Source organism: Puma concolor, chromosome A3, assembly GCF_028749965.1.
Source record: "Puma concolor isolate L17-30 chromosome A3, mPumCon1.1.hap2, whole genome shotgun sequence".
In the NCBI taxonomy this organism is placed as follows: domain Eukaryota; kingdom Metazoa; phylum Chordata; class Mammalia; order Carnivora; family Felidae; genus Puma; species Puma concolor.
In genome coordinates, this window is record NC_141669.1 from 76,349,210 (window position 1) to 77,465,979 (window position 1,116,770).

Sequence of the window (1,116,770 nt, forward strand, 5' to 3'; positions counted from 1 at the left end):
GCTCAGGAGGACGAATCATCGCTTCCTGTAGGAAGTGGGCACCCGGTTCTCCTCCTGGCCCCACCACGAGCACCTCCTTTACCTCTCTCCTCTCCTATTCTTTGCTTGTCTCCCACCCATGCCTTCCAACACCAGTTCTTCCTCATACACCCTCCGTTTCCTCTCCTAGGTTCTGGGTCTGGAAGCCATGGATGTGACTTTGCCCTGATGGAGACCCCAAGAGGTGCTGCTGAGCCGGTGTCCTAATACAGAAGACAGCAGAGGGAGCACGGGGAGAAGAAGGGAGGCAGAACCAGAGTCAGCAAAGCGTCTTCAGTGTTGGAAAATAAGCTTGTGAATCTCATCTCATGTAGATTTTCCTTAATTTGATTAGGATAATAATGCTATCTTTATGCAACTCCAATCACAGAGATCAATGTATCTATCAACCACATATTGAGCTGTTGACAATGCTTGTCTAAAAGGCTCTTAAAACTATCGGGGCGCCTGGGTGGCGCAGTCGGTTAAGCGTCCGACTTCAGCCAGGTCACGATCTCACGGTCCGTGAGTTCGAGCCCCGCGTCAGGCTCTGGGCTGATGGCTCAGAGCCTGGAGCCTGTTTCTGATTCTGTGTCTCCCTCTCTCTCTGCCCCTCCCCCATTCGTGCTCTGTCTCTCTCTGTCCCAAAAAATAAATAAACGTTGAAAAAAAAATTTTTAAAAAAAAGGCTCTTAAAACTACCAAGTAATGCATCTCTAAAGGTGAAATTCCAGGCACAGAGACAGGCCAGTGAGAGTGATAGGGTAGAAGAGCTATTCTAGCCGCTCTCCAGTTACACCAAATGGGCAACCATCTAGTCCGATTACGTAATAGGCAGCCCGCGTCAATTTTCATTTGAATGCATTTACTTGTAAACTAAAATGACTTCTGGTGAGTTATCCTCTCCAACCAAGAGGTATAGGGCCTTCAGGTTTACACTGGTGATCCATTTTTTTTAAATTGTGCATTGCTTCAGCACCAGGTAAACCCTTAAGCCCCTCAGGGTCCCTCTATGGGAATGAGTTGTCTGGGTGACTTGGCTCCATGAGCAGGGGGGTAGAGTAGCATTCATTCATTCATTCATTTATGTAACAAATATTTAATAAGGGAGGGGAAGGAAGAAAGGCAGGGAGGAAAGGGGAACTAAGACTTTTCTAGGGGTGTTACCAGCTTCACAGTCCAGACTGAGCCTCCTTAGCCAGCAGGACCAGAATCTTTGAAAGAGGACTCTCTGCCTCAGAGCCAAGAATTAACCCCCAGAAAGGGAGAAGAGGAAAAGGAGGAGGGGAGTCCACGAGTCTACAGTGTCGGCTTATTTCTCCGAACAGTACATCCACAACATCTCCCTTCCTGGCTGTGCCTTCTAGAATTAGGCAGAAAAGAGGCCTTGGAAGCTCTTTGCATGAGCACGACTCATTTCTCTGTCAAGCAGGTCAAGTGGGAGCTGTCTGCTCTGAGGTCAGCTTGGAAGAGAGTCAGAAAGGCCCTCCCAGGCTCTCCCACCAGGCTCCCTCCGAGGCTGGCTTACTCGTCTGGTATAAGTGCGGGGTCCTGAAACACAAACCCCACCGAGGTAAGTAAGGATTAAGTCTTGAGCGATCATTAACCCTGGGTAGGGCAGGGCTGAGAAAGCAGCCACCAGTAAAGGAAAGGGTACCAGGTATTTGGCACAGGAAGACGGGGATTCAAATCCTACCACTTCTTAGTGCATGATCCCTTAACCTGTGTGAGAGGCAGCCATTTATTTCCTTCATCTCTGGTTGAAACAGAATAATATCGCAGGCTGATGTGAGAGTTAAGAGGGAATATTTGCTGAATGTGTTTTTTGGGTAGAGCATTCAATAATGTCAGTCGTTCAGTCATTATTATTCAATTTTATCAGATCTTTTTGGGAGTGACTGCTAGCTGGCAGGAAGTTTAACAAGAGGCCTCAGAGGATGGATGGGGAGGAGGAGGGAGAAGAGGGGCAGAGCTCCCCGGTGGAATGTGGTCTAAGGCACTGGGACCGTGGCTTTTGGAGAAAAACTTGGGGTTTCCTCACTGCCGTTCTCCAGGCCATGGCAAAACTCTGTCCTGTGCCTTGCCATGGGCCAGAGAAGTCCCCAGGCCCTGCTTTGGGGCCAGAGAGCAGGAGACCATAGGCGCTCAGCTTGAGACATTCGGAACAGGTGCTTTGCCCACCTACTGGGAATCTACACACCAGGGTGCGGTGGGCCACAGGACCCTCATTTAGCTCACAGCTGATTAAGAAACCACTTTTAATGGAGACCAATCTTCTGATTGTACGACCTCAGACTTCGCAGTTTATTTGGTTTTGCCCAGGGAAACACATCCGGTTGCGTGGAGAGGAGGGAGGACCGGGAAAAATCACTTTAAATTAACTTTAGACTCCTTCTTGTAGCAGGGGAGCTCTGTAGGCCCCAACTATGCTAATGCAGCCTTGAGGTTTGCAGGGCAAATCCCCCCAAACACCAGCACAGCCGCAGTAACCACCCTCAGAGCCCGCTCCTGGGCCGTGAGGCTCTTACCACATTGTAAACTATACATTTGCAAATCTCACAGCTAATCCGCAGTACAGCCCGCGTGCAATCTAATATGGGTCTGAGAGCCCCGGAGGCAGCCTCGTGGCACAGGCAGACCCTGTCTTAAGCCCCACACTGAAAAGTACAACTGGTTAGCCAGACTGCAAAATATGTAACTTGAAGTCCCCTTGCCATGAGAACCACGTCTCTGGAATTTCCTGGCTTCGGGAGGGGTGGCGTTCGATTTCTAACCTTTGCTTTATGTTGGTCGAGCTCTTGCATTTTATTCCTGGGGTCAGTTGCGTATTTGGTAGGGAGGTGAGGGGGCAGGGAGGAAAGAATGAAAGAACTTCAATAGCAAAATGAGGAGCCCGAGGCCGTCAAGAGCCCTCCGTGGAGCCCCACCTGGGCCCGGCGCAGCGGGCGCGCCAACCAGGCCGTACAGACGGAGGCCGTGGAAACGCACCTTCTGCCCCGTTCCCAAGCACGCATTGCTACGGGGTTTCCCAGAGCCCCCTGATCATGGCCAAGTGAAAACAGCTGTCATATCAGGCAGGCACACTGGACCTGGGGCCGGAAAACCTCTCTTCCAGCTCCAGCCCTGCCTTTACCACTTGCTCACGGAGGGGCCTTTGACAAGTCTTTCTACCTGAGTCTTGGCTTCCTTCTTTGTAAATGGGATAAGGGTGCCTCGCAGAAAACGGTAAGGATTAGGTGAAGGAAATGGAGGGGGGAGAGACAGAGGGCACCCGGAAGACTGTCCGGGGAGCTCGTTGGAATATCTGGGTTCAGAAACGTCTCTTCTGCAGCTTAGCACCGGAACAAATAGAATACGGGGTGGGCAGCTCTGTGTGTTGGCTCCCTTGCCTGGCCGTCCCGGCAAGGTAAGCCAGGCCACCACGAGCCACCACGGGCCACCATCAAGTGCTGAGGACAAGCCCTCAAAAGGTGATGAACATGATGAGGCCTCTTTTGCTAAGAATCAATAAATGTTGAAAAGAGCTCAGAGTAGAGAAGAATGAGCCCGAAAGAATGGACCATAGAGTCTTTTGGGGGGTGGCGCTTTAGAATGCTTCATCCCGTTCTCTTTGGCACCCAGGAATATTTCTTGCCCCAAGAAAGTCTGGCCGAATGTGCCCAAGTTCAGTCACAGGATCCTTAATGTAGCTCCACCTAAGCGATTTGAGTAAACATTTCTAGATTAGATTGGCTTCGGGGAGAGCCAGCGTCTTTTGCCTGACAATTTTGTCTCTTCTGTCCCAAGTCCGTAGGCCCTGACACCATCCGGAATAGGTCAAGGTACCGCCGAGGGATGTACCATCTCTAGGATGCTAGAGTTCTGGATGTGCTGCTTTAAAAAAAAAAAAAAAAAAATTATCGAATGTCATCATATGATTGCATTTCTTGGCTCCTGCCTAAAAAAGCCCGAGACCTCCTCGGAGGGAATTTCTTGTTGATAGCTGAGACCCTCGGACTGGAACCAAGCCACACGTCCCGTCTCCTCTGCGGCCCTAGGGTTCAAGCTGCAGCCACCGGGGAGGGTTTGAGTTACAACTTAAAGAGCGCAGATGACATTTAAAAAATATCCGAGCACTACTGTCATTGCCTGAAAAACTTCTCTGGGCATTTCCCTGTGTGACTATTATACGACAAGGGCCCCTTCCAATCTCGGCCATTTCTGAAGGTCACACTAAGTCTGGAGTTCAGATGAAACTGCATGAACAGCGAGCTTGCTGTGCCCACAAGCCGGGCGTGGCACTTCTGTGGAAAGTTAGGTTATTCCACAGTAAAGCAACACCAGGATACATATGGAGGGAAACAGACCAACAGAGGCAAAAGCCTATAACGAAATACAGCCACGTATTCTCAGTGTCTGTACTTGTGAAAATGGTATGATGGTGATGTCTATCTTTTTTCTTCATGCATCTCTTCAGTAAAAATTGATAATTAGAAAAAAGATAATTAGAAATTGGTCATTGGAAAATTGTCCAATAATTATTTAAATTAATAAATTTTTCTAATTAGAAAAACCTCCAATCATTACTAATCTAAAAACAAAACAAACATACGAATGCTCTTATTTTAATGTTTGTTAAAACATTAATACAGCGTGAGCAGTGAGCAGGGGAGGGACAGGGAGAGAGGGAGACACAGGATCCAGGTGATCTGCCCTCACCTCTTGGAACCATGCATATATATGTGGAATGAGGAGTGGGTACCATTCCTCCCGGATAGCAAAGGGGGAACAGTTCAAGCAGGCTCAGGCGGGACCAGAGAGAGCTCGGTGGTCCTGAGCACAATGAGCATGAGGTCTGTTGTTCCCCAACAGGGAGAGCCCAAGCATGCCGAGGTGCGAAATATCTTCCTGCCACGTGAGAGTACGTGGTGGTGCCTTTGGGTGCGTCACGTGTTGCCTTGGCTACATGTGTTCGCTCTTTCTGGTAAGAACAATAGCCATGTCTCCCTAACAGGGAGGTTGAACGGGAAGTGGAGGATCCACATTGACCCTGATAAGAGCAGAGCACCAGCCACCGTTTGGAGTGTGTGCGGCAAGCCAAAGAAAGCCTCTGTGAGCATCTGACCAAGTTTTGCAAAGGAACAAGGTACTAAGAGGCAGAATTGCCTCCCCTTGTTGGGGGGGGGGGGCGGGTGCTATGGAAGGAAGAAGAGAGACAGCTGACTTAGAAACTTCGAGAAGATTGTGGCAGAGACCGCTCAGCAGTCCTCAATATCCATCTCTCCTTCTTGCTTTACTAACAGATCTCTGAATTTTAACGGGACACATGGGTGCCCAGAATAAAGACACAATTCCCAGCCTTCCGAGTGTAGCCATGTGACTAGGTTTTGGCCAATAGGATGTGTGTGACTTCCGGATGGTGTCCCTGGAACGAAAGAACGTGGCCTCTTCTTCTCTCTTGATTCCTCCTCGTGCTGGCTAGACTGTAGACGTGATGGTGAGGAGATGGGATGGCTTTCTAGATCACAAAAGGGAAGGTGTGTGTTGAGGCCAGCAGAGCAACACGACAGGAGTGGGTTTCACACACTGGAAAACCATCACAACAGCCAGGGACTACTCATGCTCAGACCGTTAGAGAAAAATAAACTCCTGTCTTGCTCAAGCCACTATTATTTTGGTTTTTATTAGAGGAGCCAGACCCGCATTCTACTTAGTAATGCAGGGAACAAAAAGAATAGAAGACAAGAAACTGGGTTTAGAAGAGAAAAGTCAGGAGGGCGAGAATGTCCGTGGAAGACGTTCTTTCAAGCCTAAGCCTGCAGGCGCCCTTGGTCTGGCCTAAGGAACTGACTGAACCATTTGGAGAGAGTCAACCTTTGCCCCTCCCCTACTTTGTATTATTCACCAAAAGCTGTTCAACCTCAGGGAAGAGTGTTATTATGGCTGGGTGTTTGGTCTGCTGGGATTTTGTAGGACAAGTCGGCCTGAGGAAGTAGAAGGCTCTTAAATAAAGCTGTACTCCTCAAAGTCTGGGCCACAAACTAGTGCCAGCCCCTGAACTATTTGCAACCAGCCTCCATGAGATGAATACAAAAATTCAGCCTAAGCGTTTGGCACCCTTTCTAGCCATTTGACATTGCTACAACATCTGAGCATGTGGTTATTTTTCTGACACTTTACTTTTTTGACATTTGAGAAAAAGATTATTCTGCATATATACTGATTCTTTACCACAGGCAGTTTGAGAAAGGGGAAGGCGGGCTAAAAATGCATTGAGAAGGCACTCCAGGTATGAGAATGTTCTATGATTCCCTTACTGAGGTATGACAGCTGAAAGAGAAAACAAGAAAGACTGTCATTTTTCTTACCACTTGTTAAGCTCAGTATCTGCCATCGCTATTGGGCAGAAGGTGAAGTAGGATTCATTCTGTGTGTGTGTGTGTGTGTGTGTGTGTGTGTGTGTGTGTGTTCTTTTATTTTGACATAATTAAAAACCTGCAGAAAAAGTAGACAGAACAGTTCAGAGAGCTTTTTCATTCTGAACCATTTGAGCAAGTAGCTGATAAGATGAGCTATACGCACCAGATTCTTTAGTCTAACTCCCAAAAAGTTCCGCGTCTGTTTTCTGCAAATAAGTACAATTTTCTGCATAGCCACAGTAATCCCATTGAAGCCAGAAAATTAACACTGATACCTGCCGCCATCTAAATCACAGAGGCCATTCAAATTTTGCCACTTGTCCCAGTAATGTTCCTTATAGTCAAAAGAATTTAATCCAAGATCACACGTTGCACTTAGCTAGCTGTTATCTCTGTTATCCTTTAATCAGGAACTTTTCCTTGGCCTCTTTTCTACTTTTTGACTTTGACAATTTTCTCAAGATAGTTTATAAAATGTCTCTGAATTTGGATTTATCTAATATATTTGTTTTCCTTTTTCTTTTTCTTCTTCTTCTTCTTCGTCTTCTTCTTCTTCTTCGATTTCAGGAATAGAATTTAGTGATTCATCCGCTATGTATAACACCCAGTGCTCATCCCAACAAGTGCCCTCCTTCATGCCCATCCTCCATTTAGCCCATCCCCCCACCCAGCACCCCGCTAGCAGCCCTGTTTGTTCTCTGTATTTAAGAGTCTCTTATGGTTTGTCTCCCTCTCTGTTTTTATAGTATTTTTGTTTCCCTTCCCTTATGTTCATCTGTTCAGTATCTTAAATTCCACATAGGAGTAAAATCATATGATATTTGTCCCTCAGCATAATTCATTCTTAAATACCCTTAGCTAGCCAAGCACACCGAAGCTATGCTACACCCTAATTTTCAAAAAGGTAAAAGCATGATCTTCATACAAATACAAAATGAACAATTGGCAAGGATTTTATTTAACTCATGAAATGAATCAACAAGCTGTTAAAACCAATTCATAGAGAATGTACAGAATGGGCATGCAGGTATATAGGAAGTCAGAAATCAGACTTGAGTTTGCTAATTATTTACAAAGCCAGCTGATATCCTATAACACAACAAAGTGTAGTGTTTAGGATGTTTCCTCCACAGAGTTGAGATAATTGTATCTCAACTGGACAAAATGTATTTGACCCCTAGAGAGCAGAGTCGTTTGCATCTGTACATTTTCTACCACTGAACTTCTGCCCCTACAGAGCTGTTTATTAGCTTAGCTAATAGATGATCAAAGGTGCCTCCCCTTTTGAGCGAGATAACCCCTCGAGGGTCCACCAGGTAACACATACTGCCCCACTGAAAGTAAACCCACTAAAGCACCAACACCCCTTCTTTTTCAGGTTGAGCTGTCCCTCCGGGTCTGAGGCAGGGTGGAAACTCAGATGAACCTCTGCCGATTCAGCCTGTCTCCCAGCCCTTCAATAGATCACTGAGGATCCACTAAGATCAGCAGGTCCTTTAATCAAACCATCACCGTGAATTCTCTTCACTTTAACCCTCTGGGCCCTAATCCATGGGTCCTGCAGCCTCTCCCCAGCCTCTGATGAATGTGATCAGTCTTTCTTTTATTTTCATCTCATTCCATTCTGAGTAGGCTGGGGCCTTTAGCTCTGAGAGGTGGGACATTGGCAAGACAACCTAAGCATCGTTTTGCAGAGCGCTCTAATTATCAAACTCCCTGAGTTGCATTATCAAATACCCTTTTCACAGTGTGTGCCAGGTCCCAGGGTTGGGATGGATGGAAACAGTGTATGGAAAGTCTACGGGAGCACAATGTTTGCCTGTCACCTAGAAGCATTTAGCCCGCTGGGAGGCTAAAATTCTTTTTATTCTCTCTCCAGGCAGGCAATGCTGTGCGGGTGGGAGGCGCTGAAGCCGATGCAGTTAGGCAGGGTAGAAGACTGGGAACAGCTAGACCTGATGGACTAAACCAGGCTTAGCCACTTTTTACTTGAGTAGTTTTCTTGCAAGTCACTTAAGACTTCTTGGGACCTCAATTTCCTCACGGTATCAACGTGCAACAGTATCAACGTGCAAGGGGTGTTGCAAGGATGAACAAAAACAAGTGTGACTTCTCTGGCCCATCCTGCATGCTCCGCACATGGGAATTACTCCTATTATAAGAAGAGAGAGGTCACTGAGGGCTGGATAGTCTTATAAGAGATGGGACTTGAGGGGCACCTGGGTGGCTCAGTTGGTTAAGCATCCCACTCTTGATTTCAGCTCAGGTCATAGTCTCACAGTCCTGGGATTGAGCCCTGTGTCAGGCTCTGCACTAGGCATAGAGCCTGCTTGAGATTCTCTCTCTCTCCCTCTCTCTCTCTCTCTCTTTCCCTCTGTGCCTCCCCTCCTTGAGCTTGCTCACTCTTTCTCAAAAAAAAAAAAAAAAGAGAGACAGAGAATGAGAGAGTGAGGGGACTTGAATTAGGCAGTGAAGAATAGGGGAGTGATATAGAAGGAAAATGGGAGGAGGGGGCACACCAGAGGTGGGCACTCCGAGAGCCAAGGTGGGGAAATAGAAATGAACACGCATATTTCAGAGGACAGCTCTAAAGAGAGGAAACTGATGGGTTTGGGAAACAAGTGGGACCAAAGGTGGGGCAGAGAGGCTAGAAAGCTGATATGACGAACTTGCACTTAGGGCAGCATGGAAGGGACCTGTGGAAGGTTCTGGAGGTCATGCAGGTCTGCATTCTACAATTGTGTTTCTCTACCACAGCACAACGGAAATGCCAATGTCCATAACTGCCTCCCTGGCGTTGCTCTCACTTCCCCGTCAACGGGACGGGGCTTCACTCAAGATCTGAGGCACTTTGGGGTCGAGCTCCCCTCCAGCTGCTGGACCCCCTGCAACTTTTCTAGGGGAATTTAGGTCACAGTCTTATTTCATGGTATTCCTGAGAAGACGTGTGAAGGCCAACCAACCGGTTTATCATCCAAATGGGGCTTCTTTCACCAAACTGTGAATGTTCGAGTCCAAGCTGTCACCATAATTACTGCTGTGTGACACAAACTTACAAGGACACTCTGTTACAGTCTTCAGAACATGCCTAATGGAAGTAACCTCCAGGAAGACTGAAAGGCACAAAATTATTATTTTTGACCACGAAATTGGCATTTGCATGGACATTGGATAATTGCTCAGCCACAGGGAGAGCTTTTTTTAAAATTTTTTTTAATGTTTATTTATTCTTGAGACAGAGACAGCGTGTGAATGGGGGAGGAGCAGAGAGAGAGAGGGAGACACAGAATCTGAAACAGGCTCCAGGCTCTGAGCTGTCAGCACAGAGCCCGATGTGGGGGCTCGAGCCCATGAACTGTGAGATCATGACCTGAGCCAAAGTCGGACGCTTGACCGACTGAGCCACCCAGGCGCCCCATCCACAGGTAGAATTTAAAAAAACATGAAGGTACCTGTGATGGGATCTCTAGCTGTCAGGTGAAGATTATTAACCTGATGGTAATAAATTCTTAAAGAGGTAAATTGCTTTCATGTTCCAAATCAGTCACAAGCAACAGTGTATGTGTTCTACAGGCTTTAAAGGTGAGTTCTTATTGCTGAGAAATATTTTATGTCCCAGAGTTTTCCAAAACAACCCCAGAGTATGTGGCTTTCAAAGAGATAATGTCGACTTCTAAGCGGATTCACGGTGGGGAGAAAAGGAGTCATGTTCTATGTTTCATTTTTCTTTGGTTCTCAACCGTATGGAAATGTCTGGTGGAAAACCGATAATCTAAGCAAATCTTGCAGAAATTTTTGCAATTTGCGTTTAGTTTATACTATAGTACTTTACACACGAGCCCAAAGTGCTGGGCAGAAATTCTCAATTTGTATTTGTAGGCATATTTCTTTCTGTCAATTAAATTACGATTTCACCAAAGGAAATAAAGACATTTTATGTTTCTTTTGAATTTCCCACTATTACCTGATCCAGAGTTCCTCATCTATTATGTGTATTGTTAATTATTATGCTATTAGTTGCAAGGGACCCTCTCAGCAGCTCCTAACAAAAATTAGAAGCGGCTTGAACAACGTACATTCGTTAGCTCACATAGCGAGAAGTTGAAAGACAGAAGGGCGGGGCGCCTGGGTGGCGCAGTCGGTTAAGCGTCCGACTTCAGCCAGGTCACGATCTCGCGGTCCGGGAGTTCGAACCCCGTGTCGGGCTCTGGGCTGATGGCTCAGAGCCTGGAGCCTGTTTCCGATTCTGTGTCTCCCTCTCTCTCTGCCCCTCCCCCGTTCATGCTCTGTCTCTCTCTGTCCCAAAAATAAATAAACGTTGAAAAAAAAATTTTTTTTAAAAAAAGAAAGACAGAAGGGCAAGAGGAGGATTGGTCAACGTGGAGACTCATCCATGACAACAAGACCCAGGCTTTTTTCATTTTCCTGCTCCATCAACACCCACACGTAGATTTTCTTATTCACCACACTCAAGAGCCACACGCAGGAGTTGCCATTTCTCTTCGCTCTTCTCTAGAGAAGAAGAATCTTTCCCAGAAGCCTCAGGCCAACTTCCCCTTAGGTCCCATTCGTCAGGATGGGGGTCACATGACCAGACCTAAGCAGCTGTTTTGGATTTGTAGGGGGGATTGCAACTGTTAATCAGGAAGCAATAGGAGGTTGATATTTGAGAGGCCACTGTGAAGCTGTCACTTTGTGTGTAAAGGAGGTCTCTAAAGTGAGGTGAATGGTAACAGGGGAAAAAAACCAAGTTTCAGAAATTGTGTGGTAGGGAGAGGTGTAAGATGGGAATCATAGATACCATGCCTAGTTTGAAGAAAATTTTCCAATTCTTGGGGTGACTGGGTGGTTTCATTGGTTGGGTGTGGGACTCTTGATTTAGGTTCAGGTCATGAGATCATGGTTGTGAGATCGAGCCCCGCATTGGGCTCATGCTGGCCATGGAGCTGGCTTAAGATTTTCGCTCCTTCTCCCTCTGCCCCTCCCCCACTCGTGCATAGAAGCACTCTTCCTCTCTCTCTCTCCCTCTCTCTCTAAAAAAAAAAAAAATTCTCAATTCTTCCAGGCCTGAAAACTTGTAAGCAAAGTCACTATGGAAAGCACCATTGTGTTGGCCCTGTAGTAAGTTCTGTTTACTACTCGGTTCTGTAAATTGGCTGAAACAATTGGAAAAGGCTGTGATCATCATGGTCGCCCTTGAGATACTGGGTGCTGTACCTATGTGTTCCATCACCTGCCCAACTTCACAAAAACATGAAGTAGTTTGCGGCCAATCTTGCTTGTAAGGAAAATGTGCATTAGTAGATTATTTGCAAAGATACAGAGCAAATGATAATTTGTTGATGCATGGCAGGTGTGATTGTATCACATTATAAAAAGACAGAAAGGCTGGTGGTCTGACAAAGCCACTAGCCGAATCAGCCTCTCTCTTCAGCGGACGCAGGTGACGTGATCAAGTATCTAGATCAATTAGAATGGAAGGATCTGGGGATTTGGAAATCTGAGAAAAATGAGTCCTAAATTCTCTTTCATTGAATTCAACAGAATATGCAATATGCTGATATATAATATTTATAATTATATAAAATATACAATATGAACACATAATACATAACATGTATGACTTTATAATATATACAACATATATACTAAATAGAAGAAAGTAGTAATATTTTAATTTATAAGAAATTACTTTCCTTTTATTTCTCTTTTATATTAGCTATACCAGCTCATGTTACTAAGATAAAAGATAAACCCTGTGCAATCTTCTTAATAATGCAGGTTGCTAGGTTTGACATATAGGAATCGTGGCAGAGGCAATGTATTGCCACCAATGTAAAGAGAGCAGAAGTATCTGAGTGAAGCAAAAGGACGATATATTTGCTAGGCTCCCGCAGACAGAAGGCTCATCTGCCTGGTATTATCTGGCTTTTCTGGAACATCACTCTCTAAAGCAGAGTTTTCTTAGGTGTTACGCCCTCACGACAGGCTAAATCCTTAGGAAAACGCGGGTGCGTCTGCAGGGAACTTCACAAAGCTGTTAAGTGTTCATCGCTCTTAAAGTATTTGCCAAAAGTCAACACTTGAATTCCAGGCAGCTCGTCTGCCTTGAAGGGCTGAGGGTGAGATGGCTCTCAGGAAGAACAGAGCCGCCTCACCCCTCTATCCCGCCCTACCTCTAGCGCAACTCATAATGCCCAACGCCGGACGCACTCAGCATGTGAGCAAGACTTCCCGGCTGCCCTCGCACCTGCCTCCTCCGCTCCGTAAACCAAGCTCTTACGTGTAGGAACTCAAGCACCGAGCCCTCAGAGATGAAAGAGAGGGTATGGATGCTGTTCTCATCTGAAAGAGCCCAGAGAAGATGGAAAAGCACTCGGGAGCTAAAAATGGTGGGGGGCAAACTGAGCTGAGTGTAACTATCCTCTTCCCCACCTCATCCTTGGCCAGAGTAAAAGTTTGAAGGCCCTGGCTTGCACCCCATTCTTGACCCAAACCAGAACACGCTCTCAGTGGGCACAGGAAGTGCTCACAAGGGTGGAGCTCCGGGGAAAAAATCACCACCCTCCTCTGAATCTGGAGCTCCCCAGGGCAACAGTGATGTAAATATGGTCAGAGAGGGGCCGTACCCCTTCCCGGCGTGGCCAGCGTAGAATTGCAGACAGGCCTTAGTCATGCTACATGACAACGGGGTGAGATAAACACAGAGACTCTGTGTTTAACATTTCCGTCCGTGGGGCTGCCGGGGCCTCTTCTGAGGGCACAGCGTGCTAATCTTGCCGGCAGTCTTTTTTTTCCCGTCGCGACTCTCCGCCAGGGGTGTCTGGCTCCTGTCTCCCTGACCCCAAAGTCCCGAGCTCGCTGAGTTTGGAGGGGGTGAGTTAACGTACCACGCCCAGGCCGGGCAGAGCTCCCGGGTGGGCTGCGGGGCCAGCTCCGTGGGCACGAGCCCTGTGGGGACAGGGCCCCACCCCTTCGATGGGCCCACGCCTGGTTTAAAGCTCTGCTGCCCGGGTCTTAAAATTCTCGATAATTTTTGAACAAAGAGCCTCACATTTTTATCTTGCACCGGGCCTTGCAAATTATGCAGCCAGTCCCGTCTGCCAGATGGTCTTTAGAGGGCCCTTCACCCTCACGTTGTCTAGAGAGTACGGCTCCCCCACTTCCAACTTTCATGTTCGTCGAAGCCTGAAGTCACCCAAGACACGCTCCCAGCAGACCCTGCGGGAGGCGGTAAACTCTGTCCCGACTGCCAGTTATGGGGATAAAAGTGACACGGACGCGTGCAGCCCTCACCCGCCCCTTCAGGCCATTCCCAGCCCCAGAGGTTCATCCTACCCCCCAGAGAGGTCCCTCCTCTCGGTCAGCAGGTGCTTCCTCCTCCCAGCTATGGAACGCTCCCTGTGTGAGCGGAGAGACTGGAAAGGACACACTTTCCCCTCAGGGGAGGTACCACGCACCTGCATGGACAACAGTTGTTAGGGTTGTGGTATATGCTGAGTGCCAAAGAGGCCTCCTGCTAACAGACTGGAGAAGGAAGGGCTCAGCGGGGGCCGGGGCGCTCAGAACGTAAAGGCCAAGGCCACGCCCTTACCTTATCTCCTTCTCTTCCCACAGACCCACCCTTAACCCTAGCCAGCCCTCTCACAGAGACATGCCACTGATATGGGGCAGGGGGGCAGCAGGGCTGGTAGAGGATCTGAATGCCCTTCACCTCTAGAAAATAAAACAATTGCCACTGTAGTCCCTGTCGGTGAAGATAGATGAAGGAAGTCTCCTTCTCATTGTAAGTAAGGAACTCACGAGCATCTCATTCAGAGGCCAGCTGATTCCGGTATGGAGTCGGTGACAGCCCATGAGATGAGTGACACTCCGAAGTCCCTCCTGGACCACAGAGGCCTGCTTATCAATAATCAGCTTGATGCTCACTTCGTTTACACCAGCACCACGAATTCCCTGTATCACACAACTCAGGATAGAATTAATTTATTTGGATAATGCTAAAAACCTGATGCTCTGGAACTTTCTGCATAAAAGTGAATCTCCTAAGTTTTTTTTTCTTTTAACTAATTGCTTTCTAAGAAGACATTTATAGAGCAGTGAGTAAATGCCAGAGACTGTGCAGAGGGCTTTTTCCGGATGATCACTTATAGAGGTCACATCTGTAGAAGTAGATCCTGTTTGTTATGGACTGAATGTTTGTGTCTCCCCGCCCCAAATTCATATGCTGAAGCCCAACCCCCAGTGTGATAGTATTTGGAGGTGGGGCCTTTGGGAAGTGATTGGGTTATGTGGGTGGAGCCCTTGTGATGCGATTAATGCCCTTATAAAAGAGCTCCCAGAGAGCCCCCTCACCCCTTCCTGCCATGTGAGGACACAGCAAGAAAATAGCTGTCTGTGAACCGGGAGACAGGCTCTCACCAGACACTGAACCTTCTAGCGCCTGAATCTGGGACTTTCTCAACTTCCAGAACTGTGAGAAATAAATAGTTGCTGTTTAATTTTTTTTTTTAACGTTTATTTATTTTTGAGACAGAGAGAGACAGAGCATGAACGGGGGAGGGGCAGAGAGAGAGGGAGACACAGAATCGGAAGCAGGCTCCAGGCTCCGAGCCATCAGCCCAGAGCCCGACGCGGGGCTCAAACTCGCTGACCGCGAGATCGTGACCTGAGCCGAAGTCGGACGCTTAACCGACTGAGCCACTCAGGCGCCCCAATACTTGCTGTTTAAACCACCCTATCTATGGTATTTTTGTTATAGCAGCCTGAACCAAGATACTACCGTTATCTTTAATTGACAAATGAAGAAACCAAGCGATGGAGAGGCAAAGTCCTGTTACACAACTGTAGACCCAAGATTTGAACCCTGGCGGTTTGGCACCGAGGTGGTCTTCTAAATTATCTGCAGCTCTTGCCTTCCCATCCCCCACCCCTCCATTGTGCCTGGAGCTGAGCATAAACGAAGCGTTTTGGGGCGCCTGGGTGGCTCAGTCGGTTAAGCGTCTGCCTTCAGGTCGTGATCTCATAGCTCATGGGCTCCAGTCTCACATCGGGCTCTGTGCTGACAGCTCAAAGCGTAGAGCCTGCTTCAGATTCTGTGTCTCCCTCTCTCTCTGCCCCTTCCCCGCTCACGCTTTGTGTGTGTGTGTGTGTGTGTGTGTGTGTGTGTGTGTCTCTCAAAAATAAATAAACATTAAAAAAAAATTTTAACTGTCAATCAAGAGAAGTTTAAACAGTGTTTGCCTTCTCATCATGAAATGGATGCTCGAGAATGAGTCAGCATCTTTGCTAGGCCCGACCAAAGTGTCCGACTTCCTTCCAAGTGTGGATTGGCTTCCAACGCTATGTTTTTGTGCGTTTCAACGTCCTGAAGTGTCTCTCTGAGGTCCTTTCATGGCACGTGTCTTGCTGGTGTCACCACCTCTGGGACACCTTTGTCCTTTTTGTTGTCACCACTTTCCTCACTTAAGTCGCGAAGTTTGCCTCCGCTAAGACTCTCAGCTGCACACGGGGAGTGTCTAGGAAAGCGCGTTCCCCCGGGGCCAGCCATTCTTCCGTCACTCCGCTTGGGCTGGGTCGGAAATTCACTTCCGGCTTTGTCTCTTTGCTACGCTTCCATCTCGGTGGGCCCGCTCCCCCCTTTGATTATCACACGGGCACGTCACGGGTTCGCGCTTTGCCGTCCGTGCGTGAACCGAGTAGCAGACGAGCGGTGACCGGTCACCGGCGGGCCTTGAGAGAGGCCCTGATCACGACGTGCCTCTACTGTTGGGCCGGCTGCAGACTGTCTCTACGTTATGCCGTTTAATTCCCACAGTAGCTTTATGAAGGATGCAGGTAAGGCCACTGTTGTACCCGCTTACAGAGGAAGGGGCGTAGGGGGGCCCCCTAACTCAGGCCCCTGAGCACATGGCAAGGCAGTGATGGAGAGGGTTTCGGGAGCCTGCCCTCCCCACCACTACACCGCAGGCCTTGATCTGGAAGGAGGGGGGCGGGGGTGCCTGTCTCTGGAGGCCGCCTTATCACACAAAAGGCTTCTGCCTCATCACACTTCTTGCATTTGGTCTACAGGGGATCTTTGACCCAGGCTGATTTAAACTTCCCCAGTGGTTCCTACATTGCTGCCGGTGGCTTGGCTTATCACCCACTGAAGCAGGTAAGAGAAGGATTACTGTGTCCACTCGAAGTGGGAAGAGATAGAGTCCGGGGGAAGGGTTGAGACTAGCCCACACGGCCCAGCAGGCTGCCAGGGCACCTTCTGCAGCCATACAGCATGTGGTGGATACAGCTGGAGCCTGGGCAGGGGCTGGCCTTGAAACTGGGGTGACCAGGGCTGAGGAGATGGCTACCGCCCTGTCCTGCACCCTCCCCACCCCGCACTGGCCACACCGTTGGGGGTCCCCCGCCCTCTCCCGCACCCTCCCCACCCCGCACTGGCCACACTGTTGGGGTCCTCCCTGCCCCCATCCCAACAGCAGAAAAGCCTGCTCTTACTCAACCTGGCCCAGCCCAGATAGGAAGGATGTTTCTCATTAATAGGATCAGAAAAGGCATCTCTCGCAGAATGAAAGAAAACGTGGCTTTCTTTGCCAAGGTCGCTCCCCTCGAAAGCCCTCCAGAAAGCATACAAAATTGTTAAATTATCAAAACATTAATTAGATTGTTAAATAAGACCTACGCTAATCCTCAAAGCATGTGGGGCAGGCCCTTTGGTGGATCTGGCCTAATAGCTTTCGGGTCCGGCTGGCAGGTCCTTTCCAGAAAGTTGAAGCCTTGGAAAAAAAGAGCTAAGAAAGAAAGAAAGAAAGAAAGAAAGAAAGAAAGAAAGAAAGAAAGAAGTAGTTGATTATGTAGAGACACCATGTGCCCCAGCAGAGTCACCTTGGCAGGGCAGGCTGGGGGCTCCTCTGTGACAGACACCACAGAGACCACCCCGCCCCCAGCCTCCCCTGCTCCCGGTGTCTGTACCTGCTATCCTGCCATTCGAAACCCTTGACTGTATCCTGTGACTTCGCGGATATAACTCACAGATCCACGTGTTTAAATCTGGTCCCTTCAAATACGTTGTAAGCGTCTTGAAGGCAGGAACCAACTATTACGTGCTCTATTCTCAACAGTACCGACATTAAAAATTATTACGTTAAAAAGAAATCTTTTATTTCCGTAACGTATTCTCTCCGCTCCCCGTCCAGCCAAGCTGATGTAAAAGAAAATGTGACCTTGGGCGCCTGGGTGGCGCAGTCGGTTAGGCGTCCGACTTCAGCCAGGTCACGATCTCGCGGTCTGTGGGTTCGAGCCCCGCGTCAGGCTCTGGGCTGATGGCTCAGAGCCTGGAGCCTGTTTCCGATTCTGTGTCTCCCTCTCTCTCTGCCCCTCCCCCGTTCATGCTCTGTCTCTCTCTGTCCCAAAAAAAAAAATAAAGAAAGGGTGAAAAAAAAAAAATTAAAAAAAAAAAAAGAAAATGTGACCTGGAAATCCGCCTCACCTGCCAGTCTGAATCCTGGGACGTCATGCCCAGATTCAGCCCCGGCATCAAATACATGGTCTGCCGTGAGGAATTTCCGCATTGCAGATGCAGGAGAGGAGGGGCTATCAGGCTGTGCTGCGGTGACCCAAGGGAGGTGAAGGAAAGTAGCCTTCCTGATTTCCTGCTCCCCAAATTTCTTCTTCTATTTTTTGGATTAAAATTCCAGAGATTGTTTGGACCTGTTTAAATAAGACTGATGGGAAAAACAAAACCTTTAACCGGGCAATTTGGATGAACTAATCTAAGAAATCCTTTATGGGATGCCCGTTAAGTGTCAGCCATTGGGACAGGAGTTTAAAATCTGAAGTGCAATTCTCATTCTGTAAAGGAGGAAACAGGCTCGGAGAAGTTGTGTAATTTCTCCAAGTTGAACTAGTAAGTGCAAGGAGGGGAACCTGAAGCAGTTCTATCTCTTTCACCCGAGCTCTGTTAGCTGTGAACATCATCAATCTGTAACCCCTTTGCCGCATGTGCACATTTCTCAGTGCGTAGAGGCCTTTTGTCCCCTCCACTCTAATTCCCACTCAGCCTTCAGACTCTGTTCAAACCTTCCACCCCCCCCCCATTCTGATTTACCTCCCTCACCTCACTTCCCCCTGGTACTCTCTGCCTAGTTCTGTGACAGCGCGTAGAACATTGGCTTCTAAGATGAGAAGTCTTAGTCTGCACTTAGTCTGTGAACAACTTGAGCTCAGGAACTAGTCCTTATTCATCTAATGCCCTCAGTGCATACTGTAGGACCTGTCCCTTAGCAGGACTAGGTTAGGAAAGGATATACAGTTTCTTCCTCCCATCTCCTCCCTGGTCTCACTTCTCAACACCAGCCCTAGACCCGGCCATCACACTGTGAGATGTTCTGGCCACGGCCCCAGCTGAGGCCCCCAGTTGAAGCTACTGGAATAAATCAGATGAAGGATAATGGTGACTTGGACCTTGGTGGTAGTCTTTGGCTACCAAAGTCATCTTTGGACATGTGAAGTTTGAGTTCCATATCCAAGCACAGATACTTACTGTGTTTGCAGCTGGATATGTGAGTCTAGAGTGTAAGGGGCCAAAGAGAGAAATTTGAGATAATCAGCATGTAAATGATAATTAAAGCCATGAGAGGATGAGATCACCAAGAGAGTGAGTGTAGATAGAGAAGAGATGAGGCCAAAGAATATGTGGGGCCATGTCAGTGTTCAGAATTTGAGGAGATAAGAAAAAAAACCAGCTTAAAGCTGGAAGAAACAAAGCAGAAGGAACCTACAAGAGTCTGAAAGGTAGTGGCCAATCCGCAAAGGGAGACACAACAGAGGAGAGTCCTGGAAGCCAAGGAAAGAGTTTTAAGAACGAGAGGGTGGTCATCTGTGTCAAAAGCTGCTGTGGGTCAGGTAAGATGAGAACCGAGAGAGAATTCACCAATGGATTTAGCAACATGGTGGTCACTGGTGATCTTGACAAGAAGGTTTTGGTGGAGCGGTGAGGGCCAGAGCCTGACAGGAGTGAGATTCAAGACGAATGAGGAACAGGCAGCAGGTATAACCCCCTCTTGAGAGATTTGCTATGGGCGGCAGAGAAATGGCGTAGCAGCTGAAGGAGGCTGTAAACTCAAGAGAGAGTTTTTGAAATATAGAAGATATTACGGCATGTTGATATGCCAATATAAGTGATCCAGCAGAGGGAGAAAAGAGTTGACAATGCGGGAGAGCGAGGACTACTACAGAAAGCCCTTGTATGGTGAAAGGTCAGGTGTCTGATGTACCAGTGGAGGGGGTTGGCTCCAGAGAAGAGTAGAAACAGCTCACGCGCAGTATGGGAGGGAAGGCAGAGAACAGGAGACAGACACAAATGAGTGGATACGGTGGTGGGAGCATGTGGCAGGTCCCCTCTGATTGTGTTCTCGCAGAGAAATGGGGAGCAGGGCTCTCACTGGGTGTAGACAACCAGATTGACAACCAAGGAGCTGGGGGGGCACCAGGCACACCTAGGGGTCCACTTGATGTTAATGCTCATGAACGTGAGCATGAACTGGGTTTGTTTTACTCTAGTCGTATTCGGCCGCATGGTGCAGGCATGAAAGATTCAATATTTAAGGGATGGGTATTTTGCTGGGGATACAATGAAGGAGGTAAGGGGCCAGAGAGATGAGAGGAGGGAATATAATGATAGAACATGGAAATTAAGCTGGGAAAGGAAGAAAGGTCATGAGAGGCATTGACAAAGTAGTCAAAGCAATGTGTTATAGATCCCAGTGGGGCTAAATCAGATCTGGCCCTAGTTCATGGAGCATCTTCAAGGAATTAGTTAAACCCTTACCCCTCTGGGTGATACAGCCCCACAATTGTGCAACAAAAAAGCTGCTTCTTCCTTTGGATAAATAATGCCATGAGTCAGGGTACACAGTGTCATTCCTGGAGCTTGGGCTGGATTTCAGGGTTCACTTGATCCGTTGGACAAGGACTTTTGTGCAGTCCACAAAATGCACAACTGTACATGGCAGCCCTGGGTCAAAGGATTGTTGGGACTGAGTACTAGAAGGATGGGTATGAGTCAGCGGGTGGTGGTCCCAGAGTGGGAAGATGAAATTGAGATTGTGGGAGGGTGGCAGTCATTGGCAATAAGAAGGTTAGAAGGTGTGAATGTCCATGATAGGGTGGAGGACAAGGTATTGAAAGGTATCACCAAAAATGATACCTAAAGCATGTGGGAATCAGTGAGCCAGGGCTCTGGAGATGGCTGCAGGAGACTATTGCAAACTCTCTAGGCCGATGGCATGTGCTTCAAAGCAAGTGTTTTAGAGAGGAGGAAGGAACGGTGGTCCCCAAGTGGTACTTGGGATCAGGGCATGACCAGTGGCATGAGGGGTGGAGGGGAGGAAGCAGCCGCCACTTGAAGGGGTGCAGAGGAATGTCCTGGGTGGAAAGCCAGAAGTTGCTTAGAGCAAGAGGGTGAAGAGTGCATTCAGGGAGAAACAGAGGATGCAGGGCATTTTGCTTATGGTGGACCTTGAGGCCCAGAGGCTTGGGGAGGTGGGGGAGTGAGAGATAGACTAAGATCAGGGGCTTCGTGGAGATGCCTGGAGGTAAGAGTTAGGGCACAGAGTATGATCTGGGAGTCCTGGGCTTCTCAGGGCGATTGACACCAACAGGAATCAAAGGCATGACGGAATAAGTCCCAGGGGTCTGCAAGGCAGACTGTAGTCATGAGGCTGTGCTTGTTGGGGATGGGGGAATCTTGCAAGAGCACCCTAAACTCTGGGCCCCCTCCTTCCTCTTCACTGATGGCGAGGTAAGGTGGCCAGGGGAGAAACTGTATTAACCTTGGTCTGCATCCAATTACCTTATCAGAAAAATAAAGCCTTCTGATTAGCCCAATTTTGGTGTTCCTTCAACCCCGGGTGTCTCTATCTTAATGACACATGTAATTCATTCTCTAGGACTGAACGTAATGAGCCTGTGATGCCCCGGAGGGCCAGGCCTCCACCGGCCGAAACTTCTGGAATCCTCATCTATGCAGCTGCTCCCAACTCAGAATTCCAAGTAGAACGTCCAGCCCGATAGGCCCTCTGAGGGCCCTTGTCCTCGCCGCCTTCTAATGTACTGGCCAGGGCCGTTCTGTAAACTGTGGAGGCCATCGTCAGCTCACTCTAAACCGGAAGGACTAGATGTATATCAGGAGAAACGAAAACACTGTTTGATTAATCGCCATCTTGCAAGCTGGAGAGTGATGGCTGGGCACAAAATGTGGTCGTTATCTAAATGGAGTGCCGGTCTGTCCCTGGGATCCTGAACAAATGGACTCCCCTCTATTTATAAACAACCCTGAGGGATGAGCAGCTCGGTTTACGTTGAGAAGGGGCCATCGTTCATTTTTATCCATCGTACTTGCTTTTAGTGATATTACACACACACCCTGCTCGGGCTAGAATCTCAACAACCCAAGAGGTTTATGTGCTTTTAACACCAATTTTGAGGGTCTCTGTGTACATTTCATCATCGAGGGGTAGTGGTGGGCCCGAAACACAGTGTGTGAGCTGATCCCTTCCTTGGGGCTTCATGCAAGGTTCACGATGCAGATGACAGCGGGCCCCAATTTTGGCCCCGAGGCTGTGTTTGTGACCACAGGTGATTACGGAGGTGAGCGGGCATGAGCCACTGAGCCAACCCGGATTCTCCTGACAGGAAGGGGGATGGGGTGCGGCCAGGTAAGCAAGACCCTCTGTGATGTCCAGCCCGGGCCTGAGGCAGGAATTCGGCATTTAGCATTTGCTAACTAGACAGGAGAGGGAAGGAAGTGCTGGAAAGAGCAGGGTACTTCCACTCTGCGAGTACAAATCATCTAATACTAGAACCCCACTTCCATTGCTTCCAGATCTCCACGGATGTTGATTCTTCTCTTTCAGGGAGCCCTGAGAGGAGGGCCCTGCCCGTGATGCTCACGTGACAGATGGGGAATCTGAAGCCCAGAGCGGTGAGGCGGCTTGCTTAAAGCCACCCCCTGTTAACAAGAAGGCAGGGCAAAGTCCCAGTTTTCCAATTGCCGGCTCAGGAGTCATTCCATTCATCCCTCAGCGTGTCCCTGTTGCCTGCCGGGCTCTGCAGAAAATGCCCAAAGCCTCTTCCTTCCACCTCCACCCCACGAAGGAAGAAAGCACCGGGTTACGCGAGACAACCAGAGATGAGGCAAAGAGGCCGTCTAGTCCTGGCGTAGACAGAGCTGCTAGAGAGAGGACAGATCAGGGTGCCCCTGAGGGTATAGGGCTGGACATCCTTACAACAGCGTCATCCCACGATAATACAACGTGAGCCACGTGTGTTATTTTACATGTTTTAGTAGCCGCAAAACAGGTGAAAATAAATGTAGCAATTCAGTGAACACCATGCATCTAAAATATCATCAACATGTGTTCAGTGTAGAAACAATATATCAAATTATTAATAAGATATTTGTTCTGCATTAAAGTTTCAAGGTCCCACATGGATTTTATCCTTCTCTTTCAAGTTTCATGGAGGTATATAATTGATATTCAACAAGGTGCACATATTTAATGAATACATTTAGATGAGCTTGGACACATACGCAAACCCACAAAAGCTCCATGACCCATGTATATTTCAAATCCCTATTCAAATCCTACGTTTTCATCAGTAATACTTCAGCTGTGCTTAGATTTCAGAAAATATTCAGTTGAAAAAGTGGATTCACATATGCAGGCTGCTCCGCGCCGACTTAAAGTCTTCTGATAACTTAAGTATCCATTTTTTAATTAAAATCTAAGTGAACTAAAATTAAATTATGTTTCATTATAATTAATATATTTAAACCACAGTTCCTCAGTCATGTTAGCCACGTTTCAAATGCTCAGCAGTCACACACAGCTCACGGTTACCATATTGGATGGCTCAGCCATAGAGAAATCACAAAAACCACGATAGCAGAAGTGGGGCTCTTTAGAGTCTCTACATCCGGGCAGTGGGCCAGACTTGCTCTTTCCCATCACGTACCTGTCTGGCGTCTTCTTTCCATTTGTGACCCTGTTCAGCGTGACCGCTAACGAGAGGACAAGACCTCAGTTATGACCCACCCGTTAAGGTACAAACAACTTCAGGAGGTGGTGAGCATGGGTGGATTTGGCAGTCCAGCCTGCCTACTTGGACAAGGAATCTGGGGAGACCGCCAGATAGCACACAGCGCACCAGTGCCCACTCAAACCCAAAGGGGGTAGATAGTGACCCTTCTCCATGGCTATCAACACACACACACACACACACACACACACACACACACACACATGCATATACCCCCAACACACACACACACACACCCCCAACACACACACACACACACACACACACACACATGCATATACCCCCAACACACACACACACACACACACACACACACACACACCCAAAACACACACACATACATACATACCCCCCAACACACACACACACACACACACACACATGCATATACCCCCAACACACACACACACATACACACATACCCCCCAACACACACACACACACACACACACACACACACACACACACCCCTATTCTTCTAAGGTCTGCGACATAGAATGAAGAGCAGGAGCTATCTTACATTGTGGACCCTCAAAAATTAATTTCTGAATGGTAGGGCTTAAGCACTGAGCTAGGAGTTAGGAGACCTATGATCTATTCCTTGTTCTGTGGCCACTGACCCATGTGTAACCTCGACCAAGTGCAGTTTTTATAAAATGAGAGGTTAGGCCCTTCCCAGCTCTGACATTCTAGTCCAAGCATTGGCAAACTACCGCGAAGGGTCACTCCCATTCATCTACATGTTGTCTGTGGCCGCGTTCACCTACGACTGCAGAATTTAAGGCTTGGGCCAGAGACCCACAAAGCTGAGAATATTTACTCTGCGGCCTTTTATGGAAAACGTTTGCTGACACTGTTCTCGTCGATGGTTCCAGCTCATTTTAATCCTTTCTTAACTGATTTTGTTCCTTCAACAAATATTCATTGGTCAGCATTATTGTGCAAAGTGTTATGAAAATCGCTGAAATGCGATGGTGACCAATATAGACATAGTCTTTCCCCGCAGCAATTTTAACACTCGTGCTCAGAGCAGAGGCTGCTGACCTCCAGTGTGATAGAGCCTGCTCTTGCCCCACAATGGCCATCTATACTTCTTTCATACTATGATGGTTAATTTATGTACCTACATGGCCCAGCCGGCCATGGAGTGTCACATATTTGATCAAACGCTATGCCGGGTGTTTCTGTGAGGGCGTTTTTGGATGAGATGAAGTCAGCGTGCTTTAAGGAGAGCAGATTGCCTTCATGATGTGGGTGGGCCGCATCCAATCAACTGAAGGCCTGAGTTAGAGCAGAAAGACTGGCGACAACGAATTCTCCAGCCTGCCAGCCCTCCACCGGGAAGTGCAGCATCAGGTTTCCTGGGCCTCCAGCCTGCCAGCCACCTTGCAGATTTTGGACTCGCTAGCCTCATAATCGCATGAGCCAATTCCTTAGCACAAAGCTCTTTATCTATATGAACACATCCTATCGGTTCTGTTTTTCTGGAGAACCCTAATACGCATAACATACATTCGAATGTTACCTGCTAAAGGGCCATCTGGAACAAAGACTGCATTTCCCAGCCCTCTTGTAGCGAGGTCTGGCCATGTGACCAGAACAGAAACAGAAGGTCGTGGCAGATTCTCAGGACCTTCCTTAAGAGGTAGCTGGTGGATGCCCTTTGCTGCCTCCCTCCCTCTTCCTCCTTCTGGCTGCCAGAAAGGTGTGACAGGAAGTGCTCCCTCCTGGACCACAGGAGGAGGAGAACCAACCTGTGAATTGGGATGTCCCAAACTGTGAGAACCCGGAACGAATCTGGGTTCCTGAGGCTTTTGTAAAGCAAAACCACTATGTTGTTCTGAACTTTTACTTGAGGGAAAAAATGAACTTCTTTGTCCGATCCACTGCCGGTGGATGTCTGCTACCAGCAGGAAAATCTAATCCTACATGACATAGCCGCCCTTTCCTGCCCCTGCTCTGCTCTGAGCACAATATCTGCTGGAGCCGAGAGGGCCTGCCAGAGTCCACAGTATGCTGAAGGCACGCACGCAGGTTATGGCTGCATTGGTTCGTCCCGGGGGATGGTGGGGACAGAGTACGTTTATCTTCCCATGAAGTTGAGTTTCAAAAGAAATGGGAATTGTAACATTTACAAGTCCTCCTCTCTCCCTTGCATAGATGAAATTTGGATTGAAAAACAAACATTTTGGGGGGGCACCTGGGTGGCTCAATCAATTACACATCCGACTTCAGCTCAGGTCATGATCTCACGGTTTGTGAGTTCGAGCCCCACATCGGACTTTGTGCTGACAGCTCAGGGCCTGGAGCTTGCTTCGGGGTCTGGGTCTCCCTCTCTGCCCCTCCCCCGCTCGCTCGCGCGCGCGCGCGCTCTCTCTCTCTCTCTCTCTCTCTCTCTCAAAAATAAATAAACATTTAAAAAAATTTAAAGGAAGCATTTTTTAAAAAAATACTCGGAGTCAACTAAATAGGTGGATAGTTTTTCTTTGTTTCTTTTTTTTCCCAACATGACACCAAAGAGTTGGAGTTAGCTGTTTCTACCCTTTAACAGATTATTTGGATATTATTAGATACAAATGCACCTATGTATCTTAGACTATATCACAGTCATATGGTATTCATAGCCAGGTTTTTCCTGCCCATAAAAATATTTTTTTACATGTAAAACAAATGTTGGCTGAACTGATAAAAGCTATGGATGCCACAGCCTTCCCCACCAGTGCTGTTCAGAATGACTATTGTATCAGAGGTGACAATCATCGCCTGCTCTGTCCCCACCCCAACTCATAACCTCTGCTTCTAAGTGACACGTTGCCCACCCCTCAGCTGACTGTGCTCTGGGTAGGTGTCCAGCACAAGGACAGCTGAGTGCCCAGGGCCCTAGGCCCTGCCTCTCAAAAATAACAGATGCTCGGGGCACCTGGGTGGCCAGTCGGTTAAGCGTCCGACTTTGGCTCAGGTCACAATCTCACAGTTCGTGGATTTGAGCCCCGTGTCGGGCTCTGGGCTGACAGCTCAGAGCCTGGAGCCTGCTTCGGATTCTGTGTCTCCCTCTCTCTCTGCCCCTCCCCTGCTCACGCTCTCTCTCTCTCCCCACTTCTCAAAAATGAATAAACATTGAAAAAATTAAAAAGAGAATAATAGAGGCCAGTTGGGCCAGTTCTATTTCTTTTAGGACACAGAGAAACAGCCAGTTAGCATTGAGGACAGAAGCCAGACGTTGTATAGAGAATTGCCACAAATGAAAGGAGCTGGCAGTCACGATGGGCCATATGCAAAGTGAAGTAACAGAAACTATGAGTAAGCAGAGGGGGGACTGGGACACACAGGCATACAGAACAAGAACTGTTGAGAGAGAGGGCTGGTCTCCAGAGCTGCCTTGGTTCCTTCTAGCTTTCCTGTTGCCTATCCATTTCCAGCTGCAGTCCGCGTGTCCCCTATGACGTGCCTCTTCATGCTCTATCCTTTGCCCCTGTGCACCTTGGAGCCCAGTTCTGATGGGGCCAGGTGATGCATGAATGCATCATGGCCAGGCTGGCAAAATCCATTCTTCTCTGAGAGATTTTTCACGCAAGTACTCCTAAGGATGTCAAAGAGAAGAGAAAAGGGCAACTTTCTGGAAGGGCAGACATAAAACACGAAGAAACAAAATCTGTCCCCTTGCTGCTTGGAGAAGTTTCTCCAGGAGCTATCTGTTGTGCTCTGGCCGTCTTCAGAGTTAGGGGTTGTCTCTGACGGGAACCCCAGGAAAGAGCCAAAGGTGGAGAGCAATTACCTTCCCCTGAAGTCAATCGTAGGAGGTGGGGATCACACTGAACATCCCAACTTCTCTTCTCTTCCTTTGACTAAGACCAAACCTGTTGGTTGGTCAGAGCTGAACAAGGCAGCTCCCTGCCGCCCCAGGGACCGAAAGACCCGTAAGTGTAGGTCTGTGTGTAGAAACTAGTTTTGGGTCTCTCACTGAAACCCAACCCCCAGCCCAGCCACAGCATGAGCTCATTCCACCCCAACCGGGAGAATGAGAAAATGGTCTGTGAATTTCGCTTCCACTCTGTCAAAATAAGAACAGAAAAAATACACCTCTGCAAAAGTGTTTTCTTTCAGCTTTTATTTGCACACATTCTGTATAATTATGGTCAGCAAGAGGGTATTTTCCATCGCCACACTGGCAGTATTTTCCACACAAAGGTTTATGCTGGCGGGCAGCCTGCCCTTGAGCTATTTACTTGTGTGGTGGATAGAAAACCATCGGACCTATGGCCAGTTAGACCCCAGCAAAATGTTTTCACTTGGACCTCTCCTGTAACAAGGCACATTATTTTAATTTCCCTCTACCCCTCGTCCTCTTCCCTAGGTAAAGTGATTCAATATGGTACAGCCACCTTCTCACAATCAACTCTGTGGCAGACCTTCCACTTAACTACTAATGTTCACATTTTAAAATGCTTCTTCCTAGCTTCCAGATCTTAGAAGTTTCTTGTCCATGGTTATCCTGCATGACTGCATCTCATGCCCTCTCTAGGCAGTGAAGCCTTTTGCTTCGCTGGCCCCTCGTGCACCAAGCCCATTTCCTTCTTCAGGTGATTTCTTACACTATACCTCACCATCCTATCCAGAATGACTGTATCCTTCCTTTAGCTTCTCTGAATCCTGTCCACTGCCTCTCAGTGAAGTCCTCACTGACCCCAATTCCTCTTTCCTTCCGTGTATGGGCTGGTCGCTAGCTGCCCATTCTGAGTCAGACAACTAGACAACTTGATCAAAATGTTGACACTTGTTTATGCACAGAGCCATAGCATAAATCAGATAATTCAGTTAGCAAGTACTTACTGAACACCTGCCTTATGGTCAGCCCCGTGGGGAACATGCTACGTCAGAAAACATGTGGGGACTCATAAGACCTGTCTCTGTTCTTGAGCAATTTGCAGAGACCTTTGGGAAAACAAGCTATCCACACGAAGGAACAGTCCCAGAACCGGAGGCCAAAGCATGATGGTTTTTCAAGGCAACATGAGGTACGCAAGAAGTGGAGAAGGAGCAGACATGAATCACTGGAGTGGGGCAAGGATTGGGAGGCAGTTTCGGCTGAGAGCAAAGTCAACTTTCCACTGTTCACTGGATGGATGGATGGATGGATGGATGAAAGGAAGGAAGTAGAGATGAATCAACAGATGGATGGTCCAGAAGGCATCCATCCACCCATTTATTTGAGAAATATTTATTGAACACTTACATGTACCAGTCATAGGAGATACTTAGATGGAGAAGATAGGCTTCAGTGAGATTGAAGTCTAGTCTGGTGACATAGCAGTGCAGTCATAAGTCAACCAACAGTGGCTTTAAAAGTCCAAAGAGAAGTGGGGCGCCTGGGTGGCGCAGTCGGTTAAGCGTCCGACTTCAGCCAGGTCACGATCTCGCGGTCCGTGAGTTCGAGCCCCGCATCGGCCTCTGGGCTGATGGCTCGGAGCCTGGAGCCTGTTTCCGATTCTGTGTCTCCCTCTCTCTCTGCCCCTCCCCCATTCATGCTCTGTCTCTCTCTGTCCCAAAAATAAATAAAAAACGTTGAAAAAAAAATTAAAAAAAAAAAAAAAGTCCAAAGAGAAGTAATGATAGTTACCATTATTTAAGCACCAGTGATATGTTAGGTTCTTTTCAAACAGAATTGCTACGGTTCACACTCTGGGGTACTGCAGCAAACTCATAGGGGCACTGTCAGTTGTTTGAAATTTTGGGGGAAGCATAATGACATTCAACGTCTGCTAGACACTGTGTTAACTACAAGCTCGAGGTAGTTCACAGTTTTGCCGTGAGATCATGCCACATTCCTTTTGATGACGTCACATCTTGTGGAGCTGGGGCTTTGGTGGCTGCTGCAATAAATAAACAAGAACCATATGAAAATCAACACGGAACAGGAGATGAGGGCAACGGGGTCCAGTCAGATTCCAGGGTTTGAAAAGTTGTGCAGTGCCCAAGAGGAGCATACGTCTCATTAATAAGTACTTGTTGCTACTTAAGAATGAAATAAGGGGCACGTGGGTGGCTCAGTTGGTTGAGCGTCTGACTTCGGCTCAGGTCATGATCTCACGTTTGTGAGTTCGAGCCCCACGTCGGGCTCTGTGCTGACAGCTCAGAGCCTGGAGCCTGTTTCGGATTCTGTGTCTCGCTCTCTCTCTACCCCTCCTCTGCTCATACTGTCTCTCTCTCTCTCCCTCAAAATAAATAAACATTAAAAAAAAGAATGAAATAAAGCTATTACTCTTTTCTTTCAATGTATATGTATTACTTTGTCTGGACATAAATACGGATTAAGTTATTTGGTCTTAACTTCTTAATAAATGGGACTTTAGGTGTTTCTTAAAGCCTGGAAACACTATGAAAAAAATCACTGTTGTACTAACTCATGAGTATATTAACTGAGCAAGTTCAAGATCCTCTGTGTTATTGCCAACCCTCCCAGGTTATCGATTTGCCAAAGATGACACAGGTAGTAAGTTCCTGAGCAGGCATTCAAACCAGAATCTCTTCTAGCAGTCCCTAAAACGATATCACTCTTTGTTTATAATAATGACGGGCACTCGGTGGGCTCATGAGGAGATGCAGAGGTAGGCTGCTGGGGCAGAAGTTGAGGAAGTGGGGTGGGGCCGACAGGTGATGGAAAGGAGTCTTGAGGGCTCACCACACGGCCACCCTACACTTTGTCTCCCTCTGTGTGCTGAGTTCCCACAAGATCTTGTCTGGTGGGAGGAAGAAAGAACAACCCCTAAGAGGTATACAGCAACAAATCCTGTGATTTTTCTCAGTATGGTCAAAAGAGGGGGAGGTGGGCTGGAGACCATGGAGAAGTGTGAGAAATGGGGGCCGAATCTGCACATGCTTGAGCCGTCAGATAAATTTCCTTGCAGCCTGCTGACTCTTGAAATCTTGAATGGCTGCTGTCATGGTAACATCCCCAAACCGACTGGCCTTCTGTCATTTCAGGTGGGCAGAGTCCTGCCAAGATCGTGGGGAGAGTGGGGGCAAGTTCCCCTGAAAGAGAAGCCCTCTGGAATTGGGAAAAATTTAGGTCAACCTCATTTGAACCTTGCCCTCCTGCTCTTTCGTCCTCTGACAGACATTTCCTTGATCTCCAGAAATTCCTCTGCCTCAAGGGAAGACTCCCCCAACCCCCAGAGGTCTCCAAAGTGGACTAGGAACAGATTTAGGGCAGGACCCCAGAAAAGCATGGAAGGCCTTGGGAGGGTGGACAGTGCGGAGAGGCATCTCTGCAAAGATCTTCAAAGGCAAAGCCCAAGGCGGTGGGCACCCCAGGAGGGCACGCTCTATGACCAGAGCCTGCAGCCCGAGAGGGGGCCTGGCCAGAGAGACCCCCTACTGTGGCAGCGAGCCTGCTTCTAGGAGCCCTGAGAAGCCTAATTCAATTACCCTTATCAGAATGCCTCTGAACTTAACAAAGCAGATAATCAGTTCCAGAGACAGATACTGTGTGGGGGGTCAAAATTATTTTGCTTCCCAAAATTGGAGGCTGAAATCAGAGATGTTTGGGTAATGGAAAACATAATCCCTCCCCGGGCCCAAGCCCCCTCCCACTACCCACACCTGAGACACCCCTACCTTTCGATCCAAGGAGGCTGGGATTCAACATCCGCACCCATCTTCTTAAGACACGTGGCTGTGAACTTGACCTCTTTCCCTCACCCTCTTTGTGCCACAGCCAGAAAGAAGCTCAGTAGAGGCTGGAAGCAAGAGGGGAAGGGATTAACATTTATTGAGCCTCCCTGGATGTGTAAGGTTCATCATACACATTATTTAATTTAAATCGCCCATTTAAAATTAAATAAATCAGGGGCGCCTGGGTGGCGCAGTCGGTTGAGCGTCCGACTTCAGCCAGGTCACGATCTCGCGGTCCGGGAGTTCGAGCCCCGCGTCAGGCTCTGGGCTGATGGCTCAGAGCCTGGAGCCTGTTTCTGATTCTGTGTCTCCCTCTCTCTCTGTCTCCCCCGTTCATGCTCTGTCTCTCTCTGTCCCAAAAATAAATAAACGTTGAAAAAAAAAAATTTAAAAAAAAAAAATAAAATAAAATAAAATAAAATTAAATAAATCATTTTTGAATCACGATTAAAATTAAATCACCCATTTTTGAAGAAAAATGTTAATAACCACCACATTACAGAAGGTAATGGAGATTTGGGAACAGTGAAATCACTGCCTGAGGACCCACTGCCCAACTCACTGTGCCACACAGGCTCTCTGCCCAACATCAGAAAGCAAATACAACTCACTTATTCAAGGATCCACAGCAACCCTCCAAGGTAGGGTTGTCTCCTTTATGGGTAAGGAAACAGACTCAGAGAGGCTAAGTAACTTTCTTAGCGTCACACAGGTGCTGGAAGTCTTAGTTGGGATTTGAGGCCAATGAGCTTGGAGGCAAAGCCAAGGTTCTCACTGCTATCTCACAGCTGCCACCCAAATTGTTTCCTAGAATCTTCCTAGAGCCCTAACTGCAGAAACCATTTCTTTTCATCTTCCCCATTGGGCCTAGTGCGGGTCTGGATCTGGACAGAAGCAACATGGGCTGATTTCTCTTTCCTAACCCGTATGCTGGATTGCCATGATGACTACTGAATGTTCAGATGCTTTCTGAAGGAGAGCTCTCAGCCTCTGTTTACCTGAGCTCTCAGCCTCTGTTTACCTTAGAATTGTACACCATACAAGTTTAGCTCGGAAACTCTCGCATCAGTGGGTCGCACCCTTTATTTATTTGTTTAAACTTGCTGTTTTTATTAGATAACATTTGACATGTACAGAATAACATCTACGTAAATTATTTATAAAGCACAGTAATCGTACAGCCTGTGAATTCACCACTCTGCCTTATGACTAGGTGGTTACAATGCTTGCCCCTCCCTGTCTTTTCTCTGCCTCCCCCACAGTAATAACCACTATCCAGAATTCTGTGTTTATCGCTCTGATTATTTTTTATAGTTTTTCAGTTACATTTCAACCTACCCTTTGTGTGGTAGGTTGCATTATTGTTCTGGGTTCTTTAGGTATCCTTTGACTTATGACCTTGCAGTTCCTCCCATTAGAGTTGAAATAAATTTCCCTGCCCAGCGATGGTAGATTTGCCAGTTCAATGTTGTCGGCAGTGACGGATGCCAGTTCTGAGCCTGGACTTTAAGAGGCATCACATATTTCCACGTTCCCCTCTTGTATTTCTGCTTCTGCCATGAAAAGAAAGGGCTCCAGGGCACCTGCCAGTCCCAGGAGGATGAGAGACATGTGGAACAGAGCCGGACTCCATCTGAACTCTGAACCAAACCCCGTTGAGTCCAAACTAGACTGGTCAACCCCCGGCCAATCCACAGATACCTGAGTAGAAATATGCAAATGTGTGTGAGCCACTGAGTTTGTTATGCAACGGGTTGATAATATATGATGCATCTCTGAACAGCACATTCTATTTTTGCTTGTTTTTAAGCTTTGAAAGATGATAATTCATATGGAACACCATGGCTCCACGATTCTTTCCTACACAACATTAGGCTTCTGCGATTTATCCCGTGGAATATAACACAGCCAAAGTACTACAACAATAGAGATGGGAAAAGGTGGAAGGCCCACAGAGCTCAAGAAGGACCGAGCGGGTGGGAAGCCCGTGTCTCACTCCCATAGCAAATATGGATTGAACATAAGAAGACCACTTCCCCCACTGCCGGAAATATAAAGGTGAGCCGGACCCTAAGGTTGTTGCATTCGAGGGCTTTGTGTTATGGAAAGAAGTGGCAAAGACCATCGGTGCCTCCTATCACGTCATGGAGAGGCTTCCTTAGGGCCCCTGCCCTGCTAGCGATCCCCCTCATTCCCTTCACCAACTTCTTCTGCCCCTGGAGGCAGAGAGCATAATTAAGGCAGTATGTGGGGGAGAGCAGGCAGAGACTATGGAGGGGATGCCTCCGCTGGCAGACTGAGTTCCAAGGGAAAAGGCCAAAGTATCTGGGAAACTCGGGCTCGAGGATCGATCACTTTGGGGAGGCAGGTTTGCATGTCTGCAGATGACCTGTGTCTGTAGAGAACGGCAATTGTCCGGCCAGAGTGGGCCCTGCGATGAGCTCAGCAGCCCCCCAGACTCGGCTCCTGGGGTGACCACAGTCATCAGTAGGACATGCTTGGAAGGCAAGGAAAGGCCGAGCACTGCTCCTGCCCCTTGAGGATATTGCAGGCAAACGAGGGAAACAGGGCGCGTGGTAAAAGCAGGGCCGCAGACCCTTTCCACGGACACGAACATCATCGTGTAACCAAAGCCGAGCAGACCCGCATGGATCACCGTGGATGTGCGCATGTCCAGAAGCAGCTCAACCGACCAGGACACGCTGCCATCCGGTAGACAGGTGTCTTTTGTTTCCCCGCAACATTTAGGTAGTCCCCACGGGAGTTGCCTTTTATTCCACGCTTTGGGAAAACACAGTGAGAACCGCTTCGCATGAAAACTAGACCGAGCACAACCGCATACTCCCTCGGTGAGTCAGAAAGCATTCCTGGATGCCTCAGGGCCTTGGGGACGTCATTAGGAAAATCAGTTACCATAGAGGAGTGGCAGAAATATCATCCTAATGATATGAGGTTTCACGGTGATTGGGTCCTGGATAAAGAAATGATTTTTGGTAAGGAAGGACTCGCAGCACCCACCTGATAGGGAAATGGCAAGACCGAGGTGAGCCCTGGGCCGCTCTCAGCACCAGCACTCAGATCATCTGGACTCCCACCACCTCCCCTGATACACCTGCAGTGATGCCCTTAGGCGGCTGCCCAGACACCCCCACCCTCCTGAGCCTTCCCTGCCCTGGGTAAGAGTCGGGAAGCTCTGTCAACGCGCTCTCCCGGGTCTCACTGTTGGCTCTCTTCCGGTCAGAGGTTGCTCAGACGGCAGCCGCAGCTCTGGGGTGATCTCTCCTGGAGCTGGGGAAGAAGGGTCAGCAAGGTCTAAGTTTAGACGGGAGGGGCCCCCGCTTTAGGAGATGAGCACTGTTTTACCCGTCTCTCCACCCAGGTGCCATTTGAACACTCCCATTGCTCCGGTTTACTGTTTTGGCTTTTATTTATTTATTTATTTATTTTACTCCAAAAATAATGTTTTCAAATACAGTGTTTTCCGCCCCGTGGTTATGTGTGAGGACCCCCCACTCTCCCCACCCAGGGAAGGAAAGCAAGGAAGGAAAGGTGCGGCTTGCAATGTGGTGGGTGAGGAGCCAGGACCCACATCTTAACACACGGTGAATGACTGCCAGCTCGGAGGGCAGCAGACTGAATTGGAAAGATCTGGAAGCCCTGAGGTCAGGTCCCAGCCCTGCCACTTTTTAAAGACAAAGTCTGTAGCACAAGTCTCCTCACCTCCTCAGCCCTGGTTGTCCCATCTGTCAGCAGGCTGAGAGGACAGTGGCTTCTTTTGTTTCTTTTTTTTTCCTAATATTTATTTGACAGAAGACAGACACAGCACGAGTGGGGGTGGGGCAGAGAGAGAGAGGGAGACACAGTGGGGGTGGGGCAGAGAGAGAGGGAGACACAGAATCCAAAACAGGCTCCAGGCTCTGAGTAGTCAGCACAGAGCCTGACACGGAGCTCGAACTCACAAACCACAAGACCCTGAACTGAGCTGAAGTCAGACGTTTAACTGACTGAGCCACCCAGGCGCCCAGAGGACAGTGGCTTCTAACTGTAGACATTCTCTACCTTCAAGAGCCTATGCAAAAACCAAATGCTTCCGTATAGGTGGCAAAAAGAAAGGAAGAAAATGACCAAATTTATTTGGGCCAAAGTTGAGACAATACTAAGTGGCTCTTACCGTCTATTTCGCGAAGTGTGGTATATTTTCTTTCTGTCATGTATTTAATCCTGTGATACATGTGTGTGTTTTTATTTCCCCAATTAGATTACATGTTTCTTAGGAGCAAAAACAACTTTCACAGAACTCACTAAATTCCAAAACCAATTTCATTATTTTCTTAAAAGTTGTAAAATTAGAAATTACATTAATCTCTAGTAGATTAGAATAAATATCTCTTGGGGCACCTGGGTGGCTCAGTCGGTTAAGCATCTGACTTTGGCTCAGGTCACGATCTCACAGTTCGTGGGTTCAAGCCCCATGTCAGGCTCTGTGCTGACAGCTCAAAGGCTGGAGCCTGCTTCAGCTTCTGTGTGTCTCTCTCTTTCTGCCCTTCCCCTGCTCATGCTTTCTCTCTCTCTCTCTCTCAAAAATTAATAAACATTAAAAAATTTTTTAAAGAATAAATGTCTCTCAATTAACTGGATAGCATTATAGATAATCCCATTTATTTCTCACATCGACATTGTTAGATGGATTGTTTCTGTGCCCATTTTAAAGATAAGGAAACTGAGGACAAGAGAGATTAGAAGACTTGCTAAGTCCACATAAATAGTAAAGGGTAGCGCTGGGACTTGAACCAAAGTCCTTCAGCTTAAACCTCTAGACTCTTCAGAAGTCATATTGATCTCTTCTTTACCTCACGCGGCACTGCTCACAAGGCAGGTCCACGGGAAGCGATCAATACGTCGTTGTGGGTTGATGGCTACCACATAATTATCAATTGCTGGCTTAAAGGCTAGGGTGGATTCACACGGCCTTTCGTGATTTTTTTTTTCTCACTCGGGAATACCCTTGGGCCCCTTCGAGCGCCCCGTGCTCCAGGAGCCAGGGCTCCAGAGGGACCTCCGGGACCTGTTGGCCCGCAGTTCCAGTCATGTGGCTGGCCAGGCGCCTGTGGTTCTCCTTTCTCATATGAGAAGCTGGCAGGCACGGCCCAGACTGGAAGCCCCCTTCACAAACATTCCAGTTTGCGTTCACTCCTGGCCAACAGACAGGGCCCTATAAACCGCCCGGCAAAACCAGCCAGGAAAAAGCCCTCAGTTCTGGCCACAGGAACTTCACCAACGCGTCAGCCTGAGTCTGAGGCGCCAGCTCTGCCCACAGGACACCCAAAGGCAGCAACCTTGGCCAGGCCAGGTCTCATGGACTCGCTGAGTTTAATTCGCCCATCAGGGGACTGGAGCATCCCTTTCAACCACCCTCTTCTGTCCACAAACCTTCAGAGGCTCCCCGGCTCTCCCTGTAACAGATTTGGACCTGGACGCCCCTTGTAGCTCTTGTAAACGCCTTCCCTAGGCCCCACCGGCCATCCCTCCTTCTCCCCACGCACACCTCTGCCTTCCTAGACTGGGCTCCCTGTTGTCCCAACACACAGTACACTCAGTCTGGCCTCATGGCCTTTCTTGGCGCTGATCTCCTCACCGGGAAGGCCCTGCCCTGTGTCCTGTCCTGTCTCGACCCTCCCATCCTGCAAGACCGGCTTCTGGAGGAACCCTTCCCTGCTGGCAGGGACCGCTCTCCTCTCTGAAACCCATAGCCCTTAGCCAGATCCTGTCTTGAACTGTTATTAGGCAGTTTCACGATTGCCATGTGAATAAATATACTACACAGTAAATAGATTCCTCTCTCAGACCTATCGGCCAGCGTTCCTGCCCATTAGAAGGCCCCACTTCGGCGCCCTCCAGCCCACCTTTCCCCACGGGGGGGGGGGTGGTTCTGTGGGACCAAGGGAATATTCCCATCTTCAGTCTGCCTCCTTTCTACTTCCACTGTTAGACCATGCTCCTGACAGCCAGGACCCCGAAATTCTGGGCCCAAACAGGCCTGAATCTATTTCCAGGACCCGGGGAGCCTCTTCCCCAGATCAGTGGACAAGGGGTTGCCAAGGAGAGGCTGTTTGCCGGAAAGTGGGTTTGTGGATGGAACTTGGGCCCGTGGGCTGGAGTGTCGGCCTGCATATGCGTAAGCCCTTTGGTGGGAAGAGAAGTGGATGGGCCTCCGCACGCTTGAGTCCCCCGGTGGCCCATTAGTCCACCTGCTGGAGGATGATGCCAATATAGAGGGAAGTAGGGTGAGGTTCAGACAGAGACGGATCTGGCACAGGTGACATTGTGGAAACTCGATCCAGCCTGTGCCCAGAATTTTCTGTTAACTAAACTAGTTTCCTCCTGGGCTTAAATTCATTTGACACAGGCTTCGGTTACTTGCGGCTAAAAGTGACGAGTACAGTGGTGGTGAGGATGAGGACGAGGGTGGTGCCGGCTCCGGTGGAGGTGGTGGCGAATGTTTATTCGTCCACCTGCACGCTCCAGGCACGCCGCTTCACCTGTGTTAGCTCATTTATTCCTCCACCTACTTCTTGCGCGGGTTGCTATTATCATCCCAGTTCTGCAGGTGAGGAAACAGAAATTCAGAGAAGCCAAGTAACTTGCCCAAGGCCACACAGTATTCAGACCCAAGGCTGTCTCACTCCTGTGCTCTTAACCTGCTCGACTGGTTTGTATTGGTCGCCAGGAGTGCAAGCTGAACCACACAAAAGGCACGGGGCTCACAGTGTGTAGTTAGCCACCGTGGGACAGCCAAGGCTCTGAAAGAGGGGGAAAGGGCAAAGGTCAAGGTCGGGATGCACAGGATACAGCTTGCTCAACCAGAAGCCCAGCAATCCTTGTTGATGGAGGAGGAGAGGAGAAAATGATCCTTCTCTAAAATGCATTCCTCTAAACCTCTCTTCCTCTCCCCCTCATCTCAGGCCTCCCCAGCAGAGCTTTGGGAGGAAGGTCAAAATTGTGAGTCTGGCGGCACGCCTTTAATGCCTCTGCAGGGCTCACTTAAGTTACGCTTTTCAGCAAAAACACGGAGTAACTTAGACATATTGCCATTGGGTTAAATCCTAATAATGAGCAGAGGCCTGTCACAGCACAGACGGTTGAGGCTGGCCAAGTCCAAGTGTTTGTCACCCCCCAGTCCTGAGGTCATATAGGATATCCCAGATGTGGTCTGTGCAGGAGCCCAGTGCACACCCAGTGAGTGACCGGGACTCTGTAACTCAAACCTGCTCTCTACAAGGGGCGGAGGGAAACGGCAAAGCTGGAGAGGGCTCTGGCTCCTCTTAGGACCACATGCCTGGTTGGGACATCAGTTCCCCTTCGTGTCCCTCCTTTAGGGAGAACAGAATGAGATCGAAATTAGCACAGGAAGGTATATGGGGTGTGCAAGATAGCAGGACTGTCGTAAAAGGTTTATTGCTGCAAGCGTCAGGGAGCTGCACGAGGCAGCCGCGGCTCTGTCGCACGTGAGAAATGCTCTCATCCGTATTGTCACTGCCATAAAATCTTTATAGAAGAGAGTGCAGACCTCCCCGCTGCCAAGTGCTCAGTGTCACTCAGCAAACACTCACGAGGCATGAAGGGCCTTCCCGTTTGCAGGTGTGGGTTTTCAAAATCTTCCAGGAAGGTCAACAGTCATGGCAGAGTAATCTCTGTGGTGCCTCTCGGAAGGAGCACTCGCTCAAGTTCAGGCTCCAAGGCTAAATACGTTTTCTTCCCTACCTTTCTTTAGTGGGAAACGTGCAGAGTAAACCACTGCATTTTCTACTGAGAGCCATTATTTCCAAAAGTAACACCCATACTTTTCAGGCTCTCTGAAATCTATCTTACCACTTAACCATAAATTCATCAATATTTTTGAACAAAGGGTTAGACAGATGAATAGAGCATACCGTCATGGAAATAACATTGAAGGATGGGAAACAGGGGCACAAAATGATGCCCGTGCATTCAGTTACATTTCAGTTCATACGATTACACTTATATTAGTCCCATTTCAACGAACACAGTTAGGGTAAGTCACAAAGGACACTTGCCGGGCTATGAGAGCACGGAAAGGGGGAGAGAGAGAGGTGCTTAGGGCTAATGCTCAGGGATTGGGGAAGGTTTCTTCCATTTTGATAGAGACTCGATAACGGAGTCGAAATTAAGCAGGTAAAGAAGTGGGGAAGGACATGCCAACAGAGAACAATCAAGGAGGGTTGATGCAGGACTCCCTCTCTCTGAAATCCTCTCTTCCACTGACTTCACAGCACCACAGTTTTGCTTCACCCTATATCTATCTGCTGGCTACCCAGTCTCCTTCACAGGCTTGTTTCCCTTTACACAGCCTTTAAAACTTGACAGCCTCAACCACAGCCCCGAACCTGTTCTTTCTCTATGCTCTCCCTGCGCAATCTCTCCTGCTCCCGTGGCTCATATGTGTTTGAGGTCCCCGTGAACCCCAAAGCTTATCTCTTTCCCAAATCCCTCCTCTGAGTTCCTGTCCACTGAAAGTGCTTCCATGCCTGTTCCTCTTCGTACTAAGTTTTGCAGAGGCAGGGTCCTGTGTGAGGAGGCTGCCATGGTTGGTTCTGCTTATGAACGTTCTATCTGTCTGCATCTGCGGTTCAGTGTTGGGAAATCACCTGGCACTATGCAACGAAGCCACATTTTCCGGTGCTGACAGTTTATCGGTCATAAAGCGGACACTGAAATCTTCGTCCATATCAACCTGACATCCTAGAATATCAGCCCGAGCAGAGGAAGAGGACTGGTGTTTGCCGAACTTCCTCAACACCAGCGAGGCGTTAAGGAAAAGCAAGCCCCATTGCTATTTCAAACTCAGTGGCTCTTGGTGCCATTTGATGAAGCGGCAACGCCGAAGGAAGACCAGGCTTTGGCGGTGAAGGGGAATGTGAAATTTGAGCCTCGGTCATGGTGACTTAGAAGTGCTTCTGAAACTTCCAAGTGGGCAAGTCAGAGGAATGCAGAGGAGGGGTGGTCCAGGACAGAGATATACACTTGAGGTTGACAGGTTCCTCAACTGATATTATAGCCATAGCTGTTGAAGAGCTCGCTTAGAGAGAGTAGAGAAAAGAACAGGATTTAGGACCAGGGCTTGAGCTCGTCCACTGGTTTTTCTAATACATAACAGCTTTATTGAGGCATAATTAATATACCTAAAATTAAACCTTAAAAAGCTTTTTTAAATTAATTTATTTATTTTAAGTGAGAGAACACGAATGGGGGAGAGACAGAATCCTAAGCAGACTCTGCACCATCAACACAGAGCCAGACACGGGGGTCAAACTCACCAACCATGAGATCATGACCTGAGCCGAGATCAAGAGTCTGATGCTTAACCGACTGAGCCAACATTTTAAAATTCAACACTTTAAAGTGCTTACAGTTCAGAATTTTAATATATTCACAGAGTTGTGCCACCATCACTACTATGTAATTCTAGGACACTTTTGTCACTGCAATAAGAAGTCCTGTCCCTATTAGCAGTCACTTTCCATTTCTACCCCACGCACATGTGCGGACAGCACCCATCTACTTTGTGTCCCTATGGATTTGCCTACTCTGAACATTTCATTCGTGTCTGGCTTCTTTCACTTAGCATAACGACTTTGAGGTTTTTCCATGTTGTAGCATGTATCTGTGCTTTATTCCTTTTACGGCTGCATAATATTCCATTGTATGGATGTACCACATTTTGCTCATCCATTCGTCAATTAGCGGACATGGGGGTTGGTGCCATTTTTTAGCTATGATGCATAAGAATAAGAGTGCTATGAATAAGTTTTTGTGTGAACATGTTTTCAATTCTCTTATATATCTCGAAGTCGTGTGACATTCCTGGGTCACGTGGTAACTCTTTGTTTCACTTGTTGACAAACAGCCAAAAGGTTTTTATGAAGAAAATGATACAGCTGCATCATTTTATATTTCACCAGCAATGTATGAAAGGTAATCTCTCCACATCCTCACTGACACCAGTGACTTTCTGTCTTTTTTTTTTTAATGTTTATTTATTTTTGAGAGAGAGAGGGACAGAGAGAGACAGAGCGTGAGTAGGGGAGGGGCAGAGAGAGAGGGAGACACAGAAGCCGAAGCAGGCTCCAGGCTCTGAGCTGTCAGCACAGAACCTTATGCGGGGCTCGAACCCACGAACTGTGAGATCATGGCCTGAGCCAAAGTTGGACACTTAACCGATTGAGCCACCCAGGCGCTTCCTGTCTTTTTTTATTGTAACCAACCTAGGAGTGTGAAGTGACATCTCATTTTGGTTTTGATTTGTGTTTGTCTGATGAGGTTGTTCGTTCTTCCATGTGCTCATTTACTATTTGTAGATCTTCTTTGGAGGAATGGCAGTTCAAATATTTTGCCCAATTTTAAGTTGGGTTGTCTTTTTATTATCGCGTTGTACACTTTTCTTTTATTCTGGATAGATGTCCCTCATCAGACATGATGTGCAAACATTTTCTCCTATTCTGTATGGATTGCCCTTTCCCTTTATTGATGATGTTTTTTGAAGCATAAATGTTTTTTAATTTTGATGAGGTTCAACTTGACTACTTGTTCTTTTGTAATTTGTGGTTCGGGTGTCATATCTGAGAAACCATTGCCATGTAGATCTCCGATCCATTTTAGTAAGCTTTTGTATATGCTTTGAAGGTAGGGGGTCCAAATTCATTCCTTTATATGTGAATATCCAGCTGTCTCCATGCCATTCATTGAAAAGACTATATTCCCCCACTGAATTGTCTTGACACTCTTATCAAAACTCAATTGACCCAAAACGTAAGGGTTATTTTTGGGTTCTCATTTCTCGTCCATTGATCTGTATGTCTATCTTTAAGCCAATACTACACAGTCTTGATTAGTGTAGCTTTGTAGCAAGTTTAAAACCAGAAGGTGTGAGTCTTCCAACTTTGTTCTTTTTCAAGATTTGTGTGTGTGTGTGTGTGTGTGTGTGTGTGTGTGTGTGGTATTCTGGATCCCTTGAATTTCCACATGGGTTTTTAAGATAAACTCATTAATATCTCCAAAGAAGCACCTGGGATTTTTGGTAAGGATTGCGCTGACTTTGTAGATCAATTTGGAGAGTATTGCCATCTTCACAATACTAATTGTTGCAATCCGTGAGAATGGGATGGCTTTCCATTTATTTAAGTCTTCTTAAATTTTTTTCAGCAATGTTTTGTACTTTTCAGTGCTCGCCTTGCACTTGTTTTGTTCATTTTGTTCCTAATTATTTTATTCTTTTTGATGCTGTTATAATGGAGTTGTTAAAAGTACAGCATAGGGAATACAGTCACTAGGATTATAATCATTTGTATGGTGACAGATGGTAATTACACCTATCACGGTGAGCGCTGTGCAATGTACAGAATTATCTAATCACTGTTGTACACCTGAGACTAATTAACATTGTATGTCAGCTACTTCAATAAAAAAAATAAGAATTTTTTTCTTAATTTTATTTTCTGATTGTTCATTGCCAGTGTTATAAGCAATACAATCGATTTGTGCATATTGATTTTGTATCCTGCAACCATGCTGAGCCATTTATTTGTTCCAAGTTTGTTTTGTTTTGTTGTTCTAAATTTTTCTAATGGATTCCTTAGGATCTTCTGTATAACAAATTATTTCAGATGTCAATAAATCTAGTTTTACTTTTTCTGTTCCGGTCTTGATGCCTTTTGTTTCTTTTTCCTGCCTAGTTTCCACTGGGCTAGAACCTCCAGTACAATGTTGACTAGAAGTGACACGAATAAGTGTCCTTGCCTTGTTCTTGACCTTAAGGAGAGAGCATTCAAACTTGCACCATTAAGTTGATGTTGGCTGTGGGTCTTTTGTAAATGGCTGTATTCATTTTATAGGGCTGCTATAACTAATCATGACAAACTTGAGGGCTTAAAACAACACAAATATATTATCTGCCAGGTGTTTTTTGCTTGTTTGTTTTTGTTCTTTGTTTTGTTTTGTTTGAGAGAGAGAGAGAGAGAGAGAGAGTACACATGCAAGCAGGGAGGAGTAGAGGTAGAGTGAGAGAAAGAATCTCAAGCAGGTTCCACACCCAGCATGGAGTCTGACACGGGGCTTGATTTTACAACTGTGAGATCATGACCTGAGCTAAAATCGAGAGTCAGATGCTTAATCAAGAGATAGACACCCCTATCTGTCAGTTTTGTATTTTAGAAGTCCACCACAGGCTTCGCTGGGCTAAAAGCAAGGTGTCAGAGTGGTCCTTTCTGGAGATTCTAGGCAAGGCTTCCTTGCCTTTTCCAGCTTCTAGCGATTTCTTGGCTCGTGGCCCCTTCTTCTATTTTCAAAGCCAGCAACGTGGCATCTCTCACCTTTTTTCCATAGTCATATCTTCCTCTGGCGAACTGCAATAGCAAAGGCTCTCTATTTTAAAGATTCGAGTGATTGATTATACCAGTCCCATCTAAAGGTCCTAAACAGTCACTTTACCACATAAGGCACCATTTTCACACATTCCACTAGTTGGGATGTGGATATCTTGGGATGCCGTTATTTTGCCCACCATATTCTCCATTTGACCTCCCAAAATTCACATCTGTCCTATATGCAGAATACATTCACTCCATCCTAAGATTCCCTAAATTCTCTACCCCTAACAGCATCAACAAGTCCAAAATCTCACCTATATCTCATCAGTTCAAAAGTTCCAAATGCCACCATCTAAATCAACAGTATAAGTATGGGCAAGACTCAGTATAATCTATCCTGGAGCACAGTTCCTCTCCATGTGGACCAATGAAGCCAAGGAAACAAGTTACACTGGGGAGCCTGGGTGGCTCAGTTAGTTAAGTGTCTGACTCGATTTCAGCTCAGGTCATGATCTCATGGTTCATGAGACTGAGCCCCACTTTGGGCTCTGCCTGACAGCTTGGAGCCTGCTTGGGATTCTCTCTCTCCCTCTCTCTCTCTCTCTCTCTCTGCCCTTCCCTCACTCATGCCCTCTCGTCTCTCTCTCTCTCTCTCTCAAAATAAATAAGTAAATAAACTTAATTAAAAAAAAAAAAAACAAGTTACATGCTCCTCAGATATAAAGATAAGACAGACATAGACACTCTGGTCCAAAAAGAGAGAAAATGGAAAGGAAGAAGAACCACTGATCTCCCAAAATATAGAGATCTAGCCAGGTAAACTCCACTGGGTTTCGAGGTCTGGAAATCATCTCCTGAGGGCCTCAGTTTCAACTTCCGGCTCATGGCTCCACTGTCTGGGCCTGGCCCACCCTTCCTTTCTCATCAAAGGTGACATGTGTTTGCTGCTCAGGGGTTTGCTTCCTCAGCCTGTTTTGTGCCTGCAGATTTTCAGGGAGTCCCACAGCTTCCTTGCATTTTGTTTTCTCTCTGTCCCTTTGGTCCAAGCTGGTGGTGTTTCTGCTGCTGTAAAATGATCAAGAATCTATCATTCTCCCATTAAACAAGCAGTCCCTCCACAGATTCTTCTTAAATAATCCCATCTCTGTCTTTGGCTTCTGTTGGGATGGCAGGGGGGGTGGGGAATCTATGTATCATACATGGAATGTCTAACAGCCTTGTATGTGACTGAACACTCCATTTTATTTCCTGAGATATTCACTTTTTCCCTATAATACACTTCCTGGATAGTGCATCTCCTGATTTTAAAGTCTTTTGCAGTCTTACGGATAAGCAGAGGGTTTCCCAAGCCGTTAAGTCCTGGATCCTTTCTCAAAAAAAAAAAAAAAAAAAAATCGCCCTTCCATTCATCTCTTTTCTCTGCATTGTATTATAAACAGCAAGAAAAATCTAGGTCACACCTCCAACACTTTGCTTGGCAATTTCAGCTCAGTTTCGAATTTCCTCATTTACCAGTTCTGCCTTCCACATCCCTGCAGGACAAAAGCCTGCTAAGCTTTCTGCTCCTATCTAGCAAGAATCCCTTTCACCCAGTTTGCAAATAACATGTTCCTCATTTCCTTCTGAGCCTTCAACAGTGGGTCCTTTTAACACCCATATACTTGTTTGTGATGATTTAGGTATCATCTAAGGTAAATTGTTGTCTCTGCTCTTTGGCATTTCCTCTCTGGTCCTCATGAGCAGCCCTATCACCGTCTGTATTCTCCTGTCTAGTCCGGGCAGTCTAGGCTGTTCTATCACTCCTCAACATTCTCCCAGCCTCTGTCCGTTGCCTGACTCCAAAGTCACTTCTTCATTTCAGGTGTTTGCCACAGCCGCACCCTACCTCCAGGCACCAAAATCTGTGTTTGTTTTCTGTTAGTATTTTACCGGGCCAGGGAAGTTGCCTTCTGTTCCTAGCCTGTTGAGTGTCTTTACCTCGAGAGGGGGTTGGATTTTGTCAAATGCTTTCTCCGTACCTCTTGAGGTGTTTATGTGGGTTTTGTTCTGTCGATTGTAAAAGACTGTGGAGAGAGAAAGAAACCCGCAAAGGGGACAGAAGTCGCCAGCCACGGAAGGGAAACCAAAGCAATGGTGGTGTTACCAAAGCCAACAGGAGAGAGGGTTTCAAGGAGAGACTGGCCGAGACTATCAGTGCCGTTGAGGGCTATGGTAACAGGGTCGCTGGAACGCGCTCCTTGTGATCGGTTTTACGGAAGTTGTTTCTGACCTTGGGGACAGCTGTTGTAGTGGGACTACGGGAGGCACGGGACTATTCAGAGCGGGAGGTCATTCCCTAGATTTCAGGGACTCTAGGAAAAAGCTAGAGAGCAGTGGTTACATTCAAGTAATTAGTTAACATCTGGAGACCTTACTGAGACTTTATACCATACATTTGGGGCACATTTGGGCTGAAGCAGAGAGGGCTAGAAGCGTGTCCTCAGTCTCCGCGTCTGTGATTCTGGAATAAGATTCTCAGCTTTTGCCGGAGTCAAGAGTGGACGTTTCCAGAGCCCAGCTTGGGAAACCAGCCCCCCTGCCCTTTCTGAAGGCAAAGTGGGACCGGCACCTGCCTCACCCCATGAAAGAAACCAGCTGGGCTGTGAGTGGCTGTCCCATCTTGGTAACACACCCAGGCTTGGCCCCACAGCCAAAGACGGGATGAAACCCACATATGGTGTCTAATTTTTTGATGACTCTTTAAAATGTGACGCTTTTTTTGTGGGAAGGGATGGATTCCTGGCCTCAGGGAGAGACATTTCCAGTCAGACGCAGCATTATCTTCCACCCTGAGGGGGAAGCCAGCTCCAGCTGGTTCTCTGGGCTCAGCCTTCCCACATTCTTGGATGGGACTCCCACTTGACTGAGCCCAGGAGACCCCAGCACTCCGCTGCAAAGCTCATTTCCCTCTACCTGGCAACCTTGTTTGATTGAACATTTCCCTGGGATATTTATGTGGAAACCAAAGAAAATACTCCCGGGTCATTTTTAATAAGTGCCAATCCCTCCTAGCTATCTGCAGCCATAAACATTTATGTCTAATATCCCAAAGAAAATGTTGATGCAGTCTGATGTGGGGGTGACGGCACACAGATTAGTCTAAACAAAAACATGAGGGTGACAGTTAGCTTTTTCCTGCATGAAGCTGCGTTCACTCATTTTTGACATAAAAGTGCAATTTGCATATTCTTTCAAGTCTGTTTAGCTGCAAACACATGTGTGTTTGGGGCACAGAAATTTAAAATTTGTAAATTATTCAGAAACTACTGCCAAATTGTAATCAAGTGGTAGGAAAAACATTCTCCATGAATAGTTGTATATTCAGAGGGGAGCCTTTCTCAGGGAAAGGAAACCGTTTTAAATATACTGGTGCTTAATCAACTCAGAAAAAAAACAGCGGGAGAAATGTTTACTTTGTTAGTAACAATTTAATATAGATGTTGGGGTTTTTTTTTTCTGTTTATTGAACACTGCAGAATGGAATGATTTTAGTATTGTGACATTAAATAAATAAGGTGCCTTCCGAGAGAAAACTAAACACAGTGATTAAGCTAAAGTAGGAATTTCTAATGCCTCTCTAAAAACCATTGTAAGCCCAGAACCATAATTACTAGAAAGCAATCCAATGTAATTTAATGTATGTGCACTGTACCTTGCAGATTGTAACATTCGGTATGTATTAGTTGCATCTTTGATGTCTACCCCCGCCCTACACATCTTTTATCTCGTGCATCTAGCAAATATTGTTCCGAGGGTCCACTTTCTGCAAAGCACTGAGGGTCCAGGGAAATTGTCTATGGAGAGGGACAAGTACGTGAGTAAGTGAGTGAACTATTTGTGGGAGAGGTGAGGGGCTGGTAGACGCTGCCAGGTGTATTGAGTGTGGATCGAGGGTGGAAGCGCTTGTCTGAAGATCGACGGAGAAGAGCGGCCACTGTCACTTCCCTGCCAGTGCTGCCAGATGGTGGGTTGAAGCTCATTAAGGCTGGACAACCCTTACGGCATCTTCCATGACCTTAACTATATATAGGGTGTACACACAGATCGATGCAAGCAAATTCAGCTTTTAAAAAAAAGTCAAGGGGCCCCTGGGTGGCTCAGCCGCTTGAGCGTCCGACTTCAGCTCAGGCCATGAACTCACCATTGGTGAGTCAAGCCCCACATCAGGCTCTGTGCTGCCAGCTCAGAGTCTGGAGCCTGCTTCAGATTCTGTGTGTCCCTCTCTCTCTGCCCCTCCCCTGCAAAATAAAAATAAAAATAAAGATTTCTCTCTTTCAAAAATAAAAATAAAGACCAAAAAAAGCCTTTTTTAAGTCAAGTTCGGTCCAACATCCACTTCTCCTACTTTACCTTTTGACTGTTACCACTAGCAACCTCTGAGAAGTGGGATTGAATTGTGGTGGGAAGAGAGATTCTTGTGGCCATCTTTGAAAACAGTCCACTACGGATGGAATATTCCTTTAGCGGAACCAAGTTGTAAGCGGAAAACCAGATTATTTGAACATCAAACAAAATAGCAAATAAATTCAAAGTTCAACAGGATGTATTGTCCAAGATAACTGAGAGTGGAGCTGACTTCTCTCATCCCTAATTCCACTCATTCACTCTTTTATTTATTCATCCCGTCACTTATTCATGGAATGTGGATGGAACACCTAAGTGCCAAAGTACAGACTAGGAACAGAAGACAGAAATCCTGCCCTTCTCTTGTGTGTCCTTTGGTGGATAAATACAGAGAAAATTGCTTTCCGAAAAGTCCCAAAAGATCAAGAGGTAAAGTTTGACATAAGCAAGGTTTATTTTGAGACCTCTATGTTCAAGCTCTTGAACATTTTGTGATGATTTAACCAAAAACGTTCCTTTGGACAAGATTTTCTTGCACTTTCTGTGCCTGCTTCACCACGTGGCTGCTGATGTGCATATTTACCAGACATGGGCGGTATATACACTTTGTGCGCCTAAACATTTCATGTAAATGGGGGCACGCAGTGAGAAATCACATTCACGTCGCTGCTTCCATTACATTAGCCATTAGTTAAGGCTTCCTTGTCCTGCTAATGAGTCATACGGCTCATTGGAGCCGTATGACTGGAATTAAGACCATCAGTCTACAGAGAGATCCTTTGGAAGTCCTTTCAGAAAGAAAAACAGATAAACATCCACAAAAAGGGGAAGGAAAAGAAGTACGACTCTTCATTTGCCGCTATTCTGCATACTTGTCTACGTAGAAATTCCAAATCTACAACAATTAGAAGTAATAAGTGAACTAAGGGAAAGCCAATATATAAAATTGTACTTTTTTTTAAGTTTTTTTTAAATTTATTTTTTTTTTTAATTTTTTATTTTTTTCAACGTTTATTTATTTTTGGGACAGAGAGAGACAGAGCATGAATGGGGGAGGGGCAGAGAGAGAGGGAGACACAGAATCGGAAACAGGCTCCAGGCTCCGAGCCATCAGCCCAGAGCCTGACGCGGGGCTCGAACTCACGGACCGCGAGATCGTGACCTGGCTGAAGTCGGACGCTTAACCGACTGCGCCACCCAGGCGCCCCTTAAATTTATTTTTAAGAGAGAGAAAAACAGCATGAGCAGGGGAGGGACAGTGAGAGAGGGAGACACAGAATCTGAAGCAGGTGCCACGCTCCCAGCTGTCAGCACAGAGCACGATGCGGGGCTCGAACTCATGAATCACGAGATCATGACCTGAGCCAAAGTCAGACACTTAACCGACTGAGCCGCCCAGGTGCCCCTAAAATTGTATTTTCTATAGAAGAGCCACAAAAAATTGGAAAATGAAAACCTCAAAATCCAATAGTATGACAATAGCATTAAAGCTATGAGATATTTGGTGACACATTTAACAAAATATGTGTAAGACTTGTACGCTGAAAGCACAGAAGATTGCTGGGAGAAATGTGAAAGGGGCTAAATTAATGGCACACACATTGATTGAAGGAGTCAGTATTGTTAAGGTATTAACTCTTCCTGGACTGATACATAAATGCAAGGAAATCCCCTTCAAACTCCCAAAAAGTTACCCGTTGTTGAAATTGACAGTTTGGTTGTATGTTTTACAAGGAAACGCAAGAAATCCAGAAGAGCTAAGATGACCTTGAAGAACTTACTCTACAGATATCAAGTCCTACAAAGATGGAAAGCCATCGTCATTAAGACAGAGTAGAGTAGCACTGGTGACAGGATGGATCAATAGACCAATATTACAAAATTAAGCACAGGAATAGACCTTCTTACATGTTCACCTGATTCACAAGGAAAGCACCCATGCGATTTGCTGGGGGAAAGAATGATCTTTTCAACAAGTAGTGCTGAAACTTTGGAGAGCCATAATGGCGAAAAAAAAAGCAGTGTGACCCCCTACCTCACACATGGCACAGAAATTAATTTGAGATGAATCACAGACCTAAGTATGAAAGGTAAAACACCAAAGTTCTAGAAGCAAACGTAGGAGAAATATCTTCGTGCCCTTGGGGTAAACAGATTATTTCTTAAGCAGAACACAAGGCAGTAGCCCTCAGTGAAAAATAACTGATTAACTGAAATTCACTAAAATTGAAGATTTCTGATCATCAAAAAAAAAAAATCGTTAAGAAAATAAAAAGGCAAGCCCCAGACAAATATCTTTGAACACAAGAGACAGGACTCATACCTGGGATATATGAAAAAACTCCTACAAATCAATTAAAAAAATTCAAACAACACAAATTAAAAATGGTACATTATTTATTTTTTTAATTTTTTTTTTTATTTTTGAGAGAGAGAATGTGAGCGGAGGAGGGGCAGAGAGAGAGGGAGAAAGAGAATCCAAAGCAGGCTCCGCGGTGTCAGTGCAGAGCCAGATGTGAGGTTCGAATTCATGAACCGAGAGATCATGACCTGAGCTGAAGTCGGACGCTTAATTGACTGAGCCACCCAGGTGCCCCAAAAATGGTACTTTATTTTTTTAATTTTTTTAAAATTTAAATCCAAGTTAGTTAACATATAGTGCCCCCAAAAATGGTACTTTAAAAAAGAGAATATCCAAATGGCCAATAAGCATAAGAAAAAGTGCTGAGCATTTTCACTTATCAAGTAAATGCAAATTAAAACCATAATGAAAGACCACTACATACCCACCAGAATGACTACAATTTTAAAAATTGACAATGCTGAGACACCTGGATGTCTCAGTCGGTTAAGTGTCCAACTTCAGCTCAGGTCACGATCTCACGGTTCGTGAGTTCAAGCCCCGTGTCAGGCTCTGTGCTGACAGCTCGGAGCCTGGAGCCTGCTTTGGATTCTGTGTCTCCCTCTCTCTCTGCCCCTCTCCTGCTCACACTCTGTCTCTTTGTCTCTCAGAAATAAATATTGAAAAAAAATCAGAAAAATAAAAATTAATAAAAGATTTACAGTACCAAATGTTAGCGAGGATATAAAAAAACTGGACCCCTTAAACACTAATGATGGGAATGTAAAATGGCATAGCCACTTTTGAATATTATTTTATAGTGTCTATTAAAATAAACGTGTATATGCCCTATGACTCAGCAAATCCACATCCAGGTGTGCACCCAACAGGAACGTGTACATATGTTCACAAAAAGACAGGTACAAGAATGTTCATAATAGCTTTATTCACAATAACCAAAACCTGAAAACAACCCAAAGACCCATCAACAGGAGAATGGAGAAATAAATTGCGGTATGTAAGTGTAGATACATAAAGATTTGTGTATATGTGTACACACACGTAGATAGATATGTACACACACAGGCGCATTCATATACAATCGAATGCTCCAAAGCAATTAAAAAGAACAAACTGCTGATGAGTACAAGAAAGTGTTGAGCCTCAAGATAGTTATGTTGAGTGGAAGAATCCAGACACTAAAAAAAGTGTATACTGCATGATTTCATTTATAATGAGTTTGCAAGCAGCCTAAACTATTCTCTGTTGATAGAAATCTGAGCAGTAGTTACTTCAGGGGTTTTTGTAGATGGAGAAGGAACATGAGGGAATCTTTTGGGGTAATGGAAAAACTCCGTATTTTGACCTGGGTCTATGTATACACATATACAAATTCATCAAGATGAACACTTACATTAGTACACTTGCATATTTTATTGCATGTATGTTATACATCAATAAAGATTTGAAAGAAAGATGGATGGAAAGAAAGAAAGAAAGAAGAAAAGAAAAGAGAAAGGAGAGGAGAGGAGAAGAAAGGAAAGGAAAAGAAAGAGGGAGGGAGGGAGGGAGAGAGGAAGGGAGGAAGGGAGGAGGGAAGGAAGGAAGGAAAGAAGGGAGAAAGAAAGAGGAAGAGGGGTGGTTCAGTCGGTTGAGCACCAGACTCTTGATTTCATGATTTTAGCTCAGGTCATGATCCCAAGGCTGTGGGATAGAGCCCCACTTCAGGCTTCATGCTGAGAGTGGAGCCTGCTTAGGATTCTCTCTCTCTCCCTCTGCCCTTCTCCCTGGCTTGTACTCTCTCTCTGTCTCTCTCTAAAATAAAATTTTAAAAAAGAAAGAAAAGAAAAAGAATGTGAACAGCAAACTTTTTAAAAGAAAATCGTTCTTTTTAACACTTTATTTCATTAAACACAGGGTTAGGACAAAAACAACCGTAAATGTATGCAAATATATACGATACAAAGATCTCATTCACTACAGCAAAACAAGTTATTAAATGTGAGTGGAAGAATAGCCTTATGACAAAATGTACAAAATCCATACAAAGGAAATTATAAAACTTTACTTAGAGATATTAATGTCTTGAATAGTGGGAAAACACGTCACGTTTCTGGGTGGGAAAATCTAATACCACTCCGATAACAATTCTTCCCCTAATTTGTGTTACATCTTTAACATTATCCCAAGTAAAATCCAAAACAAGTATTTAAACTTGATAAAATGATCCTACATTTCATATAAATAGAACAGTTCAGATGTTTTAAAATAAAGGTGGTGATAGAAGCCTTCGACGACCAGACCATTACAACTGAAATAATGTAAAGCAGAAATAATTTTAAGACTATACCACCTGGTACAGAAACAGATAACCATGGTACCAGAACAGAAATTCAGTGACGCAGCCAAATGCGTAAAAATAATGTAGACTGTGACCAACGTACTTTTCATATCAGTGGAGGACAGCTGAATTATTTAATAAATGAGGGCAACGGATTAATAATAGGTTTCTTTGCATGTAATTTTATTTTATTTTTAGTAAACCCTGTACCCAACATGGTACATGAACTCACGACCCTGAGGTCAGGAGTCGCACACTCTACTCGGATTAATAATAATTTTTAAACTAAAGTTAGAAATGTATCTATTAACTTAAAATAAACTCAGGATGGATTAACTCTTTGCATTTTAAAAATAAGCTGCCCACTTAAAGGACTGAACTGTTCTGGGAAGCCCCCAGATTCCCTACCTTATTTCTGAACTGCTGAGTGAAATAGAATTCATACCTGGCCTGTCTCAAAAATAAGAAAAGGAAACCCACAAGTACCAGAAAATAGACAAAGAAAGTTAAAATCAGAGCAGTGGAAGGGAGTAAGAAACCAAATGGCCCACAGTGTTATTAGAACCAGATACACGCCCAAGGCATTCAGGTTTTGATTGAGGTGCTCAGCCTATTTGCATTTAGATAATTATTGATAAGTAACTGTCTTAGTTTAGGTTACATCTACCGCCTTGCCATTTCTTTCTATTTGTTCATTTCCCCCCTTTTCCCCGACTTAGTAAAAATTATGTTTCAGTCGTCCATTTTCTCTCCTTCAGTGGACTTCTGGTTATACCTGTTTCATTTTTCATTCTTACTCTAGTGATTGCCATATGTAACTTTAACTTTTTACAGACTGCAATTTATTAATATCCTGCTACTTCACATGTAGTAAAACCACTGTTCCATCTATTCGCACGTAGCTCCTTCTGTGCGATGTGCTATTATCGTCATATATTTTACTTCTGTGTATGTTTTAACCCCCATGACATATTGTAGTTACTCTTTTTGCTACAAACTATCGATTGAACTCTAAAGCAATTTTAAAAAAGATAAAAAAAAAGGTCTTTACCCACATCCTTGCATCTCTGGAGCTCTTTATTTCTTCCTGTTCATTTGGGTTTCTCTCTGGCGCTGTCTCGCTGTTTCCCTTTGGCATAAACAACTTCCTTCAGTCCTTCTTGTACTGAGGGGCTGCTGGCCATAAATTCAACTTTTGCTTATCTGATAATGTCTTTATTTTGCCTTAATTTTTGAAGAATAGATCATTTCACTAGCTCTAGGATTTCAGGTGGAAGAGTTGGCTTTTTTTTTTTTTTCCTTTCTGCACTTTAAAGACGGTGTTCCATGGTCTTCCGGCTTGCATTGTTTCTAATTTTTAAAAAATCATATCCATGTTACCTTGTGTGCAATCTTTCTTTTTCGCCATGCCTTCTTTTAATATTTTCTCCTTATCTTTTTGAGCAAGTTTACCATGATGTGTCTAGGTGTCAATATTTCTTCCATCTGAAGTTTGTTCAATTTCTTGGATCTGCATAGTGACGTTTTTCACCAAATTTGAGCAATTTTGGCCATGGTTTCTTTAAAGCTCTCTCTCATAGTCTCTCTTCTGATGACTCCAATACATATGTTAGACTTCTTGATATTATTCCATACGTCACTGATGATTTGTTTTACTAGTTTTTAGAAATATTTTTTTTCTCACTCTGTTTTGGTTTGATTGAGAATCCCAGCTCCAAGTTCATGACTCCTTCAGCCTCCAATACCCTAATGTCTCATCTGCTTTTAATCCTATCCAATGAAGTGATTGCAGAAAATTTATTTCAGTTCTAGAATTTTTATTGGGTTCTCTATTAGGGCTTCCATTTCTTTTCTGAAATACCCCTAATATAATTCTTTGCTCATCATATCCATCTTTTCCTATAAAATCTTCAACGTATTTACATAATAGTTATTCCTTGTCTGATCCCAAATTGCCAGCAGGCTACAAATTGCTGGATAGGACTCTTCAAAGTGTCAAGATCATGAAAAGAAAAAAATGTGAAGAAGTGTCCCAGAATGGAGAACACTAAGGAGAGAGGACACCTAACTGTAATGTGTGATCTTGTACCCTTTTTAGTCCCAGGTGTATATGCTAGCCTAGCCCCACAACCTCAGGTCAGTGGAGCCATGAGCCTTCCAGCTCATCTGCCAATAAAGAGTCGCTTCCACCAACAACGTCATTGGGGGCGGGGGGGCGGGGCTTCACCCACAGCTCCAAATCCTACCAGGGCAAGGAAGCTGCTAGTATTCCTGATCTGCCCCGGCTGGGAACCTCACTTAAACTGAGCTGCAGGAAGGGAACAGCCCCAGCCTAGAATGCCACAGATTTCCACTGCCCTTACCCTAAATCCAGCAGTTCTTCTAGCAAAATAGCTTCTCAGATTGTTAGGCCTTTGCTCAGTTTCCAGGGGGCCGAAACAGTTATTTTTGTCAATTTTGTCTGGCTTCATAGTTGTTTTGGGGGAGGAGAATTTGCCAATCTCCACATGAGTCCAGAGCCAGAAGTCCTGCTTTAATATTTTTTCATGAGTAACTGGAAAGACAGGTATTTTTAAAGATAAATATGTCAGCAATATTACCATAGATGAATGGAAGAGAAGTAATTTGGAATTAATGTATTTTAAGATCCTAATCTTGGAAGATAAACTTTGTTAAGTTAAATAAGCATATTAAAAACTTGAGAGCACCTGTTAAAAACAGAACATAGAACTTCAAACTAACCAAGGAAACCAAAGGAAGAATAAGGAAAATTTAATAGATCCAATAGAGGAATTAAAGATGGGAAGGGAAAGAGGAAAAGAGATAGGTAGTAAATTAAAAAATGTAAAGTAATATGTCAGGGAAAATTAGTATGATTCCTAATATAGTAATCATAATAAATGTAAACAAATTAAGTTTTCTTATAATGGTACGAAGTATATTGGAATGAATTAAAAGCCCAAATCTAGACATACACTGTTCACAAGAGGCATTCTAAAATAAAGACACAGAAAGATTAAGATTAAGGAATGGAAAAAATATATACTATACCATTACTAACCAAAAAACAAACAAAAAAAATGATTCAGCCATATTAATAAGAATTAGATGGGGCGCCTGGGTGGCTCAGTCAGTTAAACATCCAATTCTTGATTTCGGCTCAGGTCATGATCTCACAGTGAGATGCAGCCCTGTGTGGGGCTCTGTGCTGAGTGTGGAGCCTGGTTGGGATTCTCTCTCTCCCTCTCTCTCTCTCTTTCTCTGCCCCTCTCCTGCTCACAAAGTCTCTCTCTCTCTTTCTCTCAAAGAAAGAAAGAAAGAGAGAGAGAGAGAGAAAGAAAAGGAAGGCAGAAAGAAAAAGAAAGAAAGAAAGAGAAGGAAGGAAGAGAGAGAAAGAAAGAAAGAAAGAAAGAAAGAAAGAAAGAAAGAAAGAAAAGAAAGAAAGAGAAAGAACTTAATGGTAAATCCAACAAGAAAACATAGCTATTTTAACACTCAGGGATTGTAAATCACTACAAACTCTCTGGAAAATGATTTCTCAGTATGTATCAAAGGCCTTAAAAAGAATTTTTAAATCATTCAATTCCATTTCTTGGAATTTACTGTAAAGAAACAGTTGGACGGATGAGCAAAGGTAATATCAAAATGATGTGCAGGCAGAGTAGTTGTTAGAACCAGAGGCTCTGGAGGCTGGGCGCAAACCATGTCTATACCTTGCTTTTCTGGTCTAGAACATCGGGATGATAACAGTACCTACTTTATAGGGATGTTATAAATATTAAATGAGGACATACACGTGCTTAAAAGAGGAGATGACACACAAATGATAAAAGCTAATGCTGTCATGTTCTATAGAACATAGAAATACTTTGTTCTAAGTGACCTGGTCCTTTTAACTCCCTTGATTTTTATGGACTCTCTTCTGGGATAGGTGCTATTGCTGCCCTCATTTTATTTAACCGATTTACTTTTGTCATCCTCACTCTAGAGATGAGGAAACTAAGGCCCAGGGAGGCTAGGTAACCTGCCAAGACTATACATTTAGCAACTGCTGGGGCCCGGATTGGAGCCTGGGTAATTTAGCTCCTGAGTCGGTGCCCTTCACCACCAGGCTGTTATTACTGAGCTGTGGCACTGGTAACAACCCACTCGGAGATTTGGATAAATAATTTATCCCTGAAATGAAATACCGTCTATCTGTCTTAAATGCCAATATAAAAGTCGATGATAAAAACGGCTACATTTTATTAGGTGCTCTACTATGTAAAAGACACTATTAAAAGTATTTTATATAGATTTTGCCAATTAACCACCATAAAAACTGAGGAAGGAATTATTATTTCCTTCCCGACGAGGAAGTGAGGCACAGAGAGTAGGAAACGTGCCCTGTGTCCCTTAGCTGACCTGGCAGAGACAAGACTCAACCTTGGACACCACTCTTAACCCTACACATGCCCCTGCACAGAATCTCCATCCAGCCTGGCTCTGCATGTTTTCTTGCCAGACGTCCCCCACACCTTACTATTATTCGCAGCCCACAATACGTCCCAGGTCAAAACGTGGGAATCATTCTTAAAATCTTCCCCTTTCTCTGGTCTCCCACACCCAATCCATCATGGAGTCTTATTAAATCTACCTCTAAAATGCATCTTAAATCTGCACGCACTTGTCCACCCTCCCCACACCACTCACGTCTTCTTGAGGGGACGGACAGGTGGCCATCTTATTTACACACCTCTGCTGCCAGGAGATCCTTCAAAATGTAAAGAGATTCTGAAAAACCACTTTATTCGTCTGCTTAAAATCACTGGAAGCTTTGGCACTGCCGGTTTACATACATTCCACACCCTTCACCAGATCCTACAAGGTTCCCCACGACTGGCCACCTCTGCCCAAGGCTTCCTTCTGTGTTCGCTTCTCTGCAAACGCTCTTCCACTCCCTCTGTCTGGACGGCTCCTCCCCGCACAGCTCACGGATCCTCAAGGATCAGTAGAAATGTCGGCTCTGAGAAACTGTCCCTGATCCCCAGGCCAGTTCATTAACTGTTAGCACCGGCGCTCTCCCTGCATCATTCCTCCAATCCTATTCTTCATAATACTTCATTCTTACAGTCAACAAATATTTATTGAGCACCTACTATGTGTCAGGCACTATTCTAGGTGAAGGGAACACAGTAGTGAACCAGACAAGGCTCGCCACTGCTTGAAACTATATTTCAATTTATTTATGCAGTGGGGTCATTCCTTTACAGATGAGTTTTTATCCCCATGGATACAGACACCCCAAGAAGGAAAACATGATTTCCCTCCCCACCGGTTCTCAAAGCAACTTAACCTTTGTGGTCGAGTGTCCGGACTCTTCCTGGGAGGGTCACGTCTCCCAGGTATTGGTGGGTTTCTGAGGAGGCAACTGGCACTGGGCGAGGGAAGGAAGGAATGGAAGCCAGCGTTTTGAAAAGGCAGAGGGGACTGCACCCGGAAACTGAGTAAACTCCCAGGGGCAGAATGCAGTGGGGGCGAAGATTTCCTCTGAGGTTGGAAAGCCGGTGCCTCAACTCTGAAGCAACCGGGGCTGGTGGGAATCCACACGGGGGTTGCTGGGAACAGCGCTGGGAGCAGGCAGAACAGGATACCCACAGGGACTGCGACGGCGGGCTGGCCATTCGGGAGCCGCCTCCGATTTTCTGGCCACAAAAACCCCAGGATTTTGGTACAATTCATGGGAAAGGAAATGACCCCAACAACTAATGGTGAACTTAGTGCAGACCTTGGCACGGGTGGAGCTGAGAGCCAGATTTGATGGGATTTGGGGGGAATCTTTCTTTCACACCCAAGTGTCAGGGAGCAATTCATACCAGTTGCTCAGCCCATGTGTACACCCACACCCCCCCGCCCCCGCCCCCTCCGCTTTCTAAGCCGGTTTTGTTCAGTGTTGTATGTCCAGTGCCTAACAAAACAGTTAGCCCCTAGGGGCCCAGTAAATGCTTGTTCAATGAGCGACTCTGGAAAATTAGACATAAAAATGTTAGCATGACTAACACTGGAGAAGGGATTAGAGGTGATTTTAAACTGAAAGTTTAATCCATCAAAGTTGCCAATGCCCATATCTTTTGACCTTAAACTTCCATTTCTAAGAATTTATCCCGCGGATATACAAGCATATGTGAGAAATTATGCATATACAAGGCGCTCCTTTCCAGCCTTTTTGCAACAGCAACAGATTGGAAGCAATCCAACTATCTATCTGCAGGGGACTTGCTGAATAAATTGGGGTGAAATACTATACAGCTGAAAAAAAGAACAAGAGAAGTCTTTCTATAATGAAAAAGAATGACCTCTAAGATATATTGCTAAATGAAAAAACAGTAGATAGAAACTATGATACCTAAAAAGGGGGAAAGTAATAGGCAGGTGTGTGTTTATGAGTAACATAGCTCTGGAAGGGAAACACACACAAAAGAAACCTGATTAATGCTGGTTGCCTCTGGGCAGGAAAACAGGGCAGCTGGCGTGGGGTAAGAGGGAAGGTTTTTGCTAATTATCTTTGTGTTCCTTTAAAATCTGTAATCATATTGATGTGTTTCCTATTGTTGACAATAGTTAAATATACCCATAAAATCATTTGCCTTTTGGCTTCTCTTTTTTTTTTTTTTTAATTGTATCGTAAATGGAGACCACTCACATTATTTTCTTAATTTTTAAAAAGGAAGAGAAAGGTAACAGGGGAGCCCCATTGACAGAAAGTAGGGTCTAATTGAGAAGGAAAAAAGTCTACATCATTCCTCATCTGGAAATGTGTTTTGAGGTGCCCCTTTGTATTAAGGATGTTAAACCAAATGTGGTTGAACCTTTTCATCAATGGAGCTAGTAATAGGAATCATGTAGGGGGCTATATTTTTTAAAACATGTCCTGTAAATTCCTCTAAGTAGAAGTGATTTAAAAATCCACTTATATTGCAGTCTTCTCTTCAGACTTTATTGTCATCAACATCTGTTTTTTAAAAGAAAACAGCTTTCATCCCGGGGATACCACTGAGCTCTGTCAAAGCTACTTATAGGAACCACAAGTGTCTGCAGTCTGGGGGAGCAAACTGCAGCCCGCAGGTACGCCAGAGGCCCGGCCGGGCTGGTGCGGGAGCCCAGCCACGGAGGGAAGGGCCCGGCCACGGACTCCATAGAAGTAAAATCAGAGTGTCGGCAGTGGGTGGGAAGCCAGCTTTAGGAACTCGGTGCTTTTAAGGCATCGTGCTGTTAGTTTGCTGGCCAGGAAAGGGACACCCAGACTGGCTATCACAGCCCGAGCACCCTCAAAACCCACCTCCTTGTAGCGCTCTTAAGCCACCTGCCCTAATCGTCGCCCCCAATGTTGGGTTATACGGTCCTTTCTGTTGCCCTCGCTTGATAACACAAGAATGAATCCTGTGCAAGACTCCCGTGACACAGGCACATTCATCACCCCCATTTTGTAGCTGGTTAATACACTTGCCAAAGATCACACAGCCGGCGACGGTGAACCAGGCTGCCCATTACCGAAGCGCAGGTCCTTGAGCCCTCGGTCACCCCAGGCTTCCCACCGGTGTCAAGCTCGCTGGGTTGTTACAGCAGTGAAATGCCATGATACGTGTGAAATGTTTGGCACGGTGCTCGGCGCATGGTAAGTGATCCATGAATGTTAGTGATACTCTCCACTATTACAGCCATTATCATTAATTTTCTCGATAGCAAAAATCATTCCATAGGTGAATAAAGACTTAATTGAGGGAGTAAGGCCTTTCAATTTGTCAAATCAGATCAGCAGAAAGAGGAGCCCAGTATCAGAGAACTCATTTGAGGCAGCTTCCAGGGCAATTAATTTTCCCATAAATATTTCAGAAGTGGCCTGCGTTATGTAAGACCCGAGAGTGGACACGGCTGACCCTGGGTGGATACATTATTGCCTGGGCAGAGTGGGTTCCCAGGCTTTATAGAACTCCTGGCCAGAACATCAGTCCATCAGCAGGCATTTCCTGACCACCTCCTGTGTGCCTAGGTGCTGGAGGGAGACAGGAAGGGGAGGGCGAAATGAGAGCTGTGTAGGACTCACAGAAGCATGACAGACAGCCCCGCTCTCAGGGCCACTGTGGGACAAAGCATGAACTTGAGACGTCAAATACCGCTGCCTGGCCGGTCTGCAGCCCCAAGCTAACCACCGAAAGTGGTTATAGACGGTAAGAGCTACAACTGTAGGGAAAAGGAGATTCCCCCCACCGGCTGGAAGGTAGCTGGGAGAAGGAACACCTTGAAGACAGGTAGGATCTGGGTAGGTACTAAACAATACAAATGAGGTCATTCCAGGAAGGGAAATCAGCAAAGATCCAGAGCCAAAATATGTCGTAAGGCTTATGCTGAGGACAGTGAAAAGGTGGGTGTGGGAGAAGGTGGGGAGGTGAGCAGGGGACAGGGAAAAGCCAATGGTGCACTGGGCAGGGGGAGGCCACAGCCTCCCCACACAGCGAGAGGCAATAGGGAGCTGGAAGTCCCAATCAACCGAACGATTCTGGTCGCCCCATTATGCTACATCCTGTGCGTTAAGGGCACAGTGCCTGGCTCACAGCCAATGCTCCCCGGCCATGGTATCAAAATACAACTTCAGTCAGATCACTGAGCGAGGCTGGTGGCAGGGGGTGGGGGTGGGGGTGGGGACATTTCGGAGCCCCCTCCCTCTTGGAAGCCCCCTCCCCCTTGGAAGTTAGAGGCAGCTAGGGACAGGAAGATGGCAGAACGATCCCTCTACTTAACCCCACCCTCTATCATTGCCTGTGACCCCTCCAAATATGGGGGGCATGGGGAAGGGAGGATGCTCAGTGTGGTGTCAACTCCCATGTCCTTGGGACAATTGGCCTGTGTTTCCAGACTGTTCTCCTTGGAGTCTATCTAGAGGGACCTTTTGTCTAACTGGCAAGCCTTTGCCACTCTCCAGGGTTCACCCAGAGGTGGACAGAGCCAGTAGACAGAGCCAGACAGAAGCTTGGAGTGTCCCGGGCAGGTCCATCACTGAGCACCCCTTGGAACTGGTAGCCCTTAACATTCATTAAACACGTGGAGGAAACTGTAAGAGCGGTGGGTGATGGGCACAAGAAGACAGCCCGGCCTTGCCCCCCATTCACAAGGCAAAGGTTCAACAGGGACCCCCATGCCGCCCACTGCTCACCTCCTTCATCTCTCCCAGGAGACAGGTTGTGCTGGGGCACGCAACCCCTGTGGCTTAGCAAAGTGTTCCTCTGTTTCCAGAGCTCTCCTTGAGACCCTTGCCTTCATTCACAAATATTTACCGAGTGCTTGCTAGAGGCTGGAGATACTGCCGTGAATCAAATCCACCAGGAGTCCTTTAGAAAGATTGTATTTACGTGACAAAGATCATACGACAGGTATTGTTCTAAGTGCTCTGCAAGGCTCTCTTATTTTTCCCTTATTGACAGCCTTTGAGGTAGGTACTGTTATTATTCTGTTTTACAGGTGAAGAAACTGAGGAACAGAGTTAACTAACTTTATAACTTAAGTGGCAAAGCAGGACTTAGACCCGGGCCGTCTGGCCCCTTACTCTACATGCTTACCTCCCAAAGACAAAGGTGGTTTCCTTCAGTCCATCGGTTGCTTCCGGTGGATTGGTACCCCCTTAACCCAGGATGTCTTCAGGGCTGGGCCTGGCTCTCAGTTGTCCTCTAAAGGAGCAGACAAAAGGGATGAAGACCCCCCCCCACCTCCTCGCAGATAGGCGAGCAAACATGAAGCAATCGAGACCATTTCAAACCTTGTGGTCTCAGTTCTCACTGGGAATAACTTTGAACTTGGGGCTAGCATGAGGCATCTGAAATTCTGGGCACACACTTGAGACATATTTCATTCCCACGAATCTAACGTGACTAGGTCCCCACTCCACACCCTGGCGGGCTCCAGCCCTCAGGTGGCAGAGGTCCCCGAGAGGAAGAAGCTTCTCCCCACCTGGTCTCATAGGAGGTTTTTCCTCCCTTCCCCCACCCCCAGCCTCTCCTCCTGGGTCACCTTCTAGCTCCTTCTACCGCCCCAGGCCGGGGTGAGCTAGTCAGGGCTAGATATGGAAGCCCTCAGGGTTTGAACCTCTCCCTCATCTCCTGGGACTGCTCAGAGACATGCCTCTGGAGTCTCACCCTACATGCTATAGCTTCACTCCAGTCCCACCCCTGCTGCCACTGCTGACCTTGACCCCCAAACCATAGACTGTTCTGGCCTGGTGTAATATCCCTTTACACATTCGAAACAGCTCTCATGTGTCTTCCTTCCAGAACCCTCTGTCCCTGGGTAGAACACATCTGGCTAGGTTCCCCAAACTCCAACTTTAGTTTATCCTATGAAATGTGTCATTATTTTTTTTTCTTTTGATAAATTATCCCTCAAGTGCATCAAACGAAATAACAGAGATGGTTTAATTTATTAACAAAATATTGAGGCACCTGGGTGGCTCGGTCAGTTGACCGTCTGACTCTTGATTTTGGCTCAGGTCGTGATCCCAGGGTCATAAGATCAAGTCCTGAGTCAGGCTCCACACTCAGTGCTCAGCGTGGACCCTGCTTGAAATTCTTTCTCTCTCTCCCTCTGCCCCTCTCCCCTGCTTGTTCTCTCTCTCTCTCTAAAATGAAATTTTAAATTTTTTAAGAAGCTGCTTGTTAAAATATTAAACTAATACCACACTGTCCTCAAGTAACACATTTCCCTACTTTGAACTAGTCTGACAATAAAATAATAAAATAATACCTCATCCTGCTTGCATTAAACAGTCTTTTACTTTTCGTGGTGTTTTCTTATATATTATCTCACTTAATCTGCACAACAGCCCCATGAGCTGGCTAGTACAAACATCGCCAAGCCCTTTCAATAGATAAATAAACTGAGGCCCAGAGAGGCAGGTTGACTTGCTTAGAGTCACACAGCCTATTCGGGATCCAACTAGCTATGAACCCAGGCCTCTCAACTTCCAGCCTTGCCGTGTGTTCACTGAGTCAGCTCGTACCCGTGTGGCCTCTTCCCAAATTAACCCTCCCACCCCAGTCAGAGAGACAGAAGGAAGCCTTTGTGGTCCACACTCCGGAGGAAAGGCCAGGCCTCAAGTCAGTGGGGAAACTGGAGCCAGACATCTTGAAAGCAAAGGGACAGTGGTCTTGCCTGGCGTGGAGACCCCACCTGGCCAGTGGGATATGTGAAGGGGCACCAGTTATAGAAACCCCCGGGCAGTTGGAGCATTAAGTGATCTGCTTAGGATTGTATACAGAGAAGCTGCGGTCCTGGCCGACATTGTGCCCCCTTCACTCATTTATTCCACAAGTAAATTGTCGTGTGCTCTACTGATGAGGTCCCGCTCACCGTCTCTGGCACCAAAGGCAGCACCTGGTGAATGGTGGGTACTGGTAGGCAATGGCTCTCGAAGGAGTAAACGGAATCCCCGGGACTCCCATGTCCTCACCCCACCCTACCACCTCCCCGCACCTCTAAGAACAAGCTTGGGATGTCACGGGGTCTCCGTTCTGGTTAGGTTCCTTGTGCCTTCGAGCTTAATTCCTCCCCGCAGCAACGTCTAGATCTGTGCTGTCCCATGCAGCAGCCACATGCAGCTACAGGGCGACAGCCTCCTGAGCGCCTGAAAAGGGACCAATGCATCTGAAAAATGAATGTTTATTTCATTTTAATGGATTACAGTTTAACAACTGATACTGGATTCAGTCACTGGGAAATGAACCATGTTGTTTGGAAGAATGTGGGCGTGTGGAGCTATGTGTTCAACCGGCAGCTCATGGAAATCTAAACACGGTCAAGTACTCTAGATGACAGTCTAGTGCCTGACGTGAGATGTGCTGTAAAGGTAACACACACACTAGATTTAGAAGATTAGTATGCAAAAAGAGGTAAAATGCCTCATGCAATTTTTCGTATTGATTACATTGGACGGGATAATAGTTTGGATGTACTGGGTTAAACAAAATATACCTACATTTTTAAATGCTTATTTACTTATTTTGGGAGAGAGCATGAGCCGGGGAGGGACAGAGAGAGAGGGGGAGGGAGAGAGAGAATCCTAAGCTGGGTCCTAAGGTGGCGCTTGATCCCACGAACCGTGCGATCATGACCTGAGCCGAAATCAAGAGTGAGACACTTAACTGACTGAGCTACCCAGACACCCGGGTTAAAGGAAATATATTAGCAAAATCAATTTAACCTGGTTTTTTTGTTGTTTTGTTTTTAGCGTGGCCTCCAGAAATTTTTGAATTTCATATGTTTCTTGTTTTATATTTTTATTGGACAGGGGTGGCCTAGGAGGGGGAAGGATTTTGGAGACCAGTGGAAAGAACTCAGGAACTCTAGAGAAAGATCCTGACAGGTTCTAGGAAGGACATAATGCTGACCTTTATTCAATCATAACCGAAGCTGATACTTAGATGTGCTGGGCACTGTTGTATGAACTCAATCATCACAACAATCCCATGCAGGAAGTGCTTTATTAAGGAAACTGGGGCAGAGAGAGGTTAAGTAACTTTCCCAAGGTCACTCAGCTGTTAAGCGGCAGGTTCGGTTTTAAACCCAGTTACAGCAGGAGCTCTGAACTCCCACGACAGACTGCTTCTAATTTTAGATTTTGCTATCAATCCAATCCTCCTGTGTATCAGTGTCGGGTTGGATTCCACTCTCCCCCTCGACTAAATATTCATGGCTTCACTTCCCTCTGCCACGTCTCCTGTGCATCTCACATTCCTCATCTCAGGGCTGACTAGGTGCCCAGGTTCTCCCGCCTGCCCAGCCGCCCCCACCTTCCTGGCTCTGGCAGCGTGCAAGAGTGCTCACAACATCCAGGAAAGAACATTCTGAAGAGGGACAATGGGACTTTTTCTGAATGCCACACACACACACAAAAATACGGTTTTAAAAAAAGTACAGCTATGACAAGTAACATTTCGGTTAGGGCAATGCGCGAGGGGAGATAACGGGAACACGGGAGAGAGATTCTTTGCTCCTTACAAAGCGTTGCCGAGTCGGGGATTGAGAGCTTGTCCATTTAACAAATGAAGCAGAGGTGGAAACAAGTGACAGAGGAGAGTTTGTGAGCTCTGGGCTACGGCATGGGGCATTCCAGATGAGAGATTCGAGGTGGGGTCTGTAATTCGGTAAAATGGAGACGGTGCTGGGGACGTAACTCGTTCAGGCTTATCACTTGCAGGAGAGGCAGTCGGCGGTCTCTGCTCACTCAAATGTCTGCTCCTGGGCGTCTGGGTCCCTGCCACTCCCTTCTTGCCAGGGCCCCACACCCAAGTTTTGCCACCTGTGTCTTCAGAGAACAAAACAGGCACACACGATACCCCCCACTGCAGGAGAGTCAGATAAGGCCAAGGGCTTGCTCTCCAGCAGGTAGTTTGTGAAAACATCTAATTGGATGGGCAAGAGGCTGGCTGAGGCCCATTCTCACTTGGGTTCTCCTTTTCCTGCTAAGGGCAGAGGGAGGGAGCTGCCTGACAGGTGCACCCTGGCATGGCCGAGTCACCACGAGAAAGGGGCCAGACAGACCCTCTAAACAGCACTTAGCCTGGTTGGGACCAGCTCAGGCCTCCAAACAGGGAAGGTGTCAATTTGGAGAAGCTTCTACAGAAACTTGAGCTCCAGCTTCTTGTCCTAAGGGTGGCTTAGAACCAAGTTAGCAGTTGCCGGTTCCTTTCCCAGAAGCATTCCCAGGTGTTTGTTGAGCCACAAAGCCCTGAAGCCTTTAGTGACGGTCAGCAGTGACCATCAGGGAGACAACAGATATGGTGGCCAGACGCACTTCCCAGCTAATGGGCAGTGGAGCCAGGGACCAAGGAGTAAGTTTGGAAGATGAAATGCAATTGAATAAACATGGATTCAGCACATACTATGCACCAAGTTTTCTGACCCGGAGCAAGATGTCCCATCGTGCAGGGCAGAGCCTGGGACACATGATCCTGAAAGGCACAACACGAAGGAGGGAAAACCCGAGACTGACGAGCTAGGATGCCCATGTGCTGGGTGGCACTTGAACTGGGTTCTCGGGATGGTTTCCACAGATGGAATTGCACCTCCCCCCCCCCCCCCCCCCCCGCCCTGCCTCGTCGCAAAGCAATGGCAGAACATTGGGAAAATCGGGGAAAACATTCAGGGAACATGGGGCATCAAAGGTTTCCGGACAGGGGACTGTTTAAATTGGTGGCCAAGGACCTTGTGCAGAAAGGTAGATGGGAGGTAGAGGAAGAAACAAAGAAGGGAGTGAGGTCCCCACTGACTTTCATACCTATTATCCCTCACTCAACGCTTTGGAGTTTTAAATGGCACGGTGTGTCCTTTGGTATTCTCCGTGTGACCTCTGCAAAAGTTCAGGGTAGCATGGAGCAGGATTTGGGGGCTTTCACAGGAAAGCTAGGATGGACTTCATCCCGAAGCAGGACCCACGCGTCCTGCCGGGCAGGTGACTGCTGGCACTAACATTCATATCCACCGCTTCTCCATCAGCAGCATCCAGTTCCCCCCAAGCCCCACGCTACCCGCCTCTGCCAGTTCTGATGGCACAGTTTTGCCATGTGAAAGCCAAATATGACCTATTACAAATGAAGAAGGAAAACGGCATGACCAGAAGACGAACAGGTAATGTGGGGTGCTCAGCTGGCTTTGTAACAAACACTCTGGTAGGCAAAAAACATCCGTTCCCAAAAAGGAATCAAACGATTTCCTGGTTTTATTTTGTGTTCTTTATTCACGTACTTACTCTAGGGAACCAAAAGTGAGGTAGATGCTGTCTTCCCTCAACTCCTTGCTCATTTGCTTAAGGAATACTTAAGAATTTCTAGATTCTTTGGGGGGAACAGAATTCTGCAGTTCGGTTGAGCTGAAACTCCCCTAGAATGGGGAGGTTTCTTCCTCATTGCACTCTCCAAGCCCAGCTGCAGGCCTGGGAGGGGACCACAAAGCATTTGGGCATATCTTCTCTTCCCCACCAGCCAGAGGCCAGGGTCCCCCCCACACACACCCCCTTGCCCCCCTTTCGGTTCCGTTCACCGTGAATGGCAGATTCCTCCGTCCGGGTCGGGTTTCCAATCACCATAGAAACAAACTCGAGGCAGTTTCATTAATCATTTAGAGCACGAGAAGTCTAGGTCAGTCTGATTGCAGCATATAGGGTATCATCTCCGGGCCACATGGGACTCAGTCGATTTGAATTAAAAAAGATTAAGCTGCCCTGGGCTGCCTGGCCCCATCAGTTTAAGTTCTCATGTAACCGTGGTCTCTGGAGCCATATGGATTAGTGAGTGAAGCTATGCATTTATGTGGCAGGGTTCAGTGAAACATTAGATGGTTGCAGGTGTCTGAGGGGAAAGAGGACAGGATCACATACAGTTTTTTTTTTTTTTTTTTATACTTGTTGCTGTTCTTTTGAAACTGGAAACAATAACTCAGTTTTATTTCTCCAGTGACAGTTACCACTCTTGCTGACCATGAAATGGTACATTTGTTACTGGGGTTTATGGTTCACGACGACCAGGACGACGAGATGGGCTGGGAGGACCCGGGAACAGCCGAGTCCCATGCCTGCTCCAGGGTGGCGGGTGAGAATGCTGACGTGGTTTTTTGTTTTTTTTTTTTCTTCTTCCTTTCCTATGGAGTGGTAAGAAATGCATCAAATAAATATTGATGACATTTTAGTTTTGCTCGAATCAAGATTTATGAACCCCAGGAAATTGACTTAGAGGCGGCTACAAATCAACGTGACTCTGAAAGAGTCGTATAGGGATCCCTCAAAATGAATGCCCGCTTCCAAAGTACCCACCTTATTTATGGGCCTCTCCGGGACTTCAAAGAAGTTCAGTAACTTAGGCCAGACTGTTTTATTGCTTCATGGAGCTAAGATGTTTCGGGGAGAAGATGCAGGTTACAGCGTATTAGGAAGCCTCTCTCGGGCGGTGGGCAAGAACTTTCTGCATATTGAACCGTTGATCTAAAGCTTATTACACTCTGGCTTCCTACAGAATTGCTCCTAAATCTTATCAGTCCACTCGGCATTGTCTGCAGTCCCAGGTGTTAAGCCTCAAACAGAAAGCACTTCTACACTCTCTTTTCCCCACCACCCACCCACCCCCGGTTCGGGGGCAGTCGCCTTGGACTAGCAAGGAGGCAGCCGGGCCTGGTGGAAATCAGCTCCAGAGTTCTGCGGGGTGTTTCCATGGGCCCGCTGTTCCCAATCAGGTGTTTTGTTCCTCTCTCAGTGGTGACAGAGGCAGCCCCAAGTGCATTGCCGAGAATGTAGCAAAGCAGGGTGGGAACCCTGAGGACGGGAAGATGGGGCTGCCCGGCGCTGGGTCACATCAAATGCATCAGAGGGGCCTTGAGAATCAGCCCCGGTCGAGCGGGGCCTTCCAGACTGGTTCTGCTCACACCCGGGGGCAAGCGCTCGGCAGGAAAGAGAGGACCAAGGCTAGCTCAGGCCCCGGAGCCTCACTCTGCTCTGAGCACACTGGCATTCTGGATGCTTCCCCCGGAGCCCAGTAGTACATAACCAGAGAAGCCCAGCAGAGGAGGTCAGATTTCTGGGAAGGATGGGGCATGAAAGTGCAGAGAATACGCCGGATGTCAGGCCACATGCCCACCTGGCCAGACGTGCCAGGGTCAGTGAGAAAGGCCAAGCATTCTGGGGGCTTGGGCAGTGGTTTTTATTACCACCCGTACTATTGAAAGCTGTCCAGGGTCAGGCGGGGCAAGCACCGACCCACCTTCCCCCACAAATCATCCCTTCTCCTCCTCACCTGTCCCTCACACTCCCGACCCCTGCTCCCAGCACCCACAGCCACCCAGGGGTGGGGGCCCAGTGCCATCCCCGAGGCCTCCTCTCCCTGAGACCTTGCCCTCCTGGCCTTCAGTCCTCCCCTCAGGAAGAAAAACAGTGCTGCGTATGGGGCAGAATAAGGGAAGTGTCTTCCCCATAGGTTGAACTCGAGGGCAGTGGGGAGAACAGAGCAGAGAGAGGGGAGGGGGCTAGAGAAGGAGGCTCGGCTGGAGGAGGGAGCCGAAGCTGGCACCGAGTTCTCAGCAAATCCCTCCACGCCTGAGAGCACTCAGAGATCTCTTGAAACACAGGGTAAAAGTGTATTTCACGAAATATAAACTTCGGAGGGCTACTGGGGCTTTTTCTGTCCACAGCACACGCTGCTTCGTAGTCCGCTCCTCCCGCAGACAAGCCACTCGGTTCTCCCTCGGCTCCCCCACCCAGAACAGCATCCAGACTTCCGGGTTCACTGCGGACGGTTTCCCCCTGAGTCTGTCTTACTCCCAGAGCAGGGTCACGCCTTCTCTTCATGCCTCACCCCTTCAAACACACACTCACACGTGTCCACGTGTGTCCACACATGCCCACGTGCCCGTGCATGTGCCAGGCCGGATACACGCTTATCAGGCAATAAAGGGAGTTGATTGATTCGCGGTCACCAGGATCCATACCAGTGAGCACAGCTTGAATTTCCCATTCCCACGTCCTTCCCAAAGGTCGGGACACTGCCTGGAAAACTAAGTGGGCTCTTAAGGTCTCATTCGGGTGACAGGTCCACACACCCACCCCACCACACATGCCTCTCGGCCCTCCTCGGCCCAAGTCTACCAGATGCACAGCAATGGCTCAGGAGGCCACAGAAGGCAAGAAGGGACACGGTCTCCCCACCTCGAGGCCTTCCCTGCAGGACAACGTGGTTACTGAGTTAGCATGACCTTTCTCTAGCATGTTCGGTTTCACCACCCAAGCGCACCCTGGGACCCCATGTGGGAAATGTTGGAAAACTTGATCTTGGGCTCCAAGACCTATAGCACATGGATCACCCGTGCTTCAGTGACAGAGAAAGCGAGGAGGGGTGGCTGTGGTCTGTACTCTTTTAGGGAAATCTGCGGGAGTGTCTGGACAGGACACCCAATCTCCCAGAGGGGGACCTCGGGCAGTTCCAACTGCTGTGACAGAGTCCCACAGACCCGGAGGCTTAGGCAACAGAAGTTTGTCTCTCACAGTTCTGGAGGCTGGAGGTCCAAGATGCGGGTGCCGGCATGGTGGGGCTCTTGGAGAGGGCCCTCTTCCAGAATGCAGGCAGCTGTTTTCTTGACTCCCATAAAGTAGAGAAGGTGGGTGGGGGCGGCAAACTCTCCCAGGACTCCTATAAGGACACTAATCCCACTATGAGGTCCTCACCCTCAGGGACTCGGTGAGCTCTAATCACCTCCCAAAGGCCCCCTCCCCTCATACCATCCCATTTGGTGGGGAGAGTTTCAACATATGAATTTGGGGGGACACAAACATTTAGTCCATAATAAGGGCAGAAGAGCAGTTCCCACGCTTCTGGATTCTCTGCCCAGTCACCTGGCCAGGGAGAGCCCCAGATTCCATTCCTCACAGACTGAGGATTGGAGATTGCCGGAGGTCACCCCAGCATGAAGCCCCCTCTCCGGTGTCCAAGGAAGCTGCTTCCCAGCTCATTCCTGACTACTTCCAGGGACACAGGCGTCCTCCCTGCCCAGCAGATGTCAGAAAGCCCTTCTTCAGGGCGTCTGGGTGTCTCTGTCTGTTAAGCCTCAGACTCCTGATTTTGGCTCAAGTCGTGATCTCGTGAGATTGAGCCCGTGCTGTTATCGTGGAGGCTGCTTGGGATTCTCTCCCTCTCTCTCTCCCTCTCTCTCTCTGCCCCTCCCCCCCACCTCAAAATAAATAAATAAACTTAAAAAAAAAAATAGAATGCCTTCTTCCAGTCAGCCACAGTCCACCTCCCTGTCCCCCACCTCCCCTCTTCTGAGGACACAGTGGGCACAGCTGAGCTGTCTTCCACACAACACACCCCCAGCCTCTCTCCCTAGGACATGGTTTCAGTTTGGCCCCGATTCCCCCGTGTCAGGACCCTCCAGGCAGCCTCAGAAATTGCGAGCTCTAACAGCTTCATAGGAAGAAAGATGGGGAAGTTACTTCACTTCTGTGCCTCTGTTTCCACATATAGAGTGGGGAATAAGAGAAGAGCCTAGCTCCTCAGATGGGTGTGAAGACTGAATGAGAGAGCACACGGGAGGCCCAGAGCGCAATGCGGGGCACAGTGGAAGGAACCTGTACTTGTCAGCTACCATTTTCATACATGTATGTTTGGACAACATTTTTTAATTTTTTAATTTATACGAGAGAGAGAGAGAGAGGCAGAGTGTAAGCAAGAGAGGGCCAGAGAGAGAGCAAGCAGAGGAGAGACAGAGAGAGAGGGAGACACAGAATCCAAAGGAGGCTCCAGGTTCTGAGCTGTCAGCACAGAGCCTGACGCGGGGCTTGAACTCACAGACCGTGAGATCCCAACCTGAGCCGAAGTTAGACACTTAACTGACTAAGCCATCCAGGTGCCCCGGGACAACGTTTTCTAATAAAATCATATCATACATTATCTTTTGTAACTTGTTTTTTGGTTTTTTTTTTTCACTCATTGCGTATGAACATTTCCCTATGCCATTAAGTATTTTTCAAAGCATTTTTAATGGCTGTCATATTTCAGTGCAGGGGTTCTGGTGATTTATTTAATCATTCTCGGTGGGGTTACTTCTGTAAACTTTTTTTTTTTTTAACCCAGGCTCCCAGGTTGGAGCCACCAGGGCGGAGGGGTGGGGGCACCGTCTGAGCCACCGACCCTCGCCCCCCACTTTCCCAGCATCCATTCCCCGCAGCCTGTGCCTGTTGCCCTCGTTCCTCAGCTGGAATCAATCGCCTTCCCTTCCGGCCCATCCCTCCAGCCTCATAACATCAATCAACCAATGAGCCACCGCTGGGTGCCCAGCTCAGTGCCAGCATCAGTGCCAACACGGGCTGCCTGAGAGAAGAGGGGTTGACCTGTCTTCAAGGACCCTGTTCTCCATCCGGGGAGGTAAGCTGTACACAGCAAGGACGGGGGAGGCGGCCCACTGAGGGAGGGTGGCTCAGAAAGACAGAGAGGAGGGGTAGGTGGGAACTGTGTTCCCTGGGAACGCTGAGAACAAAGACAGGAGCACACTGTAGGGGAGGCATCCGTGGGGGCAAGGTGCACCCTGACACTCTGGGCACAAGGAGTCTCTGCGGGTGAGTGGAGGGGGCTGGTTGGAGAGGACAGTTCGGCAGGACCACAGCTGGGAGCCTTTGCAGGGTCGCAGTCCTGCTGTGCTGGGGTCTGAGCCGGTGGAGCTGTCCTCCTCTCCGCCCCTTGCCTTGGGCCAAATTGCCCCCCCCCCCCCCCCCCCCCCCGGCTTGGAACTAATGCCCCCAGTGGCCAGGGGCAATCATTTCGAAATGAAGGTAATGACCCAATTAGTGGTTATCCATCAAGTTCAGTTATCTTTCCTTGGGCTGGGGAGCAGAGAAGCTGAGTAAACACGTGCCTTGGACTGTGACATAAAACCAGCCCCCCTCATGCTGCAAAATGAGTTCAAGATGCGGGCTTGAGCTGCCTCTCAGGGCCTGCAGGATAGCATCTCTGTGGCCCAAGGAGGCTAGGGGAAGCATCGAGCTTGCCAGGGGCAGGGTCTCTGAGATGGCAGTTCCCGACCTTGGCCAGTTGCCCCACTGGGAGAATGGGGAGAGGCTCCAGCAGCCATGGGTCTGGGAAAGAACTTCACACCCACAGCCGGTGTCTGACCAGCATGCCAGGCAGAGGGCTTTGGTTTAGCTCAGTGCTGGCCCCAAGCCCCCGGCTCTGAGCTTCCCCAGGCATTAACCGGCTGCCAGAGCCCACCCCTCCTCCCCACCTTCATCGTCCAGGCAGCTCCTTTCCACACTGGCGGGTTCTGTCTGGGCCTCCTTATTTAGACTCTAAGTTCCTTGAAGACAAGAACTTTTAGAGTCTTCTCATCAAAGGACAGGCTTTATAGCACAATGGGGGTCATCTACTCTAAGAGTCTCATTTTAAAACGAGGAAGGACCGCCTGGGTGGCTCAGTCCGTTAAGCGTCCGACTCTTGATTTTGGCTCAGGTCACGAACTCACGGTTCGTGAGAGCCAGCCCTGAGTCGGGCTCTGTGCTGACAGTGTGAAGGCTGCTTGGGATTCTCTTTCTCTCTCTCTGTCTGCCCCTTCCCACTGCTTTTGAGCATGTGCACTCACTCTCTCTCTAGAGAACTCTTATTCTCTCTCTCTCTCTCTCTCTCACTTTCTCTCAAAGTAAATAAACTTTGAAAAAATAAATAAAAATAAAATAAAAAATGAGGAAACTGAAGCCCAGGGATGGGACATCCTGAATGTGAGAACCTGCATTCACCACGTATCCTCTCAAGTCTTTTCACTGCAAGGTGAGCCTTTTTACCCTCATCTTCCCCAAAGAAGGACACCAGCCATCACTTCAAGCAACCATCCAAAAGTGGCGGGCCATTCGTGAGCCTGTCCTTCACTCTGCTGCATCATCCAGAAACCCTGAAATTCTGTCAACACTGGGTTTGCAGTTGGCCTCCAACTTCCCACTCCCTCATCTCACTTCTCCCTGACTGCTCAGACCACTGGAGAAAAGCATTACGGGGTTGTCCTGCTCAGTAGGTTCCCACTCAGAGTCTCACACTGCCATCTGCCCCCTACCCCCCATGTTCACAGCTGCCTCCAGAAATTATTTACAGAATGCAATCCATACCACCTGCTGACTCGGCTCAGCCTGGCCTGGTCACGGCAACTCACCCTTGCTCCTCTTTGTAGCTTTACAGGGACCATTGAAGGATACACCCGTGTCCCCCAACACAGAGAGGCCGGAGAATGACATTGCTAAAACTGAAACACCACCCACCCTTCTGCACTTTATTCTCTACGAGAAACCATTAAGCAGAGGGACCCTTCTTCCCATCATAAAACCTACCCATCCAGACATCGTCCATCCTCCAAGCTCTCCTGAGGACATAGCACATGAGCCCGACACCGAGGCCTGCCCCTTTCTATGGCAAGATTGCAGGAGCCGCGGCACAGGGATCCCCAGTGTGCTGAAGTTTCCCTGTGGATTCAGCGCTTCTTTCTTTTGGCCAGGTAAGTGCTCAGTGACCTCAGGTGGCTCTCTCTGCTCTGAGATGCAGGGGTCTGCTTTCAAATGACCCAGTTTTCCTCGTGTGCTCATCTTACACTGACCTCATGTGTGGACCATCTGCATATTAACTGCAATATGTTTTAAGGAGTTATCCAATCTCCTTTTCCTGGGGTCTCTTCGGCCCCCTCCCCTCTATTTCTACCTATGATGGGTATAAGGTCTGTGTTTAGATTCATGCTTTTCCATGCGGATGTCCAGTTGTTCCAACACAACTGGACATTTGCTTTTCTATCTTTGCTTTTTGTCTTTGCATTTTTGTCAGAGATCCGCTGACTAGATTTATGTGGGTCTATTTCTAGCTCTCTATTCTTTTCACTGATCCGTTTGTCTATTCTTTCACCAAGACCACATTGTCTCAGTTACTGTAGCCTTATAGTAAGTCTTGGCCTCAGGGAGTGTCAGTCTTCAATTTTGATCCCTTTCAATATTGTGTTGGCTATTCTGGGTCTTTTGCCTCTTTATGTAAACTTAGTTTGTCGATATCCACAAAACAACTTGGTGGGATTTTGATTAGGAATGCATTAAATCTATAGATGAAGCTGGGAAGAATTGACATCTTGCCAATATTGTGTTTTCCTTCCATGAACGTGGAATCTCCTCATTTATTTAATGGAGATATCTTTCATCATGGTTTAACATCTTTGATACCTTTTATCAGAATCCCGTAGTTTTCTTTGTATAGATCTCACACATACTTTGTTAGATTTATACCTAAATATTTCATTCGGGGGAATGCTAATAGGGGCCACCTCTCTCCTGTCTCTATTTCTGTCTATGAAAATCCCACCAACCATGGGCTTCAGAGGGGAATCCCAGCTCTGCCACCTGTATGCTAGGTGTTCCTGGGCAATTGATTTAACTCCTTTGAGCCTCAGTTTCCTCATCAGTAAGATGGTTAAAATAACAAGTATCTTTAAGTATCACCTCTTCCATGATGCCACTTCTTATGACTTCATCCAAAACCTGTTTTACCCATTGCATTTTCCTTATAGAACTTCTTTCATGGCAACGGTAAATGAGGGAGATAAGAGAATAGGGAAGGTGGGAAAATAAAAAATTTTAGGTGTACAAAAGTGGATGTTATTCCACAATAGTTTGATGGTTGAATGGGTAAACCCAGGAGGCAAATGGGTTTCATTTCATGTGGTCACATGATTTGGGAAGGTATTGTTCAGAGCACAGAAGAATGGTGCTGTAATTAATTAATAGCGTCTGCCATGGGCAGTGGACCCTAAGTAATGTATTTGCCAATGATGGAATAAACTGTACATCTATAGGGTATCATTAACTGGACATGGCTGCCAGAATTCTTTGTTTCATAGGTGAAGAAACCATAGTATATACTCAGATACACAGTTGTGTAAAATTTCTCTTTCTTTCTTTCTTTCTTTCTTTCTTTCTTTCTTTCTTCTTTCTTTACATCACCTATTTCTTTAAATACATATAGCTCAGATACACAGTTGTGTAAAATTTCTCTTTCTTTCTTTCTTTCTTCCTTTCTTCTTTCTTTACATCACCTATTTCTTTAAATACATGTAGCTGTGTCCCATAGGAATTTGGATATTGTAAGTTATATAGTTCTAAACCTCAGTTTCTTTCTGGCCTAGCTGTTTCCTCCTCAAGTGAGACCTCAGAACATTATAGAAACTTGGAAGAAGAAACACTTTGTTCCATGACACAATGAGTGCTTACAATATACTCAAGAAGGACAAAATAATATATAAAACAAATAAATAAAGCATATGTATCACTTCTACAGAAGAAGGATGAGAGGAGAAATTAGAAGAGAGAAGGAACCCCTGGCCCATAAGAATCAAAAGGCTGACAGCCTTATAGCTGGGAAAAGTCTGATGTCTGGGTGCTTCACCAAGAGAGGACTCAGTATCCATGACGACGGTTGATCAAAGGGTAGGGGATGCAGGATACCAGTCGGTGGCTTTTTTGTCCTGAGATATGGTTTCCTTGAAAGTTCAAGAGCTTCCGGAGGAGAGATTGTGCTGCAAGTGAGATCATTCCCACATTGCCTCTCCACATGGAATAACAATCTATGCAACACTCGCCTACTGTCTATGCAAGCACTTTACCTACGTTAGCATTTGGCCATCCCAGCAACCTTTTGCGGTAGACAATATCATTTCTATTTTACCGGTAAGGGCTGAGATTTAGTCAAGTGAATTGTCCAGGACAGCACAGACAGTGGCAAAGCCAAGACTTGCGTCCAGGGATTGTGACTCCAAATCTTTACCCTATTCCACACTGTTTGCTGGTCTAAGTGGCCCCATACATGGTGTGGAGTGGTTTGAACAAAGTCTTGCTTCAAATCTGAGCATGGAATAGTTGTCCTCGCGAACTCTGACCCTGTTTGATCCTGCTGGATTTCCACAGCTGCTTAGGTCGGGTCTCTGAAAAGAATACCCCTACTGGGACTGTTCCTGATTATCACTCTGGAGAGGTCCCTGCTTCCTGAAGGAGATACACCCAAGGAAGATGAAAACCTTGAAGCCTCATTTTTTGGCAGGCCCTCCATGGCTCTGGGCTGCGTGCTGTCCATGAGGAGGGAGCACTGTGGTGCCTCTAGGCAGCCAGCTCTTACTTGTTGTGTTTCTGTTGGTATGCATCCTCTGTGGGATCCAACCATATTAAATTGCTTCAAGCAGCCTATAAAATAAAGACAACTGCAAGGCCATAAGGAATAGCATATCCCCAACCATAAATAAATTAGGGCTCTAATTCCATCAAGGCATGTGGGTGACATCACACACCATGAGAGCCGGGCTTAGAAGGGCTGCTCACAGCTCCACAAATCTGAGATGGAATTACCATCTTAATTTATTTACATCTTCTGGTGGCGAGGTTGCTGTGACAGATGATTTCTGAGAAGTCTGGTCCCTCCAGATTTTGACCTTGTGTTCTGCTCTTCCCCTCCTCCTCCCCCACTTGCCCTCCCCCACGCCCCGAGGCACCCCCACGCCCCTTATTGTATTTTATTTTCTCTGTGGTCTTGGTAAAGAACAGGAAGGAGGGAAGCACCTAGCACTGAGTGGAGATGGCAAATTCCAGACACAGAGGAGAGGCCTCCCACAAGTGGGGGAGGCACAGAAAGAATGAATCTCTCCTGCAGCCATGATTTGTTGCATTGCCCCGGGGCCATTTATCCATGACCTCTCTGGGGACATATAGCCTTTCCTTGCTTAAAATTTCGATTTAATTAAATCCACTAGGTGTGTTCTTGGATGTCAACCATGTCCTAGGCAACGTAAAGCAGTCAGAACCATATGGAACCGAGGAATTTTGGAGGCAGACAGGCTTTCAGCAGTCTCTGAGTTAGTTTAACTCCTCGTTTTACAAACGAGGGACCCAAGGCCCAGAGAAATAAAGTGATTTTTTTCCAAGATCATGTGGCTAATTAATGGCAGAGCCAAGTCTAGACTGCAGAAAAAGTGGGAACGTCCGCCAGGGCCTCACAGCCTAGTCGGAGAAGTAAGACAGACATCTTCAAAAGAGTTAGCTAATAACATGAGAGAGTACATAAGCAGAGCCAAACCGAGGATTATAAAAACTGAATTCAAGGAAGGAAGGAAGGAAGGAAGGAAGGAAGGAAGGAATACTGACTGGCAAGTTGGGGACAAATGTCACGGAGGAAGCAGCAGTTGAGTTGGATGCTAAAGGGTAAGAAGGATCTTGCTCAGCAGAGATCACAAGAGAGGGCAGTATAGGCAGAGAAATAATCTGAACAAAGACCTGAGGGCTGGAATAAGCATTGCCTGGACAAAACTCAGTGGGACCTGAGTGGGAGAAAGGGGTCAGTATCTGAGTGTCAGCACTTGGAAGACCAGAAGACTTGGAACTCAACCCTGAGATCAGCTGAGAGTACAGGAAATTCTCAAAGATGAAGTGACACATGACTACCTTTCAGCCCTGCTCCTCAAAATGTGGTCTGGGAGCCATGAACTGAGCTTTGCTCCACCTGGGAGCTTTTCTAGAAAAGCCCAAGCTTGGCCCCATCCCACACCTTCTGAATTGGACCTGCATTTCAGCTAGACCCCCAGGTGACTCACGGGCACATTAACATTCGAGAAGTTCTTCTTTAAGAAACCTGGCATAAAAGCATAAGAGACTCTTAAAAACTGAGAACAAACTGAGGGTTGATGGGGGGTGGGAGGGAGGGGAGGGTGGGTGATGGGTATTGAGGAGGGCACCTGTTGGGATGAGCACTGGGTGTTGTATGGAAACCAATTTGACAATAAATTTCACATATTGAAAAAAAGAAAAGAAAAGAAACCTGGCATAGTGTGAATGCCACCTCTCGGCTGTTCCAGAGTAGTTCCCTGGTGCTGCCCACTCGTTTCCTGACCCAGGATGGCTGAGCAAACATTATTGTGCTCAGAAATTCTTGCAAAGTGAGGGAAGCTAACAACTAACGAGCTGTTTTCAACTAAAGTGAAATGTTCCTGAATGCTAAGCTTAGCAATTAACAAAAGATGGTAACGCTAGATTTTCGTGAACACAAAACATTTTACTCTTTTCCATTTCGCCATTCTCTTTTTTGGATTTTGGAGCCCAGGGACATTCTTCCAAAGATAAGACATTTTCCCAAGCCCTGGAAAAGTACCTGATGTATGAAAACGGTTGTGGTGGGTCTTGCAAGGACAGGGACTCCCCACACAACTCAGGGCAGCTTCCTGGGGAGTTAGTAAGACCCCAGCAGGGAAGATGAGAGAATCTAAGATGCCTGCCCCGCCCAGTGTCGCCAGACCTCAGGGGAACACTCCAGGCCAGAGTTTGATTCATCAAACCCCGGACGCCCTTCCGACTCCAGGTACCACATAAACCCCGATCCTAACGCTGCCCAGGCCCACGAAGTAGACAGAGCCAGCAACGACTGAATTTTCTACCAGCCCACCAGATGGGAGCTTGGAGTCGGAATTCAGTTGATTTAAAGAAAATATAGAGTGATGTGTGTGTGTGTGCGCGTGCGCGCACGCCTTGGTCTTACAGACCAAGATGAATACTTGCTATATTTTCTTTAAAAAAAAAAAAAAAAAGAATTCTCCCAAGGCCTCCTCCAAAGGGAGGAGAGAGTGTGCATGTGCTTGAGGTAAGCCACAAGCGAAAGCGCAAAGAGTCAAGGGAGTCTTTCAACTCTTCAACTTTAGACTGACGTTGACGTGGAGTGCAGTGCCCCCCTCCCACCAAACCACAAAATATGCGCCAAGTCTGGGTCGTAGCTTCCTCTCCCAGTGACCATCTTGAAGTGCTTGGCGCGTGCTTTTCCAGGCAGAAATTCCACCTGGGCCTCCTTGGTGGTAGCTGACATTGCTTTGGTCTTCTGGGAACTGTTGCCCCTCGGGGAATAGCCCAGGGACTCGTCTGCCTCTCTCCACAAGCAGTCTGTGCTGGGCACCTGCCTGGTGAACCTGCTTCTTATATGGGCCCCAGTCAGGCCCCTCAGCGGGCTGCTTTCTCTGAAGCTCCGGGTCCCTATGTCTTCCCTTCCACTCAGGGAGACTTCAAGGAAGAGGGAATCTTCCATGGCAATGGGAATCTTACCGGGAGCCTCCTCCCTTCATTCTTTTCTCAACTGAGATTTAATTCACATACCACAAACTCCACCCTTTTACAACGTACCATTCAGGGGCGCCGGGATGACTCACTTGGTGAAGCGTCTGACTTTGGCTTAGGTTATGATCTCACAGGCATCGGGCTCTGCCCTGACGGTGGCGAGCCTGCTTGGGATTCTCTGTCCCCTCCCCACTTGTGAGCTCTCTCTCTCTCTCTCTATCTCTCAAAATAAATAAATAACTTAAAAAAAAAATAAAATGTGCTATCCGGTGATTTTTAGTATATTCACAAGACTGTGTAATCATCACTATCTAATTCTAGAACATTTGTATCACCTCAAAAGGAAGCCCCACACTCATTAGCAACCACTCCTCATTTGCCCCTCCCCGCCAGCCCCCTGCAAATGCTAATCTGTTTTCTGTCTCTATGGATTGGCCTATTCCGGACATTTGATGCATATGGAATCTTACAATACGTGGCCGTTGGTGTCTTGCTTCTCCTCCTTCTTATCTTGCTGCAAGTGGGCTTGTCTCAGTCATTTCTTACAAAGGCCTAGAAGTTGCCAGTCTGAGGAAGATGGTAATGTTCCTGGAGCAAATTCTGCTGAGACTCAGCTTTACTGAAAGGACAGGTCAGCGCACAGGAACACATTTAGGCTGAGGGCCGTGGATCCAGCCCTCTGTTTACACTCCAGAGCAAGGGCTGGCCACCACCACGGAAACCAGCTTTGCTCGAACAGATCCTGCCTGGCCACGGCCATTTCATATCAAATATTTGAGTGGCCCTTCACAGTATAAAAAACTTCCTCCTATGGAAACAAAGGGTAAAAGACTTGCCCAAGGTCACACAGGTCGGAAATGGCAGAGACAGCGTTGAAATTCGGGACCTCTGTTCCAGTGCTTTCCCAAGAGCTGCCTCCACGTTAATGACTCAGGCTGCATGCGTAGGAGACTACCCTATCATCCTTCTCTTCCCCTCAAAGATCCCTTCTCCCCCCCCACCCCCCCACCAAAAACCCTCCTGGGGGTAACAGGGTCAGCTGTGAGCTGACAAGCAGACTCTTCCTTTTCTTCCTCCCCCAACCCCCTCGCTGAGTTTCTCTCTTGCCACATCCTGAGACTGCCCAAGTGATCCACTAACGTTGCTAATGATCTTCTAGCAATGAGGCCAGGTGCTTTCTTTTCCAACTTTCTGACTGTGATCTCTGGAAAGCGATTGAACCACTTGTGCCTCAGTTTCTTCATTTTACAAATGAGGATACTACTAGTCCTGACCTTTTAAGGCTATTGAGAGGATTGAAAAAAAATTTTTTTAATGTTGATTTATTCTTTTGAGAGACAAACAGACAGAGCATGAGCAGGGGAGGAGCAGAGAGAGAGGGAGACACAGAACTCAGCATAGAGCCCGACACAGGGCTCAAACTCACAGACCGTGAGACCGTGACCTGAGCCAAAGTTGGACGCTCCACCGACTGAGCCATGCAGGAGCCCCAAGGCTACTGAGAGGATTAATTGAAATGCGTAAAGACCTGAGAACAGTACCAGACACACAGTAAGCACGTGATACATGAGAGATGTTTTTTGTATTGTACGTGTTTGTTATTTCTCATGCTGTCGAGCACAAAAACTCTATTGAACATACTATGTCTTGCACAAAAGAGATGCACATAAATGTTGGAGGAAGAAAGGAAAGAGGGATTGAAGGAAGGAAAAGAAAAGAGGTATAAAAAGGAATTTACAGTAGCTTCTAGATATAGAACAAAGACTGATCTGTAGCTAAGTTTTCTTTGTTCTTTTAAAACATCTTCATAAACACACCAAGAGAAAAATTCCGGCAGTGCAGAAAAGACCAATCCATTGGGAACTTATGAAATTCACCTCAAGTTGCAAACAGAATGGCTAGGATGTGTCCTCTTTGTTGACCAACCCCATTCTAGTGTTGGAGAATCAATACTTAATCCTTTCAAATCCGTTCTCACATCTAAACGCGCAGTTACTCTTGATTACGTCAATTGCCATTTTATTAGATTCTCATTTCAGCATCCTGAAGGCCTGGCTTATTTCATCCTCCGCATTGGCTGGGTATCAAGTTCTCTGTTGGGTTTATCTTCTTTCTGTTTCCTCGTGACCTTCCTAGCGAAGGTGGATGTTCACAGCCTCTCCTCGCATTAGTGTGAGGACTGTTTGGTTCGCTGTTTTCCTTCTGGCTTGTGCCCCTGATGCAGCTCACATCAGGAAATGCTCTGTGTCTAGTGAGGGAGTGTGTCGGGAGAAGGTGATGTGAGTGAGGTGGGGTTCCAGACAACTAGGAGGTTCTTCCTTCTGACCCTTCCTATATTCACCTGGGTTCCTGATCCCCAGGGCAGCAGCTGGAGACTGCACCGGATAGCATCCCTACCTTGGACAGACCCAACCTCGGAAGGCTGCCGCACGCTCAGTGCTGTTCTGAGAGAAGGTATCTGTGTTATGGGTAGGCTCTGAGCAGTCGTATTCGGGCCTTAATGACCACCCTTCTCACCTTTCTAGCACTGGAAGAGCTGATTGGACCAGGGGCAGGCATCTAGATCAAGGGCGGCCAATCCGGAAGATGAGCTACGCCCATCAACTCTCTAAGGCATTTGAACCAAGAAATGCAAAGTGAAGGGTGTAATTAGCAATAAAGCTAAAACAGAAGGTCTGCCATGTAAGAAGAAACCAGAGAAGCCATGATAATCTAGTGTGAGCCAAAGTTACATGGGAATAGAAATTATAAGTAACAGAAGCCAGACGCAAAGAGTTATCAGGAGGGGAATGGAAAAGACACACCCGACAGGGCAGAAACACAGGCCGCTAATGGGAGAGGACCCTGGTCCGGCTCCCTCAGTTCGAGACCACATTCTGGTCCAGGCTAGGAGTATCCTTCAGATAAATCTCTTCTCTTGAGGTAACTTGAACAAGTCTCTGTTTCTTACAACCACTGGAACCTAACTATTGCCTCTGTGCTCCTCAGGCTTCTCCTGATTGGGCATCAGGACTAATGGGGGGCCCCGGACCATCAGCAAGAGCAGGCCCCGGACTTTTAACTCAAGTCGTTGCCCTGCACTTGGAGTCTGGGATCCAAGGTAATCCAACAAGCACATACACTGAGCACCTGGGAGGCCCTGTGCAAGACCTGGCAGAGCTGAAGATGAGTAAGAAAGTCCTTGCCTGGAAGGAGCTTGTGACCTAAATAGGGTGGGAGGGTGTGAGAAACACACAGGACTAAGTCCGTACAAAACACAACAGATCAGTGTGTCAGGGAAGGAAAACAACGCTTTGGAGTTTCGGGGGGAGTTGTGGTCACCTTAGGATGTGGGGTTCAGGAAAGCCTGCCCCACTTTGCTGGGGATGCGCACGAGGAGTGTAAGATATATGCAGATTGCTGTTGCAGAGCTTGGCAACTGAGGGGATACGAGGGGTGAGGAAGGCAGAGGGTGACGCTGAGATTCCAAGTGACATTGTCAGCTTAAGAGGGAAGACGTGGGTGATGGGTTCGGGACACCCTACCTCAAAACATGGCACCTTGGCATATCGGGTATCTTCAGCTGAAGGAGTTTAAAGGAAAATAGCAGAAGCAGGAAGGTCACTCCGACCTCCCCCACCTCGTCCTTCTTCCCTGAAACATGTCACAAAACCCCCATGTGAACAGGTCCCCTCCCTGCACCAGGAGGAAGACATTCTTACCACTGGAGACAGAGAGCTTGAGGCCCAAGAAATCTGTTCGGACAAATCGGGTTAAACCAACCCTTATCTTCCTAGTAACTTCACCGCCCCCAGCAAACCCCTCTGCCTCGTGGATTCTTCACAAGTGTGTTGTTTCTTTGTCTACAAGGCGTGAAATCTTCCCGCTCTGGCTGCTTCCTCATTCTCCTATAAAGGCGCCGGTGCACATGTAAAACTTTAAGAACATTTGTGTGCCTCTCCCCCTGTTAATCTGTCGCTGTCAGTTCAATTTTCAGACCCACCAGGGACTCCAGGAGGGTGGAGGAAAGCATTCGCCTCCCCTGCACTGGGGAGTGGGAAGAGCTGATGAGACATTTGGCGTGTGGAATGCGTGATTTCAACCAGCAGACGACAGGGCAGAGGGGAGATCCACCCGACAACGAGAAAGGTGGGTCCGGGATTTAGGACAGAGTAGATTTAGGAATCTGGAGGAAGGATTTATGTCCCTCTGCAGGGACATAAAACTGAGGAAGAAAATGGGAATGCTGTGTGGCTGAAGAGACCTGACCCGGAAGAAGGGAGGAAAGGAAAACGAAAGGAGGGGGAGCCACGGGACCGCGTGGACAGCCTCGGGGAAGGGACAGCATCTCAATGAGAAGGGGTGTCTTCACCCTTCCAGGAGCCCCTGCTGGAGGGGTGGGAAGGAGGGGAGGGGGAAGGGCAGTCGTTTGAGGAAGATATGAGCAGACGAGTTGCAAGGAGCCAGGACAGAGGAAGGAGGGAAGGTGCAAGGAGGCACCTGTATAGTGAAGGTCAAGCAACTGAACTCCGGGGGGGCAGCAAGCGCGTACCTACAGACTTCGTCCTCCACCATGTGGGTTTGGAGCAGGGTGGGGGGGGAAGAGAGGATGAGACCCAAAGAACAGCTCCTGAGCAGGACGGAGTATGCATGTCATAGGCCGGGAGCCAGTTTCCCACCAAGATGTCACATTCTCTAAATTCATCTCATTGCAGCCCCCGTAAGCTTTCCTTTAAAAATTATTTGTGGGTTTTCTCGGGTGCCTGGGCGGCTCAGTCGGTGAAGCATCCAACTCTTGATCTCAGGGTCGTGAGTTCAAGCCCTGCATTGGGTTCCACTCTGTGTGTGGAGCCTACTCACAAGAAAGTGTTAAAAATTATTTGTGGATTTTCCACTTTTATAAACAGTTCCTTGTTTGTTTGTTTGTTTGTTTGTTTGCTTAAGGACTCAAGGGGTGGCTCAGTTGGTTGAGCATCTCACTTGGGCTCAGGTCATGATCTCTGGATTCAGGAGTTCGAGCCCCACATCAGGCTTGCTGCTGTCAGCTCAGAGCCTGCTTTAGATCCTCTGTCTCCCTCTCTCTCTACTCCTCCTCTGCTCACGCTCTCTCTCAAAAATAAATGAACTAAAAAAGAAAAAAAAAAAAGGATTCAAATAAGACAAGAAGAAAAGTGTGCCATAAACCCTCCCTCCTCAAAGATGAACACTACATGTTTTTTCCACAACAGTCAACACACACAGAAACACCTCTCGAAAAAAAAAAAAAAAAAAGATCAAAATATACACACTAATGGACAATTTTTTTTTAATTGAGCATATTGTGGAGCTTTTCCCAGATGAGTACACATAGATCCACCTCATCTTGTAATAATCACACCATGTTCCATTGTGTAGATTACTGGACCACCCTAGTTTATTTAACTAATTCCCTATTGATGGACAGTTAGGGGGCTCCAACGGTATGCTACTGGGAATCGTGTAATGGATATATCTATTCCTTCCACAGTTGTGTGAGTATTGCCATAGGATAAATTCCTTATATGTGGAACTTCTGGTTGAAAGGGTAAGGACATTCTAAGTTTTATGGATAATGCCAAATTGCTCTCTAAAAACATGCCAGTTTACTCTTCTGTCCCCAGCCTGGAAGTTTCCATTGTCCCCACACCCTTGCCAAACGGGGGTTTAGCAGCATCTGTCGTCTTTCCTACTCTGATAGGAAAATGTAAAAACTGCCGTTGTTTTCATTTGCCGTATTCATAATTGGAGAGACTGAACACCTTTTCATAAGATTTGAACATTTGTAATTTACCTTCTATTCGGGGAATTTCTGTAAATATTCTTTTCCCATTTTTGTAATGAGTTGCTGGATGTTTTTCCCTACTCCCAGGAAGACAATATTTTAAGAGAGGTACACAGAGGTCTGTACCAGGAAACATTTTTTTTAATTTTTTTAAACATTTATTCATTTTTGAAAGACAGAGAGAGACGGAGTGTGAGCAGGGGAGGGGCAGAGAGAGAGGGAGACACAGAATCCGAAGCAGGCTCCAGGCTCCAAGCTGTCAGCACAGAGCCTGACACGGGGCTTGAACTCACGGACTGCGAGATCATGACCTGAGCTGAAGCCAGACGCTTAACTGACTGAGCCACCCAGGAGCCCCATGTGCTAGGAAATGTTTTTAAACCGTTTTGTGTATCCAGAGAGCCATACTACCTTCAACAGTGAGTACTTCGTGGATACTCATAGCGGCAAGGAAGATAGCTCATGCAATAGAAACACACATAATATTGTCTAAAAGACTGAACTTGAACATTAGAGATATCGGTGTTAGCAACAGAGATGTGCAAGTTTGGAAATGATGTATTACCTCAGATTCAAGGAAGGTGAAGTTTGACGTGGACACCAGCTGGTGACACAGAAGCAGATTGGAGGGTGACACAAAACCAGGACAGATTGCTGCCTGGAACCCCCTCCCTGAGAGTTATAGCAATTCCAAGCTTGGAGGAAGTGGTATTAACCATCAGAGCACGGCTGCCATCGTGCATGCCCATGATGTGCCGTTGACTGTTGCTGCTAATGTGCTTGGGTTAGAAGTTTAAGAAACTGCATATTAGTTTATTCCTTTGTGTGAGTTCTGGTGTCTCAATCCTTTGTGGTCCTTATAAAGTCCCAAGTACCCTTTCATGTTTTATCAAGGGCTGAAACCTGAACTCGGGCAAAAATGCATGTGTGCGATGCAGGAATAGCAATGGCCAACAGTTTTTGTCACCACACTGATGCCCAGAGTAGACAGGAAAGACACTCAGATGGTTCCAGAGCAGTGCCTGTTCCCATGCGAGTGTACCCCCCATTTTTACAAATGAGAAAAGGGGCCATTGTCTGACCCCCGTGGTACCCTGGACCACATACCCAATAAATATATTTGTTAATTAAATTGAAATCTTGATGTGGTATACACCCCCAAGGAATCAAGAAGCCATAAAAGTTTAAAACTAGACCTAACACTTGAATTGCTAAAGTCAAGGACACAGGTTCATTCTATTTTGTTCCTGGACATCATTTCTCCCTAGGAGACAGTTTTTCTTCTACCCATTTCCTTTTTTCTTTTAATTTTTTTAAACATTTATTTATTTATGAGAGGCAGAGAGAGACAGAGCATGAGTAGGGGAGTGGCAGAGAGGGAGGGAACACAGAATCCGAAGTGGGCTCCAGGATATGAGCTGTCAGCATAGAGCCCGATGCGGGGCTTGAAGCCACAAACCGTGAGATCATGACCTGAGCCAAAGTCAGCTGCCTAACCGGCTGAGCCACCCAAGCGTCCCTCTTCTACCAATTTTCAATCGCTTCCTCACCCAACGCACCCTTATTCCCTCCCTTCTGGAGTTGAGACCAAAGAAAGGCGCTCCCTGCGGCTCTTCAGTTTGGCTGTGATTGACCAGCCGGTCCTTCCAAAGTGCTGGCTGGTCGGGGGACTCTCTCTGGCAGCTGATGAGTCCACATGCGCTGCCTGATTCTGCTGCTTTCTCCAAAGCGAGTGACCGAAAACATGCCTTTTCCAACAAGGAAACTATGTACGATTCGGTTCCCAAGTCATGTTTCATGTTTACAACGGTCTTCTCATCATCGTTAGTTGGATTAAATTTAGTGATTACAAAGATTTTTGTTTTTATCAATAATACCCTTGATCTTGAAAAACAAGAGCAATTTAAACAGACCCAGATGCTCTAAACTCCACCACATGTTTGTTGTATTTTTTTTTTAATCGCATTGTATTTGAGGCTGTCATTTAAATCAATTAAAGATGAACGTTATTCCTATGGCCACGTTTCCCTGGCTTCTCACACTAAACCTTTCCTGTTTCTAGTTATTCAGTGGCAGAAGCCTCGAAGAAAAACGTTTAATGTTAATTATTATGTGGTCCCCCCCAAACTCTTGTGAACGGGTAGGTTCCCCTACCAAAGCCCATGAGAGGTAATCCCAGGGGGAAATTACCGTGGCCCTGCCAAGTCATTGGATTTTAAGTCACTGCTCTGTTTATCTCCTTTCAGCAAACGTTCCCCCCCTCCCTTTAAAATGGATCATTTAGTTTCATTATTATCACTACGATTATCAACAACTCTTTCTGTCAATGTAATTCAACCAAGACTTACCGAGTGTCCCCTGACTTTCTGTAAACATTTCCTCCATCTGTAAATCGAAGCAGCTCCAGTGACTTTGGTCATGCGGCAGTGAATTCTGGGAGCTGGATGGGGGGGTGGGGGTGGGGGAAGGCATGCAACAATAAAGCAGCAGGCTGTGTGTATAATGTAAAGAGAAGGTGGCTTGGCATCAGGGGACGTGAGTTGAATCCTGACCTTGGCATCCATCGGTGACCCTTGGGCATGTGATCTGACCTCGTTTGAGTTTTCGTTTTCTCACCTGTGGAAAAAAACACATACGTAAAAGACTTCTTGACAAAACACTCCTCCAGACACGTGGGTGGGTAGCAGTTGTGTACAGGGTCCTGCAACAGTGGGCCAGCACGGGGCCAGAGCTGTGTCCTGTTTGGGCAAGATGGGTCCTTCTCTGAGGAACGAGGGTCCCCCTGGGGGCCTCAGGTCTGGCCAATAAAGGGAGCCTGAGGAGCTCTGGCCAGAGCTGGGGGGAGCAAAGACATGTGAGAGCGCCCTTGCGGGTGGAGATGGGGATCTGGTGCTAAAGAAAGCCAGCAAGGGGCCTGCAGAGGTTTCCTGACCCTTGGGATGAGGATGAAGAAATAAATCTCTCCTTGGGATCCTCCTGGGAATGACAGAGGACCCTTGGCCCCTTTCCTCTCCAAGCCAGCCAGGTTTCTTTTATTTTCTGGGCTTCTTTCCCTTTTGTCCTTCCTTAAGATTTACAGAATCCTTTTGAGAAATTCCAGGTGTCACCACTAAGGGCAGTTCAGAGAAAGGGTTTGTGCCCCCACTGGGCTGGGTCGTTCAAACAGCAGCCCCTGCTCCTGGGCCCAACAAGGCAGGAAGAGTGGGGATCAGGTTGGGAGAGCCCAGGGATGACTCACGCAGACAGACCAGGGCCTCGTGCTCCCAACTGCTCCTCCCACCTGGAGAGGTGAATCCGTCTGGAGTTTTATTTTTGCTCATTTTTTAAAAATGTTTATTTCTGGGGCGCCTGGGTGGCGCAGTCGGTTAAGCGTCCGACTTCAGCCAGGTCACGATCTCGCGGTCCGTGAGTTCGAGCCCCGCGTCGGGCTCTGGGCTGATGGCTCAGAGCCTGGAGCCTGTTTCCGATTCTGTGTCTCCCTCTCTCTCTGCCCCTCCCCCGTTCATGCTCTGTCTCTCTCTGTCCCAAAAATAAATAAACGTTGAAAAAAAAAATTAAAAAAAAAAATGTTTATTTCTTTATCTTGGAGTTCTATTTTATTACAAGAGGCAGAACTCTCTCACCCTCTTTCCCAGTCTCACTTCCCAGATACCCCAGTCCCCGACACCCAAGTCAGCTAACAGCCCCGGTTCCACGCTCGGCTGGGGCCAGACACTCTGAACTGTTTCCAGCAGTGGGGAAGGGTTGCCTGGAGCCATCGGCACTCTTTCCCAGGCCACAGGATGACCCAGTGCACACGCTGGTTGGCTAAAGTGAGACTGGAGCCTGTGGCCTGGAAAAACACTTCTCTGGCTTGTAGGCTCAAAGGTCGGTCTCACCTTTGATCTCTCAGATTGGGCTCCAATCAACGGAGTGAACCAGCCCCTTTGTGATGTAATCACTCCCCCCACCTTTTTAAAAATTTCTTTTAAAGTGTATTTACCTATTTTGAGAGAGGAGACACAGAGAGAGAGCACGTGAAAGAGGGGCAGAGAGAGAGAGGGAGAGAGAGAATCCCAAGCAGGCTCTGTGCTGTTGTTGCAGAGCCTGACGCAGGGCTCGATCTCACGACCCCTGAGATCACGTCCTGAGCCGAAATCAAGAGTTGGAGGCTTAACCGACAGAGCCCCTAATCACTCCCCTTTGTGATGTAAAGGGCTGGATAAAAGTGAACTAAACACGGAGGCTGGGGCCGTGTTCCAGAAATCAATTTGCTGCTAGGGGTCAAGTGCCTTCCACTGAATGTCAAAAGGCCACTTAAAGATCAGCAGAAACCCCCTTGTCATCTGTGTTTGTTTTCTCTGTGCTGCGAGGAGCCTGGTCGGTAGGAACTCTCATGGTTGCAGGCAGCCGGCTTCCAACTCCTTAAGCCTGAATTGTAATAATCACAGCAGCTAACAGCCTTTGTTTTTCTCCAGAACATAATGTATGCCAGACACAGATGATCTCCTAAAATCCTCGCAATCAACCCATGCATTTGGTCTTCTTTTCATCGTTTTGATAAGGAAACTGAGATTTAGAGAAGGTGATCCGCCCAAAGTCACACAGTGGGGGGTGGCGGGGGGGGGGCGAAGGCAAGATGCAGGGGAGGCCCTGGCCTCCTCGTCACTACCCACACTTCAACCGTGGCTGGTGTGAGTTACGTCTCCTGTGGTCACTGGTACCAGACACAAACAGTGGCCGGTTAAATAAAGAAGTAAACAAATAAATACAGGAGTAAGGAGAGGGCTTAGCCTTTACTGGAAGATCTCTAGAAGGCTCTCAGAATCCAGTGGAGAGCTGCACCCCCAGGCAGGGAGGAAGCAGGGCAGCTGGCGGCCTGAGCAGGGTCGGTGACCCTTCTGTCCACAGCACTTGGTGCCAACTCTCATCTTCAGTGGTTCAAAGCTTCGAAACCTCTAGAAATAGAAGTCAGAGATCCCCACTCGGTCAGGTGTACATCCTGGACCAATCAGCTTTTGCCCACAGGCCAGGGGCAGGAGCAGACACAAGGATGCCAGGAAGGGGTAGGACAAGAAGTTCCTACAGAGAGAGGGTCATTGTGAGCCAAGAAAGTCAATGATGGTATCAGAAAAGGTGACCGAGAGGGACCATGAAATCTTCCTACACATAGGGAGTCAGCAAACACAGAAATCTAACCTGACTGCTGGCGGGCATTTGGGCCCCCGTGAGGTAGACCTGTCTGACCCCATCCACCCTTACCGGGTAGGTTCCCTCTGCCCCCAGTCTCTCTATCACCTTTATAAGGCTACCTTGTCAGTGCATTTGCTCAGTTGGTGCCCCCACGCCTAATGTATCCTCCCTCCTCTCCAGCAACCCAAACCTTCCTCTTCCTTCAAGGGAGGTCCCCATCCTCCAAGAAGCCTTTCTTGGCCCTTCTGCTCCTTGCCCCCCCACCACTGTCCTGCCTCCTATAAACACCTAGACCATCTAATCTGTACCTTACATCTTACTATTTAGCCCTGTTCTATATTACTTATTGTTCTTATCTATGTCTTGGTCTTCTCTCTGCCCATTTGAATAGACCCTTTGAGAGAAGAGACCTTATTTTCTCCATTTTTATATTGTCTCTGTATAATCTAGTGTAGGACTGAACACCATAATAAAAATAACCACAAAAATAATAGCTCTCTTTTTTTTATTTTTCTTTTAAATGTTTATTTATTTTTGAGAGCAAGAGGGAGGAGCATAGAAGGGCAGAGAGAATGGGAGAGAGAGGATCCAAAGCAGACTCTGTGCTGACCACAGAGAGCCCGACGCAGGGCTCGAACTCATGAACCATGAGATCACGACCTGAGCTGAAATCGGCACTTAACCAACTGAGCCACCCAGGTGCCCCAATAGCTCCCTTTATACAGCCTTTCAGAGGCTTTTTTTTTTTTTTTTTTTTTGTATATTATTTCATTTGCTCATCCCAACAAGTCTGCAAATTAGGAAATGAAAATAATGTACTCCTGACTCAGCCACATGATGCCTGGGGCCTCAGCCGGAGGCTAAAATCATCTGGTGGCTGGTGCTGGCTGCCGGCTGAGATTCCACTGAGGCTGTCGGTTAGAACACCCCCCACGTGCCCTCTCCATGTGACCTGGGCTTCTTCATGACATGGCAGCCTCAGGGTAGTTAGACTTCTTACACGGTGGCCCAGGGCTCCAAACGTGAGTGTCCCAGAAGAACTAAGGAAATGGTGTGGACTTTTCTGATCTAGTCTCCAAGGTCATGCAAGGTCACTTTCTACTGCATTCTACTGGTCACAAGTGAGTCACTAAGGTTGGCCCAGATTCAAGGCAAAGGCACATAGACCCTCGCTTCTCAATGACAGGAGTGTTTTAAAATTGCCTCAATTTCCCATTGGACAGATAGAAAAACTAAGGCCCAGGAAGGGTAAGTGAGCTTGCATAACCCTATGCAGCTGACTGGAAAACAGCAGAGTCAAAGGCATCCCAGCTGCGTCAGCAAGTGTCATTCTCCTGTCTGCACCTGGCAGGTGATATATTAATGGAGAATCTAGGGCAAGTGGCAGCAAGGTCAAGAAGGACGGGGAGGGGGGGCACCCGGGTGGCTCAGTCAGTTGAGTGTCCGACTCTTGATTTCCACTCAGGTCATGATCTCACGGTTCATGAGATCAAGCCATGCATCAGGCTTTGCACAGACAGTGCAGAGCCTGCTTGGGATCCTCTCTCTCCCTCTCTGTCTGGTAAATAAATAAATTAAAAAAAAAAAAAAAAAAAGGAGGAGGAGGGGGAGGGCCCAGTGGTCTTCTCTGCTCCAGGGGGCTCCTTGGATCCCTCTGACCATTTTGAACTCTAACCCGTGTGAGAGGTGCCCACTTTCTTGGTGCTGAGAAACAACTCTCTTAGATAACTAGGAAATAAATAAAATGAGAAGCTCACCGCCAGATGTGCATGCTGTATATTGAGGAACATAAAGAGAATAGATCTGTCTGTGGCCTATTTCAGGGTCCGGGGAGACAATCATGCAAAAGAGACTGGGGCTGAAGCCTGAGCTGGAGGCTGGAGGCTGGGGACTGGGCTGCAGCTGGAGGTTAAGTGCTGGGGGGCTGAGGTTGGGGAGTAAGACTCGGCACTGGAGGCTGGGACCCAGGAGTGGAGGTCTCTGGCTGCTTCACTTTTCCAATCTGGTCTGACACTCAACCCACGGTCTGCATGCTTATTCACACATCTGCTCAGCACTTGCCTGCAATCACTTAAGTTTTATTATTGGACTTGTCACCATATTAATGTAGCTGTACGCTTAAATTGATGGTAATTGTAAGTTTCCTGAAAAACCTTGGGTTTTTTGCAAGTATTAATTAACTGATTCACTTACATTAAAAACAATTATGTAACCGCAGACCTGCCTCCCTAGCTCTTCATGTCAAAGATGGGGGTTTCACGTAATGCATAAAATATGTCGATCAAAATTTCACAATTAAGGTCAATTTTCGTTTGGAAAGTAAAGATAATTAACCGACTCGCACCTGTAATCTCCTGACATGTTTCAATTAAGAAAATAATTCTTTATAAACTTTGCAATCTGGACACTCAGAGAACATGTTAATACAGCTACTGATAAATATAATCATTAACAAAATAAATCAGGACCCCTGGCTGCAAATCTGAGGGGGCATCTGTTTTCATGGTAAGCCAATGAGGCTAGAATTTGGGAATGCTTGTACAAAGGCCCAGCTGGGTCCTTAAGCAGCTGAGGAAAAAAACACCAGTGGCATTCTCTGGCCTGCCCCCGCGGTGAAGCCCTTCCCACAGAAGCTGAACGTGTAAAGGTTTTTCACTCTTCCTCTGTTGCTTCCTAGCTGTGTGACTCTGGGCAAGAGACTCGATCTCTCTGAGTCTCTGTTGCCTCATTTATTACCTGAAAAGAAATGGTATCAATCTCATATTGCTGCTGGAATTGTACATGAACTGATATCTAGGCAACATGCTCAGCACTATGGCCAGTGGTAGAACTCAGTAAAAAGGAGATGCTTTGGGTTCGTTGAGCCCAGGAGGGGAGGCGAGGAGAGGGAGGTGGGAATCTCTAGCTATAGAAACCTGGGCAAGTCCTGTCTCCGCCCCTACGGATGTGGAAGTCCCATCTGTAGATGTCCTTCCGGGTGGCCCTCTGTGACCTCTCCCCCAGTGTGATAGGGTGAGATGCCAGCTCCCCAGCCCCATGCTCCCTCACACATGCTGGGAACTCACCTAAGGCCTCACACCCGCCAAGGTAAGGGACGGAGGCTCTGAGAGTCAAGGGTCTCGATCCATTTACTAGCTCTGTCCAAGGTCGTGGCAAAAGAGCAAGTAAATCCCCCAGCCCACAGCTACCTTTGTGACAAGGCTCTGCTTTCATTCCTGTCTGAGAAACCTTCTCCAGAAACACTAGAGATTCCCTGTTTTGCGGCTCCTAAGCCCCCCATGGCCAGTTGAACCCCCCAAACGATAGACCTGACTCCTTGAGACCCATCTGCAGAGTCGTCTAAAAACATTAACTTCTAGATGTGTGCAGGTGGCAAGATACGGGGAAGAGAACCTGCCCAGCTCAGGCCCACCCCCCACCAAATCTCCCCAAGTCTCTAAATGAACTTGGCCCAGCCCAGCCTCCCAGCCTTTGATTCTTCATCAGGAAATGGGGCTGATTAGAGGAACTCCAAGGTCCCTTGTGCTCCCCAGTTATATATACTTTTGTTTTCCTTCTTACCTCCTTCAGAATCTATTTTATTGTTTTTTACAAAGCCGAAGACTCAACAGAGGTGTTTGACATTCTTTTTTCAAAAAAAAGACATTTGGCCCCTTGGACTGGGGCTTTGATATGTCTCCAGTAATGGGGCGGGCTTTTTCCCCTGACCCAGTCACCCCACATGACCATGAATTTGTCTGGGAAATGATCTCTCATAGAGGTTCAGTGCCCAGTGAGGTCTCATGGGGTAGGTGGGGATCCAGACAAGGAGCCTGGGGGCAGGGATCAGCCCTCCCCCTGTGAGGTTGCCAGGCCAGCAGACTCGAAAGCAAGAGTTGGGAAGGGCCTTTCCCCACGGACCCTCAGTGAGTGGTGAGCCGCAGAGAGGAGGGAGGTGCTCTGCCACACTGGATTAATCCAGTTCAACATCTCTTTCTAGGACTCCTTTGCCTCTATACTCCCAGCAGAAGGCATCGCCATTAGGAGAAAGCAACTGTGGTCGACTAAGTTCTCATCGTCGCAAAGAAAGCCCCCTCTGCACACTAGTCACACTATTCTCCCCCTCCTGGGAGTCTGTCCACTCGCTCTCCTGCCTGACACCAGCAGCTGCCGAACCCAGCAGGATGGCAGGAGTGGTAGGATTTAAGGTCAAAACTCCCGGAACCCACCCTGAACCCACCCTTACTATTGATTCTCAAGCGGTCCCCCAAAGGCAGCTGTTGCGTAAATCCCCTGGCTCCGAGGAGGCTGTGGGGCAGCAAAGAAGGCTGCAGGGAGAAGAGCTTCTGACTGAAAGCCATGAGCCCCGGATTCTTTTGTCCATCTATTCAACAAAAGCTAGTGAGAGTCGACCAAGTGCCAGGCACTTTTCTAGACACTGAGGTTATAGAGGTGAGCAAAACAACTACGAACCCCACCATCACGGAGCTTACATTCTAGTAGTAGTCTGGCAGAGGCCATAAAAAAAACAAGTAAATAAAGCAGAGAATATGGAGAAAAATAAAACAGAGAAGATCCCCAGGGATGGGAGGTGTGCCTTTCCTTTTTAAATTTTTTTCACATTTATTAATTTTTGAGAGACAGAGCTCGAGCAGGGGAGAGAGAGAGAGAGAGAGAGAGAGAGAGAGACAGAATCTGAAGCAGTCTCCAGGCTCTGAGCCATCAGCACAGATCCCAACGTGGGGCTCGAACCGTGAGATCATGACCTCAGCCGAAGTTGGACTCAACCTACAGAGCCATCCAGGAGCCCCAGGAGTATGCCGTTTTTAATAAGTGATCCGGGACCATCTCTTTGAGAAAGTAACATTGGAGCAAAGACCTGACATAGGTGAACTTCAGTCTTTTTTTTTTTTTTTTTTTAATGTTTATTTATTTTTGACAAGGAGAGAGAGGCAGAGCATGAGTGGGGGAGGGGCAGAGAGAGAGGGAGACACAGAATCCAAAACAGGCTCCAGGCTCCGAGCTGTCAGCACGGAGCCAGACGTGGGGTTTGAACTCACAGACCACAAGATCATGACCTGAACTGAAGTCGGACGCTTAACCCACTGAGCCACCCAGGCGCCCCAGATGAACTTCACTCTCGACTCTCATCAGTGGATCCGTGGGGAGGTGGGAAAATCACTTTCCTCCTGGGTTTTCCTGGAAAATAATCAAACAAACGGGCTAACCTTAAATCAGTAACTTGCAGACATTTTTCCCCCTGTAGCAGGCACCTTTAGGGAAACGAAGAATTTACCCAAAGCCCTATAGATTAGGATAAAAGACAATGAGGACAGATCACCCAGTTAAATATGAATTTCCAGGAAACAATGAATCTTTTTTTTTTTTTTTTTTTTTTTTGGTATATCCCAAATATTGCATGGGACGTCTTCACACCAAAAAGTATTTATTATTTATCTGAAATTCAAATTTAACTGGGCATTTTGTCTTTTTGTTTGCTAAATCCCGCACCGTGGGAGCAGGGGAATCACTTCTCAGCGCTCTGGAGCTCCGCTGCCCAGCAGCCTCCCTGAGCCTCAGTTTCTCCGTGGGCAAGGCTTGGAAGGTATCGCAGAGAGAGAGTGATGGATCTTCAAGGGAAGAATGAGTGATCACCACATTCCAGAGCTCAGCCTGATGTAAATCCCAGGCCAGGAGCCCTCGGGTCTGAAAAAGGTTTCACTAAAATACCCAATGAGAAAGCTTCCGGCCCAACGCCTGGTGGCAGCGGGTGCCCAGAAACTGTTTTGTTTGGGTCTTGTTTTCTGGAAAATCGCCTTGCCTTCTCCCGGGCCAGGCTTTCTGAAGGCCAACTTCCGGTCCATTTATCCCAGATGGCCCCTTAGCTCCACAGGGCCAGGAAAGGGTTGACAGAACATGTTACTGAGTCTGGGAAAGAACCCAGCAGAGTTTGGTGGTTTTCTCTCTTCCCGGAAGTTTGCTCATTCCTGGACCGGTGGCTGAGCTAGGTTTGGCCCTTTCACCTTCATTTGTCTTGGAAGGGCTGGCCTTGGACTATCCCACCCAGTGAGCACTAAATTGGAAAAAACGGTGACATTTTTTAATGAAATGCAAAAACCCCTCAAGGCTAGATAAAGAGCAGAAATGCGAACTGCAAAACATCCGATGGTTCCCGGCAGGTCCTGGAAATGGTCTCTTAATGGCATGAAGGAGAAGCAAGGCTTCTCCAGAGCCCGCAGCTTCAGAACATGCTGGAAGCAGCTGGGACTTCTCAGCTGGCAGCAAGCGCTTGTTTTGTCCCTGGGGTAAAATCAGTAGCCAAGGCGGTCTGCTCTCAATTACCTGCCCTGTGGCTTATCTGCGGTGGGATAACATCAGCATGAGGGAGAGGAGAATTGGGGACAGAGGGGAAGGGGTGACGGTGGCCCTGACCTAGCACATGACACCAGGACATGGACTGGCTCTGGCTTTCTCGAGCTGTGTGTCTTTGGGCAAGTAACCGGCCTTCTCTGGGCACTGGTTTCCTCAACTTAAAATGGAGACACTTGGATGAAATCACTTGACGTTTCCTCTCACCTCCAAATGAAGAAATAGAACATGTTATGGGAGCCCGTCACAGAGCTCGGGCCTCTCTCTCAAAAGGCAAAGAGATAAGAGTCCCAGGGCCGTTCTCAGTACAACTAGAGGTACTAAGTTACCTGTCACCAATCCTCCCACTTTCTGTAGCAACAAAATCCACGTGGCTAATCGGTATGTCCAATTCAGGGGACACTACACGTCCCTTCACGACTGCATGTGTGAGTGCTTGTGCATGTGTGTCTGTGCGTGCATGTATGTGCCTGTGGGGTGTAAATGTCAGGCAAGCGTCCCACTATGCATTGTTTCTGCTCAAGAAAAGACTGCCAAATGGGTAGTTTATCCTGGAAACAGCCCGGAATATCTCACTAGTTCCCCAACTATGTGTTGTGTGGCCTTTTAATTTAGCCCTCATTCCAAATGCATGACACATCCTTTTGACACCTTAAAGAAATGTTTCTCAGATGGCAGGCAGGGCACAGCAGCTCCAGGCTGCAAAAGGAAAACACACGGCCCTGAAAATTAAAAGTGATTTAGGTCCTCTCCGGAAATGCCTTCCTTCAGGCTACTTGATGTGGTCATTTATTAAGTGACTTAATCAGGAACGTAACGCAATCTCAGAGCGATTAAGGCCCTTTCTGGGCACTCCTGGATCCTCCCAATTATGGGGGGGGGGGTCATGCATTCATAAAAGGACTATCAGAAGAGAATCGTTTCCTAGGGCTAAGGAATGGTTAGCTGCTCAGCTAGAAAAGCCCTGTGTTGCTGAGAAATATAGTTAAATCACTAACTCCGGGGAAACGTCCCTCTGATTGAATTTAAGCAGTTGTTAACATGGTTTCACTTGCCCCACACCTGCCTCGTCACTTGCGACGAGTTAAAGTTAGAGAACCACAGCCCATCAGAGTATAAGGAATTCTTGAAGCTCTCCTTGTCCACGCTTGCCATCACTCCGCCAAGGAAGCACAGAGAATGACAGTGCTTAAGGCCATGTACCTTGTCTTTGCAGATCTGGGACCAGCACCCAGTCTCCCTTCTTGCATGTCAAGTCACGTGGCTACACTAAAGGGGAAAGGGACTCTCAGAGACTCTGTTGGAACGGTGAGGGGACACTGTGGACTCCAAATAACCGGATGCGGCTCTGGAGATGAGGAGGGACAAATGGACTCAATATTCCAGAGGAAGCATCCTGAGCAAGTGTAAATGGCTAAATGAATGCTCAGGGGAGGAATATGTTCAAAAATACTTACTGAGGGCCCACTATGTACCCAGAACTATGCTAGAAACCAGAAAAACAGCAGAGAGCACAGCCTCAAGCCTAGTGAGGGAGCTTACACTGGAGGAGGTGAGGAGGTAGGCAGAGAGGATAAGGGAACAAGCAGATGGATGGATGGATGGATGGATGGATAGATGGATGCATGGCTGCCACATTTAGAAAGCTAGGAGAGCAATAATGTAGGGGTAAGTTGGGGCCTGGAGTCCAGCCCCTCCCTGCAAGCGTGCAGCCCAACCAGAAACACCTCTCTGGCTCAAAACAACTTCAAGGGTCACCCAGTCCTCTATAATCAATACCCTATTTCCCATAGCCAGCGCTCCAATACTTGCCTTTCACCTCCGTCCTGGCTGATGTCATCACAGAGCCCCCTCACCACCACTGATGAAAACCCCACCTGCTCCTGGCCTGGAGCAGACACCGCTTCCCAGAATGGCCTCCCCCCTGCCCTCTGCTTCTTGGCCAAATCCCTTCCCCTCTAGCACCTCTGCTCACTCCAGGCCTCTCCTCCTGCCCTACCTGTGCCACACGCCTGAGCTCTTCTGGGAGGTGTGCCACATCTGGTGAGCTGGCCTTGTCTTCCCCAGCCCCCGGCTAAATTGTCAGGTCACCAAGGGCAGCAGCTGTCCTCCCCCTCAGAGTCTCCACAGAGTGGAGCATGTGGCTGGCCACACAAGAGATGATCAATAAGAGACTTTAGGAATAACACCCGCTCTGGACAAAGTAAATGGAAGGAGAGCCCAGGGCAAGTCCCTAGGAAAGTCTGAAACCTGGGCTTTCCTCCTAGAACCTGTTTCACGCAGCCCCCTTCCCTCCACCCCTGCGGTGCTTTCCTGGAGGCTTCTCCTCGAAATCAGAGTTGGGTTGAGGCCTACCATGCTGGGCAGGGTTAGGGGAGGGGCCTCTTGGGCTGTTTTACAACAAGAACTACTCTTCTGAGCTGGCCAGTGACTCAGCATCTTGGATCTCAAATGAAAAAAAGCTGTTTTCATCCTGGCACGCAGGAAGCACAGAGGGTCCAGCTGACTTTGCGAAGCCACCATGCCAGGCCCAGCCCCCAGCCGTGTCAGATCCCGGCACCTGAGGCATGTACTGTTCTGCCAGACTCCTAACCAGTCAGGAATGGGGAAACAGCACCTCCTATTGATGGGCTCAGTCATCCCATTTCATAGATGGAAAAGTTGAGATCTAAACATACCAAAACCTCCTAGGGCTCCCCAGGTTGTTCCTCTTTCCCCCTGATGCCTGGCTGGGGGTTCCTCTGACCAGGTGAAAGATGAAGAGTTAACTCTTATTCAAAACAGCTGCAACTCTGCACTGGAGGAAGAACCCCTAAATACACAGCGATTTCATGGGGGTCCTTAAACAGTTTTCGTTGCCTTTGGCATCTGGTGAATCTGCCTAGGCACCCCTTCTCAGAATAATATTTTCTAATGCAGGGGCGCCTGGGTGGCTCAGTCGGTTAAGCGTCCGACTTCAGCTCAGGTCACGATCTTACGGTCCGTGAGTTCAAGCCCCACGGTGGGCTCTGGGCTGATGGCTCGGAGCCTGGAGCCTGCTTCCGATTCTGTGTCTCCCTCTCTCTCTGCCCCTCCCCCGTTCATGCTCTATCTCTCTCTGTCTCAAAAATAAATAAACGTTAAAAAAAAATTTAAAAAAATTTTTTTTCTAATGCATAAAATATGATTGCAAAGAAAACAAATTATGTTGAAATAAAGTTACAAGAATAATTTTTTAAGTTTATTTATTTTGAGAGAAAGAGAGAGAACGAGCATGCTCACACCCGAGCACAAGCGGGGGAGGGGCAGAGAGAGAGGGAGAGAGAATCCCAAGCAGGCTGTGTACTGTCAGTACAATACCGAACATGGGGCTTGATCTCACGAACCGTGAGATCACGACCTGAGCCAAGATCAAGAGTCCGAGGCTTCACTGACTGAGCCACCCAGGTGCCCCAAGTTATAAAAATGATTTTTTAAACGGATATAGTAACACATGCACTTCTTGATTAACATGTTAAGTTGTAAGATCTAGCAGCAGGTCTGATTGGTACTGTAATTTCCAAGTAGTGGTGAGCATAAGCATTTCAACGTGTCCGCCTCGACTTTAACGTGATACGAAAATTCCTGTGTTTTCTGCTGGTGGGGAATGCCATAGATACTGCCCAACACTGCTATGGTTAAAGCCTACATTCTTTTTTTTTTTTTAACATTTCATTTATTTTCAAGAGACAGAGGGACACAGTGTGAGGGGGGAGGTGCAGAGAGAGAGGAAGACAGAATCCGAAGCAGGCTCCAGGCTCTGAGCTGTCAGCCCATAGCCCCCGATGTGGGGCTCGAACCCACCAACACGGAGATCGTGACCCGAGCCGAAGTCTGACTCTTAGCCGACTGAGCCACCCAGGCACCCCAAAGCCTACATGCTTAAAAAAGCAACTAGATTCCAGTTAGGGGTTGGTGACGATAAAGATGAAATTTTTTTCCCATCCAAGTTCACGGATAATTTGACTGCTGTCCACTGGACTCCTTAGGCAGCACTGTCACTGAGTGACTACTTAAAGGTGGCCTCATAGGCAAAAGCCTGACGTCCTCCTATCCTAGACTTAGGACCGAGCTCACTTGGAGACACTGAAGAAAGCATGTGCTGAATTGAATCAAATACTTCTCGGCTCCCACCGTGGGCGAGGCATGGATAACACACTATGCCCACGTCCCTGTCCAGCTCACTCTTGAAAGTTCGGGGCTTTTCATAGAGGGGCTTTATTTTCATGAATATATATTTGGAAGCAGAGGGAGGTGTTAGATAACAGACCCTGCGCCTGCTAACGGGAGACCTGTGCAGTGGCAGGAAACGTTCAAGAACAGTTCATCCTTATGAAAATATCCTCCCTCTGACACCAGCCAGCCTGGGAGACGCGGGAGGGGGCAGTCGGAAATGAATCTCCGTTTGAGAATGAGCCAATTATTTCAGTGAGGCGGTTTCACTCCTGCCCCCGCCATGGCTGAAATAAAACACCGGTGAGGTGTTGTTGCACGGGCTTGTCCTCACATCCCAGCTCAGGTTGCCCCCCAGGGCTGGTCCGGAGGGGGCGGAGGGTCCCGGATTGGGAGCAGCGCTCGGTCGCACAGACGCCTATTAGCCCGCCTGGCACCTGGGCAGTCTTCAGGACCCCCTGCCCCGCTTTGCCCCTGCCAAATCGTGCCCGATGTACTCAACATTAACTGAACAGTCATATTGCTCAGAGGAGCAAGACAGGATAGTGGTTACAGGCTCAGACTTTGCCAGCAGACCTCAATTCAACTCCTTCCTCTGCCACTTCAGTCATTCAACCTCTGTGCACCACGGAGTACCCACTTTACCGTCTATAAGATGGGCCTAATAATAGTATCCACACTGGGGAGTTGTCGGGGAAATCAGTGAGATCCTGATTCTAAAGCCCCTTGCTCAGTAGTAAACATGCAATGAAGGACAGCTGTTATTTACAAATGAACAAAAACCTGTTTTTGAGCTCCTGCTGGAGCAAGGCACCTGTGGGATTCTGGGCCATTTCCATGTTCAACAATGGGCAAGGGTTGGAAGGAAGAAATTACTCAACTGGTTAATTATTTAAAGTGTATTTGCTTATTTTGAGAGAGAGAATGGGAGAGGGGCAGAGGGAGAGAGAGAGAATTCCAAGCGGGCTCTGCACCGTCAGCACAGAGCCCTACATGGGGTTTGAACTCAAGAACCGCGAGAAAGGCTCAGTCCGTGACCCCAGAAGGGTGCTAGAAACTCCAGGGAAGCACCAGGCCTCCAGCGTTTGGCCGTGCCCCAGCTGCCTTCCAGCTGCCCACACCACAGACCCGGGGGGGGGGGGGTGCAGGGCTGGGGGCTGGCGTTTGTGAGTTTCTGCAGTAGAATGCCATACAGATGAGCATTTTATTGGGAAGAGGACTTTCCTCACCATTTCCAATGGGATCTCAGAGCCCTGTAGGTAGGAATCACTGCTCTTCAGATTAGCAGGGTTTTCAGACTACTCTGCAAATACCAGTCCCTTGTCTGCAATAAGACTGCATTTGCCACCCGTGGCTGTCACCAGAGGGGGCCGGAATCAATGGGCATTGGTGGATTCTGAATATTCCTACATATTTTGGCTTTTCCCAGAAATCTCACTGTCTCACCTGGGGGAGCTGGAGGGAGAGATGCTGAACACAAAGCCTCAGAGGCCTTCCCAAGCACAGCTGAGGCAGGTAAGGAAGGCTCAGCCAGACTTCATTCTGTCTCGCTGATGTCTTGCCCTCTATCCTAATTCTCCCTGTTGTACAAACCCCACATCAAGACCACCTTTTCAAAGGAGGCTTCCTTGCCCCCCAGACACACAATATTTCCTCTCTCTCAACCTATGTGCCCCGTTTTGTTTTGTTTTCTATAGCTTCACACAGCTTGGTTCTGTTGCCCAACTAGCCCATTAACTCCTAGATGACAGAATGGTGTCCTCCTCTCTTCTTCCCCCAACAGAGCCTGGCACAGAGTCAGACATAGGGTAGAAGTGCCTTAAATACACCTTAGACTGATACTTTGGGAAAATAAGTGTATTTGTTTCATTGACCAGAATGGGATGAGATCGAATTGAGTTGAATTGCTGGTGGGCATCGTCAGTATTGTCAATGTCTCAGATTAAATACGAGCTGGAAAAAAAATCTAGTAGAAACTACAGATTCCTTAAGAACGGCCCTATCCCCAGCCACATCCCAAATAGCCACAAAATCTGTAACACGTTGAGCATCCAAATTTTCCCAATGAGGAGCACACCTGTTATTCAGAAGGAGAAAAGCTCAGTAATTGAATGTATTTACATTTTCTTAGTTTTAGCTTCTACCTCTTACCAGATGAGTCTCCTTCCCCCAAACCCCCAAAGTTATGACTAAACTCGTGGGGAGAACAGGCTTGGGATGACCCAGAGGTATATTCACCAACCCATTGAGGGTGAAATGGCCCCCATGACTTCAGGAGTAATTTTCTCATGTGAGTACAAATGTGTGTATTCATCATTCCCTATGAATATAAGTACACAGGTCTTTGTGTGTATCCTCATGTGTATGTGTGGGGACAGGTATTTGCCTATATATACATTTATTTATATGTGTGTGTGTATACATTCCTGTTTGTTTCCGTGTGTGTGTGTGTGTGTGTGTGTGTGTGTCTCCACATACCCTTGGAACAAGACCCTAAATTAAAGTCTTTCTAAGACTCCAAAATGGATCACTCAATAATCTTGTGGGCTTAATTTAAGACTTCCCCATGAGGAAATCTCATTTTATGAAATGCTCATGGATTTCACGGTCTGAATCTGTTCTTCATCTGTGCTAGTCTCTTCATGGTGCCTTTTCCCCGGGTCTGCCCTCATCCCGGCTCTGGCTCCAGCCCTCCTCCTCTTTGCGACAGTCTCAGCTTAAGACAAGGAACCCTTACCCACCCGTATCACACTTTGCATCCATGTTAGACTATTTTTGTTCACTCTTCAGTGCTAACTTATTGCTGAAAACGACATATTTTTATTGTATGCCCTATGTAGTGAGTGCACGTCCTTTGAGGAGGAATGTGTTTGCTGGTAGTGCAATCTGCTGAGAATCAAGTGTCCTCATAGGCCTCTGTAAGTATTTATCAAATGCCAGAAGTATGAGGGAAGAGGAGGCTTGAGTCTCACAGCCATAGGTGGAGACGATTGTGTTCATAGCTCATCGCAGACCCACTCAGAGAAGAACCTGAACTTCCGGGGTCAATGCTGGATCAATGTGCCCGGTATGGCTGGGAATATATACTCAATAGTATGTGATTTCTTCCCTGGATGTGTACATATGTCTGTGTGTGGGGCGCGGGGTATGTGTGTGATGGGCAACACCCCATGATGTCTGGGTTTTCAAATACTCCCAGGGTCTGGATATTGACTTTGGCCAACATGGATTAAATGTGGAGCAAATTCAGCTTATGGACTCTAAAATAGTGAGTCCTATGTGGTCAGAAGCTCAAAAGAGCACTTTCAAAAGCCCAGATCATGCCGGCTCCCGTGGGGGATCCAGCATTTATTTCCAGCCACCTGCTGGGACAGGGTGAAGGGTCTTTGGGATGCTGTACATGATAGGCTAGATATTAAAAAGGGAGGGGTGTGGCAGAAGTGGAGGAGAGGATGACTCAGAAAGATTCGTTTGCAACTATAGCCCTTACGTCCATTTTGCAAGCTCCTCTTAGGCAGCATTAATTCTGGCTGAACAACCTTGTGACAACACTGAGAGTTTACCAAATGGTTCATGGATAGAGTTACATTTAGCCTTCACAATAACCTCATGAGGCAGCTGTTCATATGAACCCATTTGCAGAAGAAGAATGAAATATTGTCCTAATTTAGGCAGTCCCAAGGAAGCCTTGAGCCACCATGGCATGGACCAGGGAAAGGAATGCAGCTCCCTTAAGGGTGGGGAATTGTCCCAGCTGGGTTGTGGCCCATGGTGGACAGCATGTAGGCAATGTCTGAGGTACAGTGGGGACTGGGGCACTTAGGGTGGATTCCCCACGAGTATGTGAGCCGAGGAGCTCTAGTCTAGGGGGTGGCAGGAATTGGGGAAAGTACTATCCAAAGCCAGATAGAGGGCAGCTCAGAGTTCCAGAGGCTAAGATCTATCAGAGTTACTCCAGCCAGTGGCTGTGGATGTGGGCACAGTGTCTGCCTGCCCCCCTTAAGGTGAGAACGCAGATATTAAGGGCCAAGGCAGGGAGGCTGGGGTTTAGGACAGGTATTCAGATCCAAGAGAAAATTGGATTGCTAAGAGGAAAGCCAAATGATCAATTATCAATTGCTGTGTAGCAGTCACTCCAAAACTTAGTGGCTTAAAACAACAGCAATCATTTATTTTACTCATGAATCTGCAACTGGGACAGGGCTTGGCAGGGATGGCTCATCTCTGCTCCTTGTGTATCATCCGGGACAATTTGACTAGAGTTGGAAGATCCACTTTCAAGATGGCGCACTGGCATGTTGGCAAATGAGTGCTGGTTGCTGCTTGGAGCTTAGCCAGATCTGAGGCAGGGCAGTGGGGGAGGACTCAGCTCTTTTCCACAGCGGCCTCTCAACAGGGCTTCCTTACAGCTTGGTGGCTTGTTCCAAGAGCTAGTGTCCCAAGATAATAGGGCAAAAGCTGTATTGCCTTTCCCGACCTGGCCTCAGAAGTCATATAGACGTCATTTCTGCCATTATTACAAGCCTATTACAGATTTAAGGGGAATAAACATAGACCATCACCCTCTTCATACACACACATACACACACACGCACACACACACGCCTCAACAAGAAGATTATCAAAGACACAGTAAAAGAAGGGTACATGGGATTGAGATATTGCTGTCGCATTCTTTAGAAAATCAAATCTGCCACACAAAGGTAAATTACTCATACTACTGCCATCATCCCTTTTCAACAAGTATTTTTTTGAGAACTTACCATCTGCTAACCGAACCAGAGGACCCAGTCCCTGCTTTCAAGGAGCTCACAGACTGATAGGTAAGATATAAAGGGGTTATCAAGAAAGCAGGGATAGAAGGAACATACTTCAACATCACAAAGACCATATATGAAAGACCCACAGCTAATATCATCCTCAATGAGGAAAAACAGTTTTTCTCCTAAGGTCAGGAACACTACAGAGATATCCACTCTCACCTCTGTTGTTCAACATAGTACTAGGAGTCCTAGTCTCAGCAATCAGACAACAAAAAGAAATAAAATCCATACAAATTGGCAAGGAAAAAGTCAAACTTTCACTGTTCGCCGATGACACGATACTCTACGTGGAAAACCAAAAAAAAAAAAAAACTCCACCAAAAAATTGCTAGAACTGAAACATGAATTCAGCAGAGTCGCAAGATATAAAATCAACATGCAGAAATCTGTTGCATTTCAATACACCAATAATGAAGCAACAGAAAAAGAAATCAAGGAATCGATACCATTTACAATTGCACCAAAAACCATGAGATACCCAGGAATAAACCTAACCAAAAAGGTAAAAGATCTCTATGTTGAAAACCATAGATCGCTAATGAAAGAAATTGAAGAAGACACAAAGAAATGGAAGAATATTCCATGCTTATGGATTGGAAGAACAAATATTGTTAAAATGTCGACACTACCCAAAGTAATCTACAGATTCAGTGCAATCCCTACCAAAATAGCACCAGCATTCTTCACAGAGCTAGAACAAACAATTCTAAAATTTGTATGGAACCAGAAAAGACTCCAACTAGCCAGGGTAATACTGAAAAAGAAAACCAAAGCTCGAGGTTTCACAATTCTGGACTTCAAGCTGTATTAGAAAGCTGTAATCATCAGGCAGCATGGTACTGGCACAAAAACAGACACATAGATCAATGCAACAGTATAGAGAACCCACAAATGGACCCACAAATGTATGGCCAACTAATCTTTGACAAAGCTGGAAAAAACATCCAACGGAAAAAAAGACAGCCTCTTCAGCAAATGGTATTGAGAAAACTGGACAGAGACATGCAGAAGAATGAGTCTGGACTACTTTCTTACACCATACACACACACACACACACACACACACACACACACACAAAATCAAAATGGATGAAAGACCTAAATGTGAGACAGGAAACCATCAAAATCCTAGAGGAAAACACAGGCAGCAACCTCTTTGACCTCAGCCACAGCAACTTCTTACTAGACATGTCTCCAGAGGCAAGGGACACAAAAGGAAAAATGAACTATTGGGACCTCATCAAGATAAAAAGCTTCTGTACAGTGAAGGAAACAATCAGCAAAACTAAAAGGCAACTAATGGGATGGGAGAAGATATTTGCAAACGACCTATCTTTTACATGGCTAGTATCCAAAATCTATAAAAAACTTCTCAGACTCAACACCTCAAAAACAAATAATCCAGTGAAGAAATGGGCAAAAGACATGAATAGCCACTTTTCCAAAGAAGACATCCAGATGGCCAACCGACACATGAAAAAATGCTCAACATCCCTCATCATCAGGGAGATACAAATCAAAACCACAATGAGATACCACCTCACACCTGCCAGAATGGCTGACATTAACAACTCAGGCAACAACAGATTTTGGAGAGGATGCAGAGAGAGAGGATCCCTTTTGCAATGCTGGTGGGAATGCAAACTGGTGAGCCACTCTGGAAAACAGTATGGAGGTTCCTCAAAAAATTAAAAATAGAACTACCCTACGACCCACAATTGCACTACTAGGTATTTATCCAAGGGATACAGGTATGCTGTTTCGAAGGAACGTAGACACCCCAATGTTTATAGCAGCACTATCAACAATAGCCAAAGTACGAAAAGATCCCAAATATCCATTGACTGATGAACGGATTAAGAAGATGCGTTATGTATATACAATGGAATACCACCTGGTGACGAAAAAGAATAAAATCTTGCCATTTGCGACCACGTGGATGAAACTAGAGTGTATTAGGCTAAGTGAAATAAGTCAGTCAGAGAAAGACAAATACCATATAATTTCTCTCATGTGGAATTTAAGAAACAAAACAGATGAACATAGGGGAAGGGAAGGAAAAATAAAATAAGATAAAAACAGAGAGGGAGGCAAACCATAAGAAACTCTTCAATATAGGGGACAAACTGAGGGTTGCTGGAGGGGTGGTGGGTGCGTGGGGGCATGAGCTAAACGGGGGATGGGCATTAAGGAAGGCACTTGTTGGGATGAGCACTGGGTGTTATATGTAAGTGAGGAATCACTGGATTCTACTCCTAAAGCCAATACTACACTGTATGTTAACTAACTTGAATCCAAATAAAAATTAAAAAAAAAAGAAAGAAATCAAGGGGTTATGGTACCATGAGATGGTGTAACGGTGGGAATGAGTATAGGAAGGTGACGTGGGGACTGGAACAGGGCCGCAGCCCCAACCTGGGGGAGGAAGAGTGTCAGGAAAGTTTTCCAGAGAAAGTAACATCTCATCTGAGTCCTGAAAAATAAGGGGTTTGGGAATGAGGGAGAGGTTTCCAGGGAGAGGCAATAGCACATACAAAGATCCGCAGGAGGGAAAGATACCCCTCAGCTTTGCTGCAGTGACAAACAACCCCCAAATCTCAGAGGTTTACAGCCATGCACATTATTTCTCGCTCATGTTAAATGCAGGCTGCAGGCCAGCTGTGACTGTGCTTTGAGCTGGGGCTCCGCTCCATCTTCTCTTTCATCCTGTAACACAAGCTGGAGTGACACCTGTCTGGGGGTATGAGAGCAAAAGAAGAAAGAGTCCTGGTGGCAACGTACAATGTCTCTAAAAGCTTCTGTTCATCCACTCGCATTTATTAGTCGACCCTGTCATGTGGCCAAGTCCAGGGCCAACGAGGCAGGGACGTAGGCTTCTCCCATAAAGGAATAAGTAGGTGGTGATAGATATGTATGACCGGAGTGGAAGAGCCCATGGAGATCACTCAGGATGGCTGAAGCCTTGAAGAAGCGATGGGCATCTGGATATATGCACAAAGTCCGATGACAAAGGACCTCAGAAACCATGCTAAAGCGTCTAAATTTCATCCTGAGGTTAACAGGTGCCATTAGAGGAATGTAAACACGGAGTGGCACAATCATATCTGTGCTCTAAATTGGTGGCTCTGGCTGATTCTTGATAGAAGGGTTAGAAAAGGCATCACACTGGGGAGTGGGGAGAAAGGAAACAATATTTGTTTAGTGCCTTTTATGTGCCGGGCACCAAACCTCCACATTCCATAGAAGACTAGAATAGTAGCCCACCCGTCACCTCATTCTTCCATGTCTGGACGCACAGTCTCTGCAGATCAGGCACTGGGCCATACAGTCCCTCCCCGCCCTCCCCCACGCAACATCATCGACTGGAGTGGGAATCACCTGACCAAAGATGAGCCCAAGATTCTCCACCCCCCCTCCATCCCTCTGTCTTCCTCTTCCTCTCCTCCTGTCCTTTCCCTCTCCCTCCCTCTATCCCTGAATTCTGAACGGGTTGTGGGGGGGGGCAGAGATTTCAGAGTGCCTCCCGAGTGGCTGAACGAGGGACTCAATGAAAAACGAGGGAAGTATTAAAAGGAGTAGCAACAGGGAAAGCTTCTCTTCAGAGAGAAAACAAGCATGCTCAGATGGGAGCGGAGGAGAGATGACTCTGCCATCGGGAGGGAGGAAAAGCTTTGATTTCTAACTACTGTCCAGTTTCTGGTTCCATCCCTGTTAAGGACAATGGGGTTCCCTGCCCTTGAATCCATGTGCTACCCCTGAATCCTTACAATAAGTTTATTCTTTTGTTTATTCTATTAGTCCGAGTGGATTTCTGTGATTTGCACCTCAAAGTACCTTGACTAAGATATTTTAATTCTCTGAGTCCCCCTAAGTTCACCCCAGGCATAATGGGGCCATGAATCCATCCAGACTTTACCAGCTTGGGACCACGGCTGCTGTACGGCCTGCCCTGGTCGCAGTGGGCTCCTGCCCGGCAGGGGCTCACATAGACCGAAGGTCACGAGCCCCAGGGCCCGGTGGTTGAAACCTCAGGAGGGCAGAGATGGCTTTTCCTAGAACCTAGAGCCGTCTTCCTGACACCTGCAACGAACTCTCAACCACTGGGAGCTGGAAGTGCCCAGGGAGCGGAACTTGGAGTGGAAAGGACTGGGGGTAGGTGGGGAGAGCTTACTGGTAAAGCTGCCCCAGTGAAGTGGGTCAAAGCCAAATGGCGGGAGGAAAGAACTCAGGTTTTCCATAGCTGCTGGACTTGTACTTAACCTCTCAGAGCCTCAGGGTCACCACCTGTAAAATGGAGCTGTAGGTGGGCCTCGTGCATGGAAGAATCATGAGATTATGTGAGATATCACGGTGCCCGGCCTATAATAGCCATTCAGCAAATTCTTCCTATTATTATTATCCTATTATCTTGCTATTATAGAGGAACTAAGGGCAGTAAGGCTTATGGTTTATAGTATGGGTTTTGGCATCAAGGACTGAAACTTCAGAGGCTTTTTTTTACCAGCTGCATGGCTGCATTGGTCGAGTTGCTTAACCTCTGAGCCTGTCTCCTCCTCTGTAAATGCTGATAATACCCATTTTATAGGGTTATTGGGAACCAGAGGTTGCATTACCTTTATCCCTAATCCCAAATGCAACTGTATTCAATTCAACAAGAATTTGTTGAATGCTTATTGTGTGCCAAGCACCGGGTCATTATTCTCAATTTACAAATGAGCAAAATAGGCTCCAAGACTGAGTAATTTACTGAGGTGGTGGGTCTGGATCAAGGGCTCAGGCCTGTCTGATGACAAAGGCCATGCCCACTGCCCTACTCACCCTACTTTCCCCAAATGTAAGCATTTACTAACAGCGCAACTATACTAGAACGATTGGAACAGAGATGGCAACTGCCAAAGGGCCCACCACACCTGTCATCACAAACCCGAATGCCACAGTGCTACCAGAGGACATCTATTTGAGGCTGACATTGACCTGGTCCCTCTGCAGCAGCCTCGCGCACAGGTTGTGTCCTAAGCTACGTGCCCTCCCCAGCAGGGCTGTATCTTGTTTCTACCTACTTTAGTAGAGCATTTGCACAGCACTGTGCATAAATTAATTAGCACACATGCTTCTATAAGAAACAGCCCCTGGATTTTAGCCTTAATTCACAGAGACAACAAAATAAAGTATTGGATTTCCAAGTGAAGAACAATCTGACTTTTTTCAGGTTCCCTTTCAAGAAATGCAGAACTTGATGGAAAACCCTGTGTGACTGCTTTCAATGGCTGGGTGAGAGTGCCCTCTTGCTCAGGCGCTACCCAAATCAGGAGAGCCAAGAGCAGGCACCAGCCAGGGGGAGGGGCTATCACTGATGAGCGGGACTGATGCATTGTAATTAATGCTAATAAAAATAGATACTACAGGAGAGAGTAGTGCCAAGCCAGGAATCCCTACTCCCGGATAGAATTTCTCACAGGTAATGGAAAGAAGAAGAAGGAAAAAAAAAAAAAAAAGTCACTTCTTATAGGAAACCTGATCTACACGTTGCCTACAGAGGATTTTTGTAAAGTAACTAAGGAAATGCAACTAAAGACAGCAGCCCCAGAAAAATTAGACTAACTCTGCGTTGAAAACTTTCTTTCCTGCAACCCAAGGGAACCTGGTAACGCCATAGGCAGTCAGATACACTCAGAATTTCTAAGAGCAGCGCGTTCAGTCTGCAGCTTCTATGCAGCCCTTAAGGGGACTCCAACACCCAGTGCTTCTGGTTGGAGGAAGCCGACACAACGCTGAGACTTCCCCTACGACGAAGAGAGCTAGGAGGGAAGAACGGGAGAGAGGGGGAGGAAAGGGGCCATTTTCCTATTGGCCTGGTACTTCGCAGTTGCTGCTGTCAGTCAAATCCCACTGGTCATTCTGCCGTCCATTCAAACATTCCCCGGGCGCCCACGGTGTGCAAGGCAGATCCAGATTCTCCGGGAGGGGGCGACGGGATAAGAGGGTGAAACGCTGGTGCCTGTGCCCCAGGGATGGTGTGATCAGACCATGGCAACCTAGTGCGCCTCCGAGGGAGCGCGCCCCACTTCTAGTGGCCTCTCTGGCAGCGCAAACGTCCGGTTAGTCCTGGGGGAAGTGGGTAGGGAGGAACCAGCGGGCCTTCCCGGCGCCCTCTGGCTGGTCCACTAGAGGCCTGGGGGGAACTGCGACTCACCCAAAGACCTGGACTCTGAGACCTGCCGCTTGGGGGCGCTCGCGGGCAGACCCTGCCGAAGGCACGTTTAGGGACGAAAAGGACCTCTGAGGCTCCTACGAAAAGAAAAATACCAAAAAGAAAAACCGGGCGGCGGATTCAGGCGGCTTCCTGAACCCAAAGCCGAGAGTCTGGCCGCCTCCCCCGGATGCCCGGCCCGCCGTGCCCGCGCCCCAACCTCTCCCCAGGCAAAGGGGCCCGGCGTCCCCTGCCAGCCCGGGAGGGAGCGTGGCGCAAGAAGGAAGGGACCCCAGCACTGAGCCGTGACCGCGGGCGGGGACAGAAGGCCGCGAGCCAGGCCGGGCGTCGTCGGACCGCGGGCAGCGCCCCTGGCGTGGGTACCCGCCTCGGGTCCCGCTTGGTCCCCGCTCGGTCCCGGCACCTCCTCGGGCCGAGTCACCGGTTTACCGACCTCCAAACCGGCCCCGAGCCCTAGTTCTCGCTCTTTTCGTTTGAACAGGAGCCCCTGTGAGCCTGTGCGACCTCCAACCCGTTGTCTCCGGAGGGCCCTCTAGACTGCCCCGTGGGTCCTGAGCAAAAGCCCCAGAGAAGGACGGTGCTACTCCGGCCTTTGTGGGCCTGTGACCGTGCAGGCATGTGCGGCGCCGGCGACGCCCGGAGTCGCGTCGTTACGGGAGGGCTGCGGCCGGGAGCCCAGTGCCCGAAACCTTGCCCGGGGCTGGGGGCGCCGTGGGGGCCACTTTCTGAAATGGAGATTCACGTGAGCGGAATGCCTGCGCCTTGACTGCCCCCAAACGCTGGGCAACACAGACCGCCATGGGGTGCTGGGTTTTGCCAATACCCCCTCGGGTCCGCGAGGCAGCCACGCAGCCTGAGAGGGCGAAGGGCCCGGCGGCTGTGGCGGCGGGGAGGCGCCCGGAGTCTCAGCGCACACCAGCCCTGCTCCGCTAGCCCGCTTTCAACGAAACTGCCCTCCGAGGCCCGAGCCGGAGGCCGGGTCTCTCAGCGACTTTGCTGCGGGAACAGCGGGCTCTGGGATTGCGGACGCCCGCTACAGTCCCCCAGCCACCCCGGGGCGGCGACGCCCCAGAACCCAACCCGGTGCGAGCTGCGGGGAGGGCCTGAGGCGGCAGGGCCAGGGCCAAACTCTGCCCAGGGGATTCCTGCAGCCTTTAAAGCCTGGGAAAAAATAAATAAATAAAGATTTAAAAAAAAAAAAAAAAAAAAGCTTCTGGTCTTCTGGTTTGGCATAGAGCCCCCCCCCCCACCCCGCACCGTCCCCTCCTCTGCTGGTGGAAATAGCCTACAAGCAGCTGCTCCTTAGATCACCCTCTTCTTTCCAAACTGGCCTCAACCCAAAGTCAGAGAAGCCCTTTGGGGGCTGGTGCGGCTGCTTTCTCCCTTTCCCAAAAGTTCTGCTAGTGGGTAATGTACTGGCCCTGGGCTGGGTCATCTGTGGGGGCCCAAGGGCTTTGTGCTGGGGAGCTTCCAGCCCAACTCCAGACATAAAGGCCCCAGACTGTCCCTGACCAAGAGTCAGGGGCAAAGGCATTCTGTCAGAGTGAGCTCATTGGAGCACACCCATCCACCTGTGCTGCTGCCTTCCAGAAAGTCCCATCCCAGGGGACTGCCAGCACACTTTGGAGGTCAAAGGAGACATTTCAGTGAGTCCCAAATTTCCACGTGTCTGCTAAAGTTTTCTCCTTCCCAGCCATGGAGCTTCTCCTATTTGTGCTTGAAGAGATGGCAAATGCAGGCCTCCCCAGCCTGTCTCAGGGAAAGAAAGAATATGGGATTGGGTAGATTGGGATAGGTTAGACCCAAGGCTTCTCCAGCAGCTGCTTTGAGCACTGGCAGCGGGGGCTAGGATTGCCTTAAGGTCAGGCTGGCAAATCCTCCCCCAGTCAGCTCCCCCATGCTCTGTCCTGTGGCAAAGCCTTCCAGGGAGGGGGCTGGACAAGAAGGGGCTTCAGATTGTGAAGAGAGCCCAGCTAAGCTTGGAACCCTTTTAGGGCAGGCCCTCAGCTGTCCCTGCCGGCAAGAGGTTCTAGCTCAGACCTGTGAGAACTGGGTTTCTGCAAACATGGGAGGAAGGGGACAGTTGGTGGCATGGACACACACCCATACATTGGGTGATGGTGTTCCAGGTTTTCTGTGCTTGCTCTGTGATGGCTCTTCACATGGCACCCATGATATTATCCAGATCAGCATCTGTTCTCTCAGGGGTGACTCTTGGGTTTGGCAGCCAGGGGCCCCAAAGAGGACAAAGCTGGAAAGAACAGTGAGTCTGAAGTTCCAGAAAATCTGCCTTAGCTGAACACGGCAGGACCCAGTCCTGGAGAAAGTTCAGTCTTGAAGCTCCAAGAGTCCAGGGAGGGGGACATTCATAGTGGAAGCTGCGGCTGAGGATGCTAAGGTTACCCACTTTTTCAAAGTTAGGATTCTCAGACCCGCCCCCAGCTCAGAATCAGCGGGGATGTGAAAGATCACGCAAGCCCCATCTAAGAGTGGGAGAAGGTGAGGTAGAGCAGACCATAAGCTGGTCCGAAGCCTTACACCAGGAACTTACTGTCCAGTCCCACTCACTGGCCCCAGACCATGGTGCTCCCCCACAGCCCCAGCCTGTCCTTGCCAAGAGGTAGGATGGCCATGGTGAGAGCTGGGACCAGCCTGCTGTCATTAACCTTGTGGCTGAAGATGAGGTCTTAGAAAGAGTAGGTTGCCCATTCTTGGGGGTCAGCAAGGTAGACTCTGAACGTTAGTGAGGCCAGGGGTAAATATTTCCCCCATGTCTCCCAGAGTCCTCTAAGACCGACTCTTGCATGAACCTTGTGTGGCAGCACGCAGGACTCTGCATAGGGTGGCCTGGATGCAGCAGGCCCCCTCCCAGACAACAGACACGGCTTCTGAAGATGCCACCTGGATTTCTGCAGGGAACTGTCCCTGGCACTGGCTTGGAACCTACTTTGACAGCCCCGGTCTCAACACACACAGGAGGAGGCGGGAGAGGCCTCCAAAAACAGGACTTAGGGCGAGTCCCCCCAGGGTTCCACTTTTTCATGTCTGCAACTCCCCCGGAAGATTTCTAGAATACTAGAGCAGGAGGAAACTTTTGGAAATCTTGCTAAGGAAATGAACACTTACAGAAATAAACACAAGCTTTTCTCATAGACACCAAGCAAAGCAAAAACTTGAACCCAGGGTTCTACCATCTCCCACCCGGTGCTCCTAACACAAACTGCAGAGAAAATGTAAAAGGGTGGGAAGGAAAAGAGATGTGGCCTAGACACCAGTTCCACAGTTCCAAGCTGAGGGCAGAGCCCAGGCTCGGTACTGGCTTGGGTCCTGGAACTGGGAGCAGGGTTGACTCCAGCCTCCAACAGCTCAGAGCAAAGAAGGGAAACGGAAGTGGAAAGGACCAGTCCGGGAAGAAGCTAAGCCCCGGGCTTTTTCAAAACCGTAGTAACAGCAGTAACACCGCCCCCCTTCTACCCCCAGATCCTCCATCTACTCCCCCTGCCCTCCTCCCAGAGAACCAGCACCACGTGTTCCCACACGCGCCCTTGCAAAGACGCACACACACACAAAAACAGGATCCCCCTTTTATCACCCTTATTCCGGAGCTCAGTGATCTTGTTCCCAGGCTGGAAGTGCCCGGAGCCGAGTCTGAGCTCAGAGGCCGGAGAAGGGGTGGGTCTTACTCCCACTCCGTCTTCCCCGACCACCCACGGGGTTAGCGCCACCATCGGCCTAGACTCCTTGCCCTCGCCTCCCCGTGGGCCGACTGCCCGAGCTGCAGATACGAGTCAATTTCCGTAGAGGCCCCATGATAGTGCCTGGCGCTTCCCGTGGGGCCGTGGGACCCGTGGGGTTAAGTGTGAGTCCCCGCCTGGCGAAGAGCAGAGAGCGCCGAGCTGGGGCGGTACCGACCTCGGGGCAGCCGGCCGGGTTAGGAGAGAGAGTGGGAAGGCGGGATCCTCCAAGAAGTTGATTCTCAGGCGTCCGCCTGCGGCCACTGCCAAATCTTCTCCACTTCTGTCTCCTACTCCCTCCCCCTTTCCCTCGAAGACCGCCCAGGTCCGGAGTTCCTAGGATGGGGGCGGGGCGCTGTCCGCAGGAAAAGCCAAATCTTTGAGAGGCGCCCAAGCACGTCCAAACTCTCCCATCCTACTGGCCCGATCCTGGGCAGAATCTATCCCCAACACTGCGGCCCCGGGAGGACGCTGAAGACCCGGAGTGGGGGTAGGGTAGCCGGTAGGGCCTCATGAAAGCTGCTCAAAATTTCTTCCCCCTCGAGGTACCCTCCACCCCCTTCCTCCCCTTCCTCCCGGCACCCTCTTAAACAGTCCCCCGCCTTCTGCTCTCCCCTCTTCCCTCCCCACCCGGTTCCTCCCCTTTTCTTCTCAGCGCGTCTCCACTCCGCCCTCCGCCCCCCCCCCCCCGCCCCGCGTCGGTCCCCTCCCTAGCTCTTTGGGCGTCCGCCCCGTCAATCACCACCGCCGCCGGCCTCTGCCCGGTCCTCTCCGCCTCCCAGGTTCTTGGAGCGCCTCCCGATCCCGTCTCGGGCCGCCCTCCGCTTTGCGCGGAGCCGGGCGATCTGTCAGCGGAGCCGGTCGGGGGGAGCCGCCCGACCCGCCGGGGCTCGGGTTACCAGTGACTGACAGCGTCTCCATGGCGAATAATTTGACTCCGACTATTGTCTGGCGCGGGCAGGCCCCGGGTCAGATAACCAGACCAATCAGGGCGCGGGCCGCCGCGCCTCATGCCCGCTTAGAATAATATTATTAAAAAAGCAGCGAGCGAGCTAGACGGGAGGGAGAGCGAGCGAGAAACGAGCGAGGGAGCGGCGGGCGGGCGCGGAGCATGCGGAGCGGCGCCCCGGGCGGCCCCCGGGCTTGGACGAGGGCGCGGGCGAGGCGCGCAGGCGGCCGGGGCGCAGAGGAGCGCGGGAGCCGCGGCGGGCGCGAGGACGTACTGCAGTGACTCGGAGTTCGCCCGGAGCCAGCGCGGGGCCAGGGGGCCCGCCCCGCCCGCCTCTCGGCCCCGGACGGCCCGGCGGGGAGGCGCCCATGCGGGACGGCGCCGCGCGGTGAGGGCGCGCGCGGGCGGGCGGGGGCACAGCCGGCACCATGTCCATGCTGCCCACCTTCGGCTTCACGCAGGAGCAAGTGGCGTGCGTGTGCGAGGTGCTGCAGCAGGGCGGCAACATCGAGCGGCTGGGCCGCTTCCTGTGGTCGCTGCCCGCCTGCGAGCACCTCCACAAGAATGAAAGCGTGCTCAAAGCCAAGGCGGTGGTGGCCTTCCACCGCGGCAACTTCCGGGAGCTCTACAAGATCCTGGAGAGCCACCAGTTCTCGCCGCACAACCACGCCAAGCTGCAGCAGCTGTGGCTCAAAGCGCACTACATCGAGGCGGAGAAGCTGCGCGGCCGGCCCCTGGGCGCTGTGGGCAAATACCGCGTGCGCCGCAAGTTTCCGCTGCCGCGCTCCATCTGGGACGGCGAGGAGACCAGCTACTGCTTCAAGGAAAAGAGTCGCAGCGTGCTGCGCGAGTGGTACGCGCATAACCCCTACCCCTCACCGCGCGAGAAGCGCGAGCTGGCGGAGGCCACGGGCCTCACCACCACGCAGGTCAGCAACTGGTTTAAGAACCGGCGGCAGCGCGACCGGGCAGCCGAGGCCAAAGAAAGGTACGAGTAAGTAGAACTTCGGCGCCGGCTCCCCGGGACTCGAGGGAGGGGGTCGCCGGGCGTGTGCTCGCCCCCAGGAGAGGCCTAAGCCGGGTGCCCGGTCCCTGCCACGGCCCAGCCGCAGCCTTGTCTGACCCCGCCAGCGCTCAGGTCTTCCGGGAGACCAGGAGGTCAGAACTTTGTCCAAAGCGGGCAAAGCGATCGGGAAAGTTGTCAACTAACTCCCTGGTCGCTCGTGAACAGAGTGGAGAAGCAGCGAACTTGGGGGGCAAGGCAAGACGGTGGACCTGGACTCCGTGAAAGGGGGGAGCACAGCAGGCAGGGCCTGGTGGTCTTCAGAAGGACAGAGGGGTCTAGACTCGGGACTTTCAGAGTTGCGGATTTCGGGCTGCCTGTGCGAATTTACCAGCACTTCCCCGAACTTCCTGTTGGTCTTACTCAGCTCTAGGCCAAAGTGTGATTAGGGGTCAGGACTGGGAGTGATACTTTCCTGGTGTGACCTGGATGTGCAGGGGCCTGGGCAAGAATATTACTTGTCTGGATATGGAAGTTGATAGGGAGACTGTTTTATGCCGCGTATAAAGAAGCAAGAGGAGAAGGACGGAAGTGTCCGCTGTAGGAGAGCAGAAGAGAAACGCATGTCCCTTTTCCTGCCTTGTTGGACCCAGCAGCCCTTCGCTGGCCTGCCAGGCTCTTCGCTCCTCTCCCCACAGGCCCTACCGTCTTTGCGTGGTAGGTCGGTAGGTCTGGGGTGAACTGAGAGCAACAGAAGGGCTGAGAGTTGCTTGTCCTCAAGGAAACCAGGACTTCCTGAACTAGCCTAACAGTTGACCATTAGGCCCTTGTGGCCGCCAGTCCGTGGCTCCTCTGAACCCCAAATATGGTGAGGGAAACGGGAGAGAAACCGATTGTGGGCACAAAAATCCAGCCTGCGTGTAGCCGCATAAGACACCTGGGGTCAGTGGTGCGGGGTGTGCGTAGCCCAGAGTAAGTGACTGGGGGAGGGGGCGGGCAGGGATGCTAAACAGTGGAACCAAATATCTGGAAGTGGATGGGGGGGCTTCAGGCTGACCGTGGCCTCCCAGACAATGAGGTTGGCGTATCCACAGTTGCAAGTTCTCAGCTGCCAGCCCTGTGGGAAGTTCCCTTCCAGGAAAACAGAAAGAAAAGGTCTTGGGAAGCCAGTGAAGAGAGAATCTACCCAAGATTTCAAGTCTCCAAATCTGGTTGGGGCTGTCAGTCAAAGGCAGAGCAGAAGGTGGGTTCTCCCTGCTGGGGTCCCCCTCTATCCAGCCTGGCATGCATCCAGACTCCTGAAGAACTGGGTTCTGAGGCCAGGCCCCAGGTAAGGGTTGCAGAATCCTTCAGTTTCTGTATGGTGGACAAGTCTAGGCCAGGATTAGCAATTCCTTCCATTCTTTTCCCAAGGGCTGCGCCCCAGGCCCCAAGCTTCCAGCCTCCCAGCTGAAGTTTGCACTGTGCCACCAGGGAAAGGGAGTCCTGCATCCTTAAGGCCTTGTCCTTAGGTCCAGCAAGGACAGCCCTCACAAGACCTCCCAGTGTGGAGCTAGAAAGAAAGGACCCTTAGCTCCAGGAACCTGACCCTCAGCCAGATTTCCCTCAAGCAGAGAAAAGCAATGGGAGGTGAAGGCCTGTGAGATTCCTAACTTCAAATGGGGGCCCTCAGCCTAGGATCTCGGGTCCCTCATTCTCCTTGCCCCCCTTCTACCCAGCAAACCTTGGCTCCAGGAGCCAAGACTCTGAAAATCCGGGCATCTCCTTGTTCCCCTCTCTCCCAACCCCCCTGAGCTCTGCTCCCGGGACCCCTCTCCTCTGGGGGAAAAAAATTGTTAGCAACTCAGTGATGGGGGGGTGGGTGGGCAGAACCTACAGAGAACAGAGAAGATATTCAAGAGGTTAAGAACAGGGGAGGTGGGGAGATAGAGACGATAGAGGAAAGGACTAGAGAGAAATCGGGTTTTGAGAGATTAAGAGAACTGGCCAAAAGAACGAAAGCCCCAGGCCAGGCGGGGAAAATGATAGAAACCGAAAACACCCGCGGGCAGCGCCTGGCGGCTCTGGCTCCGGGTGACACGGCGCAGAGCGGCCTCGGTTTCCCCCCTGACCTGGCTGCTTTGCTCCTGCACTTGCAGGGAGAACAGCGAGAACGCCAACTCCAACAGCCACAACCCGCTGGCTGCGACGCTGAACGGCAGCGGCAAGTCGGTGCTAGGCAGCTCGGAGGACGAGAAAACGCCGTCGGGGACGCCAGACCACTCGTCGTCCAGCCCCGCGCTGCTGCTCAGCCCGCCGCCGCCCCCCGGGCTGCCGTCCCTGCACAGCCTGGGCCACCCTCCGGGCCCCAGCGCGGTGCCGGTGCCCGTGCCGGGCGGAGGCGGCGCGGACCCGCTGCAGCACCACCATGGCCTGCAGGACTCCATCCTCAACCCCATGTCGGCCAACCTCGTGGACCTGGGGTCCTAGAGCCCCGCCTGCCTCGACGTGCTCGCCTCGCCGGCTTGGCGCCGGGGACCTGAGAGACGGTGTCAGAGGGCGCCCTGCGGCCGGCGGGCCCCACGGGGTACTGAAAGACCCGCGCGCTGAGCGGGCAGAACCGCCGGCCCAGGCAGGGTGGATGGCTCTTTGGTTTGGCCTTTGTCCGGGATTTATTTTCAACAAGTTGCTTCGGAGGTCGTTTGGAGGCCTGGGACCCGGCCTTGAACCAGGGAAGGGAATAAATTATACACCATGCTCACACTCTCTCCCTACCTTCTCACCGCTTCCTTGCTCTTCCCTTCCCTTCCCTTCCTTGCTCTTATTTCCAGGTCCTTTTCCTTCCCTCTCTCTGGTCCTTTCCCCCTTTCCCTGCCCCTCTCTCTATATTTCTGGCTTGTCAATTCTCGCTAAGTTTCCGTTTCTCTTTTTCTCCGTTTTTCCGGTTCTCCTCTCGCCAGCCTCTCGCACTCCTGGCCCCTGGGTGCGTATCCCTCAGCTTCTCTCCTCCTGCCTGGACGTCTGTTTGCGCCCTCCTCCCCCACTGCCCTGGCCTGGAAGTAGGAGGGGGAAGAGCAGAGGAACCCGGCCTTCTCCGGAGGCCCTCCGCGGGGTTCGGCGTGTCGCAGGTGTCCGCTGTGCGCCTAGTAACTTAAGTGAAAGAGAAAGGACCACGGCGCGGAGGCCTCTGCACGCGCCCTTGCCGCTTGCCTCTCTCTCTCTCTCTCTCTCACTCACTCTCTCTCTCCCCCTCCCTCCCTCTCTCTCCCCCTCCCCATGAGGCCCGCCACCCTCTCCCCTCTTCCTCCCGGACTGTGGCCACAGTGCCCCCGGCAGAGTGCGCCTCCCGAGCCGCGGACTTGCCGTCTCCCTGTTACGCCCTCATGTGAATGTTCTTCGGGAAATATTTCTGCTTTTATTTTATAATAAAATTAGAAATCATAAATATATATATGGATCTATACCATGAGGCCCACGAGCCGGGAGTGCAGCAGTGTCTGATTTCCCTACAGGGACTGGACACCCTGGGGGGACCGCTCTGGGCAGCGGTGTCCCATGAGCCCCAGGAACCGGGAGCCGCCTTCCCACATACACGATGTGTATCAGCCCTCAGGTGAAGGGACTGAAAACTCGAAACCCGCGTCCCCCGCCCCCAAAGCTCACTGTCCCTCCTCTGGTCCGGAAGGCTCCCTGTAAAAGCGGGGAGGGGGTGGCCTGCTCCTCTTGGGGTCTCTTCTCCTTCCGCCAGCGGAGCAGGGCCCTCACCCTCCTTTTTCTTCATTTTGGGGATGGGAGTAAAAAAAGAGAAGCTGTTTGCCGAACGGCGCGTTGTTGGTGTGTTTGGAGACGCCAACGCTGGGGAACAAATCAGGCCACGGAGGTTTCCTTCCTTAGTGGTAGTCACAGTCCCCAGAACCTGGTGGGACGCCCTGGGCAGATTCCCTGGCCCCAAGGGCAGCCGCTGAGCCAGCCGCAAAGCCCACGTCGTGCGTGTGGACGTGGAGCAAAGGTCTCCACGCTTAGAAATCTGTCGTTTGGAAAAGGCGATGAAAGGATAGGGGAGAAGGGAGGCCCGAGGAGACTCGGGGAGGCCGGCCCGCGGGCGCATGTTCTACATCGGAGCAAGGGGGCGCCAGGGCTTGGCCGGTGAGACCGAGGGGGCGCCTCTGCGCCGTGCACAGTAGTACGTGCCTCGGTAGCGGTAAATTAACCTGCAGCACCCTCTCCCTTCTTGGGGATCCAGTCCCACCTCTCCCCCCAAATTAAGCGACCCGTCTAAGCCTATCCAGGCAGATCCGAAGCATGCTGGACTCCTCCAGGAGGCAGTTGTGGCTTTTCCATCTCAAGTCGGGGCGGCTGTGATTACCGAACACGTTCCTCCTCCACTACCAGACCCCGCCACCCGGACCCCAAGGGAAACAGGGAATAAGGCGCTCTTCCGACGACGAGATCCTAGAGTGTGGCGACCTCTCTGGGGACTTTCCTTTCTGATGAAATGAGCGCTCAAGGACCCTTTCTCGCGGAGTTTCTAAGTACGGAGGATTCCTTCCCGGCCGAGACTCGCGCAGACGCGGACATCTGGGCAGGCTCACTGGGGTGCGCACGCACTGGGGTGCGTGCGGAGGCTACACCTTGGCCTTTGCCCTGTAAGGGCCTGAAGGTCAAAGGAATCGCCAGCAGGCTAAGACTGCTTTTCAGGGCCCAGCCCCGAACCCCAAGAGGAACTCCAGCCCTGGCAGATCCTTCAGCCTCTCCTGGAGGCTCTACTCTAGGGGACAACTCAGGTCCCCTCTGGCCCTGATCTGTGCCTATAAGGGCCCCAGCGGCCTGACCTTCGCTGACTGGTGGAGTGTAGAGGCAGCTATGGCCTTGGGGACCAGAGCCATTCAAGCGACCTGAGAAGCCACCTTGAGCCAGCAGAGCTGACCCACCAGCCACCCACCCCCCTCTTACTTCTGGGAAGGGAGAAAACACCGTAGCCCCTGGAGGCCACATCACCCCTACCTGCCTCCTATTTTCCAGACTTACACTCCCAGGAAAACAGGCTTTATACAAACTTTCACAAGGACACCAACATACACACTCATTGTTCGATTCACTCGGATTGAAAGCCTGTTATGTGCCAGGCGCCGTGGAAGGCACCAGAAACACCCCCCCTTTCAAACAGTTGCCACACTGGGAAACACACTGACCCTGTCATACATGTGTTCACACACACAGAGAAGCAAACACACACACTCTCCATCCACACAAACACGTGTGCTTGGGCAAAACCAGAACACTCTCCTGCCCCGGGCATGTGAGACATGTACACAAAAGAGTCTCTCCAGCTTACATGAACTCACACACACACATGCAAATATACACGGTGTTTCTCCCCAGTAGCACGCAAACCCACACTCACAACTGGTGCCCCTGCCAGCAGCCAGTCCTCGTCCACTGGGCCTGGGGAACCGCCTTGCAGCACAGCTTGCTTTGAAGGTCTCAGTGGCTGTCTCCCAGCGAAAGCGATGATCTTGGCCAGAGGGGGCAGAGGGTCAGGGATCCCACCTGCCGCACCTTCTCTCCGGCCCCAAGTGGGATCCCTGGGGTTTGCCGGGAGCTCTCCCTGGCCGGTAGGAGGCAGCATGCCTGTCCTGGAGCTTTATTCCAGCATAGCCCCGTTATAACTTCCCTCTTTCCCTCCCCCTTGGAAAGCTAACCCCGAAAATATTTACTTAAACGGGAAACTATGCAGAAGTTCTGAAAATAAACCGGAGCAGCTACTCACCCACTGCATAAAACCTCTAACAAGCCAGTCGTCCATTCCACACTCCACTAGACCCAGTGAGAGGCTGCGGCCCCCACCAGAGTGCACACTGGACATATAACCTTTGCGCAGATAATGCCAGATGAATATAACCGCTTCTCTGTTAGGCGTCCACCAAACACGGTTCCTAATGGCTTGTCACCCCTTCCCCCGAGGCAGCCGGAAGCCAAGAGTTTTGCTCAAGCGACCCTAAAGGACACAGCGCACTGGGAGGGGGAATCTCCCTCCCTTTCTGTTCCCCTGACCATGTTTGCCTTGTCTTTGTTCCCAGCGAGTTTCCATACCCATTCAAGCCTCAAAGGTGAAAACGAATGAAGGTAGAATCCAGCCCTTGTGGGCACCTGGCGGACTCACCTGCTTGGGGACACAAAGGTCGAGCGCAGAGGGGAGAGGGGGGAGGAGCCGGGGTATTGCTATGCCTCCAGGGTAGTCTCCTCCTCTCACCCTGAACTCAGCAGCCCACACCCGGACTCAGACTCGGGCCTTGCCCCCACCCTGTTGTTCCCACCCCCAAAGCATGTCTTGATGGTGTGCCACACAAGAAAACGTTAAACAGAGCCAGGGAGATCTGAGGAGGGAACACGGGGCTCTCTAGTCCTGGGTTTTCCATAGTCCTCTAGTTCTCGTAGGAAACGCCATTTTGGCGCCTGAGAAAGCAGGGACCAGCCAAGTGGGGCCGCGGGAGTCAGGACGCAAGGAATTTGCCTCCACCACTCCACAGGTCCCCACCTCTGGCCAGGGTACCATTGGGGTTCCAGGAGATGTGTGGATGTTTTTGTGTTGGGGGGCAAGTGGAGAAGGATGGAGGAGGGCCTGGGCTCTTGACAGAGTCCCCTCTTTTTTTCGTGTTGCCCATCCCAACATTCCAGCTTCCATACCCTCCGTGCTCAAAGCTGCCTAGGGCATCTGGAAAGGGCGTGAGGATGTACGGGGGAAATGTGAGAAGTTCCGAGAGAGTGTGTAGGCGCGATTGGGTGAAAAAACTCATAGATGGGGTGCGGACTGTGTGTCCTGGGAGAGTGGCTGTTGTCATGTACATAGGTGGGCGGGTGAACCAGTGCGTGCCCAGAGCTCTCCCGGGAGCCAGCAAATTCAGGCTATGCCTTGGCGTTCCCCACTTGCAAGAGAAGGTGCCCGGGGCTGGAGAAGGACCAGCCTCTCCTCTCGAGATGCCAGAACGCAATAGGGCGGGCACAGGTTAGTCCTGATTCCTGAAGCCAACGCTGACCGTGGCGGGGTGGGCCAGGAAGGAAGAAGGATCTCAGTGTCGATGCTGCCAGGGGCAGGGCAGTGGAGCCTGAGCCCAAGAAAGATCTCCAATCCTGGTGTCAGGGTCAAGGTCTTGAGCTCCGCCTGGCAGGAGTCTCTTTTCGAAGCTCCGTGAGCCCGTGTGACTGGAACTCGGGAATGGCTTCTTCCGAGGTTGCGGGGTAGAATCGGAGGGCAGAGGGTCAGATTGTCCTACAATGGGGTGGGTTTTGCAGTTTCCCCACAATCTCAGCCTCAGGGCTGCTCCCCCACCCAGCGGATGCCTGCACCTGGCCGCTCAGCTGTGGAGAGAGTCTAAGAAACACGCTGTGGATGTGCCTGAGGAAAGCCACCCTCGCCAGGCTCGACAGGCGTCCCTAACTGCCCCAAAGTCTCCCTTTCTTGGAGGACCCTTAAACCCAACAGGCTGGCACAAGGGCGGACACGGAGCGGAGCCCTTCTTTAGGATGCTAGTAGCCCTGGCTCTTGCCAAGGATGAGTGCACAACTACCAGCAGCCCAGCCCACCCGGAGAGCCTACAGCCTCCGCACTAGCTGAGCAGTGTGCACCCGAGGGGCTCTGGCGGCCTGCAGGGAGGAATCCCGCCGCTCCTTCTGCCCCCAGGCTTCCTCAGTCCCACCAGCGCGCTGGGTGCCAGGCCCTGCGGGGCCGGCTTTCCGGGCCAGTAGCCTTCGGTCTGCTCAGGGGCCTGAGGGCAGGGCAGCCGCGGACCGCGAAGCTGGACAGCCCTGTTCCTCCGGCCCTTTCAGCCGCCGGTCAGGCATAAGGCAGAGGCCTGGGAGCCTGGACCTTTGGGACACGCCGCGGGCGACAAAACCATCCACAAGTGTGCCTTCCTCAGTAGCCATCCTGGTGCAGGGGCTCCACCTCTGCCCGTCCAGGGCACCCAGGCCCGACCGGCTCACATCCGGGCTTCTATGGCCTGGGTGTCAGACCAGAGCCGCCTGAGGTCCTATAGAGAGAGTGACAGATCAGACAGGAAGGCAAGAGCAGCAGCGGGATGATCCTTGCAGATCTGCCGGCCCTCCATCCCTTCCTTCGGGGCTTTCCCAAGGGCCTATGTCGCTCTCCGGCCAGGCGCTCTCCCTAGTTCGAAAGATCATCGCCGGCAGAACTACCTAGGTAACTTGCCCTGGGCCGTGGAGACAGATGCAGGTCTACGGTGACTCGGTGGTCTCCAGAGTCGCAGGTCATTATTGCCGTTTCTTGAACGCTTACTACGCGTCAGGCACTTTACACACCAGCTATCTGTTTAATTCTCACAACGGCCACACAAAGAAGCTATTATGACTGGTGGATGAAACTGAGACGCCGTGTTCGGGAACTTGCCCAGAGTCGCGCACATTACAGCGGCGGGGCTAGGCATCTGAGCCTGCTCTCCGCGAGTCTGCAGCGCACGGTCTTCCCAGGGCAGAGGCTGCAGGCGAGCGCGGGGCCGGGGCGGCCGAGGCGGGCTCAAATGACTCCCGCGGGGATCCGGGCAGTGCCAGGGCGCGGCGAAAATCTCCGACAAGGACCGGTTCCGGACCCCGCCGCGGAGCGCGCCGCTTCACTCGGGTGAGAGAGTTCATCTCCGCAAAAATTCGCGTGTACTCAGTTGCCTCGCTTGCCCTCTACTACGTAGGCAGGGCGCACTGCATGCATACCACGGAGGGAGTGGTGCAGGTTACTCCAGAGTAAAAATGGAACCTTGGACGCTACGATCAGCCTGCTGCTACTTCCCTCTTCGTCCTCCCGAGACTTTGGCCTCGTCTCTGCCATTCCGCTTGGGAAGATGAAGCCCTCTGGGGGACCCTGAGGGCTGAGACAGGGGTCTTGGGTGGGACGCCCTTCTCTTTCCCTATCCCCCACTGGTTCCGCGCTGCGGACAGAGCTCTCCCTGGAGGGGGGCCGGGATGCGTATTAAGGCGTCATTTCATTAACATGGATTTACCGCAGGGATGGGAAGCGGTCGGAAATGGACGGAGAACCCAGACCCTGCTCTGGGATGGAGAAGCCAAAGAGCGGAACTTACCACGCCCATCCCGACCTGCCCCCAAATTAGGCCCACGGAAGCCCCCATCCCCTTCTGCGTCCGCAGAGATGTTGATTCCACCTGAGCTAGGTGATTCTGTCAGTTTCAAGATAGGGCATATGACATACCCTATTGTTGTGAGGCCCTGGAAAGCCACCCAGAGACACCTGAAGAGGGGAGTTCACCGGTCCAAGCCCAGGGAAGTGAGCCAGCGCGGAGAGCCTGGGGCGTAGCCTAACAAAGGAGGCCAACCCGGAAGTGGGAGTCACTTCTCCCTTTTCCTCCAGACGGAAGAGCGCAGTAGGGTGGGGTAGGGGGCTGAGGGGATTAGAAAAGGTGACCCTGAGTGGTTTCTAAAAGGGAAATAGTCTAGGATTCCTAGCATGTATGCGGTACTCTGCAGGGCGTTAGTGGTTTCACCAACTGCCTACCGTTTAATATGCACAATTACATAGGGTAGGCGGAAAAGTAATTCTTATTCCCATTAGACAGATGAGGACGCAAAACTAAGGAAGGTGTTCTGTGTGGCTTTCCTGGCGTCCCAGGGTTGGTAGAGGCTCTTTCCTCTACACTCCATTGTTGAGGTGACCTGTCTAGTTTGGGGGAAATAGCAGGTGCCCAACCAGCCCAAAGAGTAAAGATTATTCCCTGGGGGTTGGGGGAAGGATGCAGAGAGGTATCAGCCATCCTGGATCATGGAGATCTACATGCTGCTACAGACTTCAGGCAAGAGTTCTTCAAAATCAGAACAACCTATCTCTGCAATCACTAAAAGGAATACCTGAAACAGGCCTCTGCGGAAAAGATGCTTACATACATGAGGAGACTGAGAAAGTGAGCAGCGCTGAGAACTAGAGCTTTGCTTTCTCATTGGGCTCAGGGCCTTTCAGTTAAGGCTCCCAGCAAATGAGTTGGCAGATAATGTTACATAGGAAGAAATGAGGAGGGGGGTTAGAGACAAAACATACGTAAAGACAAGACGTACAGGCACGAGACTGTGGCTCAGTCGGCTAAGCGTGGGACTCTTGCTTTCAAGTCAGATCATGATTTCACGGTTTGTGGGCTCCAGCCTGGGGTTGGGCTCTGTGGTGACAGCAAGGAGCCTGCTTGTGAATCTCTCTCTTCCTCTCTCTCTGTCCCTCCCCCACTCACGTGCTCTCGCTCTTTCTCTCAAAATAAATAAATAAACTAAAAACAAAAAACAAAAAAGGACAAGACTTCAGGGAAAGGACGGAAGTCCAGAATGGCTGGAGCCAGAGCACAGTCTCAGGGGTTACGCAGGGCAGCCGGCAGTGCCTCTGTCCCTAATGAGCAGGAACCAGGAGGGCACAAGGAGGCACACACAGGTAGTGCCACATCACCCGGAAGCAGCTGGGATGTGTTGGGCACCAGACTTGAGACCAGAAAAGACCGAAAATCCCACCATACCTGAAAGCTGTGTCAACAAAAGTCTGTCTGACGCCCAAAATCTACTGAACACGGGTAGCTGTGCCCCCAGATAGATCTGAGACAAACAGCAGGACAAGAGACTGTATTATGTGTGTGTGTAACTAATACATTCAAAACATGAACTTGTTTCTCACCCACATAACAGTCCGATGGGCTGTTTCTGGACAGCACGTGGCTTCCCGTGAGGTGATTCATAGACCCGAGCTTCCTCATCAGCTGGCTCCACCCTCACCTAGAACCTCACAGTCCTTTGCATTCTGTTGCTGGAGGGGTTAGGAGCACGGAGGAGAGGCACCGGAGGTGGGGGCTGGGGTCAGGTTTGGAGTGCGGGCATCACTTCCACTCATATTCCATTGGCTGGAACAACGCGACCAACCCAACTGCACGAGAAACCGGGGAACGGAGCTACCTGTGTGACCAGAAAGAAATCCAAGGAAAAAGATTTACTGGGTCTGTATGAAGAGTTAGTCAATCCTCAGTGATTTTAGAACAGAGAAATCTGTGTTCTGTAAATCTTTCTTTTTCTAAGAACCTGTACATATTATTGTTGTTGTATTTTACTATTATGGGTTTGTTTTTTTTTTTTTTTTGTCTTGCTTATCTCAGCTTTTCTTTTTTTTTCTTTTTTTAAAGTTTTTTTAATGTTTATTTTTTTGGGGGGAGAGAGAGAGAGACAGAGCACGAGCTGGGGACGGGCAGAGAGAGAGATGGAAACACACAATGTGAAGCAGGCTTTAGGCTCTGAGCTGTCAGCACACAGCCGGATGTGGGGCTCGAACCCGTGAACTGTGAGATCATGACATAAGTCGAAGTTGGACGCTTGACTGACTGAGCCACCCAGATGCCCCTCAGCTTTTCTGTAGTGAAGAAAACAGGTGGATGCCATGAAGATACCACTCCCACATTATAGACCACAGGTCAGTTCACTTCTCTGGGACTTGGTTTCCTCATCTGTTGCACAGTGAATTAATTAAGGTAAGGTTTGGTTGGACGTGATTAAAAAAAGCAAATATAAGTGGCTTAAGCATAATGGAAGATTATTTCTCTCACACATCAACATCCAGGTGGGCAATCTAGGACTGGTGCAAGTCAAACCCCTCCTACTTTGTTGCTTCACCGTGCGTGACCCCAAATTCATGCCCAAGATGGCAGCAGTATAAAGGAAGGAATGAAGAAGACGGTACAAGCCATATGCCCACTGTCTCTTAAGAAAGATTGCTAGAAGTGCTATACGGCATCAATTTGGCCATAACCTAGTTACATGATCACACTGCACTGCCAGGAAAGATATGAAATGTAGATTCTATTCGGAACAACCATGTGCAACAAAAATGTGGCGATTCTATGGCTGAGGAAGAATGGGAGAATGGATATTAAGGGACACCGCATCTGAACTCACAGGGGATTGGACATGGTAATCTCCAAGGTCCCTTACTGAGGTTCTGTGTTTCTATAACAGCAGTAACAAGCAAAACAAAACAAAACAAAACAAAACAAAAAACACAGCAAAGTATAAGCAAAAAAGTTGTTAAAAAAAACTAAAAAAATTTGTTATCAAAAACTCGTAACTAATTCATTTTGATTTTTTTAACGTTTATTTTTGAGAGAGACAGACAGAGTGTGAGCAGGGAAGGGGCAGAGAGAGAGAGGGAGATACAGGATCCAAAGCAGGCTCCAGGCTCTGAGCTGCAAGCACAGAGCTGGACGTGGCGCCTGAACCTACGAGCTGTGAGATCATGACCTGAGCCAAAATCGGATGCTCAACCGACTGAGCCATCAGGCGCCCTGTGACTAATTCATTTTAAAGTTAAAACTCACACCAATAACCGTTATCTCCATCCCCTCTCCCCACAAATATATAATGTGGTTTCTGAATTTTATTGACTGAGTTTCTTACAATGAGCCATTTATTTTTTATGTTTATTTATTTTGACAGAGAGAGAGAGAGAGAGAGAGAGACAGCTCATGTGGGAAAGAAGCAAAGAGAGACTCCCAGGTAGGCTCCACCCTGTCAGAGCAGATCTCAACATGGAGCTTGATCTCACAAACTGTGAGATCATGACCTGAGCCAAAATTGAGGGTCTGATACGTAACCGACTAAGCCATCTAGGTGCTCTTATAATGGGCCATTTAAAATTATTTCCCCATGCATTCATATCGAGATGCTTTCTGGGAGTGTGGAAAAACACTGGGACATCTCTAACCTCTTCCACTACTAATAGGATACTGGAGGCTGCAAAAACATATCTCTAACCATGTAGTAAAAGAATTACTTCACTCCTTCCTTCATTTATTTATCCATTCACTCATTCATCTATCCCAATTCAGTAAATATTTCCTGAGTACCCCTATCTGCTGAGTGTTACATGTAGGGATATAAATAGTGTTTTTACCTATCTTCACTAATAACAGAACTACAGCCGGACATATGACTGACCAACTACATGACGTTTCTCAGCCTTTTTTGTTAGGTTTGGCCTTGTGACCAGGTTCTCCCCAAAGGGGTGTAAATAGATATGATATGGGCCACTTGTAGGGCTGGCTGGCTGGCTTGTAAAATCTCCCACATGTTCTTCCCCGTTCCTCCTTCCACACACTAGAATGACAATACCTAGAGTCACCTTGGAAGTCATGTACCGAAGATGGCAGTTACCACTAGCCTTGGTCCCTAAGTAGCTACGTGGAGTAGAGCACTGCGCGCACGCACACACACACATACGTGCCCTAATTTGGAACAAATGCCTTGGATTAAATAAGAGATAAATAAGTGTGTGTGTGTGTGTGTGTGTGTGTGTGTGTGTGTGTGTGTTTGAGCCAACACGGTATCTATTTGTTACAGCATGTTAGTCTAACTCAGTTCTAGAGCATCACCCACCCTGATTAGCACCATTCCTCCTGTACTCTAGGTGCTCCTGGAACACAACAGCCTAATTAATAAACCAGATAAATGTGAAGTGCGTGCTAGAGAGGGCATCTCCAATGTAGACAGAGGTCTGGATCTGTGTTCTCAGGTGTGAAGTGAAAGGATCTCCTCTTCAAATCCAATCTGTGTTTCTCTGGGACGTATCAGAGCAGGCAGCAGAGAACTCTAAAAGAGTGGACTTTTCTGGAACCAATGTTTTGGGGGAAAATGTTTACTCCCTGGAAGCCAGGGAGAGCAGCAGCCTATTCACGAGCCCTAAGAAACGCTTTCCTCATGAGGTGTGGGAATGGAGCAATGGGCAGAGAAAGGGAGAGTACGGACAGATCAACTGACGCCAACACTTAACCATAATGGAGAAAATGAGATCTGGCTTCACCCACAAAGAGCGACCTGCACACATACTGCTAGTTTTATCCCATGGAGGGGACACTAGGTGGGGACACAGGAGATCTGGCGTTTTACCTCTATCCTTGCATTCCTGTGCAATCTTGAACAAGTCAGCAAGACTCCCTGAACATCAGTTCCCCTGACAATAAAGGGAGAGAGGACTCTTTATAGCCTCTCATTCTATAGACGTGACAGAGGAAATCTGATCAGTGTGAACAACAGCTTAAAATCTTTGGAAGCAAGACATTTGGAAGGAAGGTATGGGTAAGAGCATTATTCCTTTAGGAGGCAATTGATCTTTGACAGCGTTCACGCTATTCCACTAAACACGGGGTTAGAGGACAATTAATTGAACCTACTGTCTTATGAGCTGCTGTGCTGGGATTTTCAAATGGAGCTTTAGGAGGGAAAAAAAGTCTCCAGAGAAAATGGCAGAGCCAGGAGCTCCAAAAGCCCACCCCCTCCATAAAAGCAACAACATTAAAAATTGGCAGAAACTGTCCGCAGCAATTTTTTTTAGAACTCTGGAGACTAACTAGAAGCTTGAAGCAACCCAGAGAGACCTCATTTGAGAATACGGCTGAATCTTAGTAAGAACATCAAGCTTTGTGGCATTTTCCTTACTCTTCCATTCCTCACTCCTCAGCTCCTCAGGAGCCTTAAAAAGAACAGTCTGCATTCCCAGTGCCGAGAAGGGGCAGAATGGACCCCAGTTATGAAAGGGCCGGCCTACGCCAGCCGACTCCATCTTGTTCTGTGTCCTTCACCTTGACCACACCTCCTCCCCTTGAGTAACCCCCCCCTCACCTGCCTAACAGGACTCGACCCTTCCCCAGGACCCTTCCCCAGCCAATCGGCTGAGGCCATAGCCATTACCTCACCAACTGCCCCCAGGCCCCAATAAAACCTTTGTCCTTTTGAAACTCGCTCTCTTTCCCTGGTATCTCACCGCTGCGTCGGTGTAGGTAGGGGATTGAGCTCGAGCTAGCTCGAATAAAGGCTCTTTGCTTTTGCATCGGACTCGGCTCCTTAGTGGTCTTTGGGGATCACGAATTCTGGGCATAACAGTTACAAACTGATCTTAGTTCATCTGTATGGCGGCTCCCTGGAAAATCTACTCAAACATTTGCCTTCATCTTGACTGCCTAACTGGAACTCACCTTCTGCTACAGCCACCAACCAAGGAACCTTTTTCAAAAACATTTATAGGCAAATGTTTCCATTTCTGCTGCCCGAGGCAATGCATAACAGTCGGGCAAAGAATAGATCACTCCAAAAGCTTATAAGAAAGGCTGGGGAGTAAGGTATTTTGGGGAAAAGGGCTTTGAGAAGCTCCAATATATTCCTGGGATTCTAGAAGGACACACCCATGCTGAGAGCTATGTGCACAAAAGGCCCTACACTTTTGCCTCTGGCTGTCCTGAGACTGCACAAGACATGCACACTGAATCTCTCCATAAAGACTGGGAGATTTTTTTTTTTTTTAAGTAATCTACACACCCAAACAGGGGCTCAAACTCATGATCCCAAGACCAACGGTTGCATGCTCTACCGACTAAGGCAGCCAGGTGCCCCAAGACTAGGAGATTTTTCTTTGTCTATTCTGGGTTTTTAGACCAATCCCTGTCCAGGGCGCCTGGGTGTCTCAGTCGGTTAAGGGGCTGACTTCCGCTCAGGTCATGATCTCACAAGGTTGGAGAGTTTGGGCCCTGCATCTGGCTCTGTGCTGACAGCTCAGAGCCTGGAGCCTGCTTCATATTCTGTGTCTCTCTGCCCCTCCCCAGCTCACACTCTGTCCCTCTCTCTCAAAAATAAATAAACATTTAAAGAAATTTTAATAAAAAATAAATAAAGTGCAAAATGAGGAAATGAGTGCATTTGAGTATAATGATGCAGCAGCTGTGGAAAACAGTTTGACGGTTCCTCAAACAATTAAACATAGAATTACCATGTGATACAGCAATTCCACTCCTAAATATATACCCAAAGGAAGTTAAAGTAGGAGCTCAAACAGATACTTTCACACCAATATTCACAGCAGCATTACTCACAATAGACAAAAGGTGGAAACAACCCAAGTGTCCATCAACAGATGAAAAGATAAACAAAATGTGGTTTATGCATACAATGGAGTATTCATTCAAAAAGCCTGTAAAAGGGAATGAAATTCTTATACATGCCACAGCATGGATGAACCTTGAAGACATTATATTAAGTGAAACAAAAGGACAAATACTGTATGATTTCACTTATGTGAAGTATCTAGAATAGGCAAATTTATAAGCAACAGGAGGTAGAAGGGAGGTCGCTTTCTACTAGACTGAAGAAAAGGGATATGAGGAGTTATCATTTAATCATAATGAGGGTACAGAGTTTCTGTTTGGGAGGATGAGAAAACCTGGTAATGGACAGTGGCGATGGTTACATAACATTGTCAATGTTCTTAATGCCCCTGAACTGTTCACTTCAAAATGATTAAAATTATAAATTTTATGTATATCATACCACAATAAAAAAAATATAAAAAGAAAAAACTACAAGGTACACAAAGAAGCAAGAAATGGTAGCCTGGACACAGAAAAAAATAGGCAATTAATACAACCTGCCCCTGAAATCCTAGACATTGATTTTACTAGAAGACTCTAAATCACCTATTTTAAATATGATCAAGGTGGTAAAGGAAGCCATCTGTAAAGAACTAAAGAGGGGCGCCTGTCTGGCTCAGTCAGTAGAGCACACAACTCTTGATCTTGGGGTGGTGAGTTCAAGCACCACATTGGACTTAAAAAAATAATAAATTAAATACATACATTTATTTAAAAAAAAAAAAAGAACTAAAGAAAAGCATGAGAACAACATCTCACCAGACAGAGAGTATCAATAAAGAAATTGGAACCATATAAAGTAACCAGATAGAAATTCTCAAGTTGAAAATGACAAAAACTGAAGTGTAAAAATCACCATCGGGACTCAACATTCCTTTTGAGCTGGCAGAAGAAAGCATCAGCCAACTTGAAGGTAGGTTAATTGGAGTTATCCAGTCTAAGGAAGAGAAAGAAGAATGAAGAAAAATGAACAGAGCCCATGAGCCAGAAGATGGTATGATGACATATTCAAAGGACTGAAAGAAAAAACTGTCAACCATGATTCTATATCCAGCAAACCATTTCCTCAAAACTGTGCCCAGAGGAATTGAAAACTTAGGTCCACACAAAAACCTGCACACAGATGTTTATAACAGCTTTGTTCATAATTGTCAGAATAAGTTATTCCTAAACCTGGAAGCAACCAAGATGCTCTTCAGTGGGTGAATGAGTAAGTAGGGGGATGCATAACAATGGATACATATCTTTATAAACTTGTCCAAGACCATATAATGTACAATGTCAAGTGTGTACCCTAAAGGAAACCGTGGACTTTTGTGATTATGATGTGGCAATGTAGGTCCATCCTTGTAACAAAAGTACAACTCTGGGGATAGAGAATGCATAGGAAATCTCTGTACAATCTTCCCAATTTTGCTATGAACCTAAAACTGCTCTAAAATAATAAAATCTTCTTAAAAAGAAAGTCAAAGCAAGGGGGAGAAATTAAGACGTTTCCTGACAGAGTGAGTTTTGCTTTCTGACAATATCCTTAAGTACCACCTAAAGACCCTCAGCTTTGCAGTGAATACCAGGTTATGAAACCATGGCCCTCCTACCAGGGTGGAAAGAGACTCTGGGCCTCGGTTTCATCATTGCCTTGTGCTACCAGTTAACACTCCGCGCTCCTCACTATGAAAACCAGTGCCTGGGTGGCTCAGTCGGTTAAGCTTCTGACTTTGGCTCACGTCATGATCTCGCACTCTGTGAGTTTGAGCCCCGCATCAGGGTCTGTGCTGACAGCTCAGAGCCTGGAACCTACTTCAGATTCTGTGTGTCCCTCTCTTTCTGTCCCTCCCCTGCTCATACTGTCTCTCTCTCTCTCTCTCTAAAAAATCAATAAACATTTTTTAAAAATTTAGAGAAAAGCATATTATCTATCTCTCCTTTTTCACAGTCGAGAGAAAGTTTTCAGACGGTTGTGCAATGGACTGTCTTCCTTCATCTTCTGTTCCGGTGTGATGACTGACATTTGAAGCTAGAGGTTAGGAGGAGGAAGAGTTAGGGCTTTGAAGGAAAAGTATGAGCTAAAAGGTGGAAGTGCTCATTACACTGGGGAAGCAAATGAGTAAAATGTCAGAGAGAAGAAAAAAAACTTCTAAGGTAAAGGACAAATTATTGCATCTGGCCCCTTCTACAACCAGAGGGAGGCATACCATCTATGGAGCCTCTTTGAATTTTAGGCAACATATTCGTCATTTGGGTCTGTGATCTGGCCCATTTACTGAGTGTCTCGAAAAGGAGCTAGTTTTGAGTGGGGGTCACAACAGAAGAGGGCTCTGCAATAGGTCCAAGCTGCTGTGTAAGCTGCTCTGACACGGGCTTTGTGATCCAAAAGATCTAATGGTGCACAAAGTGTCGAGGGCAGACGAGGATGCCGTTTGGAAACTTTGGCGAGCTCCTTTAGGACAAGCGCAGCACAGGCCTTTAGGCATCTGGAGCGAAGCCCTGTCATCCTCTGCAGATAACTACTCTCCTTTTAAGAAACAGCTTTTGGCCTGCTACTGGGCCCTAGCTGAGACCCAACACTTAACCATGGGTGAAATCAAGTTCCCATGTGATCTGAGCTGCTGGTCATGACCTGGGTGTTACCTGACCCACCACGCCATAAAGATGGGCATACACTGCAGCATTCCATCATCAAATGGAGGTGGTATTATGACACGGGACCCGAACACATCCTGAAGGCGCAAGTAAGTTCCATGAAGAGGCAGCCCAAATGCCCACAGTCGCTACCCCTGCCACACTATCGGCTCTCTCCCAGCCCGCACCTACAGCTTCACGGGGAGTTCCCTCCAATCAGACGACGGAGAAAGAACTCAAGCTTAGCTCACAGATGGTTCTGCATGACGTGCAGGCACCACCTGAAAGCAGACAGCTGCGGCACTACAGCTCCTTTCTGAGCATCCCTGAAAGACGGAGGTAAGGGGAATCCTCCTTGCGGGCAGACCTTTGAGCGGTTCACCAGGTTGTTCCTTTTGCTTGGAAGGAAAAATGGCCAGACGTGTGATTAAATATCAATTCACAGGCTGTGGTCGATGGTTTGGCTAGACGGGATGACTTGGAAGGAACACAACTGGAAAACTGGTGACAGGGAAGTCTGGGAAAGAAGTATGTGGACAGACCTTTCAGCATGGGTGAAAACATCATGTGTCTCATGTCAAGGCCCCTGGAGGAGTGACCTCAACCAAGGAGGACCTGAATAATCAAGTGGATAGGATGACCTGTTCTGTGGATACCAGTCAGCCTCTCTTCTCAGCCATCTCTGTTCCCAATGGAACAGCCATCTCTGTTCCCTCCAATGGGCTCATGAACAAAGTGGCTGGGGCGGAGGAGGAAGGTTATGCATGGGTTCAGCAACATGGACTTCAACTCACCAAGGCAAGCCTGGCTACCGCCACCACTGAGTGTCCAATATGCCAGAAGCAGAGACCAAAACTGAATCTCTGATAGGGCACCATTCCCAGGGAATGGTTGATTACACTGGACCACTTCCATCATGGAAGGGGCAGGGTTCTTACTGGAATAGACACTCACTCTGGATATGGATTTGTCTTCCTTCAATGAAATCCTTTTGCCAAAACCACCATCCACAGACTTGTAGAATGCCTTATCTACTATCATAGTATTCCATATAGCATTGCTTCTGACCAAGAAACTCACCCCATGGCAAAAGAAGTGTAGCAATATGCCCATGCTCAAAGAATTCACTGATCTTATCAGATCCCCCACCATCCTGAAGCACCTGACTTGATAGAAAAATGGAATGGGCCTTTGAAGATTTAAAGCACCAGTTAGGTGGCAACACCTTGCAAGGCTGGGGCAAGGTTCTCCAGAAAGCTGTATATGCTCTGGATTAGCATCCAACATACAGCACTGTTTCTCCCGTAGCCAGAATTCAAAGGCCCGGGAAGCAAGAGGTAGGATGGGAGTGGCACCAGTCCCTATTATTATCCCTAGTGACCCACCAGCAAACATTTTGCTTCCTGTTCCCATGACAATATGCTCTGCTGGCCTAGAGGTCTCAGTTCCAGAAGGAGAAAGGTTCCCACTAGGAATCACAGCGATGATCCCGTTGAACTGGAAGTTGAGACTGCCACCTGCCCACTGTGGGCTTCTCATGCCTCTGAATCCACAGGCAAGGAGGACATTACTGTGCTGGCTGGGTGATTGGTCCTGACTACCGAGAGGAAATGGGACTGTACTCCACAGGGGAGGTAAGCTTGAGTGTGTCTGGAAAACAGGAAATCCCTTAGGGCATCTCTTAGCATTACCATGACCTGTGATTAAGGTCAGTGGAAAGCTACAGCAACCCAAATAAGGCAGGACTACTAATGGTCCAGACCCTTCAAGAACCACTGCCCCAGGTAAAGAAATACAACCAGCTGAGGTGCTTGCTGAAGGCAAAGGGAATCCAGAATGGATGGTGAAAGAAGGTAATTAAATACCAGCTACAGCCCTGTGATCAGTTACAGAAATTAAGACTATAATTATCAAGAGTATTTCCTCCTCATTTTGTTATGAATATATTTGTGGGTGTATATGTATACATTTTAAGTAAATATCTTTGGGTTTTTCCCTCTCTTATTCCCTAATTATGTAACATAAGATGTATTGACTTTATATCATAGTATTTAAGGATTGTTCATTTTACATCATCGTATTTAAGTTATGGGAAATCAAGAAGAGTAAACACCACTCAAGGGCTTTATCGCTCTTCTGGGGAAGGGGTTGCTGCATTTTCAGTGGTACTCTTGATAGGTCTATCATGTTTGGAGCTATGACCTTGTTATTGTTTTCATTTGTGGGGTAAGTTCAGTTGAAAGAGATGCAGGTTGACAAGGGGTGGACTCATGATGATCGATTTTATGTATCAACTCGACCAGGCCACGAGGTGGGCCGATACCTCATTAAACATTAGTTCTGGGTGTGTCTGTGATCGGCATTTGGGTCAGTAGACCAAATAAAGCATGCTGTCCTCTCCGATGTGAGTGGACATCATCCAATCTGTTCAGGGACCGAACGGAACAAAATGGAGAATAAACAGAGAATTCTCTCTCTCTCTATTGCATGAGCTGGGACACTGGTCTTCTGCCTTTGGCCTGGACTTATGCCATCAGCCTGGTTCTCAGGTCTCTGGACTTATTCTGGAGCTTACTATCAGTCCTCTGGCTGTAGACCTTTAGATGTGAACCAGAACATACACCATTGATTCTCCTGGTTCTCTGGCCTTCAGACTTGGGCTGGAACTATAACCACTGACTTCCCTGGGTCTCCAACTTACAGACAACAGATTGTGGAACTTCTCAGCCTCCATTATCATGAGTCAGTTTCTCATAATAAATTTCTTCATTATAAGGCCTCCCTTGCTTCTGTTTCTCTGGAGAACCCTGACTAATACACCTCCTACTGCCTCCCTAAGGTGAGCCCAATATAGGCTGAGTAGATGATCCAAGGGGGAAAATAAATAAGGAAAGAATTATTTTTCACACTTGTTAGTACTTTGTATGCTTGACAGGCTACTAGTATTTTCTTTCTGGTAATGGACTCTGCCATCCCACCTCAGCACATAGGACTAGTGGCTGCCCTCTTTATTCTGTCTCCACGTCTTTTTTTTTTTTTTTAATGTTTTTATTATTTATTTTTGAGAGAGAGAGACAGAGCATGAGTGGGGGAAGGCAGAGAGAGAAGGAGACTCAGAGTCTCAAGCATGCTCCAGGCTCTGAGCTGTCAGCGCAGACCCCCACAAAGAAGAGTAAATACCACCCACGAACTGTGAGATCATGAAGTCGGACACTTAACAGACGGGGCTACCCAGGCGCTCCCCCCCCTTTTATTTTTTTGAGAGAGAGAAAGAACAAGTAGGGATGGGGAGGGGGGCAGAGGGGGAGAGAGAGAGAGAGAGAGAGAGAGAGAGAGAGAAAGAGAGAGAGAATCTCAAGCAGGATCCACGCTCAGTGTGGAGCCCGACGCGGGACTCCATTCCACGACCTTGGGTTCATGACCTGAGCCAAAATCAAGAGTCAGACGCTCAACTGACTGAGTCACCCAGGTGCCCCCTCTACATCTTTCTTAATAATAGAAACTGAAATTCGTGGCTGGGCACACGGCTGCCCAGAATAAAGACTTGTGTTTTCCAGCCTCCCTTGCAGATAGGTGTACCGTGTAACTAAGCTTTGACTAATGAATGCAATTGGAAGTGTTGTATGCAAATTTCTGGAAGTGTTCTTAAAGGAAAAGGATTCCTTCCTTTTCCCTTCCTCCTTCCTGCTGACAGGAATATAGACATGATGGTGGAGCTGCTACGGCCACCTTGGACCGTGAGGCAGCATACTAAAGTTGGTGGAAAAGCCAGGCAAAAGAAGTCTGAATTTTATGACTTTGGAGTAGCTATTCCAGCCCTAGACTTTCTTTTCCTCACTGCCCTAATGTAAAAGAAAAATAAGCCCCCATTTTATTTAAAGCCCTTGGGTTTTCTGGCACATGCAGTTGTATCTAACGAATGTTAATTACCTTTTTAAATTCGGAGTATAATCTTCCTGCCTGGAACCTACCCTGTGGCCCTTTTATGTACGTGATTTGCATTTATTCTTTCAATATTTCTCTGACGTGTAGTATTAAGTCTGACCATTCCTAGTTCACAAAGGTATGGTAAACTTGCACACTTCCATTTAAAGTACTGCCTAAGGCAATGAACTCAGCGTAGCTGAGAAGTTGTACCTCCTCGTTCCCCAGCGCATGCTGTCCCCACCAGAGGGTACCGTGCAGAGGTAAGTTACAGCATAGCCCAGGCCCCCGCCCCTCCCCCGAGAGAAGCAAGTTCCCTGTGCTTGCTTCCCTTCGGCAGCGCATATGCTAAAATGGAAACAGTGCAGAGCAAGTCCTCAGCCACTCAGATCCCTAGATACATTTGCCCGGACTCAGGAAGCTACCAGAGATGTTTCCACTTTTAGTCAGGCTGGCACTCTCAGGAAGAGTCCAGAGGCAGACAGAGAGAGGAAAAACTCTGTAGGTGTTTCTTAATAGCTGTGCAGGATAATGAGCTATTGGAAGCCAGAGAGAATGGACTTTATCCCCTTCCCAGCCTATGGGATCAGTACCCAAACTATTTTACCTCATGGCTCACCTGGGCTACTTAGGCGGTTCAGCATCCAACTTCTGCTCAGGTCATGATCTTGTGGTTCCTGAGTTCGAGCCCCAGACTGGGCTTGTTGCTCTCAGCCTGTCAGCTCAGAGCCCGCTTTGGATCCTCTGTTCCCCTGTGTCTGCCCCTCCCCCACTTGTGTTCTCTCAAAAATAAATATACGTGTGTGTGTGTGTGTGTGTGTGTGTGTGTGTGTGTGTATGAACTATTTTACCTTGTGTAAATGCTCTGGAAGATCATGGTGAAATCTCTAGATGACACGCTGCTCTCCTAGAGGGTGAAGGACTTGAGAAGATGAGAACAAGTCCAGGAAGACCTCGCAAAGACACATGAGTGGGCAGAGCAGTGACAGGTAAACTGAGGCAAGCAGCTGGCAGCCCGGAGCCAAATAGCCTACATTTGTGGGCTGGGGAGCTGAAGGTGAAGGCACAGGGTTTATTGTTAATTGCTCTTCAACGACATTAACCAATGAGCTGGTGTAGTCAGGGTCAGTGCGATTCAGCTGCCCACTATCAATCAAGAGTCTAGGTTGTGTCAGGCATCATACCCAGAGCTAGTTTGCAAATACATGCAAGATGCACGCCCTGTTTTCATGGGGTACGTGGTCCAGATGCCGCCAGGAAGGGGTCTTGAAATATTCTCCTTCCTCGCTTTCTGGTACATTGTTCTGCTTGGATTATTTGTTTAGTTTTGCAATCTAAAGATTGTTTGCAAATCCTTTGGAGCTTCTTGACCATTTGGGGATGGGCAAATTTTTGAAACTAGATATGATCATCCCGGCACTCAAACATTTCTGTTATACAAGGAATACAAATGCTTGAGGGTGTTGATGACAATTCTTTTGGGGCACATCCAATGTTCTCTTGCAGTTTCTTGAATACAGCAGGTAACGTATTTCCACCTGGAACTTGACCTGAAGATGGGTACCAGCCTCAATTTATATATGAAATGTTAGTAACACTTTATTTCAAATTTTATAAATAAAATTAAAACATGAAAGTTATTTTCTTGTCTCACCTCCAAAGGGTCATTTCGTGGATGGGGTCCTAGATCCAAGGTATTTCGGAAGGCGGTCTTGAAATTTGAAAAAAGGGTTTTGAGTAGAGAAGGAAGGACTAGATTTAGTCAGCACAGAGTGCGAGGCAGATCTAGAGAAGCTAATGTCAATTCCATAAGTGTGGTGGTTTCAAAACACTGGCAACTTTTTTTACGCCTCTTCCAATGAGAGACAGAATTTATCTCCCTTCCCCTAGAAACCCGGGCAAGTCTCTGGCTACTTTGATCAACCAGATATGGTAGAAAGGGCATTATGTGGGGCGTCTGAGTGGCTCAGTCGATTAAGCAACCAACTTCCACTCGGGTCATGATCTCACAGTCCATGGGTTCAAGCCCCGCATCCGGCTCTGTGTTGACAGCTCAGAGCCGGGAACCTGCTTCGGATTCTGTGTCTCTCTCTCTCTCTACCCCTTCCCCACTTGTGCTCTGTCTCTGTCTCCCTCTGTCAAAGTAAATAAATATTAAATAAACAAATAAATAAATAAATAAATAAATAAATAAATAAATTTTTAAAAAGAAAAAAAGAAAAGGCATTATGTGATTTCCAAGATTAGGTGACACAAGGCCATGAAGCTTCCACCTTGATCACTGAACATGCACTTCTGGAGCCCTGGGCCTTCAGATCAGAAACCCTGAGGCCATGGGCTGGAGCACAAGGAGACGCTCTGCTTGGCAGGCCCAGCCCAGCCTTCCGGCCTTCCTGCTAAGGAGCCAGACACCCAAGAGAAACTCAGACCCTCCAGATCAGCTCATCGGCCAGCTCACTGCCACTGCCACTGTGTGACCTCTGAACAGAAGAATCAGCCAGACAAGGGAATTCCTGACACACAAAGTTGTGAGATACAAGAACTTGGAAATATGGTTGCTTTATTTATTTTTTAATGTTTATTTATTTTGAGAGAGAGAGAGAGCATGAAAGGGGGAGAGGCAGAGAGAGAGGGAGACACAGAATCCAAAGCAGGCTCCAGGCTCTGAGCTGTCGGCACAGGGCCCAATGTGGGGCTCAAACCCACAAACTATGAGACCATTACCTGAGCTGAAGTCGGACGCCCAACCGACTGAGCCACCCAGGTGCCCTGAAATATGGTTGTTTTAAATCACTAAACATGGGGGTAGTTGTTATGCCGCAGAGGATAACCAGACAATAAGGAAAGAGTTTCTCAAAAAGCAGAGTTCTGGAACAGTGGGACAGACTGCCTTGGGAGGGAGTGATGGCAGGTAGTATTTGATAAGAGCTGGACAGGTGTTAGCCAACGGTGGGTGGGAGGTGGCTATGCTGTCATGGAAGATGCTGAAGTCAGGTGACACAACTAGGTCCTACCCCTAAGTAGCTGTGAGTCTTTGGGCAAATCACTTTACTGTGCATCTCACGGGCCTGTACCGAGCATTGAAATGGATGCAAACACCACCTGCAAACTGCAAGGGACCCTGCTTCCCTCCGGTTGTCACATTGCAGAAGGGAATCCTGCACTGGGTGAACAATTGGATTAGGTGAATTAACCTTGAGATTCTAGAAAAAGGGAGGCAGTCCTACTTCACGGAGTAGTGTCACTTATAGGTCAGGATTTCATCTTTCCAAAGACTGCTCAGAATTAAATGCAGGGTTCTCCCTGCTGCTTCCCCAGCCTCTGCGATGTGAGTGGCAGCCGGGCAAGAGATCTATTTATTAGGTTGAAAATATAAGCAAATTTTAGAAGCCCTAGATACGGATGGCAAATCTCTATAGAAGGAGGCCGGGGGTGTTTGGGAAAAGCCCCAGAATCTGAGGGCGATAGACAGCATAATTATGATTTGCCCAAATTCCTTCAGTGCCCCTGGTCTAGAAGGCCAATCGCCAAGTGTTTCTGACAAGTGTGTTTATGATGTTCAGTTAAAGAAACAGAAATAGCGCGGGTCCTGGGAGGTATTCTCAAATACTGAGAAGGGGAGTCCCAGGTGGTGACGCACATCCCTAGACTGCAAACTCAGAAACTGCCCGCCCCGGCGCGCCGGAATCTCCGAAGGTAAAGTTATGGCGCCACCTGCTGGAGAAACAGAGACGGGATTCCCTCCCGTCGTTTTCTCCCTAACATTTAGCCCTACAGCTCAATCTTTAAGCTCCGCCCTAAAGACCCAAGACCTGGCGGGAACCACCTCCCAGCCAGATGGGAAACCACTATCCTGCTTATCAATAGGTCTTCAGCTTTTCAAAGCCTGTGCTTTGGGGATTGGAGAATCGGAATGTGATAAGCCTAGCAGTCTTTCCCAAAGGAGGCTGGGAGAGTCTGTATAGGGCCAGAGGAGAGGTGGGGGGCCCTGAGATTGCTCTGCCTGCAGATCAGCAGCCCTCCCTGACCCCACCCCCACCCCCACCCCCACCCCCACTCCCCCACCCCCGTCGTCCCCTGCCAGCTCACCATGGTGAGAGGCCTCTTCCCAGAGCTTTCTGGAAGAGCGCTGCTGTACCTCTGAGGGAAGAGGCACGGACAGGTAAGAGATGGCACACAAGTGAGCCTACAGAGATCCAAACACTGATGAATTTGCCCGTACCCCATTCTGTGTGGACTGACTCTAAAAGGCTCTGTAATGACCCAATAATGGCCAGGAGATGCTGTGAAAATGGCTCCCTCCTCCAGGGATCATTAGAAAGCTATTAAGGGTGTCTAATTATTTCCTAGTGCTAATAAAGGTGCTAATAAGCCAGGCAAGTTTTCCCACTTTTATGGAGATAATTAGAAGGCAATTACTTTTTATGTACAAAAAGGACTGAAACCTTAGCTACTGTCTCTGCAGCTGGATTTTGTTCTGCACCCGTGACAGAAGCTGGTCTGTAGCACTTCAACATGCATTAACAAGAGTCTTGGGTTTTTAAACTCCATACTACCAGTCTACCTCAATAAAAGGTTAGTCTGAAGGAAGCAGAGAGAGAAAATAGAGGTAATCTATCATCCTCTAGGACTTTGGGGTAAGGGGCCATCTTGGTTGTACATTCTACTTCAGGAATTGTGTCCCAACTAGCTCTCAGACAGTGGTTCTCAAATTTGGGCACACATCCGAACCGTCTGGAAGCTTGCTCAAACATTGCTGGGTCCCACCCTAGAGTTTCTGACTCGCCAAACCTGGGGAAGGGGGTGAGAATTTACATTTCTTTTCTTTTTTCATTTTTATTTATTTTGAGAGAGAGAGAGAGAGTCCCAAGCAGGCTCTGTAGTGTCCAAGCAGAGCCTGACCCTGGGCTCGAACCCACGAACCATGAGATCACGACCTGAGCGGAAACCAAGAGTTGGCCACTTAACGGACTGAGCCACCCAGGCGCCCGGAGAATTTACCTTTCTAATAGATTCCCAGGTGAAAAACACTGCTCTACAACAAGTGTTTCTGACTTGGAGTCCTCAGATACCCCCTCTGACTCCCTCCCTGCCAAGAGATTAATGGGTAGGATTCAAAAGTATACTTGACTTTGCAGGGGGGGTGGGGTGGGGAATGACATCTTTATCTTCACTAACTTCCAACTGAAATTCAGCTTTTTCTTAAGTTATGAATGCAGGCCTTCAACCACAGCAGTATTAGCAGTGATAACAGACATTTTCCAATCCTGTTACATCTATAACAGGTATCTTCCAGAATCATCTGTGCACATCACTCCTTCAAAACTCCAATGGTTATTAGTCCTGTCAGTAGATTTTATTATGTAATCCAGAATTGGAAAAGCACATACATTACTATATCACTACTTTCAAAAATATTTTGATAACTGTATTTCAAAATGATTGGTTTCCTTTGAGGGCCTCTGTACTTTCTTTTATGCATCTGTTAATGTTACTCAGGCTGCCCAGGGAGGAGAGGGAAGGGAGGTGGGGCCCATAGCACACACACACAAAGGTAAAAACTTTGTTCTTAGGAGGTGAAATTAATCCTCAAGGAGAATTCAGAGGCTGCTTCAAGGGAAAAATCTGAAAGGAGTGATGTTAGTGCTTGTATGGGCAAGGAGGAGGGTGGACAGGGAGGTGTCCTAGAGGCAGAGGAATGGATAAGATGGCAGGTTGTCAGCTGGCAAAGTGAAACTTCGCGTAGCAAATCGTCCCTAGAATTCAAGTCTTCCTAGATTGTTTCTTAGCCAGAAGGTGTCTGGGACTTGCTTTGCTTTTTTTTATCTCTTCCCCTCTCCGTTGTATGTTGAGACAAATCTCCCAACTGTGGCTTTGAGTACAACCCCCGTGCCTCTCTGCATCATCCCTCTTCTCAAACCACGCACCCTTTCTGACTCCAGAGAAACACACTGAAGCTTTGTTTAAGAACATGCATATCTCGATGTCCTGCACTCAGGTGCTTGACTCCTTTTTATTTGCTCTGTGTCCTTAGGCAAAGTCTCCTATCCTTTCTGGGCTCAGGATCAACCCATCTAGTAGTCAGAAGGCTATTTCCATTTTCCTGAGTGCTCCAGGTGGGGAGGATGGGGAGTTCTCTTAAAGTCTGAGAAGAGGATGGCTCCTGCCATGCCCAAGATTCACAGAGCTCTGACGCAGCCTCTTTCTCATCCATCCGCCCATCCTTGATGCCTGCCTTAGAAACAGAGGACATGACCCCTCGGCCTTGAGGACGGGAGAGACAGACTTCTACAAAAAATGACAGCATGTCGAGGTAAGTGCTGTCCGGGACGTCTGCAAAAACACTCCAGGTGCAGGTAAGCAAGTGACTAATTCTCCCTGGAGCGGGGCAGCTGGGCTGAGACATGGGTTGCACCCTGGCTGCACATGGCGGGCTGAAGGAAAGGAGGATGGGGGTGACATTTTGGGGGTGATCTTCCATTAACCAAACTGGGGCATTTAGGAGGGAAGCAGGTTTGCAACAAAGGATAAAAGGAAGAATAAAATAAAATAAAATAAAATTAAATTAAATTAAATTAAATTAGATAAAATAAAATAAATAAGATAAAATAAAATAAATAAATAAAATAAATAAAATAAAATAAAATAAATAAGATAAAATAAAATAAATAAATTAAATAAATAAAATAAATAAAATAAAATAAATAAAATAAAATAAAATAAATAAGATAAAATAAAATTAATAAAATAAAATAAAATAAATAAGACAAAATAAATAAAATTAAATAAAATTAAATAAATAAGGTAAAATAAAATAAATAAAATAAAATAAAATAAATTAAATTAATAAAATTAAAAAATAAAATAAAATAAAATAAAAATGCACTCCAGGTATCAGAAATCAGAAGTCAGAGCTAGAAAGCCACAGCCCACAGGTACCTGAACCCCAGGCCCCCCCAAGGCATTCCTGGGGAAAGAATGTGCCGGAGGATAATGAGAAACAAGGCAACAATTATGATTGTTATTTATTGAGCACCTTTGAAGTGCTAAGAGCTTGCTCAGTGTTTTGCTTTGTTATTTAGTCCTCATGACAAACCCATGAGGTTTGCTCTCATCTTACAGAGAGGACACTGAGGCTCAGAAGGCGTGTGCACCCAGCCCCCAGTCACCTCCACAATGTGCCCAAGCCCTGCTGTGGTGCCCTATGAGCACCCGTGGGACCCCTCAGGAGATCCCTGCAGCTCCAGCTACTGGCCGCAGGGCCAAAAACCGCCATGAGCTAAATGGCCCCTTTGCTATCTCCTCCCAAACTGGCTTCAACCTCAGCAGCTGCATCAGTGAGAAAAAGGCCACCTAGTCAGAAAGAACCAGAAGCAGCAGTACAAGAGTCTCAGCCTGGGAACCAGGGTGGGCACCCAGCAGGCCCAGGCTGTAGGCCCACACCCACCTCAGCTGGCCAGCGGGGTGGAAGCCGCCAACAAGCAGGGCAGGGGGGCAGGGGGGCAGGGCGGCAGCCAGAGAGAGGAGGCCTCCTGCCCACTGGAGCCAACCTGGCAAGTCTGACCCCAATTCAACTTATTCAGACCCTCTTCTTACTCAACTGTGGAATCACATGTCCTTGCCAGGACCCCGACTCACCAGTGAGGGGGGTGGGAAGGAAGCGGAGGGCAGAGGAGCAGAGAGGAACCTCAACATCCTCTCTTTCTGCCTTTCTCCTGTTGACTTGGTGGGTTCAGTAGCCAATCCCAAGACGCCAACATCCACCCCACCTCCACACCCAGGCAGGAATCTTCCGGGGCGTGTGCAGGACTTATCTCTGACTTCCTCTGAGCTTTCCTGGCCCCACACCAGGTCAGAGGGACAAGCCCCAGACATGCCAAACACAGAGCTGAACGCCAGGCATCAAACAGGTCAGCTGGTTCCAGGGTCCCTGAGGGGCCAGACTGAGGGGCTCTAGCCCCACCCAGCCTGGAGACAAGCTAAGCCAGAGCTGAAGGCTGCCGAGGGGCACATGATCCAGGTCCCCACAGCCAGTAGCTTCTCTCTGGCTTCCCGCACTCTGGCTCAGAGTGCCCGTTCTCTGGGCAAACCTGAGAACCTAAGGACTGCCCTCTCTCTCCCCCCTGCCTCTTCCCCTCGGTTGGGGGAACATTCTAGAAGTGAGATGGCAGCAGCTCGTGCTCACCCCAGGCTTTCATCAGAAGTTCTAACACCTTGACTTCCCCTGACCTCAGTCTCCCCATCTGTGAAGTGGAACTAAGGTCAAATGGGTTAATTCCCAGAAAGAGTCCAGCATAGGGGCGCCTGGGTGGCTCAATCTGTTAAGCAGCTTCGGCTCAGGTCATGATATCACGGTTCGTGGGCTCAAGCCCCGCATTGGGTCTGTGCTGATAGCTCGGCAGAGCCTGGAGCCTGCTTCAGATTCTGTGTCTCCATCTCGTTCTCCCCTCCCCTGCTCGTGCTCTGTCTCCCTCTGTCTCTCAAAGATAAATAAACATTTAAAAAATTAAAAAAAAAAAGAGAGTCCAGCATAGATGGAGCTGACTCAACAGTAGCTGGCACTGGTGTCTTTCTCGTCCTCCCCACACCCTCCCTCAGCACCGCATCTGCCCTTGGGACTAGGAGCAGAGCTCTGAGCAAACCAGGCAAACCTGTAGCTGCTGTGAGGCTGGGAGCTCATGTTCAGGTCTGGGCACAGGCGTTCTAGAACAAGTTTCAAAAGCCTGGATGTTCACCCTCAGGGTGACTGGATACTGGCCTCCAATATATAAAGGGCACCGCCCTGGGAGAAAAGGGAGCCGCCCCATCCTGAGGACCCCCAAGGGTTAGCTAATGGACCCCCCCTGGAGGGTGCTATGGGGAGAGAGTCTTGATTCAGGAAGGAAGAGTTCTTCAGAGGCAAATCCAGGGAAGCTGCGGGCTGGCTTCCGTGGTGATGTGTTCTCAGTCATCTAGGTGTTCAAGCAGAGAGGCTGGTGACTCCAAGAGGGTTTGGGACTGGAAGAGGGAATAGAGTAAGTGACCTTACACCTCCTCTAATGTGGAGCTGCCGGGTCTGTTAAAATAGGTGACTGCTGAGGCGAATGGTACGAGAGGGGCTTTTCACCCCAAATCTGTGTCCATTGCTGATGCCTGCCATCCTTCACTGCAGATTCCTCACTTGGGGCTAAGACACTCTCCTTTACAAACTGCCAGGCTCTCTAGCTGGCATCCCAGTGATTCCTCAGGTCCTGGTGAAGTTCTGATAGGGGGGTAGGGGGGTGCGGAGAGGACAGGGCACATTTGTGTTATGTCAACTTTTCTAAGGAGTCAAAAGAAAACCCTTCCGTGGTTTTAAAGAATATCAAGTATAAGCCCACTACTAGAGTGGATACCACACGTTTTCTTTCCCATTTTATTCAGTTTTATTGATTCATGCAGTTAAAAACAAGGCACATTAAACATACCGTCTTATTGCTCTATACATGCCTGCAGCTCCTTCTATATATTAGGAGTAATAAATAATGGTTCTGAAACACCAAGGCAGTTGTACAAATGACAGCCCAGGGGTGCCTGGGTGGCTCAATCGGTTAGGCGTCTGACTTTGGCTCACATCATGATCTCGTGGTTCATGGGTTCAAGCCCCGTGTGGGGCTCTGTGCTGACAGCTTGGAGCCTGGAGCCGGCTTTGGGTTCTGTGCCTCCCTCTCTCTGTGCCCCTCCCCTGATGGCACTCTCTTTCTCTCTCTCAAAAATAAATAAGGGGTGCCTGGGTGGCTCAGTCGGTTGAGCGTCCGACTTCAGCTCAGGTCACAATCTCACAGTCCGTGGGTTCGAGCCCCGCGTCGGGCTCTGTGCTGACAGCTCAGAGCCTGGAGCCTGCTTCAGATTCTGTGTCTCCCTCTCTCTCTGCCCCTCCCCTGCTCATGCTCTGTCTCTCTCTGTCTCAAAAATAAATTTTAAAACATTTAAAAAAATTTTTTTAAATAAATAAATAAAAGCGGGGCGCCTGGGTGGCGCAGTCGGTTAAGCGTCCGACTTCAGCCAGGTCACGATCTCGCGGTCCGTGAGTTCGAGCCCTGCGTCAGGCTCTGGGCTGATGGCTCGGAGCCTGGAGCCTGTTTCCGATTCTGTGTCTCCCTCTCTCTCTGCCCCTCCCCCGTTCATGCTCTGTCTCTCTCTGTCCCCCAAAAAATAAATAAACGTTGAAAAAAAAATTAAAAAAAAAATAATAAATAAATAAAAGCATTAAAAATTAAAAAAAAAAAAAATGACAGCCCAGCCTCAAACATAGTATTTAACAGTCCAATCTAGAACAATAACCCAACAAAATACATGGAAATGCCACCTATGAAAACGTGCAGTGTGCACATCCACTCCAGCACTGGCCTCATACTGGATAGTCTTTAAAAACACAATAGGGCGTTTTAACTCCCTATAGAGGGTTGACATAATACAAAACAGTGCAGATTATGGTGTCATTAGAGACCCAAGTTCCCACGGTGCCCTGGAGCAGTTCTCCATTTGATAGAAACACAGTGCGTGTTGTGGGGGCAGAGGGAGAAGCCATTTGGGCAACATGTAAATACACACTCTGGACCCAAACCCATGCTCATAGCAGGATTATTCACAGCAGCCAAAAGATGGAGATGACCCAAGTGTTCATCGATGGATGACCGGATAAACAAAACATGGCGTATGCATACAATGGAATATTGTTCAGCCTTAAAAAAGAATGAAATTCTGATACAGGCTACACCATGGATGAAACCTGAACACATCATGCTCAGTGAAATAAGACAGACACAAAAGAACAAATATTGTCTGATTCCACTCACACAGGATCCCTACAATAGCCAGACTCACGGAGACACAATGTAGGATGTTGGTTGCTGAGGGATTGAAGGAGGGAGGAATAGGGAGTTTATTTAATTATTTAATGGGTACAGAGATTCATTGGGGGCATGAGAAAGTTCTGGAGATGGATGGTGATGATGTACTCTGAATGTGCTTAATGCCACTGAACTGTAGGTCTAAAAATGATGAAAATGGTAAATCACATCTTATTATATTTTACCACAGTAAACACACACACACACACACACACACACACACACTGGAGGTTAGGGTTCAGAGTGACTCCGTGAAGAAGGCTGTGGGTCCTGTTTCCAAAGACACAGCCTGCTAACCCTTTGCCATCAACAAGTGTCTGTCCACTGCCTCCCAATGCCTTGGGGTGGTGGCTGGGACCCAGGCTTTGTGCTGATGGGAAAAGAGATACTAGTAGGCCTGAGGGTAACCCAGCAAGAGATCCAGGATAAGCACTTGGCATGCCAGGGGCTGTGAGGAAATAGCCAGCAGCCCCACTCAGTACCATGCCCAGGGACGTGGAGTGATACCAGCCTGGCAGCAGTGATGGCTGACTGGAACATGCAGTTGACAGGTGCCCGTGGGGACAGCACAGGAAGCTGGAGAAGGGGCAACAATCCCAAAGTACCCTCCCACTAGGGAAGGGCCTTCAGTGTCCAAAGAAGCATCTTGTGGACAATGCAAGGTGCAGAAGTCCCATGGAGGTGGGGCTGAGAGGACACACTCTTCCGGGCCTTCGATAGTAGGATTATCCGGCACCCCATCACCCCTTCACTGAGCAGCAGGCTTTGCCCCACGACCCAGGAGGACAGAGCAGGGAGGCTGCTTCTGAATCAGTACGAGGAAGAAATGTCTAGAACCTTGGGAGGTGATGAGTTCCCTATTATCAGAGGTGTTCTGAGATAAGCTGTCCTCTGCAGACTCGTAGCCCTCTGTACCCTGAACTTCTCGGTTAATAAAGGGGGCAGGAGCTCCCCAGAAGAGGAGGTTTTGTCTGAAGCAGTGGCTGTGGCTTTTTCAGAGAAGCCACTAATCCTCGCGGGGAGCCTATCTGGCCCAGGGCACTGGATAATCCCAAACTGCCATTCTGGGGTTTGCTTTCATCCTGGAGCCTGGCACAAGGGGCAGGGCAGTACAGCCGTTTCAACACTTCCTGGCAACGGTGCCGGGCAGAGGCAGACAGTCTGGCTCCCTGTGCCTTTGCCCTTAATTCCAGCGGGGGGAGGGAGGGCGGCAGGAGGATGGCACAGGGGAGGAGATGTCACCCTCACCCTCTTAAGGACCGCTTCAGAGCTGTGGGGGGAAGGAGAGGACTTGGCTCCCAGGATATGGCAGATATGGAGGTACAGCCCATGACACAGGTGGATGGTCCTGGGCCGCATGCGATGACATTCTTTGCTTTTGGCAGCCTCTAACCTTTGGAAAGAGGGATGAACTCTACAGAGAGAGCTACATTTTTAGGAAATTTTTGAGAGGACAATGCAGAGCGGAAGACTTGGACGATACCCCACGGTGAGATTTAAGATGGGATTGGCAAAGGAATCTTTTCGAGCAGAGGGAATTTTCTGGCATTTTTCTGTCCCAGCCCTCTGCCTGTCCCTCCTGGGAGCCCATCTGGCCTACAGCACAAGCACCAGACAGCACTTCCTGGGTGGAAGGTGTGTGTATCGTTGAGGGTCCAAATCGAGCCACACTCACATCAGAACCACCTCCAGGGCATGTTGAAAATTCTGACTTACCTGTCAAGATGCCGCTGAGAATTGTCTCTAGTAAAGACACAGGATTCCATAACAAATGGATGAACTCAGGAACAAGAGCCAGGAAGGGAAATCACTGTCCTGGCTGGAGTTTTTGGTCTACAGGGTTAACGGTCCGGTGGCAGTGAAAGGACTCTATGTACCAGGTTCATGGGCATCCCACATGGGACAGGTAGTGTGCCCTGTGCCAGCTGCTGAGGAGATATGGATGAGAGAGTGTGGCACACAGCTTCATGAAACAGTCCGCAAACCGTCTGATGATTTATCGAATTGTCTGGGTCCTCAAAATGGCCCTGTGAGCCACCACTCCCGGGCCCAGCATACAACCACGCACCAGCCAAACTCCAGGAGTGGCCTCGGTGGGGAATCAGTGACTCCAGGGACCCTTCTCCATCCTCCCCCAGAAACTTAGCCCTGCATTCTTTCAGCAGCTCCTCTGTGTCCACACCAATAGGGTCATCTGCGGCTGGGTTATGCCCCAAGCTGCTGAGTGTTTAGAGAACCCAGCAGGGGCTGTCTCCTCCTAGCGACAGGCTGACAGGTGGATAGGAGCAGGGAGCTCGTGAGATGTCACATCAGAGGATGTGCAGGTCTGTTTTGTTCACATCTCTGGGGCAGGCTTGCCAGAGAACCCGATCCCCAGGTCAGAGATGAAGGTCAAAAGGGGTCCAAGGGGGAGCCTGGGTGGGTGGCTCAGTCCGTTGAGTGTGTGACTTCAGCTCAGGTCATGATCTTGCAGTTCCGTGAGCTCGAGCCCCATATCAGGCTCTCAGCATGGAGCCCGCTTTGGATTCTCTGTCTTCCTCTCTCTGCCTTTCCCCCGCTCACATATGTGCATGTTCGTTCTCTCTCTCTCTCTGTCTCTCTCTCTCTTTCTCTCTCAATCTCTCTCTCTCTCACACACACACACACATACACACACACATACACACAAGTAAATATTTTTTAAAAATTTTTAAAGAGGTTCAAGAAGTCATTTTGAGACCTCACGCATGAGCAGGATTGTGTCCTCCTCCCACAGTGGGGAGCGCTCGAGGGTTGGAGCCAATGGAAGGGTCCCCCCCCCACTAAACCTGGGGTCCTTTCCCCAGAATAGTTTTAATCTGGTAGTTGTGTATCAACAACCCCTCGCCATCAGATTCTGATTGACTGTAGATTCTTCTTAATGACGATCTGATTAACCAAGGGCTCATTTCTCTACCTGGCCTTCCATTTTCCTCCTCTCCCCCAGTGCTCACATACTACTGCTCATCCAATAATTCAGGTATCTATCATTTGCTGAGTTCTTACTATGTGCCAACCTCTGCTAAACCCTGCACATGTGTTACTTGACTTTCATCCCGACACCTTTCTTCACAGATACACTTCTTTGACTTCCAGGACAACCCCCTGTTGGTTTTCTTCCTATCTCCCTGCTCACTCCTTCTCAGCCTCTTTGGTTCTTCCTCTTCTCCCTGACCCATAACAGTTGGAGTGCTCGGGGCATCTTGTTTCTTTCCTTTTCTCCATCTACTCTCTTCCTTGGTGAGGTCATCCCACCCCATGGCCTTAAACATCCGTATAGAAAATGCCAACTCCAACCCACCCAGACCATCCTTGGATTCCTACCTGTATATCCTACTGCCTGCTCAACCTCTTTACCTGGAAGGTTCATAGACACTAAGACTCAACATGTCTAAACCAAGTTCTTGATCACCTCCCTCCACACCCCGAATATGCCCCACCTTTAGCCTTCCCAGTCTCCGTGAATGGGACCTCTCACCTTCTAGTTACTCAGAACCCTCCTAGGGCTCCCACTGCCCTCGAGTACAAGCCAGCTCTCTACAGCAGCTGTATGGCCTGCCAGGGCCAGCACTGCCCCCAGCACCACTTCTGTGACCACCTCTCCAAATGCTCCCCACTCAAATCACACTGGCCTCCTTGCTGTCCTTCATACAAGGCAGACCTCTGGGCCTCAACCTTGGCTGTTCTCTCTTCCTGGAACACATTTCTTCCAGATGTTTACCTGACTCACCTCCTACAAGCCAGCCCACTTCTCACTTTCTCACTGAAGTCTAGGCTGACAACCTTCTTTTTTGCCATGCCTTGCCCCTACCCCATTCTTTCTGGCTCTCTTCCCTTGTCTTACTCTTTTTGTTCCTATAGCCATGTCACCTTCAAACACACTATATGTTTACTAATTTATAATATTTATTTATTTTGGTCCATCTCCCTTAACACGAGGACAAAGACCCTTGACTATCTTTGTCCACTGATACAGCCCAAGTTCCTAGAACAATACCTGCCACGCAGTCGATGTTCAATAAACACTGTTGAATAATTGCTATAAGCTGAATCTCCTCCAGGCCAGTTTGAAAAGCTTCACAAGCTGCATATCAAACACAATGATAAGTATGTCCATAATGTTACCAGTCTCACATTATTTCTTGCTTAAAATTTTTTGCCTATAGAAATTAATAAATTAACACATTTATTTATTTATTTATTTATTTATTTATTTATTTTTATTTATGCTCATTTATGTTGGAGAGAAAGAGAGAGAGAGAGGGACAGAGTACAAGTGGGAGAGGGGCAGAGAGAGAAGGCAACACAGAATCTGAAGCGGGCTTCAGGCTCTGAGCTGTCAGCACAGAGCCTGACATGGGGCTCGAACTCATGGACCATGAGATCATGACCTGAGCTGAAGTTGGACACCCAATGACTAAGCCACCCAGGCACCCCAAAATTAATGCATTTAATTTATAATTATCTTCAATGTCTCCATCATTGGGCATACTTGGAAAATCTTAGGAAGTATGAGACTGCAGTCTAAAATTTAGTCTCAGGGCACCGAGGTGATTCAGTCGGTTAGGCATCCACGATCTCACAGTTCCTGGGTTCGAGCCCCATGTCGGGCTCTGTGCTGACAGTTCAGAGCCTGGAACCTGCTTCAGATTCCGTGCCTCCCTCTCTCTCTCTGCCCCTCCCCCACTTGTGCTCTGTCTCTCTCTGTCTTTCAAAAATAAATATTTTTAAAAATTTAAGTTAAATAAATAAATAAATAAATAAAATTTGGTGTCAAGCCATGTAACCTTGACTCTAGAGAACCTGAAATCCTGAACAACCTTCTGATATCCAAATAGCTCACTCTTCAGTCTCTGTGAGGCCTTCCAGGCAGCTCTCCTTGGGTTCTCAGAGGCCCAGACTCACAATTAAGACTCTTATCATGTTCATTTCCACATGCATTTGCTCTGCAAGCACTGGTTTCTGATGAGAGCTCATGACTCTCTACTCTGAGTCAAAAGAACCCCACCAACCCTTTCTCCAAGCTCCAGTTCCCATTTTCTCTGTACTTTCTGCAGACTGGGTTGCTGGGTGGACCCTGGAATCCCTCATTACCTCTGACTGGAGATCCCTTCGGTCGCAGTATATGCACACAAAAATGTGTTCTACCACAGCCAGTATGAAGCTCTGCAAAGTTACAGTTTAAATGTTTATTTATTTTTGAGACAGAGAGGGAGGGAGGCAGAGGATCTGAAGTGGGCTTTGCACTGACAGCAGAGAGCCCAATGCAGGGCTCAAACTCATGAACCATGAGATCATGACCTGAGCTGAAATTGGATACTTAACTGAAAGAGCCACCCAGGCACCCCTGCAAAGTTGCAGTTTAAAGAATCTTTGTTTTGAGGGCACCTGGCTGGCTCAGTCAGTAAAGCATGTGACTCTTGATCTTGGGGTTGTGAGTTCGAGTGCCATGTTGGGTGTAGAGATTACTTTTAAAAAATGAAATCTTTATTCAAAACAAAACAAAACAAAAAGAATCTTTGCGTTTATTTGTGCTCCTGATTGTAAATAGCTTAGCATCCTAACAGCATTAGCCTGTCTCATGAAGTTAAGAAAGTTGCTTCCACCAACCCTTACCTTGTGTTCTGGCCCCCTTTCAGTGCTGCCTACACACAAACATGCTGAGCCCCGGGCATGCTGGCGACCCACCAGCCCCCCATGATGGTGTTTTGGTTTGGCCTCTGAGCTTGCACATTTAATTTCAGGCTCACCTGCACTCACTCTGCAGCTGTCCTTACCCTCATGGGAGTCCTCCTGGTTTCTTGTCATTTCTTCTGCAATTCCAGATTCACAGGGCTGTGGACCAGCCACATCTCAGTAACTTTGCAGGCACAATTTTCTTACACCATGATGCCTCTTTCCCTCTGGTTTCCAGGAAGCCCTGTCCTGCCTTCTCTCTGCTCCTTTTCTCTACCCCTAACCCTTGACATTGAAGCTACATGCAACATGTAGCATAAAAAGAAAAGCATGAACCTTGGAAGTGTACAAATTCAGGTTCCAATTTTGAATGTGCCACTCAAAAGGTCTCAGTGACCTTGTGTGTGTCATCTGACATGCCATTTAACTTCTCTGACCTTCATTTTTTTTTCATTAGTCAGATAAGTTTAATAATATTTATATCTCAGAGACTTTGTGAGAAATAATTGATTTTAAAAGTACCTTGGACAGCGCCCCATGCAGAGTAAGTGCTCACTTAAGGGGAGTCTTCCCCTGGCCTTGCCTTTCTGCCTTCTGTCTAATATTTGTAAGTGCTTTTCTTTTTCTTCCTTTCTTCTTTCTTTCTTTCTTTCTTTCTTTCTTTCTTTCTTTCTCTTTCTTTCTCTTTCTCTTTCTGTCTTTCTGTCTTTCTTTGCTTCTTTCTTTCAAGAAAGAGGTCTTGGCTTCATTAAGTCTTAATTCTTCCAACTCAGGCTCACATATGTTGTCCACAGCCAATGCACTGATTCCCTCTGCCTTCTGTCTCTCACCAGTCCTTCTTAAGAGTCTTGCCTAGCTCTTCACTGGGACCAATGTATATAAGGATGCTGGGGGTGGACCCTTCCTAGACCAGGGTTCACCATGACCCTGCTCTGGGCTTGCTTCACAAATCTTCAGAAGTGCCTCCTCTCTCTCTCCCTTACCAGCCCCATCTTCTATGGTCAAGGGATGAAGACATGAGGGGCTGTGTCTTTCCCACATTTGACATTAATTGGGTCTTACAGACAGTGAGTTTAAAAATCACTCTGGCTTGACAGAAGTAAACACATTACATTTTTCTATTTACAAATAGGTCTACCTCTCTATACTACTCAGCCAGCCCCCCTCCCCTCTGCCCAAGATCCCTGCAGGGCCAAGCACTTTGCTGGCTCCCCACTGGACTCACACAGGCCAGAAGTGTCAGCAATGGCCTTGGCCTCTGCCTCATCGGATATCAGATTTCTGACATGACTTTACGATGCCATTTAGCACTTCCATATTTGTTTCAGATGCGACTGGGTACTTCCCCTCCACTGTCCCCCCCACCCCCCGCCCCATCCTGACTGAGGGAGAGGATCCCACTTCTGAAGCTGCCCCACCTCCAACTGGCTTGGGATGTGGGCAGCCTTGTCTGCAAGCAGAGGTATAGATAAAATTGATGGGTTCTCTGGCTTTTGCAGCCCGTAAGCCCCTGTGATAGACACGGGCCTCCAATGTCCACCTGCTGCTGCCAGGGTGGAAATCTCTTTCCCACCTGGCAAGTTACCATCGGCCTGGCTGCCAGCAAGGAAGCCACAGTGAAGATCTTAAGTTATTCTTCAGTAGGTGCCCTAAGGTTTGAGACCAGTCCACATGACCTCCTTAGCAGAGTGAGTCCTGGGGGCTGCAGGTTCTGGGCCCACCTCTTACCCCAATGGCCTTTCCCACTCCATCCCTAGTTCTCTGTAGATGGATCAAATTAAGTAGAACAGCCTCAAAAGAAGAAGTTGCAAAAACACACTGTGAGGGACAATGGGAGGCAGTAGTCCCTCATCTGTTTTAGGGCTGGGGGCAAAAAGGTCAAGGGTTCCATGCTTCCAATCCCTGAACTCTGTGAATCTCAGAACTCTTGGGGTCTCGCTGGTGGAGATTTCCCAGGGGCTCTTGTGGGAGCCACTAACTCTGAGCTGACTGGTCTCAGGGTCCATGACAACCACCTCGGCTTTCTGCACCCTAGTAACTTCTCAAATCCTTTGAGACAATAGAACACTAAGAGTTTTCAGGGTTCTTTCCTGACAATAAATTCTGTTTCATTCCAGGGACAGTGGGGGCATAATAAAAACGCTTTATTGTTTACTGTATTTATGCAGCAGTTATACACCTGCTATGGTCTGTGCATTTCTTTTCATGTCTAACCACTGTCCCTGGGTCTCCCAGCAGGAGGAACGGTCTGCAGGCACTGAGCCAAGCCAGTGCAGGAGATGGAAATGATGTCCTCTGACACCAAAAGAGACAACTCACATTTGACCCGGCTTTTCCCTGTCAATCAATGGGTGAAGCACATTTTAACGAGAGGGGTATCGCTCTTGGATGCTTTGAGTTGACAGCACCTCTGCTCTACCAACAAACCCGACACCTCGTCAACACCAAGCTCCTTAGAGTTTGCCCACGAGGTATGAATACTGGGGGCCAAGTAATAAGAGAGGTAAAGGAGAAACTGAGGCAGGGGCAGAGGCCCGGGCCAGTGGGTATCGCTGCTTCTGAGGCAGCTGGGGAGGAGGTATTCCATTTCCTGAGCTGTGCTTGTCCCATTTCAGTTTGAACAGATGGAAATATAGTTCAATGTTTCAACATCATTTGCCTTTCTCGTGCTAAAATATTGATAAGTGCTGCCCAGCCTGATGCCCCCGCAGTTCTGAGCAGTAACTGGAGCATGATGTGTACTGAAGTGAGACACGGCAAAGCCTTTAACGAGTGTTTAAAATTCCTGGAATAATGCTCAGTGCTGGCTTAGCGCATTCGGCCCCTGAACACCTCCCCCCCTGGGCCGCCTCCTCAGCGACAGGAGGAGTGTGAGCCCGGCCCAGACCCCCTGCTGGTGGCAATTAGTGCGGCAGCTGCTCGTCTTCAGGACGGGGAAACAAAGCAGGAGATGCCTGCATCTGCCGAGGAAGCAGGCAGGGGGCAGACACGCTGGGGGGAGGATGGGGACGCGGGGTGCTGGCTCTCCCGCTGCAGGGGCCTGTCACTGGGAGCTCGGGGGCCCCAGAAGGAGGGGGCACCGGGCAGGGCTCTTGAGAAAGGCTGGAGAGGGAAGGGCACGAAAAGGGGAAAGAGGAAGAGGAGAGGAGAAGAAAAGAAGGAGAAAGAGGGAGGAAGAAGGAGGACACTGGCAGGAATGCCCTGGGAAAAGCTTCCAGTTCCTGAAAGGAGAATTCAACGTGTGCCCTGAGGAAAAGGAAAAGGGTCTCTGCTGGTGGCACCCCAGGCCCGGGGCACCCCTCTTCAAATCACAGCCGTGACAAAGGCGCCCAGACCTACAAGCATACCCCGCATGCCACTCCCAAGGTCTGGTACACTATCGGTTACTCAGATGAAGGCCACTCTGGATCTCAGGCACCCCCCATGGACACAACTTGGTCTAATTGTGGAGGTCCCCGCCACGTTAAATATCTCCCACACATTAAGCTTCTGGATTTCAGGTTCATGATCTTTATAGATTTTTGTGGGACTGCTCAGAAAAGTGTTTTCCAAGAGGACTGCTTGAATCAGACCCCAGGGAGAGGATGTCTGCCTTCTTCAGGAGTGACCGTGTTAAAGCACCCATGTGGGAGAGGGCAGCGCTGTGTTCCAGAAAGCTGTGGGTTACCTCCACCCCTGGAAGGAATTCCGAGGTGGTTGTTGCATGTGACTTAAATCGGGATAACTCGATGCCACCGAGTGAAAACTTACGGAAATGATTGTAGGATGAATGATATTTACAGCCAGGGAGACAGAATAGGAAATCTACAATGAGTTGGAAAGCAGGGTCTGACAATTACGCTCAACCTCCGCCTTCAATAAAACAAGACTCAACAAAGTCCTGTAAATATAACGGTCCTGTCTTCTGAGATAAAAAAAAGGAACATGTGATTGACACACAAGGCGGGGGGGGGGGGGGACATTTGTGGGAACAAATAGGATGGAATTTAAAACCGAAGGGCAGGAAAGGAAAACGTAGGCCACGCAGCTATTGTGAATAGAGAGACTGGGGCACACTGAGGGGCTCCAGAGACCCAGCCGTTCTGCTGGACAAATCTTAATAGAGGAGAAGCTGTCTGGAGCCAGGAAATGCCACGGACTCTGGGGAGATTGGCAGCATCCCCACTGTCCTTCCAGAAGTAAGCCCCACTGGCTGGGGACTACCTTGTCTGACGGCACAACACATCTGCTCTGGGCACCTTCCCTCCCCGCTGTGCTGTTCCAGCTACCCTCCAGCTCTAGGCACCGCAAAAACCCAGCCCATCACCCGAGCCAACTTCCATATGGGCTTTTCCTGGGGCCAGTGCCGTTGCTCTAGGCTTAGGCCCTGCCAGTGGGTCTGTCCCTCTGGGGCAGAATGTCTGTGATTGTTGTCCCAGTCCCACTGCAGTGTATGTGCCCATCCGGTGATGGGTGCCTCTGGTTTCCATGGCCACAGGTGGGGTGGGGGGAGGGCTGTGGGCATGGCCAAGTGGATGACCACCCTCCTCAGGCTGACCACGTCCTCCAGGGGCTTATGTGCTTCGGCAGGATGGGAAGGCCAGTGCCAAGGAGAAGGCAGACAGAATGTGGAGTCCTAGGTGCCCCAGTGAAAGGAGCAGCAGCAGGGCAAGGGCCAGACAATATCTGTAAACTTTGTGAGACGCTTCCAGCTCGGCATCTAACCCGATCATCACGACCTCTGGAAGATATTGTTACCACCCACACACGGAGGAGGAAGCCAAGAGCCCAGACTGGTGCAATGACATGACGAAGATCCCAAGGCCCAGATTGTCCCCCTACACAATGTTACCTCCTTGAGGAATTGCAAACCCAGAGGGTGCCTCCGTGGATAGAAATCACCTGAGGGTCTTGTGAATTGCATGTTGGCTTTGAACCTAGGACTGCAGACCCCAGAAGTCCCCAGGTGAGGCCAATGCTGTGCAGACCTCACACACATGCGCTTTGAGGGGTGAGGTCCTGGTGCGGTGATTTCCCATCTTGCTTGTCCCTCAGGAATCACCTGGAGAACATGGGGATTTGGATTCGCTAAGGACTCGGGATTGTGACTGTTTGACAAGAGCCTCAGGTGCCCCAAATGGACAGGACAGTTTGGGAAATGCTGCCACAGAAGTGTGGGAGGGATGTGGCCACAGCTGGGAGGCTTTGGCAGGGCACCAGAGGCGGGGACTTCTCTGCGGGACGCCCATGTTTACCAGGTGCCCTCTCTACAGCAGGAGAATGCCTGCCCTTGGCCTTGACATTGCTTTGGTGTTCGGTCTTGGGCAAGCTCCTTCCTGTCTATAATATGGGAACACATGGCTGAAGGCCGGGACACGTGGCAGATGCAATGGAGGGAAGCACCCATGGAAGGGAGATGTTGGAGAAGCAGCCAGGTAAGACGTGGCGTCCATCTTGCAAGGGGGGAGAGGTGGGTGGAGAGGAAAAACAGTAGGAAGAGAAAGGAGAAAATGCCGTTGTTATGCTGGCTTCAGAAGAGCACAGGTGGGCTGGGTACTTCAGTGAGACATCACCTCCAGACCACTGACCTCCCCAGCCCCCACTGCACTCACTCACACAAGACTTGTTTTGCCACCAGCCAGTGGGGGGGGGAAGGGAGGGGAGGGGATGCCCGCCCCTCTTTCTCTTGCCCCTCTTGCTCCCTACTTGCAAGATCCCTGGTTGCTTCCCTTACCTGTGACTCCAGAGAATCCTCCTGTGGGCCCCAGGCTATCCTGCCCTGCCCAGGCAATCCTCACCTCCACTCTTTTGGGGGTGTCTCTCCAGGTTCGGCATGTCCTACCTGGTCACCTATTGGTTTCTCTAGGCAAATTCTGTGGCCCTCTGGTAGTGCCTGGGTTGTTGGTCCACGGCCCCGAGCTGGTGCTTACCGCTCATTCACACATCGATTCAACAGATACGTGCCAGGCTTTGTGTTAGGTGCTGTGGGCAATCCAAAGGGGCCCGGTAGAGCCCTCCCTGCCCCTAATCTAGTTGGGGGACTGAGCCATGCACCCAAATCCCTGTAAGGCCAAGGGGAGTGTGGCTGTGGCTCTTTGGTGGCCAAGGTATCTCAGTGAGGGCGCCGTGTCCGTCTAGCACTTTCTGGACCACGCGTCACTCCACAGCCTAAGTCCCTCCTGCTGCTATTTGGACAATGCCTCTGCTCTGGGCACAGCCTGACTCAGGGCTCAGGTTACCACCCCACCCTGTCTCCGAGCTGTTCTCCTGTGACTCAGACGCCCAGATGTTCCAGGAGAGTGCAGTTCCAGACTCCTATCGCCCAAGTGTTAATGTTATAATACCTTAAACAAATATTGCAAACAACACAGCCCAAGTTCTCACAGAGTGCCAGGGCCAAGGGGTGAGATCTGTCCCAGACAGAGGAACTGAACCACCACAGAAGGAGACCGAGCTATGTTAGAGAGGGAGCAGCCTTCCCTGGAGGGACAAGGGGGTGTGTCTTCATTCTATTTGTCTCTGATGGAGCCTCTGGGAGAGGAGCACCACAGGATTATCCTTAAGCCGGGCCTTCAGGGAGCGACCCCCTCCCTGCAGAACTCAGGGCCCCCGGCCACTTCCTCACAATGGATACCACCCCCACCCACCCCCCACCATCAGGCTCTGAAGAAGGACGAGAGGAGTGTCTGTGATCGAAATCCTCACCCTCTTGCAAGGTGACTTCAGACAATGGAGGAGAGACTGGCAGGCACTCTACAGTTCTCCCAGCCCCTCTATGTCCTCAGCTGTGAAATGGGGAAAAAATTGCTGAGGGCCCAGGATGCTGAGAAGCTTAAAAGAAAAGAAAGAACCCAGGGCACATCCTGCTGCCTAACGAACAGTCAACCCAGGCTCTTTTCTTCCTCCCTTGGCACCGTGTCTCCTGTAAAGGGTTAAAGCTTCAGGCACATGGCTGTGGCCTTATGGTGGAAATGGACTGTGTCCCGGGCCACCCGGGCGTGAGACTAGTGGGCATCTGGCTGTCCCCAACCTGACCTGGAGGGTGGAGTCCAGCATGTCCCTGGGTCTGGGGAAAGAGGGAAGGCTGGCACCAAGGGCAGAGTCCCACTCTTGGTGGGAAATGGCAATTAAAAATGAGAGCTGCGGGGCGCCTGGGTGGCTCAGCTGATTGAGCGTCTAGCTTCAGCTTAGGTAATGATCTCTCGGTTTGTGAGTTCCGTCCCCACATTGGGCTCTCTGCTGTCAGCACAGAGCCTGTTTCAGATCCTCTGTCCCCCTTTCTCTCTCTGCCCCTCCCCTGCTTGCTCGCTTTCTCTCAAAAAATAAATAAAACAATAAAAAATGGATAAAAATAAATTTTTACAAAAGGGGAGTTGAAAGTCCTCGTTCCAAGAAAAAAAATTGTGACTATGCATGGGAACGGATGTTAAGTAGACGCATTGTGGTCATTTCGCAATGTATACAAATATTGAATCGTGATGTTGTACACCTGAAACTAATATAACGTTATTTGTCAGTTACACTTCAGTAAAAAATACTGATGAGAGCTGGCCCCAGCCAAGGGGTCAGTTTTGCAGCTGAGTTAGGGATCTAATCTCTGCGGAATTACAGTCATCCTTGAAAAAGACCTTTACTGATTTTTGAAGTTTGGAGCTTCTTGAAGCAAGCCCCTTCTTTCCACTGAAGACGAAGCTTGCAATTTCCCCTTGGCCACGCAGTGAATGAAAGAGGGGGCGGGCACAGAGAGCAGGGGTGCAGAAACCTGCAGGGAGTGGGGAGGACGTCCCGCTGCCTGCTCTCATCCCAGGCTGGCCCTCCAGCCTTCCACACCTTCACCAGTACCCTGGCTCCAAGCTCCCTCAGATACCCTGTCTCTTGTCCTAGCACGATTCGGGCCCCATTTCTTCTTTTCATCCAGGATCAAGTTCGAACGGTTCTAAACAAACATATTGGGAAATAATAGGGCCGTGCGGGGTGTGTGTTGGGGAGGAGGACCCTGAAAACGACAACAGCCAAGTATACTCAGCCCAGATGACTTCTCTCTCTAAAGCTAAAATACAAGCCACTGGCAGGCTGGGTGGCCCCATGCATGGGGGTGGGAGGCACTCCGCCTTTACCTGAATCCTCCCTGGGGAAGGCGTTAAGGCCCCCCTTTCATCAACTGATAAATAAACAAAGTGCGGTATGTCCACAGACAGGATATTTTTCAGCCATAAAAAAGAATGAAATATGTCACATGCTATAAAATGGATGAATGTTGAAAGTTTTGTGCCAAGTGAAAGATGCCACATACAAAAGGCCATGTACAGTGTGATTCCTATTATAGAGAATGTCCAGGATAGACACATCCACAGAGACAGAATGTTCTAGAACTAGGCAGTGGTGATGGCTGCACACTATGAATGTACTAAATGCCAATGAGCTGTACACTTTAAAATGGTTAAAATGGTGAATTTTACGTTGTATGTCCTTTGCCACGTTTTCTTCAAAAGCAAAACCTTCTGAGTATTTCCTTGAGTATTTCCTCCTCCAGTTTCCATCCTTCTGACACTTCCCCCAACTCAAGGAGAAGAGCCCACTCAAGTGAAAACGGAAAATTTATATTTCCATTAGGGTTAGGGGGGGCTGTCCACTGGCCACAGGATGGCCCCCCAGGGCCTTGACTGAGACTGTGTTACTCTCACACCTACCATCTTGGAAGGATGAGAAGAAAGACCCAGACTCTTGTCCATGCCAGGCCTTCATCCTCACCCACCTCCCTGCCCAGCCCACCGGCTGTTTCGCCAGCACTGAGCTTCTCAGGTGGTCCCCAGCCAGGGCACAGAGGAGGCTGACCCACCCTGTCTTAAGTCCATTTTTGTCCCGATATTCTGGTTCCTGTCACAGAAGAGCAGGCAGGAGCCCAGGCTCATGGAATCCCACAACTGTATGGAGGTTCACCTATAAGAACGTGCCACAGGGCTGGTCTGGACATAACCCAGCCCCCTTCATGCCGACAGGTCCTGCTGCTGGAATTGGTACAGATGACCACAGGGGACCTGGATCTCCTCCCTCCTTGAGGATAACCTGGAACTCCATGAGATACCACACTCAGTTTGTGGTGGACCAAACGTGGTCTGGGAGCCAGCCAGCCCAAACCACCATGACATGTCCAGTAGAAGCCTACACAGTGTGTGGACGTGCCAGGGAGGAGAAATGGTGTTTGGAGACGGGGGCCTAGTCCTGGGCCTGGGCAGTCCTCCAGCTGGATGGCAGGAAAACATCTAGAAAGATAAATTTTCCCAGGAGGCTCTGTGGCTCCTCTTGCCCCAAGATTTCTCTGCCTTCTCCAGCTTGTGTAGAAATCAAGACGCTAGTCCCTGAGGCTGTCCAGGATGCCACCAGCTTTGCCGGGCTGGCCCTGTGACTCTGTTCACCTTTCGTGGTTTACCCACTTCCATGATTCACATTCCAACTCTTCCACCTTCCGCTCCTACCATGAGCTTCTTTATCCTTAGAATATACACGCTCGGGGCGCCTGGGTGGCTCAGTCGGTTAAGCGTCCGACTTGGGCCAGGTCACGATCTCACAGTTTGTGAGTTTGAGCCCCGCTCAGAGCCTGGAGCCCGCTTCCGATTCCGTGTCTCCCTCTCTCTCCGCCCCTCTCCCACTCATGCTCTGTCTCTCTCTGTCTCAGAAATAAAAACATTCTTAAAAAAGGAATATACATGCTCAACCCAGTGAACCACATTCTCTTTCCCAAAACCTTTGGGGGTAAGATATGTTTGGGAATTCAGGATTTTGGAGGTTTCAGGAAGGTATATTCAAATGGTGCATGTATCATATGTTACAACATACCAACCTCGGGGGTACAAAGCAGTACCTGTAATCAAGCACATTAATATTTCCACAGTGAAACATCTGATATCTGGGCCAAGTGGGATAAATGAGGGCTATAAATAGCCTCACATCAGTTTAGCTCAGGTTTCGCTGCCAAATAGTTTTGGCAGGAAATATAACAAACAAACAAGCCTAAACAAAGCTTTCAGAATTCTGGATTTGTAGAGAAGAGACTGAGGATCGGTATTTACGCTGCATAAGAGAGAACAAGGCAAGCAAACCAGCCTTAAGAAAATAAAAGGAAGAGGCTCCTCCTGTCCACTCCCTACCACCAACCTCCCCTCTGAGATTGCCTGGCATCGGAGCCTCCTGTAAGCAGTGTTTGGGACTCTGTAGAGTTATGGGCCACTTAACTAGCTGTGTGCTTAAGGCCCGAGACTAAGCCACCCTAAAAGTCTTACTTTCCTGATCTCTTTAAATGGGAAAGAGATTCCAAAGGCTCCTTTTACCTCTGACATTTTACCATTCTACTCAATATGTTAGCCCAAGCTGGTCATACTGTTCAGAGAGAGGCAGTGTCTTCACCACCCAGAGCATCATAAGGACCATCCTCCAAAAAACAGCTCAGCACCCAGCGCCTCTCCCCCACGAGTAGAGGGGGGAAGTGGGTGCTAGGTAGGGATGGCGTCCTGCCAGGCAGACTGTCGTCGTGGAAGCAGAGCCCCACACTTCACCTGGAAGAGACCCGGAAGCATGTGCAGGAGAAAGAAAGCCCTAGCAGCAGACGCATATTGCAAGTTCAGGTGGACAGCTCCAGGATCAAACCGTTAAGCAAAAGACAGGAGCTAGAAAGGTTAACCCAAACCGCACAGGTCAAGGTGGAGACTCCTTACAGACGCAAGACTGTGGATTTTGGTATAAAACAGGGCTTGATTCATCGCAGACCCCTTTAAGAGTAGCAAACGGCTACCCTGGGGTAAGAGGTGCTGGGAAAAAACAAGCAGCGCGAAGCCCTCTCGCATGCGGCCTGCCCAGGCAGAGCCCGCGGCTGGCGCAGAGGACTAGGCGGCTGCGCGCCGCCGCCGCAAGGTGGCAGCAAAAACCCGCCAATGGCTCGCGGCGCGCTGCCTCCCGCCTCGGACATGGTTTTACTTTTTGCTTGGGTTTGCACCGCTAGAGCAGAAGGGGTAACCCTTCAGATGGGGTGGAGGGCTGAGAGCCCCGGCCAGGCTCTCCCGGAGCTTTCTTTGGGTGTCATAAAGGCTCCTAACGTGGTGTCTGGAAACGTCTTGAGAGACTGGTGGAACGCAGACGCCCTGACCCACTCCCCCATGCCTTACCGCCCTGGGCGTGGCGGGGGCTGGGGAGGAGAGGGGGGAGGTTGGATCCAGTTCTCCCTCCCCCATCCCTGCTCTCTCTGCAGACAGGGTCAAGCCCAGGAATAGAGCTTTCCCACTCACAGCTCAGGCGGGAACGTGAGAGCGAGTCTGGAAGCTGAGGCTTCCGAGTCTCGCTCCCTGACACCTGTCACGCCCAGCCACCCACCCTCAGCAGACACGTGCGGGCGCCGACACCCACTCGCACAGACTCGCCCTGGTCACGAGGAGCAGACTGAGAGGCCGCAAGGTGCAACGGAAGAATAGAAGGACTCGGCGCGGAGAAACCTGAGTTGGACTCTGATTCATTCCATTTTTCTGGGGCTCTAAACCCGGGTTGGCGTCCAGTAACGAGACGCTAAGCTGCTTGGAAGCACCTCCTCCGCGTCGAAGCGCCGCGGCAGCCTGGAAAGCCTTCCTTGATGTCCCGGTGGCTCAAACGGAAGACCCCGGCGCCGGGCTGAGCGCCTCCCCGGAGCCCGCCAGGAGGACCACGCGCGGAAACGGTGCGCAGGACGGTGCGCGCGTGGAAATTGCGCGGGGCCCGTGGTGCTAAGACGAAGACTCTTCGGGCACGGAGAGGCGCGAGTCCTGGGTGCCCTGCTTCATCTCCAACCCTCGGGGACCCCTCGCGCAGGTCCCACTCCCACGCACCTAGGGTGCTGGGTCTTCTCTGGTCACTCCAGCTACTCCTCGAGGACTGCTTGAGGGGCCTGCGACTCAAGCTGTCCCCCTTCCTCCTGTCCCCTAGCGCCCACTCGGAGAGGGTGTTACTGCGCAGCGGAACTAAAGCAGAAAGTGGTGGGCATGGGAGGAGACCTGGCCATACTGGGTGGGCGGTGGGTTTCCCAACAAGGTGCCCCACACTAATTGGCCCTTGGCATCCACCGACAGACCCTTCTAAGGAACATTGTGAACCATATGCGAGGCTAAAGGGCATGATGCTTCTGGAGAAATTGGGGGTCAGAGGATGAGATCTAGGATCAAGTCATAGACCCATTAAAAAAAGGGCAAGCACTGAAATCATGTCATCAGGGAGCCCATAGGTCTCCAACTGATCAAATCCTCCCCCATTTCTCCTTTTGAATGTCTGTAACTGGTTCTGCAGCTCAAGCCCCCTCACTTTTTGCCTGCTCATCAGAAATAGCCTCCTAATCCGCCTTCCAGTCACAGCCTCACTCCCTCCAGCCAAATTTCTGAAGCAGAGCTCTGGGTGGGACCACTTTAGCTCTCTACAAAGCTGCCTTTGGCTCCCCAGTGCCCATGGGATCAAGGCCACACAACTTGTGTGACCTTGTAGCTGACCCCCCACTCACCCTTCTCTCAGATTTGATTACAAGTCTACTTATGCACCCAGGCACCAGCCACATCACCCTGCTCTAGAACGCGAACCTTCTCATTGCCTTGGCCCCCTCTGTTCCACCCTGGCCTTCCCTCCAAGCTATCCAATCCATCTTTCTGGTCACAGCCACCTCTTTGAGGAGCCCATCCTGTTTCTATCCCCAAAGTTGTGATTAATCCCGAAGCCTCCACTCTCCAGGGCACTATAGGCAACTACACTGGGTTTGTTTGTTTTTCAGTGATAACTTTAACCATCCACTGGACTGTGAGTAACTTGAAAGCCAAGCTTCACTGTGCTTGCCCCTGCATCCCCGGGTCTTATTTTTGGACGAAGTTGGATGTATTCACACCCATAAGCACACGTCTGTCTGGACACTGTCCCCTCCCCCTCAGGCATGTCTGCAGGTAGATGTGTCCAGAGGTCACGAAATAAACATTTCTCTTGCATCTCATGGGAATCTGCACAGCAGTCTCACCGAACACTCAACAAAGTTCACACATGCACACACTTCACACTCAAATACACACCACGGACTCCCATGCACTGTGACGCGTTGGTGGTTCAAAGTGGAGCTCAGTCCCATCTGGGAGAGGAGCCCGCTGAAATCTCTGCTCATCCTCTGAGCTTCAGAGGCCAGTCCCTGTAAGAGGTGCGGTTTGGTTGGGGCTACATCCCTGCAAAGTCCAAGGGCAGGGGCGAGTGGGAGAGTGCGCCCAGACAGGCAGAGCCTGAGGTGGCCGCGCCCCTTCCCACTGACTTTGCCTCATCTTGCGCTCTCAAAAAAGGATCTTAAGAAAGTATTTCCTCTCCTACCGGCAGCCCACGGGCCAAAAAGGTTGATTGGAAGGGGACACCGGACGCACAGGTATGGCGGAGCATATGAAGGTAGGGGCTGGCTGTGTGACAGCGGCCAAGTCATGGCCCTCTCTGAGCTTCACTTCTCGTGTAATCAGAGCCTCCAACAACAGCTCAGAGACGTCACTGCTGGCCGTGGTCTGGATTCCATACGCCCACCTGTGTACTCGTGTCTGTCGGTCCGTCCTTCCTCCCAGCCCGGCCTGGCCAGGCGGAGCCAGCGCGTCCTGGACGAGGTGGGGACTGGGGACGGGCAGGAGGCAGAGGCCCGGTCAGGCTGCAGAGCCAGAGGCGCGCGCGCCCGTAATTAGCGGAGCGTTCAGTCATTAAGAGGCCCTGCTAAGAATTTCTGTTTAATAATGGTCGCAAATTAGTTATAATGGTAAATAGTCATCTCAAAATCCAGCAAACTAAAGCCAGTGCCGTCCTGGAAGGGCTCCAGGCCGCCCCCAGGCGCGGGCCGGGCTATTGCCCGGGTCGGCCCAGCACCACGGGGATCCCGGTGCGGAAAGGCAACGCGGCCTGAGGAGCTGAGAGTCGGGCCGGGGGAGGGGGGTTTCGGCCGCAGCGCCTCCCAGCGGCCCGAAAGAAGAAAGACGGAGTCCGAGCCTGCGACGCGGGGACAAAGGCCCGGCGCGAGAGCGCCGCGGAGGCCGGGGGGGGAGGGGGGGGCGGAGCGGGGAGTCGGGGAGCGCACACCCGCAGAGCGGAGTCTGCCTCCTCCCAGACCCCCGCCCCAGGGGCCTGCCTCCCACACACACAGCCCGGCTCTCGCTCACCTCTGGGCCTCGCCACTGCCCCTCAAACACGTTTATTAGGTTCTGGACCGCACGCACTCTCCTGCCTTCACCTCCAGGGGTCCAAGAACCCATCCCTGGCCCCGAGCCTCACCTCTTCCAAGGGGAGAAGAGCAGCCGGTGTTTCCTGATCTGCAGCGACCCCAGCCCCACGGCCACATCCATCCTCCCGCAGAGAGGCTCTCCGCCCTGGGCGGGGCAAGCCCAGCCTGAGGAGATACCAGCCGAGGTGGCTTTCCCTGTGCTTTTCTTTCTTGCCAGCACCTTTCTGTAAAGTCCTCAGTGTCTGAAGGGTTACACTCCTGCGGGCTAAGGCCCTTTCCTTTCCCAAAAAAGAGTGTGGGCAGATCGGTGAGAGTCATGAGCTTATTTGTAAAAAGTGGAGAGAGCTGGCAGACGCGGCCCTGTTCTGTGCAGGGGGAGGTGGAACCAGTGTCTACTCTGGGAGGCAGTTTGTGCGGGAGGGGGGGGGTGCTGTGTGTGTCATGTGAGTGCAGTCGCCTGTGGGGGTCTCCGAGAGTGCAGTGGGAGGGGGGAGGCTGCTGCTGAATGCAGAGAGGGCACCTTAAGGGCTAGCCTCTTCTGGGCAGAGGAAGCTGCCTGTACCCCCCAGCCCCCAGCCCCCAGCCCACCAGGGGAAGGGGTATGTGCCCCCCACCTCATAACACTCGCAGCGCTCAGCTCACTTCCCAGGTCCCACCTGCCCTGAGTCCTCGTGCTCCCCGGGCACTTGGTGGAGACTGAATTGTTCCTGTGCTCACAGCCACACCCTCTCCCCAAACACGCCTGGTCCTCCCCCTGCTTGAACCCAGGAAGTAGTTGCTCCCCGGTTTCCCTCTCCCTTCCTGTTCCTGACTTCCCCACTTTTGCTCTCAACCTTGTTCTCGTTTCTCTCTCTTCTCCTTTTTCTCCCTTCTCTACAATTTCTCTCCCTCTTCAATAGTCTCCCTTCCCTTCTTGCTCGGTAAAACAAATGCCCCTGAGCATTTGGTGGGGGGTTATAAAACGAAGACCCCCCCTTTCCCTGGCCATTCCCAAGATCAGCCAGGTTTCTCTGACAGCGTTTATCGAGTTCTCTACCTATCTTTGGGGAGGCTCCAGCCTCCTGGGGTGTGTGTGTGTGTGTGTGTGTGTGTGTGTGTGTGTTGGGAGTGGGTGAGGTTGGGCACATGGGAGGCCTCTCAGTGTCTAGAGTCAGGCAATGTGGTTTGGGGGTTGAAGTGCCTCTGGGGGGCATTTCTTTTATGTCTTTGGGTTGGCTCATGCATGTTGTGTGTCTGAAGTCTTCCTCTTATCCTCTGTGTGTTTGTTTTGGTGGATGGGGAGAGGCTGTGTTCTCCGACTGTATTTATTGCTCATCTGCCCCTTTTCTTATACGGGAACTTTTGGCCCCAGCCATTATACATAGCAGGCGGCACACCAAATGTATAGTGGTGCTAATGCCGTTTTATGCAGACATGTTTCTTTTGTGGTGTGGATAGCTCTGTAGAGGGTGCGGTTGTGAGACGGGGAATGTTTGTGTGTGCATCTGTGCAATTTGGAGCGCGTGTGCCCTAGAGGGCGTGCCTGCAGGAGAGAGGGAGGATGGTGGGCAGCCCTGTGTTGTGTAGGGAAGGAGGTCTATGGGGGCCGGAAAAGGTTGTTCTGGGGGCAGGTGGGTGTATAAGGAAAGGACTATATTGGGTTTGTGATGACACGGCTTGGGGCTGAGGTGTGTGCATAACACGTGAGTTGAGGGGTATATTTGTGTCGATAATTGAGTGTGTGTGTGCCTGTGTGGTGTAGCCCGTCCTCCTGGCTGTGCCAGCCTGCTCCTGTGGAGCCCCGCCCGACACTGCAGAGCTCAATCAGCCACTGCATGAATACACTCGAATGGAAACTTGTGCTCAGCTGACCGGAGAAATCGGAGCCGGCTAGCACCGCTCCCCTCCTCCCTGGCTCCCTCCTGTCCTTCCTTGGGCTAGGCCTACGCACCAGGGCAGAGGAGGCTAACTCAGCTGGGACTGAAAGGGGCCAAGGTGGTGGGTAGCCGGGCGGACCTGAGCTCAGGGAGCTGGGGGCATGGCACGCACCCCAGGGGGCTGGGCATCTCATCCTCGGTGCTTGGGCATGCAGGGGATAGGTGAGGGCCAGGGAAAGCCTCCGAGGCAGCAGCGGATGCTCCAGGTGACGGCCACACAAAGACCTAGGCAGGGACCTAGGTGGCCACGGAGGCGCAGAAAGACAGGGAGAGGGACAAGAGACTGGGTCATCCCCGCTCAGGGAGGCCAAGTGCATCCAGTGTGCCACAGGTCTGAGCTCCAGCAACTCTAGTGATGGACTAGGTCCTGAGTGTGCCAGGCTAGTCAGTCCTCTTTTCAAAAGAAGCTGAGAGAGCTACTCTGTTGCCACAGCCCACGGTAAGGTGCATGTTCCACCCGTTTGGCCCATCTAGGCTTGGGCCTGGCCCTCTCATCGCATCACTGGAGCCCTCCCTACATCCAAAGTCCAGCCAGCCCTGGCTGGTCCCACCACCTCCAACCTGAGGCCCAGCCTGAACCAGCCAGGCTCCTATGCCTCCAATTCCACTATCGATCAGCATCCCCACCCCACGCCGTGGCAGCTTCCAGGTCATTTCATTTTAATCAGCTGTACGTCTCACTTGGGATGATCAGCTGTGTTGGCGCTGGGCAGTCAATTCTGCGGGATTGGAGGAGGGCAAGGAGAGGGGCGGGGTGGGGTCTCAGGACCAGAGCCCGGGGAGGGGGGCAAAGAGGAAGCGGTGAGCAGGCTGGAAGAGGTAGACTGGCCTCTCTAACCTCAGGCAGGCAGCTTTTAGAGGCCAGGGACTGGTACAGATTTTTTCCAGTTTTGCTTCCCATTCTGCAGCTGGATTGCCATTGTTTTTCTTTGAGGGAGGCAGGAATGAAGAGAATAGCCCCAGGTTGGCGGTTATTCTTCAAGCCCCTTATCCTTAGGGTAGGCGACCCAGGTACACAGAGGCCAACGCGCACAGGGAAGGCTCAAGTGCCCTGGCCGGGGCACCGGGCAGAAGTGTGCTGTGTGCAGAGCAGGGTGCACACAGGGTGTGTATGCCCGTGCTCAAGCCCACCCATGGGCTGTCCTGGGGCCAGACAGACAGGAGGGATGGTTAATGTTGAGGCCTGCCTTCCCAGGCTGACAAGGCTCATGGGAGGGCACACAGCGGCACATACACTGTCCCCAAGGCACAGTCCACAGGGTTCCCAGGCCGTGGGGGGCTGTGCACAGTGGCTGAGCTGGCTTTTCCACCAGCAGGGCTTCAGTCGGGCCCCACCCTCGAGCTCTGCCCTGGCTGCCCCTAGGATGTTGACCGCCTTGGCCATGGCTTTGAGGGACCCTGAAAGAGAATGGGCAGGCAGCCCATAAAAGGAGAGATCTGGCTGGAAATGGGGCCTCTTTTCTCTCACTCTCATATTTAAAGGGGCAGGGGCCAAATCCAATGTAACGTCGGTAGCAATCAGGGTAAAAGGGCAGACTGGGGAAGCCAAAGAGCCCAACTCCCCCTCTGCCCTCTGGTCAGAGTATGCCAGTTATGACCCCTGCCCCATTCCTTAAACGCAGAGGAAGGTCAGCTAGGGGTGGGTAGCCTGGGAGTCATATCCGTGGGTTGACTAGAACAAGGGAATCCACCAGAATGGAGACCCACGAGACACGAGTCCACTGCACCGAAAGGCTCTGCATACACAGCCTCCTCTAGTTGTACCCGAGAGCCACTTCTTGCAGAACTAGGTAAACAGAAACTGCCCAAGCTACACACAAATATCTACAACATAGGCGACATAAAAGAAAACACATGCTGGACACATTGATGCACTATGATGCACTGTGATATACACACATGTATATCAAACACGCATGCGTGCACACGCGCACACACACACACACACACACACACACTCCCCTTTATATGCAGACCTTGATTGCACGGTGGAAGGCCAGCATTCAGCATTGCATACATCTTCACTACTCACAACAAGCACTCATACCTCTCCTGCAGAGAATCTGTAGGTAAGGTCAGAAAGTGCACAGTAGAGTATTGGTGTTTGTACAGACCTGAGTAGAAACACAGGATGTGAGAGAGAGTGATGGATGCTAGATAGGAAGACAGACAGGTAGCAGGTGACACCCAACAGAGCCTAGGCCTTCAAAGCTGAAGGTTGCTATGGAGTCTGATCGCCTGTTTTCTGCAGTAGAGAGAGAGAGAAATGGGTACTGGACACTCCAAACTCGCTTTCTTTCTCTGGTATGTTGAGACAAGGAGGCATTTTAACTCCACGAGTTTGTCCTCTGTCCCCAGACAAAAAGGAGTCCGCTCCCTGGTTCACCAATCAAAGCCCCTCCAGAAGTCACTCTCCATCAGTCTCCATCAGCCACCCTCTCCTTCCACCCATCAGTTCTGGTTAGTGGTTAGGTTCCATCCACAGCCTCTATACTGTCTGAGGCAGCCCCTTCTCTGGATTTCAGGTCCAAGTTCTGGGTCAAGTATGTGCCAGTACATTTTAAAATGCAGGTCTGGGATAGGGCCAGTTATCTCAGGCATTGTGCTGTGTACCAGAACAGAGTCTCAAGCTGGGTAGAATGCAGCAGCTCTTCCCCAAAGTCCTGCCACCTAGGTCAATAGTGCCTGAAGTGTGGCATCATGAGGAATGTTTCCCAGAGCAGTGAATGCATGCAGAGATTCTGACACTGCGTGCCAGACCTCAGAACTTGGAAGCTCTCGAGGTCATCTGGATGCCCTGGATCTAAGTAAGGACACACACAGAAACCTTCCCCTGCAGGCAAGCTTGCCCTGGGTGCACAAGGCCCCCCTTACGCACACAGGGCACCTCTGGGCCTGGCGGCCTTTCTGTCCAGCCAGGCCCTGTGTAAACCCCATGGCGAGACTGGGGATGGGGACAAAAGGAAATCGGAAGTCAAAATTAGTTTGGAACCGGGCGCGAAATTCCAGGCACGTTTCTCCCTAATCCTCCTCGCTTTGGAAATTAGACTTTCAAGTGAAGGCAAGTTTTCTGAAATTACCTCTTTGGCTCCTCGGGCGCAGGCTGCCCTGGCCCAGAGCGGCAGAGGCTCAGTGAGCCACCCCATCATAGGGAACTGTGGGGCCGGCGCAGGGCGGGGAGGCCTGGGGCAGGTGGGAACCCGGTTAGCAAAAGGCAGTGAGTTTTTTGGTTTTCCTTTTAAAGTGTAAACCAACTGAAGTGTCTTAGGGGCTGGAGAGAGATTCCACTCGATCCCAAAAGACGGGAAGGAATTTCAAGGAGACAGATGGAGATCCGTAAGGCAAGTCAATACAGTCACACGAGTGGCGAGGAGAAGGTCGGTCCCTAAACTCCTCACACTACCTTCTCCTCTGCTCTCTCTACCCTCTGCACCCTGGCTACCGCTGCCCCCCACTCCACCCCACAAAAAGAGGATAAAACCTGTCAGCTCTGCTCTGGATGGGTGAATGGTTGGTTTGGTGACCTTGTGTGTTTACCCTTAAACAACAACAACAACAACCACAACCACAACAACCACAACCACAAGATGCCAAATACACCCCCAAAGACCCACAAGGGCCGCAGGAGGCTATAATTCCTGCGGACCACGGCCTGGCATCTTTGCTGAAGAAACCTGCCTGAGCCCCCTACCCCCTGCGCCCTCTGGGCCTTTCCTTCAGTATTTGGCTTTGGTTCTTTTCCGAAAGGCCTGCCCCCATCTTCCCCCCAACCCCCACCCCCACCTCCAGGAAAAAGCTCACCCCCAGCCTTAAAATTCTGCCCCAGTTCTAGTATCATAGTCGGAGCGGAAGTGAAGGCCGGGCGCTGCACCCCCCCAGGCTGCGCACAGGGGCGGACAAAAACACCAGTCTCCGAGAGTGATAAGAAAATGGAGAATACTGTATTTGCTTTAGAAAGTTTTTACATATAGATAAACACGCAGTTAAGATAACAGTAAAAGCGCCCTACGGGGAGTGAGAGATATCTCCAAAGCAGCTAAGAAATACTTGGAATAGCTTTTGCATAAGAATACTACGGTCTCACTCTCCGCTTCTGCTAGCGACGGGGTCCCTCTGCCTAACCCAGCCCGCCATGCCACGCCTTGACTGCCAAGTCGACGCCAGGAACACCGAGTGGGAGGGGAACCCCAAAAAGGAAAGAGACAGGTGAGCGGGGAGGGCAGAGGAAGGGGGGGGGGGGAGAGAATGAAAAGGGAAGAGGAGAAAAAGCAATATCATATACAGGCAATTTCTACACATATATTACAAACTGGGAAAATGACCGATCATTAAGATATACATAATTCATATAAAATTTTGAAATAAAAATAAAAATCTGTTACAGTCATAACTATTCTTTTTCCACATTTATAACCAGTACCCACACAGGCAGTGACAGAGTAGAGAGAAAAAGGTGCTTACGAAGAAAATGATTGTCTGCTGAACAAAAAACAGAAGATTGCATCTTGTTTGACCAATACTTGGACTTAAAAACAGAGAAAGAAAGAGAGCGAGAGAGGAAAGAAGAGAGAGCGAGCAACAAAAGGCGAGAAACATTTGCTATTTCCCTCTCGAGGAGTTCTTTTTTTTTTTTTTAAACAAATTCCGAACGGAGATGGCGGTTTTATTTTTATTTTTCTCTTTTTGTCTGTTTTGCTTTTGTCGTCTTGTCGTCGTGGTGGTGGTCGGTTTTTGTATAGTCGACTCTTTTTAAATCGTTTTAAACTAGAGAGAATATTTTCCCAGATACAAATAAATCGTCATGCAGGTGGGGTGCCGGGTCCGTGGGAACCGAAAGGAGAAGCCGTGCTTGTCCTAGAAAGTATACAATTGTCACCTCTTTTATGTTTTCTGCCCGCAACATCAGCGTTTGTGACTGTCTGTCGGCGTCGCGGTCCTTTGGGGTGGCCGTGGCGGTAGATGGTGGTCGGGGTTGCTGATAGTTTGCGTTTCGTTTGTTATTTTTCTTGGTTTTTATATATTTTTGGCTGGGGTAGAAGTGTGTGTGTGTACGTGTGTGTGTGCGTGTGTGTGTGTGTGTGTGTGTGTGTGTGTGTATGATTGTGTATCCTGATTTCGGTTGGTTCTGGGGCTGGAGGAGGAAGAAGAGGAAGAGGAGGAGGGCGAGAAGGAGGAGGAGGGGAAGGAGGGGGAGGGGGAGGAGGGCGGCCTTGGCTATCATACATCACATTCCGAGTCGCTGGAGGTTACCGAGAGGATGGAGGTGCCGGTGTCCGCGCGTTCCGTCAGGCTGGACACGCTGGTGGTGGGGCTGGCCGCCGTAGACGGCGACTCTGCCGAGCCGTGCGTGGGGCAGCCGGGCTCGGCCAGCGAACGCATGCCGCTCGGTCCGATGGCCTGGTGTTGGAGCCTGCGGGAGACAGAGAGCGGCACCAGCCCTTGACACAGCGGCCCCGCCACAGAGCTCCGTCAAGCAGCCTCCCCGCGCCGGCGGCCGCCGATGCTCCCCAACCTCCCCAACCCCGCGCCCCTCGCCACCACCCCTGACTCTGCTCTCTGCACTCATTACTTCTCTCTACCCCCCCCCCCCCCCCCCCCCCCGCCTCCAAGCACCGGGCTGCAGAGCCCCCCAGCGCCGGTCTCGGCTGTCTTCTCTCCTTCCCGGGGCTCGCTGGAGCTTCCCAAAGCTTCCCAGTTCGGAGCCGGCCTCAGAGGAGAGGTAGAACCCGAGGCCGGGCGCCTGGGGAGGCCTCCGGATGCAGCGTCCCGAAGGAGCAAAAGTCTGAGAGGGACAGGGTGCTTCTTCCTCCCCAGCCCCTGCGACTCTTCAGACTGACCGGCTGCCGGGAGCGGTCAGTCCCCGCAGCGCCTCCTGTCCCAGCTCCCCCAAACACACCCAGAGCTGCGGGGTGATCGTCCGCAGCCTCTCCCAGGCAGGACACGCTGGCTTTGCTCTCTGAATCCCTGCGCTGAGCGCAGGAGCAGGGGAAGAGAGAACCGAGAAGCCGGAAGCGGAAAAAGTGGGGAAGAGGAGCAAGAGAGAAAGCAGAGAAGAAGGCAGGAGCGGGTGCAGAGCAGTCTCCATCTGTCCCTTTCGCACCAGGCAGCTGCTGCCCAAGCCTAGAGTCTCTGAGTTCCTACCAGGAGGCCTTCCCCTGGTCCCCGGGGAACTCCCCCTCTCAGGCGAAAACCTGGCTCTACAGGCAAGGGTGAGAGAGCGAGGGGCTCAGGCCTGGGCCACGTAAACGCAAACACACTCGCTCACTCCGGGAACTCACACCGGGCCTCAAGCCCCCCGCAACTGTCAGCAACTGGGGCTCCGCTCCCTGCGGTACTTCAGGCCCAGAGCCTTTGCAGGCTAGGTAGGGACACAGGCTCCTTACCAGGGCTTTTTTACCCAACTTCCTCCCATCCCCCTTCCCTCCCATTCCGTGCCCTTTCCTCCTCCTCTTTCTTCTAGTTCTTTTTCTCCTGACTTCCCCCAGGCCCAAGTCTGCTGACTGGCCAAGCCCAGTCAACTTTGTGACTTTGTGGCCAACTTGCTGGTAGTGGGGTTGCTCCTATTCCTGGTGGCTTCCCAAGTTAATGTACCAAGGGGATGCTCCTTGACTGAGGCTTGAGGGCTAGCACCTGCATGCGTGTACACACACACACACACACACACACACACACACACACACACACGGCCTTTCTACTCCCAGCCTGATTTTCCTGCTTCCCGTCAGGCAATTTGCAATGAAGGCCTGCTCAAAGGTGGCCACCGACCTTTTTCATTTTGTGGCAGAGACCCAGGTTCAGTTTCCTTTCCATGACATTGTGGATTCCTCCTGGGTTTTTGCAATGCATGGAAATAAGAACCAGATGGCAAGGACTGCTTTCCTTCCTTCCCTGTCTGTAGGCTCCAGAGGAGTGCTGAGCTGTGGAAGGGCTGAGCAGGTAGCAAGGTGCAGCAGGGCTAAGCTGCCCAGGGCTGGGACCAGGGGCCGTGGGCACTCAGGATCTCTCCCTCTCTCTCTCCCTCTCTCTCTCCACCCGCCGAAAGCCCCTCTCCGACAAAGCAGCCAATAATCCCGCTGACCGTCCCTCTTCTGTGCGTCTGGGCAAGCAGAAACTTTTCTCCAACTGGCCAGGGGGTCGCGGCTTCTCGAGTGCTCATCAGCCATTGGCACCCTGCCCCATCCGCTCCCATTTCAACCCCTCTCTCCCTCCCCAGCCCGGGAGAAGGTAGCCAGGCCGCGGGCCCGCCACTGACCTGTTCTTGGCCGCCGCGGCGCGGTCGCGCTGCCTCCGGTTCTTAAACCAGTTGCCTACTTGTGTGGGAGTGAGGCCGGTGGCCTGCGCCAGTTCGCGTTTCTTGCTGGGGTTGGGGTAGGGGTCCTGCAGGTACCACTCCCGCAGCAGGCTCCGAGTCCGCTCCTTGAAGCAATGCGTCTTCTGCTCGCCGTCCCAGATGGTGCGCGGCAGCGGGAACTTCTTGCGCACGCGGTACTTGTCCACCGGGCCGAGCGGGCGGCCGCGCAGCTTCTCGGCCTCCTGGTAGTGCGCCTCGAGCCACATGGCCTGCAGCTTGCCGTGAGACTCCTTGGTGAACTTGTGGTTCTCCAGGATGTGGTAGAGGTCGCGGAAGTTGCCCGTGTGGAAGGCGACCACGGCGCGCGCGCGCAGGATCGACTCGTGCTTGTTGATGGCCTCGCACGCCCCGGGGGCCACGGGCAGCGACCAGAGGAAGCGGCCCAGCCGCTCGATGTCGCCCGTCTCCTCCAGCGTCTCGCAGACGCTGGCCACCTGCTCCGGCGAGAAGTTGAGGGTGGGCAGCTGGAACATGGACAACTCTTCCGGGGGGGCCCTGGAGCCGCCGCCGCTGCCGCCGCCGCCTGCTCCGCCAGCACCGCCGCCTCCCGCACCGTTCCCGCCGCCGCTACTCGCCAGAAGTAGGGAGCGGTGATGAGGATCGGCGAAGTTTGGCAACAAGAAGTGGGAGGAATAGAGGTCTAGGGGGGAGCGGAATACCATGGACTGACCTGAGAGGAGAGGAGAAAATTCAGGGAGAGGAAGAGAGAGGGGAGGAAGAGGAGGAGAGGGGCGATGAGGACCAGGAGGAGGGAGAGGAGAGGGGGGAGGAGGAGAAGGAAAGGAGGGGGGAGCAGGAGGAGGAGGAGGGGGAGGAGGAAGGGCGTAAGGGACACCCACACCCCACACACATCCACACACACACACACCCGCGCAGCCACATAGAGAGGGAGGAAGGAGAGCGGCCCGGTGCGCGCGCGCAGAGAACCCGAGACAGAGAGGGAGAGGAGAGGGAGAGGGAGAGAGAGAGAGAGAGAGAGAGAGAGTGAGCGAGAGAGAGAGAGAGAGAGAGAGAGAGAGAGCCAACCACCGCCGAGTCAAGATTCAGCGATTCCACAGCAATCGCCCTAATGACAACAGCCTCATAATATCTCCCCTAAATCCACAGTGAGTGCAGCATTGAAACATTTTGTTTCGCTTTTCTATTGGTCTGCGGCGTGTCGTTGTGGCGTTGCCACGGCAACCGCTGCCAATCACTGTCAGCCCTGCCAATCAATACCGAGAACGTAAGGACGGTTTTACCACTTAGCCAGAGTTGGGGGGGGGGAGGGGGAGAGGAGGGAAAGAGGGAGAAGGGGGAGAAAGAGATTTTTTTTTAATCTTTGCAACTCTTAATCTTGCCACTTCTCTCCCTCTCTCTCTCTCTCTCAGCTCCCTTCTTCCCTCTTCCCCAAAGAAGTTGATCCAGAAATTCAAAATGCCGTGGGCATAGAGTTGTTGAATGGGATGAGCAATTAAAGGGATTTTTGTCGGGAAGTGAGAGGCTCCCCATGCCGCCTGAAGGCCGAAGGCCAGCCCTCAAGTAGAGCCCGAGGGCCGGCCGAGCAGGCACGGTTTGCACACGGTGTGCACGTCGGGCTGTCTCTTTCTGCCTATGTGAGCACTAATACTGGTGAGGAAGAAAGAAGAGATGAGATCATGGGGCCCACCGCACGCTGACCCTAGCTGCTGCGGCGGGGTTCCCGGATTTCGGGGGGCACCTGGCGCCTGAGAGGCTGAGCTCAGGCCCCAGGGTGTTGGAAGCCGCTCTGGCCTCCCCCGTCCTGGTTCATCGGCCACGTTTACCTCGATTTCATCTGCATTGGATTCCACCCGCTTCTCTTTCCTCAGCTCCGGGTCAAGGAGCCTTGATTTCCCTTATTGCCCTGTATTTTAAAATACCAGCATAAATAACACTACACTTCTTTTTATCTTGAAAGGCAAGCCACGTCTTTGTTTCCCCCTAGACTTCAGCTGTGTCCCCTGGGAGCTGAGAAGTCTGGAACCCTCTGGAGCCCCCTGAAATGCCTGCTACCTCTACTCCTCCAAGGAGCTCTGGACTTGCCTACCAGCCCCAGAAGGACAGTCAAACTTTGGAGGCTTCCCCAAAGAAGCGGATAGGCCTGAACATTGCATGTTTGCTCATATTGTAAAGGAAAAAAAAAAATAATACAACTAATTTACCTAAGCAAAGTAACATTACAAGCCTAAAACAGACCCCAAAAAGCCCATAGGATACAGAGAGCCCTTCCTCCCTCTGGCCACGGCAACCCCCCCTCCCCTACTCCCAGGGGCCGGTAGGGGTATTTATTCTAAGGTATGTTGCTTTTAAGAAGATGTAATCAGCATCTTTAGTGGGGTCTCCCTTTGTGAGGCCTCTGTAACTATGGAAGTGTGATTTACGCAGATTTGTCGGGGTCAGAGACGTCTTTCCCCTGAGCACTGTGTATATTTAGACAGGACTCGGTTTGGTGTTAAAAAGTGTATATTTTGAATGAGTTCACACACAGTAGCCAACAATGCCCACATTGTCGGCCCGTGTACAACGCGTATTGAAACGCAGCGTCCAGACTTCAACTAATCTGCCCTCAATAAAGCTGAAATAATTATCCTAAGCTGCCTTTCCAGAAGAAAAATCATTGAGGAATTCAAAACTCTTTTAAAAAAAAAAAAAAAAAAAGATCTTTTCTACATTCCGATGCAGATCGGGGGGGCGAGGCACAGAGTCCACACCACTTTGGAGATCTCAATGAGGGAGGAGAGAAAGAGATTGAGCGAGAATTTAAATGGGAAACCTAACGTGACTAGGGCTGTGAGTGTCCCACCCCGAAACCCTGAGCTCGGGCCCTGCTTAGGCCCAGACTCCCGCAGAGCCAGGCCTCCTGGAAAGAGAAGTGCAAGTTGCCGTTGGAGTCTCTCCTTTGGCAGGGAGGGTCTGGACTGGGCATGGGGGACGATACCCGCCGCTCAGGCCCAGGCAGCTGGGGCTTGCGGGTCCTAAACCCCACGACAGCGACAGAGAAATATTCGCTCAAAGGGAAGACCCGCCAAGTCCCACTTCGGCTGATCTCTCCCTTCCAACTATCTTGCTTCCAACCGCGAGGACTTCTCCGTTCAGCTTCGAAGCTCTGGGCGGTCGTTCACGGCGGGCCCAGAAAGAGCCCTAAGGTTGGGACACAAAAACAGACGCTTCATCTTTTCTTCCCGATCCCTTTCTCTTGTAGGGGAAGGATTATAGGCTGAGGGGTGGGAGGGGGAAGGGGCAGGAGGAGGAAGCGGGGGAGGAAGGAATGAAAAAGGGGAGGGGAGTGGGTATTGTGCCGCGTGTGGGGGGAGAATTCCTACGGGTGGGTTTCCGAATATTGTGTTCAACTTTTTGAAAGCAGCTCGTGACCCCGAAACTGCATCCCCTGGAGCCGAGGACCCAGGCGCCGGGCGGGCGGGTGAACCCAACCAGTCCCCTCCCCGTCCTCACAACCCCCGCCTCCGGGTGGGGGCGACCCGGCCTCTCCCCGTCGCAGCCCGGCCAGCCCTGGAGGGAGGCTGGGCAGGTGCCGCGGGCTCTGCCGAAAAGTGCTGAAATCAAAAACCGTCGCCACTCAAGGAGAATTGAGGCAAACGGGGCCGAGGCTCCGCTCGGCGACACCCCGGCCCCCAGCCTCGGCCCGGGGCGCCTGCAGACGCGCCGCACCTCGCCTGCTGGGGTGGCGACCGCGACTCGGGAGTGCAAAGCCTGGCGGAGGGCGGCTGCGAGGCGCGCAGCTTTGTGCGCCGGGACAGAGCCGGCGCGGCGGGGCCGGCGGCCAGCCCCGGGCTGTCAGACTCCCCGCAGAAGCGAGCTCCGCGCCGCCCAGGGAGCCAGCCTCGCGGCCCCGCTGCCGCCAGCGCCTCTCCCCTCTGGCCCGAAGCACGATGTCCGCCTCCGGGAGCCTGTAAGTTGAGAGTCCAGAGAGCTGGGTGTTGGGGGGAGGCGGGGCGGCGGGTCTTCCGCGCGGGTGACTGGACCTGCTCCCGCTGGAGCTGGGAGCGCAGGCTCCATAGGGTCCGGGTCTAGTAGGTCCCCCTGGCCGTGTGGGGGAGGGGACTGTGGAGCACCCGAGCTTCCCCTCCCAAATTCCCAGGCGCTGGGCGTTGGAGAGGGGGCGTAGGAGCAGAAGGACCTCGGGTTCCGGGGCCCGGGCGCCTTTCACGCCGCTCTGGGGGCCCGAGACATTGAGCAGAGCGAGGGAAGGGAGCTGAGCCTGAGGGACATCTGGAAGGGGTGGCGCGCAGGGGGGCGCCAGCACCCTGGGTCTCTCAGAGCGTGGAGATCCGGATGAATGGGTCAGCCCGCGGGGCCCATACTTCTCCCCTGCCCTCTGGCCGCTCAGACTCCCGGATCTGGGACTTGGAGCCCATACAGGCCGAGGTCACAAAACTGCCACCATCGTCTCTGCTTTAATCTTGGGCCAGGCAACCGGCAGGACTGCGTACAGGTGGTGCGGGGAGAAAGGGCGTTTGAGCTGGAGAGTGTCTTTCTATTACTAGGACCTGCGGGGCATTTATTTACAAAATCAGCCCCGACCCCAGCAGTCTCAACTCCACCGGGAGAGGTGTCTGAGGACTCACTTCGTGTTTGGCGTTACCGGGAAAGCCCAGAGGTCTGCAAGCCTCCCGGCTGGAGCAGCTGCACCCATTAGGCCCTGCTCAGCTCTGTAAGGCCGGTTCGTTCCGGGGGGCAACGGCCCTTCCGGCCCCCAGGACATCGGGAGGCGAGGGCTGTTTGGGCCTCCCCGCAAGCTGCAAACTGAGGCGCTAGGCGCTGGCGGCGGAGGAGGGCGCAGGGGAGCGCAGCACGTAGGCGGGGAGGCCGAGAAGCCCTTCAAGGACCCCGATTACTTTCCTTTGAATGAAAAACAACAACAACAACAACAACTGCTCCCTCCCAGCGCCTCCGCCCCCCCCCCCCCCCCCCCCCCCCCCGCGCCTTAGCCTCCGGGGACCCGCGCTCCGAGCAATTGTCGCTCGGGACAGTAAACACAGCTCAGTTGCCTCAACTTTCTCCGCACATAAAAGTTCCTGGCGTGCGGGGAAATTTGAATATTTGATCAGCCCCTTTGAGTGACCCTCATTAGCTTGGCGCCCTGCTAAGGCTCCGGCATTGCAAGAAAGCTGCTGGGCCCGGCATTTGTATGCCTTGTTAGCGCTGCTTAATGAAGCTGCCCCGACCGCTCAAAGGCGGCCTCCGGGGCCGGCGCTGCGCACCTCTCGGCACCCCACTCTGCCTAATGAGCCCCACCGCCCGCTGAAGGCCTCCTCGCCCCCCACATCCTCAAACAAGAGAAGTTTGGCTCAGTCTTGGGCCACCGCACCTCCCACTGCCAGGCCCAGGAGAGTGGGCCCAAGCTGGGTCCCAGCTGGCTGTAGTGACCCAGCCGGAAGAGGGAGAGAGGTGGGAGACTTTGGGGTTGTGAGTCTTTTGGGCTGGGGAGGAGGGTTGTGGCCTCAGGTTCCAGTCCAGGGAGTGCACTGCCACCCTCTCCCAAGAGACCAATTTCCAACCATTTACCCGGGTTCCTTTAAGATGCACTGGACTAATGTTGGGGTGGCAGAGGGCAGATGTCCAGGGGAGGGTCCGTTTTCCACCCTCCTCCCACACCACGTTCCTTTGGGCTCCACTGCCCGGGAGGCTGCCTATGTCTTTGCAGGGATCTCTTTAGGAGAGCCAGAACGGATGTGCTGGGGAGTGAATTTGAGCAGGGGTGGGCGCGCTCCTCTTCAAACCATCATTGCCCCTCCACCACAGACCCCAAACAATCAAACACAGTCGGCACTGGCAACTACAGCACTACAGCCTACCTTGAACCAGCCCCCCTTCCCCCAGAGAACCATGCCTTCTCTGGTCTCTCTTTACTCATGCTTCCAGTCCTTAGGAAGCCTAAAGAAAGCACTTGAAGCAGGGCCCCCCTGTACAGGACCACCTTGCTGCTAGGGCAAGATGGGACGAAAACAAGCCCGAAGAGGAGGAAGAAAGGGGGTACTTTGGAAGGAAGGGGGACCAAAGCCACCATCTACTTCCCCTTGCCTCAGTGGGGCAAGTGACAAGCCAGCGACTCTAAGGAGGCCCAGGACAAGTTGTGTTTCAGTCCTCTGAAAAGGGAGTAGACTCCCTCTCTGCCCCTTCCCATGCCCTTTTGCCTGGACGGTTGTCACTAAAGGTCCCTTCTTGCGCACCCAGTTCTTGGACTTTGGAGGGCTTGGGGAAGAGGCTTCTCGCAGACGCACGTTCTTGGGACTTCTAGAGGTGCCCCCCACCACATGCCCACAATCCCTCAGATACACAGCAGGCTAACCAGGTTGGTAGCCTCAGGACCCTATCCCAGGGTGGCCACCTCTAGGAATGAGTGGCACCCAGCCAGTCCTCACCCTCTGCCGACAGGCCAGCAAGGCCCTGGGATAGCAGAGCCTCTAAGTCCATCTGCTCTGCTCCTCTTTCTTTCCCCCAGCTCAGCTGGCATGCCCCGCCCCATTTCCCATCCCACGACCCCCTAATTTAAGCCCAAACTGACGATCTTTAGGGATCATCTGTGCACTGGGCAAGATGGTGCCCGGGCCTTGATCCATCCAAAGGGCAAGGGTAGGAGCGGGCAAGCGAGGAATGAACGATGTTGGAGAGAAAGGGGACCTAAAGCGGGGTAAAGCCTAAGGCCAGGCCCACCAACTGCTCAGGGGAGGAGGTGAAGGGAGGGGGCTAAGAGTCCGCAGGCTTCGGTCGGGGCAGCAGGGACCTAAGGCGTCGGCGTGGGGGGCTAGATCCAGAGGAGAGGGGCGGGGAGGCGGGGGTCGGGGGAGCGCGCAGGACGGAGGGGGGGGGGGTGCGGCTCTTTAAGAGCCACACCACTGGCAGGAGAAGCGCGCGGCCCGGTGCTGGTAGCGCATTGACCCCGAAGGGGATTTAGCGGGAAGGGAGCGGCCGGGCTCCGGTGGCTTTGTCCGGGGGCGACCAGAGAGGCCGAGGCACAAGAATAAGGAGCGACCGCGTCATGAAAGGCCGCGCCGAGGCGGCGGCGCTGCTGCTCTTGACTTCTGAGCAGGGCTTAGAAAGCTTGTCCTGGCTTAAGCCGAACTGCGAGCGCTGGGCCCTGAGCGCCGAGTCCGCGGGCTCCGAGACCCCCGGCCTCGGAGCCATGGGATGAACGGAACTGGGGTGGCAAGGGTGCTTTTGGCTCTGCAGCTCCCTGACCCTAGCGCAGAGCTGCTAGCCTGACTGGCCCCTCCAGGGCAAGGCCAGAGAAAGAATTTTCTTTTTCCAACTTCGGCTTTTGGTTTTGTGTGTCCACTTGGAGCAGCTCCGGAACTGGCCGACCCCAAATGGATTCCCAACAGGTGGCCGGGTAAGTCCATTTAAAAATTCTGGTCATACTATCAGCTCCTCCACGGCCTCCTTCCTTTTTCCCTCCCAGGTCCCCCCCACCCCACCCCCGGGCCTCTCCGAAATCCCCGTGCTCCTTTCCGGGGTGAGGGCAGGGAGGGTGGTGGTAGTGGCGATGCGAGGCACCCTCTCCCTGGGGGTCCTTGGTCCCCCGGTTCCAGCTCAGGATTGTTGGCTGGAGGGCCCCGCGAGGCTCCACCCAGTACCCCCAGGTCCCAATCACTCTTAGCTCCGTTGTGGGCCCTGATACCCCAAGGTGTGTGTGTGTGGCAGGGGGGGGGAGAGGTCGAGTATGGGAGGACACGCAGCAGCATTTCGCCAGCGGAGACGACAGGAAGGGGGCGGGGGACCCCGTGGCCCGGCGGCCTTTGTGTGTGGGGTTAAGGCAGAAACCCAACTACACACCCTCTTTTCTTCCAGACCCGGGATCCGGCCCGGGGGAGCCCGCGCCGGCTGTACAATAGCCCGCAGAAGGGGTTCTTGGCAGCCGGGGGTGGGGACAGGGTGGGGGAGGTGGAGGGGGCGAGCGGAGGGAGGAGGGGGAAGCTGAGAAAGGCAAAGGCAAGAAATCCCCGGCGTCCGAGTGAAAAGTCGGAAAATGTCCTCGGAGCGCGCGGGAAACAGAGGCGCGCGCGCGCGCTCGCGGGCTCACATCCTCTCTGTCACCCACTCTTACACACGCATTCACACCCACTCCACACAGGTAACCCACGCACGCGGACCTTGCAAGTGCTGGGTCGCGAGCCTCCGCGCCCAAGCCGAGCCGCGAGCAGAGCCACCCTCCTACTTCCCCAGCTCCCCGGCTGTCAAGAGCCCTGCTGCCTGGCCACCGGTGCCCGGAGAAGGACGGGGGGAGCTGGGAGAGCCCCCAGGGCTGGGGCTCTGGGAGGATCTTACCTGCGGAAAGGTAAGGGAAGCCGGGAGCAGGAAGCAGCGGCGGATAAATATTCATTAGGAAGTGTAAGTGTCTCCTTTTAAACCGCGCGGCGCGCGCTCTCGCTCCTCTCTCTCTTTCCCTCCCTCCCTCTGTCCTCTTCTGAGGCTCTCTCCCCCTCTCACTCAGCCTCCCCCCCCTTTCCTGCGAAATGCCGAGTGGATCCCCGTCTAGCTAACCTGTTGGGAAGCCTGAGCCCTGGGCAGCGCCTCCACAGCTGTTTGCCTTCGCTCTTGGGGAGCGCGTTCCCCATCCACCCTCCCTTCTCTCGCCCAGCCCCTCACCCCTCCTAAATTACTACATCATTAGCTTTATTTTCCGGCGTGGAGGGGGGGGGGGTTGGTAACGGCACAGCCCGATGCACCTCCTCAAAGCAGGGCGAAAAGCCGGCGCTGAGTCTGCCCCACAGCCACATCCCCACCCCACATCACATCCCCACCCAGTCATCTTTCCTCCCCCCCCCCCCCCTCCTGCCATCTCCACCTCCATCCTGAATCAGCCTAACTCCCTATCCCTCCTTCCCTTGCCGCCAACAATCCGATCCCCGGCTGGGTCAGCCATGAGATGCCAGGTCTGCAGGTTCAACGCGCGCCTTGATTGGAACTTCACCCTGCATTGGGTGCGGGGGTAGCTCTCTGAGTCCCCCTTTCCCACGTAGGTTTTATAGCTTCACCCTGGGCACCTGGGCATCTTAGGTCTTATGATCAAAACACGGGGCGCACTCTCAGGCCCTCGCCTCGCCAGGCCTCAGGGTCCCCGGGCCACAGCCTTATGGCCGGACTTGGAAGGCTGCGTGGAAGGCGGGGGAGAGGTGGCCTCACTTTATGCGATTGCGCAGTAGAGACAGACCTACCGACTGACTGACAATGGCCTTTTACAACAAACTGACCTGAAGTTAGACGCAAGTCCGCATCTTTCTCCCTCACGCTCATGAGAAAACACATCCACGGGATTCCAGGACCGCACAAGTCCCCGCAGGATCCCTCTGAGCATCGCTTGCAGCAGCAGGCGAGCAAGCACTCACACACCCCATCCCCACCCCCGCACTTCCCAGGCCAACCCTCCAGCGGCCCCGGAGACTAGAAGGCAGGCGGGCTGGCAAAGCGGCTCCCAGCAGAGGTATGCAACGCAAGACTGCTACCGGACGACCTTGGCCACCTTTCTCCCCACTCCAGCCCCCTAGACCCACTCCAAGGGCTTTAAGAGACGGCGTGGTCCCAGGTGCTTGGGGGTGGCTGGACCCCGAGCTCCCGCTGCCTGCTGAGCTCAGAGCTCCGAGGTGGGGGCGGGAGGAGGGGCCGAGGGGGCGGGCCCAGACAAGTTCCCAGTTACAAATACCGCTGCTCTCACGAGGCCTAGGAGGAGAGCTTCGCCCCCAAAGACTCGTAACGCTGGCCGAGAGGCACCGTCACGTCCACTCTTGGGTCCTGCACCTTCCCCAGTATCCTGGGGCTCTTTCGGCCATTTGGTGGCCCGGGGATGGAGTGGGGTCTCGAGCCTCTAGGAGACCTAGAGAACCCGCTTCCCCCCCCCCCCCCACCATTTGACCCCGCCAAAATCCACCAAGACCAGTCCCAGCGGCTGTTTCGACCCTTCCAGAAGGGAGTGGGAGGCAGGATCCTTGGAGGGTCTGCCTCTTCTTGGAAAGTTGAGAAGTTGGGCACATGAAGATGTAAGAGAGGCCTAGAGGGTCCCGGGGCTAGGAAACCCTATTAACCTCTCATTCCACCCTAAGGCCCAAGTTTGCACTTGCACACCTTCCTCCCCAAGCAGACCCAGCAGGTCGCACGTCAGGCTTGAGCAGAGTCACCTGACAGTAAGTACATGGAACGTACGTGCAATTGTAACCGAGTACACGCGGTGGAATTAGAGGAACACTAAAAACAGAATTTGAGGAAAAAAAAGAAACGTCCACAGACATTTCCAGTGCGTGGTCCGGTTGTCCAGATGCAGACAAAAGCCACAATGCCCGCGTGGAGTGACCCCGGCCGCAGCGGGAGAATGGACCGAGTGAGGATGCAGGCTGTGAAGCCAAGGGCTTCCTGCTAGAGGGACGTTGGTTCCCGAGGGAAAAAACTTTGTTGAGCCGACTGCGTGAAAGGTTTCAGGTCAAGTCCAGGAGACTACCTACAAAGAGCACCTCCTCCACCCCAAAGCTGGCCCTTTCCCCTTGCTCTGGGTCAGAGACACCCAGAAGAGGGCAATCCAGGAAAGATCCGTCTGGATCAGCATCATTTATTTGTTGTTATATTATTGGTTTGGGAGATTGCATTCTGAAGGAGGATGAGGTGAAGAGCAGAGGCGCACTTCAATGCCAGGAGATTCCTAATACCTAATGGGAACTTTGGGCTCTAATCAGGTTGGAGAATCCGGAGGGTCCCTTCCACTCCTCTTATGCTAAATTTAGTCTTTAAAAAAGAACATTAGCTCATCTCCACGTCTTCCTGCCTTTTCCCTTCCATCCCAGTCCCCTTTGTGTAAAATAAGTCTGCAAAAGAGCACTCCAAAGAAAATTGAATTATTTGGTTTATTAGACTACATTTCTTTGTGAGATATTGAGAAGTTCTCCCTCACCTACTCCCCTGTCCCAGGAGAAAGTCCTCGTCCAGGCCATTGGGGGTGGAGGATTGAAGAGGAGGGATTGATTCGCAGAGTAGCTTTCCTGGAAAGGCCCAAGCAAGTGCACAGCCTAGTTTTTGGTTTCAGCTCTGTTTGCCTGCCCCATCCTGGTGAACCTTCCAGACAGTAGCCATCGTGGTTTCCCTGCAGAAGAGGCAGGCACACTGGATGCAATGATGCCCTCCCCTCCCCAACTGTCTCTCTGAAAGTAGAGGGTAAGTTTGGAAAGATTCTTTCAGACAAAACAAGAGAAAAAAAAAAAAGAGGACGCTCTGGGCCAGCAAGTCGGATGACCACCCTCCAAGGGGGCAGAGGAAGGTCCGTCTCCTGAAGAAGAGATGAACCATCTGGAAAACACTGCAGGAGGACACTTTTAAACAAATGTGGTTACCCTAGAAATGGAGGGGGGCTGGGAGTATGAGTAGGGAAGGATTTCTTCCCTTTGGGGGACAAACACTGTGTCCTTTCAATTTTTCCCAAAGATACATTTAATTCCTGGAAATTGTAGTGTTTGTTCTTGTAGATGTTCTAAACAATAAAGAGTGAAAATCATTTTAGACTCAATCTTCCTTGGAAGGGCATTTTCTTCCAAGACCTTTTTCTTTCTCCAGGTTTGTTCTTCCTTATTCCCTAATAAGAGTCCACCTGCTGATATGCTTCAGGAAGAGACTATGACAGAGAGCGAAATGAGTAAGGAGACCATCACTCCCAAGCCGGGAGTCACTGCCATTCCCCATAGCTGAGACTCGGGACACAAAGAAGCAAACTCCTTTACCTTGAGGGCATTTCTCCCCTTTGAGTAGTTTATTCAGAGCCTTTCCAATAATACATAACCACCAGCATTTTAGAGTTAAAGATGTTTGTTACTACTTACCAATTAATTCTACAAGATTCTTCAAACTCTGCTTGTATGATTTAGAAAACCGCACGTAGGTAGCTAAAGTCGTTGTAACATTCATCACTCAAGCAGAAAAGCAGTTCAGTCTCTCATAGCCCTAAGTGCCCCATGCACGGTCGCTGGAGAGAATTTATTTTTCTCTGTGTTTCCTAAAAGCCCTTATCACCTCTGCCGGAGCCACAGGACTCAGGGCAAAACCGGAGAGGTTTGCGACCTCTTGAGTGGAGCGCACTGTGTTAGGGTTTTTTTGTTGTAAGGAATTCTTAGTGATAGTGTGAGGCTCTCTCCGTGTCTCTCTCTCTCTCTCTCTCTCTCCCTCTCCCTCTCCCTTTCTCCCTCTCTCTCTCCCCCCTCTCCCCCCTCCCCAGATGAGTCCGCCCGGCTGCCCGCCTCTTCCTCCGAAGAATGCTTCTTCCTAGGTAGACGCTATCCATTTCCGCTGCCCGGGGCAAAGGGCTGAACGTTGTCCGGTCCTAAGCTGGGGAGGGAAAGGAAGGGCGGTGTGTGCGGGTTGGGGAGGGGACAACCATCACCTTCGACAATAAAATAAAATAACCAGATACCCCATTTAATCCCTTCCATTAACAGTGTCAGTGCGCTAGAGGGGCCGTCTCACCTCCAAAGGTGTCTTCACCCCCGGAGGGCCCAGGCTTCCCGTCGCGGCCCAACACTGGGCCCGCGCGCCCAAGAGGAGGTGCTCCGACGGCAAAAATCCCATACATTTTTAACTACAGTGATTACTAAATTAATAGCAGGCACTAAGACAGATGTCAAAACGTCTTGAAAATGTTTATCTGTGAATAATTGAGAAGGTGGTGGGACGCATTATCTGATTGTGTAATGAAATATGTATGAGGAACAGCTGTTTGCGACAGTCCCCTCCCGCCGCCTCCTCAGCCGGGGGCCCTTCCCCTAGAAGCAGGAGCCTCGGCGAATTTGGTGGCCCACTTGGGAGCCCTCTCAGCCCCTCCGGGGTTGCTGGCAGAGCTGTGGCTTTAGCGGCTCCAGAGTCACCCTGTTTCCTTGCGGAGGACCTCCGCATGGGCCACCCCTCCAGCCTCGCTCTTTTGGCTTTGGTGGCGGGATGAGGCTTAGCCGCCGGCCGAGCCACCTTTCAAGCCCTCGGGCGGGCCGCGGGCTCGGCAGGCGAGACCCAAGGAGAGCCCGGGCTCGGGCGGCGGAGGCCCGGAGGCCGGGGGCCTGGCGTGCGGCGGCGGAGCGGCAAGGCCTGCTCGGAGGCTAGGGCCCGGGGCTCGGCGGCTCAGCGGGGCGGGCCCGGGGTCACCGCGGGGTGACGGGGCTCCCGTGAGGGCTTTGTTCGGCGCTCTTGCCACACTGCGCACTTCCTTCCAGCCCCCAGCCGGTCGCCCCCCAGCCTCCGCGCCCGCCCTGTTTGTTTTTCCAGCCCCGCGCCCTCGGCCGGGACTTGCAAACAGCCCTCTGGGCTGCGTCAGCCGCCCGAGGCCGTGGCCCAAAGCAGGCCCGAGCCCTGCTGGGGCCCTCGCGCCGAGCTCTGCCCCCACCCCCCCCCCATCCCCAGGAAGTAGAGCGAGGGGCGAAGGAGCTCGGGGGCATTTCTGGAGCTCCAGGGCAGGGGTCGGCCGGGCCGGGGACGTGGACTAGTGGGGCGCACGGCCTCGGCGGGCGGCCCAGGCCCAAGTCCTGGGCTCCGAAGCGGCCGGCGGGTCCTGGCCCCTAGCCCCACAGGAGAGCGGCGGCTGTGTGGGGTCTGGACGAGCACGCAGGAAGGGGCCCCAACAGGCCTGGACCTTGAATGAAGGGTCAGCCACACCGATAAACCCGCTGACCCCCGCGTGGGCGTGCTGTCCCCGTCGCTGCACTCTGGCCGCTTCGCACGGCGGTGGAACCTGGTCCCGGGCGCGGCGCTGCCCGCGGCCCCTGGCCCGGCCGTAGGCCTCCCCGCGCCTCCGCGGCCTCCCGGCCCCTAGCCTCCCCGAGCCCGGGGGCCCCGTCCCTAGTCCCTGGCGCCCAGGAAGCGTCACCCCGAAGCCTCCGGCCGCGCTGGCCCTTCCGGCACTGCCGCCCCCGACCGCTCTGGGGCCGGGAGAGGACGAGCGGGCTCCAGCTCGGCGAGCCTCCGCGCGCGGACACAGAGCGTCTACGCGGTTTCCCCCGCCGGCTGGTCGAGATGCGCTCGGGCGTTCTTTCTCGAGCGTCCCCCCTTTTACCTAATCCCTTATGCTTTTATTCTAATCCTGCACATTACAGTTAATCTGTAATGATACCGCTTCGGAGGAACCTGTTGCATACGAGGCACGGTAATTTGTAACCTTGGAAACAGTTTTAAATAAAGATTATAACAGTGATGTCAACTGTGTTTATTCTCCGCGCGGGAGGTGGGTTGGGGGCCCGGCAGCCCCTCGGCGGAGAGGACGGAGTTTCGGAGAGAAAGAAGGGAGCGAGGTGCGTGGGGCAGAGCGGAGCGGTCAGGGGGCCGGGAGGCGCAGAAGCAGCCAGCGCCCGCTCCAGTCCCGCTCCGGGCCCGCTCGGGTCCCGCGCCTGGGGTCTTCTGAGTTTTTCCTTTTTGGAAATCGTGTGGTCTTAAGCCGGGAGGCTTGGAGATACAGCAAGGGTTTGCAAAATTGAGGAAAACTTGATGAACTTGAGCCACTGTGTGTCGCGAATTGGCGTGCGGCCGGGCCCTGCGCCCCTGGGAGGCCGAAGCCGCCGAGGGTGGAGAAAGGGCGGCTTGCAGGACCCTTCCGCTGCAGGAAGGCAGAGCCGCTTCTGTGCCGATCACTGCGCCCTGAGCTCCCTCCTCTGTTAAATACACCCGCGGCAGCAGCAGCAGCAACCAAAAATTGTTCGCATACCGAAAGCAAAATTAAACATAATTGCTTTTATTTATCTATTGCTTTTATATCGTTAAAATATTTTTAGTCACTTTGTACAAAATAGCATCCGCTCTGATTATTACCTGCCATATCTGTTGATCTGCTCCCTGTGTGTTCAGCACAGCAACATTAACAATTAAGGAAAAAGCACATCTTATATATTGTATCTGTCAAGATATGTTACAATTTCCATTAACAAAAAACCATTATTCTTGTTGAAGAAGCTATGAAGCATATCTTTCATGAGAACTTTATTAGTAATCATAGTTGTCAAAAAGAATTAGATATGCATAGATTGTAGATGCAAAGGAAATATTAGATGCACAGAATAAAATATACAGTGGGATTGAGGCACAACTATTTTTCTTTTTAAAATAAATTTTTACCGAGGTGAAAAAAAAAAAAAAAACCAAGCTATTAAGCTTACTTAAAAGATGGCTTTGTTGGTTTAATTATACTGTAGTTATTTTATAAATATGTTTCAAAGGAAGCTTGCCATATTGCATGTCAATGAGGACTGTAAAGAAAAGCTCACAAAAGCTAATGCATACCAAATACCAAATTTTAGTCATTAGCATTCCTATTTATTACAAACTAAAGGAACCTATTAACAGACAAGAATTTCTATTTAGCTAGCATTACAATGTTTAGCCATTAAAATAAAAAGGGCAAAGTATATACGTATTTTTTTCCCTTGGAACTATACGTTCTTTTTGCCTAGAACCTCGTGGAGAGATTGGGAGATGTTTCTGATTGGGGACACATGATTCTACAGTGGGAATAGGCCAGAGGGCCCAGAACCACTATTTTTAGTTATCGAGCTTAATGCTATTCATTTGGAAGCAAGAACAGTGCTGGGGCGGTGCAGCTTGCTGAGGGCTGCGTGGTAACCACAGTCAGTGAGGGGCCCTTTGTCTTTAATTTGTGTCAGGAGCATATGCAAATTATTAATTGTTTTTCCTCTAGGGGAGGGAGTGGATAGCAATGGTAATACCGCTTTTGTTTGGATATTAAAATTTCTTTAAATGCTCCCTAGACGGGCTACATCCCCCAATGCGGATTCCCCTGGAAGGAAATCCCACCACGACAATGAACACAAGCGTCTTAATTCTAAAAATACGCACACATAGATCTGTGTCATTTCAAAGACCTTTTCCTTTGAGCAAAAGCGGCAATTCTGCTCTCACACCAGACGTAAATGAATATACAAATATATTTTTCCGAATGCCGATTTGAGAGGGAAAAAAACTTTTTAACCATTCTTACATTTAGAAACTTTAAAGATCTTTTTCTTCTTAAAATCGAGGCAGAATTTTTTTTTCCCTAACTGGGTAGGGAAACAAGTAAGTCTTACAGGCACTGAAATGAAACATTTGGCATGGTAAGAAAGGTTATTTCGAAGTATGCTAGGTGAGTTTTTTTTTTTTTTTAAGTGCTCAACATGGAAAAAAATAACAGTTACACGAGATTGTTAAACTCTGTGCACTTACCAAGCGACTGGATGCCCAGCTTTTTATGGCCTGACTTTCTGCTCGGATGTGATGCGTTCTGCCCGCTTTGGGGGGACTTTTTGCATTAAAAAGGTAGAAAAATTTTAAGAAAGGTGCTTCCCTGAAAGGCCTACATGAAAACCTTCCAACAGGTGTTGGAAGGTTGGAAGGAAGGAAGCAAGGGCATTTTTGAATTCTTGATTTAAAAAAGAAAATCTCTTCATCAAAAGTTATTAACATTCACAAACCCCACTCAAAATCTTAGTTTTCAACAGTAAACTTGGCCGCATTGTGTTGAGGGAAGTGGTGGGTATTTTCTCCCCTGTGAGTACTTGAGCACAGATAAAGGAAGGAGAGTGTAAGTTCCTAGACTGCAAACTTTTCCTTCTGGGAAATAACGAAAGTCGGTGTACTAAGAAGCTTGGGTGCCCCACTGCTGGCAGTTCTAGAAAAGAAAATGTGAACTCTCCCCATTTCTTTCCCATTATGCCAAGATAAGGAGTCAACCCCCAAGTTCCTGAAGTCTATTTGATACAGAGGTGGGGAAAACTGCTATAAATACCCAAGTGTATCAAAAAGGGTGACACCTGCCAGCAAAGACCAGATTTATACAATTATTTAGATAATCCACCTTCTTTTACTGACCGCAAATTAACCAGTCTGATTTTGCCTCCACTGCTGAGAGGGCGCATATTATCTAGACAGGACACACTCTTACCCTCATCTGCATACTTCCCCCTCACTGAATGCTGAATACTACCAGTAGCCAAGGAGGAGAAGGCTGTTTCTCATATATTTAAACCAAGATGGCTTAAGTCTCAAGTGGGTGAAAGATAACCCACTTTCAGTTGCTTTATTTATTTTTTTAAATGTGTATTTATTTTTGAGAGAGAGAGACAGAGTGTGAGCGGGGGAGGAGCAGAGAGGGAGACACAGAATCCAAAGCAGGCTCCAGGCTCTGAGCTGTTGGCACAGAGACCGACTTGGAGCTCGAACCCACGAACTGTGAGATCATGACCTGAGCCAAAGTAGGATACTTAACTGACTGAGCCACCCAAGCGCCCCTGCTTTCAGTTGCTTTAAATCCCATTTCCAAGAGCATATTAGGGAAGACCATCTCAGAGATAAGTAAGACTGAGGCCCTTTTCTCAGGGGGCTGATACTTGTTGGGGGAGAAGAACATACACAGGACACAGGTCAATAGCACAGAACAATGCTGTTCTGTGGATGCCCTGGCTGGGAACACATAGGAGAGAAGCATGGGAGAAATCTCAGAAGGCTTCCTGGAAGAGGTGGGGTTTGAGCTGAGGCTTGAAAGTTGAGTTATGATTCGAGATGGTGAGGAGAATGACATACAAGCAAAACTGGTATCCAGTTAAGGTATAGTGACAAGTCTGACACAGCACAGGCATTTAAAAGTGCTTGCTTAAATGCAATGAATGAATAGAATTATTTAGAAGTCTGATAATAAATTCCTCTAAACATTTCTTTTTAGGCTGGCCTGTCTGCTCTGTTAACCTGAACCTCTCTTTATTTCTTTCCTCCATTGATGTTGTACCTTTTCCTCAATTAGGCTGAGGGAGCAAAGTCTGAAATTTTGATGATGTCAAGGGCTGACAAAGTGATGCTTGTTGATAGGAGGGGGAGAGGGTTCGTACTCAGGGGATACTTCTCTAAGGGCCAAGTGTTCCCTCTAGTCCTATTCACATTCTTGCAAGAATGAGGGGATTACTGAAATTCTAAGAGGTTTCCTATTTTTAACAAATCTTTCTCTTATGGTACCAATTTAATGTTTTGTTCAAAACATCCTGGAATGCAGAATGGTGAAAGGGGGCTTGTTAGGTTTTTATATACAGAGCAGAGAAGAGTCCACTGAAAATGGCCCGTGGATTAGAAACAAGGAAAGCTGGTGGTGCTGATAATTAGTGGGGGGTTAAAGTGGCTCACCCAACCCAGCTTCACTTTTTCTCATTTGAGAGACGGAGACAATATCAGCCACCCTTGTCTATGTGACAAGACTTTTGGCCTTGTTCTTTAAAGGCACAACAAGAAGGTGGGTTTTCACAGCTCTGGCCTCTAGCAATGGCAGGATTTGGGTGATATTAATCGAGTATGAACGGTTTTGTTTTGTTTTGTTTTGTTTTCTCTCCTGGAAGCAGATGCTGATTAGTTTGAACGTTATATAAATTTTGGTTTTTTAAATTACTTTTTAAAATATGTTTAAAACATTTTTTTTTTAATTAATTTATTTAGGGGGAGAGAGAGCACAAGCAGGGGAAGGGCACAGAGAGAGGGAGAGAGAGAATCCCAAACAGGCTCCGCACTGTTAACGCAGAGCCCAGCGTGGAGCTGGAACCCACGAACCGCAAGATCCTGACCCAACCTGAAATCAAGAGTCAGTCGCTTAACCGACAGAGCCATCCGGGTGCCCTAAGATACAAGTTGTAAATGACAACAACTGGAAAATAAATCTTGGCGAGATGAGAAATCTACATGCATATTGTCTTTTCTACAGAATGCGTTTTAAAAAAATTTTTTTTTAACATTTATTTATTTTTTTGAGACAGCATGAATGGGGGAGGGGCAGAGAGAGAGGGAGACACAGAATCGGAAGCAGGCTCCAGGCTCTGAGCCATCAGCCCAGAGCCTGACGCGGGGCTCGAACTCACGGACCGCGAGATCGTGACCTGGCTGAAGTCGGACGCTCAACCGACTGAACCACCCAGGCGCCCCTCTACAGAATGCGTTTTTATGCTTCATTAGGTCTTTGGGCCTGGACATGTGCTTCACATTAGGGCACAGCACTGACTGGTTCTTCAGAAAGTAGCTTCGCTGAGCACAGCAGTGTGGGGCTCTACTACAGATCTCGCCTCGAGCAAGACACCTTCCATCTCCATTCTCCTCCCCTTTGCCCTCACCTCCACTTCTGCTCCAGAAATCTGGCTTTCTTCTGGTGCCTCTTTTCTTTTACTTTTTTCTTTTTTCTTTTTCTAAGCAAGCCACTGTTTCTTCTTAAACTAAGCATGGAAGCCAACGGGTTGAGGGCAATTCCGTTTCTACAGTAAACAGATGACTTTTGCGATCCCAAGACCTAAGTAAAGGCCCTTCCCCCGGAAGCACCTAACTCAAAAGGAGGAAACACTAAGGATTATGGAGCATTCTGCAATGAGTGTGGCTGAAGAGGGGTCTACCTTCCACCCCACATCCATGTGCTGTCTCTCCAAATTCGTCCGAGGGAAGCTTGCTTTCCCAAGAGCCCCTTTTTGTCCCGGGTGTAGAATGTATTCAGCCGCACCATACACAAGCTGAACATACGGCAGAATGGTGTGAAGCAAGAAGTGCATCCATTGGCACATCGAAGGGCAGAAGCTGGGATGCACGTTCAATAAAGGGCTCCCCGGTGCGACTGGGTGGCTCAGTCAGTTAGGCACCCGACTCTCGGTTTCGGCTCAGGCCATGATCGCGCAGTTTCCTGAGTTCGAGCCCCACGTCAGGCTCCATGCTGGCAGCACGGAAGCTTGCTTAGGATTCTCTCTCTCCCTCTCTCTCCCTGCTGCCCCACCTCCCACTCGCTCTATCTCTCTCTCCAAATAAATAAACTTTAAAACATTCTAATACGGGGCTTCTAAAACATTCTAATACCGCAGGATCTCTCTAGTGAAAGCTGAACTGACCTCAATCTGTGTGGGCAATGCGCTTGTGCGTGTGTGTGTGTATTTACAAGGCCGGAAAAATTCCAGCTACTCGGTAAGACTCTTGGTATAAAGGAGGAAAAAAGTATTGGATGACCTTGTGTGTCTGTGTTAAGGAGGAGGAGCCCCCGGAGATTAAAAACTGAACAGGGGCTGGAATTTTGTTTTAATTAGTCTCACATTTCCCTGGAGGGCTTTTCTGAGAATATGATCTCCTTTCCCATTTGCCTCTCTGCAGTAAAGTATGGAGACTCACCAAGCCCAGGAGGAAGAGGGGACCATCTCCACCCCAGCCTAATTCCGAAGAAAACTTGGCCTTGGCTTTCAGAAATCCTAAATCACATGTAGGCAAAGTATTAGACCCCATTACCAAGAATAAAACAGAAGCTGGCTCCATTACTCCCATTTTCAGACTGACCAGAGGACGCACCGAAAAGCCTTTTCTTGAGGGAGAGATGGAAAATCTGGTTCAAGGGTAGTACATTGGGTCTCCTCTTGATGGGGCGTGTGAGGGCTGCACCCTCGAGTCCTGATACCCAGATCAGATCTTCAACGACTCCCAGATCACGCGCAAGGGAGAGTAGATCGGAAGCAGGGGAGGGGTCCGCAGAGTCAGCGAGAGCAGCAAGAGGAGGGGACAGGAAAAACCGAGCCGACCCAGCAGGTCTAGGAGACAGCAAGTCTGTCTGCACACAAAAGGAAGGCACCCACCTGGGACAGAAGGGGTTATTAGGTCCTTCCCTGAGCCACGGTGCTGATGTCCTCACAAGGTCTCCAACCCTCAGTAGCAATCTATAGCGTGCGTCAGTATGGGTGCGAAAGCTTCTTCTATCAAGTTTAACAACTTTCTGGTGTAACTTCTGAGAGGGCCGATTGCTTATTCATGCGGAAGCAAGACGCCCAGTTCATTTTGCCTGTTTTTGCTACTCTTTGTTGGGTTTGGGAGGCTGTTATGGTAGCTGCAAATGGCTTCTCAAGTGACATTTGCTGACATTCAGTGAAGTACATTTATCAGTATTCGCCAGCTCACCTCTACACATGCAATCCATTTTGTTTTGTTCTTCATAGCAACCTCCTTTCCGACACCCGTGCCCTGAAAATGATAAATGGCAAGGTGGCATATTTCTCAAGCTGCACTCAAATGTCACTGTGAAAAATCTTTAATGGACTAAGTGTAGCTCTTCACGTTACAACTTGTCAGGTACTGAGAAATTCTAGAGTTTCTCCTTAATCCACAAGTCTTTGGAACCACACATCTGCAAGCAGAGACTAATTATAAGCTGTACCAGTCAGACCTGGGCAAGCAGAAACCGAGGAGAAAACATCTGATATCAGCTAATTCTTTTTTATTCTTACTCTTGTTCCATTTTCGCTACTTCCTTTCCTACTCAAAGAATATGCCAGGTATGAGCAATTTGTTACTCTAAGTGGGGGATGGTCTCCCCCCTCAGCCCCTCCCCCCACCCCAAGCAGGCCTGTAATCCAGTTATACAATCAGCTTTCTCCATAATAGCTTTTTCTCTTCTCCTCCAAGACTCAACATCTCTAGGACTTCTCCCCTCTCCCCCGCCAACCTCGCCCCTCAAATATACTCCACCTGATTTTGAATCGTAAATCCTGGCTCCTAAATGTTGGCTGTGATGGGGCGGTTCAGAGGCGTCTGAGACATCTGGCTGGAAGGGTCCTCTCTCCTGCCTCCTTAGCCATCCCTTTTCAGCGTATTTGGTCATCCTTCAGATCTCCACTACCACCATGCCGCTTTCGCAGGGAGCAGCCCACAGACACTCACTCATCCCTGAATATGGCTCAGTTGCTCAGGTGCTACCTTTTCCTAGTCCCTGGAGTGTGCTCCAAGGAGGAATCAGCCCTTGCCCACTGTCGTCAGGGGAGAATTTGGTTTGCGTGTGTTTGGGATGTGTTCCAATGAGGGCATCATCGTCAATTCACACTGATTTTACAATCAGTGTTTGAAGGCCAAAGGAATTGAGAAAGGGGTAACTGAAGCCAAGGAAAAGAAGTGGTACCACCCACAACTGTACCGGCCAAGTTCATCTTTGGCCAGATGCTAGATTGGGATGTTCTTGGTTTTACACCTGTCCCTTAAAGCCCCACCCAAACTCTAACTTTGATATTTGCTTCTAGATTCCTTGGTTTGGGCATTTCCTGGGCTCTCCTGTTTTTTCTCTAATATCATCCTTGGCTTTTCTTCTCCCTTAGGCTTAGCCTCCAGTCTCTTGGGCTGAATAAGTGTCTTATCTGTCTCTTAGACCTCAAGGACCCTTCCAACAAGTAAAGAAAGGTCTTTGGCCACATAGAGGCTCAAGAATCTAATAGTCTAACAGTCTAAAATCTGTAATGTAGCAATCTCCATTTCTACATTTGTGTGAATTGACATCACTTGTTGTTTTCACACACACACACACACACACACACACACACACACACAAAATCACTGGGCACCTCTGTAGTAACCCAGCTCTGCCAGGAGCTCCGAGAATGTTCTGGTAAGAGAAGTGAGAGAAACCCAGTCAAGCTAGCATCACTAAAATGATGGGGGAGTCTCAGTCAAGGATACAACGGTATCTCAGGGCCAAATAGCAGAAGGAGTATTTGCTTCAGACAGGTCTGGGACCAGAAGTAGATGAGGCACCAGAAGAGAGGTGGCCATTCTCACGCTCACTGAGTCTTGCCTCTGCTTAGTTCAAGCCTCTCTACTGGTTGACATTCTCTGCTTCTTTGTGTGCATGGTGGACCAAGACCCCTTCAGTTCTAGAACTTATATTTCTATAATATAAGTCTCACCCCTCCCCTCCCCTCATCCCAAGCAGGCTTGTAATCCAGTTATACCATCAGCTTTCTCCATAATAGCTTTTACTCTTCTCCTGCAAGACTCAACATCTCTAGGACTTCTCCCCCTCACTTCAGGTGACCAGCAGCAACCCCTGCCCCTTCAGTTTTCTATTGGTCAACTCCAAACTTCCTAAAGAGAGCATTTTTGTGGTCTATTTGGGTTAGAAGTTGACCCAGAGGACTGATTCCTTATGTGGGTGGGACTTGTCCTCAGAAGAGAATGTTGTGGGTTCGACTGTCTATAACAAATTAGGATCTAAGAGCTCACATTGGGGTATGGAATCTTTAGCGTAAATCTTCTATGGGGTGGAGGCAGCAGCTCTTATTAGTTGGGGCCACCTGTAAGTGAATGAGATTATCAAAGTTTTCCTTGAGGTCTCAGGGAAATTTGGAAATAACTAGGAAAGCATTGAGCGCTCCAGGGATGGTAAAGAGGATGCTGTGAGTGTTGAAAAGATTGCACTATCCTTCTCAGGGCTCCATGAGACACGTAGACAGGCAGAAGCAAGGGATTTGGGAAGCTGTGTCATGAGAGCCATTTGAACTTGAGGTTAGAAGAACATAAACTCCTTGAGTGACTAAATCCAGATGGCTTGGTACTTTTAGTTGCTTAGTTCATAGGAGAATTTAACCGGATTAAGGACAGAGGCACCCTCTCTAGAAGCCTGTTCCTCATGGCCCTGGGAGATTCCCTTGTTTATCTGTTTGAAAACTTATGGGCACTGTTTGTCTTTCCCTTCTTCTCATTTCCTAGAAGGTCAGCAGGCCAGGCCGGGGGGATCAAGGCAGTGGAGAGTACTTCATTCGGATCTAGTCAACCCGTCTCTACAGATCTGCAATCAGAAGTTTTGAGAACCAGGACTGGGTTTTTTTTGTTTTTTGTTTTTTGTTTTTGTTTTTGTTTTTGTTTTGTTTTGTTTTGGTCTGGCTTCATAGGATCCAGTAATTTAATCTAAAGGACTCACCTTTGTAGCATTCTCTGCTTAGAAATCCCCCTTTTCACAGTGCCTGGGTAGCTTGATCATTTGAGCGTGTGACTCTTGATTTCAGCTCAGGTCATGAGACCAGGTCGTGGGATTGAGCCCCGTGTCAGGCTCCATGTGGAGAGTAGAGCCTACTTAAGATTCTTTCTCTCTGTCTCTGTCTCTCTCTCTGTCTGTCTTTCTCTCTCCCTCTGCCTTTCTCCTGCACTCGCACTTGTGCTTTCTCTCTGAAAGAAGAAGACGAAGAAAAAAGAAATCCCCTTTTTCATAAATCCAATCTCAATTCATTCTCCCCATTTACTAGCTGACCAGAAGTTATTGGCCAGGGAATCGAACACCCAGACAAGGGTTCTGGTGCTGCCTCAGACAATGTTAGGGTCTTTGAAAGTGACAGAAACAATCCCCTGTGGGGTTTGGGCCCTATCATCCACCAGGCTAGAGACAGGGGAGCCAGGTTATCCCTGGTTTAGGAGCAAGGCTGTGGGAGGAGGACTGCCACCCCCATAAGGGCCAGGACACAGGAATATAATGTTGCAATCCCTAGTCCTTGCCCTTCTCACAAAGCAAAAACCAGGAAGGAGTTCCTCCCCAGGTTCCCCTTCTTCCTCAGAGCCAGAGAGGCACTGAGGGAGTAACATAGAACATAGACTTTGTTTCTAGCTCTAGCTCCTCCATTCCATGGTTCATTCATTCAGCAAATATTCACCGAGTGCTTATCACACTGGACTAAACCCAGAGGATGTGCAGTGAGTGAAGCAGACACAGTCTGTGCCATGAGCACAAGCTCGGGTTCTTCCCGGGCCTCAGTTTCCTCATCTGTAGAATGAGATGTTAGACTAAATCAGCGGTCTTAAAGTTCAGCCTGTGTCTTAATCACCTGGAGGGCTTGTTAAAATGTAGTTTTCTCAGCCTTACCCCCCGAATTCCTGACTCAAAAGGCTTGAGAATTTGCCTTTCTGGCATATTCCCAGGTGATGTTGGTGCTGCTCATCCCGGGACACACTTTGAGAACCACTCATTACTAGATGAGCTCTCAGTCCCCTTCTGGCTGTGACAATCTGTGATATGGATTGGTTGGTGGTCACTGGAATATCCCAAGCAGAAAGAGATTGTGGAGAGCCAGCCTGGAAATGGAAAAGTCCCGTAAGTTTCTTGAGCTTAGGGGTAAATGGATCAGAGATAAACCTTAACAGAGCCACTAAAGCCTTTGCCTCATTATTTTTTTAAAAAATGATTAAAAAGTAATTCCCTAACATGAAAGTTCAATCAGATGCTGGAGAAATTATTTCAACTTTCCATAGGGAAACAAGGGCTCCACTAAAAAGCTACAAGGGTATTGATGTCTATTAAATATTTGCTTTTCTCTCTAGCCCACACTAGACTGAGTAATTTGTATTTGGCAGAAACCAGCTGCAATTACATTAGTCAATCCAAAAGCCCAACTTGCTCATACAAAATGCAAACAAATTAGTTAAAATGGCCTAATTAGTAGACTGTAAAAATACAAACTGAGGCTGGCAGCCTGATGTGTGTTAGTCAAGAACGCTGTCTTCCCACCCAGGGAGGCCTGGAGCTAAGCAGACCATTGGACTCAGCTCCCAGCTGGTTAAGGGTCTTCTCTTGGGACTCCGACAGCCAGTGACCCAGCCAAACCCCAGTGGTTCTGCCTTAGCACATCCTCTCATGGCCCAGGACATGGCTTCATCTTTGGCCAAATCAGTATAATGGAAAGAATGTGGTGTTTGAATCTAGACCGAATGTGAGTGTGAATCTCTCACCCAGCTATTGCTTTAGACAAGTTGCTTAACTTCCCTGAGCCTCTTGTTTCCTTTCTTAAAATGGAAATAATGCAGCCTGTACTGAAAAGAGGTTGTGAGAATTAGCAATTACGTATGTACGTGCCTGGTACAGAGTAGTTGTTCCGTTATTAGTGTAGGTCTGGGTTTCCTCTGCCTTCACATATCAGAATGACCCTACAGGCCAGTCTTCTGATTCAGATGTGGAGCACCAGTGGGCAGTTTTGTGGATGTGAGATGAGGTAATGACCCTCAGAGGATTGACCAAGGTCAAGGATTGTATTCAGAGTATTGTGGTGTGATTCAGACAACTCACCTGTGCTGAATCCCAAGGGGCCACAGGCTGCAGCCTTGTACATGCCTGGGTCACAGAATCAGAGAACTGGAAAGGACTGCAGACATCATCTGGTATGGGAGTTCAAATCCTCACTGTGCCTCAGAATCTCTTATAACAATGCTAGAGCCAAGACTCTGCTTCCAGAGATTCTAATTCAACCAGCTTGAAAGGGACCTATGCATCAGTGTATTTAATGCCTCCCCAGTGATTCTAAATGAAGTCAAGGTTGAGAATCCTTCCTCTAGCACATGCACCCCAGTGTATATAACAGCGTTATCAACAACAGTCAAATTATGGAAAGAGCCCAAGTGTCCATCAACTGATGCACGGATTAAGAAGATGTGGTACACACACACACACACACAAACGCACACACACACACATACACACACACTGGAATACTAGTCAGTGATAAAAAAGAATGAAATCTTGCCATTTGTAAGAATGTGGATGGAACTGGAAGGTATTATGCTAAATGACATAAGTCAGTCAGAGAAAGACAGAAATCACATGATTTCACTCATATGTGGAATTTAAGAAACTTGACAGATGATCATAGGGGAAGGGAAGGAAAAATAAGATAAAAACAGAGAGGGAGGCAAACCATAAGGGATTCATAAATACAGAGAACAAACTGAGGGTTGATGGGGGTGAGGAAAGTAGGTGATGGGCATTAAGGAGGGCACAGGATGTTATATGTAAGTGATGAATGGATAATTAATTAATTAACTAATTAATTAAAAGAATCCTTCTCCTAATCCAAACTCTTTATTCACTGGAGAAAAACAAAACGGGCAGACATGCAATAAAAATTTTAAACACACACACAAATAAACAAAACTGTGACAACTCAGAGACTCAGAGGGGTGTGAATTATCTAAGGTCACACAGAATTCAGTTTTCCTAAGTTGACTTCTTACTCAAATTGTTGGATCAGACCATTGGCTTCCATGGGAAGGAATGTTTTCAGGATGCCTATAGAGAAACAGGCCTTTCACTAGACTCCTAAAGGAAGCTAGACTTTGGTGACAATCAACATCTTGCATTTTATAACACCTTCTCACCAAAGCACGTTCCCAGCTCAGTTTTGGTCCCATCATCAGCTAGATTAAGACCGGAAGTCTCAGGGAAGTTACACGGTCAGTGACAGGCACAAGTCTTCAATGTCCGGGGTTGCGTATTGGACAAATAAGGAGCCCCTGCTAACTCTGGCCACCAGACTTTGTGAATCATGTCAGATTCACTAGTGGGTTCCACTAGTGGATTCCATCTAAAGGCAGAAAGCAAAGTTACATACTTATTTGGAGAGGACCAGAGATATGAGCTTTCCTGAGTGAGTGGAAAGATGTTTCGTTTCCTTTGTGTGCAATGCCTACCTCCAAAAGACAATCTAACTTTTCAGAGGCTGTGTCTCATTTGTTTTTGCCCCCTGCATTTAGTAAGTGCTTTTCTGAATCCTGCCTCTGTACTTCTGGGCCTCTGTCGGCTTGAGAAGAGTGGGACGCCTGGGCTTAAAGAGGCCAGAACACAAGCAGAAACTAAAGGCTCCCCACCCTGAGGGAAAGAGTAACAACAGATGTTCTGATCCTGCCCCATTCTCCAACTCCAGGCTATATCCTTACCGTCCCAACTCCCAGAACCAAAATCTCAGGGAACAGGAAAAGACACTATCATTTCTGACTGTGTGGCATTCGATAATTTCATCACTACTTATGTTTGGGTCTCTCTGAAGGCTCTTAGGTACAACTCACGTTGACGTAGTTCTCTCAGACTGTGGCAACGCAGCAGGTTAAAGTGGGATCCCTAGCCTTGGGTAAGTTCCCAAGTCAGATGCTTAGCTCCTTAATTTTTTATTTCCCCATCTCTAGCATCATTATCTAAGGTTAAACATTTTCTTCTAAGAACTACTTTAGCCGATTTCCACAATTTTTGGAATTGTACCATTTTATCTTTCAGTATTTGCTACTTTTCCTTAGTGTGGACCTGTTAGTAAAAAAATTCGTTTGTCTGAAAATGCTTTGAAAGGTATTTTTTCCCCTAAGTATAGGGCTTTAGGTTGCTAAGTATTTTCTTTCAATACATTGAAGATTGTTTTCCCAATATCTTCTGGCACCAATTGTTACTGGGAAGCCAGTTGCTATTTCAATGATCATCCTTTGGAAAATGATGTTTCTTCTCTGACTGCCTTTAAGATTTTCTCTTTGTCTTTTGTGTTCTGTGATTGCAGTGTGATATGCATGGGTATATATGCATGACCATGTATTGATCTGTATTGATAAACATTAGCAGTAGGTTCAGATTGATAAAGAAATCAGATACAGGCTTGGATAATTCAGAAGATGTTTAGTTACCTAAAAAATATGGATGGGGGGGCGCCTGGGTGGCTCAGTCGACTGGGCATCCGACTTTGACTCAGGTTATGATCTCACAGTTTGTGGGTTCAAGCCCCGTGCCAGGCTCTGTGCTGACAGCTCAGAGCCTGGAGCCTGCTTCAGATTCTGTGACTTCCTCTCTCTCTCTCTGCTCCTCCCCCACTCATGCTGTCTCTCTCTGTCTCTCAAAAATAAATAAAACATTAAAAATCATTTTTGAATAAATAAAAAAAATATATGAATGGAAGTCAGTGCAGTGAGAATACACAGCAGAGAGAGACAGAGGTGTAAGCTTCTGGACCCTAGTTTTCATGAGAGTATCTTGTCGTAGATGGCAGTTTTAAGTGAGAGAGAGTCACGTCAGACTCTTTGGAACAATATCTTCCCTTTCCAAGCTCAATCTCATGTACAATGTTGGTGTTATACATACAATATACGGTATGACCACAAAGTTCAGTACAGTATAATATAGTATGCTTGTGTATGAAGATAATCCTTACTAGTCACTCCCAGCTTGGTTTTAAACCTGTGATATGAACCTAGAACAAATGTCAGGGACCCAAATATCTCTGCAAGTTATACTACGTATTGGGCCCTTCACTGCCACTTAATATTATCTTTTATTTATCTTTCTTAGCATTTGGGGGGCTCAGAATCTATGGAAAATTCTTATCTTTTCAAATATTACCTCTGCCCTATTCTTCTCCTCCTCCTCTATAAATTGTCTTGAGATATGTGTAAACATATTCACTCAATCCTATATGAAGCTACATTTCTTTGACATCATCCTTCTTTTTGTCTTCCTGAGCTGCATTCTGGATCTTTTTTTTTTTCAGATCTATATTCTAGTTGTCTAGTAGCATATTTAGTGTGTCTAATCTTCTGTTGAATCCATCTATTGATATTTTAATTTCAACAATTTTATTTATTTACTTATTTATTTAGATAAAAGTCCTGTTGGAATTCTTTTCCAGTCTGCTTGGGCATTTTTATAGCCTCTTACTTCTGGTCATGCTTTTAATCCTTTCCTTTATTCCTTTAAATGCATTAAACATAATGTTTTATATTTATATTTGGTCATTTCCACATCTGACGTCTTCGTGGGTTCAATTTTGTTGTTTGCTGACTCTTGCTAATGGTACTTTGCTTCCTTGAACGCTTAATGATTTTTGACTGTGAGTTTCTTGCTTTCAAATTTTATCTATGGGAATTCTTTGAGGTTTGGATTAAAATTCCTCCAGAGAGGTAGCATCTTACCATTGATAATTCAGATTCACTTCCTCCAAATTTTAACTTGAGGCTTTTTGGGCCACCCAGGGAGTGGGAATTCAATGTGCAAGCCTACAAAAAGCTGGATATGGTTATAAATTTTCAGAATAATTCTTCCCTCTGTTTAGGGTCAAAATTTGATGTATGTAATTTTCTTTGTAGTTCCCATAGTAGAAATAAAGTATAGGTAACTTTTCATTTATCTTTACACATGAAGCATAATTTGGGGGTCTCAGATTTATGCACAGGGATCTTTACTATATCCCCCACCTTAGATAAGCCCTAGACTTTTTCTTCTTTCCCCCTTGCTCTGTGAGGCTGTGAAAACTGAAACCAAATTTTACGTGATTTGGCAAATGCCTTCAAGGTCAAAGCCAACATCAGTACTTAAGTTATTTCTCTGAATTTTTACTTTCATCTGGTTTTTGGCTTGAATATTCTTTAATTTCTTTCCACCTCATTAGTACATTTAAAATTTTCTTTTTATTTTATCCAGAACGTATAGCTGTTCTCATTGGGAAGGTTGATCAGAGGGTCTAGTCCACTGTCTTGTAAGAAATGGACATGGCCACCTACTATCTTTCTGATCTTGGGCAAACAAACGATTTCTCCAGACCTCAGTCTCCTCATCTATAAAATCACATATTTCCTAGGGCTATTGGAGGATCAATTGAGATATTGTACAAGAAACATCTTTTCTTTTTTTATTTAAAAATTTTTTTTTAACGTTTATTTATTTTTTTGAGAGAGAGAGAGAGAGACAGAGCATGAACAGGGGAGCGTCAGAGAGAGGGAGACACAGAATCTGAAACAGGCTCCAGGCTCCAAGCTGTCGGCACAGAGCCTGACGCGGGGCTCGAACCCACAGACTGCGAGATCATGACCTGAGCCGAAGTCGGATGCTCAACCGACTGAGCCACCCAGGCGCCCCAAGAAACATCTTTTAAACTATAAAGTAAAGCAATACCCCACTATATTAGAGCACCTCATGAATCTGTATCTGATAAGAATGATTTCTTTTTCATTAAGATCAGTGATGAAAGCTAGCACAGGTTATTTATAATCTAGGTCAATATTCATGTATTCATTCAACAAGTATTTGCCAAGCACCTTCTATATGGCACTGTCCTAGTCTGAGGTTTACTTGATTCAGTTATTTCTACAGGGGTTGAATCCAAGACAAAATTGTGGTTTATTTAAGAATTAAAACAAGGTGTGCCTGGGTGGCTCAGTTAGTTAGGCTTCCAACTTGGGCTCAGGTCATGATGTCACGGCTGATGAGTTCAAGCCCCCTGTCGGGCTCTCTGCTGTCAGTGCAGAACCCACTTTGGATCCTCTGCCTCCCTCTCTCTCTGCTTCTCCCCTATTCATCCTCTCTTTCTCCCTCAAAAATAAATAAAAACATTTTTAAAAAACTTAAAGAAAAGAAAAGAATTAAAACAAAACCCAGAAAACTTGTGCTGTTTGCTTGTATCTTCCCCCCCCCGCCCTCTTCTAAATGACAGACACAAAACTGAGATGTCATTTCTGGCACATCTCCGTGTCCTTTGCTGGCCAAAAAAGCATTTTGGTTTTTTTGTTTGTTTGTTTGTTTTTTTGTTTTTGTTTTTTAAGAGAGAGAGAGAGACAGAGCACAACTGGCAGAGGGGCAGAAAGAGAGGGAGACAGAGAATCCAAAGCAGGTTCCAAGCTCCAAGCTGTCAGCGCAGAGCCTGATGCGGGGCTTGAACTCACAAACCGTGAGATCATGACCTGAGCCCAAGTTGGACGCTTAACTGACTGAGCCACCCAAGTGCCCCAAAAGCATTTGCTTCTTTAAAAGCACTTTAAAAGTCCTGATACCTTCTGGGAGTTTTTCTCAAGCACTGTTTTTAACTCCCGTTATTTGTGCACAGCCAGAGTCAGCCCTGGGAGGGACTACAATATAAGTCTGGATGGGGAGTGAGAAAACCAGAATTCTCATTCCCCTGTTCACTACTTGACTGTTTGAACCTGGGAAAATCACACCCTCAGTTCTCAAGACCACAGTCCCATTCCTATTAAAAAAAAAAAAGAAGAAAGAAAGAAAGATTAACCACAACAGGGTTGTGAGTGTCAGGGGAAGTAATGTATGTGAAAATACCCTGGATGTTCTGAAACTTTCTACAATTTATGCGAAAGGAATCATTATTGCCCAGCATTAGAAAAGATTGGTTGTCCTACCCCTCCCCCCTCCCCCCCACCCCGCCACAACTAATAATATGTCAGGCCAGAAAGAATTGGCAGGGAACATTCTCTCAGAACCCAGAACCTGAGAATGGTCAAAACTGTGTGCAATGGACACACTGTGCGGCTGCAGGCCTGTGGCTCCAGGGAAGGGCTGTGTTCCCACTGGCCTTGGCTGCCGCAGCACCTGTATCCTTGCCCCTCCCCAGCTGCCTGCCTCGCTGGGGGCTTCAGCTCCCCCCAGAGAGGAGAGCAGACCCCCTTACAGCCGGCGGGGCCAGACCTGCCTCCTCTGTGCCGGGCGCGGAGTGCCAGAAGCGGCTGATCTGCAAAGGGCTGTGGTATCAGGGGTCAGTGTCAGGACGTGCTGACTGTGGAGGACACGGTGACAGGCTGAGCTGGGGCAGTAATTAGACAGTGAGAGCTTCCTGCAGCAAGCTGCAATCAATAGGTCCGCTTACAGAGGGAAAAAAAGATTAAAGTAAAGCAGATGGCGGAAGATAATAACGTCTCCCACTTAACTCGTGTTTTCTCTGGTCAGAGCACTTTCACCACAGATTTCTCATTTGGTCCACAATACCTCCATCCCCGGGTCCTCCGTTGGGTTTTATAGCCAAGAAAGCTAAGGTACCGAGAGAGCAGCTGACCAGCCTAGCTCTGAGAGTTGAGACATTTCCATTCTCCTGTGCTAGCCTTCCCATCACCAGTATCTCAGAGAGAATGCAAACATATTGATTAATTCAACACATTTTTATTGAGCACCTGCTACGTACCAAACAGTGTTTCAGGCATAATGGATAGAGTCACTACTGAGACCAAATCCTATTTTCATGGAGGTTCCATTTTAGCACGAGAAGAAGACAATGCACAAATGAATGATCAGGAGAATTGCTACGAAGCCCAGAAAATAGGTGCTATGACGACCATAAAAGAAAATTTAATAGAGAGGAACCAGCACGTCTAATCGAGCCTGGTCACTCTGGGCAGGTGACCTCTGAGCTGAGACCTCAATATCAAGAAGTTGCTTGAATGTCAGGAAGAGGCAGGATAGTGAAGAAAGACGGAAGAACAAACGCAAATTAATAGTGAATTAATAGTGCAAAGGGCCTGCGGTCTGTCCAGATTGAAAAAGGAAACTGAGGAAGAGGAAGTTCTGTAAAGCCCGGGGATGCTGCCCTGGAAAGTTAGAAGAACTTCCCTCTGGAGCTGTCTTCTCAGGCTATCAACTTTTCTTTATTCCTTGCCTCAGATTGCTCATCTGTGAAATGGGCACAATGGTGTCAGACACTGTTTTAGACGCTTTCAACTGGAGGCCGCAGTGAAGAGTTACGCAGCATTAGCCACATGCCAGACACCAGCAAGGGGCTGCAAATTCTTTAGACACTCAGTGAATGCTAAATATTTCCTCTTTTAAATAATGTTACCAGCACAGCTCTAGGGGTGCCTGGCTGGCTCAGTTGGTGGAGTATATGACTCTTGATCTCAGGGTTGTGAGTTCAAGCCCTATTTTGGGTGTAGAGATTACTTAAAAAAAAAAAAAAGATAAGCCACTCTATTCTACTGACTTGGATTCAATTCAGTTGGTCTGGTTGAACATAATGACATCAGCTTCTGAAGGCTTCCTTTCAATGACACCACTACGTCTTAACTTTATATAGTATACTTCACCGTACAGAGCCCTTTGATAGCTCTTACTCGGTATCTACTAGATTATAAGCCCCTTGAAGGCAAGGACCTTGTCTTACTCATCTTTGCCCACATAGTAAGGATACAATCAATGTTTGTGAAATTAACATATGAGCGACACAGCTTTGTCCCCATCACAACCCTTTTCTCTTTTCCCCGTCCCCCACCTCCATGTATCAGGTGAGGAAACTGAGGCACAGAGACCTGCAGTCTCCACATAGACTCAGCTGACTTGATTAGAAATTTCTCTTGGTACCTCTAACCACAGCAGCGGCAGCAGAAACATTAGTGAAGTTTTCGGAGACAGAACCAAAGGTAGAGATTTCTCTCTGCTTAAAAAGTCCTGAGGCAGGAATGTCAAATCCTGGGATCTTAAGTGGAATTGCTTAAAGAGAACTTACAGACCCAGAACTCAGAAGTCCTTCTTAGGAAGGGACTGATAAGATTATTTAGCCTCAGTCTTCAGATGGATAACCAGACCAGGGTTACCTGAGCTTGTCAAGGTCATCTAGGTAGCTAAATACATATTTTTAGTGCAGCCTCACCTCTCTTTACAAAATGTCCCCAGTGGTAGGGCCTTGGGGTCATGTCATTTGCATTTGGAAAGCCTCAGATGTCAATCAGTCCAAGCCACCTACCAAGAAACTTGCAAGCCTAAGAGTTTCTTTAAGAAGGGAGAAAGGAAGTGATAAAAACAAGTTTAGCTGTTTTATAAATTTTTTTTTTCAACATTTATTTATTTTTGGGACAGAGAGAGACAGAGCATGAACGGGGGAGGGGCAGAGAGAGAGGGAGACACAGAATCGGAAACAGGCTCCAGGCTCTGAGCCATCAGCCCAGAGCCCGACGCGGGGCTCGAACTCACGGAGCGCGAGATCGTGACCTGGCTGAAGTCGGACGCTTAACCGACTGCGCCACCCAGGCGCCCCACAAGTTTAGCTGTTTTAATGAGACTGCAGAAAATGTAGACAGTAGAGTCAGATAGATTCACAACACATTTGGACGTCATTCATTTTACCAAAACGTGGACTCCTTTTGAGGCTTTTCAGGTAGTTCAGGCTGCTGAACAGACACAGCCAAAGGAGCCCAACCTTAAGAGCTCCCTGAAGTCATTTCTCCTTATGCATTGGTTTTCACCCTTCGTTGCACATTGGAATCATCTAGAAAACTCTAAAAAGCGCTATGGCCTAGGTCCTATTCCCAGAGCTTTTGATTCAAGTGTTCTTTGATGTGGCCTGGACACCGAGATATTTTAAATCTCTGCAGATGATTCTATGCTATAGCTAAGATTGAGAACAGTGATCTATAAGGGGCCATTCCGGGTGAGCAAAGGAGGAGGACCGTAGTATAAGGAAGAAGAGAATGTGTCATTTCTCAATAGCTTGCACTCTCTGTGCTGGGACGGTCGTTTCCTTGAAGGGGACCAACCATCCACTTTGTGGTCCTAGTTTTAGTACTGAAAGTCCTGCCCCTCAGGAAACCCCTCAGATCCAGCCAAACCAGGAAGGTTGATCACTCTATTACCTGTTCCCCCACCCCAATGCAGGTTGGCTCAATTCTGCATAAGGAAAGGAGGGGAACTGGGGGGTGGGAAGAAGCAACGGAGCGAAGAAGCAAGCTGGTGGAGGGCTCAGACCTGCGATCTCCCCGAGTACAACTTCATGACCCTCTGATTTCATGAAAACCCACCAATTCAAAAATACTTGATATGGGGCGCCTGGGTGGCTCAGTGGGTTAAGCGTCGGACTTGGGCTCAGGTCAGGATCTCACGGCTCATGAGTTCAGGCCCCGCGTCGGGCTCTGAGCTGACAGCTCAGAACCTGGAGCCTGCTTCAAATTCTGTGTTTCCTTCTCTCTCTGCCCCTCCCTCCCACCATGCTCTGTCTCTCCCTCTCAAAAATAAATAACCATTTAAAAAATTGCTTGATATGAACAACTTTTTCTTTATAAACTGAAACGGTGGCCGAGTTTCATTCTAGGGTTGACATATGGGACGCAGGCAAGACTCTGAATTTGAAGTCGCCTCGATAAGCACCCACTCCAAGAATCTGCACACATTTTGTAGGGGCGCCTGGGTGGCTCAGTCAGTTAAGCGTCCGACTCTGGCTCGGGTCATGATCTTGCGGTCCGTGAGTTCAAGCCTCGCATAGGGCTCTGTGCTGACAGCTCAGAGCCTGGAGCCTGCTTTGGATTCTGTGTCCCAGCCTCTCTCTGCCCCTCCCCCACTCATGCTCTGTCTCGCTCTGTCTCTCAAAACTAAATAAATGTTAAAAATAAAAATAAAGGAATCTGCACACATTTTGTGAGAGGACTTGTGACTTGGAATCGGTGTGGCTTCATGCCTTTTGTACCCAGATCTTGGAGCAAGGGGCTTCCAGGGGACATCAGAGTCCAACTGGCATCTATCATACACTAAACCTTTTACTGAACACCGTTCACTTGCCAGATACTGTGCCCGGGCTCATACCCAAGGTGAATGAAGGTGGTGGGTAAGGGCACTATTAAGGGGTTTTTTGCGGTGGGACTGGGTGGGGGGGGGGGCAAGACAAGCCCAGCTCGGGTATCTGGAGAAGGGAACACAGCTTAGCCAGCTTCACAGAGAGTGGGACCCTGTTTTATTTATCATATTATAAATGACAAATCACGCCAGCTTGAAAAGTGGCCATTGGCCAGGAATCGGACAGAATTAAATGTGCAGAAACCGCTTACGAAATGACCTCACAGGCCCCAATCATCCCCGAAGTTGACCGGGCAAGCGCTTGGAAACGGACAGTTTTATTTTCTTTTTGCTCGGGCCTCCACTCCACCTCACCCTGGCTCTCCCTAAGGAACTGGATTTGAAAAGTTTCCGATTGGCCTTTGGTGCTCTGATTTTTTAGTGGGAAGGAAAACACCTATTAAAAATGTTCGTTCCGGGCGGATGGCTGCTTCAAGCAGCCTCCGGTGCCAGAGTAATGAATCTAGAATCCTCGGTCCTTGCCCAAATCTCAATGGCTGGTAATTAAATTTCCACTAACAGTTTGTTTTATCACCTCAGTTAGCTTGTTGACATATAATAGGTGCTGCTGAGAGGTACAGCGAGTTAATGATTTTCTTTTACATATTGATATTAGTACCTGGAGTGGGAATATCTCCTCTTCAGAATATGATTACTATTTTGAAATCTTAAGCACAGGAGGGAAAGCCGTGTCTATAAATTAAACAAGAAGTTCTGAGAACTTATATCTTCAGCTCCCATCCAGGCACTAATGCATCTCATTTACTTTGTGCTGTTCCCCGAGTTATCTGTGTCATGCAGGCAACTCTTGCATGACACATAAACTATCTGGTGAAAAAAGGCTCCAAGTGTGCTGGTGCCCGTGCCCTGAGCCAGGATACAAGGTAGGGAGCAGAACAGAGAACATTTTTCCCTGTTACATTTCAAGTTGCTTGGATGTTTTCATTCGAGGAGGAAAGGACCCATGTCAGCTAAAGAGGGAGCTATAATTAAACAGATATGGCATTCACAACTGCCTCCAAACCCGCGCCCGTTGTCTTTTGTTTCTTTTCCTCATCCTCAAAGTACGGGCCACCAATGGTCTCCGCAAACCGGTGGTGAGGGTTCTATGCCAGCCACTTCCTCTTGAAGCGAATACACTTTTTTGGAATTCGTCGCTGATGCGAACAACTCTTCTGATGGAAAGCCCGGTCCGATTCTCTCGGGGAAGGTTCCGGAAGGCACCCGCCCTGGCCTCTGTCTCTGGTGCCCAGGGCAAGGTCTTTCTGTTACCGATGCCGGCGTGGGGAAGGAGGGCAGAGTACAAAGCCCACTTCATCTCCAGAGTGGCCTCCCCTTAACGTGTGTGGCTTTACACATGCTGACAAACATGTTCCCAGCATACCCCAGAGTGACAGCTACAGGGCGCGCGGGGGACAGATGTCCCGGTCTGAAAATACCTCTCGTGTGTGGAGGAAGCCAGCCACCTGGAGCGGTGATAGGCACCGGTGTGTACAGGATCTGAAGTGGAGTTGATGTGATGTCATTTTGGCTCTCTGATAACCTGGTTATCTCTCGCCAAGACTTCACGTCTGATTAGCCCGCTTGGAGGGGACAGTGGACTTTATCGGCCTCACTTCCCGACGCTCCCGTCAACTTCAGAAACTCGGTGAAGGCATTTCAGATGAGGTGTCACCTCTTCCCATCAAATGCTTTTGCGAGCCACCCCTGAGCCCGGCGCCTCCTGTGGAAAGCATTAACAAAGGGGGGAAGGAAGTTTCGGCTGGCTTCAACCTGGGGATGCGTTCCTCACTCCCATCTTCCTGGGTTAGCGTCTCCCGGGTGGCTCTGGGCTGTCTCCCGTGAGCTCTCTCTGTCAGCTGTGCTGGGGGGGGGGGGGGCGGGCAGGACAGCGGTGCCCAGGGCAAACACCGCTGGTCTGCAGTTCGCAGGAAGGGTCAGGCCCGCTGGAGACAGGCGAGCCTGCTCCGGTTGATATCCTCGTCTAAGCATGGGGAAATCATCCAGTAAACCGCTGACAAAGTAAATCCTCCCTAGCCGTCTCCTCTCTACCTAGTCAGGGAATTCTGCCGCTGTAGCTCCAGGGTCTCTGGCAAAGCCCAGACCACACAGGGTGTTTTAGGGCCCCGATCCTGCCAAGTTTCCTGGCAAAGGAAGGAGGCCGGTTGCTGTGCCAGTTTCACTCTCAGATCCACCCCTCACCCCTCTGGCTGCAGTGGTTGTTCCTACCGCAGATCTGTGACCTTCTCCCACCCTGAAGGGAAGAGATGTGTGACAGCAGGGGTGGTCATTAGAAACATTATATGGTGTCCAAGAAATATCACCGGCATCGGTTGCCTCTTCCCCTGGCAAGTGCCTTCTCAGACTCATCCCCCACTCCCCACCCTGTGGGCATCAAGTGCCTCCGTGATGCCACGTGCCTCCTTTATTCCCCCCATAAATTAAGTCTATCCCCAAGGTGGGGCTTGAACTGATGACCCTGAAATTAAGAATTGCACGCTGTACTGACTGAGCCAGCCAGGCCCCCCGATGATGCCACATCCCTTTTATCGGGAGTCAAACTATAAACTCATTTATAGTGGCACGTCAGGAACTCCATGTATGGCCCTCAATCCTAGATAATCTGATTTCGAAAGAAGAACCAGTAAAGACCAGTGTTTAATCCGGGAGAAATGAGTCTCTAATGGTGGAATTGCAGCCTTTGGAAGATCTGACATTTTGGAACACTGGTGAACTATTTATCAGGGTCTGTTGGATCACACTCTCTGAACATTGGGAAAATGGGGATTATAATATCAGGCTTGCTTCTTACTCTCGTCAGAGCGACAGGATGTGATGATATGCAGAGAGTGCTACACAGGCAGCAAACTGCATGACATAGTGACTCTATTTTGTGTAAGAGGATGGAGTCTCGCTCAGTGAGTACAATCTAGACCTTCAACGATTTAGTCCAAGAAGGAGAACCGGCCAGCTGACCTCGCAACACGAATTCTGTCCCACTAAATTCCATGTGGGCTCCAAGGAGTGCTTCTGCCCTTCGATGCCCTGTCCTCAGCAGGAACAGTATGTTCGCCTTCGTTGCCCGTGTCAGACAGAGCTGAGATGTGGGAGACATAAGCCCCCTTGCAGATTTTAAGCAGGGAGGTATTGCGCACAGGGCTAAATACGAGGCCACTAGAAGGGCTGCAGGAGCCACCGGTTCTGGCTGGCTCCAGGAACTCCGAGAACATCATCCCAGCACTGACCTTCTAGGGAGCAGCTGCTCCTGCCACTACCCAAGAGGAGGGGATGGGGAGACTAGCACTGGAATCAGTCCAAGGACACACGATTGAGGTACAAGCCAGGAATCAGGGAGCCCCCTCTGACACATCTGCCTCTCACCTCCGCATGGGACAGGGGGGATCTGTGCCGAGAAGCCCAATATTTCTCTGACTGTGCTCGCCAGGAGCAACAGCCAAAGGAAGGAAGATGCATCGCTCCCCGCTTCACCTGCCAGATCTCGCGAGAGGGCACGTAATTGGCAGGGTGTGAATGACCCTCAGAATCCCAGCTGCAAAGAGGTCTATACTGTTTGGATTTTCAGCCTCTCCAGTTTGTCAAGAAAGAAACAGAAATGGATGCGGAGGGCAATTCACCATATAGCTTCGCGCTCTACCCCTTGGCAGAGCCGAGATAGGTGGGAGCCCAAAGACTTCCATAAATGTGAAAGAAGACAATGGGCGCCTGGGCGGCTCGGTCCGTTAAGCATCCTACTTTGGCTCAGGTCGTGATCTCACGGTCCCTGAGGTCGAGCCCCGCGTGGGGCTCTGTGCTGACAGCTCAGAGCCTGGAGCCTGCTTTGGATTCTGTGTCTCCCTCTCTCTCTGCCCCTTCCCTGCTCGCTCTCGCGCACGCTCTCTCTCTCAAAAATAAGTAAACATTAAAAAAAATTAAAAGGAAAATAAAGAGGACAAAAGGGCAACAAACATAAAAAGTGTGTGGAATTCAAGCAGCCGACACAGCTATTTGTTCACTCCTGCCAGAGTGGTGAGGAAAATTCACCCTGTCTGCAAAGATTAGCGCCTCTTCACAGATGTCTTGCCTAGGTTCCCTGCACCTGGCTTCTTGGACCATCCCAGGTGACAGAGGACTGCCTACAACTGCCTTCTTTTCAGTTCATAGTAATAAAAAGAGGGAGTCCCTGTCCCTCCTATGAGAGCCTGTCCTTTTTTACCCATTTTCCCATATAGTAGCTGTGAACTGGAAATGACTCATCCTTCAGATGGAACCCACTTACTATGCAAAGTGGAAAGGATAGTATAGAGAGGAGAGCAGGGGTATATTGGCTAGGATGCTTTGGGTTGCAAGCAGAAAACATAAACCTATCAAACCAGCTGAAAAATGACTTGGATTTATTGTTTCATATAAAGCCCAGAGAAGGTGGGCTTTGATGCAGTTTCATCAGGGCATCAACTGTATTTCTCTGCACTTCTCTTGGCTTTACCTTCCTCTGTGTGTCGGCACAGGCCGACTTCCCTCATGGCCACAAGATGGCTGCAGAAGCAATGAAGGCAATATATTCTTCATTCACTCCAGGGAAGAGGGAGGATATTTCCTAAAATCACCACTCAAACATCCTGAGTTTCTGTCTGATTGAATCACCTGCAAACCAGTCATCAGGGCCTGGTCTATGTCTGCTGCTTTCTGAAACTCTTGTGTTACGGAGGAAATCAATTCTGCCCAATTGATTTGCTTGCTACAATCTGGGGAGGGATGGATTGGGCTGGAGTGCAACCCAGTGTCTACTTGGAGAGACAGTGGCTGGTTTTCATCCTGCAGACCTGGGAGCCAAGCTGTGCACTGACCACATGTTGAGTCTAAGATATGAACAACTGGAGACATGTGCATGGGCACCAGGGGTAGGACTACCCATTTGGTGATTATGGATGAGGCTGGTGCTGGGGAGAGGGGCACACCAACATCAAATTTTAGGGGGCGCCTGGGTGGCTCAGTTGGTTAAGTGTCCGACTTCAGCTCAGGTCATAATCTCGCAGTCAATTAGTTCGAGCCCCGCATCAGGTTTTGTGCCGAAAGCTCAGAGCCTGGAGCCTGCTTCAGAGTCTGTGTCTCCCTCTCTCTCTGCCTCTCCCCCATTCATGCTGTGTCTCTCTCTGACTCTCAAAAAGTGAATAAATGTTAAAAAAAAAATTTTTTTTTTTAAATTGAGCTCACGGGGCTCCTGAACAGCCTGTGCCCTGGCCGCCATCTCCCTGGCTGAAACACCCATGACTTCGGAGCACAGCGAAATAGGTTTCTACTCGTATCCCAGCTGCAAACTTGAGATCCCTTGCCTTTCCATCCAGGGAACACCTACAGAAAACAGCACAGAGGAGGTCTGTGTTTGGGGTGAGGTAGACCAAGATTCAACCTTGGCTGTGCCACGTATCAACCACTTACCAGGTCAGATAACTACTTTCCTGAGCCTCAGCCTCCTTACCTACAAATGGGCATCATGATACCTCCTAGTTCTAGGATTGTTGTGAGAAACGAACAAATAATGTTAGCAGCGTCTGGCATATTGGTGTTTCTTCACTATCTTTTCCCCCTCAACTCCCAAGAAATCAAAAGGAGAACCCACCTGGTAGATATTGTTGTCTGGGTGCCTCTAATGCACCAGTTACGCTCCTTAGAAGCCCAGGACATCGGCTATTATTTGGAAGAATGTGCACATCAAGCAACCAGTCAATGTTGAAAGCTTATGATGTTTGTGCCTAGTACTATTTAAGGTGCTGTGGCGTGGGCAAAAGAATGTCAAATTGGTGGCCTTTGCTTTTAAGGAAATTGACATGGTTGGCTTAATAAGATTTATGCCAGTGAGGATCCAGGAAATCATGTCTTTGGGTCTCTCTGGCCTCCTATGATCTTCTGGATCAATGTCAAAGTTGGAATTGTACTGTCCTTGTAACTGCCGAGAATAGTCACAGTCATGTGACAGTGTACCCTCTGAAATGCTTCTGTCACTCTGGACAAAACTGTAAAGTTGGCCAGTTTGACCACAGGGCCTCTGAGCTTCGCTGTCCTCACCTGACCTCCCAGAGACTTCTCTCTCATCTCTTTCCCTCCAGCCTCGTTCCCAGGAACATTATCTGAGCAGCAAATTCCTGGGCTAAGGTTATTAGATGTCAAATGCTTAAGGTGTCTTTTTTTGCCCGTGATGTTAGGTTGTTAATAAAGGACTCTTAAAGACTCAAATTCCAGCTGGTGACTAACTTCATTACCTCTGAGTTGGGAGACACTCTGGAGCATATGACCCAGATCTGGCCAAGGAAATGATAATGAGCATGATGACAAGATTACTAAAAATAATGGTTAATATGTTTTAAATACTTGCTATGTACTAGGCAGTGTTCTAAGACCTTTGTATGTATTGACTCAGTCAATCCTCAGAGATAAGCACTGTTACCGTTATGATTGTATGGGCGTTGAAATAGAGACACAGAACTTTCCCAGACTCACATAGGTAGGAAGTGGAAGAAGCCTGTGTGTGAGCTCAGAGCCTGAGACCTTCTATGGTGGGAAATCTGCTGGGGTTTCTAAGGGAAAATTTTCTCCATGACAAAAGAGCAGCACAAGGAAAAAAAACATTTGCCCCCTTTTATCTTTCCTTGCATGTTCTTGATCTAAGGACCAATGGCAGTAATCCTGCAACCATGAGACAAGAAGCTTGAGGACGAAAGCCAAGAAGTTCAAGACAGTGGGATGAGAATGCAAACAGCCTGGTCCCCTGATGACCGTACTGAGTTGCTAAACCAAACTTGGGACCACTAATCTCTAAATAAACAATTATCCTTATCAGTGAACTACAGTTAGTCAGATCTTCTGTTACTTGAATCCAAAAGCTTCCTAATTGACATGAAAGTTGCCCACGTTGCACCTTTGAAAAGCCTCTCCACAGAGGTAGCCATATACCCTGCATCTTGCCAATAAAATATTCCAACCCTATTTTGGCCATTAGGTTACTGGTACCAGTTAAGTTCCATTATTTTAGCAAACAAGAATATTATCTTCAGGAGTAAGAGTTGGAAAAATACATTATGGTCACGATCCGTGATACAAATGTAACTTTCCCAAATAAACTTGAACCCAGTTTCTTCAATGGACCAGCAGGGACTCACAGGGAGATGGTGATGGTGGGGCAGGATGCAAAGCTGGATCTTAGAGCCCCACCAAAGCACTCTTCTTGGGGACGACCATCAGCATTTTCTCTGAGGTTCTGAGTCATTATCCAGGAGAGCAAGGCCAGAGAGAGTCCTCAAGAGCCGTTGGAAGCTGGCAATTCTTTGAATTTCATGATTCTCGGTTGAAGGCCCATCCCCCACCTTGGGTTGAAGTTGAAATCAGGACTATCTACCTGCTTTACACCCACACTGAGGACAATTATGAATTCAGCACAATTCAGCCAAATCCACTATTTGGCTGAACCCAAATATTCAATACCCACACTATTCAATACAGCACAGTGTAATACAGCACAATGAACCCAACGACCAAGACTGGAGCAGGTGTGTGTGTGCATGCACACGTGTGTGTGTCCGCGCACATGCACGCGAATGAAGCTTCTCTTAACGGCGTGCTCCTTCCTGGGTCATTTTTGCCATGGGAAGATTGCCACCTTCCTCATCAGCAGCTCTTTCCTCCAGGGTACTAGGAAGAAGTTGCAATCAACAGGGGAAAGGCGTGTCCTCTCACAGTGGGCTTTGCCACAGTCTGAGGTCCAGGGGCTTCTCAGCTTGAATGTCACCAGGCTTTTCTCTCCTTTTTTTAAGCTGATCACTTATACCTCTGTATAGACATTTTAAAAACACTTGATTTTTTACAATACAACACATCATTCAACCCCTTTTTTTCCCATTAAGACGTTATTCTGTAACGTCTCTTTGCTATTTTTAGGACCATTGATTTCTTTTTGAATCATTCTGCCTGCGTTATTCGTGATGTCCTCAGACAATACTTTTGGTCTGACTCTTCTATCGACACCTAGCAGAGGCATCCTGCCGATCAGTTAGCAGACACGGCAGGAGGGAGGGGGCTAGGGAAGGAACCTCAGCTCCCCGGCCCCTCCTCTTCTTCCCCTGCAGAAATAATCATGGTAACAATAACAACACCACCGCCCTGCATTTACACGGAACATTGTGCTTTTCAAAGAGGGTGCACCTTTCAATGAACAACACATAATATCTTTCAAAGGATGAGAACAGAACAGTATGCCAGAGGAACAATTTTTGATTGGGGCAGGTAAGGGTGGGTGACAGTACTTGTACCCTGGGCTTGTTTTCTTAGAAGTTTTGCATCTCTCTCTTGAAGAAGGGAAATCTAGTCTGTTGATCACCTCATTTATTCCCAGGTCTAGTCCTGTGGTTATGCCACTGCTCTGGCCTCCTTGGCCCAAGTGGGGGTACAACTGCCTGCCAGCCTTCAACACACCTGAGAGCCTAGAGTTTTCTAAAGCACCATACTCTAGGGGCGCCTCGGGGGCTCAGTCGGTTGGGGGTCTGACATGGGCTCAGGTCACGATCTTGCAGTTTGTGGGTTCGAGCCTCGCACCGGGCTCTGTGTTGACAGCTCAGAGCCTGGAGCCTGCTTTGGATTCTGTGTCTCCCTCTTTCTGCCCTCCCCCGCTCATGCTCTGTCTCTCTCCGTATCTCAAAAGTAAAGAAACATTAAAAAAGTTAAAAAAAATAAATAAAAGCACTGTACTCTGAAGGAAGCAATCTCTCTCCTGTCTCTCTAGGTAATTTGGATTGCCATCAGATGAAACAAGACTTGCTCTAAGGACTGGGGGAGAGGGCTTCCATTGGAAGGTAGCTGTGGTAGGGTGGAAAGAGAACAGACTTGGTGTCAGGCAGGCTGAGTTCAAATCTTGGCTCTGCCACTAATGAGCTGTGTGGCACTGGTGAGGGGACATGGCAATGCCCAGTTCTGCTCATAATGAAAACTAAATGACTTAAATGCACGCAGAAGTACTTGGCCCACTGGAAAGTGACACAGGAGCACAAGGGTGCAACATGAGGTAGAGGAGCGAACTTGAGATTTGCAGCCAGGCTCTCCTGGCTCTGAACCCCGGCATTGCAAATTCCCAACAGGTCCATCCTGGGCACATTACTTAGCCTTTCTGAGCCTTAGTTTTCACATTTGTAAAATGGGGTAACGGACTAGCGATGAACAATGTGATTCACGCAGTGCGCAATGACCCGTGCTCAGTGAGTGAGAGCTGCTTTCTCTACCGCTGTTCCCCATCGCTCAAACCTTGGTCCAAATTCCCTGGTCACTAGAAGAGAAGAGCACAATGACATGTCTGTCATTAATAATTAAAGATTTTCCACATCAACTCACGCTGGGTACTGCACACAAGATAACACAGGAGCATTAAGCCGCCTGTGAGCCCCCTGCCCTTGGGAAGCTGTTTAGGACAGTGGCCACGACGAGTTCAAGTAATAATGATAAAACGTAAAAGATAAGGGCAGATCTGCAAGTGAAAATGAGAGCCTTGCTTCAGAAGGGTAGACGTTTTCACCTTTGCTCCCTGGGCTCTCCACCTGCATCAACGTAGTAAGGGTTTGTTCAGATTTGACCTCTTTTGTGTGCTCAGAGTTTGGCAGGTCCCATTCTAAAGTTAGTTTTGCCAGGCTGGTTGGGTCTTGAAGGGAAATGTGACGTTTGCTGTGATTTTTAAACTGCTCTGAGTTTAACGTAGCACACAGACTCACAGTTCTGCATATGACCACATGATGTAGTGTGAGCTTTTCCTGAGTGTATGCTGGGTGCAATTACCTCTAAGGAAGGTGGGTTATGGTTTCAGATATGTAGAATAGAACATAAGACAGTGTGGAAAGTCTTGAGAGAATAGCTGCTTCACTGCTTATCACAAAACTAGTGGAATCGGAAGACGTTTACTTTCAATTAGGAATGCAGGCTTTGCTTGAATCAAGTGCCCACAAAGACCCATTTCAATTTGGTAAAATTATGACTGAGTAAATACCTAACAGCAATTAGTATTTATGATACTGAAATAGACATTTAAAAGCATATCTATCACCCAGCAATTGCACTACTAGGAATTTATCCAAAGAATACAGGAGTGCTGATTAGAAGGGGCACATGTACCCCAATGTTTACAGCAGCATGATCAATAATAGCCAAAGTATGGAAAGAGCCCCAATGTCTACTGACTGATGAATGGACAAAGAAGGTGTGGTATATATATATATATATATATATATATATATATATATATAAAACAGCAACATGGATGGAACTGGAGGGTATTTGGCTAAGTGAAATAAGCCAGTCAGAGAAAGACAGATTTCACTCATACGTGGAATTTGAGAAACTTAACAGATGAACACAGGGGAAGGGAAGGAAAAATATGATAAAAACAGAGAGGGAGGCAAACCACAAGAGACTCTTAAATACAGAGAACAAACTGAGTGTTGATGGGGGTGGGGAAAATGGGTGATGGGCACTTGTTGGGATGAGTATTGGATGTCATATGTAAGTGATGAATCACTGGGTTCTACTCCGGAAGCCAAGACTATATACCGTATACTAACTAACTTAAGAATGAATTTTAAAAAATAAAATAAAGATATTTTTCTAATGTAAAAAAAGAACAAAAGAATATCTATAGCAACTTTCCTCATAATAGTCCCCAAATGGCAACAACTTAGATGTCCATCAGCAGTAGAATGGATAAAGAAATTGTGGTATATTCGTGCAATGGAATATCGCACAGCAACGAAAAAGAAAAAACTGCATAGTGTTGAGCGAAAGAAGCCAGATGCACTATTTAACTTGTGTGAAGATCAGGAACAGGCTAAATGCATCTTTGGTGACAGAGGTGTCACCAAATGGTGGCAAGGGAAGTGCAGACCGGCAGGGTACATGAGGGAAGCTTGTGTGGTACCGATTCATAAATATTATCGCCTTTCTGAAAAGTGATTTGGAAATGGGATACATTTAAAGTAGCCAAACAGTTTTTCTAAGTCTGTGCTTTCACATTTCAAAAAGATTTCACTGTGGTCACATGAACACAAATTCTTCTTCTTTTTTTTTAAATTTTTTTTAATGTTTATTTTTGAGAGAGAGAAAGAGACAGAGTGTGAGCAGGGGAGGGGCAGAGAGAGAGGGAGACACAGAATCCGAAGCAGGCTCCAGGCTCTGAGCTGTCAGCACAGAGTCCGACACGGGGCTTGAACCCATAGATTGTGAGATCATGACCTGAGCTGAAGTCAGATGCTTAACCGACTGAGCCACTCAGGCGCCCCCACATGAACACAAATTCTGAAAGAAGCCCAACATTTGTACTAATTTCTGTTCAGTTATTAGCCTCTAGAATTCTGTAGTATGTAAGAATCATTTATAGCTAGTTGAGTGCTTTTCAACTATTTATATAGGTTTATACTGAAATGAGCCATTTGCTGGCAGGCACTACTTTGTGATTTGGTTGACCCTGAGTCAACCAAAATATTAGTGGTGCAGATTCAATAGGTGAGGTCCAACCAAAGCCTCCAAGCGAGGGTGTCTGGGAGACTCAGAGACCCAGGGCCTGACCATATGAGCATTCAAGACCTTGGCTCTTGACTCCCGTTGAACTTAATCTGCTCTTTGGACTTGAGGCCTTTGAACTAAAACGTGCCCTTGCAAGATTTCCCGGCTTCCTTGTTTGGACTGGTGAGAAATGAGAAACACCATTCTTCTGGTATTTCAGGATCTTGTCTTCCTGTCCAGGCCCTTAAGGAGGAAGTTCAGAAAGAGGCAAGGGGTTCACACCAGTCCCACCATTTATAGGCCATCCGGCCACCTCTTTGCCCTGAGCACGTCTCTCCTGAGAGTTCATTCCCTCGCCAAGCTGAGACCCCTTCACATTGTTTTTATAATGCTAGCCAGAGCTTTTTTATTTCTTAAAAAAAGAAAGCAAAAAACAACATCCAGAAGGAGTTTTCTATTCTGTCTGGAAATTTTATCATTTGTTTTAGTACAAATAGTTATCACAGTAATAAAAACCTGGTGACTATAGCTGATAACACTGTGTTGTATAATTAAAATTTGCTAAGAGAGTGAGACTGAAATGTTCTCACCAGAAAAGGGTAAATATGTGAGCTGATGGATGCATTAATTAACTTGATGGGGGGATCCTTTCACAATATATACGTATATCAAATAGTCACATTGTACACTGCATTTTTTATGTTTATTTTTTTAAGTTTATTTATTTTGAGAGAGAGAGAGCTTGCACACATGTGCAAGCAAAGGAGAGGGGGAGAGAGAGAGAGAGAGGGAGAGAGAGAGAGAGGATCCCAACCAGGCTCTGCACTGTCACCATGGAGCCCGAAGTGGGGCTCAGTGTCACAAACCGTGAGATTGTGACCTGAGCCGAGACCAAGAGTTGGACACTTAACTGACTGAGCCTCCCAGGCACCCCATCGTAGGGTATACTTTAAATATCTTACGTTTTATTTGTCAATTATACCTCAGTAAGGATGAAAACATAAAAAAAATGAAAAAATAAAACAAAAAACTTGGGCACCTGGGTGGCTCAGCTGTTAAGCATCCAGCTTTGGCTCAGGTCATGATCTCTTGGTTCGTGAGTTCAAGCCCCATGTTGAGCCCCACGTCGGGCTCTGCACTGACAGTGAAGAGCCTGCTTCGGATTCTCTGTCTCTTTCTCTCTCTCTCTCTCTCTGCCCCTCCCCATCCCCTCTCAAAAATAAATAAATAGGCTTTTTTTTTTTAAAGTGCAAAACAGGAGCTCCGGGAGGTTAATAGACTCACCCAAGGTCCTGCGGTGGGACTGCCGAGGGACTGAGGCTGGAATGGGGCGTTCTCATTGTGAGCCTGTTCGTGCCTACTCCTTGGCCCCCTCCATCTGTCTGTCAGCTCCTAGCCTCTGACTCTCACTGCCCACTTTGGAGGTGGAGACTTGCTTTGGGAGCAAGAAAGCCCCAAGTGACCGGAAGCCAGGGCTCCTCAGTAAATGGGCGTCAGAGTGAACCGGTGGTGCTGTAAGCTTAGTACTCCTGAGCTTCTAGCAAGGGGTGAAACCATAGAGCGGGAGGACGGATTAGAGACTCTGGAGCCTGCCTGGCATTCTCTAATAATAACAATTGCTATTGTTATTATTCATTGACAGCTTACCGTGTGCCAGAAACTTTAAAATTTTTACATGGGTTATCTCAGTAATACAATGATTTTGTGAAATGGGTAATTTTTATCACAGTGTTACAGGTGTGGAAACCGGGGCTCAGATAAATGGCTTGCCCGAGGTTATTCAGGCAGAATGCGGGGGTCAGGAGTCAAACTCACGCAGTCCAAGTCCAGAGACCATGCTCTTAGCCTCCAAGCAGGTCCCCCCACAGAGAACCTATCAAAAGGCCAAGGGGATTTTCAGAAGCCTGAGGCTTCCTGAACAGATACCCTGGCTCCCTCAACACGTTCACCTCCTTAGTGTTCAGACGTTCCTTCCATTCCCTGCCCCTTCCACTCCTCACTTGCTTATTTGATGATCTCATCCTCCTTATTTCCCTTGTTTTGGATCTGCTTGTATTTTCCTTCCTCTCCTCTCCAGTCCTAGCTTTTTCTCTCACCTCTCCTCCTTTTCTTCTTGCCTATGCCTCCCCCTGCCAGCTCTCTCTCCTGCAGCAACATTGGCATGACCACAAGTTATAGTAGAAAATCATCTGGAGGTGAGCTGAGGTGCCCCCAGAGCCATCAGGGCCTTCTCCCACGCAGGATGAGTCAACCAGCCTGGGAGGTCACCTGTTCCTATGTCCTGGGCACACAGTGGGGAGGAAAAGCAGACTTTAACTAAACACCCACACTGCGAATGTAAAATACAACTGGATTAGGACAATGGAGTCACACTGGCACCTGAGCTGGCCTGGAAACAGCCACAGCTGGCGAAATCTTCAGGAGGACTTGGTGCTGTACGTGGGGTCCTTGTCTCAGCTTGTTCCATATTCACCACGATCCTCAGAGGTGGGTGCCAGCACATGAGGAAACTGTAGCATAACGAAGTCATATGATTTGCTCAAGGTCCCAAAGCTAGTAAGTAGCAGGCTCAGAATTCAAACCCTGACAGTGCGTCCCAGAGCCTATACTCTCAAGCCCTGTGGCATGTTGCCGAGAAGTCATGGCAGGCTTCCTTGGGGAGGTGACAAAGAGGTGAGATTGAAGGATAAGTAGAGCTGCTTTCAGGCTGCTGTAACGAAGTACCATAGACTGGAGGGCTTGTAAACCACAAAACTTTATTTCTCACAGTTCTGGAGTCTGGGAAGTCCAAGATCAAGACACTGGCAGATTTGGTTTCTGCTGAGAGCCAGCTTCCTAGATGGTTGTCTTCTCTCTGTTGGCTGAAGGGGCAAGGGACCTCTCTGGGAGCTCTTTGATAAGAGCACTAATTTTGTTCGTGAAGGTCCTCCTCTCGTGACCTAATCACATCACAAAGGCCTCAACACCACGTTGGTAATTAGGTTTCAACATATGAAGTTTGGTGAGATGCAAACATTCAGTCTAAGCAAGCTGGATTATCAAATATGCAACAAAATGTTGCTCTTCCCTTATGCCAGCGTCAATGGCAGACATCCACTAATTGATTACAGCACCCTTTTTCTTAGCTAGGGACTCAACTTCAGATTCTTTTTTTTTTTTTTTAATTTTTTTTTCAACGTTTTTTATTTATTTTTGGGACAGAGAGAGACAGAGCATGAACAGGGGAGGGGCAGAGAGAGGGAGACATAGAATCGGAAACAGGCTCCAGGCTCTGAGCCATCAGCCCAGAGCCTGACGCGGGGCTCGAACTCACGGACCGCGAGATCGTGACCTGGCTGAAGCCGGACGCTTAACCGACTGCGCCACCCAGGCGCCCCTCAACTTCAGATTCTTTAAGAAGGTGCTCCAAGAAGTCCCCTACCCTGGATTCATCAGAATCAGAACCAGAATTGAAATGTATTTGCCTAGGTTTTGCTAATCCTAAGCCAGCAGGCCTCCTAAAACCACTTTGATGTAACTTTGAAGTGCCTTCTCCGTGATCCTGAGGCAACCTCATTGATTAGGCACTTACTGTATACAGTAGTTTTGTTTTCCCAACACGGCAGTTGCTTGAGCTACCTAGAACCGGTCTCCATTTTCTGGGAACAGAGTGACAGGGAAGGTCAGAGGACATGGAAGTCCTGCGAACTCTGAGAAGAGTTGTTTGGGGAGTGAAAATCACCTTGCATCAAGCAGAGGACTGCTGTGTGATTCATAGTCTGTAGAGTGCTTCATTGTTGGACCGACTCAAGTTCCATCGCGGGACCTCTGAGTCCTCATTGACTCACAGCCAAACAGAAATTATGCCTAGAATGGCAGTCATGGCTGGTTCTAAACATCAGCTTCGGAGCAGAGAATTCAAAACATCTGCTCAAGTGCTGACCTCCACACAACATCCCTCCTCGCATTCCCGCCCTGCCCAGCTGTTTGTCAACAGAGCCCAGCTCCCTGTGTAAACCCAGAGCAGAGGACACCGTGTGATGGGGCGGGTGGGGGGTGGGGGGTGGGAGGTTTCTGTAGCGGCCCAAACAGGGCCCCTTGAATCCCTTACACCTTAGACGAATTTTACTCAAGTCCTGCCATTGTTTCAAGCACTCACGTTACATATTGTCTTAAAAAAAAAAAAATGTATACATTGAATGTGGTTATACTTGTATGAATAGATCAGTATGATATAAGTGATATTTAGTAACCGATAATTACTGTGTGTTAGCCATCTGCTATTCCTGAGGGTTTCTCCAAACCCTTTCATAAAAGCAAAATGATACTCCGCAGCCAAATTATATAACATTAACAGAATATTTTATATGCGAAAGGCTGTATTTCTTTACTTTTCATTCAACTAAAAATGTACACAGTCAGTAACAAGCCATTTCAGCTGCATATTTATCCAAAACATTTCATAGGCAAAAAAAAAGTCAAGTGAGAAAAATAACAGTTCAGCCACATGAGGGCTAGAAAAACACATTAGAAAAGGGATCCTCATTACAATAATAAACGAGAGCCCAATTAAGGCTGCCACATGCAGGGCGGGTCCATACTTGGCAGGGAAAGCCAGTGCTGAGGAGGTTTTGCCCTTGACTTTGAGAGTGTCCCCAGCACCCTAACCAGCATTCCCAAACTGGGGGGCTGCTGCAGCTGCAATGAACCAAACGTCAACAACTCCTGCCACTTTTCAGCCTCACATTCTGGAAAGTGCTTCTTCAGTGTAGCTTTCCAGGCACATCTGGGCCCCCACCCTTATCGCCCTATCATCCTCACTCTTCTGGAAGTTGCCACAGGCAAGTGCGTGAGCAGCAGCAGGGCAGAGGGATGCCGCGCTCTGTGTCCCATGACAGGTCCCACGACAGACACATCTCAACACCCATGAGCCTGGTTTCCAACCCCCCCGATGGGGAGGCACAGTGCATCAGTGTTAGTGGCATTTGCCAGGTAAGTGTGACAGGTAGAGCCCTGGGTGGAAGGGAGGGAAGACTCGCCGGGGCTCCCACAGAGGCCACAGCCTGCAGAGGGGTGCAAGCTGGGTATAGTGCTCACGCAGTACTCACCTTCTCTAAGCCTCAGTTTCTTCATATGCAAAATGGGAACATAATACTTACCTTTGGGGTGGTCCGAGGACCAAATGCTAAGCTAGGTGTCTGGCCCCTAAGAGTCACTTAATAAACGTCTGCTATTAATATTTTAAAGCGATGTTCTAGATAAAGTATAACCACATGAAATAGTAGAGAATAACAGAACAACATGGCAGTGAGTGCAAAACACTCAAGTATGGACTAAATTTGAGGTGTTGAAAGGTTGGCAGAGGGAGGAGGTGAGCAGAGGGCAGTTGGGGCGGAGCAGGGAAGGCTGCCTGGAAGAGGCAGATCTCACATGAGAATTTCTCTATTTCAGATCCTAGAGGATGCCAGTCACTGCAGTCCCTGGCAAGGGTGGTGAGGCCTCCGGAGGCCGATTTCTTCCTCAGGCCTCGTGCTTATGCCCAGGGCTCCTGCAGTCAGGTCCACAGCGGGGTCTGTTGATGGTAACTCGGGCCCAGTAGAACAGACCTTCTTCTAAGGCAGATCATTGAGAAAGGCAGAGAATTCACCGAGGCACTGAACGTCCTGTGTCAACCATTTACTTCCAATTCACCTTCTCGGAATTCCCTATCCATGCTTGCAAGAGCAAGCAATGTTTACCTCCCAACTTTTTAAAGGAGCCAAGGCCGGGGTGCCTGGGTGGCTCAGTCGGTTGAGTGTCCGACTTCAGCTCAGGTCACGATCTCACAGTTTGTGAGTTCGAGCCCCACGTCGGGCTCTGGGCTGATGGCTCAGAGCCTGGAGCCTGCTTCTGATTCTGTGTCTCCCTCTCTCTCTGCCCCTCCCCTGTTCATGCTCTGTCTCTCTCTGTCTCAAAAATAAATAAACTTAAAAAAAAACTTTAATAAATAAATAAATAAATAAATAAATAAATAAATAAAGGAACCAGGGCCCTTTTCATGCAAACACTCAAGAGCCTTCCAGATGATAGAAATGTCTATTTCTTTAAGACTGATTTTTACTAAACACGAGAACGTGTTTCTTTCTTGGCCTGTTTGGAGATCAAACCCGCGATGTTGGTGTTGTTAGTGTCATGTTCTACCCAACGAGCTACCCAACCACCTGTAGAAAGTCTATTTTTAACACTGTTACATGACTATGTCCCCTCTCCCATACAGGTGCACTCAGAGTGGGAGAGGGGGACTGGGGTGGGCGATATGAGGAGGAGAAGACGGGTTGAGAGGAGAGACCTGGATGACCGATGGCCAGGCGAGGAAGGCAGTGGGCAGCATTCTGGCCTGAGCATTGATGGTGGCAGTGGCAGGGTTAGCAGGACAGCGTCCCTGATGAGCGGGACAGGATGCTGACCCAGCCGCCCCCCTCCTCCCTACGTCCCACCTCCCACCTTTTTACCTGGAAATCTGGCTCCCAAAGCTGTCGGATCTACCTACCCACACCTGTCTGCCCCTTCATTCAGCCAGCCTGGGTTTGGTGATGGCTCATCAATGAACGTTCAGATTCAGGGGCAAATCGGCTGGGCTATCGGCTCCTTCAGAGGTCCATTTTGTTTGTAAGGCAAGTGAAACACAAGAGGGCCTTATTCTCTGCAGTTTTGACCCGTGGCTGAAAAGTTCAGTTGGAATTCCGGGTTAAAATCAATCTTTGCATAAATATAGTAGCTATTTAAAGGAGCCCCGTGGTTTAGAATGAATAATTCGTGTTAGCTTCTCTGGCTCAGGAAGTTGGCATAGTAGAGTTTCTTAAAGCGGGAAACCTATGTATTGTGTACATTGTGAACACAGTCAATGAAAACGAGTGAGAGACCAAGGCTTGTACCAGAGATTTTGTGGCAAATACTGGAGCAAAGCTAGAGCCAAGCAGATGGCCTTGGTACTTACTGAGCATTTACTGTGTATCCACCCAGGGCAGGAAGTCGTGGGGAATACAGACGAAAACATATTCCACCTCTGCAGGCTTCTGTTTCCTCGTCCATAAAACGAAGCGTTGGAAGAAATGAGGTCTGTCGCGACTTCCAGCCCTAGGGGTTCTGCGACTGGCGGTGTGATCTATGTCCCAAGGGGCCTCCGAATCTCTCCGAGAAAAAGCACAACACCCACTTTCCCGTGAAATAACAATACTGCAGTACCTAGAGGTCAGGGAGAGGCTGTTGGGGTTGGAGAAAATGTAAAAGTCTCTTCTCCAGTCCATGGGACAGGCACGACCTTCTAAGATGGAGACAAATCTCCAGGGGACCAGTGGAGGTTGAGTCAAGTTGAAGGAAACAAGCCTAGTGATGGCAGGGGGCCAAGAGGAGCCCTGCTTAACAGGGTTGTTGGAAGATTAAATGAGATAATACGTGAAGAGCTAGCATAGTGCCGGGTGCACAGCAAGCGCTAATTACATGTCCCAACACAACCGCTAGGGGGTGACGGACGCATTGGGTTATCTTCTGTTCAAACCACGTGGATGTAACCCGGATGAGGAAGGAACCCCAGAGGAGAAGCTGGAGAGGGCTGCAGAGGGAACCAGCGGGGTGGCTGTGCTGAAGGAGGACTCTCTCTCGGACATTGGGAAGAGACAGACCCGGCCCCGAGATCCTCTCCACTGAGTTGTTTTTGCACAAAAATTGCTTGCCAGCCCACGTACACAGCAGAGATCTTGGAGAGCTCTTCAGGCAAAATTTGAGTTAAACTGACATCTTGGCATGATCCGGAAGAATGTCACTTTTGAAGGGAAATGAGTTCTGCACGTTTGTCTTTATTATTTTTTTTTTTTAAATTTTTTTTTCAACGTTTATTTATTTTTGGGACAGAGAGAGACAGAGCATGAACGGGGGAGGGGCAAAGAGAAAGGGAGACACAGAATCGGAAACAGGCTCCAGGCTCTGAGCCATCAGCCCAGAGCCTGACGCGGGGCTCGAACTCACGGACCGCGAGATCGTGACCTGGCTGAAGTCGGACGCTTAACCGACTGCGCCACCCAGGCGCCCCTGTCTTTATTATTTTTAACCAGGGCACAAAGTTGCTTATGGTGCTGTCTGTGCCCTTCCTGCTGGTCCTGAGACGTCGGTGGGTCCAGCAAACCCTGACTTTCTGAAGATGTCGCCAAACCAAAATGCCAACAATTTGGTTTCTCGTTAAAGAATTTGTCTGGCCTTCTGTGATCAGCTCTCCTGGTGCCCTGCGACTCTGAGTAGTAGATTTCCAGCCAAGTGTATTCACACTGATAGCTCTCTTCTTTGAGTTCCAATTAATATTATTATTAACTGTCACTATCCTTTATTGAACCTTTACTATGATCCAGGTACGTACATAGCTTATTAAGGCAAATCATAAAATACATCTTATGAGACAGGTAGAAACTATGATCCGGAGAGGCTAAGTAACTTGCCCAAGGTCACACAGTAGGCAATAGCAGAGCTAGGACAAAAATCCAAGTCTGTCTGACTTTAATTCTTTTTTAGCATTTATTCTTTTTTTTGAAAGGCAGAGAGAGACAGAGTGTGAATGGGGGAGGGGCAGAGAAAGAGGGAGACACAGAAACGGAAGCAGGCTCCACAGAGCCCGATGCGGGGCTCGAACTCACGGACGGCGAGATCATGACCTGAGCTAAAGTCGGCCGCTTAACCGACTGAGCCACCCAGGCGCCCCTGATTCTGATTCCGATTCTTAATAACGACTCTCCTGCCTCCTCGATGATGAGGGAATTGGGGATTAGGAATATAAAGGGCATGTGAAGCAGATGGGTCAGAAGAAAAAAATAGAAGGATTTCAGTGCTGCCTTGGAGAAGATGAAGGAAGATAAGAGGAGCAAACAGAGCCGTAGAACAGGAGTCCCTTGGCTTGGGGGCAGGAGGCGCCCGGGTCAGAGGAGCTGATGCCACATGCTTTGGCAAGACGTGTACCCAGGGACAGAGCCCACACCCCACAGTCCTAAGTATTTATGAGCCAGACGGGATTGAGAAATACCTGAACACAGGGCACCCCCAGCCTTTGCAGTCTCAACCATCCGGATTCATTGGGGGCTTGGGGGGGAGGAAGGGGAATCCCCATTCTGGGGAGGCTGAGACCCCCCAAGGAGGAGTGGCAGCTGCCACTGGGATGTCATAGAATGGACAAAGCATTGGACATTTGGAAGGAGGAGAGATACAGAAAGTAAAACCCCTCTTAGGTGTGCATTATTGGCGACAAAGCAAAGCAAATTTACAAGCGTATCATGGAAACTGCGGGAGAGGGAAGGGAAATCATAGGAAGTTTCTAGTGAGCAAGGAAATTGGAAATGGAAATTGGAATCTCCTGGTACAGTGCCGATTATTATTAATTTGAACTGTGTAAAATGTTACTGATAGTGTCTGTTAGTGTCTTTCCGCCGTACCTTACTGAACACACAAATATTCGAAAAGGCTCATTCTCAACCTCCTTGTCCCAATCCCGTTTTTCCTTGAACGCCTTACATTTCTTAAACCCCGATCCTCCTCCACTGGAAATTCTCTTCATGCCTGGAGACAGCCTACTGCATACGTGATGTGATCATGGTGGGCCGAAACTGTGCTTTCCCATCTCTGGAATCACTACCAGGCTAAGCCTGGGATGGGCAAACAGTAAGTGCTCAATAAATACCTGCTGTGTGATGAACACGTCTCAGTTTTGCCTCTCCCAGTTGGACGACAGTTCGGAGACTCACACTGGAAGGCAGCAGGAGAGGGCAGTGGGGTCCCAGTTTCTGCCAGGATGGGGCTCTGAGCAGAGGCCTGTCTCAGCACGCGTGTGAGTGGGAGCAGACGGTCATCTACAGGCTGGGGAAGAGCCTGCCGCGTTTGCCTGACGTCTCTGCGTTTTCCCTGAGTTGGAGGTGGATGGAGGTAGGGGTGGGGGAAGCCCGCCACGCCGGGACAATGAAAATAAAAAGCAAGCTTGCACATCCTGGACCAGGCTGACCCCCTGTGAGACACAAAGATGGCTCGGGGCCGGCCTGGAAACAATTCGCTCGGCGTGGACCCCAAACTCGGAGGCAAATTGAAGAGCCAGAACAATTTCCCATTCATGAAGAAAATGAGGAGGCCGGGTATCTTGCAACGAGTCAGCTGTAGGCAAAGGGATTTATTTATAATATTATTATTGGGTAGAAAAGAACTTAACTATGGCCGAATGTAAAAAGTATTTTTTTGATAAGTTAAAGAGATTAAGAAAAATCGGGCCGATTTGGACAGAGAATGGTGTGTAAACGAGAGGTGTTATCAGTGAGAATCTGGCACCGGCTCCATTTTGTTATGGTGAAAAATATCAGTATTATTTACTAAGAAGATTAGGGTTGAATTGGAAGAGAGGCTGGTTGTTGTGTGCAGATGGAGATAAGATAAGGATTTTACCTTCTCTGCACAGCCAAATGCAGCGTGCACGGCGGTGTTATCTCGAGGCTGGCAAGCAGGGGGATATTAAGATGTACGTTGTAATTACCAGTGGCAGGAGCAAATTTCATAGCGACTATTTTAAACCCTAATAAAATGCCGGCCTTTAATTATACAGCTTTGAAATATTTTTCTCAGTTAATTGCAACGGGGGAAAATAAAATCAACCTCATATTTGAAACTGAACCTCACAGGGAAAGCCCTCGGCCTGGCGGTTCCTACTGCCTCTGAGAGACACGTCACAGGGAGGGCGAGGGCTGCCTTGCTCCTGGGTTTCCAGGCTCCATCGACCCCCTCCCTCCCTGGCTACCCCCCAGCCTCGTATGGGGAGGCAGAAGAAGAAAGGGTGAAGCCTCTCCGAGTAGAATTAGATATCACCGCCACCGTCCCCCTGTATACCGCCCCCCAACCCCTGCCCGCCCCGCAACGCCCCAGGAAGCCGCATGCTCATTCTCTCTGGGGATGAAGCCTGATTTCTAGAAGCTGGAGGCAGGTGGGTACAGGAGAGAAGAAAGGAGGGCCCCCGCAGGCCAGGAGGGGCTTCTTCTCTGCAGAGGTACCTCCTGAGGACTCCCGCCTGTAGATCTCAAGGCCATGTGGGCTCCCCACAGAGTGCGGTTAGGCTGGGTCCTTCTTGGTCTACACCTCTCCTGCTTTCAAGTCAGAGATGGGAGTCTGGCATTTTCAAGTCTTCCACCTTTCCCTCGGGCCACCAAGCCTCACCCATGACGGTCCTCTGTGACCTGGACTCCCCGTCCCCATCACCTTCTGAGCCCTGCACCTGCGCCTTTGCTCAGAAATGGCAAAGACCCCTCATTGCCTGTAAGATGATAATCCAACATGACCCCTGCCCCCAGGCCCCTCCACAGTCTCGTCTCGATTACCTTTCCTCACTCACCATCCACTTCTTCTTTCCTTCCGGTCCCAGAGGTTTGATCTACTGCTCACTGGCTGCTGAAAGGAACATACCCCTCTCCCCACCTGGAACCCCCTCGAAGCTTCTCCCTCCACTCAGCTGCTCCTCAAGGTGCAGTTCAAACTCGTCTTCTGAAGCCAGACCCCTCCCGGCCACCACGCAAGTCCCTCTGTGCACCTTCATGCCCGTGTCTGACCCTTTTCCAGCACTTGCTGTCTTTGCATCATTTAGAACAGAAGCTCCTGAAGGCAGGAGGTGGCTCTGCTTTGCTGCCTAGTCTCACCCCCCGCCCCCCCTTCTCTGAGGCTCTAATACTATTTGCTGAGTAATAACTGTCAGTTACCCTTTTGAATGTGTGTTCTATTTTGCCCAGTGGATTGTAAACTCCCTGATGGCAAGAACAGTATATGGATTCCTTTTACAACCCCAGCCCAGACTCGCCAGAGCAGCCTTGATGGGAAAGGGGCTGGCTTTGTACCTGAATCTCCCATGGTGGAAAAACCTGTGGGCAAGGGGCCAAGAGATAGCACAGCCTTAACTCATCTGTGTCACCTTCCATCAACTGACCCTGATCTCCTCCTATGTGAAATGGGACCAGTGACATCCATTCTATAGAGTGTGGGGCATCTGGATAGCTGGATCCAATGACTGTACAGAGCAAGAAAGCCTTGGTCGGGAAGTACACAAACATGGCATGTTGGTAAATTACCTCCTTCTCCCGGGGCTGCCAGACCCTTTAAAGTCCATTTTTTTGGACTGGCACCAAAAAGAAATTCGCTCACCTTCCACCGTGGGATCTCTGGGCCTTGGCCACACAATGTGCTCTGGGCAGGCAAGAGGATACTACGCTACGGATGCGAGGGCGATCTGGCTGCCGCAGCTGTCACCCCATTGATCACCAGCGCTGACTTGGCTGCTCCGGCTGGCTGAGCAGGTGTCCCCTTCCTCCCTCACTGCTCCATGTGTGTCCCTCCTGAAGCTGTTCACTGGGCGGAAGAGGAGGACATTCTTCAGTCAAGAGTATACGAGTAGCTGTGCTCCCCTTCTAGAACCTCCAAACAAGCTCTCAAGGTCCATTGGTAGAGGAATGTTGGGTAGCCAAGCTTCCAAGACTCCAGACACACCCAAATGAGGTGCCACATACCTGTGACAGTCTGTTTTTCTTTAAAAAAAAAGGGGGGGGGGTATTGGATGGGCCATTCCAGAATTTTCCCTGGGACTGGTGTGAGACAAGGAGAGTGGGGTGCCAAGGGCCTTTCTCCAGAGGAAAAAGCCCAGTCAGATACTCGGTTGTTTGGACTATTTCCCACTGGGGCCAGGGGTGGAGGCAGGCCACTCCATCCAGGAAGGTCACCAACTTCACAGGAGAGGGAGGATTGATCAAAGCCACCTAAGGGACCCATGAGTATGCTTTCTTTTTTAATTCTTTTTTTTTTTAAATTATTTATTTTGAGAGAGAGAGAGAGAGAGAGAGAGAAAGAGAGGGAGTGCCTGCAAGTGAGGGAGGGGCAGAGAGAGGGGGACAGATGATCCCAAGGGGGCTCTGCACTGTCAGCGTGGAGCCCGATGTGGGGCTTGAACCCACGAACTATGAGATCATGACTTGAGCCCAAGTCGAATGCTTAACCAACTGAGCCACCCAGGAGCCCCTAGCATGCTTTTTGTTGCAGGCCTAGTGTTTATGGGAGAAAGTTGCTTTCTCGGCTGGAGCTCAAGACACCTGGATCTCCTGTGTTCTTACAGTCTCTCTCATCACCTCCCTGGCATTCTCCTCAAGCCGGGCACAAAACGAATTTTTATAAAGCAATCCTTCTTCTCCACGCAGTTATACCTTATCTTCTCAGAGATAATTTAATTTCTTTTTTTAAAAAAAAAATTTTTTTTTCAACGTTTATTTATTTTTGGGACAGAGAGAGACAGAGCATGAACGGGGGAGGGGCAGAGAGAGAGGGAGACACAGAATCGGAAACAGGCTCCAGGCTCTGAGCCATCAGCCCAGCGCCTGACGCGGGGCTCGAACTCACGGACCGCGAGATCGTGACCTGGCTGAAGTCGGACGCTTAACCGACTGCGCCACCCAGGCGCCCCAGAGATAATTTAATTTCTTATGGAACCTCTCTGTGTCTTACAGTTCCAATCTTCCTGTCAGATACTTAGTGATCCGCAAATAGATACTTAACTAAACTGGGAGTCCCCTCCTCCCAGAAAGACTCTTTCCTACGGAAGGGAAGAATTCTTCGGTCCACAATGATTGTCACCTTCAGTACAAACATTTATCAAGTACTGACTAAACGTACCCATTTATAATTTTCAATTTTTTATTATTGGTGACAATAGCTAACACCAGTGGGATTTTTTTTTTTTTTTTAATAAGCAAAGCACTGGGTTAGCTCTCTTCACGTGTGGCTTCACGTCATCCTGATAAAACCCTCTGAGGTGGGTACTGTTATCATCCCCATTTTATTGAAGAGAAAATCGGGGTTCAGAGAAATTAAGTAATTGGCAACTGAACGCTGAATCCAGTCTCTTGCTGTAACACCGCGCTTTCAACCGCTACGTTGTACGATGTCACACGTACAGGGCCCAGCCTGCATGAGGTACGTGTCCACGACAAGGACTATTGGATTACATGTATTTAGTGCACACTTGTATGTGTGTGGGTGTGTTCGCTGAATCCCGCGTGTCCCACTCTTGCTGCTCCCTGGCCTCTGGACGGCAATGAACAGGGCCTTGTGATTCCTTGGTCTGGGGAGGTCAGGGCCCATCGGCCACTGTGCTTGGCGACAGCCCCTTAGCCAAATAGCAGGAGCCATCCGGAACGTGCTCTCGGTCACAGAACTTGGAGATTGAATCCCGAGCCGGCGTCTGTCATGGGCGGCTGCAGCTGGCCCTGGGGTTGCAGCCTTTGTGGGTGCTGGCTGGTGCTGGGGCTCTCACTGTTCCAGAAATGATTAATACTCTGATACTATCTTGATAGCTTTAGGAGACACCCCTCTGTGGACTGGGATGCTACTGGTTGATATAAAATGATATATTTTTTCCAATCTATTTCATGGTGGTAGTAATTCAGACAAGGAAATGTCTTTGCCTTCTGCTGGAGCTTTATGCTGCTTAGAAAGGAAAAAAAAATATCACAGAAAATGATGAAGAGAATTTTTCAGAGAACTTAATACATTAGTAACTGGGAGCTTAGAAAATGAAACACTCTCTAAATTTCTGATACTGAACAAATGGCTTTCCCTCCCTCTTGAAACAATAATGGTTATCTCCCCCTCTTCCAAAAACCAGGCAGCCCAAGAGAAGTATGGTGAGATATAACACAGCCAAGGGAAGGTCTGGAAATAATTAGTGTTCTTCTTTCTTTTTCTTTTTTCTTTTTTAAAATGTTTTTTATTTATTTTTGAGAGACAGCAGCGAGTCGGGGAGGGGATGAGCGAGAGGGGGCCAGAGCATCCGAAGCAGGCTCCAGGCTCCCAGCTGTCAGCACGGAGCCCGACGCGGGGCTCGAACTCCATGAACCGTGAGATCGTGACCTGAGCGGAAGTCGGACGCTCAACCGACTGAGCCACGCAGGCGCCCCTACAGTGTTTTTCGTATTTTTTACTCCAAAGCAGCTCTGTTTAATGGTTTCCTTGAGCAATCACTCATTCCTTTTGCAGCCTGCTACAAAGGGGTGGAAGACATAATTCGAAACCATAAACAAAAACTAATTTTTCGATCATGTTACGTCATTGTTCCCCCCACATTTACGATGTTCTTCAGTTGTTTGTCCCCGGCGAGAGCATCCCACAACCAAAGCAGCTCTTTAGGGGACCCGCTACCTACCACGGTGGCCTTCCTCCATGCCCTGTTTGCTTTCCCTTGGCCACACGAGGCAAGCTGAAGCCATTAGTAATAGTCATATTTTCAGAAATTCCCAGTGCTTCCTATTTTGCAGCGAACATAGAATCCAACAAAATCTGCACCACCCATTTGCCAGCGGGACCCAGTAGCAGTAGTTAGAAGGGTCTGAGACTGAGGGCACTGGGTGACAGGAAAACTGTGAACAGAGGACAAAGCTTGAGCACTTATTATAAACCCTCATAAAATATCATTTTTACCAAAGTTATACAGGTACATAGTTTAAAAGAAAAAATGTAATCCAGCAAGGCTTCCTTCCAATTTCCTTCTCCCCCCTCCTCAAAGGCCGTGACTTCCAATCTCTGAGCAGCCTCTTCTATTATTTAGTTCCACGTGTCTAAATACCATGCTTATGTGGTTACTTCTATGTTTTCTGATTTTAGCCCTTGTCCACTAACTTCTGACTGAGGAGGATGAGATTTGGGCTCTCTTACATCTCTTCCCCCCAACCCCATTCACACATGCTCCCTCCCACCAACCCTTTCTCTGCCCCCATGCTCACAACATCATTATTTCCCAATTTTTGATAGGGTCAGTGCTTAGTGTTTACATTACTATGATTATGAAAATAATTATTTGCTGTGGAGCTCTACGTATTCTATGGTTACACTTCCTCTCCTATACTTAACTTTCCTTGTTTCCCTTGGCTTACTGTATACTTATCACTAATTCATCCCTACATATTTGAAATCTTTTCTCAATGTGTTTAGAATATTATCCATTTTATTTTTTTCCCTAGAGACTTTCATCTCAAAGCTCTCTATCCTCCTGCTTCAATCTGGACTGGACATTCCTGAGGCTATTGTGGAGTTAGTATCTTAGATCTTTCTTATTACTATCTTGATGATCCCCTCAGCTTCTAGCTTCTCTCTCTCTCTCTCTCTCTCTCTCTCTCTTTGTTTATTTTAGAGACAGAGCTCACAAGCAGGGGAGAGAAGGAAAGTGGCAGAGGGAGAGAGAGAGAATCTTGAACCCCGACATGGGGCTTGATCCCACGTCCATGAGACCCTGACTTGAGCTGAAATCAAGAGTCAGGTGTTCAACCGACTGAGCCACCAGGCACCACATGCTTCCCTCTTACATTACATTCTCTGATTTTTGTGTCCTTGTCTTCCCTTTGTTGGTTTACTTCCTCAGAAGCTTCATAGTAAAAATATAAGTAAAAAAAGGGGGAGGTGACTTTTTGAGCTCTTATAAGCAAAAATGTCATTATTCTGCTCTTATGCTTGACTGATAGTTTGGCTAGGTATAGAATTCTAGGGTGCAAATAATTTCTCTCCAGCTTTGTAAAGCACTTCTATACCTCCTGGGATTGCATGCTGATTCTAAAAATATTAAACCAACTTGACACTATCAGTGACTATCACAGTGATAACCTACTAGTGGATTTTTGAGAACTGGAGAAAAGTTGAAGGGCAAGAGATCACCCTTTAGCAGGTGTATATTGATTATGGTATAGTAATGGTGGCATTAATTTTTCTTAGAACTCCCTTCCTTGCTTAATGACCCTTAGTGTTTCTCACACTCCCCTGACTATAGAATCAGGTTCAGTCTTCTCTAACCAGCCTTCCAAGCTCCTCTCCACATCCTGCCTTTCTCACATGCCTTCTATAGTCCAGTCCAGAGAAGATATTCTTATTACCCCCTGCCCAATTTTCCTCTTCACCAGCCAGGAATTCTTTTCCCTGAAAATTTCCTTCTTAAAACAAATCCTATACATTTTCAAGGCCAGTTTCAAAGCTCATCATCTGCATATACCAAATACTCTAGATTTGCTCACTCAACTTCCCTTTGCAGTTGGAGAGGTTAGAAAGATTAAAACGACATCTCTGAAATTTTCTTGCAGCTAGAGTTCTGGATTTGAATTAGGTTCTACCTAACTAAATACACTCATGCAAGGTTTGGAATTGAATTGAATTGATTTGGAGTTTGGAATTGAATTATTCACCACAACATATGAGGAAAAAGAAAATGAATGAGGTCTAAAATAGAAGAAAAGAGTTTCTCTCCAAGCTTATCCTCAAAGGATTAGTTTGTCACCCTCAAGCTTGACTATTTGTGTGAACCAGGGTCTGCCTATTTCATTCATTAGTCACTCAGTGCATGTTTGCCGAATGAAGAAAGGATTAATGATCTCTAGAAAGCTACTAGAGATTTCACGGACTGAGGTACTCATTAATCCTTATCCCCAAAGAAAAAGAAAAAGAAATAAAAAGGAAAAGGGGAAGAATATTTCAGTAAACAAATACTGTCCTGGAAAGTTCAGAGTCATCACGTACAATGGTGGCCAAGGGGTTGATGGAAGATGGAGGGGTGAATGCTTAATTAACCCTGCACATCTCATCTACAGAGTCTCCTCCCAGTTCTGCCTGGCTAGGGGCATTTTTGTTTTTTATTCCTTTTGGAAGCAAGTTTCTCTCTCCTCAAGCACCCTTCACTTCATCTACTGTCCAGTTCATTTCCCACTTGCAAGTGTCACGGGAAAATCACTCTCTAACAACAACACTTGTGTATTCTCCCAAATTGAGCTCTGTGAAGTCCCTCATTGTTCTCCAGGGAACTCATGCATGTCCGCCATTATGTCACTTCTGACACAGAGAAGAAAAAGAGGACTCTGTTGAGAGCGGTTGACAAGGCTGGGACAATGTATTCCCAAGTCAGACAAGTCAATCTTACAGCTGTTCACAAGGAGCTCTTTGGAAAATGGCATAAATCTAAATACCATCTCAAAAGCTATATGTAGGGAGGCAACAAATATACGATCAAATATATAAATAAATGTGTCAAATGATCACTTACTAACATCAGTTAATGAAACGACTACTGACTGTGTTCACTAAAAATCATGGGGAACCAGAAAGGATGGACAAGAGCAGGAGAACCAGAGTCAGAAGCAATAACTAAGTTAAAACATGCGAATATGAGTGAACATCTGCTGTTTTCAAGCACATTATCTCATTTAATCCATACCTTGTGGGTTATATATTATCAACCCCATTTGGCAAATGATGAAACTTAAGAGTCAGAGGAGTTAAGTAACTTGTCCAAGGGCATACAGCTTGTATCTGAATTAGGATTTGAACCCAAGCCAGAGTACAGATGATCAAAAGCCCCAAATAATGATATAAGCTATAAATACTATATTGTATATATTTGAGTAAATAGAATGGTTAAATGGAAAATTTTATTATACATATATATTTTTTAAACATACACATATACACACACTGTAAGTGGGAACATAAATCCTTCATGGGAACTGAGATAGAAATTTTTAGTAGACACCAAACTGGACCTGATTTCAAGTCATGGTCTCAGTTTCAGTCTTTGTGCAATTATATTCTCACCAGAATATGACAGATGGTGAGAACCAGAGAAGGAGTTGGAAGAGACACAATGTCCATTAATGGGTTTAAGATGAGTGTTGAGGGGAAAGGTAAATGGATAAGCATTGTTTACCCTGGGAAACGGAATATCTTATGACTTGTTATCATACTCTTTACTACAAGGACGCAGATGAAAGTTAGACAAGCAGAAGGCTCCATTAGCCAGGAATGGTCATGTGTATTTCTCAGAAGCCTTTGATCCTGGGAGAAATGCTTTTCTGTCTAGAGCTTTCTGGGAAGCTTCCAGAAACTTGAAGGCAGAGGGGAGCATTAGTTCTTTTACCACAGCTCACCCAGAACACCTCCATTGTAATCAGTTAGGAACATTGGTTTTCCCCATAAAAAATAGTTTGAAAACCAGTATGGCGCTGCAGAGCTTGGAATCAGGTGTCTCATCAAGATTTCTGTCATTCACTCATTTAATGTAACAAATACCAATTTTGCTTTTGTAGTTTTCTCTTAGAATCAAGAGGCAATAAATACATTTTATACATGATTGTTGAAAAGAAACCATGTAGACCCTTGGATTGTACTCAGGCGCCCATGGACGAAAATGAGCTGGGGGCCCCTGGGTGGCTCAGTTGGTTAAGCGTCCAACTTCAGCTCAGGTCATGATCTTGTGGTTCGTGAGTTCGAGGCAGCATCGGGCTCTGTGCTGTCAGTACAGAGCCCCCTCTGGATCCTCTGTCTCCCTCTCTCTGCCCCTTCCCCGCACACACACACACACTCTCCTTCTCTCTCCAAAATAAATAAATGGACATTTAAAAAAATGACCTGGACTTGGTACAGAGAATGAAAGTAGGAGCAAAGTGCTAAATGTCTATCCTATGAAGTGGAAGGCGTCTTCTACTCATTTTTGCTTCCTCCATGGAGAATCACACAAAACATAAAGAGCACAAATATACAGGTATTGGTTTCCATCAGAATTGGTCCTTAACCACATGTTCTTGGAATTATTCAGGTGTGGTGAAACTCAGAGGCAAGGGAATGGACTTCGTGGCCACTGGGGAGCCCTGTAAAGATCGGGTGCCCATAAGTGAGGACACCACTGAAGTATATAATGCACACTGCTTGAGTGTTACCAAACAGCCTCTGGTTTCTTGCAAAGTGTTTGGGGACCCTTCGCCCCACACTGGTCCGTCAACTCTCCACCAGTCTTGGGACACACAAATCAAACTAAAATCTTCTAAACACCAAATTTCAGATGCACATCCGTAGCGCTCACCAGCTGCAATATTTTATCTGTAAAACGTATCACCTTTCCATCTTGGAATTCTGTCCAGAATGAATGCCTCTTACTAATCTCCGCATACTCTCAGGAAGACATCATAGCAGAGGCATATGGCGATGTCATAGGAAGCATGTCATCAGGAAGCATACGGCAGATTCTCACATCCCTTCCACTTAACATGGGCAGGGACACAGAGAGAGGGAGAAAGTGGGCTCGGCCCCTGACATTCAAGGCTGCTGCGTGGGCCAGGCTGAGCTGGGTTTGTGGGCAGGAAGCAGGATTTAGGAGGGGAATATAGGGTATGGTTTTACCCTGAGGGGGGCTGTATTTAGTTGGGGAGACACATACAGTGATGGAACACAAGCACCAAGAGGTAGAAGGGAGTCCTGGATTGTGTGACAGCCACAGCAATTCAGAGAGGGGAGGGATGGAGTCTCCAAGGAAAATTATGGTGATTGAACCAGGCAGGGCTTGCCCCCTCTCCAGTGTGCTTGAGGCTGTTTATCTACCCTGTCGAATCGCTCAGCTTTCCCAGGTTCCTATCTCGTTAAAGATGCTTTCCTCTCTTCCCACTCCCAGAAATATTGGCAAGCTTTTGCCATTTGTGTTTCTTCACATTATCAAGGCCAGAGGTATATCTTCTCTGATAGATAATGGCCCTCAGTTAAGACTAGCAAAAGCTATTTTGTTTGATGTATTAGCGCCCTATTTTAGAATAATCCTATTCCCTTGATTCTTTAGTATTTACAATTTTTGTAAGTACCGATTATATTTTCTAAGTCAAAGTGGGATAAAATTAGTGCATTGTGTCCTGTTGTCGCCGCTTTCTGGAGTAGTCGGTCTGACATATTTGAACAATACCACCCTGGTGTAATTTTAAAAGGTAAGAGCTCGATTCTGTAAAAAAAAACACTTAGACGGGCAGTGTGAGCTCTCGCTGAGGATCCTCACATTAGGAGTGTTTTACATATATCACACAAAAGGAAAATGCGTTCTGAGGGGATCGAGGCTCATCCGAGCTGAGAGCTGAGCCCGCTGAATTGTGACAGATGGGCCCTTTTCTGCCAGCTACATACTGTCAGCTGGGTAACATTGGAGGCTATGTTCTGTTAATGGGCTTGGGGTTTGAGGAGGGACTGGTGGGGGTGTATGAAGTCCCTGTCAACTTCGTAGGGGCCCTCGTGGGCTTTGGACCTGACTGCTCTGGGTTATCAAAAACTCCTGAAATGAAGAGTTAGTGATACACAGTGAGCAGCAGCTTTAGGGGCTCTGATGGTTGAACAGAGGGAGAGGTGATTGTTAGCTGGAATAGTCTGGGAAGGCTTCCCGGAGGAGTGGGACTTCAGCACAGCCTGGAAAGGTCACCAGGATGTAGATGGGCAGAGCGGAGGACAGAGACAAAACCTGACCATGTGCTCTGATCGCAAGCATGGCCTTCCCTTGGCTGTGAGAGACTATCCCTTTGGAAACGTCTTAGCTGCCAGCTCCTTGACTGTTACACCGGACTGATCACTTTGCCAAGTGTTCATCTATGGCCATAGGCTCAGCTCTGCCCTCTTTTTGAAATCTTAAATTAAAATAGTAAGTACATGCATAGAGGAAGATATAACGAATGCCCACATCGTCCCAAACAGGAAAATATTCGATCCTATTTATTCGGATCTTTTTATAACGAAATAACTTTTCCAGACAACATATTCCCCTACGTCCCTCTCCAATCCCATCCTTCCCACCAGCAACTACTAACATAAATTCAGTTTATATCCAGGTTGTGTTTTTATACTTTTCAAGTGCATGTGTGTTTTGTTGGCCTGCTCAAAGAGTGTTTATTTATTTCCCTTTACTTTTTTTTAATCAGGAAGTAGGTGCTTCAAGTATCAGACACTACAATGTGGAGTTGGGAACACCTGGACGGCAGAGTCAGTAGAACATGAGACTCTTGATTTCAGAGTCGTGAGTTCAAGCCCCACGTTGGGCATGGAGCCTACTTGCAAAAAAAAAAAAAAAAAAGAAGAAGAAGAAGAAGAAGACTGCATGCAAAAATAAAATCAAATAAATAATAAAATGGGGAATTGGCTAAGTGGAGGTTGGAGGACAGAAGAGGCTGGGAAGCTGGGGACAAGTAACCCCAGTGTTCCTTGGGACATAGACCATTTGCCTACTAAAGCTGTAGTATTAAGAAGTTCAGGATCTTGGTGTGTTAACTCTATCTTACTGCTTTTGGTAATATCCTACGGGGAAGATATGACTAAAGGCATCCTAAGGCAGAGAAAAGAGGGAGATTGAGCAAGAGAAATGTCCGTGTCTTGCCATCCCCTAGGTCCTCGCCTGATAATCTGGACCTTTGCAGTCAGGATGGTTTAGAATTGTTTAAGACAGAGGCCAGGACACTGGAGGACAGGGCCTGGGGCTTCTGTTATTTGCATTCAAATGATTTAATTGAGAGGGTATCCATAAATAACTGTATTTTATTACATGTAGGTAGCCATAAACAATATATTGCTTCCTGCTCTTTTAAATTCAATTAAATGAAATCCTACAGTTTGTAGGATTGTAGTTACATACTTCTTTTTTCTTCTACATTGTTTCTAGATCTATCCATGTTGATACCTTTAAGTACAGTCCATCCATTTTAACCCCTTGATAGTAGTTTGTAGAATAAACATAGCATACATAATTTATTTATTCCTTTTTTTTTAAAAAAATTTTTGTTAGTGCGTATTTATTTTTGAGAGACAGAGACAAACAGAGTGCAAGCGGGGAAGAGAGAGAGGCAGACACAGAATCCGAAGCAGGCTCCAGGCTTTGAGCTGTCAGCACAGAGCCCGAGGCAGGGCTCGAACTCAAGAGCTGTGAGATGATGACCTGAGCCAAAGTCTGACACCCAACTGACTGAGCCACCCAGGCTCCCCATTCCTTTTTCTAATGGACACTTAGATTGTTTCCGATTTCAGGCTGTTCCAATGCTGGAATGAACATTCGTGTAACATCTCCTTGAATACATGTGGAAATGTTTCTCTACAGTATTTAAAGTCGGATCTACCAGGGCATAGAATATGCACATTTCACATTTTGCTGGATATTGCCAGGTCGATCTCCAAAACGGTTGTACCAATTTGCATTCCAACCGGCATTGTGTGAGAGTTCTTATTCCCCCATATCCTTTCAACAATCAGAATTTATTTTCTGCTAATCTGATGTGTGTGACATGATCTCTCATTGTGATTTTAATTAGCACTCCTTGATTATACTTCGGCTGAACCTTTTAAAATGTGTTTTAGGCTATTCAGGTTTCTTCTTACACGAATCACGCATTTTTCTATTTGGTTGTTTGTAGTCTTTTTATTCTAAATAGTAATCTTCTGATTGCTATATATGATGTAAATATCTTCTCCCAGTATACTGCTTGGCTATTCACTTTGTTCATGGTGTCTTTTGTTCCACAAAGTTTTCCACTTGGATGTCACATGTTTTCAGCCTTTTCCTTTACGATTTCTCTGTGTATATGTTCTGTGTGTATGTGCCTTTAAGAAACATTATTCCTTACCTTGTGGTCAAAAATGTGTTTGCCTATATTTTCTCCAAATAGATTTAAAGTTTTACTTTTACTTTTTAATTAAACAACTTCTTCTTTTTTTTTAAGGTTTTATTTGTAAGTAATCTTTACACCCAATGTGGGGCATGAACTTACCACCCTAAGCTCAAGAGTCACGTGCTCTACCGATTGAGCCAGCCAGGTGCCCCAGTCAAGTTCAATTTTAAGAGCAGTTTTAGGTTCACAGCAAAATTGAGCAGAAAGCATGCTGAGTTTCCATATACTCCTTGTCGGGCACATGCACAACCTCCCCCACTATCAATTTCCAGCACCAGAGTGGTATGTTTGTTACAAATAATAAACCTATCGTTATCATGCAAAGTCCGTAGTTTACATTAGGGTTCACGCTTAGCATTGTCCATTTTATGGGTTTTGTCAAATGTATGATGAATGTATCCACCACTGCAGTATTGTGCAGAATATTTTCCCTGCGCTAAAAATCCTCTGTGCTGTGCCTCTTCATACCTGTCTCCTGATAACCTCTGGCAACTGCTGATCTCACTCACTGTCACCAGTTTTGCCTTTTCCAGAATGTCATATAGTTGGAATCAAACAGTATGTAGCCTTTTCAAATTGGCTTCTTTCACCTAGTAATTTGCATTTAAGGTTCCTCCGCGTCTTTTCAGGGCTTGATAGCTCATTTCTTTTTAGTGCGAAATATTTCATTGTTTGGATGTACCAGTTTATTTATCCACTCGTCAACTGAAGGACATGTTGGTTGCTTCCAGTTTGGGCAATTATGAATAAAGCTGCTATAAACACCCTTGTACAGGATTTTGAATAGACATAAATTTTCAGTTCATTTGGGCAAATACTAAGGAGCACGACTGCTAGATCACATGGTTAAAATATATTAGTTTTGTAACAAAATGCCAAACTGTCTTCCCAAGTAGCTGTAACATTTTTGCATTCCCACCAGCAATGAATGAGAATTCCAGTTGCTCTATATTCTTGCCACCATTTGGTGTTACCAGTGTTTTGGATTTTAGCCATTCTACTAGATATGTAGTGATATCTCATTGTTGTTTTAATTTGTAATTGTGATTTAGTGACATATGACATATTTTCATATGCTTTCTTGCCATCACATTTTTTGGCGTGAGGTGTTTGTTCAGGTCTTTTGCCCATTTTTAATTGGACTGCTTATTTTTTTATTGCTGAGTTTTAGGAATCCTTTTATATGTTGCATAACAGTCCTTTACCGGATGTATATTTTGCAAATATTTTCTCCTGAGCTGTGGCTTGTCTTCTCATTCTTTTGACAAGTCTTTCACAGAGCAAAAGCTGTTAACTTCCATGAAGTTTATTGTAGTAATTATTTCTTTCACAGATCATGCCTTTTGTGTTATATCTAAAAGGTCATTGCCAACCCAAGACCATCTAGTTTTTCTCCTATGTTTCTTCTAGGGGTCTTACAGTTTTGCATTTTACATTTAGGCCTGCCATCCATTTTGAGTTCATTTTTGTGAAGGGTGTAAGGTCTGTGTCGAGATTTATTATTTTGCGTGTGGATGTCCAGCTGTTCCAGCAACATTTATTAAAAAACTATCTTTGCTCCATTGTTTTGGTCTTTGCTCCTTCGTCTAAGATTAGTTAACTATATTTATGTGAGTCTATTTCTGAACTCTCTGTCCTGTTCCACTGATTTTTTTTTGTCTATTCTTTTGCCAATACCACACTGTCTTGATTACTGTACCTCTATAGTAAGTCTTAAAGTTGGTTAGTGTCACTCCTTTGACTTTGTTCTTGTACTAAAATACCGTGTTGGCTTTTCTGGATCTTTCACCTCTCTATGTAAACTTTAGAATCATCTTGTCAACATCCACACAATAACTTGGAACTTTGTTTGGAATTACACTGTATATTAAGTTCTTGACCAATAGGTTATTATTAGTGTCTAGAAGTGTTAATACTTTACGTATGTTGGGACTAAACCCAGCAGCCTTGTTGAATACTCTGATTAGGTCTAAGAGCTTGGTTTTTGGATTTTCTCTGTAGATAATTATGTTATCTGTAAATGATAATTTTTTTCTTGTGTTGTTGTAAATAAATAAAGTTTTCCTATCGTTATTACATTCTCTATAACCTCCAGGATAATTTCGCATAAGAGGAGCAGAAGAGGGCATCCATGTCTTATGACATCAAAGGAAATTAAAACTACACTTCAAACATTAACTAAGATATTATTATAGATTTTTGGATGATATTCTGTATCTGATTAAAATTGCCCCTTCTATTTCCAGTTAAATAAATATTTCCTTTTTTTTAGTTATTAAAGAGTATTTACTTTTGTCAAATATTTTCTGCATCTACTGAAATGATCTTTCAATCTGATAAGTGGTCACTTACATTGATATATCTTTTGCTATTGACTAACACATTCCTAAGATAAATCCTGCTTGATCAGGACATATTTTTACTTTTAAACCTTTCTGAAGTTGATTGATTTAGTATTTTCCATCTGTGTTCATGAGTAACATTGCCATATGAGTCTTTTATCTTTCAGTCAGCACAGAGCCTGACTTAGGGCTTAAACTCATGAACTGTGAAATCATGACCTGAATCAAAACCAAGAGTTGAACACTTAACCCACTGAGCCACCCAGGTGGCCCTGAGCCACCTACTCTTGATTTCAGTTCGGGTAGTGACCCCAGGGTCATGGAATCCAGCCCTGCATCAAGCTCCATGCTGGGCATGGACCCTCCTTGGGATTCTCTCTCTCTCTCTCTCTCTCTCTCTCTCTCTCTCTTTTTCTCTCTCTCCCTCTGCCCCTCTCCCACTCACAAGCATGAAATCTCTCTTTAAAAATAAAAATAAAAAAACTTTTTTCCTTGTAATTATGTCAGTTTTTACTTTATATATTTTGAGACTATCTCTTATTAAGCATATACAATTTCATGATTATTATACCTTATTTATGAATTGTTTTTTCCATTATGAAATATTCCACTTTATCTCTATTTATGTGTGTGCCTTAAGTTATATTACATCTGATATGAATAATTATTTTGATTAGTATTTGCATTGTATACCTTTGCCATTCATTTGGCTTCAATATTTCGATTATTTTGATTTGAGGTGTACTTGTAGACAGTACATATTTGGATTTAAAACATATAATTTAAAAAAATCTAAAATCTGAGTGATAAGTTCAGGGTTTTTGTAGTTGAGTTTAGCCCATTTATATATATGATGATTACTGACATATGGAATTATTTCTGGCATCTTCTTTTTATTTCCTTTTTTTCCATGTTTTTCCTTGACTTCTTTTTCTGCTCCTTTTGTATTGTTAGATTGAGGATGTTTGCTTTATCCCCACTCTTTTTGTTTTTTCTGCTAATTTGGAAACTGCATATATTTTTTATTTTGTTTCAAAGATTTATTTTTTATTAAACATTTTTTTAATATTTATTTTTGAGAGAGAAACAGCACGAGCAGGGGAGGGGCAGAGAGAGAGGGAGACACAGCATCCGAAGCAGGCTCCAGACTCTGAGCTGTCAGCACAGAACCCGACGCAGGGCTCGAACTCACAAACCGCGAGATCATGACCTGAGCCGAAGTCAGATGCCTAACCGACTGAGTTACCCAGGCGCCCCAAAGATTTTTTTTTTTAATTTTTAAGTAATCCCTTTAACCAACTTGGGGCTTGAACTCACAACCCTAAGATCAAGAGTTATATGTTCCAACTGAGCCATCCAGGTGCCCCTATTTTTTATTATTTTAATGGTTATCCATAGTTTAAAATTTTTTACTATGAAATATTTAAAATATATAGACAGTTGCACCAAATAATAGTACATTCATCAGTGTACTTACTATTCAGCTTCATAGGCCATGTTTGGTTCAGATTTTTGTAAAGAAATAAAACATTACAGAGCAGTTGAAAACTCTGTGTACTCCTCCTTAATCCCACCTCCTTCTTTCTCTCCAGAGGCAACCACTAATCTGAATTTGGCAATTATCATTTCCATCCATGTGATACATTTATGTGTTCATGTCCAATATAGAGTGTTGCTTTGCAATTTAAAAAACTTACGTAAGTGATATCTTGCCGTATACATAATTCTACAACTTTTGTTTTATTATATGAATGTATTATCATCTATTATTGTTTTGAGATTTATTTATTATAGCACATGTGGCTTTAGTTCATATCTTTAATATTACTAGAGAGTATCTATTGAAAAAAATACGTCACAATCCATTCTCCTGTTGATGGATATTTGGGCTGTTTGCAGTTTTTCACTGTCACAAAAGCTGTTGGAATAAACTTTATTGTAGTTTAGTTCCTTGGGCAAATGTGTAAGAGTTTCTTTAGATTATTTACTTTGAAGTAGAGTTTCTTTGTCCTAGGGTAGGTTCAATGTCAACTTTACTAGATACTGCAAAATCGCTCTGCACGGTGGTAACACAAATTTACTTTCCCAGACTCCTTTGCACCTAGCATTCCAGATATGATCCAGTTCTGCAAACAGAACGAACTCACGAAAAACCCAGAACGGGGAGTAAGCCACGCTCTGCTGCATCCAGAAGCAAGCACAGGTGGGGAGCCATTTTATCTTTCTGTAGTGGCATTAGTGGGGGTCCGAGGGCCTGGTCCCCAGTCTCAAGGGGATGGAGAACAGGGTGCAGGATAGCCATTGTGTTAGTGCAGATCATAGCAGGAGCTTCCTGATCGTGGTGCTTCAAGATCATATAAGGGGCAGCCACCATCTTGTTGGCCCAATTAGTTTGAGAATTGGTGGCCTGGACAACTGTTTCTGAAAACTGAAGCTAGAGTCCGTTTCTTTGGTGGAATGATTCTGTGAGCTATTTAACATCCTGTCAGAAACTCCTTTCTATTGAACTTTCTAGAGATTCAGTGTTCCCTGCAGTACCCCAGCCAACAGATTAATTGTTTTTATGGTTACTTTTTCCCTAGAGTCTAGGTGCATTATGTTTTCAGTTCTGTTTCTGTAAAAGTCCATTTAAAAATTTTAACCTATCTTGAGTATGATCATCATTTTAAAGCGGAGTCAATGCTTGAGACATGTTTTAAAGGTAACACATGCACCTGTCAAACATTCGAAAAGCACTAACAGGTTCTCAGTGAAAAGTACGTCTTCCCTCCTCGGTCCCTTCCCTCTCTGGCCTCAAGCAGCTCAGTTCCCCAGAGGCAAATAGCGCTAACAGTTTTGTGCCAATCCTTTCAGAGTTATTTTTATGCAGAGACAAGGGCATATATGCATCTTATTTTTTTTTTTAATTTTTTTTTCAACATTTATTTATTTTTGGGACAGAGAGAGACAGAGCATGAACGGGGGAGGGGCAGAGAGAGAGGGAGACACAGAATTGGAAACAGGCTCCAGGCTCTGAGCCATCAGCCCAGAGCCCGACGCGGGGCTCGAACTCACGGAGCGCGAGATCGTGACCTGGCTGAAGTTGGACGCTTAACCGACTGCGCCACCCCGGCGCCCCTATGCATCTTATTTTTGAAAATAAATAGTATCATACAATGCACATAGTTCTGCACTCGCTTTTGTGGAAGAAAAGTTGTTGCGGGAAAGAACACGCACATAGGAAAGCAAAGAACATCTATGTGGAGTTACGATAAAAGCGTACACCTGTGTAACCACCACTCAGCTCAAGACACAGAGCAGTGTCAACACTCCAGAGCCTCTTCTTAATATCCGTTCCCTCCCTCCCTGTAGAGGGAACCGTTATCTTGACTTTTGTGATCGTCCCTCCGTTGCTTTTCTGCACAGTTTTGCCTCCTCTGAATTGTATCTCTAAACAATAGAGTTTAGCTTTGCCTGTTTCTAAACTTTATATTAGTGGAATCATATCATATATATTCCTTTGTGTCTTTGCTTTTTATTGCCTAATATTATATTTTTAAGACATGTTGTTGAATGTAATGCACTTTTCTTTTTCCGCTTACAAATGCATCTTGGAGATCGTTCCATTGCACCTCACGTAAGAGCAATAATTCATCCATCCGGTGGCGTAGTGAGGGACATTTAGGTTGTTTCTCATTGTTTGCTGTTACAGGTATGCTTCTGTAAATATTCTTGTATGTGCCCGTGCAAATAAATAAGTTGAATAAATTCCTAGATGCTAAATCCCTGAGTAAAAGATGATGTTCATTTGTATGCTTTTTTTAAGTTTATGTATTTATTTTGACAGACAGAGAGAGAGCAAATGGGGATGGGGCAGAGACAGAGGGAGAGAGAGAGAGAATCCCAGGCAGGCTCTGCACTGACAGACAGAGCCCCTGTGTGGGGCTCGAACCCATGAACCATGGGCCGAAGTCAGATGCTTAACTGACTGAACCACCCAGGGGCCCCCATTTGTACCCTTGATAGACATTGTTCTTTATAAACATGATATTAGTATTTACTCTGATCATCAGTATAGATTTCCTTTTTCCCTACACATTCTCCAAGACATTTAAATCTTTTTCCTATATGATAAGTAAAATATGGTACTTCATTGTCGTTTTAGCTCTTCTTGTATTAGGAGACAGGTTAGGCCCCTATTCATTCTTGAACTTTAAAAACAATTTATAGGGGCGCCTGGGTGGCGCAGTCGGTTAAGCGTCCGACTTCAGCCAGGTCACGATCTTGCAGTCCGTGAGTTCGAGCCCCGCGTCAGGCTCTGGGCTGATAGCTCGGAGCCTGGAGTCTGTTTCCGATTATGTGTCTCCCTCTCTCTCTGCCCCTCCCGCATTCATGCTCTGTCTCTCTCTGTCCCAAAAATAAATAAACGTTGAAAAAAAAATTAAAAAAAAAAAAAAAACAATTTATATATCCTTTTCTGTTAGTTGGTCTTTTTATCATTGACGTTTAGAAACGTTTCATATTAATATTTTTCCTTTTTTAGGTGTTATGAGTTGCAAGTATTTTTCCCCAGCTTTTCCTTTTTTGTTTGTTTTTTCCATTCTTTATGATGTTTTCTCCCATGAATAAACTTTGGTTTTTATACAATTAAGTTTTCCAAATTTTTTTCTTGTTCCCAGCTCTTATGGCATAACTACAGATGATTTTCTCAGTCTGGACCCATTAAAAATACTCTGGGAGAGGCTGGGTGGTTCAGTAGGTTGTGTCCGACTTCGCCTCAGGTCATGATCTCACAGTTCGTGGGTTTGAGCCCTGTGTCAGGCTCTGAGCTGTCAGCATCTGAGCCTGCATCAGATTCCGTGTCTTCCTCTCTCTCTGCCCCTCCCCTCCTCGCACCCTGTCTTTCTTTCAAAATAAATAAACATTACAAAAATAATATAAATAAATAAATAATAAAAATACTCTCCCATATTCCTTCTTGCTCTTTTAAAGTTCACTTGTAATTATTTATATCTTTGAACCCCCTGGAGTCTCTTTAGGTAGAAGATCTGAGATAGGTATACAAATTATTTTTATTCGTAGTTCTATTTTTTTAATGTTTGTTTATTTTTATTTTTATTTTTTTTTCAACCTTTTTTATTTATTTTTGGGACAGAGAGAGACAGAGCATGAACGGGGGAGGGGCAGAGAGAGAGGGAGACACAGAATCGGAAACAGGCTCCAGGCTCCGAGCCATCAGCCCAGAGCCCGACGCGGGGCTCGAACTCACGGACCGCGAGATCGTGACCTGGCTGAAGTCGGACGCTTAACCGACTGCGCCACCCAGGCGCCCCAATGTTTGTTTATTTTTAAAAGAGAGACAGGCAGACAGAGTGCCAGTGGGGGAGGGACAGAAAGAGCGGGAGACGCAGAATCTGAAGCAGTCTCCAGGCTCTGATCGGTTAGCACAGAACCCGACGTGGGGCTCGAACCCATGAACTGTGAGATCATGACCTGAGCCAAAGTCAGACGTTCAACTGGCTGAGCCACCCAGGCGTCCCTATTCATAGTTGTATCGATCTGTCTATTCATGTGCCAGTATCAGACTGCTTCAATTTTATAGCTTTATAATATAATTGAATATCTGGATGAGCCAGTTCCTTTCATCACATCTCAGTTTTGAAGTTTTTATGGCAATTTTTGGCTTGTTTTTCCATGTGAAATGTAGTATCAGCTTGTCTGATTCGCCTTCTACCAAAAAAAATGTACTGGGACTTATAGATTAATTTAGAGACTATTAGCATCTTTATGATGTTGACCCTTTCTGTAGAAGAATATCCTTTGTCCAGATCTTTTTTGGTCCATATTGTTGCTCATTAACATTTGAAAGAATCCATCATTTGGACATTACCTGCTCGATTTCTCCCTAAGTATGGTTTCTTCCTTTATCTCTTGTAACATGTTCCCGCTTTCTTTACAAGGGCTATATATTACTTTATATTAATTTCATACTCAGTCATGCCACTGAATTATAAGAGTTTTTCATTTGAGTCTCCTACTGTTTTTTTTCCCTTGGTAAGTGATCACCTCGTACACGAAGAATCATCACTTTGTTTCTTCTCCCTGCTGCATTTTGTGGGCCCGTGCTTCTAGGACAATATTCAATAACAGTGTTCCACAAGAACATTGCAGATTTGTTTTTCACTTTTATGCATCTGCTTCTACTGTTCTATTGAGCCAATGGAAGTTTTGCTCCAATAAGTTGGAGAAAGCTGGGGCCACGGGGAAAAGATGGTGGCAAAGTTCATGACCCTCACAGAAAGCCCATGGCTCTGTCTCATTGGCTGGGCTGGGTTGCAGGGATGCTTCTGTTTTGCCCAGTTGACCACCTTACCCTTCCTCAGGGCAAGGGCAAGGAGAAGTCCTATGAAAGATGGAAACCAGGTGATGGGAGTGGGGGTGGGGGGTTTCAGGGAATCCTCTGGATTCCTCTCCAGGGCCAACGCTGACCGTGGATAGTTACAGCCCTGGAGGCATCGGCTGTTGCTCCTCCTTTAGCATCCCCTCTGTAGTGTGTCCCCTTTCCACTCCACGGGAAGACTGGGAAGCTGCTTGACTCGTGGAGATGGGAGAGATGAAGAGGACAGAGAACACTTACTTGCCTTTCCTCCTAGTGCAATGTAAGTTTGGAATATCCTTGTTTCTTTCCCGTTAATAACATAACAACTTATTTACATTCATCACCACCTCTCCTATATTACAGAACTCCCTTCCCTTCCCCCCTGGTCATCGCGGGAACATTAGAGTAATACTCTTTTCTCAGTTAACCTTTCCTTCCAGGATAGTTTATTTTCAAGAGGAAACATTTGATAAAGCTCAGAGTAATTTTAAATACATGATTTGCCATGTTAACACTTGTCACTTATCATATGCACTTCAGTCTGACCTCCCTGCCATTCTGTTAACCTTCAGAGGCACCGTTAAAGCAAGCCATTTGCAGTTGCCCTGTGAAAACTCTGCATTTAAATTGCTTTTCCTCCCTTCCCCAAATTTTCCATAACTATAAATAAATTTAATTACCATTCCAAGAAGTGTAAGCAAATCTTCTATTACATTTTTTAATCTTTTATCTCCTCCCTGTCCCTCCACCAAATATACAGTTTATCAGGCAGCCTCCCTGCCTCTGGTGGCACTTGCCCCTCTCTGCTCCTCTCCCAGTAATACAAATCTCAGTCTGTGTCCCTTCTGTCCAAGTGGGTTTCCTGAGACTCTCAGTCTAACGCTGCACTCCGGGGCCTACTTGGAGACCCGAGCAATTCTGTAAAGGGGTTGGTGGGGAGTCAGTATGTAGGGCTCCTCAAATGCCTTTTCGGACCTCTCTTCGCTGGCATCTAAACACGGCATGTCCAAGGTTGTGTCCTTTTTGCACCAGAAGAACACATTTCCTTTTGTCATCATGAGGTTGGACCCAAATGTCATCTTATAAAGGCACACCAATAACAATTTACCTTGAAGGCTTTACTCTTTAGAAAGTACTTTTTTTTAAAAATAAGTATTTTTTTAATGCTTATTTTGAAAGAGAGAGAGAGAGTGAGGGGAGAGAGAGAGATTCCTAAGCAGGCTCGACACCACCAGCACACAGCTCAACGTGGGGCTCAGACCCACAAACCATGAGATCATGACCTGAGCTGAAACAAAGAGTTGGACGCTCAACCCACTGAGCCACCCAGGCGCCCCTCAACATACTTTGTAATGCATTATTTCCTTTGTTCCTTATTTCCCAATTATATAATACAGTGATATCAGCTGTATATTTCATTCGTTGTTGACAAGCTCTTCACAAGGCAAGAATGGGGAAATTGATGCAGATGGGGAAATTAAGACACATCGCACGCGCGCCCTCGTGCGCGCACACACACACACACACACAACACACACACACACACACGCACACACCTGTCTCTGTCTCCAGAATTGCTTCATTGACTTCTACCTTCTGTTCTTTCAGGTGATCTTCCTCTCTCTTCCTTCCCTAAGCACATCAAAAGCTCCTTACAGAGACAGCCATGGGGCTTACAGCAGGGGTTGCTGGACACTCCCTCAACACCGCTGAAGGCAAAGCACCCGTGTCTGGGTCTATGTCCTGGACTCTGGAGCTTTCTGTGCCTGCTGGTCCCTCCCTCAGTTTAGCCCTCGGATCATCGCTGCACCTCTCTCCTCAGATTCCCACACGGTGAACCCAGGGCTAAGCTCACTTTACTCTTTTCCCTCCATCCGTGTTATCCAGAGTTAACACACCACTTCTCAAGTGCCTCCCTCCTTGAGCTCAGGACTCCTGCAGGGGTGACTTTGCTGCCTAACAGCCCACTCCTGGTCTTCTGGCCGACAGCACCAGATGCCTCTGGGCCTTTAGGTCCTGGGATCCTGGAGCTGGTCTTGCTAGAACTGAGCAGAGAACAAGGGGAAGGTGGACACATCACTCAGATGGGAGCAGGAAGACCCAAGGCAAGAAAAATATTGAGAAAGACTGGAAAGGACCCAGGACCTTCATTCCAAACAGACCAACAATCGTGGGTGAGGGGAACCATTCCAGATCTTCTATCGTCTAGTGGCCAGGCGAGTGTAGAGTAAACTCATGCATGGCATTCAGGGGAAGCTGTCGAAACTGCTGCCTGCTCATAGCCAAGAATAACAGTGAGAGTGATGATAAGAATTGCAGTGTCCCAGGGATCCTTTAAGCGCCTTATATGTAATAACTCATTTAAGCTTCCAGCAGTCCTAAGCAGGAGGTAATATTATTATACACATTTAACAGCTGAGAAAATCGAAGCATAGAGAGGCAAGCAAATTTTCTGAGCTCACACAACTAGTAAATGATAGAGTGAGAATTTAAAATCAGGGATTTGGGGGTGCCTGGGTGGCTCAGTTGGTTGAGCGTCCGACTTCGGCTCAGGTCATGAGCTCACAGTCTGTGAGTTCGAGCCCCGTGGTGGGCTTGGTGCTGAGAGCACAGAGCCTGGAGCCTGCTTCGGATTCTGTGTCTCCCTCTCTCTGCCCCTCCCATGCTCATGTTCAGTCTTTGTCTCTCTCAAAAATAAATAAACATTAAAAAAAGTAAATTTAAAATCAGGGATTTGGGTTCTAGAGTCCATGTTCTTAACCACTACACTTGAGAATCAATGAGGGCAAGAAAAATTTTAAATCTTGGTTTAATGGGTTTATAACTTGGAATGCCTACCACTGCAAATATCGGAAACTCCTTCCCCAGATTACTTACACACGCATCGTGAAAGAGCCTTGAGGACATTATGCTGAGTGAAATAAGCCAGTCACCAAAAGACAAATACTGTTAGAATGGCTATTATAAGAAAGGCAAGAAATAACAAGTGTTGGAGAGAAAAGGGAACCCTTCTACACTGTTGGTGGGAATGCAAACTGGTGCAGCCACTATGGAAAACAGTATGGGGGTTCCTCAAAAAATTAAAAATAGAAACACCATATGATCCAGCAATTCCACTTCTGGGTATTTATCTGAAGAAAATGAAAACATGAACTCAAAAAGACATCTGCACCCCCATATTCATTGCAGCGTCACTGACACTAGCTAAGATATGGAAACAATCTGTCTGTCAGCGGGTCAATGGATAAAGAACATGTGGTATATGGAAACACAATGGAATATTATTCATCCATAAAGAGAAGGAAATCTTACTATTTGTGACAACATCGATGGACTCTGAGGGCATTATGTTAAGGGAAATAAGTCAGACAGAGAAAGACAAACACCATATGATCTCACTTAAATGTGGAATCTAAAGCATACAAACAAAAAAACACAAGCGCGTAAATACAGAGAACACGATCCACATATGAGTGAAAACATATGGTATCTGTCTTTCTCTGTCTGACTTATTTCACCTAGCATAACACTCTCCAGTTCCATCCACGTTGCTACAAAAGGCCAGATTTCATTCTTTCTCATTGCCAAGTAGTACTCCATTGTATATATAAACCACATCTTCTTTATCCATTCATCAGTTGATGGACATTTAGGCTGTTTCCATAATTTGGCTATTGTTGAAAGTGCTGCTACAAACATTGGGGTACAAGTGCCCCTATGCATCAGCACTCCTGTGTCCCTTGGGATGAGCACTGGGTGTTGCATGGGAAACAATTTGACAATTAATTAGATTTAATATAAAAAAATAAATGAAAATAAACATTACACATAAATAAATAAATAAATAAATAACAAATTGGTGGTTGCCTGAGGCAGGGGATGGGGGGAGGTGGGCAAAATGGGTGAAGGGGAGTCAAAAAGTGAAAAACTTTCCATTATAAAATAAAGAAGTCATGGAGATGTAATGTACAGCATGGTGATGACAGTTAATAACACAGTATTGCATACTTGAAAGTCGCCGAAAGAGTAGATCTTAAAAATTCTCACAAGAAAAAAAATTTGTCACTGTGTATGGTGATGGATATTAACTAGGCTTAGTGTAGTGATCATTCACAGTGTATAGAAATGTCGAATCCTTATGTTGTACACCTGAGACTAGTATAATACTATAGGTGAACTATACCTCAATTAAAAAAAAAAGAGGACTGGGGCGCCTGGGTGGCTCAGTCGGTTGAGCGGCCGACTTTGGCTCAGGTCACTATCTCGCGGTCCGTGAGTTCGAGCCCCGCGTGGGGCTCTGTGCCGACTGCTCAGAGCCTGGAGCCTGTTTCAGATTCTGTGTCTCCCTCTCTCTCTGACCCTCCCCCGTTCATGCTCTGTCTCTCTGTCTCAAAAATAAATAAACGTTAAAAAAATTAAAAAAAAAAAAAAAGAGGACAAATACTATATGATTCTACTTGCAAGAGGCCCTGGAACAATCTTATTCATAGAGCCAGAAAGTAGAACGGTGGTTTCAAGGGGCTGGAGGACGGCGGAGAATGGGGAGTTAATATTTAACAGGTACTGAGTTTCATTTTGGAAGGACGAAAGCTCTCGAGATGGATGGTGGTGATGGCTGTACAAGAATGTGAATGTATTTAATGCCACAGAATTGTACACTTAAAAATGGCGAAAATGGTAAATTTTCTGTTATTTACATTATAGAAATATAAATAACATGGTCATGCCACAGCTGTTTATAAAAGCTGTTTATAAAAGACGAAAAGTGATTTACAATAAAAAAAATAATAAAAGAATTTAAATAATTTAAATAATTTAAATTAAATAATTTAAATAATAAAAGAAATTTATTTTTTTTTTTTAATTTTTTTTTCAACGTTTATTTATTTTTGGGACAGAGAGAGACAGAGCATGAACGGGGGAGGGGCAGAGAGAGAGGGAGACACAGAATCAGAAACAGGCTCCAGGCTCTGAGCCATCAGCCCAGAGCCTGACGCAGGGCTCGAACTCACGGACCGCGAGATCGTGATCTGGCTGAAGTCGGACGCTTAACCGACTGCGCCACCCAGGCGCCCCAATAAAAGAAATTTAAAATGATCACACAGCACACAAAGCCCAGAGGTAGAGCAACTCTACAGCATGTGATCAGTGGCTCGGACACATCGTGGAGGACGCAGGGCCATTCCATCTTTCTGCCCTGTCATTTCTGGATGTGTACCTGGCTCTTCTCATGGTCACAGTTGGACACATGACATCCAGACATGATAAATTATACAGAGACCATTTATTCTTAGGGAGAAAGGGGTTTCCTTAGGAGAGAGGAAACATTTCCCACATCTAGCCCCATTTCACCGACCAGAGCTACATCACACCCTACCCCGTGCCTCTAAGGGATGACCATAATGGCCATCTCAGACCCATCAGGATCTGCCCTTTGGAGCTGGGACCAGAGCCAGCTTTCCTTGAAGCAGAAGGCCACGTGGAGTAGGGTGGAACCTGAACAAAATAGGTTCTGTGAGGACAGTAGGGGTGGTGGAAATGATGCTGAAAGCCACCCAACTGTGTCTGCTGCAACTTTGTAAAATAGCACTTAATAAGGCCATTTATTAGTCACGCTCACCGTGACCCTGTCGCCCTCACTAAAACGTGTGTCATGAATACCTGTTAAATTAAGCTGTTTTAAGTTAAAAAAAAAAAAAAAAACACACACACACAAAACCGTATACAGGGGCACCTGGGTGGCCCGGGTGGTTAAGCAACCGACTTCAGCTCAGGTCACGATCTCGTGGTTTGCAAGTTCGAGCCCCGCATTAGGCTCTGTGCTGACAGCATGGAGCCTGCTTCAGATCCTCTGTCCCCCTCTCTCTCTGCCCCTCCCCTGTGCTCTGTCTCCCTCTCGAAAATAAGTAAACATTTTAAAATGTGTATATATTGCAACAACATCTCTTCCATAGCTCATTTTGTACAGTCACCTTCTCGTAACAGCTTAGAAATACAGAAGTGGCTGGGGTCACCACTGCAATTTTGGTAACACATCTGTCAACTTCTTTTTCATTGGAAAAGTTTAGGGAAAGGGAAGAAGGGGGGAGATCTCCAGAGGAGGTGAACCTAGATTAAAGCGTCTGGAAGGGGTCCTTTGCTGCCCCCACCCCCGACCCGCACACACAGAGGGTCGCGGTGGGTGGGTGGCTCAGGCCATAAGACACGCAAGGGGTTGTTGTGAGGAGCTGAGGTAATCCCAGACGCTTCCCTTTCCCTCGCCACCACATCCCTTCAGGATAATCAGCCCTTCCTTCCCTTCGGCGCCCTGCACCGCCTCCCCGGCCCTGGTCTTGCTCCAATAGTTCCCTAACCCGCTTCAGGTCTTTGATCTTCAGCCACCCTCCCTCCCTGATTCATTCACCCTGCAACTCTAAGAGAGACCTTTCAGAGACACACATCTGATCCCGCTGTGGCTCCGTCGTGCACAGGATAATGCATGGGCCCTGGACCCGGGACTGTCAGGCTTCCTGGTCACGCCCCTCTGACCTGCTCCCAGCCCCAGCTGTCCCTGCGCCCCCTGGATGTGCCTGTGCCCTCGTTTATATGTCTCCCTTCACCTGAAACGCCGTTCTCTGGCCCGACAGTCAAATGCATCGTCCTTTTCAGTGGAGTTTGGAGTCAGTTGGGTCTGAATTCTAACCTCAGCTAGCCAGCTAGCCAGCTGTGAGACCTGGGGCGAGTAGCCTTACCTGTCCCAGTCTCAAGTCCGCGATGGGTCTGGTGGGTCCTACAGGGTAGTGAGAATCAGACAACAGGCAAGGAGAGTGCCCAGGATGGGGCCCTGCTCTGGTCAGTTCCTCCAAAGGACAGCTGCTATTCTTAGCAGCCCATATGTCCCAGCTCAAGTATGGCTTCCTCTGGAAGATTTTCCAGGCCCCTGGGCTAGAAGAGTCCCTTCTTCATTTCTGCCCAGAACCCCTTCTCCCGGCCTGCTCTAGCGTCCACGACACGTTCCGAGATGAGTTGAGTTCCAGGTCTTCCTGTATCCTCACCTCACTGGACTATAAGCTCCTGGAGGGCAGGAACTCGTTTATTCATTTTGGGATCCTCAGCCTCTGGTCCAGGGTGCTTCACAGGGCTGTTGCTTTACCTAAGTGCTGTACCCACCCTGTAACAACCCATCAACAGCTTTCGTGCCCAGCCCGTCAGGCCAGGCCCTGATGCCAACTTCTCCAGGGAGACCTCAGAATCGGGGCTAGATGTGGAGGTAAAAGCCCGTTAAGTATAACAACCCTGACTTCCATCTGTCCGTGTCTACTGGGTAACCTACTTGTGTCCCCCCTCATGCCTTGGTGACCCCCTTGTCCTCCCTGCCTACCACTGTCCAAGACTGGAGGTGAACTTATTTAAGTACCCACATAGTCTCCCAAATGGCTTTTCCCTCTCTCCTCTCCCCTGGTGAACAGAAAGTAGCATTCCTGGGCCATCGTGCGTCCAAGATATCTCCCGAGTCAGTTTATCAGTCTCGTTTTCAGATGAGGCAAGTACTGCCCCACATGAGCAGACCTACAGAGAAGTCTCCGGGAAGGAGGGGCCTGAGGCCCTGGCCACCATGCGTAGGGGTCAGATTGTTGGATGGGTTCCTGAAAATAGTCTTCATGTCCACAACTTTGTTTTTGTTTTTGTTTGTTTTTGTTTTTTTCTGAGCCTGTGGACAAGGCCAGGCTGAAAGTCTGGTTTACCTCTGCTCCTCCCCCCAAACCCACTCCATTTTTATATTGCTCCGAGGTTAATAGCCATGTCGTGTGGGGTCATAGAAGACATCTGTGTCTCAGATAATATGCTTACGGTGATTACCACACATAATTGACTGACCTTCCCTCATTCTTTCCCTGCTGCAGGCCGCGGCTGATAGGATGAAGCAAGCCACAAGAGTTTATTTTCCATCACACACCATTGTGCTGCTGAGCAAATATTTTAGCAAGCTTTGAATGAACCACCTTTTCAAGCCCTAGGTTTTCAGAGTTAAAATAGGAAGCCATGACCAACCTAATAATAGTTGAGTTTAAATCAGCTTTGGGCCACCCAACTTAGAGCACTATTGTGAGTCTCCTGGAAAACCAGGTTGGGGGCACGAGCATCGCAGGACCCTCTTCCCTTCAACCTTATCCTTCTTCACGTTGCCTTTGCAGGGAGTGGGGAACCTTGGTACTCCTCATGGCAGTGTCTGGGTCTTTAGAGGGAAAGGAAAATTCGCCTTTGGGTGCCCAGCCAACCAGGTCCCAGAAGGGTAACTGGAGTTCAGCCTTTCGAAGTCACCTCATCTCATCATATCACTGGCCACCCGAGGCCCAGCCACCAGCTCCTGCCTCCACCCACCGTCACAGGGCCACCTGGATGTTCTTAACAAAGAACATCGTGAGCTCTCAGCAAATGGATCCCTCCTTCTGCAAAGACAACTAAGACTCCTGATCCCGGAGAGAATGGAAAAAGTAGGAGACTGCAATGAAAAAATTCCCCAAAGCAAATTTCAAAATGTTGCATTAAGATTTTAAAACTTCTTAATAATGTTTTACCTGAGCTCGATTCCATCTATCTAGCAATTAATCCATCAGCCTTCACATAATACACACCTACAGGAAACGCGATTCCGCGTCTCTGGGCTGGATTCCACTGTGAATTACTAATGTGTTAACACTCGGGAATGCCTAGCTCCCTTGATTTTCAGCACCCCCTCTCCCCGCCGCAGCCCTCCCGACTAAGTTCCTATGTGTCACAGAGGACAAGGCCGGGGCTCGGTGACTCCACCAGGGTTTGGTCCCAGCCTCAGAGAAGCAACCAGGGTCTAACTCTCAATGGCACCACCTCACCCAGATGGAAAGATCTCAGTGTTTGCACTCTGAAACCCACATCAACTCCCCAGACCTCTACAGTGCTGCAGTTCAGGAGGATTACCCGGAAAGCAAGTGTCAACAAGAAAGTTTCCTGCCACAGTTTATCACACGAGCACGGCTTCAAAGTCATTTTAATTTGTGCAGTAACCTAAGTTGGGTTCTAGTTGCCACTTAGAGAAATGCACCTGGAATCAGCAGTTCACCATTTCACGTAAGTCATCCCTATCTTCTGTTGGCAGGGGAGGGACCAAGGAGTCAAGCTGGGGGTGGGGGAGAGATCGAAACTGCTTAACAGAAAAATTATACATATTCTAAACATATGGGTGATCTTTAGAAAAATCTCAGCATCACTTCATAATTATATACTACAAGTTTTAATTAACTAAAGCTCTGCAAATCATAATGCCTTATTAAAATGCAATTAATCCTTTGATTAGAAAACAAAAAGCACAAGTATTTACAACAAAAACACAAGTAGAATAATTACAAATATCATGTACCCATTTCTTTTATTTGGGTGTCACTTATGATGTTGCCTGCTCCCTTCATTAATTCAAACACACACATTATCTCGCATCCACAGCAGCGTGAGTGACAGTGGCCACCAAACACACAGCACTATATCCTATTGATTTCGGCAAATCCCGAACAATGCCATTTGCATGCTTGTTTCTGTAATAATAAAGATATGCCATTCAGAATTAAAGCCCGGCCAGGCTAGTGGCAACTAATTGTGTTGTATGTAATGAGTGCAATTTCAATTTGATATCACCCTCAGCTTTTCTTGCCGCCCTCGCTAAGTACTTTCAAGTCTTTGTGGGGAAATAATTGATTTTTTTGTGCCGTGGGCACAAGAAAATTATTATGATCTTTTGAATAATGCCAAAGAAAAGACCATGAATGATTTAAATTGGTATATGAAGAAGGCTTCGCCGTGGACTGCGGCTTGACTGACATCCCACTAATGCAGTATCTAGATTAGCAGTTTTTAAGGAGGCAGCTAATAGGAAACTAGTAAAACAGAAAAGGTTGCTACCGGGATTGGGTGGTGGCGGGGTGGCAGGGTGGCGGGGTGGCGGGGCGGCGGGGAGGGGTGTGGGTAGTGAGGGTTGTTGTTCCATTTTATTTGTTATCCATGAAGGACCAACAATTCGGGGATTTGAGGCACGACACACGATTACATAATTGCCTGGCCCTCACCACCGAGGGTATGTTTCCACTGATAAATTACACATTTGAAATGGGCAGATAGGAGAGGGCTGAGCGGGATTGTTTAGCGGGGCCACAGTTCAGTTGGGGAGACCCACCTGCGGTGGGCAGATCCCGGTGCCTGGAACATGAAAGTTAGTTAGTATCTTTTTCTGACATTCAACTCCAGGAAGAAATTGGGAGCAGGGTGATGAAGGAGCTACTTTATTTATTCCTTAATCTTCCCATTAGGAGCTGCAGCTCTCTCCCACTGCGAGCATGGCTTGGGTCTAGCAGAAGAGCTAGCTAAGTCCCCTTTTAACCTGGGGTAATAACAGGGAAGGAAATCCAAACCTAAGTCAGGTTTCCTTTGTGCCCAGGAAACCTCGGATCTGCAAACCCAACTGGGACAACCGACTGGTCTCCCTCCCTCTCTCCCCAGCCTCCAGCTGAACTCCATCCCCACTGTGGCAGCCTGGACTATAACAGGCGAGGAAATAAGCACCTTAGAAAGATGGATCGCCAATTCAAAACACAATTCCACCTTAAAATGCATCCACCTTCCAAATCTCATTCTTCAGAGGAGGGAGTGTTGTTAATTTAGTTGGTCATAACTAAATAGTTTCTAATCTGGAGCAGGAGGCTGCTGGGAATATTGGACAGTTTAAAGGTTAATCACCATCGCCTGGTTACACAAGTGAGGCAGAACTAATTCCTCCAAAGGCAAATGGCTTGCAGTTTTATCAGCAGTGCAGATTAGAAGTGTTAATATACAGAACAGAATGGACGCTTAAGGGCCGGTTTTCCCCTTATCGGCAAACTTTGCAACAGAACTCAGCTCCCGCACAACCTCTGCACTTCTATAATAAGGCCCCTTATTTTGCCTCTCGAGCAGAACTATCAAACAATCCTGTCCAAACCACTGCCACCAAAATCAGGGTATTACAGACCACGGCTAATTGGAAGATCACTATAATGAAGGAAAAGATAAAATACTTTGGCTGTTGGCCTAAAATGTGGATCAACACAACATAGGAAGCTATCTTGCTATGTCACATTCTGAGAGATTTACATAAACAATAAACTCAATCCAACTGCCCCCCCCAAATACATCTTTGTTTACAGTAAATGCAACCTAAAGCCAGACTAGAGGAGGCGGGAGAGGTACTTTACATAGGCAATATGATTAGGCCAGCAGTTTTGCAACTGTGCAGGGGAGCAGGGACTGTGTAGATTTCCTCTCTTGGAATCAGCAGGGAGAAAATGGTTTTTAATGTTCTCCACGCTTCCTATATCATAGATATTTAAATATTTGGACCACTCAGTATGCTAAAACGCTTGTACCAGCCGCACAAATTGACGACCATATTTCTACTAGGGCTGCAGGTGCCCTTCTTGGGGAGGGAGGGGCAGGGCAGGGAAGGCGAGGCTGCTACAGGCTGGTACCCAAGTGCTTTGGTGGGTTTTCCTTTGGTGACTGGAGGAGGAAGTGGATGCAGCTGGGAGAGGGTGGTATTTTAAGAGAGCAAAATCAGAGACAGCCCGCCTAACTGGGCAAGGAATGATGCTTCCTTGAAGGGAAATCTTTTATTATAACAAGACCAAATATTCCAAACGCACAAGGAAGAGACTTCTGGGGCAGTAGGGGGCTGGTGTGCACCGAAGGCAGGTCCATCCAGGTGATAGGTTCTGGAGTCAGATTTATCTTTTCCCCAGGTATACCCAGCAGCCCGGATGGGTCGATCTCCCAAGTATTATTCACTGACTTTTCCACCCTGGCTGCTGGCTCTCTCCTGGACTCCAAATCTTGCCTGAGCCCTGAGATGGTTGAAAAAGAGGGATTCTTATCTACTGGCAATAGGCTTCTGTAGTCCTGTTATTCAATATCCCATTCCTTTATTGTGCAAGCTCCTACCAGAAGGAGCCGTGTCTTTTGTCTGAATGGCCCACAGCACATGGAAGAGTGTTCCCTTAGGTATTTCGTAATTTATACCAACTGACTAATATAGTTATTGAACGTTGTAGAGCATACAGGCTGTCTACAGGGAACTCGCAAGCTTACGGGGCAAAGCCAAGACTATCACCCGAGGGTTAGCGCACCCCAGGAGATAAATGGCTATGTGATAAAAGGGAAAATGTGACATGAAATTGTGGTTAAGTGTCAGCCACCTAGAGCTTTGGGAGCTGAGGAGGGTGGGACATATGTGGTTAAAGTGCTCAGGAATTTTGAACTGGGTCCATCGTTCATTCATTCAGTGTTTTAGTCATTTGTTCACTCAACGAACACTTTCTCTGCTCCTGCCACGTGCCTCGCTATTTTCTAGACACCAGCCGTGCAAAGATGAGTAGAGCAGGGTTCCGCCATCAGGATGCTCCCAGTGGGAGGTGGGGAAGAGGGACAGATACACGACCAAATGACCCCAATACATCAGGTCCTTGACACTCCCAGATCCAGCATGTGAAACTTGGACTCATGTCAGGAATCAGCATTCGGGCCCGTAACATGCAGCCATGAGCGCTGAATGGTGACTGCCAAGGCCTGTATATGGAGGGACACACTTGGCTAATGATAGGACTTGGCCAACTGGCAGTTTAGCAAGCAGAGAAATGGCGCAGCAACTGAGGGGAACGTGAGGCCCAGGGAGGATTTTTAAAAGGGAGACAAATTCACAGCATGTTTATGTGCTGATAAGACCCATTCCGAAGAGACAGAAAAAAATGGTGGTGCAGGAGAGGAACACAAGTATGGGACCAGCGTCCCCGATTCTATGAGGAGGAAGAATCCAGGGCACCGTGGGAGGTGGGGAGGGGGGCGAGAGCAACTCATCCCGGTTTGCCCAAGACTTGCCTGTTGTTTGTACCAAAAGGCCCACCTCCCAGGAAAATCCTCAGATCCAAGCAACCTGAGATGGTTGGTCACCCTAGAGGAGGGGGTGAGGGGGCAGGGGAGGCAGAGAAGGTGACGCAGATGTGGGTGGATTGGTTGATTGGTGACAGGACAAAAAGGTGGTTCTCTTTTGATGCTTCTATTTTTTTTTTTTTCAGTGAAATAAAGAGTATTGTATTAGCTGAGAGTAATGAGAGCAAGAGGAGGGGGTTGAAGGTTTGAGGGGAGAGGAGAAGGGGGCAATAGTCGTCCGGAAGAGGAGAGCACAATAGTCTGGAGAGAGGTTAGGACTTCTAGACAGTGCTGAGTGCCCACTATAAATTTGCAGCAATAAATTGAAAGCGAGACCAGTCAGTGTGGCCCATCTGCTTTTCTCTAGCCACGTTCAACTGTCGAGGAGCAGGGACCATGTAGGAGGGAGATTGCATGTATCCAGAGCATTCGATCCTGGGTGGGGAAACTGAGGACTGACAGTTAAGTGAATTTCATGCAGGAGCTGAGGCAAGGCCTGGTGAACCTGCCTCCCAACGCAGTCCTTTCCGTTTGCCAGGAATCAGCACTCAGGTCTCACCGGTCTCTTGGCCAAAGGTATTTCCACGATCTTCAGAAAACCTGCCTCCCCATGCCTCTAGGGCCCAGCGTGGGTGAGCTGATAGGCTGTGGGCAGCAGGGAGGAGGAAGGCAGTCCAGGATACGGGAATGACCAATTGGCAGCCAGGGACCACAGGCAGGAGTACCTCGGGGACGTGTCCCTGTTGATCGGAACAGTGGTCCGCCAAGGAATTTAATCTCATGTGCCTGTGGAAGCATCCAAATATACAATTACAGCATTTCACTCCTCAAACTGGAGCAGAGCTGATGAGACAGCAGTCTGCCCCATCTCTCCTGTATCCCAGCCCCGCCACCACTTTCCTTGGATTCTTTCTCTGAACGCTCTAGCAGAGGCGTGGTCATTTCTTAATATCTCTTGTTGGGGGAAAGGGCTCAGAGACCCCAGCGGGCGTCAGAAGAAGAGCCTTGGACAAGAGAATTTTATGCTTCACCACAGGGAGCCATGGTAGTTGACTAGGACACATGTAAGGAGTCTACCAGTATTGACTGAGCCCCTTGTGAGTACGTGGCTCTGTGCTGGGGACCACAGGAGACACAAAGAAGAACAGAAGTTGACAGCCCACCATACCATATGGTGTGGGGCTGGGATATACCAGGGGCTGGGCTGGCCAAGGAGGATTGTCTGGGTCTGTTGAGAACAGAGCGCAAGAGAGAGGCCGGAAGCCACTTCACCTGGGCTGGGCGAGTCATGGTCAAAACCCCCCAGCAGCGGCTCCCTGTGTTCACCTGTGCCTATATTGCTGCCATGAGCACCGGTGAATTCAGACATTGATTTTAGTTACTCTCCACCTGAGGTTTCCAAAGGGGCCGATGAAACTCTTAGCAATGGGCATGCCAAAGTATTTCAATATTTTAAAAGTCGAAATCATAGATTTAACCACCATAAGCAGAGTAAATTTCAAGTGTCTTTACCTTTGGCTCGTGTAGAGCAACTCCACATGGCATTTCTTGGCAGGGAGAAACTTGATGGGCAGTTCTGTGTCTCTAATCACCATGAGACAGTAGTTACTTAAGATGCCATTTGTTTGATGGGCAGTATCTCTTCAAGTATCATGCCCAGGGGGTAATCTAATAAAAAGAAGGAGACAGAAAGTTAGGAAAGCAAGGATCTGTCTACATGGCTTGCCGTCTAAGCTATTTTTTTGACCCGTTACAACTAGAAGGTTTGGTGCCATGTTAACGAAGCAACTTTTATGTAAGTAAGTGCAATTTACACACGTGCATCTGCTTCCATTTCCAGCTCAGACACCTCCCTGACTCCTCACCAGCTCAGCTGATCATCTGGGACCTAGAACTTGGCTTCCCATGCTGTGAGTAGCCATGGATGCTCTTCCACTAAAAGTTGATGGTTACCTGTGCTCGCCTGTCCACAGTGATGAATGCTTCCAGGCCCTGCCTGGTGTTCACTCCTGTCTCCTTGGCTGAATTCCTTTCTGCAAGCTCAGCCTCAGAGAGGACCCAGTCTGATCATAGCGGGCAAACTTGGAGAGAGTCAGAGAAAGTCCACACTTTGTATTCGCCCACTACAGACTCTTGGAACTGGGTTTCTTCCCTGATTCTATGATTCTTTCATCAGATATTTATTGAGTGACTATTAGATGCCAGGCACTGTGCTAGGTGCTATGGCTACAAAAATTAATAAGTAATTATCCTCTCTTCCCCCAAAGAGCTCTCACTCCTCACACGTAAACAATGATACCACCATTGTGGTAATGGTTCTAAGACACAAAAAGGCTGTGACAGGCCTTCTGGAGACAATATGTGTATTAGAGAAGCTTTATTCAGGTATGAGTTATAGTGCTGTTGGTCTTGAGTCCAAGGTTAATGAATCACCCATATATATCGAATAAGGTATCTTTAAACAGAAATACATATAAAACGAGGTTATGCATTGACCCATTCATGAAAATGTGGCCAGAGGTTTGTAGGAAAGTAACCTGGTATTTGCCCTGGATGTAATGGTTCTGTATTTGCTAATTCAGTGATCAGGTGACTTTACAGATCATAGCTACTGCCAATAACAAGAATTGACTGTAAACAGGACAAGGGATCTGTGGAGTTAAAGGGAGGTCCCAGGCACTCTGGAGCTGGAGTCCTCCAAAGCTTGCAGGAAGTGGTCTGGCAATAACTACCCCTTTCAATAAAGACTCAAATTGTGTGGGGCTTTTGGAAATACTTACAAAGACATTCTTTATTGTTTTTTTTTTTTTTTTTTGGAAAGATGTTATTTTCTTGTCTTTAAAGGAAAAGCGCAAGATCTTGGCCCATCCTGGCCCTCAGTTCTGATTATAGGATCCTTCTGGGTGAGTCTCTGTCCAGGATTTCCAGAACAAGAATCCTGCTCTGACTCAATCATTTCCCTCTCCCTTCCTTCCCTTTCTTGTCTCTTAGCCCAGGGATCCGTTTCTCTGCCCGTTTTCTGTCCAGATGCCAATTGCTTGTCTGCCCAAGCTCTCATGGGTAACCTGCCCCTGATTTCATGTTCCCCCAAGTGTTGGTTCCACTCAACAGGGCATATCCACCGGCAGACTCTAGCCCTCTCCTGCCACCATGGCTAGGGTCATAGGTTGAATCAAAGCTCATTGGCTACAAGAAACATAAATGTTACTTAAAGAAAAGGATGATTGCTAAAAGGTGTGGAAGTATCTTCTAGAAATAAAGTAAATTCAGACCTCTTAGGAACTGAAACTGGCAACGAGAGGGCACGGGCAGCCAGAAAGATTCCCGGTCCCCTCTGGCTTGCTTTCTGTCTCCATGCACCTATCTTTCCTTCTTTCCATTCTCCTTCCCTTCTTTCCCACTTTTTCTCATTCCTGGTTTATCTCTCCTGCTCTGTCTCATTCTCTTTGCAGACCATTTTGCTCTGCTCCCTCTGACCACTCCTCCCCTCCAATTCTGGCTCACATGAAGCTTGGCTTTGCCTTGCCATTAATTCCAGAGCCAACTCTACATGGTTATCTCCAATGCCTGCTCCCAAATACAATTAGTTTGCATACAGAAGGGAGGATCTGACTGGCTGAGCTCCCTAGCTAATACAGGCTCCTCTTACGTCAGATACCCACCCCTGGCTCACTTAGCTGCAGCTGGAGAGGGAAAAGAACATCAGACGAGTCATGGCCATCTATACCTGCTCCTTTTTAGAGGGTAGGCAGTCCTGTGGGCAGAACTCAGTTCCCAGAAAAGGGAACAGAACCCCAAAATATGTTACCTATAGTCATTTCATCACTCAGACCATATTCTGATGTATGAGAAAATGTTCCGGTGGATATTAGGAATTCTTATTTAATCTTTCATGTGGCCTCATTGTCTAATGGAGAGAGTTGGCAAGTCATTTATGACACTTAATCCTGTGGTTTAGGACTGTGTTCTGGGAACAGAAATTTAGTCCTCTGGCTCAACCCCTCTTCTTCTGTCTGATCTCCCCACTGTCTTTCTTCAGCACTTTAGGAGGACAGACAGAACTGTCAACCAAGGACCACTGTCTCCTTCAGGGAGGGCTCAAGTGGGCTGAGGGTTTCCCAGGGAGCAGTTTCAGAGCCCCTGTTGCACAGCAGGGTCAAGGTAGGGATATGGAGGGACAAGGCTGTGCTGATCTACAGGTAGCAAGAGGACTTTCCAAAGGTTCTCCAAGTGAAGGCACATGAATCTCAGAGATCAGAGATGGTCTGACTCAAGGTGGGGATGGATGAGGTCATGTTTCTAGGCCAGCTTTCAGTTCTTCCTTTCTATTGGGCACTGCCTTGTTGGGGAGGAAAGAAACTTCTCCTCTGCCCTCTCCCGCCATGTTTCTGCTTCTCTCTGTGGAGAGGACAGAACATGGCACAGTCCTCTTTCCCACCCTGGTGGGTGTTGGGGGAACATCCACACTCCCCTTTATAGATTCTGTCCCCATGGGAGGAGGGAGGAATCTGAGAGCCTAAGGGTCACCGTACATAAAAAAGTTCGTGAACATTTTGCCCACGTCCTCTTTTATTTCCTGCTCCACATCAACACGGCCCCCGGGGTCTCACAACCCAGACAGCTATTCACTTGGGCACTGGAGACACTGACACATTCACTATTTTGTCCTGCTCTTTTATCTACAAACAAGCTTCAAATTGGCCTTTCGTAGCACTGCATCCTTAGGTTCTGGGGCTAAACGAGGCAGATTTGGGATAGTGGAACTGTTGCCACTTTGACCTGAAGCCTGAGCCATCTTCCCCAGCCCTGCTTTTCTCAGAGCCCTGCTTTGGGGTTATACAGTATTGGCCCGGAGACTCTTTAAAGCTGTGTTTTGTTTCACAATTGGCTACTGATCTTTGAGCTGCTACTCAATCCATCAGAACCTCCGAGAAGGCCAGGTAGAGAAAGACAAATACCGTATGATCTCACTCACATGTAGCGAGTAAATCCTAAAAGTTCTCATCTCACACAAACACACACACACACATGCACACACACTTGTAACTATGTGAGGTGATGGATGTTAACTAAACTTACTTGTAGTGATCGTTTTGCAATGTAAACATATATCAAATCATTATGGTGTCCACCTGACACTAAAACAATGTTATGTGTCAATTATATCTCAATAAAATTGGAAGGAAAAAAAATCTTGGAGAAGGGAGGAGGCATTTACTCCAATATGCTTAGGAGACCCAGAATCTAAAAGTAACTTAATTTGTTTCACCAATGATTTTATCCTTCATGCTACTTAAATTTCTACAGGTTAAAAGGTGGGATGCCTTAGAGACTTCTGTCTTCCTCCATCATGGAAGAATGAGAAAGTTAAGAGACAGGCACTGGGGTAAAAAGGTGTTGTTTTTGTGATTAAAATTTTTTATTTAAAAAAATTTTTTTTAACATTTATTATTGAGAGACAGAGACAGAGCATGAACATGGGGGGGGGAGAGAGAGGGGGAGACACAGAATCTGAAGCAGGCTCCAGGCTCTGAGCTGTCAGCACAGAGCCCAACTTGAACTCACAAACTACAAGATCATGACCTGAGCCAAAGTCAGACGCTCCACCGCCTGAGACACCCAAGCGCCCCTGTGATTAAAATTTTTTTAATGTTTGTTGACTTCATCAGAAGATTTTCTCTGCTGTGACATCAGACAAATTTGGGTTATGTAGTTTATTCTCTTTTACCCACCTACTGTCCTCACATTACCTGGGCAGCTTGAGGACCCAAGAGGGCCTCCTCTGAAGGCAGTGGGGCAAATGATTTCAGAGCCTCTGCCCTGGTGGGCCTTTCCCTTTCTAGGGGAAAAAGCAGGGGGCCTCTGAGACCCTGAAGATATCCGTAGGGCCTTCTAGAATTGGGTTAGAGCCTCTGCCTGAGCTGCCCGTGCTATGTTAGGAGACTGTGTCTCCCGGTGATCTTGCAGGTAAGTGGAACAATGAGAAATAGCCCATCTAGAACTTGACCATTAGCAGACCCATCCTTGGCTCACCTGCGGCCATACACCCGGTTTCCCCCACCTGGCCCTTCAAAAAATCTGCACAAGTGTATACTATGAATTATATAAAATTTAGAATACAAATAAACAAAAAGAAAACCACCACCTGAAACCCCACATGCTGGGTGGACCCTGGCAACACTTTGATGTATATTCTTTCAGATTATTTTCATGCACATGTGTGATGTTTAGCTACAAAAAAAGGGAGCCGTATTATGTAATGCTCATTTGTAATCTGCCATTTAAAATCTAACAATACCGGGGCTCCTGGGAAGGCTCAGTTGGCTAAGCGTCCGACTCTTGGTTTTGGCTCAGGTCATGATCTCACGGTTGGTGGGACTGAGTCCCACATCGGGCTCTGAGCTGACAGTGCAGAGCCCGCTTGAGATTCTCTCTCTCCCTCTCTCTGCCCCATCCCTGCTCGTGCGCATGCTCTCTCTCTGTCTCTCTCAAAATAAGTAAACTTAAAAATGTTAAAAAATAAAAAAAAATCTAACGATACAGTGTGACTGTATGTTCATGGTGCCATCCAAGGGTCGACAGCATCGTTTTGAGTGGTTGTACCCTCCTCCGAGGCAAGGCTGTACCTTCATTTATTAACCAAGCCCATCGGTGGCTGGTTAGGGTTTCTCCAGTGTTCCAATGCTGTTGTAAACAACAGCGCAGTAAGCATCCTTGTTCATTCCCCTTTGAACACTGTTTGGTTATTTCCTGTGAACGCATTCTCGGACATGTAATTGCCACGATAAAGAGCATGTACTGTTTAAAGCTTCTTTTGCATATTGCCAGATTAAGTGCCCCCGCCTCCCCGCAAAGGTAACCAACTGACACCTCTACAGCAGTGAATGGGAGGGCCCATTTCTGCCTACCCATGGCAACATTTGACGTCATATCTGCTCCTTCAGAGCAGTGGTTGAAGAATCACGTGTGTATGTGTAAGCCTCTTTCGTCAAAGCATCTGATGGGCACAATAACCAGCAAGTCTTTCGGCAGCGTGGGCCTGGGACCGTGGGCCTCCCCGGACGTGATCTGGCCCACTCCGAGGGGTTTTGCTCCTAACAATGAGCAGGTCTCGGGCCATTACTCTTACTGCCCACCCAGGTGGCACCCCCATCTCCGTCCTCTGGCCAAAGGCCCATCGCCCTGTAGGCTAAGTCAGGGCTGGGCCTGCTGTAGCAGGAAACACTGGAAGGTGAGAATGTCAAACACATGAGTCTTAGCTTCTCCCGGGAGCTGTGCTTTCACAAACAGCCTTGAGGCCCCCTCCATGGGTCCCAGCTGGCTTTCTGTGCAGGTTGATTGAAAGCTTGGAGCTTCTTCATCAGTAGGTGTAGAAGAAAATCTGTTCCGTCACTCAGCAAGCCACGGAGCTCATCAGAGACCACAGAACCTGGAGGAAGCTGAGCGAGCCAGAAGAGCAAAATGGCACCCACTCTTCTGCTGGTCCATGTCTTCCTTTATGCTGTTCTTTGTTGTCTAGCTCCACAAAAGCTGCAGCTCCCTCCAGCTCGTGAGGAGGCTAGCTTTCCCCGCAATCTGCATATTGTGGTCCAAGCAGACTCGAGTCTCCATGGGGAAGGCGGTTGATTTATGGGGGCCATCCCCCATATCTTCGATCAGCTTCATTCTCGCTTCTGAGGCTCTCCAGCCACTCGCGTTTGGTTCTTAATTCATTAATCTCCCCACTTCCTCACACTTGCCTGATCCGATTACTTTTACATAGAACACGTTACTGTGTTCCTTTATGTAGCGCTGACTACTCATGTGATAATATGTGCCCCTGCACCTCGTACTAGAAGATGTGAAGTGGCTGATACGGGTCCTTCTCTCCATCCCGGGGACACCGGGACAGAGCAGAAGAAAGAGAAGTGACAGTAGGGGAGAGGCTCACCAGGGTAAGGAACCTTCTCATCTTTCGGTTCTTTCTTCATTATAGAGAAGTTTTAAAAACGTCTGCATCTTCAGAAAACATGTAGCATTAGCAGCATCTCTGGGGTCTCTGTTCTTCTGCAGGATAATGTGGAAGGTCCGCCAAGGGGACCGGACTTATCTATAGAAAATTCACACTTCGCTTAGGGCAGGATGGCTGAGAGCTTCGCCAGAGCACTGGGCTGGCATTCAGCATGTTTGAAAGGAGATATGCTAAATTTTAGAGCTAGAGAGGACTCAAAGATGATTCTTCTCAAACTGCCTCATTTTTTTCCTATTTTTTCCCTATTTTTTTTCCTCCCTCCCTTCCCTCCTCCCTTCCATTCTTTTTTTCATAGGCATCCAGGGAAGTGAGTAGCTCGGTGAAAAAATACTGGGCTTGCACACAGAACCCAGGGGCTTAGGCACTACCATGGGAGTGTGCCAACTGGGTCAGGGAAGAAGGTGAGAAGGCCCCAGGTGGGCTTGCAGAACCCAGGCGTGCAGGACCCTATCTCATACTGGGGTCCCCAAGTGTGACTGTCTCCAGGGCTCAGATTTTAATGGCAAGGCGGGATGTGGGTTGCCATTTAGAAGGTCCCAGTGAGGCTCTGCTGACTCACAGCAGCCCAGAGTTCTTACCCTGGAGAAAGTGGCCAGGCCTAAGCAGGAGTCCCAACTCTATGAGCCCCCACCTTTGCCCCAACCCTCGTGTTCACTTTACCCTCCCCTGTGCTTTCTCTCCCCAGCACCTCATCAGTCTGGCCAGTCTCCTTTACCTCTCACATTCATCATGCTCTGCCCTGCCCTGGTGCCTTCTCACAGGTGGCAGGTGCGTGGAAGGCCACATTAGGCCATGAATCCCACCTCCTCCATGAAGACTTCTCTGATCGCTTCAGACTACACAGCACTCAACGGGCAGCACTGAGGGACTCATTAATTATGTTACCGGAGTCTCTCAAGAGTCCACTCTGGAGGGGCCCTTGCCTCTCCCTCACTCGTAGGCTGAGTGCCACATGCTCTGAGCCTAGAGAGACACAGAGCTTCTCTGGAGCCCAAGGGGGTTTTGTGTCCACCTTCCCTCCGCCTGTCAGCTCCTTTGGGCCAGGCCTTTGCGTTTTTCTTCTTTGAGCCTCTAGCATTTAGCACTGTGCCCGGCACTGATTAATTAAACAGATACAGATCAGGGTCAGGGAAAGAGTAAAGAGGGGAAAAGCTACAAAGTTAAAAGAAGCTTCTGTCATCTTACAACGGTTATTTCCAGTGTTCACGAAAACAACAGTTCTCAAAGTGTGGTTTGGAGCCCCCTGGGGTCCCCAAGACCCCTTCAGGGGACTCTGAGGTCAAAATTATTTTCAAAACAATATCGAGATATTATTTGCCTTTTCCCCTCCCGTTGTCTCACATGGTACACTGGTGTTTTCCAGAAGCTACACAGTGTGTGATCTCACAAAAGACTGAAGGCAGGAGCAGATACAAGCATCCAGCTGTCCTCTACTAAGCCAGACACTGAAGGGATTTGCAAAAATGCAAAGCAATGCTACCTTTTTCATTGATTTTTGTTCTTTGAAAAATATAGCTATTGTCATAAAAATATGCTATATGTGCTAACATGTAATGGGCTTGTATGGTGACTTCAAAAGTCACCATAAATATATAATTAATATTAATAATATTAATAGTCTTAAATATTAATAAATATTTTTATATTTATTAATAAATAAATATTTTAAGCATTGATAAATTAATAAATATTAATAAATATTTTAAGCATTTCTTAGTTTTAATTTCTAACGCAGTTAACAGCAACAGCTATATTATAATTATAATATTATAATATTATACTATTAATAAATATTAATAAATATTTTAAGCATTTCTTAGTTTTAATTTCTAACACACTTAACAGCAACAGCTATAAGCCACATAAACAAAAGTTCTTTGGGATCCCCAATAATTTTTAAGACCAAAAAGAGGCTTAAGACCAAAGAGTTTCAGGATCTTTGCACAAGAACATGAGTATTAATTGCTTGTCTGGTAGTCAGTACCCCTTCCCCCTTATACACTCCCAGTTTCCATCTCTCGTTTATTCCTGGAGCCTGTGACTGTGGATTTTGGGATTACTCTTTGCTCTGGAAAATCCACAAAGTGTGGCTCCCAGTGGCCCTCAGTGGTGGCATGCTAATGAGGACAGGCCAGCTGTGTGAGGAAGGGGGCTTAGCGAGGGTCCCTGGGCCCTCTCCCCCACCCCACGCAATGGCCAGCGGGCCTTCCCCCCCTCCCCCCACTCTATAGAAGCCCATCAGTCTCTCTCATCACCTCATAAATGACTTGTTTCATTCCCCACAACTTGACCAATCCAACAACCAGCCCTCCTCAGCTCACAAGCCCTTTTCCCAAAGCAAGAGCTGAGAGAGCGCTTCTCAAGACCTATCCTTCAGGATTAGCTGAGCCCCAATTTTCACTCTCCCTTGGAGATGCCAGGGGGAGCAGGGGGAGCGAGGAAGAAGGGCACGTCCTTTCCAGAAGGCAGCTGCAGGGCTGGGGTTCCTGGTGTTGTTACCGCTAAACCGACACACGCCACAGAATCCTCAGAACCATCTGACATGGGAAACTCGTCTAGAGGCCCAGACTGAAGCGTGATACGTGCAAGCTGCTGTTGCCGTGAAAAGATGGAACAGCTCGCTGCTCAGGATCCAATCAATGAAAGCATTTCGAGCATTGGAGGCTCACGTCACAAAGGAATGGAGATTTGTCTGCAGGATAAAGGGCAGGGGCAGAATTTAAGGGTAGAAATGCCGCCACCACCCACATAAATAGTGATAATAGTAACTAACGCTTACAGTTAGCGCAAGCACCCTGATGTACTTCCCGACGACAACCCAGTGAAGCAAGTGCGTTGTTAATATTTTCTCCACTTTGCAGGTGAGGAAGCTGAAGCTCAGCAAGTTGAAGTAATGTGCCACCTACTAAGTGGTGGGGCTCGATTCTGGCTGCAGAAGTCTTGCTCCAAAGCACGGCTGGTGAGGGAGTAAGAGGCCTGAACAGGCAGTTGGTTCTCTTGGCTAATTATTGCCCCGAGGAAAGGAAAGAGAGCAAGCCACATTAACTGATCGTAAAACACCTGCTTCACACTTCATGCGGTGGTGGTGACGTCATTTCTCAAGCAGTGCATCCAGGGGACACGCCAGGAAGTGTGGGCAGGCTAGGCAAACATTCTTGAATTCCTTCTTGGCAGGTTGGCAGAGGCTGGATATCTGGTGACACCTGCTTTAGACATTTTTCAGGCTAGACCATTGGGCACACCGCCTGGAGGGGACCCTGGACACCTGTACCACTCTGTGTGTGTGTGTGTGTGTGTGCACGCGCGTGCGTTGGAGCCAATTCCAAATGCTTTCTGAGGAGATACCGGGCAGAGCAATGAGTCCCCCTGGGCTCACCTCCAGAGGAGGTGGGACGGCTGCCTAGGGAGGGGAGTCCCCAATGTCTGCAGCTTCTGTAAGGGGACAGCCAAGCCTGCTCCCAGCTGGCTGCCATTGCCCCACAAAGACAAGACCCTGATGGTTCTGCCAGGCCCCTGCCAGTGGCACAAACCCTATCTCACCTCCCTGTATTCTGCCAAGAGCACGAATCATTTGCTCTAAGGACATCTTTGCTTGAAGGACACATGGTCCCTTTACGCCTCCAGGGGCTTGGAAGCCCACCCCTGGGCCAGGCCAGGTTGGCAGAGAGCGGGGCCTACCCTGCAGCCGTGGGGCTCCTGCGGAACTACATTATGAATGGGCCTTGCTGTGATGCCAATCACAAAAAGCAAAAACAAAAACAAAAACAAAAACTACTCACTGGCTCGTGGCAAGGCTGTCGTGAGGAGGCCGTTCATCACGTCCCATGGCAGGACCAGGGGTGGCCCCCACCTGTCCCATTCTTGCAGACAAGTTTAGGTAAAGAAGTACATAAATGTAGATTCCTAACAAATAGCTTTCTCCCCCAACCAGACGCACACACGTGCACACACACATGCACACCTGTGCACACATACGCCTGCAGGCTCCTGGATCCCTACAGACACTCTGGAGCCACCATTGCTTCTGGGGTTTCTAGTATCAGCTTCTGGGCTTCTCCAAAGCCCAGATAGGTTTTCACCTGGGGACAGTCATGACACCATGAATTATATAACTGACCCGGCACCTTTCTTTGTATCGGCCTTTAGAAAGTTTAGAGATAAATTTGTGGCTCCCTAGAGCAAGTAAATACAGCCTCGAGGTATTCTACCAAATCTTTTTCTGCTTCTTTCCCTTTTTTAAAAACTTGAGGAACTTTGAAAATTCTGAAAAGCGCACACAGTAATACTATATCTGATATTGACATACAAAATTGACAAGCGTTACTATTTTGTTATATTTGCTTTAAGTCTGTGAAACATTACACACAAAGTTGAAGTGCCTGTTGTCCCTCTCTAGGACTGTTCCCTGCTCCCAGTCAGAGCATAACTAATATCTTAAATTTAATTCAGATCTGGTTTTTTTTGAAATTGCAATAAACATTTATATGTGTTCATAGAAATTTGCAGGCAGACCTATTTTTTATGAAGTTTATAAATGGCTCACAGAGTATGCATTATTCTACAGTGTGCTTTTTTCATTTAACAGTATGTGGTGATGATTCCTTCTGACCCTTTCTGTGTTCTTGACTGTATTTTATGGTTCCTTCCTGGCCATCATGTATCCTTTTAGAAACAAGGCAGTGTTTGGGGCGCCTGGTTGGCTCAGTCGGTTGAGTGTCCGACTTCGGCTCAGGTCATGATCTCATGGTGCGGAAGTTTGAGCCCCGCGTCGGGTTCTGTGCTGACAGCTCAGAGCCTGGAGCCTGTTTCAGCTTCTGTGTCTCCCTCTCTCTCTGACCCACCCCCCGCCCTTGTGCTCTGTCTCTCTCTCTCAAAAATAAATAAATTAAAAAAAATTTTTTTTTAAAGAAACAAGGCAGTGTTCAAACGACAAAGGGATTAATAAAATAATGATATTCCTGTATCATAGGTATTATCCTAAGTAAGAGCTGGTCGTCCGCTATCTGTCTTCACGGACACCTACAACAATGGAAAACGAATCAATGTTGCCCAAGGAGACACTTGAGCTGGATGTCAGGAAGCTTCCCCTACGCTCAAAGAGGCATTCTCGAGAAGTTTTCTCTAACGTGGTTTTGCTTCTTTTTTACGTGGAGACAAAGAAATGGATGAAATGAAATGACCCATTGAATTTTCAATCAACTGACAGGTCTTGGGAGGGAGCTAGTGGGCCAGCTATCAGGCTAAATGCTAGGGAAGATAAAAGTGCCTGTGCCTTCCAGGGCTCTATAATCTTGGTGGAAGATAAGTCAGGCCACATCAAGATGGCGTGGGCGTACGTGGGGCAGTGTGCGGGAGAGGGTAAGAGCAGGGAACCCAGCTGCCTGGGTTTAAGTCCCTGCTCTGCACTACATAGCTCTATGGATTTACTGTACCTTCTTTTTGCCCCACTTCCTCATCTGTAAAATGGGAACAATAAGGTTGAGTGAGAATTAAATGTACTAATATAGGTATAGCTATGAATACAGTACCTGACGCTTAGCAAGCACTATATATGTATTTGTTGAATAAAAATAAGTGTTTCAATGGCACAGACCATGAGCTATAATGGTCCAGAGATGGCTTTGAGCAGGGGGGTGGGGGGAGGTTATGTGAAATGGCTTCCCAAGGTGGATATCAGAAAGAGTGTGACCAAAGGCCTGAGCAATTCAGATCTCTTAACCAGAAGACCTTCTTCACTAAAACAAGGTATGTGTGGGCCCAATAAGGAGAGAGGTCGGGCGGGACCGTGGGAGCACGTGAAGAGAATCCTGATATCTAGAATGCATGGGGAGAGGGGAAGGGCTCATGTCAGGACCAGAAGTTCGAGATTTATCCTGTAAGGAATAGGAAGCCCATACAGGTTCCATAGAGCGGTGACATACTGTAAGGACATATATCAGGACACGCTGGCACCCCCCTACTTCTCAGTGGCGGACAACAAAGTTTATATGCCCTCTGCCAGTCACCTGAGCCTCTGTCCCACATGGGCTTCACGTTGAGACCAGACCAAGGACAGACTCGTCTAGAACACTTCAGGGTTGATGCAAAGGACCAAAAAAAAAAAAAGGAAGCGCAAACTGCTGGCTCTTAAAACTTCCACTGGGAAGTGACACAGGTGTCATTGGCCCAAGCAAGTCATACAGCCAGGCCTGCTGCCAGTGGAGCTGGGACACAGGTCTTCCCAGGAAGCGGCAGCAAATATTTGTGAACCATAATATACCCCCGCCACAGGGAGTTTTAAGACCCTTCCTAATATTATCAGACAGGCTCGTGCCCTGCTATCCCCTCCTTCCCAGCAACATTGCGATCATGCGTTGTTAGGAATTTTTCTTTTACCAAGATGTTTTAGAATTTGCCTTGAAATCAATGTGGACCTCACCCCCACCTCAGGATGCCCCATTAGCTGATTAAAAAGAAACCATTCCTCTAAGAATCGTTTTCCCCCCAAGCCTGAGAAGTGAATATAATATTTCTGCCTTTGAGTTACTCAGGCATCTTGGTTGAGGTGAGCCTGTGTGTTCTCCAGTTTGCCTGGTCTTATAATTTTGTAGCCTGCTGCGATTTCTGGCCTATTGATTAATGGGTCTCTCTCTCTCTCCACCACAAGCGACCTTAATCTTTTCTTAATTGCTTTAATGGCTGTTCGGCTCCCCTCTTGTGCCTTCCCCCACAATGTTGTTGTTGCAAAGCTTTTGTGTCTTAACTTGGTTCCCCAACCGAGGACTTTGCAGGAGCATGAAAGGTGAATTCTCTCTTTGTTTACCCTCTTTTCCTCGTTTTTCTCTTTTGCTTTATTTCTTCTTCAGCTGTTTTCACATTATGTAGCCAGTGTGGGGCATTGTTTGAGGTTCCTGGGCACAAATAGAAAAATAAACACAAATATCATAAGGAAAGCCGATGCCAAGGCTCCCCTCCCCCACAGCGACCCCTGCACCCACTTGGTCGGCATTCTGTCTGGACACTGCCTCTCCCTCTCTGTCTCCTGCCCAGCAAGGCCCGTAGCAGGCAGGCCACCCCTCCCCTATGCCCAGGGAGTCTGAAAGCCAGACTAAGGTGGAAGGGTAGGGCCAGCTCTCACCTGACCTGTTTTGTGGTTCTCTCCCTCCTTAGGAACAGAATTCCAGGAATTTTTTCAAATGTACTTCACTCATTCATTAGTTTATTCACAAACACTTATTAAATGCCTAGTGTGTACCTGACACTGTGCTAGGTATCATGGGAAAGTACAAATAAGGCATAGACCCTGAGCTCCAATCACTCACATTTCAAACTAACTGAGGTAAAAGGGTAACTAACAAAGAAACACCTCAGAAACCCGTGAGGTACTGGATGACGAATACTGTGGGGGTTTAGAGGTGAGAGGCCATGGCAGGCTGGAACAGACTGCCTGGAAGAGGAGGTGAGAGAAACATAGGAGTTGGGGAAAGGGAAGCATAAAAGTGGCAACTCTGACTCCTTTGCACCCCAGGCTGCCATGGCCTGGGAGGTCAGGTGTGGTGAGGGAACACTTCACTGTGTGCACCAATGCTCGCGTCTGCTTGCATCTGTGGGAGACCCCTTTCTCCTTTGATTCCCCATTATTATGAGGAGAGAAGGATGACAGAAATGGTTAATGGGTGCGATTTTGAAGGGAACAGAAAGAGACAAAGAATATTCTCATTCAACAAGGATTCAGAAAACAAAATTTCTGGAACCTTCTTAGGTGGCCCTACAAAGTCTGAAAGGATTCCCATGGAGCCTGTGCCCTCCATAGGACCCCAGACCCTGGTCTTCATACCAAGCCTGTTGGGATGTTAAGGCTACATTTCAGCATCTCACCATGTCCCAGTTGGTCGCCAGGCATCTTGAACTGCTTCCTGGCAGACTCCCCAGGTGTCAGTGAACCCCTGGGGAGAAGCCAGGGTCCTCTCCTGTAAAAGAATAGACAAGACCCGGGAGCCTGATAAGGCAGCCGATCCAAACTGCTTGGCACCATTCGTGCCAAGGGAGTCACCTCTACTCTTGCTTATAAACCCTTAGAGGAGGCAGAAAGAGAAAGACCATTTACTGAGCATTTATGTCAGTAAGTTAAGGGAGGCATAGTATGTGGTTAAGAGTTTAGTCTCTGGGATCAGACAGACCGAGTTCAAATCCAAACTCTTCATGTCTGCCTCTTCCCAGCTGGGTGACCTTGACTGAGTTATTTAATCTCACTTTTCTTTTCCCAAAATGTCTTAATTTAATTACAATATATCTCAAATATAAAACAAGCACTTATAGGGGCGCCTGGGTAGCTTAGTCAGTTAAGCATCAGACTTGGGCTCCAGTTGGGATCTCGTGGTTTGGGAGTTGGGGGCCCCGCGTCAGGCTCCGTGCTGACAGCTCAGAGCCTGGAGCCTACTTTGGATTCTGTGTGTGTCTTTCTCTCTCTGTGCCCCTCCCCTGCTCGCACTCTGTCTCTCTGTGTCTCAAAAATGAATAAACATTAAAACAAAACAAGCACTTATATATAATCTTTACATTTATATGTAACAGGTACCCATATATTCATCACTAACATTAAAGACATAAACATTGTATCATATTTACTCCATATCATCCTTTTTAAAAGAAGAAATGGAATGTTAACAATTAGTTAAAACTATCTTCTCATTGTTCCCCTTCTTTCCTCTACTAGGGTGACAAGTGTCCTGAAGCTGTTTATTATTCCAGCGCATTTTTTTAAAAACGTTCACTACCTACATAAGTAACTGTGAAACATATATGCCGTAATAACACCTGCTGCTTAAAATTTTACGTGATAGGTACCATATTTTATGGATTCTTTTGAAAATTCCTTTTTCTCTGCATTCGACATTGCATTCTGGGACTGACTTTGGCCGATGCTTGTGTGATGGCTGTGTGGTATTCTTTTTTTTTTTTTTTAATATTTTTTAAAATCTTTTTTTTTTTTTCTTGACAGAGAGAGCCCACGGGTATATTTGTGCACAGCAGAGGAGGGGTAGAGAGAGAGGGAGACACAGAATCCGAAGCAGGCTCCAGGCTCTGAGCTGTCAGCACAGAGCCCAATACAGGGCTCAAACTCATGGACCTAGAGCTCATGACCTGAGCAGAAGTCAGACGCTTTTAAAGGACAGAGCCACCCAGACACCCCCTATGGTATTCTGCTCTTGAGAGTGCGCCACTGTTTTATTTCTCCACTCCTAGAACAGGGACCAGCGATCTTCCTCTGTAAAGGGCCAGAGAGTAAGTCTTTCAGGCCATATGGTCTCTTCCATGATTTAACTCTACCACTGGAGAGGGAACACAGCCATAGACAGTATGAGTTTGGCTGTGCTCCAATAAAAAATTTATTTCAAATAATTTTTTAAAATAAGATGTTATTTTTTGGAGCAGTGTAAAGTTCACAGCAAAACTGAGGGGAAGGTACAGAGATTTCCCGTATATTCCCATACGTCCCCCCCACACACGCACAGCCTCCTCCATTACCGACCTCCCCCAACAGAGTGGTCCATTTGTGACAACTGGTAAACCTACATTGACATGTCATGATCACCCAGAATCCATAGTGTACATTAGGGCTTACTCCCGGTACTCTACATTCGATGGGTTTGGACAAACGTATAATGACATGTATCCACCATTATGGTCCCATACGAAGTAGTTTCGCTGTCCCCCAAATCCTCTGAGCTCTGCCTCTGTGCCCTCCCTGCTCCCTATACCCCACCCCTGGCACCACTGAGCTTTTTACTGTCTCCACTGTTTTGCCTTTTCCAGAATGCCACACAGTTGGGATCCTATAGTATGTAGCCTTTTCAGACTCACTTCTTTCACTTGGTATATGCACTTAGGCTTCCTCTCTGTCTTTCCGTGGCTTGGTAGCTCGTCTATTTTTAGCGCTGAGTGGTATTCCACTGTCTGGGTGTACTACAGTTTATTTATCCATGAACCCCTGCAAGACGTCTTGGCTGCTTTCACGTTTTGACAATTATGAATAAAGCTGCTAGGAACATCCATGTGCAGGTTTTTGCATGGACATGTTTCGATGATACTTTTCATGTGTCACAAAATATTCTTCTTTTTATTTTCTTCAACCATTTGCACTCTTGGCTCGCAGGTGGCAGGCCAGGTTCGGCCTAGAGACGGGCGAGCCGTTTCCACTCTTCTCCTGTGACAAACGATGCTGCCATGTTCATTCCTGCGAACACTTCCCCGAGGACCTTACGAGCACTTCTCCAAACGGGACACTGAGGGGTCAAACTGCTGTGGCGCGGGGTGTGCATTTACGTCACCGGATACTGCCCGATTGCAGCAGAGTCGTCAGACCCGTTTACATTCCTACGGGCACCACCTCCGTCTCCTCCCATTCTCACCAACGCTTAGTGTTGTCAGACTTTAACTGTTTGGCCAAACCCATGAATGCGATGCGTGGTATCTAATTCTTGCTTTAATTTGCAATTTCCGGAGAGGTGGGGAGGGGGGCGGTCTCCAAATGTTTATTGTCCAGGTTGCTTCCATCCTGAATTGCCCCTTAACACCTGTTGCCCATTTTTCCATTGGATGGTTTATCATTTCCTGGTTAATTTATAGGGGTTCTTTACCTGTTCTGGACGATTACTTAAACCTTCGTAGCCCCAGTTCCCTCATCGGTGAGTGGGAACGCTAACAGCACCTACAGCGTGGAGCTGCTGGAAGGATTAATGTACATGAGTATCATATAAATGGTCTTTGGCCTTATCACAAAGAGTAAGGACAAGCAGGACATCGTGGTCCCCAGAATCCCTCCTGGGGAGAGCCCTATATCTGCTTGGAGAAAATGTTATGCTAAACAACACAGAAAGGAGGGTAAAGCAGGAAAGGAATATTCAAGAGCAATGGAGTGTGTAGCTAATTGGCTACATAGGACAAAGTGCCAGATTTGCTTGATCACCGAGAGGGAGGGAAAGAGAGGCTGCAGTAGGTCAAGGGGACCACAGGGGCTGGGGGAGGGGGTGGCGGCGGGTTTGGGGGGGGAGGTAACAAAGAAACCTCACAGAGAGACATTGGAGGAGGATAAAATCTCAGACGTCTTTTTCGACTGGCTGGGAAGTGTGTGGTTTAACTTCCCTCTCGTGTTTCTCCTGCGGAAAGTCTCCGATGCTCACAAACGATGTTTGTAAGGGGACTCTTTCGCGCCCAGAAGAGGTACCAGTGTGTGCACTGGGTTTGGTATGGGGGTGGGAACTGCTGGCATGGGGGCACCTCAACAACTGAATCTGGGGGGAGGGCTGACAGACAGCTCAGAAGTTGTTTGCCAGTTTTATGATGTCAGGTGCTGTACTTGGTCCTTTCCATACATTACCTCATTCAATCCTGGCAGCGGGATCACACAGCCTTGATATCATTCCATCTTTAAAAAAAAATTTTTTTTTAATCTTTATTTTTGAGAGGGGGGTGGGAGGGGCAGAGAGAGAGGGAGACACAGAATCCGAAGCGGGCTCCAGCCTCTGAGCCGTCAGCACAGAGCCCGACGCGGGGCCTGAACTCAGGAACCAAGAGACCATGACCTGAGCTGAAGTCGGATGCCTAACTGACTGAGCCACCCAGGTGCCCTGATATCATTCCATCTTACTTGAGGAACCTGAAGTTCACAGACGTAGAGTTACTTGCCCAGGCCCATGCAGTCAGCAGGTAGTGGGACAGGATTGCATCCAGGTATGTCTGACTCTAAAATGGCCGTTCTTAAAGAGAGATAGAGTTGGGAGAAGGATAGAAAAGAGGAGGGGAAAGAGGAGGAGAGCGAAAGAGAGAGGGGGAGACGGAAAGAGAGAGCAACCATCGTTGATCCTTCTGGAAGCCCCATGTGGAAGGAAGGGAAGGCAGGGCCCACCTGGGAATCCCAGCCGCTCACAACAGGTGGGATTGCCAAATTCAGCCACGAACGATATGGGACACCCAGTTCAATTTGAATTTCAGACCAACAATGAATAATCACAATTATGTCCCCATGAGCTATATGGGACATACTTATACTAAATAATCATCTGTTGCTCTTCTGAAATCCAAGTTTCACTGGTGTCTGTGTGTAATCTGACAACCTCCCATGCACGGCATCTGGGTCCGGAGCCCGGAGAGACAATCGGCAGCATCTGGAAAAAAGCACCAGAGCAGTGTTTCCCTTCACCTCCTGATGCCCGGGATCTTCAAACAAACATGCCCCATGTAGCAGCCGCCTCCTTTCAGAGCACCTGCTTCGCAACCATCTGAGCTAGGAAGCCTTCCAGCATGGCGGGAGCCAGCAGAGGTAGGGGTTGGTGGGAACAGCCGTCAGCGCAGCATCCCAGCTGCCCATCAAGCCCTGTCGGGAGCATGGACAAATTGGACGGGTGGACAAGTTTGCCTTTGGGGCATCCCACCTCCCGTGTTCTCCCTTTTCCGGGCATGCCTTTACTAACCCAGGCTCCCCGAGGCGCCGAGCCTCCTGCCAAAGCATTCGATAAACGAGTCCACACTGAGGTGGCAGGGACTGCACATGGGACCCCTTCCTAGGAGAACCTGCAATGGAAAGAAAGAGCTCGAGGAGGATATGCTCGAGCCAAGGGCAGGAGACTCAAATGGCAGGATGCCAGGCCTTGTGACAAGTGTTGGAAGGAGACTGGGAACAGAAGCGCCCTTTGGTAGTCCCCAAAATATACCAACTGTGTGACCACCTCTTCTGCCAACTCTGCCTGAAGGAATGGGTACCGAAACACGAGCACGTAGTATCACACCTAACACGAAGTTCCAGCCTGAACCAGAACTCTCTGGGGCTCGTCCTGCTTTGGGCAGCTTCCTCCACGCCGAGGAGCAACAGGGGCCGAAAGGCCTTCTTCACACAGGCATCACCGGCCCTGAGCGCTGAAGTCTCTAGTTGCTCTCGCTCTTGCTTGGCCTCCATCCTCTCCTTGGAGGGTCTCCACCCGGAAGGCAGACGGTGCTGAGCCATGGTCACAGACCAGCTCACAGAGAAGGCGCTGAGCCTCCCGAACCCCAGGGCCAGACTCTCAAGCACATACCTGTCCTTGGCTCGTTGTTGCTCTCTCCTAGAAAGAGTACCAGGCCTCCCACCCTGGCCTTCCCACCTCTAAACAGCCTTCGAGTGCTGTTTCCATGACAACCAGAGGCCTTGCTGTAGTTTCACACCTATAACACGGATCTCCTTCCCTCCCAACATTTTGCCCCTCTGCCCAGGATTCTTGTCAAGACCCTCTATGGTCTCCCCGGGTACCTGCATGCTCTGCCTAACAGACTCCCACTTCCGTCAGCTTCCAAGAATTTTACCCCCATGTTTACTCAAACACATCAGTGGAGGCCTTCCCTTTGAATACGGAAGGTTTTTTTTTTGTTTTGTTTTGTTTTGTTTTGTTTTGTTTTGTGTGGTAAGTTAAAAATGTAACAAACAGGGTGTGGACCATTTACAAAAACCTTTGGTACAGCCGAGACTATGATAAGAGCTTCAGCGATGTGAGGGGAGAACTTGGCCCAAAGGCCTGTATGTGGAGATGTGATTATTCTTCAAGTAGGAGTTAATGGGGAGGCAGATCTCCAAATATTTCATACAGGGATTACAGCCAATTATCGGATTATACAAGAGGCCAGCATGCGGGCTCCCCTCTGGCCATCCCCACATTGTCAACACACAAATGGCGAGGAAGAAGGGGACCCAGGAGAGACGCCTGGGTGGAGTGTAGCGAGGAGTAGAACCCTCCGGGGCCCGTCCACTCCCTCTGCTCAGCCTCCTGGCCCCAGCTCTGATTCTGCTGTCGGTAGTTTTTGGAGCTCCCCACCTCATTCAGTTGGCTCCCTCAACCACAGGCTTGGTTTGTTTATAGTCCCTCTCCCCACCCAATGCTAGTCCAACTCATTCTGCCACATATGTCATTGGCAAAGCATCATTCCCAGCAAACCCACCCATCAGACCAACTTGGAAGGCATATAACTTTCCATAAGGGAAGAGAATGGAGAATTATAAAACCATATCATCTGATTTTTTTAGACCTTTGCAAAATAATCATATTTTGTTGATCGTGGCTGAGAGGGTCCTGCCGGGAGGGGATGCCCAGATCCAGGAAGGGGACAGTCTTTTAGATTCAAGTTTCTAGATGCCTGGGATGTGGAACATTCTCTGGTCCTTCCTGAGGGTTCAGAAGTCTCTACATGGTTTTTCTGTGCCCACCAGGAGGCCCTTCTGATAGGGTCAATCTCCACAAACGCTGACCTGCCATCTCCCCGCCAGACTCCCACCCTCAGCCCCTTCCTTGTTGACTGGGTGGCCAGAGGACAACTCACATGTCGTCTATATAATCCCTTAAGTGGCAGTAATCAGACAATGAAATCTCCATGGACCTCCTCTCCAGTATCTCCTGAAAGCAAAATTCTAAAATACAACCTAAGGTTACTTTGTCCCCATGTAACTCCTTCCTTCGTAGATGGGACAGGATGTGGCATCAGGTGATGAGATCTCCACGGGGTGTTCTGTTTCAGCCTAAACCCTAATGCTTGGGAAGTTTGGGGGATTTTGTGACAAGTCCCACAGGGTAGGCTGATTTCCCCAGAACCGCCTGGCCCCATGTCACAAGGTCCCTTCAAGTGAGTGACAGCCAATGCAAACCTGGGATTTTAGGTTATAAGGCCAATTCCATTTCCTATTCCAGAGGGGAGCAGACTTTTCAAAGAATAACTCAGCAGTGCACATTCCGGTCTCCCCAGCCCAAAATGTCTCAGCAAGGGTGTCCTCTGCCCTGTTCACTCTGGATCTATTCCAGCTTGACTTTGGACAACATCTGTCTTCCTAGGAATACAAAGTGCTAGACCCTCAGTTTCTCTAGTCTCCCCTGCCGGCCAGCTGGTGACAGAGGTTAGCCTCTACTCTCTACTCTCTGAGCGTGAGTGAAACTGAGGACCTGGAAGGACACAGACCTTTCAACCCCTTAGCCCAAGAACTTCCCAAGTTCAAGATGCCCAGTTTGGAGGTAAAGGAACTCAGACATCTCTGGATTGTGCAACCTCTCTGCGTTCCTCCCACCCTGCCCTTGTCTGGGGGAGACCCCAAACTTCTGAAAGTGCCTTTGAGCTGGTCTGCAGCCCCAGTCTCCACTGTATGTCTGCTTAAAAATTCTCCAAATCAGAAGACGCATAAGTAACAGCATCCTAAGGTTCCACTAAGTGAGTCAGAGAAGCAGCAAGGAGTGTGATAATTCAGTACTTAGGGGGCTGACCACAGAAGGAAACAGCAAATGAAAGATTCTCATGTCTTCTCTTGGCCCTTTCCTGCAGCCCCCCACCTTCACCTCAGTTTGGTCTCAGCCTCCAGTTCCCCAGCCCCAGCAGATACCATCCTGATCAACGAGGCAGGGACTCTGCTCCCCACTGGATCCCCTGCCCCTCCCTCACTCTAGGAAGTCTGAGGTACATCTGGTAAAGAGAACTGATCCCAGGACTCTCGGGTGAACTTGGATGGACCCTCTGGGACATTAGGGAGTGACTTCTGCCAGTGCCACAGTTAAAAACAGGCCTTTGCGGGGGGGGGGGGGGGGGGGGGGGGGGGCGGCGCCTGGGTGGCTCAGTCGGTTGAGTGACCGGCTTTCTCGCGGTTTGTGAGTTTGAGCCCCACATCGGGCTCTCTGCTGTCAGCGCAGAGCCCGCTTTGGATTCTCTTGTCTCCCTCTCTCTGCCCCTCCCCTGCTCACGTGCAGCCCTGGGCTGCATGCTCTCTTTCTCTCTCTCTCAAAAGTAAACTTAAAAAAAAACAAAAACTGGGGCGCCTGGGTGGCGCAGTCGGTTAGGTGTCCGACTTCAGCCAGGTCACGATCTCGCGGTCCGTGAGTTCGAGCCCCGCGTCGGGCTCTGGGCTGAGCGTGTTTCCGATTCTGTGTCTCCCTCTCTCTCTGCCCCTCCCCCGTTCATACTCTGTCTCTCTCTGTCCCAAAAAAAAAAAAAAAAAAAAAAAAAAAAAAAAAAAAGATTAAAAAAAAAAACAAAAACAAAAATGGGCTTATGGGGAAACCAAGTCAAGTCTCCAATTAAGACTCAGGCAGGAAGTTCTGGATTATAGGACAGTCAAACCCGAAAGAACCTTCAGAAATATGAGTGTAATAAATTGCAAACATCAGGATAGTTAGCCTGCCAGGGAGTGAGACCCTTAGATGTCAGCCTTCGGGGAATGTCTCAAATGACTACAGGCACATACATCTCCAGAGGGAATGGCTTGGGTGCCAGGGTTAGCCAAAGCCAGAGTAGACACTAGAAATACTTTGACAACAGAGCAGAGCTATCTGAGAGGACGCAGAAGCTACGATTTCAAATGGGAATAAAATTGCTGCCGGTGTAGGATTGTCTCCATTCTAGAAAAAAACGCACCCGTTTACACTTTTAAGACTAAAAGATAATTAGCAATTCAGCTCTGGAAAACCTGTTTCCTACTCTCTCCTTAGCATGTCTGAGGAGGTTGGTGATATGACAGTATGTGGGAAGAAGTACTTAGTGATGAGTGTTGCCAAAAATACAGGACGCCCGGTTCAATGTCAACTTCAGATATCCAACGAATACTTTTTTAGTATGAGCATGTAGTACATTAAAGAAAAGTGTTCATCGTTTATCTGAAATTCAAATTTAACTGGGCATCCTGTATTCTATCCGACCACCCTCCCATCCCTGCATGAGTGAGGGAAAAAGGAGCAAATTCCTGAGGCCCTTTCATTGCAAAATTCATTCAGTCTATAATTATATACCAAGCACCTGTGCTCTGTGCCTGGCACTGTGTTCCATGCCACCAGGGGTCACATGGTCACCACCAGTACAGAAACCTCAGCTCTGCTGCATGTCTGGGGCAAAACACGAAGGCCCTCTTGGCCCTTTCTCTTTTCACCAAGAACCCATTCATTCATTTATCCATTTAACTGACGTTTATTGAGAGCCTATCATGTACCAGACCTTGCGTATACTAGAGACACAAAAATAACCAGGACATAGCACCCTTGAGGTTGACAGGCTGGGAGTCAAGAAACATGACTCAAGGCTCATTTTCGCTGTGGGGATAAAGCAACGAGGGACCACTGAGGTGTGGCCCACAGCATCAGAAAGTCTATGGGCACCCCAGTCACACGATTTTGTTCTGGGGCCAAAGTCCCCATCGATGTGTTGAGTGACCCTGATCAAGTCACTGAACCTCTCTGAACTTCATCTTCTGGAATTGAATAAAGGTGATGTTCATAACAGTGTCTGTCTCCTTGCTCTGAGAAGCTAATAAAACAGCCAGCATTTGGTCAACCATAAATGTGTCACATAAATGTGTCATAAAAGTGACTTTTGGTTGACAAGTTCTCAAAGGTTAAACATAAAATTACCATCTATGATCCAGCAATTCTATATCTAGCTACATACCTAGAGAAATGAAAGCAGGGACTCAAAGAGACACTCATACACCCGTGTTCATAGCGGCATTATTCACAGTAGCCAAAAGGTGGAAACAACCCAAATGTCCGCCATAGAAAGATGGACAAACAAATGTGATACATGCATACAGTGGAATATTATTCGGCCTCAAAAAGGAATGAGATTCTGATACAACACGAATGAACCTTGAAAGCATTATGCTCAGTGAAATAAGCCAGGATGATTCCACTTATCTGAGGTATCGAAGGTAGTCAAATTTATAAAGACCCAAAGTGAGTTAGAGCCTCCAAGGGGCAAGGGGAAGAGAGAACATTCTTGTTGAAGGGATACAGGGTTTCTCTGGGGGATGACAAAATAGTTCTAGACATGGATGGTGGTGATGGCTGCAAAGCATTGTGAATATACTTCATGCCACTGGACTGTACACATAATAAATAGTTTAAATGGTAAGTTTTATGTTATACGTTTTTGCAGTTAAAAAAAAAAAAAAAAGTCATTCTCCAGAGAAGGCTGGGAAGTCAAAGAGGGCATGAGACAGGAGGTATTCCTTGGGCAGAATTGGACTGAGAGAGATGGAGGAAGAACCTTTAAGCAGGACAGACAGAAACTACAGGAAAGGCAGGGAGGGCTCTCTAGGAACTTCCTAGGCCCAGCGGCTCCTGTAGGAGAAGTCCAGTCCTAAGGTTGAGATGCTTCAATGCCACCTGCTATGGAGTTGTCCTGCAGGCCAAGGAAGAAAGCATCGATGATACACAGAGTGGTGCCAGGGCAAAGGCTCATCTGGGAAGTGGGTGGAATGTGTCTGCTGTGGAGCTGCTACCCCAGAAATCAAATCACTGGAGACGGTGTATCTAGAGGATCGGGAGCTCAAAGAGCCTGAGGAGCAGGTCATAGACAGCTGGGGAGGAGGAGCCAGAAGGTAACCAATGGCTGGGGGGGGGGGGGGTTAGAAGCTGACCAATGGCTGAGGAGGAGGAGGAGCCAGAAGCTGACCAATGGATGGGAAGGAGGAGTCAGAAGCTGTGTGTTAGGGTCAAGCTGTGGTTAGGGTCAAGGTGGCTAGAGATGGGGGGAAAGGGGCCTTATGCAGGAGATATCCCTCAAGCCCAAGTCATTTGGGAAGGTAGGTTGGGCAAGTAACCCAGTGAGGATGGGCTGAATCCAATCTAAGACCACGTCCACACCAAGCAGAGACTTTCGTGGTTATTCAGAGTCCTTTCCAAGGAACCTGAGTGCAGACCCTGGAATCTGCTCTTGTACCTTAACAGAGACTGGTCTTGTACTTACTTATACTCTGGACAAGAAAGCAGAGATATCATTTCCTAAGATTAAAAATTCAGACTCTCCTTCCCTCCTCCACACTCCTTGGAAGTCCCTCTGATTCATGGTCATTTTCAGCAAAATTATAAATTCAGTGAGGATAATTTCCTTCCTCCCATCCACCCTCAGAAAAGGGCTGGGGTATCAAGCATTTTGCACCTTTTTGTGAATCCGAACTCGAGTGTTCCTTTTCCCCCCAAAGCATTTGCATTTTAGCCAGATCTAAAAGATTTTAAACATCAGGGACCAGGCTGGCAAGATTTAGAGACAGGGAGGTCTTTCCAGCTCTCTCGTGCAATCTCTCCTTCAACTATAAGAGACATTCTCCTGATGAAAGGGTCACCTCTCCTCACCTCTAGCAGATTGTCACCTCTCCCTTAAGTCAGCAGCAGCCATTGGCTAAACAGCAGGGTTTTCATTTAATAATAAAATGTCCTAACAGCAAATAGAAAATCCTCTATAAATAGAGATCATGTAAAATGACAGTGGATTAACATTTTAATTAAACATGGCAATTCCAATCATTTTTATCATTATAGAGATACCCAACATTTTGACACATTTCAGGTGTAAATTGATAGTTCCAGTCCGATGGCAAATTGAAATAATTTTTCAGGTGATATTTGTAAGCTTTCCGTGGCAGCAAGAGATGGTATTCAACAGTCAAAGCCACAGATTCTAGACATTCCCATTCAAAATACTAATCCTGAAGCCTCCCTCCCTCCAGAGAGAGCTTTCAAAATTATCTCCCCAGACATCACACACACAATCATACACTAAATTGATGCTTGATGACTTGCAAAACTCACACCAAAGGGTACTTTGTTTTCCCTGGTAGAATGTCAGACTCCGTTCTTGGGCTGAAAGGCATGGCAAGCAGGACTGACGTGTGTATTTGTCTTGGCAATTAATGATTTACTGAGCACGGAGGATGTGATTTAACATCACACCACTGCTGATCCTCCCAGGGGACCGTGCGAGACTATTGTGGTGGCTGCTGCAGAAAGAATTTAGGTTCAGAGCAGAGAAGTGACTTGCTAAAAGGCACACAGCGAGAAAGTGGCCGGACCGACACTGGAACCCCCAACAATTAAGCTCTAAACACCGGACCCTTTGACTGCCATCTTTCTTCCTCTTAAGGAAACTTGGTACCGCCTTGGCTGAAAGGGAGCTCCGTAAATGGTTGTTGATTTGTCATACTTCTCCTACATTCTATGCCAAAGAAAACATTCCAAAGCTGGTAACCTAACCTTAAGGAGACACTTTCTTTGTCACGTTTCCTCTGAGCTGACTCTCACCAAACCATCACCACCACTACCACGGCAAACTACAGGTTGTATTTGAAGGAGAAATATTTTTTCAAGAAAACGAGAAACATTTTAACAGATGGATCATGGTTTTTCTATACTAAGCAATTTCAATCTTTAAAATCTAGGTTAGGCTCCATGCGTTCTTGGTTTCGTGACCTTTATTGTTACCCACAGCGGGCTGAGCCATTGGCCTTAGTTTACAGTCACCATTTGCCTTCAAGGCCCCCTGAGAAACACACAGGGCTTTGCCAGCGAGGGGAAGCAATTGATATGCCTGTGGAGCCTTCTCCAGAAACTTCCATCGCTGCCCAGGCTGCAGTGTGCTGAAACACTACACAGAGAATTTCACATTGAAATGATAGACCCACTCAGGGTAAACGTTCCTCTAAGTGAACATGCTGAACAAAATATTTCTGGTTTTGGAACCTTTGGAACATGTCAGAGAAAATGAATCACTCTGAGAAAAATTGTATAGTAACTAGTCTCTGCCTCTTATAGTTTGATGAGCAACTCTTGATGATTTAGGATGCTAAAACTCTGTGGGGCAGAATAAAGTTTATTAATAAAATCAGTAAATATTCCCTGACTACCGTTGTGGGTGCCAGCAGCACATCTTCAATGATTTTTTAAAACAAATGTCTCGAGGGCATGACTGTTCCTTTTCATCTTTGTAACCCACAACAGGGCTTAGCCTGGCACCACTCTTGGAAAAATCTGTTCCACAAATGTTTGTTGAGTGAATATCGATATTTAATAAGTCTTCTCCAAAGACTTGTCGCTGATTCTACAACTGGGAGAAACTATAACTAAAAAACGAACTACAGACACAACATTGTGAATGCCCGAAATGCCACTGCACTGTCCACTTCGAAGTGGTTGATTTGGGGTTATGGAAATTCCGCCTGAATAACAATAACACTAACGGCAGAAACCAGGGAATAGCAACCTGACAGCTTTCCCTAAAATGCAACACGGTATACTCTCATATTTTCATAACAACTATAAAGTATTTGCAACAAATAAAAAGAGCCCATAAATATTTCTTACGAGTAGGAAGTATAAAAAATCACTATTAAATAGATACAGTTTAAAAGTTCCAACAGAATTTCCAGAAATTGTGATGCAAATAGCCTGAAATATTTGAAGCACTCAGGGCTTGGGGGGGAGGATCTAGAGGGTTTTACAGCATCCTCCCTGGCTGTTCCTGTTTGTGGAACTCATGGCCCCCAGCACGCTGGAAAGGGCAGGGTGAAGAAGCCCCGAGTTTCTTCCCCATTTGAGAAATTTTCCAAGTTCGTAGAGAAATGAGGCCCCATCCCGACACGCCTGTCCTTTCGCCAACTTTAACCTCAGTTCCAAATTCAGGGTGATCCTTCTGAGAACCTCAAACATACAAATCATTTCAAAAATGAGGCTTCCCTTCTTAGATGACAATGTGACAAGCTTCTTTTTTTAAGCAGTAAAGAAAAAGCCTCTCATTTAAAAGGTTTTAGTAATCTCGATTCAGTAGGGCTGCAAATACAAATGCAGCTTCCACTAGTTTAGGAAGCAATATTTTCTGATCATAGACAAAACAGTTTTTCTTTTCCGTTACAGGGCCGTTTATGGAGATAAATGCTTCAGTTCCGAGGACATCGCATGAGGTTTGCAAGCTGTATCTTTTTTGTAAAAGGCCCATGATTGCACACTTGTTTTCAAAAAGTTAACACATTTCGAGTAAGCCGCAGCTTCGAATCTTGTCTGTATCAAATTTTCCCTTCTGCTTTCTGATAAATCACAATGTGACAGCCTGCGAGCCTTCCTCCCTCATCCGTTTGGCTTGCTCATTAGGTCTTTAAAAGAAAATGCAAATCCTCATCTCTTCATTAACCCATCTTAGAAAATAACTCAGATGTTCCTAATTTCTCGTCTGATTTATCAGACCGCTCTCTGATAACTTTTGAAAGAAGTCCATTCAACATTCTCAAGGACAAAGGACACTTTATAGAAATAAATAAAAAGGAACCCTGACATAAGCACAGAGGAGAAAACCGCCAAGACGTTTGGGACGTGTTGCTTGCTTGTTTCAGAATTATTTCTAGTTCTGTCCGAACCAATAAACACCTTACACTGAGAATGTTTTATTCAAAAACTTCTCTGATATGATATACGAAAATAACTAAAAGACTCTCCATTTCACTCCACGTTACAGATGCCTGGAAGCCTGAAGGAAATCAACACTCTACTGTAACCTTTCCTTTAAAGGAAAATAACAATAAATACAGCAACATGATGGAGCCTGAAGGAATCAAAACATGTTTATTCTTAACTCCTGAAAAATCTTTTCACCATGTGATGTGTGTGCGTATGTGTGTATGTGTGTGTGTGTGTGTGTTAAAACCTCTCTAAAATTAAGTCTTTTTTCACACACCAACACTAAACTAAATCCTAGGGTCTTCTCAGAATATCTCCCCATGATCAGGTGGCTTTAAAAAGAATTCTATTTACCAAAATCATTATGACCTGTTTATTTTCCTTGGGGGGGGGGGGGGCTGGAGGGAGGGCAGGAAGGGAAAGGAAAGAAAGCTGGTGAGTTTTTGTAGAATAAGTGACCCTATCATGCAAATAAACAAGCGCTCCACTTTCAAGATATCTGTTATCAAAGACATCTCCAAGTCTGACAGCATTTCTCGGCTCCTCAGCAGAAACAGAATTACTGACCCCACCAAAAGTAAAGAAGATCTTTCTCCTTATCCCAAGACACGGGGAAAGGAAGGCAGGGAGGCTTGTGGGGGAATGATTTTTTTGAGCAGTGCACCAGACACATTCTCAGCCATTTGACCACACTCTGGGTACCTCCCCGTCCACCTTCTTCCCCTCAAACAAATCGCACGGGTGGACCCCATGCTCACAAGAATTCCACCATGCTGCTTTACAGTGTTTTCTTCTTCAAGTTCTCTGTATTTATGGGTCTCCAAGTTAGGGAAGGGGCAGGGAGGAGCTCTTCCTCACAAAGACAAACACGGTTTGCAGTAACAAAGCAGAGAACGTATCTGTGTGTGTGTGTGTGTGTGTGTGAGTGTGTGTGTGTGTGTGTGTGTGAGTGTGTGTGTGTGTGAGTGTGTGTGTGTGTGTGTGTGTGTGTGTGTGTAGTGGGGGGTGGGGGGAGTCATGCTTGGTTTTGTTTTGCTTTTCCCCCCAGAAGAAGGAATTGAAAGGCCACCCAGAGTTCCAAAGTAGTCAGTTTCTGAGGAGGTAACTGGGGAAGGAAAGCGTTTGATAAAGTCACTGACTGGAAACTCATTCACCAGATTCCAGAGAGAGAGTCCAACACCTTCTTTAAAAGGGGCATCCATTGTGTTCTTCTGCACCAACACCTCCTGTCAGTTCCACAAAGACCCAAAGACACACCTCAGCTGGGAGAGCATTGTCCCCTCCACCCATCCAGGGCGGGCTGGTCCCGTCAGGTGGGTACAGGGACAGAAGGGAACTTAGACGTGGGGACGTGCAGCGGAGGCAGAGGAGGGCCCACGGGACTGGATCTTTCTTTTCCGGAGACTGCCTTCTCTTCTCTTCTCTTCCACCTGCTTCCCGGCAGGGAGTCCGGTCTCTCCGCTGGTGGGGGCCTGTTGACTAACGAAACAGCGAAAGCCTAGGTCAGCCATCAGACAAATAATAAACATATTTGTGTTGCACATCTGTTAAGCCTGTTTAATGGGTCGTCCCTCCATGTAAATGGGCTTCCTACCCCAGCCCCCATCGCTCCACCTGTATCAACAACAATGCCTCCGCACAATTATCTTACCTTAATGAACTTAATCTTTAATTTCCCAGCTTGGCCCTGGGACTCAGCCTCCTAACAAAGGAAGTGGAACTGTTTGAGTCCCCGTGAGCCGCCTTCCTCCAACAGCTAGGGAAACTTTACCCACGACAAGGATTTTTGCCCCTTGTGGAACTGTCAAAAGCAATAAATATTTTTCTTTTTATTCCATCATTAGACCCTCCTAAGAATGCCTCCCCATTGTCCACTGTAATTCCCAGAGCTCTCTGGGCAGGGGCGTCATTGTGGAAAATGAATCCTGAAGTGTTAACAATCCTGCCAAAGCGGCTACACTTTTTTTTTTTCCGAGGGCGTAACCGTTAGGAATGTGTCGCCTCACCATAGCCTGCTCGGCGAAAAGAGCACTTGTGTTTTTTAACACTGGGCTTTGAGAAGGATGCTCAAGTTAAAGCATTGTGGCCACTGTAAATAGATGCACTCAGCAGAATAGAGCTTCTTCATTCCTAATTAGGGAAGTAACTCTAGAAAGACAGAATGTCACTTGCTAGGCTGTGCGTATTGTTGAGTTTGTACTCGCCTCCACAATGTGAGGTAATTGGAGTTGTACCTTTTAGAAAGCTGCTAATTTCACATAGGAAGTGCTAACAAGACCTTTCTGGGCCATGTTTTCCTTCTTCCTTTTTAAGGAAGTTACAGACCTTCAGTAGTGGGAATGGCTGAGCCCTGGCCTGGCGGAGGAAACAGCAGTAATGAACCACTTCAGCCCGCGGTTAGAAAAAGGAGGCCTCATTTTGGAGTCCTGAGAATACTAAGCACAACAAAAGGTTCTGTTTAAGCTTGTTATCCAGGACATTCTTACAGGCTACACAGCTTTCCCTGCAATGACCCTCTCCAAACAAGTGCATCAAGTTTGAGCAAATAGAAACACCCAACTTTCAAGGCTCAGAGTTATAGTTTTCTTTACAAAGCCATTTATATAATGTAAGCTGCAATTAGCATGGGACAGAGCGAGGAGATTTAGGCTGGAAAGTTCTTTTAACAAAAGATAGAAATTAGTGGAATAAGTAACAGTTAAATATCGGCTTCAGATAACTAGTTGAAAAGGCCTTTTAAATCATTTACTAATAAAATAAAATAAAATAAAATGATTTTGCCTCAGACCTTGTTCCAACCAAAGTGTGGTCTTTTAAATCACTGAACTGATTAATCTACTAATTTTAAATTATCCAGCAAGAATGGATCCAAGCAAAAAAAAAAAAAAAAAAAAAAAGTCCACACACCCCCAAATGAAAAGCACTACAGCTTTTAAGCCTGACAATTTCATCAAAATGTCCATAGGAATTACATAAAAAATTCAAACCGTAATGAAATAAATTGCTACTTACATTATGAAAAGTCTGCAAAAGCTTTTTATAGACTTCAAATGCAGAAGTTATATAAACTGCACACTAAAAAGAATTAGAAATTGACCTTTACAGATCAAGGGCTAAAATTAACAGTCTTCAGGGGAAAAAAAAATTCCCAGTTCACAGTGGCTTTTAATGCCATTTTTTCCCCCTACACTCATTTATCTAATAACCATGGCAAGGTTAGGATAAACAATGAACAGTATGTTTTCACATTTTCCACCTTTTGTGTCCTCCATATGAATTTCTAAAACACTTAGGAGAATAGATACATAAACCTGTGACCTTCAAATGAGCTTTCTGATACTCTCAACATTTTGAATAAAAAGATCAGAAAATGGAACCACTTTTACATAGTAATGAATTCCATTCTGTTGGGTAAACAAAGCTAAATTTTAAAACAGAGACCTGACATTTGTATAGCTCAAGAAGCTGTTCTGTTCTTTTGGGGGTAGGCAGAGGGAGGGAGGGGACTTTGTCCGTATGACCAAATGTACAATTCGCATAAAAAGGAGACGAATCCATTTGGCCCTGTTCAACAGACAGCCACCGTTTCCAAGACAAGGACAACAAAAATGCCCAATTTTTATGACAATGTCCCCCCCCCCCACCCCACCCCATGAACAATCGATCCATCCCACAGAAAAGGGGGGTTGCTGGGGGAGGCCCATGCCGCCATTATGGAGCGGGCGCTTATTGACGGGAGCTTACAAGGGCCTCCAAAAGTTACTCCAATTTCCGTCGAGCTTTTGTGCGTCCCTTGTCCTGTCTGAAAGGCTCAGTTAGGTATTGTTGCAAAAAAAGTCTGCATCCACATTTGTTCCCCTCTAATTCATACTCGGCATTGTGAAGTTTTGCTATTCAGAGGCTGATTGGACAACAGCCCTGACAATGGCCAAGCGATTAGTCCCTCAGCATGGGCTGGGGTTGTGGGTATAAACCTAGGGATGGGGCTGGAATTCACTGGGGCATTCAGCTTCCTCTCGGGGCCTTCCCGAGAGGCCGTGCCTCCTTTGCTGCAGGTAATGCATTCCTTCAGACCCGGGAAACAGAATCCTTGTAATTAGCGTGTCCAGAACGGGGCAGGCCGCCCCCTCCCAGCAAGTCGGCCCTCAGGGGCCCTGAAGCTTTCTAAGGAGCTCAGCCCCTGAAATGCTCCAGCCTCGTCGAATTGAAAACTTTCTCGGGCGACTCGGCGGGCCTGAAAATCGGCGCACGGGGAGGGGAGCCAGGGGAGGCGGCGATCGGCGCCACTTAACCCTTGGCGCGCCGAGCCGCGCGGCCCCTTCCCCTGCTCTGGGAAGGCACCGCCGCGCTCCGCGCTGCGCCCCGGCGGCTGAGCGCGCCGCTGAGTGTACAGATGTCAGTCTGGTGTTTTACATGTCAGTAACTGGAATTAATTTACATTTATTTTCCTATTGTTTTATATCACTTTATGACAATGTGCTGCATAATATAATTTAAATCTTTAATGTACAACTAATTCTCTACCATTAATTTGTCAACATGATTACTGGATATGCCACCCGGAAAAGCAGGCTGCCTTGAAATATGTGTAAGACGTTCCTGTGTTTTTTTACGAAGGTTTATATTGGAAATGACAAAGATTTACGGAGGGTTTTTCCTTGGACTGTCTATAATCTTGTGAAAACGGCAATTTCAATGGAATTCCCGCTTAGACGGTGGAATTCTGGATATCAGTGTGGGAATAATGCACGCGCGCAGCCCCCTTCTTGGAGAAATTAATTTAGGCAGCGCAGGGTTCTCGCAGCAGCGGCCGGAAATGAGCGGTGGCCCAGCCCTCGGGAGGAGAGGGATCCCCCAAGACGCCGCTGGGGCCGCGTGCGCGCGCGGGGTGGTCGGGCCTCGCCAGGAGCACTGCCCCGGGTGCTCCGGGAGGTGGGAGAGCAACAAAGAGGGCGCGGGGCCCGGGCCGCGTTCCCGGGGCGCCTGCGGGCACCGACGGCGTTGGGAACAGAAAGGTGGAAAGGGCGTGCCTGTGGGCGAAGCGTTTCTGGGCTGCCCTGACTTGGAGACGCCCCCCGCCCCGAAATTTCCCCCCCAACCCCAGCGTCCTTCTTTCTCAGGCTGTCGGAGCCCAGCTTGAAAAAAAACAACAAAAAACAAAAACAACTTGGTCCTTCCCTCCACGGCCCAGGAGGACACGCGCCCTACAGCCACCAGCCGAGTGATAACACCCAAACGTCTGCACCATTAAAATTAAAAAAGAAGAAGCACCCCAAACCTTATTAAACATTCAAATAGAAAAATTAAGATATTCTGGGCAAAAGAAGTGTTTAGACAAAGGCTGTCTGCTTCAATTTCCCCCGTTAAGCGGGGAGCTGGCTGCTCAGAGAGAGAGAGAGTGACGGTGAATTCCATAAATTAACTGAAAATCCCTCTTCTCCGGAGCCCAAGTTATCTCTCCGTTGCCTGCAGCTCTGATTTAGAATGGGAGCCGGCTTGTTTACCGGTTTAATTAATGCTCCTTTTCAAGCAGGGAGGAGGGGAAGGGAAATGAAGTGACTCCGCGATAAACAGGTGTAGCCCGGCCTTGTAGCACAGCTCACGGGGGCCTGTGGCAGCCTCATCAGGCTTGACTGGGCCTGACCCCGCCAAGCGAAAAAGGTAGATGGCCCAGTTGGAAACGCAGTAGGTGAGCATTATTTTAACCGCGAGCCTGTGATTGGAATGGCTTAAAGGGACAATCAGCGCTTGGGGTTTTTCTTCTTCCTCCAGAATGCGTTCTGATTCTTTCCTGTTGCTGAGAGCAGAAGAGACAGACCTTGAAGATATAGGTCATAGGCCTTTCTCCTCCTCTTCCTCCTCCTTTTCCTCAGCCTGCACCTCCAAATGTAAAGGAAGAAGCTCCTAAGGAGGAAACCTGGCTCCCTCAGGTCGCCGAGGACCGGCTTTCTGCTCTGAAAAATCCCTGGGCATTCTCTCTTTATTTACTTATTTCGGCTTTTAATTCCAAGAGCCTAATATCTGGGATTGGACTGTCCGTGGCCTACGTGTTTCTGTGACCTTACAGATAACAGGGAAGCTTGGATGGAAAATGAAATTCAAGCGCCAGCTAATTTTAAAAACATAACTAAAAACTCATTCCCGAGGGGGAAATGGCAGTTTCAGTAAGCACAGGCTGAACATGTTTTTAAATTAATAACTAGCCCTGGTATTTGCTAAATGATGGCTGTATGGGGGTGTGTGGGGGGGGTTAGTCATTAAAAACAGCGGGTGCTGAAGGTGAGAATATATGTTTCATGACTTGAAGTCACCTGTCTGCTTTGCCTGCTGCCTTTCTTCGAGCCAGCGTCCCGGAGAATCAGAAGTGAAACCAGAAGCTGGGACTGTCAGCCATGCTGGCCTTTTGGAGAAGAAGAAAAAAAAAAAAGGCTTTTTCTTCTTTCTTTTTTTTTTAAAATTGCCATCTATCCAATGCCTATTTGATGCCTCCGCATATTAGTGCCAATTCTTACAGCTTCCTTATGAGGCGGTTATGCTCATCCCCATTTTTGAGACGGTTTTAGAGAATTTTAAGTGATTTTCCCAGGACCATCAAACTAGTTAAGTGCCAGAGTAGGGATGAGGACTGGGGTCTCTCTGACCCTAGGGCCCTCACTTCTTCCACTCTCTGTGAGGTAGCAGTGATCCTCGATACCCACTTTCATGTGCACACTGGGATTCCATTCTAGACGGGGACCGGTTATGTCCTTGGTTATAGAAGAAAGATGTTTGCCGCCTGGAGAATTCCACTCCAAGTTCCGGTTCAGGTCTATGGGGGCCCAACACATGTATAAGCACAAAGTACTTTGCAGAATACAGATTTCTTTCCGGAAAGATCTCTAAACTGGGATCAGGATCTTTCAATTTCATTGCTCGTTCTACTACCCGTGAATGTGTGATCTGGAGCAGGTCACCTTGGCTGAGTGAAAGTCCCTCGTCTCTGATTGGCATCGCCTGCCTCACAGTGGGGCCAAAATGCGTGACATGACTTCAAATGCATTGATCGCGGTGAGCGGCTGTTCAAATGTACTTTCATGACCAGTTTTGCAGAGTTACCAGGTACTAATTATGACCATAGGGGCGCCTGGGTGGCTCCGTCAGTTAAGCGTGCGACTCTTGATTTCCCCTCAGGTGATGATCTCACAGTTCTGAAACTGAGCCCTGAGTCATGCTCACAGGGTGGAGCCTTCTTGGGATTCTCTCTCTCACCCTTTGCCCCCCTCCCCCACTTGCGCGCTCTCTCTCTCTCAAAAGTAAACAAATAAACTTAAACAAAATCTTTTGAAGGACCCTATGTGCATGTGCTTTGAAAGAAGTGAATTACTGTACAAGAGGGGAGACTTTTTTTCTCCTTATGAAAGACAAGAGCCCGCACCTCCTAATTTCTAAACGTGAAAATCCCGGCTATGTTAACAACAGTTCTAAAAGTTCTAATGCATCCTAAAATAATATAATTTTGATGGAAGAGACCATTAATAATAATTTAAAATCACACGAATGATGACTGATGTTGCTGTATGCCAGCAGGACATGAAATACTCGACCTGTACCAATGAGTTCTCATCATAACTCTGTGAGATAGACACTGGTATCATCACACCCATTTCAGAGATAAGGAGACTGAGACAGAGGTGATTCGGTCACATGATTTCACAAATGACAGAACATTTGAGTCCACACACTTCATCACTGTGTTGTACAGCTTCTCATAAGAGACTGTCTGTACTGTCCCTACCTCTCCAAACCACACGTTTAATATGGCAAAAGTGAAGCTCAGGGAGGCTAAATGACCCCAATTACCACACATCTGTTTCAAAAGGAGAGCTTCTATCTCCTAATGTCCGGTTGCGGTTCTAGTCCTAACCTGATTGCTACTCACTTCACCCAGCCTTCGGTGCTCTCTGCAGAGACCGGCCGACTGGTTTGAACATTAGCTCTGCCACCCCAGGCAAGCTCTGTAACCTCTCTGAACCTAAGATAATAATGCCCACCTCACTGTTAGGCAGATTCAATGAAATAACACACAGAGATATTTAGCATAGATCCTGGCATGTAGTAAATGCTCAATAAAGCCTTCTCAAAGGTAAAAATGTGGGATCCAGGAAGAGAAGCATGAAGAGTGGGGAGGCCCTGACTTGGAGGCGGTTGTTGCTGTCAGTGAATTGGCCCAAGCTAAGTTTGAAGGAAGAGACTAGCAAGGCTGGGAGGAGGTGCAGAGCCCATCAGTTTGGAGGAAACCTGAGGCCAGCCCTTCAGACATTAGAAGATCTTCTGAAGTGAGTCCTGAGGACATGGGACATTGAAATCATTGGCCAGCCTGAAGGACAAAGGGGAGGTACTGACTCGAGAAAACAGGAAGGAGAAAAGGAACAATCAAAAGGGATGCAAAAAGCAAGTTAGGGAAGGCTGGAATAAGAAAAATGGCTGCCTCAGCACTCAGTCATCATGGATGGGTCCGCGGCACAGCGTTGAACCCCAGAGACTTTGGCAATAGTGTTTCCCTCCATGGGGAGAAGAAAGGATGGGTTGACAGGAGATTGAATGCTGAGGAGGAGCTACAAAAATGCCTGGCTGACAGAAACATCCTCTCTCCATGTCAAGGCCTCCGTGGACCTTTGTCTTTTTCTGTTTCCTCACCTCATCAGCAAAATTTCCCAACTGCCCAACTCGGGTATTGAAGAGATCAAAAGAGTTATTTGATGTAAATGAAAACCAGACGTGTCAAATAAGTCTAAGCTATTGTTACCTTGTCTGTAGAGAGAGCAAGGGATATTAAGTGAGGAATTTTATTATTGAAAATTTCAAACATATACTGAAGTAGAAGAGTACGATGAACTCCCATGAGCCCATCATCCAGCTCCAACCATTATCAATTTATAGCCAATATTGTTTCATCCTTCCCCACCCTCCGCCCAGCCCACATTGGACTATACTGAAGCAAATCCCACATATCATGTAATTTCATCTGTAAATATTTCAGAATACATTTTTTAAAGTTTATTTATTTATTTTGTGGGAGAGAGAGCATGAGCAGGGGAGGGGCAGAGAGAGGGAGAGAGAGAACCCCAAGCAGGCTCTGCACTGCCAGTGCAGGGCTCTACTCCGGGCTTGAACTCACGAACCATGAGATGGTCACCTGAGCCAAAATCGGACGCTTAACTGAGCCACCCAGGTGCCCCTCAGAATACATCTCTAAAAGATAAAGACTCTTTAAAAAAACATAACCAGGGGCGCCTGGGTGGCTCAGTCGGTTGGGCGTCCGACTTCAGCTCAGGTCACCATCTCACAGTCCGTGAGTTCGAGCCCCACATCAGGCTCTGGGCTGACGGCTCAGGGCCTGGAGCCTGCTTCCGATTCTGTGTCTCCCTCTCTCTCTGCCCCTCCCCCGTTCATGCTCTGTCTCTCTCTGTCTCAAAAATAAATAAATGTTAAAAAAAAAATTAAAAAAAACATAACCATAATTACATTATCACATAAAAGGATTGATAGTATTTCCTTAACATCATCAAATACTGAGCCTAGGTTAAAATCTCATTTGTCTTACAAATGGACTTTTACAGATGTTGTCGCAAAGCAGGGTCCAAACAAGATCAACACCTTGCATTTGGTTGATCCAGGGAAGGGACTTTTCCTGAGGGTTACCCTTGTCCTCTCAGCCCGCCAAGGCTAGGGGACCTCTGGGTAGGGTTTGCCTAGACCTGACACGAACAGTGGTTCCTAATCATCGTTTGACCGTCGATTCGTCCTTTTGAAGGGGTTCTTGGACATTTAACTATGGATTGAGTCGCCCTTCTGAAGTTTGGGAAGGCCCAGAAAAAAGGAAGCATCTTGGGGTACGCTGAAAGTGTTGGGGGCAGACATCTGCTCCTTTGCCAAGGTGCAGTTTAAAACAGAGACTTTACGGGGCGCCTGGGTGGCTCAGTCTGGTAAGCGGCCGACTTCGGCTCAGGTCAAGATCTCGCACTCCGTGAGTTCGAGCCCCGCATCAGGCTCTGTGCTGACAGCTCAGAGCCTGGAGCCTGTTTCAGATTCTGTGTCTCCCTCTCTCTGACCCTCCCCTGTTCATGCTCTGTCTCTCCCTGTCTCAAAAATAAATAAAACGTTAAAAAAAAATTAAAAAAAATATTAAACAGAGACTTTACGTAATGGAATTTAAATAAAAATTTGAAGAAGAAAAACCCAGAGACTTTGTTTTATTTTTATTCTTATTTTTTCTTTCCTTTGTTTATTGAAGTATAGTTAACATACAATATTATGTTAGTTTCAGGTGTGCAACATAGCGATTCAACATTCATATGCATCATGAAATCACCTTGATAAGTCTAGTTACCATCTGTCCCTACCTTATTACAGTATTATCGACTATATTCCTTATGCTGTACTTTATGTCCCTATGATGTATTTCTTTCATAACTGGAAATTTGTACCTCTTAATTTCCTTCACATAGTTTGCCCATCCTCCCTCTCCCAGTCTTCCCCTCTAGTAACCACCAGATTGTTCTCCATATTTACAAGTCTGTTTCTGTCTTTTGTTCATTCATTTTTTAGATTCAACATATTAGTGAGATCACATAGTATTTATCTTTTTCTGTCTGGCTTATTTCAATTAGCATAATACCCTCTAGGTCCATCCATGTTATCATAAATGGCAAGATCTCATTCTTTTTTTATGGCCAAGTAATATTCTATTGTGTGTGTGTGTGTGTGTGTATATATATATATATATATATATATATATATATACACCACATCTCTATCCATCCATCTATCAACGAACACTGAGGTTGCTTCCATATCTTGGCTATCATAAATAATGCTGCAATGAACATAGGGGTGCACATATCTTTTTAGATTAGTGTTTTTGTTTTCTTCTGATAAATACCCAGAAGTGGAATTGCCAGATCCTGTGGTCATTTTATGTTTAATTTTTGAGGAACCTCCGTAGTGTTTTCACAGTGGCTGCACCAGTTTACATTCCCACCAACGGTGCACAAGGGTTGCCTTTTCTCCACATCCCTGTGAACAGTGGTTATTTCTTGCCTTTTTGAAATAAGCCCTTCCGACAGGTGTGGGGTGACATCTCATGGTGGTAAAACAGAGATTTTAAAAGCAGACACTGGAATTCCTGCTTCTTCCTTTCTCCAAATCCCACTTCCTCCTTCAAGTCACACCTCCATCACCAACCCTGCCTTGCCCTCACTCTGGTCCCTCAGCTGAGCCCCTGTAGCATTTAGCAACTACAACTTTTTTTTTTTTTTTTTAATCATTTGGCTTCTAGGAGTGGAAGCCAATCTCTCTTAGAGGATTTGCTTTCTGTGCACAATATATATCTTGCCTTTTCAATTGAATTCCAAACTCCTAGAGCTCAGGGACCCATAGCATCTGGCACAAAGTTGGTCCAAGTGCGCAAGACCTGTAGGTGTCTGACAGGTTTACGATACGAATATCTACACTATTTACAATATGAATATCTCAGACAAGTATTCCTTACATACCTGCTTAAAACTTATGCAGTAGGGTAGGACAATACTGATTTGCTATTAATAAAATTATCTGCCTTTTCCTGGATACTCAGAGTAAGGGATTGATTTACTACATGCACCAAACACATTTGAGACATCTTTGCTCCTATCAAAATAATACACACATATACTTGCAGATCAAATAAGGAGCACATGCACGCTTGTGAGTAAAAATGCTACAGCTCCAGGGCGCCTGAGTTGTTCAGTCCGTCGAGCGTCGGACTTCGGCTCAGGTCAGGATCTCACGGTTCTTGGGTTCGAGCCCCACATAGGGCTTGCTGCTGTCAGCGCAGAGCCTGCTTCGGATCCTCTGTCTCCCTCTCTCTCTCTGCCCCTCCCCTGCTTATGCTCTCTCAAACAGAAATAACATTAAAAAAAAAATGCTACATCTTCTCCCACCATCAGCCCACTGTTCTGAAGCAACCTCTTTGATCTGTTGGATTTTTAGTTCTTCCAGTGGATCCAGGGTTGCCGAGTTTAGGGAGGAAAAGTACAGGACGCCTTGTAAAACTTGAATTTCAGACAAACAGCGAATATGTCCAAAATACTCCAAGATACTGTATTTTATCTATTTCATTAGATCCCTCATCTAATGTATAGATTTGTATACAGTATGCCTCTAATGTATTTCTGTCTTCATTTCTTCATTTACCAACTTGTTAGTATCCGTGGAATCAGAAGTGTGAAAATTTTTAATAGTTATATTATATCCATTTTTCTGTTTGCCTTTGTAACTTTAACAGAATGTTTAAACCTGTATTTATTGATCCGTCAACTTTCAGCATTGCCTCTTGGCTGTCTTCTTCATAAGTTGAGTCATTACCGATATCCTCTCCTTCCTTCTATATTTTTCTTTCCCTTTCCATGTCTCACCTTCTGCTACTATACTTGTACTTTTACGTTCACAAGGTTGTTAAAACTTATATTCTGGGGTGCCTGGGTGGCTCAGTCGGTTAAGCGTCCGACTTCAGCTCAGGTCATGATCTCATGGTCCGTGAGTTCGAGCCCTGCGTCGGGCTCTGGGCTGATGGCTCAGAGCCTGGAGCCTGCTTCCGATTCTGTGTCTCCCTCTCTCTCTGCCCCTCCCCCGTTCATGCTCTGTCTCTGTCTCAAAAATAAATAAACATTAAAAAAAAAATTAAAAAAAAAAAACTTATATTCTGTTCTGATACACACCCTCGTCTTCCCAGCTTTGTCTAACGGTTGACTCTTACAATGAGAAATGGATCATATGTTTTGTTATTATTGTGGAATTTGTATTTAATAGTAGTTATCATGTTAGGTTTACACACCCTGCCTCTCCAAGGGATGTTTCTGGCACCAGCTCACGTGGATTCTCGTTCCTTACACTTTATCTTTAGCTTAATATCACGTCACTTTTAGCTAGCGTCATATTCAGATCTTGAATCGAATTGAATATCAAATCAGTTTTCCTCCAGTGTTTCCAGTTGCCTTTCCTTTCTCTTGCATTACTTGTTACTATCATATGCTTATTGCAGGATCTACCCGTTATCTAATCTATTGAGAACAACCTTCTCCTCTTCCTCGGAGGCCTCTGTCCATCCTGCTCCAGTGTGGGCAAGTTGCTCCCCAGGCTGGTGGGCAACAGTCATCTGGAGACTTGTCTTTACTGCTCTCCCAGGTGTGAGCCCAGATTTTCTTCTTTCTACCACCTTATGTCCTAGTTTTCCTGAAGTATGGCCTCGTGTAATTTCGTAAGAAAGAGTGCGCTGGAGACAGATTTTCCGTGCTCCCACTTGCCCGAAAATTTTTCTGTCGTCTTTCATTTGGCTGATAGTTTGTGTATAGAATTCTAAACTGAAAATAACTTTCCCTCAGAATTTTAAAGACATTACTCCATTGTCTTCTGGCATCTAGTGTTGAGGAGAAGTCTGACACCACTCTTACTGCTATTTGTTTGTAGGAGATCTGAACTTTCTCTTTGGAACCTTTCACAATCAACTCTTTATGTGCAGTGAGTTGATATTTGGCCAGGATGCATCTGGTTGTGGGTCTTTTTCCTACACAAGTGGTCCTTCCAGTATTAGGACTAGTCTTTCGTAAGCCCTGGGGAATTATCTTCTTTACTTTCTTTGAGAATTCTCTCCCCTTTAATTCCTGGTGGTTTCTTTCAAAGATTTCTATTAGTGAGAGATTGGATTATGCCAGGGTGTCTTTTCTCTTATATTTTCTCTCTCTCTGTGTCTTTCTGCTCAATGCTTTCTGAGATCTCATCTACTTTTTAGTGCTTCTGCTGAACGTTTTTTTTTCACCACTTGCATTTTCAACTTCCAAGAGCTCGTTCTTGTTCTCAAAATCCCATTTTAGAATGCATTTTCTTCCCAGCCCCAATCGAAAATTCTAAAAAATATTTAAAGTGATTTCCTGTTTCTTGTGTTTCCTTGGGGTGATAGTTTTCAGCTCGCTTATTTTTATGTATTTATTTCATGTGAATGGTTCTCATCCTGCACATATGCCTCCTTGATTATCCTTTGATGATGAATGTGGAAGAACTCGGGATGGTGGGGATTCACTGTGCAATCGTGCACATCTCCTGCCTGAATAGGCTTCCCTGAACCTTTGTGAGGTTCTCTGAGTGAACTGGCTCCTATCTCCTCTGCTGCCTCTCAAAGAGCATTTTATGCGTGGTTTCCTTCAGCCCTTTCCTCTAACAACGGCTCCCATATACGTGACATGTTGCAGAAATTTGGCTCACATCTCTTATCTGTTGGTGGCCTCCTCCCCCTCTCTTTAATGTTACAGGTGTATATCATTTTGGAATTCTAAAAATTGATTTCAATGAGACTTTGGGAAAGATGGGAGGCAAATGTGTATCCTGGGTTCACCATCTCGAACTATAAAAAGACTCTGAAATTTGTGTGTTTTTAGTTTTGTTTTTTGTTTTTACACTTTTGATGGCTTCACCTTCCAGCAGCTTGGTACCCCTAAGCCAGGAGGTCCACCTGAGGTTTAGGGGCTCCCCAGGAAATTGTTGTTCACAGATGCTTAGCATCTCGTGGCCCTCACTCTTACAATGGTACACATAAACTAGGGCTTGGTTTTCCCCAACTTCTTCCTGCACAGGCGTGGGGGCCCCAGGAGGTAGAGTGAGGGTAGCCTTCCTTTGCAGTCACCATCCTTTTCTTCACCACAGGGTCCAAGAGCCTCTACAACACCCAGCAGGCTCCCCTTTGTCCTTTATTCCATCTGTTCCCATCCCCAACCTAGCTTAGCCCTTATGTGCCCTTCAGACCCCAGATCCAGCACCATTTCCTCAGAAAAGTCTTCCCTGTCCCTCTTGACTCAGCCAAGTTCCTCCATAGTATAATCTCTCGCTGTTTTTGCTTTTGGTGTCAGATTCAAAAAATCATCTCCATGACCTATGCCAAGGAGCTTACCACCTATGTTTTCTTCCAGGACAAGGACGTTCAAGTATTTAATCCATTTTGAGTTAATTTTTGTGTATGGTGTAAGACCATGGTCCAGTTTTCCCAACACCATTTATTGAAGAGACTGTCCTTTCCCCATTATCTATCCTTGGCTCCTTTGTTGTAAATTCATTGAGAATATATTTGTGGGTTTATTTCTGGGCTCTCTGTTCTATTGATCTATGTGTCTGTTTTTAAGCTCATGCTACACTGTTATAATTACTACAGATTTGTAATACAGCGTAAAATCAGGAAGCAGGATGCCTCAAGCTTTGCTCTTCTTTTTCTAGATTGCTTTGTCTATTTGTGGTATGTGTGTGTGTGTGTGTGTGTGTGTGTGTGTGTGATTCCACACAAATTTTAGGATTATTTATTTCTTCGAAAAGCTCCACTAGAATTTTGATAGGGATTGCATGGGATATGTAGATTATTTTGGGTAGTGTGGACATTTTAACAGTACTGATTCTTCCAATCTAGGAGCTCAGATTGTTCCGTTTATTGGTGTCTCCTTCAATTCCTCTCATTAAATCTCTTGGAATTTCCAACATACAGATTTCTCACTCGCTTGGTTCATTTATTCCTTGGTATTTTAGTTTTTTTGATGCAGTTGTCAATGTTCTTGATTTCTCTTTCTGATTGTTATTGAAACTAACTTTCATGTTTCATGGAATAACTTTCATGGTTCATGTTTCATGTTACTAAGTAACATGCAACAGATTTTTGTGAATTTATTTTGTATCCTGCCATTTCTGAATGTATTAGTTCTTAAAAAAAAAATACAAAATTTTTTTAACGTTTATTTATTTTTGAGAGACAGAGACAGAGAGTGAGCAGGGAAGGGGCAGAGAGAGAGGGAGACACAGAATCTGAAGCAGGCTCCAGGCTCTGCGATGTCAACATAGAGCCCGAAGCGGGGCTCGAACCTTCGAGCCGTGAGATCATGACCCGAGCTGAAGCTGGATGCTTAACTGACGGAGGCACCTAGGTGCCCCTGAATTTATTCGTTCTAACAGTATTTTGATGGCGTCTTTAGAGTTTTCTATATATAACCTCATGTCATCTGCAAAGAATGAAAGTTTAACTTCTTTGTTTCCAATTTGGATGCCTTTTATTTCTTCTTTCTCTTGCCTAATTGCTCTGGCTAGAACTTCCAATACTATGTTAAATAGACATGGTGAGAGTGGGCATTGCTGTCTTGTTCCTGATCTTATGGGAAGGCTTTCCACTTTTCACTGCTGAGTAGGTTAGCTGTGGCTTGTCATATATGGCCTTACCAAAAGCAAAAGCAACAAAAGCAAAAATAAACAAGTGGGACTATATCAAACTAAAAATCTCCTGCACAGCAAAGAAAACCATCAACAAAATGAAAAAGCAACCTACTGAATAGGAGAAAATATTTGCAAATCATGTATCTGATAAGGGGTTAGTGTCCAAAATATACAAAGAACTCCTATAACTCAATAGCAAAAAAAGAAACAATCTGATTAAAAATGGGCAGAAGGAGGGGCGTCTGGGTGGCGCAGTCGGTTAAGTGTCCGACTTCGGCTCAGGTCATGATCTCACGGTCTGACAGCTCAGAGCCTGGAGCCTGCTTCAGATTCTGTGTCTCCCTCTCTCTGACCCTTCCCCGTTCATGCTCTGTCTCTCTCTGCCTCAAAAATAAATAAACATTAAAAAAAATTTTTTTTTAAATGGGCAGAAGGGGCTCCTGGCTGGCCCAATCGGTGACTCTTGATCTCAGGGTTGTGAGCTTGAGCCCCACACTGGGTGTAGATGTCACTTAAATGAATAAATAAGAATTTTTTAAAATGGAAGAATATCTGAACAGACATTTTTCCAAAGAAGACATACAGATGGCCAACAGACACATGGAAAGATGCTCAGCACCACTCATCACCAGGGAAATACAGTGCTCGCTTTGGCAGCCCTTATAGTAAAATTGGAACAATCATCAGGGAAATGCAAATCAAAACCACAATAAGATAGCACCTAACACCTGTTAGAATGGCTATTATTGAAAAGATAAGAAATAACAAGTACTGGTGAGAATGTGGAGAAAAGAGAACCCTCGTGCACTGTTGGTGGGAAGGTAAATTGGTGTAGTCACTGTGAAAAACAGTATGGAGATTCCTAAAAAAATTAAAAATAGAATTACCATATGATCCAGAAATTCCACTTTTGGGTATTTATGCAAGGAAAATGAAAATACTAACTCAAAAAGACATATGCAACCCCGTGTTCATTGCAGCATTATTTACAATAGTCAAGATATGGAAGCAACCTAAGTTTCCATCACAGATGAATGTATATAGAAGATGTGGCCCATATCTAGGATGGAATATGATTCAGCCATAAAAAAAAAAAAAAAGAATGAAATCTTGCAACAATATAACCATGGATAGATATCGAGGGCATCGTGTGTGAAATAAGCCAAACAGAGAAAGACAGATACCAAGATGATCTCTCTCACATGTGGAATCTAAACAGGAAAAAAAAAAAAAAAAGATACAGAGAACAGATTGATGATTGTCAGAGGCAGGGGATAGGAGAAGTGGGTAAAAGGGGTCAAAGGGTAAAAAAAAAAAAGAAAAGAAAAAATAACGCTAAGATAAAACGTGACAATAACAGCAAAAATATATATAAATTTATTATATGAATTGTATGTTTCTATTATAAAACTTTAAATATTTGAGACTGGCCATGTGCCTCTGGAAATTTACTTGAAATTATAGATCTTAGTTTCCTTATTTATAGAATGGGATAATGATATCAAGCCTTCCTTGTGAAGGATTAAGTGAGATAATATACATAAAGTGCCCAGCACAGTGCCTGACCCATGGTAGGTTCTCAACAAAAGACTTACTGTGTTTGAGAAGTTTGGGATGGCAGTGTGTCTCGGGCCACAGGGCAAGGAACATGTGAGGAGGGAGAGGTTTTATACATTTGTTCAAATGCCATTTGGATGTAAGAACCGAGGAGAGGACATGGAAAGTAAGATCAGAAGAACTGGCAGGAGTCAAATAAAGGTGGTTCTTACCAAAAATTCTGGAAATGTGGACATGGGCACACCTATTTATTAAGTACCTAGATTTCATGGGTCCATGGAGAAAGATTACAATAAACTATATGGACAGGGCATTAGGAGGAAAAAAAAAAAAAAAGACTTACCAGGGAGATGGTAAAGGGCCAAATCTCAGGTAAGCTGAAAGGGAGCATCCATATTTTCCTTGGAGTCCTACATTTGCATAAATTCCCACAGTCCCCCAAATGTCCCACTGTCATGCAAAGAGACTCTCCCAAGCACCTCAATTTAATTTTGATTGTACGTTGTGTTTTCAAGCCCCCCTTGGTCAATTCATCATGTTTCCTCGGCATATGACCAAGCATTGGTGTGGACCACTTAAACAGCTCACCGTAAGCGGACAAAGATTTACGGTAGGCTTTGACAAAATGCCAGTGGGACAGGTGCTACTTAGGGAGTTCTTTTAGAGAAAAGCGTACAGTATCCTTTATTTGGTCCCCAAGAGATGACAATGAAGATGGTCCTCTGGCCTTCGAGAAATAAACCAAATCGATTTCTTGGCACTATGTGAATTATCTTTTTCTCTTCATTCACAGAACTTAAGAGGCATCCCCCTAGAAAGAAAAAAAGAAAAAGAAAAAGAAAAAGAAAAGAAAAAACATAGTATGGCCTCATGGAACAATTTTTCCTCTCCTTTACAGCCCTTAACTCCATCTGTAGGAGTTATTTGTAGAGTGAGACCACGTCTGTTTTCTGTTCACTGTGATGTCCGAGGCACTTGAGGACAGAGCTGGAGCATAGCAGGTGCTCACTAAGTATCTCTTGAGTCAATGAATGATCACGAAGGTGGCCACAAAAGAAACATGCCTTCAGCCACCCATAGTTTGAGAAATAGCTCACATGGGCCCAAAGTAAATACCACATATACATATCAGACGCCTGATATCTGACTAGGCATAGACATCCAGGTTTTCATCAGCACTGCCCAAAGCCTGAATCACAGTTTTCCCATGGCCTCTTGTCTGAAGCCTCAGCTCTGCCCATGGTGAGCCCCATGGTCAAGAAGGTGGGTTCTGGTGCAGCCCACAGCAGTTGAGGCTTCTATGGCCTTCTGACCACCCAAGCATTCTGCAGAGACTCTGTTCAGAACGGACAGAGTTGTGACTCATCTCAGACAAGGCCCTTGAAGCCTGGAACGAGGGAAAATAGCCAACTCACCCAAGAGAACAGGAGGAACTTTTCAGCCGGGGCCACAGAACCCCCAGGGGGTGGTCCAGGGGCTGCCCAGCACCAGTGGCGATATCCCCAGTTGGGAACAATGGGGCTCCACACCTCAGCTACCTTTCTGACGCTGGCTTCCCAGTGGTGAGGCTTTTATTAAATTTGGGATTACCATGTGTAAAGCACAGTCTGAATTTTGTTTGCTCTGCCATGTAACTTGCCTTTCCAAACACTCAGCCAGAGCTGTAGTTAATCTACTGACCACAGGCTTAATCGGCAGGTGGCCACGAGGCCCCACCAAATTCCTCCTGACCCTTTGTTACCTGGCCTGGAAGGCAGAGACCCCTTGTTTGGGAAGTGTTTCTCCTCCCCCCGAACATTTTCAGTATTAGGAGTCTTTTGTCACCATAAATCTGAAGCAGGGGATTATGACGGGCAGGCTGTCACCCAGATTGTTTCTTGCAGGGGATAATGGGACAAGTTTGCGGGCCGGCCTAATGAAACCTTTATTCAGGGGACAATACCATTTCCATTAAGCTTAAAGCTCAAGCCTTAACAATGCCTCAGAACAAACCCAATTTGAATATTTAATTTGGGATGGAAGGGACTGAGTAAACACCCTCTCTCCCCTCAGCCCCTTTCTGGAGACCCCTTGCAGCAAAATCTGAGGAAGATTCCCGAGTTGTTAATGCCAGCTTAGCAGCTGTTGCTGCCAGACTCAAATGTAGAAAAATCTAAATCTTTAATATTCAATTGATATCAAAGAATGTCCTTCAGTCCTCACCCCCCATTCCCTCCCCTCCTCCCACAAAAAATCAGGAAGGGAATGCTAATCATATAAGTGACCAACTAAAGCTGTCTGTTCTGAGCCTTACAGACTTTTGGGTGAGAGCTCTCCCCACCCCAAGTGCCCACAACCCACGACCAAGCCCCAAGGTCCTCTGAGTAATCGTGCCCTGCCTCAAACCCTGCCCAATTCCTCCTTCTTTGCTTCTTCAAAGAGAATCTCTAGGAGGAAGAAACACCTAAATATGCTTGATCATTTTTTTAAATGGCTATACTGGCGTCAAATACACGGTAAGAGAGTGGAATTTTCTGTGTCTTCCTCCTCTACCTGGCAACCAGGCAGCGAGGCAACAGGCACTTGAGAGATGGGGTTGTGTGTGGGCTCCCTGTGCTGAGAGGAGAATACCCAAGAATAATTTCTCTGTGGGATCGCTGGTAGCTTTCCTGTCCCCACCCATGGCACGTCCGTGGATCCTTGGTCTCCTTTTCGCCTCTTGCTTCCTGGGGGAGACACCTTTTGTTCTAGCCAGTTGAGGCGTTGGCTCTATTTCCTCAGCTCTTCTGTTTTCCTCAATTTTCATAGTCTCTACCTATAGCAGAGGTGATGAGAAGCCACTGAATCACACTGTGAGGGGTGAATCATCACTCTGACACAGTTGATTTCTCCGTCAAAAACGTGGCTTCTGGGGCGCCTGGGTGGCGCAGTCGGTTAAGCGTGCGACTTCACCCAGGTCACGATCTCGCGGTCCGTGAGTTCGAGCCCCGCGTCGGGCTCTGGGCTGATGGCTCGGAGCCTGGAGCCTGTTTCCGATTCTGTGTCTCCCTCTCTCTCTGCCCCTCCCCTGTTCATGCTCTGTCTCTCTCTGTCCCAAAAATAATAAATAAACGTTAAAAAAACAAAACAAACAAACAAACAAAAAACGTGGCTTCTGCCTTGCCCGTGACGAACAAAAGGGAACACAGAGAAGGAATGTCTCTGGCACTGCTGACCCGGTGGCTTCTGAGCCTAGTCTCGGCCCAGGTGAGCAGGCCACAAGTGACTTCACGTGGGAGCAACCGCTGTGGCCACAGTGTTGGACGTCGTCTGAAAAATTCGAACCGAGTTGCCAACATCCATTCCGGGCGATAGCAGTCAAATCCCTAGACAAAGAACGCATCTCAGACCGGCCACCGGGACCAACTAGCCATGGGCTACCACTTGGAGTCCTGGGAGGCCAGAGTCCAAAGAAACTTCCTTTGCAGGCAGGTTGTGCGTGTGCGTGTGTGTGTGCGCGTGTGCGTGTGTGTGAATGAAGGCTTGGCTCCCGACTTTTGAGAGGTGGCTAACCTCTAATCTGTCTGTGGTTTGGGCCCTCATCTGGCCAAATCATGTGCTTCACAGCCCCTGCAGGGCTCCTTGCTCAGACCTGGCTCTCCGATGTCGATTCACTTCAACAACTCCGTCAGTCTAACAACCAGGCACCGGTGACACCACTCTTCCTTTCCTCTGCCTTCGGATTAACCGCTAAACCTTCTTCCTAGGTGAGCCTTTCCTCTGGACAACGGTCTCACAGGCCGAACGGCCAGGGTTCATCTGGGCCCATCATTCCCGCAGCAGAAATGGGACCAGGCCAGAGATGGTCGGTCATTTCACCTGTCTGAGCCTCAATCTCCTCGTCTACAACAAGGGGGATAATAACAACAAGGTCAGAGGAATGCTGTGAAGATAAAATGTGGCAACAACGCAGAGCACTTAGCACAATGCCTGGCACTCGGTAAGTGCTCAGTGAATGTGAGCGGCTGCTACCGTTTCCCTTGGGTCTTCAAATCCTCGATGGAGGTTTTCTTTCCTTTAAATAGTCCCATGGGGGCACCTGGGTGGCTCAGTTGCTTGAGCGTCTGACTTTGGCTCAGGTCATGATCTCACGGCCCGTGAGTTCGAGCCCCACGTCGGGCTCTGTGCTGACAGCTCAGATCCTGGAGCCTGCCTCAGATTCTGTGTCTCCCTCTCTCTCTGCAACCTCCCCAGCTCACACTATCTCAAAAATAAATAAATGTAAAAAAAAAAAAAGTCCCATGGCTGTAGGGCATGTGATCGCGGACGACAACTGTTAGAGGTTTCTGTTGGGAAGTTTGTGACATTTCTGCCAATTCCTGAATGTAGCCGAGCAAAGAGGGTGGAGTTGGGGCCAGAGATGTCCTGGGCCGGTTCTTGTCCAGCCGCCTTCCTCCAGCCTTCCCGTCCATCAACTACTACCTGCCCGATGCTGGGATGCCTCAGTGAATGAGACACCGCTCCCTGCTCGCATGGGTCAGTGCACTGGCCCTGGGGCTCTCAGGGGCCGGGCTAAGGTCCTGCGGTCGTCCCACGCCAAAGACAGACCTGGGGCTCTGCTTCCATGTCTGCGACCCGCAGCGCAGGAATATTTTCACTCGGGCTCCTTACAAAAGTCACACCAGGTCAGCAGTCTTGATGGTCTCCCACTGCTCCCAGCTGGAGTCCAGCCCTCTTGGCCAGATGGATTCTCTCTGCTGACTCTCCAGGCCTCAGCCGGCTCCCTGTTTTCACCCCTCACCTGTCACCTCCTTCCCGAATGACTATAACAGCTTCTCCTGGTACCTTCCACTTCCCCTCTCACACCCCCCTCTTCGCCTCGCAGCAGCAACAGAGAAATCAAGATCATGTCACTCTTTCAGATCCAGCAGTAGCTTCCCACTGAGATAAAATCCAGCTTCTCCTCCGTGGCCTACAAAGTCCCATACGTTCCTTGCCTCACACCATGCACTTCACTTGTGCCCTGAGCTCCATCCGCCCTGGCTCTGCAGATTTGCTCCTGCCTCAGGGCCTTTGTACTTGTTGTTGCCTCTGCCTGGAATCCTCTTCCTCTCAATCTCCAAAGCTTGGCTCTTTCTTGTCATTTAGGTTTCAACTAAAATGATGCCTCCTTCAAGAGAGCTTCCTTGACCTTGTATCTAAAGGAGGCCCAGTCACTTTCTAAAATAGCAACTCATCTTCTTGTCTTCACCAGACCTGTCCTGATTTGAGCCAGTCTTATTTGTGTGCCTGTAGATTGCCTTTCTCCCCCCCACAGGAATGCTGCTCCACGAGAGCAGGGGATTTGTCGGTCTGGTTTGCAATTCTCCCTTGAGTGCCTGGCCCCTGTTAGGCTTTGATGAGCCTCAGGCACCGCTCCCTGCTGGATGGGATGAGCGAATCTGTATACCTCAGTCAACCCCACGATCCTGCCCAGTCAAACGTTTTCCGAAATCTTCCGCTGGGCCTTAGCTCATGAGCTGCCCTCCCTGGCAGGGCCTCCCCTTCCACCGCCACCACCTCGAGGCCTGCCGCGAACCTGGCCTCCTCTTGCATGGCGCTCCTGCTCCCCCCTTTGGTCTCTAGTAACCCTTATGCCAGTCCTTTCCCGTGCATCTGCATTATTTGAGGACAGGCTCCATCTCCCTACGAGTTTCTAAGTGCTCCGTGGGCCTCATTCTCTTACTCCTGTGCACACACAGTCAGGTGTCCACACTGTCGAGTCAGGCCAGCCCTCCTGGCCCCAGGTAACATCGTGAAGCTGACGAGTGGATCCTCCCATTTCGGTTCCTCCCCCAGGTCTCGGGGCCCCTTTCCTTCCCCTAGGTTCCCAGGGTCCTCTCCTCGCCCACCTCACCCATTTCACTTCCCCATCCCCACTAAGGCCTGTTCTCAGATATTTCACACCAAGGACCATGAGAGTGTCCACTCTGCCCAGAGAAGCCTCATTTTAACAGCACCCCCTGCCTTGAGCTAAGGGGGAGATGTTCTGTTGGTGGAATTTCAGTATCAATGACTCGTTTCTTTCCCACCCAAGAGCTTTGCCGGGCTCTTTAAATCTTGCCACATAGGGGATTACTTGTTCTGCCTGTGTTGAGCTCAGTGGGGCCTTATGATCAGGACAGAGGCTAGTCTCTGACCTCCTTGGGTTTTCCCCTTAGTACCCCCAAGTGCTGGATGCCTAGAAAACAGTATGAATGAATGAACTCTTCTATCCTGGGAGTTATGTCCACAGAAAGGATACAAATGAGCTCCTAGTCCTATAGCCTCATCCTGTCTGGTCACTGCCACCTCGGACTCTGAGCATATCAGAGGATGTTAGGCAGGTCCACCTGGGGGGCCAAGGAGGCATCAGGATGTGAAGACCCCTGTTCCCAGGTTCTTGCAGATCATGAAGCTGGGGGTGGAGTGTGTGGAGGTCCCATCCCATCCATGGTCTGTCCTCCCACACCGCCACATATCCCCAGCCAAGTGCGGCAAAGGGGCTTATACATTCCCAACGCAGTGGGTTCAGACTTTTAGGCTGACCAACCATATCCTCACCCGAAATCAGGCTACTTGCAGGTCAAGCACAGACTTTGAATTGGTTTGTTCCTCCTTCCTCATGGTCACTTGTGTCCCCGGTCCACACTGCCGTTTCCGTCCCCCAAGACCACAGCGTGACAGAAGCCTCCTGACTGGAATCTCCACTTCCTCCCAACTGTCCTCCGTCCAGCATCCGGGGTGAGCTTTCAAAAATATACATCTGATTATGTCATTCTCACTACCCCAAACCATTCAGCGGCTGCTCATCAGACTCCAGATAAAATCCAAACTCACGAAGTCCTGCACAGTCTGGCCCTCACACATCCCATGACCTTCCTCCCAAGGCCCCAGCTCCACTGGCCTCCCTTTCGCTCTTCAGAGGCCACAGCTCCAGCCTACCTTGGGGCCTGCCTTCCACATTCCCTCCCTCTGAGCTCCTCGGCCCCACCATCACTGCTTTGCAGGAATGTCCCTTCTCACAATTGAGACCCTCGGGGGTTTCTCCCATCCATCCTATCTGAAGTAAGTCTCTCTATGATTCTCTACCAATAGGACCCTATCTGGTTTTCATAGAATTTATCGCAATTCGTAATTATTCCATAAATGCACTGGCACCTTTACTGTTTAGAATGCAAGCTATGTGTGGACAGCAGTTCTGTCTTTCTCACTAGACCCCAGCATAGAATGGGGTCTTTTTGTTCACTATTAGATCCCCAGCACCTAACAGGGTGACCAGTACCCAGTAAGCATTTATAGATAAATGGATAAAAATGAAGGCTCAAGGGTTCCCATTGCTCCTTTCTTTCCCCCCAGATTCAGCCTGCAACAGAGCAAGGCAGGATCCTGGGGTTATTCCAGAGCCCCACCAGGCTAAGTCTACTTAGTAGTACTAAGTATTCTCAGGGTGTTTGGGTGGCTCGGTAGGTTAAGCATCTGACTTCGATTCAGGTCATGATCTCATGGTTCACGAGTTCCAGCCCCATGTCGGGCTCTGTGCTAACAGCCCAGGACCTGGAACCTGCTTCCAATTCTGTGTCTCCCTCTCTCTCTGCCCCTCGCCTGCTCCCGCTCTTTCTCTCTCAAAAATAAACGTCAAAAAAAATTTCCTCTCTCTCTCAAAAATAAATAAAAACACTAAAAAAAGTTAAGAACGACTAAATATTCTCTAGGACCAAGCTAATGCGGAACAAGTTTTTCTTGGCAACATCAGAGAATTCCAATTCCCTGAGGTGATGAACATCTCTGACCCTGATTGATAATGGAATGTTTTTATCTTGAATCCTTCAGAATTTAGTGTAAAATGGGAAATTAAATGATCTTGTTCAGAGAGGAGGAAAGTGATGCCCAGGGAGTGGGTAGCTTGCCTAAAATCACCAGTTTGTTACTGGTAGAGCCTGGGCCAGCATCTAGTTATTCTAATCCTGACTCCATCGTTCTTTCTCCCATAGCTTATTTTCTCTTGTGTCTTCTCCTAGGAGCCTGAGAGTGGTTTGCCTATGGCACTTGCTGGCCTTCTGATGGGTGAGTGAGGCCTGTATCCTCTTTTAGTATTTTCAAAATGCTAGTCACCATGTGACTCAACACATTTTAGCCAAAACATTATCTCAAAAGTTTTGGTACCTCGAGGTACACTTAAGAAAAGTACTTCAGGGGCGCCTGGGTGGCTCGGTCGGTTAGGCGGCCGACTTCGGCTCAGGTCATGATCTCGCGGTCCGTCAGTTCGAGCCCTGCGTCGGGCTCTGTGCTGACAGCTCAGAGCCTGGAGCCTGCTTCAGATTCTGTGTCTCCCTCTCGCTGACCCTCCCCCGTTCATGCTCTGTCTCTCTCTGTCTCAAAAATAAATAAAAGTTAAAAAAAAAAAAAGAGGGGCGCCTGGGTGGCGCAGTCGGTTAAGCGTCCGACTTCAGCCAGGTCACGATCTCACGGCCCGTGAGTTCGAGCCCCGCGTCGGGCTCTGGGCTGATGGCTCAGAGCCTGGAGCCTGTTTCCGATTCTGTGTCTCCCTCTCTCTCTGCCCCTCCCCCGTTCATGCTCTGTCTCTCTCTGTCCCAAAAATAAATAAACGTTGAAAAAAAAAAATTAAAAAAAAAAAAAAAGAAAAGAAAAAAAAGAAAAGAAAAGTACTTCAGGGAGGGGTGCCTGGGTGGCTCAGTTACTTAAGTGTCTGACTTCAGCTCAGGGCATGATCTCATGGTTCATGGGTTCAAGCCCCACATCGAGCTTAGTACTAACAGTGCAGAGCCTGCTTGGGATTCTCTCTCTGCCCCTCCCCCACTCCCCTGCTCTCTCTCTCTCTCTCCCAAAATAAATAAATAAATAAACTTAAAAACAAAAAAAGAAAAGTGCTTCAGAGAGAAAAGACCAAAGATTATATCTGTTATCCCTTGCTGTGTAGCAAACTGCCGTAAACTTTAGTTGCTTAAAACCACCATTTAGGGGGTGCCTGGGTGGCTCAGTCGGTTAAGTGTCTGACTCTCGTGTTCAGCTCGGGTCATAGTCTCATGGTTTCTGGGATGGAGCTCTGCATTGGGCTCTGCACTGCCTTCTCGGGGTTCTCTCTCCCCGTCTCTCTCTCTGCCCCTCCCCTGCTCGTACCCTCACTCTCAAAATAAATAAATAAACTTGAAAAAGAAAATCCCAGCATTTATTAGCTCATGATTCTCTGAGTAAGAATTGGGGGCTGGTCTCTGCTGGGCAGTTTCTCCGCTGGCTTACCTCGTTCACCCAATGCAGTTATTGTCAGCAGCTAGCCTTTTAGGGGCTGTTTAGTCCTGGACGCCTTCACTCGCGTGGCTGGAATAATAGGGTGAAGAAGTTCCATGTGTCCAGGGTGTTAGCAGGATAGCCCAGGCTTTTCCCCATGGTAGCTGGGTTCCAAAAGTAGCAAGAGAGAGCAAACGGCATTGCGCCGGTGATTTTCAAAACTTTGTTTATACTCACCTCTGTTAATACTCTGTTTATACTTAACCAAAGTGAGAATCAAGGGTGGAGAAACAGATTCTATTTCTTGATGAGCAAGGCTGGAACATATTGTTTTTTGTGCTTTTCCCAACCTACTACAAGGGCAGAGCCCGATCAACCCCTTCAGTATCACATTCATATTTGACAATATTGGAACCATCCTATGGTTTGTCTAGTCTGGCGGGAGGGGGGGAGGGGGGCGGCGCAGAAAAGGAAGCTGAGGCTAGACATAGACCCCCAGCTGTGAGGTGGGGGGGGGGGACATTAAAAGCCAGGTGGCGTCCCGAGGCCTCTGTCCTGCAGCCCAGGGGGTCCTACTGAAATGGACTGACTCAGAGTATCTGAGAAGCGAGGAAACACCTCAGACAACTTGTGAGCTGTGAGCTGCCTCCTTCTGGTTAGCTCTTGGCATCAGGAGATGCCACTTATATAAATGGTTTGGCCAAGAAAGAGACAGAGAGGGTGCATTCCACTCAAAGCACAGGCCGGTCAGGGCTGTGCCCTCTGCTCCTAAAAATAAAGCCTATAAAGGAAAATGAAGGCTAATGTACCTGGAGATGAAACCATAGGTCAGGTGGGCAAAGCTTTTAAAAGTCGTGTTTTCTGGGCTGGGAACAGCATGGTGACATTTCCCCCCCCTCCCCCCCAAGCTCAAGGAGAGCCGGCCCACAGGAGGCAGATGCCACATCAAGTGATGAACTGAGCTCACTTTCCAACCCTGACAGACACGTGCTAAGCTTCCAAATTTCTCACATTGCCGGGCTGCAAACAAACAAACAAACAAACACAAAAAATCAGAATTCAATTTAAAAAGCGGTGTGCCTATTCGAGGTTGAGCAGGCGGTTTTCCCTCCCAGTGTTTGCACATCCCTCCGCCAAGCCTCCCCTGCGGACCTGGCCTAGGATGGCGAGGTGACAGCGCCCACCCCGAAGGCACAGGGGCTTCCAAACGAGGTGAGGGAGGGACGCTGCTCTGAGGCCTTTTTCTTGTATTTCCAGACAAATTAAAAACCTCCTTAGCAGCCATTCATTCCGAGGAGGCCTCTTCCTTCCTCCACAGGGGGGCTGCTGTGTTGGAAGGAGATCGGATTCTGGGAGGCTGGGCCTCCCGGGGCTCTCGAGGAGGGGGAGCCCGCAAGAATGGAAAGAGGGAGGCCCTAACCCTGAAGAGATTGGCAGGCAGGGAGTGGGGGCAAAGTGCGGCCCAGGTCACTGGGAAAAAAGAAATCTCAGAGTAAGGGAGTGGGGGAAAGTTCCACTTCCAGCCTAATTATGAAAGAAGCCTGGGTAGAGAGGGGCGGGAGAGCCCCAAGGAGCGAGAAAGGGGAAGTGAGACGTTGCGGAGAGCAGAAAAGAAATTCTCAGGGGGCACCGGCTATTGAAGGAGCACAGGCAGGGAAAGGTGTCGCCTCTTCAAACAGGGGCCGGTTAATAACTGATTTCGAGAGACCTGGAAACACATTTGCCTGGGACTCCCAAAGAGGGAGGGCAAAATGCCCTATTAAGGGTGGGACGAATTGATTTGCCAAAGAACAGCACCATTTCCTCCAAATGCCCTCTGCAGTCCTCCTTAATCTGCCTTGGAGGCGGCAGGTGACCTCTGCACAGGCTCCTGGAGGCGCCTTTGTTCTGGGGCATTCTGCAGCGGCTCCGCCCCCACCCCTTGCACCTGGGCAGCAGACTCAAAATGCACTTGTCCACCCTGGGCTGGCTGGCTCGAGGGGAGGGATGGGCGGATGCCTTTGTATGTGAAACGCCACGAGTCCTCCAACTCTTGTTTTCTCTTCAGCTTGACACATTCGCTGATGGTTTTCCTGTTCCCTCTGACAGCCACAGAGACCTACTGGGGGAAGGGAGGGGGAGGAGCTTCGCCTGCCATACCGTATCTGGTTAGGACAAGTTTGTGATGGGGACTACCCAAACAGGCAGACCCTCGCTATTCTCGGCGAGAGCCCCGCCGTTCAGAAACTCGGCTCTGCCCCAGAGTCCCAGGTGTTCCCCGCGGAGTCCTAATCCCATCCCTCGGAGGTTTGCTAATTGAATTGTGTAATGGTCCACACCCGAGACATTCCCTTAACTATCTTTAGGACAGTACTTAGCTTAAAAGAAGGACTAATAAGAGAACTAAGACGGGGACTTAGACATTGAAAGCTTTTGTCGTGTCTAAAACATCTGAGTCAAGCAGAAGCAAACCGGAGGGGGTGGGGGAAGACCTCCAAGTTAGAAAAAGCAACAAGAAGTAATTAAAGTTCTTGCTAAGTGAGTCTGAAATATGTATCGAGCCCTTGTAAATTAAATGCCCTGGGTTTTTAAAGAGCGATTTCCCCAAACATCTATTATTCACATCAGTAGGACAGACGGTAAGCCACTGTAAGATTTATAGAAACTAAAAGACTTCCTATGCTAAAGGTTAACGAAAGTGTAATCGGAATCATGAAATCTTTATGTGTCGCTTCAGTTTACACCGAGGGCTCATTAAGGATGCGTTTGGGTCGGCAGGTGACGTCACAGCGGGTATTTACATGGGCGGGGCCAGGCTGCCCGGCATGTAATTCTTTAAAAATATAAAAACCTCCCTTTCCCTCTGTGTCTCCAGCTGTAACAACTTCACTGACTGTCTTGGTTCCACCCCGAGGATTTCGTGGATAGAACACGTTAGAGGGAATCAGGAAGCAGAGAAAAGGTCACGAATAAGCACCTCAGGAACAATGAAAGCTTTTCTCTATGCAGCAGTGGGAGAGTTGCTAGAAAAACTGGAAAGGTATTAATCAGAAGTGGCTATAAATCCTCTGGAGTTTTGCTCTTATAAAACTCCTCAGAGAAAGTCTTGAAGGAAATGCAGGTCAAAGCCCAAAAAAGCTCTTGATCAGAGATTGCTGGAGGAAAATCTTCCCAGACGCCTTTAATAGGCAGCAATCACCCCAGGAGTGGGGAAGCCAAGTACGCTTGAAACATGGTTGCAATTCCTAATAGGTCTTGTCACACTTAAGGCACCGCGAGCTCCATCCAACGAACAGCTGAAGCTAGCTGGCGATTCATAAAGCCAACAGTTTAAAGTTTATTATGATGAAAGCACTTAATGACAGCCATCGCTAGGGGCCCATCATTTATAAAGCTGTACCGAGTATTAGGCATGTAGCATGACCACCAATTTTATGTCACAATTGCTACCATAAAATGACCTTTGGTGATTTTTGCTGCATGTGGTGGACAGCTCTTCCTTCACATTAGTGCTCTGTGGCTTTCTTTGCAGACTATTATGCTGTCTGAAGCTTATTTGGCACTGTCGTGAGCCTCAACCCTTGTTATTACCCCGAAGGCCTGTCTAAAAAAAAAAAAAAAAAAACCAAAAAAACCCCACAAAACAACAACAAAAAAACCTTCATGCTCTATTACTCCACTCCAGTAATTTACAGTTCTTACCAGCCTTGGTTGGTGTAATATTTTAATGCAAATATGCTATACCGTTGCATTTTATTTAAAAAGAAAAAACAAGTTCCCATGCTTGTGGCTAGGGCAATATCCATATGATAGGAATTCACTGAAATCAGCCTCTGATTTCCTGGTCAAGTCTCACTGAACGGGCACTCTTTTCCTGGTGGGTTAGAACCCCTCCAAAGGAAGAAAAAAAAAAAAGGTTAATTAAACTTTACTTGAGATTTTTTTTTTAAAAAAAGGTCCCATGTGTGATAAACCCACCTAAGGCAGAAACACCAATTCTTATTTCCTTACATCCCATCCCATTGCAAATTTACATCTGAGTAACATTATTTAATTAGGATTCCATTTTCCAACCTGCTTTGTGTAGTTCGAAAGTGTTTGAATACACGGCCACTTTACTGCTCTGATGTAAAACGCTGCTGAAAAAGTGGTCTGTCCATGCTACACCACCTTTAAATTGTATATATAATTTTATAAATGATATAAAATCTGCTTCTAGTCCCTGAAAACACACACACGCACGCACACGCACGCACACACACACACACACACACAAGCATGGCACACTGCAATTTTGGAAAGATTTAAAATATGTGATTTCTGCTGGTACCTACTGTATTGGGTTTTATATAAAGCTTTTTTCAATAAGGTAAATTGTTACATGACAAACTCATCTTCCACCATTATCATCTGCTGTTTGTGTTTAACAACAGGAGTGCCGCTCTAACAAAACTGTTGTAATGGCTGTACAAATTACTCAGCTGAAAGCTTTTCACCAAACAAAACAGTATTAATCAGCAGTTCTTATGAAGGTGCTAATTAAAAACAATTTTCTTCCTCAGTTTGCAATACTAAAGCCATCTTCACTTGCACAGTTTCCAATATACAGCTACTGTATTTGCTCACACTTCAGGCCCTCTATTAACTATTGAATCTCCTATTAGCCATTTTATTACATTTCTGTTTACAAGCTTGTTGACATTTTAAAAGTCACAGTATGATCTGTTTTATCTATTTAAAAAATGTATTAATTGAAAAGTCAGGGAGACCAAAAAAAAAAAAAAAAAAAAAGGCAAAATATAGACTCCAAATGCAGACTTCCAGGGCAGTGAGCACAGTGAGCTTTTAACCACAGCCTAGGCAGTCAGCTTCCTGGGTAAAACAAAGTCTGAGAATTAAAAGTGGCATTTTGGGCTTAATGGTTTGTTAAACACCAACAAGCTCCTTCCTAATTTGGAAACAGTCCACTCAGGAAAACATATTTGCCCTGTCTAAATTCAGTTTCTAAGGAGACTGACTTTCAAATCAATCTTTCTAATCTATGAGATACACTCTGCATAATTATGACATTGCGGGCTGTCTGAACTCAGGAGATTTTGATCTGGTGTGAGGAGCAGATCTGGAATCTGGGAACTGGAGCCCCAATCTAGGGTCTAAATAGCCTCATCTTCCTTCTAAGTGTGTGTGTGTGTGTGTGTGTGTGTGTGTGTGTGTGTGTGTGTGTGTACCCACGTGCGGGCACGGGCACACCTACATCTACTTTCATTCCCTCCCTCATGTGGGTGTCCTCCCTCCTCCACTACCAGAATCCAATGAAAGGGTCCTGCTGGACGATGCCACCAAATTGTTTGGCACAGATTGGAAACAAGTCGAATGCTAAGACAAACTCCATGGAAGCTGGGTTTAGGGAAGGGGATGGTCTATTCCTATTAAACAAGGGAAAGTCTAACCCTTAGGAGAAGGTATGCTCCACTTTGGCAGTGGGAAGAAGGAAACCACCACAACAACCACAACAAACCCACCACCACAACAGCCTCCTGCCTATGCTATTAAAATCAGCTTCTTCAAGTGTCAAAAGCAGTTAACTAGTTCAGGACAGACACCTGGCTGTTGAAATAGGGCTCCGGAGGGCCACTAATCCTTCCATTCACTCGGTTAACTGCTGGATCCCCCAAATTGATTCAACAGGTATGCTGTGGTAAATTCAGCCCATACTGAAGCCAAAGGGAAAATCAGCAAGGGGTGGGCAGCTCTTCTCTGAAAACACCCGAGGAACCAGCCAGAAAAGCTTTTATGGCCCCGACAAGTTTTCTGCTGAATACTGAGCACCTAAATTACTCTTCCCTAATGGAAGTTACATTTTCATGCTCAGTCAAAAAGCCAACAAAATACACAATTTATACAAAATAGCATCAACCTCTTAGGTACTCTTTGCTAGCACTTTCATCCCAATTCACAGCCTATGTCTTGCTATAAAATAAAATATATTTCTTATAACCAAGTTGTATGTAGCTGTTCATACCACCGCATCAGGACTGACCACGGGTGATGTGGAAAACATTCTTACGTCCAACCCAATCTACTTAGTATGATAAAGGGAAATCATGAGTTTTATCAGGAGATACAGGTACACGGAGAAGAGGAATATCATAATAATCCTACTGATTTCTTAAGTGGACAGGCCTCCTTTTGAAACAAACACATATATAATTACCTAATAGACAATTATGGAAGGGGCATTTCAACTGCAATTATACAACCCAACAATGATGCATACAAATCGTTCTTAATCATAAAGTTCAAAAGAAATGAAAATGGTAACCTTTCTAAAGCAGCTATATATTTTTTTCCTTCTCAATATTGGCATTTCATTACAATTTCAGGAAATAAAAACACCTTAAAATTATTCAATACCACACAACGTGAGTTCCTCACCAACCTCCCAAGAGCCTGAACTAGAGACATCTCCAGGTGAGGAGCCCATAAAGATCAGCTCTATGAAGCCTTTAACATTTTACAGGAGACCCTCTGGGTTTTAATCACCATAAGCTTATTTCTTTACCAGGCATCTCTTGTCAAGAAAAGCCCAATTCTTACACCCCATCTCAAGCTTGGGAACCTATACATACCATTCTCAGATACATTTTTTTAAAGAATACATCACTAGTCCCCTTTTAAAGTAAAATTTCTCCCAAAGAAATAAACAGTGGATGTCTACACCCACAACACACAAATGCAAATGGAATTCTTGCCGATCCATGTCTTCTCATGGGAAAAAAAAAAAATGACAATATTCTCTACGTTTTAAAGAAAAAAGAAAAAGGAGAGCCCATCTCAGATGCCACTGTAGGGATGGGCTTTCTTTGTCTGGCTGATTTAGTTGCAGGTTTAATGGAAGAAATAATTCCGGCTGTTTTTCCACCCGTATAAATGGAACTACCTGTGTTGCCTTTTAAAACATTCCAAATTCTAATTTTTAAACAAGAAAATGTGAAGCCAGTGTGCAATCTATACAGTCGCCAAAGGAGAGCTGCCACTAGCTGAACTACTCGGCTAAATGGCTGGTTTGCATTGCCCTGGTCTTTATCTAGCACTGAGAATAGACTGCTGTTTTATCCAAAGAGGAATAAATTGCTGTTATTGTGATGTTAGCCCATCGCTTGGCATTGCAATTCAAGTTTTTGTGAGAAAGAAATGTATGATCTAACTGCGACTTGACCTATGCCTTCCAAGATCCATCTAGGTGCTCTAATGGAGCAGAAAAAGTGGTGAATACAAGGACATGCAAACTGATGGTGAAAAATTTGTTTGATGATAGAAGTGAGCAGAGGAGACATGTGAGAGTGGCTGTTTTTATGACAGCTAAGTTTGTTTAACATGCAAAAGGATTTGCCCCCCAGTCTCCCACCTAGCACTTTAATTGTATCACACGAGATACATGCTTTGCCTCCACTGAAGATATGAGCATATATAGCTAACCTGCTAATGACATTACTGCTAACGTGGGCACAGATGATTCCTTACAGATAAACATCTGAATTTCCACAAAAGGCATTAAAGCTTCTCGCGGATGCACCAGGCAAGGATACGCTTGGGTTCCCCGCAGAAAAGTCATTCTTTCTTAATCCTAGGTAGCACCTATGAAATGTTTATTACACACTTGAATCCCAGCACACAACAAGATGTACTTACTTTAAATAAGATAATTGTGTGATTGAGTTTTTAAAAACTCCCCCCTGGTCGCAATCCAGTTTAGCAACCATTTATTCAAAATTTCTCTGGAAAGGACCTATTTTGAAAGAGGCCTATTTTGAAAGCGGCAGTTAGATGTGAGCCCCGATAAAGGCTCACTTTTCATTCATAGTCAGAGCCTAAATGTGCTCTTCTTGTACCTAAACAGATAATAAGCACTCAGCACACTCCTCCTCCTTGACACAACACATTGAGACTAATCACACATAATTGGAGAGGAGGAGCAGAGGGCTGGCCACGCTATTGTGTCCAGAGGACAAACGGTCAGTTTATGAGGCTTTGGGCTGATGTAGTCATTTCTTATACATCTACAGGGAAAAAAACATCCTGTTGAAAAGGGAAAAGGAGAACGAGAGAGAGAGACAGAAAAAAAAAAAAAAAAGATGGCAGATTGAATACAATTAATTTGAGGGAGGTGAGAAAGATATGCCTTTATTTCTTTCTTTTCCCAACCAGGAAAGAATCATGATGTTAGCTGTTTACAGGTTAAAAACTACCACCACAAAGTAAAACAAAGACCAAGATATTTTCTAAAAGGGCTGGCGGGGGTGGGAATCAACCAAAAGAAATTCTGTCTCAAAAGGAAAAATATTTAGGATTCTCATAAGTCCAATTCAAATCGCAGGCTGTTTATAGATATTTGAAGACAAACAAAGGTTTGGCACAAGAAGAGCAGACGATAAAAGGAGGAGTCCAGCAAGGCTGGAAATGACGTGAGTGAGGACAGGTGGACTCCAAAACCCACATGTGGAATGTTGCAAAGGTGGTGGTGGGGGGGGGGGGGCTCACAAATCTCAGGGGGCCTCAGGGAGCCTCCTCAGGGAGGATTTAAAAAAAATCCCATCCCGGACTTCTGTTTTTGTGAAAATATTCCCTGTGCACTTGGTGTTTTCTTCGTCTTTTGAACATCTTAATCTTCTATCCATTTTTGGTTAAAATAAGCAGAAGCGGGTAATGAAGGTTTTCTTCATATACATCCTGGTTTTCCTTTTTCAACTGAAAACAATAACAGAACAAAAAAGGTAAGGAGACTCAGATTAGGAATTTTGACCAGTAGTTTGTTTTTCTTTTTTTTTAATATAATTTATTGTCAAGTTGGCTAACATACAGTGTATACAGTGTGCTCTTGGCTTCGGGGTAGATTCCCATGATTCATCGCTTGCATACAACACCCAGTGCTCATCCCAACAAGTGCCTCCTCAGTGCCCATCACCCATTTCCCCCTCTCCCCTGCCTCTCCCCCATTAACCCTCAGTTTGTTCTCTGTATTCAAGAGTCTCTTATGGGTTTTCCAGTAGTTTTTCATGCCGAATGCAACGAAGACTTCTTACCCGAATATATTGTTCTGGAAAATAAATCAAAAAAAGCAACTCAAAGTAGTTTCAGTGGCATTGGCATGATAGTACCATGCACCAGGCTGGGATGTTTCCTGGGAGGGTGGGAGGGGTGGGGGGGGGCAGGGTAAGGAGGAAAGGAGGAGAGCAGGGTGGTTTTTTTTCATAAATGACAGTATTTGTGACCTCTATGAACTGTGAGGCACTTCAGTGAAGGGAAAGCTGGAGGCTCAGTCATCTGCACCTGACCAGCCATTTGGCATCGAAGTTTCTGCTCTTGGTCTACTGTGTCCCACACCTGAGCCCCAGGAGCAAGGAGGCCAGGCATTTCAGATCTCTTGGAGACTGGCAGCACCTGGGCACAAGGGACAGGTTTCCAGGCGTAAGACATTTCAAAGGCTCTCCAGCTGCTCCTTAGGGGGGGGTTAATATTAATGATAATCCAAAAACTCTTTTCTCTGAGGAGGAAAACAGAGTCCAACAATAGAGCAGCAAGCTTCGATACCATTCAGGTGAAGTTCTGAGGGCCTTTCCGTGGTAGTTTTAAAAATCCAATCAGGGTTCTCAAATCTAGAGTACTCTTTTCCTCATTCGGCCAGAAGACTTTGATGGTCATATTTATATGTCTCCTGGCAAAAAATAATTTGCTATTTATAAAGACAAAAATTAGTATTTTGACATCGGCGTTTCTGAGCCAATTGTTAATTCAGTCTTTAAGTGATAAGGATCAGAAATGAATATTTCTTTTAATGATACACGGAACCAATTCTTTTATTGTTTTGAATCAGATTACCCCCCCCCCCCCCAACTACATGAATGGCTCCAACATGACACTTTCCTGGATTAGTATAGGTCTGGGGCATATTAACTTGAATTTTTTCATGTTTCTTCTAAATCATATTCCCAAACTGTGACACACCCTCACCGGTAAGGACCAGGAGCAACGGGCCGGCTTTACCTCCCTCACTGGGGAACAGAAAGCCAACCTCGCCTGTACTCTCTAATCCATTTTCACAAGAAAAGATGGTGGTGCAGTCACTGAGGTAAGTAACTTCCTTCTGTTTTCTTAGACGGGACTTTGCTTTGTTTACAGATGATTAGTTGCCTACTTAGAAAGATCCCCTGGAATTTTGTTACCGCCAAAGTAGTGACAGTGTTAATCCCCAACACACGGTCCCTTAACATCACTCTTAAAAAAAAAAAAAAAAAGGCCAAGAAAATGGCTTCACAAACTTCCCAATCCAACCCCACTACCTAGGGCCTGCCAGCTGTAAATACCTTTGTTGCCAGCCGCCCCAGTGATAGGAGCTCGCTGACATACATTACAGAGGGAAGAGGGGGTCAGGCTAGCTCGGTTCTTCCTCAGGGATTGGGGATGGAGGAAAGTTGATTACTCAGCGTGAGTCAGCTGACCTACTCACTCACAATGCACTAATATACAGAGACTCAAATGAGCTCTTTATATAGTCCCCGAGGTAATATGTGGGATAAATAATTCTTCTGTAAATATGGGTTAGAAATCACTTTTAACTTGGATTCTGTGCTGACCTCTGGAGGCCAAAGCAGAGGCTTCCTTGCTAGAAGGGGCCAGGGGCCAGCCCCCGCACTGACTGTGAGCCCTTCCTGCCACGGGGAAGAACCAACGCCCCTCAAAGGCATCACCACACCCCCAGCACCAGATCATTTCTGAACCAAGTCTGTCATGTCAGGGCACCTGAACACACACAAGGCTGTTGGGAAACACTTGCTGTCGACGAGGGAATGTGATGTGGTCTAAGAGTAATTCCATTTGCCCAGGCTGTACTTCTCTGCTCAATTGATAATTACAATTTTAAGAAATGAAAACCACCTTGAAAAAAAATGAACAAAAAGCAAATTGCGAATAAAACAATTTTTCAATTTCATCGGTTAAAACAGGGTCTTTGAGGACCCAACTAAATTACATAGCGGCTATTAGTAACATTATGCTTTACTTCATAATTGGATGTAACACGCTCAGCCTCGCCACGGCGCTGAGCGAGCAGCAGCACTAGGGACAGAGTTCAGACTGTTTACCCTTTACAGTATCCACAATTATCAACAGCACACCACACAGATTATAAGCACCAGCCACTTGTAAAGTGGCATTTTGAATAGATAAGCAGAAGTGCAATACGGCCATGCTTTTAACACAATGTACCGACTTCACAAATGAGCCCAAGGCTGTTTTCACCGTGGAGTCTACAAAATACAGAAAATAAACACACCGGTGGTTTTGCAAAAGTTAAAAAAACAAAAACAGAAACAAACCCCAAAACCTGTGGCATGTAGATTTCAAAGACTGTCTGCATGAATGAGAGTATTTTCATCAACTGATTTCAAGCCAGCGGTAAGCTCCAAGTGAGGTCTCCACCTTGAGAAACAATTTGCTTATCTTAACATCCTAAAGGTTTTGAGACACGGGCAAGGCACGGGATTCCTAGCCTGGAGGAGACCAAGAGGTTGGGAAGGAGGGAAGTGTTCTATTTTTCTTCCCCGTCGCCTGGAGGAACAGAAAGGCAATATTTTTTAAAACACCACACCTTCGGCCGCCTGGTTCCTGAGCACGCTGGCTGCATGGTGTGGGCACAATTTAACAAAAGCACTGGCAGAAAAGTGCAGAATGGCACCGTTTTGATTACAGGCTTGCTTTTTAACGGAAATAAAATTTCACAGTTAACAATGAGAGGTGAAAAGTTTAAGAGGCAAAGCTGTTCCTCCTGATCACTGACTGTTAATCAGCTTCATGGGTGGTTGCCTAAATCTGTAGATTTTTTTTTTTTTTTACCTTCCACTACTGCCAAGATTGTAACTAATTTTTTCCCCTGTTGTAAGAGGAGGGGTGGAAAACTCAGCATAGAAGCCAGCTGTGTATGAGTGACGTGAGGCACTAATGCAGAGGGCGAAATTAAAATTCATGAATCTCTTCACAACCATTTGTGTAACAAGATTAAGACGGGACAGCGGAAAAGAGCGGCATTATCAGGCGTCTTACAGTCCTCCAGCTGGTTACGCTCTATTCCAACACAGTAGGGCTAAGAGGATAACACGCAGCCCGAAGGAAAACGCTGCTCCTCCGTTTGCGAGCAGGCTCGGCCCAGGGACCGTGGGGCTTTGGCCAGAGACGGAGAGGAAAGCTGATTGCCGCGCAAGATGGAAAACTTTTAAGCCCTGGCTATTAGCACGCGGCAAACAAAAGCGGCCAGGGTGGAGGTTCCCGGCGGCCGCGCGGTCCCCAGCGCGTCCCCGGAGCCCCGGGGCGGGCGGCGGGCAGGGGCCCGAGGGGGCGCCCCGGAGAAGAGCACCGGGGCTCGGCGCGGAGCAGGGGCGCTCCCCGCTCCCTCCGCCTTGGCCCGCGGCCCTGTCTGGGCGGCCTTCGGTTGCAAAGGAGACCTCCACGTGCGAGCCGGAGCCGGGTGGCGCCGCCCCGACACACCCGCCAGGCGGCACACGGTTATCAGCGCCGCCGCCCGAAGCAGGAGGGCAGGGCATTCTGTGCTTCCGGGGCAGAAGGGACCAGAGGCGCTCTTTTGCTAGAACACCAGACCAGCTGCAACTGCCCCCCACCCCCACCATCCTTAAAAAATACACATCTTGGGTACGCGTTGGTACCGCGTAGTCAGGGGCGCCCCAACCCTGCAGAATATTCCCCTGGCGGCTCCACTTGCTGAGAGCCACACGCAACTCTTAACTCCTCATAAGCTGAGGCGGAGGGAAACTGTTTCTTAGCCCAGGGTCAGCAAAGTGGAGAGTTTTAACTTTTGAGCAATCATGAAGAGATGAAAACTAAGGCCGCCTGGTTATTTGTGGAAATTTACTTCCGTGGGACCAATCAGTCCATGGTTATTTACGGAGTACTACCTACCTGTGGGTACGTGACACAATATAAATACAAGAGGCGTGTCTAGCGATTTATGGACCGTGCTATGCTTAGCAGGGTAGTGTACAGCATTGAAAATAGAGGCAGCTGCTGTCCGCTAGCCGCTGACAATCTAAAGTTCTAGACAAAGGAGACGTGGCCACGAAGGACTCACGTGGCCCAGCACACTTCCAATCTTGCAGGGAGGACACGGAGGGTATCAGGCACAACGCTGACCGTCTCCGCTGGTGGACAAACCCTTGCCTTTGCTCTCCTGATCTGTGACTGAGAAACTGAAAGCATTTGTTGTTCTAGGGGGAAGGTGAATGACAAGGCATTTAAGCAGCCATAGGCTGATCCCTGTAGCTCTAGCCCGATCCAGGAGAGAAGGCTGTTTTTGTCCCTTTGGGTAGAGGAGAGACCCTTCCCCTACCCGGTAAAGCCCTCAGAGGCTTTCCTTTTATTCTGGGGAGGGGTTGCAAAAGGGAAAAATCTCATTCTGGAGAAGCAGGTCAGATTTGAATAACACGCCATTCTCTTTTTATTTTCTGACTGTAAGCAAAGGGCAGTCCCACCAGGCAGAGGAGGTGATTTAACCCTTTCAGTTCACAAAGCATGGTTGTTTCCTCCCCCACCCCCACCCCCAGGGGGGCTAAATGAAACCTTAGACACCCAAAAGAGTGAACCCATCTCCACAGAGTAAGGATTTTCTTCCTCGTGCCTGAAGATCAGATCCACTTTGCATATAATTTTTCAAAAGTTAACATACTTCGACATTATATCATAGTCCTGGATAATAAAGAATGCTCTTCCCATTTTCTCAGGAGAAAATTAAGGTCAGGGCTTAACTTTTCTGCGTTCACAACTTGCAAAATCATGACAAGTTCAAAGTCTCTTGCCAAGGTCAGACTAGCTCAGAGAAGGGAGATTTCTGTAAGGCACAAAATTACAGAAGTAATACATGTTAGACTAGCAAGTGTGATATGTATTAGCAAAGGTGAGATTCCTAAAAAGTTTTCAGTGGAACGCTCGCCTCTCAGTGTCCTATACTGCTCTATACTTATAAATAATAAAAAGGCTGATAACATTGCTTTATGTAAGCAAGCTTAGAAATCACTCTCAGATAAGTGCTTTTGACCTAAATCTTGTAGCTCCTCGATCTGACATATAACCTCACAACTGTGAAATTCTGTATGAGATTTAACAGTCTCAAACTGCCAACTGACCCAGCCATAAAGCAAGCAGAGATAAAGATTTACAGTCCAACATGATACAATTAGACATTCACCTTCTATTTATTTCAGTGCAGCTGAGCATTTAACCTACTTAAAAGCCGAAGGTTTTTCATTAAAATATAAATGCTTGTTTATCATTCATTCTCTGCCACCTCCCCTGCATCCTACAAATTAGTCCATTATGAATGAAAAGATTAGTTTGTTTCAGAGAAAGGAGTAAACAGGAATGGTTTCTGTAAAATCCTTCTAGACATGCAAAGATAAAAGATGGCTTTACCACACAAAAATAATCAGATACAAATAGCTGTTCAGAAGCAGCACACCTAAGGAGTGCTTTAATCAAATATTTAGGTTACCTGCCAAAAAGACCATGATCTCTTCAAAATGCAATGCGGATTAAAGTGTTATCTAACATAAGCAGAAAACTAACCTTGGAGTGGAAGTTTGAAATGTGTTCATCATAATTTTCATGTCTTTGGATAGAGAAATCAGCTTTTTCAGCTAGATTGCAAAACTGGTTTAAAGTATTCCCTCGGCGTGGGGCGAATACCATTGCTTTCCCCTAGAACATTAAAAAGGAAATTCACACATTTTAAACCTGGAAGGCAACCAAGCACAACAAACATTGGGTAAAGCATTTAACGTACTGCTCTCAGGTAGAAAACACAGTTGTTCTTGGAGACATCCACACAGGATGGGCATTCACAGCGAGAATAATTTCGAGGACAGATATACATCGAGCAAGAAAAAATACGTGTATTTCGCATTCAAATGTTGCTGTCTTTCCCTTTTCAACTAACGCATCTGATAAATAAAATGTGGCCCAGAGTCGGTATTCTGTACGACACACACCTCTCTTGGGTCCAGTGGTTCAAACCATCAACTAGATGTTAGAGTAACTGGTCCACGGCAGTGCTACCCACCTTGCGACTCCTTAGCAGCTACCAGCTTGTCCACAACACAGCTCCAGTGTGTGTGGCAACGGACGCCTAGGGACGTTAGTTTATTACTGTGCCCTGAGAACTCAGTTCCAAGAAATTCTCCACAGGGACAGCTAAGTGCAATCTCTATTGGAGAATTTTGCTCTTTGCTACCACCAGCCTTCTCCGGGACCATGCTGTCAGAGACAAGGCTACCAGATCTTGGTTTCCAACTTCATCGAATCCTTCATGATAGTCATCATTAGAGCAAAGCAGCTCCTTGCGGTACTCAAATGATTGCTTTCCAAAGAAAGTGGTATAATGAGGGTCGCCGGGCTTTTCCAAATAAACTGCACAACCTCATGATCTTGTTGCCGTGGAAAGGATGGAGGGACTTGAGTAAAATCTACACTGGATTTCAGAAGGCCATTGGACATGAGACTCCACGATGTCCGCTTGCCGACCCTTGGCTGCAAGCGGACTTTTCCGCGCCCTCTGAGACGTGCACAGAAGAGCTCAACTTCCAAATCCTTTCTTTTCGTTCAAAAGATGACCGTACGCTTCTGTTAACTTCAAGGTTATACTTCACCTCTGTGAAATGCTTCTTCAGGTTTTGAGGGGGTCATGAAAATATTTCTTATGAAAGGTGGTTTCTCATTTATTACTGCCACCTATTTATGGAGCGTCTGGGATAGGCGCTCCATTGGCCTCATTTGCTCTTCACGCCACCCGGTAATGGAGGTGTTATCAGCTCCATTTTTACAGCATGCTCCCAATGGTTGAATAATTGGCCAAGATGACACAACCGGCAAAAGACTGGAAATTTACCAGACTCCAGGGCTGATGCTCGCTCCACGACACTACACTGCCTCCTTATTAGTAATAGCGATGGCGATAATAATAATAATAGCTACCAGTGTGTTTGGTGCTTCACCAACCTTCCCTTCCATCCCATCAACGGTACCCTCAATGACCTTGTGTGGTAGACATTACATTTCACACATGATTAAACATGCAGTGAAGGCCTTGAAGAAGACGAGGAGGAATTGCGTGGCAGAAAACGTTCTGGGCTTAAGAGTCTCGACCATGACACAGCTGTCACCTCAGGAAAATTAGAAGAAGGAAAAAAAAAAAAAAGCCGTAGAACTGTTGAACAAGAAGGGACCTTGGGGATGACGTAATCCAGTCTCCTCAGTCATCCCAGCCGACCCACCAAGGTTTCTCACTCACCAAACGGGAAGAACGAAGCCGCAACCCCCGCCCCTGCCCCAACTCCAGTAAGTTGTGAGGATCGAATGAGATGACGAATGTGAAAATAATCTGAAAGTCAAGGTTATGTCAATGTAAGACTAGAGACATCTACACCACTTAACAGTGCCAGAGGGATTCTATCAGTTCTTTCTCCCTCTCTTTCCCTCATCCACCTGCAAGAAAATACACTGATATAGTGTCCTGGACATCAAGTGTGTTTTCATACTGTGTTTACACAGACATGTGCACACTCAGGCACATAATTATATCAGCACCAGTCACGCCACCACACTTCAGGTCCTGTCAGCTTTTCCAATATTACGCTATTTTCAGCGTTTTTCAAACTTAGCAGCAAAAATTCATTTTGATGTGAAACTGGATATAATACATGGTCTCGGCAGGGGAGCAAAAGTCTCCATAAAAAAAAAAAAAAAAAAAAGGAATACTAGTGGGTCATTTTAGTCATTTCTAAGAGCTGGTTGCCAGTCTGGATCTGTGAATAATGGAAGTTGCTTTATTTTCCTTTTTTAAAAAAAATTTTTTAACGTTTATTTATTTTTGAGACAGAGAGAGACAGAGCATGAACGGGGTGGGGGTGGGGGGGTGGTCAGAGAGAAGGAGACACAGAATCCGAAACAGGCTCCAGGCTCCGAGCTGTCAGCACAGAACCCGACGCGGGGCTTGAACTCACGGACGGTGAGATCATGACCTGAGCCGAAGTCGGCCGCTCAACCGACTGAGCCACCCAGGCGCCCCGGAAGTTGCTTTATTTTCAAGTCACCTGCAAAAATTGTCTCACAGTTAAAATTGAAGAGTTGATTTTTTTTTTTCAAGATTTTATTTATTTATTTTTTAAAGTAATCTCTACAACCATCGTGGGGCTTGAACTTACAACCCTGATATCAAGAGTCGCATGCTCCATCAACCGCGCCAGCCCGGAGCCCCTGAAGAGTTGATTTTTAACAGTTATTACCTGAGCTACATATAATAATGTTTACAGGGCTACAGGGCTCTTGGCTGGGTTGGTGTTTACATTTATAAGCACATGCTCCCCACCCCCACCCCTTGCTGGTCAGGGTGAGCTGTAGGGGGACCCAGCTAAGCATATGGCATTCCTCTCTGCCCAGACATCTCTCCCTCTCTGGGTCCCAGCTTATCTGTCCTTCCCTAACCACCCTCTAGAACAGCAGCTGCTTCCCCATCACCCTCCCCTCCCCTCCCCCCTTCACTTTTGTTCTTAGCGCTCATCACCGCTAACACACATTATATCCCTGTTTGTTACTGCCAGTCACCTTCGGCTAGAACGGACGCTCATGACAACGGGATCTTCTAATGTTTTATTCACTGCATTTTCTCAGTGCCTAGCATATAGTAGACTCTCAGTCAATACTTGTCGAGAGAATAAACGAAATCCAGATGTTGAGCAATCTGAGAAATGCAAGTCTTAGGGAATTCGAAGGCCACATTCTATTGCTTATTCTTGAAAAATGATCTTCCCCAGGAAGCTTTTACAGAGTCCGTAGCTCTGATGGGATTTCAGAGGGCAGCCTTCTGTGCACAATACTGTGCCCACAACAAAGAGAAAGGGTGAGCAGTAGTTTTAATCTCTAATTACTCAGTTTTGAGTTTTAAAATGCTTTCTTTTTCACTTTATTGAATACGGACAGACACCTTTGAGGTGTGAATCAGTATTTAGGAGGGACAACAGTACATCATCCATTCATTCAATAAACAGCTGCTGAGTGCCAGCATCCACCCCATAAGGAATGATTTTAGAATTCCCCTGTCCCCAGTGGAGCAGGACACTGGTACAATCAGAGGAATATGCCTTACAATTTAGGCTGCAAAAATCAAAACAAGAAAAAGAGATATAGATTTCAAATTAGCCCATCACTTTAGAGAAATTACTTTCAATTTACCAAAGCCCAACTTTCTAGGCATTTGAAGTCCTAGAATCATCTTAAACTCAGAATGAACACTTAATTGAACGTAAAATTTTGACTGATGGGCAGAAATTTGCGAGAATTCATTTATCCCTGGAGAGGAGAGAGGAGTAGTTCCACTAAACAACAATGATATTGTTTACATCGTGAGCTCAGTTGTTGTTATTTTGCTACACTAATCTATACTCATATATTAAAGGGTGTGTGCTTCTGGAAAAAATAAGTATGCTTCAGATTTCTTTTAAAAGGAATACGCTATGCCGGTGAAATGCCTTTATTCCTGTTTCATTTCCAGGCAACCAACTATTAAATACCGATTACATGTTTAAGCTTATGTTTATTTTTTTCTTTACCTGGCTTCTGAGATGCTGCCTTTGCCTGCTTCCTCCCCTCCATCTCTCTCAACCCCCTTCCCTGGCTTCTCCACCTGCCCCTTGGTCTCCAGGGATCTGCCTACTTTTTCTTCCTGTTGTGCTCGATTCTAGGCAATTGTATGGAAGTCCACGACTTCAGCTCTTACTGATACATCAACACTTCCAAATATTTATCTAGAGCATTCATCCAGGGCCCACCCATGTTTTCAGGTGCCTACTAGGTCTCTCCAGGAGGATGTTCTGAAAATACTTTTTTTTTTTTTTTTTAAGTAGGTTCCATCTGGAGCCCAACTCGGGGCTTGAATTCACGACACTAAGATCAAGACCTGAGCTGAGATCAAGAGCTTAACTGACTGAGCTACCCAGGCGCCCCATGATAAAGGAGTTGATTTTTGTTTTGTTTTGTTTTGTTTTTTTTAAGTAGGCTCCATGCTCAATACGGGCTTGAACTCACGACCCTGAGATCGAGTCATGTGCTCTACCAACTGAGCCAGCCAGGGGCCTTTTGAAAGTACTTTTAACCTATTCTGTCTACAATGGAACTCGTACCCTTGGCCACAAACCCCTTCCCACCCCCATCCTCCCACCCAAACACACTGAGTACCTACTAGGCCCCAAGCATTTCCGTACCCTTCACCTTCAAAATGAAGTTGGAAACCAGGGAATTGTGGCATTGCCTGTAAAACCCTCCAATGCCACACCTGCATCAGTGTCATTTGCTGTATATGATTTTCAGACTGTGTTTGAGTTGTGTCCAGGGTGACATGGGAGGGTGAAAATGAGACCAAGAGCAGAAGTGCTAATGTTCTCACATCCAATCTAACCACAGCTGCTTCACTTTTATCTGTCTTACAATTGGGGTGATGGCTAAAAACGTTTTGACCGAAGGCTTCTCCCATTTAAAAAGAGTTTGAAGACCATGACATGGGTCCCACCTTTCTGGGAAGGCAGGCAAAGTCTAGCATGACCCGACGCATGCCTCTATCTTCAGCCCCGGCTCTAGCCCCTCCCCCCTACCCACTTGGAGCTCCGATCAGGCCAAACTCGTCGTAGTCCCCCGATTTGCCCTTTCACGGACCCCATGTGTCTTCAAACTTGCAAACATTCCCTTGGCTGAAATGCTTCTCTTACCCCCAGTTCTTTGGCTGCCTGGTAAACCCTACTCCTCCTTCAGCACCCAGATCAGACACCCTGTCCCTGGGATGTCTTTGCTGCCCATCCCTGGCGGCAATGCTGTGCCTCCTCCCTGTTAGCCACTTTTGCCCTCTGCTCCCTCACCCACACCTCTGCTATATCCTTAACACACCATCAGGTAATAGCTTGCTTGTTTGCCTCTAACACTAGACTGGGATCTCGTTCAGGGCAAGATTCCATTGTACCGTATTCTATCCCCAGGTCCTAGCACAGCATCTCAGCATCTGGCATCTGAGAGGTCCTCTGTAAATGTCTGCTGAATAATTCCTCAGTAAATATATCCACTCAATTCTCTCTTTTCCATCTTCAGATCTTCTTTAGCTCCTAACTATTCAATCTCATGTACAAGTTGGTCCACGATGGTGACCTGAGGAGATTTGCTGCTTTCCCGCTCTCTCATACTCCACTACAGCCTCTATGCGGCCCAGTCGATCTTTCTAGAACCCACATCTGACCACCCCACTGCTCAAACACTTTCAGTGGCTCTCTATGGCCCATATAATAAAGCCCAGTTTCTTCTCATAGTGTCCTCAGCCTTTCATAAAATGGCACCCCAAACTAACTCTTTAACCTCATCTTCCGCCCCTCCCAGCGCTAACCCCAAAACCACACAGATTCTCACACTCCAGACAGAGCAAACTTTCTGTTGACCCCAGAATGCAACATGCTGTTTCATGCCCTGTACCTGGGAGCATCGTTCCTTCCACCGGGGATGTGGGATGCTTCCTTTCAGTCCCCTTCCCTTGAAGCTTAGGATGCTTTACTATTAAAGACCAGAGTCAAATGCCACTCCCTCTACAGAAACCTTCCTCAGGCAGTCAGTCACTCTTTCTGGTGTACCTCCTCCCCAGTACCCATCACACTGCACTGTAATTCCTGGTGGCTCAGGCACTCATCTGCTAAACTGAGATTCTCAGAGTGCTCATGATACATATTGACACCCCTACCCCACATTCCCAGCAGAGTGCTGGGTAGTTCGTAGTTGCTTAACAAATGTTTATTGCATCAAGACAGAGTCCAAATCTTGACTATCACGTTCTAATGAAGGTGTAAATTAGAAAGACTGTCAAAGCAAATAAACTCAGCATCACATCATATATGACCAAAGGCTGGGCTCTTGTAGGCCATTTTTCACTGTCCACTGGGGTTCCACCTGTGAGTGTGGTACATCTCCACGACCAGATTATAAATTCTTTGGGGGCAGAGACTCAGTACTACATGTGCTGAACAAGCACCTGGGTAGACTTCAGGAAAGAACTTCTAGAGCCAGCCTCCTACTCTGAGGGTCTTAAAACAATCTGGAGATTCTCTATTCCTACAACTGGGAGAGGCAGGTATGGCTGAACCCGGTTTCTCACCAAGAACAAGGGAGGATTTGTTGGGTCTCTGACCCAGCTGGCAGACAGGAAAATAAGGGCCCTTCAGCATCAGCTCAGTTCATTGCCCTGAACCCACACTCACAAGGCATTTCCCCGAGATAAGCAAAAACAGAGGTTTGTACAGATGTATGCAGAGATGTTGGATTTAAAAAAAAAAAAAAAAAAAAAAGGAGGAGGAGGAAATCTCTGCTCTTCAAAAACCATGTCCGTGATTTACATGCATAGCACTCTTGGCATACAAGCAGGGCTCCAGGAATTTGGTGGTTTAGTTAGGGCCAGTTTTAAAGGTTAAATGAATCCCAAGATGGCATTTCTGAATTCCCGACAACTGGTTAGTGGCAACGAGCTGGAGAGCGGTCAACATGGCATCCCCATCCATCTCTTTGCGCTTCTGAGTAAATTCAGACCGTCTAGCTGGCTTGGTGTCCCTCCCTGCACTGAAAGCCATTTCAGAGAAATATTAGTAGATGCCATTTGTGGCTTGTCATTTCCAGGCTAAAGTTCAACTTGCAGGTTGCTGTGGCTGTATTTTAAATTACATTCTGGTCCTCTGATATCAGACATTGCTGATGTTCTTTGAAGAACACAACAACGGGGGGTCACCTATCAATCAGCAGCAACAAGAAGCCACTCATGGAAGGGAAACAGATGGGGAGGGGACGCTTTGGAGCAACATTGCTTCTTAGAATAAGTACATTTTGCCAATTTCATTCCTTTTTAGTATCCGTTCTTTTCTTTTCACCTTTTAAGCTTGCTAGAGAGTTCCCTGTACATTCTGGCAGGATGCCAGCGTTCTATAGCTTCTCTCAACCAGCAGGTTGAGGAAAGTTCCCATTTGGGCCGGCGAAAAACATTTTCTGCTGAAATTTGGGGCTTCGTGTAATGACTCTGCAACTACAGGTGCCCATCTGGCTGAGGATCTAAGCTCAGCTCTGGGATTTGACATTGGCACTGTGCCATGCCGGGAGCGCACCTTGGTGGCTCAGCTCTCTCCGGGGTCTGTTCTTCTCACTCATGACCACACTACAAAATCTGAAAAGCAGGGGTGCCTGGGTGGCTCAGTCGGTTAAGCGTCCGGCTTCAGCTCAGGTCACGATCTCACAGTCCGGGAGCTCGAGCCCCGCGTCGGGCTCTGGGCTGATGGCTCAGAGCCTGGAGCCTGCTTCCGATTCTGTGTCTCCCTCTCTCTCTGCCCCTCCCCGGTTCATGCTCTGTCTCTCTCTGTCTCAAAAATAAATAAACGCTAAGAAAAAAAAAAAATTCAAAATCTGAAAAGCAGGGAAACTCCTCTTCTCCATCTACCTTTTTTTGCTTCTGGATCGTGTGACTCCAGACAGCTGATTTGCCTTAGCTAGAAATCAAGGAACATACCCGCAAATGGCAGAGTTCATTTCTTCCCGCAGCTCACCCCTTGAAACCTCACATGACAATTCCTCCGTTATTGCCATCTAGCACTGATCTCTCTCCTCTCACTCTATCTGTAGCAAAAAGTGTCATCTTCATCCATGCGGACAGTCCTCCTGGGACCGAGGGGCCCGCTGCCAGGCATGCAGGACCTGGGTGCAGGGGAGACGCTGTATGTCCAGGTATGTGCAGAAATCACCAAAGTTTGGGTCAAGAGAATGGTGTATTCCCCTCCCACCGGCATATCTGCAAGGAAATATTCTGTCCTCACCACAGTCAGAAAGTCTCTCTGGATCTTCTTTAAGAGCTAAAATATATTCAGAGCCAGTGGTGTGTGTGTGCTAAAGCTTTCTGATGCGTTGGCTTGTTCCCTCCCCATTTTACACACGGGGGAAACTGAGGCTTCATGAGATGAACCCAGTAAGTGGCCACATCTGAACCTTAAACTTTCAGACTACAGAGAACAAGCATACCTTCCCTCCAGAAGAAGGACTTGGTGAGAGAGATTGAGTTCCAGAGCCCGCTAGTGTGAACTCGGTCCTAGATTCACGTCCCACACCACCCTCCATCGGCCAGGTCAAATGTCCCTTTGGACAAGTGTTTCATGGGTATTAACCCTGACAAGCTAATAGAGCAATAACAAACAGCCAGTTTTCATCCTGGAGCACATCCCATGCACCAGGCACTGGGCTGGGCATTTACATATGCAAATATTTTACATCAGCCGGAGGCAAGACTTACTCCTCCCTCACCCGGAGGTGATGAAACTCTGGGCTCAGAGAGCCTTGATAGTAAGAGCAGACTTGGGTTTTGTATGCAGAGATTTGTGACTTCACCCTCTAGCTTTACCTGCTTTCCCAGCAGAAACTGGGGCCCTCCTGGGCATTTGGAAGCATTTGGCTGAAATAGTTTTCACAGAGCACCCTGAGAACTTGGCTTTTATCTCCCACTGAATTTGCTGAGCCTTGAATCACCCAGAACTTGGGATCCACTAATGGAGCCCCCCAAGTTGTTTCTTTGTGGGCCTCTTGTGACACCTTTTTAACACCAGGGCCACAAAACCATGGAGAAGTTGTCTGGGCTCAAGAGAACGTTAAAAGCAGCTCTAATTGTAATGGAATAAACCTCTCGTGTTCTCTTAGTCTTACTTAGATAGTGATTTCCGCAGGAGGAGAGCCTATGGCAGAGAACAGCCAGTCCTGAGACGTAAGAGGGGAAGGGGTCAGTTTTTGCTCTGGTTACCTCCCCCCCCCCCCCCCCGCTTCGGGTAACCAGCCCACTGGTACGAGATACGGAGCTCCTGGTGGCCACTGCCAAGTCTATGTGATCCTTCTACCACCCACCTGATGGAGGCCCAGGAAGTGCAAGTGCCTTGCTTCCAACGGGGAGGAGATTCCTGGGCGGTAATTTGGTCATATCCGTGCGCCACCCACAGCTTGGATTTCCCCTCTCATGGCGGGTCTCTGACACCTTGCGAGAACACCCAGCAGCCTTGGGCATCAACCATCCCATGAGGGGCCTAAGCCAGGCTCCCTACTCCCATTTCGAATGCTACAATTCAGGGCAGGCCTCTCTGAGTTGGCCTTCCTGCTCCTCACGTAGAATGGGCAAGTACCACCTACTCCAGGGTCCTGCCTCGTCCTTCTCGAGCTAGCGGTGAGTATCGGCTGTCACTAGGAGGGCTGCTCCGTGGAGCCACACTTCAGGCAAGGTTCAGGGTTTACTGAAGGGTGTAGAAGGAGCTGCTAGAGATTCCGGCCCAATCCGCATTTAGGACTATCCACAGCCTGGACGGTTTTCCATTGGAAATCATTCGAAAGATTTACAATAGATCCTAGGTAAATCATGCAAATCTCTGACAAATGGAGCATTTGCCACAAATAGGCTTTGAAGGGTGTTGGTGAAGTCCTGTCTGTGCAGTGTGAGATCCAAGAGTCCTTGAAAGCATTGTATTTATGTATGATACATTTTCACAGAGGCCTTTACATCCAAGAATCTCCATGCCCTCTCTGAAAATCCTGACCTTGCAAGTGCTCACAAGAATCACCCAAGGCTAATGGTGGGGGTGGGGGGGATGAGGAGGCTCCCAATTCCTTCTTCTACCCTCAACTTGGGCTGCTCACTCAACCATGGCAGCAGCCATCAACAGCTTGGAGCATGCCCCTTCCTTGCCTCAAGACCTACTACCCACCTCACAGGGGGAATTGAGAAGACCAATTTAATTTAATTGATTACCACTTACCAAGCTGTGGTTACTCCTCTGAGAGGCCTATTTAAAGTTTCTGAGCTACACAGAGATAACAAAATAAAAAGCAACAGCATAAGGCAAAGGACGATTATCAAATTGCTCTGGGAACCTTCAATGTGAATAAGATATAAAAGAAAGATTGAAAGGTATTAGTCCATAAGTCTCATCGAGGTCAGAGAACTAGAGCAAACCTTCTTAAAAAGACTTTTGAAACAAAACTTTAGAAAATACTTTTACACACACACACACACACACACACACACACATGCTGCAGTCCTTTCTCAGACAAATATGAGTACCTGTCTTAGAACTGCATTAACATTGTTAACCTATTTTAAATTCCTAGGGCACAGCAAGAGTCTTACATACTTATAAGATTTTTTTTTTAATGCATGAGCTTTAAACTTGTTTTCTTACTTTAAATAGATGTATATTAACTCTCCGGTTAGGCTGTAGGACCTCCTAGCTTAGTGGAACAGCCCAACAAAATAAGAATGGCTACAAACTCTGTAATTTACTCACAGGCATAAATGGATATATAAATGTAAAAATGTGCACACTATTTTATGCCATGCTTGGCTTCATTGTGACCTAATGTTTATAATATGTAAATAATGGCTTCCTTTTAAAGCAAAGAACTTTTAATATACAGATTCATCTGAAGTCCTATTTTTTTGATATAAACAGAAATAAAAAGAAAAAATATTCTTTTGCAATAAATAAATACCCAATGACAAAGGTTACCATTGAAGGGATTTAAAATGACAGAAGTCAACAGAAAACTTTCAATATCATACTTCTACTTTAATATGAAGATATTGTTATCAAAGGAAAAGACTCAAGAAATTCTTTGATAAAAATAATCTCACACTATCTTTGAAGCGGTTTCATTTATTTTACTACCCACTGTGTTCCTTATCAGAAGGCCAAGGGTAAGAAGTTTCCTAGTTGTGATTAGGAAAGAATCTGATAGATCAGAAGACCCAATTGAAGTTGGACATAATAAGTATTAAAGTATTACATGACATTAATCCTGCCATTCCATTACTCTCTCCATCTTTGTGCACAGACTAATTATTCTGAAGCCAGTGTTCAGGAGAAAATAGAAACATACTTACTCTGGGCTGGAGTAATCTCTTTATTGCATCAACAAGGCTGGCTCTGTACTGGTCCAGAAACAGGCTGACATTGAGAAGAGAGCAGAATCCAGATTAAACTGGGTTCCAAGTCTAATGATACTAATGGAGATAAGTACAAGACTAATTACACATGTTTACTCAACACTAAAAAAGGAGAAATTGTTTCCTTCCATTCAAGTGTCTCACTGGAACAAAAAAAGATATTGTGGTTGGTGTTATCCACCCGAAGCCAAGTCATCAACATGCAACTGGCCAGGATTCACACATGACTGGGTCATGTGTGAGTGATAAAGGGACAATTTCTAAGCTGCCATTTGGGGGGATCATCTGGTTGAGAGGTAACACTTCCTGTCATGAGAGCCTAGTTTCTATAGACCTGGGCCATCAGCCCACGGAGGGCACTATGAGGCCACCCTCCAGAAACAAACACCAGCCCTCTGATGCCCAAACCACAGAACAGATCTCAGGTGGTGATGGGTTTTAGTGACTAAGAGCAGCACTGAGGTCAGACTCAACCACTGACCTAAGAGTAAACAGTTCCAGAAACAAAGACCAGGTTTAGGCAAGGTATCACACAGGGTTTTTCTCCTTTGACCTCCATGTTGATTTTTTTCGAGTTCACTGTGATTTTTCATTTTTCTTCTCTTTTGAGAATTTCTTTTTTTTTTAATGGTTATTTATTTTTGAGAGAGAGGGAGAGAGCATGAGCAGGGGAGGGGCAGAGAGAGAGGGAGACATAGAATCTGAAGCAGGCTTCAGGCTTTTCACTGTCAGCACAGAGCCCAACGTGGGGCTCAAGCTCATGAACCATGAGATCATGACCTGAGCTTAACTGACTTGAGCCACCCAGACGCCCCCTCTTTTGAGAATTTCCATTTGTTGCTCTGTCACCCCTTTGGTTGGGTCAGGCTAAGCCTTCTTTACCAGGCCTGATCTTGGAAACCTGGGGCAGATTTGTCTTATCTGGGACTTGAGGGCTAAAGCACTGAGCAGCCTTGTGCATCAGCCACCTCATAAGGGGCCTAAGTGGAGCCTCGTCCTCCCGTTTCTAATGCTGCAGTTTGGTGTGGGTCCCTCTGATTTGGCCTCCCTGCTCCTCACATAGCATGAGTAAGCACCACAGATTCGAGGGCCCTGCCTCATCCTCCTCCTCTGAACTCAGCGTGACTACCAGCTCTCAGTAGGAGGGCTGCTGTGCCGAGTCAAACTGCAGGCAAGTGGGCAGTCCAGTGCAGGGTTTAATAGAGTTCTGGCTCTGAACTTTCTACTATGTGTGGCTACGTCGCTTCCCACGAGGCCTCGGTTTCCTGGTCAATAAACGCCCACCTACGTGGCTGTGGTGGGCATCAAATGAATAATATATATTAGTTGACAAATATTTGCTGATCATCTACTACATACTAGGGGCTGTTTTAGGCATTGGAGACATGCTGTGAATAAAACAAAGTTCCCATCCTCAAGGAGCTCCCGGTCTCTCTTCATTTACACACTACAAGTTCTAGCACAACCAGCATACGCACCCAGAAGGTACTCTCTGTAAGTATCTGCTTACTGCCTGACTGGTAGAGAAACATAGTTCTTGAAATCGAGCAACTTACGTACGGTGTTGGTTTCAATGACCCTCAAACAGGCTGTCCGCACTTCTTTACGGGTATTGTTAAGGAATTGTTAAGGAAGAACCAACACTTGGGTAGAAAGTTCCACCAGTTAGGTTGGTTCTCTTCTAAGTCTCTCATTTGAGAAAGGAGTGGGGGAGAGCAGTGTATGAAAAATTGCCAGGAAGTCAGTGCTTGGGTTTCACCATGACGTGTACAGTAGAAGGTTCTTCTACAAAAGGATGCTTTGAGCATCGGAGAAAGAATCCTTTCAAGATGAGCTAAAATCATATCTAGAGTGGGAACCTTATCCCGCTCCATCCATCAATCAGGACAACCTGAGGGTGAGCCAGGGGAAAATGTTCCTATCATTCCATTAAAAAAAAACACGAAAAACCACTAAATCTTAGAGCTTAGAGTGTGTCTAATTCAAATGCTACAAAAACTTGCCCATAAGTCATATTAATCAGTGATTAATAATCATTAAGGGTTGATAAGAAAGGAATCAAATTTGGGGCACCTGGGTGGCTCAGTTGATTGAGCGTCCGACTTCGGCTCAGGTAGTGATCTTGCAGTTTGTGGGTTCGAGCCCCGCGTCAGGCTCTGTGCTGACAGCTCGGAGCCTGGAGCCTGCTTCGGATTCTGTGTCTCCCTCTCTCTCTGCCCCTTCCCCGCTCATGCTGTGTCTTTCTCTGTCTCTCAAAAATGAATAAACGTTAAAAAAATTAAAAAAAAAAAAAAAAGAAAGGAATCAAATTCTATCTTGGTCTTTTTTAAAGTTTTCTCTTCGGGACTGTATACCCTATTCTTTAGTGAGGTAATAATATCTTAATTTTGTTTTAATTTCATTTATTTATTTATTTATTTATTTATTTATTTATTTTTAGAGAGAGAGAGAGAGAGAGACAGAGAGTGAGCAGGAGAAGGGCAGAGACAGAGCGAGACACAGAATCCAAAGCAGGCTCCAGGCTCTGAGCTGTCAACACAGAGCCTGAAGTGGGGCTTGAACTCACGAACTGTGAGGTCATGACCTGAGCCAAAGTCAGATGCTCAACAGATGGAGCCACCCAGGCGCCCCAATAACATCTTAAATGTTAATAATCAAGCACCCTGGTTTTATTTTTTAAAATGACTATCATTGTGGGACAGTATCTCTGTCAGTTACTCAGGCCCGTAGGAGAGCTGGCTGGTTATGATACGCAACATTAAGCAAAAGACCACTCTTCAGTTTGTACCTGGGCATCCTATGAACTGGTAAGACTGTCAGAAATAATCAGCACCTTAAAAACTGAGCTTAAAACATAACCTTATGAAGCCCTGTTTCCACTCAACGTTGGTGATATGACAAAGATATTAATATTGCAGCCTACTGGAAAATGCACCTTAACACCCAAGCACCCATTCCACACAGGTATTTGAATGGCAGTGTTGTCTACTCCATCCTCCCAAGTCAAATTTCCCAAAAGTAATTCTTACAGTTCTCTAATAAGTCTTGATTCCAAGCAAGCTCACCTTTCTACTTAGCTCTGAGGCAGAATGTATAATGCTTTGTAGGATACGTCATATGAGCAATTTCAATGTGCTTTAGTGGGAGTGATGTATAATCTCCTGAAAATTCACCCCTTAAATAAGTCCTAATGGGCTCTGAGAACAACAGCAGCTTAAGTGGATCTATTTAAAAAAGGCTGAGTGGGTCACTGATTGGAATGGAGATACCATTTCAACTCTCCCTTCTGTTACTGATCAAAATACATGGACAGTTGCACTAGTTTGGCTATTAAAATACACACACACACACACACACACACACACACATACACACACAGCCCTCTATATAATGCACTTGTGGAATCAACACTTGCTTTGTTCCATTGATCTGGTCTGATTTCAGGACAAAGGAAAGGTGCTAGGCCATTTTCACGGCCACCCTTAGAATCAGAGTTTTAGGCAGAGCACAGAGCACCCAACCCTCCACTCATAGACAAATTAATTAATGAGTGCAGTGGACAAGGAGACATTTCTCGGTCAGTATCCACAGAAAGGAAGGTCTCTATGCAATCTTTAAGATGACATGTGCTAAGTTAAAGATTTAACTTTCAGAAGAATGGCCTCTATCAATATTTATCAACTGATTGCTGTGCAGCCAGGGTTGATGGGGGGTCTGATTGCCCGTGGGGCTACCCCTTAGGGTGCCAGATCTTTGACAATTTGTTTATCTTCTTTGGGACTGAGTTTTAGGTATGGCTGAGTTTAGGTAAAAGGGCTGGCCGCATTTGGGTTAAAGAGTTTTTCAGGTGGGAAGGCTGCAATTTAGAACTATCCACGAGCACAGCATCTGGAAGAAAACAAAGATATTCTAGAGCTTGTTTTGAGAAAAAAAATTTTTTTTTTGTTGCCACAAACACACCTTAAAAATCAAACTTTTTTCATCATTTAGAATAATAGAAAATAGGAACAACCCACCATACATAGTGTAAAAATGCTAAGAGAGCCAGTGGGGTGGTGTAACCTTCCCCCATTTCTCCACAAAGTCTCAGATGGCGCTTGCAGGCACGGTGCTGACTGTCCTGCGGACCTAGCGCGATGCATCAGGCTATGGGTGGCATTTTAGACTTCCTTTCCAAGCCTTTAGAGAATCCAAACATACAGAATCATTTTTATTTATTACAGAGCTACAATAAACTGGACAGCCATCGAACACTGAATGAAAGCGTTCATTGGGTGAAAAAAAAAAAAAATCTTACTTCCAGACTCTGAGATTATTGTGACTGAACAGGAGTCTGGAAAGGCAGGCTGAAAATTAACAATCACGTGCTAATCTAAACTCAGCAAGGACCAGGCTGGACTGCATTCGGGTAGAAAGGAACTCTTACATTAAATTCGATGTTAAACAAGTCAACCGAGGAACTTAACAGGCAGGTTTTTCTTCTACACCTGTGGTTAAATATTCTAATATTGTGATGTTTGTCAACAGCATCCTTTCGCAGGTGTACCTCAATTTTTTTCCTCTTGTTTATTTCAAAGTTGACATTTTACAAGTTATTTAGAAACTGTTGAACCATGAAACTATATTTCATTGTCAAAAATGCTGAATGGTGAAATACTGGCTCGCTTTCGCAGCTTGCCTCTTTATTTTAGAATCTGGGGAGCTCCTAAATTTAGACGTGAGCGAAGGAGACCGTCTCTTCTGGGAAAGAAGTCATTTCCCCCACAGCCCACAGGTTTATGAATGTTTGAATGTAAATATATGAATATATGAATGATTTAAAAACATAAACATATCACCCGCTCGTTGTAATCATGTGCATTTTCCTTGAACCGCAACGGTGGGTTTGGAATAGGTTTGTGAATGGGGTTTGTTTTCATGTAAATGGGATCAAGCAGTCCCACTGGTTAGCTATTCAGAGAATCAGACAATGCCACCCTTGCTGGAAATGCTTCAGTAAGGATTTAATCCATGAACCTAATATTGGAACTCCAACTCTTGCTTCATATTCCTATGGCCTAATCCAGATCTCACGGATAATAACTAAAGGACGGGGTGCGGCAGTGTGATCTGTTTATGCGTGGCACCTATTTCTGCCACTGCGTATTTCAAGTTTCATCTTGGAGGTGGTGTCTAAAGAGAGTTGTTTTTTCTTTTCCCCTCCTCTGTAACATTGTGGGGAAAAAAAAATGCAGCATGGTCTGCCTGCCCGTCCCCAGAAGCATCACCCACGCCAATCACTGACAGAGCAACACCAAACCGTCAGGACATAAAGAGCTCACGGAGCCTTTGCTTCACTGCTATGTGTACAACATGCATATTAAAAATATCACTGTGCTTTCTAAGTTTCTAAGCAGCTTACCCATCCCTGTGAATATGAAGAGAGACCATTACCAAAGCATTTCTTCTGGAAATCATATCGGCATTGCAGTGAGACTAGCTTAATGTTTCACATTTACAAATGGGAAATTATAAACAGGCTGACATTCTGGCACTTACGACACCAGGGGGAAAAAAAAACTTAACAACTCACGCATAGAAAAGCCATTTGTAAAATAAAACTTGGTATATTTAGTTCATTTGAATCCGTAAATACTCACATAGCTCCTGGATGTGTGTGTGTCTGTGTGTGTGTGTGTATACATCTAACATTGTGCTATGTTATGTATTTGCAATGAAAGCCTCAACTGAATATGCATTATGTATATCGGTTGTACGTGACCCTGTTGTTCGCTAGGGGAAAAAAAAGACTATTTCTCAAACATGCTGTGTGGCTATTTTTAACCTAACTGAGAACATTAATCAGAAAAGAGCTTATATCTTACTTCCGCTGCTTGTCTCTCTGGTACAAATAGGATGACATGGTGTGAGTGTCCATAGCACAAGGTCTGACAAAGCCAGGCTGTTCTGATATTTGTGTAAGGGACACATTTAACTCTAAATCTCCCAGCCAGACCTGACTTTCTCCACATATCAGAGCCCACGCCTGCGACCCTGTCTAAACCTCCAAGAAGATGCCTCCCTGCTTCCCTCTTCCTGCTGCTCTCTGATCTTTCATGCTTAATCTCATCTAATCCTGCCAGCATTATCTTCACCTGTGCAATGAAACCTGGAGGATCCTTTCTCATATTTGGTGAGGAGAGGCAGTTACTAAATTACTTGCTCAAATCGTATGGTGAAGTTTTAGTGCCTTGGTTTTGATCAGATGAGGGATATAACATTAGGCACCATACCAACGATTAGTCCAAAATCTGTTTCTCCCTCTTTTGGAACAAGGTTTTCTGAAATTGGGTGCAAAGACACTAAAAGGCCATGGAAAACTAGAAATAGAACAAATTCCTTCTTTTCCCTTGAGAAGTATTTTTCAGAAGAAAAAAGAAAGCAAATCTAATTCCAGTGACTTACGTAGAAGAGTTACCTATTGAAAATCTTACTTAGAATAATAATAATAATAATGACGGCCCGAAAATTTCATCCCATTTCTCTCTGGGGAAAGTTTTCTCCAGGTTCCGGATCTCGTAATTGGGTCGATTGATACAACAGAACTTCTTCAAAATCCGAACTTGTGTTTTCAAATCTAAAGTGTCATAAAACCATGATAAAACGACAAATAACATCTTACTCTTACCAGGGAAAGAAATACTTTCGAACTGTCAATGTTCCCCGTATGGTGAAATAATTCTTATTTGACGTGCATGAAGAAAATACCTAAGATTATTTGAAATAATTATTAAGGTTTGATACATATTTATCCTGCAACTTGGGATCAGACTCTCATTAACAATGAGTAGATTGAGCTAAAAGAAAAGACAAAATATCTAATGTAAATTATTTTTAAAACACAGGCACCTGACAGAGATTTTAATGTTATTTGCATAACAATAAAATGTAATTTTATAATTCCTGTTTTGTGTATAATTAAATATCATAATTGAATACATTGAAAATTTAGATAACAAACATACATTTTAAGAAAAGATATTTCCCCGAAGATATTCCACAAATACGTTTATTTGTAGGAGCATATACGTGCGTGTACACACATGTACCTATATTCCCTTATCTCAATAGTCAGATCTCTCCTAAGAAGTAAGCTAATTGAGCTGTTTGTGTTGATAAACTCCTTTTTCTCCAGACTATTCCTCTCCGAGCCATAATTATTTGCAATTTGCCTAAGTCGTCCATTTACTGATACGTCAAGCATGAAACAGAGGCAATTCCAGAAAATGGAAATGCTTCTCAAAATCAATCTTTGGGAAATAATGTGGTAGAAGTTACTGTGTGATAGAAGACTACCTTATAACTGTCACATGGAGATGAATATTAATTTGTTGAGGTTAAGGTGGCTTTGTGCTTCATTTGTTGACTTGGCTTAGCCGTCAGCAAAGCAGCACAGCCCAATTACTCCAGCAAAGCTATTTTTTCTAACAGGAGTTTTATGATTTTTATGTACTTACCAGTCAGCACACATAACAATGTCAAAATGTCCTTCCAGTTGAGAGACATCTGTCTCATTATCCCATCGTAAAACGCTTGAGGAGAAAAAGATTTTAAAAATTATACTTAGGGTTTTTTTTTTTTAACTTTTGATTTTGAGCTATTAACATTATTTTTTGTGGCACTTGAAATTATTTAAAAGGTATATACAAATTATTTCAAAAGGTATAATAAAAAAATTAAGGATGTAACTGTCTGTTCTGTATTTTACTTAGTCTTCAAATCTAGAAGAGGAAGAATTCTCTATTTAGATACAATAGTTAAGCTTGTGCTAGTTTTTATAGTTTTTTTTTTTGTAGATGAACCAGGGAAAAACATCTTATTTTTACCATAGTCATTACAATGAGTCCAGACTCTTAACATCAATGAGGTACATATTGAGATCAAAGTATTCCCCGTCTGACTGGAATACAAATTTATAAAAATAAATGATGTGAAACTTAGTGTGTATCTATCTTGCCTGGCATGTCAGTTGCCTTTCTGATTGAGGGAATGAGCAATTTGGCAGGATGGAAGAAGAGCCAACTTTCATTTTTGGTAGTTCTAGTTTTTAGGCACATTTTAAAATTCACCCATCCTACCACTTAGTCTCCCTAAGAGGATCAGGTTTTAAACCTCATATTAGCAACAATAATTAATAGCACATATTTAAAAATTCTAGTTGTGCTTATGAAGCCAACCAAAGATTTTAAGTTACTTTTAATTAATAATGGGGATAATCAGCATTTTACCACATTAAAGTACTTAATGATTCCTCTTTCCACATCAAAAGTGATTTGCAGTGCTATTTTTCAAAGGAAAATTGTGCTCCTATCTTCTACTTTGATTGCTATTTAAAACCAAACTGAGTGAGCACATTCAACCCTGTCCAGGTATATTTGGTTTTCCTGGTGGGTTCTTTATTTCTTTTCCATCTTCCCTGGGTGAAAAGCCATATATTTGAATTAAAAAAACAAGTCTTATGTCGGTAAGTCCAAAAGTTCTTCCCCTATACACTAATATACACAAGTGGTAGTGAATTTCTTAACGCAGAAAAGATTAAACACATCACTACGAAAATATCTATACAGACTGAGCATCAGTTCCCCATTCACTCATCAACTCGTTGTTACTGAGCACCCACTGTGTCGCAGGCCCTGCGCTGTGCCACAGGCTGTATCTTCATGATGGCAGCCTAGCAGGACATGCAGATACATAAACCTATAATTCTGATGCTGTGTCCTATGTGTTGTGTAAGCATACAGACATAATAGAGCTCCAGGGAGGGCTTTCCAGAAGAACGTGTCATGCCATGACACTTGGGCAAGCTTTCTAAATTAACTCTACTGTTGTACTTACTTGGGCCTACTGGAGAGCCAAGGAATGGAAAAACCAGGGAAGCTCTAAGAGATTAAGGCTTACTTTGTTTTTAGATTAATTCCTCAGAAACTCCATGCACCTGAGGAGAGTGGGACACAACCGATATCAACTTTTATGGAAATGCTGAGGCCTCCACTGCAGCTGGAACTCCAGCTCCCTGGGAAACTGGGCCCATTGAGCCCTCATCAGAGACCTAAGAGTCCTAAAAAGTTACTACATGAAGAAGCTAGTTGAAAGTATAGATCTATGCTTGACCTTTTCAAATCATAAAAATAACGTACCCATCGCACAAATTTTAGGAAAAAGAGAGAACTGTGAAAATTACTCATAATCTTACCATTCCGTAAACCGTTATTTAGAAAGTGGTTCTAACACATAAGTAGTTACTAAAGCACATGAACAGAAAATGTAGGAAATCCTGTGGTGGGTACTGCATGTTGGATTCCTGAGGTGCTTCACCCTTTGATTCAACAAAGACAAATTGGAGAGACAGGGGCCTAGATAGCAATTGGCTGTGGATTACCACAGCAGATGTAACGAGTGATTCTAAAAGAAACTGAAATGCTTGGCTTGGCCACATGGACCACAACACATTCCCAAAAGGCATTTGTCTTAGTTCTCATGAGGCTTATGGCCATGCTATCCCCATAACTGTAAGCATGTGACAAAAGAGTGGTGTATAGACAGAGTTCAGCTTTGGGGTGACAGGCACACCTAGGTTCAAATTTTGGTTCCTTCCTTGACTGGCTATGTGAACTTAGAGTTTGCCTTCTCAGCTGTAAAATGGAGAGAACAATGGCCACCTTCTTGAGAACACCATTCACACTGTATTCTGGAGTTACGGTGTTCACGTAGCATACGATGAGAAGGGTGCCCGCTGGAGCTATGCAATCAGGAGACCTTCCATCTTGGAAGGAAATTGACGATGGTGACGTCAATATTCAAGAAGCTGGGCCTTCCTATTCTTCTCTTCCAATGACCTTGCCCTCCACCCTTCTCAGATAACTCACAGGATGGTCATGTACACTAGAGCAGTATTTTAGCTGTGGGGAAGGAACAGATTTTGTTGTTATGGTTTTTAGACCCAATCTGTTGCAGACTAACCCTTTTATCAAATACAATATAAATTAATAGACAGATGAGATTTTAAAAGCCAAGACATTCTAAATAGAAGTCCACCGATCATATGCTTGGATAGCACAGTAGTGTTCCTAAACGTTTACTTTCAGTTTCTGAACTTACCTCATTGCAGATGAGTAGCATGCAGTTCACATATTGGCTCCAGCGTATGGCCTATTTGTTGAGCAACACTGTTCAAGACCTTGTCTTTATGAATAACTACAATCCTGACCTACTCTCTGACCAGCCCTTTCACAGCTAACTCCTTCCAGAAGGTATTCTAATCTCAACCATTCTTCATTCTTCTACTCGCTTTTCCCTTTCTTACTCCCTCCTGTTTGTTAAATCCAGCCCTCCGCCTGCTCTGAGACTGCACCTGTGCACCTGAGTGTGATTGGAGAAAGCACAAAAGCATCCTGACTGGCTTTGCTTTAAATTCATAACCATGAACCCCAAGTGGACTCTTGGCGATGTCTAACAGTTATACTTAGACTTCCCTTGTCCACTTACTCCCCCAGTCTCCCAGGTTGTTATTTTGCACTACCTTCTCTTTTCAAAATGCTAAGACTTCCTCTCTCACCCTCACTCTCAGCTGATCACCTTGCTTCCTACTTTACTGTCAAAATTGCAGGTATCAGATGAGAACTTCCACATACTCTCACCACCACACTTATGCTCCTAACAGCATCTGTTCCCATATACCCTGCCTTCCTGCCTGTTATCATAGATGAATTAAAGATGCCATACCCTGGGGTGCCTGGGTGGCTCAGTCAGTTGAGCATCCAACTCTTGACTTCGGCTCAGGTCATGATCCCAGGGTCGTGGGACTGAGCCTCATGTCAGGCTCCATGCTGGGCATAGAGTCTGATTGAGATTCTCTCTCTCTCTCTCTCTCTCTCTCTCTCTCCCCTCTATCCCTTTCCCTCACTCACATGCTCTCTCTCTCTCCCTCTCTAAAATAAAATAAAAAATTTAAAAAGATGCCATACCCCTATCTAAATCTAGTACCTCTTCTTATATAATAGGTGCAGCCTCTTTCATCTTTTCTAGGATATGGCTCTAGCAATTCTCCCTTCTCTATCCTGTAGTACCACCTCTGTTCTGGATCATTTCTATCACTATTCAAACGTAGTTATTTTCTCTCTCCTAAAATATCTTAACTCTACTTACCCTCCAGTTTTAACTCTATTGCCCAATTCCTCCTCTGCAGGAAAAATCCATGAAAAAATTGTTTAAACTCTTTATTTTCAATTCAACCTCATAGTTTACAGGGTACTGGGTACAGTCCTCAGATGGGTCTTGTCTCGGTAGGGGAGAATATTTAGTCCTAGACTGAATGCTACTCTGGTTCTGCCTAATAAATATTAAAAGCAAGACCCAAAAGTTATTTCAAAATAACTGTGACCCAGAACAAAATTCAGAAACATTTACTGGACTACAACAACGTTCGATTCCAACAAGATAAAATATAAAATACCTGGCATACAATCAAAGATTACCAGGCATGCAAGGAATTGAAATAACACAACCAATAATGAGGCAACTGGTTTCAAACAACTGAAACCAGTCTAAACCTGCCACAGATGTTAAAATTAACAGACAAGAGCATTAAAATAGTTATTATAATGATATTCATTGTATTTAAAGAAATGAATAGAAACAAGAAAGATATTTTCAAAGTCCCAAATCAAACTTCTAAAGACGAAAACTACAATGTCTGAGAGGAAAAAAATACATCAGATGTAATTAATAGCAGATTAGACATTTCAGAAGAAAAGATAAGTGAATTTGAAAACAAAGCAATAGAAACTGTCCAAAATGAAATATAGATAGAAACAAAGAATAGAAATGAATTAAAAGAGGTTAGTGAGTGAGCTGTAGGGCAAATTTAAATGACCTCAAATATGTGTAACTTGAGTTTCCAAAGGACAGAAGCGAGGGAGGAGCGTGCATGGAAATTATTTGAAGAAATAATGGCTGAAATGTTTCCAAATTTAATGAGAACTATTAACCCACAGATCAAGAGATTGCACCAACTCCAAGCACAAGAAACATGAAGAAAACTATAAGGCACAAATAATCAAATTGCCCAAATGCAGTGATAAAGAGAAAATCTGAAAAGCACCCAAAGGAAAAAAAGACACATTTTATATATAAATAAAGGTAAGAATGACAGGATATTTCTTGTGAGTAATGGGCAAGTCCGAAGACAGTGGACTGACATCCTTAAAGACTGAATGGGAAAAAAAATCTGTCAACCTAGAATTATATAGCCAGTTAAAATATATTTTCCCCCAAAATGTAAAATAGGTATTTTCAGACATACAAAGCCTCGAAGAATTAATCATCAGTAGATCTATAGTACAAGAAATGTAAAGGAAGTCATTCAGGCAGAAGAATGATCATAGCAGACGAAAATATGAATCAACAGAAAAAAATGATGAGAACCAAAAATTGTAACTATATGGGCAAATATGTAAGATTTTTTAAATTATTTACCTCTTTGAAATATAATGGACTAGCTAAACAAATAACAAGTACTGTGGAGTTTATAACATATACCTCAGTAAAATATAAGGCAATAGCATAAATACTGGGAGGGCAGTAATAGAAGTATACTATGATAAGGTTTTTATAGTGTAGATGAAGTGGTCCATCACTTGAAGATAGACTGTGATAAGCTAAAGATGCATACTGTAAATCTTAAAAAAATTTCTTTTTTAACATTTATTTATTTTCGAGAGACAGAGAGAGACAGAGCATGAGTGGGGGAGGGACAGACAGAGAGAGAGACACAGAATCCAAAGCAGGTTCCAGGCTCTGAACTGTCAGCACAGAGCCCAATGCAGAACTCGAATTCACACACCGTGAGATCATGACCTGAGCTGAAGTCGGACGCTTAACCGACTGAGCCACCCAGGAGCCCCTAAAGATGTGTATTATAAAACCTAAAGTAACCACTAAAACAGCTAAACAAAATTATAGCTAATAAGTCAACAAAGGAGATAAAATAGAATGGAAGGAGAAAAAGATGAAAAGAGGAAGAAAAAGATGGAACAAATGGAAAATAAAAAGCAAAATGACAGATTTAAATCTAGCCACATTAGTACTTGTATTCAGTGAAAATGGTATAAATGCCCCCAAATGAAAGGCACAGTGTCAAGTTGGATTAAGATACTGCATTCTCTCTCTCTCTCTCTCAAAAAAATAAAAAGTAAAAAAAATAAATAAAATGCTAGATGCAAGTATATGCGGTTTACAGTGAATCTATTTTTTTTTTTTTTTTTTTTTAGAGAGAGAGGGAAAGCATGTGAGCCGGGGGAGGGGCACAGGGGGAAAGAGAGAGCGAGAGAGAGAGAGAGAGAGAGAGAGAGAGAGAGAATCTTAAGCAGGCTCCACACTCAGCACAGAGCCCGATGTGGGGCTCAATCTCATGATCCTGGGATCATGACCTGAGCAAAAATCAAGATTCAGATACTAAACCGACTGAGCCACGCAGGCACCCCAATAAGTGTATTTTAAATGTGAAGCACAAGTGGGTTAAACGTAAAAAGACATACCAAGAAACACTAGTCAGAAGAATTCCAGATTGCCTATATGAATGCCAGACAGTAGATTTCAGAGCAAAGAATATTACTGGATATAAAACGGATCACATTATAATGTTAAAGGGCCAATTCAAGAAGGAGACATAACACTTCTAAATGTATATGAACTTAATAACAGAGCTTCTAATTTGAAGCCCAAATGGGTATTACTGCAAGAAAACATAGACAAAACCACAATTATAATGAGTGATTTCAATACTCCTTCTTCAATAATTAATTGAAGTAGACAGAAAATAACCAAGGTTACAGATGACTTTAACAATGCTATTGAGCAACATGACTTAATTGATATTTATAGAACACTCCACCCAATAATAGCAGAATAAACTTTTTTTTTTTTTCAAATAGATATGGAGCATTTGCCAAAATATATCCATTCTGGTTCTTAAAAATTTTTTTTTAATATTTATTTTCGAAAGAGAGAAAGAGATAGCGAGCATGAGCAGGGGAGAAGCACAGAGAGAAGGGGACAGAAGATCTGATGTGGCTCTGTGCTGACAACAGAGAGCCCAAAATGGGGCTCAAACTCACAAACTGTGAGATCATGACCCCAGCCCAAGTCAGATGCTCAACCAACTGAGCCACCCAGGCACCCCTACCCATTCTGGATCTTATTTTAACTTTCAACAAAGTTAAAAGATTTCCAGTCATATAAAAATATGTTCCCTGCCCATCATGGAATTAAATTAAAAATCAATATTCTCTATAAATAATCTCCAATATTTAGAAAATAAATAATATGTTTGTAAATAACCTAGCATCCAAAGAAGAAATCAAAACAGAAACTGAAAAATATTTTTAATTGAATGAAAATGAAAATACAACATATAAAATTTGTGGGATGATATCAAAGCAGTACATGGAGGGAATTAATAGCACTAAAATGCCTATATCAGAAAAGAAAGGTCTCAAGTCAATAGACTCCACTCCAAACAAAAGAAACAAACAAAAAAGCACCCCCTCACACACAAGAAGTTAAACTCAACATAACCAGAAGAAAGGAAGTAAAGATTAGAACAAAAATAAATGAAATAGAAAACAAAAACATAATAGAAAAATCAAAATAGGAATAGATTTCAAAATAGAAAATTTCAAAATAGAAAACCAGTGAAACCAAACACTGGTTCTTTGAGAAGAGCAATAAAATTAATAAACTTCTAGTCAGACTGACTAGAAAAACAGGGAGAAGACATAAATCACCAATATCATGAATGAGTGAAGTGGCATCACTACAGATTCTACAGATAGTAAGAGGATAATAAGAATATAACAGGTATTCATAAAATATATTAATAAATATATATATTCTCTACGGGTATATATAGATATAGATGTCATGATCAAGTGAGGTTTGTCCTAGGGATACAAGAAGGTTGCTTTAACGTTTAAAAATTGATCAATATAATAAATCACCATATTAATGAACTAGAAAAGAAAAAAAATATCATCTCAATAAGTACAGAAAATGCATTGACTGACAAAGTCTAATATCTATGCCTGATAAAAATTCTCAGCAACCTAAGAACAGAAGGGAACTTCCTCAACCTGAAAAAAGTCATCTGGGAAAACCTACAGCCAGTATCATATTTAATGGTGAAAGACTAGATTTTTTTTTTTCTTAAATATCAGAACAAGGAAAGGATGCTTCCTCTCACTATTGAACATTGCACTGGAGGTTCTAGACAGTCTAATAAGGCAAGAAAAAAAAAGGTCATCAAGACTGGGAAGGAACAAGTAAAACTGTCTTTATTAGCAGGCAACCCTATCGTCTATGTAGAATATCCAATAGAATATACAAAAACACAAGCAGAACTAATAAGTGAGTTTAGGAAGCTTATGGAATATAAGACCAATATACAAAAATCGGTTGCATTTCTTTATACAAGCAACACATAATTGGAAATTGTAATTTCCAATTCCATACCATTCACAATAACATTAAACAATCCATACCATTAGTAGAATAAAAATATGAAATACTTGGAGATAATTCTGACAAAAGATGAGAGAAATTAAATAAGACCTAAATAAATGGAGGTAATTCAGTGGATAAAGGAGAGTATTTTCTTTCTTTTTTTTTAAAATTTTTTAATGTTTATTTATTTTTGAGACAGAGACAGACAGAGCATGAACAGGGGAGGGTCAGAGAGAGAAGGAGGCACAGAATCTGAAACAGGCTCCTGGCTCTGAGCTGTCAGCACAGAGCCCGACGCGGGACTCAAACTCATAGACGGTGAGATCATGACCTGAGCTGAAGTCAGCCGCTTAACCGACTGAGCCACCCAGGCGCCCTGAGAGTATTTTCAACAAATAGTGTTTTAGCATTTGGATATCCACATCAAAAAAAAAAAAAAAAAAAAAAAAAATATATATATATATATATATATATATATATATATATATATATATATCTCCAACACATATCTTGTACCATATTAAAAAATTAACTCCAAATGGGTCATAAAATTAAATGTAAAACCTAACACTATAAAACTTGTAGATGAAAGTACAGGAGAAAATCTTTGTAACTTTGGATTGAGCAAAGATTTCTTAAATATGACAAAAGATACGTGATCCATAAGAGAACAAATTGGTAAATTAGACTTCATTAAAATGAAAACTTCTGTAGTTTGAAAGATGCTATGAGGTGAATGGAAAGAGAAGCCACAGGCTGGGTGGAAATATTTGCAAATCATATATCTGATAAAAGGTTATATCATGTAAGCTTACATATAAACATATAAAAAATATGTAATGAACTCTCAGAGTATGTTAATAAGAAAACAAGCAACCCCCCCCCCAAAAAAAAAAGTAGGTAAAGCATTTGAGCAGATGCTTTTCCAAAGATATGTAAGTGGCAAATAAGCACATGGAAAGATACCCAACATCATTAGTAATTAGGGAAATTCAAATTAAAACCCTAATGGGATAGTACTATACACCTATTAGAAAGGCTATAATTTAAAAAATATTTTTAATGTTTATTTATTTTTGAGATATATATATATATATATATATATATATATATATATATAGAGAGAGAGAGAGAGAGAGAGAGAGAGAGTGTTAGCAGGCGAGGGGCAGAGAGAAAGGGAGACACAGAATCCGAAGCAGGTTCCAGGCTCTGAGCTGTCAGCACAGAACCCAACACAGGACTCGAACTCGCAAACCACGAGATCATGACCTGAGCCAAAGTTGGACGCTGAACTGACTGAGCCACCCAGGTGCCCTAGAAAGGCTGTCATTTAAAAGACTGACCATGTCGAGTGTTGAAGAGGCTGCGGACAAAACAGAACTCTCTGACAGCACTGATGGGAATATAAAATAGTAGAACCAGTTTGGAAAAGTTTGTTGGGTTCCTTAAAACATTACATATGTGTCTCTATATGATTTAGCTGTTCCACTCGTAAGTGGTTTACACTAGAGAAGTGAAGGCACATATCCATACAAAGAATATATCCACATATCCATATGTGTACATAAATATTCCTAACAGTTTCATTCGTAACAGCCCCAAAGTGGCAACAGCCGAAAAGTTCATCGATGAGTGAAAACAGAAATAAATTGTGGTGTATCCACACAATGGCACACTACTCAAGAATAAAAAGGAAAGAACTATTTAAAAAAAAAATTTTTTTTAACATTTATTTATTTTTGAGACAGAGAGAGACAGAGCATGAACGGGGGAGGGGCAGAGACAGAGGGAGACACAGAATCCAAAGCAGGCTCCAGGCTCCCAGCCATCAGCCCAGAGACTGACGCAGGGCTCGAACTCACGGACCGCGAGATGGTGACCTGAGCCGAAGTCGGACGCTCAATCGACTGAGCCACCCAGGCGCCCCAAAAGGAAAGAACTATTGATCCATGCAACAACACAGATGAATCTCAAAATATTCTTACTGACTGAAAGAACACTGACTTTCTAAAAAAAAAAAAAAAGCACGTACTGAATGATTCCATTTATTTAAATCTCTAGAAAATATAAACTCATATAAGGGGAGGGAAAACAAAGCAGTGGTTTTCTGGGGAGGGAAGAACCTTCAAGAAGCAAAAAGGAGAGATTATTAAAGGGCAAGAGAAAACTTTTGGGGGTGAGAGATATTTTCAGTATTTGGATTGTGGTGATGGCTTCAAGGGTATACACAAATTCCAAAACTTACAAAATTGTACATACAGTTTACTGGATGCCAATTTACCTCAATACGACTGTTAAGGAAAAGCTAAAAGGGAAATGCTTTTTGAGACAGCAGGGTGTATGCATAAATACTCCTAGCCCCTGGACCTATATGGACTTTACACAATCTAAGGCATAACATTCAGATGCAAAGACAAGTAAAAGATCGTTCTTCCAAATCCCCAAATCATGCCAATGTGTTACCTAGAATTACACCGACACTGAAGAAAAATTTATGTTGTCACCATTTGACCACAATGTCAAAATCTTATTTGTTTGAAATTCATTACGAAGCAGAGTACAATTTTACAGATAGAAATATAAAGCCAATCATCATTACAGAACTCCCCATTGTTTAGAAAAATTTGAATACCTATAGGCATATCAAACCCAGTAAGTTTAACAGGTACAGCATAGCAGAAAGAATGCTGGGCTTGTAGCTAGGAAGCTCTGAGTTCAAATACCAGCTCTGCCACTCACAGGCCAGTGGGGCTGAGAGAGTATCACGGCCCTCATCTGTAACAGACGTTAGCTGCCTTGCACAGCAATAAAGAATCGAATGAGCTAGAATATATGAAAGATGCATTATCGGTGCTCAATATCAGTTTCCCTTCCCTTATTCTTGCACTAACTTAGATTTTTTTTTTTTTTTTTTTTCATTCTGGCTTTGACTTTGGAGTTTCAACCTGAAATGCAAAGCCAAGTCAATTTCTGATAGGACTCCTACCTTGTGATTTAAAACTCACACTAAAAAAAAAAAAAGAAAAAAAAATTCTCAAACAGAAAGTCTGCTTTAAGTTTATAATAAAACCTAATGTCAAACATGCTTAATCTCATTTGTATTTCATTCTGGTGTTCACAGATAACCTTCCCTCTACAGATTTAAGGTATTTCTTTTCTCACATTCGCACAGTTAATATTTGTTTACCGTTATATTTGTAGATTCCTTGTTGAGAAGCAAGTCACAGTTTTTAATTCTGCTGTTAAAACTGTTGTCCCTTGTGTGTTTGCAATAGTGTACTGATATAATTCTTTAAAAAAAATTTTTTTTAATGTTTTTATTTATTTTTGAAGGAGAGAGACAGAGCATGAGCGGGGGGAGGGGCAGAGAGAGAGGGAGACACAGAATCCGAAGCAGGCTCCAGGCTCCGAGCTGTCAGCCCAGAGCCCAATGCGGGGCTCGAACTCACGAACCGTGAGATCATGACCTGAGCTGAAGTCGGACGCTTAACCGACTGAGCCACCCAGGCGCCCCATACTGATACAATTCTTGATGATGTTTGCCAAATGTAATGAACTTAGACTTATTAAACAAAACAAAACAAAACAAAACACAAGCTGTCCTACCAGCAGTGGGGAAGGCAGTGGTTTTCTTCACATGGATATTACACCCATTCTTCCTTGCAACAGACTCCAGGAACCCTTCCACGGTTTCTTACATCTTACTTCTCAAAGACTGTCTGGGCTTAGCTCCCCCTTATGGAGGGTCCATTCAAGTCATTCATAGTATTAACCTACACTGGGGAATCATTTCTCTTCTTTCAAACCATTCCCTATCACTTGGCCCTCCATTTCTCCCGATCTTTTATAGAGTTTCAAAATGCCGTATGCTAGAAGCTTCTCTAATGGTGCCTTAGACACTTGGAGGAAGGAATCCAAATCTAGAACAGAAACCGAGAATGAGGAGGGACACCAATCTGTTGATTTCCTAACTTGTGCGCCGGTCCATCCACAGGGTTATTCAGCACTTGTCTGGAGGCTGTGAACGGTAGGGCAAGGAGGACCTGTTTCTAAGTAACAAAATTAGAACAGTCAAAGGAAACATATAGTCTTATCTGGAAATGAAACAAAAGAATTACAGAGGGCCATGTTGTGGAAAGTAGGCTAAAGAAGGTAGAAGGTGGAATGTGATGTTAAAGTCAGGTTTTGGACAGGAAAGAGAAAGAGGAATTATATCTTAGACAAAGTGTAAGGCAAGGGTTTGGAGGCTGGATGTACACATCTGTGTTTTTAGCTCCCCAACATTCCAGGTCTTTGTTCTCGAAGATGACCTTATCTCAAGCCTGGGGCTCTCTGATATCTTTCCCCTCTTCTTCATCTTTTCTCTTTGCCTCTTATCTAAAAGGAAGTAGTCCTTCCTTTCAAAGTCTGTCCTTTCCACCTATGCGCAGGGTTAAGCCACTCCCTCTTTCCTCTAGCTCGGTGTTTTTCAAACTTGAGCATGCATCAGAATGCTCAGAAAGTTTGTTAAAATACAGATTGCTGGGCTTCAGTCTCAGAGTTTCCGATTCAGTAGGTCTGGGGTGGTGGCAGCAAATCCACATTTCTAACAAATTTCCACGTGGTGCTGATGCTGCTGGTCTGGGGACCATACTTTGAGAAGCACCGCTTTGCATCCTTGCTCCATCAAATCCACCCCCCCCCCCCCCCCCCCCGCTCCGCCTCACTTCATATATTACTTATTTCTTCTTCCTTGGCTGTCCTCAACTCTGCTTCTCCTTGACATACATACTACTTGTCTCTTTCCCTTTGCCATCAACAGTTTGGCAGGAGGAGTCTACTCCCTTTGATTCACCTGCCCTTGCAATATGACCTCTCCCCCAGCAGACACCAGCGCTGCTCTGCAATTTGCCAGACCTTCAGCGATCTGCAGCAGCTGACCCTGCTCCCGTCAAGGAGCGGTTTTACGCCACGCCACCCTGCATCAGCCTTCCTATCTCCAGCTCCTTCTCTGTGTCCCTGACTGACTCCTATTACTCTGCCTCCAAAACAGCCATTTTCCAAGATTCTGTCATTGGCCATCTTCTTTTACCTTCCAGTTTCCATAGTTCTGCTCTTATCTCTTCATGTTGATCTCCATATCTTCTGGCACATTTCCTGAGATTTGAACGCTCCTGCTTAACCGCTTGCTAGGTATTGTCACATATAGAACACACATTTATGTTCTATGACCACATGAATGTATCATGTCCCAAACTGCTCTCTCACTCCATCTATTTTCTTTAGTGCCCACATACAGTCAATTCTCTGGAATGGCCTCCATATTTGCTTGCCAGGTTGCACTCTTATTCAGGCCTGATTACTTCTTTCCCTTTCTCTGGAACCACTGAGATGGCTTTGAAACAAGCAAAACAAAAACAAAAACAAAAAACAACATAAAACAAGAACCAAACAACAACAAAAACCAACCCTTTTTACTATAGAATAAAACAGTGAAACAGAAAACTATGTGAAGCAAATGTGCATCTTAATTAGTTATGAGGCTAAAAAACTCGGGACCACCACCCAGATCAAGAAATGGAACTTTGCCTGATCCCTCAGAAGTCCCTTTACGTGCTCTATCATTCACCTTCAACCTTCATCTCAATGCAATGACTTTCTAACTGGTCATCGGCCTCTAGCCTGCCACCATTCATCACACCAAAGAACTAAATTTGCCTGGACACATCTTTTCTACCTCTATGCCTTTGATGATTTCCTCCCTGCTTATCATATCTAGAATGCACTCTTCAACTGCTTTTCTTCTCTTGCTTTCAAGGGCCACCTCCTTTATGACCCTTTCTCAGATCCCTCTTCCTTGGATTGGCTGATCTTTTTCTACTTACAAAACACGAGTAACCCAACTAGAGCAGACTCAGTCTTGTGTTTTGGTAGTTGAGCAAGTATCTTATGTCTCATGTGGGTATCTTGAAACCTCACCTTACTCATATTTAGGGGTTACTCATGGTAACCCCTAAAGGCCTCACCATAGTGCTTTTACATGGAGCAGACTCTAAATTACATTTTATTACCTTGAACTGAATGACACAAGTTGAACTAGAATAGCAGCTAATTTAGTGAAACATTTTAGGTAAAAATGTTATTCACTAACAAACTTAATTAAAGAAGAGTGTATGTAAGACAGATATAGCAATTCAAAAAAAAAAAAAAAGTCCAGAAAATAAGCAATGCTATAAAAGTGATCCAAGGTTAATTTCTGGATCTCCATTTTTCTCAACTAGTATAGGATTCGTGTTTCTCAACTGGGGTAGTATTGGCATTTGGGACAGGACAACGCTGAAATGTAGTCCCTGGTACTGTAGGATGTTTACTCTCTCTGCTCCCTTCGGTTCTAGTAACAACCCTTAGTCATTGTGACAACCAAACAGAAATACCCCACATAATTACAAACAGGTGCAGAGGTGGGCACACAGTCCACCTCTGGTTGAGAACAGCTGGTGGATTATCTCAAAGGACTCTTGCACCTCTGATGTGTGCTTCTTGTTGGATCCCCGTAATGAAAGGCTGTGATGCAGACAAGAAACTAATCAGAACTCTCCCTTCTCTGTACAACTTTCCCCCTCCCACTGCCATTTACATAGATGCCACCATAGAAATCCAGAGTCCAACATGAGGAATAAAGCCCTCACATGGAAGGTAAAAACAAAACAAAACAAAACAAAAAACAAAACAAAACACCTCTCCTAAGGACAAATAGCGGGATATCCATCCAATAGATTCGCCTTTATGCTTTCAGTTGGTATGCTAAACGGAACAGCAATGTAGGGATAAAACAAGTTGATCAAAGTGTGATCTGTGATCCAAATACATTACAATCACCGTGGGAGATTGTTAAAATGTGAGATTCATGAACCACAACCCTGGGGAGTCCAGTTCAGTATGGAACTTTTGTTTGTTTGTTTGTTTTAATTTTTTTTCAACGTTTTTTTAAAATTTATTTTTGGGACAGAGAGAGACAGAGCATGAACGGGGGAAGGGCAGAGAGAGACGGAGACGCAGAATCGGAAACAGGCTCCAGGCTCCGAGCCATCAGCCCAGAGCCTGACGCGGGGCTCGAACTCACGGACCGCGAGATCGTGACCTGGCTGAAGTCGGACGCTTAACTGACTGCGCCACCCAGGCGCCCCTGAACTTTTGTTTTTAAAATAAGCACCACAAGGTAATTCCTATGAAAATGGGTCATGCATCATTTTGAGAAACCTGTTCCAGAAGATCTTTACCAGTATAGATATGCATTTAGAATACTCTTTAGCCAAAGGTCTAGACTTTTAGTTCCACGTGTCAAATGTCTTTATTTTCAAAAGAGTGATTTTAAAAAGGGTGCCGTTCCAGAGAAGTAATAGTGGCCCTAAAAACAGAATTAAGAGCACTCCACACTATATAAAGAACTTACATAACTCAACACAACAACATCATCATCACCATCACCACAATAATAATGATCCCATTGAAAAATGGGCAGAGGACCTGTCCCAAGAAGACATGCAGATGTCCACCGGACACATGAAAAGATGCTCGACATCACTAATCATCAGGGAAATGCAAATCAAAGCCACAATGAGATATCACCTCACACCTGTCAGAATGCTAGAATCAAAAAGACAAGAAATAACAAGTGCTGGCAAGAATGTAGAGAAAGAGAAACCCACGTGCACTGTTGGTGGGAATGGAAATTGATGCAGCCAATTTGGAAAACAGTAGGAAGGTTCCTCAGAAAATTAACAATAGAAATATCCTACGATCCAATAATTCCACTACTGAGTATTTACTCAAAGAAAACAAAAACACTAATTTGAAAAGATATCTGCACTGTTATGTTTATTGCAACATTATTTACAATGGCCAAGATATGGCCAAGTGTTCCTCAATAGAAGAATGGATAAAGAAGATGTGGTATATATGTGTGCAATGGAATATTACTCAGCCATAAAAAAGAATGGTGTCTTGCCATTTGGGATAACATGGATGGATCCATAGGGTATTATGCTAAGTGAAATAAGGCAGACAAAGACCATACGATTTCACTTACATGTAGAATCTAAATGACAAAGCAAATGAATAAACAGACAAAAAGCAGAAATAGACCCATAAATGCGGAGAACAAACATGGTTGCCAGAGTGGAAAAACGTGAAGGGATGGGCAAAATGGGTGAAGGAACTGGGATACAGGCTTCCAGCTGTGGAATGAACAAATCATGGGATAAAAGGTACAGCATAGGGAATAGTCAATGGTGTTGTAATAGTGTGTGGTGACAGAGGGTAGCTACACTCGTGGTGAGTATAGCATAATGTAGAGACTTGCGGAATCACTACGCTGTACATCTGAAACTAACATAACATTGTGTGTCAACTATACTTCAATTAAAACAAAAGAAAACAACAACAACAAACCCCACTCCCCCCTGGATCACTAAGGGAAGGAAGCAACATCACAGATGAACCAAAACAGGATTTCATTTATATAAATTCCTTGAAACAGATGACCTGACCAACTTTTTGATTTCGATCCTGAAGTGAACTAATTCACATTTCCAGACTAAGAAAGAAGGCTTGGAGAAAGGTGAAAGGGAAGTAAAATGAGGTCTCAATGAAAATTTTACTTTAGAGGATCTACAAGATTGATTAATTACAGACAATTAAGAGTTGCCAGGATGTCAGATCTTGTACTTTCTTTGTCAATACATGGTATCTATAAAATAAACATGGGAGTAAGGTGGATAGAGCTGGTTTTAATGAATGAAAATTGGGACAACTTTAAAGCAATGAAACACTATAGAATTTAATGAGAAACGCTCAGAGAGACCGCAAGTTCAGTGGTTCTCAAGTGAGGTCTCCAGACCAGCAGCAGCAGGGTTACCTGGGAACCTGCTCAAAATGCAAGCTCTTAGGCCCCCACCCCAGTCTCTCAGGGGATAAGGCCCAACAATCTCTGTGTCACAAGTTCTACAAATGATTCTGATACTAAAGTTTGAGAGCTATGGCTCTAGCTTGTTGTATATTTCTGGACTGGCTTTAAAACTGACCCCACTCTCTGGATCTGTGTTTTTGTCTGTAATTCAGCTGAAATAAACTTACTTCAGAGTCCAAAAGGAAGACAGATTTACTTAACATTTGGACTTCCTAAGTTGTTGACCAGTATATTCCACACTGGTTAAGGAGGACTGGTAAAGGGTTTTGAAACCTTGGAATGAAAGGTACTAATTATTTTACTAATTATATTTCCCATTTCAAGTATCTTTGATTCCATAATTATGACAGCTGATTAACTTACATAAGAGCAAAACAAAGTGATGATAAAAAATTAGAATTAGCTCTTATTTCATATCAAATTACAATTATGTGGCATTAGATGTGAAATCACAAATTGATTATTGTTTTTTCATGTTTTCATTTCTTTTTTCTTTTCAAACTTATGAACTTTCAAGCATAATGCAATTTTAATACAAGAATTTCACTATTTGTTGCCAACTTCAAGTCATAGCTTCCAAAATAATGGGGTAAAAATTGCTTTGATCTAGCATTATGGTAGCAACTTAGGGTGACCCAGATTAGGTGGTTCAAAAGATAAGAAAAGCTTCCAAATTCTTTTAAGAAGCCATCATACCAGTGATATTAAAATCTAATAAAGATTGTGAAATAAAATTGTGGACCATAATATCAGTGCAAAAAGCTCGGATAACATATACACTGCTGGTGGGAATATAAAATGGTCCAGCCAACTTAGAAAACAGTCTGGCAGTTCCTCAAAAGGTTAAACATAGAGTTAGTATATGATTATATACACCCAACAGAAATGAAATTTGTCACAAGAACTTGTACACAAATGTTCATAGCAGCACTATTCATAATAGCCCAAAAATGGCAACCACCCAAATGTCAATGGTGAATGGATAAATAAAATTGTAGTCTATCCATCCACCAAAAAACTATTAGAACTGATGAATGAATTCAATAAGTTGGTAGGATACAAAATCAACATACAGAAGTTTGTGGCATTTCTGTACACTAATAATGAAGTAGTACAAAGAAAAACTAAGAAAACAATCCCATTTACAACTGCACCAAAAATAATAAAATACCTAGGAATAAACTTAACCAAGGAGGTGAAAGACCTATATTTTGAAACCTATAAAACACCGATGAAAGAAATTGAAGACGACACAAATAAATGGAAAGACATTTCCATGCTCAGGGATTGGAAGAACCAATATTGTTAAAATGTCCACACTACCCAAAGCAAACTACACACTTAATGCAATCCCTATCTAAATACCAGCAGCATTTTTCACAGAACTGGAGCAAACAATCCTGAAATTTGTATGGGACCACAAAGACTCCGAATAGCCAAAGCAATCTTGAAAAAGAAAAACAGACCTGGGAGTATCACAATTCTACACTTCAAGCTATATTACAAAGCTGTAGTAATCAAAATAGTATGGTACCGGCACAAAAACAGACATATAGATCAATAGAACAGAAAAGAAAGCCCAGAAATAACCCCACAATTATATGGTCAATTAGTCTTTGACAAAGGAGGTAAGAATATGCAATGGGAAAAAAGTCTCTTCAACAAATGGTGCTGGGAAAACTGAACAGCTACATGTAACAGAAAGAAACTGGGCCACTTTCTTATATCATACATAAAAGTAAACTCAAAATGGATTAAAGACCTAAATGTGAGATCTGAAACCATAAAAATCCTGGAAGAGAGCACAGGCAGTAACTTCTCTGACATTGAGAAACAACCCACAAAACTAAAAGATAACCTACTGAATGGAAGGAGATAATTGCAAATGACATATCCGATAAAGAGTCAGTATCCAATATGTATAACAAATTTATACAACTCAACACCAAAAAAACCCTCAAATAATCCAATTAAAAAATGGGCAGGCGACATGAATAGACATGTCTCCAAAAAGGGCCTACAAATGGCCAACAGACACATGAAAAGATGCTCAACATCACTCATCATCAGGGAAATGCAAATTGAAGCCACAATGATATATCACCTCTCACCTGTCAGAATGTCTCAAATCAAAACCAAGAAACAACAAGTGTTAGCAAGGATGTGAAGAAAAAGGAACCCTCATGCACTATTGGTGGGAATGCAAACTGGTACAGCCACTGTGGAAGACAGTATGGAGGTTCCTCAAAAATTTCAAACAGAACTACCCTATGATCCAGTAATTGCTCTCCTGGGTATTTGTCCAAAGAATATGAAAACACTGGGGCGCCTGGGTGGCTCAGTTAGTTAGGCGTCCGACTTTGGCTCAGGTCATGATCTCACGGTTCGTGGGTTTGAACCCCGCGTCGGGCTCTGTGCTGTCAGCTCAGAGCCTGGAGCCTGTTTCAGATTCTGTGTCTCCCTCTCTCTCTGCCCATCCCCTGTTCACGCTCTGTCTCAAAAATAAATAAACATTAAAAAAATTATTTAAAAAATATGAAAACACTAATTTAAGGGATATACGCACCCCTATATTTACTGCAGCATTATTCATAATAGTCAAATTATGGAAGCAGCCTAAGTGTCCATCAGTAGATGAATGAATAAGGAAAATGTAGTGTATATATATATATATATATATATATATATATATATATGATTGAATATTATTCAGCTACGAACAGAATGAAATCTTGCCATTTGCAACAACGTGGATGGATATAGAGAGTATAATGCTAAGCGCAATAAGCCAGACAGAGAAAGATAGATGCTACATGATTTCATTCACATGTGGAATTTGAGAAACAAAACAGAGGGAAAAAGTGAGACAAACCAAAAAACAGACTCTTAACTACAGAGAACAAACTGATGGTTACCAGGGGGTAGATGGATTGGGGGACGGGTAGAATAGATGAAGGGGATTAAGGCTACACTTATCTTTATGAGCACTGAGTAATGTATGGAATTGTTGAATCGATACACCTGAAACTAATACAATATTGTATGTTATCCATGTTGGAATTAAAATAAAATAAAGTAAATGTGGTCTATCCATAGAGTGGAGTATTATTCAGCCATAAAAATGAATGACATCCTGGTATGTGCTAAAACATGGATGAACGCCAAAACATTATGTTAGGTTAAAGAAACCAGATATGAAGGACCACAGGTTGTATGATTCCATTTAGGTGAAATGTCTAGAATAAGCAAATCCATAGAGACAGAAAGTAGATTAGTGGCCCCCTAGCGCTAGGACGGAGAAAGTGTGGGGGGGCAATGGGGAGTGACTGCTAATGGGTCACTTTATTATTTAGAATTTAGAACATTTGTATCACTTTTTATATTTTAGAACATAAAAATGTCCTCAAATTGATCATGATGGTTGCACAACTCTGTGAATATACTAAAAACCATTGAGTTGTACACTTTAAGTGGGTGAATTGTATGGCATGTGGATTGTATCTCAACAAACTTGTTATAAAAATAATTCCAGATATCACGTTAGAATACAGCAGCATGTTAAAGGACAAATTAAGACTCCATGACCAAGTGACTAGAAATGCAGAGATGCTTTAATATTAGGAAACTGGTTAATAGGACTTGTCATAATTACAGGTGAAATTAAAAAAAACAATTTGCTCAGCTCCGTTCATGCAAAAAAGGCACCTGCTGAAGTTCCAAATTTATTTATAATAAAATCTCTTGAAAACTAGGAACCAATAACAATTTCCTTAACAAGATAAAAAATATCATATATATTTCCACTCAAAAGCTAATGCATAGCTAATGGTGAAATATTAGAGGAGTCCCAACAAAATCATATTCAAAAATGCCTATCATTTAATATCATCCTGGAAATTTTTATCCAATAAAAGTATACAAGGGATACAAAAGAAGAGGTATAAGAATTGGAAAGAAGTCAAAATCGTCATCGTTTGCAGATGATGTGATTGTTTATTTGGAAAATTCAAGAAAATAAACTGACAAACTTCAGAAACAATAACTCATAGAGATGACTAAACATTTACTATACAAAACCCTGTAGCTTCCTTTATAAACATACATATAACAACCAGTTAGAAAATATATGAAAGAAAAGAGCTCATTTACAAGAGAAACAAAACTAATTTCCAAAAATAAACTTAACAAGAGACATGAAGAAAGATTTTAAGTGCCAGTGAAACATCTGGAAAAACTTGAATAAAAAGAAAACGCCCTGTTCTTGAATAGGAAGACTCAGTCATAAAGACGTCAAGGCTTAGTAAATTATATTTCTTTCAATCACAATGAAAATGCCAGTGTAATAAAAATACCAACATAATTTTAGAAAATTGTAAAAAGAAAGCATAATGACAAGGGACTAGTCTTAACAGATAGGAAAATATATTACTAAGAGGTAGTAATTTACCCTTTGGTAGAGCCATATGAATAGACAAAGTTCACTTCTGAAAGTCTGTTGTGTAGATATACTTGCAAATATACAGTCTACGTACAGATGTGTTCACTGCAGCACTGTTTGTAATGGCAAAATACTGAAAACAGACTATTATTAAAGTTAAAAAACAATTAGTTTTTAGCAATGGATTATGATGTGGCCATTCTCTAAAAAAATATTTTAAGATTGCCCCTTGTCCATTTTAAAGTGAAGAAATCCTTTGAAAATGAAGACGTTTCGGGCACCTGGGTGGCTCAGTCAGTTGAGCTTCTGACTCCTGATTTCAGCTCAGGTCATGATCTCAGGGTTGTGGGATTGAGCCCCGGGTGGGGCTCCGTGCTGAGCACGGAGCCTGCTTAAGATTCTTTCTCTCTCCCTCTGCCCACTCCCCCACTTACACATGCTCTCTCCCTCTCTCTAAAAAAAAAAAAAAAAAAAAGAGAGAGAGAGAGGCGCCTGGGTGGCTCAGTCAGTTAAGCATGTGACTTTGGCTCAGGTCATGATCTCACAGCTGGTGGGTTCCAGCCCTGCATCAGGCTCTGTGTTGACAGTTCAGAGCCTGGAACCTGCTTCCGATTCTGTGTCTCCCTCTTTCTCTCTCTCCTCCTCCCCCACTCGCGCTCTGACTCTCAAAAATACATAAAAATGTTAAAAAAAATTTTTTTTTCTAAAAAATAAAAAATAAAGAAAATGAAGATGTTTTTATTTGATATGTAACTTCGGTGATACACATTTCCATAAAGGAGTGATTTTTCTCTTAAAACTAGAAGGCATTTTTGCAGAGGATGCAGTAGTCTGACATGCACACCTGGCTATCAATATTGAACTTGGCCAAATTTGGATAGTGAGATTTTGATCTTGGTGAGGAGTAGGAAACCGCATGTCCAAAGAGTTAATATAATGTTTTTTTTAGAATAAGAGGCCTTAATTTTTAATTTACTGCAGTTTAAGAGGATGCCTTAAAAAATACAATGTCCCCAACTGTTAAAATCTGGCTCATTTTAATACAAAAAGGAGAACTCTATCAAAATAATCAAAAACTGGATAATATGCCTGTGGGAGCTGGTTTCTTCAGGGCAAAACACTGAAGAGTAGGGGACATGGATCCTTCTTTAAATTTGTCAGGCAAACAAAAAATGTTCGTAATAGAAAGTACATGTAGTAATTTCCTTCCCCCACATCCAAGATAGCAATGGAAGGAAACAGGACTGTGGCATCTCTAGAATTGTCAGCAGTTCTCAAGATTCTGTTACATAATTCTAGCAAAACTCACTAACAGGTATAGTTTATCAGAAAATTTCCCAAAGACAGCCTTCAGCCTCTTTATCTCAGTTACCTTCTTCTAACCTTCCTCTTCAACCTGACAAAGGACAGATAAATGCCTACTTACAATGTCAGTTTGTCTATAGACACGGCATAGGCATTCCTGAGAAGAAGCCTATCCTGAAATGAAAGTCAGCTATCTGATGTATAAACTGATGTCTGAGTCTCCAGAGCTTGACTTTCCTCCTACTAAAAATTATTTGGTTCCATAAGCCTTATGGATTCATGTCTTTCAAAATGTGCCCCAACTACAAATCTTAAAAACCTTTATCTATGGCAGGGATAAAGCGTACTAATTGCTTCAGGGAATATAAAAACATATTAAGCAGAATCTTTGCCTTCAAGAAAATTATCCGTCTCCCCCGCTAGAGTGTGAAGTCCAAGAAGGCATGGGCTTTCTCAGTCTTGTTCATCACTACATCTCTGGCACCTAGAACAGTACTTGGTGTGTAGAAAGTGACAGAAATATTTGTCAAGAAATGAATGAACCTCAGCAAAACTAAAAGGCAACCAAAGGAATGGGAGAAGATATTTGCAAATGACATATCAGATAAAGGGTTAGTATACAAAATCTATAAAGAACTTATCAAACTCAACACCCAAAAAACAAATAATCCAGTGGAGAAATGGGCAAAAGACATGAATAGACACTTCTCCAAAGAAGACATCCAGATGCCCAACCGACACATGGAAAAATGCTCCACATCCCTCATCATCAGGGAAATACAAATCAAAACCACAATGAGATACCACTTTACACCTGTCAGAATGGCTAACATTAACAACTCAGGCAACAACAGATGTTGGCGAGGATGCAGAGACAGAGGATCTCTTTTGCACTGTTGGTGGGAATGCAAACTGGTGCAGCCGCCCTGGAAAACAGTATGGAGGTTCCTCAAAAAATTAAAAATAGAACTACCCTATGACCCAGTAATTGCACTACTAGGTATTTATCCAAATGATACAGGTTTGCTGTTTCGAAGGGGCACATGCACCCCAATGTTTATAGCAGCACTATCAACAATAGCCAAAGTATGGAAAGAGCCCAAATGTCCATCGATGGATGAATGGATAAAGAAGATGTGGTATATATATACAATGGAGTATTACTCAGCAATCAAAAAGAATGAAATCTTGCCATTTGCAACTACATGGATGGAACTAGAGGGTATTATGCTAAGTGAAATTAGTCAGAGAAAGACAAATATCATATGACTTCACTCATATGAGGACTTCAAGATACAAAACAGATGAACACAAGGGAAGGGAAGCAAAATTAATATAAAAACAGGGAGGGGGACAAAAACATAAGACATTCTTAAATATGGAGAACAAACAGGGTTACTGGAGGGGTTGTGTGGCGGGGGGAATGGGGTAAATGGGTAAGGGGCATTAAGGAATCTACTCCTGAAATCATTTTTGCACTATATGCTAACTTAGATGTAAATTAAAAAAATAAATTACATACATTTTTAAAAAAAGAAATGAATCAAAAGACAAAGTCAACATGCTTTGAGCAATAAGAGAATATGGCACTTTTAACTGTGGGATCAGTCTAAGGCCAATGGAAGTTAAAAGGATGACAAGATTAAGGGAGGATAAATGATAATTAGGCCATCCTACAAGGAAGAATTTAGAAGGACGAGGGGGAAGGGAATAGGACTGGCTAAGGCCAGTGATGGGAAAGACCAAATGTGTCCAGAGAGTGCAGAGGCCTGGGTGGCCATGGGAGAAGGCCACAGGAGAAGGCCACAGGAGGAGAAGGCCACAGGAGGGCCAAGGGAGAAGGCATATGCTGGGGAAGCAGAGGGAGCTAGACTGAATGAGGAGAGTGAAGGAAGTGAGGGCAGGCTGCAGAAGGCCTAGAAAAATCAGCAACTGGATCCCACTTGGTGGACATTTACACTTTTAGAATCATTTTTCACACCCTTGATTTAACCTTTAAAAGGAAATGAGCCTCAGAAAAGACATAAATCTTAAAAAGCAGTAGGGCAATGGGGCCAATAGCCAGTCCTGGGGGCCCACATAAAGGTGAAATTTGGGTTACAAAGAAGTCTTAAATGTTATAATAAGTTCCATAGTTTACTAAAATTAATGGTTTATCAAAGAATAATACAAGTCACAGGCCTAAATTCGCCAGCAATTTTCACACAAAGATAAACTCTTTTCTTCGGTAGAAACTTACTTTTAATATCACCGCAGGGTATACTGTAACTGTTAACTAATATTAACCAGAGAATGACGCCATTCCCTAATTCTAGAACACCCAGAAATACGTAGACGTCAAAAGCTCCAAATGCTTTTTTATGAGACAGTCAAGGTTTTGAAGACAGCTTCAGATAAACCTAACAATTGAGAAGCCGTAAATATCCTTGCTCTTTCCACCACTCTCCGGCTATATTTAGCAGCACAATTTCCTTTGTTCACAAGTTACTCTCGCTAACTCCATATTTATATTCTCAAAGGCAGAATGCCTTGGACCTATCGGTTAAATGAGTGGATGGCTACATGGATGGACAAACACGTGAACCATCAAATGACTGCATTAAGATCTGTGAGATGAAATGGATATAACGCTTCATCAATGGGCATCCTAGATCTTCCTTCACCGGGGCTAAAGCTCCCGGGCCTCCAAAGATATGTCTGTCTCACTATGCAACAATTAGACTGGGATTAGAATGGAACAGGGGGAGTGAGAAAGTCTGTTGTTAAAGGAAGGGCGTTATTCTAGGCAAGGGTGGTAATGTTTAGGAGAGCAGGGGTGGGTTCGTTGTGAAGCTAGTGGAGCTTAAGTATCTGGGTCCCTTACTTGCACAGGCTCCTTCCAAGCACATGAGGCGCCCCAGTGATGTGTCCCTATGGTCAAATGCTTCTGTAAAATTTGCCAAAGTAAGATGTCAGCAAATTCATTCTCCTGAAGAGAGCCCTCAAAATGTGGGGCCCCACAGGCACCCGGGTCTGTCCTGGCTGAGAGGCAAGAGGAGGCTGATGGTCACTGAGCATGCTGTTGGAGCAGCGGGAAGGGGAGCTTGGGATGCCGTTGCCATTTCTGGGCAGTTTCCCGCTCCTTTCTAAAAACACACCATTTCCTAGGCCCCGTGTCCTCATACCCTGATACACCTTTCTGCTGTTACATCTCCTTTGCGAATGAAGTCACAGGAAACTCTCGGCTGTTCCAAACTTCACGTCAAGCTTTGAAGTGCTTTTCAATAGCAGAAATATTGGGCTCACAGGTGGGCTTTGTAGCTATGGTAAATACTTCTTAGTTATCTGTCGCTACTGTTATCCCACACCTCCAATTTGGAGGAGAAATTCTGCATAGGCATTGAGGCAATAAAAAAGAACATTGAACTATATCTTAGCTCTTTTGTGAACAGTTTCCTTTTATTTCTTCTCGCATGGAACTAATGTGCTCATCATATTGTACTGGTTATGGGTGGGAAAGCAGTGGAGAGAAGGGAAATGCTGATTACTACATCACTGGTTGGCAGTTCCCTCTTAGCTTCTGGAAGGTTAAGTGGTCAAGTAGCTTCTTAATATGAGATCAAGGCATTTCAAGGTCTGACTCATCCGCCGGTTATCTGGCAAAGTGTTTTTAGTAGACTTTGGACAAAATGCCTGCAGAGGTCAGAAGAGAAAAAACTGACCACAATGAATAGAAGATAAAGACAAAAAACCCAAATCTCTCACCTTGGGAGGTTCCTATAAGACTATTGCCATGTTATATGTCCAGGTACATATCAGAACAACATATTTAGAGATCGCATTTTTAATAACAGGTAAATAGAAACAAAGGCCATTTTGGATACGTCCTGTGTTGGATAACGACATTTTGCTTCTTTCTGTAACAATTATTTTATGAAAAGATGACAGCAAATTCTGTTGCACTCCATAAGTTAAACACTTGACATTTTTATTCCTCAAAATGGCACATTTTAGAAATGTAGATATGTTTATTAATTAGTGATTATTAACACCCAGTAAACAACATTATGTCTTGTAAAAACACAATCTCACTTCACAGCATGATGCTGAAATCTATTATTCCCTGATTCCATATGCTGAAATACACTCAAATGGTCACAAATGACCTTAAGCATTAAATAAATGTAAATGAGGACAACATAGAAAATGTGCTTTTGATTGATAACTAAAAGACCAGGTTGCAAATCACGTCCCTAAAGAAGGCCTCCCCAGAAGGGTAGGGCAGTCTACACCGCGGAGGGAAGGCTGTCCTAAGAATGAAGGATACACAGGTAACAGATTGCTCTTTATCCTGACCTGCCTGAGGCTTTCTGGGAAACAGAAAGGGTTTGTTATTTATATGAGGAACACAGAGCACATTGTCCCCTGTGCCACCAGCCCACTCTGACATTCTACTGCGAAATTTCAAAACACATACGTGGACACTCCATTATCTTCACCAGCTGACAGGAGAGAAAAATAATTATTGCTATTCCATGGCCTCGTCCCAATGTGTTGACCACTGTAGGTTTTAAGCGTTGTTGCTGTTCATTCATCTCCCTCCCACACCCCCAAACTGAGCAGTTTGGGTGGGAAAGCATCTTCAACACAGAGAAAACTCAAAATATCAAAGGGTGACAGGTTAAGAGTAATAAATAAATTAAATAGTTAGTTAAAAATCAGACTGTTCTTCTAATGTCTGGGGTTTGACCTATGCATGAAAAATGCACAAATACAGACATTTCATGGGAAAAGTACTGAACGATGATTACTCACTCTTCTGGTTCCTATCATCAGGGCAAAAGGAAATGTAACATCACAGAAAGCACTATTGTTTTGGTTGAGGGGAGGCATTTCTCTAAGTTTGAATAGGAATCAACAGAATCTGAAAGGGAAAGGACACCTAGCCCATTTTACAATCATGAATGGAGCGAGGTTTCTCAAAGGGGCCCGTCTTGTGCATTGCAGGATGTTTAACAGCATCCCTGGCCTCTGTCTACCAGATGTCAGTAGCAATCCTCTCCCCAGGTCAGGACAATGAAAAAGTCCCTGGTAGCAAGGCTGCCCCTAGTAACAGAGCCTTCATAAGGAGGTCTCACGAGGGACCTCCCCAGCCTCATCCTGTACACTCTCAACCCTTAAATCATTCCCAACCCAGGGTTCAATACACTTCAGTTTTCCTCATTTATTAATTGAAGATAATGAAAATGTCCGTCTGCCTCATTACAAGTTCTTTTCAACATTAAATGAGATACTTTTAAAGTGCTTAGAACAGGGCCTGACCCACAGTAAATGCTCAGCAAATGTTAGCTATTATTTTTTAAATAATCATCCCTAGTAGTGAGAAAACCAGAGTGTTTTAATGCAGAAGGGTATCTTACCCGCTTGATATTTTCCGAGTTTTAAACACACCAGCCTTCTGATTCCTTGTGATGATGTCTCTCACGTCTGAAGGACACAGTTAAGAAAGCTTCTGCAGAGACTGTCAACTGACTCAAAACAAAACAAAACCAAAAGGTCCACAAATACGATGATCTTCTTACTGTACACGGAATGAGCATGGTGAAAAGAGAAGAGTTGTAGGAGAAGAAGGGTCTAGCCCTGGCTCTCCTACCACTCTTCACCACCAATGTTGAACTGCTGGCCACAGGCAAGCTCTCTGGACTTGCTGGGCTGCAGTTTTGTCACCCGTGAAATGGACATTCAGGGAGCATGCTGGCCAGGCCCAGGGCTATGAGTGCTGGTGGGTGTAGATGACTCCTGCGTGGGCACCATGCCCCACTTGCTTAAACGAGCTACAAGCCCCAAGGCAAGCCTCTTTCGGTCAGTGGGGAGGGCAAAGGCAGTTTTCGGAGACTCTCCAGGTTGAAGAATTTCCAATCTCGTAAACGTTAGCAGAGAGTATGGGGATGAGCAGCAGGGAAGGGCTTGGCAGGAAGTGGGAGGCGAAAGACAGAAAAGCTTGGAGAGCCTTTGAGAGAAAACAAATTACTAAAGAAGAAAGTCAGTCCAGGGAAAGGCCCCTTGAAGAACTGGCTTTACAGACTCATGCCGCGGCCTTTGGCCATCTGCTGGCACATAAGGGCTTGTACGAGAAAAGCCATATTTCTCGAAGAGATGTTTTGAGGAGCTAGTCCATTACATCACACAGCGCCATCTTGATGAGGGCCCGTGGGAAAACTCATGTCACATTCCAACACCAGGGCAAGGCTAGACTTGAGATCAACCCTTTTTGCTTCAACTTCCAGGCACTATAAATCTTACAACTGTCCTCGTTTCTCTTCTTGCTCTGGTCCCTGTGCAATCCAGAGCCAAACGGATGACCAAACTCTATCAACCACAAGAGCTCTTATGGTATGTGTTTTCTGTACTGACCTCTCATCCTGGCTTCATCATATTTTCCTGGCTTTCTGATTTCAATAATCCTCACTTTCTCATTTATTTCATATGGTATATCCTATGCGTCACTGTAAAAAGCCTCCAAGTCCCTCTTTCGGATCAAGGCAGGTTTAAATAAGCAAGAAATAAAATAATTCCACTGAAGGCTGCAAGCTGAACTAAATTGGGCCCATGGGGAGGACACCAAGCAGACAAGCGATGTTCCCCTATTGCTCAGAAAAACAGATTTCCTTTTTTTTTTTTTATTTTTATTATAGAAAAACAGATTTCCTGAATGCTCCAAACAAGCATTGGCCAAGATCTCCCCGTAAGAACAGAGCCACAGGACTTTTTAACCCAAATCTCTGCTTGAAACATCAGGCACACCCATTTCTTCTCTGAGTGAATAAGCAGGTACTGTGATAGCTTTCTCCCCCCCAGGAGTGGGTAGGAAAAATCAATTAGGTCTCCTAATGAAGGGCTTTGTGGAGGTTTACAAAAGTGCATTATATGGAGACTTTTTTTTTTTTTTCTGGGTGAACTTTCCTGTATGCAAATTAAATACCGTTAAATTACATTCATTAAAAAAATAAAAGAGACTAATTTGCCTACTTGTTTTGATTAACTAAAATGACACATCGGCCTACAGTTCTGTCTATTTCAGGAAGAAAGTATTTCAGGCAAGTCTTCTAAACGAATTGTCTTGTAAGAAAGGACAGCTGACATCTTTATTCTGAGAAGACCAAAATTAGTGAAGAATCAACTGACAACTGTTTTTTGGTTATGCTCCCCCACACGCCGGCCACACCCTTCTCGATGTTTCCATGACATCCCACCGCATGCAACAATGTGCCTGGTTCACCTGTAGCGTTGTATGAGTACATGACTAATCTATCAAGCCAAACATATTATTTTGTTAGTGGAGGTAATACTTCTTATAAAATAGTCACAGGGAAGTTAAATTACATAAGCATGAAAACCTATTAATAATTTTTAGTAAACATCTTAACGCTCTATGCTTTTATACAATTTATAAACCTGTGGCACTGGGTGGTCAGGTTGAAGCAAGTGTACGTATTTGTAATTCTGGAGGTGCTTTTTTTTTTTATATATAATGAAAAAAATTCACAGCAGTATTTGGGCTGCTTTATTTTTAGAACTGGGAAGGAAATATGTTTTATGGTTTAGGAGGTGTTTTTATTTTTATTTTAAAAAAAATTTTTTTAACGCTTATTTATTTTTGAGACAGAGAGAGATAGAGCATGAACAGGGGAGGGTCAGAGAGAGAGGGAGACAGAATCTGAAACAGGCTCCAGGCTCTGAGCTGTCAGCACAGAGCCCAACGCGGGGCTCAAACCCACGAACTGTGAGATCGTGACCTGAGCTGAAGTCTGACGCTTAGCCGACTGAGCCACCCAGGCGCCCCTAGGAGGTGTTTTTATATTAAAACAAGTCCAAAGAGAAAAACAAATGGCAGTAGTGTATTTAAATATCTTAAGAGATACATTCTGATATTCTGCTCCCCCCAACCTTCACTTTAGGTCAGATTTTGAGGTGGTTCCTCTGGTTGGCATGTATCTAATAACAAATTTTATCATTTTTTAGTGTCACTTCAGAGTAACAAAGGAAATCCAATCCATATATATATATAGATATATGTATATATAAGAGCCTGGGTGGCTCAGTCAGTTAAGCGTCCAACTCTTGATCTCAGTTCAGGTCCTCGCCTTAGGGTTGTGAGTTCAAGCCCCATGTTGGGCCCCACACTGGCTGTAAAGCCTACTTAAAAAAATAACATAAAATAATAAAACAAACGTTGTGATTCAGAAAGCATTACTTTCTGAGTTTATGTTACCTTTATTTTCACTGGACCATCCAAGGTGAGGGTCGAAAACCATGAAGTTATAAATCCTGTTCATTTTGATCACTGGTTTTTAAAAATGCTTGATGTGGCAATATTTGCCAGTTTAAAGGCTGCAAAACATTCTTAAATGTGGTTGTTATCAAAGGAATTGAGAGGATGACAGGAGATGCTTTGAACTCTGTTAGCAGTGTCAACTGTTATGTTTTTGGATGAGAGGCCTTTTCTTACTGAGGGTGCTGAGGAAAATGTAAGATGACACTCAGCAAACCATTCTAGGTTTTGGTGAAACAGAATGGTTTAATGGGGGCGGGGGGAGGGAAGCTTTGAAGGCAAATGAACCTGGCTGGCTTCTAAGCTGATGTTGATACTTAACGGCTGTGTGAACTTCGGTAAGTTAGCCTCTCTGAGCGCCACCTCAAAAATAGGAATAATGATTCTGCTAATAAATAATAAATTAATTTATTTAATTTTATAGGCTTCATGGAGTACTCCATAGGATGAGCCTGACACATTGCCTAATTCATGCCAATTCATTATCTTTTTCAAGAGTTCAGGCAAAAGCTTTGGAAGGACGAAGAGGCTGGTGAGTAACTAAAATGAGGTTTGGCAGTTAGGCTTTATTTTCTCTCCCTGCCACTCAGAACTAATTAGGTTAACGTTTATATTGTAGAATTTAGTATTTAAAAAAATTTTTTTAATGTTGATTATAATTAGCAGGGGGCGCCTGGGTGGCTCAGTTGGTTAAGCGTTCGGCTAGGGCCCAGGTCATGATATCGCGGTTCACGAGTTCAAGCCCCACATTGGGCTCTGTGCTGACAGCTCAGAGCCTGGAGCCTGCTTCGGGTTCTGCGTCTCCCTCTCTCTCTGCCCCTCACTTGCTCACGCTTTGTGTCTCTGTCTCTCAAAAATAAACAAACATTTAAAATTTTTATTTATTTATTTATTTATTTATTTATTTATTTATTTATTTAGATTTAATATTTATTTATATTTATTTTCTCATAATATATTATACATTATAAATATTAATTTATAAATATTAATTATAAATATTAATTTATTTCTACAATTATTGTTTATTTTATTTTTGAGAGAGACAGAGACAGAGAGACAGAGCACGAGCTGGGGGGTGGGGCAGGGAGGGAGTGAGACACAGAATCTGACACAGGCTCCAGGCTCTGAGCTGTCAACCCAGAGCCGGACGTGGGGCTTGAACTCGTGAACCGTGAGATCATGACCTAAGCCGAAGTAGGATGCTTTACCGACAGAGCTACCCTGAAGCCCCTATATTGTAGAATTTAAATAACTGGGAGGAATCAAAGAATTTCTGCCCTGCAGATTTTCAATGTCTTTCCTATGTGTAAATGTGCTCCAGCCAAGGCACAGTCCGAGTCCCATAAGAATACGCACTTGGTTCGTCTTGTCCACTGCTATGTCTTTAGCACCTGAAATGGCGTGCAATTAATAGTGGTTGGGTTAGTTTTAATTAATTACTTAGATTAATTTATTACTTAATTTAAATTGAATTTCCAAAGCCATTTATTGAGCTCCTACCCGGTATGAGGCACATGGAATCCATTAATGACTCAGCCACCAAACAGAAGTGCAGTTGGCACAGCTATTAGAGGAAGAGACCTGAACACAGGACGATGGCGTGGCATTCCCAAGGTCTCAGCCATCCACAGCACAGGCTGCGCAGTCTACATGAAGCTGAATTTATTAATTCCTCAAGTCAGGGATTCTGCTAATAAATAATGTTAAGCCAGGGGTGGCGCCTTTAAAATGCACAGGAGATTTACCAATTTTTGGTGGACCCTGAGCTCGAGATCATGGTCCGGACTGTGCATGCTGGGGGAATAAGACGCCTGAGTCAGGAGCACAAGAAATGGGTCAACAAGCACTTCCACAGTCCGCAGATAATACACTTGATGTTTCCTAAGGGTGGATCAAGGCAGGGTGCTTGTGTTGGGGGAGTTAGTGAGTATACCAGAGAGGGCTCCTCACTTCTGGGTGTTGCACTTTTATTCTTGATGACTTGGAAGAGGCTTAGCATTGACAGTAATTCAGTATATCACTTCCCTCCCCTATTCTTCTGTCATTGTCATCACCAGCTATGAACTTTAGTGAGTAATTATTATCTGTAGGCACCGAGAGATTTCTTTCTTTATTACACCAAAAGGGCCACGCCAAAGCAGAGGGAACGCATTTCAAACTATTTTAGGTAAATTTGAGAAGTGGACGAACCAAAGGATCCCATTTCTAATTTATCTCTTGTTCTCTTTGGGTGCAGATACACATGGCATCTGTAAGGAGAGGGAGCTCTCAGGTAGAGGGGCTCTGGGTTAGACCCAGCAATGCAGTTTAAGGACCAAGGAGAACCTGAGGGGCACGTACCCACGAGTCTAAGAAAATATTTAGGACTTACAACATTCACTTATACCTCAAGTCTTAATCTCTTTTCAGATATCTCTGTTCAGTAGATCTCAAATCAACATCTAGCTTTCCAGGGTCAAGGGAAAGAGCTCTGAAAGACATAGCCAATCCATTTGATACATCTTAGGGAAGATTATAAATAACCTCACAACTGGTTGACATGCTTCTATGAAATAAAGATTCAGAAGTCATCCATTCATTACATGTTAAAAAACAGAAGTAACAGAAGATAAAAAGGAAATATCAAAACATGCTGTTTTTTTTTTAAAAAAAAAAAAAAAGGTAAAAACTAGAACCTTATAAGCCTAAGAGACTAGAAAGTAAGATTCAGTTGGATTCATTAAATTCAGATGCCAAGAACAACAAAAATAATTTTTAAAATGATGAGAATAATATACAGGCCAATACTCAGATGTGATGTGCGATTGCCAGGTCGATTTTCAATTACATTTCACTGATGTATTCATTTGTTTCTTAATGTGCTCATCTTGCCCATTAAGAATAATTAGCAGCTTTGCTTAGAGATTTCCTGGCTTCTGGCAATGTTTCTCCCCCCCCTTTTTTTTGTTGACATCCACTTTTACTTTTTAGAAAGTAATTTTTGGATAATATCCTACAACTGGTATATAATTTAGGCTTCCTAAAATTTTAAAGGAAAGATGTAAACAGTAATTTTTAAATGAATTTGTTTCGATCTATATGCATCAACAGTATGTGATGCAGTAAATTAGTTATTCTCACAGAAAGTGGGCACACAAATAGAAAAAAAAAATTCATTCATATTAACCCTATTCAGGAAAACAGCTTACAACGAATGCCAATTGTAAGCTCTGTTAGCAAATCGAGAATAACATCGGTATTAAAAGCAGGAGAAACACATTGCCAATTTTTAAGGCTTTATGCATGCTTTTTTCTCTTAATTAAAAAAAAATTAGATCTAGTTACAAAAGAAAAAGGCACACACACAGAACAGCTGCATGATAAAAACTGAACTCCATCAGGAAAGTCCTGAGAGATGAAATAAAACACACTACGAGTTTTGGTCTGCATCCTGAAAGGACCTACTTTATCTACATTGTAAAGTTCTTCCCCTCCTGCCCTTTGGCACCCCGCTATATTAAACCCATTGTAAAACCCAGCACAATAAAGCACTCTCAGGGCTGAGCTTCTGAGGACCAAATGTTAAAAATCCATTTTCTTGGGAGGGGGCTGTACCAATCATTTCCTTGAAAGGCCAGCAGAGTGAATACAGAATCTAAGATTTTTCCTCTCCGGTTTCAAGAGCTGGCATGGCATCTTTGCTGTTTAAAGCAAAGGTGTGTTAATTAATGACATTAGCATTGCTTCCCTTCTTTGGAAGCTCTGTACTTTAGCTCTATAATAATTTTAGCACGATTAAATTTACATGCTGACTACAGATGTTCCTATAGTTTGATAAAAGTTCGAATTTGTTTCTGACGCTATTAAATGAGGCACCTGCTGACTTGGGAGGAAAACCTTGGGTTGCTGGGCCCAACCTGAAAGTTTCTGTGGCTAAATTGACCCTCTCTTGTCCAATAATCCTCCTTTCCCCACCCCCACCCCCAAGGGGGGTGGGGGAACATCCACTGGGGCTGAGCCAGCATACCTGACTTCATCTCACTGTCTGTGTTCCCTGACATGCGAAGGAGGAGCACAGTGAAATGATACAGTGCAAGGCATAACTCAGAATAAAGCAGAGTGAATGAAACAGCACAGGCTCATCTCCGGGGATATTTTGAGAAACTTGCGACAGTCTGAAGATCATGATTAAAATCCTGCATCTTAAAAAAGGAAGCACCTTTTGTGATCTCTTTCCCTTGTGTGAAAGGCCAAGATTGTGATTGGCTGTTTTTCCTTCCCGAATTTTTTTTTTTTTTAAGTCTGTCAAGCAATTAGCTGGGTGGGGCTCTGTAGAGCACAGAAGGTGCTGCGGAACAATATTAGCTACTGTGCTTCTTACATCCCCTTTCTCCTGTTCGAGCAGCCTGATAGAGCTGCTGCAAGTTTTGTTTAAAAAAAAAAAAAAATTACATAGCAGGGGTAGAAAAAGAAAATCGAAAACAGGCTTTATGTAAGAGGCCACAAAAATCAAAAGTGCTTTGGCATTTTAGGGGTCTAGAATTCACGTAAGTAGATTGCCTCCTTCATGATGCAAATGTAAGGCACACCAAAAAAATCCAAAGCAAATACACCTTCCACTTCGCCTCTCAATTTCTAACGGCTGTTAACTGCTCCTGAACAAGTCAGCTCGATTGCTAAAGTAGCCACAAATTATGCTTGCTTTCTTAGTTAAAGTACAGTTCAATTTTCACGAACTCTGTGTACATATTGGTAAAGCATAATCTAATATAATGGGGTTTGAACTGTAACAGCATAGCAGAAAAAAAAAAAGATAGCTTTTATAATCCTAAATAAGAGGAAATAATGAAAGACTGATAGCTGTTTCCAGTGGGGAGATACAGGTAACCCCTTAGCAATGAGAGTAGGTACCGTGCTACTTAGCACATAACGTTCAGTATCAAACGCAAGAAAGGTCATAATGAACATGAAGCTGGATGTTAATTTTTGCAAGCAATATCCAATATAATAAATATTCAGTTGTTTCTTTTATCCTGGGAAACTTCCGTGGAAATAAAAGGACAAGAATGCCTGGAAATTATTATGAAACAAATGCTCTTATTGCCTCGAGAGGTCCACAAATCATAGGCTCCTTTAACAAGAAGTGACTGTAAAAATCTATCGAGATAAAAGAAAAAAAAAACAGTCGTATCCAATGAATCCCATATATCTCTACTTTTTCTTAATTACTTATCATGTGTGTGGGGGGAATTCTCTTTTAATACCCCATGCTGTCTTTCTTTATATCAATTGTTACTCAGCCGGGAAAAGGGAATGAGCACAACAAACCCGTTTTCTATCTGAATAAGGATACTTCTGATGGCCTTTTCATTCCCATCAGTTAACAGAACTTCTTTGACATCTGCAGAAATAGCAACCTGAAAAAAAAAAAAAGGAGCACAGCAAACAATGAGCAAATATGCTTGTCTGTGTGGAAGTGAAGACAGGAATGACAAGCCTTCAGTATCATGCTTCCTCACCTATTCCTCTGTAACAATCTTCAATCTTTTTCCATTTTATGTCTGCATTATTTTAATCATTCAATCAAATCAGTCAATACTTTTATCATTCCATTTGCGGGAGCCTCTATCTTGCTATCATTCTGTTCGGTAATTGCATTGTGACAGCGGATGATGGTATTCTGAGAGGCTTTCATTTGTGGGCTTCTGTTTATCTAGTAGAGCCATCATACAAGGCTGTCTGTCACTCTGCCTTTCAGCTCGCTTCTGTCTGACTGCCTGATGCCCTTCATATAACTTTGCATTGCAGGCAGATGGCTTTGTGAGGGTAATTTTTTTGTGAGCTTTGACATGCTCGCACATTGGGCTGTAACCTCGACACATTGTGTAAGAGCGACAGGTTTGTCAAATGCCAATCAGTGTAACAATATGCTTTTATTTGTAGAGACATAAAAACTTGTCTAATGCACTGTGCTGCTACATAATATCTCCTGAATACATGACTCAGAACCCAGAGAATGGGGAACGACGTTCCTGAATGGCCAATCTAATTCAAAAGAATCTAATTACTGAGCGCTCTGGATCATGTTTGTTGGTGTAATAATGCAGGCAAAACATTAGCAGCTATATCATGGTGCTCCAACTGTGATTCGCCGGGCTATTCCTGTATCTTAGCAAATGGGACTATAATCTGAAAAAAAAAAAAAAAATGCTTTCGCTATGGCAAAGAAAGACTGCGCGAGGCCTGGAATGTCACAACAAGCGATATTGACTACACTGAGGTAAAATGTTTCTGCTCATCGAGGCAACCATAAAATCAATATGATCCGAAAGTAAGTCAATCTAGAAGGTCTCTCAAGACCCGGCAGCTTGACCGCAGCTGATGCTGTTGACGGTTCTCTGACCCAGCAGTTGGAGGCCCTGGAACATTTTTCCTTTTGTTCCTCCCTCTGAATGGGATTGGAATTGAGAAAAGACCTACCATGAGCCCAGCCAAGCATGTCATGCCACCCCCTAGCTCACACACAGCAAGGTCCCTGAAAGAGAGAAAAGAAATGGTAGAACCCATACAAATTAGATGAAAATGGTCAGAGAGATATATATGTTACAAGAACAAATTGCCATCTGCAGTAAGAACGGCACTACCAGGAAGTTGTAGAGACATGACTAGGCTACCTCATGTTGCTTTGCGTTTTAAAAATAATTATGAAATAGAAAAGTCACAAAGCAGGCAAATCAGTGGGGGTTCCCTCATTAGTGTTCACTGCAACATTACCACCGCTGAGCTGAAAAATCTGAGAAGGTTCCCTTTTTTTCCCTTGTCAATGGCGCTGTCTTTTAGAACTAAACTAGCTAGAGTAGCGAAAGATAATTGTTAGGAAAGGATAACACTGTTAATCCACATTCATTCCTTCAAAAACAGTTAGACAAGTAAATGAAGAACATATATGAGTGTGTATATACCTATGTTATAGTCACACACACACAACACACACACAAATAAATGCAATCTGGAATTAAAAAAAAAAAAAATGGAAACCAAACTGAAACATTTTGGAAAGCCGAACCGCCCCCATAAAGAACAATTACACAAAGAGCATTTAGCAATTAACACTTAAATCACAACTGACCCCAACACAACACAGTGAATAAACAATGCAGGGGCATAATATGGTTAAGCCAGCGAACCCGGGCTAAAGTAATGACCGGGCTCTGACTTCGCCGCTCCAAAGTAAAGCGGTTCAGAGTTAAAGCGGACAGTCTAGGGTGGCACTCGGCACTCACCTTCCCCTTTGTGCCTACATATTAGCCCTCAACGTGTGACATTCTTGCCCTGGCCCACAGCTCGATGATTGGAGCTCCAGTCAAGCTTAAGCACGGCGAGAAGAGCCAAATGCCGGACTCCCAGGGCAGCTTTGTGGCCCAAATTCAATACTGCCCTGCTGTTATTTTATATGCTTAAACCCTTAAGATTGTTGCATCTTCCCAGGTTGGGAAGTTTATCACCTCCACAGGGGAAAAGAAAAAGAGAGAGAGAGAGAGAACTGAAAGGGAGGGAGAGGTGCAAAGAGGGGGAAGAGGAAGAGAAGAGGCCAAACGAGGATGTTCATATTCCGAAATGCACTTAATGGGCATTTAGTTGTTCAAAGCAATTATAGACTGGTTGGTAAATATGGGCCACAGAGCTTCAAAAAATACATATTATTGACCCAATCTTGTAAGTACATATTGTTAAAACACACACCATGATCTCTAGTGACTTGTCTGGAATCATAATGGGCTATTCAGGGAGTATATATTAGATGACTTTCATTAAATGAGAATTAAAATGAAAAACCTGTATTTTCTGGGTCTACCAAACATCTTTAGAATTTTTAAATAAAAGGAGGTTTTTCCCCCCTCTTTCCTAAATCCCATCCATGGGTTTAATCTATAATGCACACTGACAATTGAAAACAGTTATTTCCGTAGCATGAGTCTGTAATAGTAATTTATATTTTACAAATACATATTGTTAGGTATATAAAATACCTTTAAAACCAGGGGTGGGATGGCATCTTTAAATAAGAGCTGTGGGGTATATATTTATCAAATATTCTGCAATGATTTCCCTAGCAGAAGTTTAAAGAATGTCCTTATTGTGGTTTGTTTTTTTTTCTTTCTTTTCTTTTTTTTTTTTTTTTTTGACCTTCACAATCAGTAAGGATTGATTGGAGCTTCACTTTTGTTTCCCCAAAATCAAAGTGAAATAAAATGCCTTGAGTGGAAATCAAAAGCCTTTGACATATAGCAAAAAGCTTGCTGTGCAATATTAGTACCCAAAGGCAATTCAGATTTCTTTTTCAGAAGCAACATGTTTTCACCATGAACTTTTTTTCCTTTCTTTTTATTTTTCTTTCTTTCTTCCTTCCTTCCTTCCTTCCTTCCTTCCTTCCTTCCTTCCTTCCTTCCTTCCTTCCTTCCTTTTTCTTTTTCTTTCTTTCTTTCTTTTTTCTTTCTTCCTTCCTTCTTTCTTTCTTTCTTTCTTTCTTTCTTTCTTTCTTTCTTTCTTTCTTTCTTTTTCTTTTTCCTTCCTTCCTTCCTTCCTTCCTTCCTTCCTTCCTTCCTTCCTTCCCTCCCTCCCTCCTTCCTTTTTTTCCTCTTTCCTTCCTTTCTCTCTTTCTTTTTTATATGTTTCTAACAACTTAATTTGAAGAATGCAATCATGGCAATCGTTAACATGCAGATACAATATTCACAAGGGGCTAAAAAATATCTTTTTAAGTGCAGCTTTGTACCTGAATATATGACTGTGCTTGAGGCAGTAGTAAGCCAAAACCTCTTCAGATGGCCAGATGCCTGGAAAACACAAGAGGATACACTTTTTGATTATAGGAGTCTGTTCTATAATCATTCTCGTAAGAAATTGCTTTTAAAAATAATGTTCAGCACAAGGTATTTCCACCTGAACCAAACTTAACATAATTATTACTTGTAATATGTCATATCACATGGGTTTCTTTTGTTGTTGATTATAGCTCCCTTCCCAGATAAACAGTAAAATATCCTAAATAGATTTTACTACATTTCAATCACAATAAGAGAGCAAAAACAATAACAATCAAATTACAAATATTAAAAGTTCAGTTTTAATGGGATTTCAGGTAGATAATCTTGTACACATGAACATTCTTCTCAGCCAATCCATAAGCATCAGTTGAATACCTACTGTTTATGCAGCCCATACGAGGCAAAAATAAATGAAAAAATCACTTGCAAGGAGCAAAGAAAAACCCCAGAGGTCATTATACTTTTTTCTTTGATTCCATCCTAATCTTTTCAAACATGCACAATGATTTCCTTTCTGCAATTAGAAATATCAAACTGGAGATTAAAATTAAGAACTTTAAATTTCACCAACTTTTGGCACATCTTTACATTTAACAATAATCCTCCCCACTAAAGTCCATGTATGGGCATTTTCTAAAATCATCTCTTAGAAGTCATTTATTTTGACGACTTATATAGTCTTCATGAATGAATGTGAATTCCTTAAAAATAAAAAGACAAGCATGGAAATGACAGTGTCTAGTGGTTATCACAGGATGGCAGGGTTGCAAGTGCTTTCAATGTGTTTCCTTCACACTTTTTTATATTTTCCAAAGATTTTCACAACGAATGTGAATCTCCCCTATGATCAGAATTAACCATGGTCTTATGTTTTCCCCAAGGGGCCAGACTCAAAGCTCAGGCAGGCAGGGCACCAGCATCTCGCTCTGCCTGAGGTTGAGAAGGCTCTGCCTTCCCGAGGAAGAGCAGTGAATGTTCACCGCCTTAGCACTGAACGCTCTTCTAATGGGTCTGGATGCAAAGCTGAAACACCTAATGAGCATTAAATTTTTTTTCTCTCCCAGCTGCATCTCCAGCTTCAAAGAGTGGGAAATCCGAACATTTCAGAAAAGAGGATGGCAAAGAAATGGTAAGTAAAAGCCTAAGGGAATCAATGGGTAAATATAGGGACAGCAAAGACAGTGACCCCACAGAAGCATGTGCTGCAGGAGAGTCCAGTCAAGTGTGCTCAACAAGTTCAGCCTCCATGGTATTTCTAGTAGAAACAACAGTTTGGGAGAGAACAAGGTCCCCAGCAAGAGGCGTTGGAGTCGTATTTATGAGGAAAGTCAGAAAGGCAGTGGAGTAGGGCAGTTAAGACCACAGGTGCTTTGGAACCAGACTCGTTGGGCTCCACTCCCAGCATGTTGGACTGCATGCCCTAGCTGAGTAACCTTGGGTAGTTTACTTAACCTCTCTGTGCCTCAGGTTCCTCATCTGTAAAATAATGTAATTGTAGTATCAATTTCACAGAATTGCTGTGAGGATTAAATACATAAAATACACGATATGTATGTAGAACAGTTCCTAACTTATAATGTGCTCCAAGAAAAATTCATCGTCAAATGTGACTCTCCTGGGGCACCCAAGCGGCTCAGTCGGTTAAGCATCCAACTTCGGCTCAGGTCATGATCTCACGGCTCTTGGGTTCGAGCCCCGCATCAGGCTCTCTGCTGTCAGTGCAGAGCCGGCTTTGGATCCTCTGTCTCCCTCTCTCTCTCTCTGCCCCTCCCCCGCTTGCTTGCACGCATGTATGAGCTCTCTCTCTCAAAAATAAATAAAACATTGGGGCGCCTGGGTGGCGCAGTCGGTTAAGCGTCCGACTTCAGCCAGGTCACGATCTCGCGGTCCCTGAGTTCGAGCCCTGCATCGGGCTCTGGGCTGATGGCTCGGAGCCTGGACCCTGTTTCCGATTCTGTGTCTCCCTCTCTCTCTGCCCCTCCCCCGTTCATGCTCTGTCTCTCTGTCCCAAAAATAAATAAACGTTGAAAACAATAAATAAATAAATAAATAAATAAATAAATAAATAAATAAAACATTAAAAAAATAATGTTATTCTCCTGAGAAGGGGGACAAAAGAGTAGAAGAGAGAATATGTGGACCCCAGACAATTATCCCAATGACAGAACAGATGGAGAACATTTTTGTCCTGCTCCTGCCCGTGAATGTTGCCACACCCCAAAGTCCTTAATACCTGGCATACCTCCACATAAAAAGAACTCCATAAAGACTAAAGCACATAATAAAATTTTCCAAAGGAAGAGCCCAAGACAGTATTCTACACCATGTGCATATAATCACCAGAATAATAAATTTCTTTATGCCTTTAGTAGATGGTTTTGAGGTTTTAAAAAATAATGATAGGGGAAGGGTATTTAACTAAAATTCAAGCTTTGATTAAATACAAAAATGTGACTTCTAAAATGCATAGTCTTGCAAGAGAGTTTTATAATTTTCTCAAAAAATTATAGAGGTTGATTTTTAACTAAATTAAATACAAAAATATGTAGAACAAAGTTAATAAAATCACCTAAAATTCCACCACTGCTATATAACCCCTAGTATCATTTTGGACATCATTCCATAAAAAGCTCTCCAAGCAGGGGCGCCTGGGTGGCTCAGTCGGTTGGGCATCCGACTTCACCTCAGGTCATGATCTCATGGCTCGTGAGTTCGAGCCCCGCATCAGGCTCTGTGCTGACAGCTCAGAGCCTGGAGCCTGCTTCAGATTCTGTGTCTCCTTCTCTCTCTGCCCCTCCCCAACTTGTGCTCTGTCTCTCTCTGTCTATCAAAAATAGATAAATGTTGGGGCGCCTGGGTGGCGCAGTCGGTTAAGCGTCCGACTTCAGCCAGGTCACGATCTCGCGGTCCGTGAGCTCGAGCCCCGCGTCGGGCTCTGGGCTGATGGCTCAGAGCCTGAAGCCTGCTTCCGATTCTGTGTCTCCCTCTCTCTCTGCCCCTCCCCCGTTCATGCTCTGTCTCTCTCTGTCCCAAAAATAAATAAACGTTGAAAAAAAAATTAAAAAAAAAATAGATAAATGTAAAAAAAAAAATTAAAAAAAAAAAAAGCTCTCCAAGCACAAAGATATTTTACACAAATGGCATCTTATCGTGCAGGTATTTGGCAATCTGATTCTGCCCCACTCAATATGTGATGGACAACTTCTCATGACAATAAAAATCTACTTGCATCATAATTAAAAAAAAAATTTGGGGGCATCTAGGTGACTCAGTCAGTTAAGTGTCTGACTTCAGCTCAGGTCATGATCTCACGGCTGGTAGGTTCAAGCCCCCTGTCAGGCTCTGTGCTGACAGCTCAGAGCCTGGAGCCTGCTTCAGATTCTGTGTCTCCCTGTTTCTCAGCCCCTCCCCTGCTTGTGTTCTGTCTCTCTCTGTCTCTCAAAAATACATGTTAAAAAAAATTAAAAAAAATTTTTTTTAATGTTTATTTTTGAGAGGGAGTGCGCACCAATGGGGAGGGGCAGATAGAGAGGGAGACAGAAAATCCGAAGCAGGCTCCGTGCTGTCAGCACAAAGCTAGACGCGGGGCTGGAATTCACGAACTGTGAGATCATGATCTAAGCTGAAGTTGGAGGCTCAACTGACTGAGCTGCCCAGGCACCCCACATCACTATGTTTAAAGGCTTCCTAGGGATTTTTATGTCTGCATCATAATTTATTTAGCTAGTTTCCTCTTGATAGAAGTTATTTTGAGTTCTTGATATAATGAGATTATAAACCGTGGTACAACGAAGACACTTTTTTTTCCCCAAATGTGGTTTTTCTCCATAGGTCAAATGCCCAGAAATGGGAAATCTGGTCAAAAGCTAAGTACATATCACCTTGTGATATATCAAACTGTCCTCCCCTAAATTTGTACCAAAATATACCTCCAAATAAGAGTGTTTACTTCCTCAAAGCCTTGCCGATGAGATTTTGACAACGTATTTTATCTTTGCGAATGTATTAAGTTTTTGAAAGTGATCTCAGTGCACATCAAAACCACAATGAGATACCACATCACACCTTCTAGGATGGCTATAACCAAAAAGTCAGACGATAGCAAATGTTGGCGAAGATGAGGAGAAATTATGTAAAATGGTAAAGCCACTTTGGAAAACAGTCTAGCAGCTCACCAAAAACTTAAATATAGAATTAACATATGGCCCAATAATTTCATTCCTAGGAATGGACTCAAGAGAATAGAAAATAGGTCCACACAAAAATCTGTACTCATGTACATGTAGCAGCATTCTTCCTAATAGCCAAAAAGCAGAAGCAACTCAAACGCCTATCAACTAATAAGCACATAAGTAAAATGTGCTATGGCCATGCAATGGACTATTACTTGGCAATTAAGACATAAATTATTGATTCATGCTACTACAACACAGATGGAACATGAAAACATTGTGCTAAGTGAAAGAATCCCAAAGCAAAGAACCATGTGCCTACATGTTTCCATTTACATGAAATGCCTAGAATAGGCAAATTCATAGACACAGTATAGAGTGGTGATTGTCTAGGGCTGGGATGGTTGAGAGTAAATGTGGAGTGACCTTTCACCAGTGATGAAATATTCTAGAATTCATTGTGGTGATGGTTCCACAACTCTGTGAATATACTAAAAACCACTGAGTGAACTGTGTGGTAATGTGAATTATATCTCAATAATGTCATTATTTAAGAAAGTTTTCTCATTCATATTTGTGGAAACAGTGGTCTCCTTTTTAAAGAAATTTTTTAAGTTTATTTATTTTGCTAAAAAAAAATTTTTTTAAACGTTTATTCATTTTTGAGAGACAGAGAGAGACAGAGCATGAGCAGGGAAGGGGCAGAGAGAGAGAGACACAGAATCCGAAGCAGGCTCCAGGCTCTGAGCTGTCAGCACAGAGCCCGACGCGGGGCTCGAACTCATGAACTGTGAGATCATGACCTGAGCCGAAGTTGGACGCTCAACCGACTAAGCTACCCAGACACCCCTCTTTATTTTGGGAGAGAGGGTGGGGGAGAGTGAGCAGGGGAGAGGCAGAGAGAGAGGGAGAGAGAGAATCCCAAGCAGGCTCTGCGCTTACAGCGGGGCTCGAATCACGAAACATGAGATCATGACCTGAGCCAAAACCAAGAGTCAGGACACTTAACTGACTGAGCCATCCAGGTGCCCCTAAAGGATTTTATTTTTAAAGAACTTATCCAGAGTTTAAAGAGCCATTGAGTTCCATGAGAATGATCAAGACAAACAGCAGGACCCATCCCCTCTGACCCAGTCTTTCTCCTTTCTCAGAAACTAGTACTTCTAATTCTTTAAAAAAATTTTTTTTTTTTTAACGTTTATTTTATTTTTGGGACAGAGAGAGACAGAGCATGAACGGGGGAGGGGCAGAGAGAGAGGGAGACACAGAATCGGAAACAGGCTCCAGGCTCCGAGCCATCCGCCCAGAGCCCGACGCGGGGCTCGAACTCACGGACCGCGAGATCGTGACCTGGCTGAAGTCGGACGCTTAACCGACTGCGCCACCCAGGCGCCCCTCTAATTCTTTTAGTTGATGCTTCTGGCAATTACTTCCATATTTCTACATATGTGTGTATTGTTACTTCTTGATTTTTCAGTTTCAGGCAAAATCTATTGACCCCCACTATGGAAGATAAGCATTTTTCACTTTCATCTATACGCCTCTCCCCATGCCACACACACCATGCTCCTTATCCACCCACTATCACCGTCTTCCTATCATAGATGTGTTATAATTTTGGGAAGATCACTACTCTTTGTCAATTCCCTTATGGCCATGAAATAATACTGAGCCATGTAGTAAACTATGATTGCTTTTCCTCTCATGTACAATTTTCTTTCCTGTGGAGTTTATAATTGTCCATTTTTTTTCTCATTTGCTAAGATTTTTATTCAATCTCAAAATCCAGTTGTCAATTTCCCCTCTCAGTACATTCATTCACATCAGGTATTCTTATTTTTTTTAAGTTTATTTATTTATTGGGGGGGGGGGAGAGAGAGAAGGCACAAGCACACAAGCAGGGGAAGGGCAGAGAGAGAGAGAAGGAGAAAGAAAGCTCCAAGCAGGTTCCGCACTGTCAATGCAGAGCCTGACATGGGGCTGGATCCCATGAAGCATGAGATCATGACCTGAGCCAATATCAAAAGTTGGACACTCACTGAGCCATCCAGGTGCCCTCACATCAGGTATTTTATCAACGTCATGAGGAAATCTCGCCTGGTGCCTTCTGATCTGCCTTTGTCTGGAACAAATGCGCCCTATGCATGGTGCACAGCTGATCCCCTAGAATCAGTCTTCACTATCATTCCAGGCTCTCTTTTGCCCTTTTGCTGTATCTCATCTCTTGTTTCTCTATCCTTTGTCTTCTTCTCTTGGTTTACTTCCTCATTTTAATGCAACATATCCTCCAGTAGTTTCTTTGAAAAAGTGTGTGGGAAGTAAATGTTTGGGAATTTTTCAGGATTCAGTGGGTAATTTCAACCTGGAAACTTGATGTTCTCAGATCCTCTAAAGTTTTTTGGGAAGTTCCGTTGATGATTTCCTGACCTCCATTTTTACCTGTCCTCTGGAACTCTTGCTATTTGGATGTTGAATCTCCTGAACTCATCCTCTAATTTTCTTTTTTTTTTTTTTTTATTTAAAAAAAAATTTTTTTTTTCAACGTTTATTTATTTTTGGGACAGAGAGAGACAGAGCATGAACGGGGGAGGGGCAGAGAGAGAGGGAGACACAGAATCGGAAACAGGCTCCAGGCTCTGAGCCATCAGCCCAGAGCCCGACGCGGGGCTCGAACTCACAGACCGCGAGATCGTGACCTGGCTGAAGTCAGACGCTTAACTGACTGCGCCACCCAGGCGCCCCCTAATTTTCTTATCTATTCTTCCCTGCTTTCTAGTTCTCATTGTTTTCTACTTTCTTGGAAATTTCCTCAACTTTATCTCCCAACCCTTTTATTGTTCTTTTCATTTATGCTATTGTTGTTGGTAGTTCTCTGAATATTTCTTTTTTAGAACATCTTAGTCTTGTTTCAAGAATGCAATCTTTTAAAAAATTATTTGACAGTATTAATTAGTTTCTTTTAGGTTTTCTGATCCTTACATAGTCTGTTTTCTTCATGCTGTTGGTTTTGTTTGTGTGTTTGTTTTTGCTGATGTTCATTGATTTGGGTACCTGTCACATTAAAAGGTTTCCTCAGATAGCTGGTAATTCTTTGTTGTTTGCTTAAACATAACCATAGGAAGATAAAAAGCTGGTTGGAGATGAAGACGGCTGAATGGGTGGGCACAGAGTGGAGTGTGGTTGGCTCTGTGTATGCTCACCCAATCCTTCCAGCCTGCTTTTGGTACTCTCTCTGATTTCAACTGTGCCTGGTGTTCCTTAATCTAAAACCCTTCAGGTTAACCCTCTCCAGAGAACAAATCTCTTCCGCTGGGGGTACAGAAGAGGAAGTTACTCAGCAGACTGGAATAGGGATGTAACTGCTTTATAAACAGCTTTCAATCAGTCTTCCTTATTTTAGCCCCCTTCAACTCCTACTTTTACAATTGCCCCAATTTCTGAGCCTTTCAAAGTTTCAGATGTATGAATTGGTTTGCTTCTCAGCTTTCTCAACTGCTGGCTTTCTCAAATCTGCTAAGTCAGTGACTTCTCACCCACCTGCTTCCCAGGTTCCAAAATTATGTTGTTATATGCCCCCTCATTCTATCATCCTTGTGTGTTTAGGTCTTTTTTTTAAAATTTTTTTTTTTTCAACGTTTATTTATTTTTGGGACAGAGAGAGACAGAGCATGAACGGGGGAGGGCCAGAGACAGAGGGAGACACAGAATCAGAAACAGGCTCCAGGCTCTGAGCCATCAGCCCAGAGCCCGACGCGGGGCTCGAACTCACGGAGCGCGAGATCGTGACCTGGCTGAAGTCGGACGCTCAACCGACTGCGCCACCCAGGCGCCCCTGTGTTTAGGTCTTAAAAACATCTCTCTATAGTGGTTTACTACAGTTTCTCAAAGGAAGTGATTTTAATGCATTGTTCAACCCCCATGTTTACCTGAAATCCAGAAATGTCTGGTCTTTTGAAAGTAACTGTTTGTGGGATAATTCTGGAACCCAAGACATATAGTAACGGTTCTTATCTCTCATAAGGTACATTTTAGTATAAATGCTTTAAGGTCTGAGTGGTGGGGTTTCAGTATGCATCCCAGGAGAACAGTGACTAGAAGGACTTCATGCAACAGAGAGAAACTCATTGGAAAAGTGATGAGGACAAATTAAAAAAAATTTTTTTTAATGTTTATTTATTTACTTTGAGAGAGAAAGAGACAGGGGCAGAGAGAGAGGGAGAAAGTTAAAGAGTCCCAAGCAGGCTCTGCACCACCAGTGCAGAGCTAGATGCAGGGCTTGAACCCATGAACCACGAGACCATGACCTTAGCCTAAATCAACAGTCATATGCTTAACTGACTGAGCCACCCAGGCACCCCTAAATTTTAGGAGGACATACAAGCCAATGACATGAATGGGGAGGTTTTTCTTATGCTCAAGATTTTTATAGTCCATTAATAATACTGTAGGACTCTATCAATCAATTACAGGCATTTCTGCTATATTCTTGACATCACCCATTGAGACAGAGAAGAATGACCAAAGTGGCATTTAGAGTAGCTAAAACATTGATCCCCCAAAAAGCATCACAAAATATTTTAATTAATGACTTATTCTAGATAACCTGTTTCCTAAACACATGTCATGAATTAGGATACTTCCTTAAAAGTTATTTGAAGGCATATAGTTCTCTACGCCTTAGTGCTTTCTATATAAATTGAATTCATTTAACTCATAGGAGAAAAGTCTTCCTTCATCCACTGGGCCTCCATAAAAGCATTAGTTAAACAAGAGCTCTGTTTGGAAGAAAAAAAAAAGAATACTATATTATACTTGGGTTTCCATGGTCATTTGATTTCATTCCATTTTCTTTCAAACAAAGGATTGGTTCCCTGCAGATGCTTCTGTCAGAACGGGGCCTGCTGGATATGACAAACTTCAGAAAGCTGTAGCCAGCCAACACTAAAATAAGAAAAACTAGCTATCCATGTAGCAATAATGAGGGGGGAAATTGCCAATGCGATCTATTTTATGTATGCAATCACTTTTTTGTTGTGGGTTAAGTAGCTAGTTTAGAATTATTTTAAATGCCAACTTTTATAGTTAGTCTGGAAACAAACAATAAATCCGTTATTAACCTGAGGGCTGAACAAATCTTGAAACAAACTATGTGGATGATAAGAGATAGGAGTCTCTAACTGAGCGTGGGTCCTCCTAGATCACTTGCATCTGAGAGCTTTTTGCTTCCCCAGAGTTCACGTTAAAGGAAAGTCCTAAGACTCTGCCAGATGGCACTGGACCCACAGCACTGCTGACTCTTGCTTCTCACTCTAACAGCTTGTACTTGGCCCATGGGGACAACACACCCAGCTCGTGAAGCAGAGAGATGGCTTTCCTCTGATCAGCTGATAAGGCACCCAGGCAGCAGCTTTCTTTACCCTCCTCAAATGAAAGGGTCACGTCTATTACACAGGAGTCAGAAGTAAAGCCTCTCTCAAATCTGAGAGGAGGCCAGCACACCCTTAGCTAAGCTGTTGACTCTTCTGGAAGAAGAAGCACACTGGCAGGTGTTACGAAAATGAAAATCAGCTAATGTGGAATGGGTAGGTAAATCTCTTGGACTGTTTTCGGTGTTTATACTCTGACTCCTCTTCCTTAAACATTTCTGCTTTGTCACTAATATTTCGACCCAGAGTGGAAATCCAAAAGAGGACTACAGAATGCTCCATCAATATTTCGGGGGCACCTCCTACATCTCAGGCCCTGTGGATCGGCAGAGAATGAGACAGCCTGGTAACTGGAGCTTCCGTCTAGGTAGAGGAGATACTGAATAAATAATTACACAATTAATGTGCCTAAGTATAATTATAATAAAGGCTATGTTGGAAAAATAGAGGGTACTTCTGAAAACATATCATAGGAGACCTGACTTGGCTGGAAGGGAGGTTGGGAGGAGTCCATCAGGGAACACTTCCCTGCAGAGATGGCACGAAAAGCCAAGTAGGGCAGGAAGAAGGGGACAGATGAAGGGAATGGTCCATAGTAAGGAAGCCCCGCGAGCTAAAGCTTTGAAGAGGAGAACAGTTCGATATTCTAGGAATGGAAACAGGGTCAGCAGAGCTGCGGAATATATGAGAAAGGAAGACAGCAGTACCAGGCGAGATTGGAAGTGTGGTTGGGGGCCAGATGCCACAGGCTCAAAGCCACATTAAGATTTGCAAATTGCGCCTTAATATAAATAATACATTAAAAAAAATTTTTTTTTAATGTTTATTTATTTTGAGACAGAGAGAGACAGAGCATGAATGGGGGAGGATCACAGAGAGAGGGAGAGACAGAATCGGAAGCAGGCTCCAGGCTCCGAGCCATCAGCCCAGAGCCCGACGCGGGGCTCGAACCCACGGACCGTGAGATCGTGACCTGAGCCGAAGTCGGACGCCTAACCGACTGAGCCACCCAGGCGCCCCTAAACAACACATTTTAAGCAGCAGAGCAGTATGATCAGACTTACGTCTTAGAAGATTTTAGATTCCTCTAAAGAAAACATATTGAAGAGGGGCAAGAGGAGGCAGCGAGAAACTGGGTAGGAGGCTACCACAATGACCTAGGTGAGCACTGACAGTGGCCTGGGTGATGGTTAGCAGAGATGAAGAAAAGTGAGAAGATATGAGCTGTATTCAGAAAGTACACTGACAAGACTTAGTAGTTAATTAGATGGAGGGGATGGTAAGAGAGAGGAAAGTGTGAGATATGACTTAGGTTTGTGTCATGGATTAGTAAGTAGGTGGGTGATGCACAGCAAATGCATATAGGATTTTCTTTCAATTTCATATGAACCGAGGAGGCCGGGTTCATGGTACAAAAACACCAGCTAGTGGTTTGGAGTCTGATTCTGGCTCTGGCACTGATAAGCTATGTGATATTGGGAAGTGATTTAGCCTTTCTGAACTTCAGTATCCTCATCCCCAAGAATCTAGGCTTGGGCCAGATTATGCCTAGGAGGACTTCAAGCTATAAAAAGTTGTAATAAAAAACCAGATTTCATGCTCCAGACTTAAGAGTCCAGTTTGAGGACTGGCTCTGACGGTTGCGTGACCTTGGGCAAGCTTCTTAAACTTTCTAAGCCTCCATGGAGGAGGGCACTTGTTGGGATGAGCACTGGGTGTTGTATGGAAACAAATTTGACAATAAATTATATTAAAAAAAAAAAACAACCCGGGGCACCTGGGTGGCTCAGTCGGTTGAGTGACTGACTTGGGCTCGGGCCATGATCTCACGGTTTGTGAGTTCGAGCCCCGCGACCGGCTCTGTGCTGACAGCTCAGAGCCTGGAGCCTGCTTCAGATTCTGTGTCTCCCTCTCTCTCTCTCTCTCTCTGCTCCTCCCCTGCTCGTGCTCTTTCTCGCTCTCAAAAATAATCATTAAAGAAATTAAAATAAATTTTAATTGTCTTCCTGCTCTGACCCATTAACACACTTGTTCTGAACAATAAATTACAAGTGCAGGCCTCCCTGTTTTGTGGAGCCAGGTCGCAGAGAACACGGGTCCATCTGGATGAAAGGGAATGTCTGCGTAGTCGGGTACAGCGAGCTGGTGGACGCCTGCCCCGTGACATTCCAACATTTATCGAATGCTAAGTATCCTCGTATACTAAGCGGTATACGAGGAAATCAAGGGACGGAGAGGTTATGAAAGCCTTCCCCCCAAATCAGACAGATATTCTGTCATGAAGTTAGAATTTGAACGCAGGTAATCTGACTCTAACGAATGCTGTTAGTGTTAGTTTTTATTACCATTAATTAGCAGCATCACTAATTGGACACTCACTGCTTCACAAACACTGGGCTATTTGCTTTATATAGATTATCTCATTTAATCCTTAAAACAGCCCCGTAAGGTATGTACTATCATTACGGCCAGCTAAGGGGCACAGTGAGGTTTGCTGACGCACACAGAGCTGAAGTGGCTTCGCTCAACCTCCAGGGCCCGGTTTCTTAATCCCTACCCTGCATTGCTCGAACCCTCGTGGTTGGTCCTGAAATCCAGGGAACTAGTTTCTAGTTCTCATGGCTGTCAATAACTAATTTTAGGACTTTGGACAAATCATATTTGGGCTCTAGCTTCAAGAATAAAATGGAAGGGTCAAATTGATTTCTGAGGCTTCTTCCAACTCTTAAATCCAGTGGCTATAGATCATTGTATTTGTGCGTTTCCAAATGAAACCTGTAAAATGGTCATTGGGCTCTAGCCCACAACATTTTAAAGAAATTCGATCAGTTTAAATATTTTATTTGTACTATAGGATCAAATCTAAAGGAAATATTTTAGTTAGGATTCAAAATGGTCTCAGAAGTCAAACCTCCATCACCTATTTTAATTGAATTAGCACTGCCTTTGTTAACTCAACCTCATAGCTTCAGAAGAGACTGCTCTATCATTGTATTCTGGTGGCAATAGCTTTTTTTTTTAATTTAGTTAATCCAGCATATTAATAACAACCTCCTCGAGTAGAATTTTTCCTCTCCAATACTGAGCATGGTTCTCAGATAAATACCGTATTTTTTCCTCCTATTTTCTCCTTGTCTGGGTACCAACCACCCTTGGGGCAGAAGAAATGTTCCCGAAGTCTCAAAGCACAAGTAGGACAGTATCTCCCAGTGCAATCTTTCTGGGCTTAAGACCAGAAAACGCTCCATCCCCATTGGTCAGAGAGGATGTCGGAAAGTGAGAACAGTCATGTCTGGCAAAGGAGCACCCAGAGAGCTCCTAGCAAGAGAAGAAGCATGGCCTGTGTTCCCCTAGAAACAGCACATTCTCCTCATAGTTAAAGAGAGAGAGAGAGAGAGAGAGACAGAGAAGACAAAGAAAGACACAAAGAAAAAGAAAGAGAAATAAAACAGGGAGATTTTCATTGCCAGTTTTACTTTAAGTAACACCCCCCACCAAGACCTTGCTGTGCTCAGTGTCCTCAGAGTGGAGCGATCAGGCTATCATTTTAAGGAGAGCACCCTTTTTCCTTTTTTTTTTTTTTTTTTTATTTATTTTTGAGACAGAGAGAGACAGAGCATGAACGGGGGAGGGGCAGAGAGAGAGGGAGACACAGAATTGGAAACAGGCTCCAGGCTCTGAGCCATCAGCCCAGAGCCTGACGCGGGGCTCGAACTCACGGACCGCGAGATCGTGACCTGGCTGAAGCCGGACGCTTAACCGACTGCGCCACCCAGGCGCCCCCCTTTTTCCTTTTAATATAGGACTGTGTTGTGTCTTGAAGTCATGTGAAAGCAACAAGGTGTCAAAGTAGAACAAAGAAGAAAGTATTAGGGGGTGCCTGGCTGGCTCAGTCAGTTAAGCATCCAGCTCTTGATTTTGGCTCAGGTCATGATCTCATGGCTCATGAGTTCGAGCCCCGTATCAGACTCCGTGCTGACAGTGCAGAGCCTGCTGGGGATTCATTCTCTCTCTCTCAAACTAAAAAAAAAAAAAAAAAAAGATTAAAAAAATGGTTTAAGTATTAGAAATAATTGTTATTTTTCCTTATCTTAGGCACTGAGTCACTTCACCAGCTCAGACGCACACTTCTTACGTGGCACACCAAAGAAAAGTAGAGAGTGAGACCCCCCCCGGCACCCCCCTACCCCGTCTTAGTCACGTATGATTTGTGAACTTGATTTCTGAAGCAGCTTTCTACCTTGGGGTCCGGCTTTATCTCACTTCTAGGTGAATGCTAAGACTGAATTCCAAACAAACGGAAAGCCTTGTGCTCCAGGCAGACTACATGCTCTGCGCATTTATGAAAGCCTCCCTGGAGAGAAAATGGTATTCAGGGGGTGCGTGTCACAGGTGCCAAAGCAAAGTGCATCTATTAAACGGCCCTGGTATTAGGCATTTTAGGCAGAACTTCTTTATCGAGCAGTGTGGTTTGCAAGGTGCACATCGTGGTGTTTCAAAACTGCCTTCGTTCCAAGTTCCTCCTCTTAGGCCTGCGAGGGGGTGGGGGAAAGAGAAAGCCCGCCTCCCCCTTCTTACGGCAGGAATTGCCATTAGCAAGTTCCAAAAGGAAAAACATCATTAGGCAAATTGACGCGGTAGATATGGCAACACCTCTGTGTGCTGAGGGTGTTGAGGTTCGGTCTCAACCCACTTTAAACAAACCGCTCTCTGCCATTCTATCTGAAAGTAAACGTGTGGTGTTCAGTGTTCAGATGGCATATATATATATATGTGTATATATATACATATATATATATATGTGTATATATATATGTGTATATATATATGTGTATATATATACATATATATATATATATATATGAGTTGGCAGACAATCTCAGCTGTGCAAAATGGCCTGGGTCTTTCCTTCCGGGCTCCCTGCTCATCCTCATTCATTGATACAAAGGAAACATGACGGTCTGCTCTCCAGAAATTTCTGCTGCTGTCCAAACTCGGGCAGCTCACTGCAACTAATGTGGAAATAGAGTGCGAAGCACGTCCTGGCTGTAAACACAGCGGTCTTGCTCTGTCAGGGCCATCTACAAATGGCTCCAACCAACTTGTACGATTGTCTTTAACACCTTTGTGTATTTTTTAAAGAAATGAATTTGATTTCATTTTCCTTCCCCAGTTTTCAAATAGTCATTAAAAATTAAACAACACCGGGAAAGGCTTTTGTGATTATAGCCTTCATTCTCCTGCAACAAACTGGATCTATAAATTTACGTACCATTGTAGATGTAAATTACAAAATTTATATTCAACTATATTAAAACATCTATTCCAAAAATGATTACCAGTTGTGAAAAGCAGACAGGCTTATCACTTGCTGTCAGTTGTTCATGTCTAGTTAAGCAATAACGTGCTAAAACTGCTCTTTTGTTTTGTGTAAGAATTTTGGCAATAGAAGAAATGAACGCTCAGTTAATAAAAACTCAGGCTGCTTTTTGCTTTGATGGAGGAAGCAGCTGCCTGTTTTCATTTGCTGCAGAGCAGCAAAACCCATCAATATAATAAGCAGCTTAGATGCACCCATCCACAGCATCTGTAAGGATATAGGGCTATTCGCTCAAAACCAATCCCTGGTTTAATTTTAACAAAGATGTGTCTGACATATTTGAAAATGCATTATAATAGGTTTTGAAACATGAACAATTTCCCTTTCTTTTAAATACTTTTTCCGGATTTGAAAGGTTAGTATACATAGCTGAATGATAGCAACGATAAAAACCTGTCCAAACGGTGAGGCCATCCTAAAACAAGGGTAGTAAAGGGAGCAAGTCAAGAGGCAGCTATTTGGTCCCCTTCAGAATGGGAATCATTCATTTGAATGTGATTTCACTCATTTATTCATTCCGACAAATATTTACTGAATCCTTACTGCGTACTGAATTGGGCTGGATACTGAGGCCACCTTTCTTACTCTCAGTGAGTTCACCCTTCAGGGGAAAAGATGGGCACAAAAAAAAAACATAAAGTGAAACAACGCCGCAGGCACAGTGATGTTAGATGTGCACCTTCTGCTACCTCTGTTTTTTTTTTTTTTTTTTTAAATCAAATGGGTAGAGAACACAGAGGGAACGAACATGAAAAAATTAAAAATCAAATACTGTCTCCTCTATTACACAGTCACACACTTCATTAGACATTCCTTTAAGGAAACTGAATTATGTTTAAACACATGTCAAACTGTTTACGAGTGTAGCCAAGAATTACCACACTTTGGATAAAAGTTTTATGATTTTAAGTTTCGTTTGGACAGCCTCTAGTTTTACAGTAACCACAAGATACCTTTACATGATCGCGAGTATACCACACGGCAAGCCTAGTAGAAAACACAAACTTTCAAATAACTTAAAATGAGATACAGTATACTTTGGCTAATGAATGTGCTATAGGGATTTATTTTATTTTATTTTATTTTATTTTATTTTATTTTATTTTATTTTATTTTATTCATTTCATTTCATTTCATTTCATTTCAGTGCTGGGGGCATTCCAAAAAGTCAGATAATTCTAAATCCTCCTCTTCTAATTCAATATCAGATAAGCGGGCATTTGCCCAGGATCGGCTAGGGACCCGTTTGATGGTATACATAAGTGTAGGGTTAGCCATCAGCTTCTCAGGATACAAAATTTAAATGAGCAGAAACATTGAGGAAATGCTCCCATAAATGAGAGCTAAGGGTGTTCTCATTCAAACGTGCGCATTGTGAAACACACATACCTGGGTTTTAAAAACAGAGTTTTAATTTTGAAACAATGTCAGATTTACAGAAAAGTAAAAAGTTGCTGAAACAGTACAGAGAGTTGCTGGATACACTTCATCTGGTTTCTCTCATTATCAACATCTTAACATCGATCAAAACTAAGAAACTGACACTGGTACGTTCATATTACACTATATCCATGGGTTCGTTTTTAATGGGAGGGTAACTATTCAAGTGGAGAGCTAGGCAGGTGTCTGTCAGAAAGCCAAAATTTAAGCCTAAACGACAATACTAGCATCTATCGTATGTTTCCTTCCCTTAATTTTCTTCCTTCTTCTCAAGTTACTCTAAAGAAATTCGTATCTGATTTAAGAATTAAAGCAGGGCACAAAATGCATATAACTCAGGGTTAAAAAAAAAAAAATCTGACCCCATCAAGGGAACTGTGTAGCCCAGCTTCCCCACTACATTATTGAATGGGGAGAATATTACTTCTAAGTCATTATTCACATAGAAATTCTGATTGCCCCTATTCAATTAATACTTTCATATCACAGTGTGATATGGACCTTATAACCAATCTTGTGGCAGCATGAGTTAAGAACCACAAAGAAGTCAGAGGTCATTATTTTTCAGCCATTCAGAATGTTTATAAAGCATTCACTACGCACCCTCTCCTCTCTGTGCGTGCTTTCTTACCCCCTCTGCTCCACTGCTTAATGGCTGGGCACAATGCTTCCAGAATCCTGCAAAGATTCATGGGCTCCATACTGGTTAATAGTAGTCTCTCCAACAGCAAGTTGGAAAAGACGCCTTTGGGGAGATACCCTGTAGCTACAAAGAGTGGTTGCCGTAGACCACGAGAAGGAAATGTCTGTTGTTAAAGCCACCCAGTCTATGGCATTTTGTTAGGGCAACACACATTGGCTGAGACAGTGGTCAATGGTTCGTGCCTGATATTTGAGTGAACACTCCCTCTCTAGCTCCAGTGCATTCTAAGCTGAAAGAACTCCCTCCCTAAAACATACACAGGACCCACAGCACAGACAGAGCACAGCCATGGCCCCAGGAGAGCCCTTCACTCGGCCTAGTCCTTTCTGCCCTCCCTTGATTCCTTCAGTGTCCTCTCTATCCCTCCCATCATCTCTCCTACTTCTCACTTCAATCTCGACTACAGTTTTAGCCTCCGCTTTCCAGTTAAAAGAATTCACAATAGAAAAGCAAACATTAATCACACTCTGATAAAGACATTTTGCTGGTACCGCCTTCAAGGTTTTATAAAAACATTTTAATCTGCTTCTTTGTTATCTTCAAACAGAAACTCCTTGAGGGCAGGGAGCTCATTGCTTCTCTTACCCCTCTGTGGCATGTTTACATGATGCATGTGAAGGCATGCTGAAACTGTGTACAGCAGTAGCCAAATGTTCTAAAGCTGGAAATCACAACAATAAAAAAAAAAAATGAATCCCTTTTTCTTCTGCAAAATCTAATGTTGAGCTTTATATGATGGATCTCCTCAGGACCTGAGTCTAGCTGTAAATGCAATCATGGGTCAATTCTTGTGTGGATAAGTTTCTAATTGCACTCAATCCACTTTCACTGGCTTTCTTATCTATATCCACAATCTGCAGGGCTGGCAGGACAATTATCACCAGAAGACAGGACAGATGCTCTGGGGAGCAAGGCTGTCCTGGGCCTGAAAGGTACATGCTTACAAGGTTCCAGGCCAGCAACAAAGAATCCACATTCAATAGGCCATCTTTCTTTAAATCAATCCTTTTGCCTCATTCAGCAGAGCACGTGTCATGAGTGCTCATATCTGGGGTTTATCTGTGGATATCTACAAACAGGCAGGTCTCTAATCATAGTAGCCTGGAATGAGTCCCAGAATGGGCCCTTTAAGTGACTTGAGATAGAGAAAATGGTTCTCTTTTCTTTTCTTTCTTTCCCTCCTCCTTATTTTATTTTGACCTCCCCCCCCTTTTTTTTGGCTTTGATGAAATTTATAACCTTAACCCACAGAGCAAAGTGTTTTCTCCGAGAATCACAACTCTTGGAGAAGGGCCTTCGAAATAAACTATTTGAACTGAACTATTGCTCTAAAGTTGACACCACAATCATCTTTCTGTTGGGAAAAAACAAAATTCTGGAGCCGTTATATTTGTCACTGGCCCTCTCACACCAGGACAAACAGGTGCATTTAAGTTGAGATCAAAGTGCACGGGCTGAGTTGCTGGGAGTGGAGAAGTCATCATGGTCTCTCTGGACTCACGCTGGACTTCTCACGACAGAAAGCAGATTTCCTTCTCTCTCCAGCAGCAAAGAGTTCATGTTATCGTGAACCCCATCTATTCCTCCTCCTAGGCCCCACCCACAACACATGATTGAAAAAGGGACTTCAAATCCAGACCATTTCATTTAGACTGGCAAATGTTTTTCATTTGTTCATGTTGCCCAAGCGCTGAAGAGATTTTGGCTGACCAAATGCTATAATCGAGGTCTAAATTCATGCCACAATTGACACGGGAAACAACCTTTTGGGAGAATATAAACCAGTGTTGACCTACCGTGAGACTACTTAGCTACTACTTTTCCTGGGAGCTTCAGAGAAATCTCGATTTATGAAGTAAGGCCCAGAGAATTAAGGGACTTGCTTGTTAGCCTTGGCTAGTCAGTGGCTCAGCTTCGGTTAGAACCTCAGTTCCCTAATTCCTCTCCTTGGTTCTCTTTGCAGAGGAAGAACTGGGGCAGCAGAGCAGGAAAGACATCGTCGGTTGCATTTGCATTTTGTGGAAGGATGTTACCTTCCAGGTGGAAATCGGTATTTGAAGAGATGAATCTTACTCCTTCCAATTTCAACATATTCGCAGACTCTCAGGAATCAAATATGAGTCTTGTTGGTTTGTATTTCTCAACGAACAGTTTTGTGGAAATACGCACTCTCTCCAAACCATACCGTGACATCCTGGCTGGAGGAAGAGGCTATAGTAACATTCAGCTGCAGCCCACCTAATAGTGGAACCTCTGAACTGAGGCTAGGAAGCAATGAATAATCTTCGGAAATAGTGACCCCTTTCTCCAGAATTACAATGATTATGTGCCTTGTTTTATAAAATTGGGCTTCTGTTTGTTTTCAGGAAATTTATTATCCACGCAGTCATTATTCCCGCTTACTCAAATGTCCCCCATGCAATTTGCCTTGCAATTAAGAGTTTGCAGCAGATCCCAGCTATTTTTTGATTCCCAGCATTCCAATCATAACAATCATAACAATTTTATTTTATTTTGTTGTGTCTCAGGAGGGGAAATCATGTAATGTATACAATCTTCACACACACTACCGTGTTGAGAAATGTAATTTTCTGCGTATTCTCTTCTAAGAATATTTTCCACGTTCCTGGATTGTCTCTGCACTCAGAAACGGGATTGAAATCTCCACTTTGGTATTTATCTGAGGCTGTGATAGCTCAGTCGTCTGCCGCCGAATGCCAAGGTAGAGGGAATCTCATCATCCAGAGACCAGCTGCATGATGGGCAGTTAATAGATATATCAAACCTTAGGATATATGCTAAGCTGAAGAGATGATTGGTTGGTTGATACACTGATTGATTAGCATAGGGAGAATGGGTTTCTTCTTGACAACCTAAGATTATGCTTCAACTAAGCTCAAATTGCTTACACCTCTTCTATTGGGTTTAAAATTACAGTCCTGTCATCTGAAATCTCTCTTCAATGAAATTTTTACCATATATAAAAATTAAAGGGGAAAAGAAAGTAGGAGCACTGGATAAGAGTAAATGGAGTAGATACATTTCATGCTACCGTTGTTGATTCCACTAGGAAAAGTTGATATGTAAATCCCCTCAAAAAAATGTTACACGTCTCATAAACGATTACTTGAATATTATACAATAATTCAGGGGGAAAAGTTCAGTATGCTCATGTTAGCGAACACCGTATTTTCCAACACGTTAAAGGTAGATCTCCTCTATGTAAATATGTGAATCAAAACAAAGCCCCCTGTTGATCAGGTTTACGTTCAAGGGCACACAGACTCTATCCTCGGACTTTTAATATTTTTAACTGCTGGCATGCCTTCCAGGGGGCAGGGGGAGATCGGGCAGACTTACAGAGCCTACGGATTAGCTTTGTTTTTGAAGCAGCTTAACGCAAGTAGTAACTTCTTTAATTAGCACTAATGATCCTGAAGATAGTCACATGGACATCCTGAAATATGTGAATATTGTGCCTGTTTCCCACGCATGTGGCGTCGGCCAGGCTTTACGACGAAACAAAACCACTTGAACGAAGGAAACACAGCCTTGTTCTACCAAACTCTAAACTGATGTGTAAGCAGTACTGAATAAAAATCATCAAGATGTCTTGCACAAAAGGCCTGCATTTTGGAGCTCTATAAACGTCTGATATTCTTAGTTAACAATAAACTCATTAAGCATAAGCTTGGTTTACGATGTCCTGGGTAAAGACTCAATCTCATTGTACTCCGAATTATCAGAGACCGGCTGACGAAAAGGCCTTGCTCTGTCTCTCCCCTTCCCCCCTGCCCCTCCCCGTCCAAAAAAAAAAAAAAAAAAAAAAAGCTGGTAAGCTTTAATTCAGCACTTTGAAGAACACCCCCTCCTCTGCCTGAGCAAATAAGGATTTGGTTGCCGAATCACACTGGATAAGTGGTTCATTGAGAATGTTAAAATCTGCATTAATAAATAGGACTGGGCTTCTCGGATTTTCCCCCTTCCTATCAGCTATGAGCGGTAGGGGATCAGCTGCGACCGAAATCCCCAGCTGAACAACCCACATACAACTCAGTGAGCAGACTTAAAACAAGGCCATTTATTGGTGACTGTTATGCAAACAAAGCGTCCAAGTCTTAGAAACAGATGTCAACTGAAGCATATGCTTACTGTAAACTGGAGTTTGATTCTCTTTATAAAAATAGACATAAATGGGCCTTCAGAAAGTAGACTGCCTCTTGTTGTCTACCACTGCCTAACTCGATTCAGCCTAAAGCTTTTGAAGAGATGAATGGACTGATATGGGAGGGCAAAGGAATAAAACTTAAAAAAAAAAAAAATTAAATTGGAAATAAATGATAACACGCTGGAGCAGTTCCCAGAAGCAATTTTACAGATTCTTCTCTAAAAACACAAGACGGGAAGTTAAAAGCCTAGTACGGGTCACCGTGGCATGTCGAGTTACCATTCCCTACCACTTAGGGTGGAAAAGAAACCGCGCTTTCGGGTGGCAAGTTTCGCGGCGCGGACTTTTTACCCTCCTCTCCCTTTCTTTTTCTCTCCCTTACCTCTTCTCACATCTTGATGTCTTTTAAATGTCACTTATTTTACATGAGGCAGTTGGTGGAGACATGAGTCAACAGCAATCAGAACCATTATCCCCTGCAGCGAGTGCTGTTCTTAATGCATTGTGACACCTTTGCTGGCCAGCCACCGATTTACCTTTCTGCTTCTTAGGGAATTAAGTGGCATCATGTGAAAATGGTTGTGATATGAACAGCATGGGCATAACTGGTATTAAATTTACCTCTCAGCCTAAGTGAATTTTCCTCACATGTGACTAATCAAAATGAAAGCTCGTGGACCCAGGCTGAGCCGGCCGGCACTTCCCCACCCCTGGGACCAGGGCTATTTTGTTTTATCTCTTTGTACACGCTGGCAGAAGTTTAAAGTGAAGGGGATAATCCAGTGCTGGTGTCTTTATGAAATAACATCCTTACATGAAGAGGCTTTTAACTGTCTGTCGCCGTCCTCTCAAAAAAAAAAAAGAGTGTGACAATCTCATTTTGCTGAGCACCCTCCCATGAAAAGGGAAAATAATAGCCGTGGCCGCCATGGCTAGTACTGACCTTACATGATCCATTATCCACTAAACACTTTAAAAGTCAGTTTTACATACACTGTGGGGGGAAATGAGGGAACTACCACAATCATCTTCACTTTAGTGAATTTGCCATCCATTTGAAGTCAGTCACTTGATATCCCAACACATCCAGCCGGTGTCACAGTAGAACGCGGCAGAAAGCACAGTTGATTAACAGATGCCAGGCAGGGACGCAGTGGCACCCTACTATTTAAGACACGCGAGGAGTAACGGCCGCAGTGCAACGGCTTTGCGTGAACTTTCCTCAAACTTAAGCGTGAGGAAAAGAACAATCAAAAAAACTCAGTCCTTCACATTTTCAGAAGTGCTTGACATTCCTACAAAAATGTTTTACTAACCACTTAGCAGAGATCAGTAGGTGCCAAAGGAAGTGCAGGCAGAGCAATTATCTTCCTGCACAGTCAGCCTGATGCTTATTCACAGACAAGAGTGGCTTGCATTCCGCCATGAACCAACTGTGCATGTTGCTGATAATAGAGCAGAGGTATTGCTAAATTGGTACTGAAATAGCACACCTCGTTTACTTCCAGCAACTTATTTGTGGAAGGCAATGAAGGCTGGAATATTTTCTCATCGCTACAAGAATACTCACCTCATTGTTAACATTAAAATTAGTTTTCTGACATGGCTCATGCTATGCATTTACTTTTCCTTAAATAGGAACTTCCGTGCCTGGAGTAAAAACACTAATGGCATTTCTTGCCCCTTGTGGATAATGCATTGCTTCATTAATAAACCATCTGGAAGCCTGACTGGTAATCAGAGTCTTGGCCACTTTACAGTTCTTCACTCTGAAGTTCATAGACTGTTGCCCTTCATTTTGGGAACACATTTATTCTTGAACCCTCCTGCTCCGAGGCGAGGCAGGCAGGCAGAGCGGAAAGAAATAGTGGGGAGGAAATGGCTGAGAGTGTGGCAGCCGTCCAATATCAAACATGGTAACTGCCAGATCTTGAGCCACATTTATAAAATTTTATTTTACTATGTCAGGGTGCTGCGGCAGGAGCAGAAGAGAACAGCCAGATATATGGTTACAATATTCATGAAGAGTTGATTCCCCTACCCAACCCCCAAAAACTGGAGTTTGAGTTTTCTGAGCGTAACCTTTCATTCTGAACCCCACGCCCCAACTCTACCAGCCAGCCTAGGGGAGACCACGATGGCTATTCAAAAGAGTTTGAGGAATCTTACTCACACAGGAATGGAAGGAGGACTCTGTTAAGGTTCTGCTGGGACCAAACCAACTTAAAATCCAGTCTGCTACTGATTTCCTGGAGACTTTCAACTCGGCGTGGAGTCAAAAGAACCAAAATTCTCAAGGACAATGAGTGAAAAATGGGATTTGTGGCAAGACAGTTGTGGGAAAAGACAAGTGAGTAGTGGAGTCTGCCATTTTCATAAACCATGAACAGAAAATTCCAGAGACTGCATTCTTAGAGTTCATAAGAGAAAATCTAAGAAGAGATGGGAAGGGAGGCTACCGGAAGAAAAAGAGAAGACAATGTATGAGCATTCACACTTAAAAATCTTACTCATGAGAAAAAAAAAATACAACACAAAACATCAGAAGGTAGGCTTGTGAGCTGCTATTATCCACTAAAGGGTGCAGTCTGCTTTGGTTGAGTAAAACCTGCTGTGCAAAAGAAAAATAAAAACACCCAAGCAATTGGTTTTTAGAATTTGATTACATGCTTCAGGAATGAGACAGGAGTAATGAACCCAACCCAAGCATTTGGATAGATTGGCGATCTTAGACACGTCTGAACCATTAGCTTGAAACTAGAGTGCCGTACCAGGGGTGGCCGTGCCGTTCACGGATGACCGAGCAGCACTGTAGCCTCTGCAGCAATCTCAGGGAAGAGCGAGTTAAGTTTAGAGAACTACACTCCTGGCTATACCTGAAGGTCTAATACATGATGGGGAACTAACACCATTCCCACTTTCACTACCTACTTTTTCACCATTCCAAAACATCAAAGGAAAATAGCAACCTGAAGTCTAATTTTCCAATGCCTCCTTATTAAAATCTTTCTCCAAACTACTCATAAGAGTTGTTTGGAAGTTTTGTGGCTGCTGTTAATGGGTTTTCAGAGACCCAGCAATCTAGCTGGGTAAAGAACACTGTCCGTTCAGGATCCATATGTGGAATTCCTATTTTCAATGCAGCTGGACGTGGCCCGGCTACTCTGGACAGCTCCCTGGAGTGCAGATTGCTGATGAGGAAGTTGGGATTTAATATGCCTGTGTACCCTTCTTCCACGAACTGAAGACAGTCTCCTACCCAGGTGTGTCTTCTGCTGAAAATGTGCAAGTTTGCCTGTTTTCCTGCCAAATTGTATTTTGGCGTATGTGTGTAGGGGGTGATATTCGTTGATTCCACTTATCCTAGTTAAAACTCTTGGCACGCTCAAAATAAAGTTATGTATAAGATCATGCTGCCCCTCCATCATTCCCTCCAACGGAGGGATTGGGTTCTCTCCAATCATGGAAATCTCACTTTACTGACTTTGTAGCAATCTTCTAAAAAATGAGACTGGGCTCAATAAATCTTGCAGGTTGTAACTGTTTTGTGTAAAACAATTTTGATGAGGCAGTCTACGAGATGGAAATCCCCTCCAAGATTGTTTTAGGAATTCTAAATGTCACATCAAATCCCAAACACAAATATGAAGGATCAACCCTGAGCACAATCACTGTCCTCTGATTGCTATACTGAATCAAGGACATTGTAAAATGAAACATAATGCTAAAATGCAGTGGTTTGTTTCCTTCAAGTCACTAAATATTGGGAGAGAAAAATCTTTATAAGAGAAGAAGGCTAGTAAACTAGAAGTAGGAAGATAGGATTAACAGAAGAATTACCATTTACCTAGCTTCTGCCAAACACTGGGCACCGTGCTGGGCTATTTATAAATATTATCATATTTAATGATAAAAATGCCTTGCAAATTGGGCTTTCTTCTGCAGATAAGGAAATTGGGGCTCAGTGAGGTCAGGTGACTAGCCCAGCATCCTCTCTCCTTTCCAAGCCAGGGAGTGGCCAAGCTGGAGTTTGAATCTAACCCAAGCCCTTAGATCCACCTGACTAAGAACCTCTTCTACAAGGACAGAGAGGCGAGGATGGGTATGAAAAGGATCAGGAGGCAAAAGTGACAGGACTTTATGGCAGTGAATTTGGGGGATGCAGGAGAAAAAGGCTCAAGAATGACTCGGAGTTTTAGGGTCCAGGTGACTGGGGAATTTGTGGCATCATTACAACATAGGGGTGTCAGAATGACAAGCTTATTTTGAGGATCAAACAATGATTGCCTTATTTTTTTTGCATGGTGACTCAAAGGCAACAGAGATCCCAGGTTCTGTTGGATGTACTGGATATCTGGAACTAGATTCAGCACCAAGATTACATTTAGGATATACGTTTTGAGAAACATCCATATGGAGATTATAATTTAAAATGTAGGATAAGATCAGCAAAGATGGGAGGGAGGGGGAGAGGGAGGGAGAGAGAAGAAACAAGACTAAGGATAGAATTTAGAAGAATGCTTTCCCACGGGGAAAAGCTGTGTAGCTTTGATCGGTTATTGTCTGAGCCACATTTTCACCATTATAAAATGGGGATCATCAATGGAAGGATGGATAAACATTCTTCAAAATTCATAAAAATGTGACATATACATACAATGGAATATTACCCAGCCTTTAAAGTGCAGGAAATTCTGACACATGCTGCAATATGGACGTACCACAAAGACACGCTAAGTGAAATAAGTCACAAAAGAAGTAAGTCACAAAAAGACAAAAACTGTGAGTGTATTTATATAAGATGCCTAGAGTAGTCAAATTCATAGACACAAAAAGGAGAAGCGTGGTTGTCAGGGGCTGGGGGTAATGGGAGAATGGAGAGTCAATGTTTAATGGATCCAGAATTTCAGTTCTGCAAGATGAAAGTTCTGGAGATGGACGGTGGGGATGGTTGCACAACAACGTGAATGTACTTAATGCCACTGAACGGTATACTTAACAATGGTTACTATGGTGAATTTTATATTATGTGTACTTTACCACAATTATAATGAATGAATGAATGAATGAATAAAATTTTAAATAGGAATAATATTTGTATCTTAGGATTGATGTGAGGACAAAAGGAGATGTTTGAAAATCTGGCACAATACCTGGCATATAATTCGTTTTAAATGTTGATAAATACTAGTTTCTTTTTTTTCTCTCTCTTACCAGGAATGAAGAAAGGAAGGAGGGAAGGAAGGAAGGGGAGAAGGGAGGGAAGAGGAGAGGAAGAGAAGAGAATAAGGGGAGGGAGAAGAAAACCACAAAGGTAACCTGTCATGGAAGTCACGTACGGGCACATTTTGGAAAAGGGGCGGGTCGGGGTGCCCAGGTGGCTCAGTCGGTTAAGTGTCCAACTCTTGATTTTGGCTCAGGTCATGATCTCAGTTTGTGAGTTCGAGCCCCGAGTCAAGCTCTGCTCTGACAGTGCTGAGCCTGCTTGGGATTCTCTCTCTCTTCCTGTGTCTCGGCCCCTCCCCTGCTCGAGCATTCTCTCTCTCTCTCTCTTTCTCTCAAAATAAATAAACTTAGAAAAAAAAAGAAGAGAGGCAGGTCAACAATGTGAAATGCTGCAGACATCAAGAAAACTTAAGAATGTGGAATCTGACGATCCAGAATATATCGATAACTTTCGAAAGAGCTTCATCAGAGTGCTGACACCAGGAGATCTTAAGGGAGTAAGAAGCAATCGGCAATCAAGCTGAGGCTACAAGGAATGCGGGTCCCCTTTAGGAAGCTTAGGGAGATGTAGGGGCGAAAGATGGTGGAGGCTTCCGGGTTGCAGCATAAGAGAAGATTCCTGCACTCATATTTGCTGGCTCGCTTTAAAAAAACAAAAACAAAAACAAAAACAAAAAAACCTTAAGGATGGTAACCCCTGGACATGTTTGTGACAGAAGAGAAGAAACTAGTGGAGGGGGAGAGGTAAAAGATGTAGAGCTAGAAGAGAGAGGAGAGAAGGATCAAGGCCACGGGTGGAGGGCTGAGCTTGGGGAAGGAAAGAGTTGTCTTAGGAAGGGAGAGAAGAAGTGGAGAAGATTGATGGTTGGGTTCCCCCCCCCCCACCTTGTGGGGGAGAAATCATTACATGCCAAGAATGAGAGGCTATTAGCAGGGTAGAGAAACAACAAAGCTGTATAATCAACTCTTAATTATCAGCATTTTAGTTTATCAGCTTCAAATCTTGCTTTCAAGCAAGTTAGCACTTACTCAGCTTAATTACTTGCTTTGTTAGCATTTCAAACTCAGTGTAATATAACTTTGTATGCGGCCTGCAGCCCAGCGGGGTAGCGTTTTGACACCTGAACACTTAACCACTTCCGTTGTTCTGGGGAGAGATTTACAGTAGGGCACTTGGGTTGAGGTTGGGGGCTTCGCGGCAGTCTGAGAGGCAAGCGGTTAAGCTTTCCAGGTGTTACTATGTTTTCCCTGTGCGGAGGGAGGCATTACTTTGTTTGCAGCGATTTCTCAGATCAGATATATCTATTTCTTCAATTATTTATTCAACTAACATTAAACCCCAGCTCCATGCCTGAGACTGTGCTCTGGGTTTTGGATACTAATATGATCCCTGCAGTCAAGACACTGATAGTCTCGCAGAGAAGACAGATGTAAACAGATCATTATAATACAAAGGGGTAAGTGCACAATATCAAAATACAAATGCAAATAATCAAGCGTAAATCCCAGTGGGATGCATCACCATCTTGGCTTATCAACCTTTCCTCTCATCCTAAACAGTTCATATAATAATGAAGTGACTACCCCCTCGCTGCCTCTTATGTACTGCAGAGCACAGTAGAGAAATGAGGCATCCCGATAAATCCGACAGAAACATCAAATTTAGTGAGCCCTGTCAGACAATGCATGATTCCACATCGACTTCCTTTATGGGAAAAAATGCAGTTAACTTCTTTTTTCTTTAGGTAACACTTAAGGTCTCAGTGCGTGAAAAACAGACGCGATGCAAACTCTTCTTCATTCATCATGAAGGGGGTTCACCATGAAGATCAGTTACTGTGCTGGAGTGGAATGAGGTGAAGAGCTCCAGGGGGACTGGAACCTACCATGCACTGGGCTGTCTCACTCTGCGAGCCCGGTGCCCTCAGGGGTAGGTGTCCCAAAAGGCTGCTCAGCTAGGTTAGGCTGTTTACCCCTACCTGTGTCAATTTCTGTAACTGATGCTCTCCTTTCCTCACACCAGTGTTTAAATCTGTTTCTCTTTCCAGTGACCTCCACTGTCCCCCAGTCTCCCTTCATGTTCTTTCTTCTTCCCCCTTTCCTTTGTTTTCGTGTTGCCTGACTCCTTTGTCTGGCATTCTCCAGTGTTTCTAGGTTTTTGCAGCAAGTCCCTTGGTTTGTACAGCTACCAGCACCAAATCAGAACCCTTCTTTTTTGATCCGCAAACCAACCAATCATGCTGGCCAGTTCTAATCTTTAGGTCTTTAGCTATTCATTTTAACCATTCACTGCCCCGAGTGAATGTTTGCCTGTTAGTGCCAAATTTTTTTAATCAAACAAGATCATATACGTAGAGGGGCTTTGTCATCTCCCATGAGACACACAATTTATTTATTTACTTATTTTTAATTTATTTTTGTTTATCTATTTTTGAGAGAGAGAGAGAGCGGGGGAGGGGCAGAGAGAGAGGGAGACACAGAATCTGAAGCAGGCTCCAGGCTCTGAGCTGTCAGCACACAGCCCAATGAGGGCCTTGAACCCACAAACCGTGAGATCATGACCTGAGCAGAAGTCAGACGCTTAACCGACTGAGCCACCCAGGCGCCCCCGAGACACACAATTAATTAAGGTTATTACTCCCTGTTTCGGCACTGTTCTGGTGTCTAAGGTTGCTTTAAAAAAAAGTACAGATAACGGAGGCATGGATTTATTTTTATTAGATAGTTATGAAATACCTAATTACAAGAATCGCTACTTTTCAAGTACATAGCTACAAATAGCATTTGCCTGGCTCACAAACGATACAAAAACTTTATTGTTTAGTCTCTCTCTCTCTTTTTTTTTTTTTTTTTTTTTTTTGATGACTCATAAGGTACTTACAGATCTTATAATGCTTCGGAGTTGTTATTATCTCAATTAACACAAAACTATAAATGTATAAAAGTGCCCAGTAACCCAGAGCTTGGTTGATAGTCTGGCAAATAAAGCAAGTCTGAGCTTCTGGAGTTGGGAAACATAGACACAATGCCCTCTACATTCCCAAGGCATATTCTCCAGCTGTGTCATAGGGTTCCCTTTGAATGAATAGACACTGTGCTCGTGTCAAAAGAGGCTAAATTGGAGAAGGTCCCTAAACCCAACTAAAAAAGAGAAGTGGCCTCACGGTACAAATGGTTGTCTTGTTTTGCAAAAGTAAATCAAGATGGTTCAGCCAACGTCAAACTATGAGCAACAGAAAAAAAAAATCCCACAAAATTATTTACTGTTTTAGCTGCAGAAACCAGAAAAGTGGCGTTTCAAACCGAAATCACAAAGAGCTCTATGCACTCCGCTGGCGAAGCTGCATTCAGTTTGGGCAGGTTGTTCTGAGAGCGGAATGCACTCTTTCCAAGTATGTATTGCTGCCATTCACCAGACCTCCTTGCTAGCCTGCAAGCAACTATCTCCCCATTATACATCCAAAGAGTAATCAGGGTGAAAAGGACAGTCAGTGTAAGAAGAAATAATTGCAGCTTAAACTACTCTTACTCATTAAGAAGCAAGACTATTTGGGGAGCGTGGGGGTTGGGGGTGGGGGTCGGGGAGAATGGTACTGAGTTTTCATCATCCTGTCAGGGCAGGTCAAGTTTGAGCTCTAGCAATTTTGGCATGATTTTCTATAATCGCATTACAGTTAAAAGTATATTAATCACAGTAGCTATCACCATCCTACGGTGAGATTAATACTTGCAGGAAGGACAGGAAAAAAAATCTGAAGTCTGTCCTGGGGTCTGCCTCTGTGTTTGGTGGGAGCTGCCTTTTGTCTTGGGGAAATGTGGTCGAGGATCAGTGAGAGAACAATTATGAAAATATAACCCTCTCCTTTCGCTGTGGACAAAAGAGAAATATACAATAGGAGAGAAATGGAACAGGTTAAAGACGTTTGGGTTGAAATGTTAAGGCTCCAACCGGCGGACAGTATTTCACGAGAAAACCCACCAGAAGTTAAGCATGAGATGTCTCTAAGTTAGCGGTTTGCAGCCAGAGGAAATTTTGCCCTCAGGGGACATTTGGCAATGCCCGTAGACATTTTTGGGTGTCACACGGGGTACGAATGGGCTGCAACTGGCATCTTGAGTAGAGGCCACTGATGCTGCCCAACACGGGCGGCCCCACACAGCAAAGACTTACCCAGCCCCAAAAGTTAATGGTGTCACTGTTCAGAAAGCTTGCTCTAGGGGTGCTGGGTGGCTCAGTCAGTTAAGCGTCTGACTCTTGGTTTCGGCTCATGATCTCACAGTTACGTGAGTTCTAGCCCCGCATCGGGCTCTGCGCTGACAATCTGCTTGAGATTCTCTTTCTCCCTTTCTTCTACCCCTCCCCCAATTGTGCTGTTCCAGTCTCTCTCAGGATAAATAAACTTTAAAAAGAAAAAAAAGAAAGCTTGCTCTAAATAAACTTGAAGGACGACTTAAATATTTGTTGTTAATCTTTACTCAGTATTCTGTTGCCCATCTGAGGCTTTATTATTAAAATGTTTGATATTATTATGCATGTCCTAGAAAAACTCATGGGTGTCACAAATGGGGCTGGAGATGTGGGGTGACTAACTCACGATAGGAAAGGGTAGGCATTTTAAGTGAAATTTGGAGGGAAAAAAAGGAGGGTTTTGCAGAAGGAGACTTGGTACCAGAGCATGACAAGACAGTGAGTTTGATTCATGATTTAATATTGTATCATCACACAATATACTCCTTCATCACACAATATACTCCTAAAGGAGGTGGCAAAGTCAGTTAATCAATAGTCCTGGGACATATTAAAAGCTGTATGTTAACTTTGAACAAAATGGCATTTATTTAACATGGCAAGCACTGCCTAGGCTGCTATCTGCACCCAGGACTGGTAAGACCCACTAATGTCAACTGAGGCAACCCTCAGCTGGGAAAAGATTGACAGGTCCTTGGCGAAAAGGACACTGTGCTGAGCAGGAGAGATGGGCTATGTGTTAGGCACAGGGTGTGATCTCTAAGAAACCGTGGAGGGAGAATTGGCTAAAGGTAAGAGTGAGAAGACAGAATGGGCTGAGGCAGACTTTCTCACGGTGCGCTTCCTGGATCAGCAGCATCACTTTGGGAACTTACGAGAACGCAAAGTCTCACCTACCACTTGAGAGAGGTACTGAATCAGAAACTCTGCAAATGAGGCCCAGCACTGTGTTCTCATAAGCTCCTCAGGAACTGTATGGAATTGTGGAATCATCACCTATCAGCGATTTCTTACAGTTGAACCGATTCCATTAACATTAAGAATTTCGCTCATTAAATCTTCATAACAATGGTAGAAGGGCAAGCTGAAAACTGGGAGCCGATAATATATGCCTGACGAAGGATTCGTAACCACAATACATAAGGAATTCTTGCAAATCAAGAAAAAGACAGTCCAGCAAAACAAAAGGTCGGGGGGGCGGGGGGCGGGGAGGAGAGGAGAAGGCCCAAATACGAATAGGCATTTTAAGGAAGAAGAAACCCGAAAGTCTATAATCATTGAAAAGGAGCCGATTAGTAAATAGGGAAATTCAGATTCAAACCATAATGAGATGGCATTAATTAACTACCAGACTAGCAAAAATTTTAAAAGTCAGATGGTACCAAGTTTTGGCAAGGACATGGAGGAACAGGAACTTCCATTTAGTGTGTATAGTAGAAATTGATTTAAAAAAAAAACACATTAGAAAACAACTTGGGACTATCTAGTAAAATTGACCCAGTAATTCCACTCCTCAGTATATACCCTATGGAAATTCTTGCACCTGCACACATCAGGAGCCCAGGACCAGAATGTCCATAGTAGCATTGCTAGAGATAGCAAAAGATCCAGAAACGACCCAAGTGTCCATCAACAGTAAACTAGAAAAATATATTGTAATATGGTTATAGAGTACAATACTATGCTGCAATGAAAATGAATGAACTACACACAATTAGGATAGTATTTTTAAAAAGCCTAAGTTGGGGGGGGGGGGCGCACCTTGGTGGCTCAGTCAGTTGGGCATCTGACTTTGGCTCAGGTCATGATCTTGCCCTTCGTGGATTCAAGCTCTGCGTCAGGCTCTGTGCTGACTGCTCAGAGCCCGGAGCCTGCTTCAGGTTCTGTGTTTCCCTCTCCCTCTTCCCCTCCCCTGCTCGCACTCTGTTTCTCTCTCTCTCTCTCTCTCTCTCTCAAAAATCAACAAACATTTAAAAAAATTTTTTTTAAGCCTAAAGGGGAGTGGCAAAGCAAGTGATCAAAGTATGTAACTCTATCTAGGTAGAGTTCAAAAACAGGCAAAACAAAAATGTATTACTTAGGGATACATACACATATGGTAAACTTGTAAAGAGAAACAAGAGTGATGACAAAAATTCGTGACAGTGGTTACCTCAGCAGTGCAGGGAGGGGAACACACTTGAGGAAGGACATACACAGGAGGAGTTCAGGTGGTAGAGACACAGGTATTACCTTTATTTCCTTTTAAAAGAAACCTGCACATCATACATGCTCTCGTCTATATGTATTTCACACACAAAAAAGTAATGAAGAACAAGAGTGAACTGGAGGTGATGGAGTTGACCGATAAAGACAACTCTTTCGAGGCATTTTGCCGTGAAGGGGAACAGAGAAACAAAGTAGGTAGAGGTGCTACGGTCAACAGAGGCCTTTCCTGTCCTTTCCTTTCCTTGAGATGCGCGCTCGTGCCACATGCTTCTGTAGTGATGGGGGTTCATCAGCAGTGAGGGAAATTTGCTAATGAGGGAAAGAGGGAATCATTACAGACCGAAATACTGAAGCTAATGAAGAGAACTGGTACCCAGAACAAAAGTGGGGAGGGCTAGCCTCAGCAAGGAGCGGGGTAGTTCATCACTACTCCTGAAGGGAAGGTAGAGACATGGTACACAGGGGTGGGGGCAGGAGGATGTGTGATGAGAACCAGCAGCAGATCTAGAGTAATTGCTTCTATTCTCTCAGCCAAACATCCGCCAAGTCATCGGCTGAGAAGGACGGGAGAGGAGAAGCTGGAGATCCGTGATGAGCAAATCTTCCAGGGGAATGAACGCAGCAGGATTTCTCAAACGCTGATCTGAGATCTGGGATCATGGATTCAAAGCAAGGCCAGTGAGCCTGGCTGATTGCCATGGTCAGCTGCTCGGGTGCAGGCCCCGAGTGTAACGGGGGGGCCGGGTGAGTTTCCTGAAGTGAGCGAGAAGGAGGAGTGTGGAGGATGTGTATCAAGGATGCCTTATACGGTGATGAGTGTGCCACATAAACAGGTAAGAAGAGAAATGAGAGCCTGAGGTTGGGGGGGGGGGAGGGGTGCAGGAAGGAGGGGTGACAGGCAATGAAAACTATAGAGGGTCAATGGAGTGGAGGTCCAAAACAGTTCCACTGTGCTGTTGGGATGGAGTTCTCCCGGTAGCTGGGCTGCAGAAACAGAAAGTGAGGGGGCGCCTGGGTGGCGCAGTCGGTTAAGCGTCCGACTTCAGCCAGGTCACGATCTCGCGGTCCGTGAGTTCGAGCCCCGCGTCAGGCTCTGGGCTGGTGGCTCGGAGCCTGGAGCCTGTTTCCGATTCTGTGTCTCCCTCTCTCTCTGCCCCTCCCCCGTTCATGCTCTGTCTCTCTCTGTCCCAAAAATAAATTAAAAAAAAAAAAAAAAAAAAAAAAAAACGTTGAGAAAAAAAAAAGAAAGTGAGGATGCTACACACGGAGACTTCAGAGGTGGTGCAGTTCCTGGTGATGACAACAAGGTCTAGGCTATGTACTAGGACTATAGGGATGACTAAGATGGCGTGGAGGAAAACTAGTGTGAGAGATGAGGGTGAGGAATGAAGAAACCAGGGTTAGATCTTCTATCTACATGGACATTGGTGACTTTGAGAATAGTGACAAAGAAGAGAGTGAGGCAGTTTCTAAAATCTTCAACAGAGGCGCACCTGGGTGGCTCAGTCAGTTGAGAGTCTGACTTCGGCTCAGGTCATGGTCTGATGGTTCAAGAGTTCGAGCCCTGCCTCAGGCTCTGTGCTGCCAGTGCAGAGCCTGCTTGGGATTCTCTCTCTCTCCCTCCCTCCCTCCCTCTTCGCTTTCTGCCCCTCCCCTACTTGTGCTTTTTCTCTCTCAAAATAAATAAATAAACTCTAAAATCTTCACCAGAGTGGACAGTGTCTCCAATCAGCAGGTAATAGCAACATGAGCTTCAAAGGAGCTACAGACTTTGAGAGAGAAGGAAGGAGAAATGTGTGGAGGTGGCAACGTGGAGCAGTGGTAGGAGGAGGAAAGAGAAGCAACCTCCAGCTTCTGAGAGAGCTGCGGAGGGTGGGGGGCATCTCTTGCCTATTTTTTTCCCCTTAGACTTATCATCACCTGACTTCCTGGAAATTTATTTATCTTACTTATTGATCTCCTTGCCTCACTATAATATAAACTCCATAAGGCAAGGATATTTGCCTGTTTCGCTCATTGCTGTATCCCTGTCACCTAAGAGCACTGCCTGTCATGTAGAAGATGATCAATATATATTTGTTATATAAATGAATGGAAAGATTCACAAAGAAGATGCTACCTGGAGAAATCAATAGAGTTTGGATGGCTCAAGGGGGTGAATGAGAAGACATTATAGAGAAGCAAAACCCCATGAGTAGAGGCATGGGGACGTGACAGATAGACTGTGGCTCGGGGCAAGTAGAGAGACTGTGCTAATGGTCATGCTATGTCTGAAGGAAGAAGAAAGGCTCACTGAACACAAGGCTTATGAAAACGGTCCAGAGTGGAGAGAGGTTGAGAACCTTTAGAAAGTTGTCGCTTCCAATGCCTACATTGAAAGGTCCACAGTCAAAATGCTAAACAAGGTTAAATGGAAGGGGAAAGCTCAAAACTGAGCAGATTTCGTAATTTATTTTATTTTTTTACTTGAAGATGATAGCTGAGTGTTTGCTGAATCAGTGATATGGAAACTGTGGACAAAGACCTCAGGAGTCTTCACAGATATCCAACTTCTGAAGCATAAAGAACACTGCTTTTAAGGTGGAGAAGTCAGCAGGCACCTGAGTGAAATGCATGATACTGGATTGGATCCTGGAATCCCTCCATCCCTCCCCAAAAAGCTATAAAGGACTATATGGGGATAATTGGTGAAATGTGAGTATGGACCATAGATTATATAATAGCATTATATCAATGTTAAATTTTCTGATTTGTAACTATATTGTGGCTATTCAAGAAAATGTCCTTATTTGTGGTAAATATAAACTGAAATACTTAAAGAGGCACATCTGCCACTTATTCTGAAGTTGCTCACAAAAAAATTAATATACAACTATTTATATTTCTGTGTAATGTACATCAATCTATCTAGAGAATGATAAAGCAAATGGGTGAATCTAGGTAAGTGATACACGGTAATCCTTTGAGATATTCTTGAAGTCTTTCTGTAGATTTAAAATTGCATTAAAATAAAAAGTTATCCCCCCTGTCAAAAACTAAAAAACAAGAAAGAACACCTTTCCTTCAAACTTTAACGGGCTGAGTTTTGAATATGCACGTTCAATATATAAATGCAAGAGAAAATATAGCTTAGTAGTGTTGGTGTGGCTCAGATATACTTTCCATTGATAGTAAGCACAGGGCAAGTCCATGCGATACAACTGTCAAAGAAGCTAGAAGATCTTCAGATCCATTAGCAAGTAATGGCAATAAGGCCCCACTCAACCCTATAATGGTCACTCAGCATCAAGAGTATGGAGTGTCATTCTGGGTATGAGACTTCTAAGACAGATGCCGAAAACTAGAGCAGCCCAACCGGAGAGAGAAGAAGGGTAAGCCCAACCGGAGAGAGAAGTAGGCGTGACTAGGTGGCTCAGTCGGTTAAGGGTCCTTTTGATTTCAGCTCAGGTCATGATCTCACGGTTTGTGAGATCGAGCCCTGAGTCGGGCTCTGCACTGACAGCTTGGGATTCTCCCTCTCCTTCTCTCTCTGCCCCTCTTCCACTTGCACTCTCTCTCTCTCAAAATAAATAAAAACATTAAAACATTTTTCCTTCTTAACCTATCTGACTTAGTTCTGAAAATCCTTGGGCAAGTGTCAGATAATACATATAGTGATAGATATATACACATACAGCCAAGCTATTTTTTTTAGGTGAAGGCATGATCTGATTTTCTATGAAAGGCGCAAGGACGGGATTGGGCCGAGCTGTATGAAGGTATGGCTGAAGGTGGTAATTAACACTCCTCCACCATGTTTATTTTATTACCCATCTGAAACCTGAAGGGTATGTGTCCCATAAGCAGAAAACTCTGTTTATCACCGCTGCTACTTCAAAGTTATCCAAACCAGACTCTGTTGCCACTGTTGGGCAGGTCAAGCACTGGTAGCCTCTGTTCTGTCCAGTGGAGCTATTTGAAAGTTCAAGACTATTTTCCCATGGAAGGAGAAACGGAGAACCCAGGTAATTACTGGAACCAGCACCACCATACTGCAATGGAAATTCCATCACACTGAAGGCAGAGCTGGGATCCTTAGAGGATCCTTAGAGCAATACGTAAGCTTAAAGTCTTGCTCGCGACCATGATTGCTATCACCTAAATGACGAAAAAGACATAAAATACAGTAAAATAAATGTGTTGTTCTTCTGTACTAACTTATTCTGAACCTAATGCCACTCTGTAAACAAGGCAAGCCATCTCCCTTTCATCATGAGCTACCTCACAGCAGGAATAAGACAAATCAATTTGCTCCACTCCAGTTATAGAACGGTATAAAGATGATATAACAAGGAACACATACAAATAAAAATAATGGCTTAATAAAACTAGTTTTACTATTATCGATCGGAAGGATAAAAAAGCTAAGCCTTCCTATATACCACAACTAAAAGGATGATCACTGTTCAATATTTTTCAAAAAGTCTTGCCAAAAACATAACACTGATTTCATATATCGCTAGTGGCTTTCAAAATACGTTGTCTAGATCTTGAAGGAAAAATCTAAGCATTCCCATCAACAATAGTTTGACCTTAATGTTTCTACGAACTTTGGGAGAAGGCTTAGAGGCGTATTTTCAAAACCTTAACAGCTCACTGAAACCATGAAAAAGTAAAATGTGGGCAAAACATTAATTTCGATTTCTTATATTGCTATTTTCATCGGCTACGTTCTACAGCAGCAGCTCTCAAAGTGTGGTCTGGGGCCCTGAGCATCCCTAAGACCGTTTCGGGGGTCCTTAAAATCCAAGCAATTTTAATAGTAGTAGTAGTAATATATATTTGCCTTTTTCACTTCCATCTACCCACTAGGCTACAAGATGTATGATATTGCAACAGAGTGAATGCAGAAGCAGATCTAAGAATCTAGCTGTCTTCCATTAAGACAAACAATAAGATGTTGGGGTGCCTGGGTGGCTCAGTCGGTGAAGTGTCCAACTTCGGCTCAGGTCATGATCTCGTAGTCTGTGAGTTCGAGCCCCACGTCGGGCTCTGTGCTGACAGCTCAGACCCTGGAGTCTGCTTGGGATTGTGTCTCCCTCTCTCTCTGCCCCTCCCCCAATTCATGTTTGGTCTCTCTCTCTCTCTCTTTCTCTCTCGCTCTCTCTCTCTCTCCCTCTCAAAAATAAATAAACTTAAAAAAAAAAGATGTTAACTACACTTGTGTTGATCATTCCACAATATACACACATCTTGAATTGCTATGTTGTACAGTTGAAACTAATATAATGTTATATGTCAATTATAGTTCAATTAAAAAAATAGCACACAAGCAAATATTACATAGGTTTACAAAAACAATACCACTACTTTCTCTAAAATGTTCTGTTGCTATTGTTTTGGAAATTATTGTTCACATAAATTTATGTTAATGCATAGTGGATTTGATATATAATGAGCTAATACATAATGAGTATATATTTTATTTATTTTTTCCAATATATGAAATTTATTGTCAAACTGGTTTCCATACAACACCCAGTGCAATGAGTATCTTTTTTAAATGAATTTGTAAGTCAACAGTTTTTAAATTTCTCAGTTTTAATATAGACATTGAGAGATAATAGCTCACATAAACAAAAGCTCTTTGGGTCTTCAACAATTTTTAAATAATTTTTTTAATATATATATTTTTTAATGTTTATTTATTTTTGAGACAGAGAGAGACAGAGTATGAACGGGGGAGGGTCAGAGAGAGAGGGAGACACAGAATCGGAAGCAGGCTCCAGGCTCTGAGCTGTCAGCACAGAGGCTGACGCGGGGCTCGAACTCACGGACTGTGAGATCATGACCTGAGCCGAAGTCGGATGCTTAACCGACTGAGCCACCCAGGTGCCCCTTAAATAATTTTTAAAAATATTTATTTTTGAGAGAGAAAGAGCACGAGTGGGGGAGGGGCAGAGAGAGAGGGAGACACAGAATCTGAAGCAGGCTCCAGGCTCTGAGCTGTCAGCACAGAGGCTGACGCGGGGCTCGAACTCACGGACTGTGAGATCATGACCTGAGCCGAAGTCGGATGCTTAACCGACTGAGCCACCCAGGTGCCCCTCAAATAATTTTTAAAAATATTTATTTTTGAGAGAGAAAGAGCACGAGTGGGGGAGGGGCAGAGAGAGAGGGAGACACAGAATCTGAAGCAGGCTCCAGGCTCTGAGCTGTCAGCACAGAGCCCGATGTGGGGCTCAAACTCACAGACCATGAGACCTGAACCAAAGTCGGACACTTAACCGAATGAGCCACCCAGGTGCCCCGGTCTTCAAAAATTTTTTAAAGTGCAAAGGGGTCCTGACCAAAAAAACTTGAGAACCATTGTTCTATAGTAACATGATGAGGTACAGGAATGCATATTATTCTTTTGATTTTTGCTGGGAAAATAGAATTAAATGATTTACATTGAGCTAACTCTGTAGATGGGTATTTTGGGTAAAACATCAGCTTAGGACTGTCATATTTTCCCAAGTAAGTGATACAATAACGATCTAATACTATCATTAACAAACAGTATAAATTAAGGGGAGAATAGAAACTTTGCCACCTATAGAAATAAGCACTATGAAGTACCATAAAGAAAATGCAGACTTATTATTTCATTCTTACTTTATTTATTTATTTTCCACCTACTTTCAAAAGGATTTGAGACAACGTCCAATAAAAGCACCAGAACAATAAGACCAACAACTAACAACGCAGGATGAGAGGCCAACATTTAGAAGGGAGGGGGGAAGGGAGGAGGGAGTGGAGTGGAGGCGAACAATATTAAGCCCTATTTGCAGAAAGCCACAGCAATTAAGCCTGAGTACTAGCTCCGTGTTTGCTACTAGTCAAAGTAAAGGGGAAAATGGCTCCCACTGTCTAGAAGGAAATAGACTAGCTCTTTCGAAGACATAATCTTCCTTGGGGACCTGAACTCTGGAGACATTTAAAGTAATCTGTCACACGACTCTTTTCACTGAGAGTGAGGAGGAGGGTGAAAGCAATGGTACCCTTCTTGAAGGAATTTCATACATTCCATTATTTAACAATTTAGGAAATGGAGTCTACCAGAGGGTAAAAAGATTGCCCAGGGCAATCAGCTCTAAGTATCAAATAAAGCCAAGATGTAAATTCAAGTCTGTTTGACTTCGAAGTATGTGTCTTAACCACTTTGCTAATCCGTCAAGGTTTTCACGTTAAATCACATTTTTCTTAAAAAAAAAAAAAAAAGACAAAAAAAATCTTCTTCCAGTATTCTTCGGTCCCCATCCCTGGCCAACAGTTTCTCCTAATAGTGTGAGAATAAAAAAAATATCCCCACAAATTTTAAACGGCACCCTTTAAGAACCACTGGCTGAGAACCTTGTAATAGGCCTCCCACAGTTGTGAATTAGACCACCATGGGTATCCTCTCCAGGCCTAGCATGATACAGGGGAGCACGTGATCAATTTTAAAAATCAAAACTGGATTACTTCGGAAAAATGGAACTTGCTTCACGAGAACCCCTCTTCTGGGAGCCTCGCCAATTCTAGAGCCACCTCTGACTACCCATGTGTGTGACAGTTCAACTTAACAGTGATAAAGCTTGGACGATCAGAGGGGGCAGAAAGCAAATACATGTTTGGGTTCCTGTATGTCAGGCTGGCGTACACTCCAGGAATGTGTACATTCCATAGGGGTACACAGTGTTGTGCCAAGGTTACACAGCACCGCAGAGTCAAACAGAACACGTGGGAACCAAATTTATCAATGACTGGGGGGTGCAGGGGAGACACATCACTATTTCATATTAAAACACAGTATGGAGAAGAATACAACACTTACATGAAGTTCGAAACTAAAACCGAAGATCTTAAATGTTGAGTCTGCTATGCTATTTTGGACTCTGACTCTACAGTACAAGTTCCTTCTTTCTTTGGTGTGTAGAAATGCTTGAGAATCCAACTTTGTCAGTTATTCTTATATGTGACTGAAATAAGATTTTTTTTTCCCCCTAAGAGTCCACAAAATAATACGCATGTAGCTGGAAAAGATATATTTTGAACAACAGAATTGTCTGGCTTTCTTGCTCAAAGAAGTGGTGACCCACCTTCAGGAGGGGGCCTCAGAAACGCCTGTAGCTCGAGGTACGGTTTGTTCAGGAAAAGCTCCATGTTCATCTACTCATGTGCTTATGGACTCAGTTTAGTTCCAAACGTATGCACCATAAATCATGGAAGGCATGACACTGGCCAGAAATGGCTCAGTGACACATGTAACCAAGTTTCTGATGGGCTAGATCCTTTCACGGGAAGGATGGAGAGGTTAGTTCTGGTCTAGACTTCAGATATGTGACACTCACAAGGAGCCACATGGTTAAGGCTTAAAGCTCTCTCCAAATGAGTTGGGTGGGATGTGCAGTCATCGCATTTGGGTGTGTGTGTTTATATCATTGATCAGTTACATGTAAACACGGAAGATAAATCAATAATTGTTGCAACCCTGTTTTGGCATCTATTCAGTTCTTTCCTGTGCTTAAAGCCTCAAAATGTAAAAGGCGTCTGGATCTTGCCCTACACTGTACTCTGAGAGATCCCGACCTCTGGCCTCATGTGGCTCTCACACATGTTGGATTTGGGGCGGGACTACACCCTGAATAAGGACATGAGAACAAATTAGAAATTGCCTATATCCTCCGATATCTTAGAGTTAACTTTTAAATACATGAACGGTAGCCATCTGGATGTGAAAATGTCTCCGTGAAAAATCAATCATCTTAGCTTTGTGGTTCTTTCTGACAACAACTAGCCAACAGTGTCGGTTGCTTCTCGAGAGCATTTGTGGCATTAGGATATAAGAAGAGGAAGCCTGCTTACCCTCCTGCTTGCTGGGACAAAGTATTAACCCAGGACATGTGAAAGCTATCAACGTGTTGGAATATACATTGAAGTGTGTTGTATCATTTGAAATGGGAATTTTCTCTTATTTTGGGGGTAATAGTGAGAGGAAAAAGAAGGAGTGTTAGTGGCCAAAAAAAAAAAAAAAAACCCAAAACCCAAAAAACCAAGGCTTCTTCTGGAGGCCTTCTTTAGTGTTAGAATTAAAGGACATAATAGGTTTCAGAGAGTTGGTGACACTCAGAGTGACAGTCACAGCGGAACGGATGGAGAAATGCTTACCTGGGTTTCAACAGCTCTTTGTGTTTCTGTAATTCATTTCACTGCAGTACGAAAGCCATGGGCAACAATGCCCCAGAATTCACATTTCTTATCCACTCTTATTATTACATACAGCACAGGCCTTCTAGAGACCCCTAAAGAGGGACTATTGCTTTTTCTTTTTTTAGCTTCTTTTTTTTTTTCCAGAAGCAAAAAATATTTTTGAGAAAATTATCATCTAAATCCAAGTATATCTAAATAAATCTAAACATATCTCAGAGTGTAATTCATTATTCTCTTTTGGTGACAAGCTAGGGCCTTCCAAACATACTCTTAGATGTACCGTTATTTTGGCTCAGGTTTGAGTTTAGTTTAGTTTTTTAAGAAAATAACTAATAATTCTTTTTGAGAGAAATTTCTTATAGGACATAAATTTATTGTCTAATGAACGATGAATAATTTAGCAAAGCACATACTCACCTCTCCCATCACGGCCTCACAGAAAGATAAATGAAAATATTTCAAATAAGTACCATTCCCTTACTTTAAGCAAAAACCACTGGTAGGCAACTTGAAATCGTTTTTGTAATTATACTTCTCTGATGCTTTGGAAAGAACTCATTTCATAAAACATAATCTTCAGTGTTCTCATTGTGCTCTAATCTCTGTTTGCTTGTTATAGATTATTTTCTCCATAATATCACTTAAAAGAAACGAATGTTTTGCCTGTCCTCCCCCCTCCCGCATCCACTTAAATCAACAAAACTGAAATGAAGAGCCTTCTGACCTATTTTTAATTCCATGTCTCTTTTAGTTAGCACAAAAAAAATCGTACCAGAAGAGGCTGATATTTGCCACATGATAACTGAGGCCTGCTGGCATCTCCAGATTCCAAGGCCATTAAATTAAATATAAAAAGATAAAGGTTACTGCAGACTTTATCATGAAAATCATAATGCCATCAAGTTGAACAAGCTCAGTAAGCATAGCCTCTCTCCCCTCTTGTCTCCTTTCGTCCTAATTGGATAGCGCTGCTCTTACATCCCATTGTGTGCAAAACTGGGGAAGCCTCCAGTGTTCCTTACTTTAAATACTCCTCTAAAGTGGCCTTGCCTGAATGTTTATGTTCTCTTGTGGGTATAGATAGTACAAGACCTATTTAGGAGATAAGTTCAGATTGCTGGAAAGCACCTGTAATGTGTCACTTTCACTTAATTAAAAAGGCAACACCTTATTGTTTATATAATCAGCCTGGAAATGGGTAAATCAGAGGGGAAAAAAGATTAGTGCATGGTCCAATGACATTTTGCCTCCAGCAAGAAACCGCCTCATGTCAACCAGCTAAACAAAGCATCCAGGCTTTGAAAATAATGAGGGGAAACCGATCAGCATAATTTAATATTATTATTCCTAAGAGAAGACCGTCATTTAAAGCATTGAAATATCTTAAAACCATCTACAACAATGTGTTTGGAAGATCATCATTTGTCAAATACAATTGTATCAATGCAAAATAAAAAAATGTGTTTCTTGCGAAGAAGCAAAATTAAGTACTAAGTCCTAAAAACATCTTAAGTCTCGGAGGCAATTTCAAAGTCTACAGGAAGATAATTTCATTGACACCTAAAAACTCATTTCCCACCCTACAACTGAATATATTTCAAATTCAGCAATCATACTCCTCAGAACCTATTCTAAGAATAAAAGTGAATATGTGAGTCAAGATGTATAAATAAGGAAGTTCACCAAGGCATTGTCTATAATGGCAAAAAATGGGAAATAATCTAAACATCCAAAACCAGGAGATTAGTTAAACAAATTATGGTACTTGTACATAATGGAATACTATGCAACCATTAAGAATGATTTCTAGAAATATTCACAAGATAAGAAAAAGCTCAGTTTTAAAACAGTGTGTAACTGATGAATGGATAAAGAAATTGTGGTTTATATACACAATGGAATACTACGTGGCAATGAGAAAGAATGGAATATGGCCATTTGTAGCAACGTGGATGGAACTGGAGAGTGTGATGCTAAGTGAAATAAGTCATACAGCGAAAGACAGATACCATATGTTTTCACTCCTATGTGGATCCTGAGAAACTTAACAGAAGACCATGGGGGAGGGGAAGGAAAAAAAAAAGGTTAGAGAGGGAGGGAGCCAAAACATAAGAGACTCTTAAAAACTGGGAACAAACTGAGGGTTTATGGGGGGGTGGGAGGGAGGGGAGGGTGGGTGAGGGGTATTGAGGAGGGCACCTGTTGGGATGAGCACTGGGTGTTGTATGGAAACCAATCTGACGATAAATTTCATATTAAAAAATAAAAATAAAAATAAAACAGTGTGTAGTGTATGGCCCCATGAATATGCATAGAATAAAGGTCTACAAGGGTACACAACCAATAGTTAACGGTTAATCTTTGGCTCCTGGAGTTAACACTGGTTTTATTCTTCCTTGTGATTACCGATATTTTCTAATTTTTCTAAAATGAACATGTATTATTTGAGTAATGTATAAAACTTTTATTTTATTTATTTATTTTTAAATTTTTTTTTTTAACGTTTATTTATTTTTGAGACAGAGAGAGACAGAGCATGAATGGGGGAGGGGCAGAGAGAGAGGGAGACACAGAATCGGAAGCAGGCTCCAGGCTCTGAGCCATCAGCCCAGAGCCGGATGTGGGGCTCGAACTCACTGACCGTGAGATCGTGACCTGAGCTGAAGTCGGACACTTAACCGACTGAGCCACCCAGGCACCCCTGTATAAAACTTTTAAAGACAGCATTATAAATTACTTTTGCCCTCATGCAAAGGTTCATGGGTTATAGAACTATAAACCTAAATATATTCTCTAAAATTACACAAAGCCCTCCCCGCGCACCTGGAATTGGAAACGCAATCTGATGTTTGAGATTCACCTTAAAAATTCACGTCAGTCATACCCAAGATGTTCAGGCTAAGATTATAAAATGTTCAATGGGCATTTCATTTGTAAGTGACAGGGTACTAGTTTTCTCTGGTAATTTATGACATTCACACACAGGTATTTCAGTTCATTGTAATTTGTGGCTGAACTACCTGTCGAGAGTCAATTAAAATACATGGCAAAACCAAGAAACTTGATTCAAAGAAGACTAATATTTTTCATAAGCGGACTTGATAATTCTGGAACTAAATAATACTCCTAGTCCTTAGAAAATGAGAAAGTTTTGGTTTCACTCTTTCACTCAGCAAATTTTAATTGATTGCCACCATGTCAGGTTTGTTGTAGGCACTTGGATGAGACCTTTGCAATTCTTACTTTAGGTCAGTCTTTATTTTTTTATTTATTTATTTATTTTTTTATTATTTTTTTTTTTTAATTTTTTTTTTTTTCAACGTTTATTTATTTTTGGGACAGAGAGAGACAGAGCATGAACGGGGGAGGGGCAGAGAGAGAGGGAGACACAGAATCGGAAACAGGCTCCAGGCCCTGAGCCGTCAGCCCAGAGCCCGACGCGGGGCTCGAACTCACGGACCGCGAGATCGTGACCTGGCTGAAGTCGGACGCTTAACCGACTGTGCCACCCAGGCGCCCCACTTTAGGTCAGTCTTTAAAACAAATAAAAATAACTCCAAAAAAATTACTATTTTCCTATGATATCTATAACTCCAAAAGATCTGTGTACACAAAAGAGGGATAACATTTTTCTTCTTCCCAGCAGTATAATCTAAGCCATTCTTTTTGCATACCTTCTGCGTAACTCCTTTTATATGATCCTTGGAAACCTGAAACATAACAGAAATGGCTCTAGAGATCTGAGTTCTAGTCCTGACTCTGCTACAAATGTTCTGGGCAATCAAAGACAAGTTACCTTACTCCTTTGAGCCCAAGTTTCCCTGTCAACAAGATAAAAATATCTCTAATGCTTCTTCCAATTCTGAAAGTCTAGAGTTTTCTGTCAGTTTCTTTTTTTATAAAAATGGCATGTCTGCTCACTGTTCCTTACTGTTGTGACTTTCTCATGACTTGCCTGGGCTCAGGTCATGATCTCACCGCTCGTAAGTTCGAGTCCTGTGTGGGGCTCCATGCTGATGGTACGTAGCCTGCTTGGGATTCTCTCTCTCTCTCTCTCTCTCTCTCTCTCTCTCCTTCTCTCCCTGCCCCTCCCACCTTCAAAATAAATAAATAAACTTAAAACAAAAATGAAAAGCAGAGGAGATCTCTTTATTTTGAAAGTACTCCCTAGCTACCTGAAAAGATAAACAAAACATCCAAGAGATGACCACTAAAGGACTTACGAGGCAAGGATCAACAAGCACAAGATTATGCGTTAGAAACTAACCAATGTGTCTTGTGAGGAATCCAAATATACCAAGAGACCAGATTTGATCAAAATCACTGCACTAAATCAGCCAAAAGAGAGGGTTTGATACAGGTAATAGAAATGGGTTGGCAGAAATGGACTGAGGTATTTTGAGTATTTCCCCTGTTAGGAAGAAGGGAAGCAGGCAACCAGCCAGATGGCAAAGGAGGAGAAGCATATGGCTTGGATAATCCACACTTTGGATGATCGGCCCCTGAATGACCAAGGGCAGGCTGCGTTTCAGTAGGGAGCCAGTAGATGTCCATTGTCCAGCACTGCTTTGCATGGATCCCCATTGTCTAGTCTTTACTTTGGAGACAGGGATTAACTCCTTTCCATCATCACTTCCACACCCACCCACCAGACTCCTTCTTTTCTCCTAAAGGATATAAATTGGTTATTTGGCATTAAGCCTATATACACAAGTGTGAGTGTGGGTGTACGCATGCCTCTGTGTGTGTGTGCGTGTGTATTATCTTGGGAGACAGTGAGATGCACTACCACTAACTTTAATCTTCAGGTAGTGAATTCAGACTAGTGAATTCAAAGACTAGTCAACCAGAGATTCATAATCTAATCAGGCCTGTGCAGTGGACAAGCCCAAAGGGGTTGTCATCCCTGGTTATTTCTCACACCCCCAAAGAGAGCTGGCCGCCTGTGTTCCCTCGGGGACAGTGGGCAGTCCAGCAAGCCTGGGGAATACACCAGGTACATCTCACCAGGAACAAGGAGCGGGGCAAATAATCATGCTTTTATACTTCTTATAAACTCTACCTTTGAGAAGGGAGGAGCAAAATTTCTTTATAAGAATGCAAATAAAGAGACTGCTAAAAATAGTGTTCACTGCATTGATCACCTGGCATTAAGCCTGTGCTATTTAGTCCTAACTACAAAGTCAGAGGAGATCATTTGTCATGATGGAAGTAAAACTATTTCTCTCTAGCCTATGGGCAAGTTATTTTCTTCGGAAGTATGGCTTTTAGGGACTCTGGGTTGGCTCAGCTGGTTAAACGTCTGACTTTAGCTCAGGTCATGATCTCGTGGGTCGTGAGTTTGAGCCCTGTGTGGGGACTCTGTGCTGACACCTCGGAGCCCGGAGCTTGCTTCGGATTTTGTGTCTCCCTCTCTTTCTGCACCTCCCCTCACTCGTGTTCTAGCTCTCTCTCCCTCAAAAATAAATAAACATTAAAAAAAAATTTTTTTAAGAAAGTATGGCTTTTAAATCTCAGTCACAAAACCCATACTAAAGTGAATGACAAGACAGGATTAAAAGAATTACTTCACCAGTCAAAAACATGGCCATTCATCATACAATGCACATATACCATATTAAAATGCTTTCTTCAAGTGTCACTTTTTCATATCAGAATAATCCGACCACTTAGTACAAGACTTATTTATGACAGAAAAACATCTGGTGTGATTTACACTACTACTGTGAGCAAAAAAATTTTTCCCAGAAAGCTCATTAAAGTCTCCTTACCTCCTAATGATTTCATCAATATGCAAGCAGTACAGGAGGATTTTAAACCAAATAGTAAGCTGAATATGCTTAAACAGTTTTTAAATTATAAGAAAGTTTGGAAGATGATAGAAAAATGGCTCCCGATCATATCACCTTAATACAACTCCATGCTCCTGGACACCTTCTGTACACTCCACCATCTCATTTGTTGCGTACACAACTTAGAAAAACCACGTAACCTTAAAACAAGTCTTTCTTCATGTTGTCATGGGACTTCACTGTTACGCCTTTGGATGGCTGCGTTTCCAACAGAAGGATGCATCATAGTTCACCCACCTGCTCCTCTACTGTCAGACAAGTAAGACTGCTCCCAAGTTTTCACTGTTACCAGTGATTCTGCAATTCATAACTGCATGAACACAGGTTTTTTTCTTCTTCTTCTTCAGGTCTATTTAGTGAGGTTAGATTTCCAGAAATATTAATTGTGGGAACGTTTTGATGACACTGGATGTATTTGCCAAATGCTTTACAAAGGGACTGCAGCAACTGCTATTACCCTTGGCAATGTAATTATTTATCAGTTACACTGCGATTTAAATTGCACTTTTTAACAATTATTAAATGCCTTCCCACGTGTTTGCATAACAAAAATGAATGGTGTTTTTACACATTGTCTGGTCACATCCTTTGACTACCCATTGGGGTCTTAACAGTTATATGTAATATACTGTTTATGTTTACTGTCTGATACGGCATAACATTTCCTAATCGATCATCTCCCCATTGAGTTTTTCTTGCACAAAAAACTTAACATTTTTATACAGTTAGAGCTCAGGGACCTTTTCTTTTATTATTTCTACTATTTCTTACAATCTTACAGTTCTTACAATTTAGTTTTTACAATTCTTACAGTCACGCAAATATTCAAGAGACCAGATTCTTTGTTTTATCTACAGTTCTATGAAATACTTAACCCTTCAACCTATTCGCACATTTTGGGGGGCATATGGTGCAGGTATGAATTTTAAAATTATTATTATATTTTTTTTTAATTTTTTTTTGAACGTTTTTATTTATTTATGGGACAGACAGAGACAGAGCATGAACGGGGGAGGGCAGAGAGAGAGGGAGACACAGAATCGGAAACAGGCTCCAGGCTCCGAGCCATCAGCCCAGAGCCTGACGCGGGGCTCGAACTCATGGACCGTGAGATCGTGACCTGGCTGAAGTCGGACGCTTAACCGACTGCGCCACCCAGGCGCCCCTAAAATTATTTTTCCTAAAGGTATAACCAGTTACTTGAATACTGTTTATCTTTCATACCAATACACTTCAAACAAATAGGAACTATTTTAGGAATACTTCGGAATTACTCTTAATTATTTCCTAAACTACTTTAGGAAAATTATGAATTATTTTAACTAAAAAACTGGAATAAACTAGAAATAAAATAAATAAACAAAATTGGAATGTAAGTAAGAATAAAAATAAAGCTTTTAAAAATCTGTTACAGGGGCACCTGGGAACTCAGTTGAGCATCTGACTTCAGCTCAGGTCATGATCTCCTGATTTGTGAGTTCGAGCCCCACACTGGGCTCTCTCTGCTGGCAGCACAGAGCCTGTTTTGGATCTGCCTTCTTCCTTTCTCTCTGCCCCTCCCTCATTCGCACCCTCTTTCTTTCTCTCTCAAGAATAAACATTAAAAAAATAAAAGTTTATTACAAAACCTAGGTATGAAGAAACATAATTTGGAAAGAGAGCATTTCTCATTTATATACCAAGGGCAAAGAAATGGTGGTATGGATTGAATTATATCCATCCCTCCTCCTTCCAAAAGGTAATTCTTAAGTCCTAACTCCCAGTACCTCAAGTATGACCTTCTTTGGAAACAAGGTCATTGCAGACATACTTTGTTAGCTGAAGATGAGGGAGTGGAGTGGGCCCTTATTCCAACATGACTGGCCACGTGAAGACAGAGACACAGGAGGGCATCATGTGAGGCCAAAGGCAGAGACTGGGCTTCCCCAGCTAAGCAAGACCAAAAAACACCAGCCACTGCCCACAGACCAGCAGAAGCTAGGAAGAGGCGAGGAAGCGATCCCCTCCGGATTTCGAAGGAGCAGGGCTCTGCTGACACCTAGTTTTTTGACTTGTAGCCTCCAGAACGGTGAGACGATACATTTCTGTGGTTTAAAGCCACCCAGCTTGTGGTACCTGTTACCACCGGCACCAGGAAAGTAACATACAAATGGCAACAGCTACAAAGTAAGACCAAACCATGACGACTGATGAAAAAGTTACATCTCTACCTCTGGGAGACACTACAGGTTGGCCAAGGTCATTCACAGTCTCCTTTGGCCTCACCTTCCTCCTCCAGAAAAATTGTTCAGCCTCCCTCGCCGTTCACAGTGGCCCGTGTGGCCCCTTCCTGTCCAATGAAAGATCCTGTCCACTGGAAGATCGGGGGGAAGGACATTCCTTCCTGGGAGAAATACAAAGCCTCACAACTGAAGGTACAGTTGCCCTTTTGACCCTGGGGATGAAAGCCGCGTGGCAAGGATAGTGGAGTGGGAAGGCAGCTGAAGCCTCTACCATGAGCTACTACATCTCTAATTTATTTATAAATTTTTTTTTCAACGTTTTTTATTTATTTTTGGGACAGAGAGAGACGGAGCATGAACGGGGGAGGGGCAGAGAGAGAGGGAGACACAGAATTGGAAACAGGCTCCAGGCTCTGAGCCATCAGCCCAGAGCCCGACGCGGGGCTCGAACTCACGGACCGCGAGATCGTGACCTGGCTGAAGTCGGCCGCTTAACCGACTGCGCCACCCAGGCGCCCCTCTAATTTATTTAAATAGTACTTGTTGGATTTTCTGTCAGGACAGAAAAGAGGAATCAAACGGATTGTCATTTCAATTTTATTTTTTAATATATTTTAAACCTTTTGTAAGTTTATTTCTTTATTTGAGAGAGAGAGAGAGGGAGAGAGAGAGAGAGAGAGAGAGAGAGAGAGAGAGAGAATCCCAAGCAGGCTCTGCACTGTCAGCGTGGAGCCCTATACAGGGCTTGAACTTATGAACCGTGAGATCATGACTGCAGTTGATATCAAGAATTGGATGCTTAACCGACTGGGCCACCCAGGCACCCCTATCATTTCAGTTTTATAAACAGGCATGGAAAACTTCACACCAAACGTCAAGCAGTATCTCCAAACATCCAGCCTGTGATAGAGGATTTCTACCTAACAGACTCCTGTCTTCCCTTCAGGCTCCAGTTCAGGTGTTTCCTCTCTTATGAAGCTTTCTCGGACTCCTCACGCAGACTTCAGTATACTTGTCTGCTTTCTCCGTCAATATCACTTACACGCCTTTATTTTTTAACCCTAATCACATCATGTTGCAAGGATCCGAACTTCTTTCTCCTTCTGACCAGGGGCACCGAGCCCCTACTTTCTCATCGTAGTACTACCAGCACCTGGGATTGAACCTGGAACTCAGAAGGTACTCAATAAACGATTGTGGAATGAACAAAGGAATAAGAAAAGTCATTGAACTTCAAGGACAGGAAAACTGAAAGGAAACGAGGTCCAAGAGCATCAAGAGTGTGCCAGGCTTTTAATCATCAAATCATTTTTTTTTTCCATTCACTGAAAGGAAAACCTGACAGCTGTACCCCCAGAATCTTGAAAATGTCATCTCACTTATAATAACATTATGATTTAGTGGGATCCATGTGTATGTATAATTTTTACTTCCTTGAATAGTTACTCTGTGCTAGGCATTGTGCTAAATGTCTTAATCATCTCATTGAATTCCCTCAACAACCTTCTCAGGCAGTGGTGGTGCTCTCTTTTTACAAGGAGAGGGTTTAGAGTTAGTAATCTGGTTGGAAGTGGATGACTAAAGTACTTGTCTGAAAGCTCTATTAACCGAGCTGGCCCACGGTTTTTTCAGTTGGGCTGTATATTTATTTGAGGTGGTCCAGGGGAGCAAGTAGATGGAGACCGTAGAGGAGGAAGATGTGATGCAACTCTAACTCCATCTTGAAGATGCGTCTGCTCTCAAAGATGCTATTAGTTTAGGGGCGCCTGGGTGGCTCAGTCGGTCAAGCGGCCGACTTCGGCTCACGGTTCCTGAGTTCGAGCCTCGCATCGGGCTCCGTGCTGTCAGCTCAGAGCCTGGATCCTGCTTCGGATTCTGTGTCTCCCTCTCTCTCTGTCCTCCCCTGCTCATGCTCTGTCTCTCTCAAAAATAAACAGTTTAAAAAAGATACTATTAGTTTGATTACTGCCTTTCACACATACGAAAATGGAGACCTAGAAAGGTTAAGGAACATACCCAAGGTTAGTAAGTGATGGTGCAGGGGTGGACCCGGAGCCTTGCCTTGAACTCCTACACATACTGCCTGAAGCGGATCCTCACAGGTGAGGCAGAAAGATCCACTCCCAGCAAAGAGGCTGAGCAGGACCAGAACAGCACCATAGATAGTACAGTTATGAACAGCCTTCTAAAACCTGATGACATCTAAAACGTCCGGTCTTTAGAAGTATTTTTTTTAACTTTTTATAGTTTCAAACATGTATCTCTTTATTACACCCACGGGCCCTATTTCTCCAGGGATCCCTCAGAACGAATCTAATCTTCCAGGGGTAACCCTTTACATGTTTCAAGGATGCCATTATGTTCTCCTTGAGACAGGCTCTGTACAAGCCAAATATCTTAAATTATTCCTCGTGTGAGGTTTTAAAATTCTGTACACTTGGTGAAAATTAACAAAAGAATTGTGCCTTTGTTGACCAAAAAATTAAAATGACACAGGGGTGCAAGAGCACAATACGAAAGTCTTCCCAGCCCCAAGCCCCAGTCTCCAATTCCTATTGCTTAAGAGTAACAGTTGCTGACGATTTGGTGGGCTTTCCAGAGATTTTTCTGTCAAATATAACTAGATATAGAAATACATATGTGTAATGTGTGCATGTGTCTGTATGTGCCTGCATGTGTATATTCACATTTCCTTTTTATATACATGGGATTATACTATATGGTGTTCCCCTCTTTAAAATATAATTTATTGTCAAGTTGGCTAACATACAGTGTATACAGTGTGCTCTTGGCTTCGGGGGTAGATTCCCATGATTCATCGCTTGCATACAACACCCAGTGCTCATCCCAACAAGTGCCCTCCTCAGTGCCCATCACCCATTTCCCTCTTTCCTTTGCCCCTCCCCATCAACCCTCAGTTTGTTCTCTGTATTTAAGAGTCTCTTATGGTTTGTCTCCCTGTCTGAAACTATTTTTTCCCCTTCCCTTCCCCCATGGTCCTCTGTTAATATACTATATGGTGTTCTAAAGCTTCTTTCACTCAATAATGTATCATGGACACCCTTCTGTGTTAATACATAGCAGATTTACCTCACTCTTTTTGATAGCTGCACAGTATGAATGTACTAACTTTTATTTAACTAGCTCTTCTTTCGGGTTGTTGGTCTCTATTTGTTCCCATTACAGACAACGGTGTGTCGAACATTCTTGTGCAGGCAGTCTTTGCTATTCTCTGACAAGAGGTGGGTTCACCGTGAAGATCATGACGCTCAAGTTGCGTGGCCCTCCACATGTATAGGCCTCTTCGAAGGCCGTGGGAGAGGGGCAATGCAGCTAAGCTTGCATGAGCTGTCGAAAATTGAGAAGCCATTTGCCCACTTTCTGGGTTAGGGCACCTCTTATGCTCCATGGTATATTACAGATTTTTATTTTTTTTTATGTTTATTTATTTTTGAGAGACAGAGAGACAGAGCATGAGCAGGGGAGGGACAGGGAGAGATGGAAACACAGAATCCGAAGCAGACTCCAGGCTCCACGCTGTCAGCACAGAGCCCAAGGTGGGGCTGGAACTCACGAACTGTGAGATCATGACCTGAGCTGAGGTAGGACGCGTAAAGGAAGGGGCCACCCAGGTGCCCCCAAGGTTTCTAAAAGATGATTCACATAGGCTCAGCTAACATGCTGCTGTCTGCGCTTCCTAATTCACTCAAAGAAATGCTTTCTACCTTCATCTCTGCATTAAACACCTCTTCCTAAGGTCATCAGTGGCTTCCCAGTTCCCAAATGCAATGACCACTTTTCAGTCTATTTCTTCTTGAAGTACTTGCAGCATTTGACATTGCTCTATATTCTTCCTCACTTAAAATTCTCTCCCTCCTTTGCTTCAGAAATAATTCTGATTCTCCTCTTAACTTAGGTGTTACCACGTCAGTCTCCTTCCCTTTCTCTGCTGGCCCTCTAGGTGTGCTTCCCAGGACCCCAACTTTCACTCTATATCCTTTCTCTGAGTAAGGACATCCTTTACCAAAGATGTGACTATGATTCATTTATCAGTGAGGGCTAAAGCTGTCTCTAGTCCCAGACCAAGAGCTTCCAAGTATTTATAATCAGTTCCACCAGTATATCCTGAACTCCTCATATCTAACTGGTCCAGAATGGAGCTCACCTTCCCTTCCCAGCCTCTTATCCTCTCTTTTATAAGCTAATGGCATCACTATCCACCAAACTGCTGTCATCTATGATGCCCACCTCCTTCTCATCCAACCATACCTAGGCAGTCACCAAGTTCTACAGGTTCTGCCTCTGAGACATTCACCCATCCACTCTCTCCTTTCCAGTCTCATCACTCCTGCTTCAGGTGAGGCCTCAGCCTCCCTTATGGAGTAGGGTAAATGGCTCCTTACTAGCATCCCTCACCAGATGACAACTTCCTTACCATCTATCTGTCCCCCATACGGCTAATGGAAGGAGATTTCCAAGTGTAGATTTGATTATGTCACTTCACTGAAAACCCAAGGCATCCAAGGCCCACACATCACTTCTCAGACTCATTTTAGCTCCTCCTCTACCCAGACAGTATGCTTCACCCCCAACTGAACTGATGTTTCCTAAGTCTGTACCAATGCCTGGCATGCCTCTCTTCCCTTTTCCATCTGTTCACTCCCTAAAACCCAGCCTGTACATCATCTCAAGGAGTCTCCCCCGGTTTCCCAAACAAAGGACACTGCACCCTCCTTTATGTTCATCTGGCTCTTTGTAGGCTGCTGGGTTACAGCACTTTTCACACTGTATTGTGAGTACCTAAGGGACTGGATTATGTGTTCTTTCCCATGTCTGGAGTCTGGTACAGTGTTTGGCACTGAGTAGGTGCTCAATAATGCCTGTGGGATGAAGGGAAAGGAAGAAAGGAAGTCACTGTCTTTTGAGTCAGACAGTGTGTTAGATATATATATATGGCATTCAGTTTAAAACTCTGACATTTTGGGTTTGTATTATTTTCTCCTTTGGATGGATGAGGACTGTAAGGCTCTGAGAGATTAAGTGTCTGTTCAAGGTCAGATTTGCTTGTGAAATGCAGCTCTAAGACTCAAACTCAGGTTTGCCTGACCCCAAAGCTCAGGCTCTTGATGGAAAGCAAAAGCTGTGATAATCCTCCTGACCTAAAATCCAATGGCAAATGCCATTTACTTTTACAGTAACGGGCATGAAGACGTAATCTGATACGTATAGATGCAATTCCATTGCAATTAAGTATATGAGACCTCAAGGAATGTTTTTAATATCCCATTTATATGAAAAGTAACCAGGAAAGATCCTTTCCCTAATAGTCTGCTTGTGACTCTCAACTCCCCGCTGGAGAGCAGCACAGGCCCATTGGTTTTTACCCTTCTTTCATCTAAATCATTAACCAGCCTGCATAGTTTGCCAATGAGAGACAATGCGCTCTCTTTAATGCTCTTTAAAAGGCACAACTGTACCTTTCTTGACAATCTAGTATCTATGAAGTCTCTGGCTTCTTACTGAGGAAGCCTGGGGCTTGGTGGTGGTTCTCTTCAAAGCAAGTTGAATAAAATGTGTCCGAATTACACTAAATGTAAGGTTACTGAAATTCCACAGCTTTAGAAAAAAAGGTGGAAATTTTGTCGCAGGCATATGCTCTAGGCTAGCTTCCAAAGCAGACAGGAAAAAATGTTTATCTCAGTATGGAGTGCAGAGACTTGAGGGAGGCAGGCAGGCCGGGACTTCACCCGTCTCAACAGTGAAGATTTCAAGTTATCTCCTGGGCTTTATTGCAGTTGGTCCCGGGTCAGCTAAATCACTAGCTGAACTAGCTGAACTAGTGAACTAGTGATGCTTCTCTTTCCTTGAGCCCCTCATTTTTCTGTAAGCTCGTAAGGCAGGTGAAGTAGTCACTCTACTGGGATAACCTTTGGAACATCACAAATTTCGTATTAATTAAAAACGAAAACAAACCAAAAAACAAAACAAAACCTAAAAAAACCAAACGTCTAGCAATGCCTAACTCTGTACAGTTATAGGCACACAGAACACAAAGCTGAAATCCATGATACTGCTATTCGTCTCTAACCTGAGCCAAACTATTATCCCCTTTGGTAGATGGAATCCATAACCCTCACACAAACAGGAAATGCTAGACTGTTAACATCTTTGCCACGATCTGTTTTTTGCTCTGATGCCTCCTATGATTTCATCATAATTTAGGCAGAGTATAATATCACAATTGATGTTCCCCGGCACGAAGCCCCTCTAACTGTTTTACGATCCGTTTCCTTCTCAGTCTGGTTCTCGATCTCTTTTTAAAGTAGAAAATTCTTAAACATGCGATGGGAGCACATGTAGAGTTGTAACAGTCATAAGTTGTTGCTACAATGTTTACAATGCCATCTAACAGGATAGTCCGACCCTAAGCAAAGATCATTTTTTTCTTATTGTTTTTAAATGTTTACTTATTTTGAGAGAGAGAGAGCGAGAGAGTGTGTGTGTGTGCACGCACATGAGCAGGGGAGGGGCACAGAGAGAGAATCCCAAGCAGGTTCCCTGCTGTCAGTGTGGAGCTCGATGTGGGACACGATCTCATGAACCACAAGATCATGACCTGATCCGACATCAGGAGTCGGATAGTTAACCAACTGAGCCACCCAGGTGTCCCAAAGATCATTTCTTATCCTGGCTCTTCGGTAAGACACTCCTCTTTGTCACAGTCAGACTTTCTACTCTTTGGAAGAGAGGATTAGTAAGGAGTGCAGAATTTTGTTATCTTTTCTATTCATTCTCTGCTTAACTCTTTTCAGTTTTCATTTGTTTGTTTGTTTTGCTAGTGGACTTTCCCCATTCCCTTTTGGTTTGGGTTAACACTTCCTTTTTGGTCCAGCCATTTTTTTCCCCTGAAGTATGCTTCACATCCAGCACAGAGCCCAACTCGGGGGCTTAAACTCATGACCCTGAGATCAAGACCTAAGCTGAGATCAAGAGTCGGCCCAGTCATTCTAAACCCTCTCCTAAACTTCCTGGAGCCCAGACCTATGCTACTTTTTCCCTTCTCCTTGTGCCCACCTTTCCACTGACCCTTGCCCCATGCCTCCCTTCTGTGGCTGCTCTGTGGCCGGACTATGCCACTGGCTGGTTTTTTGAGAAGAAGTCATCCTGGAGCAGATCTATCACCATAAAGCTTCTCTCCCTGCGATGCAACTCCATGAGACAGGACTGGGGGTAAAAGTTCATTTTTGGCTAATGCGTATGTCGGTGTTTTTCCCCCAGTCTCCTAATTACCACCACCTTCCATCCCAACCCCTAGCCTTCCAGTTTCTACCAAATCAAATGTGGGCCAAGCTCGGGTTGTTTGCTTGGACTCAACTAGACCAGTGTGATCTGGGATGGTAAAAGGTGCAAAAAATAGCATTAACATTCAGACATGAACTACTTTTATCGATGGGGAAAGAATGTTAGAGCAAAGCAAGCTTTCCTATAATCTTTCAATACAAGTCTGTGTGAGAGAACGACAGAATTCTTGCTTCTCCAACACAGGGCTGAGCTGGTAATTACATATTTCAGAAGAATACCACCTACAATTAAAAAAAAATCATAAAAAACCTACCAGCATAAAAATGACATGACAGGAAGCTCAATATAAAGTTGTTCAATGCACATACAGTAATTGCACCAATTCCATTTAAAATATTTATTTGCTTACCAAAAACCCCAAGATGTAAAAGGCTAATTATCAAAAATGACACCAGTGAATGGTTCACCCAGCCTAACCAAAAACAGAATAATATTAATAGCGCAAAGAAATGAAAAGAAACTTCAGTTTACATGTTGAATTAAAATGTCAGCTAAATAAAACGGCAAATCCATCCGCCTTGTTGTTCACATACATGGCTTCGACATTTGAAGAAAACACAAAAAGCCTTTTCAGCTTAGATAATCACTTTGACTCTTTGGAATTGATTGAGAAAAGGAACTACGTCAAAACTTCCATGTGCTAAGATAGGTTAAATTCAATGCATAATTTGAAAACGTGTGATACTTCTTTAAAGAACGCATGAGCCTAGTTAACGGCTCCTACTCTCAGTGCCTTGATGGAATCAACTTACAGACTGAAGTGTTGCAGTGCCCATGTTTTATTTCCAAACGCTACATGAAGCGTATGACACAGGATAGTTCTTTTTGGCGTATTTTACACAGTGTTCCTTTCGGAGTTTCTCAGGCCTAAAATTAAAGAATTCTACGTGGTGACAGTCAAGGGGCGATTTACTGAAATGAATGACATTCTCTACATTCTCTGCTCAAGATTGGATTCAGATTCCTCTGTGCCAGTACAACGCGATCCCTATGAATAATTAAATAATGGGGCATAGATGATCGCAGTCATGTTAGTGAAAAACAACTCTGCCCACGTTTATGCTTTGACTTCAAATGAAGAAAAGCGAAGATCCTGTCTTTTGTCACAAGAGGTAATCACTATGTGAGAGTAGTGCTTCCTTCTCCTGAAAGGGGCAGAGGGAATGTTTAAGAGGTGCCACCATCTCAATGCTTTGTCACTGTCTCTAGTTAGTCTACTTTATCATGAAGTGTTAATGCTGATCATAGCTACACGATATGGAAATGTTAACTGATCTCAGGTACCATCTAGTGTCTTCTCTTTCTGGGTTCATGGGGAAAAGGTGTAACTACAGAATCACGGTGAGGTTCAAATACAGAAGCATTTCCAAATCATACCAGGAAGGTGAAAGGTTACTTTTAAATAGGAGGATATTTCATTTTTTCCTGAGAAAAATACAGAAAATTTCTACAATTTTAAAATTTCTAAATTCCTTTAGAAATATTTTACTCCTTCTTACCATTAGCGGTTACAACTACGAATGACTGTGGCTTCCTAAAACCTTTAAAAACAATTTTGCAAGTTCATTATTATTTCCTTTAGCTGGAAAACTCTCTCATCTCATTTTTACCATTTAGCTCCTGCCCATCTTTTTAAGAACTAAGTGAAGCTTTTTTTTTTCCCCTCCACCAAGCCCTCCCTCATTTTTTCAGCCTGTAACAATATTCCTCTCCTTTGAATAGATCCAAAATAGTCCATTCCTTATAGTAGTGTCCATTGTATTATAAGGTCCTTTCCTTATATTAGATATATTCTATATCTTCTATCATTTGTTAACTCTTTTACGACGTGCCTTTGCTTTTCCAGTAACTTGAGTAGTTTGAGCTCCCTCATTTCCTACCCTCTCCATGCCTTTATACAGTGCCCCCAGATCTACTGGACTGATGGAAACAGCTTATTTTCAGTAGGGTTTCCTAAGGAATATTAAATAGCCTAAATCTCGCAAATTAAATAGAGAGCCACCTTCGATATACTCATGGGGAATAATTTAACTGAAAGTTTTTTGAAAACTAAACAAAAACAAGGTAGCAAGACACATTGTTGACTGATACCTCCATGGTCATTTATATCCATAGGGTTCTACGTGTTTTTTCTGCCAGTCTGTCTCCCCTGCCCATTTTACGGTCAGTCCTTTCAGACTAAGAATTAGGTGTTCTTATCTGATGACCCATTAGGCTTACGCCCATGCCCTGAACACAGCAGATGCTCGACATGAGCCTTTGCTTGAGAGTCATCCATGGGTAATTGTATGTTCTGTTTATTCAGACAAAGAAAAGTTAACTGTTTCATGCACTGGATGAAATCCTTCACCAAACCTCCTCCAAGCTTCAATGCAGCTGGGTCCCAGAGTGTCATTTCATTTCATGTTCCAGGAAGACTGGACCCAAGGGCACTCCGTTCCTCTGCCCCCGCTGCCCGCCCCCTTCCCCACAGTCCTCCTCCAGAGTAGCTTAGACACATCCACCAGGCTTGCCAACACCTGGGGGCAATAAGGGCACACCTTATTTCACAAACAAGAGAATCTGTGTAAAGAGGAGGCCAGAGACTTCTCACAAAGTCACATACATAATCACAGACACACAATGCCGGGAAGCAGAAGGAATGCTTCTTGAAGATCAGCCTTCTTTTCAAAGACCTAGATCACACTCATTCCCTACATTATAATAAATGTGTATGAAAGACCAGTACCCTTTTCAGTCTCAAGAAACAGTGGAAATCAGGAAGACACTCAGCTTAGACTCAACACAGCTGCCTCATGCCACCAGTGCCACTAGGAAGCACTTGAGACAATTCAAAGGCCACTTGATTCCTTTCCACCAGATGAGCCTGTCTTTCCTCTACAGCCTTATTTTCTCTCTGCCCATTCTTTGCTTACCCTTTGAGTTCATTCTCATCTGTTCCTGAGGCCTGCCTATACCACCTAGCACATTATTCAGGCTGGCACTCAAGGTGATTTTTAGCAAACAAAAGTAAAACTGTCTTCCCTTATTTTTTCCATTAATTATTTTTATATAGGAGGCAGGAAAAAAATACAAATACCACAGCATTACCCTTACGCTATGTCTTTACGATTAAAGCACGAGGTCTGGAGACAACATAAGCCTTTCAGAATAGTAGGCCTGAGAGGCACCTCGGTGGCTCAGTCGGTTAAGCGTCCGACTTTGGCCCAGGTCATGATCTCACGGTTGGTGAGTTCAAGCCCCACGTCAGGCACTGTGCTGACAGCTCAGAGCCTGGAGCCTGCTTTGGATTCTGTGTCTCCCTCTCTCTCTGCCTCTTGCTCTGCCACTCCCTGACTCACGCTCTGTCTCTCTTTCTCAAAAATAAAAAAACACTAAAAAAAAAAAAAAAAAAAAAAAAAAAAGCAGGCCTGAGAAGTCTTTTGCCCAAATGTCAGGATACTAGATGGCAAGATAGGTAAGGATAGCTCAGTAGATGCATGCATAGCTAACATTGCTAACAACGATGGTATTTCTCTTCTAAAGCCCTGATTCATGTCTGGGATCAGACAAAATATAAGATTACAAAAGTTCAGAACAATGGAACTTGACCCTATAACATGAACAGCCAGATGCATGTGTTTGAGTCTAGTGGTTCACGTCTGGGGTTGTTTTTGCAAGATTAGGCTATCCTCTCACCTGAGAAAACTGTTCATCCTGACACATGGAAAATCATATTTGCCCCAGGAAGGGACCAGACTGAAGGGGTTCTTGAGATCATCTTCCTCTGTAATTCTTTGAGAGGAGCTTAAAAAGATCAATGTTAGAAAAAGAAAAGAGGCAGGCATGAATTAATTATGTTAGAATCTAGAAAAATTAGCAGTGATGATAGAGAAATAACTACTGCTTTGCTCTTGAATGTAATCTTAGTGAGGGAAAAGCTGACATTAACAAGATATTTATATTTTCATACTATTATTTGAAAGATTCTTTAGGTTGAGAAGATAATGTGTGAGATGAAGGAGGCTATTGAGATTTACAAAAATCACTATCGGGGGATCTGAAGAAGATCAGAAGGGATATATCCACCTGATCTATAACACAAAAAGGAGGGAGGCCCCACTTCCTGAAGCAAGTAGCCTTGGTCGCTCCATGTCCGGTTTACATAGCACAAAATAGGCTCATGGCACTCGTGACTCCAGGAAATGGCATTAGCTGGACATGTTTGGAAGTGCAGGAAGGCTTCGGGAAACTTCATGGCTGACAGATTAACATTGGGATATTAAAGGAAGCTTGTAAATACAATTGACCAGAGACCACCATGGGTTTGAACTACAAGGGTCCACTTGTACGTGGATTTTTTCCGATTAATACAGCACAGTACTAAGTGTTTCTCTTCCTTATGATTTTCTTAGTAAAGTTTTCTTTTCTCTAGTTGCCTTTATTATAAGAATCCAGTGGATAAATACATATGACATACAAAATATGTGTTAACCGACAGTTTACGTTATCGTTAAGGCTTCTGGTCAACAATAGGCTATGGGTAGTTAAGTTTTTGGGTAGTCAGAAGTTATATGGGGAATCTCAACCGCACAGGGGTGGATGGCCCTAACTCCTGCATTGTTCAAGAGTCAACTGTATCTCTAATCTTTTCAAGATTAATATCACACTAGCTTTTACTAAGATGCCGGCACTGTATGGTGTGCTTTACTTATATTATGAAGCCATTTAATTCTCCATCACGGCCATGGGGATGATTTCTCCACCATGTAAATGAGGAAACTGAGGTCTACAGAGGTTAGGTAATTTGCCCAAGCCAGAGCTAGTGAATGGCAAAGCTAGGATATTAAGCCAGGCAGTGTAACTCCAAAGCTCATGCTCTTAAATTATGTGCAACCCAGTGCGTATTTACATTTTTCAGAGGAATTCAAACTCTGAAACACTCAAAACAAAACTCTACATAAAAGGGGAATGAAATCAGAGAAGATATTTCTTTGTATTATGTTGTTATAAAAGGTGTTTTAAAACTATTAAGAACCACTGATCATTTCACTTATGATGGTTCTATTTAAAGTACTATTTCTATTCCCTTTTACCAAAAGTCATATTATTGATACTCATATAGTCATATTGTCTGTTTGATGACACATCAATAGTAAAATGACTTTTAAATTGTCTGTTGCTTAATGTGAATATTCAAAACCTATGTATTTAGTGGAGGGATGTGTGTTCCACAAGGAAAACTCATTTTTCAAACAGGAGGGAAATGGGTGCTCACTGGGTCCTTGGTAGATGTCCCCCTTTCCTCCCCCCAACCCCCGCCCAGGGCAAAAAGCCAAGACTGGAATAAAATCACATACAATCCCTGGGTCAACCAAGTTGGGTTGTATAGCTTGTTTGGTTGTATAGCTTACCACCTGGTAGCTGCTCAGACAGTCCAAAACGTGAATCAATCCTAAAGATTTACAAATGCATTAGAAGCTTTTAAGTTACCCTAGTGTCCTTAGGTAATTTAACCTAATCACAAAATTAACTTGTATTCCCAGAAAACCCAATCAGCTTCTAGTAAATGGGGTGCCCTCAGAAACAGGTTGAATAGGGCAAAATAGCCCAGAATTGAAATACCTCCATGGATAGTCCTCAAAATGAGTGATCGTCACTTGGTGATTGAGCATTGACTGACTACAAATGAAAAAACTAAACTTACGAAGCATAATAGACTCTTACAAACGGAGAACAAACTGAGGGTTGATGGGGGGTGGGAGGGAGGGGAGGGTGGGTGACGGGTATTGAGGAGGGCACCTTTTGGGATGAGCATTGGGTGTTGTATGGAAACCAATCTGACAATAAACTTCATATATTGAAAAAAAAAAAAAAAAACTAAACTTAACATTCGGGTGACCGGCCTTCGCCACATAGGATTAACCTAACAGAGTGGAACTGAACACAGGGCTTTGGGATATCATCAGTATCCAAACATCCAGCCACAGAAGACAGGAGCTGGTGTCGAAAATTATTGTGACCACACATATGTCATCCAGAAACTATACTGCTGCTTCAGCCATACTTGTCTAGTGCTTTCTGTATAGCAGGCTTTATTCCAAGGGCTTTTATATTTATCAAGTCACTTCCTACAACCCATGACAACATTATGAAGTAGGCACCATTATCAGTGCCATTTTATGGATGACGAAACTGAAATTCGGACATTAAGGAATTTGCCCATTCATCTGACTAGGGAGTGGCAGAGTTGCAACTGAGATCCGCACGGTCTAGGTCCAGCATCTGTGCTCTCAACCACTAAGTAAACTGTCCACAAGAACTGAAATAACATAACACCCCCTGGGAAGTCTGAAAGATGGTGCTGCTGCCTGAGCAACAGGCAAACCATGATCCAGTTGTATCTACTACCTTGCCAAAGACACCCTGGAGACTCAAATGAACACAATAAACTAAGAGCTCGCTCACCCATTAGGAGTTTCGGTCAAGTATCCTGACCTGAATTAGCTTTGTTAATGTTCCACGTTGGCTTTGTTAATATACCCAGTCTACCTAGTTTTGATTGGAACGTTTCTTAAATATCAAAGACCAGTCTTGATTTGCTTTCTTGTATCTTGTTTTCTCCATGTCAAAAAGCCAAAGGAAATAAGCGTAACTCAGGATATCACGAAAAGATCACACCCGCTGTGGAACAAGCCATTTGGGAAGCTAACTGGGCAGTTCAGACAACCCAGAGATAATCTTCTCCACCACTTGAGGGCTTGGGCTTGCCAGCGACTACAAATGAGTTCTTTCTATCTATCCCTCTGCCAGCTAAGAAGGCAAAACTGGCTAACTAAGGCTTGTGCCACTGACCACGAGTGCTGGAGCAGGCAAAGGTCAGGAAAGGGCAGGGGCAATTAGTCACGTGTATCGGAAAGAGTAGAACATATCTCCTGCTTGTGTATTTTCTTGATGTCATGCCAATTTTTTATAAAAGAAACAAAACCCAGAAATTATATTGCATCCTACAATTTTACTTTAGAGGGGTATTTCCTTTCTCTTGAGAGGCCTTGGCTCCATCAGAAAGATAATAAGACATTCTATCTATGAGGAATTAGAAGAAGCACAGTGTTTTGCTTTGGATTCTCATTAGGAAAGATTTCATACGAAGCAGATGGCAGGATTTTAGACTTCTCAGCAATCTCTCATGACACACTGAAGGAACTTTAGTTCCTTTCCTCCTGTTTTTAATCTCTAATAACGACTCAAGTAGAAGAAAGGTAGCCTTTTAGATTTCACGGGGGGAAGGGAGGGGAGTTCTGAGTATTCTCCTCGAATCTTGGGGAAAAAAACTGCCTATTCCAAATAGAAATCGAACAATATTGACCGACACCCTAACTTTCACAGCACTGCCTTGAATGCTGAAAGACACAGGAAAGAAAGAAATATCTGTGGAAGATGCAGTTTCTCTCTCAGGAGATAAAACCATAGTACACACACAAAAAGTTAGTACAGTTTCACCTACAAACACATAAATGCATATGTGAATTTAAGAATACTTTAATATCCTGGCTTCTCAAAAAAGAAACTGTAAATAAATGGGAGGTTTATTATTATTTTGAGTAACCACTGTCATTCTGGGTTTAAGATTATCAACAGGCTCCTTACCACTGCAGTCCAACCTGAAGGAGGAAGAGGTCCACCTTTTCCAATACACTGCCTTAAAGTAAAGGGATCAGGGGCGCCTGGGTGGCTCAGGCCGTTAAGTGTCTGACTTTGGCTCAGGTCATGATCTCACAGTTCGTGGGTTCAAGCCCCGCACCAGGCTCTGTGCTGACAGTTCAGAGCCTGGAGCCCGCTTCGGATTCTGTGTCTTCCTCTCCCTCTGCCCCTCCTCCACTCATGCTCAGTCTCTCTCTGTCTCAAAAATAAATAAAAACATTAAAAAAAAAAAAAGTAAAAGGGTCCATTGGGTACCTCAGAAAACTATTTAAAATGGCTTATATATATTTTAAAAATATAAAAGGGCAACTTGCTATTTTTAGGCTGAAGTTAACACAGTGGTGGGGGTGGAGTAGAGAAAAGACCAGTTTCCTATTAAAAATGGAGACCTCAATGATTTCCTTAAAACTAAACTCACATTAAGAAAATCCTGATTTGAAAAAAATTGGATAATAAAAAACCAAAAAGCATTCAGTGAAAAAAAAAATTCTTCTGACAGACTAATAAGGACTTTAATATGATAATCTGGTGTTTATCGGCGCTTGGCTTGGGCAATTGCTGTTTTCTCGGCTATTATGCAAGAGCTGTAAAATGAAGAATACCTAATTGCCTCCTGGAGAAAAGTATTACTGCCGAAGTGACTTAAGCAAACACATTCTGAACTAACAAAGTATTTTAAAATAATTTGAGCTGAAAAGTGAATGACAGGTAAATGACTGCCATTAACTGTTCTACAGGTGCCCCTGGCTCTGGCCCATTTTTTTAGCGAACACCCACCAGCCTCAGGACAGCTACAGCAGCGGTGTGTCACATACGTTTGTAACTCGGTGCTCCCCTCTTACCTGCCACAATGCCTGTCCGCTTGAAGCCCTACTCTATCTACTGCTGGGTGAATTCACGACAGGGGATAGTCTCGGCTTCTGTTTTTAGAGTGATGTGATGTTACCGCAGGTAGAGGTGTCAGGTAAAACGGAGCAAGAGGTAGGCATGGTGGCCCCAACGACTCTCCAGGCAAGAAACAAAATCGAAGCTGGAGGAAAGTTGGAAGAGGCAAATGGAACCCTGTCCTACCCGACAGGAGTAAGTTTTCTGGACGTGGTTTTCCAATTTGCAAAAGAAGTTGATAGGCCTTTGCTCTCAAACTGCATAGAAAGTATAGTATAGAAGGACGTGGTTGATACACTGTCACGTAACTTAGGAAGCGCTCCCTTTGTTCTGGGAGATAATATTTTTTAAAACTATAAATAGAATTGTTGAAAGTTCAGAAATAATAGAAGTGCTTCAACCAGTGGGTACATGTGGGGCATACAGACTATTCCCAAACCATCTTTCTTTCCGCCTCCATCGCCCACTCCAGGTAGGTTCTCTGCTCTGCCCTGGCAGCCTGCCTCACTGGAAGCCCAGAGACTCTGCTGAGCCGAAGCCGCCTCTTCATCATTCAGGTTTTCCTCGGGGCTGGTTCTTTGCATCCATTCGCCAAGCTCTTGCAGACCTCCTGGGCCCTAACTCTGGTAATTCTGTTTTCTTAGTTTGGAGGCACGTCATCCTAATTCTGGTAATTCTGTCTTTCTCGTTACTTCCTTCTCAAATACCTGGCTTCTCACTGTGCCTGATGTCTTCAGCTGCCTGAACTCTGGCTGGCCTCCCAGCCCATACCATTGATTTCTGGGACCTTCAATTCTACCTGGTTTTGTTTCGATGGTCCAACTTCTTGCTTAGTGTGCCCAGTCTGGATCTGTTCCATTTTCGGACATAATACAGGTGAATCAAAAAGTGATTTGCCAAAGTTTGAAATGTCAAGTGTAGAGTGAAGGCCTGCGGGTGGCAACACAGGTTTTCATCGCAGGGAACGGCGACTCCCAGTTAGACACTCCACTGCTTCAAGTCACAAGTCAATACACTGGTCTAGTGTATTACGTCTTGATGATGCGACAAATAACCACTCCAGGTTAGATTTCTATCCTCTTCTAAGGAGCAGCCCCAGCTATACAATCTTGGGACTGGAAGGAATCATATTTAGTCCAGCCTCTCCTCTGCTTTAAAAGCCATTACTCAGAATCAAAGTCACGTTCAGAACCTTTTTAAAACCGAATTCTGATCAATTTCATTGCCTGCAGAAGAATCTTCAAAGATCCCCACTATCTACTGGTCTACAAAGTGAGGGTTATGAACCTAGGGTGTGCAAGACGAAGCATGGAATGCAGGAAAAGAGGACTGCAATGTTGATTTGCGTTTATATTATCCCACCTACATTTTCTTTCTTTTTGGTATATTTTTTAGTGTATATCTCAACATAGTAGTACATATATATAGTTTATTAATAAATGTGTATACCTATGTTGGGGGTAGTATGCAGAAATCTTTTGCAGATGGGAAGTGCAATAAAAAATGTTTGGAGGACAGTGGCCTTCAGGACAGTGACTAGCCCCTTACAGCAGCAATTAAAGTAGCTTAAAATCTCCCTTCAACCTGCCATCCCTGTCACCTCACCCACAAATATTACCTCCACCTGGGCACCCTACACTTCCTCCACACTGAGTTGCTAGACTGTAAGCTCTATGAAGGCAGGAATTATGAACATCTTACTCACCCCTTGGATGCCCAACCCTTGGTACATTGCATAGCATCTAACGGATACTAAAGACAGATTTACTAAATGAATGATTACTTAATTAAACTAGTTTTATATGCACATTGTGCTATTTCATCTGTCTGAACCTTTCCATTTATTGCTCTCTCTTTGGAATATCCTTTCTGCCAGCTCTCGACCCGGGCAACACCTGTGAAACTAGGACTAATTTCTTCATCAATACCTCTGCCCCTACCCTGCAGCTACTTATGCCTTCTTTTTAGCCTCCCACATACCTTTCTAATTGTTTATAATACATGTTTGTCTTCTCTGACGTTCCTTTGTATCCTCAAATCCTGGCATGGTACTTAGCAGATTGCAGGCGCTCAATAAATCAGTGTAACGGGGTGTATAAGTGAATTTCTAAGCAATTACTTATTAATCTTTAAAAGGCATTAGAATGCTTCTGCTTCTAGTGAGGACTGAAAACGAGTAGCAGACTTGACCTCCAACTGCAAACAACTGGACTAAATATATGAAACCACTGCTTTCAGCTACTGGACAACAGGCAGCATAGGACTGTGATCTCCAGGAGAAGGGAAATAAATGAGGTGAGCCTGAAGATCACTCCAGGCAGAAGATGGATGATTTGCTGAGTTGAGGAGATTAAGCCTGAATTAGGGGAAGCTGAGGTAGCTGGAATTGACAGAGCAGAATATCAGAGAGGAGGGAGCTATGCACAAGTAGAACTTCAAAAACGTGAATAGGTTCTTTCTTGAACCTTTGCCTAAGCATTAAGCTCTGCTTCCACAGAGTGACTTCTTGAAGCTGGGCAAAGAACGCCAGGCTGGATGGTGTTCCAGTTCAGCTAGCCAATACTGGAAGGATATCATTACATAATGGAAGCATTCAGTGAAGAGCCCGAAAGGATCCCAAAAGATCCCCTTTGGTAGTAGGGCTAAACTAGCCAGAAAGTAAAGGCTACTCTAGACACATCCCAGCAGATTTTAAAAACAAAACATAAGCAAGACTTCAACGACACAAGCTGATCCACGAGCAGCTTAATTGACTACCAAGAGAAAACAAAATTCAGACCTTTAACAATGTAATGTTCACATCTTGCATCCTGAAAAACTTACCAGACTTACAAAGAAGAAAAAAAGTGATCAAAAGAGAAGAAAATTTGCCCAATAGAAATAGACCCAGAAGTGACAAGATGATGGATTTAGGAGCTATAAAAAGATGTTACAAACATATTCAAGGGGGCGCCTGGGTGGCTCAGTCGGTTAAGCGTCTGACTCCTGATCTCAGCTCAGGTCATGATCTCAGAGGTTCATGAGATTGAGCCCCGCGTCAGGCTCTGCACTTCAGTATAGAGCTTGCTTGGGATTCTGTCTCTCCTTGTCTCTGCCTCTCTCTCTCTCTCCCTCTCAAAATAAATAAATAAACATAAAGAAAAACATTTGAGAATTAAAGGAAAACATGAACACAATGAACAGAGAAATGGGAACTATTAAAAAAAACAGGAATCAAGTACACTTTTAGAGCCAAAAATATACAATGTCTGCGATTAAAAATTCACAAGATGGGGTTTAATGTCAGATAAATCTATGGGTGAAAAGACTGGTGATAGTGACAGCTAAGCAAATTGAAGGAAAGACAGAAAAAAGGATGAAGAAAATGAACAGAGCTTCAGTGACATATGGGACAATATCAGTTTAAAACATACATATAACTAAACCTTTACAAAGGACTGGGGAGGGAGATACACTCAAAGAAACAAGCCCAAAACTTGATGAAAATTATCAACCCAAAGATCCATGTGACCAGCAAACCCCAGGCAGAATAATTACAAAGAAAGTCACATTAAGGCACCTCATAATCAAATTACTGAAAACCAGAAATAAAGAGAAAAATCTTAAACCAGTGTCTCCCCTCCAAAGATACATAGTGTATTCAGAAGAAAAAAGATAAGAATTATCACTGATTTCTCACCAGAAATATACAAGCCAGAGAACAATGAAATGATATCTTTAAAGTGTTAAAGAAAAAAAAAAAAAACCTGTGAAACTAAAAGTCCTATCCAGGGGCGCCTGGGTGGCGCAGTCGGTTAAGTGTCCGACTTCAGCCAGGTCACGATCTCGCGCTCCGTGAGTTCGAGCCCCGCGTCGGGCTCTGGGCTGATGGCTCAGAGCCTGGAGCCTGTTTCCGATTCTGTGTCTCCCTCTCTCTCTGCCCCTCCCCCGTTCATGCTCTGTCTCTCTCTGTCCCAAAAATAAATAAATGTTGAAAAAAAAAATTTTTTTTTTAAATAAATAAATAAAAGTCCTATCCAGAAAAGAGTGTTAAAGAAAAAAAATGCCATAAGCCTAAAATTCTATGTCCAGTGGAAAGAAACTTTAATAATGAGGGAAAAATAAAACCTTTTCCTGACAAACAAAAGATGACAGAAGGCATTGCTGGCCAACCTGAATATAAGAAATGATTAACAAAGATCTTCAAGCAAAAGGAAATGACACCACATTTACAGTGAGATTTACATAACAAATGAAGAGCACTGGAAATGGTAAATATGTGGGTAGTATACATATTTTCTTCTTGTTTTTAAGTTGTGTTAAAAGATAATTAACTGCTGGGGCGCTTGGGTGGTTCAGTTGGTTAAGCGTCCAACTTCAGCTCAGGTCATGATCTCATGGTCTGTGAATTCGAGCCCCGCATTGGGCTCTGTAATGACAGCTCAGAGCCTGGAGCCTGCTTCGGATTCTGTGACTGTGTCTCTCTCTGCCCCTCCCCTGGTCTCTCTCTGTCTCTCAAAAATGAATAAATGCTAAAAAAAATTTTTCTTTAAAAGATAAGGAACTGTTTAGGCAAAAATAAAAACAATGTGTGGTGAGGTTTATGACATATGTAGAAGTAAAATGCTTGATACCAATAGCATAGAGGAGAGAATGTAAAGAGTGAAAGTATATTCTTGATGGTTCTAATATTACATGTGAAGCAGTATATAATAGTACTCCTTTATCCATGTGGATACATTCCAAGACCCCTGGTGGGCACCTGACAGTGGTGGATAGTACCAAACCTTACATATGCTATGTTTTTTCCTTTTTTTTTTTTTAAATGTTTTATTTATTTTTGAGATAGAAGGAGACAGAGCATGAGCAGGGGAGGGGCAGAGAGAAAGGGAGACACAGAATCTGAAGCAGGCTCCACGCTCTGAGCTGTCAGCACAGAGCCCGACGCGGGGCTCGAACTCACAGACTGTGAGAACATGACCTGAGCCGAAGTCGGATACTTAACGGACTGAGCCACCCAGGCGCCCCTGCTATGTTTTTTCCTATACATACACACCTATGATAAGGTTTAATCTCTAAATCAGGTACAGTAAGAGATTAACAACAATAACTAACAATTAAATAGAACAATGATCACAATATACTGTAATAAAAATTATGTGAATGTGGTCTCTCTCTCTCTCAAAGTATCTTTTTTTAAATTAATTTATTTTTTTCTCTCAAAGTATCTTATTGTACTCTACTCATCCTTCTTCTTGTGATGAAATGATAAAATGCCTATGTGATGAGATGAAGTGAGGTGAATGATGTAGGCACTGTGACATAGCATTAGGATCCTCTTTCCTTCTACATCAGAAGGAAGATTGTCTGTTTCCAAAAAGAGATTGGCCATGGGTAACTGAAACCATGAAAAGTGAAACCATAAATAAGGGGTGGGGGGGGGGGAACTTCTGAAATACCATTTGAAGGTAGATCAGTTAGTTATAAAGTTTAAACCTTACAGAAGCCACTAACGTTTTTTTAAAAGTTCATTTATTTATTTTGAGAGAGACAGAGACAGTGCAAGTGAGGGAGGGGCAGAGAGAGCAGGAGAGAGAGAATTCCAAAGAGGCTCTACAATGACAGTATGCAGCCCGATGTGGGGCTTGAACCCATGAACCACGAGATCATAACCTGAGCTGAAATCAAGAGCTGGACGCTCAACCAACTAAGCCACCCAGGCGCCCCAGCAACCTCTAACTTTAAACAGAGGTATAGTAACTGAGCCAATAGCCGAGAAAAATGGAACGCTAAGAAATAATTCATACAAAAGAAGACAATAAAGAAGAAAAAAAGAAAAATAACAAATGGGACAAATAAAAAACAAATACCAAGATATTAAACTCAAACACAGCTATATCAATAATTAAATTGAGTCCAATTAAAAGCAAAGTTTGCCAGTAGGCTCAAAATCCAAGACTCCACTATATGGCTGTCCACAAGAAATATACACAAAATATGAAGAAACAGATACGTTAAACATAAATGGATGGAAAAAGATATACCATGCAAATACTAATCATAAGAAAGCTAGAGTAGTTATATTAATATCAGACAAAATAGACTCTATACAAAGAATATTACCAAGGATAAAAAGGGACATTTCATAACTATAAAGGAATCAGCAAAATATGAAAACAGGTAGCAATAATTAATATATATGCATCAAATACAAGGGCTTTAAAATATATGATGTAAAAACTGACAAAAGAAAAGAAAAATAGACAAATACATAATTATAGTAGGAGATTTCGTCACTCCTTTCTCAGCAATTGATAGAATAAGTAGACAGAAAATCAGTAAGGATACAGAAGACAAGAGTAATACTACCAGAAAACTTGATTTAACTGACATATATAGAACAATATATCAAACAATGGCAGAATACATATTTTTTTCAAATGCATATGGAACATTCATCAAGTGAAAACATATGAAGGGCCATGAAACCAGTCTCCATGATTTAAGATTAAGTTCTACAGAATCCATTCTCTGACCAAACTAAAATTAAGTTATAAATCAATAACATACAGATGTCTTAAAAATCTCCAAATACTTGGCAATCAAACAACATACTGCCAAATTATCCATACATTACATAAATCACAAGAAAAAATTTTAAATATTTTAAACTAGTAGTATTTTGAATACTAATTAAAATATATTGAAATCTGTTGGGTGTGTAGTGTGCTTAGGAGGGAAATTTGCAGCATCGAATGCTTACATTAGGCAAAAAGAAAGGTTTAGAATCAACGACTTCAGCGTTCATATTTATTTGGAAGCTAGAAAAAGAAGAGCACATTAAAACCAAAACAATTAGAAATCAGGAAATAAAAAAGATAAAAGGACAAAGCAGTGAAATAGGAAAGGGACAAACAACAGCGGAAATCAATGAAATCAAAAGCCAGTTCTTTGAAAAGATCAATAAAGTTGATAAACCTCTAAGTAGACAGCTTAAGGAAGAAAAAAGATATGAAACACAAATGTTGGGAATGAAATAGGGGACACTGCTACAGATCCTATGAACACGAAAAGGACAAGAACGGGATATTATAAACAACTTTACGCTCATAAATTTGAAAAATTACAGGAAATATACAAATTCCTCAAAAATTGTCAAAACTGACACAGAAGAAATAAACAATTGGAAGCACCCTCTGTATTTAGTTGACAATGTAAATAAGAACTTTCCCTTTACAAAGAATGCTCTACTTGCTTCCGATTCTGTGTCTCCCTCTCTCTCTGCCCCTCCCCCGTTCATGCTGTGTCTGTCTCAAAAATAAATAAAATTAAAAAAAAAAAAAACGTTAAAAAAAAAAAAGAATGCTCTAGGCCAGATGACTTCATTGGTTAAGTCTGTCAAACATTTAGGGAAGAATTACTATCAATCTTATACAAAGTCTTTCAGAAAAGGCAAGAGCAAAAAATAGCTACCAATTTATTTTATGAGTTCAGCAATAACCGGACAAAGAAACTACAAACAAACTTGAAGAAAAATACAAACCATGATGGCTGGTATGGACATAGATGACATAATCCTTAACAAAATAATAGCAAATCAAATAGAGTCATATCCAAATATCTAAATATCTTATGACAAAATGCTGTTGATTCCAAGAATAAAAGGTTGGATCAACATGGAAAATCAAACGTAATCAAGTGTATTTACCATATTTAAAATAAATAAGAAAAACTATACAACACTTTCAAAAGATGCAGAGAGATAACTTGACAAAATACATATTCATGACAAGATTTCTCAACAAACCAGAAATAGAGAGACACTTCCTCATTTTAATAAAGGGCATCTACAAAAAACCCTATACGTAGCATCATAATTAATGGTAAAATACCAAATACTTTTCCCTAAGATCAGAAACAAGAGAATAATACCCACTCTCAACACTTCTTTAAAAAAATTTTTTTTTTAGTGTTTTTATTTATTTTTGAGACAGAGAGAGACAGAGCATGAGCAGGGGAGGGGCAAAGACAGAGGGAGACACAGAATCTGAAGCAGGCTCCAGGGTCTGAGCTGTCAGCACAGAGCCCGACACGGGGCTTGAACTCACAGACTGTGAGATCATGACCTGAGCTGAAGTCAGACGCTTAACCGACTGAGCCACCCAGGCGCCCCCTACTCTCAACACTTCTATTCAGAGTTGGACTGGAAGACCTGTTTCCAGATTATATAAAGAACTACAATTCAATAAAAAGAAGCATACAATTCAATTAAAAACAACGCAAAAAATTTAAGTGGAATCATCCAACTTCACAAAAGAAGACATACAAATGGCCAACAAACACATGAAAGATATTCAACACCAGTAATCATGAGGGAAATGCAAACTGAAATCATAATGAGATAGCAGTATATAGTCGCTATAATGGCGGAAAAATTAAAAAGACTGACTCTACCAAGTGTTAGTGAGGATGTGAAGCAGCTGAAACTCATACATTGCCCATGGAAATATAAAATGGTCAAACCACTTTGGAAAACTTTGGCAGTTTCTGAAAAAGTTAAATATACACCATACGACCCAGCCATCTGACAACTAGGTATTTATCCAAGAAAAATGAAAATGTACGTCCATAAAAAAACCTACCACAAATGTTTCTAATAGTTTCATTCACAATAGCCTCAAACCGGAAGCAATCCAACTGTTAATCAACAGATGAATGGATGAACAAATAGGGGTAGCATACTAATACAATGGAATACTACTCCAAAATAAAGGAGACTGAATTGCTGATATACAACAATGTGGATGACTCTCAAAAAACAAAAACAAAAACAAAAACAAACAAAAAAACAAAAAAAGCCCACAAAGATTTGAGGGGAAAAGATACCCACAAAAGATTATATACTATATAATTCCATTTATATAGAATTCTACAACAAGCTAAACTAATCCCTAGTGACAATACACAGATCTGCAGTTTCCTGGATTTGGGGCTGGGGCTGGAGCTGGGAGTTCATCACAAAGGAAATGAGGGCACTTTTCCAAGGGCTAGAAACATTTTATAACTTGACTGGCATAGTGGTTACACATGAGTTGTTAAAACTCATTGAGATATACCTTTAAAATGGGTGCATTTATTGTATGTAAATTGGAACTTTTATAAAATTGATTTTTAATTTATTTTATTAAATTTTTTTTAATGTTTTTATTTGTTTTTGAGAGAGAGAGAGAGACCGAGTGCAAACAGGGGAGGGGCAGAGAGAGAGGGAGACGCAGAGTCCGAAGCAGGCTCCAGGATCTGAGCCATCACCACAGAGCCTGATGCGGGGCTTGACTTGAGATCATGACCATGAGATCATGACCTGAGCCGAAGTCGGACGCTTAACCGACTGAGCTACCCAGGTGCCCCATAAAGTTGATTTTTAAAAGTTAAAAAAGACTCTAGACACAAATAAGTAGAAGTTTTCCTTGCTAGCTACTGTACTATGAGAAATGAGAAACCAAGGCCATTTTGAGATCAAAATGAATAACTTTGTAGTTTGAATTATTCCTTACTCTTACTTTACCTTTGTCTGTCTGGAGATTGTGGACTGCTAGAGAATGACTTATATAAATAACCTCATCATCCACCCTATTGTTCAAGCCAGTAACTTAGCAGTCCTAACTCGATGCTTACCTTTCCTTCACCATCCCCCCACAACCAGTACATAACCATGTCCTGATTTCTATTTCCAAACTACATCTTAAATTCATCTATTTCACACCATTACTACTGCCGTGACCACAATCCAAATGACTATTATTTCTCAATTAGAATAATGCAATAATCTTTTATACACCTTTCCTCAGTCCACTCCTGCCCCTCTAACAAATCTATTCTCCATGAAGCAAAAAGAGCAATCTTCACAAGATACAAATTAGATCATGTTCTTCCTCTGGCCCAAACTCTCCCCTGGCCTCCCATCACACTTAGAATAAAACCCATACCCTTTATGTGGCCCACCAGGCTGCTCTGTGGTGCTGGCCCCAGCCATCTCACCAAGTTCATCTTGAGCCATTCTCACCCTTCCTTCCACACTTCAGCCTTAATTACTGTCCCTTCATTCCTCAAACAGACCAAACAATTTCCTTTTTTCAAGGCCTTTGCACTAGTGTGCCCTGCCTAGAATAAGTCTTCTCAGCTTTTCACTTGACTGGCCCATGCTCATGCGTTACATCTCAGCTTGTATGTCACTTCCTCAGAGAGGCCTTCCCAGACCACCTTAGGTAAAGAACCTTCCTCCTGCTCATTTCCTTATGCTACTTAGAACAGTCAGGAACGCAGGTAGTGCTTTGGAAAGGTAACAGTAACGATAATAAGTATTACATGTATTGTGTATGATCTCTTATGTGCCAGGCCCTGTCCTTAGAACTTTATACATATTAAGTCACTTAATCCTCTTGGCAACCCTAAAGGCAAGAACTATTATAATTCTCACCTTACAGATGAAGAAACAGATGAAGAAACACAGAGGAATTGACTAACTTTCTCAAGGACACATAGCCAAGAAAGGGTGAAGCCTGAATTCTAAACTAGGCAGTCTGGTTTCAGAGTCCATGGTCTTAAACATTAATCTTGTTGGAAAAAGGAACCTTCTTTTGAGAAAAAGCATAGGAACGAAGGGTGAATATCCAAGTCATCTATTACGCCTGAAGATACTGGCTAGAGACAAGGTTGGGGAATGGAGAAAAGTGTGGATTGAAAATAGCTCCTGTGGGGAATGGGTAAAACGGCCACCAGGTGGTACCAAGGGGCCACTTAAAGCTGGAAATCACACTTGTGTAATGGTGCCATCAACAGTCACACATTTTTCTTCAACAGCATTTAGCAGAGATTAACGGGAGCAGAGAAAAACAACTGTTAGCTTTATATGTAGTTGGTGATTGAATGAGTAAGCATAAAAGAGGGCCAAGGGATGAAAGCTTTCAAGGGACAGATGACAGTGCTACTGAAATGCTCAACTTGGCTGGGTGGGATGAGAAGGAGTCAAAAACAGGCATCAAAGGACAACATGAAAATAGCTTTGAGGAGAAACGCGTGTGTTTAGAAAAAAGGAAAGAAATGTATCAAAATTTCAAACACTGGTCATCCTGGATAACAATAACAAATAACATCTGACTCTACCTTTGATAATATTAAGGAATTATTGTTGAATCTGCTGTGTTAATGGTATGATAGTAATGTCACCTTTTAGATACGGAAATATTTTATGGATGAAATTATATGGTTATCTTGGATTTGCTTCGAAATAATACAAGACAAGGGGTGAATGGGGTTTTTGACGAACAATACTGGCCAGGGATCGTTGCCTGTTGGGACTGAGCAATGGTTACATGGGGTTCTGACCAAACACGGCCATCTTAAAAAATAATCCATTTGAAAACATGATCTGATGTTGAAGGATTTATTCCCCACATATTATCATTGCTTTCCAGAGCAATGTGTACATACGAAACCATAGGGTTAGATTTCCAAATCCAGCATTAAATACATACACCAAAGATCCCCTGTTTCTAAATCAAGGTCTACAAAAAGGACTTAACCACTATAAGTTGCCAAGGTGTTAGTGACAAAATTTTAGTTTTGTATCTCAGCAGAAGAGTACTGTCTAATAGTCTGAAAGAACTTACACATGCAAAATACTTTCATTTGCACCCTTTTCAGGGGTCAGTAATTACCAAGTAATGGCACCAGAATGTAATTGTAGAAATTACAGAACTTTGTCATGAAACATAAATTACAAATAGAAATACACAAAGAAGTGCACATGTGTTTGCAGCTGCATATGTATACACCCACACAAATACAATCAGCTAGCATCATTCTTGCTTTTAAACATGTAAGCGTTAGGTACAACAACTTGCAAACTATAGCAAATGATTTATATGCCTGGTAAGCCTATCAAATACCAGAAAGTCGAAGTTAGAAATGTCAGTTATCTACATAATGCAAAAGTCCACATCATACTAGTTTACTGATGTTAGTAGATGTTAAGGCTGTTCAGCAAATCTTTAAGTACAAATGCAGACTTGATAACAGTAATAGTCTTTCATCACCTCAAACAAGTATCCTGTATAACTTTATCCAGGTCAAAAATGAAGCTTCCCAAAGATACCCAGTTTCCATCTGGATGAGACTGGTTGCGTTAGTACTACATCTGTGTTTCCATCCCTTCCACTCAAAGCTGCCCCAGTCTTTTTGGATAAAAGGTCATGGAGCGAAAACAATGGCGTCCTTCCCAATCCCCATGGTTCCCAAGCCACCCTGAGAAGTAAGTAGAGCTGAATTTACAGTAGTCTAGGAGAGAAGGAAGATGTCACAAAGGCTCTTTAACTTTATCATAAATGAAGTGATCAATAACTACATGCAATATTGTCATCAATTATATATGAAACAGAATAAAAGGTAGTCATGCAAAATAACTGCTTAGGGAAGCAAAAATAAAATAAAATAACAAGGAGGTAGAAGCACTGAGAGCCTTACTGCTGAACTCTGCAGAAGGCGCCTTCAAATAAATATTTCAAGCCTTCATATGAATATTTTAAGCATGACAACCACACATAAACACACAGCCAAAGTGCTCAAATCCACTCAAGAAAGACTATTAAGTCATCAACTTGCTCCTGACAGGATCCACTGAATATGGCAACAGTGAGAAGTCAGGAGACAGTTGGAATCATTTCAAGACTGCTAATTTAACTTGTCTTAAAACCAACCAATGCTCAACGTGTCATCATCAATGTCATCTCATCGCAGTCTGAAAAGCCTTCGACCTAAAGCAAAAAGGTCCCCAAGTGCCACCCTTCTTGTCTACTGGTTGAAAATCTAATTGGTTCTGCTGACAGGCTTGGGAATTGGTAGGAAGGCTGTTCAGTTAATCTCCAAGGGCCAGCAAAGAGCTCAGTATCCATCTCTGAGCTTTGCTCCCTGGCTGTCGTAAAATGACTCTGATGGCAGTGCGAGCTCTTATGCTTCAGCTGTCTTCTGACTTCTGTTAAGTCAAATTCAATAAAGTTTGTCACTCAATAATCTGAGAGCTACCCAACAAAACCTCTTTGATCAATAACAGCTTGCCTGCTTGCACTTGGGAAGGTGACCTATTAAAGATTAAAAACACACCTGCTGCTTGAAGCAGAGAACGTCTTTTACTTTTAAATGAAAATCCAGCCATTAAAAGCAGTTTAACTATTAAAAGTGTATACAGAGCGATGCACGGGGGAAACAGGAGGGAGATAAAAAGAACAGCTCGGATAGTTTCTTCTGAATAAAGAAAAGTTTGATATCTGTATGCTTCTGCTGTATTTGGTTCCTATATAGGCCACCTTTATCCCATTTTTGCATTTCAGAATCACACATTATTTATTTGTTGCCTGCATACGGACAAAGAATGTACTGTAACATTAATTCAATCCTCAATCAAAACAAAGTAATCTGTTGTCCCATGTCATCTGCCTTTCTGCGAAAAATCATGAGTGTGCATTCTGGGAAAATGCACTGTACTCTTCAAAGTCACAATGTTCTTTTTATTTAAGTGGTTTTCTTCACCCACCTACATACCTTCGGTGAGGCTGTGATGAGGGATAACCCCAGGTGACTTCAAAATGAAGACAGATTGTTCAGTGAGCCCAGGGAGCAATGTGTAAATTAGTGGGAAAAGTAGAGAAACGTGTATGTTTACATCCCACACTCAAGTTTCCCATCTGGATGGTTAAAACTATTGCAGAATGAAAAAAATAACTTCATAAAAAAAATTTATGAAGAATGTAAAAAGAATTCAAAATTTAACCAAGGGTATTTTGTTTTAAGAAAGAGAAAACTGTAGAACTCTTTTCCAAGAGCAGAGAACAGTCTGGTTTAGGCCTTTTCTCCTATCTAAGGAGTGTATGTTTAGGATGCATTCTGTTTGCAATCCAACAATAATAATTGATGGGGCGCCTGGGTGGGTCAGTTGGTTAGGCAATCGACTTTGGCTTGCTGCTTGTGGGTTCGAGCCCTGCACTGGGCTCTGTGGTGACAGCTCAGAGCTTGGGGCCTGTTTCAGATTCTGTGTCTCCCTCTCTCTCTCTCTCTCTCTGCCCCTCCCCCGCTGATGCACGCACGTTCTCCCTCTCTCAAAAATAAATGAACATTAAAAAAATAATAGAGACGCATTACCATTATACAAAGAACATTATATAAATAGAATAAGATAAAAAAAACTTCCACAGAGACACAATTATGGCTCAATATTAGTAAAAGGTTCTGCTAGAATGTGACCCCTGATTGTCAGCTGCACTCACTGTGAGGCAGATGAATTTTCCTGTAAGACGAACGTGTCCATCTCTGAAATGTATGTATATCAGTCTCTCGTGTGGGTATTCTTCACAAAGTTTAAACATGTTTATTCTGTAAGGCATTAATTTTCTCCCATGACATTCACGGTACTATCACATAGGACATATGTGACAGGGAGATATGGATTACATCTCCAACAGCCCCTAATAATTTCATCATAAGTCTCTTTGAACTCTGCAGCTTTTTCCTGATCTGAATTAATCACTTCTCCCCTTCGCTGGCTATTATCTCCTTAGTTTTGTGCTTCTGGTTTTCCAGTTTCTATTTGAAACGTCTTCATCAAAGCAGCTGCATACAGAAACATGAGTTCATTTCTGCTTTCATCTGCTTTCTCCTGATTTGTGTGATATGCATAGATCAAGGTGTTTAACTCCTGTATGTCACAACACATAAAGTCCAGAAAGGCCAACCTAATCTAATTAAGGTTTTCTAACTAAAATAAGATAATTCTTCATGTCAGTTGAACCCTGGGATGAGGTGACTCATTTCTGAGGATATCTTAGTTTGCTCAAATGTATAGTTATAATGAGGTTGAGCTGAGGACAAGAAACATTACTGCTTGTGATCAAGAAAGGATCACCTTTTCTGGTGAATCAAAAAAAAAAAAAATAGTGTTGAAGGTTGTTCTATTAGTATACATATGTCTTGTGATGGAAAAGCTTTTAAGTCATCTAAATCAAATGACAATAGTAAAAAAAAAAGTGAGTTCTAGAATATGAGAATTAGAGACAATAAAGGAACAAGCAATCAACAGAGCTCTTCTTCCGTGGGGAACAATTGCTTGGCAGATAAAGGCAATTTTTCTTTTTGTTTTTTTACAGTCTAAAGTTAGTCAGTATGTGACTGGGCATCTTAGGGTAGGTTTGTAAAAAATATATTGCTGCAGTTTAAAACACCAACAAGAACCAGAGTGGGCGACATTATCATCTTGAATCTGTATGCGATATCTCGTCCAGACCATGCCTGATGCCTCTCAAATGTAACACGCCCCAAACCATTTTCATCATCTCGCCTAAATGCCTCCGAAAACTTTATCTTTCTCAGTGAATGGCATCATCAGCCGCTCAGCTACCCAATAACACAGAAACCTGGGAATTACCTGGAGTCTTCGTTCCCCTTTGGTTACCACATCTAAGCAATCACCAAGTTCTGGTGATTCTTTTCCTTCTAAATCTCTGCATCTGTGTACTTTTCTCCATTCCCTTGGCCAGCGGCAGCACTAGCTCAGGTGCTCATCATATCTTACTTTGATTTCTGCTCCTTGATTACTGATCAAACGGTCTCTATGACTTTGGGATTGTATCTCTCCAACTCATTCTCTGTATGATGGCCAGATCTGTCACTACCGTGCTTAAAGTTCAATGGTTCCCCACTGCAATCAAGATGAAATCAAACTCCTCGCAACGATTTGCAAGGCCTTTTTATGATCTGGTCTCTGCATCCTTTCCAGAATCACGTCTCAGTATGACTCCACATACACCAACAATATCCCCTTCTCTCTTTGACATCATCAATCTGCTACAACTGTCCCCTTGCTCGCTGCAACCAGCCATTTGGTGTCCTTGCTGTCCAAGAACATGCCAGTGATTTTTCATTGGGTATTCTTTCTGCCTGGAATATTCTTTCTCTGTAGAGAGTCACAGGGCTTGTTCCCTTCTTGGCTTTCAGCATTTTATTCAAATATCTCCCTGAAGCTGTTCCAGACCTCCCTATTTAAAACTGCAGGCTATGAAAAAAAAAAAAATTAAAAAAAAAAAAAAATACCCGGGGCGCCTGGGTGGCGCAGTCGGTTAAGCGTCCGACTTCAGCCAGGTCACGATCTCGCGGTCCATGAGTTCGAGCCCCGCGTCGGGCTCTGGGCTGATGGCTCAGAGCCTGGAGCCTGTTTCCGATTCTGTGTCTCCCTCTCTCTCTGACCCTCCCCCGTTCATGCTCTGTCTCTGTCTCTGTCCCAAAAATAAATAAAAAACGTTGAAAAAAAAAATTAAAAAAAAAAAAAAAACTGCAGGCTATGTCTCCCAGCTCCAGCAGACCCCACCACTTCCCCTGCTTTGTTTTTTCCTACTGCACTTTTCACCATGTTATGCTCTATGTTTTACAAATCTTCCGTCTATCTTGCTCATAAGAATACAGGCTGTATGAAGGCAGGGAGTCTGACCCACTTTATTCTCTAGTGTATCTCCAGCGTCTTGAATGTGCCTGGAAGGTGGACACCAATTAGAACACCATGCATCTTTCCATGCTCTTTCTTTCAGGCGTCAGACTGCATGCCATGCGTTAGGGCCCCACCACTCACAGTTTGCATGAGCTTGGAAAAATGACTTCATCCCTCTATGCCTCAGCTTTCTCATCCGTAAGACAAGGAAAATAAACTCCTAGGGATATTATGAGGGCTAATGAGATGAAACATGAAACATGCTTAGAACAGTGCCTAGGCGTCTAGTAAGTGCCATCAGCTGCTGTTCCAATTATTGCTGCTGACACATCTGTGAGCTCCTTGACACTAGGAGATGCGACTTCTTATTCCCTGGTGAGTTAAGCACAGTGGTCTGCATATAACCAGAGATGATTTAAACATTAAATATCTTCACAGCCACACTAGGTTAGGGTCCTGAAGACTCTCTGCTGTGCCTTTCATTTTCCTTTTATTTGCTGGATCATAGGGAGATATAGAGGTTTCTGGAAGAGAGCCTGGGTCTTCCAGAGCATGGAGGCAGAGCATGGCTCCGAGGGCAGTGCTATCTCCTAATTAATATAAAAATAATTCAACATTTTAACAGAAGGTACGTTTGTTCTGCTGTGTAATGCAGATCACACTGTATATAGCAGACACCCAAACACTAATTATACAAATAAAAGACAATGTATGAGTTAAAATTTTATGTCAGTAACACTGTTATGTTACCAAAATAATGCCAAATACAGAAATCTTATATTGCTCCCAAAATGATTCATTGAAGTCTCATGTAAATTTAAAAGAAGAACCATGGATTCTTTATTTAAAAAAAAATTTTTTTTTTGAGGGGCGCCTGGGTGGCTCAGTCGGCTAAGTATCCGACTTCGGCTCAGGTCACGATCCAGGGTTTGCTGGTTTGAGCCCCGTGTCGGGGCTCTGTGCTGACAGCTCAGAGCCTGGAGCCTGCTTCAGATTCTGTGTCTCCCTTTCTCTCTGCCAGTCTCTGTCTCAAAAATAAATAAAATATTAAAAAAATATTTTTAGATAAAAAATAAATTAAAATGTTTTGAACCGTGGATTTTTTTTATAGCCTTATTCCCATCCATCTTTCCCTTTTCACCACTATCCCCACTGCCACATAATGTATATGGAAGAAATGTATATGCAGGCAGCAAAGTAGATTGGCAAAGATCTGTTCACATTTAAAGAAATCTTGATTTACTCTTTAAAAGCCACTGATAGTAATGAGTGAGTGGGGTGAGGGGAGAAAGTGGAGAGAGGGAAAAAAGAGAGGGAGAGACTGAAAAGTAAGCTCAACAGTAATTTAAATAGTCTTACTAGTTATCACTCCAACGAGTTTTAATATCACCTTGGAGGCCCTGTCGTAATTGCAATAAACATGCTCCTTAATTAATTTTGAATTTAAACTCCCGAGTCAACCTTTCGTTCACCCTTGGTCAATGTTGTTACTGGTTTTTTTGGTGGGCCGGTCTAGTTGCAAGTCAGACATTTTCCATCCATGCTCTTTATTATCATAGGAATTAATAATGTATTCTGCTGTACTTCTGTGCAACTACTAAAAAACTATTTGATCCTAAGAATACGAATATATCTCTATTTGTGATGCCTTTCAGAGTGAGAGGAAATTATTGCTGCTAAAATTCCACAGTGAGTACTCCCTCAAAGTTAACTCTCCTCTTTGCTTTTTTTAAAGTACTGCCTTTAGTCAGTAAATAACATCATTTCTGACAACTAAAGTGATGAATGTGATGCTATCTTTATTGATTGGCAGGGAGATATTAGAAATTTTCTGGAAACTTTGAACTATCAATAGTTGACAGCTATCCCCCTTCAAAGCAGCAATGTATGCTGCCTATTCTATTTCCTGAATGATCGTTCCATGAATTAACTTTCTTTTTTGTGAAACATGTGCAAAATTCTGTATGTAAATGTAAGTAATTTTCAAGAGAAAGGGCTCTATAGCTTTCATCAGTTTTCCATAGACTCAACACAAACGTTAGGAACTGTTTGTTTCCACCCGCACTTAAATAACAGAACACAATTGAGGCTTACCACTCATATCTTATTTTTACTTCGGGATGTTTCATTTATTTTTAGCAAATAGGTTGCAAGGGTAGCTTGCCAGTTTCATTGAAAGGGTTACATTATTTTGGTTGTGCTGACAGTGTTTGTTCACTGGCACTGTAGATTTTGGTAATTTGGGTAATTTTCTTATGTGAACCACAAATATGGAGGAAACTTAAGAGCTTTTGGAGAATTGTCATCAACTCACTTCACATGATAAAATCAGTACCTCCCAAAGAAGCCCCAGTTTTTCGAAGAGGCCCAAATTCCTTCAGAAATCCTTTGGCACTTGTTCTCGGTTTCATTCTGCTTCCTGGGCTTTTTTTTTTTATTTTTATTTTTATTTTTTTTAACGTTTATTTATTTTTGAGACAGAGAGAGACAGAGCATGAACGGGGGAGGGGCAGAGAGAGAGAGGGAGACACAGAATCTGAAACAGGCTCCAGGCTCTGAGCGGTCAGCACAGAGCCCGACGTGGGGCTCGAACTCACAGACCGCAAGATCGTGACCTGAGCCGAAGTCCGCCACTTAACCGACTGAGCCACCCAGGCGCCCCTGGGCTTTTTTTTTTTTTTTTAAATCCCAAATCCTAAAGCTTAATTAAATATTACCTTTCATTTTTATTTAACTCTTTCATGTCTGTGTGCCTTCTCTGTTTTATTATTATTATTATTATTATTATTATTATTTGAGTGTAATTGACACACAATGTTACATTAGTTTCAGGCGTACTATACTGCGTAGTAGTGATCGACAAGTCTACACATTATACTATGCTCACCGCAAGTGTAGCTACCCTCTGTCCGCACCCACTGCTATTACAATAGTGATGTGGAAATGTTGGGGTTCAGAGCTGATGGCCGAGAAAGAATTCTTAAGACATCTTCGATGCAAAAAGGTGGTTTTACTAAAGCACAGGGTCAGGACCCATGGGCAGAATGAGCTGTACTGCGGTGGTGAGGTGCGGCCAATGATCTACTTTCAGGTTGGGAGGGGGTCAGGAACAGCAGGAGCCTCCAAAGAATTTTGGAAACAAGGTTTCCAGGGCTCCGAGGGGGCTAGCTATAGTTAGGAAAAGGTCATTTATTAGTTTAGTAAAAGCTCAGTCATGAGACCCTTCAGATGTATATCCATGGGCCATACGTTTGGAGTATGTTTGCCAGCATACATCCAGGGCGGGCAGAGATAAAGAAAGTTTCCAAAGGAATTCCTATATGTTTAAAGTAGACTCACAGGATCCTGGGGGGTCGGGCTAATGTTAAACTAAGATTGCCTTTTGCCCTTAGCAAAGTGTCATCATCCAGGCAGTTGAGTTCTCAAGGAATGTCACTCTGCCTGTATCAAGGACTCGTCAGGGGCTGTAAGTAGTAAGGAAATTTAATTTTTTCTTTTGTCTTTGTTTCCCACATCAATACTGTTGACTATGCTCCTTTATGGGCCTTTTCTCTTCAACCAAACTAAAAGCTCTCGGGGGCAAGGGGCACTTAAAATTTTTATTTTCTTTCTCCCTCAGAGATTTGCACCGGGCAATAGTAAGTAGACACTGGGTAAACCCCCACTAAATGAATACGCTCATTTCTCTAGTCAGAAATGTATCCTCCTCCGTAATCTAGTCTAGGTACGTGAAATGAGCCTTCTTCCTTAGTGCAGAAAGAAAAGTCACGATACTCTCTGACCTCTGTTTTCTTAATAGTCAACGTCCTAGGGTAAGATGACTTTGAAAGTCAACGAGGCGCACTGCAACTTTATACAGCAACTTTCTCATGAGGGTCTTACACAGATAGACGGTGGTTTTCAACCTCTCTTCCATCCCCAGCACATCTGACAGATATCTGATGATTCCATCAATAGTAGTGGTGATGATTGAACACTACATGGGAGTGTTCAATTCAGTAGGGATAAGGCGGAGGCAGGGAGGGGAAGATCAGGGGGCATTCAAAACCTTAAGGATAATTCCCAATCCATCCTTCTGGAAATGAGCCCATTCTCTCTCCTTCCTCCCCAGCAAGCCGAGAAACACTAAATTAGAACATTTTGGAAAAGAAGAGAATTAGCCCATTGGAACAAAATTTGTAATTTCAGAAACTGAATTCCATAAAATTACAGTGGTTAACAAGCACTTGGTAATGAAGAATTTATGGCCATATTAGGAGTCACTTACAAAGACTCTTACCTAAAGGGCTTAAAATGGCCTTTGTACACCTCAGTGGAACTCTCTCCACCCACAAGTAAGAATGAGCTAAAATTTTAAGTTGATTAATCTCTCTTTTCAAGGTCTAGGAACAAGTGGGAAAGCAGTCTTTTTATATGTAATTTTCTCTTTAAAATACCTGCAAATGTGGCAACAACGTGGAAGGAACTAGAGTGTACTACGCTAAGCAAAATAATTTAGTCAGAAAAAGACAAATATCATATGATTTCACTCATATGTGGAATTTAAGAAACAAAACATAAACACAGGGGAAGGGAAGGAAAAATAAAATAGGATACAAACAGAGAGGGAGGCAAACCATAAGAGACCCTTAAATACAGAGAACAAACAGGGCTGCTGGAGAGGTGGTGGGGGAGGGGATGGGCTAAATGGGCATTAAGGAGGGCGCTTGTTGGGATGAGCACTGAGTCATATCTAAGTGATAAATCACTAAATTCTATACCTAAAACCAACACTACACTATATGTTAACTAACTTGAATTTAAATTTTAAAAGAAAACATAAAAAGGGGCGCCTGGGTGGCTCAGTAGTTGGGCGTCTGACCTCAGCTCAGGTCATGATCTCACCATTCCTGAGTTTAAGCCCTGCATTGGGCTCTGTGCTGACAGCTCAGAGCCTGGAGCCTGTTTCAGATTCTATGTCTCCCACTCTCTCTGCCTCTCCCCCACTCACACTCTGTCTCTCTCTCTCTCTCAAAAATAAATAAACATTACAAAAATTTTTTTTAAACATAAAAAAAAAAAACCCTGCCAATGTGATTGACTGGTATGGCAAGAATAAGTTAGACTTGGGGACTGGACTTCCTTGAATAAATAAATACAGTACTTTACTTGAATGAAGTAGAGAAATGAAGACATGTTGAGATTTACATTCCCAGCAAAAGATGAAAGATGATATTAAAATAAAATATGAAGGGGCACCTGGGTGGCTCAGTTGATTAAGCATCTGACTCTTGATTTCAGCTCAGGTCATGATCTCACAGTTCATGAGATGGAGCTCTCTCTCTCTCTCTCTCCCTCCCTCTCTGCCCCTCCCCTGTTCATGCTCATGCACTCTCTCTCTCAATACCCCCAAGGAGGTACTATCCAAATAATCCAGAAGATGGGGAATTCTACACGACGAATGACCTAGTTTGTTTCATAAATGATTGGCAAGAGAATTTTTTTTTAAGTTTAATTATTTATTTTGAGAGAGAGAGAGAGAGAGCAGGGAAGGGGCAGAGAGAGACAGAGAGAGAATCCCAAGCAGGCTCCGCCCTGTCAGGACAGAGCCGGATGCAGGGCTCAAGCTCATGAGCTGTGAGATCAAGACATGAGCTGAAACCAAGAATCGGAGGCTTAACCAACTGAGTCACCCCGGTGCCCCAAGAGAATTTTTACAAAGGAGAAGGAGGAAACCTCAGTTTAAGAGATTCAGGAAAAGTATTAGCCAAATAAAATATGTGGACTCTAGTTTGATCCAGATTCAAACAAACTGTAAACATGTATATATGATGAGATAATCAAGAGGAAAGAAAACTTGAACTCTTTGAATATTTGATGGTATTAAAGAAAACATTTTAGATGCATTCTTGGTGTACAATTTATGGATTAAAGTTCTTCAGGATGAATGATGTCTGGTATTTTATTTGAGATAATCTCATGGAGACAGAGTGGTGCAAGGAGATATAAATGAAACTAGATCTGCAAGCTTTGATTATTAAAGTAGTGATGGGTATACTGGGCTCATTATATTATTATCTTTACTCTTGCAAATGTTTAAAATTTTTCATAATAAAATATTTTTTAACAAGAAACCCATATACACTGCTAGAATTTGGAGGATAGAGGATAAAAAATCAGAAAGTTTTGAATTATAATTACTTCCATATGCACAAATACAGACTTCATTGAAAATGCCAATTAGGGGGCGCCTGGGTGGCTCAGTCGGTTGAGCGCCGACTTCGGCTCAGGTCATGATCTCACCGTCCGTGAGTTTGAGCCCTGCGTCGGGCTCTGTGCTGACAGCTCGGAGCCTGGAGCCTGTTTCAGATTCTGTGTCTCCCTCTCTCTGACCCTCCCCCATTCATGCTCTGTCTCTCTCTGTCTCAAAAATAAATAAACGTTGAAAAAAAAGTTTAAAAAAAATGCCAATTAGGCATCTAATTATATCAATTATAGATCTCTGCTCTTAAATCACTACAGCCAAGGGTTTACTTATTTTGGGCCTCATGATGGCACATAAAACACCACATTTCACGAGAAAACGTATCAAGAATTCAGAGTATCTCCTGTTCTTCCAATACATGATAGGTAGAATTGACAATAAGCAGAAAATATCTTTTTTGTGTAACTCACTGGAGCTTTTATGTTCACTGCTAGAACCCACATGTATGCAAATGTGACACAGGCAAGAGCAATTTGGTGTTCAGTTAAGAAATAAACACAGGTACTGCTAATTTTTAAAATATTTTTAAAGCTTCATGTATCAACCTCCTTTCCCCAAATTAGCTTCCCAAAGAGAAAAGAAGAGATTTCGCTACCATTTCCGCTGTGAGTTAAACCTTTTATGTTATTGGAGATGATGGAAAACATGAAGAAAATGTTCTTAAGAGTCAGAATGATCTCATCAGCATTACTGGGGCATTCTGAATGTAATCAAAGAGGTAAATGGGAATAAAAAATATTCTTTGACAGATGAGCCTACCATGTCATGGGAATTTGCAGCCTGTCTGCACAGAATGAATTTCCTATTGAGGCAAAATGTTCCCTCTGATGATAAAGGAACTGCTACCAAAATAACTTTAAAATCACAGAACTGTTATAAGAACAGTAAGAGGTGCTGCGTGACACATCACAATTACGAGCTACTAATACTGACAAACAATTCAGGATCTATATAAGCAGGCTGGGCTTCAGTGAAGGCTTCAGGATGGTCATGAAAATGGAGGGGAAAAAAGTACTGCCTAGAGACTGCTGCAATAATCTGCTGAATATTAACTATAGAAGACGAGTCTAGCAGAGTGATTTGGGGGACGTGGGGTGTGTGTGTCGGGCAGGGGTCATATTAAAAATCTTCTCAGTAATCTATTCAACTTTGGTTAAATACTGAAATTCTACACGAGGCACTTTATTTATATTCTGGAAGGGTAGATAATTGAACTGGATAACCTCTAATACAGTGGTGCCCAGATTTTTGTAATTTCCTGAATGGTACAATTTGTTTTTAAAGTTCGGGGCCCCCGACTTTGCTGAGGAAGATCATTATGAAAACGAATAATAACAGCAAGAACTAAAAATAAACAATAACAGCAAAGATCTATTATTACAGTCATTTCGAAAATGATATTTCAATGGTAAGCCGGGTATATTTAGCTCTATGACAAGTTCACCCCATCATCTACCTCCTCCTCACTGCACTACTGAGGCTAACGTGCTGTCATAGACTGCTTGTCACAGGCTGGTGGACCGGCTGTGGGTGCCATTACTCTACGGTCTCTTCCAACACTGAGTGAGAATCATGGAGTCTAAGATCTTCAGACTCCCGAGATGGTAAAGAGGCTGATCTTTGAGGGTATTTAAATGGAGAAGGATATTTGTCATTTTGAAAGGCAATTTTTCAGCCACTTTGTTTCTCCGGATGATCAAGTATTGTCTCATTTCCTCACCTGTTTTCCTTTCCAAATCACTTTACAAAACAGGTATTTTAGACACATTGTTTATTATAGCAGTGGGGATCCCTTTTGGCTAATACTTTAGGAGTTAGTTTGAAAGTCCTGATTTTGGGGGGTGCCTGGGTGGTTCAGTCAGTTAAGAGTCCGACTTTTGGTTTCATCTCAGGTCATGATCTCCCAGTTCGTGAGTTCGAGTCCCACATTGGGCTCGGCACTGGCAATGGGAGCCTGCCTGGGATTCTCTCTCTGACCCTGCCCTGCTTGTGCTCTCTCTCTCTCTCTCTCTCTCAAAATAAATAAATAAACTTTTAAAAAAAGTCCTGATTTTGGAAAGTAGTATAGACAGCTGATTTTATAATATGCTTGAAAAGGCAGCTCCAAACCCTCATAAAACACAAAAACAGGTAACTGGTTCCTGGAGTAGTTCATTTTGAACGATACTTATGTGAAGTGTTCAGTTGAGGGTAGCCTCAAGTTCTTCCAATGATCACGGGCAATATAGAAATCTTCTTTCCTTTTATATATTTCCAATTAAAAAGGAAATTTACCAATCGATTATTCTTCAATAGTTTGGAGCTGTTAAGAATATTTGAAAGGGGTTGAAAAAAAGGATATTTTAAAGAAGTTAGAAAGAAAGAAAGAAAGAAAGAAAGAAAGAAAGAAAGAAAGAAAGAAAGAGGCTGCTTTCTATCATTAACATCAAAATTTCTTAAGAACCTCAACGTACAAGATTCTACTCCATCAGAACTCACTTTTGTGTTGGGGAATTCGGACGAACAAGACGTGCATTCACAGAAGAAGAAGAGCTCTGAATCACTGACCATGGGACTTCAGAGGAGTCATTTCATCTTTCTGTGCCTTCGTTTCCTCAGGGTATTAAAATAAATGCCCACTAAGCCTCTTTCAGTGCCGACCTTTTGCTTCTTAAAATTCTAAAGTGGTGTGCTTAACCAAACACAACAACAGCAACAGCCACCTGTGGAAACTACTTTTTCTACACATATCTTAATTAGTCTCATTGCTTTATATACGTGTGATTGTACACTTGTGTGTGTATGGAAAGGTGCTGTGTGTAAACACATGTTACCCAGTGTGATTCCTTCCGGTGAAATCACCCATATTGATTGCAAATAACCTGTATCTGCTTCTAAAACAAAACCCACCTCTCAAGAAAGAAGATTTGCCACCACCAAGTATATTCAAGACAACATGCAAGGGTTTGAAAAGATCCTAACAAAAATGCTGGGAGCAACAGCAGCAGAGATAGGTTAAGATAACAAGTGTGAAGGAGGCAACACTTCTGTGTAGGCTAAGTATGGATATGTGCTCTAATGGGATGATCGTTTCTTAACTTTGAGTTCCCCTGAGGTGAAATTCACTTTCAATTATGGCTCTTTTTTACCCTCAGGAGTTTTGGATTCCCTATTCCACAAATAATTAAGAAAAAAGGAATTGAGGGATAGAAAAATAAGGGGAAGGGGCGCCTGGGTGGCGCAGTCGGTTAAGCGTCCGACTTCAGCCAGGTCACGATCTCGCGGTCCGTGAGTTCGAGCCCCGCGTCGGGCTCTGGGCTGATGGCTCAGAGCCTGGAGCCTGTTTCCGATTCTGTGTCTCCCTCTCTCTCTGCCCCTCCCCCGTTCATGCTCTGTCTCTCTCTGTCCCAAAAATAAATAAACGTGGAAAAAATTTAAAAAAAAAAAAAAAAAAAAAAAGAAAAATAAGGGGAAATAAAGTAGAGGAGAAGAGAGGTATTACCATGAATGTCTTGGAGAGGGAGAGGGTGAGGGACAGGAAGCTGAGGGAAAGTATACGAAGGCCTTGGAAAGCTACATTTATCAGGGACTGAAAGCACTTAGTCTGGAACTAAGGCAATGTTAACACTCCTACTGAAATGGGGGCAAAGGCACACTCATTCAGGCTGTTGGAAAAAAATGAGCCACAAACAGCTTACAAGTCCAGTTTTCTCCATCTCTGGGACCACGGTGGGAATTAGACAATGGAAGTCAACTCCGTATCATAAAATTTGCTGGAGGATCAACACTTACACTCAGGGGAAAAGACACCAAACTGTTAGTATAAGCACGTGCTGCAACAAGCACAAATTGAAGTTGTAAGCATAGGGTTGAAAATCAAGGATGATGGAGAACCTGAAAAGCTTATGGCTTTAATTCTTCAGCATCTCATTATAACTATTTGAATATGTGTATTCAGTTGCTGAAATTAGTATTTTATTTTAGTGAATGTAAAAAAAAAAAAAAATTAGATGAGCTTTCATAGGTTTGCTTCTGCCCACAAAATCCCTCAAACATATTTACATGAATTCTACTAGGTGGGGTTTGCAGAAAAGAAAGGGTTTCTGAATTTGGGGAAATTGGTTGTTTCCCTTCTAGTCACACTTAGTATTATAAAGGATGGTCAGAAATTTAAAGATGGTAGTGAAATAAGCACTTCAGCAATCCCTGTTGTGAGCTCAGTGGCAAATGTTTCAGCAGATAGTTTTGTGTTCGTGATAAAGAAGGTAAATTTCTAACCATAATTTTTTTTGAACAGTATAAAATAAAATAAAATAAAATGAAATAAAATGATTCTATACATGAATCTATACACTCTTCCCTAGTCTATCTAAATTATACCTCTAATCCAAGACCGAAATGAAGTCCTACCTCCTTAACAAAATCCCCAGTCTACAGAACTTTAATTTAGCCCCTTTCTGAAATACAATGGTAGTTACTAAGTATTTACTGAATGCTTACTAGATGTTAAGTAGTTAACCCAGTCTAGAGAAGGGAAAGAAGTAAGCAATTTGACAACTATGCAAGTTCTTATAATTCAATTTGACTATTTTGTAAGTGTTGGTGTTCCCAACTAGATTATGACTTCCTGAAAAACAGACGATGTCTTATATTTCTTTCTTTTGTATTGTTCTTAATGTCTAACTCAATATATTGATTAAAATGAATCCAGCCAGCATCTCAAAAAGTTATTCTGAACTAAAATGACTTTGAATTTAAAAAATGCAAAGAGAACCTAAGGGAAGAAAAACATTTTAAATAATTAATAAGGATAATTTGGCTATGGGTATGTATAACTTTATATAATCGAACTCCAATTCTAGGGATTCATCAAGTGAGAATATCTTGCTCCAGAAGACTCAGCAAAGCTGACACATGATTGTGGTGGCAGGAATAATCCCCACTGTGACCAGCAGAAAAATTGCCCAGCTGAGCTCAGCCTATACTGTTGACCCATACAACCATGAGCAAATAAAGCGTTGGTAAGCCACTAAGCTTTGAGGTATTTTGTTATGCAGCAACAGAAAGCTGATTCAATTACACTAATGAGTACATTATTTTTTCCAATAGATTGGAAAACAACTTAAATGTAAAACAATTTTTGTTTTTTTAAATACAGGTTCAGGAGTTTCCTCAAAAAGTTAAAAATAGAACTATCACACAATTCAGTAATTGTACTACGGGGTATTTGTGCAAAAAATATAAAAACACTAATTCAAAGGGATACATGTACTATTGTTTAAAAAAAAAATTTAACGTTTATTTACTTTTGAGAGAGACAGAGAGAGAGAGAGGCAGAGGGAGAGAGAGACACAGGATCCAAAGCAGGCTCCAGGCCCTGAGCTGTCAGCACAGAGCCCGATTCAGGGTTCAAACCCATGAACTGCGAGATCGTGACTTGAGCCAAAGTCGGACGCTTAACTGACTGAGCCACCCAGGCACCCCCATGCCCTATTGTTTAATGTAGCATTATTTACAATAACCAAGATACAGAAGCAGCCCAAGTGTCCATTGATAGATGAATGGATAAAAAAAGATGTGCTATATTTATACAGTGGAATATTATTCAGCCATAAAAAAGAATGAAATCCTGCTGTTTACAACAACCTGGATGGATACAGAGACTATAATGCTAAGTGAAATAAGTCAAAGATAAATGCTATATGATTCCACTCATATATGTAATTTAAGAAACAAAACAAAGAGGGAAAAAAAAAAGAGAGACAAACCAAGAAGCAGACTCTTAACTATAGAGAACATACGCATGGTTGACAGAGGTGAGTTGAGCGGGGGGAATGGGTGAAATAGGTTATGGGGAGTAGGGAATACACTTATTGTGATGAGCACTGAAGTACTTGAAGGGGGAGGAGTATAAAAGTATACTGAAATACATAAAAAATACAAGATGTCTTGATAGGTAGAGAGAGGGCTAGTTCAACTGATATGTGATAAAGCAACTATAATAAAATGTTAGTTGTAAAAGCTAAGTGGTGCGTATGTGTGTGTTCACTGTAAAATTATTTCAACATTTCCATAGTCTGTTTTCTTAATACAATTGCTGGGAAAACAGGTTGGGAGGTTGGGTCATGTGGTGCATTCAAAAAATAGAATGCTAGGTACTCATTAAAAATAAGAGGGTGGAAGAATGTTTATCATCATAACTGAGTGACAGATCTTGGAAAATCAAGCTACAAAATAGTATGTGCAGTATATCATTTTTGCAAAACACAAATATTAAAAGAAACAAAAGACATACACTAATATCTAAGTTATTACCTCTGGACATGGGACTATTTTTTTTTTCTTTTTTCCTTTGTATGTTTTCCAAATTGTCTACTTAATTAGGAAAAACTAAAAAGTAATTAAGAGAATGGGGAAACTGTTTAATAATAAGTTTTAAAGCAGAGATTTCAAAAAGAAAATTTAAAACTAAAGTGTTCAATATTTTAAAATGGAAGAAAATGAAATGTGAGGAATGGAGTTTAGAGAACAGTAAGAAAGAGTTTGTTTCTTACTATATTTGAAATGTCTGATGATAACAGTAACTACATCCTAGAACAGAGACTAGATTTTCCTCTTTCTGGAAACATAGTCCCTAAGAGAGGAAACTACATAAGTGACCTCTTGAGGTTTCTTCCAGTTTTATGACTTTTTTTTAAAGCATGGCTGATATTTATAGGCAGTCTAAGGGTGTCAAAATAGAGCCAGATGTTATAATTAACTTGGAGATGTATATTATTCCTTCCTTAAACTTAGGCTATGACAGAAACCCAGCAATTAGAGGAAAAGACAGTATCAACAGAAGGAGGCTGAGGGACTCTAATCTCCAGAGGTAGCTCAATTGTTAGCCAAACCTCACGTAAATTCATGAGTCTAAACACTGGGCAGTTTCAATCCCCATGTGACCAAAAAACCCCCAAAAACAAAAAAGAAAAGCAAAGAATAATTTCCCAGAAGTCACCATGACGCTCTCCACGGAAATTTTAAAAATTAATTTTAACACCAAGAAACCTTGGGAATAACAAATCAATTTCATCCTACAACTCAGGGAGAGTTTGCCAACATGCACGGGCACGCATATGTGTGTGTGTTAACTGAACAATGGGGACAATAACTTGCCCAAGCTAAAGTACCTAAACACGAAAGTGGAAAACACTAGGGGAAAGGTTTCTGTCAAAAACTTGGTATTATGGTGATGGGGATGTGTATGAAATGGTGAGCTGGGGACAGGGTATTGTGAATACAGTTTTAAACTCCGAATCTGGAGGGAAAAAAAAGGCTTTTTTCATTTCGATTCGATTATAAATGTAAATTTCAGAATGTGGAAATACTAACAGCATTTCTAACAAAACTTTTCAGCCAACATGGGTTTTTCATGAAGTAAAACCTTGGTTAAAATGAGAACACTAGACACGTCTATGAGCTTATTCATAAATCGCAAAATAAGGTATTTAAAAACCAAAGTCCATAGAGTAAGGAAAATTCATAAAATTCCCATACTGGAATGAACCTCTTCTTAGCTTCTTAAAGCAAACAATAAGAGAAACATACAAATTGTTTTATTGGCCTTGCTGGGGTAATTAATGTCACTGTTAATATAAACTCTTTCTCAGGAATACTATCAGCCCAACCTGAGCTGGGTTATTAGACTAGACATGTTAGAACCCAGGCTGAAAAATAAGACCTAACACATGTTTGAAATCTAAGCCCTAGATTCCCATTTCTGAGATTTTTAATGAGTGTGTTTGAGAGTCTTTAAAGAAAAAAATCTAGGGTTTCTTTTATTTAAAAAAATTTACATAGACTAATCTTTAAAATTTTAGAAGTGATTCTGACAAATTACTTTTCATTTCCACAGAAGATAATGGCCCTATTAAACGAAATAATAATAGGGCATGGATTAAATGGGCTCTAAAAGGATATGATATTGATGTACCTACATTTTCCAGCTCATTCCTTGAAAGGATTAGCTGTAACTAGTGCAGTAGCTGTAAAGGTTGAGAGAGAAGGGTTCTGAAGAACTGCCAGATGGTCAGAAGAAAATATCTTACAATGGTGTGACTGGAGCCCTTCACACAAGGACAGATAGAATCTAGCTTTGAAAGCTGCCAGGTACCATGAAGTGTTGCTTTCCACTTGTAAATAAACGATGAGTTATTGTCACAATGTTGGAGAAATGGAGAAAAACAGAAATTTCTGACCAAGTCCCAAAGCTTCTCATAGCGAGGCAATTCTTGCCAGTTTTAAGTATGCTTCCATGTCACCTTAAATGTTAAAGCTAACTGTTGAGTAAACAATGATCAAGAACCCCCATGTGCCAGGGTCCACGCAAGTGGAGAACTTTACATTGCTAGCAGATTTTTAGTTGATCAAAATTTAAAAGACATGATAAAGGGGTGAACCCTACTCAGACAAAATGCATACATTTTTCTTAGGTAATTATGGCTTTTTACCAACATGTGCAATTACTCAATTTAATCACGCAATGCCAGTTAGCGACTTGCAAATATGATGTTTGGCATATCTACTGAACACCTGTAATAGGATGTAATTCTTCTGAGCCTCATATTTTGCAAACAGGACTTTATTTGTTCCTTCTTTTTGTTCTGTTATATCCTCCCTCACCATCATCTTACCACCCAGAGCCTTCAACAAGTTTCTAAACTGAGTGAGACCCAAAGAACTTCTGATTTTAAGGGTCCCAAGCTTGCAGCCTTTAGGTTCTTCTAAGCTGGGATTTCATTATGGTATATAATTCTCTCCTTTATATCATTATATTTCTATTTTGTGCTAACATTCTAAATAGGTTTCACAGATTAAAAGTGCTGTATGATTAAGTCATACTTGTCAGGCTGTTCATTAGTGGTTCATTGAAAAGGACAATGCTAATTCCAGCAGGAAGTAATGGAACGTAAAAAAAAACAATGTATATCAAAATGTTGAATACCAATTCAACCAATTCCACAAGAAAAATGGACCTTCGTTTTTTTCTCTCATATTCCTTCATAATTTATTTTTTGCATAACTTGTTTTTCGCGATTCGAATTTTCATTAAAAATGAACAGAAAGTAAGCAGGGTTTCTTAGGATTCATGGAGTGAATTCAGGGGTCCATGAGCTTGGAAGGAAAAAAATATCCATTTTTTACTAAACTCTTGAAATTTTAGCATTTTCTTCAGTTACAAAGGTAGGCTATGAACAGCGATATTTTCATTGACATTATAGTTGTTGCAGTTATTTCCAAATGCCAAGTAGTAGCTCATTCTTTTTTTTTTTTTTTTAATTTTTTTTTTCAACGTTTTTATTTATTTTTGGGACAGAGAGAGACGGAGCATGAACGGGGGAGGGGCAGAGAGAGAGGGAGACACAGAATCGGAAACAGGCTCCAGGCTCTGAGCCATCCGCCCAGAGCCCGACGCGGGGCTCGAACTCCCGGACCGCGAGATCGTGACCTGGCTGAAGTCGGACGCTTAACCGACTACGCCACCCAGGCGCCCCAGTAGCTCATTCTTAATGACAAATTACAATAGTTATTATAGCTGCAACTAGAGCTTATTATTTTATTGCATGAATAAGGAAGCACATATATTACTACACCACAATTGTGTTTTAAACATATTTTGATAACTGTATTTCAGTGTAATTGGTTTCTTTTGTATTCCTATAATTTTATTAATACATTTGCAACATTATTTTGAGAAAGGATCTATAAGTATCATCTAATATCAAAGGGGCCCATGGAATAAAAAGGGTTAAGAACTTCTGAGGGATTGTAATATATACACTTAAACACCATCTACCAAATAATATCACGTTTCCACTCCTTACTGGAACATAAATTAAAATTTAAAAAGAGCTCAGATACCCAAAGAATACAAAAATACTAATCCAAAGACATACATGCCCCCCGATGTTTATAGCAACATTATCTATGATAGACATATTATGGAAACGGCCCAAGTGTCCATTGACTATGAATGGATAAAGATGTGATATGTGTGTGTGTGTGTGTGTGTGTGTGTATACACATATACACACAATAGAATATTAATCAGCTATAAAAATGAATGAAATCTTGCCATTTGCAATGACATAGATGGAGCTCGAGTATTATGCTAAGCAAAATAAGTCACTCCAAAAGACAAATGCCATATGATGTCACTCATACACGGAATTTAAGAAACAAAACAAGAAAAGGCTGGGGGAAAGAGACAGGCAAACCAAAAAACAGACTCTTAACTATAGAGAACAAACTGATGGTTACCAAAGGGGGCAGGGGAGGGGATGGGTTAAATAAATGATGGGGATTAAGGAGGGCACTTGTGGTGAGTACAGGGTATTGTAAGGAAGTGCTGAATCACTATACTGTACACCTGAAACAGATATTACACTTTATGGTAACTAACTGGAATTTAAATAAAAACTTAAAAAAAAAAGAAAGAGCCCAGAAAGTGTCATGCTTCCTACATAAAGTGGTGATATCACTGGCTGGTGAATATCATTGGTTATAGATTCACTACAAGGAATTATGGACATTAGATTTTTTTGATGATTCTATATTTAGTCAAACAAAATGTTTGTATGTAAGTACACAGTCAGTGGAAACCTATTATTCACAAATTGGTACCACCTTCCTAGAATCAGAACTTAGTTACAATGATAGTTAACTAGTCTCTGTGAAAGTTGAACCTTTGTGAAAACAGTAACATCACAGTTCATCAAATCTGGTACAGATAAATCAACCAGTCAATTAACAGGCACTTAGGGAATTGCAATGACACCCTTAGAGAGCTGTTCTCTGGGAGAGAAAACAACTAACTTGAATTTATTATGTAATAAACACCCTCTAAGGTGACTTTTATCAGTAGAAATTTCACAATTACTGATAAGGATTTTAATCTTTACAAACTTTAACAGAGCAAAGATCTAATCAATAACATGGAACAACTTATTTTCCTTATAAAAACATAACTTTAAAAAGTTTGATTTCATGGCAGATTGGAGCAAATGTCCAATTGTCTATTGGCTATGAAATAGGAATCTATATGCATATTCCTAATTACCAAGTAAATTTTAGACTTGTTACAATTCTTACAATTCTGCCAGAATGACTTCCTGACAGAGTTTTCTGCATGGAATTTTCTGGGAGAGAAAGTTCTACAGTTTAGTGATGCAGGTCTGTGATGACACAAACATAGTTTGAAGCTGAGACTCACAGGTTGATCATGACCCTGTTACCTCTTGAGAACCGCCACTTCCCTGGCTGCTTGATGATTGGATGGGCCTTTAAGAAATCACATTTGATCCAATCAGAATCAGATGGGAAGCTTGTTACAAACAAATTTCTAAGCTCACCCACAGAGCTGAGATTTACTAGGCCCAGCTGGCTTCACTGGTGCATTCTACCAAATAGCAAAGGAGACAATAATACCAATTCTTCTCAAATTCTTTCAGAAAATTGAAAAGGAAGGGTACTGTCCAACTCATTTTATGAGGACACTACCCTGATACAAAAACCAGACAAAGACATTATGAGAAAATTCACAAGCCCAATATCTCTCACAAATACATATATCCCCTGTTGTAACTTCTATTTAACACTATAGTATAAGTTCTAGTCAGTTGAAGAATGACAAGAAAAGGAAATAAAAGATATCCAGATGGGAAAGGAATAAGTAAAACTGTCATTATTAGCATGTAATATGATTGTCTATGCAAAACATTCTATGGAATCTACCAAAAAAAAAAAAAAGCTAATATTTAGTTAGGTTGCAGGATATAAGGTCAATTCACAAAGCAGCTGTATTTCTACATAATAGCAACAAGGTATTGGAAATTTAAAATTTTTAAATAAAATTTACAATAGCATTTAAAAATACAAAGCACTTAGAGATAAATCTGACAAAAGATACACAAGACTGGTACAATGAAAATCACAAAACATTGCTGACAGAAACTTAAATTTTAAATTAATGGAGAGATATACCATGTTCATGGGTTTGAAGACTTAATGATGTTAAGATGCCTATTCTCTCCCAACTGATCTATTGATTCAATGCAATCTCAGTGAAGATCCTGGCAGTCAAGTAAAAATTAACAAGATGATACTAAAATTCATATGGAATGCAAAGACCTAGAATAATCAAAATGTTTTTGAAAAGAAGATCTAAGTTGAAAGACTAAGATTACCTGATTTTAAGACTTACTATAATGATCAAGCAACCAAAATAGCATGGTTTCAGGGTAAAGTTGGACAAGTGTGAAGTTGTGATTTACAGTAAGAAATACATATTTGATCTTCATCCCAGTTTCTGGCACAGAGCTTCTAAAACCCTTGGAATCAAATCTCCCAAGTGGTGAGAGAGACTGGGGTGTCTTTTGTTGGGTCAGTGAGGTGACTTTGTCACCTAAGGATGGAGGCTGGTTGCCAGGGGAACCAGCCAAGTGACAGGTGGGTTGGAACTTTCAATCCCACTCCTCTACCTCTGGGAAGAGGAAAGGGGCTGGAGATTCAATCAATCACCATTGGCCAATGATTTGAACAATCATGCCTGTGTAATGAAGTCTCCATAAACACCCAAAAGGACGGGTCTAGAGAGCTTCTATGGTGGTGAAGGTGTAGAGATTTGGGGAGAGTGACCCACTCAGGGAGCATGGAAGCTCTGAGCCCTTTCCCCATACTTTGCTCTATACATCTCTTTCATCTGGATGTTCATCTTTATCCTTTATCATATCCTTTTATAATAAACCGGTAATCCAAAGAGTAAATGGGTTTCCTGAGTTCTGTAAGCCACTCTAGCAAATTAACTGGACCCAAGGAGGGGGTTGTGGATTTCTAGCCAGTCAGCCAGAAGGTAACAACCTTGGCTTGCAACTGGCATCTGAAGTAGAAGCTGGCCTTGTGATGCAGAGTCCTCAGCCTGTGGAATTCGGGGAGCATCAGCATCGAGGTGAATTATAGAATGTCCAACTGGCCTCCTGAGCATTGCTTAGAATGCTCACACATACATTGGAAAATGGATCTCAGAACACTCTAACAAGTAAACCAACGCAACTGATTTGGGAATCCAGAAATAGACCCAAACATATATAGACAAATGATTTTTGACACAAGTTCAATGACAATTCAGTGGGAAAAGGCAGTCTTTTCAACAAATTATGCAGGAACAACTAGGTATCCATATATAAAATAAAAACATTGATCCATACCTTGTACCATATATCAAAAAATTATTCAAAATGGATCATGGACCTAACTATAAAACTTAAACTATAAAACTTCTTTAAGAAACCTAAGAGAAAATATTGGTGATCAAAGAGTTTCTAGGGGTGCCTGGGTGGCTCAGTCAGTTGTGTTCCACTCTTGATTTCAGCTCAGGTCATGATCTCACAGTTTGTGAGTTTGAGCCCTGCACTGGACTCCACACTGACAGTGCAGAGCTGCTTGAGATTCTCTCTCTCTCTCTCTCTCTCTCTCTCTCTCTCAAAATAAGTAAACTAAAAAAAAAGTTTGTAGACATGAACAAAAAGCATGATCTGAAAAAAAAAAACCACACCAACAAAAGGATGAATTGGACTTCAACAAAATGAAAAACATCTTCCTTTGAAAGACACTGTTAAGAGAATGAAAAGGCAAACTACAGACTGGGAGAAGATATTTGAAATCATATATCTGCTAAAGGACCTGTATTCAGAATACATAAAGAGCTCTCAAAACTCAAAAATAAAACAAATGCCCAAATTAAAAAATGGGCAAAAAAACTGAAGAGACACTTCTCCAAAGAAGATACTCAGATGTCAAATTAGCACATGAAAAGATGCTCAACATCTCTGGTCATTGGGTCAGTTTAGATTAAAACTGTAATGAGATACCACTATACACCCATTAGAATGTCTAAAATTAAAGACATTCACTCATCATCAAGTGTTGGCAGAACTCACCGACAAGTGCTGATGGGAGTGTAAAATGGAACCACCACTTTGTAAATGGAAAATAATTTGGCAGTTTCCCCCAAAGTCAAATATATACCTACCATAATGATCCAAACATTCTACTCCTAAGTATTTACCCTAGGAAAATGAGAGCTTATGTCTATACAAAAGCTTGTACATAAATCTTCACAACAGCTTTATTTGTAATAATAAAAAAACTGGAAACAACCCACATGTCCATCAAAGGAAAAATACATCAACAAACTGTATATCTCCATACAATGGAATACAATACAAAGAGGAATGAACTACTGAAATACATTATAGCATGGATAAAACTCAAAATCAACCTGCTAAGTGAAAGAAGCAACATGAAAAAAAGTACAAATCATTGGATTCTACTTACATAAAATTTGAGAAAATGCAATTTTATAGTGTCGGAAAACAGACAATGTTTGTCTAGAAAGGTCTGGGAAGAAGAACTACAAGGGGGCATGGGAAAACTCTTGGAAATAACGAGTATATTTGTTATCTTGAGTGTGGTAATAGATTCATGGGTATATATTTAAGTCAAAACTTATCCAGTTATATACTTGAAATACATGCAATGTATAGTAGGTCAGTTACACTTCAAGAAAACTATTTTACAAAAAAATTCTATCCAAGTGATCCTGACACTGTCAGATTTTGGAACCATTGGACTAAACCAGAGCCTTCAACACCTATGCTACGTTAGGCAGAAGGCTGTCTATTCTGTTTTCAGCTTACAAGAAAAAAAATATTTCAGATACCCTCTGATAACATGTTTTAGCGTTTAATGAACTCAATAGGAAAAGAGTTCTTCCTTTACCTACCCACACTCTTGCCACATTTAAGCTGATTTGTTTTATATACTGCCCCTGTAAAAACAAAACAAAACACTTGCTCCAGAAACTGACATGAAATAACTTGACAATCTGACATATATATCTGCTACTCAACAAATGACTATAAAATTTGAAGAGTGGTCGCTCTTCTCTAGTCTGAACTTTAAAGAAATATCCACTCATCATCTTACATATTTAGAAGGTTTTTTCTCTGGACCATCTAGCTTCCCTGCAGTGTAAAATTAGAGTAGTCTGAGAATTGTGATTAAAACAGACTACTGTAGAGTAATGACTTCTGGGTGCCCCGTGCTTGCAAATCATATTCCTTTTTACACGGTCTAAAATTATGTGTTACTTATAAATAATAACACAGAATTGTTCAGCGATACATGGATCGGGTTCCACCATTGACTACCAAGTCTTTCTTTGCCATATTTATGGCCAAGCACTCCCACTTTGTATCTGTCTTTGGTATTGTTCATCATCACCACAGCATGTTATTATGAACTTGGTCCTATTGCCCTTTGCAGAGTACATAATGGTTCATTTGTATGGTTTAAGATCATGTCATTTAAACCATAACAATCTCCCCAAGTCCTTGTATCAGAGCTTTCCTCAGCCAACACGTGAGTTTTTTTCTTTTGTTTTTTAATGTTTATTTATTTTTCGGAGAAAGAGAGAGAGGGGGCAGAGGAAGGGCAAAGAGAGAGGGAGACAGAGAATCCTAAGCAGGCTCCATACTGTCAGTGCAAAACCTGATGTGGGGCTTGAACCCACGAACTGTGGGATCATGGCCTGGGCCAAAGCCAGATGCTCAACTGACTGAGGCACCCAGGCACCCCAATGTGAGTTTATTTTCAATTATTTATCTATGACACAGATAGACACTCAGAATAGAACTCCAGCATTAGATTATGCATTTATAGGAGAGGGTTCATTATTGACACCAAGCTCTCAGTAAGCATTTTCAATTGTGACTTGTCAGAGAGGTGGGCCCCTTCCTACAGGAGGAATATGGTCTGGACTGGATCATATTCTTTGAGTTAGTGCTAAAATGGCACATGTGACTTCATCAAAATCCTTTCTGAAGTTTAGATAAATTACATGCCCTGCTTCCTAAATGTCTGTATAAACTGTCAATCTCTTGAAGAAGAAAATTAAATCGACTTGGTACAATTTGCTCTTTGCAAAGCCAAGACAGTGACTACTCAGTACTTCATGCTCTCCTATGTGGTGACTAATTGATTGTTCAATGATTTCATCTAGCACAGAATCTTTAAAGGTATCAAAATTAACCTGAGTGGCTTATAAGAGATGTAATTTGTTCCGGTTTTAAAAACCTGGGCACTATGGCCCAAAAACAGACACTCAGATCAGTGGAACAGAATAGAGAACCCAGAAATGGACCCACAAACGTATGACCAACTAATCTTTGACAGAGCAGGAAAGAATATCCAGTGGAATAAAGACAGTCTCTTTAGCAAGTGGTGCTGGGAAAACTGGACCACAACATGCAGAAGAATGAACCTGGGCCACTTTTTTTTTTTTTTTTTTTTTAACCTGGGCCACTTTCTTACACCATACACAAAAATAAACTCAAAATGGATGAAAGACCTAAACATAAGACAGGAAGCCATCAAAATCCTAGAGGAGAATGCAGGCAAAACCTCTTTGACATCAGTCACAGTAACTTCTTATTCAACATATCTCCAGAGGAAAGGGAAACAAAAGCAAAAACAAACTATTGGGACTTCATCAAAATAAAAAGCTTCTGCACAGCGAAGGAAACAATCAGCAAAACTAAAAGGCAACCAACAGAATGGGAGAATATATTTGCAAACGACATACCAGATAAAGGGCTAATATCCAAAATCTATAAAGAACTTATCAAATTCAACACCCAGAAAACAAATAATCCAGTGAAGAAATGGGCAAAAGACATGAATAGACACTTCTCCAAAGAAGACATCCAGATGGCCAACTGACACATGACAAAATGCTCATCATCAGGGAAATACAAATCAAAACCACAATGAGATATCACCTCACACCTGTCAGAATGGCTAACATTAACAACTCAGGCAACAACAGATGTTGGCGAGGATGCAGAGAAAGAGGATCTCTTTTGCATTGCTGGTGGGAATGCAAGCTGATGCAGCCACTCTAGAAAACAGTATGGAGGTTCCTCAAAAAATTAAAAATAGAACTACCCTAAGATCCAGCAATTGCACTACTAGGTATTTACCCAAGGGATACAGGTATGCTGTTTCGAAGGGACACATGCACCCCAATGTTTATAGCAGCACTATCAACAATAGCTAAGTTATGGAAAGAGCCCAAATGTCCATCGATGGATGAATGCATAAAGAAGATATAGTGTATGTATAGAATGGAGTATTACTCAACAATCAAAAAGAATGAAATCTTGCCATTTGCAACTACATGGATGGAACTGGAAGGTATTATGCTAAGCGAAATTAGTCAGAGAAAGACAAATATCATGTGACTTCACTCATATGAGGACTTTAAGACACAGAACAGATGAACATAAGGGAAGGGAAGCAAAAATAATATAAAAACAGGGAGGGGGACAAAACATAAGAGACTCTTAAATATGGAGAACAAACAGAGGGTTACTGGAGGAGGGGTGGGAGGGGGGATGGGCTAAATGGCTAAGGGCACTAAGGAATCTACTCCTGAAATCATTGTTGCACTATACGCTAACTAATTTGGATGTAAATTTAAGAAGTAAAATTTAAAAAATAAAACTAAAAAGCTGGGTACTAAAACTGCTTTGGTCTAATCAACAAGCCTTTTTACTATTTTTTATCATTTGATGCAGATCCCCAATTTCCAAGTTTTAGACCACAGGACCTCTAGGGAAGGAACACCATCTTGCTTATCTTCTATTACTTTATAGAACCGAATACTATGCTTTGTGTATAGCAGACATAAATATTTATTGAATTTTAATTCTAAACATTATTGTTGAGTTCCATAAGTACCCCACAATGAATGGTATTGGGTTAATTTGATTTTAGTGTCTCACACTTCAGCATTCTACTCAACAACTTAGAGAGCATGTAGTATTATCCATAAATTATCAGTGAAACTGTGTTTCTGTAGGTAGGATTTGTCTTTATAACAGACTTTCATTGGGGGATAAAAATGATTTCAATGTAGGCCAACTTTATTTATATATGGTGAATACCACATAACATCCCAGGTCATTCCCATAGTTCACAGCTAAAACTAAGCCATTACTTTCATCTTATCCTTTGGGGGACAGGTTAAGGAGTGATCCATAATCTCATTGGATGAGGTTCTATTTTACAAAATATCCAAGTAAGATTTAAACATCACTGAGGATACTTTAGGCAATAAACTGAGGTCAGCTTAATAAGCCATTTTATAAACTACTCATAAAAATAATAATAATAATAGCTCTTTTTTATTGAGAATTTTTGTGCCAAGCATATTGCTAAAACTCTTTATCACCATGAGCTCTTTTAACCCTCACAACAACTCTGTGATGTAAGGCGATATAATTATCCCCATTCTACAGATAAGGAAACTGAGGTTTAAGGTAATTAAATAACAGGTAACAAAGCTGGCTAATTAGCAGAGCAGGGATTTAAATCCTTGTCTGTCTTACTACAGAGGCTAAGCTCTTCTTCATCCTATTTAGTCATTCTGTGGGCCTTCTATGTGCCAAGCTTGGCTCTAGATACGAAGAGGAAAAGACAAATTAGACATAGTCCCAGTTCTCAAGGATCTTACATTTGTGGGAAGAGAAAGATGGCCCATTGCAATGGTTTTTGCTGTCATTTTGTCCCTCTATAAGGTGGCTTTCTTATCTGGCATCCATAATGAGTACTCTAGGGATTCCTGCCCAACTCATGGGAGTCTCTCTAAAAACTTGCCCATGGGAAGATAGTTCCTCAGGGATCCTCAATCTCAATTTCTCTTTTCTTTAGCCTTCATCTCTCACTTAACCTAAATGTCGTCCTTTTCAATATGCATATCTGAGTTTCTAATTAAGCAATGCTGTCTGTCCCAAGAATTGTTGCTAAGAGGTCTGAAATTCTTAATTTAAAAAATACAGGAATTTCCAGGACTTTTGGCAGTGAGTTTACCCAAAGATAAGAACAAGATATTAGGAAAGTGTTAATAAGGTGTAATAGGCCAACTTTCTTTCCTCCACAAGTTTTTTTTTTGTTTTTTTTTTTTCTGCTGCTCTCTGGGAGCCAGTGTTGATTAGGCAACTGAAAAACAAGTTTACTTTCTCTTTCTCCATTTCTCTTTGGAATATTCCACTCTCACTGACACTTTATGGTATAGCTGATTCCTGCCATACTCAGGCCACAGTACCTCAGGAAGGCAGAAATCTGACAGACAAGAATTTGAACAAGGACAATGGTCTCTGTGTTTCTTACTGTTCATCGTAAAAGAAAAGTTTCTAAATTTTAATCCGTTGACTACTACTTTTTTTTCCCTATTAATTTCTCAAACTGAAAGGCAAGGTTAAAATCTGTTTTTCAGAAATGTGTCTCTTTATGTTCTGTACTTACCCTCTCAAATTTATTCCCTAATATAAAGATTGGCGAGGACTGGGTGCCTGTGTGGCTCAGTCGGTTAACTGTCCAACTTCAGCTCAGGTCATGATCTTGCAGTTCGTGACTTCAAGTCCCACATTGGGCTCCTCACTGACAGTGCAGAGCCTGTTTGGGATTCTCTCTCTCTCTCTCTCTCTCTCTCTCTCTCAAAATAAATAAATCAAATAAGTAAACAAAACAAAAAGACTGGTGAAGACTTTACAATGGTCTGAACCAACTTCAGTTTGGGACAGTATGAGAATCAGAGTATGATGTTTTCTAGGCCAAAAGGAGACAATTCTAGGGGAGAAATGTTACTTGAAAAACATTTCACAGGTTATGTGAAAAGACACAGGGGCAAAACAGCGTGTGTAGCTGCGGTTTTTAAGATAGCAGACCTAACCAGAAGAGACAGGACTTATGTTGGAACACTGGAAAATATAAGAATTTAGCTTGAAGGGTAGAATGCAGATGGGGGGTATGACCCAAGGGAAGGGAGAAGATTCTGTAAGGCTTTGAAGACCAGAAATGTTGGGACTTAAAGTCGCTGACCAATGGGACTCTTTGTAGGTTTTTGCAGAAAGGTACAGAAGGAAACCTATGGACTCCAGAATCAGATAGAACTAGGCACAAATTCCAGCTCTATTACTGTTGGGAGTTTAGTTTTTGTTGACTACAAAGTGAGGTTAATGAGGCTTGCTTCACAGAATAAAATGAAATAGTGTGTGATAAGATAAGATAAGATAAGATAAGATAAGATAAGATAAGTCAAGATAATTCCAAGATTTCTAGCTTAGGCACTGAAAGAATGGTGATGGAAACAGACTTGACTGAGGGTGAACAGACATGGTGACTCTGGGTGTTTCCATTTCTGATATGTTGGGGTGGAGGTAAAGTTAGAGGATCTAAGAGATTATGCCAAGAGGTGTTTGGGAATATATAGAATAAGTAAGAGAGGAAACCTGGAACTTCCTAAGTCATTGACCCAAAGAAGATGGATGCAGTCAATAGACTCCTTGAATTTCTAAGGAATAGAGAAAAAGAAAACAAAAGCTATGGGTTTAGAGCCATGAAGATTAGCGCTCCCCTCCCCCTGACTGTACACATAGAAACAACCATATGCTCATCAGGATCATCCTTGTAAAACATAAATCTAAAACATGAACCTGATGTTGACACTCTCCTTATTAAAAACAGCCTCATTTACCTTTCAAGTTCAACAGTATAACAGTAATACCCAAATCTTCACAAATACAACCCTGGCCTCCTTCCATATCACACCTCTCCCTGTGTGCTCTCTCTGTCTCTCCGTCTTTCTCTCTCTCTGTCTCTCTCTCTACTTCCTCTCCCTCTACCAACCACCCATAAAAACTCTTTACCTTACTCAGAACAAAATAGCTTCTGGGTCTCTATATGCTATTCCCTGGGTGAGCAGAGGAATGAAATAATATGTTAAGAAGATTATTTTTGCAAGGACAAGAAGGGGATTGCAGTTTACTTTTCCCCACTTCTACTTCTGACTTCAATAGGATACTACTACACTTCCCATACTGAGTGCTGGCAAAGACATAATAGAGCAGTTGGAACCCTCAAGCACTGCCTGTGGCAATGGAAAAGAGAAAACCATTTTGTTAAACAATCTGACAGTTTTTCATATAGTTAAGTATACACTTCCCCTATGAGCCATCCCGGGATTCCACTCCTTATTTTCTCAAGAAAAATGAAAAGACTTCTACATTAATGTTTATAGTACCTATATTCATAATTGCTCTAAACTGGAAAAATATCTCAAATGTCAATCAACAGGTAAATGGATAAACAAATTATAGTATCTATTAGTATTCTATTTTATGTATATGTATATATATATAATCAGCAACAATAAGGAAAACACTGATATACACAAAAACATGAGTGAATCTCAGGAACATCAGGCTGAGCAAAGAAACCAGACACAAAGAGTGTATGCTGTATGGCATCATTTATCTAAAACAAATCTGAGGTCCTGGGGAAAGTTGTGGGTTGTACTGGGAAAGAGCACAAAGGTACCTCTTTTGGGGTATTATAAATATCCTAAATCTTTTTTAATTTTTTGATTTTTTTCAACGTTTATTTATTTTTGAGAGAGCGAAAGACAGAGTGCGAGCAGGGCAAGGGGCAGAGAGAGAGAGAGGGAGACACAGAATCCGAAGCAGGCTCCAGGTCCCGAGCTATCAGCACAGAGCCGGACACAGGACCCAAACTCAAACCGTGAGATCATAACCTGAGATCATAACCAGATGCCCAACCGACTGAACCACCCAGCCGCTCCCCTAAATCTTTCTTTTTAAGTTTAATTATTTATATTGAGAGAGAGGTAGAGAGAGCGTGCAAGTGGAGGAGGGGCAGAGAGAGAGACGGAGAGAGAGAATCCCAAGCAGGCTCCACACTGCCAATGTAGTGTGGGGCTGGAACTCATGAAATTGTGAGATCACAACCTGAGCCAAAACCAAGAGTCGGCCGCTTAACCAACTGAGCCACCCAGGCACCCCTAAATATCCTAAAGCTTGATTAAGGTGATGATTATAAGGGTGTATATGTGTGTGCATACATATATGCCTGTATATGTATATATACTCATATATACATACATATACACTTAGATATGCATATACTTAGATGTATACTTACATACGGGTATGTGTAAACACTTGTACAAACTCATCAAAATATACACTTGAATGTATGCATTTTTAGAAAGTGAAATCAAATTTTAAAGGTTGATTTCTATTTTTTTTAATGTTTTATTCATTTTTGAGACAAAGAGAGACAGAGCATGAGCAGGGGAGGGACAGAGAGAGAGCCAGACACAGAATCCGAAACAGGCTCCAGGCTCTGAGCCATCAGCACAGAGCCTGACGCGGGGCCCAAACTCACAAACCACAAGATCATGACCTGAGCCAAAGTCAGACGCTCAGCCGACCGAGCCACACAGGCGCCCCTTAAAGTTGATTTTTAAAGATCCCTGTCTTGGAGAACAATAAAAATGATCTGATTTATTTTTTTAATTTTTAATTTTTTTTAAAGTTTATTTTGTGAGAGAGAGGGTGTGTGTGCGTGCATGTGAGCAGGGAAGGGGCAGAGGGTGGGGTGGGGGAGAGAAGCCGAAGCAGGCTTTGCACTGTCAGCTCAGGGCCCAATTCAGGGCTTGAACTCAAACCATGAGATCATGACCTGAGCCAAAACCAAGAGCTGCCCCTTAACCGACTGAGCCACCCAGGTGCTCCTGATCTGATTTCTTTCTTATTTTTAAGTTTATTTATTTATTTTGAGAGAGAGAGAGATACAGTGCAAGCAGGGGAGGGGCAGAGACAGAGGGAGAGGGAGAATCCCAAGCAGGCTCTGTGCTAATAGCACATAGCCGGATGCGGGGCTCAAACTCACAAACCATGAGATCATGACCTGAGCCGAAACCAAGAGTCAGTAGCTGAACAGACTGAGCCACCCAGGCGACCTTGATCTGATTGTTATTAGAAAAACCTCTAGCATCTTGAAGTTTGTTTAGGTATACAGTATTAAAGTGAAAAACTGCATTAATTATGTAATTAGTTGTCTAACATCTGTCTCACTGCCTTCCTCACTGCTTTGAAGAGCAGAGACTGTGTGTGTCTTGTTCATTGACTGCTGTATCTGATGCCCCCCTACGTTAGGTAAGAAAAGTGTTAGAGGAATATACAAACAGCTATTTTCTTTGGTCCTCACAGACACATCAAGCGCTAAATATCTCAACTCCGAGCGACTTCTGCGTGTAACTTTCATGCCTTTCACCCATTGTCTTCTGAAATACTTTAAGCAAGAGATCAGTCATTTGGTCTTTTAAAACTAGGAATATAAAATAGTTGTCAGAAAGGAAAAAAATCATTGCTCAATCGTGATTCAAGAGCTGCAAGATTTAAGACCAAACGGGAATGTGGTACTGCTGCACTTGGCTTATGGGACTACTTGCTGTGAGTTTGCCTTTAAAACACAATGAGTAGGTAACCACTGACCTTTAGAATACAATGGAGGAGTAGTTGTCAGCAAGAAAGGATGAAACAGCTAATTACTAGGCACAACGAAGAACATTTAGAGATGTAGAACTATGTGTAAATGTCCCTTCCTCTCGAATACCAATTGGAGAATCCGACTATCAGTTCCAAAACGTTAATATCTTTATAGTATTTCACTGTTAGTAAAGTGCGCCCTTTTTACACCTCTTCCTTTTCAGAGAGAAGGGTGAACATGCCATTGTGAACACTGTCGGGTTTTAAATAAACATATGTATGGGGTGACTTGAATATCAAAATAGGCTTCTGTGTAGTGTCAGAAAGGTCCAGTCCAGGCATCAAGGTATGATGCCACGCTACGGTTATCTGTGAAGGCTAGAATGGTTCCAAAATGCAAGAGGAGTCAGACTGAGGAAGGTAAGAAATGGCAGAAGAAATAACCTTAAAGAATTTTCCCACATAAGCAAAACATTCTGTAAGAAACATCTAGATTTTAAGGAGCCGCCAGCTATAAAATTCATATTGCTCTTTATATAAAATGACTGTCTTTTAAAATATAAATCCCCTGCTAGACTTTGGTCTTTCAAATGCTGTAAATATTTAATGCCCCAGATAGTCTCAAAAGTTACCCAACGCAACAATTTATTTAAATAACATCAAGGTCTTTTTTTTTTATGTTTATTTTTGAGAGAGACAGAGACAGAGACAGAGACAGAGACAGAGACAGAGACAGAGCATAAGCGGGGATGGGCAGAGAGAGAGGGAGACACAGAATCCAAAGCAGGCTCCAGGCTCTGAGCTGTCAGTGCAGAGCCCGACGCAGGGCTCGAACCCACCAACTGTGAGATCATGACCTGAGCCAAAGTCAGACGCTCAACAGACTGAGCCACCCAGGTGCCCCCCTCCCTTTTTTTCTTAATGAACCTGAATGAAACATTAGATCTTTCAGGACATTTTTTTTTTTTTTAAATTTTTTTTTTTTTTCAACGTTTATTTATTTTTGGGACAGAGAGAGACAGAGCATGAACGGGGGAGGGGCAGAGAGAGAGGGAGACACAGAATTGGAAACAGGCTCCAGGCTCTGAGCCATCAGCCCAGAGCCCGACGCGGGGCTCGAACTCACGGACCGCGAGATCGTGACCTGGCTGAAGTCGGACGCTTAACCGACTGCGCCACCCAGGCGCCCCAATTCAGGACATTTTTAATGGTCAGACTGGATAACTTAATAAGGGAGAACAACAAGACAAACTCGACTTATATTCAGAGGAAATCAAATTCATGCCTAGGCCTCAGTGTTCTTACTGACAAAACAAGAATATTAACTTACACATCACAGCCTTTAGACATGAGAAAGCACTATATCCATGTAAGGTCTCATTATTATCATCAGCTAGATACACAGAGGCTGGTATCATTACAGACGGCCCCTGATTTACAATGCAGCAGCTTAAGGATTTTTTGACTTTACAATGCTGCGAAAGTGATCTGCATTAAGTAGAAACCATCCTTCAAATTTTGGATTCTGATCCTTCCTGAGGCTAGTGATACACAGCACTCTCTTTGCAACGGGGGGTAGGGGCAGTGGCCCCAGCCCCCAGTCAGCCCCGCCATCACAAGGGCAAACAATCGATACACTGACAACCATTCTGTCTCTCACTTTCAGTACAGTACTCAATAAGTTACATGAGATAGTCAACACTTTCTTATAAAAGAGGCTTTGTGTTAGATGATTTTGCCCAACTGTGGGCTCATGTAAGTGTTGTGAGTGCACGTTAAGATGGGCTGGGCTAAGTAACGATGTTTGCTGGCTTAGGTGGATTAAACGCATTTTCGAATTAGGGTATTTTCAATTTAAAATAGGTTTATCGGGACATAACCCCGTCAAAAGTCCAGGAAGATCTGTATATTCATATGGAGGGACAAATACAGAAAAGGTAAAGTCTTTGAAAATTTCTCTTTGTAACCTCATCTGGAACACGCTTGTTCCGCCTAGTTTTCATATTAGCTATAGTCTGACATTTGTGTAGTCAACCACAGCCACGGCGAGCAGGATGGCATTTATCTTTTATAATAATACAGAATGCTCTGCTGTAAAGTAGGGTCACTGAAATGAGTAATAATCCCACCCGCATCTAAGGTACAACCAGCAGGGTCCAGGTCAACAGGCAAGCAGCCGATAATTTGCCCCACAACACTGAATTTCATCTGCCCACAGCCTCTATCTACTGATTATACAATCAATACACCTCAGATGAGAAGAGCTAACAACTGACCGGGGCAGATCAATGCTAGCAAATAAGCGCTTCATGACAAAAAGTTTGATAATTACCATTCTGAAGCCGTGTAAATGTTGTTTCTATTGTAACAACATTCATGATGATACTGCTATGATTGCACTGTTATTATAGGTTTAATGTTAGGCAATCAAGCTACAGTGGTCTAGATATCAACAAACAGCATCAAAAGAAAACATCAAATTGTCCCTATTCTTTTGACACTGTAGCTGAGAAATTTTTCTATGTTAGTGGCCCTAAATGAACAATAATAAGTGACAATTTAGTGGAAAACACTATTTTCACATCTTACAAAAGTCATGCAATATAGATTGATACAAGTATGATTATTTCTAGGGCCACTTGAACCAGGGGATTAAAATAAATTCAGTCCTGTGACCATGGTTTTCTTTCTTTCCTTTTTCTCACATACATCATTTAAAGAGGATTTATGTAAATTTTCTCTGTACTCCTAATTTTTCAAGCATTAGTGCAGTCATAAGTATAGGGCACCTTGGCTTGATTTAATTATTACTGTTCCTAATACGGCACACTTTATTTTATTTTATTTTATTTTATTTTTGAGCCCTGATTGCTAGTTCATTCTCGATCATTAACATTGAGAAGAACTAGTCATTACTGGTTTTCAATAGCTGCTTGGGTTCCTATAAGCACTAAGAGTCTTAAAACACAGAAATGGAAAACAGACATTTCAAAGGTTGGGTTCGAGAAACCCTGGGTGTGTGGGCACTGAAGCACACAAACTCTTCACTTTTCCATTTGCCTTTTAAAAACCACAAGGAATTGGGTCTAAAAAAAACTAGGACACCTCATTTCTGTAAGACGCTTGCTCATATAGAAAAGTGGGAACCGATTCCAAAATGAAAGTCTTTTCAAAAGAATGGCAGTCACTTTGGGCCATAATAACCATTTCTACAAGGATATGTCTGACTTTCGATTTGTGCGACACACGTTTTTAATTGTCCCTTCCATAAATACATCCTCCAGCTGCACCCAGACGGCAATAAAGTTACCTGTCTAAAACTTGGTCTCCACATCCTGAGTGGCCAAATCTCTGTCTGGAGTCAATCAGCCGCCTTTCCATGTAGATAAGAGACACGGGGGGGAAGTGGGGAGCACCGCTAAAGAGTTTGTCAATAGCTCGGGAGAGAAAGGGCACACCAAAAACCTTTTGTGAGCAGCAGTGCGAGCAAGATTTTCAGCATGCTCAGGGGTTGCTACTAAATGTCTTTTTCAACCGCATTCTCTTTCTTTCCATGCAGCTTCTACCTCGCAACAGAGTCAAAGAATGTGATGTATATTAAAATGCTTTGCCTCTCAGATGGGGTTCATTTTTATTCAGGGACAATTTTGCTGACTGACAGGTAAGCGCTCGGTGCTGAAATTGGACCTGTACGAGAGCTTTGCATTTCATTTGCTCCATTACACCAGTGCATGAATTACTGGGCTTCCACGTTGGCATCTTTCCATTACTTTCAAATATCTGACATGAGCAAAATGACTCATCTGACATTTCACGTAACAAATTTGTTCCAAAAAGAATAGAACATTATTATACTATTTGATATACGTGGGTACTACAACCTTCTACCCTAATCTGACCAGAAATTGTAAGTGTATAAATAGTAGTTGGTATCAGTTTAAGAAAACACACTGCCAGTGACAGCTGTAAAATATCGCGGCAAGAAAGAGTTCTGCTTTTCCGTGTTGCCCACTGTCACTGCACCCTACTTCCTGAAATGTTAACAAACTTTATCAAAGGCATAGCTTTGTATTTTGGTGTCCTTGCCACCCCTGAGTAAACCTGGAGGCATTATTGATTCCAGTGCACCAATGTGTCAACTTTTTCACTTTTAATCCGTTGCTTTAACATGTGTTCATTTTCCCTTACAGAAGCATACTTCTTGGAACAGTACAAATACCTAATAGAGTCAAGGAGTTACAAGGCCTGTATCAAATAGTCACTCATAATTGTAACACTGCTATTTGCTGACCAGAACAGAATTATCTGGTCTTCAAATCCTTCTAGCTCTCACTTTTCCTTTGAATGCCTTTTCTTTTTTCTAGAGTGACAATTATACAGACCATGACGCACAGCCTTAAGATTACTTCTCAGCTCAAACCTAACATCACACCCACTTATCCAGTTTGCCCTGTAGAATTAGGAAGGTGCTTTAATTCTTTGCTAAAGGCCAGTGTTATCCTACAGAGCCTTGCTCCAGGTAGAAGATTAGAGAAGAAAGAAAGAATCCTCGGCTTTATGACTCAGCCAGGAGTTTTTCCCACCTCTTCACTTAAAAATACCTCAGTGACACATTACAATCTGCCATCTAAAGCTGAAGATCACAGAACTACACTCAAAGAAGGGTTTTTCTAGGTGACAGTATAACATTTCAGAAAGTAGGAGCATAATTATGTGACAGCAAAATTTAAAATATCATGTTCACTGTTAGTATGAATACATCAAATTAATACAGTATTATTTCCATATGAAATTATTAGCCTCTTTATTATATAATGGTATTTTCTTTAATAAACGGCCTCCTTACATTATAAATGTTAAAGTACTTTATACTACGGTATATCCTTCTTACCAATGTTAATTTACCTTCAGGCGTTATTCATATGTTGAATTTATGGAAAGCTACGATAAAAGAAAATGAGACATTCAAAAAGTCTCATTACTTTTGTCGTTATAACCATCTGTATTAAAAAAGCATCTGGGAATTCACGGCATTTCCCTGGTATACCAGCACCAAAACGATCTGCCCACTCTGGGGAAACATTTAACTAGAATGCTTATAGAAGATACTGCATATTTGAATAACATATACCTTTAAAGAAATGGTATTAATAAATGGTCCAAGAAAGTAAATCTTTTAGAAATAAACTCCTTGAAAATAGCTCTGGTACTGAACACAAGCGTTCTGTCCACAGAAACTGAATGAATGAAATTCTTTGCAAAATTTTTATCTTGGTTATGAGCAGTGGCGCTATTTAAGTGTCCGTGATGATCTTCTGAGTCGCATTTTTAAATTGTGCAAGGAGGCCATTTCTGAGCAAATCGTAAGCATTCTCTAGCTTCAACAGTGCTGTTACCATTATTCTTGATATCCCTCTCTCACTAATCCTAATCTGCTAGCCCTCAGAACCGGGAATTTCACCAACCATTCTCCCCACCTGCTCCTACGCTTGCTGACTGCCATCGGGGCAAGGCATAAAGTCACATTCACTTGGATCACTGACCACATTCATGTTGGGCTGCTGGGTAATCCAACAAGCTTTCTATTTCTCTCACAAGATATATCCTCCTCCATTCAAACTTGCCCCTGACCCTTCATTTTCAGCAGACGATTGCTTCTTCCCAAGTTACCGAATATATCAAAGCCACTGAGCCCCACATCCCAGAACTTCTGTGCCCTTTGCTTCAGATCTGTGGCTTCTTTTGCTTCGGCCTCTCCCCTCTCCTACCTGTGTTTTTGATCTCATCTGTTCTTATCTTCTCTGAGACATATTCTACCATGTGCCTTCCCTCTATGCAACATCTCCACAGCAGTGCTCAGATCTCCCAGATCTGGATATAGCAGGTCCCCAGGAAAGGGGATGCCTGGTGGGTACCTGCGAGTCTGATGCACACTTTATAAGTAGATAGACAGCAAATATTTGCTGGGAAAATAAATGAATGATTGTGAGGGGGAGCAAAAAACGGGACCCCAAAATACTCTACTTTGGCATGTGGATTATGTTGAGCTGAAGGCAATCAAGACCCAGCAGACTTAAGAAACAATTTTACCTCTCCCTTAACTACCTAAAAGAATTTGTACAGGGGGCCTGGCCCAGAAGGAGCTATTACCAGAGATAACTTTTTACCTGAAAGACCTATCTGTAGGTCAGGGCAAACGTCTAATTACCAAGTATTTGCTCTTCCTATTGTCCTGTGAATTACCCTCTTCCTGTTTGAAGCCCTAAGCCCCTATCCCATTCCTTACTCAGGATGGTGTATAACCCGCAATTGCCCAACTTGTCCTTGGGTCTCCTATTTTTTATGGGGCTTCCATGCGTATGTAATTAAATTTGTTTTTCTCTTATGAATCTGTCTTCTTTCAGCTTGATTAATAGACCAGCCAAAAGAACTTAGAAGGGTAAAGGAAATATTTTTCCTCCCCTACAATCAAATCTTGAATAAGATCCTATAAAGGCTGAATGCTATGTGAAGCCACAGGCAAACAGGAACGGCAACAAAAATTATAAGGATATTTATGTTTGGTTTATTGGTCCTAAGTCTCTTCAAACATTGCCACTGTGCTCTGAATCTAAGGACTCTCACTCCAGATGATCTAGCCTTTAGCTCAAGATATTTTTTTATTTTAATTTTTTGTACCAATAAGTGCCTCCTATCTAATAGTACAACAGGACTAAAATATGGCAGGCTGTCTTTTGAAATTAAAACATGCAACGAACACTCTGATACTCTACCAGTGTCTGATGAACTTCTGCACACAGGGTCCCCAAACTTGCACTTTTATAAGCAAAGTGGAATCGGGGCGCCTGGGTGGCTCAGTCGGTCGTGCGTCTGACTTTGGCTCAGGTCATGATCTCGCGGTCTGTGGGTTCAAGCCCCGCGTCGGGCTCTGTGCTGACAGCTCAGAGCCTGGAGCCTGCTTCAGATTGTATGTCTCCCTTTCTGCCCCTCTCTAGCTTGCACTCTGTCTCTCTCTCTCTCTCTTTCAAAAACGAATAGATGTTTAAAAAAAAATTATAAGCAAAGTGGAACCATGTTATACGGTAGTACAGATAATTTTCAGTCTGTGGCTGGTTTTTGTTGGTCCTACAGGCTTCTAAAAAGTAGAATTATTCACACCAAACTATCTAAAAATTAGGCAACTTTGATCAGATTTGAAGAAACAGAAGCAGATAAGAATAGCTACCAGCATTATAGTAGTTTCCTTGTGAGACTGTTCCTGCTGCGTATCAATAACAACAAACATTTATTTAGTTCTGACTGCAGATAAGGAACTGTCTTCCCCCATGTAAATGAATAGATATATCTCCATTATGAGGAGACTCAGATAACGGTATTTTGTTAAATTCCTGGAATGCAGTTGTTTGAAAGAAGATGATAAATCTATTCCTCTAACAGATTTAGCATTGCCACAGGGATTTCATCATAGTTCAGTCATAAATTAATTGCATAGTAGATTTATTCATCTACCATTCTCCTATAACAAGTCTGATCGTGATTGCTTTGCATGTCTCCATTTGGCACACTGGAGTTTTATTCATTTAACAGGATTATTTATTAATCAGGCATTTATTGAATACGGTTTAAAGGAACTCAATGGGTCTGATACAGAGTGCATTAGATCTCTCATTAGGATTATTTTTATTTCAGGTATTCCTTTAAATGGGCCTCATTGTATTTGGGGGAAGTATTACTCATAAGATGAATATTTGCTCTTAAATACATTTAATCTAGCTTTATGAAATACCTGATATGGGGCTAATCCAGTTAAAAACAAAAAAATTAACTATGTAGCATCTCTATGATTTTGGTATTTAGAGGGGGAAAAAAACCACCTCTAAATTAATATCCGATAAAGGAATAATCCTAGTTAAGAAATAAAATCCTCCCTGATCCAAATGGCAACTTAAAAAAAAAGAAAAGAAAAGAAAAGAAAAAAAAATATCACCAACAACTATAAAAACTCCCCACACAAATAAAACCTGCCAGTTGCTATCAAATTCACATTATCAGGCTGATACGCCATTTTGCCTTATACCAGAGAAAAATTGCCATTGCAACAAAGAGCATTTTATTTGAGGGCTAAATGAGTAATGACTGCACTTGAAGCTAATGCACAGAGAAGATTGAGGAAAGATCGGTCAGGACTAGGGCCCAAGCTTCCCTTGATAACTACACTCCTTGAATATTCTAACTCACACCTCTCCAGCCAGCCACTACCTTCACAAAGAGAGAGCGATGGGAAACTGAGCGAAAGGATGGGATGAGAGATAAGAAGGCAGGAAAATCAGGGAATTTGAGAGTTGGAAGAGATTTTACAGAACTACCGAGGGACAGTAATAATAGAGATTCAGAATGAGGTTCTTTTCTTTTTTTTTTTTTTAACGTTTATTTATTTTTGAGAGAGAGAGAGACATACACAGAACCCAAAGCAGATTCCAGGATCTGAGCTGTCAGCACAGAGCCCAACGCGGGGCACGAACTCGTGAGCTGAGAGATCATGACCTGAGCCGAGGTTGGACACTTGACTGACTGAGCCACCCAGGAGCCCCAGGGAATGTGAAGTTCCTAACTAAACAAAACTCATTTTTAAAATGGGGGAGAAAAAAAAATGCCAATGACTCAGAATCATTTCGATGAATACATTCCATCGGATTACATATGCAAATTTAGCGAAATACCTCCAAGAAAATCGCCATTCCTATAATAAGCTGTAAGAAGCCTATGATATTTGCATCTTGATGTATAGACCTTTACCATGTAAGCAGACACACTGCAAGTAACTGAACTTAGAACTTTTGAAAATGAAAAACATTTATTTTGAAGCAGTGAGATGATATTATCACCAGTTATTAATGGTTTTCCTATTGAGTTGTCTCTAGGTACAATTGTTCCATGAATAAAAATCACAGGCGCGTGATTTGAGTGTGATTTTTATTCATGAGGCACAGTCTCAGAACACATACTTAGTTTGGGGCTCTAACTGTCTCGCATTAATCTAAGCAATCCAGAAACTGAGGTAAGATGGCCAGAGCACTCAGATGAAATTCTAGGACTGGCCTTTCAACCACCATCATTGCGTCGTTGGAAAATTTCTGTTCCTCTATTACATCATCCAATAATTCCATACCGAGACCAGTAGATTTGAGACTCTTTACAAATACACACAGGAATCTTTTGATCAACTGGTAACACAGAAGCAGAATTTACTTCTGGAATACTGGTTCCTATGGTACCTGTTCTCCCTCAAGCATCTGACTTTGGCTATTTAATGACACTCCAATGCTGCTTTCCACTACCACTAGTTTTTTGTTTTGTTTTGTTTTTTAATGTTTATTTATTTTTGAGTTATTTTTGAGAGAGAGACAGTGCAAGTGGGGGAGGGACAGAGAGAGAGAGAGAGAGAGACAGACAGACAGACAGACAGAGAGAATCCAAAGCAGACTCCAGGCTCCAAGCTATCAGCACAGAGCCTGTCATGGGGCTCGAACCCATGAACCACGAGATCATGACCTGAGCCAAAGTCAGACACCTAACCAACTGAGCCATCTAGGTGCCCCTCCACCACCACCACTGGGTTTCTAATCCTAGAATCTTGTCTCCCTGAGAAATACTTACAGATCAGGGCCCAGTTCTTAAGTACACATTTACATGAATCCTTGTTAAAGGCACAAGAGACCGCGCCAACTGAGATGTTTTCAACATGTACGTTTTCCATTTATCTTAAAATTTTTTAATGAAAAGCATCCTTTAGCTGGTTATTCTTACACAATCCCTCAAACCGCATCCACTCATAAAATGTCGAGTGGGGTTCTCAGACTGCCAGCTGAAAAGCCTCGATTTGTTTTGATTCTGCCACAACTTCTTAACCTCCTTTCCTGTGGCTGATTAGAAAGAAAGAAAGAAAGAAAGAAAGAAAGAAAGAAAGAAAGAAAGAAAGAAAGAAGAATGTTAAACGTCATATTTCACGGCTGTGGCGAAGAGGTCTGCTTGATCCTTCCACCATCAACTAGAAGCCCCGACAGCGGCCTTGTGGTTCATAGGCCTTTAAGACTGCCCCTCTGTGAGTCAAACAATAGCTCACATAGGATCCAGCCGCCAGACTGAAAAGAAATTCCAAATTCTGCCCCAAAGGACTAATTGAACTTAGCAATTTGTTCTTTTTCATAAAAAAATACTTGTAGTACCTTTTTGTAATACAACAATAAGCTACCATGTGGATTTCTGCAGAATTCTGGAACAAAGCCAGAGCAACAATAGCTCTTTTTCCTTAGGAATAAGACCCATATGTCAAAATTTATCTAGAAACTCAATTTGGCTTGCTGCTTCATCATGCTAGGAGAATAACTACAAAATTATATTACTGTTCATTATGTCCAGGGGGACCCCAATTTATGATGATTTGTGCCAGAGTAAGTACAGTAGCCCTAGCAATGGCTATTGCTGTGTGGAGATGTGCCAGTCTCATAATGGTTATGAGTGGATCATAATACTATCCTTGGTTTTTGCAAATGTTTAATTGACATGAAATATTCAACAGCCGGTAGAGATAATTTGTAATCCTCAATTCCTTTTTAGCCCCATCTAATTTACTCAACAGATTTACAGGCTACATACACCCACGCTTGCACTCACACACAAATACGTGTTGCTGTATGACAAAACGATATTGTGAGGCAAACTACCTCTCTGTGAAACCAGCATCATCAACTTTCGAGAATCCAGCCTTCCTATTTATTTTTGTAAGCCAAACAGTAACACCTGTGGCATGACCAAGACTCGATCACTTGTCATTAAGACAACGGGGAAACCGCTTGAAAACGGTGTCTTTGGCTGAACGAAGAATCACTTGGGAAGTTTTGAGGTTTTTGTTTTTGTTTTGTTTTGTTTTGTTTAATTCCTGACCCGGGCCACACTCTATCTCACTTAAATCAGATGATCTGGGGTAAGATCCAGACATCAGGTCTTCCTCCAAAGCTCCCCAGGTGATTCCGATGTGCAGCCAAATTTTAGAAAAACTGCTTTAGAATCTGTTTATTTCCAAGTCTTCTTTTTCTCTTCCTCTAAAGTAACAAGCTATAGCAATAGTAAATTACAGAATCCTCACATGTCCGTTCTGGAAACAATCTGAAATAATCATCTGATGTGATGTCTTCATTTTCAAGAAGGAAGATAGAGACCCAGAGGAGTCAAGTGACTTCCCCAAGTTCTCTAAGCAAGTTGGTGGCAAATTTTACAGCTACATCTTCCTGCTCCAATCTACTGTTCTCCCCAAGATACCACACTGCCTGAGTACTGACTTTCTTTTGTTTTTAATTTCTATTTCTTTTTCTGAGCATCCCTGACCCAATTTATGAATCAAAAAAGTGTTTGGAGCCATTACCATTAAGCCACCTCTGCCATGTTAGGTGAATATAAAAGTTAAACCATTTGGAGGGGTCCTCTTGACCTACACTCTGCTAGGAAATGCAATGCGTGAAGATGAGAAAGATGATGCCCTCTCCAAAGAATCTACAGTCTAGTAGGAAAAATTAAGATAAGAACACACATGACTCTGGCATCGGGCAGACCAAGTGAGGAAGCAATGGATAGTCCTGGGACAGCTTTTTGGACTATGATTCCATCTCACACAACTCTAATAGCAACGCTACTACAAGGTCCAATGAAAAATTAAAGTATTATCAGCTTGATAAATAATAGAAATGTAGGCCTTTATTCGTCCTGAATTAAGTTCTAGTCAACTAATGTGCTTTGCACCTCAACCTTACTGATACTATGAAACTACTACTTAAAATTATTACCCTTACTATTTTTCCACTATGAGACAGTATCAGAGCACAAAGGGTAATATTCATTCACATGAGGAAAAACAATACAACTATTAAAATAAAATTGTAGAAGAATATTTAATCACACTGAAATGTTCAAAATGTATTTTTAAGTTTAAAAAAGGCAGATTAGGAAAAAGACGCTTCAACAAATGGTACTGGGAAAACTGGTCAGCTCCATGGAAAAGAATGAAACTGTACCACTTTCTGACACAATACACAAAAATAAACTCAAAGTGGATTAAAGACCTAAATGTGAGGCATGAAACCATAAAAATCCGAGAAGACAGCTCTGGCAATAATGTATCTGACATCAGCTGTAGCAACATTTTCTAGATATGTCTCCCGAGGCAAGGGAAATAAAAGCAAAAATAAATTATTGGGACTACATCAAAATAAAAACCTTCTGCACAGAGGAGGAAACAATCAACGAAACTAAAAGGCAATCTACTGAACAGGAGAAAATATCTGCAAATTACATATCCGATAAAGTGTTAGTATCTAAAATATACAAACTCATAAACTTAAATATATATAAAAATATGTTATAGAACCCAACACCAAAAAAACAACTAATCCAATTTTAAAATGGGCACAAGACATAAACAGACCTTTCTCCAAAAAAGACATCTAGATGGCCAACAGACACACGGAAAAGACGCTCAGTGTCACTCATCATCAAGGAAATGCAAATCAAAACCACAATGAGATATCATCTCACACCTGTCAGGATGGCTAAAATCAAAAATACAACAAACAACAGGTCTGGTCAGGATGTGGAGAAAGGGAACCCTCTTGCACTGTTGGTGGGAATCCAAAGTGGTGCACCCACTGTGGAAAACAGCATAGAGGTTCCTCAAAAAGTTAAAAATAGAACTACCACAGGATTCAGTTAATTGCACTACTGAGTGTTTACCCCCAAAACACAAAAACACTAATTCAAAAAGACATAGGCACTCATGCATTTATTGCAGCATTATTTACAATAGCCAAATTATGCAAGCAGCCCAAGTGTCCACCACTGGATGAATGGATAAAGAAGGTGTGTTATATATATGCACAATGGAGTATTACTCAGACACAAAAAAGAATGAAATCTTGCCATTTGCAACAACGTGGATGGAGCTAGAGAGTGTGATGCTAAGCAAAATAAGTCACCCAGAGAAAAACAAACACCATATGATTTCACTTATATGTGGAATTTAAGAAACAAAACAAACGATCAAAGGGAAAAAAAGAGACAAGCCAAGAAACAGACTTTTAACTATAAAGAACGAATTGATGGTTTGCAGGGGCTGGGAGGGACAAGGGAACTAAGTGATGGGGATTAAGGAATACACTTATCATGATGAGCACTGAGTAATGTACGGAATTGTTGAATCACTATATTGTATACCGGAAACTAATACAACACTCTATATGTACTACACTGGAATTACAATAAAGTAATTAAAAAGTTAGGTTATAAAAAAGTACATGCTGTATAATCCTGGGTTTTTTTTAAAGAAATAACTAATTTTTCTATACACTTATGGGAAATGTATCCAGATAAAAAGTAAATACCTCTAAGTAGTGGGATTATAGGATTATTTTTATAATAAGAAAAAATATTGTAAAAATTCCATGAAGGTAGACTTGGTATGATTTAATTCATCACAACTTTATTTTTCTCTTCTGTAAAATAGGAATAATAGTTACAGCAGGATTGCCGTTTAGATCAAACGGTGTAACGTCTGTTTATTTTATTTTTTTATTTTTTTTTCAATATATGAAATGTATTGTCAAATTGGTTTCCATACAACACCCAGTGCTCATCCCAAAAGGTGCCTTCCTCAATACCCATCACCCACCCTCCCCTCCCTCCCACCCCCATCAACCCTCAGTTTGTTCTCAGTTTTTAAGAGTCAGTTTTTAAGAGTCTCTTATGCTTTGGCTCTCTCCCACTCTAACCTCTTTTTTTTTTTTCCTTCCCTCCCCCATGGGTTTCTGTTAAGTTTCTCAGGATCCACATAAGAGTGAAAACATATGGTATCTGTCTTTCTCTGTATGGCTTATTTCACTTAGCATCACACTCTCCAGTTCCATCCACGTTGCTACAAAGGGCCATATTTCGTTCTTTCTCATTGCCCTGTAGTACTCCATTGTGTATATAAACCACAATTTCTTTATCCATTCATCAGTTGATGGACATTTAGGCTCTTTCCATAATTTGGCTATTGTTGAGAGTGCTGCTATGAACATTGGGGTACAAGTGCCCCTATGCATCAGTACTCCTGTATCCCTTGGGTAAATTCCTAGCAATGCTATTGCTGGGTCATAGGGTAGGTCTATTTTTTTTTTTATTTTTTTTTTAATGTTTATTTATTTTTGAGACAGAGAGAGACAGAGCATGAACGGGGGAGGGGCAGAGAGAGAGGGAGACACAGAATCGGAAGCAGGCTCCAGGCTCTGAGCCATCAGCCCAGAGCCTGACGCGGGGCTTGAACTCACGGGCTGTGAGATCGTGACCTGAGCTGAAGTCGGACGCTTAGCCAACTGAGCCACCCAGGCGCCCCAGGGTAGGTCTATTTTTAATTTTCTTAGGAACCTCCACACTGTTTTCCAGAGTGGCTACACCAATTTGCATTCCCACCAACAGTGGAAGAGGGTTCCCGTTTCTCCACATCCTCTCCAGCATCTATAGTCTCCTGATTTGTTCATTTTGGCCACTCTGACTGGCGTGAGGTGATATCTGAGTGTGGTTTTGATTTGTATTTCCCTGATGAGGAGTGAAGTTGAGCATCTTTTCATGTGCCTGTTGGCCATCCGGATGTCTTCTTTAGAGAAGTGTCTATTCATGTTTTCTGCCCATTTCTTCACTGGGTTATTTGTTTTTCGGGTGTGGAGTTTGGTGAGCTCTTTATACATTTTGGATACTAGCCCTTTGTCCGATATGTCATTTGCAAATATCTTTTCCCATTCCGTTGGCTGCCTTTTAGTTTTGTTGGTTGTTTCCTTTGCTGTGCAGAAGCTTTTTATCTTCATAAGGTCCCAGTAATTCATTTTTGCTTTTAATTCCCTTGCCTTTGGGGATGTGTCGAGTAAGAGATTGCTACGGCTGAGGTCAGAGAGGTCTTTTCCTGCTTTCTTCTCTAGGGTTTTGATGGTTTCCTGTCTCACATTCAGGTCCTTTATCCATTTTGAGTTTATTTTTGTGAATGGTGTGAGAAAGTGGTCTAGTTTCAACCTTCTGCATGTTGCCGTCCAGTTCTCCCAGCACCATTTGTTAAAGAGACTGTCTTTTTTCCATTGGATGTTCTTTCCTGCTTTGTCAAAGATTAGTTGGCCATATGTTTATGGGTCTAGTTCTGGGGTTTCTATTCTATTCCATTGGTCTATGTGTCTGTTTTTGTGCCAATACCATTGTAACGTCTGTTTAAAAATGTTTTAAATCTCTGGGGCGCCGCGGTGGCTCAGTCTGTTAGCGACCGACTCTTGATCTCAGCTCAGGTTACGATCTCATGGTTTGTGGGTTCAAGCCCTGTGTCAGGCTCTGTGCTGACAGAGCAGAGCCTGCTTGGAATTCTCTCTCTCTCTCTCTCTGTCTCTCTCTGCCCCTACCCCACTTGTGCTCTCTCTCTCGTTCTCTCAAAATAAATAAACTTAAAAAAAATTTTTTTTTTAAATAAAACAAACTTAAAAATGTTTTAGGTCTTTGTATATTATGAGATGCATACTTATCACTCTATCTTTACACCCCACTTCCACCTCTACCATCAGTACTGCCGGATGCAGAGCCCCTTATGCAGGCCAGGCAGGTGGGGCTATGATATGTTAAGAGTTTGGCTTTGGAGGCAGATCCAAATCCTGGCTTACCAGCTGTATGACCCTGGACCAGTTACCTTGCTATAATAAAACCTACCCCACAGGGCCATCTTGAGGATTAAATGATTTAATACGTGTATTGGGCATGTAACAGAAGCTCATAAGAAGCTCAAAAGTGAGCTTTTATTGTTGTTAATAGCTGGCGTGACTATTATAACAGTTATAATTATACTACGAAGTAAATGCATAAGAAGAGAAAGGAGACATCACAGAGGCCTGACAACGTCAAGAAAAACACGCCTAGTTTGTTGTGAAACTGCTCAGGGTCTAAAGGGCTGAGGTTCAATCCAGGATGGCGCGGGAAGGGGTAGAGGGCAGTCAGCCCCTCTTGCTAGCTCAACATGTCAGAGGAACCCGGACTCAAAGTAGCAGCTAGGTGGGATATCACAAAGCCCTCAGCAGAATACCCTAATAAATTTCCTACCCACTTGATCTTGGATCTTCATTCTGTACACGCTCATTACCAGCAAAAGCAACTCTACCACCACGGCTACTTGCCCCCCACCCCCAAGCCCCACCCCATCACAGCCACCACCACTCTGAATGGAGGCTAGTTTTTTCTCCTACTTACACTCTCCTGCCTTATCTAGGGCTCACTTCCCTACTTGGCCACTGCCTGGTGATTTCCCAGACCTTTCCTAACCAATCCCTGTCCTGAGGCTTTGCACCGCACAATTCCACGCCCCTGTTGATTTAGCAGCATCAGATTTACTTCACCTTCTGTCACAAGTGAGTGAGGGGCCCCAACGTGACCAGATCTTCAGGCACATCATTAATGCCTTAGTTGCCACCTGTCCTAGACCCATATGTTGCTTCCTGTCTATCTACAGTTTAACCTAGCAGATTGAAAAACCCTTCAAGAAGAATCCCACTCACCTCCTAAAAAGAAGGAAGAACGTGTTTGACAAAACCTGGCTGAAGCGACTGAGGAATATTCCTAAAAAGACCTATAGGTAAGACTTTTCCCCGTATAATTGGGAAAGGTCACCAGGTCATCTCAGGAGAAAACAAGAGGGAAAACAAAGTGAAATGCCTATTTTGCCCATTATGATGGTTAATTTTATGTGTCAACTTTAACTAGGCCATGGATCCCCAGATTGAACATTATTTCTTGGTACATCTGTGAGGGTGTTTCTGGATGAGATTAGCATTTGAATGGGTGGACTCAATAAGTAGATGGTTCTCCCAAATGTGGGTGGGCATCATCCAATCCCGTAATGGTCTGAATGGAAGAAAAAGAGGGAGAAAGAAGGATTCTTGTCCTGCCTGCCTGCCCACTGCACTGTGACACCAGTCTTCTACTGCCATTGAACTGGGATTTATACCATTAACTCCTCTGGTTCTCAGGCCTTCAGATTCGTACTGGAATCACACTACCTACTTTCTGGTGTCTCCACCTGGGAGCTGGCAAATCATGGGACTTGTTCAGCCTCCGTCATCATGTGAGTCAGTTCCTCCTAATCAATCTCCTTATGTAAAGATAGAGATAAAGAGGTAGAGAGACTGGTTCTGTTTTTCTCGAGAACCTTAACTAATATGCCTATATACCAATGCATAGAGATGAGTAATGATTAAATTGTATGTAAAATCGTATTTATCTACATAAAAATATAATACAAAGAATAAAGTAGAGACTAAGAAAGGAAAACAGCAATGGTAGTCCTATGAGAATACATATATTAGAAACCACCATCAAGATGGAGAATTAAGATGATCCATGTCTAAATCTAGATACGAACTTGACATTTTCCTAAGATGTAGTAGTGATAAGGAGCTTCACCTTGCCAGACTTCTGCTGTAAAGTTGATAGGAGCTTATAAAACATAGTGTTGGAAAGGCCAAATTCCAGAATGCTAAGGTTTGCAAGAAGAAAGAAAAAAAAGGGTTAAGATTAGAAAAGGTTGTTTGGAACAAGAAGATAAACAAGAATGTTATAGAACAAGTGTCCAGGGTGTGCAATGTAATAATAAAGGATGACAAGAAGAAGGCAGTACTTATCAATTCCTTTTTTTTTTTTTTTGCTCTGATTTAAATTGCTCTCTGGGAAGGGTAGAAAAAGTTAAAAAGGACTCAAAGCCTCATGTAAGATGTAGAATAGTAAAAAAAAAAAAAAAAAAAAAAAATTGCATGAAGTTACTTTGAGTGAATTCAAGTTTACATGAGTAGACCATCTACATCCCAGGATACTGAAAGAATTTAAGGGTGAGTGTGCAGAATCAGTATTAGGAGCTTCAAGACATCCTGAAGAACAGGGGAGGTGCCAGGAGAATGAAGATAAGTATAGGCTTTGTTCATATTTTTTTTAAAGGTAAAAGATTAGGTAAAGCTATAGCCCAAAGAGTATAACTATAATACCTCCTTTCCTCAAACTGTAGATATTAATAAATGAAAGTATGCTAAGCTCATCTCATAGTCTTTTTTCCCCTTTTTTGACAGAACAATCAGGCTGTCATTAGAAGAATGTCACAGAGTATCTCTTCATTTCAAGAAGGCATTTAAACCTCAGGAAGATCCTTACGGACATATTCAAGAAAAACCAGCCAAGTTAGTTGATGGATGTCAACCTGTCTTAGGAGAAACTCCCAGAATGGTGTGTTTAGATCTACCCCATTCAAAAATTTTTATTAACAACTTGGAAAGATGTCAAAGACAAACTTTTTGGGTATTTTTCCAATAGCCAAAGCAGGAAGTTTAGTTGATAAACTGGATGATAAATGAAAATTTTCAGTGGATTTTGATTGACGTAAAAATGAGTTTCAAACCAGTATTATTCAAATTCAAATGAAATCCAGCAGGTAGAAATATAAAGAATATTTATCTTAAGACAAACAAAAGCCAAATATACAGGTTAGAGAAGACCCTGGTTGCTAACAGTTCAAATGAAAAGGAAGGTGATTTTCAATAGTCATAAAATGCTTTATCATGAACCAATCACATAATTCTAATTCAATCAACTGTTTCAGGCACTATACGACATTCTTTTACCTATTTCTTAATTAGGCTTCAGTAAGTAGTAGGCCCAGATGCACAGATGTAATAGTCTGCTATACTGGACCCTGTGTGAGATGTGTCTTTCAAAGGGACGACAGATTTAGAACAGAAGAGGGTGAAAAGTCTGAAGACCCTGTTAAAAAAAAAATAAGTGGTTATACAAAATAGAAATTCATAGTCTGAAGAAATGAAGACTTTAAAAAGCCATGAGAGGGGGTGCCTGCATGGCTCAGTCGGTTAAGCATCCAACTTCGGATCAGGCCTTGATCCCCCAGTTCATGGGTTCAAGCTCTGTGCTGGGCTCTGTGTTGACGGCTCGGAGCCTGGACCCTGCTTTGGACCCTCCCTCTCTCTCTGCCACTCCCCTGCTCATGCTCTGTCTCTCTCTCTCAAAAATAAAATAAACATTAAAAAAATGTTTAATAAAAAAAAAATAAAGCCATTAGAGTTGTCCTCAAAAATTTGAAGGAGTCTCATGAAAATAGGGTAGTGCTTCAGAGAGAGGACAAAGAGTGTATGTTACAACATAAAGATAGATTTAGGCTCATTCTGGGGTACCCTTCCTCACACACGGTTAAACAATGGTCTAACTATGTTCTACCCTCAAAAGGAGTGTACTTCCTAGGAGTAAATATGCTCACAAGCCTGTCAAGATGCTTATTGGAGGGGTTCCTGCATTGGGGGGAATAGATGGAAGAGAAGACTGTATATCCCCTTGCAACACTATTGTTCCATAGCAAACGCTATTGTTCCAGGGCAAATATTGTGTCCTGATTAAAACAACGCCATCACTAGGTTCTGCTTTTAATCCAACAGCTCTCAAGTTGGATGCATCTAGTGGGTCTAAACCTTTAAAGAAGCATCTGTTACAGGTACTGAGAATTAATTAATGAGTCCCTCTGAACCTTGTCTGTTTAAGATGGACTTTTGCCTTGAGAAACATCCTTTGAGGCTAAAACAGAAGGTATGAGCATTCCTTATATCCTTTCATATATGTAAACTGGTCTAAACTTAGCAAGCACCGAGGAATTTGTGACAGTGAGAAAGAGCTTTAAAAAAAACTGACAATACTACCACAGTTGCTAATCTCAAGGAGAGACTTATCACATACATTTTCCTTTAATGCCAGGTAGGGTCCTGCTCACAGATATTTTAAATTGACTGACATGAGGGGCGCCTGGGTGGCTCAGTTGGTTAGGTGGCCGACTTCGGCTCAGGTCGTGATCTTGCGGTCCGTGAGTTCTAGCCCCGTGTCGGGCTCTGTGCTGACAGCTCAGAGCCTGGAGCCTGTTTCAGATTCTGTGTCTCCCTCTCTCTGACCCTCCCCCGTTCATGCTCTGTCTCTCTCTGTCTCAAAAATAAACGTTAAGAAAATTAAAAAAAAAATTGACTGACATGAGACAGAAGGAGGGCAACTTAAATTGATAGAAGGCAGAGTAATGGCTAATCTAATTCTTAAACTGCCTCCTATCTCTTAATATGTTATTATTCTCCCTTAATATATTATTATATATTACAAATTAAACACAAGGAACATTTGTCTATCAACATGGAATGGAAACATCCAGAAAATAATTAAAAGTGCCTTTAAAAAATCATCTCTCCACATAAAGTGGTCACCTGCTGCTACAAGCAAATGGACAATGACTCAAAAATATGGTACAAACCATCCTTTTAATTACTTAGAAATTTTTTTCCCAAGCCTTTCCTAAAGATATTATTACTACTATTACTGTTTTTATTTTACACATGGAAGGGGGAGGGAGATACAGTGAGTTGTTCAAGGTATTCCAGCATGTCAACTCCAGATCAGAAACAATACCATCAGACCATCCCACTAGTATTCCTCCTCTTCAAAAACAGATTGCCAAACAAACAAAAGGATTGCCCTCAGAGAACTACAAAATTAAGTGCCTTATTAAACACGGTTTAGTATTGCTTCCTATTTATTTCATGTGTGAGTCTTATTTCCTCAAATGATGGAATGTACTAGCATTTAAGTACAGCCCTACCCCCAAAACAGAAACAAGACAGAAAATATTCCAATTGCTTCCTTTTAGTGCTGTGCTCCGGCAGAGCTGTGAACATGATTGAAGCAATGCCAAAAAGAGGACTAAACAGCAGTTATTACCATTATATTTCTACTGGACATTTCTGTGACAAATACTGCTTATAAAACACATTACCATTAATTATGAATAAATCTTATGTCTAGGTAAATTAATAAAGAAGACATCTCATCTGTGAGAAGAGACAAAGCAAACCACATAAGGGGAGAGTTAAAAAGACAAATTCTTAGCATACTGTTGCATTCATGGGGGTGGGGTGGGGTGGATATTTTCTATACATTTTCTCCCTGAAATAAAATTACATCCTTCAAATACACACACACACACACACACACACACACACACACACACACACACATTTAATAACCTTTCACTTTGAAATGGAGATGCCACTTACACAGGCAGGTATGCCCCTACACTCTCCTTTCTGCTGCTCCTCACATCTGGATTTCCTTTATTTTATTATTTTTTTTTTCAACGTTTATTTTTTTTGGGACAGAGAGAGACAGAGCATGAACGGGGGAGGGGCAGAGAGAGAGGGAGACACAGAATCGGAAACAGGCTCCAGGCTCTGAGCCATCAGCCCAGAGCCCGACGCGGGGCTCGAACTCACGGACCGCGAGATCGTGACCTGGCTGAAGTCGGACGCCCAACCGACTGCGCCACCCAGGTGCCCCTGGATTTCCTTTATAGACAAGCCAGACTTCCTCACCTCCCATTCACTCCTCAACCCACTGCAATCTGGCTGCCATTCCTTATTACCCGCTGGAAGCCTCTCTGGCCAAAATCAATAATGACCTCTTTGTTGCTAAATTCAATGGATACTTTTCTGTCCTCATCTTACTGTCTCTGCAGGATTTGACATGGTTGACCACTTTTTCCCTCTTGAAAGTTTCTCCTCCCTTGGTTTCTATGACAACACCTTCTCCTGGGTTTCCTCCTCTCTGGGCATTAGTTTTCAGTCTATTTCCCATGGTTTTGTTTGCTGCTATCCACCCTTCAAATCTGTGATCACCAGGAATCTATCCTAAACTCTATTCTATTCTTTCTTTATTCCTCTTCTTCATGTTATGCCATCATGGCTTCAACTCACATGCACTTGAAGAAGACTCCCGAATCCATTTCTCCAGCTGAGACCTCTCTGCTGATCCCTAGACCTCTGAACAGCTGAAGGCCTAATGGGACAACTCTTCTCGTTGTCCCACAGATTCTGCACACTCAAAATACCTAAAATGAAACTCACCTTCCTGCCCCAGCTCTTACCCTAATTTGTTCTTCTTCTTGTGATCCTTGCTTCAGCATTACCCGTTTCACAAGCCAGAGGCCTGAGAGTCACAAATGATTCCCCCTCATCCCTTATCCCACACATTCAACTAGTCACCAAATCCTAGTAACTCTACTTTGTTTCCAGCTCTCTAAACACTTCCATGCTCTCCCATTCCCACTATCAATACCCTTAGTTTAAGGCCTCAATGATTTTTTTTTTTTAATTTGAACAATGTCAACAAACCTTTGGTCTCCCTGTGTCTGCATTAACCCCCCTTCCAATCTATCTTCCATGAAAATACTGTAAAAATCTGAATCTCAAAATGCAAATCATGCCCATGCTTTTATACAAGACTATCTGACATGGCTCCTGCTTCTCTCTCCAGTTTCTTCTCTCAATGCTGTCTAACCCCCTTTCCACTCTCTTTGGCAGTTCCAAGACTACTCTTGTCAAGTCCTTATAGATATGCAGTTTCCTCTGCTGGAACTTCCCTATCTCCCCCTATTCCCATTCCAACCAAAACGACCTCCATCTCGTTAAAGTCTACTCATCTGTTCAGTTTTACTTATAATACTGCACTTACTATGTACCAGATGCTGTTCTAAAGGCCTAATAAATATTAACCGATTTTTTATTATGCTCATTTTACAGAAGAAAAAAGGAAGTACAAAAAAGGCCAGGTAACTTGTCCAGGAGCACACAGTTAACAGGATTCAAACCCAAGTGATCTTGGTCCAGCTTCCATTTACTTAACTACTAGGAAGACTTTTGTGTTCTTACGCAACTGAATGCATCCCTCTGTCACAATGCTTAACTAACCATTGGATTTTCCTACTCTCTTGTCTATCTCCTTCATGAAACAATTTCTTGGAGGCAGAAACTATATCTTACTGATCTTTGAAGGTCTAGTGGTTATCCTAGTAATTGCTATTGAATATACAGATACTAGATACTTGTTCAATGAATGAATAAGGTAGCAAAAATGGTCACAATGGGTAAGTACGCTTAGTATTTCTAAAACCTAAACAGGTATCCATTTCTTAAGATTCTCCATACTTTTTTATTTGCAAGTCACTTAGACTCTAATACTTAGAGCCTCTTTTTTTAAAGTTTGTGTTTTATAGAACCAGAGGACCCAACCAAACAATAAAGGTAACCAATTAAATGAACAACACTTTGTAAGAGGAATGTCTTAAATTTTAAACCCATTAAAATGTCTTCCTTTGGTAAATTATTTTTATTTCAGTGTAAAATTATAATTCAAAACTCTATCTGAGCTGTGTGAATCATTGTACCATTCGCTAGACTAGAGCAAAGTATCATTCATTAGAATAAAGCAAAAAAGGGTACAACTGTGGAATATTTTACCATCTAACTCTGGTAGGCCACAAGAGGGGAATACCGTTCTTTCAGCACAAAAAGAAAAAAAGAACAAAAGCAAAAATAAAAATGTGTGTCACTCCTGGACAAAAGGATGCCATGTCCTTTTAATGGATAAAACAATACAGGTTAAAAAGTCAACTTGTCTTGGGGTACCTGGGTGGCTCAGTGGGGTAAGCCTCCGACTTCGGCTCAGGTCATGATCTCACAGTTTGTGAGATCGAGCCCCACGTCGGGCTCTGTGCTGACGGCTCGGAGCCTGGAGCCTGCTTCAGATACTCTGTCTCCCTTTCTCTCTGCCCCTTCCCCGCTCATATCCTGTCTGTCTGTCTCTCAAAAGTAAACATTAAAAAAAATTTTAAAAAAAAGTCAACTTGTCTTTTCTTAGGAGTACTTATACATAGTTACCCCAGAATGACAGCCCTTGTATGAGAGTATAAAATGAAGAACGTTCACATGCTATCTACACATGTGAGTTTCTGGCTCAATGGTCAACAAGAGTGGCAGTAGTAATACTGTGTTGGTCAATAAGAGATATTTGGATACCATCCGCTACTTGCTAAAGGTGTTCCTGATTTTAAACAAAAGACTTTCATGTGCCATGAAACTTTAAATCACAGCACGTGTCTGGTACTTAATTTCTGTGACAAAGGAGCATTCTGACCTTGTCTTTGGCTAAGCATCATTTTACCTTGTGCAAAATTCATGCCAAGGGGAATCTGGCATGTGGGCATTGCCCCACAAGTGTTTGCCATGCGGATTTATAAATTTTCACGAGTCCAAAAGAGAATTGTATATTTCAGGCTAAATATTTGAAAACCTCTGCCCTGTCAACTAGAATAAGAACCACAAACCTCTCCTCCTAAGCCCAGTGAAACTATATAGGCTCGTGTGCATGGGACAGTCCTACTCCATGCAATTACTGGAGCACAGTTATTAACTGCACCCCCTTTCGTCCTCAAAAGTGTCCCTATTTGTATGATAAATTATATGGCCATCTTAAAAATGCCTGTTTAAAAAATTTTTTAAATGTTTATTTATTTTTGAGACAGAGAGAGACAGAGCATGAAGGGGGAAGGTCAGAGACAGAGGGAGACACAGAATCCAAAGCAGGCTCCAGGCTCCGTGCCGTCAGCACAGAGCCGGATGCAGGGCTTGCACTCACGGACCGTGAGATCATGACCTGAGCCAAAGTCCGACGCTCAACCGACTGAGCCACCCAGGCGCCCCAAAATGCTTTGTCTATTAGATGCACAGAGATGGATGTAACACACCAGGCAAATCACACTCAGTATATCGAGAGGAATAATAAAGAATGGAAAATCATTCTCAATCATACACAGGCAAATAAATCTGAAGAGTTATGGTAGGTATGACAACAATTTCAGCTCAGTATTAATATTAATGTCAGACGACACATTAATATTCCTTGTGCTAGGTGAGGAAGATGTAGACTAAAAGGGGAACTCTTCTCTTATTTTCTTTCCAACTTTCCTATTCCCTCCCTCCAAAATAGTTTTTTCTTCTAAAATCACTGCAGATTTGTCTAATGACCATCAGGGAGAAACGTCCTACCTAAACCATATAAATTTACTCTACCCCTGAAGCAGAAGAACAGGAGGCAGTAGTCCAATGGTTAAGAGGTGGGCTTTGTGGCCAAACAGACTAGTTTTCACGTCGCTGCTTTCGCACCACATACTGTGTGACTCTGGACAAGTCACTGAGCTTCTGTGCATCTCAGTTTCCTCACTTGTAGAGTGGGAACAATATTAGTGGGACAGTTGTGAAGATTAAACACGATGATGTCTGTAAACTGCTCAGCATGGCTCCTGAAACATAATAAATAGGTGCTGAATAAATGGAAAATATGAGGGTGAGTAGTGGTGTCAGTCCTCATACCAGATTCTGAGCACAGCTACAGTACTGGGTGTGGAAGGACTCCAACTGTGTAAAATTCCAGAAGTTTAGAGTTGTTATGGTAAGATCCTCCATTTCTAGAGAAGAATGTCAAGCCCTAGACGGGTCAGTGACTTGGCTCAGTTGGCACAGCTTGCTAATGAGAAAGCCAGAAGTAAAATGGAGTTTTTATATTTTTCTCTTCTGAATTCGATTAAAGATTCAGAAGTAGCAATGACTGTAGACAAAATATCAGTGGATGTCACCGTGAATGCTTATCTATCCTATATGCTAGAAACCGTGGTGCACTTTGCCCAGAGTAATTTACATTGGCTCTGATACAAATGCCAACATACCATTAAGGAAAGTTCTCCATAGCTTTTCAGAGGCAGACTGTGTATGGGCCTCAGTTTTCTCTTATGTAAAGTGGGAGTAAGGTCATGTGATTCCCAGTGCTGTTACCAAGATCAAAGGAAATAACATGCAAAAGCACTTAGCACAGTGCCTCACTGTGATGTCCCCAAGTTTACTGCGCTGATAATGATCTCTACTCTTCCACACAAATTCATCTATAGTGACATAAAATTTCAACAAATCTTTTCCATTGCTGCCATTTAAAAAGCATTCTTTGGTTTAAAGCCCAGCCCAGGATGTTTTGAAGAAAGCATGGCCTCAATGCTAATGGACTGGCTGTGTTCCAGCATCTTTTTGTTGGAAACTCTCTCTTGCAACTGAATGTTAAATACAGATCACAGGTGACCCTGATAAAACTACGCAAGTAAGCAAATTCGACACCTTTCTTTCTTATGCATAAAACTCCAGGGAGCTTCAAGGCCCATCAGTAATGGCCAGAGGAATATAAAGGGCAACTTGCACAATTCCCTCCAGAACTTGCAACCCTTCCAACACTATGCATAAGCCATCTGCTTAGAGTCACCTGGACAATGGGAATTTGAGGTCTCCGCGCTCAGATATCTAAAGTAAATTTATGAATTCAATTAATGTGACATCTAAGGCATGCCCAACTACTGTGTGACACTTGGTGAAGTCCCACAACAGTTCTTTGTCTGGGCAATCTAAGAGCGAGAATAAAGATCTTGTGGATGTGGGTTTCTGCCCCAAGTTAAATAGTACTATGTAATCTTGTGATTAGATTACTGGGGCGTAATCTGTCTGGAACTTTGGAACACCACCTGGAATTGTGTGGCTTGAGGGAATGGATAGCTTTTTTTCCAAACAAAACACTGGAGAAACTGCTTTAAAATTAACCGACTTTTAGGCCTTGCAAGATGTCCTACTTTATGTACAGGAATTTAGGTAGGTGGGCATTCACTGAACAGGGAGTTTAAAATTTTGGTCCCAAGCCCCATTCTTAGCAGTCCCTGTGAAGATACACAAAGAATATATAAAACATCCACAGTTCCCTTCATATCTTGCAATGTATGAGGCAATACATCATTGGCTTAATCCCCAAATACAAGACAAGTGGAAAAGAGGGAAACACAGAATATAACTCATCCGGACACTGCAAGCTTCTAGAGCACTCCTTTGGTTTAGAAGATAGTGAATCAGGTATCATTTGGTTACTGACTTCTTCCCATATCCACCACATGGGAATAGAAAAACAGATATGAGGAGCCTATAAATCCCCTGTATTCACTGTCTCCCCAGAGCCTTGTTTAATGTTAACCTTCCAGTAGACATTTCATAATTGATTTAAATCATTTACTATCCCAGGGGCACCTGGGTGGCTCAGTCAGCTAAGTGCATAACTCTTGATTTTGGCTCAGGTCATGATCTCATGGTTTGTGGCATCGAGCCCCACCTAGGGCTCTGTGTTGACAGAATGGAACCTGCTGGGGATTCTCTGTCTCCCTCTCTCTCTGCTCCTCCCACTCCCTCTCTCTCTCCCTCCCTCAAAAATAAATAATAAACATTAAAAAAATCATTTACTATCCCACATGTGGAATTTTCATATATGTGTTTTATATGTAAATACACTCTAATACGGTTGTCAGTTTAAAAAAAAAATATATATATATATATGCTGATGTTCTTTGTGCTGACACTGTCTCGTTAGCAAGACATTTCTGTAAATACGACTCCCTAAACACACTTCCCTTCCCCATTCTCTGCCCACCTTTTAATGTTACTTCCAATTCTGACAGACCAAAGTGAATCTCTCCTATTTTAAAAATCCTAGAATCTAAAGCTAGTAAGAACTACACACTAAGCAAGGGAAGGCTGGAGTAAAGATGCTTGCCACACAGCACCATGACTTTGAACATGACAGAGCTGGATCTGGAAACAAAATGTATGGCCAAAGTTCAACAAGTTCAAGAAGACCCATTCTGTCCTTCTAAGATGAAAGCCCAGCAGTGGGTGGGGTTGGAGGACATCACAGAGGACATAGGTTAACTGGGACTTGAGGCTTCGGGGTCCTTAAGGTAAGCTGGTAAACAAAAGGATAATGGTTCTCTGTCAAGAAATGTCTTTAAAATACATGAGTAGCTCAAGAGGTTGTGGCAGGTGGCTTGACAGGAAAAAATGGAGTCTTCCTGCTGTGAGCGAAGGATTCTTCTCTTCCCTTGGGGTGAATTATGTTTGCCACTCGATGTACATTTTCCGTGTTTGGGGGATTATAGAACTACAATCATAGTACTCTGGCGGGGAATCCCCCCCGGGGGTGCCTGAGTGATCAGTCACCAAAGAGAGCCCAAAGAAGTGGACAGAGCTGGTAAACTAAAGAAAGCCTTAGTCATTCTCTAGCTTCAGAACATCACAACCATCTCTTTCTACAAATGAACCGGGAACATTTTCCTCCAGCTGAAAGAAGAACTTAATGGATGTGAAAATAGAAAAAGGATATCATGCTTTCCTCTGGCCTAGGAGGAAACTAATATGGAAAAGGCAAGAATCAAAGAGAGATGACACCTTCGTTTTCTATTACTATGTAACAAATTACCACAAACTTAGCAGCTTAAAACAGTACCCACTGATTAGTTCATCATCTTGTAGGTCAGAAGTCTGGCATGGCATGGGTGGGCCCTCTGCTCAGGGTATCACAGGCTGAAATTGAGGCATCAATGAGACTTTCTCATCTGGAGGCTCTGGGGAAAAATCCACTACCAAGCTCATTCGTGTTGGTAGAATTCAGCTTCTTGTGTTGGAGAGACAGAGGTCCCCTGTTTCTTGCTGTTGTCACCCAGTGGCCACTCTTTGCTCTAGAGACTACCAGCATTCCTTGAAGTGTGGCTCCTTTTGTCTTCAAGTCAGTTAAGCCCTTCTCATGCTTCCAACGTCTGACTTCCCGTTTCTGACCTCTAGCCTCAGATTTAAAGGGCTCACGTGATTAGGTCAAGTCTACCCAGATAAACTCCCTGCCTTAAGGTCAACTGATTTGGGGCCTGAATTGTGACGGCAAAACCCTACCCCAGCCAATACCTAGATTAGCATTTGACCGAATACATGGGAGAAGGTGTGTGCACACCAAGGGCCAAGGGTCCTGAGGGCCATTTTAGAATTCTCCTTACCGCAGGAGACACCTGTTACGGAGGCTTGAGGTGTCATGTGAGACTATGACCTCCTAGTTTAGAACCAGTGAAAGCCAAAGCAGGTACAGAGAACAATGGTCTTAGACAACGGAAGAGCTTCCAAGGCTTTGGATTCACAGAAAACTCTAGACTGGGACTAGAAGTGACCTGTACTTGTCTAACATTCATTCTGTGATATCCAACAGAAGTCAGGACTGAGACAGGAAGGGACCTGGAGCTGGCTGTGCCTGTAAACTATGCTAACACGTATAGGAAGCACAGAGTAGGGTGCTAAGTAAATATTTGTTAATTAAAAGAACTAAGCCCATTTGGGGGCAAACATTAATTCATGTTGGAATCACACACCTAAACCCAGCATATGTCTATGCTTGTCTTTCTTCCATTTCCCTAAATTTGTAGGAAAATGTTCTAAACTGAGGCTCTTTCCCACTCCTCCAACAGGATAGTGAGAGTGGCTAGTGTGCCTCTGATAGGCAAGTATGCCAATGTCAGGACAATGCTGCGGGAGGGACAGCCGGGGACAGACAGCTGTGGGGATGCTCTCTTTCCACCTGAATTTCAGTTTAATCCTGTCCTCCACACTGCATTATAATTAACTAAATTTAGCCCTTTATGGATAAGAAGGGGGAGTAATACCATTTACTACGTGCCAGACACTTTTATATAAGCCCTTACTTACTTCTCATAATAACCCCATGAAATGGACATTATTTCTAATGAAGAAATTAAGGTAGAGGGATGGGATCTGAAACCTGGGGCTTTCTGATTCTAAGCTCCAACCACTGTGCCCAATCTCATTCCATGTATTGCTAACCGTCAACTTGTAATGATTTCATTCACTGTCTTTCAAGTTTTAGGTTAATCTTTCATCTACCATTTCCTGACTCACTCTTCTTACTTGAACCCTGAATTCCCAGCTTGATCAATCCTGCTGAGACACCGTCCTCCCAAACCATCAGCCTAGACCAGATTTTATTCTTGCTTCTGCTGGGCGAATTTCCAAGAGGCTGCCTAAAGGTTGAACAAGACTACCAGTAATGGAGTGGAGGTTTCTGAACCTGGATCACGTTCTCTGGATTCTAGTACATTCACAGTTTCTTTGGGGATCAGAGAGAGACATTCGCGCCTGAGCTCCTTCTGTCCAGTCAGGTTCTTTTCTCCACCCACAAGACCCCTCAACAAACAACACATTTCTGCAGAGCCGGCCAAGCCAAGCCAAGAGATTTATCCTTATTTACCCTTGGGGATTTACAGTCTATATTTTAAAGTGGCAAATCCCACTAAAAAGGCACATTTACAGAGGCAGAAATGAAAGGAACACCAAGTCATGTGTCATTTCGTGTTGTATGGTCAGTCTCCATGCACACTGCACTATATCAGCATTAGGGAAAATTAAGTGAGAAAAACATTACAACAGCCCAGGGACACTTCTACCTAAATTTTGTGATTACATTTTAAGTGCTCTCTGTCACAGATATCATAAACTGATTAAATCATTTCATGCCTGACCCCTACTGACTATGCTAAGTGAAAAGAGAGGGCTATTAATAACTACCCATTTCTGACAGCTGCCCAGGGGCAATGCTGCCTTTTGCAGCAGTGAAATGACTCCCCAGCTCACTTACTGAATGCTGAATATTGATTCATATTATGAGTGTTGTCAAACACAGAGTGCAGGGCTGCAGATCCGTGGTGGCAGGTCATCAGGAAGAGCATTAGCAAATGTCAGGTCAGGAATCAAAGGCCTGCTGGACTCTTTAGGGATGAGATTTATCGATTCCATAAAACGTGAAACAGATCAAGTACTTGTGATGATGGAAATGGTCATGGCAGAATGAGGCTGAGCCTACTCTGATGTAGACCTCAGGACAGATGCAGCACACAAGTGACCACTGAAGAAAATGCTAAAAGTTGGAGTGTCTGGGACAAGGACAACGGCAGCTTTGGGCTAAGGAGATTTTAGGGCTAAATGTCAGATCTCAGATGTGAAATTGGTCAAAGGTGTGTGTGTGTGTGTGTGTCTCTCCTACCAGTCTAAGGTATTTCCAAGAGCCAAATCCAAAAGAATATGATCAGATGCCAGAAGGAATGTTACAAACAAAAGGCAACTGTCTATGTAAAAGGTGAAATTTGTTATCTTATTGACATCTCTTTTTGAAGGCACTTAAAATATAACTGGCTTCTGGATTTCCATCACTAGAATTAATTTTTTTGAATCAAATCCTCCCATGCTATTACGCCATTCTCGTATTAGTCCACAAGGTGTCCTTTAACACTGTAATTTTTGTAATTCCCTTCTCTCCTCTGGTGGCTTCATCTTGATATAGGAAGGAAGGAAAGAAGGAAGGAAGGAAGGAAGGAAGGAAGGAAGGAAGGAAGGAAGGAAGGAAGGAAGGAAGGGAGGGAGGGAGAGAGGGAGGGAAGAGGCTCTAGACTAGAAGTCAGAATCCTAGATTTTTTTAATTCCATTTATCTTGTTACCTTAGGCAAGTCACAACCTCCTGTATCTCAATTTTGTCACCCACAAAAACATAAAAACCAACACAAACAAAAAGTATAGGTGTACTAGCTCCGCAAAAAGGTTTTAGGTAGAGGATCAATAACAGATCACAAGTTCCATAATGGAGAGCAGGGTACATGTGGTATTATTACCCATCTTGATGTTCTCAATACCTAGGAAAATGACCGGCTCGCTAACTGATCACTAATCACTAATTAGTGATTGGCTTACTGATAATTTACTTTTAAGTTTCACTAAATTAAAGATGGATATGCTTTGAGAAAAGTTTACTAAGTTATTCTTATTGCCTTTATTATTATATATGTGTTTGCTAAGTATGTAGTAGTTGGTCTAGTATCACTGGAAATGTTTTGAAACTTGCATTGCTTAATGGAAGTTTGCAGAAGCCATACTTTGTTTTCACCTCTCCTAAAAGCAGACCACAATGACTTCTTCAATTTTGCCCCATACTGTGATGGAGCCTTGAGCTCTCCATAAAGGGAAAGCTAGCAGCTGCGAAGTTCTAATTGTTTATTATATTTGACTAGGTAAATGTACATTTGTTATTTACAGCTCAAGAGTTTTCTGCTTTTTGAAGAAAATTTGCTCCTTTGACCACGGTAGTATGTCTTCATTGATTAACTTTTATCTACAAAATGCATTTCAGAAAATTAAACAAAACTATCCTTTTCAAAAATTATTTATAATAGCCTAGACATCATTGGATTACATCAGCTTAGCCCACCTTTGAAATAATTTTTAAGAGAAATTTACATGTGGTTTATTTTTTTCTTTTCTTCGTTCTTGCTTAAATTCTAAATTTCCCTCTGATAAGAAAAGAAAAAGGAAGAAAAGGAATGAGGATCTTTTAGCCTGCCCATCAAAGGATCGCTCTAGTCTAGTTTTAAATCGGTTGATGAGAGAAATTGAACAGGTGCTACAGGTTACTCAGCTGTTCTAAAATTAAAGATTGATATTTTTCCTCTTGTTCTATTAGCAGACCTTTAGTGACATGTTAGCACTGGATAATGGTTGCAGCAGTGTAAGCCTCATGCTGTGATTTTTAACAGAAAGCCCAGCTACAGCAGCAAACAATGACATCTCCCCGTAGCCAGTAACCTAATAAGGAAGCAGTTGCAGCCTTAGGCAGTTTGACTAAACAGCAAGAGAAATCTGACTTCCAATGTACTAACTCCACTTTAAAGACAATGGCCTGGCTTAATTAACACTGTATTCATTTGTAACTCAATCAATTTAGAATTTTTGTCCTTTAGCCATTGACTCTGCCAGCTTAAAAAGAAAAAGAAAAAGAAGGCTCACGCTGCTGAAAATCCCTCTTGATGAGTATAAACAGAAATTTCTGAACCAGCACTAGAATAAATAATCCTGAACTTTAATTGCTAAATTTCCCAAATGGCTAGGTAATCATAAAACTATCATTTAATAAAAGAATTTCATTGACTATTTTGGGAATAAATTGGGAATGTACTTAATGTAATAGAAATTTAAAATTATTTGAAACCATACTCCTCTTTCAGGGGGCACTAAATTTAAATACCAAATCCTGTGAAAAACATGTATTTTGAATTATGATCACCAACAGTAGCCTAGCAGATTTTGTCTAGCACACTTATGGGATCTCATGAACTTCATCTGGCCTATCTTGGCCCCTTGGCTTTGGTTTGACCAATATATACCACCCTCTGAACAGAAATTAAAATAAATGCTAACTCAGATTGTTCATAGATGTTGATTTTCATTTTAAAACACATCAGTCAACAAATCAAGTTAATTATGTAAGACTCTAGACCAAATCAGTAGTCTGAATTCTCATAAGTAAAGATACAATTTTAAGAGAAATAAATCACATAATTACTGCATGGATCAACTAAATTGTGTAAACACTTGATAAATATTAGAATTTGCAGCCTTATAAAACCAACCACATAATCTTTCCTGACAATTTTTGCATTCTGTAAAATTATGTGCTAAAAAATAATAGAGCTTGGGTGTCTGGTTCAGTTGGTTAAGCATCCAACTCTTGGTTTTGGCTTAGGTCATGATCTCATGGTTTGTGAGATCAAGCCCCGCGTTAGGCTCTGTGTGGACAGCCCAGAGCCTGCTTGGGATTCTCTCTCTTACTCTCTCTCTCTCTGCCCCCCCCCCCAAATAAATAAACATATTTTAAAAATATATTTATTTATTTTTCAGAGAGAGAGAGACAGAGCATGAACGGGGCAGAGGCAGAGAGAGAGGGAGACACAGAATCCGAAGCAGGCTTCAGGCTCTGAGAAGTCAGCACAGAACCTGATGCGGGGCTCGAACCCACAAACCATGAGATCATGACCTGAGCTGAAGTCGGACGCTCAACCGACTGAGCCACCCAGGCGCCCCATAAATAAATATGTTTTTAAAATAATAATAATAGAGCTTATGAGGGTTAACTCAAAACATGTTAACCAGAGCATAAATGAAAGTAGTAACGATCCAATTAAAAACACCAGCATGGTTCATCTCTGCTGATATTTACACTTAGTTTGGCAACCTCTGCAGCCTTAAACCTTGAGGCTCGTGCTTCCTCCTACCTACAGGTCTTGGTGGGCATTTGATTTTAAAGAGACTATTTTCATGAAAACAAAACGTATGGACAAGCCACAGCATAGCGTTCTTCACTAATTCATGTTTTTAACGAGGGAAATGTCTTGTTGCCTTCTGGCCTCCACTTGCCTCCATCTTCACAGACGGCTTAGCACCATGGAAGGAGCAGAGATTCTTAAAGCCACTACGTGACCCACTACTTGCACTAAAGGAAGGCACTTCTGCAGACTGTCAGCTTCTCTCTTGAGGTCTTCAGAAAATGCTAAAGTTTTCTCTTCAATTGAAAGAAAGCTTGCCCTGATGGCTTTAAAACATAAATCAAAATCAAAATAAAAAAAAATAAAAAATAAAAAATAAATAAATAAATAAATAAATACCAACACAATTTCCACATCATCTCCTACTTCGTTCCCCTATTTACCAACTCACAAGAGATAATCTGCATGAAAGAAACTGTTTAGTAGATAAACCATATTCTCTATTATAATAAGAAAAAAAGTATGGCTTTTGAAAGCTACCGAGGGTGAGGAATGGAGGCTAAGGAGAAAGAGGGTCTCAGCTTTCTAACCTGGTACCCTGAGCCTCCCACCATCTGACCATTATTCTGGAGTTCCAGTTTCATCTCCCAGACACAGCTCACCAGATGAAGCCATGCTGGAATGATCTTTAATTTGGTCCTTACCTTACGCTTTCCATAACTGCTATCCTGAACACCATGCCTGTTTCTGGGCCTGGCACTGATCCTACCTCTTCCATGAGCCTTCCCCTGCCTCCCTCCTGAACCTACTTGTTTAGTTCTTTCTATGTAATGCCTCCTTGACCTCAACCAAGTTTTTACATAGATATACACACGTCTGTGCACATGTGTGCACATATGTATATGTATAGCTATGTCTACGTATAAAAAAAAGAGAGTCTTTTTTTTTTGAGACAGAGAGAATGAGAGAGAGCGAGCACAAATGGGGCACAGTGGCGGGGGGGAGAGAGAGAGAGAGAGAGAGAGAGAGAGAGAGAGAGAGAGAGAGAATCCCAAGCAAGTTTCATGCTCAGTGAGGAACCTGACACAGGGCTCAATCCCATGGTGCTGGGATCACGACCTGAGCCGAAATCAAGGGTCGGACACTCAATTGACTGAGCCACCCAGGAGCCTTGAGAGAAAGTGAAACTTATCTCCTTGGATATGAAGCAAGTTGAGTAGAGGTCTTAGTTATTATCTTCCTCTTTTTTTCTGGTAACCCCCAAATGCCTAGCAGTGTTTATGCATGGCAATAGCTCTCTAAGTATTTATTCTGGATTTTTTGGGCTGAGGGCCTTATATGGAATTGTATACTAACCGCTCTACATTTGATAAATATATTCAAAAGAGTTGAAAGAAGTTATGAACCAAACAGTATCTGAAAATAATTTATACACATAAACTCAGATTTGAGTTGATTACATCCACAAAGATATGGCTACTTTTAAGGATTCACCCTAAAGAAACACTTGAACATTGCAAAAAAATACATATACACAAGGTTATTCCTTGCAGCATTTTTTTTTTTTTAATTTTTTTTTTCAACGTTTATTTATTTTGGGGACAGAGAGAGACAGAGCATGAACGGGGGAGGGGCAGAGAGAGAGGGAGACACAGAATCGGAAACAGGCTCCAGGCTCTGAGCCATCAGCCCAGAGCCCGACGCGGGGCTCGAACTCACGGACCGCGAGATCGTGACCTGGCTGAAGTCGGACGCTTAACCGACTGCGCCACCCAGGCGCCCCTCCTTGCAGCATTTTTTGTTAAATTTAAAATATTTTGAGGGGTGCCTGGGTAGCTCAGTTGGTTAAGTGTCCCACTTCAGCTCAGGTCATGATCTCACTGCTCGTGAGTTCAAGCCCCACGCTGGGCTCTGTGCTGACAGCTCAGAGCCTGGAGCCTGCTTTGGATTCTGTGTTTTCCTCTCTCTCTTACCTCCCCCACTCATGCTCTGTCTCTCTCTCTCTCTCTCTCTCTCTCAAAAATAAATAAACATTAAAAAATTTTTTTTTCAATAAAATATTTTGAAACGGGCACCTGGGTGGCTCAGTCAGTTGAGCGTCTGACTCTTGATTTTGGTTCAGGTCATGATCTCATGGTTGTGGGATCAAGCCCCACATCCAGCTCTGCGCTGAGGCAGAATCTGTTTGGGATTCTCTCTCTCTCTCTCTCTCTCTCTCTCTCTCTCTCTCTCTCCCCCCCTTCCCCTTCCCCACTCATTCTCTCTCTCAAAATAAAGAAATAAACTTTTAAAAAATGAAATAAAATATTTCGAAACAATCTAAAGGTCTATGAACAATAAATAGAGTGGCTAAATAAACTATGGTACATCAACACAGTGCAGTAATTAGTAGCTACAAAAAAAATGTTGGTGAGGATGTACAGAAAGGGGAACCCTTTTGCATTGTTGGTGGGAATGCAAACTGGTACAGCCACTCTGGAAAACAGTATGAAGGTTCCTCAAAAAATGAAGGTTCCTCAAAAAATTAAAAATAAAACTATCCTATGACCCAGCAATTGCACTACTAGGTATTTATCCAGAATATACAAAAATAGTGATTCAAAGGGACACATGCACCCTACTGTTTATAGCAGTGCTATCAACAATAGCCAAATTACGGAAAGAGCCCAAATGTCCATCGACTGACAAAGGGATAAAGATGTTACACACACACACACACACACACACACACACACACACACACTGGAATATTACTTGGAGATCAAAAAGAAAGAAATGTAGCCATTTGCAACAATGTGTTAGATAGATAGAACAAGAGTGTATTATGCTAAGCGAAATAAGTTAGAGAAAGACAAATATCATATGATTTCACTCACATGTGGAATTTAAGAAATAAAACAGATGAACATATGGGAAGGGAAGGAAAAAAAAGATAAAAACCATAAGAGACTCATAAATACAGAGAACAAACTGAGGGTTGCTGGAGGGGTGGTAGGGGGAGAAATGGGCTAAATGGGTGATGGGCATTAAGGAGGGCACTTGCTGGATAAGCACTGGGTGTTATATGTAAGGGATGAATCACTGGGTTCCACTCTTGAAAGCAATACCACACCATATATTAAATGACTGGAATTCAAATAAATAAATTCTTTTAAAAATTAAAAACAAAAGAGGGGCGCCCAGGTGGCTCAGTCGGTTAAGCGTCCAACTTCAGCTCAGATCATGATCTCACGGCTCATGAGTTAGGGCCCTGCGTCAGGCTCTACGCTGGTGGCTGGGAGCCTGGAGCCTGCTTCAGATTCTGTCTCTCCCTCTTTCTCTGCCCCTCCCTCACTCGCACTCTGTCTCTCAAAAATAAACATTAAAAAACATTTTTTTAATTGAAAACAAAGAATGGAAAGATCTCTATAAATCAATACAGTGATTCACAGTATATATTAAAGTGCAGTAGTATATATGGAAAGGTATCTTTTGTATAAGAAAAAAGATAAAATAAGAAAATATATACTCTGCATTTCTTTGGCAAAAGAAATCAAGAAAGGATAAATCAGAGATTAAGGAATATTTCTTAGAGGAAGCAGGTAAGAATGGGTGGAAGAGTGGTCAAGTGGGGAGGGAGCAAAAAGACAGTTCTTTGAGTGATACACTTTTGGGGCCATGGTAATACTTTACATATTAAAAAGATAAAATAGCACAAAGCCAACAAGGATGAGAGGGTAACCTTAAAATGCAGTACGAGTAAATACAAGTGAACAGAACTTTATATTTCAATTAAATAATATAACTACACTGAAGGTGGAAGAGGTTGGAAGGGGCAGGTGGGGATTCATTTTACACCTCACTCTAAAGACAGAAAGAACTATAAACAAATACCGAACTCTAGTAAATAGGTTTGTTTTTTGCAGTATTTATGGGTTAGCAGTTCTGAAACTATTTTCTGTATATTCTAGGATTCAGCAAATACCTAAATATAATGAGGATAATGGGAACCAGATTTTTCATTGATAAAGGAGAGGGTTACAAATATGGTGTTGAAATAGGATTGAAGATATCAGTATTGTGTGTGTGTGTGTGTGTGTGTGTGTGTGTATAATTTTTATAGTTTTGTTCCCTGTGAGGGCCTAAAGGCAATAACATCCCAATAATAATGAGCGCACCTAAAACCCACTTCTGGGTTTTTAAATCACATTTTCTACTAAAAAGAACCAGTGTTCCTTGGAGAATTGGTTGGTGCCATGGGTGGACCAAGAAAGTATACAATGAGCCTAGAATATCTAGTTGTATCAGAAAGTAAAAAAGAATACAAAAAAACATAGGGCCATGTCAAAGAGACAAAGGGGTCAGCTTGAAGGGGCTTCCACTGACCAAACCTGGGGCAATTTGAGCACCAGAATAAATAATGAAAACAAAGTATTTTAATCTATTGACTAAAACAAGAACCCATGAGTCCATACTAAAATGCATACATGCATAAGAAAGGGGAAATGGAAAGTTCTTCTTTACGATAGAATGTCAACTAATAAATGCAGAAGTAATTATTTATACAATAATAATTGATTCAAGCATGATTCATCAGTGAATGCTAAAATCAGCAGGTGAGCATTTGACTGGGGAACAATATATTTGAATAGTCTCAAAGTTTCTCTCCCGATTACTTATTGATTACAGAAGGAAAAATGGTAACTGTACAACGGAAAATCTAGAAGTCATCAGCTTTGTCATCACCAAGTGTTTGAGACAGTATCACCCAGAATGGAACAAACCAATATGATGTTATCCCCTGATATCATGCACTGATAAAGACATCATCGCTCTGTGATATGCCTGCCAAAAAGGTATAACCTGAATTTGATCATGAGGGAACAAGAAGACAAACCCAGATTGAAGGACATTCAACAAAGTAATTGGCCTTTATACTTCAAAAATGTCAAGATCAAATGAGACAAAGGGAGGCTGAGGAACTGCTATGGATTAAAGGAGACTAAAGAGACATGACAAGTATATTAAACGCATGATCCTGAATTGGATACTGGTATGGGAAAAACAGCTACAAAGAATATCAAGATAACTGATAAAATCTGCATATGGATTGTGGGTTAGATAACAGCTTTGTATAAACGTTAAATTCCCTGATTTTGACAATTGTTCTGTGGTTAGGGAAGAGAGTATAGATATAAGAAGGCATATACAAAGAAGTATTATATACATGACATAAAGATTATTGAGATAGATGGATGGATTGAAAAAATGTTAAATGGGGCAAAATGTAAATAATGTATTCAAGTAAAAAGTACAGAAGCTTGAGTTCTGTAAGTGCGAAGTATTTAAAGTGTGTGTCTACATAAATATATAATTTGCACGTGTGTTTGAGTGTGTAAGAACATGGCCCACAAAGTACTTCCTTGGGAGGGTGTCACAGACAGTGATCACTTCCCCCTGAGAAACTCAGGGTCAGTTAGAGGATAAGTTTGAAGGAAAGACCAAGCTATCCCCAATGAAAGGAGAGCCATCAGAAAATACTGAATATGTTGGTCACTTTAGTGGGAAAAAAACAAAACAAAACAAAACGAAAAAGAAAAAGAAAAGAAAGCCAGCGAGAACCCAGGAGACCAAATGGCCTATGTTCAGTCATCCATATGGAGTCCCTCTGAAAACAAGTTATCAATAAGAGAAGAAAATATTCATAGGAACTCTAAGATGGCAAAATAATGAGTAATAAATTTTGCTTTGTCCCAGACATCCCAATTTATGCCTGTGTTCCTGACATGTGATTCATAAGCCCCAAAAGTGTTCAAGTTGGGATGACAAATTATAAAATCATTTTACAGAAAATTAACTATATGGCTTTCATCTTTGTAACCACTGTTATCATTTCTTCTTCCTCTTTTTCTGAAATTTCCCAAGTCACGTTTCATTTCCTTCAGATGAATCAGCATATCTTCTCTGATTCCATATCTCCCTAATTCTGGTCTTATTTTACAGAAGCAACTATTTCATCAAGTTTTTGTTTGTTTTGTTACTATCCTTCCTTCCTATCTTTCTACCTTTTCATCTATCTTAAATTATGACCAAATATGTTATTGCCTCTACTCTATTTCAACACTTTTCTGGTAAGTTTGTCACTTTTTTTTTTTTTCTATTTCTTTTCTTCTTTTTCCTTATGATATTTCTGTATTGATCCTGCCGACTCCTTTTTTTGTTGTTTTTTTTAATTATTAGTCATCTTTGAACAAGGTGAGTTTTTCCAAGGCCAACTATTTGCATAAGGTTCATGTTGGGGAGGCCCAGAGCCACACTCCAGGCTATTAGTCGATTGGGATTTCTTCTCTTTTCTTTTTTTTTAAATTTTTTTTAAACGTTTATTTATTTTTGAGACAGAGAGAGACAAAGCATGAACGGGGGAGGGGCAGAGAGAGAGGGAGACACAGAATCGGAAGCAGGTTCTGGGCTCTGAGCCATCAGCCCAGAGCCCGATGCGGGGCTCGAACTCGCGGACCGCAAGATTGCGAGACCGTGACCTGAGCTGAAGTCGGACGCTCAACCGACTGAGCCACCCAGGCGCCCCATCTTTTTTTTTAATTTTTAAATTAAGTTTATTTATTTTGAGAGAGAGAGAGAGAGAGAGAGAGAAAGGGAGAGAGGTGGAGAGGGGCAGAGAGAGAGGGAGAAGAAAGAATCGGGCTATTGGGATTTCTAATAGGACATAAGACTGAATAAATTCTCTGAGCCTTTCCTTCCCCTGAGCCAAATGAAGTTAACACTCCAGGGCTGTTCATAATATAGTTTCTCTTTCCTCAACTCCACCTTCCTGAAAGCCTACTTCCTTTAACTTGCTTTACCCTACTTGTTTCTCCAAGACTTTATGCCAAGATTTTCAGGGAAGCTCTCAGTGTCAGTCTATGCATCCATCTATTTCCATGATTTTAAAAAATGAGATTTTTTATTTCCCCGTCAGAGTAAATGTGGAGATAACTACCATCTTTATTCTGCCTCTTCAAAACTGTATCTCTAACACAAAAATGTGATCTGTCAACCTGTGAAAAAAATCTTCAGTGGCGTGCAATTAGGGTAAGAGTAAAATTCTTTTTTTTTTTTTTTTCAACGTTTATTTATCTTTGGGACAGAGAGAGACAGAGCATGAACGGGGGAGGGGCAGAGAGAGAGGGAGACACAGAATCGGAAACAGGCTCCAGGCTCCGAGCCATCAGCCCAGAGCCCGACGCGGGGCTCGAACTCACAGACCGCGAGATCGTGACCTGGCTGAAGTCGGACGCTTAACCGACTGCGCCACCCAGGCGCCCCAAGAGTAAAATTCTTTAATATGACTTACAAAGTCCTCATAAATTTTTTTCAGCTTTAATACTTGAATTTTCTGCCTGCCCAACTAGAGTACGTTAATAGTGATGCCTTCCCTGGCTCCCACAGAAAAAATGAATTTGCCCCTTTTTGTGTTCCCATTGGAAAGTAGGTATCCTATTATATATACTATGCATTACCACTATTTATTTGCATGCCAAGTTTCCCCAATATACTTCAAGCTCCATGACGGCAGGCAAATTGTCAAATTCATCTCATGCATCAGATACAGAATGTGACATGTCGTGGGAGCTCGATAAATGTTTGTGGCACAAGTCAGAATACAATGCGAAGTGCCATTGCATGCAAGCTGATATTTAAACTTCTGGATTTCTGGATTCTTTCCTATTTTATTACCTATTTTCTTTTTGCATATCAACAGGTCATCTTCCCTTTTCAATTTATATGCCCATGTATTTGTCAACATAATCTATATGTGATATTAATAACTGTGATTTCTTAGACACTTGTACATTGTAACTGTTTAAAAAAATTTTTTTTAATGTTTATTCTTGAAGGAGAGAGAGAGAGACAGAGCGTGAGCTGGGGAGGGGCAGAGAGAGAGAGGGAGACACAGAATCTGAAGCAGGTTCTAGGCTCTAAGCTGTCAGCACAGAGCCTGACATGGGGCTCAAACTCATGAGCCGTGAGATCATGACCTGAGCCAAAGTCAGACGCTTAAATGACTGAGCCACCCAGGCACCCCTGTACACTGTAACTTTGATCAACAAAACATCTTACTGTTCCAACATATTGACACTTCAAAAGCAAGTAGCTACCCTCTCTCTATGCTGTAGGTACCATTTTTTTAAATACTTAATTGATTAAAATATTGATAAAAAATGATGCCGGCTCAACATGAAACCAGATTTGGAAAATGCATGTACATACACATGCACTATACATCGGACTAGAGGAAAGCACTATAGGGAATACAATCAAGAGTCCTAACTCTCAGTTACTATGACATACATTTAAGTTAGCTGAATAGCCTCTAAAAATACCCTTTCCTGCCTTTTATTTTCTAATGCTTAAACTCCTGTAGAAGATGACTTAGAATGATGGCATCACACTGTAAAATTGTGATAAGACCAAAAGAAAAAAAAAAAGAGAAGAAGAGAAAAGAAAATGCAGAAACGATGCTCTTTTAAATATACTCAAAAACATTTGGCTTCCTTTTCTTAGGGGAACGTGTGTGTAACTGAAAAAATACAAGTACGGTATCATGAGATTCAAAGGTTTATCAAAATTGCTATGACATAGACAAACCTCAAGTAAAACAGACGCCGATATGTACCAGAGAGATCTGTAGTGCTACTATTTATTTTACATAAAATAGATATACATGATGTGAATGAATAGTAATCAGAAAGTAGGAAGCCCAGTGGAAAAAGGTATATGTGACTGGAACCGAAGCACTAACTCCTGTGACTACTAATGCTCTGGCCTCTGATAAAACTGTGAATCTCATGTCAGATGTCTTTCTTATTCAAATGAGATTTCTTGTATCCACATCAGCACAGCAGTTGTGGGCTGTCAGCCAGGACACTTAAAGAACCTTAAAACAGCTGGATCTTACAAAGAAATCCTTCATCATGGGGTTGTGCAGTCTCAAATTATACCATGGTATATTAAACAGCGCAATTCTCACAAGGAAAACCATATAAAACATTGTTAAGGAGAGCCATGTATTTCCAGGATTTGAAGTCCATGTAACTCTGTATTGGCTCCATTATTGAAAGAGAGATCCACTGGGTTGGACTTAATGCTTTTTTTTTTTCAAAATTTTTAATGTTTATTTATTCTTGAGAGAGAGAGACAGAGACAGAGACAGAGAGTGAGCAGGGGATGGGCAGACAGACAGAATCTGAAGCAGGCTCCAGGCTCCGAGCTGTCAGCACAGAGCCTGACGTGGGGCTCAAACTCATGAACTTGAGATCATGACCCGAGCCGAAGTCGAAGGCTTAACCAACCGAGCCACCCTAGGCGCCCCTGAACTTAATTCTCAACCTTAAAAACAGAGTGGAACAGAACTATTACAATTCCTTAGAACAATCTTTAAAAAAAAATAGGTTTGCTAACTACCCTAACAGTATAATCCAGAAAGGGAAAAATTTATCTTCAGTTTATCTTGCGATTAGAAAATGAGATTTTTCATAAGTCATACATTTTTAAAAGTCAGTCTCTGTTCTTTATAAGATACCGCACTCCTAGCAAGTTCACATGCACAACGGGGAATGTCCTTGTCATCATCTCTTGTTTCTTCTAAGGCCACTACACTATTAAACCATTAATAATATTTTTTACAAAAAACATATACCTACGGGCGCCTGGGTGGCTCAGTCGGTTAAGCGGCCGACTTCACCTCACGTCATGATCTCGCGGTCCGTGAGTTCGAGCCCCGCGTCGGGCTCTGTGCTGACAGCTTGGAGCCTGGAGCCTGTTTCGGATTCTGTGTCTCCCTCTCTCTGACCCTCCCCCATTCATGCTCTGTCTCTCTCTGTCCCAAAAATAAATAAACGTTAAAAAAAAAAAATTAAAAAAAAAAACATACACCTGCAAGTACCGTGATACTGTTTGAGGCTATTAAACAAATGGTGGATATTTTAAAAACTTTCTACACATTAACATTTCAGAATGACTTTTTAAAATTAGAATTTAAATAATGTCTTAAAATATGTCACATACCCACTCTTTTCCTTTTCTCTAATATGTAAGACAGGAGCGCTGAAGAGGCACGTCACTTATGACCATCAAAAATATTAAATCATTCATCAAGTGAAATGTGTCTTGTTTTAGTAATAGTGAGACCGCATGTGCTTTGGCCCTTTAAGAACCTTAAAGGTATTCAGTTGGAGAAAATACACTGACTGAACATTGACAAAGTACAGTACTGTTAGAATCATTCACATCAAACACATCATCGGTGATTTTCTAGAGAAGAATGCCAACAGTGTGGCTAATCTTTTTGGTTAAACAATGCTTTTAGAAGTGCGTTAAGAACAAAAATGAATATCTAAAAATTCTTTCAAATGCTATAAGGCCATTAGTAGACGAACACATTTGTCAACAATTTAATGAAATATTTTTAAGTCATCTCAAAGTCACGTAGTGGTCGTTTTTTTTGTTTTCAAAGCATCACACTTGTTATTGATACGCTACATGACAAATAATACATTCTGAATTTTTCTTTGTTTATTAACAAGCCCTTGTAATTAACTTGCTTTTAAATCATAAGTATGATACTATTTTAATTTCCCTCACATTCTCTACCCTATCATTTGAAATCACATTAAGCTGACTCTTAGAAGGCCACCTGGTGTAATACTGTGACATTGAAGGAGCTGTTCTGGTATGTGGGAAACACTGACAGTCTTCTGTGCTAAAATCCATTTCTCTAACTGATGACAGAACTAGGGGAAATTAATTTTTGCTATTCATAAATACCTGACAGGTTTAATGTAAATGTTTTGAAAAAGACCTCAGCATATGCAGCACATACATTATATATGCAGCACTGCACTGGAATATTGTATGTGAAACCCATTCAATTTCTAGATCACTACTGCTGAAACCACTGAAATTTCTCAAATTACTCACAGATTGCAATTTTCTCCATATACATGTAAATAACAACAGAAATCCCCATGAAACCTTTCAGTCACTGGAAAAATCAGCAATTTGACACTTAGGACAAATTTCTTTGATAGGAATACCATGAAAATGCAGGTAAACCTGACAAATGGCTGAGCATTAGCCTAGCTTCCCTCCTGTGGTCAGAGCCAAAGAACTTACGGGGAGGAGGCTGTGGGGAGGAGGCTGTGTTTGTTTTTAATGCCCTGAAGAGCCATTGCAGAATGCCTGCCACCTCAGAAACAATGCTGGCCCAAAGCAGAGGAGTTGGGATCTTTCTGATAAAGGCAAACACGTAGTCATTCTTTAGGATACCATACACAGTCCCCGAGATCCATGGAAACACTTTCGTTCAAGTGTATATGCCCAGTAAAGGCCCCCGTGCAGGTTTGACCCACTTTGTGTATTAGATATATTCCCGAAAAATCAAGTGTAACAACACAGGGAAGCTTTTTCTTTAAATAAATTCAATGAAGGAAAGCCATTTGTAATGCAATCACCCTTTACTGATCTAATTTTCAAATTTTATATGCATTTTCAGGTTTGAGAATCAATAGAATAAAAACTGTAGTGGATTGAAACACATCAAATAGGTTAAAAATCTGTGAGTTCATAATGATACTAGAAAAACAAGCCAGGGGTGCCTGGTTGGCTCAGTCAGTTAAGCGTCCGATTTCAGCTCACGTCATGATCCCGTGGTTCGTGAGTTCGAGCCCCATGTTGGGCTCTGTGCTGACAGTTCAGAGCCTAGAGCCTGCTTCAGATTCTGTGTCTCCCTCTCTCTCTGCCCCTCCCCTGCTCACACTCTGTCTGTCTGTCTCTCTCTCTCTCTCTCTCTCAAAAATATATAAACATTTTAAAAAGTTAAAAAAAGAAAGAAAGAAAAGAAAAACAAGCCAAATACAACCTGGCTGGTCTCCTTCGGAGCATGCTAAGGACCAAATTCATTATTCTGAAAACTGGTAGATAAAAGGAAAGAAATCAAGCATTTAATCTGCCTTTCCTATAAGAACTGTACCTCAGGTTATTGATAAGAGAAATTTTCTCTTAATAGAACTATTCCAGCTAATAAAGGAAGAAAGATAAACATATTAGAACATCACCACTTTGGAAGCCTCTAATGAAATAATGGCCACTAACATCAAAAAACAATCAGATACTTGGTTGAAATAAAAATGCAGAGTACGACCAATGAAGTATTCTTGTCGCCCCCCTCCCACCCCAAAAAGGCTTCTTAAGCTAACTATCAGTTTATAGGAGACAAATGTATTAGACGATGCCACAGAGATGCAATGAGCAAATCCTGAATGTGAGAAACAACAGGAAGAAGGACCCAATTTCTTGAACAAATAAAGAAGGGAGAGGAAACTATAGATTAAAATGCAATGGGTGGGGTGCCTGGGTGGCTCAATCTGTTAAGCGTCCAACTTCAGCTCAGGTCATGATCTCACTGTGAGTTCGAGCCCCATGACGGGCTCTGTGCTGACAGCTTGGAGCCTGGAGCCTGCTTTGGATTCTGGGTCTCCCCTTCTCTCTGCCCTTCCCCAGCTTGCGCTCTGTCTCTCAAGAATCAAAATTTAAAAAAAAAAAAATTTTTTTTAATGCAATGGGTGATGCTGTTTTGCTCCCAATTTAAACAAACTGACAGTTAAGAAAAAAAAGATGGGAAATTTGGGAAAATTTGAGCAATGGTTAGATGTTTGATGATTTTAAGGGATTGTTGATCATTTTTAAGGTATGATAATAGTACTGTGTTAATTTTTTTCTTAAAGTCTGTATCTTTTAAAATACATATTAAAGTATGTATGGATGAAATTAGTGATGTCTGTTAATCAGAAATGATTCAGTTGGTAGGAGGTGGCACTGGATAGAAGGACAGATAAAAAAGACTGACCAAAAAAAAAAAAAAAAAGACTGACCATGTATTGTTAACTGTGCTCTCTCTCTATATCTATATCATATATATATATACACATACATATATATATAATATTATATATGTTATGCTCTCTACTATTGTGTATTTTTGAAATGTCCTATTGTAAAAAATGCTTTATTGCACATAATATAAAAACTAAGGAAATATGTTTCTTGTTAAATTCTAAAATTTATTGCCTGACTAACTATAAACTGGGAAGTTAGGAAGGGGCAGAAGCTACAAAAAAAGAAGAAAATTCTACCTGTGACACTCAACAAGAAAGGAAAGAATAAATTCAGCTGAAGAGACAGAATTCTTACTAGATCCTTCCCAACTGGTTGGTTGAACTAAATAATCTCTAAATCCCTTTGCACTATGAATTTCTATAATTCGACGGCTTTAAAAAGAACTATACGGGATTAAAAGGCAGAGCACAGAGGATTTTTAGGGCAGTGAAACTACTTTGTATAATACTGTAATGGCGGATACATATGTCACTATGCATTTGTCACAACCGAGAGGATGTGTAACACCAAGAGTGAGTCCCAATGTAAACCTTTATGGACTTCTGGGCGACAATATCATATTGTTGCAGGTTCATCAAGTGTAACAAATGTACCACTCTGATGCGGGATGTGGGTAGTGGGGGAGACTGTACATATGTGAGGGCAGATGGAATATGAGAAATCTCTGTACATTTCTGCTTAATTTTGCCATGAAAAAATACTCTAAAAAATAATCTATTTCAAAGAAAAAAGAGGAACTATAAGACACTCATCAACAGGCTGTACAAACTCAGAATACTGCTGCTCTTACACATGTATGATTGCCTCTAAGTACAAATAATCGTAAACTATCTTAGGACGTTAAAAATGAATTGGGGAGCTGGCCTAGAGATAGGTGGATTGGGAGGAAATGAGAAGTGACTGCTAATGGGTAGAGGGTTTCTTTTGGGGTGATGAAAATGTTCTCAAATTGGTTGCGGGTGTGGTTATACAACCTTGCGGATATACTAAAAACTATTGAATAATACAATTTAAAGGGTAAATTGTAAAATATGTCAATTATACCCTCATAAAGTTCTTATTTAAAATTTTGAGGGGTTTTGTATCCACATGTAGAAAAAAAATTGAAAATTATCTGTGAATGTCCTAGCGTTATGCATTTTCTAAGGCAGTAGCCATTAATGTCATAAGATTATCAGCATATGTATTCAATTTATTGGCACAAAATTTCAGTGTGAAATATTGGGGAAGAAGCATATTGCTTAACACGACCGGTTTGAGATCTGACAGACCCAGGTTGGAGCCCAGGCTCTGCTACTTATTAGCTGTCGACCTCAGACAAATGAATTATCCTCTCTCAGCCTCAGTTTCTTATCAGTAGAATGATTTTTACCTAATAAGATTATGATAAGGACTGCATGACATAAGATGCTAGAAAGCGGCTAGCGCTCAAAAAATAGAATTATAATTTTCCTGTGAAAATGTGCAGTGAAATTTTTGAAGGAGATAATATCTTTCTAATATTTATTGGGACAATTTTTCTAATGGTTGTAATTGGATTTTAGCCATCAACAAGCTAAACATGGACAGTTTTTAATAGCAGTAATATAATTTAATATACATCTGTATCATCTAGCCCGAGACGTTTGTATAAACGCCTAAAAATATTTCCAGTACTATTACTATTAGTATAATTACTCATATATGCTGGACATCTTAATCCCACCTATTCTCATATAAAATAAAGGGTTTTAAATGAATATTTGATGAAAATAATACAAAGCGTTGCTTAACAAGCTACATTGGTTATCTTATTATGATACTTTGCACTCGTGTTGAGGCTCTTAAACTGTTCAAAGTAAAAAGAAAAGATCTTTGGAAGCATACTGGCTATCGTTTAGAAGAAAAGCAGAAAAGGAAAATCATTCATTCAGTTAATCATTCTACAAACATTTGCTGGATTCTACCCATCATGCCAGACCTGGTGGATTAATGAAGACTTTTGCCCACCAGGAGTTCCCAACCTATTGTCACACACAGGTTTAAGTAAGCAAATAATTCCAATAGAATAAAATAAATGCTAACAAGAGGGATATACAAAGTATTTTTGGAGCATAAGGTAAGGCGTGGCTGACTGCAAAAATAAGGACTCCAAGATTTCTCCAGCCCTATTGTTTAGTTCATTTATTCACCAAATATTCACCAAATATGTACAGGTGTTGAGGATACAGAGGAAAACAAGGTAGACCTACCATTCCCCCAAGAAGCTTCTAGTCTAACAGGGAAAGTAGACAATGTAAATAATTACATTAATGTCTTCAAAGCAGTAGAGTGGGGCACATAATGGGTGTTAAGAGTAATGTCAAGAATGCCATTTCTCTTAATGTCAAGGCAATAAGTTTATGTTAACATTTTTAATTGTTGTGGAGGTTTGTGAGACAAGCTATTTGAGTTACAAGAAATGATATTTTAAAATTCCTGCTTAATTTCACATGAGCCATTCTGACTCACCTAGTTCACTTCCAATTTTTTAAATTTCTCCTACTTTGTGCAAAGACATTGTCCACTTAGTGGATTACCGACTTAAACAGTTTACTGATTACCTACCTGCTGTTGAGATGAGTCCCTAGTTTACGTCTTACCATACATATTGGGACAACCTCAAATAACTGGAAGTAAGCAACCCTAACCTAATGATATTTGAGTATCAGTATCATTCTACTCCTCCGTTAGCAGGCATGTCTGACAAGTGACTTTATTAAGAGCTCAGGAAATTCATATCCTAAACATGTTTTTCTATATTCATGAAATACTCACAGATTCTTCTGGCCAATTCACTTCCCCCAATTCCATTCCCATTTTAAGTGATTTGCACTGACAGGGCAAGGAGTTCTGTACAAGGTTAGCAATTTCATTCTCTCATTTGTACCAAAAATATTGTGTACTGGCCACCCTTGGGGAACTAGAGAGTCCAAATGGCTTCTCGTACTTTATCTCCCTGGAAGTTCAAACAAGAGACTCTACTTTATTTTACAAGAATTTCCTTCAACTTTACTCCTTACTGATACAGTGTGCTCACAGGATGAAAATGCTCTCCAACATTCATTCTACCTTTTTATTCTATTTATTTTCTCCATTGTGCTCTTGTCCTCTTTTCAAATTTTACAGCTTGAGATATTTTAAAGATTTCAGATTGTCCTTAAAGCTAACAACCTCCCCTCCCCCCCACCAAAAAAACCCCCAAGAACAACAACCAAATGAAAACAGATACTAAGGGATGTCTGGTGTACATCACTCGATGATGAAGATGATGATGAGGGAGAAGTAGGGAGGAAGAGAAGTCGGAGAAGGAAGAGGAGGGAAAGAAAGGCACAGAAGAAGGAGGAGGAACAGAAAAGAACAAAGAAGAGGATGATGAAAAATATAAATAGGATTAGAACATTAGCAAAAGAGAGGCAATAAAAACACCATCTTTGGACAGAAACACTTCCATCTTCAATAAAATAGTATCCTTTTTAAAAAAATTTTCAAAGTAATCTCTATGCCCAAACTGGGGCTAGAACTCATGACCCAGAGATCAAGAGTCACATGCACTGGGGCGCCTGGGTGGCGCAGTCGGTTAAGCGTCCGACTTCAGCCAGGTCACGATCTTGCGGTCCGTGAGTTCGAGCCCTGCGTCGGGCTCTGGGCTGATGGCTCAGAGCCTGGAGCCTGTTTCCGATTCTGTGTCTCCCACTCTCTCTGCCCCTCCCCCGTTCATGCTCTGTCTCTGTCCCAAAAATAAATAAACGTTAAAAAAAAAAAAAAAAAAAAAGAGTCACATGCACTATCGACAGAGCCAGCCAAGTACCCCAGTAAATAATATCTTGAGGGGCACCAGGGTGGCTCAGTCGGTTGAGGGTCCAACTTCGGCTCAGGACATGATCTTATAGCTCATGAGTTGGAGCCCTGCGTCGGGCTCTGTGCTGACAGCTCGGAGCCTGGACTCTGCTTTGGACTCTGTGTCTCCCTGTCTCTCTGCCCCTCCCCCACTCATGCTCTATCTCTCTTTCAAAAATAAATAAACATTAAAAAAATTTTTTTAAATAATATCTTGAAACCTCCCATCTGACTAGTAGGAGAAATTCCTCGATGAGGAATGGGGGGATTAGAGACAGGTTACTGGGCCATGGAGTCAAACTGTATTACCTGCCCCCTGAATTTTACCATCCTTGTGGCAGTTTTAAGACATGAACCCAGGGGCGCCTGGGTGGCTCAGTCAGTTGAGCGTCCGACTTCGGCTCAGGTCATGATCTCACGGTCTGTGGGCTTGAGCCCCGCGTCAGGTTCTGGGCTGATGGCTCAGAGCCTGAAGCCTGCTTCGGATTCTGTGTCTTCGTCTCTCTCTGCCCCTCCCCCACTCTCACTTTATCTCACTCTGTCTCTCAAAAATAAATAAATGTAAAAAAAATTAAAAAAAAAAAGACATGAACCCAAAATTCTTTGATACTTTCCCCATTAAGCAGTGAATTCTATGTCCCCTTCCCTTGAATCTGGGCAGACTTGTGACTGCTTCAGCCCATAGAATTCACTGGAAGGGATGCTATGTGACTTCTGAAGCTAAGTAAGGAAGAGTATACAACCTGGGCCTGATCCTTGCTCTTGGAATGCTTGGAGCCCCCCTCACAGAACACCCTCTCAGAACCTAGCACAAGCTACAAAAAGCCCAAGCCACATAGAGAGGCCATACCACAATAATCTAATCAACAATACCAATTAAGCCAGCCTTTTAATCATCCCAACTCAGGTACCAGACATGTGAGCAAAGAAACCATCTTAGAAATGGATCCTCCAGCTCTCAGCCATTCCAGTTTTACCAGTGGAGTCCCAGACATCATGGAGTGGAGAAGAGCCATTCCCAGATTCTTGATTCATCAAATTTATGAGCATTATAAAACAGCTGTGGTTTTACACCACTAGCATTAAGATTGGTTTGATTTTTTAATGTAACGAAGATAACCAGGGCAGATTTGGTTACTGGAAGCGTGATGCTGCTATACCAAAATCTACAACACATGGTCTTAGTTTCGGAACAGGACTCTAGAGGCTAAAAGTGAGGGCTTAAAGGATGAAAGATGTTACTGGAACCTGGAGGAAAACAGGCCCTTGTTGCACAGTGGCTTAAAATGTGGCAATACCTAGGCTGCAGAGGCATGGGAAATAGGAAACATAATTCATTTGGTGATCTAGCTAGGGAGATTGGGAAAAGAACACTACAAGTATTACCTGCCTTCTTCTTGTTGCCTATGATAAAATGGGAAAGCAGAGAGATGAACTGTTTGGTTTTTAGGCAAAATTTACAGGAGCCATAAAGCAGCCAGGACTTGGTGGGGTTGACAGACCCAATTTGTTTCTTATTCCCAGTCTCACAGCAAACACTTCTCAAATTAAGAAACACCTTCAGGGGGCGCCTGGGTGACTCAGTAGGTTAAGTGTCCCGCTCCTGATTTTGCCTCTGGTCATGATCTTACAGTTCATGAGATGGAGCTGGAGTAAGCCAGAGCCTGCTCGAGATTCTTTCTCTCCCTCTCTCTTTGCCCCTCCTCCACGTGTGTGTGTATGTGTGTGTGTGAGCACACACACAGGCAGGCACTCTCTCTCTTTCTCTCTCTCTCTCTCTCTCTCAAAATAACTAAATAAACATTAAAAAAAAATGTCTTCAGGGTAAAGATCAAATCTAGGGTGATGTGAAGAAAACACCACAGACTGTGAATGACTGTAAAACCCATTGTTAAGCCCTTTGTTAAGTGGCCCCTGGCTGGTTCAGTCGGTGGAGCATGCATTTCTTAATCTCAGGGTTATGAGTTCAAGCCCCACAGTGGGTATAGAGATTACCCTATAATAAAAAAAGAAGAAAAAGGACCTTTGTTAAGGTGATATATCATAAGCCCTTTTGGACAGATTAAAGAACTTCTAAATCTCCTAAGATCACACTTAAGATGAAGACTTTCTCTGATAAATAACAGAGCTTCTAAGCATCTTAAAGGTGTTATTCTACAGCAGCCTCACAGGGAGTCCAAGGGAGAGAAGGACTGATTAGTAAGTATGGCTTTTGTCTAATGTAAGGGGTTATAAATGATTATACAGTAAGTTGACAAAGTGTTTAAAGGAATTGTATTAGTTTACGTTGAAAGGGCAGATATCGAGTACAAAATGAAAAGAAGCTTTTGGACCGCTAAGTTTTTACGAAGAGGAAGCAAGAGAATAAGACTACTCAGTTGTAAACAGGCCATTTCTTACAGGAAAGAAAGGATGACTCAGAACCTAGAACCTAGAACCTTCAGAGCAGAGCCAAGAGTCACAAAGAACATAGAACATGCAACATGTGCCAGGATGTATAGCTATGGGTCAGTCATTATCACGTGTCCTATTCCTCCTCTTTCTGAGTAGGAATATGCTCAGCAGTTACCCAGTGCCTATCCCACCACTGTGTGTGGCCATGCATGGGGGACAGATAGCATCTCTCTGGTTCATAGGACTAGAGAAGAGAAACCATATTCAAGGAGTCGTATAGCTGAGGACCTCATGAACTTGATTTGGATGACAAGTTCCTAGACTTCCAGTTGTCATGATGGGAAGATAGGAGAACATAGGGGAGCATTATAAGTCTATTTTAATTTAAAGGGGGACTGTAAATAATTTCTGCCTCCAGCTCAGCCGAGGATAAGACACCTCTCCAGTGATTCTCTCCAGTGGTGTTCTTCTAAGGACTGAGATTCAAGATCTCCTCCAGAACACAAAGAAGGCCCATAGAATTTTACTAACTTCTAAAGTTTCTCAAATCCACTAAGGATCATTGGCCTTGACCAGCTGAGAAGACTCCTACTGCAGGGTTCACTGACTTTGGCTTTTCTCCCTTCTGTTTCTTTCCTGGGCACCTTCTTTTTTTCCCTCAAAAGAAGCAGTCCCACATTACTTCAGCCACTCATGTGAATAATGAGAGCTATTCCTAAACAACTTAGCTTTATAGAAGGCTACATAAAAAGTAGTTGAGAGCACGAACTCTGGAGACAGATCACTAAATTCAAATCAAGTGGCTCTGCCACTTAGTAGCTTTGTAATCCTAGGAAAGTTGCCTAACTTCTCCATGCTTCAGGATCATCATCTATTAAGTTGGAATCGTGACAGCACCGACCATGTAAGACTGTTGTGGAGAATAAGACATAAAGTATAAAATGCTTTTAATAGTACCTACTATGTGGGGCGAGCAGTCCATAAATGTAATAAAGTTTACCACAAAGCAAATTCACCTACCTTCTGTCATTTTCAGTTTGGTCCTTCCAACAAGCCTGTGGAGATAGATTGCACTGATATCATTATCCCCACATTACATACTAAGGAAACAAGAGAGACTGGGTGAATAAATCCAGAGTCATACAGCTAATAACTACTAGAGTTAGTCTTTGAATCCATATTTTATGACTCTAAATCTGCTTTTTCCGTGGTACCAGGTTGACTTTGAAATAAGAGGGACAGGTACTAAAACCAACACTTAATAGGTAAAGAAATTGCTCCCCCCAAAATAATTCACCTATGATGAAATGGGTTGATGAATGGAAGAGAAATGGGTAGACGACATGAATAGACACTTTTCCAAGGAAGACATCCAGGTGGTGAACAGACACATAAAAAGATGCTCAACATCACTCATCATCAGAAAAATACAAATCAAAAACACAATGAGATACCACCTCACACCTGTCAGAATGGCTTAAAATTAATAACTGAGGAAACAACAGATGTTGGCAAGGATGCAGAGAAAGGGGAACGCTTTTGCATTGTCGGTGGAAATGCAAACTGATGTGGCCACTCTGGAAAACAGTATGGAGGTTCCTCAAAAAATTAAAAATAGAACTACCCTATGACCCAGCAATTGCACTACTAGGTATTTATCCAAAGGACACAAAAATAGTGATTCGAAGGGGCACATACACCCCAATATACCAACATAGCAACACTATCAACAATAGCCAAAGTATGGAAACAGCCCAAATGTCCATCGACTGACAAATGGATAAAGAAGATGTAGTATGTGTGTGTATGTGTATATGTGTGTGTGTGTGTGTGTGTGTGTGTGTGTGTGTGTATATATATATATATATATATATATATATACACTTTAAATACAGAATATATATGTATATATACTTTAAATATATATATATTTATATATATATTTAAATACATATATATGTATTTAAATATATATATATGTACTTTAAATACAGAAAACAAACTGAGAGTTGCTGCAGGAGAGGTGGGTGGGGGGGTGGGCTAAACAGGGGATGGGCATTAAGGAGGGCACTTGTTGGGATGAGCACTGGGTGTTGTATGTAAGTGATGAATCACTGGATTCTACTCCTAAAGCCAATACTACACCGTATGTTAACTAACTTGAATTTAAATAAATAAATTTTTTAAAAATGCTTTGGGGGGCGCCTGGGTGGCGCAGTCGGTTAACCGTCCGACTTCAGCCAGGTCACGATCTCGCGGTCCGTGAGTTCGAGCCCCGCGTCGGGCTCTGGGCTGATGGCCCGGAGCCTGGAGCCTGTTTCCGATTCTGTGTCTCCCTCTCTCTCTGCCCCTCCCCCGTTCATGCTCTGTCTCTCTCTGTCCCAAAAATAAGTAAATGTTGAAAAAAAAATTAAAAAAATAAAAAAATAAAAAATAAATAAAAATGCTTTGGTTTCCTCATGTACAAAATGAAGGCAATCACTACCTCACTGGGTTGTTGGAAACAAATGAGATAATGTGTCTTGAGTTCTAAGCACGGTGCCCAGCACATAGTATAAGTATTTAGTAAATACACATCTCCTATGCCCTGTGTCACAGATTTTTTTTTTTTTTTTTTTTAACCAAACTGTGCTGACTCAAGTCTGTCATTTCATTTCTTAAGTCTTTGTGGTAAAAGAAAGTCACTCGAGGCTTGTGGTTAATTATCTTTCATAAATTATACTTGACACTTTGTTATGCATGTAGTAAGGTGGAGAGGGAAAAGTACTTAATAAAGTGTTTATTTTAAATGAATATAAAATGTTTTCACTTATTAGATGGCCTTTCAGTTCACAGGAGGAGAAAAACATGATAAAATTATACAGGTTCAAAATTACAAACTGGAAACCAGCTGTATTGAAAAAAGAAATATTTAATAATATACATAATACTCTCTATAAACATACATCTCTGCATATACATAATACTCTCTATAAACATACATCCCTGCTTCAAAGTATATTCCGAAGGAAGGGTTTATGTCCCAGCTTATTTAAAAACACATGTACGGGGGGGGGGGGGGGGGGGAGTTCAATTTCCATCAGTGGAAGGAAGCGATCTGTTTCACCATGGGTCTGGAACGGTTTTAACAAGTCTGAGATATACAACAGCGGCAATTTCAACTCTTCCTAGCATTCTAGTATGCTGAAGCATCTCATGGTATTTTGTGACAGCATTAAAAGTTTATCCATCCCGGAGGATTAATAGTTAAAAATCAGCTCCATATCACTTTCATCACATTTGGCCCTAAAACAGCTCAGAAAAGTGGAGGCATCTGTTTTACTTTGTAGGTGCCATTATAAAATAAGAAGGTAACCAGGAAAGAAGTATCACATGGGAGGTATGTCCTGGACTATTTTTCTCCCCGAAAGCTGGAGCCTACCTTTCAGTATTCAACTGGCAACACTTCAGCGTTGTCTCTTCAGGATGACATGTTCTAAGACATTCTTCCCACTCACATTTGTCATGAACATGCACTCTCACTTTGATTTCATCTGGGCACGTCTACCTGGCTAAGCTCCATCTGTCAGAAATATACATCGTAATCAGACGGTTCAGGACACTCGTACTCTGGAGAATACCCGTGGATCATTTACCTTGATGTCCTACAGGTTCAAGTGGGAGAGAAGGAGCTATCCCAGACATCTTTGGGTTTAAAAAAAAAAACAAAACAAAAACCCTCTTTGCTAAAGTAAATAGATTAAGGAAGGGGGTTGAGGTTTGTACAGGGGCAATTATAGTAAATCATTTAATGGAGTTGACTAATTTTTCAAAAGTCTATTTCTATTTTCAAGAACACAGAGTAGGTTCATGTTTTCTATTGTCACATTGGATATTCCACCTGCTTCAGCAGCTGTTTGAAATTTTTTTTTAACCTTTATTTATTTTTGAGGCAGAGAGAGACAGAGCATGAACGGGGGAGGGGCAGACAGAGAGGGAGACACAGAATCCGAAGCAGGCTGCAGGCTCTGAGCTGTCAGCCCAGAGCCCGACGCGGGGCTCGAACTCACAGACCGCGAGATCGTGACCTGAGCCGAAGTCGGACGCTTAACCGACTGAGCCACCCAGGCGCCCCACATAACAGCTGTTTTAGAAGTGACCTTCACGTGTTTTATTTTCAAAAATAGCTCTACAGATATCACATTAATATACAACATATCTTGAAGGTGTGCAGAAAACAATAAGATCAGTAACATACAAGGTACAGTGCAACCAGACATGTCACATGACACCGTGACAACACATAATGGTCCCTTGACGATCCCCCATGACTCCAGTGACCAGAGACAACACTCATGTTTTGGTCTAACAACAGCAAAAAAGCACTACATTTTCTCCAAAAGAAAAAAAGAGAAAAAAGGTGTTTTCTTTTTCCTTTTCCATATTCCTCCAGGGTCTCTCATTTAAAACTGAACAGCAGAAGAGGCACCTGGGTAGTTCAGTTGGTTAAGTAGGAGTCTGACTCTTGATTTCAACTCAGGTCATGACCTCATGTTTTGTGAGTTGGAGCTCTGCATCAGGCTCCACACTGACAGTGGGAACGGAGCCTGCCTGGGATTCTCTCTCTCCCTCTCTCTCTGCCCCCCACCCCCCACTCTGTCTCTCTCTCAAAATAAACTTAAAAAAAAAAAAAAAAACTGAATAGCAGAAGATCTGTAACACCTCCCTAATTTTCTAAACCCTAGCCCCACCCCCAAGCCCTACCAAACACTAGCCAGACCCAAGATGGGTAGGTAATTTATTAAGTGAAAAGGAAAACTAAGTGGTTTCCTGAGAAAAGCAAAAGAAAAAAATTCAAGTGTATGGAGATGGCGTATTGAAAAATCACAGTGTAAAACATCATTCACTTTAGGAAACAAATTAATTAAACTGTTAAATGTCAAACAAGACCCCTTATTATTCATGTCAGCGAAATTTCAACTCAGTAATAGGTGTGATAGAGATGTCACCTAATTGTTGATGATCTTTCTAGCTAAATTGTTCTCACACAGTAGCACCGGGGCCTTGGGAGATGAAGTATTTATGGCTGTCAAAATCTTTCTCTTGGGGTTACCCATTTGGCCTGTAACTTGGGATACCGCCGTTTTCCACTTTGTTCCCCATTACACCTTTCAATACTTTCTGACTACCTGGGGACGGCAGAAAGGCTGGATCGTGCTCACAATAGGCTGTACGTTAAAACGAAGAGCACCACTTTCCCTGTTGAGACAGTGTATGGAGTTATTACAGAGCTCTGTGCAAAAAGAAAACTGTCTTTTGGGGTTTTCTTTCCTCCAGAAGAAAATCCCATCCTTCAAGAGTCTGTTGAGCAGTGCAGCATTAGAAAATTATTGCTGTAATTTATCTAACTCCACATTTCATTAATTCTTAAGGTACTCAGAAAGTAATTTTCAATTAATCAAAACTGAAGACTTCCCTCTAGACACAGAGTATTTCCAGACAATGCATCTTCTGTGATGCATTTTTGTAAATTGTTTATTCCAAAAAAATATTTTTATATTAGCTGCAATCTCTTTAGCAACTCCTTTTAGTTATTCAAAGAATGTGGTTATAGTTTTTTCAACGAATTTTATTAATCAGAAACTTGATTAACAAACACTTATGTACATTTATGCTGTAATAATAATTTTTTTGAGTTTTATTTCAAAATACTTGGCATACATACAGAGAAAGACAGATACCATATGGTTTCATCCATATGTGGATCCTGAGAAACGTAACAGAAACCCATGGGGGAGAGGAAGGAAAAAAAAAAAAGAGGTAAGAGAGGGAGAGAGCCAAAGCATAAGAGACTCTTAAAAACTGAGAACAAACTGAGGGTTGATGGGGGGTAGGAGGGAGGGGAGGGTGGGTGATGGGTAGTGAGGAGGGCACCTTTTGGGATGAGCACTGGGTGTTGTATGGAAACCAATTTGACAATAAACTTCATATATTGAAAAAATAAAAAATAAAATAAAATAAAATAAAATAAAATAAAATAATAAAATAAAATAAAATAAAATAAAATAAAATAAAATAAAATAAAATAAAATAAAATAAAGTAAAATACTTGGCATACATTGGGGCATCTGGGTGGCTCAGTCGGTTAAGTGTCCAACTTCGGCTCAGGTCATGATCTCATGGTTTGTGGGTTTAAGCCCCACGTCAGGCTCTGTGCTGACAGCTCAGAGCCTGGAGCCTGCTTCAGTTTCTGTGTCCCCCTCTCTCTCTGTCCCTCCCCTGCTCATGCTCTCTCTCTCTCTTAAAAATAAATAAAAATTAAAAATAAAATAAAATACTTGGCATACATCAATGTATACATTTAAGGCATACAGCATGATGTCACGATTTATATATACTATTAAGTGATTACCACAATAGGTTCAGCTAACATCAGTCTTTTCATTTCGATACACTAAAAAGGAAAAAAAAAGAAAAACAGGAAAAACTTTCCTCCTGGTGATGAGAACTCTTAGGATTTACTGTCTTAACAACTTCCCTATATACTACACAGCAGTGTTAACTAGAGTCGTCATGCTGGATATTATATCCCTAGCACTTACTTACCTTATAACTGAAGTCTGGACCTTTGATCACCTTCCTCCAATTTCTCCTCCTCCTTCACCTTCTGACCCCAGTAACCACAAGTCTGATCTCTTCTTCTATGAGTTTTGTTTGGTGTTAGATTCCACATATAAGTGAGATGATATGGTATTTGTCCTTCTCTGCCTGACTTATTTCACTTAGTGTAATGCCTTCAAGATCCATCCATGTTGTGGCAAGTGGTAGGATATAAATATACCACACCATCTTTATCCATTCATCCACTGATGGACACGTGGGTTGTTTCCGTGTCTTGGTGTTGTAAGTCATTGCTGCAGTGGACACGGGGAAGCAGAGATCTTTTGGAATCAGTACTGTTGTTTCTTTTTGGATATATTTCCAGAAATGGAATTGTCGAATCATATGGTAGTCTATTTTTAATCTTTTGAGGATCCTCCACACTATAAATTGCACCAATTTACAATCCCCCCAACAGTGCAAAGGGCTCCCCTTTCTCCATATCTACACCAGCATTTGTTCTCTCTTGTCTTTTTGATACTAGCCATTCTAACAGGTGTGAGGTGATTTCTCCTTATGGTTTTAATTTGCATTTCCCTAATAACTAGTGATGTTGAGCATCTTTCCACACACCTGTTGGCCTTTTGTTGCTATAATACTAATTTAATTATCGTAATGATTCAAAGCCCTTCAAGATCCCCAAAAGCTTTCTTACTTATAAAGATTGAGCTGCATTTAAAATAATTCCATTGGGGGCACCTGGGTGGCTCAGTCGGTTAAGTGGCTGACTTCGGCTCAGGTCATGATCTCGCAGTCTGTGAGTTCGAGCCCCACGTCGGGCTCTGTGCTGACAGCTCAGAGCCTGGAGCCTGTTTCAGATTCTGTGTCTCCCTCTCTCTGACCCTCCCCCATTCATGCTCTGTCTCTCTCTGTCTCAAAAATAAATAAACGTTAAAAAAAAATTTAAAATAATTTCATTGGTAACTATGTTTATTTTTTTAAATAGTACATAATAATACTTTTCTTGAAAAGCTATATAGTTAAAATTAAGCAAAGAGAATTTTTTTCAAATATTCAAGGGTAATGAGTTAATAGTATGTCTCTTCAGCTGTCGCAAATACAGCCATTTCAATACAGAGGCATTCTTACCAAATTAAATTTTTTGACCTTTGAGAAAGATGCTTTGCTTGGTCATGTGTACTGGACATTAAACCCAAATCTCTCCCTCACTCTGTCCTCTGAACCACACCAGCTGGCTAAGACTCAAGCCCACATCAAAAGAAACCAACAAAAATTAAACTAGGAATGCATGCTAAAAATAATTCAATAGCAGGGTTCCCCTCTAACCTAACACCATGGCATTTACTTCATTAAGTGTTTCTAAAAAACTCCCAGTGGGAAAGGTACTTAATTTATTTACTGCATGAGTCTAACGAGACTAGGAAAGAAATTTTAAGTAAACCGTCATGGTTTGCAGCAGGATTACTGAAACAGTTGGTTTTCTATATGAGGCTTTCTTTTTCACCCATCAGTCACCCTGGTGCGTTTCAACACAAGCAATGAGATGTTCTTCTTTGGCATTGAGCATGTATTTCCTGATAGACCTCGATAACAGTTAAGTTCTCAAGGAAAAAAAAAATGGCAAAGAAAACTGCTTATCTGTGAATCTTGTTCTTTAGATTCTCACTCTAATAAATAGAAGTCACTGCTTTGTGTTTTCAACATGTCATTAGCGATGTCCTAATGCTGTTAGACTACACATAGGCAAAGGACCTAACACCTATCACGGCAACAGGCTAAATGTGGTATCTGCGGTTCATTGCTTTCCGGGGGCGGGGCGGGGGTGGGGTGGGGGGAGGAGTTGAACAAAAAGCAAATGATCCGTAACTTGATTCTCCCCTAAGCTTTCCCTCTGTTCTTCCCAGCTCTCTACCACAAATTTCAACATGCCGTGCTGTCATTTCCCACTCAGAATTTCTAAAACCAAAATGATGATCCTTCCACCCAATCCAGTTTCTACTTCCAAATTCCCTGACCCATTCACTGATGACATTATTCCCCCAATTTTTCAAGTCACATCTCTGATTCACGTACCACAGTAGATTCCTCAATTTCAGATATTCCTTAGAAGTAAGACCTCTGTAACTGACAGGTGAATGAACTGCCTGTTCCATTGGTCATCTTCTCCCCTAAACGCCCCTGTGTTTTAGGATATTCTGTAGATATTGTAGAGATCCCTCACCAGAGCCTGAAGGGCTATTTTTGTCAGGCTCTGAGCATTTTGACCCAGTGTCATAAGTCTCTTTGTACCCAACCCAAATTTCCTCTAACCCCCTCCCCATCCCCCTGAAAAGCCTCTATTAGTGACTAGAGCCACTCTCCCAAAAAGCTTTTCAGACACCAAAGCCAGCATCTGAAGAATGGTCTAGCGGTAGATCAAAGCTCCTCTTCAACAGAAATTCGAATCACAAGTGAGGCCACGTTCACTTCTAGGTATAATCTTTGTAGATGATCATATGATGTTAAACCCCAAATCCTCTGCCTTTCCCTGGCCACTCCCTTCTCGATCCCTTATATTATACAGACATTAAGACATAAAAGTATATTGGGCCAGCTCTATTTGTCACTTGACCTCGTGCAGATAAGAAAGTGGTCTACACAGACTACCCAACTTCTCAGAGGCTGTGCAGGCCTCATATCCAATAGCATCCTCCCTTGTGAATATACTAAACCATCTCTTGCCCCATTCCATAAATCACAGCAACTATATCCTATGATTACCTAACATATTCCTTCAATATTAACTTAATTATCTTAACGTATTTGGGATGGATATTAGGAGAAATCCAGGCACGGCTATCATTGATAGAGCAATAACCCTTACATAAAATCGACCTTGCATTTAATCTGTCAGAAGTTTCTCCTGTTAATACAATCATTCAAAACTATTTACTGAGCATCTGCCATATGTCAGGCCCTCGTCTAAGAGCTGAAAATAGAGCAACGAATAAGACAGACAAGGTCCCTGCTCCCATGGCATTTATAATCTCATTAGCTCTTCCTCTGCCTTTCTTATCATCGTGGCATCCCTTGCTTTGGAATTAGACACCCTTGATTAATCTGCACAGCACCTCCCTCTTTTGACCTTCTACCTAGTACAGACTAGCAACTCCCACAGACCAGTGTCACCTGCTCTCAGAGCAAGCTAGCTCTAGGCTCGCTTAGTCCTCAGAGAGGAGAGACTTTTGATCGATTTGGACATTCAGGGCCATCTATGGCATGCTACCCTAAAAAAGCTTCATCTCAGCAAGTTTGCCCTTCTACCAACCTCTCCATCTAGCCAGTCACCAAGGTCTGGCCAAAGGTATTTTTAGTACCTTGCCTGGCACAAACATTAAGTAAACTTTGTCTTACTCCTAAATACATTTGCCTTTCTTGGATACAGGTTCTAACCCTGGACAACTAATTCAGCTTCTTCATTCCTCTTATGGTGCTTTTCATGCTGGTCTCTACATAACCATTCATGTTCTGCTTTCTTTAAGCGCTGATTTTCTTTTCAACCTTTCTTCCTCTGTCTTCGAAGCGGGGCGGGGAGGGGGGTGAGGAATGTCTGCCCTATCTTGCACGGTGCTCTCTTCTATACCGTCGGAATAAATCAAAGTCCACAGTAACCAGAGTGTGTCCCTTCCAGTGCCCCTACCCAAGAAGGGAGGGAGGAGGGAGCACTACAGGCTGCCATGAGAGGAAGCCATGATAGGAACCGGCCCAGAGTCCCAAGAGGACCTCCCCTTGCATGTGCACCATGCACTTGACACCAGTCTTTCTTAAGCACCCTAGTCCAAATATGGGAGGTCGCTTATAATATTAAGGCATCCTGCTTTACCAAAAATTTTTAAATAATTGGGAGTAAACATACGATGTATCAGACACCTTGCCTAGTTGCTACAACTGAATAATAAATTTAGCCCTGACATTTCTAGCAGTCACGGGGAACATGGAAACATCGTGCCTATATCATCTGTGCATTCATTAATTCGATAACAATTATTGGGTCACTACTATGTACTAGTCATACTCCTATGCTCTGGATCCCTCTCCTCTGGCCCCCATCTAACTCTGTGAAAAACAGAGGGGGGTGGGTGCATAGTGGGGTGAGCTGGCTGTCTGCGGTGAACCACAAAGAAGAGCTGCCTGAGAGCATTTCTCCCTCTGCAGGGCTTGGAAATTACAAGCACCACTAGTACTGACCATGAAAATAAACACATATAAAAAGTTATTAAAACTCTCATCAGAATGTGTTTTAATTCCATGAAAATGCATGGCATCTTGTGAATAGTATTAACACCAATGTAATTACACAGGATTTTTTTTTTTTTTTTTTTTCTGTACTGGCTCCACATACATAGATGCGGGACAGCATGTATCATACCATTGCAAGTCCCTCTGGAGACCCCAGGAATACTGACATTCATTTTATTATCTGCTTCGAGAAAGGAAGTTTGCTTACATTTATCTTAAGAAAAAACAAAAATAGAAATCAAATGAAAATTCAACTTTAAGCAAGTATGATAAAAACATTTTAAGTTAGCTTTACATCACGCCTTTCAAAATTTTATACAGGCACAGATTTAGGTTTTTATATGTTTTATGTTACCTTTGGCCAATTGGCCTTCCAATATACAAAAATCACTAGCCTATTTTATTATAATTCACATACATCATAGTCCAGGAATTGAGAGTGCAAAAAAGGTAGGGGACCCTTGAAAGGCTAGCAATAATGAAAGGGTAGGAAGAATGTTCTTTAAATTTAAGTACATATAGGTCAGAAGAAGAAGTATACTGTCAAAATGAGGTAAATGAAAGTACAATTTTGTTCCACATTTAAAACGCATCCATAAAAGTTAGATAATAATGATAATAGCTGCCATTCATTGAATGCTTACAACGTGCCAGGTGCCAAGCTAAGTGCTTTATGTGTGTTTTCTTATTGCATCCCTACAGGAAACCTGTGCTTTATTAGCCTCCATTTATTTTTATTAAAAAAACGAGACACAGAAGGGTGAAATTATTTGCCCAAAGTCAAAATGTGGGTTAAGAGAGGAGCTAATAACTTTATGCTGTGTTTTTAACCACTACACTACTGCCTCTTCAAAGAGGAAACACACACACATGCACACGCACACGCACACACACACAATAGAGGGAGAAATTTTGTTTGTAGTGTGACTTTTTTTTTAAGTTTTCAAAAAAAAAAATAGTAATCTCTATACCCAACGTGGGGCTCAAACTCACAACCCCGAGATCGAGTCGCATGCTCTTCCAACTGAGCCAGCCAGGGACCCCTAGAGCATAACTTTCTTGATGAAAGAAGAAGGAAGTTGACTTAATTCTGGTATAAACTCCTAATTTCATTGCAGACTGGTACTCTGACCAGCACTGCTCTACACTTCATCAATAAAAGGCAGGTAACAAAAATACCTATCGCAAAGGGATATTAAACATGAGGCTTAATGTAATCTACGTAAAGTGCTTATCAAATGCATTAAATAAATATAAATTATGATGATAATTATTACTATTATCAGAACAGAAGAGGAGATCAGGGCAAAGAGCATAAGAAAAAAATGGGAAAAGGCATACCACCTGTTATGGTATACTAATTAAAGGTAGCCTGCAGATTTGGTTCAGTGGGTTTTTGTAGTCAATACAAAGAAGAAAATGCTGTGTTACATGATTCATAATGTCCATCAGATTTTTGGTTTTTTTTTAAGGAGCTACAAAGAAGTACCACCAGTCCTTGTTCTGCATGAAGGTCACTGAAGATTTAAGGTCTGAATTTCAAAATTGAAATGAAGACTACTTTGCCTTTTGCCTTCAATTTGTAATGACAAAAAGAATTTACTGAAGCAAGCTAGAAGTTTTAACAGACTTGCTATAGAGGAAAATTTAGCCATTAATCTGTCATTTCAGTCAAAGCTAAGCTCATTAATAACTTCTATTCAGCTTCAAACTGCCTTCAATTTTTCTATTCCTTTCTGATGATAAGGACCTACATATTCAAATTTCTCCAAAAAAAAGTGAACAAATTTTATGAATTCAAAAATGAACAGGTAAATAATATTGAAGATAATACTTTTCTTGTAGGCACTACCTTTCTAAATGCCTTGTGAGCTTTTAAAATTAAAATATTTTAAAGAGTATGTTTGCCATTCTGTCACATAGTCATTTTTATAAACATTTCAAATGTGAAGATTTTTTGATCAGCATAAATTTGCAAGATAAAAATGATACCTTGATTATTTAAAGTAATATTAGCTAACACATTTTGAAATATGACAAAAAGCAAGAATGGTTTAAACAGAGTTAATTTTGGAGGAAAATTAGTCAGTAGACTTATTACAGAAATTCAATTTGGTGTAAGGTGACGGATTTCTTGAACTATATTGATACCATAAGAAATACTTTGTGTTATTAGTCATTATCAGCACTAAAATTCTGGGATTGTGGGTATCTGTATTTATAGAGCCCTCTGCAATGAGATGTAAGGTTTAATTCTGACCAGATTATAATCAGGATTTTAACATAATTTCAACTCCAACAAATAAAGAATAAATTACATAAATATTGACAAAAACCAACCATTATTATCCCCGAGTGTCAAAAATCAATTATAATCAGGAAAGAGTAAGAAAAATAATTTACTATGTTTAAATAAAAAATCTCTGAAAACTGTCTCATATACCAGAAAGAGAATCATCCCTTTATATTACAAAATCCTTAAGGAATGAGAAAATTTCTTAAATAGAAATAAATACATTTTGCAGAAGGGATAAGCTCTTTCTCCTTGAATTTCAACTTTCCTTACTTATTTAGTTATCTTGCTTTGATAACCCGATCGCTCAGCAACTAGTCATTTTCCGCTCTGTCTTTGCCTTGAAGCAAACACACATTAAAACTGTTTCTCCTTAACTGAGACAAACTGGCATTTTTATTTTTATTTTTTTATTATTTTTTTAATGTTCATTTTTGAAAGAGAGACAGAGTGTGAGCGGGGAGGGGCAGAGAGAGAGACACAGACTCTGAAACAGGCTCCAGGCTCTGAGCTGTCAGCACAGGGCCGGACGCGGGGCTGGAACTTATGAGCCCTGAGATCATGACCTAAGCCGAAGTTGGAAGCTTAACTGACTGAGCCACCCAGGTGCCCCCAAACTGGCATTTTAAAACAACATTCATTAGCAACAAAAACAAAAAAGAATCTCAACTAAAACTTCACACAATATACAAAAGTCAACTCAAAATGGAATATGGACTTAATTTAATGTAAGACGTAGAACTATAAAATTTAGACAAAAACATAGAAGAAAAATTTTCAGGATCAGGATCCTGGAAAACAACTCAGATGTCCTCCAACTGGTGAATGGTTAAGCCACCTGTGGTACGTTCATACCACGAACACCAGACAGCAATAAAGAAGAACAAAACTTTTGGTACATGGAAAAATTTTCAGGATCAGGATCCTGGAAAACAACTCAGATGTCCTCCAACTGGTGAATGGTTAAGCCACCTGTGGTACGTTCATACCACGAACACCAGACAGCAATAAAGAAGAACAAAACTTTTGGTACATGCAGCAATGTGGATGAAACTTAAGGGAATTATGCTGGTTGCCGGGGATTAAGGATGAGAAAAGGTAGATATGGTTATGAAAGGGCAACAATGAGGGATCCTTGAGGTGATGGACCTGTTCTGTCTCTTGCCTGTGGTGGTGGATACACATACCTACATGATAAAATTGCATAGAACTAAACACATACACGCGTGCACACACATATACACACACAACTGAACACATGGGAAACTAGAAAATCTGAGTGAGGTTAGTGAATTGTATCAATGTCAACTTCCTGGTTGTAATATGATACTATTATTTTGCAAGTGTTACCATTAGAAGAAACACTAGGTAGGGGCACCTGGGTGGCTCAGTCAGTTAACCGTCCGGCTTTGGCTCAGGTTATGATCTCATGGTTCGTGAGTTCAAGCCCCATTTCGGGCTCTGTGCTGCCAGCTCAGAGCCTGGAGCCCACTTCGTATTCTGTGTCTCCTTCTCTCACTGCCCCTCCCCTGCTCACTCTCTGTCAGTATCTCTCAAAAATAAACATTAAATATATATATATATATATATATATATATATATATATATATATATTTAGAAGAAACACTAGATAAATGGTACACTGGATATCTCTGTATTATTCCTTATTGCATGTGAATCTAAAACTATTTTAAAAGTTAAATAAAATAAGTGAAAAGAAAAAGGATATCAGTTAAAACAATGTTCAAAATAGTTGAAATAACAACATAATTATTTCTGATTTAATAATTCCAATAAAAGTAGCATACAAACAAAATAATACCTTACCACGCTATTTTATGACAGGGCTACCCTTCTAAAACTATCGCCATAAATTGGCCGATGCAGCACATTAAAGGTGGCCTTGAATTCTTTGCTAATGGTCCCACTGAGAAGTAAGGTCTATTTCTTTTTACCTTGAATCTGGACAGGCTCTGTGATTCCTCTGACCAATAGAATATGGTGGAAATGACACTTTACCTGTTTCTGAACCCAGTCCCTAGCATACTGGCAACTTCTACTTCCTGTCTCTTGAAACACTCACTATTGTAAGCCAACTGCCATGAAAGAAATGTGACTACCCAGAAAAAATGATAAAGCCACGTGGGGACATCCTGGAAGATGACAACACATGTGGACACAGACTGGACAAAGAGCACCAAGGCATTTGACATGTGAGCAAACAGCCATCATCATTGATCAGCTGAGCCTTGCCAAATTCTTAACCCACGAAATCATGAGCAAAATAAAATGGTTGCTTTAATCCATTAAGTTTTAGAGCAATTTGTTATGTAGGCAACAGGTGGCCAAAATAGCTGACAGGGCCCATAGGCACTTTGCCTAGATGTCTTCCCTCAGTAGGTTGGCCTCCAGAGGAATGGAACCATCTTCTTTCCTGATATCCACATGGCTTCTACCAAAATATTCATTTCCTCCTCTTCTTTTCTGTTTCTAACTTTAGTCTCTTTCTCCTGGAGTGCTCTGTCACTCAGCTCCAGGTTTTAGTCTGAGGGATGCATCTAGTTATAAGTTAAAAGCAGTGTTAACCTAAACCCTTGAATCTCAGCAAGATGTCCAGTCTAGTGTTTTTAAACCTCTTTTCAGCGATGATCCACAGCAAAAAACGTGTTTTATATAAACACACACACACACACACACACACACACACACACACACACACACCTGTAATTGAAAGACAAGTTTCAACAATCCTTACCCTTACTATATGTGATTGATTCCAATATATTCTATCCTATCACAGTAGTCCATTCTATTCATTGTAGTCTTTACTAGAACCCAATCTTTCAGCCACTAGGCCAGAGCTTTGCCTTTTCTTTTTCTCCCCTTACACAAATGAGGGTATCATAGCGATTACACTATGGAAAGAAAAAATTCCCTATATCTTCTTATTGATAACCTTCGTGAAAATTATGCACTTCAACCTCTTCTATAAGGGAAGAAGAATAGATATTAGCGATCTAAAATGCTGACCCTTATGGGGGCGCCTGGGTGGCTCAGTAGGTTAAGTGTCCAACTTTTGCTCAGACCATGATCTCATGGTTTGTGAGTTTGGGCTCTGCAGAGGGCTCCGTGCTGACAGCTCGGGGCCTGGAGCCTGCCTCGGATTCTGTGTCTCCCTCTCTCTCTGCCTCTCCCCTGCTCTCCTCTTCTGTCTTTCTCTGTCTCTCAAAAATAAATAAATGTTAAAAAAAAATTTTTTAATGTTGACCCTTACAAAACAAACAAAACTGATGCACAAGTCACTTTCCATTGTCTAAACAGAGAAGAACATGCTGACATTTTGGTAGGGAGATCATTCATCTCTGCCTCCTTTTCTGTCTGTTCACAAAGCTCTTTCTGACATAATAAGAAGCTTTGCAGGAAAACTGGAGGTAAAAAAAAAAAGAAAAAAAAAATTAAATTTGGGAGAAAAAAAACTTCCAGAGATGCCCTCATAGGCCAAATGGAAAGAAGTACCACAACTTCTCATTTGGACATAGGAATGGTCTGGAGACATTAATGGTGTGCCTATTGGAATATTCTCACATTTCTTAAAATTTATTAAAGTCTCTCCTTAGGTGGGCCTTTCCATTGATACAGCTGACTGCCCACTGCTTCTTGAAACTCATTACTTTATGGATAAGACAGAGACTGTTAGTACTCTTGGAGTCCTCTGTACTTCCCAGCCTCCCTTGCATTTAGGCTGGGCCCATTTGACTACTCGGGTTCAAGTAGTTCAGATCAAGGCAGCAAAGAACTGGTGTCCCCCCCTTCATCTCATTTTCCTCCTGCCAATGACAAACTCATAGCCCACAAGTTCCACCAAGTGTTAAAGCAAGGAGGTGAGGGCTAGACCTGCATAGGACTCTGCATGAGAAGAAATCAACCTTTGCGTGTGGCCATTTCACTGTTACTTGTTTGTGGTTTTTGTTGTTACTGTAGCTTAGCACTGTACCCTCAGAAGAGTACTTGGCTGCTATGACAATACTCTCCGCTAATTGTCTCCTCCCTCTCTGCTCCCTTCTTGGGCTTATCCTTCCTGCACACTCCTTAGCATTGTTCACCAAGTCTCTGTCCTGCTCCCTGTTCACTTCTCTCCACTTTTTACCCTGTCCCAACACAATCTCATCCATGTTCGTGGCTTTAATAACCACGTGTATGCTCATGATTCCCAGTCTATAATAGGACTGGGAATCCACCTAAGCTAGGCATGTCACTTTGGCTGTCCCAGAAGCACCAGCAATTCAAAATTTTCCAACCTAATGTCATAAGCTCTGAGTACACCATACAAGGCTCTCCCATGACTTGGCCCCATCTAATTCTTCAATCCTGTTACTTGACAAATGGCTCTTGACCCTTTTGTGAAGGCACACTTCTAGCAGTTGTCCGCCACCACTCAGCTCCAAAGTGTCACTGCTCATGCCGCCCCTTGTAGCTTCTCAGCTTCTCATTTTGCTTCATTTGGTTCATGCTTTATCCTTCCTTCAGCTCCTCCAGAAAGCCTTCCTTGAACCTCCCAAATTGGCTAAGTGCTCCTCCCCTGTGCTTCAGAGAACCCTATGCATTACCTTGATCTTGGCGTTTATCAACACACTGAAATTATCCCTTATGACTCTGTCTCCTTAGCTACACTATCAATGCCTCACACATCATATCCATTGTGTAGCCCCATCACCTAGCACAGAGGTTGGAAAACTAAAGCCCACAGTCTGGATGCTTATTCTTGGAAATAAAGTCACACTGATTGGTTTGCATAGTGTTTATGGCTACTCTGTCTTATAGGCAGAGTTGAGTAGTTATGAAAAGACCCTATGACCCACAAAGCCTAAAATATTTGCTATCTGCTCCTTTAAGAAAAGTTCAGAAACCCCTGACCTAGCGTAATACTTTGCACATAATACGTGCACAATACAAATTTGGGGGAGATTAAGGGTATATAAAGGTTCTTTAAAAATATGTATTCAGTAATAATTATAACAAGTTCACAGCAAGTGCTTTTATGCCCTTGTAAGTACAGGGACAACACATTGTACAAACTCCTAGGTCAGAAATCAGAAAGAAGCCTCTAACAGGCATCTGTTAAGTAGTTGTTAAATAATTAAACAAACCACATTTATGTCAAGCCAAATATTCACTTTTATGGAGTTATAAGGTGACCCAATTTCTCCAAAAAGCTAATTTTGAGAGAACAGTTAAGGGGTAAGCTGGCTGGCTCAGTCGGTAGAGCACACAACTCTTGATCTCAGGGTTGTGAGTTCCAGCTCCATGTTGGGTGTAGAAATTACTGAAAAATCTCTAAAAAAAAAAAAAAGAAAAGAAAACAGTTGAACATGAATCTAAAAGCATTTATAAATATTTGAAGTCAGCGTTAGAACAACCATAAAAACGTAAAGGGAAGGCCCTGAACCAAATCTGGACTAAGTCTTTGCTGTGCATCTTATCTCCCAGGGTGTTGAAGGAAGACAGGGAGTCAAAGCAGAGATGGGGCTGTACATAGCATATATGAGTTATGGGAAGTGCATGAACTGAATGTTAGTGACCCCCAAAATTCATGTTGAATCACTAAAACCTCAAAGTGATGGTAGTTGGAGCTGGGACCTTTGAGAGGTAATTGGGTTTGGATGAGATCATGAGGGTGTTGCCCTCATGATAGGATTAGTGTCCTTATAAAAAGGGAAAGTCTGTTATAAGATTAACAAGGTCTGAGGATCTTATGTGTAACCTCGTGACTACAGTTGATAACACTGCATGGTATAACTGAAATTTGCTAAGAGAATAGAACTTAAGTGTTCTCACCCCCAAAAAAGAAAGGTAAATATGTGAGGTGAGGATGTGTTAATTAACTCAACTGTGGAAACCTTACACAACGTATATGTGTATCAAATCATCACATCATGTAAAGATATTACAACTTTGTCAATTACACCTCAATAAAGCCAAAGAGAGAGGGAGAGAGACCTGAAATCTCTCTCCCTTCACATGCAAGCACTATAGAAAAGCCACATGAGAACATAACAAGAAGATGGCCTCCATGAACTAGGAAGTGGGCCCTCATGAGAGACTGAATCTGGCAGCACCTTGACCTTGGACTTGTCAGCCTCCAGAACAGTAAGAAATAAATTTCGTTGGTTCAAACTTCCCAATCTATGTTGTAATAGCAGCCAGAGCTGACCAGCACCAGGTATTTGGAAATAGGAGGGGCCAGCCCAGTGGGTTTAGACAGGCTTCCTGTGGACCAATGAGGAAACTTGGAAGTTAATAATCTTTTTTGCTCTTTTCCTTAGTTTGGTACATGTACCACCTTTGGGGCTCAGAATTCTACAGGAGCGTTTTAACATTTCCATCTCAAAGGTCCTTTTCACCTGTCCAAAGTTCAGCTTAAAACTTCTCTGGCATCTCAAGCTTGTTGTAATTTCTCTTTCCTCTCTGATGCCTGATAATGTTAACTTTATCACATATCTTAGAACTAGAAATTACCCTGGCTTGCTAATAGGTTGCTTCATATGGAGTAATCTGATTTCTTAATAGACCATAAATGTCTTATGAAAAAGAACTCTATCTTATATTATATTCTCTTTATTCTTGCTTTCCTTCACACTCCTACAAGTATAGACTTGGAAATGCAGAGATTCTACCAAGGGTAGACCAGAAGTACTTCAGTTGCTTGCTCTTGGATGAAATCTGAATGACACAAGCAAGGGAGGGGTTAAATAAATACCTGGGGGAAAAGGTTTGATCATTACACTAACAAAAAGAAGTATAGAACCTAAGAAAGGGATTTTTTTTTTAAGCTTTTATTTAATTATTTTGAGAAACAGAGAGAGAACGAACAGGGAAGGGGCAGAAAGAGGGGGGCGGTGGGGACAGAGGATCTGAAGCAGGCTCTGTGCTGACACCAGAAAGCCGGATGTGGGGCTGGGACTCACAAACCATGAGATCATGACCTGAGCTGAAGTCAGATGCTTAGCCCACTGAACCACCCAGGTACCCCGAGAAAGGGATTTTTTTAATGATGACATAATCTTTCTATGAATAGACTTTAGTTTGTTCTTTGTTGCAGTTTTTTGTCAAGAAAAATAACATGAACATAATAAAAATGCCCCCTTCATAGTTTAACAAATGAGAGTTTACCTATAATAAATACTAAACAACTCTAACAGAGAATTATAAAACAGGGCAAATCAGCAGTCATCATCACAAAGATTAAAAATAGATGATTAAAAAAGGAAATGCTTTCCATCTTCCAAATTGTGTGTCCTGTTAATATAAAATATTTTCATTTCAATATTTTCATTTAATTGGCTAAGAGTATGCAACTAGAGGGTATTTTATTATGGATCATAATTGTTGAATAAAGTTTTGCCTTCTCTCTTCTAAAATCAGCTTTCCTTAAGGAACAGTCACAGTCTTATACTTAAATTAACAAATCTTGAAAGCAGATATGCATTGATAGTCTATCAGTGTTCTTTTTCCTTCCAAATAAATACCTAAACAAACCAGCTTGAAACAGTGTCGAAACCATCAAAGTCCAGCCAGCAAGGGGGTGTACCCTGAAGGGTTCTTCACCAAAAACTGAGTAAGTTACAATTTTTCGTTACCATGGCAAACTAGAAAAAGCTATCACATCATCAACTACTACCAATTAAACAATGATTGGTGCACAGAACTAATTCCTAGGTCAATGGAATACAGAGGGACTGAAATACAGGCTTGGCAATGTTTGAAGGAAGTCTGACCGAAGGGCATGGGACATGGGAAGGCTGGTAATGCAGAAAGGGAACAGGGGCACAGGCTGTGGCAAAGGATCCTTATCAGAGGGTGCATGAGAGCACCGGGAAGAGTTTATGAAAGGAAAAAGACTATTCATTTGATGAGGTATGGCTGGTAAGTTTAGAAACATCAAAGATAAACGCGATTCTACTTGATGATTTTTGCCAGAAGTAAGCCTTCTATCACCTTTATATTTTCTAACGTATGATCTAATTCAGACATTTGAACTGTGCCTTAAAACTATTCCCTGAGTAGAACCAGTGTTTAAATTTATCCAAGTCTTGGTTGAGCTAGAGCTTATGAAGTAGTTATTCTATCAGTTGGAGAAAGTATCAAGAAAGACAGACTAGGATGTGCCATACGCACGGAGCAATAGAAAACGTAAACTATACAAGTCCCTTTCCTTACTCCTGCTCCAAATTACAGTGCTAGATTTTACAGAAATATGTAGCACTTTCAATAGACCCTTCAAAAGTGTGATGGAACATTTCTCTTTTGTTCTTATATATTCTCTGGTGTACACATGCATAACACAGTTAGTGGTTCTACCTCACCCACAGAAAGTGTCTAGTAGTAAAAGAGTGTCAATGCTTTCTCAAAAGAAAGATAGACACATGGTTATAAACAAAGAGAAATAAACTACTAACTAACAAATTACCCAGGCTTAGACTGGGGTGTGGGGGGTGGGGGTGGGAGTGGGGTGAAAAGACTACCTTTGCATAAAGAAAAGAAATAACATTGTCATATATTTGTATACAAAGATTAAGACTTGTCATAAATATATATATAATATTTACATCACATATATTAATGTATATTATACAAATTGAAAGTTAGTGCTAGGTATAATCCCCAGAAAACATAATTTTTTTTTAAAAAAAGCTAAGAAAATGCTAACAAAATTCAGCATTCTTTCTTAATAAAGACCCTCGAGAAAGTCGGGATAGAAGAAACATACTTAAACATCATAAAAGCCATTTATGAAAAGCCCACAGCTAACATCATCCTCAATGGGGATAAACTGAGAGCTTTCCCCCTGAGATCAGGAACGTGACAGTGATGTCCACTCTCACCGCTGTTGTTTAACATAGTGTTGGAAGTTCTAGCATCAGCAATCAGACAACAAAAGGAAATCAAAGGCATCAAAATTGGCAAAGATGAAGTCAAGCTTTCACTTTTTACAGATGACATGATACTGTACATGGGAAACCTGACAGACTCCACCAAAAGTCTGCTAGAACTGATACATGAATTCAGCAAAGTTGCAGGATACAAAATCAATGTACAGAAATCAGCTGCATTTTTATACACCAATAATGAAGAAACAGAAAGACAAATAAAGAAACTGATCCCATTCACAATTGCGCCAAGAAGCATAAAATACCTAGGAATAAACCTAACCAAAGATGTAAAAGATCTGTATGCTGAAAACTATAGAAAGCTTATGAAGGAAATTGAAGAAGATATAAAGAAATGGAAAAACATTTCATGCTCATGGATTGGAAGAATATTGTTAAAATGTCAATACTACCCAAAGCAATCTACACATTCAGTGCAATCCCAATCAAAATTGCAGCAGCATTCTTCTCGAAGCTAGAACAAGCAATCCTAAAATTTGTATGGAATCACAAAAGGCCCCGAATAGCCAAAGTAATTTTGAAGAAGACCGAAGCGGGAGGCATCACAATCCCAGACTTTAGCCTCTACCAGAAAGCTGCAATCATCAAGACAGCATGGTATTGGCACAAAAACAGACACATACACCAATGGAATAGAATAGAGACTCCAGAATTGGACCCACAAACATATGGCCAACTAATCTTTGACAAAGCAGGAAAGAGTATCCAGTAGAAAAAAGACAGTCTCTTTAACAAATGGTGCTGGGAGAGCTGGACAGCAACACGCAGAAGAATGAAACTAGACCACTTTCTTACACCATTCACAAAAATTAACTCAAAATGGATAAAGGCCTGAATGTGAGACAGGAAACCATCAAAATCCTAGAGGAGAAAGCAGGAAAAAACCTCTCTGACCTCAGCTGCAGCAATTTCTTACTTGACACATCCCCAAAGGCAAGGGAATTAAAAGCAAAATGAACTATTGGGACCTCATCAAGATAAAAAGCTTCTGTACTGTAAAGGAAACAATCAACAAAACTAAAAGGCAACCAACGGAATGGGAAAAGATATTTGCAAATGACATATCAGACAAAGGGCTAGTATTCAAAATCTATAAAGAACTCACCAAACTCCACACCCAAAAAACAAATAATCCAGTGAAGAAATGGGCAGAAAACATGAATAGACACTTCTCTAAAGAAGACATCCGGATGGCCAACAGGCACATGAAAAGATGCTCAACGTTGCTCCTCATCAGGGAAATACAAACCAAAACCACACTCAGATACCACCTCATGCCAGTCAGAGTGGCTAAAATGAAAAAATCATGAGACTATAGATGCTGGAGAGGATGTAGAGAAACAGGAACCTTCTTGCACTGTTGGTGGGAATGCAAACTGATGCAGCCACTCTGGAAAACAGTATGGAGGTTCCTCAAAAAATTAAAAATAGATCTACCCTATGACCCAGCAATAGCACTCCTAGGAATTTACCCAAGGGATACAGGAGTGCTGATGCATAGGGGCACTTGTACCCCAATATTTATAGCAGCACTTTCAACAATAGCCAAAGTATGGAAAGAGCCTAAATGTCCATCAACTGATGAATGGATAAAGAAATTGTGGTTTATATACACAATGGAATACTATGTGGCAATGAGAAAGAATGAAATATGGCCTTTTGCAGCAACGTGGATGGAACTGAAGAGTGTTATGCTAAGTGAAATAAATCATACAGAGAAAGACAGATACCATATGTTTTCACTCCTATGTGGATCCTGAGAAGCTTAACAGAAGACCATGGGGGGAGGAGAAGGGAAAAAAAAAAGGGCTAGAAAGGGAGGGAGCCAAAACATAAGAGACTCTTAAAAACTGAGAACAAACTGAGGGTTGATGGGGGGTGGGAGGGAGTGGAGGGTGGGTGAGGGGTATTGAGGAGGGCACCTGTTGGGATGAGCACTGGGTGTTGTATGGAAACCAATTTGACAATAAATTTCATATTTAAAAAAATAAAAAATTAAAATAAAAAAAAGGTAAGAAAATGCTAACAAAATATTCTCTACATCTTTGATCTTTAATGAATTTAAGAAAATGGTAAAATGCTATATTTTGGTTGGAAAACGGAATCAAATATTATGTGACAAAACAAACTAATAGATTGACAATTATAATAGACATATGCCATAACTTGGGTCAGGCTCTTTTTTTTTAAATGTTTATTTACTTTTGAGAAACAGAAAGAGACAGAGTACAAGCAGGGGAGGGGCAGAGGGACAGGGAGACACAGAATCTGAAGCAGGCTCTAGGCTCTGAGCTATCATCACAGAGTCTGAAGGAGGAGGAGTTGGGGCCAGGGCAGAGGGGTTGTTTCGAGCTCAGGAACCATGAGTTCATGACCTAAGCAGAAGAAGTCAGATGCTTAACCAACTGAGCCACCCAGGCACCCCTTGGGTCAAGTTTTTATAATCTAATCAACACAAAGTATCAATTCTCTTTGTACAATCTTAGGAAAATTTATTTTTTCATATAATAATCTGAAAAAGTAACTTGTTAAGATAAATGACTAAAACAATATCTTTATAATTTTATAAATATTATGAAATTAAAAAATAAAGCACAGGGGCACCTGGATGGCTCAGTCAGTTAAGTGTCCAACTCGTGACTTCGGCTCAGGTCATGATCTCACAGTTGGTGAAGTCGAGTCCTGCATCTGGCTCTGTGCTGACAGTGTGGAGTCCTCTCTCTCTCTCCCTCTCTCTCTACACCTCCTCTGCTCTCTCTGTCTCTGTCTCTCAAAATAAATAAACTTAAAAAAAAAAAGAAAAAGAAAGCACAAAATGCTTTTTAAAGAATAATGTCTGATAGTTCATACTTCAACATAATTTAAATAAGACATAAGCTCAAAGGTTCCTTAAAAGGAGGCCAATTCAAAATGTATCATGGATTTAATTGTGTAATTATATTTGCAGCCTTAGATGGAAGAACTTCAGTAGATGCTGCAAAACCCACAGGTGAGAACTAGATTAATGACGTTGAAGGCACATGTGTGGACAGCAACCACTTTGAACCTATATTCTGTGGCTTTGTGCTTATGTTTTAGTCAACAGCGTTGCAGGCTATTGTCCCTGTTTCATGTATTTTAATACTTTCATCAAGTGAATCTTATTTGTATTTACTTCTTGAAGAGTAAAATGAAGAGTGAAATTCTGAATGTCTAGAATAGATAATAAATATGTACATAAAATCCAACTCAAGGATTGTTCCAATACATAGTGCAAGCTTTTCATATTCAATTCAACCCAAGGTGTAAAACCAATGTCATCCCCATGAATGAAACATGGAAAGACTAATCCTGAGTAAGAACTATAGCCATCCAAAAGGATCACAAAACAGATTGACTCAGCACTGTTGTGCCAAAAGCCTTTCATGTGAGAGTCTGAAAATCCACATGGTTCCACAGCATAAAAATCACAATCTCATTTCAGAACTTCACATTCACTTGGCTAGAAGACCTGGGACGCTCTGAGTGATCTTAGAAGCATCTCGTCAATGCTCACCAGGCTTAGAGAGGACAAGTACAGTGAATTCCCATTTTGTTGTAAAGACATGAGATAATGTGAGATTTCTATTATCCACAATAAGTATTTAAAAAGACATACAATAAAATTATAAAGACAAACTCCCATTTTGTAAGAATTGTACTGATTTCTCAGTATGTCCTTCACACCAGAGGAGAACAATCATGAAGTATGATAGGAACACACCAGAATTTAGCCTGACTATATTCAAGGCTTCAATTAATTTTAAATGATCAAATAACTGCACTGCCGAGACACAAGAAACCATAGGTCTTTTTCATGATCCTACCAAGTAACAGGCAGAAAGAGGTCACTCTCTAAGGTCAACATATGCACCACTAGATACATTCAAGAAAAGAACTTCACATAAATGGCTGCAGACACTTCCGAAGACAGTCCTTGTTGGCATAATTACTCAAATAGTACTTACAAGTTTCTCCTCAGATCTACCCATTCTTAAGGATAAATAACTGATTAGATGTATTTTCTTAGACATCAAAGAATTCAATTAAAAAAAGACCGAGCAGAGGTCATTAATCTCATAACTGCAACTAGTCTTAAGTAACAAGATCTCTTACAATGCAGGAGATTTTGCAAAAATGACACGGTGACCTGTATCTTTATCACCACCACCACCCTGAACATATTACCTTCACTCTGCCAACCCAAATGGGAGATTTCTGATTATAAACTTGAGAGAAATTCTTTCCCCACCACCCCCCCCCACCCCCCCATCATCCACACCAAATTCAAGACTTGAAAGTGCTCTGGATAATTTGGTTATTTCCAACAATCAAAAGAGACCAATCTCATATGGGAATATTGGCCAATAATTAAGGAGATATCAGTTGCCCTAGCAACAGATTCCTTCTCAAATAAGCACTGTTTTCATTCAGCAGCCTTTAGCCAAAAGGGGAATTAAATCACTGAAATCAACAATTCCTTTGTTTAGCAAACAGAACAGCTTTCCAGGTCTCAAGAAAACAGAGCCCTCACAGTTGGTCCAGCATTGCCCAAGGTAGCAGTTTAGTTGAATAAGCCAACCTCTTGAATTGCAGGATTTTATCATCAAAACCACCGCTAACAGAACTGCTAGCTTTTGCCAAAGAAACATGACAAAAGAGAGCATCTCCTAAGTGATACTAATGAATATATTTAGCTTTCTAGATTTTAAGCTGACATAGAGAATGTATTATGTATGTACTTCTGTCTATATATATTGATGTAATTCCAGATGTCTAGCATAGCTATTAATCAACCCACCCCATTAGCTAACAAATAGCTCCTTTTTTTTTTTTTTTTATTTTTTAATGTTTATTTATTTTTGAGAGAGAGACAGAGCACGAGTTGGGGAGGGGCAGTGAGAGAGGGAGACACAAAATCTGAAGCAGACTTCAGGCTCTGAGGTGTCAGCAAAGCCCAATGCAGGGCTTGAACTTAAGAACCACAATATCATGGCCCAAGCTGAAGTGGGAGGCTTAACCCATTGAGCCACCAGGCACCCCATAAATAGCTTCTTATACTTCAATTTATAGATGTAAGAGTCTGACCCCGTGTTAGACAATTTAAAAAATATTTTACATGTGTCATTATCAAAACTGAGAAAAATGAATAGCTTCATTCCTGAATGTTGATATAACCTGACCAACTGAAGTCATGTCATTGCATTAAGGTTGTCTGGAGAGGGCAACTATCATTCATTTTCTGATAAATAAAAATAAAATAAGGGGCAACTGGGTGGCTCAGTCGGTTAAGTGTCCGACTTCGGCTCAGGCCATGATCTCGCAGTTCATGGGTTCGAGACCCGTGTCGGCTCTGTGCTGACAGCTTGGAGCCTGGAGCCTCTTCGGATTCTGGGTCTCCCTCTTTCTCTGCTCCTCCCTGCTGTGCTCTATCACATTCTCTCAAAAATAAATAAACATTAAAAAATAAAAATAAAAATAATAAAATTAGTAAAGGCTCACTATGACTGATCTCACTCAATAGAGACACATACCTAAACTCCCAGTGGCTCCCCAGGTTAACACTCTTGCCACAAAATGCTTATATCCTAGCTACACTCCAGGATCACTGATTTCATTATTTCAAGCTATCTCCATAAACAGTCCCCTCACCTTCCCAATCTTTCTCCAGTCCTATTCCCACTCCACACAGGCTCCCAGTTGGCCACCACTGGCCTGGGTTGCAGATTTCTCTTTTGGCAAGAAGACTCCATCAGCCAGCAAGTATCTGAATTGACCTGTGTCATGACCAGGTTCTAGTGACCACAATCTTCACCCCTCTTGCCATCCTCTGACTTCCTAAGGCCCTTTGCATTTTCTCTGTCTCTGTGTGTCTCTTTCTCTTTTTGCTTATTTCATAATTTTTTTTAATTATAGGAATAATACATGTTATTCAAAGTAAACTGCAGTACTATGGAGGTATATAAAATAAAAAACAGAAAAGGCCCTCTGGTTAGAGGCTTGTTCCCCAGGGGCAGTCATGGTTAATAATTTTGGTGTGCAACTTTCGGGTATATTTTTTCTACACCGATATAAAATTTCTTTTTTCACAAAGAGGGGTCTTTGTTACTCTCACTTTCTCCTACCCTTTGTCATGCCTACACGGAGAAACTTGAGTTAAAAAAATCAAATATGAAAGAATGGGTTCCCTGAATCCATCCCATCCCACACCTTGAGCTGTACACACCCACTTTGCACTTCTTACCTCAAGTACTTTGTTCCCCCCATGTGCAATACTATACCATTTCCTTTTCTATTTATGAAAAATAAAGTGTCCAATTCTATGCTATTTATTTTTATGATTATGAAAAATAGAGACAAGGCATCCCCAATGAAACAGAAATGTCTAGTTATTTGTCAATATCCCCCCATATTAACTGAGGTGAAATACTCAATCAGCTAATAAAATTTAAAATCATGATTTCTCTATGAAGATATATGAAACTAGCATTCTAATTTACTTTGGAGCCTTTAAAACTGTACTTGGTTTTAATTCACATTGTCTCATTTTTAACAAAGGAATCATAACAAATGTACTGCATCTATGAATAATAAATGAGGATATCCTCCCTTTTCCAATTTAAAAAAAAAAAACAACTCATACCTGAAAATGGCTAAGGTTCTTTGGCTAGCAAATAATTCCAGCCAAAGACTGACACTTAACTTCTAAATCCACCGTCACACTAATAAATGCAACATATGATGCCAACAAATATGACTGCCAGGAGCAACGAAGCAAATGAATATATCAGAGTCCCTAGGTGCCTATACTTTAGACTCAGATGGCCAGTAGAACCAAGCATTTACATGACTATAGGTTGCCATTACTCATTTAAATGTCATTCCCCAAGTCCCTAACTGGGAAACCGCTTTTGTGACCTTACAAATTTATCCATGATGAAGAGAGGTAATTCAAAGTCCTATTCTCTTTGGAATGTAGAAGACCACCAGACATTAATTAACTCTACCTAGAAGGCTTGGTTATCTCACATGCAGTACTGAAAAGCAGGGATATTCAACTCTCATCAGCAGCTAATATTTAATGAGTGCCTGCAGGGTATATGGCAATATACAAGTCACCTACAAGGGCGGGCTCTAAAGGCTGTATTAGTCAACAGTGGAAAATGCTGTTGTAACTCTATGAAATATACATGAAAGCTGACCGTATTTTCTACTGAGCTCTACTTATGCGTACATAATAAAGTAGGGTGCCTGTTTCTTTCAATCTGTAGGGAGTGTTCACCTTTCAGCCTTCACTCACCAGACAACAGCTGTTCTTGTCTTCAAGTATTGACAATACTGTGCAATAGTGTCTGGAAAATAGGACTACTGAATACTCTTTATTGTTATAGGACAGTAAGGGATCAATTTATTTAAAGAGCTTTGGTTTATGTTAGGGGAAAAGTGTAATAGTGCTTGTTAAATTAATAGTCAAATCTTTAGATCAGTCAATATAAAGGATAGTGTAAAATTGTCCTGAGGACTTTACCACAGAAATCTGAAAAACTTCAAATGCCTTGACGTTTTGAAAATTACAAACTTGGTTATGGCCCAGTGCAACCATAGCTTTCTTCTGCAAGCAAGAGGGGGAAAACTTTGCTGAATTTAAGGTATAGAATTATTTACGGCTCTTTACTTGGAAATTCTAGATTTCATAAGAAAGTAAGAGATCCTGCCAAAAAAGTGATTAGAGATGGGAGGAATCTAATTTAATTGTTAATAAAAATGAAACTCAACAACAGCCCAACAGAACGATAGCAAAACTTTTGGCTGATCCATGTTCACTGGACGCATTCTTTGTGGCCTCCTGATGGGGAACGAGAAGTGTGTGCACCCTGTGACCACTGTTAAAGAAGGGTGCCTGACTAGACATTTCAGCTTCAGCTTGGGTCCAAATCTGGTTCACATCATTGGCCAACAACTAGCAGTAAGAAAGAACTGCTTTTTTTTTTCTTTTAAGTTAGATACTTTATTTTATTTGCTTATTTTTTAATGTAATTTATTGTCAAGTTGATTAACATACAGTGTATACAGTGTGCTCTTGGTTTTTGGGGGTAGATTCCCATGATTCATCACTTACATGCAACACCCAGTGCTCACCCCAACAAGTGCCCTCCTCAATGCCCATCACCCATTTTCCCGTCTCCGCTGCCTCAAGAATCACTTTCGATTGACATCCTTGGCCACCAGTAAAGGATAGTATTGAAATTAACACTACAAAGGATTATTTTTTGAGAGAGAGAGAGAGAGGGAGAGAGAAAATCTAAAGCAGGCTCCACACTCAGCATGGAGCCCGACAAGAGGCTGGATCCCATGAACCCAACTGACAATCGATCCCACAAGCCCAACCTGGTCCCATCCCACGAGCTCGGATGGCAGAGCCATCCAGTGCCCCTACAAAGGCTTTTCAAAACCCCAAAGCAGTCAAGTTACCAAAATCAAGTGATGATATTTTTGGCAATATATTTTTACCAACTTTTACATATACATAATTTTTAATCGTCAGTCCTCAAAAAATAATAAATATGAACTCTTCTGGAAGACTGCAGAGACATTTGTTTCTTAATGAAAAGGCAATGAGAGTATTTTCGAACCCACACATGCAGCTTATTTTGATGGAAGGATGTAGACGCAATTAGGGTCTGTCCAGCATCTCTCTACACCTGATACTCATTCAACAGATATTTCCTGAGCAACTACTGTGTGACATGGGTGAGACACGAAGCCAAATAAGATACAGTCCTTGCCTTTAAGGAGCTTTCTGACTAGTGATGATGTGCTAGGCATGAGGTATGTCTCACACAGAGAAAACGAGACGAGTATTGCTTACAAGAGCTTCACAGAGGTGTACCTGACCCAACACGTGCAGGAGATGAGATAGGTCAGAGAACGCTTCCAGAGGATGTTTTCATTTTTAATTTACTAGTTATAAATTTTATGTAAACCTTATCTGTTGTGAAAGAGTCTCTCTCCCCTATATTAGTTGATATGTTTTAGGTAACTGTAATCCACATTCTTTAAAAGAAACCATATTCTCTTGTTACAATTTAAAGTGGTAAAGAAAAGCAACTAAAAATAATTCTTTTTTTTCTTTTTTTTTTTTTTTTTTTTGCAGGAAGGGATTCCTTTTCTAACCTCCCAGCATACTATTGTCTTAGAACCACAGTAAAGCTCCAGGAGAGCTGTTTTCTATTATTCTTCTATATCTCATCCTGTGATACTCTTTAACCATTTTAAATACAGAAGACAGACAAATAGGCAGTATGGGGAGTCAACTGACGAACTGAGCACTTAGGTTACAGAACACCTCACACCCTTTCCAGACAAAGATCTTGCCAAACAATCTCCTGCAAAACACCGGTGAAAATTTGAATCACTCTTCAACAAACTGTTCAAGTTTTAGGAAACTGTTCGGTTTACAGAAACTGATGTAAAATGCATGTAGTGGGTACACCCGTCCATAGAACAGCTCTGCTGTTTTTTCCTTCAGTTTATAAGGGATGTAAAGGGGTGGGGGGAGGTGAACTTCCATAGTATCAATTATTTTTAATAACTCCCTTGCCCCCAATATTTTTATGCTACCCAAAGAGGCTAAATCTGGGGCAGTCCTTCCTATGCACTTCATCCCTCCCGGCACCTGAGATTACCACACCATCCTGTAGTGCGTCTACTAGTCTTTGGTGTCATACCAGAATTGAAACTCTCAAAGGGAGAGACTGGGCCCCCGTGGCTCAGCAAATAAAATGACTCGCCCACAGTCACACAGCTAATTAGAACCAAAACAGGTATGGGTATCTACACCTGCCAATTTCTCTATTCCTTAGAATTCTCAACCAAAAAACTGCCTCCCGTTCCTAAACGTAAGAAGAAGAACACAACAAAATCGATTTGCTCTGCATTTCTCTAATATCCGTTTCACTTCATCAAATTTAAGACAATCTAACACTTGGAACTGCATCTTACCATTGAAAACGTTTCCATTTTTATGTCTTAGTCTTTGATGTTATTAACATTTCACATTCTGTATGCATTACCCCGTGGCAACACACGTCTTAAAAATTTGAACCAAATCCTAGAGAATGAGAGCATCTGGATTTTTTATATCAACAGAGGGAAGGAAAAAAAAAAAAAAAACTGATGTGGCATCTCTCTCTTGCCCACCTAAACACAAAAGAAATGTATTAAAATACCACTCACAGAATTTCAAGAGGACACAATTCAAAGGATAATAATAAATGCAGGTCACCAAGAGTTGACATTTCCATGACCTAAGCTTGTTGTATACTGTACCTCCCGCTCCATGTCTGCTGACATCCAGGAGTAAACCCTAAGGGAGTTGTTTTGAGTGAGGGTTTCTGTATGTCTCTTTGAATAGGAATACAAAGTGACAGAAAAATAACTCAAAATTGCTATAAAATGAATGGTATTTCCAAATGCGCAAGCAAACAACATGCACTTTAATGTAACACATTTCTTCTTATTTGGCAGTAAGTTAAAACATATGTTGTTTGAAGTTTATATAAAATGGATGAAAAGGTGTTATTTGTGTTAAAAATGAAACCAAATTACTAAGTGGTTTAAAATCTATGGCTTTTATTATCCAAATGTAGCCATTTAAAAGTAATGTCACTTGAAGAGTAAAAATAAATTAGGGTTAACAGTTACTGGTTTGCTTGTTTTTTTTTTTGTTTTGTTTTGTTTTGTTTCTTGATGAAGGAAATAAAGTAAAAACCTTCAAAAATATGCACTCAGTCATTACAGTTTCACAATTTTAACACAATTCCAAAAAAAACAAACAACAAAGAAATTCAGTTACCCCTTAAAATCAAGTACAAATATTTTTTTCCTTAAGGCTTTTTCTTCTATCAATTACCAAAGAAAGAGCTGTCAAAAGCTTAGTCTCACTTCAAAAAGGAAAAGTCAATGGCAGCAAGTAAAAATCCGGTGGTCAAAATGTCCTCATCGGCTGGCCCTGGGAAAAATCTCATCAAGAACAACATCAACAAAAAGCAAAAATCATTACTATTAAATAAATTATTTTTACCAGCAAGAGTTTGATTAGCGCTTTGCAAAGCAAATAGAAACAAGAAAGCGTACATACTCTTGAGTTGTTTAGAGACAGAAAGAACAGGTTTTCAAAACAGGACTGGAAGATTAGAAGTTCAGAGCCAAAACTTGAAATTTTGTTGCTTGGTTTTTAAATATAAAGTATATCCAAAAGCATTTGTTTCTTAGCCCTAAGGTCCCTTGCATAGGTGACTTTCTTGTCATGTTCTTTTCTATAACCTATTTAGGATTCAAAGTGCTTTTCTCTTCTGTTGACCATTGCTTAATACAGCCAAAATAAGATTTAGTATATCTACAAAAGATCACATCATTTAGCTCTAATAAATACAATCAGAGAAGCATGTTTGGTTACAGTAAATCCTTAAAGTAGGTACGAGTGCCTTAAAAGATAAAGCTTTTATCTTCAAGTACTATGTAAGGAATTGTAGCCCATTTTGAACACCGATAAATTTTTTTAGATTTATTTATATACATGATCTCCACAACGTGGGGCTTGAACTCACAACCGCGCTATCAAAAATCGCATGTGCTTCCAACTAAGCCAGCCACACACCCCAAACACTGATGAAAATATTTTGTCACGCATTACATCATCATTGTCACCGGCTGGCAATAAAAATGGACCAAATGGTGAAGAGGAGCTGACCCACAAACCAACATCATCAGTGACGTGGGCTCCAAGGAAAATGTGTCAAGAAATGTGTCAAGGAAAATGGGATCATCATACTCAATTGCCGCTTTTGCACAGCAGTATACATCCAGATGCAAAACACATTACATCATGTTATATTACATTTCTTACCGTTATCAATTTTTTTTAACCTTTATTTATTTTTGAGACAGAGAGAGACAGAGCATGAATGGGGGAGGGGCAGAGAGAGAGGGAGACACAGAATCGGAAGCAGGCTCCAGGCTCTGAGCCGTCAGCCCAGAGCCCCCCACGCGGGGCTCGAACTCAGGGACCGCGAGATCGTGACCTGAGCCGAAGTCGGACGCTCAACCGACTGAGCCACCCAGGCGCCCCTCAATTTTTTTAATTTATCTTTTTAAGTTTACTTATTTATTTTGAGAGAGAGAGTGCAAACGGGGGGGGGGGGGGGGCAGAGAGAGGGAAAGACAGCATCCCAGGCAGGCTCCACGCTGTCAGTGCAGAGTCCGACACAGGGCTCAGTCTAACAAACCGTGAGATCATAACCTGAGCTGAGATCAAGAGTTGGATGCTTAACAGACTGAGCCACCCAGGCGCCCCTAATTTTTTAAAAATTTCTGAAACACATTACATTTGCATTCTTATCTAGAAATAAGAGGAGTTAAGAAATTCAGAGCACTTTAGAAACTTTCAGTTTAATATTGTCCATGTTGGGGAGAAGCAGTGACTGACCATCAAAAAAATTTTTTTAAATACAAGGTAAAAAAAAAGTTTATGTAAGCTGATAATAATTTTAGGAGGCAATAAACTCTTAACCATAGACTAACCTTCCTTTGCAGACATGATCTGCTTCTGTCAACATTTCAAATAAATGTTGAGTATTAGTGAATATCCTCCTTTATTCTCACATGCCAGCATTCTGTAGACAAATGAAAACCAAAATGCTTTATAAGAGACACAAGTTCATTAATCTTCATATAGTCTCTGTGAGGTTTATATTTAATCCCTACCTGTTTTCTTCTGTCCCTCAAAATCAAATAAGTAATAAAATCATAATTGAGATCTAGATAACAGTATCTGCAGTACTCAAACTAACTAGTGTATCACATTTCAAAGAGTTGGTCAGCTGGAATCTGGATTTCAGATGAATCAATTATATGTCAGTTATATCTCAGTAAAGCTGGCGGGGTGGGGGGAGGCGGAGATGAACCAATAATGTTACTAAAACTAAGTATGGATATTTAATTTATTTAAAAAAGAAAGCAGTCCTGTTCCAGTGTAGGTAGTGATTGAGTTGCCATGGCAATGCAGTAGGGAGGTACCTGGTTCATGCACTACGGGTGAAAGTGGGGCTTAACATAAATAAATAAAATAAAATAAAATAAATGAGAAAGAAAGAAATAAGAAGGAAGGAAGGAAGGAAGGAAGGAAGGAAGGAAGGAAGGAAGGAAAGAAAGAAAGAAAGAAAGAAAGAAAGAAAGAAAGAAAGAAAGAGAAAGAGAAAGAAAGCCTTTTCTGAATTTCATGCTTTCCAAGATTTTTCTATAAATTTGTTGGTGTCCCAAATAATGTTTATTCTCCAGGTACTTTTAAGGCAATTAGTTACCAATTAAACAAGGCCCATTCTAGTTGGGGGGTGGGGGGGTGTAATGGGTAAAGGAAGAGCAGTAAGAAAAGTATATGTTCCAGTCCTCACAGTGACAAAGAACATCAAAAGGAGGTCATATATATAGTCATAAGAGATACAGTGACAGAGATGCACCTGGGTGGCTCAATCAGTGAGTATCTGACTCTTGATTTCAGCTCAGATTATTATCCCAGGACCCTGGGATCAAGGCCCACATCTGGCTCCACATTAAGGGTGGTGCCTGCTTAAGATACTCTCTCTCTCTGCCCTCTGCCACTCTCCCCTGCTTGTGCATATGCTCTCTCTCAAATAAAAAATAAATAAATTGAATGTTTCTTGTTCTTCATACAATAATCCAGTTTTTCTATTATGTTACCATTATTTTTCCCATTCTGTTATAAAGTTGTCTTTTCTTTTCTTTTTTTTTTTTGAGAGAGAACATGAGAAGGGGAGAAGGGTAGAGGGTGAGAGAGAAGGAGAATCTTAAGCAGGTTCCACCCTCAGTGCGGAGCCCAAAGCAGGGTTCAACACAGGGTTTGACCTCACAACCCTGGGATCATGACCTGAGCCAAAATCAAGAGTTGGAGACTCGACTGAACCACCCAGGTACCCCTTATAAAGTTTTCAGAGCCTAAGAATCACAATTTTTACTTCTCACAGCAATTAGTTTGCAAAGTTTTTGTTTATTTTTCCATAATTTTAATCCAAGTATTGCAATCCACTATTATAGCTCATGAATACATTGTGAAGTTCTGCCATGACATCATACTGTAGAAAGTATTCCATGGATAAATAGATCTGGAAATCTTTAAGCTAAAGGAAGAGTGATAAACTTCCAAAATTAAATAGTACAGCCAAATAAAACAACACTGCCTAGTGAAATCAACTCAAATTTAGAAAAATAAATCAAAATTAGAGACATTAATAAAAATGTTAAACATATATAATAAAACAAAGGCTTTTTCTAATGTATAATAACTATCTTTGAGCTTAAAATATATCCTGACTCCATATTTTATAGAAACACAATTGAATATAACTTTATAAGTAAGTTATTAAAATAATAGTAAAATATTACAGGATTATATACAGGTAAATTTACACATTTCATAGCCCTAAAGCTAGACAACAGATACATATTAAAAACAAAAAACAAAAAACAAAACAAAAAAAACACACGGTTTTTGGAGACCTAATGCCATTAATGTTGGTATGAGATGTGTATTTCATTCCATTCCTTTACAGGTTGAAAATATTTCTCATACAATTACAGATAAGACACCTGAATTTTAGAGTTCTCTTATCTACAACAGAAAGCTTTACAAAGCTACCACGAATATAAGGCAGAAACCACGCAAAAGCCGACTGTGCCATGATATAAAGAAAATACCAAAGAGCATTTGGAGTCTAGCCTATAGGTCATAAATATGAAAATCTACCTGCTGAAGCAGAATTACTTCACTGAAGAAGACATGATGTCAAAGCCCTTAGAAAAGGTGACAACCGAAACCACAGGTGAGCCACTGTATTGAGAACTGTGGGAATTTCTAAATTAAAGGGCCTCATGGTCTTCTGTCTATCCATTTGAATGCACAAAATGATGAAATTCAAGGACTTGCATCCATTTCACATACCACATCCCAGGACACAGATTGTGTCTATGATTGCCTTCACACAACAACCAACAAATACAAAAGGGAGAATTTCATTTGTCTTCACTCTAGTTAGCTGCTTTTGGCATTGTCATTAAATCAAACAGTTTCTATTTGTGGTATGACATAGACATCCGTTCCTATGACTCCAATGTGAAAATTACACTTGTTAAAAACACAGTTAATTTGAGAGAAAGCATACCAATGGCTAAAATATGAAATTCAAGCCTGGCTTCACTACTTGATTATAATTATGACTATAGTCCATATTTCGACTTCGTACAATTAAAAAAAAAGAAAACTCCAAACTCAAAACATTTGAGAAACTCTCATCTATAATAACTCTGCTATCAGGTTGTTTTTTAGTTGTGATTCAAGAGCAATTTGAAAATATCACTAAACTCCATGTTATCAGGAAAAAGAAATGATTTCACATCTTCATAAAGTAAGCAGAGACTTTCAAGAAGGTCACGCTGTTGCTTTGAGAAAAATGCTATTTTAGAACCGGGAATACCAGACTTTTTCAAGCTTCTACTTTCTTGTAAAACTTAACTGTAACGACCAAAGGCAGGTGCCTAAAAGAGTCCCAAATTCTTCATCCTAATATTTAGTGCTCACAAGAATTATGTATTTCGAACTGATCAAATCTATCTACAAAACAGTTAAACACAGGGGCGCTGGGTGGCTCAGTCAGTTAAGCGTCCGACTCTTGATTTCAGCTCAGGTCATGATCTCACAGGATGTGAAATTGAGCCCCGTGTGCAGCCCTGCACTGACAATGTGGAGCCTGCTTGGAATTCTCTCTCTCTCTCTCTCTCTCTCTCTCTCTCTGCCCCTCCCCCGCTCATGCTCTTTCTTTCTCTCAAAATACATAAACTTAAAAAATCTAAAAATAAGAGAATAGAATAAAATAGTTAAACAGACACCCATCCCGTTATGAACTGCTGACTTCCAGTCATTCATGTAATGGTTGAGTACCAGCCATTATGTAAGGCACTGGGATTTAAAACAAGACAAAGTTACTCCCTTTTTTTGTTGTTGTTTTTAATGTTTTTATTTATTTTTGAAGGAGAGAGAGAGCATGAGAGGGGGAGGAGCAAAGTGAGAGGGAGACACAGAATTTGAAGCAGGCTCCAGGCTCTAAGCTGTCAGCACAGAGCCCCATGTGGGGCTCCAACTCACGAACTGTGAGATCATGACCTGAGCTCAAGTTGGACGCTTAACCGAGCCACCCAGGCGCCCCGACAAAGTTACTCCCTTAAGAAGCTTACAGTGTCTGGGGAGCAGGGACGTGGGGTACACAAGGACTGGTACTGTGGGTGCATAAAGAAGGGTGCCTGGCCCAAACTGACAAGTCAGGAAAGGTTTTTAGGGGGAAATTGTATCTCAGCTGAGCAATGTACGCTCAGGGCTCAACAGCTTTAAGTTCTACGACTAAGACCCCTAGCCTTGGACAGCATTCAAGTACTTTATAAACACTATCCTATATAGGTTAAGAAACACAGCACACAGGGGTGCCTGAGTGGCTCAGTAGGTTCAGCATCTGACTTTGGCTCAGGCCATGATCTCAGGGTTTGTGAGTTTGAGCCCCACAGCAGGCTATGTGCTGACAGCTCAGAGTCCTGGAGCCTGCTTCGGATTCCGTGTCTCCCTCTCTTTCTTACCTCCCCCACTCATGCTCTGTCTCTCCCTCTCAAAAATAAATAAATTAAAAAATTAAAAAAAAAAAAAAAGAACCACAGAATACAGAATGCTACAGCACTGTTGTTTTATGAACAACATCAACACACACTATGAGTTTTTGGCTCAGTGAATGACACTGATTTATCTCATCTGTGAGCCACCTCCCCCAAACCAGAAAAAGAACATCCAGAGCTCCTTCTCCACTCCCTGGCCTGTTTCTCCTCTGCTCTCTACTTTAAAAACCTGCAAAAATACTCCCGTCACCTCTCTTTTTTGTTAAACGTGTTTGTTGAAGTACAACCTACATACAGAAACATGAAAAAACAATAAAATCATTGATGAAAAAATCCTCACAAGTTGAACACACCCACATAATCATCACCCAGTTTAAGAAATGGAATATTCCCCACACCCTTTAAGCTTCCCTTGTGCCCTTTCTCTCCTCCCCAGATGTAACCAGCACTCTGATCTCAACATTACAGTTTTGCCGTCCTTTGAATTTTCTATAAGTGGAATCACACAGTGGGCATGACTCTGAGTCTGGCATCGTTTGCTCCACAGTATGTTTGTGACAGTCATTGAGGATGTTGTGTGTGGAAGTAGCTGATTCATTTTCTTTGCTTTTATAATAAAGTATTCCATTGCACGAATGAACCACCATATGTATTCAGTGTTGATGGGCATTTGTGTTATTTCCAGTGTTTTGCTATATTAATAATGTTACGAACATACTTCTATATGTCTTTTGGTGCACATATACACACATTTCTGTACGGTCTATTATCCTTAAGAGGGAAATTGACAGGTAACGGGATGCTTATAGGTTCAACTTTAGTAAATAGAGTTTCCAGATGGTTTTTGCCACTTCTATCAGTTGTATGAGTTTTGTGCGCTTTGCGTCCTTATCAGTACTTGCTTTTGTCAGTTTTCAAAAAAATTTTGGCCATTCTCTTGGGAGTGGTGTACTGCTATCTTATTATGGTTTTAATTTGCATTTCCCTGGTGACTATTCAGGTTTAGTATCTTTTTCTGTGTTTATTGGCCATTGGATATCCCGTTTGTGAAGTGCCTGACCACATCTTCTGCATTTGTGAAATTAGGTTTTCTTTTTCCATTGATTTGTAAGAATCTGTTATATATTCTGAAAACAAGTCCTTAGTAAGCTATATGTATTGCAAATATTCTCTCCTATTCTATAACTTACCTCTTCCCTTTCTGAACAGTGTTCATCAGTGAGAGAAGCTCCTAATTATCATGTAGACCAATTTATCAATCTTTTTCTATGTGGTTGTTTTCATCCTGTTTAAGAATTCTTGGCCTACCTCAGGGTCATGAAGATACTCTTACATATTTTTGTTATCAGCATTATTGTTTTATGCTTCACATTTAGACCTTTAATCCACTTGGAATTGATATTTGTAGATGATGTGAGGTAAGGGATCATGATTTTTTTTTCCTCTAAGGCTATCCTGCTAGCTCAGAATGCTTGATTGATTGTTTCCTTATTGATTGCTCAAGCATAGAATGTTTTACTGAAAATTCCACCTATCTCTATTGTTCTGTAGTGACACCTATGTCATAAATCAAGCTTCCAGATACATATGGGTCTGTTTTTGGACCCCACACTATTCCATTAGACTTCTTCGTCTTAGACATCGTCAACATTTAAGCAACACCACACTTTCTTTTTTTTTTTTTTTTTTTTTTTATTTAAAAAAAAATTTTTTTTTCAATGTTTATTTATTTTGGGGACAGAGAGAGACAGAGCGTGAATGGGGGAGGGGCAGAGAGAGAGGGAGACACAGAATCGGAAACAGGCTCCAGGCTCTGAGCCATCAGCCCAGAGCCCGACGCGGGGCTCGAACTCATGGAGCGCGAGATCGTGACCTGGCTGAAGTCGGACACTTAACCGACTGCGCCACCCAGGCGCCCCAGCAACACCACACTTTCTTAATTCCTATAGCTCCTGGGCAATCCCTATTGCCCAGACCACTTTCTCCTCGTGAGGACTCGGTGTAATAAGGAGTACTAAGTTCTGCAGAGAAGGCATGAGGTACTAGTATGAGGGGTTTCAGACTGGAGGTTCATGGCACAGGCTGAGGAGCAAGCCCTTACTTCTTAGAAATGTGCTTGTGTCCCATAGAGATTTTTTTAAAGAGAGAGCTATCCAGACTTCTCTCGAAATACACTTTTATGATAATTGCCAGTATCACGTATTTTCTAAAGTCTCAGGGTATATTCAGAAGTTCCAATTATATCACCCTTTAAAAACAAGGGGAATCACCAAGTTCTTAGAATTTTAGAAGGCAAAGGGTTTTCTGGGATTACTCCTCTTTTGATTAAATCCAGTTTTACTTGAATATCAGATTTTAAAGTGAAATTCTCACGTAACCATTATTGTTTTATATTGTTATAAGAACTGCAACAGCATTATTTTCCCTTAGAACTTCGACTGAATAATGACTTTCATATGTTCTGACAGCTTTGGGGGGGGTGGTTTATTTATTTTTTTTAGTAATCTCTACAATCAAGACTCTGACTCAAGACTCTACGGACTGAACCGGCCAGGTACCTCTGTTCTTATAGCTTTGAATTCTCAATGCCCAACTTACAAGCAAACTTTAGAAGTACAAACAGTCTAAAACTAGAAGTCAAGAATTTAGGATTCCGGTTTGAGCTATGCCATCAAGTGTTTATAACTACTCAGATTTTCTATATATGACAGAACAACTGTATTGCCTGTGTTTCATCTATTATATTAACTGGGTGATGATTTTAAGGCTAGCACAATCCATTAGACTACAAAGGACTTCAGGAAAGGGACAGTTGAATCCCTACACAGTAAAAATAGTAAAACATAATAATTGTGGTTGAATTCATGAGCAGTTAATTTTATCTCATCAATGTTTTTCTGAAAGAACATGTGAGACTAAGAAAAATACTTAAACTGAATGGGAACTGTCTTAAAATGTCAAGTAGGGAAACTAAATTTCACACTGGGTTTTGTTCTCCCCATGGTTGACGGGTGGTATATCCATTTAGATGAGTGAGTAGATGGGGCTGGTCAGTCAGGCCTGAAGGGGAAAATGTCAGTTGCACGGTTCTTTGCTCTATCTTCATCCAGTGTAAGCATGTCCTGCCCATGGTGTCTGTGCTATGTACACGTTGATTTGATGTGAGAGCATTCAAACCTAGAGCGCAATTATCGTAATTCTTTACAATATCGGTGGTACATTTTAAAATGTGACTTTTAGGGGTGCCTGGGTGGCTCAGTTGGTTAGGCGTCTGACTCTTGATTTTGGCTCAGGTTATGATCCCATGGTTTGTGAGTTCAAGCCCCGTGTCAGGCTCTGCACTGACAGTGCGGAGCCTTCTTGGGATTCTCTCTCTCCATCTCTCTCTGCCCCTCCCCCACTTGCTTGCACGCGTGCTCAAAATTAATACATAAACATTAAAAAGAAAAAAAACTGAAATATGAACTTTAAGCAGAGCCTGATCTATATGCCCATGGGTTGGAAATGGCCCTTTTGTGGGCCGTGGGACCAGATACATATGGAGACAATGTGCCATCCATGAAGGGAGAGAAGAATTCCCCCAAATACTGGAATATCTGGCATGTTTATGGTACTAATTGACCTTTCCAACCATCATTCTACCATATACAGAAAAAAAAAAAAATGTCCATTAGTAATACCCAAGGTGAATTCTATGGAGTGTCAGACCTGTGAAAGAACAAGGCTCTCCTAGAGTAAATAATAAAACCATTTTTGAGGGTCCAGGAATTTGTAGGAAGCCACTCAGAGAAAAAATTTCTTGAGGTCCTACTCTTCTAAATTATATGACTCAGAAAATAACTATGCTTACATAATATTTTAGCTAAATGTTGATAATAAATACCCTTACTTAAATTTACAGAATTGATATTAACAAACTCTCATTTGTCTGTAACCCAAGCAATCAGAAAGTGCAATCATGATCAAATTCTTTCCCCATAAAACAAGATGCTAAAATAGCAACAGATGCTCAGGACGGTAATCAATGAGACTAAAGATCACAATAGGCCTCCTGAGTAATTTTTTTAGAAGCAATTACTTTTAGTATATGTTAAAGTTAAGTTTCTCTGATTATATTCTAATGCTTATAAAGCTGGTCACATGCATAGTCTATACACATGGATAATTGGCTAAACAGAACAATTCAATTGATGAGAAGTTCCACTCACCATCCATTACACAGAATCAAGGGTTTAATGTACCTGCTGCTTTCTCAAAGTCAGACTATCAGTTGTTGTGCTTCCTCCCTTAAAAATCTTTCCCTATCAGTGTAGTACATTATTCTGTAAGCCCTAAAATTGCCCTCAAAATATGTGAGTTAATCTTATCCTGTCCTTTCAAACCTTAAGTAGTTTCTATGAACATCTTTTTTAGGTGATATTTTATTAACATTAAAGTTCACTATCATTGAATATGGGAAAATAAAATACAAATTAATTTTGAAATAAATTGGCACGATTTTTAATTATAAGGAAGTAAAAAGAAATGCTAATACGTGGGTTTAAATGAGTCTAAATCAGTCAAGCTTAACCAAATAGCTCATTTTCCACTTTTATGATGCCTAAAATATTTTTGCTATATTTTTAAAGCCTACATACATTTTAAATGCTGAAAACAACTCCAAGAATTCATAATATCGCACTCATAGAAAGCTTTGTTATTCGCCAAAATAACTTTACTTTCAAAAAGTAAAATCAATGTTAAATATCTTGTTAAGTAGCAATATAAATTCATTAAAATACTTCATAAAATTTATGAACTAGAGCAAAGTGATCAGCTTTACATGTTCACTATATGAGAAACTAACAAATTGGGATTGATTTTAACTAAGTTTCTAAATAAGAATTGTCCAAAATATGGAATTTATGTTATAATATCTTGGTGTATATCTGGCTGAAATATTTTTGGAGAGGACATAGTGCTTCCAGATAACCGAGAGAGCCCTGTCTTAAGTGATGGATCATTGTTATGCAGCCAGCTGGTTTAAATATGCTAAAAACAACAAGGACAAAAGAGATATATTTGCACATAATTAAATTGCTATGCCACCAAAATCAGCTTTATATGAGCACATATTAAAAGTATTCAAAAATAAATTGACTTGTATTTTTGCTCCTAGGAGCTGCTTTAAAAACAACTTAGGTTTGTTACGTAGCAGACAATGCACACACAATGTAACTATTCATATCATGGAAGATTCCTAGCAAACTTTTTGCTTTTACCATTGTTTCCTTTCATAACCCATCAAATGGGATATGTAGGTATATATAACACTCATCATTCTTTATGAAAAACACCACTCTGAACATACAGATAAATAAATGTTTTGATATATGGATGAACATTATAGGCATATATCTCTTGTATGATCCAAATATTCCATAGCTCATAAAGCTACATTTCCTTTATCTACAAGAAACGCACATATGCATGTCTGTGTATATGTACAATGCCTATAGATCCGTATGTTCTAATTTAAGAGTTCAATAATCTATTTACCTAACAGAAGCAGATTAATTCCAAAAACTAAGATTCAACAGAGTTAAAAGGTATCTAATTAATAAAAATAGATGAGCTCCAATATCCAAGAATAAGTTTAACCTATTCCCTTCAAAATATATTTGGATACTTATATAGTACAGTTAATTTACTATTCTGTTATCTCAAATGATAAATACAGAGAACTTAGTCTTTCCTAAATTAAAAAGAAGATAGGATTCCCAGACTTTGATGTTAATTTGAATAAATTATCCTTTTTAATTATTTTAAATATTTAAATATTTAAATATTTTTAATTAATTATTCTGGAATAACTAATTTGAACAATAAGAAAAAGGTTGCCAAATTTCTCAACAAACATTTCAGAGGCAGGCTTAAGTCTATTTTAACTTGAACCAAAAACTAGTTTCATTTAAGATTGTGTGAGATAAGTGTGAATTAAACAAAAAAACAGTCAGGGAAAATTGTTTTTAAATAATCTCTTTGGCCATTAAAATTAAATGAATAACAATCTTTCTACCGAATATGGGGTTTATTTGGGACAGGTGGAGGGGCGTGTGTGTGTGTGTGAGTGTGTGTGTGACCAGCCACACTAATAATGACTGCTTCTTCTCAGACACAAGAGGTGACTGAATTGCTCGAAGAGTACTTAGTTGCTGAGTTCTCAGTCAACTAATAGGAAACTACAGTATTATTCAAAACTCCTTTTATTAAAGACAGTTACAAAATCACTCTTTTATAGGTGCTACAATTTGGTTCAAAGCCTCCTAGAAGCTGAATGGCAATGTTAAACCATTAACCACTCAGCTCCTGAACGTGAGGAAAATCACGCTTGTATAGCAAGTAAGATTTCCCTCCCAAGATTGCAGGGGCAGTAAAAATTAACAATGAATTATTCTTGTATGCGGGGGGGGGGGGGGGGGGTGGAGCAGTGGAAGGAAAAGGGAAAAATAGTTTCTATCATGTCTTTCCGTCAGATTACCTAAAGATTTATACTTCATAATGTAACACCATAAAATTAAGGCTGTGGACACATGTTTGGGGACACAATTTAAAATATAAAATGGAACTTAGAAGAAAGATAAGCTACTTAAATCTTAAAAGAGAAACTAAAAACTAATGGTAATTTTCTGATGTATCACATTTCAAAGAAGAGCCCTTACAGTACAAGGATCCCATGAGTTCATGACAGCTTTATTCTTAGACCCACAAATCAAGCCATTGTTCTGCTCTGAATCTGCGGGAACTGCTGCCACCTATAGGCTCTAACGATAATGGCAGTGTTTTACTCAGCAGTACCCTCTATTGGGGACAGAAATGTGCTGAATGTGTAAGCACTTTTCTTAACAGCAGGTGGCCTCACTTTTGCTACAGATTTACCTCAAAGACGTTGGTTTAAAAGCTTTTTCGTGTTTTGTAAAATAAACTCCAACTTCTGCCTGAATCTAAAGTTGCCAGGTGATTTGAGAAGGAAAAAACACAGTCTTGAACTCTGCAAATTCACATCCATAAACAGCTTTACAAAGTCGTTCTCCAGTTGCTAATCTGATGTCACTTAGTGCCACGCTGTACCAACAAGGCCACAAAAGAGAGAGACTCTCTGCTGAGAGTCACTGCAAAGGGGTGAGATGAAAGAAAGTGTTTTTAGAGTGTAGAATGCCAGTTATCAGAGTTAGTCCCATCTTCCTGGAATTTATTAAACAGGTACTCTGTAATGAAATAACCAGAAAGCTGACAGCTTCTTGTGAAATTCTTAGGTGATTTACAGCAGGGTATACATTTTAAAAGTCATTTACTGTTAAGGACTCCAAAACTCAAACCCTTATGGGTAGTACTGTGTACCAAGGAGGGCCTGCATAATTTTTCTTAGAAAAGCAAATTAACTTTTCTGTGCTTTTACTGTAATCATCGAAGGACAAAACAAAAAGTTTCCCTTTGTTTTTATTTTGTCCATATTAATTAAAATAGCCAATGCTGTTATTAATGTTAAAGATTTGGGAGCATTTTTAAATGTTCAAAAATAAAAGGTATTATAACCAAGGGCAGAGGTGAAGGATGTCAGCATGTTCAGAAGCCAAGGTAAAATAAGCTTATATATGAAAATCTTGTAACAGAAAACATTCAGAGTCAAGTAGCACTCGTGCTATGAAAATATTGCCCCACATACCGCCGTAGACATGCTATGAACTGACAAGTTGAATTCAACAGCAAGTTACCACAACTGCTAAACTCTAAACCTCCCATTGTGATCCCCACAAATAGCAAGAAAAAAAAGTAGACTCAAGACAAAACAAGGAAACAAAACAATACTCAATCTGGGGCTACGAAAAAGCAAATAAAATGATCATCAAAATATGGACTATTCCTGAAATATGAGATGGGTGAATACTGACAAATATCACCACCTGTCCAGATGTTCATCATGTTTCTATAGAAAAAAACTTGGGATCTGTTTTTGAGTATCATTCGGATCTTTGGTCACAGAATCACAGATTCCTAAAATATACTTAATATACACTGCTCTTAATTTTACACACTAAATCTATGGTACAGAATATAGATATTCTTTGAGGCCACTGACATAAATTTTCACTGTGGCCTCACATACATGGCATTTGCCATGTAGACCTGTATACAGAAGTATTATCCCTCCCTGTGGGTGAGGTAGCTTGTTAATAAGCCCATGAGTTCTCACATTACCATCCTTCACCTGTGATGAGGCTTAGCCCATACCTCCACCATTGTGAATATGCTGATAGTCCTGAATTGAGGCCTATCACCTCATTTTTTTCTTTGCATGTCTAACCTGCCACCACCTTCTTCAAGTGACTTTTGTGCTGCTGACAGAAACTCTCACGGACTTTCAATCCCTTTCATAGTTGAAAAATGGCAGCTAGGCAAAGTGGAGAAATAGGAAAAGCTTAAGTGCTCAATCAAAAATGTACTGGCACCTAAGAATTCTAGATACTGGGCTTTACATCTGTATTTTCAAGTTTTTACAAGTTTTTTTTTTCCCCCAGCTACCTACACAAGCCATTTTAAATTGCTTATGTAATCATTATAGTTTCAACTTTAATTTTCTTTCAATTTCCAAATTGAAATTGAATTTCCAGTTGCTTTATTAGATCAAAACTCCAAGTTCCTATTAACTCAATAATGAACTGTTTCAAACTGGACTTTTACCATGTAATTTTTAAAAGGTGATTCGATATATGGACAGATATAATTATATGTGGAAATATATTTTTCAAAGTTTTCTTCAAATTTTATTTGCATATTCTTTTTTATTTTCCTCAATTCTCTATGTCCTCACTATAATCCTTTCTCAGAGTCTGTGTCCCAGAACTATCTTTGATGTAATTATGTGAAAACTTCTTTTATTACTTCAGTAATAAGCCACTTGGATAATAACAATAGCTGTGATATAGTTTGTATCCACCGTTTGTCCTGTATTAGGAACTTTTTAGTCATCAACATTGATCCTTAAACCATCACTGTGAGATATTATCCCCATTTCACAGATGAAGAAACTGAAGGACAGGAAAATTACATGACTTGCCCAAGGCCACCAGGCCTATGAATTACAAATTAAGTGCTCTTTGCATTAAGCAACTGTGGATGTAATTTAATTCAACCCAAAGAAAATTATTGAACAACTGCTACATGGAACACGCGATGGAAACACATTTTTTTTATAAGATAATTTATTTTACAAAATTGGGTCACTCAAAATTCTCAAAGATGCATAAAGTATTATAAAAACCTGAACATGACAAGATTTAAAATTTTACTGTTTTCTTGACATATATTATCACACAATGAAACGAACACATCTCACAGCAAAAAAAAAAAAAAAAAAAAAAAAGGATTCAGCAGCTGGAAAGCGTCAATAGCTGATGCTGTAAAGTCATCATCTACCCCATTTTTAAGAACACATTGCAATATGCAAACCCATAAAGGGACCCCATATCGATAATGAGTGGGATCATCTGAATTTACAATATTCGTGGTCTTTAAGGAATTAATAATCCCGTAGCTCATTTTTTTCAACAACATACTTTTACCACTTTTGTAGTGTCTTCATTCTGAAAGCACTTGGGAGAAACAGTTTAAAAACTGTAATTTTCTTTGTAGGTGCGGTATTAAATGCAGTATCGACTCAAGCACCAAAGAACTACAGTGCTAGTCTGAGGATAAAAGGCATTTTAGATGTCTTAAATGTATTAAGAAGAAACCTGTTCTTTAAGTCATCAAGTAAAGTCACCTCATTTTTTAAGACAGTGATTTAATCTTGTTTTACACAAAAATTCAAATGCAGTTAACATCAGTCCCCACACATTACATAGCGAGAAACAAAGGAAAAGGTTTAGAAGGATATCCTAACGCTTCGGTTCTGAGGGACATAGGTAGGTGAGCAGATGGTGCAGTCACAGACTATTTCCCCTTCACAAATTCCTAAACGATGATGCACTTTGATTTGGAGGGTACTGTTGATATGCCCACCATATGCCTCTAGTAAATCGGGATGAAAATGAGATCATGCATGAGGCTCTCTGAATGAAATTTCCCCTTAAAATAGTGGGCCATCCCCCTCTCTTAACAGTCCTCCTCCCGGTGGGGGCTATCTTTGCAATGCACACCGGATGCTGCTGGCGCTGCTTTGGGCACACCAGTTGATTCTTTCCAAAATTTCCACCTACTCTTAACTATGTTTATAAACCCCTACTTTTCAAGTAAAACCCAGTCTTCTATTCCTCATTCAATATAACAAGTTCCTACCATTATTAAGACTCCTTTTTTGTTTTTACTACTTTAAATTTTAAATTGGATATTAATAACATTTATTAAATGCTTAAGAGAAGGGCCATCTGGCTGGTTCGGTCAGAGGAGCGTGTGACTCCTGATCTCGGGGGAGTGAGTTCGAGGCCCACACTGGGTGGAGAGATTACTTAAATAAATGAATAAACTTTAAAAAAAATGCTCAAGGGGATACAAAAGAAATATAGAACATAACGAATACTAAACTAATGCCACATGCCATAGAAAGATTACATTATGGGTCTTTTCAACTATGTAGACACATATTTTGGTAAATAATTAGAATCAAGTTTGTTCAGATAATAATATACCTGAATCATGTCTATCAGTATGCCTCAGGTCTTATCACTGTTATTCCTAGCCAGTATTTCACACTGAGTGTCTATGTTGTTGATTGTAAGTATTTGGATCACTCAGCCTTCAGTTAACTTAGAGCCGTGTACCAGGTACTGAATAAGGCAGAGTTACTAGTTTGAGGAGCTTGTCTGTTAGCAATGTAAGAGAAAACGTGGAAATACAACATTTCAATTGGGAGTGTTTCAATGCATCTATAGTGGTGTTGATGCAATTGATAGAAATAACACACAATGCTGTCTGGAACACAGAGGAGGAGCACTTGGCCTAATGAGGAGAGGCAGATGAGGAAAGAAACCCAGCTCAGTTGTCTGCTGAACTTGAATCTGAGGTATTCACTGCCTTAAAGATTTGAGATCTCGTTCGGTTGACAGACATACAGGAATTAAACAGTAACAGAACATGTTAACCGGGTTATATTTTTTCCAAAAAAATTACCGTAGCATATGACTAGTTCTTTCTTTCTCTCTCTTTCTAAATGCTTACGTTCTTGTTGTACTCTAAATTTCTATTCAGTTGAGGGGGTATTTCATAGTTCCAATGGACTATGATGTTTATTAAGGTGTCCATCTACCATGCATCGCGCGATGAGATTGATGGAGTTGTAAAACATCGTTCTTTTTGCCCTGTGCTGCAAGTATACAGAAAACCTGTTACAGAATTCAGGTAATTGCTGCCGGATTGTATTTGATTTAGATGGTGCCTCACAGATAATCTCTAAAGAGAACAGTTGGTCCAGTTTGCTAGATAAAAGGCAGTTGTAAAAGGAGGACACTAATAAATGATGGGGACCCCATTAACCAAAACTCAGCTGCAAAGGACTATGGTCCTAGCAAGTCTACCACCTCCCTGGGTAGTTGGGTTTTCTCTTCATGAATTCTTTTAGCTTTTGCCATTTGGGTTTCTACTGTACAGTTTACTTATTCCACTTTAAACTGTAAATTCCAGGGGTACCCGGGTGGCTCAGTGAGTTGAGCCTCTGACTTGATTCAGGTCATGATCTCAGTCAGGGCTCCTGGGTTTGAGCCTCCAGTCGGGCTCTGTGCTGACAGCTCGGAGCCGGGAGCCTGCTTGCCATTCAGCCTCCATCTCTCTCTGCCCTCCCCTGCTCGCACTCTCTCTCTTTCTCTCTCTCAAATATAAATATATTTCTTTAATTAAATTAAAAAAAAAAACTAAATTCCATAAGAGACTCTTAAATATAGGGAACAAACTGAGGGTTGATAGAGGTGGGGGGGGTGGGTTAAATGGGTGATGAACAGTAAGAAGGGCACCTTTTGGGATGAGCATTGGGTGTCATATGTAAGAGATGAGTCACTGGGTTCCACTCCTGAAGCCAAGACTACACTGCATGTTAACGAACTTGAGAATAAAAAACCAAACAAACAAACAAACAAGCAAACTGTAAATTCCCCAAGGATAGAGCATTCTTTTTATAGTTTGTAACCTCAGAGTATCCACTCAAAAACTCTACACAGAGAACAATCATGGGATGTAAATGTTTCACTGTCTGAAAGTGGGATCTTCCATTTGAGATGCAATTTATTGTATATAACTTAAATTTTCTCTAGACAATTTCTCTCTCTAAATCACATTTTTAAATTCAAACTGTATTGTTAAATTATTTCTGAAATGTGCTCTTTAAAAAAAAAGCTCTAGTGTGTCAGTGGTAATCCACCACTGTCGGTCCTTCTCCAACAAGGAGATAAATAATGGAATTATTTATTTAGCTCTGATTTGTTAGTGGTTCAATGTTTAACTTTTCAAACACAGCTTACTAGCATTTTGGTAAATAAAAGGTAAAATCTACTAATGAGGTTTCAATTATATAAACTATTTGGTTTCTTAAATACAAGGCATATAATTTTTCATAAAGCAAAACAAAGGAAACATGCACAAAACCACATATACTTTGGCCAGGAACAATCCATATCTCTGGTTTTCTTTTTAGTAATAATTGATAGTAGAACATACAACATGGCAGGCAGTACCACTATCTGACCAACGGAAGCATTCCTTCTGCCTCCTCCCCCAAATTCAGGAGGAACTAAAAAAAACATCATGATAGAGCTATCCATTTAGATATACTATACTGGAAGAGTGAGCGAATGTCCTGTCAGCTGCCCTCCCCCCCACCTTTCCTCTCTTCACGTTTATCCCTCGTGACGATAACTGAAATGGGCTGCTTGCACATCAATCTCAGAAGTAGGAAAGAAATGTGCACAGATTGCAAGCCAGCTGGGAAAAGTACAACCTGATGATTACATAGGGAAGTATTAAATGTATATAAATAAGTATACTTTGATTATTTGACTCCAACACTCAATCTCATCAACACATAACCTTTGTTTCATCTGGAGAATCAAAGTCTGTTAAAAACCAGGTTCCAAAATGCTGTTCTCTGGCTTGTGTAATTTCCAGAAGGCAGTCTCTTCTAACAACTGCCTGCCTTCTCTACCAACTATGGCTCCTACATGACATCAACCATGTCTCACTTTTGCATTACCTCAGGGCCTAGTTTATATTGCATCATCTATAAATACGTGTTAAAACGAAAGAGGAGATATCGAATATCTGTACGATGAATTTTTTAAGTAGCATATTTTAGTACAGAGTGGTTTTTGAAGGCTGATACACAAGTTCAAATCTTAGACAAGTTATCAGATTAAGCCTCACAACAGCAGTCAGTAGTAATAGCTACCATTTATTAAATGACTACTATGGTATCTACTTTAATAAACATTATCATATTTAAACTTCACAAAAAGAAATAATAACCACTCAAATGAACTTCAAAAGCAAATTTTCATGCACAGGTTAAAATAGGATTGTTTATGTTCTTCTTTTAGGAAAAATCATAAATAACTCTTTTGAAAATCTACACAACATCCCCTTGAAGTAAAAGGTGCTATTTTTATCTCCTTTTTCCATGAGACAGTCAAGACTCTGAGAGGAGCAATCTGACCAAAGTCCCACAGCTAGCCAGTGGTTAAGTTTACTCCAAAGTCCATGTTCTTTGTAATAAGCCAATTCACTTTCCCAATGCCTATAAAATGGGAATAATAATATCTACCACACAGAGTTGTTGTAAAGCTTACTTTTAAAAAATATGTGAAAACATGATGGCTGCCCACAGAGTAAACATTCTATATATATTAGCTTTCTTCCTTCATCACCCACCTGATTCTATTGCTTCATGGATCTATAATACCTAACAAATACCCAAATATCTATTTTATGTATTATATATGTAATATGTATATATAATATATAATACATATATATGCATATATGTACCTACATCCCTTATTTATTTAAGTCTATATTATTCTTACCTGCTGTTTATTAGCTCTTAGACACACAGATACACATAAATGTATGTGTATGTATGTATGGGTATATGTATATGTGTGCCTATGTGTGTGTGTGTGTGTGTGTGTGTGTGTACATAAATGTGTATCAGTTAAACTAAATTTCATTTACTTTACCAACCTATTCTATATTCTATACCTTAAGCATTATTCATGTGTACCATCCATAACACCTCAGTTTCTGAGTTAATCTTGTAATTATTTAACTTAATTAAATTAAATTATTTAGGATATTTAATTGTTCCTGGTTATATTGCTCATTATCTTTAAATTTATACATGACTTGGGGAGCTTGGGTGGCTGAGTTGGTTAAGTGTCTGACACTTGGTTTCAGCTCAGGTCATGTGATCTCACGGTTTCATGGGTTTGAGCCCTCATAGGGCTCTGCACTGACAGTGTGGAGCCTGCTTGGGATTCTCTGTCTCCTTCTCTCTCTCTCTGCCCTTTCCCCACTCACACTGTCTCTGTCTCTCTCAAATAAATAAACTTCAAAAAATTTTAATAAAAAGGTAAATAACATCACTCATCATCAGGGAAATACAAATCAAAACCACAATGAGATACCACCTTACACCTGTCACAATGGCTAACATTAACAACTCAAGCAACAACAGATGTTGGCGAGGATGCAGAGAAAGAAAGTTTAAAACAACTTTGCATTGTTGGTGGGAATGCAAGCTGGTGCAGCCACTCTGGAAAACAGTATGGAGGTTCCTCAAAAAACTAAAAATAGAGCTACCCTACAACCCAGCAATTGCACTACCAGGCATTTATCCAAGGGATACAGGTGTGCTGTTTCGAAGGGACACATGCACCCCCATATTTATAGCAGCACTATCAACAATAGCCAAAGTATGGAAAGAGCCCAAATGTCCATCGATGGATGAATGGATAAAGAAGATGTGGTATATAAATACAATGGAGTATTACTCGGCAATCAAAAGGAATGAAATCTCGCCATTTGCAACTACGTGGATGGAACTGGAGGATATTATGCTAAGTGAAATTAGTCAGAGAAAGACAAATATCATAGGACTTCACTCATATGAGGACTTTTAAGAGACAAAACAGATGAACATAAGGGAAGGGAAACAAAAATAATATAAAAACAGGGAGGGGGACAAAACAGAAGAGACTCATAGAGAACAAACAGGGTTACTGGAGGGGTTGGGGGAGGGGGCATGGGCTAAATGGGTAAGGGGCACTAAGGAATCTACTCCTGAAATCATTGTTGCACTATATGCTAACTAATTTGGATGTAAATTTAAATAAACAAACAAACAAACAAACAAACAAACAAACAAACAAAATAAGGCACACCCTGTATCTAATCTTTGGATATCAGACAAATAGCTAAGTCATTTACAAAAGAAATAAAATCAAATTGTTGTCAGATTTCAAAAAAAAAGGTTTTATGCCATAATGCAATGAGCAACATAGTTTTAAAACAATTAACAGGAAAAAAATGAGCCAATAATTTTCTATCTAGCCAAAATAACTTTCAAATGCAAAGAATTCAAACTGTTGCAGACGTGAAAGAACTCAGGATTTCCATAAATTCTTCTTGAGGAAACTACTAGAAAATAAGTTCTAGGCAACAGAGGCCAACTGAGTTTTAGTGAAATGGTATCCTCCACTCTACATGCTCTTCTTACAATGTAACCTTGACCCTCCTCCACTGAGGTAGAAATGCAGTCCCCCTGAATCTGGGCTAGCCTTCTGACTCTTCATAACCAACAGAAAGAAGCACAAGTGATATTGTGAGATTCCTGAGGCTAAGTTAGAAACGACCACAGAGTTTCTACCCAGTTTTGTTAGATGTCTGTTCTTGGGGATGTTACCCATCATGGAAGATTGATGACTGACCTGAGAACTATCATGTGAAAAAAAACGACATGTAGGCACTGAGGATAACAGCCTCAGATGAATTCAACCTTCTAGCCAAGCCCAACCAAACACAAGACACCGGAACAAAGGCATAGGAGTCTTGGCTCCTCTAGACCACTCTACCCACCAGCTGAATGACCTCAGTCAATACCAGGAGGAGCAGAATACCTGAGCCATGCCTGAATACAAGAACTGCAGAATTGATGAAATATATAAAACCTGTTGCTGTGATAAGCCTTTGTTACATATAAAATTAACTGTCTTAGCCATTATTGTGTACAGTACAGTAGTGTTAACTTTATGCATATTATTGTACAACAGATCTCTGAATTTTCCCATCTTGCAAAAGTGAAATTCTCTACCCAACAACTCCCCATTTCCCTTTCCCCCTAGGGCCTGGAAACCACCATGTTACTTTCTATTTCTAAGATTTGACTACTCTGGATATCTCATGTAAGTGGAATCTTGCAGTATTTGCTCTTCTGTGACTGGCTTATTTCAATTTAGCATAATGTCCTCAAGATTCATCCATATTGTAGCAAATGACAGAATTCCCTTCTTTATTAGGGCTGAAAAATGTTCCATTGTATGAATATATCATGTTTTCTTTATCCATTCACCTATTGAGGGACATTTAGGTTGCTTCTACCTCTTTGCTACTGTGAATAATGCAGCAATGAACACGAGTATGCAAATATATCTTCAAAACTCTGCTTTCAATTGTTCTGTATATATACTCAGAACTCGGATTGGTGGATAATATGGTAATTCTATTTTTTGTTTTTTAAGAGCCCTCTATAAATGGTTTTCCATAGCGTTGGCACCATTTTACACTCCCACCAACAGCACACAAGGGTTCCAATTTCTCCACATCCTCACCAACGTTTATTGTTTTCTATTTTTTTGATATTGGCCATCCTAATGGGTGTGAGGTGATATCTCATGGTGGTTTTGATTTGCAATGTTCTAATGATTAGTGATGCTTAGTAGCTTTTCATCAGCTTGTTGCCCACTTGTATATCTTCATTTGGAGAAATTCTATTCAATTCTATTAAAGTCCTTTGCCCATTTTTTAAAGCTTTATTTATTTTTGAGACAGAGACAGAAAGAGAAAGAGAGAGAGAGAGAGAGAGAGAGAGAGAGAGAGAGAGAGAGTATGAGTGGGGGAAGGGCAGAAAGGGAGGCAGAGGATCCAAAGCAGGCTCTGCGCTGACAGCAGAGAGCCTGACGCAGGGCTAAAACTCATGAACCATGAGATCATGACCTGAGCTGAAATCAGATGCTTAGCCCACTGGGCCACCCAGGCACCCCTCCTTTGCCTACTTTTAACTGGATTGTATTTTTGTTGTTGAGTACAGAAACTCTTTATATATTCTGGATACTGATCCCTTATCAGATATACAGTTTGAAAATCCCATTCCATAGATTGCTTTTTCACTCTCCTGATTGTTTCATTGCTGCACACAAGTCTTGAAGTTTGATATAGTCCCATTTGTCTGTTTTTGCCTTCACTGCCTGTACTTTTGTTATCACATCCAAGAAATCATTCCTAAATCCAATATAATGAAGATGTTCCCTTATGTATTCTTCTAAGAGTTTTACAGTTTTAGGTCTCACATGTAAATCTTTAACCCATTTTGAATGAAGTTTTGTACATGGTGTAAGGTAAGGGTCCAACATCATTCTTTTGCATGTGGATATCCAGTTTTCCCACCACCATTTGTTGAAGGTTCCATCCTGTCCCCATTGTGTAGCCTTGGAAACATTGCCAGTTATCATTTTGACCATTTATGTGAGGGTTTGTTCTGGGATGGCACGCAAGAACTCTCTCTGCTCTTCCATTCATTTTTGTATCTGTCTTTATGCTAGGACCATACAGTTTTGATTACTGTAGCTTGTAATGTTTCAAAACCAGAAAGTGTGGGACTTCTAGCTTTATTTCCCTTTCTTAAGGTTGTTTTGGCTATTTGAGGTCCTTTGAAATTTCATATAAATTAGGATTTTTTTTCTTAAAAAAATTCCATTGGAATTTTGATAGAGATTGCATTGAATTTGTACATCATGTTGGATAGTATGGACATTTTAACAATATTAATTCTTCCAATCCATAAACACAGGATATTTTTCCATTTATTTTGTCTTTAAATTTTTCTTTCAGGGCACCCAGGTGACTCAGAGAGTTAAATGTCCAACTGATTTTGGCTCAGGTCATGATTTCAAGGTTTGTGAGATCGAGCCCCACATCAAGCTCTGCATTGACAGCACAGAGCCTACTTGGGATTCTCTCTCCCTCTCTCTTTCTCTGCCCCTTTGCTCTCTTTTTCTCTCAAAATAAACATTTTTTAAATAAGAAAATAAAATTTATTTCAACAATATTTTATAGCCTTCAGTGTGTAAGTCTTTCCCTTCCTTAAGTTTATTTGTAATTATATTAGTATTTTGATGCTATTGTATATAGGATTATTTTCTAAATTTTATTTTCATATTGCTCATTGTTAGTGTATAGAACCACAAATTATGTTTGCGTGTTGATTCTGTGTCTTAAAGTCTGCTCAATTTCTTTGTTAGTTCTATTTGTAGAATCTTTAGGGTTTTCTACACATAAGATCATGCCATTTTTGAACAGAGATCATTTTACTTCTTCCTTTCTGATTGGGATGCCTTTTATTTTCCTTGCTTGATTGCTCTAGGACTTCCAGTAGTATGCTGGGTAGAAGTGGGAAGAGTGGGCATCTTTGCCTTCGTCCTGATCTTACAGGGAAAGGTTTCAGTTTTTTCCCCATTGAGTATGATGTTAGATGTGGGCTTTACATATGTGGCCTTTATTGTGTGGAGATACTTTCCTTATATTCCTAGATTGTTGAGTGTTTTTATCATAAAAGACTGTTGAATTTTGTCAAATGCTTTTTCTATGTCAATTGAGATGGTCATGTCATTTTTGTCCTTCATTCTGTTAGTGTGGTATATTGCACTTATTTTTGCATGTTAAACCATCCTTGAACTCCAGGGATAAATCCTACTTGGTCATGATGTACAATCCTTTTAATACGCAGTTGAATTCAGTTCACTAGTATTTTGTTGAGAATTTTTTGCATCAATATTCATCAGGATATTAGCCTGCAGTTTTCCTGTCTCACAGTGTCTTCTGTCTGATTTAGATATCAGGGTAATGCTGGTCTTACAGAATAAGTTCAGAAGTGTTCCCCTCCTCTTCAAATTTGGAAGAGTTTAAAAAGAATTGGTGCTAATTCTTTAAATGTCTGGTAGAATTCTTTGGTGAAGCTATCTGGTCCTAGGCTTTTCCTTGTTGGGAAGCTTTAGATTACTGATTCAATCTCTTTGCTAGTTATAGGCCTATCCAGATTTTTATTTCTTCATGATTCATTCTTGGTACAATATGTTTCTAGAAATTTATCCATTACTTCTAGTGTCCAATTGGTCGATAGTGTTGTTCAAGTCTCTGTTTCCTTATTGATCTTCTGCCTGGATGATCTATGCCTTACTGAAAGTAAGGTATTGAAATCTACTATTGTGTTACTCTCTGTTTCTCTATTTGGTTCTGTCAATATCCACTTCATATATTTGGGTGCTCTCCTGTTAAGTGCATATATATTTATAATTATTATATCTTTCTGGCGAGTTGAACAACTTTTATCATTATGTAATGTTTTACTGTGTCTCTTTGACAGTTTTAGACTTAAAATCTATTTTGTCTAATATATGTATAGTCACACCTACTCTCTTTTGCTTACTATTTGCATAGAAAATCTTTCTCCATCCTTTCACTTTCAATCTAAAATGACTTTCATAGGGGCACCTGGGTGGCTCAGTTGGTTAAGCAACAGACTTCAGCTCAGGTCATGATTTCACGGTTTGTGAGTTCGAGGCCCACATCAGGCTCTGTGCTGACAGCTCAGAGCCTGGAGCCTGTTTTGGATTCTGTGTCTCCCTCTCTTTCTGTCCCTCTCCCACTCATGCTCTGTCTCTCTTTCCTTCAAAAATAAATAAACATTACAAAAATTTAATAAAAAATAAAAAATGAAATGACTTTCATATCTATTTCTACATTATAGATATTTCATATCTAAAGTGAGTCTTCTATAGACAGTATATAGTTGGATTGTCTTTTTCATCCATTCAGCCACAGTATGTCTTTGAATTGGGGAGTTTATCCATTTAAAGTAATTAATGATAAGAAAAGACTAGTGCCATTTTGTTAACTGTTTTCTGTATGTCTCATACTTGTCTCTCTTTTCAGTTCTTGGTGCCTTTCTTTGTATTTCAGTGATTTTTTTGTGTGTGTGGTGACATGCTTTTATTCATTTCTCATTTTCTTTTGTGCATCTTCTGTAAGTATTTTCTTTGTCATTACCATGGGGATTACATAAAACATCTTTTTTTTTTTCTTTTTCTTGAGACACAGCATTAGTGGGGAGGAGTAGAGAGAGAGCAAGAGAGACAGAATCCAAACCAGGCTCTAATCCCTGAGCTGTCAGCACAGAGCCCGGCGTGGGGCTCAGACTCATGAATCATGAGATCATGACCTGAGCCGAAGTCAGATGCTTAACTGACTGAGCTGCCCAGGGGCCTCCATAAAACATCTCATAGTTATAACAATCTATTTTAAACTGATATCTTCAATCACATACAAAAACACTACTCCTCCTTTGTATCTCCCACATGTTATGTTATTGATGTCACAAATTATATATGTTATATTTTATATTCAGTAACAAAGTGTTATATTTTTATGCTTTTATCTTCAAATTCTACACTTAAAAGTGATTTACATACCCCATTATAATATTATAGGATTCTGTATCTGTCTACATATTTACCTTTATCAGAGGGCTTTATATTTTCATACGCTTTGGTGTTGCTGTCTAGTGTCCTTTTGTTTCAACTTGAAAGACTCCCTTGAGCAATTCTGCAAGACAGATCCAGCGGTGATGAACAACCTCAGCTTTTGTTTATCTCCATTATTTTGGAAGAACAGTTTTGCCTGATATATTATTCTTGGTTGACAATTTTTTTTCCTTCAGCACTTTGAATATACTATCCTACTCCCTTCTAGTGTGTAAGATTTCTACTGAGATATTTGTTGATAATCTTATGGGAGCTCCCTTGTACATGACAAGTTGCTTTTCTCTTGCTGCTTTTAAGATTCTGTCTTTTGATAGTTTGGTTATAATGTGTCTTGGCTGTTAACCTCTTTGAGTTTATCTGAATTGGAGTCCCTTCAGCTTCTTCAATTTAGGTGTCCATTTTCTTCCTCAGCCTTGGGAAGTTTTCAGCCATTATTTCTTCAAATAAACTCTCTGACCCAGTCTCTCCTCCTTCTAGGAGAAGATAATGCAAATACTGGTCTATGTAATGCTGTCTCCTAAGTCCCTCAAGTTTTCTTCACTTCTCTTCATTTTTCCCCCTCTCATTTGATAATTCCAAATGACTTGTATTCAAGTTCACTGGTTCTTTCTCCTGCTTGATCAAGTCTGATATTGATCCCTGTCTAGTGAAATTATCAATTCAGTTATTGTATTCTTGAGCTCCAAAATTTGTTTGGTTCTTTATTCTATAGTTTGTATCATTTGGTTGGTATTCTCATTTTGTTCATGCATTGTTTTCTTGATTTCATTTAGATCTCTGTGTTCTCTTGTAGCATACTGAACTTAGAATGATTATTTTGAATTCTTTGTGAGGTAATTCATAGATCACCGTTTCTTTTTTTAAGTTTATTTATTTATTTTTGAGAGAGAGACAAAGCAGGAGAGGGGCAGAGACAGAGAAGGAGAGAGAGAATCCCAAGCAGGCTCCACTGCCAGCCCAGAGCCCAATGCAAGGGTTCAAGCCCAAGAACCATGAGATCATGACCTGAGCTCAAACCAAGAGCTGAACACTTAACCCAATGAGCCACCCAGGCAGCACCCCAAATCTCCATTTCCCTAGAGTCAATTTCTAGAGATTTATATTTTCCCTTTGATTCTAGCCATATGGACCATGTTTCTGTTTCTTCCTGTGCTTTGTTTTTTGTGTTGTGACTTATGCATTTGAAATCACAGCCACCTTTTCCAGGAAGGAAGGAAGGAAGGCCCAAAACACTCAAGCCTCTAGTTCTATCAATTTACAGGGAATACAGAAGACAGAAGCTCATGTTAAATGACAATCTGGACAGGTAATTGGCAAAATTCAGATTCTCTAAGAAAATCTACAGGACAAAAATATCAGTGTCCATGACAAACTGTAAGGGGAAAATGTAAAAAAAAAATAAGGAAACCTATAGAGTAAGAGATTAAGAAGCATTTTTTAAAAAATACTTGATACCTAAGTTTTATATATATATATATATATATATATATATATATATATATACACATATATATATGTTATATATATATATGTTATATATATGTTTTATATATATATATATATATATATATATATATATATATATATATACACATACATATTAATGTTTGTTTATTTTTGAGAGAGAGAGAGAGAGAGACGAGCATGAGCAGGGAAGGGGCAGAGAGAGACAGAGACACAGAATTTGAAGCAGGCTCCAGGCCCTGAGCTGTCACCATAGAGCCCGATGTGAGGCTCAAACTCACAGGCTGTGAGATCATGACCTGAGCTGAAATTGGATGCCCAACCAACTGAGCCACCCAGGTGCCCCTACCTAAGTTATATTTCTGTTCTCTCATATTATGTTACTCTTGCACACAAATGCTCCCTCAGTAGTAAACTAAGGACTTTATACAATGACACACAAAAGAAAATCTTTCATCCAGCAACAATTTGTGTGTGTGTGTGTGTGTGTGTGTGTGTATGTGTGTGTGTGTGAACTTCAATTTTTTTGGAATACCAAAAATAAGAAAGGAAGGAATTTAGGTTTATTCTTAGGAAGTCAATTAAAGAATGATAAATCCAAACAGAATGTTAAGAAGTCATTAAAAGTAATAATGATGTTCATATAATGTTTGTTGCCATGAAAACAATCCAAAACTATTAAGGGAAAAAAATGCAGGTTATCCAGTGACATGTAAAATATAAATTCATTTATTTAAAATAATGCATAAGTGCCTAAATATATATAGCTCTCTGGAAGGATAATAACCAAAATATTAATAGAGAATTACCAGCTTTAAGTGATGGGAATATGAACTATTCTGAGTTGTGAGAATATGATTTATTTTTACTTTATTAGTTATCCTTGTCTGTATTGTTCAAAATTCAACATGAATGTGTATGTGTACTATATTTTTAGAAATTGTGTTTTATTTTTATCTTCTAAAAGAAACCATAGAATAGAATCCTCCATTCACATACTCATTTAATATCAATTTGATACTTTAAAAATATTATTGTCTTCTCCAAAGACACAGTAAGAAAGGAAATAAATTGAAGGTGAAGATATGCATGCCTCTTCTATTCCATTTTACTCAAAACATTTGGAAGCCAGATTACATTCTACTTATTAGTTAATTCACTTCCAGAAGAAAGCTGCTCATATTTTAGAAAAGAATTAACCCATTCAGAACACAATATAGGAAGTATTATGCAAGGATACAAGATGAGTTCATTCTCATGTGATCCACAGAGAAATCCACATACCTAGGGTAGACAGGGTATGAAACCAAACAAGGTCAGGGAACTCTGGCTCTACCCTTATCTCATCATTAATAAGTGGCCATGTTGCCATTCTAACTGGTGCTACAATTATACACACAAGGCAGATACTTAGAACACCAGCAAAGCAGAAGTAAAGTAAATTTTTAAAAGACTTTGATACTGAATATTACTTTGGATATAAACTTAATACTCATTTACATTCATTCATTCAACAAATATTTATTGGGCACTGTCTATAGCCCAGGTTGCTAGATGATAAGTGCAAGAATAGAGATGAACAAGACAGTGGGATTCCCTGCCACACTGGAACTTGCATTTTAATATAGCAACACATTTTCAGCCACATAAATTTCTTCTGGTTGCCATAGAGCAATTGTGATTAAGAACACTGACTCTGGAGCCAAACTATCCCACCTCACCCATTTACTAGCTATACAATTCTGGGCAAGTTATTTATCATGTTTTGCCTCGGTTTCCTCAGTTGGGAATAATAATATCTCTTCTTAGAGGTTTTTTTTTTTTTTTTCAATTCATTCTTATTCTTTGAGAAAGAGAGCGTGCACGAGCAAGCAGGGGAGGGGCAAAGGGAGAGGGAGAGAGAGAATCCTAAGTAGGCTGCATGCACAGTGCAGATCAACACAGGGCTTGATCTCTGGACCATAAGATCTTGACCTGAGCCAAAATCAAGAGTTGGATGCTCAACCGACTGAGTTACCCAGGCACCCCAGAGTTTTTTAAATAAGTTAATAAATGACTAAAGTGCTTAGAAGAACCGACACATCCAATAAGCACTATGGGGGAAAAATCATACATATAGAATTTTATTAGGTGTTTCATAGAAATACCAGCCTGGATTACCACTAGGTACACAAATGCACTTAACTTTTCTTTAACAAAATATACTTATTTTCCTTATATTCAAAAATTTTTGAGACAGTCTGAAAACGAGGGGTTGAAAAAATAGCATCATATTTGATATGTGGGTCTATTTGGCAGAAACATACTCCCAGATGGAAAAGGCTCTCCTTAAGAACCTATCATTCTCTGAAATGATCTCTTTGTTTACTTATTGTAATTCTCATGAAAGAAAGAAAGAAAGAAAGAAAGAAAGAAAGAAAGAAAGAGAAAGAAAGGAAGGAAGGAAGGAAGGAAGGAAGGAAGGAAGGAAGGAAGGAAGGAAGGAAGGAAGAAACATGGAAAGGAAAAAAGAAAAGTTAAGCTCCGAGAGGACAACTCTACTACTAGTGCCCAAGACAATGCCTGAAATAAATGGGTGCTCAATGTTTTCTAAATGAATGACAGAAGAGAGTCCTCATATCACAAAAATGGGAACCTAATAGAATTTTGAGGTAAGTGTTTTTGACAAGTTTGCAGAGCCAATATCCTCAAATAAAAAGTACTGAACTTGATTTTATATGAAAGTAATCATTAGTTAAAAATAGGATTGTTTGCCATTGTTGTGGTATTTTAGATACAAAATTAAGTAAGGGATTAAAAAGAATAAAGAGTGGTATATGTGAGTGGAAGATGCTCTTCGTTCTTATACCAGAGTCCTCTTAGCATTTGTGCTTCATAAAACTAAATAGTATTTCTGGATTCTTTCCATTCTGGTGCTGTTCATTATAATTTTTGCCGTGAAACAAATTAATTCATTTTCTCTTCTTTGAGAGAAAACGAGATGATCAACTTCCCTGTCGCTTTGGTCACAGTATTAATTTATATCTATTTCAAAGCTCACATGTTAAAAGAAATCTGACTTACCACAGGCAGCAAAGTTTTTGTGCTTGAATCAAATCACTAAAAAGACATTTTTTTAAAAAACTTTTTTACATTTCAGAGCCCCAAGATCCTCATTACCTAACCTGCATAACTGTGCTTACAGTTTAATTCCAAAGAAATAACTCGTCAAATCTTTCAATTATACTCTTTTCTTTTGAAACAAGTTATTTACATTTTTATGGAAATTATTTGCTATGATTGAAGATTAACAACATAATACAAGTAGTCACAGCTGTTTTTTTTCCCCCTGTTATGTTATCTATAGGCGGAAAAAATGAGAAGCTTTGATTATGCAAATGAAAACAGAATCTATTATCTCCTTCCTGATCTATGTCCTGATCCTGGAGGGTTTTTAAGCAATGTTAGTTTCCCACATTAGGAATCACAGTCAGTTAACTACTGCTGCTAACCGATGGGCTATATTTGCAGACTCTATCAGTTTGACCCAGCTTCCAGAGCTTAATGGTCCTCCAGGCTAAAAGAGAAAGCTGATCCATCAGGCTTACATTAGCATAGAATCACACTCGAAGCTTATTGATGTGTGTTCAGCGTAACTACCACCCCCAGAACCCAGCTCAGTCCATTATTTTCATTTTATCTCAAGTCATTTGTATGGTTGTCTGCCCCAGTTAAAGCTCCAGCAAGACTGGTACTTAAATGAATTTGTGAGAAAGGAGACAAATGCCCCCTGAACTTTCAGCACTTTGCTATCAAGGCTTGCTAACATAAAATACTCTAGTACTCTTAGGTCCACTTAGTGAGCGTATCAAGAATAGCCTATTGCAGGGGGGGAAAAGTCACTTAGTACCCTATTAGCCAACAAGGAGTGTAATGATTAAATGATTTTTTTAACTGTAATTTTAAAGCACTGCTCTGATTTCTGCTAAAAGCTATTTATAAAAAATAAATTTCATAACAGCTATGTCTTTCCTGCTTAAATACCTTTCTTTTTTAAAATACAGAACACACACTAAAATAAATGTTCCCAGTAATAATACATTTCATCACCTAGGGAAATGTTACATTTAACGGAAACAAGAAAAACAACAATCTATAACAACCAGGCATTTAATGTGCACAAAACCCCATAATAAGAAGGGATTTAATGTGTGCATAAACCCTGTAATGGGTTTGTATATAATCAGGCATTTGAGGTATACATAAAATCACTTTAATTGTAAATCTTTAAAATGAAAATAAAGTGCTTCTGTAGCTGTTTTGAATATACAATAACTATTGAAATTCTAAAGCTGGTCTTCAAAACTATTTTTTATGAATTTACATAGTGCTTACAGCTATAATTCCAAGGGAATCTGAAAAGGGTACTGCTTCCAAACCTTTTTTTTTTTTTAAGAAGGAATCTAAGGGCTACAAAGGTGAAGTGACTAGCCTAGATCCCATAGTGAGTTATAACTAAAACCAAAAAGTAGATGGTGAATTTTCAATTTATCTGTCACTTAAAATTCAACCGTATTTTTGCCTCACTGTTTGTTTTATTGCCATATGGGAAGTCAAAACCTAATCTGAGAGTCTTTCTACCACAGCTGGTTTTCCTCTTTGTGTCCATCACTATAGCCTTTGGAAACTTCATAGTACTCCAACTAGGGCAAAAAGGAAAAAACTAAACACTTTAAATAAATAATTTAATCTATCAAATATTGCCATAGATGTCTTCATCTGTAATCTCTTTTCATTCATTCCTCTCATCTCCCTCAAAGAGAGACTAGACAGAACAGAAAGTTAACTTTTGCAAATTGTTAAAGCACAACACAAGGGCTAGTTTGTAGATTTAAAAAAGTTCTGACACTCACAATATGAATGATCACCTAAAAACTTCTTCCTAAATGCCGTTTTCAATTTGGAGAAACACCATCAGACTGAACCCTGCAACACACTGAAAGTAGGATTAAATATCATGGAGGACTGGTTAAAGAAAGAAGCTAACATTTATTGAGTACCTACTTTGTGTCTGACATTATTCCACTGAAATCATCTCATTTAATCCTCTGAAACACACCAGAAGATTTGATTACTCCCAATTTACAATCTCAGGAGGTGACTCAGGCACTGACTAAAAGTCACAAAGCTACCAGATCCTCATGCTGGTCTCTGAACCCCGATAAATCTGACCAAAATGGGGCATGTTCCTGGGTTATACCTTTGGGCATGCTGTTTCATGCTTTCAAGGGAATCTTGGGGCTTACTGTGAGTTTTCAGAGACCACGTTATCCTTCAGCAAGTCATGGAGGAACTACCTATCTCAGCTTTGTCAAATCTGGAATTTTTGTCCTGAGAAGAGAATTTTCAAGAGGAAACCAATTACTGAGACTTTCTAATCTTTCTTTGGTTTCTCTCCTTATTTATCTCCATTTTCAAAGACTCTTACACACTAGGCACTTTTAAGATATATGACTTAAGGCAAGTTGGCACTCTCAGAAGGAGCTCTTGACCTTCCTTGGCTCTCATCTTTTGGCTAGAAAGTGGTACATTTGCAAAAGGAGAGTCACTTCCATTTTTAAGTATACAAAAATGCATCTAACCATATATGGTTTTGCTTGTATGTAGAAAATGACTCTGGAAGTATACAAAAAAAAAAAAAAAAACAACAAAAAAAAACTGGTCACTGTGGTTGCTTCCAAGGGAGGTGAACTGAACTAATGAAGGGCCAGGAATGGGAAGGAAACTTTTCGCAGTATATGCTCTTGTGAACTTTGAATCATAGGAGTGTACTACCTACTCAAAACACATACATCTACATAAAAACATATGTAAATCACATTCAACTGTCTTTACGATGAATGTTGATTAGTATCACTGCAGCTGCAAGCTAAAGCAATAATTATTTTATGAATCCTGTACTTTACTAAGCATTTTAAATAGAATTTATTCTAACAATACAGCATAGAAACCTATTTGAATGAGTTAGAGATAGCATCCCAGACACTAGCTTTGTATAAAACACTCTTGAGCTGGGGAAAGAGGAATCTTAAAATAGGAAAATAGGATAATTGATTACTGACCTTCCAGAGAAGAAAAATATTTAGCATGAGGATTTCTGCTCCAATTAGAGTCAAGATCATGAAGGCAAGGACAGGTAGAGTGCCTCAACCAAAATATTTTTTCTTATGAGCTCCTTCTTCCTAACCATATTTACCGGTAAAATAAAAAAGAAGAGAGTTATTGGTGGTGATTTCTTTACTTTTCACCTAGTTCATTTCTTCCAAAAGAGAGAGAGATGACATGTAGAAAAGAAAGTTGGCTGTAGTTAAACCTTTTCATTCTGAGACAGTGTTGCTTCTTTTACAAGCATGTACAAATTTTTATAACAAATTTGAGAATTAGAGAGAGGGTTAAGAGGTCTAAAGAGGTCAAGAAAGACCCAAATATTCTTCTACAGCAAATAAAGAGCTAAATATCCACTAACAACCTATTCTTTACAACTGTGAAGATTCTGTTATTTCTCTTAATAAAAGAACTAGAATGTTTTCCCAACCCTATAATCAGGATGCGGCCAGTTATATCTAACTTAACACTTCTGTTATAAATTTAAGTCCTCCATCACTAGTGAAAATAGCAAACACTTTCACACATATACCACAAAGATATAAATATTTTTTTCATTCAAGTTCCATTTTTCAAGAGTCTAATGAGTACTAGCAATAGATTAGGATTCATGTTGATCTGACTTTCATAGAACAAATATTTGAATTATACAAGGTACAATTTAGGTTACAAAGATAGGCAATATACAGCATGTCCCCTACTATCATGGAGTTTACTAAAAGGGTAAAAGCCATGATTTCAACCTTTTATAAATCTGATCCCATGCTACTTAATATTTATGATTGATAAATGTCGTCAAATCAATCTGAGTACTCACTTTGACTTTCTCTTCTCAGTTAGGATAACCAATAACTTTAACCTTTCAATTAAACACTCAGATCTTTAAGAGCATTCCAGCTATAATGGATTTTGAAATTATTTCTTTTTAATTAGAAAAATGTAAATAGAAATAGAAAATGAATTTTGAAACAACAAAAATAAGAGATTACTTGTATCAAGCTCTTTCTAAATGCCAAGCATTGTTCTGAGAACTTTATTTTTGAGAGACAGCGCGCACATGCATATGGAGCGGGGGAGGGGCAGAGGGCAAGGGAGACAGAATCTTAAGCAGGCTCCAGGCCTAGCATGGAGTTCAAGGTCAGGTTCCATCTCACAACTGTGAGATCATGACCTGAGGAGAAATCAGAAGTCTGGCGCTTAACCGACTGAGCCACCCAAGTGCCCCTGTCCTAAGAACTTTAAATGTTTAACTCATTTGATCCTTATATATAAAACCCAGAAGGTAGATGTGGTTTTTATTAGTTTATAGATAAGGGAACTGTGGCACAAAGAAGTTAAATAACTTGGGCAAAGTTATACAGCTAGTAAGCGATGAGGCTCAAACCAGGGAGTCAGTCTCCAGATAAAATATTTCTTAACTACTACACAACATTGACTCTCAAGACACTAGAGTTTACTTTGAGAACTTTTCAATGGGTGTGTTTCATTGTCCCACATCCCATTAAATTCTTCCAGCTGCAATGGATGATAATTGGGTTGGAAACCTTCTCAGTATCTTGCAAACCACTGCCATATCATATTTTCCTCAAGCCGTCCACAGTGTATCATGGCAACACAATTTCTTCTCCTTTTCCCGCACTGCTCAGACTTGAAAGTATAGTTTAAAGGGAGAGGGGACAGAAAGGATTAAGCCAGATAATACAGAAAGCACTTACTAGAATCACTGGTGACTTCCTTCATCCTGCCCGTCTTTAGCACTAAGCCTCCTAAAAAACATCTCTCTAGGCTTGGCTTTGACATCACTAGTCCTGCTTTCATTTTGCCACTAGTTTCCTCCCCAAGAATAACATCACCAAATGTGACAAATTATTTATTTTTTTAATGTTTATTTATTTTTGAGAGGGGGGGAGGGGCAGAGAGAGACGGAGACACAGAATCCAAAGCAAGCTCCAGGCTACAAGCTGTCAGCACAGAGCCCCACATGGGGCTCAAACCCACGAACCACGAGATCATGACCTGAGCTGAATGAAGTTGAATGCTTACCCAACTGGGCCACCCCGGCGCCCCAAATGTGACAAATTATTTTATTAATTCAGCACCTGAGTACCATGGGTACCTTCTCAAATTATTCCTCCATCAAGAAAAATATCCTTCAGGTACTTGGGTTAGTACCCCAGGTTGCCATAGAGAAGCAGGGCTAATATGATAATGCCCTTCTGCCTCATACAACATCTCCTATCCACAAGTAAACCAAGATTTCGAGAGGATCACTTCACAACAAAATCAAGAGCTCAAAGTTCAGGCTACAAACTGATGTCAGTTGCTAGAAATAAGCTGGATCCTGTTAGATGAACAATAAATATCCTCTCTAGCTTTAAATAAAATGTTTATTGAGGTGCACCAATTCTTTCATGTCAGGAAATTCCTTTGATTCACTGATATAATACAATTCTAAACGAGAGTACAGTAGTGACCTAACATGAAAGCCTCTCCAAAAATGATTGACTTGTACATAGATTGACTTGTACAAAGATTGACTTGTACATTATGTTCAGGGACATCATGTCTTTCAAGAGAGAAGTAAAATAGAGAAACATATGGGGAGTGAAAGTCTACTGACTATTAAAGATGATCTGCAGGGCACCTAGGTGGCTTGGTGGGTTAAGCATCTGGCTCTTGGTTTTGGCTTAGGTCATGATCTCACGGTTCACGGGTTCAAACCCCAGTCTCCAGGCTGATAGCACAGAGCCTGTTTGAGATTCTCTCCCTCCCTCTCTCTCTGCCCCTCCCCCACTAACTCTGTCTCTCTCTCTCAAAATAAATAAACTTAAAAAGAAAAAAAGATGATTTGCTTTATTTTCCTATTTTAAGGCATAGTCCCTAAGCAAGGCTAGCACTCAGGCACTAGCCCTTTGGGGACCCAGAGGAGGTGCCCTGGAAGCAGGGAAGGGCAATGAAGACCCATGAATGGAGGTTCCTGGCAATGTATTTGGAAGGGGATGACTCTGACGTTTGTAAATTTCCATCACTGCTATGGACATAGGTTCTTTTATGGGTTGGAACATGATCGGATAAAAGGAGAAGTATTCAATTTACTTACTTAACTCACCCAATTTTTGAATAATGTATTGCTGCTTTATTCAGATTACATTTAACACAAATCCTCAATGTTGAACCTAAAGTTTCTATCTTAAAAGCCCTAATAATTAGCTGCACTTAGAAAAAACAGCAATTAAATTTCTCAGGCAAGTTTTGCTATAAACAGGAAAAAAAAGAAATAATTTACTGTGATTTACTCTATTATTTTGATGAGTTTTTAAATATACCTATTTTATTTAAGAATTGCAGAACAAACATCTCCAACTCTTCTGAGTTGCCAAAATCAGATGTTACCATCCCCTCAAAAGAATTTCTCCAAAATATACAGTCCGGCAGGTATTTTCCTTCTTTCCTTCCATGCTATTCTAATTGTTAATTCCATTAAGACAACACTGCCTTAAGCTTTATGTCCATTTCCAAAGACTCTCTTATTTCTAAAAAGCTACTTCTTTTAAACTCTGAAAGACTAAAAAGCAGCAATGAAAAACACATTTTATGGTAACTCTTAAAGTCATTTTACTAGACTGACTCTTTCACCCATGGCAGAGGAAAAAAAAAAAGAGGAAATGTGATTTTAAACTGAGGTCCTAGAGATGATGTCTAAGTAATTCATTAAAATATGCATTAGAGTATGATCCTATACTCTAACAGTGATATCAGTCCCCCAGAATGGTCAAATTTACTTTTAATAAAAATGTGTGCTTTATAAACTACAGGATACAAATTTCCTTAAACTAAACTGAATCCACGCTCTATCCTAAAGATGACAAAAATTATCCCACTAGCTGAATTTCATTGCCAAGCTGTCAACTTGAATTTCTTCTGTTTAAAAATAGCTGTTCATTACATTCAGTAATGGGCTGTCAAAGCAGTACAGCACTGAACCTGTATCATACATCGAAGCAATTGGGCAATGTGCATTATTATGTTTAGATTATTTGCATTCTTTACGAGGCCCCTGGGCTAATTTTAAATGAGATGGTTCACTTGAACTAAATCAAAATCTATTTTATTTTACCTTAAAGCCAATACCTATTTTCCATTTATGACTCACCAGTGTAAGCACGTTTAAGACAAAAACCTCATTGAATATATTAGTGTAAGTAAACATGCACATACATGTGTTTATGGGTTTGTGTGTGGTTTTGCTCCCTGTAGTCATATCTATTTTTAATAATAGATGATTGAATTACAACACCAGGCACACCAAATTAGATAATATTGCCAACATGTGAGCAAACATTGTCGCCTCCATGAATACATGATAGGTTGTTAACTGGAAGCGTCACTCCTAAAGCATATAGTCTTTGATATTTTAGCATAGTGAATCAATTAGACATCTTTCTAACTAGTTAATGCATAATAATTCACCATATAATTTAGTATGGGGTATTGTGAACAACTCTAAAAAAGCACATGAAATCCACAGCTGGACCATTCTTCCACAGCATGATATCATAACCCCAAAGGCATGCAATAACAGCTACAAGATATCAAATAGATGGCAACTCCACGGGCCACAAATGACTTGCAAATACCTCTAATGAATGCAAGGACCAGGTTAATATATTTTTTTATTTTTTTATTTTCATGTCTTTATTTTCATTAATCCACAGATGCTACTGGGAGAGTCATATGAGAAGAGATTACAATAGTCATGATATTAAAAAAATAAATCTTACCTTTAAAAAAATCATCTCCAGATTCCTACCACGAAATACCAAAGGTATAATGATTTGCAAACTCATAAACCCCATTGTTGGAGAAAGTAAAACATTAGCAATTTAGCAGGATTAAATTCTGTAAGCCAAATCTGCCCCCCCCCCCCCAAAAAATATTTTAGGACAGGAACAATAACGTTTCTTTGTTAAACAAACAAACAAAAAAGTATGTTTAAGAAAAGGGGGGTAGGCATACACACATTACATTTCAACGTTGCTTCTGTGAGCCACCAATACATTGGGCACATGTGTGGCGAGCAGGTGAATATAAACAACACGAAAAAAACCCAAAAGATGCAGCTATTGCATTTATTTACTTTAAGGACAAAATATTCTGACTAAAATCTGAGATAATCAGAACTATGCCTACTTAGAAGCCTGATAAGCATGATTTATTGACATCAATGCTCTTCACACTCCAAGATACAGTGGAAATAAGAAAATTTATTCTATTTTAAACTAACTCAGGTCCTCATACACATCCACATTTTATTCCTAAAGCTCTCCAAACATTTCATTTCATCATGGCCCCTTTAACAACACGGAAGATGATTCTGGGTTAAAAATCCATTTTTGATGTAACTGCTCTATTTCAGTTAAAAATGCCTAAAATAGCTTTTTCAACCACCAAACAAATATGAATGGGGTATAGTGAGCAGATTTATAATTAAGAATCAGTTTCATGGGATGAGCACTGGGGGTTATACATAGGGGATGAATCACTGGAATCCACTCTTGAAATCATTATCGCACCATATGCTAACTAACTTGGATGTAAAAAACAAAAAAAAACAAAAAAACAAAAAAAAAAGAATCAGTTTCATGTTTTGCTGGTCAAATATGTGATAATGCCAATACATAAATTATATTGTGTCTGCAATGCTTTGCTTAAACATGAGAAAACTAAAATATTTATGTTCTTTTCAAATATGAAGTTATTTTCACCAGTTGGCTATGCCATTCAGTCAAAATAGAAAACCTCTCTTTAAAACTTTATTATGAAAAGTTTTGAATATATAGCAATGTGAAAGAATTTTACAGATAAGACCCATATACCCACCACCTAGAAACTACCATTAACATTTTACTATGCTTGTATTATTACAGATCTATCTGTCTGAAAAAGTAATTTTTAATAAAAGATAAACATGTTTCATAAGAATAAAATAAAGAGTAGCAAAAAGAGTACAAATGCTTTACTGAATAATGAACCTCTGAGGTTAACAGTTACTGTTTGTGACTGCAGCCAGATTCTCATAAATTGTCAGCTCTCTTTTAAAAACTATGGTATCACTTGGTCTTAAGAAAAGGCAAACACGTTCTATGGTCACTAAATTCTAAATCTAAATTCTACATTAGATTCTGATTACCATATCTTAATTTGACGGGCAAACTATGACAGTAAGGGGGAACACATTTCATCACTTGGAAAGAATATGGACCAAAAAACAAAATATCATGTCAGTTTCTTTTTTAATTACAAACCAAGAATTGGGATGATTTTTTTTTTTCTAATCATCAGTATATCAGAAGCCAGAACTATTCTAAAATTTAACATTATGTCTGTATAATATGCGTACATTATGAAAAACTTCAAATCTCTACTTTGTCAAAAGAATACCATCCAAGGTACTCTCTCTAGGAGCCAAATGTGTTTCTGTTACTACAATAAAATTATTTTTTTATTAACATCTAAAATTCTATCAGATTTGGGGAGTTTATATCCCTCTGCTTTTTGCTTATTTTATTTAGGTGGGAAAGGAGTTTTAAAATTTGAGTCACAAACAAGAATACCAGTTTAGCTTCTAACTTTCATTTTCGCAGAGGAACATTTGCAAAGAATGTGCAATACTGTTTCCTCCAATCCTTTGACTGGGCACTTCCTGCAAAACTTCAACAGGTCAGAGAGCACAGGGATTGAAAAGCAATAAGTAAAGCACATTTTTAATGCTCAAATAATCTATTATACATTAAAGCCTTCAGTGGCAGAAAAATTCCTAAATCTCAAAGGCCACTATGAGTTAAATAATTTTTAACCAGTTAATTTTTAACTAAAACTAGAACACTGATTTTTGTCTTATGGAAATATTTTTCATACCCCAAATTATTCTGACTCCACACAGGTATAGTGAATTGCACTATTTATTTCCCCTGCTTTCAAATGATTAAAAAAAAAAAGTGTAAGCTAATTAGAAGTGAATAAGTTTTTAATATTTTTCTCCAAAGTTGAAAATGACTTTAATTTGAATATTTGGTTTTGAAACTATACATGAACATGCATGGGTAAAAATGTATTTGAAAATATGCTAGTGTACACAAGAAATTCTTAATCACCATAAACTATGTTTAAGCAAGTTTGGAATGTTTCATACCGCCTTTTACCGCTTTTATTTGTTGATGAACCAACAATGTTTGGCATAATTAACGCTAAGATCTTCAAAACTCAATGGCTGAAAATAATTGCTTCTCTTTTCTTTCCTGAGTACTCTGAAGCCCAACCTAAAGATTTAGAGCTGACTGGACAAATATAAAGGATGTCAAAAACAGTGACCGCTGACATGCCATTCAAGGCACATGGAAGAGAGTTCAGGCTTGAATGCTTCTAAACTGCTCATTGGTAAGATCAGCTATCAGTGAGACGCAGTATAAGTCAGCATTATTCACTGAGCCTGCTATGACCTTAAAATCATTGCTCCTGGGGCATGTTCATCCACCAATTAGTTTATATGCTCACTAGAAATCCACTGCTCAGTAAATGCACTGGTCTCTCATTCCACAGTGTTGATGAAGTGTGTGTGATGGCTTTCTCTTCACAACTTGACCCCAAAAGCTGACCTATCTCAAGCTGGAGCATTCAAGTCACTTGAGCACCCCTTGGTTATCATGGATTTTGATACTTTACTTAAAAACAACCACAGTTTAACTGATTGGACAAACACAAATGTTACCGTGACTATGAAATGCCATATGCAGAACAAAATAAAAATTGGAACTGAATTTTCCAGTTGTAGTCACAAAGTGTAAAGTCAAACACTCGCTAATACTTTTGACAGAAGAAACATCTTTGCTGTTTTTAAACAATTATAATTAGCACAACTCTGCCAAATCCTACCTTTTCTAAAATTTTGAAAATATTCACCTTTCGGGCAGGGTAAAATCCAATGAATAAAAGGAGACATATTTGAAAAATACTTTTAAGATGATAAGACAGGATAAAAGATTAGATCTAAAAATGAGAAAAAAGAAAAAGAAAAAATCTCCAAGTTTTCTAAATATCAACATACAAAAACTGAGGGTACAGGAAAAAATTAGATATTTAAGAAGGGAACTAACTAGTGGTGGGTAACACATGTAAAAATGTCCTGAACATAATTATAAACATTTAAACAAAAGATCTGGGATGGGAGTTCTATGAGCACAGAGGCTGTTAGCTGAATAACATGTATGGGTTTCTTTTCAAATAACTTGACGATAGAGCTTGGGGACAAAACTGTCCTGATTCTTCCCCTTTGGGTTCCCACAGGAGAAGGAAATGTTCCCCTATTCTTTCCACAAAGGAAGCAAGAAACTAAGGGGTCAGCCTTGAACTCACTTCCAACCTGCTTCTTGGAAAATGATCCAATTGAGGTGTTTGGTCTTTTTTTTTTTTTTTTTTTTTTTTTAGCAGCTCTATTTAGGTATAATTTACAGGTCACAAAATTTCATCTATTTGAAATGTACAACTCAATGGTTTATCATGAATACATGATTTACAGAGTTGTCCATCTGTTGACACAGTCAATTTTAGAATGTTTTCATGACTCCAAAAAGAAACCCTGTGTTGTTTAGCATTCATTCCCTGGTCCCTGCTAGAGGCAACTCCTAATCTACTTTCTGTCTCTATAGATTTACCTGTTCTGCATAGTTCACATAAATGGCATCATGTAATACGTAGGCTTTTGTGCTGGCTTCTTACACTCAGCAAAAGGTTTTCAAGGTTCATTCATACTATACCATGTATCAATAATTTGCTCCCTTTTATTGTTGAAAAATATTGCATTTAATATTTATGGCACAATTTGTTTATGCATTTGCAACTAGGTCTTAGGGGCGCCTGGAAGGCTCAGTCGGTTAAGCGTCTGACCGGCTCAGGTCATGATCTCACAGCTCCTGAGTTTGAGCCTCGCATCGGGCTTTGTGCTGACAGATCTGAGCCTGGAGCCTGCTTTGGATTCTGTCTCCATCTCTCTTTGCCCCTTCCCTGCTCATGCTCTGTCTCTCTCTCTCTCTCTCTCTCAAAAATAAATAAACACTAAAAACATTCATAAAAACAATTGGGTCTTATAGCAACGTTAAACAACGCCTGAGAACAATAGTTTGTAACATATGCTTATAGATAATTAGTGAAAAATCACCTTACAGATGTGAATTACGTGTTAGTTATATGTGCATTTTCAGTTGGGTGAAGTTGATTGACTTGCAGAATTAGCAACATCGATTTTATAAGATATAAACCATGAAATTGCTAAACTTCAATAACACCAAAAATTAATCACTCTGAAAAGGTGGTGAAAATATTCAGAGAATAATATTTAATCACTTAAATTAAATATAGGCATGCCTCATGACCCAGCAATCCTACTCCTGAGTATAGAGCCCAAAGAAATTCTCACACAGCATCATTGACTGTGGTAGAGAATTGCAGGCAATCTAGGGAGTGGACAGGCAAAACGTGGTAGATGCTTATCATGAAATACCATGTATTTACCAGAGGCAACAAGCTGGATGAATATGTAGCAATGAGCAATAATGTTAAATGAAAATAATTGAGAAACAAAATATAATCTCGAGCATAATACCCATTATATAAATTCACAATACACAACCCAATCAACAGAATGTGTCTTATAAGAATACACTGAAACAAACATGAATAAAAAAAAAAGAAAACGGCCATGCAGGACCCATGATGACAGTGTGTCACAAACTGAAAAGTGTCAGTTACTCAACACTTTGTATCTAGGGTCACAGTAAAAAAAATTGGGGGTATTATTTTTCAAAAATATTTGCTGTCCCTACCTGGTAAAGATTATACTTTTCCACACTATTAACAACAAGCTTGGCTATATAAATCGCTCTAGGCAATAAGTTGTGAAAACAAGTGTCTGAGGCCCAGCACAGCATTCATTGTGTCTCTTTTCTATCTCCGACAATTGTTCTGGAATTTGCTTCATCATCCTAGGTCCCAGATTGAAGGCAATATGGACCAGAGCCACAATAAACCCAAGATAAACATGCACACGAAAGAAACTTTGGTGTTTTAAGCCACTGAAATTAGGTAATAGGCTATTTGTTATTCCAGCACAACCCATCCCATTATGACTGATACATTCACATATATCTACATGATCATTACATCTCGTCTAAGCTTATTTATCCAAAATCACTGCATGGTGCTAATGTTATGGATATAGGTTGGAGGGACAGAAATACAGCCCTTACCTCTAGAGGTTTTAGAAAAGAGATAAAACAAGAGGAGAATAAGAGAAATCAATTACTCTAGTGAAAAGCACACTCTATGAGTTATAAAATGTGGGTTTTAATCCTACTCTTCCCATGTATTATTCAAATGCCTTAAGCCAAATCTCTTAACCTCTCTGAATCTCAGTTTCCTTATATGAAAATTAAGGAAGGGTGTATTCTAACCCCCAAGGTTTTTCTAATTCTGAGGCTCCATGTTTCTGTAATAAAGCAATATTTTAGATGGGTCATATATCCACTAAATAAAAACAGAACTTTACATGAAGGTAAATTAAAATTCTTTACTCTTGTCTTAAATGGTATGCCACACCAAAATTTTATTCACTTGTCAGGAATATGAGTTACACTAAAGAAAGAACATTTGGGTAACCAAGTATAGACACTGCCTTCATAAATGCTAAAATGAAAAAGGAATAAGCAGAGGCCCAGATGTGGGAATTATTAATATGCATGACAATAAAAGCAAAGACACAGGTGTGGCCATAATTCCTTGCGTTATAATGAAGAATGGCAGAAGATAAGCCTTAGGGCAAAGACTGATTGATGAAAGGTCTCGATCTGGACCAAAAGCATGCAGGGTACACAAGAGGTGGAAAACAGAGGTGGAAGGAGGCCACTGGGTCTGAACTTAGGTTGTTGAAATAAATGAGAATATTAGGGAAAGAACAAATCCAGGAGACTCTGAGAATAAATCACCACTGAACCTGACATAATTGACATTCGAAAAATATTCGTTGACTGGATACAGATCCTGCAACTTCCAGCGAAGAAATTTTAGGGGCACCTGGGTGGCTCAGGTGGTTAAGCATCCGACTCTTGATTTCGGCTCATGTCATGATCTTGCGATTCATGCGTTCAAGCCCCGCACAGGGCCTGCGCTGGAAGTTTGGGATTCTCTGTCTCCCTCTCTCCCTGCCCCTCCCCTGCTCACACTCTCTCCCTCTCAAAAATAAATAAACATTAAAAAAAAAAAAAAAAGAAAAAGAAATTTTACTTTTCCGAAATATGTCCACACCAAACACAATGACCAATTTATTTGATGAATCATATTACCAAGGCCCTTTCTCTTCCAGTAAACATCACCTCCCATAAGATTAAGACCCCAAATAAATCATTTCGGGATTTTTCTACCACCAGACGAAGAACAGAGTGTGTGAGAAACAAGCTACTTAATGCCTCATGTGCCTTATCATGCCTGCCTACCCATGTCTCACGCCATCCCTAACCCTAGCCCATAACTATCATGCTAATTACACACCAAGCTTAGCAGCCTCGTAACACACTTACATGTATAGCTTCTTGGGAATAAGGGAGAAATTCTGCTTAAAGGAAAAGCAATCTATGCATGTTAAGCTCTTATTCACAGTTCAGCAAATGAATTCTGGCCTCAAAATTAACATGTAATAATGGGCACTCTGTTATCATTTCTTTCTTTAGTGTCTTTATCATCATCCAGGTATCTCTGGCTTTAGGGTTAGTCATGTTTCAATCAGTCTACTCTTACCACGATGCTGTGTCCTTCCCTGCCTCTAGCCATTACTGATTTCTCTCATTCCTAACATATGTAGCCTTTGTTTGGAAGATTTTACATTTGATGGTCATCAGTTTAGCATTCAATATTTTTTGTTTGTTTGTTTTAGGTTAAATAGTGAGTATACAATGGCTACTTGGGCACATGGAGGGCAAGGGATGTCTTTCTCAGACAGATTACAGAAGTTCTACGAAAGAACACAAGTTATAGGAGTGAGAGAGGATTCAGAGTATCCTAACACTTCAAAAAGAAAAGAAATCAGTGAATGGGACTAATAACATAGACTTAGTTCTAATCAGCATCTTTAAATTCATAGTAGCATTTGACCTATAATAGTGCTCTGCGTATTTTACCTTTGCCTTCCTGGGGCAGATATTATTAATTTTGTTGATGTTATTGTTATTATTATTATTAGGCAAGAGAACATAGGGGTTAAAAGATCCTCTAAGTCACACCTTCAGAGATAACTGCAGGCCCACCTGACATCTTGATTTCAATCTCTGATACCCTTGGCCACACAGTTTAGCTCTCTTGAATTACTGACCCCCAAAATTTGTGAGATAATACATTTTTATTTTTGTTTTAAGCCACTGGATTTTGAGGTAATTTGTCATGCAGCATCAGCTAATTAATATCCTGCACCCCACAATGTACCCTTCTTTCTCACTGGCCAGAATCTATCACAAGGTCACCCACCCAAGGGAGTACAGATAGTATTTTCACTGGGCACATTCCTGCCCTAAAAAAAAAAAAAAAAAAAAAATCTAAGTTCCCAGGGCACCTGGGTGGCTCAGCTGGTTAAGCATCCAACTCTAGATTTCATAATGATCTTATGGTTCAAGAGTTAGAGCCCCACATCAAGCTCTGCACTGACAGTGTAGAGCCTACTTGGGATTCATTCTCTCTCTCTCTCTCTCTCTCTCTTCCCCCCCCCCCCCCCACTTTCCCCTCGCTCTCTCAAAATAAATAAACTTAAAAAAAATCCTGAAAAAAAATCTAAGTTCTGGTTCTGTTATTAAGGAAGAAACTAAAGGCAATGGACAATAGGCAGGCAGCGGTTCACCTTCTACTTCAATTCAGTCTTCTCCTGGAAGAAAAAAAATCAGTCTTCAGAAAGGAAGGGAAAGATGAGCAACATAAAAAAGAAAACACAGGCCAGAATAGGTGAGGAAACAACAGAATATCTAGTAGCTGCCTTAGGAGGGTTTGAATCTCCAGAAAAAGCAATCTATATTTCACCATACTAAGTAAGTTTAAAACTGGTATCTATAATCTGCTGTCAGGAATCACACTGAGGAATCATGACAAATGACTGAAAAGAAGGAAACGGGAATGGATGTGCTGTTTTGATTTCCTGGGAAAGATAAATAAGTACACATAAAAAAATAAGTACACAAACTTGAACAGTAGTTTGACATCCATGGTAAAATTCTGTAACTGACTTAACTAAGTAGTTTATATATGTTTAGAAAATGACGCCATGTTCAAGAGTAGACCAAAACACATGCTAAGAACAAGTGTGGGAGTGTCAGAATGCTCTTTCTTGCCCCCAAGCTTGCCCTTGACTTTTCAATATTTTTAGCAGCGACTTAAGACACAAAAGGGATGCCTATCAAATGCTCATGTGACACATCTGGGAATGATACATATAATAACAGAATCAAAATTTTAAATGATCCTGACAGCTTATAATACTGTCATTCATACATCCAACAATTCTAAGAAGTTATTTCACGGATTTCATTTTCGTCTCCTCAAAAAAGATACTAAATTCGTCGGGGGCAGGATTGAATCACACACTTTTTTCAAAACCTCCTATGGTATCCATCACAGTGTTGGGAACACAGAAGGTATTTCATTGATGTTTAGGGACTTGAGTTGAACTGTACCAAGTACAAATGTAGAAAAGTTTAGAATAAATCTGTCATCTGGGCAACATAACATCCTCTTGTTTTTCCCTCACACCACATCACTTATCTCCTTCACAAAGACCTCTTCAAAATCAAATTTTTCCAGCACACCCTTCCTGAGCCGCCTTCAGCCCTTTAAAGAAAGACTGCACTGGAAAAAAACTTCGGGGCTATTTCAAAGCCTTGTTACTTTTTTCTTTCTTTATTATTTGTTTCAGTATTATACCCGGTCTGTGCCGTTAGACTTCAAGCTAGACTTCAAGCTGCTTCCATAGTGTTTTAAAGCCTTTCCCGTACATATGGAGTGAGAATAGACGCACACCCCCTTTGCAGAGCAGCACAACATAACATTTTCTTGTTACAATTCAATATCATTGCAGCAAGATAAGCACACCCCATAGTCTCATTTAACAGACATGAAGAAGTCAAGCTCTATTGTTCAATGTCACAGCCAGCCAGCCCTGCATGATCAACCTTTATTCTTTTCTGGCTTCATTATGAGGATGATGCCTTTCAACTGTGGTGACTAAATCTGTTAAACTACAAAGCAAGAAATTTATAGAACCTTTATACGAGTAATACTGAACAGCTTAAATGTAAAACCTACAATTAAATTCCAAAACTAAGCACTTCACCCCCAAGAAAATGCTAAGTAGTTCTTCAGCAACATTCCTGATTTACATACCCCCAAGATGACAGCAGTTATATACATACATGCTGCAGCGATATTAATAGTAATTTTTTCAAGTAATGTTCAATATAAAACATGGTAATATTAACCCATGCGTTACAAAACTAATAAATTGCCCCCTGGCATACCAGGGACGGGAACTGTGCTTTTTCATTTTCGAAAAGCTTCCTTTTGTCAGATGAAAAGCCCCAAGAGTAAAATATTTCAGTATAGTTCTGTGATAACAATGGATATGCCATTAGATTACCATACAAGTGAATAAAGCACCAAATGATAGCGAACATTTTTTCACACTTTAGATTTTGATGGGAAATGAGTCTAATTATTTATTCATAGACTTTTCCTCTAAGGAATTCAAGGCACTATATTTTAAACCTTCCAACACAAATTTCCTAAGCGCTAAAATCTAGCAGGTAGGACAGAAGAACACGTGGCACGGAAGAAGATACAGAAAAGCAGCACAAAAGAAAAGGGAGTTGGAAGAACTCAAGCATGTCTGAAACCTGAGGTGGTAGATTTTACTCATTCTTCTCTTCTTTCAGTCATTCAGACATTTATTGAGCACCTATTTTAAGTCTAGGTCTGTGCTAAACGTTAAGGATATAACCTTACCCCGCCCCAGCTACAGACGCTCTCCAGACAGAGGCATGACACACACACAGTGATAATGACAATGGGCGCTAAGTCCTGGGACAGAAGGATGAAGTAAGTACTGTCGACGTACAAGGGAAGGAACCCCTGGCCTGAAGGAATTTGGAAAGGCAAGTAGGCAGCATTTCAACTGTACCTAGAAAAGAGTAGTAAAGTCTGTCAGCAAATTGAGAAGAGCATCGTCAAGGCAGAGGTAATATCACACTGAAACACAAGCTGTCATCAAAAAGTGTGGCCCTCATCAGAAAGTTGAGAAATACAACATGGCTTATAGGCAAGAGATGACCTGGAGATGTCATTTCTAGATGTGCCTAGAAATCACAGGCTTCAACTCTGTACTAGGAATAGACTATAAGAACGCCGTAATCGTGAAAACCTTGGCGCTAATCAAAGAAAAGTGAACTGATCTAAACCACACATATATATAGTTATACATTATGTTAAAATACATGATTTTATTACATACATATTTATATGTGTATATGTATTATATGTATTGGTTATATATGTGCGTGTCATATATAGTTTTAAGTATATATTTGTTTTATATATATAGACCCAATGTGTGTATACACACACACACACACACACACACACACACACACACACACACGTAACAAATATATGCATTCATATACACACACGCATACATGCAGCTCTATGGGAATTATAACCTATGCTATTGGGCTTCCGATCCATGCTCCGCTAGGGTCGCTGAAGCTATTGTAAGGCAATTGGGAGAGCTGGGTCACATACACCTTATCCCTCATTCACCTCATCTACACAGCTCCTTCTTCTCTTAAATTCAAGTGAAGATGAATATCCAGGCCAGACTCTGCTGACGTTCTTTATCCCCAAGCTGCTACCAGCATGTCCATCCAGAAACAAGGACACTACCTGCTTCCCAAGGGCCAGCTTTGAAGGCCAGCCCAACATCTTTTCTTTAAAGTGCTATGGGGCGGCCTCTTTTGCTTCCTCATCAATCCTATATATATATATATATATATATATATATATATATATATATATATATATATATATAGTTGCCCACAGAAGGTGCTCAAAGGGGGAAAAAAACAACTGTCTTAGAGGTCTACATAAAGAGAATACTTTCCTTCCCTTTATATCATTTCAAATATAAAGACTCCCATATCAAAATGCACAGAAAACAGTGGCATATAGAATAGACATAAAAAGGCAAGAATGAGGTGCAGCTGTCACCTTCTGCAGTAAAACTAGTTGGTATAAGGAAATATATACGTACAGAGTTATAAGGCAGAAGGCCTAGCACTAAATTTGAGTTATCTCTATAACAATTCACTAAAATTAAAAGGTATACAAAGGCATTATATTGCTCACTCTGTGTTGGGTTAAAGGCACAAAAAGAGAGAGAGAGAGAGAGAGAGAGAGAAGAAGAAGAAGAAGAAGAAGAAGAAGAAGAAGAAGAAGAAGAAGAAAGCACAAGAAATGGGTTAACCAGACAACTTGCCTTTTTTATACAGTTAATCATCTATATTTACTGAACACACAAAATGACACCTACCATGGGGGAAAGCAAAGACAGAGTTTTAGTTCTCAAGAGTTTTCCAAAATCTTTTTTTTTAATTTTATTTATTTTGAGAGAGAGAGAGAGAGAGAGAAAGAGAGAGACGAGTGGGGCAGGGGCAGGGAGAGAGAGAATCCCAAGACCCAGTGGGGAGCTCAAACTCACAAACTGTGAGATCATGACCTGGGCTGAAGTCATGACGATGCTTAACCTACTGGGCCACCCAAGCGGCCCTCAAGACTTTTCTATTTGCAAGCTTAATGATACGGGCTGAGGATTAAGACCTCATTGTCATCATTGTGATCTAGCCTGGATCTTATCACCCAACAGCACTGATTTAGGTAAATTATTAGTCATAATTTAAAGGCCAAAGAATTGTCTGATCCTGAAAACTCATGATACAGAGAAAGAGTAACCCCTTGTTTTCCAGCAAGCCAAATCAAAAGGCCTGAACCTCAAGTATCCAGAAATCTCAGATCGAAAAAGAGACTTGAATATAAACATGCAAAGAGACACAACACAAGAAAAGTGTCCTGATATGTAACAGGGAATAAACAAGCAAGGGAAAAAATCCTAACAAAGCAGGACCAAAGCACTACTTCAAAGGAGAGGACATGACCTAACAGATGAATCCCTGAGGTGCTGGCCAGGTAAGAACAAAGTGTAATGCTAATATTCATCTCATGACGTGGAATTCAAATTAGTGGAACGGGCAAGACTAAAGTAAAATCGGCCATTTTGAGAACACAAGGGTGGGCTAAAAGATGTATAGATGTATACCCCCAACAAAAGAGAGATTCTGTGAAAAATAATGCCAAGATATTCAAAACGGACAATGAGAAAAAAATCAGAGAACAAAGGTTCTACGATTAGAATCAACACAAGTAGTATCAAATTGTCAGAATATGAGATTCTTCTGTGAAAAACGAATGTCTTGGAAACAAGTGCTGCTTACCAGATCCTTCTGATAGACATGTATGATCCCTGCCCAATATAGTAGTCATTAGCCACATATGGCACTGAGCAAACGAAATGTGGCTAGTGGACTGAGGAAATGAATTTTTAATTTAAGGTTTTAAATTTTTAATTAAGCTTAATTTTAAAAAGCTACGGGGTTAGTGGCTACCACACTGGGTAGTGCAATTTAAGACTTAAAGAGTTGGGGGATGCCTGGGTGGTTCAGTCTGTTAAGCGTCCAACTCTTGATTGTGGCTCAGGTCATGGTTTCACGGTTCATGAGTTTGAGCCCCACACTGGGCTCTGTGCTGACAGTGCAAAGCCTGTTGGGATTCTCTCTCTCTCTCTCTCTCTCTCTCTCTCTCTCTCTCTCCTCTCTCTCTCTCTCTGCCCATCCCCACTCTCTCTCTCTCTCCCTCTCTCTCTCTCTGCCCATCCCCTTCCTCTCTCTCTCTCTCTCTCTCTCTCAAAATAAATCAATAAACTTAAAAAAAAAAAAAAAAAAGACTTAAAGGAGTTTGTTGGTCCACCTGGCTGGCTCGGCTGGTAGAACATGTAACTCTTGATCTCAGGGTCATGAATACAAGCCCCACAGGGGGCGGAAAAGATTACTTAAAAAAAAAAAAAAGAGTATTGTTACAGATGTAACAGTGGAACAAGTACATGCTTTGAAATCAGACCTGGGTTTCAAATCCCAGCATTAATATTTACTAGCATTTACTAGCATTGTATCATGGGGCAATCTGAATGTCAGGTTCTTAATTCCAAAAAATAAGAATAATACTGTATTTTCTATTACTGCTACCAACACCCTCTCTATGACATCTTCCCTGAGACCTTTAGATAATTTAGAAAAGGACAGCACAGGGGCACCTGGGTGGCTCAGTCGGTCGGGCGGCTGACTTCAGCTCAGGTCATAATCTCGCGGTCCGTGGGTTCGAGCCCCGCGTCGGGCTCTGTGCTAACAGCTCAGAGCCTGGAGCCTGTTTCAGATTCTGTGTCTCCCTCTCTCTGACCCTCCCTCGTTCATGCTCTGTCTCTCTCTGTCTCAAAAATAAGTAAACGTTAAAAAAAAATTTTTAGAAAAGGATAGCATAGTCTAGCTTTCAGAATCTTAAGATTTCCTTAAGGAAATCAGAAGCTGAACTATATACATGGGACCAGAGGATACACCATCCTAAGCCCTAGCTGAAACAAGTACATTTTGATGAGACCTATATAAGCCAAAAAACGTTTTCCATTCCCTCCCACATCAGCCCCTTCATCTCCAACCAGCCCCGCCCTGTACCATAAGAAGCCCTATCCCATGACATGGAGACATTATCAGAAAAAATGAGAATCTTGAACCTTGAACCTGCCAATAAGAACTTTGCCTCCAATCAAAAAATGTTTATTTCAGGGTTTTTATTCAGTAACTTCGTTGTTGATGCCTGACACCCCCTGACCTACAGTATTTAGGAAGACTGGAAAAGTTTTCAGACGGACCCAGTATGCTGACACCTCTTAAATCCAGACCAGCAGAGAGGGGGAACAACTAGAACCTATTCTACCAAGAAGTTTTTCTGTGACAAGGAACCAAAAAGGAGGTGGGTGCCAGGGGACTAGAACAGTCGCTAGGATGGAAATCAGGTCAAGAGGGAATTATTTTTAACAAGGGAGGTACGATGGCATGTTTGTGTGCTGATGAGAATGATTCTATAGAGAAGGAGAAATAAGGATGTGGGAGAGAGATTAATTGCAGGATAAAGTCATTGGGATGATAAGAGGAGAAAGATCTAGGCATGCAAGAAAGAATGTACTCCAGCAAACTGTGCCCCAAAACGAGAGTTTTTAATGCTTTGATGACAGCTGATGGTGGTTTCAACTGGAGGCTCCAAAAGGCAGTTGGGAGAAAAAGATTGTGGCTTCAAGAACATGAACCAATTGGGCCAAACAAGTATACCTTTAACTATAGTTGTTTATTCAGCTCCTACCCCTTTGCTCGAGTTATCAGACCAATGGAAAATAGCTACAACAACTTTAAAAAATTTGTTTTAATGTTTATTTTTGAGAGAGAGTGAGAGACAGAGCATGAACGGGGGAGGGGCAGAGAGAGAGGGAGACACAGAATCTGAAGCAGGCTCCAGGCTCTGAGCTGTCAGCACAGGGCCCCATGCAGGACTCGAACCCATGAGCTGTGAGATCATGACCTGAGCTGAAGTTGGATGCTCAACCGACTGAGCCACCCAGGTGCCCCTAGCTACAACAACTTTAAAACAATCTGTTGAATGAAACAATAGAAGGCTGCAACAGAACATTGTGAAGTTACAAAAACAAGGGCACCAACCAAGTTTAGGGAGGCACTGAGGGGATGTTGTTCAGTCTTCCTAGAAGTGGTAGTATCTGATCTGAGTTAGACAGGAGGTTTAGCTGGGGAGAAATAAGAAACAATCCCATGTAAAGGCAACAAATGAGGCAAAAAAAAAAAAAAAAAAAAAAAAAATTGCATCTGAGTGGAATTTAATATGCCAGAAGTATAAAGTATAAAGCTAGATGTAAGAAATAAAACTGAAAACACAGGTAAGGTACATACCTTTAATACCATATTAGAAACCTAACTTTATGTCACAGTGTTTCTTAAACACAATTATTCTTTAAAAATAAAAAAAAACTTTAAAAATTTTGAGGGGCGCCTGAGTGGCTCAGTCAGTTAAACATCTAACTTCAGCCCAGGTCATGATCTCACGGTTTGTGAGTTCAAGCCCCGTATCGGACTCTTTGCTGACAGCTTAGAGCCTGGAGCCTGCTTTGGATCCTGCGTCTCCCTCTCCCTCTCTGCCCTACCCCACTTGTGCTCACACGTGCACACACACTCTATGAGATAAGCATTAAAAAAAATTTTTTTTTAAAGAAAAGATTTGAAGATTACTCTAATTGTTCACTAAATTATTTTTGTAATTTTAATTATATATGTACAGACATAAATATTTATATTTATATTTATATTTATATTTATAGCTTTTATATAATCACAAAACCAAAACAAATTTACAAATTCAAGTTCAAGGCCATGTAATTTAAACTGAAGTCATCCATTTATTGTGATGGATAATGTTTTACTGAAACCAGATTTAATAGTAGGAAGATGTAAATCTAGTGTTATCTTTAATTTGAAACAATGTACAAATGAATGGTTACAAGGACAAACTTTGAAGCCAGGCTGCCTACATACAAATCTCAGCCTGCCATTTATTAGCTGAGTGGCCATGGACAAATTATTAAACCTGTCTATGCCTCAGTTTCCTCATGGGGCTAAAAGTACCTTCCTCATGGAGTTACTGCCAAGATAGTGTGAATTAATACATGTAAAAAACTTAGAACAAGGTAACAGTAAGCACTTAAATTTTAGCTATCGATATTTTTTACTTGAATAAAACCAGATATTGGTGGATATCTGGACCAGATGACATGAAAAAAAAAAAAAAAAAAAAGACCCAGAAGTCCACAAAACCAGAAATTTGGAGAAGGCAGTAGTTCTCTGAATCCTATTTGGTTACGCCTCCTAACTGTATCAACTAACAATGATAAAGTAGATGAATCCGAAATACAATTTCAAGTAGGTCTTTTTTTTTTTTTTTTAATGTTTATTATATTTGAGAGACAGAGTGTGAATGGGGGAGGGGCAGACACACACACACACACACACACACACACACACACACACACACACAGAATCCGAAGCAGGCTCCAAGCTCTGAGCTGTCAACACGGAGCCCGACACAGGGCTCAAACTCACGAACAATGAGATCATGACCTGAGCTGAAGTCAGATGCTTAACCGACTGAACCACCCAGGCGCCCCAGGGTAGGTCAGTCTTTTAAAGTTTGATATGATGTACCGGGCTATACACTGCCATGAGTTGCACATGAACCACTATGTTGTCAAGTCCCAGAAAAACAAAACACAAAGAAAGATAAATGAGCTTTAAAAATTCTAGAGGTTTGCTTTAATAAACACTACCAAATATCACCATCACTCTGCCGCAACAACCTTGCATTTTGGATTTTGGATTTAGTTTTAATACAAAAACATGTGTACACACACACACACACACACACACACACGCACACACACTTATATACATATTTGGTTGGGGAAATTTAAAGAGAAAGCATAACTTTAACCGCAAGTAATACCACTATTATCAAGGGCCATATTTTAAAACTTCATCCCATAAAAAATAATTACATAATGGTATTTGAAATACTAAACTAACAAAGTCTGTATCTTGAATTTTAGAAACACTGGCTCGTAAAAGCGTTGGACCTAAAAAATGCCCCAACGAATTAAAATATTGTTTTCCTAGAATCTGTGTGAACGAGTAGTACGATACAAAACTGGAAACAAACGACAGCTAATGACTTGGGTAGAAAAGCAGTTTTAGAGACGAAACCATTACAACCTTTTGCTGACATCTCATCTTTAACTAAACTCCTACTAATTTCTATATATTTTTTCCATTCTCCTTTTTCAGTTCTATTGTTCCTTTATAACAAGTTGCCAAGATGCCATCTGTAACTGCTCCGTCTTCCCTTTCTCCCCACGTCTGGTTTCCTCTTTCACCAATTCTGTCACCTGTACTTTCTCAATCTCTGGAATCCACCCACGCATTTCTCCCCATGGCCACATCACCAGCCTCCTAATTGTTCTCCCTGCTTGCTCTCCTCCAGCCCATTCTTCATGCTGCAGCAAGAGTGAAAAATGTTTCTAAAGCACAGATTTGATCACACCACTCCGTTAGCTCCCTATTGCCTTCAGGATCAAGTTCATTCTCGTTGGCATTGGGTACAAAAGGCCTTTCACCATCTGGGTTTTCTCCTCTCTCCAGCCTCACCTTGTTTCTTCCCCAGAACTCATGAACTGTGAGATCATGACCTGAGCCGAAGTCAGACGCTTAATTGACTGAGCCACCCAGGTGCCCCAAACTCAGTTTGCTCTTAAAGTGGCTGTGAAGACTGAATGAGATGATGAATGTAAAGCATTTGGGATAGAACCTGGTACACGGTAAGTGCTCAGTAAACATCAGTTGAAAATCACCTGTATGTCAGACTTTGGCAGTTTAGTTTAGTGATTGAACTAGTCAAATCATTTAATATCCCCACTACTGTAAGACTGTATGTTTGGTCAATTGGATATTACTTTTTTTTAAAAAGGAAGGGCAATTTACAATAGCCAAATTATGGAAGCAGCCAAAGTGTCCATTGACTGATGAATGGATAAAGAAGATGTGGTATATGTGTGTGTGTGTGTGTGTGTGTGTGTGTGTGTGTGTGTGTGTGTGTGTATAATGGAATATTTACTCAGTCATAAAAAAAGAATGAAATCTTGCCATTTGCAATGACGTGGATGGAGCTAGAGAGTATAATGCTAAGCAAAATAAGTCAGTCAGAGAAAGACAAACACCATTTGATTTCACTCGTATGTGGAATTTAAGAAACAAAACAAATGAACAAATGGGGAAAAAAGAGAGACACAACTAAGAAACAGTCTTAGCTATAGAGAACAAACTGATGGTTACTGGGGGGAGGTGGGTGGGAATGGGTGAAAAAGGTGATGGGTATTAAAGAGTTCACTTATTGTGATGACCACGGGGTAATATAAAGAATTGTTGAATCACTGTATTATACGCCTGAAACTAATAGAACACTGTATGTTAATTATACTGGAGTTAAAATACAAAACAATAAAATTTTAAAAAATAAAAAGGACAGGAAAATAGGAACAAAAAGCCAGCCTCACTACCTAAATAATGACTCAAAATTCTTGTCTCTATAATTTGATACTGTGTGTGTGTGTGTGTGTGTGTGTGTGTGTGTGTGTGTGTGTGTATCTTTTGTAAAGTCATTTAGGAGGATCTGTGGGAGTGGTTTTGTCCTGGTAGCCATCTGAGGGCTAGAGGAAAAGCTCTGAGAAGGCTACCCTCTAAAACGGAAGGACTAGAAGCCCACCGAGGCTACTGTGCTTAGCAGCACTCTTGCCTCCTAGGCATCTATGACCTAGTCTGCTAAAAGATACAAATATCTCTTTCCCTTCACCATTTGACCAAAATAATACTAAATTTTTCAAAAGCAACATTACTGATGGCTTGAATAAAAACAAAGAAATTAGGAAAATATGGATACCAGGGAGTTGATTAAAACAAGTTTCCAAACAAAGGTTTGACAGCCCCAGGTCTACCGCCACTCCCCATGCCCCATCAGGAGGACAACTGTCCCCCAGGGACCCTGCCTAGGGCTTCTTTAAGGAAGGGCTTGGAGTCTGTGTCCCCTAAGCCAGTTGAAACTAGAACATAAATTAAAAAGTTGAAGAAAGACACATTCACATCTAGGTAAACATTAACCTACCAACAAAAATCTGAGATGCCCGGCACCCACAATTAAAAGATGCTTTTCCTTAAGTAAAGGGGTGTCCGGCTGGCTCAGTTGGAGGAGCATGTGACTTTTGATCTTGGGGTCATGAGTTTGAGCCCCACATTGGGTATCTCTCTCAAAAATAAACAATTTTAAAAAATTAATAAAAACAAAAACAAATATACAAAATGCGTGCTGTGAGAAAAGGGAACGAGTTGTCTGCAATTTCAAAAATATAGGGACCAGGGCACCTAGGTGGCTCAGCCGGTTGAGCATCTGACTCTTGATTTCGGCTCTGGTCATGATCTCAGGGTTGTAGGATCAAGCCCCGCATTTGGCTCTGTGCTGAGGGTGGAATCTGCTTAAGATTCCCTCTCTCTCCCCCTGCTCCTTATCCCTTGTTCATGCTCTATTTCTAAAAATAAAAAAATATATAAATACAGGACAGAATAGTAAGCACTCAAATATCAAGGTGAGGTTCTTTTAATAAACAATTAAGGATGAAATTAAAATGGTATGTTATAAATTATCTGTCCAAATATACTTGTAATATAATTTTTCATTTTTTTGTTTTAAAATGAATAGCTTCAAAAAGTTTAATCTTCCAGATAGCTAAATATACCACTATAAATACCAGAACTTTAATTTGATTTCTTTGATAAAATCTAAGATGTTGTGCTTTCATGCCTTCTTAAATAAGACATTGAGAACATAATTTGTCCATTCTGTTGACGTTTAAGTCATTGTTATAAATTATTTTATTGCTGACTATAATTACAGAGTAATCACATAAGGGCTGAGAGAATATATAGGGCTTAGTGACACTGTCCTGAATCAGAGATTGGCAAATTAAGGACATTTGGTCAAATCTGGCCCTCGGCCTCTCTCTAGATGACACTCGAGCTAAGAATTATTTTTACATTTTTAAAAGTTTGTAAAAAAAAAAAAAATTAAAATGAGAATATGTGATAAAGAATACCTAAAATATTTACTATCTGACCCGCTACAGAAAAAGTTTGTCAACCCCTGCCCAAAGTGATCCCCACCTCGTGGGCCTGGTTAAGTTATCTTGTCCTCTTTCTCTCCTCTATCTGAGGGACCAGAGGCTCTGGAGTGAGAACTGTGTTTGAGTCCCAGATTAATCACATGCTACGTGTATGCCTTTGGGCACTATTCAACCTCTGTGCCTTTGTTCAATCATCTGCAAAATGGGAATAAACATAACTTCACAAGACTTTTAGAGGAATGAATGAGGTACAATGGTAGACATTCAATAAATGAAAGCTATTCTAATTGTGCTTCATTGTACAAAGACTACCTCCAAACGGAGGACAACTTTGTAAATGAACTAAAAAGGCAGAATTCGATAAACTTGGTTTTAAATTTTCTTGAAAATGTCCTTCTTCTAGATAAATTCACACATCATGAACTTTCTTTAACCTTAATATTAAACATTCTCAGTTCTTAAGGAGTAAATTTGACTAAAAGCTAAAGACATACAAAATAATAGCCATGACAGTCAAGCAACTTCTGAATTCAGAAACATAGTGATTAAGTCACTACTGGAAAGCCAGAATCTATTTTTGATTCACTTGGATCACCTTTATTTCATTATACATTTTATAACATCAAAGCAAAACATGGCATAATTTCAGGCACTGAATCATCATCAAACTGAGCTGCAATTAAGGATAAGAACATCATTAAGTTTTAGGTAATGCTTGCAATTGTAAGTAAGCAGTGCCTTTCTATTCTTCTGGAAAATGTCATTTAGGAGGCTTCAACAATTCTCCTAAACCCAGACTGTAAGTGCCATGCTTGAATTTTTTTTGGATGCGTGCCCAACAATAAATGATCCACAATGATCTGAGGACAGCACTCCCATCCAAGAACTTAATCAGATTAATGATGTATTTGTTTTATAAAAATGAAGTACATTAAGCCTGAGAATACCTAATTTACATACTAAATGGTTGCTAGGGACCGAAAATACTAGTGGTTTTTACAAAACTGAGGTTACAAAATTGTCTATTGTCTTGAAATCTGTTAGTAAATAGCAGTGAAATGCAAAATAATAAACAAATGTTAATGAGTAGTATTTATATATGTAAATTCATGAGATGGTGTACAGTTGTTCAAAGGGACCTAACGATGTTCATATTCCAAAACATACGCGATGCCAACGCGATGCCATTATACGAAGTCGGAAAGAACAACAAACTTACTTAGGATGTTTTCTAATTGGTTTGACTTCAAATTGTGATTAACATTCTACTCTAATTTTTTCATTTGGGGTCCTAGTTTAATATATGCAAACGTAAACAGTAAATTAGCAGTCTAGGTTTCTGCCATTTTTGTCGGAAGCCTATTAGCAACCTTTCTCTAAAAAGGGGAGGAGAGCTTTCACAAAACAGCTGAATTTTATCAAATCTTTAAAGGTGTATTAAAGGCAGGCGCCTGGGTGGCCCAGTCCATTGAGCATCTGACTCTTGATTTCAGCTCAGGTCATGTTCCCAGGGTCATAGGATCAAGCCCTATGTCAGGCTTCATGCTGAGTGGGGAGACTGCTTAAGATTCTCTCTTTCTCCCTCTGCCCCATTTTCACACTGTGTCTCTCTATCTATTAAAAAAAAAAAAAAAAAGAAAGAAAAAAAAAAGGTTCATTAACAGCATTTCTGGATGTCCCGTAATGGATTCTCTCCCTCCCTCCCTCCCTCTCTCTCTCTCTCTCTCTCTCTCTCTCTGTCACACACACACACACACACACACACACACACACACACACACACACACACACACACACTACTTCATTCAATAAACTTGTGTTTACTGAGCTTAGGAGGCAAAATAAGACAAAGCCACTGCCCTGTCTGCTGAACAGATAGCAGGTAAACAGCTAATTATAATGTAACAGGACAAGTACTACAATTAAGGTACAAACAGAGAGCTCTGGGCACAAAAAGAAGCCAGCCACCAACTCTGCTAGGGCACAAGGGATACGCCACACACACAGGTAACAGTTCCCAGTTCCTGTCACCTGAGAGGACAGAACAACTCCTGCAGGAAACAGTGAGAGTAGAGAATGGGGCAGAGGTGAAGTCCACGGGCCTGTATCTATATATTCCTCCACTTTAAAAAAAAAAAACAAAACTCAAATTTCATTTAAATCATGTGAGACTTGGGGCACCTGGGTGGCTGCATCAGTTAAGTGTCCGACTTCAGCTCAGGTCATGGTCTCATGGTTCATGAATTCCAGCCCCGCATCAGGTTCTGTGCTGACAGCTCAGAGCCTGGAGCCTACTTCAGATTCTGTGTCTCCCTCTCTCTCTCTGCCCCTCCCCCACTCATGCTCTATCTGTCTGTCTGTCTGTCTCTCTCTCTCTCTCTCTCTCTCAAAAATAAATAAAAACCTTAAAGAAAATGAAAAAATCATGCAAGACTTACAAAAATTGAGGCTACATTGAATTAACTATTTTTTATTAGAAGCTTAATGTTAATAACTTACATTTGTATTCAGTAAATACTAGATAAGGAAAGACAGGGGGTAAAAAGCAAAAACTGAATTATAAAAACACCTGAATGAAAACTTGATTAAACACGGAACTTCAAATTTAAACAATTAGTTGAATCCAGGGCTCCTGAGTGGCTCAGTTGGTTAAGTGTCCAACTTTTTGCTCAGGTCATGATCTCGTGGTCTGTGAGTTCAAGCCCTGCATCAGGCTCTGTGCTGACAACTCAGAGCCTGGAGCCTGCTTCAGATTCTACATCCCCTTCTCTCTCTGCCCTTCCCCCACACTCTCTCTCTCTCTCTCTCAAAAAGTAAATGAACATTAAAAAAAAATTTTAATTAGTTGAACCCAGATTCAAATATCAATTTTTATAAGACTTAAAAATATATATGCTAGAAAAGTAAGAAATTTTGGATGCCTAGAGGTAAACTTGGAATGAATACTGATGCATCATATAGAAGAATTAAACCATATTTTTGCTTTAAAATTTTTGGAGATATTAAGATAAGAGTGATAGAAGAAACAAAAACTTAGGAAATTAGAGTATACATTAAAAAGCTGAAGGGCGCCTGGATGGCTCAGTTAAGCAATCAACTCTCGATTCTGGCTCAGGTCATGATCTCATGGTCTTGAGATCAAGCCCTGCATTGGGCTTCGTGCTGAGCGTGGAGTCAGCTTGGGATTCTCTCTCTACCCCTCTCTCTGTTCCTCCCCCATTCACTCACACATATGCACACACTCTCTCTCTCAAAATAAATAAACTTTTTAAAAAAGTTTATTCATTTATTTTGAGAGAGGAAGAGCGTGCACAGGAGGGGGGAAGGGCAGAGAGAGAGAGAGAGAGAGAGAGAGAGAGAGAGAGAGAGCGTCTGAAGTAGGCACTGCACCAGCAGTGTGAAGCCCAGTGTGGGGCTCAAACTCACAAACCATGAGATCATAACCTGAGCCAAAACCAAGAATTGGACACTTAACTGACTGAGTCACGCCCCAACATTTTTGTTTTAAGTTGATATGAGGGCACCTGGCTGTCTCAGTCAGAGGAGTCTGTGACTCAATCTTGGGGTCGTGAGTTTGAGCCCCATGTTGGATGTGGGGATTACTTAAATAAAAACTTAAAAATTTTTTTTATATAAAAGTCTTACAGAAGCAAGAACTAGAGAAATAGGGATTAAAATGATCATATACAATTACATCACCATCAAAATAGCAAACAGCATTTACTGACCACACATGTCTGAGTACACGGAATGCTGTGGAAAGTGCCTGCAATTGGTTCAATGTTTGAAATGTTGGCCAGCCAGCTTGTAACCATCATATTTAGCTGACAGACTGCTGCCCAGCTGCCAGGGCCAAAAACTTTGTTGGGGCGCCTGGGTTGCTCAAACGGTGAAGTATCCTACTCTTAGCATCAGCTCAGGTCATGATCACACGGTTCTTGAGCTCTGACCCTGTGTCAGGCTCTGCACTGACAGCATGGAGCCTGTTTGGGATTCTCTGTCTCCCTCTCTCTCTGCCCGTCTCCTGCTCATGAGTGCATACTCTCTCTCTCTCTCTCTCTCTCTCTCTCTCTCTCTCAAAAATTATAAATAAACATTTAAAACAGAAAAAAAAAAAGCACCTTCGTTCAGAGAAAAAGGATGTTCCCTCTAAAAACTTACCAGCTGGGCTTTGGACGAGTACCCATTTCCATGAAAGATGGTTCTGGTCCCAGCCCAGACGAACATATTATCCCATTTGCCCCTAAACATCCATACATATGCTACCTTCTTACTTATCCTGGATAATTCACTCCCTCAATGTAGTATTCATGGATGTATGTTGTTCTATTCATCTCTGTCTCTTATATATATGATTATTTTGTACCTATTCACCATCTTAACTAAAAACACTATACTTAAAAAGGTTTACAGAAAGAAAAGGACGAAGGGCATCATTAAGGACCTTACAGCATACTCCACAAGAAAGAAAAAAGTTCAAGAGCTGTAGAAAAGTTAAATAAAGGAAACACTGTAAGCTGAGTTGTATACACAATAATACAGAGTTGCCTATGTGTCATAATCTTTTTTATAAGTAATCCATGTCGATTTGCTATAACTGCAATCACAGAGACAGAGGGTAAATATTTACAACCTTAAGACCTGGCAAAATCCTGGGCACTTAATGTTTCCGAATAATAATTCTGGTAGAGAAAAAAAAATATCAAACATGTCAAAGGTGGAACTTGAGTAAGGCAAGGAAGCTGACGATTCAGAGTAACCAGGCAAGGTTCAGTCCATTGATGAGAGACACGGAGATCATATTGCCAGGGAGAACATTATTTTAGAAGGAAAACAAACCTCCAATGTCCTCAAATGTGCAAATATTGAAAAACGAAGATTTGCTACTTTTAGAAGCAACAGATTCCTTCAGAAGGGTAAATCTATTGCTGAGCCATCTGTTATTTGCAAAACACATAATAAATTCAATAGATGGGTGCACCCCCAGTGCTTCCTATAAACAGATGGTTTTTTTAAGGTCTAAAATATCCTACCAGTGGAGACCACAACACCCCCGCCCCCACCACAAAGAAAAAAACAAACAAACAAATCCCTCCCAACTACACGGCCCACAGTCAAATACTTGGTTTCTTTTCATTCAGCACACACATAATAAAGATAGCAGTGCAAACCCTAGCCTGCCATCCTTCTGTTACCATGAGAGCAACATCTTTTCTTTGTGAAACACATGTGGAGACAAAGGAAGACTGTTCAGTTGAACTGGTTAAAGATCTTTTGTTTGTACCTGGAATGACGATCTATCCGGTCGGCAAGCAGAAGCAGGGTGGCCAATAAATAGCTCACCTACTTCATTTACTTACAAAACACACACAAACACAGCACACAGACAACCACCACACCAGTGAATGCATTCGGTGTGTAAAAAGACATACCAGGGTCCTATTACAGCAAGATATCTAATCCCAATGTATTTCTCTTAAATTTATGAGAAAATAATACTTTTGAATGAAACACCGATGCCTGAAAACTTTTTAAAAATCTACTCAAAAGCACTTATTTACATAACTGTATTCAAGCATGTTTTCAAAAGTTCATCAAATGTTAGCATTTATGCCATAACCAAGTCATTCATCCAACATTCATAGGCACAGCAGTTATTTTTTGGAGAACAGTGTGGGGGGTCAGCCAACAGAAATTATTTCATACAGAACAAAGGCAAAGATGAAACTTCAGACAGTTTTTCTCTATCCAGGCTTAACGTAAAGTGTTGTATCAGACACTTCCATTTTTCTCATAAGAAACATTCTGCCTATGAAACATCGTTTAGTAGAAGAGCTTCTGAAAGTCTCAGATCACCAAACATTTCTCATATCACTGACAACTTTGAGTTGAAAAACGTATGTTTACAATTTACGCACGTTAAAATAATAAAAGCTCCACTATATTCATTACTCGTTCTTTTAATGTGTCTTAATTTCTCTTACACCTGTCATGAATGTCCAGATGTTGGCCAACCTGAATCACTCATTTGCTTGAAATCAATCAATTACAGACATATATACAGGGTGTACCCTGGAAAGGGACAGGAAATATAAATGTATTTCAAGTCCATTGTATTTAGGTACTCTCAACTATTTTAAACTGAATTAAAATTAATAATAAGACGTAAACCAAAAGACCAGCTCTAACATGACATAAATACAGAAGAAAATCAGCAGGGTGGCAGAATCTTCCCCGCTAATTTGACCAAAACATTAGCAAGCACACAAGAAAATACCTCTTAAGTTTACTGACAACTACATCATGTTTCAATATAGCTGATACTCACTACAGGCCAGGTAGTTGAGAACTTTTACTTTTCATCATTTAGCTCATGTGAGTCTCACTATAGCCCCAGAAATTCACACTATCATCCTAGTAAAAGTATAAAATGCTGCTTTGAAAGCACAAGAAAGCCTATAGGGAAAAGGCAGCCCAGACACAGTCTCTCTCACCACCAAAGTTTACGGAATCATGTCACCGAGGGAGCGTTAACATGTTAAAATTGAAGGCAGACTTGCTATATTAATCTAAATGAAGACTTAGTCTGACTTCTATCTAAAGTATCAAACAAAGTTTCAGAGAGCCATAAAATAATACACATCAATTAATCATCATCATCTGCTGAGTCAAACATTGGAAAATAACGTCAAGAAGTTACCCTGTAATTACTTTGTGGCTCCTTGAAAACCCATTTGACATAATCACTCTCTGACAGCTGCAAGAGGGAAAATGTTCTATTTCTTCTCCCACCAGTACCCTCTTCTGAGAGCCAGGGGCATCGCTTTTCAGCACTTCCTGATCTGCCAAATGTTTACGAGGGAAGTGTGTGGGGTGCCTCCAGTAATCAGTGCTCCTGAGGCCAGTCAGGGGTTGAGAGTTTCCAATCAAAGCTGCGGATTCAGGAGAGTCACAGTCAGGGGACCGGCACCGGGCTTATTATTACCAGCCCACAGGGAGGAAAATTACTCAAGTACAAGAGTATCTGGTTTTATCTAAAAGATCACTGGAATACTTCCCTTTCTTCTTTCTTCAATGACATTACATTTCCATTTACACTCAGTAGCCACCACATCATGTTAAACATTCTTATTTCCCAGTCTGTGGGTCAAGAGTTATTTTAAACTGTGACTCCTTCATGTAAACTAGGTGAGAAGTTAAGTCATCCTGAAGCCAAGTGACAAAGCCTGTACTTCCCACTAAAGGTTCCTGCACCTTGGGCCACAACAGGGTTTTCTGCCTACACCTAATCTGATAGAGGCTAACTAAAACACCCTCTCCAAGTGAAGGCCAGCCTCTCTGACAGCACACTTCCAACCTGTGGCTATGGTGCTCCGTCTTTTCTCTGAACTTTGAGCTGCCACCTGAGGCCATTTCTCCACCTTCCAGGGAAGTGTTTTCTAGTTTTCTATTAGAACTACTGCTGGTTTTCCGTCAGGGCCACCCTCCAGAAGAAAGATCTGTTTCTTTCCCTTTCTTTCTCTTCCTTCCTTCCTTCCTTCCTTCCTTCCTTCCTTCCTTCCTTTCTTTTCTTTCTTTCTCTTTCTTTCCTTCCTTTTCTTTTTTCTTTCTTTCTCTCTCTCTCTCTCCTTTTAAGACCTAACTTTCTGATAGCACAACATGATTAGCATAAAACCCCAGCACCTCAGCAGCAGCTGAATATGAAAGGAGCCTAGACAAAAAATTCCTGCCAAACAATCCTATTGTGAGGAACTGAAGCTGTAAAAATACTGTGCTGAGAATACCCGTGTTCTTATCGTCGATTTTTCATATTTTTCATCAGAAGAGATACGAGTTAGGCTTGTGACACGGCAAGATTTAGAAGGTCTAGAGCATTAATGAAAATGTCATCGTATCTTATACCTCTATAGTAAAAACGGGAAAAATAAAGGCAAGGAAAAGAAGAAAGCAATGAAAGAACTAACCAGGCAACACCATGATAAATATTACCCTCTGGCAGGCCCTTTTATCCAGCTCACAAGGGCAACAACGGGAAAAGTCATTTACACGGTTTGGCACTTAAAATGGAACTGGGAAGTGCTAATGCTAGTTTTCTAATTTCCCTAAGCTTCCGAGCTCTTCCTCAGAAGTCAACACATTATAGATGCTACTACATTATAGATTAATACATTAAGATAATTTATCCCACTTCTCAAAAATGAAAACTTGAAAAAATAGTTTACAAAAAAAATGTTATTTACAGTATCTTCAGGTTAAAAACAAAACTTATGCAATAAGAAAAAAAAATCTTTCATTAAAAAGGAATAGGTTAATTGTGCCCATCTAATTTAAGTCAATATAATTCTCGCTTTTGTCCCCAACAATGTCACTTGCATATTTATGAGTAAGAGAATTCTGGACGGCTAAGAGTGAATTTACAGAGCTGAATTTCAGAGCTCTGAATTTCAGAGCTGGCATTTTAAAGTAAATTTTTAATAATCTTTATTATGTGCTACAACAATGATAATTTTACTTATCAGAGCCTTATTTATTTACAATGTCGGTATCTCTTAGAGTACTCTTGCAAATCTTTACTAATTTAACATTACAACTTCATATCTTTTCCTAATCTCATGTAATTTACCCTACTTAATTCCTTGCTTCTGGATATGCTACATTTGCCACCCAATGAGTTTATTTCACTGGTCATTTACTTTTAACAGGAAAGCCAAACTATTTGAAGGGAATAATCTCCCTGCAAATCCAACATAGGGAAAAAAAGAGTCTTATTTATCCAGCATTTTTGTGCCATGAATCGAAGCTTTATTGCAAAGAGTAAGCAATAAACAAAAACACCTCAGGGGCCTGGGAGGAGCAATGTAACCAATTACATTTAATTAAATCAAAGGATGGGAGCCCCAGGGTTGAATGAGCTGAAGAACAAATTTGCATTAACACCTAGCAGCCAAACAAGTAGCTCGGGGTCTGGTCTGCAAGTACAATTGTTGCCATCTATTCTCTGCACTGAAGGGGGGCCATTAGCTAAATTCTTAGGCATTGTTTGTCCACTGATGAGAGGCTGCCTTCTCAACATTTCACTTCATCACACATGAAAATTGCCTACTAAAATAAACAGCTTCCTCTGAAAGCTCAGAAACAAACATTACCTGACTCCAGTTTGCAATTTGGTGAAAACTCTTCAGGGCTGCTAAAGGAGAAAAAAAAAGAAAATGAAAGGTGTGTTTCCAAGCCCTAACGTTACATGTGATGGAGATCCTATGTTTGAGCAGATTCTTCTGTTAACATCAGAGACTACAAGGCAGGGTATTCCTCAGGCCCCACCAAGAGTGTCTTTGTTCTAAATGGAACACTTTGACTTGATCTCACAACATGAAAATTTCAAACATTCGGAGCTGAAAGCCCACTCGGTTATTCAGGTCAGAATTCCGAAACGACTCTCACTTTATGGACAGTTTCTCCCTTGGTAAATTACTGTGTTGATTATTTAGGGAATTTTGTCTTAATATATTTATATACACACATAATACATCTATCTGTATCTATCACAAACTCTATTTAACCCTACTTAATGAAAGCCTACCTAATCATAGTAAGTTAACCTAACTCTGGTAGGTTTTATTTTGTTTGACATATTCCTTTTACACTCATTAAAATACTATACTCTCAAAAACAGAACAAAGCAAAACAAAACAAAACCCAAACCCTGGAAGGAAACTCAGTAAGTCATTAGTACCCCCCCCATAGAAGATGCGGAAGGAAATATGATAAAATAGGGACCAAGAGGCAAAGATACGGGCTAAGACTACTTCAGACTGAACAACCATCCAAAACTATAGTTGGAATATGATAAATATCTAGAAATATTAGTTTGAACTAATAATCTATGAGAATTCTATATCTATAATAATTGAAAATTTCTTTTAATATATTAAAGTTACCAAGACACCAAGATAACACATTACACATTGCTTCAACATCAGCTGCACAGCTTGGAGGATGGGGATTCCAGCTTGAGTCTGAGTCGGAAGCAAACATTTCTGGGCTGATAAGATGAGCCTGTGAAAATTAATAAAGGGAAACCTCACAACAATTGAGCTGAGAGGCCAGAAGGAGGAGCTCTAACTCCCAACCACTCCTAGAAAATTGCATGCCCCAACAGTAAGAGCAGTACCTTGCAAGTAGATACTACTTGACAACCGCAGGGGGGGTTGGGGGAGGTGGAAGAATGGTTTTCTCCTTCCGCGGAAACAGCCTACCAATGAGAGACTCAGAAATCTGCCAATCAAAAGCCACTATACTTCTAACTCTCAGTTTACTGCAATGTTCTTTTTATTTAGAATAGTCCCTTCCAACTCACTCCTTGCCCTATAAGAGTGGTTCTCTCCTTTGTTTTCCACACTTACTTATGGTTTTGCTGTAACGTGCAAGTCCCAGATTGCAATTCTCTGCTATTCCCAAATAAAGCCATTTTTTGCTGGTAAAGCAACTTAACAGTTTCCGTTTTAAGGTTAACAAACCCATCTGACAAGACCTGTTGTGGTCAAGGGCTCAAAGGCTCCTATAAAAAAGAGCTAGGCTCTTTGATTTGACCTTAAGTTCAAGATGGCCGCAACAAAGATTCTCACAACCAATCTTTCAAATCTCTTCCTTAGACTCGAAGCATTCTTAAAGCCCCAGTAGTTGGAGAAAAGACAGGAAAAGGCAAAATAACCTCCTCTCCTACAGTGCCCGGGTTCAGACTGTCACAACAGCAGACAGTGCACACTGCACAGGACCAAATGCCTGCTGCCCCTGCTTTGAGATCCTCGAAAGTCTACAAGAGTTTTACAAACTCACAGAGTCATGACCAACTTGCATCTGGAGTCGTAGCCGCCAAATTTCTGGCTCCCTTACACAAACTAAAGCCATTAAATTCTTTCTAAGGAAAACAAAACAAAAACAAAACTAATACAAATAACAAGGTTACTTGTCAGGCTGACACCACGGTAGTTAATGGAGCCTCATGGGAAAGAACACACATTCTGCCAGCTGCTGGCATGGCTAGTACATTAGCGGGTAGAAGCCAACAAAGTGTCAGGGGCAAGGTGGGGAGATGAGGGTCGGTCACTGAGTAAACTTCTAAGAAATCTGTCCTAAATAGATAAACACAAAGTAGTGGAAAGTGGAAACTAGACACACTGATGTGACCCTGAAGGGTTGCTGGACAGGACAAGAGCTTGTTGAGCACCCTCTGTGGGACTCGTGAAAAAAAAATGGAAGAATCATTTCTGTACAAGACAGACATAAGCAGCACTGTTTTGTTTTTTTCAACAAAAATTTTTAATGCTTATTATTTATTCTTTTTTTTTTTTAATATTTACTTATTTTTAAGAGAGAGACAGAGTGTGAGCAGGGGAGGGGCACAGAGAGAGGGAGACACAGAATCTGAAGTAGGCTCCAGACTCTGAGCTGTCAGCACAGAGCCCGATGCAGGGTTCGAACTCACAAACTGCGAGACCATGACCCCAGCCGAAGTGGGATGCTTAACCGACTGAACCACCCAGGCGCCCCTTGTTATTTATTCTTGAGAGAGTTAGAGAGACAGAGTGTGAGCAGGGGAGGGGCAGAGAGAGAGGGAGACACAGAATCCAAAGCAGGCTCCAGGCTCTGAGCTGTCAGCACACAGCCCAACATGGGGCTCTAACTCACGAACCATGAGATCATGACCTGAGCTGAAGTCGGACAATCAACCGACTGGGCCACCCAGGCGCCCCAACAGCACTGTTTTAGAATAATGAAGAGAAATACCAAAGGGAGAAGTTCTTGCTCCTCTGTTTCACCACTAATCACTCCATGTTCTACACCGCCATGGTATACTCCTCAGGATACTGCCCAGAAAGGGTAGGGCAAGAGACCACACTACTAGAAGAGCACTAGATATACCTAGATAATTCCCGACAGGCATAGGAATATCATATGAAAGACGCCTTGTGTGTGAGCACTTGTGATACTCTTGGGGACTTTCAGGAATATTTCAGGGCACATTAGCTGAGGTCCTTCAATAGGAGTAGTTATAAGAGCCAGTGGAATTTGAGTTATTATGTGACTCCATACCTCTAAACTGGTGTGAAGAAAATTAGGTACACACACACAAGAATTCTGGAAAAATCTTGTACTGTGTTTACCAAAAGAAATAGCTACAATCTACAAATGCTTACATATTTTTATCAAAAAGTTAAATATACAGTCTCTTTTGGGTCACATATTCATTACAACATGAATCTAGTATATGTTCTGGTGGCTCTTGGCATCTTGGGGCTCCATGTTAATTTATGTTTGAAGCCTAGCTGTTAATGTTTTGCAGTCAATATTTTTATGCCAAAGGGCTATGAAGAATCTCATTTTGGTGTGTGTGGTGGCATTCTGACTAACCTGAACCACGAGTACTCCTCAGTCTCACCAAACTACTAACCTTTAGAACATATTTGATTATAATCTGTACTAACATAAACTCTTCACATTTTTCTCCACAATGAATGTTTTCCCAGATACTCTTAATCACTATGTATTGAGATTTTCTTAGTGGCCAGGAAGTCATTCTCAATGGTACAACTACAAATTTCTACTGGTACAGACATTCAAATATTAATTTTTCTTAGAGCCAAGCAACCCCTCCACTAAGTAAATTTTCCTTTTAACAGTTATGTTGAGTTGCCCTTGCCTTAACTTAGTTCTGTTTTATACAAACACTAAAATTATTTTTCAAAAAATTTTTAAACTATGCTTTAGAATTGGCATAATTTCAAATTATTCTTGCAAAGCAAATTACTTGGTAAAATGATTTTCATTTTTTTTTTTAAGTCATGGACAAAGCTATTAAGTTTTTTGCTTAATGGATTTAATCCTAGATAGACTCAGAGAGAGAATTAAATCAGTCTCCCTGAAATCGTCTCTATTTTACACATATGGCTTTTGATTTAACAGTTCTTTTGCCCTTTCAAAATTGTAACCTCATTTACTCATTGTATGTTACCAAAAAAAATTAGTAATTGAAGGGTCAATCTCATAAATCTGTAAATTTTCTTGGAGATGTATGAATGTAAAGATGAGTCATAGCCTCTTCTGTAATCAAAATAGTTCATATCAAACGTCATTGTTTTTTGATTGCTCTATTAACTATCAAAGAGTCTATAATGACCTCATCTTTATATCTTTATGATAATTTGCAGTCACTGGTCTCTTCTTTTAGTCATGATATTCTTCTTCTCACAATGTCAGTAAATCCTCTCCATCAAAATGGGTGTTATAACAACGGTTAACAGATGCTGGATAGGCAGATCATTAGTCTCAGCTAGATTTGAAATATTGCTGTCTTTTGTTAAGATGAGTTGTATTCATTTGAAAACCTGGCCACAATCTATACTTAAGTAGCTTTCTTTTATTTTTAATTAGTCTTTATAACTAATATGAATGAAGTCATTATAAAAATATCAGCATCATTTTCTTTATCAACTTTAGATTGAATCCCTTTTTATGAGACCAAGTACAGAGGCATATGTAATCCTGATGACATATCCTAGCATTACTACTATGACTGTTATTTTATTAAGGGGACTGAAGAAAAGAGAGTAAATGAATACAGTTAGAAAGGAGGTCAAATCAGAGTCAAAAACTGTAATAAAGGAATGAGGATGAAAGATTCTCCAAGCAAATTATTTTTTGATATTCATTTTTAAAAGGATTCCTGCTTCTAGAAGGCAGCCAAAATTTTGTTTTTACTTTTTTTTTAAATTTAAATCCAAGTTAGTTAACATACAGCGTAACAATGATTTCAAGGATAGAATTTAGTGATCCGTCACTTACATATAACATCCAGTGCTCATCCCAACAAGTGCCCTCTTTAATGCCCATCGAGAAGGCAGCCAAAATTAAAAATAAAAATACTATTTCAGTTATGGTAGACAAAGGTCCAAAATAAGTGAATCAATACATAAAGTAGGTTTTCTCTAAGTCTTATATAGCACAGAAGCAAATTTAATAGACGATATATAGGATAACTAATAGTTTTCTTGAATTCATTAAAAACTTGACCTATTAAGTATCCTTACTTTTATAATCCTATATCATTTGCTTAGAAATATTGTTCAAAAATTGCCTTGAAATGTGTGCTGAATTTTTCTCATGAGATGAAATTAAACATTTACTTTTTTTAAGTTTTTATTCAATTAAGTTCTACACCCAATATGGGGCTCCAATTCACAACCCCGAAATCAAGAGTCTCATGCTCCTCAAACTGAACCAGCCAGGTGCCCCTAAACATTTGCTTCTTTTTTTTTTTTTTTTTTTTAAATTTTTTTTTTTAACGTTTATTTATTTTGGGGACAGAGAGAGACAGAGCATGAATGGGGGAGGGGCAGAGAGAGAGGGAGACACAGAATCGGAAACAGGCTCCAGGCTCTGAGCCATCAGCCCAGAGCCCGACGCGGGGCTCGAACTCACGGACTGCGAGATCGTGACCTGGCTGAAGTCGGACGCTTAACCGACTGCGCCACCCAGGCGCCCCAACATTTGCTTCTTTAAAGAAGCAAAGGTTACAATATATGATGCAGTCTTTAAATTAGCAACTCTCAGGGCACTTGGGTGGCTCCGTCGGTTAAGCAACTGACTTCAGCTCAGGTCTTAATCTCATGGTTCGTGGGTTTGAGCCCCACATCGGGGTCTGTGCTGACAGCTCAGAGCCTAGAGCCTGCCTTGGACCTGTGTCTCACTCTCTCTCTGCTCCTTCCCCACTCACGCTCTCTCTCTCTCTCTCTCAAAAATGAATAAATATTAAAAAAAATTGTTTTTAACTAGCAACTCTCTGGGGCGCTGAGGTGGCTCAGTCAGTTAAGCATCCAGCTCTTGATTTTGGTTCAAGTCATGATCTCACAGTCATGTGGGTCTATGCTCTTGGTGGGAAGTCTGTTTGCGATTCTCTCTCTCCCTCTCCCTCTGCCCCTCCCCTGCATGCACATGCATGTGCATGCTCTCTCTCTAAAATAAATGAATGAATGGATGGATGGATGAACAGATTAGCAATGCTCTAAGCATAGGATGAAATGGTAGTAGGAAGTAGATCCTGTATCAAAGTCTCTAAAAGAGTCTGTGCAGTTTGAAAACAAAGCAATACTTTGTCCCTTAAATCGGGAGTCATGACGTTGAATGTGTTCTAATTTTGAAAAATATTAAAGGAGGGTGCGAGATTTTACCATTTTACCAAAGGGGGTAATTTTTTTTAGATTAAAAGTCTCGTGTAGTGTTCTAGATCACATAATTTAAAAAACCAAATCCCTAAAGGTTTAGTTTAGTTCCTATCCTGTTCTCAGTTTTCTAAGCAGAGCTGGCTGGCTCGCACAAGCTGCAAAGCTTACAAAGCAGCAGCAGGTCAAGAGCAGAACTCGGAACATCGAAAAGCACACACTTATCTCTTCTTCCTCTAGAAGCTCCACTAAAATGACAACAGAGCACAAACCCGACAACAACAAAGAGAAGGACAGAAGTTGCATGATAGGGAAAAAGACTGGCCCCATTATGTTCCTATGGAAGATGGAAAGCAAATGGAACAGTAGCAATTAGTGAAGCAGGGCAGACAAACCCAAACATGGAGAAGGGAAACAAGTTACCATCAGAATCCTAGAGACCTTCCAGGCTTGGAAGCACCAGATAGAAAGCGAGAGATGTAAGAGCAGAGCTAAACCCTGAGGCACTAACAGAAAGTCAGTCTACAGGGTAGTTGATCCCCGCCCCCCCCCCCCCCCCGGCAGCCATTTTTGTCTACCCAGTTGAAAACGAAATTGAACTGCCCACAGAGAAGAGACTCTGGCAGTCACACATTAGTGGGAGTTCTCCGCTTGGTCATTCTAAAACAAACCTCTACTCATATGTATGCACGGAACTCTCAACTGGTTTCTGGTGTCTCATTCTTACATATGACTGAACAACTGAGGCTCAACAATTGAGAGAAAGCTAAAATGTAAGAGAAGACCGTGGCAAATGAAACGAAACAATGAGCTACAGAAGACAGAAGTAATTTGGGAAACAGATTGGAAAAAAAATATTCTGAAAGCCTCAGAGAAATTGGAAGAAGATACTGCATATATAAAATAAGAACTTGGGGCGCCTGGGTGGCGCAGTCGGTTAAGCGTCCGACTTCAGCCAGGTCACGATCTCGCGGTCTGGGAGTTCGAGCCCCGCGTCAGGCTCTGGGCTGATGGCTCAGAGCCTGGAGCCTGTTTCCGATTCTGTGTCTCCCTCTCTCTCTGCCCCTCCCCCATTCATGCTCTGTCTCTCTCTGTCCCAAAAATAAATAAACGTTGAAAAAAAAAATTTAAAAAAAAAATAAATAAATAAATAAAAAATAAAATAAGAACTGGATGCGTGAAAAAGAAAACAATTACAAAACATTAAAGAGTTCCTAGAAATAATATGCTTAACAGGGTAGGTGATAAAAAGAAGAAATTAACACAAAAGGTTAAAAAGGGGGGGGGCGAGAAATGACTGCATATGTGTATTAGGTAATATTAGGGGGTATCACCATCAGGCCCAAGAGTGTATAAGAGCTCAAATACATGGAAATTCATTTCTGTTCCTGATAGGCTGCTTTCTTTCAAGCAATAATTTACAGGTTCAGGATCCTTCTATCTGTGGTCGTACCATTCCCCTAGAGACTTTGTTATTTTCTGCATCTTCCCAGTGGGAGGGGAAAAGAGAAGACCTAAACACTCCTTAAAAGCCTTAATCCTGAAATGGCATACATCACTTCTACTCATATTCTATTGGCTGGAACTTAGTCACGTGATTGCATCTCACTGCTAGGGAAGTTGGAAACTTATAGTTCACCTGCGGTCCCAGAAAGAAGAAAACAAGTGTTCTGGTGTATAATCTCTGCCACAATATGCATGGAATACCTCTAGAAAGATCAGAGGGGGAAATAAACTGGTAATGTAGGGTTACCTCAGGGAACCAGGACATATAGCAGCAGAGGTGCAAGTTTACTTTTCACGGTGAACCCTTTTATATTATTTTAATTTTTAAGTAATAATTATATAGAAGACAGAGAAAAATAAAAGATTAAGGTAGGAGTTCCAAACTAGAGAAGAGAGGAAATGAAAATGAGGAAATGATCACGGAAATCATACAAAGAATTTCTCAGACTGAAGGATATGGGTCTTCAGATTCAAAGGACCTGTCCACAAGCAGAAAACACATATCTCTTTTTTACAAAAAGACATCTATCTAGGTTTTTCTTTGAGAAATTTCAGAAGACTAAGGACAAAAAGAAATCCTAAAAGTTTTTCACAGAAGGAATAACAGACTTTATATTAGCCACACTGGCTGCTAGAAGGCAACAGCCAAGACCCTGATGTTGTTAAAGGCAATTATTTTCTGACTAGAATTTACACTCAATCAATGAAACAACAAAGTGTGATGGTAAAATAATTCTTCCCATATACATGGGCTCAGAAAAATCCCCTTCCTTTCTTAGGAGGTTACACGAAGATATGTTTCCCCAAAACAAAAAAAAAGTATACCAAGAAGGAAGTCACAGATCAAAAACACAAGAGATTCAGCCTAGACAGTAAAAGAAAGTACTCGTTGCCAGCTACGCTGTGAGCTTAAAAGACTAACGCAGGAAGACAATGGGGAGACAACTGATGGAGGACTGGAAAAAAAATTAAATATACACAGTACAGAAGCAGTAGAAAAGCTGTACAAGAAAGGAAATATAATTATAGAAAGGAAATTATGCAAAAGGATAAGGGAGAAAAAAATGTATGAGAGACAATATAATTAAAGACTCCAACGTGGCTCTATATTGAATATTATTTACACAGTTAAAATAATGTACATGCTGATTATTCATAAAACCAAAAATTATTGATCCGTATCTCATAATGGTGGAGGGCAGTCAATAAGCTGTGCAAAACTGATGAATCAAGAAATATTAGGATAAGTATATTTTTTTAAAAAAATCTTTAATATTTATTTATTTTTGGGAGAGAAAGAGCGTGAGCAGGGGAGGAGCAAAGAGAGAGGGAGACACAGAATCCAAAGCAGGCTCCAGGCTCTTAGCGGTCAGCCCAGAGCCCCACATGGCGCTCGAATCGGACCATGAGATCATGACCTGAAGCTGGATGTTTAACCAACTGAGCCAACCAAACGCCCCAGGATAAGTATCTTTTTAAAGAAATACAGAAATAGCTAACAGAAAAAATACTTAGAAAAGTTAAAAGTGTTGGCCTCAAGAAGCAGGACAGGGGGAAGACAGGGTAGGAAAAGGGACTGTTGATTTTCATCATTAAGCTCTCCTGAGTGGTATCAAATATAGCATCAAACTGAATACAAAATATTTGATTCTAACCATAGGTATATATCACTTTGATTTTTAAAAACTGAGCCCTTACTGTATCCCAAACATAATGTTAGGTACAGAAAACAAATCTGAAATAAAATAAATTTGAAACAAATGTTAAAAATAAATGTAAATAAATAAAAATAAATAAATAAATAAATAAATAAATAAATAAATGTTAAGTAAATGTAAGCCTGTTTCTTGTTCTCCAGGATTTCATAGTCCATGGGGAAGATGAGATATATATTTAATTAAACTTCAGAGTGATAACTGTGCTTATAGAATATTTACAAGATGGCATCTCTGCAGCACAGGAACGCAGAGGAAGGCAAGAGATGGGGAACTCATATGGGAAATCCTGGGTTTTTGAACTGTCTTATTATTTTGAGAGAGAGCCCGAGTGCATGGGCAGGGGAAGGGGAGAGAGAGAGGGAGACAGAGAATCACAAGCAAGAGCCATGCTGTCAGCACAGAGCCTAACATGAGGCTCAATCCTAGGAACCATGACACCATGACCTGAGCTGAAATCAAGAGTCAGATGCTTAACAGACTGAGTCACCCAGACACCCTGTGCGAAATGCTATTGGAGCTAAGAGCTTTTCGTGGAGTCTGAACCGGAGCATACGATCACTCATCCTCTCATCTAGGTTCACTCCTGGGATGAGTCGTTAAAGCCAGGACAGCCCGTGGAAAAAAATACTGTTGCTCTTGAAAAGTCCATTAAAAATCATTTATGATACTGTTATGACTAGAGAGAAGAGGAGGAGGAAAGAAACGCTGAGACCGAAGGTGTTATGGATGTGTGTTACACAGCAGTGATTCTGAAAACAGGAGCCCCCTTGACGGCGACAACAGTAAAGCCAGGGGCTGACAACCCAGAGAATTCACTGTTCCTATGCATATCTTTTCATCAAAAAGCAGCTCACCTCTTAGAAAACTGAAAACTTATCCTCTGGGTTGGTTGGGGCAGAGGGGACTGGACCCAGCCTGCCCTGTTTCCTGCTCAAGCCCCGAGCCCCACTTTCCAGACTTTAACACAGGTTCTAGGAACTGCCCAACATCCAATAAATTTTATTTCTACTCAAGTTAGTCAGTATCAGTTATTTTGCAAGCAGAAACTAGATACGGCACAAAAACAATGAAAAGTCAGAGAAATTAAAGGATTCCTAAGTCTAAGATATTCTTAACCATCGTTGCTCTAAAAACTATAACGGAGTCATGTGCTTTAAATTTTCTGTTTTTGATTTAGTAGGAAAAAGAGAATGCTTTCAAAACAAAGGAAATATTTCACCTGAGTAATTAAGAAGTCTACAAGCCTGTTATGAATATTAAACTAGCAAACTTTAATTACAAAAAGCAAGATAATTTTTCATTTATCTCCAACATCCTGGGTCTGTTACAATTGTTTTCATTTTGTATTGTGAGTAGGAATGTCACCTTTTAATATTTTTCAGTGACACATTACTAAAAAATTTGAAGATGTGTTTATTTCTTAGAGGATAATTGCATTTATATATTCGAAAAAGTTATTCTTAGCTGAGAGAGCATATTCAATAACTTTAACTTTCACAGTTTTTTATCTTTGAAAGAAAGGCCCATGGATGTTTTTATCAAACATGTAAATATATTCATATGAAAAAGTATAGGGACGCCTGAGTGGCTCACTCAATTAAGTGCCCAACTCTTGATTTCGGCTCAGGTCATGAATCTCACAGTTGTGAGAACGAGCCCCTTATTGGGTCCTACACCAGGCATGGAACCTGCTTAAGATTCTCTCTCTCTCCTTCTGCCATTCCCCCACACTCACACACTCTCTCGCTCTCTCTCAAAAAAAAAAAAAAAAAAAAAGGATAAACCTAGACTCCTATCTTATACCATTCCCAAAACTTAACTTGAAATAGATTAAAGACTTAAACATAAGACCTGAAACCATATATCTCCTAGAAGAAAACATAGGGAAAGGCTCCTTGACATTGAGTCCTGGCAATCATTTTTTGGATATGACATGTAAAGCACAACCAACAAAGTCAAAAATAAACAATTGGACTATATCATACTAAAAAGCTCCTATACATCAAAGGGAATGATCAGCAAAATAAAAAGGCAGCCTATGGAATGGGAGAAAATATTTGCAAACCACACACCTGACAAGGGATTAATATCCAAAATATATAAGGAACTCATACCCTTCAATAGGAAAAATATAAATAATCCCACTGAAATGGGCAAAGGGCCTGAATGGACATTTTTCCAAAGAAAATAATATTCAAATGGACAGCAGGTAGATGAAAAAGTACTCAACATTACTCATCATTAGGGCAATGTAAATCAAAGTCTCAATAAGATCAAAATCAAAAAGATAAGAAATAGCAAATGCTGGAAAAAGGAACCCTTGTGAACTCTTGATGGGAATATAAAGTGGTACAGCCACTATGGAAAACAGTAAGAAGCTTCCTCAAAAAATTAAAAATAGAAATACCATATAACTTAGCAATTCCACTTCTGGGTGTGTATCTGAAGGAAAGGAAATCACCATCCCAAAAGACATCTGTTTACCCCCATGTTTACTGTAGCGTTATTTACAACATCCAAAACATGGGAACAACCCAAGTGTCCATGGATGAATAAATGGATAAAGGAAATGTGGTACAGATATAGAATGGAATACTATTCAGCCATCTGTGACCACATGGATGAACCTTGAGGACATTATGCTAAGTGAAATAAGTCAGACAGAGAAAGATGAATATACACTATGATCTTATTTATCTGTGGATACTAAAGAAACCAAACTCAGAAACAGAGATCAGATTTGAAAGTGGTCAAAATATATAAGCTTCCAGATATAGGATAAATAAGTTCTAGGGATATAATGTACAACATGATAACTATAGCTAACACTGCTGTTTTATATATTTGAAAGTTTCTAAGAGAGTAAATCTTAAAAGTTCTCATCACAAGGGCAAAAACTTTTGGGAACTATGTGAAGGGATGGATGATATCTAAAATGTATTTTGGTAATCATTTCACAATATAGACGTATCACATTGTACAGCTTAAATTTATACAATGTTATATGTCAATTATATCTCAGTAATATTGGGGGGGCACATGAAATTTAAGCGTTTATAAGAACAAAAAATGTAAATAAAATTTCTTCATATGGTCAAAATTTTTTAAGTTTTTAAATAAAGAAAAAGTCCTTCCTTAAAATTTTCCAGAAAACGGCTTGAAAGAACAATATGAATAGGAGAATATTTTAAACCATTCTGAAGAAACATTAGTTTTGTATCTTAATGGTTTGCATTCTATTTTCTATGGTTTTATTCAGTACTGCTCAGACATCAAATTTCCCGCAAACACAATATTAAGAGTCAATTCTCACTAAATTATCCCACAAATACTCAAAGGAAATATACAGCAGATACAGAGAGCAGCCAATATCAACTTCCTTTGTGAATAAAGATTGAGCACTTTCTTTGTGAGCCTCCTGACCACTGTGATGGATAATGCAAAAGCTCTGGAAGCGATTAACAAAGATAACGAGGTGACAGTTAATCCCTTACACAATTTTCAAGAAGAACTTTGCCAAAGGGGAAGAAAAGGTAAGCTTCCACCAGCAGGATGCAGGATATGAAATACATGATCCTCTGTCCTGGGAACAACTCCAACACACTAATATTTTTTAAGATGTAATTAAATGATTTTAGCTCCAAATTCCCTACAAAACCTTCAAGGGCCTAGAAACAATCCAGGTAATGTCAGATGCACCTCACTGCACCAGGTTTTTTATATATTTTCTCTCTGCATATATATATTCCCTCTCTCACAACTTAAGGGAAAGTATTGTAGGCCCTAAAACTGAAGAAAGAAAAAAAATCATGAAAGCAACAGCAAATATTAGTTAGAAAACAGCCAGAGACTTGACTGTAAAACTTACACAGAAATATGCAAATTGCACATGATGAACAGGTCACCTTTTGTTTCATATGCCTGGACGTGATCCTTGGAAATTTTTAAAATACAAACCAGAGATTTAAGCTATATCCCATTATTACTAAACTCATGCTGGACTCATACAATTAATAAATCTTTGGGGCGCCTGGGTGGCTCAGTCGGTTGGGCGTCCAACTTCGGCTCAGGTCATGATCTCGCAGTCCGTGAGTTCGAGCCCCACGTCAGGCTCTGTGCTGATGAGTCAGAGCCTGGAGCCTGTTTCAGATTCTGTGTCTCCCTTTCTCTCTGACCTTCCCCCATTCATGCTCTGTCTCTGTCTCAAAAAAATGAATAAACTTTAAAAAAAAAATTAAATAAATAAATTTTTATATAATATTACCTACAAAATTGTGTCATTTCCTCTGAGTATTCACCTCAACTTGGAAGAGCAGTGACATTGTCTGAGTACTTCTCAGGCAGCAAAAAGCTCTAAATACTAAAATAGAGAATGATGGCATTACATCATGTATCGTATCTAATGATTGTGACACTCTGCACTTTATTTTTTAATGTTTATTTATTTTTGAGGAAGAGAAAGAGACAGAGTGTGAGTAGGGGAGAGGCAGAGACAGAGGGAGACACAGAATCCGAAGCAACTCCAGGCGCTGAGCTGTCGGCACAGAGCCTGACGCAGGGCTCAAACTCACGGGCCGTGTGATCATGACCCGAGCAGAAGTCGGCGGCTTAACTGGCTGAGCCACCCAGGCGCCCCACTCTTTGCACTTTAAAAAATGATTATTACTAACCATCAAAAAAAAAAACATAGAAAAATAAATTCTAATGAAATTGCCACATTAGACTCACAGAGCTGATCAAAGGATGATTTGCTTGTTTTGAACAGAACCTTGCTCAAAGGCATTCCACGGTAAACAAAGATCACTTATCACTTGCTACCTGTTTAGAAATACCCACGTTGGCTTGATTTGATTTTGTGGTGCACTTATTATTTTAGATGTCTACACATTCTTTCTATGGCACATTAGTTGTTAATTCTATAGTTCTCATAAGAGTTACATCTTCTAAGCCATGACAAAAGGCACTGGCAGTGTGTTCCTTTTATTATGCTGTACACATACAGGTACCTAAAAGCCTGACTCTTATCTCCTCCTTTCCCCTTGGGGATCTCATCACTTACCATCATCACTGTTACAACATTGTGTTGGTGGGGGAGTCTACCAATTTTAGCCTTGGGTCCAAGTTTGGACACTGGATTCCACACAGTGCCTTAAGGTGTTTTGATGCATTAGGCAATACAGTTGCACTGCTTAGGGCCTATATGCTTTCCAAAAACTTGTGAAAATATCTAAAACCTAAAATAAATATTGTGCCAACATACGTAACAGTAACTGTAGGATCAAAATTAACAAAGGTTCAAACAACTGTCTGCAAACCATAAGCAGTAAACTTCAGTTTAACACATGTGATTGCAATTAAATTGTATTTAATGGGAGCTATGGGTGCACTGTAATCAGCCTTGCTAGAGTTTGCCTCCAAAAATAAGAATTCCTAAGATCTACAAATGTCCTAAAACAGTTCTGCATCATCCCGCTGACACAGGCTGAACTGTTTAAATCAGATCTACAAAAAACTTAGGAGTTAGGATTTTAGATAGAATGTGAAAACGGACCATTCTGTTTAGAACATAGATGTCTTCAACTTATTGTTTCCTATCATGGACATCTCCTTATATGTGAATGCCCTATATCTTCTGAGCATCCATTAAGGTCTGGAAATTTTCACACATTGTGAATTCCTCTTTTCAGGGTAAAAGCCAGAACTCACTCTCTCATCTTACCTTGCTAACAGAGCAGACTCAGCCAAACACACCTGCACATTACTCAATTTACTAGTGACCAAACTGAAGAAGCAAACATCCGATGGGATTCAACACGGACTGTGGGTTTAGTGCCAAGTGGTTTCCCAATGTGATTTGGGTACTGTACCTGATGCATCTCCCCCAAGCCTGACTTTCTGGCTCTCCTAGGATTCCATAAGTTTCTTAACACTTTCATAAACACCTTTTCAGTTAAAGCAACCAGTGAGGATTCTGTTGTTTGCAAAGGACCCTGACTCACATAAAAGGACCCTCCTGCTTCGCACCTGGCCAAACTCCAGGCTGCAAACTCACTTTGCAGCAACCTTTCAGTGCATAGCTGGGTGTTTACTGTGCGAGATATGGTGAAATAGAAATACTCAGCATACATTCCAACTTTCTTCTAGACTGACTTCTTAAACCACAGAAGCAGGAAAACTACGTTCCCAGATTCCATTACAGCTAAGGTTCTCAATGTGAAATAGGTTGCACCACTTAGATGCACTTACACCAGATTTGAAATGTGGACAGAAGACAATGCTTTGACTAGCTGCTGCTATCATAAAGCACAATGATAGACATGTTGGTTTTTTCTGCAAAACCACTCCAGCATTCAGCCATTTGCTTCATGGGTGAAAGAGGAAAGTATACCTTTCTAATCCCTAGATCTCAGGTATGTATTCTTGAATTCAACAGTTCTGGTGGTAACCCCCTGACTCCCCAACCTGAAGATGCAGGAAGGGGGCCACAAGCCAAGGAATGTGGGAAGACTCTAGAAGCTGGTAATGGCAAGGAAATGGATTTGCCTCTAGATGTCAGAAAGGATGGCAGTCTGTGTACATCTTGATTTTGGCCCAGTGCAACCTGTGTCAGACTTCTGACCTATATAGAACTGTAAGATAATAAGAATAAATCTATGGTGTTTCAAGACACTAAGTTTGTGACAATTTGTTAGGCCAGCAACAAAACATCAGTACAGAGTCTATCTTGTGTAGCACTGTTTAAAATATCAAAGTCAAGGAAAAGTTAACTTTCCATCAATGAGGAGTCTAAGGAGCAGTTAACACTGCAATACTATGCAACCATTAAAAAGATGAGCTACAAGTTTGATGACTTAATCTGGTGAGATATTTAATATTTACTGTTAAGTCAGAGAATGAAGAAAAAAGTTAAGTACAGAATAATATATACACAGCATGATTCAATATATGTTTTAAATATCCTGTTTAGGGGCAGCTGGGTGGCTCAGTTCATTAAGCATCTGACTCTTGATTTTGGCTCAGGTCATGATCTCCTGGGTTGTGAAATCCAGCCCCACATCAGGCTCTGTGCTGACAGCGTGGAGCCCGCTTGGGATTCTCTCTCTCTCTACCTCTCTCTCTGTCCCTCCCCGACTTGTGTTCCCTCTCAAAATAAATAAACATTTTCAAAAACTGTGTCTATAGATACGTTAAAAAGCCTAGAAAGAAGTCCATTAAACGTTAACCAATTCTATCTCTACAGGACATAATTTCAAGGGGACCTTCATATTTTTATATTGCTGGATTTTTTTTTCAGTGAAGAGTGTATTACATAGAGAAGTAATAGATTCCATTTTTAAATAAGTTAATAAATACAATGAGTTTTATCTATGTATTAATATTTCTACAATCTTTATGGAATTTAAATATAAATCATTGGATATACCATTTCTAAATCTTAGCCAGATGTGGTAATATCGTAACTCTGATGGAAGTGATTCAATATTCTGTCTAAATACACTGGACCACTCAAACTATATTACTTTTGTTTTTAACGTTTATTCATTTCTGAGAGACAGAGAGAGACAGAGTGTGAGTGGGGGAGGGACAGAGAGACAGAGAATCTGAAGCAGGCTTCCAGGCTCTAAGCTGACAGCACAGAGCCCAATGTGCGGCTCGAACTCCCGAACCACGAGATCATGACCTGAGCCAAAGTCAGATGCTTAACCGACTGAGCCACCCAAGCGCCCCAAACTATATTACTTTAAAGCAGTTTATGTTCAGATTATTTCTCACTAAAGCAAAACAATGCAGCACTAATGTCTCACAAAGGGCTATAGTAATAAAATAATCAGTTAAAATTTAAACAACGAGCATTCAGTTAAAATTAAAGTTAAATTTAAAATGAAAATAATGGGTTAAAATTGAACATTTGTAAACAGGTGGTTTATATTCCAGAGAACCTGCTGAATTCAAAATTCATGCATGGCACTGCCTGGTCAAATGTTTTAGTCATGGGCTCTAAGGGCCAGTTAGTACAAGATGAATAATTAAATATTCATTAAATTAAATATTAAATATTCAATAAATTAAATATTGAAGAAGCAAACCTCAAATCTTTATATGCACTCAGACTTTAGAAACAGACCTCAAAGTTAATTAGCAAAGAATCTGAAGTGCAAGGGCTGTTACGTGAACCCACTGTCTTATTTATATAGACACATTCAATTGAGAATAAAGAAAGATCCATTTAAGGGGTGCTTGTGGCTCATTTGGTTAAGCGTCTGACTCTTGATTTCGGCTCAGGTCATGATCTCATGGTTTGTGGGTTCAAACCTCACATCAGGCTCTGTACTGACAGCATGGAGCCTGCTTGGGATCCTCTCTCTCAAAATAAATAAGTAAAGATCCATGTAAACTTTATTTCAGGGTTAAAAATGAGCAATGAGGGAAAGGAGGGAGGAGCTAACAGTTACCATTACCAGATACTATGCTAATGATTTTCAGAAAGTATCTGTTTTTGTCACTATAGTTTGACATATAACCAATAGATTTTTCATTAAGATTACATTTGAATATCTATACATCATTTACTATTAGTAAAGATATTGGTATATTTATAAAAGTGACTTATTAGGACTTATATCATTTTATAGTTATGTAACTATTATAAATTTTGAGGGTAGATCAAGTTAACATTTTATATAGTAATACACTAGACAAGAAGACAAATACAATCAAGAACTTATAAGACATATGCTAAAAGCAATAATGTACCTAGATATAATCATTCTAGCTGCCATGTCTGGTTTAATGATTATAAAAGTCACAAAAGTAACCAATAACTCATTTTAAATTTGTGAGTTGGTATTACATTTAAGATACACAAATTTAAAAAATAATGCGTCTATTGAAAAGCATATGCCAGGGCACCTGGGTGGTTCAGTCCATTAAGTGTCTAACTCTTGATTTCAGCTCAGGTCACTATCTCACAGTTTCATGAGTTCAAGCTTGGCCTTGGGCTCTGTACTCACAAGTTCACAGCATGGAGCCTGTTTGAGATTCTCCCTCTCTCTCCGCCCCTTCCCTGCTCGCACTCTCTCGGTCTCTCTCAAAATAAATAAATAAACTTAAAAAATAAAAAAGAAGGGGTGCCTGGGTGGCTCAGTCAGTTAAGCGTCCGACTTCAGCTCAGGTCATGATCTCACAGTTCATGGGTTCAAGCCCCATGTCGAGCTCTATGCTGACGGTTCAGAGCCTGGAGCCTGCTTCAGATTCTGTGTCTCCCTTTCTCTCTGCCCCTCCCCGCTCGTGTTCTCTCAAAAATAAATTAAAATGCTAAAAAATTGTTAAAAATAAATAAAAATAAGAAAGAAAGGTATATGCCATAAAATGATACTAAACTGACCCTCTTAAAAACTACCTACATCTTTTCAGTTAGGTGCAAATAGAAATTGGTAAACTTTGTTTGCCTTGGCCAAATTATTTAGCTCTCATAAGGAGAGACCTTTTTCTATTAATTTACCTTACTTGTATTTAAAATATATTTCTGGATTGGGGCTCCTGGGTGGTTCAATTGGTTATGTGTCTGACTCTTGGTTTCAGATCAGGTCATGACCTCATGGTTTTGTGAGTGCAAGCCCCACATGGGGCTCTGTGCTGACAGTGCGGAGCCTGCTTGGGATTCTCTCTCTCCCTTCTCTCACTCTGCCCCTCTCCCATTTGTGCTCTTTCTCAAAATAAATAAATAAAACTTTTTAAGAAATTAAAATACACTTCCAGATTATAATAAACTGATTTTCAGCAACAGTTAGAAATTCAAATGTAAAAAAAAAAAAAAAGTGATCTAAAACATGATTTTAAAAACATGCAATATTTAGGAATAAATTTAACAAAATCTGTGCAAGACCTGGCACATGAAATCAATAAAGCTTTGCTGAGAGAAATTAAGGAGTACCTACATAAAGAGAGAGCCACATCATATTCATAGTTTGCATGACTAAATTTGTTTAGATGTCAATTCTCCCCAAATCCATCCGTCGACTTAGCACTATTGCAATCAAAATTCCAGTAAGCTTCTTAGTAGAAATTATTAAGCTGGTTATAAAATTTATATGGAAATGTATGAACCCAGAATAGCCAAAATAATTCTGAGAAACAAAAACAAAGTTGGAGGACTTACCCAATTTCCAGAATCATTGGAAGCCACAATAATCAATAATCAAAACAATGTAATATTGGCATAAAAGATAGATCAATGAAACAGAATAAAGAGTCTAGAAATAGGAATACATACATTTATATATGTGTGTGTGTGTGTACAGTCAACTGATTTTCAAAAAGCATACAATAATAAATTAATGAAGAAAGAATAATCTTTTCAATAAATAGTGTAGGAACAACTCAATATCCATATGCAACACCAACAAAAGGAACTTTGACCACAATCTCATGCCATATGTAAATATTAACTCAAAATGGACCATATACCAAAAATAAGAGCAAAGCTATAAAACTTCTAAAAGAAAACTTAGGAGAAGTTTTTCATGACTTTTGTGCAAAGATTTCTTAGGATATAAAATGTATGCACCATAGTGAAATAAGTTCATAAATTGAGCTTTACCAAAATCAAAAACTTCTGCTCTTTGAAAAACACCATTAAGAAAATGCAAAAGCTAACCACCAGCTGGGACAAAGTGCTCTCAATGCATACCTGACAGAGGACTTGTATTCAGAATATATAATGAATTCCTACAACTCATCAGTAAGAAGACAGACAACCCAATTTTAAAATGGACAAAAGATTTGACATATACTTCACAAATGAAAATACAGAAATGGCCAATAAACATATGAAATGACACTCAACAGCACATCATGAATGAAAATATACAAATGGCCAATAAACATATGAAATTACACTCAACAGCACAGTCATCGGGTACTGTATAAAATCACAATGAGATACACAACATACCCAGTATAATGGCTACAAAGTCAATACTAAGCACTGACAAGAATATGAAGGAACTGGAATTCTCATACATTGCTGGAGGCAATGTAAAAATGTGAGTACAAACTTTGGAAAGCAGTTGGTACTATCTTCCAAAGTTAAACATACACTTATGCAACCCAGAAATTTGATTCCTAGGTATTTACCCAGGAGAAATGAAAGCATATGTCCACACAAAAACACATATGCATGACTGTTCACAGCAGTGTTATTAAAAATATCCAAACACTGGAAACAATCCAAATATCCATCAACAGATGAGTGGATAAACAAATTGTGGGTCTATTCATACAATACTATTCTGCAATAAAAAAGAAATGAACAACAGATGTACACAACACTATAGATAGATGAGCCCCAAAAGCATTATGCTACGTGAAAGAAGCTAGAGAAAAAAATAGAGTACTACAGTGACTACAGTGACAGAAAATAGATCAGTAGTTGTCTGGGAGGAGAACCGGAGACTGGAAAAAGGACCAAGGCAACTTTTGGGGCTGATGTAAATGTTCTATTGTCTGGATTTTGACAGTGGTTATATGAATATATAACATTTTCAAAACTCACCAAAATGTACATCAAAATTGGTACATTTTATTTACGCAAACTATGTCTCAATACAGTTGCTTTTAAAATTTTAAATGAAAAAAGAGCAATCTTAAGTCATATATTACTTTTGAAAATTTTCCATATAATTTAATTATTCTCTTAAGATACTAAATTGCCTCCTCCTCTGAACACAGGGCCACTTAAAAGATATCGTTTAACAACAACAAAAGATAGCCATTAATATTTAATTATGTAACTATGCACCTCCTACTTTTATCTTTAGTAAATTCACTAAACTCAACTATACTTCATAAATTGATATTATTTGGTGAAGCATTTAGTTAACTGAAACAATTATTCAATGTCTTGAAAGGATTTTGAGTAATATTAGTTCACATTTAGATTGACATGAGAAGAATCAAACCTACAACCATTTACGAAACTATTATGTGCAGCTTAGCCAACATTAGTAGCAATTTCCCTTTAAAAACAATATTTGAATTTAAAACATAACACAGTATTATGAATCACAGCATGATTCAGTGTGTAGGGGTTAGAAATGAAGTACTGAATATACGTATAAGGGGATGCAAAATACTTTGAAAAGGAATACTATGATTTCTAGCACACTTCCCACCCAGGGATTTCAATTTCCATTCTATGGCAGCCACTTGAAGAAATGTGGAATCATTGTTTTCACAAAATTGAAGACTTTAAACGTATAATTCCTTCTCTAAACTGTGATTTCATTATAGATTTCACACTCATGCATATATATGTGTGTGCATATATATATATATATATATATATGAATGGCCATATATATATGCATGTATATATACATATATATATGCACACACACACAATTTGCTCTGTTTACATTAGAAATTCCTACAAGTAATGCAAAGTGACCAATTTAAAGGCCAAAGAAAAAGACTCAAAAGAAAGTATAACCATCAATTTACCTGTGTGACTTTTTAATTTGTATCACTACCACCATAGAGTCTGGAGAGAGTGCAAGTAACTAATATAGGACTGTCAAGTTGATTTGTAACTATGTATTGTTATAAAAAATTCAAGATCTACTCTGGCTAAATCAGGATGGTGGTTACATGCATGCTTCTCATCTTCTCAATACTCTGTGTACTTGCAATAGTTCATAACTCATAAATGTTGAAAATAAGAACAGCTAACTTTATATAAAGGAAGCTTAAAAATGAGGGATATTAGAATGGAAAAGAAAAAACAGCGACAGTTTTTTTTTTCTACATAAATTCCCTCTTCTTCAGCATCTCCATACTTCTGTTCACATAGTTTATAACTTAAATCATACTCTGATGGTCCAGGGGTGCCTGCCTGGGTGGCTGAGTTGGTTAAGTGTTCAACTCTTGATTTTGGCTCAGGTCATGATCTTATGGTTTGTGAGACTGGGCCTAACGTAGGGCTCCATGCTGACAGGGTGGAACCTGCTTGGGATTCTGTCTCTCCCCCTCCCACTGTGCCTCCCCTGCTCACACGCTCTCTCTCTCTCTCTCTCTCTCTCTCTCTCTCTCTCACTCTCTCTCTCTCTCTCTCTCAAAATAAATAAATAAACATTAAAAACAAAATACTGATGGTCCAAAAACAATTTGTGGCAAAGTTACGCTCTCCTTTATTTTGATTATTCATTCATTCATTCATTCATTCAACACATATTTGGTCTTCCACTGTATGTACAGGACTATAGTAGGTGCTGCAGGGGATATACAGAATAAATGGACAGACTGAGTTACCTCTAGCTGTTTCATTCAGTTGCTCATGGTTGGACATAATGTTACGACAATCAGTTCCATCTCTTTGTGGTTACCTTTATATGCCTTTACCCTCAGAGAATCCTGGCTGGAGAATTAAAGAAGATTCAGTGCAAATCTAAACTGTCTGCTGAAGAAAACAATTTTAAAAGAATTTTCATGTAAATCTTCATTGGCTAAGCCAATGAAGCCAGAGTTAGACATTGAATTTTTTTATAACAATATATAGTTACAAATCAATATCCAAAGCCAAAGCTTCTTTAATAATGTTAACGATGCCTTGGGCAGTAAATCAACAATGCAAGTGAGGTTAAAAGCATCAGTTGATATCTAAGAGGCTTGGATGACAATGAAAAAAATTATTTAAAAGACCACATCAAAGGATAACAATTCAAAAAAGCAATGGTAACTGGCAAAAAACATAAATGTCACACTCGTGTAATAGCAAGGGAGGTGAAAAATACAGAGTTTAATACACGGAATTTTTAAAAAAGAACTTGGGGGGGAAACTTGGGGAAAGATTATTCCAGTGGCAGATACAATGTATAAAAGAAAAGTAGCCATATGACATTGTCAAAGGCTGTATTCATTTGCATACTCAATATACTAATTAAGAAAATGCAAAAAAATTGCTACCCAGAATTTATTTCTATAAGGTAGCCTTTAAGACCCTTAACAATGAAGGATCCTAAAATTCTCATTAGGGGATTTATAGATTATATAATCCAATTGCATGGCTTTATAGGTGAGGAAACTAAAATCTAGAAAGATGAAATTATATGCTCAAAGTCAAATCATCTAAAAAATGCAATTATTTCTAATATAATGTGAGTATAAAATGTATATTTCCTTGGATTCTAAATATTCAGAAACTTTGAAAACCAAATGTAGTTTTCCTACAGAATAGTATCTTTTTTGCTTTTTTTGGCTCTGTGCTGACAGCTTGGAGCCTGGAGCCTGCTTTGGATTCTGTGTCTCCTTCTCTGTCTGCCCTTCCCCTGCTTGCTCTCTCTCTCTCTCTCTCTCTCTCAAAAATAAACATTAAAAAAAATTCCAAAGATTATAAATGATATTTGCTCAAACAAAAGAAGCATTCATAAAACAAAACAATCCAATTTCCTACTTTTAGAAGTTCTTACAAGCAGGAACTATTGAGTACCACAGTAAAGACCATCTCTGAGAACTCAGCAATCAAGGATGGGTATTCAAAAGATTAGGTTTCGGGGCGCCTGGGTGGCGCAGTCGGTTGGGCGTCCGACTTCAGCCAGGTCACGATCTCGCGGTCTGTGAGTTCGAGCCCCGCGTCGGGCTCTGGGCTGATGGCTCAGAGCCTGGAGCCTGTTTCCGATTCTGTGTCTCCCTCTCTCTCTGCCCCTCCCCCGTTCATGCTCTGTCTCTCTCTGTCCCAAAAATAAATAAACGTTGAAAAAAAAAATTAAAAAAAAAAAAAAAAGATTAGGTTTCTTTTGTTAAGGTGTATAACTCCAATAGGAAATTCTTAGCCAAAAGTTCCTTAACACTGTGGAACTATCAATTTCTTTTTTAAAGTTAATATTATACATAATGATACATTTCACCAAAAAACTAATTGCTTCATTTACTGCAGGTGAGCTAAAATTCACTTATCCTTAAACACAGCTGTTGTTTTTAACCTCTTAAAATTCTCCTTTAATCTCTGGATACACTGCCACCGAATTAGTTAGCAAGCAATTGCCTCCACTTGTTAATGAAGTTGTTTCTCCAAATTACTACACTAGTCTTTTGGCATATTAAATAGGCAACTGAAATAATGCTCCAAATAGAGTATGTTTCATTTAGATGAAATGAGTCATGAAAGCCTACCTTGCACTGTGAATAGCCTTGGAACTTCGACTTCAGAGTTGATTACAACTCTCAATTTTAAGACGATCCTCCACATTTCGCACTGGCTTAAAAATATCCTTATACATCAAGTAGAGAGGCTTGTGAAATACTAATATCTAACTGGTGTCCACATGTTTATGGAACTGAAAACATGTCCACTTAAGAGATTATGTTAAATTTGTCAGGATACACACATTATTGCAGGATTGCTGGTTTCTTATATTCTGCTTCTTTGATAATACATGATGTGAAACTGCTAAAACGTGTTCTCTAACAGATTCAGACTTTTCTACAAGTTTTTTTTTCTACAAAACAATTTTTTTCTACAAAAAAAAATTGGTGTTAAAAAAAAAAACTGGGGCGCCTGGGTGGCTCAGTTGGTTGAGCGTTCGGCTCTGGATCCGGCTCAGGTCATGATCCCAGGGTCTCGTGGTTCATGGGTTCAAGCCCTGCATTGGGCTCACTGCTGTCAGTGCAGAGCCTACTTCAATCCTCTGTCCCCCTCTCTCCCTGCCCCTCCCTTGCTTGCACGCTCTCTCCCTGTCTCTTTCTTTACTTATATATAAGTAAATAAACTTAAAAAAATCAAATCAAATCAAACCAAGAGTCAGGTAAAATTTCAAGAGGAGATAAAAACAGACCAAAAACTAATTTATAAATCATCTAACCCAGTGTGATATGAAAGTTTAAATGCTTCTGGGCCACAAGAAATTAAGAAATGTCACACTGGGCATAACCAATAGGTCATGGTTGCCTCTGAAGGATCAGATGGAAACTACTGAGAGAATACATACCTACAAGAATGCTGGACACTTAATAAGCACTGAACAGATACTTCACTGCGTTTTGGCTAGCTGTTTGTATCTAGCAATAAAAGGTTATCAGCTAAACACCTAAAAACAAAACATATAGGACTTTCTGAACACTGCCTTTCCTCACTACATCTCTCATTTTGGGGAGGCAGAGTGATGTAATGAAAAGAGTTCCGACTTTAAAATCATGCTGGCCTTGGTCAAAGCCATGTTCTAGCTTAAACTCGTGGAGCAGCCTTGGGCAACTCACTTGATCCTTCTGAGACTCAATTTTTTCACCTCTGTACATAAATAAATAATAGGGAATAATCCACATATCCCAAGGCCCTCATAAAGATTAGAGAGAATGTGATCAGAGTATCTAGTCAATGTCTGCCCACAACAAAACCAAACTTCTCTATAAACCAAAATTGTTATTATTTCCATTATCTTAGAATCCACAGATAAAGAAGGTCTCTACAAAGAGAGGGAGACGCGCTGCTTTTGTCCTCTGACTCCAAACCAACCAAGGCCTCAATTAAATTTCCCTGATCGTTCCCAAGGTACCAGGAAATGTCTTAGGTACTATCTGCTGATACATTTAAGCAACATGCCTCTGAAACACCATCTTCTGGTAGAGTACAGCAAAAAACAATGAATGAATGAATGACTGAATGAACGAAGGCATCTTTCAGGTACAGAAGACTGATTTAAGAAAAAGTACTTTCTAATCATTTCATGACATAGAAGTCAAATCATTATGCTGTACATCTTAAGCTGATACACTGCTATGTATCAATTATATCTCCATAAAACTGGAAAATAAATAAATAAAAAGTACCTTCAAGTCAAAATGTGGCTGGCTATCATTGTCTTTATGCAATCTACCCAAGATGCTCTCTTGCCTTCAGTCTGCCCATCTAAGTCCTCCTAATTCTTTCAAGTGATGGCTCAATCTATACTTTTTGCATCGAATATTACCTAATTAACAAATATTTGTATAGAACCAAAGAGTTCACAGCACATAAAACATTACATTGCCATACCTCGTGAGGTAGACAGCAATACTGTTTCCCTTTTACTAACAAGGTTCATTATAGTCAATTTTTTTTTTAATGTTTCTTTATTTTTGAAGGAGAGAGAGAGAGACAGACTGTGAGTGGGGGAGGGGCAGAGAGAGAGGGAGACACAGAATTTGAAACAGGCTCCAGGCTCTGAGCTGTCAGCACAGAACCCAGTGCGGGGCTTGAACCCACGAACTGTGAGATCATGACCTGAGCCAAAGTTGGACATTCAACCAACTGAGCCACCCAGGTGCCCCGATTCTGGTCAGTTTAGACAACAAGGCAACCCCACCCCACCTGCATAGACACTAGGCAAAAGCCACCTGCCGTCAGGAAAGGGGAGAAAACCCACTCTTGCCTAGGACCCTGCACTAATACAAAGCAAAAAATTGCTGCCACTTGGAAAAGTGCAGGGACACTGAAAAAGCCCCACTCCTGAGGTTCAGGTGCGCAGGACCTGCCAAAGACTAAGCCTTCTAAGGCCCCACCACAACACCTGAACCAATTAACAAACTAGAGCAGTCTACTGCTAGGGCAGCTCAAGAGCACAGAGTGAAACCCTCTCTGTCATACAGGCATGCAAAGCCTTCTAAAAGCTGTACATAGAGCAGAAATTCTGAGAAAAACTCTCTAGGCTTCAAACAAAGCACAAGGTAAATGGCAGTCCACTGGCACAACTTGAAGTCTGGGGTATACTGAAGATAGCTATGGCAACAGTAAAACCCAAACCCAGTTCAACTGTCGACTAGATGGACTGAACCCCTAAGCCAGCATCCAATAGAACAAGAGGCATGCCCACCTCTGGGCATGAATATTATTACCTCAGTCCCTGCTGTCCTATTACACACAGTAATCAGTTTTCAATTATAAAGTATAAGAGACACAAAAATTAAGGGAAAAACACTCTCGAGAGACAAAATAATCAACAAAATAAAGAATACATGGGAAATGTCAGTAGCGAGAAGGAAATTATCTTTTTAAAAAGTCAAATGAAAATGCTAGACATGAAAAATGTGATTTTAGAGACAAAAAATCCTTCAACAAGTGTATTGACAGACTGGACACAGCAGATGGAAAAAAAAAAAAAAGATGAATTTGACTACAGATAGGGAAAAAGAAATCACCCAAACTGAAATACACACACACACAAAATGAGTCAAAACCAAATGGGGCATTCAGGTGCTGTGGAATAACATAAAGAAAAGCATATCTACACACATCATAACCAAGAGCTGAAAATCAAACATTAAAGAGACAGTCTTGAAGGCAGACAGGGGGAAAAGGACTATTACAAACAGAAGAACAATATAAAAATCAGAGCATGCTTTTCGTCAGAAGCCATGCAAGCTGGGAAACAATGGAGCAAAATCTTTAAAATACTGAAATAAAAAAAAAAAGTATAGCATTCTACACTGTGAAATGTTTTTTTTTTTTTTTGTTTTTTAAAGTAGGTTCCATGCCCAACGTGGGGCCTGAACTCACGCCGCTGAGATCAAGGCTCTACCAACTGAGCCAACCATGCATTCTGAAAATGTCTTTTAAATTTTTTTTTTTCAACGTTTATTTATTTTTGGGACAGAGAGAGACAGAGCATGAACGGGGGAGGGGCAGAGAGAGAGGGAGACACAGAATCGGAAACAGGCTCCAGGCTCCGAGCCATCAGCCCAGAGCCTGACGCGGGGCTCGAACTCCCGGACCGCGTGATCGTGACCTGGCTGAAGTCGGACGCTTAACCGACTGCGCCACCCAGGCGCCCCTGAAAATGTCTTTTAAAATGAAGGCAAGAGACTTTTGCTTCTGGATTGGAGTAACAGGGACTAAATGTACACTCCCTCCTTAAACAACTAGAAAACCATATAACACTATATGGGGCAATATTTTTGAGGCATTGGACAACTGGTTGCATGGGGCTATGATCCCTAAGGGAAAAAAAAAAAAAGAAAAAAGAAAAAAGGCAATCCTTACAATTGCAGTAACTTACTGCCCAGAGAAGTTTCTAAGCCACAATGCAGGGAATGGGGGCCCAGAGCCCAACAGCCTAAACAGAGCCCAACAGTCTTTCTGAGTCAAGAAGATAGACATTCAATTTTGAGGATGCCAAAGGAGCTAGAATTTGTGAAACAAAAGTACCAGAGAGGAGGAAGCTGCGCAGAGAAAACTCTAGAAAGCTGCAGAGGTCTTGTCTCCAAAGGAGGGAAACACACACACACACACACACACACACACACACACACACACACACCACACACACACAAACACACACAAAGGAGAGAAAAAAAGCACCAAAAAAGAGTGTAGGACAACTACCATGACTCACACAGGGCCAGAAATAATTCACATTCTTACCAGCCAATCTGAAAAAACCTTGTGACATTGACTAGACTGCTCAGAAAGATTTCACCGTGGAAATGGGGCTAATTTAGTCCTAGAACCAAAGGCTCCTCTGGCTCTCAGCCTAACAGAGCTTAAAAGCAAGCCTCAAGGGGCGCCTGGGTGGCGCAGTCGGTTAAGCGTCCGACTTCAGCCAGGTCACGATCTCGCGGTCCGTGAGTTCGAGCCCCGCGTCGGGCTCTGGGCTGATGGCTCGGAGCCTGGAGCCTGTTTCCGATCCTGTGTCTCCCTCTCTCTCTGCCCCTCACCCGTTCATGCTCTGTCTCTCTCTGTCCCAAAAATAAATAAAAAAACGTTGAAAAAAAAAATTTAAAAAAAAAAAAAAAAAAAAAAAAAGCAAGCCTCAAGAGGCTCCAACTGATTCTAATTACCTAGAACAAAGTCCAACACAATTTAAGGGAACATAACACAATCCAGCAAAATAAAACTCACAGTATCTGGCATCTCATAAAGAATCCTCAAGCATGCAAAGGCACAGGAACAGATGACCATAAACAGGAGAAAAAAGTCAATCAATAGAAGCTGAACCAAAAATGACAGAGATGATGGCATTAGCAGGCAAAGATATCAAAACAGTTAATATGCTGCACATGTTCAAGAAGGGAGACTGTGGGGCACCTGGGTGGCTCAGTCGGTTGGGTGTCTGACTTCGGCTCAGGTCACGGTCTCACGGACCGTGAGTTCGAGCCCCGCGTCGGGCTCTGGGCTGATGGCTCAGAGCCTGGAGCCTGCTTCCGATTCTGTGTCTCCCTCTCTCTCTGCCCCTCCCCCGTTCATGCTCTGTCTCTCTCTGTCCCAAAAATAAATCAACGTTAAAAAAAAAAAATTTTTTTTAAAAAAGAAGGGAGAATGTTTTCTGAACGTAGAGAGATAGAGAGATGGAAGACACAGTTACCAAATGGAACTTCCAGAAAAAATACAGTATCCAAAATTAAAAAAAAGTTCTGAATGAGATTAACTACCTATTAGAAACTACAAAAGAATGGGGCCCCTGGGTGGCTCAGTCGGTTAAGTATCTAACTTCGGCTCAGGTCAGGATCCCATAGTCAATGGGTTCCAGCCCCCGCATAAGGCTCTGTGCTGACAGCTCAGAGCCTGGAGCCTGCTTCGGATTCTGTCTCCCTCTCTCTCTGCCCCTCCCCCACGTGCGTCTCTGCCCCTTTCCCACGCATGTGCACACTCTCTCAAAAAGTGAATAAACATTAAAAAAAAATTTTTTTTAAGATGTAACAATACCTATGTAAAAGCAACAAAATTACATGTTGTTGGTCAGTCGATCTGGAAGTAATTTTGCAGCTTACCTGCCATTGGGGGGGGGGGGGAGTGCCTCAATTCACAGTAGTCTAGAGTCACTACAATGTCAAAAGTAATTTGGGGTGATTATATACAAATTAATTCACAGGGAAAAGATACATATGTATTCTTTAAGACGTAAAGGCATGGGAACTTGAGATTGGAATTACTCAAATTTATCTATTCCCATCTTCTAGTTCTGTGTTGAACAATGTTTAGCCTCTACTTTTTTTCTTAATTTTTTTAAATATGAAATTTATTGTCAAATTGGTTTCCATACAACACCCAGTGCTCATCCCAACAAGTGCCCTCCTCAATGCCCATCACCCACTTTCCCCTCTCCCCCACCCCCCCATCAACCCTCACTTTGTTCTCAGTATCCAAGAGTCTCTTATGGTTTGCCTCCCTCCCTCTCTGTAACTTTTTTTTTTTCCCTTCTCCTCTCCCATGGTCTTCTGTTAAGTTTCTCAGGATCCACATGAATGAAAACATATGGTATCTGTCTTGTATCTGTCTTTCTCTGTATGACTTATTTCACCTAGCATAATACCCTCCAGTTCCATTCACATTGCTGCAAATAGCCAGATTTCATTCTTTCTCTTTGCCAAGTAGTATTCCATTGTATATATAAACCACATGTTCTTTATCCATTCATCAGTTCAGGGACATGTAGGCCCTTTCCATAATTTGGCTATTGTCAAAAGTGCTGCTATAAACATTGGGGTACATGTGCCCCTATGCATCAGCACTCCTGTATCCCTTGGGTAAATTCCTAGCAGTGCTATTGCTGGGTCATAGGGTAGGTCTATTTTTAATTTTTTGAGGAACCTCCACACTGTTTTCCAGAGCGGCTGCACCAGTTTGCATTCCCACCAACAGTGCAAGAGGGTTCCCGTTTCTCCACATCCTCTCCAGCATCTATAGTCTCCTGATTTGTTCATTTTGGCCACTCTGACCGGCGTGAGGTGGTATCTCAGTGTGGTTTTGATTTGTATTTCCCTGATGAGGAGTGAAGTTGAGCATCTTTTCATGTGTCTGTTAGCCATCCATCTGATGTCTTCTTTGAAAAGTGTCTATTCATGTCTTCTGTCCATCTCTTCACTGGATTATTTGTTTTTCAGGTGTCGAGTTTGGTGAGTTCTTTAGCCTCTACTACAAAGCTGTAATCATCAAGACAGTATAGTACTGGCACAAAAACAGACACATAGACCAATGGAATAGAATAGGGACTCCAGTACTGGACCCACAAAATTATGGCCAACTAATCTTTGACAAAGCAGGAAAGAGTATCCAATGGAAAAAAGATAGTCTCTTTAACAAATGGTGCTGGGAGAACTGGACAGCAACATGCAGAAGAATGAAGCTAGACCACTTTCTTACACCATACACAAAAATAAACTCAAAATGGATGAAGGACCTGAATGTGAGACAGGAAACCATCAAAATCCTAGAGGAGAAAGCAAGAAAAAAACCTCTCTGACCTCAGCCACAGCAATTTCTTACTTGACACATCTCCAAAGGCAAGGGAATTAAAAGCAAAAATGAACTATTGGGACCTCATCAAGATAAAAAGCTTCTGCTCTGCAAAGGGAACAGTCAACAAAACTAAAAGGCAACCAACAGAATGGGAAAAGAGATTTGCAAATGACATATCAGATAAAGGGCTAGTATCCAAAATCTACAGCCTCTACTTTTTAAAAGGATTTTACTAATTGCAGCCTTCAAGTGAGCCCTGCTGGCAAAGAGAGCAGAAGGAGCTGGGTCCCAACAGCTCATTGGGTCTGAATTCAAAATATGCCCTAGAGAGGGGCGCCTGGGTGGCTCAGTCAGTTAAGCGTCCAACTTCGGCTCAGGTCATGATCTCAAGGTCTGTGAGTTCGAGCTCCACACTGGGCTCTGTACTGACAGCTCAGAGCCTGGAGCCTGCTTCAGATTCTGTGTCTCCCTCTCTCTCTGCTCCTCCCCCACTCACACTCTGTCTCTGTCTCTGTCTCTCTCTCAAAAATAAAACATAAAAACAATTTTAAAAATGCCGTAGAGAAATTATATTCAGTTCAAGTGTTTAAGCACATCCAAGCAAGCCCTGTGAGCTATTTTAAGATTTATCAAACAACTGTATTTCTCTTTTTTGTTTATCCTTCCAGTTCTCTCTCCTCTTCCACTGCCACACCCAAACCATACCATTTTATCTTTTTTTTTCAATAGATACTAATTCCTACAACATCTTAACATACCCAGGTTGGTTACATGACTAAGTGGCCAATGTAGAAGGCCAGATTTCACAGTAGAGTTACTGATTCGAGAAACGGTTATTACAAGTCCACTAAGATATCTGGCACTGGTTCAGACTGAGGGTGCAGCACAGAGAAAGCTTCTGCTCTCATGAGCTTCCTTTCAGCAGAGGGACAAAGAAATAAGAAGGTAATGACAGGCAATAGTGAAGGTTATGAATAAAATAAGCAACACGGGGTGACAGGGATTTGGGAAAGATAGGTACAATAGATAAGGCACTTAGGGATGGCCTCTCTGAGAAGGTGAAAACGTGCCAAAAGATGAAATAGTGCCACCCATCAAAAGAACTGACTAAAGACACCATGAACAGAAACTGAAATGTTCTCAAGGAAACGTAGTGTGTTTGAGGAACTCATCTGTATGACCACAGTTAAATTGTCAAAATCAGGAAATAAACACTGATACATTACCATCTAATCCACAAAACCTCTTCAAATTTCTCTGATCATGCCTACAATGTCCTTTATAGGTCCAGGATCCACTCCATAATCGCATGTTACATTTAGTGATCATGTCTCTTTTTTTTTTTCCTTCAATCTAGAACAGTTCTGTCTTCCATGATCTTAACTTTTTGGAAAAGTACAGTCCAGTTAACCTTGTGAAATGTCTCCCAGTTTGGTTTTGCAGGATTTTCCTCACAATTTGTGATTTTCAGCAGGAATACCACAGAAGCAATGCTCTCTTCTGTCACTGCACTATATTAGGAGGCACGTGATATTAATTTTTATTTCTTGGTTAAAGTGGTGCTGCTGGGCTTTCCCACTGTAAAGTTAATTAGAAGCATATGGTATTTATCAGTTACTAAGTAGTTAGTGCTTCGCGGAGATATTTTGAGATTAAGATAATATCTTACTCATCATATGTTCACTTACTTTAGTATCCACTGATAATCCATGCTGAAGTCAGTTATTACTATGATAGTTACCAAATGGTAATTTTCTAATTCCATCATTCTTTCCAGATCAGTGGTTGTCACATGAGGACAGAGGGTGCAATTGTGCCTCCTCATTGCAATGTGGCAATGCCTGAAGACATTTTTGCTTTTCACAACTAGAGGTTGAGGGCAGGAGGGATGCTACTATCTAGAAGGTAGAGGTCAAGGATAATGCTAAACATCCTACAATACACCAGACCGTTACTTTCCCACTCAAAACAATCATCTTTCCCAAAATGTCCTTAGTGCCAAGGTTCTAGATTTACTAAATGACATTCAGAATTTTCTGTTCTTCATTTATATATTTAATATTAGTGTGGATTTCTGGAGTTCTATTTTACTCAAAAGGTTACAATCTGTTTATAACATTTATTTTGATACTCAGATGGTCTCAGAATTGGTCAACACTAATCCTTCAAACCTGTTACTGTGCCCTTTGGGGCATGTGTCAATTACTATTTGAGGGCTTCCTTACTTCATGATATAAAATGCCTAGTGAGAGAGTCAACCATTTCTTCAAAGATCCCTGGTCTGGGTCTTTTTAGTGAAGAATATTTAGAAACCAAGGTCTGGGCGCTAGGTGTGCTCACTGCTATTATACCCAGACACAGCTAGGAAATACACACACACACACACACACACACACACACACACACACACACACACCCCTACCTACCTAGCTAGCAAAGCAATGAGATCATACGGATACCTCTAATTCTAATTCAACACCACAGAGTTGGTTTTAGGCTTCCCCCTTTCCATATGTACAATCCTCTTTGTTGACGCTCAGAAACTTAGCTCCCATTACCCTCAATGTATTTGCTTATTTCCATCTCTTGATTGTAACCAACTTCTCAGCTGTAAAGCAGAAGACTTAACCCCAGATGTCCCAACCCACTACCCTCCCACCTCCCAGTCTCTGCCCATATTTGAACCTAAACCTTGACTCCAACAAAACAGAAGGGAGAAATGGGTAGGAAGAAAGGCTAGTTAGAAAGTTTGGCCTTGATCTGCCCCTCAAACCTCCACTCGTACTGCCAACTGAAAACTTGACCCCAAAGAGGGATAAGGAGAAAAATGAGCCAGATTCTAAAATAAGTGCAGTGTACCCTATGTAAGTAGAAGTGTTGCCTTTATCTAGTACATAGGGAGAACTTCATGCTTCTCAAAATAAAAAACATTAAGCTGGCCTTTATATACTTATATAAATTTTTATGTTATCATGATTTATAGTTTCTAATAAAAATGGTGTTAAGCCTCTTAGAAGAGTCTTCTGTAAAACAAAGCCAGATAATTCCCTTGAAAAATACAGTCAAAATTAATGTGTTATTTCTAAAAGGTATGTAAGAAACTTCTGGAACAATCTGTTGCACAGATTTAAAAAGATCATAATATAAAATTCCTGTGTTCCAGTTAAGTAGACAGAAATTATAAAGAAAAGCATAGGAATAAAATCATAATTTTACAGGTGGCATTTACAAGAATCTCCCTGGGAAATTTACAATTAAAGAAAAAAAAGATACTGAAAAACTATGTCCCCCCCCACACACAGATATGACATTTAAGAGAAACTCAAAGATGACATTCTAAAATAACATATATAGGTTGAGACTATCTGTATTTGAATGGTTATACCTCTTATAATAAATGAAACTAATTATAATCCCAAACTCACCATTTACTAGAGAACAATTTAAACAATGGATTCTATATAAGTTTCCCTTTTAAATAATGACAAATTTTTTAAGACTTAACTAAATTTAATCCAAAAAAAAAAGTGTCTGGCTAGGAACTTTCAATGCAATGCTCTAATTAAAAGCAGGAAATATAATTAGAGGCATACTAAATCATAAAGCAAAATGTCCAATTGTCAAGTGAAACTTAAATTCTATTACTGCTTAGTATCCTTCTAATACATTTCTTCTTACCTAAGTTAGCCAAAGTCAGGGGATTTTTGCTTGTGATCAAAGAACCCTAACTGATATAACTAGGTACCCTAGTTCTAAGTTAAATGTGGCCTCTTAAAAATGGGACATCTTGGGGCACCACGGTGGCTCAGTCAGTTAAGCGTTTGACTCTTGATTTCGGCTCAGGTCATCAGGTCATGATCTCATGGCTCGTGAGAATGAGCCCCTTACCAGGATCTGTACTGACAAGGCGAAGCCTGCTTGGAATTCTCTGCCCCTCCCCTGCTCGTGCTTTTTGTCTCTCTCTCTCTCTCTCTCTCTCTCTCTCTCTCAAAATCAATAAATAAACATGAAAAAAAATTTTTTTAATGGGACATCTTTATTTATGAAATAGAATAGCTCAAAATCATAACAAAAAAAAGGCTTTAATGTCAGGTACAGTTGAACGGGAGCAGGAGGTCTACTGAATTAATATAGAGAAGGTCAAAGTCTTGTTTCTAATTGTCACCAGGAAATTTCTATTGGAAATCTGGGTATAAGGTCAGAGTTCAATATATAGACACAAGTATCGATTTATTTTTCCTTCTGAAGGCAAACTGTGATCTAATGCACCATTTAGTTTCCTATGCACATCACTTCCCACTTCTCTTTAAAACTTAAAAAATGAGTTCTTATTTTCATGGATGAACTGACACTGAGTTTGAAAATATTTTATTTTTATATTATTTTTAAAATTTTTACTACATTTCTCCCAAAAGTAACACATACTTGAAATAAATCAAACAATACACATAATGATAGAGAAAAGGTTAATTTTTCCTCTACCTCATTCCCTCAGGTCCCACTTTACTAAAATAACCAAAACTGATAATTTGCTATATATGCTTTCACAGCTTTTTGTAATATTACCAGTTTCTTTTTATAAAAATGAAATGACATTATATACATTACTCAATGCACTTAACAACATCTCAGACATCCCTCCAAAGTATATAGCATATAACTCAATTCATCCTTTTTCATTTTTGCATAATAATCCATTGTATAGATACACCATAATTTATCCAATAATTTCATTAATTTTCAGACTCATCAGACTGTTTCCAATCCAAATAATGCTAATCAATATCCATGTACATGTGTCCTGATATACTAGAGGACAGATACCAAAAAGTGGGATTGCTGGGTCAAGAGGAATAAAAAATGATACTTCCATTTTTTTAGAAATCTTGTACGTATAAAAGAGTGTATATACACAAAAATAAAGGGAATATGAAATAATGAACTCCCATTTACCTATCATTCAACTTTGACAATTGCCAAATATTAATGTTCAATTGTTTTTTCCTTCTCTAAAAAATGTAAACAAGTCTCATTTTAAAAGTTTTGTCTCGGGCGCCTGGGTGGTTCAGTCGGTTGGGCGTCCGACTTCGGCCCAGGTCATGGTCTCGCAGTTTGAGTTCCAGCCCTGCATCGGGCTCTGTACTGACAGCCCGGAGCCTGGAGCCTGCTTCGAATTCTGTGTCCCTCTCTCCCTCTGCTCTTCCCTGCTCATGCTCTCTCTCTCTCTCTCTCCTTCAAAAATAATTAAAATATTAAAAAAAATTTTTTTAAGTTTTGTCTCAGGGTGCTTAGGTGGCTCAGTCAGTTAAGCGTCCAACTTTGACTCAAGTCATGATCTCATGGTTTGTAAGCTCCAGCCCAGCATCAGGCTGTCTGTTGTCAGCATAGAGCCCACTTTGGATCCTCTGTTTCCCTCTCACTCTGTCCCTCCCCCACTCACACTCTCTCTCAAAAATAAAATAAACGTTAAAAAAAATTTTTTTTTGTCTCCATAAATGGCTCTGAAAGTTTATTAAAATCCCTTTTGGAACAGTAGTTACATAGTAACCACCAGTGTTTGTATCTTCTTTAGTACTGTACATAACTACTTAAAAAAAAAGTCACCCATAATAGTCACTTCCTCCCTCTACTAAGCTCTTCGCAATGGAGAAACAGCAGAATCAAAGCATCTAAGACAGTAGAAAAAGAGACTAGGAAAGATCATCCTAAAAGCATACAAAGACCTTGAAAAGGAAAATATCAGGCAGGCATAGAGGTATATTAAGTGACAGAGGCAACAAAGAGAAAGAAAGGAGTAACATTAAGTAGATTTTTAAAAGCTAGCATTAGCTGGTGGGGAAAGTACTTAAGGGATTGCTGGTGGTCCGAATGGGAAATTTAAGCAAAGAAAGAGCAATTCATGAGGAATAGGACATGCTTTTGAATGTATTTTAGAACTAGCTGCTTAAAATCTATTGCACTACTCATCAGAAAGCTAGGAGAATAGCCACTTAGCGCTCAGCCAGCAAAGGGAATTTGGAGGGAAAAATATCACTAATGTGTAACAAAATAACATTTATTTCTCTTCAAATATAAGTAACATCCCCACTAAGGAAGAACAATATAGAATGTATGCATATGTACACATATATGCAAAAGGAATACTACACCAAAATGTGTTCCTCAAAAAAAAAAAGTAATGAAATTTCAAATGCACCAAAGACAAGTGCTATTTAAAGCAACCCCAAAGTAAATTATTTTGTACAGTGAACATTTTATACAATAATCATATCCTAATTTATTTAAAGTGTGGTTTCTCTTTTTTAAAATATTAAATTCCCTAATCCACACAGCATTTATTTTTTAAAGATTTTTTAAGCTTATTTATTTATTTTGAGAGAGAGAGACAGAATAAAGGGCAGGGGGGTGGGGGGGAGAGAAGCCCAAGGTAGCTCTGCCCTGGAGCTCAAACTCACAAACCCTGAGATCATGACCTGAGCCGAAATCAAGAGTTGGATGCTCAACCGACTGAACCACCCCACAAAGCATTTACTGGTTGTTCACTATATGCCAGGCACTGTACATACAGAACAAAACATCAGTCCTGCTTTCTAGGAGTTTACAATCTAGTGAGTGATTTAGACACAATTAGGATACGATGTCATATATTTTAATGGTGTATTTTTTCATTTAAGTCTGCGGGTAAACACAAGAAAGACCACTGAACTATAGCTAAGGAGAGTCAGGAAAGGATTTACAGAGGAAGTGAGCGACATAGGACTTGAATCTTGAAGGCTGAAGAGTAATTCAGAAATGAAAGAGAAAAGAATCTCTACAAAGATTGTGCAAAGCTTGGTGATTCATCTCAATGCATTTAAGCTGGAAATATATTTCTAGTGCAGACTTAACAAGAACCATATGTGGCCTACTGATACGAAGTTTTAAAAATTTTACTGTTATTGTTAAGCTGTTACAGCATTTATGTGAGATTGATGTATGTAGGCATGTGTTTATATGTATATGTGTTAAAAATGGTGGTTACAGATATCAGAGTGAATCTACATTATTAGCTTCCACACCCTTCCTGATACCCCACCTACAAAATAAGTAGATTTGAAAATAAAACAAGGGTTCATAAAGGCACACGAAGTTGACAGCAAAAAGCTGAATCCTTAATCGCAGGGAGAAAAGCCATTCTGTGAATGGAGGGAAGAATAAGTGAAATACAGGATCTGTCGGAAATGTATTTACAAGACAGTTAGACCTTGAAATCTTATCTAGAGTATAAATGTGAGAGTCTCTGGACTGTAGGGCATTAGCACAGTAGAGGGAGAGTATTGGGGGAGGGGGTAGGTAAAATATTTTTTAAAGGGAGACTGAGTAACTGAATGTTGAGACTCTTCTTCCCACCCAACTCCTAATATGTTAGCTGCTAAGGTACACACACTCTCCAAGGCAGCAGACTCAAAAGAAGGTTCTCTGGGAAACAGATCAGCTCAAAAGAAAACACCTAAACATACGGACATCCGGAGTTCCCTAAGAAACGGCCCAGCCAGATCATCCCATAGTTAAACCCATAACCAACAAACAAGGAGGAGGGCACCTGGCTGGCTCAGTCAACAGAGTGTGCAACTCTTGATCTTGGGGTTGTGGGTTCAAACCCCACGTAGGATATAGAGATTACTTAAAAATAAATTCTTTTTTTTTTTATTTTTTTTTTCAACGTTTATTTATTTTTTTGGGACAGAGAGAGACAGAGCATGAACGGGGGAGGGGCAGAGAGAGAGGGAGACACAGAATCGGAAACAGGCTCCAGGCTCTGAGCCATCAGCCCAGAGCCCGACGCGGGGCTCGAACTCACGGACCGCGAGATCGTGACCTGGCTGAAGTCGGACGCTTAACCGACTGCGCCACCCAGGCGCCCCAAAAATAAATTCTTAAAAAAAAAAAAAACACAACAAGCTATGGCATCACAGTAGTACCCAATTAGTTGTGTAGTACAACTCTTAAAGATCACCAGATATTTGACGATGGCCTCTATTATAAAAGACAGAGGCCAAAGAAAACAAATGGAAAAAGTAACTTGAAGGAAACAGAGACAAGAAAAAAAAAAAAAAAAAAGAACTTCCAGTAATATATTTTAAAAACTGAGAAACTAAGAGAAGCAATCAAGAGATATGAAAAGAATGCAATGGGGGAAGGGGGAGGACTAAGAAGAAAAAGGTCATTACAAAGTATAAAAATTAGAAATGAAAAATTTAACAGAAAGGTTGAAAGATACAGTTATAGAAATATCCCTGAGAGTAAAGAAAAAAGACAAAAATACGCAAACAGAAGGGGTGCCTGGGTGGCTCAATCAGTTTAGCATCTGACTTTGGCCGAGGTCATCATGATCTCGCAGTTCGTGGGTTCGAGCCCCGCGTCAGGCTCTGTGCTGACAGCTCAGAGCCTGGAGCCTGCTTCGGGTTCTGTGTCTCCCTCTCTCTCTGCCCCTCCCCCACTCATACTCTGTCTCTCCATCTCTCTCAAAAATAAATAAAACATTAAAACACGTATATATACACACACACAACAGAAGATGAAAAGATAATTTTGAGAACCTGTCTAGGAATTGGAAGGTCTGGAAAAACATCAGTGAAAACAAAAGAAAGGAAATCATTAAAGAAATAATTCAAGGGGTGCCTGACTGACTCAGCTCGTTAAGCATCCAACTCTTGATTTTGGCTCAGGTCATGATCTCACAGCTCGTGAGTTTGAGCCCCACATCGCACTCTGTGCTGACAGCATGGAGCTTGCTTGGGATTCTCTCTCTCTCCTTCTATCTCTGCCTCTCCCCAATTTGTGCGTGTGCACACACACACTCTCTTTCTCTCTCTCAAAAATACACATTTTTTTTTAAAAGAAGAAATAATTCAAGAAAATTTCCTGGAACCGAAAAACCATGACTTTCTAAATTGAAAATGTCTGTCAAATGTTCAATACGATGTTTAAAAACAGAGCCACACCAAGGTTTTTAGAACACTGAAAAAAGAAGATTCTGTCAAATTTGAAAGAGAACAGATTTCTTAAAAAGATAAAGAATTTTAGAATAATATTAAACTTTTAAAATGCAACACTTGAAACTACAACATACTGTAGCTGTAAAACTGTGAAAAAGGAACTATTTCAAATAGTTATATCCAAGCAAAGTATCCCAAGTTCTCAAAAATTACTTCCTTTTCTTTCTCCTTTACTTTCTATTATAAATAGAGTTTATAATCTTCAAAATGATCGGAGTAAACAAAGAGGAAGCCATGGGATTTGGGAAATGAGATCCAACAGAAAAGAGGTGAAGACAATCCCCAGGATAATCGTGAAGGGAGCGTTCAGGATGAAAGGTCTGTAGCAGGCCTAGAGAGGACGGCAGGTCAGAAGCATCAAAAAGTGCCTTATGAACCAAGGCACTTCATAAACATGAAGTTGATGGTCTACGTATGAATAACTTTAACTGAGAATATACAAAGCTTTAAAAATAGACAAATATTTTGTGTCCTGAGACAATATGTTCACACCGTTAGATTTATATTTAATGTAGTTAGAGTAAGTCAAGCCATATTCTCGCCAATATTCTAAAAACTGCTATCAGGCTCAATCCTTCATTGATGAAGCAATGTAGCTCTTTTAAATTATTTTTAAAAAGATTTCTGCTGGTGAGATTTAAGACATTATTCACAGATCATCCAAGGACCTGGATGCATCAGACACTGAGATATTTATCCATATTTTAATACACAGTAGTTTCTTCAACATGTGGAGAAGAATGTTTTATTCCTTTGTAGTAGTTCAAAGTTGAGAAACCACTTGAGAAGTGAAAATGCAGGAGAGCACATAATAGGCCCTTAATACAAACACTTGCTGAGATTGCTCTTTCTTTTCCAATCTATAAACAAGAAAAGGCAAGTGAAGATAAAGTTAACTATGTATTTTACATATACACATAAACACACATTCATGTACACACACACAACATACATTCACAAATATTTAAAATTTCTCCCATAGCTCTATGTGAGTTTTCAATTTCATTTTTTAATATATTTTACAATTTTAACTCAAATGAGTAAGCTTCAAAAATGTGTTTTCTTAAAGAGACTGGATGTTGAAAGAAATTTTAAACAATATCGCCTTTACTAAATAGAACAACAGAAGTATTTTTGTAAGAGTTGTCCTTCTTAGATAGTATGGGCAAAAAATATTTCCCAGAGATGAATGATTAACCTGTTGAATTCAAAAAGGCTTATTATGTCCATCACAGGAATAAAAGGCACAGCATAAAGAATATAGTCAATGATACTTAATAGGGTTGTATGGTGACAGATGGTAGCTACACTTGCGGTGAGTATAGCCAAATGTATAAACTTGTGGAATCGCTATTGTGCACCTGAAACTAATGTAACACTGTGTCAACTATACTCAGATAATTTTTTAAAAAGACTTATTCCAAAAGACTTTACAAGTATTTAATTAGCTTTGACAAACAAGTTGACTAATCAGAACTGATTCTTAAGTAGGTAACGAAACAATCTGAAAAATACACAAAAACAAACATGGCTTAAAGTTCTCCGGGGACAGAATACATAATAGAAGTTGCAAATTCACACATACATGGGTGGAGTGGTGAGGGTACAAAATGGAGAATGTGCTCAGTTCCAGATAATCATTACCACGTGAGCAGACTCGGACCTCTAGATCATTACGTTTCTCTAAGAGAAAACTCTTTGTGAATTTTCCTATTGTCAAATCTTGATAGTAATTCATTTTTTTCATTTAGCTAATTTTTTTCAGCTCATCAAAACAGGTATGTGTTCTGAATTCAATTTCTAGAGTTTATGGGGCTTGTAGTATATGCCCTCTAAAATTGAGACCCAGCTTTACCTCTGTGTTAGATAGAATCGTGTATCAGATTTACTTCTGTGTTAGATATAATAGTGTATCAAATATAAATACACTTGCATAGAATGAATGAATTCATGTGAATGTGACTAAGGATTCAAATGACTCAATGCATACTTTTTGAATACCACTTGAGCCAGACCTTGTACAAGTCACTATGGTGGAATAAAGAGGTGACTGGACATTAGTAATTAATGTAAGTTTCCGATCTTTCTCTGTCTTCTAAAAATGGGCGAATAATTTATCATCCAAACCAAGGCACTTCTGGGAGTGAAAAGAGCTGTGTTAATAATTAGGCTGACAGGGGTACCCGGGTGGCTCAGTCAGTTGAGTGTCTGACTCTTGGTTTCGGCTGAGGTCATGATCTCGCAGTTCATGAGTTCGAGCCCTGTGTCGGGCTCTGCACTGACCATGCGGAGCCTGCTCGGGATTCTCTCTCTCCCCCCTCTCTCTGCCCTTCCCTTGATGTACTCTCTGCCTCTCTCAAAATAAATAAAATAAACTTTACCAAAAAAATAATTAGGCTAAGAACAACAGGCGTAAACTGGGACCCTGCCAGACAAACCAGGCTCTACAGTCACCCTACCTAACAGAAACCAGTCTGCTTCAGTCTCCTCCCCTCTGCCTACCCAGGCTCACACAGTCCAAGGAAAATCCTGCCTTGCCAGGCTATCTCTTCAGACTATAACAGAGAATTAGAAGGAAAGGGGGTAAAAAGGAAGTCGAGAGTTGTCTTATGATAGGAAGAGTTAGAACTGAATCCTAAGGTTTTTGTTTTGTTTTGTATTTAAGAGGTACACAATCAGCGGCAGTGTGGAATGACAACAGATGGGTGAGGGGAAAAAAAGAAAAACTGCTAGAGACTGCATGTTGCCTTCATGTCATTTAATCAAGAGAGGTAAAACACTCAAGCTAGCTGAAAATCCTTTTGTTGCATAGACTTGGACTACCATCCTTAACCAGAGAGGACATGGTTTTATGAATGCGGCAGAAGTAGAAGACATGGTCCTGCAATCTAGGGGGTCAAATTTTATTTGGGGAGAAAAAGACTAACAAAGAATTAATACAGTGTGATACAAAATTGAGTGCTCAATTGTACCATAGGAACTGCAAACCTGTAGGACTTGAGAAAGATCGAACAGAGCAATAGGAATCTATCTCCCCTTCTTGTTGTTCTCGTTTCTCCTCAAAAGGATCAGGGGACAGGCACAAGCAGAGGAGTTCTCAGTTGTATGTAATGACAGTCCAACCAATCCCCACGAAGCTCTGATTGGGTTATCAAATATTAAAATAAAAACAAAATCCAGGATTAATCAAAATACTGGGTTTTTTTTTCCCCCCATTGACTATCACATTATCAAAAATGATACTTTATTTAAGTTGTGATTCTGGATTCCACCACACCTTTCAGTCAGAAACTAAGGGACCCCTGGTAAATGGCAATGACACAGAAGTCTGGCCTCCGACAACATGGATGGGCCAAAGCTTCAAACACACCATGAATTTACCACCAGGAACAAAGACTCTACCTGATCCAACATAATAGAGTTGGCAGATTGTGAGCATGGGGGGCATCTACAACACACAGAATACATCCATATTTTCCAGCCCATATACACAGAACGATCTGAAACTTTTCCTCATTCCTTCCATGGACCATCCCCACCTCCCCAGGATAAAAGACAATAGTCAGATACAGGGAAAGGCGGCGGGGGGCGGGGGGGGGGGGGGCGGTGAAGGGTGAGAGGGAAGAACATAAGAAAAATGAGATACATATATACAGACACTAAATTCATTGAATCACCAAATATTTTGTCCACATCAAGCATTCATCAAGGGATACAACATACACAGGCCACACAAGTATCCAAATATCCATAATTCCCTGTGGAAAGGCTGGCCACAATCCAAACAACTTTGGTAAAAACAAGAATATCCTTTCTGTCAAGCTTTCTGTGTGACTTCTGTTTCTGTTAAGCAATTTTTAAATATCATTATAGTCCTAAGCTTGAGAAACACTTGAGTACCTCAGAGAAAGGGCTATGTAAAAACACAAATCACTCTACTATTATATTACTGTGCAAAAAGCAGGACTTCCCAAAAAGGAGAAAAAACAAAACAAAACAAAAAACCCTGACATAAAACAAAACCCACATTAGGTTTCAGACTATTAAAAGAAAATGCATTCTCTTGCCCCATTCTCACTCCCCAAATCCCCGCTCCATTAGATTGTCAACTACCTTGCAGGAACCCTACAGAGCCCATTTCCAGTGACCTTTAATCAGTCTCCTCTGAGACACAATCCACTGGACAGAATTCTTTTCCATTTGCCAAAGTTATTTTCTAGCACTCCAAGTTACCACTTTTAGTTCCAATTCCCACCGTGAACTTTTAAAATTCATTTCTCGCCACTTTGGAGAAATGCTACCTTCAAGAAATACAGAATAGCTCTAAATTCCTGTGTAACAACCTCATAAATATTAATTTTTAAGCAAGTTATCTTTATCTGAGTATCGGTTTCCTCATCCCTTGCCACATAAAGAAAACTAAATGGGAATAATATTCACAAAGCTCCTGATAAATCGGGGGGGGGGGGAGGGTGCAAAAAAAACGGTAGCTATTTAAAAGAAGATGGAGAAAGAAGTGGTATTACTCAGCATTTGCTCAGAGGAGGGAAGAAAAAAAGACTTGCTTGGTATATGTCTCTTCTGCTAAAACTTGGAGGCACTTAAATTAGGAACATCCCTGCAACTACTTAAAGGAGGTTTGAAAAACTAGCAGGTTTATGGCAATGATGTGAACTATGCTCCAGTGTTAGTGCGGTCACGAAGCATAACACACATTGGTGAGTCTAGAAAGGATTACAGGGTTTATTTCACTCTTTTCTCATGATAGCAGCACCTACTATTAAGAATCATTTCAACTCTGTAATTTTTTATTTCAAATAAAAAAAATTTTTTTTAGGGGCACCTGGGTGGCTCAGTCAGTTAAGCATCTGACTTCTTAATTTCGGCTCAGGTGATGATCTACAGACATGATATCAAGGCCTACATCAGGGCTTGGGAATCCCCTGCATGGGATTCTCTCTCTGTCCCTCTCCTGCTTGCATGTGCGCTTGCTCTCGCTCTCTCAAAATAAACATTATAAAAAAAAACAAGAAACAAAAAACTCCTCTCCCACAAAGACTACATAGTACATGAACACTGTGATTCTCAAGAAGGGCTAAGAGCCAAACCTAATGTCAGTGTGGCCTATCACCAGCTCCCCACTGACACGGGGCCTACCACAGTCTAGGGGCCCCTGACCATTACCCACACATAACAACCATGTAATGCACTAAAACTTAAAATTTATTTTTTAACAAAACTTAAAATTATCAATGCCCAAGCTCAATATTCTGCCACCACCTGAGCTCTTAAGCCTCTTTGGTACTCCCCCCGACCTAATACGGGGAGAGGATGATTTGATCTCTGATTTATCATCTCGCAAGTCCATTGGGAGATGAAGACAATTAATGTGGAACATGCTGTGAGCTCCCTAGAGAAAAGTGCAATTTTAAAACAAAATATTTTATATTTTCTTCACTGGTAAAATGAATTGCTCCTTTTTTTTTCCACAGTGCTGTACATAGCAATTCAAGATTTTATCACAGCTTTCTGTCAAAAATATTAATACTCAATTTGAAAGTTAAAGAATATCTACGCTTTTTCAAAATGAAAAGAACATTGTTTATTCCAGTTATAAAACTAATAAATATGTGTCATAAAAAAATCCATTAGTATTGGAAAGGATAAAGAAGAAAGTAGTAATCAACCATAACCCTAATGCCCCAACAAAACATGAGGGGCATTACGACATAGTTCTATGCATATACATATATACACACATAATTAATGGATATCTATGTATTTTACAGAAGATCATATTCCCTAAAGTGATTTTTTTAACCTAATATGATTTAAAAATCTTGAACAGCTACATAATATTTTATGTCCATGGATTATCCATAATCAACCAGTCATCTAAAATTAAAGTTTTATGCTTTTTCCAGTTGTTCTTTGTGCTACAATGAACTCTCTTACATTCCAGGCTTGCATAATGGTTTCATCAGTTTTTAGAAAAGCAATTATTAGTCAAAATGATACGGATACTTAAAGTTATAAAAGATATTGGCAGATCACCTCTAAAAGTAGAATCATTTACCCTCCAACCAATAGCAGTTGAAAAGGCCCATTTCCCTATAATTCACTGGTTATTGCCTATCTTCTCTCATCTTTGCCAATTTGATAAACAAAAATTTTATTTCACTGTTTTCATTGTTTCATTACTTCATTTCTGGTAAAGTAATTATTTGATGTGTTTATAGAGCATTGGTTTTGGGAGTGTTTTTTTGTTTTTGTGGGCGTGTGTGAAACAACTTGTCCTAATCTTTGGCTGTGTTCTGCCCTTTTCATACGGATCTGCAGTCCGTTTTTGCTACTGCTTTGTGGGAGCTCTTCACTCAATAAAGGAAATACATCTTTGTCTGCATATATGTCACAAATAATACCAGTGTGTCATTTGTCTTTCAACTTTTTTGATGCTTTTTGAATAAAGTTACTTTTAAAATCCTGATTTAGTCAATATATTCATCTTTAAATTCATGGGGTTTGGGTCACTATTCGAAGGCCCTTCCTTTTTTTTTTTATTATTAAATTATTCATCTGAAATATCTCAAAGTGGAGTGCTAGGATTTTTAATTAAATATTTAATCCAGCTTATTTTTGTATCAGTACATAACATAAAGGAGAGATTCAGTTTTGATATTTTTTCTAAATTTTTAATCAATGGTTCCCAACACCATTTATTGAAGAATCGTTTCCTTTCTTACTGACACTCCATCTTCATCGTATGATAAATCGCATATATTTATATCTTTCTGAACTCTCTTTTCTAAAACACAGTTTTATATGTGTATTTCTGCACTGATACTCACTGTTTTAATTATGTAGCTTTGCACTGTGTTTTCACATAACAAAATAATGCAAAATATGAAAACAGGATGGCACACACCAAAAATATTTCCTAACTTGTGTTATTTTACAATATTAAAATACTGCAAAGGTTCAAGATTAACAAATGAGACAAATGATATGAATACTAACAATAAAAACTAACACACACATGTTAGGAACACACATAATTTACAGCTTACATAGTGCTTTCACATTACCTAACACTATGTCCACCACACTAGAAGCTATTGTTCCTTACCCAATCATAATAAGGAACTCAGATTTGTTAACTCACCTATGATCACATAGTAAATGGCAGAACTACAACCTGAATTTCATATTCCATGATCCTTCCATGAACCCACTAAGTTAAAAATAGAGCAATTACCTATAAAAGCTCAAAAAAATTTTTAACGTTTATTTATTTATGAGAGAGAGAGAGATAGAGAGCGAGCAGGGGAGAGGCAGAGAGAGAGAGGGACAGAATCCCAAGCAGGCTCTGTGCCATCAGCACAGAGCCCAATGCGGGGCTTGAACCCATGAACCATGAGTTCGCAGCCTGAGCCGAAACCAAGAGTTGGATGCTTAACCCACTGAGCCACCGAGGCGCCCCCCAAATTTCTTATTTTTAAGCAAACTATCTTACCAAGTATACATTCTATACACACGCACATATATAAACACACACATACAACTACACATAGGTATTATACACCTATACACATACATACACACACATGCATGTGAATGCACACACATACCTTTATTTGAATGAAGAAAAAATTTTTAAATCCAAGCTGATATTCCTGAAGCTTTGATAATTCCACCAATATTACAGACCCTAACTATGTAACACAAAACAATGAAACAAGAACTAAAAATTGGGACTATATTTCCTTAGAGATGGTTACCTTCTCTTGGTTTCCCAAATGCAGTTAAAATACAAAATATTTTCTTTTTTTTTTTAATGTTGATTTATTTTTGAGAGAGAGAGACACACAGCACAAGCAGGGGAGGGTCAAAGAAAGAGAGAGAGCATGAGTGGAGGAGAGGCAGAGAGGGAGACGCAGAATCCAAAACAGGCTCCAGGCTCTGAGCTGTCAGCACAGGGCCCAATGCGGGGCTCATAATCAGCTGTGAGACCATGACCTGAGCCAAAGTTGAACGCTTAACTGACTGAGCCACCCAGGCACCCCAAATATTTTCATTTTCTAGTAAGAATATTTCCTCAGGTAGTAATTATTACTAAACTGAAAGAGATCCGTTTTGGATACCTAATAAAACAGGTCCCACTATCAGACTACCAGGAAGGATCTAAAAGCAGGAGACTATAGCTGTGTATATTAAAAATCCAGATCAGCCCTGAGATTCACTGGGGGAAAAAATTACTATCATCAAATGTGAGAGTATATAAGGCAGAGGGTCTACAGATTTCCCCAGGAGACTATGGTATACCAACCACCATGTCATGTAGCCCAGCCAGGAGAAAAAAAATTTTTTTTCAAAGAATGGTAGAAGGGGTCTTACCAATACATTCTCCCAATTTAAGCTGCAGTGTTAGCCAAAGATCCTGAGCCACACAAGGTTACTGTAGGGATATATTATTATTGATTTCCTATCCTTTAAAAGCTTATACATATTATATTGCATATATCGTGCACAATAAATTGTATGAAAAGTATTATTACCTCATCTATTCAAGCTGTCAAATGAAGGATGATGTGCTAAAAAAGTAAAAAATGAAGCTATTATATCCCCAAGCACTGATGAGACTTTACAAATACCAAATAGTTTATATTATGTAATATGACAACCAAATTTGAATCAATTAAGCCTTGGAGAGGATCACATTTTTAAAAAATTAGTTTTAGTAGAGGAAAGAGATGACTTTGGAGAAAGAGAAGTGGGTTTGGAAGAGACGGCATAATGGGACTTCTTTGATTAGAGGTCAGGGACTTGCTAGAAAGGAGACTCTGCCCACAGGGAAAACAGAAGCAAGTGATCTGCTCCAGTGCTTGGCAGGGTACTCTTGTTACCCAACGTATTCAAGCGACATGTTACATGAAACACAGAAGCAGCCAGTACCCCACCTGAGGTAAAGGATGCCAGCCTATACTTTTCCCTAGGTAGCATGATGGCATCTCTTTCCAGGCATGAGGAATCGATAGCAGACATAACCCCTCCACAGCAGCTTTGATACTTGCAAAGGAAATAGGTTCTCAAGTAGTAGACCCAAAGAATGAAATACACATACCTATCCCAAAATAGAGGAAAGCAGAAAGGGAGCTTGACTTTCAAAATAATGTATTCTCCACAATAGCAAATATATTCTTTGGGGCAGTGAATCATTATGCCAAGATGACTGTGTGAGATTCATTTTTAATTTTTTCCTACAGCATTCAAAGGAATTCAAACTCTCAGAGGATATCACAAAAATATAAAACACTTCACAGGTCACACATTTAGAAACACAAAACACTTGAAACTAATAAAGGTAAATAGAATTTTTTTTCTAATCTTTCAGGAAATAAGGAACTACCCAGAAATTTCATTTGTTTTCCAAAATTAAAGACATTTCCATATCTTTTTTATTAGAGAACAAATTCAGGAACGAAGACTGATCCTCTCATCTTTGAAAATTTACAATAAAATCATTACTTGGTTTTAAAAATTAACTTAAAATGGAGATTAATGGTTCCATTAAGCCATGAATATATTTTGTATACACAAACACACACACACACACACACACACACACACACACACACACATTTTATACATATACACATATCAGGTTTTTATACCTTTAAAATATGTTAGTCATTTTTTCTATTATTTGGCAGTTCTGTTAACCTGGACTATTCCTGACACAAATGAATAATTCCATCTATTGGTTCTCTCACAGTATTAGAAACTTTTTTCCTTATTTTAAATACCTTTCAGTGTACCATCAATGTATTTACTACCATGGCGGTCATTTAGGAATAGATATTCTTATATAGAACTTCTGATCTCTATTAAGATTAACAAGACCAAAAATATTCCTGTTTTTAAAGCTAGAAGTACAAAAATTAAACTGATATTGAAAACAAAAGACAAAAAAATAAACTCAAAAATAACTCAGGAAAATCTTTTTTTTTTGTATTGATGGATTGCTGAATATATTAAATACATGAAAAATAAATCAAATGGAAATGCTTCAGCTTACATCTTCATATGTTTACATGATGAAAACTTAGGGTTATTATTCAAGTTACTTATTCAAATTATAGTCTGCTTTGAGACAGAATTATGATTGTGGCGCCCTCTGCTGGGTTTTCTAGTCACAGACTCAACCTAATATCCCTATCAGGTTAAAATCAAACATTTGAGGCATGAAGTGATAAACCACTTTTTCAGTCACTGACCATTTTAAGCCTTGGCAAAGATTGTATAAAAGATTATATAATCAAAATCCATTTTACCATAACAGGATTTTACCAATTTATCATTAAGTAAAATCTCAGTACAGATTTTTTCTTTTAAAATAGGAAGATAATATAAAAATTACACTAAACATGTTTTAATAGGTCTTATTTTTGTCACCACTTCCATCCCTTGGCAATATATTCACATTTTTAACACAACATTTGTGACAAGACTTTTTAATAAATTGCTATTTTGGTAATTTGATGTATTTTTTTCCTACCTTGTTAGTTCAATCAAAACAGTTTACTTTAAAACATGAGAACAACCCTTAATATTCTCTTCATTATTAGAAAAAGATGGAAAGATGTTCTAGAGGTACTCATCACAAGTAATAATTAATAAATAGCTTCCATTTCCTGAACGTCAACTATGAGGAATATGTGTTATACACTTTCTATGTATTATATCCGGTTCTAAGAGATAATATAAACTCATACAAATTGACATAATGTAAATTGCTCAAGATGAATTTCAGAGCCAAGACTCAAACGTAGGTGGGTCTCATTCAAAGACTCAAACCTTTCCACCAAACAATACAACATCAGTAAAAAAGTACCTTTTGCATGCAATTTCTCCATTTGTCAATGCAACAACTTGGGGTGGATGAAGGCGGTGTGGAGTAAGTTGATGAGAAAAAAATGTCAGAGGAGGACAAGACAGGCATTCATGCATAAAATAATAACGTAGACCTTTATGAAAATATTTTTATTTTACATGATGCTGCCAGCTAGTGGCCCTATTTCATACTAGAAACAATACGTCATTTTTACATTACTGAATCAAAAAATTCCACATTTAACATTCTAGGACCATGTTCCTAAATTATATACGCATAAACCTGACTTAGTGATATTTTACATTAAAAGGAGAAGGTCTCCTCAAACACCACTAGCATCCCTTGTCCTAACCCCCGATAAAATGGAGATATGCCTAAGTGGGAAAGAATTCAGCAAGTGCCAACATGTAGAAACTAAAAAGGCAAACCTGTCACTATCTATGAAAAAGGATCCCATATTATTTAAATATTTTTGGATAATTTTAGGATACTTTCAGATTCCTTAGTGACAAAATACATAAATATTTGTCTATATTATGAAAAGCTTGCCATAGGTGAGCATAAAAACAAAATTATTGCCTGAGTATTGCTCAGGCATGATTCTATGCAGATGTAAAATTAGAGTGCATCTGATAAAGTAATGCTGTTAGCAAAGTACATTAGTTTAGTTCAGAGAAAAGTTACAGCAACAAAATTTCCTTTGAGAAAAAAGTATCTGAGTACAATTTTTACATTTGAAAAGGTCATATTACACAAATCATTCACTATCTGAAGAGAAATATCCTAGGCAACACACATGAAGGAGGGGTACGCAGCTCTTCATCATATGTTGTTTAACATGGTGATAAAAATATATTATTGGCTGATTTCTTTCATCATATGACATGATAATTATTTTTTTTAATTTTTTTTAACGTTTACTTATTTTTGAGAAACAGAGAGAGACAGAGTGCAGGGGAGGAGCAGAGAGAGAGCAAGATGCAGAATCTGAAGCAGGCTCCAGGCTCTGCGCTGTCAGCACAGAGCCCGACGCGGGGCTTGAACTCATGAACCCTGAGATCGTGACCTGAGCCAAAGTCGGACGCTTAACTGACTGAGCTACCCAGGCAGCCCAACATGATAATTATTTAGATAATTCTCTCAGTGAAGAAATTTATCCTGACAATCAGCTTAGATGAAAAGGCAACGTGTTCTATATTATAATACTGCATAAAACAAAAACCTTCTGGCATTATATTCACAGCAAGGGAAATAAATGGTTTTATTCTGTAATGAAAAAGGAAAGCAGGAAGTGGAAACGAAAGTACCCAAGATATAGCAAAGAAGAAAGAGACAGCCCATCTGTTGGATTAACTGAGAAGGTCAAAATGGAAACAAGAAAAAGAGACAGTCCAGTGTTCCTTTTGACCTACATTCTGTTATACACACACATATGCATGTACGCACACACGCACACACACTCACACAACTGCAAAGTGTAAAGACACCCTCATCCTACTGAGTAGGTGCATCTTACATGATGCTGATTCTGCAGCAGGAAACAATAAAAGTTTGTATTACACACACACACATATGCACACACATCATTACAATAAACCTTAGTGAGAAAAACACTAATTATAAATTCATTTTAAAACACTAAAAATATATTTCCACAAAGGGAACATGCAACTTACAAACATTTCCTGTATTGTCAAAGCTGGTAAGAACATCTTCAACATTCAAAGATCCATTATTATGCCTAGGAAGGAATAAAACATTTTAGTCAATGATTCTGAAATATTAACATTAATGTTTTTAAAAGCTGAGACACTGTATTGTGATGCACCCACTCAACACTAATAAACCCTTCCCTGCTATATTTTCAAAATATTTTCTGCCCACTAGAGGGAGAAGGAAAAGAAGTAACAGAATACATTCCTCAGGATATTTAATGTGATGATATTCTTGCTGAGTAATCTACATTTTAAAGTATTAATAAATATTTTTTATCATATTTGTTTTAGTTATATAAAGATAAGGTAGATTATTAAAGACAACAAAACAAAACCATACCTTTAAGAATCTCAAAAGAGAAATAAACTGTCAACTCCACAACCACACTCAACAATATACAGATTTTCTCCATACCGGCCCAACAAACTCAAAACTTCAGCCACAAAGAACTAACCCACCTTCAGATCTGCACGATCTACCTACAGAAAGTTCTAAATGTCAGGGGGCCAATAGTTTCATATCTTTTGCCCACTAACCTTAATTCCATCCCTTTTAATTCTAATCTCTCTTCACTTGGCAGCCCCTGAAATATCTAATTTGATTGCTAATATTTCATTAATACTTACAAAAGATACTATTCTTCATATACAAACGGGCCTTATTGTCAACAGGTCACAGAGTTTGAGACACTTTTCCAGGGGTGATTAAACACAAAAAATTGTTGCTAATGCGTCCACAATCTTCCATATTCTCCCCTATATAAGCGGAGTTCATTTACAGCTGTAGTTCTCTAGGATGTTGTAACAGTTCATAAGCAGTTAATTACAATTTACTTCATCAACACCACTTTGTCATTAAACTTATCATATCTGACATATATTGTTACCAACTGAACTGTGTCTCCAAATTTCACATGTTGAAGCCCTAAACCCTGGTACCTCAGCATAAAAGCGTATTTGGAGAAACGGCCTTATTTAAATAGGTGATTAAGTCAAAATGGGGTCATTAGGGTAGGCCTTCATCCAATATGACTGCTGTCCTTACGAGGAAAGGAGACTGGGAAAACAGAGCATGCGCACAGAGGAGCAACCATGTGAAGAGGCAGCAAGAGGGCAGCTACTTGCAAGTCAAGGAGAGGGGCCTCAGAGGAAACCAAACCTGCAACACCTTTCTCTCAGACTGCTAGACCTAAAACTGTAAAAAACAAATTTGTTGTATAAGCCATCCAGTCTGTGGCACTGTTTTTGGGAGCCCTAGCAAACTAATACATTTAGTAAGAAAATACACGTAAACTGTATTAGCCTTTGCAGAACTTCTTATTTCTGTCATACAGACCCAGTTCTTGGACAGAGTGACTGAGATTGGAAGAAGTTATGTGCAATCATCACGGCCAAATAAGCATTGGGCTCAGAAGTATCATAATCTAAGAAGACAAAGCTACCAAAGTGTTACCAATAACACAGTGATTCTGTACCTTCTCTGTATACGTGATTCTAGGTAGAGATGAGGTTATACGCCCTAACATGGAAAACTACAGTATACATGTAAGAAAAAGAAAGAAAAAGGTCAAAGTATTTAATACCTAAAATGCAAGATGAGGCTCTAAAAGTGATCAGCAACATGGCACAGAACTTAAAAAAGTTTTTCTTAAATATAAAAGCAATCTACGGTTCCTTCAAGAAAAACAATGCTCATAATCCTATCATGCAGAGACAACCACTATTCATATTTTGCTATAGAATTTTATTCCATGCTCATACTTTCATTAAATGACTAAGAGCATATTTCTCCTGTTTTGAAATTTGTGTTTTAAGATATTATAAAACAGTTTCCTACATCATTAAGTATTCTCTTGCAACATGAATTTAATGGCTCCCAAGCTGTTCAGTGAATGATTGTTGGCACCGTAATTTACCGCAACAACACTTTATTTGTTGTATGTTTAGTCTGTGCCCAGTGTTATGCTGTTATGCATATTGTTACAATGAGCACCCTTGCAGAAACATCACTGAGCCCATTTCTCATTTTCCTGAGGATAAATCCCTAAAAGCTTCTCAATTCAGGATGGATATATATTTGAAATTAAATATATATTTTGAAAAATGTTAAATATTTCTGAAAAAAACAGAAACTGGGATAATTGAAGTGAAATTCATGTTTAAAAATTAAAAAGCATTATTCAAAACAAAAAGTGTGATTTGGCAAAATTATCACTGAAGCAGAACTTGTCTAGTCTTAAAAATGTTACCTATGGAAGCCAAAAAAAACAGAGTGTGGCCTATGACATTTTTAAATGGGGTAGGAAGTGCTTGGATGGCTTAGTCGGTTAAGTGTCTGACTTCAGCTCAGGTCATGATCTCGCGGTTTGTGGTTTGAGCCCCACGTTGGCTCTGTGCTGACAGCTCAGAGCCTGGAGCCTGCTTCGGACTCTGTGTGTGTCTCTCTCTGCCCTTTCCCACCCCCTCAAAAATAAACATTTTAAAAATAAAATAAAATGGGGTAAGAAGTAGGGAAAGTGTAAAACTAACTCTATCCCTCTAAATAACTTCCAAAAATGAAAATCGCTTATCTATGAAGTCTAGACATCCTAAAAGAAGGCATCTCATGAAAGAATAATGTCAGCAATCACTGTTTTCAACAGCGTAAGAATTAGTGCTAACTATAGGAAAACGCTCATGAACATAATGCGGTAAAGATTCAGTTCGATTATTTCAAGTTCCCTATCACTTGTCCCAACTTCATGGACAGCTTTTTCTTAACAGAGTCATCTACTTTATTAATGTGTCAACTGTATAACATCTTGTCTAACCCTAATCTTTCAACAGTTTACCTAGGTCCTGCCTGGACAATGTGGTTAGATAAAAATACTTATAAGGAAGGGACCCCAAAACTTCAATCTTAGCATTACACTAGCAATTAATGTTACTGAAAAATGACATTTTTTTTTTCCAACATATCAAGGTATAAAAAGTTCACTCTATCTTTCTCCTAAACTCCAAAGCTTTAACTTCTTTCCCAAACCCTTAACACCAATAGCCATTGTAAATGTTCTCATCACAAAAAAGAAATAGTAGCTATGTGACATGACAGTGGTATTAGCTAATGCTATGGTGATCATCATTTGACAATATATAAGTGTATCAAATCGACACATTGTACACCTTAAATTTACATACTGTTATATATCAATTATCTCTCAATAAAGCTGGGGGGGAAATTACCCATAGTCAGTCTCTCTTTTTTTTTTTTTAATTTTTTTTTTTTACGTTTATTTATTTTTGAGACAGAACATGAACAGGGGAGGGGCAGAGAGAGAGGGAGACACAGAATCGGAAGCAGGCTCCAGGCTCTGAGCCATCAGCCTAGAGCCGGACACGGGGCTCGAACTCACGGACCACGAGATCGTGACCTGAGCCGAAGTCGGACGCTCAACCGACTGAGCCACCCAGGCACCCCCATAGTCAGTCTCTTCTAAAAGCCAACCCATTTTTTCATCAAGCACTTTAAGCTAACCTATAATTGATGATTTTTGAGTTTCTCCCATGAATGGCCTATGGAGTAAGTAGACTAAGGAACAAGTCACTGGGGCAGATTATTATTTAAAAGGAGGGAAACATGTGAGTTCAAGCCCCGCATCGGGCTCTGTGCTGACAGCTCAGAGCCTGAAGCCTGTTTGGAATTCTGTGTCTCCCCCTGTTTCTGCTCTTCCCCCGCTCATGTTCTGTCTCTCCTTCAAAAATAAATTTTACAAAAACATTAAAAAAATAAGATAAAATAATTCATCACTTCTTGTAAATCATTCCATTGTGTTGATTTAACAAACTTTAAAAAATGTACGTGAAAGTAATGGTACGTCATTCCAAAACTACCTTCTAAACCACTGCTTTTAGCTACTGCAAGTAATTTTTTTTTAAACTCTAGAATGCTCACAATTCAAACAATACTGAAGACAATAAAGGTAGCTAAAGAAATGTAACGGAAGCAGGTTGAGAAAACAGCGGATACAAGATGTTAAAGGAACAAAAACGGGGATCCATCCATGTTGGGCAACTAACAGAAAACAAGAAGTGGTAAGAGAAATCAACATGAACAAAGTGGACAATGGAATGGAATAAACTATTCTTGGCAGAAATCCTCCCCTCCCTAAGCAACTGCAGTAATTTCAGCGATTTTCTATATGGTAACAGAATTATAGAGTAAGAAATAGAACGCTCAGAATAAGCAACGAGGAAATTAGTTTATCTGGGCCTCAATCCCTTCATCTGTAAAATGAATAAGTGGATACATGATTGCCTCACGAGAGGCAGCATGTGCAGAAGTTAAAAGTGCAGACTGTAGCTGTCATTACATAAAATGTTACCAATGGAGATAGCTAGATGAAGGGTATGTGAACTCCTTGTACTATTTTTGCAACTTCCTGAATGTCTGTAATTACTTCGAAATAAAAGTTTTTAAAAGTACAGGCTGTGGAACCAGACCACTGGGGTTTGAATACAGGCGCGATCACTGGCAGTGTGACCTCAATCAAGTCATTTAACCTCTCTGGGTTTCACTTTCCTCATCTGTAAAATGAGGATAATAACAGTACTTACCTCAAAAGGTGTCGCGTGGATTAAATAAGCTAATACATGTAAACCACTCACGACAGTGCTTGTGACATAGTAGTCACTCAGCAGTCAGCCATCATTAATGTGGTTGTGATCTTTTAAAAATTATTCTAAGATTGTGTTCAGCTCTAGAATATGTGCACGCGATTGTTACCTTTGTATTACTAATGTGGAGAGAAAAGAACTAGTGTGAAAAAAAGAGGAAAAAATCTTGGTAGCCATCGCAGCCAATGTTCTAGCTTGGTCACCTGTCTTCTCTCCATAAATTAGGATTCAATGTCGTATTTATATAGACAGACTTGCATTTATTTATTTATTTTATTTATTTTAAAAATGGATATATCACAAGGAACCATGCCACCGGAAAGGAGTCTCAGTTTACATTGGAGCCTGGGTTCCTGCCACACCAGGGTCATCTCCAGCAGGTGGAGAACCATGCCCTATTTTGAAAACTCACACGAACCGGAAGATTTCCCATTCTCTCTAGCTAACCCTTACCAGGACTTGGAAGATGTCAGGAAATCGTTCATGGTACATACTACACTTACTGCGTCTGGTCTACCAGCAGATGGAGAAGTTAAGTTTTAGAACTTTATACCTGAAGACCCCTATGGGATCACTGTTCTTCCTTCTCTTTAATTTCCTTACAGATGCTATCTTCCAATTGTGTAATCATCTTCATTCCTACTTTGCAGAGTTACCGGAAGGATTACAAGAATCAGAATACAACAAAGCACCTAGCTTGGCACCTGGCACACGGTAAACATTCCATGCAGTTTCCTTCCCTTCCGGAACAGGAACTAAACTAATTATCTCCATCTGAACACGAGGCAGTTCAGGTATTCTAATTAGAATCTCATAATGAATATCCAGGCAAGCTCAGAAATCCCTAGGTTTTTATCTTCTTTTTGGAGTTTTCAACAAAGCAGTATTGTGAAACCAGATCCTAATGGTTCTTCCCTGCCCACCCTCGTCAATTTTTATCCAGATCCCAAATTTTCAGCTATTATGATGTCTTTTAAAGCTTAGATATTTTAAACTAAAATGGTTCGAGAAACATATACTATAAATAGACACCCTTTGTGAAAACTTTTTTTCTGAAAATTATTCCTCGCCTCACCTAAACCTTATTCAGTCACATTCCACTTAAAATGTTTTTTGCTCTTCTTACAGTTACTGTAAATGTGCTCCTCCCTCCCTTTCAAGATGTGAAATCTTGTCAAAAAAGGCAGATTTTATAAAATCAAACACCTACAGTAATATTGCAACACGCTAGACTGTAACTGTGAGAGAAAATTAATTCGGTAAAAATGGTATCTTGTTACTTCAGTGTGCAACTCTTCTGTCTCTTTTAAAACGATTTTTAAAGCCAGAACAGTCTGTGTGCTTCTCACAGTCTCCATGTTTTCAGCTGGATTTTCTCCTCCTATTCTTAAGATTCCATTCTGAAAGCGACAAAATATGAATGGGAAAAATACCAAAGCTTGATTTTTCAGATAACTACTCCTTGAAGAGTAGTTTAGAAAATTCTGTTTCCACTTTCAGCCTCAAAAAGAACTTGGCTTTGTCATAATCAAATGCTATGAGAGAATGGTTAAATGAATCTTGTGATTTGCAAGCCACTTTATCCTCAAATGCCACTACATTCCTGAGACTTTTTTTCCCTCAGTTCTGAGGATACAACAAAACCCAGTTAAAGCAGCAGGATTTCCTAATACAATGCTGCAAAACCGAAGTTCTGATCAAGATTACCTGCAAACTCAACAGAATGCATAATGAGATTCTTATTAGACTGCTTTTCTTCTACAAGAGAAAAATACTTTTAAAAATATCTTAACCAGAATGATGTTCACCTTAAAGAAATGCTGTACTCAGGATAGAAGACACTTGTATATTGGATCCATGCACCAACGTCCTCTTCGGTTGTCCTGTTTTGGGCTTCTGTTACTGAAAACAGATTAAATGATTCGAATCTTCTCACAGATACGTGTCGCAGACAGTCATCCAGGTGTTTTTGCTTCAGAACCTTTGAAATAAAACCAAATATTGTGCTCATATTATATAAACACACGTGTTCAAAGTTTAAGTGGGAAGGGGAGTTTCATTTCCAATAATGGCAGATTAGATAATGGAGACCAAACTCTTACTGGAGACGACTAGAGAAGATGGCAAAATATCTTAAAACATTATTTGATGGTATCAGAGAACAAAGAAGATAGTGAAGATTTACCAGTCTCAACTCAGAAAGGAAATAAATCTAGAGAGGTGAGCCTGGCTTTGCAATCACTTTCCTTGGGGGGGGACACAGCTCCAATTCCAAAAGAAAGAGTTAAGAAGATAAGCAGCACCTTTTGCAGCCTGTAGAGTTAGGGGGTAAAAGTTGATTTTCAAAGCTACCTAGGCAGAGGCAGGTATGTTATTCCAAGCCTGTCTCGTGTGTGTGTGTGTGTGTGTGTGTGTGTGTGTGTGTGTCTGTTTTAAGATAAATCAAATGAGTAATTTTGTTGGGGACATTGAAATGTGGGTTTTTAACTATGGGAGAACCAAATATAGCTGTAAGCCTAATGATGTTAAGCAAAAACCCTATAGCTCTGAATCTGAATAAAATATAATAGAAACAAATGATGTATTTATTAAAACATTTTTTTAAATGTATATGTTTCTTACATCAGACCTCTTAAAAGTTCTAAAACAGGGGCTCCTGGGTGGCTCAGTTGGTTAAGCATCTGACTCTTGATCTCAGCTCAGATCATGATTTCATGGTCCATATGTTCGAGCCCCATGTTAGGCTCTGTGCTGACCGCATGGAGCCTGCTTGGGATTCTCTCTCCCTCTTTGCCCCTCTCCTGCATGCGTACTCTCTTTCTCGTTCTCAAATTAATTAAAAACAAAAAAGTTCTAGAAACAGTGACCAAACTAGAAGCAATGAGCACATTTAATGCCCACATTGCTGTCTCTAAATATCATTTTCTACTAAAACAAAGTAAGGTCCCTTGGAGAAACGGCACGAATTGTACAAATGAACCTGAAATATCCTGCATATAAGAAAAAAAGAAAGCCATAAAAAATTAAGGGTTATATCAAAAAGGCTCCAGAGCCTATTTGAATAGGGTCCAGTGGCCAAAGATGGAACAGTATGAGCATTAACAAAGGTAATAAATGTAATAGAATCAAAACATACGAGCTCATTGGGGTATTTTCTTAAAAAAAAATGATCACTAAAGGATGCTAGAGAATGAACTTATTTTGAAAACTAGTAAACAAAGAGAAAAAATCAAGTATCTGTCTGTCTTTCCTATATGAACTGTAACTGAGAATATCCAAGTAGAAGGGGAAATTTCTCCTTATAGCAGTATTCCAGGGAATAAATGAAGAAGGAATGATGCAATTAGAATATCACCATTTTTCAACCTCTCCATGAATTTATGAACCTAGAAAATCATCATCAAGAAGAAAAATAACCAGACACGACTATGATTACTGATGAAAGCACACTCTACCATCATTTGACCAACCAAACCAAACAAAAACCGTTAAATCTGAATCCGATCAAGTCTCTATACCTACGAAATAGGAACTTACAGGAACTAGGAATACAGGAACACATTAAACATCATCATCAAGTACAATGAGCAAAGTTCAAATTATGGAGAACTCCTAAGAGACAAGAAACTCAGTTTCTTCAATAAATAAATGGCAAGAGTTGAAAGACATACCTGCAGAAGAAACATTTAGATTAAAAATACTTGGGGCGCCTGGGTGGCGCAGTCGGTTAAGCGTCCGACTTCAGCCAGGTCACGATCTCGCGGTCCGTGAGTTCGAGCCCCGCGTCAGGCTCTGGGCTGATGGCTCAGAGCCTGGAGCCTGTTTCCGATTCTGTGTCTCCCTCTCTCTCTGCCCCTCCCCCGTTCATGCTCTGTCTCTCTCTGTCCCAAAAATAAATAAACGTTGAAAAAAAAAAAAAATACTTATAAAATGGGGCACCCAGCTGGCTCAGTCAGAAGAACGTGCAACTCTTCATCGCCGGGTCATGAGTTCAAGCCTGACGCTAGGTGTAGAGATTACTTAAATAAAAATTTTATGGGGCACCTGGGTGGCTCCATCCGCTAAGCATCTGACTTTGGCTCAGGTCATGATCTCACAGCTCGTGAGTTCAGGCCCTGCATCAGGCTTGTGCTGACAACTCAGAGCCCGGAGCCTGCTTGAGATTCTGTGTCTCTGGCTCCCTCTGCCCCTTCCCCACTCATGCTCAATCGCTCTCTCTCTCTCTCTCAAAAATAAATAAACATTAAAAAACAAAAATTAAAAAAATTTTTAAAATAAAAATTTTATAAGAAAAAAAGACTTATAAAACTTATCAAATAATAAAAAAGTTTAGATCTTATTTGAATCATGCTTCAAAATAATCAAATTGCAAACAAAATCTAGAGACAATGGGGAAAATCTGGAAACTGACCAGCTATTTATTTCATGACATCAAGAAATTATTCTAGGTGTGGTATGGTATTTTAGTTATTTAAAAAAATTTTTCTTAATGTTTATTTTGAGAGAGAGAGAGACAGAGCGCTACCAGGAGAGGGGCAGAGGGAGACACAGAATCCAAAGCAGGGGAGGGACAGAGCAAGAAGGAGACACAGAATCCAAAGCAGGCTCCAGGCTCCAAGCTGTCAGTACAGCGCCCGAGGAGGGGCTCGAACTCACGAATCATGAGATCATGACCTAAACAGAAGTCGGATGCCTAACCAACTAAGCCACCTAGGCGCCCCATGTTTTAGCTATTTTTTTAACGTCATCTTGTATAGGTACATACTGAAATATCTATAGAAAAAAATGATATATCTGAGATTCATTTCAGAAATTTTTTTTAAAAGTTTTTTGACATTTATTTTTGAGAGAGAGAGAGAGACAGAGTGCGAGTGGGGCAGGGACAGAGAGAGGGAGACACAGAATCCAAACAGGCTCCAGGATCTGTGAGTTGTCAGCACAGAGCCGGACACAGGGCTTGAACCCACGACACAGGGCTTGAACCCACAAACAGTGAGATCATGACCTGAGCCAAAGTCGGGCACTCAATCAACTGAGCCACCCAGGTACCCCAAGATTCATTTTGAAATAATCTGAGGTTGGGGTATAAAGAAAAGAGATATAAAATACGGTTGGTCAGGAGTTAAAAATTGTTGAAGTTGGGGCACCTGGGTAGCTCAGACAGTTGAGCGTCGGACTCTTGATTTTGGTTCAGGTCATGATTTCAGTTTGTGAGATTGAGCCCCACATGGGGTTCTGTGCTGACAGTGCAGAGCTTGCTTAGGATTCTCTTTCTCTCTGCCCCTCCCCTGTTCATGTGCTCTGTTTCTCTCTCTCTCTCTCAAAATAAATAAATAAACTTTTAAAAAAATTGTTGAAGTTTATGGATATCTGAGTGAGGATTATCCTGTTATCTCCAGTTTTGTATATGTTTGAAATTTCCCATAATAGAAAGCTTTTTTAAAGATATAAAACATCCAGGGGTGCCTGGGAGGCTTAGTCGGTTGAGTGTCCGACTTCAGCTCAAATCAGGATCTCACAGTTGGTGGCCTCAAGCCCCTCATTGGGCTCTGTGCTGACAGCTCCAAGCCCGGAGCCTGCTTCAGATTCTGTGTCTCCCTCTCTCTGTCCCTCCCCCTGCTCATGCACACACTGTCTCTCTCTCCCTCAAAAAATAAACATTAAAAAAAGATATAAAACATCCTAATAGTCATAAACAAGTGAAAAATAACTAAAAAGATACCTAAAACATCAAATATATTTGGAAAGAAAGCAATATAAATTGCTTTCTAAATAAAATTGAAAAACTGGTTTCTAAATATCTTATGAACCAAAAAAAAAAAAAAAAAAGAAAAAGAAAACTCAATGGAAATTTGAAAGTATTTTGAACAGAATAATAATACATTTCAAACCACATGAAATGCGGATAAATTCACGCTAAGAGGAAAATTTGTGGAAAAGCTAAAAATCAGTAAGCTAAATATCCACTGCAAAAATTACAAAAAGAAGCAAGTTAAGTTCCCTAGTCAAAATTAATAAAGTAGAAGACAAAAATATAGATAGAAAGATTAAAACACCAAAAGCCAGTTCTTTGAAGAGATTAATAAAACTGACAAATCCTTGATGACACTAATAAGAAAAAAGAGAGAAAATATAAATATCAATGTGACATAGGGCGATCACTACAGATCCAGCAGGCATTAAAAAAAACAACTAAAAATTTAGATGAATAGACAAAGTCCTAGAAGACTACGACTACTAAAACTGACACAAGAAGTAAAAAGTCTGAACGGTCCTAAACTATTTTTTTAAAATGCGATGCATAAATAAAAGTCCTACCAAAGAAAACTCCAGGCCCAGATTGCTCACCAGCAAATCTCGTCGAAGACAACCCAATGTCTAAGTAAGAATCAATGCTTATCTGAAATATGGCCTTTTGTAGCAACGTGGATGGAACTGGAGAGTGTTATGCTAAGTGAAATAAGCTATACAGAGAAAGATACAATATGTTTTCACTCTTATGTGGATCCTGAGAAACTTAACAGAAGACCATGGGGGAGGGGAAGGGAAAAAAATAAAAGTTAGAGAGGGAGGGAGCCAAACCATAAAAGACTCTTAAAAACTAGAATAAACTGAGGGTTGATGGGGGGTGGGACGGAGGGGAAAGTGGGTGATAAGCATTGAGGAGGGCACCTGTTGGGATGAGCACTGGGTGTTGTATGGAAACCAATTTGACAATAAATTTCATATTTAAAAAAAAAAAAGAATCAATGCTTATCTTACCACACTCTTCACTAAATCTTCAAATAACCCTATGGGGTAGATACTTGTTATATGAGACAGGAAACAAGGGGATGTTAATTTACTCAAAGTCAGAATGCTAGGAATAAGCAAATCCAGACCGACTACAGAGCCTAAACTCTTAACATTTCTGCTTGTGGAGAATATGGTAGACATCAATCATCCATTCCAACTTCCTTCTAAGATACCTACCGATATTATAAAGCTAGAAAGCTGGAAGCCACGTTTCCCAGAGTCCCTACCAACCAAAGTTTCAGATGTGATCTTGTTAGCTAATCAGATGCACTAACGTGTGCTCTGAAAGAGGAATAGACGTGGTAATTACATTTCTGTGATTTTCACTGGTAGAACAGTTGTAAAGACTTTTGGCTCTTCTGTAGCATCTTCAGCAGAGGTCCAGTGTTCCCTCCCTAACTTAATGGGAAGTGAGAGGAGGCACAAGGGGCATCACCTCTGCTGGGAGAGATCTAGTAGGCAAAAATGTGCCTCCAGAGTCTGTAGTTCTGGCAGCAGCTTCCTCATCACCAGAGACAATAGATAAAATAGTGTAATGCTGGAGACAGATCAGATTCTTCATTTTGGTAGAGGTGACATTCCTGTTGGCAGGTCAGCTTTGCATTGTTCTGGGACTTTGTGTTGTTCTGGGACTCATTCTGGGCCTGTTCCTCTGGTACGTCCAAAGAGTAAGTACTTAATCCACTATATTAAATCGCTTCCTGCTAAAGACAGCTAGAGTTGTTTCTCTTACCTAAAGAGGAACTCTGACTCTAATGATGCCATAATTCTTATATGCAAAAGAGCAAACCAAGGTCAGCACCAAGCCAGAGAACACATCAGTATGAACATATCTTTACTTTTTTTTTTTTTAATTTTAGTTAATTTATTTTTTTAAGTAGGCTTCACGCCCAGCACCGAGCCCAATGCAGGGCTTGAACTCACAACCCTGAGATCAAGACCCTGAGATCAAGACCTGAGCTGAGATCAAGAGTCAGACGCTTAACCAACTGAGCCACCCAGGTGCAGTTTTATCTTTTATCAAGATAAAATCTTGAGAGAAATCTGTTTAAAATTTATACACTACGTATAAGGTTTAGAAGGTTGGGTTTTTTAATGGAGGATCAGAAAAGGTTGTCTCTCTTTGATTTGGTTGAAGGTTTCTTTTTTTTTTTTTAAAGAATGAATTATTTAAAAGTCTTTACCAAAAACAGGGCCTTATTACTATGTCAACCATGGTTATCAGGAGGAAAAACCACCCAACAGAGCTAACTCTTAAGACAAAAACAAAGTAATTAAACTTTTAAAAATGTAAAATGTAGATATAAATTGTCGTAGATTTTGTCCATCTAATGTCCAAAAAGCAAACACCTTTTTTTTTTTTTAATGTTTATTTATTTTTGAGACAGAGAGAGACAGAGCATGAACGGGGGAGGGTCAGAGAGAGAGGGAGACACAGAATCTGAAGCAGGCTCCAGGCTCTGAGCTGTCAGCACAGAGCCCAACGCGGGGCTCGAACTCACGGACTGTGAGATCATGACCTGAGCCGAAGTCGGACGCTTAACCAACTGAGCCACCCAGGCGCCCCTCAAACACCTTTTTATATTAATTATGTTGTCAAGATTACAGCACCACATGTCTGATGTCAAGATTACAGCACCACAAAGCACTAAGGCAAAAAATCAAGTTGCCACAGGTATAATATTAGAAGGGGCTTTTACAGTTTAAATAAATCCCATGATCTACAATATGAACAAGCTGATACCCAATGGAAGTAACAGGCAATACATTTAGGGTAAAAACAGCACTTCTTTATATAATCTGTATTCAGTAAAGGTAATTACAATGGGAAATCAAGTCCAATTACTTTTGACATTTCTTTTTAGTTTGAAGATTCAGTTACTTAAAAACAATTTTTTTAATGTTTATTTTGAGAGAGAGGGAGAGACAAAGAGACAAGCACAAGCAAGGAAAGAGCAGAGAGAGAGGAGGCAGAATCCAAAGCAGGCTCCAGGCTCTAAGCTGTCAGCACAGAGCCAGACGCGGGGCTCAAACCCACAAACCATGAGATCATGACCTGAGCCAAAGTCAGACACTCAACCCACTGAGCCACCCAGGCGTCCCTGAAGATTCAGTTATTTTAATGCCACCAATAATACTTGCAGCTTTGTGAGCTGACAGGATACTTGAATCTCCCATCGAGGTATAATCTTATCAACTACCGTTTTTAGAATATTACCTTCAAAGCTCCTAGGTATCTAATTAAATAAAATCCAGATTGCATTATCTGGGGTGAAGGAAAATGCTCAAAGTCAAGACATTGTCTAATTCCTCTAAATCAATGAGTTCTTTAATCAAGGATACATGTTATACCAAACAAGTTCATGTCAAAATATCAAATATCCGAAGGGGTAAAAAAATGCATGGACTGCTGGACCCATCAGGTAAAAAATGTATGCAACTAAACACAATGAAAGTCTAAAACCCATTTAATTTACATGAAGTATTTGTTTACTCCAGAACTAAAATACACTGAACATAACTATGTAGGAACCCTACTAACCAATACTCTAAAAGTAATGTCACTCAGAAAATGAGCAAGGGTTTTGCAGCAGGAGAGCCTCTCCCTCAATAGTTGAGTGCAAGCACATTTATTATCCTTTGAGCTCAGTCTTTTCCCCTGTAAGACAGGAATAGTAATGCTTACTTTGCAGCTTCTAATACAATGCCTGATATACGGTAACTGTGGACTGACTACAAGACTTGTGTGAAAATTAATTAAAATAATATACACCATCTGGAAAACGTCTGGCTGAGAGCAGATACTCAGTACATAGTTAATTAACTTCTGGTTAAACAAAGCAGACCGAACACACACACAGTTATATCCTAACCCTTCCAAAACTCCCCAGAATACCAGTTAAAGAGTAAAAATAGCAAAAATACAAAAGGACAAAGAGACCTGGAGGAGACATGATGAATAGTAACTTATTCGACAGGTTGCCAAAATCTAAGTGCTGACAAAGGGAAAGCCAAGAAGCAGCAAAGTTCTACAACACACTCAGGAAAGACTTGGTCACTGGGGGCGCTAATGGCAATGAGGATAGAGAAGTAAGACTAAACACAGAAACAGTGGTTGAAAATATTTTTAAGAAGTTACTAGATCCCCTAATTCCATCAGCAATGCCAGGCAACTACCTTTCTCTCCCACAGTGGCACTCTGAATTCTCTAAATTTCTAGAGAAAGGGTATCATAAAATTATGGTCATAAACATCAAGCAGAGCTTAGAATGGTATAAGATCTTCATTCTGATGAACATCCCTTTCCCTCACTTACCTTCTAGATCACAGGCAGTCAGTCTTATATCAGCCAGAGAAGAGATTGCAAGATTCCTTTTGGGGGCTATGGGCCAAGAAAAAAGACCTGTAGATACTGACATCTGGGATCTCCCAACAAAATGGTCAATTACTGCAGAAATCACCCTATGGTAAAGACTTACTAATTCAATCAAGATGGTCTGAAACCAGAAGGGTGCTTAATTCTGGGGCCCCAAAGGGATAATAGTTCTCTTTTGAGAGTTAGGGAGCCCCCAAAAGAATGAAGCAAGAGGGTACAAAACAGAAATAAATAGGCTCAGTCAGTTAAGTGTCCAACTCTTGATTTTGGCTCAGGTCATGATCTCACAGTTGTGAGATCTTTTTCATAAAAATATCCTTTTAATAAAAGGTGCCCAATTCCCACAACTTCTAGGACAATAATTTATGTCACAACTGTTACCAAAAGGACTTGAAGTGGCTTAGAAAAATACAATACCACAGGATGCCATTCATTAAAGATGCATGAGGGGAATTAAAAATAAGGAAATAAGGGCAGGGATAAAAAACAAAGATAGAAATAACGGTGACACAAAAGTACATTCCATGAAGAGTAAACACTTGATACAGGAGATCAACAAAGAGCACACACTAAGTGCTGGAACTAGGATTGGAACCACATGTGTCCAATGTCAATGCTCCCTTTCCACTGTGCCAACAAATTGCTTAAATATTCCTTAGTTCCACAATAATGCTTAAAGCGACTTCAAAACAGTAAGATATTTTCCTTATTCCACTCACCAGATTCAGTAATTTCAGCACTAAATAACTTGAGAACAAGTAATTATATGACAATAGAAAATCTGAGGAGTTAGAAAGCATCTCAGAACTAAGTTCAGAGGAAGAAGGTTAAAAACCTTATAAATAAAACTTGGGGTCTGACCAAGGACCATGAGGTCAAGAGAGAAACTGGAGAAAGCAGCTTCCAAAAATGGAACTGTTTCTGTGAGTGTTATGTGTAAGAGATGAATCATTTAGATTTAGATTTACATTTACATTTAGAGTTGTATCACTAAATTCTATTCCTGAAACCAATATTACACTATATGTTAACTAATTAGAATTTAAATAAAAATTTGAAAATAAACAAATACATACATACATATGTACATACATACATACATAAAAGTAACGTATAAGAAAAGACAGGTGATGGGGCACCTGGGTGGCTCAATCAGTTACACATCTGACCTTCGGCTCAGGTCATGATTTCACAGGTCGTGAGTCTGAGCCCCACGTCGGACTCTGTGCTGACAGCTCAGAGCCTGGAGTCAGCTTTAGTTTCTGTGTCTCCTTCTCTCTCTGCCCCTCCGCTGCTCACACTCTGTCTGTCTGTCTGTCTCTCTCTCTCAAAAGTAAACATTAAAAAAATTTTTTTAATAAATAAAAAACAAAAGCGGGCATATAAAAATATTCAGCATTATTCCAGGAAAGGCAGCTAAACTATTCAACCTTTGAAAAGTTACTACATTTACTGATAGGAAGATTATTGGTTAATACAGCTCTGTGAAACTTAAAACAAAAGCTTTTATATCTAGAGCCTTCTAAACTTTTTTTTTCTTTACTCCACAATTAAAAGTTCATTTCTTTTTTTTAATTTTTTTTTAATGTTTATTTATTTTTGAGACAGAGAGAGACAGAGCATGAACGGGGGAGGGGCATAGAGAGAGGGAGACAGAATCGGAAGCAGGCTCCAGGCTCTGAGCCATCAGCCCAGAGCCTGACGCAGGGCTCGAACTCACAAACCGTGAGATCGTGACCTGAGCTGAAGTCGGACGCTCAACCGACTGAGCCACCCAGGCGCCCCAAAAGTTCATTTCTTTTAAAAAACGTATTAGGAGAATATCTTGGTTTGGGACTGATAAACTACATACTTTTAAAATTCAAGAAAACATTCACATCCTCTTTTTTAACCTAAAGTACAATCCTAAATATTTTTAAGGAATCCAGAGAAACCAATTATTAATCTTAATAAGTCAGACATAAAAAACAAAATCTCCTCCAGTCACTGACATACATGTCAACATGGTTTGAACAGCAGGGATTAATGGCGAACCTCGTACCGGATCCTTAAGACTCAGGCGCGCTCCACAGCGCATGCAAAAATCTATGTCATCTGTTGCCTCAGAACTTTAAAATTCTATACTAACTTGAAATGTCAGTTTTATCTTAACACTGTGAAAAAGCCCTTATAAATACAAGGATGTATAAAACTTTACGTCAATAAATTACTGTCAAAAAACAAGAGAGAGAGAGACAGAGAGAAAGCACGAAAGAGCTCAGCCTCTGCTGCCATTAAGTCAAGTGATGCCAATAAACACCAGTCCCTCACTTTAAGTAGAAATCCAAACCACAATCCTCAGTGCAAAATCTACAAGTGCACATCAGCATTTGCAAGACAAGGTCTCTGGTGTCTGTTTGCCATTTTAACCATAGAACCAGAAGGCCTAAACAGAGCACGCTATAAAGTAGCAGCTCTGTTAGCTGACTCTGGATTAACAGACGCTTTCCATTCCCTCTATTAAATATTCAAAGTGGACTTTAAGGTAGTAGCCAAAGCACTGTTCTTGCCCTTTCCTACTGAGCCGTATGTTTGCCAAGTTAACGGTGCTTCTTCACAAGTTTTGTTACACCAGTTGTTCTCGTTACTGTCATTAATTAAATTTGCAAAAACAAACAAAATGGTAATTAAAACCGAGTTGTTGCTTCCATAAAAACTAAGTTGAGGGGCGCCTGGGTGGCTCAGTCGGTTAAGCATCCAACTTTGGCTCGGGTCATGGTCTCATGGTTCGTGGGTTCGAGCCCTGCATCGGACTCCGTGCTGACAGCTCAGAGCCTGGAGCCCGCTTCAGATTCTGTGTCTCCCTCTCTCTCTGCCCCTCCCCCACTCATGCTGTCTGTCTCTCTCATAAATAAATAAGCTTAAAAAAATTAAAAAAAATAAAAAACTAAGTTGGATGTTTTGGAAAGGTAAAGGCAAGTCTGCTTGATAAAAGTTGCTTAAAACCTTACTATTAATCTATTTATATTTTATTTTTTATTATTATTATTATTTTTTTAGCGTTTATTCATTCTTGAGAGACAGAGAGCAGGTAGGGATGGGGCAGAGAGAGAGAGAGGGCGATACAGAATCTGTAGCAGGCTCCAGGCTCTGAGCTGTCAGCACAGAGCCTGAGGCAGGGCTTGAACCCACGAACCGTGAGATCATGACCTGAGCCGAAGTCGGACACTTAACCGACTGAGCCATCCAGGTGCCCCAAAATCTATACTATCAATTTAGGTGTGGGAAGCCAACCGTAAAAACTCTAAAGAACTAATCATAAATATCTAGAAGTATTTAGCACTTAGGTTATAGCTTCACTTTAGAATATGTATCATTTTTATGATTCACCTCTTTAACTCTCTCAGTTAACCAATCCAGGTAATAGGTCTTCTACTGTATAAAGCATCTTGATCTGGGAATAATTTTGTTCAATCATGTGGAGTTTTTCTGGTAGTCAAGGGTCTTTGGTGTTTTACCTTAAAATGAAAAAAAAAAAAAAGTCCTCCCTTCCTATGACTGTACTTCATTAAATTTAACACATCATTGATTACAAGATGGCAACATTTCTTTCTTCTGTTGTTATATAGAATAGACTGCCAATTAACCAGCGTGCAGTCAACTAAAAGCCGTATCTCAATTTCAAAGATGTTAAAATTAAAACTATGCATTTTGGCATTTTAATAAGTTTTTGGTAAGTGATTTGAAAATAATCATGTTGGAGTGCCTGGGAGGCTCAGTTGGCTAAGCGTCCAACTTCGGCTCGGGTCATGATCTCACGGTTTGTGAGTTCAAGCCCCGCGTCGGGCTCTGTGCTGACAGCTCGGAGCCTGGAGCCTGTTTCAGATTCTGTGTCTCCCTCTCTCTCTCTCTCTCTGACCCTCCCCCATTCATGCTCTGTCTCTGTCTCAAAAATAAATAAACGTTAAAAAAAAAAAAGAATCATGTTTACTGTAAAAGAAATTTAAGTATAGAAGAGTAAAAACCCAGTTGAAATTCTACTATTCTGGGAGAGCACACTGTTAAACATGCATGCATACATATACAAATAACCATGAGTAAGGGTGCCTGGGTGGCTCAGTCAGTTAAGCATGAGACTTCGGCCCAGGTCATGATCTCACGACTGGTGAGTTCAAGCCCCATGTTGGGCTCTGTGCTGACAGATAAGAGCCTGGAGCCTGCTTCAGATCCTGTCTCCCTCTCTCTGTCCCTCCCCTGCATGCACACTGTCTCTATCTCTTTCTCAAAGATAAATAAACATTAAAAAAAAACTAAAAAACCATGAATAATTCTCAAAGGGCTCATACTATGCATACTGTCCCTATCCTTTGTTTTGGTTTTTGACATTGTAAAAATCATTTTTAATACTTTAAAGAATACCGTGATAATCTCACTTGTATATGCAGTGTTGCACATTTATCCAATATGTAAATTTTTTAATGTTTACTTATTTTCGAAAGAGAGAGAGAGAACGTGAGTAAGGGAGGGACAGAGAGAGAGGGAGACACACAATTCAAAGCAGGCTCCAGGCTCTGAGCTGTCGGCACAGAGCCCAATGCAGGGCTCAAACCCACAAACCATGAGATCTGACCTGAGTGGAAGTGAGATGCTTAACCTACTGAGCCACCCAGGTGCCCCCAATATGTAATGTTTTGTTTTTAAGTGTTAAAAATACATCAATCAAATCCTTGTTAGGAAAACATAAAACAACAGGACAAGAACATAGAAAATGAATTTATTTCTAACGCTGGTAAATAATTTCACTCCAAAATAATCCGAGATGAAAATGGTCTTAGAGAAATCTACTACTGTTCCCTCATTCACAACTGAGAAACTGAGGTCCAAAGAGGTTGCTCACCATCACACAAATAGTTAAGGGCGGATCTGGGCCCGAAATTAAGTTATATTAAATTCCATTCCAGAAATCATGCTATCTCTTTCAGCACTGATAGTCTCAAACATACAGCATAGCGCTTTAATTTAAATCATGCTGTGAAATAGTCCATTAATCAGATTCTTCAGCCAAATATGAGACCTGTAGGCAAGATTATTCATTCTGAAGGTGTTTGTGAGTATGGGTGTAATGATCACTGCCACTTTTTCATCTGCCCTACATCCCTTCCTCTTAGGAATTGCCCCTCCCTCACTCTACGTGTTAATGATGGGGATTTTATCTTCCCAGCAACAGGGTGGGCTAACGTTCCAGGTAGCCAAAATGCCTCATTCTCCTAGACACAACAACTGGTCCAACCTTGGCCTATTAGAGTTGTTCAAAGGGCATTATTTGGGTTTTGGGAAAAAAGGTCATTTCTTCTGGATCACTAGTTGGGTACATGATGAAAGCCTGTTGTTACCAGCAGCCATCTTTGCTATCAGGTAATGACACCCAACAAAGAGGAAAACAGAATACTATCTAAAGCCTCTATCAATATTGATCCATAGTCTTCATCTGATTAAAGTGAGCACTAGGCTCAAAAGTCAGCAATTTATCATGTGACCTGGTATCAAACGACAAACTAGGTCAACTGGGCTTTTTCTAAAAAAGGTTAATTACAAAACCAAAAAAAAAAAATTATTGAACAGTTAAAGTGAAGGACCATTAGATAGCACTGGAGCCCTATGGGGTAATAGAGCGACAGAACTGTGTAGAAGAAAACAAGCAGGCATAAGCAGATGTCATGAAGATGTCCCATGAGAGAGAGAGAGAGAGAGAGAGAGAGAGAGAGAGAGAGAGCACTGCATATCTCTATCACTGCTTAGATTCCTCAGTTTTCCAGTTCTGGATGCCTACAAGATGTGGATGGTCAGTTAGTTTGAAACATATTTACTAAGCACCTGCAAATGTTTAATATACATGGTAGGTTAGATTTATTATGGATTTATTCCTTTCTTGCCCCCTCCAAAGAAGGAGTATACTTCCCGGCCCTTTGATTTTAAGCTTAGCCAAGTATCTTACCTCAGATAATAGGAGTTAGCAAGACCTTAAAATGAATTTTAGTGGTTGGGCTTTACTCTCTTATACTTCTGCCATCACCTTGAGAATATGTCAGCCAACTGGTCCAAGGATTAAAGTCTGCCGATCATAGCCTATGTCAGTCAACTCCCAGGTGTCCCATGGATACACAAAATAAATGCTAACTATTGTACGCCATTGTGATGTTGTAGTTGTTTGTTACTCATTAATATCTAAATGATACAATACATTGAGGACTTGATACTATGGGCCACTTAAAGCCTGTTCTTACTTTCAGGCTTTCCACAACACTTAACATCTACTAAAAACCACCCAGGCACTGTGCAAGGTGCAGAGGATAGAGATCAATAAAATATCATCTTTTCCCAGGGAGAACTCCCATTCTGGTAAGTTATAGGGACTCTGATCAGATGATCATAAAATGATATGATATGGGGTTCACTGGTAGAGTGAGTTGAGGGTCTAACTCAGCCCAGATGAGTTAGGAGAGGCTTCACAGAGGATGTTAAAATGTAGTTGTGAAAAATGAACTTCATCGAGTAAGAAAGAAGACTCTAAGCAAAATACACATGCGTACCAAAACATTAAATGTCAAACAAAGTACGTGGGGAGTTCAAATGGTAGCCATAGCTGAAGCTTGTCCTTGATCTGATGTAGACAGCAATTCAGAATGAACATATGTGCTGGTCAGCTGGAATTTTTACCATACTAAGAATCACTGAAATTATCACAATAAGATTTGATTAATTTAATGCCCTAATTTACTACTTTGATAATTCAACTTTAACTGCTGTTTTATTTCACTGTAGAAAGTTCCTATGAGAATGATCTATGAATGATGCATTTAATATCCTATAATTTTGTAATATTAGTAACAAAACCAGACCATTAATGCTTTGGATACACTTTCAAAGCATGAGCAAAGAAATGATCTCTGAGTCACATCATGACATTATATGAAAAAGTGACTTGAGACAGCTGCAAACAATCTCCAAGTGGCTGTAGCTGGGAAATCCTTCTCGAAATACAACAGTCAGAAGTGGAAAATGTCCTCGAGTCAAGTTTTCAGGAGAAAAGCTCAGGCAGAGGATTAACACTGGTGTGCAAAACAATAAACAGATTTTACTTCAAGCAGTTTGGAAAGAGGGTCGGCGATGTCAAATCAGACATTTGTCAAACCTGTGTACAACTGAAGTTACCAACAGCAGCAACTCTAAAGTACTAGAAAATGACCGCCGTTAAACAAACCAACACACCCGGACTAGTCCACCTTGGGCACCAAGAATCTTGCTGATCACTTCAAACTACAAGATCAACACGAAACTTTCACATGCCACCAAAGACAGAAGCAGCTCTTCTGGATACACCCTCCACTCTCCGCTGTACCGACACCGCGTGCAACTTCACAGTCCCAACACAGTCAACCACGCTGATTTCCGAGGAAGGGGCCAGACTTGAACCAGACTGAGGCTGGGAGATAAGAAGCAAGGAGAAGAAACCTGGGGAAAGAAGTAAAACAGAAGCAAGAAAGAAAATAGCATAGGATGGGGAGCGGCGGTCCCACCAATTGGATTGGTGAGCACAGAGAAGAGTCCCCGAGATGCAAACAAATGTCCAAAAAAAGATCTTATACTTCCATCTGAGTTTCCCAGGAACTCAGTGTTGGCTGCCCCCTCCCCGCCCCACCCAATCCAATTCTTCCCTTTTGGTGGGACCTTTAACCGAAGCAAGGGGGCGCTTCTCACGTGGCTCCCGGCACAACTACGAGCGAACTCCCAGAGTTGCAAAAAGGAGAGACACTCTACCGGTCGCTAGCTGCGTACCCGGGAGGGAAGTGGCCAGAGGCAAAGGTGAGGTGAGTGGGCTTTCTCTTACCTGCCGCAGAAGCTTCCACCGGGCAGCTCCCAAGGGCTCCGAGACTGGAAGCCTCTGAGAGGCGTCGCCGCTTGCTGGGCCCTCGCCCGCAGCACTCTGAGCCTCGCGGGCCTCGGCATCCGCGACTCGCGACTCCATCCCATTAAACCCGCCTATACCACGCGCCGTCGCGACCACAACTCTCCCCTGCCAGGACCTGTGTACTTGTTCCCAGTCAGGACCTGTGAGCTCCGACCGCCCCAGCGCGCGCGCCCTCCCCGAATTCCGCATTTCCGGTATTCGTGTCTCCTTGGCAACCGGGGCAGCGCGTCATTGCACCATTTTGCTGGTGGCCATCTTTTGTGAGGGCAGACCAAAGGGTAAGGAGCTGTGGCAGAACTAATGGGACGCCGGCTCCTCTTTTCCCACTGTCCCCTGCCTCATCTAGATCACAGAAGACTAGCAAAGAACCAAAAGTCTTAGAACTTTGACAGTTAAAAAAAAAAAAAAAACACTGGAGGAGAACCTATTCATGACCACAATAAAAATGGCGAAATCCGCTTAGCGCTAGTGTTTGACTGGGGTTACGTAGATCAGCGTGCTGCAAACCAGATCTGGGCGGCTCTGGATTGGCTGTCGTTCTGCGGGTTGCGGAACGCAGACTTCGGCTGGACGCGACTGAGGTGACACCTGTGCTCCTTCCTGAAAGGTTCTGGTTCTCAGACTTGCCCTCCTTCGTTTCGGTGTCTAGAGCCCGGCCAACTGTCCTTCAACTTGCGTACGTACGGAAGGCATACCGTGGCGGGGGCGGGGTCCTCTCCTTCCTTTCACCCAGACACCCGTCAGCCCCCCTGGTCGCTTTTTGCTTGGCGTCCCTTCTTTGCGTGGCACATACTGCCACCTCCCCTGACCTTCTCTCATTCACGCCGTCTTATCCCTGGGGTGGAGAGTTGCACAGGGAAAACGAGTAGGTCCTCCCGGAACACCCCTTCGTCCCCCCCCCCCCCATCCTTATCTTTGCATACTGTCTTCTCCCTGCGGATGAAAGATGGATGGATTGAGGCTTCTGGCATGGATATAATGACTGAGGGCCTTATAGGCCCCTGTAACGGGACCTTGGTGGGCGGGGAGGTGGAGGTGGTTAGTGTTGGCTGCTGATCTCTTATCCCCACTCGCCCGTTATTTTGCTGCGACACAGAGATTACGGGGGGTGGGGGGTGGGGGGGCGGAATCGTCGGAGCGGATCAAATCTGTAGTAAATCTGACGCAATAGTGTATCTTTGATACCGAGGGGCATTTTGTGGAAGACTCCCATGATGATATTCAACAGTGTGCAAGAAACTTAGATTTTTTTATGTAATAATAGTAACAAGCATTTATTGAGTGCACGCTACATGCCAGGCACTGTATTGAGATCTTAACATAAATTCTGTAATTTTATTCTTACAACAACTCCATAAGGTAAATGATGTCATCTCAGTTTTGCAGATGAAGAAACTGAGGCACAAGTGGTGAGTGCCCGAGTGAGGATCTGAACCCAGGTGTCTCTCTTAAATACGAGCCTTTGATGGTTTAATAAGAACCATCTTTTCAACAGAAACCAGGGGCGGCCTCACATTATATTTGTTCATCCTAAAGTGATGTGCTTCTGTTTTAACTAAAGAGCTCAACACCTTTTTAACGTTAAGTCCATTGTTACGTCTAACATTTGGAGCCAGCCAGATTGGACTTTTTGCTCTGCTACTTACTGTCCAAATGACCCAAGGCACTTTGCTAAAACCGCCCAGAGCCACAGTTGGCTCACCTGTGAAATGAACATTACAATAGCTACTCTATGGGGTAGGTCCTTATGAAGTTTAAATTAGACAAAGTGTATAAAAGTGTCTGGCATGTAGCAAACACTCAACACTCCCCTACCTTTATTAAGTAATTAGGCTTTTTCCTAATATACACACCGGAGACATGTTCTGCATTATGTAAGACCAAAGCCATTTTGCCTTGTAAAGCCCTCAAGAGTTCCGGAGATGCCATTAAGTCTATGTGTTTGTTTGCAAATTTTTATTTTGTTTTTTTGTTTTTTGTTTTGTTTTGTTATTGTTTTTTAGTTTGCCTCATGTGTACCAGAATCAGTGCTGCGTAGTTTGACCCTGATAGGATTGACTTTACAAATGAGACATTTTAAGTCACGTCTGCCAAGAGGTGTCATTTGAATGAAACTGTAACTTATACAAGTTTTCAGGTATTTTTAACCTGAGTTATCAGCTGTCTGCAGTTATTCATAACCTGAGGGGTGGATGGCCCTGAAGGGGAGGGATAAGAACTGCGGATCTTAGATATTCTGAGAACCCACTACTGTGAAATCATGTGCTGACAGCCCCAAAGGGAGCATAAACCAGGGGCTCTGATATCATGCAGCAGAAGAGCAAATTATTTCTCCAGGCTTTGAAGTATAGTATTCCTCGCCTTGGGAAATGCATGCAGAAACAGCACTTGAATCACTATAACTTCGCTGATCATTATTACGATAGAATAAAATTGAAAAAATGTCACCTAACCAAGTGTCTGCAGGATAAACCCACGATATCAGAGTTAGCAAGGAACATCCCGAGTCGGAGCTTCTCATGTAAGGTATGGACTTTTTAAGTTAACCTATTTATAGGTCATTAAGATAAATTTTAGTTTAATAATAAAGAATGGATAGGCCATCAGTTACTAATTTTCTCAGTAATTCTAGTGTGATTTTTATAATGTTAAAACTCAGTTGTGTATAGTTCAATATAAGTGTGAAAACATGCATTTATAGAGCTGTAATGTAATATATAAAGATGTATATTAATGAAAAATGGTTCAGCTTAGGAAATCTTATGCCTATGCGTGCATTTCAAAGTATAATTCACCTTCCCGAAATGCCTGGAATACCATAATAGCTTTTAAAAAAATCCAATAATATACTAATTGCTTTATGAATCCGAAACTTGTAAGCTTCCATAAATCTATGTAATTGTGTGTTCTTTGTAAACAAACAAAAAGAAAGAAAGAAAAAAAAAAAAAAGACTTCACTTGGGTCCTTCAGGAAGATGTTCTCAGACTATTGTACTTTCACCAGACCCCAAGCTATGGGCCTGACCACAACCTTGAGGATCTGATAGCCCTTGTAGGGAGCGTTCCCACACATTCCAATTTGCCTGGGACAGGCCCCATCTACACCTCTTGTCCCTGTGTAATTATTAATAGTATTCTCTCAAAAATGTCCTGGTTATGATGGTAAGTTATGTGGACATCCTACTCATTTGGGATGAAACTATTTATGCTGCTGCCACTTTGACATACCTCCCCCACCATATACTTGTTATGTTCCTTAGGTTCCTTAAATTATATTTGGGGGTGATACTTTTGCAGTAACTCAGCATATTATTTTAATATTTTAATTTCCGGTTTAAATTGTTTTGTTGCATACTGATTTTTTTCTTTTTAGTCTGTTTTGGCTACTTCATTTCTTATTGTGGTAAAATGTATATGACATAAAATTTGCCATTTTAACCACTTTTAAGTGTATAATTCAGTGGCATTAATTACAATCACAATGTTGTATAACCATTACCACTATTTCCAAATCCCTGTCATCTCCCAAAAGAAATGTACCCATGAAACCATAACTCCCCACTGCCTCATTTTCCAAGTCCCTGGTCACCTTTAATCTACTTTGTCTCTATGAATTTGCCTGTTTTAGATAATTCATGTAACTGTTGTAGAATATATCAGAATTTTGTCCTCTTTATGGCTGAATAATGTTCCATTGTATATTTATATACCATATTATCCATTCGTCTGTCGGTGGACACTTGAACGGCTTCTCGTTTTAGAAATGATTTTTTTTCATCTTCTTTTGCTCAATTCCTTTATTTTATTTAACATTTGCTCTTTGGGGCGCCTGGGTGGCGCAGTCGGTTAAGCGTCCGACTTCAGCCAGGTCACGATCTCGCGGTCCGTGAGTTCGAGCCCCGCGTCAGGCTCTGGGCTGATGGCTCGGAGCCTGGAGCCTGTTTCCGATTCTGTGTCTCCCTCTCTCTTTGCCCCTCCCCCGTTCATGCTCTGTCTCTCTGTCCCAAAAATAAATAAAAACGTTGAAAAAAAAAATTTAAAAAAAAAAAAAAAACATTTGCTCTTAGTTCATACTTGTGGGCTCTTGTGTGGGTTTTGGTTTTTTGTCTGTTTTTTGTTTGGTTTTGCTTTTGATTTTTTATCTGTAGTTCCTAGACTTTTTTACTCTTTATGTCTTAATCTTTCAAATTATTTTTTTATAGTATCATGGCTTAGTTTAGCATTTTGCATCTTCCTTTACTCAGAAATTCTTTATGCCTTTCATTTCATTTTGTGCCTGTGTGTGCAGCTTTAGTCTACTTAAGAAAGATAAACTTTTAAATTTTACCTGTTGGAAAAATGTTGGACCTATAGAACATCTTAGTTTACATTTTGCTTAGAACATTTTGTCATCTAGTACTCTTGAGTCTTAGTTTATAAATAGCAGGCAGGAATTAACCAGTGAAGTGACAGCTGAGATGAGCTCACACCCTGAACAGGAGGTTGACTATTTTTTCCCTCCGTTTGTCCCTGAGGCAACTTTTCAGTTCTCTTTCCTAGATTCCTGTCACCTAGAAACTTTAACCTGACTCAATGACTGCAAGAAAAGTAGCTCTTTTAAGAGTAACTCTTCAACCTGAAAAACTGGTCCTGCTTTCATGTGTCATGTATCAACCGTTTTCTTCTCTGAGAAGTGATAAGATCTGAAAGCTGTGCTCCCTGTCTTGTGTGATCCCGGGGACCTGGGGAGGCTGTGAGGAGACCTGTAAACAAGAATGCACATTTTCTTCTTTCAGCAAGCTTCCACTCAGTTCCAACTTTGTTCACTCCTACAGGTATAATAAAGTAAAAAAGAGTTGTTGGTGTCTGTAGGCAAATTACAAATATATATATTTACCGTGAGGCAAAGACCTGTTTAAGTTAACTAAAGAATAAGAGGGGCAGCATATGTAACAGAAATGCCAGAAGTCAAGGGGTCTGTCTATGACAGGTGTGTCTGTGAACTAGCCAGGATTCTAATCTTCCTGAATGGAAAAAGAAAGGGAGTTTCAACGTAGTAGTCTAAAAGTCCTCCAGGTGCTATAGTCTCATGATTCTGTAGTTCTTCCTTATTAACCTTAACAACAAATTATCCCCTATACATTTGGGATTCTTTAGTACCAACCGTATTCTGCAGTATAGCTGTGTATCAGAAGTCCCTGGGAGCTTTTTAAAAATACAGACTTCTGGATCTCATCCCACATCTGCTGGATCGGAATCTCTATGGCTGGGGTCTTTCCTCCTCTTCCTCCTTTTTTTTTTTTTTTTCTTTTCTTTAAGTTTCTCAGATAATTCTGAAATTCCCAGCCTGACACTGACAGCAGACTTGCATTTAGGATCTAGAGACACTTGGTTACCAACTGTTACTGATCTAAACCTAATTGAATTCATTCAGTTCTGAAGTTCTTACTGGCAGGTACCTGAGCTTTCCTTTTTTTTTTTTTTTTTTTTCCACCCCGTTAATTTTTGAGAGAGCGCGAGCGGAGGAGGGGCGGAGAGAGAGGGACAGAGGATCTGAAGCAGACTCTGCGCTGACAGCAGAAAGCCTGATGTGGGGCTTGAACTCACAAACCATGAAATCATGACCTGAGCCAAAGTTAGATGCTCAACTAACTGAATTGACTGAAGCACCCAGGTGCCCCTTAGCTTTCCATTCAACAGTACCAGAGGCAAGTTGAATTTAGTCCATTATACTCCTACAGCAGCTAGTAATAGGCAAAGACCAACATCAAACCAAATACCACATTTATCTTCTACAGCATTCTGCTCTGCCTTCAAGAATAATTCCTAAGATCTTTGATCATGCAGAGCTGAACAAGATACAGAAAGAAAACCAAATAAGAAAAGAGAACATGCTAAATCCTTTGACTAAACATGTTGGCTGTTTCTACAATACAGAGTATAGCAAATCCTGCAGTAGTTCTAAGATAGATAATTTGGTAGTGGATATCCTCACTAGCACTTCTGACCTGTGATTTGTAGGAATTACTAAAGGGTTTGAAACATCATCAGAAAGAAGAAGAAAGGGGATATTTTAAAGTAAAACTCAGGAGGGGCACCTGGGTGGCTCAGTCAGTTAAGCGTAACTTTAGCTCAGGTCATGATCTCACAGTCCCTGAGCTCAAGCTGTGCCTCGGGCTCTGTGCTGACAGCTCAGAGCCTGGAGCCTGCTTCGGATTCTGTGTCTCCCTCCCTCTCTCTGCCCCTGCCCCCTCATGCTCTGTCTCTCTCTGTCTCAAAAATAAACATTTTTTTTTTATTTAAAAATAAAACTCCGGAAAGCAAGAAAAGAAAGTGAACATTGTAGTCTCACAATTTTTTGTAGTAATTCACAGAGTGAGATTGCCTTGTAGGTACAGCTTCATATTTTCTCCACAGTCCATTTGTTCTTTAACCTGCTGGAGTATGGCTCCTATTCCTCCTTTAAAATCTCATGTCAGTGTCACCAATGATGGGGCATATTTCTTTTTTTTTAAATTTTTTTTTTTTTTTAACGTTTATTTATTTTTTTGGGACAGAGAGAGACAGAGCATGAACGGGGGAGGGGCAGAGAGAGAGGGAGACACAGAATCGGAAACAGGCTCCAGGCTCTGAGCCATCAGCCCAGAGCCCGACGCGGGGCTCGAACTCACGGACCGCGAGATCGTGACCTGGCTGAAGTCGGACGCTTAACCGACTGCGCCACCCAGGCGCCCCAATGATGGGGCATATTTCAACCCAGTAGACCTTTCTCTTTCCTCCTCTTACAGGCTTTCTCAGTAAATTTGATACACTTGACCATCTCTTCTTGAAAGACTCTTTTGTGTTTGTTTCTTGACTCCATGTTTTCCTGGTTTTCTTCCCCCCCCTTACAAACCTGACTTCAGTCTTCTTTTCTAACTTTTCTTTCATAGGACGTCTGCATTTTGGAGTTTCCCAGGGCTTAGTCCTGCCCCTTTTTTCTCTCTTTAATTTCTTCTCAAGCAGTCTTATCCATTTGTATGGATTTAAGTATCGTAGCAGTTATTCATCCCAGACTCCCCTCTGCTACACGGTATTTTGCAGCCTACTTAATTAACACTTGCCAGTTGAACATCTTGCAACAAACTTTCCACAGTTGAACTTCCCCAACCCAGTTCTACTTTTCATTGCTGTATACTCAGTTGTTCACAACTGGAAACACAGAAGTTTTTATTCTTCCCATTCCTTTACCTGCCATCACTTCACTTAATACTGTATCCCAAACAGGCTTCATGATTTTTGCCATATCTCAATAGCACCAAGGCTATTGTTTACTTAATTATTTTTAGCTTCATCAACTTCTCTTATTCCAAGGAATAAATTCAGTAAATGATGTGCAAATTCATGTGCTAGTTATATTCTTTCTAATGAAATGTCCACATATCCCAAATCCTATATGCCATCATGTTGACATGCTTTCAGAAACACTGCACCAACCTCCAATATATATATTGCATCTATTTTTCTCTGTCCATACCATCACCTTTATAGTCATCTTTCACCTGGACTGCTAGTAAAGCCACCTAAACAGGCTCCTTGTTTGCCCTCTTCTTCCCTTCCAACCCATTTTCCGTACAACTGGAAAAATGATCTTAAAATATAAATTAAATCATGTCCGTACCCAACTTAAAATCCTTCCAGAATTTCTTACTACATAAAGATAAAATCCAGTTTTCTAACCATGTCCCCCAAGGGCCCGTAGCATTTTACACTGTCTTATTTCATGTCACTTTGCTCCCCGTCCACCTTGGTAAAGCTGCGGTGATTATATCCCAGATCAAAGAATACAGCTCTTTCCCATCCATCTTAGGGCCTGTACGTGGCATTCCCTTTAGGTCACTTACTTCTACATGTCTAGTTTCTTGTCCTATTTTAGGTCTTGATAAATGGTACTTCCTAAGAAAGTACATTTCCAATTATGGTGATCAAAGTAACTTCTTCGCTTTGTTATTTTCTACTTTAGCTTTGTTTTCTTCCTGCCACTCTAATTATTATTTCATCGGTCATTTTCCCTTTTTATTTTGTCTTCCTAACTGAAATGTAAAATTCATAGGGCGCCTGGGTAGCTCAGTCAGTTAAGCATCAGACTCAGTTCTAGCTCAGGTCATGATCTCATGGTCATGAGATCGAGCCCTGCATCCACACCCAGCATGGAGCCTGCTTGGGATTCTCTCTCTGCCCCTCCCCAGCTTGCATATGCATACTTGCTCACTCTCAAAATAAACCTTAAAAAATAAAATGTAACATTCAAAAGGGTTTGGTCCATTCCTATCTTGTTCAGCATTGTTTCCCTGTTTCTGAAACATTGCATGACAGTAGTATTAAATGAATGCCTGTCCCCATAAATATGGGCCTACGTCAGTTTTAAGAATGCCATTCTGTGGATGCAATATAATTATTGAACCTACCTCCCGAAATAAAGGATTGAGCTAGACAAAAAAAGAAATGACTCAGATGTAGTTAAGGTCCTGCCAGGCAGCGGGAGCAGCATGTGTAAAAGCTTCAAATCTAGAGAGGGCATCTGTACAAGTAGTGTAGCCAAAGTGGTCAAAAATGAACCAATAGAAGTAAACAGGGGCCAGAACATGTATAGACAATTTTGTAAATCTTGTGAGGAGTTTAAACTACACCCTAAAAGTAACAGAAAGCCATTGAAAATCAGGTGCAGTCAGATTGGCATTTTAGAAGAATCACTCTGACAGAACTGCAGAAAATTGATTGGAAGTAGGAGGCCTTGCCAGGAACTCAGATGCATGAAGATGAGAGTCTAACCTAAGGCCATAGCCATGAGAATGGAGAGAAGTAGATTTGAGGAAAGATTAAAGAGCTAGAATCACTCAAACTTCATTATAGGATGATTACATTTTATTGTGGACATCTTAGTAGAGGAATAGAGAATATAGGTTGATAATCCCTCTTCTGTTTGCATTTTAAAATTCAGAAGCCTCTTACAGAAGTTGTTTTAACTCTACCCCCATCCCCCACAAACTGACACAAAGCTATTGTAGTTTTTATCCCACTTAATAGATGTTTCGCTCCAAAATCTTCTGTGTTTCATTACAAGATAGTGTCCCCCACCCCCCCCCCCACACACACACACACACACTTACTGGGATAGGCACCATGTTAACTTTGCAAAGTCATTAAATTCCAAAGCACATCTAGGCATCATTACGTTTCAGATGGACTTATGTCATAGTCACAAGTATATACTCTGTTACTTAGATCTTAAGGGTGAGGACAGAGAAGAAATAGATATAATTCACTACTAAAGTGGAGATTTCAGGGGCGCCTGGGTGGCTCAGTCGGTTAAGCGTCCGACTTCAGCTCAGGTCACGATCTCATGGTCCGTGAGTTCGAGCCCCGCGTCGGGCTCTGGGCTGATGGCTCGGAGCCTGGAGCCTGCTTCCGATTCTGTGTCTCCCTCTCTCCCTGCCCCTCCCCATTCATGCTCTGTCTCTCTCTGTCTCAAAAATAAATAAAAACGTTAAAAAAAATTTAAAAAAATAAAAAAAAATAAAGTGGAGATTTCTATAGACAGTTGGATATCTGAGTCTGGAATTTGGGAAGAGTTATCCATATATAGGTACTGAGTTTAGGCCATAAAAACCATACTTCATTTAATTGTGCTATTAACTATTATATAATTCCTGATTGTAGGGAGGGCACCTGAGTGGCTCAGTCAGTTAAGTTTCTGACTCTTGGTTTCTGCTTAGGTCATGATCTTACGGTTTTGTGAGTTCAAACCCCATGTTGGGCTCTGCGCTGCCAGTGCTGAGCCTGCTTGGATTCTCGCTCTCTCCCTCTCTGCCTCTTCCCTACTCATGCTGTCTCTGTCTCAAAATAAGTAAACTTTTAAAAAATAAATAAATAAAAGAATTCCTGATTACATTCACATGCTAATGTTTATCAAATTAATTTCTGAATTGATAAAACCAGCTTACAAACCAGGACTATGAGAGTTCTGTCTGTATCTCAAGTAACACTTGATATTATCAGATCTTTTCTTTTTTCCCCTTCCAACAGGTAAATATATCAGTATGTCAAGTGTGTCATTAATATTCAGTGTCCTGATTAGTGATAAAGTTGAGGATTTTTTCTGTGCTCATTAACCCGTTTTGTCTTCTTGAATCGCATGTTCACATCCCTTAACCATTTTTCCAATGAGTTTTCGTTTTCTTACTGGTTCATAAGAGGTATTTACATGTCCTTTGTCTTTTGTGTGCTGTAGGTATCTTTTCTGTATCTTTTCTGTGCTATGTGTTTTCACTTTGCTTATGATGTCTTATTTAAATGGGTTTTTTAATTTTTATGTTTTATGCTTTGTTTCATTTTACTTAGGAATTATTTGTTGCACCCCTACTCTGCACCATTCTAGCAATTCGGTATATAGCGGTGAGCAGAGGAAACAAAAATCCCTGCTGTCATGAAGCTTATCATTCTAGTTGAGAGAAGAGAGAAGAGCGAAAAAGTATATGAATAAAATATAAAGTATGTCAGAGGCAATAGGTACAGTGAAACATAAAATAAGACAGGGAAAGAATGAATAGGCCATACTGAGATAGGGAGAGTTGTTATTTAATAGGATGGTCAGGGAAGGCCCAACTGAGAAGGTGACATTTGAGAAATAGCTTGAAGGAGGTGTTTGGGCATAGGGCATAGCAGGTTCTAAGAAACAGAGTTGGGAGCAAGCCAGTCATGTTCAAGCAATATCAAAGAGGCCAGTGTGGCTCAGAGTAAGTGGGTGTGGGAGGAATATAGTAGTAGATGGAGTCAGCAAGGTAGTGAAACAAGATCCTTTAGGACCTTGTAGACCATTGCAAGCATTTTCCCTTTTCTTCTTGAGCAAGATGGGAAACCATTGGAGGGCTTTGAGTCAAGAAATGATATCTGACTTTAGGCTCATGCTAGCTCTTTTGTTGAAAATAGCTTATGGAAGACAGGAGCAGAAGCAGAGAGCATTTAGGCTTTTGCAGTAATCCAAAGGAGAGAGGATAACAGTACCACCAGAGTAGTTCCAGTACAAGAGTAAGAAGTGGTCAGATTCTAGATGTATCTTAAAAGTTGAAAGTATTTGCAGATCACTTGGTTGTATCAAGAGAGAAAAAGAAGACTGGTTTGAAGCTTGAGCAACTGGAAGGACAGAATTGTCATTTATCAGGATGGGAGTGACTGAAGAACAAGATTTTTTTGGGAGAGAGGATACATGGGGAGACTGGAAGTTCAGTTTTGGACATTTTTTGACATACCTATTAGTCATCCAAAGTGCAAATGTTGAACAAGTCCGTTGGATATAGAAGTTCAGCTTATGCAGGGGAAAGTTCAGGCTAGAGATACAAATTTGGGAGTCCTCAGCATATAAATAGCATTTAAGGTCACGAGGCTGGATGAGATCATCAAGGGAATTCGTGCAGACTGTAGATGAAGAAATAGTCCAGGGTATGCTGATGTTAAGAAGCCAGGAAGTAGGAACCCATTAAAGAGACTGAGAAGGGCCAGTGAAATAGGAAAACAGTGAAAATGAGGTGTTCTGGAAGTCAGGTGAAGAAAAGTGTTTTCAGGAGGAGGAAGTGATCAACTGTGGCATGATGCTTATAGGTTAAGTAATATGAATACCTAGAATAACCTTTGTATTTTGCAGTGCTGTGGCCATCAGTGACCTTAACAAGAGAGTCAGTGGAATGAGAAGGGCAAGGAAAAGGAAGAAAGGAATTGGAGGCAGAGAGCATAGGAAACGATTACTTCCCTTCGTTTAACAATCACTTTTGAATAACAAAATAGCGAATATAGCTAGATATTTTAAGTAAATATAATTAAGATTATTAAGACGTGTTTCACAGATGCTAAATAAGGTGTGTACTAATATGAATACACTTCAGGTATGTTAATTACAGATTACATATGGTCTAGTGTAAAACAACAGAGACTGTTTATCAAGTCAAAGAAGTTCCTAGTTTTTCTAAATTCTCCATTCTTAATTAACGTTTTATTGTTTTTTTAAAGTGCCTTGATTATTTTCTATTTTTTTCTGCATTAATTGAAATGGCCCTAAGATTTATCTCTTTTATTTGTGTTAGATTACAATAATAGATTTTGTAATATTGTAATACAAATAGATTGTAATCATTCTTAAGATATATCCTACTTGGTCACATAGCATTTTATTATTATGTTACTATTTTTCGTTTTGTGCTTTTTAAAAATACATTAATTCATTATACTTTTGGTTTTTTTAGTCTATATTTTATGATAAGATTGATTTTTAATTGTCTTTTATCGTCATTGTCCAGTTTTGGTGTCAAGGTTTTATTTGCCTGATAATATGAATAGTTTTAAATAGTTGACATTGTTTTCTTAGCATTTGAAAAGATCCTTGAAGATTTAAGAAAACAAGTTTTGAACGCAACTGGGTTTGGTATCTCTTTTAAGAGGATACTTAATTACCACTTAATTTCTTTGATAGTTATTGGCTTATACAGCTCTTCCTTTTTTATCCACTTTTAGAATTCATTTATTTTCTGGGAAATTATTCATTTATCTGTTTTCAAATGTATACACACAAAGAACTTTATTGTGATTTTTTAAAATCTGTATTATATCTGTAGTTATACCACCTTTTTCATTTCTAATATTCTTTTGAAAAGAACCAACTTTTTTTTTTTTTTTGAAAATTTTATTTTTGAGAAAGAGAGAGAGAGAGAGACAAAGCACAAATGGGGGAGGGGCAGAGAGAGAAGGAGACACAGAATCCGAAGCAGGCTCCAGGCTCTGAGCTGTCAGCACAGAGCCTGATGCAGGGCTCCAACTCACAAACTGTGAGATCATGACCTGAGCCAAAGTCAGGCACTCAACCGACTGAGCCACCCAGGTGCCCCGAAAAGAACCCACTTTTTATTTTGTTGATCTTCTCTAGTTTCTTTACCAATTTCACTGAAACCACTTTATTTTGTTTCTTCTACTTCCTTTAGGTTTACTCTCTACTCAAGTTGAAATGCTTCATACTGCATTTCACAGGACCTATAATGTCAGTCTTTCCTACTATTAATGATGTTAAGTTTGATAATTTTGGTTACAGTAATAATTGCTAGTTCTCCATACATAAAGGGACCTTATTCCCTTTGCAGTTACTAAGTAATCAGTAGGGTAGTACTTCAGTACTGTGTTACCCAACATCATTTCACCTAATACATTTAACAACCGTTGATGATCTTTACCCTGATCAGTTGTTTCACTGGGGTTGCTAATGATTTTCCTAATTCTATTATTTCTACATTTATTAGCTGATATTATTTTGTAAAGAAGCGTTTTCTTTTTTGTTGAACTCTTTTTTCACTTTAGTGTGTTTGGGGAGTTTTATTTTGGTTTGGTTTTTCAACTTACTTTGAATTTTTATATTTTTCAGGGTAATATCAGTTTTAATCATTATTTTTTTGATGCTCAAATTGTCCCAGATGTAGGAACCTCTACAGACGAGCCCTTTTAATGCAGCTCCATTAATCTTTGGGCATTTCCTTGCTTTCTGACTAGCCTACTTTTTACTGTCTTGCCCTGGACTTGGAATTAGCCATTTATTAATGGTACCATCTTGACTAAAAGCTGTCCAGTATTTTTCTACTGTGTGATTTTTTGGTCTTTAGAATTACGCATTTTTTGCCATAATGAAGTTCATATATTCCATCCTCCTGTTTCATAAGTTTCATTGTTAAAATGGTTTTATTCTAGGCTACCTGGAAGGTAAAGAGTGCTTTTTTCCACTAATCGAGTCTCTCTTGATATCTCTTGATACTGTATATGTAACCTTAAAATTTTAAGTTAAAGCTATCCTCACCTCAGCTCCATTAGGTAGTATATATGCCCTTCAGACCAGTAGACTATTAACATATTAAGATACTTGGCTGTAATGGGTAGGTTTAGCTGTGTAACCTAATGATAATGCTAAGTGGCATTGAAATGAAAGCTTAAAACACCCAATGGGTATTGTTGGGACAGAACTAAAACCAAGAACAACTTGGAATACTTTATGAATATTGTAGAAAACCTCAATTTTTTCTGGGAGTAATTCTTCTTAAGGAATTATTTACAAAGCTCTGAATTCTTCCAAATTAAGGCTTTTAAAAATCATACTGCTTTCAGGGTTATTTTGGTTCAGATAAGCTTGGTATATTTGGATTTTTGACACAGGAAAAGGTTAATCAAGAATAAAATTGACTAAGAGAACAGGTAGTATACCCAGTTCTGTGCCTTTAGCCCTGTGTTGGCCATGGCTCTATAAGAATGGGTATTAAGAAAAAGAAGAATGGTTATTTAAAAGGAGATGCAGAATGTGCTAGAAACTGCAAGACAGAAAGAGGTACTCCTCATAGCTATCCTAACTCTACTTCATAGCTACTCTACTTGAGAAGGTCCGATGAAATTACAGAATAAATAAGCAATATATCTGGAAATGAAAAAACAGCTCCTATCGCTAAGTTACAGTTTGAAGATAGATTTCTAATGATCTCCTGATTTGTGTTTTAGATGATAATAGGAAATTACTAATACTGATATTTCACCTCACTACTCTAAAGATCAGCTCTAGATTTTGTGTAAATGCTAAAAAATAAATGAAAAATAAACATGAGCCTCCAGTATTTGATTTCAAATAATTATTCAAGCATATTAAGTGTATGATTGAAGTAGAGACTGAATGACATAACAACAATTGTTCCTAATGGGAATCTCATCCAAATCATAAAGCATCTCGAAAAGTCCAAAAGAAAAACGTAGAAAATGATCATTTTTCCAGTAATTTGTTTTGGTGATATTTCTGTTTTATTCGTGTGTTTAATTTTAGATTTTAAACTGTGACATAAATTGTATTTATAGCTTACATTCTCTACAGTGTTGGTAAAGTATCATGGACACACTTGTGCAATAAATATTTACCAGCTGTTAGAGGTCCTTCCCAAAGGCTTAGTGCCCCTCTGGCACAAATCACTGTACAGTTGTCGTCTTGGGCAGAAAGCTGATGTTGAAAATCTTGGCTAGAATTCTTTTTGCTTAACCAAAGCAAACCTGTGGAGTTTTGAATTAGTGAACCTTTTTTGTGTGATAACTGAGGTTTCTGCCTTATCCAAATTTTAATAATTCATACGGCATTTACATACTCACCAGAGGTCACCTAAAGCCATTAGCTTTTCATATATACTTCCAATAAGACACTAAATGCTTCTTTAGCTATAATCTGTATCTCTGCTCGTGTTTATTAATTTTCCATTATTTTTTCTTATTCTTGTATACAGTGAGCATACTATTTTTTCCTTAAACTTAAAGAGAAGCTCTTTTTTAAAGTATTAATTAACCTTTTGATCTGATAAACAGTTCTATTTAGGAGATTCCTTATCCCCACAAGAGAAGAAAATTGCAGCTAATAAAGATATAAAGTAAGACACATTTCCTGTAATACTTGCTGTGAATAGAGTAATAGTGAACATTTACTAATAAAGATAATGCCTTCCTCTCCCTTTGAACTGTCCTTCCTTTTAGGAAGTATTATAGTACTTTATAAAACTCAGTAAACAGATTTTTCTATCTCTTACACCTGACTACTAAATGTGTAAATGTCCTTTCCTGCTTAATTTTGTATAAATCTTACAGTATTTCTGAACATTCTCCAGTGCTGCTTAATGCTTCTGCATCTTAAGGACTAAATACGTGTAAATTGATAGTATAACCATCAGGTGTTCACCTTATTTTATTTGTTTACATCTTTAAATGAAAAAGAGGGGATCGTTTATTGAGGTTAAGAAACATCATTTATGATGAAATACATATTTCACAGGTTTAAACCTAACATTGTAGTACTTGCATGAAAAGTAAGTAAGGACGAGCTCTACAAAGCAAAGGTTTTTTTCTCTAGTTTGAAATATTATGATCATACCAGTAAACTTTTTCCAGGATTTTCTGCCTATTAAACAAGAAAACAAAGACTCACTTTCAGAAAACATGGATGCATTTGAAAAAGTGAGAACAAAATTAGAAACACAGCCACAAGAAGAATATGAAATCATCAATGCAGAGGTAGGATATCTTACTTTTTTTTTCCTACATCTCATATTACCAGTCAAGATGCAAATGAAGTACTTTGTTTTTTTGGGTTTTTTTTTAACTTTTTTTAATGTTTATTTTATTTTTTGAGAGCAAGACAGGGTATAAGTGGGGGAGGAACAGAAAGAAAGGGAGACACAGAATCCAAAGCAGGCTCTGGGGTCTGAGCTGTCAGCACAGAGCCTGACGTGGGGCTCAACTCACGACCTGTGAGATCATGACCTGAGCTGAAGTCAGATGCTTAACCGACTGAGCCACCGAGACACCCCGCAAATCAAGTGCTTTGTGAATTTAGACATAAACCCACATCAAAATTAGACCTTTAAAATATGCTGAAAAACTTAAACAGAGAATAATCAGTGTGATTTTTAAAATAAACAAAGGTCAAAGTGAATTTCCAAGCTATTGTGTTAATTCTATTTTTTGGAAACAACCAGTTCTTTTTTAAAATGTTGTTAACAATTCCAAGAAGAGGGGCACCTCGGTGGCTCAATTGAGCTAAGCATCTGACAGTTGACTCTTGATTTTGGCTCAGGTCATGACCTCACAATTCTTGAGTTTAAGCTCTGCATCAGCACAGAACCCACTTGGGATTCTCTCTCTCCTTCTCTCTGCCCCCCTGTGCATATGCGTGCACTCTCTCTCTATCCGTCTCAAAATAAACTTTAAATTAAAAAATAATAATAATTTCAAGGAAAAGTTCATATGAAACCATCATGTTTTTATTATTTGAAAAGTATCTGATTGCCCTGTCTACACTTTTTTTAATAAAAGGAATTCACTTGAAGTAGTATAATACCACAAAAGCCAAGTATTTGATCTTTTATGGTTACCACAGTCATATTCAGTTGAAACAGATTGAACATGCATGTTGCAAATTTCCCAATAAGACTGGAAAATAGAACCACAACTTACAAATGAAAATCATATTCATAGGAGAATGGAAATAGCAGTAGGTTAAAAATCCGGAATCCAGATTCAGAATATGCCATTTACTAGCAGGTGATAAATGCATCTTAGGCTACCTGAAATCCTGTCGATCAGTCAGTTGCATTTAATATGTAGGTATTAGACAAGAGCACTATTTATATATTGAGTAATATTCTCTCGATCTCAAATTGTGTATATCTGTCAACCTGGAAGATGCTTTGTGTGAAATCAAATCAAAACCATGGAGAGTTGGTAGTGACTGCATACTTAGAGGAAAAGAATCTCAGCAAGTTTTTGACTGGATTTTCAGAGTAGTCTGAGCCATAATTTCTTCATCTGCCTCATTTTGGATTACCTTAAAGCTGCATTCAATCTCTATTAATGGAATCCCACCATAGGGATGTCAGATACTCCCAAATATACCTAAAGTGATTTATACAGTCATAAGAACCGACATAGATTTTGTTACGCCTTCTCTTTGTTGCCTCCTACATTTATATGTTAGAAACTTCAGTGATTATGAATGTATGAAAACCATATCTTAACCACTGTGTTGTAAAAAGTGATCCATTTTGTATTTGTTATGTGTTCATCCATAGACTTCAGTAGGTTTACTGAAGATTTCATTTCTTCATTTTAAATGGTCAGATCATTAAACAATTAAATTGTGTTTAAATAATTATTAAATAAATCATTTGTTTCTTTTTTGTCAGGTGAAGCATGGTGGTTTTGTTTATTATCAAGAAGGTTGCTGCTTGGTTCGTTCCAAAGATGAAGAAGGTACACCACAGTTTTCCCATTTTTATTTTTTAACATACTCTGATTTTTTATACTTCACATATTTCATAGGAAATTTGGTATTAATTTCTTAAAGGTATAGAAAATTTTTTTTTAGATTATTTCTGCATTTAAAAAAAAATAACTAGTTAGTATCTGGGTTTACTTAAGATATAGTAAACAGGTACATCCAAAAGCTTTGGTGGGGAGAATGGAGGTGGGAACCAGCATTTTTTTTAATATCTCCTATATTAATTCTGTTGAAATAATAACCCTTTAGGTTCTATATGATCTATAAATACTAGACTATATTTATCAAATAATATCACATAGGCTAATGTGTGGAATAACACTGAATAGCATAGGACAATAATAAATAACAAAATGCCAGTTTCTATGCAAATAAAGCTGTTATCAAGGCTGAAGGAGGCTGGATTGTATCCTCTTCTAGAAGGGGAATGCTAATTCAAAACATTGAAATACTAAAGATTTTTTTAACTACATCTTGTGGAGTTATCACTTTCATACTTGTCTTTATGCAGCAGATAATGATAATTACGAAGTTTTATTCAATTTGGAAGAACTTAAATTAGACCAGCCCTTCATTGATTGTATCAGAGTTGCTCCTGATGAAAAATATGTAGCTGCTAAGATAAGAACTGAAGATTCTGAAGCATCTACCTGTATAGTTGTGAAGCTAAGTGATCAGCCTGTAATGGAAGCCTCTTTCCCAAATGTGTCCAGTTTTGGTAAGCCACCAAACAAAACAGTCTTCTGTGTTATGACAACTGTAAGAGAATTGTCAGCACTTTTGAAACATTTTTACTTATCCATGTGAGTGAATAAGAAAGTGAATGCCTAATCCTTTTATCCCTATGGACCCAAAGCTTCCTGTGTGTCTCTCATTCAGGAGACCTTGCCTTCCTTAATTATATATCCAAATTCATGTTCATGTTTTTTAAAGTACTACAACCAGAATCCAGGTTGTACAGTTTATTTTGATATATCAATAATTCTTTGCAAATTTATTACCTCAGATACATTTTTGCACATAAGTTGTATCTTAATATGTTACTGAACTTTAATTTTAGGTATCTATTTTTTTAATTTCACGTTATCTTGTCAACTATTAGAGCAAATTGCCCAAGGTCACTACCGAGAAACTTTGGAAGATGTTGAGCTAACTAACTCACTAATAGAATTCGTCATATTTTTACTAGTAGAGCCAACTTTAAATTTTCTCTTTTATTGGGGCACCTGGATGGCTCAGTTGGTTAAGCGTACAGCTTCAGCTCCGGTCATGATCTCACCATTCTGAGTTTGAGCCCCGCGTCAGGCTCTCTGCTGAGAGCCTAGAGCCTGTTTCAGATTCTGTGTCTTCTCTCTGCCCCTCCTCCCCTCATGCTCGCTCACCCTTTCTCTCTCTCTCTCTCAAAAATAAGTAAACATGAAAAATTTTTTTTTAATTTTTTAATTTTACCTTTTATCATTGAGTGATACATATGTTCATAGTTTATCTTCCTTTTTCATTTTCTACTTTAATTTTCCCCATTGTTTAATAACTAAGTGCTTTTGCGGCGAATTGAAATTTTAGTCTAATTGATTCTTAGATTTACAATTTTGCACATTTTAACCTCTTTAAAAAATCAAGATCCATATTATACAATGATGTCTTACAGTTACTGTCAGCCAGGTGGCAGTCATGATGTAATCGTGTGAAAACTTCCATTGACAGCTTCTGGTAAGAGCAAGAAAACTCCAGCATTAAATGTATTAAATGAGATATCCTATGGCTTGAAAGCAGACAGGAAAGAGGCATGAGAGAAAGTGATCTGGTATTTCTTCAGACTTAAAGTTAGGGGTTGTAGATGGAAACAATTCATCCCATGTAAGCTGTGACTCTGAAAATACTAAACATTCAACTCTTATTCAGAAACCTGGGACTGAGAACTGCTCAAAACCTTGGAACTGATGTGGCAGTATTTTATTTTCTGGAAAGCTCTCTGACTTATTTTGGTGACCACGATCAAACCTGTGTTCAATTTACATTTCCAGGGATGAACTTGTGCATCTCTTTTTTGAGGAAACTCAAAATTTGAATGCACTGTGCCCTTTTTTTCAACTTCGAGTAGTATATAATGTCTATAAATCTTTAATTATTTTCTTTCAGAATGGGTAAAGGATGAAGAAGAGGAAGATGTTTTATTCTACACCTTCCAGAGGAACCTTCGCTGTCATGATGTGTATCGAGCAACTTTTGGTGATAACAAACGTAATGAACGTTTTTACACAGAAAAGGACCCAAGGTACTAGAACAATGAAATTAAATTTTTTCCTCCAGGGTTTATCTCCAGTTGCCTAAAGTGCAGTTCTTGATTGACATAAGATGTTGATTTCAGCTGGAACCAGGTGTAATAGGGAAGATAAGCATAATCGTTCTTTTATTAGTTGTTTGGATTCAAAATTGGAATATGGATCTATTCAAACTCCAGAGTGAACACAAATATACCAGTACACTGCATATGCTAAGTTGCTTACATTGTCTTGGGACTGTGACATATGAGGAGAGTTGTTAAGTCTTTAATTGGGTTGTCATACTGCGTTTCTAGATCTCTTATAAACCATAGAATATGGTTCTATAAACTAGAATGCCATGGTGTCAATTGCACAGAATTCACTACATTTCATATAGATGATCTTTCATTTTAATTCTATTGCTTTGAGCCACGATGTCCACTGGTGTTTAAATTTTACTCTCTCCAGTATTTTGATAATTGCTTCTTAAAACTAATTCTCTTTGGGGCACCTGAGTGGCTTAGTCGGTTAAGTGTCTGACTTTGGCTCAGGTCATGATCTTACAGTTCGTGAGTTCGAGCCCCGTGTCAGGCTCTGTGCTGACAGCTCAGAGCCTGGAGCCTGCTTTGGCTTCTGTGTCTCCCTCTCTCTCTCTCTGCCCCTCGCACTCTGTCTCTGTCTCTCTCAAAAACAAACAAACGTGCATGCATGCATGCATGCATACATACATACCTACATAAAACTGTAAAAGTAATGCTCTTTATTCCTTGTAATCCAGGACTCATGTCTTATACTCAGCAAGCGTGAGAGGAAATGACAGTAAGTTTATCTGGCAAAATCCCATTATTCTTACCCAGATACACTTTTCCAAATGACTTACTAGAAACAGATTTTTGCTTGAAACCAGGTCCTGTCACCTTATATGTCAATTAACGGTACAGTTTGGACAGTGTCTGAACAGAAAAAAAAAAAAAAAGGTTTTTTTTTTTTTAATTTTTTTTTTTCAACGTTTATTTATTTTTGGGAGAGAGAGAGACAGAGCATGAACGGGGGAGGGGCAGAGAGAGAGGGAGACACAGAATCGGAAACAGGCTCCAGGCTCTGAGCCATCAGCCCAGAGCCTGACGCGGGGCTCGAACTCACGGACCGCGAGATCGTGACCTGGCTGAAGTCGGACGCTTAACCGACTGCGCCACCCAGGCGCCCCAAAAAAAAAAAAAAGATTTAACACCAAATCTATGTCAGTGAAATTGATACTCAAAACAAGAAAATTAACCCATCATTTCATGAAATGTCAAAACTGACAGGGATGTAATGAAAATCTTGTACAGTCCCCAGTTTATATTGAGAATTTGAGATCTGAAGAAGTTCCATTTTTCCAGCCCATAGAACTAACATTGTTGGCCTCGTGATGCTGCCCTTGATTTTTTTTTTTTCTGATGATGATTGTTTTGATGAGAAATTACTAGAACTATTCATATGATTCCACTATTATTTTCTTTTTTTATATAATACTATTGTCAAATTGGTTTCCATACAACACCCAGTGCTCATCCCAACAGGTGCCCTCCTTAATGCCCATCACCTCTTCCCCTCTCCCCCACCCCCCATCAACCCTCACTTTGTTCTCAGTATCCAAGAGTCTCTTATGGTTTGCCTCCCTCCCTCTCTCTAACTTTTTTCCCCTCTTCCCTCCCCCCATGGTCTTCTGTTAAGTTTCTCAAGATCCACATAAATGAGTGAAAGCATATGCTATCTTTCTCTGACTGACTTATTTCACTTAGCATAATACCTTCCAGTTCCATCCACATTGCTGCAAATAACCAGATTTCATTCTTTCTCATTGCCAAATAGTATTCCATTGTGTATATAAACCACATCTTCTTTATCTATTTGTCAGTGGATGGACAGTTAGGCTCTTTCCATAATTTGACTATTGTTGAAAGTGCTGCTATAAACATTGGGGTACATGTGCTCCTATGCATTAGCACTACTGTATCCCTTGGGTAAATTCCTAGCAGTGCTGTTGCTGAGACATAGGGTAGATCTATTTTTTTTATTTTTTGAGGAACCTCCACAGTTTTCCAGAGCAGCTGCACCAGCTTGCATTCCCACCAACCATGCAAGAGGATTCCTGTTTCTCCACATCCTCCAGCATCTGTAGTTTCCTGGTTTGTTCATTTTAGCCACCTTGACCGGCATGAGGTGGTATCTCAGTGAGGTTTTGATTTGTATTTCCCTGATGAGTGATGTTGAGCATCTTTTCATGTGTCTGTGGCTATCTGGATGTCTTCTTTGAAAAAGTGTCTATTCATGTCTTCTGCCCATGTCTTCACTGGCTTATTTGTTTTTCAGGTGTGGAGTTTGGTGAGTTCTTCATAGGTTTTGGATACTAGCCCTTTATCCAATATGTCATTTGCAAGTATCTTTTCCCATTCTGTCGGTTGCCTTTTAGTTTTGTTGATTGTTTCCTTTGCAGTACAGAAGCTTTTTATCTTGATGAGGTCCCAGTAGTTCATTTCTCCTTTTAATTCCCTTGCCTTTGGAGATGTGTCGAGTAAGAAACTGCTGCAGCTGAGGTCAAAGAGGTTTTTTTCCTGCTTTCTCTTCTAGGGTTTTGATAGTTTTCTGTCTCATATTCAGGTCCTTTATCCATTTTGAGTTTATTTTTGTGTATGCTGTAAGAAAATGGTCTAGTTTCATTCTTCTGTCCAGTTTTCCCAGCACCATTTGTTAAAGAGACTGTCTTTTTTCCATTGGATACTCTTCCCTGCTTTGTCAAAGATTAGTTGGCCATACATCTGTGGATCCAATTCTGGGTTCTCTATTCTATTCCACTGATCTGTGTGTCTGTTTTAGTGCCAGTACCATACTGTCTTGATGATTACAGCTTTGTAGTAGAGGCTAAGGTCTGGGATTGGGATGCCTCCCACTATGGTTTTCTTCTTCAGTATTACTTTAGCTATTTGGGGTCTTTTGTGATACCATACAAATTTTAGAATTGTTCATTCTAGCTTTGAGAAGAATGCTGGTGCAATTTTAATTAGGATTGCATTGAATGTGTAGATTGCTTTGGGTACTATTGACATTTTAACAATATTCTTTCAATCCATGAGCATGGAACGTTTTTCCATTTCTTTGTATCTCCTTTAGTTTTTTTCATCTCCTTTAGTTTTCTTCATAAGCTTTCTATAGTTTTCAGCATATAGATCTTTTACATCTTTGGTTAGCTTTATTCCTAGGTATCTTATACTTCTTGGTGCAGTTGTGAATGGGATCAGTTTCTTTATTTGTCTTTATGTTGCTTCATTATTGGTGTATAAAAATGCAGCCAATTTCTATACATTGATTTTGTACTCTGACTTTGCTGAATTCATGTATCAGTTCTAGCAGACTTCTGGTGGAGTCTGTCAGGTTTTCCATGTAGAGTATCATGTAGTCTGCGAAAAATGAAAGTTTGACTTCTTTGCCAATTTTGATGCTTTTAATCTCATTTTGTTGTCTGATTGCTGATGGTAGGACTTCCAACACCATGTTAAGCAACAGTGGTGAGAGTGGACATCCCTGTCGTGTTCCTGATCTCAGGGGGAAAGCTCTCAGTTTTTCCCCATGGAGGATGATATTAGCTGTGGGCTTTTCATAAATGGCTTTTGTGATGTTTAAGTATGTTCCTTCTATCCCAACTTTCTTGAGGGTTTTTATTAAGAAAGGATGCTGTATTTTGTCAGATGCTTTTTCTGCATCTATTGACAGGATCCTATGGTTCTTTTATTAATGTGATGTATCACGTTGATTGATTTGCGAATATTGAACCAGCCCTGCATCCCAGGAATGAATCCCACTTGATCATCGTGAAGAATTCTTTTTATATGCTGTTGAATTCGATTTGCTACTATCTTGTTGAGAATTTTTGCATCCATATTCATCAGGGATATTGGCCTGTAGTTCTCTTTTTTTTGCTGGGTCTCTGTCTGGTTTGGGAATCAAAGTAATGCTGGCTTCATAGAATGAGTCTGGAAGTTTTCCTTCTATTTCTGTTTTTTGGAACAGCTTGAGAAGGATAGGTATTAACCGCTTTAAATGTCTGGTAGAACTCCCCAGGGAAGCCATCTGGTCCAGGACTCTTATTTGTTGGGAGATTTTTGATAACTGATTCAATTTCTTCACTAGTTGTGGGTCTGTTGAAATTTTCCATTTCCCCGTTTGAGTTTTGGTAGTGTGTGGGTGTTTAGGAATTTGTCCATTTCTTCCAGGTTGTCCAGTTTGTTGGCATAACATTTTTCATAGTATTCCCTGATAATTGCTTGTATTTCTGAGGGATTGGTTGTAATAAATCCATTTTCATTTGTGATTTTATCTATTTGGGTCCTCTCTCTTTTCTTTTTGAGAAGCATGGCTAGAGGTTTGTCAATTTTGTTTATTTTTTCAAAAAACCAACTCTTGGTTGCATTGATCTGTTTTTTTGGATTCTATATTATTTCTGCTCTGATCTTTATTATTTCTCATCTTCTTCTGGGTTTGGGGTGTCTGCTGTTCTGCTTCTAGTTCCTTTAGGTATGCTGTTAGATTTTATATTTGGGATTTTTCTTGTCTCTTGAGATAGGCCTGGATTACAATGTATTTTCCTCTTAGAACTGCCTATGCTGCATCCCAAAGGGTTTGGATTGTTGTATTTTCATTTTCATTTGTTTCCATATATTTTTTAATTTCTTCTCTAATTGCCTGGTTGACCCATTAATTCTTCAGTGGGATGTTCCTTAACCTCCATAATTTTGGAGGTTTTCCAGACTTTTCCTATGGTTGATTTCAAGTTTCATAGCATTGTGATCTGAAAGTGTGCATGGTATGATCTCAGTTCTTTTATATTTATTGAGGGCTATTTTGTGATACAGTATGTGATCTATCTTGGAGAATGTCCCATGTGCACTCAAGAAGAAAGTATATTCTGCTGCTTTGGGATGTACAGTTCTAAATCTATCTGTCAAGTCCATCTGGTCCAATATATCGTTCAGGGCCATTGTTTCTTTATTGATTCTGTGTCTAGAGCATCTGTCCATTGCTGTAAGTGGAGTATTAAAATCCTCTGCAGTTACCACATTCTTATCAATAAGATTGCTTATGCTTGTGATTAATTGTTTTATATATTTGGGTGCTTCCGAATTCAGTGCATACACATTCATAATTGTTAGCTCTTCCTGATGGAGAGACCCTGTAATTATTATATAATGCCCTTCTTCATCTCTTGTTACAGCCTTTAATTTAAAGTCTAGTTTGTCTGATAGAAGTATTCTATTTTCTTGTTATTTTTTTTTGTTTGATTTTTTTTTTTTAATTTTTTTTTTCAACGCTTTTATTTATTTTTGGGACAGAGAGAGACAGAGCATGAACGGGGGAGGGGCAGAGAGAGAGGGAGACACAGAATCGGAAACAGGCTCCAGGCTCTGAGCTATCAGCCCAGAGCCCGACGCGGGGCTCGAACTCACGGACCGCAAGATCGTGACCTGGCTGAAGTCGGACGCTTAACCGACTGCGCCACCCAGGCGCCCCTTGTTTGTTTGATTTTTAGTTTAGTTAGAAAGAGAGCACGAGTGGGAGAAGAGGCCAAGAAAGGAAGAGGGAGAATCCCAAGCAGGCTCTGCACTATCAGTACAGGTCTCACATGGGGCTTGATCTCATGAATCGTGAGATCATGACCTGAGCTGACATCAAGAGATGTTTAACCGACAGAGCCACCCAAGTGCCCCTGTGATTTTATATGTCATTTGTTAAGGCTGTCTTTTGGGGAGATGACAGTTTAAGGTAGTAATGTATTATATCAATAACTTGTGATTACAAACTGTTTGCCATCTTGTGAATAAAGCTCAAATTAACACAGTGAGCTATACCCTGGAATGAGATACTCACTTGCCATATATCGTTATCATCCTAATTTCTAAGATTAAGTGGAAACTTATTTGGCTTGTAGCATGCTTTTCTGCCCCATAAGGAACTAACCAATTATGGTTAAGCCTAATTTGACATTCAGAACCCTGATCTACAATACAAACTAGTTTGTAGATTCTTGATACTTTATAATGCCCAAATCCAGAAGGGAAGACCAAAAGGGAAAAGCAGAATACCTGAAGAGAAATGAAGTAAAGGTCTTCAAAGAACTTCTAAAACACAGAGCTGCCGTTTACTATGTTTGCTCTGATCCTCAGGTTTCAGTTTTCTGTTCTCATAAGTAAAGTTCACCAAAGCCTGTATTTACCTGCCCCTCTTGGCCCAGTTTTGGGGACCTGATTTTTTTTTCCTTAATTTTTTTAAATGTCTATTTATTTTTGAGAGGGAGACAGAGACAGAGCATGAGCGGGGAGGGGCAGAGAGAGAGGGTGACACAGAATCTAGAGCAGGCTCCAGGCTCTGAGCTGTCAGCACAGAGCCTGATGCAGGGCTCCCAACTCACAAACTGTGAGAATATGACCTGAGCCAAAGTCGGATGCCCAACGAAGCCACCCAGGTGCCCCATGGGTACCTAAATTTTAAAGATGTGCTGTTATAAATGTGCCTAAAAAGAACCCTTACCAACCAGGTTCTTCATCTGCTTTGTTTGCAGTGCTTTGGTAAATTTGGTTGTTCAAAGGTAGTTTTCGATTTCGATGGTAGAGAGCCTCTGAAAGTCATGTTCAAGGAAAATGCCTCTCTACTATTCTTAAAGATCGATAGTTTTGAATATTTATTCTTCCATTTTATTTTATTTTTTTTTAATGTTTGTTTATTTTTGAGAGAGAGCACGCAAGGACAGGAGGGTCAGAAAGGGAGGGAAACACAGAATCCGAAACAGGCTCCAGGCTCTGAGCTGTCAGCACAGAGCCCAATGCAAGGCTCGAACTCACAAACCGTAGGATCGTGACCTGAGCCAAAGTCAGATGCTTAACCAACAGAGACACCCAGACATCCCTAATTCTTCCATTTTCAAATACTTCCGGAACCATTTAATTCACAAATTCTGGGAAGAACAGAATTATATAGATTCTAAAGGAAAAGATCTGAACCAAATTAAGAGACCTGCTTTTCAAGTCACTGAAAAACAGCACCTCCCTCACAACCACCAAAAACACAACTGGTACAAATGCTATTCACTTATACAACGTACAGTGTGGTTCTGTCACTAGCAGCCAGAACAGGGCTAAATTAGAAAAGCCTGGGAGGTTACTGAAACAGGCCTTGTCATTGAAGACCAGGGGTTCAAACCCCAAAGAACTCAGGGAGGCCGTCTCGGGGTAACTTGATTATATTAAGCTGCACCAAACACTTGACATCTTAGAAATTTCAAGTAAAGGGAATTTTAGAGGTATACCTTTAACTTCATCTAGAAAGTAGCCTTTTGAAAATAAAGACAGTTAATGATTTACCTGAAATCATACAGTTCATTAAAAAAAACAAAAAAAAAAAAAAACAGACGCCTGCATCTTCTAGCACTTGACACTGCTCTTCCTTCACAATAGAACCTAAATTCTTGTGGGACAAATGGAATTAGCCTGGAATGGCCCCTTTTCCTCTATGTGGCAGATGGTTCTAGTTTTATTTTTTCCCACAGATTGTTTGATCTTGGATAAGCCATTTCTTGTTCAGTTTCAGTATCCTTGGTAATACTTAGGTAATGCTTTAGGATTTGGATAATGACATTGACATATTGATTCCAAAAGTCTTTCTGGGTTTAGTTTGTGTTTCTGTGTTTCTTTCATACTTTGGAGTATACCTATCTTTATATATATTTACGCAAATTAAAAATCAATGCAGATCATTTCAAACCCCTCACTTACATATCCAGTAATACTGCAGAATGAGAAGTTGGAGTTTGCTACCCATGCAAGGGTAATGGTTGCAACCATTGTAATTAATAATAAGAAAAAAAAGACACGTTTGATTATTAAAACTGAAATTTATTTTGTGCATTACACCATGGTTCCTACATGTAAACTCTATAAAGACAACCTAGAATTGCTAGATAATGAACAAAGACCGAATCATTTCCACCTTTGCATCTTTACTGATAAGTAGGGTACCAGGCCTGTATCATTGCCATTCATCTATGCCTATTAGTTAAATGGTACACTTAGGTCAGTTTCTGTCTTTCAAGCTAAAACCCTAAACCAGTGATGGCTGTGAGTACCTTTTAACCATTGAATTCTTAGCAGGATATAGCAGAATTTAAAGTATGTGTTGCTTTGTGGTAAGTATAGCATAACATATAAACTTGTCAAATCACTTTGTTATATACCTGAAACTGACGTAGCATTGTGTGTCACCTGTGCTCAGAAAAAAAGTATATTGCTGCTGAATTATAAATTAAAACTAATGTAAAAATGTATTACTCCGCTGGGTGAAAAAAGTGAATATATAGTATGATGTCAACTTATTTTTCAAAGTAAGCATGATTATTTTCCTAATCAGAGGTAAAGGATATATTAAGTTTAAAAGATATATATTAATTGGGGGCCCCTGTGTGGCTCAGTCAGTTGAGCATCTGACTCTTGATTTCAGGTCAGGTCATGATCCCACAGTCATGGGATCAAGCCACATATCAGGCACTGCACTGAGCGTGGAGCCTGCTTGAGACTCTCTCTCTTTCTCCCTCTGCCCCTCTGCCCCTCTGCCCCTCTGCCCCTCTCCCGGATTTGCACACACTCTTTCTAAAATAACAATTAAAAATTTTGTAATAAATATCAATTGAATGGGAAAACAGATTGCCCTTAGTTCTTTACATCCCTTGTCTTCTCTCTCTTTCTGAATTGAAAGTTATTTGGTATCATTCTAGAGTTTTTTTTGTCAATGCACACATGCATTTTTTTTTTAAGATTTACTTTTTTCAGCTTTACTAAAATATAATTGACATATATATATATAACATGTTAAGTTTAAGATGTATGTGGTGATTTGGTACATATACCTGTTACAAAATGAATAACAAAAGAAGTTTAGTTAATATCTCAATCACCTCACAAATTACCACTTTTTTGTGTGTATGGTGGTAACATTTAAAATATACTGTCGAGGCAATTTTCAAGTATGTTAATACTGTATTGTTAACTATAGTCATCATGCTGGGCACCCGATCCTCAAAGCTTGTTCATCTTATATAACTGAAAGTATGTACCCTTTTTCCATTATGTCCCCATTTCACCCAGCTCTCATCCCCTGACAACCACCATTCTACTACTCTGTTTCTGTAAATTTGGCTTTTATAGATTCCACATGTAAATGATATCATACAGTATTAGTCTTTTTCCATCTGACTTATTAGCAGAATGCCCTCAAGTTGCATCCTCGTTTTTACAAACGGCAGGATTTCCCTTTTTTTGTGGCTGAACAATACTCCAGTGTGTGTGTGTATTCTTTATTTATTCATCAGTGGACATGTATGTTGTTTCTGTATCTTGGCTGTTGTTCATACTACAATGAACTTGGGAGTGCAGATGTCCCTTTGTGATCCAGATCCCACTTCCTATAGATATGTGCTCAGAAGTAGAATCGTTGAATCATATGGTAGTTCCTCTTTTAATTTTTTGAGGACCCTACATTTTTTTGTCCATAATAGCTATTATTAGTTTATATTCCCACCAACAGTACACAAGGGTTTCCTTTTCTCTATATCCTAACATTTGTTACCACTTGTCTTTTTGATAATAGCCATTCTAACAGATGTGAAGTGATACAATGGTTTTTATTTGCCTTTGCCTTAGGATTAGTGACGTTGAGCATCTTTTTATGTATCTGTTGACCATTTGTATGTCTTAGGAAAAATGTCTGTTCAGGTCTTCTGTCCATTTTTAAATCGGATTTTTTGTTTGTTTGTTTGTTTGTTTGTTTTGCTTTTGAGTTGTAGGAGTTCCTTATATATTTTGGCTGTTAACCCATCATCAAATAAATGGTTTGGGAATACTTTATCCCACTCCATTGATTGCCTTTTCTTTTTGTTGATTGTCTCTTTTGCTATGTAGAAGCTTTTTAGGTTGATATAGTCCCACTTATTTATCTATTTATACTTCTGGTGTCATAAAAAATAATTGCCAAGACCTATGTCAGGGAGCTTTTTCCTTATGTTTTCTTCTAGGAATTTATGGTTTCAGGTCTTATGTTTAGGTCTTTTAATCCATTTCAGGTTAATTTTTGTGAGTAGAGTAATATTGGAGTCCAATTTCATTAGCATAGCAATTTCAATAGCATGTGATTATCCAATTTTCCCAGCACAATTTATTGAAGAGATTTTCCTTTCCCTTTTGAGTATTCTTGGTTCCCTTATCAAATATCAGTTGGACATATACTCAGTGGTTTGTTTCTGTGCTCTCAGTTCTGTTTCTGTGATCTGCATGTCGGTTGTTTTTTTTTTTTTAATGTTTATTTTTGAGAGAGAGACAGAGCGCGAGCAGGGGAGGGCAGAGAGAGAAGCAGGGAGACACAGAATCTGAAGCAGGCTTCAGGCTCTGAGCTGTCAGCACAGAGCCTGATGCGGGGCTGGAACTCACCTCGAGATCATTACCTGAGCCGAAGTCCGACGCTTAACCAACTAAGTCACCCAGGCGCCCCCATGCATGTCTATTTTTATGCCAGTACCATACTGTTCTGATTATTATAGCTTTGTAATACAGTTTGAGATCAAAAAGTGATGCATTTTGCTTTGTTCTTCTTTTTCAGGCTACTCTAGATATTTTGTGGCTCTATACAAATTTTGGAATTGTTTTTCTGTTAAAAAATGACATTAGAATTTTGATAAGGATTGCATTCATTGTATAGATGGCTTTGGGTAGTGTGGACATCTTAATGATAGTCATTCCTCCAAATCATGAATATAGCATATCTTTCCATTTATAGTGTTGTCTTTATTTTCTTTCATCAAAGTCTTAAGTTTTTAATGTACACATCTCTTTCCCTCCTTGATTAAATATATTCCTAAGTACTGTGTTTAGTTTTGATGCTGTTTTAAATGGGATTGTTTTGTGTGTTTTTCAGATATTTCATTGTTAGTATATCAAAACAACTGATTTCCATATCTTGATTTTACATCTTGCAACTTTACTGAATTCATTGATTAATTCTAACAGTGTTTTGGTGGAATATTTAATGTTTCCTATATATAAAATCAAGACTGACAGTACTATGTTGATTAGGAGTAGTAAGAGTGGTCATCCACTGATCTTAGAGGAAAACCTTCCAGCTTTTCACCACTGAATGTGATGTTAGCTGTGGACTTGTCATATATGGCCTTTATAATGTTGAGTAACATTCATTTCATATCCAATTGTTGAGAGTCTGTATCATGAATGGATGTTGAACTTTGTCAAATGCTTTTTATAAAGATGATCATGTGATTTTTAGCTTTCATTCGATTAATGTATCACATTTATTGATTTGCATATGTTGAACCATTTTTATATCTCGGATTAATCCTACTTGATAATGATGAATAATCTTTTTAATGTGCCTGCTGAATTAAGTTTGCTAGCATTTTGTTGAGTATTTTTGTATCATATTCACTGTGGATATTGGATAGTTTTCTTGTAGTGTCCTTATCTGGCTTTTGTATTGGGTACTACCAGCCTAATAAAATGAGTTTAGAAGTGCTCCCTTCTCTTCAGTTTTTTTGGAAGAATTTGAAAGGATTGGTGCAAATTCTTCAAATATTTGGTAGATTTTACCAGTGAGTCCATCTCGTCCTGGGCTTTTTTCTTTGCTGAGAAATTGTTGATTACTGATTGGTAATCAACTCTACCTTACTCTATTGGTCTGTTCAGATATTCTATTTCTTCATGATTCAGTCTTGGTAGGTTGTATGTTTCTAGGAATTTACTCATTTCTCCTAGATTATTTAATTTGCTGGCATATAATTTTCATAGTAACTTTATACTTTTTTGTGTGTCTACAGTATCAGATGTAATGCATCCTTTTTCCTTCCCGATTTTGAATCCTCTTTTTTTTTTCTTAATTTCACTAAAAGTTTGTCAGTTTTATCTTTTCAAAAAGCAGCTCTTAGTTTTGTTGATCTTTTCTATTGTTTTTCTGGTCTCCTTAATTTATTTTTCTCTGATCTTTATTATTTCCTTCCTTCTTCTAACATTAGGCTTATTTTTTCTTTTTCTAATTTTTTAAGGTGTAATGTACGTTATTTGAGATAGTTCTTTTTTTCCTCTTTTTTTAAGTTTATTATTTGAGAGAGAGTGCGTGGGTGCACATGTTGGTGGGAGAAGGGCAGAAAGAAAAGGAGGTAAAGAATCCCAAGCACACACTGTCAGCACAGAGTCCAACTCAGGGCTCAAACTCAAACTGAGATCATGACCTGAGCCAAAATCAAGAGTCAGATGCTTAACTGAGCCACCCAGGAGCCCCTTTTTATTTTTTTACGTAGGCTATGCACCCATCGTGGGGCTTGAATTCATGACCCTGAGATTAAGAGTTGCATGCTCTACCGACTAATCCAGCCAGGCACCCCTATTTGAGATACTTTTAATGTAAACACGTATCCCATAAACTTCCCTCGTAGAAGTACTTTTATGTATCCCTTAAGTTTTAGTATGTTCTATTTCTACTTTAATTTTTTCAAGATATTTTTGATTTTGATTTTTTTGACCCATTGCTTATTTAGCGGTATATTGTTTATTTCCATATATTTGTGAATTTTCCAGTTTTCTCTTAATAGTTACTATTTTGATTGGAAAAAATACTTGGTATGATTTCAGTCTTCTCAAATTTGCTAATACTTGTCTTATGACTTAACCTATGATCTACCTACACAAGAATGTTCCTTGTGCACTTGAGAAGAATGTATTCAGCTGCTGCTGAATGGAATGGTCTACATATGTCTGTTTCATCCATTTTGTCTAAAGTATACATAGAGTCCACACCCAATTTTTTTTGATTTTCTGCCTGAATAATCTCTCCATTGCTGAAAGTGAGGTATTAACATCCCGTACTATTATTGTGGTGGTGTTGTCTGTTTTTCCCTTCGAATCTGTTGGTATTTGCTTAATATATTTAGGTGCTCTGATGTTGAGTGCATGCAGGCATACCTTGTTTTATTGCACTTCGCAGACTGCATTTTTTTAACATATTGAAGCAGGTCTATTGGCACCATTTTTCAACAGCACTTGCTCACTTCATGTCTTTGTCACATTTTGGTAATTATCACACCATTTCCAACTTTTTCATTGTTATTTGTTTATGGTGATCTGTGATCAGTGATTACAACTCCCTGAAAGTTAAGATAATGGTTAGCATTTTTTAGCAATAAAGTATTTTTTATTAAGGTGTATACATTGTGTTTTTAGACATAATGCTGTAACACACTTAACAGTTTACAATATAGTGTAAACATAACTTTTATCTGCACTGGAAAACCAAAAAATTCATTTGACTCACTTTTATCAGTGGTTCTGGAACCTACCCATATCTCCAAGGTATGTCTGTATATAGTTACAACTGTTATATCTTCTTAATTAACTGACCCATTTATCATTATATAATGGCTGCCTTTATCTGTTACAACTTTTGAGTTAAAGTGTATTTTCTTTGATATTAGTATAGCTACTCCTGTGCTCGATTGGTTTCCACTTACATGAAATTTCTTTTTATATCCCCTCATCTTGAGCCTGTATGTGTCCTTGAAGCTGAAGTGAATCTCATAGGCAGTATATAGTTGGGTCTTCCTTTCTATCCATTCAGCCACTCTGTGCCATTTCATTGGAGAGTTTAATCCATTTACATTTAGAGTAATTATTCATAGGTGAGTACTTATTAATGCCATCTTATTGATGTTTTCTGGTTACTTTGTGGCTCCCGTGTTCCTTTCTCTCTCACTATCTTCCTTTGTGAATTTATGATTTTCCATAGTGTTCTGGTTTGAGTCCCTTCTCTTTTCTTTTGTATATCTGTTGTACATTTTTGCTCTGTGGTTACCATGACTTGTCTTCTCTTTCTAAGAAACTTGTTTCTGTAGAACCAGTTGTATTCTGACTTTCCGTAACCAAATATCTGCCAAGTAGTTGACCAAGTAATTTATCTTTTGATTACCTGTGTCATCATCAAACAAAAATAAATAGATAAAAGTAAAATACTGAAAATAGCAAAGATAGTGTTGAAAATAGCAAACTAGAGTAAGGAATTTGTCCTAAAACCATGTATTAAAACACATTAAGCTACAATAGTTAATACAACCCGATAGACAAATAATAGAGATCAGAAGAGATAACTCAAAAATTTATATATATAAAAAATTATGGAAAAGGCATCACAGACCAATGAAAAACAGGTATAATTTTTTAATACTGTAGAAAAATAATTTTCATCACTTCATACATCAGCATACATTCCTAAAAGATTTAAAGAATCAATTGATAAAAATAAAACTATCCAGAAAACCTAGATGCCAGTGGTAAGTACTTCATTCGACTTGGTTGAAATATTTCCAAAACAGGGGCACCTGGGTGGCTCAGTTGGTTAAGCTTCCAACTTCAGTTCAGGTCATGATCTCATGGTTGTGGGTTCAAGCCCCACATCTGGCTTTGTGCTGACATCTCAGAGCCTGGAGCCTGCTTCAAATTCTGTGTCTCCCTCTCTCTCTGCCCCTCCCCTGCTTGTGCTCTGTCTCTCCCTCTCAAAAATAAACATTAAAAAAAAAAAGATTAAAAAAAGATACTGCTTATCATTAAATTCATATTTCCATTCCTAAGAAATGGGTAAGTATTTATCATAGGGAAATAATTGTAAAGGTGAGGAAGGGGGAACTGTCTTCATGAATACGTTCCCTATTATATTCTTTATTACAATGAAACATTAAAATCTTAAGTTTTAAGAATTATAATAATTCAACCTAATAGAATATTAGGTAGCCATTAAAAATAATGATCACGGGGCACCTGGGTGGTTCATTCAGCTAAGTGTTCAATTCTTAATTTTGGTTTTTTCAACTCTTGATTTCCAGTCTTCATGGTTTGTGAGATCGAGCTCCACGAAAGGCTCTGTGCTGACAGCATGGAGTCTGGGATTCTCTCCTTCTGTCTGCCCCTCCCCTACTCGTGTGCACATACTCTCTCTCAAAATAAAGAAACATTTTTTAAAATGACCATAAAAGATTGTAATTAATGTGGGGGGAATACTGATATTATGTGAAGTCACAAATGCAGAATCCAAAATTGCATCTGTGTTTTATAGAAGTCCTGGAGCTGAAAAGTACAACATAGGAAATATAGTCAATAATATTGTAATAATGTTGTATGGTGACAGATGATGACTGCATTTGCTGTGATGAACATTAAGTAATGGGTAGAGTTCTCTGATCACTATATTGTGTATCTGAACTAGTATAACATTATATATCAACTGTACTTCAGTAATTTAAAGTTTTTTAAATTTTTTTTAATGTTTATTTTTGAGAGAGCATGTGCGCACACTTGAGCGGGGAAGGTGCATGGAGAAAGGGAGGCAGGATCAGAAGTGGGCTCTGCAGATAGTGGAGAGCCTGATGTGGGGCCCAAACTCACAAACCATGAGATTATGACCTGAGCCAAAGTCAGACGTTTTTTAATTTAAAAATGAAACACAAGGGTGTCTGCATGGCTCAGTCAATTAAGCATCCAACTCTTGATTTCAGCTCAGTCTCATGGTTTGTGAGACTGAGCCCCCTATTAGGCTCTGCACTGATAGCTCAGAGCCTGCTTAGAATTCTCACCCTTCTCTTTGTCTCTGCCACTCCTCCACTGGTGTGCACATTCTCTCAAAATAAATAAACATTTAAAAAAAATAGTAAAACAAACAAAAAACACATATTGAGGTGCCTGGGTGGTTCAGTCGGTTAAGCATCTGACTGTTGGTTTCTGCTCAGGTCATGATCTCACGGTCATGAGATCGAGCCCCACATTGGGCTCCATGTGAAGCCTGCTTGGGATTCTGTCTCTCCCCCTCTCTGCCCCTCCACCAGTCGTGCACATGCTCTCTCTCTTTCTCACAAAATAAATATTTAAATAAACTTTAAAAAAATGAAACACATGCATGAAATACAAATAAAGGAGAAGGAAAAATAGAAAAAATTAAAACAGTTAACATTAATTTTTAAAATGTGTTTAGATTGCAAGCATTTTTCTTCCTGTTTGTGTTTCTGTTACTTCTATTTTGTTATAAAACTGGGGGAAGGGGAGCATACAGAGGAAGAACAAAGTAAATTCTGTGTCCCTCTTCTTTCCTACAATTACATATCTCCTCTAGGAAATTTATTTCCTCTTCCCACTAAAAAGCCTATAATCTATTAACGTGATTAAGTGAGAGAGGATACCTTTTGTGTACCTGAAAATGCATTTAGAAAAAGATGGATTGATGGATGCACAAATAATGTAATAAAGGAAATATAAGCAAATCATTGGTAATAATTGAATTTCAGTGGTGGGTGTATGGGTATTCACCTGACATGTTCAACTTCTGTAGTTTTGAAAATGTTCATAATAAAATGTTAGAGAAGAAGTTCCTTTGAATACTTCTGTGGGGGAAATGAGAAAAATAATAGTTTTTTTTATTTTTTTTATTTTACAAGCAGTGTTCACTAAGGAGTTATTTTCTGTCTGCATTATAAATCAACATATGTATAGCAGGCAGTGAAATACTGTCATTAACAAAGTAACATGCCACTGAAATTTACTGGATTTCTCTCTCTCTCTCTCTCTCTCTCTCTCTCGGTCTCTTTCTGCGTGCGTGTGTGTGTGTGTGCACGCAGCTATTTTGTTTTCCTTTATCTTACAAAAGACAGTCGTTTCCTCACCATAAACATTATGAACAAGACTACTTCTGAAGTGTGGTTGATAGATGGCCTAAGCCCTTGGGACCCACCAGTACTTATCCAGAAGCGAATACATGGCGTCCTTTACTACGTTGAACACAGAGATGACGAATTATACATTCTCACTAATGTTGGCGAGCCTACAGAATTCAAGGTAATCCTGGATTCTCCTTGTCCCTATGTGGTCTGTTCAAAAGTATCACACTTCCATCAACAACATTCTTTACATTAAGAGTTAACTGTTTTCGTAGACTTTTGGTAAACTGTAGAAATTGATGCTACCTTTCCATGCATAACCAATTCCGTTTCTCTTCCCTTAGATATAATGTCTCTACACTTTGTAATTATGCCTAAAAAGATTAGCAAATGAAACCTACTTTATCCTGATTATATCATTTATGAAAGCCAAACTTAATGATTTAAAAGAATAGACTTTTATAAATTCATGACCTTATAACTTAGCAATTTGGTATTGATCTCAGCTAGGCAGTTCTGCTGGTCCCAGCCAGGCTCCTTAATGCATCCACAGTTAGCTCGCTAGCAAATGCCTTCACTCGAACATCCATTGGTTTGCTGTGAGCTAAGCAGTAGGCCATTCTATCTCACCACACAGCAGGCTCCTTCACACGGTGATGGTCACACTGCAGCCCTGATGTGTTCTTTGGCTCTTCTGGATGCCATGGTTATCACATTTTGTTACCTGGATCTCTTCTGACTTTGTTCCACACAGCTCATGAGAACAGCAGCTGATACCCCTGCCATTATGAATTGGGATTTATTTTTCACAATGAAGAGAAATACCAAAGTTGTAGACTTGGACATGTTTAAGGACCACTGCGTTCTATTCCTGAAGCACAGCAATCTACTTTACGTTAATGTGATTGGTCTGGCTGATGACTCGGTTCGGTCTCTGAAGGTAAGTTTAATTCTACATCCAGTTCAGTGTAACAGAACATCACATTTTGAGTGATAGCAACATACTGTTTCTTGAGTGGAATTTAATTTCAATGAAACTTGGCATACTGGATCTTTTCATACTGGATCTTAGGGGGTTTATTTTAAAATTACTTGGAGGACCTCACTTTTAGTAAAGTTTTACTTAAAATATGAACTTCAGAAGTAGAGTTCAGTGTCACGTTCCTCTTTCCACCTATCGCTATGTATCATCCATCTCTACAACTTTACGTATACTAATCACTCAGGCCAACTTGCCGGCTAGAGCCTGACCCACTGCTGCTGCTCCCATCCCACACCCCCCCCCGTGGGGATAGGAGGCATGCCCACCATATTTCTGCCTTTGCAGAAATACCCTCTTCTTTTTGTTCGTTTTCTTACCTGTGGGGGTTGCAGAAGGGACCAAGAAACCTTTGGTCTCTTTCAGTAAGGGGTGGCAGTGGTCTCCACTGCAGCACAGCTGTGAATGGTGGCATATCTGCCTGGCAGGCTGACTTGCTGATATTGCCTGTGGCTGCCAGAAAAGATAATCTGCCTCCACAAGTGAACTTCTTAAAATTGGTGAATGCCAGCCTTACAACCCCATTTTAAAGCAGCATTGACATGTAGGTTAGGGGCGCCTGGGTGGCTCAGTCAGTTGAGCATCCGACTTCGGCTCAGGTCATGATCTCATGGTCTGTGAGTTGGAGGCCCACATCGGGCTCTGTGCTGACAGCTCAGAGCCTGGAGCCTGCTTCGGATTCCGTGTCTCCCTCTCTCTCTGCCCCTCCCCCGCTCATACTCTGTCTCTGTCAAAGATAAATAAACATTAAAAAAAAAAATTTTTTTAAACATGTAGGTTAGAAAACAGGTGCTGAAGGGAACGGGAAAGGCCTCCATTTTACTTGATATGGAAAGAGTTGTTAAACCAGTTGACCACTTATACCTAGTTTGAGGACCTAGCCAAAATGGAGAGAGAAATGCCATTTGAGCATCTTGTTTGGTTAAATTTTATCCCAAATAATTGAAATCATTACCTTTTTTCTTTTTTAAGTTTATTTATTTTGAGATTTAGTTTGAGCATAGGGAAGGGCAGAGAGAGGGGGAGAGAGAGAATCCCAACCAGGTTCCTTGCTCAGCAGAGCCCAACATAGGGGTCAGTCTCACAACTGCAAGATCACTACCTAAGCCAAAATCAAGAGTCAGACACTTGACTGACTGAACCACCCCGGCTCCCCATTTTCTTTATATATTTTAGATACTAACCCTTTATCGGATATATCATTTGCAGATATCATCTCCCATTCTGTAGGTTGCCTTTTAGTTTGTGTTTCCTTTGGTTTATTTTTGCTTTTTCTTTCCCTTCCCTTGTCTAGAAAAAAGTTGCTATGGCCAGTGTCAGAGAAATTACCTCCTGTGCTCTCTTCCAGAATATCTGTGGTTTCACGTCTCACATTTAGGTCTTTAATCAATTTTGAATTTGTTTTTGTATATGGTATAAGAAAGTGGTCCAGTTTCATTCTTTTGCATGTTTTCCCAGCACCATTTGTTGAAAAGACTGTCTTTTTCCCATTGGATATCACTTCCTGCTTTGTCAAACATTAATTTACCATATAGTTGTTGGTTTATTTCTGGTTTTTCTTTTCTGATCTGTTGATCTGTGTATCTATTTTTGTGCCAGTACCTACTGTTTAGATCACTACAGCTTTGTGATATAACTTGAAATCCAGAACTGTGATGCCTCCAGCTTTCCTTTTCTTCTTCAAGATAGCTTTGGCTATTTGTTTTTTTAAAATTTTTTTTTCAACGTTTATTTTATTTATTTTTGGGGGACAGAGAGAAACAGAGCATGAACGGAGGAGGGGCAGAGAGAGAGGGAGACACAGAATCGGAAACAGGCTCCAGGCTCTGAGCCATCAGCCCAGAGCCTGACGCGGGGCTCGAACTCCCGGACCGCAAGATCGTGACCTGGCTGAAGTCGGACGCTTAACCGACTGCGCCACCCAGGCGCCCCAGCTTTGGCTATTTGGAGTCATTTGTGGCTCCATACAAATTTTAGGATTCTTTGTTCTAGTTTTGTGAAAAGTGCTGTTAGTATTTTGATAGGGATTGCATTAAATGTGTAGATTGCTTTGGTAGTATAGACATTTCAACAATATTTTTTTTTTCCGATCCATGAGCATGAAATGTCTTTCCATTTGTGTCATCTCTAATTTCTCTCATCAGTGTTATAATTTAGAGTTTTCAGAGTCTAGATGTTTTACCTCTTTAGTTAGGTTTATTCCTAGGTATCTCATTATTTTGGGTGTAATTGTAAATGGGATTGTTTTCTAAATTTCTCTTTCTGCTGCTTCATTATTGGTGTATACAAATGCAACAGATTTCTGTAGATTGATTTTGTATCCTGCAACTTTACTGAGTTCATTTACTAGTTCCAGCAGTTTTTTGGTGGAGTCTTTCAAGTTTTATATTTATAGTATCATGTCATGTGCAAATAGTGAAAATTTTACTTTTTCCTTACTGATTTGGATGCCTTTTATTTCTTTTTGTTGCCTGATTGTTGTGGCTAGGACTTCTAGAACTCTGTTGAATAAAAGTGGTCAGAGTGAACATCCTTATCTTGTTCCTGATCTTAAGGAAAGGCTCTCAGTTTTTCCCCATTTAGGATGATGTTAGTTGTGGGTTTTTAATAAAGGGCCTTTATTATGTACAGCTAAGTTCCTTCTAAACCTACTTTGTTGAGGTTTTTTTTTTTTAATCATAAATGGACATTGTACTTTGTCAGATGCTTTTTCTGCATCTACTAAAATGATCATATGGTTCTTATCCTTTTTCTTACTGATGTGGTATATCACGTTGATTGATTTGTGAATATTTAACCACTCTTGCAACCCAGGAATAAGTCCCACTTGGTCATGGTGAATGATGTTTTTAATGTATTGTTGGATTCGGCTTGCTAGTATTTTGTTGAGGATTTTTGCATCTGTGTTCATCAGGGATTTTGGCCTGTAGGTCTCTTTTTATGGTGTCTTTGTGTGGTTTTGGTATCTGAGTAATCCTGTCCTCATAGAATGAATTTAGAAGTTTTCTTTTCTATTTTTTTTTGAAATAGTTTAAGAATAGGCATTAACTGTTCTTCATATGTTTGGTGGAATTCATCTGTGAAGCTATCTGCTCCTGGCCTTTTGTTTGTTTTTTTAATTCCTGATTCAATTTCATTGCTGGTTATCAGTCTGTTCAAATTTTTTTATTTCTTTCTGTTGCAGTTTCAGTAGGTTGTATATTTCTAGGAATTTTTCCATTTCTTCTAGGTTGTCCAGTTTTTTGACATAATTTTTCATAATATTCTTTTATTATTGTTTGTGTTTCTATGGTATTTATTGTTATTTCTCCTCATTTGTAGTTTTATTTAGTTGGGTCCTTTCTCTTTTTTTTTCTTGAGAAGTCTGGCTAGAGGTTTATCAACTTTAGTGATTTTTTTTTTCCAAAGAACCAGCTCCTTGTTTCATTGATCTGTTCTATTGTAGTTGTTTGGTTTCTGTATCGCTTATTTCTGCTCTAATCTTTATTATTTCCTTCCTTCTGCTGGTAATTAGGTTTTGTTTGTTCTTTTTCTAGCTCCTTTAGGTGTAAGGTTAGGTTGTTTATTTGAGGTATTTCTTGCTTCTTACAGTTGGCCTATATTGCTGTAAATTTCCCTCTTAGAACCACTTTTGCTGCATCCCAAAGGTTTTGAACCATTGTGTTTTCATTTTCATTTGTTGCCATGTACTTTTTTAATTTCTTTTGTTTCCTGGTTGACCCATTCATTGTTTAGGAGTATGTTATTTAACCTCCATGTATTTGTAGTCTTTCCAGATGTTTTTTTCTTACAGATTTTTTTCTTTTAGCTTCATAGTGTTACAGTCAGAAAAGATGCATGGTATGACTTTGATCTTTTAAAATTTGTTGAGGCTTGTTTTGTAGCCTAATAAGTGATCTGTTCTGGAGAATGTTCCATGTGCACTTGAAAAAAATGTGTATTCTGTTTTAGGATGGAATGTTCTGAATAGATCTGTCTGTTAAATCCATCTAATCCAGTGCATCATTCAAAGCCATTGTTTCCTTGTTGATTTTCTGTTTAGTTGATCTGTCTATTGATGTAAGTGGGGTGTGAAAGTGCCCTACTGTTGTTAATTATTACCAGTTAGTTCCTTTATGTTTCTTACTAACTGTTTTATGTATTTGGGTGCTCCTGTGTTGGATGCATACATTTTATAATTATTATATCTTCCCGTATTGTTCCCTTTATGATTATATGGTGTCCCTCTTTGTCTCTTGTTACAATCTTTGTTTTAAAATCTATTTTGTCTGATACCAGTATTGCTACTCCAGCTTTTCTTTGACATCCATTTGCATGATCAGTGTTTCTCCATTCCCTCACTTTCAATCTGCAGGTGTTTTTAGATCTAAAATGAGTTTCCTGTAGGTAGCATATGGATGGATCCTGGTTTTATTCATTCTGTCACCCTGTGTCTTTTGATTAGAGCATTTAGTCCATCTAGTTTTAAAGTAATTGTTGATAGATATGTATTTATTGCCATTTTTACTTGTTTTGTAGTTATTTCCAAAGTTTTTCTCTGATCCTTTCTTCTCTTTCTTTCAGGGTTTGCTGGTTTTCTTTAGTGATATATTTGGATTTCTTTCTTCTTTATTCTTTGCATATTTATTAGTAGTTTTTGATTTGTGGTTACCATTAGGTTTTTATATAGCCTCTTCTGCTTATAGCAGAAGTCTGTATTAATTTGATTGTCGTTTAAGTTTGAACCAGTTCTTTACTCCTCCCCTCCCCAAGTTTTACATATATGGTGCCATATTCTACATTGTTTTATTTTGTGAGTTCCTTGACTGATTCTTTACAGAAATATTTATTTTTACTGGTTTTGTGTTTCTTAGCTTCATACTATCTTTTTTTTTGGTCTTTCCTTTTCACTCAGAATCCCCTTTAATATTTCTTGCAGGGCTGGTTTTATGGTCATGAACTCTTTTAGTTTTTATTTGGGAAACTCTTTGTATCTCCTTCTATACTGAGTGATAGCCTTCCTGGATATGGTATTCTTGGATACAAGTTTTTCCTATTCAGCATTTTGAATACATCATGCCACTCCTTTCTGGCTTGGAAAGTTTCGCTGAAAAAACCACTGATAGCCTTATGGGGTTTCCTCTGTATATAACTGTCTTCTTTTGTCTTGCTACATTCATTCATTCATTTATTTTTAGTGTTTATTTATTTTTGAGAGAGAGACAGAGTGCAAGTGGGGAACGAGGAGAGAGAGAGGGAGATACAGAATCCAAAGCAGGCTCCAAGCTCTGTGCTGTCAGCACAGAGCCTGATGTGCAGCTTGAACCCACAAACCATGAGATGATGACCTGAGCTGAAGTCATACGCTTAACTGACTGAACCACCCAGGCACCCCTTGACTTGCTACTTTTAATATTTTTTCTTTATCACTATATTCTGCCATTTTAATTACAATATGCCTTGCTATGGATCTGCTTTTGTTGATTTTTATCCGAGGAGGGGGTGGTGGTTCTCTGTGCATCCTGGATCTGGATTTCTCTCTCTTTCCTTCTCCAGATTAGGTAAGTTTTCATCTATTATTTCTCAAATTCTCTGCCCCCTTTTCTTTATCTTCTTATGGGACTCCTAGAATACAACTGTTATTATGTTTGATGGAGTCACTGAGTTCCCTAAGTCCATTCTCATTTTCCATAATTCTTTTTTCTCTCTTTTGTTCACCTTGATTACTTTCCATTACTCTGTCTTCTAGGTAATTATTTTTTTTTTTAATTTATATATGAAATTTATTGTCAAATTGGTTTCCATACAACACCCAGTGCTCATCCCAAAAGGTGCCCTCCTCAGTACCCATCACCCACCCTCTCCTCCCTCCCACCCCCCATCAACCCTTAGTTTGTTCTCAGTTCTCAACAGTCTCTTATGCTTTGGCTCTCTCCCACTCTAACCTCTTTTTTTTTTTTTTTGTTCCCCTCCCCCATGGGTTTCTCTTAAGTTTCTCAGGATCCACATAAGAGTGAAACCATATGGTATCTGTCTTTCTCTGTATGGCTTATTTCACTTAGCATCACACTCTCCAGTTCCATCCACGTTGCTACAAAAGGCCATATTTCATTTTTTCTCATTGCCACGTAGTATTCCATAGTGTATATAAACCACAATTTCTTTATCCATTCATCAGTTGATGGACATTTAGGCTCTTTCCATAATTTGGCTATTGTTGAGAGTGCTGCTATGAACATTGGGGTACAAGTGCCCCTATGCATCAGCACTCCTGTGTCCCTTGGGTAAATTCCTAGCAGTGCTACTGCTGGGTCATAGGGTAGGTCTATTTTTAATTTTCTGAGGAACCTCCACACTGCTTTCCAGAGTGGCTGCACCAATTTGCATTCCCACCAACAGTGCAAGAGGGTTCCCGTTTCTCCACATCCTCTCCGGCATCTATAGTCTCCTGATTTGTTCATTTTGGCCACTCTGACTGGCGTGAGGTGATACCTGAGTGTGGTTTTGATTTGTATTTCCCTGATAAGGAGCGACGCTGAACATCTTTTCATGTGCCTGTTGGCCATCCGGATGTCTTCTTTAGAGAAGTGTCTATTCATGTTTTCTGCCCATTTCTTCACTGGGTTATTGGCTTTTCGGGTGTGGAGTTTGGTGAGCTCTTTATAGATTTTGGATACTAGCCCTTTGTCCGATATGTCATTTGCAAATATCTTTTCCCATTCCGTTGGTTGCCTTTTAGTTTTGTTGGTTGTTTCCTTTGCTGTGCAGAAGCTTTTTATCTTCATAAGGTCCCAGTAATTCACTTTTGCTTTTAATTCCCTTGCCTTTGGGGATGTGTCGAGTAAGAGATTGCTACGGCTGAGGTCAGAGAGGTCTTTTCCTGCTTTCTCCTCTAAGGTTTTGATGGTTTCCTGTCTCACATTCAGGTCCTTTATCCATTTTGAGTTTATTTTTGTGAATGGTGTGAGAAAGTGGTCTAGTTTCAACCTTCTGCATGTTGCTGTCCAGTTCTCCCAGCACCATTTGTTAAAGAGACTGTCTTTTTTCCATTGGATGTTCTTTCCTGCTTTGTCAAAGATGAGTTGGCCATACGTTTGTGGGTCTAGTTCTGGGGTTTCTATTCTATTCCATTGGTCTATGTGTCTGTTTTTGTGCCATGTCTTCTAGGTAATTAATTCGTTCCTCTGCTTCCAGCCTGCTATTCATTGTATCAAGCACGTTTCTCATTTTGTTTATTGAACCCTTTATCTCTGGTATATTATTCCTTATCTGTGCTAATAGTTTCACTGATGTCCACCATTCTTTTCTCAAGTCTGGTGAGTATCCTTACGATCATTGCTTTAAATTCTTCATCAGGCATATTACTTCTATGTTTCACTTAAATCTCTGGCTTTTTGTTCACTTGAGACAAAGCGTGTCTTCTCATTTTGTCTAAGTTTCTATGCCTATTTCTGTGTGAGGAAAGTCAACTACATCTCTTGTTCTTGAGGGTAATGGCTTTATGAAGAAGAGGTCCTGTAGTGTCCTGCAGTATAATGTCTTCTGTTCTCCAGGGCCTGATGCTTCCAGGAATATCTCCAGTGGAACATCATATCTGTAATTTATTCTATATCCTCTCTTTACTCCCTGACCCTTTTGGGCTTTGTTACAGTGTTTTGAGTCATCAACACATAGAATCAATACTACATTATATATTAGGTTCTACTTAAAGAAAATTTTATAGATCAGAGCCTTTCATGAACTGGATAATACTGATTAATATGCAGGGACAATGGCATACACAAAGGACAAAATCTTTAAGCCAGACTATATTATAAAATATTTCTGTATGTAACATCTCCGCCTAGTAGGCACTTCACTAAAAGATCTTTTTAAACTCCATCTGGGCAACAGAAATGTAAAATCCTTAATATATTTGTCTCCTATCTTTGGTCATCATATTACCAGTTTTTCCTGGTAATTTTTTTTTTCACAAAAAGAAGCTATGATAATTTAATTGGTTATGATACTTAATTTAAGCAAATCTTGGGGAGATTTTTTGCTTTGTACTAATATCAGTTCACATGGAGGCATTTGCACACTTGGGCCAGTTTTCTTTCAGTGAGATAGATGACTACGATTGCTGGTAGGATGCTAGCGCTGAACCTGTTTCTTTCGTGTATCAAAGAAATATCTGCAGATCACCTAGCCAATTTATCATTATTCTTGGGTGCTGTCCATTAACATACCCAGATAGTACTGCAGGTTTCTCAATAGGAAATGCGGTTTAAGATATCCTTGAGATGGTTAACATTTATTTCTGGACAACTAGAACTAGACAAACTAGAACAGTTTTTGTTATGGTAAAACTTTATCCTTGGTCCCAGTACTTTAAGAAATACACCCAAAAGAGTTATTTATTGGAACTACTTGGTTTGAAACTATGACCACTTACCACATGGGGCACATGGAAACTCTTTTAAAGTTTCACCAAAGGACAGAAAAATTTGTGCCTCTGTGGACTTAGGCATCATGTACCCTCTTTCTGAGACCTGGTTACAACATGAGTAGTGAGAAGCGATGGTGGTTTTTCCCAGCAAGGTCTCCATTTACTCACTCCCATTTATGCTTCCAGACTTCACAACTTTGATGTGCCACATGCTTCTTTCCGTTTTATGGCTTTCACTTAAGTAGACAGATTATCCTTGAACATAATTCTCAGTCTGAGGACAGTAAATTAGGAACTCTCTTTGAGAGATATTTTGAATATATATCCTTGGAGTGTTCAGGAAGATAGATTCTTTGGACTAATAGTAAGACATGTGCTCTGTGAACATAAACTCTGGCTGTAGTTTCTACAGGTCAGATGATGCACTCTTTATGCACACAGCCCCACCTACCCTTTTTGAATAATGCCAACCCGTGACATTGCTGTGCCAAGACCTCTGATTTTCTTTCTACAATTACTCGGGAAAGGAAAGGCAATTTTCTTTTAATGTTCTGACTCTCGGTACCATTTCTTATATTCTGCCAGCCTGCTTACCACAATTCTTTGAAAGGTGTAAGAGGGATGTTAGTGGCAGGCTTGAAACTGGACCCTGCTGCTCTGAGAGAATAAATTTTGATTCCTTTCCTTTTTTCTTAAAGTGAAGAATCCTAATCATAATAGCTGTGAGTTTCTCAGAGTGTATGTGCCAGGAAAGGTTTTGTTCTGCACAACAGTTAGCCTGGGGGCTGAAGTTAGAAACAAATTGTAAATGCTTTAGTGCTGCTGAGTGAGTTTGTAGCCCTGGCATGATAGCTGTCACCACTGTGGCTGTCTAGGCCACAGGGGAAGTGCTGGTGGGTAAATCATTAAAAAAACACCTGAGCGAGATTTCATGTTCTCTGAGAACGGAGATCTGGAGATGTTGCCGGGTTCTGGAATTATTATTTGATTTGCTCTTATTCGTAACCATTTTACTATTCACTTCCCAAGTTTATACCCAAAATAAATGGCTTTATTAAAGGAGATCCTGTATAAATCCAGAGTCATGATAAACCATTTTCCTATAATTTTTCCTTATTTTATTGGTCATTAATGTGGAGTCCTGTTCATTTGTTACTTGAAATATATTCTGTTGTGCTGAAATAATAGTTAAATGAGGAATTACTTATAATGGATAAAAGTAAACTTGATGTCCACATCATCTTGTTTGTAGCTGACTCAAATTTAATTAATGATACTTAGTGTGTAAAGAGTAAAAATAACTTTTATTTCTTTAGCTTCCTCCTTGGGCCTGTGGATTCATAATGGATACCAATTCAGACCCAAAGAACTGCCCCTTCCAGCTTTGCTCTCCAATACGTCCCCCAAAATACTACACATACAAATTTGCAGAAGGCAAACTATTTGAGGAAACTGGGCACGAAGACCCAATCACAAAGACTAGTCGTGTTTTACGTCTAGAAGCCAAAAGCAAGGTAAGTCTTTGTAATCCCAACTGTGAGCCCCCATCTACTGCATTCATACTACTTGTCAAGCATTGTGCAGTTGCTGCTGGTGTTACATTAGCATGGGTTTCTGAAGTGGATCTCACATACCACAGTAAGACCCAAATGATCTTAAGGGATCCATGGATTTTTTTTTTTAAATACTCCCGTATTTATTTTAACATGGCTTAGAAAATTTATAGCTAGCATGTCAAGTCATTGATTTCATCAAGGCTTGTTAATATTTGAATTTTGAATTTGAATTTTGAAAGTTGACTTCAAGAAATTGTCAAAGTTGGTTTCTAGGTAATGGCAAAAAATTGTGAAGGTGGTAAGCAGTTGACTAGAGTGCTTGAATCTAGTAGGGAAGATGATTGATGTTGAAGGAGTAAGTGCTAATGTACTGACTGCTGCAAAGGACGCCGTGTTGAGTACAGTGGAAACATGGCACAGGGACCTTACCTAGGCTGGAGGGATCACTGAAGGCTTCTGAGAAAGTGATGTCTCAGGTAAAACCTCAAGGATGATTAAGAATCTAACTAGAAAAGGGGCAGGAGGAATACATTTGTGTAGAGGCCTGAATTGAGGGAGAAATGGTGCTTTCAAGAAGTAGAAAGGAAGGGGTGCCTGGTTGACTCAGTTGCAAGAGGATGCAACTTTTGATCTCAGGGTTGTGAGCTCAAGCCACATGTTGGGTGTAGAGATTACTTAAATAAATTTTTTTTTAAGTAAAGGAGGACAATATGGCCAAAGTGTAGAGTAAAAGAGGTAAGACTGAGGGCAGAGTAAAAAGTATAAAAGAAAATTTGTGCAAGTGGGGAACAAATTAATAAACTGTGGCCTTTGGATTTAAGGAATTTTCAGACCTTGACCTATCAAACATCAGATAACTTCATATGTGTTGGCAATGAATTATGACACAGCCTTTTTGTCTTTATGAATTTTTTTCTTCGTTGATTTTCTTTTAAATCTTTATTTAAGTGTATTTTTTAAATAATACAAGAGCAATACACATTTCTTAGAATAAATACAAAAATGCAGAATGTACAAAGTTTAGATGACTACTTTTCAGTCCCATTTGCTGTACCTCTTAGATATAATTATTGTTTACCATTTATTGTATCACTTTCCAGATTTTTGTGTTTGGTTCTTTGTCAACAGAATATGTTTACAGGGGCGCAGTCGGTTGAGCTCAGTCAGCTGAGCATCCGAATTCAGGTTAGGTAATGATCTCACGGTTCGTTAGTTCAAGCCCCATATCAGGTCCTCCACTCCCAGCGCAGAGCTGGCTTCAGATCCTGTTCCCGTCTCTCTCTCTCTGCCCCTCCCCCTCTTACACTCAAAAAGAAAAGAAAAAAATATATATTTTTAGGCTTTCTTTTGCTTTAGAAATGTGTAACTATACCATATACCAATCCATCAAAATGTTGTAGTTATCATATCCTAAGTGGAAAGAACAGTGAAACTAAGTGAAATTCTGGCGCTTAATGGTTGAGGATTCTGCCTATAGAGGACAGAAAATTGAGCAGTTAAAACTTCTTTAGTCAACCTATTTGTAAATACGCAAAGATGTGAAATGTCAGTATCTAGCCATAGGTGTGGGGAAATTATGCTAGTACGTCTAATTTTGGTAGCTATATTTTGACTTAATCTTGAAAGAAAAAAATTACAGTAATAGTAGGTAGTAAAGAACTCTTTAAAATCACTTCACTGTCTTGGAAAGCTGCATTTCATAAAATGTTTTCAAGCCTGAGTTTTGCTGCTCTTTTCTAGTTAGCATTATGGGTCAGCAGAATAGCTAAAAATGGGGATGAACCATGATGTATTTTTAAAGACCTTAACCATAACTCTGTTGTCCTTTTTTTTTTTTTTTTAAGTAATTTCTATACCCAATGTGAAGCTTGAACTCACAACTCTTAAGAGTCACATGCTCCACCGAGTGAGCCAGCCAGGAGCCCCTCCGTTGTCTCAATTAAATGAAGTTTGTATTCAACATCAGTAAGCAATGCATAAAATTAGGGATAAACTGTTTTAAAAAACTTTTATTTACATTGCGTAGTAACTCTTCATTTCCAGGATGGAAAATCAGTGCCAATGACTATTTTCCACAAAACGGATTCTGAGGACTTGCAGAAGAAACCTCTCCTGGTACATGTATATGGAGCTTATGGAATGGACTTAAAAATGAATTTCAGACCTGAAAGACGGGTGTTGGTGGATGATGGATGGATATTAGCATATTGCCACGTTCGGTGAGTCAACACATTTTACCTGGCACATGAGTGTTGTGACAGATGTCCAGAACAATGCTGTATCAGGGAGGAAAGTTTATTTTCTCATTTGTGTTATTGAATTTATGTATTCCTAAACATGTGCTGATAGAAGGTGATTTAACAGACTAGTTGATCCAGAAAGCAAAAGGGTAGATTTTTAGGATCTTGCACCAGATTTTTTTTTTTTTTTTTTTTTAATTCTATTGAGACCTCTTTACTTGGGGCAAAAATGAGACCTGAAAGCAAAGCAGTAGGTATATGGTAAATAACAGTAAAACAAGCGACAGTTTTGATGATCACTTTATTTTTTTTTTTTTTTATTTTTTTTTTTTTTTCAACGTTTATTTTTGGGACAGAGAGAGACAGAGCATGAATGGGGGAGGGGCAGAGAGAGAGGGAGACACAGAATCGGAAACAGGCTCCAGGCTCCGAGCCATCAGCCCAGAGCCCGACGCGGGGCTCGAACTCACGGAGCGCGAGATTGTGACCTGGCTGAAGTCGGACGCTTAACCAACTGCGCCACCCAGGCGCCCCGATGATCACTTTAGAATAGCAAGAATTTAACACATTTTGAAATTAAGTCTATGAATGAGCTATTCTTTCTTTTCCTTTTTTTTTTATATATAATTTATTATCAAATTGGTTTACCCAGTGCTCATCCCAAAAGGTGCCCTCCTCAATGCCCGTCACCCCTTTCCCCTCTCCCCCACCCCCCATCAACCCTCACTTTGTTCTCAATATCCAAGAGTCTCTTATGGTTTGCCTCCCTCCCTCTCTGTAACTTTTCCCCCCCTTCCTCTCCCCCATGGTCTTATGTTAAGTTTCTCAGGATCCACATATCAGTGAAAACATATGATATCTGTCTTTCTCTGCCTGACTTTTTTTTTCACTTAGCATAATACTCTCCAGTTCCATCCATGTTGCAACAAATGGCCATATTTCGTTCTTTCTCATTGCCCTGTAGTACTCCATTGTGTATATAAACCACGATTTCTTTATCCATTCATCAGTTGATGGACATTTAGGCTTTTTCCATAATTTGGCTATTGTTGAGAGTGCTGCTATAAACATTGGGGTACAAGTGCCCCTTTGCATCAGTACTCCTGTATCCCTTGGGTAAATTCCTAGCAGTGCTATTGCTGGGTCATAGGGTAGGTCTATTTTTAATTTTCTGAGGAACCTCCACACTGCTTTCCAGAGTGGCTGCACCAGTTTGCATTCCCACCAACAGTGCAAGAGGGTTCCCGTTTCTCCACATCCTCGCCAGCGTCTATAGTCTCCTGATTTGTTCATTTTAGCCACTCTGACTGGCGTGAGGTGGTATCTCAGTGTGGTTTTGATTTGTATTTCCCTGATGAGGAATGACGTTGAGCATGTTTTCATGTGCCTGTTGGCCATCTGGATGTTTTCTTTAGAAAAGTATCTATTCATGTCTTCTGCCCATTTCTTCACTGGCTTATTTGCTTTTCAGGTGTGGAGTTTTGTGAGTTCTTCATAGGTTTTGGATACTAGCCCTTTATCCGATATGTCATTTGCAAGTATCCCATTCCATCAGTTGCCTTTTAGTTTTGTTGATTGATTCCTTTGTGGTTGCACCAGATTTTTAGAATTCATGTACCAGTCTGTGTACTCTGACTTCATTTTTTTTAGCTGTTTTCAAGACACAAGTAGTATTTTATGTTTCTGCTTAAAATCCTACTCCATCTCCCTATCTCCAAAATAAAATCCAAATTCCTTACTTATAGTATTTAACATCCTAATGATCTGGCTTATCTCTGTAGTGAGATCTTTCATTACTGCCCAGACAAACCCTGCACTCCAGCCCTGTTACATCCTTTCAGATGATACTTTCTCCTCTCTGCATTTGCACATGCTGTGTCTTGATGTTTTCCCTTTCTTTGTGCATCTCATATTTTCATATTCTCATATTCTTCCTCCAAGACTCGGATTAGGTATCCTCTCCTTCTTAAGCATTTGTTTTAAGAAGTATATACCCCTAACCTAATAAGTGGATGTTCTTTCTACTGTTTCTGTGATAACCTGCAGTACACTTGTGTGAAAGCAGCAACCACATGCTTGGCAGCTGTTTTCTTTCCCCCCAAAATTATGATCTTCAGGCAGGAGATTTTTGCGTGTGTGTGTGTGTAGATTTTTTTTTTTTTAAGAAAGTTTATTTGTGGGGCGCCTGGGTGGTTCAGTCAGTTAAGTGTCTGACTTTGGGTCAGGTCATGATTTCATGGTTTGTGGGCTTCGAGCCCCGTGTTGGGCTCTGTGCTCAGAGCCTGGAGCCTGCTTCAGATTCTGTGTCTCCCTCTCCGCCCCTCCCCCACTTGTGCTCTGTCTCTCAAAAATAAGTAAACGTTAAAAACAATTTTTTTGAGAAAGTTTATTTGTAATCTTGTATCATTTAACCAAATGATTCTCAGCTCTGGGTGTACAGTCATCTGAGGACCTTTTGCTTTTTTATATTTTTAAGGCCAGCATTTAACACAGTACCTGAGAAGCAGAAGCAGCAACTCAAAACATATTTGTTGAGGGAGACCTGACTGGCTTAGAGCATGCTGAGTTTATTGATCCTTGGGTCATGAGTTTAAGCCTCATGTTGGGCATAGAGCTTACTTTGAATGAATAAATGAGTGAATGAGTGGAAAAGAGAAAATGACAAATGACTCTTATTTTTTTATAAAAACATATTTGTTGAACCCATTTTTGACTGTCTCTTATCAGGGATTGACAAACCCTTTCTCTGAAAAACTGAATAGTAAATATTTCAGGCTTTGTAGGCCACCTGTGGTCTCTGTTGTATATTCCTCATTGTTTTTTGTTGTTGTTTTTTCTCCCAACCTTTAAAAATAAACCATTCTTAGCTCTAACGCCATTTAAAAAAAAAAAAACAGGCCTCCAGGTAGTTGTTGCCCACCGGCTATTGTTTGCTGACCCTGAAATATATCATTAATATTTTTTTCCCACTAAAAAATTTTTTTGCCCTTTAATTTCAGGGGTGGTGGTGAGTTAGGCCTCCAGTGGCACGCTGATGGCCGTCTAACTAAAAAACTCAATGGCCTTGCTGACTTAGAGGCTTGCATTAAGACGCTTCATGGCCAAGGCTTTTCTCAGCCAAGTCTAACAGCCTTGACTGCTTTCAGTGCTGGAGGGGTGCTTGTGGGAGCATTGTGTAATTCTAATCCAGAGCTCCTAAGAGCTGTGACTTTGGAGGTGAGTATACTTTGTCTCTTCTATTTACAAAGTGGGAAAGTGGGAAAGCCCTAGGATGCTCTATAAAAAATATTTGTTATATCTTTTCACATTTCTCTCTCTCTCTCCCAAATATTTTTAAAGAAGTTGCTAACATATTTACTAGCATAGGGAGTATAACAAAACCTTAAAATTTTAAACACAGAATTGTAGCTCTGGGAGAACTTCTAAACTTAATCTAACTGCTTATCCTTTATCCCTTCTTCCTGGACAGTGTTCTTTATTAATCATTGAGAATTTCCACTGAAGAATATTAATGGCTATCCTCATTGACCATTTCTTATTTTTAAGAACATGTAGAGTTGGTAGAAAAGAGGCAAAGGATATATGACTCACCAGTTCCAGGGACTCAGGCAGAGCACACTGTGACTCTGGAATTCATGAAATCCGTTGCCTGTGCTGCCCATCAACCTTTTAGTCCTGGATGTAGGGGCTCTCTGTTTTTTAGATACTCCATTCTTAAAGGTCTTTAAGGGGTAGTTTTTCTGTACTTTGATTGAAATATCTTGCTTTATTCTTAAAAGTCTCTACAGTTGACCTTTGAACAACATGGGGGCCAGGGGCACAGACCCATCCCCATCCCCGTGCAGTCAGAAACCCATGATAAACTTTGGACTCCCCAAAAACTTAACTGCAAATAGCCTCCTGTTGAGCAGAAACTTTACCAATAACGTAAGCAGTCGATTAACATGTTTTGTATATTCTATGTATCACATACTATGTTCTTACAATAAGTTAGAGATAAGAAAATGTTATTAAGATCATAAGGAAGAGAAAAAAATGTTTGTACAGTACTGTGTGTATATCTATTGAAAAAATCCAGATGTAAGTGGACTTGCATAGTTCGAACCTATGTCACTCAAGGGGCAACTGTATAGTCTTCCTGGTGTCCAAAATTATGACGTTCTGTTAAAGCAGCTCATTTCACCTTCATCACTGTGCTCCTGGTTAGGTACTCTAGAAAATAATGACCGGGATGGAGAGAGCATATTATTTTCAGGTTTCTTTTATTTTGAGGATGGGGGTATATACACTGTGGACTTGTAAATAAGTGTTAAATAATCCTCATCTGTAAATCTACTTTTTTAAGTAGAGATGCTAAATATAGAGGGGGGGAATCTATATACAAAGATAATAATAGCAAAGCTATTTACAATATAAAGAGAATACAACTGGTCTGTGACTTTTAGAAATTAGAAAGGAAATAATCAAAAAGTATATGAATATTCATCCCACGTTGCTTATTAGAGTCAACCTCTAAATATCCAACAATAGAGAATTCATAGTTTTAATTAGAAGTACCAAATACCAGCTCTACTTTAAACAGAAAAGGGATTTTTTTAAAAGGTAGTGGGGAGGAGCAGGTATAGTACCAGGCTTAGAGGCTGCACAGCCAGAAACATGTCCAAAATACACCAATAAAACTGCCCCAGTGGAGCTATCGCTGCCACCACTGCTGCGTACAAGTCCCCTCATACTGCCAGTGCTGCTTCTAAAATCTCAATATAAATGTGGCACGTTTGCCAGAGGAAATTCTCTATGGTCCCTACTTCTTTGAGTCACTAACTTGCCATTCAAAGTTTAGAGCGCATTATGTCTGATTTGGTAGACCCAGGCCATGTAGTTATACTCCACAACTGCAGGGAAAACTAAGAAAGGAAATACGGGGCATTTAGTACCTCCGTAGTGAGAGGCAGGCTTTGCCTCATAAGGTTAGGGATAGTCTAAATGCAAAAAAGGAGTTCAGATTCTAGGCAGCTGGAAGGAACTGCATTTGCCTACTAGGTTAATGCCAATACAAGAGAAAGCTGAAAAGCATGTTAACAGAATACTATAAGCTAAGTGAAAAAAAGCAGCTGCCGTTTTACTAAATGTTTTAATACTGGTTATAAGCCAGTGAGTGATTTTTTTCTTATTTCAATTTGGATACTATCTGGACTTTCTTCAATCAACATTTATTACCCATATTTTAAGGTAAAATGTCCAATTGATAAAGTAGGGCTTACTCATGTGTTGGGGTTTTTTTAATAATTTTTAATGGTGATAAAATAACAAAATTTACCATCTTAACTATTTTTACATGTATAGTTCAGTAGTGTCCAGTATGTTCACATTGTTGTGGAACCAGTCTCCAGAACTCTTTCCACTTGCAAAGCCAAAACTACGCTCATTGAATAGCAACTCCCCAGTTCCCCCTTTCCCTCAGAACCACCACTCTCCTTTATGTCTCTGAATTAGAATACCTGTACCTCCTGTAAATGGAATCATACATATTTGTCTTTTTGTAACTGACTTATTTCACTTAGAGATATCCTCAAGTCCTCGAGGTCCATCCATTATTGTAGCATATGTCAGAATTTCCTTACTTTATAAGGCCGAATAATAATCTGTTGTGTCATTGGGTATATTTTGCTTACCCGTTTATCCACCATTGGACACTGGGTTGCTTCCGCCTTTTGGCTGTTGTGCATAATGCTGCTGTGACTATGGGTGTACTCCTCAAGACTCTGATTTACCTAGGGATATATTTGCTGGATCATATGGTAATTCTAAGTTTGATTTTTTGAGAAACTAGCATACCATCTGCACCATTTTACATTCCCACCAATAGTGCACAAGGGTTCCAATTTCTCCACATCCTTGCCAACACTTGTTATCACTTGTTATTTTTGTTTCTTTTTAATAGTACCCATCCTAATGGATGTAAGGGGTAGCATTTATTACTTTTATGTAAAATGTACACTAAGGCATCAAACTAAAAAATTGTGAAATTAGAAGATAAACCCATATATATATCTGAATACCTTAAAGGCCAGTTATAAATCACAGGCCCTAGTTAAGGACTGAGTAGGTCTGAGTAGTCTGCCTCCTGGGAATCAGCGTGGCTTCTTGACCTTTGTTCTCTCATGTCAGCATTTATATTCATAAAGTATATTTTTCTGAAATTCATTTTACCAATTTGTTAGTCAAAGTTTAAATTTCTTTGGCTTTGTGGGGTTTGTTTGTTTGTTTGTTTGTTTTTTTAGGCACCTTTCTTGGATGTTCTCAACACCATGATGGATACTACACTTCCTCTGACATTAGAAGAATTAGAAGAATGGGGGAATCCTTCATCTGATGAAAAACACAAGAACTACATAAAACGTTACTGTCCCTATCAAAATATTAAACCACAGGTAGTGAATAACAGTTCTGATAAACTATTCCTAAAATGATAGAAGAGATAATCAAAAGAATACTTACCCATGCTGACCCGGAATTTTGTAGGGCTTTAGATTGTTTCTGCTTATAACACCCAAACAACTTTCAGCGCCATCTCTGCTCATACTCCATGTTTGTTTCAATGTAATAGTTCAGAATAGGTTAGATGTGGTCATGGTCTCACTAGCCAAGAAAAGGGTATTCCAGGTAGCAAGTGGTCTAGTACTGTGATACTGTAGATCTCTCAATATGAAATGAGAAGAAATTATCTAGCACTTAGGTCAAAAAAATGGAGTTATTTTTCATAACCTATAAGGTAGAAAAGGACCATAAGGAATAATGCAAATCTTGTACATCTATTTTCTTTCAGCATTATCCTTCCATTCACATCACAGCTTATGAAAATGATGAGCGTGTACCTCTGAAAGGAATTGTAAACTATACTGACAAACTCAAGGAAGCCATTATGGAGCATGCTAAGGACACTGGTGAAGGTAGGAGACCACCTGGAAGCAGGGAGCATAGCTAAATGTTCTGTTACCTACCACATACTGCTCAGAGTAGTACATTTTATGCCACAGACCAAATCATCTGCCCGTGAGTTTGGACAGTTGGTTTTCCTGTGTTGACTACTGAGTGAGGCATACCTAATAACTATATCTGACTTGCCCCTTTTTCAAAGGACAGTCTTAAAATAAGGTAGGCAAGGCACAAAGAAAAATAAATTTAAACATCAAAGTATAACTTAGAGATATACTGTCATACAACACTCATTCATTTAACAATATGAATTGAGCCATTATTCCTGGAAACTTCTAGAAAAGCTTTTGCTCTGGAGCTTCAGTGTCCAAACTAGCTGCGTTAATTTCCTCTAGATCTTTCCATTTCATTGCACAGGAACTCTTACCTTTTTCTTCCTTATTAGCAAGACCCTCTGAGCTCAGGGTGGAAGGGACCCACATGCAAGTTTCAGTCACCTTGTTTTCACCTCCATGCCTCACACTTACACATTGCAAAAGTTGGCGTTTCCAAGTCATAAGACTCTGATTCCACAGGGCCATTGGCTTCCTCTTGCTCCACAACCTTCTCCATGTGGCCCAACAAGTCTCTTCCATCCAGTGTCCTCAGCCACTCATCCTCCTGTTGCTTTCTCTGTTTCAGAAATTTGTCTTTTGCTGCTTGCCCCCTCCCATCTCTTACTTGGTGATAGTTTATGCCTTTTTCCTTTGCTATTATTTTAATAGCGTACTTGAGAGGAAAGGGGAGAAATGAATCTCAAACAAACCTTCTAATTGTTGCATATGTTAACTCTTTCAGGCTACCAGGCCCCCAATGTTGTGTTAGATATTCAGCCTGGAGGCAATCATGTGATTGAGGATTCTCACAAAAAGGTATGTTTTCAAACCCCTCTCAGTTGACAGATGCCCAAGTAGAGATCTGTCACTGTCACCATTTCATTGGTTGCAGCAGAGTTTATGACAGCTGCTTTGTCACTGTCTGGTCTGTGGCTGAGGCCCAAGAGCAGAAGGAAGAATGCTGAGTCGAGAAAAGGTTCCCTCTTATACTTGATAAGTGAGCGCTGTTAGAGTGATGGAATCTTACCTGTTTGGAAGCACCTTCTGCCTCTGTCCCCAAATAAAAGTAGACTTGCCATAAATGGCTGACTTTGTGGTTAGGTGAAGATGGATAGACAAAGAGATGTAGCCCTCGAGTTTTACCACAAAGGCCTTTATCTAATTTTTTAAATGCATTTCTTTTAGATTACAGCCCAAATTAAATTCTTGTACGAGGAACTTGGACTTGACAGCACCAGTGTTTTCGAGAATCTTAAGAAATACCTAAAATTCTGAAACGCTGCATTCCATGGGAATTGGAAACACACTGAAATATTTCATAGTCTTATTTCCAATTGGGTAAGCAACAGTGAGATTTTTTTTTAAGTTAGTAATTTTTTAAAATTTGCTTCTCCATCCACATTTTGCCTCGTGTATATCTCACTTGATTCTACTGCTCTGTCCTTTGGCACATGTGCCCTTTAACCTAGGAAAGGGGTTTTCAAACCGTGCTCCTCAGAAGGACACGGAGGACAGGGTGAAGGAAGGTTTGGTGACAACACAACTCTCCCAGCTCCCCCTTCAGAACAGCTCTGTTTCTGTCTGTCCGAACTAACATTTCCTTTGAAAAGTTTACAAATCAAGGTCCTGCCTCTTTGCTAATGAACACTTTTAGACACGTCAGCAGTAAGTCCTCCAGTTTCTACATCTGTATTTTATGAAAAGAGGTAACATTCTTCACATTAGAATTCATTAGATCTCTCTGACAGTCCGGGGTCCTCAGGTGTCCCGATCATCTCTTACACTGATGCTAGCTCAATAAAGTTACAAGTTCCTGCAAGCGATAGTTTTATTATTTTTAAAAAACATTTGAGAACCTTTTCTAAAGCTGTTACATTCACATTGTATTACCCCGCCGTCTGTGGTGCGTGAAGTTACTGCACATGCTTAGGAGGGAACAGGACGCCAGTGTCTTCATCTCTTTAACACAAGCTGTGCAGTAGGTTTAATGTGCTGGAATAGCACGCCCGATTAGAAACAAAACATCTGTCTCTGAAAGCTGTTTGGTGATGAAGGAGATTCTTCGTGTTGTATTCAAGGACGAGGCCTTCTCCTTTGTCCAGTAAAATGTCATGCGTATCAACTTCACCGCCCTTGTCGGCAAAACTGGTACTTAACCTTATGCTTGCTCTTGTGGGAATATTGGGAACCATTTCCTTTAGATTTAGCGGTGAGGATTCTCCAAAATTCAGAACCACCAGAAAGACTCGGTCGATGCCATCCAGCTCTCTTGTGTACACGACAGAGTGGCTGTTATTCCTCAGATAGCAAAACCAGCCCCTGCTGAGGAGCAGCTCATTGACATGAAGCAAACTTAATTCTTGATAGAACTTCAGTGCTGATCTGGGCTGAGTCTTTTGGACCTATTAAAAAAAAAAAAAAAGAAAAAATTAACTATTCACTTCTCAAATAGTTGTTAGCAGTTTTTTTTTTTTTTTTAGTAGTCTTAGTACCAAATAAGGAACTTATTTCCCAAAAAAGTTTGCTTCAGTTTTGCCCATTAAAATGACTACCAGATTGTAAGTATTGATAGGTTGGTAAGAGTAGTTTATTTAACTACCAAGAGATACTGCAAATGCAGGGAGTCATTGGGTGCACAGCGTTCTCGCATTTTGGCCATACGTTATGAGAGACCAAATTTGACTCCACTTTAGGTATCTCAAAACAATGTCCGTGTCTAAGTTACCCTGGTGTTTAACTTACCTAACTACAGTCCCTTTATGCTACATTGTAACTGGAAGAAAGGCTGCCACTGTGGCCATGAACTGGGAGGGCTTCCCTGTTCTCTTTTGTAGAATACTTTGGAGGTCTCTTTAACTTCAGCAGACACGTGTTCCTTACGTAGCCAGTGGTGAACAGAAAGTTGCAAAAAAGGACGCAAAGCAAAATGCTGCCTACAGGGAAAGTTTAAAAATTATACTTCTTTAATGTGTGTCCATTAAAGAAGATTGGGGTTTATTTCACAGCTACATAGAACATATATAATTTAATTTCAAGCGCCTTCTCCTGTGATTATGGTAAAATGTCATTTTAATAACAGGATAATGTTTGGTTGAATGGATATACCAAATTTAAAACCATCCCTCTCATTTCAGCATTCAGCTTTCTAATATTTTCTCATATTTTTAGTGCCTCTCCCGTATTTGGATTATTTATTTAGGACTGAAAGACAATTACTACGTCAGAGAGTATGGATACTTGATACATAATGCCAAATTAGTCTCCATAAGAGCTGTTGCCAAATCAGTGGTAATGTTCATTTCCGTGGACTCTTGCCAGCCATGTTGACTGCGGCGGTGGTGGCTGTCATTGCTGTTATCATTGTTGTTACTGCGGGGCAGGTGCCTAATGTGTGGTCTTCAGTGAACATCTACTGAATGTTTGAAAAATGTTTATTCTCTGTTATCAGGCACAAAGGTATTTATGGTACATGTATATGGTATATGTATATGACTTGTCAAATTACTATTAACATTTTCTATAGCCTTAGATGATGCATGGAAAAGCATAGTTCGGTGCCACTCACATAAGAAGTGCCCAGTAAGTGTTAACTATTATCTGTGTCAACTTTCTAGAAGTATGTTGAAGTGTCTCTCTGTAATTGTGGATTTGTCAGTTTCTCTTGGCATTTCTCATAGTACTTGTTTTATATATTTGGACGCTATTGTTAGATCCATAGATCATGACTTGTAGTGGAATGTTCTTTAACAGTTTTTGAAAATTACATTGGTCTCATAATGCTTTTCATATTGAATTCTATTTTGTCTGCTATTAAATATTTCCACACCTGCTTTTTGTAACTTTATTTTTTTTAAATAGGAAATGCATGCACACAGTATAAAATTCATTTATAAGAGGAATATATAAAATAAGGTTTTTCCTAACACCATCCCCTCGCTTTTCACCTTTTGTCTCAGAAACAGACACTATTGCTGTTTATGCTACATCCTGTGCCTTTGCAAACAGATGTAGATATACTTTTTCTCTATACAAGTGGAGGCATGCTACCATAATGGACTCTGTTTCTTAGTACAGGGTAGAGATGGTCTCATGATACCAGTGCATTCTTTCTAAAAGCTGCATACTAGTCCATTGTATAAGTCAACCATAATTAATTCTCTTGATAAAATATTTAAATCATTTCCAGTGGAGATCCTTGAATATTTATCATTTTCCACATGTATAAGTATTCTCGGAATGAAATTACTAAGTCAAAGGTTATATGTGCGTTTTTTGTTTTAGCAATGTCTCTATATTGGATTTTGTCTCTTTACCTTAATCTGAGAGTTTTTATCTTTTGATAGGTGAATTTGACCCATTTATATTGGTGATTGCCATGTGTTTGGACATACTCCTACAGCCTTATTTTATTTTTTATTTATATTTGTACTATTGTTTTCATCCTTTTCATATCGGTTGTTTTGATGTAATATTTTTCCTCCTATTCTTTGAAAATGACACTCTTAAAATTGTAATGCCTGTTTTAAAATATACTTTTCTCAACATCCGGAGCAGTGCCATCCAGCAGAACTTCTGCAGTGCTGGAAGTTTCTATATCTGTGCTAAAGTGGCAGCCCCCAGCTGCTCTGCACTTGACGCGTGCTAGTGTGCCACAGGAAGTGAATTCTGCATTGTTCAGTTGAGGTACTCTATGTCCATGCCCTGAAAAGAATGCTTTAGCCTGCTCGCTCACACATTCTCTGTCTTTTCTCTCCCCTTCCCTGCTGCCACTTCCCATATAGAAATCAATCACTAAGATTTTTGTTCCAGAATATCTTACTAATCTTACTTTACATGATGTACCAAAAAATATCCTTAAGTTCTGTTGATTCCTTTCCTTGCTGTGTTTTATACATCATGTATTATTTTTTTAACATTTTTTTATCTTTAAGTAATCTTTATACCCAACGTGGGGCTTCAACTTAAAACCCCAAGATCAGGAGTCACATGCTCTACTGACTGAGCCAGCCAGCCACCCCACATCCTGTCTTTCTTTTAGATTCATCTTTTTGTTTTGTTTCAGTCCCTGATTATTCTCTCACAAGCTGGCTATTTATGGTAAAATTGGGGTGCATGCTTTTCCAAGTCTATATTCATGAACGCTAGTTTGAGTGGATATAAGATTGTAGGTTTAGAATCAAGTTTCCATCATAGCGTTAAAGATTGAAGTTCTGATATGTTCTAGGATCTGCTTAAGCAAGTCCAGTTCTCAGTCCTTTGCTTGGGCAGTCTGTTTTGCAGTTTGGTTTTGGTTTCCGCATATTTTTAGACTTTTTTTCTTTATTCTTGCCATTTTTCTTTGAATATATAGTTCCCTCTGGTTTCTGTTCTCTTCTAGAATTTCATGTTGCAATTTCTAGATTGATTGCATATCAAAAATTTTCTCTTCATACTGTTATTTGCCTTTTTTCAGTGCATTCTGGGAGAAGTGTCTGGATCAGTTTTCCAGCACCCTAATTAGAATTTCTGTTTCAGTCTTTCACAATGTTTTACGTACCTACACGCTCTAATCACTTTTTTTTAAGTTTTACTTATTTAAATCACCTGTACACCCCACGTGGAGCTCAAACTCAGAACCCCAAGGATCAAGAGACGCATGCTCCACCCACTGAGCCAGCCAGGCTCCCCTCTGATTCCTTTTTTAAGAGAATCAAGAGACTCCATAAGACAGTATAACAATAACAAAGTCTTCTGTTTGCCATATTTCCTCTACTTTAACAGTTTTCTGTTAAGAGTGGTGTTCTCTTCCATCCTCTTAATTTTTCTCAAATGTGTCTTTCTTGGCGATCCATTTACTTTTGCATTTTGATACTCCTTGTCTTCGGTTGTCTGCCTTTAGTCATTATGAGAAGCTTGGTTTTACTTTCTTTTAGAAATTAAATTCTTACCTGTCTCTAGGGCTCTTATGGATGTATTTTATTAAATAGCTTAGCCTGAGACATTGTGTTACGATTTAGCATTCCTCCAAGCATTACTCCTGATCATTTGAAAGACTTGGTTAATGTTATAGAAAAAATTGTTTTAATTTGCATTTATCTTTTTTCATCTTTCTGGTATATATTTTTATGTAGGATTTCTTAACCTCTTGGACTCAAATTGAAAACCAATAGATGCATTTACTCTCAAACACAAATGTTAAAACACATATTTTTGTTTTCAAGGACCTATCTAATACTATCCCAGAAGCCTCTGTGGAGTTTGGAGCAGGGAGTTGTGGAAACAGGAGGGTTTGCATGAAGCTCAAAACAGATTAATAACCTGGGGAGGCTGCACTTACTGTGATGAGCACTGAGTAATGTACAGAATCGTCCCATCACTGTGTTGTACACCTGAAACTGATATAATGTGTGTCAGCTATATTTCAGTAATTTTTTCAAAATCTTACGAGATTGTTTTCAAAATACTTAGTAGATTGGGGTAAGGGGAGATTTTTGCTTTAAAATTTTTAAGTCTCATGGGATGCCAGGAATTTCTCTTCTCCTGAGGTGGTTTAAACAATGACATTTTCACTAGTACGTGACTCCACCTGAAGCCATTTCATAGTGTCCTGGTCCAAGGAAATGTACTTAGCCCTTTGCCAAATTGAGCAAACAGATTTTCTAAACAGGAATGCGTATATTCCAGCAACTCCAGCTGAATCTGGCAACCTTGACCACTACGATGATAGAAAACAGTGTAGCCAAAAGCCAAAGGGTGTGCTTTTTGAGAACAGCTCCTTTTAGGAATTGGTTACATCTTGGTTTCTTCAGGTAATTATCCTTAATCTTCTTTCCTTCCTTTCAAAGGCGGGAAAGGAGGATAGCTGGGCTTGCTGAAAGACCTCCATAAAATCTCCTTAAAAGCTCAGAGTTCTCAAAGTCATTCCAGTGAATAGCTGTGTATTCCATAGGATACTCCACATGGTGCACTTCTGTACCAGCCTGTACTTCCACAAAAACATCACTTAAAAACTCTAAGTCTATGTGATTAATTTAAAGAGAGCATCAGTTAAGGTCTTGGGCACCCTCAGGGTGACTGTTCGTTGTCAGCACAGAAACTCATTTCCTATTTCTGGAATCAGCATAACATTTTCATTGATACTTACATCAACATTCACAGTGTGGTAATCTGAACTGGTGGGTAACCACGTGTGACTGGCTTCAGAAAAACCAGCATTTGAGCTATTGTCCCACTGCATCGGTGACTTGGAGAAAAGGGTATCCTGTGTCAAAGACCATAAAGAGAAAACAGTAGTTATTAAAAAAATATAATTTGGTCATGGTTTACTTCATAATTATTTAATTCCCTGTACTTCTTAGTACTTGTATTTATTAGCATTCATAATGAAAAAGCTTCAACATTCAGTACATAAACCGGCTTCTCACTTTTAATTGGAAAACAGTGACATCTTGAGTTTGAATAGATTATGGTAACTGGACTTTGATACATGCTTAGAATCTTTGCAGCTTTTCCCTAAAAATGAGTAACGTAGGATTTCAAAATGTGCGATTGCCAACACGTTCTGTGGTGTAGTGGCAATGAGTTCGGGTATGCACCCATGTACAAGTAAGCCTAAATTCTGCCCGCTTTTATTCAGCCTGGTTGTTGCACGTGAACACACACAAATTTAGGAAATGGACACCAAATATTAGGGAAATTGGATCTCCAACACTGCAAGCTAACCATACAAATTATTACGGGTTCGCCTAAGAACACAATTTTGAGATCCATAGCCTCACAAACAAAAACCACTCAAGTCTGGGGCTGTGCATTACATTTGTTAACATGAAAGGAAGAATCTTTGTGCTGTGGTCAGAATCTAGCAGTACAGACCTCTGTGTTCCAGGTAGAGGGCACTGAGTAATATTCCCAACTCAGAACACAGGTTCTCAAATTCTAGTATGTCTACGAATCAGCTGGAAAACATCTTTAAAATGTAGATTCCTGGGCTCTACACAAGAAATTCAGTTGTGCGGCTTAGGAAACAGTATTCTTAGCTCCCAACAAAGAAAGGTGACTGTCTAATAGTACGAAAGGAAAGCAAAATAATCGTTTTCATCAGTAGACTAGAAGTAAATTCTCTAGTTTCGTGTAGATTATATTAACTTACAACGTCATAGCTTTCGTTGAGATTTGTGACTAAAATATTTCTCATTCCTATTTCTTCCCCATAGTAAGTTATGGGGGTTCCAGGGAGTGTGAAAACAAGCATGTTCATGATGTTGACATATTCTGCCCCCAAACGAGAAGTCAGCCGGGCACGGTCCGGTCCACCGATCTGAAAGGCAGATATTTTTAAGGACGTAGCTTAATATACAGTTGTCTGGAAAACTTACCCTATTGCACAAAAAGTTCATCAGGCAGAAAAACAAAGTTAGCTGTGAGTACCATGGTATCAGCAAGCCTGGCTTTGAGTACCGACGCTGCTTGCTACTTGCTGTTTGCTGTGTAACTGACCAATTTACTGTCTTGGCCATTATGATCAACAGAATGGTGTTAACAATTGACTTCACAAATGTGATAAAGTGTACGAGGGTGCATGTTAATATTTTCACACATTTGGATGAGAGAATATGGACAGGAAACAAAAATGTTTACCCCATTGAGGGCACAACAGGGAGGGAACAGGTGGAAGGGGTAGGAGCAGTTTCTGGTGTGTGTGTGTGACTTGAACTATTCAAAACAAATTTTAAAGATAAATCAACTTTTACAGAGAAATGTACACAGTCCAAGAGAAAATTTTCTAATGTGTTTCCTGTTTTTAAATTTGGTATTTCTATGCTGAATTCCCTGATTACATATTGTGATATATATTACCTAGCCCTTAAGAGTTTATTTAAATCACCTAGCAGTTCTCTCCATATACCACAACTCGGTCTCATGTGCATTTGCTGAGCATGGACTTTTAGTATTGAAAAAGTACTTTCGGGGTACCTGGCTGGCTCAGTCGGAAGAGCATGCAACTCGGTCCTGGGTGAATTCAAGCCCCACATTGGGTGTGGAGATTACTTAAATAAATAAGCTTTAAAAAAAAAATTCTTGGGGCGCCTCGGTGGCGCAGTCGGTTAAGTGGCCGACTTCAGCCAGGTCACGATCTCGCAGTCCGTGAGTTCGAGCCCCGCGTCAGGCTCTGGGCTGATGGCTCGGAGCCTGGAGCCTGTTTCCGATTCTGTGTCTCCTTCTCTCTCTGCCCCTCCCCCGTCCATGCTCTGTCTCTCTCTGTCCCAAAAATAAAGAAGTTGAAAAAAAAAATTAAAAAAAATTCTTTCCCACCTACCTTCTATCTTCTTGCCCTCCTCCCCTGTCAGGTATTCTCTCCAGTGTACAATGATGAAACGACAAGCTCTGAGACGTTATATCACTTATTCAAATTAGGGTATAATGCAAAACCAGCCTTTGAGTTTGAGTCTAAGAATAAGAACTTGGTTGTTACAGTTCACGAAAAAAGGAGTTTTGTTTGTTTTTTTTTTAGATGTACTAAAAACTACCTACAGTTACCTTTTTGTAGACCACTGTAAATTATTTCTCTATTTTTATGGTCAGAAAAGTCAAATATCACCTCTGTTTATTTTCATTATCTCGAGAGCATTTGATAAGAAACCCTATGGTTTCTCAAACTTTCTGGACTTAGGGCACTTTCAATTTCAGGACTGAAATCAAGAAATATTTCCGCAGGTAGTTCACAGCAGTGGACAGAGATTGGGGCCTCTCATAGGCTGAGAGAGATCCCAGTCACCTAAGCTAATGGAGACTCTCAGTATATGAAAAATACAAGTGCTAAAACTCCATTATAAAATAGAGAGGGCCCTTGTGGAATGGTGGAGGAAAGACCTCCAAAATCTCAAGGAGAATGCTGGCAATAACAAAATCCACTGTTTCAGAACTCTGGAAACTAGCTAAAGGCCTTCAGTAATCTTAAGAAGTATTTACTCAAGAAAAACAGCAAGCTTTGTGTCATTTTAACTGGTCCTGAACTCCTGCCCCTTGGATCTACGATAGCCTTGAAAACCTCAGTCTAGCAACTACTGTAGCTGTGAAAAACAGGAGCTACCGGGTAGTGGGGGGCGGGGGGGGGGGGGGACAGTGGGCAGAATAGGTTTAGAGTTCACCAAAAGCTCCATTTAGAGAACTGTCACAATTTGACCTTTCTAGCACTCGCTTTTAGTTGGATTTTTTTTTTTTTTAATTAGAAAGATGCCCTATCCCTGAGATACTGGCCAGAAATAATCAGCAACAGTTATTTAGCATCACATCTGCCTGAGGAGGTATTGCCAACTGGGGCTAAACAGAGACTGACCAAAAACCTTAAAAGCTGGGGAATGAGGTGACCATAAGAGCCTTTGAAAGGCTCTGACAGATTTTTGGAATCTGGAACATGTGCAGATACCCTGGGAAGACTTGAGAAGGCTCTAATCTCTCATCTCTGGCTAACCTTGAAACTCAGTGCAAGCAGAAAGTGAAGACTAAGGTAGAACTACCAACTGCCTGCCAAAGTGTTGAAAGCACACCCCAACACACACAGTCCCTCAGCAAAGGCTGGGAGACTTCATGGTTCACCATATTTCAGGAATCTCTTCAAATCATTAGTTGATAATCTGACCAAGCAGACACTTCAGCAGCCACACCCAACAAAGAATACAGATTTTACAAAATTAATCCAGGGAAGTCACTCAAGAAACAGCAACAATAAACACCAGGGAAGAGAGAAGGGGTTTTCCTACATTACTACATTATTTAAAATATCCAGTTTTCAACAATAAAAAGGAATGCAAAGAAAACAGGAAAATACAACCCGTAATAGAAAAAGCAGTCAATAGAAAATGTGGATGAAGAAACACTGGCCTAGCAGACAAAGACATTTAAGTCAACTGCTATCCATATGTTCAAAGAAAAGTGTGAGGACAGTGTCTCATCAAATAGATACTGTCAAAAGGATAAAAGAAAGAACCAGAAAGAAATTTCAGAGTTGAAAAGTATGAGCACTGAAAGGAAAAACTCATTGAGACGGGCTGGACAGATTTGAACTGACAGAGAAATCAGCAAACTCGAAGACCGATCAAGATTATCTAGTCTGAGAACCAGAAGAAAAAGAATGAAGAAAAATGACAAAAACCTGGTCAGAAGCTGGGATAGGCCTGGCTCCCTGAAGAATCACCAATGAAGGGAAGGGTGATGCCTGTTTACAGACCTAGCCCTCGCGTTAGAGGTGACTTCAACAAGCGCCACAGCCCCAGACGTGCTGATGAGGCATGAGGACTTACCATCCAGTTAGGCCATTTTCCTTCTGGCATGTTTTCCATCCAGGATGTGATAACCTCAAACACACCGTTCCCAGAAGGAGCGTTCAGCTCACTGAGATAATTGTTGAAGGGAAAATCTGCTTCTTGGACAAAAGGCAACCCGTAGTACATCATGGTCCTGTCAATGCTCTCTCCGTAGGCTTCAATCCCCATGAACCTGGAAGAGTTGGCAGGGTGCAGTGTCCTTAGGGCCCGTCAGGGGACTGAGAAGCATTCTGCAGCTGCTTCCATCTGCTGGACTCTTACCCACATCCAGCTGGGCTCACTAGGAAGCAGAATCAAGCCAGATGGCCAAGTAGTGGCATGCCTGCTCACCTGGACTCTTTCTCACTTCTCATGGACAATAAACCCAAGGACTAGCCTAATACTATGCCGTGCTTAAGAGTTAGGAAATACATTTGGGGACGCCTGGGTGCCCTAGTTGGTTAAGCATCCGACTCTTGATTTCAGCTCAGATCATGATCTCACAGTTCTGAGTTCAAGCCATGTGTCAGGCTTGAGTACGGAGCCTGCTTGGGATTCTCTCCCTCTCTCTCTGCCCTTCCCCTGCTCATGCTGTCTCTCCAAATAAACATAAAATACATTTGGATATCAGTCAATATTGTTCTTTCTTTCTAAATCTGATTAAAACTCAGTAACTTCCAGGAACTCTTTAGCAATCTTCCTCACACTTAGAATCTGCAGTGTGTGTCTGCATATCATGTGAAGGGGTTTTCCCCCCAAATCTTCCCGTTTTATTTGAATCCCTATAAAGCCTCACTTTATTATCAGGGTGACCCTTGGCTATTAAAAACCAAACACTTGGAGGGGCGCCTCGGTGGCTCAGTCGGTTAAGCTTCGGCCCAGGTCATGATCTCACAGTTTGTGGGTTTGAGCCCCACATCCAGCTCTGTGCTGACAGCCCAGAGCCTGGAACCTGCTTCAGATTCTGTCTCCTTCTCTCTCTGCCCCTCCCTCATTTGCACTCTCTCTCTCTCAAAAATAAACATTTTTTAAAAAAATTTTTTAAGCATCTGATGTTTAATTTTGGCTCATTATGATTTCACAGTCCCGCATGTGCGCTCTGTTGCTCTCTCTCAAAAACAAAAAACAAAAAAAAAACCTTGAGGTGCCTGGCTGCCTCAGTTGGTAGAGCACGTGACTCTTGATCTTGGGGTCATGAGTTCAAGCCCCACGTTGGTTGTAGAGCTTACTTTAAAACAAACACTCTTAGGGAAAGACATCAGCCTGAAATGACCTACATCAGTGCTGACTTCACCTGTTTGAAGTGCACGACATCTGGAACACAAGTGTTTCAGCTCCGGTTCCATCCCTGACATTACCACCTGTGTGACCATTGCCTTTGTGCTCAAGTCTCAGTTTCCTTATCTGTAGTATGGGGATAGCAATCAGAGGACCTACTTTGAGGAGGAGAAATTTCTTTAACTCCTGTTGATGCTACTGGGTGATGTATATAAACATAGGAATAGATTTAGTGAGTTCATGTGTCCCTGTTTTAAGTGCTTCATAGACATTATCTCTTGCAGTCTCACAAAAGCCTGAAAAGGGTTTCACTATCACCTGTTAATTGAGAAAGTGGGACTTGAGTCAGCGAACCAGCCCAAGGTCACACACAGGACTCTACCTTAGGTCCATCTGATTCCAAAGCTGTGTTGCTAACCATTGTGATCTAATAGTTTAGTTTAAACATTTGGATTCATACTGGACACTGGACACTAACAGGCCAAATAGTAATGATTAGAATAGTCAGTGACTAACATTTAGACTACGTATTTTAAGCTAATTTCACAAAATTCTGTGAAGGACTGTGATGCGCATTGTCTGAACAAAAAAAGAAACTGAAAATGAGCAAAGTTAAAACAACATGAAAGACTATCCCAGGCCCTGGCAAAACTGAATTATAATACACTGTAGTTATGGAGGTTTGTTAAATAACTTGAGCCTCTCGAGAATGCCTGGCTGTGAAGGATAAGCTATAGATCACACCCTACGCCCGTGAAGAACAGAAGCGTGTCTTGTGGTCACCTGTATCTCCCAGGCTCCCTGCTGTATTGGTCCATTGTCTGCCGGAAGCTCCGGACAATGTCATGCATTCCCACTTGGGTGGTGGTGAAGTCATGATACAGCTCCCAGTAATGTGTGACCGTGTCCTTAGGAAACCAAGAAACATGGTTACCATCATTTCATATGTCAGATGCCTATAGCTGGCCTTATGCGAATATAGATGGTCTCTTCAAAGGGCTCAAGCCAAGACAAACATGCTGAAGGATGATCCTAGGACTTGAAGTGCTCATGGGGTTTTATGGCTGGAGAGTAACATTCATGACTATTAGGACTTCCTTTGATGCTTAAATTATTAAGTAAAACAAATTTTACTATGTAAATATTTATTGCAAATGTATTCAACAAAACCCTTGTCCTAAACATTTAGTGGTCCTAAATGTTTAAAGGCAAAGAAAACATAGAGCTCCTTATTACACCTGGACTTTATCTGCTTACAAAATTGTCCAAAGTGTAATAGAATAAAGGATAGAAGTGGTAAGTAAACACTGCCAGGGGTTCAGTAATTTTTCCTGATATTCATTCTATGCCTTCCTAGGGTTACAGTGATCTAGAATCCAAAGTAAAAGACTATGTCTGACACAAGCCAAGGTCATAAATCCTGGGTTAGGACATGGATCTACACTGCCATCCATTCAGTGGACTCCTTTTCAATAAGTGAACTTGCTAGATCAAGTGAAGAGTTTTGGAGTCCTAAGTCTCTTACTGAAATCACTTTTTCCTTAAGTTTGTTTTGGGTGGCACACAAGACCCATTGTTCTGAACTTTTGTCGTGGCTGGAGGCATATGCCTGTCTTATGACATCTCATCATAATTAGGAAGGTTACTTTGAGATTTCTTCTCCAAGGATATGCACTTCTCTTTGGGACTAATATATCACCTTCCCCCCCCCCCCCTTCATTTTCCCTATTGGAAATCATGTGCTTCCCACCGCTGCACCTCCCCAAAAAATGGCCTCTGATTCAGGACATGCTCTCATAATTAGTCCAGGCATTGCCAGCTTTTCTTTAGTTAACTGATTTGGTTTAATGATATTCTTAAGTACCCATAAATATATTAGGACGAAAGCTAGACACTTGATATTTAACTATATGCATTTCATGTAAAGTGTATCATGCTCTATATAATAATTTTAGGGTTTTTTCTTTTTTTTTAAGTTTATTTATTTTGAGAGAGAGAGCGTGCAGGGGACGGACAGAGAGAGGGAGAGAGAAGGAGAATCCCAAGCAGGCTCTGCACTGTTGGCACAGAGCCCAATGCAAGGCTCAAATTCATGAACCATGAGATCATGACCTAAGCCAAAATCAAGAGTCAGATGTTTAACTGAGCCACCCAGGTGCCCCTATTTTTTTTCACTAAACATTACACTGCTAAGATTCACCCATATTGTTGTGTGTCACTGTAACTCATTTATTTTGACTAATGTATAATCCATTGTGTAAATTTACAAATCCATTACTCTGCAACCCATTTTAGGACTCCTGTCTAGCCATTGAACATAGAGTGACTGCAGAGTGGTGGTCAACCAGAAGAGCAGAGTGGCATCCTGATTATTGTCTCTGGTGTGACATGGCAGGGAGGGTGAGAACCACTGGTGTGGAACCACAAAGAACCCAGATTCTGTAGCAAGATAGGCTTGGTTTATAGTTCTATTTATCATCTCCATCACCCCTGATAAAGTCAGTTCTCTAAGATTTTCTAAATGAGGATCATGAAATGTCTCCTGTGAGCTGTTGCAAGAGTTAAATGGACTGTTCTAAATAAACACCTAGCATACATTCAGCAGGCGTGTGTTACCTGCTCTTCTGTGTGTTCTTTAATGATTACAGAAGCAGCTCAGGAATCCTAAGCCTCCCCACTTGAGCTTGAGTGAGATACAATCGCAGTGAGTTGTCAGAGCCCTTGGTGGAGCCCGTGCCCTCGGAAGCCTTGTCACCAAAGTACTCCTTAAGGATGCCCTACATCAGAGGGTGCCAATGAAGGAAACATCTAGGCATATGCATTTGAAACAACTCTGTTCTTCTAAAGAAAACGATTCAAAGCATTTCCGATAGGGGCGCCTGGCTGGCTAAGTCAGTGAAGCATACAGGGCATGGAAACACACACACACACACAACTACGCTTCAGGCACCATGGTGGCTCAGTTAAGAGTCCAACTCTGGCTTTAAGCTCAGGACATGATCTGCTGGTTCGTGGGTTTGAGCCCTGCATCAGGCTCCATGCTGCCCTTCTCTCTCTGCCCCTCCCCCACTCCACTGTGCTCACTCTCAAAATAAACTTTAAAAAAAACTATGCTTTAAAATTCAGAGGCATATATTAATAAATTTAAATTAAATTTTTTAAAAGCTTCCTATAGTAGATAGGATCAAATTCCTCTCTGGTCAGTGGTGACTCGTGCTAAAAAAGAAAACCCTCTGGGGGTGCCTGGGTGGCTCAGTCAGTTGAGTGACCAACTTCAGCTCAGGTCATGATCTCTCAGCTCATGAGTTTGAGCCCTGCATCGGGCTCAGTGCTGACAGCTCGGAGCCTGGAGCCTGCTTTGGATTCTGTCTCTCCCTCTTTCTCTGCCCCTAACCCACTCTCGTACCCACACAAAACCCACAAATTTGTTGTTACTAGCCTCTTGCTCTTAACCAAATTCATTCATTCAATAAGTATTGGGGTTCCAACTGTGGGCCAGGCACTTAGCTAAGCCCTACAACCATGAGCAAAATACAACAGCTGCTGTCCTAGGTCTCCTGAATTTACGTTCTCTCTCAAAAATAAATAAACATAAAGAAAAAAAGAAAATGCTCTAATGACATTTTTAGAAAGGGGGAAAAATAATGTTTAAGACAAAACTTTACCGGTATTTGAGTCTTATTCACTTGGGCTTCATCTCTCAGATGCTCTGCTTCTAGAAGAAATTTAACAGCATCGAAACTAAAGCCATCAACACCCTTTGTGAGCCAGAACTGTATGATTTCCTAAACACAAAGAAACAAAATGCTTTGGTTACATTATGCATTATGTTTATAATGCTTAATTAAAGTTTCTGTCTGTAATGACTTTCCACTATAAAACGGCCATCTCCAGGTACAAAAGAAGCACAGCACTCCTATAGTGTATTTTTGTCTGTTGAGCATAGCAGCAGCTTAATGTAGTGAACTCTCACTGCATTTATGGACTCCCATACTTCCCTCAAATTTGAATTCGGAATGTTACATTTGTAATTAACGTTATGAGCATGCTTCCAAAGTTTAAAGAATCACTCAAAATGAAGGCATGAAACCACAGTGAAAGGGACTCAGGAGAAACTGGGAACATATCTTCCCCCAAACCCCAGTTCCTTAAAGGCCACTCCAAACAGAGAAAACAATCAGCTAAGCATCAGGTCATGAAGGGTTCTTCCACCAGAGTGGGAGATTCTAGAAGGAAAGACTGCAGCTTTCATTTCTGTTTCCCTTGCCTCGGACCACAGCACCAGGTCCTTAGTGAACCAGTCATGGACTGAAAGTACACAGTACAAAGCCCAAATAAGTCAAACATGCTGTGATACCATTGGGACACGAAAATTCAGCATGGCCCCAGGCGTCAGTGCATTTACAGAATAGTTGGGGACACATGAGACATGAGAAGATTACCTAATAATGCCAGGTGGGGTGCACTGCAACATCATGAGAGGAGACTCCTTTGTCTGCAGGGCTGTTGGCGCTCCAAGAAGATCAAATTTAACATGGGTGGCCACAAACAGCGAAAGAAGAGCTAGAGTTCTACCTTGACCAGTGGGAGTTTATCAGGGAGTACGATTAGGAAGAACATTCCGGACTGTTTGTAGGACAGCATGGCTAATCACAGAGGCAGAACTGACTTGGCCTCTACTGGGGCAGCTGGAAGGACCACAGGGCCTTGAAGAGCAGAGGAACTAGCTCTCCGCTCTCCACCCCTGCCAGCTGGCTCTACTCTGGCACCAGCCTCAAGCTACCCTTCTGCAGAGGGACAGTGGCTCTCCCCACTTTCCTCTCAGCTCAGCCCTTACTGAGTGGCAGGTTTTACAGGAACGTACTTATCACATTAAAACAGAACAGCCCACAACTCGGAGTACTAGACTAAGTAGCTAATTTATGGAGAACAGAGCCATAGCTCCCAAATAAAGACTTATCACCCAAAAAAACATGTGTCCTTTTTAAAATGTGTTTCATGTCTACATGTGAATGTAGGGTCTCTAGGGCGCTGTAATTCAAGGGTCTCAAGGGTTTCTTACAGGCTAACTGGAAGGGTTAATACTGCTGAGGTCAAGTCCCTTTAAAGTGACAAGTGTGAGTAACAAAGCTTGAAAAACATTTTCAAATCTAAGAGCAGACTTAGAATCTTCGCGTGGACACAGTTGAACCAAATACCCTTAAGCTGGTTCTACCCACACAAAACCCACAAATTTGTTGTTACTAGCCTCTTGCGCTTAACCAAATGCATTCATTCAATAAGTATTCGGGTTCCAACTGTGGGCCAGGCACTTAGCTAAGCCCTACAACCATGAGCAAAATACAACAGCTGTGGTCCTTGGTCTCCTGAATTTATTTAGAATCCCCAACTAGACAGCAAATAGTAATGCAAGAATATTTAAGTCACAGCCAGGATAAAAAGCTTTAAAGGAGAGGCACATGATCTTACAAGAAGATGAAATAGCAGGATTGGTCCTGGAGGTCAGTGCAGCAGGAAGGCAGGAAGTGAGAGCGATTGGTTAGAGATTGAGAGAGAGAAGTCAATAGATGTAAAGGTACCTCATTGATGAGGCAGAACCATCTCGTCCCGGTGGCCCCAGGGGTCAACTCAGCATGAAGCTTCAGGACCCCTCAGTAACCCCGGCCCCTTCCTACCCACCTTCTTTCCCCGGGCTAAGTAAACACTCTGTACCTAACTTTACACAATTTAAGAAGGCCCCAAATTTTCACAAGCTTCAGACTCCATACAACCCAGGCCTACGGCCAGGTGGCGTTGGTCCTGACAAGAGAGAACATGGGAGGTGGGTCAGGGTGGGGGTGGGACACAAATAGTTGTAATCCATCCAAGCCACCTCCGACAAAGCTGTGGGAAAACATTAAACACCATGCTGTTTAAGCTTTGGGGCACGGATTTCCCAGAAAAAAATCTGCTCACTTTCTTCATGGGGTCCTTATTCCCTTTGGGAATAGTTAGACTTGCTAACGGTTGACCCAGCCATAAAAAATGAGAAATGTGTACCCGAGCAAAGGTTTCTGGCCCTGGCAGGGGTTTTCACTTCAGTCCAGTAAGAGATACAATGATCGTTTGAAGAGACAAAACAGCAAAAGTTGGATGGTTATTTTTGAGAGTCATTGTAAAAATGCTGTGGTCTTCATTCAGATAATCCAAAATGTGCTCTTGAAAAATATTTGTGCTATTTATTCTCCCAACTAGGTGAGAAAAGGGAGCTCTAGATTTTAATCATTAACCCTCTCTTTACCCCATTTAAGCTCTCCCAGGGTGCCTGGTGCAGAAATGGGCACAGAGCCTAGTTCTGCTGGGTCTGGGTGACCCACAGAGGCGCCACGGGACTCTGGGGACAGTACATTGTGTCCCCGATTCCTGTATAACTCCCATGACATCACAGAGTCCTGGTTTCTCTACGAGGCACCTTTTCATTCTTTTCTCCTTAAACAATTCACTGCGCTGAGTAAAACAGGAACCAATTCAGCATTACTAGTCTCATATCCAGATTCACGAAACCTAGAGGCAAAACTTTTCTTTTGAGATGACTAAAGTTACTGGGCCATTTACCTAAAAAGCTTAGTTTGCGAAATAGAAAAACTCTGCTCTTACAGGTGACGATCTGTAAGACATCGTCTTGAAAGTGACATAAACCCCAGGTTCAGCCCATCTCAAAGAGGAATAACAAACTATAAGATATTTTAGAAGTACAGAGAGAAAACTATATTCTCTGCTTTTAAGCAAAGGAAAGAAAATCGACCCTACTGCTGTTCAGAAATCTTGGTGAAACTCTTGGCTAACTCCTTCAGGAGCAGGGCATGGAGGAAGGATCACGGGCTCAGGATTCTGACCCATCCGAGCGCCCTTCCCAGCTCCCCACTTTGCATCCAGCTGCGTGCGTTAGGGCATCTGCATGGCCTTACTGACCTTGGTTTCCTCATCCATAAAATTACACCCGCCTGGCAGAGTTTCTGTAGGGACTAAATAAGGTATTGCTGCTAGAGTCAATTCACACTTGGGTGTTTATATTACCTGATCTCTCTGCAGTGTTTGTCCCTGCTGACTAAACGCGCCTTCTAGAAATACTCCTATCCCTTAGCTCCCGGATACCTACTCCTCGTTTGCCACTTTTCTCTGTCTACTCCGCAGTCCTTTAAATATTAGCACTTTGGGGGGCGCCTGGCTCAGTCGGTTGAGTGTCTGACTTCAGCTCAGGTCATGATCTCATGGTTTGTGAGTTCGAGCCCCGCATCGGGTTCTGTGCTGACCGCTCGGAGCCTGGAGCCTGCTTCGGATTCTGTGTCTTCCTCTCTCTCTGCCCCTCCCCCACTCATGCTCTCGCTCTGTCTCAAAAATAAAGAAAAGTTAAATATTAGCACTTTGAGGGGCTCTTACACGCCCTGTTCATTTCATTTCACAACATTGTATTGACTCATTTATCTACCCATTTATTATTTAATAAGCATTTAAATAACAAGGAACACCCTATCCTAAATGCCATACAGAGAGGTTAAACCACTTAATCCCCAATCACCCCTATGATGTACGTGTCATTATTGTTCCTCTTTTACCAACGAGGGAACTGAGGCACAGGGAGATGAGGTAACTTGATCACAGTCACAGAGTTAGTAAGTGGTGGCACCAGAATTGGAACCCTCTGGCTCCCTTACCCATTTGCTCTGCTTTATTTTATTTTATTCTTTCGATTGGAAGATCTGCCAACTCCTGGCCCCTATTCCCACATGCCAACAATCACCTCAAGCTCAGTTGCAAGTGACCCCCTTGTCCATCTTGGCCAGCCTGGCGCTCTCACTGACACTACCTGCCTGACCTCTGTAGGCCTTGTCCGCATGCCCACAAATCTCAGAGTTTTATCTCTAAGCCAGACATGTCCCCCAAGCTCCATGACCTTATATCCGAGTCTCCATTGAATACTTTGACGTCTCAGACGTCAAACTCTCCATGATTAAGACATGCCCCATCCCCTCGTCTTTTGTCTCCCATCTCAGGAAATGGCACCACCGCCAGTCTGCATTCAAATCCGAAATCTGAGAGTCACACCAGACTCCTCTCTAACCTGATGATACCCCTGCAACCCCGTGCCACCTCACTGCTCCGAAGCCCCTGGCATTTCTTCCCTGATGACTGACCCATCCTCTCCCCTGGCCCCTCTGCCTCCAGACCTGCCCCACTCAAGCCCCTTCTCCACAGTCACTGATTTCCAAAATGCAAATGGAAAATGATTTCCCTAAGACCTTGTAAACTCAAATCCTCACCACCTCACCACCAACGCCGTGCTCAGTAGGAGCAGAGCAGAGCTGACATTTAAGCCGGGGCGGGGTGGGGGGTGGGGTGGGGTGGGTGGAGGTGGGGTACCTGGGCTCCCTGTCCCCAGTGGCCATGAACATACTAACTCCCTAGGATCCCACACTCCAGCACTCAACATTTCCACATGGCGGGCTCGGGGTCCTGACACCGTTCAGGCAGAGGGCTGGGCTGTGTGGAGTCTCTTCCCTGCTCTGCTACTAACCCAGCTCTCTGGACTTCTGTTCACTCATTTGGCAAAGAAGAGACGTGATCGCAAGTAAAAACTGAAGTGGCTGGAAACGTCCAAAATGCCATACAAACGTAAGCCTCCACCTTCTCCCAAGAAGGCTTCTAGACTTCACGAGGTAAACACACTCAAGCCCCGAGAGGTTCAGGGCATGAGCCAAGTCCCCTGAAGGCCTGTGCAAGGAGGATACAGAGAGGAGAGACGAGGGTGCTGTGTGCTGTGTGCCCCCCGCTTGCCTCCCACTGTGCAGATAATCTGAAATCTGATGGGAGCCAGAAGCAAGAAGTCGCCATGAGTGCAAGCTGGTATGCAAGCAGGAATCATTCCAAATGCCTCCCCACCACAAACTCGCTGGGTTGCAAATAATTAACCTGCTTAGCTCTACTGCAGAGATAAGTGCTGCTGGGGGGTAGGAGGGTGTTGGAAAGTCCCCTTCATGTGAAAAGTCCCTCTTCAGCAGCAAAGAGCCTTTCCTTGCAGCTTCTTGGCCTTTCTTATTTAGTTCTAGAAGCAAATCTTCTATACCAGCCTTACAAAAATGTCTAACCTTCAACTGGAGGCAGTTAACGATTCATCCCAAGGGGAATCTCATTCTGTTGAGACTAGTAAATAAGGCTCTTGTTCCACTACTTGGATGCCTGCAAGGGAACGGCTGGAACAGTCAAAAAATAATTAATGTATTGGCTGGCACCTTTGGACAAAATTGATCACACTTGTCTAAACATCTCCAGACAATCCATCGCTATTGTCACAAGGAGCCTGGAGAAATCCACTGCCTGATAAACCAACTGGATTATACTCACATTTATGAATTTCTACTTTTTTTCTTTTCTTAATGTTTATTATTTATTTTTGAGATACAGAGAGAAACAGACAGACAGATAGAATGTGAGCAGGGGAGGGGCAGAAAGAGAGGGAGACACAGAATCCAAGGCAGGCTCCAGGCTCTGAGCTGTCAGCACAGAGCGGGACGCGGGGCTCCAATTCTCAAACTGCGAGACCATGACCCGAGCCGAAGTCGGACGCTCAACCGACTGAGCCAGCCAGGCGCCCTGCCACATTTATGAATTTCCAACTGAAACCCCTTGAAAAACTGTGTAGGAAAAGTGAAGCACAGAGACAGAAACGGGTTTGCCTCAAGTCGGAAGTGGGGTTGTGGGTAAGAGGATGGACTCTGGGTTTGAATCCTGCTCTGGATCAATCCGCCCCAGGTGGGTGACTTCACCTCTTTCACCCTCAGTTTCCTTCTCTGTAAAATGATCCTGCAGTCTCCTAAATAAGGCTTGGTCAGAGCATAAATGAGATGATCCAGGTAAGGCACTTGGCACAAAGTAAATGCCCAAAAGTGTGTGGGGGCGGGGTGGGGCAGGGAAAGGTACAGGTGGGGGTGTGTAAATGATCTTTGGTGAAGGAAGGCAGTGTCCACCCTCCAGCAAAGAAGGTTAAAACTAACCTTCTTTGCCCCACCCCCTCTCCCCAACCTCAAAGAGACAAGGCTGCACTGACAAGGTGCCTACTTCTGGAACAGATCGTCTAAATTCATCTAAATTCTGGGAAACATTAAACATGTGTAGTAAAAACAGCCGTAGAAGTAAGGAGTCTACAGGAATATATTTCACAGCAACAGCAACAAAATGCAAGACTTGCACACTGAAAACGCAAAACAATGTTGAAGGAAATTAAAGACCTAAACAAGTGGAAAGACATCATGTGTTCCTGGTTCAGAAGACTTAATATTGTTAGAGTGGCAATGCTGCCCCACACTGATGCCCGCATTCAGTGCAATCCCTATTCAAATCCCAGGAGCAGGCTGCTTGCAGAAATTGACAAGCTGATCATATGGAAACTCATATGGAAAGAATATGATCCAGTAACTCCACTCCTGGATATTTACCCAAAGAAAATAAAAGTACTAACTCAAAAAGATACATGCACCCCCATGTTTAGTGCAGCATTATTTACAATAGCCAAGCTATGGAAGCAGTCCAGGTGTCCATTCACAGATGAATGGGTAAAGAAGATGTGGTCTGTACACACACACACACACACACACACACACACACACACACACAACGGAATATTACTCAGCCATAAAAAGAATGAGACCTGGCCATTTACATCGGTATGGATGGATCCAGAGGGGATTATGCTAAGTGAAATAAGTCAAACAGAGAAAGACAAATACCATATGATTTCACTTATCTGTGGAATCTAAAGAACAAAACAAAAACAAACAACAGTCTTTTCAATACAGAGAATAAACTGGTGGCTGCCAGAGGGGAGGTCGGTGGAGAGATGGGCACAAGAGATAAATGGGATTAATAGGTACAAACATTCAGTTGCAGAACAAGTCATGGAGATTGAAAAGTACAGCGATGGGAATACAGTCAATAATATTCTTGACATTGTTGTATGGTGACGGATGGCGACTGCACTTACTGTGGGCAGCGCTGAGTAATATACGGAATTGTCAAATCACTATGTTGTACACCTAAAACTAATATAACATCATATGTCAACTATACTCCAATAAATAATAATAATAATTGATCGCCAAAAGAAAGAAAGGAATACAAGGACCCAAAATAGCCAAACAATCTTGAAAGAGAAGAACAAAATTGTAGGCCTCACACGACCCAGTTTTGAAAGTTCCCATAAAGCTAGACTAATCCAGACACTGTGGTATTGGCACAAGAACAGACCTACAGATCAATAGAGAAGAATTGAGTCTAGAAATAAATCCTGACATTTATGGCCAGTTGATTTTCAAAAGGGTTCCAAGACAGTTCAATGGGGAAAGAATAACTTTTTTTTAAAAACACATGTTGTGGGAATAACTGGATAGCCACATGCCAAAGAATTAAGTTGGACCCCCTCATGCCATATATAAGAGGTAATTTAAAAAGTGGATCAGATACCTAAAATGTAAGAGCTACAACTATAAAACTAGGAAAAGAAAACATAAAAAATCTTCATGACCTTGGGTTAGGCAATGGTTTTTATTTTTTTTTTTTAATTTTTTTTTTCAACGTTTTTTTTTTTAATTTATTTTTGGGACAGAGAGAGACAGAGCATGAACGGGGGAGGGGCAGAGAGAGAGGGAGACACAGAATCGGAAACAGGCTCCAGGCTCTGAGCCATCAGCCCAGAGCCCGACGCGGGGCTCGAACTCACGGACCGCGAGATCGTGACCTGGCTGAAGTCGGACGCTTAACCGACTGTGCCACCCAGGCGCCCCTAGGCAATGGTTTTTAAATGACACTAAAGTACAAACAACAAAAGGAAAAAAACGGATAAATTGGACAATTTAAAACTTGTGCTTCAAAGGACTCCATCAAGAAAGCAAGAAGACACCCCACAGCATGGGAGAAAAGTGCAAATCATGTATCCAGAATACATATAAAATTCTTTTTTAAAGTTTATTTTATTTACTTTGAAAGAGAGAGAAAGAGAGAGAGAGAGCGGGGGAAGGGCAGAGAGAGAGAGCATTCCAAGCAGGCTCCTCCCTGTCAGCCAAAATCAAGAGTCAGACACTTAACCAACTGAGCCACCCAGGCGCCCCTATACAAATTTTTTTACAACCAGGGCATCTGGGTGGCCTAGTCAGTTGAGCATCCGACTCTGGCTCAGGTCATGATCTTGCAGTTTGTGGGTTCAAGCCCCAGGTAGGGCTCTGCTCTGGACAGTGCGGAGCCTGCTTAGGATTCTCTCTCCCTCTCTCTCTCTGTCCCTCCCCTGCTCACACTCTTTCAAAATAAATAAACTTCAAAAGAATCCTAAAACCAACAACAGAAAGACGAATAACACAATTTTAAAATGGGCAAAGGATGTGAACAGACATTTCTCCAGCAAAGATATAAAAATAAACTACATAAGCGCATGCGAAGATGCTGAACGTCATTAGCCATCAGGGAAACGTAAATCGGAACCCCAGTGAGATGTCACTACACACCCACTAGGATGACGGTACTCAAGAATACAGACAGTAACAAGTGCTGGCAAGGAAGGATGTGGGGAAATCGGGACCCTCACACATTGCTACCGGGACAAACATGGTGCAGCTGATTTGGAATAGAGCTGGGCAGTTTCTCAACTTATTAAATATAGATTATAAATACAGATACATATCGTAGACATACAGGTAGATATTGTACGACTTTGTTTATATGAAATGTCTAGAACAGGCGTATCCACGGAGACAAAAAGTAGATTAGCGGTTGCCGGTAATGGTGGGGGGGGGGGGGTAGGCACAGAGAGTATCTGCTAATAGATATAGGGCTTCTTTAGGGGGTGAAGAAAATGTTGTGAAATCAGTGGTGATAGCTTTACGACTCTGTGAAGAGACTAAAACCACTGAATTATACACTTGAAGGGGTGCATTTTATGTTTATGTGAATTATATCTCCCTAGAGGTAGTACTTAAAAACAAGAGGGGCGCCCAGGGGGGCTCGTGGTTAGGCATCCGACTTCAGCTCAGGTCATCATCTCACAGTTTGTGAGTTCAAGCCCCTGCATCGGGCTTACTGCTATCCGCGCAGAGCCCAAGTCAGATCCTCTGTCTCCTTCTCTCTCTGCCCCCCCCCCTCAAAAGTAAATAAACATAAAAGGAAAGAAAAAAAAAAAAACAAGAACAAACTTAAGGGTTGTGGGCGCCCTCAGTGGCTCCAGCGTGGCCACCTGCACCCTCACCCTTCAGCTGACAGTGTACGAGCTATAGAAAGGGACCCACAGCTCTATGTTCTGTTCGGGTCCCCTCCCCACCTACCGACCTCAGAGCACTCCCCCACTAACCTGAATCCCTGCCCACTACCGCCACAGCAGCAGCAGCAGCAACACCACAGCTGATGTCTGTCGTGTTGGGTATTGGAACTACCACTGTGTGGTGACCGCCGACAGGAAGCCTCCTATGAGGGGCCACGGAGGGATCTTCAGCAGCTCAGCAGGAATCCCTTACAGCAGCCTTCGTGGCCCCGTGGGATCTGCCCCTGGTCTCCACTTCTTGGATCTCAGCCCCTAACCCTCCCTCTCGTGTCACTCCTATGCACTGGCAGGCTTGCCAGATAAAACACAGGACACCCCGCTAAGTTTTCATTTCAGATGCGCCGCGAGTAATGTTTTAGCAGAAGCGGGTCCCAAATACCATCTTTCTCGTTGTTTATCTGAAATGAAAATTTAGCTGGTGTCCTGCATTTCCATTTGCTCCCTCCGGTCACTGGATGCACCAGCCTCCACGTCATTCCTGAAATACACGAAGCACGCTCTCACCTCGAGGTCTCTGCACTGGCTCTTCCTCCCGCCTGGAACCTTCTTCCCCCAAACATCCACGGGGCTCCCTTTCAAACTTCAGGTCTTTGTCCAAACAGGACCTCCACGGAGGGATGGCCCCAAACCAACTTGTGCCTGGCACTCTGACGTCCCTTACCCTCAGGGACCACCCAACACGTTACACGTTTAGTTGGTAAATGTGTGCCCTCCCCTCGGTTTGCAGACAACGCCTTGAGAGCAGGTTTGATTCGCGGCTGCATTTCCAGTGCTCAGAACACGACCTGGATACAGAAGGCCGTGCACGGGTCATGTCCCGCAATGTTCCAGACAGCCCGTGAGACAAATACCGCCTTCGACCGTGTTTCACAGATGAGGGGTCAGAGACACGGAAAGCCAAATATCTCACCCAGAAGCCCACGGTAGCAGCAGTGGCGCTGGGTCCAGATGCAGGCTCAGATCTAGAGCCCACACTCTGGCGCACCTCACTTCATCCTCTCGTCATCACAGGCAGAGGGGTACCTCAGGGCTAAGTTACCAAGGTATTCCTGCCTCCCTCCCCCATCCGTTGTGTGAGGAAGGAACGACCAGCATGTCTGAGGGTCTAACATTTGCCTCAGACTCCATAATCCCAGAGTTTAATTGTATTACTTGGTTGTTGTTGTTTTTTTTTTTATTTTTTTTTTTAACGTTTATTTATTTTTGAGACAGAGAGAGACAGAGCATGAGCAGGGGAGGGGCAGAGAGAGAGGGAGACACAGAATCTGAAACGGGCTCCAGGCTCTGAGCGGTCAGCACAGAGCCCGACGCGGGGCTCGAACTCACGGACCGCGAGATCATGACCTGAGCCGAAGTCAACAATTACTGTTCAACACAAAGTGTATCGGGTACCCACTTCTACACCCATGCAATGGAGAAGTCTGTGGGGGTATCTGTACTCACTTTTATTTCCTCTTGAACATCAGGATTGTGGAAATTTAAATCAGGTTGTTCTCTCATAAACTGGTGAAAGTAACATTGGTTTCGTACTTCGTCAAAGTGCCAACTGGAGTTTCCGTACACGCTTAGCTAGCAAACAGAAAATAGCATTTCACCTTCTTAGCATCCATGTAATGGCATTGCCCGAAAAGAAACGATCATTGCCATCCCTGGCCTGGTGCAGGCGGAGTGCGCAAATCCTCGGAATTTTCCTTCTAGGGAGAGCACTGGATAAATTCATTCCTTAAAATGTCACCCACGAATGCCGCACAGATGTAGTTGGGGTATATTTGCCTAGTAGAAGCTGTTCCTAACAACCGCAATAGCAAACCAATGCTCTCAAATGTAGAATGAGGCCAATTTAAGGAGCAGACATTTTTTTTCCTCCGGAACAGGATATTTTTTTTAATTCAATAACTACAAATCGGAAACCAGGTTGGGGGAGGGAGGACCAGGCTGGGACAAATAATGGCTACCTCTTTTCTGGCAGAATGGGGAGGAGGTGGCCCCTACACCCTCAATGGTTAATACAGGTCCCCCCGCCTCGCTCTGCCACAGCATCCCACTTTCCCTGGGACTGGGGTGGTCGGTAACCCAGCCTGCTCTGCCCCAGGCCCCTTCCCCTAAGAGCATCTTGGAGGAGGGGGATGCGGGCAGAACAGCAGGAAGCAATGAGGACGAACATGTGGTGGTCATGGCAGCGATGACGTGTGTCTAAGAATGGAAACATTGAACAAAAACAACACACTGTCCAGAGGCAGTTTGTGAACAGAGGAAAGATGGAACCAGAACCTTGGGGGGTAGGGAGGATCGGAAGGGTGGGAGTGAGCAAGGCTAGTTCCTTGTTATTAGTGCCCCGTGTGAGGCAAGGGGAAACCAAGGCCTAGGGTGGAAGCGGATGGGGTGGGGCAGTGGCTGCGGCCCACCTGAGGTGGCTGCCACAGGGAACCTGGGCCTCCTGGATAATGGGTGGACTGCATTTCCCTCACTGCAATAGATTCCAGGGTGGCGGTGAGGTGGGCTGGAGCCCATTTACAGAGGGTAGGGGGCTCAGACCCCTCCCGCCTTCCCTCTTGTGCCCCAAATGGGACCATCTGACCTTGAGCAAGGACTAGGCAAGGTGGGAAGGAAGAAGACTAGGTGTGAGCCACACCTACTGAGGCACAGGTCGGCTGGGGGCATCTTGGAGCTGAGCGCCCCTCCCCATCTGCTGCTGCCGGGGCTATGGAGTGGGGCAGATCAGAATGAGATGGGGCTTGAGCCCCTTTTAAGGCCAGGGGAGCCCTCCCAGGCCCCTTAGTGGGAAGCTTTTAGAGGGAAGAGTGGGGAAGCAGAAGGGACGCCCAAACCAAGAGCCCAGTCAGCAATGTCCCACCGCTGAGTGTGGGGATGCAGCAGGAGCAGGATGCAGCAAGGTGGGAAGTCAGCTTTGTCTGGAAGGGCAAGTATGCGCCTGGGGTGAGGGGTCACTGGAAACCAAGACCAAAGGAAACTGCTCCCCACTTGGGCCCACAGCAGCTGGTGGTGAGGGTGCAGGTGGGTGGCAGTGATGCATGGGCCTGGGGGGGGGGGGGATGGGAGTGGAGCTGTCGAGTCCCAGAAAGAACCTAAAGAGCAGACATTTCTAACATATTTTCCTGAACCTTCTATCCAGGCTCTGGACTCCTGTTTGTGAAAAAAATGCAAATGATGGTCAACTGGGGAGAAAGATACATTCCATTGGTCTTGGAGTTTGAATCCACAGAGTGGATATTTAAACTGTATCCTCAGAAAATTAGTAGAATCATCCACTTAAAACTCTTCTTAAAAAAATAACAATAATAAAATAAAATAAAATAATAAAAATCAAAACCCTCTAGCCCTCAGGAATAAAAGATATCTAGCAGCTTCAAGCACCTGTCACTGATTTCCTCTTTCTAGGAATGCTCACAAATGTGACTCCAAAGCGTGACTCTCCTGGCGGACTTTCCTGCCTCTCTCGCTGCTGCTTTTAAGTCAGCTTGGTTCCTTCAATGGGGCGGTTCCTCAGGGCTCTAGCTTGGGCTTTTGTTCATTTCATGCAAAAGAAAACATCTGGACGACATTTACAAACTGGGGGATTTTGCACAAATCCTTTTCTTTTTAACTGGAAGACCCAGTCATGGTGGGTCCAAATTGCCACTAAAACAAGTGGGTGGAGCTAAGTGGCAGCTGCCGCCTTTCAAGGAAACACACCCTCATCGCCGGCCCTGACACAAACCAGGATATTTACAGTCTATGAGACCAAGAAAAGAAGGGTATCCAGAATACAAAAAGAACCCCACCAATCAATTTCAAAGGCACAAACAACCCAAAAGAAAACTGAGGAAAGAAACCATCCATAAACAGGTGTTTCACCAAAATGGAAGCTCAAGTGAATGAAATGTACGAATAAATGTTCAACATCATTAGTAACCAGACAAATCTTCATTCGCAACTAGATAAATGGAAAATGAAGACCTCAAGGTGATACCAATTTAGGTTCACTTGGTAAAAAATTATTAAGTCCGGCAGTACCAGTAAGTTAAGGAGAATATGTATGTTTTATACTGCTGGAGGGGATATAAACTGGTACAACCACTTTGACAATCAGTTTGGTATTATCTTGCAGAGGTCAGCATGCAGTCTCGTGCACCCAGAAATTTCACCCCTAGCCATTTGCCTTTCAGAAGCTCTTGTACATGTACCCTGGGACAAGAGACTAATGAGAATGTTACCATGGCATCGTTAATAATAGTAAAAATAAAATAAAATAAACCCCTGGAAACAGTCCAATTGCCCATCAGTGGAAGAGTGGATAAGTAAATCATGGAATATTTATACAATGGTTACATAACAGTGAAAAAGTATAGGGGCACCTGGTTGGCTCAATCAGTCTTTGGCTCGGGACCACAGTTCGTGAGTTCAAGCCTTGCATGAGGCTTTGCACTGACAGTACAGAGCCTGCTTCCGATCCTCTGTCTCCTCCCTCTCTCTCTGCCCCTCCCCCGCTCATGCACGCTCTCTCTCTCTCTCTCAGAAATAAACGTTAAAAAAAAAAGAAAGAAAATGTATAAACCACAGCTACCGGACTCTACATAGATGAACATTAAAAACAGTGAAAAAGCTAGTTACAGGAGATTTACATGCACCAGGACATTTATCATAGAGTCCAAAACAGGAGAAACTAAATAATAAATCTTTTAAAAATATGCAGCATATGCAGCATTGGAAAAACACAAAGCAAGGACTTGGAAAACCCCCAAATGTGAGGCAGTGGTCACCCCTAAGAGGAGGCGTGGGGAGGGACAGGGAGGAACCTGCAGGAATTTTCAGCAGCGTTGGTAATGTTCAATTCTTAATTTGGGGATGGGCTCATTGATGTTCACTATATTATTACTTAGATACATATTACCTATATTTTCTAACAGTTTTATTCACGTATAAATGAACACAATAAACTGCACGTATTGTGTGTACGATCTGATCAGTTTCAACATGTGTATATGTATGTGAACTTCTCACCATGATCAAAATAGTGAATATATCCATCCTTTGGGACCCCCTGACCCCATCTTCCACTCCTCCCCATCTCCTTCCCATCCCTAAACAACTAATCGGCTTCCTGTCACTACAGATGAGTTTCCATTTTCTAGAATTTCATGTTAAGTGGAATAATATGTCCCCTTCTGTCTGGCTTCTTTCACCGGTATAGTTCTTTTGAGATTCATCCATGGTGTTGCCTGTTATCAATAGTTCATTCCTTTTATGGCTGAGTAGTATTCCATTGTATGGTTATGCCACAAGATGTTTTATACATCTATCATATATTACATATATTTTGGTATGTATCAACTATTTTTTAAGTTTATTTATTTTGAGAAAGAGAGAGAGAGACAGAAGTGCCTGTGAGGGAGGGGCAGAGAGGGATAGAGACAGAATCCCCAGCAGCTTCTGTGCTGTCAGCACGGAGCCCGATGCAGAACTCACTCACAAACTGTATGATCATGACCTGAGACGAAATCAAGAGTCGGACACTTAACCAACTGACCACCCAGGTATCCATGTATCAACTACTAAGAAAACAAAAACAAACCAACCCAAAAAGCCAACAACGTTGGCTATAGTGGAGAACAGATGGAAGGATGGAGAAACTGGAGGCTGTTACAGGCCTGTAGGCAAGAGATGATATGGTTGGAAGTATGGGCAGCAATTTTTAAAAGTAGACTGTATGGTGGGACGGTGCCATCATTAGCCCTTTCATTTACTGGCTGTGTGACGGAGGGCAAGGTGTTTAACACTGCTGATCTGCAACACAGGAATTAAAACTCATAGGCTTGCAGGGCAGATTAAATGAAGGAATGAATATAACACACTTAGCACAGAGCCCGGCACATAGTATGCACTTAGTAAATGCTTGTTAATATCGTAATCATTTTAACGAGTGTGCGGGATTGGGGAAAAGAAAAATTAAGGAGCTAAAACTGCCAGGATTGCTGATAACACGCTCACCAGGCTGCATACTAGTACTATTCACGAAACCTGGGGTACAAGAGGTTGGCGGGGAGAAGATCACACAGTCAGCATTGATACGTGTTGATATTGAGTGCCCTTGGTTGATCTAAAAGTTGATGCCCAGGAGTCAGCCTCTTTAAGTGTTTCTGGAGAAGGTCAGGAAGAGAGGAGGAGGCACTGGAGGGTAGAGATCCAGAGGATCCAGGGTAAACAGTTCTGCAGAAAGCAGGACAGACATGAACCAGAGCAGGTGGGGAGACCAGCCCAGGACAGGGGCAGAGTTGCCAGATAAAATACAAAACATACGATTAAATCTGAATTTCAGATACACAGTGCATCATTTTTAGTGTAAGTATGCCCCATGAAATACCTTATACTCAGAAACTATGCAAATTCAGATTTCACTGGGCTTCCTGGATTTTTACTTATAAGTCTGGTAACCCCAGACAAGACAGACCCGGTCTCTGCCGTAAAAAAAGGTGAGTAGGAAGAGGGTGTGTATAGGAGTCGGCAGGTTTGATGACTTCTGCTCACCCTTCGAAGCAGAGCTTGCCGCTGAGCATGATAAGAGGCAGAGATGGCAAGAAGGGTGTTTGAGGAAGAGAGAAGGCCTGGATGGTAAAATTCCAAGACTGGATGCCTCAGTTCAGGTGAGGACAATGGATGTGTGATGTCTCTGAAGGCACAGACACCAAAGTTCAGGCGAAGAGAAAGTGGACGGTCAGGCTCATTTATGGCTGGGGTTTTACTGGACAGGGGAGTCACACAGTCAGAAAGACATAGGAGTCTGGAGTCTGGAGTCAGAAAGACGGAGGAGTCAGCAAGACCGTTACTGACCTAATAGGACATGGAGTCCAAGTCTGACGGCATGGGAGGTAAGGGAGGAAGGAGCTAATAACAGAAAGTACAGGCTTTAATGTGCTAAAACACATCAGTTCCACAATGGAATAAAAAGTCCAAATCCAAATGATTACAAGCCTTGGGTAGGTTATTTCTATTTATTTGGGAAATTTCCCCCTCCCCCAAAACTATACCCATTCACTTTTTTCCTTAAAAGGACTTTATAGATAACCAGTTTAATCACCGAAGACCTGCCCATTTTCTCTCTGTAAATCAGACAAGTCGGTACTTACCCAGTTGTTGGGTGGTACGGTTATGCCATTTTCACGGGTACAGTCATGCCAGATGTAATAATCAGTATATTTCCCTGTCCGGGTCCGACTCAGTTGAAACCAAGCATGTTTATCACTGGTGTGGTTTGGTATGAAATCAATTATTAATTTTAAACCTAATGAGTGAAAATATTTCAAATGTTAGGAAGAGATTATATTAGACAAATACAGGTCTGTTAAGGAAAAAAATGCTTTAAGTAAGCAATTGGAGAATGCTTTTCTCAACCCCATCCCCACCCCCCCACCCCCCCCACACACACACCCACCTACCACTCAGTTTACCTTTATCATGTATGGCTGCAACCAGATTCTCAAAATCTTTCATTGTTCCAAAAATAGGATCGATTTCTCGGAAATCTTCAACACCATGTCGGAAATCTTTAAGGGATGACTTATAAAATGAAGTAATCCAAATAGTTTTTATATTTAAAGTTGTGATGTAGTCCAGTTTCTCTTGAATGCCTGAAGAAAAAAGTCAAGGCCATGAGAAATAAAGTTTGACTTTTTGATCGAAGGATTAAAAACAAAACCAATATGGCTAAAATTGAAATATGTATATTGAAACAGAAATACTCAGAATTCTGTTGAATTTGATGAAATTCAAATAGAAAAGTCTAGTTCTACCAGTAGCATCAAATGGTCTTTTAGCAATAACCTTTGACCTTTAACATAAATGGAAAACGTTAACATCTGTCTGTGCCTTGTTCATAGATTATATTTAAAATCAAGGCTACAGTATTGCTAATTTATCCTACACATGGTTTTTGAACACCTAATCTAAGCCAGGGGCTGGACTAAGTGCCAAGGGACAAAGAAGAGTAACACACGGTCTAAGCTACGCTGTCCAGTATGACAGCCATTTGTACACGTGGCCATTGAGCACTTGCAATGTGACTCGTCTATTGAGATGTGCTGTACATGCAAAACACACACTGGATTCTTAAGAATATGATAATGTAGGGGCCCCTTGGTGGCTCAGTCAGTTGACTGTCCAACTATAGCTCAGGTCATGATCTCACAGTTCATGGGTTCGAGCCCTGCATTGGGCTCTGAGCTGACAGTTCAGAGCCTGGAGCCTGCTCCGGATTCTGTGTCTCCCTCTCTCCCTGCCCTCCCCCACTCATGCTCTGTCTCTCTCTCTCTCTAACAAAAATAAATAAACATTAAAAAAAAATTTGTGTAAGAATGTAATAATGTAAAATATTTCAGTAATATTTTATGTTGATGATATGTTGATATGTTGGCTTAAACAAAATACTTTAAATGAATATTATTAAAATGGATTCTAAATTAAAATTAAATTTTTTTAAAGATTTTATTTTTAAGTAACCTCTACGCCCAACATGGGGCTTGAACTTATAACTCCAAGATCAAGAGTCACATGCTCTATTGCCTGAGCCAGCCGGGTGCCCCTAAAATTAAATTATTATTAAAATGAATTTCTCATCTGTTTCTTTTGTACTTGTTTTAATGTGGCTCCTTAAAGAATTCACAATTATCTACGTGGTTCACGTTCTATACCCTTTGGACAATGCTGAAGCCAATCATTTACACAGAAGAGAATTCTAGATTTGTCCGAGAAGAGACACAGGAATGAAACTCCGTGTACTTGGAACCTTGTGGGATAATTAGCAGATAGTGTGTATTTGTGTGTGTGCGGTCCCAGTTCAGAGTCCTAATTGCAGATCAGACTTGAGTGTAGTAACTTCAATCTCCAGTAACTTTGGGTGGGACCCCTATATGGCTTCCTACAATCAGAGCCTGTCACAGGTCCCACAGCAGGCTGGAGGTCACTGAGACCAAAGCACAAAGTCTCCTGACTCCTGGCATTAGGGCTCTTCCCCGATTATAGGATGCTTGTTTTTGTCCCCTTTGTACCTCAGTTCCTCCATATAGGTGTCTGTGAGACCTCACAGACTATTCACCACCAACAAAAGGATTTTGATTTCAATCAGAACAATACAAGACATCTTAAGAATAAGGAAAGGAACAGGATGGTAAAAACAAAGGGGCTGGGCAGATACAAAGTAAACAAGGGATCCCAGGCCCCCACTCCAGGGGACAGAAGGCAATCACCAAAAACAAACTGAAACCTGCAGTGGTTCCTTCAGATAGTAACAAGCAAATCCCCTCAACCTCAAGGACAAATACCTATTGATTAAAGGAAATAACTAGTCCCTCAAGGCAAAGTTACTAGAAAAGGCAAACATAGGAGCTGATGAGACATGGCCCTGTGTATGGGAATTTGGGATGTATCTAGAAGGAGATTACAATGGGAGGGCCAGGAAGTGGGGAGTCTATTTGGGTTTAGGGATTTTAGCTCTATTTTGTCAAAACACCACTTTTGCTAAGCATTTACTACATAAAGGGAGCAGGTGCTAAGGCCACACAGGGATGAGGGGTGGTGGAAGGGAAGTCACCAGGATAGGTTACAAGGCGGTATCAGAGGGGACTGTAAACAGTCCAAAGTCCCATGAGCTCTGGGGAGGGGAGTAGATGCTCTGACTGAAAGCTTAAATAAAGATTAATATAGGGGCACCTGGGTGGCTCAGTAGGTTGAGCATCTGACTCTTGATTTCAGCTCAACTCATGATCCCAGGGTCTTGGGATCGAGCCCTGCGTTGGGCTCCATGCTGAGTGGAAGAGACAGAATCCTCTCTTCCTCTGCCCCTCTCCCCTGCTTGTTCTCTCACTCTCTAATGAAAAAAAAAAAAGATTAATGCAGAAAGAGTTTCAACTGCACCTTGAAGGACAGATAATATTTCAATTAATTTTTTATTAATTTTTATTAATTTTTTAATACTTAAAAAAATTTTTTTAACATGTATTTATTGTTGAGAGAGAGACAGAGCACAAGTGGGAGAGGGACAGAGAGAGAGAGAGGGAGACACAGAATCCGAAGCAGGCTCCGGGCTCTGAGCTGTCAGCACAGAGCCCGACGCAGGGCTCGAACTCACGAGCTATGAGATCATGACCTGAGCCGAAGTCGGACACTTAACCGACTGAGCCACCCAGGTGCCCCCATTTATTTTTTTAAAAGTTTATTAATTTATTTTGAGAGAGAGTTCAAGCAGGGGAGGGGTGGAGAGAGGGGGAGAGAGAATCCCCAGCAGGCTCTACACAGTCAGCATGGAGCCCGACGCAGGGCTCAAATCTACAGCACTGGGATCATGACCTGAGCTGAGATCAAGAGTCAGACACTTAACCAACTGAGCCACCCAGGCATCCCAATATTTCAATTAGTGAGGACACAGGAAGATACAAAAAAAGATATCAAGCATGAAAAAGAAAAGCCTTTTATTAATTATTTTAAAGTAATCTTCAAAAAAATTTTAAAGTTTATTTATTTTTGAGAGAGAAAGAGACAGTGCAAGTAGGGGAGGGGCAGAGAGACAGAGAGAGAGAGAGAGAGAGAGAGAGGGAGACAGAGAATCCCAAGCAGGCTCCATGCTGCCAGTGCAGAGGCCCATGTGGGGCTCAAACCCACGAAACCCTGAGATCATGGCCTGAACAGAAACCGAGAGCCGGACGCTTAACAGGTGGAGCCAGCCAGGTGCCCCATCACATAGCCTTTCATTAATTATTAAGGTAAGTTAGAGATTTCAAGATCCTATTTGAAAGTTAGATTTTAAAGTTAGATTAAACTCTGGGGCACCTGGGTGGCTCAGTCGGTTAAGCAATGGACTCTTGATTTCGGCTCCGGTCATGATCTTCCAGTTGTGAGACTGAGCGCCCGAGTCTGTCTCTGTGCTGAGGGTGGAGCCTGCTTGGGCTTCTCTCTCTCCATCTCTCCCTGGCCCTCCCCTGCTGTGTGCGTGTGCTCTCTCTCTCTCTCTCTCTCTCTTTCTCTCAAAATAAATAAATAAACATTTAACATTAGATTAAGCTCATCCCCAGTTCCCATACTCTATTAGATCATTTTCTTTTATTTTTTTTTCAAACTAAGTATTATCAAAAATTACCTTGTTTGTTTCTTATCGTTACCTGAACTAGAGCGACCGTATCAACCAAGTTGTCCAGGACAGCTCCAGTTTACATGTGCTGTCTGGCAAAATTTTGCTTTTAAAAGTGTCCTGATTTAAGCAACAAAGTATAAGGATGCTCTACACTTGACTCAGAAATTATTGGCGGAAGTTAAAAAAAGTAGTTTTGGGGGGTGCCTGGGTGGCTCAGTCGGCTGAGCGTCTGACTTTGGCTCAGGTAACGCCCAACACTCTGCTAATACCTTTTTTCCTTCCCTTCATTTCTCAGGATTTAAACTTTAAAGACTCCGCCTATACCTTTTAAAGATATCACTTAATTTTTTTCTAAAAACATGATGTATGCTTTATTCACTAATAAGAAACTCAGCTAGGTTACCAAACTAGCCCCGACACACCCTGGGAAAGCAGTTCTAAGTTGTCACTCTGAGATAACCAACTGGAAGGTGCACAGAAGCAGGAAGCATTTGAGGAGGAAATGAGTTCCACATACGAAGTCAGAATCGATGAACTAGGCGTATATACGTAGTGGGCAATAAATGAAACAACTCACTGGGGGCTCAAAGGCATGCAGCGAGGAGCCTTACATCGTGCCGAGAACTGCCAGGTTGTGCTGAATGGCTTTTCGAATATCATAAACAAGGAGAAGCTCGGCGTGACCAGTCACAGCGGAATATGCTTAGCGCCCAAGCCAGGCACAGTTCGGTTTTGAGGATCGAGAGCCGTAAACCGGCTGCATCCCGGCCCCGCCCTAATCCCCACTCCCGAACCCACCTTTTAGGTCTCCGTTCCCATCCATGTCACTGTCCTTGAAAGATCTCGGGTAGATCTGGTACATGGGCCCCGCCTGCCACCAGTCGAGACACTCTGGAGAGACGGCGATGATGGCTATGGTAGCCCCGATGAGCACGAACACCGAAGCCACGGTGAGCCAGAAAAGCACCTCCCGGGGCAGCCGGTAGCGGGCCTGGCCTGAGAACTGTAACAGCACCTCCTTGGGCATGCCCGCATAGGGCCCGACGTCCTTCAGGTCGGGCTCCACAGGGCCAAGGACGGCCATGGCGCCGTCCAGCCGGCTGCCTGGGTCCGGGTCCTTCTCCAGGATGTCTTCGTTCTGGACAAACCCGTTGTTGGTCCGGCATCCCTGCATACTCATCCTGATGGAGTCTGTCTTGCCTTTATTCTCAGCCATGTCCCACAGCCTTATCCCTTCAGAGGGCCCTCCTGCAATAAGAAAGGTGGAAAGGTGGCTCGCCGAAGTGCTTGGTCCTGTGAATGAGCTTCCGTGGTTTATAAATAAACCTGGGCGGACAAAGTCCAGCCAAGGAAGAAAGGGTAAAGGTAAAAGGGGTTTTAAAAAAAAATTCTCTCTACATCAACCCTTGCGGCTGCTGTGGCTACTGTCCCAACGCTGACGGATTCAGACCTGGACGGGAACAGGGGCACGGAGGAGGGGAAAGGGGAGGAAGAAGCGGAGGAAGAAGCAGGGTTCCACCGCAATTTAAATGTTACTTGACTGGGTACACCAGTGTTCACGGCAGCGTTATTCACAATAGTCAAAAGGTGGAAACAAGCCAAGTGTCCATCAAAGGATGAATGGACAAACAAAATGTGATATATGCAAACAATGGAGTAATATTCAGCCATAAAAAGGAAATCCCGTCACACGCTACAACATGCATGAACCTTGAAGACCTCATGCTAAGTGAAATCAGCCACAAAAGAACAGATATTGTGTGATTCCACTCGTCTGGGGCACCTAGATGAATTTATAGAGACAAGAGAGTAGAAGGGTGGTTACCAGGGGGTGGGAAGAAGGGAGTCATGGGGACTCACTGTTCATGGAGTACAGAACTTCCATTTGGGAGGACGGAAAAGTTCTGGAGATGGAGAGTGGAGATGGTTGCACAATAGTGTAAAAGTACTTAATGTCACCGAATTGTATACTTAAATAAAGTGGCAAATTTTATGCTATGTATATTTTACCACGGTAAAAAAAAAAAAAAAGTTTAAAAAATGGTCCTTTTTAGCTAGGTAGGAGAAAAAGATATACTGAATTTTGCAAGCGGAAACAGGCTTTTTCTGTATGTTTTGTTTTAAAGGTCTCTTTTCTTCCTCCAAATCCAAGAGGAAGAGTGTCTGGAGACAGGGAGCAACAACACTTTTGTAACTGAAGCTAACTTTATCTCAGTCCAGGCCAACCCTATAAATAAGCTTGTTGTACACTCAGTTGGACCTCAGGTGCCTCCAGTCTTGTTTTCTTTCTTTTTTTTTTTTTTTTTAACGTTTATTTATTTTTGAGACAGAGAGAGATAGAGCATGAACGGGGGAGGGTCAGAGAGAGAGGGAGACACAGAATCTGAAACAGGCTCCAGACTCTGCTCTGAGCTGTCAGCACAGAGCCCGACGCGGGGCTCGAACCCACGAACTGCGAGATCGTGACCTGAGCTGAAGTCGCACACTTAGCTGACTGAGCCACCCAGGTGCCCCTCCAGTCTTGTTTTCTATTTTTTAGCTTCCATTCATTGAAGTACCCTCTGAGGGTGGGGGAAGAGAAGATGGGGAGAAAGGATTCCATGTCTAGCAAGTTCGAGTGCTTTACTACAGATAAATATAAATGCACTTAATACACGTACTTAAGAGTTATTTAATCATTGACAAGTGCAAAATACAACATTTGCAAACCCGAGCAAACTGCACTAAAGTTAGGTGTGCTTTCCTAGAAGATTCTTCAAGGCTTCCAAGAATGTGATGACTCATGGTTACCATTTAATCAATGGAATTTAAACAGCCTTATGACTCATTTGATCAGATAACAAGAATTTTTGGTTCTTTAAATACAGCTATATGAATTCTTAACATTCCTGTATTGTTTTACAGAATGGCTTGGAAGCAGTGTGGGGTACACAGGAATAAACCATTTGATTGTGTCCAGGTTATTTTTCTAAAAGAGTAAATCCCAATACCTAGCTCATTGAGTGCATCCAACATGGCATCTGTCATTAATTATGCATACTGTGTATTTTTTTAAAAATCAAAGGAATTTGGGGCGCTTGGGTGGCTCAGTCGGTTGAGCGTCCGACTTGGGCTCAGGTCATGATCTCATGGTTTGTGAGGTCAGGCCCCATGGCGGGCTCTGTGCTGACAGCTCGTAGCCTACAGCCTACTTCAAATTCTGTGTCTCCCTCTCTCTCTCTGCCCCTCCCCTGCTCATACTCTGCCTCTGTCTCTCAAAAATAGATAAATGTTAAAAAAAATTTTTTAATAAAAATCAAAGGAATTTAGCATTATATCTTGAAATTGCTTTATCTCTCAAACACATAATAGTAATTTTCACAAAAGAATCTAATTCTTTTTTTTTCTTTTCAAATTTTTATTTAAATTCTAGGTAGTTAAATTACAGTAGGTTTCAGGAGTAGAATTTAGTGATTCATCACTTATATACAACACCCAAGGCTCATCATAACAAGTGCCCCCCCTTAATACCCATCACCCAACTAACTCATCCCCCACCCAAGTCCCTCCATCAACCCTCAGTTTGTTCTCTATCATTAAGAATCTCTAGGGGAGCCTTGGTGATTCAGTCGGTTAAGCATCCAACTTCGGCTCAGGTTGTGATCTCCCAGTTCATGGGTTCAAGACCCCCATCAGGCTCTGTGCTGACAGCCAGGAGCCTGGAGCCTGCTTTGGATGCTATGTCTCCTTCTCTCTCTGCCCCTCCCCCACTTGTGCTCTCTGTGTCTCTCAAAAATAAATAAATGTTAAAAAAAGAAAAAGACTCTCTTAGGGTTTGCTTTTCTCTCTCTGTCTTTTTTTAAAGTTTATTTATTTTTGAGAAAGAGACAGAGGGCGTGAGTGGGGGAGGGGCAGAGAGAGGGAAAGAAAGAATCCTAAATAGGCTCTGCATCATCAGTGCAGAACCCAATGTGGGGCTCGATCTCATGAAGCATGAGATCACCACCTGAGCCAAGATCAAGAGTCAGACACTTAACCAGCTGAACCACCTAGGTGCCCCTCCTCTCTCTCTTTTCTTCCCCTTCCCATATGTTCATCCGTTTTGTTTCTTAAATTCCACATGAGTGAAACCATATGGTATTTGTCTTTCTCTGAGTGACTTATTTCATTTAGCATAATACACTCTAGCTCCATCCACATCATTGCAAATGGCAAGATTTCATTCTTTTTGATGGCTGAGTAATATTCCTCTGTGTGTGTGTGTGTGTGTGTGTGTGTGTGTGTGTATACCACATCTTCTTTATCCATTCATCAGTCAATGGACATTTGGGCTCTTTCTACAGTTTGGCTAAACAGGACCTAATTCCTGAAATTCTGTTACTATTTGGGGGAAAAAACAATGTGCAAAAATACCCATAGTTTCAAAATAATTTTAAATTATACAAAATAGCTTTTAGTTATAAATCCTTAAATTCTAATTATGAAATCATATAAATGCAGAGAAAACTCTACATCACAGCAGTATGCCTTCATGACAGAAATGCTCCATTTCAACTTTTCTACACCCAAGATGGGGCTCAAACTCAGGACCCAAGATCAAGAGTCACACGCTCTACTGACTGAGCCAGGAAGGTGCCCCTCAACTTCTCTAAATTTTATTTAAGATAGCAACAATACTTTAAGCTTCCAGACATGCAAACTAGAATCTTTTAGAAACAAACGAATGATTATCTAGTCTTTGGTGGGAGGATTTCTTTAAATAATAAAAGCAATCACAAAAGAAGATTGCTTAAATAGATTGAATAAAATTTTTGAATTTATTATATCATAAAGTGTAGTCACTAAAGAGCATATGCCAAGTTGGGAAATATACTGGTAATAAATATGCCAGAGAGCTATGTCTTTAACATTAAAGGGACATAAACATTGTTAGGCTTTATACGTATGTATATGAAAGTTCATGATATCAAGTAAAAAATATGTATGTCAATAGAAAACTCAGAAAAAAATATAAAGACATTTCACACAAATTAATTTGCTAATATTAGAGAAACAAAGGAACATTTCCAATCACCTTGGCAAAGAATTTCTAAAAGATTATAGTGCTGGTGAGTGTCCAGGGTAAATTGACATAATAACTCTAGAAAGTAATTTGGCAGTGTGTATCATGAGTTTTAACATTTTCAGAGTAATAAATGAAGCCAGGTTTTAAAATATAAACTCCAGTAAAATAAGGAGTTGGTACGAAAGAAGGGATAGGTCAAACAAATGATCAGTTGAACAGATTGGAGTCACCAAAAATAGACCCCTATTCAGAAGGGAATTTAGAACATGAAAAGGCAACATTTCAAATTAGGAAAAGAAAGATTATTTAGTAAGTGATGTTGGACAACTAGCTAGCTATTTGAAAAAGAAAATAAAGCTATATAGCTGTCCTTATTCCTTACATCAAAATAAGTTCTATGTAGATCAGATTTACAAGTAAAAAGTAAAACCATAAAAATGCTAGACAGAAATTTGTGAATTAAAAAAAAACCTTGGAGTTGGAAAACCTTTCTAAATAGAATATGAAATATAAAACCTAGACCCTATAAAGGAAACAATTTATCAATTTTTTTAATGTTTATTTATTTTTGAGAGATAGAGCATGAGCAAGGGAGGGGCAGAGAGAGAGGGAGACACAGAATCTGAAGCAGGCTCCAGGCTCTGAGCTGTCAGCACAGAGCCCAACGGGGGGGCTCAAACTCACAAACCACGAGACCATGACTAGAGCTGAAGTGGGACGCCCAACTGACTGAGCCACCCAGGTGCCCCTTACAAAATTTAAAAACAAACAGAGCAATCCACAAAGATAGAAGGCAAATGGCAAACACATATGACAGCTAACATCCATAATACAGGAATTGATTATACAAACTAACACCAAAAAATAGAAAAATGGACAAAGGGTATAAAAAGTTGACAGGAAAAAAAATACAAGTGGTTAATAAACACACAATGTAAATTTCACCCAAAATTAAAGAAATAGAGACAAAAACAAAAATGATATACTACTTTTAGACTATCATTTTGGCAAAAATGAAAGACTTTGGTGATACCCGGCATCCAAAAATATAGAGGGAACTGGCACTCATACATTCGAGCATACATTAGTGCAAATTTTGTGTAGAACAATTTGGGAGTCTATGTCAAAATTAGAAACTGCATAACTTTTGACTTGGAAATTACACTGCTAAAAACTTACCTTGAAGATGTAACCAAGACGTATGTACAAGGATGTACACTGCAATAAAATTGAAGACAATCTAAACATCCATCATTAGAAAATAATTTAAGTAAATTATGGTTGATTCAGACAATGAAATATCACATAGCTCCTGCAAAGAACAAGTTTATAGGGGTGCCTGGGTGGCTCAATCAGTTAAGTGTCTGACTTCAACTCACACATGATCTCACGGTTCATGAGTTCAAGCCCCACATTGAGCTCTCTGAGGTCAGCACAGAGCCCACTTCAGTTCCTCTGTCCCCCTCTCTCTCTGCCCCTTCCCTGTTCTCATGCTTGCTCTTTCTTTCTCTCTCTTTCAAAAATAAATAAATAAGCAAACAAACAAACAAATAAATAAATAAATAACATTGGGGAAAAAAGAAGTTACTGCCATAAATACTTAAGTGCATGAAAAAAAGAACACGTTTATATATCTCTGCTGATAAAGAAAAATGTCCAAAACATAGTGTGAAGTGGAAAACAATGTTTTGGAACGGTACAGATAATATCAGCAGAGTTGTGTGGAGAAAATTGGACACACATGTACACGTGAATATTTCATTCTCAGCTAGTGGTTGACTGAGACTAAGAGAATGAGGTCAATAATCCTTGCACTTTTACTTTTCACTATTTGCCCTCAACATATACAACTTTTGTAATAGAAGGAAGGAAAAGTTCGTAACCTTTAACTCAGCAATTCCACTCCCAACAATTTATCTTAAGGAAATAATTCAACATAAGAACAAAAATTTACATATAATGAGGCTTCTAAATTACAGTGCTATTTATAATAGCAAACACGGGGGCGCCTGGCTGTCTCAGTCAGTAGAATGTGAGACTCTTGATCTCAGGGTTATAAATTTGAGTCCCGTGTTGGGTGTGGAGATTACTTATAAATAAAATCTTATAAGAGCAAACATTGGAAACAAGCTAACTGTTCAGTGATGCAAGACTAGCTAAAACATTATTATAGATCCATGTGATACAATATTAATCATCAAGTATATTTTCTAAGATTTTTTAAAAAATTTATTTATCCATTTTGGGAGGGAGGGAGAGAGAGAGAGAGAGAGAGAGAGAGAGAGAGAGGCAAAGGGAGAGCAAGAGAAAATCCCAAGCAGGCTCCACACGGCCAGCATGGAGCCCGAGGCTTGGGGCCCAAACCTACAAACTGTGAGATCATGACCTGGGATCATGAAGTCAGATGCTTAACCAACTGAGCCACCCAGGCACCCCTATTTTCCAAGATTTTTAATGGCAGGGAAGAAATCCCACATTATCATGCTGAATGGAAAAATGAAGAATATAAAGAAATTATCCCACTTATGTGAAAAAAATTGCATGTATATCTGCAAAATCCTATTAGAAAATATGTTTAGAGGGGCGCCTGGGTGGTTCAGTTGATTGGGCATCCGACTTCAGCTCAAGTCATGATCTCACGGTTTGTGAGTTCAAGCCCCACATCGGGCTCTGTGCTGACAGCTCAGAGCCTGGAGCCTGCTTCCGATTCTGTGTCTCCCTCTCTCTCTCTCTGTCCCTCCCCTGCTTGCGCACGTTCTCTCTCTCTCTCTCTCTCTCTCCCTCCCTCCCTCGAAAATAAATAAACATTAAAAATTTTAAAAAAAGAAAATATGTTTAGAGTATTTATATCTGTGTTCTAAGATTATGGGTGATACTCATTTTGTTCTTTAAACTTTTTTGATTTTTCTAATTTTTCTATAATTAATATGTATTTCTATTCCATTGGAAAAAAATATTAAGTCAGGAAACCCTGAGCTGGGAGTCTACCTAGGCAGGCGGTAGAGTTCAGTAATAAGGTGGCTTCTCCTAGCAACAGCCACCCCAAGTTCATAAACACCCCATACTTATATCTAAAGTAAAGAGAAAAAAAGCAAACTTCAAAAAGTAGAAAGAAAACAGAGAAGAATTCAGGGAACCAGTACTGAAACACCGACAGAAGAGGCAGTTAGCAGTAATCTGGAAAAGAGTACACAAAGCTAAGAATTCCACGCAAGTACAAAGCTATCAGTATCACTTTCTTTCAAGGAGATTTTAAAAGGAAATACCGATTGTAGAAAGCCAAACACACTCCTGTTAAAACTTTTAAATGTGACTAAGGAACAAGAACACTAAGGAAGCTTTAAGAGCCAACAAGGATAATCAGAACAAAGAATCAGAGATAATGAAGATAAACCCGCTTGGTAAATTCAAATCCCAAGTGCATTACACAATCACGATCATAAAGCAGAAACGAATGAAATATCTGGAAAACAGGAGATAGCACAACGGGGAATACCACAGGATCCAGAAACACCCTGTAATTAAACAAAGAAACAAATATACAGAAGTAGTAACCAGTGGGGGAAAAATGTATGTATATAATGAATTTTAAAGCCATCATATCATAAATATCATCTCAGCAGCAAACCCACCAAAGTGACATGCAACATATAACCTGCCAGGCTTGTGAAAATTTGAAAAAGAGGAAGGATTTTCTGTATTTCATTCACCTATTTACAGCCTCTCTGAACTAAGGGTGGGACCTGTTGCAATGTTGTCTCTAGGGTTCCCAGCGTCTGGCTCAGACGCTGGTATATTACATGAATAAGAGAACAGTCACTTAAAGATGGATAGACGGAACTCAATGCTGAAGGAGGAGGGAAAGGAGGATGTGGAGGAAGCGGAAGAGAAAAAGTGGAAAGTACACTCTGCACAAAAATGTAGATTCGTATCACCTAGCCAAATGTTCCTGCCTTGGAACGGTTTCATGAGTGAAACTGGAAGTCAGAGGAAGTGAGATGCATCACGTGCTCTCTGATCTTGGGACCCACTGCCAGCTTCGCTGAGGCTTCTGTTACCTCACCTATAATATTAAACTTGGTTCCGGGGTGACTATTCTAAATACAGTCCAGAGTAAAATGTTTCTCTCTCTCTCTTTTTTTTTTTTTTTTTTTTTAATTTTTTTTCAATGTTTATTTATTTTTGGGACAGAGAGAGACAGAGCATGAACGGGGGAGGGGCAGAGAGAGAGGGAGACACAGAATTGGAAACAGGCTCCAGGCTCTGAGCCATCAGCCCAGAGCCCGACGCGGGGCTCGAACTCACGGACCGCGAGATCGTGACCTGGCTGAAGTCGGACGCTTAACCGACTGCGCCACCCAGGCGCCCCACTCTCTCTTTTTTTTTTAATGTTCATTGATTTTTGAACTAGAGAGAGTGCAAGCAGGGAAGAGACAGAGAGAGAGAGAGAGAGAGAGAGACACACAGAGGATCTGATGTGGGCTCCGCGCTGACATCCGAGAGCCCCGATGTAGGGCTCAAACTCATGAACCGTGAGGTCATGACCGGAGCCAAAGTCAGACCTTTAACTGACTGAGCCACCCAGGCGCCCCTGAAATGTTGTTTTTTTTTTTTTAATAGTTCTAATTAGAAGGAAACAAAGAATAGATTTATCCCAGCTAGTGAGGGAAGTTAAACTTATATCACCACTGAAATCATAGGAGAATATTTAAACATGTTTCTGCTGAAAATTAAACTATTTTAAAACACTTTTATAATCAAATATAACCAAAAAATGGCAAAAGAAATGTGGACAGAACATGAGAGTGTGACAATGTCACAAGACAGTCTTTCTATGCTCCACACACAAAGAATTAACGGAAACATACAAATCAATAGCTAAATTACATTCAATACAAGATTAAAAGAGATAGCAAATTATATCTAGGAAATTAACATCACATGAAAGTCACTGCATAAAAAGTATTTGCTTGATGGGAATAGAGAAATATAAATTAAAATGTTAAGGGAGGAACACCTGGGTGGTTCAGTCAGTTAAGCAACTGACTTCGACTCAGGTCAATGACATCATGGTTCGTGAGTTCGAGCTCCATTTCGGGCTCTGTGCTGACAGTTCAGAGCCTGGAGCCTGTTTCAGATTCTGTGTCTCCTTCTCTCTCTGCCCCTCCTCCACTCATGCTCGTCTCTGAAAAATAAACGTTAAAAAAAATTCTTAAATGTTAAGGGACATGACGGATTAATTGCATCAATAGCCCAATTAATGGTCTCCCTGTATGCATGCCTTTTTTGTCCCATCATTTCTTAGACCCTTAACACACTGAGCCTTGGCTTTGAACATGTGGCTTGCTTTGGCCAATGGCACAATAACAAACTTGAAACAAAAAGAAGCTTTAAAAATTGCTTGTGCATTTCTGCTTTTCTTTTGCTCTCCTGCCATCACCATGAGATTATGTCCAGGCTAGCCTGCTGAAGGATAAGGGTGGGATGTGGGACATGTGTGAAGGAGTGTAAAATCTTCCCATCCAGGGTCTTCTCGACCAGCCAGTCCCCAGGCAGCCGGCCAATTGACCATAGATGCTTGAGCAAGCCCAGCCGTGACCAGTGGAGGCCACCTAGTTCAGGTCCGCCAAACTGCCCATCAATTGTTGTGTCATGAAAATTAATAAATGGTTGGGTTACTGCTTGGTTCTCGCCTTTAAAAAACAGCTTTATTGAAGGATAAGTGACATACAATAAACTGTAATCATATAAAGTATTTAATTTGGTAAGTTTTAACATGTGTATACACCCATCACCATGATAAAAAATAGTGACTATGTTGGGGCGCCTGGGTGGCTCAGTCAGTTACGCGTCCGACTTCAGCTCAGGTCATGATCTCACGGTTTGTGAGTTCGAGCCCCGCGTTGGGCTGTGTGCGGCAGCTCAGAGCCTGGAGCCTGTTCTGGATTCTGTCTCCCTTTCTCTCTGCCCCGCCCCTGCTCACACTCTGTCTCTCTCAAAAATAAACATTAAAAAAAATTGTTTTTAAATAGGGAACATGTCCAACATGGCATGACTGCCAGATTGTCTTCCCAAGTGGCTGTACCATTCATTTTGCATTCCCACCAGCAATGAAGGAGAGTTCTTGCTCCACTTCCTCACTAACACTGAGTGTTGCTATTGTGCTAGATATTAGCCATTCTGATAGCAGAACAGTGACGTCTCGTTGTTGCTTAGTACATTCCTTTCTACCTCTGAGTAGTATTCCATTGTGTGAACATACAACTGTTTATAACTGAACACTTGGGGCTTTCCCCCCCAGTTTTTCACTATGACAAATACAACTGCTATGAACAACCATGTAGGCGTCTTTGTAAGGATATGGCTTTCTTTTCTTTTGAGTAAATACGAAGGAGCGGACTGGCTGGATCATATGGCAGGTATATGGTATATAAACCTTTCAAGGAAGTACCAAGCCGTTTTAGAAAGTGGTTGCAGCACGTTTGAGAGTCCTGGTTCTTGAACATCCTTGCCAGCACTTGCTATGTTCTGCAGCTTTAATTTTAGCAATTCTGGTAAGAGGGAGTGGTATTTCACTGTGATTTTAATTGGGGCATCCCTAATTACTCATGCTGTTGAGTATCTTTTCAGGGTTTATTTGCCATCCATGTACCTTTTTGGTGAAGCTGATGTTGGCCATCAGCCGGGGGGTCTCCGTTCTCTCCACATGGACCTGTCCACGTAGTCTCTCCATGTTGGCCATGTTGGGCTTCCTCATAGTATTCTAGCTTGGTTCCATACGTGAGTGTCCCAAATGAAGAGAGAAAGCAAGGCAGAAACTGTATCCTTTTTCGTGACCAGCCTCAGAAGTCACATAGCCCCTTTCAGACTGTACTTTATATACAAGCCCAGAGCCTGGTTGTGAAGTTCTGGGGTAAAGGACATGGACGCAGGGAAGCCATTGCCTGGGATATTAATGCAATTAATCTATCACGTACTTAACTCTTTTTTCATCAATTGTGGTGAAAAAACACAGAAGATATACCGTCTTGGGGCACCTGGCTGGCTCAGTTGGTAGAGCGCACAACTCTTGATCTCCAGGTTGTGAGTTCAAGCCCCATGCCGAGTGTAGAGATTACTCAAAAATAAATTGTTTAATTTTTTTAATGTTTATTTATTTAAAAAAAAATTTTTTTTAACGTTTATTTATTTTTGAGACAGAGAGAGACAGAGCATGAATGGGGGAGGGTCAGAGAGAGGGAGACACAGAATCCGAAACAGGCTCCAGGCTCTGAGCTGTCAGCACAGAGCCCGACGCGGGGCTCGAACTCACGGACCGCGAGATCGTGACCTGAGCCGAAGTCGGCTGCTCAACCGACTGAGCCACCCAGGCGCCCCTTAATGTTTATTTTTAAGAGAGAGAGAGAGAGAAAGAGAGGAAGAGAGAGAGAGAGCAGGGGAGGGGTAGAGAAAGAGGGAGACAGAGGATCCAAAGTGGGCTTCATGCTGAGAGCAGAGAGCCTGATGTGGGGCTCGAACTCATTAACTGCAAGATCATAACCAGAGCCGGTCACTTAACTGACAGCCACCCCGGCACCACAAAAATAAAATCTTTAATATATATAGCGTCTGAATATTTTTAAGTGTATAGTTCAGTATTAAGTACATTCGCATTGTTGTGAAACCGATCTCCAGAAATTGTCGCATCTTGCAAATCTGAAACTTCACATACCCATTAAACAACTCTTCTCCCTCCCCTCAAGCCCTTGGTAACCACCATTCTACTTTCAGTTTCCATGAATTTGACGACTTTAGATTCCTCATATAAGTGGAATCACACAGTACTTGTCTTTCTGTGACTGGCTAGCTTATCTCACTTGGGATGATGTCCAGAAGATTCATCCACATTGTAGCCTGTGTCAGAATTTCCTTCCTTTTAATTCAAAATAAATGTTTATTTATTTTTGAGAGAGAGACAGAACATGAGGGGGCAGGGGCAGAGAGAGAGAGACACACACAGAATCTGAGGCAGGTTCCAGGCTCTGAGCTGTCAGCACAGAGCCCGATGTGGGGCTTGAACCTGTGAACTGCGAGATCATGACCTGAACCGAAGTTGGACACTCAACCAACGGAGCCACCCAGATGCCCCAGAATATCCTTCCTTTTTAAAAACTGAATAATATTCCATTGTATGTATATACCATCCATTCATCTGTGGGACATTTGGGCTGCTTGTATCTTTTGAGTATTGTGAATGTTGCTGCTATGAAATTGGTTGTGCCAATATGTCTGCAAGATCCTACTTTTGAATTGTTGTGGATACGTATCCAGATGTGGGGTTGCTGGATCTCTATGGCAATTCTATCTTTCGGTTTTTGAGGAAACTCCACATCGTTTTCCATAGCAGTTGCACCCTTATGCAATCTCGCCAACATTTTATTGTGATATTTTACTGTGGTTTTGATTTACATTTTTCTGATGATTAGTGGTACTGAGAGCATCCTTCATATTCTTGCTGGCATTTGCGTATCATCTTTGGAGAAATGTCGATTCAAGTCCTTTGCTCCCTTTTCAAATCGGGTTATTTGATTTTTTGTTGTTGCTGAGTTGTAACCATGTTTAATTTGTATTTCCAACAGGCTGCTAACAGCACCAGGTGCAGCCCTGAGCTGATACTTCGGCCTGATAAGAGATGTTTCTGTGTATACCTCAGGCCCAAATTGGTGATGATCACAGCCAGGGGATTTCTATGGCCATTGTCAACCCAGAGCAACTGCTATTGATAATAACACTTCACCACTGTGCCTTCCTGGTGGCCTATCCTCCAGACATTACAAAACAAAACAACATACACACAAACAAAAAACCCTAATAATGTCCTAATGTGACATCATTGGCCAACGATGTAAATGCATCCACAGCATAATGGGCTGATTGATCGAGTGTTTGAACCTTGGGGTGTTTCAATTCTCTACCGCTTAAAGACTGTTCTCAAAAAAAAGTCCAGAATCACAAAAGAAATAATGACACATAGCATCTGGTCTTTAACAAAGTTCTATTGAAAAAGATCACCCAATAGTTAAGTGCCAAGTTACCCACCCTGTGGTAAATACTTCAAATTCAGACACACTGAACGACTCCAGAAAACTTGTAATTACTAGCACTGGGACACCGTGAGCATGAATCAAATCAAGAGCTACACTCATCTGAGAATACTGTGCATTAGAGCTTCACTGGGACACTAACGTTACTCTCTGCAATTTAAAGCTGGGGGAATGTGGTTGTTGGATGTTGAGCGAATTCCTCCATTCCCAGGCCGGACCCAGTATTCTGGGGACGGGCGGGGGTCTATGTCTCCCGGACCTTTAATGGACACTCTCTTAGCAAAGCCGGGCTCAAAGCCCGGACACATTCAGCATGACTTTGGGTGCCGGATCAAGGTCTCAGAGAACATGTATCAGAGGACAAAGTGCCAGGATAGGTAGAAAAGACACAAAACGTGTCCCTACTTTAAGGAAATGGCTTTGCCTACAGCTAGGCATATACACAAATCCACTGTGAATGTGTTCCTTTGAAGTAAAGCCCACTGACCCAGCACAATCTGTCAGACCATTGACCTTCTCAATAACACTTCTATTGAATCTCTATAGCCTCCAGTGGCTTCTCACTATAAAGAGGACAAAGTCCAAATATCTTGGCCTAAAGTCTAAGCTTCAGTCTATGCCAACCCTACATTCTAATCTTACTTCTCTCTTAATATCTCCAGTCAATCAGTGATGTTCACCGTTCCTTCGCCGCAGACTAGGCACACCTCCTTCTGGACATTTGTCCCCACCTCTCCCGAGTCCCTGCTCTGTCTGCCTTCCCCACCATCAGTATTATTCCAGTGGACACTCATCTAGCCTCCCCCCCCCCCAGAACCCTGTGTTACTCGTTTGTATATTCATCCTTATAATTTCGGTTATTTTAACACATGATTTTATTTGGCCCTCCCACTCCGATGACTGAGCACTGCACCTGTTACCACAGTGAGCAGGTCGGGGCGTTGTCAATGGTCTTGCTGGCAAAGGAGCTTGGGGATCATCTCGGGCAAGCATCTGCCAACTTTAGTCTGGGTACAAATCTTCTGTAGGTCTTGTGAAAGTGCGGGTTCTGATTCAGTGGTTTTTGGGTGGAGCCTGTGCTTCTGCCTTTCTAACCAGCTCCCAGGTGAGGCCAGTGCTGTGGTGCCTGGACCACACTACAGGAGGCAGAGACCTGCAGGACCGAGGTGGTGCACATGGGTGATCGGGCAGCATCGGGCACAGCAGAAAGGAGCAGGCTGGTGGCAGATTAGAAGGCTCCTGTCCGGCCTACGGGGGCAGCGGCCACTCAGCTAAAGTGACAATGAAGAACCAAGACTGACAGATCTCCTCTTTCCCGAGAAGCTGTGAAATCTGCATTAATATGTAGAATTCCCCCAATTTTATTTGTGGGCAATTAACTCAAATCCATGTTTGAGAGGATCTGTAGAACACATCCCTAATCTCTTCATTAAAAAATTTTTTTCTTGGGGCGCCTGGGTGGCGCAGTCGGTTAAGCGTCCGACTTCAGCCAGGTCACGATCCCGCGGTCCGTGAGTTCAAGCCCCGCGTCAGACTCTGGGCTGATGGCTCAGAGCCTGGAGCCTGTTTCTGATTCTGTGTCTCCCTCTCTCTCTGCCCCTCCCCCGTTCATGCTCTGTCTCTCTCTGTCCCAAAAATAAATAAACGTTGAAAAAAAAATTTTTTTTTTCTTAACGTTTATTCACTTTTGAGAGACAGTGTAAGTGGAGGAGGGGCAGAGGGAGAGGGAAACACAGAATCCAAAGCAGGCTCCAGGCTCTGAACTGTCGGCACAGAGCCCAACGCAGGGCTCGAACCCACAGACTGCAAGATCATGACCTGAGCCAAACTCCAGCACTCAACCGACTGAACCACCCAGGCGCCCCACTCCTAATGTCTTTAAATGGCCCTCTGTGTGACTGAGTACTACTCTCGGTCTTCATTCTGTCTGACGTTTTGGCTTTTTCTTTTTCTTTAATTTATTTTGAGAGTGAGGGAGTGAGCATGGGAGGGGTAGAGAGAGAGGAGAGAGAATCCCAAGTGGGCTCCACGCCATCAACTTGAACCCACGAACCTTAAGATCAGACCTGAGCCAAAATGAAGAGACTGATACTTGGGACTCCTGGGTGGCTCAGTCAGTTGAGCGTCGGACTTCAGCTCAGGTCATATCATGGTTCATGGGTTCGGGCCCCGTGTCAGGCTCTGGAGCCTGCTTGGGATTCTGTGTCTCCCTCTCTCTCTGTCCCACCCCTGCTCACACTGTGTCTCTGTGTCTCTCAAGAATAAATAAACATTAAAAAAATAATTAAAAAAGAGATAGACACGTGACTAACTGAGCCACCCAGATGTCCCTGAAGTTTTAGCTTTCTTTCTGTAACAGCCTTTATGTAAAGATCAGAGTTTTTCAAACTGAAAAAACTATTTCAAGGAAAAAAATACTCTGTAGCCCTAACAATAAATATTTGACTTGACAGTCTGTGTATAATTAGAACAATGATCCCCAAACTTTGGGACTTTCTAGGCAAATTAAAAAAAAATCCAAAAAATGGGGGGAAGCCAAAAAAAAAAAACAGTACCAACACTTCACTTTGTTCAATAAGGAGATTAAAAAATAGTCTACTCCTGGGGTGCCTGGGTGGCTCAGTTAGTTAAATGTCCGACTTTGGCTTAGGTCATGATCTCATAGTTCATGGGTTCGAGCCCCACATTGGGCTCTGTGCTGACAGCTCAGAGCCTGAAGCCTGCTTGGGAGTCTGTGTCTCCTTCTCTCTCTGCCCCTCCACTGCAGAGACTCTGTAGAGAGACTCTGTCTCTCCCAGTCTCTCAAAAATAAATAAACGTTAAAAAAATTTTTTTAAGATAGTTTACTCCCAATATCTTATTGTATGAAGGACATTGTGATGCCAAAACATGTAGGAAGAACATAAATCTTAGATCAAAGGATAATTCTTTAAGTAGGCTAAATTGTAGCTTTTAAGGGAAAACTATACCATTCTTGTTTTTCTAATTTTGTGAGAGACAAGTGCAAACTTTGACTCAAGTTCTAGTTTGACAGAACCATTGATTACATAATCCCTTCTGTTTGCAGGAGAGGAAACTAAGATGCCCAACAACCATGTGACTTGCTCATTGCCACCTGTTTTAGTGGCATAGCCAGTGCTCTCCACTGTTCTTGCTGGGGGGGGGGGAGGTGGTTACAATCTTACGATAATTCACCTCTACTCAGCCTGGTGAGATGCCAAAGTCTTGGACCAAAGAGATGTGGGTTTGAATCTCAGATCAGCAACTTATAAGTTCCATAGTCTTGGGTCAATGGTTCAACCTCTTTGGATGGATCCCAGCTTTTTTATCTGCTATACTTATTCCACAGGGGTGTATGAGGATTAAACAAAACACATGTAACATTTTAAATTCATTTAGTTAAATTTAAATAAAAATTAAGTACAATATTTAAAAATTAAATTAAATAGCATATACAAACTACCTACCAGGGTTAAGAGGCTCCTCTTGTAAAGATTGGTTAGCTTCCTCCCCAACAAAGAGCACATAGTGAGTCCAATGTCCTTGATAAAACTTACTGTTAACATTATAACAATTACTATTAAGCATTAAGTATCAAAACAATGCAGTCTACTCACTACATTTATAGAACTAAAGGGAACATCTCAAATTATTCTTCACAAAACAAGAATGATCTGCTCGGGGGTAATTACTCTATTCTCAGTTATCCCAAGAGGCAGCTAGAAATTTCTCTCACTAAATAAGAAATAAATATTGGGATTTTTTTTTTATGTTTTATTTTTGAGAGAGAGAGAGAGAGAGAGAGAGAGAGAGAGGAGGGGCAGAGAGAGAGGGGGCCAGAGGACTTGAAGGGGGATCCATGCTGACAGCAGAAAGCTGTGCACAGAGCCCAACGTGGGACTCGAACTCATGAACCCTGAGATCATGACCCGAGCAGAACTTGGACACCAAACCAACCGAGTGAGCTACCCAGGTGTCCCTACTTTTTTTAAAGTAAGCTCTACACCCAACATGGGGCTTAAACTCACGACCTCGAGATCAAGAGTCACATGCTCCACCAACTGAGCCAGCCAGGCACCCCCAAATTAGTTTTGATAGCAAACACTGCATAGGAAGAGCCTAGAAGCAATAGAGTATAATAATATCTACCATCATCTCTTCTTTGTTTTTCTTTTGTCTATTTCCACTTACTAAAATATATTTGTTTAATCTGAATAAGACCCTAAGGGCAAGAACTCTTAGCTCTTCCAAATTCTATTGAATGATGGCAGCTTTACTTGAACATCATGAATCATCTGGAAGTCCTTATCTAGTTACTCTGCTTTAAATCAGGAGAAATGATCTGATTACAGGGAGCATCACAAATTGTATAAGGATCAGTCACAGATGTTGGTCATGTCCTCGTGTACTGCTCACAACCAAGAATGAAACCTTCAACAGGAGTGAATTTGGTTTGTTGGGAGTGTTTTAACAAGAATAATGGTCATCTGTCATGACTTGAAAAATATAAAAAAATACAATCTTATAGGAGGGTAAACAAAGTAAAAGTAACACCTACTAAAGTACACTTTACCAAGCAAAGTTGTAATCAAATACTTGAAATATTTTGTAAACCAACTTGAACAAATATGTTCGTATTTTCTAGAGACTTTTGTATACCAGTTAACCATAGCGTCCAAGAATATGCATATCCTGATCTGAAGCCTCCCTGATGAACACTTCATTACTGTAAGGGAGGAAAGATAATCTCAATGTTTTTATGCTCGGTCTGATGAAGAGTGGAAGGTCGTGGAAAGGCATGATAGGACAAAGCATTTAAGGGAAGCATATAGTAAGCGGCAGAAAATCTAGCAAAGCTAAAATTTATTCAGATTCTTCTCTGTGTCTTTGCCTTGCAAGATAAGGATGTTCCTTTCCTCTGAGTATTGGGGGAGCATCTCTCACAAGAGAGTTTTACTTTATTTTTAAAGTAATGTCTACTCCCAACATGGGGCTTGAACTCACAACCCTAAGATCAAGAGTTGCGTGCTCTACTGACTGAACCAGCCAGGAGGCCCGTCAGAAGAGGGTTTTATGACCTGCTTCAGAGGAAGGTCAGAAAGTTCTTCCTGAACATGCCATTTCTCAAATTCCTCCAGCCTTAATTATGCAATATGCCAAACTACCATATTTTCTGGTAGCATTTCCTTAACCCCACTGTTAACGTTCAGCATTAGTTTTCTTCATAGAAGTACCTGGGTTATTTGACTACAAACACTTTGTCATAACAAGTAGCAGATTTGTTTTAGGGGGGATTTATAATCTACAGCCAGGGCCAGCAAACTTTGTCCCGGGTCAAATCCAGCCCAATACATGTTTTGTAAATAAAATTTTATTAAAACACAGCTGCTTCTGTTCATTTGTGTGTTATCTGTGGCTGCCTGCCACGACAGAAGAGCTGAGAGACAGAGACCACATGGTCCTCAAGGCCTAAAATACTCTTTGGCCCTTTACAAAGTTTGTCAACCCTTGATATGTAGAATAAAGACAAATAACTAAATATGCTAAGGGATCCCTAAAAAAAAAGTTATCACTCCAAAAGCTTCAAAGGATGCCAGCCTAAGCCTATATGCCTTTGTACCAGCAAGGCAATAGTCTTTACTTAAAAGGTAGACCTCCACATTCCTAAGCATGAGGAGATGTCAAAATGAAAGTCATAATCACAATGGAGGCACTCTACAAGTAGTAAAAGAAAGGGGGTTTGTTTTTGGCAATGTTGCATTAGTGAGGATGCCATGCCAAAGGGAGTGCTCTCAAAGGTTTCAAAACCATGGCTCTTGAAAAGAGAAAAATCAACCATGGGCATCTTCTATAGCTGGATTTCAATACAATTTTAATTTTACAACATTTTATTTTATATTTATTTTTTAATGTAAACTCTATGTCCAATGTGGGGCTCAAACTCACAACCCAGAAGTCAAGAGCGACATGCTCCGCCGACTGAGCCAGCCAGACACCCCTACAACATTTTAAAGTTATGCTCTATTGATACGTCTTCCTGATTGTTGGGGGAGGCAGATGGGATTATATAATAAAGTGGACTTCATCAATTTATATTTATCAATATCACATAATTCAGCCCATATAAATGGATTACTTAGCAAAGCTTCCTCCACACTCCAACCCTATCATCATCCCAGATGCTGCTTAAGAAAACCATTAAGGAATTAACCAGATGAATACATTCATATACACATATAACTACTAAATCAATACCTAGATGGTAAATCCCTGGTGCTACTTACCCTAAGCAGGTCACATAGAGGGGCCCCTGTGAAAAATAACTCAGGCCATAAAATTTGGAGTATTCTTCTCTAGCGAATTTCATCTCAAGTTCACTTCTTTTGAAATACGTTAAAATGAAAATTATGAAACATAAAACAGATTTGGAAAAAACATTTTTTTAATTTTTAAATATTTACTTATTTTTGAGATAGAGACAGAGCATGAGCAGGGGAGGGGCAGAGAGAGAGGGAGACACAGAATCCCAAGCAGGCTCCAGGCACCAAGCTCTCAGCACAGCTATCAGCTCAAACTCACAAACTGTGAGATCATGATCTGAGCTGAAGTTGGACGCTTAACCGACTGAGCCACCCAGGTGCCCCAGATTTGAAAAAATCTTACCGTGAATGCCCACAAACCCAAATCTACATTAACACATTTTTCCTTTAATCAGATTCATGTACAGAACACAGACTTACCACTTGTAGATGTAGAATTTGATGAGATTCGACACAGGGTTAGTTACGTAACCACTGCCACAATCATAAGATAGAGCTGGTCCATCACTCTGAAAAGCTCCCCACACCCCTCTGCAGTCAATCCCCAGCCCCTGGCAACAACTGATCTGTTGGCACTATAATTCTGCCTTTTCTTGAATTTTAGAAAAATGGAATCATACCATATATAGTCTTTGGGTTTTCTTTCATTCAACATAATGCCTTTAAGATTCACCCATGTTGTTGCATGAATTGGTAGTTTGTTCCTTTTTGGAACAAACTTTGAATAGCATTCATTGTATATATGTGGTTTATCCTTTACACCAGCTGATGGAACTTGGGGGTGTATTTAATTTTGGGCTATTATAAATGAAGTTCTTTATACATTCCTGTGCAGATTTTCATGTGAACATGTTTTCACTTCTCTTGGGTAAATGCTGAGGGATGGAATTGCTGGGTCCTAAAGTTATATAATATTTAAGGATATAAGGGAGGTGGTTTTTTAGAATGTTTGAACTAGAATCATCAGGGCAACTTTGATAAAGGAGGATTAAGTTGGAAGATTCATACTACCTGATTGCAAGAATTACTATAAAGCTATAGTAATTACAATAATGTGCCAAACTGTTTTCCAAAGTGGTGGGACCTTTTTACCTCCCATAGGCAATGTAGGAGCCTTCCATTTGCTCCACATTGTCACTGAAAATTGGCAACACCAGTCTTTGTAACTTACTTCTACTGAGTAACACTGGTGTTACAATGTTCATTTCTTTAATGACTAAGGAATTTGTTGCATCGCCATTTGTTATATCTTCCTTGGTGAAATGCTTGTTCAATTTTTCAATATTTTACCCATCTAAAAAAATCTGTCCATTATACACATGAGTCCTTTATCAGTTACATTTTGCCTAAGGCTTGCTTTTTCATTTTCTTAACAGTTTTCTTGAAGAGTTTTTTGGTTTGTGTTTAAGTAAGCTCTACACCCAATGCAGGGCTTGAACTTGCAACCCCGAGATCAAGTCACAGGCTTCACCCACTCAGCCAGCCAGGTGCCCCTCATTTTTTGATATTACTGTAAATATCTTTTTTCGTTTCCATTTCCAATTGTTTGTTCCCTGTACATGAAAATAGAAATGTTCTGGTACATTGACCTTGTACCCTGTGACTTTGCTAAGCTTATTTATTAGTTGTATTATTTATAGACCCCTTATCATTTTCTACTTACACAATTGTGTCATCTTCAAATAGACAGTTTTATGGGTCTTTCTTTCCATTTTGTGTGTCTTTAATTTCCTTCTTGGTCTTGTTGCACTGGTGAACATTCCAGCGGCTAGGAGTACAGAAGGTGAGAAGAGACGTTCTTGCCATGTTTGGGGTTTTCCAGGGAAAGTATCAGTCTTTTACCATCAAAGAGATTACGGTTAGGTGTCACATAGTTACCCTTTGTCAGGATGAGCAAGTTCCCTTTTATCTGTACTTTGCTGAGAATTCCTATCACAAATAGGTGCTGGATTTTGTCAATGCTTTTTCTAAATATAATCAGATATGGTGGTTGTTGCTGTTATTTTTTTTTTTAACTCCCTCCCAGTATTGAGTTACATTGGTTTTCAAATGCTACCTCTGTCAACTTCATGGGCATCAACATTTTCATAATATTCCTTTTTCATAATATTCCATTTTCATAATATTCCTACATGTCTGTAGGATCTGTGGTGAGATGTTCTCCTTTCCATTTCTCATACTGACAATTTCTTCTTTTTATTTCCTTCTGACCAGTCTGGTTAGAAGTTTATCAATTTTATTGATATTTTCACGAGCCAACTTGTGATTTTTCTATTTTTTGTGCCGTATTTCATTGATTTCTGTTATCCTTGTTTCCTTCCTTTCTTGCGCTTCTAGTTCTTAAGTTGGAAATTTAAAGTTAGAGACCTTATATTCTTTCTAATAGAAGGGTTTAAACCTATAAATTTCCCCCTACGTATTGCATTAGCTGCAGCCCCAAATTTTTGGTATGTTGTGATTTTCATTTTCATTCTGTTTGAGATATTTTCTAGTTTTTCCTGTAACTTATTTTTGGTACATGGTTTATTTAGAAGTGTGTCGTTCTTTTGTAGGTTAATTCCACTGTGGTCAGAAAATACGTCTTCTAGGATTTCAATTCCTTAAATTTAGTGGGACTTCTAAGAAGGTAGGGGAATCTTTTTCTTGTTCACTTTCCCCTTCCGCTGACTGGTACGGTTGACAACCAGGCCCTGGATGACGAGGCAGCCATGAGATGGAAAAGGTCTCGGACTTGAATCACCACATGGGAGAAACACACTTACCTGGAACACCCATCCTGGTCTAGAAGTGTAAGAAATAAGCTTCTAGGATTTGGACCATTATGGGTTTGGTTCTGTTTGTTACAGCAGCTTACCTTACCCTAACTAAAATGCTGCTTATCTTTTTAAGGCTCCCCTGTCTCCCCACTACCCTGAAAGTGAAGTTTTTCATAAAACAAAATCTGTATTTTAGTTCATACTATCCAAAGCATATCGACCACATCTATTCAACTACTTTCATGTGTTCCGTTAACAGACAAACATTTCATATGAATATAAATATATGTAATGTTTACTGCATCAGCCATGGTTCCTTTTTATTTTTTAAATAAAGTTTTATTGAAGTACAGCATAAATACATTAATGTGCACAAAATACTATCTCTCTATATCTACAAAGCTGTCTATATGTGGGCCATTCTCGTCCTTTCCATCATTTCTTTCTCACTTGCTATTTTTGCAGCCCTGGTAACTGAGGAAGTCAAGAAAACAAGACAGAAAAGGCCCCCTGCTACAGAGTGCGGTCACAGAGAGGCCCTTCCTGCATTCAGCTCAATGCCTCTGGCATACGTCTCCAGAGCCACCTTTCCCCATTTTTATTTTTAAGGGAAAGAGGATATTATACAGGTATGGAAGAATGTAAAGAGAGAAGCTGCACTGATCTCCTTTCCCAGAGCAAATGCGAGACTCCAGCCAGGGCTGTTGATACACCATTTTAGCATCAGAGTTATTTTTAAATATTTTTTTAAGACATACATACAGGATGCAAATGGACATGTACCTAAAAAGAGTGCAATAACAACAAAATAAACAAAAACAAGAAACCATCAGTGTTCACAGAAATATTAACATGTTCAGAATTTCAAAAAATGCATAAATGATGTTAAAAAAACACCATAAGCAAAAACACCACCAGAAATTTGCATGTATGTACAGGAAAGGAGTCAAAGTAAAAACTTGAATTAGCAGAGTTATACACAAAAGATAGGGCCAACAAGAACTTTATTTCCTATTTTATGCTGATGGAAAACAAGAAAATGATACTGAAAACCTAAGAATATTTCTGGGTGGCCCATTGTTTAAGTTACAGAGAAGTGTGGGGTAGGGTAGCAGCCACAATACCAGAAAGGGTAAAGGTCATTCCAATCTGAGGGGGAAAGGTGAAAAATGATGGCAACTTGATACCGATCCCAGGAAAGGTCCCAGACTAGATCCTTCTAGTGTTTTCTAATTCTTCAGGAAAAAGAACATCATTCACTATGAATCGACAGGTGTGACCTCACGAACTGTTGGGGGGCAATTACTTGACTAACGTTTTGGGAAATGCAGGATGTCCACAAGGAACGTAAGATCCCACAATATCCTTTATAACCTGGGAGAGATATGGGCTGATCAGTAAATCGTGACATCCTTACCTAACAGGTTGGTTAATACATTGTTTAACTTAGATCCTACCGAAAAGAAGTTTCTAAGGCCTGTGAGAGGCCATTAGCCTCAGACTTGTTTCATTCAATATACAAGGTTTACATATGAAACTTAGGAGTGATCGGAAAGGACAAGATAGCTAAGAGATCTTACACGAACCCAAAAAATTCTCAAAAGGTTCATGAATCTAACACAAGAAAACTTACTAAGAATGAACACAGATTAAACAAAACACCAACCATACAAGTGCGGGATAGGGGAAAAAACGCTTAACAGCAGTAAAAATCATTAACTTCTGAAGACACACAGGACTGTGTGGGTGTCAGCAAAGCTAGTCCAACCTCTGGGTGCTACACGGATGAAGAGTATTAACTAGCACAAAGGGCAGGAGAGCTCTGCTACTTATGAATGTTCAGCTCTGGGTTGGGTACTTTCAGAAAGACGTAGAAAACCAGAGTAGTTGCAGGAAAGGGTCTTAGATGATAAAGACAATTGAAGCCGTGCCATCTGATGAGTGACCCGGGGACAGAACAGAGTAGATGCTAGGAGTCACAGTAGCTGCTGTTAAATGTTTGGTCTCAAGAGCTAATAAGACAAATGAAGGGGAGAAACAAAGGACCAGTGAGCCCACTAGAGCCCAAGACAAAATAGATTCTGGTCCTGGAGGGTCAGGCCAGAGACTGCTAAATGGTTTTTCCAACTTTGAGATCCTATAAATGTACACTTAAAGATCTGACCAGGTACAAAATCTGTTACTCTGTTTTTCAAGAACACACAAATGACAATCCTTCAGAACTACTATGTTATACCTTTTGAGACTATAAAACTACAAATCATTCAGAATTTGCTTTCTTGGCCACTTTTTATCTCAAATGGACAAATGTGTGTGTGTGTGTGTGTGTGTGTGTGTGTGTGTGTGTGTGTTTCCCCCCTTGCTTTACTGAGATACAAGTGAAATGTGTGTGTTGCTTTTTGATGGGAAATCAGTCTAGAAAATGTAATTTATTTTGTCCATTCCCCCCTCTGCTAGTGTTAAAGCAATCAGCATTGTATAAATTTTTCTTGGTGAAAGAAACTTCACTAGTATAATATAGTACACATTTATACTGTAATAGGGGCTACTCTGTCTTACCTGCTATTTTCATGCATGGTCCACCCTGAAAAAGCAAAAAGCCCTAAAAAAACCATACATACAATACAAACATGGGTCATTAGAAAGGAATTCCTTTTACACAGCCAATCTTCCAGATACATTTAATTTATGGTTTTATTTATATAATTGAGGTTACCTCCAGCTACCTGGAAATGTGTGGTATGGTATGAACCTAATTCTAATCAATTCCAATTTTGTCTTAAAGGTATATCTTAGTACACTACAAACGTGCTCTAGAAATAACTACTACATAGCTGAGATTGCCATAAACCGCTTTCACCATTCTTCTCAGAGATTATGCAAAACTTGAATAAACCCATGCAATGCACTAAAGAAATCTGTTATTCTACATACTACATCGTGAGATTACCCAGAGATCAAAACATGAAAGGAACTTTTCCATGGCTTTCCCTAAAAGAAATCATCTACTGTCTTTGCAAATTTTTGCCGTATTACTTCCTAGCATATTTATACCAGTTCTTTGGAAAAGCAAGAATTAAACGTGGCAGCCTTTGTGCTCAAGGATCAAACTGGGGTTCCTTTTTTCTTACCAAACTTTCTTGCACCTTTCATCTCAGGGTGGAAATACAATCTCTCAGAAAGGGAATGTACATAGTTACTGTGCAGTTACAGTCATTTACTACTCTCTGATTATCTAAAAGTAAGTTAAATGGAACTGTAATAAAAGGCACCAGAGGGGAGCTTACTTAGGTGATGTGTTTTCCAAAAGTAAAAATTTTTGGCCACTGGAAAAAGTATTTACAAGAAAATGCCTGAGCTGGTTTCTTGTGTGACCAAGATATCCACTACCTCGTATATTTTTAAACACATCTTTGACATCATCTAATTAGTTTATAAAGTATCTAATCTAAGGGGGTTAAGTTTTGTATTCATGTAAAACAAGCCAGTTAAAAACTTACTTCCCTTTATATTAACTATAAACACTGAACCTCATTTCAGAAGAGGTCTGGGGCATCACAAATACCAGAATCAAAGAAAGATGTTCTTACATGAACATTAAGAGACCCAGGAACTTCTCATTTAAATGGCACTTTTAGGAGAAGGGAAACAAGAATGACAGATTCAAGACTGCCTCTAGCCATGAGAATCCTTGGAATAAAACCAAAATCCTGCCCCAAAGCCACAGGTGTTTATCACATGGACAGAGATTTAGAAAGGTGCAATGACAGTTTTTCTTTGCCTCCATTAATGGGCTGTAAGATTACAGGTTAATAGAAGTATAAATAATGCAATTACACAATGTTGAGTTCATTTTTCTTTTGGGTTAAAAAAAAAAAAAACCTTCATGTCCTTGTACTTTTAGGGGCTTGGAAGGTCTGCCAGCCACTGCCTTTCTTGTCACCAGAGCCTTGTTGGGTTTACAGATGGACATGCCCGAGACTGCCATCTGGTGGAAATGATAGAAACTGAAATGATTTTGTTGTTAAATGGTTAAGTACATTGTCTACAAAGAAGGTACGAATTAAAAATATATGAAGGGGGAATGTCTCATTCATAACAGCAGTAATAAACATAAAATAACAAGGAATTTACTTAAGAAATGGGTAAAAAATATGAATACAACTGTAAGACTTCAGTGGGGAGTGGGGGGAGGCATAAAAACACTCATATACATCGAAAGATGTAGCATTTTCCCGGAATGGAGCTCTTCTCTGCTAAAGATATCAATGACCCTCCCCCACCCATTAATCTAAGCATATGACAACTCAATATTCATGGGATTTTTATTTGGTAGAGAAAACTTGGCCAAATTATTCAAAAGTTCAAATGGAGAAACATACATTCAATTTTTGTTAAAGCAGGGTAATAAGGAAGCACCTTCCCTACCAGATGATAAAATGTATAACAAACTATGGCACTTAAGATGACATATTGATACATAATACAGAACACTGAAATGGGATGCCCATAAAAATACAAGCTTATACAAGAATATATAGTATAAGGGCATTTTCAAATAAATGAGAAAAGACTGGCTTATGTATTAGCTGGTGTGAAGGGAAAATGGAAAATACCACATTAGGTTTTCGCCATGTAGTATTACCCCGAAGTTCGTTCAACTAGCATTATGTATTTATAATAAAAAGAGCAAAGTCATAAAAGAAAATATATGTAAATATTTACTTACTCAGAATGTGAAAAGATTGTCTATGTATACAACTGAAGGTTCAAACTGTTAAAGAAAATGATAACATTCTAAAACTTTTGAACTTTATTTATTTAAGTAATCTCTAATCCAATGTGGGGCTCGAACTCAAGACCCCGAGACCAAGAGTTGCGTGCTCTTCTGACTGAGCCAGACAGGCGCCCCAAATTCTAAAACTTTTGAATATAAATAACCATGCTTCTCAAAACTCATCAAATGAAACACCGAAGATCTTTGCAGTTTACTGTCTGTACATTTTACTTCAACTTTTTTAAAAAGCACAACAAAAAATAAACCCCATTATATTTCACTTCAAATGGCATATGGCGGAAAAAAGGATAATCTTTAATATTTTTGACCAAAGATAGCTATCCAATACTATTCAGATCAGAGCATCTTAGCTCTCTAGTGCCTCTCCAACCATTGCAGAAAGACTTCATTCTGCCTGTAGGAAGAACCTGCATAGAAACGAAAATTTACTGTGTAACAAAAAGCACAGAAATAAAGTATCATGACATAAGATTTTGGGGGGAAAAAAACCCCATGGTATTGACTTAGTAGTTTTTGAGGAATTAGGTCTTTTCCGTATTGGTAGATGTGTTTTATTCTTAGTTCCATCCCTCCAATATCCTTATTTAAAAAGACAAATGATAATAAAATAGTAATTTGCGGCATATTTAAGAGAATGGTTGATTTCCTAATTATATAGAGATCTCACAAATCAATAAATGAGCAGAAAATATGCAAATGAAAAAGGCTTTATTAAAAGATATAAAAATCAGCCAAAATGAGGAAAAAATGTTCAATCTCAGTAGTAATCAAATATAATTGAGAATTAAGTCAAGAAAATATCACAAATTACAGTATCTTACCCACCAGTTCGGCAACGCGCAACAGTTGAGAGAAAGCAAAAGACACAGGCATTTTTGTATCCTGTTGGGATTATAAATTGGTGCCCTCTCCCCAAAAGGCAATCCAGGACGACTAAATTCACTTAGTTTCTGTATTTTATTTTTTATTTCAAAATTTTATAAAAAATTCAAATATACAGAAAATTGCAGAAAAGAATTATGATATCCTTATCTAACTGCCCAGATTTAACAAACGTTAACATTTTGATAGGTCTTTGGGGGGCTGGGGGTGGAAATAAAGATCTCACACTTCCCAATGCTTCCAAATAAACACTGTCCTAAATTAATGTGTATCATCCCCATGCATGTTTTATACATATTATTTACCTATAAATTATGTATCAAATTCCAAGATTTCGTCATTTTCTGTGCCACTCTTCTAATGCATAATTAAGAAAAAAATTAAACGACAAAATGGTGCTTTAATAACACTTAGGATTACTTTATACTTATTGTCATAGGGTTTTATTCCCCAGTAAGCTCTACGCCCAATGTGGGGCTTGAACTCATGACCCCGAGATCAACAGTTGCACGCTCCACCGACTGAGCCAGACAGGTGTCCCATAATAGGTTTTTAAGACAGACTTTTTACAAACCTTACATTGTCATTTGTTTTGCTTACACAATAACTTTGCTTCTATGTTAAATCATACGTAATCATCTTTAAGACATTTTAAACAGCATTGGAGTTAACACGTGTAGTCCCAACCATATGCAAAGCCCCACCGTGGGCCTGAAATATGAATTGCTATTACCAAGTCAGAGCAACTGTGCCAGGACAGATGCCTAGCAGATGGCTACTGTAAGATGCCACTGACCTAAGATGCTTCTCGGTCTCAAAGGTATTAAGATAGTGCATTTTGGAATAAATTTTGGAGATTAATGCTGTTACTTAAATGACGTCCTTTTAAAACCTGCCATTTCTCTCAGCATCACATTTTTAGAGTATTAAAAGAGGGTTCACTGCCTAAGGGAGATAAGCCAAGAGCAACTAGCTGCTGCAGGAGCAGAGGATTCTCCGTCCAGCCTTCCCAGCATTTCCCTAAAAACCCCAGGAGAAACTGGTTTATGCCAAAGGGTACTTGTGAGGAGGTTGAGTTATTCTTCCTTGGCAACATCTGCCTTAAATGAGGAAAATGGTCTAGAGACAGTCACTTCAATGGCCCACAAGTTCACATACTTATCGGCCGAGCCGAAGGCGAATCAAGGGACGCACTTAAATTGGGGCCAAAAAATTCAGGAACTGAGACAAATACACCCGTGACATTTAAAAGAACCAAACTGATGCGAAAAACATGATGAACAAAACATCAAATTTTAAATAAAGACAATCGTGGTCACTGAATTTTCCATTTGCCTCAGGCTTCAACACAGCACGGCAGGGCTCTTTTACTGGTCCAGACTTACAAGGGAAGGAAAGGGGTCAGAATGACCTCTGGGCTAGTTTAACATGTAAATGTGCAACAGGAACACACAAAGGAACTCTCATAAGCTGGGTGAAAATTCTTCAATACTAGATGCCAAAACGGAAGCAGGCTGCTAAGAAGTAGAGTGTGGATTATTTAGTTGTATTTTTATGAAAGGGAACTACGTTTATGTAAGAAGGTGGCAATGCGTACCTGCCAGGTATCAGCATTTATGAGGCCACAGTAATGAAAACGTTGTGGTATCTGACAGGGTTGCGCAAAAAGACAACAGAACAGAATTTAGAAATAAGAAGTGCATCATGTATGTAGGAAACTGGTATGAGACAGGGCTAGCCTGGTGTTGACGCAATTAGCTAGCGGCCTGCCGAAAATTAGATTCCTGACTTCATGCTATATAAAATAGTAAACTCGAGATGGATTAAAATCCTAAATATATGTGCTTGGGAGATAGGATGAAGACTTTACAACTACTGGAAGCAAAGAGAATATGTGAACTTGAGATGGTAATGATTTCTTGAACAAGAAAGACAATAGTACAAACCATAAAAGACTGATAAATAACAAGACCCCATACACAAAGTGCGTGTGTACACATATATGTATGTGTGTATATACACACATATATGTATACACACATATATGTATACACATATATACACACACATGTCTGTGTGTGTGTGTATATATATATATATATATATATGCATATACACATACACATACATATTGAGAGAGAGATACTAGGTTTTGTAGCACTTATAAGCAAAGGTTAGTATCCAGACTATATAAAAAAACTACAAACGAGAAAATGGCAAACCAAAAAGAAAAATGAGCAAAGGACATGAGCAATCATTTGAGATGAAACTCAAACAGCCACACATACAGAGATGTTTGCCTCACATGGAACCAGATATGCAAATGAAGACATACTATTTCATGTTCACCTAACTGGTAAATTTAAAGTCTGGCAATACCGGCATTAACTGAGAATGGAGATGGACAGAGAAAAAGGAATTTCTGTACATTTCTAGTGGAAATGGAGACTAGTATACACCTTTAGTAGAATGCATTTGCATTATTAACTTGAAGACATGACTACTTAATAACCTAGTAATTTTATCTCTAGGCAAATACTAGAAAAACACTAGTACATGTGCTCAAAGGGACACATGCCAGGACGCCCACTGCATCAGTTTTTTTAGTGGAGAGTTACAAATAGTCTAAATATCCCTTGATGATGAAATGGGGACTACACTGTGGGGTAGTCACACCAAAGAATACCAATGTATTTCTCAACCATTAGCTTGTTTTATAGAAGAGGGGATGTAGAGGTAATAATGTGAGCAAATAAACTCAAACCTGAGGTTGGGAATAACACACTTTCCTCCCCGTAAATACCACTCCCCAACCCCTGGCCCAAATCAAAACTCACCCAACATGGTGGGTGGACGTGGGAGGGAAGGAGTAATGAGGTGGTTGACCCCTCGTGGTGGGTGATATTTGGCCTTTGGCACAACTCCATTCCCCTTCCCCACCTCCTAAATATGTAAATCTGAATACTTGGGTAGATCACAAATCAAAACCTGTAATTCTCATTCACAGTTCAGCCCACACACTTCTGAGTTTCCTTCCTTGTAAAAGAGCGTAGGTCTACTTTCATTTGCCAAGTCATATATACATACACTCTGACCCTGGTGACCTTTAAGCTTTTCAAAGTCAAAGAACCTTCACTCAAATCAAATCTTCTATGGAATCCCAACAAGTACCACAGAAAAAAGCAGAACTGCTCTGGAGGTTGAAAAATGGCACCCTTGTCATTCTAACATTTTAGGGAATTTGAACTAGATGAAAATTCTTAAGACTATTAGTTTATTGTTGAGTATAAATCATTTTAAAATGTTAACTATTGGGGCACCTGGGTGGCTCAGTTGGTTAAGTGTCCGACTTCGGCTCAGGTCATGATCTCGCCGTGGTTCGCCAGCTCGAGCCCCGCATCGTGCTCTCTGCTGACAGCTCAGAGCCTGGAGCCTGCTTCGGATTCTGTCTCCTCTCTGCCCTTAGATTGTACTGGTCCTCTTCACTCAAATACATGCCCAAGTATTTTCATTAGAGATAGATGTTATGAGAAGAAAAATGAATTTGTTGTACAAATTTAATTACTAAAGAAATTACTATTGCCATTATAGACTAGTGTTATTAGTCAAGGGGGGAAAATCCCAAAACTTTGATTCCACCCATATTTGACGTTCATTTATTTTTGAGAGAAAGTCAGAGCGTGAGTGGGGGAGGGGCAGAGAGAGAGGGAGACACAGAAACCGAAGCAGGCTCCAGGCTCTGAGCTGTCAGCACAGAGCCCAACGTGGGGTTTGAACCTATGAGCTGCGAGATCAAGACCTGAACCAAAGTCAGACACTTAACCCACTGAGCCACCCAGGCGCCCAATTCCACCCATACTTGAAAGTTACAGTTCTTTTTTGTGCTGCTAGAGTTGTGGATATGAGAGATAAAAGAATTACTAACCTCCTAATACCAAGATCATGTACCCTTCACTCCTGAATTAGAGGAGCATAGCTACCATTTAAGCAGGAAATGATGTATCTAGTTAACAGAAGTATCTGACAGGTAGAATGAAACTAAAACAAAATAAGGGGCCGGGGAGAAGAGACCACAGTCAAGAAAAACAGCAAGTGAGAACAGCAGGGATGTAGTCGCAGCCTGAAAAGCAACTTATTCTGTATTAGTAGCTAGCTGGTTTATTTTTAGACCACAACATAACACACAATGCACAAAAATAAACACTTGCTTAGCGTTCTCATTAGGGCTTACAGAAAATTCCCAAAGTTGAATAGGAAAACAAAAAAGCAAAAAACAAAACCTTAAAGCAACTCAACACAAAAATACAATACAAAACAAATTGTTATAATGCCCATAAGAGTTTATTTGCAAAAGCAAGTAACTCTTCAAATTGCTTTGAAGTACCTTAAATTCTAGTTGTAATGACTTTTAGCTTTTGTATTACAAATACAATGGATTTTCTGCACTTTGAGCATTGTATTAACATGTGACACAAACCACAATATGCTAGTTTTTACTTACTACTATTTAGCCACCCAAAACAAAATGTGCTCTAAAATCTTCATCAAATGCTTTCCCTTATTATTAGTTAAATCCGATTAGTGCCAAAATACAAATAAAGGCAATTTGGAAGAGGAAATGTGAATTTGAAATCATTGAAAAATGCAATCTATGATTTGGCAAGTAAAAGAAATTCAATGGCCAAGTTCCAGTTAATTTCAATAACTGAAGTTTAACTCCAGTAACATACGCGGACGCACTGGTCTGACTGCATACTTTCACGCGTCCAGAAAACACACACAGTTTTCTGATGACCAATTTGTTGTCTAAAAACTAACTTTGTTCATAACGTCAGAATACTTATTTATACAGTCTTCCTCCATCAAGTATTTCAGGTAGCTTAGTTTAGAATATGAATTGGTGAGGCTCTAATTTCCAGCTCAAATGTTGGGCTAATATTATAGTAACCTGTCTCCCCAACTGATGACCATTTCCCTGGTCATTAAAAGCCATTCTGAAGCCTAGCTTGCGGGGGGGAGGGGGGGGGGAAGGAACACCTCAGGGGACATGGCAAGCACCATCATTTTCACATAGGAAGACTGACTCATTAATATGGAAACTTCATCTGAGTTTTAAATTTTGCTACAGTTTCTTATGAAGACCAAGGATCTACTTATGTGGTTGGGAGAGAGCCTGACAAGCACTGTGAAAAGACATCAAAACCCAACTGAATCCCACACATCCCCAAAATAAAACCGACCTAAGGACTTAAGGAGAATTCAGAGTTGCAGTTACTTTTAACTAAACACATTTAAAACCAAAAGCTCAAGCAGTAAGTCTCTTAAGTCAATATTATAATTACCAAGCCTCATAATTGGGCAAGAAACAGGAGACAAATTACAAGCGCTTGCTTTTTTTTTTTTTTTTTTTTAACACTTCCATGGCAACTTCACTCAACTCTGCTTGAATGTTCAGCTAAGTGAAAAACCTTAACAAAAAAACTTCATAAAGCCCCCCTCCATTTAATGGTCATTAAAAAAAAAAAAAAAGTCCTATCTTTATCCGGCCAACGTGACGTGACATCTCAGGTGTGGTAAAACGATTTAACACAAATCTGTAGTCACCCAAGACTTTGTAAAAGACTAAAATGGACCTTTCAAGGAGGTCTATGAAATCAGAACTACGTCCTTAACAATACTAATACTTACTATTTTTTCAACATGTTGACACTTGCATGGACCGTGCAAAAGAAATAGTGGGTAACAGTGAAGACCCCTCGGTGTGTATCCAGACAGACAACAAACTAATCAGCTGCTACTGTTCTCTTCGTGCCACACGCAGAGAAAGGGCGGGGGCGGGGGGGGGGGGGACCTGTTTCACTTAATGGTGTCCTTGATTAAGCAGGAAAACTTTTTTTTTTATTACACCTTTATCCTCGAGTACACATCTTTTGAGTATCTTAGGTGATGAAAAGGGAGGTACCGGCTCCTGTAGCATGCTTGAGTGTGACGGCTGTCACTTAAGCTGTGTGCTGAACTAGCCGCTTTCATGAAGCACCATTTTGCCTTGAAAGAATGACTGACAGACTATGGTTATTCAGCAGACATTTTCTCCGAAACAAATGAAGTAATAAGCCTGTCGCTTAAGGAAAACAACTGACAATATTTGTTGCCGGTGACAAAATTTCACCTTTCAAATGACAATTAGAATTTTGAAAAATCTGTATCCATCACCGTGAGCCTGACAGCTTCCCAATACTTAACAAGATTTTTTTCTGAGGAGATCAGTTATAGTAACAAGAAAATCTTAAACACTGCATAATAATGTGTCAATATTCTACAGAAAGCACAATTCGATGAAACGGTATTTTCCAAAAGATCAGTGTATGATGTTACAAAATCATGCCAAAGTAGGAGATCCATTCAAACTCCAACAAGATAGAGCAAATGGATTTTAGTGTAACAGAGTACGAAGCTGATCAAGTTGCGGATTTCACACTGCATCCAACCTTCAAGAAACTACCAGCTCTGAAGTTCTGACAGTATATCAAACAAAATATTCAAAATTACCTGAAGCTAGCTATTAAAATACCCTTTCCATATACGTATTTTTGTGATGCCAGATTTCTTCATATACTTCAAAGTGCCACATTGCAACAAAATGAATGCACAATCAGACGTGAGAATCCAGCCCAACATTAGAGTTTACAAAAACGAAAACAAGTGCTACTTGTCACACGTAATTTTCTAAATTTGGAAAATAATTATTTGTCATGAAACAATGTTATTTATGTTAACAGTCAATTGATTTCATTTTTTAATGAAAAAATAGTACACAATATAAATGTCTTGGCTTTAATTTCTAATACAATAAATAAAACCCACAAAAGCAGAAGTTCTTTGGGATCTTTGATCTTCAAAAATATAAATGGAAAAAAAAAAAAGAATATAAACGGGTTCTAAGACTAAAATATTTGAAAACAGCTGGACTAGAAAATTCAGATTAGTGAAGACTGAATTCAGGTTTTTCTTCTCATTCACACATTATTTGTATGTCAAGGGCCACTAGACCACTTGAAAAGATGGCATAAAAAATGGTTTTGGAGTGAAGAAGGAATTAGTATTGTCCTATACAGTTTGGATAATTCCTCTTTGGGATTATAAATCACCCACATGGCTTTGCATGAAAATTTCACAATAAATATTCCAACTATGTAAAATGTTAAAAAAGAACATTCAAAACTGGACTTTTGCTTTTAAAAATCATACCAAATAGTAATATGTCACACTGTTTTTATCAATTCTTTATTTAGGTAACAAGTTGGTTATGTTCACTGCATTGTATGAAACATCACAATATCTTACTGGAAAGGTACTATCAGTACAGGGTTGGATCAGAGTGGGCAGTATGAACAATAAACCATTTTGCATTCTTCATTCCCTATCTTTTTACAACCCCCCAAACCCGGTAAAGGGACAGATAGCTTTTAACATCATCATGTAAAGCACTTTAACTTACAAGGCTAAAATCTAAGGAATAAATAAAATATATTGTGGCAATAATTCCTTTAGACCAAAAATCAGGTGCACAATAAATCAAATGATCAGGAAAGCTGTCTGTATTCAAATGGTGTGGCTCTCCAGAAACAGCTTCAGGAAAATGTTACAGAAAATATCATGAATTCCATTTCACACAGGACCAGATGACGACTCATTTTAACTACACACAAGGGCAATTACATCCTGCTGAAACACAATTTAAACATATAGGATAATGTTTACAAAGCATCCACAACATGTAAACCATGTACAAATGGATACATTCATTGCTTCTCCTACCCCAATAGCTTCTTTTAGATAAATATTTTACTCTTCATGTTCAGCATTAATTGGATTTTACTACATGCAAAACTCAAAAGAATTCAAGAATTCAAGGTTATTGTAAAAATAGAATTAAAATAATCTTCAAGTACCTTATGTGATAGCCACTCTGTACCGTGCCCAATGTTATAAAATGAAAGGTTACTGAACCCATGAAAATATCTCTGTAATATTTCCTTAGATCTAAAATAGATAATTTTAAATGTATTTATAGTCATTTCAATGTGATATTCTGAGCTTTTAAAATAACGTAAACAATTAAAAATTATACCAAATTACACACAAAACTTGTATCTTAAAAGCTGAAAAGATAAAACTATAGAAACCCACATGTAAAACAAAAATCACAATTTACATTATAAAGGCAAAATCTCATCATTTAAAAAAATTTGCAGCAGTGAGATGTCAAAGCAAATTATAAATAGCCATAAATTAACCCATTTGGTTTCAAAAGATTTTCTAGTGAGAGTTGAAGGATGTAGTAGATACATGCATAAAATTTGTGAGGGTTTATAATATTATTGCCAAATACACTTTATCTTGAAGCAGGCAACATTACAATTTGGACATTATAGGAGAACCCAGTTTGGTAATACAGGTAAAATTAGAAAAAAAAATTAAATAACAATTAATAATAAATATATATCCTATAGTAAATTGCTCAAAGGAAATCTCAAGCCACAGAGCTGCAAAAGGCTTCCAACGTGGTGAACTGAGAAAGGAGCATCCCATACAATTCTTTACTCTTACATGCTTATATGTTGTGTGTCTTGTCTAAAACAAAAACAAAAACGAAAACATAATGTATCTTCAGAGTACAGCTAACTATATTCCCATGCACCTTGGGCACAGTTTGTTATTTGTGGTGAAATCACTCCGTTGGTTCCTAGGGCCCAAAGTTCAATACAGGTGTAACCAGTATGCCTGAGGTTGGCGAAAAATACTGCAGTACAGGCAATGCTACAAGTGGCAATTATCAGAAAACACAAATATGAACAAATGGTGGGAAATGCTAATGATTTTCTGCTCATATCACAAAACGGTGGGAATCCACAAGAATATGTTTCCCTTGTATTGAAGCAAATTGTGATTAAAAGTTTTTTTCCCCCAATTTTCAGAATCAAAAGCATTTTAGAAGGTTTATAAGGCTACCATGGGTCTTCTAGATCTCCAGCACCCTACAGGAAGAGAAAAGGAAGAATATTATTATTATTTACCTACACCACTTCCGGGTTGGATTGAATTTCAAAAGAAAACAAAATTAGATGAACAAATTACCTTCCTTTGTTTGAAAAGGCACTTTTACAGAGAGCTGTGTGCAGTGTATACCTTGTGTACACACATGGGTCTATCTACTACAGATAGGTAACTGGTTGGGTTTTTTCCTCCCCTCTCCACCAAATGCCTTCCTCTTTCACAAACCACTTAAAAACATTCTGGCATTGGAAAAACAGATCAAAACATCAGCTACGTTCGAAGATCCAAAGTTTCGCCTTAGCGCACGTTAAGCAATTTTAGATACGTGATAAATAGAAACACGAAGGAGAGAAGTTAATGTTCTACATTCACAAAATAATTTAGCTGTAAAAAAAATTTCCCCGTGTGACTCCCGTATCTTAAAAACCTATTTTTAACAACAACAACAACAAAAAACTCGTATCTGCCACTATGTAAAACATCCTGTGATTCTTGCCTTTGTTAAGAGCTGATGAATATTTACAGCAAAGATCACAGTCTTGCAATCTTTAAAACGCTCATCATGGCAATTTTCCGACATGTCTATGTGTGTCCATACTGTCCAAAGATTAGTATCACAAAAGATTTTGTATCACAAAAAGGAGATAAGAAACAGAATGGATTTGAGTAAGCAAGACTTCTCAAAATGTTTTCTTTTAGTTACTGAAAAAAGCCAAGCCAAAAGTTTTCTAAATGGTATATAAATACAAATGAATTTCTAAGGGGCATTTTTCCAATATACCAAACCTGGTTGTTAAAAAAAATTTTTGTTTTGATTTAAAAATAAGTACAACATGCATAGATTATTCCACATCACATGCTTTATTTGGACTTGAACACTTATAATTTCATTCTAAACACTTGGTTGACATACATTTTGATGTATGTAGTTAGGCTATACAGAATGTACAAACCAAAGCTGTATCAATAATACATAGATTTTTCAAAAAATAGGTTTCAATAAAGAATACAGAGAAAGGAAAAATAACCACATATGCAATAGCTCAGAACTTCTAAAAATAAAACTACAGAGATGTAAAATATAAACAAGTCAAAGAACACACAAATCATCATCCTTGGAAAAAAAAAAAAAAAGTACAGGCCAGCATCTGCCATTCTTTGAGGAACTGAAATTACTAAAGAAAACACAAATTTATTACAAAGCTAACGATGAGTGTTCTAGTATGTAAAATAATGTGAAGCAATATAATTCTACATTAACAAGTTTTTCCACAATATAATGTAATCTCGCTTATCAGTAATCTCTAATCCTGTCTAGTATGACTTTAACTATTGATTTGAATAACTAGTAGCCTCATTTCTGGCATACAATAGGAAATGACATATAACTTTATTAAATTCAAAGTTCTAGAAATAGTCCACTTTAAACTGATAAAGGTGTATGCAAAGGCCTTCTTTAAAAAACAAGGCTATATGAATGTAATAAAACTAGTTGACCAAGGGTTCAAATAACAAAACGGTTCTATAAATGCATACATTACACTTCCTAAGTAAAAACCATCAAATCAAAGATCACAAAAATATTACCACGGAGTCAGGTCACATGGGTTTACCACTCATCTTTGTCCCTGCATCTTCATTATAGCTGTCTAATTCAGCAAGATCACTTTTTGATTCAGTATGGCCTTCCTGCATTGTCACTGGGCTTCCAGCATCACTGTTCGAAGAAGGAGCTGTGGCAGCTTGGTCAGCCGGGCTTTCTTCTCCCTCTACTTTAGCTAGCCTGTAACTAGTCAGCATCTCCTCCAGAAGTTGTCGGTAGTTTCCCCTATGATTAATTCTCATTTGCCTGAGAGCTTCCACCAATTTTCCCTGTGATCCACTTTCCTCTGCTTCCTCGGAGGCCTTTTTTTAAGATTCAAGACCCCAGTGTCAGTAGACAAACTAGGATATCACATGTATATCATAACATATCACAGCAAAGCACCCATTTCTCTACCACGAGTAATATAGGCTAAGCACGAGAACAGTTCATTAGATACGTATCAAGTCTTACTTGTGTCAATAAAAACTTCCAATGGAAATATCAAGTCGATTTTAGCAAATTACCATTAACTAGTTTACATCTTATTCCACACTGTCATTTGAAGCTCCATCTGAAATTTACTCCGCTATTGGAATTCAACAGCAACACAAGCATTCCTAAAACTGACTTACTTATAAAAGAAAAACCAGTAATTGGCTATAATGGTTTAGTACAAAAGGAAATTAGTGTTTAAAGCAACAGGAAAGGACAGAAAAGCAGGCCATTAGAACATTAGTTTCTTCATCACTTCTGCAAAATGACAGGTAGGAGAGGAGACACAAAATGTAAAACTATAAATTTAGACTGGATTTTGGGGAAATTTTAATGCTTCTGTGGATGAGAATTTTATTTCCTTTTTGTATTTAAATACTTCAATTAAAACATTTCTAGATAAAAATAAACGAGTTATTTTAAACATGATAATAAGATATGAATAGGAAACTACTCACTCCTTTCCTATTTTATTAAATTTTGGAAAACTTACAGGTTTCTACAATAGCAGCTGCTTAATCTCGTTAGCCGAACACGCTCTCACATCAAAGCTGATCACAGTTAAGCTGACAGTCTAAAAGGAAGAACCTTACATCATGTGCCTCCTGATGTGATGCATTAGGGAGTGTAGGGCCATGTCCTGTGTGTTCTTGCCAAACATGTTTAATACAAATCTAATAAAGCGAGTTCCCAATTTACGGGAAAACAGGGAATAGAGGACTGAGTTAAAGGACACAAGAAAACAATCATATGATCCAGAATGTAGGACATGCTATACAAAGCTGGCTCAGGCCCTTCTTTTTCAGTGGCAAGGGAAAAAAGAAAGTGGGGGCTTGGTTACAGACTCCATTAATATGCTTGACTGATACCGTAACAGCCTGATTAGACCATCGTTTAAAATAACTACTGTAACAGGCATTCTAGGGACAACTGGGAAAATCCAGAATTGGCACTAGATGATAATCTTTATCTTATTAGGTATGATAATAGTATTATGGTTATAATACTAGATTTATGGTTGGAAAGATGTCCTCATTTTTTTCTTTTTTTAAAACTAAGCCCTATGCCCAATGTAGGGCTTTAAGTCACGACCCCAAGATCAGGAGTTGAATTCTCTATCAACTGAGCCAGCCGGGCACCCAAAATGTCCTCATTTTTAAGAGCTTCATGCCAAAATATGCCAAGATGATGTCTGCAATGTACTGTTAAAAGGTTCGTGAAAGAAAGGGGGGAAAAAAGTAATACACACACACACACACACACACACACACACACACACACACACACACAAAGCCAATATGGTAAAATGTTTACGGTTGTTGAATCAAGGTAGAAGGTGTGTAGGTGTCCATTGTGATCATTTTAATTCTCCATATTTGGGAGTTTTTATCATAAACTGTTGGGAAAATCAGGGCGCCTGCCTGGCTCAGTTGGTTAAGCGTCCGACTTCGGCTCAGGTCATGATCTCAACAGTTCATGAGTTCGAGCCCCACATTGGGCTCTCTGCTGACAGCTAAGAGCTTGGAGCTTGTTTTGGATTCTTTCTCTCTCTCTCAAAAATAAATAAACGTTTAAAAAAAGTTGGGAAAAAAAACTCTAAAAAAATGGTTACTGATCTAGATCTGACATAAACTTTTAACCATCTCTGGAAACTGATACTCTACAATTCTGCAACAAAGAAACAAAGATATGCTGATATAACCACATAATAAATAGCAGCGCTTATTAGAAAAATGAGAGCACCTGAATGCTTTGGGGGGGAAAAAAGTGCCCTTGTGGCAAAAAGCAAGAGATGATACTGTGCATTGTGTATGTTTTTATGTCTATGTATATGTCTATTATCTGTTCATTTTAGGATGTTACATGTAAAGTGCCTGGGAAGACAGGTAATACAGCAATATACAAGTGATGGTATTGGATAGTGAAGTTATAGATGCTTTATTTTCTTTGAATTCTCCAATTTTCTACTTCAGGTAGGTTAACTGTCAAATAACTTTTAATTTTTTTTCCTTTTTAAAAAGTTTTTATTGGGGCGCCTGGGTGGCTCAGTCGGTTAAGCGTCCGACTTCGGCTCAGGTCATGATCTCACCGTCCGTGAGTTCGAGCCCCGCGTCGGGCTCTGTGCTGACAGTTCAGAGCCTGGAGCCTGTTTCAGATTCTGTGTCTCCCTCTCTCTCTGCCCCTCCCCTGTTCATGCTCTGTCTCTCTCTCTCTCAAAAATAAAAAAAAATAAAACGTGGAAAAAAAAATTAAAAAAAAAAAAGAATCTAATCTACTAAGTTCTTTTTTTAAAAAAATAAAAAAAAATAAAAAGTTTTTATTTATTTAAGTGATCTCTACACACAACATGGGGGCTGGAAGTCAAGACCCAATGATCAAGAGTCATGTACTCTTCCAACTGAGCCAGCCAGGTGCCCCAAATAACATTTGTTTTTCTTAATTTGCAAAATTTACCGGGTGGCGAAAACATAATAAAATGTGCTCTGTTAAGATTTTTCTTATTTTTTCTCCCTTACCTTTCCTTATGTGCTAAATAAACATGTTCCCCTAAAGTTTCTCATTTGAATCTATTCAGGGAAGGTTAAGAAGGAACAACTGGGTGAATGCTTGCTAATCATAAACCTTATTGGTCTTTAATCAAGTTTTCCAAAAGGCAATTTTCTCCTTGATAGTATATCACAAAGAACTTTCAGTAGCGGGCATAAGAATCTCCCCACCTCACCCCCCTGACCCAAAAAAACTCAACTCCCTTTTTATAAATAAATTAAATTAAATTAAATTTAAAAAAAAAAAAAAAAAAAAAACCTTCTAGGGCATTGAAACAAATTCTGAAGTGATGATCAACCCTAATTTCGTACCAGGACTGCCTGTGGAGCTTTTCAAATTATATACATACTGAAGTTTTTAGCAAATGATATTCACACTCATTGGGTTGGGGTGAGTTTTTTAAACTTTTTTTTTTTTTTTAAAGCTTTATTTATGTAAGTACTCTCTACACCCAATGTGGGGCTCAAACTCACGGCCCAAGACCAAGAGCTTCACGCTTCTAGCCCGCCAGGCGCCCCCCCCTAAAGTTCGATCACATGATATTTAGATTCACTGGGGTGGGGTGAGTTTTTTAAAGCCTGCCAGGTGATTCTGATACACAGAACCTGTGATACAGACTCTTCTTACTGGAACTTATTGATGAAAATGTTATGTTAGTTGCATTTCAATTTTGGTGGGTTCGAAAGATACAGCACCTCTTGCTCTCCAACTGACACCTGTTACTACAGCAAGCATCTACTATGTCTCTGTGGCTTCTGTAGGAGTGCTAGCTGGGGAGGAGTAGCTGCTTTCAAAAAAAAAAAAAAAAACATTTAAACCAAACTTGTAAGTTAAATTGGGATGGATTTACAATGGCTGCCATCACAGAGCCACTGAACTGAAAAGAACTTGAGCTAATGACCACATTTAAAAGTCATTTTATCTCAAGACAAATTACATTTCCCTACTGTGCTCGATAAAAGATAGATGGATGAGACCTCTTACCCAGCCATTTCATTGGACTCTTCACAATACTGTTTTGCAACTCTCTTATGGATTTTCATTGATATTAGAAAAGGAACCTACTGTTTGGCTGTACTTTTTTTTTTTTTTACCTGAACTCATATATACATTACATCACGATTACACATCTATTACAGCCATCAGTTCCACCTTGCAACTGTTAATAAGTCTTTCCAATTAGATTGTAAGCTCTCTGAGGTAAAGAGAATTTCATATTCCTTTCTGTAATTAATGTCTGTACTTGGAACTTTATGCATATCATCTCATTTAATCCTCATAGGTACCCTAACAGGTACTGCAACCCTTATTTTTATAAGTGAGGAAATTTATAAGCTCAGAGAGACCGAAGTTATTTATCAGAGTGAGAATGCTAGTTAAGTGGCACAGTTCAGATTGTATACAGGTATAATTAGCACCAATGTCCCCCTGCATGTTCTTTTGAATACATGATGGTAACCATTTTTGCGTAGCAAATGCCCCATATAAACAGACACTCACTAAAGAAATATTGCTTAAAATTATTGTAGAAGTGGGCCACAAATTATTTCATAGTCAAGTCTACAATGCATTTCCTTGATACAGGAGACTAATGAAATTATAGGACAAAAAAATTCTATTAGATGGGATGGTTTAAAAGTACTCTGCAAACTAAATCAAAGGCAATTATGGAGATGAGAATATAGACCTTTACCCTCTGTTTTTATTTTCAAGGTTTCACTGTCATCTAGACAAGCACAGTTTAAAAGAATCAAATCTCTCATGAAAATACTGCTTTCTCCAAAATAAGACACTGGAATATAGACAGTGAACAGAAGGGGGAAATTTTTAAGCACATTTAGAAGTTAAACTTTAACTAGCTAGTATTTATTTGCAGCATTTGTTAATGCAGTTGCCATAAGCAAAATTCTTCAAACGACTAGCTAAAACAATGGAGAAAAAAGTAAAGAATAAATATTTACTGTGTTTTTGGTACAGTCCTATCCTCTGCTTCTCAGCTAAAAATAACTTTTAGAGCTAAAAATTCTCAACTATGAGTTCATGAGATAAAATTAACGACGACTAAGGAAGAATCTAATTAGCTGTTATCTGCAAGGATTATGTAAAATTTAATGAATCTGAAATCACTTTAAAGAGTCATTTAAATGATCAAGACCACACAGCTTAGAGAAGCAGTATGTCGTACCATTCTTAAAAATAGACTAAAGTTTGGCATATTTTCAAACAGTATAGATCTTCTCCATAAATATGTTCTGAGAAGTAAAAAAGAAAAAAATTTACCAAAAGACTAGTACGCACACAGTCCTGAAACTGTGATATAAAAATGTAAAAGCAGCTATGTTTACTGTAACTGATCTATTTGAAATTATCAACAGAAAGGCTATATATAAAACTTAATGTGAAAACAGAATACGAAGATTCTTTTGGGCTTTTGTCCGATCTTTCCTCCCTTCTCAAAAATTCAAATGCCTTAAAAAAGATTTTGGATTAGGACAAACAAAAATGTGTACTATTTAAAAGAAAAATAACTGATAAGATATCGGGCTTGGGTGCTTAGTTTCAAAAACTTTATGAAATATTCCTCCTCAAAACCAGAGTATCTTAAGACTATTAAACAGGAGATTCACAAAAGAATGAGGAATGATTTTGCATGGCTAGTAAAGAGATGGGGTACAGACATATTATCTTAGATAACACAAAAAGGTGTAAAGACAATGGTTCTGGGAATCCCCATGCCTTAGACTGAAATTCTGGCTGTATCATTTATTTAGCTTTGCAACCTAGGCTAACTACTTCCTCTCCCTGACTCTCAGGCTTACCTCTAAAAGAAGGGTGTTGAGGATATCACCTATGACTGTATACATATCCAACAACTGGACAGCTACAAGTCCCCCCTTTGCCCTTGGAAAATCATCAACCTATATGGCTACTTGATCAGTAATATACTAATTAAAAAGCATTTTAAGTATTCTTTGAGGGAAGAACTTAACATTTTTCCATGGAAAATATAAAACTCTATACATGTACTTTCATACAAATTAGCAACCTCAGATTATTTTTTTTAAATATATGATTTAAGGATAGTCTGAAGCAAACACCTAGAAATTAATAAATAGAAATGGCTCTTATTTAGCAAGTATTTACTGAGTTCTCACCACATGCCAGGCACTGTTGTAGGTGCCGGGACTATAGCCATAAATAAATCAGATGAAGTCACAGATCTTGCAGAAATTTCTACCTCTAGTTATAAGACGCAACCTAGTTTTTTTTTTTTTTTTTTTTTTTTTTTAAGATTAGAACCTAAACCAATGAAATAGCTTATTTTTTACTAATCTACATACCCAGTGTGGGCCTTGAACTCATGACCCCAAGATCAGGAGTCACATGCTCCATCTAGTGAGCCAGCCAGGCACCCCAACCTAGCATTTTGGAAGAAGAAAAAAGCGATGATCTCAGAGCCCTGCCTAAGGTAAGAACAGTTTGGAGCAAAATGCAGTTTTACTTTTTCTGGTCCTCTAGGTGATTGTTCTTTTGGGGTCACAGACGCCTTTGAAGAACTGATGAAAACTGCAGACATACTATACTTCTCGTTAAAAACTGCGTATGTACACACATAAACACATTTTCAAAAACTTTCTGGGGATTCACAGACCACCTAAGAATTCCTGCTAGACTCTTCCAAAGATTTTACTAGGTGGGAAAATGTCAATACTGCTTGCATTAAGAAGTCTTAACATACTCCAACAGGTTGAACTAAGAAACAAATTTAGTAGGCCACTTCAGAAGACTCCTCTCAATAATGAACTTTCTGAATATGTTTTAAATGTTTTAATTTCTGACTTACATTCCACTGGGCCTTCTGAAATACATTATCCACAAGATTTTCTTTTCATATAAGAAAAATAAATGAATTCCTATTTCCGTAAGTAATCCCCAAATTACTTACAGGCATTTACAGCCAGATAATTCTATCTCTGATATGAAGCAGACATTTTAGGATTAACTTGAATTAACTCTGACTAGCATTCTTTTTTTTTTTTAATTTTTTAAATGTTTATTTATTTTTGAGAGAGAGAGAGAGAGAGAGAGAGAACATGAGCAGGGGAGGGGCAGAGAGAGAGGGAGACACAGAATCCGAAACAGGTTCCAGGCTCTGAGCTGTCAGCACAGAGCCCAACATGGGGCTCGAACCCACGAGCTGTGAGATCATGACCTGAGCCGAAGTCGGACATTTAACCAACTGAGCTGCCCAGGTGTCCCCCTCATTTTTTAAAATGTCTGAACAAAATTTTTATTTTTGTTACTTAAAAAAACCCCAATTTTTATAAAATGTCCCAACTGGCTCCTCTTCTGTATTTCCAGCACTCTGCTGTCTTTCCCATTCTGTAAACTAACCTGGGCTCCTGCCACTGTACTTCGGCAACATCTTCCACATGGCGCACATCTAACTAAGTTAAGAAGCACTTATGTAGTAGCACGTCTGTGCCTCACTCACTGCTACAGTAGCTTAAAAAGTAAAAACTTAAACACCTCTAATGACTTCATTTTTTTTCTGCTTCTTTGTGTTCTTTTATTACATTTCTGCTACTAGTGATGATGGTTCAACATTTTTCTAAGGTCATGATTATTCTGAAAGGGCAAAGTGGTATTTCCCAAAAGAGGGCTCTGGACTGCAAAAGTTACTTTTTATAGTAAACAGGGAAGTTTCTCTAATCCGTGTATCTGTCTGATAATGAGTTTACGCTTATCATCTGATCTCTCAATTATTTCGCTACTTGACTGCCAGCATCTCTTTAATCTAATGCTGCACATGTTTCCAACAGATTAAAATACCAGAGATATTCCTTTGGGTCTATCATTCTTATGCTCCAAACAGATAGTGGCTCCTCTCTGTAAAATATAAAGTTCAAAAGGCCTCTCCAGGAGCGCCTGGGTGGCTCAGTCAGATAAGCGTCTGACTCTTGATTTCAGCCCAGATCGTGATCTCACGGTTATTGAGATCAAGCCTGCACTGGGCTCTGCACTGACAGCACAGAGCCTGCTTGGGATTCTTTCTCACCCCTTCCTCCCGCCCCTCTCTCAAAACAAATAAACAAACTTAGGGAAAAAAAAAAGGGGGGGGGGCACTCCAGTCTCTCCAAAAGTACTTCTGGCATCCTAAGTTCTTTTTTTTTTTTTTTTTTCCCCCAAATGGTCATTGGTTTTTGAGAGAAAGAGAGAACAAGCAGGAGAGGGACTGGGGAGGGGCAGGAGGGACAGAGGATCTGAAGTCGGCTCTGTGCTGACAGCAAAGAGCCCGATGTGGGGCTCCAACTCATGAACCTGAGATGGTGACCTGAGCCGAAGTCAGACACTCAACCAACTGAGCCAGCCAGGCGCCCCACATCCTAATTTTTTTTTTTTTTTTTTTTTTTTAACCACAGCGGCTCTATGCTCTGGACAAAATGAGGTCCTTTCTTTAAAGACTGGCTTATACTTTGTTCTTGCCTCTCCCGTCCACTTGAACTACCATCCTCCTCATTTCATTTGTCATTCTCATCATTCTTCAAATCCCCTCTTATCTGTAATTCGGACTTGCCAGGCAATCAGCGTACAGGTCACATGGAAATGAATCACATTCCTATTCTGTCACTTCTTTCTATTCTTTACCAAATGATGTGAAACACGTATTCTTTAACTGGTGTGTTTATGTGGACATGGCAAGCTGCAATGACAGGAGAGATGGAACCATGCCTCATGTTCTGTAGTCTCCCCGCTGTATCACTTCACCTCAGGGTAGACTGTCCGTGTTTCATCTGAAGTTACTAGAAAGCTTATGCATCTCCTAACTTATACACAGTCACAGAACACTCATATTCAAGGCCAGTTTTTTATCCTGAGAATTTCTCTTCAGTTTCATGGCTCTGTTGTTTATTCATTCACTGTTTATTGAGCTGTGTATAAGTATTTTCTATTTTTTAAAAAAGTTTAAAACATTAACCCCAATGTTAATTTAGGGTTCTGAGGCATTTTAAAAATCGTATCGGGAGTAAAAGTAGCCAACTTTTTTGAGGGACAAAGAAATTTGGCAAGGCATAATGAAATAATTTTTTTTAAGTAGGCTCCACCCCCAACGTGGGGCTTGAACTCATGACCCTGAGATCGAGTCACGTGCTCTAGACTGAGCCAGCCAGGTACCCCAAAATTATTTTCTAAAATTACACACTGGGGTTACATTTTCACACACATGAAGAAACAGGAGTACTTAGACAGCTAGTAATGAATCAGTAACTACCTTTTGAGGGTTTATTTCCCCTAACCATAGTACTGGATGCTGTGTGGAACCTATAATCTAGCTGAAGAGACCAGCCTGTCTTCACTCCACCACCCACTTACGACGAACTTTTCAGTCATGGCCACCCCAACTTCTGTCTTCATTTGTTTGATTTAGGGTTCTCAAAGGTATCACATGACGTTTTTAAATTAATTTTCATAGCTTTAGATACAATTCTTAACACTCTGAGGTACCGAACACCAAAGAAAGACTCAGGACCACTGCTCTAGACCAAGATATAAATCCTGTTATTAGCAGTATACAGTGTCACTTTTATTCAACTCACTACAATGTATTAATTGTAAAATGTTCCTTTTTGCAAGGACACTTTTATTGTTTAGAAAAAAGAAACAAGAGGATTTGCTGCACAAAAAGGAATACAGTGCGATTGAGAGGATACCAGTGGCTGACGTCTCTCTCAAGACCTGTCACCAGGAGCTGGAGACTTGGAGGGTGAGTCTATTTCTTCTCAATGAGTTTCATTACTAACTTGGGCTCCCTTAAATCTTTCAAGCATAAAAGTGTTAAAAAATTAAGTTATTCATTTACAGACGTCCGAAAACTTCAAAACCCTACGAGAAAATACTTATTTGAATTACTGACTTTGAAATACAGGACAATTAAAAAAAAAAAAAAAAGAAGGAGGAGGAGGAGGAGGAGGAGGGAGGAGGGGGACAAGAAGGAGGAGGAGAAGGAGGCACTGTTTTGTCTTCTGGCACTAGTACCAAGATAAAAACACTACAGAGACGCGGCTGACAGCACATCAACAGCAGTAAGGAAGGCAAAGTGACAGAGTTCTGCTCTGAGGAAGCATGGCAGAGACAGCAAAAATGGTTATCTCAGCTCAACACACATGCCTACAGCGGCAACGCTAAGGTTAGAAAGAAATTATCCTTAGGTATTCAACTGGGCACACAGGGGCACTGAGAGTCAGGTCTTTAAAAGAATAGCTCATTTTCTCTATCACTACGTTCTAGTGATGGTAGCAGCCTGCTGAAGGAGAAACTGAGATACTTCAAAGCACATTCTTCACCTCAAAATTAAGATTTAAGGGAGAGGGAGAAGGAAAGGCAGACACACAGGGAGGAAGTAAGTACAGCCCAACAAAAAGGTACTCGGTGCCCATTAAGTGGCAAGTCTATCTACAGAACAGAACTGTATCTCTACCTCCATTTCTATACATTCCCTTAAACTTTAACTGACTCCTTAACATGAAAAGTACTAATACTTTATTACAGATTTCATTATGTGAAAGTATTACATCTAGTATTTACATTATAAAATTATTTAAAATGCTTAAGAAACGAAATAAAACTTACCCCATCACTTTCTCTATGTGGATTCAGCCTACTATAAACAGCTTCAATAACATTGCGCCTAAAAAAAATTACGCTTCAGGTTTATTAAAATTGCATACAATTACTAAGCTTGAGTATTTAAATAAGACTTCATCTGGACCGTTCTCAAAAATTAATTGCCACACTTAAACACTTGCCAAGAACATAGTTTCTATATCTCACTCAGAAACTGATCCAGAGCACCCCCAAATTTGTTCTCATTTATCAAGGAAATAGGACCTTCACCTTCAAAGCACATGATAAATAATTCCCTTAAAAAAAATCTCTTTTGGATGAAATTTTAAAGTTCTTCTCTAGTAAAAGAACCGTCAACTCATTTCATTTTTAGATAACTGATATACTTCTTACCCAAAATTAATTACTAATTATAAATGAACTCAAAATTAGTTCTTTTTGTTCTACTTACTTGCCAGCAAGACCTCCCCCAGGAGGCAAATTTGGGATATTTTCTGCAGACAAGATGCGCATGACATGGGCAAGATCAGGCATTCCTTCCTCACCAGACTTCTCCATAATTTCTGCAAGTTTTTAAAAAGAGTTCCTAAATTAATGTGGTATGTCCGGATTCACAGAGTGAAACAAGGGGTACTACCTGGTAGTATCAATTTTCATATGTAAAAAAAGCAAACATTATCTTACTATCACAGGAGGAACAAAAAAAGTAATATAAAAAGTTAGGTGCATACATAAAAGCAAAAACTGAAACAAAGGAAACGTCCTATGATACAGCAATAGTGGAGAAATTTTTGGTATAAGCCGAGTGAAATGGTTTATAATCACTAAAAATGATCCCTGTTAGTACAGCTATGTGGAAAAGCATATACATCTGATCTGATTTTATATAAAAATACAAAAGTTATTAAGACTATAATTATCAAAAAAAAAGCGATGGATAAGGATTGTAAGGAAAAGGAGAAAAAATAGAAATCACTTTATAAGACTGTTCATTTTTAATCAAAGAATAGCTGACGTATTATATTCGTTTCAGGTGTACATAGTGATCCGACAATTATATACATTACTAAATGCTCGCCACGGTAAGCGTAGTCTCCATACGACGCCAGTGCAATATTACTGACTGTATTCCCTATGCTGTACTTTTCAGGCCTGTGACTTGATAATTGGAAGTCTGTAGTTCTTAATCCCTTTCACCTAGTTCGCCTATCCTTCCTCTGGCAACCACCAGTGTGCTCCTCATATCCAGGAGTCTTTCTGTTTTGTTTTCTAGATTCCACATAGAAATGAAATCATAAGGTATTTACCTTTCTCGGTCTTATTTCATTTAGCATAATACTTTCTAGGTCCATCCATGTCGTTTTACAAGGTTTTTGATACCTAAGTAGTAATGTTCCACAACAATTTAAAAAAAGGAAAATGAGTCACAGAACTTGCTGAAGCTTAGAACAAAGTAAAACATTTACATGTTCCGTTTACATTTAAAATTTATGGAAAACAGGTATTTAGTACATGATTATTTGGCCAGTATTAAGATATAAACTCCTTGGGTCTCCCTGGGTGGCTCGGTTGGTTGGGCGTCCAACTTGGGCTCGGGTCATGATCTCACGGTTCACGGGTTCGAGCCCCGCACTGGGCTCTGTGCTGACAGCTCAGAGCCTGGAGCCTGCTTCGGATTCTGTGTCTCCCTCTCTCTCTGCCCCTCCCCCACTCACACTGTCTCTTTCTCTCTCAAAAATAAATAAACATTAAAAAAATTTAAAAAGAATGATATAAACTCCTCAAAAATCAGACAGTGCCAACTGACTTGAAGTTAACAAAAAGCAGTATCCTCGGCGGTCACCACGCTTCACCAGGCCCTCACCATGACCTTAACTTTCACCACTCCCATTCGACTCTGCCCCTGACCTCTTTATCCCCACAGGCTCCGTTCAGAGCAGCCTTCTCCTGCTTCTCGATCTTCACATGTACTTCTACGCTCTTTCTGCCAGACCGACCAACCTATTTTGCATAGTTCACTCACACTCATTCTTCAGGTTTCAACTTCTTATGTCACTTTCTCAAGTGCGTCTCTGACCCAAGCCTGGAGCAGGTGCACCACTGCACACTTCCACTGCATATGATAGTTAATGTGTCATAAGACTGCAAGCTTCTTGGAGGCAGGACTGTAATTCTCCTGCCTTATACTTGCATCTCTATAGCACAGGATTTCTCAGCCTTAGCACTACTGACATATTGGACCAGACAAAAAAAATTTTTAGTGTTTATTTTTGAGAGAGAGAGAGAGAGAGAGAGAGAGAGAGAAGCACAAGTGGAGGAGGGGCAGAGAGACACACACACATAGAATCCGAAGCAGGCTGCAGGCTCCAAGCTGTCGGCACCATGCCCCACAAGGGGCTCGAACTCACAAACTGTGAGATCATGACCTGAGACGAAGCTGGATGCTTAAGCAACTGAGCCATCCAGGAGCCCTGGACTAGACAAATTTTTGTTGTAGAGGCTGTCTGTGTACTACAAAATGTTAAGCAACATCCCCGGGCTCTACTCCATACTAGAGGTTGGCGACACCCTCTCAGTTATGACATCAAAAAGGTCTCCAGACATTGCCATGAGAGAGAGAGAGAGAGAGAGAGAGAGAGAGACAGACAGACAGACAGACAGAGAGAGAAGACTGGGTATGTTACAGAAAGTATATATAGAGAGAAGTCAAATGAATTATAATGTAAACAAGATGGGGAATCTAAGTAAAAGGTACTACATGTACATGGGAGCTCTCCTGATTTTTTTTCAACTCTTCTATAAATTTAAAATTACTGCAAAATAAAAGATTAAAAAAATAAGTACAGTTGACCCTTGAATGACTCAGGTTTGAACTGCATGGGTCCATTCATGTATAGATTGTTTTCCAATACAGTACACTACTGTAAGTGTATTTTCTCCTTATGATTTTCTTAACAACACTTTCTTTCCTCTAGCTTACTTTGAATACGTGTTAGTAGACTGTCTATGTCATCAGTGAGGTTTCCAGTCAATTAAGTTTCAGGGGAGTAAAAACTTATGTGTGCATTTTTAACTTATGGGGAGTGTTGGGGGAAGAGGTGGGGATGGTGGTGTGTTTGTACCCCCAACCCCCACGCTGATCAAGGGTCAACTGTAAAATCAATGATCTCTCACAACACCAATGCTAACTCTAATCGGGAAGATAAAAACATACAGTAATGAATTCCTATGATTAACTTGGTAGGAGGGAATTAGTATTAGTGGAATTATAGCACTTGATGTTCATGATAACCCTGGAGGCAGATTTCACTGGACTCCTCCACTAAAAGTATAACAAAGGAAAGGGACAATAAAATAGCAAGGTTTAACAGTATTTTCGAATTTTTCTCCTTGAGGGTATCATAGGCCTATCTCTTTTCCCTGCCAATCAATTCCCACTCACTGGTCCAAGATGTGACAGTAAATCTCAGGCAGACAGATGCCTGTTTTTTAAGGCCTTGTTTAGAAATACTTAGTCATTTTTTCCCAATTAAAAAAAAAACTACTTGATAAACAAGGAAGAATACTTTTCCTTTCCTTCTTAAAAAAAAAAAAAGCACCTTTCTTACTTACCTTCAACCCGTGATTCCAAGTGCTTATCCAGCTCTGAATCTTTTCTCACTGCTTCATCTGAGACCTTGGGAGCATTTGAAAAGCAAACTAGTACAATACTCATGTTATCTCGACTTCCCTGTATATTCAAGAAAGAAAAAGAAAGAATTATATTTCTACAGTCCAGCAACTTCCTATTATTTAATTCAAAACAGAGTTAATTACATTAAGCAATTATAGTTTATTTAAATCACCAGAATGCACACATTCAACACATTCATTTCCATTCCAAAGAACTATTTGAAGCATTCCCTGAAGAAACAAGATCTCTAGATAGGGGTAGATCTGTAATTATTTTATGACTTTTAATTCTGTGTACCTATTCTTACCCACCAACACTCCACAAATGAGGAAATGCATCTTTATATGCATTATTACATCTTCTAAACTCTGTTTCCCACTCAAGACTACATATTCCCAAAGTGTCTCAAGCCCAAAACACATCTTCCCAAACAAGTGTGTAATTTTCACCTAATTAACCTGCATTAGAGCAATGCTAGCAAAACGCCACTGAATTTGACACAGCTGAAAATTACTGATCATTAGGATACTCAAGAGACTATACTGAACAATCAAGCAGAGAAGAAAACAGATTCTAAACCATTCCGAGGATAGCAAACAATGGAATGTAACTGGATGGCTGAGATACTATACAGTCAGATATAAGAACTTTTGAAGAAAAGCCATCATATTGTTAAACAGAATCACAAACAGGGTCAGAGTCTGCAGAGGGGAGCTAAAACTGCTAACTTAAGGACAAATTTTACTGCTGCCGTGTTAATCACACTATCACGTACAAATGATCTATATTTAAAAAGTAGACTATACCGTAAGATTATGAAAAATGAATTTAAAACTTTCTCATTACATTTCCTATAGATATATTACTTTAACTGAGTTTCTTAGAACAGGATAAAACAGTGCTTGGGTCACCTGGATGGCTCACTCGGTTAAGCATGCAACTCTTGATTTTGGCTCAGGTCACGATCCCAGGGTCGTGGGATCGAGCCCCATATGTGGCTCCACGCTGAGTGTGGAGCCTGCTTAAGCTTCTCTCTCTCCCCAGCTCACGTGCTCTCTCTTCCTCTCTTAAAAAAAGGGGGGGCGGGGCGGTACCTGGGTGGCTCAGTAGGTTAAGCGTTCGACTTCAGCTCAGGTCATAATCTTGCGGTTCACGAGTTCCAGCCCTGCATCAGACTCGGTGCTGACAGTTCAGAGCCTAGAGCCTGTTTTGGATTCTGTGTCTCCCTCTCTCTCTCTGCCCCTACCGCGCTCACGCTCTCTCCCTTCCTCTACCAAAAATAAACATTTTTAAAAAATAAAGAAAAAAAAAAGAATAAAACTTCTTGAAATAGTGACTTTTCAACCCACCCCCCCCCCATGGTTTCTATTTATGATTCTAAACAAACTAAATCAATGTAGGTGGTAGGCTATTTTGTCTGATGGTGCCCTTTGCCAACTCAAGTGAAAAAAGCCTAGGCCACATCCATTCTAGTCTTTTCATTCAGTATGGCCAGAATCTAGGCAGGCACTGTTTGTTCAGACTTGTCACTTTTTTGGAACCCACATGACACAGCCAAAAAGACAGAAAGATCTTGCAAAATGTGAAGGCAATGGAGGCCAGGCCTTAAGAAGGCTTCAAAAAAAAAAACTTTTCACAGACTTGCATGCTTTAGTAGGAAGAAACATCATGAGTATATAACCAGATTCTCTGTATTTGGGAGGGAAAAAAAAAAAAAAATCAAGATTTCCAAAAAATCAGGATTGGTCCAAACTAATTTCGTTCTTTAATGAAACCCACCAAGACTTTCACAATGACTTAATATTAGAAATACTACAATGGCTGTATGAATATATATACATATCCACACATAAACACACCATGGTTCCAAATAGCTCCCCCTCCCACCCAAAAAAAGAGTCAACATATTCTATAGGATTTACCATGTAAGTTCAGGTCAGGAAAAGCTTTATACCATAGACATTCAAGACACACACACACACACACACACACACACGCACACACACACACACACACACACACACACAATTTCCATTAGGTTTTTATGTTATAAAAATTAAATCCTACCAACTGGAAAATTAACTGAAAGATAGTTTAAGGAAGTTTAAATATCAAAAAATAAAGGAAATAATTTACATTTACACCTAAGCATGTGTGATTTCAAGGATGCTTCTTCTATTTCTACATAAAGATGACTTTCCCCTAAGTACAACGTATGAGTGCGTTTCAGTAATTTTTATACAGCAACTTAAAAAGATGTTTTTCCCTTTATGCCTCCTCAGTTTTCTAGAGATAAACTATCCTTACATAATCAGTATAAATTTTTCATTAAGTTCAGAAATGAAACATGATAAAAACAAAACAAATCCAGCTTGGTGAACTGAAGCAATTAGCCAGATATTTAAAACTGATCATTTCAGGGGCGCCTGGGTGGCGCAGTCGGTTAAGCGTCCGACTTCAGCCAGGTCACGATCTCACCGTCTGTGAGTTCGAGCCCCGCGTCGGGCTCCGGGCTGATGGCTCAGAGCCTGGAGCCTGTTTCTGATTCTGTGTCTCCCTCTCTCTCTGCCCCTCCCCCGTTCATGCTCTGTCTCTCTCTGTCCCAAAAATAAATAAACGTTGAAAAAAAAAAAAAAAATTTAAAACTGATCATTTCAGTGCCTCTTCTTTTTATTTTTTGACAACAGCACAGCAGTACCACTCTAAGGAATTAGACCACTAACAGATAGTTCTAGGTCAAAGCAGCCAGCGTCCCTGCCATATGTAAGGGCATTTAAATGGAAACAGAAAATAATCTGAGGTGGTTAATTTTTAAGCTGAATGCTGCCCGGTTATAAAGAAGTGTCCTGGATCAAGTGTTAACATGGCATATGAAAGTAAGTTGTGAACAGAATACCATTGCCAAGGTTAGTAAATGAGTATCTGATAAGTAAACCATCAATATTCCTCATTTTTTTAATCATTTTTTTCAGCCTGGTACTGTGCTTATCTTACTTACATGTTCAAACACCAGCCAAACTTCAAAAATAGACCAAATTTTCACCTATCCATGAGAGATGGAGTCTATGATTACTTCAAGAACACTCCCTTCCACCATTACCTTATTCCCTGAACCTGTATTTCCTTCACCTCCCTGTTTCACAACCATCATCTACAGAATTAAAATTTATTGAGGTCTATAAACCAGAGAACTATTCAGGCACTTACCAAGAGCTTTACCCTCAACAACTCCACAAAGATATTATCATTCACCGCTATCTTATAAGATGTAGAAACTGCAACTTCACCCGATTTCGTTCTATGTGGTGCGGTATAACTTAAAACCCAGCTGTGTGGCTCCAAAGCCTATGTTCTAATACTAAACCCACGGTTCTCAAATGGTGCACCAAGAAGCCCCAGGGTGCTGTGATGTACTCACAGAGATATTAAAAATAAGGGGAAATACAGTGATACTCCACATCTGTGGACACCCCACAATCTACTGTGAAGTAATTCACAGTTTTAACAGTAGATAATGCGATATTTCTCTCAATGACATCCTATCTTTTCAAAGCCGGGGTTTTAAGAGTTGGTGTGATAAAAAGCAAGTCCCATTAAAAAAAAAAAAAAAAAAATCAATGTGATACAGGCAATGAAGATGGCCGTGTCCAATAATTATAATGTTTGAGAAGTTGTGCAGCGACCTACAGGTACACATATCTCATTAATATATAACTGTAGTTTCTTAAAGAATGAAATAAAGTATTTTTTCAATGTATGTGTATTATTTTGTTAAGACATATATACTCATTAAGCTTGCATCTCACTACATAAACACTTGTATCTGTTAAATATTACTATGGCTAAGTAGCACTGTGAAAAAATTACTAAGACACTCAGGCAACATGGGACCAAGAAAGTTTGGGAATCACTACACTACAGACTATACTTTTACATTCAGTCCTTCCCTTCCACGCCCCAAAATACACAACCACACCCCATTCTAACACGATCCAGGTCTACCTTTGCATTATTCAGAATTATATTTTCTGAAAACTATAATGGAAAAACTCCTGAGTTTAGAGCTGAACAGTTGTTTTGGGGGATACACAAGTGCATGTTCCGTATTGGACTACTAATCTGGAATGATGCTGCCTTTGGAAAATAAGTCATTAACTTACCTCAATTTTATCCAACTATCAAGTACTATCTCATGGTTTAAAATAAATAAGCTTGGGTGGTTCTGTTGGTTAAGCATCCAGCTCTTGATTTCTGCTCAGGTCATGATCTTACAGTGTATGAGTTCCAGCCCCACATCAGGCTCCACGCAAACAGTGTGGAGCCTGTTGGGGATTCTCTCTCTCTTCCTCTCTCTCTCAAAAATAAATAAAAATAAAACTTAAAAAAAAAAAAAAAGCAAAATAAAATAAATGAGCTTCTGATAAGTAGCATATAAACTGAATTTAGGAATATCAAATAGTATTTTTTTTTCAAATAGTATTTTAAAAGAAAAATAAAAGAACAATTTAAAGGAACACTGAGTTTTACAATTTAAGAAAAATGAAGCAGGTGGCAAAGTAACATGCATAGTATGATCCATTTCTGTAAACAGTAAAAAACAAACCAACACCTCCGCCTATTTTTATACTCCTGTATGTTTGTATAATAAACACAGAATTACTTGGAAGAATATATGTGGTTGCTTAAGGGGGATGAGATTTTTTAAAAGGACATCAAGATTAGTAACTTTACTTAAAACATCTTCGTTATTTGTTTGCAAATGTTATTCATCTTGTACTTAGTGTTATCCTTCAGGAAAAATTTTTCATGAAACCCTCTGAGGAATATTGGCAATAAACACACCAAACTTGAGTCCGGAAACGTGAATTCTACTCTTGGCTTCAACACTCACCAAAACAGGACTTACAGTTATCTTTTAATGTCAAACCTCCATTTCCTTAATTGCAAATTGGAAATAGATTTTTATTTTGTTCACCTCAGAAGGTTACTAGGAGGATAAATGAGGGTTACTTATAAGTTATGAAAGGCTATGCAAACAGCCGCTATGTTTTCTATGCAACCTGAAATTAACATAAATGCCATGGATGCCAGCACTGGCAATAAAATGGGAAGGGTGCTTTCTTAGGGACTTTTCTCTCCTACAGTTAAATGTCTTAAAGAGAGTAATGCCTGACCAGAGTCATCCAACACTTACAGCTTCATATTGCTAAGTGGCAATCCTGAAAAAAAGATTATCATTAGCAATAATGCTAACTACCTTTCATGGTTGTGAAAATTAAATGCGTTAAAATACCTGTAAAGTGCTTAGAATAGCGTTTGCTCATAAAAAGCAGTAATTTACTGATGCTATTGTGATTACGATGATTATCACAATCTCCCAAGATTTCATGAGTTAACATATAAAAGTGCTTGTAAACTATTAGGGCATGACAAGTGTTAGAAAATATTAACACATCATTTAAATCTATTATCACGAAAACTTCAATACTTAAAAACTGTGTCTATTCTCGCTTTCTCCTCTTGAAGTAGCTCTCACTTACTGAGCAATCACTAAGTGCCAAGCACAAGGCTAAAGTGCTTTCCATGGAATCTAAAATTTTGTATTCAATCTTTCAGACTAAGTTCAAAGTAATCATATTCTATTTTAATCATATATTTTTTTTAATTTTTTAATGTTTATTTTGAGAGACTGAGCACGAGCAGGGGAGGGGCAGAGAGAAAGGGAGACAGACACAGAATCCGAAGCAGGCTCCAGGCTCCGAACTGTCAGCTCAAACCCACGAACCGCGAGATCATGACCTGAGCCGAAGTCAAAGGCTTACCCGACTGAGCCACCCGGGCGCCCGTACTCACATTATTTTAATTTTTTTAATGTTTATTTTTTTTATGTTGTATTTATTTTTGAGAGAGACAGAGAGAGAGTATGAGTGGGGGAGGGGCAGAGAGAGAGGGAGACACAGAATCTGAAATGGGCTCCAGGCTCTGAGCTGTCAGCACAGAGCCAGATGCGGGGCTCGAACCCACACACCGTGAGATCATGACCTGAGCAGAAGTCGGACGCTTACCCAACTGAGCCACCCAGGCGCCCCTAATGTTTATTTATTTTTGATGCGAGGATGGCAGGGGCAGAGGATCCGAAGCAGGCTCTGTATTGACAGCAGAGAGCGCCATGTGGGGCTTGAACTCACAAACCATGAGATCATGACCTGAGCCAAAGTTGGACATTTAACTGACTGAGCCACCCAGGCGTCCATGTTTTTATAATATTGCTAACCCTTAGTTTTACAATGCAAATGAGTGGAATGACAAAATTATGGAGTTAGAAAAACAGAAATGGGTAAGATGTTTAATATTTAATTCCATTAAGTAACATGCAAGGTTCAAAACATTCATAAGTCTGTAATCTTTCAACATAAAAGTTAATTAAGCTTCTCAAAACTGATTTCAATTTGAATGCAGCTTCATCCAAAGGAACTATGATGGTCAACTTCCACCAAAACTGAATGAATCATGTGTTCCAACCTTTTGCCCCATTACTATAGTAATTTATCATTTCTGAGATTCTAGGAATTCAGAATGTTTAATGCCATCAACGGGAATATTTAATCACTTTAAACTGATAAAAGCTATCAAGCGAAGATATGAAGATATGCTACCAGAATCCTTTCAACTCCATTCTCAAGGGTCGAGTCAAAATTCCTGAAAACTAGCATCCTTTCTACGGAAGGGAGAGTGCAGTTTATCCACAACACAAACTTCTTTTTTACTCCAAATTACAGACCTACTAGATTTTGGCTTTTCCCTTCAAAACTACATGCCATTCTTTCAACAAAATGCTATGCAACCATGACATATGATTAAGACTGACACCTACAGACATGGCGATCTCTCTACGGCATATTGTTGAATGAAAAAGCGTATTGTAGAATAACAAGTATAATGATCTCATTTTAATAAAAATATACACATTCACAGGCAGGCAAAAAAGACTAGAAAGATATATACCACAACAATGAATGTAGCCAAGTTAGGTGAGAGGCAAAATTTTTGAGTGTTTATATGTTCTGGATTATCTGGAATTTTTTTCAATAGCCAAGTAAATACTAGTTTGATAATCAGGGAAAATTCTGTTTTCATCTGCTGGTCAGGCCAAAAAACACCTGCTTGCTTTTGTCTCAAAAAGCTGCAGGTCAGAATCTCTCTATTTAGAGTCCAAGGAGAGGCATTTTTTTGAGCCACTGACTATTCAATCACTGACAACCATCGATACCTTCAGTGCTTAACTTGTCCAGGTAAAAAAAAAAAAAAAAAGAAAAAACAGAAAAGAAAAAAAGAATACAGTGCGCTTAAGGAAAAAAAAAAATCAAAAGAGCTAAAGGAACCACCATTAAAAACCCTTTCAGAAAAAAGCTACCAACTACAAATAGCAGCCCTTAAATTTTGTCTATTTGAAGTTGCCTTTTCCCGTTCTATGGAAAAGAAATAGACACTTCACCAAAAACTGGGTACTTCCATAGACTCAGAGATCCCTCCTGGGAAATTTTTTGGCTATGCTTGTACCTTCCAAAGCAACTTACATGGTGGAGAGACAGAACAGTTCTAATCTAGACAATAAATAAGTCAAAACCTTTCTTTCATATAATCAAAGATTAGTTTTGCCTTAGTATCTTTTCAATCAGAGTCATACAATACACGCATATCCTAGGCACTGGCCAGGTAACTCCAATTTTACCTGATTGCTATACAGACACTGTCAAAACCCATTGGAAACTACTGAATACTTTAAAAACACTGAAGGGAATTGCTAAATAAGTTAGTCTGGAGTTTCTTTCCTATTACTGTATCAAGTTAAGATTCACAGAACATTATAAAACTAAACGTTCATGTTCCACAGGAATTCTTCACAGGATTATATTTTACGTTAGTCTCTGGTTTTGAATCACTGCTGACAAAAACATCTATAGGAAAAGAACTCTGGTATCTTCTGCAAAAGCTAAGATATTCTCCACCATGTCATACATCACTTACATGGAGCCACATGTAAATTCCTTTTTGATTTTATCACTAGAAAAGAGCTGCTTTTATTAGACAATAAGATATACATAATCTGTACTTTTACTTCAGTTTTCATCTCATCTGCCAGGAGGCTCAGATATAAATCACAAAACTTGACTCAGCCTAGGTCTCTAGCGTATCTTTTGTAGATCTAATACAGAATTATACTATATACGTGGTTCACCAAACTGCTTCAAAATCAGGCATAAGACAGCTTATTGCCAGTGCTGAGAATTTAAATCAAAAGGCACAATTCTGTATAGATGCCCTTGCCACATCAACAAGCCATAAAGTACTTAAATGAGAACAAATGCCACAAACTTATTAAACCTAATTTTCAAATTAGAAGGCTGAGATAAACGAGGATGGCCAAAAGTAAATAAATTAAATAATAACAAATAAATAAGTCATTTCTGATGAAGAAGATAATTTAAAAATACACAGGTTTTCCCTAAGGGAAAAGTTTTTAAAATTTAAGTTTGGTTAATTTTACTTACCGTGCCTTTTCAAAATTAATAGGGTATTTATAATTATAACAAAAAGACTTACATACCTTATGTAAACAAGTGTCCACTACCCAATTGCACACATTTTCCAGGTCATCAGATACCTCAAGCCTAGATTTAACAAATTCACAGAGCTCCTCATTACTCATAACATCCCAGATCCCATCACAAGCCAAGATGATAAATTCATCCTCTTCTGCTCTTAAAATTTCATAAACCTCGGGCTCTGGAGAAACAAGTTGTTCTGTTGGGCCCTTGCCATCAACACACTTGTAATCATAGTCCCCCAAAGCACGAGACACTGCTAATGAACCATTAACACGCTGTATCATTACGCTGCCTCCTGCATTTTGGATTCGCTCCTTCTCCCTTGGATTGCAAGGTTTGTGATCCTGGGTGGAAAAGCAGACTTGTCCATTCCTGTACAGAACAGCACGTGAATCACCACAGTTGATAAAGTAGATATGCTTGGGTGAAATCAGGACCCCCACTGCAGTTGAACCACTTCTGTCCATTCCATTTCTGAGGTCGGAAAAGTTACGCATGTATTCATCAATTTTCAAAAAGCCAGTTCTGATGCCACTCTTGACATTTTCCACTGAGGGCTCAAGAGCAGACCCTGATTTCCCAGCTGCCCTAAAGTCTTCATTGTTAGTGATGTGTTCTAATAAATGTGTTGAGCAGTAATTTGCTACTCGAGATCCAGCGTGACCATCATAAACTGCAAAAAATGACCAGTCGTCCAAGCCGTGAGGAATACCTACAACAGCTGTGTGTGCATCTTCCATTTCCACTCTCCATCCTTGCATGCTGCTCAGGCCATAACGTAAACCATTCCCAGCACCATGAGCGTTATGTTTCTCAGTTTTGGGTTTATCCAAAAATGCACCCATGTTTAATAATGAATCTGAAAGAAAACAAAAATTGCCAAGTGTTATATGCTTCAGTCTGTGAGACAATGATCTATATTCTATTCTATTCTTCACTATTCTATCTATTCTCTACTAACGCCTATCTCGTATATTTTTCAGTGTTATCTGAATTTACTGGAACAACAAAAAAGAAACCAAGAAAATTTCCCCACATATCCTTATTTTAGAACGGCGGTTTCTCAATCGTAGCACATTAGAATCATCAGACCAATTAAATCAGAACCTCTAGGGGTAGGACCCAGATATCAGTAATTTTTTGAAGCCTCTCCGGTGATTTATATGTGCAGTACATTGAGAATCACTGTTCCAGGAGAAAGGAAAACAAAGAAACAAAACCTGGCTAAGTTTTCTTAAACATGCAACTAAGATCACCCTGGAGTTCATATAGAAGTTCAGACTGGTGTGGCATTTTTTTCCAATAGATTGAGGTACTAAAGTATGCAACTGTATTTCAGAAAGACTTCTAAAGGCATGTATTATGTTTTCCCCCAGTGATCCTGACAACCTCAAAATTCAATTGAAACATAAAATCTCCATTCTACAAACATCTGATTTTATCAAAGCTTTACTGTGTATCAAATGAAAACCTTTACCTGGGATTCTGGCAAAAACAATAAAACAACACAACTTTAATGATGTGCTATAGAACATACTTACTGTTGTCGAGTTTTGTAAGCATGGAGTAGCATTAGGACAACTTTTACTAAGTGCTGACTGACAAAAGACTTAAAATTCATAGACAGTACTACTAGGTAGTGCTAAGGTAAGTACTACTGTGCATCGCCCTCCCTCCTGACTTTACTATTATTTTAGAATAAAGCTTTTCCAATTTCCAAGGACTTGGACTAGAGTAGTGGTTCTCCAAGTAAGCGTGGAGATGCCCTGTCAGTTTCCTACCTACAATCCTGGCCCTAACACTCGTTAGCTGTGTGACCGTAAGCTTCTTAGTCACTTCTACCTCAAATTCCTGCTCTGAATTAGTCACTTGCACCCCTACCTCCCCTCTGTCAAATGGGATAACAAGAGTACCTACACTTCACAGGGTTGCAGTGAAGAATGAGTTAATGTAGTGTGCTTTGAACAGTACTGAAAAATAGTCAAACCATAAAATGTTTGCTGTTATTTGCTCAAAATGCAGATTCCATAGCTCATCCACACACCCAAAGATTTTTTTTCAGGACATCTTAGATAGGGACATTCAAAAGAGCATGCTAGCAACTGAAGAATCACATTTTGAAAGACACCAGTCCAGATCAGATCAACTGTCTTTTTTTTCTAAGTTTATTTATTTACATATTTAGTTATGGGGGGGGGGGGGGGGAGAGAGAGAGAGAGAGAGAGAGAATCCAAAGCAGTCTCTGAGCTTGTCAGCACAGAGCCCAATTCAGGGATAGACCTCACAAGCCGTGAGATCATGATCTGAGCCGAAATCAATAGTCAATGCTTAACCGACTGAACCACCCAGGCGTCCCTAGATAACTTACAGCTATGAAAATCTTTTTCATATCTTTTTCAGCTACGCCCATTAACCTAACTTTACAATAAAAATTTATCTCTATTTCTAAAATCCCAATGAACCACCATATATAATATTTATAAATTACACAATTTTACAATTTTTCATGAGTTATAGAATACTATACTAACAAATTACAAATATTTAAAAAAGGAATTCTGAAAGGTAAGATTCAAAAAACATAAAAATTATTTTCCATTCAAGTATACAAAATTATATTCTGTATTAACAGCAATGTAATACAATGTTTATTTTTTAATGCACTGGTTTAAAACTGTGACACAACAATCTGAAAGCCTACTTCTAAGTACATTTTTACTTAGATTCTTGTTTTTAAATGTTTAAGAGAAAGTGAGTGCCCATGTGAGTGGGGGGGAGGGGCAGACAGAGAGGAGAGAGAGGGAAAGAGAGAATCCCAAGCAGGCTCTGTGCTGCCAGCACAGAGACTGATGCAGGGCTTGAACTCATGAAACTGCAAGCTTATTAACAGCAGGCTGCTTACCCGACTGAGCCACCCAGGCATCTCTGCTGTGAACGCTCTTGATGCCAATGTAGGAGTTTTCCTAGAACATATACCACAATTCGATCCAAGTACTTAAAGTATGCAAATTTGGCAGTTACTATACATGACCTTTTTTTCCAACAAAAATCACAAAACAAACCATTATATTTCCAAACTAAATTTATCCCCCAAATGCTTATTTATTTGGTAACACTACCTTCTTTAAAATAGATACCTTCTTGGGGCACCTGGGTGGCTCAGTCGGTTGAGCGACCGACTTTGGCTCAGGTCATGATCTCACAGTTTGTGAGTTCGAGCCCCACGTCGGGCTCTGTGCTGACAGCTCAGAGCCTGGAGCCTGCTTCAGATTCTGTGTCTCTCCCTCTCTCTGCCCCTCCCCTGCTCATGCTCTGTGTCTCTCAATGATAAATAAACGTTAAAAAAATTAAAAAAAATAAAATAAAATAGATACCTTCTTGGTAAGGAAACTTTATCTTGAATGGGAACATTAAAGTATGTGTTTCTTTTATCTAAAAATATCTGCATACGGCCGACTTCGGCTCAGGTCATGATCTCTTGGTCCGTGAGTTTGAGCCCTGCATCGGGCTCTGTGCTGACAGCTCAGAGCCTGGAGCATGTTTCAGATTCTGTGTCTCCCTCTCTCTGACCATTCCCTGTTCATGCTGTCTATTCCTGTCTCAAAAATAAATAAAACATTAAAAAAAATTTTTTTTTAAATATCTGCATACTGCTGAGGAATTAGCAACTCCTATTTTAAGTTCTACTGTTCTTCAGAAGCAAAGAACTTTGCTATGAGATAATCGGCAAACTTCTATGCAATAAAATGTCTGTCTTGGTTACTTCTCATTTATAAGCACTGTCAATAACTTTACTATCGTTTAAAGTTAAAGGTCTTGTTTCTATCAAATTAACTACACTGATGACACACTAACCACTCCTTATAAACTCCTGGTTCAATTTCTTTGCTGTGGAAATTTACCTAGGAATGATGCAGTGCACGATTTTTACCTTATGTGACTACAATTTTTCTTCCATAAAAGGTGGTCTTTATTAAAGAAAACATTTACTGTTGAAAATACACATTTGCCTAGCATCTCTCTGCTTTTGCTATTCATCCCCATTATTACTGAAACACAAGTCAGCAAACACTAAGGGGAAGAAGGTATGTTACAACACCTATATTTTAATCAACTGCAAAGCAAACCTTCCACAACATATAATTGTTCTGATACTGGTTTCTTCAAATCGGCACTGTATACCAGGCATGTTTCAAAGGCATTTGATGGCAAAGGAATGCATTTTAATTTTTTGCCATATGTTCCATGTTATTTCAGTCATTTTGACCAAGACAAATAAAACAAGTGTTTCTCCTGTGATATGGCTTTCTGTCATTTACTGTTCAACAAGAAACCTCAAAGGGCCTTGTAAACGTTTATAATTTGGTGAAATTTTGTACTCTTTTTTTGGTTGTTGTTAAATTTTTTTTTTTATGTTTTTAAATTTTTGACAGAGAGACAGAGCGTGAGCAGGGGAGGGGTAGAGAGAGGGTGACACAGAATCTGAAGCAGGCTCCAGGCTCTGAGCAGTCAGGCTCAAACTTGAGAACCACGAGATCACGACCTGAGCGGAAGTCGGCTGCTTAAGTGACTGAACCACCCAGGCGCCCCCAAATTTTGTACTCTTATTGCATGTTGTATGGCTTTATCAAACATCTCTGAAAAAAAAAAATCACAAAGTTTTTGTTTTTTATTTTAGAGACAGTGAGCGAGTGCACACAAGTGGGGAAGAGGGGAAAAGGGAGAGACAGAATCCCAAGCAGGCTCCACACTCGGCGCAGAGCCCAACTTGGGGCTTGATTCCACGACCCTGAGACCATGACTGGAGCCAAAATCAAGAGTCAGACGCTCACCAACTGAGCCACACAGGCGCCCTCATAAAGGTTTTTGATACTCAGAATGCCTAATTTTTAAATGTCTTGCTAATTTCTTGTGATTTCATGCTATCGTTTAGCTACATGTCAAGTAACACTGCACACACAGGCAAGGTACAGTTTCAACAATAGAGATCTACACTTCAAACAATCTTTTTTGACAATCTCAAATTTTTTGTAGTTGACATTTCACATCTGATTATAGCATGGTTTTTACCGCATAATGAGAGATCATACTGGAATTAGGAGTTCTAACATTTTTTATGTGTATGCCTGTGTGTGCTTTATTATAATCAATCTGATTTTTTGATAGGAATCTTTTATAGTCATTTACTCACTTTTTGAAGACAGCTTCATTAAAACCTGACCATATGGAAATCAACATAAATACATGTAAACTTCAATGGGATACCACAACGACAAATACAAGTGAGAAAGTGAAAATTCCTCCCTTCCTTAGGATCTCTCACCAGCCCAATTTGACATACTAACAGCATGGGAAGCCAGTGTCAATCACTGTATTAAATGCAATTTGCCTTTTTCAAGATGAAAGGTAATAAACAGAAGTTGTAAGTTTTAAAAAATTAATACTAATGGCTTGTTCTACATACCTATGTTTAGAAACCAGTGATATATACAACTCTGTGGGCCACAGAGTTTTTACAAGAATGTCTACACAGAAAGCATTACCTAAAAACAACACATTTGTCCTTTTCCACTGCCTTCTTTGAGAAAAATACATTAGTGAACCCAGAGCAGCCCAGTATGGTAATTGTACTATGAAATAAGAATCTGAGAAATAATATTTTAAAAGGGGTTCTCAGACCTGGAAAACTGGGGACTACTTGTCTTTTTTTATTTAAGTTATTTGCTTAAATCACTTTAAGTGATCACATTTTAATTCTTCTTAATTTTAATTTATTACTTTTTTAAAGGAAACTCCAAGCCCAATGTGGGGTTCTAACTCACAACCTAGATATCAAGACTCACATACTCTACAGACTGAGTCAGCAAGGTGCTCCAAGTAATCACATTTTTAAAATTACCTAAAAGATTGCACATGTGTTTATATAATATGTAGCATTCAAGTCTGGGATAACCCTACAATTTCTCATTAATAATCAGTGCATAAAATACAGCAATAAATTATACTTTTAATGTATCTGTCAAAAGAATACTTTAACTTTGTTCAATTAATTTAAAATTACATAATAGTACAATAGTTACTCATTCAAATATTTTCTTCCCCCCTCCTATTTTTTTTAAGTAAACTACCCCTAACGTGGGACTCAAATTCATGACCCCAAGACCAACAGTTGCGTGCTCTACCAATTGAGCCAGAAAGGCGCCCCTCATTCAAGTATCTTCTCAGTACCTACTGCATGCCAGGCACTGTATTAGGTACTAGGAATAAGATGTCCCCTTCCCTAGAGGAACTTATAGTCTAGTGGAAGATAAAGACAAGCGCACAGATCAAGAAGGCACACTGTGATATAGGGTACAAGGAGATAAACAGAGATATGCTAACAGGAGGTGTCAAAGACAGCCTTATATATTTAAAACTTTTCCAAAGTGGGGCACCTAGGTGGCTCAGTCAGTTGAGCGTCCAACTCTTGATTTTGGTTCAGGTCATGATCTTACAGTCACAAGGTGGAACCCAGTGACAGGCTCCTCACTGTACACGAAGCCACCTTAAGATTCTCTCTTTCCCTCTCCCCACTTCCCCTCCCCAGCTCTCACAGGCATGTGCCTGTGCGCTCTATTTCTCGCTCAATAAAAATAACAATAGGGGCGCCTGGGTGGTTCAGTCGGTTAAGCCTCCAACTCCAGCTCAGGTCACGATCTCAAGGTTCGTGGGTTGGGCCCCGGGTTGGGCTCTGTGCTGACAGCTCGGAGCCTGGAGCCTGCTTCGGATTCTGTGTCTCCCTCTCTCTCTGCCCCTCTCCTGCTCACGCTCTCTCTCTCTCTCAAAAATAAATAGATGTAAAAAATTAAAAAAAAATTTTAATTTTAAAAATTAAATTAAAATGGGGTTTAAAAAAATCCCCCCCAAAAAAGCCAAAGGTGAGACCTAAATGATGGAAGTGGGAGAAGGCATTAGCCAGCACAAACACCAAAAGAAGGGCAAGAGCACAGTTTGGTATAGCTGGTATGTATGTATGTGTACTGTATGTACACTATATGTACTGTATGTGTGAGTCTATACGTGAGCATTTCAAGGGACAAAGCAGCAGCACTGAAATCCTAAGAATAACATTATTTCCCACTGAAATGTCCATTATCTACTTAGAATCGTGGATTTGAGAACTCAAAACCATGCGAACCTCTTCTTGCCTGAGAAGGTAGCAAACCCATCTGACAATTGTGCTTTTCAGTGTGAAGAACATATCTGGGGGAAAGGTCTAGAGGTCCTAAAATTTAGGTGAGTTTCTACAGTTTACATTCTTCTATAGAATAAGCCTCCACATAAAAAAAAAATTTGATACCTTTGAGTTTGCTTACAAACCCACTCTAAAAGGGAGGAAGGGTAGGGGGGTAGACAACCTTCACATATAATAAGTCAAATTTCATTGAAAAGAGACTTTGAAGGGCTGTTCAAATACTCCCAATGAAATATTACTACAATGTTCAAACAGATCAAATACATGCAAATACACATAGTCAAAATGTACTCACACTACTCATCACCAGATAATTAAAACAGTTGCAAAACTGAATTTCAGGTTCCTTTTTTCTTTTTTTAATATCTATTTAAGTAATCTCTACACCCAACACAGAGCTCAAACTCTTGACCTCGAGATCAAGAGTCAAATGTTCTTCTAACGGAGCCAGCCAGGTGCCCCTTAGGTTCCTTTTTTTCTAAACCCTTCCTTAGTTCATTCAAAATCATCTCTACTCCTTAGATCAAATGGATCCATAGGACAGAGGCTTTTTCCTCTCTTTTCTCTTAACCATGTCTAGGGACTAGAACGTCATCCAAAGAGGGGCACACTTACTTCAAAGCTGCCCTCAGTTTATAATCAAGCCCAAATATATTTCACATTTATAAACAAAACTGACAGCACAGTAGGAAACACTTAATAATAGGTCATCAAAGAATATACCTTCAGTTTTTCAAATAACAACTTATAAAAGGGAAGGAAAAAAAACACATATCGCACTAAACGTTTGCAGTAACTGACTACAGTTACTAGAGTAACTAGAGCCTCAATTCAAAAGCAGGACTATTTTATCTACCATAATTTGGGCACTAAATTATTTTCAAATCGTGCCTCCCCACGCCCTTAATTATCCTCCACCTATGCAAAGCTACATTCTTCCAAAAATGTCAGATGTGGGTCTCACCTCTTCCAGAAATCCTTTCTCTGAGGTGCTCTATCTACTAAACTTCTTTTTTTTTTAACGTTTTTTTAATTTTTTTATTTTTGGGACAGAGAGAGACAGAGCATGAACGGGGGAGGGGCAGAGAGAGAGGGAGACACAGAATCGGAAGCAGGCTCCAGGCTCCAAGCCATCAGCCCAGAGCCCAACGCGGGGCTCGAACTCACGGACCGCGAGATCGTGACCTGAGCTGAAGTCAGATGCTCAACCGACTGAGCCACCCAGGCGCCCCTCTACTAAACTTCATTAACAGTAAATGCTACTTTCCCATCCATTTAGTGCATGCTACTCTGCATAATCAATGGCCCCTCTGTGTATACCTCCTATTTCCCCCAAATAGTATGTTTATTTCCCTGCAAAAACAAGTAGTGAATAAATGCTAGATTTTTTAAAAATTAGTTTGAGAGAAGTGATTTTACAAAGCAACACTTCCATTCCCAATAAGTGATAAATGTTATGTGGCCTTTACCATAGGCCATATTCTCCCTCATAAGTGAAGCAGATTTCATGAAGGACAAAGACAAGCCTTTGTATTACACTGAAAAGATAAAGGCCTTAAACAAAAAACCCCTGAACTTGTCACTCCAGTGTCCTAGAAGAGCCTCATTCTGTCAGAGAAAAAATTTCCAAGGAGGACAGCATCCAGGTATGGGATCTAGGGTAATGAATGCCAAAATGGTGTCCACCACATTAAGTCAATCCAGGAATTATATCTTTGAATGAAACTATGCATTCCAGAAGACAAGGCATCGATTAAATTATATTTTTGGTTATTGTATTAGATGTTTATTTTCCTTTGGATTTCCTCTATCTTTAATATAGCTTAAAAGTTCTTACTTATCTCAATGATCTTATGTCAAATTAAGGGGGGAAAGACTCACACATATGTTCTAGAGAGGGCTTTGAACTTAAACTGAATGCTCTCTGCCTCCCTTAAGTCAGTAATAATAAAGGGCAGTAGTAATGAGGGATAGTCTCCCAAAAGTGATAGAGACGTTGGCTTAAGCAAGGAGCTGGGAATGAAAATTCTGGCCACTCCTACCTGCTTGGACCAGTTTTGTTTTTAAAGAATGGTTTACTCATACATGATAGTCATTAAGTCATTTTAACTATTAACCAGTTCATTTCATAGTATCATCTATAAACTTGGCCATGGAAATTTTCTCACATGAATTATAAAAACATCTATTAGAACAGATTATTATGACCAAGGGCCATATTTCATTGAGATAATCTGGGAAAGCTTCATGCAACACAAAGTCTAGACAACAAACTACATTTTTACAAATCTAAATCTGAAGAGACTAAACGAAATGGTCCCAAAAGAACCAAGAAATCTGTAGTGCTTAGAATATCTTCTGATAATAAAAGCATACTAACTTGCATCTAAAATAACAAATACATTCAGTAAACATACCATCTTAAGACAACTAACTGTGGGAAACAAGGAACCAAATGCTAAACATTGGGTTTGATTCTTCGCTCTACCAAGTATCTGTTTTCCTAGGGATGGGGAAGCTGTACAAAAGAATATCAAGCATTTCTTCCTGTTCTGAAATTCTGTGTGGTTAGAGTCTGACTAGTAAGTAAACTACCAACTGCTGACAACAAATATAAAATTATAGGACACTGTGAGACTAAAATACAGTGAGGAGGGGATAGTACAGTACCAGTGAGCAAGTCTGTATTTCATTTGCAATATCAGATAAATACAAGTAAAGTGAAATACAGCAAGTAAATAAACTAAAGATTTTAAAAAGATTTCTCGCTTTCTGAATGAAAGTTGGAGAACTTCGGCTTATTGCCCAAGGTTCCCAAAATGATAGCAAATATATCCTCTTCTCCAACTTGAAAAAAACAAAACCTCAAGTCAAGCATGTCCTCCCCTATGATATTTTACAGACTACTCCAAACAAAAGTATTTATCGGGGCACGGGGGTGGCTCAGTCAGTTATGCGGCTGAATTCAGCTCAGGTCATGATCTCATGGTTCCTGAGTTCAAGCCCCGCGTCCAGCTCAGAACCTGGAGCCTGTTTCAGATTGTGTCTCCCTGTCTCTCTGTCCCTCCCCCGCCCATACTCTTGTCTGTCTCCCTCTCCCTCTCTCAAGAATAAATATTTTTTAAAAGCATATTTAAAAAAGAAAGTACCACCTTTCTGAACTGCTACAAGTAGTGTCACGCACAAGGCAATTAACTGTATACTGCTTTATGGCAATCCTTGTATTAAACGGTAACATTTATATCATTCCAAATGTATCTATGTCAAATGGTACCAAGTTTCCATTTCAACTTTCTATTCAAACCAAAAGCAGGCTTCTTACTGAAACTTACTATTAAGCAGAACCAAGCTTGTTTGTTATATTTTCATTATTCACCCAATTTGGATTTTACTTTTTTTTTTTTTTTTTAAGGATGCTGTCAGTAATTTGGCATGGTTATCTCTTTAAGAAGTTTAGTTTTACACTTTATGTAAAGAAAGCCAATGCTTCTCCACATTGCTGGCACTGTCCGCCTTGAAGAATGACTGCTGACTAAATAAACAGAAGGGAATAACATTTTGGTAGAAAACATCTCTGAATTCCTCTCAACTATAAGGGACTTTTTTTTTTAATTTTTTTAACGTTTATTTTTGAGACAGGGAAAGACAGCATGAACGGGGGAGGGTCAGAGAGAGAGGGAGACACAGAATCTGAAACGAGCTCCAGGCTCTGAGCTGTCAGCACAGAGCCCGACGCGGGGCTCGAACTCACGGACTGTGAGATCATGACCTGAGCCAAAGTCGGATGCTTAACCGACTGAGCCACCCAGGCGCCCCTATAAGGGACTTGTAAATCCGTGAAGATAAAGTTAGCGAGAGTGAAGTCAACAGCAAACACGCTGTGAAGCCGGGGAAGCAGCAGAACCAAGACTCTGACTTAGTGGAATGCTAAGTTAAATGCTAGGCTAACTGTGAGCAAACAAGGACACTAGTTTAAACTGCAGCGTGGAGGTACTGCAGGCAGTGGGGGTGAAACCGGGACTAACAAGAGGACTGATGGAAAGTCTACTGCAGCAGCAGGTGCACTTCCCAGAATTCTCCTCTGTGGGTCTGCGCAGCCGAATGAAGGAGTAGCATCCCCTCGCCCCAGAAAGAGATGGAAGTTTATTTCTGAAGAAGGTAAAACAGAACTTTTGAAGAGGAGAACACCAGGCTGAGATTAGGGCTGGAAACTAGCCTTAAAATGTAAAATTAAGTAGAAGTTTACATATTGTTTGATACACTAGCCTTTTTCAGACACTGAGTTCCCCAAATGCTGGCAATCAAATGTATACCCTCTAATAAAAGAGGCTTATTTATACTCTTTAGAATCTCACTAGCTCTACAGGAAAAGATCTAAGGTACTGACATTGGAGGTTACTCAAAAAGCTAGATCAAATTCACCCCACAGCAATCCCACAGCCAACCAATCCCATGGACAGGCACAAAGCCTCCAACCGTCTATTCAACGTCCATTTTAAAATATAAGCAGACAGTCCATGGCCAAACATCAGTGAATTTTCCTAATGGAAGAGGGGCCAACACAAGCAGAAAAGGGCAGCTTGGAAAAGAAAAGCCTAGAAAGGGATTAAGTTGGGCAAAGAAAAGTTAATCACAGGAGGAGGAGGAAGGAAGCACGCAACCAAACTCCTTTCAGAAAGGTAAGAGATTTTGATTCCATGGAATAACCGGATGTTATTAAAAGGAAAAATAAAACAGAGGACTAAAAGAGCTCCTGTAAAGTGAAAACATAATCACAGAAGAGAAAACTGGGAAAATGAAAGTTGAGAGAAATTCCCAGAAATCAGAGCACAAGACAGATGGTACAACAGGAGAGGATCGGCCTAGGAGTTTCAAGAGCCAAAAAATGGAGTAAGAGAACACAGGAAATTGAAATGCAGGCACACCTTGGAGATACTGCAGGTTTGGTTGCAGATGACTGCAACAAAGCAAGTATCGCAATAAAGCTAGAAAGTGAAATTTTTTTGGTATCCAGTGCACATAAAAATTATGTTTATACTGTACTGTAGTCTATTAAGTGTGCAATAGCAGTATGTGTAAAAAAAAAAATGTATACACCTAAATTAAAAAATACTTTAGGGGCACCTGGGTGGCTCAGTCGGTTAAAGCGTTCAACTCTCGGTTTCGGCTCAGGTCATATCTCACAGACTGTGAGGAGCCTGTTTGGGATTCTCTCTCTCCCTCTCTCTCTCTGCCCCTCACCTCCTCTCTTCCTCCTTCCCTCCCCCCTCCCCTCAAAATGAATAAACATTAAAAAAAAAAAAAAACTTTATTACTGGGGCGCCTGGGTGGCTCAGTTGGTTGAGCATCCAACTTTACCTCAGGTCACAAATCTCATTGAGCCACACACTGGACTCACTGCTGTCAGCACAGAACCCGCTTTGGATCCTCTGTCCCCCTCTCTCTGTCCCTGCCCCACTTGCATGCATGCGCATCCTCTCTCTCAAATAAACATTTAAAAAACTACTTCATTGCAAAAAACTGCTAACCATTATCTGAGCTCTCAGTGAGTCACAATCACTGATCATAGATCACCATAATAATTATTATAATAATAACAATGGAAAAGCTTGAAATATTGCAAGAATTACCAATATGTGACAGACACAAAGTGAGCAAATGCTGCCCCCAAAATGGTGCTGAGATTTGCAGGGTTGCCACAAACCTTCAATATGTAAAAACCGCAGTATCTGTGAAGCTCGATAAAATGAGGTATGCCTGCAGTTCCTAAAATATAAGAAAACTTCCACACTGAAGTTTGAATGAACTCCAGCTCATTCCATGTCCACACATGAATTTCAAAACTGAAAAAGCCCACTCTGTGACAAGCACAATGGATGGAAACATATTTACAAAGGCACATTACCAAAACCTTCAGAACACTGGAGATAGGCAGGTATACGAGCCTACAGCTATCAGAAAGAGGTTTAATTCAAAAATTGAAGGATCAGAATGCCACTGGTCTCAACTGGAGGTTGAATTAGCAATTAGAACATCAAACACTAAACAAAATGTATTAATGCCAAGAAAACAAGAAACTGTGCAGGGAATAAAAAGCAATCCTATTTTAGAAAAAAATAAGAATGAGGGAGTATGTGTATGTGTTATGGTTAGGGTAGTAGAATTGAAAGAGCTAGATTTCTGGGGTGCCTGGGTGGCGCAGTCGGTTAAGCGTCCGACTTCAGCCAGGTCACGATCTCGCGGTCCGTGAGTTCGAGCCCCGCGTCAGGCTCTGGGCTGATGGCTCAGAGCCTGGAGCCTGTTTCCGATTCTGTGTCTCCCTCTCTCTCTGCCCCTCCCCCGTTCATGCTCTGTCTCTCTCTGTCCCAAAAATAAATAAACGTTGAAAAAAAATTTTTTTTTAAAAAAGAAAGAGCTAGATTTCATCTACAGTAATGGGACAGATAACTCCCAGAACTGGAAAAAAAATAATCAAATAGCACATTAGAGATTTAAAGATAAATTCCAAAAGAATCAACTGTAAAAGTTTAAAATGGTTGGTTCTGGAGAATCTTCTCCAAGAAGAGGAGCTCATAGAACTGTTTGGTTCTTCAAACCATGTAAATGCTTATTTTAATTAAAAAAAAAACAAAACTGAAGAAGCATAAAGTAGAATAATAGCACACCATGAAATAAGAAACTGCAATTCAGATCATAAACTAATTTCCCTAATAAAGAGACATAAAAATGTCTCATTAGGGCTTAGTACCCAAAATATATACACAACTTACACAACTCAATACCAAAAAAACAATCCACTTAAAAAATGGACAGAGGACCTGAACAGAGCTTTTTCCAACAGGCACATGAAAATCGTCAGGGAATTGCAAATCAAAATCACAGTATCACCTCACACCAGTTAAAATGGCTAGAATCAAAAAGACAAGAGGGGCACCTGGCTGGCTCAGTCTCAAGAGCATTGACTCTTGATCTCAGGGTTGTGAGTTCAAGTCCCACATTGGGTATAGAGATTACTAAATAAATAAATAAATGCGCTATGATACTACAGGTTTCTTTAAAAACAAAAAAAAAGACAAGAAACAAGTGTTGGTGAAGATGTGGAGAAAAAGAAAACCTTGTACACTGTTGGTGGGAATAGAAATTGGTGCAACCACTGTGGAAAACAGTGTGGACCTTGCTTAAAACATTAGAAATAGAAATACCATATGATCCAGTAATTTCACTACCGAATACTTACCCAAAGAAAACAAAAACACTAATTTGAAAAGATACGTGCGGGGCGCCTGGGTGGCTCAGTCAGTTGAGCGTCCGACTTCGGCTCAGGTCATGATCTCACCAGTCGTGGGTTCGAGCCCCACATCGGGCTCTGTGCTGACTGACAGCTCAGAGCCTGGAGCCTGCTTCAGATTCTGTGTCTCCCTCTCTCTCTGCTCCTCCCCTGCTCAGGCTCTGTCTCTCTCAAAAATAAATGTCGAAAAGAGATGTGCACCCCTATGTTTACCATAGCTTTATTTACAATAGTCAAGATATGGAAGCAGCCCAGTATCTATCAATAGATGAATGGATAAAGAAGATAGGGGTGTGTATATATGTACACACACACACACACACACACACACACACACACACACACACACACACGTGCGTGCACACCGGAATATTACTCAGCCTTAAAAAAGAATGAAATCTCACCATTTGCAACAACATGGATGGGCCTAGAGGCACCAAATGAAATAAATCAGAGAAAGACAAATACCACATTGTTTCACTTAAACAAAATAAAACAAAACAGAGGCTTAAATACAGAGAACAAACCAACCAGTGGTTGCCAAGGGAAGGTGGGTGAGAGGATGGACAAAATCGATAAAAAGGATTAAAAGGTACAAACTTCCAACTCTAAAAATAAGTCACGGAGTAGAAAAATACAGCATAGAAAATATAGTCAGTAATACTGTAATAATGTTGTATGGTCACAGATGGTGACTACACTTATTATGGTGAGAGAGGAGTAATAGAACTGTCAAATCCATCAACTGTCAAAGTCAGATGTTATGCACCTGAAACTAGTAACATTGTGTGTCAATTTAATTTTTGAAAATCCCATAAATCAGTAAGAAAATAATCAAAAACACTGATAGAAAAATGGACCAAAAGAACCCCACAAATGGATCTTAAACTATGCCCAAACTCACATTCATGAGAGAATGAAAATTAAAACTACACTGAGATCTCATTTTTCATGTATGAGATTGGCAAACACCAAAGGTTTGGTGATCATTCTCTTGACAAGATTATGCAGAAACATATTCACATTGCTAGTACCAACAGACTGGTACTATCTCAGTGGAGGGCAATTTAATAAAATTGATCAAAAATTACACTTGCACCTACTCTGACCAAATTCTAAAAATTTACCTACAGGTTTATGTACAAAATGACTATTCACTGCAGCACTGTAAGCAAAAGTAAAATACATGAAACAATCTTAGTATCATTCATTTGGGAATTATTTTATTTAATAAGATGAATCATGATACACATTCCATGCAAAATATGCTGAAATATACCCTACGATTCTTTTAAAAGGAATATACACACATGCACATGTGTATATCCGTTTGTTTCTGCAAGCATACACAGAACACAGGAAACTGTGGGGAAGAGAAAACAAGAGGTTGGAAGGCAGGGATGAAAAGGATGCTCTCTATTATATGCTATGTTGTATCCTTTCCATTTTATTTTTTTAGGTTTATTTATTTTGAAAGAGTGAGAGAGAGCACATGAGCAAGGGAGGGACAGAGAGAGACAGAGAGAGAGAATCCCAAGCAGGCCCCATTCCATCAGCTCGGAGCTCAATGCAGAGGAGCCCCACACAGAGCCTGACTTGGGGCTCAATCTCACAAACCGTGAGATATGACATGAACCAAAATCAAGAGTTGGACACTTAACTGAGTCACTCAGGCGCCCCATGCCCTTTCCATTTTAAAATATATAAATGTAGGGGCACCTGGGTGGCTCAGTCGGTTAAGCGTCCGACTTCAGCTCAGGTCATGATCTCGCTGTTCGTGAGTTCGAGTCCCGTGTTGGGCTCTGTGCTGACAGTTCAGAGCCTGGGGCCTGCTTTGGATTCTGTGTCTCCCTCTCTCTGCTCTTTCCCCACTCAAGGTCTCTCTCCTTCGAAAATAAACATTAAAAAAAATTTTTTTAACATATAAGTGTAATAAAATTAAATTTCTTGAATTTAATGCCATTAAATGAACATTATTTCAACTAGGAAAATTCCTTTAGAGTGAATCTTCTTTTAGCAATCAAAGCTCTAATCCATAAAAATCTAAACCATTTATAGGGGCACGTGGGTGGCTCAATCAGATAAATGCCCGACTTCAGCTCAGGCCATGATCTTGTAGTTTGTAAGTTTGAGCCCTGTGTCAGGCTCTGTGCTAACAGCTCATAGCCTGGAGCCTGCTTCAGGTTTTGTGTCTCCCCTTCTGTCTGCCCCTCTCCCACTCACTCATACTGTCTCTCTCACACACACAAAACAAACATGAAAATAAAGTTTAAAACCATTATAAATATTGATATATTAGTACCCAAAGGTTTTTTCTCTGCAAATCAAAGGAATGATCATCCACACTGACAGAATGAACTCATTGGTGAGTCCTACTATTAAAAAGAATAAATAAGAAGCATGAATACTACACTCAATGCATGACGAAAACTGAGGTGTAATGGTGTCGATTAAGACAGCATCAAGCTACGGTAAAGGATATCATAAATTCATAAAGAAATGCATATACCAAACAGAGGGAAAAATTGTTTTCTTGAAAGAATTTAGAACAAGGGCAAATATTTGGTGCTGCTATGCTGTATATACAAGTATCAAATTCTACCTAAATGAATTGCACTTCTGTATGAGATCAAATGAAAACAAAATTCTCATGGTGCATTTTGTAATTTTACAGAAATAAGGTTAACATATATTTCACCAGACATGAATATAAAAGCTATCCTATGAGACATGTTAGCAGAAATCCAGTATTTCTGATAACCCTTTCAAGACATTTCTTCAGTCTAGGACTGCAGTATAATATTCTGAAAGCATTTGAAACAAACCCATTAATGCAGATTTCAGCTAGCAACATACAGCTACTGGAAAACACAAAACAATTTTTCTACATTTTCACAATTGCAGAAAACAGAACATTTACAGATACCCCTGAGGAAAAACAAAAATCACAAAGATGCAATTAAAGACTAGAACTGCATCTTATACAGGGGTTAGTGTATAAACTCAGCAGATGGCTGACATTATGTAGAATCAAAATTACCCTTGCAAACCTGTTAAAATAATAAACACTAACCTTTATATAGGCTTTTTAATATGACCAGGCACTAAATCTACATTAATTTCATCTGTATCATTCAATTCATTTAATCTCTTCAACAACCTTATGAGGCAGACATTATGGTCCTCATTTTATAGAAGGGCACTGAGTCACAGAATGGCTTAGTAACTTGTCCAAGGTAAGGAACCCAGGTTGTCCAAATTGTAACCCAGTCTGTCCTGACTCCAGAATCCGTGCTCTTAACCACCATGCCAACATACAACAGTCAATATTAAAAGTATACCCGGTTTGCTCTCGAGTTGAAACAAATCTGTTTCTTCACATCAACAAAAATATCTGAATGTCATAACCTTGATTCTGCTTTCTCTCTCACACAGTATTCTGAATCATTAATAAATCCCATCAATTCAGGGCGCCTGGGTGGCTCAGTCGGTTGAGTGTCTGACTTCAGCTCAGGTCATGATCTCATGCGTGATTCGTGAGTTTGAGCCCCACGACGGGTTCTGTGCTGACAGCTCAGAGCCTGGAGACTGCTTCAGATTCTGTCTCCATCTCTCTGCCCCTCCCTTGCTCACACACACACACACACACACACACACACACTCTCTCTCTCTCTCTCTCTCTCTCTCTCTCAAATATAAAACATAAAAAAAAAACCTTAAAAAAATCCCATCAATTTTATCCCCCAATATAGCCCAAATCAGTCCCTATCTCTCCATCTGTAGCTGCACCAGCCTGGCTGAAGTCATCATCATCCCTTGCCTGGACTACTACAATAACCTCTTAACTAGTGGTTCCACTTTTGACTCCCTATAATTCATTCTCCAGGGTGATCTTTCTTAAATGTAATGAAATCACGTCACTCTTGCCTCCCACTGAATTAAGAAGAAAACCCAAACTTAATACAGTACTCTACTCTCTGACCCCTGTCAGTTCTTCAGCCTTACTTCCTGTAACTCTTCCATCATCACTTACTGCTCACTAGCCACAGTGCCCTTTTCTATTCCCCTCACTGCGTCACACTTGTTCCCCATCACTGGACTTTTGTTTTTACTGTTTTCTCTTCTTGGAATCACCCTGAATTCCACACCCCCAGTTGCATGGCTGACTCTTTCTTGACATTTAGATCTCAGCCCACCTGTCAACTCAGAGACGCTCCTGGACTACCCAATCTAAAGTAGTCTCCAAACACCATCACGGCTCGTTATACTGTGTTATTTTAGTCATAGCTTGCTGAAATTGCTTTTCGTTAAGTTCTTTATTTTTTACCCCAAAAAGAATGTAAGCTCCACAAGTAGACAAACTCTGTCTTGTTCACTGCCAAAATGACTAAAGCTACACATGGCACATAGTAAGCACCCCATAAGATATTTGTGGAATGAATGAATGAATGGCCAAGTAAGCACCAAATGGAGTAGCTGACTTGCTATAAGTAATATGCATTGCACAATGCTCACGTTATAGGTTTACTGTAGCTGAAAATGGCTGAGCCATGGTTACCAAGTCAAGCTCATTAAAGCCAGAAAACATAAATACAACAGTCTAGATTAATACAAGGTTCAATATTCTGACTTGCCAAACATATAAAGCGCTGCATTCACTAAGAACCGCGCTTCAAGAGGGACACTGACAAAACCTAAATATATCCTAAGCAGAAGAATGAGAATAGCTGCTCAAAAAGCATTTGAAGAACAAATGAAGAACATCTGAAGCTGGTACTGCTTAGACTAAAGAGGAGGTATTAAGTCCCAACAGGGTTGATGGTGGATACTGAATCCTTGCAGAAGAAGAAAAGGCTTATTCATTTGTTCCAGAGGACGGATCCAGAATCCACGGATTAAGGACCGGTGTCTCGTTAACATTAACACAGCTTCAAAAAGATTATGTTATTTATTAGGGATACAGAAAGAAAGGAGGCAATCGAGTTGAAAATTGAGAATTCAGGGGCGCCTGGGTGGCGCAGTCGGTTAAGCGTCCGACTTCAGCCAGGTCACGATCTCGCGGTCCGTGAGTTCGAGCCCCGCGTCGGGCTCTGGGCGGATGGCTCAGAGCCTGGAGCCTGTTTCCGATTCTGTGTCTCCCTCTCTCTCTGCCCCTCCCCCGTTCATGCTCTGTCTCTCTCTGTCCCAAAAATAAATAAACTTTGAAAAAAAAAAAAAAATTAAAAAAAAAAAAAAGAAAGAAAATTGAGAATTCAGTTTACATGCACTCCCACCCACCCCCGCACCAAGGATTTTTTTTAAAAAGGCACCTCTCTATTTGAAGATGTTACCTGTTTATAAATACATGGAAACCAAGATGTATCGTCATCTTGGCGTCTACTGCAACATAAAAATGTCAGTGTCTTTTCCAAGCTGAAGTCAGAAAAGACTATAGAGAGAAGAGCAAACAAAGAAGGAGAGAGAACTGAGAAACAAAATAAAAGTTGTGATCTCCACTTAAATGATTATCACTAAGACTACTTACCAAAAAAGTAAACAACACAAAGAAAAACAAAAATATTTGTACTCTTGTTTTACAGTGTAAAATTTATACATATAAGATATACAAAAATTAAAATGGTTGCTATTGGACTGATAATGTTATGAGGGCTCAACACAATTAAAAAATACTATCTTAATGTCCATACTGTTGAAGTAGGGTGACCGGTAAAGGAGGGCTCAATATATACTATTATTTCTACCTTCATGTAGGTCTGAAATTTTCTGTAACCAAATTTTTACAAACTAGTTTAATGCTGTCTCCCTAGGGTCGACCAAAATTAAGACCACTTCTTCCCCAACAACCACACTTGGGATACTGGTGATTGTAATGAAATTTAAATTGCAGGACATGCAGAGGAAAACCTGCCAAAACAATTTCATTCTCCCTTTATTCCTTCATAATTACAAATGCCAGAAACTACCCACACTTCCACCAACCCTAAGCCAAAGGTAAGAACCTTCAAGGGTCTCACTAGCACGAGGGGGCAGATGGCAAAGACTTCTGGTCAGAAACCAAGCCCCTTCAGGGACAACCAGGTGACCAATCTTAGAGGGTTAATGGTCCTCTCGCCTCTTATTATTTTAATTAATTTTTGCTCCAGAGACTCATTAGAACAAGTAATCAAAATGTGGGCATCTCATTTGAGGCGCTAAGGAATAAGCGACTACATCCATGGGGCTCATCCTGTTGCCGGCACTGTTTTAAACGGTTCACAAACATTCTACCCTTTAAAAGAACAAATATCAGAAAAGCAAACAACTGTCAAAGAGACCTTCAATCCCAAATCTTTAGACATAGCAAATTATAAAATTTCAACCACAGACATTCAGCTACTGCAAAATTTCCCCTCTCCTTTCTACAGCTGGCACACTATTTAAAAGGTGGGGGCGGGCACATGGACATTGGCAAGCCTTGCTCAGGACAGCACAATCTGCCAATCCCATCTGCCTCCTATCAGAAGGATGAGGTCGTGTCAGAGATGCCTCAGGCCCATGCACAAAATCTTTCCCAAGGATTTCTGGAGACTAGCATGTTGCTCTTTTGACTAAAGGTAACACAGAATAATAAACTTGCTATTTTTTCGTGAGGTCTACATGCCAGACATTAAATGACAAGAGGTACATGCACCGTAGCATTTAAATCAAATAATGATTTAGTAAAGGTCATACAATTAATGTTCCTAGTCTACCACTGGGAAAATTGAGATCCCTAGTATAACCACACAACACAACTTAAATGGCAAGTCAGAATTCATACCAAAGTAGACTGGCTTAGAGCTTGCATTCTTAGACTCTAGGCTTAAGTGATTAACATATTAAAAACTTGTCTGCTGGGGCACCTGGGTGGCTCAGTCGGTTGAGCATCCGACTTCAGTTCAGGTCACGATCTCATGGTTCATGAGTTCGAGCCCCGCAACGGGCTCTGTGCTGACAGCTCAGAGCCTGGAGTCTGCTTCAGATTCTGTGCCTCCCTCTCTCTACCCCTCCCCAGCTTGCACTCTGTTCTCCCTGTCTTTCTCAAAAATAAACAAACATGAGGTGCCTGAGTGGCTCAGCCGGTTAAGCTACCAACTTCGGGTCAGGTCATGATCTCACGGTTCATGAGTTCGAGCCCCCAATCGGGCTGTGGGCTGACAGCTCAGAGCCTGGAGCCCGCTTCTGATTCTGTGCCTCCCTCTGTCTGCCTTGCACTCTGCTGCTTGCACTCTGTCTCTCGCATTATCTCAAAACTAAATAAACATCAAAAAAAATTTTTTTTTTCAAATATTAAAAAAATAAATAAATAAAAACTTGTCTGCTTTTTAAAAAATCAAAAATAGTTATACATAAATGCTTGGGGACTCCAAAGGCAGAGGTACTAATGTAATGTGGTACTCGGATCAGATTCTGGCATAGAAAAAGGGAATCTCTAGAAAAACTGGTGATATCCAAATAAAGTCTGGAACATCATTAATAGAATAGTACCAATGTTTGTTTCCCAATTTAAACAAATACACCATAGCTAGGGAAGAAATTAACATTAAAGGAAACTGGTTAAGGGGTATGCAGGAACTCTCTGCACTATGTTTGTAACTTATCTGTAAACCTAAAATTATCTCAAAATTACAAGTTTTTTAAAAAATTAAAATAAAAAATTAAAATAACAGGTAAGCCTCAGTTAAGTAGAACACCTCACACTAACCAAAGTGTTGGATAAAGCAAGGATTATAAAACTGCTATGGAAAATCTTTCCACCTGTGACTGTGCCTATCATGATGGAGTAGCTTAGAAATGTTATTCTAAAAATATCAAGATTACATAATAACTTAAAACTCTGACACAGTGCTTCGATTTCTGAGAAGTTATCTTTAAAAACATGTACAAATTGTACACAAAGAATGTATTATGATCTTAAAAAATTAACTATGTTAACAAATGGAATCTATTAGCATATTAAAAGAATGTCATTCTATAACAAAACAGGAATAGAAAAGTGGTTCTAGGAGAGCCTGGCTAGCTCGGTCGAAAGAGCATGTCACTCTTGATATTGGGGTTTTGAGTTCAAGCCTCACGTGGGGTATAGAGATTACTTAAAAATAAAATCTTAAAAAAAAAAAGAAGAAGAAGAGGGGGGCTTGGGTGGCTCAGCTGGTTAAGCATCTAACTCTTGATCTCAGCTCACGTCTTGATCTTGGGGTTAAAGGCCTGCATTGGGCTCCATGCTGGGTGTGGAGCCAACTTAAAAAACAAACAAACAAAAAAAACAAAGGAAAAAAAAAAGAGAAATGGTTATAATTTGGAAATCAGTTATGTAATTCACCCTAATAACATCAAAAAGAGAAAAATCTTTGTGTATACTGATGTTCATTACAATGTCATTTATTCTAAAAATCTACAGGAGTGGTTATCAACAAGGGGAGATTTTAGCCCCCAGAAGACATCATTTGATAATGCCTAGAGACATTTTTCTCCATTGAGAGAGAAAGAGAAAACACCCATGCACACGTGTGCCCAGGGCAGAGACTGATGTAGGACTCGATCTGACAAACTTTAGATCATGACTTGAGCCGAAATCAAGAGCTGGACACTTTACCGACTGAGCCACCCAAGGGCCCCATAGAGACATTTTTTTAAAATAATTTTTTAAATTTGTTTATCTTTGAGAGCGAGAGACACAGAGCATGAGCAGAGTAGGGGCAGAGAAAGAGATAGAGAATCTGAAGCAGGCTCCAGGCTCCAAGCTGTCAGCACAAAGCCCGATGTGGGGCTCGAACCCACGAACCGTGAGATCATGACCTGAGCCGAGGTCAGACGCTCAACCGACTGAGTCACGCAGGCGCCCCATCCATAGAGACATTTTTTTGACTGACAAGTGGCGCAGGGAGGGGATACTGGCATCCAGTGAGTGGAGGCCAAGTAGGCTATAAAACATCTTACAATGCACACAACAGGCCTGCAGCAAAGAATTAATGGTTCAAATGTCAATGGTGCTGAGGCTAATAAAACCTCATCGAAAGGATGAAATACTACACAGTCATATCTACTAAGAATTTGGGGGAACATGTTTACAATTTAGGTTAGCGGAAAAAAGCATAATATGTTTAAGCTATTTATTTTAAAGGCAAATAAAGAATCCCATGGGAATTCAGTCTGTCACTCTTGTCCACTCAGTCTTAAAGCCACTTAAAGCAGGAGTAGACAAATCAGGCTATTCTCAGTTTTTCCAAGATACAATGCAGAAGGAGCTAGAATAATGGTAAAGACTTCAAAGAAACAAAGCACGATGCAAGTGTTTTATCTCTAACTAAACTGTTGCTCTTTCAAACATGTCAAGGGATGCAAATTATATCACAGTGGCATAAGAATTATTTTTGCACTGAAGACATTTGAAAATCAACAGATGCAGAAAGGCTTTATCTCGACTTCCTACCCCTTTTCTCTGCCTAAAAAGCAGAATCCTCCAACAGAACCGAACAGGACAAAATCCCCCTTCAAGGGAGGCTTCCAATAACAAGAGACTTAACTCTGATCACCTTGCAATGGGAAGTCAGCACTGGGATAAGAAATCAAACATTGTCATACCTCTCATCTGCTCTCTCCTAAAGACCTAATTTGTCTTTCCTAAGTCTTGTTTTTCCATGAGAACCCTTTCTCTCCTTCCCCTTCCCCCATTGAGGGGAACTCTAAATTCTAAACTCTAAATTCCAGCTATCTAAGTTCCCATGTACATACACAAATGAACTTTGTCTTTTCTATTGTTACTCTATATTTTGGCAGTTTAATTCACAAGCCCCCCAACCCATTGATATGAAATGGCAGAGGAAGTTTTCCTCCCACTTGTGCAAGAGTGTAATTTCATTCTTCTAGGCCCTTTCTTATACAAACTACTGAGAGCATACTTGGGTAAACAAGAAAGGACTAGAGAAAAATTGGGGATAAACATAAATCATAATGAAGTTGAAATAATAAAGTAACTGACACAGACTGGAAGGTACTGGAAAGAAATGAAGGTAAAAGGTAGTGCATATGTGTGAATTTCTGCTTTCATGGGAAAGATGGTCATTTGTTTATAGCTATTAAATAAAGCGACAGAGGTATATTAACCAAAGAGAAGTAATTAAAGAATCAAAATCAGGTGGCAGAAGTAGCAAATATTAGAAGTAAACTAATTTCCACATCTTTGAGGTATCATTAAGATAGAATTTCAGCTTATAATGCAATTATAAACAAACCGTTAGAGAAACACAGAGATTATAAAATGTCTAAGTCATAGAAAAACATTCCCAAAAGACAACAGAATATTTTTAAATTTTCAAACATTTAAAAGAGAAAGCAAACAAAACAATTCAGAACAAAGACACATCATATTAATAAACATAAACTCGCCTATTTAAAAAAAATATTCTTGGGGCACCTGGGTGGCTCAATTAGTTAAGTGTCCGACTTCAGCTCAGGTCATGATCTCGCGCAGTCCGTGAGTTAGAGCCCTGCGTCGGGCTCTGTGCTGACAGCTCAGAACCTGGAGCCTGCTTTGGATTCTGTGTCTCCCTCTCTCTCTGTCCCTCCCGACCTCTCAAAAATAAACAAAGATTTAAAAAAATGAAAAAAAAAGATAAATATAATCCACAAAGAAAATTTAACTATAGTGATAAGCGAAGTAACATCAACCAAAATATGTAAGTAAAAACTATAGGTAAGGCAAAGGGAAAGAACCAGAAACAACAGAATTAATTTGTTACTATTACACTATGGTACATCAAACATTGTGTTTTAATGGGCAAAACTGGAATAATCCGTGCAACAAAATAGAGTAGTAGTGGATTATAACCCAAAGTACAAAATAAAAATTCCATGAGTCCATACTGATAAAAATGAATGGCTGAATAAATGAGAGAGAATAAATCTCCAGTGCAGAAGAACTCCAAATAATTTATGTAGATACCCCACACTCAAATAGGTGAGCCATCACTTTCCACCCCTTCAGTGTGGTCTGAGCATGAGGACTTCCTTTTCAAAGAGAACAAAATGAAAAGGGGGGAAAATAGTAACTTTACAGTGGAAAGACATGACACACACTATCTCTGGCAAGTGATCAAGGTCAACGCAACAATCAGAGTCATGTTCACAGTATGTTCTCTTTAAATAACATGATGAAAATAGCACTGAATCTCTGTGGTCTTCTGCCCCAAATCCCATAACCCCAGTCTAATCATGAGAAAAGCAATAAATAAATCCAAATAAAGACATCATGCAAAATAGCTGACCAGTACTCCTCAAGATTGACAAGATCATTTAAACCAAAAAAAAAAAAAAAAAAAAAAAAGAAAAACAAGAAAAAGAAAAAGAAAATCTTAGCAGCTCCCACAGACAAGAGGGGCCTAAAGATACATGATGATTCCAAAGTAATGTAGCATATCCTAAATGCAATCCTGGGACTGAAAAAGACTTTAGGTAAAAACTATGGAAGCCTTCATAATATAAATAACATGGATAAAAAGTAGAGCATAGGGAATAAAATCAGTAATACTGTAATAATTCCGTTTGGTGATAGGTGGTAACTACACTTATCATGGCATTTTGTAATGTATATAAATGTCAAACCATTATGTTGTACACCTAAAAGTAATATACTCTGTCAATTGTACTTCCATTAAAAAACAAAAAACAAAAAAAGCTGAGGAGGGGAGGCATCCAACCCTTGATTTTGGCTCAGACCATGATCTCATGGTTTGTGAGTTCGGGCCCCACACTGGGCTCTGCACTGACAATGCGGTGCAGACTTGGGATTCTCTCTCCCCATCTCTCTCTCTGTGCCCCCTGTGTTCTCTCTTTGTCTCTCTCAAAATAAAGAAAATAAACTTAAAAAGAATTATTTAAAAAAAAAAAAACCTGAGGAAACCAGAGGAAGTATGAGTTTTAGTTAATAATAATAATATATCAATATTGGCTCACTAATTTTAAGGGTTCAACTGAGCAGTTCCCACTTGGGGTTTCTCACATCATTGAGCAGATATTGGCTGGGGAGACAGTCACCTAAAAATTCACTTAAAGGTTGGCAGTTGATGGGAGCTGCTGGTAAGAATTCAGCTGGAATTGTCCCCAGGAGCGGCTGTACATAGTCTATCCAGTTTGACTATCGCTGGGTAGTCAGACTTCTTACATGGGACCTGGCTTTCCCCAGAGGGAATGTCCCACGGGAACCAAGCAGAAGCTATTTCTCCTTTTCGGAGTGTCACCAGTGCCACATTCTACTGGTTAGAAACAATACACTAAAGCCAGTTCAGATTCAAAGGAAGGGGATACAGACCCCACTCTCATAGTAGAGACCCCATCTCTCAAAAAGGGAAATCAAAAAAGAATTTACAGACATATTAAAACTACCACACACGGCAAAAAGACTGGAGGTTTACTTTGAAAAAAGCTGAATTACAAAGGCTCTGAATTTAGAGACAGCATATTTAGTTGAGAGCCAGGGTGAGAAACCTTACTGAAACCAGTGATTTAAGTGATGAATGCTGAATCCCTGAGCCTTCTTTCCCAACTCAATTTCCAGAAATATAGTTATAAATTCCAAGCACGTAACAATTCTACTGCTCTCTGAGGAAATTCAATAGTCCCAGAGCAAGTATTTATGGATTACTTACACACAGAAAACTCAACAAAATGGTCAGGTCACCTTATGGACAGGTCTACCAAATGATGGTCCCTGTCCCTTTCACACAAGGCTTCCAAACTTAAACATGAATGGACACCTGAAGGAAAACATACAATGTGAAAAACAGAATAAATCAAAACAAACAAAAAGGAAACAGAAATAACAGAGTACAAAAAAAAATCGTCAAGAGAAATGAGTATAATTCATGAAACGAGATCGAGGCGTTATTTTAAATAGATAGATAGATAAATAAAATGGGGGCACCTGGCTGGCTCAGAGGAGTGTGAAACTCTTGATCTTGGGGTCATGAGCTCAAGCCCCACGCTGGGTGTAGATTACTTAAATAAATACAAATTTTTTGAAAATAAAGTCACTAGCATATATGTAAAAAAAAAAAAAAAAAAATCAGAGGAAAAAGTTGGTGTCCTTTAGGACCTAAAATGAAGATGGACATTTTTTAATTAAAGGGTACAAAATTAAGTCAGAAACACAATCCAAAAGCAGGATTCTCTGTACCTCCTTCATCCCAAAATATGCATGCGCATGCACCCACACACTCAAAATAGGAGAGAACAAAACCAGGCAAGTTTTAGGATCAGTCCTGGATATAGCATCCAACTAACAGATATTCTAGAAAGAACAAGGAATGCAAATAGAAGAAATTTATCAAAGAAATGATTCAGAGAAGTTCCCTGGCACTAAACGTAAGTGCCAAGACTGAAAGTGCCTTGCCAAACCGATATCAAAGCAGAACCACTTCGGCCACAACAAAAAAGGTAACTGAAATTTCAAAACACTGATAAGACAAAAACCCTGAACATTCCCAGAGGGGAAAAAAACAGGTCACACAAAGAGGATCAGGAACCACAATGGCATCAGAAATCTCAGAGTAGTATCTGACAGAGCTTCCCATGGAATTGCTGGGTTATACAGTATCCACCCTAGAGGAACTCTATACACAAGGAGGGGCACAAAATGAGACTCTACAGAGGTTAAAAATACGGGTTCCATCTACATGTATCACCATGAATAAATCCAGTGGGATGCTATTTACGCCAAGTTATAAAATGTAAAAAACAATAAACAGGTTAGATGAGCAAATATCCAGCACAAATATTAAAAACATGCCTGGCTAGTATAAAAACTAAACTATCATACTACTGGGGTCACCTGGCTGGCTCAGTGGGAAGAGTGTGCCACTCTTGATCTCTGGGTCATGAGTTTGAGCCCCATGCTGGGTGTAGAGCTTACTTAAATAAATAAAACTTAAAAATACAATAAAATTACTAAACTACTAAAACCAGTTTGATAGTAGCTAACTTCCAGGGAAAAAGAGTCAGAAGAGATGGGATGATAATGTTTAGATAAAGTTGTTCACATTTTCTTCCTTTTTGAGAGCAGTCTGAAGCAAACATAGCAAAATGTTAATGTCTATTAAATCTTGAGACAGGCACATGAATCCTCCTGTCATGAATCAAATTGTCATGCTGTTCCAGAAGCTGCATACGCTGACATGGAAATTCATATCTATCCCAATACATACAACTTCATTTCAACACAATAATTCTGCACCAATTTCTTTTACTATTAAATGGTCATTAATACCCATTTCCTTGACAAATATCACAGTAAAGTCTTGTCAACCTAAAAATATGAGTACTTGCTCTGTTCAATTTATGGAGTGTGAAAATGCTATGTAAACACATATGTAGAACAGAAACTGTTTAGCCAAAATAAATGTCACTTCTGTTTTAACAGACGCCTGGTCTAACACTTATAAATAAAAGATCAACTCATTTGAATTTATCTCCCTACTAAATTTTGAGAGTTCTTTAAAATTATTTTCAAAAGAAAAAAAAAAAAGCTTTAAAAAATGGGAACAAGCAAAGAGGAGAAAAGTTTCAAAAGTGCGGAGAAGACATGAGACTTATAGATTCAATTTTCCCAAAATCCAATGTATTTAAGTTTCTCTAGATTATTATTAAATATATGTACACAAACAAAGCCCTAGGGTAGCTTACTCTTCAGTGAAAAAAATTTTTAAGCAAGCTCTACACCCAATGTGGGGCTCAAATTCATGACCCCCAAGTTCAAGAGTTAAATGCTCTACTGACTGAGCCAGCCAGGAGCTAGTGAAATGTTTTTATAATGAAAATAATCATTCATATTGATATATTAACCCACGTCAGGAAGGATTTTCTAGTTCAAGACAGATGGAACATAGCCCATTTATCTCTAGCCCCTCCCAATACACCATCAAAATGTTAGTAAAGTTATTTATTTTTAAGTATAAAACAAACAAAAACGAAAATTTAGGAAGGAGGAGAGGGAAGTGAGAGGCACAGCATCACTGGGTACAGATATCAAAAATCTATGGAAGGTGTAAAGCAGATGGAAGCATGGTAACTAACTAATGAACAGAATGGAAGAATCTGCACTTCGGAATACGCAAGCAGCAAATGAGAACTGGGAAGACGACTCCTAGCCAATTCAGAGCTCATACACAGCATGATGTTTGGACACGGTAAAATGGGAGAGAACATGAAAATGGAAATGGGGGAACTACTGAAAGTTACAAAGAACCATTAACACCATTCCACCCTCAGTCCACATCCAGAAAGGCATGTGCCAGACCTTTAACCCCCAACAAAACCAGAAGTGTTCTTTTCTCAAGAAATTTAAAAGGAATTTTATATGCTTATTTATTTTTTTAATATTTACTTTTGAGAGAAGAGAGAGAGAGGAGAGGGAGTATGCACGCACAAGCAGGAGAGGGGCAGAGAGAGAGAGGGAGACAAAGCATCTGAAGCAGGCTCCAGGCTCTGAGACATTAGCCCAGAGAAAGACACAGGATTCGAACCCATGAGCCATGAGATCATGACCTGAGACAAAACCGAGAGCTGGACATTTAATCCACTGCGCCACCCAGGCACTGCTATGTGCATATTTAAGAGGAAGCATGAATAGACAAGTCAAGGATAATCAACCATGTGAGGAAACTCAGCAGCACAAAAGGCAAACAGTTGGGATGATCCCATTATAAAGAGAATTTTAACAATGGAGAGATTTTTTTTTTTCAACGTTTATTTATTTTTGGGACAGAGAGAGACAGAGCATGAACGGGGGAGGGGCAGAGAGAGAGGGAGACACAGAATCGGAAACAGGCTCCAGGCTCTGAGCCATCAGCCCAGAGCCCGACGCGGGGCTCGAACTCACGGACCGCGAGATCGTGACCTGGCTGAAGTCGGACGCTTAACCGACTGCGCCACCCAGGCGCCCCGAGATTTTTTTTTTTTAATAAGAAATCAGGATGTTCAGAAATTCAAAAAAATGCTGTATCTTGTTTCCATGAAACAGGAACAGGGTGCTATGAAAATGGAACACAGGATGAGAAACAGCCCCTCACATTTAAATATATGACTGCCCCTACCCCTCACCCCACCAAAAGAACAAAAACAAAAACAAAAACCACACACCTCATTCAATGGTTTTTGGGAAGTTTAAATAACTCACAGCAACCTCCCAGATTATAACAAATACCAAAATAAGGAAAAAAGAAAAAAGAAAGAAAAAAAAGGTGAACATCACAGAGGAGGTTCAATGTACTCCAGAAAGAAAATAAGAGAATAAATTATCAAAGGAATAAAGAAGAAAAACAATTTCTCAGAGCTGAGGACAGAAGTAATCAGATTCAAAGCCCACTGCTTGGGGAAGAAGTGGGGAAGGGGAGGGACCCATGTTCAAATGGACCACTGTGAACTTTCATATGACCAAAAATTAAGAGAATCTCTTAAAAGCTTTCAGGGACAATGTGGTGGTTCCCCAGAAAATAAAAATAAAACTACCAAATGATCCTGCAAATCCTACTTCTGGGCACATATCCAAAAAACTGAAGGCAAAGTCTCAGAGATATTTACACACCCATATTCATAGCAGCTTAATTCACAATAGCTCAGAGGAGGAAGCAACCCAAGTGTCCGATGATGGATGAATGAATACACAAAATGTGGTATATACATACAATTAGTTATTATTCAGTCTAAAAAAGGAAATTTTTTAAATCATTATACTGTACATCTGAAACTAACATAACACTGTATGTTAACTATACTGGAATTAAAATTGGGGGGGAGGGAAGGAAGGAAATTCTAACACTTGCTGCAACATGGATGAACCCTGAGGATATTATGCTAAGCAAAATAAGGCAGTCACAAAAAGACAAATACTACATGCTTCCACTTATAGGAGGTATCCAAACTAGTCAAATTCATACAAACAAAAAGTAGAATTGTGGTTACCAAGGGCTGAGGGGAGGGGATATAGAGGAGTTGGTATTGTTACAGGGATTGTTCTTGTGGGTTTTTTTGTTTTTAAAGTTTATTTATTTTTGAGAGAGAGAGCATGCAAGCGAGCAGGGGAGGGGCAGAGAGTGAGGGAGAAAGAACCCTAAACAGGCTCCGCCCCAAGGCAGGGCTCGAACCCACACACCATGAGATCATGATCTGAGCAAAAACCAAGAGTCTGAAACTTAGCCGATGGAGCCACCCAGGCGCCCCTAGAAGTTTGTTTTATAAGATGAAAAAGCTCTGGAGATCTACTGCACACGAATGTGAACATATCTTAATACTAGTATACATTTAAAACTGATGGTAAATTTTATGGGTTTTTTACGCACAACTTTAAAAAATTATTTAAGCTTTTAGGTATGAAGCTGGAAAGTCATCTAGACAAAAACAAGAGTCCAAATAACATGGGACTTGTCAGCAAAACTAGATGGCAGAAAACTCCTTTGAATTTCCATAGCAGAAAATCAAACTATGTCTAATTAAAAAAAAAAAAAAAAATCACTGGGACACCTGGCTGGCTTAGTCAATCGAGCATGTGCTTCCTGGGGTCGTGAGTTCAAAACCCACAATGAGCGTAGAGCTTACTTAAAAAAGTAATAAATAAATTTTTTTTAATTTAAAAATTCATTAAATAGTTGTATAAACATTTTAGTTAAAGATAATGGAATTACCAGAAAAGCTCACAGATATCAAAAATTGTTCCTGTAGAAAAGTATTTATTTTCCTCATTATAAGCTTTCCATACATTTTACTTTAAACAGCACTTTATTTTTTTTAATGTTTATTTATTTATTTTGAGAGAGTGCATGCACAAGCGAGGAAGGGACAGAGAGGGGAAGAGAGAATCGATTCCAAGCAGCACAGCACAAAGCCCAACTCAAGGTTTGATCTCACAAATCATGAGCCGAGATCAAGAGTTGGATGCTTAACTGATTGAGCCACTCAGGCAACCCTGAGCACATACTTAGGGGAAAAAACAAACAAAAAAAAAAACACAAAAAAACACAACTGAGCGTATATCACTTCCTTTTTTTCACTGTGATATATAAAAGTGTCTTTACTGAGCTTTATAGACTACTAATACATCACCAAAATAAAGTTAAATCAACGTTATTTTCTTATTGCCTTCCATTATTAAATATGAAGCATGTTTCTCTGAATTTAAAAAAGTCAACGGGGGCGCCTGGGTGGCTCAGTCGGTTAAGTGGCTGACTTCGGCTCAGGCCATGATCTCTCAGTCCATGAGTTCGAGCCCCGCGTCAGGCTCCGTGCTGACAGCTCAGAGCCTGGAGCCTGTTTCAGATTCTGTGTCTCCCTCTCTCTGACCCTCCCCCATTCATGCTTTGTCTCTCTCTGTCTCAAAAATTAATAAACATTAAAAAAAATTAAAAAAAAAAGTCAATGGTCCATGTTGAGCATTTTTTCTTTAAAAAAGAAAAAAAAACATTTAAGAAAAAATGGGGAGGGGGGGCACCTGGCTGCCCCAGTGGGTAGAACATGCAACTCTTGATCTCAGGGTCATGACTTCAAGCCCCACGTGGGCCTACCTTAAAAAAAAGGCATGTGGCCTACCTTAAAAAAAAAATTTTTTTTTAAGTCAATTGTAAAGGTAATAAAATGGCATTTAGAAATGAAGAAATCTAAGGCAAAGCAAATTTACAAGAAATATTCTTGCTGAAAACAAACAGTAATTATAGCATTCATAAGAACAGTACTGGTATGTTATGTTCAAACTAAATGTAGCTGTAGTTCAAACTAAATACTAAATTGTGTTCAAACTAAATTGTAGTTCAAACTAAATACTAAAAATGTGTAATTCAATAGCAGGGGGGAAAAAATAAGAAGAAACAGGATACAATTTTATGTTGTGTACTATAGTCCTAGATCCCTGCTAACACCCTGGACTTTTAAACAGTTTGAGGTTAAGAATCGCTTACCTTTCTGAGTCAGATGATCCAGGTTTCACATGTCTGAAAAATTCTCAGCTTTCATCTCTTATTATAATGTATTTCCTCAATGCGCTCTATTCTATGTATTTGTTTTTTTAAAATTTTTTTTTCAACGTTTTTTATTTATTTTTGGGACAGACAGAGACAGAGCATGAACGGGGGAGGGGCAGAGAGAGAGGGAGACACAGAATCGGAAACAGGCTCCAGGCTCTGAGCCATCAGCCCAGAGCCCGACGCGGGGCTCGAACTCACGGACCGCGAGATCGTGACCTGGCTGAAGTCGGACGCTTAACCGACTGCACCACCCAGGCGCCCCTATTCTATGTATTTGAAGTTAAAGCAAGGTCTCTAGAGCCAAACTATCTGGATGTGCATTTATCTCCTATATGCTAGGTGATCTTGTCAAGTTATTTAATCTTTTCTGTGCCTCAGTTTCTATAAAATGTGGGGAATAAAACCTACCCTAAGAGAGCTGTGAGAATTTAAAAAGCTAATACAGGTGAAATGCTTAGAACAGTGCCTCTTTCTACTTTCACATTTTAACTGAGGTCATATATTCTCCTAAGGATGATCAAGAAATGTTTCTACAATGTAGCCAAGTATTCTTCACTACCAACCTGTTGCTAGACACAATGCCTAGATTAACAGCTTTTACGAGTGTAATATGTTGGTAAAATTAATGATAGCCTGGGGCACCTGGCTGGCTCAGTTAGTAGAGCATGCAACTCTTGATCTCGGGATTGTAAATTTGAGACTCATGTTGGGTGTAAAAAAGGTTAAAAAAACTTTAAAATAGAAAAATAAATAGTAAAATTAGTGATCGCAGTAATAAAATTCGTAACCAGCTCCCGCTCTAAATGATGATGCTTGGAAGTCACACGGTACCAATACCAAACCAGAGACTTACAGAGAGTATCCTTCACAAATATCTGCTTCAAATCCTAAACACTAGTCTCCGCTTCCCTGGGAAGCAAAGGAAGAATACTTTTTCCCCCTTCACTAAATTCACAGAAACAGAACATTTGGCTCTCACCCTCCTTTCCAATTCTTAATTCTTTCAGAATTAAATCAAAAGTTCTCTCTTCTTCCAAATCAACCCTGAATTGTAGTGTTAGTGGCATTTGCTTAAGATTTCTGAAAAAATAACAGATATGGAAAGTTCAAAAGGGTCTGAATAAATGCTAAACTGATACTTTTAACATTTTTTTATTACAGCTGGATAACTAGGCATTTACCACACCCAGCTCCAGTAACAGAGATGTAACTGATGGGAATATAAATTAATCTGGCTCCAAAACTAGTGTTTGATTTGGAATTTACACGTGCGGTGCTCCCAGGTCTTTCCAACTAATTCTTTTTCTGTTGTTGTTAATTTTTTTTAATGAGAGAAAGACAGTCACAGAGCGTGAGGGGGAGGGGCAGAGAAAGTGGGAGACACAGAATCTGAAGCAGGCTCCAGGCTCTGTGCTGTCAGCACAGAGCCCAATGTGGGGTTCAAACTCACTAACTGTGAGATCATGACCTGATCCGAAGTCAGACGCTTAAGAGACTGAGCACCACCGAGGTGTCCCATCGTTCCAACTAATTCTAGTAAATATTTGCTTGCCTTCCAAAAAACAAACAAACAAACAACAACAAAAAAACCCAAAGGTTGGAAACTTATAGCTCTAGATTAGAATATATTATGAAAACAAATCAATTAAGTTGCAGATTTTGTGAACTTATAAGTAAGGTTCGCCAGATGTGACAATAATTTAGATCTTGTTCTAATTCAAAAGCATAGCTAAAATTCCAACTTTGGGACAATAGTACCATTTGTTAATCCCTCCCCTAGTCCCTCAATAAGGAACAGGTAGGTCATAAAATGGAAATAACTTTTGCTGACCAGGGCCTTTTGCTTTAGCTGCTATTTTAATGAGAGAAAAACCTGTCACTGTTTGGATATGTATACTATGTGTTAAAAATCAGACTACCTGCATATCTGAACTACAAATAACATGCACTCAGGTTATATATATACATGTATAGGTCATACACATACGGGTTATATATATACATCGTCAACTCTGACAGAAATGCCATAAGCCAAGAACAATGATCTTGAAGAAATTCAGGAAAATATCTGCCACAGATTTTACACCCAGCAAAACGAATTGCAAGTATAGAAGAGTGTATGCAAACTCATAAACATGCCAGAAACTCAGGGAATATTGTTTCCATGAGGCCTTCCAGAGGAACCTGACTTGAGACAATGCTAGAAGTATGTCAGGAGTGAAGAGGAGGACAAGAGGAAGAGAAAGGATCTCCTAAGGGCAAAAGACAGACTGCTGGATGAATGACCTTGGGAATGGCAGAAACCTCATTTTCAATGGCCATCACTGCCATTAGCTCAGATCCATGAAGCACTGCCTGACATCAAGGGCTGTAAAAGCTAGAAATGCCACATTCTTTGGTACTCAGGATCCATTTAGTGTGGGCCACAGAATCTGCAGAAAACCAAGTTATGCCTTCTTTTAAATCACCACTCTTCCCCTCAAGACTTCTTTTTTCACATTAAAAAAAAATGGTATGGGCTTTACCACAAAATAGACTTGAATCAAATGCCAGCTCAACCGCTTACTGTATGACCCTGACCTAATTATTTAATTTTTAAAGCCGTGATATATTCGTCTAAAAGACAGCAGTATTAAAAGCACCTATGTCACAGAGTTGTAGTAAATGAATGAGATAGTGCAGGTTAACTGTAGGTCAGTGCTGGGCATAAAGTAAGTGCTTAAAAATGTTAGCTATCATTATCATTATAAACCATAAATCAAACTTAGTCTACCATAACCAACCTAGGGCATAAATAAAATCAGATGCAGTCAAACAGCAAAATAAAGTTATAGTTTACCTCTCAGATCAACTATCCATACATAAATCAACAGAGGAGAAAATACCTGGTGTTTGGAGAATGACTATCCTGTGGATAACATTTTGAACTCTCAAGTTTTTCCAACCAGGCTCAACTGTCAACATCCTTTAAAGGCTTTTTCATTACTGAAATCCTTTCAATGACTTCTGAAACCAGCAAACCAGATGGGGTGGGGAGAAACTTAGTTAACTGGATATTACCCAAACATTTTAGTTAATTATATATATGTTTACTTGCATCTCAAAAGTAGCAAAATCACTGCGTTAATCTCAATTACGTTCTCTTACATACACACTCCCTGTCAGACACATCGAGGAGTTTCCACCAATGTTAGACAGCTTTACTGTCAAAATGGTCAATTCACTATAAAAATGTCAGATCACAGTCCAATCAACAAAGTTCCATTCTGCCATCCAACTCCTTCCCGCTGCTAAAGACTCCTGGCTGTTTTTACGTGTAATAAGATGCACCTATTCTACGTGCACAGTTTGAGGAGTTAAATATAGATACTTGGGTAATCACAACCACAATAAAGATACAGAACATTTCTATCACTTCAGAAAGTTCCTTCACGCCCCTTTGAAACCAATCTCCCCATCACTTCCAGACTTAGCCATTAACGAGCGGTCCATAGAATAGTTTTGCCCTTCCAGAATTTCATGTACATGTAACATATAGTATGTGCCCTTTTCTGTCTGGCTTCTTTCACTTAGCATAACGTCTCCAAGATCCATCCACATTGTGTTTATGATCAGTTTGTTCCTCCTCACTATCTCCATGGCTTTTAAAAACTTTGGGTCCTGAGGGGCGCCTGGGTGGCGCAGTCGGTTAAGCGTCCGACTTCAGCCAGGTCACGATCTCACGGTCCGTGAGTTCGAGCCCCGCATCAGGCTCTGGGCTGATGGCTCAGAGCCTGGAGCCTGTTTCACATTCTGTGTCTCCCTCTCTCTCTGCCCCTCCCCCGTTCATGCTCTGTCTCTCTCTGTCCCAAAAATAAATAAACGTTGAAAAAAAAAAAAATTAAAAAAAAAAAACTTTGGGTCCTAACAGATTTGGAAGAAGACTGAGAGGCAAGGACTAAAGAAAGTAGTTTAGGCCAATATAAAGCTGGTATCACCAGCTACCTGCATGTGTCCATTAAAAGCTTACTATTTTGGGGTACCTGGGTAGCTAAGTAAGTTAAGCGTCCCACTCTTGATCTCTGCTCAGGTCATGATCTCAAGGTTCTTGAGTTTGAGCCCCGCATCAGGCTTCTGACAGCGCAGAGCCTGCTTGGGATTCTGTCCCTCCCTCTCCCTCTGCCCCTCCCCCCTCCAAGTAAATTAATAAACATTAAAAAAAAAAAAAAAGCTTAATATTTTAAGACAAAAGAATTATTTTCCCTTGACCCTAATAGTAAATTGTTTAGCTAATGTTGCTGAAATCAGAGGGAGTTCATGTCCCATCTTTATTTGACTACGTGGATGATGAAACAAATGTAGTTTGAACTTTGTCATGATTTTGTGCTTGTTTTACTACAAGATTGACTTAAAACACACTGACAAGAATTCACACCTTTTTAACATCTGCAAAGCAGCCCAGAACTAAAATAATTGCTTTTCCTAATCCCAATAGTTTTCTTTAAAAAAATTTTTCTTACTGTTTATTTATTTTTGAGACAGAGGGACAGAGCACAGGTAGGGGAAGAACAGAGAGAGAGAGGGAGACACAATCTGAAGCAGGCTCCAGGCTCCAAGCTGTCAGCACAGAGCCCAATGTGGGGCTCGAACCCACAAACCGTGAGGTCATGACCTGAGCTGAAGTCAGATGCTTAAACCGACTGAGCCACCCAGGTGCCCCCTAATCCCAATAGTTTTTCAATGGGCAATGACAATAAAATAACTTGAGGGCTACATGATTTACTTCTAGTTGTCCTCTGTCCTCTCTTCACTCCCAAATAAATGGCTCCAGATTACAAAAACCAAATTAAGAACAAAATCAGACAGCAAAAGTTTCAGGAGGCTTTCAGAGTGAATTTTATTTGTAGGTTTCGTTATCTTTAGTGCTATGATTATGAGTAGTGACAGAACATGACTCTACTGCATCGTTACGGTCCTAACACCCACAAAAGTGAATTTACTTCACCTTGAAGCATGGTCATAGTATGACCAACATATATAGAATATTTCATATTCAGAATGTTTCTCATGATATAATATGTAACTATATCATTACAAAAAGCACCACTACTCCTGGCAAAACAACTCACACACTGAGGTCTTTTTGGCAGAATTAGCTATTTCTTGATAGAAGTAGCTAATTCATCAGTCTGGTCCTAAAAAGTAGGCTTCTCAAGATAAGGTATTTTGTTGCACTTCACACTATTGATAACACCTCCCCCTTCCTGAAATTCTTTCCACTTCTGCAGACTTTTAAAACACAACATTCACAATCATTCATGCCCCTGCTTTTTCTTCCAGCCTCCAACTTTCAACAGGGAAGTGGGTCCCCCAAATAGTAATTAGCCTTCAACCCAAAATATAGTATCTCCCCTTTGATCCAATCTCATTGCTTCAGCTACCACTTTTTAATATATACATACTTTTTAATTTTTAGAGAGAGAGCGGTCGTGAGCAGGGCAGAGGGAGAGAGAGAACCCCAAGTAGGCTCCAGCTCAATGAAGAGCTGGACTCAAGGTTCCATCCCACGACCCAGGGATCATGACCGCATCAAGAGTCAGGTACTCAACCAACTGAGCCACCCAGATGCCCTTCATATTTTATTTTTTTTTTAAAATTTTTTTTTTTTCAACGTTTTTTATTTATTTTTGGGACAGAGAGAGACAGAGCATGAACGGGGGAGGGGCAGAGAGAGAGGGAGACACAGAATCGGAAACAGGCTCCAGGCTCTGAGCCATCAGCCCAGAGCCTGACGCGGGGCTCGAACTCACAGACCGCGAGATCGTGACCTGGCTGAAGTCGGACGCTTAACCGACTGCGCCACCCAGGCGCCCCTCATATTTTATTTTTTTAAGTAGTATCTACACCCAACATGGGGCTCGAACATACAACCCTAAGATCAAGAGTCACATGCTCTACCAACTAAGCCAGCCAGGTGCCTTTCAGCTATCACTTCTATATTGACTTCTCAGATTTTTATTCATTAAGCTTGGCTGCTTTATTCATTAAGCTTGGCTACATATCTCTTCAAACAGAGCATAACCAAAATCTTCACCTGTGCACCAAACCACCTTCATATGCCATTCTATTTGTATTCACTGCCTATTAATCTCCCTATTCAAACTCCTTCTTCTAGTAACTCAGGCTAGAAACCATAAATCTTTTATATGAATCCACTCAGAGATACACCAAATCATTATGTTCCATCAAATCTCTCCCTTTAAGTGTCTCTCTTATCCTCCACCCTAATCCTGAACATCATCGCCTATTGTCTGGATTATCTAACCGCCTCCTAGTTGGTCCCCCTCACTTCACTCTCCCCTTCCTTCAATCGACCCTACAGATTACCACCAGCCTCATTTCCCTAAAACATACTTTAGCCATCCCAAAAAGATTTAATGGCCTTCCACTCCCCAAGTGACACTGAGTACAAAATATCCAGTCTGGGACCTCCCTCTATAACCTGCCCCGCCTAGGCCTTACATGGGCCAGGAACATCATTCTCATTCCCACCGAAGTAGTCCTATCTTTTTTCAGTGAACTAACCAAATCATTCAAGGTGCCTAAGAAATAACACCTCCTCTTTGTCACCATCAGCAACACTTCATCCCAGCCTCTCACCACCCCTATACAGTCATCCATATTTCTTTTGACATTTTTGCCTTCCTTATCCTTTCTGCCCTAACCTGTGTCTCTGACACTTAGCACGTACTAAGTAAAATACATGTGAAGTTAAAAAATCCTTCTTAAAGAGAGATATCCTAGTCAACCATTCCAAAGTTCACAAAAATATTAAGTTGGCAGAGACCCAAAAATCTAGTAGAACTCTGATTAACCTCTGTCATCTACTGTAACATACATTAAGTGCAAGCAGCTCTTATTTCCAGCAATTTTTTAAATGTTTAAAGTAATTTTTCTTTAAATTTTTTTTAACATTTATTTATTTTTGAGACAGACAGAGAGAGAGAGAGAGAGAGAGAGAGAGCATGAACAGGGGAGGGTCAGAGAGAGAGGGAGACACAGAATCTGAAGCAGGCTCCAGGCTCTGAGCTGTCAGCACAGAGCCCGACGCGGGGCTCGAACTCACGGACCGCGAGATCATGACCTGAGCTGAAGTCAGCCGCTTAACCGACTGAGCCACCCTGGCGCCCCATGTTTAAAGTAATTTTATTAATTATGTTTATGATTCCTATCTTTTATTGCTTTTACTTTCCAAATCAACCAACATTTCCAGGAATGGCTAATTCCACCACGATGACTAAATTTCTCCTCAAGGGCTTTGCTCACACATGGGAGTTTAAGTTCCTACTTAGCATGTTACTGTGTACTTGGCCAGCCTGTTAGGAAATCTCATTATCACTGCCACCACAATGCACCAGAACCTCCACACACTCATGCACTTCTTCCTGAGGAATCTGTCCATTTTAGAAATGAGCTATATTTCTGTCACTGTCCCCAATGCCTGTGTAAACTCTCCGACAACAGAGCCATTTCAATGGTGATTTCCAGCAATTCTACTTTCAGTGTTTCACATTTAAAGCACCCAGTCAATCACACCCACTTACTGCAGACAGAAGGTACACTAATGAATTTATCACTTGGTTTGTTTCCAGATGCTCCACATTAAGCATCCCCAACTCCCACATCAGTCTAGCCCTATAAGCCCTTTTTGAGAACATCTTTGGCTCTAGACCAGAATCCATTCAGCTTAGCTCTTCCCACAGGTCTCTGAGCTTAGAGTTAAGGAAAGGAGCAAACTGAGCAAAGGGAGGAATGTATAGAGGAAAAGAAATATACACAGGGATGCTGGGTGGCTCTGTTGGTTGAGCCTCTAACTCTTAATTTCGGCTGAGGTCACAATCTCAGGGTGGTGGGATCGAGCCCCGCATCAGGCTCTGTGCTGAGCGTGGAGCCTGCTTGGGATTCTCCTTCTCTCTCCCTCAGCCCCTCTCCCCACCTCACGTGTGCACTCTCTATAAAATTTTTAAAAATACACAAAAATTTTTTAAAAACATACACAAAGTATTGTTTACCTTAAGTATAAAGCAATCAACCTATCCCCCACCCCCATATTACCATTCAAGTACTACCCTTCCAAGCATCTACTTCAATCCAAGCATTTTGGGAATTATTTTAAAACTGCCTTGAGGTTAAAATAGGATTTGGGGGATTTTAGAGATTTTAGTTTTAAGCAATCACTACACCCAACATGGGGCTTGAACCCACCACCCTAAGATCAAGAGCCACGCCACTGCCTGAGCCAGTCAGGCACCACTAAAATGTCTGTGTCATTTTACAGACCCGCCATCTAATTAATCCCTAAAAACTCTTAAATACAACTAAGAAAAACAGCAGCATTCTAATTTAAAAGGAAGTCTGTATTTATGCCTACAAGATTTTGTCATTAAAAAAAAAAACAAAAAAACAAGAAAAACATGGGAGTGTCTAGCTGGCTCAGTTGGCAGAGTGTGAGACTCTTGATCTCAGGGTTGTAAGTTCCAGCCCCACACTGTGCGTAGAGATTATTTAAAAATAAAATCTTGGGTTCCGGGGTGGCTCGGTCGGTTAAGTGTCGGACTCCTGGTTTCTGCTCAGGTCATGTCCCATGCCAGGCTCTGCACTGATGGCACAGCACTTGCTTGGGATTCTCTTCTGTCCTCTTTCTTTGTCCCTTCCCACTTGCACTCTTTCTCTCTCAAAATGAACAAACTTCAAAAAAATAAAATCTTAAAAAAAAAAAGGGCAAATGATAACAGCAAATACACGGAGAAATTCAAACGGCCACTATACATATGAGAATGTTCACCCACACTAGTAAGAGGAAAACATAAAATTAAAGTCACGAAACAGTGTTTCTCTCATTAGATTGAAGGAAAAAAAATTCTCAATACCAAGTGCAGACAAGGACATAGAACTCTGCTGTGATACAGCAGCTAGTAGCCACATGTGGCTAATCCAAACTGAAATATGCTATTAAGTATAAAATATATACCATATTTCAAAGATTTAATAAAAGAGAATGCAAAAATATCTCATTAATTTTTACTGTTTACTTACTGAAATGGTATTTTTAATATACTAGATAAAATATAATTACCTTCACCTGCTCCTTTTTGTTAAAGTGGCTACTAGAGAATGTTAAGTTCCATGTATGACCAATATTGTATTTACACAGGGCACCACCTGCACCATTGATATAGGGCAACAGAAACTTCTGTATCCCACTGGTGGGAGCTTAAGTTGCTACAGCCACTTTGGAGTTAATTGTGGAAATACCTAAGTAGGCTATACAATGAGAAAAGCCTACAATTCAGCAATTACGCCCCTAAGTATAGGCTCTAGAGAAACCCTCACACATATGTACCAAAAGGCATGTAAACTGCATTTTAGCATCATTGTTTACACTTACAAAAAGAATCCAAATGTCCATCCAAAGAGATTACACAAATGTGTTATAACTGTCCAATAGAATACTATATAATACATATGCAATACTATTAAAAAGAGAGGAAGAGAGCAACAAGGAAAAACCCTGCAAACATGCTGAGTGAAAAAAGTCAATTGTATAAAAAAGCATTCCATATACAATCAGGCACAAAAACTCCAAAATCTCTTAAAACGACAGTAGATGCTATTTAGACACAGATACACACATGGAGACCATATATGTGAGGGTAGGCAGGCACAAAATTCAGGACAGTGGGAAAGAAAGGATGGAATCTGTGAAGGTAACAGAAGGGTTTCAAGTATGGTGGAATGTCCTATACCCTAAACTAAGCTGAGTAGCAGTTACTTTGGCGTTCATTATTCTTTATAACTCTTTTTATACCTGATAGATTTCTGTGTGTTTAACATATGATTGTACAGGCCACGTACAACACCATACTTTATGGATTTGGAGACACAAGCAGAAATTTCACAAGTCTCCCCATGTTCAAAGCAGTTATACCTTGAACAACATCAGGATGCAACAAAAGCTACAAACAATTATATGAACACCAAATACATAAACACCACTTTTATACCACTACTACCAATACGATGAGAAAAAGGGGACGATATATACATACTAAATCAGGGATGAGCAAAACTTTTCTTTGAAGAACCATAAAATAAATATTTGGGGCTCTGCAGAGCCATATGGTTTCTGTCACAACTATTCAACCTGCCACAGCTGTGGGAAAGCAGCTATAGACAATACATAAAAAATGAGTATGCTGTGTTCCAATAAAACTTTATTTACAAAAACAGGCAAGAGAGAAAATTTGGCCAACGGGCCATAGCTGGGTGACTCCTGTCTAGATACATCTTTTTGTTTTGTTTTTTAAAAATGTTTATTTATTTTTGAGAGAGAGAGGGAGAGACACAGTGCAAGTTGGACAGGAGCAGAGACAGAGGGAGACAGAATCCAAAGTATGCTCCAGGCTCTGGGCTGTCAGCGCAGAGCCTGACGTGAGGCTCAAACTCACAAACTATGAGATCATGACCTGAGCCGAAGTTGGACACTTAACCAACTGAGCCACCCAGGCGCCCCATTAATGTTTATTTATTTAAGACAGAGAGAAAGAGAGAGTCAGAGTGCAACTGGGGGAGGGGCAGGCAGAGAGAGAGAGAGAGAGAGAGAGAGAGAAAGAGAGAGAGAGAGAGAGAGAGAATCCGAAGCAGGCTTCAGGCTCTGAGCAGTCAGCACAAGAGCCCGACTCTGGACTAGAACCCACAGACAATGAGAGCATGACCTGAACTCAAGTCAGATGCTTACCCAACTGAGCCACCCAGGCACCCCTAGATCCATCTAGAAAAAAAAAATCATGGGGCACCTGGCTTAGTCAGTAGAGCGTGCAACTCCTGGTCTTGGGGCTGTGGGTTCAAGCCCCACAATGGGTGGAGAGATTACTTAAAATCTTAAAAGAAAAAAAAAAAAAGAGAAATCAGTAAATCCATTAAGTAAAATTCTAAAGAAGAAATGGATTTACATGGTAACAAAATATGCCAAGATATACCGGATAATCACAAAAGGGAAAATGTTACTTGTCCATGGGGCTATCTAGTAATCACCAACTTCACCTGTGATCAAAGTTAGCACCACTCAGTGTGACAATCAGGCACTTTGTGCCTTCTGATGTGAAGGATGAAGCCGCATCACCTATGAAGCATCCTGGCCAAAATGTTTAACTTGAATTTAACTAAGTCTTTAGCTCTAATTTAAGAGTTTACAGAAGACAAAGGAGTAAGTTTTAAACAAGACCTCAAAGAAATAATGAGACAAATTCTGAATACAGGACATTTTACAAGATAATCAGTCTCTTCAAAAAGACAGTCACTTTAAAAAAAAAAAAAAAAGACGGTCACTTTTTAAGTAGGTGCTTAAATTTAAAAGAGAATTGAGACACAACAGCAAATGCAGCACAATAATGCATGATGTTTCACTGGATCTTGGTATGGAAGGGAAAAGCTATGTAAGTCATTTCTGACCCAGATGGGGACATCTGCATAAGGACGGGGATTAGATGACTTCTGGAGATTAGACAACCGTGTTATATATCATGATGACAATATCGTAGGTAGGAAGAAAACAACATTTGGGGAGTAGATTCATACTTAAGTATTGGGTGAAGTAACATGCTATCTACAATTTATTTTGACATGTTCAGCAAAGATTATATAAAGCAAACATGGTAAAAATATAAATACTGTTGAATTTAAGTAGTGGGTATAGAGGTACTCAATGTACCATGACAATGTTCTATAGGATTAAAAATGTTGGGGCGCCTGGGTGGCGCAGTCGGTTAAGCGTCCGACTTCAGCCAGGTCACTATCTCGCGGTCCGTGAGTTCGAGCCCCGCGTCAGGCTCTGGGCTGATGGCTCAGAGCCTGGAGCCTGTTTCCGATTCTGTGTCTCCCTCTCTCTCTGCCCCTCCCCCGTTCATGCTCTGTCTCTCTCTGTCCCAAAAATAAATAAACGTTGAAAAAAAAAAAAATGTTCATAAACTAATACGGCATTAGATGTAACTATGCTTCAGGGGCGACTGGGTGGCTCCGTCGGTTAAGCATCCGACTTCAGCCCAGGTCATGATCTCGCGGTCCGTGAGTTCGAACCCCGCATCGGGCTCTGTGCTGACAGCTCAGAGCCTGGAGCCTGTTTCGGATTCTGTGTCTCCCTCTTTCTCTGACCCTCCCCATTCATGCTCTCTCTCTCTCTCTGTCTCAAAAATAAATAAACGTTAAAAAAAATTTTTTAAGATGTAACTATGCTTCTACGAAAAAATTTTTCATAGTAGAAAGGCAAAAATGCATTGTGATTGTTAGTTTATTAAATTGCATTCATCAATCTCCTCTACAAATACTAGTTTTAAGTCTCCCCCAGAGTTCTCAAGGTTATGTATCAAATTTGACCCAAAAGAAACTCTTCTAAAGTTCATGACCTTGATGTTTTTTCAAGCACCTGCTTCCTAAAAGCAGAACAATTACAAGATACTCTATACTGCCATTTGATTTTCATACATTCTAAATAGGTTCTAAATATATAACATATACCTCTGATTCCTTTATAGCATTTTTACTTATTACCTTGTATAATTAATCACATATGTTTTACTCCTTTCCTCACTCCCCCAAACAGCAGATGCAAATTACCTTTGTTCTCCAAAGTGCCTAATGCTAGCAGACAGTATTTATTTAGTAAATAAAAATTGAACAGCAAGAGATTTGTGTTCATACTTTTAACAAGTTAAGCATTCAGTCCTTGAGAAGGAATGCTAATCTCTCTCCTCTCTTCTACTCCCTAGTCTACTCTCATTACAAGATACTGTTTCTATGAAAAACTTTACTCAGCAAGTATTTACAGACACAATATAGATACATGGACAGAGCAGCATACAAAACTAACACAGTTGTTGCCCTTACGTAGCTAACAAACTCTAACAGAAAATGAGAATCTTACAATAGAACTCTGGATTTTAGAATCAAAAGGACCTCAAGATATCATATGGTCCAGCCCTCTGCCTTAACTCAGGTAAAAATATTATACTGCAGATTAAAACTACTAAATCCTAGAAAGACTAAGTAACTCGAGAAGTCACAGAACCATTGATAGTTTCTATGGGTGGGGCACCTGGGTGCAGTGGGTTAAGCATCTGACTCCATTTCGGCTCAGGTCATGATCTCATGGTTCATGAGTTAGAGCCCCACATCCAGCTCTCTGCTGTCAGCAGGAACCCATTTCTGACCCTCTGTCTCTCTGTCTCTCTCTCTCTCTCTCTCTGCCCCTTGCCCACACTCTCCCTCTCTCTCTCAAAAATAAACAAACATTAAGAAAAACAGTTTCTATGGGAACCTCAAACCGTGTCTTCTGCCTAGGTTAGGTACTCTTTCAACCTATCATGTACTAATAGTGACAGTAGTAGTCAGAGTAACGACAACAGTAACAGAAGGCACTCCAATGGCAGTGATTACGCGTGCCGGGCTCTATAAGAATAGCTTTACATGGACTGTCTCAGCTAACAATTTTATAAGATATGTTACCATTCTGGGGCACCTGGCTGGCTCAGCGTGCGAGTCTTGATCTCAGGGTTGTTTGTTCAAGCTCCACATTGGGTGTAGAGATTACTTAAAATCTTAAAAAATAATACAAGATTTTAAAAATTAAATATATACATATACATATATATATATATCATTCATTTTACAAATGAGAAAACTGAGGTTTAGAAACATTAAGTAATTTGCTTTAAGTTATCCATCTACAGAGTGGTGGGACAGGAATACAAATCCAAGTAGTCCGACTTCAGTGTCCATGCTCCCAATCATCCTCCTTTTGGAGCTTTTTCCGGAAGCATAATCTGCTCCAAGTATAAAGCCTTCTTACATCTAATAAACATTTACAAACATACACAAGTAAACTGTGCTAAGCATTCTGCAGCATTAACTAAATGCATAAAGTAGCAAAAATTCAGACATATGTATCTAAATGTGTTGAGATGTCTCATGCACATTTGTGGACAAGTAATTCTCACCTAGATCTGTGGGTATAGAATAGTTTTCATTCACATGTGAATAAGAAGGATTTTATGATTATCAAGGCATTACTCTGAAATAATAGAGTTAAGGCCTAAAAAAACAAAATGAAAAGAACAAAAAAAACACGGTCTCCTAACGTCATCACCATTTGGCCAACTCCTCTGAGCATTTTTCAACTGATATACTCCGAAGCCACTGCTATACAGCATCTCCCAAACTGTATTAGCCATAATATCATCTGACAATCCATTAAATATCACACTTATCTTTTGCTGGATTGGTTTCAGTCCTTGTGAAAACGCAGTATCAATGTTATTCCAGCTAGCTCTCTAAAATTAACTATGCATCTCTTCTCCTTTCTATTCAAAATACACCTTATGCTTGACTCCATAATTTGCCCAGGCAATATATGCCTGAACAAAAACAAAAGACCCGCCTATAAGAATTCCAGTCTGTAGGGTGATCATAAAGTCTGAAAACAGAGATTATTTTAACATTCTGTACTGTAACATCAATTAGCCATTTATTGTGTACGCATCTGTGTTTCCAGACCTGGTGGCCACCCTGTACTTAAATAAAAATCAAGCACAGACAGAGGCAGAAAAAAAGCAACACAAAACAAAAGCACAAGAGAAGAGAAAATAACCTGAACCTAAAACACAAACATATCACTGAGAAAAAGACTCAAGATCCAGGATAAGAGCAATAATGCAATCTAAATCATCACTAATCCTTCCAAACCCCTAAGTCCCTTACAAACTAGACTGCACAAAACGAAAACAAAGAAATGGAGAGTATAACCGCAAACTATTCTATGTATTAAGCCAAAAGTTATCATTTCACTTCCACATTTTACTTCAAAAGACTCCAGAACAGATGACGAGAAAGAAATTAAACTCCACTTCCTCACACTTTGGACCTACAACCATCAAAGTGTTAATAAAATTCTGTACCATATCAATGAAACCAGTTACAAGAGATAATTTAGACATCAAGTAAGGCTTTGTCTTGTTTTTTAATCTAAACTATGGGCACATATTTCCAAATGTTGAACAGCTCAGTGAACCTGCTCTGACAGCACTGAATTTAATACATTCAAAGAGTTCAAATTCTTCTGCACATCAGCATTTTGATAAAAGTGATATAGTTACCAAAATACATTAACAGTGAAACTAGTAATTTGAGGGCTTAATTTGGGTGCTATAAATGAAGTCTCTTAGGTCTTGAATGGAACCAGTGCTCATTTTTATATTCAGGCCCTGAAATAAACACAAGTCGATTCGCTTTAAAATAAAATTTTAAAAAATCTCAACTCACTGCAGCAAGCAAGATCACATGAGAGTCTGGCTCAATGCCTCACAAATGAAAGCAAAAGACCATTATGTATTAAAATAAAAACAAAGATCAAAGATCTCTCGTGCTTATCCTAAGTGTGCAATGGTTGTGTAAACTCAGGAAGAGACATCTTTACCAAACTGGATCATCACTAGGAAAGGTACATAACAGAAAGTAGAAAAATAAGCACCTGATTCATATCTAAGTGCAGTAAGAAATCCTCATGCAGAAATTTACAATGCAGGAAAAACAAAGGCACAACTTCAAGTTATACAGCACAGGTCTAGAATTAAGGGAAGCAGTAACAAATATACAGACCAATTTTAGTGCAATCAACTAAGAGCCAGATTGGCTCCATCAGTTATCTTCAAAAGAACTGTCAAATAACCAGAAAACAGAAGTAGCAGTCACAAATCAGTGACAGGAGCACCTGGGGGGGCTCAGTCAGTCCAACTACTGAAGTCATAACCTCAGTTTGTGAGTTTGAGCCCCACGTCTGGCTCTGCGCTGACAGCGTGGAGCTTGCTTGGGATTCTTTCTCTTTGCCCCTCCCCCATTCTCCCTCTCCCTCTAAAAATGAATAGACTTAAAAAAAAAAAATGCATCAGTGACAATATTTCCAGACACTATAAAGGCCAACCACTCACCTTTCAAATGTACTCACAAAAGAACACAAGAAAGAGCAACAGGGTCTTTTCTAAACACAAATGACAACGTATGTTTTATAGGTACATAGCAAGTTACTGAAACCAATCTTGTTAACAAGTCCTACTCACCCTGTCCCTATTATCCTACCTTCTCCCATTTTCCTGTCTAGGAACTTATCTATCTATCCAAGGCTGGCCAGTAAAAGTAAACACCTGAAGGCCCCAGCTTCTGGCGGGATCTCTCTTTGACCTTTGGCTCACCTTTTAAAATCTTTGGTACAATATCTCCCCCTTTCTACTTCCTCTTTCCATGTATCAGTTTATGTCTAGTTATAGAAAAACTCTTCTTCCCTCCTTTTTTTCTTCCCTCTCTTTTGTTAATAATAGTAAAGCTCTATAAGGGCACCTGACTAACTCAGCCAATGGAGAATGAGACTCTTGGTCTTGGGTCATGAGTTTAAGCCCCACACTCGGTGTAGAGCTTACTTTAAAAAAAAAAAAAAAGTAAAGTTCTCATCAGAGCTTCTAAAGTGTAGCATAGAAAACCATACATCCCAAATTTTCCACTCGTAATTTCGGCCATCCACAAAGGGAGTACAGTTGAAACATAAACTGAGGAAATGTGTGTGCCATCAGAATGTAAAATCTATGAGGGCAGGGATTTTGTCAGCCAGGAATGGTGCTTTGCATATTAGAAGGCACTCAGGGAATGCCTGAATAATGGTTGGGGGTGGGGTGGCCACAGACTAAAAACTATTAAACTACATGGAATTCTTTACTTCTCAGTGGGTTGGTAACCTAAAGTAATGGGAAGCTGCTCATATCTCAACTTGATCTCCCATACATTCTATCATTCAGAGTTGCTCTGAGTTCACAATTTCCTCTTTGTAAGGGACTAAGAAGAGCCACCTGTATTTAATAGATAACACCCTTCATTAACTCAGACTTGAGTGCTTTAATGAGAAGAGGGGGAAAAGAAAAATTCTTTGCCAAGATAAGTTAAATACCCATGAGCAATATGGACACTCCTAGATTCTCCTAGTTGTAAGAACATCTATTAACTACCCCTTTTCAATGTTAAGAGTGTACTTATACATACCTACATCAAGAAAATTAAATGCAATTAGACTTAAGAATCAGTGACATTACTCTCAAGCTTTAAAGTGCTTTGAAATCCTTTCAAATTTCACAAATTACTCTATATATCCTTTGTTAAACCTGCTTTTCAGGTTTGCACTATCACACAAAACCTATTCATTTAGTTTTTTTCTTCTATTACACATTTGATTATACCTGATAACATAACCACATCTTAAAAACAGAAAAAGTTTTCCACGAAGGAAAGAAAAGGTTTTTCATGTATCTATCATACAAATGCACTTATCATCCACCCGTAATTTGAAGCGGGGGACGGTCTATAGAGACGAAAAGCACAATACTAGACACAGGTTTAACCTGCCTGTACCACTGCCAATAATTGGTCCCATCTCTAAAAGTAAGACAAGTTCCTTAACCTTCAGTAGAAGTCTTCCAATGTTCATCTCTCTCTCTCCTCTAAATATCAGACCATGTATTTAATAGTCGTTTGTTCAAAGGGATGTAAAACAAATTTTTCAATAAGGGTTATGTTTCCAAACTTTAAGGTCTTTAGATTTCAGAAAGAAATCAACTTAAAGCCAATAAATGTAATATTGATATTTCAACATACTCCCAAAAAAGCACTTTTGAGTCCATTTTTAGTAAGTTAATATTAAACTATTTAGTAAATGAGGGGTGCCTGGCTGGCTCAGTCAGTACAGCATTGTGACCCTTGATCTCAGGGTCAGGAGTTCAAGCCCCATGTTGGGCGTGGCGCCCACTTAACAAGAATAACTTAAAAAAAAACACACAATTTAGTAAATGAAAAAAAGCTTTCAATTTGTAAACTGTGCTTTAAATGTTAACAAACCATGTTAAATTTGTCTAAATAGATTAACAAGTTAAAATCCCACTATTGATTGTTAAACTACTGGGTTCTTGAACTTAATTATTAAAAGGGTATCATTATATGGGGCGCCTGGGTGGCGCAGTCGGTTAAGCGTCCGACTTTAGCCAGGTCACGATCTCGCGGTCCATGAGTTCGAGCCCAGCGTCAGGCTCTGGGCTGATGGCTCGGAGCCTGGAGCCTGTTTCCGATTCTGTGTCTCCCTCTCTCTCTGCCCCTCCCCCGTTCATGCTCTGTCTCTCTCTGTCCCAAAAATAAATAAACGTTGAAAAAAAAATTTTTTTAATAAATAGGGATTTGCCTTTAAAAAAAAAAAAGGGTATCATTATAAAAGGTGTATGTTATGCCAAGAAATAATAAGATATTGTAGATGTGGCCACAAGTTAGCTGCAGTTAAAAAAGAAAAATATTTACTTGAGAACTCCTCTGTGTCATGACCTACCATAATTCAGAGCAAAATGTTTAGGTCTCTGTTATTTAACATTAAATTTCAAGGGAGAAATAAAACACCCTGAAGTTTGAATGAAAACTAAAAAGAAGAAGAATGAGCTACCTTATGCTATTTGTTTCTAAGGTTGTTAGATGATGCTAAAAACGAAATCTCATGATCTTTATAAAATCTGAAAATTAAACTATGGTATATAGAATACACTTCTGGAAAACTTCTTTACATCAAGAATTTAGTAAAAACTTCTTTTTATCATAACATTGATTCAACTACCTGATCAAATCACTCGAGTTAGTCTAAAAGGTGATTTTCTTTGGGGGGGAAGGAGAAGATATAGCTTAAACACTGAAAAGTGTAATTCAGGTCAAATCTACACAAAGAGGCTAAACCACATTACAGATGTTTCTTTTGAGGGGCGCCTGGCTGGCTCAGTCAGAGCATTCGACTTCTTTTTTTTTTAAGTTTATTTATTTATTTTGAGAGGCAGAGAGAGAGCACACACATGTGTGAAGAGGGTACGGCAGAGAGAGAAGGGAGGGAGAGGGGGAGGGGGAGGGAGAGACAGGGAGGGAGAGACAGGGAGGAAGAGACAGGGAGGGGGAGGGAGAGGGAGAGAGGGAGAGGGAGAGAGGGAGGGGGAGGGAGAGGGGGAGGGGGAGGGGGAGACAGGGAGGGAGAGGGGGAGGGGGGAGGGGGAGACAGGGAGGGAGAGGGAGAGACAGGGAGGGAGAGACAGGGAGGGAGAGGGAGAGACAGGGAGGGAGAGACAGGGAGGGAGAGGGAGAGACAGGGAGGGAGAGACAGGGAGGGAAACCCAAGCAAGCCAGCTGTCAGCACAGAGCCAGAGATGGGGCTCAAACACACGAATAGAGAAATCATGACCTGAGCAGAAATCAAAAGTAATCGTACTTTTAGCTTAACGGACTGAGCCACTCAGGTGCCCCTGGAGCATTTGACTCTTTTTTTTTTTTTTCCCAACGTTTTTTATTTTTTATTTTTGGGACAGAGAGAGACAGAGCATGAACGGGGGAGGGGCAGAGAGAGAGGGAGACACAGAATCGGAAACAGGCTCCAGGCTCCGAGCCATCAGCCCAGAGCCCGACGCGGGGCTCGAACTCACGGACCGCGAGATCGTGACCTGGCTGAAGTCGGACGCTTAACCGACTGCGCCACCCAGGCGCCCCAAGGAGCATTTGACTCTTGACCTCAGGATCTTGAGTTTGAGCCCCACACTGGGCGTAGAGATTACTTAAAAAAACAAAACTTTAAAAAAGTTAAGAAAAAAAGAAATGTTTCTTTTGAAAAAAGATTCCAAAATGGCCAGAGATATTAGCATACTTAGTCTAAAAGATCAAAAGTTATTTTCTTTTAAATCAATATTTTGGTATAAACAAGTATCAACAAACACAAATAAACAAAGATTATGAAGTACCTTTTCTTCATCTATACTTGTTAGATCAGTATGACAGTTTATACAAAAACTACAAAAACCAGTATTCTCCAAATCCACCCTATTTCCCTTCCCTGTTTGGTCTGAGGACAGGATAGTGAGATGGAAAGCAGTCGGGTTACATTTCCAGGGTTTACCTAGTTTCTGAGAATTTTATCTCATATCCCCAATTAATCAGTCCTTTTAATCCACAACTCTACTGATATGATATGTAAAATATATTCTACAGTAAAACTTTAAAGCTGCTAATATATTATTTCATTTTGACCCACATTCTGAAATTAGTTCATTAAGAAAAAAAAATAAAAAGAATCAAGTACAATGTGGGGGAGGGGGGAATGGATATCCAGAAATAACCATATTCTCCAACATTCTCTTCCTGCTAACCATAATTTTATATGTTATGCTAAGTATCACTTGAATAAATTTTGCTATTTGAATTCTGGAATTTAAAATAAGTTTATTCTAACTCTGACACTGTCAGTTGTTTCCCAACTCATTTTTGTTTAAAATCAGTGAACTGTGAAAGGCATATTTCACAGAAAAAGTAAAATACCATGTTATATTTTAATAAGTTAATTTTACTCACTTTACTAATTTCTTATGAAAGACCACTATAGAGTTAGAATACTTCTTTACTCTCTATTGTAGGTAGTATCACAAAATTCTTTAAAATAGTTACATGTAATATACAAATATTCATACAATGTAGATAATGCGTGTAACTAACACCAATGAGAGTGGGGGGAAAATTCACTGTGTCATGTGCGCTAAAAGAAATGTCTACCAACCCATTTACAAGGGCATGTTTACAATTGTTCCACCATTGGCTCAATTTTTAATGAATCACCACAATCCCTAAGCGACACTATGGCAAATTCTACTCTTCAACGAGTATCACGAGACAGTCTATCAGCATCAAATTTTAATTCAAAAGACTTCGTAAAAAATGTACATTATAGGGAAAAAATGTACATTATAGGAAAACAAACTTTCAACATGAACTACTTTTTCTGATCCTTGTCAACTTGTGAATTAGTTTTTCTTAGAAGCACAGCTAGGTAGACATACCATTCCTTCAGATGATGTAATCTGTAGAGATTTGGTAATTACAATATGTTAACGACTAACATAAAATAATATTTACTGCCATGACTATCAGACAAACTTTAAAAGCTTTCACCTATTCCTGAGGTCTTCGCAGAAATCAGACACCTGGTATGAGAAAACAGGTGTTGAGAGCTCTGCTGGTCATTTCTAAGAGATTAATGCAACATGTACAAATTCCACAGATTATATACAAAAACTGAGGAAATCTTAACCAAGGGGTACAAAAGATCACATAAAAACACAACTCCATGCTGACAATGCAACATGGAGAGCCACTGCAGAAACTGTGATAAAACTTTATGAGAGCAAAAATAAATGAAGAGGGGTAAACACAACCACCATTTAAAGAAGACACTGACAGAAGCAAAGAAGCACAGTAAAAATCAGGATTATCCCTGGGGGGGGGGGGGGGAGGGAATCTGTTGACAAAAAAAAAAACAAAACAAAAACAAAAACCCAACCTGTTCTAAATACTAAATTTTAGAAGTGCAATTGAAACAACACATTGCCCATTCAGGAGGCCTACAAAAGTATTTCTTTAAAAAAGTTATCACCTTAATAGTGTAACTTCAACCGTATTTTTTTAAAGCCTGTACACTTGGAAAAGATTATCATAATAATTAGAATAACTTGTCTCTATTTAGAAATGCTGTTTAAAAGCAGGCCAATGATAGGAACTCTGCTATTGCACAACAGAGAAAGTAAATGAAATAATGTCCATTAACATTCAGTGTTGATGGTATGTTGCTCAATCTCCCAGAACATAGGGACTTACAGTATCTGCCCTCTACAATTTACCACTTCTACGTCCGTGCAGTAGCTCAAATAAAATGAGTTCCTGTGTTAATCCCACAATAAACCTCAGTAATTCTCACATCACAGTTGTAAAGGTTTGTTAACAAAAAGAATGTTTTTCCCAAAATAGCTACATATCACTAAGACTACTCAAATTCCTAAATAATCTTTTTACAAGTCTCCTGCCAACTTTATTTTGATACATTAAACATGTGGAGCCTATTTTAAAAGGTCTTTAACTGTGACTTCATGAAAACAGCTTCCTAGTTGTTCATCTAATGTCTTCTTTTTAAAGTTTCCACGTTGTTTTTAAGCCGACTTGAATACTTATGAATCTGGGCCGACTATCAAATGCTTAAGAAGCAGTTTTGCCAAGTAAGATGGGCAAATGTTCTAGATCTGCTAAATCGGACAATAAAGGTCAGGCAACTTAAAAAACGAAATAACTTATTTCCAACATTCACTGAGCCCCTCTTTTTTAAATTACCTTGGTGTTATTCTCACATTTAACGTTTATGAATACAACCTACTTTTGAAAGGACATTAGACCCAATTAAATTATTAAAAAAAAAACTGATCTTCCATATAAAGCCGGTTAGTCTACTCTTAACGGGCCTCTGGAAGATTTGGGGTACTGATGGCAGAAGTTTCATTTAAAAACTTTTTTGCGGAAAAGAATGACATCCGAAAAGGACTGCTGGGGAAGGCAGGGGAGAAGAGCCCGGAGTCACCAAGAAGAGAAAGAAGCGATTTAGAGCTACTAAGAAGGAGGTGGTGAGAGGCAGAGAAAGAAGAACGAGAAAGAAGATTTAACAAGGAAGTAAGTGGAGCGCAGAGTGGGGCAAAAGCTGATGAGGAAACAAATGTAAAAGGTAGGGTTTTCAAATAGGCATGATCCAGGAAAGGATGAGTTAAAGCCTGGAGTAGCCCTAGCCCCAGTGCTTTGGTGTGAAAGAGACGCTCGCTGTCTGAAACAGAAAACAGGGGGAAAGCAGTTCACTTCCAGGCGTTGGAGCAAAGTAAAATTCCCTGCCCCGAGCCTCTCCCAGCCTCGGCAGAGCGCGGAGGCGGCGGCTGGGGAAGGGGCCTACCCAGGAGCCAGGCTCCGCGTTCTGCTCCCCCAGACTCCACGGCAGAAAGAAAAAAAAAAAAAAAAAGGCGAGGATTAGACAGGTAGGGCCCACGACCGCAGCCCGGCGGCGCCCCGAAAACGGTCCGGGGCCTCGGCGGTGCCCGCGAGCCGTTTCCCCTGCGGCGGGGCGCGGAGCGGCCTTACCTGGGGCGAGGGAGGGAAGCGAGGTCTAGGGCGTCCGTTCTCGCCCGCCGCAGAGAACCCCTGCTGCACTCAACCCAGGCTTCCGACTGAGGCGCGACCCTGCCTCAGCCGCCGCTTCCCCGTCGGGGTCTCGGCCACCGCCTCCGCCGCCTCCGGGGCTGTTTACACCGTCGGGCCCCGCACGCCGCCGCCGCCGCCGCTGCCGCCTTCTCTCCACCCTAGCGCCGTTGCCGATTCGGCCGCCGCCACCTCCTCCGCCGCAGCCTCGTCTCTCTGGAGCATCTTCCAGCCACCGAACCCTGAGAAGCAGAGAGTCCAGCCGCGCCGGCAGGAAACTCCCCCGCAACTGCTAGGGGGACCAGGCGGTCAGAACACCGGCGGCTTTTCCGCCATTGAGCAGCAGCCGCTCGGCTCCTTCTGCAACCCCCTCCCCGCACCTTCTCCTCCCCGCCCCTCGGGCAGCCCCGCCCCCAGACCCCACCCATTGGGACGGCGCGGCCTCTGGCTGCACCCGGTTGGCTGGGCTTCCCGTCAATCAGCGTCCCCCTCCCACTTCGGCTGCCCCGTACCTCGGTACTCAGTTTTCCCCGCCCACAATGCCCCGCCTCTCAATTCCTAATTTCCCATTGGGCACCAGTGACCACCTTCAATTGGCAAGGTCAACTATCCATCAAACACCGCCCACTGAGTGAGACCCAACCCTTCATTACCATTTACTTTATTCAGCCCCGCCTCTGGACGTCAGGAACCAACCCACCCTACCAGCCATAAGTAGAGATCGCCATCAATCAAATAACGCCCACCTGCACTCCGCCTCGCAAAGCCCGAACCCTAGCGATTCTCTTTTTTTATTGGTCCAAAGGGTGACCCGAACCCTCAATCATTGGCTTTCTCTGCGTGTCCGTCACTAAACCAATTTCCAAGTCCGTCACACTGGCTTTTTTTAAATGAACGCGCAAAAGGCGGGGAAGTATTCGAAAAGCGATTGGCTAGTCTTCGAAAACGGTCAAATCCAGACAGTGTGTGCGGATCCTTCCCGTTCTACGAGAATCATGCCCCTTTATTTCTAACCTCTAAGCCTTGCGTAAAATAAGCGCCATAAAGGAGCCAACGCGCTTGTGCAGTTATAGGTGTGGAAGCCTAGTCCCACCCGGAATTGCAGGGGGTTGGCTGCCGATTGGCTAACAAAGTCCTGTTAGGCCCTCATTGGAGCATATAAACGCCTCTCTTTGGCGTAGAGACGGAAGGGATGGCGCGGGCGAGGATCAGAAGCGGTCCGGGGAGAGGCGGTTGTTTTGCTTCAGCCAGCGGGAGGGGCATACGCGGGAGAGAGAAGCTCAGAACGCTGGGCTCTGGGGGAGGTGTTGCGGGGAGGGAAAAAGCCCGGATGTTTCCCAACAATGAAATCATCGCCGACCAATCAGAGCTGCTGAGCTGATATACCTGCCGGACCTGTCCGCAGTAGGGGAGGGAATGAGTTAGTGAGCGGGAAATTGGGGTATCAGGAAAGGCTGGAAAGCGAATTGAGAAAATGGGACAGGCGATCCCTTCAAGAGGGCTCTGTGCTGTTAAGGGTTATTCGTGTTCTTTCTAAGCCTGCAATGCCTGGCATTCAGCCCTTGACATTTCCATGTTTTGTTTCTTAGTCAACATTGATTTTTAAAACTCGGCCTAGTCTTTGACATTCATTCCTTCGTTCCACAATTCTTGAGCGCCTGCTATTTGCCAGGCACTATGCGAAGAACTGCAGACACAAAACTAAATTAGGGAATCCCACTACAAGATGATACATGCTATCACTGAAACATGCAAGGGTTGGTAGTGACATAAAGGGATCGTCCCTGTGTATAGGTTTACTGAAGAAGGCTTCACAAAGAACAGTATCAGTCTAGAATGAATGATTCAAGAGGCAAAGGAAGGGAATGGACAGGATTCCTTCAGCAATCGATTTAGACTAACAGGTATTGCCAGGTTAATTCCCCCCAAAAGAAACAAAACTAAAGTGTAATTAAAGCATTCTAACACCTTAGAATACCTTTTTTTTTTCTTTTAATAAAAGTGCCCTGATAAAGGATTTAAACCTTATTCACACTTTTGTGTAAATTGGTTTGGACTGACTATCAGAGCTGGCCCAGCAATGGTGAGAATGGCAAAAATAAAGACTTAATTGCAGTTCAGATTTTTTCATCTATGCCCCAATTTTGCATAATAATAGGGGTTTTTACGGTATGGTGGCTAGCGCACCAGCATCATAATCAGCTGGCATGCAGATTCCTGGGTCCACTCACGCCCATAATATCAGGGACTCTAGGGACAAGACTTAGGTGAATTTTTAAATTTTTATACACACCAATGATTGAGACCCTCTAGCATAGGTAATGGAGACACCATAAACTAAAATTTAGTTGCCCCACTTCTGCATGATGGGAGGAAAAATAATAAAGAAAAAAAGAAGTAGGCACATTTAGACTTTGCCTTTCCCTTGTCTCCTTTGTTATCATTATCACTTCTTAGGAAATATTTCTTAAATAACTTATAGAATACATTTCCTTAAATCACTTTCCTTTGTCTGACATACTTTATATAGGGGAAAAGGAGTCTAGGATCTCAGCTTCCAAAATGAGAATCTAAAGATCATAAAAATGGAAACATCAGAGGACCCTGGTCTTGAGAATCCAGGCAATCTCAGAAGGACATCAGAGAAGTTTCTTGATCTGATTGATTTCCTTCTCACTTTCCCTTGGTTGACCCTAAGACTAATACAAAGCACAATCATTTAGGTGGGCTGATGATTGCACATCGTTCATTCTTTCAATCACTAAAAGTAAAGATGCATTGGGCACCCTGGTGGCTCAGTTGTTTAAGCATCTGATTTCAGCTCAGGTCATGATCTCAGGGTTCACAAGTTCAAGCCCCTGCCTCAGGCTCTCTGCTGTCAGCATGGAGACTGCTTCAGATCCTCTGTATCTCTCCCCCCCCCCCCCCCATCTCTGCCCTTTCCCCAGCTTGTGCGTGCTCTCTCTCTCTCTCTCAAAAATAAATAAAAATAAAGATACATTGAATACTGTCCTAGGGGTTAAGGATACAATAGGGATAAAAACACATTTAGGTTAACTTTCTTGTATGCTTTATTGTATTAAAACACTAAACCAATAGGGGTGCCTAGGTGGCTCAGTCAGTTAAACATCCAACTTCAGCTCAGGTCATGATCTCACGTGGTTCGTGAGTTTGAGCCCCGGTGTTGGGCTCTGTGCTGACAGCTCAGAGCCTGGAGCCTCCTTCAGATTCTGTGTCTCCCTCTGTCTCTGCCCCTCCTCTGCTCGCACTCTCTCTTTCTCTCAAAAAATAAACATTAAAAAAAAACACTAAACCAATAAAGAAGGTCCAACACAATTCACAAATTTAAAAGGTAAATTGGTGTGTACCATCATAAACATATAATGCATCGTAAACATTGAGTACCATCATAGAGAGCTCTGATTCTAACTAGCTATGTGAATGCAGCTAGTCTAAGCTCTCCTAGCTTTGTTTTGTTGAGATTTAGATGTTATTGAAGGCAAAGCAGTCCCCAAAATATAATAAAAACAATACTTAATATAATGTAGAGGGGCACCTAGGTGGCTCAGTCAGTTAAGCGTCCGACTCTTGATTTTGGTTCAGTCATGATCTCACAGTTCCTGGGATTAAGCCCAGAGTCAGATTCTGCAAGCTGACTGCAAGAAGCCTGCTTGGGATTCTCTCTCTCTCTCTCTCTCTCTCTCTCTCTCTCTCACTTTCTGCCCCTCCCCCACTCGTGCTGTCATGCTCTCTCTCTTTCTCTCTCAAAATAAATATATAAATGTTAAATAAAAAGTGAGTGTAATGTAGAGAAAGTCCTGATTTTCCCAATGTAGGCTACAGTATTCTGGTGGTCTTTTTAAAAATTATTTTATTTATTTATTATTATTATTATTGTGATTATATTATTATTAGAGAGATTATTATAATTATAATTATTATATATTATATATTTTATTATTTATTATATATTATACATTAATTATATTATATATTATATAATTATAATATAATTATAATATAATAATTATATTATTATTATGAGAGAGAGAGAGAATCCCAAGCAGGCTCCACACTCAGCACAGAACCCAACTCAGGGCTCAATCCCATGACCCGGGGATCATGACCTGAGCTGAAATCAAGATTCAGATGCTCAGCTGACTGAGCCACTCAGGCACCCCGGTGTTCTTATTTTTTAAATAAGACATCAGATATTGGGGTGCCTGGGTGACTCAGTCAGTTAAGAGTCTTGACTCTTGATTTCAGCTCATGTCATGATCTCATGGTTTGTGAGATCGAACCTCTTTGGCCTTTGTGCTGATAGCATGGAGGCTGCTTGGGATTCTCTGTCTCCCTCTCTCTTTGCCCTTCCCCCCCCCCCCCCCACCATACACACACACGTTCTCTCTTTCTCTCTTCCACTCTCCAAATAAATAAATAAACTTTAAAAAAAAAAAAAAGACATCAGTTATGGGGCCTCTGGGTGATTCAGTCAGTTAAACCTCTGACTTCAGCTCAGGTCATGATCTCATGGTTCGTGAGCTCGAACCCCACATCAGGCTCTGTGCTGACAGCTCAGATCCTGGAGCCTGTTTCAGATTCTGTGTATCCCTTGCTCTCTGCCCCTCCCCTGCTCGCACTCTGTCTCTCAAAAATAGACATTTGGGGCGCCTGGGTGGCGCAGTCGGTTAAGCGTCCGACTTCAGCCAGGTCACGATCTCGCGGTCCGTGAGTTCGAGCCCCGTGTCAGGCTCTGGGCTGATGGCTCGGAGCCTGGAGCCTGTTTCCGATTCTGTGTCTCCCTCTCTCTCTGCCCCTCCCCTGTTCATGCTCTGTCTCTCTCTGTCCCAAAAATAAATAAACGTTCAAAAAAAAAAAGAAAATTAAAAAAATAAATAGACATTTAAAAAAAATTTTTTTAAAAGACATAGTATAACAATTTTTTCCAAACAACTTTGGGTGCCTCAGTTTTGCTGGCATCCTAAACCCATCCTTGATAATCCAGTACTGTCTACTTCAGGTAATTATTTTAAAGATCAAATGGGAGGTGCCTGGATGGCTCAGTTGGTTGAATGTCAGACTCTTGATTTCTGCTTAGGTCAGGAACCCAGGGTTATGGGATTGAGCCCTGCATTGGGCTCTATGCTAAGCATGGAGCCTGCATGGGACTCTCTCTCTCTCTCCCTCTGCCCCCTCCCCTGCTTGCATTCTCTGTCTCTCTAAAAAGAAGGGGGGGGATTAAATGGATATGGTATACAATAACAATACAGTGCCTGTCACAGTTGAATCATAATTCTTATATGTCACATAGAAGAAGTTTCATGTATTCATTCAGCATATTTATACACCTATTATATGCAAGCCATTGTGCCCTCTCTGACAGGGTGCTTCAGTGTCAAACTTCAAGTAGTCCAATTTGTGCAGATTGATCCACTCCTCTCTTAAGCCCTGGAAATATTCCAGTGATAAACCTGTTTTCTTCATTAAAAAAATTTTGGTGGGGGGGGCGGTGCCTGGGTGGCTCAGTTGGTTGAGACTCTGACTTCAACTCAGGTCATGATCTCATGGTTCATGGGTTTGAGCCCCATGTCAGGCTTTTGCTGACATCACAGAGCCTGCTTTGGAATCTTTCTCTGCCCCTCCCCTGCTCCTGCTTGCTCACTCTCACCTGTGCTCTCTCTCTCTCTCTCCCTCAAGAATAAACATTAAAATTTTTTTCTTTAATTTTTTTTTCACCAGTTCCACTCTACAAATACTTATTAAACAGTCACTGTGAATCAGGTATTATGGTAGATTATAGGCACTGCTGCCTTTGAAATTAGTTAACAATGAGTGGTGCCTGGGTGGCTCAGTCAATTAATTGCCTGACTTTAGCTCGGGTCATGATCTCATGGTCCATGAGTTCGAGCCCCACATCAGGCTCTGTGCTGACAGCTCAGAGCCTGGAGCCTGCTTCAGATTCTGTCTCCCTCTCTCTCTGTTCCTCCCCCACTCCCACTCTGTCTCTCTCTCTCAAAGAATAACATAAACGTTTGGGGTGCCTGGGTGGCTCAGTTAAGTATCCAACTTCAGCTCAGGTCATGATCTCACAGTTCATGGGTTTGAGCCCCACATCGGGCTCTGTGCTGACAGCTCAGAGCCTGGAGCCTGCTTCGGATTCCATGTCTTCCTCTCTCCCTGCCCCTCTACTATTCACACTCTGTCTTTCTCTGTCTCTCAAAAATGAATAAATATCAACAATAAATAAATAAACATTAAAAATTTTTTAAAGAAATAAATTAATTAACAATGTTATTGTGATATAAAAAGAAATATAGATTTGATTTCATCCCTGGTTCCTGGCACAGAGCTCCTAAAACCCTTATCATTTTTTGAATGATAGGGGTAAGAAGAGCATTTTTGTTATTCATAAGTGGCTTGCTTTTTTTTTTTTTTTTAAGTAAGCGGTAGGCCCAAGATGGGTATTGAAGTCAAGACCTGGAGATCAAGGGTCACATGCTTTACCACTGTGCCAGCCAGGCACCCCATAAGAAGCCTTTTTGAACCCTTGAATTTATGCTAATAAACTCCCGACTGTTGGGGAGGGCAGAGAAGCTACAAATGGATTTAATCACCCATGACCAACGATTTAATCAATCATACTTAGGCAATGAAGCCCCCATAAAAGCCCTAAATGACTGGGTTTGGAGACTCCTGGGTTGGCATACACACTGAGGAGCTGAGAAGGTGGTGAGCCCAGAGAGGCCATGGAAGCTCCATGCCCCTTCCCACATAGCCTGCCCTATGCATCCCTTCCATTTGGCTGTTCCTGAGTTATATCTTTTATAATAAACTGACCAGAGTAAATAAAGTGCTTTCCTGAGTTCTGTGAGTGGTTCTAGATAATTATCAGACCCAAGGAAGGGGTTGTGGGAATCCCCCATTTGTAGCTGGGTGGTCAGAAGAACAGGTCACAACCTGGGACTTGTGACTGGCCTCTCAAAGAGGGGTCAGTCTTGTGGGACTGAGTCTTTAACCTGTGGAAACTGCCCTAACGCCATGTAGTCAATGTCAGAATTGCTTAAGGTGAGGCAAACAACCTGCACATTTGGTGTCAGAAGTGTTGTGAGTAGAGTAGGAAACAACTTTTCCCTTTCATTGACCACTATTACTTTCTTAGAAAGGTTCTACACTAGGTGGCTCAGTCAGCTGAGCGTCCAACTTTGGCTCAGGTCATGATCTCACCGTCTGTGAGTTCGAGCCCCACATTGGGCTCTGTGTTGACAGCTTGGAGCCTGGAACCCACTTCAGATTCTGTGTCTCCCTCTCTCTGCCCCTCCCCTGCTCACACTCTGCCTCTCTCTCAAAAATAATAAATAAACATTAAAAAGAAAAAGTTCAACCCTGATTTTAATGACACCACAACATGGCTTCTCTCACTCTCTATTTTTTTTTTTTTTTTTTTTACTTTTTAAAAAAAGTTTATTTATTTATTTTGAGAGAGAGAGAGCCAGGACGAGTGGGTAGAGGGGCAAAGAGAGAGAAGAGAGAATCCCAAGCACTGACAACTTGGAGCCTGACACACGGCTCCAACTCACAAACTGTGAGATCGTGACCTGAGCAGAAATCAAGAGCCAGATGCTTAACTGACTGAGCCACCCAGGCGCCCCAAAATAGTTTCTCTTAAAAATGTGTCTCAAACAGCTCCAGAAAGCCCTTTACGACGAAGACCCTTTTATCCCAAGGTATCTGGGATTCAGCAAGAATTAGGCCACACATGCTAAAAATTATTTTAAAAACCCATCAGAATGTTGCCCTCTGCTCCACATTTAATTCTTATTTCAACACTAAAATATTGTTTAAAGTTTTTATCATCATGAGGGGAAACGTCTTTTTTATAAACCATGTCATAAAGTTAGAGTTGTGTTTGGCTAATAGAAAACCTAAACAGTGGCTTAAATAACTGGAGGGTGTGGGTGGTGGGTGGATTTTTTCTTTTTTTTTTAACAAGAAGTTTGGAGGTGAGCAGTGATGTCAGGGTCAGTGCTTCTACAATTATCTTGTCACCCCAAGATTGCAGGATGGTTACTGCAGCTTCAGATAAGATGCCCAAGTTCGAGGCAGTAGGGCGTGAGGACATCACATGACCACCCCTAGCTGTAAGGGAGGCCAGGAAGCTTAGGGAACTGTGATGTCATGAGTTTCTGAGAGTGAAGGTCCTCAAACTTTACCAAGCATCAGAATCCCCTGGAGGGCTTGTGAGAACATGGATTGTTAGGTCCCTCCTCCCAGAGTTTCTGATTCTGTAGGTCTCAGGTGAGACCTGAGGATTTACATTTCTAACAAGTGCCTTAATGCTGCTGCTCCTGCTACTGGTCCAGAGACCACGCTTTGAGAACCAGTGACTTAGGGTGATCATGACCCACTGCCTGGCATTGGCACATGGCTGTCCAGATGCATGGCCATGTTAGCATTTATAAATATTTTTGCAGGTATATTTCTGTTTCATCTCTGCACAGATAACAATAAACTCAAGCAGGGGTGCCTGGCTGACTCAGTCTGTAGAGCATGCAACTCTTGATCTTGGGTTTGTGGGTTTGAACCCCATGTTAGGTAAAGAGTTTACTTGAAAAATACATATATACATACATAGGTACATTGGAAAGAAAGAAAGAAAGGAAGGAAGGAAGAAAGAAAGAAAAGAAGAGAGAAAGAAGGAAAGAAGGAAAAGAAACTGAAGCAGAAGCAAGAGCAAGAAGTCTTTGCAGACACCAGTTGGTCCTCAATGCATCCAGCCCTGTCTTTCCCAAGCCATTAAAGATCTTAGACTGACACTGGAACTTTACAGCTTTCTAACTTCCATTAAAATTAAGTGGATCTGCTGCCATGGACAATACTTTAACTGAAGTTTATCCTTAAGGTACAGTATCTCTCCAGCTTGCATTAGTCAGAGTTCAGCAAGAAACAAATGATGCACTCAAATTAGGAATTTTGAGGAGAGTGTCATAAAGGGACTATTTCCAAAGGTGCAGGCAGGGTAAAGATAAATCATACAGTCTAATACCCTTGGGCTAGTAGTGGAGACACATTATCACACCTGTGCCTGAAGGGATGTCGGTTGGAAAGGCTTGCAGGAACAGAGAGGTGCGTGCAGAGTCCTGTGTCAAGAACTCTGATCCCCGTTGAAGGACAGAGTGAGCTCTTTCCAGCTAGGGAATAAATACCCCAACCTCATCTCCTCCCTCCCTTTGATCTCATGCCAGCGCTACCCCTCGGCCAAACCCAACTAGAGCCTATTGATATTGCCCATTCAGGTCACAGGACAGAATGGAGAAAGGTGGAGGGACATCTGGAGGGACAATCTGGAGGGACAACAAGAGATATCCAGCACAGACATATTTGAATTTTATACCATTTATTTCTAGGTTTAGAATTAGTCTTTTTCCATAGTTAAAGAAAACTCAAATTGCAAAACAGAGTATGGTCTGAGGACCCTTGAGGGTCCACAAGGTCAAAACAATTTTCGCAATAATGGCAAGACATTATTTGCCTATTTCACTCTCATTCTTTCAGAAGAATACAGAGCCTTTCTAGAGGCTATAGAACATGTTCTATTGCAACATACTGCAATAGCAGATACAGAGTCCAACTGTCTTCCATTAAATCAGAAATTAAAGAGATCTGCAAACACAGAAGACAATGTCTCCTTCCTTACTAATATTTTTGCTTCAGAAAATACAGTTTTTTTTCACCAAAAAATTCTCTTGACGTGAACACATAATGGGCTTATATTTTATGAATTAAAAAGTATTTTTAAATTTCTCAATTTTAATTGCTAGCACAATAAATGTTTATAGACATAGCCTGCACAAACAAAAGCTCTTTGGGTACTTAACAATTTATAAGGCTACTGAGGAATTCTGAGAGCAAACTCTCAGAGAACTGCTCTAAATCATACTCCACATAAGGCTAGCTCCAAAGGTAGTCCAGCTTTAGCCAGTTTAAGGAGCTGGGGAGAGGGGGAAGGGAACAAAAAGGCTGACGACGAAGGTAAAATGCCTGCCTTTCTTATCTCTACTCTCTTGTCTTCCCCTTTATTTCTTTTTTTTTTTAATTTTTTTTGAATGTTTTTATTTATTTTTGCTTCAGAGAGAGACAGAACATGAGCAGGGGAGGGCCAGAGAGAGAGGGAGACACAGAATCGGAAGCAGGCTCCAGGCTCCGAGCTGGGCTCCAATGCAGGGCTCGAACCCACAGACCGCGAGATCATGACCTGAGCCGAAGTCGAAGTCGGACGCTCAACCGACGAGCCACCCAGGCGCCCCTCCCCTTTATTTCTTTTTAAAGGTACCTGGTCCAGAGACCACACTTTGAGAACCACTGACTGAGGCTAATCATGATCCATTGCCCAGCATTGGCATGTGGCTATCCGGATACATAGCCACATTAGCATTTCTAAATACGCTTAACGGCTTTATTTCTGTTTTATCCCTGCACAGATGAAAATAAATGCAAGCAGAGGCAAAAGCAAGAAGTCTTTGCAGACACCAGTGGGTCTTCAGTGCACCCAGCCCTCTCCTTCCCAAGCTTTTACCTTTTCTGATTTCCTCTTCCTATTGAATCCCTTTGTGGCTCCAATTCTAGAACAGTTATCCTATAATAGCTCATATTATGATTATTTAGGTAATTTCTTGTTTCTGCTTCTACCCTCTCTGAAGGACATGAGTAGGAGTACACGTGTACACACAAGTACACCCACACACAGGATGAGAAATTCTTAACTTGGGGGAGGGGGGGTGGTCCACAACATCCCAGGGGATTGAATTCACAAGTTTAGGAATTTGGACAGGAAAAAACTTACACATTTATTTTCACTAGCCTCTAACTGAAAGTTAGCATTGCTTTCTTATAAATGTAGACAGCACCACAGTAGCACCAGCAGTGTCTGTGACTTTATCACCAACAGAAACTATTGACATTTTTTTACATCCCATTAAAGTTGTGGATCTCTGGAATTACCATTTACACTCAACGCTATTTTGAAATTACAGGAGTTATCAGACTTGACCCTATATCCTGTTATTTAAAGCATTCATAAGGAAGCGTATGTGGGGCACCTGAGTGGCTCAGTGGGTTAAGCGGTCTGACTTCAGCTCAGGTCATGATCGCGGTCCATGAGTTTGAGCCCTGGCTCGGGCTCTGTGCTGATGGCTCAGAGCCTGGAGCCTGCTTTGGATTCTGTGCCTCCCTCTCTCTCTGCCCTTCCACTGCTCATTCTCTCTCTCTCTCTCTCTCTCTCTCTCTCTCTCTCTCTCCCTCCCTCAAAAAATAAGTAAACATTAAAAAGAAGAAGAAGAAGAAAAAGAAGCATATGTATAGGAGCTGGCTGGCTCAGTCAGGAGAGCATATGCCACTTGATCTCCTGGCTCTGAGTGCAAGTCCCACATTGGATGTAGAGCTTCTTTGGGGTGGGGAGGGGGGGAGGAAAATGAAACATATGCATTACCGTATCACAAATTTGCCTGTTTTTTTAAATAGTTTTATGACTATTTCAATATAATTGGTTTCCTTTGAAATTTTCACGAACTTTTCGTATTTAAAAGCATTATCCGAGAAGGAAGCCACGGGATTCACCAAAGGGATACATAGCAAAAAAAAAAAAAAGTATAGGGAGTAATAACCTCTGCTGCGGCGGTAATCTTCAATTCAGCAGGACGTTATTTCTTTTGTTGTGCATTGCACACAGTAGATGTCCAAAGAGCATTTACCGAATTGCATTTGGGGGATTTCAAGTAGTTCACTGGATGTTTTCCTTTTCCTCAGTGCCACTCCACCAAGGCTGGGCCAGCCCCCACCCCGCTTCCTCCCGAGAGAGGAAGTTGATCAAGCTATCGCCATCCTGCCTGCAATCCCCACAGCCTTGGAGGCCAAAGCTGGCTGCCTCAGAGTCAGATGCTCCTTTGTGTTTTCAAGCGAGTGTCATGCACATGAGATGATTGAGATTACGTTACAACGCAGTGGGTGGTATCAGAAACACTTTTCACTTGGAGCCCAACTCTATAGATGCTGCAAGCGTTTGCTTAGCTGGAGAAAGCCCTACTATCACCATTTATGTAAGCATTTTAGCATTTTTGCCCAAGTTCATTTACATTATTCATTTGCTTTGTTATGTTTTGTCTTCTTTTTACAATAAACTATACATTTCTGCCAACTCTTCATCTTTTGCTTCTTAGCAGCACTGCCATTTGCTTATGCAATATGGTGGTTTGCTCATGCTTCAAAAACCCAAAGGAAACCTTGTGCTACTTTTTCCCTTATTTTTCTTCCACATCTGCAATGACTCCTTTCCTGTTTACTTGTCTGAAAGCTCTTTTTCTCCTGCTGTTAAAGCTGGGCATGAGTGCTGTTCTTAAGAATCGAAGCAGACTTTCCGACGGAGCAGACATCAAGGAGAACACAAGAGTAAAGCCACAGGTTGATTGTTCTATAAACAAGCATGCAGCGATACAGTTGTAGGAAAACTCTCAATGAAAAAGTCATGGTGAAAGGGACACCCAGGATAAGAGCTATTAGCTTAAGAGGCTTCATAATACAGGTGCTTGGATGGCTCAGTTGGTTAAGCATCCAACTTCGGCTCAGGTCATGATCTCATAGTTCATGGGTTTGAGCCCCGCATCAGGCTCTGTGCTGACAGCTCAGAGCTTGGAGCCTGCTTCAGATTCTGTGTCTCCCTTTCTCTCTGCCCTTCTCCCACTCATCTGTCTCTCTTTCTCTCAAAAATAAACATTAAAAATTTTTTTGAAGTTTTCATAGTAATGCCCACATATAATGTCCTTTAGATAAAGGGCTCATGTTTCTGGAAAATAGCAGAGACCTCAGCAGTTAGATAACTGGTCTAGAGGCAGGTATCTTATCAAGACGTGGCCACAGAAAGAGTGAAGATCAGGGTTGAGAAATTCAGGCTTTGAAGCCAAGTAGAAATGGTGACAGGAGAGGAAGCCAGAGAATCCCAGCAGAACAGGCAGAGAACGCCAGCAGCAGAAATGGCTGGAAACTAAACCCGTGAGAGGCCAAATGAAAGCTTCTTATATTCTCCCTCTGGGTGACCAGAACTTCTCTCAAAGTATGGTAGTGGGTTCAAACCTTAGACAAGGGTTCAGGCACAAAGCTGCAGAGGGTTTGGGGAAGCAAGGATAGGAAACACCTTCATAGTGAGTTTCCCTGAGTTTCATGATGGTTTTTTAAAGATTTTTTTAAGGGCACCCAGATGGCTCAGTCAGTTAAGAGCCCCACTTCGGCTCAGATCATGATCACACAGTTCGTGAGTTCCAGCCCCACATGGGGCTCTATGTTGACAGCAGTGAGCCTGCTCCAGATCCTCTGACTCCCTCTCTCTCTGCCCTTCCCCCACTTGCTCACAGGCACTCTCTCAAAAATAAATAGATAAACATTATAAAAAACATTTTATTATTTTATTTTAAAAATAATCTCTACACCCAACGTGGGACTCAAACCTACAACCTCGAGGTCAAGAGTCCCATGCTCCACCAACTGAGCCAGCCAGGTGCCCCACAGTCCTTTTTTCTTTTGCTTTGTTTTCAAAAAATTTTATTAGGGAAATTTTCAGACACACACACACACACACACACACACACACACACACACACACACAGTAATATTATATAATGAACCCATGTACCTACCACACAGTCTAAACAATTCTCAACATTTTGACTATACTGCTTCAACTATAACCTCCCCTCAATTTTTTTAAGGTTCACCTGTTAGCTCTATGATTTCTACACTATCTTCCTCAGAACTGTGCCCCATTCTTGTGACTCCAACTACCATCTCAATGCCTCTGAGCCCCAATTGTGGAGCAACAGCCCCATCCTTTGATGTACCCTCAATGGTGTACCGGATCTGTCCATTTCAAGGTCCCACTGCACTTCGGTCTGTAGCAGATACTGTTGGCTGCCTTCCAAGCGGCCTCCCCACCTTAATGTTCTGTCCTGCTATAGAATCTCACTTAGTTGATACACCGGGGGGAGGTCTAGTAACCTTTCAGCCCTGGAGATTAATCTTCATTAGTCTAAACTGTCCATGATAGTTTCTTTCCCCTCTATTTGACTGATTTAGGAACGTGCATATGTTTTCCACAAAACTCTGCCGGTAAGAGTTTTCCTTACTCTTCTAAAGGAATATGAAAAAGGTACTCTCTTCCTTTCTTGGAGCCACTCACCAGCTAGGTGACTCTGAGCAAGTTACTTAACTTCTCTGTACTTCAGTTGTCTTATCTGTAAAATGGAGATGATAGAAGCAATTCATGGGGTTGTGGTAAAGAGCAAAGGAATTAATATATGCAAAGTGCTTACAACTGTATCTGCCCTATCAATAGTGCTATTATTTAGCACTATTTATTTTAACTATTATTATTATTTTGTAAGGGCGTGATGCTTGGAGCTTTGGCAGCCGTCTTATGACCAGGAAAGGACAAGGCTTGAGGATACAGACCAGCTCACCATGATGAGAGAAGAGACATGTGGAAAGGACTTCAATCATTGATGATGTCAAGCTACTGAATTAAACAACCTTAGAACCACCCTACCCCTGAATTTCTCATCAAGTGAGATAATAATTTTGCTTATTATATGTATCTCTTTGGTTGAATTTTCTATTTCTTGCAAACAAAAGCAGCCTAATTGATACATATGCCCCAAACCAGATTTCTTCTTCTCTAAGCCTGCCCAAGTTTATTGCCTCTGTCAAGGCATCACATTTCCCCATTCAGTCTTCTTTATAATTCCCCATATCTAGCCAGTTTGGTCATTGTTTCCTTCCAATTTTTTCTTTCCCTCCATTAGCAAAATTACCATTAGTGGCAAAAGAAAATATAGTGCAGCTAAAGCCCTGAATTAGCCGTCATGAGAACTGAGGGTCTCAAACAAAGTGAAAACATTGGTCGTGGCCAACTTTGTCTTGTTCATAGCTTCTAGCCCATTGTAGACATTCAGTGTATATTTGTTGAATGAATGGATGGAGGGATAGATGGATGAAGCATTTTCAAGTGAAGATATTTTATCAGAGGATAATTTTTCAGAGCAAGAAATCTTCCTCAGAGGTACCTGGCTGGCTCAGTCAGTAGAGCACGTGACTCTTGATCTTGGGGTCATGAGTTCAAGCCCCACGTTGGGCATAGTTAAAAAAGAAACAAAAACAAGTTCCTCTGCCAAATAAGTTTGTGTATTTGATTAACCATCAAACAAAATTGCTTCAGGACTCCTCAGAGCCTTCAATATGCTTCTATTCATCAAGAGAGGTGACTCTACTATTCAATGCCATCCCAGCTTCATTGACCAGAGAGGCATTGTTTTCTCAAATCACTGTTTTCTGGAGTTCCACAGAACATAGCTACAGGAGTTGATCTCAAGCTATTTTTGCCAATTTTGGCTTCAGGCAGAAGAGAAAACTCTAGAACAACCTATACCCTATATTGCTTTTCTGTCTACTCATTCTCATTTCCCACTGCAAAAAATAGTTGGACATAACAATGAAGTGTCATTCTACAGGAATATTAGGGGAGATTACGTATGCATCTATTTTTGCAATTCTAGTATGGCTTACTGATTGTTTAAATAATGTGTAAATGTCTACCGTCTAAATACCTGAAACTCGGGGCGCCTGGGTGGTGCAGTCGGTTAAGCGTCCGACTTCAGCCAGGTCACGATCTCGCGGTCCGTGAGTTCGAGCCCCGCGTCGGGCTCTGGGCTGATGGCTCAGAGCCTGGAGCCTGTTTCCGATTCTGTGTCTCCCTCTCTCTCTGCCCCTCCCCCGTTCATGCTCTGTCTCTCTCTGTCCCAAAAAAATAAATAAACGTTAAAAAAAAAAATAATAATAAATAAATAAATACCTGAAAATCCCATGCTAAAACCCTATTGATGCAAATATATACTACTGCATGTAGTAAATTAATTAAAACCCCAGAGCAAACTGGGGTGCCTGGGTGGCTCAGTCATTTAGGTGTCTGACTTTGGCTCAGGTCATGATATCACTGCTCCTGAGTTCAAGCCCTGCATCGGGCTCTGTGCTGACAGCTCAGAGCCTGGAGCCTGCTTTGGATTCTGTCTCCAACTCTCTCTGCCCTTCCCTTGCTCACCCTCTCTCTCTCTCTCAAAATATAAATAAACATTTAAAAAAACACAAAAAACAGAGCCAAACAATAATGATAAAGCTTAACTGGGCATGAAATGTAAGAATAGCAACTTTTTAAAGCCACAACCAACCTAAAACCATGCTAATGAAGCACTAAGAATAAAAGTGTCCTTCCTGAAAATTATGGGAATTTCTACCAGCCGTATATGTCCAGGTGCTATAGCAGCTGTGCAAGTCTGCTATCTCCCTGGAAGAACACTGAATTAGTCCTCATTAAACTCTAACAAATCATAATTGTAGTTTATGAATACCAGAACTTCATAACCCTTAATAACTCAGTAGGTTTCAACTAGGCCTTAGTTTTACGTGAAAATGAATGTCATTGGAATTGGCTGAGATAATGTGTTTAAGAAGCAGACACCGTACTTCTAAGGATGACTTCAATGGGGCCTGCCTAGATTAGCACGATGTGCAAAGAGCCCATGTGTTTATCTGCCTCATATGTTGGAGGCCCTCATGGAGGGCCCAGATTAGCCTTCATATCAGGACTATTTTATTAACTGCCCCTCGTTATTGCTACCAGATTAGTCTGGATCATCATCTTCTCCCACTTGAAAGATCTAATACCTACCAGTAAGAAAAGTTACCAACTGCTAAATTAGTACCTAGCAGTTTAGGGTCTCTACACCTCTCTAATGATGCTGAAAAGTTATCAAGGGAGGCCCGCCTGGCTGGCTCAGTTGGAAAAGCATGTGACTTGATCTTGGGATCATGAGTTTGAGCCCCACATTGTGTGTAGAGATTACTGAAAAAATAAACTTAAAAAAAAAAAGGATTATCAAAGGGAAACTGAGAGCTATTTTCAATATTTAAAAAAGCCTAAAGGGGGGGCACCTGGGTGGCTCAGTCGGTTGAGCCTCTGACTTCGGCTCAGGTCATGATCTCATAGTTCGTGGGTTCAAGCCCTGCATCGGGCTCTGTGCTGACAGCTCGGAGCCTGGAGCCTGTTTCAGGTTCTGTGTCGCTCTCTCTCTGTCCCTCCCCTGCTCACGCTCTGTCTCTGTCTCAAAAATAAATAAACATTTTTAAAAAATTTTTTTAAAAAGCCTAAAGGAAAGTGTGCATTTACTTGTCATAAGTGGCACTGGCCACATTTTGTGCTTTCAAGTTTGGAATTATACCAACTCAGTGAAGAAATATCAGTTATCTCCTAGTGACCTGAAGTTCAGAATGACAGTTTTATATCTTTGGCTTATAAAACATGCTAAAGCCATCCTCACCTCATGTCTTCACTAACCAAATTCTCCCCATTTTTATTTTTTTTTAATGTTTATTTATTTTTGAGAGAAAGAGACAGACAGACAGAGCTTGAGAGGAGAAGGGCCAGAGAGAGAGGGAGACACAGTATCCTAAGCAGGCTCCAGGCTCTGAGCTGTCAGCACAGAGCCTGATGTGGGGCTTGAACTCACAAACTGTGAGATCATGACCTGAGCCAAAGTCTGACACTTAACTGACTGAGCCACCCAGGTGCCCCTGAATCCTCCCCATTTTTAAAGGATAGGCTCAAGATTCCACTCACTGCAGTCCCCAGAGATTTCCTATTACTCTTAAATTCTCCAGTACTTGTTGGTCATTTTATTATCCTAATTTTTTTCAATGTTTATTTTTGAGAGAGAGAGAGACTGCGCAAGTGCACGAGTGGGGGAGGGACAAAGAGAGACAGACGGAGGATCCGAAGCAGGCTCCGGGCAGACAGACCCACGTGGGGCTCAAACCCATGAACTAGGAGATCATTACCCGGGAAAATCTGGTGTTCACCCATTGAGCCACCCAGGTACCCGTTATTACGCTAATTTCTTAACAAGAGCTAGTCCTACCCCTAAACATTGCCTTGTCTTTGACATCATTTCTGAATCAGCATGGTCCACATAGAATGTTCTCAACTGGATAGATCCTCAACAAATGAAAGAAAATCACTTTTTGAATAAAATGATTTTAACTTGTAGGACAGTTGATCACAATTCATCTATTTAATTTATATAATGTGTAGTGTCCTTAAAAAAACAAACAAAAAAAGAACCTGAGGTTAAGCAAAAGTTTTCAAACTACGTTTTTATCTCCCACATTTTTTAGTATGAATATACATGGAGAGAACACATGGATAGAAATTGAAAGAAAATTGCAATGAATATCTGTATACTCTCCACCTAGATCCAACAATTGTTACCATGTTGCCATATTTATTTCATCACTCTCCGCTGATCTGCCTATATATATTTTATACTGTTGCTGAATCATTTAAAAATAAGTTATAGGTATCATAACATTTACCCTTTAAATACTTTACTATGCTTTCCTAAGGAAGCTTCTTGTACCTAACTATAATATCATGATCATGCCCCGTAAAATTAATAATTAATTCAATATTATCATCTAATAACCAGTTCTTTTTCAGTTTTCCCCCATTTGTTCTAAGAATATCTCTTATATCTGTTTTTTTTTTCTTTCCTGTCCATGATCCAGTAAAGTTTTATACATTGCATTTGGTTGTTATATTTTGTAGGGGAAGAAAAGGTTTTCCATATTTGGGGAGCAGCATGTCCTGGACATCATTAATCTCTTCACATGATTTTAATCTAAAATGCTCCCTCTTCTTTTTTTAATAGCATCAGTTTTTTAAAGAGGCAGTTGTACAAACAGTTCTAATAGTGTTAAATACTATAGGAAAGACATTTTTCCGTTTCCCTTGTTTACAAAAAGAGAACTTCCTGTTCCGAGGTTCTGAGATTTTAAATCTTAAACTACTCATCAGTTGATACGGTTCCAAATAAAACAGCCACTGAAGAAAAAAGAGACAACTGTGAATTTACAAGATAATACATAAGTTCCAGCAATCACTGGCTAGGACTCCTTGAGCAAGATATTTAGCTGCCATGAGGTTCATTTTCTGCTACATAAGAGGGAGATCATGCCTACTTTGCAAAGTAAGGATTACCAGGAGATAGTTACATGAATGCCTAGCATAGCAGAGAGGCTTAATAAATGCTTGTTTCATTCTCCTAAGTCCCTATTTGTTGTCAAAGAATGGGGTATTTCCAAATTGGTAAACTTCCCAAGTATTATTCTTCCTTTGAACATTTTGTGGCGAACTCAGTTGCAAAACATAAAGTCCGTACTTAAGTTTTACAGTACGTTTTACTTTGCTTTGCTTTGGGTTGTGTTTTGAAAGTAATATTTGTGTACCTTCTTTTTTAATTTTTATGCAAATTATTTCTGAAAAGCACTTCTAAAAATCATGTAAGACAAAATCATCACTATTTTAAATTAACATTTTAATCTAACTATGTTTTTGGTTTTCTATTTCTGCCAGCATTATATCTTTTTAAAATTTATTTCTTTTCTCCTCCCAGTGTTTTCTTTGATTATTTAAATCCAAGTTAGTTAACATACAGTGTAATAATGACTTCAAGAATAGAATTTAGTAGTTCATCACTTACATATAACACCCAGTGAACATCCCACCAAGTGTTCTCCTTAATGCCTATCACCCATTTAGCTCATTCCCCCCACCCACAACCCCTCCAGCAACCCTCAAGTTATTCTATTTAAGAGTCTCTTATACTTTGCCTTCCTCTCTGTTTTTATTTTATTTTTCCTTCCCTTCCCCTATCTATGTTCACATTTTGTGTCTTAAATTCCACATATGAGTGAAATCACATATTTGTCTTTTCTCTGACTGACTTATTTCACTTAGCATAATACATTCTAGTTCCATCCACACTGTGGCAAATGGCAAGATTTCATTTTTTTGATCACTGAGTAGAATTCCATTGTCTATATATACCACATCTTCTTTATCCATTCACCAGTCAATGGACATTTGGGCTCTTTCCATGCTTTGGCTATTGTCGATAGTGCTGCTACAAACATTGGGGTGCATGTGCCCCTTCGAATCAGCATTTTTGTATCCTTCGGATAAATACCTAGTAGTGCAATTGCTGGGTCGTAGGGTAGTTCTATTTTTAATTTTTTGAGGAACCTCCATACTGTTTTCCAAAGTGGCTGCACCACCAGCAGTGTAAAAGGGTTCCTCTTTCTCCACATCCTCCCCAATATCTGTTGTTTCCTGAGTTGTTAATTGTAGCCATCCTGACAGGTGTGAGGTGGCATCTCAGTGTGGTTTCGATTTGTGTTTCCCTGATGATGAGTGATGTTGAGCATCTTTTCATGTGTCTGTTGGCCATCTGGATGTTTTCTTTGGAGAAGTGTCTGTTCATGTCTTCTGCCTGTTTCTTCTCTGGATTATTTGTTTTTTGGGTGTTGAGTTTGGTAAGTTCTTCATAGATTTTGGATACTAACCCTTTATCTGATAATGTCTTTTGCAAATATATTCATCCATTCCAATGGTTGCCTTTTAGTTTTGCTAATTGTTGCCTTTGCTGTGCGGAAGCTTTTTATCTTGATGAGGTCCCAATAGTTCATTGTGCTTTTGTTTACCTTGCCTCTGGAGACATATCAGGTAAGAAGTTGCTGAGGCTTGGGGCGCCTGGGTGGCTCAGTCGGTTAAGCGTCTGACTTCAGCTCAGGTCATGATCTCGCGGTCCGTGAGTTTGAGCCCAGCGTCAGGCTCTGTGCTGACAGCTCAGAGCCTGGAGCCTGTTTCCGATTCTGTGTCTCCCTCTCTCTCTGACCCTCCCCCGTTCATGCTGTCTCCCCCTGTCTCAAAAATAAATAAATGTTAAAAAAAATTAAACAACAACAAAAAAAAGAAGTTGCTGAGGCTGAGGTCAAAGAGGTCATTGCCTGTTTTCTTGCTAGGATTTTGATGGCTTCCTGTTTTATGTTTAGGTCTTTCATCCATTTTGAGTTTATTTTTGTGTATGGTATAAGTAAGTGGTCCAGGTTCATTCTTCCACAAAACTGCTGTCCAGTTTTCCCAACACCATTTGCTGAAGACACCATCTTTTTTCCACTGGTGATTCTTTCCTGCTTTGTGGAAGATCAGTTGGCCATATGTTTGTGGATCTATTTCTGGGTTCTCTACTCTGTTCCATTGATCTGAGTGTCTGTTTTTATGCCAGTACCATACTGTCTTGATGCTTACAGGTTTGTAATACAGCTTGAAGTCTGAAATTGTGATGCCTCCAACTTTGGTTTGCTTTTTCAACATTACTTTGGCTATTCGGGGTCTTTTCTGGTTCCATGCAAATTTTAGGATTGTTTGTTCTAGCTCTGTGAAGAATGCTGGTGTTATTTTGATAGGGATTGCATTGAATATGTAAATTGCTTTGGATAGTATGGACATTTTAACAATATTTGTTCTTCCAATCCATGAGTATGGGAATGTTTTTCCATTTTTTTGTGTCTTCTTCAATTTCTTTCATAAGCTTCCTATAGTTTTCAGGGTATAGATTTTTCACCTCTTTGGTTAGGTTCATTCCTAGGTATTTTATGGTTTTTGGTGCAATTGTAAATACGATCGATTCCTTGATTTCTCTTTCTACTGATTCATTATTGTTGTATAGGAATGCAACTGATTTCTGTACATTGATCTTATGTCCTGTGACTTTGCTGAATTCACATGTCGGTTCTGGCAGTTTTTTTGGTGGAGTCTTTTGGGTTTTCCACAGAGAGTATCTGCCAACATTATATCTTTAAAATATGACATTTAAAAAATAATAGAAAACAATTTCAAATTAAAGAGGGGCGCCTGGGTGGCTCAGTCAGTCAAGCAGCCAACTCTTGATTTTGGCTCAGGTTGTGACTGAAAGGTCATGGGATCCAGCCCTGCTCCCTGCTTGAGATTCTCTCTCTCTCTCTCTCTCTCTCTCTCTCTCTCTGCCTCTCTCCTCGCCTAGTGCTCTCTATCTAAAAGTAAAAACAAAATAATTAAAGAGATACATTTTGGATGAGATTTTCCATCTTGCTTATATTGCTCTTAATGAATCAATAAATCTTTGATATATGTTGATTCTTAAAAAATTAAAGAGATACATAGTAGATAAAACTGTAATTTTTTAAAGACTTTATGTTTTTTTTCATTTTACTTATTTTAAAGAGAGAGCGAGAGTGCACAAGCAGGGGAGAGGGGCAGAGGGAGAGAGAGAGAGAGAGAGAAGCTTAAGCGTGCTCCACCCTCAGCACAGAGCCTGACACATGGCTTGATCCCCACAACCCTGGGATCATGACCTGAGCCAAAATCAAGATTCAGATGCTAAACTGACTGAGCCACCCAGGCACCTCATAAAGACTATTTTTAAGTAATCTCTATACCAACATGAGGCTCGAACTCATAATCCCAAGATCAAGACTCACATGCTCCACCAACTGAGCCAGCCAGGTGCCCCTAAAATTAGAATTTTCTAAAAAATAATTTAGATAAAAGCTAATTAATTATCTTTGAAGTAGAAAGATTATATAAGTCACTAAAGATTACAAAAAAGAAAATTAAAAGAAAATTATCCTTTTCAGAGCGCCATTTTTTAAAAGATACAGGATAGATAGAACGGATTGTGAAAATTCTCTGCTTAGAATCTCTTATAGTAATCACTATATTTAAGGTTAAATTTGGCACAGTAAAGAGCTAGAGAGGGGGATAAAGGAGCCGTCTTACAAAACATAGTTTTCTTTTTTTTTTCTTTTCAGAGACAGAAAGAGAGAGAGAGAGGGCATAAGTGAGTGAGGGGCAGAGAGAGAGAGAAAGAAGTGGGGCTCATCTGAAGCGGGGCTTGTGCTCACCCCATGTGAGACTCGAACTCACAAACTATAAGATCATGACCTGAGCCAAAGTCAGATGCTTAACTGACTGAGCCACCCAGGTGCCCTCTTTTTTTTTTTTTAATGTTTAGTTATTTATTCTGAGGGGGGGGGGGGTGCAGAGATAGAATCCCAAGCAGGCTCCGTGCTATCAGTATGGAGCCTGATGCAGGGCTCAATCTCACAAACCGGGAGATCATGACCTGAACTGAAATCAAGAGTCCAATGCTTAACCAACTGAGCCACCCAAGCACCGCAAGTACAGTTTTCACTGTATTATTTTGGAACACAATTGATCATTAACAATAAATTAAACACCATTTTCAAACTATATGATAGTAGTCATCTACCCACACAGGACAACTATTTTGGTGGTTTTGTTAACACCAAGTTCATGCAATCAAGGACAGGTAACACCAAATAAAGGTCATTGTTGATAAATTATATAGTTTAATTCTAGAATTATAATAATAACTTTATTAAAATAAGTCAAAAGGGAATGTATGTATATTTTTGTTTCTGAATGGCGGCTATATTTTGTGTGTATGTGTTTTAGAAGATTACATACAACTATTGTAACAATTTTCTTTTACTGTAACTTCCTAGCATTACTTCTATTTACTTAATATAGGTTGATTATATCATAAAGTAAAGCAGTTTGTGAATTTCAATTACTACATGAATATGCACAGGTTTGTTCATATTTAGATGACTGTATGGTTTGCTATGAATCATCATCACACAAGACAACATACAAAAGCCAACCCCAGGGTTTAGACATGATTGTTAATGTTTGCTACAAAATACTTCCCCAAATAGGACAAATAGCTGATTGACCCCAGGAAATCTAACCTCGTTGTATCAAGCTGAAATAAGTGAAAGTAGACTGTGTGTTGAACATGCTGTAAGATTATAGAGAAGAACAACATCAATTAAAGCACTGTGCTTTTGTAATTTCCCAACATTACAAGAGAACTCACCACCAACTGGAAGCTAGTAATCAGAAATTAGAGAACTATTTTTAAGCAAATTTCCTACCAATTAGTCACATGAATTCTCTTCTCTAGTCCTGCTGGTGTGCTCTCTATGAAACCCCGCCCCTCCTCTCTCATCTCTCTGATCATGACAGCCTCAAGAATCTTGCTGTCTTTCCCGAACTACAGTAGTGTTTCTGTGCCACGCAATTTAATACTTAATTGTATACTTATTTTTGTTAGTCTTTAATTGTTTTACATGTGTTATATATTCTTTTGTCAACTAGATTGTAGTCCCTGAGGCTAGGACCATATGTCAATGCTTTTTATGCTAAACATGGTAGGCACTAAGTAATGTCTTCTAGGAAAATCTAAAAAGAGCCTTTGGGTTCATGCAACTATGCCTAGAACTCAAACCAAAAAAACTTCACGTCTGTGTGGGGTAGAAAGGACACTCACTGGGCACTGATGTTTTTAAATTCATTCAGATCCTCTGGTTATAGTGAACATAAATCTACTCTCGTTGGCTTAGCTAGATACCTATTATAAGCAGACAGGATAATTTCATGGAGCCCAACTGCAGATTGGTGATTAAGACTGAACTTGGAAATTAGAAGGTCAGAAACCAGGCAACGTCTTTTTCTGAACATGAACATGTTTTCTCTTTTTTCCATTTCTCCCTCTAGCTGCTTCTATCTCACTCGGTAGGTGGAAGCCAGTTTCCCTTGCTGTCATGTGTCTTGGCATGTGGCTTCTCCAGCATCAACCTTCCATAGTCTTACAAGTCCAGGACCCTTGGGTAACTGACACAGTCTTCACATTCCATGTCCAAATTTCTGACAGAAAAATACAATTGGCCTGTGATGGGTCAGATAGTATTCCCTGGCCCAATCAGCTGCCACCAGGATAGCAAGGACCACGTGCTTTGACATTTATTCTCAGCAGGGATGTGGAAATAACTTTCAAAGAAGAGGAAAGACAGAAGGCACGCAACTTGATTGGTGCAACAATTACAGTTCAAATCCACAGGAAATCGCAACAAAAGTTTTGTAGGTGTCTTCCTAGCTCATAACTCCCTTCTCCTGAGAATTACCTGCCCCTGTGGGGTGGGGCTCCAATGAACACATTTGCACTAAAGGACACTATCCTTCTGGTCAGCTGACTGCTGACCAGGTGATCACTCTTCCCTGGTTTTCTCCTGTGAGGTTTGATTTGAGGCCAAGAAACTGCCCCTCAGGCTAGGCTGCTCTTTTGAGAGGAAAGGCTGTGGACGCAACTGTTTTAGGACCATCTTTCCCCTTTCCATATGTAGGAAAGAGAATGAAGCAGATATCCTTAGGAAGCAGGGCCAAGACAAGGGAGCAAGCCCTGCCTGATTCTTCAAGGCTCGAACAATTTCCGCTTCCAGAAACCCACTTGAGTTCTTCTCTTGAGTTCTGTGAAGCATCTCCATGTCGTTATTATTATTATTATTATTATTATTATTATTTTGCTTGCATTAGCTTGAGTGGTTTCTGTTGTTTGCAACCAAAATAGCTGTAACCGAGACATCCAGATTAAAGGTAAGAGTCTTTCCTATACTTTACCACTGAGACAAGTCAGTCATGTTAAGATGCCAATATTTTGTTGCCATGAAAGCTTTCTAAATTTATCTTGTAGACTCACATATCTGTGTGGCTATAGAGTACATCTGTTGGTGACTCATGAGGATTAAATAGTATGGGAGGCTGATTTTCAGTTGGGTACTGTATGATATCTTGAAAGAGAACAATTTATGAAGGAAAATTAGCCTTGAAATTTTTTATCATTTACTGTATGTCTATTATTACAACGGATGCTTGTTACCATTTTCAAAGCTCAATTACACACATTCCCTTATTTGACATCCACAACGTTCCTCTGAGAAAAATATCACTCCTATCTCATAAATGCAGAAACTGAGGCACCAAGAGATCAAGTGATTTGTTCAGTATCACTAATCTAGGAAGGATACAACACAAACTCAAAACCAGTGATCTTTGTATACTTCTGACCCGCATGGTCTTCTTACAACCAGGGTATGTATGTATGGATGTGTGTACATATGTATGTATGTATGTGTGTTTGTATGTATGTATGTATATGTGTGTGTAGGCATGCACATATAAAAATTCTCTCTCCTATTGAAGTGTTAAATAGGTACAGAAAAGTATACAAATCATAAGTGTAGAGCTCAGTGAATTATCACAAAGTGAACACATCACATAATCACCAATGGGTCATGAGAGTGGATATGACCAGCACTTCCTTCTGCCCCCTCCCAATCTATTCCCTCCCTCTTCCCCCAAAGAAACCAGTCTCTTGACTTTTAACACTATCGATTTGCCGATTTTCAAACTTTATACACATGGAATGGGGCAGTGTGGGTACTTTTGTGTTCAACATTTCTTACTCATGTGAGATTCATCTACTTTGCTGTATGTAACTGTAGTTCATACATTTCTATTCTTATATAGCGTTTCGTTTCATGAGTATACCACAATTTAATGTATCTATCCTATTATCTATAGATATTTGGCTTGATTTTAGTTTAGGGCTATAACGGATGCTGCCGTTATGAGCATTCATGAGCATATCTGTTGGTGTGCCACATGCATGCCCTATTGAGTAAATACCTAGGAATGAAATTGCTAGGTCAAAAGTTCAAATTTAATGACTACGGCAAGGCAGTTTTCCAATGTGGGTGTATCAACTTACGCTTCCATCCCACTGGAAGAGGAAAATTTTGGCCGGTCCATATTCTCATCGACACTTGTTGTTTTCTACTTTTAATTTAAGCATTCTGGTGGGGTGCCTGGCTGGCTCAGTCAGTGGAGCACACAACTCTTGGTGTCAGGGGCGTGAGTTCGAGCCCCACATTGGATGTAGAGATTATTTAAAAATAAAATCTTAAAAAAAAACCACACATCCCGGTAAGTGTGTATAGTATAGATCATTGTGGTTTTAATTTGTTTAATTTTGTGGTAACTAATGAGCTTGAGTAGATTTTTATGGTTACTGGTCATTTGGATATCTTCTGTGAAAGGCCAATTTAAACTTTTGCCAATTTTTCTATTGATTTGTAAGAATTCTTTACGTGTTCTAAGAAACACGTATTATGTTCAGCAATATGCATTGCAAATATCTTCTTCCCCTCTGCGGTTTGCATTTTCAATCTTGACTTTTTTTTTAAGTTTTTTATTTATGTAAGTAATCTCTGTACCCCTCATGGGGCTCAAACTCATGACCCTGAGATCAAGAGTCCCATGCTCTTCAAACTGAGCCAGCCAGGTGCGCCCCTCAACCTTGAATTTTTGACATGAAAGAAATTATAGCACCTTACTTGCACTTCTCTGCTTCATTAAAAAAGGTAATGATTTTGGGGTGCCTGGGTGGTTCAGTTGGTTTGAGCATTTGACCCTTGATTTTGGCTCAGGTCATGATCTAGCAGTTCGTGGGTTTAAGCCCCACATTGGGCTGCATGCTGATAACTCGGAGCCTGCTTAGGATTTTCTCTCTCCCTCTCTCTCTGCCCCTCCCCAACTCATTCCCTCTCCCTCCCTCTCTCTCTCTCTCTCTCTCTGAAAATAAATAAACCTTTTCTTTTTTTTAAAGGTAATGATTTCAAATAGGGATAAAATCCAACCAAACAAGATGTTCAAATGGCACTTCTCTCTCCGTTTTGGCTAGGCTCCCAAGCTAAAACCAACACGATGGTCGATCAGTACTCCCTAGTCACTCTGGACCTGCTAAGAGTATGTAAACGCTTCTGGCTTTCATGAACCCACCGTTGACCTTGAAAGTATAAGGAGGTTGATGTAGGACAGAGGGGTGAGAATTTCTTTGGAAAGTGCTTTCTCCTCCCTCCACCTTCCCATGGGGTCAGGGAGGAGTATACACTCACTTAACCTCAAACTAAATGAGAGGAGCCTCAAGACCTCCCAGAATTCGTCCCCTGGAATTTCAGGAAGAAGGACTTGGGTCTGATCCTCAACAAATGTGAAGGTTGCAAAGTATGTCTGAAGCCTCACCTGCTTGCAGGATACATTGTATGGAAACTGGACTTTCACTCACAGGAGGCAAAGGGGAGTAGGTCCCAGGGAACAAAGTGGAATCCTGGCATCATCTGCAAAGGAGTCTTGCCTCTTTGCCCTGCAGTGGGGGAAGGAACCACCAGAAGCCCAAGTTTGAGGGGGTTATTAAAAACTGACGGCCAGGGGCGCCTGGGTGGCGCAGTCGGTTAAGCGTCCGACTTCAGCCAGGTCACGATCTCGCGGTCCGTGAGTTCGAGCCCCGCGTCAGGCTCTGGGCTGATGGCTCGGAGCCTGGAGCCTGTTTCCGATTCTGTGTCTCCCTCTCTCTCTGCCCCTCCCCCGTTCATGCTCTGTCTCTCTCTGTCCCAAAGAAAATAAATAAACGTTGAAAAACAAAAAAACAAAAAACTGACGGCCAGAGACATGTTGTCTGCATCAGGGAGCTTACAGTCAGTCTGTGGAGGGAGAGGGGGGCACTTCTGAGAAAAAGGCTGGAGAAAAAGAGGCAGCCTTGGAGAATCTCCATACCCAGAGGGGACTGATGCCAGATGACACAGCAGCCGGCATACAAGACGGTTTCCCTTTTCCCCTAATCCTCTTTTCCCCCTGGCACGGGGTGGAGAGGTCAGCCCTAAGCCACAGGGGAAGCAGTGTGGGAGGAGAGGAGCCTCTGACAAGGCACCTCCCCCACTCAGGTTCTGAGGCTGGGGAGGCAGAGGAAGTTTAGCTCTGAACAAGTTTGGAATTTTGAAATTGCCCTTGATGAGACTGGGGTTATGTGATTATAAGCCCGGCCTGGAATCTTCTCCAAATCTCTCCTCCCCGGTTTCTATTCTGATGCTTGATTCGTCTACTGGGTTTTCTACTTCAGTTATAAAAAGTTTCATCTCCAGAAATTCTATTTGGTTCTTTATCAATTTGTTTCACTTTTTTTTTTTTTTTTTTTTTTGGTAGTCTTTTTGTTCCTCACTCAGATTTTGGAGCCACTTTTTTACTTCTTTAAATACATTACAAATAGTACTTTTCTGTGGGGTCCGACCGTTGCCATCTCTGAAATCTTTGCAGGTCTGTTTTTTCTGTTTTGTTTCTGCTAGCTCTTGCTCCGAGTGCCTTATTTCCTTGTGTTGTTAGACTTTCTAAACTGTGAGCCGAACCGTTGGCCTTGGCGTTTTATCTGTGGAATTTCTTTGAGGTCCAGGTTGAAACTGTAGACCGCCTGCCTGTTGCCTGGGGGAACTACCAGCCAGAGAGGACTTCGAGTTCAATGGTCATTTGAGGTTTCAAACCTCACCGAGAACATGCTTTGGGTTTGAAAATCCACTTGAGGCCAGTTTGTGCTATAATTGCTCAGGGGAGATTTTTCCACGGTATTGTCCTCAACCAGGGACAAGTTCAAGACAGGCCAGTATCCTGCTGTCTACTTCTGAGTAATAAGTGTGTTTCTCTTTGGGATCTCTGCAGTCCCAGCTTTATCCAGATCTTCTAGTAGATGCTCTACTTGGGTAGGCGTTAGGCATTATTTCCTGTCCCACAAACTCTGTGCCGCTATCAAAGTGGAAGCCTATGGTCACCAAAGCTCTTCAGAAACCTTAAAGCTAAGCCAGCTTTGGTGACTCAGTCAGTGGAGTATCTGCCTTGATTTCTGCTCAGGTCATGATCCCAGGATTGTGGGATTGTGCCCTGTGTTGGGCTCCACACTGAGTGTGGAGCCTGCTTGAGATTCTCTCTCTCTCTCTCTCTCTCTCTCTCTCTCTTTCTCTCTCTCTCTCCTACTCTGCCCCTCTCCCCTGCTCACGAGTTCTCTCTCTCTCTCTAAAACTAAAAAAAAAATTTTTTTAATATTGTTTTCAATAATTTCTTCCAGGTTAAAACTCAAACTCAAGTGGGGGGTTTACCAAACTTCTTAGAGCCTTCTGTTTGCTCACGAAACCTATATTACTTTCCCCCTGGGTGCACATACTTCTGGAAATCTGGACAAGACCCCTCTACGTTTGAAAGAGATGAAAGGACTTTTTGTTATCTCAGAGTAACTGGATATATGACTGAGTTTTCACCCAGTCAGGGGTGCTTAACTGAAACTGGTGATGACAAATAGAGCTACCTTTTTTTTTTTTTTCTTTTAAAGTAGGTTCCGCACCCAACTTGGGGCTCGAACTCACAACGCTGAGATCAAGGGTGGCACGCTCTACAGACTGAGCCAGCCAGGCACCCCTAGGGCAAGCTACTTTCATTCATAGCTATGGATGCCTTTAACATTTCTAAAGAAACATTAAGAAAGTGGTAGTACTTCACTGGGGCACCTAACTGGCTCAGTCTGTGGAGCGTGCAACGCTTGATCTGGGGGTCTTGAGTTCGAGCCCCATGTTAGGTGTAGGGATTACTTACACACACACAAAAAAAGTGGTAGTAGGGCCTCTAAGCTATTGAAGTCATCCTGCAGAGGAGTGAGTTTGAGGCCTCACTGAAATGGAGTACTCTCTGACATATATTTAATACAAGTGAAAGCTTGCTGCTCTCGTGCAAACCAGCCAAAAACAACAGAGATCATCAATCAGGCTGTGGATCTTTAGTGACTGCACCTTCTCTGGTATATACAGTCTCAGCTTTGCAGGCAACCCCAAGTGGAGGGTTAGCAAACCTCCTACAGCCTCTGGGGGGAGGCTCTGCTCCAGGGCCACACTTCCTAGCCTCTCTCACAGGTAGGTGTCATCTGAGTTTTGGCCAATGGAATGTGGAGAATATGTAGCACCTTCAGCCTGGCCTATAAAACTCTCCTGCCTAGTGACTGGTGAGCCACAGCGATTGGCTAGATGTCCTTGCCCCTGCTTCTCCCTAGTGGAGGTAAGTCTATGTTGATTCTTTCCATCTGCTGAGACTCTTTGCTCAACCAGACCATCAGCCAAGAAGGTTGATGTGAAGATACAGGACTCATGAACACTGAATAACAGAGAATTTAAGTGGCCCATCCACTCTGCTGATATCTTATCTTAACTCTGGTTATCTGCCTCATTCTCCTTCCTCTTGCTCTAGTGTTTAAAATTGACTCTATAAACCATGTAACTTGAAAACCAAAACCAAAACCGAAACCGAAACCAAAACCAAAACCAAAACCTGCATGATCTTCCTCTTCTGCCTTAGAAGCAAAGGCTGTAAGGCTCCAGAAGATGGCAGACCAGGGGATGGAAGAGACTTGAGAATCTGAGTTACCAAGTGGAAGGCCATTCGTTAAATGCTAATTGGTATTTGACTGAGAGAGAAATTAAATTGTATTAGGACATTGAGATGTTAGAGTGCCTCTGCCACTACAGCTATTATGTTAACAAATATAACCCAGGGCACTCTGAAATTTCAGCAAAAACCTCATGCGGTTGTAGACCCTGTGTTAACAACCCAGGTCATCTGGCTCTAGCAACTAGGACTTAGATATACTGCTTTACTCTGTCACTATTTCCACCTTGCTACATTGTCCACAGGGTTGTGATAATGACTGAGCATCACAAACACATAGTTTCACTGCAACAGGTAACAATGATAAGTCCATGGGCGTGTGTATCATTTATCTATGAGGCCAAGGAGGGACTGAGCTAAGCAAGCCTGGCCAGGGTCCGCCAGCTACACATACTGATAAAAATTGTGTTTCTACATGTAGCCTGAATAACTCTGGAGGTCCCATATGGAAGGGCATTTGTGCGGTGTATCAATCCCATTCAAGAAACAACACTCTTGGGACACCTGGCTAGCTTGGTTGGAGGAGTGTGCAATTCTTGATCTCAGGGGTAAATCAACTTCAAATAACAACACTGACTCTAGGGACACCTGGGTGGTTCCATCAGTTAAGTGCCGACTTTGGCTCATGTCATGATCTAGCGGTTTGTGAGTTCGAGCCCCGTGTCGGGCTCTGTGCTGACAGCTCAGAGCCCAGAGTCTGCTTCAGATTCTGTCTCCCTCTCTCTCTCCACTCCTTCTCCACTCATGCTCTGTCTCTCAAAAATAAATAAACATTAAAAAAAATTTTTTAATTAAAACGAAAACACAAACAAAAACAAAACAACAACACTCTGACTCTAGAAACACTGAAGATCATTTTGATCTTTATTCCAGTGAAATAGGAATTTTACATACTATTGTCTCACATTGAATGGGTCAGGGTACTTGGTAGAAAATAACAGAAGCTAATTCTGGCTAACTCAAGCAAAGAAACAAACAAAAAAATCTGAATTATAGGGGCAGCTGGGTGGCTCAGTCGGTTGTGCATCCAACTCTTGATTTTGGCTCAGGTCATGATCCCAGCGTCATGGGACTGAGCCCTGTGTTGGGCTCCATGCTGAGTGTGGAGCCTGCTTAAGATTCTCTCTCTCTCTCTCTCTCTCTCTCTCTCTCTCTCTCTCCCTCTCCCCTGATCATCTGCTCTCTCTAAAAAAAAAAACCAAAAAACAAAAATAAAAACAAAAACAAAAATCAAACAAAAAAACCTGTAAATTATAAAGGATAGCTTACAGACTCAAAAAAAAAAAAAAAATCTGGTGAACCATACTCAGTAAATTGGCAAGAAGGACACTTGGGTGGCTTAGTTGGTGAAGCGCCCAACTCCTGATTTTTGTCATGATCTCACAATTCATGGGTTCGAGCCCTGTGTGTGGAACCTGCTTGGGATTCTCTCTCTCCTTTCTCTCTGCCCCTCCCCTGCTCTCTGTCTGTCTCAAAAATAAATAAATAAAACTTTTAAAAAAGGTATAAACTGGAAAGAATTATAGAAAGTTAGGTTAATGAGAACTCCAAAACCACAACATAGGCTACATGTCTTAAAAATATTATTCCTCGGATAACTTTTTTTTTTTAATTATTAATCTAGCATAGTTAGCTATAACAGTGTTATATCTGGGTTAATATTTGTTAATATAATATTGTAGTAACAGAGAAACTCTAAAATCTTAATGTTCTAATACAATTTAATTTTTCTCTCAAGTACCAATTAGCATTTAACAAATGGCCTTCCATTTGGTAACTCAGATTCTCGAGTTTCCTCCATTCCCTGGTCAGCATCTTCCGGAGCCTTACAGCCTTTGCTTCTAAGGCAAAAGAGGAAGATCATGCAGGTTTTGGTTTTAGTTTGGGTTTGGGTTTGGGTTTGGGTTTGGGTTTTCAAATTATATGGTTTATTGAATCAGTTTTAAACACTACAGCGAGACGAAGGAGAATGAGATAGATAGCCAGAGTTAAGGTATCAGCAGCATGTATAATAAATGTACAATACAGGGATTCAACAATTCTGTATGTCTATCTTTGGCTTCTTGCTCTGTCTCTCCCTGTCTCTCAAAAATAAACATTAAAAAAAAATTTAAGATGAGTGTACTCTTAATCCCCTTAACCTATTTCACACATGCTTCCCCCCCTCCCCCACCCCCTGGATTACACATTAACTATGAAAGAGAAAAGCTGCTTCTACTAAGGAGGGATCTGGCAGATACCAGTTTAAGTGATCTAACTTAATATCACCAATAATGGGCCAAACTCGTATTACCTGTCTTCTGAAGTGATAAAATGAAAGGATACGGCATCATCTGTGTAGTATATTTGGGAAATATTTAGCCTGAAACTAATCTGGGGGAATAATCAGGTAATTCCAGATTATGGGACATTCTATAAGACAACTTGCTTATAATCTTCAACATTATTATTATTATTTTAAATATTTTTAAATGTTTTCTTAATTTTTTGAGAGAGAGAGACAGAGACAGAGACAGAGTGTGAATGGGGGGAGGGGCAGAGAGAAAGGGAGACACAGAATCTGAAACAGGCTCCAGGCTCTGAGTTGTCAGCATAGAGCCCAACGCCGGGTTCGAACCCACAAGCCGCGAGATCATGACCTGAGCTAAAGTTGGATGCTTAACCAACTGAACCACCCAGGGGCCCCAAAATTATTTTTTTTTAAGTAGGCTCCATATCCAGTGTGGAACCCTAAAATTATTATTGTTATTGTTATTGTCATTATTATTTTAAGTAAGCTCTATGCCCAATGTGGGGCTTGACCCCACTACCCCGAGATCAAGAGTCAGATGCTCCTGACTGAGCCAGCCAGGTGCCTCATCTTCAAAATTATTAATGTCATAAAAGGCCAAAGAATGCAAGGGACTTCTCCAAATTAGAGAAACATGAACATTGATGAAATCCTAGTTTGGGAAAGAGAAAACCAAAACTCTTTTAAAGGGTATTTGGGGAATATTTTTAAAAATCTGAATGTATATTAGATATACAGTATATTATATTAATGTTACATTTCTGGAGTGAGACAATAATATTGTAGTTATATAGCAGAATGTCGTGGTTCTTGGAAAATATATACTAAGTATTTAGGGGTAAAATGTCACGGCATCTATAACTTATTTCAAGTGATTTAGCAAAAATTAAATATAGGTAGGTAGGTAGGTAGTAGGTAGACACAGACAGAGCAAGCAAATGTCTCCCAAGTGCATGATAGGTAAATCTAGGTAAAGGATATATGGGGATTCACTGTACTATTTCTTGAAAAATGTTTTGTAGGTTTAACATTTTCAGAACAAAAGCTTTGGAAAGTCTCAGCAATCTTGTCATGCTTCTGAATTGTGCCGAGGAGTTGACACTGAAGGTGTGGCAATAAATTATACAGGAATGGGTCTGTGGGCAACCACCATGTTGAATGTTCATGTTAGCCTCTGACAAAACTCATGTAGCTTCTGGTAGGTACGGCCTAATTCAATAGAAAGTTTTAAAAATGAGAGAGGGGGGCGCCTGGGTGGCGCAGTCGGTTAAGCGTCCGACTTCGGCTCAGGTCACGATTTTGGGTCCGTGAGTTTGAGCCCCGCGTCAGGCTCTGGGCTGATGGCTCAGAGCCTGGAGCCTGCTTCCGATTCTGTGTCTCCTTCTCTCTCTGCCCCTCCCCCCTTCATGCTCTGTCTCTCTCTGTCTCAAAAAAATAAATAAACGTTAAAAAAAAATTTTTTTTTTAAAAATTAAAAAAAAATAAAAATGAGAGAGGGAAAGAAAATCACCAAAGGCTGCATAGCTTACCAGTAGCAGAGCTGGGATATACGCTCATGTTCACACTTTCCCTCTCCAGAGGCTTGCCACACTCCAAAATCAAGCAACTTACTCCTCAGTTTTGGAGAGGCCAATCTTGAAAATCATTTTTAAATCATTCCCAAGGGCTAAAGATAGTTACAGAATAAAAGGGAAAGAATGCTTCCAAAATACTGCTTTATTAGGCCAAGCCTGAGAGTACATTTGGGATTTATAAGAGGATTTTGAAGAATTTAATAAAACCGTTATTTAAAAACAAGAGAACAAGAAGCTCTTTGACAGGGATTTAACAAGAGTTTTAGGAACAGTTGGGAAAGACTCACTTTCAGGTAGTCTAATTAATGTGTTGGATTTGTTCGGGAGAAATTAAATGCGAAAGTGGAGAAATATTCTGAAAAATTATGTTTCAGAAAAGTCGCTAAGTCTTACAGTAATGGACCTTTGTCCCCCCCACCCCCACCCCAGGTCTTTCAAGCTTCTGTTCTCAGACCTGCTCTCGTTCCTCTTTGTCAGCACCCCTATCTGCTACCTTTTCTTTAACCAAGAGCTCAATGTAAATATCTCCAAAAATCTGGATCTCTGGTCTTTGCCTCTTGCCAGGCCCCACAAGTACATTTTCAACTGCTTCTAGAATTGTGTGAAGGTATCTACTTAACATCTCACACTCAAAATAAATTATTCTCCCTTAACATTTGGCCCTCCTTCTGATTTCCTTGTTCCTGGCATCATCACCTTCTCAGTTACCTGCTTCATACTTCGGATTTTTTTTTTTTTTTATCTTTTTTTATTTTTGAGAGAGAGAGAGAGAGAGAGAGAGACAGCATGAGAGTCGGGGAGGGGCAGAGAGAGAGAGGGAGACACAGAATCTGAAGCAGGCTCCAGGCTTTGAGCGGTCAGCACAGAGCCCAACACAGGGCTTGAACTCATGAACCGTGAGTTCATGACCCAAGCCGAAGTTGGACGTTTAACCGACTGAGCCATCCAGGCGCCCTGGATTTTTTTTGTTTTTTTAATCCCACCTTCTCCTCTGCCCTACAGTCCTGTTCAAAATTCTGTGTACTCCACTTCCACAGAACCGCTTGTATCTGCCCCAGTCTTTCCCTTCTTGTTATCTGTTCTAATCACCTCTTACCCAGATTGCTCAAGCAGGATACTACTGACATTTTGGACAGGATAATTTCGTTGTTGTAGGGGTTGTCCTGGGCATTGAAGAATGTTTAGCAGCATCCCTGGTCTCTACCAACTAGGTGCCAGTAACACTCTCTCACTTATGAAAACTGAATATGTCTCTAGACATTGTCAAATGTCCCCTGAGGGACGAAATCACCCCTAGTTAGAACCACTGCTATAACAGCTATAAATGATCGCCATAGCTTTCTATCAGAAACATCTTCTGGGGCACCTGCATGACTCAGTCGGTTGAGCATCCTACTCTTGATTTCAGCTCAGGTCTTGATCTAGCAGTTCATGAGTTCAAGCCCCATGTAGGGCTCTGTGCTGACAGCACAGAGCCTGCTTGGGATTCTCTCTTTCTCTCTGTCTCTGTCTCTCTCTCTCCCTCCCCTTCTCATGCTCTCTCTCAAGATAAATAAATAAACATTTTTTAAAAACCTTAAAAAGGAAGGAAACATCTTCCCATCTACTAGGAGAGGATATTCTAGGCATTGCTACTGGTTCACTCTTCTTATGGTTTAGCTCTGATCATACTATTTCCCTGCCCATAAATTTTCTGTGGTTCCCTACTGCCTACAGAGTAATGCACAAATTCCTCTGTTTAGCCTTTAAGCCACCCTACCATATGGCCCTAACTTAGGTCTCAAATATATTTCCCACTGTTACTCTCTATATTCCTTGTTTCAGCTTTGTGACCTCTGAAACTTTGTTAAGATTTATTCGCTCATTCAAAACTTTATTCATTCAACAAACCCTTATTGAGCAACTACTAAGTATTAAGTGCTATGCTGGGCACCAAAGCTACAAAGGGAGACACCACCCCATCATCCCTTATGGAGTTTAACATAGAGAGCGAAGATTAACAATGGTCTGGCTGTCAGTTGTTTTGGCCTGCCTATTAGCCCCTTCTACTTCTTCTAGCAACACAGCCTCCCTTTATTGTGGGGACCCTTTCCATGAGATTCAATAGGGCTGATTCAACATTCACCATTTTGGAGATGAGGAAACTGAGGCTTAGAAAATTTGATAAGGAAATTCAGACTTGGGGGAAGTTCAGTGTAATTTCCAATTGACTGGCACAAGATCACAGTGCTGGTTAATTACAGAGCCAGAACTTGAAGGCAAGCATTTGAACACCAGAGTCCATATTCTTGGCCATCATGCTGCACCGATTCTCAATTAAAGAAATCAGAGGATTAATGTCATGACTGAAATCTACTGGGCACCAATATCTCAGCTGCCAGAAGGCTCAGCCCATGCTTGAGTTGGGGAAATGTAATTAAAAACAAAATCTCCCCTCAATCCAGAAACGCTCTCCACAAAAATAGAAAATAAAAAAAGAGAGAAACTCTAAATTTGAATAAACAGTAAATCAGAATCTGATGAGCAACACAGGTAACCCACTACGGGGATTGCAAAGACAGAAAGGAATCTCTCTCTTTTGTACAGCTAAGTGGGTATAACCCATTCACTACTATTAAGTAGGTTTTGCGATTTGGAGTCCGGTGACAAGTTAGCCCCTCTCCTTCCAGGAAACGGGGAGACTGAGTTTTCTCTTCCTTGAGGATACAGAAACATTCCCTAATTGTGAGGTTGGGGCTCGGTTAGCCATTGAAAAGATTTACATACCGGGGCACCTGGGCAGCTCAGTCAGTTAAGCATCAGACTCTTGATCTTGCGTGGCTCGGGTCATGATCTCACAGTTCGTAGGTCTGAAGCTCCACATCAGGCTCCATGCTGACAGCATGAGCCTGCTTGGGATTCTCTCTCTCCCTCTCTCTCTCTCTCTGCCCTTCCCTGCTCGCTCTCTCTTTCTCTTATAGTAAATAAATAAACACTTTGAAAAAAAGAAAGATTTACATGCATTTGAAAAAGACAGAGAAAGAAATTCAGAAAGAAAAGGAGAAGGGGAAAGTCTCCTTCCTCAGTTTTCAGCAGGGGAGACAATTTGTGTTTAACCTCATCCTTTCTAGTATTTCAGATTAGTCAATATTCTCAGCTGGATTTTATGTACTATTTTTTACTCCATTTATTTACACTTAATTTTCTGTTGCTTTGAACATTTTTGGAAGTGATTTTCTTGGACCAATATAAACTCCCTTTCTATTAACTCACAATTTTTTTTTTTTTTTTTTTTTTTTTGCCAAGAAGAGGAATTCAGTAAGTCTTGTGAAATGATCGACAGCTGTCAGCTCTAAGGACTTGAGAGCAACCTCGAAGCTGTTGAATATTGTCCATCCCCCACCAGATCAGCATCAAGCAGGAGCTAGGCATCAGGGCCCAAAGATAAAAGAGGAATCTGCCCTCTCGGAGGTTGTGAACAATCATGTCCCAAAGGAATATGGAGTAGAGGATATATTCAAGTCAGTCTTAATACTGGTTTAAGTTTATAGGTAAACCTTAAAATAATGCTTAGAATATTATCAATCCACCTGCTGTTTTGTTTTTATAGTCAACTCTACTTTTTTTTTTTCTTTTTGTAAGTAATTTCTACACCCAACATGGGGCTTGAGCTCACAACCCCGAGATCAAGAGCTGCATGCTCTCCTGACTGAGCCAGCCAGGCATCCCTAGTTAGCACTACTCATAAAGGAAGTATAAATGTATCTGTTAAACGCTGTCCTTGGGATTAATAACTGACAAAAAGAAAACAGCATTCGCTCTGAACAAACGAATGAAAAGTCATTTCCAAGGATAACTAACACGCAATTTAACAGGTAAAAACATGAGGCCTAGGACAGAGACTTGAGATACTAACATTTAACCTTTGTTAAAAGATAAGTTGAGGCACATTACATTTCTTTTCAATTAACTTCGATTAAAATCAGGCGGCATCAAACTGGGAGTGGTTGAGAGTGCTCTACCAATTGGGGGTCCAGGAGAGACTTTCATAGAGAAAAGAGAAAAGCAAACTAAGGATATTATTGACTGGCTAGAGCTTAGAACTAGATGGCTGTTTGTGACTGGTTGTCCTTAGGTTTTCATTTCTTAACTTTGAGGCATTTACAGATTTAGACTTTAGTTTGTTTACATAATGCCACTTAGGCATTACAACCACCTCAGTCTAACCTCCTTGCTTAATCAATGTAACACCTTTCAGGGTAACCTTGAGGCTGGCATTAGGCTGGAGTTTAGTGCGCTCATCTGAAAACTCTTTTTTCTTAATTTAATTTTTTTAATGTTTATTTATTTTTGAGAGAGTGACACACACACACAGAGTGCGAGTGGGGGAGGGGCAGAGAGAGGGAGGCAGAGAATCCGAAACAGGCTCCAGGCTCTGAGCTACTAGCACAGAGCCCAATGTGGGGGCTCCAACTCACCTACCGTGAGATCATGACCTGAGCCGAAGTCGGATGCTTAACTGACTGAGCCACCCAGGAGCCCTTCATCTGAAAACTCTTAAGAGAGTCCCAGGCTCCTGTGTTAAAATGCAAACATTTCCGGCAGGGATCTCACTCTGAGCCTTTACCAGTGTAGTCTTCCTTAACACTTTTTGCTATCAATTAATAGCTTTAAAGAGCGGAAAGGTCCTCACGTGACTTGAGAGTGTGGGGTAGTTGTGATAAATCAGTGATTCTGAAGGAAAGATGGCTACCTGAGACGATAATAGGCTGCCTGCCAAGGACAAATTGCTGCTCTGTTGAGAGTCTGACCTAAGAGAGAAATAGTCTGAACCAGGCAGCGTGTCTAGGGTTAGTGGTAGGCCAAATTTTTATGAGAATGGAACTTGTGTTCCTCACCTCTCGGGTGCTCTATATTGATTTTTCCCTCCCTTCAAAGCCCCAGAGCCCTCGCATGGCTTCTCCCCAGCCTGCTACCCTGGCTGATTCAGGTACCAGAGCCTTGAAAGACCTAATTCTCCCACCTTCCCACCCGCTGACTTTGTGCCTTCTTCACATCATAGCTTAACTATCTACTTACACAGGGATCTGATAAATCAGGAGTCTGATGGATCCTTTAGATGGTCAAGATCTAGTTTTATTCATTTATGTTTCTCTAGCACCTAACACCTGGAGGCTGCGCAGGAATGATGCTGGCTATGTTGATATAGATTAATGGAAGATAGTAGCTTAAAGTGTTTCCCTGTTGAAAGCCAATATTTTGGAAGAAGGTAGGCCGTCCATTCTCCACATCTCCTTTTCAGGAGAACTACCGACTCCATCCTTAATTGTTCTGACTTGGTCGCTGCCTGGATGCGAGTAATAAAAAAGGGAAAGGCAGTAAGCCCCTGCCCCCACCCCCCAGGTTCCCCATATGGCAGGGGGAGGGGAAGTCAGGCAGGAAGGCTCGTGAAATAACGAAACTGGCATTGCTCTAGAGATCAGAGCCCAGTCAAGTACTCTCGGTAACCTGATTCCAGCATGCACTTTTAATTTAGCCATATTACCGTAAATTTGTTAAAAGGAACCGAAATCTTCAAATCGGTGCTTACTTACACTCAACTAGAATTTGACCCATGATACTCTTAGTAAAAGGAATTTAAGTAGTTATGTTGAAAATGTGCTTACATCTACTTATCCAGAATTTGACCCATAATACTCTCGCTGCTCTTGTATCTCACAGAATGTCCTAGAAATACTGTGATCTTATTTCTAATAGCTGAATAAACTAATCCCCGTAAAGCCACATGAGTACTTCACCGTGATGTAGTACAAGAATTAGGATGTTCTCAGTAGGCAGCCGCAGTAAGCTACCTGCTGAGTCACTGAGCTGATCTATTTTTAATCCAATGAGCAAAACTTCTATTTGGTATGACCTTATCTGAATGATATCCTCGGTAGAGCTTGTAAAAACTACACCACTCAAAAAAAAAATTGAGGAAATGTTCATTTTCATTACTCCCTGACAAAATAATTATGCTGCTTATTCAGTGGGGCATAAATCTTTTAACTAGGAATCAAATAAATATTGCCTTAATAAAGACAGACTGGAAGCCAGGTTGTAAAAACAAAACAAAATGAAAAAAGCTCAGTAAAACTAACTTTCTATTTTTCTTTGAGAATTTATCTTTACAGTAATAATTACTGGAAATGCATTAGTCATGGTGAAAATTATAATCTTACTTTACATATACTTCTCTACTCGTACGGGAAAATGAAAATGACTAAGGTCACCATGTCATAACCGCTTTTGATAGTCTTAAATTAGATGAACAACCGGTTTTGTTATCGACGGAAAATGTTCCATCAAATGTTTGAAACTCCTGAAAAAGGAACCCAGAGTGTTTGTAAAAACCACTGCTAAATAGAAATACTACCTAGGGGAAAAAAAATCTTGTAATTGGCTACCACTTGTTAGTGATTTCCTTTTCAATTTCCACAAGAAATAATTTGATGCTAATTGTTTGGAGAGGTTGAGAGAGGGGTCAATGTCCGGTGTTAATTTACTCTTGGTAAGAAAATCATGCACATTAATACTTTTAGATCAAGGAGAAAAACCTCCTTATAAAATTGTGCAGGATGAGAGGACATTAATTTTATCAGATCTGAGAGTTTGGGGCCTATGGAAATAGGATTCACTATTGAATCACTATTTTAGATGAATTTCTTTTAATAGGCTTCAGTAAATTCACCTAATCATTATGCATCTTGTGGCTGAGAAACATAACCTTCCTGGCCGTAGTCTGTGAGGTCTGGTTCTAGGAACTCTATTTCCATTTTTGAGACATACCCACCAGCAGTATCGTTCTTTCCCTACTGATTTTCTAGAGTTAAGACTAGTCTTAAACCTATGGGCAGTAATTTCTCAGGAAGGTAGAAGACCCCGTGGGTAGTTAATTAAGGCTAACAAAAGGGGGAAAAAGGCTAACAATGGGAAAATCTTTTGAATTCTTTTTTTATTAATTTTTTTTAACATTTATTTATTTTTAAGAGAGAGACACAGAGCATGTGTGGGGGAGGGGCAGAAAGAGGGGGAGACACAGGCGCTGAAGCAGGCTCCCCGCTCTGAGCTGTCAGCACAGACCCTGACACGGGGCTCAAACTTACAAACTGTGAGATCATGACCTGAGCCGAAGTCGGACGCTTAACTGACTGAGCCACGCAGGCACCCGTCTTTTGAATTTCTTTCACCTTCCAAATTCACAGTGCATGTTTGTGAGGTCAAACACAATTCAGGATTAACATTGAAAGTTACTTTTACCTTTCACGGCAGGCTCTTTTCCCAAGTAGACTCTTCCCTTCCTCCTTCCTAATGGAAATATTTTGTTGACTGTGTCTGAGTACCCAAATTAAAAATACTCACTTCCCCGTTCATCTTTGAAGCTAGGGGTGGCCAGGCAGCCCAGTACTGGAAAACGAAGTATAAGTGATTTCTACTAGATGGGAGTTTTCCGGAGAAGCTATTGTTTTCCTGAGTCTAAGGGACATGTGTTTAGAGGCTACTGTTTTCCTGATTCAAAGGGGTCAGACTCAACTGGCTAAGGACTACTGTCTTCCCCTTCCCCCTTCCCTTTCTCCCATTCTTCCAACCTGGAACATGAATTCGATGTCTGGCAGTAGAATATCCATCTTGTAACCCCTGAGGACAAAATCCCATCCTACCATGTAAGGAGGAGCTAGCAGACATCTTCAGGCAGCCGCATCTGCCGGGACAGTCAGCTTCTACGATTGCCACATCAAATACAGCTTACCCAGTTAAGTGTGTGCATGAGACACCTCACACTGAAAAACACTTCATTATCCATCTGAAATTCAAATTTAACTAGACGTCCTGTATTTTTGTGTGGCAGCCCTACCTGCTTCTAGACTTCTTGCTATTTGAAAACATTAAAATCCTATTTGGTTAATGTAGTCAAAGCTCCACTACATGCAGCTGAAGTCACCCCCTAACTAAGGCACTTTTAAGAAATAGGAAGGAGAGAAAGAAAGAAAGAAAGAAAGAAAGAAAGAAAGAAAGAAAGAAAGAAAGAAAGAAAGAAAGAAAGAAAGAAAGAAAGAAAGAAAGAAAGAAAGAAAGAAAGAAAGAAAGAAAGAAAGAAAGAAAGAAAGAAAGAAAGAAAGAAAGAAAGAAAGAAAGAAAAAGAGAAAACAAAAGTTATTTGTCTTAAATTAACTTAGACTTTTTCTTACAGTCCTAATTTTAGGTTTTAACTATTTGGAATTATGAGCTGCATAATATCTTCTTTCTTAGAAAATACAATACATACACAGTAATTGTTAAATTAACTAAACAAGGAGGCCATTACCCTACAGTGGTTCTAATGCTTTATTGTGGCATTATGGTAACAAACCAAAACCCAAGCCCATAAATGCAGCAGGATTAAGATATCAAAACCTAAGGGCAACCAATCACAGTCAACAAGTCTTTCCCAAATAAGGCAGCTGCTTAAGCTATAGCTGATCAAATAGCATTGTTGTCTTGCTTCCACCCCTTCTCTATACGACTTTTTTCCTTAGGGGCACCTGGGTGGCTTGGTCGGTTGAGCACCTGACTTCGGCTCAGGTCATGATCACAGTTTGTGGGTTTGAGCCCCGTGTCAGGCTCTGTGCTGACAGCTCAGAGCCTGGAGCCTGCTTCGGGTTCTGTCTCCCTTTTTTCTCTCAAAAATGAATAAACATTAAAAATATTAAAAAAAAAAATTTTCCCTCTAGCTCCTGTCAGTGGAGAACTTTCTGGTTTGACACTCCTGATTGATTTTAGCTCAAATAAGGTCTTAAAATTTTCACTCTGCCTCAACCTATCTTTCAACAATTTAAATGATTGGGTATTTTTTCTACCAGTAATTGGTTCTTGAAACTTAATAGCATTAATAAACAGAATTCAAATTTGTTTGTCCATATGATTTACCAATTACAGGCACAAAGATTTAAGGCAACAATCCCAATTTCAAAAAACTATACATATGATGGGAACTCAAGCTGGTGCAGCCACTCTGGAAAACAGTATGGAGGTTCCTCACAAAACTAAAAATAGAACTACCCTACGACCCAGCAATTGCACTACTAGGCATCTATCCAAGGGATACAGGTGTGCTGTTTCAAAGGGACACATGCACCCCCATGTTTATAACAGCACTATCAACAATAGCCAAAGTATGGAAAGAGCCCAAATGTCCATTGATGGATGAATGGATAAAGAAGATGTGGTATATATATATACAATGGAGTATTACTCAGCAATCAAAAAGAATGAAATTTTACCATTTGCAACTATGTGGATGGAACTGGAGGGTATTATGCTAAGTGAAATTAGTCAGAGAAAGACAAATATCATATGACTTCACTCATATGAGGACTTTAAGAGACAAAACAGATGAACATAAGGGAAGGGAAGCAAAAACAATATAAAAACAGGGAGGGGGACAAAACAGAAGAGACTCTTAAATATGGAGAACAAACAGAGAGTTACTGGAAGGGTTGTGGGAGGGGGGATGGGCTAAATGGGTAAGAGGCATTAAAGAATCTACTCCTGAAATCATTGTTGCACTGTATTGTAACTAATTTGGATGTAAATTAAAAAAATAAATTAAATTAAAAAAATAAAAAATAAATAAAAAACAGAAAAAAAACTATACACGTGAAATATACGTTAGTAATTTCAAAGGGGACGATTATTCATGGAATAACTGACGTATTTCTAGATTTGCTTATATTCTTTCCTGCACTATAATACCAAATGAATCAAATTACTGAAGTCAAACCAACTAATTCAATTGAATTATTAGCGACTATACTTATCACCATGCATAAGAAAGCTTCGATCATAAAGAAATTGAAAATAATATGATGTCTACCCTCTAAGAGATATAATCATTTGAAGGAGAGAAAACTTAACAGGAATCGAATACCTAAGGATGAAAAATTAAAGAATAATATAGAAAGATAAATTATGGTTAAAATGGAATATTTTTAAAATAACAAAATACAGAATGTATATAATGGGCTGTTAGTTTTGTTGTTGTTGTTGTTTGTTTGTTTGTTTTGCGGGGGAGAGGAGCAGAGGAGGGAGAAAAAAATCTCAAGCAGGCTCCACCTTCAGCGCACAGCCCAACAGGGGGCTGGCTCAATCTCACAACCCTGAGATCATGACCTGAGCTGAAATCAAGTGTCAGAAGCTTATTAACCCACGGTGCCACCCAGGCGCCCCTATAATGGGCTGTTAAGACAGAAGTTTTTGGGGAAGATTTCATGGAGGAGGTGGAATTTATAATGCGACTTGAGGCTGACGCTGGCCAGCCAGGTCTGAGCACCCAGACGGGGTCCCACAGAACAGCCAAGGGTGTCCCTGGCTTCTATAAAGATGGAAATCAGACACGAGCCAGCAGGAAGTAAAAGCAGAGTTCGTTGAAGATACACAGTAAAACTTGGTTTGTGGGCATGGTTCGTTCTGGAAACATGTTTATAATCCAAAACACTCATATCAAAGCAAATTTCAAGAACCATTGGCTCAGCTGTGATCATTTGACATTCAGCATCACGTGCTACTGCATTGCAAGACATCGCCTGTTTATCAAGCTAAAATTGACTAGAAATGTTTGCTTTCTTGCAGAGCAATCATAGAACAAGTTACTCGTAATCCAAGGTTTTACTGTGTATATATCTACATCTATATCTATATATCTATATCATCTATATCTATATCTAATCTGTATCTATATCTGTATGGAGAGAGAGAGAGAGAGATACGGACACAGCTTCCTGGAGACTCCGGAAAGGAAAAGAGTGTGAATCTTGTCTTTGCTTGGGGTCTGGGGTTTTTATCGGTGGTTGTGGTCTTGTGCACATGTCCTCTCAGGCATCCAGAAATTGGTCAGCACAAGGACAGGGGCCAGGTGTCCTTTCTAAGTCATTCATTCCCTGAAGTCAGGGGTCTTGGCATCAAGGTTTTTGGTTCCAGTGGTTATGGAGAATGTTCATGACCAACGTACCTCAGGTGGGGTCACTCACCTAAGGTCACTCCTTAGATGCTATCTATTGTGTTAGAAGACTGAAGACTCCAAAGATGGCATCTCCTCTTGGTCCCTTACAAGGAGGACATATGCTATTTGCATTACAAGGCACGTGTAGAGTGGGGTGGGGGTGCAGGGCCTAGCAAGAACAGAAGCCAGGAAAGGAGCAAAGGAAAAAAATGGCTTTTCTAATGGGGTTCCTTCAGTTTCCCTGTCTCAAGATCATCTGATTCATGCCTGTGATATCTTTTTTTTAAAGTGAGCTATACAGGGGCGCCTGGGTGGCGCAGTCGGTTGAGCGTCCGACTTCAGCCAGGTCACGATCTCGCGGTCCGGGAGTTCGAGCCCCGCGTCGGGCTCTGGGCTGATGGCTCAGAGCCTGGAGCCTGTTTCCGATTCTGTGTCTCCCTCTCTCTCTGCCCCTCCCCCGTTCATGCTCTGTCTCTCTCTGTCCCCAAAATAAGTAAACGTTGAAAAAAAAAAAATTAAAAAAAAAAAAAAAAAAAAAAAAAAAGAATATCAAAAAAAAAAAAAAAAAAAAAAAAAATAAAGTGAGCTATACACCCAGCACGGGGCTTAAACTCATGACCTCAAGATCAAGAGTCCTCGAGATCAAGAGTAACTTGTTCCATCAACTGAACCAGCCAGTGGCCCCCCTGTATGTGATATCTACATAGCATCTCTTACTTAGGGCCGAGAATGTGCTTTGCTAATTGTGGGGCATAACCACCACTTATATCTAATGCTACGGGGATGGTGTCACCTCCGTGTGAATGGTGTCGCCTGGAGCTGTGCAAGGAAGCATCACTGTCAATCATTCTATGGCATGCCAGGGCATGCAGGCCCAGGGTCTGATTAATCTAACAGAGGTTTATAGAGTTGTAATAAATATAAAGCAGCAATAAATCTGTCATTTCCATGAGTATCCCAGTTGTACTCTCTGTTCCCGTGTTCTCCAGTCTTTTCTTTTTTTTAAGATTTTATTTTTGAGTAATCTCTACACCCAAGGTGGGGCCTGAACCCACAACCCTGAGATCAAGAGTCGCATTCTCCACCGACTGAGCCAGGCAGACACCCCTGTTTTCCAGTCTTAACTAGCTCCCCAGATTTTATGAACCAGCTACCGGTTTAAGTTGTCTCTTGTAGCTATTTATATAACACTGTGTAAAATAAAACTCATTCATAAAATGAAGATGATAATAAACCTTGTCCTACTTATCTAAAAATAATTTCCTATCTGCAAAATGGGGCTAATAATACCTACCCTATTGATTTCACAGTGCTGTTCTGAGCATCAGACTGGTTACTATATAAAAACAGATTGAAACTCAAAGTATTACACAAATCAGAGGCATCCCCATAGTTCTGCCTAGCATTGCCTAGCACTGGAACCAAATCATTTTTGAGAAAAGCAACAAGCTGTCCACTACAATATGTCTGGCCATGAGGGGGGTATGATAGATACTAGCCTGTGGACCGACCAAAATATTTGTGCTACATTTTGTGTTTACTCTTCTTAGGAATAGCTATGTTTAAAGGAGTTGGCAAAGCCTATGCAACTGGAGTGACTACTTGTAAACCTGCCCATGGTTTAGTGTTAAAAGCAAGAAGGTGAATTCTATTTCTCCTCTTATTCCTCCCAGTTTCCCATTTCTTTCCACAAAGGGTAGCATTGTTCAAAGTAGATAGAGCACTTTTCTTGCAGATACTTTCTTTTTACCTCTTAGGCTGACTCGAGTTTGAATTCATCTGGTATGATCATTAGAATTTTCTTCTCAGAAGTGAAAGGGATATTGTATCACTATTCCGGGGGATGAAATGCGCTCACTGCAGGAACCAGAAACCTGGGTTCTTGTCCCAGCTTTTATGTGACTTTAGGTCAATTACCTCTCTTTTTGGGCTTTCAGTCTCCTCCTCTACAAAATTATTGCTGTTAAAGTTTTTGTTATAATTTCTTCTACAATGTAATTAGTTGGGGGGGAGCTTTATTGAGATGTAATTAACATACCATTCAAGTCACCCATCTAGGGGGTACAATTCAATGGTTTTTAGTATATTCACAGATAAGTATAACCATCATCACAGTCAATTCTAGAACGTTTTCATCATCTCAAGTAGAAACCCCTTATGCTTTAGCTATCAACCCACTACTCCTGCACTCCTCACTGCCCCCTGCCTCCCCCACCCCCCGCCCATTAAGTAATTGCTAATTAACCTTCTGTCTCTATAGATTTCCCTATTCTGGACTTTTGTGTAAGCAGAATCATCTAATATGTGGTCTTTTGTGATTGGCTTCTTTCAGTTAGCTGATATGGTCAAGGCTCATCCATGTGATGGAATGTATCGCCTCTTTATTCCTTTTTTTAAGACCAAATAATATTCCGTTACATAGATATTGCTACATTTTGTTTATTCATTTGTCTGTCGATGGACATTTGAGTTTTTTTCGCTTTTTTTGCTATTCTGAATAATGCTGCTATGAATATTCATATACAGGTTTCTATGTGGACATATATTTTCAATATTCTTGGGCATATACCTAGATACAGAATTGCCGGATTATCCCTTAATTCTGTTTAATTGTTTGAGGAACTGCTAAACTGTTTTCCAAAGCAGTTGAACAATTTTACATTCTCACGAGCTGTATATGAGAATTCTGATTTCTCCTCATCCTCCTACACTTGTTATTATCTGACTTTTTGATTTCTAGCCATTTAGTGGGTGTGAAATGATATCTCATCATGGGTTTGATTTGTGTATCCCTGCTGACTAACAATGTTGAGCATATTTTTATATACTTATTAACCATTTGTTTGTTTTGTTTTACTTGTTAGCCATTTATATATCTTCTTTGGAGAGATGTCTATTCCGATCTTCTTCCATAAATGTTTTTGTTTTTGTTTTTAATCTAAGTAGGCTTCTTGCCCAGCATGGAGCCCAACATGGGGCTGAACTCACAACCCTGAGACCAAGACCTGAGCTGAGATCAAGAGATTGATGCTTTGGAGCACCTGCATGGCTCAGTCGGTTGAGTGTCCAACTTTGGCTCAGGTCATGATCTCACAGTTGGAGTTCGAGTCCAGCATCGGGCTCTCTGCTGTCAGTGAGGAGCCCACTTTGGATCCTCTGTCCTCCTCTCTCGCTGCACCTCCCCCACTCTCTCCCTCTCAAAAGTAAATAAACATTAAAAAAAAAAAAAAAAAGAATTGGATGCTTAACTAACTGAGGCACCCAGGCACTCCTGTGATTATTTTTTAGAGGATAAATAACAAGAGAGAGAAAAAACTATCTAATAGACTTTCTAATGCTTGAAAACAAAAATATAAATAACTAAGCTAACAATAAAATCTCTGAACTTTTGACCCTAAGTTTGTTTTTAAGCACGTTTATTGGAAAAGCTAAATTAGCACGAAATCCTTTTGTTTTCTCATCTGTGATTTTTATAGTAGCGACCCTATTAAAGGGGCATATATAATAATCAGTCATCTACTCCAACATTCTGTTTCAGATATCAAGGATTCTTTATGAGGAAATATGGTTATTTTCTGTGATGGTGGTTCTCAAACAATGCTCTGCCTCCCCTGTCACCAAAAGCCTTTCAAGAGGCCTATGAGGTCAAAACTATTTTCCTAATAATATTAAGATATTATTTGCCTTTTTCATTATGTTGACTGATGATGGTACAGAAGCAATGGTGGGTAACAATGCTGGTGTCTTAGCACAAATGAAAGCATTTGTATCAAAGTGTATTAATAGCCACTATATTATTCAGTGCTAAGCACTAGCAGTAAATAAGTAAATTAAATTTAAGACACTTAAGAATGTCCTTGGTGAAGGAGTAAAAGTCCCTAATTTTATTAGATCTTGACTCTTGAGTACATACATTTTTTTTCGCATACATGTACTTTTATTTATTTATTTTTGTGAGAGACAGTGCAAGCATGGTGGGGGAGGTGGAGAGGGGCAGAGTGAGAGGGGAGAGAGAGAGAGACAGAGAGCATGCACAGGGAAGGGAGCATGAATAGGAGAGGGACAGGGGGAGAATCCTAAGCAGACTCCACGCTCAGCAAGGATCCTGACTTGGAGCTCAATCCCACGACCCTGAGATCATGACCTGAGCCAACATCAAGAGTCAGACATGCAACTGACTGAGCCACCTAGGCGCCCCTGAGTGATTTTAATACTATGTGTGATGAAATGGGAAGTGGATATTAAGCCCCTGTGCTTTGTACTTAAATAGGGGGATATCTTGAGGGATACACTTGTTCTTTGAATTGCAAAGAACCAACTGCTTTTTTCACAGGGCTCTATTTTGACTTAAAAGAATAACTGGTAGACAAATTATAGTATTCAAACTTGGGTATTTGGCAGACATTTTCTCAAAAATGAACAAAGTGGGCCTGTCACTTCAAGGAAAACAATTGAAAGTATTTGTTGCCAGTGATAAAATTTGAGCTTTCACATGAATATTAGAATTTTAGGAATCTTCTTTCTGCCACTGTGAACTTGACAGCTTTCTGGTATTTAAAGACCTTCCCAGTGACATCAGTGGCGATATTAATGAATGTGATTTTTTGGGGTTTTGTATAATGTTACGTGTCAGCATTTGGAAGATATCCATAACTCAATGAACCAATATTGTCTGAATGAAAATGCATGATGTTATAGAATCATGCACTGGTAAAATATCCATTCAAAGGATGAGATAGGTAAATTGACTTTTTAAAAATTTTTTCTAATATTTATTTATTTTTGAGAGAGAGCATAAGCAGGGGAGGGGAAGAGAGAGAGGGAGACACAGAATCTGAAGCAGGCTCCAGGCTCTAAGCTGTTAGCACAGAGCCTGATGCAGGGCTTGAATTCAAGAGATCATGACCTGAGTCGAAGTCAGACACTTAAACTGACTGAGCCACCCAGGTGCCCTGTGATTTTAATATAACAGAGCATGAAAAGGTCAGATCTCAGATTGCAACTAACCTTTAAGAAATTACCACTTGTCAAGTTTTGGTGTAATATCAAATAAGAATATCCATAATAATATGAAAAGACTATTAAAATCCTCCTCTTTTTCCAATTGCCTATGTGAGGTCAGATTTAAAAAAAAATCTTTTTAATGTTTATTCATTTTTGAAAGAGAAACAGAGCGTGAGTTGGGGAGGGACAGAGGAGGGAGACACAGAATCTGAGGCAGGCTCCAGGCTCCCAGCTGTCAGCACAGAGCCCGATGTGGGGCTTCAACTCACGGACCACGAGATCATGACCCAAGCTGAAGTCAGTCACCTAGCCTACTGAGTCACCCAGGAGCCCCAGGCCAGAGGTTTTTATTATTATTAGTAGTAGTAGTACTTGATTAAGTAAGCTCTAGGTGCAACGTGGGGCTCAAAATCACAACCCTGAGATCAAGAGTCACATGCTCTACTGACTGAGCTAGCCAGGTACTTCTTTAATGGTCCTTTTAGCGTATCTATGTTTTTTTCTCTTGTATTTACCATTTTGTTTTGTTTTTTTTAATGGTAAACTCTACTCCCAACGTGGGACTTGAACTCACGACTCCAAGATCAAGAGTCGTATGCTCTACAGACTGAGCCACCCAGGCACCCCTGTGTGACTTCATGTGTTTGAACGCAAAGATTTCACAGCAGATTGAATGAAGAAGCAGATCTTAGAATCTGTCTTCTATTAAGCATGACATTATGAAGATTAGTAAAACAACAGCAACCACAACAAAACCAATGCCATTCTTCTCTCCAAAATTTGTTTTTGCTTTGGAAATAATTATTTTTCATAAGACATATTATTTTTGTTAACATATAATAGATTTATTATTATTTTAAATGAATGATCACATATTTAAATATTTTCAGTTTTAATTTCTAAGTTTTTCCTTAGTAACTTAGAATAGATCTAAACCACCATGGTCCTTAAGCCTTTTATCTTCAGTAACATACCATAAACCCCTAAGTAATGGTGGCTGGGACCTACGAGGCAAGGAATGGCATATCAGCTTAGCCTGTACTGTATCCCCAGCACTCCACAAAGAGCCTGAGTAGTTACTTGGCAAATACATTGCTGAATTGAATTGCTTGGAATTACAGCATTGATCCTCAGCTCCCATGGTGTTTTCTCATGTATTGGGGTACATTATTTTTTCAGAGCAAGGATTTTAATTTGTTTCAAAACCAACACAATCACTCTTGAAAGGCATCAAAGAGAAAACTTGACTCAACCACTACATGGGAGACATAAAGGGAAAAAAGTAAATTACAAATCCAGCCATGAAGTTCACAGATTAATTTTTTTTTTTTGCTTAAAAATGGCAACAGCTGTAAGTGCTACTTCAGAAAGATTAGAATCGGGTTGCCTAGTTTCAAATTTTGGCTCCATTATTTGTCATCTGTGGAATCTTGAGAAAGTCTTTAACTCATCAGTGCTGCTCAGTCTTCTCATCTGCAAAATGGGATGGTACCATTATCCTTTTTGTAGGATTATTTTGAGAATATGATGAGTTATATACTCAGGTAGAGTTATACTTATTAGAACAATGAATTTAGAACAGTTCTTGGCACTTATTTTCTCAATAAATTTTCCCTATATTCTCTAAAATGGAGGAAATTCATAAAATACATGCTGACATGATATATAATTATTCACAGTGGATGAAAGTACTTTTTAACCATTTTAAAAACTAGTGCACACTTCGTGGGGCGCCTGGGTGGCTCAGTTGGTTAAGCATCTGGCTTCGGCTCAGGTCATGATCTCACAGTTTGTGAGTTCAAGCCCTGCGTCAGGCTCTGTGTGGACATCTCAGAGCCTGGAACCCACTTTGGATTCTGTATCTCCCTCTCTCTGCCCCTCTGCCCTCTCTCTCTCTCTCTCTCTCTGCCTTCCCCCACTCACGCTCTTTCTCTCTCTCGCTCTCAAAAATAAAATAAACATTAAAAAATATTTTTAAAAACTCATGCACACTTGGAAGAATATATTTACACTGGTACATGAGGAGCCTGCTCATGACCTGGGTTGAACAGTCTAGAGGCTCCCACCTCCCAGCACCTACCCAGGTATTCCGAAGGATAAGGGGAATAATACCTTGGAATCTTGTAAGTCATTCAGAGACTGTGATGTTCTGTAGATCACATCCACACACATCCACACATATCAACATATATAAACATAAGTTCATGTGTTCAAAACAAACACATCTTCATTCCTGTTCCCAGGAAACTGTATTAGTCAGGATAAGCTAGGGCGCGCTGTGCTAACAAAACAAATTCTGGATTCTCAGTGACTGTTAGGGATGAATGTGTCCCTGCAAAGTGCATATATTGAAGTCCCAATGCCCAGTACCTTTGTATGTACCATATTTAGAGGTTTGTAAAGAGATGATTAAGTTAAAGTGAGGCCATTAGGGTAGGGCCCTACTCCAATATGACTGGCGTCCTCATAAGAAGAGGAAGAGATATCAGATACCAGGAAGAGACATCATATACCCACATGACAAGAAGGCCATGAGTAAACACAGAAAGAAGGTGGCAATCTACAAGCTAAGGAGAGGACACCAAATCTGCCAGATATCTTAGCTTAGACTTCTAGCCTCCAGAACCACAAGAAAATATATCTCTGTTGGTTAAGCCACCCAGTATGTGGAATTTTGTTATGGCAGCATTCCCAAACTCGCAAACTAATATAGTGACTTAACATCACAAAAAGTTACTTCCTTTTTTTTTTTTTTTTAAAGATTTTCTTTATAGTAGGCTCTGTGACCAACATAGGACTTGAACTCACAACTCTGAGATCAAGAGTCAGATGCTCTACCGACTGAGCCACCCAAGACTCTATTTTTAAGTAATTTCTACATCCAACATGGGACTCAAACCCACGACCCTGAGCTTAAGACTTGCACACTCCACCGACTGAGCCAGCCAGGTGCCCTGAAAAAGTTATTTCTTACTCAAAGTCCAAAGAAGAAGGGTGCTGTGTGGGTCAGTAGGTTAAATGTCCAACTCTTGATTTCTGCTCAGGTCATGATCTCACTGTTCGTGAGACTGAGCCCTACATCAGGCTTTCCACTGACAGCACAGAACCTGCTTGGGATTCTCTCTCTCCCTCTCTCTCTGCCCCTCTCCTGTTCATACACGCTCTCTCACACACATATAATAAATAAATAAACTTTAAACAAACAAACAGGGGCGCCTGGTGGCTCAGTTGGTTAAGTGTCCGACTTCAGCTCAGGTCATGATCTCATGGTTCTTGGGTTCAATCCCTGCATCAGGCTCTGTGCTGACAGCTCAGAACCTGGAGCCTGCTTCGGATTCTGTGTCTGCCTCTCTCTCTCTCTCAGAAATAAATAAACATTTAAAAAATTTTCAAACAAACAAAGTCCAAAGAAGGCTGGTGAAACTCTCCTCCATTTGGTGACTTAGGGATCTAGGCTCCATCTCTTGTGACACTACCATCTCAGCATGTGGTTCCATCCCCACTACTCCCAACCTCAGACCAGAAGGGTCACACAACATATCGCTTCTGCTTGGTCTCCTGCAAGAACTAGTCACATACATGGCCCTAACCTAACAACAAAGGATGCTGGGAAATTTAAAAAAGCAATGGGATATTGGGTGAACCCTTCCTCCGATACAAAAATAACTTTTCAAAAACTTGGTTAAGACGAATAAGTGTAGTTCCCCTGTTACTCAGATTGCCTCTTAGTAAGAGTAATAACAGACCTATTTATCCCTTTGTGGAAAACAGGACTTTATTAGTATTTAATTGCAAACAAATGGGAATTCTTCCCATTGTTTAAAAAATACATGCTGACTTCTTTCCTCGTGTTACTTTTAGCCCTCTTGAGATTTCTTTTATGGCTTTGCTTTCATCATTGAGCATGGAATTACTTTACACTTCTGTTAGAATATAATTTCCAGTGAAAATAAACTCTTGAGCAACTTGGGAAAATATTGGAGAAAACTGAAAAACTTATTACTTGAACCATATCTATTCCAGAACACTTTTTGTATCAAATCCCAACTCTACAGACTATCCCTTCAGACTCTCCCTCAGGGTGCCTGGCTGGCTCAGTTGGCCGAGCTGGAGCGCGCGACTCTTGATCTTGGGGTTGTAAGTTCAAGCCACATGTTGGGTGTAGAGATTACTTAAAAATAAAATGTAAAAAAAGAAAAAAGATCCTCCCTCAATAATCATCCCTTCTACCACACACACACACACACACACACACACACACACACACTCTTCTAGGCTACTTCTACTGGCTAGGGTTGGTTTTTTTTTTTTTGCCCCCACCAAAGCTATTCTCAATGTAAAATAAATTAATAACCATTGATTGGGATGCTATGCCATTTGTTTTTACTACTTGGTAAATTATTAGCAATAATAATATTCTAGATTTTATTAAATACTTTTTGTATCTTAAAAGCTGCAGTTTTTTTCTTTATTTTTGAGAGACAGAGAGATTAATAGTGGGGGAGAGGGGCAACGGGAGAGAAAGAATCCTAAGGAGGCTCCATGCTTAGCTCAGAGCCCAATGTGGCGCTTGATCCCACAACCCTGGGATCATGACCTGAGCCAAAATCGACAGTCCAACACTCAACTGACTGAGCCACCACCCAGGCGTCCCTAAATGCTGTAGTTTTCTTATTGTTAGATCATAGATGCTCATCTTAGCTTTTATCCTTGACCCTCCTGCCTGGGAGGGATTCTCGTCTTGGATAATTCAACTCTGTCTTACTTACTAACGAAAAACTGAGGACCACGTAAATTTCTAGTAGTAAGGGCATACATAGCCAAGTAAGCTATACAATACTGATATTATATAGCTAATGAAAATGCCAGCAAGGGGACTCTATCACCATATTACATAGATATAATGACAATACTCTGTAGTTTATCGACTGCTCACTGTATGCATGGTGCTAAGTGATTTTATATCCATTACCTTATTTAATTCAAGCCATAGTCCTTTTCATTGGTTAAATTATCATACCCAGTTTACAGATGAAGAAACTGGGGCTCAGTGAAGTAACGTGCCTAAGTTCAAACAGGCAGAAAATGATACTGAACCCAGAACTGACTGACTCAACCACCATGCTATTCTCTCCTACAGGTATAGGAAATAATGCAAAAAACACTAAAAAACACTAAATGTGTACAGTGATTGCCAGCAATTGAACTCAAATGTATATCCACTAAAAAAGATTGAAAATAGGGGCGCCTGGGTGGCGCAGTCGGTTGAGCGTCCGACTTCGGCCAGGTCACGATCTCGCGGTCCGTGAGTTCGAGCCCCGCGTCAGGCTCTGGGCTGATGGCTCGGAGCCTGGAGCCTGTTTCCGATTCTGTGTCTCCCTCTCTCTCTGCCCCTCCCCCGTTCATGCTCTGTCTCTCTCTGTCCCAAAAATGAATAAATGTTGAAAAAAAAAAAAAAAAAAAAAAAAAGATTGAAAATATTTTTAAGAAATTGGGAGGAAGTACAGAAAAATATGCAACGGGAAAAAAACCTAGCCAGTATTCTCTCGTCCTAAATCAAAAAGTTAACAACTTGGTGTATTTCTTTCCTATTTATATCTTCCATGTATTTTTGCATACACAATTTTGTCTCCAGCGTTGTTTTCACTTCTATCACATAAGCCTTTCTGCATTAAAAACTTAAAGACAGCTTCAAGTTTTGTAAGTTAGTTTGTATTGGTTAGTATTCACTTCAGCTGTGAACGGAGGGAAGCCAAACAACAGTGGATTAAAGTTTGTGTCTCAAATAAACATAAGACAATTTGGGGCTGGTATGGTGGTGGTCATGGAATCATCAGGAACCAGGCTCCTGGATTTTTGCTGCTTTTCTATCCTCGATATACAGCTTCTGCACCACGGCCTAGGATGATGTCTGTAGCTCCAACCATCAAGGTCCCAGTCCATCAGCCAAAAGGAGAAAATGGTGACAGACAGTAGGCTCCCTCTCCTTAAGGATCTTTTCTGGGGGCACCTGGGTGGCTCAGTCGGTTGAGCGTCCAACTTTGGCTCAGGTCGTGATCTCGCGGTCTGTGAGTTTGAGCCCCGCGTCAGGCTGTGTGCTGACAGCTCAGAGCCTGGAGCCTGCTTTGGATTCTGTATCTCCCTCTCACTCTGCCCCTCCCCTGCTCATGCTCTGTGTCTCTCTCTCTGTCAAAAATGAATAAACATTAAAAAAATTTTTTTAAATAAAAAAAATAAAAGGATCTTTTCTGCAATCTTCTCATGCTATATTCATATCCCATTAGTCAGAACTTGGGCACATGATCACATTTAATAGTGAAGGAGCCTGGGAAATGTAATCTTTTTTCCAAGCAGCCATGTACTTGGCTTACAATCAGGAGTTCACCCACAGTGGAATAGGGAGAGATGAATTCTAGAAAACAACTAACAATCTCCTGGTAGCTGAATTCTTTGTTTTTCTATAAAAATTAATAAAGTTGAGTTATTAGTTTATAATCCTTAACACATTATAAGCTGTTTTGAAACAATATCTCTTGAATAAGAAGACATTATTCTATTATATTATTCTATACATTATTCTATGTATTTTTTTGCTTTCCATCCCCAATAAGTAATAAAATACTTGACACACAGTAGTAACTCCATAATAGTCTAAGCTCCTTTCTAATGATAAATGAGAAAGAATAAGCACTTTTTACCACCCACTATGTCTTACACACTTTATTTCATTACATCCTCTTTTCCCTCTATGATTAGGTATATTATTTCTTCAGCATACGTAAAAAGACTTTTCTGACTCATGTAATGAGAAATTAAGCAGCCTGCTTGAAATCACACTGCTGGTACTTGGCAAAGCTGAGGTTTGAGCCCAGGACTGTCTAACTCCCAGATCAATCCATCTATAGCACAGTGCATCAGAGCTCAAAACACCATCAGGAAGAAGTGAAAAGTTCAGAGGTCTGTAAAACTACAATTTACCATATACGACCATCTATTAGAGAACAGCACAATTCCCTCAGTTTAAGAACTCCTTTTAATTTTTAACTCTTGTATCAGATTATTGTTTTCCTAATAATATCTGAAAAGTGTGCACGTATTGGTTTAGTCACACATTCACAAATACTTATTAGGGACCTCTACATTCCCAGCACTCTGCCAGGCTCGGGAAGGTGGCTGTGGTTGGGGGGGGGGGAAGAGGGGGACGGGGGGCGGGGGCAGAGATGAAAGAAACAGCCCCTATTTGCGCACAGCTTACCTGGTCATGGGAAAGACAGATAACTGGCGGCAACAATAACAAACTGCAATTCTTTGCCTTTAAGGGTAATGCAGCCTAGGGGAGTCAGGGCAGGCTTCCTAAAGGTGATCCTTAAAGAGCTTTTAGAACAATTCTAGAAGCACAGTCCAAATTTAGCAAGGCAAAGAAGTGTGTCTGCGCAGGGTGCAGAGACCAAGATATAAAGAAGAGAGAATGTGGAACACTGAAAAAGTAGTTTGGAGGGGCGCCTGGTTGGTTCAGTCGGGTGAGCATCCGACTTTGTCTCAGGTCATGACCTCATGGTTCGTGGGTTGGAGCCCCATATTGAGGGCTCTGTGCTGACAGCTCAGAGCCTGGAGCCCCCTTCAGATTCTGTGTCTCCCTCTCCCTCTGTCTCTCCCCTGCTCATGCTCTGTCTCTGTCTCTGTCTCTCAAAAATAAATAAAAACATTAAAAAAAAATTTTTTTAAAGTAGTTTGGAAAGGCTGCCGGCACCTACAAGACTGCCATGTTGCCTGAGAATCACCCCAAAACTTAACCACGCAGATTTCTGGCCCCATCTCCCACAATTTTTGATTCTGTAGACCTCAGACAGGACCCAGGAAACTATAAATTTAGTAAGCAGTGATTTTCTTAGGTATGGTCTAGGGACTACACTTTGAGAAACCCTGAAAATAAAGAAAGAGGGTGAAGGTGGAGACAGGGCTGGTGAAGTAGGCAAAAGCACAACCAGGCTGACTCAAGAGTATAAAGCGTCCACTGATGTCAGTGGGACAGAGGATTTTAAGTGAAAGAGAACTGGATTGTTGTTTTAGAAAAATCATTCTAGATCTGGTTTACAGGAGAGAAAGGCTAGAATACTAGGGACCCTAACCAAGGCAGTGAGGAGAAAGATGGAGAAATGGAATGGTATTTACGTATATATTAAGTAATCTCTACATCCAACATGGGCCTCAAACTCATGACCCCAAGATAAGAGTTGGATGCTCTACTGACTGAGCCAGCCAGGCACCTTGAGAAGGGTTTTGAATGATATATATATTTTTTTATTATTTTTTTAAATTTTAAGTAGGCCTCACGCCTAGCACCGTAACCCATTGTGGGACTTGAACTCATGACCCTGAGATCAAGACCTGAGCTGAGATCAAGACTCAGGCACTTAACCAACTGAGCCACTCAGGCACCCCTGAAATATATTTTTATTTTTCCTTTTTAGAGAGAGAGAGAGAAAGAGAGAGAATCTTAAGCAGCCCGAGCTCAGCCTGAGCCCAATGTGCAGTTTGATCTCATGACCCTGGGATCATGACCTGAGCTGAAATCAAGAGTCTGATGCTTAACCAACTGAGTTACCCACAAGCCCCTGAAAGATATTTTGAAGGTAGAATATCCCAAATTTGTACTGGAATGTGGTGGTGGTGGCAGTGCTGAGCAGGAAGACTTCAGGATACCCTCAGAATTACTGCAAAACTGGAAAAGGGGCAGATAGATCAATCTCAAAATAAAGGGGCATTGAAGCATACAAGAGGCTGGTAAAAATATTGTAAAATTTAAAATTTTAGTACATTTTAAAATATTTTTTTTATCTGAAAAACCTTTTCAAGACCTGCATTTGATTTAGTTTCTGAACGTTAACAAATAAAATCACCATGAGGATTCATGAGAGTTTCTGAAAACCGGACATTCTAACCTCAGGTTAAACATTGGTCCCAAGTAAAACTTATTTTTCAGGGACTGTCTGATCACTCCTTCTGGCACTGTAGGGGAATGAAGGAGAAATTAATTCTTAGCTCAGGAGCAGACCCTCTGACACCTTCTTTCAGGATTATGTGAACACATTGCCAACTTGTTATGGAATCAGTCTACAGGTATATAAAACATATAAATTATTTGCATTAGTGGGTCATGCATAAAGGTAAGAGGATAAAATCCACTCATTTTAAAAATACACATGCATTAAGGAATTTCTCAGAAATAAAGAATACTGCATCTAGAGGCTAGGAAGACTGTTTTCACATGCTTACCTAAGGAAAGAATGTTGTAATTTGTAAGCCAGGCCTCATCACCCTGCCGTGGTCATAGCCTCAGCAGCAACCCGGGGCAGGGTGAAGCCATGGTTATGGAGTAATAACTGGCACCAAAAATAAAACCGACTCATAATTGGAAGGGTCTCAATTATACCTTTCTGAGTCAGACCAGTCATTCTGGTTTGCCCATTATGTAGTGATAGTACCCTGGTCAGGCTGGCAGTCACAGGAGATCGGTAACCTTGATCTTAGCAACTGAGTGTTGTCTCAGTCTTATTTATGAGAGAAAACGATAGCCATTTGCTCTTTCTCAAGAACATTTCATTTGCTTTTGTTGATAGAAAATTCTTGAAAACCTGGCTTGCCTGCCACCTCCTCTGACATTCCCATACTCTTGGAAGGAGAAACTGTAACAAACTGATTCTTTCCATCATGGAGCTCACCATCAAGGGGCATAAGGAAGGTCAAGGACACAAAGTGCCAGGCAATATGTGATATCTATCTCTCCAGAATGATAGAAATGAAGTCCTATAGGATTAGAAAGGAGATAAAGATCACTCTGGGATGATCAGAAGTTTTCACAGATAATTAGAACTGAGTTGTGAAATATACAACCCCTGCTTAATTGAATTCAGGTATCCATTTATATTTGTTTTCTTTTTTTTTTAAGTTTATTTATTTGTTTTTGAAAGAGAGAGTGTGTGTGCATGAGCAGGGAAGGGGCAGAGAAAGAGGGAGAGAGAGAGAATCCCAAGCAGGCTCCATATTCTTTGTGAAGCTCGAATTTATGAACCATAAGATCATGACATGAACCAAAATCAAGAGTCAGATGCTTAACTGAGCCACCCAGACACCCCATTTATATTAGTTTTCTATTGCTAAATAACAAGTCACCACGAACTTAGTAGCTCAAAACAATATTCATTTATTAGCTCATAGTTGTGTAGGTCAAAAGTCTGGGTAGCCCAGCTGGGCTCTTTGCTTAGAGTTTCACAAGGTCAAAATCAAAGTGTTAGCCAGACTGGGCTCTTTTCTGGAGGCTCTCTGAAAGAATCTGTCTCTTCATTTGGGTTGTTGGTAGAATCTGGTATCTTATGGCTGAGGTCCCCATTTTCTTGCTGGTTGTCATTGGAGGCCACTCTCTGCTTCTAAAGTTTATTTCTTTATATTGAGTTAGAAAGGGCACAAGCAGGTGAGGGGCAGAGAAAAGGAGAGACAGAATTTCAAGTAGGCTCCGCACCATCAGCACAGAGCCCCATGTGGGGCTCGAACCCACAAACCACGAGACCATGACCTGCGCAGGGATTGAGTCGGACGCTTAACTGACTGAGCCACCCAGGCGCCCCCACCCACCTTTTTTTTTAAGTTTATTTATTTATTTTGAGATAGAGTACAAGCAGGTGAGGGTACACTGTCTGCTTCTAGAAGCTACCCACATTCCTTCTCACACGGGCTCTTTCATCTTCAAAGTAAACAATAGCACACAGATTCCTTCACTTCCAATCTCTCTGACTTTTTCTTCTGTTACCAGCCAGAGAAAAAACCCAGCTTGTAAAGGGCTCTCCATATCTTCAGGTCAACTAACTTGGGACTATAATTATATTTGCAAAATCTCTTCACAGAATTACTAGATTAGTTTTGATTGAAGAACCAGAAGACAGGAATCTTGGGGGCTATCTTTAGAATTCTGCCTACCATGTGGTTATTCTGTGAACCTGCCTTAAGGTGTTTATCAATCGGTCTATCAGTTTGATCATTTATTGGCCACTTATTAAGTGCATTGTACCAGTCACTGTCATGCTAAGTGGAATCTTAATTTTAGTCTGAAAGGTTTACAGGTGCTTCAAAACTTGAAGTCTATCCGGGTTTGAAAAAAAGGTCAAATATTTTCAAAAAACAAATTTTATCTTTCTATATTTCTATCTATCTTTCTATCTTTTTATCTATCTATCTATCTATCTATCTATCTATCTCCACATCCAATGTGGGGCTTGAACTCATAGCTTTTTAAGCTACACACTACTTTCTACCTCATTCCTCATTTCCACCCAGGGAGCAGAAGGTTAACTCCCTATTTCTCTCATCCTTTCTCCCTACCTCCCTTGTCCTGCTCATGGAAAGTCACCGCCATAATGGATCATTGTTATCCGTTTCTTCACTCATGATGATCTCCCCTCTGATCCTCACATGTGCTTCATTCTCTTTTGCCTCAGGAACTTCCATGCGTGTAATGCATTCCCAATCATTATGCCTCTCAACACTTCGCCCACACTTCAAGACTTGGCTCAAACCCTGCTTTCTCCATGCCTTCTGACCATACCTAGACTTTTTTGTGCGTAATCCATTTGGCAGTCAACAGTATCATTGTACTGCATCACTTCTACTTCAATCTTAATTGCATATTTACATATATATATTTAATTTTTTTTAATGACAGTATCTTTTTTTGTATTACCCCAAAGTATTTAGCATGAAAAAGATATTGAAAAAAATGTGTTGGTGTGATAAAATTGCTCTGATTGAAAACTTCTGATTAATAACTTCTATTAATATTGTTTATCTAGTTGTCACATTTCTTAAATATTTTTAAAAAAATTAATCAGGATTCTGACAAACAAGTAATATATAATCACCTGATCATAGTCCCATGTTTTCCATTTATGAATCGGCTTCTATCTGAAAAATTTTTTTAATTTATGTTTTTATTTTATTTTTGAGAGAGAGAGAGAGAGTGTGTGTGAGCAGGGGAGGGGCAGAGAGAGGGGGAGACACAGAATCCAAAGCAGGCTCCAGGCTCTGAGCTGTCAGCACAGAGCCTGATGTGGGGCTTGAACTCACAAACTGTGAGATCATGACCTGAGCTGAAGTCAGACACTTAACTGACTGAGCCATCCAGGCACCCCTTCTATCTGAAATTTTTAAGGGTATATGTGGTCAGGTATTGACATTAGCAAGCAAGTAATTATAAAATGTTCTGGAGCTAGAGGCAGTCTTATTAGTTATGTTCTTAGATATTTTTGATGGTTCACTTTCTTTCCATTTATGTGATGAAGACAGTAGCTGCCCACCAAAATCTTCCTCATCTGTGTCAATAGAGTTGTGGCTGGAAGCATCTGCTCAGCCTGGAACTACATTTCCCACCAGCCTCAGAAGCCATATGTGACAAAGCCAAATCTTTGTCAATAAAACATGAAGAGGACCAATTTGTGCCAGTCCTGGGTATAGCTCTTTAAGAAGGTGTTCACTCTTACTTTTCCCTTCCTCTAATTAGACACAGAGAGACAGAGGCCCTCAGGAAATGAAATCTAAGAGAGAGGAGTGATTCCTCAGGTGGAAGATAGCTGTTGATGTCTTGGACTATTCGCCCTGTTTCAGGAGTGATATATGTTGCTGGATTTCATCCATTATATCTTGGAGTCCATTTGTTTCAGCAATTTGACCTGGTACAAATTCATTTAGTCCAAATTCATAGCTAGTACAGTTAATTCTTGTATTGTTTGTCAAGCGTCTACTAGCTATGTAGTGTGGCTCTCGTAGCATACACTTATTTAGAAATCCTGCACAAGAGGCGAGATCTAAGTAATTACCGAGGAAAACGCCACCAGCTCTGATTCTGAGGAATAGCTGTTTTCATCTCTATGAGAAGAAATAATCTTAAGAAACTATTCATAGTAATTGAAAGCAGAACTTCTAGTGAGCAACACCCTTGAGGCAATGCGGTCTGGGTTCATCTGTTTGTGGCTTATGGTCAAGGAGCCTTGCTGGATGGCCCATCTCTGCTTCATCAGAAAAAGTAGAAAGAAGCTAAATTCTATTCTACTTAAGGCTAGAACAATGCCCTCTGATGTCAATCTCCTTGAATCTGAATTCTTCTCAGATGTTGTATCTGCCAGGAAGATTACCTGATGACGGCACTCTCCCCACCCCGGGCAGGATAAGATGTCGGTTATCAAAGTATCCCCAGGACTCACTGTAATTCTCTGTCACTATTCTCACCACACTAAAGCATCTGCCACTTCACAACCTACTCCAGTATGTCAGCTTCTTGAACGCGGGGACACTGTCTTCTTCATCTTTGTGGTCCCTCTGTCTAGTATAGTGCCCGGTAGAGAGATGTTTCCCAAATGATGGCTGAACGAATGGATCCTTCAATTTAAGGCCCTCATGGGACGGTATTCTTCTGCTTACTTCTGTAGGAGACAACTTCATCATAGTCATTACTGACATCAATTTCAAGCCCCTCCAAATCTTTTTAAATGATTTGGTACCACGCCTCATTACTTTATACTGGTCACCATGCCTCATTACCACTACCTTTGCTTAGATCAGCCAGACCTATGTGCCTTCCTGAGATATATCTTTGACAAAGATCATATATATATATATATATTCATATATATTTTCATATATATATTCATATATATATTCATATATATATTCATATATATGTATATATATAGTTAATTTTATAAGATTTTTATAATTTTATAAGACCATATATATGTATATATAGTTAATTTTTAATTTTCTCAAAATTTTACTACATTGGACACATTGTGTCAAGAGATAGGATTGAGGAGTAAAGAGAGACCTGGGCCAGAACTCGGGAATCATTGTGTCTCTTTTATCTCTTATGGCTCTGGTAAAATGCCCCCCCCCAAAAAAAAGGCCACCGTAAAATGATAGTGAATTAGAAAAGAGTAAGCTCTAGAATTATTCTTCAGACAAAATGCTACCTAGAAATAATAACAAATTTTATAAGAGATAAAAGCACAGCTTGGTATGGGGCTTCTGAGAAGCAGAATTTGCAAAGCACAAGCCTGGATCATCTCAGATCCCCTTTCACCTGTAAAAGCCTGTGGTTCTATGTAAATTAATTGCTCTGCATTTTTTATGTGTAAATGATACAATCTTTGGTCCCTTCAGATCTGTCTACTAATGAAGCTAGCACTGTGTACTAGCTGTATCTAATAAAATTATCTCCTGCTGACATACCATTTTACAGGGGCATTTATAGAGGTGGTGGGACACTGGTTACCAGCATGGACTTTAGAGTAAGACTATTCAGATCGAATACAAATCCGGACACTTCTGTAAACTAGCAATGACTTAGGCACATTACTCAATCTCTCTAAGCCTCAGTGTCCTCACCTGTAAATGAGCAGAAAAATGCCTGCATTACTGGGTGTTGGAAGAATGACGTGGGATATAGTACAGACAGCATTCAACACAGTGCTTGGCATGTGGGACATTCTCTACGGAAATTCGCTGTAGTTAATTTCTCATTCCTCATTTCACTTAATCCTCGCGATACAAGTGTTACTATTATCCTTATTTATAGAGAAAGTTGAGACTCAAAGAAACGGAATGACTTGCCAAAATTCACCCAGTAAGAGCAGAACCGGGCGCTCTTTCCGCGGCCCTGCTCAGAGTCTAACTGAGACAAGGAACTAAGACATAAGCTCAGGGAGGGGGAAATGAAAGGGGAGGGTGGAGGTGGGGAGCCACAGGAACAAAACTTGCTGACCACACAGGGATGGCCCCCCCCACCACAAGGTAAGCGTGGGGAGGAGGATTCCAGAGACAAATGGGACTCACTTGTAATAGCGTGTGAGACTGTGACACTACCTGAGCATGGCACAAGCCAGGGTGTCACGGTGACCTCTCCACCCGTGCAACTTCCAAGTCCATGGCAGAAGTGGGGCTTCTCCTCAGCCCACCTCCGGCTTTTGCGCCTCGCAGGTGTGCCCACTGAACGCTTGCTAAGTGGCCTGGGTAAGAAGGCTTCTCTTTTTATTCCCCCCCTCCCTTAATTTAGAAGACCTTCCTGGTCCTTGAAATCATGAGGAATTAAGGACTCTTCTTCTTCCTGCCTCAAAGCAGAGGGAGGAATCCTCCCTGAGAATTCAATTTTGTATCAAGTAGTTGATTGATCCTGACAATTACCCCATATACTGTACTTTAAACGGCAACTCTACCTACCTTTCCTCCCTCATCCTCCAGCTCTTCACACCCAAGTCCTGGTGCCTCATTTATTCGCCATCTTGATTTCTACCCTGTGCCCAATGATATCATCACAAGCAAGCACAGGCCCCCCGGCTACTCAAAGAGAAAGAGGCAGAGACCCGAGAGGGAAAATTAAGGAGCTTGCTCATTCCCCCCCCCCCCCCGCCCTGTCCTCTCTCTTACTTACTGTCCTACTGCATTACAGAGCCTGCTCCTTCACAAGAGTATCTGTGGTTCAGAGTACCTTGCAGAGACACAGACTGAAATCCCCTTATTGCTACAGTATATTTCACTATATATATTTAAAGCCCAAGAGGAAATGCAAGAGTTGGTCTTCTTCCCTCTAATAGATTTATGTGTTTGGGTTGTTTTCGTTTTATTTTTTTAAATTTTTTTAATGTTTATTTATTTTTGAGAGAGAGACAGAGACAGAGCATGAGTGGGAGAGGGGAAGAGAGAGAGAAAGACACAGAATTGGAAGCAGGCTCCAGGCTCTGAGCTGTCAGCACAGAGCCTGATGTGGGGCTCGAACTCACGAGCTGTGAGATCGTGACCTGCGCCGAAGTCAGATGCTTAACGGACTGAGCCCACCCAGGTGCCCGCGTTGTTTTCATTTTAGAGAAAATCACAAAAATAAAGGACCAGAAGGGTTAAATAATCACAGAACAGCCTGTCCTCATTACTTGTGTGAAATCCCCACTGCATCCCAGGGACAGCATGTTAAATCAATAGAGACTTGAGCTGTTAATTTCCAAAAAGGAAGAGATGATTGAACGAAAATAGTCTACGTTGGGTCTCTGCCCACAGGGGATGGGAGACCCTTTATTTCCAGGTCTTTCTACAATTAAGTACCTTCTAGGATCACGAACCACTTTACAAAATTTCCTGCTTTGGGTGGGAAGCAGGAAGCAGAATTTCCTGCTTTGGGTGGGAAGGAGGGAATACTTTGTGGACACAAAAGCTTTAGTTTTGCACAGCACTGAGTTCACAGCAAGGTGGGATGAGGTGAGGTTCGTATGTAGGTGTATGAAGGCGATGAAGGTGGGGTGAGGCTGGAGAGGTGGGGACACATCAAGATCAGTGGCAGGTTAACCTTTGTTACTCTTATTTCAACTGCTCTCGCCCCCCCTCCCCCCCCCCCCCCCCCCCCCCGGGCTATGCCTCTGCAGTTAAAGTCCAGGGGAGGAGACTTTGATTTCTTACCGATCCAGGGCCCTCACTTTTTATTTTATTTTATTTTTTCCAGGCAGAGGCTGAGAAAGAGGCTGTTTGCATTGCATGCAACTCTTGATCAATGATTTTTTATCAGGTTGGCATGATCAAATGCTTGTAGGGTCTAGGGAGGACCAGCGTGATAAAGGACAACTTTTTCTAGAAGTCATTTTGCGATGCCATTTCTTGGTGGGGCTATTTCTTGTGAACTGTAATAGGTGTCATCATCCTGATGACCTTTTACGTATACGGATTGTGGCAATCCACAGAGTAGGGAACTAGGCATTTTTCAAATAAATGTCAGCTGATTGTAATTTTTTAATGAGTTCCTCCCTTACTTTTTTTCTCACTCTTGGCTATGACCTCTTCAAACTAAGAGTCTGAAGCAGCTGGCAGCTTCATTTCTTATCCAAAAAAATTCCCTACATTCTTAGAATGGCCATGAACTCTACACTGCCATCTCTGAGCTGGTCCCCAGGAGAAGGGAAAGGCAGCTCCCCAATGGCTGTTGGAGGGGAGATGAAGGAAAAGAGGATGTTCTACCCTATCACCTCCCAAAGGACTTCCTTCCTCCCAAAGAGCAGCTGGTTTCCTTAGGGGAAGGGCTGGAGAGGCGGGATGGGGTTTTGAGATCAGGAGAGGTGTGTCCATTAGCCTCATTTTTCCTACCCTCATCTATCCCTGTTCCCTGCCATTTGATCTGTGAATGGGCCAGCTCTAATGCTAAGCTACTCCCAACCAGGGCAGGTAAGAGTTGCAGCCCTGCATTCCTTCAGTTACGCCCCAGGGGACACTCTGGGGGCCTAGGGGCAAACTCAGTCTCTTCTGGTCTAGGAAGTGTGGCACTCCTTCCCCTCTCTGGACTGGGCTGTCTTTGCCTTGTTTTATTTTTATTTGAGAGAGAGAGAGAGAGAGAGAGAGAGAGAATCTTAGGCAGGTTTCACATGGAGCCAGAAGTGGGGTTTGATCCTACGACCCTGGGATCATGACCTGAGCCGAAATCAAGTGTTGGATTGAGCCACCCAGCTGCCCCGGGCTGTCTTCATTTTAGAGTAGTGATTCTCAGCCGTGCCTACACCTGAATTTTCTGAAGAGCTTTTAAAGATTCCCAGTCTTGGGTCTACCTTAGGGTACTTGAAACCAAACCTCTGGAAGTGGGGACCAGTCAAGTGTGTTTTCAAAGCCCCAGCGTGAGGGTGAGAATGTGCTTCCCACTGTCTCATGCCAGCTTATGGCACTTGGCAAGACGTGGCAAGACCCTTTGAGCTGGGCCTTCAGCAATGGCCCTGTCATAGTCAAATGCTGCATGCAATCTCACGGAGACCTCCTGCATTCACTGTTGGTCTTCCTTGTCTTGCTCTCTCCATCAGCCTGGATGTTGCTCACTCCTGCTCAGTTAGCTTTTCCTCTCAAGATGGCATCTGGCCTTAATGCTATCCAACCCAGCCATCTCTCTGCACAGTGACCCACATAGGTCTCTCTCACAACTGATCATGAGCCTATAAGCTTATTTGCAGCTTCTCTCCCTACCCTCCCTTCACCTGAAATTTATTGAGTATCTATGATGTGTCAGGCTCAATGCCAAGTACTTTGTAAGTTTGATCCTCACAACAGCTTAGAAAGAAGTGTTATTATTGTACAGCTAATGACACAGAGATTCTGAGAGGATAAAAATCTTGGCCCGGGTGTCTTTTTTTTTTTTTTTTTTTTTAATGTTTATTCATTTTTGAGAGAGACAGATTGTGAGCAGGGGAGTGGCAGAGAGAGGGAGACACAGAGTCCAAAGCAGGCTCCAGGCTCGGAGCACAGAGCCCAATGTGGGGCTTGAACTCATAGACTGTGAGATGATGATCTGAGCTGAAGTTGGACGCTTAACCGACTGAGCCACCCAGGTGCCCCTTGGCCTGGGTGTCTTACACCAGGCAGGTCTTACACCCTGCCTGGAAGTGTTCACAGCCTGGTTAGGAAGATACAGGAGACAAGCAGGAGGACAGAGGGAAACTGAGCTGTGGGAGCAAGTGGAGAAGAACTTACCCAGAGAAGCAGTCCTTGAGAAGATGATACTTTGGTTTTTTGTTTTTAATGTTTATTTTTGAGAGAGAGAGACAGAGTGCAAGTGCAGGAGGGGCAGAGAGAGAGGGAGACACAGAATCTGAAGCAGGCTCCAGGCTCTGAGCTGTCAGCACAGAGCCCCACACGGGGCTCAAACTCGTGAACTGTGAAATCATGACCTGGACTGAAGTCGGACGTTTAACCGACTAAGCCACCCAGGTGCCCCCGAGAAGATGATACTTTGCATTGAATCCCAAAAGATGAGCAAAAGTTCCTCGGCTGAAGAAAGTGAGAACATCATGTACACAGCTCAGAGAAATCAGCTCAGAGAAATCACGGACCTGCACGAAGTTCAGTATGGCTGGGAGATGATGCGGAGGAAGGGGCAGGAGGTGACTATAGGCAGCAAGTGGGGCAGGTCATGAACCTTTAAGTCACACTAATAGGTCTTGCAGTTTACCCTGGGGACAGTGGGCACCAGGTGAAGAATTTTAAGCAAAAGAGAGAGAAAATGAACGTTGCATTCAGGAGGAAGGATTGGCAAAGGACGTTCATGTCTAGAGATAGGCAGCACAGATAAGAGGCTGCAGTGCAAATTCTAGTGAGAGGTCATGGTGACCAGAACTAAGACCAGTGAAATGGCAAGGAGGGGAGAAGATGAGGAGCTATTCAGAAGGCAGACGCAACTGAATTTGACAAAAAACTCACTATGGTCGGTGAGAAGAAGGAATCGAGAGTAAGTGCTCTCCTTGGTACAAAGGACACAGGAAGAGGAGAAGGTTGGGGAAAGCTAGTAAGTTTCTTTCCACGTGTAAGTGTAGGGGTCCCCTGGGCAGCTGGATATAAAGGTCTGGAGTCCAGGAAAGGGGTATAGACTGGAGATCTAAAGTAGGAAGTAATTGGGGTGCCCTGGGGGCTCAGTCAGTTAAGCATCTGGCTCTTGGTTTCAGCTCAGGTCATGATCTCACAGTTCATGAGTTGGAGCCCTGTGTATGTCTCTGTGCTGATTGTGTGGAGCCTGCTTGGGATTCTCTCTCTCCTTCTGCCCCTCCCTGATGCGCTAGCATGCTCTCTTTCTTTTTCTCTCTCAAAATAAATAAACTTAAGAAAAATAAAATAGGAAGTCATCAAAACCATCCCTGACACCAACGATGTAGTAAGGGGTCCAGAGGGAGTGGGTACGATGAGAAGAGCTGCATCATCAATGGCCACTGGGAAGGATCCCACCTTCCCTCTAGAACTTGACAATTATTCTGACCTCCGCTGCTGTCTGGACTCTCTCCCTGTCATCCAACACCATCCAAAGAGAACCCTGTGGTACCACTCCATTCCCAGCCTTTCTTTTCTCTTTGGGCACTGTGTCTGAAATAGACCAAACACCATTTTAGGACCACTGAAATCAGGTTAGTTCCTACACCCTAAGCTGGGAAGGGCCCTCCTTGTTTCCTCTTTTTCCCCTTCGGCCCAGGGCTGTGGCCTGATCCAGCGTGCCTCACTTCACAGCCCACAGAACAGGCATGCGGGCCCCCGAAGGTGCTGAGCCCGAGGCGGATGAAGAAGCCTGGGACCGGGTGGCGGTTCCCCCGTCTATCCAGCCACATGGAGCAAGAGGAGAGGAAACACAGCAGAGGCTGACAGCACGGAAAAGTGGAACACCAGAATTTGCTCCCAAGGGAGACTGGCTGTGGAATACCTTAAATTAGAAGTCTTAAAAAATGTGTTAGGGATCCCTGTTGCCCTGGTTGGCTTTGGGTGTGGTTCTTTCCAAAGGAGAACGATTGGTGGAGTTTTTCCAGCCCTATAATTCTACTTGTGATGAGGTGGAATTAAAGCTGAAATGTGAGTTCATAAATTGCCTAGTTGGTGAATAATAGAATTTAAATCTCCTCAAAAAAAAAAAAAGAAAAGCTAAATACGAAATCATATTAAAATTCATAGCCATCTGCCTACAACGATCTAATTTAAAAATTGAGCACAATTAATTTTTAATCCGAGGTCAGTTTCCCACCCCCACCTGTCTCTCTCCTCACCGCCTCCCCCATCAGTCAGTGTGTGCTCAGAGAACTCGAGACCATTTTAAATATTAACCAGAGCCACACATACCTAGGAAGATGAATCCACACACACACACATCTTCTCCTCTTCCGTCTATTATTACGAGCATAGCTGCTCACATATTTCTACACGTAGTTCTGGTTAAAAATAAATTCTGTAAACTGGGAATGCGGGGTGTGTCTGCCTCCATAAAATCCCTTTGTTCTCTGTTGAGAAGTGAGCAGAGATGCAGACGTAGAAAGCAGGCTGTATTTCAGGAAAAGATCCTGTGCCAGTGTTTCAGTATCCACCTTTCTGTTAGTGGTAGGGGTCACTGAGTGTGAGGAGAGATGTGGATACTTCAAGGTTTTACGGCATAGACCGTTTGACTTCCTTCCCCGGCTGCTCAGTTTGGATGGGAAGAGATTCCGTAAGAGAGGGTACAGGAATAGGCAGAAGCAGGGCAGGCTAAATAAAGCTGGTTATCACCAGGAAGCTGACATGATCAAGCATCCTCCAAAAGCAGGCAGGCCAGGGCTGAATCAGCGAAGTCCGGAAGCTGCTTTCAGCATCTTGAGAGACCAGCACACTTCGGGAGAAGAGCTCTTCTGACGGAGATCCCCCGTTGAATGAGGCCTTTCCTCTGGATGAATTGAATCATGCAAAGTTTTAATGGGGTTTCCTCTCCTCAGCATTGGGGTCCTCATTTTCTATGACAGACCCCCTCACCCTTGGGGGCAGGAACACCAGGGCTCCCTGTATTGGCAACAGCATCGAGCCTTGTAGAGAAAGACGAGGGGCAGGGCGATGAATCCTGGGGGTATGGTAGACCACACTCGGTGAAAGCAAAAACCAGAGAGGGTCGCTACTTACTTGACACCGTTCTAAACAAACCCTTGGATTGCTCACAGCCCAAGATCATTAGTGAGCTAACCTAAAGGTCGTGGACCCAAAGGGCAGCAACAGTATAGAGCCCAAAAGGAGAAAACAGAGGTCCCAGACGCAACTGTGAATGCTGCCATGTGTTTTGAGTTTTTAGAAGCTACTGAATGTGTGACCACGTGCGCTGGAGCGGTACTGGCCCCTAAGACCTTCTGAAGAAATCAGTGTTGGCTGTGTAATAACTGATCTCAGATGTGTGACGAGGGAGACTATGGTGTCAAGGCCTCCAGCAAGAAGCCACGGAAGGTTAGCTGGAGCTAGGTTCTTTTTTTTTTTTTCCCAGGTGAACTCTATGCCCAAAAAGGGGCTTGACTTACCACCTCGAGATCAAGAGTCACGTGCCCTACCGACTGAGCCTACCAGGCGCCCCAGGAGCTAGGTTCTTAAATGGAGATGAAAAGCTGTGATTGAAGAATGACCCATTTGGGGAAAATAAAGCCGATGATGGGAAATGGGCTGCATCTTAGATTAGAGTCTCTTTTTTAGTAAGTCCTGAGGTAGAGGGCATTCGGGGGCTGAAAACCCAGAATGTCAGCTAAATTTGGCCTCAGCAAAGGGAAATTAGGTCACAAGTGCAATACTTTGACCAAAGGCACTGCAAAGAAAGAAATCTAAAGTAGTTGCCAGTGAACAAACAAGGCAATTATCAATATCAGGAAAAACAAAAAGTAACAAAGAAAAATAATAGTGCACTACAATGCTCTGCTTTCCTTGCATGTATGTAATCATGTAAACACCAACAGTAATCTAACCAATAATTATAATACATGACATAGGGAGGACGAGGGAGAGGATGGCTAAAAAGAGCACTAAATCCTCATTTACCAATACAGGAAGATAATACATCTAAATTGTTGAACCAAAAGAGAATAGCACGTGTAGATTATTTAAAATATGGCAGTTCTCAGGGCACAGTTGGTTAAGCATCCGAATCGATCTCAGCTCAGGTTTTGATCTCAAAGTCATGAGTTCAAGCCCCGGGTTGGGCTTCATGCTGGCTGTGGAGCCTACTTTCAATGAATGAATGAATGAATGAATGAATGAATAAATAAATAAATAAATAAAATATGGCAATGTGTAAATGGCAAAAAAAAACCCCAAAACACTAAGACTTGGGGGTTGTGAGAGGGAATGAGGAAGGAAACTGCTGAAGTTCATTGAACTTTTAATATTATTTGACTTTTTCAATTATGTGCACGTGTTCATTAAAACAATTTTTAAATGGTCTTTATCTGAAAGGAGAAGACAGAACAGAACATCTTTACAGTTAAAAGTATGTTGAAAAGACAAATTAACTTCAAGCTCCAAATACGCTGAATAACAGAGGACAGTCAGGAAGCAAAAGTAAGGCCTAACTCTCCCTTAGTTGATTTAGGCACAGTTTGATAACAGTTAAGTTTAATAAAAAGAGTCTTTAGTTCATAGCTAGATCTTACATAATTTTATTTATTTATTTATTTATTTATTTATTTATTTATTTTTATTTATTTATGTTTTTTTTTTAATTTTTTTTTCAACGTTTTTTTTTTATTTATTTTTGGGACAGAGAGAGAGAGACAGAGCATGAACGGGGGAGGGGCAGAGAGAGAGGGAGACACAGAATCGGAAACAGGCTCCAAGCCATCAGCCCAGAGCCTGACGCGGGGCTCAAACTCACGGACCGCGAGATCGTGACCTGGCTGAAGTCCGACGCTTAACCGACTGCGCCACCCAGGCGCCCCTATTTATTTATTTTTATAGAGAGTGTGTGAGCATGCAGGGGAGGGGCAGAGAGAGAGGGAGAGAGAGAATCCCAAGCAGGCTTTGCTCTGTCAGCACAGAGCCCAATGTGGGGCTTGAACTCATGAACCATGAGATCATGACTGGAGCCGAAATTGAGTTGGATGTTTAACTGAGACACCCAGGCACCCCAAATCTTGCATAATTTTAAAACTTGCTATTGTTTATGTAGTATTTATAAGACAATTAATTAAAACTTCCCTTAAAAAGAGTTAGTTTGGGGACATACCAAGTGGATCATATTCTGTATATCTATGTCTTTAATTGTCCATGCAATTAAGAAGAGTGCCTAACCAGCGTTAGGTTAACACCACTAATGTTTTGGGTCAGGTGATTCTCCTTTGCGGGGGTCTAAACTGTGCATTTTAGATGTTTAGTAGTGTCTCTGGCCTCACACCGAATGTGATGTCAGTGGCATCCCTCCTGCCTGGTTGTGAAAACCAAAAAATGTCTTCAGTTGCTCATCAAAGATTTAGGCTTAGTCCATATTACTAACTCTGCATCACAGAACATCTAAACAGTGATTAAAATTTATTATACCATTCTGCATCTGATAACTGAGACATGTTAAGTGAGAAGTTTCTCCCTAAAGTATAATTAGGCTATGTAAATTACCTAAGTATTTTTAAATCTGAAATAAAATGGAAAACACAAAGAATCTCATCATGACATTCTGACACTCCGGTTAGATCTTTTTCCAGGGAGGAGAACCTTGCTCCAAGCATCTTCATAATCTGCCCCTCAACTGAGCTTGCTTCAGCTTTCAAGAAACCTGGAGCAGAACCCATAAGGGGTTTGAGTGGGCAAAAGGCACTCCAGAAAGGATTCCCTGGCCAGAGTGGGGAGGACTGGGTTTGGGACATAAATAGCCGCTTCATCATCAAAGCCTCCTCCTGCCCAAGAGAAGGCTTTCATGAGAACTCAGGCTCGTCGTGTGAAAATTCAGATGACTGAACTATAATTAGCTCGATTAGTCAACATTTTAATTCATAGGATTCTGGCTTTGATGTGCTCCTTTCTCACAGAATCAAAGCTAATAATTCTGGAATCATAATTGGGAGCTGAGTGCCAGCTTGAAGCTTGGGGAGCTCCCTCACCTTCTTGGCAAGCCCTGCTTCCAAGACTGATGCTTCCTGGCCGTGAATGAACCCAGCCCAGGCATCTCCACCTTGCCCTTCGGCTCCTTGCTTCAGAGGACATTTCCTGAGCATCTTCTCTCTGTGAGCCAAGATCTCCAGCATTTAGGTTCTAAATTTGCAGTGGTTGGCATTAAACTATGATGTCAGTACCTCCAAAGCCTGAGCACATAATAGGTGCTCCATAAACCTTTTTTTTTTTTTTTTTTTTTTTTATGTTGCTAAACAAATAGTGGAGCAGATCATTGGTTGGTTGTCTATCTAATAGCCATTCTTCCTGCTTCAGGAATAAAACCTGATTGAAACAACCAATTGTGATTGGTAGTGATTGTCTTCTTGTTCAAATATAAGCACATGAGGGGCGCCTGGGTGTCTCAGTTGGGTAAGCGTCCAACTGTTGATTTCAGCTCAGGTCATGATCTCACGGTTCCATGGGATCAAGCCCCATATTGGGCTCTGCACTGACAGCGAGGAGCCTGCTTGGGATTCTCTCTCTCCCTCTCTCTCTCTGCCCCTCCCCCATTGGTGCACACACACACACTCTCTCTCTCAAAATAAATAAATAAACTCAAAGAAAAAAAAAAAGAAAATATAACCACACAAGATAATTCTGGTTGATGAGATATGATAGGCATTCTGGGTGGATTTCAGAAAGATTTCCTTGCTTAAAAAGGCATACACAGAAAGAGACAGTTCTCTCCTGCTATTGAACATGCTTGTGTTTCCAAGTGACATCTAGAATCAAGTGCCCACCATCTTGAAACCATGAGGAAGACTGTCAGGGGACGAAGCAGACAGGCTGAGGATGCAGGTCAGAGAGATGGAAGAATGTGTGGCCCTCTAGGACATTGTTAAGCTATGGATCAGCCAACTCGGAAGCTAGCTCTCGATTTCTTAAAGCAGATGACACATTTCCCTTCCTGTTAAGCTCAGTTGGATTTTCTGTGCTTATTATGGTTGAAAGCATCCTAACTGATATAAGTGATTCACCAGATATTTTTTTATAAGAAGGGATTTAGGTAAAAGGCTGGCCTAGCAGGAACTTTATTTTATCAGCCACTGCTTACTGAGCACCAACCATGCACATCGCCGGAATCGTGTGAACGTTGACTCTAATCCTCGCGATAACTCCATGAGGTGATTTTTGTTATTTGCGTTTCAGAGATGAGGCTCTGAGAGCATAGGGAAACTCACACACAAACCATCCCGTTACTATGCAGTCCAGAGATGGATGCCAGCATCTGACTGCCGTGAGCTCCCACGGCTGCGGTATGGGACAGACTGGAGCTCATCCCTGCACCATATCCAATGCTTCCCTTTGGCCACCCTCCCCTCTCCAGCGCCCATCAGCCTCATGCTTCCAATGGTCGGCAAAGACGCAAGTTTCCTCACATTTCCTCAGGCGCTGCAAAGAACCGATAAAGGAGTTAATCTCTACACACTATACACCCCAAGAGCTCTCCCTGAGCAGGCTTGCTGGCCTGGCACGCTGACAAAACTGGAGAGACAGGAGGAGATCCAGGCCTCCTGGATCCGACACATCCACGGAAGCAGAGGCAGGAAGATGCGTCAACACAAAGCGTGTCGTCTCAGAGGGCCAAATGTGGCTGAGGGGCTGAAAAAGATAGAAAGGTGACCGGTGGATGTAGCAAATGTGGAAACTATTGGTGAGAAGAGAGGTTTAGGGGAGCAATGGGGGCCTGAAACGCTAATGGATCTATGGAGGAGAGAACAGGAGCGGAGGAAGTGTCTCCAGACAACTCTTTGAAGAAATTTTTGCTATGAATGGGATCAGAGAGCTGAGAGAGGATGTAGAATCAAAGAAGAATTTAAGATAAGAGATATCAGAGCATCTTTGTCTGCTGATGAGACTATTCCTTTCCAGAGGAAGAAACTGACAATGTGGGAGAGAGAAGCGATACCTACACAAGGGGGGCCTTTAGGAAGGGGAGAGGTGGGGGGAACCTGGTTCTCCCAGAGTGAGATCTTTCTGGAAACTTCACTTGCTCTGGTCTTCTAATGGACATCTGCTCTGTGTGCCCTCAAGAAGCAGCCTAATCCAGGACAGGGCCAAGAGGTACTGGAAGGATTCCACGCCTCCCTTAGCTTTCCATGCTGGCCTCGGGATCCAAGCTGTAGCAATCTGCTGCATGGTTGGCTTTCTGATTTCCCAGGGCATCCTCCCCAAGGGCTGGGGCAGGTGAATCTGCCCGGCATTTTTCAAAGGTCGAAAATTTTCAAAGGACTGATCTCCCCCAAGTAATATAACCTTTACTATGGGCCAGACATTGCATTTATGGACTCCTTTACTGTTATCATTCATCCTTCCAGATGGGGAAGTTTAGGCATGGAAATGTTAAATGAACTGCCGGAGGTCACACATCTGGTAGGTGGAGGAACTGGGATTTGAACCCAGGCCACATGGCTGTGAGCCCGCCTCTTCCATCCCCCGCCCCGCTCCATTCTGTTTCTTCCCTTCAGCCCTTCTCCAGTAAGGCCTAGGCTCCTTTCAACCAACAGAACCCTTGTGGCCTGTCTTGACCCAGAAGGTCCTAAGTCTGGGGGGAGTCACACTCACTCTGCAGGGCCAGGACCCCCTCCACGCCCCTCCCCTCCCCTAACACACATGCAGAGACCATCCTGAAGCCCTTCGAGTGAGAGGTCATTCTGATTCCCCTGTGACTGGTCCTGTGCCCACGAGGAATGCTGCCCACACAGGGAGGAAGACGCAGAGCTGCTACTTTCCTGCCTCCCTATTTATATCAGGCCAGACCTGGGCAGGAAACAGATGGCACACTCCAATTGGGTAACTTGAAGAAAGTTGAATAAAGGGGCTATTTACAAAGGTGTGGGCAGGATGTAGGGAAACCACAGAGGCAGTGCAATAAGTAACAGCTGCTTGACTACCCCTAGGCCCGAAGGGGCAAGGGGAGGTGCGGTCGCCAAAACCTGGAGAGTGCGCCCTGTGTGCTTACAGCCACCTGACAAGAGCTGTGGCCAAGAGAAAAGGGAGGCAGCCAGCCTGGGAGTGCCACCACCCCGGGTCTCCCTCCTGCTTCTCCCTCCCTCTGATCTTCCACCTAGGACTCCCTCTGGCCAGGGCAAACAGAAGTATCTTGCCCACTAACCAACTTCTTAGTCAAGGCGGTGGCAAAGCGTGGGGCTCTGCAGACAGGCCGCCTGACTTCAAGTGCCGAGTGCCCCTTACTTGCCGAGTGTCTCTGGGCAAGTTACTTAACCTCTCTATACATCAGTTTGCTCCTCCGCAAAGTGGGGAGTATAACCCCAACCTCGCGAAGTTACAGTGAGCGTTAATGCTTAATTTATCTCACTCAGAGATAACATAAATAAAGCACTTAGCATACAGTAGGTACTCAATAAATGCTGGTCCCTTTCTTCTCTCACCTTATTCAGGTAAAGCGTGTGGGGATGAGGCCCTATACTTGGTACGTGGCAGGATTATACGATGCACTCCATAAATAGTGCTTGGTTGATGGTTGAAGGGCCCTTCTGTTCCTCAGAGGCTTCAGAACATCCTTCAAGTGACCTGTCTGGTGTGTCCTTGGAGCCTGCAGCAGTTACCGAGGCTTAAAAAGTTCTTGTTGGAAAAGAAAAAGAAAGAAAAAAAGTTGTTGTTGGGATTGCTGGCATGGTTCTCTCCTTTCGTGGGTGGTTGCAAGGTTACTAAAGTATTTGCCTTATGATTTATTCATTCGTATGTTTGTTTTATGCTGTTGCCTGTTATTTGTTTTATAGTCAACAATTAGAAGGTTCTTGAAAATCTTTTTAAAATTTCATGTAACCATACAAAAAATGTCATTGTTTGCTTTCTCTCCGTTTGCGCTTCCCCGCGATTAGGATGGATCTGAGTTATCACCAGATTCATGACAGAAGGCATTTCAAAAGGCAGTTTCACTGGTGACAGGTGGACCCGGGGCTGCTTACTTCTTTCTATTCACGTATTACTGCCTATTCACAGATGCAAGAAGCTGAAGCGGGTCCAAAGGTCGTCCTACGGTAAGCAGTTATAAGGAATGCTCCCTACTCCTGAACTTTCTTTGGACAACTCCATGGTTCTTGGTGACTGGCTCCAAATCCGTGCCCTTCGATGTACCATTTGACCCTGAGCAAGTGTCTTCCTGTTTCCTGTTTCCACCTCCTTCGGTCTCTTTAGAGCCCCTGAGTGCCTACGGTGTGGGGCTCCTGTTCTCCACGGAACAGCTCTGCCATTGTCGTCGGGCCCTGCCCCCAACCCACTCTTAAGTAGACACCAAAGTGGAGGTACACTTTTCCAAACTATTTACCTGCCGCTCTCCTCTTCTATTGCAATCTCTTTCAACCCCTCTTCCATCATGTGCTTTCCAAAAGGAGCCCAAATCCCGTAGGACTATAAGCACGACTAGACTCAAAGTTCTGCTGTGGCAGTGACCGTGACTTTTCATGTTTTTATAAACTATAGTGCCTGTCTGAGGCTATCTGATCTGACACAGATCAGGAGCTCAAGAAATGGTCGTTGAATCGAACTGAACTGGATTTCCTTTCCTTTCCTGCCTACGTGAAAACCATCTATTTCTCCAGGCCAGTGTGATCATGTCGCTGGACTGCGCGTGACCTGGGGGAGAGGACTTTGCCCTCTCTGGGAGGTGGTTTACACGCGGTAGCAGCCGCAGGAGTGCTAAAAGAATGAGATGGGAGGTGCACAGAGAGGCACTGGCACTTAAAAAACTTTGAGGCTCATTTATTTTTAACATTATAGATTTTCTCTTTCTTTCCTTTAGCATAAGACGTGTCTACCCTCTTCTTGTAAAGGATTGCGTAACTGGAGAACTCTATTTGTTTATTTTGCCTCTTGCACAGTCACTGGCAAACTCAGTGCCTTCCATCCCCTCGTCACCAAAGCTGTGCAAGAGAGAGCAGAAACTCCAGAGCTTTTGATGTTTTTACTTGTGCTCCAACTACCCAGGCCTGGAGATGAGAGAGTGAGCTTGACCATTTACCTCCTCTGGGACTCACCTGTCCTCATCAGTACTGGGTAGTGTGGGAGTAATAAATGAGTAGTAAATAAGTGAGTGGTGCTTGTTGTTGTTGGCATGAACAGTTCCAGCCTGTGAAATGTGTGCTTTATGAGACGTTCAGGTCCAATTCCTGGGTGAGGGCATCTGAGGCAGGTACTCCTGAGCCCCTGAACTTCAAGGTGTCTCCCCACAATGAGTCAGGACACAGATTGGCCAAATCAGCTGTTTTCCTTATCCCTCCAAGTTCCAAAGTCCAAATGTTTTCCTGCTGAGTAATTATTTTATAAAGTGGAAAGGGAAGTAAAATGGCAGACTCCTTTTGCGGGCTCCCAGCTGGCTCTGGCAGTGTCTCCCAGACACCCTTGTTGTATCTGGCCTCCCCACTCTGCCTAGTTCACACCACCCTCCTTTCGGCTCCAAAACTAAAGTGACCCTGAATCAAGCCCGTAGCACATACCAACGCGCAGCTTTCCCATCTCCTGAAGATGAAATTCCAAGTGTTTGCAAAGAAATACTCCCCGTAGCAAAATTTCATTGTCAAGAAGGACATCGTGCTTGTCCCGACGCCCACATGAAGGGCCTTTTGCCAAAACGAATGGGAAATCATTGGCCCAATTAACATCCTGTGATCTTAGATCTAAAAATGACCCGGAGCCGGGTAAACAAGGTGACGTAAGCTGCAGGGCAGGGAGCGGCTCTCTACTGCCACCTGGAGGAGAGCGTTTGCAATGGCGCGGAGGCTCTGGGCTGCCGGCAAGCAGACCTCTGCCCGCGGTCAGGACCTGGGTTACAGCGGGCAAGAGCTGAGCAGCCCCGAGAAGGGGAAGAAAAACAGGGAGGAACCCAAACAGAGGACAAGGACGCTCCTCCGTGACCTCAGCCAGAGGAAAAAGAGGTCTGTGTGAGCCGGGCCGTTGGACCTTTGTGGCGATGACCCTTGCTGGCGTCCTTCAAGGGAACGTTCCTTTTATAAAAGGGCTCGGGTACCATGAACTGCCGCTGGAAATAATCATGGCTAAAACTAGTGGGACAGGATCCCCAACGCTGGAGACCCCCCGATAAGGACACTTGGCAGTTTCTGAAAGGAGAAACAGTGGCTTGGCTGTGCTAATTTAAACACAGAGCCACCGGATTTTCTGTCTTACTCTGGATTTGGCAGTGACTTAAGTGGGGGAGGGAGTGCCGGAGTGTAACAGTCCTAATTTACTTTCTTGTCAGGCCGATGTGAGAATGAGGCCGCAGAGTTTTCTGCATTACGCAACCGGCATGCTGGGAGGTGCCCCAGAAATATGCTGGGGGCTAGGAGAAGGTCAATGCTGGGGAGCGTTATTACTTTCCCCCCTGTAGATGATCCACAAAAAGAAAATGAGGAGTTGCTTTTTAGCTTGATAAAAACAAAAACAAAACCAAACCCGCTGTACTTTCGGATTAGTCGGTTTTTGCTTCGTTGCAAACTACCTGAAATTCTCAGTGGCGGAGGTTAACAAGCATTTATTTTTCTTGCTAATGGGTCTGCAAGTCAGTCTCGGCGTGAACTCAGCTGGCCTCCAGCCTTAGGGTCAGATACGGGTTCCACGTGGTTCAATTTCCTGACCCAGGATGAAAGGACAAAGGCTACCTGAGGCATGCTCTTGTAGCAGAGGGTGTGCCCCGTTCGAGAGGCCAAGTCAAAATAAGGGAGCACAATTCAAGTGTGTCACGTCAGCTAATATTACATTGGGTAAAGCAAGTCTAATCAGTGGGGGTGAGGTCAGGGTCAGGGGTAGCGGGTTATATTCTGCTTACTCTAGTGAGCTGACCTAGCCCGGGATTTAACCAATGGGTCACTGTCTGCGCACTACAGACCATTTGCTTCTTGTGGAAGAAATGGAAAATGAGGATGGCCTAGATAATCGTTATACAGTATCTGTGGTCCTCAACATGAATTCAGTTTTGCCTGATAGAAAACTTTTTTAAGTTATTTATTTATTTATTATTTTTAGTACTCTCTACACCCAACAGTGGGGCTGGAACTCACAACCCCAAGATGAAGAGTCACATGCTCTACCAACTGAGCCAGCCAGGCACCCTGCCTGATAGATGCTTTTAATTTCCTTTTTATTCACATCTATCCCTCGTGACATTATGTGCTCATAATGGACAAGGGACACAATACCCTTGTCTACATCTGGTCTACTTCGTGACATTCTGTCTCATGACAGGGTTTACGCAAAACTCCCTGTGCCACAGAAGGCAGAGTTAGCTATGTAGGTGTCACCTGTGGAATGAAAACGCAAAGAGATTCTTTGCGGAGGCAGTGTGGTATGCTGAGAAGACTTGAGACTCAAGAGACCTGGGTTTCTAGTCCTGATTCTGCCAGTGTTGGAATTTGGAAGGGTCAGCGGGAACCAGAAACCAGGTGTCTTTCACGTCTTGCTGAGGAGCTTGGACTTTATCCTGTGCACTGGGGCACAAAAGGGTCAGATCAGACGTTTTGTGTGTTCTTTTTTTTTTTTTTTTTAAAGCTTTTTGGCAACAGTGTGGAGGGTGGATTGAAGGAGAAAAATTGGATTGGAGATGAGGAGATGAGCTAGATACAGTCCAGGTGAAAGGTAATGAGGGCATAGACCAGGAAGGAAGCCCTGGAGAAGAAAAAAGGGATGAATAAAGAGCCTTTAGAAGCAGAATTGAAGGAAGAACTTAAAGACAATCAGTTATGAGAAGGGGAAAGAAAAGGGCAAGGGGGAGTCAAAGATGAATGTAGGGACCAGAGTGTTAAATGTGGTTTCCCAAAGTCTTTCTTACAGCTGCGTACATGTATGTATGCATGGGCTGGCAGGCTTTATAAAATGTATTTCTTTCCAGAACTGGTCCAAAAAATGACACGAAATGGACTACATCAGTGTTTCTCAAACTTCAGCCATTTGCGAACCTTATTCACAATCTTTGCTGTATTCAGACACCTGCACTATTAATACTCAGTGTTGTTCTTTCTCAATTTTTCCAAGATTTTATTTTTGAATAATCTCTATACTCAACGTGGGGCGTGGCCTCACAACCCCAAGATCAAGGGTCCCATGCTCCGCTGACAGAGCCAGCCACGTGCCCACATTTACATTTTTAAATGTAAAAATACATTTAAAGTATTTTTCTTTAAATGAAGTCATTTTTTTTTAAACCTAAACACTTACGGCAGCCTCATCTTTATAAACCATATATGTGAGATCATGACTTTGTTGTGCCAGTTATGTGTTTATACATAATGAGACAGATACCAGGCCATTAAAAATTTTAATGTGTCTGTATCCTACCTAAAAGTATTATTTCCCATGGCCATAGTTATTTGCAAGCCAGACTTAGGAAACCCCTGACCCCGGCGTTAACTAAAGCCACTGGGATTATACATATTTGCTTTCTCTGCCCTCCTCTTAGTTTCCATTCAGATTGTATCAGCATCCAGTCCTGGACGACAAGTCTGGTCTTTGCAGCCATCGTTGGCAAGGCCTTGCCCTGCAGGCAGTGACCTTTAGCAGAGCTGGGCGAGTGGTTGTCATCCAAACAAATGGGGGCTGACCTGGACTGTCTTTTTAACTCAGTGTCTCACATCCTGAGCCTCTGAAAGCCACTGCCAAGAGCAGCCAAGCCAAATGATCTGGGTCCCTCATCTTCTGCAGACAGGAGTACAAACAGGACCCTGGGGTCCCCCTTTGCTTCTCAAGCGTTTTCCCTGATGATCTTCCAGAAGCCACACATATGGGTCTGAATGTGGAGGGCAGCAACTTCTTTTGTTCACTTCTGATGTATAAAGATCTCTAGAGACCATTCTCAAGGTAAAGTTGAATTAATTCTACATGGCTGACATAAGGCATGTCACTGAACTTCTTTACATTTCCCTCTGTAAAATGGGGGCTTGGGCTGGTGATCTGGAGAGTGTCTCCCTTTAACATCTTAACTGTGCTCAACAGTGTGGGGACACTATGCTTCTCCTTTGAACTCCTTATTCAAGTCTTTGTCCATTTCTTATAGGATTGTTTGTTCCTATATATAAAATTTATTATGGTCATTGTAAGTGTTTTATGCATATTTTATCTCAGCGCTTTGTCATTAATATTGCAAAATTTCCAGGGCGCCTTGGTGGCTCAGTCGGTTAAACGTCTTACTTCGGCTCAGGTCATCATCTCGTGGTTCATGAGTTCAAGCCCCTCATTGGGCTCTCTGTTGTCAGCACAGAGCCTGCTTTGGATCCTCTGTCCTGTCCCCCTCTCTCTCTGCCCCTCCCCTGCTTGTGCTCTATCTCTGTCTCTCTCAAAATAAATAAGTGAAAGCTTTAATTTTGTCAAATATTGCGAAATTTTCCCTATTATTATTTCAACCTTGTTTCTGTAGGATAAGGAGACATTTTTATTTCGCTCTGGAGATGTTTTAAGGTCAAAAGAAAAAAAAAAGCCCCAACTGATATTCTTTTCCTTGAGAATTTCTACTTAAAAAGAGCTTCCTTACTCTAAGATTATAAAAATATACACTCAATTTATCTTCTGGAATTGTAATGTATTCATTTATTTTATTTTTAAATTTTTAGACCTTTTAAAATGGATTTTATATGAAGAGTGAGATTGAGATTTTATTTTTCTTTCTTTTCTTTTTCAAATAGGTACCCCATTTATTGACTAATCTCTTTCATATTTGAAAATATGATCTTTATGAAATTTTTAAAAAATGATGTTATATGCTTATAGTAGTTAAAGTTATTATCAGTTATACTATGGCATATTTTAAGTATTGTACTAATGGAATTACTATTTTTATCTTAAATCTTAAAACCATAGCAACAATAGTTATTTCCAGTCTTACTACAATCACTTTAATGCATTTAAAAACTTACCATAAATGGTCACTATAATGACTGTTAATTTATAAAAGCTCTCAGAAGGAGCAGACTTCTCTTTTCCATCATGGTAATTAGTAATGGTAATCATAGCAATTAGTAGAAGTCAAATAGGAATCGTAATCGGAAAGAACTCAGTTGCTGTGATTTAGGGTAAAGTAGGACTTGGCCCTAGGCAGGTTATTCCAGAGACCGGGTTCCCAGGCAAACTAGGAAGTTAGAGGTGTTTCTCCCCAGGGAGCCCCCTCCCTGCTCCAAGTACCCACTGTTCTCTCCTTCTCTCTACCTCACTTCTCTTAGCATCTACTCTCAGATCTTCATTCACACTGAGGTGTTGATGACTGGTTACTGTCCAACACAGCTATTCTCATTAGAGTGTGAGGTATGTGGAAATTAACTTGTTACTAATAATAGAATGCTGAGTTTCAAATACTTCACTTTTTAATAAATTTGAGTTGACTCAGTGTTTCCTCTGAAATGAATTACCCTGATGTTATTTGCAAACCTCTTTTGCAAGAGAAAGAGAGAGAAAGGTGTGCTGGTAATTGTAACTTCTTTCTCACAGCCCTTTGGGAGATAACAATGTCCCATTCATTGACAAGGCCACTTCAAACTGCCACTGAGTTGAGTTTATATCTTTGTTTTCATTTCCTCTTTAGTGTTGTCCACGGGTAGGTTTTTAATAATGTCGCCGAATCTGTATTGCAAGTGAGGAAGAATGATGCCAGAAACATATCTGTTAGTAAAATTATAAAAATTGTGATTACTTAATGAAAGACAGATAAAGTGAGGACACAATGTACTCTACTGTTATTCACCCTGGGTGCTCAGTAAATATTTGTTAAGTGAATGAATATTTAAAACTCATTAAAATCTGTGTTTATGTGGTTAACAAATGAAATAGGGTTTGTTTGTACTTTTTTGAGATATTTACTCATTTTTTTCTACTCACTTTTAATACCATTTGTGATACAAAAACAATAGTTTCAAACATGCTTTTCAAAATGAAGTTTAATATTCCTTTAAATGTTATTTTTATATATTTTTCATCATAAAATCATCTGTTTTAGAATAAAAGTCTGAGTGATAGAATAAAACCTAGGGGACAAAGCATGGTAATGTTTGAGGGTATAAACATGTGTCAATTGGCCTCTAAATTTTGTCTAGAATCTTTGGCCTCAGGAATATCTTGCCTTAACCATTGAAAAACCCTTTTATGAGTACCTCTGTACTTTTGAAATATTGAGTTAAACTAAACCGGAATCTCTGATAAGAGTAAGTCTGTGCCATCCAAAGTGAGGGAAAAGTTTGAGAAAGAAAAATTTGAGAACTGGGACGATAAGCTGATGTTCCCAGTGTCACGCACAAACACACACACACACACACACACACACACACACACACACACACACACAGCACTTGAAAGCCTTAAACTAGAGGGAAGAAGGCCCCAAGAGTAAAATGGAGGCATGAGCAACACGGAGTACCTCTGAAACCAGGCCCGTGGGCAGCACCCCCTCCACGCCCCCTCCCTCTGCCCCGTCCACTTGCAGGGTCAGCCCTGCTGTGTTTTTGCATTCCATGTGCCATTTCTGATTGCAGGAAGGAAAGTGGAGCTGGGACCACTACCGGGAGCCACCGACCAGAAGTGCTGCTTCTCCCGGTTGGGTAGAATATAAACAACCCTTCCTTCCCCAGCTTGCTCCCCCTGCCATCAAAAAGGAGGATAATTGAGGTATCCTTGGTTTGTAGGAGGCAGCAAGCATTCACCACAGGGTCCCTTCCAGGGGATTCAGTGACTTGGGACTTCAGTTCCTACTCCCCAAGCAGTTTTCTCAGTACAAAAGGTTTTCAGTTCTTTTAAATTCATCTAAGGACACAAACTATGCAGAGCAGTCAGGATATAAGCCATGTGAACAACAAATAACAAAGCATAATTGCATCTAGTGGGCATAGAGTTTCAGTGACTTCATGTTGGCTAAATATAGGCAAACACTTGGCGTGTTGTGCACGCCAGGGAGAACCATGATGCAATTACCCCCTCCCCTCGATGGAGGGGGAGAACCAGGATCAGAAGGCAAGAATGAGATTGCCTAATAAACGGTCACTTGTCATGGTCCCCAACTCCACTTGCGTCCAAGGTTTGTACACACACACACGCGCGCGCGCACACACACACACACACACACACACTAAAACAAAGCAAACATTACTAGATGGATTTAAATAAAGCAACATAAATACTCAGCTTCTGACCATGGTTAAAAACAGCTGCTTTATTTTAAAATTTAATTGTTTCAATTTTCTTTTTAATATTTCTTATATAAGATTCACATCCATCTTAGAAAATATAGAAATAAGAATAACCACTAATTCTTACTGAGCACTTAACAGGTGCCAGGCACTCCCCTGCTATAGATGCTTTCCATCATCAACTCATTGAATCCTCACAATAACTCTGTGAGCTAGGGACAATGAATATTCCTGTTTCACAACTGAAAAAGAACAAAGGATGAGTTCAGTAAATTGTTCAAGGTCACCTAGCTAGAAAAGTGAAGACTGGGAATTGACTCAAGTGTGCCCAATAGCAAATTTCATGCTCTTAAACTCTAGACCAGTGCCACTCAATAGATATATACTGTGAGCTACATATATAATGTAGAATTTTCTAGTAGTGACATTAAAAGAAGTAAAAAGCAGCAAGTGAGATTACTTTTGATAATATTTTATTTAATTCAGTGTATCCAAAATCCAATCGTTTCAATATTTAATCAATATAAAAAGTAACTAAATGAGTTATTGTACATTCTTCTTTTCATACTAAGACTTAAAAATTCAGTATGTATTTTACACTTACTTCTCAATTAGGACTAGACAAATTACAAGTGCTCAATATACACACAATGACTGCTGGAATTGGACAGTGCAGCTATAGAACATTTCCATCATGGCAGTCAGTTCCATTGGACAGTGAGTGCTGCCCTACATTATATTGACAGTCAAAAAGAAAAAAGTCACCTATAAACTCACATCTGTTTCAATGTATCATTGAACATTCCTGTGTTTTCTTTATGTATTTACAGGTATAAATATGTTTTCCAATAGATGAAGGTCATATTATAAATATAGTTTTAATCAATTTATCTCTATTTTTTTCTAATTTCTCTCTTTAATGAAAGTATCCACCCCTCCCATGGTCTTGTCTCCCTGTATATATGTGAGGCAGTGCTGATGTGCTGAAAATAGCATGGGACTTGGGAGAGTTCGAGGACTCTTGGATTTTAACTACAAGGGAAGAAACCAATCATGACTCTCCACCTCTACAGATGGATGGGACAGCAGCACACACTCTCCAATCAACAAGGAATCTACAGGGGTGCCTGAGTGAATCAGAAGGTTAAGTGTCCAACTCTTGATTTCAGGTCAAGTCTTGACCTCAGGGTCATGAGTTCAAGCCCTGCATTGGGCTCCATGCTGGATGTGAAGTCTATTTTTTAAAAAAAAAGCCTAAAAAAACAAAAAATCTATGAAAATCTGAATTTTCATTGGGTCGGGTGAAATGAATTTGGTGCGGTTCAAGATATGCTACCCCCAAATATGGCACTTTGGTACTCCAAATATTTTAAGCTGAAGGATTTTGAGAAAACAGCAGAAGAAGGCAGGTCTTTTTGACCTTTCTCTTCCCAACTCCCCTGAGGCAGGTCATAAGATCCTCATGTGAGGTGCACTTCCTATACCTGGAGGAAAGTGGTACTTTTATATCCTAAGACAGAGAGATGCAGAGAAGAATATGAATGAACAGGCCTTGCTAAGTTTCCCATAACTTACTACCCTTAGCTCATCCCCTTTTTTTCCCATCATGTTTTTCCACCACTTCTCACTTTTCATCAAATCTCATATAAAAATGCTAAGATTTAACAGCCATTTTATTTTGTGTGTGTGTGTGTGTGTGTGTGTTTTGTTTGTTTTAAAGTTTATTTCGAGAGAGAGAGTGCACACATGTGAGTGGGGGAGGGGTAGAGAGAGAGGAAGAGAGAGAATCCCAAGCAGGCTCCACACTGTCAGTGCAGAGCCTGATGCAGGGCTAGAACTCAGAAACTGTAAGATCATGACCTGAGCTGTAATCAAAAGTTGGACATTCAACTGACCAAGCCACCCAGATGCTCCAACAACCTCTTTGGATCTTTATTTCCCTATGAAGGCTCTCATATCACATAACACTTACACTAAATGTGTATGCTTTTATCTTATTAATATGCCTTTTGTTTCAAACCCCCAACTGAAAACCTAGAATGGTAGAAGGAACAATATTTTTTTTCCTCTCTAAATGTTGTCAGAGCAATAAGGCCCTGCTGATTTTATACAGATAGTTGAGTGGACAAACTACTGTGGTTTCCAAGGTAGATTCCCAGCAACATTACCAAAAAGAGGATAAACATAGGCTTCTAGACAATGAAGAAAGCCTTAGATAATGGCTTGGCATCACTAGGTGATGCAAAAATATCTAGCTCCCTATAATGCTAAGTAAAATAAGTGAGTCAGAGAAAGACAAATACTATACTATTCACTCATATATGGGATTTAAGAAATAAAGAAAAAAAAAAGACACAAACCAAAAAAATAGACTCTTAACTATAGAGAACAAACTGTTGGTTTCCAGAAGGGAGGTGGGTGGGGGAATGGGTGAACTAGGTGAAGGGGATTAAAGAGTACACTTACCATGATGAGCACTGAGTAATGTATTCAGTAATGCTGAATCTCTATTTTATACACCTGAAACTAATATAATACTGTATGTTAACTGTATTGGAATTAAAACAAAAATATCCAGCTCCCAACAAGGTAAAATTCACAATATCTAGAATCCAATCAAAAATTTCTAGGCACGGAGGGGCGCTTGGGTGGCTCAGTCGGTTGAGCGTCCGACTTCAGCTCAGGTCATGATCTCACAGTCTGTGAGTTCGAGCCCCGCGTCGGGCTCTGTGCTGACAGCTCAGAGCCCGGGGCCTGTTTCAAATTCTGTGTCTCCCTCTCTCTCTGACCCTCCCCCATTCATGCTCTGTCTGTCTCTGTCTCAAAAATAAATAAACGTTAAAAAAATTTTAAAAAAAAATTTCTAGGCACAGAAAAAAGCAGAAAACACAACCCATAAACAGGAGAATAATCAATCAAAATTGATCTAGACTGACACACATGTTAGAGTTAGGAGAAAAGGACACCAAAGCACTTTTAGCTATATTCTACATAATCAAAAAGTTGTGTGAAGAAACAGAAGATATAAAAAAAGACACAAATCAAACATCTATGAAATGAAAACGACACTATCTGAGATGAAAAAATACACTGGATAGGAAAAATGGCAGATTGTTAGATATTACAGAAGAAAATATTAATGAATTTGAAAATACAGCTAAAAAAAAACCCAACACAAAGTACCTAAACAAAAAATAGAGAGAGAGAGATAAAAAGTGTGAAAATAAATAACAGGATCAGTGAGCTTTGGGACAACTTTGAGCAACCTAACAAATGTATAATTGCAGTCTCTGAGAGGGAGTGTGGGGGCACAAAAAATCTACTTGAAGAAATAATAACTGAAAACTTTTCAATTTGATGAAGAGTTATAAACCCAAAGATCCAAAAAACTCAAGAAACCCCAAATACAAGAAACATGAAGAAAAAATACCTCTAGAATGTTTCAAGTAGAATAAATATGCATTATTTACCCTATATATGTAAGACTGGACATGAATTTAAAATTAAAAAAATAAATCTCTGCTAGCACAGAAAAGCTTAAAGCGCCCTTGACTGTCTTCGTGGGTATTATGGAAGACTCCAGAAAATGCACAGTGTCTGTCCTCAAGTAGGTTTAAGCCACCTGGGTGCACTAATGTAGGAAACACTATTCCTTAACTCCACAATATCCATGCTGGCAGACCCCTAGTTGTATCCAAATATCCACCTCTTTCCTACATGACTCCAGGAAGAAAGACCCTATCAGAGACCCAGGAATACATGAGGGTCTGATTCCCTTTGACAGTAATTGACATGGGGGTGGCTGGCTGACCCATTTCTGGCAAAGAGCCAGTGGGGGGAAATGCTGGAGGATTATTGAGAAGGATTTTTTTTCTTCTAAAGAACATAAGAGGAAGAGACAATCTCTTCTTCTTTTGGACACTGACATGTCTGACGCCTGGAACTTCTGCGCACTCAATTTGTGACTAAGCAGGGCCAATCTGAGGTCAGAGTCAACATCCTGAGGATGACAGAACAGTGGAAAGAATTTGGATCTTTGACGATATTATGGAGTTGCTGAATTAAGCAAGTCTGAAGCTCCTGTATGAGTGAACTTTTTCTCATATGACATGAGAACATTTCCTTATTGTTTAAACTAATTTGAATTAAGTTTTATGTTTTTTGTAGCTCCAAATATTCTATTAGCAGTAATTAAATATTTACATAACTAATTCTAACACTTTGGGCAGATAATTCTAAGGCTCACATTTCTTCTATGGAAAGTGGAGAATGTGGACAAAACAAATTCTACAGTCCCTTTGGGCCCTAACCAATCCACTTTAAATGTAACTGATTAGTCTAGGCAGTCAATAAGAACCGTCATGTGTGTGATTCAGAAAATAGGTGCTCCATGACTCAGCATTCATCTCCTAGGGATATACCCCAGAGAAACTAGTACATCTATCCACCAAAAGACATATATGAGAATGTGCATACAAGCTTTATTCATTGTAGCCCAAATCTGGAAACAGAGAAACAGAACGAATAGGATATATATATACACAGATATATGCATATTTATATGTGTGTGTATGTGTATATATGTGTGCATGTGTGTGTGTGTATATCTATATCAAAATTTAAGTAATTGGCTAATGCAGTTGTGGAGGCTAGCATCTCTAAAATCTATACGGGAGGTCAGCAGGCTAGAAACTCAGGAGTTAATGCTGCAGCCTTTTTTTTTTTTAATGTTTATTTTTGAGAGAGAGAGAGAGAGAGAGAGAGAGAGAGACAGAGTGTGAATGGGGGAGGGGCAGAGAGAGGGAGACACAGAATCTGAAGCAGGCTCCAGGCTCTGAGCTGTCAGCACAAAGCCAGATGTGGGGCTTGAACTCACGAACCATGAGATCATGACCTGAGCTGAAGTCAGACACTTAACCGACTGAGGCACCCAGGCACCCCCATATACTTTAATACTTATAAACGATAGTCTATTAAAAAGATGCCAAGAAAAATGTGCTACAGGAATTTAGAGTGGGAGAGACCATTCTGATCTAAGAGGACAAGGGAAGTCTTCATGGAGACTGTGGACCTGATCTGGTCTTTGAAGGGTGAGTGGAATCACACTTTGAAGGGTGAGAGATAAAGAGAAGTAAACAAAGTTATGGAAGAGGAAATGCATAAGACATGGTCAAGGGATGATGATATTTTTTCACTTAAAAATTCCACTTTTACCCAGAAAACACAGTGAAATACAGTACATCAGAAGCAATGTAGAGGAGCAGTTACAAGAATAGGCTTTGGGGTCAAGATACTTATGGAGTTGAGTTCTGGCTGTGAAGCTTTCTGGTTTGAATGAGTACTTTGGACTGCTTTCTCATCCCTGAAATAGAACTCATGCATCCTTGACATGGTCGTGGGGAGAATTAAACCGAATAATGTGCATGACATGATTAACACAGTCCTGTGGACAGAGAGTTAAGCTCTCAATAAATGGGAACCATTGCTACTGCTATTATGTCTGTAATTGCCGGTCTGGGCCATCTGGTCACCTTCACTTGAGGGTGGTACTGCCCAAAGGAAATGGAATGGCCTAATGATCACTTGGAGTTCTTTCAAGCTCTCAAATCTATAATGCCTAATAAAACCCAAATGACTGAATCAGAGCAAACGAATGACTGAGGTTTACCCTTCCAAACCACCTTGATATCGTTTCCCCCCTCTACCTCCCATAGTCTAGTCTTTGGTCTTTCCTAACTACACTCCTTGATCATGCCAGCATACGTCTCTGTTCCAGATAGGAGAGCTTGTGCTCCAAACGATCTTACATGTTAGTAGTCAAATGATTAAAACATTCAACCCAGGCTTTGTTGCTGAGCCTGGGGCTACAGTACTCCCAGATCCCTCTGAAGGGGGTAGTCTCTCCATACTGACCCTTGCTCTGCCCTCCAGTGATGGACTCAGGACAGAGTGAGGCGGTGCATATCAGCACTGCACTTTCGTTCTGGCCTAGCCTCTAAGCAACTATTACACAGAGCCCATTCCACCACCAAAACGATGATCACCTGTGGTATATGTTACCTGTATGTGTCTGCCTTCCCCAGCAGAGTGTGAAAACTGGATGCAACATGAACACAGTAGAAGGCACTCAACAATTTAGGGTAAAAACAAACCAACCTAAACAAATATGGCCAAAGAGATCCTTCTCAGGTAGGAGGTAGAAATTGCAGTGAGAGAAATAAAGGCCACCAGAATGGGGACACTTCAGAGCAGTGCAGAGGCAGGTGTGGGGAGGCAGAGGATGGGTCCTGGGCCTTGACTGTCATGTTCTCCATTTCCTGTGCAACAGGCCCCCTCTAACCTGGTCAGACCTGATGTAACCCCCGCTTCCCTACCCCAGGGGTGGGGGGTGGAAATGTGTTTCTCTCTTCAAGTGTACTTGTTATAATCTTTGCCTCAAGAGACCAAAGAAAATTGTAGCCAAGCCTACACACCCATGAGCAGTCTTGTGATGGAAAACCTCAGACAACTCTTTTGTACTTTGGATTTTGATCCACAGTAAAACTTTCTGCCAGAAGCCAATGTTGACTTCTCTCACCAGCATCCAGGTCAATAAAGCTTAATGAATCTTGACGTGACCTGCTCTTTCTCCACTCCTGTTACTCTGCACTGCCTGCCACACCCATGCATATGCATTCACATTCAGCCCCTTCCCAGCTGATTAATTAGAGCGTCTTCCTCCTGTCCTTTGAAACACAGATGGTAGCACTCAGATGTCAATCTGGGGGCCTTGTTGTTCTTGCAGTCATAGTAATGTCTGCTTTTGGCAGGCTCTAGGGGCACTTGGCAGAAGCTCCCATGTTGCTTCAGTTCCAGGTAGATCGTGTGGTTTGCTTAAGGCAGCCTCTGGCCACTGGTAAAAGGGATGGGAGGGAGTCTCTAGGCTTGTACCCTCTGGTCTGGAGAGCTAATGGCCAAGTTGCCCTGCACTGATCTCACATTGCTCTCCTTCTGCGGATGTATTCCTCCCACTCTATTACCTAGTAATCGGCACCCAATCATGCTGGAAGAGCCATGCACCATGGCCTTTACCTGTGTTATCTTCTTTGTTCTTCTAGACAGATCTATAACACGGTATTACTACAACAATCCCCATTACCGACAAGAGAGTGAGCCTGGGAGAGCTTAGATAATTTACCCAAATCTGCACCAACAGTAGCTTGCTGAGTGAGGTGAGACTAGTTCTGCCTGACTGCTAAACCCTGGCTCTTCACCTCTGTGGCATATGACCTAGGCCATGTTGCTTCTCATGTTAGTTGGGTTCTTATAGTCTTAGTTTAAAGATGAGGAAAACTGAGACTCAGAGAAGGTAAATAACTTACCCAGATTTGTCCAGCTTATAAGAGGTGACACCAGGGTTCAATGCCTGGTCCAGATGTCTACAGTACCTAGCCATTGTTGGCATAGCATCTTTTGTTCATGCCTTTGCTGACGTTAGTCCCACTCCCACCTCCATTCCCCCCCACCCAGTCCTCTCAGCTTTTAGCAAAACATGTCCCTCCCTCCCACCCTTGACTCCTGTTTTCTCTGCCTAGGTAAAATACTCTCATTCTGGCCCTACTAAGTTCTGTCTCCTCCAGGAAACTCTCCAGAAGAGAGCTCCTAAAGTTCTACTTGACTCAGCCATCCATTTGTCAGGCTTCAATATCACTGTGTGCCACTGTGTACATTTACACTGTGCCCCACCATGTGCATTTATTGCCATGAGAATCAGTAGTGGAGATGCCTGAATTCCTGAGCTGGACCGCATGCTCCTTGGTCTTGTACTTCTTTGCACCGCTCACTTCCTACTATGGCTGGCACTCAGGACGAATGAGCATCTGAGAGCAGTTAGTTGAAATGGTGTCAGCAAGTCTAGCAAGTATTTAATGTCCACCCTAGGCCCTCTCACACATGTCGCCACACTTAAGTCTATTTAAACTGCTCCCATGTGCTCATTGGTTTCTCTCTTGACACAGTGCACAGGATTATGGCTTCTGTGTCCTTACGGGGCAAAAACTGGTCTACCTGATTCTTTTTTTTTTTTTTTTTTTTTAATTTTTTTTTTTCAACGTTTATTTATTTTTGGGACAGAGAGAGACAGAGCATGAACGGGGGAGGGGCAGAGAGAGAGGGAGACACAGAATCGGAAACAGGCTCCAGGCTCTGAGCCATCAGCCCAGAGCCTGACGCGGGGCTCGAACTCACGGACCGCGAGATCGTGACCTGGCTGAAGTCGGACGCTTAACCGACTGCGCCACCCAGTCGCCCCATGGTCTACCTGATTCTAATGAAAAACAAAAACAAAAGAACATGTTCCCTGAGTTTCAGAAGCAGATGCTTAAAGAAGAGTTAGACAACATTCCTCACTTCCAAAATGTCCATCCCATTGATGGCCATTATGCCATCATAGCTTCATTCTCTTAGACAAAAATTTTATTTCTCTTCTGAGGTTCCTTCTAAAATAAAATGCATCCTGTCCCTGTCTCCCCCATGAGTATTAAGCCTTATCAACAGACATAACAACTGGGAATGAGGAAGAATAGGGCACAGGACAAGTACCTGGGGGAAGGGAATATAGTCCAACTCCCTAACATGGCTCAAGATACCCATCGGGATCTGGTCCCTGCCTGCCTCCCCAACTTTTTCTCTTATCACCTTGCCTTTGTAATTCTCCAATCCTGACACACCCAACATCTTTTGTATCCTTCTTCATTCCCTGCTCTCTTCTGCTTTCTGGCCTTTCAACATACTATGCCCACTCCTTTGGCTGCCTGACTCCTATTCATCCTCCCAATTACAGTCAGACATCACTTACTCCAGGAGGCCTTTTCTACTTATCTCATGGCCCTGCCATGTATCCCCATGGCTCCTTGTGTTTTCCTCATCATAGCACATAATGCACTGTACTATATGATTGTTTATTATCCATATACCTGGTTGACTGTGAGCTCCAAGGGCTCAGGTTCCATATTGGATTTTTCACTATCCCAGCACCAGACACTGCCTGGCACATTGTAGTTACTCAAGGAACACCCACTGAATGAATCAATAAGCTGGGCCTGAATGGGCAGACGGGAGTACTGGTGACAGATTTCATCTCCCTCACATGTTGTCAAGGACCTGCATTATTAGAGCTCCATGTAGTTTCCCTAACTCCAGAGAAGCCCCTCCTAAAAAGTACTATAGATCACAAAGGATTCTGAGAATGTGAATAATTCTGTATGGCCCATTCCCAAGCCTAGATGTACAACTTGGAGCACACATCATTTTTTTTTTTTTTTTTGATGGGAGACAATGTGCCAATGTTCTTGGAAGTCTATGTGCCCACCTCAGAAGCTTTAGACATCACCGTAGGCCACCAATACCATATCAGCATGAATAGGGTTTCCAGGGTCCTTGGGAAAATTATTAAGGTGATCTTGGAACCAATGGTCAGATTCCCAACTGTATGAAGATTGGAAGACAAAGACTGTCTTTTAATCCCTGAGACAAGTGCCTAAGAGAAGACAAGAACTCTGCCTGATTCAGGAGAGGAATGGAGACAAGGACTCCGCCTTGAGTAATGTAGGCAGCACAGGTCATGCTATGCTTAATAGCTTCCAGGGAGGCATGCTCCATGTCCCTGGGGGGAGGAAGAGAGGAACTCAAAAGAGCTCATTTGAAGAGTTGAAAGAGATATAATTACAAGAAGCCAAGCCTTCCAAGGTTGACTGAAATGCTCACTCAAGGAACACTTCTTTCCATTTGAGGTAATAATCATGGTAATAGTCACAGCTGGCCATTTTTGAGAGCTTACAAAGTGCTCACTTCCTGATTTTGGTGCTGTACAAATATTACCCAACTAATCGTCACCATGCTCTGTGATGAGATAAGTCCTATTCTTACTCCTGTTTCACAAATGAGGACACTGAGGCACAGATGTGTTAGGTGACTAACCCAGGATTGCACTAGTAAGTGGAGGAGAAAGAGGTTGAATCCATACCCTCTGGCTTCAGGGCTCACGGTCTTGGCTGAGATCCTTGGCAGGAGTAAAGGGCACCGGTCATCAGTGCAGACAATGGGAATGATGACCCAATGGGACTAAGGCTGGCTGGCGGGGGTTCCCACATTGTATTCTCCTATGCAGTACTCATTAGCCTCTTCTGTGCTGTGTGTGTCTGGCACAGGGTCTGGTATTGGGCACATGAGGGTAAGTAGAACACGGTCCCTGTCCTTGAGAGGCTCTCAGTCCCTGTAATGGCTGAGATGTGGGAGTCAAGATGGGGAAGCCCCCTGCCTGGGGGAACTGATGGAGAGAGGAGGCATTCACCCAGCTCTGGAAGAGTGAGAGCTGTGATTCTGGCTTTATCTTTTTGCTTCCCGGTTCTGTCCAGGAAATACCTAAAAACCAGGACAGTGTTTTACTTACCTTTGTGTCCTTAAGTGCCAGCATTATAAATGGCACGTAGTAGTTGTACAATAAGTATATATGGAATAAATGAATGAATTAACTGGTTTTATAGAATTGATTGTAAAGAACTCTAATTTGGGAGCAAATACAGGCAAACCAAACTTTTAGGAGCTCCAGGTAGACATAAAACCAGAGTGAGTAATGCAGAATAGGGAGGAATAAAACCCTCTACATGCAGCTTGTTGGAGAGTAAGTCTGCTGGAAGTCTCTGCTCTGCTCTCTGTCCTGTCTCTCTTTATTGTCTGGAAGGGCTGAGGGCAGAAAGTGGTTGTTCCCTGTAGGGTCCTCAATGGTGCTGCCTTTGTATCTGGAACCTGGGTGGGAAGGCTGCTTTCCAGAGAAAGTTAGCAGAGCCTGGAATCAAGTAACATACATCACTCCAGAAAGTCCTCCAAACACCACAGATTTCATGGCTACTGGCAGCTCCTGGATATCCAGCAGCCAGCCAGTAGAGTGGGACCTGCGTGATTTTATCACCCTTCCCAGGTCACCTCTGGGCCTCTGCAGATTATTCTTTTTTTTTTTTTTTTAATCTTTTTTAACGTTTAGTTTTGAAAGAGAAAGAGAGACAGAGAGTGAGCAGGCGAGGGGCAGAGAGAGAGGGAGACACAGAATCTGAAGCAGGCTCTAGGCTCTGAGCCATCAGCACAGAGCCAGATGAGGTGCTCGAACCCACGACCGCAAGATCATGACCTGAGCCGAAGTCGGACGCCCAACCAACTGAGCCACCAGGTGCCCCCGCAGATTATTCTCAAGTGGAGAGGGAGTGGCAAAACCCTAGCATCAAGTTCTCTGCTTTTAATGTCACCTTTGCCACCAGGACCATGTAAGGGACTATGAAAGATCTTTTTTTTTTAATTTACCAATTACCACTACCTCAAAATTTTAAACTCTAAACTAAAAAGAAAAATAAAAAGTAAAAACCTAAGTAACAAATGAAGACTGGTTAAATAAATTATGGTATGTCCATGCAATGAGATATTTAGCAGCCATTTTTTTAAAAGTTTATTTATTTATTTTGAGAAAGAAAGTGTGAGTGGGGGAGGGGCAGAGAAAGTCGAGAGCTGGAATCCCAAGGAGGCTCCACGCTCTCAGCACAGAGCCCAATGCCCGGTTCCAACCCATGAACCGAACCATGAGATCATGAGCTGAGCCAAAGTCAGATGCTTAACTGACTGAGCCACCAGGCACCCCGATATTGAGCAGCCATTTAAAAACGTGTAGAGTTTAGGGGTGGTTCAGTCGGTTAAGCATCAGACTCTTGACTTCAGCTCAGGTCACCATATCATGGTTAGTGCATTCAAGCCTCGCAAGGGGCTCTGCACTGACAGCACAGAGACTGCTTGGGCTTCTGTTTCCCTCTCTCTCTGCCTCTCCCCCGGTTGCTCGCTCTCTCTCTCTCTCTCTCAAAATAAATTTTTAAAAAAAGGTGTAGATTATACTGTTGGTGGGAGAGCAAAGTGGTGTAGGCACTGTGGAAAACAGTATGGAGTTTCCTCAAAAAGTGAAAAATAGAATTATCCTGCAATCCAGTAATCATACTACTGGGTATTTACCCAAAGAATACAAAAACACTAATTCGAAGGGATACATGCACCTCTATGTGTATAGCAGAATGGGTAAAGAAGACGTAATTAGTGTGTGTATACACACACACACACACACACACACACACACACACACACACACACACACACAGTGGAATATTACTCAGCCATAAACAATGAAATTTTGCCTTTGCAATGACATGGATGGAGCTAGAGAGACTAATGCTAAGCAAAATAAGTCAGAGAAAGACAAATACCATATGTTTTCACTCATATGTGGAATTTAAGAAACAAAACAGGGGCGCCTGGGTGGCGCAGTCGGTTGAGCGTCCGACTTCAGCCAGGTCACGATCTTGTGGTCCGTGAGTTCGAGCCCCGCGTCGGGCTCTGGGCTGATGGCTCAGAGCCTGGAGCCTGTTTCCGATTCTGTGTCTCCCTCTCTCTCTGCCCCTCCCCCGTTCATGCTCTGTCTCTCTCTGTCCCAAAAATAAATAAACGTTGAAAAAAAAAATTAAAAAAAAAAAAAAAAAGAAACAAAACAAATGAACATGGGGTGGGGGGAAAAGAGAGGCAAACCAAGAAACAGACTCTTAACTATAGAGAACAAACTAATGGTTCCCAGAGGGGAAGTGGGTGAGGGATGGGTTAAACAGGATTAAGGAGGGTGATTGTGATGAGCACCAGGTGACGTATGGAAGTGTGGAATCACTAAATTCTACTCCTGGAACTACTATCGTGTTGTATGTTAACTAGCTAGAATCAAAATAAAACAAAACAAAACAAACACTTGGAAAAAAAGTAAAATGGTGTCGATTTTTATTGACATGAAAATTTATTTAAGATATATTAATAAGTGGAAAAATATGAGTGAAATAAGTTATGAAACAGCTTGTAGATATATATGTATATGTGCATAGCCATATACACAGGGGGAGAAAAGCCTGGGCAGTTGTACATCAGAATGTTAAATATTGGCTATTTCAGGCAGCATCCTCGTGGATAATTTTTATTTTGATTTCTATCTCTATTCTTAGTTTGCATACAATAAGCAATCAATGAACAATCATAAAAGGTCTGAGTGAGTCTCTGGGATGATTTTAAAAGCAGAGAGTTTAACCCTGGGGTTTCATCAGCCCCTCCCCACCTTGCAAATAATCTGAAAGGCCCCAAGATGATCTGGAATGGGTGATGAGATCATGTCAGGTCACATGCTGCTGATTGGATGCTGGAGTGGCAAGAAGCTGGCAACTGAAGTAAAATCTGCTGTGCTTGGGAGGTTTTTTGGACAATAACATATAGTTCTGATGGCAGGTGTTGCTAATTCTCTCCATTCTGTCGTAGTTTCCCGAGTCAACGGTGGCATCATCAGGTGAATGTACTTGGGACTCGGAGGTGAGCACCCCTCCAGAAGGCAGAGATGGTCCAGGTTAATTCTGATAACGCTCTAGCACCTGCCAGTTTTATTTCCTCTCCAGTCTTTTCTCAATTCAGTCAGGGGGTGAGCCTGGGCTGGGAGCAGATCACTTTACTCACCATTATTTCATTGTCTGCATTTACCTCCTGCCCAAGAGGCCAGCTCACTTTTCCACTGTAAATTATTTATATACAAAGGCTCATAAAAGATCCTTGATCTGGGGCGCCTGGGTGGCGCAGTCGGTTAAGCGTCCGACTTCAGCCAGGTCACGATCTCGCGGTCCGGGAGTTCGAGCCCCGTGTCAGGCTCTGGGCTGATGGCTCGGAGCCTGGAGCCTGTTTCCGATTCTGTGTCTCCCTCTCTCTCTGCCCCTCCCCCGTTCATGCTCTGCCTCTCTCTGTCCCAAAAATAAGTAAACGTTGAAAAAAAAAAATTAAAAAAAAAAAAAGATCCTTGATCTTCTCTTCCCAGTTCCTCTAGGGTCTTGCTTCTAGCATTTTAACTCTCTCCTATTGTCCTCCTGGACATCCTCCCTAGCTCTGGTATCTGTCTTTCCACTACATTTAGGACTGAAGTTTGGGGGACATGGAGAACTGAATCAAGGGTATAAGTTCCCGAAGAACAAACCCTTTGGCAATTTAGTAACATGAAGGCTCCCCTCTCTGGCCAGGATTAGAATGGCCTCCATAGTCATGCTGAACTGCTCCATCAGAGAGAAGGAGAGGGGAGCTCTTTCCCACTCAGCCCTTTTTCATAGATGCTAACAAGTGTCTCCATATATGTGTACATAGAGGAATATACCACACCCAGAAATGACATGCACGCAGCTATGTATACACGCACAGTCCGTATACACATCCTCAGACACATTTGACAGACCGTACATGTGTTCCCCCAGGCATCCACACCTATTAGTATAGACACATAGAACACACACAGGCACTCACACAGGCACTGGAGCGCACACAACAACATGCAGGCACGCACAGACACAGCTGTGCATTCTTACACACCCAGACGTAGATACTCACACACATATTTAACCACGCAGACGTGAGCACACATAAATCTACTCTAGGCAAAGAAGAGAGTTGACAGAGCCTCCCTAGACAGAGACCATTCTCACTCACCCTGACACTGGCATTGCTTTGTTTTGTAGGAAGTTTTGTAGAAAGTTGGCTGTGCCTTTGACAATGAGTGCAGCCCTCTTCTGCCTCCTGCTCCCCAGCCAGCTTTCTCTTCCCTGCCCCCTTGCAGCCCCATTTTTCATCCATTGCTGTGCCTGGCCAAGGGGAATGCTAATCGCCATGACAGGAACTGTTTCCACCTGTTTACATCCTGCTCGCCTCCCCTTCATGCCATTTTAGATTCTGCCAAGCAGTGGAGGAAGCCTGCTGTGCAGGCCATGGTGAGGGGGGTAAGGAATGAGCGGGAGGACAGTTGGAGTGTGAAAAGGACCCGTCGCTAAGTGACTCCCCATTCCAACAGCCACACACAAGATGCACATAATTGCTTTTAGCACAGTGGGATGGATAGAGATACAAAAGGTCAAATCAAGGATTTGTCCCATAATATCTTTGCTAAGCAGCAGCGTCAGGCGTTGGAAAAGCATATTCATGAATTGAGTTGCCAGAGTGTGGGGCAGGCTTTTCAGAGGCGGCTGTGTGTTCCCTCTTTGAGGTGTGCCTGCCGTGGTGATTGGATTCACACGGAGCAAGTGACTTCTCAATGCTCAACAAAGCTCTGCCTGTGAATTGGACTAAATAGACGACTTGGCAGGCAGCTGAGATAACTATGCTAAGTGAATTTCAGAGTTGCCCCCACTGTCCTTATGCCCAAGTCTACTGGAAAATGCAGGATAAAGGCCAAACTCCTGAGCGTGACACTGACGGCCTTCCACTTATCTTTCCAGTCACTCCCCGACATGAATGTTGGATGGCCATCCCACTGGGCCCTTCTCCGATCTCTGAATACATGGGAGCCTTGCTGTTTTGGGGACCCTGCCCGTGGCCTTCCCCAGACTGCACTGTTGCCCTCTTACCCATTCAAATCCTCTTTGTTATTCAGGCTTGACTCGCGTCCTAATTCCACCAATCCTTTCCTTGTTGCCCACCTAGATGTGACCGTGACCTTCTTGAAAGGAGGAGGGCAGCAGGGTATTAGAGAAAGAATGTGCTTCTGGACCCTGTGGTCTGACTTAAACGTGAACAGGCTCACTAGCTCACCAGGGCTGGTGTGTTGAGGACAGTCTGTGAGGCAGGGAGGGACCAGAAACAGAAGGCAGTTTGGAGGTTATCGTGATCATGAGGTGTGGGGGGTGGATGATTTGAACCAGGGAAACAGCAGTGGGGATGGCGAGCAGAGGTCAGATCCTCTTGAAAGTACATTTGAAAGGTATTGCCCAAGGACTGGCTGTGGGATCTTAAAACAAAGAAAAGAAAAAAAGTTAAAGATGATTACAAGATTTTTGGCCTAAGTATTAACCGGCATGTGGCAAGAGTAAACTTGGATGGTGGCTATTAAGAGTCCAGCTTTGAGCATAAGGTGCCTATTGCACATCCAAACAGAGATGCCAAGACTGAGAAGGACAAGTAGTAAAACAGGAGAAAACTAGGGGAAGGTGGGATCCTGGAAGAAAGTCTTTCAAGGAGGAACCCATGATCAGTCATGTCTAAGTTGAGCTAATAGGTCTAGAAGAGAAGGACAAAAAGCGACCATTGCATTTCCTATGGTGGAGGCCTTTGGGGACCTTGGCAAATGTGGTTTTGTGAAGTAGTGGAGACAAAAGCCCAAACCTGACAGGTTTCAAGAGGGAATAGTGAATTTTTGAGAAGTTCTGCAGGAAAGGGAAGTAAATCAATGAGGTGGAGTAGGGGGATCAAAGACGAATTTTGGGGGGCACCTGGGTGGCTCAGTCGGTTGAGCGTCTGACTTCGGCTCAGGTCATGATCTCGTGCTTTGTGACTTTGATCCTGGCATCGGGCTCGCTGCTGTCAGCATAGAGCCTGCTTCAGATCCTCTGTTTCCCTCTCTCTCTGCCCCTCCCCCACTTGCGCTCTCTCTTTCAAAAATAAACAGACATTTAAAAAAAAAAAAAAGATGAATTGTTCTATGGGAAACAAATACTGTCTTCAAGACACAGTTGCCCACACCTTCTGCTCCCTTCTGTCCTTCTCATCCAGAGACAGTTGGTGTTTCAATGTTGTTCCAGAATAAGGCACACCACTGGGTTCTCTGTGACTGAAGGCATCCCCACCCAAGTTTCTCTGAAAACCAAGGAGTTCCTTGAGTCCTGTCCTGTGACTCTGGCCACATCCACCTCTCTCCCTCCTAACATCATGGCCAATTTGTCATTCTTTTCCAAATTTCTCATGTTCACCCAGGAAGGCAGGGGGACCTTTTTCAGGAGAGTCATAGATTTTCCAGTAAGTAGTACTGGCAAGTCAGTTTTTCCTAGCAACTTAAAAAAGATACATAAATAATTTTAAAATGTAACGTTCTTCTCCGCAGGAAAAAAATGTATATACCTGGCACATCAACTGCAGAGATGTTAAGTGTATTTTCAGGTTTTGGAAAATACACTGTGTGTCAGGTACATAATTTCATTAGCCTATTGCGCGCAGCGAGCTATTGTTAAGGGGTCTGTCATGTCTCCATTATTCCCAACCCCCATTGGGGTTTAATCATATTCAGGGCTATTTGCAACTATGGTTTCCCATTTCAAATGACATTAGGCTAAAATGAAGCCTATAACTTATACTTTGAGATCTAATATGCAACACTTTCCATCAGCATATTATACTGGTTAAGTTGCTTCTGAGCAACGTAAAGGCAAAATAAAATAAAAATATCCAACTTAGCATGAGAACTTGAGAACCATTCATTTTGTAATTTTCCTGAAGGTCATCTCCAGTAGGGAAATAACTGGGAGGGCCACTCATCTTTCTTTGGCCGTGTGGCTGAAATCCTGTCAATCTCATACCAATGTTTGTGAAAAGGTCAGTTGCCCCTCTCAAGGCAGTGAGTTTGGTGTTTTGTTTTGTTTTTTAAGATTTTATTTTATTTTTAACCATATTATTATTATTATTTTATCGTTAAGAAAGCCACTTCTATGACCGTCATGAAGCCCAGGCTGGGTTAACAGTAATGAGTGCTGGAGGTAATTACATCAGACTCTGGACTTTCACTGTCTCTCTACCTCAGCTGAAAACCCAGACTCATGAGGCCTCAATCCCTGCCTCCGTATTCCTGGAAGATGCCAAAGCCAACTGTGTAGGAGGGTTTTCAGAGGAGAAGATGACTTTGTCTTCCCAGAAAATAAACACTCTGCTTTTTGAGACAGAGGGCAACCCCAAACCACAGACAGGTTGGGACCTGTGCAGGCCTCAATAGTTAAAAATTTTAACTTTAAGTAATCTTTGCACCCACGTGAGACTCAGACTCACAATGCCAAGATCAAGAGTCACCTGTTCCAGTGACTGAGTTAGCCAGGCATGCCAAGGCAATGAGTATTTTTGAAATAATGATTTGGGATTGGCTCTTAGGTTCCCCGTGGTCTCCGACTTCACATAGACCTGCCAGTTAGCATTGCATGGGTTGGCAATGGTGCTTTCTGGAGTTGTGCAAGTCTACAATGTACACAATTATGGTCCTGCTTCAGGGAGGACCTGACGGAGAATGGCAGAGCACAAGTACTTGGAGTTTCTTCAACAGTGGTCCTGCCTTTATGGACACTGAGTCCCTCTCTGCTCCATTCCAATGGAGAGGGCTGAGGGTACTAAATGTGCCACTGCCACCATACCATTCAAAAACGTCCCACATGTCACATTGACTGCAGGGTCTGCAACCATGATGTACCAAAAAATACCCCACAATACAACTGTGAGTTTGCTCTATCCTATGTGCTCAGAAAAATGGCTCCTGGGTCCCTATACAAGAAGCACCATAACCCCATGGTAGCGAGAGAAGTCTTGTCCTGCACACCCCCGGCTAAGGCTCAACCAACTGCTTAAGAAGCACCACAGCACCCAGGCATTCAGGAGCTCCTTCTGTCACTTCTCTTTTCCTCCTCCATGAGCTCCTTGGGTTTTTCCTATATGTCTGCCCTCCACAGAATGCTGGCTTCATTGTAGAGAGCACTCAGTTCCTTGAGGTCCTTGAGGGGGTTCTGGGTCTTTCAAAGAGAAACATCTGTAAGGTAATGGCCTTTCTCTCATTAATCAGTTGTATCTTACAAAAGACCTTTATTATAGACTGAATATGTGTGTTTTCCCCAAATGCAAATGTTGAAACCCTAAAGCCCAATGTGATGGTATTTGAAGATGGGGCCTTTGGGAAGTAGTTATGGAAGATCAGGTCATGAGAGTGGGACTCCATGATGGAATTAACATCCTTATAAGAAAAGTAAGAGACTTGAGGTCCATCTCTCTCTCCCTGGCATGTAAAGATACAGGGAGAAGGCGACCATCTATAAACAGGAAGCAGGTCCTTGCCAAGAACCTGACCATGCTGGCACCTTGACCTTGGACTTCTAGTCTCCAGGACTGTGAGAAACATGCGTTGTTTAAGCCCTCCAATCTATGGTATTTTGTTACAGAAGCCCAAGCTAAGACAACCCTCTCCCAAGAAGACTGAGGAGGAAGGAAAATCCCATTCTAACCTGGAAAGTTCTTTCTTCCTTTGATCTGAATCTGACTTCTAGAAGGTTTAGGCCCAGTTTTGCTCTGAGGAACAATACCTATGTGACTCACACCTCTCCTACTTTCAGCCTTCACCTTCTGAAGCTCATTGCCATAGTTTTCTTCAGCATTTTCTTCTAAGAGCTGAATTTTCCTAGTTATTCCTCTGTATGGCCTCGTTTCCATATGCTTCACCATCATAGTTAGCTTGCCACTCACGGACCATTTTGACATGCTTTATAAAACTCAGGGCCCAGAAATGACCGCCCCCCCCACCCCCGAGACACGGTTACCTGGGAGTGGTCTCTATTTATTTTTATGTGTGTATTTTATGTGTGTGTCTCTATTTATTTTTATTTTATTTTTATTTTTAAATATGTATGTATTTATTTTTACTTACAAAGTAGCTAGGGGGATATTTAAAGTGGCTTTTAAAAAAGATTGGCTTTTGGGGCGCCTGGGTGGCGCAGTCGGTTAAGCGTCCGACTTCAGCCAGGTCACGATCTCGCAGTCCGTGAGTTCGAGCCCCGCGTCGGGCTCTGGGCTGATGGCTCAGAGCCTGGAGCCTGTTTCCGATTCTGTGTCTCCCTCTCTCTCTGCCCTTCCTCCGTTCATGCTCTGTCTCTCTCTGTCCCAAAAATAAATAAACGTTGAAAAAAAAAAATTTAAAAAAAAAAATAAAAAAAAAAAGATTGGCTTTTAAAAAAATAGACTAGGGGCGCCTGGGTGGCTTGGTCGGTTAAGCATCCGACTTCAGCCAGGTCACGATCTCGCGGTCCGGGAGTTCGAGCCCCGCGTCGGGCTCTGGGCTGATGGCTCGGAGCCTGGAGCCTGTTTCCGATTCTGTGTCTCCCTCTCTCTCTGCCCCTCCCCCGTTCATGCTCTGTCTCTCTCTGTCCCAAAAATAAATAAACGTTTAAAAAATAAATAAATAAATAAATAAATAAATAAATAAATAAATAAAAATAAAAAAATAGACTAGATTGGTACATAGGAAAAAAAAAAAAAGCCTGCATTTGAACTATTACTCTATGGGATGTGTTTTTAAGCCACCCACATGGCTATATTGGGTAATACCTATTAGAAGATCTGATCAGTCCTGTGACTGTTGGCAGGTCCTTTCCCCCATTTGGGTCCCAAAAACTTCATCAGGTGGGTAGGTGGAGGGCAGTGGGGCACTAATCCTCTGAGTCCGGGACCAAGAGACCAAGGCTTATTCTTAGCTCCCTCATCTGAGCCAGAGTAAGGTAAATTAGGGCAGAATAAAAAGGCCCTTTTCCCCCACTTCCCTTCTTGTATGTCTGTGCAAAGGCAGGAGGCACTCTGTATAGATGTATTCTATGTGTGCTCCTAATGGGGCAAGTCTCTCTTCTCCCCAGTGATGTCTACTCACACAGGCATTTAGGGGAGGAGAGGGAAGGTCTCCAGCCATGTAAGGAAGGAGTGGCCTCACTCTGCCACGGCCACTTGCGATCACGTGCCCGGGAGAGCTACGTCTCAGTCTGAGCTTCCTCCATCCATCCCGGCCCCCCTCCCATAACGTGACCCAGAATTTCCACTTTATAGAGTGAATTACCTGCAGTCAGTCCTCACAAGACCCAATCCTACCACTATCAAGTGACTCCAGAAGGAGAGAGTACTGCCTTGTTTTACACAGCTCCCCTCTCAATGGTCTCTGGCCCCAAGGTGTTCTGCGTCCACTGAGCCGACTTTTCTTCAGCATTTAGTTTCTCATTGATACTTCCATAGCCAGCCCGGTGCCTGTCCTTCTCCCCCATGTCCTCGTTCCCAGGTTGGGAGCCTTTCCCAAATCTTCTCTGGTCTAATCTAATCTCTGACAAGCAGCCTCGTGTGCTGCTTTCTCGCTCTGACAGACTTGATTTGTCTTGATGCATCAACCTTTGGGCCACAGAGGCCGTGCTGACCTCTTTGGGGAGCTCAGCTCTTGTGGTGTCCAGGAACCCCCCTCTCCTGAGGGCTGTATCAACCAGTTCTTCACTACAGCAGATGATGGGTTTTTCTAAAAAGGACCTAGGAGAACAGCCCACATAGTGACTAAGGCTGTCAACATCTCTCCTTTCTTAGGAGGCCTTTCTTTCTCTCTCCCTCCTGCCCACCCGGCAAGGGCCAGGGGCTGGAGGTGGGGCAGAAACCCAATCAATTAGGCAACAGTTCTTTAGATACTGGACATGCTGATAAAAGGGGCAAAACATTATGTATCCAATCATGTTTGTTATATTTTAATCATATCACATCTGTATTCATTTGCTAGGGCTGCCATAACAAAACACGACTGAGTGGTTGGCTTAAATAGCAGGAATTTATTTGCTCCCAGTTCTAGACACAGGAAGTCCAAGATCAAGGTGCCAGCAGATTTTGTTTTCTCTGAAGCCTCTCTCCTTGGCTTGCAGGTGGCCGCCTTTTTACTGCCTCTTCACGTGGTCGTCCCTCTGTGCACGCACCCATGGTGTCTCCCTTGTGTGTCCAAATCTCCTCTTCCAATAAGGACACTAGTCAGATTAGATTAGGGCCCACCCTACCAACCTTAATTACCTCTTTAAAGGCCCTATCTCCAAATGTAGCCACATTTTGAGATACTGGGGGGTGGGGAGGGAGGCTTTCAATGTATGAATTGGGGGTGGGCACAAGTCATCCCATAACAATATTTTCCCCAATCCTATCATTGATTTGTGCTGAGGTCATAGCAAAGATAACAGTCTCAAATTGCAGGGAGGGAGGTTTCGGCTAGTTGTAAGCAAGGTTCAGGCATATTCCAAATTGAGATCCTGAGGTGGAATCTCACCTGAGGTGAGGAAAAAGGAATAAAAGTAAAGGCAGGCATCCCAGAAAATACACATTCCCATCCATTTGGGACCCTTTCCAGGAGGTTAAATGAAATGATTTTTTTCAGTCTCAACATTCATTCATTCAATCATTCATTTGGCAAACATCCACTGAGCCCTCACCACGTGCCAGTCACCAAGAATCCAGAACTAAACCCACGAAGGTTCTTGCCCCCAACAAAGGACTGACTTATTTATTTATTTTTAATTTTTGTTTTAATTTATATCCAAATTAGTTAGCATATAGTGCAACAGTGATTTCAGGAGTAGATTCCTTAATGCCCTTTACCCATTTAGCCCACGCCCCACACAACCCCTCCAGTAACCCTCTGTTTGTTTTCCATATTTATGAGTCTCTTATGTTTTGTCCCTTTCCTTGTTTTTATATTATTTTTGTTTCCCTTCCCTTATGTTCTTCTGTTTTGTCTCTTAAAGCCCTCATATGAGTGAAGTCATATATTTGTCTTTCTCCTACTAATTTCGCTTAGCATAATATGCTCCAGTTCCATCCATGTAGTTGCAAATGGCGAGATTTCATTCTTTTTGATTGCCGAGTAATACTCCATCGTATATACATACCACATCTTCTTTATCCATTCATCCATTGATGGACATTTGGGCTCTTTCCATAATTTGGCTGTTGTTTATAGTGCTGCTATAAACATTGGGGTGCATGTGCTTCTTCGAAACAGCACACCTGTATCCCTTGGATAAATGCCTAGTAGTGCAATTGCTGGGTCGTAGGGCCAGAAAGGACTTCTGTATCTTGATACCTAAACCCTGAATGGGATGGGAGGAGGACAGGATCAGGCAAAAGAAGTGTCAAGAAGACCACAAGGCTTGAATATTAATGAACCACAGACCTCAGCCCAAAGTCAGCACAAGCTTGGGTAATTCCTTGCTGGCACTCAGCAGTCCCCATACTCAGGGCAGGACCCTCTGTTTGACGGAATCTTGCAAAAAGCATAAACTCCCTGGTTTTGGGAGATCTGAAGGACCTTGCGCCTTGAGCCATCAAGAGAGCTGGAGACATTCCTAAGCCCCACACCCAGCGCAGGCAGGTAGGAGAGGGGCATGGCTGGTGCTGCAATGGAGTCACCATAGCCACAAGTCATGAGGTTTGGGATCCCAGGAGCCCTGACCCTGATCCTACTGGAGCTGCAGTCAGGCAGGCATTTCCAAACCGGACACCTCTTCCCCTTGCTTCTCACCAAAGTTTAGTCACACCCTCCCTGGGGAGGCCACCAGATGTCCCTGAGATCTGCTTGAGAGTGTGTGGCAGCTGGAAGCAGAGGAAGGGCTGCCAGTGCCGGGACACTTCTATCCACAAGGTAGCAGACACCTCTATCTGGAAGGTAAGCCTGCCATCTAGTGTCCAAGTCTGAGACGCGCAGGGGCAAATCAGGCTCTCCTCACCCCGTTGGCCGGGCTCAGCCTGTGGAATATTCTTTGGCCACCCTCCACGAAGGCAAACCACTTTGCTTTCAAAGTGGATTTGATTTTTTAGAAACAGCTAAAAGTCATTCTAAGCCAAACGGTTATTGATGGGAGTACAGAAAAATAATACAGATTTTCCTCTGTAGTTTGTAATCATCTAAAGGCAAGTGATTATTTTGAAGAATGTATATACTTTCGATTAGTGTCTTGAGATTAAAAGTCTTATTATTTTATTTTTATTATTAATTTTTTAATGTTTTATTTATTTTTGAGAGAGAGAGAGAGAGAGAGAGAGCGCGCACACAAGCAGAGGAGGGGCAAAGGGAGGGGGACAGAGGATCCTAAGCGGGCTCCAGGCTGACACCAGTGAGCCCGACCGATGTGGGGCTCGAACTCACGAACTGCGAGATCACAACCTGAGCCGAGGTGGAATGCTCAACCAGCTGAATCACCCAGGTACCCCAAAAGTCTCATTATTTTAAAGCCGACAATATATACCATGGAATCCTACTAAAGTACTTTTTATAGAGAATTTAAAATACATGTCCCTACCCCCACCGCCCCCAGAAATGAGTGTTGGTGTGGCTTTTTCTGTGCAGACCCATCTTTTATAAGAAGAATGGTTTCTTTGATTTATTCAGCTGCTGAGAAGGGAGTCATCCCTACAGCCTGACAGAGCCCAGTCTTCCTTCGAGTGCTGGTCCCTCAGAACTGTGTATTGAACCCAGAAATTGGGTCTTGTTTACCATGGAGCTTTCTTCAGAAGACTTCAGATCCAAGAAAGGGCTAATGGAAGGACACTAGGCAGCATTTCAGCTCTATTCTTGTTTCTCAAAGACAGTGAGGAGCTCAATGCTCAAGCCAGGGCTGGCAAAGGGTCTGCAGTCTGTCTGAGAACACAGAGGGGTGTGCCTGAAACTCAGAGCATCAGAGACTCGGACATTTGGTCCCTGGGGTCGGTGAATGGTAGATACTTCCCTGAAAAGCAGGAGGGTCAGAGCCTCAGACTGAGGCCGGCTGAGGTGGGAGAGGCTAAAGAAAGTCCTCCCCAAACCAGCAAACCTCCTGAACAGTCCTGAGCTCTCTGTGTCTTGGAAAAGGTCCCTTCTGCAACACTTAGAGCCCTCTTTTCCTGAAGCAAAAGGTAGACGTCTCTCCTAGGATACTTGTTAACTTCAACATTATCTGAGTACAAAGGGTCACTTCAGTTGTAACAAGCCTGGGATTTTAGCTGGGCCATTAGGTGGTGAGGAGGGTGAACTAATCTTTTTTAATATGGAACAAGGTCAGGAAAAGAGGGCCCTCACTTGGCCCTGAGTGCCTGGAAACTCTGTTATTCCCTTGATCAGCAGTATTCTGGAGCTGGAAGAGTCCCAGCTCATAAATACAGAAAAAATTTAAAAGTTTTCAAAAATCACTAACACTCCAAGTGAAATAATGGACCTAGGTAACAACCACCAGCGAATGCTAAAATCAGCAGGCGAAAGGTTAATGGGGAACTCTGTGGGCCGACACTACCTAAACCTACGGATCAAGAAACATCCAGCGTTAAAAGTGATACATGCCTCACAGTAACAGCATCACCCTATGAAGTGTTGGTGCCTAAAAATATTGATCTTGAATCTAATTGAGGCCTTAAATATAACTACAGTTTACAGGGAATATGGAGGATAGAGGAACATGTTACCTAACTCCACAAGAATACAATCAAATACAAGGGGCGCCTGGGTGGCTCAGTTGGTTAAGTGTCCGACTTCGGCTCAGGTCATGTTCTCATGGTTCATGGGTTCGAGACCCACGTTAGGCTCTGTGCTGCCAGCTCAGAGCCTGGAGCCTGCTTCAGATTCTGTGTGTCTCTCTCTTCCCCTCCCCAACTCACACACTCTCTTTCTCAAAAATAAACATTAAAAAAAATTAAAAGAAGAAAAGGAAACAATCAAATACAGAACACAAGACATTATACAGAACAAATGATCTGGTTCCTCTTCAAATCAATGGCCAGGGTGGACTGCCTCAGAATAAAAGAGACCAAGAGACACAACCATAATGCAATATGTGGATTTTGAAAAAGCCAACTGTAAACATGATGTCTGAAATAATCAAGAAATCTGAATATGAATTGGGGTTAGATGATATTGAGGAATTACTGTTAATTTTGTTAGGTAAATAATGACATGGTGGGGTGTAAAAAAGTCTTATCAACTAGAGATAAGTTGAAATGTTTCAGGTGAAATGACAAGATATCTAATATTTGTTTAAAATACACGAGCAGGGGGGTGCCTGCGTGTTCGACTCTCGATTTCGGCTCAGGTCACGATCCCAGGGTTGTGGGATCGAGCCCTGCATCAGGCTCCGTGCTGAGCATGGAGTCTGCTTAAGATTCTCTCTCTCCCTCTCCCTGGCCCTCTCCCCTGTTGGAGCTCTCTCTTTCTCAATAAAATAAAATAAAATAAAATAAAATAAAATAAAATAAAATAAAATAAATAAAAATAAAGTACACTAGCAGGAAAAAAAGGGAAAGACAAATGAAATAAGGTTGGCAAAATGCCGACAACTATTGAAGCTGAGTGATGGATACAGGAAGGTCCTTTTATTCTAATTTTGAGTATGTTTTGAAATCACCATGATAAACACACACACACACACACACACACACACACACACACACACACACACTGTGGTGCCCTTGACTCCCATGCAGATCTCAGTTTGTATCATATTATGTAAAACTCAGCCTCAGTCTGGGGTTTGGGGAGAACAGGTAGACTCACGTGGAAGAGGCAAAAAACGCCCCTGGGCAAGTTTGGAAGACTGTTCCTTCAATCATTCTGGATTTGAAAAGACAACTGAAAACAGCAAGATAGCACAACAGACCTATTAGAATGGCCAAAATCCAGAACACTGACAACACAATGTGCAAAATCCTACAGCTACTCTGTATGATAATACAATGGTGGATACACGTTATTACACATTTGCCCAAATCTACAGAATGTATAAAACCAAGAATGAACCCTCAAATGTAAACTATGGACTTTGAGTGATAATGATGTATCAATGTAGACTCATCAGTTGTGACCAATGTACCACTCTAGTTGGGGAGGCTGACATTGAGGAAGGCTATGCACCTGTGAAGGCAGGAGGTATATGGGAAATCTCTGTATCTTCCTATCGATTTTGTTGCAAACCTAAAAACAGATCTAAAAAATAAAGCCTATTTAAAAGAAGACAGGCTGGCTCAGTCAGTAGAGCATGCCACTCTTGATCTCAGGGTCATGAGTTCAAGCCCAACATTGGGCTCCATGCTGGGTGTGGAGCTTACTTAAAAATAAATGAATAAATAAAAAATAAAAAAGCTACTCTACAGTCCTACAGTCTCCAAAATGGACAGAATGGGACAAAATGGACTTTTAGGTGAGAATAATCTAAAAGGCTACTTATTGGCAGTACTGGAAACTGACTAACTAAACCAAAATAACCTGCATCTCTCACACACACACGTGAAAGACACCTTCAAGGCACACATCGACAAGTCAGAACACAGAGGAGCAGACAAATATGTGTGCTGACACATCCAGGAAGGTACACACAGACTACACACAGGTAAACTGACCCCAGCACAGACACCCATATGTACAAATGTCCAACTACCCACAGGGCATGAGTATCCACCTGCTTCACAGACACTGCTGAAATATGAATCCAGAGACAAACAAATGAATTTAGTAGTACTGAACATTAACACGTGGCTATACAGAGGAAGAAGGTTTGGCAAATGAAAACAAAACTCTCAAACATCCATCCTAGTAGTACTGGAACATCTCGATTAACCCGAGGGCAAGTAAATGTCCATAGTGAAAAGACAACATTTGACCTTGTTGTTCTTAATTCTCACGACACACATTCCCTCTAGGAAACTGCATCTAAACTAAAGCCTCATTCAGTGCGTAGATACCAACCACTCTCAATTCTCAGTCACTAGTTCCTGCTCCTTCTTAAGATGCAGACATGTATGTTCAACTGCTTATTGAACATTTCCTCTAGGAGGCTGCATTGTAGTTAAGGTACAGACTAAGCTTATTTCTCTCTCATGTAACAATTCGGAGGTAGTTGGCCCAGGGCAAGTTACATGGCACTGGCATCTTCAACATTTTCACCTCTGAGCCCAAGGTGGCTTCTCCAGTGCTGGTTATCTTTTCTGCCAAAGGAGAAAAGAGGCAGGAGAGTTCACACCCGATCCTTCTAAGAGCAAGCAAGACACATATCACTTCTCACATCCCATAGGCTGCAGCCTGGTCACATGGCTACTTTCTCCAAGGGAAGCTGGGAAGTAAAATCTTTAGCTGAGCGCCTGTGTGCCACCTACCACTACCCCTACAAAAGGGCAGAAAGGTACTGGGGGACAATCGGAACTCAGTTATATCTCTCGGATACCTCAAACTCAATATAAATAAGTGTAACCTCATCATGTTCTTTGCCTCTGTTCCCAACTGTGAGTCCTCCAATTCCCAGCTTAACAAATGACCTACCACTTACCCAGCCCCCCAAGTAGGTTTTCTGGATATTGAATTAAATATTAAATACTGAATTTGAATTTCAGATAATCATATTTTAGTATCAATATGCCCCATATATTGTATATATTTTTATTTGCTAAATCTAACAACCCTACACCTAAGCCAGAATCCTTGGAGCGATTCTGAATTCCTCCCTCCTTTTCCATTTTCAATTGCCTTCTGAGTCCTGCTGATTCTTTTCTATAATAGTTCTCATTCTGTCCCCTCTTCTCCATCTCCACTGTGACTTCTTTGGTTTGGGCCATCACCTTCTCTCTCAAAGACTCTTGTCAATTGCCTCCCACTTGGCCTTCCTGTTTCCAGCCTTGCCCCTTCTAATTCATGCTATGCACAACAGGTAAACTGGTCTTTCTTTTTATTATTATTATTTTTTGAGAGACAGAGAGAGACAGCATGTGCATGTGTGCACAAGTGGGAAAAGAGCAGAGGGGGAGAGAGAGCGAGAGACAAAGAGAGAGAGAATCTTAAGCAGGCTCCATGCTTAGCGTGGAGCCCAAAGTGGGGCTCAATCCCACAACCCTGGGATCATGACCTGAGCTGAAATCAAGAACTGGACACTCAACTGACTGAGCCACCCATGTGCCCCTAAACTGGTTTTTCTAAAAGGCAAACCTGACCACATCACTCCTCTGCTTAAAATCCTTCTATTGCTCTCCATGGCTTTCAGGATAAACTTCAGACTGATTGGCTAGGCTGACAAAGCCCTTGATCATTTGATTTCCCTTTCTCCCTCCGTCTGCCCGTTCCTCTCAGGCTCTAGCCCATCACGCATGCCCCAGCCACATCAAGCTTCTGGGAGTCCTCTAAGGGAGTCTTATAAGGGTGCTCATTCCTACCATAATCCCCATATGCACCTTACTCTTTTTCCTTTGCCTGGCCAAATCCTAGTCATTATGAAAAACCCAGGTTAAATGTCACTTTCTCCTGGAAGACTTCCTAACTTATTATTTTAAGCATATATTTTTGCTTCCGTAGCCCTTGACACACTGTATTGCAATAGTCGACTTGTCTGTGTGTTTCCCCAAGCACATTTTACATTTTCCTTCAGAGCAAGGACTATGTCTTATTTATCTTTATACATTCAGCAATTTTCATTCATACATTCTTTATACATTCAGCGATTCCATACAGGAATTGGCACTGGTAAACAATTAATAAATGTTTAGTGGATGACTCATGGTTCTCTGGCTTAAAATGTTCCTATTCTCATCCCTGGCTGGACCAGCATGTCTTCAGTTGGACATTTCTCTCCATTCCACATGTGGACCTTCCTGCGCCAGTCTTAAGCCTATTATATCTTTACTCTCATAGAAACTATGAGCTCTGATTTCCATGGCTCAACCATGATGAAAAAGCTTTGTGTCCACTCCATTACGCTCCTACCTAATGGATGTTAGAATGAAGAAATGACACCTTACCGAATGAGGCCCTAGCCAGTTCCCCTCCTGAGCTGAGTTTCAGATCATGATTCTAGCTGACACTGGGCAGCTGTTAGATGAGAGTTTCTCGTCTGCCCTCCCAACCCCCACAATTTGCCCCCAGCCCTTCCTCATCCCCTGGGGAATAACTTCTCCTTTTTTTTTGTTTTGGGCCACAGCAGTGTTTAGCGGGAGCAGGCAGCCGTGCCTTGTTTGCACTGTGATCTAACACCAGCTGACAGGTGGGTTTCGGGGTGTCTCTGGGGCCGTGGCCTGTTTAGTGGATTTACCACTCTAAACTCAATTACAGGAGACTTTCACGCTCCACAGGCAATTCCAGTCCCTTTTTGATAAAAACTCTGGTGAGTAAATAAGTCATGATGGTGATAGGGGCCTGCCATTTAATATTCATTGAAGTACACATGTTTGGAAATTGGAAGCAGAGTTTAATCCATTTTCATATTTATATCAACATGCAGCCTTAAAAAGGATCCCTCCTTTTTTCCCACCAATCTTGTCAATTTCTCCTTTGGAAAGATAAAGGTAAACTGGATATAAACTTTATTTTTAAAAAGTTAGAAATATGTGAAGTTATAATTACTCAAGTGTGAGCTTCAGATCTGTCCATTTTCACCTCAAAACTAATTCTTGCGTTTCATTTGAGCTCCTGGGAGAGGCAGGTAACAGATAAACCAAAGTCACTGCTGTTTCTGGTGGCTAGATTTGGGGATTTGACTTTGCTATGGGAGCTCAGTGAAAACAAGAGGTTGGGAACATGGTGATCAAAGCCCCAAGATCTTACAAGTTCGGGGAAGGTTTCACAGCCATTCCAAGTAGTGTAAAAGCACCCCTTTTAAAATAAAGGCAAGGCTCACAAAATAACCAGTGTTCATGCTCACCAACAGAAGTTACAGGATTGTTCATTGAGGGAGACCTGAAACCTGGGGAGAAAGAGTTAACACAGCGAAGGAGTGTTGTCCCCCAACTCTACCTTGTTTTTTTTAATGCGGATGAATGTTTAAGTATGGTGCTGTGGTCAAAGGCATCTCTTTTAATAATGCAACACACAGCTTCCTGAGGGGACAGCAGTTGATTTGGAAACTGAATATGGTGCACTCTAAATTCTCCTCCCCAAGGAAGGCTGACTAACTGATAAGTGCCACGAGCTAGCATGGGGACTCATTCTGTCAAATCAACTTGCTGGAAAGGCCCCATGCGGAATCTTCTCCAGTCTCCGGGAGCTAATGTGAGCAGACACTTGTGACATTAGACAGTGCAGCAGGCCTGGCATGAAGGAAAAGTTCACCATTCGCCAACAAGGTGGTCTTTATATGACAAGGATAAAGAAATCAGTGCAAATTTGTTAATATAACAACTTGGAAAAGTATGCTTTAAAAAAAACAAAGCCACTCTATAGGGAGAGAGGATCAAAAGAAAGAAAGGCAACAACAGTACTTGGAGGCTTTCTTGGGGCTTTTTGTACTTTTTGGGCCATAGGCTTTTCTCCTGGTCCTTTTTCTATACTGGGGAATCTTCAGTTAAGCGAGGGAGTCCCACCGCACAAGCCACTCTCCACCTAAAACTGAAAACTGAATAAAATAAAAGTAAGGAAAGGAAAAGCAACGGAGACAAAAGAAAAGAAAATGCTTGTGCCTTTGCCTTACTGGGGTAAATACCGTGTCTCCTATTTCAGATGGGTGATCACCTGACTGTCTCTAAGGGAGAAATCTCATCTGTCTGATCTTGGTGCGTTAGTGCTGAAGGAAAACGGAAGCGACTGTTCTCTGGGAAGAGACATGGTGATTAGATGTTACCTCTGTGTCTGACACAAAATATAAGTAGACGTCTATAATGGGATCAAGTATTTTAAGAATCGAACAGCACTGCAGGAAAAAAATGTAGTTATTAATATCAGATAGACAAATTTGATTGTGTTGAGTGTCTGATTCAAAGAGGCGGTTCTGTCAGGTTTTTTTCCCCTTGGTGGGGTCAATTTAATTTTAAAAAGGCAACTTAGGGGCACCTGGGTAGCTCGGTTGGTTGTGTCGGGCTCTTGAGTTTGGCCCAGGTCATGATCTTGCGGTTTCCCAGGTGCGAGCCCCACGTCAGGCTCTCTCGCACACTGTTTCTCTGCCTTCCCCACTTGCGCTGTCTCTCTCAAAATGAATAAATAAACGTTAACAAAAAAAGGCAGTTTAGTATAGCATACTTCTTTCATATGTAAGTTAGAAAAAAAAAAGTCATAACTTTGAGTATGGTGAGCTGAATCAGCTCTTCCATGGCAGCTGTGACAGCATGGGCTGTGGAGAGAGGTCCCCTGTGTTGAGATCCTGGCTCTGCCACTTACTAGTCTGTGATCTTGGAAAGTTGTTTAATAAAAACATTTACCTCATAAGATCATCCTAAAAATACCTGCATCATAGGAGCCTTATCATGAGTGAATACATGTGAACTTCTGAGTTCAGTGTCTGGACTATACTAAGGGCACCATATTCATTATTATTTCAATGAACCTAAACGGGTTTCCATAGGCCCTTAATGACCCTGACTACAAGAAAAGTTTCTGCTGTCAAGTAAATTTAGGAGCCAGCTTTAACAGAACTAAACAATTTTTTTTTTAATGTTTATTTATTTACTTTGAGAGAGAGAGGGATAAAGAGTGAACAAGGGAGGGTCAGAGAGAGAGGGGGAGAGAATCACAAGCAGGCTTCGCACCGTCTGCACAAAGCCCGATGTGGAGCTCAAACTCACGAACTGTGAGATCATGACCAAAAGCCAAAACCAAGAGTCGGATGCTTAACCAACTGAGCCACCCAGTGCCCCAGAATTTTTTTAACCATGGTATCTTTCAGTGTCTTTGTTATGTAAGCATGCATGATGAACACCTAAGGAAGAATTTGCTTTCTTTTTTTTTTTTTAATTTTTTTAAATGTTTATTTTTGAGAGAAGAGAGACAGAGCATGAGTGGGAGAGGGGCAGAGAGAAAGGGAGACAGAACCCAAAGCAGGCTCCAGGTTCTGAGCTGTCAGCACAGAGCCCAATGCAGGGCTTGAGCTCACAAACCGCGAGACCATGACCTGAGCCAGAGTCCAATGCTCAACCAATTGAGCCACCTAGGTGCCCCAAGAATTTGTTTTCTAATATTTGATCTTATAAGCCCTTTGTACAGCCAATGCTGTTCTTCAAGTGAAGGAACAACAGTATTCCCAACCTCTGGTTCAGGAGTTAAAGACATTTTTGAGTCATGATGCCTGAACCACTAAGGCAATAATTTATTAAAAAAATTTTTTTTAATGTTTATTTATTTTTGAGAGAAAGAGAGACAGAGCATAAGTGGGGAAGGGGCAGAGAGAGAAAGAGAAAGAGAACCCAAAGCAGGCTCCAGGCTCCGAGCTGTCAGCACAGAGCCCAACGCGGGGCTCAAACCCACGAACTGCAAGATCATGACTTAAGCTAAAGTCAGATGAAAGTCAGATGCTCAACTGACTGAGCCACCCACGTGCCCCAATAATTTATTTTTTTAATCTTTTTTTTTTCCCTAAGTAAGCTATGCCGAATGTGGTGCTTGAACTCACAATCCGGATATCAAGAGTTGCATGCTTTACTGACTGAGCCAGCCAGGCACCCTCTAAGGGAGTAATTTAAAGCATGATAACTGGTTACCATATAGACTTAAAAGGTCTCAAAACACTCCCTTTACTATTTTTTTGACATTTTTATTTATTTTTGAGAGACGGGGAGAGAGAGAGAGAGAGCATGAGCAGAGGAGGAGCAGAGAGAGAGGGAGACCCAGAATCCAAAGCAGGCTCCAGGCTCTGAGCTGTCAGCATAGAGCCTGACACTAGGCTCGAACTCACGAAAACATGAGAGCCTAAGTCAGATGCTTAACCGACTAAGCCACCCAGGCATCTCAAAACACTTCCTTTTTAAAATAGCATTTTGTAAAGTGGGATTGGCAGGAGGCAGAATAGTGCACAGTTAAAACCCAGACACTGGAGTTGGACAGACCCAAGTTCAAATCTGTCAGGCAAGTTATTTCCTGTCTCTAAGTGGTCAGTATCCTCAGCTATGACATGGGGATGGTAGGGATGTTTACCTCCTAGGCCTGCTATGCTACTTAAATAAGGTAATGCCTGGCTCTGTCAGCTATTGTTGAGATAGATATATCCTAACAGAGGGACTAATATTTGTCAACAGGCAAAGAATTGGTCATTTTGTGCTCAACTGCTCCCCTCATTCAGAGGCCTGGATACCTCTAGGTTGCAGTAGAAGAAGCACTAGAATAGGAATCAACATCTGTGGGTTTGGAGGCATCCTTTGTGTTTAACTGAGGAATTAGCTGATGAACACATAGGACGTATTAACCAAGATTACCACACCTCTGTGCCCAGTTTTCTTGTCTATGAAAAACAAAAACAGCAGCACACGTTTCCTGCTTGTCTCAGGGTGATTGTGAGACCCAGAGATGTTCAGGTACATATGATTTTATTAAAATAGAAAGACGTGTTGCTTTTTTAGACATAATGCTATTGAAAACTTACTATAGTCCAGGTAGTGTACTAGGTCTTATATATTAGGCCTTATTTTAATCCTCACTATGAGGTGGATATTATTACACCTATTTTAGGAATGAAGAAACTGAGAGGCTAGATATTGCTAATTTCCCCCCAAGTTCTCACAGCTAATAAGAGATAGAGCCAAGAATCAACTCTAGATCTGTCTGACTCCAAAGGTCCTAGAACCACTGCACTTTAAAAGAAAAAAACCATTAAAATACATTTTATGTTCAAAATTAGTATTGGCCACATACAATTTCTTCACCAGCTTCTACAGACATCTTTTTGGTACTGTAAATATCCTTAACTTGGACAGTAGCCACCAGTTAAATGAATGAAGATGAAGCATTGTGTAGAAAACAGAATGACCAACACAGGATCCAGTCTCTTAACTGGTTGATGATTTATGGATACCGGGTGGTTGGTTAACTTTCCCTGGGACTTATGCATTTGCTGTGATTATTATTATGACTAGTGCATGTTTGAGGGCACCCACTCAGAGAAAGTTGTAACCTGTTGGTAACAGATCTCTACCTCCTGAGAGTTCCTGGATGGCAAACTGATGTGTACAGCAAGCGGCTTCACATACTGAAGTAGAGCAAGGTCTGTCAGAGAGGGAAAATCCATATTAATGATATGCTATAAAACACTTTTTGTTAGTTACATATATTCCTTTACTTTCATTTCCCAAGAATAGCTCAGCTGTCAAAGCATTTCCAAGATTTCCATAGATTCGGCAAATACTGTGCGATCGAATTATTGCTCTGAGAGAAGCTGCAATTAAAACACATTAATCATTGTAACAAAGGATCCTTATTGAGGCTGACAAAGATGGTGAAATCTGATGAATAATTAGTCTGGTTAATCTTTTAAAAGTGAATTAAACTGCTAACAAGTTAAATCACTGTGATTTTCAAAATAAGCCTCCAGGGTGAGCAGAAAATGGGAATATTATCTTCATTTTTAAAAGATATTTTCCCCCTCTTTCTTATCTCTCGGCTTGCACTGGAGGCCTCGGGTTACAACAGTGGGGTCCTGAGGAGCAGTTGGGGAGAACATAGCTGGTCAAGGTGTGAGGGCATGTTTTTCTTTATCCTCCCAGTGATTCCTTAATATACCTAAGGTGAACAGTGGATAGAAGAAGAACCATGGATGACCTTTAAATCTGATCCAGAACTAACATGGCACCTGCTCACCAGCCATTCTCAATGACCTGAAGTGGATCCGTCACTCAGTTCTGATTTCATGCCCACTGTAAGCCAACCAGTCATGACAATGGGAGATTCTATAATTTCCTCTTTTGCCCTTCTCTCCAGTCAGATGGCTTATTCTTCCAGACAACACCTCTTCTCTTTGCATTTCAATTACTCTGGAAGGTTTGTCATGCTCTGAAATAGACAGAGATGGGCAGATACAAACTGGAAAGTCATAAGAAATGGACAGAAGGGGATAATAATCATTTGGGCTAAAGTCTTGACTTTGGCTGAATCTCCACAATTTGGGGGAGTTTTAGTGAATGCTATAATGTGTTGTCCAGACCCCCTTCAGGAAGGAAGGACTTACTCCCCCAGCTGCTGGGAGAGCTACTAGAATTTGGCCTTCAGCTGTTAGCCTCAAAAACTGCCCCTCCTCAACAAGGCCACACTTCCTTACAGGGCTGGCTGCCATCCAATTTCTGATCAGTGTCAGGGTACAAAGACTGGCCCAGTTTGGGAGAAGTGAAGGTCATCCTGGTGTCAGAGTTCCCTACAGGGTTGGCTAACACCTTTGTTGGGATAGCATCACAGTCCAATTTCTCTCTTACCCAATCTTCATTTCTTCTCCTCTCATAGGTATCAAACCCAAGAGCACCCCCTAATAAATAAACTGACTACTAAAACCCACCTTGGAATCTGCTTCCTGGTGGCCCCAACCTATAACACTTGTAAGGTAGAGGTCTCTAATGACTATTGATCCTATAAGAGCAGATGGGAAAAGAGGATCAGCAAAGCTCCCAGCTCAAAGGGGGTGGAGAAACTACTATTTCCTGGCTCCATATCGCTCCTACAGCAAGTGTATTCCTGCCAGCAGATGCTCCACAAGATAGCAAGGATCACCTAAAGAAGAGAGGGATAATTGCTGTCACAGATGAAAGGCTTATAGCTTTAGAAAGCAGATGGATCTTAAGCAAATTCTTTATTTCAGGCTAGCTACTTGTCTGTGATTGTTTCCTCATTTGCAAAGTGGGAAGGTACAATTAGTCTCACAAGCTTATTGGTTACATGAGATGATGAAGGTCAGCTGCCCTACTCCAACTCCCCTCAAAGGTTTATTTCTCTTCTACATTCTCCATCTTCCTCATCTTGTTTTTCAGATTCCAGGAAAATCACTGCTTTCCTTTTTTGCTGCTTGATTTCATCTACCCGGGGTTGGGGTGCTTGGGGATTCCATTTCAGGTTGATGGTGTTTGGGAGGGTGCTTAGCCGCCCATCTTCTGTCCATCATGTCCATAGTTACATGTCTATACATGTTAGTCCCAGTGGGGGTCAGGGACACCACACAGTAACTCCCTGGGGACTGATGACCTTTCCTACTTGGAGGATACAGAAGGACAAGTCAACAGTGCTGAAGTGTGTTTGTTTTCAGCTTAAATCTGGTTCTCGGTTTCATGTGTGGTGGCCATTTCTCCCCCACTAAACTGTAAGTTCTGTGAAGGCAGGTCACATGCCACCTCTTGTAACCCAGAGGATTTAGCTTGGAGGGAGTGGGTTTTTTTGCTGGATTACTTGGGGTCTTGACAAACAAACTGCTCAGAGAATAAGCAATATCCATACGAACTAATGTGTTCTGGGATCTTCCCAATCACTCTTTGGCAATTTCCAAGACATTTTAATTACTCTTTACTCTCCTGGTGATGCCTTTGCCTCAGGTCATTGTGAGAGAAAGCCAAGTTTAAATGTTCTTGCCATGAATCTGACCCATCTCTATCTTAGGCTTGAACCTAGAGAATCTTAACAAGCATCAAGGTAAAGTTTGGGAAGCAAGCTAAAACTGGAACTCAGAGAAAAGTGAAGCAGAATTGAGGTCATTTGGCCCAGGATAAGGGAAGTTCTGTTCACTCCCTTCCAATGCAAAAAGTCTATTATGAAGAAAGTGTTCTTTGACTTTCCACAGGAACAAACAAGATTGAAACAGGAAGGATTTTGCTAGGATTACCAATACTGAACATTGAAATCTTTAGGGAGATTAAGTCAAACTTGTGTGTGTGTGTGTGTGTGTGTGTGTGTGTGTGTGTGTGTGTGTGTTCTGTTTTTTATTTTCAGGATTGCTTTTTAAATATTATTTTGTTTTATAGCTGTGTAGCACTTAGATGGCTTCAAAGCAAATCCAGAGAACAATGTATATTTAGAGAATTCTTTTTTTTTTAATTTTTATTTGTTTTTGAGAGACAGAGACAGAGCAGAGAGGAGGAGCAGAGGAGGAGCAGAGAGACGGAGACACAGAATCCAAAGCAGGGTCTAGGCTCTGAGCTGTCAGCACAGAGCCCGATGCGGGGCTCAAACCCATAAGCCATGAGATCATGACCTGAGCCGAAGTCCAATGCTCAACCAACTGAGCCACCCAGGCGCCCCTAGAGAATTCTAATTATCTCTAATCCTCCTACTCTAGTCCCTCCCCCTCTCACAGGAAGTATTTTTATGTTTTTACTCTGTTTTGGCCCATATTCCTTCAAAAAAAATCTCTTTATTCCTTTTTACTATTTCTCTTCAGTCATTTGTCTATTGTGTTTATTCTCTCTCTTTTTTTTAAGTTTTTATTTATTTATTTTGAGAGAGAGAGTGAGCAGGGAAGAGACAGTGACAGATGAAGAGAAAGGATCCCAGGCAGGCTCCATGCTGTCAGCACAGAGCCTGACTTGGGGCTTGATCCCATGAATGGTGAGATCATTACCAGAACAGAAACCAAGAGTCAGATGTTCAACTGACTGAGTTACCCAGGTGCCCCTGTGCTTATTCTCTTTTGAGATTTCCTAATTTAGTCTTCATTTCTGAAATAAATCTTTCCCTTTATTTCGAATTCTTTCTGGGCCTATCACTTCATTTCCTAATTTTTCTCATTTGAAGTTGCCATTCTTTTATCTCTTCTATCATTTTCTCAATTTTTTTAATCTTCTTTGAAATATTAGGATATACTTTTCATGTGTCTCATGAGCATATTTTTCTAAGTAGTTCTAATTTGGGAGCAAAAATGTTTCCTTGACACCCTAGCTTCAGTGACCTACGTCTTCACTCCTCTCTGTATGCCTCCACCCATCACCAGCCTTAGGAAATGATTCTCAGAATTCCACCCCCTCCTCTCCTTCAGGATCTTGCACCACCAACTGCTGTCTCTTCTCTTTTTCTGTACTTTTTTTTTTTTACTTAAAAAAATGTTTATTTACTTTTGAGAGAGAGAGAGAAGAAAGTGAGCTTGTGAGGGGCAGAAAGACAGAGACACGGAATTCGAAGCAGGCTCCAGGCTCTGAGCTGTCAGCACAGAGCTAGATGTGGGGCTCGAACTCACAAACTGCCAGATTGTGACCTGAGCCGAAGCCGGATGATTGACTGACTGAGCCACCCAGGCACCTCTCTTTTTCTCTACTTTTAACCTTTCTCTCCTGGAACTTTTCCTTCAGCGTATAATCATATTTGTATCTACCTATCTTTAAAAACTAAGACAAACTGCTCCTTTTCCATTTTATATTCTCTTTAGCCACCTTCTTCTCTAATTCTTTTTTCTTTTTTTTTTTTTTAAACTTTATTTATTTATTTATTCATTCATTTAAATGTTTATCTTTGAGAGAGACAGACAGAATGTGAGCGGGAGAGGGGCAGAGAGAGAAGGAGACACAGAATCTGAAGCAGGCTCCAGGCTCTGAGCCATCAGTACAGACACTGAGGTGGGCTCAAACCCACCAACCGCGAGATCATGACCTGAGCTAAAGTCGGATACTCAATGGACTGAGCCACCCAGGCACCCCTTCTCTAATTCTTTTCTTAGCCAACCTTTTGTGAGGTCCATCAGCATTACTTCATTTCCCATTCCCTCCCCAACCCGTGCTGTCTCTCAACTCACGCCATCTAGCCCGAGGCTATATACCTCTGCTGAAACTGTTGTGAAGGTCCCCACTGTCTTCCTTGCGGCTAAATCCAATGACCATTTTTCAGTTTTTATCTTACGTGACTTCTTTCTACTCTTGGACACCACTGGCCAGTTCCTCTTTCTTGAAGTGCTCTCTTTTGCTAGTTCCCTTCCTCTGGTTTCTCCTTCTTTAGCCAACCACATAAATTTGCTTTTCTGGGGGGTCCTTGGCCATTGTCTCTTCCTATTTCGCCCACTCTCCCTGGGTTATCTCATTCACCCCTCAATTTCCACTACTACTCAAATGTTAATAATTTCCTATATACTTATTTATTTACTCACACTCCACTCTATTTGAAAATGAACCTAAGATATGTCACTAAAATATCCATTGAAAAAATTAACAGAAAATCTAGGCAAAAGGGCATGGGACAGGGGAAGGAAGTAGAACACAAAATTTGGCTCTAAGATTTCTTGCAGTCGATGCAAAAAGGAAAACAGAATAATGCATATGTTTCACTGTGTTCCTGAAATAAAAGTAAACAGTTTGCTCCACAGAAGCACAACATGTATGGTTCTGAGATAGAAGCATTTTGTCCTATGGGTCCTCATAAGGGGGACACTGCACTATATTACGGAGCATCGCACAGTGTATCAGTGAATACAACAATGTTTTTCCACAGGTTGTTTTTAAAAAAAAAAATAATGCCTCTCAATATTGATGAGTTAGAGTTAGGGTTCTGCACTGACAGCTGCGAGTTCAATGTGGGGCTCGAACTCATGAGACCATGACCTGAGCTGAAGTTGGACGCTCAACCGACAGAGCCACCCAGGCACCCCGAATCAGATTTTTTTTTAATTTTTATTTATTTAAAAAAATTTTTTTAACGTTTATTTATTTTTGAGACAGAGAGAGACAGAGTATGAACAGGGGAGGGTCGGAAAGAGGGAGACACAGAATCTGAAACAGGCTCCAGGCTCTGAGCTGCCAGCACAGAGCCCGATGCGGGGCTCGAACTCACAGACCGCGAGATCATGACCTGAGCCGAAGTCGGCCGCTTAACTGACTGAGCCACCCAGGTGCCCCCAGATTTTTTTTTAAAGTAAACATAGGGAGGGCCAAAAAAGTGTAGTCCAGGTACTCTGGTTTGTGACAATACTTTTCAAACTCTCTTTAACAGCAGGCTTCACTAGAAATGAAGTCTCAGGGTGCCTGGCTGGCTCAGTCGGTACAGCAAGCGACTCTTGATCTTGGGGTTGTGAGTTTGAGCCCCACGTTGCATGTAGAGATTGCTTACAAATAAAATCTAGTAACAAGTAGCAGTGAATGTAAGGTTATATTCCCAAACTTGTACAAGTATTCTAAGTTGGTATTTAAGGGCAGATCCAGATGATGACATGATTGGCCAAGTTGAAGGTGGGATCAGGATCCTCTTAAGCAGTGGCTCTCAAACTTAAACTGGCATCAGAGTCACCTGGAGTCTTCTTAAAACATAGATTGCCAGAATTTCTGATTTAGTGGGCCTGGGAAGGAGCCTGAGAATCTGTACATCTCATAAATAACCAGGTAATTCTATTGCTGTCAGTCTGGGGACCACACGCTGAGAAACACTGCTTTTAAGAAAATTTAAAGTAACCTAAGGTGGCTACCTCACCTATCCAGACAGAGCATCCATTTTCAGGTCTATAATACTACTCAAAACATAATTTTGAATTATAACATGACCCAGACGTATGCAACAATCAAGGCATTCAAGTGATGTGATTTAAAATGGCAACAACAGGGGCGCCTGGGTGGCTCAGTCGGTTAAGTGTCCGACTTCGGCTCAGGTCATGATCTCACAGTTTGTGAGTTCGAGCTCCACATCGGGCTCTGTGCTGACAGCCTGGAGCCTGCTTCACATTCTGTGTCTCCCTCTCTCTCTGCCCCTTCCCTGCTCATGCTCTGTCTCTCTCTGTCTCAAAAATAAATAAACATCAAAAAAAATTTTTTTAATGGCAACAACAGTGGGCACCTGGGTGGCTCAGTCGATTAAGCATCCAACTTCGGCTCAGGTCATGATCTCATGGTCTGTGAGTTCAAGCCCCACGTCAGGCTCTGTGCTGACAGTTCAGAGCCTGAAGCCTGTTTCAGATTCTCTGTCTCCCTCTCTCTCTGACCTTCCCCCGTTCATGCTCTGCCTCTCTCTGTCTCAAAAATAAATAAACGCTAAAAAAAAAATTTTTTTTTAATGGCAACAACAGTGGGCACCTGGGTGACTCAGTTCGTTAAGCGTCCAACTTTGGCTCAGGTCATGGTTTCATGGATTATGGGTTTGAGCCCCACGTCGGGCTCTGTGCTGACAGCTCCGAGCCTGGGTCCTGCTTTGGATTCTGTGCCTCCCTCTCTGCCTCTCCCTCACTCACGCTCTGTCTCTCTGTGCCTCTCTCGAAGATGAATAAACGTTAAAAAGAAAAAAAAGGTTCAAAATGGCAACAACAAATGTTAAAGTGAGAAAAAAAACTGAAAACCTCATTGTCATCTTGGTCTTAAAAATATAAAGAGGTGTGCCTGGGTGGCTCAGTCAGTTAAGCATCCGGCTACGGTTCAGGTCATGATCTCGAGATTCGAGATTTGATTTGTGAGTTGGAGTCCCGAGTTGGGCTCTGTGCTAACAGCTCAGAGCCTAGAGCCTGCTTCAGATTCTGTTTCCCTCTCTCTCTTCCCCTCCCCTACTCACACTCTGTCTCTCTCCTTCTCTCAAAAATAAACATTTATATATTTACAAAGAAAAAATATCTAAAGCTCTAACTGAATGAGACAACTTGGTAGACAAAACACAAAAAGAAAAAAAAGAAAAACCCTAAGATCTCATTAGTTTGATTTACTTATCTTTCATTCTGAGTGAGAGTTCACATTTGTATTTCTTTTTCTGTGAACTACCTTTTGATACATATCTCTTCCCTATTTTAATAGGATTTTTTTTTTCTTGTCAATTTAATACAACCTTCTGTCTGCATTTGGGTTACAAACATCTTTCAGGTTTGCTTTAACTTTGTGGTCATTTTTTGAATTTACATGTTTTGAAATTTGTTACATCCAAGCATATACATCAATCTTTCTCTACTATTTAAAAAAAATTTTTTTTAATGTTTATTTTTGAGAGTGGGGAGTGGCAGAGAGAGGAGACACAGAATTCAAAACAGGCTCCAGGCTCTGAGCTGTCAGCACAGAGCCTGATGGGGGGCTCAAACCCATGGACTGTGAGATCATGACCTGAGCCAGATGCTTAACCAACTGAGCTACCCAGGCACCCCAATGCTGCAGTCTTGAAGCAGAATCTCTTCTCTGGGAAACCTCAGTTTTTGTTCTTAAGACCTTCAACTGATTGGAAGGCCCCACCCACATTATCAAAGGTAATCTCCTTTACTTCAATTCAACTGGTTGTAGATGCTATGATATCTACAAAATATCTTCACAGCAACATCTAGATTAGTGGTTGGTTAAATAATTGGGTCAATCTTTTTCTTACTATCTAATGTTTTTTTCTCCCCCATGTTTATTTATTTTTGAGAGAGAGAGAGCAGGGGAGGGGCAGAGAGAGAGGGAAACACAGAATGCAAAGCACGCTCCAGGCTCTGAGCTATGAGCACAGAGCCAGATAGGGGCTTAAACTCACGAACTTTGTGATCATGACCTGAGCCAAAGTCCGACATTTAACTGAGTGAGCCACCCAGGCACCCCTCTTCATGGTTTTATATTTTGAAAGTTAGAAAGTTCAAAATATTCTCTATTGCAGGGGCGCCTGGGTGGCTCAGTCGGTTAAGTGTCCGACTTCGGCTCAGGTCACGATCTCGCAGTCCACAAGTTCGAGCCCCACGTCGGGCTCTGGGCTGATGGCTCAGAGCCTGGAGCCTGCTTCCGATTCTGTGTTTCCCTCTCTCTCTGCCCCTCCCCCGTTCATGCTGTGTCTCTCTCTGTCTCAAAAATAAATAAGCGTTAAAAAAAATATTCTCTATTGCAGATTATATTTTTAAAATTTCACCCATTTTCCTCTCTTTTTATGGATTTGTGTTTTTATGGTTGAATCTTTGACTCATCGGAATTTTATCTTGATGGGGCACCAGGGTGACTCAGTTGGCTAAGCATCCGACTTCAGCTCAGGTCATGATCTCACAGCTTGTGGGTTTTAGCCCTGCATCAGGCTCTCTGCTGTCAGCGTGGAGCCTGCTTCGGTTCCTGTCTCCCTTTCTCTCTGCCCCTCCCCAGCTTATGCCTTCTCTCTGTCTCAAAAATAAATAAAAACATCAAAAAAAATTAAAAAATAATAATTTTATCTTGATAGAGTGATCCAGCTTTATTCTTTTCCCCATCCACTGGACAGTTACCCTTCAGCCACTTATTAAATAATCTAACATAAAAAGCTGCCCTTCCAGGAGTGCCTGGGTGGCTCAGTTGGTTTAGCGTCAGACTTCAGTTCAGGTCACGGTCTTGGGCTTCGAGAGTTCGAGCTCCAGACCGGGCTCTGTGCTAACAGTTCAGAGCCTGGAGCCTGCTTCAAATTCTGTGTCTCCCTCTCTCTCTGCCCCTCCCCTGCTCACGCTCTGTCTGTCTCTCTCTCAAAAATAAATAAACGTTAAAAAAAAAAAAAGCTGCCCTTCTAAAGAAAAAGACGAGATCAATATTTCCCAGACTTCCCTGATGGTAAGAGTCTCGATGGGGCGCCTGGGTGGCGCAGTCGGTCAAGCGTCCGACTTCAGCCAGGTCACGATCTCGCGGTCCGGGAGTTCGAGCCCCGCGTCGGGCTCTGGGCTGATGGCTCAGAGCCTGGAGCCTGTTTCCGATTCTGTGTCTCCCTGTCTCTCTGCCCCTCCCCCGTTCATGCCCTGTCTCTCTCTGTCCCAAAAATAAATAAACGTTGAAAAAAAAAAAATTTAAAGAGTCTCGAGTTCACAGGCCCCTCCCCAAGAAACTCTAATTAGGAGAAGCAGAAGTTTATATATTTTTAACAAGTACCCTCAGATGATCCTTATCATCTGGGAAGTCTGGCAAACCCCAGAGTAGACTCTGCTCTGGATCTAAATAGACAGGACCATGCCATCAGAGACTGGATCTTGACCTTTCTTGAGTGTTCTGAGAATTTGCATTTCTCATAAATTCCTGGAGCCAAGGAATTAAAACTAAACCTGTATTTCTGATGAGTCTTCTACTAACTCTTCCTATTCCCTGTCTCTGCTTGATTTTTCTCCCTAAAACCTATCACTATCTGGCATATTATTTGCATGTTTGTCGGTGAAGATAGGAATTTCATTTTGCTCACTGCTATGTCATCATTAGCACTGTGGGTGGTAGGCAGCTGATGCAAAACAATAGTTGTCTAATGAATTAATGAATGTTTCTCCAGTTCAGAGTTCTCTTCTGAGATCCTGATTCTGTTATCCACTGCCCAGTAGATACCTCCACTTGAAAGCTCCTAAGGAACTTTAAACTTAATATATCTGAGATTGAGCTCATCATTTCTCCCACCTCAACCCAAACTGCTAGTGCTCCCTGGCTGGGAGAATAGCCTCACCAACAACTCTCCTATTTAAGGAGAAGGCACCATTGAGACTTTCTCATCTATATCCTACCAGCCACTAAGGCTTGGTAATCCTACTTCTCATCTTCTCTCAAGTCTGTATTCACCTCTCCAGTGCCTTAGTTCAACTACCATTATCTCTTGCGGGAATTATTGCAAAAGTCTCAATGTCCTCCCCAATAAGTACAGATTTCTAAAATGTAGATCTGTAATCCTAGCTTAAAATCTTACAATGGTTCTGCCTTGTTTTGAGATGTGGTTTAATTGTCTTAACTTGACTAACTAGGCCCTTTGTGACCAACCCCTGTCATCTACTTCCTCATCCCCTTCAACCTTTGATCTCACAACATTCCTTCTCAACAGACAAACAATAGTGAAGCAAGAATGGAATGATGAGAGCAGTCTGTTCTGGGTGGAGACAGCAATGGGTTGTCTGATGCAACGTCTATAGGGGATATTTTTGTTTAAACTGGTGTTGTTTGAAAACCAATTTTGCAGGAAAAATTTGGAAAAAAAACAAATACTGAGGAAAAATTCCCTCCTACCCTTTTAGGTTCTATGGCTGGGCCCAATAATTAAATTTACATAAGACAGATTAATAGGAGAAAAGCATATACATCGTATTTAATATTTTCATGTGCATACGGGGGATTGTATATGGAAAATGAAGACCAAGGAAGCAGTTAAGACTGAGAGTTTATATACTTTTTAAACAAAAAAATTATAAATTTGTGGAGAACCCACAAACGTATGGCCAACTAATCTTTGACAAAGCAGGAAAGAATATCGAATGGAATAAAGACACTCTCTTCAGCAAGTGGTGCTGGGAAAACTGGACAGTGACATGCAGAAGAATGAACCTGGACAACTCTCTTACACCATACACAAAAATAAACTCAAAATGGATGAAAGACCTAAATGTAAGACAGGAAGCCATCAAAATCCTCGAGGAGAAAGCAGGCAAAAACCTCTTTGATTTTGGCCACAGACACTTCTTACTCAACAGGTCTCCACAGGCAAGGGAAACAAAAGCAAAAACGAACTACTGGTACCTCATCAAAATAAAAAGCTTCTGCACAGTGAAGGAAACAATCAGCAAAACTAAAAGGCAACCGACAGAATGGGAGAAGATATTTGCAAACAACATATCAGATAAAGGGTTAGTATCCAAAATCTATAAAGAACTTCTCAAACTCCACACTGAAAAAACAAATAATCCAGTGAAGAAATGGGCAAAAGACATGAATAGACACTTGTCTAAAGACATCCAGATGGCCAATGACACATGAAAAAATGCTCAACTTCACTCATCATCAGGGAAATACAAATCAAAGCCACAATGAGATACCACTTTACACCTGTCAGAATGGCTAACATTAACAACTCAGGCAACAACAGATGCTGACAAGGATGCGGAGAAAGTGGATCTCTTTTGCATTGTTGGTGGGAATGCAAGCTGGTGTAGCCACTCTGGAAAACAGTATAAGGGTTCCTCAAAAAACTAAAAATAGAACTACCCTACGACCCAGCAATTGCACTAGTAGGTATTTATCTAAGGGATATAGGTGTGCTGTTTCAAAGGGACACATGCATCCCAATGTTTATAACAGCACTATCAACAATAGCCAAAGTATTGAAAAAGCACAAATGTCCATCGATGGATGAATGCATAAAGAAGATGTGGTATATAAATACAATGGAGTATTACTCGGCAATCAAAAGGAATGAAATCTCACCATTTGCAACTACGTGGATGGAACTGGAGGGTATTATGCTAAGCGAAATTAGTCAGAAAAAGACAAATATCATATGACTTCACTCATATGAGGACTTTAAGAGACAAAACAGAGGAACATAAGGGAAGGGAAATAAAAATAATATGAAAACAGAGAGGGGGACAAAACATAACAGACTCTTAAATATGGAGAACAAACAGAGGGTTACTGAAGGGGGTGTGGGAGCGGGGATGGGCTAAAATGGCTAAAGGGCACTAAGGAATCTACTCCTGAAATCATTGTTGCACTATATGCTAACTAATTTGGATGTAAATTAAAAAAAAATTAAATTAAAAAATAAAAAATAAATTTGTAGAGAGGTGACAAGACAAAGGGGTTTGGGCTAGGGGACAGTAAATTATGGGACAATGGTTGGGAAATACATGAAGGAAACTGATGGAAGATTAGTTACTTTCGGTTTGTTTGCACAGGTTTATTATGGCACTAATTCTCAGTCTTCTGTGATAAAAATGTTCTTCTCTCCCAGATACAGGGAGAGGAAATTTTATTGGCTTGATTTAGGCAGAAAGGGAGAGGTCAGAGAGACCTTCCTGTACCTGCTGTTCCTCAAGTGCCTTCTGCACAAAATAAGTCAAAACAGCATACTGTGAGGTGGCATGTTCTGAACCCCTTCAGTATGCTAGCAACTCTAGATGATGACAGTGAGAAGAAAAAAAAAAGCCAGCTTCTAATCTCCAGAAACAGATCTAATGCAGTCGGTTCAATGTATTACAAACTGATCTGATAAAGCTAAGCTATATTGTTCTCCTGCTGTACAAAAACATGTTGTAGAGTATCCACTTCAGACATGGTCACTGTGCAACACCCAATCCCACATATCTCACTCTCCTGGCTAATATGATTGACTGCTTTACCAGTTACAGCTTTACCTTTGATTCAGTACCCACTCTCCTCATGATAAGATTTGTTGAGATGCGCAATCACAGAATTGCCCCATTTTCTAATAGCACCCAATTCAGAATGAGCCCTTCTTTCCTTAGAAATTCCTTCTTTCCTCCCCCAGATTACCCAACTAAAGCCCAAATCCAAACCAAATAGGTTCTTTCTAACACCCTCTTACTGAGACATCCCATAGTTCCCCATGGTGTGCATTGTCCCTCAGTGCAACAACAATAAACATAACTTATTCCACTACATGTGTGTCCCTGTTTGTGTTTGGGTGAAGGGCGTTGATACAATGCAGAATCTCTTTTATAGGTCTAACTTCTGAACAATGGCTATGGCTATTGTTGAGCTTTAATAAAATACATATAGCCTTCAAATTAGACCATGTTTATTACTCGAGACTTCTGCCTGGATTGCATTTTATCCTTCTCTTGCCAGGCAACCTCTACTCATCCTCAGCCCTTAGCCAAAATGATATTTCTGGAAAACCACCATTAAAACTTCCCTTGTCAGGGCCCCCTGTGGACATATATGTATTTCCTTTTTGATATTGCCAGTGCTTATTAACTGTTTACTACCATGGCTAGTTTGTGAGCAGCATAAGGATATGGTTTGTATTCCTCTTGCTGGCTCAGTAAGTGTTTGTAATTGCATTAAATAATGAATCCCCTCCCACACCACCTAAAGAAACAGGACATGAGCTACAGAGCAAGTCTTTTGGTAGAATTCTCAAAGCAGGAAGTTTCTTTTTTTTTTTTAATTTTTTTTTCAACGTTTATTTATTTTTGGGACAGAGAGAGACAGAGCATGAACGGGGGAGGGGCAGAGAGAGAGGGAGACACAGAATCGGAAACAGGCTCCAGGCTCCGAGCCATCAGCCCAGAGCCTGACGCGGGGCTCGAACTCACGGACCGCGAGATCGTGACCTGGCTGAAGTCGGACGCTTAACCGACTGCGCCACCCAGGCGCCCCAAAGCAGGAAGTTTCTAAATAGAAAGTTTTCTAGGAGGAATTCTCATAGCAAACTTGTGAGAATCAAAAGAACATGCTTTGGTTTTACCTTCTCTTCATTCTTCCAATCCCTCCTTCTCTACACCCTTTAACATCACATAAGTGTCCCAGGAAAATTCAATGTAAAGATAAGGAAAATAAAAACCCACTATAGATGTCCAAAAACAAACAGAATATCAAGAAGAATAGGGATTGGCCGGGGTTGGGGGAGGGGCGTGGTGGGAGACCAGATGTGGGAAATGTCATCCTCCCTAAAGTAAACCTGTGAAGAGCAAGCACTTCCCTCCTTAACCCTCAACCCTGCTAGGTACAAAGTTTTCAGAATTAGGACGAGTGAAGGGGCAATACCCTTGGGGCTCCAAAGGCTGAGGCAAACCTGGAAGAATGAAAATAAGACTGACTTCTGGGATGGGGGATCAGAGAGTCTCCAGTTCTCTTGAGGATCCACTGGTGGCTTGGGTCAGCGGGTAAGAGGAAGCCAGGCATCCTGGCTGAGATATGTTTTGAGTTCCCTTTGTCTTTAGCATTTTAACATGAGGATTCAGAGTGACAAACACTCGCTCATGTGCCCAAGAGCCCTTGTGTCACGTGTTTAGGGATGACACCCAATCCACAGGATGGCTCACGTGGAACACTGCAGTGCAGCAGCCTGACCTTCATAGTTGCCCCAGGAAGATAAAATGATACGAATATCCAGTGTTGATATGCATGTCTGGTGTGGACACTTCAGTCTGCTTCCTGATAGAGAAACACAGAATTCCACACAGAATCACTATACTGATTAACTATACTGATTAACATGTATATTTTGAAGCAGAAAAAGATTCTCTACATTACAGTAGAACTGAGAACTTACATGTCAGGCTGAACCCTGGCACAAATTAAACAAATGAGTAACAAATCCTTGCGGAGAGAAGCTTATAATGGAAACACTGATGAGATATAATTATGGTCTGGATTTTGATCACTACATTCTATTGAAGACACCTCCAGTATACAGTAGTTATGTAAAATACCCATACACTGTTGTCAAGTGGCATTTTAGAAAAGCATTAGGGTAAAGCTAATTTTTCTGAGCCTTGAAAACCACAGTGATGATTAAGTGAAGAAGCCAACACTGCACTCTCTTTGCTACAAAGGAATTCAAGGGAGGTGAGAGGAAGGGGTGACTTGTGGCAATCCACTCAGGTTCTATCTGTTTTACCTTCTGACCAATTCTCAGCCTTCAGAATTTATGCTAAAGGTCTAATTGAAGGACTGGTACACAAGTATATCTTGACTGACAGAATTTTCTCAAATAATTAAACTCAATAATCATTATGGATTGCCATGTGGTACATACAACATAAGTCACAATCACTACTCTCAAGGAACATACAAACTAGTGGAAGAGAGATAATCCAAATACACAAAGTACCAATATGCAAAGTTACACACTGTAGGTGCTGCTGGGGCTTAAGGCACCTTATTTAGTTAGGGAATTAGAACAAACCTAGGAAAACAAAGGGCTTACAGGATGGGTAAAATCTTCAGAAAGAGACAAAGTGGGGTGTGTTTGGCATGTCTGGCATAGGAAACAGTGAGAACTATGGTTCAGAGGCCCATAAGGTCTAAATGGGCAAAGCACTAGACAAAGAGAAGCAGAACCTTCCAACGTGTGATATAGGCATTAGTATGAGGTCAGCCTGGAATAGATCCATGCTAAAGACTTAGAACAATAAGACTGCATTTTCTATTGAAGGTTTGTCATCAGAAAGTAGTTCCATCAAAGTTGTGTTGTGTCCAAAAAGAGAGAGAGGAAAAAAAAGCAATGTCCCTCAGTGACAGAATTGTCCCCCTTTTTAAAAGAGGAGATGTGTTGTAAATGCTTTTTATGGATTCTAAATCCCTTTACAATTCTCTTTCCATCCTTTTTCTCTCTCTCTCTGAAGCAAAGAATACCATTCTATCCTGAGATGTCATTTAGGCTCAACCTCAAGCTAAGCCTGATCGAGTTTGTAGATGAGAATTAAGAAAGTGGAAAAACTCAAAATACACTCTTAGAATCAGGCCACCCAAACTTTGCAGATTTTTGTCGTTTTCTGTCTTGGGCCTTAGCGAGAAGCAAGCTGGGAGGCACAGACTAGGGATAATTGGCTGGTCTTAGGGTGCTCGATATAATGGATAATTGAGTTCTATGGCAGGAAAAGTTGAGAACGGGAGAAGTGACCCTTTAAAATCTCCCTATTTTCTTCTTCTAGGGTCCTCATTCTTCATAAAAAGAGTTAGTTTTAATTTTCTGAAAGCGTTGAGTTTTCTCTGTGAGTGTACGCATGCACATAGGCACACATCTGCACACCAACTCTCTAAAGAGAATGCATGTGGGGCTCTCTTGCCTCTGATTGGAATCCAAAGTAAAGGAAATTCGGTTGAAAAATTAGTCTTTGAAATTCACTAAAAGATTCCATTCCACTGGTTTGGTGTGACAGATCTATTACGCCAAGTCTAAATTCCTTTGCGGGTGGATGCAGCATGCGGCCACGGCATCGCTGTCCATGGTGCTGACACATCTGTACTACATGATTGTTTCTCTGAACTCTGAGACAATAATGATGGTGAAATTAAAGTCCTTGTGAGCATTTATGCCACAATGGGCATAGTTGTATGTAGTCGATTTTCTATCTGAATAATAACTTTCATTTTTACTATACTGCAGAACTAAATTATCATTTACTTATCCAAATATATGCAGTAAATTCACATACAGTGAGTTCTATCATGTGTCAGTTAATTACAAAATTTCCCCCCTGGAAGGCACGTGGTCTGTCCCTCCTTCCTCACATCTCTCCATTTATAATTCTATCTGGTTCTGAAATTACTCTACAATCTGATCACAATACCTGCACATCCCTATCTCCTACTTTCAGCAATAGCAAGAGCAATGGTCTCTTCCCTCATCATGTGCCACTGCCATTCCCCTCTACGTCTTAGCTCATTCTGGTTCCCAGACTGTAATTCCTCTCACCTGTTATGATCTTCCTTTCTACTCATAAAAACCCTACCCAGATTTCAAGTTCTAGCTCCGACCTTGCCTCCTCTGTGAAACCTTCCTTGATAACCCAAGTACATTCAGTTGTTCCTCCTCTCCAAATTTCTTTAGAATTTATTATTTGACAAATGTGACATTTCATCTTGGACCATAGTACATTTAGAAGGGAATCTCAACTTCAATTCTGTGCCACTGTAGTACAATGGAAAGGGCGTTTTAGTATCAGACAATTCTCAATTTCAATTCTAGCTCCTCCATTGCCTCGCTGAGTGAGATCCTTACCTTTCAGAGCCTCACTTCTCTAACTGTGAAGAACAATCTTTACCTATTTATAGGTAAATATGTATATAGGTATCTTTACCCTATATAAAGCTCTCTTCTTCTTCCCCACTGTAACCTTCATACCACCTACCACATGTTAAATGCATGGTAAATGTGGCTGTACTGAAATGCATGCAAAATTCAGCTTGTTTACTCAACCTTGCTATATGATCCACCTGCAAAAACTGACCATCTCTGATCGAGCACATTTTGGGCAGAGAAGTGTCCACAAAACCTGAGAGAGCAAACATAAGAGAGACCATTTGGAGAAGATGTTGAAATACTTGGCTCTTGAAATGGTTATTAGGATGACTAATTTTATGAGTCAATTTGACTGGGCTAAGAGATGCTCAGATAGCTGATAAAACATTTCTGGATGTGTCTGTGTGGGTATTTCCCAAAGAGGTTGGCATTTCTATCAGTAGACTGAGTAAAGAAGATAAAGCCCACCAATGTAGGCACCATTCAATCCATTGAGGGCCTAAATAGAACAAAAAGATAGAAGAAGGGTGCATTTGCTCTCTGCCTGAGCTGGGACATCCACCTTCTCCTGCCTTTGGATATCAGAGCTCCTGATTCTTAAGCCTTTGGATTCAGACCAGGACTTACCCTGGTCTTGTTTGGGTCTTTGGACTGAGATTAGGATTGGCTCCCATGGTTCTCGTGCCTTCAGATCCAGGCTGAATTACACTACCAGTTTTATGGGTTCTCCAGCTTGCAGACAACAGTTTGTGGGACTATTGAACTTATATTATTCTATAAGCCAATTCCTATAATAAATCTCTTCTTACATATATCTGGACATATGTACGTACACACATACGTATGTACATACATATGTATCTATCTACTATCTACTGATCAATATATCATTGGCTCTGTTTCTCTGAAGAACCTTGACTAATACAGTCATGTTCTCAGTCAAGGTCTGATGAATGAGTGCAAATACTGTGAAGCCATTCACAGACATGGGCGCTGGCAAAGAATACAAATGGATGTGGAACACTGACTCCTGAACAACCTGTGCCCCAACTCTTTAAAATTCAAAGTACAGTGTTGGAGAAATTTCCACTCTCTACAGCATGCCAAATTTTGACATTTTCCCCACTGACATTTTTTATTTTCTATTATCAGAAAGGGCAGAATTTCTTCTGAAAAAGAAGAAAAAGAAGATACACAGAATATCGGTTTTTAAGTGTTATTTTTGTTCTTGAAAAGGCTTCTCATAGACTTTAAAAGAAAGCTTTTTTTCCTTCAGAGATTTATTTTGATAGAATTATCTGAGCCTTGTCAGGGAGAACAAAATTTTTTGAGCCTACTATACGAGTAAAATGCCAAATTATATGCTGTAAGTTTTTTGTTTTATTATCTCTGGGTCCAGTCAAAGAGAGAAAAGATTTTGAATCCAGAACTATTAGCATTTGGAAACAAAAGAGTCTTCACTGCAGCCGTTCCCCCAGGGCTCATTTCCCCAGCACTATGGGCTCCATCATTCAGGTGGGAAGATGCTGTATCTCCTCCACCCCCACTCCACCATGCACTTCTCTTCTGGAGATCCAAGGAGTTTACAAACAGGATCAATTTCCTGAGCAACCTCTTTCAAAAGCTTAAAGTCAGCTTTAGAATGAACCCTGGGACATCAGCACACACACATTCACACATACCCTAAAAAAAAACACATTTTACTGAGGGCATGAAGTCCTGGTCATAGAGACGTGCCATTATGCAATGGAAAGTGCTTAAACTTTAAAACAAGACACACTTGAATGTAAATCCTAGTTCTATCACTGTTCAGCTCTGCTACTTTGGGCAAATACCTAACCTCCCTGAGCCTCAGTTTCTTCCTTTGTGAAGAGGAGATAATAATATCTATGCTGAGGTGGCATGGTTAAAAAATCACCTATGTAAAATACCTACACACTGGCTTGCCTGTAGTAGGAGCTCAATAAGTGGTTAACACTGTTATTATAAGTGAAACCTGAGACTACAACACCTGAGAGACAAACTTAGGTGTTGGGGACACCACAGGAAGGGTACTAGGAGGAAAGAAGCACCAAGAGGGAGCAAGTTGATGGGGCTGGAAAAAGGAGCAGGGGCCACATCACATTGGATCTCATGCAACCATGGCAAGGATGTTGGATTTTTTTTTTTTAATGTTTTTATTTATTTTTGAGAGAGACAGAGGCAGAGCATGAGCAGGGGAGGGGCAGAGTTAGAGGGAGACACAGAACCTGAAGCAGGCTCCAGGCTCTGAGCTATCAGCACAGAGCCTGACACAGGGCTCAAACTCACAAACCGTGAGATCATGACCTGAGCCAAGGTCAGACACTTAACCGACTGAACCACCCAGGTGCTCCAGGATGTTGGATTTTTGTTCTAAGTGTGACAGAAAAGCCATAAAGGGTTTTGGCCAGGGGAATAAAATGATTAGATTTGTTTTAAAAATACAACTTTGGCTGTTATGTGGAAAATATACCGCCGTTGAACAGTCAGGAGGCTATTCTAATGGTCCAGGTGAGAGCTGATGGTAGAGGGAGATGATGGTGTGAGTCACAAGAAGTGCTCTTAAGTGCAATATGCCTTGATGGTGGAGTTGACAGGGCTCATTGATGAACTGAATGCATGGAGAAGGGAGGAAAAACCTGATTTTTAGGTTTTTGCTTACAGGAATTAGGAGAATGTAACTGCCAAGAATGAAACACGGAAAACTGGAAGAAAAAGTTGGGTTCAGAGATTTCTAGTAAACATCCAAGTGGGAATGGGGAATTGGACACTGGACTTCGGGTGCCATCATCATAAAGATGGTATATAAAGCCACGAGACTAGAGGAGATTGCCAAGGCAGAGAGAGAAGGAATCCAAGGACTGAGGTCATGTTACTGCAATGTTTGGAGGTTGGAACAAGGAGGAAACCCAGTAAAAATAGGCTTGGGAAGACTATTCACCTCTGGATTTGGCAACATTAAGTAATAATGTAAGTGAAATGGAGGGGACAAAAGCCTGACTGAATGGAAACTGATGAAGACCAGTATAGACAACTCTGTCAGGAATCTTACTGTAAAGAGGAAAAAAATCCAGGAGTTGCTGGAAGGAGAAATTGAGCCTGAAGGGTTTTTTAAAGATGGAAAATACATTAGAATGCATGCTGATGGGAATCATTTAGCAGACAGGGCAACTTAAAAAGGAAAAAGAAGGCAGAATGTCAGGAGTGAAGTCCTTGAGGAGGCAAGAGGAGATGAGATCTGAATATAAGCGGGAGGATTAACCTTCGACACAATGGATCATAAGAGGAAAGAAGGCCAGGTTTATGGGCACAGATGCAGGAGGCTGGTAGAATAATCGTCTTGCATATTCCAGAAGCCTGGGCCAGGGCACATTACTGAAGAGTATCCTATATTGGAAAGGGTGGCGTTCTATTATACCAATAGATTTCACAGCACAATATAGGGAAAGTCAATTTTTCATTTTTTTCCTGGTTCTCTCCCATCGACCCCTCCTGCTGGCTCTGAGGCTTTTCTAACCAGCCTCCAGCATGGACACTGCATGCTAATGAGACAATACTTGGTCCAATCCCAGACACTTGTTTCTGAATAATTAATCTGGCACCTTCCCAGCGCCTACGAGCCTTGGTTTTTCTGATGATTAAATAAAAGGCCAAGGCTCTTAACAGCCGTCAACTAGCTCTTTGGTATGGTTTGGCTCCATGTCATATTAACACACTGGGAAGTCTGGACCGATCTGATGAAAGGAGAACACCCTCCCCCTTTTGGCTCTCCACCAAACTATAGCTCAGACAGCAGGGGTCCAGCTTAGTCACTCTAGGGAGATGGAGGATAGGATGTCCTGACAATTCTGACCCCTCACACCCATTTCAAGCATCACCTGGGACCCTCTGGCTTTCCCGAGTCTCTTCCAACCATTCACGTGCCTTGTTCTGTTTGCTTTCTGGTAATTCTCACGTCTCCCTCCTCCCCATCCGATAGTCTTATGTTCTCCTGAACGTGAACATGATCAACATCAGCTTAAGTTCCCCAGACTGCATGACTCAAGCCCTAAGTTCAAAATAAAAGGAAGTCTCCTTCCTACTGAAAATTAACCAAAAACAAAAACAAAATGACAGGTTTCTCTCAGCTCATGTTTGAAAATGCCAAGCAGAAGCCCCACCTTTCAGACAAGCTTTGAGACTCCTTGAACGATGACTGAAAGAAAGAAGAGAATGAGGATCGGTTAGCAACGGGTTTTTGTGAAGTCCTGCTGGCACCGCAGAGCTTTCTGAATTCACAAGGGGCATCAGAAGCACTGAGATGGCAGAGATCGTTGTGGCAGAAGCAACTGGAAAATGTCCTGAGACTGAAATACAGACAGATTAACATCACCCCGGTGGACACTAATGACTTGCACTTTGAAATGCCAGAGGCTCATGCTGCCAGTTAAGACAAGGAAAAAACACATTTCTAGTCTCCAAAGACCTTAGATCTTTCCAAACTCTGCAGGCAAATGCAGCCATCATGAATTTCTGCGGCTGGGCAGCCCCTTCGCGCCGCGAGGGGAATCATTGCCAGAGTTGCTGTGGGCAGTGTAGTCAGCAAAGCTGAATAAAACAATCACTGAAAACCTCCCAGAGGTTAAGTTAGTAATGATTCAATTTATAATTCAATGTATTCAAGCCCACAGCCTTTCCAAATAGAAGCTTATTTTGGTGGCACTAGGTAAACCACTCTTTGCCCTGAACACTCACAAGCTCAACAAATCGGTTCCCAAACAAGTTTTATGATTTACCATCGACAGAAAATTAGAATGTCTTTTCAATCACTGGCATCTGGATAAAGTAATTTTGTCCCAGCATGAGCATTTCTAGGAAGCAAAGAAAAGTCAAAGAGGAAAGAGCTTGCTGGAAGCATGCTCAAAAGCAAAAAATTTCAAGAACTGCTCTCAGCTGCAGGAAAGGAATGTTCCCACACCAATTTGATTAGCAAAAGAAATGTGGGCTTTGAGTGGTATCAACAAAAGGATATCTGATGTGACCAAAGGAAGGGAATATCTGGTTGAACATCTAAAACTACAAAAGGGCAGGAACTGATAAAAAATGTAATGTCAATCTCAAGAGTTCAGTGCTAAATGCATCTAAAATTCACAAGTAAGCAGGTTTCGAAAGTCAGTTTACCACTTCCAAATCTGGTCAGCAAATAATGGTACACCATACTAGGTGCTACATGCAAGGGGAGACAAAACTGGACCTCAGTTCATGGTCAATTCTTTTTTTTTTTTTTTTCAAGTAGGTTCCACGATCAACATGGGGCTTGAACGCATTACCCCAACACCAAGAATGGCATTCTTTATCGACTCAGCTATCCAGGCACCCCACTTAATTTCTGATACAGTTGAAAAGGCAAGACTAACAGCACAAAAGGGATAGAATTCGATACCAAATTGTATGATGGTGATTTGGAGTGTCAGAAGTTCAGGGGCACATGGTGACTCAGTCGGTTAAGAGTCTGACTCTTGACTTCGGGTCAGGTCATGATCTCACGGTCATGAGATCAAGCCCTCCATCAGGCTCTATGCTAGGCTTGGATCCTGCTTAAGATTCTCTCTCCCTCTCCCTCTGCTCCTCCCCTGGCTTGCACGCTCTCTCTCTCTCTCTCTCAAAAAAAGAAGAAGTTCAGAAATGAGAAAAACTAGTGTTGGCTTGGGTGGAAGAGTTCCTGGGAGGCAGAAAACCCCAAATGAATCCAAACATGTCTCGCCCTGGCCTGCCTACAATTGTCAGTCACCATTACTGCTGTGCCATTATTGCCGCGAAGGCCATTACTTTAAAACAGTACAGGATAGTGGTTAAATAACTGGCTTTGGAATCAACCTGCCTGGGTTTCAAACCTGGCTCAACCATCGACTATCTGTGGGATTTTAGGCAACTTAGCTGTTCTGTGTCTCCGTTTCCTCATTTTAATTTTTTTAAATTTATTTTTTATTTTGAGAGAGAGAGTGAGCGAGAGTGAGCATGAACAAGGGAGAGAGACAGAGGGAGGGAGAGAGGGAGGGAGGGAGAGAGAGAGAGAGAGAGAGAGAGAGAGAGAGAATCTCAAGCAGGAACCATGCTGAGCATGGAGCCCCATGTGGGGCTCTATCCCACCACCCTGGGATCATGACCTGAGCCAAATGCTCAACCAACCGAGCCACCCAGGCACGCCTCCTCACTTTTATTTATTTATTTATTTATTTTCAACGTTTATTTATTTTTGGGACAGAGAGAGACAGAGCATGAACGGGGGAGGGGCAGAGAGAGAGGGAGACACAGAATCGGAAACAGGCTCCAGGCTCTGAGCCATCAGCCCAGAGCCTGACGCGGGGCTCGAACTCACGGACCGCGAGATTGTGACCTGGCTGAAGTCGGACGCTTAACCGACTGCGCCACCCAGGCGCCCCGCCTCCTCACTTTTAAAATGTAGTTGATAATAGAATCCACCTGACAGAACCATTATGAAAGTTAAGTGAGTTAATTGATGTAATTCACTCAATACATTTATAGTTTGGTGTGCATAGGAACCACCTGGGAAGCTTATGTAACATATTTATGTTATGGGGTCTGTAGAAGTTGAAGAAATGATGCCCCCTAGGGCACCTAAATATATCTGGGGAGACAGTGGTAGCATGTAGTGTAGAATTTAATTAAGACTTTGTTTGAAAGTCTTACTTCCAGGCCACTTGGTCACCGGGCCATTCCACCTTTGCCCTAGGGTAGTTCTTCTCAACCTCTTGCACTATTTTGCTGTGAAACACTTTTGGGTGTGTCTTTGTTTCTTTCTTTCTTTCTTTTTTTTTTTAGTTTATTTTGGGAGAGAGAGCATGCACACAAGTGAAGAGGGACAGAGGGAAACAGAGGGGGAGAGAGAGAGACAGAGAGAGAGAAAGAGAGAATACCAAGCAGGCTCCACACTGTCAGTGTGAAGCCTGATGTGGGGATCCATGTGGGGCTCGATCTCAGGAACCCTGAGATCATGACCTGAGCTGAAAACCAAGAGGTGGATGCTTAAAATGACTGAGCCACACAGGTGCCCCAGTGTGTTAGTTTCAATTAGGAGTATATCTGATTTAAAAGAAAAAATGCAGGGACACCTAGTGGCTCAGTTAGTTAAGTGTCTGACTTTGGCTCAGGTCATGATCTCACAATTCACGGGTTCAAGCCCCATGTAGGGCTCTCTGCTGTCAGCACAGAGCCCACTTCGGATGTTCTGTCTCCCTCCCTCTCTGCCCCTCCCCTGCTCTTGTTCTCTCTCTCAAAAGTAAATAAACATTTTGAAAAAAATAATAAAAGAAAAGAAAACATGCAGTCACCCTTGTTCCTTTTGAGACTCTGGAGGATAGCTTGGTTATATTTTACTCTTTCAGCATTTTCAGTGCATTATTTTCTTTTAAAAAAAGCGGAATGGGTTACAATCAACAAAATGATAAAAGAAATGATGAGAACACAGAGAATGAATTAAAACATTTAAATAATAACAAAAAAAAAACAACCCCAACACTTATTCATGTTTAAAGGAAGGATACTGGGGCGCCTGGGTGGCTCAGTCGGTTAAGCGTCTGACTTCGGCTCAGGTCATGATCTCGCGGTCCGTGAGTTCGAGCCCCGTGTCGGGCTCTGTGCTGACTTCTCAGAGCCTGGAGCCTGTTTCATATTCTGTGTCTCCCTCTCTCTCTGCCCCTCCCCCATTCATGCTCTCTCTGTCTCAAAAATAAACGTTAAAAAAATTTTTTTTAAAAAAAAAAGGAAGGATACTATTAAAGGGCAAAACTAAAACTAGGGAGAATAGGGCTCCTATCTGAAGTTAACATTAAGTAGGGCCTGTTTCTAGTGCAACAGCAAAAACCCCTCAAATTAGCTCAAGTACAAAGGTGATTTGTTGGCTCAAGTAACTGGGAAGTCCAGGGGTAAATTTGTCTTCAAGTACAAGTGGAAGTCAATGAAGTCATCGGGCCTTTCTCCAGTCCTTAGCTCTGCTTCTCCACACGTTCTTATTCTCAACCAAATACAGGTGTCTTCATGGGGCAGGAAGAATGGCCACCAGCAATTACTAATTCACATTCTCAGGGCTGATGACTCTAGGATGAGACCTCTCACCTAAGAGCCACAATTAGTAAAATCCAATGAATTACACGAATTGCCTTAGTTTGGATCCCCAAAATAATCACTCTGGCCAAAAAGATGGGATTGTCTCAGAGGGTGGGCCTGGGTCATGTGCTGATCCCAGTGACCAGAAGTGGCGGGGGGAGGGTGATATCAGAAATCAAAAGTATGGGGACACCTGGGTGGCTCGGTCAGTTAAGTGTCCAACTTGGTCTCAGCTCTGGTCTTGATCTCAGGGTTGTGAGTTCAAGCCCCATGCTGGGCTCTGTGCTGGGCATGAAGCTTTAAAAAAAAAAAAATCAAAAGTATGTATGTAGGGGAAACACTGTAGAGTAACTCAGAATGCTGACTAAAACAAGCCTTCTAACGTGCATTACAGACACATATCTTTCTTCCTATATATAAAGTGTTTCAATCTAACATAATTCAACTGTTCCACACTTGCCTGAAAACACACTACTCACTCCTCAGTGGGAGACAACTCAAAGACACATAACATTTCTATATTCCGTTCTGTGTACCATATTTCCAGGCTATTTGCATTTCTCCAAAACAGGCTTGGAAAGCAAGATAGGCAGCCAGGAACAAGAACTATATTAGTGTCTTTGCAACTTAATGCAATGGAAAGTCCAAATACTTTTTCTTTCTTTCTTTTTTTTTTTTTTTTGTCTTTTTATTTCTGAGAGAGAGAGAGAGAGAGAGCACAAGCAGGGGAGAGGCAGAGAGAGAGAGGGAGACAGAGCATCCGAAGGGGGCTCTGCGCTGACAGCCGAGAGCCTGGTGTGGGCTCCCCAGAAAATCCATATACTCTTTACTGAGCCCAAGTAAATGCTATTAATCTCCCTCTCCAAACTGAACTAAACTTATCAGAAAGCAGTTGCATAAGTGTCCAACTTTTTAAAAAAGTTTTATTTAAATAACCTGTATATCCAACAGGGCTCAAAGGGGCTCAAAGTCATGACCCTGAGTTCAAGAGTGGCACACTCTTCTGACTGAGTCAGCCAGGCACCCCCAGAGTGTCCAACTATTAAAAGGTAAATTATTTTTCAACCCTTAGAGAGACACAAACTAAAACAAAAACTCCACATTATCTATTGCTCCAAGAAAATTAAATCCATTTTCTAGTTCCCTAAAAACAAAACAATAAACTTCAATTAACCAAGAAATTTAAAAAATCTACGCCACATTTTAGGAATTAACAATGACTGTTAATTGGGGCACCTGAGTGGCTTAGTCGGTTAAGTGTCTGACTCTTGATTTCAGCTCAGGTCATGACTGCACGGCTGTGAGACTGAGCCCTACACTAGGCTCTGCGATGAGCATGGGGCCTGCTTAAGATTCTCTCTCTCCTTCCTTTTGCCCCTCCCCCACTCATGCTCTTTCTCTCTCTCTCTCAAAGAAAAAAACTTTCTCAAGTTTATGTTCAGCTGTTACAAGGATTATAACGGTCTTCTGTCTGAAGGGTTTATAGTACACTGAAATGGCAATTATGTTTGACTACTTTTCTGTATTGATTTATCTAGACACTATCAGCCCTGTGGGAAATGCTTAAACTTTCAGCCTTCACACATGGTAACACTGGGAAAATATCAGCAACAACCCCTTGTTGCCAGTGCTGGTTACTTTCTTATAGTAAATGACCCTGCACCTGTCTTCCTGGTTTGTGTGTTTATGAATCAATTATTGTTTGACAGAAGTGTTGCTGAAGGGTGTAACAATGACAAATTGGACCTCCACTTATAATGAGAATCTGGGGGCTATGTGCAAATAAAGGTTTGAGCAGAATATTTTTTGAATAATTGAGAATTACACACATGAATAAGTTTGGATATGAAAAATGTAGTCAGATGGAGGAAGCCCTTGATTCATCACACAAATTAAGAGAAAATACAATCATAGCTATACATTAAATCTGCTGCTTAAAATATGTTAAGGCTTTTAAGCAAAACAGGCTTTTAAACTCAAGGCAATCACTTGGTCCTTTGCTCACACTATTTTGAATGTATTTGTGTGAAAATTGGAGACTCCAAAAAGGCCAACAAACAGTTGTGAATGAGCAGTACTATTTTCTGATTCTTTGTGATCCATCATAAGTTGTTATGAGGGGGAAAAAAAAGTTAATTGACCAAAATATAATGAGATTAATGTCCACTGCCTTATAAGTTTTCCACTTAGGGTGTTGAGTACCATACTTTCAGCTCAAATTTTGAAGATAAATGTTTCTTTAAACACACACACACACACACACACACACACACCCCACTTTGGTCTTAAATGAAAATTTTTGTCGTAGATTGTAATGGCCACAACCTTAGGTATTTCATATTTTTGTAAAAATGATTTAGCAACAACAAGTTTTTTTTTTTCAAATGTTTATTTTTGAGAGAGTGTGGGCAGGGGAGGGACAGAGGATCCAAAGTGGGCTCTGCACTGACAGCAGCGAGTCCGATGTGGGGCTTGAACTCATGAACTGCAAGATCATGACCCGAGCCGAAGTTGGATGCTCAACCAACTGAGCCACCCAGGTGCCCCAACAATAGCAAATTTTGATGTCCGAGCAAACTATTTGCTGGAGAAGTCAATTGCCCCTATGAACAGGTCTCCAGCTCTCGCAGATACATTTGCCTTTCAGGTACTATTTACTTTGCATTTATATTAACATGATTGAATAAAGTGTCTTTCAAAATTCCAGTCATGCTGTACTAGTGAGTAGTGAAATCAAGATACAACCAGCATTTAAGATTTTTCTTTAGGAACATTCATAAACATAGAAAAGTAGAGGGAATAAAGTAAAATGAACTCCCATACACCCATCACCCATATACAATGATTATCAAGACATTATGACATATTTTCTTACATAACCACACAGCCCATTGTCACACCTAAAAAGTTAGCAATAATTCCTGGTATTGTGCAAAATACCTCAAATGTCTAAATCATGTTTTCTGAACTGGTTTGTTCAAATTAGATCAATCAGCATTTTTTAAAAAGGCAAAATAGGAGAAAACAGATGAGTGAATATCCAAGGGCATCATATGTAGTAAGGCTCGTTATTGTTTTATGGAATTTCTTTTTGTATGTGTATATTTGTGTTGTTTGTAAAACGTATTTCCTTACCACTGGCCCTGGTCACCAGAAGCATGAAAGCCATTGGTTTAGTGTTCCTCTCCTCTGCAGATTTTGGTATCCAAAACACTTTCTGTAGTTTAAGGAAGGATGTATGCACAAGAAGGAGAGCTCTGTATCTTTGCTCCTGCCGTTCCCTCTGCCTAGAACTCCCCTCACCACCATGTCTACCATTTCGTATCTTCCCCAGCCTCCAAGGGCTGAAATGTCATTCCCATCATGGAGCCTTTTTCTGTTCTCCTGCCCAGCTGTCACTTGGCTTGCCTCTTCTTTTTTGCACTCATCACACTGCCTTTGGTAATGGTTATCTGGATACAATATGTGTTTTATCCTACCATATAAATTAAGCTCATTACGTGTATGATGCAGAACGTCTTTGCCTTGAGATGTTACTTGCTCTGTGCTTTGTTAACACTAAGCACTTAACAACTGAATAAACTGAGTTAGGAGTTTGAGACATGAGCTATATTAGGCAGGGTCAAAAAACCAGACCCCAAGGAGAGACCAGAGAAGAACCCAAACTTATGAGGTTTAGACTAGATCATAAGAAGCAACAACAATGGTAGCTACATCATTCTTCAGAGCTTCCTATATGACTGCTACTGTAAGAACTTCACTTATTTTATCTAGTATTTCCCAAAAATTCTGGAAGGGTATCACCAGCCTTACATATAAGAAACCAAGCAATTGGGGTGACTGGATGGCTCAGTTGGTTAAGCATTGGACTTTGGCTCAGGTCATGATTTCATGGTTTGTGAGTTTGAGCCCTGCGTCAGGTGAACTCAAACCCCGCTTCTGGGGAGTATGAGCCTCCCCCTTTGGGTGAGCCATGCTTCTCTCTTTTTTCCTCTCTACCCCCCTTCTCTGCCCCTCGTGGGATTCTCTCTCTCTCTCTCTCTCTCTCTCTCTGCCTCCTGCTCACTTGTGCCCTCTCTCTCTCTCTCTCTCAAAATAAACAAAAGAAACCAAGCAGTTAAGTACTTTCGCAAAGTCTAGCACCTAATCTGTCCTTTCTTTTCTTTCTTTCTTTTTTTAAATGCTTATTTATTTTCAAAAGAGAATGAGAGAGAGATAGAAAGCAAGCAGGGAGGGACACAGAGAGAGTGAGACACAGAATCCAAAGCAGGCTTCAGGCTCTGAGCTGTCAGCATAGGGCCTGATGTGGGGCTTGAACTCACCAACCGTGAGATCATGACCTGAGCCAAAGTCGGACGCTTAACCAACTGAGCCAACCAGACACCCCCCAAGCTGTCCTTCCTAATAAGATTCTGTTCTGAGGCTATTCCATTCACTGGGATAGGGACTCTCAATTTTTAACCAACATTTGAATCCATTTCATAGTTCAGGATAAACTAAGGGCAAAACCAAGGATGATCAACATCGACTTCTCTTCCAATTTGCCATTTTCTGGAGTCTAAAGAATTTGGAGAAGAATTAGGCAAGTTTGAACTGAAAAACAAGCAAACACCACTCTTTTCCTCTTACACACACATGCATGCGCACGCACACACACACACACACACACACACAGCCACACACATACGTGTGTGTATGCACCTTGCATGTGTTAGCTATTCATCCTTCAGACCACAATCTAACAATCCTTTCTCTGGTAATCTTTTTGACTCCCAGGTGAGGTATATTCTCTCATGGAAACATGTCTCTTTCCCTCAGAACACCTGTTTCAGTGTGTAACTCATTTAGTGTGATTATTTGATTAATAACTGCTTTGCCCTTTTGGATACAAGTTCCTACACCATAAGGACAACTACTGTTTTGGCCCATCATATTTTTTCTAGCACTTAACTGCTGCCTGACAGATCTCAGGTGTTCAATAAATAGGGATGTTCACGAATGAATAAATGCCTCGGCAAATTTCATCAGTAGTTGCTTCATACTTTAAGAGGAAGCCTGGTACAGCAACAGAAAGAATGTTGGTTCGGAATGAAGGGTTTGGGGGCTAGAAACAATGAGAAGAGAACATCATCCATTCTCGCCACTACCTCTACCAGCCTTGCTGCATCTGTTAACCACATACCTTGTCTTTCCTTCTGTGACCATGGCTGGAACGTCTGGATTCTTATCTAAGTCAACCCCTTCATGGCTCAGGCAGTTGAGTGTCTGACTCTTGATTTTGGCTCAGGTCATGATCTCAGGGTCGTGGGATCAAGCCTCACATCAGGCTCCACAGTGAGCATGGAGCCTGCTTGGGATTTTCTCTCTTCCCCACTTGCACATGTGTGCTCTTTCTCACTCTAAAATTTAAAAGAAAAATTTTAAGATTAAAAAAAAAATTTAAAGTCAACCCCTTCACTTTGTACTGGATCCTATTCCCTCCTGCCTCCTCAATGTACTCGTTCTCTTTTCTCATGCATTATCACATTTTCACTCCCTACTGCAGCCCCATCCAATAGAATTTTCTAAGATGATGGAAATGTTCTCTGTTGTGCTGTGTTGTTCAGTATGGTAGCTACTACCCACTTGAGTACTTGAATAGCTATTGAGTACTTGCAATGTGGTTAATCACTGAGGAACTAAATTTTGAAAAGTTTATTTAATTTACGCTCCTGGGTGTCTCAGCCGGTTTTAATGAAGTTAAAAACTTAAAAAAAAAAAAAAAGTTTATTTAATTTAAACAAACTTTAATAGTTACGTACAGATGACTTCTGTCAACATCAAACATGTTATTTTTTCCATCTTAAAAAATATAACCTCTCTTGACTCCACACTACTTCTAGATATCCCATTCTCTGCTCCCTCCTTCACAACATATTCTACAAACTGTTTGTCTATGCTCCCTGTATCCAAGTTCCCTTCCTTTATGTATGTTTTAAAAGTTTATTTATTTGTTTTGACAGAGACAGAGCACACGTGCAAACAGGGAAGGGGCAGAGAGAGGGGGGGAGAGAGAGAGAGAATCTCAAGCAGGTTCCACGCTGTCAGCACAGAGCCTGACATGGGGCTCAATCCCTCAAACCGTGAGATCATTACCTGAGCCAAAATCAAGAGTTGGACACAACCGACTGAGCCGCCCAGGTGCCCCCTTCCTTCGTGTACTCTTAAACTTACTTCAACCTATCTTTTGACTCAACATGTCACCCAAATGATGCTCTTCTCAGCGTCACCAGGGACCTCTGTGTTGCCAAATCCTATGGTCAATGTTGAGTTTTCATTTTACCCGAACTAACAGCAACATTTTACATGGGTGTTAATTCCTTTCTTGAAAGACTTGCCTGTTATTTGGGATTTTACCTCTCTTTCTCTCTTTCCCTCTCTCTCTCTCTCAGTTCTCCTCCTACCTCTCTGGCTATTGTTCCTGTTTCTTGTGCTGGATTTTCACCTTTGCATCCTCCAAATAATGAAATGGCACAAGCCTCAGTCCTTAAACCTCATTTCTCATCTAGATTTTCTTTCTAGATGCTTTCATCCACCTCCATGGCTTCAAATATTATAAGCGGTGGATGCCCAAAACATATCTCTAGCTCTGAACTCCTTGCATATCCTATAGCAAACCCCCTACTGAAACCTTACATTTGGATGTCTAACAGGCACCTCAAACTTCATATTCTGTAAGATCATTTTTGATTCAGCTTTTAAATCTGCTCTTCCCTGAGTCTTTCACATTTTAATCAGTGCCATCTCCATCTTTCTAATTGCCAGGCTCCAAATTTTGGAGACATCCTTGACTGATATCCTACAGCCAATCCATCAGTAAATTCTCTTTGTCCTACTATTTTTTTTTTAATTTTTTTTTCAACGTTTATTTATTTTGGGGACAGAGAGAGACAGAGCATGAACGGGGGAGGGGCAGAGAGAGAGGGAGACACAGAATCGGAAACAGGCTCCAGGCTCTGAGCCATCAGCCCAGAGCCTGACGCAGGGCTCGAACTCCCGGACCGCGAGATCGTGACCTGGCTGAAGTCGGACGCCTAACCGACTGTGCCACCCAGGCGCCCCTGTCCTACTATTTAAATAAAGTAAGAACCTGACCTTTTCCCATTGCCTCACCTGCTACCACCCCCTAGTTCAAGCATACTAGGGCTAGCCTGGATTATTGCAAGAGCCTCCTAACTGGTCTCCCTACTTTTATTTACCTTTACCCCCTTAAAATCACCTCTACAAACAGCAGCCAGAGTGATCCTTTAAAAATGCAAATGTAGGGTCTGTTGGGTGGCTAAGGTCATGATCTCATGGTGAGATTGAGCACCACATCTGGCTGGGTGCAAACAGCACAGAGTCTGCTTGGGATTCTCTCTCTCCTTGTCTCTCTGCCCCTCCCCTGCTCTCTCTCTCTCTCAAAATAAATAAACATTAAAAAATGTTTCAAATAAATAAATAAATAATGCAAATGAACTCATATCACAGCAAGACACCAAGCTTTCCAATGGTTTTCCATCTTTTTCTGAATAAAAATCAAAGTCCTTACAGCAGCCTATAATATCCTGCATAATCTGGCCCCCAACTACCTCAGATCTCCAGGCTCACTCTCCCTCCCCTCCCTGCCTTTGTCTTTCCTTTAATCCACATGGTCCTCCTTGCTGTTCTTTGAAGGGCCTGAATATGCCACCTTCAATCTCTTTATACTGATTTATTTACTTATTTAAACATCTTATTTTTGAGAGAGAGACCGAGTGTGGGTGGGGAAGGGGCAGAGAGAGAGGGAGACACAGAATCTGAAGCAGGTTTCAAGTTCTGAGCTGTCAGCACCCAGGCGGATGCACAGCTCGAACCCACAAACCACGAGATCATAAACTGAGCCGAGGTCAGATGCTCAACCGACTGAGCCACCCAGGTGCCCCTATGCTGATTTATTTTACATGGCAGTTCTTATCTATCTTTCCAAACTAAACTTTGGAGCCCTTAATCAGAGTTCAGACTTGGACTGTTTTGTTCCCTGCTGGATTCCCATCTCAAAACAGTGCATAGCACTGAATAGGTGTTCAATAAATCAGTGTTGAGTTAATTATACTACTAATGCCTAGTAGTATAACCCAGAGTAAATCATTTAGCCTTTCTTGTACCTCATTTTCCTCATCTCTCAAAAGAGAGATAATCTAGGTAATCTCAAAATGCTCATTTACTCAATAAATATTTAATGCTGTCTACTGTGTGCCTGGCACTGAGTAGGTGCTTCACCTACAAGGAAAGGTCACAGTCCCTGCGGTCAAGGAGCTGGATGTTGAGTGGGATAACCAGCCACACGGGGAATTACCATGGAGGGCTTCCAGCGAAAACTTCTGAGTGTTCACCAGAGAATGGGTAGGATTCAGTTACGTGAAGAGGGAGTGGAAGCCTGTTCCTGGCTTCCCTCGTGTGCATGGGGAACCCTTCCAGACTAAACCTTGTAAAGGCTAGGACCTCCAAATCCCCAGATTTGGCTCCAGTCTCTTAATCCTATCGTTACCTTACCTCCGATGCTGGTGCATTTACTGAACGAAGAAGCGGAGTGGGAGTTGGGGGTAGAGAGTTCAGTTCCAGCTTTAAAACTATCCGACCTTGGTCAGCAACCCCTCTTTCATAAAGCGAGGCACTGGTAATGGACTTAGGCCCAGACATGCGTATCCTTTTACACTGTTCTCAAGCCCCAATAACACAAATCTCATCCTATTAACCTTAGAGGTCCTTAGCACAGCGCAAAGGTCCTCAACGTTTTTTCCGTCTCGCATTTCTCAGAGCTTTCCTAACAATACGTTCCCGTCGGCGCCAAGCCAAGACGGCTAAACGTCGGCGACGACGTCGGCGCACGCCCGCGAATTGTTCCACACTCTGGGACTTTCACGGTCGGCTCTTCTCTAGAGTTCCCGGGTGTCCTTGCTAGTTGGCCCC

The 1,116,770-nt window shown here is 42.3% G+C and overlaps 6 protein-coding genes, 3 long non-coding RNA genes and 1 pseudogene across 28 annotated transcripts; 4 read left to right on the top strand and 6 right to left on the bottom strand.

Annotated features, from left to right (window-relative positions):
* Positions 1-96,169: 96,169 nt before the first annotated feature.
* LOC147582544 (uncharacterized) lies at positions 96,170-117,152 on the bottom strand. Of its 2 annotated transcripts, none has more exons than XR_015249247.1 (3): positions 116,721-117,152; positions 112,791-112,885; positions 96,170-96,413 (listed from the first exon to the last, which is right to left on the bottom strand). It is a non-coding gene; the product is annotated as an uncharacterized LOC147582544 (long non-coding RNA). The 2 variants fall into 2 exon arrangements; XR_015249246.1 differs by lacking the exon at positions 96,170-96,413 and adding an exon at positions 108,534-109,762.
* Positions 117,153-117,782: 630 nt separating this feature from the next.
* Positions 117,783-121,936, top strand: SIX2 (SIX homeobox 2). 2 transcript variants are annotated; one of them, XM_086701190.1, is made up of 2 exons: positions 117,783-118,485; positions 120,633-121,936. In XM_086701190.1, exons 1-2 carry the CDS (start codon positions 117,920-117,922, stop codon positions 120,961-120,963), a joined length of 897 nt encoding a protein of 298 aa, XP_086557316.1. In that variant the 5' UTR covers positions 117,783-117,919; the 3' UTR covers positions 120,964-121,936. The 2 variants fall into 2 exon arrangements, with proteins under 2 accessions (XP_086557316.1, XP_086557317.1); XM_086701191.1 differs by having other exon boundaries at positions 117,783-118,479.
* A 14,605-nt stretch (positions 121,937-136,541) lies between these two features.
* On the top strand, positions 136,542-138,958 carry LOC147582545 (uncharacterized; annotated as a pseudogene).
* Positions 138,959-153,110: 14,152 nt separating this feature from the next.
* SIX3 (SIX homeobox 3) lies at positions 153,111-190,329 on the bottom strand. Of its 3 annotated transcripts, XM_086701194.1 has the most exons (4): positions 189,306-189,421; positions 180,921-181,689; positions 178,919-179,078; positions 153,111-153,239 (listed from the first exon to the last, which is right to left on the bottom strand). In XM_086701194.1, the coding sequence occupies exons 1-4, from the start codon at positions 189,358-189,360 to the stop codon at positions 153,111-153,113; spliced, it is 1,113 nt and encodes a 370-aa protein (XP_086557320.1). In that variant the 5' UTR covers positions 189,361-189,421. The 3 variants fall into 3 exon arrangements, with proteins under 3 accessions (XP_086557320.1, XP_086557319.1, XP_086557318.1); XM_086701193.1 differs by lacking the exons at positions 153,111-153,239; positions 189,306-189,421 and adding an exon at positions 190,232-190,329 and having other exon boundaries at positions 177,588-179,078; XM_086701192.1 differs by lacking the exon at positions 153,111-153,239 and having other exon boundaries at positions 177,588-179,078.
* Positions 184,360-192,513, top strand: LOC147582547 (uncharacterized). 2 transcript variants are annotated; one of them, XR_015249249.1, is made up of 4 exons: positions 184,360-184,929; positions 188,326-188,370; positions 189,112-189,315; positions 192,049-192,513. It is a non-coding gene; the product is annotated as an uncharacterized LOC147582547 (long non-coding RNA). The 2 variants fall into 2 exon arrangements; XR_015249248.1 differs by lacking the exon at positions 184,360-184,929 and having other exon boundaries at positions 187,874-188,370.
* A 146,435-nt stretch (positions 192,514-338,948) lies between these two features.
* Positions 338,949-747,315, bottom strand: CAMKMT (calmodulin-lysine N-methyltransferase). 4 transcript variants are annotated; one of them, XM_025932354.2, is made up of 11 exons: positions 747,065-747,312; positions 730,835-731,007; positions 724,335-724,399; positions 404,180-404,240; positions 401,884-401,938; positions 400,757-400,820; positions 392,510-392,576; positions 364,380-364,454; positions 356,821-356,884; positions 345,420-345,551; positions 338,949-339,539 (listed from the first exon to the last, which is right to left on the bottom strand). In XM_025932354.2, exons 1-11 carry the CDS (start codon positions 747,200-747,202, stop codon positions 339,462-339,464), a joined length of 972 nt encoding a protein of 323 aa, XP_025788139.1. In that variant the 5' UTR covers positions 747,203-747,312; the 3' UTR covers positions 338,949-339,461. The 4 variants fall into 4 exon arrangements, with proteins under 4 accessions (XP_025788139.1, XP_086557326.1, XP_086557325.1 ...); XM_086701200.1 differs by lacking the exon at positions 345,420-345,551 and having other exon boundaries at positions 747,065-747,315; XM_086701199.1 differs by lacking the exon at positions 364,380-364,454 and having other exon boundaries at positions 747,065-747,314.
* A 349-nt stretch (positions 747,316-747,664) lies between these two features.
* Positions 747,665-808,131, top strand: PREPL (prolyl endopeptidase like). Of its 4 annotated transcripts, none has more exons than XM_025932108.2 (15): positions 747,665-747,821; positions 749,149-749,671; positions 763,100-763,222; positions 764,893-764,959; positions 765,499-765,705; positions 767,127-767,262; positions 783,990-784,206; positions 784,783-784,968; positions 794,791-794,988; positions 797,074-797,249; positions 800,270-800,486; positions 803,552-803,701; positions 804,097-804,220; positions 805,044-805,117; positions 805,487-808,131. In XM_025932108.2, exons 2-15 carry the CDS (start codon positions 749,453-749,455, stop codon positions 805,574-805,576), a joined length of 2,184 nt encoding a protein of 727 aa, XP_025787893.1. In that variant the 5' UTR covers positions 747,665-747,821; positions 749,149-749,452; the 3' UTR covers positions 805,577-808,131. The 4 variants fall into 4 exon arrangements, with proteins under 4 accessions (XP_025787893.1, XP_086557322.1, XP_086557323.1 ...); XM_086701196.1 differs by having other exon boundaries at positions 765,502-765,705; XM_086701198.1 differs by lacking the exon at positions 749,149-749,671 and adding an exon at positions 762,524-762,585 and having other exon boundaries at positions 747,675-747,821.
* Positions 806,116-842,620, bottom strand: SLC3A1 (solute carrier family 3 member 1). Its single transcript, XM_025932001.2, has 10 exons — positions 842,118-842,620; positions 837,646-837,825; positions 837,325-837,479; positions 831,644-831,769; positions 820,527-820,646; positions 817,645-817,769; positions 815,581-815,776; positions 812,430-812,597; positions 811,425-811,541; positions 806,116-806,703 (listed from the first exon to the last, which is right to left on the bottom strand). Exons 1-10 carry the CDS (start codon positions 842,533-842,535, stop codon positions 806,263-806,265), a joined length of 2,046 nt encoding a protein of 681 aa, XP_025787786.2. The 5' UTR covers positions 842,536-842,620; the 3' UTR covers positions 806,116-806,262.
* A 25,745-nt stretch (positions 842,621-868,365) lies between these two features.
* On the bottom strand, positions 868,366-960,860 carry PPM1B (protein phosphatase, Mg2+/Mn2+ dependent 1B). 9 transcript variants are annotated; one of them, XR_015249251.1, is made up of 8 exons: positions 960,418-960,860; positions 903,791-904,650; positions 895,122-895,239; positions 892,817-892,902; positions 891,961-892,072; positions 891,516-891,573; positions 869,252-869,296; positions 868,366-868,510 (listed from the first exon to the last, which is right to left on the bottom strand). XR_015249251.1 is itself a non-coding variant. In XM_086701207.1 (7 exons), the coding sequence occupies exons 2-6, from the start codon at positions 904,634-904,636 to the stop codon at positions 869,252-869,254; spliced, it is 1,179 nt and encodes a 392-aa protein (XP_086557333.1). In that variant the 5' UTR covers positions 904,637-904,650; positions 960,418-960,860; the 3' UTR covers positions 868,366-868,510. The 9 variants fall into 9 exon arrangements, 8 of the variants coding, with proteins under 8 accessions (XP_086557333.1, XP_086557330.1, XP_086557334.1 ...); XM_086701207.1 differs by lacking the exon at positions 892,817-892,902; XM_086701204.1 differs by lacking the exons at positions 868,366-868,510; positions 869,252-869,296 and adding an exon at positions 877,468-879,240.
* LOC147582548 (uncharacterized) lies at positions 944,321-955,396 on the bottom strand. Its single transcript, XR_015249250.1, has 2 exons — positions 949,346-955,396; positions 944,321-949,125 (listed from the first exon to the last, which is right to left on the bottom strand). It is a non-coding gene; the product is annotated as an uncharacterized LOC147582548 (long non-coding RNA).
* Positions 960,861-1,116,770: the final 155,910 nt, after the last annotated feature.

Excerpts from the sequence above, each read along its gene's own strand:
- SIX2 (XM_086701190.1), top strand. The coding sequence starts at position 117,920 with ATGTCCATGCTGCCCACCTTCGGCTTCACGCAGGAGCAAGTGGCGTGC. Across the intron at positions 118,486-120,632 it reads GAGGCCAAAGAAAGGTACGA|GGAGAACAGCGAGAACGCCA; the intron begins GTAAGTAGAACT and ends CTGCACTTGCAG.
- SIX3 (XM_086701194.1), bottom strand. The coding sequence starts at position 189,360 with ATGAATATTTATCCGCCGCTGCTTCCTGCTCCCGGCTTCCCTTACCTT. Across the intron at positions 179,079-180,920 it reads GCCGCGGCGGCCAAGAACAG|GCTCCAACACCAGGCCATCG; the intron begins GTCAGTGGCGGG and ends TGTCTCCCGCAG. Across the intron at positions 153,240-178,918 it reads CCGGCACCTCCATCCTCTCG|GTTAGAGGCTGCCAAAAGCA; the intron begins GTAACCTCCAGC and ends CTCTTTCCAAAG.
- CAMKMT (XM_025932354.2), bottom strand. The coding sequence starts at position 747,202 with ATGGAGTCGCGAGTCGCGGATGCCGAGGCCCGCGAGGCTCAGAGTGCT. Across the intron at positions 400,821-401,883 it reads CATGCTTGGCTGGGCTCATG|GTTGCTATTTCTGCAGATGT; the intron begins GTAGGTCTTTTC and ends TTTTTTTTTCAG. Across the intron at positions 345,552-356,820 it reads AGAGATTACTCCAGCCCAGA|GGGAAAGCAATGGTATTCGC; the intron begins GTAAGTATGTTT and ends TTAATGTTCTAG.
- PREPL (XM_025932108.2), top strand. The coding sequence starts at position 749,453 with ATGCAGCAGAAGAGCAAATTATTTCTCCAGGCTTTGAAGTATAGTATT. Across the intron at positions 803,702-804,096 it reads ATCAAAATATTAAACCACAG|CATTATCCTTCCATTCACAT; the intron begins GTAGTGAATAAC and ends ATTTTCTTTCAG. Across the intron at positions 804,221-805,043 it reads TGCTAAGGACACTGGTGAAG|GCTACCAGGCCCCCAATGTT; the intron begins GTAGGAGACCAC and ends TAACTCTTTCAG.
- SLC3A1 (XM_025932001.2), bottom strand. The coding sequence starts at position 842,535 with ATGGCTGAGAATAAAGGCAAGACAGACTCCATCAGGATGAGTATGCAG. Across the intron at positions 837,480-837,645 it reads TGCAGCCATACATGATAAAG|GTTTAAAATTAATAATTGAT; the intron begins GTAAACTGAGTG and ends TTCACTCATTAG. Across the intron at positions 831,770-837,324 it reads CCGTACCACCCAACAACTGG|CTAAGCGTGTACGGAAACTC; the intron begins GTAAGTACCGAC and ends TCTGTTTGCTAG.
- PPM1B (XM_086701203.1), bottom strand. The coding sequence starts at position 904,636 with ATGGGTGCATTTTTGGATAAACCCAAAACTGAGAAACATAACGCTCAT. Across the intron at positions 892,073-895,121 it reads CTTGGAATCACGGGTTGAAG|AAATTATGGAGAAGTCTGGT; the intron begins GTAAGTAAGAAA and ends AAAAACTTGCAG. Across the intron at positions 881,165-891,515 it reads CACATAGAGAAAGTGATGGG|GCCTCCGAGGAAGCAGAGGA; the intron begins GTAAGTTTTATT and ends TCTTAAAAAAAG.